The 1,042,260-nt window shown below is 41.6% G+C and overlaps 5 protein-coding genes, 4 long non-coding RNA genes, 2 other non-coding genes and 3 pseudogenes across 29 annotated transcripts; 5 read left to right on the top strand and 9 right to left on the bottom strand.

The window, feature by feature from the left end:
- Positions 1–558: 558 nt before the first annotated feature.
- ABITRAM (actin binding transcription modulator) lies at positions 559–6,997 on the bottom strand. The gene is made up of 6 exons (XM_081526094.1): positions 6,863–6,997; positions 5,211–5,262; positions 4,489–4,618; positions 1,795–1,871; positions 1,647–1,716; positions 559–1,556 (listed from the first exon to the last, which is right to left on the bottom strand). Exons 1-6 carry the CDS (start codon positions 6,957–6,959, stop codon positions 1,419–1,421), a joined length of 564 nt encoding a protein of 187 aa, XP_081382220.1. The 5' UTR covers positions 6,960–6,997; the 3' UTR covers positions 559–1,418.
- Positions 6,998–7,294: 297 nt separating this feature from the next.
- Positions 7,295–65,753, top strand: ELP1 (elongator acetyltransferase complex subunit 1). Of its 4 annotated transcripts, none has more exons than XR_014064261.1 (37): positions 7,295–7,494; positions 10,863–11,025; positions 11,432–11,584; positions 13,278–13,359; positions 13,989–14,069; positions 17,104–17,189; positions 19,282–19,378; positions 19,732–19,822; positions 20,941–21,064; positions 22,030–22,123; positions 24,970–25,200; positions 26,269–26,439; positions 27,239–27,338; positions 29,119–29,301; positions 32,816–32,922; positions 33,249–33,352; positions 34,768–34,821; positions 34,914–35,019; positions 35,833–35,948; positions 36,303–36,376; positions 37,126–37,204; positions 37,308–37,387; positions 38,830–38,967; positions 39,078–39,163; positions 39,480–39,628; positions 41,147–41,270; positions 42,219–42,316; positions 43,761–43,962; positions 46,494–46,555; positions 51,301–51,363; positions 51,743–51,803; positions 53,553–53,666; positions 54,576–54,712; positions 57,909–58,036; positions 58,798–58,952; positions 61,690–61,765; positions 64,249–65,753. XR_014064261.1 is itself a non-coding variant. In XM_081525922.1 (37 exons), exons 2-37 carry the CDS (start codon positions 10,876–10,878, stop codon positions 64,314–64,316), a joined length of 3,984 nt encoding a protein of 1,327 aa, XP_081382048.1. In that variant the 5' UTR covers positions 7,295–7,430; positions 10,863–10,875; the 3' UTR covers positions 64,317–65,753. The 4 variants fall into 4 exon arrangements, 3 of the variants coding, with proteins under 3 accessions (XP_081382048.1, XP_081382057.1, XP_081382064.1); XM_081525922.1 differs by having other exon boundaries at positions 7,295–7,430; positions 54,576–54,672; XM_081525931.1 differs by having other exon boundaries at positions 54,576–54,672.
- A 4,671-nt stretch (positions 65,754–70,424) lies between these two features.
- On the bottom strand, positions 70,425–74,044 carry ACTL7A (actin like 7A). Its single transcript, XM_081526034.1, has 2 exons — positions 73,875–74,044; positions 70,425–71,916 (listed from the first exon to the last, which is right to left on the bottom strand). Exons 1-2 carry the CDS (start codon positions 74,042–74,044, stop codon positions 70,551–70,553), a joined length of 1,536 nt encoding a protein of 511 aa, XP_081382160.1. The 3' UTR covers positions 70,425–70,550.
- A 102-nt stretch (positions 74,045–74,146) lies between these two features.
- Positions 74,147–75,493, top strand: ACTL7B (actin like 7B). Its single transcript, XM_081526049.1, has one exon. It carries the CDS (start codon positions 74,147–74,149, stop codon positions 75,398–75,400), a length of 1,254 nt encoding a protein of 417 aa, XP_081382175.1. The 3' UTR covers positions 75,401–75,493.
- Positions 75,494–98,107: 22,614 nt separating this feature from the next.
- On the bottom strand, positions 98,108–107,821 carry LOC145520130 (uncharacterized). Its single transcript, XR_014064242.1, has 4 exons — positions 107,658–107,821; positions 106,853–107,017; positions 106,247–106,378; positions 98,108–99,088 (listed from the first exon to the last, which is right to left on the bottom strand). It is a non-coding gene; the product is annotated as an uncharacterized LOC145520130 (long non-coding RNA).
- Positions 107,822–108,040: 219 nt separating this feature from the next.
- Positions 108,041–633,163, top strand: LOC145520116 (uncharacterized). 15 transcript variants are annotated; one of them, XM_081525795.1, is made up of 11 exons: positions 108,041–108,787; positions 131,502–131,603; positions 298,221–298,376; positions 375,209–375,321; positions 376,954–376,987; positions 437,537–437,616; positions 442,567–443,112; positions 523,649–523,704; positions 525,162–525,276; positions 626,860–626,941; positions 631,166–633,163. In XM_081525795.1, exons 3-7 carry the CDS (start codon positions 298,332–298,334, stop codon positions 442,598–442,600), a joined length of 306 nt encoding a protein of 101 aa, XP_081381921.1. In that variant the 5' UTR covers positions 108,041–108,787; positions 131,502–131,603; positions 298,221–298,331; the 3' UTR covers positions 442,601–443,112; positions 523,649–523,704; positions 525,162–525,276; positions 626,860–626,941; positions 631,166–633,163. The 15 variants fall into 15 exon arrangements, 6 of the variants coding, with proteins under 6 accessions (XP_081381921.1, XP_081381971.1, XP_081381932.1 ...); XM_081525845.1 differs by lacking the exons at positions 523,649–523,704; positions 525,162–525,276; positions 626,860–626,941; positions 631,166–633,163 and adding exons at positions 143,161–143,332; positions 414,597–414,771; positions 493,964–494,931; XM_081525837.1 differs by lacking the exons at positions 108,041–108,787; positions 131,502–131,603; positions 298,221–298,376; ... (2 more) ...; positions 626,860–626,941; positions 631,166–633,163 and adding exons at positions 365,588–365,730; positions 369,292–369,459; positions 408,363–408,521; ... (1 more) ...; positions 477,949–478,109; positions 479,217–480,001.
- LOC145520115 (transcription termination factor 1 pseudogene) lies at positions 124,628–128,064 on the bottom strand (annotated as a pseudogene). Its single transcript, XR_014064219.1, has one exon. The product of XR_014064219.1 is annotated as a transcription termination factor 1 pseudogene (transcript).
- On the bottom strand, positions 147,522–147,995 carry LOC145516551 (glycine cleavage system H protein, mitochondrial pseudogene; annotated as a pseudogene).
- Positions 321,916–327,453, bottom strand: LOC145520134 (uncharacterized). Its single transcript, XR_014064246.1, has 2 exons — positions 324,581–327,453; positions 321,916–322,058 (listed from the first exon to the last, which is right to left on the bottom strand). It is a non-coding gene; the product is annotated as an uncharacterized LOC145520134 (long non-coding RNA).
- Positions 351,219–362,235, bottom strand: LOC145520139 (uncharacterized). The gene is made up of 3 exons (XR_014064248.1): positions 361,845–362,235; positions 356,613–356,785; positions 351,219–355,331 (listed from the first exon to the last, which is right to left on the bottom strand). It is a non-coding gene; the product is annotated as an uncharacterized LOC145520139 (long non-coding RNA).
- On the bottom strand, positions 500,524–500,631 carry LOC145521622 (U6 spliceosomal RNA). Its single transcript, XR_014065542.1, has one exon. It is a non-coding gene; the product is annotated as a U6 spliceosomal RNA (small nuclear RNA).
- Positions 633,164–643,909: 10,746 nt separating the features above from the next.
- On the top strand, positions 643,910–664,856 carry LOC145516539 (RNA-binding protein PNO1 pseudogene; annotated as a pseudogene).
- Positions 664,857–830,298: 165,442 nt separating this feature from the next.
- LOC145521674 (U6 spliceosomal RNA) lies at positions 830,299–830,405 on the top strand. The gene has a single exon (XR_014065577.1). It is a non-coding gene; the product is annotated as a U6 spliceosomal RNA (small nuclear RNA).
- Positions 830,406–1,005,575: 175,170 nt separating this feature from the next.
- LOC145539705 (uncharacterized) lies at positions 1,005,576–1,022,605 on the bottom strand. The gene is made up of 3 exons (XR_014077916.1): positions 1,022,410–1,022,605; positions 1,022,202–1,022,265; positions 1,005,576–1,006,089 (listed from the first exon to the last, which is right to left on the bottom strand). It is a non-coding gene; the product is annotated as an uncharacterized LOC145539705 (long non-coding RNA).
- Between the last annotated feature and the right edge of the window lie 19,655 nt (positions 1,022,606–1,042,260).

Genomic DNA, 1,042,260 nt, shown 5'->3' with positions numbered 1-1,042,260 from the left:
CTTTTAATTTCATGGAGTCACTATCCACAATGATTTTGGAGCCCAAGAAAAGAAAGTCTTTGTCACTGTTCCATTTTTTTCACCATCTATTTGCCATGAAGTGATGGGACCAGATGCTATGATCTTAGTTTTTTGAATGTTGAGTTTTAAGCCAACTTTTTCACTCTCCATTTTTACTTTCATCACGAGGCTCTTTAGTTCCTCTTCGCTTTCTGCCATAAGGGTGGTGTCATCTGCGTATCTGAAGTTACTGATATTTCTCCCGGCAATCTTGATTCCAGCTTGTGTTTCATCCAGCCCAGCATTTCACATGATGTACTCTGCATATAAATTAAATGAGCAGTGACAATTACAGCCTTGAGGTACTCCTTTCCCAATTTTGAACCAGTTCATTGTTTCACGTCTGGTTCAGAATACAAGTCGGGGTGGGAAAGGGATAACTTATGACTTGAACAGCAAAAGATGGTGGAAGTCCAAAAGAATTTACACGTCAATGATAACATTTAAAAACAAATATTTATGTTTGTATGTGTTGCAGCCCTTAAGGAAAAACAACAATTTAAAAAGCCCTTTTATTTGAAATTCATTGTAAATATATAATCTTAAAGCATAAATTCATAGATTTTTGTTTCTTTAAATGATATGATAGCTTTTTTTCTGTTCAAAGGCATCTGTGTCTTTGAATTACAGTAACTTCTTCACTGGTTACCCTGTAACTGGAGTGTGAGATTGAGTGACCACAAATACAGGTGTTATTTAACACCACATGGTAATACTTCCATGTTAGCAAAGCCCCTTTCAAAGCCTTTTCCTGTACCCCCTGTAAGAAGCCAGTGTTACAGTGCTACATTGTTCAGAGATGAAGGCCAACCTGTAGGAACAGAGAAGGCAAACTTTACACCCTTGCCTCTTCTCGGCAACCTAAGTGAGACCAGACGTTCTGGTGATGTCACACTGAAGCAGATTGGAGAAGAAAGGCCGGTTGTTTTTCAGCTTCAAGATGATGGAAATTTCAGGCAAAAACAATTACCATGCCATAACATTCAAACAGAATTATGTCAAAACACAGTAGTTATTAATGGGCTACAGGATGATGGGTAAATTTTTCCTCAAAATGCTTTGTTGGTTTTTAACCAGGAAAACATCTCTTGCTTGCCAGTTGTTAGAGAAAAGCAAGAGAAGAACAGAGTGAGTACATGGGTAGTCAGATCTGGGAGGTGGAAGACAAAATAGAATTGAGGCTTGTTACACAAGACAAAGAAGGAAAACTTGGTCAGGTTTTAAGATCGGGCCTCCCTGCGGATGGCTGGCTGTGAAGTCTGCTTCACCCGTGCTGGTTCTTCCTTGGTGCACGGACTGGTAGGCCAGGTAAGGACAAGGATGCCGCGTTGCTATCGCTCCATCTCAGTCCTCACCCCTCATGAGGTAGCTGTTGTGGCTTTGAGGCGTTTCATCACAACTTCTTCATACTCCTTTTGTGTCAGTAACCCTTCTGTTATGCTTTTACTTTCTTCAAATTTGGGCAACACAACTGCAATGTAGCCTTCGGTGGATGGCTAGAAGAGAAACAATATTTAATGCTGTTGAATGATTAAAAAATCAGATAAAAAGTACAGGATGGCTCATACTTCCCCAGCCCCTTTTACCTTCTCTTGAAGAATAGATGGTTTATGGAGAATGTTTTCATTCACTTCCATCAACCGTCCTCTAACACAGCTAGTCAAAAAAAATTGTGTTGAAGAAAAATATTAACCTCCTTTGTTTCTCCAAAGTTGTGGTTCAAAAGTAACTTACCTAGATATGGTATATTCTTCTCCATCTGAGCAGTAAATCTTACACAGAGGTGCAAGTTCTGTGAGAAACTGTGCCCCCTGATAATAAAAGGGAAGAAAAATTAATTGATGTACATTTTCATTTTTCTTTGAGAGGCAGCCCTCAGTGTTATAAAAGCATATATTCCTGGAATTCGTGTTTTAAGTAAAAATGAGTGAAGTACAGAAAACATTCATTTCTTCAAACATTTATATATTAAATGCCTGCTATGGGTCAGGTAACATCCTAAACTCTAAGGGAAAAAGCAGTCAAAGACACATGTGATAATAGTTTAGTTACGTATTAAGAATATATTTTATCTTATTATACTTTATATTTAACTGTATATGAGAAAGCTCCATATATCCAAGTGTAAAGATATCAAAAGGGCAGGGAAATCTTATCAATAAACAATATAAAATCCAGTATTATAGCAAACGACAGCAATGTCATAGATAGTTTCATTAAGATTCCCACTTATTTTCATATTAGAACTTTACTAGATAAAAGGACTTCTTTATTAGGGTCAATCACTAAGGCTTTTTGAAGAGGGATCTTTTTTCTAATTTTAAAAAGATGCACTTTAAAGAAAGTGTAGAAAACAGAAAAGTTTTAAGTAGCAGTTAAGCGTAATTTACTCCTTAGCCTGTCTCCCACTAGTGAAGACTACATTTTGACATTAATCTGTCTGAATGTCATGGCAGTTTTAGTTTCATGTACTCCACTGTACGGGTATATCTGGAGAGGTTCTAACAAATACCTACAAGAAGGCTCACAGGAAACGGATGCAAGCATGTCTCATGTGTTGCTCTTTTCTTCCAGGAATTTTTACTGCAGTGAACATTTGAGGTCTAGATGCTGTTCTCTACGGCCTCTTTACCACTCACAATATTATTAGACAGTATTCAGGTGTTGTTAGCACGCGTGCTTCACTTCTCTTGCATGTGGTGACTTTGTTTCAAAATACTAGTCAGTGTGACTCCCCAGTTTTGGGAGAAGCAGTTAGGGATTCATCCTAGATGGTTTCTCTACCACTGGGTCTGTGTCAAAAAGAAGTGTTGTCACTCCTTGTTGTCACCTCCCTTAGGAGAATAAATGATGAGCAGTGCTGAGATCCAATCAAAGTTTATCTACAGAGGGTTCCATATGCAGGTCCCTCTCTGTTCCTCAGTAGTAACAATGGTATTACTGTTTTGGACAAAGATTCATCACAAGAACATCAGAAGCGCTAACTGTTACTTGTAGTTTGTAGACTTCAAAGAATGGTCCATGCTTTTTAAAGTCCATTTTCTTCTTGAATGAGGGGAAAAAAATGAACAATTATAAGGCAGGTTATTAGAGGCCTTTAGGCCTAGTATAAACAAGGGTCTTATAGAACAGTGAGGGTAATTAGCAGAAACTCTTTGTATGAACTCAGTAAATGAAAATCACTGCAGATGGTGACTGCAGCCATGAAATAAAAAGACACTTACTCCTTGGAAGAAAAGTTATGACCAACCTAGACAGCATATTAAAAAGCAGAGACATTAATATGCCAACAAAGGTCCATCTAGTCAACGTTATAGTTTTTCCAATAGTCATGTATGGATGTGACAATTGGACTATAAAGAAAGCTGAGCACTGAAGAATTGATGCTTTTGAACTGTGGTGTTGGAGAAGACTCTTGAGAGTCCCTTGGACTGCAAGGAGATCCAACCAGTCCATCCTAAAGGAAATCAGTCCTGAATATTCATTGGAAGGACTGATGCTGAAGCTGAAACTCCAATACTTTGGCCATCTGATGTGAAGAACTGACTCATCTGAAAAGACCCTCATGCTGGGAAAGATTGAAGGCAGAAGAAGGGGATGACAGAGGATGATATGGTTGGATGGCATGACCAACTCAATGGACATGAGTTTGAGTAAACTCCGGGAGTTGGTGATGGACAGGGAGGCCTGGTGTGCTACAGTCCATGGGGTTGCAAAGAGTCAGACATGACTGAGCGATTGAACTGAACTGAACTGAAGTCATCCCCTGAAACTTTCCTATCCAGGGGCTTTGTCAGGATATTTTAGTATGGTATTGAATTGTCCTTGGTGTGATACCCTCCTTTAATATTAATTATATTGGTCTTGCATAGACTTGTAGAGGATAGAGGTAACATTTTTCTATATCTGAACACTATTTGGAGGAAGAAGGTATAGCTAGATGTGTACTCAATTGGCAATGATTTAGGAATGGGAAATGATATGAAGCAAATACTGTGTATTTTCTTAGGCTGATTTTTTTTTTCCCACTACCCCAGAACTTTTTTTTTCTCTTTTAAATTCACATGTGAAAATATGTGACAAAAAAGCATTGATCATCTAAATTTTATAAAATTTGACATACTGGTTTAATAAAATTAGGGACAAAATATCTTCTTACATTGGTATTAGAGTTGTTCTTTCAAAGGCCTACTTTCTCCATCCTTTATCCTGGGTATGGTAGGGATGGTGGTATAGAACCTATATGACAGATAATAGACGTTTTGAAATACCTTATCTTTTTGGTCTGAGAATTTCTTTTAGAGTTAAAAGTTAAACATGATTCTTAAAATCCTCTCCAACTGCCAGGGAAGTATGCTAGTTATGACTGACTGACTCTATCATTATTATGATAATAGAGGATTTAAGTAAAGAAATACAGGTACATACCCGCTTAAATTTCCCAGAGACTTTGTTCTGAAGTCTGCTACAGTTGGTACTGATTTGGTAAGAAATGCTTTTAATTGTTTTTCCACTTTGAAGAACTGGATGAGATCCTGCCAATGTGATGACACATATTCTACGAGGAGCAAAAATTGATCCTATATTATTGCATGGTACAATTCTTCCTCCTCTAATATAGTATTCCTACTGGCACAAGAATAGCTGAGCTGACATTTGTTTAGTCAACCTATCATTCTCTCCCCACCCCCTGCACCCCCTGCACTTTTTTTCCCCAGCTACTATTGGAGCTTAACTGAAGAATACAATAATAAAAATGGAGAAAATGGGATTGAATTTCCTTCCCCTAAAAGGGAAGAGTACCGAGGTGTTTAGATAGCACTGAGGCATGCCCGTATGTACATCTGTGTATCCACCCTGGCCCTCTCCATGGGCTCAGGCAATTCCATGGTTAGGCACAGGATGGTTACTTGAGGTAGTTGCTAACTAAGGGTATGGTCCTCCATTTGGATGTCTGAGTAATCAAGTTCACTTGTTTAGTGTAAGCATTGAAAAACTCATTCTTGTCAACCAAACGCCTATTGTATATATAATACCATCTCAACACAGTGGAAGATAATCATTTAGTGAATATTCAATACAAGACCATACCAGGCTACAATATCAGAAAAAATTTTTTTTTGATAATTTAAAATTTCCCATTTGCTTACCGGTTAGAGTGCTGTAGTATACAGTGGTCTTCACAGGGTTTTCCTTTGACATCTAGAAGAAATGAATGAGTCTAAGGCTCTTGAGTCAGTATTTACTGCCACTGTGTGGTACTTTCTTTGGTTCATGAAGATAGTTGATTGTGAAGACTAGATACATATGTCACTGGTATCGCCTCATTACTCAAAAAGATATACCTAAAGGCTTCCTATAAAGAAGTTAAAGAAATCTGGACCAGATGGAATCATTCATTCAATGTCAAAGTGATGTTAATTCTTTACTCCATCTTGTTTTATCCTCACTGTAAAATGATTATACTCGTTATTTCTATTAGAAAACAACATGGTTAGTGATGCATCTTTTTAATATTACATAGTAGCACATGTTTTCTTGGTCAGTTTTAGTGAGTAACTTTGCCCAGGACTGTCCTGATGTTAGCACTGAAAGTCATGCATTCCAGGAAGTCCCTCAATCTAGAATAAACCTGATGGTTGGTTACACAAAGTTTGGCCAATAAGACAAATGCTATTATAAAATATTTCAATATTGCAAAAAGTGATTACACCTATTATCCCTGAATGAATATAAGCAAGGATGTGGAGGAGGGGCCCCAATGATGCTCCCATCACTCTTATTTGAAGGTACACAAAGCTCTCCAATAGGATACCTACTTGTAAGAGTGTGTTAGTCGCTCAGTCGTGTCTGACTCTTTGTGACCCAATGGACTGTAGCCCACCAGGCTCCTCTGTCCATGGGATTTTCCAGGCAAGAATACTGGAGTGGGTTGCCATTCCCCTCTCCAGGGTATTTTCCCGACCCAAGGATCGAACCTGGGGTCTCCTGCACTGTTGGCAGATTCTTTACCACCGAGCCACCAGGGAGTGGTGACGTGTAATAGATTCTGCTTTCTTGTTGTCCTGTAGCTCAGTTGTGTCCGACTCGGCCACTCCATGGACTGCAGCACACCAGGCTTCCCTGTCTTTCACCATCTCCGGGTGTTTGCTCAAACTCATGTCCATTGACTCGGTGATGCCATCCAACCACCTCATCCTGTCACCTGCCCCCCTTCTCCTCCTGCCCTCAATCTTTTCCAGCATCAGGGTCTTTTCCAATGAGTTGGCTCTGCATCAGCTGGCCAAAGTACTGGAGCTTCAGCATCAGTCCTTCCAATGAACATTCGGAGCTGATTTCCTTTAGGATTGGCTGGTTTGATTTTGTTGTCCAAGGGACTCTCAAGAGACTTCTCCAGCACCACTGTTCGAATAATCTGCTATCTAAATGCCTTTCTAACCCACCCTCTTTTCTCTCTCCCTATGCCTCTACCTTAGTCTCGACCTGATTGTTTAAATCATTTTATGGAGCACTGAGTCCCTTAAAACCCTTTAGGTACTCAAGGAGATTGCAATCCAGTTCCTACCTCCCTCGGAAATCTCACCTTAGACTATCATCTTCCCCCAAGCAACCCACCCTCCTGAACTCACCCTCCCCAGAATGCACCCTGCTGTTTTTCCACGTCTCTGCAAATACCATTCCCGTGGCCTAGAGGGGAACAGAGATCCAGTTCCTTCTGCTGCGGGGAGAGTGCGCGTGGCTTATGATCTGTCATCATAGTGCCAATGGGGCCCAGGAGACACGAACATCATTCCCCACTTACCCGCTTTGTACCAGCGAGTAAAGTAACGATCCACAAGCGACGGCACCGCAGGCTCAGCAGCCAAGGCGGCCACAGGGTCCTCGGGCTCGGTAGTCATGGCGACCTCCAAGACTGCAAACCCCGCCCTCCGGGACCTGGACACTTCCTCCCGCGGGCCCAGGAGTAGGGTGTCTTTCCGGCGTGCTGCCCGAGACACGCGGTGTGCGCACGCGCGCTGCTCCTCCGATTCCCGCAGGCTCCGCCTACCGGCACCAATTATTGAGCTTTGGCATATGACGTCAAAGCAGAGGTCAAATACAATAGGCTGGGAAGGAAGACGTAGCGGTAGGGGCGGTAGCCAGCGCCGCTCCTCACGGTGCTTCGCAGGGCCCCGAAGAAGGCAGGCCACGCCCCCTCCTCCTCCTGATCTCGCTCCCGCGCAGCTCGGCTGGCGTCGTGCCTGGCGGCGCTCGCTCGTCAGGGTCCCGCGGCTAGCTTTTCCGAGGCCCCGTTTCAGCCACTACCGGAGGGGGTCGAGCGGCACGGCGACCCAGTGCACGCCGCGAGAGCTCGAGAGCAGCGGACAGAGGCGAGTGCGCGCGACCCAGGGCGGACGCACAGCTCTTTGCGGGGGTCCTCGGAGTGCGGCGCAGGTGAGCGCCCGAGCGGCCTAGGTGGGGTGGTGGGGCACGGAAATGGGCCCTGTCCTCCAGAGGGTGTCCCGATGAAGAGATTCCCCGAGCGCTCTGCCGCTGCCTGCTGCAGGCCCCAGAGTGAGGTGCGGCGTGACCACCACTGCCCTCGAGCCTTGAGTTCTCTGTCTGCCGACCTGCCACCTGCTGCCCCCGCGGCCATCAGAGGACTCCCCGCGACGTGGCAGGCGGGGAATACCTGCCGCCCCCCAGCCGCACGCTTGACCCAAGCTCCGATTCCTTGCAGGGGCGGACAGTACAGCTGAGCCAGTTACTGCACCGATTAAAGCCTAACAATGCACTTAAGAGAGAGCCGGTCGGAGAAGTTCAGATGATGTGTTGTGAGCCCCTTCTGGCACCTGCGACTTTTTCTTGGAAATGTCGTCCCTGTGCTTCTCCACGTTATATGCTATCTTAGGTGGCCCTCTCCCCTGTTACCCTGTGACTTATGTGGAGGCAGTGACTGTAGTCATTTCTTGCCCAGAATTAGCACTTAGCAAGTGCTCAGTGTTTGATGTAGCCGATGGTAGGGTTACATACTATGTAAAGGATTCAAACTGTACATTGACAGGCAGGGCAGTAACCAGTGAATAGTTTATTATGAAAGTGTGGGCAAAAGGAAAACAAACACTGTTACAATTTGAAGGACAGAGAAAGTAGAAATGCCATGTCCCCAGCGGGGAGACCAATTTGGTCAAGAATAGTAAGCCATTTAACAGGTTTCATTTAATGTGCATTTGAGAAATCCTAGCAGTAGGTGGTTGAAAATGTGAGTTAAGTGTTCAATTTGGGGAAGGTCAGGGCTAAACATTTAGATCTAATATGCTTATTAATGATCTGTTTGGTACTTATAGTCATGGACATGATAGTTAGATAAGAGGTGGATGGATGAGGACCAAGGGAAGAAAATAGAGGCATTGTCGGAATTTCAGAGAGGATCCAGGATTGATCTATGGTGTGGTGAGATCTTTAGCACATTAGCAGGCTGAGAAAGAATGAATCATTGAGGGCAGGGGAGTTGGAGATTGCAGATATTAAAAAAAAGGGGGGACTGATAAGCCGAGGTCCTGGGGAGTTTGGAGGGTTCTCCTTTCCTGGTCTTGAAAAGGAGTAGGACACTTCTGCGAAGATAAAGGAATAAAGATGATGGGTGTGAAAATTTAGAGAAGTTCATCTTAAGGCTGGGCGGGTTGGGGAGAAGGGGGATGAAGGATGAGCTCCTTGGCTGGTGATATTGAAAAGCTCAGTGATTTGAGAACTCAGGTTGTTTGCTCTGTCTCTCAGTTAGGGTCTAGTCAGGAAAGCAGAAAACAACGCAGTATTTCAACAGAATTGAATAGGAAGAAGTGGTTAAATAGCTCCTGGAAGAACAAAAAGCAAAAAGGAGCAGTGAAATAACTAAAAAGTCAACTGACAAAAGAAGTTACAACACTTAGCTAGATCTGAGGATGAAAACAAGGGGAGCCATTGGGGTTATCCTGACTTAACTTTAGAGGAGAGACATTGTAAAGCTGGTGCTGATAACTCCGGAATTCAGAGGAGGAGCTCCATGTTAGTAGATGTGAGTCAAGCACCTGGAGGGCACCTGTCTGGTTAGTGCTGGTACCTCTGGGGTGGTTGTTACCAGGCTGGTCCTGGGAGCGTAGAGACTGGGACCAAGGGCCCTTGGAAGGAGGACGGTCCATTGCTGGGGCGACATTGACTGGGACAGCAAGGTTACAGGAAAAAGGGAGTCCTCAGTTCCATGTGCCTTTACCTTCCAAATTATTACGCTGGGTCCAGAGGCTATTGATGAATAGAATCCAAGTTTACAAGGAGATGTTTTGATGATCTTATCATGGCAACAATAACAGCATAATTATTATTGGCACTCCAGTACTCTTGCCTGGAGAATCCCAGGGACGGAGGAGCCTGGTGGGCTGCCGTCTATGGGGTCGCACAGAGTCGGACACGACTGACGCGACTTAGCAGCAGCAGCAAACCAGCATGAAATACATCTCATCCTCTGTCGCCTGTTTTCATCTCTTGCTGTTCTTTGTTTACCCCCCTCTAGCCCAGACATTCTCTCGTCTCACATCTTCCTATCCTTTCAGATCTATGTCAGTGGTGTCTTTAGATGAAAGATAATGTAATTTCTATATACTTTGAAAAAAACCCAAGCTTTCTCTTCAGGATTAGATCTAAATTAAAAGTTTGCATGGTAGAATACAGGTTCAAATAATTCCCAGAAATTTTTAAATATGTATGTCATGAAAGCTTACAAAACCATTGTCTGCCTTGATTCTCCTCCTCACTTCTACCATGTGTGGTCTTGCCTTCCTCTTAACTCACATTTTATGTTGTCTCATTCAAACTGCGCTTAATCGGCTATATAGTATAAGAAGTGACTTGTGTTTATTCTTTCGATGTCATATACAAAATGCAAAATGAGAAAATTCACCTTGGATCAAGGTGACAGTTATGCCAGTGTGGTCTGTGTAATTGTCACTCCTAACATAAGTTAGGGAATTCTACTTATAAACCTTAAAGGGGTCTGGATATAAGTATCTAGCATATAAGCTTTTTTTTTCCCTTTTAGATAATGTTATGCATTAAAGCAAGTCTGATTTTGCCAAACCAAAGTCTATTTCCTATTGATCGTTCGTTTCTGTTGCCCTGGTGAAAACCAGACTAGAAAAGTGGAGTTACGTGAAGTAGTGATATCAGGTTATCAAGCTTCTCCAATTGTTGATCATCGTTTTGAAGTATCCTATTGTAATTTTGTAGTGTCTTTTCTCTCTGAGAGCAGTAAATGCTTTTCTTTATTTCTATGTTTGATTTCAGTTTTAACTTTTCAATTAAGATATAAAGCCAGTTTATAAATGTAGTTGGTGATATTAAAGTAATTGTATTTTCTCCAACTACCAGTATGTATACACGTAGATGTTTATACAGTTTTGTAAATCTGTCAAGTTACAAAGATATCCTCATGTGCAAAAGTAACGTTTTCTCATTCATTGTCTTCTTAGCTTCCTTGCAAGATAACTGATGTTAAATCTTTTTTGAAGAAAAAACTCTGAAATTGAGAATCGTGCCTCTTCCAAAGAGTGAGAATGTAAAATAGATTTCACAGCCTCACTTTGTAGACCCTAGATTTAAACAGTTGGTTAGGTTGCTACCACGTATCTCTCTGTGGGTTCAAATTACATCTTTGTTTTTTTCTGGTTATTCTGACTTCTCTGCTCCCTGAATCATTTTGCTTGTACTGGAGTGTCGTTTGTTGTTATAAAGCTGTTTCTATTTCTCAGAGAAATTAAAGCTTCATTAAGGGTATTTGTACTTTTTTTTAGGCATTGCTTCATCATGAGAAATCTAAAGTTACTTCGAAGCCTGGAGTTCAGGGATATTCAGGCTCAAGGGAAACCACAATGCCTCTCTCTCCGAACTGAGCAGGGGACAGTGCTTATCGGCTCAGAACATGGGCTGGTAGAGGTAGACCCTGTTACGAGAGAGGTAAGTTATTGATGGAAGTTATTTGGATAGATTCTGATATCTCCCCTTAATTGTATTTTGCTACTAATGTATTTTAGGTGATAACATTCTTAGTCCCTTTTCCCCAGACTGTGTAGATTTTAGAAAATTGTAGTTTTTAGCTTCATGTTTTACTGGATATCTCCAAAGAGACCAGGTTTTTATTTTATGTTTGCTTGGCAAAAGAAGCATATTAACTGTTTTCTTTGTTAAAGATGATAGTGTTGTGATATTTCTCAAGTGAAAGTTTGGATTTTAATCTAGGAAAAAAAATTTTGAAACTTTTGTATGATAAAAGAAACTTTAAAAAAATGTTTTACTTCTAGAAATGTTATGAATTGTTCTTGAAAGTAGATTGACTTAATTTGCTTGTTTGTCTTGGTGAAAGGTCAAAAATGAAATTCCTTTGGTGGCAGAAGGCTTTCTCCCAGAGGATGGAAGTGGCTGCATCATCGGTATTCAGGACTTGCTGGATCAGGAATCTGTATGTGTGGCCACAGCCTCTGGAGATGTCCTGCTTTGTAATCTCAACACACACCAGGTAAGTGAAAGAGACCAGGGAGGAGGAAATCTCAGGCATCCTCAGACATCTTTTTTTGTATCATGTCACTAGTTTTTCATAGATGTTTAAAATATCGGGAGCCATAATATTTAGGCATTTTGCAAATTAGAGTCTTTGCATTTTACAGTTCTTTACAGAAAACTGTTGGCATGGTTTTAGCTGTGTTTCAGGATTCTTCTAAAACTCAGTTTTGTCTGCTGCATTTATTAATTAGAGCAATGAGAGCATTCCAGATAACAACAAAACCTCAAACCTGGCCATTCTTGTGAGGTATGGCTCAACTCTTGCTAGAATCCGATCCTGAGTTGTAACCCTTATTTCTCAGTTTAGGAAGTTTGGGATGTTTAGATGGCTCATGTTTTCTGTTACGAATGCTGAGTAGGCCTCTCTTTGATGACTTGACTGTAGAGTCCCTGAACTACAGGTACTAAGGTGATACATTTTCATTTTGTACACATTTTATGACTATCAGAGAAGATAGATTTCAACGACTTGCCTCCTTCTCTACTCTAGCATAAGGCTGAGTTTCTGAATTTCTATACTCACCTTGATAGCTTTTTAAACTACGTTGATAGTTGATACCTCCCTTAGCTGTGATCTCTTTAACATTGATGTGTCACAAGAGTTATATTACTAATGGGATAATAATAACAGTTGGCATTTATTAAATGTTTACAGTGTGCCATGCACTTTTTTCTTTTCCTGCCAGGCACTTTTTAAAGTATTTTTCATGCAAAATTGCATGAATTTTGTAATTTTTCATTACAACCTTATGAAGTAAATTGTTGTTTTCTCATTCTTCAGAAAAGGAAATTGAGGTAGGCCAAGGTCAAACAGTTTTCAGGTGAGATTTGAACTGTGGCAGTCTAAATCTGGTACCTTTGCTTTTTTAACGGTTCCATTTAGTACAATAATAAATCTTCCTCTCAGTTCATGGTGAGAAACATCAAAGCCATCAAGTATAAATTGATATTTCTCACATTTAAAAGGTATGCTTTTACTTGTAAAACATTTTGTAGAATTTATTCCTAATTACTGAGCTCCTGTGATCCACTGGTCTCCATCAGATGGTGCTAATCCTCCCTATTTATGGCATCACAGTGTCTGCAAGACAGAATCCATGTTCCTTCTAGTGCCTTATCAGACGGTTCACTATCTGTTTGCCAAATGCTTTTTTAGCTTCACCTCCCACCCACATCGTTCCTGTGTATGTGTATACCTTATGCTTTAGTGGCAGCTGATTTTTAACTGCTCTTTTTTATAATTCTGTGCCTTAGCACTGCATTTTTCCCCCAGTCTCTTCTTGCTAGCCCTGTTTCTACCCTTTTAAGCACCTCCTCAGAGAGGCTTTCCTGGACTCACTTGGGCTATTTGCCATTCTCTGCTCTGAGTCCCCACTTAATTTCTGGAGACCTCAGTTATAGCCCTCACCCTACTGTAGAGGCGTCTTGCATCTCCTTAATGGGAGGAGTGGAGTGGCCGTAGTCACGTCCAGTCCCCATGGTCTGTATCACACCTGATCTCTTAATACCTGTTATTGAATGCATGTTTACTGCTTACTTTCACCTTGGTGTGTTTTGTTGTGAATTATTTTGACTAAGGTCATAATAAACATTTATTGAGGTGCTTATATTTTCATATTTCTCTCAACATTTCAAAATGTCTCTCTCAGCTGGAATGTGTCGGGAGTGTAGCCAGTGGTATCTCTGTCATGAGTTGGAGTCCTGACCAAGAGCTGGTGCTGCTTGCCACAGGTAAGCATGTCACTGGTCCCTAACTTGTGACTTTTTAAGACGTGACTCCTAACAGCTCAAAGACTTAAGTTTTAGGGTGCTTAGGTTTCAAAAAAATGTTTCTTGAAACAATTGAGTTAAGTTTTACTTCTTAACACATTGTTTTAAAAAGTTGCTGTGAAGTCTGTAGTTACAGTTAAAAATGTCAGCAATGTTTATTTTAACATACTCTAAGAGGAAGAGTTGCTGTATAAAATAAACTGATTCTGAAAACTGCTTTTCCAGTCCTTTTTGTTTTCCTATAAGTCTTTTCATTCCGGCTGAGGTTCTGTAAACTAGCACCCTGATGAGCTGTACACTCAAAGAGGTATCTTGGTGACAAAACAGTTGCAGTTAGTGGAGGAGGAAGGGCTATGTGCACTTTTATGTCAGCTTGACATACAGAAATAGCTAAGAATAAGCACCAGGTGACTTACGCAGTCAAGACTATTTTTTAATGAGAGTCAGAACATTTTGAATGAATTCTGTCTTCCCTGTTTCAATTACAAATTCTTCCACTTCAGTGCTGTATCTTCCAGTGCTGTAGATACTTACGGAATGGCAGATTTGTTAAATGAGAACAAAATCATTCTTGTTTGTGCTCCTTCAAGGTCAACAAACCCTAATTATGATGACAAAAGACTTTGAACCAGTCATGGAACAGCAAATCCACCAGGATGATTTTGGTGAAAGTAAGTGTAACTTTGTTTGAAACATTTTGTGACTTTTCTTGCAGACAGTTATAAGCACAAAGAGTTATGAAGCTTAAACCTTAACTTAAAATTAAGTGTCTGATAGCCCAGTTCTTTAGTTCATTCCAACTCTTAAAAGGCATACTTCTGATGGCTCTTCAGATCTGAGAATTGGCTTTGTCAGTAACCTGGGAAATAAGAATCTGTGCTTACAGATTGGGTTGTTGTTGCCCAAACCCAGGACAGGCTTAGTCATGGGGTTTGATGAAAAGGACTATACTGGCTGGAATAAGGAGAGCATTTCTGATACACAGTTTGGGAGAAAATACAAGAGAGGTGGGATAGAGAGCTGACTTCTGTTCCTTTTGATTAGTCCTGAATTGTCACGGGAACCATCAGATTGTTTTCTTGCTCAGATCTAGCTGAGGTGATATGGGCACTAGGCTGTGGAAGTACTGAAGCGAATAAGAGTGGAGATGCTTCTTGAGTCTAAGCAGCTCTGACCAACTTGAGGGTACCAGGTAGCTGGCTTGATTGAGGAGGGGAATGGGGGCGATGGTATTTTAACTTCTGCCGAGTTCTCACCTCATGTCTTCTTGTTCAACCAACTAAGAAATCATTTAGAAAATTGCTGCTAATTTTTTCATTCAAAAATAATTTGTTTGTTCAGAAATAATGTTTGAGTAGGTACTGTGAACCCAGCAGTGTGTTTGGTACTGTGGCTAAAACTGCTTTTCCCTTAAGGGGTCCTGTTAGTTCAATAATAACAGAACATTGCAAGTATTAGGGTAGCATAAAGAGAGGAAAGGAGTCATGGAGAGGGAAGACTTCCCAGAGGAGGCCAACCGGGGCTGAGCTCTGGCTTATCTGGTGTTGGGTAGATGAGGGTTGAGGGTTGGGGAGTGGTCCAAGTAACTGAATCAGTTCTTTCCAAGGCAGGGATGTTTCATAGAAGCCTTTGACACATCTTGGCTGGTTCAGGCAACTGTGAGTACTTCAGCATTGCCTAATGAGAGGGTATGGATGTGGAATGAAATAAAAGGGAGAGATTTTGATTAAGTTTGATAGAGAATTAGACATTGAATTATAGTATAGGAGATCAGTCATTAAAGGTTTCGATGATGCAAGATTGATTGGTGGAGAGGGAAGAGACTGGAGACAGGGTGACCTGGTAGGAGGCTGCTGCAGGAACCCAGGTGGGAGATGAAGGCAGGTGTGGGACTAGAAAGGGGGGAAAATGCAGGGAAGTTTTGATTCTCAGTGAAGATAGGAATACCTTTTTTGGAATTATGAGAAACATTTTTGGAATATACGTGCCTGGTTCCTCTTTTGTCCTAGCTAGTTTGAGAAATACCAGTTTAGAGGTGAAGGAGAAAGTTTAGTTGGACTGTAGCCAGAAACTCAGGTTGTGAAAATAAAGATGCCAGTATCTGAGAGGAAAAGTGGGAAAATATGGTCTGTAAGAAGTGGGTGGCGAGTTCTGTTTTGAATTTGTTTAAGGGCCGTATGGGATCACCACGTGAAGCAAGTGACTTAGAAGGGGCTGATGCTCAGGGGAAGCCAGAGCTATGGACTGGGAGTCATTGACAGAAACTATAGTTTTGCTAGCTCAGGGAGCAGGTATGGTGCTGGAGCTAGGGTACAGGGTGGGACTCTGGGGCATCCAGCTTTGAGGACAGTCATAGAGATTGTCATAGAGGTAAGGAGCACACAACTTTGCATGGGAAAGCGCTCTCTAGCTTATCCTGCCAACTTTTTCATAAGTCTGACAGAGTATAACAAAGGAGAAGGAGCCCAAGTCAGGGTCTTTGGTCTTAGAAATGTATTTGTCAGTACAAAAAGTCACTCTGTGAAGTGGTAAACAGGTATTTTTCTTCTAACCCAAGTGTCAAACTTGTTCTATAAGAGCTGGATAGTAATGTTTTTCAGCTTCACAGGCCATATGGTCTCTGTTGCAACTATCCAAGTATGCTGACATAGTGGGAAACCACCTAAAGATAATACATAAAGAAATTGGTTTGGCTGTGTTCCAGTACAAGTTTATTTGTAGTGATGCTGTAATGATTTGTAATGAGACTGTAGTTTGCTGATTTCTGCGGTAGTCCCATCACTTATTATCTGATCCCCCACTGGGAAAGGTTTTTTTGCTTCCCTCCAGACCCTTTACCTCTCTGTGGAAACTTTGCATAGAAACCCAGGGGCATGCACCAGGATAGGCACTACTATTTGAATACAACAGCAGGGCATGCTCTGAGGTGTGATCCATACAATACTTGGATGTGCCCAAGCAGAGCAGACAGGAAACAGTCATGCCAACCTGTAATTCGTAGAAATGATAAGCAGCCCTGCTTCAGCAGAGTCAGCATCAGTTGTAGGGAGGAAGTATTTGGGTCCTGAATCTGATGGATGCTCTCAAGGACATCTCTGTAGTGGCTGTACATCTGGAGGATGCCAGATCCTACTTCCAGGAACAGAGAGCTGCATCATTTCAGCAATTCTGACTTTATGTTTTAGGTAGTAAGCTCAGCACTATGATTTTAAAAGAAGCCCAACCTGGAAGGCAGAAGCCTTGTGATCTAATTTTGGCCTCTGTCCCTGGGGGGTCTCAGTCTCTGTCTCTGTGAGTTGAATTCCATAATCTATGATCTCCATCACTAGCAGGGAGGTTGGATACATTTAGTGAATTGAACATTTAAAATTGGAATTTTATTCCCGGCTCATCTTGAGTTCTATGTTTTTGTTATCCATGGACATATCACGTAAATTCCTCATGTTTCGTTCTTCTTTCTTGTAAAGTGAGATAGATTGTTGACTGTCATCAAGGGAATTTATATATGATGGTAGTAACATTCCAAAATAAGGGTATTTCAGAGTCTTCAAAATCACTGAGCATATAATGTGGAACGTAGGTTTTTAACATCTTGACTGCTGGTCAATTTATTGAGAGATCTCAGAGGACCCAACTTCTTGAATCGGCTTTTATTTTATTTAGCTTATTGATTGTCTTGCATGTTCTCACTCAATTGTTCTCTAGGCAAGTTCATCACTGTTGGTTGGGGCAGGAAGGAGACGCAGTTCCATGGATCTGAAGGCAGGCAAGCAGCTTTTCAGATGCAAATGGTAAGGTTGGTCTGATGGATAAAGAACTTTGTTTGCAACAAATAGAAGTTCTGCTACCCGCCAGGAACTCTTAGGTGTCCAGATGTTACAGAAAGGGATCCAGCTGCTCGCTGCTCTAAAGCCAATCAAGAGGCAGGGTTGGTGGAAACAAAAGTTTGCTTTATTCAGGATACTGACAACTGAGAGGGAGAGTGGGGCACGTCCTCTCCAAAGGCTGGCATTCCCTGCCCCCCAGCCCCACCCGAACAACCACTGGGCAAGAGTTTTTTAGGCCGAGTGACAGGACTACATGCAGACACAGTAAAGCCAACTCTGACAGTCACCTTGAAATTGGTCGTGCGGTGGTCTGATCAATGTCATCTTGATTATTTTAAGTGCAGTTAATCTTTAGTTCTAGGGTCAGTTTGTTTCCATTTCTTTGAGGCCAGTTCTCAGAATTGCAGCAACTTAGGTCATGGCTACAGTCCGGTCATCGTATAGTTAGCTTCTTTCACCTAGTGGGGGTTTTAGAATCTATAAGATAGCTCACAGGATATGGCTCAGAAAATTAGCTATGGCCGTTGAGGAATTAAAGATCCTTGACTATGCTTAATGACTAAACTATTATTACTTAGTCTTGTTTGGCGTTTTCCTTTGTTTCTTCGTTTTTCTCACTTCTCTGATTGAATTTATTGTTTAGCTAAAGTTTTTCCATAGACAGAAGGCAAGCTGAGGCCATGGTGGTGGGCGTGGGATGGGGGGCAAGGACCACCATAGGGTCCTGCTGTGTTTCACAGGTAGAGGGTGGTCATGGACATAAGCTGTTTAGAGACATTAGGGAATGAAAAAGATCCTCTTTTTCTTTTTTATTGCTAAGTTAGTTTGTCATTTTTTTTTTCACATAGAGAATAATTATAACCAATATTTATTTTTTAAAAACAAGTCATCGCAGACAGAAATGAAACACTCTGTGTCCCTTCCTGACACTCTTCTGCTTCCTCCCTAGAAGGAGCTGCTGTCCTGTATTCACTGTTGAGAATTCTCATGTATGTTTCTATACTTTTCCTACATACATATATATTAGATTTTTTTTTTTTTCTGATTTCTCTTCTTGGATGAAACTCTTATGTTTTCCTTCTTTCTGGATACATTTTGAAGATAGAGCCCACAGGATTTACTGATAATAGATCAGATGTGGGGTGAGAGAGACATGAACATCCCCAGGATATGGGCCTGTAGAATGGAATATAATGGAAGCATTTTTGTCTGTACTACATGGGAAATTTGCCTGAGCTGACCTTCTAGAATAGATGAAAATCATACACTGCCTGCCATTTGCATTTCCCATCCATAATTTATTTCATGTAACTCATATTTTGTCTCAGCCCTTCACTGGAGGACGTTTGCATTCTATACTGCAGGGCAGTGTCATTGAGAATAAATCTTGTTAGGCTGCTGCGTATTCCCTGCCGATTGTGGCCCTAGCACCATTCTGACTTGGCTGTCGCTGGAAGGTGATGAAGGAGGCCCAGGTGGTCACTGGTCCCCAGCCCCACAGAATTGGCTTCTGTCTTCAAGGCTTTCAGGACTAAGACGCAAGTGGCACTTGAAACCTTTCTTCCTTCTGTGCTGCAAAACGAGGAGCTTGTCCATGTTCTTGTCATGGCTGCTGGCTTATCTCCTCTAGCTCTTCCTTGCCCACCTTCCTCTCATCTTCATTCTTCGGTGCACTGGTGCAGAGCTTGCACAGTAAATAACACGCCACTCTCTCAAATTTAGACAAACATTTATTTCCATATGTAGTTACCTGATAGATTCCTTAGTTTAATATTTTTATATCTAGATCTGCAGCTCTTTCTCTGTTGCTGTGCTTAGAGGCCATTTTCTAATGCCCAGAGAAGGATTTTTTTGTTTTGTTTTGTTTTAGGTTTTCTTTTCTTGAGGATTTCTGGGCCTAAGGACCCGTCCAGAGGGGTTCCTGAGGATTCTGTGAAACTCATTTTCTAAGTAGCTTAAACCTTATATGAAAGATTTAACTTTGATAGCCTGAGGCTGATTAGATTCTAGATCATTTAAGGCCCCTAGTAACATCTGTGTTTTCCCCACTCTTTAGCACGAATCTGCTTTGCCCTGGGATGACCATAGACCGCAAGTTACCTGGCGTGGTGATGGGCAGTTTTTTGCCGTGAGTGTTGTTTGTCCAGAGACAGGTATGGAAATAAATTGCAGTTAAATAAAGCTTTTTAAAAATCTTACTTAGTTCAGGGAGTTTTTCTTCCTTTTGCTCTGAGGGTTTACTTTCATTACACATGACGTAACAATGTGCTGCTTTAGGTGTTAAATGCGTAAAGAACTAATAATTAGAAGAGTTCTTTGAGGCTGTTTGGTCCAGCCTCCTACATGTTAGATACAACTTTTTAGCAAGATTAATCTAGTTGGCTTTGTAAAACCATGACAGTTTTTATTAATAAGGAAGACGTTTGGAAGTTCTGACTTGACAGCATTTATCACAGTGCTCTGAGTTTTGTCATTGTCATTTCTTCCCCCTCTTTCTACCGCACAGGGGCTCGAAAGGTCAGAGTGTGGAGCCGGGAGTTCGCTTTACAGTCAACCAGTGAGGCTGTGGCCGGACTGGGACCTGCTCTGGCCTGGAAGTGAGTGCGAGAAGGAGCCTTGTAACTTCCTCCCCTGAGAGTTTCTTGGAACAAGGGTAGGGGTGGTGGTACCTAGTGAATGTAGGTATTTATAAATCACAGAAGGATAATTACTTGTTCTCATTTGACTATAAGCCTGTATCTTTCTTAGTTTTCTGAAGTCTGAATGTGGTTTGAGTAGTGGATTCTGAGCTTCACAGACCTCATCATCGCAAGGTCCACACATTTTGTAGCTGTAGGCAGGGCCTACAGAAATCCACTGTGTAAAATAGAAAGTGGTGCTTAGAAGGGAGGTTGCAGTCTGCAAAGTTCGGTGGGGCAGCAGAGCTTTGGTGAAGACTAGGAAAGGGACTTCCATTCTCTGCACAAGCTCCCGCTCTAAGGGGACCTGTTCGCTGAGGAACAGGCAGGCTGGATTTGGGCGCAGTTCACCTGTTGGCCCAGTACCCTTTTGCAGGTCACACCTTCTTATCATGCATGGCTGTCCTGATTACAGACAGAAGAAATAGCTTCTGTCTCAGAAGCATCTGTTATAACAGATGTTTATAACCTAGGTGTCTAGGTTATAAACATCTGTTTCCCACCAGTGTTTGAGTGGCAGTTGAATGATCGTGCAAAGAGAGAGATGTATTTAAAGTAAAATTCTAGAGACAGATAAAAACAAGACGCAGCGATGAAGCTGTTTTCAGTAGATGGAGAATCTTTAAGACTACTTGCCTGAGCATTACTGAATTCATAGACGATTACTGAAGACATGGAATATTACTGAAGACGTAATTGAAGGAGAATTAGGTTGTGGCGTTATTGAACGTTATCCTGGAAATGGTTTAAATAATTTATTGGTATTTTTCAAAAGTCAGCCAAGTGCAGTCTAGATCTGTGATGCTTTGTGGGCAAATAGAACCTTTGTGTGGACAAATCAGGAAAAGGCACTGCCTCCTCTGGGCAGATTTAGTCCCGCACTAGGGTGACTGCTTGCCAGGAAATACAGAATTTAAAACTTCCTTGGATGGAGGCTTCTTGTTTTTGTAGAAAAAAGTTGTTTCTTTGAATTTCACGTTGTTCTTCACCAGCTGGGTGAACTTCTGGATGTTCTAACTCTCGGGGTTTGCTTTTAGGCCTTCAGGCAGTTTGATTGCATCTACGCAAGATAAACCCAATCAGCAGGATGTTGTGTTTTTTGAGAAAAATGGACTTCTCCATGGACAGTTTACACTTCCTTTCTTCAAAGATGAGGTTAAGGTAGGTGCCTTAGTTCTTTCACCATCAAATTTAGAGGACTGTCCACATCTGTAGAGAAAGTTTGTATCTGATATGGGTGTGTAAACAGAAGCCCGGGCATAGATGGTAACAAAAGCAGTGGCTTCCTATGACTAAATTTTTATTTATTTATTTTTTGCAAAACAGAAGTTGTTTTTCTTAAGGAGGTTTTGCAGAGGAAAAAATTGCATTCTCTCCTCACACTAGAAAAACACAGAAAAGAAATAGAAATGCTAGTTTTTATTGTTTGTTTTGACAAAAGTGTAATTCTTCCAGTGATGAAGATACTTGTCACTTAATAACATTTAATCCTTAAGAAGGTTTTGTACTATTTGGATCTTTGTGGGATTAGAAACAAATCATGATTATTCTTAATTATGTAAAAAAAATTTTAATAAAAATTGAGAGAAGAGTTTAATGAACTCCCATATACCTGGTACTTAGTTTCATCAGATATATACCAGCATTTTGCAAAATTATTGTCATCTATTCTTTACTCTCTGGCATACATACACACACACACATACACAGACACACACTTTGTAAAAATTTCCTAGGATTTTAATTCTAGAAATCATATTTTCAACATTCATTTCTCTAACAGTTAAGAACATTTTCGTTATGTAACCACAATTCCATTATCACACCTTACAAAATTAGTAATAATTTCTTAATATTATCCAATACCTAGTTTGTAATCAAATTTCCCTGATTGTCTAAAAATATCACCGTGCATTTGGTTAAGTATTTTAACTGCATTTTTTTTAAATGTCCTTAACATGTGATGACAGATTTGTTCAATAACTCCATAGGTTAATAATTTACAGCTAGGGATCAACTCAAGTGTAGAATTATTTGACTTGTGAGAGTAGGAAATTTAGCTCTCATAAAGATTTTGAGATAAATATATAGTTAAAGGCCAGTGACAAGTCTTTTTTCCCTACCAGGTTAATGGCCTTCTCTGGAATGCAGATTCCACTGTGCTTGCAGTTTGGCTGGAAGAACTTCAGAGGGAAGAAAATTCATCTCTAAAAACCTATGGTAAGACAACACTGATATCTCAGCCTTCTGCCCCATAGAGTGTAGTTGAAAGTAGTAGGCTGTGGAGTTTCCTTTGTCCCTTCCACTGAGTCCTGTAATGGATCAAAAACAGCTGAGCAGGGAGGTGGAGATGAGGGAGTGGTTATGGAATTTTCATGGGATGATTTCAGTTATGTATCAGGCAGGGTTCCCTAGAGAAATAGAATCAGGGTAGGCTGACTGGTTGGAAAATTAGTGAAGAGTTTATATTGCAGTCTTGAGTCCAGAATCTGTGAGACAAGACAGGCCTACAGTCTGGAAACTCGGACAGGATTCTGTGTTACAGTCTTGGGGCAAAATTCCTTTTTCTCTGGGAAGCCTCAGGTTTTGCCCTTAAGGTCATAAACTCTTTGGATGAGATCTGTCCATATTATGGAGGCTAATCTGCTGTACTTAAAGTCAGCTGATTTGAAAGTTTAATCACATCTGCAGAATACCTTCCCAGCAACATCTAGACTAGTGTTCCATCAAACAGCTAGACACCATAGCCTAGCCAAGTTGACGTATCAAATAACCAAGTCATTAGTGCTTTTTCTTCATGGATGATATTACTGTGGCAAATCAGAATGCTAGCCAAAGGAATACTGTGGAAGTGAAAGAGAAATGAGGTTAGATATAAGTAAGAATCTTCTATAGATTTTAAATTGTAAATCAAACTGTAAATATTATTTTCAGTATATATGTAATATGTGAAAATATTAGAAAGTAAAGATGGGAAGAAAAAAGTTCTTCCATAATTCTGTCACTCAATAATAGTCATTATTAAAATTTTCTTGTCTTCCCTGGTTTTATGTATACGTCTCAGTATAGCTATGATCTCATTTTTGTTAAATATGGAGCTATGATACCTGCAGGTTTATAGCTTGCTTTTACAATGTATCTCAAACTATTTCCATTTCAGATATGTGTATCATTTTAAATTGCTATATATTGCTTTATGCTACCATTTATTAAATCCTATTTTGTTAGGCATTTAAAATTTTGTAATTTTTCACTGTCATCAATAGCAGTATCCTGAACATTTTTTCCATAAATCTTTTTATTTATTTTCTGAGTGGCTTTCAAAGTTTTTAATCAATAGAACTTTAGCTGAAATGTTATTTGGAAGTTCATTCATTCATTCGTTCATCACAGTAGTTCTCGATCCTGGCTGCACCTTTAGGAAAAAAATTGCTATCCAGGCCTCATCTCAGAGTTGCTTTCACTGTGTTGTAGTGGAGACTATACATCGGTATTTAATTTTATTAAAAAGAGCTCCCAGGTGATTTTTTTTTTTTAAGGTGCAGCCCGAGTTGAGAACCACTGATTCACCAGGTGTTAATGGCTGGCCCTGTGATATGCTCACAGGGAAAGTGTTAGTGCAAGAAGAGCCACAATACCTGTCCTCACAGAACATGAGTGTGTGATCTAACTTAACCCAAAGCTCGGTGGAAGTATTTATAACAACCTGGTTCAAGAACTAGGTTGGATTTGCTGTGATTGCTCAGTTAAGAGTTATTGATCAGCAAGATGGTTAAAGAAAAGAAATTCCTTAATACAATTAAAATATTCATTTATGTATGGTGGTGGTGGTGGTTTAGTCACTAAGTTGTGTCCAACTCTTATGACCCCATGGACTGTAGCCTGCCAGGCTCCTCTCTTCATGGGATTTTCCAAGCAAGAATACTGGAGTGGGTTGCCATTTCCTTCTCCAGGGGATCTTCCCGACCAAGGAATCGAACCCAGGTCTCCTGCACTGCAGGCAGATTCTTTACCGACTGAACTATCATGATAGCTATCATCTATTTAATAAAAGTTGGCTGTGACGTGATTAGGTCTTTTTTTCCCCCAGCTTTATTGAGATCTAATTGACATGTAACTGGTACATTCAGGAGGTATAATGTGATGATTTGATACGTGCATATACAGTGAAATGTTTACCACAATAGGTTGATTGACTCAATCTTCACTTAATAGAATTACCATTTTTTGTTGTTGTTATGGTGAGGCCATTTGAAATCTACTCTCATAGCAACTTTCAAGTATACAATACAGTATTATTAACTGTAGTCACCACACTGTACATTAGATCCCTGGGACTTATAACTGAAGGTTTATACTCTTTGACCAGCTTGTTCCTGCTTCCTGCACTCTGCAGGTTTAGGTTCTTTTAAGAGATGTTGAAAAGGGTAATTGCGTATAATCTCCCATGGATTTAACTGCATGCAAAACAGCTAGAAGAAAATAATAAACATCTTAAGCATAATGAAATGTAATGATGCTAGTCTAGTGCTCTTGGGTTGGGCATTTTAATCTAATGGCCAAATTTTCTTTCTAAGTCGTTGGGAAGAAACAGCTCACTAAGGCCCTATCCTATGTTGGTAGCTTTCCATCTTAACGATCATAAAGTGTGAAGGTAGAGGCAAAAATGAACATGTGTGCTTCTGGCCTTACTGATGCTTAACATTTTATCCTCATGAAAAGCTATACTTTTCACAGTTTTTTTATGTTCACTTCGCTGGTCTTTTAATATTTATTTTTATTTATTTGACTCTGCCAAGTCTTGGTTGTGACATATGGACTCTAGTTCTCCGATCAGGCATCAAACTCGGGCTCCCTGCATTGGGAGCACAGAGTCTTAGCCACTGGGCCTCCAGGGAAATCCTACTTTAACAATTATTGTTAATATTATTATCTTAACGAAGAGGCTGAGCAGAAAGGGTCATTTGAAAAAGAAAAGTGCATCCCCATCCCTCTCTAGCAAGTGGTGGGAAGTCTGACCCTCTGCCCTCTGCCTCTGATGGCCTTCATTTCACTTTCCCCTGCAGTTCAGCTCTGGACTGTTGGAAACTATCACTGGTATCTCAAGCAAAGTCTGCCCTTCGACACCTGTGGGAAGAGCAAGGTTGTGTCTCTGATGTGGGACCCGGTAACCCCATACCGGCTGCATGTTCTCTGTCAAGGCTGGCATTACCTCCGCTATGATTGGCACTGGACGACTGACCGGAGCTCGGGAGATAATTTGAGCGACATGGCAAATGTGGCCGTTATTGATGGAAGTAAGGAGCTGAAAAGTGTCTGTGGGCCCGTGAGGGGCCTGAGCTGGGGGCCTGCAGATGTGGTGGTTTGACTGGAACTGGGGGATTTTTGTTCAATTGATTATTCTGGTTGTTCGCTTTGTTTTCACTTGTGCTTTTGGTTTGGATCGAATGGGAACACCTTCAGTGAGGCGTGTACTCCCCTAAGAACCATAGTCTCTCCTCTCGACCTGCCTCCCCCAACGCCCTGTTGTCCTGCAGCCATGACCTCTACATATTTACTTGTCGGGACGTTGAAGACATTGACATTTCTGACCCTGGGTCAAAAGGAAGACTGCAGCAGGGTTGTGGCATTGCTGTGTCAGCCTTGTTTTCGTGCCCTGACGTAGAGCTACCTTGACCCTCACACCACTCTGTTACGTTGCTTTGTTTTTTGATAAGTGCTCATTAATTATATACCTTTCCAGTGTGTTCAGTTCAAGTCATGACATCTGTCTAGTTCAGGGATGGGATTGGTTTTTTTAATTAGGTTGAGGGTGTTTGTTTACTGAGGGGGAAGAAACTGGGGAAAGCAGCAATCCCTGAATAGACAGTTCATTTATTGCTGATGACTAAGAGGAAAGCTTGCTTCTGAGATCATAACGTGAGTTGGTGTGCTGCTTTATGTTCTATGTAGTAATCATAATACTGATTTTGCAGTCATGTGTTCTGTATAGAGGACGTAAGCAGATACGCCTTGTTACCAGATCCATGCACAGGGAAGTGCTTTAAGGATTTTGGTTTAGTCTGGCTTGGTTGCAGGCCCAGGTTTAAAGCTAGAACTCTGACCTTTTGGCCTGCTTGCCCTAGTCGCTGGCACCTGACTCTCCAAGCCCAGAGCTGGGACTGCTCGAGGCCTGAAGGTAGCCAGGCCTGTCGTCGAAGTCTGATAATAGCCAGATACAGACAGAGCCCAGATACTTAACTTTTCTTCCCTCCAATGTATTTAAGCTAATTCATTATAAAAACACCAACAATTACTTTTTAAAATGGCCTTGTTTTACATTTTGCACATCCATGCATCTAACCCTTTTTCTCTCTTGCTCCCAGACAGGGTATTGGTGACGGTCTTCCGGCAGAGTGTGGTTCCACCTCCCATGTGCACCTACCGACTGCAGCTCCCGCACTCTGTAAATCAAGTCATGTTCTCAGCACACCCTGAAAAAAGTAACAACCTCGCTGTCCTAGACGCCAGTAACCAGATTTCTGTTTATAAATGTGGTATGTTCAGAAACTGTTACCAGGATGTTCTGAATCACATCCCTCCTACACAAAAGCAAATTATAGTTTGGTGTTGCCTTCTCTCTAGGACTTCCAAAAATTTTGAAGTTTATAATTAATATCATTATTATTGTGCTGTTTAATTGACCTGTAGGGGTTTGGGGGCAGGGGTTCAATCCTACTCTGGCTAAGAAGAACAATTCCTTTTGGTTTATTGAAGTTGAGGGGTTAGTTATTTAAGAATAGTACTCAGCTCTAGAAATAGCGTAGTGTCTCATTACATCCTTAACATGTTTTACAGTTTTCATTGCCATTGCACACATTTTCAGTTGCTCTCACAGCTTTCCTAGGAACTGTGTCAGAGTGGGGTTTTCCAGTTATACGGATGAGGGAACAGAATGCCAGAGGGTTTGAAGTTTGCTTGAGCAGAAAGGGGCAAGAACCTCACCTTTGGTGCTTTAGTTTATGACCTAGTTGTCCTTCCACAGTCCACTGCTGTCTGTTTCTGGTTGCTTTCCTGATGAGCTAGAAACCTGAAATTTGTGAATTCTCTGGTTGCGTCATGAGTTATACTGGTGCATGGCTGTGGTAACCTTGTTTTCAAATAAGTTTTGAATTCTCAGCCTGAAAGGTAGGCAGAAATTTAAGAAAGAGTTTGGGATGTGGTTATTTTATAGATTACTTTATTTGTGAAGTGGATTACCTTCTAGAACCCCATTATATGCAGGACCTCATGTTGTCAATATCAGGAAAAATGTTTGTAGTTTCCTATGACAATATTTGCTTTTTTTCCCCCTAGGTGATAGTCCAAGCGTAGACTCTACAGTGAAACTAGGTGCTGTGGGTGGAAGTGGATTTAAAATTTCCCTTAGAACACCTCATCTGGACAAAAGATACAAGTAGGTTGTTCTTAGTTATCTTGGACCTCTGGAAACAAGAGCAGCCAGCCTTTGTCCTAAACTCAGCCAACCATTACTATCTTATCCTGTGCCTGTTGCCCAGTGGAACAAGAAATAGATACAACACCTGGGCCCTGGTTTTTCACCTTGGTTGGGGAAGTCAGTTACCTGAATGTCATGTATGCTGATAGGTGGTGATGGAGTGTAAGTCTTAAGCTGACTTAGAAACCATTCCCCCAACATCCCTTGGAGAGTTTTCTCCAGGGAAAATCCCATGGGAAAGATGGAGGTGAAGATGATGGAGCTGAGTGCATTTGCTGTCACAAATGAGGAGTCATGCATTGTTACTGTGGCTGACTTCACAGGGTCTACTCTGTCTCATCCTACAGTGTAGAACTTTTGGTCGCTGCATTTTGAGGCTCCCGGGTTGGAAATCAGGAGGCATGTTTCCATTGAAACTATACTATAAACAGTTGGGTGTAGTAATTATGAGTTCGTTTCTGTGAAAATCCAGTATTTGTCCTACTCTATTTAATACGTCCATGTTCTTAACTACTGTACTACTTTGTCTCCCTAGGCAGCATTTATTCCTAAATTAATGGGGAATAATGAACAAATAACTGAATTTAATACTTAATATTTAACTCTTAAATATATGCGTTATATTTAATAAATGAATATGTTTCCAACCTCTGTATGATTTGGGAGCTGACTGTGTAATGCTTAGTGGTTTTTCAAAGAACATGCACATGGATTATTTAATTTCACAGACTGGGAAGAGATAAGAGGACAGATTTAAGACAAACTAGAAAGTGCAAGGCAATTGAGAATGTGGTTTCATTTTTTAAAATTGTGAGAGGATAGCTCTAAGTCATTTAGAGAATATTTCATGAAGGGCAGGAATACTTACCTTTAAAAATTTTTTTTATTTACTTATTTTTTAAACTTTTTATTTTGTATTGAAATACAGCCAGTTAACAATGTTGTGATAGTTTCAGGTGAATAGCGAAGGGACTCAGCCATATATATGCGTGTATTCAATGAATACTTATCTTGAACCTTGAAAAAGAGATAGGTTTAGGATTGCCAGAGAAGTATGGAGACTGTTGGGTGTGACGGGCAGAAGAGTGTCAGTGAGAACCAGAGGCGGGAATCCTGCAGGGGGCTGAATTGCAATGGAGTGACTGAGTCTGGGAAGAGCTGACTGAGTAGGAAGATCAGGCTGGTAACCAGCTTCTTCAGTGAGCATCCCAGATCTGCTGCTTGAGCTGAATGGCAGGAAGTAGCCGTCATGAGTTCCCGTGTGAAGCAGCAAAAACAAGGCCCTCCACCAGTGTTTAAATGCTACAGGAGGAAGGCATTAGCAGCAGAGAAATCATCTCTTCAGCTAATTAGTCATTTCGCTATGAGATGCTTAGGAAAGGATGCATTCAGCTGAGACCTAAATATCTGCTGAATATTTGAATGCTGGTGAGTGGTGACAGTAGAAAACTGCTGGAGTTGATTCGTGTAGGGCCTGGTACAGTCAGTTTTTCTTGTGTAATCAGTTTCTTGAAGAGGTTTCTTCAGATCTAAAAATCTCAGAGTGTAAGAAACTTAATTTTAAATAGCAGAAAAACATATTCTTAAGCCAGGTAAGCATTATTATTTTGGATTTTCTAGTATTAGGCATTACTTTAGGTTTTGACTGGATAGAAAGCAGTATGTTCTCCATTCAGGAAAACTTCAGTGACGTGAAGGTTTTATTCATGTTTTGAAAATTCTTCAATATTTAAAACAGAATTCAGATTGAGGACAGTGAAGCTGAAGAAGTAAACCCACTGAAGCTCAGCCTTCTCACCTGGGTTCAGGAAGACATTTTCCTGGCCGTGAGCCACAGTCAGTCCGGCCCCCAGTCTGTCATTCACCATCTGACTGTGGCCCCTTCTGAGACGGACGACGAGCAGGGACAGCTCAACATCAGGTATTACGACAATTCCCTGTATTCCGCGTGATAATAAGCACATAGATACAGGCTTTTTTCTTTTGTGAGCATCGGACTTTTTTTTTTTTCTTTTTTTGCTTTCAGTAAGCAGGGTTGAGGGGTGGTTGCTTCCTTTTGTCGACACACTTCTCAAGAGCATTAAGTCTAATTTTTAGCTCTGTCAAAATATAGACTAAAATGAATCAGGAAGTGGTAAAAAATAACACAAATGCTAGTAGATGAGGCAAAATGTTTTTCAGTTCAGTTCAGGTGCTCAGTCGTACCCGACTCCTTGCGACCCTATGAACAGCAGCACACCAGGCCTCCCTGTCCATCACCAACTGCTGGAGTCCACCCAAACCCATGTCCAATGAGTCGGTGATGCCATCCAACCATCTCATCCTCTGTTGTCCCCTTCTCCTCCCGCCTTCAATCTTTCCCAGCATCAGGGTCTTTTCCAATGAGTTAGCTCTTCGCATCAGGTGGCCAAAGTATTGGAGTTTCAGCTTCAACATCAGTCCTTCCAACGAACACCCAGGACTGATCTCCTTTAGGGTGGACTGGTTGGATCTCCTTACAGTCCAAGGGACTCTCAAGAGTCTTCTCCAACACCACAGTTCAAAAGCATCAATTCTTCGGCGCTCAGCTTTCTTTATGGTCCAGCTCTCACATCCATACATGACCTCTGGAAAAACCATAGCCTTGACTAGACAGACTTTTGTTGGCAAAGTAATGTCTCTGCTTTTTAATATGCTCTCTAGGTTGGTCATAACTTTCCTTCCAAGAAGGAAGCATCTTTTAATTTCATGGCCGCAGTTACCATCTGCAGTGATTTTGGAGCGCAAAAAAAAAAGTCAGCCACTGTTTCCCCATCTATTTGCCATGAAGTGATGGGACCGGATGCCATGATCTTAGTTTTCACAATGTTGAGCTTTAAGCCAACTTTTTCACTCTCCTCTTTCACTTTCATCAAGAGGCTCTTTAGTTCTTCTTCACTTTCTGCCATAAGGGTGGTGTCATCCGCGTATCTGAGGTTATTGATATTTCTCCTGGCAATCTTGATTCCAGCTTGTGTTTCTTCCAGCCCAGCGTTTCTCATGATGTACCCTGCATATAAGTTAAATAAGCAGGGTGACAATATACAGTCTTGACGTACTGACGTACTCCTTTTCCTATTTGGAACCAGTCTGTTGTTCATGTCCAGTTCTAACTGTTGCTTTCTGACCTGCATACAGGTTTTTCAGGAGGCAGGTCAGGTGGTCTGGTATTCCCATCTCTTTCAGAATTTTCCACAGTTTAAAAAATGTTTTTAAGATATATTAAAACTTTTAATTCAACTTATACTTACATTCCAGAGAGTAACTATTAGCCTATGAGAATTAGCCACTCTAATTACCCTTGTTAGTTATTAAAATCATTTATAAGATCTCTGTATTTGCGTTTCATTTTGACGTTGTTGTTATTGTTCAGTCACTCAGTCATGTCTGACTCTGCGACCCTGTGCAGCATGCCAGGCTTCCCTGTCCTTCACCATCTCCCGGAGCTTGCTCAAACTCATGTCCTTTGAGTCCGTGATGCCATCTAACCGTCTTGTCCTCTGTTATCCCTTTCTCCTATCCTTAATCTTTCCCAGCATCAGGGTCTTTTCCAGTGAGTCAGCTCTTCCAATCAGGTGGCCAAAGTATTGGAGCTTCAGCTTCAGCATCAGTCCTTCTAGTGAATATTCAGGGTTGAAGTCATTTTGATGTAGTGACTTCAAAATACTTCTTCCAGCCTCCTCTTCTATAATTTTGTTTGGCACTTGATTGCGTGTACTGCTAGAAAGTCTCCTCTATTTTTGTTTGCTAAAATTTCACAGCTTGTTAACCCTGAGTTTCATTTTGATTCCTCACTGCATCTTTGTCACCTAACAGGTCTTATTAATGAATAGTGTCTTCTGTATTGTGAGTCCTGTTGTGCAGCAGGTATTTTCTGGGCAGCTCTGAGAAATTCTCAGGTTTCCAATGTCAAAACTTGGCACCTTAGGCATACATTGATAATAATCCCTAGATTCACATGTAATTAAAGGTCCACTGATTAGCTCTAAATCCTGAAAACCATTGTTGCAAAATTAGGAACCTTTCTTTCTTGTATATATAAAACATACTGCAGTGCTATTATTACCTTCTGATCTTTGAATGATAATGCTTCATATTTTTAAAAACTTTTTGTGAATGTCTGGATGTAGGATATGTTCTAGCTACATGCAGACTTAACAAGAGCTCCTTTTAGAAAACAGAGCAATTAACATTAGAAATGCCTAAATTATACATGTATCTACTACACAAAATTTGAAATTTTTTATCATCATCTTGTGAAAGGTAAATTCCGTTATCTCATTTGCTGTAAAGGAAGTGAGAAGTCATTTAAAATATATTTCTGCTGCTTTGACTTTTGCTTCTCAAAAAGGACAATTTCGTTCATATAAAATATTAATGTGTTTGATGAATATCAAGTCCCTCAGTCAGCTTATAACTCTTCATAGTTAACATTTACTATAACTTATGCTTTGTAAAATGTACTCTTTTAAGTGCTTTTCCCTATGTTAACTCACTTATTTTTCACAACACGTCTCTGACATGTACTGTTGGCACCTCATTTTACAGCTGAGGCACAGAGCAATTTAAGTAACTTACTGAGATAATGGAGGTGGAACCAGGATCCAGGCCCAACAGTGCACCTCCAGAGTCCATTCCCTCGACTTCTTCACAGATAATTTATCCTCTGCAAATTTGTGGCTTTTTTATTTTTTGTAGATTGGTTAAAAACTCTGAATACATGTTAGCATTGGCACCACTTGCTTTTATCGCTACCTCTACTTCCTTTCAGACATGTCTACTTTTGGTTCATTGACTCAGAAAAAAATATAATAGCATTAACAGGTTCTCTTCTTCCCATTAATGAGGCCCACAGATTTCTAGGGATGAGTACAGTAGCCACAGAGATACTGAATATGCTCACTTCCCTACAGATTCACTGCTTTATTTAATGCAGTTTGTATTGGCTTGGCCAAAAAGTTCGTTCAGGTTTTGGGTCCAGTGGTATAGAAAAACCTGAATGACCTTTTTGGCCAACCCAATATTGGCACATAAATATTGACACCATATTGTCGACTGAAGGTAGCAAATTGTAATTCACAATAAGTTGTATAAGTTGCTGCCAGAATAGGACTGATGACCTCAGTGTAGACACCTGGCTTAACTGACATTGTGGAAAATAATGTCATGTTGACAGGTAATTGCATTACCTGGGCTTATGCTTGCAGTAGTTTATCTGTTGGTGTGTATATAAACATATGTGTGTTAGTATGTATATAAACATGTTTATTATGTTTATATTGTATTGAACGAGGCAGTGCAACACCAGAGGGAAATTGCTTCTTTTTCTGTTTGCAAAATCAATGAATTATCACTACTGTTGAGAAAAATGGTCTATTCATGTTTTCTTCATCTCTTTTTTTTTTCACTCTTCTCAGTTCATCTGTGACAGTGGATGGGGTCGTAATCAGTCTGTGTTGCAACCCCAAGTCCAAATCAGTAGCCCTGCAGGTGGCTGGTGGCCAGATACTTAAGTACCTTTGGGGTGAGTATCAGAATGTTAGGAAAGCATGTTTATGACTTATATACATTTTTAAATCTTGAGAAAGTGTACTTGGGAGTGTTTTACAAGTGCCACATTGATTATTAGGTCTTGTAACTACCCTGGAAAACCTTAATCTGGAGTGGAATCAGCATGTGTGTTCTACCTGTATTTTCTCTTGCGATGAACCGGATTATTCTCATGAGTTTCCAAAACGCATTTGGAAAATGATCTAAATTGCATGTTAAGTGTTTTAGCAAGCATTGATGTGAGAGTTTTTTACAAAGAACAGATCAGCTTTTGGTAAACCTCATCTGCCAAACCTGCAGAGTCCCCCTCTCTGGCTGTTGAACCGTGGAAGAACCCTGGTGGGTTTCCTGTCCGGTTTCCTTATCCATGCACGCAGACTGAACTGGCCATGATTGGAGGAGAGGTAAGTGAACACAAGGCAGAAGAATTCACCGCATAGAGCCGTGACCCGGGAGCTGACAGCATTAAGTAGAAAGAGTGTGTGCTTTGAAAGTGGACCTGAGCATCAACTAAATCTCAAGGCAACAATGAGAAGTTACTCACTTTCTTGAACCTCAGCTTCCCAGTTTATGATATGGGCTTAAGAGGTTGCCTCGCATGGTCAATAGTAGTTAGTTGATACCTTTCTTTGGAGGTATAAATTCAAAAATAGAAAAAACGCAGTTGGCAGACTTATCCCCAGTTGTATAGAACATTCAAAACAGAACATGTACAGGACTAACAAAGTTAGTCTTGTAAGTAACTTTTGGGGACAACAGAAATGTAATCTTGAAATGGGTGTTGAGTAAGTTATTATTCATTAATTATTAGAATTGCCTATAATTGTGGCAGGAGGTAGGATACAGTGGTTACGGAACAAAACTGCCAACTAATTCCTGCCCTTCTGGAAGTTTTAATCAATCAGTATGGGTATGGCCATCCCCTCTGAGAGGAGAGTGAAGTCAGGGAGCAGGGGGTAGAGGTGGAGCACCAAGAGGATTGACTGAGGCTAATTAGAGGATGGTAGCTGTGAGGATGCAGAGGCCAACTTCTGGTGGTCTGGGAAAGTCTCTAGGAGGTGGTGGTATATGTGGTGAGATGTGAAGAAAAAGAAAGCTCTGTCTCTGAGAAAGGGAGAATGTTTCAGGGAGAAAGAAATGTGCATATGGTAAATAAACTTAGAGCTCAGCTTGTTCAAGGAACCTAATGGAAGCAATGGCTAGACCCAGAGGAGTATAGATTTGCTCACTTAACAAAGACTGAGAAATTGATGATATTAATCAGGGAGTAATGTGATGTGCTTCATGGTTGGAAAGGTTATTCTGGATGCCCAGTGGGAGTATGTTGAAAGGGACAAGGGTGGAAATCACTGTTGGAGTGGAGGCAGTGAGGGGTGAAAGGTGGTATGTTTGAGATGTGTAGGAGACAGAAATGTCAGGGCTTCTGATGGATTGGATGGCATCATAGACCACTTTGCCCTGGACCAACCACATCTTAGGCATCTTGAGTCCCGATTACAAGGACTCAAATGTGAAATCATAGGACAGTAGAACCATATAACAGAAAAAATTTGGTTTCACTAGTATGGTTAGTTGCTAAGTTGTGTTTGACTCTCTTGAGAACCAATAGACTGTAGCCCACCAGGCTCCTCTGTCCGTGGGAATTCCCAGGCTTGAATATTGGAGTGGGTTGTCATTTCCTTCTCCAGGGGATCTTCCCAACCCAGGGATCAAACCCACGTCTCCTGTATTGCAGGAGGATTCTTGACCACTGAGTTACCAGGAAAGCCCCAGTTTGGTTAGAATTGTTGGTAATTTCATATTTTATTTTTTTTTGCAGGAATATATCCTTGGTCTGACTGACAGATGTCGCTTTTTCATCAATGACACTGAGGTATCATGGCTTGTTTTGATGCTGGATATTTTTCCATCTTGATTCCAAGTAATACAACTAACTCTCCCCCTTGCCTCCCCGACCTATTGTAGGTTGCATCAAATATCACATCATTTGCTGTATATGATGAGTTTTTATTGGTGACAACTCATTCTCATACCTGCCAGTGCTTTTGCCTGAGAGATACTTCATTGAAAAGTAAGTTTTCAGTGTAGAAGATAGAAAATAGTCCCTCTTCTAATATCATTTGTCCTTTGAAGTCTCGATGACTTTTATATTTGTCATGTATTTTGACTTTTTATCCTGGAGTCCTAGACTGGAGAAAACGTCAAGTTCATTTACTTAGCCTCTTATCTCAATATCTCAGTTAAATTACTCCACGCCAATTATCAGAGAGTGGGAGGTCCTTCCTTAAAGCAGCATACCCTGAGATAAAAAAATTTACAGGAAATTTCTTAACATAACTCATATTTTACTTTGAATTACTCTGTAGACGGCAAACTGGCAGTATCCTCAGTCTTCTTTGTGCCACCCTCCATTGTGCATCTGAAGGGCTCTATCTTGTGATTTGTCGGGAATTGGCTGCAGTTTTGCCTCGATTCCTTGCACCCCTCCCCTTTGTGTGTATGTGTGCGTGCACACAATTCTGTTACTAAGAAAGAAATAGCCCACTTGTTTTCTTTGCTTCTAACTTGGAATCTTTCACTGATGTGATTGTAGTGTACTGACAAAGCTAAGACATCGAGAAACTGCCCAGTCCTCCCACTGGTTTCCATGTCAGTTGAGAAGTTGTGTTTGTGCATCATGCATGAGGGCGCTGTAAGAGAGGGCAAGATCCTGGGATGAACCTGTTTATCCGAAAGGCTGATGGTCTTGAGGCTGAGTGACAGAGCAGTCCGGCCTCGTTATTAATTGCTTCCTTCTTCGGATAACGTGCCGTTTTAGCTGCAGTTAATGGGGAGTAGTTTGTTGTGACAGTGATTCTCAAGGCTCGGCCTGTGGTGTTTTTAGCATTGCAGGCAGGTCTGAGCAGCAGCCACGTGCCTAATGGCGAGTCTCTGCGGAAGGTGGAGAGGGGTTCCCGCATTGTCACTGTTGTGCCTCAAGACACAAAGCTTATATTACAGGTACATTGATTTTTCAGGCTGTGTTTCTGGTTGTCATTGGCAGTAAATACCAGACAGTTTTTGTGGATTATATTTTATCATTTGTGTTAATTTATTACAAGCCTTTCCTTGCTAAGTTCTCTATTAGCTTTATACAAAGGAGTGTTAAAACAGACTCTTCCCAGTAAGACTAAGAGGGAAACCTCTTAAAAGTCAAAGTAAATTTTGAGCACAACTACATTTTGCCAAAAGTGTGCTGATTTTACAGTGTTGTGTTAATTCTCAAAGAAGAGTTAGGTAAAGTTGTATATCCTGGGTATTTAAATTTTTTCTGTTCAGTTAAACATGTCATTGATTTGATTTCTTTATTTTAAGATGCCAAGGGGAAACTTAGAAGTTGTTCATCATCGAGCCCTGGTTTTAGCTCAGATTCGAAAGTGGTTGGACAAGTAAGTACCATGTGTATGATTAGTTAGCTTATTGTTGTGACTTATGTGTGAAGGTAGCAAGTATTCTATTAAGATTTTTAAAACTTAAGAAGTATTTAAATATTTCATTGCAGATATCTTCAATCAGATTCTCAGAGGCTTTCTTCTTTTGGCACTTAGATTCTTAAATTGTATGGTGTAGAAGACATTCCTAGCAGAAGGAATCAGGCTCATGATATGAAACAGCTTCCTAGCCCAAGGGGATCCATATGGGCTTTAGACGGCCTGTGAACCCAGGGCAGTTTTACACTATCCTATGTCTGTGTATTTATCTGGGCAGAAGGTCCAGGGTTTTCAGCAAACTTATAAATAGGCCTCTGACCCCAAAATACCTGAGCCACTGTTGTGAAGGAAATGATCCATTGTTTGACTCTTTGAATTTGGGGGAAAGTTTATGTTGGAAAGATAGATGTTTACTAACATTTTGTTAAAAAAGAAGGTAGCCCTAAGTTCCACAAAGATTTTCTTGTGTGAGTGTGTGGGGATCAAGTCCTTGGATGGCCTTAATGACTAAGTTGTCACACCATTTAGGAAGGTAAATGAACCTGGTGCCTGATTTTTTTTCATTCTATGGTTTCAGAGCAGAAATCTAGTAGTTTTGGCCTGTAGTCTTAATTTTAACTGGTTTGTATCCTTATGAAAAGGTGCTGAGTCCAAGGAGCTGAGTTTTTGTGAAATGCCCTCTCTCTCCGTTTTCTGTCTCTCTCCAGACTTATGTTTAAAGAAGCATTTGAATGCATGAGAAAACTGAGAATTAATCTCAATCTGATTCACGATCACAACCCTAAGGTAACTTTCTAAATCTGATATTTATCATAGCGTACTTTAGGCTTGAATTAATATGATCTGAACTAAGATGTTTTGTTCTTCTTTTTATTTGTTTTTTGGGTAGGTGTTTCTTGAAAATGTGGACACCTTCATAAGACAGATAGACTCTGTGAATCATATTAATTTATTTTTCACAGAATTGAAGTAAGTATTTTGAATAATTCATGAGTATCATATCCATAATTTTCTCTTTTCTGGTTAAGGAACTTGAACAGATAAATAGAGGAGAAAATTTGCTTTCAATATAGTTTTTTAAATCTCTAACTCTTAGATGCCACATGTACTGGATTTTTACTCTTTTCCCTTCTTTTTAAAACTGAGACTTTAAAATATGTCATAAGAATTATTCTTTGACTTTATTTTTAGGTATACATATAAAAACTTAATTGAAGTAAATGGCTTCTTTTTCTGCAGTGACTTTTGTCTAAGTTTTTAAATGAAAAATTTTGAACATATAAGAAAGTTGAGACAGTTGTCCAGCGAGCATCCTGTACCACCACCTAGATTCTACAGTTCATATTTTCCTGTACTTGCTTTATCACTATCTACCATCTGTCCATCCACCATTCATCTTTATTTTAGACAAATTTCAAGGTAATTGTAGACATAAATCCACTTTGCCTGTCAGTACTTCACCTTGTGTAACATTAACTAGAGTGTATTCTTTGTGTACAGGGTCCCACCCCCTCCACATCAAATTTATCTATAGCAAAATGCACAGATTATAAGTGTACCATTCACTGAGTTTTCACAAATGTATACTTCCATGTAGTCCTGGCCCCTATCAAGATAGAGAACATTTTCTTCTCAGAAGGCTCCTCCAGATTCCTTCCCATTTATTCTTTCCCCACCCTTTTGGCAACTGCTATTTTGAGTTTTTCACTGAGGATCAATTTTGCCTGTTCAGGAACTTCATAGAAATGAATCATATATCATAGTATTGACTTATCTGTGTAAGTAAAGCTGCTTTCATTCAGCATGTTATCTGGAGATTCATCCATGTTTTTACATGTATCACTAGTTTATTCTTTTTTATTGCTCAGTAATATGCCACGAAAAAGAAAGAAAGTGAAAGTGTTAGTCACTCAATTGTGTCCAACTCTTTGTGACCCCATGAACTGTAGCCCACTGGGCTTCTCTCTCTGTGGAATTCTCCAGGCAACAATACTAGAGTGGGTTGCCAGCTCCCCCAGGGATCTTCCCGACCCAGGGATCGAACCTGAGTCTTCTGCATTGCAGGCAGACTTTTTACCATCTGAGCCACCAGGGAAGCACAGTATGCCATAGTATAAATATGCTACAGCTTATTTCTTCATTCTTCTGTGGGTCGACACCTGTACTAGACCCAGTTTGGGGCTATATCAATGTAACATCTATAAACATTACCATTTAAGTCTTCTGTGGATATGTTTCATTTCTCAGTAAGTTTCTCCATATTTCACTATATATGAATATTTTTAGAATTAACTGCCTTCCAAAAGCCATTTTTATTTATTATCTCATCAACACTTCTACATATGTATCAGTAGTTTGATAGCTGGGACATATGTTTGGTTTATGACCTTTTAATACACACTTTTTCTTAGGGAAGAAGATGTTACAAAGACCATGTATCCTCCACCAGTTCCCAGCACTGACCCACTGTCCAGTGATGCTGATGAGAAAAAGGTAGACCTTATCTGCGATGCTATGAGAGCAGCCATGGAGAACATAAACCCTCACAAGTATGTGTGCTGTCATGAGTTGGCGTCTTTGGGATAACAGAAGTGTGTAGTAGTTTTTCTTCAGCTTGTTCATCATTCTTACTGTGCTGTCCTTTACTTAACTCCTGCAGGTACTGCCTGTCAATACTCACCTCTCATGTGAAGAAAACTACCCCAGAACTGGAGATTGCGCTGCAGAAGGTACACGAACTTCAAGGTAGAGACATGTTGACAGTCTGTGTGTTCCGGGGCCCCAGCTGGCATCAGGTCTTCAGTCTTCGGGAGATAGCCCTGACCGGGACCAGCGCCACATCACCAGTTCAGCCTGTGGCCTTTTGGTCTCCACTTTAAGACCTGGGTCTGTTGTTTTGAGTGCTGCCCTACAAAGCATGTACAAAATCGTCAAAAGAGTATATTCTGTCTGGTGTCCACTTCTGTCAGGAAAATGTGTTACTTTCTCTTTTTGGTTATGCCGCTAGGTGTGTGGGTTTTTTCCCCAAATGGTTTTGTTCTGTTTCCGTACACATGGACAGGAAATGATCCACCGGTCCCTGATGCTGTGAGTGCCGAAGAGGCCCTGAAGTATTTGCTGCTTCTGGTAGATGTGAATGAATTATATGACCATTCTCTTGGGACCTATGACTTTGATTTGGTCCTCATGGTAGCTGAGAAGTCACAGAAGGTAAGTGGAGTTACTCCTTCGACATAGTTAGCATTTTTGTTTATGTGAACACGATAGTGTGAAGCAGTGCTCCTAACAGTGCAGAGTTTGGGCTGAAATTAAAGCTGTGAGTACAGGCCTCCAGGCAGATCTGCGAATCTCCAGGGTCCATACTTACAAGTTCATTCTCTGTCACTGTTCTGTGCTTATCAAAGTGTTCTGATTGCTAGACTGAACAATTGAAATAAAGCTATTTGATTGTTTTCAAGCTGACAGGCAAAAATGGGAACAAATTCTCCTCTTATATAGGAAATACAGCAGATGATTCATATTCCAGCCCGGTTTTATCATGGAGCGTCTTTTTCCAGTGGAAATTGGGAACCTGGAGAATAGAAGGGTTTGAGGCCTCTTGTCTCACCTTGGCATGCTATGGTCCAAAAGTTTGAGCACCTCTGGTTTGCACATTTTGTATCTGTTTTTTGTTTTTTTTTTTTTTTGCACCCTCAGTTTCAGCCCCTACCACTCCTTTCTTTGTTCTTGCCAGAATGACCTTCCCAAAGAGGAAAATTTGATCCCTGTTCCTCTGCTTAAAATCCTTCATGGGCGCTTCTTTCCCCCTAGGAAGAAGTTCGGAGGCTATATGCCTAAAATCTCTTCCGTGATCTGGTATTTGTGTATCTCTCAGTTCTCATCTCTTGATGTCACCCCCTTTTCTCTGCAGTGGGTGGAAGGCAGTACTTGTCTCCCAGCTGCCACATACCTTTGCAGATAGCATTACTTGTTTCCCTTGGGCCCAGGCGCTTCCAGCACTCTCATCCTCTGTGTTCACCTGGCTGATTCTCACTCATCTTGGTTGAGGATGCCCAGGTGACATTTTTTCAGTAAACCGTTCTTGCTGCCTCCCTGCCCAGCATCCAGGGACTGAATGAGATGGCCTTTCTATGTGCTTTTATGATACCCAGTGCCTACCAGATGTACCAGTCTATCTCCTCTACTCGATTTAAGATTCCTGAGGATGAGGGAATCTTGTTTTCCTTATTAACCTATGAAACAATTGGTATTGTGAGATTTAGCTAAGAGTTAGTCATTATTCTGAGTGAAAACTAAGAACACCCGTATGTTAAGGCAGTTTTTCCAAATGTGGTTTTATGTAGTTTGATTTTTTATATAATTAATATATTAATACACTACAAATTTTGAAGAGGGCTTCTGTGGTAGCTCAGATGGTAAAGAATCTGCCTGCAGTGCAGAAGACCTAGGTTCGATCCCTGGGTCAGGAAGTTACCCTGGAGAAGGAAATAGCTACACTCTACTCCAGTATTCTTGCCTGGAGAATTTCTTGGACAGGGGAGCCTGATGGGCTACAGTCCATGGATTTGCAAAGAGCTGGACACAACAGAGCAACTAACAGTTTCACTTTCACATATTTTGAAAATGATGTAGCTTTTGATTTATTGCTATAACTACTATATATTTTTATTTTTAAAAGTAAGTATAATCACAGGCACTATAATTATCCTTTAAAAAATTTTTTTTTAGGATCCCAAAGAATATCTTCCCTTTCTGAATACACTTAAGAAAATGGAAACGAATTATCAGCGGTTCACTATAGATAAATACTTGAAACGATATGAAAAAGCCATTGGCCACCTAAGCAAATGTGGTAAGTGTGAGGGTTAGTGTATTTATTTCTGTTCAAATATTCTTTGCTAGGGTATAAATTGAAGTCAGATGTTAGTTTAGACAGACTGATTTCAGTTTCCACACCTGAAAATGTTAACAACTGTGCCTGCACACCTTATTTTTGTCAGTTTTGGTAAGCTGAGGGTACAGTGATGTCTGAGTGAACTCGGGGAGCTGTCAGTTTTGAAAAGCTGAGGGTACAGCAGATGTCTCTGAGTGCACTCGGGGAGCCCCATAGCTCAGATCCTTTTGAGTTGAGCGATCACCTTTGAAATTCACTTCTGTGTCTCAAAATCAAAATTGGTTGATGCTTCCTTCTTCTCATGGTGTATGCAAACACCTAAGGAGACCCAGCTTGTCTGAGTGGCCATGCCTCCTGTGCCCTGAAAGACACAGTTCTGACTGGCAGTTGTTTGAAGTAGAACCAGCACGATGCCAGGTGTTCCGTTTCACCCATGCCTGCCTGGTGCTGGAACTTCGGCCTTCAGTATTTATGATTTTTTCCTGAAGGCTGAGACAGAGACAAGAAGAGTCACCTGAGGTGCTTGCATTCAGATCTGTCTTCCTTGGAGAAGCAGGTTCATCTGGGCTGGGCTGGGACTCAGGCGTGTGTATATGGTTAATAAGCTCCCTAGATGACTCTTATTAAGAAGGTTGAGAAAACACTGGGCTGGATGGTCGTTTCTCAGGGGCCGTGTAAAATTCCTTTTGAGCAGAACTCGGATCCCAATTAGTGTTTCTCAAATCTCAGAATCTGCAGCGGTGCTCATTAAAGCTCACATTCCCGCATTCTATTTCTCTAGATACTCTAATTATGCAGGTCTTAAAAAGCTCCCTGTTGATTTTATGTAAGGACCAGTGGTAGAGATGAAATCCATTATGCTTCCCCAGTCTTAAGCTTGTGTGTGTATGAATCTTATTCCTGTAGGACCAGAGTACTTCCCAGAATGCTTAAACTTAATAAAAGATAAAAACTTGTATAACGAAGCTCTGAAGCTCTACCCACCGAACTCGCAGCAGTACAAGGTGTGTAACATGTGAAATGAGAGCTCCCGATTTTGCTTTGCCCTGTTGTTGGAAAGGGGTGAGGTTCCTGTGTCCCTGACACAGTCCTTGGTTTCAAAGTTAATCTTCAAACTAATTACTCTTATCTTGAATTTATCCGAGAGAATGGCCCTCACCTGTTCTTCTTGTGAAGAAGTTGCCCAGGCCAAAAACCTAGGCATTGTCGCTGGATCCTCATCGGAAATACCACGGAGTCTTCCATCCTGCCCCCTCCAGCCTAATCTCACTGAGCATCCCGAATAGTGCATCTTTCCCGTATAATTCTGCATGAAGTTTGGTTTGTTTGTTTAAACAAACGTCTGTTTAGCTTTTCTCATGTGCTAGATACTTCGCTTATCAGCTACATGAATTCTCACAACAGCCTGATAGGTGTTGTGCACAGTTTTTAAATGAGGAAGCACTTTGCCCGAGAACCTGCGATATGGAGCCTGGGCCATCATCACCACCATTTTCCGTTTGTCCACAAATTGCACACATCTTTCTGTGATCTGGCCGCTGCCTCCTCTTGAGCATCGGCTGCCCCTGCCAGCCCTCTACCTCCCATCCTTTAGCCCTCCTTGTCCTTCTAAACTCTCGGTTCTCCTCTGCCAGAAAACCATTCCTGGATGAGGTGTCAAACCCTGAGCTCCCAGCACACCTCATTCTTGCCTTGGGGATGGCATTTATCAATCTGCTATATACTGATTTTTCCCCCCACAAGGCTGTGGGTTCCCTTAGGGTAGGGAACCCTACCCTATATTGCTCTGTTTCCCTGCCTGATGCTGAGCTTGGGGAACAGAGACCTTGGCCAAAGGCCGCCTCTTTGCTCTCGTTTCCATTTTCTGTTCCTCTCCTGTGCTCTCTCTGCTTCAGTCCTACTGGCCTTCTTGTTATTCTGTCCTGTGTATTCTGTACCCATTCCTGCCTGATCGCCGCGGTGCCTTCTGCACTCTTGGCGTGGAATACTCTCCCCTGACTCTAAACATGGCTTCTCCTCACAGCCCTCTGAAATAGCGTTCCCGTCACTGTGTCCCTTTACCACTGTCTACCATTATATTGTTGACCGTGTCGTGTTCTATAAGCATGTTCTCTTTCACCACCAGGACAGGAGCTTGCTCGTGGTTCTTGTCAGTGTTTTTTGTGTTTGGTTGGTTGGCTGGGTTTTTTTCCCTTGCTTTATTTTTTGCGTTGCTGTCTTCTTCCCACTGTCCAGAATAGTACTCAGTAATTATTTTTTGGATGAATAAACAGCATATCCTCGGTAAGGTTTTGAATGAAAAAAAGCTTGAATTCACTAGTCATCCACAGGGTTTTTCTAAGTAATTCCAGGGAATTTCAAGTATAATGACCAAGACAGCCTTCCTTGGAGATTTAAAAAACAAGTTACCACCTTTCCTCACTGACCCTGTGTCTCTTCCTGTCCCAGGACATCAGCGTTGCTTATGGGGAACACCTGCTGCAGGAGCACCTCTGTGAGCCGGCAGGGCTCGTGTTTGCCCGCTGCGGTGCTCACGAGAAAGCTCTCAGCGCCTTTCTGGCCTGTGGCAGCTGGCAGCAAGCGCTCTGTGCAGCAGCCCAGCTTCACTTGACCGCAGAGCAGCTGACTGGCCTGGTCAGGACTCTGGCAGGTAAACACGGCCGTTAAGGGTCTCTCAAACGAGCACTTCCCCTAAGGGTTTGTGTTTCTTTGGTTTCGTTTGGAATTTTTGCCAACACCTGTAAGGCAGTGCACTCTGATGCCCTCTCATAGGCTCTGATAAAAATTAATTTGGAATGGCTTACTAGGTAGAGTAAAAGTTGAACTGCTACAAGAGTCCCCAGATACGATGGCACAACAAGGAAAGCAGTTCACATCTCTCTCTCACAGCGCTGGCAGGTCCTCCCACTGTGCAGATCTGCCATCTCTTCGGCAGTAGTTGAAGCTGGATTTTCTCTATATCTGTGTTCCAGTCCTCGGGGAGGGGAAAGGCTGGAGTCATAAGAGAACACTTAACTTTTTTTTTTTATACTTATTTATTTATTTATTAATATTTTTAGTTATTTGGATGTGTCAGGTCTTAGTTGCGGCCTGTGGGATCTTTAGTTGCGGCCTGTGGGATCTAGTTCCCTGAACAGGGACCAAACCTGGGCCCCCTGCATTGGGAGTGCAGAGTCTTAGCCACTGGAGCACCAGGCAAGTCCCAAGAGCACTTAACTTTAAGTTGGCAATGACCGAGCTAACCCTCCTCCGCCTCATTCACCGAAACTCACAGCTTATAGGTACACTTGGCACAGTGTAGCTGGGTAGCCAGGTGCCCTGTAAGAATGTAAAGATGAATTTTGGGATGGAGCCATTCAAATACAGACAGTAGATTGTTGCAAAACATAATGGCAGTTTTCAGAAATGAGGCCAAATGTATAAGCAGTCCGAAAGCAGAGCCAGTTGAGCTGTTTCAGGATGTGAAACCTGAACCAGAGGCAAGGCTGTGCCAGAGTCTGATTTCTTAGAGTCGAGTGGCATCCCCAGAGTGCCCAGGGGAAGAGACAGGTGGGGCTCTGGCCCTCTCAGCCATGCTTGAAGTCAGCGGCTGGTATATTTTCCCCCTATTTTTCAAGGGTCTTGTAAATATTGTTATGATTTCCCCCAAAACAGTCCTGAAAAAAATTTCAAATTATAGCCTGTTAAACGTATGAACATGCACTATTTAGTTATTTCACTTTGTTTTTTTCCCCCTTGGGATTAAAAAAATGTGTGAGATTATGACTCTTCTTTTTCTGGCATTTTCTGGTTATTAGATGGGCTTCCCTGGTAGCTCCGCATATTGGTTCTGTAGACTCTTCTATAAGCCCTTTCAATTTCCAAGCTGAAGTCTTTCTACAGGTATTGAGAAGTCCTTATTTGAGTCCTATTAGAACTTTTCCTTCTGGCTCCATTCATACTTCTGCTCTAGAAACTTGTTGTTTGTAGCTTATACTTTCCAGCTCTGTTCTTGGGGTCTCTTATCTTACATTTTTTGAGACTCTTAGCTTCCTGTTTTTCATGCCTTATAGTGCAGTATACCTAGTTTTCCCAGATGTTTAGCAGAAAAAGGTGGAGAAGAGAGTGGTGAAAGATTTGGGGGAAATGTTACAAGGTGAGTCACTTCATTTGTACATTTAACTTAGGCAGTTTACACAAGTCACCAAAAGAGAGAAAAGATAGCTATAGGGGGTGACTCTTCCTGGTTTTGTAAATGATACTATGCCCTGGAATTAGTGTGAAATGGAAGACGTGAATCTGCCAGCCCCTTAGTTAACTTTGGTTTCTATGTGCCTCTCATCGAGGCACACTCCCACTCAACTGGACCAAGAGTGATACTCAAATCTAAAGATACTGCCACACCCCTGACAGATGCCAACTATCCCCATCTAGTGCTCAAAGAAACAGCAGCATCTTCCTATCACAGAAAGAAATGGATTAGTGAGAGTACTAGGTCAATTTCCCATATGAACACCTTTGTAAGCATTTTTTCATGAACGATTTTGACTATATGTGGTTTTCACATCCTATGCTGAATTTAGATTTTAACTGCCGCCTTAGGATAGGACTCTGGTATTCCTGTCTGTATCTCTCATAGAAATTCACAAAGTATTAATACTTTGCTTGATGCAAAAAAGACATAATGCTGTAGGTGGCTCAGTGGTATAGAATCTGCCTGCCAAAGCAGGAGATGCAGGTTAGATCCCTGGGTCAGGAAGATCCCCTGGAGGAGGAAATGGCAACCCACTCTAGTATTCTTGCCTGGAAAATCCCATGGACAGAGGAGCCTGGCAGTCTGCAGTCCATGGGGTTGCAAAGAGTCGGACATGACTGAGCACATGCATCAAAGACATAATAATGAAGCATATCAGCAAAAGAATGGTTAATTCCGTCTTATCCAGTGCTTCACAAACATGCTTGACCTGAGAATGATTTCTTGGTCTTGCCTTTCATTGTTCTTTGAACAATCTTGGGGAACACTTTTGAAAATGCTATTTTAAAGCAGCTCATTTTGAGTGTATACTCTGTTGAGCTCAATCTCCAATATGTAGGAGACCATTTTGATTTAAATAGTACCACTGAAAACCATTTCAACTTGTGTTTTGGTAATGCTGATCTTAGCCAACAGGGAGAGTCAAATGCTTCTTATTGTCTTTGCAGGAAAGCTAGTTGAGCAGAGGAAACACAGTGATGCAGCCACAGTTCTGGAACAGTACGCTCAGGTAAACTCAGTTCTTCCTTTCTGATCACACCCCCGCCACACACACACACCAAGTAATTATTTCTCATTTGTACCTTAGCAATCATGAAAATGAAAGGACCTGTGGGTATTTAGGAAATCCAGAGATAGTATTTCCCTTGAAGGTCTTCCATCTTGCCTACTTGACTTGGAAATCTAAATTCAGTACATCTCCAAATAATTGTAATTTCTGTGAGGTAGAATACCAAAGAACTCTAATATGCACTAGTGGCTGAACCTTGGTGGAAAGTAGAAATTAAATCATAAGGCAGTTATATTTTTTATATTAACATACCAAAGTAGGAACAATGAGAAAAGACCATCCTAAACCAAAGTGATGGAATTTGAGACCCTTTTTCGGCTTTCACTCCCATCGTCTCTCTTGGAAATGTCTCTTTTACCTCGGGCAGCTTGATGGGTTCCAATTTTCAAGCAGATTATAAAGTATCCACACCAGCTTTTGATCGAAGTGTAGGATTTGTTATGAAAATAGTAAATCCGTGCATTGCCATGGGCCACAGAGTCAAAGGACACAGGCATACAAATGTTATCAGAGATTCCTTCCTTCTAGAGTTTTGGCCTTTGATGAGAAAGTGTTGTTACAGTTGTTACTAGCAGGCACACTTGCATAACAAAATTATGCTTTTATAATACTTCATTGTCCTTTGTATAATAAGGATGAGTGAAAGAAGATAACTAAGATTTGATATCATTAGATCCTAGAAAGAGAATATGGTGATTCAACTGAAAACCTTAAGAGATATCCCACTTAAGATGGTTAATTAAGTGGATAGGATGCTTGCCTGTGATTTCTGACATTTCTTTTTGACTCTTAGGGTTTCTGTCTCTGGTCTCATCGCCCATCTGTCCTTGCCTGTTGTCTCTTTTTCCCGTTTGAGGTGTTACCATATTTACTCATTTCTTAATTCCCAGCCTCATAATCTCAAGATACCTGCCATATCAGAGTCAGGTTCTGATGCTTGCTCTGACTCTTCAAACTGCATTTTTATCCCTTTTTAAAAATGCCTTGTAATTTTTTGTCAAAAGCCTAACGTGATACATGGGTAAAAAGAAATTTGATCAGAAGGCCTTTAGTGACTTGGTGATGAGGCTGGGGTTTGGGTAGGAGGAGAAGTGTTCTCTAGTTCTGTGATTAAGCCTCAGTCTTTGAGTATGTGCTTCAGCTGTGAACTTCACCAGGGCTTGTCATTTTTTTTTCACCCCTCAGTAGGACAGGAAAGTTAGAGTGGGCCAGAGTTGGGTATTTCCCTGCCCCCACATTGGAGGTCCTGGTGAAACCCACTTTGATTAGGCTCTGGCAAAATACTTTCTCTTGAGAGCAGGTCTTGTTAAAATCAGCATGTATCAGGGTGTATTTTCACATGTCTTCTTTTTTTAACTCTTAGTCTTGTCTACAGTGAATGATATTAGCTAGAGAAATTCAGTCTTTCACCCTGTGTGTGATGTTTGCTAGTTTTTGGTAGAGGGGTTGCTTGTTTAATAGATGTGAGAACCTGGTAAGGCTCTTGTTGGATTTGGCAAACTACAACTGGGGGCCAAATCTAGCTGACCACCTGTTTTGTAAATAAAGTTTTATTGGAACATAACCTCACCAATTGTTTACACATTGTGTGTGGCTGCTGTTGCACTTAAAACCACAAGAGTTTGAGGACTTGTAACAGTCTGTCCCAGAAAGCCTAAAATATTAACTGTCTAGCCTATTATGGAGAAAAATTGCCAATCCTCGCCCTCTTGGGTTGAGAAAATTCTCTTCTGTTTCTGGTCCTGAGAGTTTTTATCATGAGTGGGTATTAAATTTTGCCAAATGACTCTTAAAACTAAGATATGTTTTTTGTTTTATTTTTAGGTCAGTGATAGGGTGAATTGCATTGACTTTTTTTCTTCTTTTTTATTGAAGTATAGTTGACTTACAATATTGTGTTAATATACAGGAAAGTGATTTGGTTATACACATATATATACATTCCTTTTTTATATTCCTTTCTGTTATGGTTTATCATTGGATACTGAATATATCAACAGTTCTCTGCACTATACAGTAGGACCTTGTTTCTCTGTTCCATACATCACAGCTTACCTCTGCTAACCCCAACCTCCCAGTCCATCCCTCTCTTAGCCCCCTGGCAGCTGCACATCTGTTCTAGAAGTGTGAGTGTGTTTCTGTTTCATAGGTTGATTTGTGTCATATTTTAGACTCCATGTAAGTGATATCATATGGTATCTGTCTTGCTCTTTCTGACTTTAATATGGTAATCTCTAGTTGCATCCATGTTGCTGCACACGGTACTCATTCTTTTATATGGCTGAGTAGTATTCCATTGCGGAGAAGGCAATGGCACCCCACTCCAGTACTCTTGCCTGGAAAATCCCATGGACAGAGGAGCCTGATAGGCTACAGTCCATGGGGTCGCTAAGAGTCAGACACGACTGAGCGACTTCACTTTCACTTTTCCCTTTCATGCACTGGAGAAGGAAATGGCAACCCACTCCAGTATTCTTGCCTGGAGAATCCCAGGGACGGCGGAGCCTGGTGGGCTGCTGTCTGTAGGGTTGCACAGAGTCGGACACAACTGAAGCGACTTAGTAGCAGCAGCAGCAGCAGTATTCCATTGTATATACATACCACAACTTTATCCATTCATCTGTTGATAGACATTTAAGTTGTTTCCATATCTTGGCTATTGTGGATAGTGCTGCTGTGAACAATATGATATATGTACACATCACATATGGAGGAATATTATTCAGTCAAAAAATAATGAAAAATTGGTGCATGCTACAGCTTAGATGAAACTGGAAAAGATTATGCTGAGTGAAATAAATTAGATATAAAAGGACAAATATTGTTTAATTCTACTTATGTGAGGTACCTAGAATAGTCAAATTCATAGAGACAAAGGAGAACAATGGTTGCTAAAGGTAGGGAGTAGGGAAAGAGGGGATTTATTGTTTCATGGATATAGAATTTCAGTTTTGCAAGATAAAAAAAAAGTTTTGGAAATGGAAAGTGGTGGTGGTTTCACAACAATGTGAATTTGCTTGATGCCCCTGAACTGTACACTAAATGGCTAAAAGGGTACATTTTATATTGAATTTTACTATAGTCAAAAAAATAAGGGGAGAAAAAAGGAACAAAGAACTGATGAATCTTTAAAACATATCCTTAGTGAAAGAAGTCAGGCACAAAAAGTCACCTATTGTATGGTTCCTTTTATATAATGTATTCAGACTAGGCAAATCCAGAGAGACAAAAAGCAGATTAGAAGTTACCAGGGGGTGAGAGGAGTGGGAAATGAAGGATTGGTTAATGGATATGAAGTGTTTTTATGTGATGATAAAAAAAATTTTTGAAAGCAGTAAGAACTTGTGATTACACAGTATTGTGATATAGTAAACAGCATCAAATTGTACACTTTAAAATTAACCATTGTATGTTATTAATATATGAATTTTATGTCAATAAAACACACACACACACACATTGCCTGTCAAGTAAAACACATATACTGTGTTTCTTTGGGACATGTGGTATAGGCCGGAAATGATCCTTTGGGGTCTAGGAAGAAAATGTTTATTTAACCTTCTTAGTTAAAAGTAACTTATTTAAAGTAGTATATATGTATTATAGATTGTTTAAAATACTGAAAGCAAATACAAGAAAATAAAAACACCTCATTCCTACCACTCATAGGTTGCTATTATTAACATCTCCTGTTTCATTCCAGAGTTTTCTCTCTCCTCTCTCTCTTCCCTACTCCCTCGACACAAGTGTGCGCGTGCACGCATGCGCACACACACTACACACAGATATATTTTTTAACCAAAATGAAATTGTGCTGTTTATAGATTTGTTTGTCTATAATCTTCCTCTCTCCATGTTGACACATTTTAATTTATCCAATAATTAAAATTTAAGTTCCCTCAATATTCCAAAGGTGTTTACAGTAGGTTGATCCACATTAGATTCCCTCCTAGATCCATGTATTGCATTCGTTATCTTATGTTCTTTAAATCCCTTTTTATCTAGTTTACACACCCCTTTTTACTACAGAGATTACTTGAAGAAACCCTGCCAGTTGTCTCTTTTATTTCATCTTTTAAAAATGTGTTTTGTTTTATGTGCTTTTTTTTAAGAACATAGGGTAATTATATATTAGGGTATATATATATGATCAAAAGTTTTTAGTGGTAAGGATGTAAGCATCACAAATGGTTAAAGACTGTAGAATATACAGATGTTTATTAAACTTATTTCAGTTTTTTATAGGTTTGAAGTTGTTTGAAATACAAAGAGAAAAAAATAAGCATTAAAAGAGAAAAAATGGTTTGGAAGGTTACTGTTCTAGTCTACTCTTTTTTCAAAGTGTGGTCTTGTTAATTCAGGAGCCCACCTAAATCTCCTGACTCAGACTTAGAGATCCAGCTGGGGAAATGGGCATTTCTGACAGTCTCTCTCGTGGTATCAGTGCTCAGGAATGTGGAGAGATGATGCCCACCTTGTGTTTTGTGGTCATTTCCAGAATTGACACCCCTTATTTGTCTTTGGCATCAGCACTTATCAAGCATCCGCTCTAGGCCAGACCCTATGCTGAGAGCTGGGATTGTGAGCATAGTGGCAGCTCTTTGGGCAGTTCTGCAGTGTGTTATGGTGGCCTCTGACACGCTTGCCCCATTAGCCTGTTATCTTCCTTGATGTTCCCTTGTCAGGACCATGAAGAAGCTGTGCTCGTGCTGTTAGAAGGAGCTGCCTGGGAAGAAGCTCTGAGACTGGTAAGAGGACATCAGAACTCTGCCCTGCCTCAAGTGCCAGGTAGAGCGAGAGCCTGCACAGGGGAGACAGTGTCAGCCGGAGTCCCTGGTCTCCGAGGCTTCCGAAGTTTGGTAGAAGTAGTTCAGGTTCTGGTCTAAGGATAAGCTAGTGCTTTTTAAACCATTTAAATAATTTATTCTTGATGTGTGGAATTAGTCCTCTAAATGTGAAATGTTACTGTTTTTTACTGAAACGATTTGTGTTTTGTTTGGCTGCCTTATAGGCCTGCTCCTCTGGAAAACATCCTGGTCACCTCTGAAAGTGATCCATTCCCTAGCATCTTAACTTTGCAGTGACTTGAAGTTTTCCTGCCTAAAATTACCTTATTTTTCCTTTTAGGTACACAAATATAACAGACCAGATATTATAGAAACCAACATAAAGCCCTCCATTTTAGAAGGTGAGCGTTGTATTTTAGAAAGATTTCCTGATTTGGAAGTATCAAGGTGGCGAGGACAGGGAGACGGGAGAGTACTATCTTTGCTGTTACATCCTTTAATCATGTCAGTGATGAAAGAACGCATTTTATTGAGTCAATCAGAGCTCTCCACTGGGTGAGATAATTGAATTCTGACCATGGTTTTTAAATGTGCTATGTTAAATGGGCTTCCAGTGGTAAAGAATTTGCCTGCCAATACAGAAGACATGGGTTTGATCCCTGGGTTGGGAAGATACCCCTAGAGAAGAAAAATGACAGCCCACTCTAGTATTCTTGCCTGGGAAATCTCGTGGATGGAGGAGCCTGGGAGGCTACAGTCCATGGAGTCAGGAAGAGTTGGACAGACTTAGTGTCTAAACAGTAGCGACAGTGCTGTTAAATAGTCACACATGAAATATTTGAATGTTAAAAACCTGTGGGTAAGATACAATTAAAAATTTTTGCATTGGGGAATAGTTGGTAAACTTGCATACGAACTGTTAGATAATATCATATCAAACGGTTAATTTTCTGCATTTAATAATTGTATTGTGATTATATATATAATATGCTGATTCTTAAGAGAGAGATGCTAAAGTATTTAGGAGGGAAGGATCATATCTGTAACTTCCTCTCAAAGGGTTCCACAAAAATAATTGTGTGTGTATGAGAGAGAGAGTGGAGAGAGAAACAGAGGAAGCCAAAAATATAATGTTAATACTTGATAAATCTAAGTGAAGCGTGTGTGTGTGTGTATTCATTAAATTATTGCAACTTTTATGTAGGTTTGAACTTTCAAAATAAAAATTTTTTTTTATAATAAAAAGAAGGGCTTTTCCTGTGACCTTGTGGTTAAGACACCTTCCAATTCTGGGGGCACAGGTTCAATCCCTTGTTGGGGAACTAAGATCCTGTATGCTGCACAGCATGTCCAAAAAAATAATAAAAATGAAAAGGACCTTTGCAGAAGGTTAATCAGTAACAGATGAGTGTTAATCAGTTCTAGAATACTCTGGTGTACATTGTCATTCCTTAAATGCAAAGTGTAAGAGTAGGATGTCAGTTTGACGTATAGAAATCTTTGGGAGTAGAGATTGATTTTAAGCCCTGCACAGTCTACCCTGTGAGTAATGTCTAGCCTTTCTGACGTTAACATGCATTCACATTCTTATCCTGTCTGCTCTCTACCACTCTGTCCAACCTAAAACTGGGAGAGTTCTCTATCATCCTCTTTACGTGCTCCTACCTGGGTCCTGGAAGCATCCTCTCAGCCCTGTAACAATCCTAGCTCACTCTTACTTGAATTTTTCTCCACTAATGAGAGCCTAGAAAAATGCTGACAATTCATCGGCAAAGACCTAATACTTAGAGGTTTAGGAAGCATTTCATGACTTTCTTCCTATTTTTGTTAATAGATTCCTGTACACTCCTTTTATTTGCCAGTCCTCTCTTGGGTTAGATATTAAAGACTCTTATTCAAGTGATTTTACAAGTTTAGTGGTAGAGCGTTGATGATGTTGGTGAACTTTAAGATCTTGAATCTCAATCTCTAGTTCATTCTTCGAAAGCAGTATTGGTTAATTCTCAATTAAAGCTAAAGAAAAAATCTTACTTGAAAAACTTGATAACTTGTTTTCTTTTCATTAAGCTCCAACTCCCTTGCTAACCCCTCACTCTAGTTTTTTCTCTTTGCATAAACATGTTTAAATTATTTTCCATCTGCACCCTCAGCCCAGAAAAATTATATGGCATTTCTGGACTCGCAGACAGCCACGTTCAGTCGGCATAAAAAACGTCTATTGGTGGTACGAGAGCTCAAGGAGCAAGCCCGGCAGGTGAACCTGGGTGAGTGCTTGCCTGAAGACAGTGAAGCTTGCGGGGTGGGTGGGGCAACATCACACTTTGTCTTATTAGCTGCTTTCTGTGCCTTCTGCCGGAGAAGGCAATGGCAGCCCACTCCAGTACTCTTGCCTGGAAAATCCCATGGACGGAAGAGCCTGCTAGGCTGCAGTCCATGGGGCCGCTCAGAGTCAGACATGACTGAGTGACTTCACTTCCACTTTTCCCTTTCATGCACTGGAGAAGGAAATAGCAACCCACTCCAGTGTTCTTGCCTGGAGAATCCCAGGGACGGGGAAGCCTGGTGGGCTGCCATCTATGGGGTTGCACAGAGTCAGACACGACTGAAGCGACTTAGCAGCAGCAGCAGCAGTGTCTTCTGCAGTGTGGTTAGTGTGCCTAGTGGAAGTCTGAGGCCTCTGTGAAGGGCACGTGTGTGTCTTTATCATGGGTACTAGGAAGAGTTTGAGGGCAGAATCAAGCGTGAATGGGAAGAGGTCTACCAAACGTTCCCCACTCACCCGGCAAGAGGAACTGACTACAGTATTTACAGACTGAATCTCCTCATCTCCAGAAGTTCCTTTGCTTTAAGAAAAGAATAAAGAAAAGTACTAGCTTACAGTAGTAAAATTGTATTTAATATCTGTTGGTGACTAGTAGTTATTACTACATTGATTTTAGTCTGTTGAGCACAAGGAGAGCACCTCCTTGTTTTATTGAAGAATAGTTGATTGACAGTGTTGTGCCAGTCTAGTGACTCAGTTATACACATTTGTGCCATATTTTATATCAACTTTGTACCAGTTTTCATAGTTCATTAGAGGTGACCTGGATAACTATGGTTCATTGACCCTGCCGAAGGTGAGCCTTATCTGCAGGGATTTTTCAGTTCTGTGTCTGGTTCTTCTTTTCTAGATGATGAAACACCCCATGGTCAAGAGTCAGATCTCTTCTCTGAAACCAGCAGTGTCATGAGCGGCAGATACTCTCATAGTAACTCGAGGATATCAGCGTATGTATCGTGTTTACTCAGCACACTGACCATTCCATGGGTATGTGGAGAAAGTACAAGTGAACAGGTCAGTTTTCCCCCAGGACAGTGCAGCAGGAGGGGGAGGATGTCCCTCAGCGCCCTGTGGAAGTTGTGTAAGGACCTTCCCAGCATATCTAAGAGATGAGCCTTGACTTCAGAATGCTTTCTGCCGCAGCTTTGTGGGCTATGTTTGCCCGTTGCTAATACAGCACTTACTCTGGGTCCTCAGTTTATATTTAACATCTGATTTTATTCATTTAACAAATAGTAAGTGACTATATGTAATGTGTAGGCACTGAAAAACTAGAAAGATTATAAAGAAAAGAGATTTCGCACTTCTCCAAAGTTCAGTTGGTCACAAGTATTTACTGAACTTGTTGTAGTGGATATTACAGAAACCTTTTAAGGAGATGTGAATTAATAAGAATTTGTAGACTTACGTGGGAAACAGAAAACAATGCATGATGATATATTTAAACCAAATGGTGTTTTAGGAATTTAGAGTGGACATCTGTGAGATTTGGTGGGATAATCAGAAACTGCAAGAAAGCCACCTTGACTGGGCTTTTGAGAGTTGGGGTGAGAGTCCCAGATGAAACAAATAGCATAATTAAAGACCTCTGAGGCAGGAAAGAATGTGGGGTTCATTTATATATTTTATGATATTCAAATTCCAGTCTGATATGTCTGTCTTCTTACTTTAATTTTGTTGCCTTTAAATTTATTTGGTTTTTACTACAAAATTGAAGCTGCTTGTTCTTCTCATTGTTCCAGCTCTGATTATCAGATGTAATCTCATTTTATTCTGTATCTTAATCAAAACTTCAAGGCCAGGCATCACTTTTTAGGGCTTTCCTTATTATTTCCTGCCTTTTCTCTCCAGTTGAATTTTATGTATCATTTTAACAACTTCACCATTTTCCCCAAAATACAAGCACCATCTGTATATATCCTGGTTTCCCAAAAAGTTGGTGACCATAGTTACTGGTACATTCATTTTAATCTGCTGAGCACAGGGAGAGCCCTCCTCCTTTTCTTTATTGAAGCATAATTGATTTACAACGTTGTGACAATCTCAGCTGTACAGCAGAGTGATTCAGTTATACACATATATACATTCTTTGTTTATATTTCCTTCCATTATGGTTTATCACAGGATATCAAATATAAATCCCTGTGCCATACAGTAGGATCTTGTTTATCCATTCTAAATGTAATACTTTGCATCTACCAACCCCAAACTCACAGTCCATCCATCTCATTCTCCCTCTCCTCCCCTTGGCACCCACAAGTCTGTTCTCTATGTCTGTGAGTCTGTTTCATAGATAGGTTCATTTGTGCTGTGTTTTAGATTCCATGTATGAATGATACCGTATTTCTTTCTCTTTCTGACTTACTTCACTTAATTTGATAATCTTAGCTGCATCCATGATCCTGCACATGGCATTGTTTCATTCTTTTTATGTCTGAGTAGTATTCCACTGTATATATGTAACACATCTTCTCTATCAAGTCATCTGTCAGTGGATATTTAGGTTGTTTCTATGTCTTGAGGCTATTGTGAATAATGCTGCTATGAACATAAGGGTGCATTTATCTTTTTGGATTAGAGTTTTCTCCAGGTGTATGCCCATGAGTGGGATTGCTGGATCATATTGTAATTCTGTTTTTAGTTTTCTGAGGAACCTCCATACTGTTTTCCATAGTGGCTGTACAAACTTATGTTCCCACCAACAGTATTGTAGGGTTCCCTTTTCTGCACACCCTCTTCAGCATTTGTTATTTGTGGACTTATTAATGATGACCGTTTTGACTGGTGTCAAGTGGTACCTCATTGTAGTTTTGATTTGCATTTCTGTAATAATTAGTGATGCTGAGCATCTTTTCACATGCCTGGTGGCCATCTGTCTATATGTTTTTTTTGGAGAAATGTCTGTTAAGATCTTTAGCCCATTTTTTGATTGGGTTGTTTTTTGTTGTTGAGTTGTATGAGCTGTTTGTGTATTTTGGAAATTAAGCCCTTGTCTGTTGCATCATCTGCAAATATTTTTTTCCCATTTCATAGATCGTTTTCATTTTTTTATGGTTTCCTTTGCTGTGCAAAAGCTTGTAAGTTTGTTTACTTTTGTTTTTATTTCTATTGCCTTGGGAGACTGACCTAAGAAAGCGTTGGTACAATTTATGTCATAGAATGTTTTGCCTATGCTCTCTTCTGGGAGTTTTATGGTGTCATGTCTTAATTATGTTTAAGTCTTTAAGCCATTTTGAGGTTATTTCTGAGTACAGTGAGAGGGTATGTTTTAACTGCATCTGTTTACATGTGGCTGTCCAGCTTTTCCAACACCAGTTGCTGAAGAGACTTTTTCCCATTTTATATTCCTGACTCTTGTAGAAGATTAATTGATAGTAGGTGTGTAGGTTTATTTCTAGGCTCTCTCTTTTGTTCCATTGATCCATATGTCTGTTTTTGTGCCAGTACCATGCTGTTTTGATTCCTATAGCTCTGTAGTATGTCTGAAGTCTGGGAAGGCTATGCCTCCTGCTTTGTTCTTTTTTCTTCAGAATTGCTTTAGCAGTTCTGGGTCACTTATGGTTCCATAAAATTTGGGGATTATTTGTTCTAGTTCTGTGAAAACTATCATGGGTTATTCGATAGGGATTGCATTACATCATAGATTGCTTTGAGTAATATAGCCATTTTAACAATGTTAATTCTTGTAGTCCAGGAACATGGGATTTCTTTCCATATCTTTGAACCATCTTCAGTTTCCTTTCTTAATGTTTTATAGTTCTCGGTGTATGAATCTTTAATCTCCTTAATCAGGTTTATTCGTAAGTATTTTGTTTTGGGGACTACAATTTTGAAAAGTATTGTTTTTTTACATTCCCTTTCTGATATTTCATTGCTATTATAGAGAATGCAACCAATTTCTGATGTCATTCTTTTATCTTGCTACTTTGCTGAATTCATTTATCAGATCTAGAAGTTTTTAGGTGGAGTCCTTAGGGTTTTCCAAATACAGTATCCTGTCATCCCTTTCTAATGACAATTCCTTATGACCTTTCGTTTCTTTTTCTTTTCTGATTGCTGTGGCTAGGACTTCCAGTACTGTGTTGAAGAGAAGTGCTGGGAGTGGGCATCCTTGTCTTGTTTCAGATTTTAGTGGGAAGGGCTTAAGGAGAGCCCCTTTTAAAACATCTCTGATTTGTAACAGGCGATCATCTAAGAATCGGCGCAAAGCGGAGAGGAAGAAGCATAGCCTCAAGGAGGGGAGTCCACTGGAGGATGTGGCCCTTTTGGAGGCATTGAGTGAAGTGGTGCAGGGGACTGAAAAATTGAAAGGTATATTTTCAATACTGATGATTCTTGCCCATATAAAAACCATAGTAAACACATCACTTCAGGGCACATCCGTAAAACAGAACTTCTCAGCTGGTAGCCCAGAGGCCTTTCTCATTGGCATTCACCTACCCAAGATGTGAAGGACGATCATTGAAGTCAAAAAGTTTACCCAAGGCCACACAGGGCCTCAACTGTTAAGCAGGTTTGCTCCGGGATGAAAATAAAGGTTAAAATCCAGTCCATCCCCCTCCCTTGCTACATCGTGGACTTAGGAATAACTCTTATTGGTCTGGAGAAAGACGTCTATCTTTCTATTTGGCCTTTTAGGAACTTCCCTGGGGGCTTCCCAGATGGTACTAATAGTAAAGAATCTGCCTGCCAATGCAAGAGACATAAGAGATGCAGGTTCGATCACTGAATTGGGAAGATCCCCTGGAGGAGGGCATGGCAACCCTCTCTGGTATTTTTGCCTGGAGAACCCCCATGGACGGAGGAGCCTGGTAGGCTACAGTCCATACAGTCACAAAGAGTCGGACATGACTAAAGTGACTTAGCAGACATGTATGCATCACTGAAATCAGGATAAGGGTTGAGGAGACCCTGATTCCCTGCTTGGGCTGCAATGGGTTTGTGAAAGAAGAAAATATGGAAGATACTGTGTGATATTAGGTATTTTTTGCTTGGGAAAGAATCTCTGTTAGGATTCTACCGGTGGAGCTGGTATTACAACTTAACCACTCTCTCAAATTTCTTCTCTCTAGATGAAATATGCCATATTTTAAAGATGCTCTTTCTCTTTGAGTTTGATGAGCAAGGAAGGGAATTACAGAAGGCCTTTGAAGATACTCTGCAGTTAATGGAAAGGTCACTTCCAGAAATTTGGACTCTCACCCCCCAGCAGAGTTCAGCTACACCTGTAAGTTTTCCTCAAAAACAGAATGTGCTTTTCTTATTAAAATCACTTTCACAGATTATTACTTTCATAGTGTCTTAACAATCAAAGCAAAAGATTTTCCTTTTCTTAAAACATACTTTACCACAGTTAAATTATCTTAGCAAGCTGTTGGTAAGAAGATTTTATGATTGACCATGTAGTTCATAGTACACCTTGGCCTAGGTTAAGTTTGCTTTTAGTTCTCTTTTCCACATGAAACCACTGTCATGGAGAAGATGGGAGTCAGATGGTTGCCCCTGACCTTCAGTGAAATTGTTAAGAGTCAACCAGAATTGGCCCCTCACCTCTCTGTTCACACTTATGATGGGATCTGAATTTTTAAAGGAAGCCCAGATAAATGCAGTAAATTTGACTTGTCACTTCTGTGTTGTTACGACATGATTACTAATTATGTTAAAGCTGTTTGTGTCCCATCAAGAATTCTGATGTTTTGTCATCAGTTTATTGTTTATATCTGCACAGTCTCTTACACCTCAGGTCTGTTGCCCAGCATTTTGATTTTGATTCTGAAAGGCTGGTCTGTGTGTCAGGGTCCATTAAGGACAACAGAAACCACAGCTAATATTTTATCAGAGAGATTTTAATAAATGGAACTGGTTAACCAAGTACTAGAGGACCAAAAAGGCAGAGATGGAACACAGAGAAGGAACACTGAGATAATAGTTAAGTGTGGGCAGCAGCTTATACCCCTAAGACTGAAAGAACAAAAAGAAGAGTTTGAGATTCTTAGAATTTAGACGCTTGGAGGTGGCAAATAGGTGGGGAAACAGTAGCTGACTTTATTTTTCTGGGCTCCAAAATCACTGCAGATGGTGACTGCAGCCATGAAATTAACAAACGCTTACTCCTTGGAAGGAAAGTTATGACCAACCTAGGCAGCATATTAAAAAGCAGAGACATTACTTTGTCAACAGAGGTCCATCTAGTCAAGTCTATGGTTTTTCCAGTGGTCATGTATGGATGTGAGAGTTGGACTATAAAGAAAGCTGAGCACCGAAGAATTGATGCTTTTGAACTGTGGTGCTGGAGAAGACTCTTGAGAGTCCCTTGGATTGCAAGGAGATCCAACCAGTCCATCCTAAAGGAGATCAGTCCTGGGTGTTCGTTGGAAGGACTGATGTTGAAGCTGAAGCTCCAGTACTTTGGCCACCTGATGCGAAGAGCTGACTCATTTGAAAAGACCTTGATGCTGAGAAAGATTGAGGGCGGGAGGAGAAAGGGACGACAGGATGAGATGGTTGGATGGCGTTACCAACTCAATGGACATGGGTTTGGGTGGACTCAGGGAGTTGGTGATGGACAGGGAGGCCTGGTGTGCTGCAGTTCATGGGGTCGCAAAGAGTTGGACATGACTGAGCAACTGAACTGACTGACTGACTGACTGGAGGTGGGCCTAGCAGAGGTGGTTCTTGAAGCTCTGTGAAGCAGGGGCAGCCATCTGGTGCTCGTATTTCTGAGGGGGCAGATGAAGCTGGTTCAGAGTGTGTAGAAATAAATGGAAACTGGAATGAACAGATGCTGTGGGGTAAAGAGCCACTGTTGAGTGAAAGCAAGCAAAGGAAGGAACAGATTCCATCTCCTTCCTCCATCCAGCCTTGGCCTGTCCCTCTGTTGGCTGCTCTTGTTGGAGAATGATGGCCGTCAGAGAAGAGGTGTTTTCTCAGGCCCACAGTCCCAGCATCACAAACAGTGCATAGAAGGGTGGGTTTGGAGCTGAGACAGAGGCCAGAAGTCAGCTCATAGGCTTATGAAATACATAAGCTTACTGGGTCTTGATTTCCTCAGCTATAAATGAGGATAATATTCTCTAGTTTACTTCACTGAATGTTTTGAAGGTTCGATGAGAAGGTAGATATCAAAGCATTTAAAAGAAAAAACTATAAAGGCAACTAAGAATTAGCCTCCCATAAACACTTGAATTTACTGTAATAGGTATTTCCTAGAAGAAATGTGATCACCTTCAAAACTTGTGGTTTTGAAGCTAACAATTTATAATGCTTCCCCAGGCCCTCCGTTATTCTCATCTATTCAGATCATATTAATGCCTAAGATACCACTTTAGGAGTCTTTTAGGGGAAATGTCAGGAAGATGGTGTTTTTGCTCTGGTTGGTAAAGCACAGTAATGTCATGTGTGTAGGATACCATGGGGCACGGGCCAGTGCTTTGAGCCTGTGACATTGCTGCTGGGCGTGCGCCAGGAGGGGACGGGCACAGAGCTGAGTGAAGGCGGGGCAGAGGGCCTGGCATGTGCCCACTGAGGTTCCTGCAGGCATGGGATTACTATGAAGTCTCTTGTTCACCTTGAACACACGTGGAGTTTGCATTCTCCTCCATTTTGTGTACATAATTATTTTAATGTAAAAATTCTCACAAATCTTTGAGTACAGTCTGATGCTCTGTGTATTCTGTAATCTATTATTGAACCCCCTCCCCCCAGGGTTTGGCTCACTCATTTGGAAAGGACCAGGCGTTTATCACTGAGTTTTTCCTTTTTGGTCTTCCCCTTGTCATTACCTCGTTCTTCTGGTAGACAGGCGATACCAAGGTCTGAATGGAGACAGGAGAAACGGGCAAATTAAAATCACGTATATGTTTGATGCCATAATGAAAACGAAAGGCTACTTATTGCTGCAAAGGTATTTGCAGTCATCAGAAGTATAAAATAATCTTTGCTGATTCAGTCTACTTTCTACTTAGGTTCTAGGTCCCAATTCTACTGCAAATAGTATCATGGCCTCTTACCAACAACAGAAGACTTCAGTTCCTGTTCTTGGTTAGTATTTTTCTCTCTAAATTGTTATAGTACTAAGCAGAAGAAATATATTTTGTAAGTGTTGAGGTTAGTAGTATAAGGAGAGATTGGGGAGTCACTGCAATTTTTCCTCTGTTCTAGGACTCTATCTTTAGTAAAATCAGTTTAATGCCTTTAGTGTTAGGAACCTGGGTTGGGGGATGAGAGATCCAGTGTGACATTAAATGTATAATTTTTAAAAAACTTGTTCTGACATGCACACTTGTCAATGCAGTGGCATATATGCATCCATACAGGCACATCACAGTTGAAGTTTGAGTCTAAACAGTCTAATTTGCACGTACATTTTAAGAATTCTTCTGAATCATCATTTTTGGCTCTTGACAATTTTGCATTGTGTCTTGGGGACATTTTCGTATTTCTTACTTAAGAGCTGGACCTTTTTAGTCATCCTTAGGATTGATAGTATAATTTGAAAACAGATCCAAAGAAGATTATCATTTCATCTGCATTTCCTATTGAATTATACCTAAAATGTTTCTGTTTATTTTGGGGGGGGGAATGATTCTCATCAATTAGGTTACATATTCTTCAAAGTTAAAAACCCTAAAGGCTTTCTTTTCAAAGTTGGTTAAAGAAATTTTTGACAGGTCAGTTTGGTGCCAAAGTATTTGCCCTTCATGTGGATCATTCCAACATAGTAACTTCTTTTCAGCTTTGAAAAGTTGGCAGTTACTGTAGCTGCTGTTTGCGTTTCTGGCATGTGACAGGCAGCATTCTGAAAGTTTTTCATTTAAATGCTATATTGTGTTAGCATTTTGATGACATTTGAAGTAGGCTTTGTGAGAGCCACGTCAAGTTTAACTTTAATGGTATATTTTGCTACCGGGAATATACTAACCACCTTCCATACCAGCTAAGCTCATATGTCCAGACAGGTAACTGCTGTACCCCTAGGCCCTCTTCTTCCTGGAGGCTGGCAGGCTGCTTTTGGTGTCAGTCCCAAAACACACACTTATTTCTGAGATGCTCACATTTCATCTCAGACTAGAGGCTGTTTGGTAATTGTCTAGTTTGTGGTGTCTAATCCAGTTGTGGTTTCTTTCCCCTGTTTTCCTCACTGCTGGCTTGATGCTGGCCCTCAGGTCAAGTCCAGTCGTATACGCTTGCCCTAGGAGGGTCTAGTTGGCTTTATCAAAGCGCGCTTTCATTTCCCAGCTGAGCCTTAAAGACTTCTAAAATTTTGAGGCTGCTCATTATCAGCAGCCTCCAAGTTTGTATTATGTATTATCAGCTCATTATGTGTATTATCTGTGTCCCTGTGTAGGAACACTGGTGTAGACTGTGTAGGAAAGGGGAAGTTCTCATAACCCAAAAAGGGCAGATGAGCTACTCACAGAATTAGTGCCACTCAAATATTCCTCACCTGCCCCTCCCCAGCTAACAGTATAGTGAAGCAGTGACCTCAAGGGGCATTTTCTGATTGTTTCATGTTTACCATACAATGTAGTACCACACAAGTTGCTTCCAGTTCTTGCGAAAATGGAATCCATTTCATAAAATGGATTCGTGTTCTACCCGAGTAGTGCTTAAATCATAAACCAGTTGGACTTGTTACGGTTGATAGCAAAATTGCTTTAACTATCAAAGGATAAAGAGAAGTCCTTGGAAAAATTGATAAAAGTCCTCAAAGTATTTTTATGAAATGACTTTCTTTGTGCTATGAAATTCAAGCATGGAAATATGAAAGATGTCATGCCTTGCTGTCATACAGTCTGTCAGAATAGTTTCTTTCCTGCCAGTAAGTCAATATGTGGTATTTATACTAAGAAAGAACATCTTTACATGTTTTCTCATGTTTCTACTTACTATTTATTATTCCTACTTAAATAACTCCATAAATGTAGCTGAAAGAGGGCCTGGAAGTTTTGTCTGACAAATTTTCTCCAACTATTACCTGCCTCTTCTAGTTATTTTATTTATTTTTTAAGCAGGGACATTTTTATTGACCACTGTGTTTGTAAAAATTATCATAAAGTCTTTTCTGTCCGTTAGCTTTACTTACTGAATACATGCCACCAGTTTTTTCTTTTACTCTTAAAATTGAGGTAAATTTTACATACAGTGAAATGTACAGATCTTTTAAGTGTATAGTTTGATGAAATTTAATACACGTATACAGCCTTGTCACCAATACAACCACCACCCTCTCCCATTTGAAATACAAAAGATTCTCTCACTTTGAGTCAGTTAGTGGGTGTTTTTTCCTTCAGCCCTCTCACCTGCCTGAAGTTGAAGTGGATTCCTCTTCTTGGAGCAGGGCCTCGAGGCTGTGTTTGCTCTGACCAGGATGCTGTTAGGGTAACATGAACATTAACTTTGCTTCTGAAGCTCATCTTGTAGGTGCAAAGCCCAGTCACCTCGTTTTAGCTTAGAGTGATTGCCTCAGCTCCTGCCAGCAGGAAAGAGTGTGTCTGTCACAGTTTTTCTTTCATTTCCTTTAGATGCTGAGCTTTTTATACCACCAAAGATCAACAGAAGAACCCAATGGAAACTGAGCCTTCTAGACTGACTGTGACCTCACCTGGGAGACTCTGGCAGGGAAAGCTGTCTTCCTTCCACTCCTCGCTCCTCAAGACCTGGCTTTGGGAACTGGGAAGAGAAGACCATTTACCTTAGCACTGGGGAGAGCTGCTCTGTACAGCAGACCTCGGCAGACACAAATTCTGTCTTATTTTACTTTGCATGTAATTGTAATCATTACCAAGACTTTAAGCTTCAACCAATAGCGCATCATTTTGTAAAAGTTACTGTTCTTTTACTTAGTGCTGGTGAGAGCATATTTCTGGTATTTATGGTAATCAGGACATTGGGTTTGATTCCCAGCTATGGGTCTGAATCATATTGGGACCATAGACAAATCATAGAATTCATTTGTGCCTCAGTTAATTGGGAATAATGTTTTGTGGCTTCTATCTCAAGTGTGAAGAAAAGTAAAATAATGTTTTTAAATTGTTTTATGTTCCTTGAGGAAAGCATTATATATAAACAACATGGCTATTAGTAGTCTCAACATATGGTCAGATTCAATCATTTAAATGACTTCTTCACCTTGAACTAAGCAGAATGAAAATTGAAATCTATTCTTTAATGTTCTGAGCTTTCCTATGCTGACAGTAATATCTTACCAGGTCATATGCTTCCAGTTACAACCAGTTTGAGCCTCCTGTCACTATAATGTCCATAGGGACTGTTTTTACTGCCTGTGAATGTTCTGCTAGGATTAGCAGTATCAGAACTGGAACAGTCTAGAATTTCTGAAACAGTATTGTGCACATTTGGGATGGTGAGCGGTGTGCATCAGATGGCATGCGCAGTAGTAAGTTACTCCTTTTCCTCCAAATGTTGCTTCTTTTAACATAGTGTTTTTGTCAGTGTCTAGGCCATTTCATTTATTTTTCTTTATGGTGCTTAACTGACCTCTGTCTTTTAGTTATTTTCTTTGCAAGAAATGGAAATGTTTTCCCTTTTCGGTGAATCTAGAAAAAGCTTAATTCATTTTGACAACAGTTTTGTTGCTGAGTTCTTGGGTAAGGCTAACAATCTCTTTCATGCTTTTAATATCAGAACCAGACTTTTATTTCTATATGTAAGCTAACAGTAAGTGCTGCTTTTGATCCTCAGAGTGTGGATATACCCAAAGTTGTGTAACCAAATAAGCCTTTCCCTGATATAACTAAATGTCAACTACAGAATTTAGGTGTGTTCACTGTATAATTCAGTTTTTTTGTGTCTGAAAATGTTCACAAAATGATAGAAAAAGAAGATCTGTAATTAAGTGCACAGCATCGAAAGGCTGCAAGTGCTTTGTGACTACTGTTTGGTGTGGATTACTGAACATGGTAACGTACATGACATTTTGATATAGTGCTCTTGCTATGGATAATAGTAAAGGGATCCAAGCTGATGGGTTGCAAATAGAAGTAAACGTGTCTTGATAATAGCGTGACTTTGCATGAAAATTCACTTTCCTTAAAATAATGTAGTGAAGCAGCAAAAAATAATTTGTGTGAATACAAATTACTATCACTTACTCTCATCTGAGCAAAATGGGATTTTATTCATTTGGAGAAGCAGCAGGTGGGAGCAAACCTTCCAAATTGAAGAGCAATGTCAAGGGGGAATTCATGGGGGGAAATGGCTGTGTATGGGCAAAGGAGAACCTCCTGGTAGAGATGAATGCTTAATTTGGTGGGAAGATTCTGTCAAGTTCTAGAGGAGAGTATAAGATTCTTCCCCCAAATTTGGGCTTTTCCCAAAGCAAATTCATGCTGCAGGAAGCTAAAAGCCTCCATTATTTTGTTGGTGCCACTGAATCAGCTTTGGTCAGATGCTCTGCACATCAAGAGGAATTGTGCAGAGGATTGTCTCCTATAATCAAAGTGCATTTTAATTTAGACTCTTAAAAAATGCTGAGGCAGGAGGTTATTATGTTTTTATCAGTAGAGCTTGGTATAATTTCTTAGCAGTGCTGCATATTTTAAAATAAATTTATTTTCCATATATACCTATGTATATACACACATATATTTATGTGTGTATATACACACGTGTGCACACATCTGAGGGATTCTCTGTAGCTCTAATTGAAGAGGATGTTTTTAAAAGTAAATAAAACTGACAGTTCTTAGTAATTGTAGGTAACTATAAGTTTGGAAGGGTTTCCCTGATAGCTCAGTTAGTAAAGAATCCATCTGCAATGCAGGAGACTCCAGTTCTATTCCTGGGTTGGGAAGATCTGCTGGCGAAGGGATAGGCTACCCACTCCAGTATTCTTGGGCTTCCCTTGTGGCTCAGCTGGTAAAGAATCCGCCTACAATGTGGGAGACCTGGGTTTGATCCCTGGGTTGGGAAGATCCCCTGGAGAAGGGAAAGGCTACCCACTCCGGTATTCTGGCCTGGAGAATTCCATGGACTGTCTAGTCCAAGGGGATCTCAAAGAGTTGGACACAGCTGAGCGACTTTCACACACACACACAAGTTTGGAAAGCAAAATTGGCTTTCTTCCTCCTCCTGTGGCTGCCTGTAATCTTCTGTGCTTCATTAGAAGTACCACTTGGACAAGTCCTTGGGAGTCTGGTTGTCCTTCCTTGTCTGTCACATAGTAACTGGGGGAGGATTACCATCTTAGAAGCTAGATCACCATAAATATCTGAGATCTGTAGACAAGCCGCAGTTAAGGTGATGATGTCTGGCAGCCTGGAAGGCCTGCTCTCAATTCCTGTGCTCTCTGCACTCCCTCAGCCCTTACCTGTGCCTCATGCCTGCAGCTGGCTGTTCCTCCAGTACTCTTACTGGCTTTGAAGTCCCAGGAACTTCAAGACCAACAGATGTCCTCCTGGTATTTGGAAAGAACAAAGTCATGGTCCACTCATCTTAGTGTCCTTGGACAAAGTCATTTAATCTCACTGAATCTTTTCTCCAACCTGTGTGTCCGTTGGGCTAACCAGGGTTTCTCAGTCTTAGCATTGTTGATTTGTTGTTCAGTCGCCAAGTCGTGTCCAGCTCTTTGCGACCCCATGGACTGCAGCATGCCAGGTTTCCCCGTCCTTCGCTATCTCCCATAGTTTGCTCAAACTCACGTCCATTGAGTTGATGCCATCCAGCCCTCTTACCCTCTGCAGCCCCCTTCTCATCCTGCCCTCAATCTTTCCCAGCATCAGGGTCTTTACCAATGAGTCGGCTCTTCGCATCAGGTGGCCAGAGTATTGGAGCTTCAGCTTCAGCATCAGTCCTTCCAATGAATATTCAAGGTTGATTTCCTTTGGGATTGACTGGTTGGATCTCCATGCTGTCTGTCCAAGGGAGTCTCAAGAGCACTGTTGATATTTTGGATTATATCATGCTTTGTTGTAGGAGGCTACCCTGTACATTACAGAATATTGAGCAATAGCCCTGGCTTCTACCCATCAGGCGCCGGTATGCCATACCCCCTCCTTCTGTTATGATAACCACAAATATCGCTAGACATTAGCAAATGTCTATCAGGGGTCAAAACTGTTCCAGTTGGGAACCAGTGGGCTAAGATGGCTTCCAAATACTTATTTAAAACTTTTCATCTTTTTTGTCTGTGAGGAAGATGCTTTTTTTCTGCAAGGGCTATTTATATGGAACAAGTGAGAGAATTCATAAAAGTGCTTTGAAAAGAGATTATACAGTTGTTCAGCCTTATATTGGTATTTTTCAGTTTAAAATGCAGTATGGCATTTAGTCCTAAGATGGCCTAGGAGTTCCCATTCTCCAGAATCATCTCCCTTGCCTCCATTTCATCAAGACCCTCTTCACCTTTTGGGGGTTCTTGACTGGGGGCTTCATAGACCCTTGAGGAATCTGAAGATAGTGTATTTCTGTAATCCTATGTATTTTATTTGTTGTGTTTAAAGAATATTATTTTGAGGGGTCCATAGGCTTTATCCACCCTGTCAAAGAGGTCCAAAGGTTAAGAGTTAACCAGACTTCAGCTTTCTTATCAATGAATGTTCTTCAAGTGTTGACAGTAGTGGTTTGGGCAGAAACAGGTAAACAAGGCAGACCTCTCAAGTCAGTGTACCCAACTCCTGTCTGATCTCCTGATCCTCCAGGGTAAGGCTTACCCGTGCTGACTAAGCCCTTCTGTGGCTATTTTTGCTTCTCTACTCTAGCTTGCTGGTGCCAGCCATCTGTGCTTACTCACCAGGCCTCCAGGGTTAGGCATTTGTGTCTTTAAAGGCTGTCTATAGGCAACCCTGGAGGTGATAAGGATGGCTCTGTATGGCTTCTCCCTGAGCCTGGTAGAGATGCCATAGCTCCGCTATGCATGCTTGAATGTGTGTGCCTTTGGGTATATGTGTGGCTCAGGATCCTAGTAAGGCATTTGGGCTTCTGTATTTAAGCAGAAGAAATCTACAAGATAATACTATCTAACAACTCTTATGATCACCTCCTGGAGGCCACACACTAGTTTTCAAATGTTTATCTCTAATAGTTTTTTCAAAGCTAAACTTTATTTTTGTTGTTTTATATCTCCTATTTACAATCAGCTGTGTGAGGTAGGCATTTGAATTCAATTTTATAGGTGAATCGACTCAGGTCACGGGCTTCCTGGTAGCTCAGTGGTAAAGAATCTATCTGCCAATGCAGGAGTCACAGGTTTGATCCCTGGGTCAGGAAGATCTGGAGGACATAGCAACTCACTCCAGTATTCTTCCCTGGCAAATCCCATGGACAGAGGAGTCGGGTGAGCTACAGTCTATGGGGTCGAAAGGAGTTGGACACAACTTAGTGACTAAACAAGACTTAGGTCACATAGCCAGTTGGTAGCAAAACAGTTTCAGTCCACAGAGTCCAAGGCCCATGTTCTTTCCGTTATTTTATGCTGCCTGCCGGTGTTGGAGACAGGGCAGAGAATATATTAGGGACGGTTCTAAAAAATCAAAGGTTCAATTATAAACTGCCCACAGGAATACCCCAGACCATGCTGGGCCCTGGAAGGGCTTCCAGGCCATGAGGGTGTTTATGTTCCTTCGGTTCCTCAGTTGGGTTAGAGTGACCAGAATGGAACAGCTTCCCACAAACCCACGGCATCCACTGCAGAACCGGCAGCCTTTATCCTGCTGCTGCTGCTGCTGCTAAGTTGCTTGAGTCGTGTCCGACTCTGTGCGACCCCATAGAGGGCAGCCCACCAGGCTCCCCTGTCCCTGGGATTCTCCAGGCAAGAACACTGGAGTGGGTTGCCATTTCCTTCTCCAATGCATGAAAGTGAAAAGTGAAAGTGAAGTCGCTCAGTCGTGTCCGACTCTTAGCGACCCCATGGATGGAAAATCCTCCGTCCATGGGATTTTCCAGGCAAGAGTAGTGGAGTGGGGTGCCATTGCCTTTATCCTGAGCCCATTCCAAACTCCTTGTCTACCCTGCGGGTTGATGGAGAATCCAGTCGTGTCGGAGATGAGCAGCTGCTGTGTGAAGTGTCTGGAGAACAGCTGTGGTTTGCATCCTCATGACCTTACTGCTGATAAACCAAGATAAATCCCCCCCAGTTCTTAAAGGGGGAAATCTATACAGCACCTATTCCCTGAAGAGTTTTTCCCTTAAGATAACACATACCTTGCTCATAATGCATGGGTTTCAGCAGCTAGTCACCATGATGGCTTGGTAAGAACTGATATTGAGACATTACAAATGACTGTTGGGACTAAAAGAAAGTACAATCAAAGCAGGTGTCAGACATCTTCATCAGCTCTTCTGAGCCTTCAGAGTTGCTGATCAAGTGTGAAATGTGCTCTGCTTCTTTGTGGGAGATTGAACCATTACCGCGTACTAGTCTTACATGCCATGACAGCATTTATTAAATCTATCACACTCCCACTTCCTGAGTTTAACAGTACTATAGTGCCTTATGTGGGGAATGTACAAAATAAGGGACAGAGTAATTGTAGAGATAATTTCTCCCCCAAATACTTCAGCAATCAACTTATAATGCATGTCTTTCTGGTCCATAATCATTCCCCCTTCCTTCCCTCTCCTCCCACCCCCACTGCCCCTCTCCGTCCAGCCCCCACCACTGGTTGGGCAAATGCATATTCTAAGGCAGTTGCTTAATGTATGAAGTTCTCATTGCGTAAGGAAAGAGGGACACACACTGTGGAAGGAAACATGAGGATTGTTTAATACTGCAGAAGTGAACGGGCTGACTCTGCTCCCTGTGTGTGAGATGGGTGCTCACCCAGCAGAGCCGATGCATGGCACAGCGGCCGTGCTTCCTCGGAGTTCAGAAGCACCTTCTGTAGAGGAAGAAAGGCCCATGTTCCTCGTACTCAGAGCGGTGGACCCACAGTGGTTGGAAGCCCTGAAGCGACGCCAGGATGGAGCCCCCCGTCCACACTGCTGTGTCTCTTTCGGGCAACACGTTTACCTGGGGGGTGTCATTGGGACACATGCTGCTCAGTTCCTTCTGCAGACGGTTAGGGAAGCCGCTGAGCATAGTGCTCCCTCCGCAAAGCAGGATATTCCCCATGAGGTCTCGTTTGAGGGCGATGTCACACTTGTTGAGGCAGGACACCGTCTGGGTGTGGAGGCCCAGCTGCATGGACTTGATCAGAGAAGGTTTGAAGAACATTTCTGAGCAGAGGAATCTTTCCTGGCACAGGTAGATCACTTTCCCATCTGGCAGGGTGTACTGGATCATATGCTCAGTAGCTGGGACTTTCTTCTCTTCAATGGGGTCCAGGGCCACAAAGCAGCATTTCTTCTTGATGTCCTCCACGATGCCCAGCTGGCCCTCGGTGAAGTGTTTCCCTGCAGTGTTCATCAGGCCCATCAAGTAGGTTGTCAGGTCAGAGCCCGCATAGTCCAGCCGTCCGGTGATGCTGGGCAGAGGGTAGCCCTCGTAGATGGGAACTACGTAGGACACGCCGTGGCCGACCTCCACCACCAGGCCGGAGGTCCTGCCGTAGGAGTACATGGATAGGCGGGACTGGTAGGCGATGTGCATCGCGGGAGTTTTGAAGGTCTCAAACAGCATTTCAGCATACTTCTCCCTGTTGGTGTGTGGGCTCAGGGGTGGATCTGAAACCAAGACCGCATGCTCCTCTGGGGCAATCTTCATTTCTTGATGGAAGAGATATTCCCAGATATCCTGCACTGTATCCCAGTCCACAATGATGCCATGTCGCAGAGGGTTAATCAGCTTGAGACGAACCTCTGGGTTGACAAGCTCGTGCCCCACGAATGTCTCCTTGCGATTGTCGCCGGTTTTGGCGGTCTCCATGTAGGGTTTGCCCACTGTGGTTGAGATCCTGTGGGTGGGCTTTGGCAGCCCGGCAAAGCCACATTTACAGTAGCCTGTGCCAAGGTCCACGACCACTGCTTTGGTCAGCTCTAGCTTGGGCTTCTTGACCTCAGGTGATGTCGTCGGTTCTGGCTCTGAATGGTTACGGCGCACCCACACTGCCCGCTTGGCTGGGCCATCCTTCAAGGAGGCGGTCTGGAGGACCTGTGTCTGCGGGGAGGCCTGCTCACATATTTTCTCGGACGGCCCATCCCCTATGACTGCCGCCTGTGGGGCCCACACGCTCTCAAGAGCCATCTTGCTCTCAGAAAGTTCCTCAATCCCACCAGCCTCAAGGCCTGAAAGGCTGAAACAAGCGGGCAGCTTGAGAATTTCTCCAGTGGTGACATCACTGATTATGACATAATCGAGTGTCCCAGGGCTTTCTAGTTACTGGGAAACTTTGTCCTGTGTTAGGGTATATTTGAGATAGTGTTTTTGAAGTGATTTACTTTTTTTCTAAATTTTGTAATAAACCTGGCTTATCCAATCAGTATTTCTTGAGTGCTTGCTATGTGCAAGGCAGGCAGCAGTGAGGAAAAAAAAAGGAGAAAAATCTCTGCCCTTGTAGAACTTATATTCTAGTCAGTGGGGGTTGGGGGAGAGACAGACAATAACCAAAATAAATATATGGGGGGTGTGTGTGTGTGTGTTAGTCACTCAGTCGTGTCTGACTCTTTGCGACTCCGTGGATTGTAGCCCTTCAGGCTCCTCTGCTCATGAAATTCTCCAGGCAAGAATATTGGAGTTGGTTGCCATTTCCTCCTCCATAGGATGTTCAGGGATCGAACCTGGGTCTCTTGCATTGCAGGCAGATTCTCTCATCAGGCTTCACAGGCCATTGCTAGGACTTTGGCTCTAACTCTGCATGAGGTCGGAAAGCACTAGAGAATTTTGAGCAAAGACTTGATACCATCTGATTAAGGACCAATTGCTGCTATGGCAACTCTGCCAAGCACTAACAAAAGGTAACATATTCACAGATTCCAGGGATTCAGATGTGGACATCTTGGGGGGGGGGGCATTATTCACTCTGTGCCACTTGACCTGTGCATCCCACTTCACTAAGACCCTCAAAGCCTGGCATGCTCCGTTTCACTAGCTCCTCCCCCACTGCCCATGCTTGCCGTCCTTAGCCCTTTGTGTGGTCAGTTGAATCCAAGCCCTTACCTCTAGCGCTTGAGGTCCCCCCAAGCCCTGATGGCTCAGCGGGTAAAGAATCTGCCTGTAATGCAGGAGGCTCCAGAGATGCGGGTTCGATCCCTGGATCGGGAAGATCCCCTGGAGTAGGAAATGGCAACTCACTCCAGTATTCTTGCCTGAAAAATCCCATGGACAGAGGAGCCTGGCAAGCTACAGTCCAAAGGGTTGCAAAGAGTTGGACATGACCAAGCACACACACCTAGCTGCCTCCACGACCCCCTTATCCTCATCTATTTTTCCAAACACTTGAACTACTGGGAACTCTGCGCCCTGCTTCCCTCAGAGCCTTTGCTCAGGCTGTGCTCCCTGCCTGGGATGCCTTTCCTTCCTCTAAGCTACCTGACAGGCACCCACTTAGCTTTTAGTACTCTCTGTGGACAACCCCTCTCTGCAGAACCTGACTCCCTCCCTCCTTTGTGTTCCTCTGTTCTCCCAACAGACGTCCACCTGCAAACTCCTGTGCATCCATTCATCTTCCCGACTAGATTGGGCACTGCTTGTGGCCAGGTTGCTATCATTAGAGCGCTCACACACTTTAAGGAGACCTGGTACATTGAAGTTGGAGAAACTTGGGTTATAGCACAAACACTCCAAGAGCTGTTTGCTCTTGGGCAAGTCATTTGCATTCTGAACCTTGATTTCCTCAGCTTTGCCTATCTCCCAGGATTCTGTGAAGTGTCACGTGAGATGCCTGCTACAGTGCTTGGCTCACTGTGCTGTGTGTGTGCTGCGCTAAGTCGCTTCAGTTGTGTTCAATTCTTCGCAACCCTATGGACCATAGCCCGCCGGGCTCCTCTGTCCATGGGATTCTCCAGGCAAGAATACTGGAGTGGGTTTCCATGCCCTCCTCCAGGGGATCTTCCTGACCCAGGGATTGAACCCGTGTCTCATACATCTGCATTGGCAGGTGGGTTCTTTACCACTAGCATCACCAGGGAAGCCTTTGGCTCACTATAGGGGCTCAAATATTTATCACCCTCTTGACAAGTTGAGAAGCAAGAAGTGATCAGCTAGTGAATGGGGGATTAGGAACGAGAAAATAAGGCAAGAAAGAGCAGAAACCTCTGAGACACAAGTGTGCTTGGATTTCTAAAACTGTGCTGGCCACCTGCTCTGTCCTGGAGCAAAGTTGAGTTAGGCTGATGGGGTGGGGGTGTGGGGGATAGATCAAGGGCCTGCCCAGACCAAGCCCCCCCGCTACAACTGCCAGAATGGACCAGCCCATGTGACATCACAATTCCAAGGGGTTGCCAAGTCACTGCTAGAGACAGACCCTCATTTCTCCCCAGGGAGCTCTAGGATGTGGATGTGAGACAGGTGAGCAAGGAAGGCAGATGGCAACAAGGAACAGCCCTAGCCCCAAGCCGATGGGCACGGCTCAGGGGGACCCGGGAGAGGCAGGCACACTGCCAGGTCCTGATGTTGGCATCCGGGACACAAGTTTGGCCACTCAGCTGAAGATGAAGCCCAAGAAGGTGCGCAAGATCAAGGCGCTCATCATTGACCTGGGCTCCCAGTACTGTAAGTGTGGCTACGCGGGCGAGCCAAGGCCCACCTACTTCATCTCCTCCACGGTGGGCAAGCGCTACTCGGAGGCAGCTGACTCCGGTGACACCCGCAAGGAGACCTACGTGGGCCACGAGCTGCTCAACATGGAGGCGCCTCTGAAGCTGATCAACCCGCTCAAATATGGCATCGTGGTGGACTGGGACTGCATCCAGAGCATCTGGGAGTACATCTTCCACACGGCCATGAAGATCCTCCCCGAGGAGCACGCCGTGCTGGTCTCTGACCCCCCGCTCAGCCCCACGAGCAACCGGGAGAAGTATGCGGAGCTGTTGTTCGAGACCTTTGGCATCCCTGCCATGCACGTGACATCCCAGTCGCTGCTGTCCATCTACTCCTATGGCAAGACCTCCGGGCTGGTGGTGGAGAGCGGGCATGGCGTCTCACATGTGGTGCCCATCTCTGAGGGCAATGTGCTGCCGGACCTGGCCAGTCGAGCCGACTACGCGGGCAGCGACCTCACCAACTACCTGCTGCAGCTGCTCAACGAGGCCGGCCACAAATTCACCGACGACCACCTGCACATCATCGAGCACATCAAGAAGAAATGCTGCTACTCGGCCCTCAAGCCCGAGGAGGAGCTCCGCCTGTGCCTGGAGGACCTGCGCGTGGACTACGAGCTCCCAGACGGCAAGCTCATCACCATCGGCCAGGAGCGCTTCCAGTGCGCCGAGATGCTCTTCAAGCCCACCCTGGTAGGCAGCAACCAGCCCGGCCTCCCCGCGCTCACGGCCGCCTGCCTGAACCGCTGCCAGGAGGCAGGCTTCAAGGAGGAGATGGCCGCCAACGTGCTGCTGTGCGGCGGCTGCACCATGCTGGATGGCTTCCCCGAGCGCTTCCAGAGGGAGCTGAGCCTCCTCTGCCCCGGGGACAGCCCCGCAGTGGCCGCGGCTCCCGAGAGGAAGACCTCCGTGTGGACCGGCGGCTCCATCCTGGCCTCCCTACAGGCCTTCCAGCAGCTCTGGGTCAGCAAGGAAGAGTTTGAGGAGCGGGGCAGTGCGGCCATCTACAGCAAGTGCTGAGCGGCGGGGTCCCCAGCGGCTAGGTCTGGGGGCAGACGGCCACAGACCACTCTATACACATTTACAGAATTTCACATAAAATTTTAGAGTGCAGTGGCTCCTGTCTGGTCTGGGTTTCTTGCTCTAGGCTGATAGCAGAAGGTGGGGGGAGGGGTTGGGCTTTCAGTCTGTATCTGCTGGGTCGGGAGCAGCAGGGGCGGGGACGGGGGGGGGGGGCTCACCGGCCCCTCCCCCTCTACCCTCTTCTTGAGGGTGACATCATCATAGAGCCCAGAATGTGGCTTCTTGTTCCCTTAGCTCTTCAGGGTTCAAAGCCCAATCCAACCCACACTCGTATTGCTTGCTCACCCATAGACCAATGGGGGAACAAAGGCTCAGATTAAGGGACTGGCTTGGGTTACAAAGTTGTGTGGTGGGTGGGACTCTCAAACTAGGTGTCTCCTGTCTTTGCCCCTGCTGGCTGCCTGCCCACAGCTTTGTCACTGCTTGACTGCCTCACTAACTGCCTGCTGCCCCCTCAAAGGTACAGCCTATGGGTGTCCCCTGAGTGGGAGGGGTCATTTCTACCCTTCAGTGGCCCTCTCCTTTTAGACTCCTGCCAAAACTGTGGCTATTTTTACAGCATCACAAAGAGCCACTGAATCTGGAAGATGTTAGAGAAACCAGAAGGCCATTTGGGAATCATTTGGTTCCTTCCCTCCTGTAGAGATGGGGAAACTAAGGACCAAGATGGAGGGGACCATGTCAGTGGTTGAGCCTGGGTCTCCTGACCCAGGTCATGATTATTTCCAGGAGAGCTTCCCAGATAGTGCTAGTGGTAAAGAATCTGCCTGCCAACGCAGGAAACGTAAAGAGATATGGGTTTGATCCCTGGGTTGGGAAGATCCCCTGGAAGAGGGCATGGCAACCTATTCCAGTATTCTTGCCTGAAGAATTCCATAGACAGTGGAGTCCCATGGGGTCACACAGAGTCGGACACGACTGAAGCAACTTAGTATAAGCACACAAACATGACTGCTTTGGTTTGGGCTGCTATAGGAGCACACCACACGTGGGGTGGCTTGTAAACCACAGAAATCTATTTTCTTACAGTTCTGGAGTCTGGAAGTCCAAGAGCAGGGTGCCAGCATGTAGGCTTCTGGTGAAAAGCTTCTTCCAGGTTGCAGACCCCTGACATCCAGCTATGTTCTCACTTGGTGGATGGGATGAGGGGTATCTCTGGGGCCTCTGCTGTTGAGGCACTAATCCCATCCATGAAGGCCTTACCCTACCAAAGGTCTCCCCTCCTCTAAAGCATGACTTTGGGCATTATGTTTTCAACATAGGCATTTGGAGGTGGGGGTTGGGGACTGGGAGGGTGGAAGCAAACATTTAAACTATAGCAATGATTCTTAATGGTTAGCAACCTTTAAGCACTTAACCAAGCATCTACTGTGGGTGAGACCCAGACTGGAGACAGAAATGGCCAGTGTGGCCCTTGGGATCACACACAGCTACTGGGGGCAGCCACGCTGATAAGGAAACAAGCAGTGTTTCTGGGGGTGGGAAGGTGGAGGTGGTGTATTGAAAAGCTGCAAATGCAGAAAGAAGTGCTGCGTGTGGTGACCACTTGGTAGCTTTGGGGCTGAAGGAGAAGACATTGAGACTTGTGAAGGACTTCAGCTGGTGAATGACTGTCTGCCTAGAAGAGAGTTGTTCCTGCCTCTTCTCCTACCCTCACCTCCAGATGGGTGCCCATGACTGGGGGCCCGTGAGCAGAGTCAGTGAACTCAGCCGTTGGTGAGCTGTGTAATCTGATGGGCCATCAAGTATCCCTGAGCCACTTCTTACCTTAGACAAAGAGTCCTGATTTGGGGGGCATTCTGTGAGGCTACCTTTGTCCCTGGTCCTGTGCTAGGGACTGCAGTTTTGGGAAAGGACCAGACATGGTCTTTATCACCTAATGCCCTGGCATCTAGGCCTTCCCTGTTGCCTAGAATTGGGTTTCTAGCCTGGAGCTGGGGTTCCTCTGTGACTGACAGGGCCTTGGTGCTATGCAGGGCTCTTGTCTGTGGAGAAAGCTTCAGACTGGAGGCTGACAGTGCCAGTCGACAGAGTTTATTTGGCCAAACGGTGAAAAATTTTTCTGGAATGTGATGGAATGTGAATTCTTTCAATGGGACCTATATTCTTATGTTGCCAAAGCCTCTACCTCTCTGATATCTTCATACATACCTGCTGCTTCAACATAACTGTTGCTTTATTAGCCAGCATTCGTTTCTGTGGCTTGCAACCCAAGAACCTTGGCTTGATATTTCTCCTAAAAGCCTGATGAGATACAGAGAGGAGAGTGGAGGCTTATAGAAAGGGAATGTAGTGTAGCCCAAATCACACAGGTAGTAAGCTAGTGCCACACGTAAATGTTCTTCCACATGCTGGTCTTGACAATCGCTGAAAACAATGTCTGCGTCTGCCTCCCCACCTCCACAATCTGTTCTTTCTCACTCCCTCCATTCTCAACAACTTCTTCTGTCTCCACAGTCACAGCTTCAGTGCTCTCACGTCCTGTTCATCTCCTCTAAAAACATCGCTGTGGCAGGTGCTATAAAAACACGAATCACTTAAGAGACTCTGATATGAACTTATTTAAGTCAACCACGGGCATGACAGATTTAATTTTTATAGAAAAACATGGGTCAACAGGTTTCAGCTTAGGTGACTGACCACGTGTGTTTATCTCTTCCGCCTAAGCTTCACTGAAGTGATAGTAGAGAAATATAGATGCATATATAACCCACTACAAATGAGGATGGTAGGGGGACTGCAGGAAGCCAGAGATCTCTACTTGATTCTGGAAGGAGGAGAATGGATGCAGAGCAGAAAGGCTGCAGTCTGAAATGGGCAGGTGCTCCCCACAGGGGAGGGCAGCTTCCTGTCCTGAAGGATGAGAAGAGGTTTGAGACTTGGAAATGTCAAGTAGGGGAGGAAGAGAAGTATGTGTGATAGGCTAGGGGCAGAGATGGTAACTAGTGGCCTCTATCTGAGAGCATAGCTCCCCTCTCTCCCTCTGCCATAGGTAGAGGGGTGAGCCTGTAAGTGATGTTTTGCAGACAAAAATATTGAAGAGTTCTCTCTGTGATAGCAGTGCTAGTACAGGGAAGAGGAGGAGAGGACTGTATGAAGAGTAGGTCATGAACCCCACCTGTATCCTGTTGTGGCTCCCCTAAAGCATGAGTCACACTCAGGTCGCGCTAACATCCCCCAGGTGGAACCAATAGTTGATGCCCTCCATTTCCCCCCTCATCCCTTACCTACAACTCCCCGTTTCTATATGGGCATCAGATGTGACCCGGGGCTGACTGCTGACTCCAGCACCAAAAGCAGAGCATATGACCTAGGTTAAGCCAATCAGACCAGTCCATCTACCTGGCCACACTGGTTGGCTGGGCGTGAGCATGTGACCTCAGCTGTCCATCTGTGTGCGTCCCCACCCTGCAGGGTGAGACACAGACGTTTTTCTTGGAAGGTTGACTTGAAATTGGAGTATATGTGGTGCTGTGGCAACATTTGTTACCTTCCAGAAGGAAGCCAGCTTGAAGATGACCCACCAAGGAGTGTGGAACTCAGAGAATCTCAGAGAAAGGGCTGGCTGTCCTGAAGCAAAGTGACCTCCTAGTGAAACCATGCCCAGAGCACCCTCTGCCGTCAGGCCATCAGACTTTGTTTCCACCAGCATTCATTTCATCCTCATCCTTCGGGTAAGAGTTTGTGTGTGTCTGCCACTCTGACAGAACATTCTAACTGCTTCTGTTTCCTTCTCAACAATGGCATTCCTCCTGAGCAGTCTGCGTGGAGGAGGAGCCAGGGCTGGAGACATCTTTTATAGTTGAAATGTGAAGACCAACACTTCATTTATGTCCCAACACAAAAGCTACCACATGTGAAGAATTTTTGTCATGGTATTAGAGAATGTCAGATAACACGTTCACATTTTAGAGGAGAAACCTAAGTGTGTCTGTTGGCCATTGGCCTATATTCCCTTGTTTAGATGTTTGTCCGTCTGTGAGGTTAAGCTTGAGCTTCTTAAGGGCAGGCACTTGGACAGCCTCATTCGTGCAGAGCATGGCATGGGGTGGATGTTCAGTATGTGCCAATGGAAATGACATCCTCCCAGTCTGTGAGGCACAAGTTACAAGGATCTTTCTGCATTTTACAGGTGGGGACTCTAAAGCTTGGAGAGGTTAAGAATCTTGCCCAACTTCACTCACCTGGTAAATCAAAGTCTTCAGTTCAGTTCAGTTCTTAAGTCTTATGTTAAATCAAAGGTTTGTGATTCCAAAATGCTTCTCTGCCTTTGTCTCCTTTCTGTAAATTTTCCATCTCTTTTACAAGAACGGCTTCCCAGGTGGTAAAGAATCAGCCTGCCAATGCAGGAGTCACAGGAGACTTGAGTCTGATCCCTGGGTCAGGAAGACCCCCTGGAGAAGGAAATGACAACCCATTCCAGTATTCTTGCCTGGGAAATCCCATCGATGTAGGAGTCGAGTGGGCTACAGACCCAGGGTTTGCAAAGAGTTGAACACAACTGAGTGACTGAGCACGCACACATAAGAAAAGAAAAATGTATAAACCATTTCTTTTAATTCAATTCAGTTCAGTTCAGTCACTCAGTCATGTCCGACTCTCTGACCCCATGGGCTACAGCATGCCAGGCTTCCCTGGCCATCACCAATTCCTGGAGCTTGCTCAAACTCATGTCCATCGAGTTGGTGATGCCATCCAACCATCTTATCCTCTGTCATCCCCTTCTCCTGCCTTCAGCCTTTACCATTATCAGGGTCTTTTCCAATGAGTCAGTTCTTCGCATCAGGTGGCCAAAATATTGGAGCTTCAGCATCAGTCTTTCCAATGAATATTCAAGACTGATATCCTTTAGGATGGACTGGTTTGATCTTCTTGCAGTCCAACGGACTCTCAAGAGTCTTCTCCAACACCACAGTTCAAAAGGATCAATTCTTCGGCACTCAGCTTTCTTTATGGTCCAACTCTCACATCCATACATGACTACTGGAAAAATCATAGCTTTGACTAGATGGATCTTTGTCAGCAAAGTAATGTCCTTGCTTTTCAACATGCTGTCTAGGTTGGTCATAGCTTTTCTTCCAAGGAGCAAGCATCTTTTAATTTTATGGCTGCAGTCACCATCTGCTGTGATTTTGGAGCCCCCAAAAATAAAGTCTGTTACTGTTTACATTGTTTCCCCATCTATTTGCCATGAAGTGGTGGCACTGGATGCCATGATCTTAGTTTTTTCAATGTTGAGTTTTAACCCAACTTTTCCACTCTCCTCTATCACTTTCATCAAGAGGCTCTTCAATTCCTCTTTGCTTTCTGCTATAAGGGTGGTATCATCTGCATATCTGAGGTTATTGATATTTCTCCCAGCAATCTTGATTCCAGCTTGTGCTTCATCTAGCCTGGCATTTTGCATGATGTACTCTGCATATAAGTTAAATAAGCAGGGTGACAATATACAGCCTTGACATATTCCTTTCACAATTTGGAACCAGTTTGTTGTTCCATGTCTTGTTTTAACGGTTGCTTCTTGACATGCATACAGATTTCTCAAGAGGCAGGTCAGATGGTCTGGTATTCCCATCTCTTTAAGAATTTTCCACAGTTTGTTGTGATCCACACAGTCAAAGGCTTTGGCATAGTCAATAAAGCAGAAGCAGATGTTTTTCTGGAGCTCTCTTGCTTTTTTGATGATCGAATGGATGTTGGCAATTTGATCTCTGGTTCCTCTGCCTTTTCTAAATCCAGTTTGAACATCTCGAAGTTTATGGTTCACATACTGTTGAAGCCTACCTAGCTTGGAGAATTTTGAGCATTACTTTGCTAGTGTGTGAGATGAGTGCAATTGTGTGGTAGTTTCAACCTTCTTTGGCATTGCCTTTCTTTGGGATTGGAATGAAAACTGACCTTTTCCAGTCCTGTGGCCACTGCTGAGTTTTCCAAATTTGCTGGCATATTGAGTGCAGCACTTTCACAGCATCATCTTTTAAGATTTGAAATAGCTCAACTGGAATTCCATCACCTCCACTAGCTTTTTTTGTAGTGATGCTTCCTAAGGTCTGCTTGACTTTGCATTCCAGGATGTCTGGCTCTAGGTGAGTGATCACACCGTCACGGTTATCTGGGTCATGAAGATCTTTTTTGTACAGTTCTTCTGTGTATTCTTGCCACCTCTTCTTAATAGCTTCTGCTGCTCTTAGGTCCATACCATTTCTGTCCTTTATTGAGCCCATCTTTGCATGAAATATTCCCTTGATATCTCTAATTTTCTTGAAGACATCTCTAGTCTTTCCCATTCTATTGTTTTCCTCTATTTCTTTGCATTGATCACTGAGGAAGGCTTTATCTCTCCTTGCTATTCTTTAGAACTCTGTATTCAAAAGAGTATATCTTTCCTTTTCTCCTTTGCCTTTAGCTTCTTTTTTTTTTTCTCAGCTATTTGTAAGGCCTCTTCAGACAACCATTTTGCCTTTTTGAATTTCTTTTTCTTGGGGATGGTCTTGATCACTGCCTCTTGTACAATGTCACAAATGTCTGTCCATAGTTCTTCAGGCACTCTGTCTATCAGATCTAATCCCTTGAATCTATTTGTCACTTCCACTGTATAATCGTAAGGGATTTGATTTAGGTCATACCTGAATGGTCTAGTGGTTTTCCCTACTTTCTTCAATTTAAGTCTGAATTTGGCAATAAGGAGTTCATGATCTGAGCCACAGTCAGCTCCCGGTCTTGTTTTTGATGACTGTATAGAGCTTCTCCATGAACAACAAATATGATGTAATTTCATGATCATCCCAAGGTATAAAAGTTAAGAATGCTAATCTTTTAGCAAAGAAGAGACAACTTGCCTCAGATTTCTAGAGACATGAGTTAGCAAGTATCAGAGTGACATCCTGTGGTGAAATCCTACTATTTCCTCGTGGCAAGAGGCCTGTTATCCTCACTGCCTTATCTAGGCACGCTGATCTCTCTCCCCCAAGTGTATTACTAAGTTTTCACCAAGAGTTATCTGTGTGAGGTGGGTTTAAGCAATTAACTTTATTATAGTACAGACCGTTAACAATGTTCTATTTGATAAGCGGATTTTTTTGGTTTATTTTTTTGTTTGTTTTCTTGAATCCATGTTGTCTTGTAATGCAGTGGTTCTTAACTAGTTGGGAGCGGGAGTATAGGGATTTGGTGATCCAGCTAGAGCTAGATCTTAATGGCTTGGGAGAGACCGTTGTTGATTATTCAGAAATTTTGTAAGCCAGTTCAACTGTGTTGGTAGCTTGAAATTGGCCAAGTTGAAAGTATTACTTTTTTTTTTTCTCTGCAAGTAGGCCTTCTTTTGAGGGCATCTAGCTAATATGTAATGCCAGGCTCCTCTGTCCAAGGGATTGTCCAGTCAAGAATACTGGAGTGGGTTGCCATTCCCTTCTCCAGGGGGTCTTTCCAACTCAGGGATTGAACTTGGGTCTCCTGCATTGCAGGCAGATTCTTTACCATATGAGCCACCAGGGAAGCCCCAATATATAATACAGATACACATTACACACTAAAGGGGAGAGGATTGTGGCTCAAACAACAGGGAAATTTTTATGTTAAATTTTTCATGTCTTAAAAATAATTTTGCTTAATCATGAAGATCTGCTCTGTAAGGTCAGAATGTCTTTTACCACTTGTCCAAGTTCCATTCTTCTTCAAGGAGCAACCTGAATGTCTGCTCCTCTGGAAGGCATTCTTCCCTGCTTGCCCCTTCTTACCACTGTGGCCTTGCATACCAGCCTTGGCTTTTATCATCTGCCTAATTTGGTGGAAAGGACAAACTGTGTCTCTCCCATTTCTGTCTTGGCTCGTTGTAGGTGCTCTGGGGAAAATAAGTGGTATGCATTGCTGCAAGGCTCCTTAATTGTGTTTGCCAGGCCTGGACATTTTGCTGAGTTGCCCCAGAATTCTGCAGAATCTCTAGGGTTCTCAGCCTTTCAACCCTGGCTGCTTGTCAGAATCACCTGGGGAGCTTTTAGAAAAACACCACTGCCTGACTTTACTCCCAGTTAAATCAGAATGTGTGGGGCACAGTGGAAGTACCGGTGTGATCTCCCAGGCCCCCAGGGATTCTGATGTGGTAACCTCTGCTCCAGGGCCCACCTCATCTTTGATTTTCACAGCCAGAAATGCCAAAGCTTTCAGGCAGCACTTGGTCTAGAAAAATATCCTTTTCCTGAGATGGAGCACTTCAATGCGCCAATTTTCTGAGCCTTTAACATTTCAGAGACCACAGCATGGCTTCTAAAAGGAGTTGCAACCCTCCTGACTTCTGCATTTGCATAAACACATGAATAATAACTAGGATTCAAATAAAGCAATAAAACTACGCTCAGTGAGTTGTGGGAAAGTCAGGCTGAAATACGGTGCTTTAAGGATGACCCTTGAGCAATTGCAGAGAGAAAAAGCCACTTCCTTGGTTTTAGGCTGTAAGTGTCCAGCAGAGAAAACTGGAGGATAGAAACTGGATCAGTTCTGTTCAGTTGCTTAGCCGTGTCCAACTCTTTGCGACCCCATGGACTGTAGCATGCCAGGCTTCCCTGTCCATCACCAACTCCTGGAGCTTGCTCAGACTGATGTCCACCAAGTCAGTGATGCCATCCAACCATCTCATCCTCTGTCGTCCCCTTCTCCTCCCGCCTTCAATTTTTCCCATCATCAGGGTCTTTTCTGGTGAGTCAGTTCTTTGCATCAGGTGACCAAACTATTGGAGCTTCAGCATCAGTCCTTCCAATGAATATTCAGGACTGATTTCCTTTAGGATTGACTGGTTTGATCTGCTTGCAGTCCTTTGTCAGCAAAATAATGTCTCTGCTTTTTAATATGCTGTCTAGGTTTGTCATAGCTTTTCTTCCAAGGAGCAAGCATCTTTTAATTTCATGGCTGCAGTCACCATCTACAGTGATTTTGGAGCCCAGGAAAATAAAGTTTGTCACTGTTTCCATTGATTATATTCTTATCTGATTATAAATCAGATTGATTATATTCTTTGCAGCCGAAGATGGAGAAACTCTAAACAGTCAGCAAAAACAAGACCGGGAGCTGACTGTGGCTCAGATCGTGAACTCCTTATTGCAAAATTCAGACATAAATTGAAGAAAGAAGGGAACTAGACCATTCAAGTGTGACCTAAATCAAATCCCTTACAACTATACAGAGGAAGTGACAAATAGATTCACGGGACTAGATCTGATAGACAGAGTGCCTGAAGAAACTGGATCAGTAAGACTTTGAATGTGTGCTCTCAACCACAACCTTGAGAATCACCCCTTCTCATTTTTAAGGCCAAATAAATGGATATAGACTTGAATTCTGCAGGGGCCCCCTTTTTTTCCAGCAATCCCAAAGACAGGCAATGCCAAAGAATGTTCAAACCACCACACAGTTGCACTCATCTCACACGCTAGCAAAGTAATGCTCAGAATTCTCCAAACTAGTCTTCAACAGTATGTGAACCAAGAAAACTCCCAGATGTTCAAACTGGATTTAGAAAAGGCAGAGGAACCAGAGATCAAATTGCCAACATCCATTTGATCATCAAAAAAGTAATAGAGTTCCAGAAAAACATCTGCTTCTGCTTTATTAACTATGCCAAAGCCTTTGACTGTGTGGATCACAACAAACTGTGGAAAATTCTGAAAGAGATGGGAATACCAGACCACCTTACCTGCCTCCTGAGAAATCTGTATGCAGGTCAAGAAGCAACAGTTAGAACCAGACATGGGAACAACAAACTGGTTCCAAATTGTGAAAGGAATATGTCAAGGCTGTATACTGTCACCTTGCTTATTTAACTTATATGCAGAGTACATCATGCGAAATGCCAGGCTGGATGAAGCATAAGCTGGAATCAAGATTGCTGGGAGAAATATCAATAACCTCAGATATGCAGATGGCAGAAAGCAAAGAGGAACTGAAGAGCCTCTTGATGAAAGTGAAAGAGGAGAGTGAAAAACTTGTATTAAAACTCAACATTGAAAAAACTAAGATCATGGCATCCAGTGCCATCACTTTATGGCAAATAGATGGGGAAACAATGTAAACAGTAACAGACTTTATTTTTCACTGCAGATAGTGACTGCAGCCATGAAATTAAAAGACGCTTGCTCCTTGGAAGAAAAGCTATGACCAACCTAGACAGCATGTTGAAAAGCAAGGACATTATTTTGCTGACAAAGATCCATCTAGTCAAAGCTATGATTTTTCTAGTAGTCATGTATGGATGTGAGAGTTGGACCATAAAGAGAGCTGATCGCCGAAGAATTGATCCTTTTGAACTGTGGTGTTGGAGAAGGCTCCTGAGAGTCCCTTGGACTGCAAGGAGATCAAACCAGTCAATCCTAAAGGAAATCAGTTCTGAGAATATTCATTGGAAGGACTGATGCTGAAGCTGAAGCTCCAGTACTTTGGCCACCTGATGCGAAGAGCCGACTCATTGGAAAAGACTCTGATTCTGGGAAAGATAGAAGGCAGGAGGAGAAGGGGATGACAGAGGATAAGATGGTTGGATGGCATAACTGACTCGATGGACATGAGTTTGAGCAAGCTCCAGGAATTGATGATGGACAGGGAAGCCTGGCGTGCTGCAGTCCATGGGGTCACAAAGAGTTGGACATGACTGAGTGACTGAACTAAGCTAAACAAAGGCAGCTTGGTACATTTCCATAGTTCTCAATACTGTCTTCATCTTCTTGTTGCCTGAGAGAACCAGGCCTCTTTTCTACCTCTCCCCCTGGGGTGTGCCTGCATTCATGCATACACCTGTACAGATGTACATGTTTGTACACACGTGTACACAGAGCATTCAGTTGCCATAAGATAATTTGTCTTTGTGATGCGGAGCGTTAAAACAGAGGGCAAAGCTCTTGTCTTGGCCTTGTGGTTCTCAAATTTTGTTGTTTATTAGAATCACATGAGGAGCTTTCAAAATTCCTCATGTCAAGGACTTCTGGCACCAAGATGGAGTCACCTTGTTCTCTCAGGTCCTCCCTCTTACAACTAAAACCCCCTGCACACTGACAGAGACTCTCCTTGACCAAACTCTAGCCAGGGTCCCCTGAGCCCTCTCTTAACTAAGCCTCAGCTTTGGCCTATAAAGACTGGTTGTCATTGTTTAGTTGTTCAGTCATGTCTGACTCTTTTGTGACCCCATAGACTGTAGCCTGCCAGGGTGCTCTGTCCGTAGGATTTCCCAGGCAAGAATACTGGAGTGGGTTGCCATTTCCTTCTCCAACGCAGGAAGACTCCAAAAAGTGAAAGAAGATGTGCTTGTAGGCAACTTGTTATTATCTTTGGGAATTACTTATATTAACTGTATATTCTTATTTTTTGTAAGGCCTCCAAATGCCAGAGCATCACAAATAAAAAAGAAAATATATTTAATATAAGTGGCCCAGTGATGAATGGATGTCAAATAGACAAACACAAAAATCTAAAAAAACCATAGTTAGAAAGGGTTTCAATGGGGCTGAATGAGGACTTGATCTCCTACTTCATTTGCCCACACCATGGCGGCAGGCACTGTGTTCTGATCTCCCCGGTAGGGCAGTGTCAGTGGGTCTAGGGCTACTGTGCTAGCGTGGAGGCAGAACAAGGTGATGAGAGGCGGGGCCAGTTGGCACTTACCTTTCTCCACTTTCTGCTCTTGTGATGGGGCCCAGTGGAGAAATGATCTTATACCCCCACTTGGAGGCAAGTAATTTGTGGATATTGACAAACTAATTATAACGTTTTATGGAAAGGAAAAAGACCCAAGATAGCCAGTACCACACTGAGGAAGAAGAAAAAAGTTGAAGACTGACGTTATTTGACTTAAAGACTTCCTATAAAGCTATAATAATCAAGACGGTGTGGGACTGGTGAAAAAATAGATCAGTGAACACTATAGAGAGTTCCCAAATAGACACAAATATAATCAATTGATTGCTGACAATGGAGTAAAAGCAAGTAGAGAAAATATTAATAAAAGGAGCTAGAACCATTAGAAATCCTTCTGCAAAAATATAAGAAAAAAAACTAGACACAGACTCCATACCTTTCACAAAAATTAACTCAGAATGGAATCATAGACCTAAATGTAGAACAAAAACCTATAAATCTTCCAGAAAATCTAGATCACCTTGGGTTTGGTGATGACACCTCAGATGCGACACCAAACGCAGAGTCCATGAAAAAAAATTGAACTAAGTTGGACTCTGTTAAATAGGAAAAACTTGTGCTCTGTGAAAGACTCAGTTAAGAAAATGAAAAAATAAGTCACAGAATGGGAGAAAATATTTGCAAAACAAATAATCTGATAAAGGATTTGTATCCAAAAAACTCTTTAAAACTCATCAGTAAGACAATAAACAAGCCAGTTAAAAAATGGGCAAAAGATCTAAACAGACACTTCAATAAAGAAGATATACAGATGGCAAATATACATATGAAAAGATGTTTATCCCATATAAAAGATGCAAAATGGTACATCCACTTTAAATGACATTTTGTTTTTTTTGTTTGATATTTTTAGTGAGCTAAATGTATTCTTACCATATGATCTAATAATCACACTCCTAGGTGTTTACTCAAGTGAATTGAAAACCTATGTTCCCATAAAACCTACACATGAATCTTTATAGAATCTCTAATTGCCCAAAACTGGAAACAACTGAGATGTCCTTAAATAGATTAAATGGTGGTACATCTGTACAATGAAACATTATTCAGCAATAAAAACTATGGACTTCAGTTAATAATAATATATCAATATTGGTTCATTAATTATTAAAAATGTGCTATATGCCTGCAAGATGTCAATAATAGGGGAAATGTGTACAGATTGGGGGCTGGTACATGGAAACTTCCTATACTATCTGCTCAATTTTTCTTTAATCTATTTTTAAAAATCTATTAAGCAAAGAAAAGAGGCAATCTATAGCCTGGGAGAAAACATCTACAATATCCATATATATATCTGCAAAACCATATATCCAACAAAGGACTAGTATCTAGAATTAGTGAAGAATTCTCAAAACTGGACAGTTAAAAATAATCCAATTAAAAAATGAACATAAGATGTGAACGGACATTTCACTAAAATGGATATATAGTTGGCAAATGTGCTCGTATTCAGTCACTCAGTCATGTCCAACTCTGTGACCCCATGGACTGCAGCCTGCTAGGCTCCTCTGTCCATGGGGTTTTGCAGGCAAGAATACTGGAGTGGGTTGCATTTCCTACTGTAAGGGATCTTCCTGATCCAGGAATTGAACCCACGTCCCCTGCATTGCAGGCAATTCTTTACCATTGAACCACTGGTGAAGACCAGTTGGCAGATAAGCACATGAAAAAAAAACTCAACATCACTAACCATTAGAGAAATAAATGCAGATTAAGACCACAAGGAGAACTATCACACATCAGAATGGCTTTTAAGAAAGAATGATGACAACAGCGTAGCTGGTGAGGATGAGAATGTAGATCACTCACACGAGATTGCTCATGGGAATATAAAATGATACAGTCACTCTAGAAAATAGTTTGGTAGTTTCTTACAGAGCTAAACATGTAACTACCATACCAGCTAGCAATTGCACTAAGACATTTATCCCAAAGAAATGAAAACTTTTCTTTGCACAAACACCTGTATACAAATATTCATAATAGCCAGAAACTGGAGACAACTCAGATGTCCTTCAACAGTGAAATCAGCTGGTACATCCATACTGGGAAACACTACTCAGCAATAAAAAGGAATGAACTATTGAAATACTGGAGAAGGAAATGGCAACCCACTCCAATATTCTTGCCTGGAGAATCACATGGACAGAGAAGCCTGGCAGGATACAGTCCATAGGGTTGCAAGAGTAAGACACGACTTAGTGACTAAAGAGAGAGAGAGAGATTGAAATACAGCTTGGATGAATCTCCAGGGAATTATATTGAGTGAAAAAAAAAAGTAATCCTAAAAGGTCACATACTACAAGATTCCACTTATATAACATTCTTGAAATGACAAAAATTATAGAAATGGAGAACAGATTAATGGTTCCCATGGGTTAGGGATAGGTAGGGAGGGGGAGCTGGGTATACCTATAAAAGGAAAGTTCAAGAGCTCTTTATGATAGTGAAACTGTCCTGCATCTTGACTGTATAAATGTTAGTGTCATGGCTGTGATATTATACTATAGTTTTACAAGATGTTACTAATGGGGGGAAATGGGATCTCTGTATAATTTCTCACAACTGTCCATGCATCTACTGTTATCTCACAGTCAAAGTTTAACTGAAAATAGAGAAATGAGAAATGTGAAAAATAATACTAATGCCCAGACCACACTTTTAGAGTGGTTAAGTGAAACTTTCTGGGGGTGGGGCGAGTTACTATACTTATTTTTAAATTTTCCAAGTAGTTCTAGTATTAAGAATCAGGTAGTGGAGTAGTAAAGAATCTGCCTGCCAACGCAAGAGACATAGGAGACACAGATTCCATCCCTGAGTCAAGAAGATCCCCTGGAGTAGGAAGTGGCAACCCACTCCAGTATTTCTTGCCTGGAAAATTCCATGGACATAGAAACCTGGTGGGCTACAATCCATGCGGTCTCAAAGAGTTGGACACAACCGAACACACACACACGTGTGTGGAGCATGAGGCATCAACATAGAGGAGGTGGAGAGTTTCAGGGTTGTCCAGATCAACTCACACTAGCCATTTGGCCTTAGGAAAGCTGTTTAACCTCAGGCTCTTTGTAAAACAGCAACTACCTGTCCTTACACTTCGCAGTGCTTTGTTGAAGATCAAAGAGAAAATGTAGCTGAGTGTTTCATAAATTGTAAAGCGCAATATAAATGTTCTGTTCAATATACAGCACAGTATGTGTTGTTCCAGCCAACACATGTTGACTAGATGGACCTTTGTCAGCAAAGTAATGTCTCTGCTTTTTAATATGCTGTACTATGCAGATGAAATTTATTTTTAAGAAAAGGAGAAGACACTAGAAACTTTGGCAACATAGTGTAAGAGCCTGAAAAAGGTGCTCTCATTGACATTTCATTCTTTCTTTACTCATCCTATAGTGGGTTTTATGGAGATCTTTGTTTTTGGTCACTTTCACCCTTAAAAACCAAAGACTTAGTTTCAGGATGTGTCATGTCCTGGGTATGTCCATAGAGTCTTAAAGAGAAAATGCTGCTTTAACCATCACACACATTTTTCATTTCTCTCAGTGTTTGCTGCCTACCCCAGTCTCGCTGTAGATTTGATTGTGGGAACCAATAGTCAACACCATGTTAAAATTCATTTGACACCTGCTTGAGACTGACCCAAAGTGTCAGCCCAGGTTCCTGGTCTCCAGGAGGTGCACAGGGGTGAATCATTTTGAAGACCTTGGATTCTTCCATGTCTGGTAATGGACACATGAGAAACAGATGAGAAGGAAAGATTTGTCTTTCCCCTAAGGTTACTGCTTCAGTGTTCCCAACAAAAAATAGATAGGAAAAGGTCATGGACAACTGGGGAACTGAAACAGAAATGATCTGCTCCAGCTTCTTATTAGATGAGAAAACAGAGGCTCTGGGTTGGGAAGCAGCTTGCCAAGGATACATCACTGGTGAACAGAGGAGCTGGGACCATTGTGAGAGTCCCCAGGGTCTTGTCCAGTACTCTCTCCACAGCGTTGGAGCTTCTGGTGCAGCTGCGTGCAGCTTGGCCTATCCAAAGTCTTTGCACTGCTTTTTAATCCTTAAAGAACCACTTAAAGAGGAACAGACTTGTCTGCAGGTGCAAGTGACCTGGCAGGAGTGCACTCTTTGCAGAAACAATGATTGTGCTCCCTCTATGGAGAGCAAGAATGAGTTACCTCCAGTAACAGCCAAGCCAGTCTCTTTCACAATACTGGGGGGTGGGGGCGGGGGGGAAGACTCCACACATCAAAACCATGTCTTCGGGACACAATGGGTTGGTGCTCTAGCCTGAGTTCCCAGACACCCTCTTCAGGCCCCAGCTTTTCCATCACTGTTAGGGAGCTCACATGGCCAACTATATGTCACCAGGAGATGTGATGGTATTAAGGAGACTTCCCCCAACCAAGGCCAAATTTAGCAAATGGAAAAGGTTCACAGCCAGATCAAGAAAAAGCCAAGCCTTCCTGTTGAAGATGGGTAAAGCAGGAAGAAGGCCATGGCAGAGAATAATAGGTTGTTTTAGCAAAACATTCCTCTTCTTTGATAGGATTTTTAGCTGGACACATGGCTGCTCAGTTGCAGACTGCATTTACCAGCCTCCTTTGCCGCTAAGTGTGGTGTGGCTATGGGACTGAATGCAGGCAGTGAGGTCTGCCTTTCCATACACATCACATTGTTAACTGTGCTTACCTCACCATTTTAGGCAGCGGGAGTAGAGATGGATGGAAAGAGTGTTTACATTTTGTGATTTATACATTTATGTGCTGTTTGAATTATTAAAAGCATGCTCTACTATTATACTTTGAAAATAGCTTTAAAATATACAAATACTTTTCCTACTCCATGATGATAATCTTCTAGAGCTTTTTATGGTGTTTTTAAAGAGATATGCTTATTTATAGGATTATATCCAGTTTTCCTCCCATGTTAGACAATTGCCCCAACCGTTAAAGCTGCAATGATTTATAGATGTAGGGAAAACTGATATCTTTTATTTGTTCAAGCTGGTTTTAGAAAAGGCAGAGGAACCAGAGATCAAATTGCCAACATCCACTGGATCATTGAAAAAGCAAGAGAGTTCCAGAAAAACATCTATTTCTGCTTTATTCACTATGCCAAAGCCTTTGACTGTGTGAATCACAATAAACTGTGGAAAATTCTGAAAGAGATGGGAGTACCAGACCATCTGACCTGTCTCTTGAGAAACATGTATGCAGGTCAGGAAGCAACAGTTAGAACTGGACATGGAACAACAGACTGGTTCCAAATAGGAAAAGGAGTATGTCAAGGCTGTATATTGTCACCCTGCTTATTTAACTTCTATGCAGAGTACATCATGAGAAATGCTGGGCTGGAAGAAACACAAGCTGGAATCAAGATTGCCAGGAGAAATATCAATAACCTCAGATATGCGGATGATACTACCCTTATGGCAGAAAGTGAAGAAGAACTAAAGAGCCTCTTGATGAAAGTGAAAGAGGAGAGTGAAAAAGTTGGCTTAAAGCTCAACGTTCAGAAAACTAAGATCATGGCATCTGGTTCCATCACTTCATGGGAAATAGATGGGGAAACAGTGGAAACAGTGTCAGACTTTATTTTTTTGGGCTCCAAAATCACTACAGATGGTGATTGCAGCCATGAAATTAAAAGATGCTTACTCCTTGGAAGGAAGGTTATGAGCAACCTAGACAGCATATTAAAAAGCAGAGACATTACTCTGCCAACAAAAGTCTGTCTAGTCAAGGCTATGGTTTTTCCAGTGGTCACGTATGGATGTGAGAGTTGGATGGTGAAGAAAGCTGAGCGCCGAAGAATTGATGCTTTTGAACTGTGGTGTTGGAGAAGACTCATGAGAGTCCCTTGGACTGCTAGAAGATCCAACCAGTCCATCCTAAACGAGATCAATCCTGGTCGTTCATTGGAAGGACTGATGTTGAAGCTGAAACTCCAATACTTTGGCCACCTCATGTGAAGAGTTGACTCATTGGAAAAGACCCTAATGCTGGGAAGGATTGGGGGCAGGAGGAGAAGGGGATGACAGAGGATGAGATGGTTGCATCACTGACTCGATGGACATGAGTTTGGGTGGACTCCGGGAGTTGGTGATGCACAGGGAGGCCTGGCGTGCTGCGATTCATGGGGTCGCAAAGAGTCAGACACGACTGAGTGACTGAACTGAATTGAACTGATACCTTTTATTAGATTGTTTCTTCAGTCCTAAAAAACAGTACCTTACTCTACCACAAAGAGTCGGACATGACTGAGCAACTGAACTAGAACTACCCTACCACAAATTCCCTCTCCAATCTTAAGTCCCTAGGTAGAATTTTAGAAACTTGATTTTTGTGTACTTCTTTTTTACTTAGCTACTTTAGTATTTATCAGTTAATTCTTTTGGCCTTTCTAATTCCCTTAAGTCTCTGTTTTAGGCATGTTTTATAGATAATATAGTATGTAGTTTCATCTTTGAACTCAGTTTGAGTTTGCCAAGGACTTTATCAGGCTTCCCAGGTGGCTCAGTGGCAAAAGAATCTGCCTGCCAAAAAGATGACGACTGCCAAGCAGGAGACTCGGGTTCGATCCATGGGTAGGGAAGATCCCTTGGAGAAGGAAATGGCAACCCACTCCAGTATTCTTGCCTGGGAAATCCCATGGACAGATGAGCCTGGTGGACTACAGTCCATGAGATTGCAAAGAGTTGGACACGACTTAGTGATGAAACAGCAACAAGGACTTTATCCCACTTTCATTTAGTTCTATAACAGATGTTTGTTAGTCTGTTGGGGCTGCTATTAGAAAAATACCATAGACTGGGTGGCTTAAACGACAAACATTTATTTCTCACAGTTCTAGAGGCTGCGAAGTCCAAGATCAAGATGCCAGCAGATTTGGTATCTGTTGAGAACCTGTTTCCTGGATAGCCATCTTTTTGCTGTCTTCACATGGCAGAAAAGAGAGACAGGAAGCAAGCTTTCTAGTGACTCTTATGAGGGCTCTAATGCCATTCACAAAGGCTCTATGCTCATGACCTCATCTAATCCTAATTCCTTCCTAAAGGTGCCATCGCCTAACATGTTCACAATGTGGTACAGTTTCAACACAGGAATTTTGGGTGGACACAAACATTCAGTCCAAAACATATCTCTTTTGAGTATCCTTCCTTTTTATATCTTTCTCAGTAGTCTACCTCACTACTGCCATCCAAACAAATCTAGTATTTTGGGTTCTACTAGATAAAAGTTACTTTTATATCTCTTTAGATATAGGCTATAGAAGATATAAATCTTCTGAATTCTGTCCCGAGTATTATCATACATCATTATTTCTACATTATGGAAAAGTATTTTTAAAAGGACACCAAAATTGGGTGACAAGCTGGTTTGACATTTCTAAGTTTTAATTAGATTTTCAGATAAAATATACTGAATATCTGTCATGTTTTGAGTACTTAATACAGACTGGGCAATTCACAGATATTATCTAATTTAATCTGCATGATATTTCTAGGAGATGGTTATTTTGTTCTCATTTTCATATGAAAAAATCAAGTCTTAAAAAGTAGGAAATGCCCAACCCTCAACCTCAAACAGCAAGTGGATTTAGACCACAGTTTCTTTCTACAAAGTTCCTATGCTTTCCTTCTTCTCACATTACTTCTACATCTTGAGAGAAGAAATAAAATCTAGTTTTGAATCAAATGAAAGGGCTAGGAGTGAGATGTCTCTGAGTATAATTTATTTTTGACTTAGACCCATGTAAATGTTTTAGTTTTTGAAAAACAATACAGGGAAAGTAAAGCTAATCCTAAAATTGAGAATGAATTGAAACCAATAACCTTAACTCTTTATCAAATTGGTTATATACCCACATAGAGATAAGAATTATTTCAAGTGACTTTGGAACATGCTCTTCTGGTTTATCTTCTTGGTGGGGTTTATTCTAAGGAAAAAAAGATTGCAATAACTTGAAACTTCACTCAATTTTATTATTAGGGGTAATATTTATACGGTAAGTTTAAAATTACATTTATATATATATATATATATATATTAGAATAGAACAAATAACATTAATATTACTAAGATCCAAAGTTTTCATTGTGAGAGAAATGAGATACAAAGTAAAAACCTGGTGTTAAATTTGAATTGTACACATTAATATGAACTCATGGTTAATTTTTTTTCCTTTTTCTGTTCATTGAAAGGACTGAAAACCAATGCTACCTCAGGAGCAATGTTAACTGAGAATCTATCCCTCATTCTTGAGAGATAGTTTTGTTGCCAGTTCAGCAAAACCTCATCATATGGGTGGGAAAGGACTGAGTGCCCTAGGCTAGGACTGTTTCTGGGAAGGAAATAATTCAGTGCTTAATTTAGCAGTCAGGGATCTTAAAGCTGTTTGCCAGGAGTGAGGTCTGCCCATACATAGCCTTATTCATCATCCTCACAATATCTTTTGTAAAGACTACATTGCTCACTAATGCTTTTATGTGAAAGTGGACTCTCATGAGTGAATGTGGAGTTGTGTCTTGTGACTGGCCTGGGAGGTAGGAAGCTGAACCTTAGAACAGAGGAAATCCAGAGAATGCAAATCTCTGGGAATTAGCAAAAATTCCTGGAAGAACTTCAGGTTTTCAAAGGCTATATAATTGGTAAGATTAAAGCTCAGGTGACCAAGGAGGTAATGGACAACACAGTTAGTGTTGTAAGAGGAATAAACAGAAAATAATGCTACAGTGTATCTATGATATGGAAAGATAGAAGGATCTAGAAGACCCAGGGAAGGCTGGAGGGAGCTAGCTGGCTGCTGTAAAGAGGAACTGTGAGTTCACCTTCCTCTTTAAGGGCACTCTCCCTCCCTCAAGAACACTGTCACTATTCCATAGCTCCTCAGCTGTCTGAGGTTGAGGTGCACTTCAGATAAACTGCTTTCAGATGCATCTCAGTGAGTCTTGGGGTTCTAGTTCCATTTCATACTTTCTGTATAGCATGGGATCCATTTTTCAATTCCTCTACCGTTTAGAGAAATAAAGTTTACTAACATATAGGAAAACAGACACATTAATTTGACAAAGGAATCCTAGGGCCAGCCACCAGCAGAGATTAACCTTTTTCTCCTTTTCCAAATCAATTATGTTGGGACAGAGAGACACCTAAGATGGAGACTCTCAGGGAAGATTAGAATATGGGGAGCAGGGGAGGGCTTGAAGCTCACAGACCTTCTGGGGGGTGGTAGAAGGATCCATGGTAGAATCCTGATCCCAGTGAGTCACTGGTCATGGATTGGACGGTTGAGTTCAGAATTCCCGTAGGAGGACAGGGTCCTTCAACTTTTGTTCACCTGTTTTGTTCCGTCTGAGGTGTCTCTGGGCCAAGGCTTCCCTTTGTGTTAGGGTTGCTATGGAGAGCAATCCTCTGAGCCTTTGAAAGCCTTGAATCAGACGCTGAGCCTCTGTGAGCAGGGGCAGGTCCCACGTGAAGGAATATACATGCACCTGCAGTCTGCAAAGGACAAGGACTGGAAAAATCAACTCAACATGACATATAGAAATCCCTTCATGAAATTTTCAAAGGAAAACTAGAAAATATTTTTATCCACCTTAAAGTGACTAACAGAGATGGATCACAGAACTCTAGTAACTTAATATGGAAAATCAGATTATCCATGAATAAATGAATGTCTATGGCTTGCCTAGGGAGAAGAAAGTGAAAATTCAGTTCTAGGCACTCACTCTAGTCTCTCAAGTTTAGTGCAGAGTCAAAAAGAGGAACAAAGGTGTAGCATTGAAAGGTAAGATTTTGTCTAGTCAACTCTGGGCTACCCAGAGGTGTTAATCTCACCTTCCCATGAAGGCCCAGGTCCACAATCTCTGAGCATGTCAGTCCCTAGAGCAAGTCTCTGTTAGGAAGCAGAGTGAAAGAATGATGGAGCTGGACCATGAGTCTTCCCCACTGGTGGTGGTGGTGAGATACATCGGAACCACTATTGGTTTAGGAGGCAGAGCTCCTTGATCCTGATTTTGGACAAGCTATTTAACTTCCCCCAAATTCAGGTTCCTCCTCAGAGGTAATTCCTGGCCTCCATGCCTCACAGGGTTGTTGTGAGGATCACGTGAGATAATGTCTGTGAAAGCCCTTACTATTATTGTCACGGACAATTTTATATACTAAATTTGGTGTTTTCAACGTCTTAGTCTCCGAAACGTCTCTGCCACAAAGGATCATTCCACTCAGCCTCCTAAAATAACACTTTGTTCTTCTCTTCACCACAAGTAACCCAGGCTTTTGGATTCTCAGACTAGAGAGGCTGACTGAAAAGAATCTACTGGAGCACAGAATAAGGTTTCCTGGTGAACAGATTAGTCTCTCCCCTTTTTCCTGAATCCCTCTTACTAGGATGACTCCTGCAGTCCAGAGCTCAGTGCAGCCTGGGGTTGATATTGGAGGGGAAACCTACAAAGAAGGGAATGTAAAAGAAAGCCTTGGTGTGAGGAATCAGACAAGCATTGTGAAGTCTGGGATGTGGGGGAATAGGGTATGTTTCTGGCTCGGTGAGGCCCCCATCCCATCCTTCTAGATTTTAGCTTGTCCTCTGCAGCCACTTGGACAAGCTCTCTGCTAGAGGCAGTTTGTGACAACCATTTTTATCAAGATCCCCACTGTGAGTAGGGAGGTGAGGCCACGGAAGCTGACATTCTACTGTTTTGGGAGCCTATGGGAGATGATGCGGCCTCAGAGTCCTGGGCCTCCCACCATTCCTCTGAGCGAGGTCAACTCAGTCTCTACCTTCAGCCTCTCAGTGAGCCTCAGAAAACCTGCAACTAGGCCCTCTCTCAGCCCATGTACCTCTGGTTTCTACCTTCTCACTGGATTCCACAGAGGCCCAAGTTCCAGACCAGCTACAGACTCCATGGCACTGCCTTCCACCTTCTTTGGGGCCTCGCCAGAGGCATAGTCACCTCTCTTTTTCTTTTTTGACTGGGTACCCTATGGGGCCCATCTTCCTTCACGGACTCTTAACTGTCTCATTTCCTCTCATTGTGTTCTGTTTTCTCTTTTTTCCTCTTTTGCTGCTCTCTGTGGTTTGCAGCTCTTAGTTCTCCAACTACAGATTGAATCCTGGGCCTTGGCAGTGAAAGTGTGGCGTCCTAACCACTCAACCGTCAGGGAATTCCCTGTTTTCTGTTTTCTCAAAGTACCCCCTTACCACTCCTTTCATCCTCCATCACTGACTTTTGTGAAAATTTGTTTGGAATAGCTAAATTTTCACAAAAGTTTCCAGAAGCATTCTTTTATTTAGGGCCGAAACCTTCCTTTCTATGTATGACATAACAGGGGGTTTTAAAATTCTGGTTGTTCGGCCTCTTAACACTACTTTTCATCCCCTGCCCACCTCCTGGTTGAGTCTTACCCACCAAGGAAGGAAATGAGTGGATTAATTCCAAGAAATTGATAGCAAAGGAAGCTGGGTGGCACCCGAAGAAAAGTGAGTACAAACCCAGCAGACAGGGTAATTGCGTACTGTCTCCAAACCATGAGCAAACTGCAGCCTGGCATTGGACTCACACCAAGGAATGAGCAATTGGGAAAAAAAAAGAAAACAGTATTAAGGATAAAGACCTTCAAAGTATCATAGTTCATAGATAAGAAGTATCAACAATTTAAACCTTAACTTGGCAGAGAGGAAAGCGCAAAGAAAAAGAGCAAAAGGGAATTTGCGGCTCTGGTGATCTTGTCTGGTGGGTCTCTGGGAGGTGACACTTCCTGCAGTTATCTGCTTTGGGATGACTCCTCCGATTCCTCTGAGGTTTTAGGACAGACTTTCAAGTACTTCGTATCGTGTGTCCGTTGACTTGGAATTACTTTTGTGTTAGTTGTTAACAGTATCTGGTAAGGTCCTCACTGAAGTTCAACCACAGTCTTCCTCTGATATTTGATCTCGTAACTTAAACAAAATAAGGAAATTTGTGTTACTATTCATGAGAATGACAGGAGGACAGAGAGTTATCAGGATACTTTGGTAAATCAAAAGAAAACTCTTATATAGGCACAAAACAACTTGCTCATTTTATGGAAAGAAAACCCTACTATTACTCTTTTTGTATATATTACAACTTGCAATAAAAGATTTATAAGCCTTTTTCTGTGAATAAATCTATTAACATGGAATATACCCTTGAATTTTCCTTTTTGTCATTTATAGAATTAAAGCATATTAAATGCTTCGTATGTATATGTAGACATACATAAAGATATAATACCATACAATTTGTTTTTAAGATATACTTTATCTCAGCACATTAAAACAAGTGTATATATTACACTGAATTATCATTCAATAAATAATTCCTTAATAAACCATTGTCTTATAAACATATTCTCATTTTCTGTAACTATTATACTAAATACAGTTTTTATAATTTTATTGATTACCACATTTAGCCAAAGTAACCAATGTTTGTTTTCTTCAGACACAGGGAAAACTAAACTGCTAAACTAAATTTTTATGGGTACACATTTTAGATTACCTTTTACATTTTCAGAAGACAGAATGAACACATCAACCAAACGCACTTACACACTCTATTAGAGACACCAGGGAAGTTCTATTAATCTATAGCCCTTATATAATACATATGAATATGGATAAATTAAAACTATATGTATATGGGTTTTTTTTAGCATAGAAACTGTTCAGTTATTCAAATATTATATATCAAGTAACTCAACATTTTCTAAAGTCTTAACTTTTTAACTATTTGGAAGTTACAATTTTAGCTAAAAAATTAAGTCCTCATGATTTGTAGTATTTTAAGAATTTTATAAAATCTAAACTCTTTATAAGACATCTATCCTATGATTTCACTTAAAAACAATTTTATATTTTATAATCTCAAAATGTTTCAACAATGATTCTTTGCTTGCCCCATAAAACCAATACACAAAATTTAGAAAGTTTAAATCTTAAAGTTTTAATACTAGTCATATACACTACAACATTGTCTTAGCATTAATTTTATATAATAAACCAGAGCAATATAGATATAGGGTTGTCTCTAATCAATATGATTGAAAGTGAAAGTGAAGGTCACTCAGTCATGTCCAACTCTTCGTGACCCCATGGACTATACAGTCTATGGAATTCTCCAGGCTAGAATACTGGAGTGGGTAGCCTTTCTCTTCTCCAGGGGATCTTCCCAACCAGGGGATTGAACCCAGGTCTCCTACATTGCAGGCAGATTCCTTATCAAGTGAGCCACAAGGGAAGCCCAAGAATACTGGAGTGGGTAACCTATTTCTTCTCCAGTGGCTCTTCCTGACCCAGGAATTGAACCAGGGTCTCCTGCATTGCAGGCAGATTCTTTACCAACTGAGCTATCAGGGAAGCCCAATCAATATGATTAACTCATTTCAATTTGTCCCAATTGATTTATCAGAAATATTACAGGATATTTTAAAAATGTACTTTATAAACTTTGTATTCATGAGACAAAATTTAAATAGCCTTAAAATCTAAAAAAAACACTCTTATAGTGAAGGTAAGATCATCCTTCATAGTTATAGTAATGAAGCCCATTCTTTAAATACATTTGTCTATATTATATAATGCAAGACAATTTACTGACATTTTTCTTACTTCTTAGACAATTATTATTATTTCAGTTCAGTTCAGTTGCTCAGTTGTGTCCGACTCTTTGCAACCCCATGAACTGCAGCATGCCAGGCCTCCCTGTCCATCACCAACTCCGAGTCCACCCAAACCCATGTCCATCGAGTCGATGATGCCATCCAGCCATCTCATCCTCTGTCGTCCCCTTCTCCTCCTGCCCCCAATCCTTCCCAGCATTAGGGTCTTTTCAAATGAGTCAGCTCTTTGCATCAGGTGGCCAAAGCATTGGAGCTCCTGCTTTATCATCAGTCCTTCCAATGAACACCCAGGACTGATCTCCTCTAGGATGGACTGGTTGGATCTCCTTGCAGTCTAAGGGACTCTCAAGAGAATTCTCCAACACCACAGTTCAAAAGCATCAATTCTTCTGCGCTCAGCTTTCTTTATAGTCCAACTCTCACATCCATACATGACCACTGGAAAAACCATAGCCTTGACTATTATTATTTAGTATGCAAAATAGTGACAATTTTTTTTTCTGAGCAATTAATCTTTAAAAAATGTCCCCAGTGAGGGGAAAGAGAAGGATACAACAATAACAACAAAAAATAGTGGGAGAGAGAGAGTAGCTTTAGACAAATATGAAATTATCACTAAGAGGTTATCTTTCTGTAAGGAGGAGGAGAAAGTTTAGATGCAGGAAAACCTTTTTCATATATATAGAGACACAAAAAAGAAAGTCATTATAGCTGCTTTAAACAGTTACTCAAGTCCTTGACAGTATTATCAAGCCATACAATTAAAAACTAATGCTTATTAACCCCTAAAGAATGGAAATAGAGGGGAAATCTCTACATTAATCACGGTGATCTCTCTTAGACCAGTTACACAACCTCCTCATGAGAGTTTCTTTTCCTGTTACGCCCCAAGCATTTCTCAAATGAACATTCTTGTTCACATCAAAGATCCCCAAGTGGCCACATAATTTTAATTTATCCTCAATGAATTATGCCAGAAAGTAGCATAAGCTTGTTAGCAGACAAGCCCATGAGAGATTGCTTGACTGCTGATCAAAGGTAAAACATCACTTGTGCTGATTCCTCAACCCTAAGGTTAAGCTGCCTCTCCTTGCTGACCTGAACAATCAGCAGTCACCAGGCTCTCAGGACGTGTCGACAGCTCTTTCCTAAAACCAAGTTCTCATGCCCAGAGAAGACTGGGGAAAGTTCTCACAGACAAATAGAAGACAGTAGATAAACTTCCAGACTTCCTAGAATGCGAAGTCAAGTGGGCCTTAGGGAAGCATTACTACAAACAAAGCTAGTGGAGGTGCTGGAATTCCAGTTGAGCTCTTTCAAATTCTAAAAGATGATGCTATGGAAGTGCTGCACTCAATATGCCAGCAAATTTGGAAAACTCAGCAGTGGCCACAGGATTGGAAAAGGTCAGTTTTCATCCCAATCCCAAAGAAAGGCAATGCCAAAGAATGTTCAAACTACCACACAATTGCACTCATCTCACACGCTAGCAAAGTAATGCTCAAAATTCTCCAAGCCAGGCTTCAACAGTACGTGAACCATGAACTTCCAGATGTTCAAGCTGGATTTGAACATCCAGCTCAGAGGAACCAGAGTTCAAATTGCCAACATCTGTTGGATCATCAAAAAAGCAATAGAGTTCCAGAAAAACATCTGCTTCTGCTTTATTGACTATGCCAAAGCCTTTGACTGTGTGGATCACAACAAACTGTGGAAAATCCTTCAAGAGATGGGAATACCAGACCACCTGACCTGCCTACTGAGAAATCTGTATACAGGTCAAGAAACAATAGTTAGAACCAGACATGGGAACAACAGACTGGTTCCAAATTGGGAAAGGAGTATGTCAAGGCTGTATACTGTCACCCTGCTTATTTAACTTATATGCAGAGTACATCATGCGAAATGCTGGGCTGGATGAAGCATAAGCTGGAATCAAGATTGCTGGGAGAAATATCAATAACCTCAGATATGCAGATGACACCACCCTCATGACAGAAAGTGAAGAGGAACTGAAGAGCCTCTTGATGAGAATCAAAGAGAAGAGTGAAAAAGTTGGCTTAAAACTCAAGATTCAAAAAACTAAGATCATGGCATCTGGTCCCAACACTTCATGGTAAATAGATGAGGAAAAAATGGAGACAGTGAGAGACTATCTTCTTGGGCTCCAAAATCACTGCAGATGGTGACTGCAGCCATGAAATTAAAAGATGCTTGCCCCTTGGAAGAAAAGCTATGACCAACGCAGACAGCATATTAGAAAGCATAGACATCACTTTGCCAACAAAGGTCAAAGCTATGGTTTTTCCAGTCGTCATGGACGGATGTGAGAGTTGGACTATAAAGAAAGCAGAGAGCCAAAGAACTGATGCTTTTCAACTGTGGTGTTCAAGAAGACTCTTGAGAGTCTCTTGGACTGCAAGAAGATCCAACCAGTCAATCCTAAAAGAAATCAGTCCTGAATATTCATTGGAAGGACTGATGCTAAAGCTGAAACTCCAATAGTTTGGCCACCTGATGTGAAGAGCTCACTCATTGGAAAAGACCCTGATGCTGGGAAAGATTGAAGGTGGGAGGGGAAGGGGACGACAGAGGATGAGATGGTTGGATGGCATCACCGATTCCATGGACAGGAGTTTGAGCAATCTCCGCGAGTTGGTGATGGACAGGGAAGCCTGGTATGCTGCAGTCCATGGAGTTGCAAAGAGTTGGATACCATTGCGCTACTGAACTGAGATAAACACTAAGTAGGACAGGGTGTTAAAAACCCAATTTCACCAGGGGACACTAGTTTGACGGGAAACCAAAAATTCCAAGGGACAAGTAAACTGATATTGAAGGATCAAAGAGACAACCAGAATCTAAATTCAGTGTAAAGCCACACAATCAAAGACAGATAAACGTTGAAATGTCTTGAGACTCGAGAAGTCTCAGATGTGCACATTATTACTATCATCGAGGCCAATCCTTTGTAGGGAGGGATCTGAGCAAATATTCAGAGACCCTCCAAATTTCCTAATCAGGACACCTGGAGCAAAGTGGTAGTCTGACAAAATCAGGGTTATTGGCTCATTGCAATGGAGGTCACACATTGCAGGAAACATGCGGTGTGTCACCAAGAAAGGGAAAAAGTTATATGATTTGGGGAAGGGTGGCATAAAGTGAAATTTATATGAAATAGTATTTTGATATGCTAAAGCAAAGTAGGGCTTTGTGTAAAGTGGCAACATCATGTCTGAATGGCAAAGTGGACAGTAGGTCTCCTTTCCTTAGACACTACAAATTAAGATAGATATGTAATATTGTATCTCAAACTCCCTTATCTGAATCTGGGTTGAAAATCAAGGCAGGTGCTCTGTGTCAGTGTGAATTAGATCCTTCAGGAAAGGATGCTTTGTTCTTACTGAAATGATTTCAAAAGCAAAGTTTCCAATGAACTATGATTTTAGAAAACAAGTTTTCTCAGTTACAAAGTAATAGTTCTGCTGTTCAGTGTCATTTGGACCCTTTGCAGCTGGTGTGTTTCCTTGGGAGACATAGAGGGGTTTTTTTTTGCTAATTTTACAGCTGGCTTTATCTGCGATCTGTGTCTGTTTACCATTGATGAATGGCATGGTAGATTTTCATTTTTTTCAGGTCAAACTAATTTTCACTTTTTCAGCATGTAACCCAGTCTCTTGTTATACTGGCCTGTGGAACTTGCCAGAAAGAAGCTGGGGTGGCATGAGACCTTTTCTGGAAGTGATGAATCTCTTTCCTTCTTTCCTGTTTCTCATTTCCTAGCATGCACTACATAATTTTAGGGCCCCAGTGCAGCCTGGCATTGCTCCTGAAGGAGGAACCAATAGAGAATGGAGTGAGAAAGCAAGCCTTGGGGTGAGGTACAAAGGAGTATAATGAAGTCTCAGATGTGAGGGAATGGGAAGGGGGTGGGTAGCCTGCTTCAGATGCCCTTATTCTTGCCAGACCCTCTTGTTCTGACTCTGCTCCTGGCTGCAGCTTGTAGCCTTTTGCAGTTTTGGTAGCTTCTGGGTCAGGTTGTGTGCTGGGAGGATTGGGAAAGCATCACTGTGGTGTCTGACCTTCTGCTTAAGGGGAATCCTGTGACAAGATGCTGCTTCCTGTGTGTCCCCTTCAGTTCCAATAGCTCCTCTACTCGAGCTTTCTTAAACTCTGGCCTCCACCCTTTCACCAGAACTTTCAGAAGATCAACTACCACCCACCCTATGTCATTTCCCTTCTGGCATATTTATCAGCCTTTCTTCCCAGGACCCTGCAGAGTCTCATCTTCCCCTGTTACTCCCAATCTTGTATCTGACTCTGCTCCTGCATAATCTGTTTTCTTCTCATTGTGCCCTGCTCTTCACAATTAGTCCCATTCCTTCATCAATCCTTTCACTGGCCTCCTCTCTGCCACCAGAGGCTCTGTCATCAGCTCCCATGTTCTCACTCACCTTTTTCCCACTCCCATTATGGCCTTCTCCCCACTGTCCGGGAGTCCTCCTTGCCTCGATCTCCCTTAGTATTTCATTTATCCTTATTTTGCCCCATTACCAGCTTTCTCATCTTTTCCACCAAGGTCCTCTCTGTCTCCACTCTGCCCTCCCCTCTGGGGCCCTAAAATTATGTAGCGCATGCTAGGAAGTGAGAAACAGGAAAGAAGGAAAGAGATTCATCACTTCCAGAAAAGGTCTCATGCCACCCCAGCTTCTTTCTGGCAAATTCCACGGGCCAGTATAACAAGAGACTGGGTTACATGCTGAAAAAGTGAAAATTAGTTTGACCTGAAAAAAATGAAAACCTACCATGCCATTCATCAACGGTCAACAATCACAGATCACAGATAAAGCCAGCTGTAAAATTAGCAAAAAAACCCCTCTATTTCTCCCAAGGAACCACACCAGCTGCAAAGGGTCCAAATGATACTCAATAGCAGAACTATTACTTTGTAACTGAGAAAACTTGTTTTCTAAAATCATAGTTCATTGGAGGGTTAAATCTCAACCCTGCAGATACATCCCTTTCTGCCTTCAGAGCTACAATCTTAAGGGACCATCTTTCACTCCCATCATTTACCTTTTCTTCTTTCCCCTAGAACACCTCAGACACTAGACCTTCTTCTCTAACCAGATCCCTCCTCTTGCAAGATCCTACCCTTTTTTCAGAATCTCAATCTCCCATCTTTCACAACATCCCATGAACTCCACGAATCCCACTGATTCACTTGCCTTATCACCTGACCATCATATACAGTCTCTACCCACCATTGCCAGATTCTAATACTGACTCACTTTGGCTTGATTTAAATCCTACTGAACACTGTCCCAGAGAGCTCATCTTCTGCAAATCCCCTTTGTCTGACTTCTATTGCAAAACACTTATGCACTGACTGCTCAAAAACTGTCCATTTCAACCTTCTCCCTGGGGCAGCTGTTAAGGGCTTGCTTTTCCCTACCTTCTCACACTGTGATTTCCAGGAGGAGCTTTTTCCTTTCAGCCATCGGGTCCTGTCTCTGAAGAGAGCCTGTGACCAGACATGTGGAAAGCAAGCAGCCACTCTTTCCTTAGCTATGCTGTCCATAAGCTCCTGGGGATACATCACAAAGAGTGTAGATTTCCAGATTTGTGAGGACAATCATTCTAAAACAACCAAGGGGATACTACCAACTCAATTCTTCTGCAACTTTTTTAGTATCACTTGCTGTTGAGCACTACTCTACAGCCCTCCAACCCTTCTAGAGATGTGAAGGTCCACCAGAGTAACTGCATAGTCCACAGGAGTCTCCAAATTCCAAAATCTTGGGAACTTCTGCAGCAGAAATGTAGTTAGCTTTTCAGAGGTCCCCCTCTCTGCACAGCGAGTCCCTGCTGGCAACCCTTCTATTCTTTGATAGCAGTCCCTCACCAGCCTCTTTCTCTGCTTATTCAATTGCTAATGTCCTCCTCCTCCAGTTCAAATGCAGTTAACTGAACTCTTACTCTTCCTCAGCCCCAGACCTTGCCCTCACATTAAATCCTAGCTCCAGTCCGTGGGGGAAAGTTCTAGAGGGAAGGAGCTCACCAAAGAAGGATGGTTATCTTCTCTAAGTTGAGTTTCCACTTTAGGAATATGACAATGGAGATGAATTCAGGTAGCCTTTCAAAGATTACAGTACAGAGAGATAGTCAAGGCCAAGAAATTCCCAAGCTCCGGGGCAGCCTAGGTCTCAGTAGAAGCCCTGTGTTCCTAAGTTTCAGACCCCAAGGAAAAGCAAAAAGAAAAAAAAAAATTTAGCTCCAAAGGATAAGAGGAACTTAAGGAGAACCAAAGATTAAATGCATCAAGGAGAGGAGGCAGGAATAAGGATCTTCCAAGCCAGGCACCCTCCCAGATTTAGCTGACACCCTAGTTAACAAAGCCTCAGATTTTTGCCCCAGATGTAATAGACTTCAACAAAAACTTGGAAAAAATGGATGAGTTGTTTCAGTGGCTTTGTCCCAGGACACAAGGCTAAGGACTAGAAGGTCACTTGCAAAAAACTACATCAATTGTGCACTGTCCAAATCCAGTTGAAACCAGAGGGGTCTTTGGTTAAAAGCATTCCAGTCATTGTTCTAAACGCTGGGCACACACGAATAAGAAAAACAAAGCTCCCTCCCCTTGTGGGGCTTACAGCATTGGTCCTTAAGTCAGCTTCTTTTCAATCTACTCAAAAAACGGTATCAAACCTCTTTCACTTTTCTCAAGCTCCTGCCCCTCCCACACCCGCAACAGATAGGTTGTTTGGCCCACTTCTGAAAGGAACCATAAAGCCTCCGGATGGGAACTTTTCATCACCAAATCTTCAAAAACGGTTGCATCCCACCCTCCCTTCCTTTTTCCTTACTGCTCTGTAAAGCCGGGTCCTTCTGAGAGGCCTTCCTTGACCCTCCCAAGACGGGATTAGCAACCTCACATTCTCCGTCACAACTCTCTTTGTAATCTTGGGCTACTATCTAGGTCCCCTAAGTACCAGGACCTTCTCTATCTCCCTCACTAGTGGCCTGGAGTACCGCAGGTAGCTAACGGTCAGTCAATAACCGTTTAGAGGAATTAACCGGCAAGCATTGGGCTGAACCTCGGGGGTACAGGTTCTTCCCAGGATGCTTTGCGCCCGCCCCACATCCAGCTGGGCCGGACCCTTGGGGGCGGGGCCACATCCGGGGCAGGGGCCAAGGCCTGGGGGCGGGGCCTGCATTGCTATATATCCAGCTTTTGTAGGTAGGGACTGCTTCTCAGGATCCTGGGTCTCAAAGCCGGAGCTCGGTATTCTGCTCACAAAAGAGATTGTGACTGGGCTTTCTGGCAGTCTGAGAGACTTTTCCACCTCCAGTCCTGCGGCGCTCCACCACGTGTAGCTTCACCTCAGTCTGTTGGGGCCTTGGTTCAAGTTGCGGCCTACCAAGGCTTTGAAGGGCCCCAGAGGCCCTGAGCACGGGACCCGCCCTCTTTGCCTGTACTTTAACATCCTCATTGCCATCACTGTAATGCTGACTGCAGTCTGGTGAGCGCTGGGTGAGTCCTTGGGTTCCCGGCCCAGATGTCAACCCGCCCACGGGCCTGGCACAGGACGCTGCACCGACTTAGTGAGGTGGCAAGGGGAGTGGAAGGAACCGCGAGCCTTTGTTGAGCGCTGGGGCCCAAGGCTGGTCTAAAAGCTCTGCTGTGGTTGCCACCTGTCCCAGCAGGACCAGCATCCACACTGTGTGGGGTGTCCGCAGCCCGCTAAGACTTGTTTTATGAGGAACTACCGGGAAGGCCCTGGTGCCCCCAGCCAGGCCAGGAAGAAGGGCTGGTGAGGCCCCAAGGGGAAAGGCCCGTGACGGGAAAGGGCAGCTTGACTGTGGAGAGGAGACTACACCTGAGGACCCTTTGCAGAGGGAGGCGGGCTTCGCACCTGAGGCCTTCGGCCGATGCCGTGGTCCGAGGGCACGGTTCCACGGGAACTCTGGCGTGACGGTGGTCGACACTAGAGATGTAAGGAAATACCATGGTTCTTCTTTTTGGGGACAGATTGTCTTCCTCTTGGCATAAATATTATATAGCGAATTTGCAAGATACAGAATAGTATTGGTGGATGGCAGGACCCTGTGGGCTCCTAAACTCAAAACACCTGATACTAACATTTTGATATATTTTTCCTAGTTTTGCTGTGATTATTTTCAGTGTTTATATTATATATATATATGTATTTTTTTTAAAGGTAAGACATTTAACGTTTTATCATAAGCAATATCTGCATTATTGTACACCTTCTTAAAGATTATTTTTAATGTTTTCCATATGAACTATTCTGTTTTTCTCTGATATGTAGGTTTGTTATAAGTTTTTGATATTATAAGACATCACTTAACAGGTTTGTGTATGATTGCACTTGCTTAGAACTGCCTTATTCCAAAATCATAAAGCTTTTCTTGAACTTCAGATTATGTTCTCATCCAGGGTTCTGCCCTTGAGCCTCCTCTCTTCTCTTTCTATAGTCTCTTAGGCAAGATATCTACCTATGCAATAAGTTATTTCACTGCTGACTTCTCCCATTTGCTTCACATTTATGTATCCAAATACTTGCTAAACATTACCAACTTTGACCTCCCATAGGCATCTTATACCTAAAATCTGTAAATGCAGACCATGGTGCCTCTGCCACCTACTGCCTTTGCTCAAATAGTCCCAGTGTCAACTAGCACCTGGTTCCCAAGGCTGACCCGTAACTACCTTTCTGTGCTTCTCCTCCTTCATCCTTCCTGTAATTCCTCAAATACTAAGTTCTGCTGAGTCTGCTGGTTACCTATTTCTCAAATTTTAATCTCCTCTTCATTCTTACTACTATCTTGGTAGTTCAGACTCTCATGGTCTCTCACCAAACTATGCAGTGGCTTCTTAACTTATCTGATTTTAATCCAGTACTTGCTGATTTCTACTTCTTTAGCTTCTGCTACTCTCAATTCTGTTTTTCTACTCCAGTAAAAACACCTGTTTTGTTCCATGTCTTTACTCATTTTTAATTGAAGTATAGTTGATTTATGCTATTGTGTTAGTTTCAGGAGTACAGCAGAATGATTCAGGTTTAGAATATGTATATATATACATATTATACACACATGTTCTTTTTCAGATTCTTTCCTACTATATAGGTTATTATAAGATATTGAATATGGTTCCCTGTGCTATACAGTAGGTCCTTGTTGTTTATCTATGTATTTGTTAATCCCAAACTCCTAATTTATCCTCCCCACTTTTCCCCTTTGGTAACCATAAGTTTGTTTTCTAAATGAGTCTATTTCTGTTTTATAAATAAGTTCATTGGTATAATTTTCTTTTTAGATTCCACATATAAGCGATATCATATTTGTCTGATTTCACTTAGTATGATAATCTCTAGGTCCATCCATGTTGCTTCAAATGACATTATTTCATTCTTTTTTATGACTTGAGTAATATCCCATTACACACATGCACACACACATATCTTCTTTGTCCATTCATTTGTTGATGGACATTTAGGCTGCTTCCATGGCTATTGTAAAAGTGCTGCTATGAAAATTGCTGCTGCTGCTAAGTCGCTTCAGTTGTGTCCGACTCTGTGCGACCCCATATGGCAGCCCACCAGGCTCCCCCGTTCCTGGGATTCTCCAGGCAAGAACACTGGAGTGGGTTGCCATTTCCTTCTCCAATGCATGAAAGTGAAAAGTGAAAGTGAAGTCTCTCAGTCGTGTCTGACTCTTAGCTATGAAAATTGGGGTACATGCATCTTTTTGAGTTAGAGTTTTCTCTGGATATATGCCCAGGAGTGGGATTGCTGGATCTCACAGTAACTTTAGGGCTGTCTAGGTGGCTCAATGATAAAGAATCCACCTGCCAATGCAGGAGATGAGGGTTTGATCCCTGGATTAGAAACATACTTTGGAGAATGAAATGGCAATCCACTTCTGTATTCTTGCCTGGGAAATTCCATGGACAGAGGAGCCTGGGGGGCTGTAGTTTGAGTTGGATACAACTGAGCGACTAAACACCAACAACGGTAACTTTATTTTTAGGTGTTCAGGGAGCCGTCTTACTATTTTTTATAGTGGCTGCACCAGTTTACATTCCTGCCAACAGTGAAGGAAGGTTCCTTTTTCTTACTCATTATGATTTCTTTACCTGGAGTTCCTTAGGCAGATAAGCACTAGAGTTCTAACAGTCTGCTACTGTAAGTCAGGGCTGTGTTTTTTCCCCCAGGGAATTTATCCATTTCATCCATGTTGGTGAATTTATTGGCATAGTTCATAATATTATTCTTATAATGTTAGTAGATCTGATGATGTGCCCTTTCATTCTTGGTCTTGGTAATTTGTGCCTTCATTTTCTTGATAGGCTGAGAAGAGGCTTATCAATTGTCTTTTTTTAAAGAAAGAAACAGCTTTTGGTTTCATTAGTTTTATTTTTCTCTTTTTTATTTCATGGATTTTGACTCATATTGTCATGTCCTTCTGTTTGCTTTGAGTTTATATTGCCTTTTTCTAGTTTGTTAAGGTGAATCCTTGTTAAAACATTGGTTTGAGACCATTCTTCTCTTCTTAATATAAATTTTTTTTGAAGTTAAATAACCTCAAGATTTTACTTCCTTTATAATAAAACAAAAGGTGAAGCCCAGAACTGGATGATTGGACTTTTCTCTTGTTATCATAATCGGTTCAGTTCAGTCACTCAGTCGTGTCCGACTCTTTGCGACCCCATGAACCGCAGCACGCCAGGCCTCCCTGTCCATCACCAACTGCTGGAGTTCACCTAAACCTATGTCCATCGAGTCGGTGATGCCATCCAACCATCTCATCCTCTGTCATCCCCTTCTCCTCCCGCCCTCAATCTTTCCCAGCATCAGGCTCTTTTCAAATGAGTCAGCTCTTCGCATGAGGTGGCCAAAGTATTGGAGTTTCAGCTTCAACATCAGTCCTTCCAGTGAACACCCAGGACTGATCTCCTTTAGGATGGACTGGTTGGATCTCCTTGCAGTCCAAGGGACTCTCAAGAGTCTTCTCCAACACCACAGTTCAAAAGCATCAATTCTTCAGCGCTCAGCTTTCTTTATAGTCCAACTCTCACATCCATACATGACCACTGGAAAAACCATAGTCTGACTGCATCTATTGATAGCTGGCATTCCTTTAGATCTATAATAGGGCTTGGCATAACACATTCAAGCCTTGGCATGATTTTCTTTGTAGTTTTAGCCTTTTGCTGGAAAACCCGCTTAGCCTGCTCACCATAGCCACTCTACTTCCTGTCATAACACTGCTTTCCCTGGACAGGCCAGAATTTACCCTTCTTACATTGTGTCATTTTGGGGGTTGTGCTTATCATGCTTCCTATGGAAAGTTTAGTGAGATTTAGGAATTTACCATGTTTACTGGAGTAGTAGCACTATAAATTTTGAATGCTATGAATTTCCCTTTAAACACTGATTTATCCCACAACTTTAAAAAATTTATTTTTAACTGAAGGATAATTGCTTTACAATATTGTATTGGTTTTTGCCATACATCATCATGAATCAGCCATAGGTATACATATGTCCCCTCCCTCTTGAACCTCCTTCCCTATCCTACAACTTTTGATGTGTGTTCATTTTCTATAATTAATAGTTATAGTTATTTTTCTGGTGTTTACTGCTAGATTCAGTGGTATCCATCATATTTTATAAAATAAAAGATTGCACAAGTTAATATATATAAAGTAGAGCTCTTTCCAAATGTTGAAAATAGGATGCTAATCAAGGATTATGCATTGGAGAAGGAAATGGCAACCCACTCCAGTGTTCTTGCCTGGAGAATCCCAGGGACGGGGGACCCTGGTGGGCTACCGTCTATGGGGTCACACAGAGTCGGACACGACTGAAGCGACTTAGCAGCAGCAGCAGCATTTTCTATTCAAATTATTTTATAACTTCTCATTTGACTTTCTTTGAGTTATTTAGAAGTGTGGGAAATTTTCCAAATATTTTTCTATTCTTGGTTTTAATTTAATTATATTGTGAATTCAAAGTATTAATTCAAAGTGTTGAGAATGTACTTTGTACAATTTCAGTTTTTTAAACTTTGTCAAGATTTGATTCATGAGCCAGTGTATTCTTGGTGACTATTTCATGTATACACATGACTGATTTATAGCCAGCCCTTTGTATGTACATTCTTCTGTATCCAAGGTTTCACATCCATGGATGCAACCAACCAGGGATTGTGTATTACTATGTTATTTACTTTTGAAAAATAATCCACATGTAAATGGATCTGTGTAGTTGCAACCTGTGTTTTTCAGTGGTCAGCTGTACTTGAAAAGAATTTGTATTCTGCTATTTGCTGACTAGAGTTCTCTATGAATATCAATTAGGTCAAATTGGTTTATAATGTTGTTTAGGTCATCTTTGTCCTTCCTAATTCTTTCTGCTTCTTTTATTGCTGTGAGAGGGCTGTTGGTGTATCTGATTGTAATCATGGAATTGTCTGTTTTTCTTCTGAGTTCTATCAGTTTTTGCTTCATGCATTTTGAAGCTCCAATGTTAGATGTATTAGATATATAGGATTCTTATGTCTTGTTGGTTAATTGTCCCCTTAATCATTATCTAGTGACTCTTTATTTCTGGTAATAGTCCTGTTCTAATATTCATAAAGGCACTGAGCTCTCTTTTGATTAGTATTTGCATGGTCTGTCTTTTTGTATTATTTTAACCTTTTTACCTATTTATATCTTTATGTTGAAGGTGAGTTTTTTGTAGACAGCGTAATGTGTTGTCTTGCTTGTTTATCCATCTGACAGTCTCTGCCTTTTAATTTGGGTGTGTAGACTACTTACATTGTTACTATTGACATGGTTAGATTTTAATCTAGCATCTTGTTGGTTGTTTTCTATTTGTTCCATCTGTTCTTTGTTCCTTCCCCGCTTTGCTAACTTGCTTGTGGATTATTTTTTATGATTCTGTTCTCTTCATTTTTATTTTATTTGTTAAACCTCTTTTTTTGTAATAAAAATTGATCTTATTTAATATTCATCTTTAATTTATCACATTTTTGAATAGTCATCTTCAAATAATAATATTTGAGTTCATGTGTAGTGTAAGAACCTTACAACAAGATACTTTTCCTTCCTCCCGTTTTGTGCTATCGTTATGTATCCAGGGGGCTTCCCTGGTAGCTCAGCTGGTAAAGAATCTGCCTGCAATGTGGGAGACCTGGGTTTGATCCCTGAGTTGGGAGGATCCCCTGGAGAAGGAAACCCACTCCAGTATCTTGGCCTGAAGAACCCCATGGACTATTCCATGGGGTCACAAAGAGTCGGACGTGACTGAGTGACTTTCACTTTCACTTCACTATGTATTTAGGGGCAGTATTATTTCAAATTAATTTAAAAATTTGAAAGTAATTTATGATTATATCTTCTGAGTAAAACTATTAAAACATTTCACATAAAGTCCCCTTGACCTCCCCCTTCCTTGGAGGTAAACAGTGTTACCAGTTTGTTACACATTCTTCCAAACCTCTGCTATATATTTGCATATTTGCATGTGTGTGTGTACATGTGTATGGGTGTATGTGTGTGTATATATATATATATATATATACACACTTAGAATATGTGCATTTAATTTTTTAGATATACTATGCATCCCATTCTATAGCATTCTTCTTTTATTCAACAATATGTCTTGTCAGTCTACTCATTAGTACCTATAGATCTGCCTCATTCTTTTGAACTGCTGCAGAATATTATATCAAATGGATTTCTCAGAGTTTTATTATTATTATTTTAGCTGATGGACAATTTTTCCTATTATTATGGTAAACAAGGCCCCAGTAAATACCCTTTTGTGTGCCTTATTGTGATATTTTAAAGTGCTTTTCTAGACTACATCCTTAGAAGTGGAATTACGTTCCTCATAGAACCCTCCAGCAAGAAATAAAAGGGAGAGGAAAGGCAGAAATTAACCTTAGAAGGTTTTAAAGTTGTACTGGGGCTAGAGGGTATGGTAGTGGGAGTGGTGGGTGTGTCAGGGATGTGATAGAGGATTTGAAGCATTGGAAAGTTGTTGAAGAATTTCATACGGTAATGGTATCATCTTTGGAGCTCAGGGACTTCTGAGGGAACATGTTTTGATTTCTATTTTTATGTTTTGGGAATAAGAAGCAACTTTTTTTCTTCATCAGAGATAGAAAAGAGAAGAATGTGACTGACCTTGATGGTCTATCACAGGAGTTAAATAAGTTGCCCCAAGTCACATGTCTGTCTCAGAGGAATGAGTGACAGTCCAGTGGACTTATGAAAGTTACTAAATTTAGAGATTGTCTCCTTGTATACCTTCACTCTTCACATGGGAAGCAAGGCCTGGAGAGAGAGAGAGACCTGCTGAAGGTCTTATAGTAAGTCAGTGATAATGTTGACATATTTCAGCCCAGCTGTAAGAGGCTGAAAACCAGAAATAAGGAGATAGCTTAGTCAAGGTAGGGAAAGTGGTGGTAGGGGGCTTAGGAGACAGAGAAGCAAACAACACTTCCACTTACTTCTCCTGCTTGCAGCCCACTGTCTTCCTTTCTCCAGATTCTTGTGGACTTCTTTCTTCAGCAGCATCAAAGGAGTCCAAAAAGGAAAAGTAAACAATACAAATTACAGGATAGAGGAAAAACCCATTTCCATGTAAATATTACCATTCTGCAGCAAAACAAACAGTAGAAATAGTGAGGCTTTGGTTTGGGTTTGCAGTGTGAAAGATGGACATAGTCACTGGACTAACTGGTGGAGCTGTAGTAATTCTTTCCTGGAGGGTAGAGTGATGGGCACATTACCCAAATGCAGCTTTTCAAATAGTGGTCCAGATTGCCTTGCAATAATTATTAATTTCAGGCAACAAAACAAAATTAAAAAACAGCAGAAGGAGGGGTGGGTCATTAAAACAAAAAAGCTAGGCACTCAGAAGACTTCTGGAAAGAAGACAGGTCGAAAGTTGTGGAGGCTGGATTTGAAACTGTCACCAGGTCTTGCCTACTTTTATAGCAGAGGCCCTCAAACTGAACTCTCCTGTCTTCCCTGGTGGCTCAGAGGTAAAGAATCAGCCTGCAATGTGGGAGACCTGGGTTCCATCCCTGGGTTGGGAAGATTCCCTGGAGAAGGGAATGGCCACCCACTTCAGTATACTTGCCTGGAGAATTCCATGGACAGGGGAGCCTGGTGGGCTACAGTCTGTGGGGTTGCAAAGAGTCAGATATGACTGAGTGACCTTAACACTTAAGTAGACTAAGGGTGCCCTTTGAGAAGTGCAGCATCTTGAGATGCTGTCCTCAGAGTTATTGGGGACAGAATAGACTTCCAGTTTGGAAATGCTCAAGGGGAAGTCTCCTAATGTAGTCCCTCTTCTGTCTTGGAATGCCTTTTAGAAAGCTGAATTCCTGAACTACTCCACCCCAACTCCAGTGCTGAATCTATGGGTGGGCCTGAATCTTCATGTTTTACAGTCTCGCAGATGATTCTTATGCCTGCCTGCTGACACCTGACCCAGGATGGGCTTGCCCAATCATTTTGCAGTGATAAAGGTACTTTTTGAAGACCTGCATTCATTGTGTTGAACCCCTTTAGTAATTTCACATAGTTCAACCTAGTATCTTTGTTTCCTTTAAATTTCAACTGAACTCTAGAAAATGAGCTTTCTAGATCTTTGTTTGGAGGTGCAGGGAGAAGAGAATTTTTCAGGATGTGAACATTAACTGACAAGTGACCTGGGACTGTGGTTTCTTATGTTAAGTTTGAAAACATTTCCAGGGGCACCTTAGGATTCTGGTTTCTATTTGGAGCCATAAAGTTCAAAGATACCTGTTTTATGAGGTAGCAGTTTTTCATGGTTTAAAGGTAGTTATATTGTTATTTATGTACCAGACCTAATCCCTTTTTCAGAGTCTCTGCAAACACACTGGGAGGGGTTTCTCCTCATACTGCAAGTGAGGTTTGAAGATGTAAACCTCTTCTGGAATGAGGCAGGAGCATCAGCTCATTAATCAATCAAAACAAAACTCTCAGTGGTGAGTTGATAGGGCCAGGATCACAGGCATAATAATAATTGGGAGAATTAAGTTTTGAGTGTAAGTCTACTGGAAGCATCCTGGTGCTGTAAGAAAGAGTATGAATTAAATTCAGCTTTGATCCTAAATTGGGTTTGCCAGTTACTAGTTAGTTATGTGGTTACCTGGTATAGTCTGGTAACCTCCTGGAGCTATCTGCATCTCTAAAACAAAGAGAATGACATTTTGCTGAGCTGGTGGGTTTGAGGTATTGCTATTTTTGGGGAAGGTGTGTGAGACCCTCAGTGCAGTTTATGCCCACAGGCAGTGCTTAGTATTAGTTATGATTAGTGAATTCCCAGCTGAAAGTCTTTTTCCCCCACAGATGCACAGGAGCTTCTCAGGTAAGAAAAAGTGTCCCAGCCTTTTAGACCAGCTGCAACTCTGCCCCTCCTCTCCCCACCATCCCCTTCACAGGTATAACTGCCCTGGGGCATCTGTCCTCCAGGGCATAATGCCCAGTGAAGCTGGCACATCTATCATGGGCACCAGTAGGTGCCAGCACAGGCTAAGCTTTCAGAAGGGCTGCTTCATTTGATTTTATTGTTCTTCCATCCCCCCAGTGTGACTCATGAAAGCCCAGACTTTGTTTCCTTTCTTTCACAGTGATCTCTCTTCCCCAACCTTTCTTGCTTGCTATTCTGAGCCTGGGAGAAAATGCTCAGGGTTGCACTGTCAAATATCAGTGAAGAAAGACCTGTTTGGGGATCCTTGTAACAACACTGATAAACATTAGTGCTACATTTGGGCAGCACTTTACCTTTGCAATGTGCTTTCATATTTATTAGCTCATTTAATAGTTGCAAACTTCTGGCAAGGTAATGTGATGGTTAAGGGTCTGCAGATTGCCTTTACATTCCTATCTTCACCTCTTCTCAGCTGCATCATCTTGGGCAAGCAACTTAGCATCTCTGAACGCTGTAGATTTAAGTGAAAAGTACTCAGAATTGGTAATAAGTGCCCAATAATTTTTAGCTATTACTTCTCTCATGCCCATTTTACCACATGACTTCAAGTTTTTCTGTAACTGCAGTCCATAGGGTTGCAAAGAGGCGGACATGACTGAGCAACTGAACTGATCTGAACTGAGCTATTAGTTAAATGGGTCAAGCCTTACTTTCTTCACTTTTCCTCTGATCCTCCTGCTTCCACACTGTCCTCAGCCTTACTTCACACTCTCCCATAGCCTACACTGAGTTTTCCTTTTTCTGTTCAGCACTGGGTATCTCAGGCCTTTGTATGGGCTATCCTGTCTGTCCTGAGCCCACATCATGAACCCTGGTAAATAGCTACTCATCCTTCAAGTAGACTGACTCCCTTTTATCCCAGTGCTCCCAGAGTGCTTTCTGCACATCTTGATTACAACAAGATTGATACGACTCTCTTCCTATTTATCTTTTCATTAGACCAAGAGGTCCCTGGGGAAACAGATTATGTCTTCTCATGTGTGGAACTTCTGTCCCTGATATTTATGATGTGCCAAATAAATGTTGGTTTGAATGAACAAATATTAAAGAATTTGTCAATCCACCTGAAACTGTCTTAGATAAGCATTCAGTTATCAAGACCAGTGGCTGTGGAGCCAGTCCTGAAACCTAGGGTCCAGCTGCTAGTCCCCAGGCTCTCTGGGCACTCCCAGCCTGTCTCTCATTGTGGTCTCCTGTCCTTGCTGTGTAATTTTTCCAACCAAACTGGACGCAGAAAGAAAAAAAAAAAAACCTAATGATATGAAAGCACCAGACTTCATATTTACAGGCCCAGTAGAGGTTTCCAAATGACAGCAGGCAGCCAGTGTGCAGAGGCCTGCTCTTAATGCATCAGAAAAGACAAAATTACAGTGTGCTCGCCTTTCATGTGCTGTCTGTTTCGTCTTTCTGAATAAAAGGGAAACTCTGGCTCCAGGCGGATTTTCAATTACAAAAATAGACTAAATTCCTACCCTGAAATTATCAAAAGTGCCATATACTTGACAAGCAGCTAAGCAGAGAGCAGAAACTACCAAGTTAGTAATTAAACAGAGCTTCAGTCAAATTAACAGAGACAGACATTCTGGTCTGGCGGTCAGAACAGAGGCCTAGAGGGCCCCAGATTCGGCCTTGGTACTTCTTGTGTCAGAGTGAAGTCTTGATGTGCAACCACGGTTGCCAGGGAGAGACCCCATGGGCTCTCTCCACCCCTGTCTGACTTCTGGAAGGCCTTTAGTGTGAGAACAGGAGATGCGTTCCTGTTGAGATATGGGATCAAGGAGAGTAGGCCTGAAAGGAGTCAGGAGGAGGCCAAGGGGATCCAACTCTTCTCTACTTCAGAATTTGTTTCCAGATATAAGGGACCCTGGAAGAGCTTTTTAAATATAAAATTATTGTAGCTTGGGATCTCTTATAAATGCTTTAATATAAATTATTAATTTACTCAAAAAATATTGAGTGCTCACAACCACAGACAAAGCTAAATCCTAGCTTTGGGTTGTGACATGCTTATAGAGGAAGGCAGACAATAAACAAGCAAATGAATGCATAGTATTTGAGGTGGGTCTGAGTGACATGGGTATAACTTTAGTAAAGGAGGAGGTTAGGGAGTTCAGGAGTAGGAGAGAAGGGAAAGATGCAGTTGCTATTTATATTAGGCAACCAGGAGAGACTTTTCTGATAAGGTGACATTTGAGCAGAAACCTGCAATGGGGAGAGAATTTCAGACAGAAGGAACAGAGAGTATAAAAGTCTTGAGTTGGAAGAGTACTTAGCAAGTTTGAGGAAAAGCAAGGATCCCATTGTGGCCAGATTGTGACAAGCAAGGAGGGGGTGGTGGGAGATGAGGTTTGAAAAAGATCAGGGTTTCAATCATGTAGGCATTCCAAGAACGCTGGCTTTCATTCTAAGCTAAAAATGAAGGTATTGAAGTTTTTCTAAATGTCCTATGGAAGTAATAGCAAGGTATGAGATGAAAAATTTTAAGTATACTTGTGTATGCTATAAGTAATATAAATTAATATAAATATAAATTAATTATATTTAAATTATTAATGACATCATTCAAGATGCTCCTATTCTTATTTTTCTGAACTGGATAAAATATTCTCAGAGAAATGGTAATATGTCTGTGATTATTTTTTTTCTTTTCCCTTATATTTCTTCTGATTTTTGCTCTGTGTATCTTTTTTCTTGTTGTTGTTGTTAGATGTCTAATGGTTTATAGTGTCTATCTTTGTGAATTGTATCATTACAAATAATAATTTTTGTTTCATTTAAAAATTAAAAAATGAAGGCATTGAAGGCTTTAGAGCAGATCTTTCATGTTTTACAAGGGTCACTTTGGGTTGCTGTGTTTAGAGTAGAATGTAGGGAGATGAGAATAAACGGCAAAGGTGAGATACAATTGTGGTTTAGAGCAGGTGGTGGTAAAAAGTGGTTGGATTCACAATAACTTTTGAAAGTAGAACTTGTAGAGTTTGCTGATAGTTTGGATCTAGCATGTTAAAGGAAGAAAGGATTCAAGGATGACTTTAAGGATTTTGGCCTGATCAAGAGGAATGATGGATTTCTTTTTTAATGAGATGGAAAGACTTCAGGAAGAGTAGGAGATTTGGGAGATGGAAATTAAGAATTTGTTTTTGGATATGATAATTCTGAGATGCCTATTATACCACTATAACAATTTTTGGGAAGAAGCACAGCTCTGGGAATTAATCGGAATGCAATTTTAATTTTGTTTCCTAATGTCCCTTTAACATTTATTCAGTAGAGGAAGAGTTTTCCCTGCCATTGGGTAAAAATTCTGGTAGGCACCATGATTTTTCTGGCCACTCTTAGGTATAAGCAAGTCCCATGGTTTTCTTTAAGCAGGAAACCAGACACTTCATTCAGAAACAAGGACGTCTAGTTCAATTTGTTATTTAATACTTGTGTGTTGAGTTGCAAATTCATGTCCAACTCTATTCGGCTCCATGGACTATAGCCTGCCAGGCTCCTCTGTCTATGGGATTTCCTAGGCAAGAATACTGGAGTGGGTTTGCCATTTCCTTCTCCAGGGGATCTTCCCCACCCAGGAACTGAACCCGTGTCTCCTGCATTGGCTGGCAGTTTCTTTACTGCCGAGCCATCAGGGAAGGCCTTACTTAATACTTGTGCTGTGCTCAGTCATGTCTGAGTCTTTGCCACCCCATGGACTGCAGCCTTCCAGGCTCCTCTGTCCATGGGGATTCTCCAGGTAAGAATACTGGAGTGGTTTGCCATTTCCTCCTCCAGGGATCTTTCCCAACCCAAGGATCAAACCCAAGTCTCCCTCATTGCGGGCGGATTCTTTACCATCTGAGCCATCAGGGAAGCCCTACTTAATACTTAAATCTTCATTAAAAGGTCATGTTTCTTCTGCTTCCAACTTCTCTACCATAGGAGGTCAGCCACCCACACTGGGAAGAAATTATGGTTGGCTTTCCCCGCCCCCTTTTCTTACTCATCATCTCATTAGCTATGGTTTCAGCGGCTCCAGAATCGGTTTCAGCACTCCACTAGGAGGGTAGAGGGGAAAGAGATCAGAAAGTTCTTCCTTGGCTGGGGCTCTCCTAATATGATTTCACTTTCTCGGAGGCTAGAAACAGTTAATGCTGTGTCTTCCTTGGTTCTTTGGTGGACTCTGTGGCGCTCCACTGCTGTGGTTCACTCCTCTGGTGTGGGTGATGCACCCTATTCCTCCAGCTGCTGTGCTTTTTTCCCATAGCTCGCTCCACACAGACTTTCTCATTTACAGTCCCAGCACCCCACCAAGCAGAACACTTGAGCTAGGATGATGAGGCTCTTATTGACTCCACTGTGGCTCACCTCCTGCCCTTTGAAAATATACACCTTGTGCCTTGGCTGTCCCCAAGGGAATCTCTTCTCGGCTGCCACCCATTGCCTTAGCAACCTCTCACCTTTAGATTCCCCAGTGGCGGGGTGGGGTCAGACTCCAGTTAATTAAGCAACTCTCTCAACCCCTTTTTTTTAAACTGCAGGGAACACATATTAGCTCTCTTGAGTCCCGCTCTATCACTTGGTCTGAGCTGAGGGGATTTCCTGTCATTCTCCAGGGAGAGGAACCATTCACAGCATAGCTTTCTTCAAAGAAAACCTTTTGCAGGGGTGAGATGGGGTGGAAGGTGGAAGGGAGGTTCAAGAGGGAGGTATATCTATGGCTGATTTATGATCGAAACCAACACAATATTGTAAAGCAGTTATTTTCCAATTAAAAAGAAAATAAATCAAATAAAAAAATAAAAAGAAAACCTGTTACAAATTATCTTCAATCTTTGGTAACTGGATCATTTTATGACAGTGGTTACAGTGAGGGCCCCAAGTTAAACTGTTTTTAGAAACCCACCTTGAAAATACTGATTTGTGTCTGCCCCTTACTTTAGCATTTGATATTTCTTGTGCCTTGGTCTAAATTCCCTTTTTAACATCTTGTTACACTTTTAAAATTTGAGAGTCAACAGCATATGAATTGTCTTAAAAGCCATGAGATTAGAAGAAGTCACCTATGGTGTGAACAGGAGAAAGATCTGAGTACTGAGCCCTTTCATAAGCTAGAAATGAAGAACCCACAAAGAATTCAGAATTTACCCTGTTTCTGAATTGGCTTAAAAAAAAAAAAAACAACAGTTTAGGCTCTGAGAACTCATTCTCTATTCAGAGTTATAATCAACACTCTAGCACTGACTTTTCCAATAGTGAATTTTCCATTTTCATAATGCCACTCTTTATATGTAAAACGTCTGGCATTTACAAAGTGTCCATGGTTTCATTTCAACTGCCTTATACCCCTGTGAGGAAGTAAGAGGCAGAGGTCTTTGGCTCCAGGTTTTGAGCTCTTTTTCCATAGCCTCAGAGACACTCATGATGTTACTGAGTCCAATCTTGCCCTGCTCGCCACAAGATAAGTTGATGAATCTGAGCTCTTGGGGCTAGTAAGGGGCTTTATTCGGGAGCTGGTTGACTGAGAAGATGGCAGCCTAGTGCCTCAAAATAACCATCTTGTCAGGGCCTGGTTGCCAGGTTCTTTTATGGATCAGAGATGGGGGGTGGGGGAGGAAACAAAGTAAAAAGACCGTGTAATTCCTGCAAATATCTCAGAATGGCAAGCCTCACATAGGGGGATGTGTTAGTTTCACCTCCTTACATTCATTTTCATGGGTGGTGTGAAATGGAATATCTCTTGTCATATCAACAAATAAAGATGTCAGATCTATCTGTGATTCCGGCCTCCCCAAATGTGAATTTCTGGGCTGGTAAGCAGCAGACAAGGGGCACCAGGTACTGTGCCACTTGCCACACGAATAATTCAAGAATGGCACAGTCTTTCACAGGTGGACCAGGTCAGGTTATCTCCCTGAGGCAAGCCGTGGTAGTAGTAGTGTAGTGTTAGTCGCTCAGTCGTGTCTGACTCTTTGCGACCCCATGGACTGTAGCCTGCCAGTCTCCTCTGTTCATGGGATTCTCCAGACAAGAATACTGGAGTGGATTGCCATTCCCTTCTCCAGAGGATCTTCCCAACCCAGGGATGGAACCCAGGCAAGCCATTATGTATGCTTATAATAACAAAAAGGGTTAGTCACAGAAGCAGATCCAGTGTAAATTCAAAATTAACCCTTCCTGGTTACCATGGCAGTCATAATTCTTTAAGGTTTTTAAAAAAATTTTATTTATTTTTAATTGAAAGATAATTGCTTTACAGTATTGTGTTGGTTTCTACCAAACATCAACATGAATCAGCCATGGGTTTACCCATGTCCCCTCCCCCTTGAACCTCCCTTCCACCTCCCTTCCCACCCCTCTAGGTTGTTAATGAGCCCTGGTTTGTGGTCCCTGAGTCATACAGCAAATTCCCATTGGCTGTCTATTTTACATGTGGTAATGTATGTTTTCATGTTACTCTCTTGATTCATCCCACCCTTTCCTCCCCCCTCCCCCCAGTGTTTTAAGGTTTTGCTAAAGTAGTCTATTGAATAGATACATGGTAAAAGTTTAATCTCACATGCCAGCTGCCATGCATTAATCAAAGTTACGTGGAGAGCGGTGTTTAGCAGGATTCGGAGAGATAATGAGGTTTGGTAGGAAAGGGTACCTTAATCAATTAGTGATGGCTGCCTTGGTTGGTAGGGGTTCTGATGGCTTATGTGCCATACATTTGACATCACTGATTCAATTATTTTGTGAGTGTGTGTGGGGGTGGGGGACAGTGAGAGAAGGGGAGAGAGAGAGGGAAAGAGAGAGAGGAAAGGAGAAAGAGAGATAGATGTTCTCTGGAACAATTGTTGTTTCTCAAAACACATTAAAAGAATGAGAAAAGAAAGAGCAGCCTAAAGCCACATTGGGTTGTGGAGATGACAGCATTGTATACATGCATTCTGAGAGCATGCATTTTTAAAGATGTGCTGTTAGCAAAGGAAACAGCCTGAACTCAGAGGAGTCTTGCAAATAAATAAAACTAGCCTCTGTTCCCCAGCATTTTTCTCCCCAAATTTTTATTTTGACAGATTTTGAACAGAAAAGTTAAAAGAGTAGTACAGTGAATGCCTGTGTATCATTTTCCTAGATTTGCATCATTCATGATTTCCTAGTTAATAATCTGTCTGCTTTTACTTTGAATTATTTGAAAGTAAAAATTTCACAACACTAAATCATTAATCTCTTAAGAACAAAGACATTGTCTGACTTAATCACAATACCATTATCATACCTGCAAAAATAATACATAGGCCACATTTATTTATTTATTTTTTTTTAGTAAAATCAATAGTGAAAATATCTTTATTGATATCTATAAATAAAACCAAACCTAGAAAAATGGACAAGAGAGAGTATCAGCTGCTTAACTTTTTTCATCTCTGTCTTCTCCCTCACTGTCGTCATCATCATAATAAAAGATGTCTCGAAACAGGAAGACGGGCTTAGGGGCTGCTGGAGCCTGGATCTCAGTCCCTTTTTTCTCCATCTTCTTCTCCAACTTCTCTTTAAGCAGCGGTAGACTAGTCTCATAAAGGTAGTCTATGATCTCTGGGAAAGTCTTCTTCTGCCAAAAGGGAACGCAGGTAGCTTTCAGTTTATAAAATTTATTTTGGACGTAAGATGGGGGAACATCCCCTATGATGCTGGCAAGATCTTCCCAGTCTATTTCATTAACATCTTGCACATTTATTTCATACAACCTTTCGATCAGATTGATCTTGGCCTGCAGAACGTTCACTCCGCGGTATACATCCCGACCGTTCGTCATCCTCTTGGTTAAAATTTCCGTCCACTTACTTTTACACTGCATCCAATTCCTGGTTTCCACTCTAGCCTCCACTTCCACCCAGGATATGCCTTTGTAGAGTTTCTCCCGAACAATCGACAAGCGGCCTTCAGGGTTCAGCTGCAGTTTAGAATCCATCTCGTTTAGCTCCTGGGGAGACAGTTTCTTCAGAATCACTTCTTCAACAGCCTTGATTAATTTCTGGGTTTCCGTCTTGCTCCAGGCACCATGATTAACTTGACTGCTGATCTGGGAGAACTTCAGGGCCACGGAGAGGCTGCTTCGAGACACCATCTCGCCAATCTTCTTCCAGTCGTTCCCGTGCAGGGACTGGTATATCTTCAACTTCTCGGTTTCTCCTTTGCTGTACCTGCCTTTGTAATTGTTGATGTCAAACATCTTCTTTGCTCGATAGTATACGAGTTTCCAGGGCCGGGCAATGCCCTTACCAATGTGCACTCTGAACGCGTAGTTTCTCTTTAAGTCGGTGATCACAGACTTCTCCTCCGGGTATCTGTCTGTGTACAGCAGCTTGTCTGCGTTCTCGATTCCCGTCAGGGACAGGAATTCTTGCACATTCTTCTCCAATTGCTTATTTTCCTTCACAGAAAACTTGCCAAATTTAATAGTGACACCCTGGGCTTTGAATTCTTTAAACCGCCCCAGGTCATCTCGGTACATCCGCTTGATTGTGGTGGCAGCCCTGTCCTTGATGTCGGGGATGAATTCTTGCAGCTGCTTCACCGCAGACTCCAAGTCCACCTCCGGATCGTCGGAATCTCGTGAATCTTCAGATAAATATTTAGCTTCGGAATCTTTAGCCGATTCCAAATTGCTTTCGTCTTCATTTGTAGGTTCTGACCTCTGCACCTCTCCGGAACAGGCCTGGGGATTCTCCTCTTGTGGCCTGGGTTTCGCACTTTCTTCAATCAAGGTACCTTCCAGTGAATCAAGAGGCGTGTCCTCAGAGCTCCTCCCGGACACTGAAAAATCACCAAGCTCCACGGTGCTCTCAAGAGACCTTCGCTTCCTTTTCTTAGACTTTTTCTTGAGGCCGCTAGAGTCCTGACTGCCTCTTGCAGTCTCGACCTCATCAGCCACTTGGGATCCCTCCAAGTACACGCTCAAGGCCCTCTTGGGTGCAGGCAAGGCCTCGAATTCTGGGGGATCTGCATGCTTCCTCTTCCTTTTCCTGGACTTGCTGTGACCCGCAGACACTGGGAGTTCAGAGATTCCACCTTCTTGGTCCACTTGAGGCTGCGGTTCCTGCTCCTGGGAGGCTGCCCTGGGCAGGGCAATGCTTGCACCTGGACTTTCCTGGACAGCATCCCAGGATTCAACTTCCCTCTGACGTTTTTTATGCTTCTTCTTCTTCTTCTTCTTCTTCCGAACTTCACCGTGCAATTCCTTGGAGGTGTTTTCACGTGGCTTAGTAACTGAATGGGGTTCGTCTGCTTCAGGCCCTTCTGTTGACTTCTGCTCCTTGCTTGCATCAACGTAAACGACATCCACATCGTTTCTGAAATTCTTTGGTGTGTTCTCAATATTTTCTTTATCCACCAGGACGTATGCAACACCTGTTTCTTCGTCGACTCCCAAAGCACTTTTTCTTCTCTTTTTCTTCTTTTTGGGTTTAGACGTGGCCATTTCAGTCTCATCGCAGATTTCTGATTTCTTCAAAGGAGAAATTTAAAATTCACTTGTTGTCCCTTAAAGTAGGATCAAATTGAATTCACTGCTTTTTGTTCAGACTTTATTTTGGGAATTGATATGACATGAAACAAGATGGATATTGTCCTTGTTCTCTCATGGTCTTTCTTTCTAGAAAAGGAGACAGAAAATAAGTGAGTGCAAGCATAAACAAGTTAATTTGAGACACTTATAGTGCCATGAAGATGATAAATAAGGCTAATGTGAGAGTGAAAGTGTAGGGAGCATGGTTTTATCAGGAAGGATTTCCTTGAGGAGATGACTTATTTTGCAGTGTAAACTTTTTTGTCGACGTATAACATACGTACAAAAAATTGAGCGCAAGTCATAAGTGCACAGCTTGATGAATTTCTGCAAAGTGGACACACTCCTGTAACTACCACCCAGGCCAAGAAGTACAACTTTGCTAGCTGCCATAAGGAGGTGACATTTGAGTTGAGACCTGCATGCTATGTAGGTGGCTATGCAAAGATCTGGGTTTAGAGTATTCCAGTCAAAGAGGTCAACAGATGAGAAGGTGAGGAGAAAACCTTGGCATATTTGGGGAGCAGAAAGAAGGCCAGTGTGTACCAGTCTGTTGATTTAGCACTGCAATATTTGGTTTATGTGTTTGTGACATGATTCTTAGTTTAAGATTGGAAGGGAAACAACACTATGATTATAATTGCTCTTCAAGCTCCATCCATCAGTAAATTGGGCTCTTAGGATCTCAGAGTAATTTGGAGCAGAGAGTCTTAGTAGGAAAGTCTTTGGAGATTTTATTTATTGCACACTGTCCACCTTGTCAGAGAAGGCAATGGCACCCCACTCCAGTACTCTTGCCTGGAAAATCCCATGGATGGAGGAGCCTGGTAGGCTGCAGTCCATGGGGTCGCTAAGAGTCGGACACGACTGAGCGACTTCACTTTCACTTTTCCCTTTCATGCATTGGAGAAGGAAATGGCAACCCACTCCAGTATTCTTGCCTGGAGAATCCCAGGGACGGCGGAGCCTGGTGGCTGCTGTCTATGGGGTCGCACAGAGTCGGACACGACTGAAGCGACTTAGCAGCAGCAGCAGCAGTCCACCTTGTACAAGGAGAGCAATATTTGAACTCAGCTATAGAGAGAATTGTTATAACATGAGATTACAGGAATTAGTATGACTTACAGTCTCTCACATTACAGTAATTCTACTAGGTTTCTTTCAATTCCGCCCACCTGCCCTCACCAAAGAGTTCCTCCTGCTCTCTTGTCCAGGGCCCTGGTCTTGACATTTGATATTCCAGGATTTCATTATGACCATGCACTTAAAAATCCCTTGTTACTTAAACATTTGCATACAGGTCGGGTTGGTTCTTAAGAAGAGATATAGGGAAATAACAGAGGTTTTGAGAAGTGCTTACATAACTGGGGACAGTAGAAACACTGGTTAAGTCAGTACACAAATATCTGTCATTCACAGTGATTAAGCTTAGAGGAGATAATGTCAAATTGTGGCAGAGTAGGCAGTCGTAAAGGTTTTCTGCCTGACCTAGTTAAAGTTGAATTTTTCTTTAACATTAGACTGTTCCACAATTAGCCCTATTTCCTTGTGTGAGCAACAGTCATCCAGAATTTGACAAGTGAGGCCTTCCAGTGAGGCCATCCTACCTTCACACCAGTACACAAATTAGCCTCCTTTGACCCCCCGACTGCTTTTGCCGAGGCTCTACCTGGGCCCCTAGCAACTCTTTAGGGTGTGCTTCCTGTGAGCTCACAGCATGTCTCCTGTTCCCATGTCCCTGCTGTGTCACCCGGAGGACTCTGCAGGTGTGCCCATTCCTGTGGTGGGCGCAGCCGCTGTAGGTGGGCATGGTAGGGGACACTGTTCTGTGTCAGTCTGTAAAGAACAGTGACTTCTCCTATGTTCTTCACTGGCTGCCACCCTGAGCCCTCAGGTGCCAGAGGTATATAGAGGAGGACTATCACTTCTACCTGTGCTACACTCCAGTAGAAGGGCCCCAGAGCAGGAATGCCTGAGTTCCAGGGTGTTTCCATCTTTGTTTATAGTCTTTTGCTCAACAGAGGGCTTTGAGATGAAACCAGTAGGACTGGGTCAAGAGACAAATTGGAGGGGTAGATACCTGGCTGAAATCAGAATTTTCCCATCCTTAGGACTTTCTTACCGCCAAACCAGACCTTTCTTCCCTTAGCACATGATCCGTCCCAGGAGACTTCTGAGCTCCCCACCATTCAGACATCTGTGAGGCCACTTCCCATGTGCCAGGTGTGCCCAGACAGTCCTGACTCGCATTAGCTCTTTCTCAAGGCTGCTCAGCATGGTCCCTGATGGGCTATCATACAAGGTCAGAAAGGCCTGTCTCTTGCAGCTTTGAACTGGGGGCCCCCACCCCTTTGGAAGCAGTGCTCAAGGCTTTTTTCTTTTTTTCGATCAGCAAAAGCCTGATCCTTGTTTTGACAAGTCATGTCCCAACAAGAAAAGACAGCACTTGTAGTGAAACCACCTTAATATGTAAATCTTCAGGGAAGTAGAATCATTTCTTTAGTTCATTCGTAGTGAAGAGCATGAGAGAGAGCGGCGGGCTCCTAACCGTGTCTCTGACTGGAGTCTCACACCTTGTAATTTATCTCGTGCGCATGGTGCCACTTGAGTAGTCTTTCTAAAATAACTGAGTCTCACCCCTGCTTTCAAAACTGCTCATGCTTGCCTGTTGCTTAAAGCCCCAAATTCTTTATCATGAGCAATGAGGCTCTTCTTGATGTATTGGCTCCCTTACTTCTCCTGCCTCATTTCCCTGTATTTCCCATTGCGCATCAACTTTTCCAGTCACACCATAGTCGACTCCAGGCCTCATACTGCCCCTTTCATCTGGGATACTGCTCTCCACTCGCCTTTACTACCTGGGGAACTACTGATTCTTTAGGCCAACTCACATGTCACCTGCAGGAAGCCCTTCCCTCCTGATTCACAGGTAGTCTTCTTACTGTGGAGACTGTCCCCAGCAGGATGCACAGTGCCTGACTTGCAGCGTGAGAGCAGAGTCAAAGGCTGAGTTAGGGGTTGGCTGTCCCTGAAGGCCTGGTGCGCCTCTCCGCAAGGCCTGCACTTTCTCCCCGTTGTGTCGGTGAAATGCATTTCTCTCCTTCTTTGGCTCCTGGGGCCTAGTCTGCCATCCATTAGTGTATCAGGGAGTTGCCTCTTCGTGCGAGATCATGAGCCCCCTTAATCCTCCTTTGTAACTGGATTATGTCAGCCTTCACTGTGTCCCTGGAGGCTTCCTATGGGTCTAATTTCAAAATAACCAAGAAATGTCATACTAACCACCAACTCCCCACTCCCCCTGTAAAAACAGATTTGTTTTTGAAACAGTTTAATAGAATAACATCCAGGGAAGAAACAAGAGCAATAAGGGGAAAACCTCCTCCCAAGCCCATAAAACAGCTAATGCACTGAGGATGCTAAAGGGCTCTCAGCATCTCTAGGAGCTCTGTAGGAGAACAAAAAGGACTCTCAGGGCAGAGTGGGAGTACCTTTCCCCACTGGACAGATGATACCATGTCAGGTTGCCGGTGGGGAGAACCCATTATCAACAGGATCCTTTAATCAAAGCCCAAGTCATTGCTAATTCACTCGGTATTAAAACAACAAGAGGCAGCGGCTGAGGGTGGCGGTGGCATGCTGGTAGGGATGGTATAGATGAGGGGTGAAAGAATTAAAGTCTTGGAAAGTCAGAGCTGAGGCACTTAGAATGAGCCAGATTCTTTGGGTGGTGCTGTTAGTGTCCTTTCTCTGCTTAAATGCCTTTATTGTTACCCTTTCAGAGCTACTTACCCCTTTCCCCCTTTCTATAACCCATGACAACCACTAATCTGTTTTCCATTTCTGTAGTTTTGTCATTTCAAGAATGTTACATAAATGGAACTATACAGTACTAACCTTTTTAGATAGGCCTTTTTAAAACGAGGCATAGTTCCCTGTGTGTGTATGCTAAGTAGTATTCCGGGGTATAGATGTACCACCATTTGTTTAACCATTCCACAGAAGGGTGTTGTGTATCTTGACTGTGATGGTAGTCACATGTGATGAAATTGCATGGAACTAAACACATGCACAGGGCTTCCCTGGTGGCTCAGATGGTAAAGAGTACGCCTGCAATGCAGGAGACCTGAGTTCAACCCCTGCATGGGGAAGATCCCCTGGAGAAGGGAATGGCTACCCACTCCAATATTCTTGCCTGGGATGGACAGAGGAGCCTAGTAGGCTACAGTTTGTAGGGTCACAAAGAGTCGGAGGTGACTGAGTGACTAAGCACACACACAAACACATGTACACGCACAAATGAGCACATGTGGAACTGGTGAAATTTGAATAAGGTGGGTAGATTGCATCAGTGTCAGTTTCCTAGTTGTGAGACTGCACTCTTGGTCTGGAGAATGTTGACATTGGGGAAACTGGATGAAAGAGATGTATAATTTCTTACAATTGCATATGAATCTACAATTATCTTTATAAAAGTGCTTTTAGTGGCACTCTTTTGCTGTGGAACAAGGGCTAAGTCCGTTGGTCTGGAACTCAAGGCCCTTCTATGTTCTGGCTACACTTTTACCTGCCTTTTGTCTGTCTTCTCTCTCATGGGAGATGTATTTTCACAGTGTGGACCCACGTGTGTGATGAGAACCAGATCAAGAAGTAGGACATTGCCAGGAACCTGGAAGCCCCCATCCTCCTCCCATCCATTTACTACTCTTCGAAGGGTAATTGCTATCTGATTTCCATTCCGTATATTAGTTTTGCCCTTTTTTGAACTTCATATAAATGAATTCATGGATTTTTCTTTTAAACTGGCTTCTTTTGCCCAACATGATGATTAAATTATTCATGTTGCAGGTAGCAGTAGTTTGTTCATTATCACTGCTATATAGTATTCAGCCCACCGTGTGAAGAAACTACAGTTTTACACTTTAGTATGTAGTACTATTGGTGATTACTTGGTTGCTTACAGTTTGGGGCTATTTTAAATAACTCTGCCATAAGCCTTCAGACACTGGAATGATCTTGTCAGGCATCAGAGAACCTTTAGGGATATCTTCAGTGTCAGAAGCTTTCTGTGTGGGCTTAAATCTCATTAAACATAAGCAGATTCATTTTGGACAGGAGCCTTATTTATGTCATGAGTGTGGCAAAGCCTCTAAGTTCTGTGATAGCCTTGCTGAACATCAGAGAATCCACACTGAAGAGAAAACTTATTGGTGTGAAGAGTGTAATACAGGATTCACTGTGTTTCAAGTCTGGTCACCCACCAAAGAACCCGCAGTAGAGAACATCATTATGAATGTAGTGAGTGGGGGAATGCTTTCATTTGGAAGCCAGTATTTATTGCCAGAAAACCCATAAATATTAAAATGTGAGAAGACTTTCACTTAAAAACTGAATCCTATACATCGGAAAATCCACACCAGCACAAAACCTTTATGTATATAATATATACGTTCTTTTTTATGGATATGTATATAACTGAATCAGTGTGCTGTATACCTGAAACTAAACACGACATTGTAAATCAACTGTAATAAAATAGATTAAAAAAGAGAGCTGGAAAAAACCAAATAACTCTGCCATGATTGCTCTTTCATATACCTTTGTCTCACATGTATACTCATTTCACTTGGATGAATACCTAGAGGTGGGATTGCTGGGCCATAGGATATATACAGGGTTTATTTTCAGGAGGGACTGTCTAATGGTTTTCCAGAGTGGTGCCATCAATTTTTACTCTCACCAGGAGAATTCTTGTTCTGCATCCTTGCCAACATCAGTCTTATAAATCTTAGTTTTTCTGGTGGGGTGTATAGCGGTAACTGTTATGGAGGACTAGTTTGCAGGTGGGCTTTCTTCTCTTGCCCCAGCAGGAGAGCTGTTGCCTGTTCCTCAGTGCAGAGGTTATCATGGGGTGAGAGAGGTTCTCTGCTTCTCCTGCAGAGGCAGCTGCCTGTGTTTCTACCCTTTCTGCAGACAGTGGATATATGCCTGGGCCTTTTGCCTGCCTTTCCATTAGTGATTAGGGCTTTGGTTTCTTAGAACGTAGTGGAAAATGTGTACAGGCCAGTGAGGGTTCTCTCAGCTCTCCTACATGCCTCCATCTGCCTTCTGAGTACCAGGTAGAGGTTGTGGAAGAAAGTTTGGGAGTATAAACTCCTCTTGGGTCTGGGGCTCCCAGGGATTCTTAACTACATTCTAATCCACACTGGCTTGTAAGAATTTGTTATAATATAAACTTTTTTCTTACCCTCTGCCTCCAAAGAAGTCTGACAAAGGTGGAATAGCTCTTATGGCCTGCCTCTCCCTGGTGCAGTTGTCAGTCTTTGGAATTCAGTTTTTCTGGTTGCCTTGTAACCTCAGCTCTCTGATGGGCTCCAGGGAAGTTCTGATTTTACAGATTGTCTGACTTCTTCCTCATTGTTGGGGTGGGAGCTAATGTTTTCTTTGTAGCTTTCTACCTCTCACTGTGATTTTAACCTGAATTTCTCCTGTGACTAATAAGTTTGAGCTCCTTTAAAGGTAACAACCATATCTTGCATTTTCATGCTCCACTGCCTTTGTCTGAAATGCCCTTTGCTTTTACTCTCTGTCTGTTCCTTCAAGGGTCAATTTAAGGGTCCTACGCAGCTGTCTCTAACCACCTCTGTCTTCTTCTGCCACCCCTGTCAAACCTTGCTCTCTCCTCCCTTCCACTTCCCTGGCACTTCTTCTAATTTGGATTAGGAAACTGGGAGTTGGAGAAAGACTCCTTTTTTCTGGTTTCCATCCGTTTTCCGTATGATCAGCTGGGAGACGCCCAGCAGCAGGGTGAGAGGTGGTATAAATGCCCAGGGTGGATTTTCCCAGGGTCTTGGAGAGAGGACTAGGGCACCGAAACAGTTTCTTCTAAAACTGTTAGGGCTGCACATCATTTGCCCAAAGGCAGTGTTTACAGTCTGGGAATTTGTAGGAGGGTCACCTCACAAACGCCCAGAAGGCCTACTCCTGGTTTTAGTTGTATCTTTGTTCCTTGCCAGGCACCTTTCCTGCCTAATTGAGCCCAAATTGCTGAAAACAAACTTTCTCTGGGTTATCCTCATCCTGCTGGGTATCAGCTTTCCCTAAAACCAAAATTGCTGCTCAGTCTAGACCTGCACACTTACTGTTCTATTTTAAGAGAGGCCCCCAGTCCACATCAGAACAGCAGAGGTGTCTGTTCCACATAAAAGTCCCTTTCCCTTCGGCATCTTCTTGGCTCCCTGACAGTCATGAACCCTTTTTTGTACAGTGTCTGTCCCTGGTGGCTTCTGGGCAGTCCTCAGCTGCTCTATTACTGCCCAGGGCAGCAGCAAGGACAGAAGTAGCATTTTCAAAGGAAGAGAAGAGAAAAATAGGATAAGTCTCAGGCACAGAATAGCAAGCCTGAATGCTGAGGGCTGTCATAAAGAACCACCTATTGACTAAGCCATGTCCAGGGAGGCAGGGGTGGGTGTCCTTCACTTTTTCTTTTCCTTTGATTCCATGGCCTGCATTTCCCCTTTTCACTCTGCTTCTCTGTCTGGATTTTCTGAGTGAGTTGGTAAAGCACTTTATTTATTTTTTTGGCCATGCAGCATGCAGAATCTTAGTTTCTGGATCAGGGGTCAAACCTGGTCTTAACCACTGGACCCCTAGGGAAGTCTCTGGGAGGGTACTTTAGTTTCCTATAATTCTGTCTCACTGAGACCTCAGGACAGTGGTGTGCTGATAAATGTTTAACAATAGACTCTCTAGGAGAAGAAGCCCTGGTTTGCAATGTTTGCCCATTTCCATAGTGTAAATACTCCTGCCATAGCCAATTTTAAGCTGCCAATGTGATATAACTGAATATGGAGTTGGGAAGAGATTCTCAGTAGCACACGATTATATAGTATTTCTACCATGTAAGTGAAATAGATGCTAAATAACCTCAAGAGCATAGATAAGTGGTTGGCAAATTATGGCTTGTAGGCCAAGTCTGACACATGGCCTGTTTTTGTGCAGCCCATGAGCTAAGATTGGTTTTTACACTTTTAAAGTTTTTTTTTTTTTTAAATAATAATATATGGCAGAGACTGATTGTGGTCCCCCAAACATAAAATATTTAGCATCTGTCTCTTTATAGGAAAAGTTATCTGACCCTTGGCATAGGTAATAGTAAGATATAGAAAAATAATTAAGAATGATACATTTTGAGTATTTTTCATTCTTAGGTTTTAATATAATTTATTTGATTGTAAATATATGTAACTAATTTTTTTTATAACAGTTATTTAATAACAAACTCACAGAATTCTCCCAAATTGAGCAGTCAGTTTTCATGATCTAGTAAGAGCTGATTTCAGCATACCACTGCCTCACACAGGTCATTGCTGAAGGAGCCTCAAGTGTTCTTTAGTTCAATCCCTTCACATTATAGCTGAGGCCCAAAGAGGAAAATGACTTACACAAGTTTACTTAGAAAGCTAGTGGCGGAGTCAAGTTTCCTAATTCCAGTCTTGTCATCTTTGTTCATTGATACTGCTTAATATATACCCATGGTTCCCTTTTTGTTGCTTTTACCTCTTTACCAAAGTTTGAGCCAGCAAAGTTAGCACCATTATGTTTTCCTAGCACTGTGCAGCCTCAGGTCAGCTCACCCTAAGAACTCTTGTCGCCAACTTCCCCATGACCCTGTTCAGTTTACTGACTTATTTTTCCATTTACTTTGAGGATAAGTATTATTTTTCTTTCCCCAAAATTGTTGCCCTGGGTATTTTATCAGCTCCTGACTTTTTGCCCAATCTTGTTTTTTTTCTGATGGGATGAGTGTCTTGTACTAACCTCTTAACCACCTACCTCCCCTTTGGAGTTTGCACTGAACACTCGTCTTGCTAAATCTTTATACTTGTCAGGCTGGGATCCTGTTTATTGTGAGGGAACCTGATGTTTTCAGTGGGGATGAGGCAGAAGAGGGGGAGGGAGCAGAGGAAGCTGGATCTGAGAAAGTGAGGAAAATGCTAGTATCAGAATCTTATAAAAGGGTAGCGACTGGGGCTGCATCTTCCGTGAGTTGTTGAATGAGGAGCAGTGTCCAGGCTGGAGAGAAAGGGAAGTGAGGAGGGAGAGAAAGATTGAGAAGAGAGAAGGGAGAAAGAAGCAGAGGCCAAGTCTTGGGTTCTATGGCTTCTAAAGTCCCACAAAGCTAGGCTAACTTCCTGTGCTTTGCGGGTATCTCGGGTGTCTTCAGTAATCTTATAATTAACCTCCACATAATTTGAGAGAGTCTAAATGGATTCCTGCTCCTTGTGATTAAGGTTTCTGAAAACATTGGAAATCTCAAAATCTTTAGAGACTGAGAGGAGCTGAAACATTGAGAGAAACTGACCCTGTCAGGTCTTCGGCTGCTGTGAAGCTATGGTAAGGTCCCCATTATTTTCTGCTGTTGTCTCTTCCTCTTTGCTCAGCGTGGCTGAATGCCAAACAGTTGTTATAGCATAATTGGTGCAGTCAAAGCTAGGGGCAGTTACAGATATTGGCTTGATTTTGATGTATTCTAAGATCACCACACAGAAGTTATAAATTATGAAAGAATCCATATAAAAAATGGAACAAAAAAATCTTAGTTTGAAGAAAAATTTTATTTGTTTCTGTAAAGCAAAGTTAAATGTATTTGAATCAGCAGATAAAACAGAAAACTTGGAAAAGCACATGTATCTGGCATTAAAAACTTAGCAAAGATATTATATGTTGATTTATTATAAAGATATCATCAGTTCAGTTCACTTGTTCAGCCATGTCTGACTCTTTGCAACCTCATGGACTGCAGCACGCCAGGCTTCCCCGTCCATCACCAACTCCTGGAGTCTACCCAAACTCATGTCCATTGAGTCGGTGATACCATCCAACCATCTTATCCTCTGTTGTCCCCTTCTCCTCCCACCTTCAATTTTTCCCAGCATCAGGGTCTTTGCAAATGAGTCAGCTCTTCGCATCAGGTGGCCAAAGGATTGGAGTTTCAGCTTCAGCATCAGTCCTTCCAATGAATATTCAGTACTGATTCCTTTGGGATGGACTGGTTGGATCTCCTTGCAGTCCAAGGGACTCTCAAGAGTCTTCTCCAGCACCACAGTTCAAAAGCATCAATTCTTCGGCGCTCAGCTTTCTTTATAGTCCAACTCTCACATCCATACATGACTACTGGAAAAACCATAGCTTTTACTAGACAGACCTTTGTTGGCAAAGTAATGTCTCTGCTTTTTAATATGCTGTCTAGGTTGGTCATAACTTTCCTTCCAAGGAGCAAGCGTCTTTTAATTTCATGGCTACAGTCACCATCTGCTGTGATTTTGGAGCCCCAAATAATAAAAGTCTCTCACTGTTTCCATTGTTTCCCCATCTATTTGCCATGAAGTGATGGGACCAGATGCCATGATTTTGGTTTTCTGAATGTTGAGTTTTAAGCCAACTTTCTCACTCTCCTCTTTCACTTTAATCAAGAGGCTCTTTAGTTCTTTTACCCTTTCTGCCATAAGGATGGTGTCGTCTGCGTATCTGAGGTTATTGATATTTCTCCTGGCAATCTTGATTCCAGCTTGTGCTTCCTCCAGCCCAGCGTTTCTCATGATGTACTCTGCATATAAGTTAAATAAACAGGGTGACAATATACAGCCTTGCCGTACTCCTTTCCCGATTTGGAACCAGTCTGTTATTCATTAAGATGTCATAAGGGCACTGAAAAACGCTTGAAAGGAAAAATTGACCCAGAATTCTACTGCCCTGTAAATGCTGCTTTCATTTCATCCGATGCTGTGCTTGTTCTTATGTACACAGGTGGACTTACACACAGCTGCCATTACAGTATCTCAGTACATACACATTTTTCAGTTATGAAAAGTTTGTGTTGCAATAATCTATAAAATTTTAATTTCTAATGGTTGAGTAATATTCTAGTGAATTTGTCAGAATTTGCATAACTGTTCTTCTATAGTTAGATAGTTAGATTGCTTCCAGTTATCATCTTCAACAGTGTAGTGGACATTTTTTAACCTTTGATTTTAAAATTACAAAGTAAAATTCATCAGCATGAATCTCCCAGAGTGAGGTTACTGGGTGACCTGGGAAGATGGAAGTGGGATTACTGTAGGACCTGGCGCCATGGAAAGAGCACTGGAGTTAAGAGTCAGAAGACCTGGGATTGATCTTTGATCTGCTACCTGTGTGACCTTGGTCAAATTATTTAGTGTTATTGACCTACAGTTTTCTCACTTGTAAACTTTATTTATACTCTTTCATACCTGGTAGGATTTTAGTGAGGATTCATGAGAAATCTGCTGTTTAGTCGCTAAGTCCTGTCCATTTTGCGGCTCCATGGACTGTGGCCCACCAGCCTCCTTTGTCCATAGGATTTCTCAGGTAGATCTTCCCAGATGGTGCAATGGTAAAGAATCTGCCTGCCAACGCAGGACATGCAGGAGACTTGGGTTTGATCCCTGGGTCAGGAAGATCCTCTGGAGTGGGAAATGGCAACCCGCTCTAGTATTCTTGTCTGGAGAATCCATCGGCAGGGGAACCTGGTGGGCTACAGTCCATGGGATTGCAAAGAATGGGACACAACAGAGCGACTTTCACTCACTCACTCATTAGTATTCTTGCCTGGAAAATCCATGGACAGAGGAGCCTGATGGGCTGTGTGTAGTCCATGGGGTCGCAAAAAATTGGACATGACAGATAGCAACTGAGCACGCATGCATGCAATGAGAAATCATGTAAATATTAGCACATAGCATACTCAGTCATATTAGTTTTAGCTAAAAGGGGATAGACATTTTTATTTATTCTTCTTGATCCATATCACATTTCTTTTCAAAATATAGAATCATCAGTGATATAATGAGTATATACAGGTTTGAGTGCGCCATGTTGAATTTTATGATTGTAAAAGTCAACATAATGGGCATAATATGTTAATAGAAAGGTACTTAGGGAAATTTTGAAGTGTACAAAAGAAATGCTTAGATAGTGAGAAGTAAAAAAATAAAACAACAGTTAACAGGCAAAGCACAGCATGGTACGAAATGACTGAAATAAGAGAAAGAATCAAAGGGACTGGGGTGGGAAGAGGGCTGTGGCAGAGGGAGTTGGCGTTGGTATTTTTTTGTGGCATCTCTAACCTTTGTCAGGTTGGCTTGTGGGTGGGCCACCACACGAGCATTTAATATTTCCCTTTCCCCTAGCGGGATAGCACACAAGCTTTCTCCTAGGGCCCTGGCAGATGCTCCCAACTCTGTTCTTCCCTGTCCACCACCCTTAGGGGAACAGATGCAACTCTGGGAGGGAACAATGCCCACATTGTGAGCCCAGCTGTCACACAGAACTCCCTGATCCCCTCCCCACAGGCTGGCCGCCCCCCTCCACCCCCCATGTTGCCAGAGCCTCCAGGCCACTCTTCTGCTCACTCAGGCTCAGCCCTGCCAGCCCCTGGGTGAGGGGGGTGGTGGGTGGAGAGGACAAACAATGCCTGGTTGTTCTCAGACCCCACTTTCCTGCTCCTTGCCGGGCAGCTCACCACCCTTTGTAGGACTGCCCTTGGCCCAGCTCTGTCTCAGGAAGGGAGGGTTTTACAAAACCGGGTCCTTGGAACTCAAAAACGAGATAGCCACTAGGTTCCAGAGGACCTGGGTGAAGTGACCTGGTCCGTTCTTGTCATCAGGCTTAAAATGGGCTTCATGAACTGAAAGGGAGGTGTGAGAACAACTCTGGCGAGCCACATGTTTCAGAACCGCTCTTCTGGAAACTTGAGCTGTGGTTTCTACAGCAATGGTCCTGACTGAACACCTGTACTCTGGGCTGAAGGAAACAACCATCTCTATATCAGACAGTTAATTTAAAAAAATCCAGCACAACAACGTTCTGAGGTGGGAGGAAGATTTCTTCTACTATAATGGTGTTTGTCATTCTATAGAGCCTATTTTTATCCTTCTTTGAGAGAGAGAGGACTATAAACGGGGAAACTGAGGCCCAGGAGTGGAGAGTAGTTAATAAGAACCGGGGCTTTGGAATCCATTCATTGATCTCCTGGGAAAAATTGTGTTTTTTCCCACCATTCCACATTGAGCTTAGAACAGAGCAGAAAGATAAGGAAACGAGCTCTCCCAGAGACCCCAGTGGGATGAACCTTGGAGGGGCTCTGCAGAAGGCAGAGTGCCCTTGTGTGTGTGCATGCTCAGTCGTGTCCAGTTCATTGTGAACTTCTGGACTGTAGCCCACAGGGCCCCTCTGTCCATGCGATTCTCCAGGCAAGAATATGGGAGTGGGTTGCCATTCCCTCCTCCAGGAGGTCTTCCCGGCTTGGGGATTGAACCCACATCTCCTGCACTGGCTGGCAGATTCTTTATCACTGAGCCACCCGGGAGGCCTTAGGATGGGCTTATGCAGTGGAAGTGAATAGGACTCAGGTTTCTTCTGAGTTAGGTTTGTACTGGAGCTCCTTTGTGGTTTCCTGGGATACTCTCTCTACCTGGGTTTCTCCAGCTTCTAGTAGGACTGAGAAGGTTGCCCTGAGCTGAGCGTGCCCAGTGGCCTCTGGCGTGTGAGAAGCCACAGACGGAGAGCAGCTGCTCAAAACTGGTTTGTAATGGCCAGTGGATCGCAGGTCACCTTGATTAGAGACTGATGGTTTATGTTTCTCCCTTCTAGGGTATCTCCTATAAGGAAAATCTCCTTTCTCAGTACTTTTCCATGACTCCCCGGCAAACCCAGGTTCTGCTGAGTGAACTCTGAGCCATGTGATTGCTTTATTGCTAATGCTTACACCTGTGTGCCCATGACCTGAATTGGTTATCACCTTATAAAGAATGAAGAAAGGAGAAACAGAGAGTTCTGGATCTCTGACAAGAAGTAGCAGAGGAAAGAACAAAGGAGAAAAAGGAAAGGAGAGAATCAGACTCTCGTTAGATCTGACTTCAGATTCTGGCCCCACGCTTCCTAGTTTTGGAATTTTGGGCAAGTTACTTAATATCTCTAACCTTAGTTTTCTCATCAGTAAAATGGGGTTAATAATGGTTCTCATCTCATGGTGTTAACGTGTGTAATGGTGTTTAGCAAGTGCCTCTGCTTATTAAGTTCTCAGCTTTGTTTATAATTAATTTCTTATAAAACACAGTATATGTACATATGTAAATAAGAATTTATTGAAATCATTTCAGAGTATTTTCCCCCTCTTCCTTTCTTTCCCTTCTCTCCTTTTCCCTCTCTTTCTCTTATCTCTTTCTTTACTTCTTTCTTTCTGTTTCTTTCTTTGCCTTCCTTCCTTCCTTCCCTCCATCTCTCCTCCTCATTCTCTCTCTCTCTGTGTGTCTTTCTCTTCAGTAAACTTTATTGGGTGCCTACTGTGTGCCAAGGAATATCCCCAAGTCTGGGAAAAGATCTTGATGAGAAGAATGAATGTTTTGTTGTCTTTTCTTGCCCATGTCCCTGAGTGAACTTTGAATTTGTCTATATGACTTAGTCTCAAATGACAGACCCAGCCAATCCGGGGAGGTAGGGGGTGGATAAAAAGGCAGTGGGGATGAAAAAGGCTTCAGCGGGGTCTGCCTCCTTAGTTCTCTCCCTCTGCCCACAGCCCAGCAGGAAGTCTGCCTTTGTGATAGGAAAATGCCCTTTCAACAGCACCAGTGTGGAAGCTCAGATGTTTGTAACAGTTGCTTAATTTTAGGAACATGGATATATTTTGCCAAGTTGTGATCCCACCGGGACTCAGAGCAGTCTGAACTTGGAATGAAATCTAAACCATGAAGTCTTAAACTTTTGAAACTAGAAAAAAAAAAAGTAATTTCCAGGTTCAAAGAAAAAACAGGTTTTATCAGGCTTCTGGATGAAAGAGTTGATCCAAAATATAATCATCCAAAAATAATATTCTGAAGGTTCACTTTAGAAAAATCAGAGACCAATAGGTGAAATTTTCTTTGTAACAGAGATGCAAAAAGGTGAAATGTGGGGAAATATGTCTTCTTCCTGGAACATATTTTTTTGTGTGTGTGATGTCAAATACTCTTATTTCTTGACAAGGAAAGATCTATGGCTAGTAGATTTATAAGTTTGAATCCTCAGCTATATGGCTTACTTTTTTTTTTAATATAAATTTATTTATTTTAATTGGAGGCTAATTACTTTACAATATTGTAGTGGTTTTGCCATACATTGACATGAATCCCCCATGGGTGTAAATGTGTTCCCCATCCTGAACCCCCCTCCCACCTGTCTCCTCATCCCGTCCCTCTGGGTCATCTCAGTGCATCAGCCCCGAGCATCCTGTCTCATGCATCGGATCTGGACTGGCGATTCGTTTCACATATGATAATATACATGTTTCAATGCCATTCTCCCCAATCATCATCCCACCCTTGCCCTCTCCCACAGAGTCCAAGAGACTGTTTTATACATCTGTGTCTCTTTTGCTGTCTCACATATAGGGTCATTGTTACCATCTTTCTAAATTCCATATATATGCGTTAGTATACTGTATTGGTGTTTTTCTTTCTGGCTTACTTCACTCTGTATAATAAGCTCCAGTTTCATCCACCTCATTAGAACTGATTCAAATGTATTCTTTTTAGTGGCTGAGTAATATTCCATTGTGTATATGTACCACAGCTTTCTTATCCATTCGTCTGTTGATGGACATCTAGGTTACTTCCGTGTCCTGGCTATTATAAACAGTGCTGTGATGAACACTGGGGTACACATGTCTCTTTCAATTCTGGTTTCCTCAGTGTGTATGCCCAGCAGTGGGATTGTTGGGTCATATAGCAGTTCTGTCTCCAGTTTTTTTAAGGAATCTGCACACTGTTCTCCATAGTGGCTGTACTAGTTTGCATTCCCACCAACAGTGTAAGAGGATTCCCTTTTCTCCACACCCTCGCCAACATTTATTGTTTGTAGACTTTTGGATAGCAGCCATTCTGACTGGCGTGAAATGGTACCTCATTGTGGTTTTGATTTGCATTTCTCTGATAATGAGTGACGTTGAGCATCTTTTCATGTGTTTGTTAGTATGGCTTACTTTTGAAAGGCAGAGTTCACAATTATACTCTCCTGAGATGAAGAGGTTTTAAAATGAGTTAGACCAAAGACAGACAGCGTTGTTCAAAGCAGATTTGGCATATCATAAACAAACTGGGATTATGAAGGATGGTGATGCTCATGTGATACTTCCTATTCTTCCTTCAGGATGCACCTCAGATTTTAGCTTCTTCTGTAAACTTCCTATAAACTTTCTGTTTGTCTTTCCCTCAGCCTGTGTCTCTCTGCTTCCTCGGGCGCATTGCCTTCCACCAGCTGGCTCCTGCCCCTGCTCTGTGGCTTCTCCCTCAGACCTGTTCACCACACCCCTGATCCAATCTACTGCCCTGAGGACCTATCCCTAAGGACCCTCACGAAGCCTGAAATCTGTGGGAGCAGAGTACAGGTGAGGAGTTCCAGCTTGTCTGAGGTGACGGGCATTTCCCCTTTGGACACCGCTCTGAGTCAGAGGGGTTTCTTAGTCCTCCTGCCTGCTTTCAGGGAGGAATGGGAAGAATCTTGCACAGGTCCCTGGGAGGGATTGTCCGTTTTAAAGAGTGTTGCCTTCTCTCCCCCCAGCAGGAGAATGGCTTAGTAAGTCATGACACGTTCAAAACGCAGAACATCATGCAGCCATTAAACATGCTGTTTTTTCCAAGACTTTGTAATGACTTGAGAAAATACTCTTTTTGTAATATTTAATTAAAATATAAGCTAGCACTGCGTATATGATAGAACTCTAGTTTTGTTTTAAAAGCACACACATGGCAAAAAGGACTAAAAGGAAGCACACCTGTATGATGAGGTGATGAAATTATAAGAGATTTTAAAAATAGTTTCTATTTCCAGTTTTCTAAAATGTGTATATATCATTTTCGTGAGAAAAACTGTTACATTAAAAGAGATTATCTATGCTTTTCCTTTTTCTCACACTAAACATGGTATCATTTTCTCATCCTTAATTTCCAGTTTCCAGTTATGCATAAAGCGAGATTTCATATTTACTCGAGGAAATAGTTCCCAATAGGTAATACTAATTGAAAAACTGCTTTATCAAAACAAATTTGGATTAAATGAATTAAATTTTTTTTTTATTTTTTAAAATATCTATTTTTTAATTGAAGGATAATTGCTTTACATAATTTTGTTGTTCTCTGTCAAACCTCAGTATGAATCAGCTACAGGTATACATATATCCCCTTCCTGTTGAGCCTCCCTCCCTAGGTGGGATGGGGAGGGAGATGGGAGGGAGGATTAAATAAGTTTTAATCAGACTTTCAGAAAGTTAGTCCTTTCAGTTCTCCCTTCTCCTCTCTCTCACATTCTCTTCTTGTATAATTCTCTTCTTGACTCTGAACCGTATTTCATCCCATTGAGTTTCAAATGCTTCTTGAAATTTCACACTTTCTGGAACAGTCTCCTGGAGATGCCTCCTTGTCCTGCTCCTATTTCCATCCTCAAACTTATGATTTCTTATTTCCTTAGGAGCAAGAAATATATCTTTCTGGAACTGTGTCTCTAAAAGACACATTTGCTATGTTAAATTAACCTTCAGAAAGCTTTCTTTCTCTGTTCAGCACTAATTCAGCTTTGTAATCTAGGAGATGGTAAATGGAATCCAAAAATGTTAGATTTGGAAGAAACCCCATAGATTATTTGATTCTACCTCTTTCTTCTAAAGAAAAGGAAACCTAGGTCCAAAATATTTTTAATGGCATTCCCCACATGGCATGAATGATGACAAACCAATATCAGTGCCAAGGTTTTCTCACTGTTTGGAGGCTGTAGAGCCTGGTGGAAAGAGTAAGGGTGTTCATGTCAGACATACTTGAGTTCAAGTCACTGCTCTGCTGATTACTGACTGTGAAACTGAACAAACTTCATTGCTCCAAACACCATTTCCCAGCTGTAAAATGAGGGTAGAGTATGTATCTTGAAGAACTGCTGTGATATTAGAAATATTATATTTCATCTTCCTTTTAGACGATCAAAGAAAAACATGCTTTTGTTGGGTTTTCTTTGAGCAGATAGTTTCTTCAGAGGAATCAATTCATAAGTCATTGATATAGACAGCTATACACCCAAGAAACAAATATAGGTATTTTCAAAGTCCATAGTTTTAAACACCTTAGTTAACAAATGTCTTGCATAGGTCAACACCACCTTTATAGCAGTCTGTTCATTTCACCTTTTACCAGTCACACCTCTAGCTGCACATCCCATTTTTCTCTCACTGACATGGTTTACTTATATACTCATCTTCTAAAAATAATTTCTTTCCTTCATCTGTATCTTCCAGTACATGTAAATCGCTGAGAAAAATATCTTTTTCTTTTATCCATAAATTTAAAAACTCCCCCATCCTGGAAGTCATGTATATTGATACTTATGGTAATGATTCACTTGTGTGCATGAAAATGAAATTCACATTCTTTTTTAGGTTTATTAGATTGTAATAAAATACTAAAAGTGAAATAACTTTATTCATCAGATTGGCAAGAAAAACATAGACATAATATTCATTATTAATAAAGGTGAGTTGAAATTTATATTATAAAGTATTATATTAATAATTATTAATGTATTAATCTATAATACTGTATGTGAAAGTGAAAGTGTTAGTTGCACAGTTGTGTCTGACTCTTTGCAGCCCTATGGACTGTAGCCCACCAGGCTCCTCTGTCCATGGGATTCTGCAGGCAAGATTACCGAAAGGGTAGCCATTCCCTTCTCCAGGGGATCTTCCTGACTCAGGGAACAGACCCGGGTCTCCTTCATTGCAGGTGGATTCTTTACCATCTGAGCCACCAGGGAGGGCCTTAATAGATTCTATTTTGCATCAATAGGTGATTATTAATGCAGCCTTTTGGGAGAACATTTTGACTCCCAAAATGTTCTGTTTGAATTTAAAAATGCACTTATCCTTTGTATACATGCATGTGCAAGAATATTTACTGCTGCTGCTGCTGCTAAGTCACTTCAGTCATGTCCGACTCTGCGCGACCCCATAGACGGCAGCCCACCAGGCTCTGCCGTCCCTGGGATTCTCCAGGCAAGAACACTGGAGTGGGTTGCCATTTCCTTCTCCAATGCATGAAAGTAAAAAGTGAAAGTGAAGTCACTCTGTCGTCTCTGACTCCTAGCGACCCCATGGACTGCAGCCTACCAGGCTCCTCCATCCATGAGATTTTCCAGGCAAGAGTACTGGAGTGGGGTGCCATAGCCTTCTCCAAGAATATTTACCAAAGTATTATTTATAATATAAAAAATTAGAAGCAACTTAAATGTGTCTTGGTAGGGAAGTGATTAAATGAATTATGGTTCATTCATTTTATGGAATACTCTGATGCAGTTAGAATAATGTTATAGATATGCATGGACATGGAAAGGTCTCTAAGACATAGTGTTATGCGAAAAGAACAAGGTGATGAATAGTATGTATGGTATGATATCATTATGTAATATGCAATATATAAAAAAGATGTGGAAGGATATGCTCCAAGTAGAGTGATTATTTTTGGAGAGGAAAGTGTTTTTTTTTTTAAAGTATTAGGATACATATTTTACTTACAATATTAAAAAAAACTTTTAAAAATTAAATTTTAACATAAAAAATATAGAAACTCCTCATGTGATTTTTGATGCCCATACAGGTTTAAAGATCAAATAACCTTGAAGTTTAGCAGCTTGAAACAGCACACATTTGAAAGTATATCATACTTTCTGAAGGTTAGGGGTCCAGGAATAGCCTATCTACATCCTTTGTGTTAGGATCTCTCATAAGGCTGCAGTCAGGGTGCTCACTGAACTGTCTGGTGAATACAGCAGGTAAGTCAGAACTTCCCAGTCAAGCTGTCACAGTTTTTGCTTGGTCATCAAAGAAACATGATCTTGCATTATCCTAGTGGAAGATTATGCATTCTGGATGCTTTTGTTGTGTGCGGCTTTCAGTTGGTCTACTTGGGAGCAGTACTTGTTGGAATTAATCATTTGGATCAATCGCAGCACCTTTTCCATACACTGCATAAATCTTTTTTGTGTGTTTCAGTTGCATTTTTACCTTTCTTTTTTTTTTTTAAATTTTATTATTGTTTATTCTCCTGCGAAGCTGTTGCTTCACTGGATAAAAATAGCACCAGCAAACACAGTATATTGCAAAATTAAGATAGTAATATTCTTTATCGGACACTACACAACTAACAAACTTTTCTCCACTGGCAGTTATTTCTAGTGAGAAGATCATTTTGACCCAAATCCAAGGATAGCTGTAAGCAAGTTACAATGTCATATAAGGTTTAAGATAACCATGTTATCCATTAATTACATAATTTTTGTAACTAGTTTTACCAGAGATAATTTCAGGAATTCTGAATATTGTAACTGGAGCCTAGCCTAAAAATCACAGGATGCTGTGGAGAAGATGCACAGTGTTTATCTGAAGTCATTAGAAAGTTAAGGGGTATTTTCTTTAGGAAACATTGTTACAAGTAGTTTCTTTTGCTAAAAGTTGCTCTTTAAATATCTATCCACCACTAATTTAAGACAACTATGCTAGATTAAATTGTTCCAAAGTAGTTTATTTAGGGGTTCCATTTTCACTCTTCTATAGATTTTATGCATTTCTCATAGGCTTCTTCACTCATTAGTTCATCTAGTTCTGAAGGGTTATTGAATGTCATCTTGATCAGCCAGCCATCTTCATAACAAGCTTTGTTGACAAGTCCAGGATTTGCTGCTAGAGCTTTATTAATTTCAGTTACTTCTCCTGATAGAGAATAGAGTTCACTGGCAGCTTTCACACTTTCCAAAACACCAAACTCCTCTTGTTTGTTCAACTTTGTCCCAACTTCAGGCAGACTACAGTAAACAACATCTCCCAAAGCTTCCTGTACAAAATTGCTGATTCCCACTGTTCCAGCACCGTTTTCTGTTGTTACCCATTCATGTTTTTCTGTGAATTTCCACACTGACAGCAGAGCCGGGCAGGTGCGCACCGCCGCAGTCCCCGGGGCCGTGGCGAGCAGGGCGCGCTGGGTGCCGACCGTGGCTCGCACAGCCCGCAGCTCCATGTTTGCATGTGTGCAGAGGGTCTCTGCCCCTCATTTTCACCTTTCTTGAAATAATAACACATAGTATAACGAAAATGTTGCTTCCCCCCCATCTTCAGTGTTAAAATGGCTACACAAAAGGTTACCAATTTTGATAATTGTTTTGAAATGCAATGCTGATGTGCCAGCTGTCATAATACAGTCTAAAAAAATTGTTTCCAATGAGGTTAAAGACAGTTAAGTGCTGCTCCCAGGTGGCACTAGTGGTAAAACTTCCTGCCAATGCAGGTAGACTGAAGAGATATTGGTTTGATCCCTGGGTTGGGAAGATACCTGGAGGAGGGCATGGCAACCCACTCCAGTATTCTTGCCTGGAGAATCCCATCGACAGAGGAGCTTGAGGACTGTGAACTACAGTCCATAGGGTTGCAAAGAGTTGGACACAACTGAGTGACTTAGCATGCACGCAAGAGCCATTTTATGGAAAAAAAGTGAATGAACCTTTTGACCAGCCAATATATAAAAGAAGGCCAGCTCCAAAATAAATCTTACTGTTTTCTGTCTTGTGGGATGGTTTGCTATTGGTGCCACACAGAAAATGGCATTCTGGTACCTTGCAAAAATAGATGCCCAGGTCTTGTTTGGTCACAGTTGTTTCTTAACCTGTCACTCCGATCAATAGACCAAACTAATGGCCTGACTTTCTCTGTGTGGAGATCCCACAGGTTCCTATCTCTTGACTGGACATATGAAGTGCTATAAAAGACAAATTGGAACTTATTAACTCTCTTTGGACTCTTCCTTGACTTGGACCATTTGAAGTTTTGGCTTGGTTAATGATGTCTGCTTTTACAATTGTTCAACCCAGGGCTTCATTTCTTACCCAAGTGTTCATAGCCATGCCTATGAATGAGCTCAGGTTCACTTACCAGTTCTCTGCTCCAGGGATTCTGGTCAGGGATGCCCTGAGATTGGGGCAGTGAGTGCCAAGGTTCCAAGCACATTGATTGCACTCAGTTCCTACCTCTGTGTAAGCAGCACTGAGGGCTTTGCATGCTGATTATTTAATATGAGTCAGTATGTTCAGTTAAAATATGTGAACATGGTAGGGTCAAAATAGCCCAACAGGGGCTAAATCTTGTTCATCTCTGTGTCCTCAACACTCTGTACTCAATGTGACACTGAGAAAGGAGACCTGGACTGGAAATTTCCCAGATCTTGGTTGGAATTCTTACTAGGTTTATAATTCTGGACAAGCGATTTAAGTTTTTAAAGGTTCTCCTGCATTGTCTATAGAGTGGGCCTAATTATATTCACATAGTGTGAACATTGGTGAGATTAGATATGTGAAGGCACATAGTCCAGAGTCTGGTATACGGCAGGCTCTCAGTTGATTACAATATAGTGAATCCTGGACAGAGAGAGGTAAGGGCTCCAAGTGGGTGAAGAGGAATCGTCCCTGACAGTAATGCAGCTCTACCACAAGGAGGCGTCCGAGCTCCATGGTTGATTTTTTGACCAGTTCCATCTTCAAAGCCAGCTATGCAGTTCAACCTCTCCAAGTTTACACTTAATTTATTACTGAAGAGTCAATAAGTGGCCTACTCCTTCATTCCTTTTCTATTCAAACTGTTATGCTTAAAATTAAGACAGTCCTTTTTTGTTTTTGCTTATCTCCATGGGGGGTACACGTAACACAGTTGGCTCACACCTTGTTCCTTGTTCCAAAGATTTGGACTATTAGGAGGATGGTAAGTGGAACTAGTCTCCATTGTCTTTTATACAACCAAGGAGGGCCACCTGTGGCCCCAGATGTGCTGTGGCTCCTTCTCATTCCTGTCTTAGAAGCAGTCTCTGCCCCATCTTTGTTTATAGTCTCTGGCCGGGTTCCCTGAGCTCTGGCAGTGCACTTCTAGTCTGAAGAGCGAGTTTGAGCCTTTATGGCACTACTTTGCCTCACAGAGGTAAGATTAGGAAGCACCTTTAAGGAAGAATAAGCTGCCATCAGATGGGGAGACTGAGGGTCAGAGTAGGGCCAGAACCTTGGGCCTCATTTTCTTTGTGGGTAAAACAAGAGAATTGGGCTGAATATTCTCTAAGATCCCTCCAGTGTGGACATTTTTTCATGTTCAGATCCAGAGGCTGTGCTCACAAGCCCGGTTGTCCGGCTCACCTGAGGTGTGTGACTTTGGTTATGAAGAGCAGACTGAGATGTTGTAAACTCGAGTGTCACCATGATTTATGGGTGTTGTAAGGTAGCCCTCAGAGCCATGTTGAGGCTTTCTCAAAGTAGACATTATGCCTTGGAACATGCTGTTCTGATGAGCAACACAAAGACACATCAAAGACTCCAGCTTTCCTGCTTGGCTTTCAGGCCCATGACTCTCTTTTTAATAGTCCTGTGATGTTGGGACAGCATTAGCATTTACTCCCATTTGGTAATCACAACATGATACAAGAAGGCAATGGTCATGAATATTCTCATGGAAGTAAGTGGCCAACCTAGGAGGAGAACTCAGCTTTCTGACATTGGTTGGGCATTTGGGATTGACAGTCGCAAGAGTGCAAAGGAAAGGGCCCACAACTCAGAACAGAGCCCTGTTGCTGTCCAGTTGCTCAGTCGTGTCTGACTCTTTGAACAGAACCTGCCTGGGTTTCAATTCTGCCTGCTATTTCCTGGCTGTGAGGTTTCAGGCAGATAGCTTAACCTCAATGAGGTTTCATTCCCTACCTGTGAAATGAAGGGGTTTTAAGGGGTGAAGAAAAGGTATTACTATAAGGTGTTCATGAAATATGAGATTAAAAAAATTTTTTTTTCATTTTGACACAGGAGCAACATGATAAGCTTTTTCTGTCCTGAAATGGAAATTGAGGTAGTGTTAAAAGATGGAACAAAATAACCTGAGGACTTAAAGAACTTTAATGAGCAGCAGGGTCTGAATTAGGGATAACTGAAAAAGAAGAGAGTGATTAGGATTATGTGGGAAAAATACACAAGACTCACTAATGTCCCTGAGCTTCTGCAAGAAGAAAAGTCAGGAATCTTGAATTCATCAGGGGTTCCTGAAGTGCTAGATTGCCAAGGATCACATCAAGCTGGTGACCCTGGCTTCTAATCTGTTATCAGTCTGCTAGTGTATTTATTCTCTTTCTGACTCTTCTGTCTTACTGGACCATGCAGCTATCTGTTGAGCATCTATCATGACCCAGCCACATGTCACTGCTGGGGACAATAGAAAACAAGGGCAGGTCCTGGCCTCCACGATGTGATAGGAAAGGTCCAGGTGAAAAGGCAAGTTCACTACTCCTAGAGCAAAGGGCTTTTGTTGAGGCCTGCCCCAGCGAGGAGGGAGGTGTGGGAAGCTCTTTCAGGCAGGAGTCAGGGAAGACCTCACTAAGGAGCAAGTGTCTGGACTGGAAGTGGGGGCTACTCAAGGCATGGTTGTGGAGGGACGAGTGATGGGAGAGAAAAGAGCCAGCTCCTGAGGAAGTGTGTGCTGCCTCTCAGAGTTAGGGAGGAGGAGATGTAAGGATCGTTGGAATAGGCTGTTCACCCCTTCTTCTTCCTTCTCATAGAACATGAGAGTCTATGACGTAGACTATAAACATGTCAGTGTACAATTTTAACTCTTCCCTTCAAGATCTGATCTGATAGCATCATTTTAGATACTAAAGGAAGTAACTGAAGGAAGAATAAGATCCCCAGGGAGCATGTATATTTAAATCCATAGCTTCTCTAAGGGACTATTGTGAACTAACTCAATCCACATTTGTTTTTTAAAAATGTTAACACTCAATATTGATGAGTTTCTGTTAAATATGAGACACTGTCTGTATTAGCAATGAAGATTGATTTAACGCCTTAGAACAGTTTGGTAATCTATAGTGACAGCCATGAACATAGCATGTCCCAGTAAACCCACTGTAAGTTGAAAACATTGTTAAGTTCAAAATGAATTTATATACCTGACTTACTGAACATCATGGTTTAGCTTATCCTAGCTTACCTTAAATATGTTCAAAACAGTTGCTGTAGCCTACAGATGGGTAAAATCTTCTAACACAAAGCCCGTTTTTGTTGTTGTTTAGTCACTAAGTCGTGTCCAACTCTTTTGCAACCCCACGGACCATAGCCTACCAGGCTTCTCTGTCATGGGATTTCCCAGGCAAGAATACTGGAGTGGGTTGCCATTTCCTTCTCCAAACACAAAGCCTATTTTATAATAAAGTGTTCAATATCTCGTGCATTTTATTTAATACTGTGCTGAAACTGAGAAACGGAATGCTTGTGTGAGTAGCGTGTTTAAGGTGTTTGGTTTGGCCACCTTTGTGACTTTGTGGCTGACAGGGAGCTGCAGCTTGCTGCCACTGCCCAGCACCACAAGAGAGTTTCGTACCTCATATCGCTAGTGCAAGAAAAGATCAGAATTCAAAGTATGGTTTCCACTGAATGTGAATCACTGTCACAAAATTGTAAAGTTGAAAAATCATTAAGTTGAGCCATTATATGTCAGGCACTGTCTGTATATATCCCTAGGCCTGCACCTGGTTCTTGTCTCCATTCACCTACCTGCTAAAGGCACTAATGGAATCCCTCCCTCCCAGTGTGGTGTGATGCACACAGACAGTGCATTTGCTCCAGGGGTGTCATTCAAGTAGACAAGGGCAGAAGGGATGAGTGTACCACTCATCCCCTGGAGTGGTACACTGCTGCAGTCTTAGCAGAGACTTTGTCTTATTGAGTGCTAGATTCCTGGGGGCCTGGAATTGCATATGGCACACAGTAGGAGCTCCGTAAATACTTCCTAACCCATTATGGTGTGCTTAAGTGAAATGCCAACTCATGAGTCTGTTGTCTAGACATTTAAAATGATCATTATGAAGATAATGCATAAACTCACTTATGTTGAAACTTTAACCAGTAAGAAAGCAAGACTTAAATTTCACTTCTGCTGTGTAATTACCACCAGGCAAAATTGTATACAAGTATGAAAACAAAGCCTGAAATGGAAATAAAATAGGCAAAACAAAAATAGTTACGCTAGTATGCCAAGATTATGGGCCATTGCTTTGCAATGTTAAGAAGTTTCCAAAATCAAGTGAAGTCAGATATGTTTTGACCACACATTTAAGGCTGATTTAAGAAAAATAAGGCAAGACATTATTAGTAAGTAGAATTAGATTTAAATAACTACTTCATTTCACAACTGTTTTCCTCCCTTGGAGTTAATAAATATTCTTCAGGCATCTTTAATCCAAACTTTGTAGTATCAGTCCCCAGGCAATTAGCCTGTTCAAAACCAAAAGGACTGGAGGTGTAGAAGAGTATTTTATTTTCAGTATCTACTGTGAGAACTCATGTAAGTGAGCAATAAAGAATCATAAAGAGAAAAGCAAACCCTGGTTTGTTGGGAGGTTTAGATCCACTAACTGACCAGACATTGAGTTCCTCTGATGAACTGAGCATGCGGTGAGGTGAGTGAAATAGGGTCCAAAGTTTCCTAGGGCAGGATTGGCTTTGCCACAGAACAGTCTGATTTACCTGTTTCAATTTCAGTTTTATTCTCACTGCAAATGGATGAGTTCCTAATTGTGGGTATGGAATCTGAAATGAAGCTTCCTAAGGTTCACTTCTCCATTCTACAAGAGACTCTGCATCCTTGGAGGAAGATGCGTTCCTTTTCCAAGTCTGATTTTCCCAGTCTCTGGCTGGCTAACTGTTCAAGCTGCCGCTGATTGCAGAGATGCCTATACAGCAGAAATTCTCAGTGTTTGGTGGGCATCAGAATCACCTGGAGAACTTCCCAACACGAATTCTCAGGCCCTGTCCCTAGAGAGTCTAATTCAGTACGTCTGCGTGGGAATTTCTAACCAGCTCTTGGGAGATGATGACATTGATGCTGCCGATTGGGGTTGTATCACTTTGTGTAGCATTGGTTTACGGCTTTCTCAAGTGGTCACCAGATGATGTTCTAGGGGTTGTCTAGGTAAGGATTCATCTCTTCTATGACCAGGTTACAGTTACTCCCTAATTGTGATGTTAACCCCATTTATTTCTTGAGAGGTAGTCTCACAGTACAAAGAATGGGAGCTTTAGAAGTAGGTCCAGGGTCCAATCTCTGCTCTGGCCTTTCCTCTGTGACCATGGAAGCCCACCCTCTCTGAGCCTCAGTTTCCTCATCCACAAAATACTCCCACCTGGTAGAGGTCTTTTAGAGATTAAATGAGACAGTGTTGGGAAAATAAGCTATCACAGTATCTGATTCATCAGTTCAGTTGCTCAGTCATGTCCGACTCTTTGCGACCCCATGAACCGCAGCACGCCAGGCCTCCCTGCCCATCACCAACTCCTGGAGTCTACCCAAACCCATGTCCATTGAGTTGGTGATGCCATCCAACCATCTCATCCTCTGTCGTCCCCTTCTCCTCCTGCTCTCAATCTTTCCCACCGTCAGGGTCTTTACCAATGAGTCAGCTCTTCGCATCAAGTGGCCAAAGTATTGGAGTTTCAGCTTCAGCATCAGTCCTTCCAATGAACAACCAGGACTGATCTCCTTGAGGATGGACTGGTTGGATCTCCTTGCAGTCCAAGGGACTCTCAAGAGTCTTTTCCAACAGCACAGTTCAAAAGCATCAATTCTTCGGCGCTCAGCTTTCTTTATAGTCCAACTCTCATATCCATACATGACTACTGGAAAAGCCATATCCTTGACTAGATGGACCTTTGTTGACAAAGTAATGTCTCTGCTTTTTAATATGCTATCTAGCTTGGTCATAACTTTTCTTCCAAGGAGCAAGCATCTTTTAATTTCATGGCTGCAGTCACCATCTGCAGTGATTTTGGAGCCCAGAAAAATAAAGTCTCTCACTGTTTCCATTGTTTCCCCATCTATTTCCCATGAAGTGATGGGACCAGATGCCATGATCTTAGTTTTCTGAACATTGAGCTTTAAGCCAACTTTTTCACTCTCCTCTTTCACTTTCATCAAGAGGCTCTTTAGTTCTTCACTTTCTGCCATAAGGGTGGTGTCATCTGCATATCTGAGGTTATTGATATTTCTCCTGGCAATCTTGATTCCAGCTTGTGCTTCTTCCAGCCCAGCGTTTCTCATGATGTACTCTGCATGTAAGTTAAATAAGCAGACTGACAATATACAGCCTTGACGTACTCCTTTTCCTATTTGGAACCGGTCTGTTGTTCCATGTCCAGTTCTAACTGTTGCTTCCTGACCTGCATACAGGTTTTTCAGGAGGCAGGTCAGGTGGTCTGGTATTCCCATCTCTTTCAGAATTTTCCAGAGTTTATTGTCATCCACACAGTCAAAGGCTTTGGCATAGTCAATAAAGCATAAATAGATGTTTTTCTGGAACTCTCTTGCTTTTTTTACGATCCAGCAGATGTTGGCAATTTGATCTTTGGTTCCTCTGCCTTTTCTAAAACCAGCTTGAACATCTGGAAGTTCACGGTTCACATATTGCTGAAGCCTGGCTTGGAGAATTTTGAGCATTACTTTGCTAGCGTGTGAGATGAGTGCAGTTGTGCAGTAGTTTGAGCATTTTTTGGCACTGCCTTTCTTTGGGATTCATCTGATTCATAGTTGGTACTTTATAAATAGTGGTTCTTGATAGAATTTCTTTTGAGATGCTACAGATACTAGGATGCTATTCAGTTAATTCTTTAAGCATCTCTAGGGAGGTTTACAAGAGCACTTTTATGGAGTGGGTAGGTGGAACTAAAAGGGAACTAGAAAGGGAGAAAAACCTTGTCTAATTCATTAAACTGCAGCTTCTCTATTTGCCTCATTTTTGTGTTATCAAAGGGAAAATGCTTTCTGTTCTGTCTGTCCTGTCCTATCCTATCCTAATCATTAAAATTTGACGTCCCTAAAATGCTGTGTACTATACCAAGTGTTTTCTGTCTCTAAGGAGAGGCAGCCTGAGGAGATACCAAAATTGTGGATTTTGGGTCGGACTGATTTGTGTTTGACTTTGGACTCTGTTACCTCCCTGGTTGCTTGACCTCCACGCTGGCTGTTTCCGTTCTTTTTGTGGAAGAGGGAGAAGAACACGGAAACCACTAGGAGGCAAGGTGCTCGGCGCAGCTGACTGACGGAAGGCACCTGATGGAGCCTGGGGGGAGAGGGGTTGCGAAGGTGAAGTCAGCTACCAGGTATAAAAGTATTTTGCTGTAAACAAATTGAATTGCTATGAATTGCTTGCTGTGCACATGTGAGGCAAAGAAGAAATAGTTTCCTGTGCACTGTGGGACTTTGAATATTCAGCTCTTCTCTCCTGCTCCCACTCAACCTTCTTGAGTTTTTCTCTTCCAATATGATGCATTTCTTGGCAATAGGGAACACTTAATGCCACCTTCATCTTGGAACCTAATGACTCACTGCTAAAGTAACTTTAATTATCCTTGAAATGGTAAAAGAAATTCTTCCTATTCTTTATGACAGCACTTGATGCTTTCTCATGTAGCTACAAGTTTCTTGGTTGATTAGATAGTCTACTATAGAGGAATGATCCTGGACTTCAAGTTCAGAGACCCAGGTTTTAATCCTCAGTTCAGTTCAGTTCATTCACTCAGTCATGTCCGACTCTTTGCGACCCCAGGGACTGCAGCACACCAGGCTTCCCTGTCCATCACCAGCTCCTGGAGCCTGCTCAAACTCATGTCCATTGAGTTGGTGATGCCATCCAACCATCTTATCCTCTGTCATCCCCTTTTCCTCCTGGCTTCAATCTTTTCCAGCATCAGGGTCTTTTCTAATGAGTCAGTTCTTCACGTCAGGTGGCCAAAGTATTAGAGCTTCAGCATCAGTCTTTCCAATGAATATTCAGGATTGATTTCCTTAGGATTCACTGGTTTAATATCCTTGCAGTCCAAGGGACTCTCTTAATCCTGGCTCTGTCAAGTAACAGATCTTGGCAACTTCCTTCCCTTCTGTATAAAGATAGCACCAGGGCCAGAGGTTAGAGATCCTTGAGTCTAGGAAAGGCAAAATATAGGCTAGTGGGTCAAATATGCCCCACCATCTGTTTCTGTAAATAAAGTTTTATTGGGACCCAGCCATGCTGACTTGTTTACATATTCCATGTGGCTGTTTTCTTGATACAAAGACTGAATGAGTAGTAGCAACAGAGACCATATGGTGTACAAAGCTGAAAATCTTTACTATCTGATTGTTTACAGAAAAAGTTTGCCGACTCCTGCTCTAGTCCAACACCCCCTGTCTTCCTTTGTAAATATGGGAAATTAATTCCATAAAGAGGAAGGAACTTGTCCAGGAGAGCATAAAGAATTAGCAAAAGCAAAAAGGCAAATATTTAGGAAAGAAAAAATTAAGGTTAGTGAATATTCTCCCATAACCCAGAGCTTTAGACATATCAGTTTTACTAAGATCTTTCAGGTATATTTGAGGGACTTTGCCTTCCCTCATTTTATATCTGTCTAAGTAAGACAAATGTTATATTTACATGGTTCCAAGGAAAGGAGTGCCATGGAGAGTCATATAATGAAGGCTTTGCTGTGTGACTCCAACACATTCATCTTCATGAACGTATATAGCCAAAACATGCATTGGCATTTTGTTTTTGTAGTATTCTCTCTGATGTCATGATTAATCTGAACTTCACTAATTTGGAAGTTGTGTTAATTTGATGGCATAAGTTCTGGTTTAATTTATCTTTGCATACTCCTGACAAAATGCTTCATTAAGCAAGTTGATACTGTAAACAAGATGTTGGGAGAGTGGTGTTTAAATTACACAGAAGGGTGAATGACTGTTTAAGCACTGCCAAATCATTTAGAAGTGTTTATTTGAAAATAGATGATGACTAGGCAAATCACAAACCATTTCTGTTTGCTAATGCGTGTTCAAGGTCCTTCAGTTGGAAAACATTCTGACAATGTCTCTGTTTGGATACTGAGAGTCACTTCTCTCAGGATAGTCTATAACTCAGATTTTCCACTAATTATGATCATCCTTTCTCTACAGGAGGGCACAAATGGAATATAAATATAGGAGAAGACCTTAGAAATATTAGTTCCTAAACTGTAGGGATATTGAGATAATTTAGGTGATACAGTCTTGTAGTAAGAAGTTTTTTCCCTTTAAGTTCTCTTTCAATCTTTTTTTATCTCTTTTCTTTTTTTTTTTTTTTTTGATTTAGGGAAGTCTCAGATAGGTGTTGGAATATCCTTAACACCTCTTTACTAATTTCCTTGCTTCAAAACCAGAGAGCAGACATCAGGGAGCTCATCCTCAAAAGGCGGTGCTTCCCAGAGATAATTAAAAGCCTTGTTTTGTTTTCATTGTACTTATTTTTATGGCTGCCTTCTGTCTGGCAAGTGATAGTGGTTTCCATTCATGGTAATTCTATCAAGTTTCCTTTTAAAATCAATTTCAAGGAAGGAGAAAAGTGAGGAAACATGGCAATTTTAACCAGATGTAATATGAAAATAGTACATCTGTGTGTGGATATGACACAAATCACAATGTGGCATATGTTAATATGGAAAACATAGTGAAGATGGGCTCACATGATGAACGTTGGGGTTAAAGAAATCTAGTCCAGTTGTCTTATTTTATGACAAAGAGAACTGATGCCCAGAGAGGGCTAGAGACAGCCTACAGTCTTACAACCTTGGTTTCAGAACCAAGAACAAGAGAAGGGCCCTGACTCTTGTCTTACACTTTCTGCTATCTAATATTGCCTTGCACCAGTTTTGGTATTCCTGCCCAGGTGTAAGCAAAAGCATTTGGGAATATAAGCTAGTTCTCGGGGAAAAAAAAAAAAAAAAGAAAAAAGATTTTTTTTTCCCCACTAACCTGCCCTGCATCAGAATGTTTGCCTTAAACTGGCCTGCCCTGTGGCATTGAAGAAAAGTCTCCTAGAATGACAGTCAGTGAAACATAGGATTGGGCCCTCATCCTGTTGTGGTTCTGATTCCTTCTGTGACTTTCCAGGAGCCCGTACACTATCAGCTGATTGAGAAGAAAGAGATCCTTTCTCAGAATGTGATCCTCTTAGTAATATCCTAGGAAGAATTTGTACTCCCCCCTCAATGGAACTCGCTACTTCGTGACGTGGCCTGTTCTATAAACGGTGGTGAATGCAATCTGAGGATCTTCTGGGGTTGAGGGGAATGGCCCATAGCTCTGAAACTTCAGATGCCTACTTCCTTAGACCCGAAATAGCAGGTTGTTGAGGCCTCTGATTGTGGAATCTTCTGGGAGTAGGGACTGCAGTAATGCCTCTTCTGTCTCTGCCTCTCCTTGCAGCAGGCCTGGAAGCAGCCTTGCAAGCAGCGCTGCAGGCCGTCAGGGAGGTGATTGCCCCCTTTCCCCGTGCTCTTGGCCTCTGGCTGAAGCAGAGATGCTGGGTTCTTCCACCATTGGGCCCCACCTATTAGCTGCATCTCTCTGGCATCCCAGGCATGTGGAACATAGACAGATGTAACCTCCTTGCTTTGAAAGTAAAGCAATGGAGGGAACAAAGGCTCACTTCTTAGAGTATTGCGCCAGGACACATATTTCCTATGCATTTTTTAGATGCCACTCGACCCACCCCAGCCAATAATTGTCCAGAAACCACATACCAGCTCTAATGGCACGTGTTGACATTTGTTTTTAACAGTAGCCCTTCAGGTGACATGGTGATTGGCAAATCAGGAGATGAAAGGCCAGATGAGGAAGCTGGCTGGAGATCAATATCTCCTCTCTGTCCCTATTTGGAAATGACGGAAGAAGGGTTTAAATAATGGTAATACAATTACTCCACTTATTGAGCATCTACTTTGATCCAGGCAGTGTCCTAAGCTCTTTATTTCTCTTGTCCTATTGAATTCTCTCAAACATCTTTGAAGCTAGATACTATAGCCCTCAATTTTTCAATGAGGAAATGAGGCTCAAAGAGGTTAAGGTATTTGCTGAGGGCAAATAGCCAGCAAAAGGCAGAGCTGGGATTTGATCTTAGTTTTTTTCTGATGTTGGAACTTATGATCTTTTCAAAGTGCACTGGCCTTTGTAGAAATGCTGGATTATCAAGATTCTCTGGTCTTGCCAAAATTATACTATTTATCAATAACATGTTGGATTAGAATTCATTAAATGAGAAACATTACACATGGGGCTAGGAGAAGATTAAAAGGAAGAGATTATGGCTAGTTTGTTTTTGAATCCTCGGGGCAGATGTCCCATTGTCTTACGTCCACCAGAGTGTGGGTACTTCGAGGGCAATAACCAGCACCCAGCACAGGGCCTGGTACCAGGGGCACTTCCAGTTGAATTGGATTTAGAATTATTTATATCCCTGAGCCCTGGAATAAACATGCATTGGAGAGAGGGAAAGTCATCAGGAGCAAATTTGCATTAAAGTTCCAAAAAATGTTATTAATATGTGTTTCACATTTTTAGTTGTTTTTTTCTCCAGTGCTATCTTTTCCATTCCAACATACATCCTAACTGCAATTAAGTCATTTTGATTATACCATCTTACATCCATGTTTTCTGCCTCTCAGTTCAGTTCAGTCACTCAGTCGTGTCCGACTCTTTGCAACCCCATGGACTGCAGCGTGCCAGGCCTCCCTGTCCATCACCAACTCCTGGAGTTTACTCAAACTCATGTCCATTGAGTCGGTGATACCATCCAACCGTCTCATCCTCTGTCGTTCCCTTCTCCTCCTGCCTTCAATCTTTCCCAGCATCAAGGTCTTTTCCACTGAGTCAGTTCTTCACATCGGGTGGCCAAAGTATTTCTGCCTCTAGTCTCTCTCTATTTGAGCCCAGTTAATCTCCCATGGTCCTGCCAGGACAAGGAGCATCTTTCCTAAATGCAATCCTGATTATCCTTTTCCTTGGAAAAAACACTGTGTTCTGACAGAACTCAGGGAGGCCTCTTCTCCCTTGAAGCTGGGAGTATTTTTGATTGCTCTCTGTCTCAGTGCATAGTGCTGTATCTCACACAAAGCAGGGGCTTAATAGTTTCCATTTTTTAATTGATAACCTTCCCTCTTAGTGAAATGTCCTTCCCTTTTTTTCTTAATTAAAACACATTTTTACTCATTCCTAGGACTGTCTTGGGTCAGGTTCCTCGAAGCAGAGCCTGAGATGGGGATAGTTTTGCATGTGGTTTGTTGAGGTAGTACACTCAGAAGGAAAACCTGTAAGGAAGTGAGGGCAACAGGATGAGGATGGAGCCAAGAGGAACTTTCAGCTGAAATCGGACTTCAGTTTTATCCCACAGGGAGGAAGATCACCTCTGGGACAGGCTCAGGCTTTTTCTACTCTTAACTAGTCAGGCATTGTTACGTCTGTTTTGTTTATGTTTGGTGGGGGGTGGACACATAACGTCTCAGCCACTGGCAGGCCAGGTGGCTTCTGTCTGCTGCAGGCAGTTCTCAGAAGAAGGGCACAGCTGGGATCCCCTAGCAGCCAACTGAACTTCTGGGTGATCGGCGTGTGAACCAAGTAAAGAGTTGCTGGGTCTGGGGCACTACAGTATCGATTTCAAATACCAAGAGTAAGTATCACCTCCCCTATGACTCCCTGGGGTGGGGCTTAAAAAAAGGAATGATTTTTATTGTTACCAACATAGAATTTGCTGCCTTGTTCAACATTTGAGTTATGTGCTTAGTCATGGAATAAACTGAAGCTTTGGAAGCCAGTCACATCTGGGATTCAGATCTAGCTCTGTCCTTCCTTGCCTTTGAACATCACTTTACCTCACTGAGCTTAGTTTCTGCCTCACAGAATTGTTGCAGCACCCCGTGAGCTATGGGCACACAGCACCTGGCCCACAGGAGACTCAAAAGAGTGGATTCTATACATAAATGAACAACTTGCAATGAATTTTATGCTTTTCAAAGAGTTGTCAGTTTCCGCCTCTCTTACTACCCACACTCCATGGATGAAGAAACAGAGTGGATAGGTCTGGTCACTTGCAGAAGGTAGCAGTCAATAAATGGCAAGGCTGGGTCTTATCCTGGGACTCCGCTAAGGAAAAGCAGAGGTAGATTTTGCTGGACTTTTGCCTGTAGTCATCACTTTCAGCTCTGGGGAAACCCCAGTGAAAATTAGACTGGAGCCATACTTTATTTAAGGCAGACCAAGAAAAGAACTAATATGCATTGGGCGCCTACCATGTGCCACATACCAGGGAAGGCATTTTTATACCTCTTTTAATCCTCATAACCAGGTGGGAAGTTTCACCCTGATTTAGTAGAGGAGAAAAGCTAGACAGTTGTTCAAGTCCCACATGTTATTATGTGGAACCCCAGGCTCTCTCTTCAGAGATGGGCTGCCTTCTAGAAGGAAGGGGTGGTGGCTCTTGCATTTGTCCTCTGCTGGAGTCTGACCTGAAAGCAGCTTATTCAGCTCTCATCCCTTGCTGTCTGCTCCCTTGGTGTGTGTCTCCACCCCTGCCCAGTGTGTCTGTGGATGGTATTTTTATTGCTATGACGCAGAGCTGAACTCTTCCCAGGCCAGTGCCATCTGTCTGCCCAGTGGACACTAGAGGCCCTTCATAGCACATACCATCCAGAGGCACATTCCATGCATGCGTTGCTCAAAGGTAGCATTGTGTGGGCCCACATGTGTGCGCTTGCCCAGGCATCCCAGGCCCCAGGTGAGGCCCCTGGGCTGAGACAGTCTGTCAGACTGCGTCTCGGGAAAGAGACTAGTGTGGTTGTTCCTGTTGTCTGTTCACAGATGTCTCTGTGTGGTGCCTTGGTGCTGGAGGCTGGGGGCTCCCTCATTGTGGGAGTCAGTGCCCTTCATTAATTGGTCCACTCACACACTGCACCCCCACTTACTGAGCATCTGCTGTGTGTCACTCAGCCTTGTCCCTAAGGAGCTCAAAATCTGATGGGAAACATACAGAAAGTAAAAGACCATTACTGTTTAATTCGTAAAAAGATGAAAAATTGTTCACAGTTTACTGTAGCTGTTGCTGCTTCCTAAGGGAAGTGGGATAATCCATGTTAGGAGAGACCCTTTGTGAGTTGAAGCCTTCCCTCTCTTGTAGCTCCTTCCCCGATGGGCTCAGGCAAGGCTAGCTACTCGCTCTTTCGTAGTCACCCCAGGGGTGTAACTGTCCACCTACTTGTCACTGTCTGCCATTAGATTATGAACTCTTTGAGAGGTTGAATATTGCTTGATCTTTTTGACTTTTGGAAGCAGTATGGTTTTGGGATCAGAGACACCCAAATTTGAATCCCAGAGCTGCTAATTACTAATTCAGGGTTAGGACAAGGGAGAAAAGAGTCAGGCATTTACCTTGGGTGCAAATTTAAAGGGGCATTGGCAAACTCAGTAATCAAGGTAAACAATGTTTTAGTGCAATATTTAAAATAAAATCAACATTAATGTAAAATGTCCATGATGAACTAAATTTTAGGTAAAGACAGGACCTGATACAGAACTTGCGTGACTTCTCAACTGCTTCTGTGTAATATTAAGTTTTCATTAATTTGGATTAATGTCTGTATTAATATTGACTTCAAAAATGTTTCCCTCAAGGAGCTCGTGTTCTAGTGGAGTAGGTAGACATGTTCACAAATGAACATAATATACTGTAAACGAATGTGTAACATACATGTGCAAGAGGCACAGTTTACCTCCCAAGGTTGCTGTAGCTGCTTGTGGAGTGGATGTTGGGAAACACCATTGAGAAGTGACATTTGACCTGGGTTTTGAAGGATAAGAAATCAACAGCTGTGTGAGAGGTAGATGGTGGAAGAGAAGCAGAGAAAATTGCCTAAAAGAAGCAGAAAATCATGGGAGTGCTGATATATTTGTTGTCGTTCAGTCACTAAGGCATGTCTGACTCTTTGCAACTCCATGGACTATAGCGTGGCAGGCTCCTCTGTTTTCCACTGTCTCCCAGAATTTATCTCAAATTCATGTCATTGAGTTGGTGGTGCTATTTAACCATCTCATCCTCTGTCACCCCTTTCTCCTTTTGCCTTCAATCTTTCTCAGCATCTAGTCTTTTCCAATGAGTTGGCTCTTCGAATCAGGTGGCCAAAGTATTGGAGCTTCAGCAACAGTTCTTGCAATGAATGTTCAGGGTTGATTTCCTTTAGGATTGACTAGTTTGATCCCCTTGCAGTCCAAGAGACTCTCAAGAGGCTTCTCCAGCACCATAATTTGAAAGGATCAATTCTTCAGCACTCAGCCTTCTTTATGGTCCAACTCTCACATCTGTACATGACTACTGGAAATAACATAGCTTTGACTATATGGACCTTTGTCTGCAAAGTAATGTCTCTGCTTTTTTTTTTTTTTTTTTTTTTATTTTATTTTATTTATTTTTTTTTTTTTATAAATTTATTTATTTTACTTGGGGGCTAATTACTTTACAATATTGTAATAGTTTTTGCCATACATTGACAAGAATCAGCCATGGGCTCTGCTTTTTATAATAGTACACAGTCTAGGTTGGTCATAGGTTTCCTTCCAAGGAGCAAGTGTCTTTTAATTTCATGGCTGCAGTCACTGTTTACAGTGATTTTGGAGCCCAGGAAAATAAAAACTGTCACTGCTTCCACTTTTTCCCCTTCTATTTGCCATAAAGTGATGGAACCAGATGCCATGATCTTAGTTTTATTAATGTTGAGTTTCAAGCCAGCTTTTTCACTCTCCTTTTTCACCTTATTAAGAGGCTCTTTAGTTCCTCTTCACTTTCTGCCATTAGAGTGGTATCATCTGCATATCTGAGGTTGTTGATGTTTCTCCTGATATTCTTGTTTCTAGCTTGTGATTCATCCAGCCCAGTGCTTTGCATGATCTACTTCACATGTAAGTTAAATAAGCCGGGTGGAAATATACAGCCTTGTTATACTCCTTTCCCAATTTTGAACCTGTCTGTTGTTCCATGTCTGGTTCTAACTGTTCTGCTTCTTGACCTGCATATAGGTTTCTCAGGAGACAGATACGGTGGTCTGGTACTCCCATCTATCTATTAGACTACGGAATGTCTAATAGGTTGGCTGTTAGTTTTGGTGAGAGCTGTTCAGTTGATAAGAGAAATCATAATTTCCATTCTTGTTGTGTTTCAAAGAGCATTCAAGGGAAGTTTCCCTGCAGGCAATTAGAGAGTGAGAGTGAGAATAGAAGAGAGGTTTTGGAGTCATAGCTAAGAGGTAGGAGGTAAAGGCATGAAAGAATGCTTCTCAAGGGAATGGTGTGGGCTATCTGGCCCTTTACTTAGCTGACCCCTGGTCTATTGCAGAGCTGGTGTACATAAAGTTCCTTATATAATTATGTCATTCAACCTTTACAATACTCCTGTATGATAGATTTTATTAGTTTATTATCTCTCATTTTAGACATGAAGACCTTAGTGAGGTAAAGTAACTTGTCCAAGATTATATATTATGAGAGTCATTGAAATCTAGGACAGAGTTGAAGTCAGAGGAAATTGCCAAGGGAGAAAGTAGAGAGACTTTGTTTTGAATCTCTTTCAAAAAGGTTGCCAAGTTCCTTGGGAAGGCTGGTGAAAGCTAAGGACACCCCTTCTCCTCCTCTGCCCCAAGCACATATATGTGTGATATTTTTCATGTAATTTCAGGTGGTTGATGACTCCTGAAGTCACCTGTGATATTGTGACATAGGATAAGAAATACATATTTGATCTTCGTCCCAATTCTGGTACAGAACTTCTAAAACCCTTGGAATTTCCTCAGTGATAAGAGCAATAAAGGTGTCTTAATATTCATAACAAACTCCTTTCAACCATACCTGAATTTTTGTTAATGAGATATTTCTGGGAAAGAACCTAAGGCTGGGGACTGGTTACCACCAAAACCAATCATGTGATTATAGGATTAGAACTTCCAATCACACCCCCCTGACCTCCAGGAAGGGAAGAGGAGTGGGCAGTTGAATCTATTGCTGATAGTTAATGATTTATAATCAAACATTGTAACAGAGCCGCCATAAAAATCGGAAAAGACAGAATGGTATCGATTTTTTAAAAAATAAGTTAGGATGAATCTCCATTGACATACCACACTCCATGATTTACCTTAGGATTCACTCTTGGTATTGTGCATTCTGTGGGTTTGGATAACTGTATAATGATATGTATCAACCAGTATAATGTCATACAGTGTTTTCAGTTCAGTCGCTCAGTCGTGTCCGACTCTTTGCAACCCCATGAATTGCAGCACGCCAGGCCTCCATGTCCATCACCAACTGCCGGAGTCTACCCAAACCCATGTCCATCGAGTCAGTGATGCCATCCAACCATCTCATCCTCTGTCGTCCCCTTCTCCTCCCGCCCCCAATCCTACCCAGCATCAGGGTCTTTTCCAATGAGTCAACCCTTCGCATGAGGTGGCCAAAGTATTGGAGTTTCAGCTTCAACATCAGACCTTCCAATGAACACCCAGGATTGATCTCTTTTAGGATGGATTGATTGGATCTCCTTGCAGTCCAAGGGACTTGCAAGAGTCTTCTCCAACACTACAGCTCAAAAGCATCAATTCTTCGGCGCTCAGCTTTCTTCACTGTCCAACTCTCACATCCATACATGACCACTGGAAAAATCATATCCTTGACTAGACGGACCTTTGTTGGCAAAGTAATGTCTCTGCTTTTAAATATGCTATCTAGGTTGGCCATAACCTTCCTTCCAAGGAGTAAGCATCTTTTAATTTCATGGCTGCCGTCACCATCTGCAGTGATTCTGGAGCCTAGAAAAATAAAGTCTGACACCGTTTCTCCATCTATTTCCCATGAAGTGATGGGACCAGATGCCATGATCTTAGTTTTCTGAACGTTGAGCTTTAAGCCAACTTTTTCACTCTCCTCTTTCACCTTCATCAAGAGGCTCTTTAGTTCTTCTTCACTTTCTGCCATAAGGGTGGTGTCATCCGCATACCTGAGGTTATTGATATTTCTCCCGGCAATCTTGATTCCAGCTTGTGTTTCTTCCAGCCCAGCATTTCTCGTGATGTACTCTGCATATAAGTTAAATAAGCAGAATGACAATATACAGCCTTGACATACTCCTTTTCCTATTTGGAACCAGTCTGTTGTTCCATGTCCAGTTCTAACTGTTGCTTCCTGACCTGCATACAGGTTTCTCAAGAGACAGGTCAGATGGTCTGTTATTCCCATCTCTTTCAGAATTTTCCACAGTTTATTGTGATCCACACAGTCAAAGGCTTTGGCATAGTCAGTAAAGCAGAAATAGATGTTTTTCTGGAACTCTCTTGCTTTTTTGATGATCCAGCGGATATTGGCAATTTGATCTCTGGTTCCTCTGCCTTTTCTAAAACCAGCTTGAACATCTGGAAGTTCACGGTTCACATATTGCTGAAGCCTGGCTTGGAGAATTTTGAGCATTACTTTACTAGCGTGTGAGATGAGTGCAATTGTGCGGTAGTTTGAGTATTCTTTGGCATTGCCTTTCTTTGGGATTGGAACAAAAACTGACCTTTTCCAGTCCTGTGGCCACTGCTGAGTTTTCCAAATTTGCTGGCATATCGAGTGCAGCACTTTCACAGCATCACCTTTGAGGATTTGAAATAGCTCAACTGGAATTCCATCACCTCCACTAGCTTTGTTCATAGTGATGCTTTCTAAGGCCCACTTGACTTCACATTCCAGGATGTCTGGCTCTAGATGAGTGATCACACCATCGTGATTATCTGGGTCATGAAGATCTTTTTTGTATGGTTCTTCTGTGTATTCTTGCCACCTCTTCTTAATATCTTCTGCTTCTGTTAGGTCCATACCATTTCTCTTCTTTATCGAGCCTATCTTTGCATGAAATGTTCCTTTGGTATCTCTAATTTTCTTGAAGAGGTCTCTAGTCTTTCCCAATCTGTTGTTTTCCTCTATTTCTTTGCACTGATCTCTGAGGAAGGCTTTCTTATCTCTCCTTGCTATTCTTTGGAACTCTGCATTCAGATGGGAACATCTTTCCTTTTCTCCTTTGCTTTTCGCTTCTCTTCTCTTCCCAGCTATCTGTAAGGCCTCCTCAGACAGCCATTTTGCTTTTTTGCATTTCTTTTCCATGGGGATTTTCTTGATCCCTGTCTCCTGTACAATGTCACCAACAGTGTTTTCACTGCCCTAAAAATCCTTTGTGCTTTCTCTATTTAACTTTCTTCCACCCCATCCCTGGTAGCAACTAATCTTTCTGTTGTCTCTATAGTTTTGCCTTTTCTAGAAGGTCAATGTAGCCTTTTCAGATTGGCTTTTTTCTCTTAGTAATATACATTTAAGTTTCCTCATGTTCTCTTTGTGGCTTCTTAGTACTAAATATAGGGTTGGCCAAAAAGTTAATTTGGCTTTTCGTGTACAAAGCTATGGAAAAACCTGAACAAACTTTTTGGCCAGCCCAGTAGTATTCTATTGTTTGGATGTACCACAGTTTGTTTGTTCATTCACCTATAGAAGTACATCTTGGTTGCTTCCAAGTTTTGGCAATTATGAATAAAGTTGCTATAAACATCTGTGTGCTGGTTTTTGTGTGGATGTAAGTTTTTAGCACCTTGTATAAATGTTAAAGAGTGTAGTTGCTGATTGTATGTAAGAATATGCAAAAACCAACCCACCAGTCTTCCAAAGTGCCTTACCATTTTGCACCCCTACCAGCAAGATAGGAGAATTCCTGTTGCTCCACATCCTTGTCAGCATTTGGTCTTGTGCCACTCGAATGGATGTGGTGTCATTTCCCCGTTGACGTGTAATATGGAGCATCTTTTCATATGTTTATTAGCCATTAGTATTTTTTTTTGGTGAAGTGTCTGTTAAGATCTTGGCCCATTTTTAAAGTTCAATTTCAAGAGTTCTTTGTATGTTTTTGGTTATTAGTCCTTTATCAGATGTGTCTTATGCAAATGTTTTCTCAGTCTGTGGCTTGTCTTCTCATTCTCTTGATTTTGTCTTAAAAATGAAAGTTTTAAATTTTAATGAAATGCAGCTTATCAATTATGTTTTGATAGATTGCATTTTTGCTGTTATTGTGAAAAAGGTATTACCATATCCAAGGTCATCTAGGTTTTCTCCTATGATATCTTCTAGGAGTTAAGTTCTGTACTTTACATTTAGGTCCATGATTTATTTTGAGTTCATTTTTGTGAAGGCTGTCAGGGTCTTAGTGTGGCTTTCTTTTTATATTTCTCTTATGACAAATGCTGTTAAGCTTTTTTCCACTTATTTCACATTTGTATATTTACTTTTATGGAATATTTATTCAGGTCTTTTGCCCAGCTTGTTTGGGTTGTTTGTGTGTTTTGTTAATTTGTAAGGGTTCTTTATATGTTCATTTTCCCCCCACATGGATTTCCAGTGTTTCAACACCATTTGTTGAAAAAACTTTTCTCATTGAATTGACTTGGTTGATACCTTGGTAAAAAATGAGTTGGTTCTATATGTATGAATCTATTACTGAACTCTCTATTTTGTTTCATTGATCTATTTGTCTGATGTCAATACTATCTTGTTTTGATTATAGTGGCTTTTTAGTGAGTCTTGAATTCAGGTAGTGTAAATATTTCAACTTTTCTTCTTTTTTTTTGAGATTGTTTATTTTAGTTATTCCAGCACTTTTGCTTTTCATATACATTTTAGAATCAACTTGTTAGCTAGAATTTTGACTGGGATAGCTTTTTGTTTATATATCAACTTAAAGGTATGGATACATAACACTATTGTCTTTCGGATCCATGAACTTAGTGTTTATCTCCACATAATAAGATTGAGAAAGTTTCATTTGTCCTCAGTTTCCCCCTTTTTCTATTATGAATTGGTGTTAAATTTTGTCAAATATCTTTTCTCATCTATTTATCATCACATGATTTTTCTCTCTTATTCTGTGAATGTGTTAATAAAATTAGTTGACTGATAAACTGATGTTAATGCCTGCATTTCTGGGATAAACGTCAGTTGGTCATGATATGTTACTCTTTTTGTATATTGCTTAATTATATTGATATATTGTTAATATTTTGTTAAAGATTTTTACGTGTATGATCATGAGGAGTCTTTTTCTTGTTTGGTTTTGATATCAAATAATGCTGGCTTTGAAAAATATTTTGTTTTATTTTCTGAAAGAGTTTATAAATTTGGCATTTATATTTTCCTTAAATAGTTGATGTAATTCACTGGTGAAGCTATCTGGACCTGGAGTTTTCTTTTTTGGAAGGATTTTGATAATGAATCAAATTTAAAAAATAGATATGGTACAGTTTGGTTTTCTAGTTTTTAAGTTTTGGTAAATTATCTTTTTAAAGCGACTTCTCCATTTATCTTAGTTTTCAAATTTGTTAGCATAAAGTTGTCTATTTATGTCCCCTATTATTCTTTTTTAAAAAAAGTGTATGGATTTATTTATGGCTGTGCTAAGTCTTCATTGCTACGTGGATTTTTCTCTGGTTGTCGCCAGTTGAGGGTGCTGCTCTTCATTGCAGTGTGCAGGCTTTTCATTGTGATGGCTTCTCCTGTTGCAGAGCACGGGCCCGAGCGAGCGTGGGCTTCAGTAGTTGTGACAGGTGGGCTTAATAGTTGCGGTTCCTGAGCTCTAGAACATAGGCTCAATAGTTGTGACACACAGGCTTGGTTGCTCTGCAGCATGTGGGATCTTCCTGGACCAGGGATTGAATCTGTATCTCCTGCATTGGCAGGTGGATTCTCTACCATGGAGCTACCAGGGAAGCACTCCTATTGTCCTTTTAATATCTGTCAGATCTGGACTGAAGTCTATTTTTCATTTCTTATGTTGTTACTTCATGCTTTCTTTTTTATGTTTTATTAGCATTTTATCACTTTTATTATTTCTGATAAAAAAAATAGCTTCTGACTTTTAAAATTTTCTCTATTTTTGTCCATTTTCTATTTCATTGATTCTGTTCTTATTAAAATTTTTTTTCTTCTCCCTGAGAAAGAGTTTGCCACTTTCTGGAACTTAGTTTATTTGGGTTTCTGTATGTTGTCACCTCTATGATGTGCTTGTAAAAAACTATGATTTGGTAGTACACCTGGCTTGGTCATGTTGTTATGGTGGGAACAATAATCTCTTCTGACTCTCTACCTCCTCTCTAACTGGAACTGCATCCATCTTTTAAATAAATGTGCTGCACAATGAGTATTATTATTTCAGTTGAGTTCTTGTGGCAAAGCCCTGCTGAACTTTCAACACCGGTGAGTTCTCATTTACTATCCTCCACATCCCTTTCCCACCACATCAGCCACTTGATTGCTGAGTCTTAAATACCCATAGAATGTGCCAGACTCAGCTTTTGTGTGGGATTCAAAGAGTTTTCAGGAAGAATAGTTTTGGTTATTAAAGAAAAGAGTCCAGGGAAGCAAATGCTGGTGTGATAGTCAGAACTGAGTGCCCTCTAACTTGAGGGCTTTGTGTTTTGAGAAAGAATGAAAACTTCTAGCCTGTGACACACCCTGGCCAGGACTTGTTATAGCAGCTAATGTTTATCAGCCATATTGTTTTTCATGTCCTGTTTCAGGCTGTCTGCAGTGTTGTCCCCAGTAAGAGGATGGATCATGGCAGAAGTGGGTAAAATAGGAATAATAAAACCTATCCTGCAGGGCTGGTAGTGATGAAATGAGATAATGTCTGTGACACAGATGGCATGTAATAGATGCTTAATAAATGCAACCTCTGATTACCTTTAGTTAGAAGAAGGGGGCTCTCAGAATTGAGGATGTTTTTTATTTTCATGTAGAGACTGTATAGGACTGTTCAGAACTTGTATAGCTTGTGTTATTTGTGTAACTCAATTTAAACCTCAACCCTCTCCCCTGCGGGATTTAAACTTAGTTAGAGAACTGGTGGGGTATGCTCAACAGTAGTCTGTATTCCTCATCAACCTTGGAGCCTCCTGCAAAAAGTTCATTAAAGGGAAGAAGGAGTCAGGAGCATAAGCTTGGTCCTAGCCTTAGGGGCAACGCTAATCCTGTTCTTACATCTCTTTTCTGCTTCAGCCCTTGTGGATTCCTGTCTTTGTTCTTAGAAGAGAGGGTGCTGTGTGTAAAAATCTTGTTGTTGTTCAGTCACTAAGTTGTGTCGTAACTCTTGCGACCTCACGAACTGCAGCACGCCAGGCTTCCCTGTCCTTCACTATCTCCTAGAGTTTGCTCAGATTCATGTCCACTGAGTCAGTGATGCTAGCTAACTATCTCATCCATCTATTTAATTTGATCTGAAATAATTTTGTGCTGAAATCAGGATTTCAAAGAGATCTGCACTCTTGTGTTTATTGCAGCATTATTCTCGGTAGCAATATAACATCCATCAAAAGATGAATAAAGAAAATGTGGTGTGTGTGCCTATGTATATACACACATATATAGACACACACACACACATATATATATTAGATTATTGATCAGCCTTAAAAAAAGGAAATTTGACATTTGTGACATCATGAATGAACTCAGAGAACAGTATGCTAGGTGAAATAAGCCAGTCACAGAAGAACAAGGGCTGCATGATTCCTGTTATGTTAGATATCTAAATTAGTCAAAGACATAGAAGCAGAGTGGAATGGTGGTGGCCAGGGCCTGAGGGGAGGAATAAATGGTGGTTTGTTGCTCAGTGGGTGTAAAGTTTTAGTTATGTAAGATGAATAGGTTCTAGCGATCTGTTACAACATAGTATCTGTATTAACCATACCATACACTTAAACATTTGTTAAGAGGGTTATCTTAAGAATTCTTACCACACACACACACACAAAAAGGACTAAGGAAACTTTTGGAGGTGGTAGATATGTTTATTATCTGATTGTGTGTGCATACAGAATATGTGTATGTATGTGGATATATCACAGGTGTATGCATATGTCCAAACTCATGGCATTGTATACATTAAGCATGCAGTATTTTTGTACATCAGTTCTATTTCTGTAAGTCTGTTAAAAATAAAATAATTCTGTGCTGCTGAGTCCATTACCGTATAGCTTTAAGATCAATGTGATAAAGTGTGGCGTGAGGGTAGGAGAGAGTTCTGCTACTTGTTAGGTAGCAGCACGTATCTTTTCCCCCCTCCTTAAACCTCTTTGCCACCTCCCACCCCATCTCACCCCTCTAGGTTATCACAGAGCACCAGTTTGAGTTCCCTGAGTCATATAGAAAATTCCCACTGGCTATCTGTTTTACATATGGTAATGTATTACATATGGTGATGTATATGTTTCCATGTTACTCTCTTCGTTTGTATTACCCTTTTTATCCCCCACTGTGTCCACAAGTCTGTTCTTTAAGTCTCTCTCTCTATTGCTGCTCTTCAAATGGATTCATCTTTCTAGATTCCACATATATGTGTTAATATATGATATTTATTTTTCTCTTTCTGACTTACTTCACTCTGTATAATAGGCTCTAGGCTCATCCACCTCATTAAAACTGATTCAAATGCATTCCTTTTTGTGGCTGAGTAATATTCCATTTTACATATATACTAGAACTGCTTTATCTATTCACCTGTCAGTGGGCATCTAGGTTGCTTCGATGTCCTAGCTATTGTAAGTAGTGGCCACATGTTTTGGCTAAGTGGCTGACATCAGTGGGTAGAGGCAAAGTCTTCAGCTGGGGCTCTGACTATAGTGCCGTTTCAAGGTCTTCCCAACTTAGTGATACCTCCTTTCTCTAGACCTGAGTCTTCTGTTTTTCTTAATGTAATAGGAAGGAAATTTTGGGCCACTAGAGACAGAGTTTGGTCTCATCCAGTTTTGTTCACTGTAAATTCAACTCACAAGCAGTATCCTGTTCGATGATGGAAGTCTTCAGTTGCCTACAGGATCCTGGGCTCAGAGCTCATGGCAGTGACCAAGACAAGGGTTTGTCCTTGTAACTGAGTCTCTCATGGTTGAGGTTGCCCCCAGCAAGAAGAGGAGCCTCCTGTGACCATTTTCAGTATATCCTTTGGTGCAGAAATTGTGGACTCAAGGTAAAATTCAATTAGACTTTATTTTGCTTCATCTGGGGTATAGAGAAAACTTCCTCTTTATTTACCAAGATGAACATTTCAGAAGAGCAGAAAACACTTCTGAGATCAGAGAAGGTCTATGTGTAGGTTTGGTGGATTGTACCCCACCAAACAGTGGGGTGCAGACATGCAGATATCTTAGAGGAAAGGAGGCTTACCTTGGGTTTATTAGTTCCCCCTATACCCCTAGGGAGGAAGAATCCTGTCAAGGCTGGTGCCAGGTGTTTCAGGCACCACTGAAGGATTTTCTCAAGACTGTCGCCAGGGTACATGCTGCCATAACTTCATTAGGCAGCAGTTTCGGGAGGTTTAATGGGGGCTGACAGTTGCAGCAGTATGAGCAGCAGCATGAAGCAGGGTTGGTGGCTTTGAGAACATCAAGGGACAAAGCCTGTGCCATAGTTCAGCATGCTGTTGCTGGCAGGTTCTGGCTGCATGGTGGCAGGAGGCACAATTACATGACTTGCCACCCAGCAGAGGCCAAAGACCTGACAAAGGATGACACACACATCAGGAGAAAAGGAAACTGGTGAACGCTATATGGTGGTGGGCAGGACTTGATCATGTGCCCATGTATGATCATCTTGCTCCACTGGCTCAGAGTGGAAACTTTGAAAAAGGTTTTATTAATTTCCTAGGGCTGATGTAAAAAAAATGACCACAACTGTGTGGCTTAAAGTAGCAGAAATGTGTTCTCTTACACTTCTGTAGGCCAGAAATACGCAGTCAAGGTGTTGGCAGGGCTGCCCTTCCTCTGACGGCTCTAGGGGACAATCTGTGCTTGCCTCTTCCAGGTACTGGTGGCTGTTGGCATTCCTTGTGGCTGCCTTACTATCATGACCCTACTTCCGTCTTCCCACTGCCTTTTCTGTGTGTTTCAAATCTCCATATGCCTTTTTCTTATAAGGATGCATGTCATTGGATTTCAGGCCCACCGAGGTAGTCCAGGATGATCTCATCTCAAGATTCATAGAGTAATTACCTCTGAAAAGACCCTTTGCCCAAATGAGGCAATGTTTACAGCTTCCAGGAGTTTGGTGTGGACATATCTTTTTGGAGACCACCAGTCCCACACACTGAAGAGGGACAGAGTCAGAAGCCTAATAATGTCCAGTTGAGGGCTGCAGCTGGAGGGGTGGTTCTTTTATCTTGTGCTGCTGTGTCTGGCCTTACCCCCCTTTTCAAGCTGACAAGTGACTTGATCCCCTTCTTGGCTCTGTCCCTCTAACACAAATGAGCAATGACATACCACCTTCTAAAATCTTTCTTTACCTTTTGATCAAAGAGCCATTTGCTGCTTTTTATGAAGCCTTGATAGCATATTTAAAAGCAGAGACATTACTTTGCCAACAAAGTCCATCTAGTCAAGGCTATCGTTTTTCCAGTAGTCATGTATGGATGTGAGAGTTGGACAGTGAAGAAAGCTGAGCACCGCAGAACTGATGCTTTTGAACTGTGGTGTTGGAGAAGACTCTTGAGAGTCCCTTGGGCTGCAAGGAGATCCAGTCAACCCATCCCAAAGGAGATCAATCCTGAGTGTTCATTGGAAGAACTGATGTTGAAGCTGAAACTCCAATACTTTGGCCACCTCATGCGAAGAGTTGACTCATTGGAAAAGACCCTAATGCTGGGTAGGATTGGGGGCGGGAGGAGAAGGGGACGACAGAGGATGAGATGGTTGGATGGCATCACCGACTCGATGGACATGGGTTTGGGTAGACTCCAGGAGTTGGTGATGGACAGAGAAGCCTGGCGTGCTGCAAATAGTGGGGTTGCGAAGAGTCAGACACGACTGAGTGACTGAACTGAACTGAACTGATGAAGCCTTGAGGCCCCATCTTTACCAGATGATTAACATATAATGCATACGTGTGTGTGTGTTCAGTGATTGTTGTCTTGCAGTAAATGACTTGGGGGACCAACAGCTTCCCCATGTTCTATGAGCTCACTGAGATTCTTTTTCCTGTGTGTAAGCATCATCTGGCAACATTTGTATTTTGGGGCCAAAACCAGTGAGCTGGTGGTAGGAGGAAAAAGGACAGCTCTGGAGTCAGACCTGCATTGAATGTAACCTGGTCCACTTGGCTCTGCTGTGGGACTCTGGCCATGTCACTGAGCCTCTCTGTTTCGTTGTCCTGAGAAAACGGATAATAATTTCTATTTCTATGATTGTGGTGGGATTAAAAGAAACAAATATATGTGTGGCACCAGGCACAGAGGAGGTGCTTAATAGGTTAGTTCCTTTTATCCTTTGTTTCCTCTCATTTGTGTGTCTTGAGAAATCACCTTTCTGTCCCTCAAAGACATAACTCACTTCTAGTACTTTAGCTCCGAAGACAAACACACAAATTGTCCAGCAGCAACCAATTTTGTGCCATGGCAACCTGCTGTTTTTAATTATCCGTCTTACCGTGTAACAGCTGTGGGGCACTTGGTCTGGCCAAATGAAATTGAGCCTTGTGACGTGCTCCAGATGTGGAGGTGTTCTGCCAGGTGTTTATTTTGAGTATATAATGTGGCATTTTAGTACATGCAGTCTTTCTCCCTCCCCTGCCCCTCCTTCCTCCAACTCCATCCCAAATGTTCTTTCAGAAAAGATTTAGACTCCGGCCCTCAGCTCCAGACCTGGGCCTTAGAGCCAGAGTTTTTTTTTTTCTAATTTTTTTTTTTTTTTCTAATTTTTTTTTTTTTTTTTTTTTATAAATTTATTTATTTTACTTGGGGGCTAATTACTTTACAATATTGTAATAGTTTTTGCCATACATTGACAAGAATCAGCCATGGGTTTACATGTGTTCCCCTTCCCGAACCCCCCACCCACCTCCCTCCCCCTCCCATCCCTCTGGATCATCCCACTGCCCCGGCCCCGAGCCCTTGTCACATGCATCGAACATGGAATGGTAGAGCCAGAGTTTTGAATTGGGAGTCTTTTTAACCTGGGCTTTCTTCCTCTGGTGGGGTTCCCCAGCTCCCTGGAAACTTGCTCTGTTAATTAGGGAAACCACTGCTACTGCTTTGAGAGGAAGCCATGCAGTGCCTTGGGCCTTGACACCTTCTGTGTTCTGAGTTTTCACTTAGTGACTGCACTTTCTGAGCAGGGGCTTATCTTTCTATGAGGGAGGTAGCACTTCACTTTCAAACTGTAGCTTGAACAATTAAAAAATATATTATTTAGAATCTAGGAGGCCAACCTTGAACTCAGTATACCAAATGGCTTTCTCCAACAGCCTTGGACTGAATACCTGTTCTTTCTCATGCTGCAGCTGTCCTGGAGCCCTGCCTGGATATGGGATCTGGCTATTACTGAGTAAGAATAGGGTAGCTGCTGGGAAAGTGCTGCCTTTGAAAGTGGAAATGTGTTTTTGGAATTGTCTTACTTTTCTATAATCTTTGTCAATTTGGGACAAGTCCTTTGGATCATTGACCTCCCCCCCACCCCACTCCCACCACCTTTGCATTTTTGCAATTTTTTGACCAAAATCTTCGGGGTAATTTGTTGAAAGAATTGAGTACATTTATACATTAAAAAAAAGAATGAAATAATGCCGTTTGCAGCAACATGGATGCAACTAGCGATTATCATACTAAGTGAAGTAAGAAAAAGACAAATACCATATGATATCACTTATATGCAGAATTTAATATACAACACAAGTGAACCTATCTGTGAAACAGACTCACAGGCATAGAGAACAGACTCATGGTTGCCAAGGGGAGTGGAGTGGGAGAGGGATGGATTGGGAGTATGGGGTTAGTAGATGCAAATTATTACAAATAGAATGGATAAACAACAAAGTCCTGCTGTATGGCACAGGGAACTATATTCAATATCCCAGGATAAACCATAACTGAAAAGAATATAAAAAAGAATGGATATATGTGTATAACTGAGTCATTCTGCTGTACAACAGAAATTAACACAACATTGTGAATCAAGTATGAATGAATATGAATATTCACATGAAGTCAGTTCACCAAACCTATCTGTGCATGCTAAGTCACTTCAGTCGTGTTCGACCTGTGGACTGTAGCCCGTCAGGCTCCTGTGTCCATGGGATTCTCCAGGCAAGAATACTGGAGTGGGTTGCCATGCCCTCCTGCAGAGGATCTTCCCGACTCAGGGATTGAACCGGCAGCTCCTGTATCGCAGGCGGATTCTTTACCACTGAGTCACTAGGGAGGCCCAAACCAACTATACTTCGATTAAAAAAAAGAACAAATTTAACTGATGGTGGCTGGTATGAAACTGGGTTTAGGTCATCATTTAATTCAGTTTCACTTTGATAATTATTTCTTGGTCACTTGCTGTATACCAGAAACTCTTCTAAATGCTGGGAGAATAATTGCAAGTAAAGTAAAGTTCCTGCCCTCATGGAGCAGGTAGGGAACAAAATCTGATAGGGAACAAAAATAATAAGTAAAATGAATAAATATATGCTATTTTTAAGGTATGGTAAATGCTAAGTGAAAATAAATCAGAATGAGAGAATAGAAAACAAGGATTTGTTCTTTTAGAAAACTTCAAAACAGTAGTTTGAACAAGGTAGAAGTGTGTATTTTTTTTCTCGTACAAGGTCATGCAATCCACCACTGCCAATCTAGTTCCCTAATCATCAGACACCTGGCATCTTTTGTGCTCTTGTTCTACCATCTTCATATGTGGCTTGCATGTCCTGGCCCTTCATGGCCGCTTCAGCTTCACCCATCGTGTCTGCATTCTAGCAGGAAGGAAGAAAGGAAAGGAGAAGGGAATGGCCCTTTCTTGAAAAATATTTCCTAGAAGTTGCCCATATTACTTCTATTTTAATTTTCTTGGCCAGCTCTTAGTCACATAGCCACATAGCCACAAGAGAGGCTGAGGACATGTTTTCTGTATTCTCAGTAGCCACATGCTACTGGAGTCTTTTTCATAGAAAAAAATAGAAAAGTGGATGTTGGCAGATAACCATAGGTGGTGAGAAAAGACCTCTCTGAGGAAGCATCATTTGAAAAGAGACTAGAATGACATGATTTTCATCCAATTCATTCCATTAATCAAATCACCTGAATGCTTTCTCTGTGCTTGGCATTAAAGATGTAAAGATAAACAATAATACATAGTTTTGTTCTCAATGCTTGCAATCCAGAGCAGAGGTGCCAAAACGGAGGTGCAGGGTAGTATCTGTCAGAAGGTGAAATTTGTTTGGCTGCCATGTGTATTAATAATTAGGAAATTTCACAAGGATCTGTTCTTTTAGAAAATTTGCAATACAGTAGATCAAACAAGGTAAAAGTATCTAGATTTCTAACTCTTCATAAAAACTTCAAAAGATCTGATAATATAGAGTCTATATTCTCATATGGGCTTCCCTGGTAGTCCAGATGATAAAGAAAAGAAAGTTGGTCGTTCAGTTGTGTCTGACTCTTTGCAATCCCATGGACTATAGCCCACCAGGCTCCTCTGTCCATGGAATTCTCCAGGCAAGAGTACCGGAGTGGGTTGCCATTTCCTTCTCCAGGGGATCTTCCCGATCCAGGGATCGAACCCAGGTCTTCTTCATTGCAGGCAAATTCTTTACCAACTGAGCTACAGGGAAGCCCAGATGGTAAAGAATCTGCTTGCGATTCAGGAGACCTGGGTTCGATCCCTGGGTCGGGAAGATCCCCTGGAGGAGGGCACGGCAACCTACTTGAGTGTTCTTGCCAGGAAAATCTCATGGACAGAGGAGCCTGGTGGGCTACAGTCCATGGGGTCACCAAGAGTCGAACCTGATTGAGTGACTAATCTTCTCATCACATTTCATATGACTGGATCTGAATAACTCGAGCTGGTCACAGGCATTCCAGTTTGCCCCAGTCTCCCCCTTTACATCCCCAAAGAATGTTCAAACTACTGCCCAATTGCACTAATTTCACACCCTAGCTAAGTAATGCTCAAAATTCTCCAGGCTAGGCTCCAACAGTACATGAACCATGAACTTCTGGATGTTCAAGCTAGATTTAGAAACGGCAGAGGAACCAGACATCAAATCGCCAACATCTGTTAGATCATTGAAAAAGCAAGAAGATTCCAGAAAAACATCTACTTCGGCTTTATTGACTACACCAAAGCCTTTAACTGTGTGGATCACAACAAAATGTGGAAAATTCTTAAAGAGATGGGAATACCAGACCAACTTACCTGCCTCCTGAGAAATCTGTATGCAGGTCAAGAAGCAACAGTTAGAACCAGACATGGTTCCAGAGGAACAGACTGGTTCCAAATTGGGAAAGGAGTATGTCAAGGCTGTATATTGTCACCCTGCTTATTTAACTTATATGCAGAGTATATCATGAGAAATGCTGGGCTGGATGAAGCACAAGCTGAAATCAAGATTGCCGGGAGAAATATCAGTAACCTCATATACGTAGATGACACCACCCTTATGACAGAAAGCAAAGAAGACTAAAGAGCCTCTTGATGAAAGTGAAAGAGGAGAGTGAAAAAGTTGGCTTGAAACTCAGCATTTAAAAAACTAAGATCACAGCATCCAGTCCCAGCAGTTCAGTTCAGTTCAGTTGCTCAGTTTTGTACGAATCTTTGTGACCCCATGAACTGCAACACGCCAGGCCTCCCAGTCCCATCACTTCATGGCAAATAGATGGGGAAACAATGGAAACAGTGAGAGACTTTATTTTCTTGGGCTCCAAAATCACTGCAGATGGTGACTGCAGCCATGAAATTAAAAGATGCTTGCTGCTTGGAAGAGAAGCTATGACAAACCTATCCAGCATATTAAAAAGAGAGGTATTACTTTGCCAACAAAGGTCTGTCTAGTCAAAGCTATGGTTTTTCCAGTAGTCATGTATGGATTTGAGAGTTGGACTATAAAGAAAGCTGAGTGCTGAAGAATTGATCTTTTGAACTGTGGTATTGGAGAAGACTCTTGGGAGTCCCTTGAACTGCAAGGAGATCCATCCAGTCCATCCTAAAGGATATCAGTCCCGAATAACACTGGAAGGACTGATGCTGAAGCTGAAGCTCCAATACTTTGGCCACCTGATGGGAAGAACTGACTCATTGGAAAAGACCCTGATGCTGGGAAAGATTGAAGGCAGGAATAGAAGGGGATGACAGAGGATGAGATCGTTGGATGGCATCACCGACTCGATGGACATGAGTTTGAGTAAGCTCCGGGAGTTGGTGATGGACAGGGAGGCCTGGCGTGCTACAGTCCATGGTGTGGCAAAGAGTTGGACATGACTAAGTGACTGAACTGAACCCCCTTTTCCAACTGTCCCACACTGGCTTGTTTCCCTCTTTTCTTTATATGCCTGGCCCCTGTAAGCATCTGAGTTTCCAGTCTGTGGTCCAAAAGGGGTAGAAACCAATTAATAAAAAAAATAAAACAGGTTTCATAGTTTGGCTTCTTTCTCTCACCATTGAGGATCCACATCTATCTGTTTCTTCCTGAAACCTGAATACCCAAGAGAATTACGGGAATTTCAGTCAAATTCACTCTGAGTTTCTGGTTTTCTTGACCACATGACATGGTAGGTGAAATATCTAGCTTTGAATCAGAAAACTTGAGTTCAGGTTCTGCCCCTTATAGCTAGCTGGGTGAATAATCTTGGAAAAGCTCCTTCCCCTCTCTCCCAGAGACTCTTTCCCTATCTTGTAAAAGAGTGAGGTTAAGTTACCTTTCCTAATCTACTAGTCTTCCAGGATATAGGAAAAAGCAAACAGGATAATATAAAGTGGAAAGGATTTATAAGGTGAAGGTGCATCATTGCGGCAAAGAGCAGAAAGCTAGTTAGACTCTAGATGCAGGAAGGACCTTTAGGAATGACACAGAAATGTAGCATAGCCTCGCCTGTGGAGATTAGAGCTGAGAACTGGGAAACCATTAGAAACTGAAGTGGCTGCTTTCTTCCTCTCTCTCTGGGACCACATGAGTTTTTTCTTTTTTTCCCCTCTGTTTATCTAAGCCAGTCTTCCATGTCTTTGTAGACTTTTTTTTTTCTTTCCATTTTTCTTATATGCAGGTCCATAAAGGGTAGCTCCAGCTCTTAGCTACATAACTTTTTAGTTTAACTGCCCACCTTCAGTTAATGATTTTCTGCATCTCTTACTTCATACATTAAAAAGGAAGATTCTTTTATTTTTAAATTTATTTATTTTTAATTGAAGGAAGTTGCTTTACAGTATTGTGTTGGTTTCTGCCAAACATCAACATGAATAAGCCATAGGTATACTTACGTCCCCTCCCTTTCACCTGCCTCCCCGTCTCACCCCTCTAGGTTGTTACAGAACCCTGGTTTGAGTTCCCTGAGTCATACAGCAGATTCGCATTGGCTGTCTATTTTAGATATAATAATTTATGTTTCTATGTTACTCTCTCCATACATCCCACCCTCTCCTTCCTCCCCTGGCTCCATGTCCATAAATCTGTTTTCTGCGTCTGTGTCTCTATTGCTGCCCTGCAAATAATGTCATCAGTACCATATTTCTAGATTCCTTATATATGCATTATTGTACAATATTTGTTTTTCTCTTTCTGACTTACTTCACTGTGTATAATGGGCTCCAGGTTCATCGACCTCATAGAACTGACTCAGCTGTATTCCTTTTTATGGCTGAGTAATATTCTATTGTATATATGTATCATAGCTTCTTTATGCATTCATCTGCCAATGGACCTCTAGGTTGCTTCCATGATCTAGCTATTCTAAGTAGTGCTGCAAGGAACACTGGGGTACATGTGTCTTTTTCAATTTTAGTTACCTCAGAATATATAAAGACTTCCCTGGTGGCTCAGATGATAAAGCGTCTGCCTACAATGTGGGAGACCTGGGTTCAATCCCTGGGTTGGGAAAATCTCCTGGAGAAGGAAATGGCAACCCACTCTAGTACTCTTGCCTGGAGAATCCCATGGACAGAGGATCCTAGGAGGCTACAGTCCATGGGGTCGCAAGGAGTCGAACACGACTGAGTGACTTCCCTTTGACTTTCAGGGTATATGCCTAGGAGTGGGATTGCTGGGTCATATGGTGGGTTTTTTCCTAGTTTTCTAAGGAGTCTCCATATGGTCTTCCATAATGGCTATATCAGTTTACATTCCCACCAACAGTGCAAGAGAGTTCCTTTTTCTTCACACCCTCTCCAGCATTTGTTGTTTGTAGACTTTTTGATGATGGTCATTCTGACTGGTGTGAGGTGACATCTCATTGTAGTTTCGATTTGCATTTCTCTAATTATGAGTGATGTTGAGCATATTTCCAGGTGTTTATTAGCCATCTGTATGTCTTCTTGGAGGAAATGTCTGTTTAGGTCTTTTTCCCACTTTTTGATTGTGTTGCTTGTTTTCATGGTATTGACTTGTATGAGCTACTTGTATATTTTTGAAGTTAATACTTTGTCAGTTTCATTTGAGGTTATTTTACCCATTCTGAGGGTTGTCTTTTCACCTTGTTTATAGTTTCCTTTGCTATGCAAAAGCTTTTAAGTTTAATTAGGTTCCACTTGTTAATTTTTGTTTTTATTTCCATTACTCTAGGAGGTGGGTCATAGAGGATCTTGCTGTGATTTATGCATAGAATGTTCTGCCTATGCTTAAGAGGTGGTGGTTAAGTGGCTAAGTTGTGTCCAACTCTTGTGACCCCATGGACTGTAGCCCACCAAGCTCCTCTGTCTATGGGATTTTCCAGGCAAGAATACTGGAATGGGTTGCCATTTCCTTCTTCAGGGGATCTTCCCAACCCAGGGATCAAACTCGGGTATCCTGCACTGCAAGTGGTCTGCTGCATTGCAGGCTGATTCTTTACTGAATGAGCTAGCAAGGTGGATGGCATGTTTAAAAGGAAGATTCTTAACTGATACAGTGGTTTCCCTGGCTGAAATGACAACAAACCGAGCCCCACTCACCCAAGACTGTGGAAGTAGGGGCACATAGTTCAAATGAGATAGTTCAGGCCCAGCCCATTAGTAGGGTCTAATTAAACATGGTCATTTCTAGAGCAAGGATGTGGCTGGGTAAGGGCACCAAGTGTGTCCCCTGGAAAATAAAGTGTTTAATGTTACAGCTATGATTCTGTCTTGAATGGTCTTCTAACATTTCTGGCAAGTGGGGTGGAAGGCTCTTTCTAAAGAGACAAACTTTCTGAGACAACTCTGTAATGAAAACATGATCATTTCTGGGTTATAGATGTGTGTACTAAGGTTCTTTGAAAAATTGTGCTACCTTGCTGCTCTCCAGAACATACTTAATAGCTGCTGCTAACTTGTGGCCTCCAAAAGAGGGAATGGTGTACAAAGATGGACCAAGGAAATGAAATGAGGGTTTCCACTGTCTTGAGTGTGCCTAAGACAAGAAATTTTTGAGCTGAAAGTCATCAATTCATCCAAAATGATTTTCTTGCTCTTTTTCATTTGTTTACTTGGTACTCAGAGAAACAGAGCAGCGAATGTTCTGGTACAAATACGTAGCCTGAGGGAGTCAGGACTTTTCCAGCTGCCAGGAACATCTTAAACAGAGCCTTGAGTGTTCAACAAACTTTGAGGACACTCAGAACCAGCTTGGGTAAATTTGAAGATAAGGAGCCTGAGTCTCATTCCTGACCATCTCTGAGTGATGTTAGGTGAATTATAAGTACTTTACTCTCTGCGTTTAGGTGACCCATCTGTAAAAGAAATAAATGCTGGTTGAATCTAAACCCTAATTGAGGTTAGCTAACAACCTGTATCAGCTAAGATTAGACTTGCCTGCAAATGAAAGAAACTCAGAAGTGGCTTTAGTACTTAAGGTTTTATTCCTTTGAGTAAGAGGCAGTGATGATGATGTGATGAAATCAGCAGAGACTCAACCTTCTCCTTCCTGTTTTCTGATCCACTATCCCTAGGGTGTTGCCCTTATCCTTACCAGCCAAACTATCTGGCAGGATTCTAACTACTGTATTTATGTTCCAGGCAAAAGGATGGAGGTTGGTGCATTTCTGTAATTTCCTCCCGTTGTGTGTAGGCTGGACCTAGTGACTCACTTCTAATGAAATGAGTACAGCAAAAGTGATGTGATGTCATTCCTGATATTAGGGTACAAAAAGACTGTAGCCTCTCCTCTTGCCTCCTCTCTTTTCCTCTCCCGTCTATGCTCCTCCCCTTTCCACTTTCCTTCTCTTCTTTCTGGGCTTCCCTGGTGCTGGAGTAAGTGAGCTGCCATGTTATGAAGCAGCCCAATGGGGAGCCCCACATGGAAAGGAGCTGAAACTTGCCAGCAGCCACGTGGGTAAGCTTGGAAGCAGATTTTCCAGCCCTAGTTGCACCTTGAGACAACTGCAACCCTGGCTGACAGCTTCACAGCAATCTCATGAGTTGACCTTAAACTTAGAAGCACCCTGCTAACCTGATGTGATTCCTGATGTGCAGAAACTTTGGGATGAGAAATGCTTTCTTTTTTTTTTTTTTCACCTGCTAAATTTTGGAGTCATTTGTTATGCAGCAATAGAAAACAAATTCACCCTGCAGCTGTTGTGGAGGCATTTGGTGAACTCTGGGTACATACAGAGATCCCCAGAGACAGCTGAACAGGAAATTGGATTTTTCACCTTTGGTTCTCTCCAGCAGGACACGAGCGGTGCTTGGGCCTAAGGTTTGCTCAGTTTCCTATCACTTGAATATTTTCCTAAAATTTGCTTAGAGGGAAAGAATGAAACCACCACAAGCATTCTATGCATAGAGCAAAATGGACTTAGCACACATTCTAAGAGCCTGCTCTGGGCCTGCCATAGTTTAATCCTGTGCTCTGGGGCACAGGGCCCAGATCCGGTACAGACATGGCAGATGGATGGCGCCAACTCAGCTTGCTCTTGCTGGTTCCAGTGTCCCTTAGAAGCAGGCTCTCTGGCTCTAGGGTCTCCATGGCTAGTTTTAGCCCTTTTCAGAGGCCAGCACACAGACCGCCTTCATGCAAATCACACAAGGGCCCTTTGCTGGATGTTGTAGCTAGAGGGGTAAGCCTGGAGACTAGGGCAGACTGCTTTTCAGCTCCCATGTGTTCTCCTGGCCTCTGTACAGGACACAGTCAGCACCACTGTAGCTGGTGATGCACCTCCAAGGAGCAGCCATAAAGAGGATGGTAAATAAACCACTTGGTTCTTTTCACAGTGCTGACCTTTTTGTTTTTTTAAATTGAAGTATGATTGATTTACAATATTGTATTAATTTTAGATATACAGCAAAGTGATTCAGATCTATCTATATTCTTTTCCAGATTCTTTTCCATTATTTCAAGATACTGAATAACTGCTCTCTTCAGTAAATACTTGTGGTTTATCTATTTTAAATATAGTAGTTTATGTCTGTTGACTTCCTGTGGCTCAGATGGTAAAGAATCTGCCTGCAATTCAGGACACCTGGATTCAGTCCCTGGGTCGGGATGATCCCCTGGAGAAGGAATGGCAACCCACTCCAGTATTCTTGCCTGGAGAATTCCATGAACAGAGGAGCTTGGCAGGCTGCAGTCCATAGGGTTGCAAAGAGTTGGACATGACTGAGCGACTAACACTTTCACTTTCATATCTGTTAATCCCAAATGCCTGATTTATCCCTCCTCGCTTCCCTTTTGGTAACCATAAATTTGTTTTCTATGTCTGTGAGTCTGTTTCTGTTTTGTAACTAGGTTCATTTGTATTCTTTTTTAGATTCCACATATAAGTGATACCATGCATTTGTCTTTGTCTGACTTACTTCACTTAGTGTAATAATTTCTAGGTCCATCCATATTGCTCCAAATGACATTTTGTTTTTTTTTATGGCTGGGTACTATTCCATCATATATATGCCACATCTTCCTTATCCATTCATAGGTTGATGGACATTTAGGTTGCTTCCATGTCTTGGCTATTGTGAATAGTGCTGCTGTGAACATTGGGATGTGTGTATCTTTTTGAGTTAGAGTTTTCATCTTTATCAGATGTATGCCCAGGAGTGAGATAACTAGATCATATGGTAACTCTACTTTTAGTTTTTTCAGGAACCTCTAGAATGTTTTCCATAATGGCTGCACCAATTTACATTCCCATCAACAGTGTAGGAAGGTTCCCTTTTTTCCTCATCCTCTCTGGCATTTATTATTTGTAGACTGTTTTTTTTGTCTTTATTTTTTTTCTTTTTTTAAAAAATTAATTATTTTTTAACTGAAGGATAATTGCTTTACAGAATTTTGTTGTTTTCTGTCAAATGTCAACATGAATTGGCCATAGGTGTACATATATCCCCTCCCTTTTGAACCTCCTTCCCATCTCCCTCCCCATCCCATCCCTCTAGGTTGATACAGAGCCCCTGTTCGAGTTTCCTAATCTTTATAGCAAATTCCCATTGGCTATCTATTTTACATATGGTAATGTAAGTTTCCATGTTACTCTTTCCATCCATCTCACCCTCTTCTCCCCTCTCCCCATGTCCATAAGTTTATTCTCTATGTCTGTTTCTCCATTGCTGCCCTGTAAATAAATTCTTCAGTACCATTTTTCTAGATTCCATATATATGTGTTAGAATATGAAATTTATCGTTCTCTTTCTGACTTACTTCACTCTGTATAATAGGCTCTAGGTTCATCCACCTCACTAGAACTGACTCAAATGCATTCCTTTTTATGGCTGAGTAATATTCCATTGTGTATATGTACCACAACTGCTTTATCCATTCGTCTGTTGATGGACATCTAGGTTGCTTCCATGTTCCAGCTATTGTAAATAGCACTGCAATGAACAATAGGATACATGTGTCTTTTCCAGTTTTGGTTTCCTCAGGGTATATGCCTAGGAGTGGGATTGTTGGGTCATCAGTTAAGTTCAGTTCAGTTGCTCAGTTGTGTCCGACTTTTTGCGACCCCATGAATAGCAGCACACCAGGCCTCCCTGTCCATCACCAACTCCTGGAGTTTACCCAAACCCATGTCCATCGAGTCGGTGATGCCATCCAACCATCTCATCCTCTGTCGTCCCCTTCTCCTCCTGCCCACAATCCTTCCCAGCATTAGGGTCTTTTCCAATGAGTCAACTCTTCGCATGAGGTGGCCAAAGTATTGGAGTTTCAGCTTCAACATCAGTCCTTCCAATGAACACCCAGGACTGATCTTCTTTAGGATGGACTGGGTCATATGGTGGTTTTATTCCTAGTTTTATAAGGAATCTCTGTACCGTCTTCCATAATGGCTGTATCAGTTTACATTCCCACCAAAATGCAAGAGGGTTCCCTTTTCCCCACACCCTCTCCAACATTTGTTGTTTGTAGACTTTTTGATGATGGCCATACTGACCGGTGTGAGGTGATATCTCATTGTAGTTTTGTTTTGCATTTCTCTAATAATGAATGATGTTAAGCATCTTTGTGTTTGTTAGCCATCTGTATGTCTTCTTTGGAAAAATGTCTGTTTAGTTCTTTTTCCTACTTTTTGATTGTGTTGTTTGTGTTTCTAGTATTGAGTTGTATGAGCTGCTTGTATATTTTGGAAATTAATCCTTTGTCAGTTTTTTCATTTGCTATTATTTTCCAACCCCATTCTGAAGGTTGTCTTTTCACCTTGCTTATAGCTTGCTTTGCTGTGCAAAAGCTTTTAAGTTTAATCAGGTTCCACTTGTTTATTTTTGTTTTTATTTCCATTACTCTAGGGAGGTGGGTCATAGAGGATCTTGCTTTGCTTTATGTCATCGAGTATTCTGCCTATGTTTTCCTCTGAGAGTTTTATAGTTTCTGGTCTTACATATAAGTCCTTAATCCATTTTGAGTTTTATCTTTGTGTATGGTGTTAGGAAGTGTGCTAATTTCATTCTTTTACATGTAGTTGTCCAGTTTTCCCAGCACCATTTATCGAAGAGGCTGTCTTTGCCCCATTGTATATTCTTGCCTCCTTTGTCAAAAATAAGGTACACCCATAGGCGCATGAGTTTATTTCTGGGCTTTCCAACTTGTTCCATTGGTCTGTATTTCTGTTTTTGTGCCAGTACCATACTGTCTTGATGACTGTAGCTTTGTAGTATAATCTGAAGCCAGGAAGGTTGATTCCTCCAACTCCATTCTTCTTTCTCAACACTGCTTTGGCTATTCAGGGTCTTTTGTGTTTCCATATGAATTGTTAAATTTTTTTGTTCTAGTTCTGTGAAAAATGCCATTGGCAATTTGACAGGGATCACGTTGAATCTATTTGACCACTTCCAATTTGCCTTGATTCATGGACCTAACATTCCAGGTTCCTATGCAATATTTCTCTTTACAGCATCGGACTTTGCTTCTATCACCAGTCACATCCACAGCTGGGTATTGTTTTTGCTTTGGCTCCATCCCATCATTCTTTCTGAAGTTATTTCTCCACTGATCTCCAGTAGCATATTGGGCACCTACCGACCTGGGGAGTTCATCTTTCAGTGTCCTATCTTTTTGCCTTTTCATACTGTTCATGGGATTCTCAAGGCAAGAATACTGAAGTGGTTTGCCATGCCCTTCTCCAGTGGACCACATTCTGTCAGACCTCTCTACCATGACCCATCCGTCTTGGGTGGCCCCACACGGCATGGCTTACTTTCATTGAGATAGACAAGGCTGTGGTCCATGTGATCAGATTAGCTAGTTTTCTGTGATTATAGTTTCAGTGTGTCTGCCCTCTGATGCCCTCTCGCAACACCTACCGTCTTACTTGTGTTTCTCTTACTTTGGACGTGGGGTATCTCTTCACAGCTGCTCCAGCAAAGTGCAGCCATTGCTCCTTACCTTGGACAAGGGGTATCTACTCACAACAGCCCCTCCTGACCTTGAATGTGGAGTAACTCCTCTACGCCCTGCTGTGCCCATGCAGCCGCCGCTCCTTGGACCTGGGGTAGCTCCTCTCGGCCGCTGGCCCCGGCCTCGGGTGCGGGCTAGCTCCTCTGGGCCGCTGCCCCTGGCTTCCGGCCCGGGGTAGCTCCTCTTGGCCGCTGCCCCCAGCCTCCGGCCCGGGGTAGCTCCTTTTGGCCTCTGGCCCTGGGTAGCTCCTCTCGGCTGCCGCCCCCAGCCTCAGCCGTGGGGTAGCTCCTCTCGGCCATGCTTATGCGCGGACTGTCGCAGCTGCCATGCCTTGGCCGTGGGGTAGCTCCTCTCGGCCACACTTCTGTGTGGACCGTTGCAGCCGACACGCTTCTGCACGGACCGTCGCAGCCGACACGCTTCTGCACGGACCGTCGCAGCCGCCACGCTTCTGCACGGACCGTCGCAGCCGACACGCTTCTGCACGGACCGTCGCAGCCGCCACGCTTCTGCACGGACCGTCGCAGCCGCCACGCTTCTGCACGGACCGTCGCAGCCGCCACGCTTCTGCACGGACCGTCGCAGCCGCCACGCTTCTGCACGGACCGTCGCAGCCGCCACGCTTCTGCACGGACCGTCGCAGCCGCCACGCTTCTGCACGGACCGTCGCAGCCGCCACGCTTCTGCACGGACCGTCGCAGCCGCCACGCTTCTGCACGGACCGTCGCAGCCGCCACGCTTCTGCGCGGACTGGACATGGAACAACAGATTGGTTCCAAATAGGAAAAGGAGTACGTCAAGGCTGTATATTGTTACCCTGTTTATTTAACTTATATGCAGTGTACATCATGCGAAATGCTGGGCTGGAGGAAGCACAAGCTGGAATCAAGATTGCCGGGAGAAATATCAATAACCTCAGATATGCAGATGACACCACCCTTATGGCAGAAATTGAAGAAGAACTAAAGAGCCTCTTGAAAGTGAAAGAGGAGAGTGAAAAAGTTGGCTTAAAGCACAACGTTCAGAAAACTAAGCTCATGGCATCTGGTCTGATCACTTCATGGGAAATAGATGGGGAAACAGCGGAAACAGTGTCAGACTTTATTTTTTTGGGCTCCAAAATCACTGCAGATGGTGATTGCAGCCATGAAATTAAAAGACGTTTACTCCTTGGAAGGAAGGTTATGACCAACCTAGATAGCATATTTAAAAGCAGAGACATTACTTTGTCAACAAAGGTCCATCTAGTCAAGGCTATGGTTTTTCCAGTGGTCATGTATGGATGTGAGAGTTGGACGGTGAAGAAAGCTGAGCGCCGAAGAATTGATGCTTTTGAACTGTGGTGTTGGAGAAGACTCTTGAGAGTCCCTTGGACTGCAAGGAGATCCAACCAGTCCATCCTAAAGGAGATCAGTCCTGGTTGTTCATTGGAAGGACTGATGTTGAAGCTGAAACTCCAATACTTTGGCCACCTCATGTGAAGAGTTGACTCATTGGAAAAGACCCTAATGCTGGGGAGGATTGTGGGCAGGAGGAGCAGGGGACGACAGAGGATGGGATGGTTGGATGGCATCACTGACTTGATGGACATGGGTTTGGGTAAACTCCGGGAGTTGGTGATGGACAGGGAGGCCTGGCGTGCTGTGATTCATGGGGCCACAAAGAGTTGGACACAACTGAGCAAATGAACTGAACTGAACTGACATTGAATCTGTAGATTGCATTTGGTAGTATAGTCATTTTCACAATATTGATTCTTCCTACCCAGGAACATGGAACATCTCTCCATTTGTTTATGTCATCTTTGATTTCTTTCATCAGTGTCTTATGATTTTCTGTGTACAGTTCTTTTGTCTCCTTAGGTAAGTTTATTCCTAGACATTTAATTCTTTTTGTTGCAATGGTGAATGGGATTGATTCCTTAATTTCACTTTCTGATTTTTCATTGTTAGTATATAGAAATGCATGTGATTTCTGTATATTGATTTTGTCTCTTGCAAATTTGCTAAATTCACTGATTAGCTCTAGTAATTTTCTGATACTATCTTTGGGGTTTTCTATGTATAGTATCATGTCATCTACAGACCGTGAGAGCATTACTTCTTTTCTGGTGTGGATTCCTTTTATTTCTTTTTCTTTTCTGATTGCTGTAGTTAGGACTTCCAAAGCTATGTTGAATAATAGTGGTGAAAGTGGACACCCTTGTCTTGTTCCTGATCTTAGGGGGAATGCTTTCAGTTTTTCACCGTTGAGAATAATGTTTGCTGTAGGCTTATCATATATGACCTTTACTATGTTGAGGTAAGTTCCTTCTATTCCCATTTTTTGAAGTTTTAATCATAATTGGGTGCTGAAATTTGTCAAAGGCTTTTTCTGCATCTATTGAGATTATCATATGGTTTTTATCTTTCAATTTGTTAATATGGTGTATCACATTGGTTGATTTGCATATATTGAAGAATCCTTGCATCCCTGGAGTAAATCCAGCTTGATCATGGTGTATGAGCTTTTAGATGTGTTGCTGAATTCTGTTTGCTAAAATTTTATTGAGGATTTTTGAAATTACGTTCATCAGTGATATTGGCCAGTGAAGTTCAGTTGCTCAGTCATGTCCGACTCTTTGTGACCCCATGGACTGTGTAGCACACCAGGCTTTCCTGTCCATCACTAACTTTGTCTTTGGATGGTTTTGGTATCAGTGTGATGGTGGCCTTGTAGAATGAGCTTAGAAGTGTTCCTTCCTCTGCAATTTTTTGAAAGAGTTTTAGAAAATTAGGCATTAGCTCTTCTCTAAATGTTTGATAGAATTCTCCTGTGAAGCCATCTGGTCCTGGGCTTTTGTTCTTTGGGAGATTTTTGATCATAAGTTCAATTTCAGTGCTTATAAGTGGGGTGTTTATAATTTCTTTATCTTCCTGATTTAGTCTTGGAAGATTGAATTTTTCTAAGAATCTGTCCATTTCTTCCAGGTTATCCATATAGTTGTTCATAATAGTCTCTTATAATCCTTTGTATTTCTGCATTGTCTGTTGTAACCTTTCCTTTTTCATTTCTAGTTTTGTTGATTTGATTCTTCTCTCTTTTTTTCTTGATGAGTCTAGCTAAAGGTTTGTCAATTTTGTTTATCTTCTTAAAGAACCAACTTTTAGTTTTATTAATCGTTACTATTGTTTCTTTCATTTCTTTTTCATTTATTTCTGTTTGGATCTTTATGATTTTTTTCCTTCTACTAATTTGGTGTTTTTTTGTTCCTCTTTTTTCAGTTGTTTTAGGTATAAAGTTAGGTTGTCTATTCGATGTTTTTCTTATCTCTTGAGGGAGGATTGTATTGCTATAAACTTCCCTGTTAGAATTGCTTTTGCTGCATCCCGTAGGTTTTGAGTTTTCATGTTTTTATTGTCATTTGTTTCTAGAAATTTTTTGATTTCCCTTTTGATTTCTTCAATAACCTGTTGGTTATTTAGGAATGTATTGTTTATTCTCCATGTGGTTGTTTTATTTACAGTTTTTTTCTTGTAATTGATAGCTAGTCTCATAGCATTGTGGTTGGAGAAGATGCTTGATATGATTTCAATTTTCTTAAATTTACTGAGATTTGATTTGTGAACCAAGATGTGGTCTATCCTGGAGAATGTTCCATGTGCACTTGAGAAGAAGGTGTATTCTTCTGCATTTGGATGGAATGTCCTGAAGATATCAATGAGATCCATCTCATCTAATGTATCATTTAAGACTTGTGTTACCTTATTTTCTGTTTTCATGATCTGTCCATTGGTGTGAGTGGGGTGTAAGAGTCTCCTACTATTATTGTGTTACTGTCAGTTTCTCCTTTTATGTCTGTTAGTGTTTGTCTTATGCATTGAGGTGCTCCTGTGTTGGGTGCATAGATATTTACAATTGTTATGTCTTCCTCTTGGATTGATCCTTTGATCATTATGTAGTGTCCTTCCTTATCTCTTGTAATCTTCTTTATTTTAAGGTCTATTTTGTCTGATATGAAGATCGCTACTCCAGCTTCCTTTTGCTTCTCATTTGCGTGGAATATATTTTTCCATCCTCTCACTTTCAGTCTATATGTGTCTTGAGGTCTGAAATGGGTTTCTTGTATACAGCATAAATATGGGTCTTGTTTTTGTATCCATTCAGCCAGTCTATGTCTTTTGGTTGGAGCATTTAATCCATTTACATTTAAAGTAATTATTGATCTATATGTTCCTATTGCCATTCTCTTAATTGTTTGGGGTTGATTTTGTAGATCTTTTGCTTCTTTTGTATTTCTTGATTATGTAAGTCCATTTAACATTTGTTGTAAAGCTGGTTTGGTGGTACTGAATTCTCTTAACTTTTGCTTGTCTGAAAAGCTTTTGCTTTCTCCGTCAATTTTGAATGAGATCCTTGCCAGGTACAGTAAGCTTGGTTGTAGATTTTTCCCTTTCAGTACTTTAAATATATCCTGCCATTCCTTCTGACCTGCTGAGTTTCTGCTTAAAGATGAGCTGTTAAACATGCCTTTGACAAAATTCAACATCAATTTATGATAAAAACCCTCCAGAAATCAGGAATAGAAGGAACATACCTCAACATAATAAAAGCTATATATGACAAACCCACAGCAAACATTATCCTAAATGGTGAAAAACTGAAAGCCTTTCCCCTAAAGTCAGGAACAAGACAAGGGAGCCCACTCTCACCACTACTATTCAACATAGTTTTGGAAGTTTTGGCCACAGCAATCAGAGCAGAAAAAGAAATAAAAGGAATCCAGATTGGAAAAGAAGAAGTAAAACTCTCACTGTTTGCAGATGACATGATCCTCTACATAGAAAACCCTAAAGACTCCACCAGAAAATTACTAGAGCTAATCAATGAATATAGTAAAGTTGCAGGATATAAAATTAACACACGGAAATCCTTTGCATTCCTATACACTAACAATGAGAAAACAGAAAGAGGAATTAAGGAAACAATTCCATTCACCATCGCAACGAAAAGAATAAAACACTTAGGAGTATATCTACCTAAAGAAATAAAAGACCTATATATAGAAAACTATAAAACACTGGTGAAAGAAATCAAAGAGGACACAAATAGATGGAGAAATATACCGTGTTCATGGATTGGAAGAATCAATATAGTGAAAATGAGTATACTATCCAAAGCAATCTATAGATTCAATGCAATCCCTATCAAGCTACCAACGGTATTTTTCAGAGAACTAGAACAAATAATTTCAAAATTTGTATGGAAATACAAAAAACCTCGAATAGCCAAAGCAATCTTGAGAAAGAAGAGGAGGAATCAACCTGCCTGACTTCAGGCTCTACTACAAAGCCACAGTCATCAAGACAGTATGGTACTGGCACAAGGACAGAAATATAGATCAATGGAACAAAATAGAAAGCCCAGAGATAAATCCACACACCTATGGACACCTTATCTTCAACAAAGGAAGCAAGAATATACAATGGAGAAAAGACAATCTCTTTAACAAGTGGTGCTGGGAAAACTGGTCAACAACTTGTAAAAGAATGAAACTAGAACACTTTCTAACATCATACACAAAAATAAACTCAAAATGGATTAAAGATCTAAACATAAGACCAGAAACTAAAACTCCTAGCGGAAAACATAGGCAAAACACTCTCTGACATAAACCACAGCAGGATCCTCTATGACTCACCTCCCAGAATATTGGAAATAAAAGGAAAAATAAACAAATGGAACCTAATTAAAATTAAAAGCTTTTGCACAACAAAGGCAACTATAAGCAATGTGAAAAAACAGCCTTCAGAATGGGAGAAAATAATAGCAAACGAAGCAACGGACGAACAGTTAATCTCAAAAATATACAAGCAACTCCAGCTCAATTCCAGAAAAATAAACGACCCAATCAAAAAGTGGGCCAAAGAACTAAACAGACATTTCTCCAAAGACATATAGATGGCTAACAAACACATGAAAAGGTGCTCAACATCACTCATTATCAGAGCAATGCAAATCAAAACCACAATGAGGTACCATTTCATGCCCATCAGAATGGCTGCTATCCAAAAGTCTACAAGCAATCAATGCTGGAGAGGGTGTGGAGAAAAGGGAACCCTCTTACACTGTTGGTGGAAATGCAAACTAGTACAGCCACTATGGAGCACAGTGTGGAGATTCCTCAAGAAACTGTAAAGATAACTTCCATATGACCCAGCAATCCCACCGCTGGGCATACACACAGAGGAAACCAGAATTGAAAGATACGTGTACCCCAGTGTTCATCGCAGCTCTGTTTATAATAGCCAGGACATGGAAGCAGCTTAGATGCCCATTAGCAGATGAATGGATAAGGAAGCTGTGGTACATATACACAATGGAATATTACTCAGCCATTAAAAAGAATACATTCGAATCAATCCTAATGAGGTGGATGAAACTGGAGCCTATTATACAGAGTGAACTAAGCCAGAAAGAAAAACACCAATACAGTATACTAACACATATATATGGAATTTAATAAATCGGTAAAGATAACCCTGTATGCGAGACATCAAAAGAGACACAGATAAATAGAACAGTATTATGGACTCTATGGGAGCGGGCGAGGGTGGGATGATATGGGAGAATGGCATGGAAGCATGTAAATTATCATGTGTGAAACGAATCGCCAGTCCAGATCTGATGCATGAGACAGGATGTTTGGGGCTGGTGCACCGGGATGACCCGGAGGGATGGGATGGGGAGAGAGGTGGGATGGGGGTTCTGAAAGGGGAACACATGTACACCCACAGTGGATTCATGTCAATGTATGGCAAAACAAATACAATATTGTAAAGTTAAAAAATAGATAAATAAACTAATTAAAAAAAAAAGGCATATGGAGTTTCCCTTGTATGTTGCTTGTTCCTTCTCCCTTGCTGCTTTTAATATTCTTTCTTTGGGTTTAGTCTTTGTTAGTTTGATTAGTATGTGTCTTGGTGTGTTTCTCCTTGGGTTTATCCTGTATGGGACTTTTTGTGCCTCTCGGACTTGATTGACTATTTCCTTTTCCATACTGGGGAAATTTTCAACTATAATCTCTTCAAAAATTTTCTCATACCCTTTCTTTTTCTCTTCTTCTTCTCCTATAATTTGAATGTTGGTGCATTTGACATTGTCCCAGAGGTCTCTGAGACTATCCTCAATTATTTTCATTCTTTTTACTTTATTCTGCTCTTCAGAAGTTATTTCCACCATCGTATCTTCCAGCTCACTGATTCATTTTTCTGCTTCAGATATTCTGCTATTGATTCCTTCTAGAGTATTTTTAGTTTCAGTAATTGTGTTGTTTGTATGTTTGTTCTTTCATTCTTCTAGGTCTTTGTTAATTGATTCTTGCATTTTCTCCATTCTGTTTTTAAGGTTTTTGATCATCTTTACTATCATTATTCTGAATTCTTTCTCAAGTAGTTTGCCTATTTCCTCTTCATTATTTGGACTTCTGTGTTTCTAGTTTGTTCCTTCATTTGTGTAGTATTTCTCTGCCTTTTCATTATTATTATTATTTTTTAACTTATTGTGTTTGATGTCTCCTTTTCCCAGGCTTCAAGGTTAAGTTCTTTCTTTCTTTTGGTTTCTGCCCTCCTATGGTTGGTCCAGTGGTTTGTGTAAGCTTCGTATAGGGTGAGATTTGTGCTGTTTTTTGAGTTTTTTTTTTTCCCTCTGATGGGCAAGGGTGAGTGAGGTGGTAGTCCTGTCTGCTGATGATTGGATTTGTATTTTTGTTTTGTTTGTTGTTAAGATGAGACATCCTGCACAGAGTGCTACTGGTGGTTGGATGATGCTGGGTCTTGTAGTCAAGTGGTTTCCTTTGTGTGAGTTCTCACTATTTGATACTCCCTAGGGTTAGTTCTCTCGGAGAAGGCACCCCACTCCAGTACTCTTGCCTGGGAAACCCCATGGATGGAGGAGCCTGGTAGGCTGCAGCCCATGGGGTCACAAAGAGTCGGACACGACTGAGCGACTTCACTTTCACTTTTCACTTTCATGCACTGGAGGAGGAAATGGCAACACCCTCCAGTATTCTTGCCTGGAGAATCCCAGGGATGGTGGAGCCTGGTGGGCTGCCGTCTATGGGGTCGCACAGAGTCGGACACGACTGACGCGACTTAGCAGCAGCAGCAGCAGGGTTAGTTCTCTGGTAGTCTATGGTCTTGGAATCAGTGCTCCCACTCCAAAGGCTCAGAGCTTGATCTCTGCCAGTCTTTGTGAATCTCCGGGAGAGGTTGGAGCCAGTGGCTAGAAACACAGAAGGCATATTTGGGAGCTCATTCTACATGTGGGCATGGAAGTTGAATGCCATGCTGGCAGTACCAGGCAGACGACCCACAAACTGTTGGTCTTGGAGAATCTCCAGTAGAGGCTGGGGCAGGTGACTGGGAATCTGTACGCTTTTTGATGATGGCTGTTCTCACCAGTTTGAGGTAATAATCTAACTGTAGTTTCAATTTGTTTTTCTCTAATAATTAGTGATGCTGGGCACTTTTTTATATGCCTGTTGGCCATCTATACGTATTCTTTGGAAAAATGTCTAATTAGATGTTCTGTCCATTTTTTGACTGTGTGTTTTTTTTTTAATTGAGCAATATGAGCTCTTTGTATATTTTGGAAATTAAGCCCTTGTCAGTTGCATTGTTTGCAAATATTTTCTCCCATTCCATAGGTTGTCATTTTGTTTTGTTTATGATTTCCTTTGCTCTGTTTGATTAGGTCCCATTTGTTTATTTTTGCTTTTATTTTTTTGCCTTGAGAGACTGATCTAAGAAATATTGCCACAGTTCATGTCAGAATATTTTGCCTATGTTTTCTGCTAGGAGTTTTATGGTGTCATGTTTTATATTCAGGTCTTTAATCCATTTTGAGTTTATTGTTGTGTGTGGTGTTATAGAATGTTCTAACTTCATTAAAAAAAAATGTAGCTGTCCAGTTTTCCCAGCACCACTTATTGAAGAGATGTCTTTTCTCCATTGTATATTATTGCTTCCTTTGTCAAAGATTAATTGACCATAAGTGTATAGGTTTATTTCCGGGCATTCTATTCTGTTCCATTGATCTATATGTCTGTTTTTGTGCCAGTACCATGCTATTTTGATTACTGTAGCTTTGTATTATTGTCTGAAATCTGGGAGGGTTATGCCTCCAGCTTTGTTCTTTTTCTTCAGGATTGCTTTTACAATTCAGGTCTTCTGTGGTTCCATATAAATTTTAGGATTATTTGTTCTAGTTTTCACAGGGCTGATCTAAGCTCAGAAGAATGTCCTCCTGAAAATAGACTTTTTTGATTTTTCACCTTGTATAACTTGAATGAAAAAAAATAGATAACAAAACAGCATGAACAGAATGATCCCATTTATTAATAATTGTATATCCACACATGTAATCAAAAACAGTTTTCTTGTAAGTATTAGTTAGCATTAAGATAGAAATAATCTCTGGATAGTGGAAATTCGGATAATATTTCCTCATGTTTTTTCTGTAGTGTTATAGACTTTTTTTGAAAAACATAAGTGAGTATTATTCTTTTAAACATATAATAAGTCCTATTTTCTTTTTTAAAAAAAGCACTATTTTCTCTTTCATTTATATAGTGCTTTGCAGCAAAGTGTAAATATTCTCAGTTCACAGATGCAGCAGCTGAGTCTCAGAGAGGTGCAGTGAATGAACTATTTGTGGAGAGAACTCTCTGCCACACTTTTTCTCTCGCGCCCTGCCCACCCTCCCAGGTGTCACCTGTCTAGAATTTTTTATGACACCATCAAGACTATAGAACTTGGACTAGTCATTTCCCCTTTCAGTTTTCTCATCTCTAGAATTAAGTTAGTAATTAATTAAGGCAGATATTGTTACTACCTTATAGGGTTGTTATAGGGACTGAATGTAATAATTTGTGTGAAGCATTTAGCATAGCTCCTGGGCCCCAGCATCCATAGCTGTTAGCATTGGTTATTATTGGGTGACCTGGTGAAGGCATTTCCCTTCTCTGGGTCTGTTCCTTCAAGTTCAAAGTGCGTGAGTTAGACATGACTGATTACTGAAAATTCTGCATTTCAGTACTCTGGTTCCAAGTGAACAAGTGAAAAGAGTCTGTGGGGAGGGTGTTGTTGGCGTAGGAATAGCAGATACACACACCTCAGCAAGGGTTAGGCAACCTGAAGGGAGTGTTAGGAGAACCCTGACGCCACGACATGGCCTGGCAGCTGTTTCCAGAGTCAAGTCAGAGCCACAGTCAAGGAAACAGTGCCCTGCTTCTCAGTGAGCCCTGCATGCCAGGTTGCCAGACAGCTGAGAGGTGTCATATGTAGCTTTTTTTTTTTTTTTAAGGCATATTCTGTTAGCATCAGCTTTAAATATCTGCTTTTGCTCATTAGTGTTGGATTTAGGAGCATGAGAAAAGTGTTGAGTTCATGTCACATTGTAAATCAGAGGCCTGGATATGGCTTTTCCATCTTTAACAAGTCCACCAGGACATCTGTGGGTTTTCCTGCCCTGGCTGAGCTGGTAGCGGGAACAGGTATGGTAGGTCAGGAAGCTGCTAGAATGGAGACATTCTGAAAGTCCCTCTTCAAAGCTAGTTAGGAAAGTGCAGCTGCATGGCTGGGAGCTTGAGAGCATCTGGGTCACGGAGGGGTGGGGATCCAGCTATGACAGGCGCCAACCATTGATGTTATCTGTCCTCTGTTAATTAGCTATAGAGGACATGCCTTTTGCTGTGGTGTCATTGTATTCATCTGGTATAAGAGAACCAGTCAAAACATTGGCTCCAAGTGTAAAGAGTCATTTTTATTCTGTTTTTTAAGGATGGGAATGGAGTTAACAGAAAAAAAGAAAAAAAAATAAGTAAAGCAAGCAAACAAAAATTCCTGAGACAGAATGGAGGCTGCTGGCTAGTGAAGAAGGCTGTTCCCTTTCCCATCTATTTTTCTTGTCTTGTTTTTCACCCCTCCGATAAAACACTGATAAACTACTTCCTGTCTGGAGATTGTTGGAATAGCTCTGTCCCCCAGCTCCCACTGCATCCTCCACTTCTCTAGTCCTTCAGAGTGCTTTGCTAGCACAGTGACCTGGTCATATTAGTCCCCTTTCATGGCTCCCTATTGGGTAAAGCACAAGTACCCTAGCATGGCATTCTGGGCCTTTCATGATCTCGTGTTAACCGTCCTGTGTACCCTCTTCTTGAAGTAATCCCATTCCTTCCCTCTGGAGCCATAGACTGTCAGAGCTGAAATAAATCTGGAGACCATCTAGTTCTTTACCTTGCTTTAAAAAAGAAAAGAAGGACTTTTCTTGATAAAATCTGATCTGAAACAACAGAAGGGCAGAGAAGGAGTTATGGCAGTGGGGATGGGACCCAGAGGCTCACCCTTCCTTTGACCCCTTAATCTCTTTCCTCCAAAACCTGCTGTGGCCTCTGGATTTATAGAGGGACTTCAGGGCTTGGTGGAAATGCTCGATAATCATTGATTTTATCCATTTCTCTCCTGTTACATAGAAGTTGGATTGTGTGCCCAGGGTCTGTGTAGTCAGTTCTCTGAGGTCCAGGGTGGTGGCCTCGCCTGCATGTCTTCCCATCCCACTCCTAGTGTTCCTGCCCTAATTTAGATCATTAACTCAGTGGAAGTGTTATTCAGTTGTATCTCTAAGCAAAGTTCTTTCCACAAAGAGCAACTAAAGGAAGGTGCCAAGTAATCTTGGCCATGTATCTCTTTCTTAGTCACTTGGTGTTTAGGGTCTTGATGTGGGCAGCCCAATAGCTAGACTACTTTGCAATGTCATCAAACCCCACAAAAATCCCAGTAGGGAGCCTCTTCTTTTTTGAGGGTTTATTGATTAGCTCCTTGAAATATACTCCTACTCTTCAGTTCAGTTCAGTCGCTCAGTTGTGTCCGACTCTTTGCGACCCCATGGACTGCAGCATGCCAGGCTTTCCTACTCTTAGGGAATGTTTTCTCCTACTCTTAGGGAATATTCTCCTACTCTTAGGAAGTATTTTCCTCCCAAATAGACTTCTTGACACAGGATCATATTTACCTTTAGAATTCCATCTCTGCTGGTTTATTTAGTTTTCACATTCTGAAGAATCCTACTCCATCTAGGAATCATAAAGTTGGAGAAGATGCCTCTTTCCTCTCATCTCACACAACATCCCTCTAAATCTCTGACATATCCAGTTTCTGGTAGAATTTGCTCAGGACTAACTTTGTTCCAGTTGCTAGGCTGGATGCGAGGACTCAGATCTTGGGTAGCAAAAGTGAGTGTTTTCAGTTCTTGACCAACTGGTTATATTTGGTTTGATAAATAGGACAGAGGAGGCTGGGAATAAATCTGGTGCTCAACTTGAAGCTCTGAAGATGATCTTCCTGACTAAATGATACTGCTGCTGGTGATAGTGATGATGGTGATAATAATGGCTAATATTACTTTTGCACTGACTGTGTACCAGGCCTCATGCTAAATAGTTTACATAAATGATCATTAAAAACTCTTTATGAAAATCCTATGGGGCATATTCATTTTATAGGTAAAAAAAGTGGAAACTCAGAGAGTCTAGGTTATTGCCCATGGTCACTTAGCTAGAAAATGGTAAAGCTACCAAAGAGAGGCACTTAATTACAACTCTGTGTGTGACACTATTTCAGTGTTAAAGTCAAGAAAATAACACACAAAATGAAAGAAATGACAGCTGAAGGTTGAGCTGTGTCAGAGTCCAAGGACTATGGTTTCCTGAGAGCCCCCCACTCTTTGCGAATGGCCTCTGGGGACAGACTGGACAGCTGATTGATGCAAGATAACCCCCACCCCTGACCAGAGCTGATTGGTCGAGAGGTAGATACCTGACCACAGGGTATCAATTAATTGCCTGATCAGCAGATTACCAGTTTCTTCCTGCAAATTTGAACTGTAATGTGGGAATTGGAGTAAATTGGTCTTGGGCCTTTGGCTCAAATTATGAGTCAGAGTAGAAACGAAAACTGAAGTCTGCTTTCCTGTTTGCTTATTTCCCTCTTGTTCAGACAGCTCTTTTGTTCTGAGACCTAGGTGAAGAAGGAATGGGGAACAGGCTTTGAAACAGAGAGGAAAGATTGGTGAACTTTTACTCCATCCCACAGTGGCTATGATTTTGCCAGGTGACTTTAGAAAGACTAAGAAACCCAAGGCCAGGGAAACTGTGACTTGGCTTCCTAACCAGTGGGTGGCGGCAGTGGCCTAAAGCACAGGTCCTACTCCCCTCCCCGCCCCCGCCCCTCTGGGCAGGCGGGGGGGTAGGGGGCGGTGTTGGCGCAGAGGGACACTAGGAAAGGAGAGAGAAGGTTGTGTTTCACATTTGCATCGGGCATTTAGAAGGGAACAATCTGCTTCAAAGAGATAAGCCTGGATTATATTTTGCCCTGATCACATGAAAGAAAGTTATTAGATCTACTCCAAATGTGAACGTTTCACAGCAATCATTATATTTCTGTCCGATTTACCCCTACGGCTAGGGATATGCGTATCTGGATTTAAAAGCAAATTTATTACATTTCTTAAGAATTTATGAAGGTATCCCTCCGAAACTGGAGTGAAGAGGGAAAAAAGGAGGCTGGGATATAGCTATGACTTCAAGCTGAGCTGAGAGAGATTCCCTCCTTGCATTTTTGGCTAGAACTGCGCACACATCCTGAGAAATGTACTTTGTCCAGTTTCAAATTATTTTTCTCCATCATTGATGATGTTGGATACTAGCAACTCTGTTTATGATGCACCGTGGGATTCGTTACTGTCTGTGTAATACAGTCATCATTAAATACCGGCTTTAGGAAAATTGGAATTGTTGTTTTGATTGTGGTTGCTGTGGCAACAAGTGACCCATTGGTCCTGAGTGGCTTGTGTGATGTTCACAGTGTTTCCTGGTTCTTGTGTTACATCATTACATGCAGGTAGCAAGTTATGTTTCCAATAGCTCACCTCAGAGTTATAACATGCCCAGACATAATCAGGGAAAGGCGGTGAGGGAGAGGAGAGCCTTCTTATAGAGAGAAAAGAGGGTGAGCTTGGATGGCTGCTGTCATCCAAGAAGGTTCTCTGGGCCAAATAGTCCTCTGTCCCTGCTGTACCTCTGCTTTGCTACCTTTTCCCAGGCCAGACTCACCGACCATCTTCCAGCTATCGTCTGCTCAGGCCTTTGGACTTGAGTGAACAGCCCTAGTCCCTTGGAGATCTCTTTTTGTGTCTTACACTCCTGTTCCAATAAGTCTGGGCCCATAGGCTTTTTGCAAGATCTGTAGTTTTGGTCCAACTTGGGATCCAGTTGCCTCCTTGGGACAGACACACTGATGACCTCTCACCACCACTTCTGTCATACAGTGTCAACTGCTCCAGCCTGGACTTCCAAGTGTCCCCTGCCTCTTGTCACAGTCTGCCCCTTACTAGCACACTGTGGGTTTGCCTAGGACTCCCACCATCTACTGAGCCCTCAGTCTTTTGCTCACTATACTTTGCTTATTCCTTGACTGCCTACTGGATTGCCCACCGTCATCCGAGCCTTTCCCCTCCAGAATTTTGCCTAGTCTTTATAGATTTGGTTGGAACCCAGGTATGGCTTTTCTCTGCTTCAAGTCTTTTAGCCAGCATCAGAAACAACTTGTTCCTCTTTTCTGAAGTATGACAATGGACCAGTGGGACAGCTGTCGAATAATTTTCTGTCCTGCAGGTAGCTGTGAAAATTTATCTTGTTTCATTGGCACTTTCTGCTGGCTTTTAAAGAAGAATGAACAAATAATGCAGACTGAACCAGAGGTGAGAGGCACAGGGAGGCAAATCCCTGTCCTCTTTTTTGTTTTAGGGTCCTATGACCCCATTCTCTGACTTCACAGAATCAGGTCTTTGCACAAAAAGCATTACTGCTTCCTTTTGACTTCCAAAATGAAATTCAACATTTGTCTAAATAAAGCCTCCTTGGGTCTGTCCTCAGCTTGCCTCTCCAGCCTGTGAAACTGGTTTCAGGATGACTGAATGAAGTTTTGGTACAATCAGGAAAGGGTTTATTTTTCTCCTACCTGTGTTTCAAAGGTGCCCTATTAGTGCTCATTCTCCCACTCTGTCCAACAGCTTAGGACAGATCCTCTAGCTGGTCACTTTAAGCTAAGAGAGATGGTCTCCTTTTCAAGTCTTTAAAAGCCCAGTCCAAATCTAAATTTTAATCTTCATCCTAATTCAGAATTTCTGTTTCTTCATATAGCCACCAGCTCAGGCTTAGCCTGAAGCTTGAGGAACCACTTAGTGGCATTCTAGCCACACTGGTTCCTGACAGATGCTAGCACTCATCAGCCATGCTTCAGTTTAGAGCTTGCTCCTACCCTGTCTTTGCCCAGAGTGCATACTCAAAGCTGGGTGCATGACTGGTTCTGAGTCCTGCCTTAAAAGGACCTGTTCTGACTGACCTGTCTGAATTGTGCCCTTACTCCAGTTTCTACACATAATAATTGCTCTGAACTCTTTTCACTATTTTAGTTCATTTGTCGTTGTTTTTTTTTTTGGTTCAGTTCAGTTCAGTTGCTCAGTCGTGTCTGACTCTTTGCGACCCCATGAATCGCAGCACGCCAGGCCTCCCTGTCCATCACCAACTCCCGGAGTTTACCCAAACCCATGTCCATCGAGTCGGTGATGCCATCCAACCGTCTCATCCTCTGTCGTCCCCTTCTCCTCCTGCCCACAATCCTTCCCAGCATTAGGGTCTTTTCCAATGAGTCAACTCTTCGCATGAGGTGGCCAAAGTATTGGAGTTCCAGCTTCAACATCAGTCCTTCCAATGAACAACCAGAACTGATCTCCTTCAGGATGGACTGATTGGATCTTCTTGCAGTCCAAGGGACTCTCAAGAGTCTTCTCCAACACCAAAGTTCAAAAACATCAATTCTTTGGCACTCAGCTTTCTTCACCGTCCAACTCTCACATCCATACGTGACCGCTGGAAAAACCATAGCCTTGACTAGATGGACCTTTGTTGGCAAAGTAATGTCTCTGCTTTTAAATATGCTATCTAGGTTGGTCATAACCTTCCTTCCAAGGAATAAGCGTCTTTTAATTTCATGGCTGCAATCACCATCAGCAGTGATTTTGGAGCCCCCAAAAATAAAGTCTGACACTGTTTCCCCATCTATTTCCCATGAAGTGATGGGACCAGATGCCGTGATCTTAGTTTTCTCAACATTGAGCTTTAAGCCAACTTTTTCACTCTCCTCTTTCACTTTCATCAAGAGGCTCTTTAGTTCTTCTTCACTTTCTGCCATAAGGGTGGTGTCATCTGCATATCTGAGGTTATTGATATTTCTCCCGGCAATCTTGATTCCAGCTTGTGTTTCTTCCAGCCCAGCGTTTCTCATGATGTACTCTGAATATAAGTTAAATAAGCAGAGTGACAATATACAGCCTTGACGTACTCCTTTTCCTATTTGGAACTAGTCTGTTGTTCCATGTCCAATTCTAACTGTTGCTTCCTGACCTGCATACAGGTTTCTCAAGAGACAGGTCAGATGGTCTGGTCTTTTTTTGGTTAGCTGAACTATTATCTGTTTTTTTGCCATAGTAATGTTAACCCCAAGAGGGCAGAAATTGTGTTTGTCTTGATTAAAGTTATATATCTATGGCCTAACTCTATGTCTGTCATACTGTAGGCACTCAAACAATAGTTGTTTAATTAGTAATGAATATCTGTGTATTTATTTACTTGTATTTTGGCTGTGCTGCACTGCAGTGAGATCTCAGTTTCCCAACCAGGGATCAAACTGTGCCCTCTGTGATGGAAGTGTGGAGTCTTAACCGTGGGACCGCCATGGAAGTCACAGTAATGAATTTATGTTTAAAATCAAATTTCAATATTTTGCCTATGGCTAAATAATAGATTAAAAGATATGAAATTGCTGACACTTGACCTTTTTTTGACCTGGAAGAATAGCAGTTTCATATGGTTCATCCTAATATTTGAAACATTTCCATCAAAATTAACAGCAAGATCAAGATGGTTGTTGTCACTAACATGTTATATTTTCCTGGAAATTCAGTTCTGATCAATATAATAAGATGAGAAATAAACAGGTATAATATTGGAAATACTAGTTTCAAAGGATAAAATTGCCAATCTGCAGAACCAACAGCAATCAACAAAAATTAAGGGTCCTAACAAATGAGTTCAGTTAAGATGACCATATAAAACATATCCAACTGGGAAATAATAATGATGAATGAGATAAAATATCTAATTCATAATAGCAAAAGTAAAGATAATAACAATACTACAAGATTTTCTCTTTCCCAAGCCCTAGAAATTAAGGAATATAGGTGATCCCATATGAAGAAAACTATAAAGCTTCCCAGAGAATCCTTAAAGAAAATTTGATGAATGCACAAAGACATTTCAGCATGAGAAGCCTCAATATTATGAAAATTCCAGTTCTCTCCATAATTAATGACATTAGTTTTCATTTCAGTTAAACTTCTCAGAATTTTGGGGATTTTGACAAAAGTAAATGCCAAGATCATTAGAGAAAACGCCATTCAAGAATCTTCTCAAAGATTGAATTATCCCACACAGGAGCTGCCTACCTCACTTATTCTTGCTATGTGAAATAATGTACATTTAAGCCATTTTGAATGGAGGGTTTTTTGTTTGGTTGTCTTTTTGTTTGCAATAATTCCTGATCCATAATTTGGTACCAGGAGTAGACTAGTGTAGGTAAATAACTTAAAATGTCAAAGTGGCTGAATGGGGGAGGAAGTGTACTGGATTGGGCTTCCCAGGTGATGCTAGTAGAAAAGATCCCTCCTGCCAGTGAAGGAGATATAAGAGACACCTGCTGGATCCCTTGGTCAGGAAGATCCCCTGGAGGAGGGCATGGCAGTCCACTCCAGTATTCTTGTCTGGAGAATCCCATGGACAGAGGAGTCTGGTGGGTTACAATCTATAAGAGCCTGATGCTGGGAATGATAGAAGGCAGAAGGAGAATGGGGTCAATACAGGATAAGATGGTTGGATAGCATCATAGACTAAATGGACATGAGTTTGAACAAACTGCAAGACAGTGAAGGGCAGGGAAGCCTGGCATACTGCAGTCCATGGGGTCGCAAAGAGTCAGACACGACTGAACGACAACATAGTGGGTTGAGATGACCCAACTATTTCAGATTGAAAAGCTAGTGACCCTTGTTATATCACCATGAAACTTTTTCTTAACCTCTCATAAGTCCCATAATTTGGAGTCTTCACAATTAAAAAAACTGAATGTTGTATTCCAAAGCTATTATCAGCCAAACAGGGAGATGGGGGAGTTAGCAGGAGAGAACTGATGAGATTTGGGGAAATCAAGCCTTATTTCTTCCTCCCAAATTTTCTTTTCCTTTGATTAATTAATTTTCTGTATTTTTAATATATATATGTATGTGTTTATTTTATAGTAGGTCCTTGTTGGTTGGTTAGATTGAGAGTTTGGGGTCAACATGTACACATTGCTCTATTTAAAATAGATAACCAACAAGGTCCTTTACTTTAAAAATACCAACACTTCAAGTTGGACTTTTCTTTTACTTGCAGTTGAAAACTTCCTCAATGATTGAAAAAAAATAGCAAAATGTTGCAAACAAACAAGTTATTCAACAATGAGGGGTTAGTTAAACAATGAAGTGTTAGTTAAACCCTCCACACAATGTGATATCATGCAATGTGCCTCATATTTAATGTGAAAAATTAGGTTGCCAAATTGTTGAACAGGAGTGGGGACTGGAGAGAGATCTTTTTGGTGTAATCAGTGTCATGATCACTACTGTTTAATGAGTAGTTGGTAAGTACTAGTTATTGTCCTAAGGGCTTTACCTGCATTAATTCATTCAGTCTGTCCAGCTGTACTCCGAGAAGGATGCTGTTCTCATTCATTTTACAGATGAGGAAACTGAAGCTGAGGTTTTATAACTTGCTCAGGAAAATGGTAGAACAAGCAATTCAAGCTCAGATCTGCTTCATTCTAGAGCCTATACTTAGAGCTCAGCTGTTTTTTTGCTTTCTGTGTCTCCTTTGCTATGGTATATAGTCAGTTTATAAATTCTATAAATTCTGTATTTTAAATTTACTTTATTTCCATCCTTTCTTCTTATGTCCAATTATACCAGCCTAGTTCAGACCCTTGGACAATCACAGCAGTTATTTAACCTACTTCCTTTCTACTACTCAACAGAAAAAGGGGCAAACTAACCCTTTAATGGTTAAGTCAAAGTTCTGTTGCTATCTGTTCATGTGTGAAAGCTTTTTTAATTTATGTGGAGAAATTCATCCCTGAACTCTTCCCCTGAACTACCCTCCAGTGTCTTACACACCTTAAATTTTTTTTTTTTTTTTTACCATTCACACATGTTTGTTTTATCTTTTCAGATCAAATTTCTCATTCTTTAGAACTTTTTAGGATATAGACATTTGTAGCTCATTTTCCCCATTGTATTCACACGGCAAACCAGTGAGGGTAGGCAGTGATGGGCTTACAGTTGACATTTTTTGGTGGAAGAAGCTAAGGTATTCTAAGGTTCTGTGATTTGCCAGTTGTCACAAGACTGGTCTTTGAAATCCAAATTTAGTACTTTTTGCCATCTTCCTGAGAGCAGCAACCAGGTTGCTTGAACACTTATGTTGCTAGTACAGTTCTGGCATTGGCAAGCAGTCAGTGAACCATAGGTCAATAGTTTTCAAAGTGTGGTCACTGGACCCGTGTCCCCAGCATCCCCTGGGAACTGTTAGAAATGCAGATTCTCAGGCCCACCCAAAACCTACTGAATCAGACATTGTAGGGTGGGGCCCAGCAACCCATGTTTTAACAAGTCCTCCTGGTGATCCTGATGCTGGCTCAAGCTTGAGGAGCACTGGTCTTGGTAACCATGAGACATACTGCTTTTCTCTTAAGTCTGAAACGATACTGCATGTTGGGAAGGCAGGAACACCCCTGACACCCTGTTCAATGATCATTTCTCTTGCAGCTAACTGACAGCAAGGATAACAAGGGAAGTCAGTTCACCAAAATGTTGCAAGTGCATGTGCACTACCTGAAATTAAGTTAATGAAGCATCTGTCTTTCAACATAGGATCAAAGACCAGAAATCCCTTCTTATGTTACCTTGGATTTCTCTCCAATTAAATAATCTTCCCACAGGAGAGTGAGGGAGATTAGTTAGGACTTCAGTAGGGGTAGAGTTCATAGTATGCTTTTCTCACAGATGAAATAAATGAATGAATGAATGAATCCACTTGACCATCACCTATGCAGTGTCTAGTATTGAGCAGGTACTGGGGTGGTCTTTATTAATATAGGACACAAACAAGTAGGCATCTACTTACAACATGATATCATGTGGACAATAATAGAACTAAGCAAAAGATACGAAGTGCTGTGGAGAAGGGAATAGTGGCCTGTGTGTGCATGATTTTGTTCACTTACATACATACGTGTGTGTGTGTGTATACGCACACAAGCATGTGTGTGTTGGGTCTTGTGTAAGGCAAGATGAATTTAGGGAGAGGTGTTCAGAATTTCACAAAGGAGAACATTTTTGAGCTAGATTTTAAGATCCGTTGTTCAGCAGAAAGACAAGAACATTCCAGGCACATTGAATAGAGTGTGTAAACATAAGGGGACATGAAATAGCATGAATAGCATATAGGGAGCCACAAGTGGTTTGGTGTTGGTGAAGTCCAGAGTGTTTAGCTGACAATGAGACCAGAGAAGGAGTCAGGAGGCAGTATGCTATTAATGTGCACTATTCCCTTTTTATTACTTCTTATTCATGCTTAATTCTGTTATTGTCTATACAGAACTGTATGTTTTTACAATATAATTACATTATATTATAAGTATGTCTATCTGCTTACATCTTCTATTATTAAACACCACAACACTAGTGCCTGCTCAGTACTAGAAATGGCATAGATTATGGCAGGGTCAGAAAGGTAGACAAGATATGCACATGGAATACTAAAGGCTCTCAGAGTTCTTACAAAAAAGAATTTAATTTTATTAAAATTTTCACATTTACTTGATTATAGAAATCTTTTTTTTTTTTTCTTCAAAGAAAACCTAACACAACCCCCTGGACCCAGTGTTTCGTGATGTGTACACTTTGGGAAACCCTAGCTGATGGATCAAAAGCTAACTCCTTAGCAGCATGTTCATAGCACAATCCGTGTTCTGACTCCATCCTGCTCTGTGTATTTATAAAACCAAAGATGGGGATTCAAAAGGAATAGGAAGTTTTCTGGTGAGCCTTCTCAACATCTTAAGTTCCTCAAGAATGAACTTTGGAGACTTCCCTGGTGGTTCAGTGGCTAAGACTCTGTGCTCCCAACGCAGGGGCCCAGAGTTTGATCCCTGGTCAGGGGATTAGATCCTCCATGCTGCAAATAAGAGTTCACATACGGCAACTAAGGATCCTGCATGCCACAACTAAAACAAAAAAAAGATCCCACATGCTGCAATGAATATCGAAGATTGCACATGCTGCAGCTGAGACCTGGCACTGCCGAATAAATAATTGAATAAATAAGTAAATATTAAAAAAATAATTGACTTTGGACATTGCCACCCTGCACTTTGTGGCCTAGTTGCTGAGGGTACATTCCTTTCCTAGGAAGCCCATGTGCAATGCAAAGTGTGATCATCTGTATTTCAGCTAGTTCTTCTCACAGTTAGAAGAGGTTGAAGGTCCAGGAGAAGAGAGCTGTTCCTCCAGGCCATACCCTACCAGGATGGACAGTGTCTTATTCTGTTTGGGCTGCTGTAACAGAGCACCATAAATTGGTGGCTTATAACCAACAGAAATCCAATTTCTCATAGTTCTGGAGGCTTGAAGTCCAAGATAAAGACACCAGCCGATTCAATTTCTGGTGAGAGTCTCCTTCCTGGTACATAGATGGCAGTCTTCTTGCTGTGTCCTCACATGGTGGAATAAGCAAGGATGTTCTCTGTAGTCTCTTTTATAAGGGCACTAATACTATTTGTGAGGGCTTCACCCTCATGACCTAATTACCCCTTGAGGGCCCCACTTCCAAATATCAGCACTTTGGCTGTGAGGATTTAAAATGTGAATCGTGGGGGGACACAAACATTCAGTCTGTGGCAGACTAACTCCTCTCCCAATAGACAGGACTGCAGTACAGGACGCTGGTGCCCTCGTCACAGCATGGCGTTTGAGGCCTGCAGAGAAATGCATTCTAGCCTTTCCTTTAGGGCTCGTGTAAGCTGGCTTAAGGAAAAATATTATGCTGAGTACCCCTGAGAGAAAATGAAATCATTGCTTGCTTGAGAGTGATTTATTCATTTATTAATAACATATTTGCTATCTTTCCAATGATAAATTAGGTCCTTACGGCAAATGCTTTTGTTATAGCTTGGTTTAAAGAAGAGGGCTGTGCATCACTAACTGGATGTCAGTTTTCCTAGTGTTTGTGTTGGGTAAGCTGACAGATCCTTCAAACTCATCACTAGCTGAAGTATGTTTGAACTTTATTCTTGGGCAGTCTAATTGTCATATGTTATGAAGCAAACCTCTAGAAGGGGTTACTTTATAACTAGCAATGTGGCCTTTGAAGGAGGTACAATATGCAAAAAAAAATAATGTGAGAAAAAAAATCTAACACCTTCTCTACTAAAGTTACTACACAAGGTCTAGATATAGGCCTTATAAAATGAAATCTGAGGTCATAAACATGCCTCACACATCTGGAATCTTGCCTGTGGCCGATATTCTAAAACTTGAGATGCTATATTAAAGCAAGGAAAGGAGCATTTATTGCATACCTACTAAGTGTTAGGCTCTTTCACACTTTACCTCATTACAGCAACCTTGTGAGGTGAGGTTATTTATTATCACGAGTTTGTACAGTAAATAGCTTGAACAAAGTAAAGATTCAAATTTCAGCTTTCTGACACAGTCTCATCGTTTTCTGAGTGCGTATTGCTGCCACTCCAAGTCAAGTATATAAAATAATTTGCTAAAACACCAAATATGATAGTTTCACATGGGCCAGAGAAAGGATTCTGGTTTCTCAGCATTCATGAGAAAAGCTGTTTGTCCTATGTGGGTCGACTGGTGGGGCCTCTGAGTGAGGCTAAGAACTGGGTATTAGAATAATGCTCTGCATCCAGTGGATGTTTTTAAAATGAACACTGACTGACATGGCTATACATAATTCAGTTATTGATTGAGTTTTGCTGTTTAGTCATTAAGTCATGTCTGATTCCTTTGTGACACCATGGACCATAGCCCACCAGGCTCCTCTGTCTCTGGAATTTCCCAGGTAAGAACACTGGAGTAGGTTGCTATTTCCTTCTCCAGGATATCCTCCTGATCCAAGGATTGAACCCATGTTTCGTGCTTGGCAGGTGAATTCTTTACCACTGAACCACCTGGGAAGCCCAATGCCATTGATTTGGTTATGACCCTTGATTCTCCTCTGGTATCTTTTCTTACTTCTGTGGTAGAAGATAAAGAACCAGGATTTTGAAAGTCCTGCTATTTAGCTAAGAGAAGCAATCTTCTTACAAGTGATTTACCTAAAATGTGTTATTATTAGAAATCAATGAAATGATTTCTTCCTTTCTTAGATGGACTTTTACATTTCTGCCTACATCACCCATCAACTTCCTCATTGGAGTGCTCTTGAGCTCCATAAATTGTGATACTCTTCCCATTGCCAAGCATGCATATTCAGTAGCCCTGGTGCCATGAGTGATGCTCACTTTATAGGTCTCCAACTTCCTGGCCCTTTGATGTGGTATGTGGCCATTTCTGGCCCACTGGATTGGGGGTAGGAGTGATGTGTGTCATTTGTATATCAGAGCATTTAATTGTTGGTGCTAGGGTCTCTAGAGCTTTCTCTTTTATTCTAGAGCAATGACTTCCAATGTTCTGGAAGACGCTGGCTGGCTTCTTCTCAGTGTGAGTCCCAGAGTGATTTTGATGAGTTAGAGAGCTTTTCTGATGTCCTCTGATCAACTCGTACTGTGAACCAGAAAGAAACATTGCTGGTCTTAAGACCTTGAGATCCTGGGGTTTTTTGTTATCAAAATGATCTAGACTATCTTTAAAGATACAGAAATTGTTTACTGAATGGATAAATTTATTCCTAGTTCCTGTTCGCACTACTGTGAGTCCTAATAAACCTTTCTGTTGTTCAGTCGCTAAGTCATGTCTGACTGTTTGTGACCCCATGGACTGCAGCACGCCAAGCTCCTCTGTCCTTCACTATCTCCTGAAAGTTGCTTAAATCATGTCCATTGAGTCAGTGATGCTAACCATCTCATCCTCTGCTATCCCTTTCTCTTACTACATAGTAAATTCTAGTAGAATCTTTTTAGTTCTTATTCATTTGTGTGTGTGCTAAGTAGCTTCAGTTGGGTCTGACTCTTTGTGACGCTATGGTCTTAGCCTGCCAGGCCCCTCTGTCCAAGGGATTCTCTAGGCAAAAATACTGGAGTGGGTTGACATGCCCTCCATCAGGGATCTTCTCGACACAGGGATAGAACCTGCATGTCTTTACATCTTCAGCATTGGCAGGCAGGTTCTTTACCACTAGCACTACCTGGGAAGCCCCATTCATTTGTATGATTATATTCCATTTGGCCTACTAAGTTCTAGGGCCCTATTTTGTCCGCCTCTCATTTTTTTCTTTTTTTTAAAGCAAATTCATCTGCTTATGTGATTTCAGTTGCTACCTATATTTATAACCAAATAGTATGATGTATGTGAAAGAATATTAGGTTTGATGATAGATAGGCCTAAATCCAGTCCTGACTACCACTTCACAGAGACCTTTTTTAACTGCTGAAACTGTCTCAGTTCTCTCATCTGTACAGTGGGAGTAATGATGACAGTCATGCCTATTGTATCAGGTCACCTGTGAGAAACAGGTGAGAGAGCAACTTTTGTAAACTGTAAAGGAAGTGTTTTTGAGGAACTCTGAACCTCCATTCCAGCAAAGCTCTTCTCTGAGCTTCCTCGTTATCAGGATCTACCTTACGTGGCCATTTCCTCATTAAGATGACCTGCCCCCACACCTGTGCTCATCGACTTTGTTGTGGCTGCATTTTCACGATCAGCTCATTGTCCCGAGGGCCCACCCCACCCTCTCTCCCCATGGCCAGCCACATCTTGATTTTTCTATTACTTTTTCCTGATGATTCACCTTCAACAAGCTTCCTGGATTTCACCTGTTGGAACCTGGTAACCATCTCTAGGCAGTGCCCTAAAGGCTTATGCTGCCGTTGCAACAGCTGAACTCAGATGTGCGTCTCCTGCTTTTCAAGTTCTCACTCCTTTGACCCAACTTACTCCCCAGTAGTGAAAACAAATTTCCTGAAGCCTTACTTAACTTGTGTCACTTCAGTCCTCAGATCAAACACTAGCTCCCTAGTGCCTCTTTAAAATAAGATCAGCCTCCAATTAAAATAAATAAATTAAAAAATAAAAGAAAATGTTTACACAGGTTTTGTGGCTATTACAATAGCAACTCATGTTTGATGTTGCAAAATACAGAACAATGAGTAGAAAAATAAACAGATCACATATTATCAAGTCACTTTAAGATAATGACTAAAAGCATTTCCATTTTTTTCTATTCTTACATAACTTATAAAAATGCTATCAAAGAGTATGAAACATACTGTTTCATACCTAGCTTTACTATCTTAGTAATATATTCATTTTTTCGGGTCATTAGGTAGACTAATATAGTGAATATGTGGCTATCATTGCAGTTCAATGAATAGATTTACCATAATTGACTTATTTAATTCCTTATGAAAAACCATTGATTATTTTTTATTATCAACAACACTTTAAAATATATTCATATGCATATATCTTGTGTAATCTTTTATTTTATACTTTTTTGGGGAAGGGGTAATGAATTTGTTACAGATAAAATTGCTTGGCTGAAGAATATACACATTTATGATTTCTGAGACATATTGCTAATTGCCTTCCAAAAAGTGTGTGCCAGTTTATGTTCTGAGCTGAGGAGAGTGTCAGTATCCAGACACTCTCAATGAATTGTAGTCTTTGCTAGCTTTATGGGGAAACATATCCCATCTTGAACTTTAAATTCGAATGGTTTTGATTAATAGTAAAGTTGAATATTTGGTCATATAATAACCAAATGTATTTCTTCTTTTGAAAACTGACTCCATATAGTTTCCTCATTTTTATAATATAGGGCTAATCTTTTTCTCATTGCTTTATAAAATCTCTCTAATGAATTAAAGATATTCCTTACCTATCATATGTTTTATTTATGTTTTCTAGTTTATCATTTCCTTTTTTTCTTACAATATGAAAGTTCTTTATTTTCAGATGGTTTAGTGTATCAGTATTTCCCTTCAAGTTATCAGACTATTGTTATGTTTAGGAGGAATATATATGTATTTTTTCTATTTCTTTCATGATTTATTTAAAAACATTCACTTGAATCCAACTGTAGTCTATTTTGCACTATGATGGAAGTAAAAGTGTGACTTAATTTCCTTTCAAATAGTTAATCCATTAGTTCAACAAAATTTCCCAGGGACTGTAAATACTATCCTTTTCATATAGTTATACTTGGGACCACTTCTGAGTTTTCTATTCTGTTTCTTTGGTCTAGCTTTCTCTTCTAGTGTTGGTAGTTTTATCTTATCCTGGCTGTTTCCCAGTTAAGTAGATGACTGGCTGGTGCTTTCATATAGTTATCCTTTTCATGTTAAAGAAGTAAATTTCAGTTCCCAGTTCTTAAAAACATCTTGAGTGACTATTGAATTTTATCAAATGCCTTTTTGGCATTTTTACAATGATCATATGGTTTTTCTCCTTTGACCTATTGATATTATGAATTATGTTAATAGATTTCCTCATATTAAACTATCCTGCATTCCTGGAATAAGCTCTGGTTAGTCATTTTGTGTTAGTCTTCAAGTACATGGCTGGATTTGATTTGATAATATTTTATTTAGGAGTTTTGCATCTATATTTTTGAAATTGGCCTATAGAGGGTTTTTTTTTTTTTTTTTTGAGAGAATTATCTGTGTCAGATTTTGATTTCAGGATTTTTCTAGCTTTCAAAAATATAATGGAATGGTCTTCATCTTGAATCAGTTATGTAGTATTCCTAGTAGGGACATGTAGGCTCTAAGGATGGTGTGATGGAAACAACACAGGACTGAGGATTAGAAGACAAAGGTTCAGGTCCTGCCTTTGCCCCATTAACTCTATAAATTTTGGCAAATTATTTCATCTTCCTCAACTTCAGTGTCTTTGTCTTTAAAATCGGAATTAAGTCCAGTTTCTGCCCTAAATACCTTCTTGCAAGTTTGTTGTGACAGTCCGATGAGCAAATGAGAATGGAAACACTTTGCAGAGAAGAGAAACAACATTCAGTGAGTTCCTATTCCCTACGAGGTGCTGTGTGTAGTATTTTACATAATGATGTCATTACTGAGAATCCTAACTGTAATCCTCACAGGCTCTAGTCACAGTGAGGACTCCTTAGTGCTTTGCAACAGTGGTCCATGGCTAGCATACCGTCATTACCCAGGAACATGTCAGGAGTACTGAACTGCCAGCCTTACCACTGAAAGAGTCTGCATTTTCACAAGAATTCCTGGAAGATTTACATTAAAGTTGGCTTCTACATCATAATTGTACAGATTCCTCAGCATCAGCATAGAAATGCAGATGTAGCATTTATAAATAATTCTGATAATGGTTCTCTTGATCATTGTTCTGATATTGTGGATGAGATAACTTTACCATTGAGACTGTAAATGTTATTTAGAGCAAATACCATGAATATGTACAGTAATTTCCAATCGAAAGTTGACTGTCCTTGGGACCTGAGTAAAACTGACCCATCCACTGAGTTATTTTCTAAAAAGTCCAAAGTGAAAAAGTAGTTTTAGTGCCTGCAGATGTACTTTTCTCTGGGGAGAGTTGATCATGCTGCGTTCCTGTCAGTCAATGTGAAGGAATTTTTTCAGCTCATCCTGAGGAACCACAGACCTTTCACTGGGGTGAGGATAACTATGTCATTTTCATCACAAAGATTACACTAGTCATTCCTCAAGCATGTTTTGACTTCCACCAAGAGCAAAGGGCAACAATGCTCTAAGCTTCAGCACACACATTGCATACCTGCATGCACACACATGCTTAGAGAACATCTAAGATTATGGCGGGAACTGAAACCATGGCGACCAAGAAATCAACAAGGATTCCCTCTGTGGGAGTTCTGCAGAGATGTGTAATGCAGTGGAGGTAACTGTTTGTTGGCTGTGACTGGCAGTTGCCATGGAGACCAGCAGTTGGGTGCGGGAAACCCTCCTCAGTGACGTGGCCAACAGCTGTCTTATTCCACTGGGTCTTGCATGCAAGCAATTCTTTCACACCTTATGTGGGAGGGAAGCACAGGTGTGTCTTTTGCTAGGCTCAGAAAGCAGAGGGGAAAGTCCAGTGTGAAGATAATTCTAATCATGGCTTTCTTCCATGATGGTCAGAGTTTAAATGGGCATTAAAAAAAAATCCATTATGTTAAGGATGCTAACATTTTAACCCAAAGTGCAGAACTTTCTGTGGTTATAAAATAATTTCACCATGTTAGAACTTCCTTCCCAGTTGAAATATTTTGTCCGTAATGCTTTCTCAAGCTCTCTAGGGCAGAAATAATTGCTTCTGTGGATGTGTGCACCCAGAAATTTGTTTATAAGTCTTATAACATCTTGTGAATTATATTGTAGGTTAAGTATAACCGTCTTGTCCACTTAACTAGTTCATCTCCCTCTGTTTGCATGTAGGTCTGGATCCATGGCCTAACCAAATAAATATGGCCACTGTGTCTAGACCAGTGCCCAATCCAAAGCATATTTGTGACTATATTAATGAGGTATTACTGTGTAACAAATTGCTACAAACTTAACACATTTATTGTCTCACAGTTTATGTGGTTTACCTTTCTGGCCCTGGCTTAGCTGGTTCTTTTGCCCAGAGTTTCATAAAGGCACAGGCAGGGTGTTGGATGGGCTTCATTTTCATCTGAGGCTCTCCTGGGGAAGAATTTGCTTCCACAGTTATCGAGTCATTGGTAGAATTCATTTCTTTGTGGCCTGTAGGAGCTGAGTGCCTCAGTTCTACAGACTATTTCCAGCTCCCAATATATGGTCCTCTCTGTAGGAAGTTCGCAACGTAGCAGCTTACTTCTTTGCAGCTCACAGGAGGGAAAGAGTGACTCTAGAGAGGCAGAGTTTTATGTAGCACAGTGTAATCCCGAGAGTTACCTCTTATCACCTCTGCCATGTTCTATTGGTGAGAAGCAAGTCACAGATCCTGCTCACACTCAGGGAGAGGATAATACAAGAGTGTGAGTGCCAGGAGTTGGGGATCACTTTAGCGTCTGTCTGAGATAATGACCCTTTGCAATTTTTCCAATGAACTAGCCATTCAGCTGGACCAGAAACATGAGTACTCCATTTGAGCTTATTAGGATGGGAAAGGAGATACCTACTCATCATAGAAGTCTGTTATTGTCTGTATTCTATTCTTGTGAGAACTGACTTTCATTACAGTTTCATCACAGGATGAGTCCTTATCTCTTATAAAAGGCTTTATTTTATTATATTGGCCATTTTTGTATTTGAAAAAAGTTGCAAAATATCCAACTGGAGTTGTAAATAAAACAAGTGTTTCAGAAGAATTCTAAATGTTTTTACTTGATTCTGTGCAAAATTACCATGGCAGCCATGAGACTGCATGACTATAGAGAGTATGATTGACTAAGGCCCCCAGTTGCTCTGAAGTTCATCACTGCATTCAGATCAAACTCTTACTTCCCACAGGTTGCTTTCTGCCACCTGGGGCCTTTTCCTCATTCCCTTCTCCAGTTTAACCTCTACTGTACCTTCCAGGTGACATTTTATTTTCTTGGGCTCCAAAATCACTGCAGACGGTGACTGCAGCCATGAAATTAAAAGGCACTTTCTCCTTGGAAGAAAAGCTATGACCAACCTAGACAGCATATTAAAAAGCAGAGTCATTACTTTGCCAACAAAGGTCTGTCTAGTCAAAGCTATGGTTTTTCCAGTAGTCACGTATGGATATGAGAGTTAAACAATAAAGAAATTTGAGCACTGAAGAATGGATGCTTTTGAACTGTGGTGTTGGAGAAGACTCTTGAGAGCGCCTTGGACTGCAAGAAGATCAAACCAGTCAATCCTAAAGGAGATAAGTCCTGAATATTCATTGGAAGGAATGATGCTGAAGCTGAAACTCCAATCCTTTGGCCACCTGATGTGAAGAACTGACTCATTTGAAAAGACCCTGATGCTGGGAAAGATTGAAGGCAGGAGAAGGGGATGACATAGGATGAGATGGTTGGATGGCATCACCGACTCAATGGATATGAGTCTGAGTAAGCTACGGGAGTTGGTGATGGACAGGGAGGCCTGGCGTGCTGCAGTCCATCAGGTTGCAAAGAGTTGGTCATGATTGAGCGAATAAACTGACCGACTAACTATACCTTCCAAGGTAGGATTTATGGCTGGATATAGTGAGGTTTCTTTGGTTTCCTTGAACTCCTCACTCTTTCTCCTTCCCAATTCTCAGCTCACCTAAACCATCTTTACCAAGAAGCAGAGTCCTTCCTTCCACATTTAGGCACAACCAGAAAAAGCAGAGGAGTCTTTGAGGGAAGCCATGACCCAGATTACAGAACTAGTGTACATATATGTATTGCAGCTGAAAGCTTGTGTTTTGGACTCAAACTATGTGACTTCCAATCTTTTGTTCATCTTCCTGTGTGACCCTGGGCAAGCCATTCAGCCTCTCTGAGTCCATTTTCCCTCATCTGCAGAATGAAGTAATGGTTTCTTTCTCTTAATGCTATGAGAACTGATAACCTCTTCCCAGGGCTGGCACATGGAATGGACTCAATAAGTTGGCTCTCTCCTTTCCTTATATAGAACATTGTTTAAAATGGCTTTTTCAGTCATGCTAATAGCAATTTTGGTTCCTAATAGCAATATTTAAAAAAAAAATGCTTGAATGTTTGCTCATGTTGTGGCTTCGAGCTTTGGAAAGTGAGAGATGCAGATGAATTGTGGGTCTGACAGTGAAGAGTAAATGGTCTTGGGCCTAGCTTCAGAAGTTGGCTTAAAGAGAAACACACTACTCTTAACAAGCAGGAAGCAAAAAGCTTTCAAATGTATGTGACGGCCATTCTGCAAGTGTAGGCCAAAAAGCTCTTTTTAATGGTCACAGGAAAAAAAACAAGGGGGAAGGGTAGCCAGAAGAGACCGTCTAACTAGTACCACTCTGCCTCCTGCAGTCTCTCACTTTGCCCAGGAAGGGAAACAAAGAGCTAGTGGTGCAGGATCCCCCACCTTAAATGAGGGTGACCTTTGGAAGCAGAGCCAGGGCAAGTATCTTTACAGGTTACCCTCCGTGTGATGCCAGAGGAGGGGTGGGGAAGTGCAAAGTTACCAGATCTGGAATCTGAAAACCTGGTCTCTCAACTGCAAGCTACCACTTACTGATTGTGTGACTTGGAGCAAGTTGCTTCATTTCTCTGATCTCCAGTTTCATTATCTGTAAAATGGACGTAACAAAGTAAATCATAACATGGATTGTTATGAGGCTCAAATGGGATGATGAATACATGTGAATTCCTGTAAATTCCTGTGTAGAGGTTAGCTGTTCAGTGGAATACTGTGTCCTATTACAGTCCCCCTGAGTTAGAGCCTCCCCTGTGGTTATCATTGAAAGATGGTCTTTAAATCAGCTATGACAAGTTTGGGCTTCCCTAGTGGCTCAGGCGGTAAAGAATCTGCCTGCAATGCAGGAGACGTGGGTTTGATCCCTGGGTCGGGAAGATCTCTTGGAGGAGGAAATGGCAACCCCTTGCAGTATTCTTGCCTGGAGAATCCCATGGACAGAGAATTTAGAATAACTGGGTGAGTGCCTCATACAGTGGATGATGAGGAGGAGGAGGATGACATTTGCATAACTCTAAGTGGCATATCAGAGAAGGCAATGGCAACCCACTCCAGTACTCTTGCCTGGAAAATCCCATGGACGGAGGAGCCTGGTAGGCTGCGGCCCATAGGGTCGCTGAGAGTCGGATACGACTGAACGACTTCACTTTCACTTTTCCCTTTCATGCACTGGAGAAGGAAATGGCAACCCACTCCAGTATTCTTGCCTGGAGAATCCCAGGGATGGCGGAGCCTGGTGGGCTGCTGTCTATGGGGTTGCACGGAGTCAGACACGACTGCAGTGACTTAGCAGCAGCAGCAGCAAGTGGCATATACTATGTAGGAGAAATTGAGGAAAGCAGTCTGGTTGCATGTGGGTGCTAAGAGATTTGTCTGGAAGCTGCCTTTCATGGCACAGACACTGTTTTTACTTATATCATACATCTGTTCATTTGTGGCAGCTGAAGGAAGTGCCAGTGAAGATAATGGGAGGAGGCAGGGCCAAGGGACAGTTGAGTCTAAATATTGCTATAATGTTTTAAAGAGGAATTTTGGGTCTGCTGTTTCATTTGAGTCTGGTAACTGTCTTCTTTTTCTGTTTCTTTTCGTATTTTACAAGGAAACTGAAGTTCAGAGAGGTTAGTTAACTTGTACAAGACCACACAGCTCATAGGTTGAAGCTGGGATTCCGTATCAGGCCTGGCTTGATGCCCCTGAGAAAATGTATGTGTGTGTGCAGGATGCTTTGTAAGTGGTGCAGTCCCACGGAAATAGGCATCATCCTTCCTACTGCATTTAAACAGAGAAGGCAGTTGAAGCCCAGAGAAGTGCAGTGGTTTGCTTAAGCCTATGCAGCTTATACGGAGAAGGCAGTGGCACCCCACTCCAGTACTCTTGCTTGGAAAATCCCATGGATGGAGGAACCTGGTAGGCTACAGTCCATGGGATCGCTAAGAGTCGGACACGACTGAGCGACTTCACTTTCACTTTTCCCTTTCATGCACTGGAGAAGGAAATGGCAACCCACTCCAGTGTTCTTGCCTGGAGAATCCCAGGGACGGCGGAGCCTGGTGGACTGCCATCTATGGGGTCACATGGAGTCGGACACGACTGAAGAGACTTAGCAGCAGCAGCAGCATGCATGCAGCTTATAAGCACAAGAGGGGCCTGGAAGCTGGATTTCCCCATTCCTAGAACAGAGTCTGTTCTATGCTGGTTGCTGCCTTAAGAGTGCTTGCTAGCCAAGACCCCTACCCTCTGCTCTGCCCCCTTTTCTTTTTAAAAAATTAATAAAAGGCAGTCAAGCAATGGCTAATGGGCTTGCAAGAAGCTAGGAAATATTTGTGAGGCAATCATAAGCTTGCTTTCAGTGAAACACATGATCTTGGTAACAAAAGAAATACAGAAATACATTTCTTTGAATGCTCTTCAACCTAATCAGCCCTGATGCTGCTAAACTGTTCCTGACATTCTCTGGTCCTCCTCCTTTAAAGCCCCAAATGAAGCATAATGAAATAAGCTATAAGCATTTGGGGTTATTCAACTCTCTGAAGTGCTTGAAGATGCAATTTGTAGGCAAGATGTTAAGGAATTAGAAAAAAAGAAAAGCTGGCTGGTGCCAAGCCGCATTGTACTGATTTCTTCATGGCCCTGTTGCATGTTAGGTATGCATATGGTCCACACATTTTTCAAGAACATACCCCCAGGTGTCAGGGCCTATTCTTTAGAGCGTATCAACAAAATGTGGAGAGACGGGTGTGCTGAGGAAATGAAAAATAAAACCCCAGCTGCTCCTTAGAACATTGCTGTAATTTGGAGGCTTGGCATAGGCTGCAGTGTTCTTGTCTAGAGCCCAGCAAATGCAAAACTCTAAAAGGTGACCTCCTCAAGGGCAGGACTGAGGGCACTGACTCATTGTCCCCTGGCCCAGCACAGGGCCCAGCACAGAGCTCCCCGGGACTCGGGGAGCTCGAGGTAAATAAATGAATGTGAGTGAAGCTAGTGATTAAATTGGTAATAGGAGAGAAAAGGCCCTTTAGAAGAAGCTGCTTAAAATAAGCCATGATCTCAACCCCGCTTTTCCCTTAGTCAATTCCTGCCTAAAAACCCACTGCCATTTTAAAGAGTTGGCTTGCATGTGTTGTGGACAAAGCGGGTAAGGAATGAACCAGGAAGACTTGGGTCTATAACCATCAGGATTACATTTGAGCCTTTTTTTCTTTAATGTAACATTTGTAGGGCACTTAGGGCCACATGTGGCACACAGTAGGCCTGCATTTCATTCATTTGACTTATAGTATGCCAGGCCTAATGTCAAAAGCTAGTGGTGGAAAAATAACTACCCTCGAGGAACTCAAAGTTGAGTGGATTAGGAGAACTTTACTGTTACTATTGAATTCTCTTGATAACCCTTTAAGGCAGAGACTGTTCCTTGAGTAATGAGGAAGTCAAGCTTTGGATAAGCTCCATGGTCAGCCCCCAGCCCTGTAACCATATGAACTGGTACTCAAATGAAACATTCCATCAGAGGTCACCAGTGGGCAGCTCACAGCTCAGTTCTGTCACAGCATATGTTTGGTTTGGTCTGCTTATTGTTTGTGGAGAAAGAAAATATGGGATGGGAATGCCTTTAGACAGGGCACGTGCTTCCCAGTTCATATGATGCCTCCACACACAAGGTCTAACTGGTGGGCAGCTGAGTATGAAATCCCAGCTCAGATTTACTGTTTCCACATGATGTGCACTTTCCAGTGGGCTTAGGGGTATCTTATCTGCTTTTGACAGGGCCTATATCTGCACTACTGATCTCTCTGGATCTTTTCTGACTCCGTGCTGATGGTTACCATGATCCTTACTGTAGTTTCTTTATCACCATGGACTGACTACTAGCTTTGGATTGAGTAGACCAGACTGCTTGAGACTGGAACAGATGCTTGTATAGTTCCTGGACTCTTTTGAGTCAGGAATGATGGTGGTGGTGGTGATGGTAGGGGGGGACATTGTGTAGCACAGACTTGGCACATACTAAATGCTTGGTCAGTGTTTCCCAAACAAACAAAAAAATATTCTGAAGCCCAGCCTGCCTTTTCCAATAGCTCTGATTTTAAGAAGTTTTTCTTTTCTTTTTAAAGTAAAGGAGCATTCCTAGGCTATATTCAGTTTACTTTCCTCATTTCTCTTGCGGAAAGGGTGGGCCGCTGGTATTACATAAAAATGTTTCCGTGCTGAGGTCATCTGTTCCATTTAATGTAGTGTGTGGAGCTTTGGGGTCTCCATCAATCACTGGGAAATGAGCTGGAGAAAATACAGATCTTTATTCAAAAATTCAAATTGGTCTTGGGTGCCCATGCTAAGTTGGACTTGAGCTGCCTTGGGTGGGGGCAGGTATAGAATCTGGTCCAAAAGTGTCTTCAGAGGAAGCAGGGCCTCCCTGAAGTCATAGAGAAGGAAGGCCCATTGGCTGTGCTGTAACTGATAGCACAACTTGTCTGCCCTTTTTTCACTTAGGTGACTTAATAAGGAGATGAATGAGTTCTAGCACTTGTCCAGAGCTCACTGACTATATAAGATGCCCTGTGGGCCATAATTGGTCAAGTTGAGATGGAATTGCCTGATGCATAAGAGCGAAGATTTGAAGACAGACTGCCTAGGTTAGAATCCTGGTTCTACCAGTTATAAGTTGTAAGACTTGAGCACATTAATGCCTCTGTGCCTCAGTTTCCTTACCTATAAAGTGGGTACAGTAATAGAACCTACCTTATACGGGGTTTTTTTGTTTTAATTATTATTATTATTTTTATTGGCGTATAACTGATTTACAATGTTATGTTAATTGCAGGTGTACAGCAAAGTGCATCAGTTATACATATGTCTACTCTTTTTTAGATTCTTTTCCCATATAGGCTGTTCCAGTTCTTGAGGATTTAATTAACTGTTATTCAGAGACAGTGCCTGGCATTATTAATAATAAGCACCCAATGTGTGTAGCTATCAATCTTTCAAGATACCCCCAGCCTACCCCATTATTAGGCCTGGTCTACAGAAAACATGCTTTTGAACTGTGGTGTTGGAGAAGACTCTTGAGAGTCCCTTGGACTGCAAGGAGATCCAATCAATCCATCCTAAAAGAGATCAATCCTGGGTGTTCATTGGAAGGTCTGATGTTGAAGCTGAAACTCCAATACTTTGGCCACCTCATGGGAAGGGTTGACTCACTGGAAAAGACCCTAATGCTGGGTAGGATTGGGGGCAGGAGGAGAAGGGGACGACAGAGGATGAGATGGTTGGATGGCATAACCGACTCGATGGACATGGGTTTGGGTAGACTCCAGGAGTTGGTGATGGACAGAGAGGCCTGGCGTGCTGCCATTCATGGGGTCGCAAAGAGTCAGACATGACTGAGTGACTGAACTGAACTGAACTGAACAGAAAACAACCAACTTTCACTGACCAGCTTTGATCCTGTCCTTTTAGTTGACAGGAGTTGGTGCAAGAATAATATTTCTATTCATTATACATCACAGTTGGAGATAGCTTCATTCTCCATACATTGTACTTGCAGAGAGACAGCTACCTTTGACTATGGATATGTTTGCTTTCTGTTGACAAAAAGTGACTGATGTTAGTGTTTTCACTTTGCATTTTTGTCAGGAAACCTAGAATATTACCCACTGCTTACTTTGAGGGCCCCAAAGCATCTATTTTGTCCATTTTCTTCAAATGGATATTTATCTTAGACTAGTACTTCTTAGTTTTTCGATGAAACCACTAAAAATAGCCAACGATAGTGACTGAGGGGAATTTGGAGTTTATAGTCTTGAAAGTTCAAAAGTCAGAATTCTCTTTCAAATTTTGTATTTTAAGTTGAAAATGAATACATATATTTTGAACTTGAGCCCCTTTCACATCTACGTGTTTTTTTTTAATGTTTGGTCCGTGTTTTGAATTATCAATCTTTAAGTAAAACTGATGTTTCAGGAAGACACGCCTCTGAGTTTATGACTCCTTGTGAAGCCATTAGTGCTGTTCATCAATTATTTCTGGTTCTTCCCCCTTCCAGGCTCATAGTAGGACTGTATGTCCTAGTCTGCCTGAAGTCAGGTGTGACCATGTGACTAACTTGGCCAAAGGAAGCATATTAGCTCTGGCCAGTGTCCAGTTTACCACACTGCTTTGCTATGGAGAGGGAGAAACTTGGACTAAAAGGGAGGCTCTATCAGCTGGGTCCCCAAATGACTGATGAGCCAGGTTTTTCTACTGGACAGGGTTGGACAGGCCTTGTGGACAAGAAGTAAATGCTGTGTTAACAGCCACTGAGAGTTCAAGGCTATTTGTCATCGCTGTATAATGCAGCCCACCCTGATACACCCTCCTCATCCCCTTTAGTGCCCATCAAATTTCTGAAGGGGAGCCTGTCCTCTATTTTGAAAGTGTGGTCTCTGGTGTCTTATCTAAAACAGTACATTTTGGAAGGTGAGAAATACAGGTGAGAAATGAAAAAGTTCAGATGCTGAATTCCCACTTCGCCATTTTCTAGAAAAATTATTATTTTTAATCTTTAAAATATAGCAAATAATAATAATGTGAGATTTGTGAGTCTTTCTAAGATTTAGAGTCTTAGTAAGCTTATAGATTAAAATCAGCTTATTATTTGTTAATTTTGAGGATGTATCACTCTTTAACAATTATTTATTTACTAAATGCCCAGGACTATGTACTGTGTCTGAAAGTATGAATTATAAGTTTATGTTGAGCCATGAACCTTTGATCATTGGAGTTTGATTGCAGTGTAAATGAAAAGTGAAATTGTTAGTTGCTCAGTCATGTCCAACTCTTTGAGATCCCATGGACTGTAACCTGCCAGGCTCCTCTGTCCACGGAATTCTCCAGGCAAGAGTACTAGAGTGGGTGGCCATTCCCTTCTCCAGGAGATCTTCTGAACCCAGGGATTGAATCTGGGTCTCCTGCATTGCAGGCAGATTCTTTACCCTATCATGCCTAAATATAGTGGGCACTTGGTATGGTGAATGAGTGTACTTTCATTAACCTAATACTGAAAATTTACAGACCCTTCTTCACATGTTTATATCTCACCTGGGCATTGATTTTATATTGTTATTTTGTTTTATAGCTTGCTGTTGATGTGTCAGTCCAACTGACTAAAACACTGGGTTGGCCAAAAAGTCCATTAGGGTCTTGCTATAATATCTTTCATGTGTGTGTGCTCAGTCGCTCAGTCATGTCCGACTCTTTGTGATTCCATGGACTTCAGCCCACCAGGTTCCTCTGTCTGTGGAATTGTTCAGGCAAGAAATACCAGAGTGAGTTGTCATTTCCTCCTTCAGGGGATCTTCCTGACCCAGGAATCGAACCCACGTCTCCTGCATTGGCAGGTGGATTCTTTACCACTAAGCCACTTGGGAAGCCCAACATCTGACATACTAACCCTTTTATGCAGGAACTAGATAATTTCATATTTGAGTCTTCCAAACGGGATAATCCTAATTTCTGCACACAGCACATGTTCAGTAAATGCTTGTTGAATTGCATTGAGTTAGGTGATAAATTTGTATTGTTTAGAAACCACGGATACTGCAGTGTGTCCTGATATTATAAATAAATTCCCTTTGCATTAACTTTAAATCTCAGCTAGAGCTCACTCCTGTTTCTCTGGCAGAAACTTCTCACTGGGGTCAGTACAGTCCCGAGGCCTATTAATGTGGGCAAACTACAGCAGCAGTCTGACTTTTACTGTCTTTTTTTCCAGCAATAAGATGAAAATGGCCCCAGCTCCTGGTTTACGAAATGCTGTAGGGTTCCTCTTTCCCAGCTGGTAGGACCAAAGCAGCTATCAGGGAATTTGCATATGTCTATAACGTCTGAGAAACCAGTTTGCATAAAAAACTTGCCTTCCTGGAACTTGAGAATGGGAGAAAGATAAATGAGAGAGTGGGAAAGGAATGAGACCTAGAGACGTCAGAATCCAGGTGCTTTGACTGTCTATTTCCATGTAACAAACCGCTCTAAAACAGTGACTTAAAAAAACAGTATGTTATTGTCCTTCACAGTCTGTGGGTTGCCTTGGCTCAACTGGGTGCTTCACATTTGGGTCTCAGGTGGCTGTTGTCTGAGAGCAGCTAGGGCTGGAATCATTTTGAGTACCTGAATAGGTTGGCCTCTGAAGTGACTTCTTCACGTACATGTTTGGTTCATCAGCTGTAGAGCTGGAATAGTTAGAGGCTGTCCAGGTCTTTCTCTCTCCACATGACTAGTTTGGGCTTCCTTCTAGCATGACAGTCTGAGAGAAGTAGGACTGCTTACATTGCATCTGGCTTCCCTTAGAGCAGAGTTTCTTGACCTTGGCACTATTGACATTTTGGGCTATTTCATGTAGGAGGTTGTCCTGGGCACTGTAGGATGCTGAGCAGCATCCTTGGCCTCCATCTATTAGATGCAGGTAGCATATGCCGTACCCCACCCCCCAAAACATCCCTAGACATTGTCAAATGTCACCTGGGAAGCAAAATTATCTCGGGCTGAGAACCACCGCCTTAGAGTGAGTGTTGCAAGAAATCTAGATGAAAGTTGCAAAACTTCTTATGACCTAGTCTTGGAAGTTAGGCAGAAGCACTTGTGTTTGCTGGTCCAAAGTGAGACCCAGGGCCAGTCCAGATTCAAGGAGAGAGGGCTGTACAAGAGCATAAATACAAGGCTACAGGGTTGGTTGGTGGGAATCATCTTTGGAGACTAGGAGTGTGTTAATAGTTTACTCATGGAAACAACGTTCCAGGGTTCTTTTTATGCTTTTTTGTCAACTCCTTTTAATGAGTCTCTGCTGTATGCTCACTTTGTCCCCATTTCTGTGAGAGGCACTGGATAAAATGACGTAAGTCATGGTTCCTGTTCCTGAGGATATAGGAGGCCACTTGGGGATACAGATTCAAAACCAGAGATTTTCACCATGACATGGTATATGATGAGATACAGAGTGAAAGGTGTGAAAGGAGCATGGGAAAGGGCACGTCTTCTAATGCGGGAGTTCATACGTGGCTTCCTGAAGGAGGTGACGCCTGAGCCGAGACTTGAAAGATGAGTGGATCGATCCAGCTGGGGAGATGTGGGAAGGGTGTTCCCGAGGACAGCACAGTGCGGTGGAGCAGCAGTGCCCCTGGGCATATGCAGTGCCTTCAAGCCCTAGGTGTGTGCATGCAGCGGGGCAGGGTGGGAGCCGGTGCTGCTCAGAAGGGCAGAGGCGGAAAGTAGGGACCCTGTGCTCCAGGCTGAAGAGCAGAGACTTGATGTTGTATCTGTTTCCTGGTCATTGATTTACCAGTGTCTAGTCTTCCCTGGTGGCTCAGGGAAGCATCTGCCTATAGTGTGGGAGGACCCAGGTTCGATCCCTGGGTCGGGAAGATCCTCTGGAGAAGGAAATGGCAACCCACTCCAGTACTCTTGCCTGGAGAATTCCATGGACAGAGGAGCGTGGTAGGCTACAGTCCACGGGGTCGCAGAGAGTCGGACACAACTGAGCAGCTGCGCTCACTCAGTCACTAGGAAATGACACATCACTATCCAGTAAAGTCCACTGCAGTGAGGTTTTCCTTTTAGGGCACCAGCAAGCTGAGGTTACTATGGAGGCAAAACTGAGCCCTGTAAACCAGGTGTGACGTGATTCTCTGCTTTGATGGGTGGGGAGGCCGAGAGGGCCTTTGATGGTGTGTTGTAGGGTGCCTCCTAAACGCTAAAGCCTTTGACGAGGGCTTTGGAGACCTCCTGCCTGTCAGTCCCCGTAACAGCTGTGTGCGTGTGTTCTAATCATGTGTGGATGATGTCACTGAGAGCCTCAGACACTATGATCAGTGTCTCATAGTCCGGTGAAGAGCTAGGATTGTACCCAGGTTTTCTGATGGAGATGTGTGTGTGTGTGTGTGTGTGTATTTTGATGTTGAGTTGTCTAAAAAGAAAAAAGTAAAAAGAGAAAAATAAAACTGAACAACCTTGTGTGTTTTTGCTTTATGACTGAAGTGTTAGAAAATGCTGGCCTGTAATTATTGCCTCGGGGTGCTGGGCTCTGTTTGGTGTCTGGGAATGTCCACATGTCCCTGTGATTCTAGTACCTCCCCTTTTTTAAAAAAATGATTTTCTTTTAAAAAATTTTTATTGAAGTATAGTTGATTTACAGTGTTTAATTTTGTTTTACAGCAAAAAAGTGACTCAGTTACTCACATACATATATATATATATTTTTTAATATATTTTTCTTATTCTTTTCCATTTTGGTTTATCAGAGCGTATTAAATATAGTTCCCTGTGCTGTACAGTGAGATCTTTGCTGTATATCCATCATATATATAATAGCTTGCATATCTACCAACCCCAAACTCCCAATCCTTTCCACTCACCCTTGGCAATCACATATCTTTTCTCTATGTCTGTGAGTCTGTTTCTGTTTTGTAGATGTGTTCATTTGTATCATATTTTAGATTCCACATGTAAGTGCTAGCCTATGGTACTTGTCTTTATCTTTCTAACGTACTTCGCTTAGTATGATTAATCAATAGGTCCATCCATGGCACTATTTTATTCTTTCTAATGGCTAAGTAATATTTCATGGTATAAATGTCTGTATATCACATCTCCTCTTCCATTCCTCTGTTGATGGACTTTTAGGCTGTTTTTATGATTTGGCTACTGTAAATAATGCTGCTGTGAACATAGCGGTACATGTATCTTTTCGAATTACAGTTTTGTCTGAGTGTTAATATGTCCCCGGGAGTTGGATCCTGGATCATAAGTAGTGCCTTCCCTTCTTGCTCTGTTGTCTGCTGTCCGCTTTAAGATTCTGAGGAGCAGCAACCAGTCAGCAGGGATGTTTCTAATGCACTCAAAGGATAAGGTGAAGGATTTGGGCTATCAGTTGAAGAAAGACTCTGAGAAGACACCTGGCTAGACTTTGATTGAAATCCTTATGCATTCACTCCCTGGGCTAAGCCACAAGTTACCAAGATGAGTACGTTTGCTATTTAAAAGAAAGCCTCCAACGTAGTGAAATCCAAGAGACAGTGTTTTTAATTGTGAAAATATGTCTACATGGATCTATTCATGGCAAACCCATACTAATAAATCTACCCTTTGTTCCCAGGTTAAAGTTCCAACTTCTTTGCATGGCATATTATGCATTTCCTAGTTTGAGCCCACCTTCCTTCTCCAGCTTTATCTGCTCTTACTGATAGTGAAATACCTATTCTTCCTTCAAAAGCCTACACATTGAGCCTTTTTTAAAAAAAACGTCATGGTGCCCTCTTCCTGTAATGTGCTTTTTTCCCTTTTTTGTCTAGTGACTCCTACTCATTTCTTTGAGATCTCGATTGTTTATTTGGCACACGTTTATGGGCACCTCCAGTGAGCAAAAACCCTGTGCTGTGTGTGTGTGGGGGGAGGACACAGTGATAAGTAGGACATAGTCCCTGACCTCAAAGAGATCACAAATATTACTTTCTCTGTGCAAATACCCTTAATCCCCTTGGTAATTCCCAAAGCATGCCCCTAGGGGCTTTATTATACCACTGACTACCATATGTTGCAGTTATTTGTGCATGTGTTGAACTTCCTCCTCATTCTGAGTGAGAGCAGAGATCACACCTGACTTGTTCACTGCTGCTCAGGTTCACAGTGTCTAGCTCAGGTCTGGATTACAGTCAGTGCATTTTTTAAAATAAATGAATAAATGAGTGAGTGAGTGAATGGATAAGTAAATGTAGCTTCTTGGTGCTTATTATCTCTTACAACAGTGGGTCAGGAGAATGACTTTCCTGTTCTACATGAAAGTTCAGTGTGAAGATTTCTATATATGTATTTCACCTCTGAAATCTCTTAGTGGAAGAACAGGTTTTTGACACACAGCCAGCAAACCTGACAGAGTCAACTTGCTTTCTTTAAGAAGATTAATGATCAGGGACTTAAGAGAAGGGATGGGTGAACTGGTTACTAACAAGTAAGAACCAGCCATAAGCTCAACCCTCTTTCGGGAACAAACCAAACCAGGATCTTTCAGGTTGAGCTTGGCTTGGTTCAATTAATCCTTCTCCTTCTCTTTGTGCCTTCACTGCTCCCACACCCACCACAGCGGCTCACTCATCTCTGTTGAATCATGAATCATGAGCCGGCAGCACCTCCATGCTCTGTCCTCTTTTGGATCTGGTTGTTTTTTCACTTTGCTGTCCCATAAGGACAGAGGACTGGGGGTGGAGGGAGAGTCTTAGATAAATAAGCCGTTTTGCATCTTTCAGAGCGAAGGCAGGTCTGAGTGGGCTTTGTGATTCATGTGGAAGGAAGATGTGGAGGAGGGAGAAGGCATGGGTGGGATGAGAATCAGTGGAGAAGACAAGGAGATTGGGACATCTTATGGGGGTGGGTGGGAAAGGTGATCCACCAGAGTCAGATCAGAACTGGAAGGTCTTTGGCACATGGGTGAGGGATTGTAGGTAGAGTGGGAACACAGATAGGTACAGATATTTTGTTCATTTGCAAATTTCTAGTCAACTTTCAGGATCCAGACTGAATGCCGTTTCCTTATGAAAACTTCTCTGGCTTTTCTGTTGTACCCTGAATTATTAACACTCTTTGGTTCCCTCCTCTACCACATCATTTTGCATACTGGTTCATTCTTTCTGCATTGCCTTCTCTTCTAGACTCTGAGCACCCCAAGGGCTGAGGTCTGGCACACATTTATACTGACTATCTTTTCCTAGCCCCAGATCGAGTCATGTGGCCTGGCACAGTATACACTGCCTGGTCTGAGTGAGGCACAGAGCATCTGAAATGAAGACCATCTTGGAAAATCTGGGACACATGGTGAAAACGTGCTTAAGACGCCTTGTGTACCAAGAGTCAATGGAATTTAACAGTATTCTTTTTATTGCCGTTCCCCCCAAATTCCTGGGTTTCTGCCTTTCCTAATATGAAGATGCATTTTGCTAAAATGATTCATTTTACAAAATTCCTGCAGGCCAAGCAAGAAGAGGCATGCACTTAGGTTTCAAATAGAAATGCATGATCTGGAAATCTGAGGTTTCGGTTCCAGTTTAGTTTATAGGTTCAGCTCGTTGTTTCAAACCTCCTTTCCTAACCAGGATCTCAGAGAAAAGTGAGGAGTGCCCACCATCCCAGCATGCAACTATCAAAATCCTACTGTATTCCAGACCCTTTTGCTTATGTTATTCCATTTAGAACCATCCTAGGAGACAGGTAAATATTAGCTGCATATATTAAGCAGATGAAGAAATTGCTTGGCTCCTTGAGGGGCAGATATGAGCTATGCAAGAATCATTCTGAGGCTAACCACCCACATCACAATCCAGACAATCAATAAAAACTAAAAAGAGCTCTTGTTTGTTGAGAATGTAGGGACGGCAGCTGCCCTTGCTGCCTTTGTGGTTAGGCTAGAGTCACTTTTCTGGGACACTGGGGGGCAGTGTGGTACAGTGGTTTGAGTTTGGGATTTGGAGTAAGGAAATTTGGGTTTGGGTTTGAAAGCTGTGTGGCCTTGAACAAATTAAGCAACCTCTCTGGGTCTCAATTTTCTTGTACCCAAATGGGGATAATCACTGTAATACCCATTCCCTGGGCTTTTATGAGGATCAGGTGAAAATTGATGTGGAAAGTGTTTTATAAATTATAAAGAGCTAAGTACTTGATTCTAATGTTCCTGTAAGTGCATTATTGGGGGTGGGGACTCCTAAGGTCCTTTCTGACTAAAAATCATTGCCTTCAAAACTGCCTTAATGATTAAGGCAGTTGACTTAGGTTGATGAAGGCAACTCCTTGAATCTGGAGTTTCCTCTTGGGGTTCAGATATACCCTACAGGAGACTGTCGATCAAATAAAGATACATTCTCTGAGACAGAGATAGGAAAAGATACTCCAGTTTTTAATGGGGGGGGGTCCATTTTTAGATTCATCTTCTAAAAGGAAAGCAGGTTGTTCAGGATCCAGAACAGGTGCATTTGACTGGAGAGGGGAAAGAAGAGGTGCCAGGACTGGATGTTCTGGGAGGCCAGGTGAACACAAGGGCTCTGGGGACTCCAACTTTGGGGTCTGCGCTTGGCTGAAAGGAGAAAGACAGAAATCGAAAGTGATCTCTGGTCAGGGGTGAGTATTGAAGATCAGAGAATCTTGCGGCCTTGAGGCAGGGAGGAGCTTTCTTGGTCTCCTAGTCATCTTCATTGTTTCCTTATCTTCAGTTACTCAAGAGTTTTACCATGTCTGCATGTGCCCTCTGCTGTCTTCTGCTTGATGGTTTTCTGTATGTCAGTTGACTGACAAGTAAATTCAACTTCATCTAAGTCAAAGGTATCTATGAGTTTGCCTTATAACTACTAAAATAAAAAATACATATTCATGTATCATCTAAAATCACTCTGTGGGTCACCAGTTGTCCATGTGCTAACTTTACGAAAACTTGTATTCCAGATGAATCACCCACCTGAAGATGGAGTCTGCTCTGCAGCGTCTTCAACAAGTAGTCCCCCTACATCTGTTTGCACAGCTCTAGTGACAGGAGCCAGAGAAGGCAATGGCACCCCACTCCAGTACTCTTGCCTGGAAAATCCCATGGACGGAGGAGCCTGGTAGGCTGCAGTCCATGGGGTCGCGAAGAGTCGGACACGACTGAGTGACTTCACTTTCACTTTTCACTTTCATGCATTGGAGAAGGAAATGGCAACCCACTCCAGTGTTCTTGCCTGGATGGAGAATCCCAGGGACGGCGGGGCCTGGTGGGCTGCTGTCTTTGGGGTCACACAGAGTCGGACACGACTGAAGTGACTTAGCAGCAGCAGCAGTGACAGGAGCTCAGCTTTTCTCTTGAGACAGCAGTGCCGGAAAATTATTCTGTAGATTGTGCCCAAATTTTCTTACCTGTAATTCCACCCACTGGCTTTAAATCTTGGGTCACAACAGATCTGTTGTAGAAGTTCAGTGACTGCTGAGCAAGTTTTGAATGCTGACTGTTTCTTGCTACCAAAGGGAAAATCAATGCCAAACTCAGAAAAAGATACTGAATTAATCCCCCAAAAAGAGGAAGAATTAAAGGTGAAGAACTTGGATAAAGATAAGGAAAAGACAAGAAATGGTGAAGCCAGCTTTGATTGATAGATTAGTATTCTTTTGTTGTTGCAGATGTTCCTTTTAAAACCTTTGTTTAGTTTGGTTAAATAAGCAAAAAAAATCTGGAAGTGTTCTGGAGCTAGTTGGGTTGTATCTTTGGTGTTCTAGTTGTGAAAAATAAAAGGTGTTTGGCTATGCAAAAAAAAAAAAAAGAAAAAAAAAAAAATCTTGGGTCACAAACCATGTCTGCTTCCACTTCCCATGATTACCTTTTAGAAATCTGAAGCCAGCTCTCAGGTATCCCACACTTTGGTCAGGCTGGACGCCTCCAGTTCCATCCAGCATTCCTCTGATTACACCATTGCAAGTGCCCTTGACACATTTTGTCAATGTTCTTTGAAAAGACTCCAGTTTGGAGTTACCTCTTAAAAATGTAGTTTCTTAAAATGTAGTTTCTTAAAAATGTACCTCTTAAAAATGGGACATAATTCTCTAGGTGTAGTCTAGACAAATGAGGTTGAATGTGACTGTGGCCTCTTTCATTCTAGATATGCTACCACTATAAATACAGATTAAATAACACCCTCTTGATCATGTACCTACCAAAGGTCAGTAGGTCCTCTGTAGAATGACTATTCTTACAGCAGTGCAGATATCTCACTCTCACCTGCCCACCCCGAAGCCAGTCAAAGGCATGTGTGGGCTAACTGACTGCCATCCTGGGCAGCGTTCTTTAAACCTTTTTGATTATGCAAGTGTCTCTGGAAGAATATATTGAGCATGCATCTCTAATATGTGCATGTTTATTTACTTATAAAGAGTGTAATGGGGCTTTCCCAGTGGCTCAAGGGTGCTTTGCCAATGGCTCAAGCAGTGAAGAATCTGCCTGCGATGCAGGAGACATGGGTTCAATTCCTGGATTGGAAAGATCTCCTGGAGGAGGAAATGGCAACCTACTCCAGTATTCTTGCCTGGAAAATCTGATAGACAGAAGAGCTGGGCAGGCTTGGGGTTGCAATGAGTTAGACATTACTGAGCATGCACACACACACACACACACACAAAAGAGTATAATGGTCTCAGACATATATAGTACATGAAAAAATGGGAAATTTGGAAGTGTGAGATAAACCAATCAAACTTAGAAATTCTTACCCTCACCTTATTGGATTATATTGCATACCCCAGGTGTTCACCCCGGAATTCAGAACACTCAGTGTCTTCCTGCTAAACAGAGCAGATCTCTGGATGAAAGGATTGACCCCCCAGTTGTGGTCACTGTGGCACCATGCCCTGATAAACTGTTCTCAAACTTCCCAGATAATGATGGTGACAGGCATGGGTAAGCACTCAGAGGAATCAGTGAAGGAAAAGGGGTTATGTCTGTCCCACCATCCCCATTTACTACCCTTATCTTGCCTTCTCAACTCACATACCCCTCTTTCAGTCTATGTCCCTTACGCATCTTTTCCTAAAAGACTAGAGATGTCTTTGGAATGCACGGAGGTATGCTGACATGCTAAAAAGGCAATAGTGATTTTGGGTGCCAGAGCAAAGAGGAGAAATCTTTGAAATAAGGTTCCTTCTACTGTAAAAACCTCAAGTGATAAACTGGAAGTGACCAGCCCTGGCAGGAGTTCAGAGGAGCATGAACAACGTGAGAATGGATGTAAAATCTCTCCAGGGGGAGAGGCTGGAGCTGCTGCATAGCTTTAACCGGAAGAAGACAGGGCAGGGCAAGAGTGCTCTAAGAGTCTTTCAGATGCTCCAAGAGGCAGGCAGAAGCAGCATTCACCCTCTTTCCTGGGGCATTGGGGGATGATTAGGGAGTCCTAGTGGAGGCTATCTAAAGATCACTTGGGCTGGAGAGTTGGGTTCTCCAGTTCCTTGAGGAGTTTAGGTATGAGCTAGGCAAGCAGGGGATGGAAGGCCACTAGACTGGAGGGTTGCAGAGTCCCTGTGAATTCCAGGATTTGGAGCTTTTAAGATAAGAGTGAGATATGATTTGGAGGACGCCAGTTCTACCTGATCCCCAGTGACTCCCTTATGGGCCTGGAGTTCTGACATCCCTGTTTCTGCTGGCATGGGGCCACTTCCTTTTGAGAGGTCAAGGCCTAATAAGGTAGGTTGATCTGGAGTGCATGGCAGAAAGCCCTGGGTGGACCACTGCCTGCCATAGTTGAGGCAGAACTTTCTGGGTACATACAAGATTTAAAGGGAAGTGACACCCACATCACCTTTTTGCCCTCAGTGAGCAAAAAATTGTCCTCTTCTGGACATTTTTCTTTATGGGTTTCTCTGTAGAATCATTAAAAAAGGTGTGAGATTTGAAAACCGGAGGGTATCTGTTCTCTTTCCTGAAGATAAGAAGAAACCATCAACACCATCTTTATCAGGCCAGTGTCACCTCCTATTGGGCAGCCTTATGTCTTATGGAGCCTAGGTCATCCCAGTCTGTTAACCTGGCCTCAGGAATGGCTTGGGATCCATTTGTCCCTTCTGTAACTCCTCTGTTTCATGCCCTTGTCACCCCTCATATGACAGTGACAACAGCCTCTTGCTCTTTGGTTTCCTGGCCTCTATGCCCCCTCTTCAAGAGTGGTCAACTTGAGAAATCAACTAATCACACCAGCGCCCTCCTGAGTGATTCTGTGTTCTCTGCATACAGGATAACAACTCAAACTCAGTCCTTCATAGTTTGATACCACATGACCTCTCCTCCTTCCTCTCCATCCAGGAACTGCTTCTCACCGCACCCTCAGGATACCTCTGCCATGGGGAATCCAGACTTTTTCTTACAATGTTTTGGTTTCTCAGAATGCCCTTATCCATATTTTATTCTTGGGAAACTCCTTCAGACCTTCTCAAAGTTCACATTTTCTGTGAAATCTTTTCTGACTCACCCAGGCAGAGTCAGGGTATCCTCCCTGGCCGCTTGGAGTCCTTTGAGCCAGACTCTACTGTGTTGCCCTATGTTGAGTCCACCTCTGTGGCTCACGTGTGTGCCCATCAACCACAGGGACAGAGCTGTGCTTATGATGGTACGTTGTGTGTGCCCTGGGTCAGGAAGATCCTCTGGAGAAGGAAATGGCAATCCACTCCAGTATTCTTGCCTAGAGAATCCCATGGACAGAGAGCCTGGTGGGCAACAGTCCTGGTGTGCAAAGAAATGGACATGACTGAGTGACTTTCACTTTCACTTTCATGTGTGTCCACAAAATATTAGTCAAATGAATGGATAATTAGATTCCCTAGCCTGTAATTCATTGACCTGCTGTCAGTTCAGTTGCTCAGTTGTGTCTGACTCTTTGCGACCTCATGGACTGCAGCATGCCAGGCCTCCCTGTCCATCACCAACTCCCAGAGTCCACCCAAACTCGTGTCCATTGAGTCAGTGATGCCATCCAACCATCTCATCCTCTGTTTTCCCCTTCTTCTCCCGCCTTAAATCTTTCCCAGCATCAGGGTCTTTTCAAATGAGTCAGTTCTTCACATCAGGTGGCCAAAGGATTGGAGTTTCAGCTTCAACATCAGTCCTTCCAGTGAGCACTCAGGTCCGATCTCCTTTAGGATGGACTGGTTGGATCTCCTTGCAGTCCAAGGGACTCTCAAGAGTCTTCTCCAACACCACACTTCAAAAGCATCAGTTCTTGGCGTTCAGCTTTCTTTATAGTCCAACTCTCACATCCATACATGACCACTGGAAAAACCATAGCCTTGACTAGACGGACCTTTGTTGACAAAGTAATGTCTCTGCTTTTTAATATGCTGTCTAGGTTGACATGCTAACCATCCCATAAAGAAGCATAATCTTAGACTTGCCCTTTGAAAGTCAGCTGAAACAGTCTCTCATTTTCTTCAGAGCTATTAGGTCTGTAGCAGAGAGAGCACTGTGTAAGTTGGTAACAAGATATCATAATCTGGGTGGCTTAAACAGCAGAAATTTATCCTCTCACTCTTCTGGAGACTAGAAGTGTCTGTAATCCAGGTGTCGGCAAGGTGGGTTCTGAGCGCTGTGAGAGAGAATGTTCTGTGCCTCTCTTCTGGCTTCTAGTGGTTTGTTGGCAACTTTCAGCCTATAGAAGTATTGCCTTAGTCTCTCCCTTCATCTTCATGTAGTATTCTCCCAGGGTGTGTGTCTGTGTCCAAGTTTTCTCCTCTTATAAGGACACTAGTTGTGTTAAGGCCTGTTTTAATTGATTACCTCTGTAAAGACCCGAGTAATGTTACACTGAGGTACTGAAGTGCATATGGGGACATAATTTGAACAAGTACTGAGTCCTTGGGAATATGACTTTTACTCTCTCAGCATCCCTTTCCACACATACAGAATGGGAGACTCTGAAGCTTCATTTATAAAGAAAGAAAAGCAAGTGAAGTCGCTCAGTTGTATCTGACTCTTTTCAACCCCATGGACTGTAGCCTACCAGGCCTCTCCGTCCATGGGATTTTCCAGGCAAAAGTACTGGAGTGGGGTGCCATTTCCTTCTCCAGGAGGCCTTCCCGACCCAGGGATTGAACCCGGATCTCCTGCATTTGGAAAGAGAACATATTATAAATTCCTTCATTCATTTAACAAATAGCTATTGAGTGCCTACTATGTGCCAGGCACTGGAATTTGCACTCCATAAGCAGAGTTCTCTCAGTGGTTTGTACCCTTCCTGCTGGTGAGACATCATGAAGTGTCCATGACGTATCTGTGGTCGGCATCTTCAATGCAACCTGTGTCATTTGATGGGGAATCCACTTCATCAGCTATTTGAATATTGGTTTCACAATCTGAAGAATAGACCTGTAGTTGCCAAGTTTAAATCTTAGGCATTATCTGGTTATGAAATCAGTTTGGAAACATTTGGAGTGAGCTGCATTGCTCGGCCATTCTCCAATCCCAGTTTCTGGCTTCTGGAGGCGCAGTCACCATCTATTTGGAAAGGAAGTATAAATGGTAGCACTTACTTCCTAAGAGCCTATGTTGTTAAGAATTGAGCCTCATTTTAAAGGCACATAATGTAGCCAGGCAGTCACTGACAGAGACATAGGATTGGGTGCCTCCTGGAGTGGTGGGTGAGCCAGGCTCACTGGGATTATTCCCTGGACCTTTCCTCTTCCCTCATTGAGACCAACAAAACTGTGTTTATCATTTAAAAAGTTCCTATAGAGCCAGGGCTCTCATGTCCTCTGGAGTTTGTGCTATGCACCTTAAATGCTTTATCTGATTTAATGTTTGCAACTGCCTTGAGAGATAGGAACTATTACTATGACTATTTTATGAGACACTAAGTTGCTAAAACCTGAACCAACTTTCCTGAGGTCTTGTAGTTAGTAAAGGGCAGAGCAGGATCTTACATCCAGGGCTGTTTGACTCTAATGTGGGAGTTGTCACCGCCGCCTCTCTTGGCGTCTCTTAACACATTGATCTGATCCTGTCACTCTGTTGGTAAAAACAATCGGTAGCTACCTGTTGCCTACAGTGACGGCATTTTACCAGAGATCTGAGAACACTGTGATGCTGAATGCAACATGTTTGTATGTGTGTGTATGTGTGAGTGTATTTTCTGGGCAGAGTATTCAGATCTTGGCCAGATTCTCAAAGGGTTCCTGACTTCAAGGGCTAAAGTACACGTGCTTTAGAGAGGCAGTCAAGACTCATCACTGTCAGAGCTTCACCTTTCTCACTGGGGTACTTCCTTCAACTTCCTGTTCAGTTCTGTTGTCCCAAACTTCTAACAGCTTTCTGGAAGTTTCCTTGCCCTTTCACACCTTCAGGCCTGTGTTCCTGTGGTTTCCTCTGCTAGTACTGCCTGTTGTCCTCTTCCTCACCAGAGAAATTCCAGCTCATCCTTCACAGTCCAGCTAGGATGCCACTTAACATGAAATTGTCCTCAATCCGCCCCCTGCTCTGGGCTTGTGTGAGTTTTATTCCCACTGTGCATATAGAACTCATGGCATTGTCTGGGGACTGAATGCTTTTGAGCCATTGGAGACCCAGCGTCCTTGTCATTCTGTACTGTTTGGTAGAGGGCCTGGCCCTGTGTGAACATGCAGGAACCATCTGTTGGAATTTAAAAAACAGTGAGTCATTTAGCTTTATCTGGGTCTCATAATCTATGGGACATATTTTTAGACTGGCCTTGGAGGGCAGGACTAGCTTCCATCTTTTAGGCTACATGTGTTCTCCCAGATCTTACTTTCATGAAATGTTTGATATGGGAAACCAAATTTGTGAAATAATAAGCCCTGTTATGCTTTTACTGGATAGAATAGAAAAAAAGCTGGACAGATTGAGAGCAACCTCTGTGTAGTGACTGGTATATTCAGAGTCATATGCTAAGTCACTTCAGTTGTGTTCGACTCTTTGTGACCCTATGTACCATAGCCCTGCAGCTTCCTGTGTCCATGGGATTCTCCAGGCAAGAATACTGGAGTGAGTTGGCATGCCCTCCTTCAGGGGATCTTCCTGTCTGGGGATTGATCCTGCTTCTCCTGCAGCTCCTGCATTTCAGGCAGATTCTTTTACTGCTGAGCCACTGGGGAAGCCCTTCAGAGTCATAATAGTCAGATTTAATCATGAGGACTTGCTCTGTTCATCTGTCTGTTGCCTGCCATCTGTCTACGCATCTACTTCATGAAATGTCTTCCTCATTAAGATTTTCCTTCTCTTTACACTTTCTCTCCTCTTCCCTTGCCTTGCCTTCCCTACTGTTCTCTTTCCTTTCCATATTCTGGAACCAAACTGTTTAAACTTGAGTTCTGTTTCAGACATTTATCATTACTAACTCTAAAACTCAGTTTCTTCATCTGTAAAATGGGGGATTATAATAGTACCTCACTAGAAGATGTTATAAGGAGTTAATTAAATGAATTAATATATGTGAAACTCTTAAAATTGTGTTCAGTCAACCTTAATGACTCTTGGTTTTCTCAGCGACTTTTTTGTTTTTGTTAATGACTTGCTTTTCTTTTGCTGTCCAACTTCTCTTTCACTTTCACAAGCGTGCTCTCTCTCTCTGGGTCTCAGTCTCTTTTTCTCAATCTCAGTTTTTCTCTCCCCCCATGCCAGTCCCCCCCTGCCCCCGGGACCCAGTTATAGGTGTTCACAGTCTTCTGTCTTCCACTGCCTGACTCACTAGAAGGGTCTCAAGTACCTTCTCTGGGCCCATGAAGCCTACAGACTCCCCTAGGAGACCCAAGTCCCCAGAGCCTTTAGGAGATGCCTGGGCCTTTGTGTCGTCCCCACCTTGGCCTAATGATTCTTTTCCCCCAAGCTCCTGAGGAGCCCAGCTGTGGGTTCAGCCTAAGGTCTCCCGCACTGGGTGACAGCAGTGGGTGATTGGCTGGCAGGCTGTTCCTCCCTTCCCTTCCTTTCCTCCTGCACAAGATGAGGGAGACTATAAACCTTTCACTCATGCTTCATCTTAGAAGCTTCTGTACACTGAGGGTCAGTAAGACTAAGCCTTGCTTGGGAGCACCCTCTCTCATCATACTTCAGCCATGAGTTAGACTTACACCAATTTCTGACTTACTCTGTTAAAGCAAAGGAGGTTCCTGCTGATACACAGGATGGAAAGCAGAAAGCCCTCTTGATTCAGCTGCTACTGACGGGTGGCCTCACTGGGAAGGCTCTGTCAGCTCTTCCCACCTCTTCTTCTTTTATCAGGGGCCTCCTATCAGCCCTGAGCATCTTTACTTTCATTATATATGAAAGCTCCCACTTGCATATATGTGTTCTTACGTGAAAGTGCGTGAGCAAAACCCACACCATATATCCACATATTCAGAGGGGATTTTATTCCTTGAGAGCTGAAAAGTGATATGAAATCTGTTTTTTTACCTTGCTTTTGGATAATGTAATTTCAGCATGAAGAATATGTTTTTAATGTTTTCTTCTTCTTCTTCCTAAGTAAATATACAGTCTGGCTTAAGTCCCAAGAGTCCAGATGAAGCAAAAATCTGCCACTATCATCTTGCCTAAGGATTTCCAGTTGAGCGAAATCTCTGAGATCTGAGCTGCTAATTGTTAGTGTCAACTGGTTATGTTCCTGTTTTCCAGGAAGGCTGGGTAGGGGGCAGCACTTCATTGTGTCCTCTGGACTGTCACCCCACTAGTTTAATTTCTAATTTTGCTCTTGGAGCAGCTCCCGGAGACTTGTCTCTCCTGCCTTTCTTTCTCAGCCTCTCCTGTACCGAGTCCTCCAGCACAGAGGGAGATGCTTCTAGAGAGATTTGACTTTCCTGAAGGAAGTTCTGCTCCCCAGACCACCAGGTGGGGACTGGCTTGTAGAGTTAGGGTCCTGCTTGCAGAATTTTTTGTGGACATGCAGGTTATTGAGTGAGACACCCTTTCCTAGCTTGTGGGGGAGCAAGTTGCAGGCTGATTCAGGGGTTCCTAGGACACAGAGGACTCTGGGCAACCCCTTAGGCTAATTGGGGTTTATTCCTTCACTTATTCACTCAACAAATACTAAGTGAGTTCCAGGTACTTTGCTGAGCCCTGGGGAAACCAGGGTCAATGGGACACTGGCCCGTTCTCAAAGGGCAGATTCAGGTAGGAGAAAAAAAAAAAATGTGTTTGTCATTTTTTTTCATCAGGCATAACTCCAGTGCCTGGTAAATATTTGTTCTGGGTTAGCCTGCTCATGTTTATGACATGAAATGACTCTACTTGCATATCTGTCAAGAATAAACATTTGTTTTTAATTCCTTCATGGGTTCTCATCAAAAGTGGCCACCAATTCCCATTGCTACCCAGAGAAGAATTTAAATTCTGCAAGAGCAGAAACTGTGTTAGTTTTATTCACAACTGTACACCCAGTATCTAGTAGCAAGGTTTTTAAAGTGTAGATACTCAGAAGCTATTTGTTGAATAAATTAATGAAAGGGAAGGTGAAGGGAAGATGGTCAACAGCAGTGTTTCTAGATTTGTGTAAAGAACTTGTTTAAATATAGATTCCTGTCCCAAAGACTCTGATCCAGTAGGTCTGGGGTGGAGCCTGAGTATTTACTTTATGACAAGCTCTCAGGTGATGCTGATGCTGTTGGCATAAGGGCCACGCTTTGTGCAGTGAGGGCCTATGGAGTGTTCATCCCTGTCCTACATCAGTGAAAAGAAGTGCTGCTGGATCCTGTTCTCAAAGAACTGCCTTGGAGGTTTGGCCCTTCCCACCTTCCTGGTAGGGGCCCCAGGCTTTCATACAGGATCATTCCAAGCACTGGGGATTCTGTACAAGTGTATGAGAACATAGCCATGATGCAGGTGTTTAAACCAACCAGTGGAAATATGAATATGAATTTTTAGCAGTCAGCTTGTTAAGTGAAATACAGGTCAATGGAAGCATCTCTGCTTGTAAAACCCTTTTGTCTATCTTGAGGACTGTGATCCCTTCTTATGTAATCAGCTTCTTCTTGGAAGAGAAGAAACTCTTGTGGCAGTTTGGGTTTTTGCTTATTCATCGTCACTGTATATTCATGCAGAGTCAGTTTTAATTGTCTTTGACCACCCCCAGGGCTGTCAAATGGGGTTTGCTAACCCCACTCTCCAAACTGCTGAAGGATGCACTGACTAGCGAGGGGCAGCTTTCAAACCTTCCCAATCCCTCCTGCAGTTCTGAATGAGAGGTCTGCCTCAGTCTCAGTGAGATTCTGTGATTTCTTCCCTTCCCACAGATCTTTGGAGACTGGTGTCTCAGCCCAGACTTACTGTAGACTTCACCCCTCAGGTGTACATATCGCAGTCACTGTTGAAAGCTGTATCTGTTAGCTGTTAAATAAAATAAGCACTGTGGTGACAGGTAGACAGTCTTGGAGTCTTTGAGGAACTTTTTGAGAATCGCCTCCCCCACAACCTGGGCTGGGTCAAGTGCCTCACTGCGGAGCACTTATAAGCCTAACGCTTGTCTGCACTTCTACCATAGCACATGTTGGGGACCACCAGGGCACGTATCTCCTCCTTGTTGGGTCTGGAGTCCCTTGAGCACAAGGATTGTCTCATTCCTCCTTAGCTGAGGAGCCCGGAACAGGGTCTGCCATGTGGTAGCAGCTCACTTGGTGGCTCTCGGGCTTACGAGGAATCTTGTTCACGTACTGGCTGAGCTGCTTGCTGATTGTGTGATCTCTTAGTCACTTCTTAGAGCCTTGCTTTCTTTTTCCGAAAAATAAGGGTGAGACTATGTACGGGAGCATTGGCTTTCTCTGTGCCAGGCCTGATTCTGCATGCCTCTTGGTTGACGTCTCACGTAATCCTCATAATTACCCTATGTGTGGGTATTATTACTAACTATTTTCAGTAAAGGACATTGAGGAACAGAGGAGCTATAGAATTTTTTAAAGTTATCTGATAAATGGGACAAAGGATGGATCAGGATTTAGAGTCTGGCTGTCTGATTGTGGAGAAGGAAATGGCAACCCACTCCAGTATTCATGCCTGGAGAATTCCATGGACAGAGGAGCCTGATAGGCTATAGCCCATGGGGTTGCAAAGTGTCGGACACGACTGAATGACTAACATTGTCTAATCCCAGAGCCTACAAAATAGCCACTAGAGTAGTTGTTCTCAACTTGGGGTGATTCTGCCTCCCAGGGGTTGTCAAGCTGGAGACAACTTGGATTGTCATGGGTGGCAAGAGGAAGCGCTGCTGGCCTCTAGTTAGTGGAGGCTAGGGATTTTGCTAAACACCTTTGGATGCATAGGACAGCCCCCACAATAAAAAATTGTCCTATCCAAAATGTCAGTTGAGGAATCTTGCATTACACTGTACTGCCTCCTAGAAATCAAGTGTGCTAAGAGCCAGGCCCAGAGCAGGTCCATAATAAATGGCACTTCATTCTCAAAGTTCACAGGCTGCAGCCTGGAGAAGAACAATCACTCAGTCTCTAGTTTCCTCCAGCAGCTCAAATTTTAGTCTTAATGGTTCCCGGCTGCTTGGCATCTCTAGCTCGAGAGTTCCTGTCTTTGTGAGATGTGCTGACAGTTATCAAGAGTTAGGGCAAAACTTTCCTTGGGAAAAGTCCAGCTTCCCCGAGACCTGGCAAGTTGAGACATTCCACACCGAACACACCTTCCCCCAGTGCCTCCTGGCCTCTGACCTCATGGCATGGTTGACTCTGGAGAGGGCTGGGTTTGTGCATGAAGCTTCTCCTTTCAGGGAAACTGACATTTGTCACCCTATGCATGGAAGGCATTGTGGTGTACTTGCTGTTATCCCTGCGATTTTGACGTGGACATTAGCATGTTCTGGTCCTTGAAAGTGAATGAGTCAAGGGGAACATGACAGACACCCTGTTGGCTCGCGCAGCAAAAACACCCCACATGCTGGGCACTTTGGAAGGGAAGCTCTGGGTCCATGGCTTTACCACTGACCCACCAGGTGCCCTTGGGTAAGTGCTTGGAACTGACTTCTTTCATTGTCAGCATGAGGGCCTCCGTCCTGTCTTGTGCAGCGTCATGGAATGACCTTTGGGAAAGTTGGCTTCAGGTCTGTTTTTATGTATAAGAGAGAACTAGAAAAACAGGAAGGTAATGACAAATTGAAAGGGTGCTGCTGTGCATGCAGCGGGTGCAGTGGTTTAGCATTTGGGGTTTTGTTTATTGTAAACTCATATTCCTTCATGCCTCAACAATGTAGAGTTAAGTCAAAAATGTTTTCAACAGTGAAGGACCATTGAATTTTTGTTGAAAGCTTGGGCACAGCCTTGCCTGGATCTTAATACCTAGTGTGACGTTTTGTACCTGAGAGCTCAAGAAAGTTTTACTTAAAACGCTGGCCAACAGTAGGCAGAGTATATTGACTCTGGAGAACCAATGACAAACAGTGAGCTAGTATATCCATCCTAGCACAGGAGCAGAAGCAACTGGCTTCTCTGAGGCCTAAAGAAAAGATTGATTTCAGTTAGAATGTTACCTGAGATTTATGATCTGAGGGGAATTTGTTCCTTCTTAAAGCTGACATCATGTATGTATGCATATCTCAAAACTCATTAGGTTGTATGTATTAAATATTTATGACTTTCTGTATGTCAGTCATACCTTGAGAAAAATGGTTAAAACAAGTTGACATAGGACTCCAGATGGAACAGTCTGTTGCTTCTCTGCGGGTGGGTGGGTGGGTAAGGGAGTTTGCATAAGAAGATTTTTCACTCCTTGTGCTTCACACAGTATGAGGATATCTGAAGAACTCTGAAGAACTGGCAAGTTACTTGACATCAGCACTGACATGATGCATGCCTTTGAATTTCATGAAGAGAGTTGATAGCTTGGCCAGGGTGTGCTGCTAATATTGCAGGATATGACTGCTACCCTCTGTGCTGCAAAGTTGGAAACTTAGATAAAATGTAAGAGGGCAGTAGAGCCAATGACAAAGTCCTTCCGTGAGTGAGTCTCCTTTTCTGAACCAAGTTTGTCACCTAAACTGGTCCCGAAGGTGAGATGGCATCAGTCATACCATACTGTGGAAAGGAACAGCTTCTAACACTGCGGGCACCCTCCCACCTGCAGGAGTTCAGTGGCTGCAGACCCACCCTCCATTGCTCAGGTGTGGAGGCTTCCTCTCACATTCTGTTGATAATTACAGAGTTGACGTGCAAAGTGCCAAATTGAAAGGCTGTAGACATTCAAAAGTGGGATGAAGTTCCAGCTCAGCTAATAGAATTCATATCATGTACTATCAGATAAACTTGACTGCACATGGCATTTTGGAGTCCTCTAAACAAATTATTTGGAGAGTTCCAAGTTGGATACCTCAGGGTGCTGTGCTGTTTGCAGCAGGCCTTATCAGTGACCTGAAATGAAGTAATAATGCAAATAGCAGTGTTTACAGCACTCATGTCCCAGCACCATATAAGGTATTTTATTTATAATTCTTTTAACAACCTGAAAAATTAATGTTATTTGCCCCACCTCCCTTTTTCATGTGAGATGAATGAGACCTAGAGTGGTTAACTGACTGCAGATAACTAGTTATTGATAAAACTAGAAATAGAACTTAGGTTTGTATGTCTTCAGAAAAAAAAAAAAAAACCACATGCTTTCTGCATTTTTTTTTTAAATCAGTAGATTTATTCTTGAGAGTGAGATTACACAAATTCTAAAACAGCAAGTCTGCTATCCAGCAAGATGTAGAATATGAATGGAGAAAAGTTAATCTTCTAGGGTTGAAATTAATGTATAATAATTTGTATTGCTTAAAACTATTAAAAGCACCTTAATACTTTTGCTAAAGTGTCAGTGCAAGACAAGAAAGAATAATGACAGGCTATTACTTTTTATATTGTCTTCTTTAATGCATTTCTGTTTTTCTTCCTGTCAACAACATTTGTATTACATTATTTTTACCATGAAAATAGAGCCCATAATTTTATAGATAAGGAAACAGAAACTCAGGGAATCTTGTTCAGTCTCTTAAGTCATGTCCAACTCTTTGTGACCCCATGGATTGCAGCATGCCAGGCTTCGTTGTCCATCACTACCTCCTGAAGTATGCTCAAACTCATGTCCATTGATTCGGTGATGCCATCCAACCATCTCATTCTCTGTCACCCTCTTCTCCTGTCCTCAATTTTTCCCAGCATCGGGGTCTTTTCCAATGAGTCAGCTCTTAACATCAGGTGGCCAAAGTATTGGAGCTTCATCTTCAGTATCAGTCCTTCCAGTGAATACTCAGGGTTGATTTCCTTTAGGATTGACTGGTTTGATTTCCTTGTTGTCCAAGGGACTCTCAAGAGTCTTCTCCAGCATCACGGTTTGAAAGCACCAATTCTTTCGCACTCAGCCTTCTTTATGGGTAGTTAGGGGAAATGTTAAGCTGTAACACAGTAACCCCAGTACACAGTGGATTAAATAAAAATGGGAGCTTATTTCTCTGTTACATAACAGTCCTATTGTAGGTAGATGGCCTGGGAAGGCTGGGCAGCTCTAAGAGGTCACTCAGGGACGTATGTTCCTCCTGTATTGTTACTGTACCATCTCAGAATGTTTTCCTCATCTGCATAGTCAGTTTCTTGCCAGCAGCATGTCTATGGTCTAACCCTTGGAAAGGAGAAAAAAAATGATTGACAGGCAATCCTTTTACTATGAAGAACGTGACCAGAAGTCATACATATCATTTCCTATCCTCACACCGTTAGGGAAACATGGTCATGGGGGCACACCTAGCTGCAAGGGAGTCTGAGGAATGTGTTTCTGGTGGCGTGGATATGTGTTCTGCCAGGATGGAGGTGTGTGTATGAGGGCATTTTTCTGTCCTAATACTAAATAGAAGAAGGAAAGAATGGATTTCTGGAGACATGTAACATTTGCTGATATATACTCTTTCATAAAATTAAAAACATAACATATCTTTCTCTCCCACTGCCTCTACCCTCAGTTCCAACACACCTTCCAGCAACATCTAACTAACTTCTTGTCCATTAAATCTCACTGCAACCTCTCTTCCTCCGGAGTGCCTTCCCTCACTCCCTGGTCTGATTCAAATGCTTCTTGCCTGTGATCCTGAGAACCTTTGTACTTCTCTCTCTTTGTGGTGTAGATCAGTTATTGAAAACTGAGTTTGGGTCAAGGCTTTCCCACTTTACTGGCTGTATAACCTGGCAAGTTTCTTGCTCTGGCTGGATCTCAGTTTCCTGGTGAAGTCTGGTAGTAAAGTGCCTATATGATAGGACTGCTGTGAGGATCCAGCGAGATGCAGTATATAAGTTGCTTGGCACAGTCTCTGGTGCATGGAAAGCACTCAGTAAACATTTGAGTCTGGCATCTGAAATCCATCCCTATATTTGGAAGATTCCCTCAGGATGAGACCCGGAAGGACTGCATCAACCTGTGTCCAATTTCAAAGCTGAAAGTCCAGCTGCTGCTTTCGCCTCTCCACTGGGACCCAAGGCTTGGCTTAGCAGATACCCTAGCCTAACACTCAGTGTCATATCTTCCTGCACTACCCAAGGGGTTTATCCTGTTCAACTTGGTAGCAACAAGAGTAGCCTGTTTTCCAAAGTAGCCATGGAAACAGGGCCAGCCATGTTGTCCACACCAGATCTTCCCCATGGTGGGATTTTGGCTGTGGTCCTGTTGTGTGGCCTTAGTTCCTGCCCATTTTTGACATCTTGTCCTCCAAGCTTCTCAGAAATTCTGTGAGAAATTCTTTTCCCTCCAATACATTTGTTTTCTACTTAAGTAAACCAGAATTGGCATCCGATGCTTACGACCAGGCACTTGATCAGCAGAGTTAACTTTCATTATTATTATTGTGTTGTTTTGCCCTCATCACAGTCTACTGTAGTCACTGACTTACCTTCCTCCTTCCTGGACTGTGAACCCTGCTGTTGAACAGTCCCCAGCACAGTACTGAGCTCAGAATACACTTAAAGAATGAGTGTATGGCATCTAAAAGCTTCCCAGGTGGCTAAGTGTAAAGGATCCACCTGTCAGTGCAGGAGCCACAGGAGTAGTGGTTTCAGTCCCTGGGTCAGAAAGATCCCCTGGAGAATGAAATGGCAACCCACTGTGGTATTCTTATCAGGGAAATCCCAGGGACAGAGGAGCCTGGCAGGCTATAGTCCATGAGGTTGCAAATAGTCAGCTGCGACCGAGCATGCACAAATAGAATATAAAATGATGGAGTGGGAAATGAATAAATGAATGAGCAGATGAATGAAATATCTGTCAGTGCTTATGATGATTCTTACTGCATCTAACTTGGGGTTGAGGTATCCTGAGTAATGGTGACATGAACAGAGTTCAGATAATGCACTTCTACTATATATTTTCAATTTAGAAGGCCTAAATGACCTGCCTTTTCAGGCTGGAAAAAGTATACAGATAGTTACTGGGGCTCCCACATTGACACACGTCTTACATCCTGGTTGTAAGACATCGTTACAACATCCTGATTATAGCGAGGGCTCCCCAGGAATGACCATAACCAGGTACATGATGTTTTGCCCTTTGTGATGTATGTAAATGCACATTCCTTTACTTAATTCTCACAGAAATGCTGATTGATAGGTATTGCTATCCCCATTTTACAGATGAGGAAACAGAATTTCAGAAAAGATAAGTAGCTTATAGAAGATGACTCATCAGGAAATAGCAGAGTTATGTCTCAAATTAAGTCCTAATCTCTAAATACTATGCTCTCACTGTTTTACTTCTCCACCCAGGGAGTAGTAAACTGTCAACGAGGGTTATTTACTGAGGGTGCTTTTTTCAATAAGGAAGCTGAAATATTCTAAAGGCACTAATCACATTATCTTGGGCACTCTGTTGGCAATGTACCAGGAGAATTTACATATGTCATAGCCTTGGAGCTATGCTTGATGTTCTGGAACTTACACCGATCTTTAGAAAACCACAGAAGATTGTAGTATATATTATGATTTGCAGTGTTATGAACCAAACCAAGTTAATTTTCAGTGGTAATAAACCAGGAAGCTTTGGCCAAGAACCCATATGGATTCTGTAGGACACCGCCCCAAGATGTGTCTGAATGATATATGTCTCCCTCCCATATTGGCTCAAAGTGTCCCCCCCATTTTATTTCTGATATTAGCCATGCTCACACCTCTGTGTTCCTTATAGGAAACATGTGGATTTTGGATCCCGTCATGATTGACAATAATGGGTTTATATCACGGTGGAGCTATTTACAAACAGGAAGTTTTTCAGAACCGTCTCTATTTTCTTTCATAGCCTTGGACTGGTGGGCAACCTCAGAGGAAGTGTAAACAGCCAAGGATGTTTTAAAGAGAACTGTTGGGTGAAATTGCATCTCCAAAGTGCATAATTCCTTGACATTGACAATGCTATTTTGATAAGAGGAAGCATTTATCTTGGCCCTCAGCTCATTTGTCTTTGGCAGAACAACAAGATAGATGGCATTATACAGATTCCATTTTACATTTTGTTCAGGAAAGTATAAACTTTTAAAAATAGGGTATATGACAGTCTTTTTCATTCACTTAGTCATCATTCAAATGCATTTCAATGTTTTTTATAGCACCTGTCACTATGTGATAGCATCATGTGGATGTTTTTGTTTGTCTGTTTATCCTCTGTCTCTTATATCTAGAAGTGAACTCCGAGAGATCAGAGCCCTTCTCTTTTCTGTTTGACACAGGTCCACAGCACCTGGGGCAGTAACGGGGACCTGATAGGAACTTGATGAATATAAGTCCCTATAAGTCAAGTAAAGTCCCTATTCAGTAAAGTAAATAACTGAATGGGACTGAGATCTTGATACACAATCTCAGTATTCTGGTAGAAATATGTTAAAAGAAATACTAAAAAAACAAACAAAAAAAAAAAGACTGAGAAAATAATGGAAAGATAATTAAGTGAGCAAAATTACCTCTAATTCTGTTATCATTTTCATCAAAGCCATGTTTCCTTATCTGTAAATTGGGAATAATGGTATTTACCTCACAGGTTTTAGGGAAGATTAAAGTTAATTTTTGTACACTTGGGTGGTGTGTAGAATATTAATATAGAATTAACAGTAGGGGCACAGGAAAGTGTGACGAGTATCCATCCAAGGACTGAAAATGACATTTTTAAGGAAGTTCTGCTTCCAAGTCTCAAATTTTATTTTAAGGTAAATTTGCACGTTTATTCACAGTTTAAAGAGGTCTTTTCCCATACTTGATTTCACCTAATTCTCACTCCATAATAGTGGTTACAGTTAGTCCTGTTTCACAGATGGGAGTCAGAGGTTGGATCCAGATTTAAGTATAGAGATTCCCAAACTGTCCTTTCAGGAGCTTCCTGAGTGAGCTTTTCCTCTGTTCATGGATACCTCCTCTTGCCTATCTGGCCAGGCTTGCCTCTCCAGCTCACCTTCGCATTGTTTTTGTGGAATTCAGACCAGGAGCCTCTTGAGGGCACAGACTATATTGTTTTATTTGCAAATTTTCAGATGCAGTCTGATTGCTTATGTGTTTATTAGTAACAAGGTTTTTACAAAGATACTATGTACCTGGTTTGTTTATATTTTGTTTACGCAAATACACAATCACTCGTATTTTGTATTTTCTTCTCCCCCCCTCTGCACTCCCTGCTCCCATCTCACAATCTGAACACCCTCTCTGTCAGCCAGTGGACTCTGTGGGAAAACAAAGCAGGTAGGATGGGAATGCCTGCTCCCGCTGTCCCTGTCTCTTGTGTCTACCCTGGCTTTTGTATGTCGTCCCTGCATCTCAGTTACAAAACACCAGACACTAACCTACTACATGTATAACCACCAAAGAGACAGTGTTGTTAATTATAGATTGAAAATGTAAGTAGCCAGGTCTAGAGAACCTTCAGGTTGAAAGAAACCAAAGGGGACCAAAGAGAGAGAACTCCCTTTTCAATTTAACCAGTGATATATGAAGTATATGTCCTGCTCTCCCCTCTGTAGCTTGCTGGACTGATGGTCATTCTCATCATCCTTGGGTACTTCTGATGAGTGGCAGCTCACTTGGGAAGAGAGTTCAGGATGGCAATTAAGGGTTTTTAAGAATTTTTAAAGTTTTTTTTTTTTTTTTTTTAGAGAACAGTTGTTTTTCAGTCGCTTAGTCGTGTCTGACTCTTTGTGACCCCATGGACTGCAACATGCCAGGCTTCCCTGTCCTTCACCATCTCCTGGAACTTTCTCAAACTTATGTCCATTGAATCAGTGATGCCATCCAATCATCTCGTCCTCTGTCATCCCCTTCTTCTCCTGCCTTCTGTCTTTCCTAGCATTAGGGTCTTTTCCAATGAGTCAGCTCTTTGCATTAGGTGGTCAAAGTATTGGCGCTTCAGCTTTAGCATCAGTCCTTCCAATGAATATTCAGGGTTGATTTCCTTTAGGATCGACTTGTACAGAAAACGCAGAGTGTGGAAAATCCATGGGCTATGTGATGTCAGATGAATGGTCAGATAAAGCTAAAGTTACAGAGATAGGGAATCTCTTCCTTCAAACAATATAACCTAAGGTTGTAAATTACACTGAGCAAAACAAATTACATGTCTTATGGATTGTTTCCTCAAATAATTCAAGAGTAAATGCTAGGTATTATACACAGATGCTCAGATAAAACTCATTTGGTGACAGGAGAGCATTTAGAAACAAAGCCAAAAATAAGTTCCTGGTAGAATCAGGAAGATAGTGTAGATATGTTTCAAGAAGTAAAGCACTTTGTCAAGAGACTTAATAGTGACTGAGGAAAACTATAAAATTATCATGCAATAATCAAAGGAGGGAATTCACATAATACAAAAGGTTGTTTGTAAGAGTTACTGAAATGGAGATAAAATCTGTAGGTACCACTGTTAATGAGGTAGTTTCAGTTAGAAATTCCTGCTATCAGCATCTTTTATAAGCAAAGAAGTGCTAAAATAGCTCTCCTGTTACCCATAAGGGAGATGTCTATTAACATAATGTTAGTGCTGGGAAGCACCATGGTGATCTGAAGCTATCAGAAACCTTCTCAAAGTAAGTCAGAAAGAGAAAAACAAATATTGTATATTAACACATATATATGGAATCTAGAAAAACGGTACTGATGAACCTGTTTGCAGAGCAGGAAAAGAGTCGCAGATGTAGAGAAAGAACTTGTAGACACAGTGGGGGAGGGAGAGGTTGGGATAAATTGAAACAGTAGCATTAAAATACATAAATTACCATGTGTAAAACAGGTAACTGATGAGAAGTTGCTATATAATACAGGGAGTTCATCCTGGCGCTCAGTGATGACATAGAGGGGTAGGTGGGGTAAGGGGTGGATGCTGCTGCTAAGTCGCTTCAGTTGTGTCCGACTCTGTGCGACCCCATAGACGCCAGCCCACCAGGCTCCCCTGTCCCTGGGATTCTCCAGGCAAGAACACTGGAGTGGGTTGCCATTTCCTTCTCCAATGCATGATAGTGAAAAGTGAAAGCGAAGGATGGGAGGGACATATATGTATGTGTGCTTAGTTGCTTCAGTCATGTCTGATTCTTTGTGACCCACCTGTAGCCTACAAGGCTCCTCTGTCCATGGGATTCTCCAGACAAGAATACTGGAGTGGGTTGCCATGCCCTCCTCCAAGGGATCTTTCCAACCCAGGGATCGAACTCAGATCTCTTATGTCCCTCCTACATTGGCAGGCAGGTTCTTTACCACTAGTGCCACCTGGGAAGCATACTTACGACTGATTCAAGAAGAAGTGCAGAGAAAGAGAACAGACTTATGGACACGGGTGGTGGGGAGTGGGGAGGAAGGAGAGAGTGGGACGAACAGAAAGAGTAGCATGGAAGCATATACACTATATAATATGTAAAACAGGTAGCCAGTGGAAATTTGCTGTATGAATCAGGGTACTCAAACCAGCACTCTGTAACAACCTCGAGGGGTGGGAAGGAGTGCAAGGCGGGAGGGAGGTAACATATGGGTACCTATGGCTAATTCATGTTGATGTATGGCAGAAACCAGTGCAATACTGTAAAGCAATTGTCCTTCAATGAAAAATAAATAAATTGAGAAAAAAGAGGGAGGGGGGGATATATGTATCTTACAGCTTGTTGTATGGCAGAAACCAATACAACATTGTTAAGCAATTATCTTCCAATTAAATTTTTTTGAAAATGAGGGAAAAAAGAAACCTGCTAAATATTTCAGTTGGGAAAGCCTTAAGAGAATATATAGTTCAATCCTTTGTTTTACACTTGAGCAAACTAAGATTCAGAGACTATGAGTTTTAAAGCCAGAACAACTTGGGTTCAAATCCTCATTCTCAAAATTGATGATCTTTTCCTCAGTATTTCTAATTAAACCTATTTTTCCTCATCTACCACTGGGATAAAACACCTTCCTTTTGAGTTCTTTTGAGGTTTAAATTGAGCTCTATTCTTAAATTCTTCAGAGCAGAGTCTGTGCATACTAGACTCCCAGTAGAGTGAGTGAGTGAAAGTTGCTCAGTCGTGTCTGACTCTTTGCAACCCCATAGACTGTACAGTCCATGGAATTCTCCAGGCCAGAATAATGAAGTGGGTAGCCTTTCCCTTCTCCAGGGGATCTTCCCAACCCAGGGATCGAACTCAGGTCTCCTGCACTGCAGGTGGATTCTTTACCAGCTGAGCCACAAGGGAAGTAGACTCCCAGTAAGGAATAGATATTCTTATCTTGTAGAGCCAATGAGTTCATTTGAAAAATAATTTTCATGGTCAGGTTTTTTTTTGAGGCACAGATATGCTTATCCTTTTGAACCTAGTAGTCTGTAAAATGGGGATAATGGTACTTTGTCTAAAGAAATAAAAAACAGTAAGTGTTCAGAAATTTGTGGCAGTACTGTTTATAATAAGAACATTTCCAAAATTCATTGAAAAGTCTTATAATAGAGAATGAATTAAATAAATTATCTGTCTACTCTGAGGAATACTATATATCCATTACAATAATAACTAAAATTGTGAAGTAATTTGAATAAAACTTACAAGATAATGTCAGATTTAACATTAAGAATCAAAAATTACATTTAAATTATGATTATGAAGATGGAAATAGAAATGTTTATGCACGTGGGCAAGAATTTTTATTGGTAGACCAAACAGAAAAATGGAAAAGACATTTTGGTGACTGATGAAATTCTGAGTATATGTTTTTTCCATTTTAATTTTCATTGCCATCACTCTAGGGTTATTGATGTAAAGATAGTCACTTTTTTTTTTTAAGAAAGAAATCTTTCTCTTCTGTTTAATAAGGTGGTGACCTCTGACTGAAGCTTCACCTTTCATCGCCTGAAGAGCCATATTATATTTTATGCTCTGCGGGACATTGTCTAAATCAGTGGGAACCTTAACCACAAGATTACTTTGGTTGCTGGAAAATGAATTGAAAGTTGGCATTGGTGAGAAGATCTAGAGCAGAAATTCTCTGATGTCTTGTGTTTTCTTTGCTTCTAAGCAAGAAACAAGCAAAGCAAGGCAAGGATGAATTAGCAAAGTCCAGTTTTATAGGAGATATGCCTTTGATCACAAAGACTTCCCTCCTGCACGGACAAGTTATTACAGGGCGGGTGACGGGGGTGGTGAGAGGACTTGAGACTACATCTCACAAGGACTGGTTGAAAGAACTGGGTCAATAGACTGCAAAATGCTTCCTGCCTTAATATTTTTGAAGGCAGGTCAGACAGAAGAGGGACTAGACTTGTTCTACTCAGCCTCAGATTAAAGAATAGACATATCAAGTGACAGAGTTTAGTTCAACACAAGGAAGAATTTTTTATTAGTCAGAGATGTCCCAAAGTAGGACGGTTCAACTCAGGTGGTGAGCTCACTGTTCTCAGAGGTATTGCCATTGGAGGCTGCAGACTCTAGTTGGGGATGTAACACTAGGAAGGTAGGACTTGGTTTTTGAGGTGCCTTTCATCCTGAGATTCTGTGACTCTTCCTGGAACTTTGTTCCTAACAAGTCTTAGGAGCCCACCCTCATCTCCTTTCTTGTCACTCACCCTGAAGCACTGAAAGGAATTACTCCTTTACACCATGTTTCAATAGCACCATTTCCAAAAGAGAGAAGTTTATGACTATTAACTGTGTGAATTTACTGTAGGGATTAATGAGTGTTAGTAATGAAGAATTAACAAGAGATTAAATTTCCCTAGGGACAAATATAATCTGATTGCAATTTATGTGAATCATTTTAGGAGAAAGAGCTACAGATGACAAAATATTCTGACTCAGTATAACTAATATTTATTTTACAAAGTCATTCATTCATGATATATTTATTGAGATCATAAAGACTCTAGGAATTTTCTATAACATATATGACATCCATATGCTCTATAATGCACAAAAATAGTACTGTATAATGCACAAAAAATAATATAGGCACAATTGATTTTTTCTCACAAAACTTCCGGACTTAATCAGTTCAGTTCAGTTCAGTTCAGTCACTCAGTCATGTCTGACTCTTTCGAACCCCATGAACTGCAGCACGCCAGGCCTCCCTGTCCATCACCAACTCCTGGAGTTCACCCAGGCCCATGTCCATTGAGTCGGTGATGCCAGCCAACCATCTCATCCTCTGTCGCCCCCTTCTCCTCCTGCCCTCAATCTTTCCCAGCATCAGGGTTTTTTCAAATGAGTCAGCTCTTCACATCAGGTGGCCAAATTATTGGAGTTTCAGCTTCAACATCAGTCCTTCCAATGAACACCCAGGACTGATCTCTTCTAGGATGGACTGATTGGATCTCCTTGCAGTCCCAGGGACTCTCAAGAGTCTTCTCCAACACCACAGTTCAAAAGCATCAATTCTTTGGTGCTCAGCTTTCTTTATAGTCCAACCCTCACATCATACATGACCGCTGGAAAAACCATAGCCTTAATCAGAATTATTCTAAATCTCTTCTTACTCCTATTTTCTCCCCTCTCACCTTTCATTTATAGTCCATTTAGTATTTTATTTTACGCTACTTTTTCAGAGGGCTTCTTGGATATGTTCAGTCACTGGAAAAGAATATTAAACATGGGTTTGCTTTTCACCAAGTGGTAGTGATTTTTCTACTTTTCCAGACTGTGCTGATTTATGCACATAATTTACAATAAGAGGCCATGAAACTAACAAAGACAGGAAGAATATAGATTATAATTCCAGTGGTTAGTGAGGCAGCCCTTTCTGTGTTATGCTCAGGAAGCAATTTAAAGAGAGGTTTATTGAGTAACAGGGGGATCATCAAGGTAACTGAAGCCAGGAACTCTTCTTTCCTTCTAAACAGTGGGGAGTTATTAATAGGGTTCCATGTTGGAGAATAACTTGTCTTTCTACCATGTGGATATTTGCGTGAATTTAAAGAATGAATAGGAAAGTGCATAATTGAGCTCAGGTGTTACTAATAGTGAGTAGAGATGAGACTGGGAGATTGAGTGCCGGCTTTGGCAGCGCCTTACCAAGGGGCATGGTAGTGGGAAGGGTCAGCTTCAGGGGCAGGTGATATAAGGTGTACTGTCTATAGAGAACTTCAAAACAATAATAAAAAGAATTAAAAGTTGTTTGGCATTTTATCACATGCATTTGCAATTTTCAACAATGTCACTGATACTTTACACTTTGAGAAAATCTTTTGTTCTAAGCTTTAAACAATGACTAGGGTAACTGTTAATAATACACGTATAAGCTTCATAGTAGCACATTTTTGTATCTTATCCTTTCTTTGTCTTCTACACTGATTAAAAAAACTCTGAGTTATGTAATTTATGCTGAGTGTGCATGAACTCAGGGCTTCCCTGGTGGCTCAGAGGTAAAGAACTTGCCTGCAATGAAGGAGACCCGGGCTTGATTCCAGAGTTGGGAAGATCCCTTGGCAACCTACTATAGTATTCTTGCCAGGAAAATCCCGGCAGAGGAGTTTGGTGGGCTGCAGTCCATAGGGTCACAAAGAGTTGGACATGACTCTTTAAGCAGCAGCAGCATGCGTGAACTCAACTACATATATTGGTTTTGAGAGTAAATTCATAGTGGTTTGGAATCTTTACTGCTCATCTAATATGTGCTTTGTCTCCAGCACCTATAGTCCACATATTCCTGTGTTTAAACTGGAGATTTGAAATAAATAATGATAGCACAGTGACTGTGAAGACAAATGGAATTCAAGTTATATCATTCTTTTAGTTTGTATGACCATTTAGAGGTTTTATTTGTGCTTAAAATTTAATATGATCAGACTTCATATGAACTGTGAGATGTAATCTTTTTATTTAGTAGATGCAAGTTTTCACGTATTTGTGAAATAGCCTGCTGACTTTGAATAATATGTTAAGAATTGAAATTTGAAATTTATTCTTCTTTTGAATCGATCATTTTAAAATAATGCTTATTTGTGTTTAGAGTTGAGCAGTTTTGGTCAAGTCCTTTGAGTTACTGAATCATTTTACACTTTTTTCATGAATGAAATCAGTACCTCCTTTGTAGAGTTACTGTGACATTAAATGTGATAATACATGTAAGTATCTAGGATAATACCATGACAACTGTAAATAAATGACCGTTTTATAATAATACTAGAAATAGTTGTTGAACTTTATGAAATGTGTTGTAGATAGAATTTTTATATTAAAGAAATTCAAGCTGAGATCCAAGCCATTAGAGACATTGAGAATTTTCTAGAAATCATTTACCATCTTCGTTATAGGTAAGTGACTAATCTCAATCTTCCATTGATTTAAAAAAAATTTTTTTTTGGAGAAAATGGTGCAGGCACTATCTTAGGTGAGGTATGTAACAGCAAGTAAGACAGACAAGGAGCTTACTAGCAGAACTCTAGTGGAATTAAAAACCCCTGTAGGGACCACTCCGTGAACTTTGTAGACTCAAGCCCCAGTTATGGTCAGCTTTGTGGTGCCTAAAGTAAGTGGGGGAGTAAATAGAATTCCAGATTAACAGTGTGATTTGTTTGAAAGAGCATGACCTGAGTTGAATTCCAGCTTGTGCATGAGCTGTATGAGCTTGGGCAGGTCATTTCACACCTCTGTGATTCAGGTTCCTCATCTCTAAAGTGATGATGATAATGCCTGCCGCACAGGGTAGTTGTGAGAAATAAAGCAAAAATGAAGATAAAAGACACGGTGTTATATTATCCCTGACACATAAGGATACTCAACAGATGTTAGTTCTCCTTTCCTTCTCCTCTTACCAAACTGTGCTGATGAGAACCTAGCTCTTTACATCATCTTTACACACACATATCATCACACACGTGTTGAGGATGGTAGAGGTATGTTGGCTATTTGTTCTAGTAATTAGGGCATACTTGAACGCATGCCTACTGATAGCATTAGGCCCCTCTGTGTTTAATAGGGCAACCACCAATTTCTCCCAAATTGTAGACCTGTACATTTACTCATCTGGTATCTAGACTAAGTACCTATTTGCTTCTGACAAACTATACATGTGGACTTCTTAGTCCATAAGGAGTAGGTCAACTTCAAATACTGTTGGCTTTTGTTATATTCTTTACCATCTTGTGGAGAAAATTAGTAAGAACATACTAACAGTTTTATGTTTTATAGACTTTTTCTTAAACTTTCACTCCATGGAAAGGAATTGCTTATGGGAGAAAATCTATGTCCATATAGATGAGAGATGAAAGACCGGAAGTCTGGTGTGCTGCAGTCCGTGGGGTCACAAAGAATCAGGCACGGTTTAGTGACTGAACAACAACTGACTAAAGCTCGTATGGAATTTAAACCAACCTTAATACCAGTATGATTGGCAGCAGAGACAAAAAGCAGTCTTCTGAGGGAGGAGATGATTTTCAGTGGAGTAAGTGAAAAATCCTGCTGCCCAGTTTTTATAAAACTGTGTGGTAATAATATGACATCCCATTTGGATGAGATAGACACATACTTTCTACCTCCCTAGACAGAGAGAATAACAATAACAATAACAAAATATCATACCTCATCATGATTTTTATTGTTTCAAACTAAGAATACCTCCTCAAATTGATGCTGTCATCTAATGGCTGACAGAAAGTAGTCATCTAAGATCAACTATTCCAAAACCAATTTACTGACTTTTTTTTTTCAATTTACTGAGTTTTAATAAAGATCCTCTGACATTTGACTAGCTTGGAGTTAAGAATCCTGTGTGGTTGTCATCTTATTTGTTTACCTTCACTTACATTTTGCGATTAGTTTATCTTGGAAGATTCACAAGGATATGATATTTCTTAATGTCTAATACTACACAGAAGCTCTGTTGATTCTTTTATTATTGTAGTAGGCATTTAGAAGCACCTTAAATTTTTTTCTGGCTAAAATGAGTGTAGCATTGCATATGATGTAGAACTTTGGGGTCTTGACCCTTCACTGTCTGTGCACCGGACAGAACACATGAATGTACAAAATTTGAACCTGTAACAGGTGTCTGCCTTTATTTCCCAAAGGCTAGTGGTGGGTTGGTCTTTAATCCAAGGGTAATTCTGTTTAAGCAGATGCCAATTCCTAGTAGTATATTCTTATGGTTTCCCTTATCCCCTCTCCTGTTCTTCCTGGAAGTAATATAATCTCCTTGAGTTTTAGGTATAGATTCCATTCCCCCACTATTCCTTGCAAGTAGATGTGTCCATGTCACTAAATGATCGAACAATTGACCTGTGCCACTTTTAGATTACATTTTTACAAGGAAGTTGTTTGCCTTTCACTCTCTTTCTGTCTTTCCTTTGACTCTAAAATATCAGCAACTAGGGCAGCTGCCTTGGATTGAGAAGAAGCTTCTTGTTGAGGATGGTAGAGGTACACTGCCAGCCTGAGTCCCTAGATGACCTTGTGGAGCAGAGATGTCCACCTGTCTTGAACAAATGTCTTATACTTGGACTGTTACATAAGAGAGAAATAAACTTTGGTTTTATCCAAATTACTGTATTTTGGGGTTTCCTTATTACAGCAGCTTAACTTATACCTTCCCCAGATCATCTGACAGATAAATCATTCAGAACCCTCATAGTTCCACAATATTGACTGTTCTGGATGCTGGTCACTTTCAATCCATTATCATTTAATACTTATTAGAAGTTTTCATGTGGGAAGTAAAATTCACAGCGCCCAGCACATGAAGCTGTTAAATGAGTCCTCCAGAATTGCCAGATGTCCTTTTTGGATTAAGACAGACCATCAGAGAATTGTACACCTGGGCTGTCTTGATTTGGCTCCTTGGAGAATTGCTGCATGGATCTGAGCCTTGGCCTTGTGCCATCAGCCCACACTGTGGAATGCTAGCAAACAACCCTGTGAGCCCCACTGCTGCATGTCCTGGAGGATGTGACTGAGGATGTGGTTGCTACTCTTTGTGAGGACCCAGGGGAAATGTTTCTCTCAGACCTTGTACCAGGAATAGTCGTGCTTCTCCTGAGCAACAGGCTTGTTTTGTTTTTTGCGGACACTCTAAATTGTGTAACTGTCTGTCTTTCAAAGCCACCTCAAATCCTTTGGGAACAAGATGGTATAAAATAAAGCTATTCAGAGTCAAGACCAAAGCTTCCTATTTAACTCGTTATATTACTTTTGGAAAAGTCACTTCACTTGGCTTTACTTTCTTTGCTTGTAAGTTACAGATAATGAGTTTTTCCTGTGAAGAGAATGTAATTAATGTTTACAAAGTACTTAGAGTTCACTCAGAACAAGTCATTGTGGAAACTAGCTAATATTTAAATTCTATGAATTTCTGCTGTTCTGTGATTCCCTCTCTTTTAATGTTCTTCCCGAACTTTGCCTGCTCATTCACTTATTCAACAAATTTGAGAATATACTGTTGCACCAAACACCTTGGGAGAATACAATTTAATAAGCCTGTCTGGATCCTTGCTCTCAATAGCATGAGAAGTTGAAGATGTGTTTTCCATTGAATTCAAGTTTTAAATAACAAATTAAGGAGTAAATGGGCTTCCCAGGTGGCTCAGTGAATAAAGAATCTGCCTGCAATGCAGGAGACGCAGACAGACGCGAGTTGGAGTCCGAGGTGAGGAAGATCCTTTGGAGAGGGGCATGGCAATCCACTCCAGTATTCTTTCTTGGAGAATCCCATGGGGAGAAACTCTGGTGGGCTACAGTCCATGAGGTTGCACAGAGTCAGACATGACTGAAGTAACTTACCATGCATGCATCATGCAAAAGAGTAAATAAATACCCTTTTAAAAAAGTTTTGTGGTTGTAGTGAGGAGAAGGAGTAGGGAACAGTGGGAGAGAATATGGTAGTTATAGAAGTGGAATGGAAGGCATCTCTAAGAAGGCAACATTCATGCAAAGATCTGAAGAATTTAAAGGGAACAACTCTACAAAGAACAGAGGAAATAAATCTTAAGGCAAAATAGGGTTGGTATGGTAATTGATCTAAATGCAGACAGTGGTATGAGAGTAGTAGGCAAAGGAAAAAGGGGGACTTTGGAGACAAGGTCAGGGACCATGTCATTTGGGGTCTTGAAAGCCAGAGCATGGAACCTGGATCTTCTTCTCTTACCTTCCGCAGGATCCCCCTTGAAGCACTTTATGGGCCAGAGTGGTGAGGTACGGATAATGTTTTAAGGAGAAATAATTCTGTTTGTATTTCTAATGGGAGATAATCTCAACATAATAAAGAAAATGTTGAGGTGAGGTAAACACTGGAGTTAAGGGAACACAGAGGAGGGGTCCTCTAGCTTTCTCAGGCTAAGTATTACGCTACGTTCCTGTAGCGTATGGTGGCTGAGTTGAGTTGTTGAGGAATGAGGAAGAGTTAGCAGGGAAACGATGAATTAGGCAGAGGTATGTGACAGCCCACTGTGGGTGCTGTTGTTTTTAAGCATCAGGTAAAACAGAGCTGGAGAGGAGATGAAGATGGAGAGGAGGCTAAGCATTGGATCATGGAGAACCTTGAGTGCTTGATGCTTTCTTCCCCATTCCATGGCTGGTAGGTGGTAGGAAGCTGATTTCCATCTAATAATTTTAGGAACATTACTTGAGAAAATATTTTGTGGCAATCTCTTTAACAAAAACTTACTTTTTCCTCCCATGCTTTCTTTGAAATCAAGGTCCTTGGACTACTGATGGCCATGAGTGACTCTTCTGCAGCCTGAGCTAAAGCATTAGGGAGATAGTCATTCTCACCCTTGCTAGTACCTTGTCAGCTCCTGTCACCCCCGTTCCTTCCCCTAGCTCTTGTCTTCTCCAGACTTCTGCAGGGACAGTTAACTGGTGGATGCCGAGCCCACTTCCTAATGTATGTAGAAATGCTTAGTAAAATGTTCTGCAGTTTTGAGATATTGTTATTAATGCTAATAGCATTAGATTTAGAGTCACAGGCTGGTCCTGGGTCCTCTACTTAGCAGGTGAGTGACCTTGAACAGGTTACTTAACTTTTTGAAGCTGTTTACTCACATATATAAAGGGGGGCAGTAGTTACCTTCTTGTTTTTGTGAGAATTAAAAATTGAATATGTATAAAGTGCTTCTGCAGTGCCTGCTTAATAAATTGTAGGTGCTATTGTTCATGCTAGGAAAATAATAATCAAAAGGAAAAGTAAACCTAAAGTTTGTTTTTTCCTGAACACTGAGCATGGAAGACTAGGAGATGGAAAAGCTACTGAAAAAAAATGAGGTAGTTGATCTTGGCCAAGTTCCTTATTTCTTCATTTGAATAGTGAGAACTCCAATTTCCCATTTGTGTAACTTATTGACTAATTGAAAGGAAAAGATGTGATTATAGATGCAAAGTTCCTGGAAAACTGAGAATTTTCTTTTTTGTTCTGTTTACGATGTTGATCAGGATCTTTTTTTTTTTAATTTAAAATTTTTTTTTTATTAATTTATTTTAGTTGGAGGCCAATTACTTTACAATATTTTAGTGGTTTTTGCCATACACTGATACGAATCAGCCATGGGTTTACATGCGTTCCCCTTCCTGAACCCCCCTCCCACCTCCCTCCTCACCCCATCCCTCTGGGTCATCCCATTGCACCAGCCCTGAGCACTTGTCTCATGCATCGAACCTGGAATGGCGTTATGTTTCACATATGATAATATACATGTTTCAATGCTATTCTCTCAGATCATCCCACCCTCACCTTCTCCCACAGAGTCAAAAGACTGTTCTATGCATCTGTGTCTCTTTTTCTGTCTTGCATATAGGGTTATCGTTACCATCTTTCTAAATTCCATATATATGCATTAGTATACTGTATTGGTGTTTTTCTTTCTGGCTTTCTTCACTCTGTATAATGGGCTCTAGTTTCATCCACCTCATTAGAACTGATTCAAATGTATTCTTTTTAGTGGCAATAAATGCTGGAGAGGGTGTGGAGAAAAGGGAACCCTCTTACACTGTTGGTGGGAATGCAAACTAGCACAGACACTATGGAGAACAGTGTGGGGATTCATTAAAAAACTGGAAATAGAACTGCCATATGACCCAGCAATCCCACTGCTGGGCATACACACAGAGGAAACCAGAATTGAAAGAGACACATGTACCCCAATGTTCATCGCAGCACTGTTTATAATAGCCAGGACATGGAAGCAGCCTAGATGTCCATCAACAGACGAATGGATAAAACTGTGGTACATATACACAATGGTCAGAATCTTTTCTAAGAAAAAGATGCCAAAGATTTTATTTGGGGAAATACTTGTGAGGGAAAACAGGGTGGCACTGGAGAAGCTGGCAGAGCTGGCAGAACATGATGGAGGTCTGACCTGAGAGAAGGGGAGAGTTAGAGATGTTGAGTGGAAGCATCTTAGATGGCTGTGCCATCCAAGGAAACTTTGGTAGGGGAGACAACCTTGAGCCAAAGTCGACCAATAGAGTCCTTACAAGTTCTTTCTTTCCAGAATGAGGCACCCAAGCTATTGCTTCTGAGCTCAGTAATTGGCTGGGAAGAGCTTGTGGGATGTGTGGCCTCATCACAAAGAAGTGAATGGCCCCAGAGTGGAGGTGGGGCCATTGGTTAGTTCTGCTTCCTGTAGTTATACATTCTCATGGCCACAACACTTACCATGATGAAAAATCTATTTTCTTAACAGGATATACTGCTTGTAACGAAAATTAATTATTTGGAGTCCCTTTGATGTGTAAGCGAACTCTTCTCAGAAAGTCCGATGGAGCAATTCTTCTGGTGAAAGTCAACAGTGTGCAGTGCTCTGATAATAAGCCCTAAAGGAGCTTGTGAACATGGGCTATGCTTCATCATAAGTGGATCCATGAGAGAGCTATTGGAGAGGTTCTCCCTTAGAGCTGGTACCTTTCTTGATATAACATAGAATTTGTTATTCATCACCTCTGCATCCACTGACTTTTTAAAGAGAAATGAAAAGTACTCTCAACAGTTACTTGTGTTGGTAAAGCATTTCACATTTTATGCTTTCGTACATGATTGGCACAAAAATCTTGAATGAGAACTTCCATTTTAGAGGGATCAAAGTAAGGATCAGAAAGGTTAAACAAGATGTCCAAAGCACAGGAATCATAAGTAGCTAAGTGGAGACTTGAACTCATATGTTGTAATATTTCTAGCCTGTGTTACTGCTGCACAGAGTTTGCCAGCACCTTTAATTTGATAAAAAAGAACCGACAAGGCCCTACTGTATAGCACAGAGAACCCTACTCAGTGTGGCAGCCTGAATGGGAGGGGAGTATGGGGGGAGAATGGATACATGTATATGTATGGCTGAGGACCTTCGCTGTCTACCTGAAACTATCACAGCATTGTTAATTGGCTATACTCCGATATAAAATTAAAAGTTAAAAAAAAAGAGAAACATTCTGAATCTTTTTTTTTTTTTTTTTATCATTGCTCCCAGTTTGAATGTCCTCATTTTATAAATAATGGAAAAAGCTGGAGAGGCTCCTCAGGAAAGCATTAGATGTTTAAAAATGAGCCCTTGGAGGAGCATTGAAAGGGATCGGAGTCCCTCACTTTTGAAAAGGAAAGCTAAGGGTTGACTTCATTACCTGCTTTTTTTTAATTATTATTATTTGTTTTGCCATACACTGACATGAACCCACCATGAGTGTACATGTTTTCCCCTTCCAGAACGCCCCTTCCACCTCCCTCCCCATCCCATCCCTCCAGGTCATCCCGGTGCACCAGCCCCAAGCACCCTGTATCATGCATTGAACCTGGACTGGCGATTCGTTTCACATATGATAATTTACATGCTTTAAGATGTAAGGGGTTACTATGAGGTAGAAATGGACAAGTTGCTCATCTTCAGAGACTTCTGAATGTGTCTGTTATCTCATAATGTGATGACTTGAATCATGTGAGATGCATGGCACAGCTCATTTGGCCTTGATGTTGGTATTACAAAAATCTGTCACTTTGTCTATTTATTCATGCAGCAAATATTTAGTGAGTGCCTACTATTTTCCAGGCACTATTTGAGTGCTAAGGATTTATATAGTGGAGGTTAGACAAGGTCTCTACCTTTACCAATCTTATATCTTAGTGGGTGGAAGCAGACTGTTTATAAATAAATAGATAGATAACAAGTCCAGATAGTGATAAGTGCTGTGGAAACAATAAAACAGTGTTATGTGGTGGAGAGAGACTCCAGATACTTTGGACTCAGTGGCATGAGAAAGTGTATCTAACGAGATATCATTTAATCTGAGAACTTGGAAATGAGAAGGACTCACCTGTGCAAAGATTTAGAGGAAGAACATCCCAGGCAGATATAACATCAGTGTAAGGTAATGTCTGGGCTGAGCCTTTTGAAGCTGGCGATACAGTGGAGGGAGCACAACAGGGCAAGGGATACCCCAAGGTGCAGATATTTTGACTAAGGATTTGAAGCTCTTTCTAGGAATGGTGACTGGTGCTATTTAGCTGGAGGTAGAGTTCATGTGGAGCCATGATTCTCAAACGTGAATGTGCTTCAGAATTACTAGGAGGCCTTGTTAAAACCTGGATTGTTGGACCCCATCCCTAGAGTTTCAGATTCAGGTCATCTGTTCATGAAGCTTGAATGTTTCTTATAAGTCCCCAGACAATCTGATGCTGCTGATCTGGGGACCATGCTTTGAGAATCACTGGTAAGATTACCATTTTGCATAAAATTGTTACTAATACTAATAAGAAAAAAACTAACATTTGCTAAACCTTCAATATAGGAAATCCCTGATGATAGGGACTTCATAGATTCTTTTATGGAATCCATATAACAGTCTAATGAAATAGCAATTATGACCACCCCCATTTTACAGTGTAAGATAAACACAGAGAGATCAAATAATATCTTGATGCTCATAAGGCTTCTACACAAAGGAAGTAGTTGAACTGGGAGTGAACCATGACTTTGGAATTCCAGAGCTCTTTACCACCATACTACAATTTACCTCCAGAATCCAGTGAGGTAGAGAGGTAGCAGCTGTCTGGGTAATTTGATCAATATGGGATGAAGGAATCATAAAAGGAAAATGCAGCAAGGGTATATTGTGTCCAGTTGGTTCTCTACTCAGCACACCTTCCCTTTTGCTCTTTCTTAAGAGAATCCCAATTTTATTCAGATGCCACCTTTCCAGTTCTGGGGGGTAAAACTTAATTACTTTGAGTCTAGGTCTATCACTACATGGCATTTTTGGGCAACTGTTATTGGTTCTAGGTAGAATGTGTGTCCTAAACTGGTCACATTAGACTAAATGGAAGCCATATATAGTCATCCCTCAGTATCTTTGTTGGATTGGTTCTAGGACTGCCACAGACACCAAAATCCAGGGATGCTCAAATCTCTTACATAAAATGGTGTTGTATTTTTGTATAATCTACCCATTTCCACCTATATACTTTAAATCATCTTTAGTTACTTATAATACCTAATACAATGTAAATGCTCTGTAAATACAATTGTAAATGCTGTGCAAGTTCAGTTCAGTTCATTTGCTCAGTCGTGTCCGACTTTTTGCAACGCCATGGACTGCAGCATGCCAGGCCTCCCTGTCTATCACCAACTCCTGGAGTTTACTCAAACTCATGCCCATCGAGTTGGTGATGCCCTCCAACAATCTCATCCTCTGTCATCCCCTTCTTTTCCTGCCTTCAATCTTTTCCATCATCAGGGTCTTTTGAGTCAGCTTTTCGCATGAGGTGGCCAAAGTATTGGAGTGTCAGCTTCAACATCAGTCCTTCCAATGAATATTCAGGACTGATCTCCTTTAGGATGGACTGGTTGGATCTCCTTGCAGTCCAAGTGACTCTCAAGTCTTCTCCAACACCACAGTTCTGAAGCATCAATTCTTTGGCACTCAGCTTTCCTTTTAGTCCAACTCTCACATCCATACGTGACTACTGGAAAAACCATAGCCTTGACTAGATGGACCTTTGTTGGCAAAGTAATGTCTCTGCTTTTTAATACGCTGTGTAGGTTGGTCATAACTTTCCTTCCAAGGAGTAAGTGTCTTTTTATTTCATGGCTGTAGTCACCATCTGCTGTGATTTTGGAGCACAAAAAAATAAAGTTTGTCACTGTTTCCACTGTTTCTCCATCTATTTGCCATGAAGTGATGGGACCGGATACCATGATCTTAGTTTTCTGAATGTTGAGCTCTAAGCCAACTTTTTCACTCTCCTCTTTCACTTTCATCAAGAGGCTCTTTAGTTCTTCTTCACTTTCTGCCATAAGGGTGGTGTCATACGCATATCTGAGGTTATTGATATTTCTCCCAGCAATCTTGATTCCAGCTTGTGCTTCCTCCAGCCCAGCGTTTCTCATGATGTACTCTGCATATGAGTTAAGTAAGCAGGGTGACAATATACAGCCTTGACATACTCCTTTTCCTATTTGGAACCAGTCTGTTGTTCCATGTCCAGTTCTAACAGTTGCTTCTTGACCTGCATACAGATTTCTCAAGAGGCAGGTCAGGTGGTCTGGTACTCCCATCTCTTTCAGAATTTTCCACAGTTTATTGTGATCCACAGTCAAAGGCTTTGGCATAGTCAATAAAGCAGAAATAGATGTTTTTCTGGAACTCTCTTGCTTTTTAGATGAGCCAGTGGATGTTGGCAACTTGATCTCTGGTTCCTCTGCCTTTTCTAAATCCAGCTTGAACATCTGGAAGTTCACGGTTCACATATTGCTGAAGCTTGGCTTGGAGAATTTTGAGCGTTACTTTACTAGTGTGTGAGATGAGTGCAATTGTGCGATAGTTTGGGCATTCTTTGGCATTGCCTTTCTTTGGGATTGGAATGAAAACTGACCTTTTCCAGTCCTGTGGCCACTGCTGGCAGATTTCCAGATTTGCTGGCATATCGAGTGCAGCACTTTCACAGCAAGTAACTGTGCAAGTAGTTGCAGACAGATTCAACTTTTGCTTTTGAAGCTTTCTGGAATTTTTTCCCCTAAATATTTTCAATCCATGGTAGGAGAATATGGAACCTGGGGATGTGGAGTGTTGACTGTATGCCATGGCTGGAAGAACAACTTTCTCCTTCTCTTTCTTGTTATTGCTGGTAATCATTTTCAACCACACAAACAAGCAGTCTCTATACTGAGTTGAAATCCTGAGGCTGCAGAATGGGGAGAAGAAGAAAGCTTTTGATGACACAGAACTGTCATTGAACCAGGAAATCCAGAAGCTTTCTTGACTTCTGGACTTTGTGAATATGAAATAACCATTTTCCCTGTCACCTGAGCCAGTTTGAATCAGGGTAACAGGCACCTGAGAGCTTCATAACTGATAGGATGAGCACTACAACCCATGAAGGAGAATGTTTGTAATATATAAGCTTTAACATAAAAACGAGAAGTAAATGTTATAAGCCTGTGGGATGTTGGGGGGATAATGGCAGGTGTTTACTCTGTGATGCTGTCTGCAAGTGAGGAAGTATGGGGAAAGGAAAAGGAAGAGTGAAATTGCGGCGATTTCTCTGTAATGGCCGTGGTCCCTCACACCGTCTAGAATGCTCTCAGTAAATTCGGATGTCTTTAAAGAAATGGTGGTGTCACCACATCTCATTACTTTCTCTTCTTCTCTGTATTCCGCCTCAGAATAAGTGTATAATTCATACTTTAGCAGTCTAGGTGATATGATCAAAAACACTTTGACCAAAGCAGTTTGATGAAGAAGAGCTGGCCAGTACAATGATGTGACTGAAATGATCATCTGATAAAAAAGTATGTTTTACAATCTTTTTTTTTCACATAAGTCTAATATTAGTTGGTGATTTTTTACTTTCTGTGTCTCCCTGTTTGTTGCAAGGAAAGGCTGAAATAGTCCATATGTCTGTTAATAAGTGATTAACTGGAAAAGTAAGTAACCAGTAATAGAGGATTAGCTGGAAGAACTTAAATGGCAAAAATAGATTAATTGAAAGAAATTGAATATCCTTTACAAAAATAAAAGCATAGCCAAGTAAGAGGGTAAGCATAATTGAATTAGGATTATAAAAATTTTAAGAGGGAAAAATGAATTTTCAAACTCATAAATTTCCAAATTCCAGATCCTCTTCTTCTTTACTGTTATTTAATTTAAAAATAATTGAATTCTTACTGATATTTACTTTTTTCAAGCCAGACATTTTTCTTTTCTTGGCCCACACCACATGGTTTGTGGGATCTTAGTTCATAGACCAGGGATCAAACCCTGGATTTTGGCAGTGAAAGCGTGGAGTCCTAACCACTTGACCACCAGGGAATTTCCCTGCTGTTTATTTTAAATCGTATTACAGAAGGATCAGAAAAATAAGAAAGAGCATAATCTCACATCCCACTTGCTCAGGAATAAACACTGCCAACATTTGATTTATTTCCCTTTAGATTTTGAATGCAGAGATAATAATTTATGTATTTCTACATGGATATTGTTGACTGAAAAAAAATGCACAACTTAAAAATTGAGAAGTATGTTTTATTTGGAGAACTTATGAGGACTTAAGCCTGGGAGACAGCCTTTCAGATAGCTCTGAGGGACTGTTCTGAAGAGATAAGGGAGGAGCCAGCATGTATAGGAGTCCTTGCAAGAAAAAAAAAACCCAGGTAGTCTGAATATCAAAAGGTTATTGCTAATTAAAGAAGACCAGACATCTCATATATAGCTTTCATTATGTTGAGGTATGTTCCTTCTATTCCTGCTTTCTGGAGAGTTTTTATCATAAATGGATGTTGAATTTTGTCAGACTTTTGCTGCATCTTGAGATAATCATATGGTTTTTATCTTTCAATTTGTTAATGTGATGTATTACATTGATTGATTTGCAGATATTAAAGAATCTTTGCATTCCTAGGATAAAGCCCACTTGGTCATGATGTATGATCTTTTTAATATGTTGTTGGATTCTGTTTGCTAGAATTTTGTTAAGGATTTTTGCATCTACGTTCATCAGTGATATTGGCCTGTAGTTTTCTTTTTTTGCGGCATCTTTGTCTGGGTTTGGTATTAGGGTGATGGTGGCCTCATAGAATGAGTTTGGAAGTTTACCTTCTTCTGTAATTTTCTGGAAGAGTTTGAGTAAGATAGGTTTTAGCTCTTCTCTGAATTTTTGGTAGAATTCAGCTGTGAAGCCATCTGGTCCTGGGCTTTTGTTTGCTGGAAGATTTCTGATTACAGTTTCGATTTACATCTCAAGTTAGTCAGTAGTGCTTTTCTACATATGGGAAGATGCAGGAGTCTGGGCTTATTGAAATTATTCCTTTGATACGTGCCTTGAGTCTTTAGGGCCACCATCCTCTTTTTCCTCACCCTGAATCCCCTCATATGCACTATCGTGGGTTGGGGGTTTGCTGCAGTGGCTGACGTCTTGATAGCTGCCACATCCTTTGTTTACTGATATGGCAGGAAACATTTTTTGTCCACAACATAATGTACATGCTAGTATATTAGTATTTTTCGAAGCAACATACACGTTCAGTTGAGTCGCTCAGTCGTGTCCACCTCTTTGCGACCCCATGGACTGCAGCACAGGTTTCCCTATCCATCACCCACACCTGGAACTTGCGCAAACTCATTTGAGTCAGTGATGCCATTCAACCGTCTCATCCTCTGTCGTCCCCTTCTCCTCCTGCCTTCAGTCTTTCCCAGCATCAGGGTCTTTTGAAATGAGTCAGTTCTTAGCATCAGGTGGCCAAAGTATTGGAATTTCAGCTTCAGCATCAGTCCTTCCAATGAATATTCAGGACTGATTTCCCTTGGGATAGACTGGTTGGATCTCCTTGTAGTCCAAGGGACTCTCAAGAGTCTTCTCCAACACCACAGTTCAAAAGCATCCATTCTTCAGTGCTCAGCTTTCTTTATGATCCAACTCTCACATCCATACGTGACTACTGGAAAAACCATAGCTTTGACTGTATGGATCTTTGTTGGCAAAGTAATGTCTCTGCTTTTTAATATGCTGTCTAGGTTGGTCATAACTTTTCTTCCAAGGAGCAAACGTCTTTTAATTTCATGTTAGTACTTTTCTAAGCAACATACATGTATATGTTGGTATTTTTCTACACAGAGGATTTACACAATTTTTAGAATAAAACAAAATGTAACTCAGACAATAAGTTTTTAAATGTTTCATGACTTTGGCCACTAAAGTAATTCCAAAATATGTTTCTTAAAATCATGGAAGGAAAGGGATAGTTGAAAATGAAAGGGAAATAAATAAATAAGGAGAATATTTTTGAAACAAATACCTAGAAAAACAGATAAATATGTTTAAGACATGTAAAATGTTTTCCAAACTGCCCTGTTGTTCATTTAGGTTAACAATACCCGGAGAAGTCAGTGATTGGGGATACTTTTGAATCTAATTGTAATTAATCTTTTGTGTTGATCATCGTTTTTGATCATCCCATGGAGGGGGTGGTGGTGGTGGTGGTGGTAATTGTTATGGTGAATCAGAATTGATATGGCATTCAACCAAGAAGCACTAACTTGACTCATTTATCTTTCTTTACATAAGACTGTGATTTTAAAACTAGAAGTCATATGGCAAACCAGGAATGCCCTCCAGCTCTGGGCAACCTTGTTCTGCCCTGGGCAAACCAGGACAGTTGGCCACTTAAAGCTTTTTCCTCTGAATGCTGGGGAGTAATACAGTCCTCTTCCTTAGAAGAGTAAAGGCAGTTTGAAGAGCTGTCTTTGGGCCTGAAAGGTAAAACATAGTTGCTTTGTCTCTTGCATTTGCAAGGGTTAATACAGCAGTGAACAGGAAAAAGAAGTAATTTGGACTACAGACTAATTTAAGTGTTGAACTTTGGGTGACTCAAAGTAGGGGAACAAAGGCCCAGCCCCTTGGTCTTGTCATAGTGTCCTGTGCCCCTCTACTCCTTCTGAGTCCATTTTCCCATTGGGGATGTGAAGATTTCCTGAGCTACCCCGAGTCAAGGAGCTCAGAAATCAACCAGAGGTAGACGAGAACAATTTGCTAGAGAGGAAGAGTATAACACCTCCAAAGGAAGTGAAGCATGGGAAAAGGAGGGCTAAGATGATAAGATCAATAGAGTGAGTAATGTCCTCACTAGCTGCTGTGAGAGATTTCATATTAATACAGTTAAGAACACATACCACTGTTACAAAAAACAAAAAGAAGCACAGAACACCGTTTTATATTAATAGTTTGAGGTGGTTATTCTCTGCCAAGGAAGAAGAACATGCAGCAGAAGCATGAAAAGCAACTGGAAGAATGGGAATAGGCTAGACTGTCACACGCAGTGGATGCTATTGCATTTTGGATTCTGTGTGGGTGTTCATGACTTTCTTAGGTTGGAAGAGATGGTCAAGTATTGACCATCAGCTGGAAGAGAACAGACTTATGGATGATTTATTTTGTTAAACAGTTGATGCTTCATTGTATTTAAGGAGGAAATTGATGTAAAGGAAAAAGTGACCTAATAGTGCTTTTACCAAATTAGTAGTATCAAAATATGTTCTAAAAATATCTTGACAAATTTATCTAGTCTCAGTTATTTCTTTCTAGCTGTCTCTCTATCTATCATGTTGTCTTACTTGTTTTGTTTTAACTTGTTTGGGATTTGGTTTTCAAATGGACAAGGACTTCTGTTTCTAGCTAAGGTGGAATAAAAGGGACTGGATAGATCCTCCTGCCGCACCCCACTCCAGTACTCTTGCCTTGAAAATCCCATGGACGGAGGAGCCTGGTGGGCTGCAGTCCATGGGGTCGCTAAGAATTGGACACGAATGAGCGACTTCACTTTCACTTTCCACTTTCATGCATTGGAGAAGGAAATGGCAACCCACTCCAGTGTTCTTGCCTGGAGAATCCCAGGGACGGGGGAGCCTGGTGGGCTTCCATCTGTGAGGTCGAGAGAGTCAGACATGACTGAAGTGACTTAGCAGCAGCAGCAAACTACCCCCTAAAACTAAACAAAAAATATGAGGCAATCATTTCAAGATACTGGACATCAGGCCGTAAGATATCTTTGATCCTTAAGTGATGAGAAACGAATGAGGTGAACATTATGAATGTCCCAGTTTACTGTCTGGAGAAATTTCCTGGTCATGGTTTAGGAGGGGTTGATATAGAGAGCCCAGAAAATACTGTGGTAGAATTATTAAGTTATTAAGGAAAAAATAATCTAAACCACAAATAAACTGCAGACAGGAGATGGAGATTCCTCTGCAAGACCCCATCAGCTCTCCTGTAAAGAGGCAGACTCTGAAGTTTACCAGCATGGAACAAAGAGAAGAGTCAATAGACAACAGGGCACAGGACTCAACAAGAGGGAGGAGCAATGCTGCGGTAGCTTGGGCTTCCTCAGTTTCCTGGTAAGGAGGGATTGGTTGTTAATATCAGAACCACAGTGTGGCTTGGTTCAAAAATTATTTGCAACTTGTTTTGTGGTATTTTTGCTTAAAGACATAATGAAATGTACACAATTCATTTTGAAGGATGGGGCTCCTTTTTGTTGAGTTCCTGTTTTGTTTTTAAGTCCTTCATCAACCTATAAGGAAGGGGCCTGAACTGAGTGTGACCCAGTCAGGATTTGTTGTCCCTTATCCTGGTTCCATGAGTATTTGTTGCCATTTTCAGGAAAGAAGCCTGAAGAGGACTCATTCTTATCTAGGTTGACTAACCTTCACATTTCTAGTGTTAAGAAGTAAGGAAGCAAAACTGAGGTGAATATGACTGATTCATGTTCAGGTTTGACAGAAAACAACAAAATTCTGTAAAGCAATTATCCTTCAATTAAAAAGTAAGTAAATAAAAAAAGAGTGATGTGAAAGCAAAAGTTTTAAAAAATAAAACAAAAATGAAATTCATGGACAGATTTCTGTGTGTGTATTATTTCCTAAAATGAGGTGGAGTTTTTCTGGAAGGTTTTATACCAGAGATTTGCTAGTACCTGACACTGATTTTATATTCATATATATAATGACAAAATGATATATAGTCCTATAATCAGGTTAATCTTTTAATTGCTATTTCTTATAAGGAATGTGAATTATTTAAATTAATTAAAAATTTGTTTTAATTGGAGGATAATAACTTTACAATATTGTGATGGTTTTTTCCATACATCAGTATGAATTGGCCATAGGTATACATGTGTCCCCTCCATCCTGAACCCTCCTCCCTCTTCCCCCCCATCCTAACCCTCTAGATTGTCACAGAGCACTGACTTTGTATGCCCTGCGTCATACATCAAACTCACACTGATCATCTGTTTTATATATGGTAATGTATATGTTTCAATGTTGTTTTCTCAAATCATCACACTCTCTCCTTCTCCCACTGAGTCCAAAAGTCTGTTCTTTATGTCTGTGTCTCCTTTGCTGCCCTGCATGTAAGATCATCAGTACCATCTTTCTAGATTCCATATATATGTGTTAATGTACGGTATTTGTCTTTCTCTTTCTGATGCACTTCACTCTGTATAATAGGCTCTAGGTTCATCCACCTCATCAGAACTGACTCAAATGCATTCCTTTTTATAGCTGAGTAATATTCCATTGTGATGTATAATAAATGTTTTTGAATTTCTACTATTTTCCTACATAGGTTTCCTATGTGGGAAAAAGGTGAGCTCCTCCTCTGAGGGCTCTTATGGTCTGGGAGTGTGGGGTTAGGGTGGCAGAATGCCAGGTGGGGACAGAGTTGAGGGAGGCTGAAAGACAGGCACACACATACTGATGGAATGTGGTAACTGGAGCTAGAATTGTTCTTTAGAGGTTCCGTGAATAAGCTGGAGTTTTGACTTGTAGGAAGCAAAGAAGATCTTATATGGATTTATACTAAAGTGAAAGATCATACCCACAAGTCTCCTGGGTATCCTCAGGCATGTGGGCTTTGCTGCATGTAAAATGTTTTTGTGGCTTCAACTTAAAAACAAAGTTAAGCGTCAAGGTTTAGGACAAGTATTTTCTGGGATGTCACTATTATACCTCACCATAAATAGCTGGAAACATCATAACATTATTTTGGTATCTTATGTATGACGTTAGTGCTTAGGCGTGAATACAAAGTCACGTTCCTGGAGTTGGTATGTCAGGCCAACACCCCACATTCCCATCAAGTTTGGTCCTGTGGCAGTAGGTGTTTGCTTTCAAGTTTGGGTTGAGTCACTGTCATGATGACTCTCCATCCAAGAACTGGGGCATTTTTGGGGGTCCCAGAATCAGAAGCAAGTGTGAACTGGTGTTTGTGAGACTTCCGGGCTAGAAACAGTGACTGAGATGGGCTGGTAGAGAAGGGAGGGGATTTGGACTAGAGATGGCATGCGGTGGAATGGCAGACGCCACGCTGAGCTGCATTCTGAAAGTGGAACAGCACCTCTCGAACAGGGGTCAGAAGAGGGTTAATGGGTAGGTTTCATTAGACAAAAATATTTAAAAAGTCATAAAAGTCAAAAGGCAGCCTTACAGAAAGCATTAGCTTTGTGATTAAAGTATCAAGCTACTAATTATTCAGGGGAAGGTTGTTTGTCCAGACTTAGGTGTGAGATGCAGCGCTGTGAGTCATGGGGGATTTGGTTGTTCCAACCAGAAAAACCAGAATAGGTCTTAAGGGCAGAATCCCATAGGATTAGCAGAGACCCTACTAAAATAACTTGCACATGCAAGGGTTTATTTTCTTACATGAATGAAGTGAGGGAATAGGTTGTCCAGCCCTGGTATGGCAGCCCCACAAAGTCCTCAAGGGCTTGGACTCTTGGCTTTCAGCATTGCCATTCTTAGGGTGTACCCCTCATATCGATAGTCCAAAATGGTAGCTGCCTTCATATAGCCATATTACTGTGTCCTTTATCGATACTAAGGGAACTTAGGCCCCCTGGCTTTGTCTGTGGGCTTTTTAATTTTTGGTTGATCATCATTGTATCAGTTAGAATGTTCTTACAAACTGCTTGGTGAGGTTAGAGAATTATTAACTATTAACAAGGAAATGTGTAAGAACTGCACTTTATAATAATGTAACTCTGCTGGAAATGTTGGTTTGTATGATTTAATCTTTAAAGACCACTGTATCAGAAGTAGAACCATCTAGTATTTCTCCCTAACTTTATAGGAAAGGAAGCCAAGGTATAGAGCAGGGTCAAATAGCTAGCTGGTCCTTTGGCGGAGTTTACCTAGGACCTCCAAATTGGAACATGCTGCTGTAGGCAGAGTTTAGTTTTAGAGACTGTTCAGTGGTCAGTGAAGTACAGTACATGAGTGTCCACCATCTAAGTGACCTTGAGGAAGTTACTTTTTAAAGCCCTTATTTCCTCGTCTTAAAACAGGGGTGACAACAGTGCTTACCCTTAAAGGGCTGTGGTAAAGATCAGAGGGAATATGCTATGAATCGCTAGGATAGTGACTGGCACATATTAGGTGGCATGTAAATGATTATTTAAAAAGGAAAATAAACTTTTATTAGAAGAGAAAAATGACCCCTGGGTGTGTAAGATTAGAACTTTCTTTTTCTAACCCCCCTTTTGGTCACTAATATAGCAATAATATAATGACATTTTATGGGGCATGAGTATTTTATAGGTTATCAAATAATTTCATATGCATTATATAATTTGGTCTGCACAGAACCCTGCAAACTGGATCCTGTTAGGTTCTTTTTAAGCTAAAGATGCTAAGGGTCAAAGAAGCAAAATGATTTGTTTAAATTCAAACATCTAGTCAGTGACAGACCCTAATGAACTTTCCTGGTAATACTATTATTGTTATAATTTTTATAGCACTTAACCATGTACCAACAGCAGTGTGCTGCAGTTGTTTTTTTTTTTTTTTATTCATTTCAAGTGTCTCTCACCATCCTAGCAAGCCTATATGGTATTATCCCCATTTTATAGGTGGCAAAATTGAGGCCCGGAGAGGTTAAATAATTTACCTCAAGTCCCATAACTAATTAATGGAGTTATAAGAATTCAAAACAAGATCTGCTTAAGACCAAATCCCTTGTCCTTTTTGCTCTAACACACTAACACTTTATTACCATTTTCTAGAAGAAAAGATGGATTGTTGGTTCGTTGGCTGTGAGGGCTTTGACATGATTGTGCCTTTCCATTTTTATATTCCTTGATCACAGTGCCTGGCACCAAGCCCAGTGTCTGGCATGATGAACGTGAACTGATCTAAATAGAACTGGAGCCTTGTTGGTCATCTCTCTGCCCTCCAGTGAGGTTAAGAAGTTGAGTAGCTAGAAACCTGGCCCTTGACTCAGCTGGAGCTTGGTGTCAGGTCTCTACTTGAAACTATCAAAGTCGTTTAGTTTCTTCTCCATCACTGAATGTCATCAGATATCACTTCCTTTGCATTTTTTGGCTCTTCACTGGGAAACTGCTCAATGTTGTGATTTCACTGGTCTGTAGCAGAACAAGGGCTCAGTAATGAAATGATAATTGAATTGTTAGTGAAAACAGGCTTTGATCAAATGGAAACCTCAGTTCTTTGCCAGTTGGGAACGTTCAAAACAGCCCCTGTGGGGAGCGTGATGTATGGATTCAGCTCTGCTATCAGTGATTAAAAAGAATTGTAGAAAGAGGAAGATGGACAGTGTTCAGAGATTAAGACTCTAAACAATCCTTGGGCACTTGATAGACAAATGGAGGCTGAAAGGTAATGACTTAGGTAGATTTTACCCAAATGGAGGGTCAAGATTACTCATTCTCAATCATACAGATGAGGATCCTGACTTGGATACGGCAACGGCTAATATAAAGTCATAAAACAAATTGGCAGTAGGTCTTAGCTTGGGACTCAGGCTCTTTATTTTCCATCTAGGACTCTTTTCTCTCAAGATTCATGATTGATTGGCTGTAGTGGGTGATGAGAATGCCCTGAGGATGCCCCCTATGCTTCCAGGTCTAATCCTGGGGGAAGGAGGAAAAGAGGTAACCAAGGGTGTTGTGTTTGACAAGTTTACTTATGCAACTAGTATGGTATTGATTTTTATTGTAAGCTGTTTTAGTGAACCCAGGGGTGACATGTCAATAGAATCTTTAGGTCAGCTATGTTGCAGTGGGTTGAGGGTGAAAGGGAATTGAGATAGTAGAAACAACTAGGAATATTACACTTCTAATACATTTGGTAAAGGGAAAACTGAGAGGGAAGGTGGGAACTGCAAGTGGAAAAGAAGAGTTTGTCTTTTATTTTTATTTTTGTCTTTTATTTCTAAGACTTAAGTCTGCTTTTAGGCTGAGGGGAAGAAGTCTGAGTAGAGATAATTGAAGACAAGTATTAGAGGGATGGCTGACAGAGCACAGGCCTGCAGGAAGATGTAGGGGAAGGAGTCCTGTCCACAGGGCAGTGCGCCAGTTCTGGAGGTGAGAAGGGACACGTGAGGGAAGGAAATAAGACATGAGTGCTGTTACATTTAAATTTAGAGGAGAAGAGGCTTCTGGTACTGGTGTTGAAAGTCTTTCATATTCTCTGGGAAGTAGGAAATATTCATTGATAAATTGGGTTGGACAAGTCCAACCATTGCTCACAGGGGAGTCAAGATCAGACAACACTGTCACATAAGGACATAAAAGAGAAAGGAATAATGTATGAGTTAGACACATTCCCATTTGTCTTTTGGAAATGAAGCATGAACAGAAGGGATAACTCCTGGCTTTTCTAATTATTTTGTCTCATTTGGGAGCAGCAGCGGGCAGTTGATCTTTAGCCAGGGTACTTGTGGATGTGTACACATAACTGACATTTTTGTGTGCTTGTTAAACCTACCAGAAAACTGCTTCTTGCCAGATCATTGCCATTCCCTGATCAATCTTGGGCTCCTGATCAGTCTAGACCACTGTGGTGAATTCCAGCTTTCTTCCCATCCTCTGCTGAAATGCAGCCACTTCTGAGATGGAGCATGAAACTGATTATGACAGAGCCAGGAAATCATTTCCTCCTGGAAAGGACAACCTGCTGAAACTGGTGTTTCAGGGCTGAATCTCTGTCTCCCCTGGCACGGAGAAGAGTGTAGACTCCCAGTGTCCTTTCCTGAGCCCTCCCCAGGCTGTCCCATGGTTTCAGCTACCTGTCATGAAATATTCAGTCTGATTTAAAGTCCCGTCTATGGAGAGGGGACATGTGTATACCTATGGCTGATTCGTGTTGTTGTATGGCAGAAACCAACACAGTATTGTGAAGCAATTATCCTTCAGTGAAAAACAAATGAAAAAAATAAAATCCTATCTGTGAAGCTTGTAAGGCCTGGGTGTTGCAGTAGAAAGAGTTTCAGTAAACCATTTGTGTGCTGGATGTTGCACTAGGTTCTTCACTTTCATCCTGAGGGAAATCTCTGAGGTTAGTGTTATTATTCCCAATTTACAGATGATTAAAGGTATCCAAGGGTGGGGTAACCCCCTTCCCCCTTTTGCCTTGGGAGAGTCCTCCAGTCATACTTATTGCCCCAGAATAATTGTTAATAAACTTTTCTTTCACTCTCAAAAATTCGGGATACAAATTATATGGTCACCCTGTGTGAGGGTGAGGGCCTGAGTCTGGGTAAATTTCTGGGTTCTTCTGAAGGTGTGGGTGGGAGGAGTTTGTTCAGCATGACTTCCTGTGTTCTATTTCTGCCCTGCAACAAGGCTGCACTCTTATACCTCAAAAGCATGAGAGAGACTCCCTGCTAATCTGTTGAGCCCTTCCTGGGCTCTCTTAGCAAGGCCAGTTCATCAAAGAATAAAGGCAAGGAAATGAAGCTGTCATAGGAGAGAACCATTTGGTTATATGTTGGATTCATTCATTCACTCATTTACTGACTGCTTACTACTTGCAAGGCCCAGTGGCATGTAAGAGAGTGGGAGGAAGTTAACATCCAAATCCTGTCATCAAAAAGCTTACAGGGGACTTCCTTGGTGGTCAGTGGCTAAGACTCCATGCTTCCAGTGCAGGGGGCCCAGGTTGGATTCCTGGTCAGAGAACTAGATCCCATGTGCTGCAGTTAAGGGTTTGCATGCCACAACTAAGAGCTGGTAGAGTCAAATAAATAAATAGTTAACAAAAAAGCTTACAGTCTGAAGGGCAGATGCAACGAACTAAGATGTTTGTTGCAGGTGTAGAGTGAAGAGGGAGTAGTCAAGGAATGCATCACTGAGATCTGGGGAGAGAGACCACTTCCTGTTTAGATTAAGTTGGAAAAGTTTCTTTATAGGAGATGACCTTAGGGCTAACTTTAAAGGTTTGGTAAGGTGTGGATCCACACAAAGCGGGAAGAAAGAGCTGTCAGCCAGATGGATCACCAAAAGCAAGGCAGGACATCTTAAAATCAGGTGCCTGGAGCAGTTCCATTTTATTAAAATGAAGAGGAAGGAAGTGGGGAAAAATAAAGGGAGAATATTTGGTTGGGGTTAGACCATGGATGATAAGCACACTAGACTAAGATTTTTAAAATTTCAATCTGTTTGCAGTAGGTACATACATATATGATACATTATTTAAGTTTATTTATCTCTTTATATTTATTTGTAGCAGAATAGTGAAATGACCAAATCTGGTAGTTCAGTTGAGAGGGACCCCGCTGGAGAGAGATCAAAGGCATGGAGACTATTGTTGAGTGTGTTATCTCAATAATAAAATAGAAAGAGAATAGTAAAATTTATCCTAATTCTAATATTTTGTAGGATATTGCAATTTTTACTTATAAACACATGGACCATGAAATACAGGGCATGGTATGAGTAACCCTAATGGCTGTTAAGGAGATATTTAGCGGTACGACCCAGGAAGTATCATGGATCTGTAAATGGGGATCTTTTACAGTTCAGACTCTGAAGGAAGGGACTTTTTGAGCCAAAAGGGGATTAAGCTCCACATGTCATCCACAGTGTATAGAACATCGATGAGGGCAGAGAGATGGCACCTGCTGAAAGGAATATGAACGTTCAGTTCTCTGGTCAAAGTGACAGAGCTGTAGCTTCACCCAACGTTCTGATTAACAGGCTAAGTGGTTCTTAAAAACTGTGTGTATCAACAGTAAAAAGTTCATCATAGTAGAAATGGTAGCAATACTGTTGGTTTCTCAAGAACCAGACAGACAGCAGAAATGAAAGCTAACAGTAATTGCATAGACTGTTAGGTAAAACTGGAGCCGAGGCCACTAAAGATTATAGTCAACCTTAGACCCCAGTGACTAAGCTCTGGAAACAATGTATTCTTTCTAAAAATCGCTAGAATTCCAGCCATTTGAGATTGTATGCACACAGTAAGAGTTTTATGTTTTGTAGAAATAACCAGACGCTTCTGGTAACCGCTGAATTAAAGAATTCAGTACATTTTAGCAATGTGCTGAATTTAGTACCCAATTTTAGTAAGTCATAACTCAGTAGGTAACCAGCAAGTAGTCCTTAGATAAATGAGGATGTGAAAATCTATGGAATAAATTTAATATTCGCCAAGTAAAAATAGCTCATTTCTCACAAGGGGCCACTTTAGAATGAAACATATTGGCAACATTTTTTTTTTATAGCAATTTAGAGGGAAATAATTGCCTCCATAGAAATAATTGTAAACAGTCAGTTATTTGATCAAGAGTATAAGCAAAAAATAAGACTGAGAGAAAATCCTAGAAATTACAAAACCACGCATCCATCCCAGGTCAAATGGTGTGAGACACTATCTGTGTCAGACACACTAAGGAGCATCTGGACCTGTGGGGCATAGCTATGTACTGCAGTCTGGGAAGACATTTTCTCCAGCCTCTGTGCAGCCTGGGGACTGAGATAAGAACCTGTTACCTGTCCCATGAGAGCGTAAGCAAACATAGGTCATTTTAGAGCGTGGGCTTGACCATGCTCAAAACACATCTTACAGTTTCATAAAACTAAAAACAAAGAACTACTCTTGAGGTAGAGTAGGAGTCCTCTTATCAGGTATGACTGGGGCCAGTAGTTGGTTGTTTTGAAAAGTTGGTTCAAATGGGGATAAAATGATACATACAAACCATAGACATTTAATTCCAATGTATAGCACATATGTATATATATCTTTGCCAATATTTTGATGGTAGGTCAAAGCTTTTCTTTGAGAATGGCTAACAGTAATCATTCTTCCTAAACCACTGCCATGATGCACAGTCAACAGTCTCAATTCTTTAAAGTGGAATAAAATCTTTAAAAAAATGTGTGAAGTGACCTGGGCAATATTTCTAGATTTTTATGATTTTCCCCTCCAATTATTGACAGTCATCTCACTCACACCTATTTTCAAAGCGTTTACTTAATGATTCCTCAAAGTATTTAAGTTATTTTTCATAGAAGCAACTTCTATTACCTTCATATTTTATTTGATTCCAAAGATATTTAAATTGTCATTTTACTAGTAAGCATAGTTGGTTGGCATAAACACACTTGGATGCAAACCCAGGTGACTCTTGGTAAATTGGTATCAGATTGGTGGACTGTTCTGGGGGGTAGCCTGATGTCTGTTCTGTGTGCTTTCGTTGTCCATATGATTTGTGTGTCTCCATCTGTTTTACAGAAAGATTGGAGGGTGTGATTAACTTAGCAAAGAGGTTAGATGGAGGGTACTCAAGATAAATATATAGGTCCCTATACTTGGTATGTTTGTCCACTTGAAACCTTAAAGATGCCAGTGCCTTGAGTGAGCAATGCAGCTGAGTACCCCCCACCACATTACAGAATTCTTTGGGAGTGAGTATTATTCCTGTCTGGGTGAGTGGCATCTTATAAATATTGTGATTTTTAACTGCTAAGTGGAAAGTTTCTTGAAGTCTTAATATTCTTTTTTATATCTGTAACTCCTAGCTGACATCTCTGTAAAAATGATAGGTGCTTGGTTTGTGTTGGTTTGATGATTGACTGGCTTCTGAACACCTCCTGCTTAAAGGAAAATATTCAAAGCTTTTAAAATACCTTTCAGAACCGGAGTGAACGTCTAATTATCCCCATGTTGTAGATGAAATAAAAGAGGCTGAAGTATCAAAGGATTTAGTCAAGGTTTACCAGAGTAGGAAGAGGGAGTGGGAATGCGTTCTATTTTAATTGTGACACCAGTATCTATTAGCCATGTCTCTCTTGGTAGCATAAATTCATGTAGTTTACCCTGGGTTTGAACATGGCACTGTCAGTTACTAGCTGTGTGATTCTGGGCAAGTAACATGCTATGTATACAGTGTTTCTGAGTTTGACTTTACTACATGTGAATTGTGGATATGAATACTTGCCTGGCAGAGTCTTGTGAGGACTAAAAGCGTTAATGCAGGTGAAGTGCTCAGCACAATGCCTTGGCACAGAGTAGATGCTCAATAAATGATTTTTTTGATAATTAATAAAGTGTTTCAATGCTGATCATAAAGGAAAGGACTTTACACCAACAGTGACTATCAAATTTCCAGGAAACTTCTCTTCTTCAGTGGGTCGCAGACCACTGTCCTACTCCATCGTTTTCCCAGTTCATTCTGGAGTTGAGCTATTTCTGATTGAACCTTGCATAAATTTTCTTCAGTTCCTCACACTGTCAAGAGCTGGAAGACTGAGCTCTAACTTTCTTGGTGGGCCCTGGCAGGTCTGCAAGCATGATTATTGCCTACCTACCTTAAAAACAAGGTTCACCTGTAGCCTGAAAGTATTGTCCAGGCTGAGTAAAGACTGCAGCTGAATTAAACTTAACTTTGCTATTTATATTTCTCTGAGGCATTGTTAAAATAGAAACCGAGAATGTTGCACAATGAGAAAATATAAGCATGAAGCTAAAGCAGGAAGTTAGTTAAAGACAATGAAAACACTGGCTCTTGTTCCCATCTCTGGGAAAACAAACAGGCAACCAACACATCAGCCACCACTGGAAAGCTTTAGAGTGTCCCCAAGAAAAATGTTTGCTTGTGGACAGAAGCCCAACCCCCTGAGAACTATACATCAGGCCCTTTAGGATTTGGCCCTACCCCATTCATGTCTCATTACTAGCTCTGCCTCCTTACTCTACCTCCTTCCCAAGTATCTGGTGCTTCAAACAAACCACATCATTATCCTAAAAACGCACCTTGTACTTTCAAGCTTTCATGAGGTTATGACTTCTATCCCAAAGGCTCTTTTCCTCCATTTTACATCTGGTGAACACCCCTCACCCTTCACATGAAATCTCTTTTCCTAAACATCTTACCTGACCCTCAAACATCTCAATGAAAAATTATTCATCACATGATCAATAATTGGTAACTCACAATATATAGTTACAGTTGTACTCACCATACTTTAGTTTTTCTCCTCTTTTTCTTCTTTCCCCTCCTCCTCCTTCTCTCTTTTTCTTTCTCCTCTCCTCCTTTTTCTTCTTTTAATATCTGCTTTTATTCAAGAGCTGTGCTGTGTGGTAGCTGTGAGCCATATGTGCCTATTTAACTTAAATTAGTTAAAATTACAGATTCCTTTCCCCAGTCACATTTCAAATATTCAATAGCCACATGTGGCTACTGGCTACTGTGCTGGATAGTGCAGATACAGAATATTTCTATTATTGTACAGCGTTCCACTGAATGACACTGTGTTGGAGTATAAGCTCCTTATTAAGGGTAGGAACCATGTTAAATTTACTTCTCCATATGCAGACATTAGCAAGATGCCTGAAGGTTAATGAAGCCTTGAGAGAATGAATGAAACTTAGCTAGGACTCTGACTAGTATGTTTGAATTCCCAAGGCCCAGGTTTTTCAAGAAATATATCAATGCTAACTTCCAGTTCCCTTCCAACATCCCCAAATTTATCAAATTCACAAATTTTAGGATAGAAGCCATTTTAGGAAAAATGGTTTGGATAGGTTCTTGCACTCCTGCTTTAATAGTGCTTCTTAAATGCATTTTCCAAAGGTGATGGAGTCTTAAACAAAATGAGGGTGAAAAGAATGGAGAATGAAGAATACCTTAGGTGGATCTCATTTGTAATACCACATCTGTTAGAAGAGGCTCATTTATGGGGAGAAGTTTCTGAAGTCCCGAAATCTTGTTTTGACAATTGGTCACTGAGGTAGCTGAGCTTATCTTTGCCAAAAGTTTCATCATTTTTGAGGGAAGTGAAATATGCCACCATTCCCCAAAGGAGGCCAAACATTGAATGGATTCATTGTAAGCTTTTGAGACAAGAGTTTTAGAATCCTTTGCAGAGGTAGTGAGATTAGGATACATGTAGGATATGCTAGCATTAAGAATCAGCTTCTATGTCAACTTATGTTAGACCATTTAAAAGTACTGTGCCTCTTTCCAAGACAATGCCAAAGTCAGGAAAGATCACAAAATTCGCCAGGGTCCTAGAGCTAATTAGCCATCAATTCCAGCTGGAACTCACATCTTGTAACTCCAAGTTGAGGGCTCTTTTTATTATGCAAGAATTTTCTAAATCTGTATGAGTTACTTGGGAACTCCTATTAAAAATAGCTAGACTTACTGAATCAGAATCTCTAGACTGGAAGTCTGAGAATTTGTATTTTTACCAAGTGGCCAAGGTGGTTCAATATGTATTGAAACAGAATGTGTCAGTTCCCTTTGGGATTAAATTCTCATTTTAATATATTGTGGATCTTGCATAAAAGATCTTACTATTTAATCATCGGCTTAAGATTTAGAGCTGGGTCTGGTTATTTCACAGAGATACAAATTCATAGACTCTCAGTTTAAAGGTATGTTGAGGTCATTTGTTCTCATTCTCATGGGATGCAGGAATTATTATTATAGTGCCCCTGGGAAAGGGTCAAATAACAGTTAATTGATTAGTTCAGTTATTCTGTGGGGAAACTGCTTCTATTGCTAAGCTCTTCCTCTTATTAGAAAGCACTTCCTTCTCCTGAGCTAAATCTGCCTCCTCCTTGGTCCAGTTAGGACTTCCAGAGCAACAGGGAACAATTTAGTGTCCTAAGGAGTTAAGGGTTCTGTCTAGAGGAAACTTAGAGATCACATGCTTGAATCTTTTCATTGTTCAGCTGAGGAAACTGACATACATTCTTTCAGCATTCATTAATAGATATGTATTACGCTCTTCATTCAAAGATGGGCACAACAGGGGACAGAAATATCTTCTAAGAGAAGCAGAATGTATTAAGAAGAGGTGGCAAGAATACACAGAATAACTATACAAAAAAGATCTTAGTGACCCAGATAACCATAATGGTGTGATCGCTCAACTAGAGCCAGACATCCTGGAATGTGAAGTCAAGTGGGCCTTAGGAAGCATCACTATGAACAAGGCTAGTGTAGGTGATGGAATTCCAGCCGAGCGATTTCAAATCCTAAAAGATGATGCTGTGAAAGTACTGCACTCAATATACTAGCAAATTTGGAAAACTCATCAGTGGCCACAGGACGGGAAGCATCAGTCCTCATTCCAATCCCAAAAAAGGGCAATGTCAAAATATGTTCAAGCTACCGAGCTTGAACTCATTGCACTCAATTGCACTCATTTCACATGCTAGCAAAGTAATGTTCAAAATTCTCCAAGCTAGACTTCAACAGTATGTGAACTGAGAACTGCCAGATGTACAGCTGGATTTATAAAAGGCAGAGGAACCAGAGATAAAATTGCCAACATCTGCTGGATCACAGAAAAAGGAAGAGAATTCCAGAAAAACGTCTGCTTCATTGACTACACTAAAGATTTTGACTGTGTGGATCACAATAAACTGTGGAAAATTCTTAAAGAGATGGGAATGCCAGACCATCTGACCTGTCTCCTGAGAAAGCTGTATGCAGGTCAAGAAGCAACAGTTAGAACCGTACATGGAACAACAGACTGGCTCCAAATTGGGAAAGGTGTACGTATTGTCACCCTTTTTATTTAACTTATATGCAGAGTACATCATATGAAATTCATGGCTGGATGAAGCACAAGCTGGAATCAAGATTGCTGGGAGAAATATCAATAACCTCAGATCTGCAGATGATACCACCCTTATGGCAGAAAGCAAAGAGGAACTAAAGAGCCTCTTGATGAAGGTGAAAGAAGAGAGTGAAAAGGCTGGCTTAAAACTCAGCATTCAAAAAACGAAGATCATGGCATCCAGTCCCATCACTTCATGGCAAGTAGATGGGGGAACAATGGAAACAGTGACAGACTTTATTTTCTTGAGCTCCAAAATCTCTGTGGTTGGTGAATGAAGCTATGAAATTGAAAGATGCTTGCTCCTTGGAAGAAAAGCAATGACAAACCTAGCCGGTGTATTAAAAAGCAGAGACATTACTTTGCCGACAAACGTCCATCTTGTCAAAGCTATGGTTTTCCAGTAGTCATGTATGGTTGTGAGAGTTGGACCATAAAGAAAGCTGAGTGCTGAAGAACTGATGCTTTTGAACTGTGGTGTTGGAAAAGATTCTTGAGAGTCCCTTGGACAACAAGGAGATCCAACCAGTCCATCCTAAAAGAACTCAATCCTGAATATTCATTGGAAGGACTGAGGTTGAAGCTGAAACTCAAATACTTTGTCCACCTGATGCGAAGAGCTGACTCATTTGAAAAGACCCTGATGCTGGGAAAGATTGAAGGTGAGAGGAGAAGGGGCCAACAGAGGATGAGATGGTTGGATGGCATCACCAACTTAATGGACATGAGTTTGAGTAAACTCCAGGAGTTGGTGATGGACAGGGAGGCCTGGTGTGCTGCAGTCCATGGGGTCGCAAAGAGTTGGACATGACTGAGTAACTGAACTGAACTGAGGACTATTGCATAGGAGACAGAATTTCAGATAGCTCTGAGAAACTGCCCCAGAGAGGTAGGGAGTAAGATCAGTATGTGATTTTAGTGAAGGGGGAGTACCTGCAATCAAGCACATATTTTTTTGCAGAAGGTTTCTTGTGAGGGTTACTACTAGTCATGAGAAACAGATGTCACCATGAGGGATTTTTGTGCTTTTCTGGCTAAGAGGAGGTATAAGAATTGGCTCATAAAATCATCTCCTGAAAATATCTCACTATCTGAAGACCCATTCTGCCATTTTCCCCAGAGCACAGAGTGCCTCATTTCTCCTCTCCACCCTGAACTCTTTTCAGGGGGGTGTTGAAAGCCAGCAGCTGCAACAGCACCTGATTTAATCCATGTAGAGGTAGATGGCAGGTGCCACTAGAAAGTGCCAATTTGTAGTTGACAGTGGTGAGGATATCTAATGGGGCCCTAACTGATCTAGGTGTCAGGAAAGGCACCTCAATGAAGCAGTCCCTGAGATGGTCGGAAAGTTGGGAGTTGAGGGGAGAGAGGAGCCTTTCAGGCTGCAGAACAGTATCTGCAAAAGCTTCGAGGAAGGCGAGTTTTGAGAAACTGAAAGGCTCAGGGAAAAGTGGGGAGTGAGGTAGGATGAAACTGGAGTGTGGGGCAGAGGCCTTGTATGCCATGTTAAGGATTTTTTCTTCATCCTAAGAACAAATGGGGAGCCCTGATACACTGGTGTTTCTACATCTCAAACTGGCTGTCCTACAAATACTGGACTGCAGTCCCTGTCTGAGTGGGTGTGAAGACACTAGTGATGAATTAAGAACTTACTGCACAAGCTCAGGTGAGAGATAAAGGTAGCTTGGGTTAGGGTTTTGGTAATGGAAATGGAGAAGAGTGGTCATATTCGAGACATACTCAGGAAATGGAAGGAGTAATATCTGTGATGTATTGATTATATAGGTTAAGAAAAGGTTTTAAGGAAGGACTGGTCTAGAGATCCAGATGAAGGGGTAATTCCTTAACTGAGACCACATAGGTAGATAATTACAAAGTAGAGGACAAGGCCAACAATTCTAAAGCCAGGATGTGGGTTAGCTTGCTACAGTGTGAAGGGATTCCACTTTGGCAGTAGGCAGACCAGCTTTGAACCCTGGCTTTGCCACTGACAAGCTCCGTGATCTTGACCCATTTCCTTTACCTCTTCGAGATGGGGATGAGGATGATAAACACACCTCTTTCATAGGTGATTTGTGGGAAATTAAGTGAGATGTTTGTAAAGTTTGTAAAGCTATTAATATGCCTAACACATACCAAACACCAAAATGATAACCTAGCTGAGGTTATTGTTTTTATTACTAGGAGTTACTGTATCTTCCTTGAGTCATCTTACTAATTTACAGAATTATTCCTCTTCCCCAAATACTAATGGAACATTCTGCTGGGCTCTAGTCACACAAGATTAAAAACCTTGTGGTATTTACAACAAGTGGAAAAGTTGTGAAAGTTGGATGTCATGTAGCCACTGACTGCCTCTGATGACCAGGAAAAACTTCTTAAACTGATGTTTATCTCAGCCTTGAAGATATTTTTCACATGGAGAAGAGGCAAGAGGTGATAGTGGTGGTAAAGGTGGTATGGGGCATTTTATTAAGAAGAACACCAAGTGGAAAAACACAGAGGCCTGAGAAAACCTCTCCTTTGAGCATCTGCAAGAAGTTCAGCATGGCTGAACTGATGATTCCTTTTGGCTGAGTGGCATATGTCATTGGAAAGATGGGCAGGTGCTAGATTGTAAAAGAAATTGTAGGTCAAGCTAAAGATCTTAAAAGTTATTCTGTAGACAGTCGAGAGATGCTGAAGCTTTTTAAGCTGAGTAACATGATCAGAATTTTGTGTAAAGAGGTTCCCCTCCCTCAAGGAATCATATTTTTTCCCTTGTGAGTCATTGTGGGTAGTCCCTCTAGAAGGTTTGATGTTGGAATTACTAGAGAAACAGTGCTTAGAAGGTGGTTGCCTTCCTCACAAGAATGTCTCAGAAAAGAATATGATATGATCATCTGTGTTTTTGAGTGCTTCAGTGAGATGTCTTCCGAATCCCTTGGGGTTGATCTCTGGGAAGGAAAAGGCATGATGGGTGTGGGTCCCTGTGGTGCTAGATGATGAGACTGCTACTAATCAGTGTATATGAAACTCAAGCAATTAACTAGAGACTCAAACATGTAACCAACCACACAAGGTAAAAGTATGGTCAAGATCAAGATAATCTGCTTGCATTTATTTCCCAGCAATCTAGAAAGAATAGAGGGGAGAGTATGACCTTCAAACTACTCATAGCATCTGAAAGAAGGGACATTTATCCTACTTGAATTTCCCTCTTGAAACAATATATTTGACTGATTTAAAAATAAGAATCTTGTTAAGAGACTGTTCTATAATGAGTATTCTTTATGAGTAACAAAAAAAAATTGTTGACAGTGACTTAACTTTCAGTCTGAAATAATAACAGTTCATAAACGTGCAGTGTAACCAACACATTTCAGAGAATCCAGAGATTCCAGTATGCATTTGGTTCTTCTGTACTGAAGTCGCTTAGGAGATCATTCTGGTTTCATCTGGATTTTTTTTCCATGTTTCAAATTGGTTAATTTCACTCATTCTGGTTTTGATTCTGGATTCTTAGTTGTTTTATTGTGTTAGCCTTAACTGTCCTCATGATGTTTGCTTGTGCCTTCCTGCCCTCAGTTTTTTCTTTGATGACTGGATTCACTCTGTGTTCTGATCACATGAAGGTTTTGAAATCCCTTTGTTTGAAATTGTTCTCTTTCTCTAGGGTTGGAACTGAATATGCATTCCTCAACTTTGCCATACCTTGACAGTTCCTCCATAATACTTTAAGTATCTCTTAGACTATATGAGCTTGCAATCATTATCCACCCAAATTGAGGGTGGGATATACTTTTGTTTATGTTTAGTATTGATTCAGAGATTCCTTTGTGCTCAGTAAATTATTTGCATGCAATGGGCGTATCCATCCATGCCGCCCAACTTCCAAATGCTGGAACTAGTTCCACTTCACTGCCTCATCTATTTAGGAATCTTGTGTCCTATCGTCTTCATCCTGGTCATAAATGTGATGTTCAGCCATGGGAAGGAAGCCAAGGAGCAAGTCCTTTTGTTATTAACTGTCATTGCTTTTAATATGTGAGACCTGAAGACTCCAAATAGCTATTTAAGATAGTAAGAGAAAACAAAGGAGCTAGATAGTAGATTGCCTTCTAGTATATAAATACAGGCATTTGACACACAAGGCAGAAATGCTTCTTATATGGGCAATTTAACATTTCTGTTTAAAAAGCAATTTTGGAATTAACATTTTCTGGATAAAGTATATACAGAGTGGTAAAGAGCTTTTGCTTAAAATTTGTGAGAAAAGGGACATTTCTTAGTACATTCAGCTAGCGTAATTTTTGTTGTTCCTTTTTTTTTTTTTTGGTGTATGCTAACTTTCGAGAAGCCTCTTGGTAAGGATGGTCAAACACCTATTGGTGTTGGGAGCAGTATTCTGGAATCTTCTCTGCTTATTTCCAGTTGGCCTTCTCTATGATCCAGTGCTCTTTAGCATTAAACTCTCGTTTTTCATTATGCTCTTACTCGTATACTTTTAGATTTGATGCTTATATGTGGTCCATGATTACCAGGTTTGTTTCATAGATTTGGGCATATATTCTGTCCAGGGTTCTTCCCTCTCTGCATCTCTTCTTTAGTTTACCTTCTTCAGCCAGGCTCCCTGGAGTCTAATTTCTGGACATCCAATTTCAATTTGGGGAGTAGAAGCGACTAAAATGAGATTTAAGAAAGCGGAAAGTTTGCTCGGTGGAGGATGGGCAGCTGAAACAAACAGGAGGAATATTTGAAGTGAGATGAAATGAAATGCAAAAATCTAAAAGTATTGGTTGGCAATAACCTTCAATAACTGAAGGATCAATTAACCAGACTCTCTATCCCTCAGACATTTCCATTAACTTTGAAAAAATTCTAAACAAAGTCATTAGAAAAAAAAAAAACAGATGGATGAGGTCTGGGACTTCAAAAGAGGCAAAGTTTAATACAAGATTTTAATGGGACCCACCTGACAAAACAAAGACAGGACTTACGCTTGTGCTGTTGGAAATAAAGAGACAAAGAAATAGAGGCACACGAGACAATGCCTATCGGGCTGCAAGAGCTTAAATTGATCTTTAATGCAATTTTTAAAGCACAAAACCATGCACAGGATCTAGAGGACCTGCTTGGAATTAACTTCTGATGTTGCTGACTTCAAAGGCAATCAGGACACAGACCCCAATGAGGCAGATCTTCCCACAATAATATAGGAGGCATATTTCATGGCCAGGGACCCAGCAAAAGAGTTCATAGCTACAGATCAGACAGGAAAAATGAAGTATTTCTCTGCGAGAAGATGGTTTTCCAAATTAGTTGCCAGGTCCTAAGCAGAACATTCAAAGCCCATGTGTTGGACATGAGGGTCAGAGGGCATGGAAAGAAGGTGATGTCATCATCAAAAGACAGCAGCCAAATTACCGAGATTTTTATTGTGTTTTCTCACAGTTAGTAAATCCTAGTTAGGGCTTAACCAGTTATTGCACAATCAAACACAAGACATACTGGAACCTCAGTGGGTAGAAGATTCAGGCTCTACTGAGCTATGGCAAGAATCAGAGGACTGAAGGACTGACTCCAAACACAATATCTAAAAATGCTTCAAATTTGCTTCCATCTAGGCTGGACTTGACAGCCAGAGGTATTCAACCTGGTAGCAGTGCCTGACAATAAGTATTTCTAGCAAGTAGTGGTTTTTCAGTTCATGGGCACAGTTGTGGTTATAGAAGGTCTTCTGATATTGGGGCAGGGCATCAGCCAACTGCTTGGAAAGGAAGCAGGGACCAGCTTCCAGGAAGAGGATGCTGGCTTAAATTAAGGTGTCAAGGCCACAGACCACTAGCTAATGTTGAGAGTAGAACTCTGTCCTATAAAATCTATTATGAACGAAAAATTGGGACCCAGGGAAGAAAGCCATATTGGTTAAAAGTTGTGTAATAATTGAGATAGGGATCACCCTGTAGATGCATTGTATAATTGGCCTATGCAGCAAGCCTAATTCCAGAATTTCCTGAGTGTGCTAATATACTGGCCTCTCCAGTAAGCACTGTCTCAGTACGAGTCTTCTTGGTGGCTGCAGCAGAGTAAGGCTTGGAGGAGGAGTTGACGCAGTTCTAGACTTGGCGCAAATGGACTTAAGACAAGCTGGGCTGTTTTGTACCCATCTGGAACTCAGATAATACAGCTTCAGAGGAACTGGCCACATGGTGTGTGTTTTAAATCTTCACAGTGTTTGTGGTTCTAACTTAGTGCCCTAAGCAGAGGTATTGAGCTGGCTATTCTCTGTCTCCCTAGATATGTCAAACACCTTCTCCACCCTGCTGTGTGCCCAGGGAGGCTGAACTCAATGAACCGCATCAACCCAGCCTCTTTGCCTGCCCTCTGTTCACTGGGTTCTTCACTGAGGAGCCATGATAGTCAGAGAACAGGTGGAAAGAGAGGATGGAATAGTATTTTCTCCCTGCTGGGCCATGGATTGGAAGTGGTTGCCTTCCTCACCCAAGGCCACATCCCCTATTACATGGCCCCTGCTTCTGCTGTAGCCCTCATTTGGTTCTAGTGGCCACTTGCTCCTTTTTCTCCTTCAGGCCTAGCTAGTGGTGGATTCTCCACTTCTTCTGGGTCCATGCCTCTTTGGCTCATTATCATTGTTGGTTTCCCTTAAACCCAACAATACCTTTGTAAATACTCTTTTCATGAACCTCCATTTGCTTCTGCCTTTTTGTCTGAATCTGATCAATACAGAAGTGTAACCATGTTTAAGTGTGATATTTTAAAAATGTTGTTACTTATACTTAACAAAACAATGGAAACAAACCAAGTTTCTATTGGTGGAGAATTGGTTAAATTAGTTATGATCTATTTATATCAAATGGTATAATATTTAGCCAATAAAAATCATGTTATTAAAACATTTAATGTCATAGGATAATAATACATAAAGGAGAAAAAAATGGTATAAAATGATATGTGCAGATTGGTGTCATATACTCCCAATATATATATTGGAGGATATATATAGGAAGAAAATACACCCAATTATTAAAAAGGTTATCTCTGCTGCAGTTGAAGGTAATTTTTGTTTTCTTGTTTTTGTACTTTCCAAGCATACTGCAATGGAAATATATTACTTTATATTTGGAAAAAAAATTATGAAAAACAAAATAAGAGAATACCTGTGATCTAGAAAGATATTCATCACTTGTGGGAGTACTATCATATTTGAAGGGTTGTTGTAGTATACTTTTATGCATTCAGGTAAGTCTTGGCAGTCAGTCTTTTATATAAAATGGCTATTTAAGAAGGCTTTATATAAGGAGAAGGAATGGATGTCCCTTCTCTCATCAAAACTCATGGAGACATGTTACTGTACTGTAATAAATAACCTTATTCAGCCCTTTAAGGATAAAGCCAGTCTGAATCTGTCACATGCCTTAAATTTTCCAGGGAAAATTCTTTCCCCAACTCAAGTCTTTGTGTTGTATCAGCCAATTCACAGTGCTTTCAGGATAGTATATGGAGTTAAACATTTAAATCTGACTCCAGGTTCCAGGGTCAGCTCACATATGATCTATTGAGGTACTGGACTAGACCTTGTAAGACTTGACATTGATATCTGTGCTCTTTTTGGCTGGCTCTGCAGCCTCACAATATCATGAAAACATTCATGATAGGAAGATGGTGCCCCAAAACTGATGGGTTAAGGATTTCAGTGTAGTTCTCTGTTATGCCATGTGAATCACACCTTCATTAAGTTACATTGTTATCAATCCCATCAGTTCTTTGTTTTTAACAGGTACTGACTTTGGTCCAAGAAGGAGAAGTCCCAAGTGGTTAAACCGTACGTGAGATTGCTGCTGCTGCTGCTGCTAAGTCGCTTCAGTCGTGTCCGACTCTGTGCGACCCCATGGACGGCAGCTCACCAGGCTCCGCCGTCCCTAGGATTCTCCAGGCAAGAATACTGGAGTGGGTTGCCATTTCCTTCTCCAGTGCATGAAAGGGAAAAGTGAAAGTGAAGTTACTCAGTCGTGTCCGACTCGTAGCGACCCCATGGACTGTAGCCTACCAGGCTCCTCCATCCATGGGATTTTCCAGGCAAGAGTACTGGAGTGGGGTGCCATTGCCTTCTCCTTACGTGAGATTAGAAAAGCCATTTTCCCCCATTGTAATGGATGAATGATCCTATGTTTACTTATGAACTTGTGCTTTCATTGAGTGGAAGTTAGTAAAATGGAAGACATCTGTGCGTGTGTAACAGTGGTGTTCTTATGGACAGTCCATCTTCTTCTTTGTGTTTTTCTTCTTACTCTGTCCACTGTTTTGCTTTTTAGAAGATTGTTGGGCTGCCTTAAAACGTTCTGCTAGGACTTCCTCAGGCCCCTTTTTGCCTCCTCTATGTCCTGCGTTGGAATTCACACTTTGCTGTTTTCCAAGTAAGGCTCATCTATAACATTTTAATGAGTAGGGGAATTACTCATGTGCATGAGAAAATCTCTTATAATGCCTGCTTGAGTCCTGTCCAAGTTTGAGGTAAGAGATAATTGTGCCTCTGGTTGGGAACTCCATACTCTGTTTATGGTATTTAGGCTTTGTTTGTCTTTCAGTAACTTCATGATTTCCCTCCCTCCCCACCGACTTTTATGGAAATCATCTTCCTGCTGCCTGAAGTGTGTCATTCTGGATCTTGCCAAGAAGAAAACCTCTCCATAGAGAAAATGACCCATCTCTTCCCCTCTGCAACCATCTGACTTAATTATGCACCATGCTTGGCCCCTGGAGAGCTCAGTGAGGAACACGAGGAAGTCCTGGCTTGATCGCCAAGCCCTAGGGTCTTTGTCAATTATCATCTGGCACCCACGAGTCTGGCCAAATTTACAGGCATGTCTGTCTCTCAAAACATGTCAGGCCTGAAGAGTGAATCACTTTTTTTTTTTTGGAGCCGCTATAAGTAGAACAATCTTTTCCATTAAAACCCACTTAACTCTCTTCTCAACACCCCAGAGCTTCTTGAACACACCTCCTATTCCATGTGTGGTGCCGGCGAGACTGCAGTTGAATAACATGACTTGTTTCCCAGGGCTCATGGCATGGATGGGGGCCTTTCAGGACCTGGGCTGTACAGGCAGGTGGAGGTGAATTTGAGAGGCCCATTCTTCTCTCAGCTAGCTGTGAGTCCTTGAGAGAGCCACTGACCTCTCTGAGCCTCATTTTCTCAACAGTACGATGGAGATAATAACATTTACATGTCCAGCTCTACGACCCCATGTACTGTAGACCACCATACTCCTCTGTCCATGGGATTCTCCAGGCAAGAATACTGAAGTAGGTTGCCATGCCCTTCCCTAATTTGCCTCATAGGACTATTTTAAGGCAAAATTAACATAATTTTGCAGAATTAATTTGAAGTAATTCTTCAAATTACTTCAGAATTAAGCAGAAGTAATTTGAAAACTAAAGCACAATAAATATTAATGAATTTAAAGAATAAGAAAAGCAGAACTCATTAACCATATTCCTTATTTCTACCCACCCTCCTGTTTAAGGGGGAAAATGGCTTTGTTCTCATCTCTTTTTATTAGGATTTCACATCATAGAATCCAAGGATCCCATTCAAAGTCATGTTTTCCTAACAAGTTATGAGACCCAGATTTACAATGTTATATACAAATATTGTATCTTCTGAGGTGCCTCTTTTGACATTGACCTGCAGTATTTCAAGTGAAAACATGATTTTCGTGCACTATGGTGAATGTTTTCAGCTTTCTGAGGATGCAGTAGCACAACTCCATTTGTTCCAGGACCTGTTTTATTCCCTTGATGTTGTTTGCCAGTCTCTCTCACTAAGCTTCAAGATAAGATAAGGTCTGGGATCTGTTCATCCCAGTCTACCCAGGTCCCAGCATAGGGGTTGGTACAGAGGAGGAGGTCAGGATATGACTGCTGGAAGGGGAAAGAAGGAAGGAAGGGAAAGTAAGAGAAGAGGGAAAGGAAGGAAGAAATCCAGACTCGATATTCTTAGAAGTATAATCAAGGGACACTTGTAACACTCTATGAAAGCAACCATCCTGGGAAAACCTATTATTATACCCTGGCTTCAAGTGTTGTTTTCATATTTGGGAGGAAATACATTATTTGTGTTTTGGACTAGTCCCATCAATCTGGTCTCTTCATCCCTGTCCCAGACTTCCTCTGGAGTTGTGTGGGCAGGATGGGGAGGTCCCTGGTTTGAATTGGTAGCTGAAGGCTAGTGAATGTTTTCCTGCTCAGAGCCAGTAGCTTGTAGTTGCTCATGAGGAAATGGGTAGAAAAACCCTCCAAGTCAGAATCCTTGGGCTTCTGCCTTACCCTCAGTGTGGCATGTAGCTGCCTGTGTTAGGAGAAGACTTTGGGAATTTGAAGATGACAGCCAAATACTGCTCTCAATGTATTCATAGATATCTCTTTAAAAACATTATGCCCATCAGAAGTTACATTGGTTTGATAAAAAAATCTGTTTTGGCGGTTTCCCCATCCAAGTGAATGAGTTGAGTTGTTTGCCTTGATTTTCACAGGTGTCACGGAGGCGACTTCTTCCTGTTCTAAACAGCCTTAGCTAAAATTTGCAGCTGATTCAGAATCATGACAGTGACAGGAACTGTGTTTTAATTCCAGCTCTGTTGCATACTGGCTGTGTGACTCTAAGAAACTTATGAGACTTCTTTGAGACTCAGTTCTTTCCTCTAAAGTGGGGACAATAATACCAACTTTTCTAGCTTGTTGTGAAGCTTAAGTGATTTGATGTGCATAAAGCATAGTGCCTGGCCCACAGCAAATCCTCATTACGTATCTTGCAGGGAGGTGTCAGGGAACAATGCCTTCTTTGCTTTCTTTTAAGGCCTACAGATGGCCTTGAGAACTGGCATGGGCTTCAGGTCTCTATACTTAAGGAGAGACTGACAGTAAAGCCAGCTATTCCAGAACCATGTGGAGCTCCTCCAGATCCCTAATGGTCACAAGCAGCTTTAGGTGGACTCCAGGTTAGTTAGCTAACAGGTATAGTCATGTAATATTCTGTAAACACGCGCACACTAGTGGCGATGGTTTTCTTCTCCCCAATAATGGAAACAAACAATCTTAAAATTCTCCATCCTGATCAGTAGCCTGAACACACATTTTCAGGTTCTCTCCCAACCCTGATCCACACGGAGATATTTATTTTACACATTTGTGGAATTAGAATGCAGAAACTTTTCAGTGTTCATTTTTAAAGCAAACTCATCTACTGAACTGATCATTAGCCTGAAGTCTAGGCGGGACAGGTGCACAGCACCTGGCTACTCTAATTGCTGGATGCCCCGTGTACTGCTCCTGGAGTAAGAGCAGAGACTTCAATATCTCTCTAGGAAAGTAGTTCTCAGCTGTGGCAATTTTTTCCCCCAGGGAACATTGAAGAGTGTCTGGGAACATTTTCACAACTGGTTGAGGGTAGCCTGTTAGCATCTGAAGTTTAGAGGCCAGGGATGCTGCTAAACATTCTAGAATGCTTGCTTCTCTTGCCAACCAAGACAGAGCCCAACAACAAAGAATTACTCAATCCAAAATGCCAGTATTGCTGAGATTGAGAGATTCTGCTCTGGCGAAATAACTGGAGGCAATGAAATCTAAGAACCCCCTGAATGTGTAAATAAAATGTGTGTATATGTGGCTTTCAAAGAGTCTAAAGCTCTTATGAGATTCTCAAAGATCAAGAATGGTTTAGGAGCCTAGCCTCGTGTGAATGAATGATTTTCAGGACTGTTGAACTTAGCTGTAACCCAATGAATGGCATTTCATGTATGTACCCATCAGAAGAGGTGGTGGTCAGTAAGGGGCATAGAAAAACTGAGTCATGGAGGTAAACTTGAGCTCTCTCAAGGAGATTCTGTGCTCTGACAGGCAAACAACTACTATTTACAATCTTCCTGTCAGATCTGTCTGCATGGTTGACACCAACATATGTATCTGTCAGAGCCTGATGTTATAAAGGTTCAAATCATGTTCACTAGTCTGATATGGGTCTGTGCTCAATAAAGATTTTAATTTCTTTTTGATATACATCTGTTTACAGTGTTACTGTAAATTCATCACTAGGCCCCTCCAGGATGGGAGCTAGGTATTACTCATTTATATCCGCATTGCATGGAAGTAATTGCTACTGTGTTAATAGTCAATATCATGTGCAATGGTGAGTAAATGAAGTGAGCTGATTTTGTTAAGACAAAGATGTCACTCTGCATTAAGTTACAGGGATATTTCTTCTTCAAATTAGCATATTGGTTTTCAGGCTTGTGCTTCAGGCTTCTATATGCTTGGTTAGTGTGAGTTATCCTCCCCAAATCTGCCTTTGGGACAATAACAAGATTGGGTTTCAGAGTCTGCAAGGCTGGGAGGAAGATATAGGTTGTGTCTTATATACACTGGGACAGTGTTGCCTTGTGCAACATCTTGGGAGAGGGAAAGCCAGTTAGCTTTTTCCTGGTAACACTTACAACTCCATTCAGGCCCAACACAGGATACCCAAGGGACACGGAATGGGCTGATATGCCAATCCGTGGCTTGTCTGCTCTCAGATCTCGTCTTTGCCCCTCCCCTGTTTGGCTGCATGTTATAGGGAATCTGATCCTGAAATCTGATCCAGGCTTCCATGCCAACTGGCTTGTGGCTGAGTTTGGCCAATGAGAAGTACTAGCAGGAAATCAGAAGGTGGATAGAAAGGAAAAACCAGGGTATTTCTTCTCATCTCAGCCTTGGGCAACAGCTCCAGCACTGGTGATATTTCCTTCATGGCTTTTGTGAAGACTAAAAAGCTTATACAATTTGAGGGAACCTTTAAAGGAAAAAGAGTTCAATATTAGATACGGGGCTTTAAAAGAGGCCCAGGAGGGCAAAGATCCCTCAAATATAAGCCTTATTAGCTTCATGGTAAATCCACCTCCACCAAGGTTCCAGCTTCCACTGAGTAGACCAACTCCTGGTCCCCTTTTTCTTCCAGCCTGGAAATGTTAGCAACTATGTGCTTCCTGGGTCACCACACCATCATTTGCTTAAATGTCTCCATTTTTCTATCATCTGGGTTATTAAATAATCAATTATTTTTATGGAATTTCATGAATGATTTCTTTTTCTCATTGGACTCTGATCAAACAAGTTAAATCCAAGTAAAAAAATAAACTAATTTAAAATTAAATAAAAAACAACAACAACAACAAAAAAAACTGTTTTTGTCATCCATAATTCATATTTTTATTGATTTGTAAAAATTTTTATACAATTCTTAAAGATTGCTTTCTGTTTGTAGTTATTATAAAATATTGGCTATATTCTCCACAATTCATATTGAGGTGATTTTTTGCTTGATGTGGATAAATAACCAGTTAGAAGCTGCTCAGTGTTTGGAAAGTTAAGGTAGGGCATTCACATTCATCACTCTTACAATTTGGGTGATACTTTGGTGATTTTATGGTACTGCTCTGAAGGAGGTCTTCATCCTGAGATAATACAAGAAGGGCATTTTGATTTCAGAGAGCAGGGCTGGATAAGCTGGGAGTGCTGACAGCCTGAAGAATCATTCATTTCTTCAAGTGTGAATCGAGCACCTACTATGGGTCAAGTTGATTGGCATGCAGCTATTGGAGGAACAATTACAGGCACTAAAGAATTTATGATCTAGTATGAGAGACCCCGAATTCATGTTCTTACTACATTGTAGAGGAGTGTTGGATGTCATGCTAAGTAGACGGTATGGGGAGGAGGGTATAGTGAGGGGTTTTGCTCTGAAGGTATTATTTTCTGTGCTTTATAAAGACAGCAGTGAGGAGGAGACTCTGCAAAGGTGAGAGAAGTGAACAGAAAGACTGGTTATAAAGGAATGACAAAAGCCCAGATAAGAGTTTGGCCAGGAACTGGGGCATTAAGGAAGGAGGGAAGGGACAGATCCAACTCAACAAATGTGGAGTAGAATAGAAGGAGAAGCCAAGAATGCCTTAGCTTTTTACCTTGGACAGGGAGGATGGTGGTGTCACCAACCAAGGCAGCAAGCATCAGCAGATGAGCAGGCTTTGAAACAAAAGTCCAGAGTTGGATTTGGACAGCTGTTTGAGGCCAGTGTAGGACAAGAAGGTGTGGGATTCCACCAGGGTCCTGGCTTAGCTGTTGAGACACATCAAAGAGAGAACTGAGCTAGAGTCGAAGAAGATTCTGTATTCTTGGGGGTATGGGAGGCATCTGGAGCCAGAGTAGATAGCTATGGCATCTCCTAGGAAGAGGATTATGGAAAGAGAAGGGACTCTGGGGCCAAAACTCCAGAAAGCCCATGCCCAGTAATGGACAGAAGAAGAAGTATCTGCCAGTGTGAACTGGGGGTGGCCAGGAGATTGGGAGGAATGTCAGGAAGTCAAGAGAGGGGTGGCTTTCCAGAAGTGGTGAATGGTCAAAGTGGTCCATACTGAAGTGAAGCCAAGTGGAGCCCCTGTTGTGTTTGGAAAGATCCCTAGTGACTTGCCCAGAATATTTCAGTCTCTTAGGGAAGGCAGAAGGGGATTTCCAAAGGCTAAACGGTGACTAGCAGATGAGCAGCAGCAGTAGGTGTGGGATACTCTGAGCAACATACAGTGGTAGAGGGAAGGGGACAGTTGGTGTCTGAATGGGGTTACAAGAAGTTTCCAGAATGTTTGCAAATGAGAGGATAAGAGTCAGAAGATAGGAAGGATATTAGCATTGAGCACTGTCTTCATCCATGAGTGCTGTCACTTTCAAAGCAAGTGATTTAGAGCCAGATCTCAGCACAGTCTGAGCTGAGAATATCAGAATATCTGCAACCATGATTCTTGATTCTAGAACCCGAACGGTTCCCAGACAGTGAATTAGCTGTGCTCACTGTAGAGTTATATTGAGGTTTGTGCCACAAGAGTGGTACTGTTGCTATCTAGAATAAGTAATTGACCCTTTAGAGGAGATAGGAAATGAAAGAGTGATGTGTATGTGCTTAAAATGTGTATTGCTGCCTCCATTCTGCACCATAACTGCCCTTGTAGAGAGAGAGAAATTGTCAAATAATCTCTAGGCCTTGTAGATTCTGATTGGAAGCTGGGCACTGGGCCAGCACAGCTTGTCAAACCAGGTTACGTGGGAATGTGCCCAAGGCTTCTGAGAATAGGCAGCTCTGATCAGTGTGTATGGGCCTGTTAGACTCGGACTGGCTTTTGCTTTCCATCAAAGGGACACCTGAACCTCTCTTGTAGGTAATAACTCTGGGTTTGTCCCCATTGCTCTGTTTGCTTTGGTTACCGGTGCTTAGCAGAGGAAGCATCTTGTCGTGGTGGATGGATCTTTTCTGAGAACATTCTTGGCGAAAGGCTTTTCCACTGTAATAACGGTGGATGGCACTTATGGGGGACCTGTTCTGTGCCTGAAGTTCTGCCAGGGGCCTTGTGTGCATCTCTTATTCACAGCAAGCTGGCCAGGTGGGCATTACCATTGCCATCTTACGAGGAAACTATGGGTCCATGAGGTTGACTGAGTTGCCCAGTGTCATACAACTGAAAGTTGCTGGGCTGAGTTTTTGTTGAATCGTTCTCCCTCTAAGGCTACCGTTCTGTGCTGCCTGCCTCTCACTTGGCACTAAGTCCTGATTCTCTGATGTGTTATACACTAGGTGCTATAACAGCCCCCATGGAAGCCTACGTGAAAAGTTATTAGGCCACATGACTTACTCTCTATTGTTCCTTTCAGAACAGATGTTCCACACAAAAATAGCAATAAAACTTTTCTTAACTTGCCTCCTTGCCTTTGGTCTTTCCCCTGATAGTCTGGCTTCACAGCGCCCCAGAGGGAGCGCTCTTAAAGACTACGTCACTCCTGCGTCTGAAAGCTCTCAGTGGTTCCCCATGGCTATTGGATGACTGCCAAGCTCCTTGCCTTGGCACACAGGGCAGCCCTTTATGACCTGGCTCTTGCTCACATCTATAGCCACATTCTCTGCCTCCAGACAACTCACTCTTTTCTCAAGCATGACACTGAGCAGGTTCCCATGCTCCTTTACCCCTCTGAGCCTTTACTCAAGATATTCCTTATCCCTTTCTCTGCTTGGTAGCCCAGTGGCACCTCCTCTGTAGCACTGTTCTCTGACTGTGCCAGATGGAATTGTTCTAGAACATTCCATATGGAAGTTTCCTTGATTGCATGTCTAACTTCCCTAAAGTTGGCGAGCAGAGAAACAAAGTTCTGCATCCCATGCTCTATCTGACATCAGCTCTGGGCCTGATATGCGGTGGGAAATCAGTAAATGTAGTTCCATTAAGGGTCAATGAATTTGTAAATGCCATTGAGTTTGATGATCTTGGAGACTGATGAGTCCCTGCAGGGGTTCCAGCTTCATCATGATGCCCCAAACTGAAACTAGTTGGAGATGGCTGAATGGAGAGGAAGCATCTGTGTAACCTTTAAGCTGGGCTAGGCTCAACCTGGGGATTCCCTAGTAGCTCAACTGGTAAAGAATCCACCTGCAATGCAGGAGACCCCAGTTCGATTCCTGGGTTGGGAAGATCTGCTGGAGAAGGGATAGGCTACCCAGTCCAGTATTCTTGGGCTTTCCTGGTGGCTCAGATGGTAAAGAATCCACCTGTTATGTGGGAAACCTGGGTTTGATCCCTGGCTTGGGAACATCTCCTGGAGAAGGGAACAGCTACCCACTCCAGTGTTCTGGTCTGGAGAATTCCATGGACTGTATAGTACATGGGGTAGCAAAGAGTATGACACGACTGAGTGACTTTCACTTTCAGGCTCAACCTACTTATGAAGAACTACAATATCTTGTCTATTTTTCTCCTACCTCCAAAGATGCCTTGGGGATTGTGTTAAGAAAGTTTTGCACAGGGAGCATTTTATGGTCCCCTGAAGAAAGACATCAGCTGCTTAATTATATGACCTTAATTAACTCTCTATAATTTCAGAGTTGATCATTGTTCTCATAGAGGTGGGGCCCCAATGTCATTTTCTTCCTTCCTCCTTGAATCTTTTATCGTGGTGTCACACATCAAATAGCTTGCTCTGTGATTCAGTTGCTTCCTAACTGTTCATTAAATTGAAAAGTTCTGTTCCTGCAAGGCAGGGAGTATTCTTATTCCTAACTTAGGGATGAGAGAACTGAGGTTCAATAGAGTTTTCAAAATCTTATCCTTTGCAATTACAGCATTCTTCATTTTTCCACTTGTAACACTATTGTCATAGCCAAAAGTCCATAAAATCACATTTTTAGGGCCAATCCGATGTCACTCTCACTATAATATCACTTCTGACATCCCCAGGGAAGGATAGATGACCTCTGTCTCATTCTTTATAGTCTCTGACCTTTATTTTAGGGGCTGTGTACTTATCTGTGGGGGTGCTGGGGGTTGTGTTGATCCCTCATGTTTTCTATCTTTGAGTGTTAGTGTCTGGCACATACTAGATACTCAATGGTGAGTCTTTCTTACAAAGCTGCTTTACCTGCCCTTTTCATTGGGTTTCTAATTAAAAATAACTTTTTTTGTTTTTTCAAAGTTAGTCCCTGGGATTTTAAATACGCCCATGACTGGGCTTAGAAAAATCTTTCAAAAAATCCTCTGATTAGGCATCCTGATGACTGTTTCAAACAAGGAGGAAAAACCACATTCCATAAGGAATGAAACATTTCAAAGTGGCAATACTTTGAGTGAATCCAGTGCTGCCTGATCCCTTTTCTTGCTATTATGCAAATCAGATAGGTATACTGTTACTTCTAGGTCTATCCACTAACAGTGATCATCTCCACATGGATGATGTCATCTGGCTTGTCAGTGAAGCCCAACTCTCAGAGTCCTGCTATGAACATTGTGTTGTTTTTGTCTATTCATAGAGTATCAGGCCTGGGAGGGTCCCAAGATCCCATCTAGCCCAATGCTTTCTCATTTTCCAGAGGCAGTTCAGTGAGTTGGGAGGAGGCCCATGAAAATGTACATGGAAGTTAAAGCACAGCCAATAGTGGACACTTCCTACTCTTCAACCCTCGACCTCGTGGTGTTAATATTCTTTTACTTTTCCTGAATTTAGGTTTATTACTGTTCCCTTGTTAATGTCAACCCTTGATGACCTCCACATTGAGTAAGCATCCCTGTAAGGATTTTATCAAGGTAATTCTCAAAATCCTCCAAGCTAGACTTCAACAGTACGTGAATGGAGAACTTCCAGATGTTCAAGTTGGATTCAGAAAAGACAGAGGAAACAGAGATCAAATTGCCATCATAGAAAAAGCAAGAGAATTCCAGAAAAACGTCTACTTCTGCTTCATTGACTACACTAAAGCCTTTGAGTGTGTGGATCACAACAAACTGTGGAAAATTCTCAGAGATGGGAATACCAGACCACCTTACTTGTCTTCTGAGAAACTCGTATGCAGGTCGAGAAGCAACAGTAAGAACCAGAGATGGAACAATAGACTAGTTCCAAATGGGAAAAGGAGTGTATCAAGGCTGTGTATTTTCACCTTGCTTATTTAACTTCTGTGCAGAGGACATCATACAGAAGCCAGGCTGGATGAAGCACAAACTGGAATCAAGATTGCTGGGAGAAATATCAATAACCTCAGATATGCAGATGACACCACCCTTATGGCTGAAAGCGAAGAGGAACTAAAGAGCCTCTTGATGAAGGTGAAAGAGGAGAGTGAAAAAGCTGGCTTAACATATGACCCAGCAATCCCACTGCTGGGCATACACACCAAGGAAACCAGAATTGAAAGAGACACATGTACTCCAGTGTTCACTGTAGCACTGTTTACAATAGCTAGGACATGGAAACAACCTAGATATCCATCAACAGACAAATGGATAAAGAAGTTGTGGTACATATACACAATGGAATATTACTCATCTACAAAAAGAAAACATTTGAGTCAGTACTAATGAGATGGATGAAACTGGAGCCTATTATACAGAGTCAGAAACACCAATACAGTATATTAACGCATACACATGGAATTTAGAAAGATGGTAATGATGACCCTATATGCAAGACAGCAAAAGAGACACAGATGTAAAGAACAGACTTTTGGACTCTGGGAGAAGGCGAGGGTGAGATGATTTGAGAGAATAGTATTGATATTGTATATTACCATATGTGAAATAGATGTTCAGTGCATGAAGCAGAGCACTCAAAGCCATGCTCTGGGACAACCCCGATGGGTTTGGGGATGGGGTGGGGAGGGAGGTGGGACGGGGGTTCAGAAGAGGGGAACAAATGTACACCTGTGGCTGATTCATGTCGACATACGGCAAAAACCACCACAATATGGTAAAGTAATTAGCCTCCAATTAAAATAAATAAATGTATTTTTTTTAAAAAGCTGGCTTAAATCTCAGCATTTAAAAAATGAGGATCATGGCCTCTGTTCCTATCACTTCATGGCAAATAGATGGGGAAACAATGGAAGCAGTGACCGACTTTATTTTCCTGGCCTCCAAAATCACAGCAGATGGTGACTACAGCCATGAAATTAAAAGATGCTTGGTCCTTGGAAGAGAAGCTATGACCAACCTAGACAGCATATTAAAAAGCAGAGACATTACTTTGCCAACAAAGGTCCATATAGTCAAAGCTACAATTTTTTAAGTAGTTGTGTATGGATGTGAGAGTTGGACCATAGAGAAGGCTGAGTGCTGAAGAGTTGATGCTTTTGAACTGTGGTGTTGGAGAGGACTCTTGAGAGTCCATTGGACTGCAAGGACATCAAGCCAGTCAATCCTAAAGGAAATCAACCCTGAATATTCATTGGAAAGACTGATGCTGAAGCTAAAGCTCTAATACTTTGGCCACCTGATGTGAAGAGCTGACTTGTTTGAAAACACCCTGATACTGGGAAAGATTGAAGGTAGGAGGAGAAGGGGATGACAGAGGATGAGATAGTTGGATGGCATCGCTGACTCAATGGCCATGAGTTTGAGCAAGCTCCGGGAGATGGTGAAGGACAGGAAGCCTGGCGTGCTGCAGTCCATGGGGTCACAGAGTCAGATATGACTGAGTGACTGAACAAGTGTTTTATCAGTTCACTTTCTGGAACACACAAGTGCTGGAATTTTTGTGTATGTCCAGTCCCTCATTAACCTCTCTGTCTTGTCTTTGCTTCTGCCAAAAATAAAGTATGATTTCTTTCAGGCATGGCAGGGAAAATGGATCGTGACTGCTCTGCTAAATTGAAAGGAAGCTAAGCTGTAGATATACAGTTTGGCTGAGAGACATTACAAAATCTTGATGCTAATTACAGTATGGATTCAGATGACTATGTCTCTGATATGATTGTGTTGGTACCAGTATGGAAGCACATGACATTGACAACAAATGAAAGCTTTTGTTTTTTTCTCAGCTCTAGCAAGACCTGTGTATATGTATGTTTCCGAAGACATAACCAGAGAGTTAGTCACAAGGGTCACCGGTCTTGATAAGACATTACCTGCAAAAGGATCTCTTGGGCTTAAAAAATGTGGCTGGTGTAGGGTAGACGGAACCCTATCAAATTAGGGCATGGGAAAAGGTTTGTATAATCAAATCCCAGGCTTTGATTGGAAGTCAAACAGGTCTGCTTTAAAATTTTTTTTTATCCCACTAAAGGAAAAAGAAGTAGAAAGATAATTGACTTTTGGTTTTCATTATTTTTTCATTTCACACATATCTTTACTTCTGGCTTCCAACTGTGACTAGGGAAAGTGCCAAAATATTAGGTGAGGTAGTCCCAACTGGAATTTAAGTCTGACCAAAGGCTGAAAATATGAAAACTCCACCAAATGAAAAGAATCCAAATTCCAGACCTGTTGTGCACACCATGAGTTTAGGGGCATTTTCCTCAGACTTTATCAGATTGTTACATTATTATGTTTCACCAAACTATTTGAACATTTTGTAGTTCATTAGCAAGTCTTCAAGTAAGGAAATTTACCTTCAAAAGAACAGGTGTGGGGAGGCATAAGGAATGACTGCTTTTTTAGCTCTTAATATACCACATACATATATCATAGAATCCTCATAAAGCTCTGTGAGAATTCATTTTGCAAGTGGGGAAATTCAGTGTGAGTTTCCTGTGGTTGTACAACTAATCAAAGGCAAAACTGGGATTCAAAACTCAATTTGATTCCAAAACCCATGCCCTTTCCACTTCTCATTTCCTGATCACATATTTGGAAAGAACACAAAGTGATAGTCCCCTTTCTGTCTTCTCTAGTCTTCATAATCCCTGAGCTTTGGTTAATTGAGTTTGGTTTCTTAAAGTAATATAATTACTTACTCTAGTAAGCCAAAAACATTGGCCAAGACCTGAGATTTGTAAGTATGTTTAGATGCTTAACTGGGGTCAAGGCTATAATATTTGTGTCTCTGTCATTTAATGATGATTTATGGCACCATGACTTCCCTTAAAGATTATGATATCAAACATTCTTAATTTAGGCAGGCTGGTGTGGTGGATAAGCACTGAATTTATGGTCAGGAAACCAGAGTTTAAATTCCAGCTTTGCTGCTAACTCCTTGGGTGACCTTGGGGGAATTTCTTCTCTTTGGATCTGAATTTCTCTTAATTAGAGGGTTGGGCTGCAGGAGATAAACCGACTTCTGACTCTAACATGCTGGGATCTTGTCATATGATTAAATTGGATGTTTCATGAAGGTAGGGATTTTGTGTATTCACTGCTTTATCCCCAGGACCCAAACATGTGCTAGCATGTAGCTGGCATTAAGTATATACTTGTTGAGTACGTGAATGAATCTGCTTCCTTTATGAACTCAGTATAGATTAGTCAGGTATTATTTGTTGAGTACCTATTGTGTGATAGGCACTTTTTCTTTTTTCATCTTTGTTTGTCTTCCTTCCTATTTAAGTTCCTCTCTAGTTTGCCTCCTAAACGAATCACTTCTTTGGATTTGCTGTTCAGCTGCTCGTTAGCACACTGGATTAGAGTGGGGGGGGGGTCGAGTAAGTCCCTGGGGAAATCATGCAGGCTATTTGCATATTGAGGAGTCACTAAGGAGTGGCTGTGGCAAGGAATGGGAGGCGAAAGAGCTGGATCATTACCCAGAAATTCAGTTTCTTCTCTTAATTTATGGGGTTGGACTAGATCAGCTTTTATCAGATTGGTCTTATACTGAATACTCTGTCTGAGATTAATAGATATACAGCACAAAGGGAGTTCTGTAGTTTAAAAAAAAAACAAACTTGGGAAACATTGATCTAATTAAAAATAAGCATATGATTAATAAAAAGTTTTAAAAGATGTATGTACTGTGAGGCTTCTGAGAGCCTCTAATTTGCTAACACATATTATGATTTTCTAACAGGAGCTACAGGATGAAGCTAGGACATCTTGACAGGTATGAGTGTTCAGAGTAGTCAGGTGTCCCTCAATTTGTACAGCCATTAAAGTTTTCACAGAGTGAGCTGAGTAGTACACTTGGTCATTCTAGATCTGGAACTGTTGAATTTAATAAAATGCAGTAGCTCCACTGGAGAATAAAGAGTATCATTAAACTGTTCAAATTTCTTTTTTAAAAAACTTTTTAGTTTGTATTGAAGTGTAGCTGATTAACAATATGATAGTTTCAGGTAAATGGTGAAGGGACTCAGCCAAACATATACATGTATCCACTCTCCTCCAAACTCCCCTCTCATCCAGGGTGCCACATAATATTGAGCAAAGTTCCATGTGCTTTACAGAAGGTCCTTGTTGATTATCCATTTTAAATATAGCAGCAACATGGATGAACCTAGAGATGGTCATACTGAGTGAAGTCAGACAGAGCAGGAGAACTATGATATGACTTCCCATGGAACAATTTTATGGACTCTGAGGGAGAAGGTGAGGGTGGGACGTTCTGGGAGAATAGCATTGAAACATGTATATTATCATATGTGAAACAGAACACCATTCCATGTTCGATGAATGTGACAAGGGCTCAGGGCCGGGGCAATGGGATGATCCAGAAGGATGGGATGGGGAGGGAGGTGGGTGGGGGGTCCAGGAAGGGGAACACATGTAAACCCATGGCTGATTCATGTCAATGTATGGCAAAAACTATTACAATATTGTAAAGTAATTAGCCCCCAACTAAAATAAATAAATTTATATAAAAAAAAAAAGAATCTAAAAAGAAATAATACAAATAAGCTTACTTACAAAACAGAAAGAGACTCACAGAGAACAGATATATGGTTTCTGGGGTGGGGTAGGGAAAGGTTGAGGGGAAGAGATAGCTAGGGAGATTGGGATGGACATGTACACACTGCTAAATCATTAAATTTCTATGGTATATAAATTGGCACACTGAAACCTGGCAATGGCAATGGGACAGGTGGTGGACGAGGTTTTGGAGACAGTGGGGAGAGAGGTCACTAAATATTTGGCTCTCTTCTTTGCATCGTTTATCTCTTGCAATTTACAATTCATAATCTAGAGCCATCTATTTCTAACGGACAGGTCACCTAAGTACTCAATCTCCCCATCGGCAAAGCGAGTACAAGGAGTACACAATAATTTCCAGTTCAAATGGCTGGTGATTTTGCGATTTGCTCTCTGGTTACTCATCAAGAGCAGGCCCAACCTTGAATGCATATGAGAATTAATCATGTCATGGGGAAATGAAACAATATTTGTTTTGATTATGCCACTGTTAATTAGGTAAGGTTCACCCTGACCCTGACTGAATGGTGCGGGCAGGGGCTTGTAACATAAGAATTGAATCCAAATGAGAATGCATTACTTGAGCAGAGAGTAGGAAGCACTTAAGTTCCAATCTTTTGAGCTGGGATATGACTAGGACAGTTTCTAGAAGGGTGAAACCAACCCTGGTGAATTGTACATTGTTGAGTTGATACTTGTATATTCTTATTTATACCATGTTCTTTGCCATCCACTTTTATTTATTGTAATGCAAATAATAAAACTAACAGAATTGCTGTCGCACAAATAATAAAACTGACAAAATTGTGTCAAAGTAGTCACACTCGCTTAGAGAGTGACTACTAAGTGTCACATATTCTAAAGAGCTTTTCACATGGTACATCATTTAATTTTTACAACAATCCATTAGGTATCTATTACTGCTGTTATAGATGTGAGGAAAATAAGACTCAAAAAAGTTAATTAATTTGCTTGAGATCCCACTTGATTTCATGAGGATTCAAACTCATGTCTGTCTGACTTCAAAACCATGCTGTGCTGGTAAGTGTTTAACAACCAGCTCTCTTTGGGGAGAAACAGAGCTTTCATTTGTTGGGTTTGCTGATTTCTGTAGTGTAAACATTCCCATCATGGCCAAGTTCCAGTTACTAAGGTAATTACAGAGTTGGAAAGGGACAGGCACCATTGGTGTATGAAGCCAACATGACCCAGTGCCAGCTTGTCACTGCCACAGCTATGCTTTTCCCTCCTTTGCCTGACCCATTTTCTTATAATCAGGGTCACTGAGGAGTTTTGTTCAGTGTCTGGGTTTATAACTGAGCAAGTAGGGGCAAACTTTTAGCTTCAGGCTTACCAGATGCAAGAGGCTGAAATTTTTTTCTGTGGGTAAGAAAAGTGTCTGTGGACACTAACATGGGGATGAAAATGATGATCAATATGATCATGATGATATATAGTATTAGCAGTAGTTGAAATAGTTATGTTTTTAGAGTGTAATTATGTACCAGATATTGGTCTAAGCTTCCAGGAGAGGTTACAGAATAGAATGCTTAAGAGCTTGGACTCTAGACTGGCCTGGGTTTAAATCCCACCCCATTTGTGCTAGTTAACTCTGTGATTTGGAGCAAAGGATAGGGTTAGTACCTACCTAATATAGTTGGTGTTGGTTAGAGGATTTTGTGAGATCCAGGATGTCGCATCATGCTAACTAAGTGGTAGCTATTGTTATGTCACTTTCCTAGACTCATATAATTTTCACACCAGCATTTTAAAAAGGATTATTATTATTGTCATTTCACCAAAGAGAAAACTGAGGGACTGAGAGGTTTAAGGAAGAGGATGGATAAGAACTGGAACTCTGGTCGGTGTACTTGTAATACCTGTACATTTATCTTGTAGTCCATTTTTGATATATTTTGCAGGTAAAGAAGGTGAGGCTCACAACGGTTATTTGTCAAAGGTCAAACAGCCAGTAAGTAGTAAAATCAGTATTTGAACAGAGCTTTGCAGGATCCCAGAACCCTGCTACTTTCTTGAAAGTATTAAAACATCATGATTTGTGGAAGTCTCACGGGTGACAGACCCTGAGGCTGAACTTCTTACTTTCTCTCTCCGCCATAAGGTGCCCCACCAACACTCGGTAAAGAGTCCACACTTTCTTTATGAATGTGAAGTGAATATGTACCTGAATTTGGTCTGTGTGTTACATGCACATAGCAGCTCACATTTATACAAAAGTGAGATTTTCACCTCAGATCAGTGGAGACACATCAGACAAATTTGTAATAGCCCCAGTAGTAAAGGCTCAAAAGAAAGAAATTTAGGTCAGGAGTTTCAAAGAAGAAGAAATAGCCCTTCTTTGTATAATTGCCTTTTTGTGTATCTGCACCACCTGCATTTTCTTCCTTTCCCCTGTCTTTTCCTCTGCATACTGGTGTAAAGCAGGGGAGAGTGCTTTGCGCTGTAGAATTGAATTCATTCAGCCAATGTCTACCTGTCTATGCTCCAGGCAATAGAGAAGGAGCTACAAATGAAAGCTGTCAGTATTATTGTAATTGAAAAATTTTCGTTTTCTTAATAGAAAGCAAGTAATAAGTCTAAAATATGTTAATATGAAATACTTGGAAGAAAAAATAAAGCTTGATAAGAGACAGAGTGATAGGGTGGTATTTTAGATTAATTCACTGGAGAAGCTCTCTTGTTTGAGCAGAGCTCTGAGTGAATCCGTGTGAATATCTGAAAGAAGAGCATGCCGCATACAGGGAAAGCAGGTATAAAGACTGGAGGTAGTAACGTGTCTGGTATGGTAGAAGAATAGCAAGTAGGCCAATGTGGCTGGAATGGAGGGAGCAAGGGAGAGAAGGGTAGGAAGTGGTATTCCAGTTAATTACTTAACTATAGTTAGTTTTCCTGGTGGCTCAGATGATAAAAGAACCTGCCTGCAGTGTGGGGATTTGAATTTGATCCCTGGGTTAGGAAGATTCTCTGGAGGAGGGCATGGCAACCCACTCCAGTATTCTTGCCTGGAGAATCCCCATTGACAGAGGTGCCTGGCAGCTTGCAGTCCGTGGGGTCCCAAAGTTTCAGACACAACTGAGCGACTAAGCACACAGCACACATAGTTACCATAGCAAACTAACAGTGGATGAACGCAATTACCATCATCTAAGATTCTGGGCTTGGGGGGGTAGTTTTTCCTTAGGGTCTCCCATGTGGTTATACTCAAGTAGCATTCAGGCATGCAGACATCAGAAGGTTTGACTGGGCTGGAAATACAAGCTAGCTTACTTACATGGCTGCCATTGACACCCAGGATTTCAGTTGTGGTTACTGACTGAAATGCATGCCGATGGCTATGTTGTTTCCATGTAATCTGGTGGTCTGAAGGCATTGGACTTCTTAGGTGGTGGCTCAGGACTCCCAGATATGATGCTGCCAGTAAAAGCTACTAGTCCTCTTAAAGTCTTGGACCTGGAAGTGGCAAAGGGTCACTTCTGTCGTGCTTGTGGTTGTACCATATTCAGATTCAAGGGGAGGGAAGATAGATTTCACCTCTCAGTGGGAAGTGGCTAGCTTTTATCTGCAACCCGAGAGCAGAAAAGTAGTTGGGGTCATATCAGTGAAGTGTAAGCCCTGGGGAAGACTTTGGAGGATGTTTTTTGAGTGTGATAGAAGGCCAGTGTAGGGTTTGGAGCAAAGAATGGCATGATTTAATTTATGTTTTACAAAGATCACTGCGGCTGCACTACAGTCAGACTGGAGAGTGATAAAGGTGGAAACGGGGAGACGAATTAGGAGGCTTTTGTAAAAGTCTGATGAGAGATGATGGTGGCTTGGATTATTGTATAGCAGGATCGTGAGATGTGTTTCAATTCAGCATTCTACCTAATCTGAAGGTAGAAATTTTGGAATCTGCTGATGGATTAGATGTCAGCTATTAGAGAAATAGAGAAGTCAGAAATACCTCCTCTCTGGTTGTTTTGGCCTGTGTGGAAGGAAGTACAGAATTGCCATTTTCTAAGATCAGGAAAACAGATAAAGAATTAGTGTTTGTGGGTAGTGGGTATGAAGATCTAGAGTTCAGTTTCTGGTGTATCAGGTTCAATTTGTTTATTGGATTTCTATGTGAAGAAAGCAAGTAGTTGGTTAGATGTACTAGTCTGGAGTTCAGAGGAGATGTTGGGCCTCTGGAGATTTGAATTTGGGTCATCAGTAAATAGCTGGTATTTAAAAAATAGAGGCCTGGATACAATAATCTGGGAAGTTAGTGTATAAATAAAGAGTGGATCTGAGACCGAAACTCTGGACTCACTGCATGCTTGTAGGTTGGGAAGATGAAGAGATCCCAGTGAGTGTGTGGCCAGTGAGATAGGAGGTAGCCAAGAAAGAACAAATTAAGAAGCTGGTTCAAGGAAGATGGAGGGATGTGCACTGTCCAGCACTACTGAGAATTCACCATTAGTTTTTGGTAGCATGGCCCCAGAGTTTGTCTGCAACCCAACTCTGCATGACCCCAAGCAAGTTATTATATTTCACCTCCTCTGCTCCTTAGCTTTCTCTTCTGAAAATGAAGATACTAATACTCATCTTAGAGTTGTAATACCATTAAATAATACTTTATAAATATATTTAATATATAATATGTTTTTTACTTGAGTTCCTGACATATAATAGTGGTCAAAAAGTATCATTCAGTGTCCATCATCTTCCCCTTTATAAAATGCCTAAATGATATTAGATTGAGCCATGGAAAATTTCTGATTTTGAACCATTTTTAACTTATGAAATGGCAATATCATATGTTTCAACTTAGTAACTGAATTAGAATTCTGTGTTCTAAACAAGGCAGACTTTTACTGGCCTATTCTCTCATAATAAGATTTCTAATTGCACATTTCCCACTTAATAAATTCTCCAGGAGAAAGTTCTCCTGGTAATAGTTTCTAAACTGCTCTTTGATTCTGTTCATTTTCATGTTGGCAGCACATCAAAGTCTACCACAAGGACCCAGTTTCATTCACACATACCACTTGGCGTTTAGAACGCAGATGTATAAACTCAGCTCTTCTGATCTACTTCCTGTGGCCCTGCTGTGATGCTCATCCTCTTTGGAAAGTCTGTTAATTTCCTTTCAGGTGCCATGCCTGCAATTTGGTGAAGCTGCTGCCAAGAGGACTCTGGGGTTAACTTTAGAGGTGACCATATCTACCAGGTTTTATTCTGCCTGAAGTGTTTTCCCCTTTGAGAAACCATCCATGGGCATCCCTACTCGCTAATACTCGTCGATCTGATTAAGTAGTCAGTTGCCCAGTTTCCTCCCATCTCCTAGCTCAGGAGAAACATAGCAAAACAAAATATAACAAAATGAAATTATTTTCTGTGCTCCAAAATTTGGCAGAAACTAGAAGAGAAAGTGATTAACATCTATCAACAGCATGACTTCCCAATGATGTGCTTTTTCCAGAGGCATTTTTTAAGTACCTGGCTACCTCTCTTAGCTCCTTGCCCTGGAAATTTGGATATACTAATTAGCTTACATACTAAAACTAACTCACTAAGTCCTGAATAAGCCACCAACCTTTCTTCTTGCTCAAAAGGATCCCCTTTTAAATGAGCTGTACTACTCCCTTTCTGCAAAAGAGCATATAAATCCATTTAAAAAACAAGCCCGAGGGGTTCAATGAAAAAAAGTTACATTATTTTATAGTCCACCATTCCAGCAATAGGACAAAAATTCTTAAAACTTCAGCAAGAGTTACAGCTTTTAAATAAAATTGCCCTATTTGGTGTGTAGAGTCACTCAGAGTTCTGAGAAAGAATACGTATTAAGAAAGAAGACCTTGCAAACATATTCTGAGCTTCCTGTCATTAAATAGGTACAACCATATTCAAAGGAAGTGGAAAGATGAAAGACGTAATAGGAGAGGAGGAAAAAACTGCTAATAATTACTGATCATTTTCTATGTGCTAGCCTGTGCCTCTATTTATGTTTCAGATAATCTTGAGGGCAGGTAATATCTACATTTTACAGATACAGAAGATTAGGCTTACAAGGTTCATTAATTGACTTGTTAAAAGTCAGACAGCTGGTAAGTAGCAAAGTCAGGATTTGAACACAAATATGTGCGTCTCAGAACCCTGCTACTTTCTTCAAAGTATGAAAATAGTGGAAGCGTCTGAAGGTGGATTCTAGGGGCTCCAGGACTTTGTTCTTTTCTATAAGGTGAGCATTATGATAAAAGAAGGGTTTTGATTTATGACAAGCTGATGGCACAAGTCTCCAAGAGAGCCACACAGTAGCAGAATTTGCCATTGACCACCCAAGACCACTGTGGTGCTGGAGAAGACTCTTGAGAGTCCCTTCAACAGCAAGGAGATCAAACCATTCAATCCTAAAGGAACTCAATCCTGAGTATTGATTGGAAGGACTGATGCTGAAGCTAAAGCTTAAAAATACTTTGGCCATTTGATGCAAAGAACTGACTCACTGGAAAAGACCCTGATGCTGGGAAGGATTGAGGGAAAGGGGGAGGGGGTGACAGAGGATGAGGTGGTTGGATGTCATCACTGATTCAGTGGACATGAGTTTGAGCAAACTCAGGGAGATAGTGATGGACAGAGAAGCCTGGCGTGCTGCAGTTCATGGGGTCACAAAGAGTTGGACATGACTTAACGACTGAGCAATAGTAACCCAAGACAGAAAGGTACAATGTTTAAGAGCATACACTCTGAAATGGAGCTGCATTCCTATCCAGAGTGAGCTTGGGTAAATCATTTAACATGTTTGATCCTCAGTTTCCTCATCTCTGAAATGGGGATGGTAATTAGTCCATAGTTCATAGTATTTGTAAGCATTAAATGAATGTAAAACATTTGGTGCCAGAACCAGGCAAGAGTCAGCCTATTAGTTATTAGTCAAGACACTGCCATTACCTAGCTTTGATTATGCATAGGGAATAGGGGAAAGCATTGTCTTTTGTACAATTGTTGGACAAGTTTTGGTGTTAATGTGTCTCCTGGTCTTCTTTTGCTTCTGGAACTCAAGATAACTAAATGCTTTAGGAAATAAATCTTTTAACTAACTTTTGGCCTTCTCAGCTTAGCACATCTCATAAGAAAATCCCCACACAGACACAGACTCTCCAATGCTACAAAAATATATCAGGACATCTATGTTTACCATCCATAGTAAACATCTATGTTTACCATCCATAGTAAACATCTATGTTTACTTTTTATCTTCCTTACTGCTGTGTATTAAATGGGAAAAGCCTAGAATGGTATAGTGGACATTTGTTGATTTGCCTCTCTAGCATCCATTGTCCCGTCTTCCTTCTCAAGGGCTCCTGATTTTCTGTAGGGTTTCATGTATTTCCACAGAAACTGCCTGTAACACTCTAGGCTTCAGGAAAAGGAATGCATACCTTCCCTTAGCTGCTATGATTGCTTTGAGGAAGGGGGATTTGTAACCTAAGTTATTCCAAGCAGAGTGAGTCTTGAGATTTTGCCAGGAATATTAGGGCAAAAACTTTCCTGCTGGATGTGGATGAAGAATCATCAGGCTCTTGCAATTATAGACAGCCTTCTTGCTACCAGGATGGAGGCTGGTTTTAGGGTGAAGGTAGAGAAAAGGATGAGAGAAGTCAGGTTCTTGGTCATATCATTAACCTGATCAAGCTTCCTTGAATCCAGAACCATTTCTTGACTTTTCTGTTACAGAAGTCAAAACTTACTTTTAATGTTAAAGCTTTGCAATTGAAAAATTCCCTACTGACTTAATTGGAGAAAGGCAGCTTGATTGTGCTCTGGACTAATTTTGCAAGACTTGTAACACTCAACTTTCGAATCTGTTAGTTGGGAGTTAAATGAGATTATGGAGGTGAAAGCATTTTTTTAAACTCTAAAGTAATTATAAACGTAAGTCTTTGTTGTGACAGTTTGACACTGATGTCATAATGGATGATTCTGTGTTTCTTTCATATCAAAGCCTTGTTTTGTTTGGCAGCTTGGGTTGACCCCCAAGCTATAGGCAACTGTCTATGACTGGCATTTTTACATTTCACCCTTGCAGGTTTTGGTAAGTGTTGGGGACTTGTGGATTTCATAGAGAACCTGATGGTTTGTCAAGTCACCATGAATTGGTTTACTCTTGTTAATAATGGGCTTCCCTGGTGGCTCAGTGGTAAAGAGTCTGCCTGCAATGCTGGAGACCCAGGTGTGATCCCTGGGTCAGGAAGATCCCCTGGAGAGGGAAATGGCAACCTTGATAATAATATCTATGATAGTCATCAGCAAGTAGTTTCTTATTCTTTATTTTTCCTTCACCTGGATTTTGAGGTTTTAAGTCAAAGTTCTCTTTACCAGAGGATTACAACAATGTAATGATAGCATTGATGAGGTCACAAAGCATCCAAATAGCTCAATCAAAGGCAGGTAGGTATCTGTAACCCAAAAACCAAGAATTAGGGATAAGTGATCATTTTGTAGCATTATCCATCAAAAGAATTTTCTTGGTATGAGAAAAGAAAGGAAAGCTATGTTTACTGAGTAATCACCATATACCCATTACCAAATCATGCACATGCTTTCCTGTGGCATCTAAATTAATCTGGTAATAAACCTTCTATCCCATAGAAACTCTCTCTAAGCCCCAAACAATGTAACTGTCAGACTTGTAATGTCTTTCATGATCCAATGTGGGACAAAGTGGAAAGATGACCAAACTTGGACTCAGAGGCTCTAGATTCCATTCATTAACTTTCTGGGGCCTCAAATTTTCACTTGCTAAATAGACCCATTTAGACTACTGTGTCCCACTTCATAGGCTTTTGTGAGGATTAAATTGGACTGCAGATAATAAATTGTAATATTCTGTATATTATTATCATTTTTATTAATGTCAGATAACAGTAAACCTGTGACCACTTAAGTTAATTTTCATTTCAGTTGCTATGTCTCAGTGTTTGACTTGGAAATTTTGTTTAAAATAATTCTTTGCTTTCTTGTTGCCAAATGTGCAGAGCAATAAAAATATAAAACTCATTACAGCAAAACACAAAAATATCATATGTAGGATTATTTCCTCTAAAAGTTTCAGACAATTCCTTCTGAGAATAATACCCATCTTGAACATACATGGTGTTATCCAGTTGTATAAGAGTATAAGTTTTGTGGAATATTATGACATATTGTAAACACATTAGATGAAAAAATACATGTCCTTTTGGATACAAAAGATATGGATTTATTTAACTTATTTATAGAATTACGCTCATGCAAAGCCTCTGGGAAGTTTGAATAATGAAACAAGATATAAAACAACAAAAATGTATAAAGGGAAAGCTCCAATTCCATCACTGGTTAGAAGAACTTCTAATCCCATCTGATACTAAACTAATTAAATGGCTATTCCCTGAGTTACATGCTCTTATACTAGGATAGTATTAATAGTTTCCAAAGAGTTCATTCTAGTGTTCTAGATCAATGATGCTCAAAAGAAATATGATGCAAGCCACAAACCAGAGCACATATATAATTTAAAATTTTCTAGTAATGACACTAAAAAAGTAAAAAGAAACAGGTAAAGCTAATTCTAAAAGTATATTTTATCTTAGCATGTAATCAACATAAAAATTTCAATGAGGTGTTTGTATTTTTTTGAACTAGGTCTTCAAAATCTGGTGTGTAAAAAGCCTTATATCACATCTCAATTCAGACAGCCACATTTCACATATGCAATAGACTGATGTGACAAATGGCTGTTGTACTGGACAGTAGAGCTCTAGCTTTCAATGAAGGTGATTTTTAGATTCAGAAAGACCTGGGTTTGAATGCCTGTTTCATCATTTATTTCCTGTGTGACTTGAACAAGTTACTGTTCTGCAGAACAGTCATTAAGACTTAACATGAGAAAAGTCACATGAAAGAGTACCTCTCCCATCATCTGATCCCTAGTAGGTAGGTGATCAATAAGGGTTAGTTCTCATTCCAGATTTTCAATATGGAGGTGGAAGGTGGCTTGGGAGAAAGGCAGAAGCATTAGAAGGAAACCTAGATGAATCTTCTCATTCCAGGCAAAGCTAGCATGGATGAAAGGGCTGAAGGGTGGAGGTGCTGAACTGAGTGAACAGATGGAGACCTGACTGGCATTTCCAGATTAGTGCTACATGGTTACTACATAGTTACTCAGAAAGCTGAAGCATCTATCTTCTCTGTGCTGGCCTAGAATATTAAGGTATGTAACCCTTTTGAAGAAGAGCTGTCAAGGAATGAAGAAATGATCCAAAGTCATGCCCTAGAAGGAATGATTGAAGGAGGTGATTGATGTATTTTCATTGGAGATGAGGGCGGGGGAAGGGAAGAGATAAGAGAGAGATGAGACTGGGGTAGAAAATGGTTTTATCTTTAAATAAACCAGGTTTGTCTGGCCATAAGAGTCAGAACTATTGTGAAAACTACAGAGAAGAAGATTCGAGCTCAACAAGAACTTTTTAACAGAGATGCTTTGAAAATGGAATGAGTTGTCTTGTGAGGTAGTATTTTATAGAAGACAAGATATCACTTAATTACTTGGAGGGATACTATTAATATGAGGAGAATCAAATGAGGCAGCACATATAAAACACTGTGATTTACTATATATCATTATCATTATTGGCTTCCCTGGTGGGTCAGGCAGTAAATAATCTGCCTGCAATGTGGGAGACCTGGGTTTGATCCCTGGATTGGGAAGAATCCTTTGGAGAAGGGAATGTTAAGTAAATGCAGTGACCACTTAACACAGGTATCATTAGACTAGATGAACTCTGAGGCCCTTTCGGTTCTTGGAGTCTCTAAATCACTCCTCCTTTCTGGGCACTACTGCCTAATTACCCAACATTGGACTTGACGCTTCTTCAAGGACATGACACATTAGGAATTGAATATCCATTCTTTGGTTCTGACTATGGGAAGAGTGTCTTACCAAGAATCAAGGTGAGTTTCTCTTTCAGTCCCTTCCACGCTGGCATCAGTTGTCTCTTTGTGTGACAGGGCCTGGAGGAGTTGGAATGCTGTCCTACTTTGATAAATGTTAGTCGCTCAGTTGTGTCCAACTCTTTGTGACCCCACTGGCTGTAAGCCACCAGGCTCCTCTGTCCATGGGATTTCCCAGGCAAGAATACTGCAGTGGGTTGCCGTTTTCTTCTCCAGGGCATCTTCCTGACCCAGGGATCGAACCCAGGTCCCCTGCATTACAGGCAGACTCTTTACTGCTGAGCCACCGAGGAAGCCCCATCCCATTTGGGGCTTCTCATCGCACAGTCAGTCTTGACATTCGCTTCCACCTTGCTTTCTGGGTGCCAGTTTCTCCCAGTTTTCTTTCTGACTTTTGTGCTGGACGGTACAGCTCTAGGTTTCAGTGAGGCTGATTTGGGGATTCAGAAAGACCTGGTTTGGAATGCCTGTTGCATCATTTATTTCCTGTGTGACTTGAACAAGTTACCATTCTGCAGAACTGTCATGGGACTTAACGTGAGGTGAGTCACGTGAAAGTGTACGTCTTCCAGCACCTGGTCCCTAGTAGGTAGGTGATCAATAAGGGTTAGTTCTCTTCCTAGCTTTTCAAAATGGAGGTGGAGGGTGGGTTGGGAGAAACCGCCTTGTCGCTTCCTGCTCTTCAACTATAGGAGATTTTGTAGGGTCTGATCACCGCCACCTGCTCTCTCTTCCCCCTCTCTCCACCTTTCCCTGGTGATGCGATCTTTTCTCTCAGCACTGCTCTTGACTCCCACATCTTTTCCCTCCAGCTCAAGTGTCCTCCTTGAGCTGCCTTCCTGATGTCCTCCCTGATGTGTCACAGGCTTCTCTAACCCAACATGCCATACCTGAACGGTTGTTCAGCCTGCTCACCTTCCTTGGCTGCCCATCATCTGCTCACTTGCCTCATTCAGACCCTGTGGTTTGTTTCTTCTTCTCCCCGCCCCCTACAACTAGTCCATTACCAGCAACTGTGGGTTTGAGCCCGTCTACATTTATGCTCTTTTTCTTCTCTCACCTGGGCTATTCTTGTCTTCTTGACCCAGTGCACACACTACTTTCCAACACTAAGAGCTTAAGGTTTTATAGAAGGGCCTCAGGTGCTATTGTGGGGCTGAAAAGAGGCCATATAGCATGACTCCTGATCCTGAATTACTGCTTCTACCAAAGCAGATCTGCTTTGGTTTGTTTCATTTCATTAAGCTTCCACTTAAGATTTGACTTGAAAGAAGGATCCTGGTATAAAAAAATAAGCAGGAAAAGCATTCTTTTATGGACTTTCCTACTTCTAGGCTTTTCTCCTCCTATGCCATATTCAAAGCGCACAAAAGAGATTTTTCTGAAGTGGAAATACAGTCTTGCCATAGCAAACTTTAAACTGCTTCCTTAAATCCCACTACCTGCAGGGTAAATGTCAGCTTTCATTCTCAGGCTTTTATGATGATTCTTGCCTGTCCCTTTACCTTTCTCTAATACTGTCCCTTGTCCTCCCATAGTCAGATCATTTTCAATTCCCCTGGAACACTAAAACACTTGCTCTCACAGTTTCCTTTCTTGGGAATTACTCCCAGCTGCCATCTGCCTGGTGAGTTCCAGCTTCTCTTTTAAGGTTTGGTTCAAGAATCACCTTTTCTTTGAAGCTTTCATAATTGCATAAGTAGAAATGACCCCACTTTCCATAGCTTGTGTACAAGTTACCATAACCTGTAATGTTCTGAGTGTTTTACTTGCCTTTCTCCATGATTCTACCATGAGCAGGAAACGTGGCTGTCTTCATTGTGTTTGTCCATTAACCACCAAAGGGCTTGGCCTGCAGGGGGTGCTCAGAAACTGTTGACTGTGAATAGTGTTAGTTGCTCAGCCCTGTCTGACTCTTTGGGACCCCATGGACTGTAGCCCATCAAGCTCCTCTGTCTATGAGATTCTCCAGGTAAGAATACTGAAGTGGCTTGCCATTCTCTTCTTCAGGGGATCTTCCCAACCCAGGGATCAAAACCGGGTCTTCTGCACTGCAGGCAGAGTGTTTACTGTCTGAGCCACCAGGAAAGAAGGCTTAATTAAATCTTAAGAAGCAAAGCTGTGCAGATGAGCTGGTGCTAAGCCCCTAATGGGAGGCCAAGGGTGGCATTTTTTCTATAATTTCTATAATTTTCTATAATTCCATGTTGTAAGTGGAATAGATAGTAACCAGCAAACATTCTGCTGACTACACATTAGTTTATAAATGCACTTACTTCTGTGGACGTAAAGCAATCAAATCAGCTTCTGTCTAGTCTCTCCAAATTTGACTTTTGGATAATGTCTATTACCAAAAGCAATGGTTAGAAAATATTATTTGTACTGAACTTTGTGGCTACAATCTGTTTTACTTTCATTATCTTGTTTGATATTTACAGCAATCCTGTGGGTCATGCAGGGCAGATATTACTCCCATTTTATAGACGTGTGGAACCAGATTCTCAGATGTCACCTGAGTTTCCCAAAGTCATACAGTTGTTAGTTAATAGAGCCAGATATTTAAGTCTTCATTTCAAAGTCAGTTGATCATTCATGTCTATTTGAGGGTCCCATTGCCACTTAAAGGAACACCCTCCTGTTGTATTGAACATGATAAATAGGTCCTTAGGATCAGATAAAAATTCTTATTGACATACCTGTCTGACAGCTGGTCATCAGGAGAATGGAGTTTTTCATTATCTTACTTACTGGCTCCCTCATTTCTTCCCCCGAGGCTTCCCCATGTCAAGTTGCCAAAACTTGCAATGGTCACTGAAGTTTGTTGACAAAGATAGTCCTTGTCTAGCTGTCAACTTTACATCCTCTGGGTTTGCCAGGTGAGCGCAACATGCAAGGAAAGGTTTTGTTGTGGTCTGTGACTCACTGCACTCCCTCTTCTGCCACTCCCTGGGTGCAGGCGATTACAATCTGCCCATTACACAACTTTAGAATATCTCTGGGTGAACTGGCAGATGATGTAAAAAACTCCAACTGACTGAAGGTTCAGCCACTGCTACATGAATCAAAAGGCATACTACCATAGGAGAGTTACTCTAATCTCATCTGCAGATTGCTTCTGTCACCATCAAGAGATTTAGTGGAGGCATTTACTACTGAAGGGAAATGCCTTCTTTTAGGTGGTTCCATCTCCGAAGTCTTGGAATGTCGTTTGGAAGAAGGGATATGAGTAGGACAAAGGGCCCTTCTCACTTGTTCGGAAGTAGCTCAGTTCAAGTTCTGTTGATGAGAGGTGTCGTCCTCTTGGTTTGCTTCAAGACTTCTCCATGTGCTCACAGTTTAAGTCATTCTCCTCAAAAGGACCTCAGAGGGTCAGTTTTTTCGGGGAGGGAATCACTGTATGAGGATAGCAAAAAGATTACTTGTGAATTACATTCAGTATGACATAAAGCAATTCAGTTTCTTGATAGATAGTATGTCTGTCATAAATCAAAAATTATGTATGAGTGGAACTGAAGTTTATTATAGTTGCCACTGTTAATTGCTACATTGTCTTCAAAAGGTCTCTAGTAAAATTTGAGGGCTGGAGAGGTGAAGGGAATTAGTGTCTGGTCTGTTGAATGTCCTTTCCTTCATCTTCTCTGTTTCATGAACTCATTCATTGGCTGCTGAATAAGGTCCTGCCCTAAGCCATGCTCAGTGTTAGATTCCTGGGAGTCCACAGTGATGAATAAGGCACAGTCCATGTTCTCAGAAAGTGTTTAGTGTAGTGAGATGACCTAGGAACAGATAGTTGTAATACACTGTCTAGGGGCAGAATTTGATATATCTGCAAGGTGCTTTGAGAGTAGAGAGGGACAGCTCCTAGCTTAGGGAGTCTAGGAATGTTTCTTAGATGAGGACATGACACTTGAAATGAGTCTTAAACAGAACTCCCTTGGATTTGTGCAGGAAGGGCGACTGCCCTGGGTTCCAAGCTTTAGAGGGCTCCACTCTGGCTTTCTTCTAGCTCCCCATGAATGGCTGAACTCTGAATTTTTTGCTCAGACAACTCAGAGCCTGCTTCTAGATCCTGTGTGGGCCTCTTTCTCTGGTCCATTCTCCCTTTAGCTTATTGCATCTTTAGGTGACCTCCTAGACCTGAAGGGTAGTCCAAGAGTACTTGTTTTAGGGGAGTGGGGATGGAGTTTGGACATGTGGGTTGGGGCAACCACTTATGTGCATAAGAGACTTCTCACCCTGTAGGTAAGATCCATTTCAGGGGAAGAGAAGTGTGCAGGCCAGAAGCTGGGACAAGGTTCTGTTTTCTCTGGGTCTTCCAATCTTACATAGATTCCCTGCAGAGTGTTTGAAGCCTACACTTGAACCTGGCCTTCCACATTGTTGAGGGTATATTTTCAAGATGGGAAGAGAGTGACTATTTTACTTAACAGGAGGCTGGCTTGACTTATAACTTTTCAGTAGTTGAGTGAAGTTGCTCAGTCATTTCTGACTCTTTGAGACCCTATGGACTGTAGCCTGCCAAGCTCCTCTGTCCATGGGATTTTCCAGGCAAGACTACTAGAGTGGATTGCCATTTCCTTCTCCAGGGGATCTTCCTGACCTAGGGATCAAACCCGAGTCTCCTGCACCACAGGCAGATTCTTTACCATCTGAGCCACCATGGTAGTATAGACATCTGCAAATCAGACCTCTGTCTGATTGACCTGGACTCTACAAACGTTAAGGGCCAGATCTTATGATCTTCTTATGAGTGTGGTATCTCCAGGCTGTGCATTGGTTTAGGTTCACTAAGCCTTAGAGAGTCTAAGCTTCCAGGGGCTCCGTTTAGTGGGGACACAGGCAAATGTCCAATCACAGTAAGAGTATGCTGTAAGAGAGGTCTGTCCATGAGGCACAGAGAAGAGAGACATCCATTTGACTGGACTGATAGGAAGTAGGAACTTTTTGACATGAGCCTTAAAATATAGATATGTGAGTCTGGTATAAGAATGAGGGAAGAAATTTCAGACAGAAAAGGTGGAGACATAACAAAGTATGGGAAAAGGAAAAATAGTCCAGCATTGTGGGAGCTGTGAATAAGAAGGGGAGGCCAGGGCCTGGATCCTGAGAGGTCTTACGAGTTAGGCTGAGGAGGCTCTTATCCCATAGACCAGGGGGACCTCTCCAGGCTTCTAAACACATGGGAGACTAGAGTGATGAGATTTCCCTTTTAGAAAGACTCCTCTGGCAACTGAGTGCAAGCAGATTGATTGGAGGGGCCAGTTTCAGACCTCAGCCTCATTGCTCAAAGACTGTTCTTTTATGAGCACATATTTCACCCATTAGACTTTTGTTGTACTAGCTCAGTGACTTGCCTCCCAGCTATTCATTGGGAAAATTTTTTGAGGAGGCTTTTAAAAAGCACCAATGCCAGCCCTGGTCCCAGACCAATTAAATTAAAATCTTTGGGGCTTAATTGCCTGTAACTTTCAGATACATCCCAGATAATTCTGATGCATGCTGAGGACTGATAACCACAGTGAACTATTTCAATTTGCCACCCCAAGGATGGGTGTGAACTAGTTATATTTAGGAGGTGAGTACTAGCACTGTGCTCCCCCTCCTATCTGCAAATTTTTCTTTCCCTGTTACTTGCACTTTGAAGATTAGAGAGGTATTTTGAATATCCCTGATTTTATTGTAGGAAAACCAACTTCTGGTTTGAGGACTACATGGATACCCTCCATCGTGATCCACAAGTTCTTAACGGTTGCTTCCTTTTCCCACTTGGAAATGTCTCCCTGGGCAGCAGAAGCTGGGAGTGAAAATCACCTACTTGATATTCTTTGGGGATTTGGCAACTTAGCTGTTTCATGCCTCTCCACAGATAGATTATCTTCAAATTGGTTGCCTTGTTTTTCAAAGGAGTGCTTTACTCTTTGGGCTTAATGGGATGTCCTTGCGTGCCAAAGCTCATGGAGACAGTTTGATGACAAACTGCCTTCCACGTACCTGTGCAGGAGGGAGTAATGCGTCAGGTTGGTCACAGAAGAATGTTCCAGTTCTGTGTGAACTGAACTGAACCTTAAGGGAAGTGGAGTGGTTGTTCCCACAGGCGGAGCATCATGGGTATGACTGCTCTGTTCGAAGCTCCCATGAGCCCTGTGCTTCTCTGTACACTACACTTAGATAATCATTGCCCTTGGGGCTTAGGTCACGGGAGCAGGCTTTCCTAGAGAAAATTCCTACTTTGTCCCATGTCCCAGCACAGACAAGTACTGTAGAGCGGGGAGGCATAGGAGCCAGAGTTTGGGAGATGAAGTAGGTGCTGATCCACCATATCTGGCACTTTGAATATATTAGGAAGATGGATAATTAGAAGACATTCCCAGGGAACTGGGCTATCCCAGAGAGCAGGCTGGCCCCTTAGTGCACAGTGCTGATACCTACATTTCCTTCCTGTCCCAAAGGATGTTGTCTAGTGAAGGATGTCATTCCCTGCATAGCAGCAGAAGTCTCTGCAAGATCAGAATTCAACAAGAGGGTTTAATTAAGTAACCTAGAAAGTCTCTTCCAGTTTCAAGGTTCTAGAGCTCTCTGAGGGAACTCGTTCAGCTTCAGTACCACTTCTCCCACCTAATGCCAGCTGTGCCCATGGAGGTTGTGATATTTGCTTTTGTCTATTAGTACCAAGAGTCCTCTCCTTGTGTTGTTCCTCTGTGCTGTTGAATCAACTTATTGCAACATGTGGGTGGTTAAGTTCCTTATTTCCCCCATTTTATTTCAAACCATTTATTTTTATGATTTATTGTTGTTAAGTCTCTCAGTTGTGTCTGACTCTCTGTGATCCCATGGACTGCAGCATGCCAGGCTTCCTTGCCCTTCACTATTTCCGAGTTTGCTCAGACTTATGTCCATTGAGTTGGTGATGGCATCCAGTCATCTCATCCTCTGTCATCCCCTTCTCTTTCTGCCTTCCTTCAATCTTTCCCAACATCAGAGCCTTTCCTAATGACTTGGCTCTTCACATTAGGCGGCCAAAGTATTGGAACTTCAGCTTTAGCATCAGTCCTTCCAATGAATATTCAGGGTTGATTTCTTTTAGGATTGACTGGTTTGATCTCCTTGAAGTCCAAGGGACTCTCAAGCATCTTCTCTAGCACCATAGTTCGAAAGCATCAGTTCTGTGGTGCTCAGTCTTCTTTATGGTCCAACTCTCACATCCATACATGACTACTGGAAAAAACTGTAGCTTTGACTATACGGACCTTTGTAGGCAAAGTAATGTCTCTGTGCTGTAATATGTTGGCTAGGTTTGTCATATCTTCCCTTCCAAGGAGCAATCGTCTTTTAAGTTCATGGTTGCACTCACCATCTGCAATGATTTTGGAACCCAAGAAAATAAAGTCTATCACTGTTTCCATTTTTCTCCATCTATTTGCCATCAAATGATGGGACCAGATGCCATGATCTTAGTTATTGAATGTTGAGTTGTAAGCCAGCTTTTTCACTCTCCTCTTTCACCTTCATCAAGAGGCTCTTTAGTTTCTCTTTGCTTCTGCCATTAGGGTGGTGTTATCTGCATATTTGAGGTTATTGATATTTCTCCCTGCAAGCTTGATTCCAGCTTGTACTTCATCCAACCTGGCATTTCACATGATGTAGTCTGCACATGAGTTAAATAAGCAGGGTAACAATATACAGCTTTGACGTGCTCCTTTCCCAATTTGGAACCAGTCTCTTGTTCCCATGTCTGGTTCTAACTGTTACTTCTTAACCTGCGTACAGATTTCTTAGGAGGCAGGTAAGGTGGTCAGGTATTCTCCATGTCTTTAAGAATTTTCCAGTTTGTTGTGATCCACACAGTCAAAGGCTTTAGCATAGTCAGTGAAGCAGGTGTTTTTCTCAAATTCTCTTGCTTTTGCTTTGATCCAGTGGATGTTGGCAATTTGAATCTGGTTCCTCTGCCTTTTCTAAATCCAGCTTGTACATCTGAAAGTTCTCGGTTCACATACTGGTGAGGCCTAGCTTGAAGGATTTTGAGCATGACTTTGCTAGCATGTGAAATGAGTGCAATTGTGTGGTAGTTTGAACATTCTTTGGCATTGCCCTTCTTTGGGATTAGAATGAAAACTGACCTTTTCCAGTCCTGTGACCACTGCTGAGATTTCCAAATTTGCTGGCATATTGAGTGCAGTGCGTTCAGAGCACTGTCTTTTAGGAATTGAAATAGCTCAGGTGGAATTCCATCACCTCCACTAGGTTTGTTCATAGTGATGCTTCCTAAGGCCCACTTGACTGCACTCCAGGATGTCTGGCTCTAGGTGAGTGATAACACCATCATGGTTATCTGGATCATTAAGATCTTTTTTTGTATAGTTCTTCTGTGTATTCTTGCCACCTCTTCTTAATATCTTCTGCTTCTGTTAGGTCTATACCATTTCTGTCCTTTATTATGCCCATCTTTGCTTGAAAATGTTTGCTTGGTATCTCTAATTTTCTTGAAGAGATGTCTAGTCTTTCCTATTCTATTGTTTGCCTCTATTTCTTTGCATTGTTCACTTAGGAATGCTTTCTTATCTCTCATTATTCTTTGGAACTCTGCATTCAGATGGGTGTGTCTTTCCTTTTCTCCTTTGCACTTCACTTCTCTTCTTTTCTCAGCCATTTGTAAGGCTTCCTCAGGCAACCATTTTGCCTTTTTGCATTTTTTTTCTTGGGGATGGTTTTGTTCACTACCTCCTGTGCTGTTACTAACCTCCATGTGTAGTTCTTCAGGCACTCTTTCTATCAGATCTAATCCCTTGAATGTGTTTCTCACTTCCACCGTGTAATCATAAGGGATTTGATGTAGGTCATACCTGAGGGGTCTAGTGGGTTTTCCCACTTTATTCAATTTAAGTCTGAATTTGGCAACAAGGAGTTCATGATGAGCTGCAGTCAGCTCCTGGTCTTGTTTTTTGCTGACTGTATAGAGCGTCTCCATCTTCAGCTGCAAAGAATATAATCAATCTGATTTCGGTATTGACCATCTGGTGATGTCCATGTGTAGAGAAGTCTCCTCTGTTGTTGGAAGAGGGTGTTTGCTATGACCAGTGTGTTCTCTTGGCAAAACTGTATGAGCCTTTGCCCTGATTCATTTTGTACTCCAAGGCTAAACTTGCCTGTTACTCCAGGTATCTCTTGATTTCCTACTTTTGCATTCCAGTCTCCTATGATAATGAATTTTGAATATATAAAACTGGTAAACAAGGAGAGTATAAAGAATAAAATAAAGGTTGCTCATTAAACCCAATGATAGATAATTCTATTATATACATATCCTTCCAATCATTTTAAATGTGTATGTAAATATGTATTAAAACAAAATCAAGATTTATATAACATTTTTTATTCTGTCCTTTAAATATACTATATCATATTTTTCCTATGTCATCAGTTATTTTTGAAATGATTAAAATACATTAACTATATAATTCAAAATAGGGAATTATAGAGAAAAATAGGGGAATAAAGGCAAACAAAAAAATAGCCAGTGATAATTACTATTAGCTTTTTAGGTTTTATCTATATATGTATATATATATTTTCTGTGAACAATGGATCCTATATATACACATAATAATAAGTGCATATGGGAAAAGTTCAAGCATTATGGAAAAGTATAAAATAATGAGTTTCCCTTTCCATTCCCCTGACTAGGCTCCTGTCTCTGTTTTTATATATATATATATATATATATACACACACACACACATATATATGTATGTATAATATCATACTTAAAATATGTCTAATAATTACCATTGTTCATAGTTTTTTTTAAAGATATGTATGTATATAAAAGGCTTCCCGGGTAGCTCAGCTGGTAAAGAATCCACCTATAAGGCAGGAGACCCCAGTTTGATTCCTGGATTGGGAAGTTCCCTTGGAGAAGGGGTAGGCTACCCACTCCAGTATTCTTGGAGTTCCATGATGGCTCAGATGGTGAAGAATATGCCTGCAATGCAGGAGACGTAGATTTGATCCCTCGGTTGGGAAGATCTCCTGGAGGAGAGCATGGCAACCCATTCCAGTATTCTTGTCTGGAGAATTGCCATGGGCAGAGGAGCCTGGCGGGCTATACAGTCCATGGGATCGCAAAGAGTTGTACATAACTGAGTGACTAAATGAAATAATATATGTAGCTATATGTCTTTATTTCCACAAATGAGATATTTGTCATGCTGTATTTTACCATGATTTTTCCATGTCAGCATTTATAGATATACCACTTTCTTTTTAATACATGTGTGATATGACTGTACTGTAATTAGGTCACTTAACCAGTCTGCTTTGTTTGAAATCTATGTTGTTTCAAGTTTGTTTAGATTGTGCTGTCATCACAATGCAGTAATAAAGATCCTGTACACATATTTTTATGTATTACACACATACACACACATATGCAGGGCCTTGCTTTGAAAATGATGTTTTCAGATCTTTTTCTGTTCACTCAGTAATCCAAGACCATTTTTTTCTTGTTAATAAATCTGCTTCTGTAATATCTGTAAAACGATTGAATTGGATCCCATTAGACAAATAAACCATAATTTATTCACCCAGTTTCCTGTTGCTGGATATTTAAATGTACACCTTCCTCTTCCTCCTTCCTTCTGTTTCTTCCCTCCCTCCTTTCATTTATTTATTTATTACTCCCTTCCCCTCCCTTTCCTGCCTTTCCTGTCCTCTCCGCTCCCCTCCCTCTGTCTCTCCCTTCCATCTTCCTTCCCTCCTTTCCTTCCTTCTCTTCCAACTTTTATTTCCACAATTTAAATATCTGGAACTACATTTGCCAAATGAATATATATATTCATATACATAAATATGTATATAGTCATCCAAATATATATAATTACAAATAGTCACATTGTGGTTGAGAACATCATATCAATTTAAACTTCTGCCACCAATATTTAATCATGCCCATTTCTCTATATCCTCACATCTCCCAGTTGAATGCTCTTTAATATTTTCTAAATTATGGTTGATAATCATTGTGTTTAACATTGCATTTATTTAATTAATAGTGAGAAATATTTTTGTATATTTCTTGATATTTGTATTTCATATTTTGGACCTGGTTACTCTTCTCTGCCCATTTAAAACACAGAGGGTTGTTTTTCTGTTGATTTATAAGATTCATATTTTATGAATGGTTATGTTGCCATAACTATTCATTGCAGATATTTCACCCGAGACATTGTCTTTTAGCTTTACGGTGGTTGGGGTATACAGAAAGTTATTAACAAAAGTTTTAAATCAATTTCATCCTTTAGGTTGTGATTTTGAGTGCTGTGTTTAGGAATATCCTCCTCTTTCTAAGAAATACATACATTGATATATGCTTTGTTCACATTTAAATCATTAATCCATTGTGTATATTTTTCCAATTTATTTTCCAGTTAATACTATTCATTAAAGTTTTTCCTCTTCTGATTTGAAAGGTTACTTCCTGATCATGGTCTAAAATAAACTTGAATTTGGTTTTGAACTGCCTATTGCTTTCTGTTGATCCACCTCCTTATTTCTGTACCATCACCATCTATTTATTTGTCTTCCCACTGGAGAATATTTCATCATCTCACTGAGCAAGTTCTCTTCTCAGTTCTCTTCTGTGTGTGGATCCAAGAGGTAAAATTATAGCTAGTAAGAGGAAGCTACAAGAAGGCTCTTTATAGTAACTCAGTAACTGAGTTATTGAGAGAGAGAGTCCCAGTTGTAAAGGGGAAAATAGTTAGATGGAGGGATTATAACAAATTTAAAGCACCGTGAAAGACACACAAGCACCCAAGTGTGACTTTGCTCTTGAATAATTAAAATCATTGAAGAGATTTGAAAGGAGAACAGTAGTCTCCCTTTGTAAGAAAGTCGTATGCCAATTAGGTGTTCTGTGTAGAATTCTCTCTCACACTTCTCCTACCTGTTGCTCGCCTTGGGAATCTATGTGGTTCATAGAATTAAGGAAGATTAACTACTTTTGCTACCTTCTGGCACATACTAGTGCTCAGTATGTGGTAATTATTAAAGATGAATAGGCAAATTCAGAAGGAAGCCATCTCCCTTTCCCTTCCCAGGCGATGTGACGGGCACGTGGTAGGGGGTTTCTTCTCAGGCTTGAATGCGCACTGGAATCGCCTGAGGTTCTTGCTGAAGCAGTTTTTCATCCAGTAGGTCTAAGATGGAGTCTGGGTTTCTGCATTTCTAACAAGCTCTCAGGTGATACTGGTGCTGCTGGTCTGTGGACCGTATTTTTAGTGGCATGATTGTAGGGGTGATTCAATAGTTATAGTGGAGGCTGAGCTGAGTGATATAAGACCCCTTTCAGGCTCCAGAGTTTTTCAATCTGTGCTTGGACAGACCATTCACAGTTCCACAAATTGAATTAGCACCAGGGAGAGATGGTGGTAGTACATAATTTAAAAATTACATTGGCATTATTGCAATTTTTTAATAGGTGGTACTTATGTTACAAAATTTAAAAGACACATAAGGGTACTTGGAGAAAAATAAATTACCTTCCCAACCCTTGTTCTCTGGCCACCCTGATCCTTTCTACAGAAGCAATAAGTACTAGTTTTTTTTGTTTATTTTACTAGATGTAACTTATGCAAGTACACAGGCATATTTTCTTACTTTTCTGTATTTTTTATGCCATACTTTTTTCACTTGAAAATGTATTATAGTTATTTTAGTACAGACAAGGCTGCTGCAACTATAAAAATAACTGCATGCGGGTATTATAATCAAATCAAACAGTCCTCTGTTGATATGTATCATTTCTAAAACTTGACTAGTACATATGTTTCAGTGAACATGTCTCATTTCAAATGACTAGAATAAATTCCTAGAAGATGTATTTAAAATTTTGATGGATACTGCCATACTGTTCTCCATAGGTGTTTTGGCAATCCATAGTCAAGTCCTACCAGCCACAAATGGGATGTTTCTTTCCCCACACGCTGGCACACACAGTGTTACCAAACATTTTGATCTTGCCAGAGTGATAGATGATAAATAATATCTCACTGTGTTTTTAATATGCATTGTACACTATGAATGATATTGAGACATCTTAATAATTGTTCTAGGGGGGCATTCACATTTCATTTCCAAGAACTTTCTGTTCATCTTTCTTACTGATTTGTAGGAGTTCTTTATAAATTAAAGAAAATTAGTCATGTATTTGTGGAATGAGTTGCAGGCATCTTCCCCACATTGTTTTTCTTTTGACTCAAGAAGTCAGACATTATCAGTTTTATGTGGTCTCATTTATCAAGTTTTTTTTTTTGATGTGTGTGTGTGTTTTGTCCAACTTATAATCACCCTCTCCCCCACTTTGAAATATAAAGAGCTCTTATCCTGTGTTTACATCTTCTATTTTTATGTTTTAGTCTTTCACATTTAAATCTTTGATACATCTAGAGTTAGCTTCATGTAAGATGTGAGGTATGCGTCCAACTTTAGTTTTCTTTCCAGATACCTACCCAGCTGACACAACATCATTTATTGAATAATGGCCTCCATATATTCTCACATATATTTACATCTATTTCTGAACTTTCTACTCTTACTATTGATCCATCTGCTTTCGATCCTATCTCAAACTATTTTTAGTATCTTTTAAAACATTAAATATTTGGTAGGACTGGTCCCCACTGATTACTTTTCTCTCTTTTCCCTCCTAAATAGTAGAAGCAATAGAAGATTGCTCTCACTTGTTTATTTCCTATGTAAACTATAGAATATGCTTGTCTATACTTGCCTGGTTGAAAAAAATCCCATTAGTATTTTTATTGAAAGTGTGTTAAATTTATAGATTGATTTAAGACAACTTCATCCATTTGCTTACTTTCTCTTTGCCTCTGAGTAGCATTTTGGGGTTTTATGTATATAGATCTTAAAGATCTGCTTTCTTTATCTAGATTTTTTATTCCCATTTTTTTATTCCCAAGTCTATTATATTTTTTGATTATATTGTAAGTTATTTTTCTTTTATTATATGTTTTAATTGACTGTTATTATATGAAAGTTACTAGTTTCAGTATATTAATTTTGTATCCATCCATCCTAAATAAATTCTCTCTTTTTTTCCTTAAACATTTGTCAATTGCTTTTCTTGGATTTTCTAAGCAAATGATATTATCTGCAAGTACTCACAATTTTATTGCCTCTTTTCCAGCTTTTATATTTAGTACTTCTTTATTGTGTTGGTGAGTAGATTCAAAATAAGTATAAATATTCGTGGTGGCAAAGAACTTCCTTGTTGTATTTCTGACTTTAATGGAAATGCTTCTTTTACTGTTTTCCTTATAATCATGATGAGATTTTGGTTAAGATGCATATTTTCTAGTGTTGAAATAGCATCTCTCTGTTCTTATTTTAAATATTAAAAAAATTAAGTGGGTTTTGAATTTTTCAAGCACCTCTCCAGAGTTTATAAGGATCACATATGATTTTTCCCTTTGACCTACTTTTATGGCAAATTATATTACACTGTGTGTATTTGAACTCATCTTCCTTATGCCAAGTACTTGAAGGATTTCCTCTGTAAACTTCAGTGTCATTTTCATTACACTACCAGCTAGCTTTCTTTGAGGCCCAGGAGGCAGATTATCCAGAGTTATGTATCTGCAGTTAATTGATTTTCGCCCTTTCTACTCTGAGGTTTCCTGATGCAACTAAATGCGGCCCTGAGTTCAAGCGACATGGGCAATTTTTCCATCAAGTCTGAGTTCCCACTTTGTTCTTCAATGCTCAGCTAAAAAGAGGTGGAGAATGAAGAGTTGCTTCTTGAATTTCTATTTTGACAATCCAGTGGTACTGGGCTCCTTCCTGTTAATTATGTACCTGTTAAAAGACCATACTCAGTAACAAGACAGAAAACCGCTCTAGAAGAATAAAACTGACTTCCTTGGCAGGAGGCACTCAATATCAGTCCTTACATATGTGCTTGATCAGTTGCTTCACCACTAAGCAGTCATCCACAGCCAACCTCCCAACACTGCCTGGGGTGTGACTGACACCCACTGATTCATCTAGCCAGGGCCTGGAGATGTGGACTCAGCCAGGCTGGTCTGACATGTACCTCCTCAGCAGTTTCTCCAAGTGCCGAGTCAGCCCAAGTGCTGGTCTTTTGTGAGGACTGTGATCTTCCAGTATGGAGTCATTACTCCTCAAGTCTGTTTATCTCCCCATCTCATGCACAGACCCTGGGGCCATGATGCTTTTCCATAGGTGGCAAAGATTTCACCCTGGGAAGTGTCCTTTTTACAATGAGAGAAAGTGTCAATTCAGTATAATAGTCATTACCTTCCATTGATCAGCTCAATTTTGGCTGCAGGAGGGGAGAATGAAAAGATGAATATGACTGCCATTGCTTTCAGTTCAGTTCAGTTCAGTCGCTCAGTCGTGTCCGACTCTTTTCGACCCCATGAATTGCAGCACGCCAGGCCTCTCTGTCCATCACCAACTCCCGGAGTCTACCCAAACCCATGTCCATAGAGTCAGTGATGCCATCCAACTATCTCATCCTCTGTCGTCCCCTTCTCCTCCTGCCCCCAATCCTACCCAGCATTAGGGTCTTTTCCAATGAGTCAACTCTTCGCATGAGGTGGCCAAAGTATTGGAGTTTCAGCTTCAGCATCAGTCCTTCCAGTGAACACCCAGGATTGATCTCCTTTAGGATGGATTGATTGCTTTCAAGGAGTTCTTAATTTAAAAAGAGACCTGATTATATGATTGGAGCAAACAAGTGTTCCATGAATGTTGTAAACTAACCTTTTCGCCTCCAGTCTCCTCCTTTAATCCTTCTTTCGCCCAGCTTCCAGAGAGATCTTTCTAACATAAACCTAATAATGTCAGTCTTGGGTTTAAATATCTCTTCTTTGCTTTCAGGATAAACTTCAGATCTAACCTAACACAAGGCCCTTCAGGTGTGGTTTCAATCACAATGACCTGCCTCATCTACCTCTGTCCCAATTTATAGACAATAAAAGTACATTATCTGAACATAGCACACATTATCTGTATCTTTGGACAAGCTCTGTCCCCTGTATAGAATGCCCTCTCCTGTCCTTTTTATTTGCTTGATGATCTTCTCATTCCCAAGACTCAGATCTAATGTCCTTCTGGTATCCCTTTCCTGCATTTGGTTCCCCCATTTTTTTTCTAAGCCATGTTAATTTTTCTCCTTAGCATTTTCCACAACATCCTATAAGTCTTCTAGTCTAGTGGCTTTCAAAGTTGGAATTCCCCAGCTCTATTTTTTATATGCTTTGTAATGTAGCTAATATGTTGATACAATGATACACATGTGTGTGTGGGTGTGTGTGTGTGGGCACATGCTAAGTCGCTTCAGTTGTGTCGGACTCTGTGAGACCCTTTGGACTGTAGTCTGCCAGGCTCCTCTGTCCATAGGATATTCTTCATGATTAATAAATATATTTATACTGTGGTTGTGTGTTCAAAAGTTGTCTTACTGATGGGGTTAATAATCTGAAAAGTTTGAGGGTCATTGCTCTAATGTAATAGTTAGATCTAGGAAGCGCGAATGCTTTGTTATTTGCAGAAGTGCAGTAAAATTTAGTTGAATAAGTGAATGGCCTCTGTGTACCTATGTGAATAGAAGGAAATGATGATAAAAACTTTAAATGGGATATAAACAAGATTCTAAGAGTAGGAATATAATTGTGCATTAGTTCAGAAGTCAGAGTCTGACTTCAAATTATTTAAGAAAGATTCTTAGAGTCTGTTGTACTATCTAAGGTGTTATTCGGTTTTCTAAACCAGGGCTGGCAAACCTTTTCTGGTAAGAGTCAGATAATAAATATTTATCTTCTCAGGCCATAGTAGTATTTGCAACTACTCAGTCCTGCCACAGCTAAAGACAATATGTAAACAAATGGCTGTAGCTGTGTCTCAATAAAACTTTGTTCACAAAACCAGGTGACTGGTTGGTCTGGGGGTCATATTCTAGATGGCCAAGGAGTCTGTTCTAGGTGATGATTCCTAGTTTTTGTGATCATTCTATTATATGAAATACCTTTGCAACATGCCTAGCCAATGATTTTTTTGTTGGTTTTAGTTGTTATTAAATAAATGCTTAAAAATCTCCACAATGATTAGTTCTGATTTAGGGTCTTAGAAGAAAAGAGTTGAGTCTTTAGGTTTGAGTCCTTTAGACAGAGGAGGCAGTGGAGGCAGGGTCTGGAGATGGAATGATCAGGTCTAGGAAACAGTACATGTAAAGGTCCTGCTGTCCTGTTAAAGTGACCCTGGAAATTGCTGCAGCATCCCTGGGTAATAATATGGCAGAAATAGTGAGGGGTAAATTCTCCCTAAACTGTGAAGTAGCAACCTCCTTACCTATAGTGAGAATTGGAGAAATGGCATGTCAAACACCCACTGCCTGATTGTGTCCTATGACCTGCTGGGAGACATCTTTTGATCCTGGCCTCTACTAGCTGTCTGATGCCAAAACTACTGGCTCCTCTGTTTTACTGAACTGAACTTCCTTCCAGTCTACATGTTTAGGGCAATTTGCTTTCCATTCTGAGCTCTAGCCTGCCTCAGTACTTCTTGCTCCACCCCCATTGGATCAGAATCAGTCATCTTCTAACATCTGAAGCATGGAAGAAAAGGGGCACCTTGGCTGGGATTGTTTAAGGTGCCATCTGTGGAGCACCTGGACAGAATCACCTGGAAGTGACTATTAAAAATGGAAATTTCTGGGCTTCATCCAGAGTTCTGGAGTCAGAATCTCTGCTCTGGGGCCCATTTAAAACTAGGTTTCAGGTGGTTCTTACAGACCTGCTGCTCTTCCAGTTAGAGTATTAAAATTTTTTTTTTTTCCCAAGGCCTCCCTTTAGATTGCCTTATCTACCCTCTTAGCTCTTTGAAACCAGTGTCATCAGTGAAAGATGAAAAATTAAGCCAACCACTAGTTTGCCTATTTTTTTTTCCTACAGAAAATTCACTTTAAAAATAACAAATTGTGCAGTAATAAGTTTACATCTAAGTAGATCCTAAAGTTGCCCGACTCTTCTAACGTGTTTGATATCAAACAGCCCTGTCCCCAGGTAGAAGCTGCACGCAGAACTCCCCTGGTTAGAAAGCTCCTGCAGCACTTCTTTCTTTGCAACTTTCTGATTTGCTTTCCTAGGTGGTCTCCCTGGAAGGGAGACTTTACCTTGGATTTTTCTGGTTAGCACTGTCATGCACAGACTCCCTGATTAGAACCCTCCCACGGGTCCTTCCTTTCTCAGATCTTCCCTAATATCCTCTCTAAATCAAAAAATGGGGTTAGGCAGCCTCTGCTGACGTTATATCAGGCATTCTCTGCTTTGGTGATCTTTCAGTCAAGTCAGTATATCTATATGAAAATTCAATGGAATGTTGAGTTTTACCTATTATATATAAAAAGTTGTAGCCACCTATTTGTTCATGTATTGATACTATTTGCATCTAAACTTGCATAACAATGTATCAATCTAATCATTATGTTTGTGTGTATGTGTATATTTAATTATTTTCATGATTATGAATGTAAGAAATTCACACATTCGTGACCTCATTAATTGTAAAAATTTCTGGCAGAACTATTCTTTCTGTCTTTCAAATGAACATACTGAAGCACTGGAAAGTGAAATGATGTTTCCAGGTTCACACGACTGGCACTTTGTTGAGGTAGGGCTCATATGTAGAAATTCTTGAACCTGCAAAGTTGTTTTCCAGCTTCTCAGTTTAGGCCCCGGGTCCAATTCCACCCTGGACTCCCTATACAGATAGAATTAAAAACTTGAAGACACCCTGAGAGAAGAAATCATCGAATATTTTGTAAGAAAAAGCATGCAGATAATAAGATGGCTTGGGGTTCTGGCACCCAGGATCTCTTAGCTACAGCTGAGGCACAATTGTGTCTTTATAGACACACCTCTGGAAAAGCCAAAGTAACCACTAGATGGCAGTATATGAACATTAAAGGGGAAAAAGGCACCTACTCTTCATTTTGAATACCTTGAGTTGACCATGGTGAAAGCCTTGGCAAGGACATCCAGTTGGAACTAACCTTCCTAAGACAATGAATTCAGAGATCACTGTGACTTCGGGCTCCAGCCCAAGACACGATGGCCACATTTTGGTTTTATGAGAAGCTGAATCGGTGGTTCTCAGCCCCACTTGCACATGAAAATCATCTAGGATTCTGATTTCACTTGTTTTGAGGTGGGTCCTAGGCACCTGTATATTTTGTTAAAACTCCTCAGGAGCTCAGTTGTGTTCTCAGTGTCAGTAATCTGTGCTAGATGGAGGCCACCTGCCCCTGGGTTGCAAGAACCCAATCAAAGCTCCTGATGAAGCTCCAGGCACAGGGAGGAACACTGTGGCTGCAGGATAAAATGAGACATTAAGACATGGTCTCTGTACTCAGGAAGCCATAGTTGTAAAGGAGCTGAGATTTGAAATTTCAAATAAGATCTGCAGTGCAGTCCCTGATCAGCTGCATGCTTTTGAGTGTGTCACTTGACCACTCCATAGTTTACTTTATTTGGTGGGTTTTGATGGGGTTCCTCATTAGGAGAAGGAGGATGGTGAGCTATGTGCCTCCAAGGATCTATGTAGCTGTGTTCCAAAGGGCCACATCTTTACCCTGTCAAGTTCTGTGTATGCCTGGGAGCAATTTGGCTGTTTTGAAGAGAGATGGACTCCTTGGCCTGGCATTAGCTCAGCACTTCAGGCAGGACGGAGGGACCCTGCTGCTGCTGCTTTAGGGTCTGACTGTTCTCATTTGCGTTTTATTTCATTGCAGGGAAAATTAGTTGATGATGAAGCCTTTAAGACATACCCAAATTACATGTGCTTATTTTATAGAAATGTGTTCCAGACCAGTGGGACCAGGGGGATAATGGAGGGCATCTCCAAACCACAGAGGGTATCCCCCTGTTCTTACTCCTGTACTCTCACCTCTGTATACATAGCTTCAGCATACCGCTGGGATTTCCTCTAAGGAGGGTTCCTGTTCTGGGTTCTTGGCCTCCTTATAGAAATTGGTAAGAGGCCAGATAAGAAATTTGGGCAAGGCTTTATTGGGGCTCCTTCTGCAACAGGAGGGAATGAGAACAACAGGTTCCCTTGCTTGCTCCCTGAAAAGGGATAAGCTGGTTCTTTACATGGGGTGTGGGTAGGTGCAGGTCCAGGGGTCAGGCCAGAGGGGTGGCTTAGGTAGTTTGCCCACCCCTTTGGGGGTGTTATGTGCAGGGGCCATGAACAATAAGTACCCTGTTTTTGCTCCTGGCTCTTTAGAAGTGGCAATTAGGTTTTAGGTCTTTCTATACCTTCTTGTCCATAATTAGCCTCAATTGTACATGTACCCAATTATTTTTAGCCCCTTATAGTTTCTTTCTGTTTTGTGACTCAAGGGAACGTTTGTTCACATGCAAGCACTGCAGCAGAGGTCCTAGGCCCCAGGTTCTAGCCTGTCTCAGGATGACTTCTAGAAGGTTACTTCATCATCTCCCCTTTTTGTGGAGGATTGGCGGGGCATAGAGGAATCCACAGCCATAGCCTGCAAATCCTGAACTGCAGTTTGTGCTTAAGAAAGACATGAAGAACGCAGACCAGATCTTACTCATCTCACTCATTTTAATAACTGGCACAGGAGCTGGTACAGAGTAGGCGTGAGTGAGTGTTTGTTGAATTAAGGTTTCTGTAGTTGGGTGTATTTAACAATGTCAAGCTGATTCTAAATATTCACTTCTCAGCATCAGAAATAGCTTTGATGCTGTTTGTGTCTTACAGACACAGAATTTTATGAAATAGATTGTTCCTCTCTTCATACTGACTTCTGAAAAGCTCAGAGATAAGATAGTGGCCCACCTCTAGCAAATAATGAAGAAAGACATGCTACACATTTGATTTTATGATCAATTAGATGATTATATGTGATCACATGATGCCTGCTTTCATTTTATTTTCCTCAAACTTGATAGTTATTGTACCGAATTATTATCGCAAGCTGCCACAAATTCTCTTTGGAACAAGGAATGGGGAAACTTACTAAATCTAAAGCAATGTCTGGGACAGTTCCTGGTACATGGTAGGATCTCAGAATATTTATGAAGTGAGTGAGTGAAATATTTTCATCTGAATCTTTAGATTGAATTCAGTGTTTCAACAATTATCAAGCTGAAAGTCACAGTCTCTCAAAATAAACTGGAATAAATGGGAAGACCTTCTGGGAAGTAGACCCAGTGAGGCAGAGTGACCTGTCTGAGATGACACAAAAATCCAGTGGCTCTGGATTAGCCCAGCCCACTTATTTTTGATTCTTGATCTATAGTAGCTTCTATTACCCTAAAACTACTTCTTTTGATTTTCCAAGAGTGATAACTAGCCTCAAATATTTTCAAAAATGAATATGAAGAAAGGTATGTTCATTAAGTTGCCCCTCAGGTAAAACTGGTGATAAAACAGGAGAATGGTGCCACCTGTGTTTGATGAAACAACTTTGTTTTTCCTTTGACCAAGTCAATGACAGCTCATTTGGTGACCCATGATGTGATTTGTGTTCTAAGTTTCGTAAGGAGAAGTTAGGGAATGCTGGTAGCCCCAGTCAGCACTCTCCTGAGAGGTTGGGAAGGGATTGTTTTACTGACAGTGTTTATCCTGGACAGAAGCCAGCAGGCCTGTCGGCTTGAAGCTTGAGCTGCTTTATCTTGTCAAACATCTTCGTCCAAAACATGGTCAAAAGAGAAGTGAGGCAGCTGAATTTTGATGGAAATTTCTCTTTCATGTACTTATTCAGTGTTCCTATAGAGAGCCAAAGAAGTCATGTTCCTATTTAACAGCCTGACCTGTCTACTTTTCCAGCATTTTCTGAACCATTGCCCTTTAACTCCACTATTGTTGTTATTCTATATGCAAGTGGAAGTGTCTGCCCAGCAAACAGAAAAAATACTCACCAACCAAGAGAAGTCTTTTTCCTTTCTTAATCACTACCCTTGGATATTTTTATAGGCATGTATACAATTTGCTCCAAAGCCGAATATTCATCTTCTTCAAACCAATCAATTTTCACTAGTATTCCATCAATGGAATGACCAGCCTGGGAGCTCTGGCTTAGATGACATAATGTCCATGACCACTCTCTATGAATGATTTACTCTTCTCTAACTGTGCTCCTGCAGTGGATCCATCCCCATGATGGCACCACCACAGTATGTTACTATTATAAGGTTATCTATCTGCTTTTCCCAGTGGACTGTTAGCTTCTCAAGGGCAGGAGCCATGTTGCCTTCATCTGTGAATTTCCTGAGCCCACCCATGGCCAAGGGTATAGTAGGTGCTCACGTTCATATTTACTCATCCCATCATTGATTCATTGCGGTTGCTCCTATTGTCTTACTCAGATTTTTGCCTGCCCTGTGAGGAGCGGACTCTGCAGAAATCCTGTCCAGAAAGCAATCTGATGTGCTAGTCAGAGCAGCTCACCTGTTGGCTCACTAGTATGAATGTGATGTGACGATCATGCAGCCCAAAGGCCTTGGCTTTGTTCACAGGCACAGAACTGTCTTCTGAGTCATGCTCATCCAGCAATTGCCTGAGTCTTAGTCCAAGGATGGAGAAGACCCAACTCTCCTGCAGTTGCTTTTGAGATTTCAGCTGTTGTTTTCAACTCCTGACTTCAGCTTTCTCTGGGGAGTCTTCAAGTTTGGCTCAGTCCATTGGAGATGAGATTGTGGAGGTAGATACCCTTGGGAAAGGAGAGATTGTCCTTTGGGAGTCTATATTTAATCCAAGGTGAGATTATGAGTTCTCAGCTGTAGCCCAGCCTACCAGGCAAACCTGAGATTTTTCTCAGGCCAGAGGTATAATGGACTATGGAAATGTAACCTGTCACCGTGGAGGAGACAAACTGTGTCTGGAACCAAGTCCTAAGACAAAGGGATAGGAGACGCAATAAATTGCTTATTTTTCATTTGAGAGAATAGAGAGGAACATCTTAGATTCAGCAAAGGAGAATGCCATTCAATGACTCTGTTTGGAAAAATGTCCTTTGCATTTGAAAGTTGATGTTGGGCATCTATGAGCCTTAAAGCTTTGGGATCTTTAAAATTCAGATACTTGTTTTTCCCTCTCTTCATCCTAATCTTTGTATCCATTAGGAAGATCGTTAAACCGAGGTTCATCCCCTGGCTTGCACATGCTTGAATTGCTCCAATATAGTTTTTCCAGAAAATTTCAACCAGAAATCTATAGATTCTATAGGTTCTATAGATTCACAGATTCTATAGATTCCTGGTTGAAATTTTCTGGAAAAAGTAAAAGGGGGAAAAGGAAGAAAAGATTAGAATCTTCTAGCTTTGTTTGATTAAATTTGAAGTCTAGTTACTTGGGAATGAAAAGATCATTTCTTTGATTAGTATTTTTGTCCTTTTGTGTGTAATTGGAGGGCAGAAATAACTCTGGTGACCCCTCAATAGACCATCTCACCCCTAACCTCAACTCTAACCCCAGCCTCAGCCCCGCTAGTCTTGATTGCTTGAACTGTTGCCATTCCCAGAAGTCATTTGTGGGTTTGCAGACAGCACTTCCCTTCATCTTGCGTACCAACACAATGGGGCCCCCTTTACCTATTCCCTAGTGTGAGCAACTGTTGATTGCTGACTTGAGGGTGCTATTACAGGCCCTGTTATCTTCTCCTGGACAGGTCTTGGGTAGTGGAGTGGTCAGTGATTTTCTCAAATGGCCCTGTGTGCCCTACATCTGGCAGAAATTTCTCATTTATTTTGATCAATTCATGATACCATTCCTGAGATATTATTTTAAAAGTAGGCTTGGTCATTTTAACAGAAATTTGGGGATGAAGAAGATTAAATCTATTAGAACTCAACAAAGTTTAATTTCAACCACATTGGATGAGACAGGATGGGAAGGAATGATATACTGTGATGAGGCTGGTAGTTTTGATGATCATAATGTTGCTTCTACAGTTTCCAAAGCATTTCCATATGCATTATTTCATTTGATTTTTATAACAGATTTGAATAGGAAAAGTAGCAGTGATTACTTATACTCTGCTAATTCATAAAAACATGCTCAAAAAAGTTTAGTAACTTACCCAAAAGCAGAAGACTTGTGACCCTCCTGGATCTTTTGTCTGCTGCTGCTGCTGCTAAGTCGCTTCAGTCGTGTCTGACTCTGTGCGACCCCATAGACGGCAGCCCACCAGGCTTTGCCATCCCTAGGATTCTCCAGGCAAGAATACTGGAGTGGGTTGCCATTTCCTTCTCCAATGCATGAAAGGGAAAAGTGAAAGTGAAGTCACTCAGTTGTGTCCGACTCTTAGCGACCCCATGGACCATAGCCTACCAGGCTCCTCCATCCATGGGATTTTCAAGGCAAGAGTACTGGAGTGGGGTGCCATTGCCTTCTCCGGATCTTTTGTCTACTAAGACTTAATTCACTCAAGCTATAACAGGTATACCATCCTTTGAATACCATCCTCTCTATTTTTGTAATGCTAACAAGTACATGTAATGATATTTCCTTATTGTTTTTCTTTAAACTGACTTATTTTAAAACTTTAATAAATTTAACAAGAAAAATTCATAGTTCCACAGTAAATAAAAAATTAATATCACTTTGTAAAACTGGAAAGTAACTGTGAAAATAAAAACAATGAGAATGAAGCAGTGCCCTTATACTTTAGCTAGGTATTGACTGTCATTGAAGTCTCTGATCCTAAGTCCTGTTCTGTCTTTCCTGTCACTGAAGTCTTTGATCCTAAATTCTGTTCTTTCTTTCTTAAAAAGAAAAATTTTAACATGTTTTTAGAGAGATGCTGAAGTCACATGGCATCAAACTGAATCTTTCTCCTTTATATCATCAGAAGGACTGAAACAGAATTGGAAAAGGAATAATTTTTCCAATATGCAAATCAGTGTTATTTAATATTGTATCCATGTGGATCTCTCTCACACATAATTAAAAAAATTTTAAGTTGTTAACCACCCTGTGAGAAACACTGCAGAATACCATCGTTATATTGTTAAGGAGTAAATGTGGACTATATATTTAGGCAGTTCTGGTAGGCTACGTGGATATCAATGACAATTGTGCTAACTGAATTCCATAAATCAGTATTACTGTTCATCCATTCAGTGTCATCTAACGAGCACCTACTGTGTGCTGGCCATGCAAAGATGAAGACACAATCTCATCCCTGAAGGAAGTCTGTGGTCTTATTTTCATTAGCAATCGTATGAATCTTAAGTTGTCCATTATGAGGAAGACAATCAGCCGTGAGTCAAGGAAGGCTTCCCAGTGTGGTGATATCTGAGCTGCGTATTGAAGGATAAGGGTTTTGTCTGCTGTAGATCCCCTAGAAGGACTATAGCTTCTACAAAGAAACAGTGATAGGAAAGGACAAGGTTATCTTGAGGAGTAAGTAGCTTCTTGGTTTGAGTAAAGTATAGAGCTGAAAGGGTAAAAGGATAATGGGCTAGGGAGTTGTCAGAAAAGGAGGCAGAAATGGTAGACACAACCCAGTCTGAGAAGACTTTTGTGTGCCTGGTCTAGGTGTTTAGATTAGTCCTGTAGACAGTAAGGAGCCATCCAGATAGTGTAAGCAGGGGAATGACATGCTCAGATGTACATTTTACAGAGGTCATTTTGGTAACAGTGAGGAGAGATGAGAAAGGAGAGAGTAAGATGTCAGCACAGATGTCTTCTTGGAATGCCAATATCAGCTTAAGTTATTCCATGCAAATTCTATTCATTAGCTCCCCTTGCTCATGTAAAGAGCTTTGGCAGCCATGCTTTGGCCAGAACGGATGATGCTCTGAATGGAAAGTCTTTGCTTTGACCTTGGCAGGATTGTTCCTGGGATTTTTACTCATGTAGAACTGCTTCATGAAAGTGGACCAGCCCACGTGGGCTGTTTAAAGGGCAACTTAGCAAAAAACAATATTCATTTCACAACCAAGAAATTACTTCGAAGTTTAGCCTCCTTTTGACTTGTAATAACTTGAGTGATTAGGGACTGATTATGTATATTATTATTAATGCTATTGCAGTTCCCTCAACTCCCTGATGTACACAAGATGGGAATCTATGTAGCATGACAGGACAAGGAGATCCTCAAGATAATCGAGTCCACTTTCTTGGGAATTTGAGACATGGCACAGGTCCTTAATCACAGTAGAAGCTCAGTAAAGGAGCCATAGGTATTCTGCATTGGTTATACTGTTTTCCATATACACTTCACAGTGTGTATTAACAATTTAGTTTTTCTTTAATAGTTTGTATTATTCCTTTCTGTCTATAACCAATCTTTTTTAACCAAAAAGATTGAAAAATAAACTCTCTCCTGGTGATGATAACATGACACACTGTGAAGTGGGCACTTAACTGAAAATCAGAATTTAAGTCTTTACTAGGCCAACTCCTATATATGCCAGCTGGGACAATTCACTTTCCCTATCAGGAAAATGAATGCTTAGGCTATCCAGATGGACAGATAGCTTTCCTTTAATGTGCCATCTTCAGGGGTGTGTTAGTGATTGCCCAGAGTGATGGTTCTCAACCTCACAAGAAGTCTTGTCAGACACTTTTTTATTAGTCACCATACCCCATGTGATTTTAATGTCCCAGATATACCGTATATCTGTTTATGTACTGCAACCTTTTGAAAGGATACATATATACAGTACCATTGTAATATCAAAATTTTTTTTTTCATCTTCTTAGAACCAAGTTTTGGGTGCTGGGCTTCATGTGGATTTGGGTACTGTAGTGTCTGGTTGAGAATGCTTGGCTTAGAGGAAGTCTGCTGAGAGACATTGTGAGGCCATTATCATGTTAGCTGAAAGTAATTATTGTTTTTAATAATTCATGTATTGGGTGTTGATGAGGTGTAGCTATAACTCTCAAATAAAAGAATCTCAATTTAGTAGTCATAAGCAGATAGCCATATCTGTGTAATAGTTATTTGTAATCCTTAATATTTCCTGGGTAATTAAGATGTTCTTCTAAGATATGCCTACATGCCATTGTAGTTCATTAGAAATTATTCAGTTCTGTTCTTGCAAATTTCTCAGGATCAGTTTTGGAGGCAAAAGTATTAGATGATTTGGTGATACTTCTAGTGGCTCTTCTAAAGCATGCCCCTGAGCTTGATTGAGTGGGGACTCTTTATAATGAGAATGTGTGGGAATAAACCCTGTGCTTTTCTGTTGGATAATTTGTTGTATTCAAATCCTACTTGGAGTCAAGAATTATGATGATGGGGATGGAGAGATTATCCGCTCTTAAGAAGCTTACAGCTTAATGGAGGCTATCAGCAGAAGTAACTCCTACCACCTATAAAACTGTAAAATGAGGTCACATTCCTTTAAGAACTGTTGCTATTGGCTTGAGCCTTTGTCAGCTTTGATGGCCAACTTGCATCTTCCTTAATATATTCTCAGTTGGTTCTTACAGTTCCTTTGGATAGTGGCTCATGTGTGTAAATAAATAGATCCCTAGTGTAGACCTATTGGGGCTTCCCAGGTGGCACTAGTGATAAAGAGCCTGTGTGCCAATGCAGGAGACTTAAGAGAGAAATGCAGGGAAGATTGGGAAGATCCCCCAGAGGAGGGCATGGCAACCCACTCAGTATTCTTGCCAGGGGAATCCTATGGACAGAGGAGCCTGGTAGGCTACAGTCCATGGGGTCACAAAGAGTTGGACACGACTGAAGCGACTTAGCACACACTCACACATGTAGATCCATTATGACCTGTTTGCCATGCTGTGAAGCTGTTTGCCAGTCACTGCTCCATTGGGTATTGGCATCCTCAGCTGATTATATTTCCTCTTTATCATTTCATTTAAATATAGAGCAAGTTCTTAATTTATCACCATACACTTGAGCCTAGATGATAAATTTAGAACACAACTCTGTTGGATGTTAAGGCTTATAGGAGGTAAGTACAAACAGTAAATATTCTAGAACTGCTGTTTCCGGTGTCTGTTTTCAAGGACTATAGGTCCAGACTCATTCTCCCAAGGCCTCTGAATGGTCATTCCCCATCCTAGCTATTTCAAAGAAACCATTTTACTTTATGGGAGTCTCTGTGACCTACAGTATATCCTTTTCACTGGTGTTTAGACCTCAGTTTATGAAGGTCCAGAGAAAAAAAAGAGTTTTATTCTCTTTCCCCCTGTCACTGACCAATCTTGCAGCCTTAGTCTTCATATGTTGTCCTTCTCTTGAGAATAATATACAGCAAGGATATCCCTTCTTTTCAGATGAAATTCTGCCCCTGGGCCTATGATCTCCAAAATACCATCACATCAGAATGCAATATTTCATCATCATTTCACAAAGCCTAGGTTGTTGTTCATCTTAAATAACATCTTATTATAGTTCAAAATGAAATAAACATAGCCAATCTAATCTCAACCTTGGCTTAAAGTAAAAACAGAGTCTTTCCCATTTTTCTTGTAGTTTTTCAGATCTGTACTTCCAATCTAATGTGAAAAAATTCTATAAAGCACACACACAGTTCCCCAAGAATAAGCAATGATATACAATCATAGAGAAGATGAAAACTAAAGAAATTTTTGTCTCTAAAGAAGCTACAAAGTCTGCAGAGATGCAGCTATGCTAAAAGAAACATCTGACATATATATCAAAGAGAATTCTTTACTTCTTTGTATAAACATTTACATTAAGATTAATGGTTACTCCATTTTTCCTCAAATATATATTGCTTTACATCTGGGTAATTAAAGGCTACACTGGATTCATTTTTCAAGAACAAAGGACAAAGGATAGCATGACCCAAAAGTAAATTTAATTCTTTAGTTCCTAGAGGATAATAACTACTGAGAACTTTGAGACAGTTTTGTTTTTTCAGCATTAAGACCTATTTAAAAAAGTCTTAAGTGTCCAGTTAAGTGAGAGCAACCTGTTACCTTAGAGCAGGTGTTGGCAAACATCTTCTGTAAAGGGACAGATAGCAAATATTTTAGATTTTGCAGGTCATATAGTCTCTGTCACAACTACTCAATACTGACACTAAGTCTGATGGTGGCCATAGAGAGACGTAAAGAAATGAAATGATCGTGGCTATGTGCTACTAAAGCTTCACTTAGGTCAGTCAGTTCAGTCGCCCAGTCATGTCTGACTCTTTGCAATCTCATGGACTGCTGGATGCCAGGCTTCTCTGTCCATCACCAACTCCTGGAGCTTGCTCAAATTCAGGTCCATTGATTTGGTGATGCCATCCAACCATCTCATCCTCTGTTGTTCCCTTCTCCTCCGGCCTTCGATCTTTCCCAGCATGAGGGTCTTTTCCAGTGAGTCAGTTCTTCACATCAGGTGGCCAAAGGATTGGAGCTTCAGCTTCAGCATCAGTCCTTCCAATGAATATTCAGGAGTGATTTCCTTTAGGATGGACTGGTTGGATCTTCTTGCAGTCCAAGGGACTCTTAAGAGTCTTCTCCAACACCACAGTTCAAAAGCATCAATTCTTCAGCACTCAGTTTCTTTATAGTCCAACTCTCAAATCCATATATGACTACTGGAAAAACCATACCTTTGACTAAACGGACCTTTGTTGGCAAAGTAATGTCTCTGCTTTTTAATATGCTGTTTAGGTTGGTCATAACATTTCTTCCAAGGAGCAAGTATCTTTTAATTTTATGGCTGCAATCACCATCGGCAGTGATTTTGGAGCCCAAGAAAATAAAGTCTGTCAGTGTTTCCATTGTTTCCCTGTCTATTTGCCATGAAGTGATGGGATAGGATGCCATGATCTTAGTTTTCTGAATGTTAAGTTTTAAGCCAACTTTTTCACTCTCCTCTTCACTTTCATCAAGAAGCTCTTTAGTTCTTTTTCGCTTTCTGCCATAAGTGTGGTGTCAGCTGCATATCTGAGGTTATTGATATTTCTCCCAGCAATCTTGATTCCAGCTTGTGCTTCATCCAGCCCGACATTTCGCATGATGTACTCTGCATATAAGTTAAATAAGCAGGGTGACAATATAGAGCCTTGACGTACTCCTTTCCCGATTTGGAACCAGTCTGTTGTGCCATGTCCAGTTCTAACTGTTGCTTCTTGACCTGCATAGAGGTTTCTCAGGAGGCAGGTCAGGTGGTCTGGTATTTCCATCTCTTGAAGAATTTTCCAGTTTGTTGTGATCCACACAGTCAAAGGCTTTGGCGTAGTCAATTAAGCAGAAGTAGATATTTGTTTGGAAACTTCTTGCTTCTTCAATGATCCAACGGATGTTGGCAATTTGATCTCTAGTTCCTAAGCTTCACTTAGGAACACTGAAATTTGCGTTTTATATAGTTTTTGCATATCACAAAATAGTATTATTCCTTTAATTTGTTAAAAACAAGTTAAAAACACAAAACCAGTCCTAACTTGCAGGTCATATATAAATACGTGGCCAGTCATATTTGCACCACAGGTTTGAGTTTGCTGCCCCTTGCACTAGGGCCCTGTATTATATTATAAAATTATATCTCCACATTAAGTTTTATGGTAAGTATTAAAAGAGAGGAAAACACAGAGGCTGTGGGACTATGCAGAACCAATAAACTCAACTTGGAAGAATCTTTACCTTTTTAAACTTTGTGTGTGAATCTAAACACATCTAATTCCTTCCAAGAGCAGCCTGGAATCTTCTGTGATTTCAGAGTGTTTTTCTCTTTGGAAAAAGACAACTTCCTACATGTCAAGAGAAAAAAAAAAAACTTGGAAGGCTTTTGGCTATCCAGACTCAAATGTGAAAGACAATTTTGATGAACTAGGCAGAAATAAGGCAGAAGCATATGGTTTAAATTGTACTTAACAGAGACATGTGTTTCAATCCTGCCATTATGAGAAGTGTGACCAGTTTTATTCCTAATGGTTAGTGAGAAATCTTGGGGCTGGGCCCACAGAAACCTAGTTGAGTGGGTACAGGTGTGTGCAAAGGGACATTCTGATTGTGGATAACGTGTGTGTGTGTGTGTACATATGTGCATGTCATGACAAAATAACTAAAACTCACTAATCATTTGCCTTTGGTAAAATATTCTTCCTTCACTTACACCTGTCAAAGCCCATTCTTTTATAGAAGTTTAAATCGAATGTCATGTCCTCAGAAACCCAATTTCCAGTCAGCCTTCCTGCTGTTCCATTCTCTTGTCAGAATTAGTCCTTTATTTCTTGACTTTTACAAGTCCGACTTGAATGATAGCTAAATCTCACAAGATTGGGGCTCTTGAGGTAAGAATAATTTATTTACTCCTCTGTACAGTATCTTTGCCTCATCTCATACTTGCTACAGGATAGCAATAAAAACAATTTGCTGGATGTGGCAAAGTGTCCTGAATGTATTACTGACCATGACTAAATGATAATAGTTTAATTTTAGACACCTCACATCCTCAGAAAGATGAGGTGTTTAATGATTTTTTTTTTATTTGCATGTTTCCATGATTGAGGAGAGGGTCCCTCTTGGGCTCACAGAGACTCATTCTCTCATATGTCAGATTAAAGAGAACCCTGGGTCATGGTTGTGTTAACTGTTTTTCCCTCTGGTAGATAGACACCAGCCTTGTGTTTTTAACAGTAACTCATGTGCATGCCTACATTCCTGCCTAGCCTGAAATATGACTCACTGGGGCTCCCGCCAAGGTGCTGTCAAACTGAGCACCCATTTCTGTGAATGTGCATTCAAGTTTGGGGTGGGAGATGGGGAGGCAGACAAGCTTCCAATGCAGGCTTTAGGTGCTGGCTGGCTAGGTGAACTTGGAGCAAGACCCTGAATCAGATACCATCAGAGGTCATCTAGTCCAACTATTTCATTGTTCAAGTGGGAAGGCCAAGGCCCAAGGGGAATTGCCTGTCTCAAATTCACATGGCTTGTTACGGTGAGAGCTGGCTTCCAACTAGCCCCTAGTCTGAGATTCTTTAAAACTGCCCAGTTAATTAATTAATTGGCCAAACATCACTAAGACCTACCATCCGTCAGGGCTTCTGCTGGGCACTGGGGAACCCAGATGAATTAGGCATCCTGCTCATCGTTTCAGATCCTGTGTTTCAGTGGAGGCAGAGTGTAGCAGCAGTGGTGCGAGCTTGGGCTTCATGTAGACTTGAGTGTGAGCTGTCCTTCTGCCTTTTTCTGATTGTGGAAACTAGAAAAATGAAATGCATATGTCCACATCGTAAAACTATTGTGCAGATTTAATGAAATAATTCATGTAAAATTTTTAACATAATGATTGCTACCTACTAAGTGCCAATAATTTGTAGCTATTGATTACAATAATGAAGACACTCAACCCTTGGGCCAATAATCTGTTTTTAGTAACTTTATTTGAAAAGTACAGGTTGGAAGGCAAAGTATTTGGGGAAAATTACCCCAGAAAAGTAGTGCAGGATTAACTCCCTTGCCTCTTATAAGGTTATTCTAATCTGTCTACTGAAAAGAAAAGTCACTTTCTACCTGTAGCTAGAACTGGATTGCGATGATTGGATGAAAAAGAATTTCATCTGTGTAGAGATAGTTGTATTCACAGCATCCCTGGAAAGTTTAGGCTGCATGTAATTCTTGCCACGTTTGCATCTTACTTTTCACAGTGAGACATCATTTCTCTTACAAATCGAGGCCAGATTCACATTATCCAGCTGACTGCCGTCCCAGCCCTGCCCTGATTTGGCCACCTCTGGGGCTCCCCCACAGCCAGGCAAGGGCTCCAGGCTGCTCACTGCTGACTGGTTGGCAGAAGCGGGTCACTGCCTTAGAGGCACTTTTCCGATCTCGTTTATGGCCGGCATCCCATGGGGTGCAGTTCCCTCTGGTTTCATGTGGTGTTGCAATCGAAACTATTGACTCTCAAAATGGAATATAATTAAGGTCGGGTTAATAAAGTGTATTCCACTCATAGCCAGTAAAGGGTGTCATGTTTCTCCTTGCAGCTTTAGGCAAGGAAACTTAATCTCCAGCTTTGTCAGGGCAGACTGAATCACAGGTGTGTCATCGAGCGGAAAGCCTCTTATTTTACTTGCTGTAGTTACTACACGGCCAGTCTCATTTTGGTAGATTTGTACTGAGCGCACAGAATCCAGCCCATGGCTGGGCCCGAAGGAGAAAGCTTTGCGTAGGAGGAATTAGGGGACTTTCGCTCTCTGCTGGGCCCTGAAATCAATCCAGGAGAAGGTGCCTCTGAAGTACAGAAGTCCTTGGGAGCACAGGGATGAAAGACTGTGAAAAAAAAAAGGAGGCCTCAGAGTAGCTTCCAGTGACATCTTCTTAGTCTTGATCTCGTCTTTCTTGCTGATTTGAGTCCTTTTCCTTCCCTTTTTTCTTCCACTACTCAATTTCAGGACACAACGTCACCGACTTCTCTGACCTCCTCAAGTAGAGATCGTTAATGCTTATTAGTGCTCCCTTAGTACTGGAGACAACTGTATCATCAAAATTTAACATTTAAGACCACTTACCCTGTTTATTATGGCCTACCTCTACGCTGAATCCATGTGTATACTATCTAACCTAGTCCTCTTGACAACCCCCATGTTATACATGAGGAAACTAAGGCTCAAAGAAGGTAAATTTCCCAGGGTCATGAAGTGAATTTATTTATTCAGCATATATTTATTCAGTTACATGCCAGGCCCTGGAAGACACATTCCTGAACAAACAGCCAAAAGATCCCTATCCTCACAGAATTTATATTCCAGTGGTGTGTGTGTGTGTGTGTGCGTAAAAAAATAAGCCGGCAAATTATATAGTATGTTAGAAGATCAGTGCCATGGAAAAATGCAAATGTGAGACTAGGCAGGAATTTGAACCCAGAGCTCATTTACTCCTGGCATGTTCTTAACCACTCAGCTGTGTTGCCTATGGATCTTGGATCTCCTTATAATTACCTGTTTACTTCCAGACTCCCCTCTCCTAGACTGTACATTTCTCTAGGGCAGGTCCTTTCCTTAATTAGTTTCCTCTCCTGGCATACAGCTCAATGGCTGGCAGGGAGTCAGCATTCAATGAATGTTTGCCCAGTGTGTGAATAAGAGAGTGACCATATGATGACACAAGAATCTACCAGAAAATAGTAATTTCCCAGGAGACTGGCCAGTCCTGGAGGTTGGGCTCTGCCACAAATGTGTCCTGTTACCCTAGGCAATTGTTGGAGCCCATAAAATCTGCAGAATGGGAAAAACATAATGACTTTTTTGACTTCCTTATAGATATGTCATGAAGATTAATGAGACAGTGCATGCTCAGAGACTTCAGTTTCTTTGAAGAAAAGGACTCATGTTTTTCTGATGGTGTTCAGAATTCCAGCAAGGAACTGGCATGGTATTTTCAGGAGGGATTGGCCCCAGAGAAATAAAATTTGTTTTACTGACAAGGTTTCACATCAGGCTTTATGAGCTACCTCTTCCTGGCTGTGGGGCTTGGTGAGAGTTTGCTATCACTTGCAGCAGCTGTGAAAATGTATTTTTCCCCCTTTGCTAAAGGTGGGCTCTAAGTCAGCTCAAACACAAATTTTCATGGACGTTTCTCTCCCATTGTGAAAGTAAAAGGCTATTTTCATTTGACTGAAATCCCATTTGTTGGCTCTAGGAGGGCAGCTATTGGAATGCTTGTCGGCCAAGTGCCAAGTATAAGTTACCAAGAAAAGTGGCTGTGGATCCGTGTTCCCTAGGAGAGGAGGGCTCTGCCACTGGATGGTAGATAGAAGAAATGGGAAATCCCAGAAATGTCAAATATAGCATGAAAACTAAACAGGAAGGTTTGGTTTAATTTTCTTTTGTTGCTGACAAGTCAGCACCCCAAACCTGTCCAGTTACTCCCACAGATAGAATGCAAAAGGGGGCCTTCTTGGTATTTTCCTGTTCATCTGACGCTGTGTCCTTAAGCATAATGAACTCAGTTAACAAAAAGCATTGCGAAGATTATATTTGACAGTACTAACTAGGTCAGCATTGTAATATTTGCTTGATATGGACAATATGCATTCTTAGGAGTGGAGACCTGTTTCCTGGTAGGGAAAATCCCCTAGTATTACTCATCAAGGACAGGTAGTAGAGTTTGAATTTCTCTGGTGTCTCTTCTCTAAGAGTTCCAAGGTCTTTCTTCCATTTTACCTTGGTCACCTCTAGTAGCTTTGTTGTAAAGGCAGAAGCAGGTGTTTTGGAGAAAGGAAAGCTGATGCACATTTTATTAAGTTGATCCACTTCATGTTGATTTTGCTTGGGTCAAGATCAAGTGTCCTGCCTGATACAAAGTCATTAATCAACTTAGATAAGACGTTGAAGACATTATGTCCCAAGTAGGCTCATCCTGTGCTGTGCTGTGCTTAGTCATGTCCGACTGTTTATATATATGGTAGCTTATTTGATAAGCATTATTATTGCTGTATAGTAGCTTAAATAGGTAATCCAAATTGACTAGTAATTTGCCATGCCATTGCTTATATACGATTGTACTCAAGTTCAGTGTCTTTGTCTATATCAAGATGCCTCTTTTTGGAACTTCCCTGGCGGTCCAGTGGTTAAGCCTCTGCACTTTCAATGCAGGAGGTGTGAGTTTGATACCTGGTCACGGAGCTAAGATCCCACATGCTGCGGGTCATTTCCAAAAAAAAGAAAAAAGGATGCCTCCTTTTACCAATAGAAAAATAAAGTTGGCTCTGATTCTGACAGAGCTATATTGTTGCTGAGGCCTGGAGACATGGGTGCCTCAGGCAGCTAATATGGTATTTGCTCGTATCGATGTTTAAAATATATATTCTCACCATTTATTTTAGTGAGAGAGAAATTGATTTTCTATTAAATTAAGTTCCTTTCCTTTTATGTTTAGATTTAAAATGGGGAATCCACTACATACGTTGATGCTAATATAACATTTTCATGTATCTGGCATAGCTGTCCAGCTCACAGTTTTTCCATCACTTATAACTGGATAGTATAAGTCACTCACACACCAGAGGATTGGGGTAGCTTCCAAGAATATAGTTGCAGTCTCATTCAAAAAGAGTTTTAAAATTGCTCTTCTTGGTTTGGTTTGCCTTTTGGCAAAAATTTTCCACTTTTCTATTTCTCATTCTCCCTTCAGCTTTTTTGTATGATTTACTGAACCAGACAGCTTCTTGGGAAGCCTATTAAAGGGATTAACATTTAAATATTACACAAAATCATTTGTTGCCAGTAAATGGTATGACCCCAGGTATGATTTGGTTTCAGATTTTCCTCTGGCTTCCAGGAACAAACAATTGGCTGGTCTCTGACTTGGTGGCCTGGCGTTTATTGCATTGAGCAACCTCTGTCATAAAACAAATCAGCTGAGGTAGGGTGACCCCAGTGAGCAGTGAATATAAACTTTCCAATCGAAGGTGCTTTCTGTTTCAGTGACCGTAGAATTAAGTTCAGTTTTACCAGTTGTGTAAGTGGAAGCCTGAGGTAACTGATGGTGGTTTTTGATATAGTCCCGTGATGGTTAGGACTTCCCTGGTGGCTCCGACGGTAAAAGCATCTGCCTACAATGTGGGAACCCCTGGTTTGATCCCTGGGTCAGGAAGATTCCCTGGAGAAGGAAATGGCAACCCACTCCAGTACTCTTGCCTGGAAAATTTCATGGATGGAGGAGCCTGGTGGGCTACAGTCCATGGGGTCACAAAGAGTTGGACACGACTGAGCAACTTCACTTTCACTTTCATGATGTTTAAAATTTTGAGATGGATACTTCTGTTTGTATCCTATGGAAGATTTCACATTCTGATAAGATATCTTATCTGAAATAAGATGGGTTATTGCCTAATTCTGGCCAATGAGCACTGAGTGGAAGTGATACATGTCATTTCTGGCCAACCAGTTTAAAAGCAAGGGCGAGTCCCTTGCTCTCTCCTATCCTCGGCAGTGCTGAAGCCTGAAGCCATTTTTTAAACTGGTGGTGTCGCAACCTGATTGCTTGCTCCACTGCCAGACTAAGTCCCTGAATAACTAGATGGAGCTGAATGCTCTGCTGACCTACATTCAGTTCAGTTGCTCAGTCATGTCTGACTCTTTGTGACCCCATGAATCGCAGCACGCCAGGCCTCTCTGTCCATCACCAACTCCCGGAGTTCACCCAAACTCATGTCCATCGAGTTGGTGATTCCATCCAGCCATCTCATCCTCTGTCATCCCCTTCTCCTCCTGCCCCTAATCCTTCCCAGCATCAGGGTCTTTTATAATGAGTCAAACCTTCGCATGAAGTGGCCAAAGTACTGGAGTTTCAGCTTCAATATAATCCTTCCAATGAACACCCAGGACTGATCTCCTTTAGGATGGACTGGTTGGATCTCCTTGCAGTCCAAAGGAGTCTCAAGAGTCTTCTGCAATACCACAGTTCAAAAGCATCAATTCTTTGGCACTCAGCTTTCTTCACAGTCCAACTCTCATATCCATACATGACTACTGGAAAAACCATAGCCTTGACTAGACGGACCTTTGTTGGCAAAGTAATGTCTCTGCTTAGATGTGTCAATACCAAGAAGTGTCCTACCCCTGAGATTTGGGGAATCTATTTGGCATTCTGACTAATACAGTTAGTGTCCTAGGCAGCTACCCAGCTGGCTCACTCCTTTCTCTGATTGGATTTTGTATCTCTTTTATGACTTAATCCCGTGTTGTTGTGTAGTCATTAAGTCATGTCCAACTCTTTTGTGACCCCATGGACTGTAGCCCGCCAGGCTCGTCTGTCCAAGGGACTTCTCAGGCAAGAATACTGAAGTGGGCTATTTCCTTCTCCAGGGGGTCTTCCTGACCCAGGGATCAAACCTGTGTCTCCAGCATTGTTAGGCGGATTCTTTACCACTGATCTTCCTGGGAATCCAAATTCCATGTTCCTTTCTTCTTTATTTGTAAACCTAAGGTGCTTCATGGACAGTCCAGGTTTGGCTTGACTTTTGTTGAACTCTTGAAAGGGATACTTCATGAGTTCTGGACTGATGAGTGCTGTCAACAAGCCATATAGCACTCACTCAGTTTTGGGTTTTCAGGATAGGAAGCAGAGAAGGGAGTGGACGTGGGAAAAAGGAGTGGAAAGAAGAGAGAATAGGACACTGGGAATAATGAATGTTCTAAAATGATTAGAATTGGGGGGAAATAGATAAAAAGAGAACTAAGGTCTTCTTGCATTGTGGTTACTCATTGACTCAATCAATAATGTCCTCTTTCTCCTTGCTAAAATCATTTGTCCAGTACATACATGATAAGATTTGTTCCATGCCAGATCCTGAGCTACAGAGAGAGGAAGGACATATGCCTTGGCCTCCAGGAGCTTATATTTTTGTTGGGGAAGTATTCACAGAGCAGGGTGTTTGCAGTTCATGGAAGCAGGAAAGCAATATAGAACCTGCAGATGCACTCGAGTGGGTGTGAGGATTTCAGGGTGGAGTGAATGTTGCTGCCAGGGCAGTAATGTCTTTCGGGACTGACCCAAGGCTTTGAGGTCCAAGAACATTATCGTGTCAGTGTCCCTAGACATTAGCAAGTTAACTTTTGTACTCAGTGAATTACTTACTTCTCACAGTAGTGGTGTAGAAACTAAATATCAATGCCTGAATTTTTAAGATAGGAAGATACCTTCCAGATACTGTATCAAAGAAGTAACAATAAGAATTTATCACTGATAATAACTACCAGTGTATACAGGGCTAAGTGCAAACCTTGTGCACTATCTGTGCATATATAATCTCTTCCCACAAACATCATGTTGGTGTTTATCTCTTTGTTATAATTTCAGAGACAAGGGAACTGAGCCTCAAAGAGATTATGTTAGTTGCCTAACTAAGAAAATGGTTGTGTTGGGTTTTGAATACTGTAGAGTTCGCTACCATGGGCCATGCTTCTCTTCATTATGTTGTACTGCAAGCCCAGCAAGGAAAGGAAATTAATCCTTGAAGTACCCTGGTGAACATGAAAGAAAAGCAGATGGAACTGGATGGCTTGGAGCCACAGTGATCCCTGTGCCATGATAAAACCTCCTCTCCAGTCACCAGAGGGCTGACCACCTAGGGTCAGTGTTGGCTATGCAGACAGGGCTATACAAGCTCTGACAGGTTATTTGTTTAGGGTTACTTTTCTAGACTAGCACATGTCCTCCAGATATGAGCACTTGTTCAGATATCAGAGTGTCAGAATATTAACTTCTAACTCTGACAAATGGAGCTATAATAATTATAGTTTATTGACAGAATCAAGGGTATAGAATACTGTCTGAGTTGCTGTTGAGTTACAAAAGCATACAGACCCTCTTCCTTTTCTTCATTAACTTCTCTTCCACAAGGATTTCTTACCATGGATTAGTTTACATCTTTCTCCATCATTACATGATTATGTTCTACTTCCCCTGCTTTGAATTGGAAGGTAAATCAAATTGGCTTGGAAGAGGGTGGCCTCTTCAGCTGTGAGGACTTCCTTAGTTCACTTTTGCAGGGACTGCAGGCTCTGAATGAGAACTCCTCTACATACGCCACAGTGCACAGAGCCAAGGCGAAGTCCTGGGCAGCATGAGAAGGAACTCAGAAGGTTACCACAGCCTGAGCTGCACCTGGGATGAGCCATGTGGCTGGACTTGGAAAGCCGAGCAAAATTTTTTCAGGAAGAGATGATGGGAAAGACATTCCTCAGGAGGAGGGTGTTGCCTGCGCAAAGCATGGAAGTCTAAAGAATGACCTGAGTGTTCAGGGCAATAGTTAGCAGATCCATGTGGCTGGAAGTCAGGATGCTTGTGGAGACTAGAAGCTTCTGGAGGCCAGAGGCTCTTCTCTCTGCCTATCCAGCAAGGGCTGACCAGAGTGGATACTCAACCATAGTTTGTTGCATGAATGCATTGGGTTTGAACAAATGAAAGAAGAAATCATGGGAAGACCTATGCCCTTCCCTAAACCCCTTACTTTAATTAGCACCCTGTTTGATCTTAGTGGGAGTGGGCCACACTTGTCTTTGCTCTGTATCTGTGGACTTTAGACTTATCCTTAAAAGAAGAGGACCCTTTCCTTGTCTTTCTCTCCTTTCGGTGGTTAATTCTGTTTAAACTTTTAACATAATCCACCTGTCTTTTTTTCTGTTAGTTTATTTGTTTCTCTATGTAGTATCTGGTTTTAGTGGAGAAAGATCTAGATTTGTAGTCAGAAGCCTTGGATTCTAATATCAAGTTTACCCTTCCTGACTGGGTAAACATTTGTAAGTCACTTGATCATTTGATGTCTCAATCATTTATAAAATGTGAACAATAATACTTACCTCATAGGAATGTTATTAGGCTCAAATGTACCATGTGAGTGTTTCTCATTGTCTGCAGATTTTTGATAGAAAATGCAGGAAGCATCCATTTTTTGACTCTTTGGGTGTGGAAAGTTTAGATTGGACAAAATACATAAAATTCTCAAACTTTTGATGTGTTAAAATATCTTTTGATCACCAAAAGGGGAAGATGGTGGGTGGAAAGTATAAAATGCAATTTTTCTGGAGCAGGCACTGTTTACTGTCTACTTGATATCCCTTCCATTGTCTTCTGTAAGAATCCTGACTTGTTGTAGTATCAAATATGCCTAGCTCCGTTGCACTGGTCTTCGGCAGTTCAGAACTTGGTACTGTAACTCCGTCCTCTCTGCTGGCACAGACTACAAATCGGAGGTGATGTTTGGGGCCTTGTGGGGTGGGTAGGAGCTTCCCTGAAGCACAGAAGCAGAGGTAGGGAACTCTGTGCAGAAGGCACAAGGCCCAAACCACTCACCATGTCATGGTTCACGTGTGAGAAGGGCCCCGGCTTACTCAGACCTTTGTCCTGGCTCTGAGTAATGGAGCTTTGTGAAAGTCTGGGGTAGAGGGAAATGACATAAATCATTAGCTTCCTCTTCTCCACTCCCAGCATTATTTGCTCACAGGATTGTGCCCTGTGACCTCTTTCTGTTATAATTGCGTGCTGTATTTGGGGAAACAGGGCTTTCCCCAGGCCAACTTGAGACACCCTAATCCTCCTTGCTCAAATGCACAGGGAGCAGCCGGGAGGAGCAGCTCTGCAACAATAGTGGAAGCGTTCTGCCTCTCAGACACTCTTAGGTGCTGCCCGTTGGAGGTAGGGGTGAGTAATCTCCGCATGGAATAGGGCGCTGTGAGCTGAGACCTCAGGTTAGCAGCAACTACCACGTCCATGGCCTTTGGTCACTGTGCCTAAAGGTGGAGAGCCTTGTAGAAAACTACCAGTGCGGCAAGCAGGTGGGGATGACAGGTGCTCCTCAGAGACAAGTGCAAAGGCAAGATTATGCCAAACAGACCCCAAAGGCTACTGACATGTGGGTGAAAAAGGAAAGGCAAACGTGGGCACTCTGGAGCAAACTGAAGGAGGTTCGCTCTGCTTCTGCACGTGCACTCTTAGACTTCGATCATCAGACTTATTTACGAGGGAATTTGCTCCCCTCCACTCAGTCTGGGTCAGGTGTCTTCCTCTGGGCTAATACATACCTCAGTCCGTGTTGTTATAAACACCTGCCCTCTTCTGCTGATCCCTTCACAAGATTCTGGACTTGGGCCCCCCCACCCCTTCACATCGAGGGTTTGTGCCTTAGTTTTCCCAGTACCTCATAAAAGAAGTGCCCAGTGGATGAAGGAATACGTTTATTTTAAATATCTCAGCAGCATTCAGGCCCGATTTTCTAAGTTTAGCATCATCATCACCACTCTCCACATTCCTTTATTACTCAAAATGACAATTTTAATTTTTAATCTATGACTAGCTGTCATATTGAAAAAGCACTGAAAAATTCATTGCAGCACTATTTACAATAGTGGAAGCAACCTAATTGTCCATTGACAGAGGGATGCATAAAGAAGATGTGGAACATATATATAGTGGAATATTACTCAGCCATAAAAAATGAAATACTGCTTTTTGCAGCAACATGGATGGACCTAGAGATTATCATACTAAGTGAAATAAGTCAGACAAAGACAAATATATCACTTATATGTGGAATCTAAAAAAAAATGATACAAATGAAATTATTTACAAAACAGAAGTGGACTCACAGACTTTGAAAACAAACATATGATTATCAAAGGGGAAAGGTGGAGGGAAGGGATAAATTTGGAGTTTAGAATTAACATATACATTCTACTATATATAAAATCATGATAGTGTGATCACTCACCTAGAGCCAGACATCCTGGAATGTGAAGTCAAGTGGGCCTTAGGAAGCATCATTACGAACAAAGCTAGTGGAGGTGATGGAATTCCAGTCGAGCTATTTCAAATCCTGAAAGATGACGCTGTGAAAGTGCTGCACTCAATATGCCAGCAAATATGGAAAACTCAGCAGTGGCCACAGGACTGAAAAAGGTCAGTTTTCATTCCAATCCCAAAGAAAGGCAATACCAAAGAATGCTCAAACTACTGCACAATTGCACTCATCTCACACGCTAGTAAAGTAATGCTTAAAATTCTCCAAGCCAGGCTTTGGCAATACGTGAACCATGAACTTCCAGATGTTCAATCTGGCGTTAGAAAAGGCAGAGGAACCAGAGATCAAATTGCCAACAGCCGCTGGATCATCAAAAAAGCAAGAGAGTACCAGAAAAACATCTATTTCTGCTTTGTTGACTATGCCAAAGCCTTTGACTGTGTGGATCACAATAAACTGTGGAAAATCCTGAAAGAGATGGGAATACCAGACCACCTGACCTGCCTCTTGAGAAACCTGTATGCAGGTCAGGAAGCAACAGTTAGAACTGGACATGGAACAACAGACTGGTTACAAATGGGAAAAGGATTACATCAAGGCTGTATATCGTCACCCTGCTTACTTAACTTACATGCAGAGTACATCATGAGAAACACTGGGCTGGAAGAAACACAAGCTGGAATCAAGATTGCTGGGAGAAATATCAATAACCTCAGATATGCAGATGACACCACCCTTATGGCAGAAAGTGAAGAAGAACTAAAGAGCCTCTTGATGAAAGTGAAAGAGGAGAGTGAAAAAGTTGGCTTAAAGCTCAACATTCAGAAAACTAAGATCATGGCATCTAGTCCCATCACTTCATGGCAGATAGATGGGGAAACAGTGGCTGGCTGACTTTATTTTTCCGGGCTCCAAAATCACTGCAGATGGTGACTGCAGCCATGAAATTAAAAGACGCTTACCCCTTGAAAGGAAAGTTATGACCAACCTGGATAGCATATTAAAAAGCAGAGACATTACTTTGCCAACAAAGGTCTGCCTAGTCAAGGCTATGGTTTTTCCAGTAGTCATGTATGGATGTGAGAGTTGGACTATAAAGAAAGCTGAGCGCCAGAGAGTTGATGCTTTTGAACTGTGGTATTGGAGAAGACTCTTGAGTCTTCTCTCCTTGGATCTCCAATGGAGATCCAACCAGTCCATTGTAAAGGAGATCAGTCCTGGGTGTTCGTTGGAAGGACTGATGTTAAAGCTGAAACTCCAGTCCTTTGGCCACCTGATGAGAAGAGCTGACTCATTTGAAAAACCCTGATGCTGGGAAAGATTGAGGGCAGGAGGAGAAGGGGACGACAGAGGATGAGATGGTGGATGGCATCATCGACTTCATGGACATGGGATTGGGTGGACTCAGGGTGTTGGTGATGGAGAGGGAGACCTGGCGTGCTGTGGTTCATGGGGTCACAAAGAGTCGGACACAACTGAGCAACTGAACTGAACTGATACATAAAATAGATTATCAACAAGGATCTACCATATAGCATAGGGAACTCTACTCAGTATTCTCTAATAACCTATATGGAAAAAGAAGCTGAAAAATAATGAATATATGTACATGGATAACAATCACTTTGCTGTATACCTGAAACTAACACAACATTGTAAATCAACTGTACCACAATATAAAATACAAATTAAAAAAAAGACTAGTTCCTTCATTACTTATGATAAACCAGAGGCCACCCTATTGTTTATGTCTGTCATGCCCCGAATTGGAGAAGGTATACAGTTGACAAAAGCATTTTACTCACAGAGTTCCAAAGTGGTTCTCATAATACCCTTAGGTCAAGAAGAAGCTGCCATTCTGTTTGGAGGCAAGGAACCTGAGGCTTAGGGAAACTGGTGACCTGCCCTGGTCAGCACTGTGGGTGTGTGGACAGCTGAAACTTGGTTCCCCCTTCTCCTAAGGCTCCACTCAATAGACCTTCTGCTCCATTTTCTGCCTCACCCAAGTCAAGTGGTTATTGTATAAACTCCTTTAATAATAAAGGTGACTAATTACCAGGTTTCTCTGTCTTGATGGTTTGAATTCTTTAATAGGCAAATAAGCTGCTTTACAGAAATTCACAAGAAAGAAAATTAATGCTACTCTTTAAACTAAAAATAAAGTGGTTGTTATAATGTGGTGATATGGTCAGGATTTCTTCCATTTCCTCAGCAACGTTTGATGTCTCACTGTTTGTATGTCTTCGGATGTTCTTCCTAAGCACTCCCATGTTAGGTAACCCTGCTTACAGCTTTGGAATCTCAGTGAGAGGATATGGTATGAAAATAAAGTTCAAAATATTTTCTTCTCAAAATTTAGAAGGTTGGGAGGAGGGAAAGATCAAATCCTTGAGTAAACACGGCAGAGAAGAACAGTTCTAACACATTATAATTCTGGAATTTTTTTTCTTTTTAACATTTGTCAGATTCCTCATTTCATGCTCATGCTTGTTACTCAACGTTATTGCCTCTGAATGTCCTGATCACACGCTGAAACCAACCTGACCACCCAGCATGAAATTTTTACCTAGGATTCAAGAGATGAGATGAAGCCTCTTTCAGAGCTCCCTACCAGTGTCTGCACTGGCTTCGGGGTAAGAGATCTGGAAGCAGAAGCTAAACTTTTTCCACTTTTATTCAGCTTAAAGGATTAGCTCCTGTCTTCATCCAAGGCTCCCTAACGAGAAACTTTAGAGATTGCCTCTGATGCTATTTTCTGTGTGTTGTTTTCTGGGTGGAACCAGGGATAAGCACTTTCTGTGACCCATAGAAGCTGTGTAGAGTTCTCCCATTCCTCAGGACTCTGAACTGGCAGCTGCTGAGTGAGAGCTGTAAGGAATATGCAAGTTGAAGTCATTTCTACTCTCAAGCCTGGACTTCCCCTCGCGGAGAGGAGAAAGAAGTCCTCTTGGGCCGTTAGCTGCAGCCCTCTTCCCTCAGGTGGCCTCCTGTGGGAAGGCCCACATGGTGAGCCCCACCATGAAGCTGAAGCTGGCGGTCCCTCTCCAGACCTCTCTGGCAGTCCAAGGGATGCATCAGCTGCTGAGAACAATGTGCTGTGGGAACCCTCCCAACAGTTTTGATCCCAAACCCTGTGTATTTTTGGATTGGGTTGCAGCGAAAGTAGCAGAATAATATTAAGGAGACCCAAAGCACTCAGGGAAATGGGAATCCTTTATTTCATGGAGCCGAGGGCAAGGAACCTCAGGGCTTGGAGAAGCCTTGATAGCTGCCCAAGTCCAGCCTCCCATGGCCCACCACGTGGCATCTGGCAAGCACACCTCTACAGATAGGGAGTGTTCTGCTTCACCCCTCCTTTCTCACTCATCCCATCCCACCCAGAAGCATCCTGACTCTCTGAACGTTCTCCATTCAATTCAACAAAATCCAGCGAACGTGTACTGAGTGTGTACTCTGAGCCAGGCACCATGTTAAGCACTGGGGACATGGCAGTGAACGCCCAAGATATCTACCCCCAGGTGTCTCAAATGAGCCCTGCTCCTTCTTCCTCCCTTCTACAGCTATGTTCATACTTGAGAACAGGGATCGTGTCCACAGGTTCCAGTCTTCTTTGCTGCAGACTTAGCATCCTGTGTCCCGTGCTCCGCTCATGTTCTTCTTTGTATCTTCCTGAAATTTGCATCTAGAAGGGAACACATATAAGTATATACAAGGGGTGTTACTTGACTTTATAATGTAGTCCTACAGCAAGATGGTGCCTTAGCCAAGCGTATCTCAGAATGTGGATCACAACATTAATTGTGGATAGAACTGAATTTGGGTTACATATAAGAAATATCAGAAAAATATCTACCCTCTCCCATAAGTCTGACACCCCATTATTCCCAACTCCTTTGATACATTTTATTGGATATAATTGACTTAGTAGAAAATTCAACGATCAGTCTCCAGGGGCTTTTTGAGTATGCTTTCGGTTTCTACTGGGAACCTCTCCCCAGGTAAGAATCACAGACAGAGTTATAAATTTCTTTGCTTTAGACCCCCAAAGGGCTTCCATTCACAATTCCCCAGTGTGCCTTGCCCTGGAATCTACTCTGTCTTCCTGACAGGTACTTCCTATGTGCATGTAGGGCTGGGGCTGGAGGTAGTGGTTAAAGGAGTAGCTTTTGCTCCATCCCTTTTCTCCATACAGAGCAATTTCTCAGCACCTGGACACTATTGCCCTTCCTGACTGCAACCACACAGTGGACTCACTGGGCTATTGGCTCTGCTCCTTGACGACCTGCCTCTGAGAGGGAGATGGTTCTTTCTGACCCTTTTCTTTGTCTCGGGTGTTCTCGCAGGGAGCAGGAGAGTGTGTGTGGGGTGGTGGGGGAGGTGATAGCAAGGCTCCATGTCTGATCCTCTCAAGCATTCAGTATAGTGCTTAGCACATGGTATATGCTCAGTAAATTTTTAATGAATGAATAAATGAGTGAGTAATAAGTGATTGATGTTGACTCAGAGGAAGTTGTATTTCCTCTCCAATCTCTCTGGGTACTCTCTCATCTTCTGATGGGGACCAGATATGAAAGAAGAGCTTTTCTTCCTCAACAGGGAAGAGGAGATGAGCGTTTTTGAACACCCGCTATGTGTTGGGAACTTTACATATCAGTCAGTTCAGTCGCTCAGTCGTGTCCGACTCTTTGCGGCCCCATGAACCGCAGCACACCAGGCCTCCCTGTCCATCACCACCTCCCGGAGTTTACCCAAACTCATGTCCATTGAGTCAGTGATGCCATCCAACCATCTCCTCCTCTGTCATCCCCTTCTCCTCCTGCCCTCAATCTTTCCCAGCATCAAGGTCTTTTCAAATGAGTCAGCTCTTCGCATCAGGTGGCCAAAGTATTGGAGTTTCAGCTTCAACAGCAATCCTTCCAGTGAACACCCAGGACTGATCTCCTTTAGGATGGACTGGTTGGATCTCCTTGCAGTCCAAGGGACTCTCAAGAGTCTTTTCTAACACCACAGCTCAAAAGCATCAATTCTTCGGCACTCAGCTTTCTTTATAGTCCAACCCTCACATCCATACATGACTACTGGAAAAACCATAGCCTTGACTAGGTGGACCTTTATTGACAAAGTAATGTCTCTGCTTTTTCATATGCTGTCTAGGTTGATCATAACTTTCCTTCCAAGGAGTAAGCGTCTTTTAATTTCATGGCTGCAGTCACCATCTGCAGTGATTTTGGAGCCCCCAAAAATAAAGTTAGCCACTGTTTCCACTGTTTCCCCATATATTTGCCGTGAAGTGATAGGACTGGATGCCATGATCTTAGTTTTATGAATGTTGAGCTTTAAGCCAACTTTTCACTCTCCTCTTTCACTTTCATCAAGAGGCTCTTTAGTTCTTCTTCACTTTCTGCCATAAGGGTATTTAAGGTGGGTATGATTTGTATTACTATTATTCCTACACATTATGGAAACACAACATCTTAAAAGAGGTTCGGTGAGTTACCATCTTACTTTTAGTGCAGAAGAGTGGAGTGGTAAATACTGTCAATTCTATTGCTCTTGAGCAAGTTGTCATCTCCGTGCCTCAGTTTCCTCACTTATAAAAATGGGATGATTCTCCTCATGGGGTTAGTTATATGGATTAATTGAGTTAACACTGTAAAGCGTTTGGAATAGGCAAAGAGTTAGCACTCAGTTGAGCCTTGCTTGGGAGGACACATGGCCGGTAAGCAAGGGATTAGGATTCAGAACCAGTTCTGATTCCATACACCACCCACGTTCTGCTGCCCTGGATCATCCCTCACCTAAATGCGTCTTTCAAAATGAAAGACTTTGGCATGGTCCAGCCACAGCATGCCTCCTATTATTCACTTCCTCAACCCCTGACTCTCCACCTCTGCCCCCTCTCCCAACCCTCCTACTTTGTTTTTAATAGATGAGAAAATCCAGAAAGGTCAAGTAACTAAATCTTAATCTCATTTGTGGCAACTCAGGATTACCATCTGAGGCTCCTGACTTCCAGACTTACTTTTTTAGTGAACCTAACCTAATATCTAGAAAATAAGAAAAGAATGAGATACACCCACTCACAGGGTGAAATAGCATATCTTGAATTTCATTCCTCCCTCCAACTAACACTCATAACTCTTGTGATCAGTAATTCATTCCAACAGTTCTGAGTTTTACACATGTGATTCAACATAGATTAATAGTGGCAAGTAAACAGGGTTTGGAGTCTCCATGGGAAAAGCACTTCTTCAGAAGTTCTGCATGACTGAGCTGCCGCGCATGCTTCTTCTGGACAGTGCTTGGAATTCCGGATTACGTTTGTTGAGTTCCACATCCTCTTTTCCACCTCCCCGAGGGTAGGACCAGTGCAGGCTAGGGTGGTGAGATCCACATGTCAGATAGAGGGAAGACGGGCCCAGTGGCTCCCTGGAGGGTGTGCTGAGGAGGGCTGGCTCTTATGCTGGAATTCCCAAATAAAAACAAACAAAAAAATCTATCATCACATTGGTGTAGAGTTCTTACTTTTCAAGAGTTGGATTTCCTGGAGCCTGTTTCCTCCTGCTATAGCACAAAATGTTCCTGTAAGTGGGAGCTCCTAGTGCCAAGAGAAGATATATGGATCAGCTTGGGAAATAACTTTGGCATTCAAGGTGGCCCTGTAGCATTTAACCTTAGCCTACCTTTGCCGTTTACCTTGCACAACATTCATTCATGCACCCTATACTCCAGCCAAGGTGAACGGCTCATAATGTCCATGCCCTAGTGGCCTCTTTGCCTTGGTTCAGACAGGCCTCTTTCCCTGAAATATATTCCTAGAATGCCCAAGCTCATCCTCTCTACTAGCCTGATCCTACCTGGTCTTCAAAATATAGCTTACATGCTGCCTCTTAACATCCTGTCTGATCTTTGGAACTGATGCTTCTTCTTCCATCTTCTCAAAAGCTTGTCTCATTATTCATTCAGCAAGTATTTATTGAGTTCCTCCCATGAACCAGGTACTGTTCTAGGTATTTGGGGTACCTCAGTGAACAAAGATCTCTGACTTTGGAGAATTTACCTTATGGTATTTCCCTTAATTTATTGCTAATGCTGGACGCACATAGTCCTCCTGACAAATATTATGCCACTCAAGATCAAATTGGATGTCATGTCTGACACCTCTGTGTATCCTTTCAATGGCTTCTTATTGCTCTTGGTATAAGCTCATAAGTGCTGAACATTCCTTCCTTAGCCTTCTTTGCGTCCAGCCTACTTCATATTGTTTTCCTTTTAGCGTTCTCCATTCCTGCTTCCTTTCAGTCTCCTCTGCTTACTCTGCCACAGTACCTTTACACATGCATTCCTTCTGAATGGAATTGTCTTTTTTCTACTTAGTTATCTTCAGATCTCAGCTGAAGCATTATTTCCTGAGAGCTTCCTTGGCTTCCCTGACTAAATTAAATACCTTGATAGCATAGCAATTATATCACATATGCTGGTTGACTTGTATCCATGACTGCTTCACTAATTTCTGTCTCCCATTTCAAATGGTAAGTAACTCATAGGCAGAAGTGGTGTCTCTTTTTATTTGTCATTAGCATTCCCAGTACTGAGTAGAGAGTCAGTAAGTATTTGTTGAATGTATCAATGAATGAATATCCTTTAAATATCATATAAGCAAATTATGCACAGCGTGCTTATACAATAGATAGTACATTAGACTTCTATCCATAGTGGGCTCAATTGTAAGCACTCTGTTCTTTCTATGCATTTTTGGTTGTTTGAACATCCAACCTAATTTGTGTTTCAGAAAACATAGTTGCCCTAACTGGAGCAATGTTCTGTGCATATAGAAGGTGCTCAGTATATTTTTATGATTGCCAATTGAATAAAGAAATGAATTCAAAGTGTGGTAGAATGAGGCAGTTGATGGGAGTGAGAATTACATATCAGTGGGAATTTCGTTGTAAGTAAGGCTGACAGTGATACGTCTCCTGAGATATGGATGTGCACATTTCAAAAAGGCTCATCAAAGGAGGCTCAGGCCTGCTGGAGGTCTGTGTGTATCGTGTCAATGAGGGATAAAGTGGATCTCACTGGAATTGTCACTTGAGGCCTGCAGAGTTTTCCCTAAAGACCTTGCTGTCTATGTAGGAGACTAGTTGACATGGAAGATAAAGTTTTCTTTTAAGTGAGATAAGAGTAACATTGGGTAGTAATTCTTTCTTTTTGTGTTATTTGGTTTCTAAAAAGAAATCAATAATTATATCTTAAGTTTACTAAATAAAAGAAAACAGTTGTGAGTTTTCAAAGTAAGTTCAAATCTATTAGCTAATTTTTATTATTATAATGTTCCAGTGAGAGTGATATCATTGTTCCCATTTTTTTTTTTTTCCACAGATGAGGAAATTCAGGCTCAGAAATCCACGCCCAAGGACATGCGGCTGTTGTGTCAGCCAGGAATGTCTAAGTTATGCTGCTGTAATAAGAACTCCAGAACCTCTGAGTGCGATGTAGGTTTGTTTTCTTGCTCATGCTGTTTGTTTGTTGTGTGTGCTAGGAGACTCTGCGCCATGCCTCATTCCAACATACGATGTTTTCTCCTACCCCTGGGCCTTTCCACAAGTTGTTCCATGTACCTGGAATCCTCTTCCTTCTTCTCTATCTGGTAAACTGTTACTTGTTCTTCAAGATGTAGATGAAGCTTCACACTTTCTTCTTTTTTCCTTTCATTTTTTAGTAGCTGACAAGTAGAAGGTTTGTTTATTAGAACATTATGTTACCCCATTGTCTATACATCCAGAAGTACCTTCCTTCCCTCTTATTTACAGAGTCAAGCAATCTATATTTGCAATATACTGAGATAAAGGTAGCAAAATCTTGGGGAATCTTGGTTCCTAACGCAGGAGTGTATGTAAACAAAAAGATGATCAGAAATCTATCTGCCATCCTTGGTCAAATAGCCAAAAAGATTGCACTGTAGCACCATAGACATCCCTAAATTCTTTAGCCCCGTTAGTATTAGATAACCAGAATGCCTTTGATTGTCTACTGGCTAAATAAGTAGGCATTTATGCTATTGCTCACACTTATGAATTATTTTTTAATTTAATTTTTTATTTTATATTGGAGTAGAATTAATTTACAATGTTGTAGTAGTTTCCGGTGTACAGCAAATTGACTCAGTTATATATATATGTGTGTGTGTGTGTGTGTGTGTGTGTGTATACATATATCCATTCTTTTTCAGATTCTTTTTTCATGTAGGTTATTATAGAATATTGAGCAGAGTTCCCTGTGCTATACAATAGGTCCTTGTTGATTATTTATTTTGTATATAGTACTGTGTATATGTTAATCCCAGTGTCCTGATTTATCTGCCTGCCCTCCATTTCTCCTTTGGTAACCATAGTGTGTTTTTTTAAGTTTGTGAGTCTGTTTGTGTTTTGTAAATAATTTCACTTGTACAATTTTTTCTTGAACACCTTCCCTGAATTGGGTGAAATGGTTCTGAGCCTGACATTCACAAAGTTCTCTGGACTTATGCCATCGGATTATCTTGCCATTTTTGGTTTACTTGACCATCAACTTTGTGGCACAAAGTAGACTTTGTGCCTCTTGGAGGAAAATACTGTGCCTTGATTATTTCTGCATTCTCAGTGACATTCATGAAGCTTGACTCCAAACAAGTTCTAACTGAATGAAGAATGACTTAAGCATGATTGAGAGAGTTTAGCTTGGGAGAAAGTTGAGAATAATGGGCTGTCCACTCTAGTCATGTATACTGCAGTTCTGGTGTGGTGTTTAATTTTGAGAAAGTGGACCCTGTGAGGCATGTCAATTTGATTTACCTATAAACTGTATTCTAGATTAGTTGATCCATATTAAGCTATTGACTAAGATGTTTAAGACTGACCATTTAATCCTGATGAAAACCTAGCAAGTACAATTGTTTTTCAGACATTCATACAAAGTTTCTTGCTCCTGGCAATAATAGATCATCAAAACTAACCACATCTCAAGACCATTCCATCTAAATGAATTTGAATGAAATTTAACCTGTCAGTTTTCCCAAGAGTTAGTTGCATCTTTTTTGTTGCTTTTGGATAGCTTGATATATTGTTGTTTTTTCTTTTCTCTCATAGTTCTGGACTTCGACAGGTCATCATTTATAATTTGGTAAGTCGCTTTGGTAATATACCTGTTGACTGATTAATTACGAAGATTGAAAATATGAACTTTCAGTCAGTGGGGAGCAGTGACTTTTTAAATGAGTTTTCTCATTACATCCCATTAGCATCATCCAGACGGGAGTAGTTGTCAGAAAAATAATGGGCACATGTTCCAGGCTCTCTCTAAAACTTGTGTGGGCATTTCAACTTTACAGGACTATGTGTGATTTTAGTGGGACACTGCAGACACGATGTAGCTATATATCCCTATGTGGGCACATCCAGAATATGAATGTGATCAGAAAAACAGGCCTTCTTTTTTGAACCCCGGACTGGGGTACTAAGAGCATCTGTGATGCTTCGAGTTCCTCTGGCCCATTCTTAGGTTGCTGAAGTAGGAGAATGAACCTGGTTTTGGAATCGAAACACTGGAGTCCACATCCCACTTTTTCTTGCTTGGTTTGTCAAAGATTTATCACACAAGAGTCATCTTTGCTTTCCTGCTGGCCAGCAGCCTTTGGCTCAGGATTTAATAGGCCGAGAATGCCTGTAGGAGGTCATGGTTTTCAACTAAACTGAATTTTGCCATTCAGATGTCCCTGCTACATGGTCCTCTTTGATCCTGGGTAAGTTGCTTAAATTCTCTTAGACATGGTCTCCTTGTTTGTTCAGAGGAGGATAACATTAACCTTGCTGAAAGTGGCATTTGTAATATGTCTGGTTGTAGTGGTGTTCACTAACGATCAGTTCCTTTTGCAGTTGTTCTCTAGTGTTTGGGGGTGGAAGAGACTGATGTAATAATTCCTCCTCTCTTCTCCACAACTCTCAACATACATCATTCATGAAGGGGACAGGAGAGGCCATCTGGGTCAACCCCAGTACCTAGTATGTGAATCTGGGTGGGATGAATCTATGTTTTATCTCTGCCAAAAGTGACATGTTATGGTTAAGTGTCCTTACACTGAATGTCGGATAACTGAAATGTTGACTGACATTGGGAAACTAAAAAAAAATATTTTTTTCCACTTGTTATTGACCTTGTGGCTCCTGATTCCACTAAAAACCAAAATTAGAGATTTCATGGTACTGCCTTAAAGTCTTTTGAAAGTACTTTTGCTTAGCCAAACTACAGAGTGCAGGGGCTATCCTGAGGACTCTTTTTCCCCTATGAGATTGGAAGGTAGATTTTTATAAGGGATAGTCATACAAATACCTCTCTGACTCTTTCCAAATGTTCCAGTTTATTGTGGCTTTGGTCATCTTCTGGCATTTTCTTCCATCAATATGAATTAAAAGCTCAAAGTACAAAGGAAAGAAAAAAATAATAACCCAAGTTCTAGGATCATCTACAAAGTCGGACTCTTTCTTGTTTCAAATAGCAGGGAAAAAATAAGGCTATTTCTTTCTCTGTTCAGCTTTAATATAAAGAGATCACTTTCAGATCAGAAGGATTTTTGAAATTTCTCAGACTTTCCTATACTTCTTGAATATATTTAGAACAAAAAGCATTGTGATATCACCTATATGTGGAATCTGAAAAAATGATACAAATAAACTTATGTACAAAACAAAAATAAACTCACAGACATAGGAAACAAACTGATGGTAACCAAAAGGGAAAGTGTGTGTGTGGGGCGATAAATTAGGAATTTGGGATTAAAAGATGCACACTACTCTATGTATAATAGATAAACAAGGACCTGCTATATAGCACAGGGAATATATTCGATATCTTGTAAGAACCTATAATGAAAAAGAATCTGAAAAAGTATATATATGTATATATACATACATACACACACATATATGTATATATACATTATATATATACACACACACATATATATTGAATTAGTTTGCTATATACCTGAAACATTGTAAATCAACTATACTTTAATTTAAAAATTAAAATTATAAAGGATAAAGTAGAATTGATGGACAAATAAAATTGCTGCTAATCAGAATGAAAACAAAAATAGAACTGCCATATGACCTAGCAATTCCACTCCTGGGTATATATCACAAAAAAAAACAACCAAACAACCAAAAACACTAATTTGAAAAGATATATGCACCTCAGTGATCATAGCAACATTATTTACAATTGCTAACATATGGAAGCAACCTAAGTGTTCATCAACAGATGAATGGATAAGAAAAGCTGTGGTGTGATATATATATACTCAATGGAATGCTTCTCAAACATAAAAAAGAAAGAACAAAATTTCACCATTTGCAGCAACATGGATGGATTTGGAGGGCATTATGCTAAGGCTATGGTCTTCCCAGGAGATGGTGAAGGACAGGGAAGCCTGGCGTGCTGCAGTCCGTGGGGTCTCAAAGAGTCAGACATGACTGAGCAACCGAGCAACGACAACAGTGCTAAGTGAAACAAGTCAGAGAAAGACAAATATTGTATGATATCGCTTATATGTGGAATCTAAAAAATATACAACAAACTACTGAATATAACAAAAAAGAAGCAGACTTGCAGGTATAGAGAACAAGCTAGTGGTTACCAGTGGAGGGGTAGAACAAGAGTGATACAGAGGTGCAGGAGTGTACAAACTGTGGGGTGTAAGGTAGTCTACTAGGATGTATTGTGCAACATTAGGAATATAGCCAGTATTTTGTAATAACTATAAATGGAGAGTAACCTTTAAAAACTGTGTACAAAAGTTGTCATGCCCTTTCACCTAAAGGAATAAAAAGTCCAAATCTTCAGTTCAGTTGCTCAGTCATGTCCAAATAGAAATGTATATATCAAAACCAACATAAAGTAGTATCTCAACAGTGAGCATGTGGCATATCTGATTTAACCACAGAATATTTGCCATCAGAATACATCAAAGCTGTTACCTGAATAAGCCATAAGTAAATTTAGCATTCCTCTAGTCTTTCAAGCATAATGCTGTATTTATTGAGATATTGTTAGTATGCAATTCAGATTGCCTTGATGTTGACAGAATTATAAACAGTGTTGGGTAAAATCTCTAAGAAAATAGCATACTTTGAGTGAATCCAAACTCTAGGCATGAAATATGAGGGGTAAACTTGAAATCCTGTTTTCTTCTTTATTTCTCTCCCTCCTCCTCCCTTTCCCTCCCCATCTTCCCTTCTTCCTTTCTTTCCCTTTCCTTCCTCCCTCCCGCCCTCCCTCCCTTCCTTTCTGTTTTTTAAATTTTTGGTACTTATCCCATAAAGCTGTGCCACATTTCTAAGAAACTATTTCTCACCCACTCACATTTCTAAGAAAAGATTTCTCACCCACTCATTGACAGCACTGGTTTATCAGCTGTAATATTTTCACAAACTTCGAATTGTCATGAAAACTACCCCAAACTGGAAAGTTGGCAAATGAGGCTACTGTGTCTTCTGATGTTACAGTGTCAGTGTGGCTCACCAGACTTTCTACTGACTGAGCTATTCTATAGCTCAGGGGTCCCCCAACTTCCAGGCCTCAGATTGATGCCTCCTGTCAGATCAGCAGCAGTAGCATTAGATTAAAAATAAAGTACACAATAAATGTAACGTGACTGAAACATCCTGAAACCTTCCTCCCACCACCCCCAGTCTGTGGAAAAATTGTCTTCCATAAAATTAATCCCTGGTGTCAAAAAGATTGGGGACTGCTGCTCTAGTTCTATAGGGATACCATGGTGGTGACTAGTAGATTTTTGTCTGGTAGAAAGGCAAATAATTCCCATCTGGTGGAAAAGATAGCCCCAAAGATCAAGGGTTATGGCCATGTGGGTCAACGGCCAGTTTTGTATCTAGTGCAGAGATCTATTATATGTTACCTATGTGTACCTAACTTCTCAAATACTTGTAGCATTTATTAATTTCCTCATACCTTCATTTTATGTTTATTAGAGTCTGAAAATGTACCTAACAGTATGTATGATGTTTTATTTGTATTTTAAGAGGAAGTATATTTTGTATTTATTTATATTGGTAGAAGCAATAAATCGAATGACATCTGGTGAGCTGCAAGGTAGCACTGACTGTTATCAGAGAGCCAAAGTGATCTCTAGAAAAGTTCCCATACATTGTTTTATACCTGGTATGTGCTCAATGAATGTCTTATTGTTGCTGTCACTGCTGCTAATGGAAAGGCAAGTATCGGGAGACCATCTCAACGGGAAGCCATGAGTGCATGGCTGGTGTAGTCAGTTTTAACCCAACTATTTATCTATCTTGGATCAGAGGATGAGGTAGTAAGGAAGTACCATGCAAGCATTGATAAGTAAGTCTAAATAAGTTTTCTGTATATTCAAATATATTTTAACATACATTTGAAGAAAAGAAAAGACAGCAAGTAAAGTTTTGATTACAAAATCACAAGCTTATGAAAAATATGATACTTTTGAGAATTCTTTGAAAGAAACTGATATTGGAATATGCTTGAGGACAAAAAAACCATTAAAAATTTGATAACTTAAGTACACTTTATCTTCAAAACGTTTTTTTTAAGAACTTCTCCTAGTCAAATTTAAAAAGCAGCGATAACTCTGTCATGAGAACTTCCATGAAAATTCAAGGCTCAGTAGGTTTTCAGAAAGTAGCTCTTTATAAGAGGCTCATCTACATGACAGTTGCCTAGGGACAATATTAAAAATACAAATTCCTAGCTCCAATCTAAGACTTACTGAGTTACAGTCTTTAGACAGTGGATCCAGGAATCTACGGGTGTGTGTGTGTGTGTGTGTGTGTGTGTGTGTGTGTGTGTGTGTGTGTGTGTGTGTGTGTGTGTGTGTGTGTGTGTGTGTGTGTGTGTGTGTGTGTGTGTGTGTGTGTGTGTGTGTGTGTGTGTGTGTGTGTGTTATGAACTTTAACAGGCCCCGAGAAGATTTGGATGTGCCTTTGAGTCTGAGACCCACTGGTGGGGAGATAATTGTATGGATGGGCATCTGAGGTCAATAGCAGTCTAGGACCTTGCTGATTTTCTTGGCAAAGGCTTCTTTTGTTGACATACGTTAGGCACCACTGTGCATCATTCAGAGCTATCTGATCCTTACGTAAAATTGTTGCAGGGAAGAGCCAATTCTGACTCCATGTTAGAACTGTTTCTTTGACTTGATTTTCATTGCTTTTGTTATTATGATCATGCGTAATGGCTATGCCTCAGATAATCCTGGCCCTCTGCCTGATAAACTAAAGTCTTTGTTCAGGACCCTGTCCACCTGTGGATGGCAGGAAGGAAGAAATTAACATATCCCCTGCCTGCAACTTGCCATTTTAGGAGATATTTACAAGATTAATGGCTTTTTTACTTTGTTTCCAGCTCCAACCCACCCCCTCACCCCTGCCATTCTATAAAAGAATGTGGTATCCAGACCCTGAGAAGATGGTTGTTTTGAGATGTTAGCCTGCTGTCTTCTCAGTCAGCTGGCTTTTGCCTCAACAGTCTCTCAGATTTCTTGGCCTGTCAATGCAGGCGAGAAGAGTGAGCTTGGACTTGGTAGGTAACAAAATTACTCTTGTGAGGGGAAGTGAGCTGTATAATTATCCCAAGGGTCCAATATTGGACAGGTCTGAATTCAAACCTCCTCACTTTTTTCAAGGTACTTTGTATATTTGTCTACCTTCCTAGGAAGTCTTCCACTATGGGGAGTAAAAACCAGTAACCACATTTCCAGAGCATAGGAACTTTCTAGAAGGCAAGTTAGCTTTGCCAATAAGAAGCCTTAAAGTTGATTATATCTGTTGTTGACTCTTTTATTTCACTTTCCCAATATGATCTAACAAAACTAACTTCATGCACTCAGTTTTTACAAAGTTCTTGGCAGTTTATATATATATATATATATATATATATATATATATATATATATATATATATTTTTTTTTTTTTAAGGAAGCACTATAAATACTATGGTACATGGTAATGACCCAATCTTAGGTAGTATCAATAGGATGTAGTCAACAGTATCTACAAATAATGTTTAATGATGTAAGAAAAGTTATTGAGGGCTCACTTTGTTCCAGACATTTCTTGTCTGTATTTTTCAAATTTTCTGTGATAAACATTTATTAATTTTATGATCATAGCAGTGCCATAAATTTTACCTTTTAAAGTCTTTATTCCTATTTTTATGAAGAAATTTGTTAACAAGTGTTGATGGTTAAAAAGATGTTAATGATTAATGTTTGACTAAGAGACTAATTCTGTTAATAAATTTATTATCTTTCATTTTACATACTATAAGCAGTTTACTAAATGCAAACAAGAAAGCTTTTTATTATTTAATAGGTCTGTCTTCTGCCTGGGAATACTTTAGCAGTTTTACTTACTTTAAAGTCAGAGACTTATTATTCAGATGTAAATTGAAATTATACTCCTTCTTACTTCCCTTCAACCTCCTTTTCTTAATCTAAGTCAATAATGCTTTGATTTCTTTTACCTGCATCTAGCAGCATATATACAAGAGTCAGTTAATTCTTTGTTTGGAGGGATTTGCCAAACCTGTCCAGTCTTCCAATTCATCTGAGGCATATTTTGTCACAAGTGCAGAGAGTTTGTGCTGATAGCCACTGCCAATCAGGGTTGGAATTTTCCCAGAGGAGCTTGATGGATAGGACAAGAAGTAGAAGGAGCAAGGAAGTGATTATGAACTACACTGCAGAAACCCACCTGGGGAAGAAGAAAGTGAGGATATGATAGAGATGATGGAAAGTAACAAATTTGCAAACCCAGTGGATTGGAGCTCTTCATTGGGCCAAAGAATTATTGATGTGGACATGGTAGATTATGTGAGCTGATAAGACAGGAGGTGGGCATCCAAAAATGAGGTGTTAAGGAGAGAAATTCCAGACAGGTGTAGGGTTGATTGATAAGGTCCAAGAAGTAACAAGGATAGCAGTGGAGAGGCCAGGCAGTAGATGAGTAATCTACATGGATGATGAAGTCATCAAGACTTTTATCAAGATGGTGATAGAAGTGGTGAAAGAAAAAGCACCACCAAGTTCTAAACTCTTCAGGGAATGAAGACACCGACAGTGAGGTGGGTATAATGATATATCCTTTAATGAAGCAGGCTTATTTGTTTCTGTTTTGGAGTAGGAATTAGGGAATGGGGAGGAGAAATGATGTGCAAGCAGCAGAGGGGATCAAAAAGGGCATTATCCCTGAGATAAAACATTCCTTATGAGACTCACCTTGGAGACTTTAGGCTGGCAGCTTTTCTCCTTTCTTATTCTTACTTTTTCCCTCTCCACTCTACCTAGTTTATAACTTGACACTATGTTTCTCCCTCTTGATTCTAGATCAAAAATACTTAACCAATGTCAGATAAAGAACTCATGTCATTAAAATGTGCTTATGGAGCTTTCAGGATTTTCAAGATTTTGGTTTTCCACAAATTGGGGAACCAGCTTTCTTTGGAAATCTATTCCCTCAGAACCTCAAATAGCTTCATCAAATTCCTCTGGTCTTTGAGTCTTGCAGTAGTTTTGGCTTGAAATTCCTCATGTAGGCAGCTACCTTTCCATCAACATTTCTTTTCCTAAACAACTTCTCTCATGTACCCCCCACCATTACCTGGTCCCTGGTATCCCTCAGGGGAGGGTCAGGTTCCCTGGCAGGCTCACTTGTCTTCTGAAATGTGCAACAGGCCTCTCCTGAATGGAATTTGAGTTTGAGTCCTGGCTTACCTAACTGTGAGATCTGCGGAAACTTATTAACATGTGAAGAATTAAGGATCAAAAAGATTGAAAAATTGGCCCAAGATCTTAGAACTCAGTAAGTTTTAAAAACCAGGGTGATGAGATTATAAAATTTGGGCTTTCTCTGTTGTCCCAAAATACTTCTCACATGTTTTCTAACCATTGGTTTTAGGGGAACACTTTTCTCTTAATTCCAACACAGTATCTCAGATCATTATTTCCATTCTTTTTCAGCTCAAATGGAGCCTATATAAGAATGACAGTAATAAATCCACTCCTATGCATCAGTAACCTGCACATCTTCCTGTTAATAGAATATATCTTTAAATTACATGACTACTGTTTTCTCTTGGGTCAGTCCCTAAGGTTGTTTCCATCATAAGCAATGATTCAAATGCTCAGTGTTTGGGAGGGAACACCTTTCCTGCATATCTCATTCATGTGATGATGGGTAATTAGGGTAACTGTGACTTCATTGCCGTCATGAGTTAGGCAACCAGGAGATCACATGTGGTGCATAGACTGATCTGCTTAGCACAAGCCATTTTCCATAAGCTACTCCTCTGTAGAAATTAGAGGTTTTCAAGTAGTAAGCCTATATTCAGTGCATTACAGTGCTACCCAGTGGGCAAGGAAAAGAGGAAACTCATTTAAAGTAAAAGGGCATGAGACTTGGAATCAAATGTGGATTCGAATCCTGGTCGTGAAAGTTTCTGCCTGTGGATCACCTCTTCACTCCTGGTATCAGAGTTTTCAACAATAAAACATGATTCTTATATCCCTTTCTTAGGTCAACAATGAAAAACATATGGAGTGCCCATATATATAGGCTCTGAAAGTATTACTTTGTGTAAAAGATTTTTTAGAGACTTGATATCTTAGTATTTGTTTCAGAGGTGACTTGACACAAATAACATTTTAAATTATAACTTTCTTTCAATGCAATATTTAGTATATTAAAGCAAGGACTGATATGGCTATTTGAATGAAGATTTTTTTTTCTTATGTTTTACATGTTTGTGGGGTTCTAGATGCTGGGTTAAGTTTTTTTTTTTTTCAACAAAGAAAAATAATGATGTTCCTAATATGGTTTTGTATATCTTAACACAGTAAGCAAGAACAGATCTCTGTTGAAAGTTAGTGTTCGTAAGACGGAGAAGGCAATGGCACCCCACTCCAGTATTCTTGCCTGGAGAATCCCAGGGACAGGGGAGCCTGGTGGGTTGCCGTCTATGGGGTCGCACAGAGTTGGACACAACTGAAGCAACTTAGCAGCAGCAGCAGTGTTCTTAAGAAATCAGAGTAAAATTAAATGTTTATTACTTTTACTCATACAACAATAAGAACTTCTCACAAAAGGTACAAAGGACTTTCAGATCTATTATCGTATTAGAACTAAATCCTGAACACTCCTGAGAGGTAGGAGGATTAGCATTTGCTATTGAGCTTAATCTTGATCTGATATTTGAGATATCAGCTTCTAATTAAAATGTACTTATCTTTATACAAATTCAATTCTTGGTCTATTTTATAGACAAATGTGTCACATGTATTCTCTTCATTCTAATTCTCAACTTCTCCTTACTAATTTTCAACTTGCCCTCTACACACACATCTATAAATCTCATCCATCAACTAAAATAACAGTGTTTATGCTGCTTGGAGTGGGTGGTGTGTTTAGATGGAAAGCTAACCAGTGCTCTTTCATCCTCTGCAATGCCACCGAACAACTGTCAAAATAATAGTATCCTAGGCCTGTGAGATCCAAAGGCAAATCTTGGCTTTGTGAAAGGGGGAATACAATGAAAAGAAAACAAACTGAAGTTCACCTGAGCCAAGCAGCACTCCATCCTGTTTATTATTTGCCGAGTGCTGGTGTTATTTCAGCCATGTTGTCATTTTGAATGTGGCCATTGAAATTCCTGCCATTACTGTGAGACTTATCATTGTAATCTCGTGTCCCAGAGATGGACTTTTTGGCCATTGCTGTTGACATATATGCAGTGTGTGTGACCTTATGTGTGTATGTATGATTAGTTGGGGGAGGGGGTGCAGCATTAGTTATTTGGTTTCAGGTGATCAGTTTCATAGTCTTAGTGTTGGAGGAATGTTAAATGCCATCAGGACTAATCAACCATTATTTAACTATTTTAGCCTCAAAATATTATATAAACTATAAGTTACTCTTTAAAATTAGAAAATACATATAAGCAAAGTGAATACAACAACAACAGCAACTGTACTTTCACCACTCGTGAATAAGTATAATTAAGAATTAGGTGCATTACTGTCCAGAGTCTTTTCTGTTAATGAGATTGTACTATACCTAGTAGCAGTATATTGCTAAGTATATAAATACGTAGGTATATCTAATTTTTATAGTGTCCCATTGTCTAGGTTTACCATACTTTTGGTAACTAATCCCTTTTTGTTGGATTTTAGTTTGTTGGGTTTTTTTTTGCTATTATAGAAAATGAACAACCGTGAGTTGTAAGCCTTCCAGAGAATATCAGGTCAAACAGAGAGCCTTTGAGAGTTTCTCTGAGCATTTACAAGATGCTCTGCTTAGGAAGTCAGGGGGCAGGTTCTTGAGTGAGTGCTAGGAAACGTAAGGAGTCTCTCTAGCTGGGCCATCTGTCAGGGCTGTAGTGCAGGTAAGATTCTGAAATATCTGACAGGACAGTGGACTGCTCTGTATTTTCTGTCTAAGCTCACCCTGACCTATTTCCAACTACAGGAGTATGTCCAAGTAGATCGCTTCTCTGGAGCAAAGCGAGTGACCTTGACTGATCCAGGTGGTAAGGCATGGAGAGGAGAGCAGGAACTTCAGCAGTCTGCATGTAATCCAGGCACGCCAAGTGTAGGGACAAGCCTGATTATCTTCTAATCTTCACTGTTTGGTTTCTTTGTCCATTTTCTTGAAGGAGTCTCAAGCTATGGAAACTTTTGCAATTTAATTGTAATTTAACAGCCAACAGGAAAAATAAATCTGGAAAATCCAGATCAGTTCTTAGATAGTTTTGGTGTTCCACTGTAGCTCAAAATTGTCTTCGTATGTGCATGTGAGCACACACACACACACACACACACACACACACACACACACAGAGTGACCATGGTACATAAATCACTCATGTTGCAGAACACACTGAATTCAAAGTTGAGGGTAGAGTTCCTTTTGATACAACCTCCTTGGTAGCTCTTGTTGGCTGAAAGCATACAACAGAACCTGGAGTGTGTGAAAGAATATGTACACAGAGGGCACTGTTAGATGATTATGTATGTATTCATTTATTTTTAGAAAATATTTTAGACATAAGAAGTTTTATTAGATAGGGACAGTTGAGAAAGAGTGTAATATGGACTAGAGCATATTATGTTAAAACTATCCTCCTGCACTAATTGGCCTCATTCTCTTCTCTTGGCACAACTTAGAATATGTCTTATTATTAACTGTCAGAGGTTGAAAATGATTCCTGGGTCCTCTCTTAAACTGAGATAATAGCTGTGTTTTAGTTACAGTCAGTATTACATTTCAGTGTCATAGGTAAACGTGGAGCTCTCTGCCTCCTGATTTTGAGAAGGGCAGTAGGTGACAGTAGTTTTGAGAGGGCACTGGCAGTCTAAAGTGGGGAGTGTGGGATTGGGAAGTGGTTTAGGAGGGGAGATAAAGAAGGAAGGAAGTTGATGGAAGGGAAAGTCCTGGACTAGGACCCCATCCTGTCTTTTCATTTCATCTACTTCTGGAAAAGTCCAAAGAAGGAAGAAGCCGAGGCATCCACCATTTGGTGTCGTACCTGGGCAGCCCAGCTTCTCTCATTTCATGAAAGTTTCCTACACAGGTGTGTTAAGAAGCTAACAAGTCAAAAGCAACAGCTAAAATGAGAGACTCAGCATTAAAAATGATAGTATCTCTGGACTGAAACTTCATGTCATAGATGAGAAATCTGAAACCCAAAGAGAGGATGGGGTGTGCCCGAGGACACTCAGTGAAGTAAGTGCAGAACCCAGCTCTCCTGTTTTCCAGGGTGATGTCCTTCTCAAAGTGATGTCTTTGAGAACAATGTGAAGTAAAGCAGTCCGGGCGAGCAGGCGCATCTGATGACCAGCTTTCTCCGAAAACCTTCCTAAACAAGGAACTGCTTAGATAATTGTGCAGAAGGTATTTGACACATTGGAATTCCTTTATTCTAAAATACTGCACATCTTTTTTTTTTTTTTTTCTGGTTTTGCCATTTAGATTTATGGTTTGGCTAGCAGGCAGCAAGGTTGTTTTGCTAGGTTGTTAAATACCTCTCTTCACTCCTTTGTGGGGAAAGTATTATGCTCTTCCTCTGTGGAATGTTTTTGTCATTTGTTACAAAAAGCAGGTTCAATAAATCATAGAATCAGAAGCAAACCTCCCTGGTCCTGTCAATAGTTTAGTAATGATGCTCTTACACTTCCATTAGCAATAGTTTACCAGGGGATTTCCATATCGTTCCTGTTATGCTCTGAGAAATGGTTCTTAGGATCCCCATTTTGGGGCTGTGAAAACTGAGGCTCAGGAAGGGAGTTCACGTGGTCTAAGCATTTGTGCAGATTCTCTGCAACTCAGGTTTCAGAGGTGCAGCCACAGGACTGGGGCGGGGTGGGGGGATCCATTTATCCCACTTACTGCATTCCCATATGCAGCTCCACATTTCGGGCCTATCCAGAATTACATCCAGTCCTTCCTTTACCTCTTTTCAGTTTAGCAAACCTAATCAACTTTCCATGCACTGAACATTAGTTGTCCAGATGAAAACTTGGGTCATTGCCAGGCTTGATCAAACCCCATTTCACATTTTCACAAAATATAGGCAATTAACTAGGGCCTTGGTATTCGGAGGTTGTATCAGCTATTTGAAGAGTTAATTTTCCTGGTTGTACTTTCCCTCTTAATATTTTAATTGAATTTACTTCCTGTTTTATTCACATTTTATTATACTTGCATTATTCTGCCATTTGAAAAAAATAAAACCATGCTTAAGTTTTTAAGACAATGTGTCTGAGCCTGGAAGACAAGGTTTTGTTTCCCAGTTCTTCCTCTCTCCAGATTTGTGATATTGGCTAAGACTAGTCCCCACTTGGGGCTTTAATTTCTTCACCTCTAATGTTGGAGTTTTGGACTCGATGACCTTTAAGGGCTCTTCCTAGTCTAAAATGCTCTACTTGCACACTTCTTTCTTTTTAAAAAAATAAATATTGACTTTCTAAACTAAAGTTAATGGTCAGGACATTTGGTCTAGGACTTTTTTTTTTCTTAGCAGAATTTGATTATTTTGATTGGATGGAAAGATATGGGAGCCAGGCAGGTCAGGCAGGATGGCCTCAGTTTGGGATAATCTCTATACAGTATCTGGATTTCTCAGGAATTGTCCAGGCAAAGGCCTCTCAGCTCCAGATCCTGGAGACATTGTGTCAGGTGCTACAGTCTCCGGCACAGCTCAGTGTCAGGACCTGACAGCCTGGGGACATGGAGGCCCTCAAAGTATCACAGAACTCCCAGCAAACTGTTAACAGGTATAATTGCAGTTTTTATTTGGTGGTTTCTTAAAAGAACATGATTTACAGCTTCACAGATTATGAACTCTGAGAAAAACTTCAAATCCTCATTTTACCCCGGATGTTGCTGAGGCCCAGAGAATAAATGAGAAAGCTGTGATGGCCTGACTCCACCTCTCTTCCCCCATTTGAAACCTGCCATTTTAGATTAAGTTTATAAAGTTAATCTATCATTGTGCCAAGATCCTTTGAATTGCATAGGTGCCTTCCCCTGCGTTAGACTCAGAGACAGAATTCAAGTTAAAATCCTATTAATCTGAGAAGCATATTAAAAAGCAGAGACATTACTTTGCCAACAAAGGTCCATCTAGTCAAGGCCATGGTTTTTCCAGTGGTCATGTATGGATGTGAGAGTTGGACTGTGAAGAAAGCTGAGTGCCAAAGAATTGATGCTTTTGAAGTGTGGTGTTGGAGAAGACTCTTGAGGGTCCCTTGGGCAGCAAGGAGATCCAACCAGTCCATCGTAAAGGAAATCAGTCGTGAGTGTTCATTGAAAGAACTGATGTTGAAGCTGAAACTCCAGTATTTTGGCCACCTGATGCGAAGAGCTGACTCATTTGAAAAGACCCTGATGATGGGAAAGATTGGGGGCAGGAGGAGAAGGGGACGACAGAGGATGAGATGGTGGGATGGCATCACCAACTCAATGGACATGGGTTGGGGTAAACTCCGGGAGTTGGTGTTGGACAGGGAGGCCTGGTGTGCTGCGGTTCATGGGGTCACAAAGAGTCGGACACAACTGAGCAACTGAACTGAACTGAATCTGAGAAGTGACACCACTCTTCTCAAATAATTTGGTTCCACACTAGGTTGCAGTTAGTGGAAGCCAGTTGGCCTCAGGTACCATGAGGCCATTTGGCTGTTGCCCCAGAGAATACTATTCAAACTCCACAGGCTGGCATTCAAGGTTGTTCAGGCTTGAGTTCCAACCTATTTATAATACCTTAACCATGTTTAAACCTCGTTGGCTCATGGCTCTAAGCCTTTCTAGCCTGTCCTTGGTCTGCTGTGATTTACTCGAGTATACAGATGACACTCTGTCTCTAGTAATTCTCCCACCCTAACATTTTAGACTCAATGTGAATACTTGGTATTCCCAGTTCAGACTCTTACCTTGGTCTCAAGGCCTTGGCCTGGAGTTTTCTTCATGTTCTGTAGCTTCTTTCCCAGAGAAAGATACCCTTATCCACCTCGCGGAACTCATGCCCTGTTTCCACGTTGCTTGTCTGGCATCCTGGCTGGCCTTCTCGGTCACCTATCAGGGCAGCCCAGGAGTAAGAAAATTCAGGACAACCATCGTAGATCCGTGTGCCAGGCCTTCGGTTAAGCTAGAGATATTGAGATGAATTAGATGCTCTCAAGACCTAGGACCTGGTAGAGAAGAAAACTGTCTAAATAAATGAAACTAGTAATACACTGTGGGTGCTAAGATATAAATCCATATGGAGTGAATGAGGGGTATAGACAGGGGCCAAGTCAGTTGCCCCACGTTGTGGGGATGGTTGAGGAAAGCTTTAGCAATTAGGTGCTGAGTCCCCAGGGGCATCCCCTATGAAGGAAGAATGCTTCACACAGAACCAAATTTCCTTCTTGGGGCCAGGGAATAGATTCTCTAGAAAAGATAAGTCTTTGGTTTGTTAACGAGGCCTTCGTAGACAGAGTAATGTGAGAAATAGGTCAGCGTCTCTTGGATGGAAATCTTTGACATTTGGGATCCAGAGTGCTCCATGGCCAGCCAGCCTGGTTGTGGGTCTAATTAGGTCTTCTTCAGATAGAGGAAATTCCCAGGGGCGGCTGAAGTGGAAATGCTAAATGTGGAAGGCTGACAGAACAAGACTCGTTTTATCTGACTGAAAAGAGGGGGAAATGGCTCTTGATATGACCTTTCTCCCACGGAGAGCTGGCTTTTAGACTTGGAAAGCTGGCTCAGAAACAAAATGCCAAATGAAATGATAAGTCCAGAGCATTGGTGGGTAGTAGTTTCCCCCAGACTATTCTTCATGTATGTTATCCGAGAAAGGCACAGTCAGGTGTCTGCCTCATTCCCCTCCCCACTTCACATCTGGAGGGTGTTGAACTGCCTGGCTCCCTGAGATGGGTGTTTCACTGGACACACTTTTCCATGGTGACATGGGTGGCAGGGCCCAGTGTCCCTGCAGGAAGTGGAGGGGTGGGAGGAATGGAAAAGAGCAGTGTTTTCCAGCAGGACCATTACCTTATGGAAACTATGACACTGATTTGCAAATATCTCTTTTCTCCAACTACCTGAGGCTTTTATTAACATCAGACACCATGGTGTTTATGATTCAGAGTTGATGAAATAAAGCTACCTTCAATTAAAATGTGTGCAAGCAAATCTCAGGATCATATTGTTGAGTGAAAAATAAAAGGCATAGAAGAATACAGACAGTATAGGTGCCTAGACTATATGTGCCAATGTCAAAGGTACCAACATTGATTATATAGTGGCCACAGGTCAGTGAGAAGCAGCAGAAGCTGGTGTAGCAATGAGGAAGGAGGGACATGGGATCAATGCTGACCTCGGCCACCAGCTCTGGCACATCTCTGAAGAGAGCAAAGACCTGGGACTTAGTGTGGGGATGGAAAGAAACCTGGAGAGGACAATCTGCTTCTCTTCTGGGATCTGCTAGTTCATGGTCATCAATCATCAGCTAAGATTTTACCCTCCCATCTTCCAACTTGAAGTCTAGTACTTTCCACCTTATCAGGCTCAATACTGTATAAAACATTATTTTATGTTTGAAAAGAAAGACAGAAATGAATAATACCTAATTCTTTCCCTCCAGGTACTCTCAATCAAGTAGGGGACATTGATGCATGTATGACTCTCATTCATTAAAGTAATTCTAACATAGCACAAATAACATGTTTGGGGAACATGTAACACCGTGGAGAGGAAGGTGTTCTGAGAGGAGTGTTTTGGAAAGAATTGATGGACAGGTGAGATTTTTGAACTAGGCCTTGAAAATGATGATCAGACTTAAGGATGAAGGAGAAGACATTGTGGCAGAGTTAACATCCTGAGCAAAGCACAGGGTGAGAACGTGAAGGTCCTTATGGGGGATAACTGAAATGGTAATAGTGGGTAGGAACAGATGGGAAAAAGCCAGGAATCGAGTATTGAATCAATATGGGATGTAGCATTTACAACCTATTCTTATGTAGGAATCAGTGAAGGTTTTTGAGCAGGGATGTGGCAAAATCAGATCTCTGTTGTGGAAAGATTGCCCTTGTGGCATGGGGCATATGTTTTGAGCAAGAAGGACTGAAAAGAGCCCAGTTAGGAAGGAGGCTATTGCAGTAGCCAATCTACCACCACTCTGATATCCCCTAAGAGGCCATGGACTCCTTAGGGTAATGAAGACAAAACAGAAACTAGCTGAGTTGCATCATGTTAAGAATATTTATGGCTCTCAAGAAGATTTGGAAGAATGACCAGTATCTGGGTTTACACTTGGCAGGCTTCTGCAGTGGGCTGTAGTGGGTCAAGAAATTGGGTTTCTCAGCTGACATCATTGACCAGGAAGCCCAGTAAACCAAGGAAGGGAGTTAGCTAGAGGGTCAAATGCAAGAAGTCCCAACGCAGACAGCACTCAGCGGCTGTAGCATCAGTGAGGGGAAAAGGACAGACTGGGAGATGAGTGAGACCCAAGAGGGTTTCATGGATGCTCAGTGGTCATTTCTTATACACTTATCTCATGATCATGAGAGAATGGGAATTGGTTTTTACCACTGTGTTCTTTAAACACATGTGGAGGCAAAGAGTAGTAGGGGCAACATAAGTTCAAGAGTAAGGGATCATAGGTTAATTTGCAACTCTGTACTTACTCACTCTATAACCTCTGATGCAGCGCGTATCCATGCTCTACCTCCTCTGGCTGTGACTAGAAAAGCAGCCTAGTCGGTGGTTAACAGGTGGGGCTCTGGATCCAGGGCAACCTGGTGTAGGGCTTTGTGGAATTGACTTAACTTCTCAGTGTCTCAGTTTCTTCCTTAGTAAAGTAGGGAAACTAGTATTGCCTACCAACTGGAGTTGTGAGAATTAAATTAGATAATACAAACTAAATTTTTAGCACAATACATGGAACACAGTATAATAATTAATAATATAGTGTAATTCGCATGTTATATTACCTATGTGTGCATGTGCTCAGTCGTGTCCGACTCTACAACCCCAGGGATTGTCACCCGCCAGGCTTCTCTGTTCATGGGATTATCCCAGCAAGAAGACTGGAGTGGGTTGCCATCCCTTCCTCTAGGCGATCTCCCTAACCCAGGGATTGAACTTGGGTCTCCTGTGTCTCCTGCATTGGCAGGTGGATTCTTTACCACTGAGCCACCTGGGAAGCCGTATTACTAATGCATAATCATAATTATTAGCAACTGTAAAATGGGCATGCAAATCTGTAGCTCTGAGAGATTCCGAGGGGATCAAATAATGAATGTGAAAATGCTTTTAAACTATAAAGCACTGTACAGATGTAAGATATTAATGATAATGATAACAGTGTTAGAAATGAGATGCTCCCCAGGCACACAAACTGAGCCAGGGCTGTGTGATTGTGGAGGGAACAGTTCATTTCTTCTGGATGCTTAGCGTGCTTTGTCTGCCCTGGCTTCTCTCACTGCTGAGAATTAGCTGATAATTACTCATCTGTCCGTGCTGCCCTGAGTAGGGTGTTTGGTCTCTTCTCACTGTGGCTCATAGCAAGGATGCTGCTGTTATAAGCAGATAATGGATGAAGCCAACGTCCAACCTGAAGGCAGCCTCGGGTGGTCACAAAAGCCATCACTACCCAGCCCTTTGATGATGAAGAACGCAGAGCCCAGTTGCATTTTGAGCCTCATCGCCTACAGAATTGTTAAGAAATTTGCCCAAAGGTCATGCAGTGGGGAAGTAGAGAAGGCCTCAGTTTTGGAGGCCTGTTCTGATTCTAAACCTTGTGTTCTTTTTTGCTTTGTGTTCTTTGTGCCTTTCGTTGACCCTTTTGGGGGTGACAGAAGGGGGTTCATTAGTGTCTTGGGATGGGGGAAGTTGGCAGAAATATCCTGATGAGTTCAAAAGCCCCCTTGACAGTTGATTAGAACCGATCACTGAAGTAGTGGGTCTTAGCCCAAGAGGAGTGCTAAGTATTATCTGTTTGAAAAAAAGTGATGATTGCCATTCCCAGAAATCATGGCAAGAGCTGATGTTCAGCCCTGGTAATCTTTCCAAGTAAGAATGAGAACTAGGCCAGGATGACCCAGAGCAAAAGTATCTTCTCCCTCCCATTTTTGCTCCTAATTTCAATGAGAAGTAAAAAATTCCTTTAGTTCTAAAGCTCAGAGTTTAGAACGAACACCTTCTACATCTTCCTCTGTCTTCAGTCAGCCCTTAAATCTGTTGTTTTCACCTTCCTAAAGTCTCTGTCTTACAACCCCTCTCTCCCTACAGAGCCCTGATCCATCTATGTCCCACTCACCCTGTGCGTAGGTAAAGCTTTCAGTGTGAGCTTTCAGAAGCAAAGCTCTTTTCATGTCAGATTCCTTCTCAAAGTACTTCCTGACATGTCCACAGTGTACCAAATAAAGCTCAAATCCATGGACATGGTGTTCAAGACCCTTCAAGATCAGGCACGTTTGTCATCACTCATGCTTCCCAGTAACACCCTCATTACTTTCTCATATTCATTCTTAAAGGCTGAACTTAAAAATAATCTTCGTTGTGAAGCTTTTCTTGATTCTCTTGATCTAAAATAGTCAGTTCTTCCTCTGTATTTCCACAGTCCTGGCTTGGGTGTGCTTATTTCAAACTTTTTTATGTTTTTTGACTTATCTGCATGTTCATTTTCCTGCACAGATAGCAGGCTCCTTGTGGGCAGAGGCTAGGCTATATCCATCTCAGCATCCCAGAGAGCACCCATTGGTCCCAGGCAGCAGGCCACAGATGGGACTGAATTAACACTTACTCATCTGCCCCCATTCAACTGCAGCTACTTAGCTGAGCCTCATTAAAAAAGGAGGCACAGACATTTTGGACACAGTAGGGGAAGGAGAGGGTAGGATGATATGAGAGGATAGCATTGAACCATGTACATTACCATATGTGAAATAGATAGCCAGTGGGAGTTCGATGTATGATGCAGGGAACCCATAGCCAGTGCTCTGTGACAACCTAGAAGGGTGGGGTGGGGGAGGAAGATGGGAGGGAGGTTCGAGAGAAAGGGAACATATGTACACCTAAGGCTGATCCATGTTGATACGTGGCAAAAACCATTGCAATATTGTAAAATAATTATCTTCTAATTTAAAATAAAATATAAAACAAAGCAAACAAAAAGCTACTTTTTGCTGGATAACTCATGTATAGAGAGTTTCTGAGCTCATGAGTAGATCTCATGATTTTAGCTTTTGTGCCTAAAAATTCCAGGTAAAAGAGATATCCTGGCATAAAATCAATGAGCAACACATTAATGGTAGAAAAGCAGATACAGGATACTCTCCTCCCTCTGTTTGCAGCTAATAATGCTGTCCACACATTTGGAGGTGGTGGGTATTCATTTGTTGGCTTATTTTATGTATTTTGCATTCTTCGTTTTCTTCTTACAGGCTTCCCTTGTAGCTCAGCTGGTAACAAATCTGCCTGCAATGCGGGAGACCTGGGTTTGATCCCTGGGTTGGGAAGATCCCCTGGAGAAGGGGATCGTACATTACATGCGTTGTCAGGTGTTCCTAAATTGGAATTAAATTATGCAAGCTGTATATTTTTTAAAAGGTAGCTTGAGTATATATTATAGTCACTTCTGTGACACCAAATCTAGGAAATTATAGAGAAGACAGGTATTGAAATAAATCTGTATCTACTTGATACAGGGATAGAAGTGGTGGTTTAGTCACTAAGTTGTATGTGACTCTTATGACCCCATGGACTATAGCCCACCAAGCTCCTCTGTCCATAGGATTTTGCAGGTGGGAATACTGGAGTGGGTTGCTATTTCCTTCTCCAGGGGGTCTTCCAGACCCAGGGATCGAACCCAGGTCTCCTGCACTGCAGGCAGATTCTTTACCGACCGAGCTACCGTGGAAGACCAGGGAAAGAAGGGGCATGGTGAATCAGGTACTATGAGAAATCTCTGAAAGACAGAAAGCAGATGGATTTGGACTAAAGATGAAAGAACAGTCTGGGACAGGTGTGAGAGGACTGTACCATGAAAGTGAGAGTAGCGCCAAGAATGTGTGGGTTCTGGGACTGGAATAAGTGCAGGAGACACTGAGAGGGTAGGTGATAGGGGTCCAGAGAGGGAGCAGCCAGGTGTGTTGACTTTACTTGTTGCTAGGGGAGAGGCCATTTGCTCCCAGGCAAAAGGAGCACATGAGGTCTTTGAGCCAGAGAGATGGGCTGACAGTGCTGGGAGGAACATTTTAAAAAGTGTCCTTAACAATTAGTAAGAGAGAGAGAAACCAGAGCACAGGAAACAACAGTGAATGTTGTGCAGACATTTGAGTTGGGAATGAAATAGGGTCACTGACTTAGTAATTCAACAGATGAGAAGTTTCAGCCTTGAGTCCTCACCACTTAGAGTCACAGCCATCTCCATTTGCCCAGGACTGAAGGGATTCCAGAATCACATTTACTGCCAAAACCAAGACGGTCCAGGCAAACAGGGACAAGTTGATTACCCCACCGCGTTCTTCTTTTTCTCATCTCATCAGTCAAAACAGTGTCTCATTTTACCTCTTGTATCAAAGTATCTCTGGCTACTCTGTGACTCAGTTTTTGTTTTTTTATTGGCAATTCCCAGTATTGGTGAGTGAGTCTCAGATCACTTACATAACACATCTTATTTCCCCCTGTGATTTATTGTCATCACTGAAAACATTTACAATTATATGAATTTGGTAAATGTTGAATGAGATATTTGATCATTATGATGCACAGGAAATAGGAGACCCATATTGTATTTGTCATAACAATGATTTTTTTTCCGTGGCCAAACTAAGTTTTAGTTTTCATTCTAGGTTCACCAGGTTCTATAACTGATGCTGATGTCCTTGCCCTTCTTAATTATATTGACCTTCTAATCACCTCCAGAGTGGAATTACATAGACTAGACATAGATTTAAAAGACTAGATCTGATAGACAGAGTGCCTGATGAACTATGGCCGGAGGTTCGTGACATTGTACAGGAGACAGGAATCAAGACCATCCCCAAGAAAAAGAAATGCAAAAAAGCAAAATGGCTGTCTGAGGAGGCCTAAAAAATAGCTGTGAAAAGAAGAGAAGTGAACAGCAAAGGAGAAAAGGAACAATATACCCATTTGAATGCAGAGTTGCAAAGAATAGCAAGGAGAGATAAGAAAGCCTTCCTCACTGATCAATGCAAAGAAATAGAGGAAAACAATAGAATGGGAAAGACTAGAGATCTCTTCAAGAAAATTAGAGATACCAAGGGAACATTTCATGAAAAGATGGGCTCAATAAAGGACAGAAATGGTATGGACCTAACAGAAGCAGAAGATATTAAGAAGAGGTGGCAAGAATACACAGAAGACCTGTACAAAAAAGATCTTCATGACCCAGATAATCACGATGGTGTGATCACCCACACTCACCTAGAGCCAGACATCCTGGAATGTGAAGTCAGGTGGGCCTTAGGAAGCATCATTACGAACAAAGCTAGTGGAGTTGATGGAGTTCCAGTTGAGTTATTTCAAATCCTAAAAGATGACACTGTGAAAGTGCTGCACTCAATATGCCAGCAAATTTGGAAAACTCAGCAGTGGCCACAGGACTGAAAAAGGTCAGTTTCCTTTCCAATCCCAAAGAAAGGCAATGCCAAAGAATGCTCAAACTACCGCACAATTGCACTCATCTCACACGCTAGTAAAGTAATGCTCAAAATTCTCCAAGCCAGGCTTCAGCAATACGTGAACCCTGAACTTCCAGATGTTCAAGCTGGTTTTAGAAAAGGCGGAGGAACCAGAGATGAAATTGCCAACATCCGCTGGATCATCAAAAAAGCAAGAGAGTTTCAGAAAAACATCTATATCTGCTTTATTGACTAGGCCAAAGCCTTTGACTGTGTGGATCACAATACACTGTGGAAAATTCTGAAAGAGATGGGAATACCTGACCACCTGACCTGCCTCTTGAGAAACTTGTATGCAGGTCAGGAAAAAACAGTTAGAACTGGACATGGAACAACACACTGGTTCCAAATAGGAAAAGGAGTATGTCAAGGCTGTATATTGTCACCCTGCTTATTTAACTTATATGCAGAGTACATCATGAGAAACACTGGGCTGGAAGAAACACAAGCTGGAATCAAGATTGCTGGGAGAAATATCAGTAACCTCAGATATGCAGATGACACCACCCTTATGGCAGAAAGTGAAGAACTAAAGAGCCTCTTGATGAAAGTGAAAGCAAAGAGTGAAAAAGTTGGCTTAAAGCTCAACATTCAGAAAACTAAGATCATGGCATCTGGTCCCATCACTTCATGGCAAATAGATGGGGGAACGGTGGAAACAGTGGCTGACTTTATTTTTTGTGGCTCCAAAATCACTGCAGATGGTGATTGCAGCCATGAAATTAAAAGACACTTACTCCTTGGAAGGAAAGTTATGATCAACCTAGACAGCATATTAAAAAGCAAAGACATTACTTTGTCAACAAAGGTCCATCTAGTCAAGGCTATGGTTTTTCCATTAGTCATGTATGGATGTGAGAGTTGGACTGTGAAGAAAGCTGAGTGCCGAAGAATTGATGCTTTTGAACTGTGGTTTTGGAGAAGACTCTTGAGAGTCCCTTGGACTGCAAGAAGATCCAACCAGTCCATCCTAAAGGAGATCAGTCCTGGGTGTTCATTGTAAGGACTGATGTTGAAGCTGAAACTCCAATACTTTGGCCACCTGAAGTGAAGGGCTGACTCATTTGAAAAGACCCTGATGCTGAGAAAGATTGAGGGCAGGAGGAGAAGGGGACAACAGAGGATGAGCTGGTTGGATGGCATCACTGACTCAATGGACATGGGTTTGGGTGGACTCCGGGAGTTGGTCACGGACAGGGAAGCCTGGGGTGCTGCAGTTCATGAGGTCGCAAAGAGTCAGACATGACTGAGTGACTGAACTGAACTGAAAACTACAGGTAAGAAAGCAAGGTTCTGGGTCTAATTGTCTAGCAGTTGTAGATCTCTTGCCTCTAATTGCTCTTTGTGCCCCAAGTTTGAGGAGATATCTATGGATATTCCTGGGTCCTCATCCTACAAATTTCTCCCTATCAGAGGGTTTCAGCAGCTATGACCTTTTACCCATTCAAAAGTCAGGGTCTTTAAGCATCTGTAGCTTTAATTAATTCATTCAATATTTGGTAAGTTGACAAATGTTTTTTGAGAAACTACAATGTTCCAAAAAGTTCTGGTGTTGAAGATTTAAGAGTGAATAAACTGACAGAATCTCTGATTTCAGGGCATATATTCTAGTGGGAATGGGACACTGCTAAAAGAATGAACAAAGAACTACAGGACAAGCATAAACAAGAAAGCTGTCAGACAGTGCGGGATGCTTAGTGGACAAATGAAGCTAGATGCTGTGATGAAAATTTCCTAGGTAGTAATGACTTCTTGATGGTCAGGAAGGCATTTTAAGGAGGTGACATTTAAGCTGAAATTGAATGGTGGCGAATTGGCCATACACAGATGGCACACCTGTTAGAAGGAAAGCTAGGAACAAACTCACAGAAGGAAATAAGCCTGAAGTATCTGAGGATCAGTGTTGACTCAATGGAAAAAACCCTGATGCTGGGAAAGATAGAGGGCAGGAGGAGAAGCCGGCAACAGAGGACTAGATGGTTGGATGGCATCACTAACTCAATGGACATGAGTTTGAGCAAATTCTGGGAGTTAGTGAAGGACAGGGAAGCCAGGTATGCTGTAGTCCATGGGGTCGCAAAGAGTCAGGCACAACTGAGGGACTGAACAACAACAACAGTCTGCGGATCAGCAAAAACCCAGCAGGGCAAGAGCTGTAGGTTAGCCTGAGGTATCAGGAGGCTGTGGGGAGGAGTTTGAATTTTATGCTAAGTTAGTGATAAATCTTTGGCGAATTTTGAGTAGGGGAGAGATACGATAGGAATTTAAGAAAATTATTCAGACTGTGGTGGAGAGAAAGGATAGGAAGATCCAAATGTGGAGACAGGGAGTCCAGTTAGGCTGCTACAGTAGTGGTCCAAGGAATGATGGTAGTGTTGTTGACCTGAATGGTGGTGTTGAAGGTGGCAAGAATGAAATGATAATAGAATATTTGGTAGAAGTCAAGTCAGTGGGACTTGGGACTGATTTGATGTGGGAAGGAGGGTTGAATTGTGTCCCTCAAAGATATGACCACTTGGATCCTCAGAATGTGACCTAATTTGGAATAAGGGTCTTTGCAGCTGTAACTAAGATAAGGATCTTGAGATAAGATCATTCCAGATTACAGTAGGTCTTAAGTTCAATGTGAATGTCCTTATAAGAAATAGAAAACGAGACAGATACAGAGACCCAGGGAGACGGTCATGTGAAGACAGAGACAGAGATTAAAGTCATGCATTGACAAGTCAAGGAATGCCAAGGATTACTCACAGCCAATAGAAGGTAGAAGAGGTGTGAATCCTTTAAAACCACCAGAAAGAATTAAAGCTGCCAACATCTAGTTTTGGATTTTTGGCCTCCAGAAGTGTGAGAGAATAAATTTCTGTGGTTTTAAGCCAAGTTTGTGGTAAATTTGTTATGGCAGCCACAGAAAACTAATAAAGAAGGGAAGAGGAAAGTCAGAAATATCTCCTGAGTTTTTTAGAGGATGATACCATTTACTGACATGGGGAAGACTGGGAGAAGAGCACCTCATCTTCTAGAGGTGGCAAGGGGGATGGAATTCCACTTGAAGCAGAATTCAGTTCTAGTTGGCAGATCCAGGGAAGAGGAGAGAGGTAAGCAGAGATGGTTCCAGGTCTAGGGTTCAAGTATGGGGAGAGGGCCAAGAACGCTGCTCAAGTAATAGCCTGATGGTGGGATCTATTGCTGCCTCAGTCTTGTCTTCCTTCCCTTACTTGTGAATGAAGTAGGGGCATTTACTTAATTTCTTGGAATCTCATTTGTTTCATGTTAAAATAGAAGTTTAAAAAAAAAAATGTAGCACTTTTATTTCAGAGTCAAGAAGATATCCTTTATTTTTATCACTCTCCTAAGATATTATTTTCCTCTTAGGAAAGATCAACACTTGTCTCTTTTTATTCCACCTACATCAAGAGAATTAATTGAAATGCACTAATGTGCTTAGGGCTTCCCTTGTGGCTCAGCTGATAAAGAATCTGCCTGCAATGCGGGAGACCTGGGTTCGATCTCTGGGTTGGGAAGATCCCCTGGCAAAGGGAAAGGCTACCCACTCCAGTATTCTGGCCTGGAGAATTCCATGGACTGTATAGTCCATGGGGTGGCAAAGAGTCGGACATGACTGAGCGACTTTCACTAATCAATGGTTAAGGAGAAGAATGCTCCATCAGTAGAAGTGAGCTCTGTTACCTTGTAGTATTTGGGAACACAAATGTGTTCAAACCAGCTGTGATTTTCAAGTGCCTTAAATGTTATTTCAAAACATTTTCAGGAATTTCCCAACTTTTCATTCAAGAAAGTACAAACTCCTCCCTACCCGCTGCCAGTGCCTGGTCCAAAAGGGATCACTTTACTGTACTATGGTATTTATAAACACATCAAGGTACTTTATTGAAAAGAATTTTCAAATTGAGAAATCTAAGAAAAGCCTTTAAAATAAATCATGAAGACAGTTGCCTCTTGCTCTTCATGTAAGATCACAGATGCCATGATAAAAATCAATGGAATTGCTGAACCCTCCCATGTCAGTTGCCTATAAATTTTCAGGATTCAGTCAGTAAGCCTCGAATGTGGTGACAGATTCTTTAGGGTTTGGTTTCTGTGGTTAGAAAACATCTAGGAAGCTGTAAATGATGGCCTCTCTGACTTTGCTCAAGCTATTTTCTCTGCCTCCCGTTTTCCCATTGTCACATCATTCCTGCCCACCCACCTCCACCCCCAATCCTTCAGGGCACTGCTTTAAGGCCCCACTTCCAGGAAAATCACTCCTTTTATTGCATTCATGATGAGGTGGAGATGTTGGGAGCATTCTAAGTATTCCCTGCCCCGACCCCACACCAGCCAGCTGTGACCCTATTCTCCTTGGACCTCCTTCCTATGGCAATTTCTGCACCTCTCTCAGCTTGCTGACACTGTCTCCCTTAAATGCTATAGTTTCCCTTTTCTTGTTCTTTCTTCTTAGCATCTTGATCTCTACTCTCTTCACCTCTGCACTCACTCATCACAACCTTACACAATGAGGAATGGAAAAGGTCCGTGGGCATGGATGAATGGATACATCTTGTAGGCATGCAGGCATACTGAATGCACGTGCTGTCTATAAGTTTTGAAGTGGTCTTTCTTTGCCCACATGCTTGCTTTAGCAGTATGCAGCAGGTGCAACATAGATGGAATGTTCTAGCACTTGGGTCTTTTTCAGTTTAGCTTCTTGAACCACCAGTTTGGCTCCTTCTTCCTTACCTCTCAGTTTTCCCTCAAATCCTTTTAGCAGCTCAGTCTCCCATAAAACTTTCCCACAATACTCACAGCTGATTTTCCCTGGATAATAATTCAGTTTATCTCTTGACCATGGCTTTCCCAACTATGGCTTCTCTGGTGTGATGAATAGACTCTTGAGTTACCTTGGATAAAACACTTCTGAGTTCAGCCCACTCTTTGGGGCTTTCCTTTCTCTCTTCTCCTATTGGATTTATCTTGGTTTTATTAATGGGGTGTTTTTCACCTTATTGATAGTAACTCGGTGAAGAACTTAACTCCAGAGACTTTATACTCCCTCTAGAGAGGCAAAGATTTAGAGAAAGCTATATGGCAGCCCCAGTTTATTTATACATCAGGTTTCATGAAAACCTTGCTATAGAGTGTATAGAAAAACTACCTGAGTTTGTAGAGTCATTTTATCAACAGTTGTAGTTTGGGGAGACCCAAATCCATGTAGTTACTTTGCCCCACTTGGTAGCACTCCATAGTATGATGACATGAATAAGGAGAAGGGTAGCTATTAAGACATAAGACTGTTTTCCCAAAGTTAGGCAAGAAAATCAGATTTGTTGCTTCTAAAATCCATTTTATATGTTCACATCCACCTCATGCTGATAATTTTACTGATAATATAATTTGAAAGATATCACTAAAACAGATTGGATTTCTCAATGTCAGTGTTCAAAGGCCCTTCGAGATGATCTAATGTGATGTTTTCCAAAGCGAGAGATTATACCCTTGTAGCACTGGGGTTGTTTTGATAAGGTACATAGATACAATACTAAACACCATTGACTCGTAAGAGGCATACTCTTTTTAAAATTCTCCAGCTTTCTGATTAATCAAGGAAAAGCTGCAATTTGGATCCCAAATATCTGTTTCACCTCTCTGTGACTTACTAATCATCTTTATTTATTCATTTGTTTATTTTAAAAATAGCATAAACATGCACAAGACTCAAATCTTCTGTACACAACCCTCTCTGTGAAGTGAATTTTGTAATGCCTCTTTGTCACAGTGTTTATTTTTCATGTTTCATGATTACATGTGGCAAGGAATATTCATTTACTGTTTAACATGGTAATATAAGGCTTCCACTTATAAACATTTATATAAGTAAAATTGTGAGTTAACTAAAAGGGAAATAATGACACTTGTTGAGATCCACAGTCTCATGCTTTCGGAAGTCCATAGTGAAAAATAAAGATGCAGTCCCCACTCTCTTTAGCATTAAGTCAATGAGAGTTGGGCCGTAAAGAAGGCTGAGTGCTGAAGAATTGATGCTTTGGAACTGTGGTGCTGGAAAAGACTCTTGAGAGTCCCTTGACCTGCAAGGAGATCAAACCAGTCAATCCTAAAGGAAATCAATCCTAAGTATTCACTGGAAGGACTGATGCTGAAGCTGAAGCTCCAGTAATTTCTGATATGAAGGGCCGCCTCATTAAAAAAGACCCTGATGCTGGGAAAGATTGAGGGCAGGGGGAGAAGCCACAACAGAGAGTGAGATGGTTGGATGGTATCACTGACTCAATGGACATGAGTTTGAGCAAGCTTTGGGAGATAGTGAAGGACAGGGAAGCCTGGTGCGCTGCAGTCCATGGGGTCACAAAGAGATGGACACAACTTAGCAACTGAACAACAATGACAGCAATTTGTTGAACCTCACAATCTTTATGACTTATGTTTGTCCTTCTAATTTGGAGCTTCTAGGAATCATTTCCATCAAGTACATGACTTAGTTCTTCCTTATGACAGTGAACTTCTCAGGAATACATGATGCAATGGGAAGCCAGGCAAGGCTGGGATGTGTCAAGGCATTCCAGGTTGGGGCCACTCCTGCAGGCGACAGGTTTCATACAAGCCTCCCTCCATTTTATGAGGCGATTTAACTCATGGCTGATCCAGGAAAGAGCTAGTCCGCCAAATGCTTCCATGGCTTCTGTCAGAAGATGGCTAGATACTACTCTTGAAAGCTCTCAGGACCTCATGTAATCCCTTTCCCCTTGCAGAAGTGGAGTGAAGCCACAATCTGATAATTTCTTCAGGAACTACTTCCCCTCAATTGTCATCCTAGCTTTCACTTTTCTAAATCAAGTGGGGGAAAAAGATATTGGGGTCTGGTGAACATCTGGGTAACATATTTGTCAAAGGAATCTGTTTCTCTTTTCCTCTTACAATGAGGAAACTATCCTCCATTCCTAGGAAAATGATTAATGATAGTACACGGAAGCCAAAAGCATATGAGCTTTTACTTGACTTTCTTTTCTTCCCCCCTCCTACCTGTGAACAGATAGGCTTTTCCTATCTGTGTTCTGGCTTGGGACACTCAAAGTTTCAGGAATCTCTCAGGTCTGTTTCTTGAAAGGGCTGTGGATTTGCTGATTGACTTCCTCTTTGGTATACTTGAGCAATTATTTGTTGTGGATGATGCAGGAGTTTCTGAAGCATACAAGTCTGCTTTTGCCCTCCACTTCAGTTGCTCTCTATCTATATCAAGTGACGGCTAACCACAGCCCAGACAGACAGAAAGGCATGTTCACAAGTGTGTTGTGACCTGAAAGGGTTGGCTGACTCATGAGTGAGGTCAGGGTCACCTCCTGTGGCCACCTGATTTCATATACCACAGAGATAACAGAGACCTGGTCCCAAGCCCCAAGCTCACTCCTTCCTGCAGTGGCTTGAGGCCTCGCAGCTCCCTCTTCAGTTTATAAGAGCTGGGAAGCATGGTCTGATTTGATGCATGTACATAGAAGTGGGAGTTTTGGTGGCTTCCTGTAGCCTCATGAGGCCAATGTGGCATCTTCTCTCTTCCGTAAGATCCTCCCCGCACAATCTTTACTTCCATTTCCATTTTCTCAGCTTGACTATTCTCCTCTGAGTACTCCCCCATTCCCACTTATGAGTACTCCCCCATTCCCAGGCCTGAGCACGTAGGTAACCCTCTGTTGTGATCTGGGTCTATAGGACGCTTCTCTTGCCTTATTCCTCCAGATTTGTACCCCCCGCACTGACTGTTAACTCGTTACTTCCCTTTTCTCTGTCCCTTCCTCACATGCAGAGGCCACAGAAGGCTTCAACTTATGGTGAAATCTGAGCCACAGGGGATGTATACATATATGCCTTATGCAAAATAGTTTAACTTATAAAAGGCTAGTTCTATTTATGAATATTAATGAATTAGAAATGGGAATAGAAAAAATATATTACATGAAGAAATGACAGAAATGATAAAATTTAGGAAACATTTTAACAAGAGACTTACATAACATGTATAAAGAAAACAATTCAGTTTTATTCTTATTTAAGAAACAAATGGTACCTAGTTTCTCCAAGACCTTGTAACCCAGGAGAGATCTGATTGCATCTGCTGAAATGTGTCATTACTGTATTGTTGCAATGTCCCTCTCCATGTGTAAAACCTGATCATTACACTACATAGCTCTAGACTGTTTATGTAGTTATATGAGCCCGTGTTACCTACATAATTAAGCAAAGCTTTAATAATAAAAAAAGAAGCATTTAGTCAATAGCATACATTTTCCATAAGAGAGAGTGGTTAACAAGCTTATTAATAAGGTTAATGAGCACGTTAATAAAGTTGATATGTTTATGCTCAACAAGTTAACCACTTGACAATATTGGCAGTGCTTATTGTAGAGCATGAAGGGATCTAGTGATTAGATCTAAATAGACTCTGAATCATTAGTTTCTTTTCATTTCGGAGACATAGAAGTAGATTTTAAGCCAGGGAGAATCTGTCTGTCTCTTCAGGTAAGAGTAACTGAAGAAATACTGTACACTTCATTTCAATGTCTCTGTATAACATGTGTTCCTTTTTAGTTCATAAAAGAGTTATAAAAATAAAATGACAAAACATGATATTACTGATGTTGCAGTGCTTATATAAGGTAAACTTGTAAAATACAAAAAAAATAAAAATTATATGTATTTAAGGTATACAACATGATCTGATATACATATACATAGTGAAATTATTACTATGGCTAAGTTAATTATTAAATATAATTACTATTTTTGTGTGTGTAGTAAGAGCACATGATATGAATTCTCTTAGCAGATTTCCAGTGTTCAGTATATCATTATTAATAAAGTTTATTTTCTGCTGTATTTTCAACTATAACATATAGTTAGTGCATTGTAAAATAGAACTTATGAGAATATGCAAATTTCTAGAGACTAAATGATATATAGTTAAAAGTCAGAATAAACAACATTCTGCTTTAGATCTTAAAGTCAACATATCCAAAAGATAATACATTTCCCCATTAGCCAGTTAGTGAGCTGTTTTTACCTCTACCAATTATCTGTATGATAATCTCAGTGTAGAATGCAAAATGGTGTGAAGTTGTAAAAAGTAACAGCAAAACAGCTTAACAGTGGCTGTGTGAAGAACTCTCAATTGCTAAAACATGTTCTTAGGTATCAGTTTTTTTGAAAGCTCTTCAAAATATATTGATGATGAGTCTGATTTTTTTTTTCAGAAATGTTTGTTGAATTCTAAACTGTTTTACATCATGGTCAATGGAATAGATATCTGAACACAGGCCATCCATTCTTCTGAATGTTGGTGAAGACTAAAAGCTGTTTTTCATGGAGAAGCGAAGTTTTTCATGGAGAATCCTGGCTCAATCCCTAGACAGGTATCTCTCAGATAGGTGGGCTGAGTGCAGATGATGGTATATTTCCTGGCCAGGAACCCAGAGCCCACTAGGGCAATGTTTTTAAACTGTGGGTTGCAACCCACTGTTGTTGCTGTTTAGTTGCTAAGTCAAGCCCGACTCTTTTGTGACCCCATGGACTGTAGCCCTCTAGGCTCCACTGTCCATGGAATTTCTCAGGCAAGAGTACTGGAGTGGGTTGTCATTTTCTTCTCCAGGGGATCTTCCTGGGCCGGGGATTGAACCTGTGTCTCCTGCATTGGCAGGTGGATTCTTTACCACTGAGCCACCTGGGAAGCCCTGCAATTCATTAACAGGTCATAAAATTAGTTTACTATACTGTTGCCCAATAGAAATATGAGTAATCTAATAAAAAAATTTCTTCTAGCCACATGAAGAAAGCAGTTGAAGTTAATTTTAATAATTTAATCTGTTATATTAAAATATTATTTTGACATGTAATATAAAATAAGAAATGAGAAAAAATAAGAAATAAGAAAGGCTTCCTCAGTAATCAATGCAAAGAAATTGAGGAAAACAATAGAATGGGAAAGACTAGAGATCTCGTCAAGAAAATTAGAGATACCAAGGGAACGTTTCATGCAAATATGAACACAATACAAGACAGAAATGGTATGGACCTAACAGAATCAGAAAATATTAAGAAGAGGTGGCAAGAATACACAGAAGAACTATACAAAAAAGATCTTCATGACCCAGATGACCACGATGGTGTGATCACTCACCTAGAGCCAGACATCCTGGAATGTGAAGTCAAGTGGGCCTTAGAAAGCATCACTACGAACAAAGCTAGTGGAGGTGATGGAATTCCAGTTGAGCTATTTCAAATCCTCAAAGATGATGCTGTGAAAGTGCTGCACTCAATATGCTAGCAAATCTGGAAAACTCAGCGGTGGCCACAGGACTGGAAAAGGTCAGTTTTCATTCCAATCCCAAAGAAAGGCAATGCCGAAGAATGCTCAAACTACCGCACAATTGTACTCATCTCACATGCTAGCAAAGTAATGCTCAAAATTCTCCAAGCCAGGTTTCAACAGTACGTGAACCGTGAAATTCCAGATGTTCAAACTGGATTTAGAAAAGGCAGAGGAACCAGAGATCAAATTGCTAACATCTGCTGGATCATCAAAAAAGCAAGAAAGTTCCAGAAAAACGTATACTTCTGCTTTATTGGCTATGCCAAAGCCTTTGACTGTGTGGATCACAACAAACTGGAAAATTCTCAAGAGATGGGAATACCAGACCATCTGATCTGCCTCCTGAAAAATCTGTATGCAAGTCAAGAAGCAACAGTTAGAACCAGACATGGAACAACAGACTGATTCCAAATCTGGAAAGGAGTACATCAAGGCTGCATATTGTCACCCTGTTTACTTAACTTATGTGCAGAGTACATCATGTGAAATGCCAGGCTGGATGAAGCACAAGCTGGAATCAAGATTGCTGGGAGAAATATCAACAACCTCAGATATGCAGATGACACCACCCTTATGGCAGAAAGCGAAGAACTAAAGAGCCTCTTGATGAAAGTGAAAGAGAAGAGTGAAAAAGTTGGCTTAACACTCAACATTCAGAAAATGAAGATCATGGCATCCGGTCCCATCACTTCATGGCAAATAGATGGGGAAATAATGGAAAGAATGAAAGACGTTATTTTTCTGGGCTCCAAAATCACTGCAGATGGTGACGGCAGCCATGAAATTAAAAGACGCTTGCTCCTTGGAGGAAAGGCTATGACCAACCTATACAGCATATTAAAAAATAAAGACATTACTTTGCCAACAGAGGTCCATCTAGTCAAAGCTATGGTTTACCCAGTAGTCATGTATGGATGTGAGAGTTGGACTATAAAGAAAGCTGAGTGCTGAAGAATTGATGCTTTTGAACTGTGGTGTTGGAGAAGACTCTTGAGAGTCCCTTGGACAGCAAGGAGATAAAACCAATCTATCCTAAAGGAAATAAGTCCTGAATATTCATTGAAAGGACTGATATTAAAGCTGAAACTCCAATACTTTGGCCACCTGATGCACAGAACTGACTCATTTGAAAAGACCATGATGCTGGGAAAGAGTGAGGGCAGGTGGAGAAGGGGATGACAGAGGATGAGATGGTTGGATGACATCACTGACTCAATGGACATGAGTTTGAGTAAGCTCTAGGAGTTGGTGATGAACAGGGAAGGCTGGCGTACTGCAGTCCATGGGGTCTCAAAGAGTCAGACACGACTGAGCAACTGAACTGAATTGATAAAATTATTAATGAAGTATTGTACATTAACTTTTTGTACTTATTTTTTAAAACCTGGTGTTTATTTTACAGTGGCACTCCCATTCAGACTAGCTATACTTCACGTTCTCAGTAGCCACATGCAGCTATTGACTATCACACTAAACAGCCAAGTCTGGTGCCTGCAAGTTTATTCATTGAAATATAGTGGAATACTATCAGTTCAGTTCAGTTGCTCAGTCGTGTTAGGTCCATGAATCAAGGCAAATTGGAAGTGGTCAAACTGGAGATGGCAAGAGTGAACATCGACATTCTAGGAATCAGCGAACTAAGATGGACTGGAATGGGTGAATTTAACTCAGATGACCATTATATCTACTACTGTGGGCAGAAATCCCTTAGAAGAAATGGAGTAGCATCATAGTCAACAAAAGAGTCCGAAATGCAGTACTTGGATGCAATCTCAAAAACGACAGAATGATCTCTGTTCATTTCCAAGGCAAACCATTCAATATCATGGTAACCCAAGTCTATGCCCCAACCAGTAATGCTGAAGAAGCTGAAGTTGAACGGTTCTGTGAAGACCTAGAAGGCCTTCTAGAACTAACACCCAAAAAAGATGTCCTTTTCATTATAGGGGACTGGAATGCAAAAGTAGGAAGTCAAGAAACACCTGGAGTAACAGGCAAATTTGACCTTGAAGTATAGAATGAAGCAGGGCAAAGGCTAATAGAGTTCTGCCAAGAGAATGCACTGGTCATAGCAAACACCCTCTTCCAACAACGCAAGAGAAGACTCTACACATGGACATCACCAGATGGTCAACACCGAAATCAGATTGATTATATTCTTTGTAGCCAAAGATGGAGAAGCTCTATACAGTCAGCAAAAACAAGACTGGGAGCTGACTGTGGCTCAGATCATGAACTCCTTATTGCCAAATTCAGACTTAAATTGAAGAAAGTGGGGAAAACCACTAGATCATTCAGGTATGACCTAGATCAAATCCCTTATGACTATACAGTGGAAATAAGAAATAGATTTAAGGGACTAGATCTGATAGACAGAGTGCCTGATGAACTGTGGATGGAGGTTCATGACATTGTGCAGGAGACAGGAATCCAGACCATCCCCAAGAAAAAGAAATGCAGAAAAGCAAAATGGCTGTCTGAGGAGGCCTTACAAATAGCTGTGAAAAGAAGAGAAGCAAAAAGCAAAGGAGAAAAGGAAAGATATACCCATTTGAATGCAGAGTTCCAAAGAATAGCAAGGAGAGATAAGAAAGCCTTCCTCACTGATCAATGCAAAGAAATAGAGGAAAACAATAGAATGGAATGTTTCCGCAGGCATTGCTTATAGTAAGGTAAATACTTTTTCAGGAAATGCAAGGTGTGTTTTTGAATGAGGATTGTGGTTTAAAAGTATATTTGAGAGACTCATAGATGTAGAGCACAGACTTTGGGTTGCCAAGGGGAAGGCGGGAAGGAAGAGGGATGGACTGGGAGTTTGGTGTTGGTAGATGCAAACTATTACCTTTAGAATGGATAAACAACAAGGTCCTAATGTATAGCACAGAGAGCTATATTCAATATCCTGTGATAAACCATAAGGGAAAAGAATATGAAGAAGGAATGTATATATGAAATGTGTTTAACTGAGTCACATTGCTCTATAGCAGAGATTGGCACATCATTGTAAATCAACTATACTTCAACAAAAAAAAATTTTAAAGTATGTTTGAAAGCTGATATAGTACATTCTCCCAGCTAAGTATCTATGGAGAAGTACTAAAGACAGTTGCTTTTTTGGCAACATTAAGAGCTCCATGGAGCACTTGCCAGGCTCACCACTTCTTGATATCTACTCAAACCTTAGATAGGTATCAAGTGAGACTTACAGGATTCCTTGAAGGACATGCAACTCACCAGTTTGCATGTATGCTCAGGCTTTTCTGGACAAATTCAAATCAACAAAGAGATGGGGCTCTTGACTCTAATTGGGTTGTTTTTATTATACTTTGATGCGACATCACCATAATGATGTTCAAAGCTGCTATCACCATGTATATGGGCACTTTAACATGTTGCTGAGGGAATGTGTATTTGTACAACACTTTTGGTAGACAATTCGATGACACACATAAAAAATAAAAATAAAAATTGTGGGTGCCCTAGAACCCAGCACTTCTAGAAGTTTATTCTGCTTCCAGGAATAAATGAAGGTGATAAATGTGTACATGAAAGTTCAGCTATACTAAATGCACTGAGGTATGTTGGATTGGATCCTGGAAGAGAAAAAGGACATTGGTAGAAAAACTAATAAAATCTGAATAAAGTATGGAGTTTAGTTAATATGTCAAAGTTTTTTTCTTGGTTGTAACAAATATACCATGGTGATATGTCAACATTAGGAAAAACTGGGTGTGGATATACGGAAGCTCTGTGTACTGTGTTAGTGACTTTTCTGTAAACCTGAAATCACCCTAAAACAAAATGTCTTTAAAATATTATTTTTTAAATTCAATTTTTTATAAAAATAAAGATTTTCATTATAGTACTGCTTATAAAAGCAAGAATTTGAAAATAGCCTAAATAGCCAACCTTGATCTTATAGGATGAAATACCAGGCAGTCATTTAAATGATGTTGTGGAATCGTATTTGCCAACAAGTAAAGATGCTCATAATATATGGAGTGAAAAATAACTTTCAAAATGTTGTTTTATTAAAATGTATGCATACAGAGAATTGGCAGAATGTTCACCAAAAGTCGAGAGTGGTTATGTCTATATCAGTAAGATTAGAGAAGGTTTTTTTAAATGTATGTTTTGTGTGTGTATGTGTTTTCTAGTTTTCCTTTATGGTAATTGTATTGGTTTTTTAAAAAGAATTTTTAAATAGTTTTTTTCTATTTTTAAAGAGCTTTATTGAGATACAATTCACGTAGCATAAAATTCTTCCTTTTAATGTGGACAATTCAGAGGTTTATATTTGCAGAAGCAGAATGGATGAGTCAGAGTGCCCCGACATGGCGTGTCAGTGATGAGTGTGCTCTCACCACAAACTTGGAAAGAAGGGACTCAGCTTTCCCTCTGAGAATTAGGCTCAGAAATCAACATCGAAAAGTATTAGCATTGAATTACGTGAAATCTCTTTAAAGAATCCGAATGACTCACAGGCCAGAATTAATGCTGGCTATAACCAGACTTGACATTCAGAAATGCAATCCAGGATGCATTTGTTGAAAAATAATTGATAAAGGCTGAACGTGTCTGAAAGATCACAGAGATAGCTGGTGCCCATCTCAGCTGGCCTCAGTTTCTCTTTCTCCATGATAAGTCTGCCCAGTGGTGAATTGGAAGCATCATAATATTATCCTGCTGATAACAATAAGCTTTTAGATCAGGTTACTTCTCTGACTCTTATCAGGGTTAGGCCCACTGAAGAGCCTGCTGGTCTCTTGGCTCTCCATGTAGCCTGTCCACAGCTGGTCAGGCTGACATGAGCATCCATCCACTTGACAGTGAGTTTCCTCATTGCAAATTAGCAGATTTGGCAGCAAATTTGATGAATGTCTCTGTGAGCATTGTTAGAATGAGTCAGTGCTCTGGGTCCAGTCATGTCCATGGCTTTGACAGGAGGAATTTATGAACCCAGGAGGGGAGTGGCCAGACTGTGGACCCTGTGAATTGCCCAAGATAACAGTCCCCTTTGGGCCTTGTCAGGCATCCTCTCAGCCTCATCTCCTCAATACTATGAATTGTATTTCTCTTTGTATATGGCAGTTAATTCATTTTTTTTTTTTTTTTGTAGTACCCTGCCATTCCATCTAATATTGAGAAAACCAATATTGGATAAGAAAATCAATCTTGTCCCCCTGGGTAGGGCAGCAGAACCCAGTGAGGTGAATGCTACAGGAACCAGGCCAAAGGACTGAGAGAGACATGGGACCCTGACCTGACTTCCACTGGAGGTTGAGTAGTTTCAGGTATCCAACTGAGGTTGGTCAAGATAGCTCATATCACTGTCGCCATAGCGCTGTTGTGGTCAGAGAAACATTAAACTTGGAGTCAGCAGGTTTTAGTGCCATGATTTTGGCCTCATTATCTGGGTGACCTTGGGTAAGGCAACTTTTTGGGTCTTTGACCATGAAGTTAAGAATACATGTAATGCGTGATAATAATATGTACTGCACAGTATTGTTGTAAATTTAAATGCTATGATTGATGGAAAAGTATACTATAAGCTGAAAGAACTTTGTAATGTTATTTTTTTATTCATGAGCTGTAAGTGGAATTTCTTTGTGTGAGTGATATTTGAAATGCAAGCAAATTGAAATTTTTTATGTCCTGGGAAGCGGAGAGCCAATTTAGTTTGTTATGTAATGTATAGAAATCCATCTGTTACTGAAAAGACAGTCAGCAATGCCCTAGCTTGCTCACAACTTCATAATTGAATATTCAAGATATATTAAGAATTCCATCACTAGGTTTTTTCTGAATGATTGCTTTGCATCCAAAGTAGATTTCCATTTGTTTTATTTTATTATGTTTTATTTGTTTTTGGTTGTGCTGGGTCTCTGTTGCTGCACAGGCTTTTTTCTTTGGTTGTGGTGAGGGGGGCTACTCTCCAGTTGCAGTGTGTGGGCTTCTCATTGTGGTGGCTTCTTTCCTTGCAGAGTATGGGATCTAGGTCATGTGGGCTTCAGTATGTAGGCTCAATAGTTATGGCTCCCAGGCTCTAGAACACAGGCTCAATAGTTGGGGTACACAGGCTCAATAGTTGGGGTGCACAGGCTTAGTTACTTCGTGTCATGTGGGATCTTCCCTAATCAGGAATCAAGCTCGTGTCTTTTGCATTGGCAGGTGGATTTTTTACCACTGGGCCCCCAGGGAAACCTCTACTTTTTTTAAGATACAGTTTTATAAAGGTGATTCTTTTTCTGCCAAGATTCCAAAGTGCCACAGAAGCCTTCCAACCTAGAAGACCCTAGAATTCTTATGGGTAATTTTTTTCTGAGCTTACAGCCATATTACCTGATTCTGTTGTCTGGCCTGTGCCCTACTTAGAAGACTAACTTCACTTGTGACCTTTGCACAGCCAAACATGGTGCAGCAAGAGAAAGACCTCTGCAACTGTAGTTAGAAGATGCTCACTGTGTGACTTCTGGTATACCATTTCACCTCTCCAGGTCTCAGATTCCTCTAACAAAATGGGAAAAAGACTTACACTCTCTGCAGGATGTGGTTTCAATGGAACACTGAAGATGAAATTACTTTGTAAACTATTTACAGTTCTATTACTTAATTATCTCCCTATTTTGTTTGTTCCATAAAATGGTAGCACTCAACATTTTAAACTTATTTCTGAGACTGAGACATAGTGTAGGGGAGACTGGTATCCCAAATCAGACCATTTGATATTTGGATACCATTCTGCCAGGCTTTCAGGGCTTGGCCATGTGTATTGATAGAAGACCTCCTATTGGTTGAAGTAACTATTCCTACTCTGGAAGAGCTCTACTTCTGAAATTATTTCTATAAATAGAAATTTGCTTCACTCTTTTCCATTGTTCTTAATTCTTCCTCCTCAAGTGACAATAGGAAAAAAATCTATGCCCTCTTCTGCTATGATACAAGTTCAGCTTTTGAAGACAGTTGTTAGGTTCCCTCCTCCATATTTCTCTTTCCATACCTCAATTTCCTCTACTGTTCCTTGCCTGAGATGTTTTCCAAATTCTTCAACATCTTGGCCTAGCTTCTCCAGATATATGGCAGTTGGTCAACATACATCTTAAGATCCATCACCTGAATTGTAGTGATGGGTCTACACTAAATATTAACATGGCTAACATTTATGGAGGACTTTCTCTGTAGTAGACACACTGTTATAAGAACTTTGTGTAAATTAGCTAGTTCAGTCCTCACAACAACCCTGTGAAGAAGGTATTCTTATTATCCCCCCCTTGCTCCTTTTAGGGAAAAGAATAGAGAGGCATAAATGGTAATTTGCTTACCTGGGGAGTAAGTGGAGAATCTGGAATTTGACACTGGACTACACTGTATTATCTGGCCCTGTACGAAAAAGAACATTTGTCCCTATCTTTGGAATGATGAGAACAGGAGAATTCATTCTTCATTCACTCATCGGTCCTATTATTGACACAGTATGTCTTATTCTATTGCACAAGGCCAAGTGGCTTCTTTCTGGATCTTGTTTTTCCCACCCTTCATCTGAAGGAATTAGACAAAGTAGTTTCTAAAACATCTTTATAGCAGTAATATTTGATAATTTCATGGCCCAGGAATTTACAGTGATGGCAACTTAAAATGTCTGGCCTAGTTCCTGCATCAAAATATATCTAAATGATTTAGACTTTCCAAAGTTAGTTGAAGCAGTTCTATTATCTAAAAAAAAAAAAAAAAAAAAAAATCCTATTCTTATCTTGGATATTGTTTATATATGATGAGAGTATTTTGTAGAAAATTGGAGGGCTTCTCTGGTAGTCCAGTGGCTAAGGCTTCCAATGCAGGAGCCCTGGGTTTGATCCCTGGTCTGGCAAATAGATCCTACATGCCATAACTAAGAGTTCACTTGCTATAACTAAAGATTTCATATGCCACAACAAAGACTGAAGATCCTGCATGCCACAGCCAAGACCTAGCACAGATAAATAAATATTTTTTTTAAAAAAAAGGAAAATTGGTTCTGGTGAAACTGGTGAGATTTATTCAGATCTGATCTATAGTCCTCTCTATTCTTATTTAGCCCACAGGGCAATTACATGGTGATTTGTCTTTTTGAAGCCCAGATCTGATAGTTTAGTCTGCTGACTGAGCATGGTAGTTCAGTCATGACTTCCTGGTGTTATTGAATGGTGGCTGAACTTACTAGCATGCTATTCAGGTCCTTGATTCATGTTTGCACTCTTTCCTTCCATTGGGCATCTTTACCCACTATCAGCTGCTGCTTCTTTGGTTCACACTTTTCCCTCCACTTGGAATGCCCTTAACCTTTTTCTCTTGTTGAAATTCTACTTGTCTTTCATAGTCAGCACAGATAATACTTCTATTTGAAGCCTTCTGTTCTTTCTTCAGTTAGATAATTTCCCACATCTAAACTCCTGTAGCTTTTAAACTGTGGTTATCTCTCGCTGCATTTACTCCAATTTAATAATTATAGTAATTATTGGTAAATAGACAAAATGATCTTTGTTTTCGATGAATACAAAGCTAAATAAAAGTTCAAATATCATTTCTGAATACTAGGTTATTTTTTAATGAGATAACTGTAAGAAAATAGGTAACTGAAAATAAAGTCTGTTTCAAGGACAGACTGAGATGTTAAAGCTATCTTAGCCATGATCGAGTAGGACCCATCCTAGAATGTCTGCCTCAAGAAAAATGTTTGAGGTGAAATCTGACCCCACTGCTAAAATTGCTGGCCCTAAGTGTCTCATTTGTTGAAATGTATGAAAGGGTGTTTGCCCTGCTTGTGGTGCTCAGCCACTTTGAATACCATTCTCGTACGAGGGGAGTATCTTTATAAATGTTGCTTCCGCAAGGAAGAAGCCAGCGTTTTCAGGACATACGCATGTGACCACAAGCTCTGTTAGCCAGAGCTAATCACGTGAGAATTCATTTTATTTGGAGCAATCTGAGAATCAGCTGCTGTAAGAACTCCATCTTTTTTCTTTTTTAGTGCAAGTGATGATGTGGCCTCTGTTTTCGGGATCAGCAGTTGCTGACTATTTGTGTCTGGGTCCTCTGGTTGGTGGTGCAAGCCGTGGTGTCTATTCACAGCTGAGATACCTTGGCTGGAGTACGAATATGTTGCTCCTGGCAGGTAGACTCCAAACTGGATCCCAGGCTTTCTTAAGAGGTTCTGTGTACTATTTCAGTAAATCTCTTTTCTGCTTAAATTTGATGGAGGGTCTTATGGTTGCAACCAAGAACTCTGACTAATAAGGGGGACTTAATTATTACAACAGGATGTTGAATGTGATTCTTCCAGTTCCCTTGTAATTTTAGCAAAAATCCCAAAGGAGAAGAAAAACATAATAGGTACTTTCCTAAAGCAAGGTACCAGGTATCTCTGCCGTACCATCTGAGCAACTATAGATCTGGTTCTGTCTATGTTAGCTAAGTCCCTTTCTAAGCTATATAAAATGTGGAAGCTGAATGTCCAGGAGAGTGATGGATTTCTTTGGAGAGAGTTGTCTTTATCCCACGGATTTCAGTCTCAGTGAGAGAGCCTTTGAAGGAATCCTCTTAGGAAGTTTGATATCGTGTGTCTCCTCTAGGTTGAGGGGTAAAGAAACAGATACTTAACTCATTCTCTGTCTGTGACTCCAAGGGCCATGATTCAGTGATGCTTATATTTTCTCCATTGCCTCATTGGGGGCTACTACCAGACAAAAATGTATATACGTATATTCATAACTAAGTCATCTAGTTTGTAATCTGTATATACTGCTCACTCCCATCAGCTTTGTATAATCTTTTCATTGTCTTTTTTTTTAATTGTCTTTTTGAAGCCCTCCATTAAAAAAAATTCCCTGTAGGTGTTACTGTAGCTAATGATCTGGAGTGAATGGATCCCAGTTCTTGCTGTAAAGATTTTGATACCTGATAGAAGGACTAGTTGAACAGCTCTACCACCCTCTACCCTATTATCTCCCCCACCTCCCCAAAACACAGCTGTCATTTTTGGAAATTTGATCATATCAGGCAAGTATCCATTTGTATTTGCCCTGACTTCTGGATACCCCTAACTCAGTATCTAGCACATGGTAGGTGCTTCTTTCCTAGAAAACATCCACTGTGTTTGGTATCAGTTTTTATATCAGTAGCTGACAGCATTTTTAGCAGCCTAAAATGATGATTAATGCTTATGACTTTCTGGCGTCCAGTAATGTTATCCCCCACTTTCACTGAGGCTGGCAAGGACAGAGATATTGCATTTGTCTTACAAATATGCTGGGGCAAAGCCAGAATAAACATTGACTGAAGGTTCCATTTAAGGCCAACTCATTAGAATTTTAGCCAGTTTGCAAGAATAATCTCAATTAGCACAGCTCATTAGACTCTAATTGGACTTTAAGCCCTTCCTGTAACCTGGTAGCCTCAGTGGGGCTCCTGAGGATGTGGTTGGGGGTGGATGTCTATAGGATTGTGTACCTGTGTATGTGCCAAAGAGTTAATTTTCCCATGGCAGGGTGGAGTAATCCAAAGAAAACAAATGAGGAATCAGACTGGCTTGACAAAAACACTATATGATTATAAAAGGCAACAGGACCCAAGCTTTGCATTAAAAAAAAAAAAAAAAAGATTTCTTTTTCTTTCTTTCTTTCTTATCATAGCCAAAAGATGCTGCTGATGTTAGTCTGTGCTCAAGACTGGTTAAAGAAAATGTCTTTGGAGAACAGCCACTGCTCTCTCATTCCAGGCCAGCTTTAGGTAACCTTAGGATGACTTACTCAGTATTACGCCCAAGCTCTGTCCTGGCCCTAGTCCTAGCCAGTACCTATCAAGTGCCTGCAGCAGTGTCTGAGGCATCTCTTCACTTCGGAAGGTATTTATAAAGTGTCCAAACCATGTTCCGCTTAACTCTTTGTAGATGCCGGTGTTCCCCTTCCCCTTACCATCCTGGAAGTTATGAAATATTTTAAATATGTTGATTTTGGTTGTGAAATAGATCACCTCAAGACTCAGGACACCTACTATCTTTTCATGTGTTTGATTCCCAGGAGTTCACAGACTTGGAAGAGAACCCGGAGGTCCCACCCAGTGGAACTTCCAATTTGCATAGCATTCTCAGGTGCTCATTGCCTTCATTTCACTTCCAGTAACAGGAGCTCCTCCTGCCTTCCTGTCTTCCATCCACCCCAAGTCTTTTGATTTCTGGAGCCACACTGACTATGCTGAATAAAGCTCCCACACAATGACTACCTTGGCTCTCTTCCTCTTGAGGTGAAGAGCTCCTTTCTCCTTCAACCAGTCCTTCAGTGGTGCTGTTCTGAGATCCTTCACCATCCTGACTTACAACCCTCCTCCTCTTTGTTACTCTTTCTTAGTTGCAGTGAAAGGCTTAAAACAGAGAACATCCTTTTTCCTGAACTCCACCCCCAGCACAACATAGGATATATTTTTACCTTTCTCACCCTGCCCTTTATACTTCTGTTGATAGATAGTCAGCCTGTGGTGCCTTTAGCTTTATCTTTGTCAAACCTTTGGTGCATACCAAGCATCATAGCCTACAAATGTCCATATGGTCAAAACTATAGTTTTCCCAGTGGTCATGTTCGGATGTGAGAGTTGGATCATAAAGAAGGCTGAGTGCCAAAGAATCGATGCTTTTAAACTGTGGTGCTAGAGAAGATTCTGGAGAGAAGTCTTTCTGTAAAGATTTTGGACAGCAAGGAGATCAAACCAGTCAATCCTAAAGAATATTCATTGTTTAACCTGAATGAATGTTTAATATTCATTCGACAATATTCATTGTTCAACTCTGAATATTCATTGACGCTAAAGCTGAATCACCAATACTTTGGCCACCTGAGGGGAAGAGCTGACTCATTGGAAAAGACCCTGATTGTGGGAAAGATTGAGGGCAGGAGGAGAAGGAGGTGACAAAGGATGAGATGGTTGGATGGCATCACTGACTCAATGGATGTGAGTTTGAGCGAACTCTGGGAGATAGTGAAGGACAGGGAAGCCTGGCGTGCTGCAGTCCATGGGGTTGCAAAGAGTCAGACACGACTTAGTGACAGAACAGCAGCAATGAAACATCATATCAACCAACCTCTCATACCCCAGCCATTTCAATACGGCAACTCATATGTGTCTATCAGTGCTGCAGTGACCCTAAGAGCAGGACTACGTGCCAACCTCACTTAACTTTGTCTTGTTGTATGTTGATGGTCGTTCTTAGTAACCCTGTCAAGCATTGAGAAATAAGGACTGTTCAAAGCTGTTCCTTAAGGTGAGGTATAGTCCCCGCCATTCACCTGTTGTAACATACTGGCTTTTACTCAGAAAGCCCAATTTGTGATTTTTCTCACTCCCATTGAATTCCAGATTCTAACCTTGTTTTCTGTTCACAGGGCAGTCAGTGTCTTAGAAGTGAAGAGAGCTTTGGAGAGGGCGAAAAATAGAGGAGATATTCTTCAACTCTTTTTCTTCTTTTGCTTTCTTTTCAGGGATTGAATAGCTTCCCCTCAAGAATGCAGTCATAGTCTTTCAAACTTGAAATGACATTTATTTTTCTATTACTTATAATCTCATAGAGACTGGGAATGGGGAAGGCAGAAAGCAGTCAGCATGCCATAGAGGAGAGATCATGACATTAGGATCTAGGCTGCTTCCTGGACACTGACCTGTGCAGTTACATGGGGCCCTGTGCTCAAAAAGCCCTAGGTTTGGCTTAATGCTCTGTCATTGCCATCTTGAAATTCTTAATTATTGAACAATGGATCCTACATTTTCATTTTGCACAGGGCCCAATAAATTTTGCAGCTGATTCATCTTGATTAGGAGTGTTTCTCTCTCTCTCCCTCCTCGTCTCCAGTCTTGGCATATTGTCTCACCTTATGTCTACTGTAAAGAAAATAATAGTTTCTGTCTCTGGCAATCTATGAGTCTAAAACAGAAAAGACAGAAAAAGGGAGCAGTGATCTCTGTCAATAAAACTCATATATATGGAATCTATAAAGATGGTACCAACGATCATACATACAGGGCAGCAAAGGCAACTTGGATGTAAAGAACAGACTTTTGGACTCAGTGGGAGAAGAAGAGGGCGGGATGATTTGAGAGAATAGCATTGAAACATTACATTACCATATGTAAAATAGATGACCAGTGTGAATTCAAGGCATGAAGCAGGGTACCCAAAGCCAGTGCTCTGTGACAACCCAAAGGGATAGAGCGGGGAAGGGAGGAAGTTGTGGGGGTTCAGGATGGAGGGGACACATGTATACCTATGGCCGGCTCATATTGATGTACGGCAAAAACCATCACAATATTGTAAAGTAATTATCCTCCAATGAAAATAAGATAATTAATTTAAAAAAAGAATTACAGGTAGAACTGAAGCTTCATATAGGTCTTTTGAACTTAGTTGGTCCAGGTTTATCATTTTATATTGGAGGAAACTCAATTCTTATAGAAGAAAATTGTCTCCTCAAGTCTCATAATCCATTGCAGTGGGGAGGATGACTCTACTCCCCAGAGGAGCCCACCAGGAAGGTAGCTAATGTAGCCATCATGGCCACTGTAGGCAAGGATGTAGCCAATGAAGGATCAGGGTGAGTGAGATTAGACTGTTTCCTTCTTATTCCAGTGCCTGCCTTTGCTTCTTCTGCTCTCTGAAGGACACACATATACTCCAGATAGATTTATGCAGCTTTGTGCAAAGTTCCAGTGATAAATCCAAACCATTCAGAGCCTTAGGTAGAAAATCAGTCCCAGTGTTGTAGAGAAGTATGGCGATGCCTGCCCTGGCCAACCATACTTCCTCTGGAGATTCCCTGGAGTGGCTCGCCCTTTGCGTGCCGTAGAGGCACTTTGTCCTTCCTGATGCTGTTCTGTCTTCCTCCTTCCTGTAATCCCTCTGACTTTTAACATCTCTTTTTCCAAATGCCAATATCCCCTCCATGTCTTTCTTTCCCCATAGTTCCTCTTCCCTTATACATGTGAAGGCCACAATCCCCTCTGGTATCATGTAAATACTCATGACTTGCAGCATCTGCCTTGAGTGCAAGCTTCTCTCTAACCAGCCTTCTTTGCTGCTTGGATGACAAGCTGAGGCTAAGGTCAGAGGGAAGAAGGATATGGGGGTTTATGGAGGGGCTTCTCCATAGAGGTGTGAACAACTCCCATCTCACCTTTCCCCCTACCACATTCCCCCAGTGAAGTCCTTGCCTGTTAGACCAGTTTATGTTTCCAGCTATGATTTCAGGACCTAGTGCTGCAACCTCACTGCTTGCCTTTTAGTTACTATGGCCCATCCTGACCATATTCTACATTAATGTCAGTATAAAACATCCCTGCAACACTTCTCATGAAACCAGACCCAAGAATCATAGAAAGAGATGATGGATGGAGACCCAGTGGACGTTCTCTCTTTTAGGTGTGGATAAGTATAGAGTTCCCTCTCAGTGTGTCCTAAGCTTGGCCTTATTGTGTCTAAGGGGGATGATTCATCAATAATCTTCCTATTTTCACCATTGAAACAATTCTAACCCAAGCCAGTTTCCATTATATTGGAGGGAAATTCTCAGCCATGTTGAATGTGTTAATATTTAAAGCAGAGGTTGAAGGGGATGGAGAACATAAAGGCAGTCCATAGGGGAACACACATCCTGATTTATGGTCCATTGCAGAGGTTACGGACAAGGGGTTCTGATTACATCCCATGTTATTTCATCCACGTATATAAATATTATCCTGAGCCAAACTCAGTAGTAGTTGTTATGGGTACAGATAGGAATAAGGCAAAGTTATTTCCCTGGGTATGTGTCTGTGAGAGCATGCATCTGTATAATTGGGGGGGGGGTTGTGGGTTGAGTATTCACTGTAATGCCAGACTGAGTGAGCTGGGTTAGTCCAATTAACTCTGTTAAAATGCAGGAAGATCCTTAAAAGAAATGCCATTTGGGCTCTCTGAGAATCTAAATGATTGATCAGAAGAGATGGTGGAAAGTGTGTTTCAGTTAAGTAGGATAGAATCAACAGAGGTCTGAAAGGCAGAAAGTATTTTGAGGCATAGGAACTCATTGGTCTGGGGAGGATGATTTATTAGGTATTAAAGGAAGTGGAGAAAACATACTGGAGCCATACCAAGGAGGAAATTTACACTTTAGCTAATGGTGGAGATGTGGTCAGGGGAAGGGATCTTCCACTTCTTTCTCCTATCTCCAGCATCCTAAGTTAAAATTCATGTCCAAGATAAGACGGCTGAACACAGAGAAGATGAGATCCATGGTCCCCATGAGTCCTCCTTCAAAAGGCCTGACCAGCTCTGCCGCTTCCTAAGGATTTAACCCACAAATGCTTATTTCATATCACCCTTTCAGCAAAATTTCACCTGTGTGTCAGCTAGTCTATGTATCAATACTAGATTAAACCATAACTGAATTTCTGCTGTTTCAAAGTGCTCTGTTAGATGTTGGGAAGAGATATCAAACTGAATAAGACAAGTAGCCTTGTATGCCAAGTTTATACTGTGTTTTTACAGTCATTCTATGAGTTTTGTTTAGATGATAAACTGAGGCTTTAAAAGGTTAAGTAGCTTGCCCAGGATCATGTAGATAGTGAGTAGTGGAGCCTGAATTCAAACCTGGAAGCTCCTGGATCTCACTTTCCTAGTCTGTTAGCTGAGAAGACTATAAATACATCATAGAATAGCTGAAGATTAAATGAAATAGCATAAGTAAAGCCCTGGCGCAGTGCCTTTCACCTAGTTACTGTTGTTATTTTTATTGCCATCTACCTAAAGGAGATCAGTCCTGGGTGTTCATTGGAAGGACTGATGTTGAAGCTGAAACTCCAATACTTTGGCCACCTCATGCGAAGAGTTGACTCATTGGAAAAGACCCTAATGCTGGGAAGGATTGGGGGCAGGAGGAGAAGGGGACGACAGAGGATGAGATGGTTTGATGGCATCACTGACTTGATGGACATGGGTTTGGGTAAACTCCAAGAGCTGGTGAGGGACAGGGAGGCCTGGCATGCTGCGATTCATGGGGTCGCAAAGAGTCAGACACAACTGAGTGACTGAACTGAACTGACAGAGTTAGTGCATGGCAGAGCTGGGAAACTGGGGCACAGGGGTATCTAAGCTACTCCCAGGTTCATGCTCTTTTTGTAGCTCCATACTGTCGTGCTGCAAGATGATGCGGCATATTTAGGTTTAGCTTCTCAATATAAAAACTGAGGGTATAAATAGAGAACCAAGTGGCTTGAAGAGATGCTGGAAAAGTGATTAGCAAAGTAGATGACTAGTCTGAAGTATGTGCCAGTCTGCTATTCTTCAGCATTCACTAAACTCTCTCCTAGGATCAAGTCCAATTTCAGTGAAAACGTGCATCCAGCAACTGTTGGACTTGAGCTCCGATGGCCTGCCTTCAGATAAGAGCAACATGACTTTGTGCTCATGGCTTCCACAGCAGTCCCTACATCCAAAAAGGCTTTGGAACTAGGCAGATTTAGGCTTACATCTTAATTCCAACACTTGTGTGCTCTCTGATCATGGGTTAGTTACTTAATTTCCTTCAGTTTCAATTTCCTCCACTGTCAAACAGGAATACTAATACCTACTTACAGGGTTGTTGTAAGATTAGATGAAAATTAAAATTATATACTGCACTTGGTACTCTAACAGAAACTCTCAGTGAGCTTTTGCTTTAAGTAAGTTTACATCTTTTGTAAGAAAGTTGTTGATAAGTCTTGAATAACTTAAGGTTATTGGTAAGGTTGTTGATAAGTCCCTCTGGTATGTATACTTTTATAAGTACTTCTTTGGAAGAGAGAATCACTTCTCCTAGTCCAGCTGTTTCTGTGACTTTACTCAGAGGAATATACAAGAAGCCAGTAGGAAGCCCAGAAGAGATTTGCCACCCCAAATTTCATTCTAAACAAGCCCACTGCATGGAAACCTGAACTTAACAGAAAGATACATCAGAACGCAGTGACTCGCTTCTTAAAGGACTTGGAAAGAGTATTTGAAATCTGTCCAAAAGTAGTTTGGGAAGGCTTTAAATATAAAATAAAACATAAATTTTAAATTAGGATCTTGGGTAATTATTTAAAATTTATCTTCCATTTTATCATGTTGTTTTGTAGGAAAAGATATAAAAACAATTAAGTAAAAAATGTAAAAAGGATTAAATATTTTAAAAATTGTCTTTTCTTCAGCTTTCTAGGAGCACATAATTCAGTTTAATATGTATACTCATTTTCCTGTATTGTTTCCTTTGAGCTGTCCACTTTTCAGTTTGCCTCATTACACTTTATTCTTAACTCCATTATTCCTTATTCTATTCTCTCCTTTTGTATTTTTAGGTTATGTCTTTTGAAGGCAAAATACCTAGTTCATTTGGTCAGTTAGTCAAATTATTGTTTATTCAGTTATAGGAAAAAATTCAAAACCACAATACAAAAAACAAACAAAAAAACCTAACAAAAAACCCAAGCCACCCTCACCACCAACCGCAACCATCAACCTGCACATACAGACTTCCTCTTAGGCACTGAGCAGATCAGCTTCAAAGAGCTGTCTGTGCTGTTCGGCTTTTGTTGGCAGTGGTGGTAAAGCCACTAGTTTTTTGTTGATGAAATCAGCTAAGTCAGTTCCTCATTCATTTATTCCCCTCTAATTCTTAGAGTTGAGTATCCTTTCATGGTATGTCTTATTCTTAGAGTGGTTGAATTTTTCAAGCAATTAAGAACTGATTTTTAATCCTAACCTTGTCACTTAGGATCTAGTCACATAGTCTATGCCTCTGTTTCCTTATCTGTAAAATGGGGTACTACTATGAGCCTCAATTAGATAAGAAATATGAGAGCCCTTTCTAAAGGCAAAATGATATAAACATGCAGGTGATTATTATCCCTTGTTGAAATCCTATTGCAAAACTAGTTTTCCAAAGGTGCAATAGTTACTTTTAATAGTCCATGGACTCATTTGGGTCGAGAAATATAAATACCAACTACTATTTATTTAGAGATATCCTAATCCTTTCTTGAATAATAAATTATATATGAGGAACTTGAAAAAATTCTCACTTTACTGCATTTAAAAGCATGGTTTCTGTTGATTTCCTAAATAATTCTTAACTCCCAAGTTCTTATTCTTGAATCAGTTTAGGACTACTTTCTCTGTTCTTATAGGTTACAAATCTGAAATCCCAGACTTTAAAGACATGTGGCATCAGATTACCATATCTGTTGTTTATATGAATTTTTCAAGAATGTAAACCCAGTCTGACTTAATCCATCCCAAATTCAGCAAACCATTGATGAGCATTGTAGTGGATGCTAGATATCAGGAAAGGGACTGGAGAATAAAAAGTTAAACATAGATTATAGAGGATGATGTGTACCTGTGCAAGGGAGCTTGCTTGAAATTTTTTTCTACTAACATGCTGCTGCTGCTGCTGCTAAGTCGCTTCAGTCGTGTCCGACTCTGTGCGACCCAATAGACGGCAGCCCACCAGGCTCCTCCATCCATGGGATTCTCCAAGCAAGAATACTGGAGTGGGTAGCCATTTCCTCCTCCAGTGCATGAAAGTGAAAAGTGAAAGTGAAGTCGCTCAGTCGTGCCCAACTCTTTGTGACCCCATGGACTGCAGCCTACCAGGCTCCTCTGTCCATGGGGTTTCACAGGCAAGAGTACTGGAGTGGGGTGCCATTGCCTTCTCCAACTAACATCATGAGAAAACAGTATTTTAATATTTGTGCTATAAGACTTCATGTTTTATAAGGTGCCATGCTTTACTTTATTGTATTTTCAGAGTAATCATATGACATATATATATATATATATATACATACACACATACATAGGTAGATAGATAGATAGATAGCTTCCCTGGTGGCTCAGACAGTAAAGAAACTGAGACCCAAGTTTTATTCCTGGGTCAGGAAGATCCCTTGAAGAAAGGAATGGCAATCTACTCCAGTATTCTTGCCTGAAAAATCCCATGGACTGAGGACCCTGGTGGGCTATAGTCCATGGGGTCGCAAGGAGTTAGACAGGACTGAGCGACTAATACTTTCACTTTCATATATATGGCTATACTTAACTCTTACTTTATCTTCACAGTAATCATAGAGATAAATATTCACTAATTCTCTATTATAGGTGAGAACCTTGAGTTTAGCAAGGTTCAAGTTTTGCTAAAGTGTGAATCCCCAGTTAGTTAATGACAGAGCCAAGATTTACACACAATAGCCTGCATCTAATTTCTGTTTTTTTCTTTCTTACACCACACTGCATTCATCTTAAGAAAGACAATACATTCATCAAATAAATTATGGTCTCATTTGAGTGCTTTTATTTGGCATAAATAACATCTCTTTCTCCTTGCCAAGTTCACTAGTACTCATCTGTCTATTCTCATGATATACTAGACATACTAGAGCTTTGAACTTCTTGAAAGAAAGTAACTGTCTAAATTCAAGGTATTATTTTTTGCTATTACTATTAGCCAAGACAAATGAAAAGTGATGAATAGAGCATTTCTTGTCTTACCAGAACCATTTAATTAAGGAAGTTGGTTATTTTCATTCCCTGTAGCTATGTAATGATTAATGCAACACAGCACAGTACATTCAAAATGTAAGACATATCTCACTGAGACCAATCAATAAGTGTAGTTCTCTAAAGAGAAAAGAATAGAGGCCAGACTAGACCCAATGCTGACATCTGATTTCTGTAGTGAAACACCATGATAAATTTTGCAAATTATAGAGAAGCTCTTTACTTCTAGTCTTGGGATCATAAAATTATCTAGTGGAACCAGTTTTGAGTCATTTTTTTGTGTGTGAAAAAAAATCAATTTTGCCTACCAGATCAAACAGAAGATATTGAAGGGCAGATAAATAGCTTATTAATACTTCATCATGCAACACCCTTTATAGTTATACAACAAAGGTGATGAATAGTTCTCAGTATAATATAGACAAAGAATTATAATAAAAGCAGTTAAATAACTTTGCCTCAGCTACTAACATTTTGGCAGCTGGTGGGTGCTGTGGGTATATATTGATATATTCAGTTAACTGTCTTCATTCTTTAGAGAAACTGGGATGCTACTTAGTAGCTGTGTGATCTTAGACAGTTTACCTAAATTATCAGAGATTCAGTCTCTTTTTCTGTAAAATTGAGGAAATAATATCCACATTGTGAGTTTCTATGTATGAAGCATTATGTTTGATTATAGGGTCCAACTTGAGTGAGCGGATAATAAATTGTAGTTAAAGATGCTGATGTTGATGATGGTACTTTGGCACCATGCTTCCACCACCTTTTTGAATAGGCCAAGAAAGCATTTGTTAATCACTAGTCTTTGAATTCCACTTGCAGGGGTTGGGTCTCAGCCAAAGAATTTGGTTGTGACCCACAGCAGCACATCCAATCCTTTCATTCTGTCCCAAGCCTCCAGCACAGCCTCTGCTGAACAAGAGGCAATGAGGACCATAAAGAAAAGGTACTATTGCACTGTCTGTTTCCTTTGGATATTTGAAGGCCAGTCACTTGGTCCTTGGGATCACAGTATCTCAGGCCTCTTGTTCTTCTGGGATCCTGATGGAGTCTCTGTTGAAACTGTCCCCATCTTGGTGATCATGACTGGGGTCAACTGAGTGTCAGGGTTGTAATTAGACTCACTTCTGTGCCGCTGACTTCTGATCCTCACCCCTGGGCTCAGAACTCCTGAGCTCCAGACAGCATGACTGGAAGAATAATTGATGATTGTGGGTCCCTGTGGAGCTTAGTAATCTTGCATCAGAGTTAACAAGACTCTACTGTGTCTCCTGCACTGGAGACCATGGATCTCTCCAGGAAGTATGTGCGTCTCACTCTTTGCCTGTCTCACCTACTGCCTCTTAAGTTGCAGCTTCTTGAATTTTCAGTGAATTGAATTTTCTGACTTTGGTCTTTAGCACTGTACTCAATACTGATGATGATGAAGATGATAATGACAATGAGAGTGATGGAAGAAGAGAGAGAAAATGACAGAATTAGAAGGGGACAAAGTAAGTGAAAGTCACTCAGTCATGTCCGACTCTTTGCAACCCCACAGTCTATAGAGCCCATGGAATTCTCCAGGCCGAAATACTGGAGTGGGTAGCCTTTCCCTTCTCTAGGGGATCTTCCCAACCCTGGGATTGAACCCAGGTCTCCCATAGCAGGCAGAGTCTTTACCAGCTGAGCCCCAAGGGAAGCCCAAGAATACTGGAGTGGGTAGCCTATCTCTTCTCCAGTGGATCTTCCTGACCCAGGAATTGAACTGAGGTCTTTTGCATCGCAGGTGGATTCTTTACCAACTGAGCTGTCAGGGAAGGGGACAAAGGTAGTCAGCAATTATGGGAAAGAAGCCATGACCCAGTGCTGGATGTTCAAGAGGGACAGTGGATATCACACAAACTATCAACTAGAGAAAAAAATGGCTCACATTTCCTATTGAGATTTGAATCAGAAAAAATGTTTACTCCCACGATTCACATCAGTTCAGTTCAGTCACTCAGTCATGTCCGACTCTTTGCGACCCCATGGACTGCAGCACGCCAGGCCTCCCTGTCCATCACCAACTCCCAGAGTTTACCCAAACTCATGTCCATTGAGTCGGTGATGCCATCCAACCATCTCATCCTCTGTCGTCCCCTTCTTCTCCTGCCTTCAATCTTTCCCATCATCAGGGTCTTTTCAAATGAGTGAATTCTTTGCATCAGGTAGCCAAAGTAATGGAGTTTCAGCTTCAACATCAGTCCTTCCAGTGAACACTCAGGACTGATCTCCTTTAGGATGGACTGGTTGGATCTCCTTGCAGTCCAAGGGACTCTCAAGAGTCTTCTCCAACACCACAGTTGAAAAGCATCAATTCTTCGGCGCTCAGCTTTCTTTATAGTCCAACGCTCACATCCATACATGACTACTGGAAAAACCATAGCTTTGACTAAATGAACCTTTGTCAGCAAAGTAATGTGTCTACTTTTTAATATGCTGTCTAGGTTGGTCAAGGCTTTTCTTCCAAGGAGAAAGCGTCTTTTGATTTCATGGCTGCAGTCACCATCTACAGTGATTTTGGAGCCTCCCAAAATAAGGTCTCTCACTGTTTCCATTGTTTCCCCATCTATTTGCCATGAAGTGATGGGACTGGAGTTTTAAGGCAACTTTTTCACTCTCTTCTTTCACTTTCATCATGATCCACATAATAGCATAAAATTGATCATAGCCAACATTTATTAAGTAGTTTCTGTGTGCCATCATTGTTCTTAGCAGCATATATCTATTATCTCATTCAAGGTTTCCAACAATCCTATGAAGAAGTCAGTACTGTTATTCTTATCCTCAGTTTATGAATGAGAAAACAGAAGCATAGGGATGTTAAGTGATTTATTCAAGATCACACAGTTTGTAATTGACAGAGCTAGGACCTGAACTCAACAATGTGATTCCAGAGCTACCCTCTTAACTATTGCTATTGCTCTTGAGACACAAAGCAGTAAAGGTATAGGGCCCTACGTGCAAAGTGAGATGTAATTACCTTGGAAAACTGGGTATTACAAACTTGACTTTGGTTGTATTATGCTTTAATTAATCAGTTAAGACAAAATTTTGATTTTTAGCAAAAACAATGTATCAGTTGGTCAAAAAATTCACAGAGAGGGTAGAATAAAATCTTAGTTAAAGTAGTCTGAGAAAGGCACAAGTCAGGATGTTTCCTAGATTCAAGAATCCAGATACAGACACACATCACCTGAGTGATTGGGAAGACTGAGGCTCTAAGGTTGGAATTAGCAAAGGATAGTCCACTCCCAGATACAATTATTGCCTATCAAAAAATTTGACAAATTACATCAGTAATTCTCAGCAGACTAATAAATGTAAACAAGGACTTGATTTTGAGTCTGTTATATTATCCTCTGGTCTTTCCTTTTTGTATAGGCTTAGCTATAATGTTCTCTCTTGAATATTTTCATTTTTATATAAAACAGTTTTTTTTCATTTTTTTTCTGTTTGAGAAGGTGATATATCTCTTCAGTAAGACACATTAACTACAGAAACTTGTTATTAATCATTAGTTTGTGAACACAGTAATTATTATTACATAATTGTTCTCTGCATCCTATAAGACTAGAGGTAGGTAGGTGTCAACATTTGTCACATATAAAATCATGAAATTCACATGAAAGTCTTTGATCTAGAAAGTTGTATAGTACAGCCTTGAACTATGTATCAAACACACTTAGAGACCAAAGGGTGGTAGAAAATGGCCCTTTAGCTCTCTCTTCCAGTCTGCCTTTCCACTGAACAGATTCTGCTTCAGACAGGTATCTAGAAGTGCTTTAATTTTGATGCTCCTCCATCTTTCCCTTTCATCACCTCTGTCTTCCCCCAATCCTGAAGAGAACCTGATGCTTCCTGGCCCCATTCTGGAGCATAGCTGTGGTGTGCTCACATTGTTTAGTATAGAACCTTTATAGACAAATCTTCCTGGTAATTGTGATACCTTCTTAGAGCAAAATTGAGTCATTATTATGCTGTCAGATGTCCTCCCTTCCAGAGGAAATGAGAAGGGAGATCACAAAACTTGACAGATGTCCATAAAAGGACAGGAACTATCATGCCACAGTCTGTTGGAATACAGTCATAACCTTAGTACTTTGGCCATTTGAATACCTGACCAGTTGGCAAAATGGCCTACTGGACAATTCTTGAACAAGAATTGGAGAGATACTGATTTGAGTCCAGGTACTGTCGCCTACCCACTATGTGATTTTTGGCAAGTCAGCTTTCTTTCTGAGTTTTGATATCTTCATAACACAAAGAAGTTAGACTAATTCAATGATTTCAAGCTCTTTAAAGAATACTCATATATCACCTTCTTTAAATGTTCCTGGGATTACAAACAGATAAAATATTAAAGCAGGGTGGCTCTGGGTTCCAGGTCTCACCCATGTACACCATCTAGAACCTATCTTTAACAGTTCTTATATCACTGTGATAGGTTACATGAATGATCTTTTCCAGTTCAGAAATTCTGCATAATAATCTCAAGCAAAGGCGATAGCTTAATGAAAGTCAGCGTATGTATAAAATCCATATCAGCTATTTTAAAAAATATTTTTCTTAGAAAAACAAAAGCCCAATAGTTCCTTAATATATTTCAGCTCAAAGTAGGATTATTCTTTACCTCCAGGTGAACAACTTGTAGTAATGTTAGAGACAGTAGACCTCAAATGAAGTCAGGAGTTGAATCTGGGAACAGAAATCAGATTTCATACCTGTCTTCTATGCTTCTTGTAAGCATAAGTGCTTCTGCATCAATTCATAGAGCATCGTTGGATTTGAGATTCTTGAAGGCAGTCACACCGTGTGTGTATTTCACCGTGCAATATTTCCACACAGTTCCATTCCTCTTAGCAGATTTGTATCAGACCACTGAGTGTCTTTCAAACTGTTCATTGGGTTCAGTATGAAACCCTGATGCTGGGAAAGATTGAAGGCAGGAGGAGAAGGGAACGACAGAGGACGAGATGGTTGGATGGCATCACCGACTCACTGGACATGAGTTTGAGCAAGCTCCAGGAGATGGTGAAGATCAGGGAAGCCTGGCGTGCTGCAGTCCATGGGGTCACAATGAGTCAGACACGACTGAAAGACTGAACAGCTGAACAAAAACAACAACTGAGTGTTTTGGTATACGAGATTCTGCACACATAGTGGCCTTGAGGGTGGTGGACTGTTCTGCCAAAACTGTGAGTGGCTCTGGTTTGTCACCTGTTTGGTTGATTGATATTCTGCATTGCCTGATTTGTAGTTGGCCCTCAAAAATATCTGTTGAGTGAATGGATGGATTCAGGAAGTTGACTCAGGTCACTGAAAGGTCCCAGTGGTCACTCAAGCCAAGCCTTATTGAAAACTAGCCTAATAGTTGACGCAGCCATTCAGAGACCTAGCCAATTATTGTTCTTACATACATGTGACCACGGAAACATGAGCCTATGGAAATTATAACTTCACGAAATGAGAGGAGAATACCCAGGGCCTTTGTTTTATGTTCCCAGTAGCAAATAATATCTGGAAATCAGACCTTCCAGGATAGTGTTTAAAAGTAATTGATAATCTTATCCATTTAATAAAAAGTAGAAATATATATTTGTAAGATGTCATGTTGCCTATGCCTCCTTGCTAGTGACAAAAACTCATTAGTCTAGGATTGACTTATCTACTGTCCACTTTGAATAAGGAATTTTGGTTTAATATAGGCAAAGGCAGGGTTATCACTATGAATACTGTGCAGTGTTATGGAACAATGAAGCCTGCCTTCACAATTCTGTGTGAGCCTCTTTGCCTTCAGATCCCTTAGTTCTTTGAGTTCTTGTGTGTACTTTTTATTGACAGGCTTCATCACCTCCTCTCTGAAGTCATTACCTTCTTATTTATCTTTCCATTTTGGTCCATCAGTTTTTTTGTTTTTTCTGATGTGATGTGGGATAGGCTAGTGCAGTTTTAACAACTATGTATAAAATAAGATGAATGTATTCTGAGATACATAGCTTTAGTAAGGTGTATGAGTATTACTTTAAATTCATGATATTTAGTAAACACTTATTTTTCCCTGTTCTTTTATTTCTGCTTTATTCCCTGGACTGAATAGTTGCTATTTTGAATGTACAGGACTTCTGCTTCTTAACATATATGACTAATGGATGAAAATTTTCTTTTGTTTTATTTAAAATATTAACATATTTTATTGTAAGAGACCATTAATTATTATACATTCTCAATTAGCCATATCCATACAGATCATGGCGTCTGGTCCCATCACTTCATGGCAAATAAATGGGAAAACAGTGGAAACAATGGCTGTCTTTATTTTTCTGGGCTCCAAAATCACTGCAGATGGTGCTTGCAGCCATGAAATTAAAAGATGCTTACTCCACGGAAAGAAACTTATGTCCAACCTAGACAGCGTATTGAAAAGCAGAGACATTACTTTGTCAACAGAGGTCCATCTAGTCAAGGCTTTGGTTTTTCCAGTAGTCATGTATGGATGTGAGTGTTGGACTAGAAAGAAAGCTGAGCACTGAAGAATTAATGCTTTTGAACTGTGGTGTTGGAGAAGACTCTTGAGAGTCCCTTGGACTGCAAGGAGATCCAACCAGTCCATCCTAAAGGAAATCAGTCCTGAATATTCATTGGAAGGACTGATGCTGAAGCTGAAACTCCAATACTTTGGCCACCTGATGCAAAGAGCTGACTCATTTGAAAAGACCCTGATGCTGGGAAGGATTGAGGGCAGAAGAAGGGACCGATAGAGGATGAGATGGTTGGATGGCATCACCGACTCAATGGACTTGGGTTTGGGTGGACTCTGGCAGTTGGTGATGGACAGAGAGGCCTGGCATGCTGCGGTTCATGGGGTCGCAAAGAGTCGGACATGACTGAGCAACTGAACTGATACACTGTCTGAATGGCATCATGGACTTAGTGAACATGAGTCTGAACCAACTCCAGAAGATAGTAAAGAACAAGGAAGCCTTGAGTGCTGCAGTCCCTGGGGTTGTAAACAGTCAGACACAACTTAGCGACTGAACAACAATAGCAGACTGACAGTTGTAACCAGTCAATCATCAAAGAACTTCCATCTGCCTGGTAGCACATATCATAAGTATAAACAGATTAAATAAGAATGAAAGACTTATCAAGTTCAGTGATTACACATAAAAAAATAAATGAATGCCATGATATGTAGTTATCTCAATCACACCAAATGGAAAATTTGCAAATCATGCTCAAGGGACAAAATAGGACATATATCACTTCCACTGAAAGACACGGACTTAGTAGTGTTTCCACTATTGATAAAACTGAGCTGCCTGATGATATTGGATTAGAATTCTGTATTTGTTCACATCTCTGTAGAAAGAAGTCAGGTGAAAATCTGTGAAGTCATAAATACATTAAAAAAATAATTTGGCCATGAGAATGACTTGAGTAGATCACAAAAACAAGAAAACCATAAATGAAGGTACGAGAAATTTGATTATGTTAATACAAGCCCTCTGAAGACCTTTATCTTTTAGAAGTGCAGACTAAATTATTGGTAAATTAAATAATATAATATTTTGAATTTGCTATGAAAGAGTACAGGATTGGCAGAAGGAGGAGTTTAAAACAGAAACAAGATTGTGAATTAATTAATATTGAAGCTGACAGTAGGCACATGGGGTTCACTTATATTTGTCTCTTTTATTTCTCTTTCTCTTTTCTGGATGTTTGAAATTTTTAATAATTTTAAAAAATCATTTATGTGACTAAGAGCCATTAATCTAAGGTTGAGACACCATACTGGAAAAATATTTGCAGCACTGGTAGGTAAAACAAAGGGCGATATTTCTAATATACAAAGGACCATTAACCAATGCATGATAAAGTCTATACAAATAAAAAAGAAGGATAATAAACATGGACAAGTCACAAATGGAGAAATGCTAATAGCCAATGAATATATATGAAGATTTTCAACCTCACTGATAATCAAAGAAAAGTTAGTGAACATAAAACTCACCTATCAGATTGGCAAAGATTAAACATGTTCAGAAAAAAAAAAACCTCAAATATAATGAGAGTATAGGTAGATGATGTAATTTCCTATGCCGTCTCTGGAAGGTGTGAATTGGCACAAACCCTTAAGAGTGTAATGTGGCAATATGTTTCAAATTATAAAATGTAAATATACATTGACATCCACATTCTACTTATGGAAATTTATTTGAAGGCGATATTAGTGCAAATGGCAAAAAAGGGAACATTAAGATATTCTTGTTAATATGAAAGATAGAATACAGTACCCATTAATAGGAAGCTGGCTAAGTGTTCTATAATATAGACAAATAATGAAATATTTTACAGCAATTAAAATGATTATATATCTCCTTATTTATTGCTAAGGAAGAGACCCATGTCATGTATTTGAGGACAAAAGCAGTATTTAAGTATTTGCATTTTCCAATTTACAGAAAATACATGGAATGTCTGTATACATGCATAAAGAGAAATGTCTGGAAGAAGATTCACATCTCTATTGGTTGGATTTCTGGTAATTTTTATATTCTTTTGTGTATTTTTGTACAATGTATAACTAAGAAGTATAATTTACCAGAACGAGTTTGTTAAAATAGTTCATTTCATAAACCTAAATTCCCCCCAGGGTATTGAAGTGCTAAGGGATTGTGAGCGAGCATGTTAATTCAGTGATCTTTGTATTTCTAACTCTTCTTGGTGCCTAGTAGGGTCTGGGAATCCAGGCAGTGACCACATTTAGGAGTGAGGCTTGTGAGCAGAAAAATAGCAGCTCTTCAAAGTTCGGAGGAGTGGGACTGGGATTTAGTCCTGTGAATGTGGCCTATATGAGCAAAATATGCTAAATGGGGTGAGACTTAGTGTTGGGCAACTGTAACATCATCAGGTCAACAATATGATCACAGATGGATGATAGGAAACAAAAGAACAGAACTTGAGATGGCACAAATCTACATTGATGGGTACTGAGAGTTAGAATATGGAGCTACATAGGTGCCCTAGAATGAGAGAATTAGAACTTAGTTGTTATGTTAGAAATCCAAATTTATTAACCCAAGTTGGAAGCATGGCCTAATTTCAGGTTCAGTGGGAGGTGTGATAGGAAAGATTAGCTGATAAACTGGTATTTTGACCTACTTAGGTACTAGCTTAGGCACTGGGATAGTAATAGTTACTAAGGAAGAGTACATTTTGGGCAAGTACCAGGGCAATAGTGGTAGAGGCTGACATCCTCTATTTTCTGTCATTTATAATGAGATTTGTTCATGCAACTCATCTGTTGCTCTGTATCCTTTCAGTGTATGTAGTTCTTGTTTACTTCTAATCAGCTAGCCCTCACATAATCCCTTGGACAAGAGAGACATTCATTGGAAGGCAGTCAAAAGGAAAATACTGTGATGCATTTAAAAATATATAGGGCAGATAATTTTCATGCAATCAAAACATAGCCTACAAGTTTTAGCCCTTCATCTCAGGTTTTTGCATCCATTCAAAGTAAGGCTAATATTTCTTCCTAAGTTTATGTTTCTGAGCAATCTTCTAACCTGATTATGATGGACAGTAAAGCCACTGAAAGGTGTGTGAGTATGAGGGAGGAGACTGAAAGTATTTGATTTTATCACATTCTTAAAACCAAGTTTGGATTTTGTTTTGTTTTCAGAACTCTTTCTTTCTGTTGTGGGATCCACTGGGTCTTTTTCACCTTACCCCTGCTATAGAGTCTGCTAGCTCCTGGTCAAGTCCAAAAATGTAGTTCAGTAAGATTTAACAGAACCCTCACTAATGACTTTGAATGAATACTGCCCACTGTGGGCATTGAAACTGGGGACGGTTGGCACAGCAGATAAGTCAATTATAAGGATTCTGTAGGGGAGCTGCAGAAGAGTTCATCTCCCTGTTGACGGGATATCCTGTTCACAGCTTTAGCCTCTAGAAAGGCTTTGATTCAGCATCAAGTTGGAACTTTTAAACACTCCAATGGGCCTTTGTTGGCAGCTGCTGTGCCAGCATACACAGAGCGCTCATTCTTCTTCAAAGGGCCACACGGCCTGCTGGTGGGCCAAACCAGTTTACACTGCTGCTGCTAGTGGGAGGGAGAATCAAGCAAGCATGGATCAGCGTGGCCTAAAAAGGCCCCATTTATCCCTTTCCAGCTCAGTATCCTCTTCTCCAAGTGCATGCCTTCTTCAGTGTACCTCTTGTTTGGTGGCCTTTAAGCTGCAGTTCTCAGGGACTGAACTACCTCTGACACTCCTCTCAAATAAATTCCTGAATATACAACAGAGGCTGTTACAAGGTGCCGTGCCTGCTGTCCCTTGGGGGAAATGCTTTGTGGAGAAATAATGTCATCACATGCCCCTCCACACACCCACCTTTCCCTTTGATCTTGGTGTTTACCTGTGGCTTATTGGTACCAAAGCAAACTGGGTATTGAGCATTTGACTTTGAAATAGGCCTGGTTGTCCAATAGGCATTCTTTTGAAGTCAGATCCATTATGCATTGTTTATTGCCCTTTCAAACATACCCACATGTATTTCTAAGACCAAGCCTCATCTTTACTCATTCAAAAAGAGCACTGGAGTTTGTTGCCATATTAATTATCCTTTGATATTTTTAAAATGGAAGAAATAATATCTCTGGAGTCCATTTTGTCCACTTACAAATTATTTTAACAATATATGTTAAGGGCAATTTTACATTCTCTCTATCCCATTACTATCCTCCAAAACACAATTATATGTCAATTGAATGACTCAGAACTTCTTCAGCCCAAGTAATAAATCATAAGTGTAATGGATAAAAAGAATTTGTCGTTGTTCAGTGTGTATACAGAGTTATGTGGCATATAACCTCAAATTTCTTTCAGATCATATATAAATACATAATAAAATAATAATACTCATTAGTCAACACCAAATATAAGTTCCAGATGTCTGAACATCAAAGTATTTGTAGGCCTATAGGAACTGCCTTGAGACAGGAACAGTTCTTCAGAAATGGTACTGGAAGAAAGCAGGCTACAAAAACCTCCCAAATTCTCTGAAACAAAAGCTATTCTTGTTTATACATAAATTATGAATGACTTTTTAAGGGCTGACTCATTGGCCAGCGCATGTGCCTACAAATCCGGTTTCACAAGAGAATGAGAGCTGACCGGACTGACAGGAATTCTACAACAAATCATTTTTTCCCAGCTTGCCTCTAAAGCAAATCAATTTGTCCAGGTTTTTGAACACCACTCTTGTAAAGGCACAATGGGTTTATTGCTCCTACTGGGAGCTCTGCCACGGCTCTGATGCCACTTAAATCATGTAGCAGGAACTGCTTGCTCTAAGTGCATCGTGCACCAGCCCTCTTGTCTGTGAAGAAGGCTTTGGTGTTCTCAAGCTAATCCTGGGAAGAAGGGACTTGACAGCCCCCTCAAGTGGTGGAATTGGAAGGGCATCAGATAAACTTGCCTGAAACCATTCACCCAAGAAGCTTTTCTCTGGGTATTGGCCTTGTGTCCAGGTAGATTGCCCTGGGAGACAACAGCCTCAACTTCTAATCTCAACTGTGCCATGTATTCAAGGTCTGATTTTAAACAAATCAATTGACTTTCCTCAGGTTTTTTCATTCATAAAATGAGATGTCATACAGGATAACCTTTCAGCTCCTGTCTGTCTCTTTGATGAGCTATGATTCAATTTTCCTCTACACAAAAGGAAGTAAATGAATAAGTTACTTAGTTCATCTACATGATGTATTAGATCCCAGTGACCAAAACTGCTAATGAGTGGCCTAATTAATCATGATTCAATATAAGATTTCACTGTTTAACAGAAATTCCAAGACTTGAAACATTTCTCTCTTGGAAGGAGGAGAGGGGCCAGGATCTGATTATTTCCTGAGAGTTTAAAGATGAGAAAGTAAAGCCAAGACAACTCATTGGCAACATGAAAAAAAATGCTATTATCTTTTTCTTCTTCAGATTTTATTATAGGAATTTCTTACAGGAATGAGGGAAAGAAGGCGTGCGCTTTTTAAAATGCAGTGATTCAAACCCTCCAATGACTGATAGTACATGAATGTCAAGAATTTTAAACATGAGTTATCCATTCTAATTTTTCTACCCAAAATGCTTTTTGTTGATTTTTCTAATCATGAAAAAATGTCCCTAAGAAGGAAGTGTTTGGTTCTTGAAATGTTGAACAGGGAGATGAGTATTTGAATCTGAGCTCCATTGGACTTTGGGGAGCTGTGACCACACTTCTTTTCCTCTTTTTCTCTGAAGGAGTTTGTCTTTATCCACACAATTGTCTATGTATAGAATCCAGAATTTCCTCTGATAACGAAATTTGATCACTACAAGGTGGTAATAGTGTTCACTTATCAGTTCTCATTACTAAATAAATGACTTCAAACTTCACAGGCATCATGGAATAAAATCAACATGGGAGAGCAATTACTTAAATCTTGAAGCTCCAGTGTTGCACAATTAACAATAAATCCATTATTGCTTGATGTATTTTCTCAAACAAAAAACACATGTGACTGGGAATTTAAAAACTGAACAGGCATTGGCAAATGTTTTCCAAATATAATACACCATCCTGACAGCTAATGCATCAGCAATGTTTACTTCAGCAAATGTTTCCAATTTGGAGAAAGAAAAAAAATGAGTGTCTAATAATAATCTTCTACATTTGAACATGTGTATGGTGCTTTAGAGTTTATAGAGCACCTTCTATGTATACACCCACTCAACTGATCCCTGAAACCACCCTGGGAGATAGATGGGACACATATTATCTTCCAGCATTTTACAGCTGCCCACTCTTGTCACGCTGCTGTGTGTTTCTGTGACTTCACACGTGTTCTTCCTGAGTCCTGGCATGCCCTCTTACCCCTCCTCTGTCTCATTTTTTGTCTAGCCAATTCCCAATTGACTTGAAAAATCAATGTAACTGTCGCCTCTTTTGAAATCCTCTGGAATCCCCCAGTCTGATTTAGACGTCTCCCTTCTCTGCTTCTTCTGTAAACTATGTAGTATAGCCATGATCATATTTGACTCTGATCATCTTTTTTGCCTTTCTGTCTCCCTTGCCAGGCTGTGCACTAACTTGATTACATGGCTCTATTTTCATTTACTTGTCACTGTCACATAGTAAGTACTCAATGTTGAAAACACAAATGCACTTCATTTATGAGATGAGGAAACTGATACTCATGAAATTGTGTCTTGTTCAAGGTCACATAGCTAGGGAGGCACTCCCAGTTCAGTAGCCTTTCTTTGATAGCATGCTGTGTTTGCTTTTTTGTTTATATTGAAATATATTAAGTGATCATGGATATAACATAACAGCATCTTGAGGGTATTTCTGCAGCAAATATAGGAAACCATTGAGAAGAAATATGCTAACTTTTTTCTTATTTATTGATTTATTATTTTTAATTCACTGTTCACTACCTATTTTCTTCCAACAGGGATTCAAGGCAGCTTAAAATTAAGTTTATGTAAAACAAAGGTAAAAGACAAAGAGCCAAGTAAAAGAGAAAGCAGAGACATTACTTTGTCAACAAAGGTCCATCTAGTCAAGGCTATGGTTTTCCCAGTAGTCATGTATGGATGTGAGAGTTGGAGCATAAAGAAAGCTGAGCGCCGAAGAATTGATGCTTTTGAACTGTGGTGTTGGAGAAGACCCTTGAGAGTCCCTTGGACTGCAAGGAGGTCCAACCAGTCCATCCTAGAGGACATCAGTCCTGGGTGTTCATTGGAAGAACTGATGTTGAAGCTGAAACTCCAATCCTTTGGCCACCTGATGTGAAGAGCTGACTCATTTGAAAAACCCTGATGCTGGGAAAGATTGAGGGCAGGAGGAGGATGGTTGGATGGCATCACCGACTCAATGGACATGAGTTTGGGTAAACTCTGGGAGTTGGTGATGGACAGGGAGGCTTGGCGTTCTGCAGTTCATGGGGTCACAAATGGTCGGACACAACTGAGCAACTGAACAGAACTGAAAAGAGAAGGTAAGGAGGGAAAGAGTTGCATCAAAAGTCTTAGGGTAAGGAGAGTGACGACTGAACTTAAAGCTTGACTCTGAGCTTCTTGTGTTCCAGGTAAGCAAGGAAAACATGATGTGCTACATTGCTCTTATATAAAGAGAAAGAACATCCTGGCAGACGATTTTTTTTCCCCTAGTGTTAAACTTTGGGAGGAATTTATTGGGTATATATTTGTATGAGTCTATGAAAAAACATAATGGAAAAACTTGTGCCTACAGCTCCCCAAAGAGAAATTTCTTCATCAAACATGTATTGAATATCTCCTGTATGTTAGGCACAGTATTAGCACAAAGATTCAAAGATGAATACAATATGATCTTGCCTTCAAAACAATTCATAGTCATCTTGAAAACAAAAGTAGTTTACAGTTTACCAGACAAAAAAGGGCAGAAATTTTTGACAAGGTTATACATATTTAGGCATATTATCAGTGTTTGATGAATGAAAGGATTAATGCCTTATTTGTTTTTGTTTTTCTTAATTCTTTCATTTAAAGTCTATATGCTTTTCAATATGAGAGTGTATGTGCTTTAGAAGCTTATAAACATTATCCATACATAGATCATCTTTTTCAACTCTAGCCCACTCGGAAGTAAACCTAATAATAAATTGTCTGGACATGGTTAGAGTGAAAAGTCCACATTTTGTTCCTATGATTTGTAACGCACTCAGAAAATCCAAAGGCTGGCTCAAAACCAGCTGACGACCCCTCCAGCTCTGGGCTAATAATGGGGAGCCTATTTTTCTCTTTATTACTGGTAACTGGAAAAGCCTAGCAACTATTTTCCATTGACATTCTCTCCAGGATGGAGAGCTTGTTTTTCCTAGATTTTCGTATATTTTTAGATGGTCATCATGGGCAGTCTGGCTTCATATCAAAAGTGTATTTAATTGAAGAGGTTCTCCCTTGGGCTATTGGGTAGAAAAATACATTCTCTGTATCTCCGTGCCTATTTTGGGGGTCACAACTGGATTCCAATTCCCTATCTTTCTGCAAAGCGGCTGCTCTTTCATCTTAGCCTTGCAGTGTGCCTGGAATAAGGAAAAAGGAAGGAAAGAAAGACTCTGTGATCAATCTTCTAAATAGCTGATTTAGAAGTGGCAAAAGCAGCAACCTTGGGTCACCTACTCTATTTTCTCAAATTTATAGAAAATGCAAGAAATGTTGATGGAAAAGCAACAATGTTGATTTATTGGGTGATAAAAAGATGGTGGTCTCCTTAAGAGTTGCTGTTGGATGGGACTTATAGGGGGCATCCCTGGTGGCTCAGACAGTAAAGAATCTACCTGCAATGCAGGAGACCTGGGCTCGATCCCTACGTTGGGAAGATCCCCTGGAAAAGGGAATGTCAACCCTACCCAGTGTTCTTGCCTGGAAAGTCCCATGGACAAAGGAGTTTGGTGGGCTATAGTCTATAGGGACTTATGGTTGTTGTTTTTTTTTATATATACCCAAGGACACTGCCCTTACCTAGCATTTTTCACTTGCACAGTTTTCATTTTCTTAAAGGCAGAACATACTAGTGCTTAAATTTGGGTTCATGAAACCCAGAACTTTTAAAAAGTCCTGACACATGTGTGGCTTTTGCTTCTTTTGCTTCCTGCTTGGTGTGATGAAACAAAGCACAATTATAAAGGAGAGTCATCCTTGATCATTTCAGAATATTGTTTAGCAGTCTGCCAAGTACTAGGCACTGGGTCTGTCATAGAGAAGATGGGAAGTGAACTACCTGGGATCCACAGACTATAGGTCCCTGATATCATCATAGATACTTTACCATGCTAACTCATTTAGTCCTCACAACCAACCAGGTGTAAGAAAAGAATGCTGCTCTCACTTTCCAGTGATAGATTTCAGAGGCTGACTGACTTGTGAAGGTCACGCAGTTGGTAGTGGTGGAACAAAGGGTGACCTGTAGTTGATATAACTCCAAAGTTTGGTAATCCATTGTTAACCCCATGGATGCCTGGTGTGCTCAGAACACCATAATACATCTTTAGGAGAATAAAGGATATCAACGCATTTCCTTGACAATTTTCCTTAAATGATTCTTTCCACAAGGTAAGATCAATAGTAAGAGACGTGGGATCGATCCCTGGGTCGGGAATATCCCCTGGAGTAGGAAATGACTACCCACTGCAATATTCTTGCCTGGAAAATGTCATGACAGAGGAGTCTGGCAGGCTACAGTCCATGGGGTTGCAAAGAGCTGGACACAACTAAGGGACTGAGCACTGCTACTACAAGATTCTCAGTAGAGAAGAGTTTTAGACTACAACCCAGCCTTCATGTTCTGAGGAAAACACTGATTCGCCCAATTATATTATTCAGAGGAGACTAAGAATATGAGGCATCCACAGATGGTGGAATTCCTTTCCAATGAAGCCAGAGATGTCAGAGAAAAAATAATTAATGACATTTCATAATGGTTTATACACAGTGTATTTATCATGAGACTGCATGATTTTGCTTGGAAAAGAAATGCATGCTAAAGTCAAATCTTTGAGGTGTTTGCTGATACTGTTTGTTGGGAGTGGCTTCTTTTCAACTGAGGCCATTGTGGTTCAAGTATGGAGCTAGAGATCTAGATCTAGGTTTCTTAAGAATTTCACTGCTGCACTCCATAGAAAGTCATTTTGCTAAAAGGAGTTAACACTAGATGCTGCTTAGTATTCTGTGATAATTTGCTTTCATTTATAATAAGAATATTTTTGAAACTTGAGTTATAAGTAAAAATTCTTTGGAAGTTTCTAGGGTGTCTCAAGTTATTAATCAGCATGTATATATACTGGGGTTATGTTCGAAATAGTAAACATCTGCTTTTGGCATGGCCACCAGCTTTTAGAGTGGCCCTAGCCTGCCGAGTTGGGGCTGGTTTTGGGGAGGAGCCTTCCTTATCAGGCTCTAATCCTACAGGGATTGGGAAGGCCTAGGGTCGGGGGGTGTGGAGGGGAGGGAGGCATTCCCAAGGGAGACACTGAGTTATCCAGAACAGCAGGGAGGGTCTCAGGTGTTATTTACAAACTGTTAGAAATTGTATACCATTTTAACAATGGTTCTCTTGGCGAAAAAAAAAAAAAGGTTCTCTTTTGCCAAGAGAACGCACTGGTAATAGCAAACACCGTATTCCAACAACACAAAAGAAGACTCTACACGTGGACATCACCAGATGGTCAACACCATAATCAGATTGATTATATTCTTTGTAGCCAAAGATGGAGAAGCTCTATACAGTCAGCAAAAACAAGACCAGGAGCAGACTGTGGCTCAGATCATGAACTGCTTATTGCCAAATTCAGACTTAAATTGAAGAAAGTAGGGAAAACCACTAGACCATTCAGGTATGACCTAGATCAAATCCCTTATGAGTATACAGTGGAAATGACAAATAGATTTAAGGGACTAGACCTGATAGACAGAGTGCCTGATGAACTATGGACAGAGGTTCGTGGCATTGTACAGGAGACAGGGATCAAGAAAATCCCCATGGAAAAGAAATGCAAAAAACAAAATGGCTGTCTGAGGAGGCCTTACAGATAGCTGAGAAGAGAAGAGAAGCGAAAAGCAAAGGAGAAAAGGAAAGATATTCCCATCTGAATGCAGAGTTCCAAAGAATAGCAAGGAGAGATAAGAAAGCCTTCCTCAGCGATCAGTGCAAAGAAATAGAGGAAAACAACAGATTGGGAAAGACTAGAGATCTCTTCAAGAAAATTAGAGATACCAAAGGAACATTTCATGCAAAGATGGGCTCGATAAAGAACAGAAATGGTATGGACCTAACAGAAGCAGAAGATATTAAGAAGAGGTGGCAAGAATACACAGAAGAACTGTACAAAAAGGATCTTCATGACCCAGATAATCACGATGGTGTGATCACTCACCTAGAGCCAGACATCCTGGAATGTGAAGTCAAGTGGGCCTTAGAAAGCATCACTACGAACAAAGCTAGTGGAGGTGATGGAATTCCAGTTGAGCTATTTCAAATCCTCAAAGGTGATGCTGTGAAAGTGCTGCACTCGATATGCCAGCAAATCTGGAAAACTCAGCAGTGGCCACAGGACTGGAAGAGGTCAGTTTTCGTTCCAATCCCAAAGAAAGGCAATGCCGAAGAATGCTCAAACTACCGCACAATTGCACTCATCTCACATGCTAGTAAAGTAATGCTCAAAATTCTCCAAGCCAGGCTTCGGCAATACGTGAACCGTGAACTTCCAGATGTTCAAGCTGGTTTTAGAAAAGGCCAAGGAACCAGAGATCAAATTGCCAATATCCGCTGGATCATCGAAAAAGCAAGAGAGTTCCAGAAAAACATCTATTTCTGCTTTATTGGCTATGCCAAAGCCTTTGACTGTGTGGATCACAATAAACTGTGGAAAATTCTGAAAGAGATGGGAATACCAGACCATCTGACCTGTCTCTTGAGAAACCTGTATGTAGGTCAGGAAGCCACAGTTAGAACTGGACATGGAACAAGAGACTGGTTCCAAATAGGAAAAGGAGTATGTCAAGGCTGTATATTGTCACCCTGCTTATTTAACCTATATGCAGAGTACATCATGAGAAACGCTGGGCTGGAAGAAACACAAGCTGGAATCAAGATTGCCGGGAGAAATATCAATAACCTCAGATATGCGGATGACACCACCCTTATGGCAGAAAGTGAAAAAGAACTAAAGAGCCTCTTGATGAAGGTGAAAGAGGAGAGTGAAAAAGTTGGCTTAAAGTTCAACGTTCAGAAAACTAAGATCATGGCATCTGGTCCCATCACTTCTTGGGAAATAGATGGGGAAACAGTGTCAGACTTTATTTTTTGAGGCTCCAGAATCACTGCTGATGGTGACTGCAGCCATGAAATTAAAAGACGCTTACTCCTTGGAAGGAAGGTTATGGCCAACCTAGATAGCATATTTAAAAGCAGAGACATTACTTTGCCAACAAAAGTCCGTCTAGTTAAGGCTATGGTTTTTCTAGTGGTCATGTATGGATGTAAGAGTTGGACGGTGAAGAAAGCTGAGCACCGAAGAATTGATGCTTTTGAACTGTGGTGTTGGAGAAGACTCTTGAGAGTCCCTTGGACTGCAAGGAGATCCAATCAATCCATCCTAAAAGAGATCAATCCTGGGTGTTCATAGGAGCGTCTGATGTTGAAGCTGAAATTCCAATACTTTGGGCACCTCATGCGAAGGGTTGACTCATTGGAAAAGACCCTAATGCTGGGTAGGATTGGGGGCGGGAGGAGAAGGGGACGACAGAGGATGAGATGGTTGGATGGCACCACTGACTCGATGGGCATGGGTTTGGGTAGACTCCGGGAGTTGGTGATGGACAGGGAGGCCTGGCATGCTGCAATTCATGGGGTCGCAAAGAGTCGGACACAGCTGAGCGACTGAACTGAACTGAACTTAACAATGGTTATTGCATGAGTCTGAGCAAACTCCAGGAGACAGGGAAGCCTGGTGTGCTGCAGTCCATGGGATCACAAAGAGTTGGACACTCTGGACTGAACAACAACATTCCATGTCAGTGTGTGTGAGCTGAATATCTGTTCAGTTCAGTTCAGTCGCTCAGTCATGTCCAACTCTTTGCGAATGCATGGACTGCAGCACACCAGGCCTCCCTGTCCATCACCAACTCCCAGAATTTACTCAAACTCATGTCCATTAAGTTGGTGATGCCATCCAACCATCTCATCCTTTGTCGTCCCCTTCTCCTCCTGCCTTCAATCTTTCCCAGCATCAGGGTCTTTTCCAGTGAGTCAGTTCTTTGCATCAGGTGGCCAAAGTATTAGAGTTTCAGCTTCAGCATCGGTCCTTCCAATGACTATTCGGGACTGATTTCCTTTAGGATGGACTGGTTTGATCTCCTTGCTGTCCAAGGGATTCTCAAGAGTCTTCTCCAACACCACAGTTCAAAAACATCAATTTTTCGGCACTCAGGTTTCTTTATAGTCCAACTCTCAGATCCATACATGACTACTGGAAAAACCATAGCTTTGACAAGACAGAACCTTGTTAGCAAAGTAATGTCTTTGCTTTTTGAAAAGCTGTCTAGTTTGGTCATCACTCTTCTTCCAAGGAGCAAGCCTCTTTTAATTTCATGGCTGCAGTCACCATCTGCAGTGATTTTGGAGTCCCCAAAAATGGTCTGTCACTGTTTCCACTGTTTCCCCATCTATTTGCCATGAAGGATTGGGGGCGGGAGGAGAAGGGGACGACAGAGGGTGAGATGGTTGGATGGCATCACTGACTCGATGGACATGGGTTTGGGTAAACTCCGGGAGTGGGTGATGGACAGAGAGGCCTGGCGTGCTGCGATTCATGGGGTCGCAAAGAGTCGAACACGACTGAGTGACTGAACTGAGCTGAACTGATGGGACCAGATGCCATGATCTTAGTTTTCTGAATGTTGAGTTTTAAGCCAACATTTTTACTCTCATTAAGAGGCTCTTTAGTTCTTCTTCACTTTCTGCCATAAGGGTGGTGTCATCTGCATATCTGAGGTTATTGATACTTCTCCCAACAATCTTCATTCCAGCTTGTGCTTCATCCAGTCCAGCATATCTCATGATGTACTCTGCATATAAGTTAAATAAGCAGAGTGACAATATACAGCCTTGACATACTCCTTTCCCAACTTGGAACCAGTCTGTTGTTCCATGTCCAGTTCTAACTGTTGCTTCTTGACCTGCTGAATATCAGGTCTGTGTGTATGCAATGTATTTAAAATAGTAATTAAAGTGCTGTAGACATCAAGCGCTATGGGGATAAACAAGGGAAACACTGAAGCCAATGTGAAAGTCCTTTTATAAAGTCTTTTCTAGGAATATTGACAACTAATACTGGGAAAGTGATGTAATTGTATTTTAAGTATACAGTCTCTGGAGTAGGCTTCCTGGATGTATTAGTTTCCTATTGCTACTGTAACAAGTTATCACAAATTTACTGGCTTATCATAGTTCACATTTGTTCTATTACAATTCTGGAGGTGAAAAGTTTAAAATCGAGGTATTAGCAGGGCTTCTTTCCTTCAGGAGGTTTCAATTCATTTCCTTGCCTTTTCAGCCTCTAGAGGTCACCTATATTCCTTGGCTCATAGCCCTTTCCTTTTATCTCCTGCTTCTGACAACACATCTCCTATTAGTGAATTTGACCTTGTTGTTCCCTCATAAAAGGACCCTTGGGATTACCTTGGGCCCTCTTGTATAATCCAGGATAATCTTCCCATCTCAAGATTCTTCATTTAATTCCATCAGTAAAGTCCTTTTGGTCCTGAAAGTTAGTACCTTCATGGGTTCTGGGGATAAGATCATGAGCATCTTTAGAGGGTTATTATTTTTATACCACAATGAATTCCCACACTATTTCTGCCACTTCCTAGCTATGTGACATTGTAATTATCTATGAGCACATTACTTGTTCTCTCTGTGAGTTTCCTTGAATGAAAAATGGGGATAATAGCAGTCCTTTCCTTGTAGGATGAAGATTAAATGAGTTGTTATAGGTGAAGGGCTTGGGATCATACCTGGCCCCTTGGATGTGTTCAATAAATGCTAGCTATTGTGAACTGTGGATATCAGTGCTCTTCTGGTGAATCTGCTCCCTACAAACTCTGTTTCTTTCTCTGTTACTGGCTGCAGAGCAAATGTCCTTGTCAGGTCAATTTATTTATGTATTTATTTATTTGGCTGTACCACGCAACTTGCAGAATCTTAGGTCTATCATCAAGGATGGAACCTGTGTCCCCTGTAGTGGAAGCACTGAGTCCTAACCTCTAGACTGTCAGGGAAATTCCTCTTGTCAGGCCAATTTAAGGAGACAGTGCCTTTTGTTTCTTTATCAGTTTGTTGCAGTATAACGACCTTTCTGGTTTCCTATTCCTGCAACCACTCTTTCACTGCAGTCAGGGAACTTCTTGAGTTCCATCTGCAGCATCAACCTTGGGGGCAAGAAAAAGGATAGACTAACTTTAAGAAATCATAGTTCAGTATTACAGGATTAACCATGAATCCATATCCAAAGTCTACCAATTTCTTGTTTCAGTGACCGTCCTTGCAGCAATCTCCCAAAATGGAGCTTCATCCTGTTCTTACCCATCTTCTTAGCACAGGGCTGCTGTTCCCAGTCTGATGGAAGCCCTGACACTGCCATCTTCTAGTCTTTATGCCTCACATCCCCACATCCTCCAAAGCGTTGTAGCAGACCAGCACCAGCATATGCCCTCCCCTCTGGAAGGGATTTCAAAGCCCTCCATTTATATCAAGCGTGGGGAATAGAAGTCGGTTCCTTTCATAGAATAAATTGGATTTGGGCTTGCAAGTGTCTGCTGTCCGAGGGTTGTCATGACAGAAGAAAATGGCATGTCTAGATGAGAGTGGAACAGATGTCTCCTTCCAACTTGGAGATCTATGGATTCAGTGGAAACACTATAACGAAAATTATAAGATGCTCTCCTGGCATGTCTGAATCCAGAGAGACGGTGTTTCCCAGAGTATTATAAGAACTTATTCCATTTCTGTAGTGTCCAGGTTTGCCTTTTAAAAAATATCCCTATTCGTGGAAATTTCTTACCCATAAAACCATATGCAGATAAAGACAATATATTTCCAGACACTAAAAATCAATCTGTTTAAACCACTGGTCTTTCTCAGCCCCCTTTTCTGCCTCATTACCACCATTTGGGGGAAAAAAAAAATTTTCAGTTTGTGGCATCACTTTGGTAATTTCTATTGCTTCTAAACTGGGTTGTACTATTTTGAACAACAAAAAAAGTATTTTACCCAGACTTATTTTCCGTGTCAACTGCCTTTGCCACAAAAGACTAAATTCGTCTCTATTATAAATAGAGCTCAGTCACAGAGACGTTTTTCTGGCTACCTTAAAAGAAGCATGGTTACTTTAATGAGTAGAATAATCTGAAAGTTTTATTTTCTTCATTTTCCGACCCTTTTTCAAATTAGAAGAAATCCTTCATTCAAAGTAATGTAAAAATGTATATAATATAAAATTGTATAACTCTTCAAGCATCTGAAGAGGAAGACACAAATACTCAGCCCAGAGTCAGCTTTTAGTGTGATGATATGAAAAGAACACTTAGCAAACCTAGGTACCAGTTCTTAGTTACTAATTATTAAGATGTTTCATTCTTTGTGCTTGAGCTATTCGTCTGCAAAATGTGGGTAATAATTTCTCCACCTTAAGCACTTGTAACAGAGCTCCTGGGCAGTAATATTTAAGAAAATGTGTTGGAAAGTACGAAGGGCCATTTTAAAATATAAAATTTCAGCACAGCATAGTAAAGAAAGCACAGGTCTGCTGTCAGCCTATGCAGTGCATACTAGGTTTATCAAATGACAAGCTGTGTGACTTGCCTAAGTTAGTTAACCTCTCTGAGCTTTGAATTCCTGATCTGTAAATATAAAACCTTTCTGGGTAATTGTGAGCATGGAAAGAGAGCACAAAACAAGTGTTCAGTGATTAGTTCTTATTACTTTTCTCCACCGAACAAGTCATTCCTGTTTGTATATCCAAGCTATAAATACACTGGAGGTTTCCCTGGCCCAGGCACTCTTGGAACATTTGACTCAATAGACTTTCTCCTTTTTTTTTTATGAAAAAATTGATACTTTGGGTAGGCTTGTGGTTCTCCATGTCATTAAGTTCAGAAATAAATGTGCTCAACCACAAACTCCCCATCTTGCTCCAAAGGCAGCTCAAGTTTTCTGTCTGTGCATTAAGTAGAGTGTACTCTTGCCTGCAAGGAGCATATTCCTGTCCCTTCAGTCAGGGCCCAGGGCCCAGGTGGGGCTCAGGCCTGAGCAACTTTAAATGTATTCACTTTCTATGAATTTTCTTCACTTTCCTCAGAAAGGCCCAATGTCTCTTGCAGCTCAGTCTGGCATGGCTTTAAGTCAGCAAGTGCAAAGTCAAATGAAGGCAGGGAGGTACCAAATGGGTGTTGCAGGGGCATCAAGAAGACCATGGAGAATAGGGAATTTGTTGCTGTTCACTAAGTTGTATCTGATTCTTTGCGACCCCATGAACTGCAGCAAGCCCTGGAACAAATCCCTGTCTTTCACTATCTCCTGGACTTTGCTCAAACTCATGTCCATTTAGTCAGTGATGCTATCTAACCATCTCGTCCTCTGTTGCCCCCTTCTCCTCTTGCCCTCAATCTTTCCTAGCATCAGGGTCTTTTCCAGTGAGTCTGCTCTTTGCATCAGATGGTCAAAGTACTGGAGCTTCAGCATCAGAACAGGGAATGGCAGCTCTCAGTTTAGCTGGTGGTTGCTAGATAAGAATGCAGGCCCAGTTTTATTATATACTTTTTGTTTTCCCCAAGAAAAGCCACAAATCTGAATTTTCATGTGATATTTTTCCAATTTTTACATGTTGGCAGCTAATCCTCATTACTCCCCAACCCTGTAGAGATTGGAGTTGTCCCATGGACAAGGTGTTTATCTTCTGATATGCAGTGCCAGCCTGTAGGCCACTAGTCACTCTGAGGTCCTGGAGATACCACTTTTATCTGCATGAACTTAGGCCACTTAGAAGCATAATCACCTTTAAATGAAAAAGCCACAACCCCCCCCCCCCGCCCCTGCCATAGATAAGACTTTATCTCTGAAATTATCTAATATCTTTGCTGTTCTTGACTAGGAATATTTTTCTAAAAGCTAAAGAAAAGGTAACCCTCCTTGGTCATTATCTCTTGATAAAAATTATAGTTTTAAACCATGTTCATATAAGACGAAAGCACTTCAGAATAATATGAGTAACTCATCTATGCATGCAGGCTCTAAACACCAGAATGTTTTTGGAATGGGACAGAGAAGTCTTGCCCAGATATGATTTGCTTCTACATTAAGTTCTTCTGACTTGAAGACCCATCTAGGATCAACAGTTTGCAGATTGAAAACACAGTTGGAGTAGAGCCCTTGGGCCATCTATGGAGACAAGCTGGTTTTGAACACTGTTCCCTCCACCCACTTAGATTGGGTAGAAGGGGAGGAGACCCACTCCTCTAGATAGGGGTAGTGGGGAGAAATGCAGCTGATAGCCAATTCCTTGTTTAGAATACCAGTGCTGGAAGAGAAGATATACCCTTGGAAACAGTCTGATTCAGTGGCTTTAACACTGTATTCTGAGTCTTCAGAGGGAGCTTGAGATCTTTCAGAGTCCTTGGCCTTTTAAATGACACTGTAAAGCTTAGTATATATTGTATAAGAAGTCATTTGAGGAGATGGTTCTATTAATTAAAGAAAGAAAACCCCACTAGTCTAATTTTGACTTTTAGTTGAATAATCAAGGCAACATCTAAATTACTCGAGGCTACTCTGTTGACATTGGAGAAGGAAATGGCAACCCACTCCAGTGTTCTTGCCTGGAGAATCCCAGGGACGGCGGAGCCTGGTGGGCTGCCGTCTATGGGGTCGCACAGAGTCGGACACGACTGAAGCGACTTAGCAGCAGCAGCAGCAGCAACTCTGTTGACAAAAGTCAAGCCAGTCCAGACCCTGACTGTGTTGTCTCCAAGACCTTTCCAGCACAGTGTGCACATTAGCTACTTATTTTAGCAAATGATTAATCTCTTCTCAAAGATGCTAGAGGAATTTTCAGATATTTGCTGAAAGTTACAGTAGCTGGAACTGCTTTGTTTTTTATAAGTTTGGGCAATTTTTTATACTTTTGACAGGATCTTAGCAGACATTAGTTAGTATGTCAACCATATACTATTTAGGCTCAGATATCTTTGGCTAGTGGGACTCTGGCCACCACCAGACTTTCTTTCTGGTCTCCATCCACAAGGACTGTGGTCAGTTGGGAGGATTAGAGGTGGCTCAGTAGGTAAAGTATCCGCCCGCAGTATGGGAAACTGCCTGCAATGCAAGAGACATGGGTTGATCCCTGGGTAGGGAAGATCCCTTGGAGAAAGAAACGGCCACCCACTCCAGTATTCTTGCCTGGGAAATCCCATGAACAGAGGAGCCTGGCGGGCCACAGTCCAAGGGGTTGCAAAGAGTCAGCCACGACTGAGCAACTAAGCACAAGCACAAGCACACAGCCTCGACTTGTTGCACTTGCCAATTTCCATTGTGTAAGTATTTCCACCGTGGCAGTCTCATGTTCAAAGGAGACAGCACTGAGCAAAAAGATGAGAACAGATATGCACACTTGGCTCTCTCCAGCAGCGTTAGCTGGTTCCAGCACATCAACGTACATTCTCCTCTTCTCACTTAGGAATTCATACACCCTTAGCTTAGACCCAGTTCTCACCTCCACAGCCAATATTTTTCTTTCTTCCTTACTCCAACATTTCTTTTCCTGTAATGCCAAACTAATGCCTAAGAACGTTCACTGTATCAAACTGACTGAATTAAAAGCATTCTTATATTATCTAAGAGTTCAAAAATGTATTTCAAAAATAAGTAAGACAATAAACACACTTTTTCCCATTCTGTCCTTTTAAGACCTTGCATCTTTCATTGATTGTATTTTTAACCATTTCTTAAGTTTTCATTTTTAAAAACCTTAAGTATTCTCTTATTTCACTAGATGGTGCTAGATATAGTTTAGACTTAGGGCAAGTATCAGCTCAGAAATCTGGGAGTCCTCTGAGGAACACATTTCTTCTTATAACCAAAAGTTGTCATCAAACTGAAATTGGGATATTCCAATTTACTTTATTATTTTCTTTGCCTTTGTCTATGGGACTGGTGAAAGCTTTTCACCAGGAAACACTGTCCTTTGTCACTTACTTTTAAGCATTATTTTCCCCAGTGGTGGAAGGTGCTTTAAATTTTCTCCGGTCATAAATTCCTTGTCATATATTTTGTATCTTTGAGCTCTGCCACAAGTCACACTTCATTTGGAAGATGTCTCTGTCCTCTGCTCTGTGACCACTCCTCAATCTTTATCCTTTGGGTGCCAACATTCCCTGTCCCTGTAGTTTCACTTCTGCAGATTATGAGCTGCAGAATATGTTACTGAAATAGTTCAAGAGGATTCATAAGGATTTGAAATTCTAAAAACCTCATCCAGTACTTATCATTTTGGAAGAAATGTATAAGCTCTTCTACGTATTTCATTTTGTTTTCATTCATTAATACACAGGAAGTTAGCATTTTAACCCAACTTCTATGGTGTTTTTTGTACTCTCCATTCTCAAGAGACATATAGAGAACCTCCCTAAAGAGAGGATTAAAAACCTTACCACCTGCGTTTTACCACCTGTAAAATAGTCATTAATCATTTTCACTGTTAGCCACAATGATATGTAGGCCTATTAATCAAGTGTCATTAATTTAAAAAATTAATTCTACATTAAGCAGAGAAATGAAGAAAAAACTATTAACATTGAATATATCTTTACAACCACTCTATTGCCTCCAAGGAGAAGCCATGTTTTACTTGCAATTGTATCCCCCAGTAGAGTACCAGCTATGTAGGAGATGATCAATAATAGCTGCTACATTAATTGTTAGGTTGTACACTTTTAAATACTACCCCAATTATTCTTTTTAATTCTAGAAGAAAGCCACCATTATACCCATATTGTTCCAAAGAACAAGGGATTCTTGGATTCTCAGAGACTTGTCCTTAAGTCCCACAAGTAACATAAGCAGAAGGGCTGGGATTTTATCCCAGGTTTGATTCCAAAAACCATCATTTTACTGATTTTATAAAGATTAAATATCAGGTCATCTGGAATTATTTCAGGTCCTGAAACCTGGGGGAGAATTACACATGTTTATTGGCTTTTCCTTTTTGGGAAAAATATAACTAAATGTTATGGCCAATAGGAATAGTGTAGCACTTAATTTTGATAATCATATCTTTATGTTGTTGACATAAATATCATTCTCCCTACCTAAAGGGATGAAGCATTTTACTTCATATCTTGCAAGTCTTCACAACTGACTGTAAAAGAATTCTTTAAAATGGAAACATTGAATAGTACTTGACCGATCAGATAAGCCATATTGATTCAGTCTCCTTATATGTTATAGGTTCAGAGCATCTCTTTATTTTTGAGTCAGTTTTGGTAGCTTGTGTTTTTCTAGGAATTTGCCCATTTCATCTAAATTGTCTCATTTTAGGGCCTACAGTTGTTTAGAGTATTATAATCTTTTTATTTCTCTAAGGTCAGTAGTAATGTCCCCCCTTTTCATTCCTGATTTTAGTAATGTGAATCATCTTTCTTTTTCCCTGGTCAGTCTAGCTAAATGTCATCAATTTTGTTGATCTTTCTAAGGACTTACATTCCAGCAGGGGAGAGTGAAAAAACAAAACGGCTTGAGAAGGTCCTAAGTTATGTGCAGAAAATGAGCAAGGAGAGGTGATAGGGAAGGAATGAATGGATAAAGAGGGCAAGGCCCTCTTTAGGCAGCATGTTTGGAGAAGGTAACAATCTGGGAAGAAAGAGAAGGGGTTTATTGGAGGAAGCTGAGAAAGATGGAATAACCTGGCCAAGGGGTGTTAACATGGAAAAAGCTTGGTATATTCAAGGAGGGGAAAAGCTGGAGACAGAAAGGTACAGACAAGATTGGAGAGATAGTAGGGCTGATTAAACAGAAACTTTGATTTCCTGATGAGGACCCTGGGTTTTATTATCAGCACCATGTTTGTATGGGTTCCAAAAGGTGAATAACAAGATCTGATGCATTTCAAAAATTTCTCTCTAGCTACTACGTGAGAATAAGTATAAAGAAGGAAGGTGAGAACAGTTAGAGGCCTACTGCAGTTGTTCAGCTAAGAGTTGATTGGGGCTTGAAGTGGGAAGGGGTGGTGGTAGAATCAGGAGTTGTCTACCTAGTTTCTGATGAGATCTCTAGCCTATTGCTAAAAAGGTAAATAGATTATAGTTTATGAAGTCAGACTGGCAGGCTGACTTTAGGGGGATATGGCATAGAGGAAGGATGGATCAATAGATGGACAGTTGGAAGGAAGGAAACTAGATAGGTAAGTAGATCAGTAGGTGGGTATGTCCCATGCCTTAAACTTTTACATTATTATCAAGTAGGATTTTAAAATGGCATGGTAAGATGTCCAGATTTGTATTTTTGCGAGCTGCAGTTCTCTGGGGGCTTATATAATACCATTGTTTAGTTGCTAAGTCATATCTGACTCTTTTGCGACCCTATGGACTGAAGCCCGCCAGGCTCCTCTGTCCGTGGGATTTCCCAGGCAAGAGTACTGGAGTGGGTTGCCATTTCCTTTTCCAGGGGATTTTACCAACCCAGGGATTGAACCGATGTCTCCTGCATTGGCAGGTGGATTCTTTACCACTGAGCCACCTGGGAAGCCCATACAATACCTTGTTGTACCTATATTATGCACAAGTGGTATGAAGACATTCCTGTGCATTTGTGTGGCTTATTTGGGTTTTAAGTTGAATCTTATTTTAAAAATGTTTGAGGACCCTATCTTATTACTGACTTTTCATTAGGATTCCTTGCCTATGGTATGGACTCCGTAGTAAGTATTCTTTGAATTTAAAGTAATTGGAGCCAGTCAGAAAGCCTCAGCTGGTGCACTTTGAAACACATATTGATTGATGCCGTTTTTTCCTTCCCACCCTGCTTGTTTCCTTCTCTGCCTCACTCCCTGACTCTCTCTCTCTCTCCCTCTTTTTTTTTTTTTCTCTTCTTCTGCCCCCTTCTTTCTTCCCCTCCTTTCTTTCATCTCTCTGTTTTTTTTGACTCACTCATTTCTGGGATTGGAAGTCTAACATCTCACTGATATCCCAGTGTTTGGTTTGCTATAGGCTAGTCAGTAGACCTTTAAGTTTGGGGCAAGGAATATTTTTATGGCAACCTATAAATGTGTAAAAATCATTGGAGTTACATTCTCAGCTATTCTCTCCTGTGTTCAGAGATATCATCATGCAGGCTGCTGTTGGTCTGAAGAGATCTGTGAGTGAAACATTTTTTCAATGCTCTTGAAATAGAAAAAAGCATCAGCCCAGTTGCCCAGTGAAAAATGTAGCAATTAAAAAAATAAATAAATTAAAAAAAAGAAAAATGTACCAATTGTATTAATATATGGCTTCAATGTTCTTAAATGAATTTCCAAGCTGATACATAGATAAGTATTTTTAAAAATATACATCATTCCTAATTTGAAATGGAATCCTTTCAATCTGAGGGTCAGTTTGACCCTGAAGATGTTTCTGAGCATCAGTTTATAAACGTTCAAGTTTGTACTTCAAATGCAACTTAGAAATGATGATGGAACATCTTACTGTGACTGTTACCATAAGTAGAAGTCGCTCTAGTGGACAGACTCCGGCGACATCAGTTCTACTTTGAATATGCCCTGGCCCCATGTATACAGACTCAGTTTTTCTCGTCTTTCCTAAAAGACTTAATTGTGAAGGATTGTGAGAAAAGCCAGGGTCCTCTTTCACCTATGTTTCCCTTTTAAATCATAGCTCTCCCAAGCATGAGAGATGGGACCTGAGGCAGACCCCAGGTTGGGCTTGGCCAGTGCCAAGCCATGGATGAGAGGCCAGGAGGTGGAGTGCCCAGGAGAGCACTTGCCTACTTGCCCATGTCTGAGCTGACAGCACATCTCTCAGTGGCAAGGGAATGTGAACTTGGTGACCGAAGGCATTGTGGGCCTCCCTTTCCTGTTCTTTCCTGGCATGCCACCTATATAGGAGGCAACAATTCTTTTTTGTAACTAGGAATAATTTTTGAGTTATCCAGAATGGGTGATATAGAGCCTGCTCAGGATAAGAAAGGAAGATGAAGAAAATGGATCAAGGTTTACCTAGCAAAGGAAAATAGTCATTGTCCTCTTATTTCCTCTGGCAGCACTCACTTTACAACTGTTGTCCATCTCTTCATAATGGAAACATTTTTAAGGCTCTTTAAAAATTGTCTAGGAAGTGCCCTAAAGATAAGCAGACTGAAGTAACCAAACAAATATATACACGTTTAGAAGGTAATTTAAGATTGTTTCTATCCAGAGACTTAAAGAAATAGAGATTGATGATATGTTTAAAAGAAAAACAGTACTTATGTTGCCTGGGTGTTTTATCCTGAAGGATCTGGGCCATGCCCCACATTCCCCCAAGGGGTATATCATGGAATGTGTACTTAAACTTGGTGGGGTCCTGCAACAGTAGTTGGCCAAAAGTATCCCCTTGTTCTAGGCCAGAGGCAGGTTATAGGATGGCCTCTTCTCTCCCATTGGTTTCCCCACTGCAATACCAGATCCCCCCATCAAGACCATTTGGCATCACAATAGAGGGAGGCATGCCAGAAAAGCTCCCACAGTGTTTATGATGCCAGCTGCTTCCTTGGCATCCAGCGGAGTTTCATCCTCTTTTGTTTGGGATTTTCTTAGAGCTTGTGCTAATTTCTTTAAGGTTGTAAAAGGATGAAGTATTTCTACATCTGCAACTACCAGCGCTTGCTCAGTGGAAAATGATGAGAAATTGTTTGGTTGCTTCTGTATGAAGCCGAAGGCACGGGTCTATACCACTTGACGAAGTGTTCTCACACCTAGTGTTTCACTGCAATCTTGGCAAGCCTGGGAAGTACATACCACTTGTACCAGCAATTTACAAGGGCTAATAAGTTGATTAGCCGAGGGAAATTTAACTAGTAAGCAGCAGAGTCAGAACTCAAACCCAAGACTTTTTTTTTTAGTAAAATTTATTTTTTAGAGCAGTTTAAGGTTCATAGCAAAACTGAACAGAAAGTACAGAAAATTGGCATATACCCCTGTCCCTACACATGTGCAATCTTCCTCACTGTCATCATCCTTGATTGCTCCAGAGTGGTACATATGTTGCAGCTGATGAAGTACCTTGACACATCATTCACTTCATTATCACCCAAAGTCTATAGTCTACATTAGGGTTCACTAACAGTTTTTTACATTATTTGGTTTTGACAAATGTGTAATGATATGTATCCACCCTTGTAGTATCATATAGAATAGTTTTGTGGCCTCCCCCCTACATCCTCCATGTTGTGTCTATTCATTCTTTCCCCTCCCTTAACCCCTGGAAACCACTAATATTTTTCCTATCTCCATAGTTTGTCCTTTTCCATAATGTCATAACTTATAATCATATAATATGTAGCTTCTCAGATCAGCGTCTTTAGCTTAGTAATATGTATTTAAGTTTCCTACATGTCTTTTCATAGTTTGACAGGTTGTTTCTTTTTAGTTCTGAATAATATTCCATTGTCTGTATATACCACAGTTTGTTTATTTGCTAAAGGACATCTTGGTTGCTTCCAAGTTTTGGCAGTTATGAAATCGGCTGCTGTGAACATTCATGTGTAGGTTGTTGCATGGATGTAAATTTCAACTTTGAGTAAATAACTAGATTTGCCAGATTATATAACTAAATTGCCAGGTTATATGTTAGAGTATGTTGAGTTTTGTAAGAAACCACCAAAGTGTCTTCAAAAGTGGCTGTATTATTATTTTGCATTCTCACGAAGAATGAAAGATAGTCCCTGTTGTTCCATATTCCTGTCAGCATTGATGATGTCAAGGTTCCAGATTTTGGCCATTCTAATAGGTGTGTAATGGTATCTCATTGTCGTTTTAATTTGCAGTTCCTAATAGCATATGATATGCACATCCTTTCATATGCCTGCTTGCCATCTGTATATCTTCTTTGGTAAGGTGTCTGTTCAGGTATTTTGCCCAGTGTTAAGCCAGGCTATTTATTTTCTTATTGTTAAGTTGTGTGTACTTTGGGTAAGAGTCCTTAGTCAGCTGTGTCTTTTATTAACTCTTTTTTCCCAGTCTGTGGCTTTTCTTCTTATTCTCTTAGCATTGTCTCTGGTGTAGCAGATGTTTTCAATTTTAATGAATTCCAACTTATCAATTCTTTCTTTCATGGATTGTGCCTTGGTATTATATCTAAAAAGTCATCACCATCATCAGGGTCATATAGATTTTCTTTGTTATTTTGAGGAGTTTTATAGTTTTGCATTTTACATTTAGGCCTATGATCCTCTATTTTTTTTTTCTTCTTATTGAAATACAGTCAATTTACAATGTTGTTTTAGTTTCTAGTGTACAGCAAAGGTTTTCAGTTATACACACACACACACACACATATATATATACACACATATATTCTTTTTAATATTTTTTCCATTATGGTTTATTACAGAATATTGAATATAGTTTCTTATGCTATACAGTAGAATCTGTGCTTTTCTATTTTATATATAGTAGTTTGTATCTGTTAATCCCAAATTCCTAATTTATCCCTCCCCTAGCCCCTTTCCCTTTTGGTAACCATAGGTTTGTTTCTGTGTTTGTGAGTCTGTTTTTGTTTTGTAGATAAGTTCATTTATATCATATTTTAGATTCTACATATAAGTGATATCATATGGTATTTGTCTTCTCTTTCTGACACTTCACTTAGTATGATAATCTCTAGGTCCATCCATGTTGCTACAAATGGCATTATATCATTCTTTTTTATGGCCAAGTAGTACTCCATTACTCCATTATGTATATATACCACATCTTCTTTACCCATTCATCTGTCAATGAATATTTAGGTTGCTTTTATGTCTTGGTTATTGTAAATAGTGCTGCTTTGAACATTGCCAACAAAGGTGCATCTAGTCAAAGCTACAGTTTTTCCAGTAGTCATGTATGGATATGAGAGTTAGACTATTAAGAAAGCTGAGTGCCGAAGAATTGATGTTTTTGAACTGTGGTGTTGGAGAAGACTCTTGAGAGTCCCTTGGACTGCAGGGAGATCCAACCAGTCCATCCTAGAGGAGATCAGTCCTGGGTGTTCATTGGAAGGACTGATGCTGAAGTGGAAACACCAATACTTTGGCAAAGAACTGACTCATTTGAAAAGACCCTGATGCTGGGAAGGATTGAAGGCAGGAGGAGAAGGGGACAACATAGGAGGAGATGGTTGGATGGCATCACCGACTCTATGGACATGAGTTTGAGTAAGCTCTGGGAGTTGGTGATGGACAAGGAAGCCTGGTGTGCTGCAGTCCATGGGGTGACAAAGAGTCAGACATGACTGAGAGATTGAACTGAACTGAACATTGGGGTACATGTATCTTTTTGAATTAGAATTTTCTCTGGATATATGTCCAGGAGGGGATTGCTGGATCATATGGCAACTCTCTGTTTAGTTTTTTGAGGAACCTCCGTAAGTTTTCTGTAGTGGCTACACCAATTTACATTCCTATGAAGAACGTAGGAGGGTTCCCTTTACTACACACCCTTTCCAGCGTTTGTAAACACTTTAATAGTGGCCATTCTGACTGACGTGAGGTGGTACCTCAATGTAGTTTTGGTTTGCATTTCTGTAATAGTGATGCTGAGCATATTTTCCTGTGCCTATTGGTCATCATTATGTCTTCTATGGAGAAATGTCCATTTAGGTCTTATGCCCAGTTTTTGATTGGGTTGTTGTTGTTATTGAGTTGTATGAGCTGTTTGTATATTTTGGAAATTAGCCCCTTGTCAGTCATGTAGTCTACAAATATTTTCTCCCATTCTAAAGGTTGTCTTTTTGTTTTATTTATGGCTTCCTTTGCTGTGTTTGCTTAGGTCTCATTTTTTATTTTTGCTTTTATTTCTTTTAGGGTACTGTTGTAAGAAAATGTTGCTGTGATTTATGTCAGAGAATGCTTTACTTGTGTTCTCTTCTAGAAGTTTTAGGGTGTCATGTCTTATATTTAAGCCTTTAAGTCATTTTAAGTTTATTTTTGTGTGTGGTGTAAGGCTATGTTCTAACTTCATTGATTTACATGTGGCTGTCCAGCTTTCCCATCACTTTGAGAAGAGACCATCTTTTCTCCATTGTAATTCTTGCCTCCTTTGTCAAAAATTAATTGACCATAGGTGTATGGGTTTACTTCTGGTTTCTCTCTTCTTTTTTTCCTTTTTTGCCAGTACCATGCTGTTTTGATACTGTAGTTTTTGTAGTATTGTCTGAAATCTGGGAGGCTTATGCCTTCAGCTTTGATCTTTTTCTTTGGGATTGTTATGGCAATTCTGAGTCTTTTATGGTTCCATATAAACTTTAGGATTATTCATCCTAGTTTTGAGAAAAATGTCATGGGTCATTTCATAGGGATCACATTACATGTGTAAGTTGCTTTGAGTAGTATGGCCATTTTAACAATGTTAATTCTTCCAATCCAAGAGCGTGGGCTATCTTTCCATTTCTCTGAATTATCTTCAGTTGCTTTTATCAATGTTTTCTAGTTTTCAGCATATAAATCTTTCACCTCCTTGGTCAGATTTATTCTTAAGTATTTTATTTTTTTGGATATGATTTTAAATGGACTTTTTGTTACTTTCCCTTTCTGATATTTCATTGTTAGTGGAAAGAAATGCAACAGATTTCTGTATGTCAATCTTGTATCCTACTACTTGCTGAATTTGTTTATCAGTTCTAGTAGGTTTTGTGTGTAGTCTTTAGGGTTTTCTATATATAGTATCATGTCATCTGCATATAATGACCGTTTCATCTCTTCTATTCCGATTTAGAGACCTTTTATTTCTTTTTATTGTTTTATTGCTGTGGCTAGAACTTCAAATACTGTGTTGAATAGAAGTGATGAAAATGGGCATTCTTGTTTGTTCCAGATTTTAGTAGAAAGTCTTTCAGTTTTTCACCATCGAGTATTATGTTGGCTGTGGGTTTATCATAAATAGCTTTCATTATATTGAGATATGTTCCCTCTGTACTAACTTTGGTAAGAGTTTTTTTCATGAATGGATGTTGAATTTTATCAGATGCTTTTTCTACATCTATTGAGATGATCATGTGGTTTTCACCTTTTCTTTTGTTGATGTGGTGTATCACATTGATTGATTAGTATTTGTTGAACCATCTTTGTGACCCTGGGATGAATCCAACTTGATTGTTGTGTATGATTTTTTTTTAATGTGTTGTTGGGTTCGGTTTACTAATATTTTGTTGAGAATTTTTGCAACTATATTCATCAAAAATATTGGCCTGTAGGATCTTCTGTGGCAGTCTGGTGGTCAAGACTCTGCATGTCTAATGTAGGGGGTGCAAATTTGATCACTGGTCAGGGAGCTAGGATCCAGCACACTGGGTGGGGAAAAAAAAAGATATGGACCAGAAATTTTCTTTTCTGGTGGTGTCTTTGGTTTTGGCATCAGTGTGGTGGTGGCTTCATAGAATGCCTTTAGGTGTGTTCAGTCTTCTGGAAGAGTTTGAGAAGATTTGGTATGATTTCTTGTTTTTATGTTTGGTAGAATTCCCCAGTGAAGCCATTTGGTCCTGGAGTTTTTGTTTTCAGGGAGTTGCTTTATTTTTTATTTTATTAATTATAGATTCTATTTCATTTCTAGTGATGGGCCTGTTCAAATGATCTGTTTCTGCTTGACTCAGTTTCGGTGGGCTAGAAAGTTGTCCATTTCTTCTAGGTTGCCCAGTTTGTTGGTATGTAACTAACTGTTCATAGTATTCTATTATTGTTATTGTTTTGTATTTTGGTGGTATTTGTTGTTATTTCTCTTCCTTAATTTTTTATTTTGCTTATTTTTGTTATTTTTGTTTGGGTCCTCTTTCTTTTATTCTTCATAATCTTGGCCAAAGGTTTGTCAGTGTTATTTACACCAGCTCTTGGTTTTATTGCTTTCTTTCTATTTTTTAAAATCTCTATTTTAATTTATTTCCTTTCTAACCTCTAAGCTTTACTTCCTTCTGCTGACTAGCTTTAATTTGTTCTTCTTTTTCTAATTCTTTCAGGTTGTAGGTTAGTTTGTTTATTTGTGATTTTTCTTGTGTTTTGAGGAAGGCCTTGTATCACTATGAATTTCTAAGAACTGCTTTTGCTGCATCCCATAGATTTTGTATAGTTGTGTTTTCATTGTTGTTTGTCAAGATATTTTAAAGTTTCCTCTTTGATTTCATCATTGACCCATTGATTTTTTTTTTTTTTTTTTAGTAGCATGTTGTTTAGTCTCCATATAATCGTTTTCTCATTTCTCTTTCTGTGATTGATTTCTAATTTCATGACTTTATAGTCACCATTTAAGTGTGATCTTAGCTGTAGGTTTTGTTGGTATTCTTATCAAGTTGAGGAAGTTTCCTTATATTACTAGTTTTGCTGAGTTTTTTTTTTTTTAAATCATGAATGAGTGTTAGATTTTGTCAGATCCTCTGTCTACATATATTGATATGATCATGTGACTTTTCTTTTTTAGTCTGTGCAGTAAGATTACGTTACTTGATTTTGAAATATTGAGCCAGCCTTGCATATCCTGGATAAATCCCACTTGATCATGGTAGCATGGTGTACATGGTAAAGGGGCCACACCTCACCTTTCACATCTTGGTGAATAAAACAAGCTTAGTATAGTTTTTTAAGAGGGTGAGGATTTTTCTAATCATAAAAGTACACTTCAGTTTGGTCAATACATTTGTTTATACAATGCTGTGTACACACAATTGTTTTATAAATACATGCTGTATCAAAAGCATATTTCTTTGGGAAAGTCCAGAAAGAACAATAATTTAAAAACAAATGAGGGGATTTTTGTTAGGATGGAGATTCCAAATTAACAGTCTAGAAAGGGAGGAAAGCAGATTAACGTAAAGAATAGAAAAAAATAATTTATTTTCTAAGTATTAATGTGTTTTGGAAAAATTCAAATTCAAATTAATAGTAGGTCAATCAGATAGCATTTATTTCTGATCAATCAGCCAAATGAAGCTGCATAGAATAATGCAAAATAATTGAGTACAGCATAAAGACTCTCAGAGTTTCAGGAGACATAATTCTGCAGGCCCACTCCCAAATCTGTTCTCAGTAATTTAAGGAGATGATAATGGAGGCCATTCTTCTCAAATATTTTCCGAGTACATATTGGGTGTGTGACATCATGATAAGGCCCTGGGGAGTAGTGGCTAACAGTTAAACAAGGAGACAAACTCCTAGCTTCCTAGAAGTTTAATCTGAGATGAGACATGGCAACAGGTATGCACAGTAGGAGGGATTAAGAATGGAGTCAGCTGTGACCCTGATTGAAAATGTTAACACTTTGTCTTATTTTGGTCACAAGCCATATTGATCTGGTATAAAGGGAGAGGGGGGATGCCTCTCAGAAGGCTAGGAAAACTGGGGGCTCAGGTTCCTAGCTGAGTTTAAAGACTTCTTAGATTCTGTTCACCCACAAAATGATAATATAAACATTGGTGAATGCCACTGCCCACCCACCTCCACTCCACATGTGGGCTTTGTGAGGATGTAATTCTCAGCACAGGCACAATTCTCAGCCGTTCCCCAGTTCCTGGTTTACTTTAAGCTCAAGCTTATTTATTTCTCCAGCTGTGCTTTTAGACCTTTCAGGGCAGGTAGATTCCGTTAAACTTGATCAACTACTCTCCCCACTTGCCAAGTCGATTAGAAACATACTCCAACCCACATACTTAGCAGGCTCTTCTCTTTAGGGGGAAAATTTTTTTTTTGTTTCTGTAAGCATTTCAAGTTGTGACCTGTAGCATTTATCTAGGAGACAATACCTGACACAATGAACAGTTTCGAAACTACCATTTTAATATCAGATTCATTTCAAGTTCTCCCCTGTCCCCTTTTTTTTTTTTTTTAAAGCTAAAGAGTGTTTCTGGAGAAATCAAAATGCATATTAACTTTACAACATCTGGGCTAATTCAATATTCTCAATTTGCCTTTTGAATTTTAATTTAGATTCACATGACCAAAAATGGTTTCCAGCCATGCCTTCAAGTACTGACTTTTCTGTATGCATTGTCACAGATTGTGCTCACATAAAGTAATGAGAGGGCTAGGTGCGGAACATATTCATTCTATACGTAAACTGCCCCGCACTGGAAACTCAAACCTGTATCCCAGAATGCACTTGGATACACAGAAGCTTCAAAGGGAAATGTTTCCCTGAAGGGAATTGGTAAAATTGGAGTTGGGTGAACCTCAAAGGAGTCTCGATTTGCAAACATTGCTTATGTTTGGATTTGGAATTGAATTTGGCTCCAGCGGTTGGCATCCCTACCCTGTGCTGTGAACTACCCCAGCCACAGGGTGGGGGTGGGGAGAGGAGTAGAATTTCCAAAAAACACACAATAGTGCAATGTTGATGCAATTAAGAAAATTAGAAAATGAAGTTTAAATTGAAAAAGTCCGTCTTTATCTTTTGCTTCCTTTGTGATATCCTTTTAGCTCCATATCCTCTGTCTCCTTTGATCTCATTTGCCTTCTACTTTTCCTTCCCTTTCTTTTTCTTGTAAGATTGCTATTCAAGCCTATTCCTCTCTTTCTTCCAGAGTTTGCCTCAAGGGCTTGAGTTATGAATTTCAGAGCTTAAAAAGTTCTGGCAGGTTGCAAAAGAGTATGTTCAGTGTGAGCTAAATTTTGAAAAAAGAAACTATGCATTTATTTATGTGCATGTATGTATGTGCACAGACAAGATTAGAAGCGTACTTACATTTTTCTACAGTGTTTTTCTTCTGGACCATGTACAGTTTTCTTCCTCTTCTCCTCCTCCTTCTCCTTCCTCTTTCTCTTCCTCTCTTTCTCCTCCTCCCTTTTTTTTTTTTTTTTTGTGTTCTTTGTACTATAGTGGATTTTCTCACTTTTCTGCAAAGAGCACTTCCACTATAACGAATACCATATATATAAAGAGCTGGTGATTTGCCATGTTCTTGTTGTCAGTGTTTAGCAATGTTATATTCTTTTCTGCATCTTTTTGTTTTTTATTATTGCTGTTAATTTAAATAAAGTTTTTATTTTGTGCCTATTGCATTTTAGTTTTAAAGGATGTTTTGCTTTGCCTTCATTTAAAACAGCTATTGGAGGGAGTTTCAAAAGGGAGGGGACATATGTATACCTATGGCTGATTCACGTTGAGGTTTGATAGAAAACAGCAAAATTCCAAAAGCAATTATCCTCCAATAAGAAATAAATTAATTAAAAAAATCAGGACAAAAAACAGTTATTTAATTTGTGTGATTAAGTAAGTGTATCCTCACTTTAGACATTGGATGGGTTTCTGAAATGCTCTGGATAAGTAAAGGTTTGGCAAATAAATAATATTTAGAAGGATTTAGAGAAATATGCTCTTCTTACAAAACAATAAAAAATCAATTCTTTTGGAAAAGGAAATCATGTCACAAAATTTTCCTTCTGGAGATTGTCACAGGCCAATTTTTCATTATAACATAAATAGTAATATGGCTCAAGGAAATAAAAAATAATCATATCAGAAATATGTAAAAATCACATATTTTGTCAAGCAAATGGATTATTAACTATCTGTGCACACATAATATGTGTCCATATATACACATAAAGAAACACTGACTCAGACCTTTTCAGTTTTCTTAAATGCATACCCTTCAGTGAAACTCTGTTTTCATGGACCATGACATAAAGCAAAGCTGCTTTAATTCTCATCAAGAATCTGAAAGGAAGATCAGTCTTGATTGGTAAAAGTCTACATTATGGAATATGTCTAGAAAGATGGGAGTTTGATTGCCTAAAAAAGATGGGAGTAAATGGCCCATTTACTGTAACTAGCCAAAGGATTTTCAAGGAAAGATGCCATAAATTCTGCACACTGAGGCTTAACTTATCATGCATTCTAGTATCGTGGTTGAAAGCATGAGCTCTCTTGCCAAACACTCTGGATTCAATCAGCACAGCCTCTTACTAGGCCTGAGACTTAGAGCTATAAAATATCTTCTCTGTACTTCATTTGTAAAACAAAGAAAATAATAGTACTTACTTCAAACAGTTGCTGTGAGAATTTTGTTAGAAAATATATGCATGCTCTTAGAACAGAGCCTTGCCATAGCTAGTTAGCTATAAGTAGCTATTATTATTTCAGTGAGGCGGCATGATACATGGAGACAGATGCAGGAGTGGTGGCATTAGGTCATGGTTAAGGTGGTAGGTTCAGAGTCAGACCACTTGGTCTTTGCATCTCATTCATCTGTTTGCTAAGCAACCTTGGCCAAGTTCCTTAACCATTCTGCACTTCCGTTTCCTCACAAGGAGAAGTGTGCTAATTGTAGTACCTACCTCACAGAAAGACGCAAAGTTTATTGTGAAGGATTAACATTTGTAAGTCACTTAGAAATGTATGTGGCACATAGCATTTGGTAAATACTGCTATTGTTATTACTGGCTATTTGACTGCAGCACTCACTTTTCCAGTCTGCTTTTCTATGAGTAAAATGGGAATAATAACTCACAGGATGCTCAAGCGCCTTCCTAAATTACTTTATATCTCAGAGGACTGATTTTTAAATATTGTCTCTCATCTCCAAAGTCACCCCTTCTATACCCTACGTTGTGGAGCCAGGACAGGGAGCCTGCAAATCTCTTTTCTGCCATAGCTGCCCCCCACATTAGGAATCTGAGTGTGGTTTCCATGGGCTTCTGCATTTCAGTATTTCCAGACTCTTCCATTGTTCCCTGAGCCTGAGGAGTGAAAGCTGCTTCTTGAAATTGTTACATGGCGTGCTGCAGTCCATGGGGTCGCAAAGAGTCAGACACGAAAGAATGACTGAACTGAACTGAACTGATGCCTTTGAGTCCTCTTCCTAGTTGTTCTGTTACCTAGTTAACCACTTTACGCCTATTTAGCAATCCTTTCTGTTGAATTATCTCTGCTCAAATAACTGGTGTGGTTTCTGGCTCCTGATTGGATCCTGACAGGCAACTTGGGAAATCTCAGACTCGCTCAGGAAGCAGAACACCTGGAGGTTATGGTATCTGAAGCAAAACGTTATGACAGACTGACATTGTGTATACACTGAGAGAAGACATCATTTTCTCCTCAGCTGCTATTAATATTATCTTAGCTTATTACCAAAAATCAATAATAGGCCAAAGATCTAATTTACATTCATGGCAGAAAAAGAGCAGAAAATTGTGAAACTTCTCTCTACTATATTTTTGTCTTGAGTATATAGTTTTTGGCTAGAATTTTATTTCAGCAGTGAATCCCTTTGATTCAGCTCACAGAAAATCAGCATATCTCACTTGAGAAGTTAGGACTCATTATCTCTCCTATTTACGCTTCTTTTTTAAGGGATCATAATCCCCACCACCTCTCCCAATGCACGCGCACGTGCACACACACACACACACACACACACACACACACACACACACACACACACACACACACTGGAATGATAAACTACAATCCAAGTGCAGTTATTATGAACATCCATCGGTGAAGTTTAAATTTAAAGGAACCTGCTATATTCTAAATCGTTTTTGAAAAACAAGAAGGCAACTTGGAGAGAGGCAAGAGTGTGCTGTGACTAATGTGGAACTGAATTCAAACCTTGTTTTCCGGCTCAGTCTTTTTAATTGCGGCAAATTGTGACTTCCTGTTTTTTTCCAAAGCAGGGACATGGCTAATGAATAAGGCCCCATAAGCATACTTGGACATCAAATACTCTTACAAAAGAGCATTTTGATGATTTAAGTGTAAATAAATTAGAAACATACTGCAGTATTTGATGTCTTTTAAAGTCCCCATGAGGTTAAAAATGGAGAGCCAGTGAAGGACGAGAGAAAATGAGAAACTTAGTGACATGAACTATTTTGAAGTACTCTTGTATTCGATAAGTCCCTAAATAAGGCTGATTTGCACATTCTTATTTGATAATGAAAGTGTCTTTGTTAATCCTGACAATCAGAGTAATGCAAGTCACAATTATAGATGGAATCTGTTTCAGCAAATGAGCATGTATTTTTTATAAGGAAATGATCATATGCTAATACATTCTAAGTCATAGGTAATGTTTCCTGCATTTCCTAAATTAGGAAGTATCTTGTGAGAAAAATGAAAGCATTTTTCTGTTGTATGAGGAGTTGGGGGTGGGGGACGAAAGAGGGAGAAAAAAAGAAAAGAGATTATATTTGAAGCCTTGGTTTCAATTGGTTTGTTTCTAAGTTAAAATAAACTACGAACACTTCTTGCTACATTTGTTAACACTGACGTCAGAATTTTTCATTCTATTAAGTCGTCTTCACTGATTTCATAGAGATAATAAAAGCAAGTCTCTTATTCTTTTCTCCAAAAATCCTGGAACTAAATTGAATGCAGCATTAACCTGAAGGTGGAGAATTAAGGAACTGTATCTTCCCAATACCTGAAGTAGGTTTATGACAATGAGCTATGCCCTTCCCCTTTTGAGACCCTGGTATCGTCTTCTGTAAAATGACAGCCTGAGAGCTGTTGAACTTTCTTGACTCTTGACCTGAGGCAGCTGGGGAATGAAACATTTTACACTGAGAATTTAACACTCTTTACTTAATCCCTAATCTCCGTTCCTCTTAATACATGGACATAATTGGACACAACTGAGCGACTGAACTGAACTGAACTGAATTAACATAATCATAGAATCAATAGCTTTGCCTCATATTTGTTAATTTTAATACTTAAAAAAATAATTGTTTTGTTTTATCATCATATTTACAACCTTTTAACTGAGCTCTATGTTTACTACATTTCAGTAGTTAGCACTGAACCTTTTATACCTTGACTTCTTCATTCTTGGGTTTTTATCTTTCTGTAGACTGGTGTATATCTCCAAAAATATTTTTTAAATATATATTTTCTGAGAACTTACAAATCTGAGAATATCTGTCTCTTGCATTCATATATGAATGACATTTTGACTTGGTGTAAAATTCTTAGTCTCTCAGTTTTTGCCTTCTCAGTACACTGTTGCCATGGCACTATTATCTTTTGTTATCCTCTTCTTTCATTTTACTCTTTTCTCATTTTACTTCATCCTATTCTCTCTTCATGGCGTCTCCCTCCTTTACCCTCCACACCCAACTCTTACCTCCTTTCAAAACTACCACGTCTATTTTCTTTATGCTACGGAAGATACCAAATAGCTTTCTAAAATTTTCTTCTGGTTCCTGTCATAAATCTTTTTAAGGAAGTAACTCATTCTCTGAATTACACGGTTAATATTCTTTTTCTGGTTGTTCTGTAGAGTTTTGCAGCAGTTTTCCCTTGAAATTCTCCTCATAATGAAAGCTCCACACAGATTTGACTTTCAACAAGAGAAGCTCTGTCAGGTTAGGGGAGAGTGTTCTCCTCTCTTACCACTTGGCCCTTTGACACTTAGAACTGATGGAAGCCATGATGACATTCTAGAGTCCAGCATGCATTACTCTCTGACTCTTCCTCCTGCCTACAGGTCCCACTGTCTTCAGGTGGGTGCTTCACCTCCCAGGTGCACCATGCCACCCTCTTGCATGTCCTGACTTGTGAGTACTTAGAATTTTAGTCCTTAAATAGGTACAATAGGTACAGTATTTTTGGTTACCTTAAAAAGCAATGCCCATGCTACAGAGTGGGATTTCCAAGTTTTTCTGGTTGTTTCTGTCAGGCTTAATTTTCAGTGTTGATGGAGATTTTCCTCTGACTTCATGTACATTTTAATGGCAAAAGCTCCCACCAGGGCTGCTAGCCAGATGCTATTGTAAAGTAGAAATAAAATTACTGGGCCAAAGAGTCTGTACACCTAAAACTCTCTGTATATATTGGTGAATAGCATTCCAAAGACTTGGTACTGATCTACTCTTCCGTCAGCCAGGAACTTTTTCCCAAGCTCTTGGGTCTATATTATTGATGTCTCATAGAAATGATTCTTTCAGCCAAGCATTTTTATGATCATCTGTCTATGCCCACAGTCAGTCATGTTTGATATTTGTATCTTTAAAGCATCCAACTGACAAACTTGTATTTTTTTTTTTTCTTAAATATAACATCAGTGTGCTTCATGTAGCAAAAGCCTAGTGTTTGTTATCAGGAGTTCAAGCCTGGGTTTTCCCACTTACCTGCTGTGTGATGAGGACAAGTTGTTCAAGTTCTCTGGGCTTCATTTGCAAAGTGTTTACTGACATGCCTGCACACACAGTTATGACAGGCACTTGAGTTGAGGGCTGGGTAGTTCAGTTCAGTTTAGTTGCTCAGTTGTGTCCGACTCTTTGCAACCCCATGGACTGCAGCATGCCAGGCCTCCCTATCCATCACCAACTCCTGGAGTTTACTCAAACTCATGTCCATTGAGTCGGTGATGCCATCCAACCAACTCATCCTCTGTCGTCCTCTTCTCCTCCTGCCCTCAATCTTCCCCAGCATCAAGGTCTTTTCCAGTGAGTCAGTTTTTCGCATCAGGTGGCCAAAGTATTGGAGTTTCAGCTTCAGTATCAGTCATTCCAGTGAATACTCAGGACTGATTTCTTTTAGGATGGACTGGTTGGATCTCCTTGTTGTCCAAGGGACAGAGTCTTCTCCAACACCATAGTTCAAAAGCATCAATTCTTCGATGCTCAGGTTTCTTTATAGTCCAACTCTCATATCCACACATGACTACGGGAAAAACCATAGCTTTGACTAGACAGACCTTTGTTGGCAAAGTAATGTCTCTGCTTTTTAATATGCTGTCTATGTTGGTCATAATTTTCCTTCCAAGGAGCAAGAGTCTTTTAATTTCATGGCTGCAGTCACCATCTGCAGTGATTTTGGAGCCCAAAAAAATAGTCTGTCACTGTTTCTATTGTTTCCCCATCTATTTGCCATGAAGCGATGGGACAAGATGCCATGATCTTCGTTTTCTGAATGTTGAGTTTTAAGCCAACTTTTTGACTCTCCTCTTTCACTTTCATCAAGAAGCTCTTTAGTTCTTCTTCACTTTCTGCCATAAGGGTGGTGTCATCAGCATATCTGAGGTTATTGATATTTCTCCCAGCAATCTTAATTCCAGCTTGTGCTTCCTCCAGCCCAGCGTTTCTCATGATGTACTCTGTATATAAGGGCTGGGTAGGTGCTTTGTAAATATAAATTCTGTAAGAATGTTGACAGAGTTATTGAGTTAGTGGGCTCTCCAGATGGAAAGGTATCACTTCAGCCACTTACTTGCTCTGGACCAGATTTCTAAACTCAGTTAGACTTGGTCTCCTCATCTGTACAAATGTCAAATAAAATATATATAATGGTGATAAAATAGCTTTAAAAATAGTTACATACTCCTCAGGGTTGCTCTGAGAAGAGTTAAATTGGTTAAACAGGAAATCCATTAGGTAGATGTGGCTCTAACGCCACGGTACCTCAGCAGATCAAAATCTAAGACTGTGAATGCCTCAGAGTTACAAAGCCCAGACTCTAAGGACAAGAAATTCCAAACGGCCAACTAGGCTTTAGGCATATCCAGATAATTTCCCTTCCTGCTTTTGCATTTTCTCTGTATGTCTCCCCCTCTTGGCTTCTGTCAGAGGAGTGCTCCTAACCACTTTCAGTTTAGCGCTGCCCAAGTTGATAGATTACATTCTTAAAACAATTTTAATGTGACTCTGTTTATCTTTTAGCAGGATTAAATGAGAAAATGAATGTAAAGATCTCTGCACAAAATAAGTACTCAACCTACGTTCAGTTCAGTCATTCAGTATTGTCTGACTCTTTGCCACTCTATGGACTGCAGCATGCCAGGCTTCCCGTCCATCACCAACTCCCAGAGCTTACTCAAACTTATGTCCATTGAGTTGGTGATGCCATCCAGCCATCTCATACTCTGTCGTCCCCTTCTCCTCCTCCCTTCAATCCTTCCAAGCATCAGGGTCTTTTCCAATGAGTCGGGTAGCCATTGTATTGAAGTTTCAGGTGGCCAAAGTATTGGAGTTTCAGCTTCAACATCAGTCCTTCCAATGAATATTCAGGACTGATTTCCTTTAGGATGGACTGGTTGGATCTCCTTGCTGTCCAAGGGACTCTCAAGAGTCTTCTCCAACACCACAGTTCAAAAGCAACAAACGTTAGTCATTGTTAGAATCGTTGCCTTCTGTGGAAAAATCCAATGTAGGTCACCATATGCACATATATTTGTAGGGACAGAATCTAAGTAAAATGTGTGTGTGCGTGCCCAGTTGCTTCAGTTGTGTCCGACTCTTTGAGACCCCATGGACCCGCCAGGCTCCTCTGACCATGGGATTCTCCAGGCGAGGATACTGGAGTGGATTGCTATGCCCTCCAAGAGGGGATCTTCCCCACCCAGAGATTGAACCCTTGTCTGTTATGTCTCCTGCATTGGCAGGCGTGTTCCCTACCACTAGTGCCACCTGGGAAGCCCTAGTAAAATGAAGTGCAGCAATTTCATGCATCTATTTATTTTCTCTCCTAGACTATGAGTCTATTCTCCTAACCTATAACTGTTCTGAAACACTGGTTTACTTCCTTTTTAAATTCTTCATCTTTTTTTTTTCTTTTGTTTTATTTCACAAAAACCTGATGGACAGTTGCAACAGTTTATCTGCATAAGAATTTTGTTTGTTTTCCTCGTCTCACTCTCACAAACAGTTAAGACAAAACAAAACAAAAAACTGACAAGGAAAAGACATGATTTCCCAACCTTTTTCTTCTACCCAAGATTCCAAATAATTCTTAAAAAAATTACGCCAAAGAAATATTTATGTTGAGTTATCTTTTTTTATTCTTTTGTTATGTGGTTACAGCAAGAATACTTTTTGCTCATTGATTTTACCTGATTCTACTTCTCAGGTCCTTAATAGTCTGATATGTTGAATGAAAATGGTATATAAGGTTTGGCGAGGATTGAAAAATGTACAGTATGAAACATGTCTTAGCAGAGGCCCTGGCACATGGAGCGAGCTCACCCTGGTGTGCTGCGTTGTTTAGTTTGTAGCGATGAATAGAGCATCGATGAGCGCCAACTTTGGGCCTTCCAGCAGTAACTGACTTGTCACTTGTTCGTAGTAGCATCTGGGGGTCAGCTGAGGCCTCTGTTGTTTTAGCATCTCAGTCCAGCTTCTCCCTCTGCCCCGCGTGACTTCCTTCACTGCCCCATAGGTGCTAAGCTTCTGACATTGTCCACTAATCTCCCTGCATGCAAATCTGTGCTCTGAACCAGCTTCCCATGGAACCCAATCTGCAACACAACAACTCCTATGTGAACTTTCTGTTGATTCCAGGATGAAGTTCAACATTTTTAGCATGTTTTCAAAGGCCCCTCCCAGTCTAACCCTGAATTACTTCTGAAACCTCCCTGAGAAATTTTTGCCCCTGTACTTCAGCCACAGGTCATGTCTCCCCCTGCCCATGACAAATAATACTCCGTCTAGCTTCTTTATTCGTACTTTATTCTAGCTGCTTTATTCGTACTTTTCTTCTGCCAATGGCTGTTGATCTTTTATCTACCAGCTAAATTCTTAATTGAAATCTCACTTTTGAAGTTCAGTTTCTTCCACTGTTCTTCTAGAGTGTCTCATGCTTGCTTTGGCTACCACACTTAACCTCAGGTGATGAACTCAGAAAACCATGACCTTGACCCACCAGCGACCTATCCATCCTGCTGCACAAGCCCAATATGCTGCCCAGGGAATCTGTTATTTGCGTATCCATCCTTATGTGCTTGCCCTAGTCTTAGCCAATCCTTCCGGCTCTAATCAGGAATTTGTCCCAGGCTTTTTGTCTTTGCTTGATCCTGAGAATTCCTTTTACCGCCAATTTGATACCTGACTTTCATTCAATCACAGCAACTGCTCAGGTCCTTTTCAGAAGCTTTCCGTTTCTTCCTGTCTTCTCAGTACTTATGACTTCTCTTTCCCACCTTCAGCTATCCCCTTCTGTCTCTGTATTGACAATTGGAATAAACCCCATTACAATCCTGTCTCTCAGATTGGGAACAGGGAATATTTTTAATGTCTTTATTTCCACGTAATTGTGAACTCCCTGAGTGAAAGGAAGATGATGTATCTTTGTGTCTCCATTTCCTAGCTCAGAGCTTGCCCTCAGTAGGTGCCAGGATGACGTGTTTATGAGGTGAAGGATCATCAGATTATGGAGGCTCTTCATCAGCTGTGCCAAAGCGAGAACCTAACACAAAGACATTTATGGTGCTCACATAATTGTTTGGAATCTGACATTCTCTCTAAGAGGCAAGTACAGCCAAGCTCCATTATTACGATGCAAGGGATATTTGGGGACAATTGTCAGTACGTGTTTCTGTGAGAAGAACCTCCCACATTCTAGACACTGGGCTGAATACTCTGATGATTTAAAAATAAAACATATGAGGGTTATATGCCCAGGATGCTCACAATCTTAGAGGGTACACAAGAAATACCTATAAAACAGATTAGAAAGCAAACTATTTCAAGAGAAGGCTACTGATCGTAGAACCTGGGAGCTGGGGGGAAGGAGAAAAGATAGGGGTCTAGGAGGAAGTGGGATCAGAATTGAATTTAAGTTCACCACCAGCCTCACTACAGTGTGCTTCTCCAAGGCAAAATATGTGTCATATATGTTTACATCTACAGTGTCTCCTTGCACACTTCCACCTAATTCTCTTATGAAGAGTCTGGCACATATTTGGGTTATCATGAATATTGGATGCACGTTCATTGAAAGGCTAGAGAATCAAGCTCAGAGGATGGATGGGAACTCTGGAGAACTGGCACTGGGAACAACCTTGGAAACAGTCTCCTTTGACCTCCACTACTGGCATCACTGGTCCTGGACATTTTTGTTCTTTGTCTCTGGATTATCAATATTCCTCCTTCCTTTGTACATAATTTCCCAAATTGCCCTGCACCTTTGCATCACTCCCCTGGGATCATCCAGAGTTCCAGAGGTGGACATCTCTATTTTTTGATTGACTAGGCCAAGATTAGTCACAGGCTGCTGTCCCAGCATATGGGGAAGGCAGATGAGAAGAGGTGTTGGTTCCGTAGTGTGGAAATCAGTTCCTCCCTGTTCCTACAGTGATTCCCTTTTCTACCCTCTTCTGCTGTATAGGAAGGGCATACAGATGCTGCTTAGTAAATGATGATAAATGTTCAACCAGGAACGAGGAGTTATGAACTTAGGCTTTTGGACAAACAAGTAAATTTTCTCATTCTGCCAGTTGACCGTGGGCTGCACCCACAGAAAATGTGTAGAAGTGGATAATTAGACTCTCTCATCTTCACCAGGGCTCTAACAGTTGGCAGTATTTAACTACTCTTAAAAGAATGATCCATGAAACTTGTCTGGATCTTTTTCAGATATGAAAATGAAATCCAGCTTTCTCCTGTTTGCCTGAACACCTGTGATGTGTATTGTACAACCACCGAGATACCTTTGTAGTAGGAGAAGGTTTCCACAAGGGAGAAACACACAAATGGGAAACAAGTAAAATAGCCAACGTTGAGTGGGCAAGACAGTTGAAATTTGGCTTCATGACCACCCTACACCTTCTGAATCATTGGAAGAGTCAGCTTCTAGTGGTAACAGACCTGGGAAGCTGGTTATATTAGCCATAGAATGTGCCTTTTGTGTGGGATTAAACATTTTTTTTTCATGTTAATGCTTATGCCATGTTTTCTTTGGAATTCAGACTCAGCCTCATGTCTCAGATGAAGCAAACCATTTTCAAAGATCGGGAAATGTATTATTTTTCTGGAAGCTGATCATTTTGTGCAAAGATTAATTAATGAACACATCAACAATTTCAAAATTTTCTAATTATGAGTACTCAGAACAAGGACTATATTTTTATTAATTTTGCATATTGGTTCACATAGTAAGGTTGGCTTATTTTGCAGTCACATTAGTATAGAGTCCCACTATTCTTATCTTATGGACATCTATTTGCTTCTCATGAGAAAGCTCTGAGGCAGATGGAGAAGTGCTATCCTATTTTACAGTGAAAAAGCTAAGGCTCATAGAAGCTGAAACATTTGTTAAGGTTGTTTAGTTAATTAGGGACAGGTTTTGGTCTACAGTACATCCTGGATTTCTTATCTTCAGGTCCACTGCTTTTATAACTAACATTATAATAAAGCCAAAATGAAGGAACTGGCCAAGAAATGTCATTACACGTTTACAAGGACTTGGTGATATCTTTTAACAAATGATGTTTTCTTGATTGATCTTTTCAATAATTATGAAACACATAGACTGGTGTATTTCGACAGAAATGTTACTGGATAGCTTTACTTCTCTTTGATGCATAATGGAATTGGTCACATCAAAGAGTTTTCATAATCACTGGGATATAGTAAGAAAGAACCTGGCTTTATCTTGTTCTGCTTTGGAGGAAGCAGAGAAATGTTGGTGATCCTAGCCCCAGGGATGTGAAATGAGTTTGTGAGGCCCTAAACCACAACCTTTACCTGTACTAAAATATGAAATTGCACATTTAATAATGAAATAATATAGACACCTTGTTAATGTAGGTCACTTGAGATGCAATGAATAATCCCACGAGGTTATTCTGTTGCTCTTGAGAAGATAAGAAATGTTAATCCATGGGGTTAATTAAGCTATGGGTTGGTAATAAATACAATTATACACTGTATTATGATCAAGATAGGTAACAAATATTTAACAATTGCTGGTAAAAGCTTTTAAATTAGTTCTTAAAATTAAATATTAAATAAAATACACAATGCATATATGCATGCAGTCATTACCACTTGTCTGTCACCTGTTTTTATCAGCATTTATAAATTAACAGGAATGATTTTCCTGTGATTACTTGATGCTTGTGTTCTGTTGACTGAAGGGATTCTGTGAAAGCTACAATCAGTTGAACCTTAGCTATGAACATGAAAACTATGTAAAACTGAACTTAGAAGAAATATTCCTAAATATTTTATATAAAGAGAAACCCTACTTTATGTGGAAATATTCAAATTATTACAGAAATATGAATGCCTACTTTCTTACTTTAAAATTTCATCTCTTTTTCTTAATAGTTACCAAAAATATAAGTAGGTTTTCATTGTTGTTCAGTTGCTAAATCATGTCTGACTCTTTGTGACCTCATGAACTGCAGTATGCCAGGCTTTCCTGTCCTTGGTTGTCTCCCAGGGTTTGCTCAGACTTATGTCCATTCAGTCAGTGATGCTGTCTAATCATCTCATCCTCTGTTGCCCTCTTCTCTTCTCTTCTCAATCTTTTCACGCATCAGGGTCTTCTCCAATGAGTTGGCTCTTCACATCAGGTGGCCAAAGTAGTGGAGCTTCAGCTTTAGCATCAGTCCTTCCAATAAATATTCAGGGTTGAATTCCTTTAGGATTGGCTAGTAGGATAGGTTTTCATAGGTACACAGAAAAATGATGTACTAATCCTAATTTACTGTTGGTAGATTACTTGAGCCTTTGTTCATGGCCTTTTTCTGGTTCACTGGTGTCATTTCTTGGTTTAAAACTTCATGGCTATGCTTCCAAAAACAAAGAATCATGGATTAGTCAAGTACAAGTGCTCATCTGAATGGTTTGGTTTTTATTCCCTGCCTGGGTTCTCCAGGTTTCCAGTAATACAGATTCAGTAACACTGATTCACCCAGTAACACTTTTTCTTGGGTGTTCAAGGAACACAAAAAAGAGGCTGAAGTGACAGTATAGGCATGATTATGAAATGCAAAACAATGACATGGTTCAAATTTCAGTTCTCAAGATAAATTAGTTGTTAGTAATTGCATAGCGTGGCTCAGGAGTAAAGAATCCACCGCCAATGCAGGAGATGAAGGTTCAAACCCTGGATCGGGAAGATCCCCTGGTGAAGGAAATAACCCACTCCAGTATTCTTGCCTGGGGAATCCCATGGACAGAGGGGCCTAGCAGGCTATGGTGCATGGGGCCACAAAACAGTCAGACATGACTTAGTGACTAAACAACACAACAACAACAATTGCATAAAGTACAGACTTGCTGCTAGCTCTTCAGTCCACAAATCACTGTGTAAATAATAGATACATGTTGTGATCAGCAGCCTATCACATCACTTCTTTCAAAGCTTGTGGTAATTAGACACCCATAAATCTGTTACTTAATTCACACATAGAAAGCAGAGTGTGCAGTTGTGCTCTTTCCTCATCTCCCATTGATAAAGTCATACACATACTATCATAAGAATACTTATGAAAATACAGGGCAATACACAAATACTCAGTAGCATTGGCAGTTAAGGGTATCCATCTTCATGATACATGGATGGCTTTCAGAAGGAAATGGTCTGGATTCATGCCTAGAAATAGAACAACTCCACATGTCAGAAAGAAATTAGAAAAGAAAGTTTGCATCCACCTCAGCTGTCTACCTCAGACCTGGAGACAGTCTCAGATTGGAAGATCTCACAGTCACCCGCAGATTTGGAGGGAGTTAACTTTTGGTGCGGCCACAATTGTGTTCTATTCTGTACCTTGCTACTCACTGAGGGAATCGCTGAGGTAAATTGTACTAATTCAATATCAGTCCTTCCAATGAACATTCAGGACTGATTTCCTCCAGGATGGACTGTTTGGATCTCCTTGCAGTCCAAGGGACTCTCAAGAGTCTTCTCCAACACCACAGTTCAAAACCATCAATTCTTCAGCGCTCAGATTTCTTTATAGTCCAATTCCCACATCCATACATGACTACTGGAAAAACCATAGCTTTGACAAAACAGACCTTTGTTGGCAAAGTAATGTCTCTGCTTTTTAATATGCTATCTAGGTTGGTCATAACTTTGCTTCCAAGGAGTAAGTGTCTTTTAATTTCATGGCTGCAGACACCATCTGCAGTGATTTTGGAGCCCCCCAAAATAAAGTCTGTCACTGTTTCCATTGTTGCCCCATCTATTTGCCATGAAGTGATGGGACCAGATGTCATGATCTTAGTTTTTTGACCTACATACTTTAGTGTTTATTTGCTAAATGCAAGGGCATTCTTCTACATAACAGTGTGCAAGGGCATTCTCCTATATAACCATACAATAATGGTCACAATTAGAAAGTTAACATTACTACAGTATTATTGTCTGCCCTCCAAATCTTACAATTTCACCAGTTGTCCTCCTCATATCATCAGAGCCAAATAATGTGTTTTTTTTGGCCCAGAATCCAATTTTGAATCACACACTGGGTTTAGTTGTCATGTCTCTGTAGTCTTTTTAAATCTGAAAGAGTTCTACAGTATTTCTATTTTTGTCATGGCCTTGACATTTGTGAAGAGTACTATTCAACTTTTTGTAGAATACCCTTCAATTTGGGTTTCCCTAGTGTTTCCTCATCTTTAGATTCAGGCTGTGCTTTTTTAACAGTAGTATCTATACAGTCAGCAAAAACAAGACCGGGAGCAGACTGTGGCTCGAATCATGAACTGCTTATTGCCAAATTCAGACTTAAATTGAAGAAAGTAGGGAAAACCACTAGACCATTCAGGTATGACCTAGATCAAATCCCTTATGAGTATACCGTGAAAGTGACAAATAGATTTAAGGTTCTAGACCTGATAGACAGAGTGCCTGATGAACTATGGACAGAGGTTCGTGACATTGTACAGGAGACAGGGATCAAGAAAATCCCCATGGAAAAGAAATGCAAAAAAGCAAAATGGCTGTCTGAGGAGGCCTTACAGATAGCTTGGAAGACAAGAGATGCGAAAAGCAAAGGAGAAAAGGAAAGATATTCCCATCTGAATGCAGAGTTCCAAAGAATAGCAAGGAGAGATAAGAAAGCCTTCCTCAGAGATCAGTGCAAAGAAATAGAGGAAAACAACAGATTGGGAAAGACTAGAGATCTCTTCAAGAAAATCAGAGATATCAAAGGAACATTTCATGCAAAGATGGGCTCGATAAAGAACAGAAATGGTATGGACCTAAAAGAAGCAGAAGATATTAAGAAGAGGTGGCAAGAATACACAGAACTGTACAAAAAAGATCTTCACGACCCAGATAATCACGATGGTGTGATCACTCACCTAGAGCCAGACATCCTGGAATGTGAAGTCAAGTGGGCCTTAGAAAGCATCACTATGAACAAAGCTAGTGGAGGTGATGGAATTCCAGTTGAGCTATTTCAAATCCTCAAAGGTGATGCTGTGAAAGTGCTGCACTCGATATGCCAGCAAATTTGCAAAACTCAGCAGTGGCCACAGGACTGGAAGAGGTCAGTCTTCGTTCCAATCCCAAAGAAAGCCAATGCCAAAGAATGCTCAAACTACTGCACAATTGCACTCATCTCACATGCTAGTAAAGTAATGCTCAAAATTCTCCAAGCCGGGCTTCGGCAATACGTGAACCGTGAACTTCCAGATGTTCAAGCTGGTTTTAGAAAAGGCCGAGGAACCAGAGATCAAATTGCCAATATCCGCTGGATCATCGAAAAAGCAAGAGAGTTCCAGAAAAACATCTATTTCTGCTTTATTGACTATGCCAAAGCCTTTGACTGTGTAGATCACAATAAACTGTGGAAAATTCTGAAAGAGACGGGAATACCAGACCATCTGACCTGTCTCTTGAGAAACATGTATGCAGGTCAGGAAGCAACAGTTAGAACTGGACATGGAACAACAGACTGGTTCCAAATAGGAAAAGGAGTACGTCAAGGCTGTATATTGTCACCCTGCTTATTTAACTTATATGCAGAGTACATCATGAGAAACGCTGGGCTGGAAGAAACACAAGCTGGAATCAAGATTGCCGGGAGAAATATCAATAACCTCAGATATGCAGATGACACCACCCTTATGGCAGAGAGTGAAGAAGAACTAAAGAGCCTCTTGATGAAGGTGAAAGAGGAGAGTGAAAAAGTTGGCTTAAAGCTCAACGTTCAGAAAACTAAGATCATGGCATATGGTCCCATCACTTCATGGGAAATAGATGGGAAAACTGAAAACAGTGTCAGACTTTATTTTTTGGGGCTCCAAAATCACTGCTGATGGTGATTGCAACCATGAAATTAAAAGACGCTTACTCCTTGGAAGGAAGGTTATGTCCAACCTAGATAGCATATTTAAAAGCAGAGACATTACTTTGCCAACAAAAGTCCGTCTAGTCAAGGCTATGGTTTTTCCAGTGGTCATGTATGGATGTGAGAGTTGGACGGTGAAGAAAGCTGAACGCCGAAGAATTGATGGTTTTGAGCTGTGGTGTTGGAGAAGACTCTTGAGAGTCCCTTGGACTGCAAGGAGATCCAATCAATCCATCCTAAAAGAGATCAATCCTGGGTGTTCATTGGAAGGTCTGATGTTGAAGCTGAAACTCCAATACTTTGGCCACCTCATGCGAAGGGTTGACTCATTGGAAAAGACCCTAATGCTGGGTAGGATTGGGGGCGGAAGGAGAAGGAGATGACAGAGGATGAGATGGTTGGATGGCATCACTGACTCGATGGACATGGGTTTGGGTAGACTCCGGGAGTTGGTGATGGACAGAGAGGCCTGGCGTGCTGCAATTCATGGGGTCGCAAAGAGTTGGACACGACTGAGCGAGTGACTGAACTGAACTGAACTGAACTTATCACAGAACATATTTTTATGCCTTGTATCAGGATGTATCCCGTACCTACGAATTTTTCTCATCACTAGAGATGTTACCTTTAATCTCTTGGTTAAGAGAGATACAACGTAAAAATCCTGTGGCCCAAGTAATGGTAATATACAGATAGGCTAAGACTTAGGTTGCATTCCGTTTCCTAAAAATAGGTGTTGATTCAGCTCTTTCCAGGTAATTTTTTTAACTAGGAAGTATCCTGTGGGAAAATATTTGAGACTATATAAATGTTCTGTTCTCTTCAGATTGTCACTTACTAGTTTTTAGCATATGTTGGTAAGTTTTGCATGAACAATTATTACTATGGTGGCTTCTAAGTGATGATTTCCTAATTTTCTTTTTCTTTTTAAAGTTTTATTTTATCTCATAATCGATATAAAAAAACTTTTCTGTTTTATTGTAATGTAAAAAATATCTAAATTGTCATTTGTATAAGAAGTAAACTGCTGGAATAATGTCATAGTTTTTGCTTCATTGTCTTATTTTAATACATTATCCCTGTACAGTAAGCTCAGGAGGGTCAGGGATTTTGTTTTATTTGCTGATGCATTTCCAAGGGGTTAGAACATGTAGTAGTTGGCAATAAATGTTTTAAAATTTATTTTGTAGATAGAGAAATGGAGGCTTAAAGAGCTAGAATAACTCAAATATGGCAGAGTCAGGATTCCAACCAAGTTGGCACACTTTCATTTTCCTCATTACTGCAACAAATGGTTAATTTTTTTTTCCACAAGTTTCTTGAGTTTGAAGAAGCCATTACATTGTGTTTTGTTTTAAATGACATTCTGATGCTTATAGACCACACGAGGAATTTTCTCATTAAAAATTAATGAGACAGAATCAGTAGAACTGTGTGACAAAGTTTATTCAGTCATGTTTTTATGCCTGATACAAGGCATAAAAAATGAAAAAGCAAGACTGTCCTATATAATCCAGTGGTGGATTATCCTCATTGTAGTTCATGATGCTGGCAGAAGCTGCTGAGACAGGAGGCTTCTGCGTGACAAGAGGCTTTGGCACCTAATATAGACATTTCAGAGCATGTGACATGCTTCCTGAGCACTAGACGTGACTTAATGTAGGAACAAACTCATGAGGACAACACATTCCTGATTTCTTTCTCAGTATAGTTGATGCATTGCTGTGATCTGAGGTGAAAGAAATAAGATCCAAAGAAATTGAGGGCCTCCTTAGAGTATATTACAGCATTTATCAACGATGTGCTCAGCATAAATGATGAAACATTGGGCTCAGCATAAGTGATGTAACCTTAGAAGGAAGTTTTTGTTTATATTCACTTAAATCTGTGCTGGAAAGGGCACAACTCACCAGTTTGTATTCTCTGTGTACCAAGTTCTGGTATAAGAGACACAGTTAGTGGTTGACTGATGAGTGGATCTCCGGTAGATAAGATGTACTATCTGCCCTCTGGGACATCTTAGTTCTCTACCTCCCTTTGGATTTAACTGGATTGAAAATTAAAACTGGGACACAAAAAAAATCTATGTGTTCAGAATCTTTAAGCTATAGTAAAAAACTCTAGGAGTGGTAAGGATCAAAATTTGGTTAAATTTACGCACTTTTCGTACTTCTAGCCGTAGAGCAATAATCGGCCAAATTATGATCTATCTTTATTATTAAAAATATGAAATCATTTACAAATGGACTTACATACAAAAGAGGAAGAGACTCACAAACTTAGAAAACAAACTTATGGTTGCCAGAAGGGAAGGATCGGGGCAAGAGATAGTTAGGGAGTTTGGAATGGACATATGCGCACTGCTATATTTAAAATGGATAACCAACAAGGCCCTACTGTATAGCACACGGCACCCTGGATGGGAGGGGGATTTGGGGGAGAATGAATATATGTGTGTGTGTATGGCTGAATCCTTTCACTGTTCATCAGAAACTGTCACAGCATTGTTAATTGGCTATACCTCAATACAAAATAGAAAGTTAAAAAAATAAAAAATCAAGTAATAGAAGGATCTATGATGGATAAATTAATTTTCCAAATCACTGAAATTTATCCCTGTAAGTGATACACATTTCTGATTTTAAATGTTCTGAATGGAAATTTTTTTCTCAACTATATTATATTGCATAGTTTAGGGGATACACAGAATCATTTAGGCTGGTAATATTAGGATAGTTTATTAACTGTTTTAAAACATAGGCAGATCTACCTCTTGCTCTTCAAACCTTGTTAATTAAGATATGTACTCTGGATTGTATATATCTTATATATAATGCCTAAAGGCAACACTGTTCAGACCAAGGCTTCTGCTGTGGTTCAGTTTTGGTAACGGGCCATTTGCAATCTTTGGCCTCCTTACTGAGCCTGAAATTCAGGGTTCAGTTTTTGTAACAACCATAATACATCACAGAGGAATTTTTACTGATATATGGGAAGAGGAAGAAATCTTCATTTGTGTTAGTATTATTGTTCCTGCATGGATCAAGGACAGCAAAACTGTCTCCACTAAATTAGGTAAATATAATGAATACCATTAAGGGCTGAAGCAGAAGAAATCACTAGCAATCATTTAGGCTTCCATTCCCATTCTCCAGATGAGGAGACTGAAGACCACAGAGGAGACATTAAGTGGCCCAATTCCACAGATTTAGTTAGAGGTAGAGCTGGGATTGACTTTTCTGACCTCTAGCCATTGTTTTTCTCCTTATTCTACACTGCCTCTCTTATCAGATATGTCTCATGTGGAAAAACTATGGTTCATTCATGAAAGTGAAAGTTGTTCAGTCATGTCCGACTCTTTGTGACACCATGAACTATAGAGTCCATGGAATTTTCCAGGCCAGAATACTGGCATGAGTAGCCTTTCCCTTCTCCAGGGGATCTTCCCAACCTAGGGATCAAACCCAGGTCTCCTGGATTGCAGGCAGATTCTTTACCAGCTGAGCCACAATGGAAGCCCAAGAATACTGGAAGCTGTTTTATTCTATTTACAATTGTATATTCAATAAAAAACAAACAAAATTTGAAAGATAGACTATCTGGGCTCTTGAATTTAGCCCCATCCTGCTATCCCTCTAGGATTTGCTTCAGCAACCATCAATAGACCAAGCTTTCTAGCTACTACTCCCTCATTTTAGGGTAGAACTGTCAAATTTAATGTATAAAAATAGAGAATTTCCAGTTCACTTGAATTTCAGATCCATAATGAATAATTTTTTAGAGGATCTAAAAGTAGGTCCTCTTGTATTTCAGGGTCATATTTATACCAAAGAGTTATTTGTTGCATCTCTGAAATTCAAATTGAACTGGCTGTCCCCCATTTTATTTGGCAAGCTGCTTTGGGAATCCACTAGAAGAACTTGCCTTTGTTGGAGGGAGGGGAGCAGTTAGTAAATGTTGACTGATGGTTGTGTTGAGTCCCAGGAAAAGAAAAGATTGGTTTAGAAAGACTCTCCTCAGGTTTCTGTCAAGTTTAAAGCTTTGAGGAAGAAGACTCTAATTACTAGAGGAACAGAACTGGGTTAAGGCATGATCTTCCTGAAAGAGGTACAGGTTACAATCTGAGTCAGATTAAGCATGAGCAATCACCCATGTTAAAAGGAGGGTGGGAAGTGGGCAGCTGACTCTCCTTGGTCTGCTATGATGATTGTGTCTTAAGGTTTTTGGTGTCTGCAGAAGGTGGGTAGGCATACCAGTCCATCTGCCCACCTATATGCTCACCTTGTATTATTGAAATTGAAAGCCAAGTCACTTACATGGTTGCATAGTTTATTATTGGTTTATTTCTTATTTTAAGTCTTCTGATTAAGAAGATTTCTCATAATTAGGGACTCGGGACAAAAGAGGGAAGGGATTAGGTAACAAAACCTGTCTAGAGAGTACTGCCTGTCCACCAGACAGCTCTGCCAGCTACTTGAAAGTTCAACCTCTTCTTCCTTCCTTTGCTCCTTTGTTCCCTCTTTCCCTCTCTCCTTTCCTTCCTTTCCCCACTTCCTTTTTCCTCCTCTCCCACAGACAACCATTCAGCATATTTTTTGTGTATTTTTTTATTTGTATGCTGTAAAATATTCAACTGTGTTTTTGTATGGATGCTTTTTTAAATTTTCAGAAATACCGTGGTATTATATAGCTCCTTCTTTGTAAATCAGTAACATGTATTTTAAGATACATTTATGTTGCCATGCTTAAAATCAGTAAGGGATTGGTTGGTTACTTTTAACTGCTTGAGTCTTTTTTTTATCCACAGTATACTCCTCAAAGGCCAGCCTTGTCTTATTAATGTTAGAATCTCCAGTGCCAAATTTAGAGACTGGCCCTTGAAAAGTGCTTGATCAATTTGTGTTGAGGGTTGAAAATATGATATGAATATAAGTGTTTAATTAAAATGTTGGTGAACTGAAAGGAATGAAATGTAGAAGCAGCCAAATATTATGGATATTAAAGATTCACTTAGGAAGAATTTCTGTGTTGTCAGAATATTTGATGATCATTAGTTAGCTTTTCTAACTTCAACTTAATACCAATGAGCTGTAATCATAAGTATGATTACCTTGGGACTTCTGAGTATAGTTGAGAAGGTTTTAACATAGTCTTATTTAAAAGTACAGCTTTAGGAAAACAAAAGTGACACACCCAGCACATAAATTCCAACTTAACTCACATCTGGGGTACGATTAACCTTTAATGGAAATCAGTTAATAGTGTTGTTCAGGTCCTATCAGTTCCTGTGAAATTCAAATCCCTGCCTTGAATAAAATTCAGTGCAGAAAATTCCACCTTCATTTCTCTCAAGTCGGAAACTTAGAAGTCTACATAAGAAAAAGACATTGACTCTGATAGTAACAGCACAACAATCACGGACCTAATTAAAAAAAACTTTTTTGTTTTTTGAGCTGAAAATTATAAACAGTGTTAGTGAATTCATGTCTTGATCTTTGATTTTCTACTGCTATTTATTGAAGGAGCCCCAGACATGCAATTGGCTAGAGAAACACGTGGATGTGTCACTCTGTATTAGCATAGCCATATGAACTATGTGTATGGAAGAAAACTCATAGTGCAATTATATGATTGATGGAACTTCTTAGAAGCAAGGCCCTAGAAGCCAATCATTCTCCTACTGTCCCTTGCCTGTGCCTCAGGAAGAGAGGAAATACTCAAAGGACACCTTGCTTGCCCCTGGGATTCAGGAGACTGGCTGGGGGCTATTGAGGCAGACATGCAGACGTTTGTATGAAGGGACAGTAGGGCGAGTTCATCCTTGGGTTTCTGTACTTTCAGAAAGAAGCCTTTTTACAAGAAGATTATTATCAATTCCTTCTCAACTTTACAATATTGTGCAGTCATTAAAATCATGGACTTTAGAGCAGGCAACCGTGATTTGTAGATCAGCTCTGCCATTTACCAGCTGAAGGACTTTGCCAAGTGACAACTTCCACGAGTCTCCATTCCGTCATTTTTTTAGTTACCACCTAAATGACAAGGCAAAACAGGTTTCTTCACAGCAGAACTTTTGAGGGTTTTTTAAGATGGTAACGTCAACTGTGAATCTCTGAGAGGCTATTAGGGTAATATAGGACTTCCCAAAGTATTTCATTATGGAGTACTTTTTTTTCCCAAAGCATGTTACAGAGCTAAATTTCTGAGACATATATTTGGGGATTGTCACCATGTGAAGATTTTCTACATACTTATTTAATAAGTCATGACTGAATAAGGTCCGTCTAGTCAAAGCTATGGTTTTTCCAGTAGTCATGTATGGATGTGAGAGTGGGACCATAAAGAAAGCTGAGCACTGAAGAATTGATGCTTTTGAACTGTGGTGTTGGAGAAGACTCTTGAGAGTCCCTTGGACTGCAGGGAGATCCAAACAGTCCATCCTGGAGGAGATCAGTCCTGAATATTCATTGGAAGGACTGATGCTGAAGCTGAAACTCCAATATTTTGGCCACCTGATGGGAAGAACTGACTTATTGGAAAAGACCCTGATGCTAGGAAAGCTTGAAAGCAGGAGGAGAAGGGAATGACAGAGGATGAGATGGTTGGAGGGCATCACCCACTCAATGGACATGAGTTTGAGTAAACTCCAGGAGCTGGTAATGGACAGGGAGGCCTGGGGTGCTGCAGTCCATGGGGTCACAAAGAGTTGAACATGATTGAGCAACTGAACTGAACTGAATAATAATTATTATTTGATAAACTGGTCCTATTCTGAATATCTTTCTTAAAAGTTGATTATAAAAATAAATATATATGTTTTATATTTATTTTTATAATCAACTTTTAAGAAAGGTATTTTTATTATCCCTGTTTTGCTATTGAGAACATGGAGGCACAGAGAATTGATTAACTAGCTCAAGGTCATTTAGCTCTCCTCAACCCTCTAATTTGTTGTTTAACCTAAATCTCGAGTTTTTAGTTTCAGTGACTACATTTTTCATTTCTCCAAGTTCTATTTGGTCCCATTACGGATCCATCTGTTCTTTTTAACAGTGTCCTATTTTTTTCATTATAATTTCCATTCCTTCTTAGATAAAAGTACTTTTTAATAATTGAAGGAGCCCCAACCATGCAGTTGGCTGGGGAACCGTGTGGAGGTGCCACTTGTATTAGCATAGCCATATGAGCTATGTAGTATGGAAGAAAATTCTCCATAATTCATGAGCTAGATGTTATTGTTCTTTCTATTTTGCAAGTGAGAAAACTGAGTCAGTTTTCAGAGAGAATGTCAGTCTGCCTGACTGCAAAGCTTATTCTCAAAACCACCAAGCTAGGACCTCACAATTTCATTTAAATTTTAGAGTAAAATCAAAAGTGTCTTCCCACCCTTTCTCAGGTATGTGTTTTGCAAATATTTTCTCTCATTCTATGGTGTTCTCTTTTGATTTTCCTAATAGTGTTTTTCTGAAGAACAGAGTTTTAAATTTTGATGGAGTTCAATTTATCAATCTTTTCTTTGGTGGATTATATTGTTAGTTTCTGTCAGATCTTTGCTTAACCTAAGGTCACAACAATTCTGTCCTGCTTCTTTCAGAATTTTCATAGTATATGTCACACTAGGCATCATATTGAGATTACTATGATGATGTTTTAAAGAATAAGGTTGTTTACTTATTCTTCTCTGTAACTCCATGAGCAAAATCATGGCTGGCAGGTAGGAGTTGTTGTAGCATTGTGGTTGAACCCCGGGGCTGTAGACTGGGATTATGCAGGTCTGAGTTTCAGCCTCGCTGCTACCTATGTGGCTTTGACAAGCTATTTATTTAAGTTTCTCTCGTCTATAAAATGAGTGAAATAATAGTGCCCACCTAATAGGCTTGCTATGAAGACTTAATGAATTACTCCATGGAAAGCGCATACGGCAGTGCTATCTCATTATATTACCAGAGTTGCTCAGTTTGTTTTCATTGAGGGAGGATGAGATGAGTGGAGGAATGAAAGTATGAATGAATGCCCGAAGATTGATTTCCCCTTTTTGGACTCTCTTATTGCCATTAACACTTACTAGCTTTCTCCATTTTTGCCAGGCTTCAAATCTCAGCCATCTCCTCCTTATTTTGCCACTCATATCCATGTGTCCATGTGTGAATGAATTTATCCAATATGCATTTATTTCATTAATTTTACAAGTATTGAGTACCTGGTAAAAATTCTTAAAAACAGTGTAACTTCTCAGTTGGAAAATAAATGTTCAATTCTTGCCACTCAGAACTTTTAATCTAGTAGACAAGAGTACACGTGATCAAAATAGAAGGCACAGAATAACATAGGTACAAATAAAGTGCTGTCAAAATCTGAGGTAGAAGACATATGTCTCTTCATGTAGGAATATCTGCACAGGCTAGTTAAAGAAGGTGACATCTGATGTTTATTTCTTCATCTCGTAGAGTTTAAAAATAGGTATTTCTGTACAGTGAGTGGCTCTCTGCTAGAAGATATTCAAGGACCTGGGGCCCTTCCATTTATGATTCCTTTACTTTGATCGCATGACTTCCAAGGTCGTCATACTTGTCTTCTTCAGGCTGGCAGAAGGGAGAAGAGCAAAGAGAATTATATGTGAGAGATTGTAATGGTCAGGTCTGGAAGTGGTGGCACCCATCATATCAAGTCATTCTGTACTGTCTAGAACCAAAGCTCATGTTCATGTCTAACTACAAGGAAGCCTGGCAATGGTAATCTCACCGTGTGCCCGGGGCAAAGAGGAGATGGACGTGGTAAACAGCTAGCATCCAGTGTCCATCTCAATGCATGAAGAATTTAGAATAGCTGTATATGCTGTGAGAATATTCCATAATAGTTTAAAATAGCCAGTCCTTTGCCAACTAGGAGCAGTTGTTGTCAGGAAAACACTGCTGCAGAAATACTCATGGAGAACAGAAAAAGAAAAGTTTTGCTCAAGATGTTCGATGTTAAAGGGGTAATTAGTTAACTTTCTGTGCTGGTTCTATTAAGTATGTTTTCTAAAAGAGGGGAAGAGCAAGTTCCTTTTTTGTTTCCATGATTCTTATACAGATCATTCTTCTGAGCAACCAACTCATTCAGCTAACAACGAAGGAAACTATAAGCAAGGTGAAAAGACAGCCTTCAGAATGGGAGAAAATAATAGCAAACAAAGCAGCTGACAAAGAATTAATCTCAAATATATACAAGCAACTCCTGCAGCTCAATTCCAGAAAAATAAATGACCCAATAAAAAATTGGGCCAAAGAACTTAACAGGCATTTCTCCAAAGAAGACATACAGATGGCTAACAAACACATAAAAAGATGCTCAACATCACTCATTATCAGAGAAATGCAAATTAAAACCACAGTGAGGTACCATCTTAGGCTGGTCAGAATGGCTGCTATCAAAAAGTCTACAAACAATAAATGCTGGAGAGTGTGCAGAGAAAAGGGAACCCTCTTACACTGTTGGTGGGAATGCAAACTAGTACAGCCACTATGGAGAACAATGTGGAGATTCCTTAAAAAACTGGAAGTAGAACTGCCATATGACCCAGTAATCCCACTGATGAGCATACACACTGAGGAAACCAGAACTGAAAGAGACATGTGTACCCCAGTGTTCATTGCAGCACTGTTTACAATAGCCAGGACATGGAAGCAACCTAGATATCCATCGGCATACGAATGGGTAAGAAAGCTGTGGTACATATACACAATGGAATATTACTCAGCTGTTAAAACGGATGCATTTGAATCAGTTCTAATGAGGTGGATGAAACTGGAGCCTATTATACAGAGTGAAGTAAGTCAGAAAGAAAAACACCAATGCAGTATATTACGCATATATATGGAATTTAGAAAGATGGTAATGATGACCCTATATGTGAGACAGCGAAAGAGACACAGATGTAAAGAACAGACTTTTGGACTGTGTGGGAGAAGGCGAGGATGGGATGATTTGAGAGAATAGCATTGAAACATGTATATTATCATATGTGAAATAGATCGGAAAAAAAAAAAAAAAGAAATAGATCGCCAGTCCAAGTTCGATGCATGAGACAGGGTGCTCGGGGCTAGTGCACTGGGATGACCCTGAGGGATGGGATGGGGAGGGAGGTTGTAGGGGGGGTTCAGGATGGGGAACACATGTACACCCATGGCTGATTCATGTCAATGCATGGCAAAAACCACTACAATATTGTAAAGTAATTAGCCTCCAATTAAAATAAATTAATTAATTAAAAAAAATGGGCAGAAGACCTAGTTAGATATTTCTGTAAAGGCTACATACAGATGGCCAATAGGCACAGGAAAAGATGTTCAACATCACTAGCTATTAGAGAAATTCAAATCAAAGCTACAATAAGACATCACCTTACACCAAACAGAATGGCCATCATCAAAAAAGTCTACAAACAATAAATACTGGAGAGAGTATAGGGTAAAGGAACCCTTGTTCACTGTTAATAGTAATGTAAATTGGTACAGCCGCTGTGGAGAACAATATATAGGCTCCTTAAAAAGCTAGTAACAGAGCTACCATATGATCTAGTAACCCACTCCTGGTCATCTATCTAGAGAAAACCATAATCAAAAGGATACATGCATCCAAGTGTTCATTGCAGTGCTGATTATGATAGCCAAGGCATGGAGGCATTCTAAATGTCCACTGAAAAATGAATGGGTAAAGAAGATGTGGTACATATATACAATGGACTATTACTCAGCCATTAAAAATGAAATAATGGGATTTACAGTAACATAGATGGACTTAGAGATATTCATACTAAATGCAATAAGAGAGACAAAGACAAATATCATATGATATCACTTATATGCGAAATTTAATAATAAAATGATCCAAATGAACTTACTTACAAAACAGAATCAGACCCACAGACATAGAAAACAAACTTATGGTTTCCAAAGGGGAAAGGTTGAGGAGTGATAAATTGGGAGTTTGGGATTGACATATACACACTACTATATTCAAAAACAGATAACCAACAAAGACCTACTATATAGCACAGGGAATTCTGTTCAATATTCTATAATAACATAAATGGGAAAAGAATTTGGGAAAGAATAGATATATGTATATGTATAGCTGAGTTGCCTTCCTGTACATCTGAAATGAAGACAACATTGTAAATCAACTATAGTTCAATATAGGATAAAAATTTTAAAAGTTAAAAAAGAAGAACAATTATAACAATATTCTGTAATAAAGGTTATATGAATGTGGTCTCTCTCTCTGAGAACACCTTATTGTATTGTATTCATCCTTCTTCCTGTAATGATGTGTCATGATAAAATGCCTGTGTGATGAGATGAAGTGATATGAATGACATAGGAATTGTGACATAGTGTTAGGCTACTATTTATCTTCTGACAAAATATGTAAGAAGGAGGATCATCTGCTTTGGGTGATTCTGGATTATGGAGCCATTTGATGTCAACGGTTGGGTGTCATGAGTAGACATCAGTAATTGGGGATCCCAGGCAAGACGGAATGGGATGGTGTGAGATTTCATCATGCAACTCAGAATGGCATGCAATTTAAAACTTATTAATTGCTTATTTCCTAAATTTCCCATTTAATATTTTCAGACTGGGGTTTACCACTGATTAGTGAAACTGTGAAAGCAAAACCATGGATGAAGAAGCTACTATAATTTATTTATCCATTATATTACTGATGGACATCTGGGTAGTTTTCTGCTTTTGGCTTTACTAATAATACTGCTTATGAACATTCTAGTACATGCCTTTTGCTGATGAAATATATGCTGTTCTTTTAGGAATATACCTCAGAGTGAAATTACAGATCATAAATTATTAGGCAATCTTTTAATCCATAGAACCAGTTGTAATTTTATGTTTCTCTTCTCATTCTCTGTATCATCTGAGCTATCCAAATCTGCTGTTCCTGATTGGAGCAAGGGTAAAAAGGAATTAACCACTCATTCTCTTGCAGTTCTTCCATCTTGATTATGGATAGGAGAAACTAGTTTTTTGTCCCTCAGCCTTCTTGGCCTGCATTGGTAGAGATCTCTGGAGCGTCCTTTCACCTAGTCTGGAACAAGAGTTGGAAGAGAGAAAGTACCTGACTTGTCTGATAATAGTGAGATGCTGATGAGGACTGGGCTGTAATAAACTCTTTCAAAGGACCAAAAGCCTTTGGGAAGCATCCATTCATACGTTTCCCATTGTCATATCATTGACAGAAATAATGTCTCTATGTTCTTTCCTCAAATGCTGGTGGAAGGCATAGGCAGGTCATGAAATGGTCAAAGAGAAAGGATGGCAGGAGCCACAGCAGGACAGGATGCCGGAAGATTAAAGTTATCCCTTCTCTACTCTTGCTGCTCTTCCAGACATCTGGCCACCCAGGCCAGGAAGCTGGGAGTCAGCCTTCTCATTGTTTTACTTTCACGTTTAATCAATCAGTAAGTTTCATTTATTCTGCTCTTATTGTCTCTTAAATCTGTTCTTTCTCTGTCCTCCCTGCCATGGTTCAGTCCCACATCATCTATCTTCTCTGTATCCCCAGTGTTTTAACTGCCCTTACTCCTCTATTCCTCACCCCTTCTCAGACACTTGCCCTCCATTTATCACTTCCCTTCATTTGCTAGAACTGGGTGATTCTAAAATAGAAATCTGCTTGAAATACTTATTCCCCAGCCAAAATCCTTCATTAAACCCCATGGCCTTCAGTATAAGTTACAAAGTATATTTGGATATACCTGACAAGCTCAGGGGTCAAGTATGAATATTATGTGATTCTTGTCCATTTCTTCAGTCTCCTGTCTTACTGCTTATCTCTCGCCTATAGAACCCTTTGTTCCAGCTACCCTACACTTCATAACACCATACCACACCACACTGTGCTACACTATACCACTATACTACAGAACACCACACCATACCACACTACACTATACCACAACACACTATACTATACCACACCACACTATACCATACTACATTATACTACACCACACCACATTATACTACATTACACCACACCACATTATACTACATTACACCACACCACACCATACTACACTCTACTATGCCACACCACACCATACTACACTATACTACGCCACACCACACCATACTACACTATACTACACCACATCACACCATACTGCACTATATTATGCCACACCATATCACACTACACTATACTACACCACACCACACCACACTATACTATACTATACCACACCACATCATACTACACTATACTATACCACACCACACCACACTATACTATACTACACCACACCACACTATACTACATCACACCATGCCACACTACACTATACTACACCACACCACACCACACTACACTATACTACACCATACCACACCATACTACACTATATTATACCACACCACACTACACTATACTCTGCTACACCACACCGCATCACACTACACAATACTACACCACACATCATGCTATATTAAACTACACCACACCACACCATACTACACTATACTACACCACGCTGCACTATGCTACACCACACCATATCACACTACACTATACTACACCACACCATACCACACCACACCATACTACACTATACTATACCACACCACACCACAGTGTACTACACTACACCACATCACACTACACTATACTACGCCACACCACACCACACCATACTACACTATACTATACCATACCACACCACACCATACTACACTACACTAAATCACACCACACCATACTATACTATACTACACCACACCACACTATACTACATCACGCCATGCCACACTACACTGTACTACACCACACCACACCATACTACATTATATTACACCACACCATACCACAGTATACTGTGCTATACCATACCACGTTACACTACATATGCTACACCACAGCACAGGACACCATACCATACTACATTATACTACACCAGATCACATCATGCTACACTATAGTATACTACACCATACTATACTATGCTACGCCACACACTCCATACCACATTATGCTACCCCACACCACACCATACTGCCTTATACTACAATACACCACACCATACTACACTGTACTACACCACACCATACCATACTATACCAGATCACACCATACTACATTATACTACACTATACCACACCACACTATACTACACTACACCATACTACACTGTACTGCACCACATCACACCATGCCACACTATACTATATTACACCACACTATACCACACTACACCACACCACACCACACTGTACTACATTATACTACACCACACCACACCAGACCACACCACACCACACTATACTATGCTACACTACACTACGCTACACAACTTGCAGTTCTGGAGAATTTCATACTGCCTTTCATTTTGCTCACACTGCTCCCTCAACCCTCATTCCTTACCCTGCCTTCTCTGTTATCTCCTTTTCTCTTCAAGTATAATGCAAGATGTCAGGTGCCTTCCAGCCAACCTGTGACTCCCTCAAAGTGTGGTGGGATGTTTCCTTTAGGGTCTAATAGATCTTAAACTTTCCACAATAGCAGTGTATGACAGTGATATATTTGTCTGTCTCTTTCCTAGTCATTCTGAACTTTGGATCCTCTTTGGTCTTTACCCCAATGATTATAATTTAATTAGTTAGCAGTGGGACCCATTAGATTTTTGTAAAGCTTTAGGTAATTTTAACATGCATTCAGAGTTGAGAATCACTGTCTTAGACTCTAAGTTTCTCTGATCTTGGACCTCTTCTCAACTAACTGTATGTTTTCTCAGGGCCTGGATAAGAGTGGATTTTCCAGGCTCTGTTGCTATTTGTTGACTAAATGAGTACAGATCGTGAAAGAGCAAGTTTTGAGGGGGCATATTCAGAGGTTCAGGAAGGGGAGGAGTTATTCCAGGCTCTGGTTGAGAACAAGCATCTTTCCTTGAATACTCATCCCTGCAGAGCTTGGCCAAGCTTAAGAGGCTGGAAGGGTGCCAACCCCCTACCTGGGAGATGTATAATCTTAAAATGTTTCCTCTCCATTTGCACATTTCAGCCTCACTTGTCTGTCAATCACAAACGCTCTATGCATGAGTGAGTCTGGAAATAGTGGGAGTTTCCTAGCCCTGTAGCTTATGGTATAATACAATAATAGAATAGACAGAGTTTATTTAAGTGGGAGGACAGAGGATCATGGCTGTTAAAATTATTTTTTATAACTCTTCTCTAATCTTTCAGAGTTACATTTAGTAGAAGTCATTCCTGTTATTCAAAGAGAAGCTATTAAAGCAGCTTATGTCCCCCCACCCTGTGTACACTACAAATAAAAAATACTTACACTGATAATGTTAGCTGTACTCTCAGGTGAAGGCTTTGGTTCTGAACTCATGTTTGTCTTCATTATGTCTTAAAACATCTACCCTATCAGCTCATTTGGCACTTTGTGCACAGCACATGCTGAAGCTCTTTCTGAATTCAGAGAGGAAAAAGATCAAATATGTTCCCAGTGGACACCAGACTTTTATTTTTCCTTTCTTCTTCTCTCTGCCAAAGTGATAAACATATCCTATTTTGCTATTTAGGATTGTGTTGTTTTCTTTAATTGGAGGATAATTGCTTTACAGTGTTGTGTTGGTTGAAAATATGGAACACTTCTGGAATTCGCATGTCGTCCTTGGGCAGGGGCTGTGCTAATCTTCTCTGTGTCGTTCCAATTTTTAGTATATGTGCTGCTGAAGCGAGCACTAGAATTGTGTTATTTTTAATGTTTCAATGACTAGAGTAAAAACCTTTACTGAGGGCTTGAAGTGAAATACAGACTATCTAATGGAGACAACCTTGTTTATAGTTCCTGTCTTTCTGTTGGTTTCATAGCCTTCAGTGAATCCTGGGTCCTAAGGTAAAGATTAAGGACACGCATTGTCATTTCAAAAAAAAAAAAAAGCAAAGGGAAGATAAGACTTCACAATCTTGTGGACACTGCATACAAAATTACTGTTTGCAAGAATCAATAATGGTGGAATGTTGGTGCTTTCGTACAATTTAACCTCATACATCACACAGCATACCCCACTAGTTTGGAGTGTGATCTTTGGAGTTCTCCATTTACTAGCATTTACCATTTACCATTCTCCATTTACCATTTACTCCATGCAACAATACTGTAACTTTGGGCTGGTCAGTTTCCCCATTTATATCATCTTCATTGGATTATTGTGAAGATTGAAGAAAGTTAGAGGACTATTGTGAAGATTTAACCTGCTTAGAAATGTGAACTGTTGAAAAATAACATATTTATCTAACAGATGGACACAGGGAAACTTTTGCAGGTGCTGGATATGTTTACTACCTGTACGGTGGTGTTGATAACATGGATGTATGCATGTGTGCATGCTAACTCACTTCAGTGTCTGACTCTTTCCAACCGTATGGACTGGAACTTGCCAGGCTCCTCTGTCCATGGGATTCTCCAGCCAAGAATACTGGAGCAGAATGCCATGCCCTCTTCAGGAAGCCCAACATGGATGGATACATAAGTCCAAATTCACCAAGTTGTATACATTAATGAGGTGCAGTTTTTTGTATATTAATTATACCTCAATAAAGATGAAATTTTAAAAAAGAAATAACTCATTTTGAAAAGTGCCTGGCACATAGGAAATGTTTAATAATGTTAACTATTATAACATTATTCCAGACCCCAGCAAACAGTGCCCAGTAACATGGTAGGAATTCAATAAATATGCATCAAATGAATGAATCCACATAACGAGCTATGTACAGAGCCTGGTTCATTGTTCTCCCTAAGTGTTATGCTATAGTACGTAAAACATACTATAATTATGTTTTCTTATAAAACCTTACAATAATCTTATGAGATAGTTATGTTGTCTTTGTTTTATTAGAAAAGATAAACTGTTATAAAAAGATGAAGTAAATTTCCATGGGATATACAGTAAGATCAGACAAGTTACTTTGTGCTCACTTATAGGGAATGCTTTTTAAAATCCAAGCTCTGAATCCAGAGGAAAACCTGTAGTAGCTTCCACTCACTGAGTGTGTATTGTATGTGGCTGCAAAGCATTTAGGAACAAGAAAACTGAGACTCATACCAGTTCTTCTCAAAATGTATATGACCTATTGTGGGATCTTGTTAAAATGCAGAATCTGGCTGAGTAGGTCTGGGATGGAGTCTGAGATTTTGCATTTCTAATAAGCTCCCAAGTGATGCCAATGCTGCTGATCCATGGACCACACTGTGAGGAATAATTTGCTCTCAAATCAGAATCTCCGTCTTAACAGTATCACCAGGTGAATCATGTTGAGAAGTGTTTTCCCTCAACACCAAATATGTGGTGTCTCTTTCAGTATCAGTTCTGCAATTATCCAGATACTAATTGAATGTCCAAGAATTTAATTCAATTATGAAACTATCTACCTGGAGTTAGTATCAGATCCCATTAGTTAAAGGGCTTAGTCCCTCAAGACTGCCCCTACTTCAGACACCAGGTGAAAATGAATTGTCCAGGCTACCCACATTTCTGATTGGCCAACTACAAATTTGGGGTTTTCCACAACCTTCCCTCAGATTTGATAAATTGCCAGAATGACTCACAGAACTCAGGAAAGCTGTTTACTTAACTATTCTTGGGTCATCATGCTGCTGCTGCTGCTAAGTCGCTTCAGTCGTGTCCAACTCTGTGCGACCCCATAGAAAGCAGCCCAAAAATTTAGGAGCAGCTAAGTGGAAGAGGTGTATAGAGTAAGGTATGGGGGATGAGGTACAGAAATACCATGCCCTCTCCAGGTATACCCACCTCCCAGCATCTCCATGTAATTTACCAACCCAGAAATTCTCTGAACCTATTTTTATTTTTTATTTTATTTTATTTTATTTTTTTGTTTGTTTGGTTTTTTTTTTATAAATTTATTTATTTTAGTTGGGGGCTAATTACTTTACAATATTGTAATAGTTTTTGCCATACATTGACATGAATCAGCCATGGGTTTACATGTGTTCCCCTTCCTGGACCCCCCACCCACCTCCCTCCCCATCCCATCCCTCTGGGTCTTCCCATTGCCCCGGCCCTGAGCCCTTGTCTCATGCATCGAACATGGAATGGTGTTCTGTTTCACATATGATAATATACAAGTTTTTATAAAAGTTTTTATGAAAGTTTCGTTATGTAGGCCCAACTAATCAAATCATTGACCACTGGTGAATGAACTTAATCTCTAGACCCTTTTCCCTCCTGGTGGGTAAGGGTAAGGGATACATATTCCAGCCCTCTAAGCATGGCTTGGTCTTTCCACCAACTAGCTGGTGTCCTCTAGATATCTAGGGTCCTCTGGAGAGTCACCTCATTAGCATAAACATAGGTGGAGTCTAAAGTGGCTTGTTACGAATAACAGAAGACACTCCTATCGGTCCCATCCTCAGGAAGTTCCTAGTGTTTTAGGAGCTCTGTGCCAGGAAATGGAGCTGGGATTACACACACACACACACACACACACACACATATATTTCTCCTTATGCCACACATGTAAAGGTAAATTTAGGGGTGATTAATAGTAGTTATACTTTCTGCATGTTCCTTTGCTATTTAGAAAGTACTTTCCCATATTTTGTCTGCTTTGTTCCTCACCAAACCCTATTCATTATGTTTGCAGTAGAATTAGGCCCATGGGTGTGTCAGTCACATTCTATAGTTCAGATAACTTGCTACGTTGCCATAGTTGTGAATTTCTAAAAGTGCACCCAAACAACTGAGGATTATACACACCTCATTCGTTATAAGAAATGGCATTTCTTTAGAAAGAAAGGAGAGTGGAGATAAAGTAATGAAGTGTGAAGTTGCCTGGGATTTGCTTAGCCAAATGTTAAAATGCCGGTTAGCATCCTTCATTTGTTGGGTCTGGGAGTGGAAGGGGAGCTAGAGAGCCAAGAGGACTTTAAGAGCTCAGAGAAGTCATGTGTCAGACCAAGGAGAGGAGAACTGGCAAAGGTTTCCACCAGGGGCTCATCCAAGCTGCTAATAAATGGTTTGAGTAAAAGCCAAAAAACAGTCTCACATTTATCTAAAAATATCAGTTCTGGGCATTTATTTCAAGGAAAAACTATACTACACGTTAACTTACTGTAGTTTTTTTTTTTTTTAAATAACAGAACTGGAAACAAATCAAGTGTTCAAATTACTAGAGAATCGACTAAGAAAGTTACAGTATTTGATGAACTGTGCAGTCAAAAAAAAAAGAAAAAGCCTCAATTTCGTATCAAAAAATGAAATAAAAAATAAAAATTACATGTCAACATTGAGAATATTTGCAATTTAGTGTGAAGTGAAACAGCAGATTATCAAAATTTATGTGTTCTATGATTGCAATCATGTAAACTAAAGCTAGGAGTGGGGTTAGAATGAAAATTTTTTGCTTGAGTGTTGGCATTAGAGACGATTTTTCTTCTTTGGTTTCTTCCACTGTTGTTACTGATTTTACAATAAAAAAGCAAATAGTCTTGAGAATTTAAATCTGCTGTTTCATTTAATGCAAGTGTTGTGTCCCAACAGTTCATGATGAGGGAGGACAAATGTTGTAAACAAACTTTATTAATCTAATAATATTTATATGAATAAAATTAACTTTCTTCCCCCTAATTTGTCATATGGATATGATTGGAAATTATTGTCAAATTCAAAACTATATCTGAGTGGATCTGACTCAACATGTAGGCCACGTGGCATTCATGGCCTTCTCTTGGAGAGGTTCTTAGTGTGACAGCTCATAGAACCAGGCAGTCGTAGTCCAGGGCTGCTGAGCTGTGGACAAAGAAGGCAACTAATTTTAAATGTGAACTGAAGTCAGTGATCACCTGACAGATACCTCAAACTATAGACACTGATTATGATGAGACTTTTCCTCTTTAGGGCAACTCAGTGTAGAAAATGGTTGATAAAGTTGAGCACAGATGTGTGTATTTAATGACAGAAAAAGAGTTGTGCCAGCAACATCAGTGGTATTGCCTAGATACCTAATAATTAAATGTTACATATTAAAATGTTTCTATAATTTTTCCTATATTACAATTAAAATCAAAATAAAAATGTTTTTATACTTTATAATTGTATATCCCATACTCATATTGGTACTAAAATATGAGTAATTATGAAGAAATGAAATATTTTGTTACTCATGTAATTTCTTTAATTTACTCAATTGATGCTATTGGAAAGTAGATGGACTCAGTACTTCTCAAACTACCCCATCTCACCCACCTGTCCAGGAGTAATAAGTGACACTTTTACTAAAGGCACTAACACAGTCTTAGTGGAAAATGCCAACTAATTAAAGGTTCCCATAACATGCCAGGAGCCTGGACCATGCCATCGAAATCACGTAGGGACTCAAAGTCTGAATTCTGCCTGCCAAAGGCAGTCTGGTATATCCCCAGACTTCCCTCCCAGCAGTGTACACCCACTGGTCCAAGTCCACCATGTGACTCCATTCCCAGAAGCCTCACCTTAGATTCCCTCCCTCTTGTAACCTCTCTTATTACCATTACTGATCATGTACTGATCATGTGCTGGTCCTTAGAATCTATGAACCAGTTTTCAGAAAATGAGATTATATATTAAACCGTATGCATTCTCTTCTATTAGTGATGAATTTTAACAGTAATTCTAGAACTATAGAAAATAAGTATGGTTAAAATATAGATTTCTGGAGATGTATTATTGATGGAAGGAAGTCTTTTGAAAGAAGATACTAGTGTTTAACTAGAGACACTGACAACACAAAAATAATTATTCCTGTTTAGTTGCAGCACAAATTAAGGCATCTTGAAACTATTTTTAAAGGATAATTTAACCTCGAAATCAAAATTTAGCACTCAAAACCTCTAAACAAACAGCTGAGATGAAATTACAGCAACATGTTTACCAGCGAAGGATTTTGGGTTAGCTGTGAAGTAGAAGTGGATGCATCATGACAAACAGCAGGGGGGTTCTTCTAGCACCATTTAGAGGTGTTACCAGACACGACAGACTGTCTTTATTCACACTACCCTCTTGGCCTTGCACTACTCTCTTGCCCCTTCTTTGATATCTAACTGACACCCCTGTTTGACTTGGAATGCTTAGCTTAACTCTAGTTACAGAAAACTTGAGTTCCTGAGTTTTCTTTCCCAGGGTCACACAGTTATAAAGGGGCTGGATCAGCTCTGATTTCAAAAGCCATGATTTTAAGCTCTTTGTTTCACTGCCTCCTGTTTCAGTCTTTTCCATGCCTTTCTATGTAACACTCATCATGTCTGTTCTCTAGGAAATGGGAAACATATCCCAAGCTCCAGTAGGAAGGAGTGATCAGGGCCTTCGGTCAGCATAATTTATCTCTCTCTCCTACTCCTAATGAAAATATAAACATAAAAAAATTGCACTGTGTCACTAAATGTGATATTAAAACAGAACTAATGGCTCTCAAACAGTTTCTAATAGTTGTCGCCTGGAACTCCCCTCCCTGGAAGACAGTCTCAGGGGTGGGGTCTCAGCCTACAACCTCTTGGCACTTCTGCCTGACCTCTTCCATAAAGGCAGTTCCAAATCCTTTTGCCAAGAGTCCTCCCGATAGTAGCAGAAATTCTGGTATCACTTGATTAAGAAAGTTCAGGATGATGCTTAAAACTGATGTCTTCAATACCCTCTAGACTTGGCTTTGGATCTCCATTCCCCAGGTATGTCACATTGGGTGAGTTATGAAGCCTCTGTGAGACTCAGTTCCCTCACCTATGAAGAGAGGGCAACACTAGAGAACTTGAGCTTAAATGAGATAATAAACCATAGGAGATACAGAGGGGTTATGCATGTGAGGAGAAGGAGCCAACAGAGGATGAGACGGTTGGATGGCATCACTGACTCAATGGACATGAATCTGAGTAAGCTCCAGGAGCTGGTGATGGACAGGGAAGCCTGGCATGCTGCAGTCCATGGGTCGCAAAGAGTCGGACATGACTGAGCGACTGAACTGAACTTGACTTAGGTCTCAAAGCTAGTAGGTGAGGGACCCAGAATTTGAACCCAGTCTCACTCTAGAGTACCCCTTGCAACGTGATAAAGGCTATAATGGGAGAATCCAGGAAGGGCCCAGGCCAAGAAGGAAGGGGTCAAGAAAGCTTTTCAAGGGTGACCCAAGCTAGAAGCTGTAGGAATTAACCAAAGAAAGAGGTGGTGTGGTGGTGGGAAGGCAGGATATTGGGTGGTGAGGGTGGGGTAGGAGAGAATGTTCTGGGCAGAAGGAGCAGTGTGTACAAAGACCAGGAGGCAAGAGAGCATGTCACATTTGGCTTGATAAGGCAAGCTAGTCATCGTGACTAAACAATGTGATAGAAACATTGCTATGCGATGCCTTCTGCACCAGGGTCACTGCATTTACAACTCTTTTTTTGTGCATAGAACATCTGGGTTCTATGGCCTGTGGCCAGGATGGCTGCTGTAGTTGCCTCTTGTGTTCTGTGTGAGCCCAGTGCAATTACAGGCTTCCTGAGGGCAGGACCCAACCTTTGGACTTAGTTTCTTTTCCAGAATGGAACACATACCTATATCTCCAAACATATTGGGTATAAATTTATCTGTGAATGACTTAGTAAAGCTCCCCTGCTGTTAACAGAAAACATTCTCTAAGTACCAAGAATACTGAGTGGTGGCCAGGATTTGTTTTTATCTTTGAGGAACATCAATGCCACGTGGTTTGTGTGGACAGTCAGTGCTGGCATAGACTCAAGAAGCAGACAACTGACAGGCACTGCCCAGAATCAGATGACAAATTCAGAGAGGAGGCTTTGCTTTCCATTGGGATGAGCAGGCATTGCTGTTGCTATTCTGGGCAAGTGAAAATAATGACTATAGATGAAGCTCTATGAAGCTGATTGTTCAAGCCTCCAAGGAAATGGTTATTGTCTTGTCTCCTTAGAACCAGGACCCTCAGCGTGGCCTGATGTGACCATTTTCCTGTTCACATCCAGAAATGTAACCTTTAACTTTTTGTTTTTTAAAGAGAAAACATGTGGGTTAATTATTTTGCTGCAATCAGTAGGTATCAATTTTCTCGTTGTAATTTTTAAGATAATAGAAAGTTATTATAATTTTTTTCACTATGAAAGATCATAACAAAATGGGTAAATGGCAGCAGTCCCAGAAGGGGTAGTGCCAGCCCCCAATCCAGACATAAACACCAAGCTGGGAGGACTTCTGAGGTGACCCTGCTCATTGCTTTCATTTATTGAGATTTTGGTTTTGTAGTAAATATGCATGAGGGATGTCATGACTCTATATTTTTAGAGATGTTCTTAAAATGCCCTCTTTTGCTCTTGAATGAAAAGTGGTTATAATTTTGTGGTGCTGGTGGTAATCATTTGCATGGCTTAGCTTTTTTTTTAACTTTTTATTTGGAACAATTTCAAACTTGTAAAAATAGAGCAAAGAACACTCCTATAGCCTATTTCCAAGTTTATCTATTGTTGACATTTTGCCTTAATCGTTTCATCTGTCTGTTTGTCTATATACATTTTTTTTCTGATCAAATTGAGAGTAAGCTGCATGTCATTTTTATTTACCCTCAAATACTTCACTGTCCATTTCCTAGGAATAAGGATGTTCTCTTCTGTGAGCACAGTATAATTATCAACCTTAATAAGTTTAACTGTGACACATACTTTTAGCTAGTTTATGGTCTGTATTTCAATTATCAATTAACCCAATAATGTCCTTTTTAGCGCTTCCTCCTCTAGGATGTTTCTCTCTAGTTGTGCATTTAGTTATCTCCTTTCATCTGAAACAGTTGCTCAGCCTTTTGTTGTCTCTTATGATACTGATATTTTTGGAGAATATAATTTCTTCCTTCCTTTTAAATGAAAATGTTCCTCACTTGGTGTGCATTCCATGTTCCCTCTTCCACCCCTCAGCTTGTTGTTTAGTTGCTAAGTCATATCAGACTGTTCTGTGACCCCATGGACTGTAGCCTGCCAGGCTCCTCTATTCATTGAATTTTCCAGGCAAGAATACTGGAGTGGGCTGCCATTTCCTTCTCCAGGGGATCTTTCCTATCAGTCTTCCAGAGATTGAACCCGGGTCTCCTGCATTGGCAGATGGAATCTTTACCACTGAGACACTAGGGAAGCCCTTCCCCTCCAGCTCGATTCATGTTATTTGTTCTCCACTGGATGTGTGACTTTTGAAAAAGACTTGATCACATATATAGTAATCTAGGGGCCTTCCCAGGTGGCACAGTGGTAAAGAATGCATCTGCCAATGCAGGAGACAAAGGAGACACAAGTTGATCCCTGGGTCAGGAAGATCCCCTGGAGAAGGAAATAGTAACCCATTCCCATCCTAAAGGAGATCAGTCCTAGGTGTTCATTGGAAGGACTGATGTTGAAGCTGAAACTCCAATACTTTGGCCACCTGATGCAAAGAGCTGACTCATTGGAAAAGACACTGATGCTAGGAAAGATTGAGGGCAGGAGGAGAAGGGGACAACAGAGGATGAGATGGCTGGATGGCATCATCAACTCGATAGACATGGGTTTGGGTAGAGTCGGAGTTGGTGATGGACAGGGAGGCCTGGCGTGCTGCAGTTCATGGGGTCGCAAAGAGTCTGATACAACTGAGTGACTGAACTGAACTGCAAATGTTCTTGCCTGGAAAATTCCATGGACAGAGGAGCCTGGTGGGCTACAGTCCATGGAGCCACAAAGAGTCAGACACGACTGAGCGACTGAGCGACTGAGCACGCATAGTAATCTAATGGATCGCCTAGATCCAAATAGGATATTTTTGTGAGCTATGTTGCACCAGCCTCAGATATGGGCTTAGCCCTGCCAGCGACCTCCTGTGCTATCCTGGGCTAGTTACCCTTGTAGTCTCAATTTTCTCACTTACTAAAAGAAGGGACTGAGTTAGATGGCCATTTAATAACCCTATGGGTGAAACAATTCATGATTTTTTTATGAATCTATGATAACAAATGCTTCCGTTCAAAGCCAGTTAATATTTTTATTAAAAGGGAAAATAATAGTAGTAACTTTCTTAGCTGTCTAGATTGTCGGAAAGAAAGCTTGGTCTGGGTTTGATAGCAAAGCTGAAACTTTAGACTAGAAAAGGCCATTGTATCTTGATTAGTGACATGAAAGGTTATGTCTTTGGCCTGGGCACAAAACACAGTTTATCCAATGCAGATAAACTGACACATTAACACCAAGGTTTCAAGATGCTCACATATGTCAAACCATATACCTAGAATCTAAAGCCTTCCTTCTGGCTGGTAACAAGATTCCTGTAATAACATGCATTTAGGGTATTTTCCAAATACCCAAAGGCATGCCTGACTTTAAAGAACACATGTGCATTTCATTGCAGTAACCCACTTTTGTGCTTAATTAAATTCCTTTTGGCAGAAATGGCGTTTTGAATTTGATACACTATTATCACATCACATTACCAATACGCCTCTCTGGCTCCTGCCCTGGACACCCCTGATAGAAAGCACTCTGAGGCAGAAAGGAGGAGTCTGTGGAGCTGCCAAAAGGCAGGCTGAGCACTCCCCAGGGTAGCCCCCAAAGACCTAGAAAGAAGAACATGAGAGCTCACGGGAGGAACAGATCCCTGGTGCCTGGGAAGGCTGCTCAAGTACCCCTTTCCCAATTGGGGAGCTGCTTTTTCAGTCCTAGCGAGTGGAGAGAGACCCTTTCCCACATTTGTGTTTAGTTGGCTCTCAGGCATTGGTGTTGGAAGTGGTGTAGAGTGGTGTGGCAGTTTCCAGAGTATTTATGTTTATATTCCATGAGAGGCAGCCTGGAGGAAGGAAGGCAGCAGGAAACAACTCAGGAGATAGACAACCTGTGTACAAAATTTAGCTTTAACAAGTCCTAATAATATGACGTAAGCAAGATGTTTAGCTTCTTTGAGCCTCCTTAGTCTACAAAATGGGTTTTATAGTGTCTGCTGTCATTGTGAGGATTCAAAAAGATATAGGTATGTAAGCTGCCTGCCCAGTTTTGCAAGGGAGGTAAATATTAATGGACTAGCCAAAAATCACAAGTTCAAACCCATCCTGGGACTTTAATAGTTGATTGACCTTAAAACTCTGTGAGCCTCCACTTTCTTCTACATAAAACAGAATTGGCAACATATGTCTGCCTGCCTTATCTCCCTTGCAAAGCTGTCTCCTGGAAGTTGATTATCTAACTGAGCCAATTTCAATAAGGCTTGAGGCAGTTTGTTTTTTTTTTAACAAACTGAAAAATTTTTTTACAATAGTTTTAGATTTACAGAGATGTTGCAAAAATGACACAGAGAGTTCCTATAAACTCTTTATCTGGTTTCCCTGACTGTTAACATCTTACATCACTGGTACACTTGTCACAACTAAGAAACCAACGTCGGTACATTACTGTTAGCCATTAATTGCTATGTCACTATTAACCAAGCTCTTCACTTTATTTGGATTTCACTAGGTTTTGCCTAAGATCCTTTTTCTGTCCCAGGATCCCATGTTAGATTTAGGGATCATGTTTCCTTAGCCTCCTCTGCTCTGTGACAGTTTCTCAGACTTCCCTTGTTTTTGATGACGTTGACAGGTTGAGGAGTACTGGTTAGGTAGAATGCCCCTCACTTTAGTGTGACTCTGATGTTTTGCTTATGATTAGACTGGGGTATGGGTTTGGGGGAGAAAATGTTTTCTTCTCTGAAAACATTTTTTATTGATCATCTTTATTGCCCTCAGTTGGAGTCAATCTTGTGTGATTTTTATCTTACCAAATGCAGAACCCAACTCTAAGATAAAACCCTTTGTGACCAACCCTGAGCTGCTCAAAAGAGTCTTTCACATGCTATTTAATTGTATCTCTGGGTTGACTCTCCATTTGTTTTGCATGCATTTAATTACCAGATTGCTCCAGGTGAAATGCTCTTTGATAATTACCTTATTGGTATTCCAAAAAGTGACTCAAATAAAATTTATGAATTATTTATAGGATTTAAAAGTAAGCTCCATTTTCCTATCAGGGTCAGACATTTTCTTCTCTGTGCAGCCTTCCTCGATCTTCTTGTTTCTTTGTTCTTGATACTTCAGACCTTTCTAGTAACATCTTTAATATAAGAGTCTATAGAATGCATTCCTAGGTTAAAAAGTATAATCCTATGATAACCACCTGGATAAGTCAGCATTGCCCACTGGACATGTCTTGTCATTCATACGTAAACAAAAACCCACCTCAGATGTTTTGTCAGCTTTTGGTCAGTGTGTACATTTAGTTTTGTTTCAACTGAGAATATATATGCTTCAGAAAAGTCGTATGGAGAAAAATCAGTCAGCATCAAGGTGTGGTTTTGTGTTGGAAGGAACACATGCAGTGCTTTGCCTAATGAATGTATAACAGAGGACAATTAGTAAAAATTCTCAAGGAGTGCTGAAGAGTGACCAAGTAGAAAACACAAGAACCATAGATGTGATTCATTCCAGCCGCATGCCACCAAAGAACAGACTCTGAAATAACAACAGACTTTGAATAATCTACCTTTGCAGTCCTCATAGCACTTAGCCTGGTGCTTTGAACAGAGTAAATGTTTGTTTGATGAGTATTTTTATAGACTCATTATTTTTCCAGGTACTGTGCCAACTACTGGGATGATAAGTAAGAATAAGACATAGTCTTCTGATTTGAAGAGCTCACAGTCCAGTAGGGTAGATGTGATAAGGGATCATTGTGGTGCTGGAGAAGACTCTTGAGAGTCGTTGGACAGCAAGCAAATCAAACCAGCCAATCCTAAAAGAAATAAACCCCGAATATTCATTGGAAGGACTGATGCTGAAGCTGAAGCTCCAATGCTTTGGCCACTTGATGTGAAGTGCTGACTCACTGGAAAAGACCCTGTTGCTGGGAAAGACTGAAGGCAGGAGGAGAAGGAGTGACATAAGATGAGATGATTGGATGGCATCATAGACTCAACGGACATGAGTTTCAGCAGACTCTGAGAGATAGTGAAGAACAGGGAAGCCTGGCATGCTGCAGGCCATGGTGTGGCAAAGAGTCAGACATGACTTCGTGACTGAACAACAACTAGATTTCAGTGTAATCAGTGCTCTAATGAAAGAAAGGCATGTTTCACTCTATCTGGAAAGGTCTTGATGATTTTCAGGAGATGAGGCCTGTATACTGGGTCTTGAAGTATAACTAAGAGATTGTGAGGCAGAGAAAAGGCACAAGAGTATTATTTGTAAAGTAACAGGCTGTCTTGCTGAGAAATAAATCATCAAATGTTGTTGGAAAAGAGACGATCTGGTGTGAGGTAAGAAACATCAGGCTGGTAGGTTTGGAGCCAGATTTTTAAGCACCTGTCTGTCTACCATGTTGATGAGTTGGTACTTCATTCTAAGTTTTAAAGTAACATTCAACAGTTATAAGCAAGGGAGTGGCATGATGAGATTTATATTCTAGATGGTTTGATCTAGACTGGTTTACATCCTTGCTGTCCAAGGACTCTCAATATATTATATTCTAGATAATCACGTATTATATACTATAAGATATATATCATAGATGATGCTATGGCTGCTGCTGTTGCTAAGTCGCTTCAGTCGTGGCCGACTCTGTGCAACCCCATAGACGGAAGCCCACCAGGCTTCTCCATCCCTGGGATTCTCCAGGCAAGAACGCTGGAGTGGGTTGCCATTTCCTTCTCCAATGCGTGAAAGTGAACACTGAGAGTGAAGTCGCTCAGTCATGTCCGACTCTCAGTGACCCCATGGACCACAGCCTACCAGGCTCCACCGTCCATGGGATTTTCCAGGCAAGAGTACTGCAGTGGGGTGCCATTGCCTTCTCCATGATGCTATGGAGGTGAGAGGAAAGCAGGGAAACTGGTTTGAAGATGCTTGCAACAGTTCACCCAATACATGAAGTGAGTATGAATTTACCATAAACCAGTGTCTGTTGCATCTTACTTACTGTCTCATTTGTTTGGTAAAACGCTTAGCTAATGTCATGCATCATAAATACAATCAAACTATACAGTTCTGAATGAAAAATACCCCCACTTTCTTAGATCCATACAGAAGCAATTACATGCGGGCAATCAGTTCAATTCAGTCGCTCAGTTGTGTCTGACTCTTTGTGACCCCATGGACTGCAGCACGCCAGGCTTCCCTGTCCATCACCAACTCCTGGAGCCTATTCAAACTCATGTCCATCACATCGGTGATGCCCTCCAACCATCTCATCCTCTGTCATCCCTTTCTCCTCCCACCTTCAATCTTTCCCAGCATCAGGGTCTTTTCCTATGAGTTGGTTCTTCGCATCAGGTGGCCAAAGTATTGGAGTTTCAGCTTCAGTATCAGTCCTTCCAATGAATATTCAGGAATGATCTCCTTTAGGATTGACAGGTTGGATCTCCTTGCAGTCCAAAGGACTCTCAAGAGTCTTCTCCAACACCACAGTTCAGAAGCATCAATTCTTCAGTGCTCAGCTTTCTTTATAGTCCAACTCTCACATCCATACATGACTACTGGAAAAACCATAGCTTTGACTAGACAGACCTTTGTTGGCAAAGTCGTGTCTCTGCTTTTTAATATGCTGTCTAGGTTGGTCATAGCTTTTCTGCCAAGGAGCAAGAGTCTTTTAATTTCATGGCTGCAGTGATTTTGGAGCCCCCCAAATAAAGTCTCTTACTGTTTCCATTGTTTCCCCATCTATCTGCCATGAAGTGATGGGACTGGATGCTGTGATCTTAGTTTTTTGAATGTTGAATTTCAAGCTAAAGTTTTCACTCTCTCTTTCACTTTCATCAAGAGGCTCTTTAATTCTTCTTCGCTTTCTGCCATAAGGGTGGTATCATCTGCATATCTGAGATTATTGATATTTCTCCCGGCAGTATTGATTCCACCTTGTGCTTCATCCAGCCTGGCATTTCGCAAGATGTACTCTGCATACAAGTTAAATAAGTAGGGTGACAATATAGAGGCTTGCTGTACTCCTTTCCCTATTTGGAACCAGTCTGTTGTTCCACGTCCAGTTCTAACTGTTGCTTCTTGACCTGCATACAGATTTCTCAGGAGGCAGGTCAGGTGGTCTAGAATTCCCATCTCTCTAAGAATTTTCCACAGTTTGTTGTGATCCACACAGTCAAAGGCTTTGGTGTAGTCAATAAAGCAGAAGTATGTGGTTTTCTGGAACGCTTTTGCTTTTTCAATGATTCAACAGATGTTGGCAATTTGATCTCTGGTTCCTCTGCCTTTTCTAAAACCAGCTTGAACATCTGGAAGTTCATGGTCCAAGTATTGTTGAAGCCTGGCTTGGAGAATTTTGAGCATTACTTTACTAGCGTGTGAGATGAGTGCAATTGTGCAGTAGTTTGAGCATTCTTTGGCATTGGCTTTCTTTGGAATTGGAATGAAAACTGATCTTTTCCAGTCCTGTGGCCACTGCTGAGTTTTCCATATTTGCTGGCATATTGAGTGCAGCACTTTCACAGCATTATCTTTTAGGGTTTGAAATAGCTCAACTGGAATTCCATCACCTCCACTAGCTTTGTTCGTAGTAATGCTTCCTAAGGCCCACTTGACTTCACCTTCCAGGATGTCTGGCTCTAGGTGAGTGATCATACCATCGTGGTTATCTGGGTCATGAAGATTTTTTTGGTATAGTTTTTCTGTATATTCTTGTCACCTCGTCTTAATATCTTCTGCTTCTGTTAGTTCTATGCTATTTCTGTCCTTTATTGAGCCCATCTTTGCATGAAACGTTCCCTTGGTATCTCTAATTTTCTTGAAGAGATCTCTAGTGTTTCCCATTCTATTTCTTTGCAGTGATCACTGAGGAAGGCTTTCTTAACTCTCCTTGCTATTCTTTGAAACTCTGCATTTAGATAGGTATATCTTTGCTTTTCTCCTTTACCTTTAGCTTCTCTTCTTTTCTCAGATATTTGTAAGGCCTCGTCAGACAACCATTTTACCTTTTTGCATTTCTTTTTCTTGGGGATGGTCTTGATCTCTGCCTCCTGTACAATGTCTTGAACCTCTGTCCGTAGTTCTTCAGGCACTCTGTCTATCAGGTCTAATCCCTTGAATCTATTTGTGACTTCTACTGTATAATCATAAGGGATTTGATTTAGGTCATACCTGAATGGTCTAGTGGTTTTCCCTACTTTCTTCAATTTTAGTCTGAATTTGGCAATAAGGAGTTCATGATCTGAGCCACAGTCAGCTCAAGGTCTTTTTTTGCTGGCTTTATAGAGCTTCTCCAACTTTTTTTGCAAAGAATATGATCAATCTGATTTCAGTATTGACCATCTGGTTATGTCCATGTGTAGAGTCTTCTCTACACGTGTTGTTGGACGAGGGTGTTTGCTTTGAGCTGTGTGTTCTCTTGGCAAAACTGTGTTAGCCTTTGCCCTGCTTCATTTTGTACTCCAAGGCCAAATTTGCCAGTTATTCCAGGTAACTCTTGACTTCCTACTTTTGCATTCCATTCCCCTGTAATGAAGAGGACATCTTTTTGGGGTGTTAGTTCTAGAAGGTCTTGTAGGTCTTCATAGAATCATTCAACTTCAGCTTCTTCAGCATTACTGGTCGGGGCATAGATTTGGATTACTGTGATATTGAATGGTTTGCCTTGGAAACGAATAGAGATCATTCTGCCATTTTTGAGACCTGAGTATGGCATAAGCCCTCTTGAAGGAGGTCACCATTAACCCCACTACAGAACCACCAGAACTTACACAGGACTGGGGAGACAGACTTTTGGAGGGCACAAACAAAACCTTGTGTGCACCAGGACCCAGGAGAAAGGAGCAGTGACCCCACGAGAAACTGACCCAGACATGGCCATGAGTGTTCAGGAGTCTCTAGTGGAGGCATGGTTCCAGGGTGACCTGCTTCAGGGTCGGAGGCATTGAGTGCAGCAGTGTGCTCATGAGACCTTTTGAAGGAGGTTGCAATTATCTTCATTACTTCCACCATAGTTTGGCCTCAGGTCAAGCTACAGGGAGGGAACACAGCCCCACCCATCAACAGAAAATTGGATTTAAGATTTACTGAGCATGGCCCTGCCCATCATAATAAGACCCCTCAGTCTGTCTCTCCCATCAGGAAGCTTCCATAAGCCTCTTATCCTTCTCCATCAGAGGGCAGACAGAATGAAAACCACAGTCTCAGAAAACTAACCAAACTGATCATAGGGACCACAGCCTTGTCTAGCTCAATGAAACTATGAGCCATGCCATGTAGGGCCACCCAAGACAGATGGGTCATGGTGGAGAGTTCTGACAAAACATGGTCCTCTGGAGAAGGGAATGGCAAACCACTTCAGTATTCTTGCCTTGAGAACCCCATGAACAGTATGAAAAGGCAAAAAGATAGGACACTGAAAGATGAACTCCCCAGGTCAGTAGGTGCCCAATATGCTACTGGAGAAGAGTAGAGAAATAACTCCAGAAAGAATGAAGAGATGGAACCAAAGCAAAAATAACACCCAGTTGTGGATGTGATGGGTGATGGAAGTAAAGTCTGATGCTGTAAAGAGCCATACTGCCTAGGAACCTGGAATGTTAGGTCCATGAATCAAGGCAAATTGGAAGTGGTCAAACAGGAGATGGCAAGAGTGAACATTGACATTTTAGGAATCAGCGAACTAAAATGGACTGGAATGGGTGAATGTAACACAGATTACCATTATATCTACTACTGTGGGCTAGAATCCCTTGGAAGAAATGGAGTAGCCATCATAGTCAACAAAAGAGTCCAAAGTGTGGGCAATAGACAAGTGTTTACTTTAGATGCAAACAGGGGAGTGCCCTGGAAATGAGGTGGATAGTGTCTGATGCCCCCCTCAGGAATCCAGACTCCAGTCCTCTGGAACAGCAAGAATCGGTGCCCTTTAGAAACAGAGGTTTATATTTGCATTTCCCCTTCCTTTGCTTCAGATCCCCATTCCTCTTGTTGATTCTGCTGTCTGCAGCATGCATGGATGCAAAGAGCTCACCTGAGGAATTATCTAATAATGTAGTCATGCTTTTTGCCATCTGCATGAACCTTGTTTGATAAACCATCAGGGTACAGGGACAAAGAGAGATCATTATATCACCGATTTCAATGTTCAATCCTGTCATAAACTGTTCAGTTATACTTCATAGAAAATAAAGAATATATTTGGTGAAGAATGGAGTCAAGTTAAAACAAGAAAAAGAGCGTGTTCTGTTCTTTGCTGACTTTTCCTCTGCTAAGTGCAAAAGTTCCACAGTTTTTAGGGCTATACACAAGGCTAGGGGCTAACAGGGCCAAGAGCTGCACGCAAGGCCACCCAGGGTAGACAAAGTCTTGGAGTTGATGGGGGTCAGGAGGTAGTATGGTGGCTGATTGTGGAATGTGATTTAACGAACACCTGAAATTAGCTCTTTTGGGTTGAACAACTTTATGGCTCATGGTTTCTTGTCCTCTCTACATGTGGCAATGATAGGAATAAGCAAGAGACATCCAAGCAGAATAGACAGATCCCTGACTAAGGTGGGACATTTCTGAGTTCAGGGTCAGTTGCCAACCCTAACCCCTGTGAGACCTTGGTAAAGTCACTTCAACTATCCAGGAGTTATTTTCTGCATTAGTAAAATGAGAAGGTTGGGTAAGAGCATCTCTAAGTTACGTTTTGCTCTGACAAATCTTTTGCTCCATGAGGCTTAATCTATGAAGAGTTACTAACAGCCAGTATGTGGTAGTGAGGGCTCAGTGTCTTTCTCGTTACACAGGAGTGATACCACTTCCCTCACCAAGATGGCTTGAGGATCACATTTAAAACGAGATCGTGAGTGAAGTAATTAGTACTAAACCTGTCAAATAGTGGTTCTCAGTAAATCAGAGTGTCCTTTGTCAGGTCTCCCATTCATTAAAATGTTATTGAGCACCTACTGTGTAGCAGGCAGTGATCTAGGAGCTGGATGCATAATCATGAATAAAAGATGAATATGCTGCCTCCATGGAGCTTTCAGTAAACAGACTGATAAGTATACTCGAGCACCGAGTTTCTTCCCCTCCTCCCTCCCTGGCTCCCTCTTCTCCCTCCTCTTTAACTCATTTGCTCTCAATTCCTGTTGCAGATTCTGCTTGGCTAGAATCTAGCCCCAGGAGTGACAGACCTGAGGTCAGGTCTGGTATGTGAAGCCCGGTGTTTCCATTTGTTGGCTAGGGCTTGGACAAATGAACATCAACTGGGACAAGAGCAGGAACAGAGTTAAACAAAGTAAGGGGACACTGGGACTTTAGGATTTCCTACATCTGAGAATGTTGGCAACACTGTACTGATTAGTTCTCTAGATGAAACACCTGGAAAGCCATACATACAGAAGAGTGTATAAAGAAAACAAAACATTTATGACTCTACAGTCAACTTACATTTACTCAACACCATCTGGAGCAGGCTGAGCAAGGCATTGGCTTCCTGGAGGTGAATAATACTTAATTTCATACTTCAAGGAGCTCACATTTTCCTGAGGAAGGCAAATATGAATCTCAATATACTGTGCTAAGTGCTCTTAAAGATGTGTAAATCCAAGAAGCTACACAATGTATAGCAAAATATTTTGACCTCATCATTTTGACGTTGCTGTTTTAATGCTATTAAGGTAAAATTAAAAGTTCTTTTGAAATTTAACAACCTCTAAAAACACTGATTTTATTTTTCCACCTACAATGTAGGAGACCCTGGGTTGATTCCTGGATTGGAAAGATCTTCTGGAGAAGAAATAGGCTACCCACTCCAGTATTCTTGGGTTTCCCTTGTGGCTCACCTGGTAAAGAATCCGCCTGCAATGCGGGAGACGAGGGTTCGATCCCTGAGTTGGGAAGATGACCTGGAGAAGGGAAAGGCTACCCACTCCAGTATTATGGCCTGGAGAATTCCATGGACTCTACAGTCCATGGGGTCACAAAGAGTCAGACACAACTGATTGACTTTCATTTAATGAAATCACAACTAAATATTGCAGGTAGAGATAGTAAACATAAGGCAATATTGATAACAACAAATATATAGAGAGTTAAACTTCACTGATTAAAAATTGACAAAAGATTTTATTACCTTAAAGAGATTATCTGAAAACTTTATCCAGATTAAAAAAAAATGCACTCAATAGAAATAACAGTAACAGCAACAAATCACTGTGCAGCAGATATAATTTGAACATTTTACTACATTTGAGCATTTCATATCAGGGAAAAACCTGATAAATTGAAAAATGTCTTTATTGTGATGTATAAAAAAAAGACTGTGTGGATCACAACAAACTGTGGAAAATTCTTCAAGAGATGGGAATACCAGACCACCTTACCTGCCTCCTGAGAAATCTGTATGCAGGTCAAGAAGCAACAGTTAAAACCAGACATGGAAAAACAGACTGGTTCCAAATTGAGAAAGGAGTACATCAAGGCTGTATATTGTCACCCTGCTTATTTAACTTACATGCAGAGTACATCATGCAAAATGCCAGGCAGGATGAAGCACAAGCTGGAATCAAGATTGCCAGGAGAAATATTAGTAACCTGAGAATCAATAATCTGAGAAATATCAGATATGCAGATAACACCACCCTTATGGCAGAAAGCAAAGAGGAACTAAAGAGCCTCTTGATGAAAGTGAAAGAGGAGAGTGATAAAGCTAGCTTAAAACTCAACATTCACAATACAAAGATCATAGCATCCAGTCCCATCAGTTCATGGCAAATAGATGGGTAAACAATGGAAACAGTGAGAGACTTTATTTTCTTGTGCTCCAAAATCACTGTGGATGGTGACTGCAGCCATGGAATTGAAAGACGCTTGCTCCTTAGAAGAAAAGCTATGACCAACCTAGACAGCATATTAAAAAGCAGAGACGTTACTTTGTCGATAAAGGTCAACCTAGTCAAAGCTATGGTTTTTCCAGGAGTCATGTATGAATGTGAGAGTTGTATCATAAAGCAGGCTGAGTGCCAAAGAATTGATGCTTTTGAACTGTGGTGTTGAAGAAGACTCTTGAGAGTCCCTTGGACTACAAGGAGATCAAACCAGTCAATCCCAAAGGAACTCAATCCTGAATATTCATTGGAAGAACTGACGCTGAAACTCCAATGCTTTGGTCACCTGAAGTGAAGAGCTGACTCATTAGAAAAGACCCTGATTTTGGGACTGATTGAAGGCAGGAGGAGAAGGGAGCCATAGAGGATGAGATGGTTGGATGGCATCACCAACTCAGTGGACATGATTTTGAGTAAGCTCCGGGAGGTGGTGAAGGACAGGGAGGCCTGATGTGCTGCAGTCCATGGGGTCGCAAAGAGTTGGACATGACTGAGCAACTAAACAACAACAAAGGAAAAGACCATGTGGCTGTATCTTAAGTAAATGTTAAAATACATAAATACATGTGGTTTCACTGTGCTATAAAGATTACTGATCAAGGAATTCAAATGGCATAGAGTGGTTTGCCTATACAAAACACATTTTGGAGGAAAGTTAATCAGTCTTGAAGTCAACTAAGAATGTACTTTGTGGGTCACAGAGCAGAAGGAAAAGATAGATAATAGGTCTGGGCGGGGGTGGGGGGGGGAGGAAATATCTAGCATGTGTGCTGTCTCTCTAGTAAGTCAATAAAATTGACACAGGATTTTTTGCAGACTCTTTTATCCAGTTTATCTTTGTGTACTCCTGAGCAATTAATAGCTCATCACAAATTGTGATTACTTTGTAAAGATTTGGTGAGTGAATGAAGAATAAAACAAATGAAAATTAAATGGACAGTATACCACTGGCCCTCAAAGTATCACAGTCTACCTTTGGACAATAGTACTTCCTATCACTTTGTACTATAATAATCTATTCATGGTTATCACTCCTATCAGAGATTGATTTTCTGCAGGGCAGGGAAGATGTTTTTAATGTATGTTTATATATAGGCATTCAGAGAATGTTTGCTAAATAAATGAATGACAAAATTTTATATTAAGGGTCAGGTTACTTAGTCTAAGATTTCTCAGATGTTTCCCTCATATTTCATTTTCATCATAGTATAAGTTCAGATGAGAGCCAAGGGCACATGATTTAGGGGGCTTCCAATCCCTGTAGAATCAAATCTGATTAGGAAATGTGCTTTGTAGAGATAACACCTACACCATTTAGGGGAAAATATGAAATGAGAGAATATATACTGAGGGCTCTCCCTAGAGCTGGTTTCTACTCTACCCTTTCCCTGGAGACCCCTAGCTCAGTTTGCTCTGTTCTTAGCAAGTTTTTGGCCTCAGCCTTGACAGCAGCTTGGAGGCAGACAGGAACATTATTTCATGAAGTAATTTAGACATGATTTTTAAAAAATCTCATCTTGGCACAAACCCCACAAGAGCTTGGGTTTAACCTGTTATTATGACATTTCAAGGAATAATAAATAAGTTGCAAAATGGAAAACTGTAGAAGCTGGGGAAGAAAGAATTTACATTGCAATTTGCATACAAGACACTCAACATGAAATAAAAGGGCATTCAAAGGAGCAAGCTATGCTAGTTAAGTAGTATAAAGTTCTCATTTTTGCATATAATTACAGGAAAAACACTTGGTAGAATTCCTTCTTTGCTCTGATTTTCAGACAGGATAGTTTCTTTGAATTTTACAACTATGGATAGAATCTTTAGCCAAGGATGGTTGGAAATAGTTGATATTAGGCCAGGAGTTTTAAGTGTCTGGTAATGATATATAATTATAAGACCTTTTTAGAGCTTCCACCTTTGGTTTGGTCTCAGAGATCCACTTTATTATCTAGCTCAATCCCACCTCCTGAAAAAGCTAATACTTAAAGAGATGGGAGATACAGAATTTAGCTTTGCTGTAACACAGATGAAATATATAAATTTGGGCAACCTATTCAACTTCTCTGAGCTGTTTCCTCAACTGTAAATGGAGATTGAAGGAGGAAAAGCATGTAAAGCCTGTAGCACAGGACCAGGCACAAAGATAATAGGATTTGATTTTCCTTGAAAAGTTGAGAGCTTATCCTGACTCTTCATGTACATTATTCATTGTTGCTCCTCACAGAAACTCAATTAAGTAAATCCAAGGGCATCTATTTTTCTAGCTGAAGAAACTGAGGCTCACAAAGATAAATGACTTGCCCAAGATTACTCCTAGGAGAGATGGCAGCACTGAGAGTGGAATCTAAGTTCACCCTCCAAAGTCTAGATACTTTCTTCAACCTTCTGTCTCCTGCAGAGATGATGTAAAGACCCAGGCCCTTCATTCAGCTTCATGAAACACTGGGAGTTGGGGATTAGATAGGGCCCCAAACAACATAGAAGGGACTGTTAATCTTATTAAGGACATGTTGATGCCACACAACAGAAACTATACATATCAATTGGCTAGTACAAACGGTTAAGACTTAGTCAGATTTTCATCTCAGCAGAGAAACTGGAAGGTCTTTATAAATTTTTCTTCTCAAGGTATTCTCAAAATTCATAAAAGAAGAAAATTAGGAAAGTATCAAGTCAGAAGAGAGATAAAACTTTAATAATTGATGGTGTAAAGTGACCTTGAGAAAGAAACAGCTGATTGGGTGACAGGAGTCTGATGAAGTCTTCATATACTGAAGTTCTAAGACATTTTTTGGGGGGTGGAAACTATACTGAATGGTCAGCATGTGAAATCACATACAGTTTCTCAACCTGCTTTTCTGGCCTCACAACTTTTTCTTATTTTTCTCTCTTCCTAGATTGCCCTTCCTCCCATTGGTCAGTGATGAACTCCTATTCATCCATCGAGACCCAGGTAAGATCACATGCTCAGTGAAGACCCCTGTGGGCCCCAGAGAGTCCTCTGCTCCTCCCTCCTATGAGTCTTCCCTCAACCTTGTCCATATTTCTAAGAAATGGGATGCAATCATAGCCAATGTATTTGAAGTATTTGTATATATCTAACCATTTAACCGTAGGTTCTTGAGGCAACAGACCATGTCTTATTCATCTCTTCACCCCAGGACCCACATACATGCTGGCACACAGTAGACTGTCAAAGACTTTTGCAACAAACTGAAAAGACTTACAACATGGGAAATTCTTCTGTTAAACATATCTTATGTAACTGGGAAAAAACTCATATACATTTGCATATTGTCTCTAGGTTAGATGCACTGGTAAATAGAAGTAAATGTCAGCATTTAATGAGATTTCTCTGCTTATAGTCATGCTATGAAAAGAGAACATTGCCACTGCTTGTAGAATTTATTGACATCGAGATTACATGTTGCTTTTGGAATGCACACCATGAAATATAAAAGGATTGGCTAGGAAAATGGGCAGAAATGTGAACATGTTGGTAAAAAAAATATTTAATCTATAAAATTATATTTGAGTATATTTTAATTTGAACTGATGTTCATAATTTATGCAGTCACCTAGGTGACAAGTGAAGAGGTCCAAATATAAATCTCGACTCTGCTGCATGTTTCCTCAGTGAGCTCCCAAGCCTTTTGAACCTAGTTTATTTTTAGAAAATGTAAACTGTTTGTTATTAAAATTATTTTGGTGTGAAGAGGTTAATTATCCCTATATCAATCCATGAATTCAACCCAATCCCTAATCTAGTGGAATTTTTAGAATTTAATAAAATAATTTAATGAAATATTTTAATAATTAAAATAATTTAATGAAATTCAACTTCATCTAGAATATAAGGATAGAGTGAGTCCAGAATACTTTGGAAAAGAGGACTGATGAAGGCATACTTACACCAAATGTATGAAAGCACATTATAAAAATCAGAATAACTTAAAGTGTTGGTGAAGGGATAGGGCCAGATATACAGATAGTATCCTTGATTTTAGTAAATGATAAAAATAGGGTTTCCATTAGGAATGAGAGCAGAGGTTATTTGGTGAATGGATCGGCACAAGTGGCTAGTCACTTGGAAAAGTATAGTGTTATCATATTTTCATAAACTTACAATATAATCCTATTTTGTGGGGTGGGGGGAAAAACACAGATAGATACTTGTGTGTATTAATACATATATATATATATATATATATATATATATATATATATACATACATATATGAAAAAGCCTGAAACGGGGAAATCAAAAATATCTCTGGGTAGTGTGGTTATGGATGATTTTTACCTTTTTTTAATTCCCTTATTGATTGTCAGAATTCCTTGCAATATACATGTATTTCTTCAATTATAAAGTGTTTAAGCCTTGAATTAAAGCCTTTTTTTTTTTTCCAGTTCTACCAGTTTACTGCTACCAACCCATCTCCCTCTACCCTCATGCACATGTACTCAGTCATGTAACCCTGTGGACTGTAGCCCACCAGGCTCCTCTGTCCATGGACTTTTCCAGGTAAGAATATTGGAGTGGGTTGCCATTTACTTCTCCTAAAGCCTTTTTTCATGAAATTAATAGAAGAGGAATATTCTCAGAGCACAATAAATTTAAGCATTCCTAGATAAGAGTGATCTCTATGATGTTTTGATGGAAATCTTATAGTAAAAAGCCAATGAGGCCATGTAAGTTATTAATTTCTTCATTTAAATTTCACTGTGCTCTGAGAACATGACTTGTGCAATTCCTACATTTGGGAATTTATCTGGCTTTATTTTTGCAGCCAAATATCTGATCTATATGTGTAGATGTTCCATAGATCTTGGATGAAGGTATTTTCTCTTCCCCCGAAAGTTAATATATATATGTATATATATTAAGTTTAACTTTATTATTCATATCTTTTATATTCTTCTCTGGTTTTTATAAACTTGAATGGCTAAAGCTGGAGTGGTATTTCAGTCTCTAATAGTTGTGTTCCTGTATATTTTGCATAGAATTTCTAATAGATATGCATTTTTGTTTTTGAAATCTCTGCAGGCTGTGCTTTTTGTCAGTATGGAAGGATACTCTCTGTCCTATTTAGTGCTACCTGCTGCATATTCTTTTTTGTCTGAAATTAGTACTGTGATTCCTCATTTCTTTCTGTTTGGACCTGCTAAAATCAAAGTGTGCCTTTCCCTGTCTTTGTGTTTTTAATTTTATAAAATAATTTAATACTTTGGTTTTAGAGCTGTTAGAGACAGGTTTTGATTTCTGACTGTTTACATTTACTGTCACAGTTGATATATTTGGTCTCACTTCAATGATAGTCTTTCTGTTACACTTCCATACTGAATCCATACTGATTTATTTTATTCTCCAAAGTAGGGTGCATATTCTCCAGCTGGTATACCAAATCATTCATTGGAGGCTCTGAAGAAAATCTTATTTTTTACTTAAAAATTAAGAAAGCTATTAAGCTGTAACAATATTTAATGTGAGTTAATACTGGTACTTTGTTCTGGTCCACATGTAAGGCAGACTTAGTCAGTTTAATCCTAATAATTGAGCTAGAAGAGAGTGACTTTTAGAAGTCAGGATGAATAACGGTGACACTTGAACATTTTGCGCACTTTCCTGGACTCATTGGAATTTTAGTGTACTCAGTTAAGTGAATTTAGGGTTGTTTTGTTTACTTTTATCTAAACTATGTCACAGAATTGGCAAGGTTCTTAAAATGATTCCTGGGGTGGGGGGTGAGGGGAAGCAGGCTAAAAGTAATGTCCATTATGTAAAAGCAAACACAAGAGAACAATAACAACAGTCGTCTCCCCGCCTCCACAGAAGACCAGCCAAGCTCATACTTTCCCTTTTCCTGGCAGGAATTCTCCATTAGCCACATTATGAGGTAAGAGAGAGCATTTTCAGAACGGATGTTTGGAAATGTTTCCCAGTGTGTTTCCACTGCTATCTGATACATTGCTGAAAACGATGTAGATGTTACACCTATAAAATATAATCTCTCATATCAACACACTTCAAAAACTTGAAATAGAATTTTTATTCTGTTTAAAGGTTTTGGAGAATTTTAAACCCATTTGTTGAAACTTAAAAATATAACATGGACTAATTCCCTTTGCAAGAGCAATTGATGGATATCAATGGAAGGTGGAAATTTACTACCACATTTCAACAATAACAATTACATAATTGGTGGAGGGAATAGGACATAAGCGTCATGATTATTAAGTGTAGCCAATGACATACTTCTTCACTTTGAATTTGTCTGTCTGTGAAGGATTATTCAGCTATTGCAGTCACTAAAACCAAGTTTGAAATAAAAATGGACCCCGAATCACACCTTTGAATTGCCATATTGCAAGAGGTAGAACCAAGCTATTTAAAAACATTGAGAGGATATTAATCATTCACTCCTGTTAAAAATTATTATTTTAGCGAAAGAAAAAAAGTTGCTTTGTTATTAATAAAGACAATTAAATTTATTTTAAATTAGAATTAATTTCAGGTATATCTCATCCTTTTGATGATTCTATTAGCATCTGTTCTATAATGCATGCACATAAATAAGTACATATGATGGAACATGTGCCTCTATATAATTTATTAAGGAATCACTGAACTGGGGAAATACTGCTCAAAGTTTCACTGATAAAAAAAAGATGTAATCTTTTTATTTGGCCTATACTTTTCCCTATAACTAAAAATATATTTGAATTTATTTTCTTTTATTATTGATGTTGAGAATTAAGCTATATTCATTTCCATTGCATAAGAAATTTAAACATGGTTTTGTATATCTTTTCCCACATGTCCTCATGTCCTATTTTTATTGATAATAATTTTTTACTTTAACCCAATTATTGTTATCTTCATCATATAGCTTTTCTTTTAAAAATTATTATTGGGTTTCCCTGGTGGTCCAGTGGTTAAGGGTCCCCCTGCCAATACAGGGGACACGATACTTGATCCCTGGTCCGGGAAGAGCCACTGGGAAACAGCTAAGCCCTAGAGCCTGTGCTCCGCAGCAAGAGCTGTTTCCCTGAGTTCTGTAAGCCATTTTAACAAATTATCGAACCCAAGAAGGAGGTCGTGGGACTCCTCGATTTATAGCTGGTTAGTCACAAGCACAAATGACAACCTGGACTGGTGATTGGCACCTCAAGTGGAGGCAGTCTTCTGGGGCTGAGCTGGTAACTTGTGGGATCTGATGCCAACGCTAGGTAGAGTGTCAGAATTTAACTGAATTATATGACGCAGAGTTGGTGTCCACAGAGAACTAGAGAGTCGCTCTGTGTGAGAAACAGTACACACATCTGGTGTCCCAAGTGAAGTACTGGTGTGAACGTAGTAGAGTATGGAAAAACAGAGTTTTCCTTTAGCTGGTGAAGAGAATGTAGAGAGGAAATAGTTTTTCCTCTCTGAAGGCACAGCAAGGTCATCTTGTGGTACAGTGTGGATAATTGGAAAGGGAGGAATGTGCAGCCATTAAACCAGCTATCACACTAACAATCTCCGACATTCTATTTAACAGTAGAAAAGTATTTGTCCATCCTCTATGTGATGGTTCTAGGTCCCATTTCTTCCGTCCTCCGTCCCCTGAGTCCTCTGTCTCCAGCCAGACAATGCAGAAAGATTCAGTAGAGAAGGCGTCCTGGCTTCTTAAAAGCCTAAACCCAGGAGAGATGTTTCATTTCTGCTTATATTCCTTTACCAAAAACTATTCATATGGCTCAAGTCCAATGTCAAGGGGCAGGTACCTCCCAAGAATAAAGACAGAAGGGGGACTATGAATTTCTGGTGGTCAGTCAGCTATCTATGTCACATTCAACAACTATATTTTTTCACTTCCACTGCTGAGTTTGTTATCAGACACTCATTCAGAAACCCTCTAGAATCTTTCTGACACAAACTGGCATATCTGTGTTCTTATTTCTTAGAGTAAATATTTGAAAAGAAGCATTTCATCTTTTCAAGGTGATTTTCTTATTTGGACTTGCAACGTGACCTCCCACTTGAAGGGGCTTCTTGCTTCTCCTGTGAGCATTTTCTTCTTGATGTGGCCTCTGGCTCAAAGAGAAAGCCTAGCAGCAGAACTAGCATTTTGATTGTTGAACTTTCCTATCCTAAGGTCCCTTTTCATTCTTGCAAATTAGTTGATCTCACCGGAATTGTCTGGGTCCCTCCACCTCCTTACTCTCCCTTCTCTATCACAAGGACATTCATGACTAGAGCCTAAAAGGCCCCCTTCCATTCATTACCACCCGTCTGTGTGAAATATACACCCTCTAAGGTGTCAGACATGTACATGGCATCCTTCCTATTTTCCAGTCCTGATGCTGGGTTTTCCCTAATTTTATATCCATTGGTCATCCCATTTGACTGAGGGTGGAAAGCTGAGTGTTTGACGCTTGCACTTACATCATCATCAGAAGCAGAGGAATTACACAGTCTCTTGTTGAAATGCTTGTGGAAATTATATGGCCTGTGATATCAGTTTCTTTAAAACACCTTGTAAACTTTTACTTTTGCAGAACTATCATAAATCTGTTTAATTTAACAGTTTATACTAAGTACTCCAGTATTCTACTTAGAAGTAAAGCATTTTTCTGTTCGATTGAAACTTTGTACTATTGGAAGTTGAGAATACCATTTGTTGTGCCAAATTTCTCCATATCTGATTATCAAAAATTTTGATAGCTCACATGTGAATCCATTTAGTGAGTAGTTCTGAGGCTGCACAGCTGAGTCAGAGGTACTGTTGAGCAGTGGGGTACTGGTATCTGGAGTGGCACTTCTGCCCTCAAGAGGCTCACAGTTGTTGATGGGCAGATAGCGATTGAATTAGTTTGATGTTTTGGAAGATAAACCATCATACTTTCTTTTTCTCTTCTTCCTTGTATATGACCCTTCCTCAGTGGTTTTCACACTAACTCTGAGGGAAGCAGGATTGAAAGGGTAAGAAACAGCAGATGGGGTAAGCTTTTCTTTTTCAACCTTCAACATAGGTTTTTGAGACCCAAAATGGAAAAGGCAAGCTTGAGGGAAAGTGAAAGTGAAAGTCGCTCAGTTGTGTCTGACTCTTTGCAACCTCGTGGACTATACAGTCCATGGAATTCTCTAGGCCAGAATACTGGAGTGGGTAGCTTTTCCCTTCTCCAGGGGATCTTCCCAACCCAGGGATTGAACGCAGATATCCTGCATTGCTTGAGGGAAGCAGGGGGTAAACTGTATGCCAACACAGGAAATCTTGAAAGCATTCTGTATGTCACTGGTGGGTAGGGTGTGCTTTGTGGAAAGGAAGAGCAGCTTCTGGAGCTGCCTGGTGTGAGATGGAGGGTCAGATCTGGGCATCTATGTGAAGGACGACAGTGTCCACACAGCAGTCCTCTACAACTTCTTCAGCCCAAGATCTTGTAAGGGGTGCCCTTTGCCATCTTTTCCATGGCTTTTAGACAATGATATATCCTCTAAAAAAATAAAGCAAATGAACAAACAATCCATCCCACACGCACACTCAAAACCAAACCAGGTTGAGAGTTGTGACACCTGAGAAGTAGTTGATGGATTGGCTTTAGGACAAGAGTGGGCAAGAGTGAAACCTACTCCTTTTTCACAGATAATTATAATGTGGGCTTCTGAAATAGATTTTTATGTAGACAGTTATTAAGCAGAGAGAAAAGGAAATGATGCTGAGAGTTTCCAGCAAAATGGGACTTCACTAACTTGTGTCCTTTTGGGAAAGGCCAGCAAGAGTATATGTGCTAATACAGCAGGAGTGAAGACAGTTGTGGGGTGTTGGCAACATAGTTTTTGAACTCAATATAAAGACACCATCTAGCAAAAGACTCTCAAATGTATTTATACGAAAAGATTTTCAAAGGCATATGAATCAAATCATGTATAACCATATGTTTAATAAAAACCACCTTAATTTAAAAAATAATTTCATGAAGTTATCAGCATCCTGGAAAACCCTAATCCCCAAGTACAGAGTAGAGAAAATATTATGAGCATTCTAAAATTGAGCTTAAAATATATATTACATGTGTAATATATGAACATATTTCTATTCATAGGAAAATTATCATGGTTTGTAAGATTATGGGAGAGGTTTCTTTCTCATTTTTTCAAGTTTCAAATGAACATGTATTTTATAATTAGAAACAATGTGATTATAATTCTTATTGAGGATATCTTCTGATGAATAAAGAATTTTTCTGTAAATTTTTCTCCATAAATTACCTTGTTATATCTATCAAAATAATAACTAAGAAAACTTGACATTAAGGTTGGTTTTAAAAATTATTTGATAAATTTTATTTTAAATAGGAAATTGTTTTTTATTTTGTCCAATGTCTATTGAACTTGCAACTCTACCTTAAAAAGTAGGCATTTTCAACATGACTAATAAATTCTAAATGTAATTGCTTTGAAAAAAGAAAGAAAAAAAGCAATTTTTGTTGTTGAAACCAAAGACAAAGGATCTTATGGCTCCGTTTCCTCTAACTTACTTCATTTGGTTTGACTTAACTTTGACATCTATTCCATGTCCTGTTTCAGTAATAACCTGTTTGACATTGATCTCAACATTTCATTAGGAATTCATGCTGGAAAGAAATTACTCTGAACATTTGTACCTTGTTCTTACAGTAAATGAAGTGTCATTTGCATTTCATATCTTTTTTTGCTAACCTGTAACCCCTTGAAGACTTTGGTACTTTTCCATTATTATCTCAAAGACATTTATTATCATTTTCCCTCTTGATTTATGCTGAGACTTCAGTGATTGAGCCATGATTCTCAGGGTCATTATATAAAATTGCGTAAGTGCTCCATGAACAACAAATTTTCTTTAAACTTCTTGACAACAAGCTAAAAGGAGTTGGTTTCCTAGCTTTCCCCCTTTAAAGGGACTCTGTTATTTTAATAGAACAGTTTTAGCTACTGTGGTTTGATTTTCTGGATGTGAAAAGGTACAAATTTAGATTTCAGAAATGGCATTTTACAGTGAAAAGAACACCAGCTTTAGAAATGACAGACCTGAGCTCTCATTCAGTACTCAGATAATTACTTACTGTGTATTCTTAGACATATTACTTCACTTCTCCAGGCTTCTGTTTTCCCATCTTAAAGTGAGATTTAAACCCTGCCCCCGCAACTGTCTTTCGTATCGTTATAAGGATGAAAAGTATAATGTCCCAAGTACCATGTCTGTAGTAAATGCTCAATAAATGATAGTAATCGTTCACATCTTTGCTTTCTCCTTTGTCAGTTCCTGTGGTGGTGGAACAACTGGCACATGAATGGTGAATTACCAACTGTGTCTCTGAGCTTGGGAATTTAATTTAGGAAGCTATAATGTGGAACACATGAGCTCTTAGCTGTACGGAAGCCTTGAAAATTCAACTGCTTTCTTATTGTACAAACAGCAGGGTGCTCAGTCACACATTTGTAGTGACTATGTCCAACAGCTGTCATAATCGACATGTTAACTATTTTAAAAGACAGCCAAAAACCTATGGCTGATTAATGTTGTTAACTGTGAAACCCATTGGTTTTTAAGTTCAATTACTATTCACTGAGCCATTACCAAGTTCTTGGATACAGAATGAAAAGGACAGGCAAGACTCCTGGTTGCATGGAAATGGCTTTCAAGTGAGGAGAGAGTTAAGAAAAAAGCAGATCTGTAAATAAATACAATAAGTAGAGCTTGTCCACAGTGTTGGGGGACTCAGCTGGGAAGTAACAGAGAACTTATTGAGATAGAGTGATCCTACTCCTGGAAGGCCTAGGGCTGCGGCTGACATTTAAGCTTCAATGAGAAGCAACTTCTGCAGAGCAGGGACGAGACTGGTCCAGGAAGCCAGAAAAGCATAGACAAAGCCCTAACTCTAGAAACATGGACCATCTGATGGACAGCCAAGTTTTTTTCAGGGCCATGATAACCTTTTCTTCTAGCATCCCAGTTGTTAAATAAGTATTGAAGTTAGGCTTGTGATAATTTGATACTTGTTATCCATATATTAAAATATTCTGGAATAAAATAGTCCAGAAGATTATATATAGGCAGGCATAATTTCTACTAAAATAGGTTTGCTGCTAACTGCTACTGCTAAGTCGCTTCAGTCGTGTCTGACTCTGTGCGACCCCATAGACGGCAGCCCACCAGGCTCCGCCGTCCTAGGATTCTCCAGGCAAGAATACTGGAGTGGGTTGCCATTTCCTTCTCCAGTGCATGAAAGGGAAAAGTGAAAGTGAAGTCGCTCAGTCGTGTCCGACTCTTAGCGACCCCATGGACTGTAGCCCACCAGGCTCCTCCGTCCATGGGATTTTCCAGGCAAGAGTACTGGAGTGGGGTGCCATTGCCTTCTCCGAAAATAGGTTTACAAGTCACTAAATAGAAGCTATTCAGTTTGTTATTTTAAATAATGATGATGATAATAATAACGCCACTGTTTCTGTATAGTGTACTAGTAGTCCTCAGAGACCCATGGAAATATTAGAAAACTAAGCAGAACTGGGGAATTGGGTTTGGTGTCTTTTTCCTCAGGCTCTCATGAACATTATTAATGTTCTCATCATCCAAGTCTACAGGGTGTCTTAAGTTCGGGTGGCTCTGGAACCTCCATCACAAACTTGACTCCAGAATTTTTGCTTATCTTGGGAGCCCCAGTGACTGGATGTTACTCATAGGACCTCCCCCAACTCCAGCATCTTCCTTGCCTTGGGTATTCTCTGTCTTCTATCCCTTTGTGTTCCTCTTTCTCTACTCAAAGGCACCCACTGCTCCAGTTTCCCCAGCAATATCGTTTCAAGGTCTCACTTTTGGAAGACAAGAGCCAGGAAGGGAAGTTGACTGTGGGCAAGAGAATGACCTTGACTATCTTCTTTGGATAGGTTGGAAAAAACAGGTGAGAACCAGACCCTCATACTTGCCATCAGGAGGCGGAGTGTAATATGATATATTTTCTGTTTTTGAAATTCATGTTCTGTTTTATCAAAGCTATACATGTACATAATTCTGTGAAAAATAGCGCTTCTCTATATCTATATTCCTCTTCTTCGAGGCAACAACTTGCAACACTTCTAACAGAGTCTTTTAGTCTTTAGTTCTATATATTTAAACCAAACTTATGTTGCTATTTCTTTGTAAAAACTACTTCAAATACTAATACTATTTTAAGTACTACACTATAGTAGATGCAGATTCATTGCTATCTGCATTTCTCATTTTTTTCCTTCTCTCAATGTAATTGTATGACCATATAATGATGATTGGAGGACTACAGTCCATGGGGTTGTAAAGAGTCAGACACGACTGAGCATAATGATAATTTATAGCTGGGCATGCAGTCTTACAGTGCTTCCCTGGTGGCTCAGCAGTAAAGAATCCGCCTGCTAATGCAGGAGATGTGGATTCAATTCCTGATTCGGGAGGATCCCCTGGAGAAGAAAATGGCTACCCACTCCAGCTTTCTTGCATGGAAAATCCCATGGACAGAGAAGCCTGGCAGGCTGCAGTCCATGGGGTCGCAAAGAGTCGGACAGGACTTAGGGACTAAACAACAACAAACATGAAGTATTATATGATTAGTTTCCTGCACAAAATTTTCTTGTCCTTGGAGTTACTCTCGTTATTATCCTTTGCTTAGGTTTCTATGTACTGATCATTCATTCATTCATCCCCAAACTTAACACTCAGTTGTGTAAATTTGAAACATATAAGGTAGTCTTATCAATTTCATCTCTTCGAAGAACTTTCTTCTGGACTCTCTCAGCCTGCTCCAACTTGGGCCAGTAAGGTGGACATGGAGATGTGTTGCCTAGAAGCCCCTTCAAGGAGGAACCTTTTGTTCCAGCTGCTGGGAATGAGTCAGCAGACAGCCTCCAGCTGTCAGTGTCTTCATCTTTTGTGTCAGCTGCAGAGAGCTGTCCCACCCAAGAACATGCCTTTGGGTGGTCCATATCTAGTGATTGATAATGGAGAGGTTATAAAAGTCACTTCAGCCCACTGAGGAGCAACTCAAATGGACTCTAATGCTCCAGAACTCCCTAAGGGATTGGCCAAGACTTTATTGTATCTGCATCATCATTCAACTTCCCCTTCTGCTCAGTTTTGCTTCTCATCTCTCACTTTTCCCCAATTCCTGAGAAGTACTGATTTCTAATAAACTCTCTACATTCCAAACTCCTTCTCAGCCTCTGCTTCTGGAGAACCCAACCTGAACTAGTTAGTCTCTTAAGGCTTCTGAACAGGAGTTTTCTTACAACACCCCTCAGTGTCACCCCGGAGATTCCCTCTGGTGTATTGCTATGTTGGGTTCTCTGTTTCTTGGATCTACTGCCTTTTTCTCTTTGATTTACTCTCTTGTTTTGATGCAGCACATTCTCTAGTAGTTTCCTGAGGAAAATACATGAAAGATCAAGTTTTTTAAACCATGCGTGTCCAAATATGGGTTTATTCACATCACATTTAATCAATAGCTCGGTTGGTTATAATCTTCTGGGTAGGAAATAATTTCCTTTCAGAATTTTGAAAGCATTGCTCAATTTTCTTTTGGTTCCAGGATTTCTGTTTGAAACTATGATGCCAACATAATTCTTGAACTTTTATATGAAAGCTGTATTTCTTCCCTGCAAACTTGTAGGATCTCCTTTGTTCTCTTTGTTTTAATATCATTGCTTCCAGTTTAGGATTCTGCTAAGTCTATTCCAACTGATTCAGTTACTTTCCAAACCTTCCAAAATTCTGTTGCTCTTAGCTTCTTTCTATTTCTTTGTCTTTGTGTCTTTATATCTTAAAACAAACAGATAGGCAGACAGACAAATAATAACAAAACACTATAGCGCCTAATGGCATTAAATGACACTTTTGGGAAAGAGAAAGCAGAGGTTAAATATGTGTGCTCAGCTTAGCATATTTAAGCAGAAGTAGAATTTGATTTTTTTGAGGAAAAATTTATCTGGTAAAGCTGCTGTTTGTATCTTTCTTCCTTCCCTTTTCCTCCCTCCCCCACTTTTTGTTTTTTTGTTTTTTGTTGGACTCTTTTTCATTAGCACTAATTGCATTATTATACTACATCACACCTGGTGTCTATAAAGTCATTGATTTGGTGCTTTTGATTTTACATCTCCAAGATTAGGGTGAAGATCTCTGCTTTCTCCTGATTCCAATCCTGTGCAGACAGTGCTGAGCTTAACCTAACTGCTGCTGACAGTGAGGAGTTCTGTTTATGCATTAGAATTAAGCTGGATAACTGTGTGTTTCCTTCAGACTCCAAGTCAGGAATATCTGTCTTCAATAAGAGTAGAGAGTTACAGGTCCCTCTAGGAAAGAGACATAGTGGAATAGAACCTTAAGAATACTATTGAAGATTCCCAGGAACAGTCACTTTTTTGGTGGGAATGACTGACAAGGTGATAAACAGGACCCCTTTACCTGAAATGAATCAATAATTAACCCTGAGAGAAATTACAGAAAATGAAGTCTAATGAATCAGTTGCCTAATTCTTTCTATCCTTTGGAATTAGACATGATCTGTATATCAGATACAACTATTTAGCACTATGTGTCAAGTTATGTGAACTCATAGACCATGATTGTTATGGGGTTTAATTAGTTGTGAAAATGAAGAATAAAGTTGAAAGCTTTTAACTTCTTGTTCTGTGTGTTATAGTGATAAAAGCTAGTAGCAGAAGAACAGAAACCCCTGTTTTGTTTTTGTTTTAATTTCATCCACTATGCTTTATAGCTTTATGACTTTGGGTAAGTTACTTTATCTAAGATTTATGTTTCTTAGTTGTAATTTGGAGAAAATATTAATTTCTCCAATAGGGTTGTTATTAATGAGTTAAAGTATGTAAAGCTATGAGCACAATGTCCATATATGACAGATGTTCAGTCAATAGGAGTTTTCTTCCCTGTGCCATCTATATTTTGCCAAGAACATAGTAATTTTTTGTGTGCAAGAAAATGTTGGTGCCACGCTTCCTTCAAAGAATCCACAAGATAAGGAAGTTTCATCTGTATTAGCTGAATTGTGAATTCAGATACGTCTTAAACTCCTCCAAACACATTCGATCCTCAAATTAGGTCCAGTCATTTTCAGGTGACATGGAGGCCTCAGAATCAGGGAAGATTTCATAACTAGAGTTAACTGCAGCAAAGAAAATTAGGTCTGTAAATAAGAATGGACAGCTAAAGCAAAGATTAATTTTAATGGCATGCATTAATAATATGCAGTTTGAGATTGGCAGTGGAGAATTCTCCCTGAGAACTGGCATTAGGCAGTATGGGTCTTGACAGGGAAATTCACATGGGCAAGTGCGTTTATTCAATACACCTTTTCTATCCCAAAGACATTAGTGTACTGAGAGACCCACAGTATTATTCACATCTAATCATCATATGTACAGTCTGTTTCCATTTAATTGTCAGGAGTAAAGACTCTCTTGGTATAACTTAGAAGTGACAAGGAAATTGGATGGAGCTTCGTAGGGTTGACTCTAGAAAAACAGTGAAAGAGTAACTAGAAATCCTAAAGTTAAATCCTAATATCTATAAAGGCTTGGAGGGTTTGTGTAAACAGGGATGGCAAAAAGGAACCCAGTTATTTATTGAGGACTTTCACAGGATCCTTGTTTCGGGTTAGATTCTGGACGAAAGAATGAAACCACTATGATCACCAGCTCTTCTTCATGATTGTGGGTGGGGAAAAACCAAAGAGCAGGGAAATGCTGAGGTGCCTAGATGTTTTAGAATATCTGCTTTAGAACTGTTCAACTAATGTTGATTCTCTGGGCAGGCCAGAAGAACATAACATTTTGTACTTCATATGAAGAAATCCAGTTACAACTAACTATATTTGTCCTTGCTAGTGAGAATGTTAGAAAAGATGAATGAAAGTTATCTGAAAGTTTTAGAAAGGGGAATATGCAAAAATATTATAGTTTTTACATTTCAAACTATACATTTAAGTAATAAATTGGTCAAAATCTTATTTTATTAACTACACTTTGTTAGCTGAAAGATATCTTTTTCTAAGTTCATATTTTCTAAGAAAATGCAGTTCCCCATTTATTGAGAGTGCTCTCTTATTCTTCTATTAAACAAAGTATAGATGTTTGGTGTATAGAAAATGATGTTTTCTAATATCACATACCCTATATTTGGTATGTTTTTACAGAAAACGTAAGTATGTGATTCGTGGTTATTGAATAGTCAGGTATTTGATAGATGGACATAATCCTGAGAATCAAGGATGAGATGGGATTTTTTTTTTTTTTTTTTGGTGGAAGGGGAGGCTTTTCCCTGTAGAATTATGACAAGATTTGAGAAACCTATTCATGTTCTAGGAACTATCTGTAGATTGAATCAGTGTCAGGTATATACAGGGAATATTGGACCAGTCCAGGAAAGTTTCTTTCACTTTAAAATGTTGTCCTCAGAAGAGACATGTGTACCCCAATTTCATCGCAGCACTGTTTATAATAGCCAAGACATGGAAGCAACCTAGATGTCCATCAGCAGATGAATGGATAAGAAAGCTGTGGTACATATACACAATGAAATATTACTCAGCCATTAAAAAGAATACATTTGAGTCAGTTCTAATGAGGTGGATGAAACTGAAGCCTATTATACAGAGTGAAGTAAGCCAGAAAGAAAAACACCAATACAGTATACTAACACATATATATGGAATTTAGAAAGGTGGTAACGATAACCCTATATGTGAGACAGAAAAAAAGACACAGATGTATAGAACAGTCTTTGGGACTCTGTGGGAGAAGGTGAGGGTGGGATGATCTGAGACAATAGCATTGAATCATGTATATTATCATATGTGAAATAGATTGCCAGTCCAGGTTCGATGCATGAGACAGGGTGCTCAGGGCTGGTGCACTGGGATGACCCAGAAGGATGGGATGGGGAGGGAGGTGGGAGGGGGGTTCAGGATGGGGAACACATGTACACCCACGGCTGATTCATGTCAATGTATGGCAAAAACCACTACAATATTGTAAAGTAATTAGCCTCCAACTAAAATAAATAAATTAAAAAAAATTAAAATAAAATGTTGTCCTCACATTTGAGGAATTTTATAGCCATTTTTTTCTGTTGTGAATTTTCAACATAATCTGTCTGCCACCTCATCTGGTGCATATAGCTGTGGATGGGAAACAGATACTGAGATCTCCTTGGCCCAGATAATGAAATTAAACTTACAAAGGGTCTGTAATGTGGTCAAGGCCATGCAGCTGGTTAGCAATAGAGCCAGGTTTAAAACTTGAATTGTTCTGATTTCAAAGCCCAAACTCTTTTTACTCTACCATGTTGCCTTTCAACTGAGCAGATTTGCTTTTTTATACCATGCTTTCAAAGATTCAGTTCCCATGAGAAGGTAGCAAGAACGTGTGTACACAGGGAGGTAGAACTATGTTTTTGGTGTTGCTTTAAGTCTCAGTAATCAGCTATTAAAGCAATAAAGGAGAGGGTTAAGTGGTGCCCAGTGTGGAGGAGGAAGAGGGAAATGACTCTGAACCACTAAGGAGCTCCTGCAAGCATGGAAAGAACTCTGCCTGGGGAGTCAAGCGGCCAGGCATCTTATTGCAAATCAGTCATCAAACTTACATGTGACCTGAAGGAAGTCCCTACCCTAGTCTGTCCTTTATTCTCCCATTTGTGAAATGAAAAGGTGAAACCAAGCCCCAGAAGCAAACTCAGTATCTGTTCTGGTTTCCTAATCCAACTGTGCAAGACAGCCACAGGCTATGGAACAAAATTAGACCCAAGACTTCATTGTTATCACTGATTGTATTTCTTGAGCAAATAATTTAATCTACTTTTCTCCCCAAATTATACTGATGAAGAAATCACAATATTCTCTCATTTACTTTCCCAAAAGGCAAGTAGCACTATAAACCCATTTTCTGATTGGATTAGCATGATATTAGTTTCACTGTTGAAAAAGAACATGGGAAAATATACACAGAAAAATACAAAAACTTTCTTTGCAAATCAAAAGTATTATGAAATAGCCATGGGAGAAATTGTATTATTGAATGGGTCCCAAGAACCCATTATAGACAGTATTCACCATAGAAATATCCTGAATGAGATTTTCAAGGAGATTTATTAACAAATTAATATATATGTATTTTTATAAGCAAGCTATCAAAAATATCATATTAAACCGATTAAGCACAACTGCACAAGTGTAACTGGAACTCGCTGATACTTGAGGCTGGTGAGGTGTTCTTAGGTCTCCAGCTCTTGAGGGATGGGTAGAGATTGAGGAGCCTGCCCTGGGGCAGTCCTCAATTCCCAGGGCCTTCGTGGTGAACTTCTCCACAAAGTTTCTCTAGTCCTCTGGCCCCTCCAGTAGCAGAATGTCTCGGAACCCAATACAGCTGTCCTCATTTTGAATTGTAGAGAAAAGGGGGTTATAGATATTATTTTTTCCTGAATTATCTGAGAGTAGAAACATTGCTCAACACTAAGAGAGAAACACAAAATTTTGAATCTGAGCATTTTATAGTTAGAGAGGAGTCTTACTGTTCTGAAGTGTTACAAACCGCAGGAAAGAGATAAAGGCTGCAAGAGTGTGACTTTCTGACCTGTGCACTGAAAGGGGAAGAAAAAATCAGGGGCAGAATGGAGGCAGACCAGTGTCAGAGAGATGGTAAAATTTCATGTCAGTGTAAGATCTTGGTAAATAAGCCAGAAAAACTAAAGTTTCAATTAGGAATTGAGAGAACCCGAGGTGATGATGACTGCCACCACCACCAATCAGTTAATAAGAATGATAACAATGACAGAAAGCAATAATAACAGTGACTCTTTTGCCCTTTTTAGAACACAGCATTGCCTTGAGAGGAATCCTCCCCCCCAAAAAAGAAAGAAAAAAGGATATAGGAGTTCAGGAAGATGGTCTTGACTTGGATCCTGTTCCTATTATGCCTACATACAAAGGGGACCTTTCATCTTATAAATAAAATCCAAATTTGATGGAGTTCCTCTGCATTATGAAACTACTTCCCTACAGCACTTTGAAAGTGGAGAAAGAAATTTGGCTTAAAACTGCAGTGTGTAAATGTGCAACAGTGGGAACCAGGGCCTCACTGTTCAATCCTACAGGATATTCATGGAGAAAACTGCTTTGCTTGTCACACAGTCTCCCTTCTAATTCTGGAAAAGCCACCCTTTATTACAATTCTTAAATGTCAGGTGAGAAGTTGTTGATATTACCTGCCTTAGCTCTCCGAAAGGCTCATTAGGGGATAAAAGGAGACTAAGGGTGCTAGAAAACCCAATGAACTCTTGCTTTTCAGTACTTGAGCCAAAGAATCAGTTCTGTACAAATGTGGTGGAGAGAATAATTGCTAAACTTGGCCAATAATTTTCAAGGAAACAGGAAAAGTGGAATGACAACCCATCTGTTAAAATCACGCTTAATTGAGTCTGACCGGTAATGAGGGGTGACAGGCCCCAGGCCATGATCCTTCACACCTTTCCTGGGGTTAATTCTACTCTTCTTAGAAGCCTAGCCTTCCAAACAGATTGAACGGTGATTCTTTGGCCAACGTACCTAAGTTTCTTCTTGGTGCCGGCCAGCAGCTCCTTATCACGCAGGTAGTCTGGGGAAATGGCTTTGACTGGTTTCTGGAGAACCAGGTTCTTGCTCAGGTGGCCCTGGTCTTGCCCAGTATCCACATTGTGATTGGCCATTATTGACCACTTGTATACTGGTAGTAGGCCTTGGTGAACCTGCAATCTGCCAAACCACTGAAAAATAAAAATCGCCATCCTTTTGAGAATGAGGGCTTAAGACAAAGACCAAGGTCATTGGTAAACTCCTCCTGATTGACCTGCACAGAAGCAAGAGTCCAGGAAGTCTCCTTTTCCAGGTAGTTTGCCTCAAGGAAAAAGCCTGCTGAAGTAATTGCTGTGAGTGGGAATTACTTGGAGCCCCCAGCACCACCTTCTGTCTCTGTCAGAGGGACGAGATGTGGGAGACACTGCTGGGCTGGGTGATGAAATGGTGGTTTCCCCAATGAAGTGCTTCTTTACGTCCCAAGGCAAAGCTTCATGTGTGCCTTTTGTGCAATCACTGTTTATCCAATTGTGATGTCCTGGGGTCTAAGCACCTTGCATATATCAAAGTTGAAGTTCCAAACAATGGAAGAGAACAGAAGTGTTTCAGGGGCTGTAAAATCTTTATCTAGGGATATGCCATCTTAATAATTTTAAAATCTGCTGAATATTCATCTATCTTCTAGCTACCGTTAGTTCATCTAGCTTACCATCTAGCTTCTGTCAACTTCTAAAAACCATAATTATGAAAGCCCCTGGAGTGGAAAAATTGGTGAAAGAAAACCTGTATGGTAAGGACATGGCATTTGGGTCTCCCAGCCAGCACTCAGAAGAGCTTTGGCATGCCTCTCAGCCCTTCAGGCAGGTACAGGGCGCTTGGGCCATCTCCTACCCTGTGTAAGGACATCCTAGCCTGGAGGGATACACGCCACTGGTCCCCAGTGGTCAGCCCTCATGGGAAGTAGTGCAGCAATGCCTCTCCGCACATTAAAGTTTCGGAACCTTAGCCTTCCCATGTGTAAAATGAGTGCAGTAACAATAGCTTGTGAATCAAACAAGATAATGTGTTTAGTTTCCCAGCACAGTGTCTAATTGATTCCATTCTTTTGCTTCATCTCTGCTATTTCCATTTTTGAATTACAACCAATCTAAAGTTGCTATGGAATCAACCTCCACACCCACAATCTTCTAATTCTCCCCTCTCTTGAGGAAGACAAGAAAAGTCTACACTTTTTCTCTCATAAAAATGGAGCTCTGAGCTCAATGCTCTGTGATGACCTCGAGGGGTTGGGAGGGAAGCTCATGAGGGAGGGGATATATGTGTACTTATAGCTGATTCATGTTGCTGTACAGCAGAAACCAACGCAACATTGTTAAGAAGTTATACTCCAATTAAAAAAAAAAGAAACTGGACCTCTTTATGATCTAGTCTGGGTGATCTCTCCCAATCAACGTATCTCCCATGTCACTGTGCCCTCAGACCCTGAACTCCTGCCAGAATCACCACTGCATTAATCGTCCCTTCCCCTGGGCCATATCTGACTGCTGCACTCTTGTCACTGCATGAATCCTACTATTCTGTAATGTGCCATGTCTGCCTGCTCTGCTATACTGTAAGCTCCTTGAGGGGAGAGACTAGATCTTGTTTGTATTTGATATCAAGTGCCTAATAGGTAGCCACTAAGCTTATGGTTAACAAAACATTTAAGCAGACTCTGGGGGGTTGTAATAATGGCCTGAATATTTTAGAGGGATACTTTGATTTCTTTGAAGACTTCTTGCCAAATAAATACATATGATTTCATTTTAGAAGGAGGATAATTGATTTTTCTTTTTGAGCAAGGAAGACACTAGCTTTTTTCATCCTTCTTACTGATGTGTGATGAAGGACATAAATTACACAGGAAACAGGACACAGAGACATAAACCTGCTTAATCCAATTATATATTTCAATCAACAGACAGGGTCCCAAGGGAGGAGAGGATGCTGTGCGGATGGAGACCACTGAAGGGAAGCTAGGGGGTTGTGTGCTTCAGTTTTCTTGAGAAAGAGAGAGAGAGAAAGAGAGGAGCCAAGAGAGGAGAAGGAGATGGAACAGCTGTCATAGGAAGTGAGAATGAAAATTATTTGTTACACAATATAAAACAAATCTTGAAGAGGATGTTCAGTCTTTGGAATGTTTAACAGTGAATACATAAATAATTTTCTGAAGACAAATGAAAAGAGGCAAAGAGAAAAAAAGCATACAAACAAAATAAAACAAAGAAACCAAAGTGAGGAAAACAAAAACCAGGCTTATAAAAGGAAAGACAGTCTAATTACAGCCATTTGACTGAGAAAAAGTCATGCTTGAACCCTGATGCAGACAGTGCACAACTTGACTTCTGATTCCCAAGGGGGAAAGAGAGAGAGAGGGAGAGAACCTGAAGACCACTGGGGTCGGGGAGACAGAGGAGCAGTGGGAACACTGATAGTTAGTGAACATAGAACCAGCCGTTTTCATTTCACACACTCTATTTCAACGCAGTAACTCTGTAAAGCAAGAGTTCCTTACTTGCATTTGCAAATAAACTGAGCCCCAATACTATTTCAAGGTCAAGGATGTTTGTTTAGCTAGTTAATGGCCTAGCTGAGATTGAGCCCATGTCTACTTGACACACCTTCCACAATTCCTCCACTAACTATCCAATGCTCCTTCCACAATGGGACGTGACTCTTACAACCCTGTTCCCCTGGCTGCAGGCTATTTGTACTGTTGGTTATGAGCTCCTGGACAGGGCCTCCCAGTTCCCGTTATGGTGTTACTGCTAATTAAGTGTTCTTTGCTTACACTGTAGCAATGGAACCTCTCTCTTGTGCATAGCCTTGCCCGTCTTTCCTTCAGCTGAACTCTTGGGTTCTTACCTGGGACCCAGATTAATTAATAATTAATCATCATAACAGAGACAAGAGTGTCCTGGAGAGTTTCAAACTAGTAATTATGTACCCCAGAAGCGACACTGCTTACCACTCATTTGCAAGAGCCAGACTCATGGAAAGCTGAGCGCAGGAAATACTTAGTGAACAGCATCAGTGACTGTTGCAGCATTTCTTGTCTTTAACATACTTTATATTATGTGTATTTATCATGTTTATTATCTGTCTCCATGTCTAGAATGTCTGTTCTATGAGGACAGAGGTCTTTGTTTCCTTCATGAATGCCACTTCAGTGCCCAGAACAGGATTTGGCAAGCAGACCAAGAGTTGGTCGAATAAGTAAATAAGTTATTGTCAGTTCTACCCTCACTTGCTGAGCAGTCTTCGGCAAGTCTTTCATACTCTGAGCCTCCAAGTTTCCTGAGATAAGCAGGAAATTCATGAGATAAGCAGGCTAAGGAGTAATATAAGACCTAGCCCATGACAAGCTCTAGACAAATATTAGTTTCTTCTCACCTCCAGTGGCCAAATTAGTCTTCTGACGGTAATCCAATTTTCAGGAAATTTGTGTAGAGAAAGGGAGAGAAAGAAAGAGAGGGAGAAGAGAAAGAGAAGGAGAGAAAGAAAGAGAAATGGAGCAACTGTGTAGTTTGAATACATTCCATAACTTTTCTGTTTCTTGCCCAGTGTGCAAAACAATACTGATGTTCCTCCCAGAAATTTTTTTCTCTAATTGCTGGAAAACTCTGTAAGTGGAGCAAGCTTTATAACTCAGGGTGGGAGTGAGGCTGGGTACAGCCACTGGCCAAGCCTTTCAAATAGTATAACAAATGATGTGTGGGTATAGCCAGGGAAAATGCACACATTCTTCATGGGTCTGGAGAAATCATGTTTGGCTCCCAGGTGCACTTGACCTGTTAACCATATTTAGACAGATTTATCAGCTGTAAACTTTGCACCAAGCAAGGAAAAAAAGAACGCTATTTTTTTTTTTTAAGCATAAAGCTGAAAGATTTGTTAGCAACAGGAGGAATTCAAACCAGCTAAGGAGAGGGCTTGATTCTCTCGCCTCAGTTGTCTGCTTAGGGCACAAGGACTCCAGGCATGAAATTCACAGAAACCGGGAGAATTTCCGGGTACAAGTATTTCAGTGAGGGCTGGTGAGCCCTAGTTATAAGAGCCTGGAGTGAGTATAAAAAAAGGACAGCCCGTTTTTAATTAGCACCATAACAAAGAGGGAAAAAAGAAAGCACTTACAAAAAAAAAGAGCATACAAAACTTTCCAGAACTTTTTGTGTTTCTATTCTTTATGTATTCTTGTGAGATCATCTGCTTGGAAATGTATTATTTGAAACACTAGACGAAGTTCCTTTAAAAACGCACTAGAACAAACTGATTGCAACGTCAGAATACCATAAGCCTTGTGTCTATGAAACATCTTTCATGATATGGGGAAAAGAGAATGGGATTTGAACTCAAGAAGTGAATCCACGCTCCACAATTTACTAGCTGTGTGATTCTGGGTGAATCACTAACCCTTTAAACCTTAGTTTCCTCATTTGTAATATCACTTCAGTTCAGTCGCTCAGTCATGTCTGACTACGACCCCATGGACTGCAGCACGCCAGGCCTCCCTGTCCATCACCAACTCTTGGAACTTACTCAAACTCATGTCCATTGAGTCAGTGATACCATCCAACCATTTCATCCTCTGTCGTCCGCTTTTCCTCCTGCCTTCAATCTTTCCCAGCATCAGGGTCTTTTCCAGTGAGTCAGTTCTTCACATCAAGTAAAACCAAATTGGAGGGGCTGTTGTGAGAATTTGATGAGCTAATGTTTATGAAGTTGTGTTATCAATTTTCAAGTGCAATAATGGCATTTATAAAGTTTCTGGAGAATAATAGTCTAAAAAAATTTTCCTGTTTGTCTTTGGTGAGGAGGTGGACTCAATACCCACTTCCCCCTTAGCCACCCCACTCCATTTTCCTATAGAGCCAGTTAGTGTGTGTGTATGTATTATACATTACATATATATTACAGTATAATTAGTATTATATACACACATTATTATATATCAGTATAGTATATATGCTAATTATCAATTAGTATAGATATGTATATATCTATGTAGAGGGCTGTATATCTATATGTTTATCTGTATCTATGTCTTGCTATTGCTATTGCAAGAACATCCTTTCTTTAGCATTTCCACTGTCACTCGTAATCTCTTTCCTAGATGGTTGAAATAGCCAGATTGGCTGTCTTTGTGCTGACTTCCTAATCCGAAACAACCTAAATTAAACGTATGTCTGACCATGTCACCTAACCTTAGGAGTCTGTAGCCCAGTATAACATTCAAGGTCCTCAGTTTAGTCCAGTGATTCTCAGCCAGGAGATTTTGCCCTTTCAGGGCCATTGACAATGTCTGGAGGCATTTTTGTCTGTCACAGTGGGGAATGGGGTGTGTATGTGCTGCTGACACCTGGTGTATGAAGGCCAGGGATGCTGTTAAATATCCTATAACACTCAGGACAGCCACTGTAACACAAATCATTCTGCTCAACATGTCAGCAGTGCCGAGGTTGGAAACCTGAGTTCAGCCCATGGGATCTCCCTGATAAGCTTCTACTCACATCAAGTTCCAGCTTCATTGCTGTCTTCACATCTTGGTCTCTAGCCAAGATGAATTACTGTCAGCTCTCCTGGTCATTTCAACAGTTCCCAAACAGTGTGGCATCTCTAGGCCTTTGGCCTGGCTGCCCTTCCTGCTTTGAACATGCTTCCCTTGGCTTCTTCAGCTATGAGCTCACCTTCTCATTCTCTTGTGTATCGCCTTACGTCCTTTAGGAGGCCTTTCACTTCCCCTGGGCCCCTTCTCTGCATGTCCACAGCTCTCTGCCTTCTTCTCTCACTTGACTTATCACACTGTGATGAGATGGATTTTAGTCTACTATGACATCTCTTTGGACCTGACTCTCCCACCCTTCAGTGAGTTCAGAAAAGTCTGGGACCATTCCTCCTACATCTTTGTATTCCCTTGGAACTATCTGGGCACATAATCTTGGTAATTATGTGTTGATTGACAAAGAGAACAAATCTAGATCAATGGCCATCTTATAACAGAAGCTACTGGACTCTTTTGCAATGTTATAAGGTGAACCACTTGAGCAAGAATTCTGTCCCATCATTCTTGTGGCTGCTGTGTGCCCCAGATTGTCAGGGATAGTCCCATGTCACCAACGGGAGTTAATACATATTGATCCTTAGCTCCTCTAAGCCAGGAACATGCAAAGATTTAATATTTTTTAAAAAATTATTCAATATAAAATTCTACTGAATCCCAACTCTTATACAACTTCTCATTATTTCCATTTTACAGATGTGGAAAATGAGGCTGGCAAGTTAAGAAAATACATTATACACAATTGTTGAAGCCAGAGTTTAATCTAGGCATTCAGACCCCAGAGACCACCCTCTCAGCTGCTATGTTGTACCCATTCTTTGTCAGATCCACTGTCCTGATTTGTGGTCCCCTGGGGACACAGTTTCAGTGGGTCTGTATTTTAGAGATGAAGAAATAGAGCTTGTAGGAAATAATCATCAATGACACATCCCTGTATAACATCCAAACCAGAAATTGAAGTCTTTCCACACAACAATATCTCAAAGATCCAACTAAGCCTATGTTTGTCAAAATTTGCCCATCTGTTGGAGCAAAGAGGCCTGCGTTTGCAGGTCTCACATGAGAACAGACCCTCAGAGTCTCAGTGTCCACCTTGGGGATCTGCCACAAATAGATCTTTGGTAATTACTTAAGTCCCTAGAAATCTTTCCCAGATCTGAGGCAGCTTTGATTCCTGTCTGGGACAAGTTCTACATCCTGGGAGGTCTTTGTGCTGAATCCCATTTGCTACAGATCTCTAAAAGCTTCCAGGCTGCTTAACTCTTCCCAAACTTTTTGGTTTAAAAATACATTTCTAATCAGTGGGTCTGGGTGCATTCTTTGTGCCTAGAGAATGTTGTTCCCTTCAACGTTGGAGCAGGCTAGTACACAGCACAGACCAAAAAATGTGACACTCTGTTTCCAGACTGAGTGGGCTAAGAGCACAGTGTGGGTGGAGGGGTTTCCCATACAAATCTGAGAAGAGGGCTTTGTTTTTCCAGGGTGGTCCAGTGGCCTTGGATTGCAGTTGGCCCTATTTGCTGGTGTCCTGTGGGAAATCTCTTACTGCAGAAATTCTCACTTTTTCTTTCTTTATAGGGCATTTTTTCCATAGTGGAAAAATAGCCTACTTTCAAGGTTGTTGTTTATCTTTCCTGATGTGCTGTAGATGGGCGCTTTGTAAACACCTATCTTAACATCAGTACCAGGAAGTTCAGTTCAGTTGCTCAGTCATGTCCAACACTTTGCGACCCCACGGACTGCAGCATGCAAGGCTTCCCTGTTCATCGCCAACTCCTGGAGCTTACTCAAACTCATGTCCATTGAGTTGGTGGTGCCATCCAAAGATCTCATCCTCTGTCCTTCTCTTCTTCTCCTGCCTTCAATCTTCCCAGCATTAGGGTCTTTTCTAATGAGTCGGTTCTTTGCATTAGATGGCCAAAGGATTGGAATTTCAGCTTCAGCATCAGTCCTTCCAATGAATATTCAGGACTGATTTCCTTTAGGATTGACTAGTTTGATCTCATTGTTGTCCAAGGGACTTTCAAGAGTCTTCTCCAACACTGCAGTTCAAAAGCATCAGTTCTTTGGCACTCAGCTTTCTTTATAGTCCAACTCTCATATCCATACAGGACTACTGGAAAAACCATAGCTTTGATTAGATGGACCTTCGTTGGCAAAGTAATGTCTCTGCTTTTTAATATGCTGTTTAGATTGGTCATAGCTTTTCTTCCAAGGAGCAAGAGTCTTTTAATTTCATTGCTGCAGTCACTGTCCACAGTGATTTTGGAGCCCAAGAAAATAAAGTCTCTCGCTGTTTCCATTGTTTCTCCATCTATTTGCCATGAAATGATGGGACCAGATGCCATGATCTTCGTTTTCTGAATGCTGAGTTTTAAGCCAACTTTTTCACTCTCCTCCTTCACTTTCATCAAGAGGCTCTTCAGTTCTTCTTCACTTTCTGCCATAAGGGTGGTATCATCTGCATATCTGAGGTTATTGATATTTCTGTCAGCAGTCTTGATTCCAGCTTGTGCTTCATCCAGCCTGGCATTTCACATGATGTGCTCTGCATATAAGTTTAATAAACAGGGTGACAATATACAGCCTTGACATACTCCTTTCCCATTTTGGAACCAGTCTGTTGTTCCATGTTCAAGTCTAACTGTTGCTTCTTGACAATAAAGCAGAAGTAAATGTTTTTCTGGAATTCTCTTGCTTTTTCTATGATCCAACAGATGTTGGCAACTTGATCTCTGGTTCCTCTGCCTTTTCTAAATCCAGCTTGAACATCTGGAAGTTCACAGTTCATGTACTGTTAAAGCCTGGCTTGGAGAATTTTGAGCATTACATTGCTAGCATGTGAGATGAGTGCAATTGTGTGGTACTTTGAACATTCTTTGTCATTGCCCTCCTTTGGAATTGGAATGAAAAATGACCTTTTCCAGTCCTATGGCTACTGCTGAGTTTTCCAAATTTGCTGGCATATTGAATGCGGCACTTTCACAGCATTATCTTTTAGGGTTTGAAATAGCTCAACTGGAATTCCATCACCTCTACTAGCTTTGTTCATAGTGATGCTTCCTAAGACCCACTTGACTTCACCTTCCAGGATGTCTGGCTCTAGGTGAGTGATCACACCATCATAGTTATCTGGGTCATGAAGATCTTTTTTGTACAGTTCTTCTGTGTATTCTTGCCACCTCTTCTTAATATCTTCTGCTTCTGTTAGGTCCATACCATTTCTGTCCTTTATTGTGTCCATCTTTCCATGAATGTTCCCTTGGTATCTCTAATTTTATTGAAGAGATCTCTAATCTTTCCCATCCTATTGTTTTCCTCTATTTCTTTGCACTGATCCCTGAAGCAGGCTTTCTTGTCTCTCCTTGCTATTCTTTGGAACTCTGCATTCAGATACTTATATCTTTCCTTTTCTCCTTTGCCTTTAGCTTCTCTTCTTTTCTCAGCTATTTGTAAGTCCTCCTCAGACAGCCATTTTGCCTTTTTGCATTTCTTTTTCTTAGGGATGGTCTTCATCACTGCTTCCTGTACAATGTCACGGACCTCCACCCATAGTTCTTTAGGCACTCTGTCTATCAGATGTAATCCCTTGAATTTATTTGTCACTTCCACTGTATAATCATCAGGGATTTGATTTAGGTCATACCTGAATGGTCCAGTGGTTTTCCCTACTTTCTTCAATTTAAGTCTGAATTTGGCAATAAGGAGTTCATGATCTGAGCCATAGTCAGCTCCTGGTCTTGTTTTTGCTGACTTTATAGAGCTTTTCCATTTTTGTCTGCAAGGAATATGATAAATCTGATTTCGGTATTGACCACCTGGTGATGTCCATGTGTAGAGTCTTCTCTACATGTGTTGTTGGACGAGGGTGTTTGCTATGAGCAGTGTGTTCTCTTGGCAAAACTGTGTTAGCCTTTGACCTGCTTCATTTTGTACTCCAAGGCCAAATTTGCCAGTTATTCCAAGTAACTCTTGACTTCCTACTTTGCATTCCAGTCCCCTATGATGAAAAGGACATTTTTTTTGGCTGTTAGTTCTAGAAGGTCTTGTAGGTCTTCATAGAACCATTCTGCTTCAGCTTCTTCAGCTGTACTGGTTGGAGCACAGACTTGGATTACTGTGATATTGAATGGTTTGCCTTGGAAATGGACAGATGTCATTCTGTCATTTTTGAGATTGCACCCAAGTACTGTATTTTGGACTCTTTTGTTGACTATGATGGCTACTCCATTTCTTCTATGGGGTTCTTGCCCACAACAGTGGATATTATGTTATCTACATTTTCCAGCTAAGGTGAGGGAAGCTCAAGAGGCAAAGTAGGTAAAGTAACTTATCCAAGCTTGCATGCCTATCCAAGCAAACACAGAGATGTGATTTTAACCCAGTATCACAGTCAGAATTTTCACACATCATTCTTTAGCTTCAAACTCATTTTCACCAAATGTTAATACTCAACCCCAATATGTTGTAATAATCCCCTGTGCTTTGCTGTTTCTGTAAATTTTGTTCTTTAAATAAAAGTGGGTGTGCATTACTATTTACCAGCATGAAACCTCCATCCCACAATGCTTTGCATCAAGGACTCTGTGGCTCCAGATCTTCTACCAGAAACATCTTCTCATCCCAGGGTGTACTACCTGCCTGGCCATGTTCAAGTCTCCTTTACCTCTGTGTTCACCTTCCCAGATGGTCAGCACAGGTGCCTGGGTGAGCCTCCCTGTTCCCTCATAGAGTGATTCCCCTCTTTCCTTTGGAGCTCAGTGTTTACCCTCAGGAGGAGTGTTGACACCCACATGATCCTCAGGTTGTAGAACACATCATCCTATTCTTGAAGTTCTTTCGAACTTACCTTAATCTTTTCCGAAGTACCACTCCCAGCCAGCTTGCTTGGGTAAGTTTAGTTGCCAAGAAGAAATAGCTCCAGTTATCTCAAATATGGAACCAATGTGGTGCTATGTATGCAGAGAGCTGCCCTTTGACTCCATCAGGTCTGGTTCCCAGCTTTGCCAAATAGCTGTTTGAACATGGGCAAGTCCCTTAAGTTTGCTGAAGTTCATTTTCCTCATCTGTGTATGGCGATCATAAGGCCTACCTCCCAGGATTGTTTTGGGAATTTCTTGGATAGAGCTTGTCACAGTGCCACCTTACAAATAAACAGTGCTCATGATGCCCATTATTATTGTGAGCACCCCTTACCTGACAATCTAGGTGATGCTTCATCCTAAGCAGCTTTTATAATTTGTGTGCATGGCGGGGGTGGGGGGGTGGGGGGGGGTGGCGTTCTTGTCTCATTCCCTCCAAGATAGGTTGGAATAAATCCTTTGTGCAAATGATACACTGTAGCTCATGAACAGATTGTGTGATTCTGTAATTTTTTTCACAAGTGAAGCTTGTATACATACTTATTTCACATGGTAGTGTTAAGGATTAAGATCAACTTAACGTTGAAATGCCTTTGTAAACTATAAAGTAGCATGTGTTTCTGTTTGTGATTTTTATTTTTTAATCAAATTTTTTCCATTATAACTGACATAATGCAATGCTTACATTTTAAGTTTATACTTTGATGAGTTTTGACAAATGTATGTACAAGGGCAACTGCCACCTCAATATGACACAAAATAGTTTCATCACTCCAGAAACTTCTCTCATGGCTCTTTGTAGGTTCCCTTCCCACCCCCATCCTTGCCTAAGGCCAACACTTATCAGATTTATATTACAATTAATTAGCTTTACAAGATCAAGAACTTCACGTAAATGGAATCATATTGGGTGTGTTTTATCATGTCTGGCCTCTTTCACTAGGTGTTTGAGATTCATTCATGTTGTTGCGTCTGTTAGTAGCTCATTTCTTTTTATTGCTGAGTAGCATTCCATTGTTTAAATATACTTCAGTTTGGTTATATACTCACCAGCTGATAAACTTTTGGGTTATTTCCAGTTTGGGGCTATTATGAAAAAAACTTCCTTAAATATTCACATAAAATCATTTTGTGAATATATGTTTTCATTTCTTTTAGGCAGTTACCTATGATTGAAATTGCTGAGTTATAAGATAAGTCTATGATTGACTTTGGAAGAAACCATGTAGTGGTTGCAACATTTTACTATACAAGTAGCAATGTATGAGTTGCCCCCTTATCCTTGTCAACACTTGGTATAATCATTGATCTATTAATTATAGCAATTTTTGTATGTATATAATGGAGTCTGATTGTGGTTCTAATTTATATTTGCCTGATGATTAAGGATGTTTACTATCTTTATCCACTTATGGTCATTCAAATATTTTCTTTAATTAGGTATCTCTTTAAATCTTTGGTGTATTTGTTTTTATTTTTTCTCTTCTTATCAAGTTGGAGGAGTTCTTTTTATTTTCTAGTTCTTTGTCATATATCTGTATTATGAATATTTTCTTCCAGTGGTCGACATTTTCTATTTCTTAGTAGTGTCTTTTAAAGAACAGAGCATTTCAATTTTGATGATAAATTTATCATTTTTTTCTTTTATGTTGTATGCTTTTTGTGTCTTGTTTAAGGAATTTGCGTTTCATTTGCCTACCCAAAGTTTATAAAGATTTTCTCCTTTGTTTTCTTCCAGAGCTCTTACAATTTTACCCTTTATGTTTATGTCTGTGATTCATTTTAAATTAACTTTGTGTATGGCATGAAGTAGGAACGGAGATTATGGGGTTTTATTTGGGGGAGGAGTTTGGCACACGGATGTACAGTGGTTGCAGAACCCCATGTTCAAAATATTCTCATTTCACATCAAATTACACTGGTGTATTTTACAAAAATCAGCTGGTCATATATGTGTGAGTTTATATCTGGACTTTCTAGTCTTTCTTGTTGATCTATTGATGAATCTGTATCCTTAGTCAATAGGTGAGGAATTGCTTAACAAAGTTTATGTTGTGTAACTCATCTAACCTTTGTCCTTTTTTACTACTACTTTTGCTATTTGTGGCCCTTTACATTTCCATATACATTTTTGAATCATCTTGTCTTCTAGAATTTTAGCTAAGGTTGCACTGGATCCATGAATCAATTTGTAGAGAATGGACATATTAACAATACTGAGTTTTCTACCATAAACATATACCTATATATCTATTTAGATTTTTAAAAACCTACTTCAGGAAATTTGCTAGTGTTCAATGTGGAAGTTTTGTACATCTTTCATTAATTTATTTTAAAGAACGTTATATTTTTCATGCTATTGCAAATGCTATTTTAAAATTTAATTTTCCCATTATTTGCTCTTAGTTTTAAAGTTTATAGTAGGAAAACTAGCTTGGTACCAGGTATTCTATCGTAAGCCAGAAGCAAGGTTTTATTTTTAATAATAAACATGGAAAAGTTGAAGAATCTCCTCATGAACTGCTATTTTTCTTCTTTCTAAAATGCTTCCAGGACTCTCAACAAAATAGACATTTTTTTTTTATCTCTGTTAGATTCCAAAGCATTAAACAGATGGGCAGATTGTATGTGTGTGTGTGTGCGTGTGTGTGCTCTTGATGCTACTACTTGAATTTCATAAATTCTCTCCTGGAGAAATTTACCAGTATCACTTTTTTTGGGGGGAGGGGGGAGCGGCGGGAAGGGTGTCAGTAAACTAAGACCAATTTGTGAGCATAGCAGGTATAACATTATTTCTGGTTCATTCACAAGCCTGAGAAGCATCTCAAACTTCCCAATGCCCGATTAGAGGCATTGCTGAAATATCAGCTAAATGCCAAGCAAGCACACACACACACACACACACACACACACACACACACACACACACACACAAAATAAACAAAACAGGGTAAATATTGACTTATTCAACAAAATTGTTATATTTGCATTTAAGGCACTTTTGGAGACTTGATGAAGATTTTTTTTTTTTTAAAAAAAGAAGAAGACTGAAAAATAGCCCATTTATGTAAGTTCTTTATTGTTCAATTGCTAAGTCCTGTTTGACTCTTTGCAATCTCATTGACTGTAGTATACTAGCCTCCTCTGTCCTCCACTATCACCCGGAGTTTGCTCAAATTCATGTCCATTGAGTTGGTACCATCTCATCCTCTGCCTCCTTCTCTTTTTGCTTTCAATCTTTCCCATTATTAGGATCTTTTCCAATGAGCTGGCTCTTCACATCAGGTGGCCAGAGTATTAGAGCTTCAGCTTCAGCATCAGTCCTTCTAATGAACATTCAGGGTTGATTTCCTTTAAAATTGTTTTGTTCTCCTTGAAGTCCAAGGGACTCTCAAGAGTCTTCTCCAGCACCACAAATCAAAAGGATCAGTTCTTCAGCACTCAGACTTCTTTATGGTCCAACTTTCACATCCATTCATGAATCCTGGCGGAGAAGGCAATGGCACCCCACTCCAGTACTCTTGCCTGGAAAGTCCCATGGATGGAGGAGCCTGGTAGGCTGCAGTCCATGGGGTCGCGAAGAGTCGGACACGACTGAGTGGCTTCCCTTGTACTTTTCACTTTCATGCACTGGAGAAGGAAATGGCAACCCACTCCAGTGTTCTTGCCTGGAGAATCCCAGGGACGGCGGAGCCTGGTGGGCTGCTGTCCATGGGGTCGCACAGAGTCGGACACGACTGAAGCGACTTAGCAGCAGCAGCAGCAGCAGCAGCAGCAGCAGCAGCATGACTCCTGGAAAAACCATAACTTTGACTATGGGGACCTTTGTCGGCAAAATGATGTCTCTGCTTTTTAATATGCTGTCTAGGTTTGTCGTAGATTTTCTTCCAAGGAGCAAGCGTCTTTTAATTTCATGGCTGTAGTCACCATCTGCAGTGATTTTGGAGCCCAAGAAAATAAACTCTCTTACTGTTTCCATTGTTTCCCCATCTATTTGCCATGAAGTGATGGGATCGCATGCCATAATCTTCATTTTTTGAATGTTGAGTTTTAAGCCAGCTTTTTCACTCACCTCTTTCACCTTCATCAAGAGGCTCTTTAGTTCCTCTTCACTTTCTGTCATAAGCGTGGTGTCATTTGCATATCTGAGATTATTGATATTTCGCCCAGCAATCTTGATTCTAGCTTGCAATTCATCCAGGTCAGCATTTCTAATTATGTGCTCTGCATAGAAATTAAATAAGCAGGGTGACAATATACAGCCTTGACATACTCCTTTCCCAATTTTGAACCAGTCAGGCGTTCCATGTCTGGTTCTAACTGTTTCTTCTTGACTCTCATACAGGTTTCTCAGGAGACCCCATGGACTGTAGCCCACCAGGCTCCTTCTGTCCATGGGATTTCCCACACAAGAATACAGGAGTAGGTTGCCATTTCATTCTCCAGGGATCATCCTAACCCAGGGATTGAATCCATGTCCCCTGCATTGGCAGGTGGATTCTTTACTCCTGAGCCACCAGGGAAGCCCACATAAGCTCTTAGACAAAAGAACTTCATGTTATTGATAATGACATATCTTTGTGCCCTACTTTCTACTTTTTAAAACATTTTCACTTTCCACATTAAACGTATGTTTCTATGTACATATATTTACTCTCTTCTGTCTGCCTTGAGTACCACTCCTTTCTCTTTCTGAACATTTAGTCATTCTTCAACAATAATCTAATTTGTTCCCAACCTCCCCACCTCTACCTCCATAACTTTATTACAACTCCTGTCATAATATTCCTCCTCCTGTCTTGGTCCACAATTTCTCGATATCCCCATGATACTTTTTACATTCAATCATATTATTAGCAAATATTACTTGTGCCTCAATTCTGCTCAAAATACAGTGTCATTGAAATATCACAGGCACTTTCAAATACCCAAGGTAGCATTTGCAGAGTTTTTCTTCCTTTCTATAAGTGTAATTCTGCCAGCATTCGGGATTTGTTTTAGGCGTCTTCTTTTCCCACGTTCGAGGAAGGGGAATCAATCTTCAATGCGTGCAGACAGAGGTACGCAAGATATGCCGGCGGTCACCTGATGATTTCTGAAAAAACTAATTCAGGGGCAGCACTGAGGGTGGGAGTAGAAGGAGCTCAAGGTCAAAGGTCCTGGGTGCTGGTCCTGACTTTATCAACAACTAACTCTGTGACCAGCCCAATGCTTGCCACACAAAAAGTATTTATTGATGAGTAAATGAACTTTAAAAAGTTGGTAACCTCTGTTTGCCATAGTTTCTACAACACAGAATAAAGGAGTTGGAGCTGATGGTCTCTAATGCCATTTCAGCTTTATAATTCATAAACTTCTTGTGATTCTTTAGCACCTAAATCTGTCATTATAGTAAAACTTATTGTTTAGATAACAGGAAAAGGAGACTAGAAATGACATTTATAGAGTGCTTACTGTGTATTAGATGTTTTTGCTATCTTTGAGGATGTCTAAACATAAGAAATCATACTGATCCATCCTACCCTCTCATTTCTATGGGTTCTGTTAGATTTCATTATCTGTCTAATTTCTTCAAGTCAACTTTCAAGTGAGCAAGGATTAAGAACCAATCTTCTAGGATGAGACAGAAAGGGAATGAACTGCTCTATGAAGAGAGATGAGTGCTTTAGACTTGGGACAGTCATTATTTACATGCAAATGTGTATTTCTAATGCACTTGAAGCTGAGCTAAGTAAATATACCATTTCCTTGAAGTTGATTGACTTCCTTAATTACCTCATTTATACCTTCACCTTCTATAAAGATAAATCTGGTGTAATTCCTATCACAGAATTCAAATAAGTGGAAGGTTTGAGTTAATGAACTCTTACTGTGTGTGTGTGTGTGTGCATGCTCAGTCATGTCTGACTCTTTGCAACCCCATGGATTGTAGCCAGTCAGGCTCCTCTGTCCATGGGATTTTCCAGGCAAAAATATTGGTTGCCATTTCGTTCTTCCGAATGAACTCTTACTTCATATGCTGTATAAGGATGTTTGATAGAATAGACATTTTCTTGGGCAGCATAATCTTTGGAATTGGGTTGCTCCATGAAAATGACCCTGTTCCATGGCTGCCAAAAAGAAATCCACTTTGTTTCACAGCCATCGTTCTTCTCTTCCATTGTTTGAGAGATTGATTACCTTAGGTTGTGCTCCTTCTGAAGGAAAACTGGTCAGATTTGATCATGTCAGGTGACATACAGCACAGAGCTTTGTGCACTCTTTGGATGCTGGGTTCTAGAATCAAGGTCTAGATGCATGTTATTTTCTGGATGACCCTATGTATGAGTTTGCCAGGGCTACCATAACAAAATACCACAGAGTGGGTCAGACATTTATTGGGTCAGAAATTTATTTTCTCAGGGTTCTGGAGGCTAGAAGTCCAAGGTCAAAGTTCAGCAGGGTTGGTTTCTGTGGAGGACTTTTTCCTTGGCTTGCAGATCTTGCCCATCTCCTCCCTGTGTCCTCACACGGCTTGTTCTCTGTGTGCAGACATCCTGGTGCTTCTCCTTCTTACAAGGACACCAGTCATATTGGATTAAGGCCCCACCATTATGGCCTCATCTGACTTTAATTACCTCTTTAAAGATTCTATCTCAAATACAGTCACATTCCAAGATAACTCGGGATTAGGATTTCAACATACAAATTTGGGGAAGGGACACAATTCAGTCCATGACACACTCTAGGGACCTGAGCATCTGCATTGATCTGATAGCACCTCCATTCTCTCCTGCCTTCCTTAGGGAAGGTTCAGGCCAATTTTGGGTGGTTTATGTTAGGTCCAGACCCCCTGGGTCACTGAGAAATAATATTCACTTCTCCTGTGAGAGGAAGCACAGGGAAGAAGAACCATTTGCCTCTCTTTAGACCCTAACATGTCACAGAGGTGAAATAGAGTGACCCTACTGAAAGAATTGTTCAGAAAAAGAAAGCAGCTGGTTTCTGTGTTTAGTGACAGTTCTAGAACTTTAGAGGATGTACAACCTGAAAGAAAGAGCTTCTCTGAAGGGAGGCAGTCCTGGGTCTATCAGAGGTGGTACAATTCATAACTCACAGCCATACTACTGTGTTTGTAAGCATATGCAAGACTTTGTCACAAGTCAAAGTTTTGTGGTGTGTGTGCATTTAACCATAGATTCATGATGCTTACACCGGAGGGCTGATCAGAGTCTAGTCCTAGGCCTGCTGCTGTTAGACATGGCGTGGCAGGAAAACCCACTGGAGCCTGGTGGGCCATGTGCAGAAAGCTACAGTGGTACAACCAGAGGATAAGGTTAATAGAACCCTGTATTACAAGGGCTTCCCAGGTAGTACTAGTGGTAAAGAACCCGCCTGACAATGCAAGAGACATAAAAGATGCGGGTTTGATCCCTGGGTCAGGAAGATCCCCTGGAGAAGGGCATGGCACCCCATTCCAGTATTCTTGCCTGGAGAAATCCCATGGACAGAGGAGCCTGGTGGGCTATAGTCCATGGGGTCACAGAGTTGGACACAACTGAAGTGACTTAACATACACGCATGTATTACTCAAAGGTGAAGCTTGAGTGACTTTGTTCTTCTCTGAGGCCTACATATCATCAGACACAGGAAACCTGATGGATCTGGGAGGCTCCTTGCCCTGGCTCAACTAACAAGCTCTGTTTCATGCAGAGTGGTACCAAAGGCTGCCGCAGTGCTCGAAGGCCTGAGGCCTGTGTGATAGTAATGACAAGGATGTTGGATAGGGAATATGGCTGGACTCTAGGACTAATTGCAGTACCTTGAGCAGTTTATTTAACTCCCTGAAGGTCTCAGTTTACTCCTCTATAAAATAGAATAAAAGATCTCTGTGGCACCTTCTAGATCTAAAATGCACATTGTTCAGGCAGAAATTCTCTTAGTTCAGTTCAGTTCAGTTCAGTTCAGTCTCTCAGTCGTGTCCGACTCTTTGCAACCCCATGAGCCACAGCACGCCAGGCCTCCTTGTCCAACACCAACTCCCGGAGTCCACCCAAACTCATGGCCATTGAGTCGATGATGCCATCCAACCATCTCATCCTCTGTCGTCCCCTTCTCCTCCTGCCCTCAATCTTTCCCAGCATCAGGGTCTTTTCAAATGAGTCAGCTCTTCGCATCAGGTGGTCAAAGTATTGGAGTTCCAGTTTCAACATCAGTCCTTCCGATGAACACCCAAGACTGATCTCCTTTACAATGGACTGGTTGGATTTCCTTGCAGTCCAAGGGACTCTCAAGAGTCTTCTCCAACACCACAGCTCAAAAGCATCAATTCTTTGGTGCTCAGCTTTCTTTATAGTCCAACTCTTATATCCATACATGACCACTGGAGAAATTCTCTTAAAGCACCTGCAAATTTTAGAACAAGTGGTTTTACCCAGGATTTACTCAGGATCTCAGAATCGCATGAACAGTCACTTTATTAGATGAGAGTTTATGTTTTTAAAGTACACTGGTCTGCAGGGCAGCAATGGAGACATAAACATAAAGAACCGACTTGTGGATATAGGAGGGGAAGGAGAGGGTGGGACAAATTGAGAGAGTAACATGGAAACATATACATTACCATATGTAAAATTAGATGGCCAGTGGAAATTTGCCGTATGATGTAGGGAGCTCAAATCTGATGCTCTGTGATAAGCTAGATGGGTAGGGTGTGGTGGGAGGTGGGAGGGAGGTTTAAGAGAGAGGGGACATATGTGTACCTATGGCTGATTCATGTTGATATATGGCAGAAACCAACTCAATATTGTAAAGCAATTATTCTCCTATTAAAAATAAATACATTAAAAAAGAACACTGATTTTTTCAAATCTCTTAAGAAAATGAAACATAAGGTTTTTAAAAGTATATCTTTAAGAATGTGTTCAAGTGGCTTTACAGGAAAATAAATCATGCCTTTTTAAAAATGCTTACTTTTTAATAAGTCAAATTACTGGCACTAAATTCCTAATCAAGGTGCTTACTCATATAATGACATGTAGAAATTGTTTATGTAGTAGACATTCTTTGTGTCTGAAAAACAGATAAAGGAATTAGAAGACAGGAATTCCCTGGCAGCCCTGTGGTTAGGACTCAGCACTTTTACAGCCATAGGTCCAGGTTCAATGCCTGGTCAGGGAACTAAGGTCTCGCAAGTCACCATAGCACAGCCAAAAAAGAAAAAAAAAGAAATTAGAGGGCTATACATATGGACACCTATGTTAATTATTTCTGCACTCTTTGTGGTAGAGAGGACAAAACACCTGTCACCTTTAAGGAAAGGATCAGGCTGAGTTTCCTTCTTCTTTATGATCACTGAAAGCTGATAATTTCATTCCCATATTTAAAGTATTTGTTGTTGTTTAGTCACTAAATTTTGTTCAACTTTTTGCGACCCTATGGACTGCAGCAGGCCAGGCTCCTCTGTCCTCCACTACCTCCTGGAGTTTGCTCAAATTCATATCCACTGAGTCAGTGATGCCATCTAACCATCTCATCCTCTGCTGCCCTCTTCTCCTCCTGCCTTCAATCTTTCCCAGCATTAGGGTCTTTTCTAATGAGTCAGCTCTTCACATCAGGTGGAGCTTCAGCTTCAGCAATAGTCCTTCCAATGAACATTCAGGGATGATTTCCTTTAGGACTGACTGATTTGATCTCCTTGCAGTTCATGGGACACTCAAGAGTCTTCTGCAGCATCACAGTTTGAAAGCATCAATTCTTCAGTGCTCAACCCTTTTTATGGTCCAACTCTCACACCTGTACATGACTACTGAAAAAACCATAGCTTTGACTATACAGGCCTTTTTCAGCAAAGTGATGTCTCTGTTTTTTAATACGCTGTCTTGGTTTGTCATAGCTTTCTTTCCAAGGAGCAAGCATCTTTTAATTCCCTGATTGCAGTCACCATCTGCAGTGATTTTAGAGTCCAAGTAAAGAAAATCTGTTGCTGTTTCCCCGTTTCTTCCTTCTATTTGTCATGATGTGATGGGACCAGATGCCGTGATCTTAGTTTTTTGAGTGTTGAGTTTTAAGCCAGCTTTTTAACTCTCCTCTTTCATCCTCATTCAAAGACTCTAGTTCCTCTTTACTTTCTGCATATCTAATGTTTGCAGAAGGTATCATCTGCATATCTGAGGTTATTGATATTTCTCTTGGCAATGTTGATTCCAGCTTGTGATTCATCCAGCCTGGCATTTGATGTCCTCTGCATAGAAGTTAGATAAGCAGGTGACAATATATAGCCTTGACATATTCCTTTCCCAATTTGGAAAATACAGGTCATGAAAATAGTTTTCTTTCTAACTACAATACTAATAAAAACAAATTAATAATATTAAACAAATTAATAATATTAATAATTATATCATATCTTATGAATTTGTCATTAATAAAATGACAAAATTAAAAGCTATTATGTATTAATTTAATCAACGTGATTGCTTGTTTTCATTGTAAATGTTCTACATCTTGCCTTCAATTCAACAGATCAATGTGTCGTTGGGGTGAGAATGTCTTTTAAAATACCTAGCGTGAGCTTCAATCTCAGATTTTCAAGTAGGTACATTTCTTGCTCTCTCAGCCCAGATCAAGCTCACCTCCATAGTTTCATCCTGGTTACTGGAATGGCTACTTAGTCACACAGGCTCATCACTCCCTGCCACCCATAATGCTTCCCTCTCTTCCCACCAAGTCATACTGGCTCTGCTTAAGTTCATCCTCTTTGCTACTGCACTGCTGTTGCCCTGCATTCGGCTTTCCTTAACATCACTTAGTTGAATCTCTTGCCATTTACAGGTTGAACTTGCTAAAGAATAAGTCTGGTCATCTCATTGTGCTTAAAACCTTCAGTGACTCTCTAGGCATGTGGAGTAAAACCCGTACTCTTCCATTTGTCAGCTCATCCCCATCTCAAGATCCTTCACTTAATTTATGTGCAAGGTCTCTTTTTCAAATATGTTTATATATCCAGGTTCAATCCCTGGGTCAGGAAGATCCTCTGGAGAAGGAAATGGCAACCCCCTCCAGTCCTCTTGCCTGGAAAATGCAGTGGACGGAGGAGCCTGGTAGGCTACAGTCCATGGGGTCGCAAAGAGTCGGACCTGACTGAGAGACTAAACTTTCTTTCTTATATTCACTGGTTCCAGGGACTAGGCATCTTTGGGAACTGTCACCTAGACTACCTCATTGTTCTAAAAAGCAAAGTAGGGATTTTTTCAGACCTCTCCCAGCTCTGTAATTCTATGTTGAGGCTTTTAGAGAGATGACTGAAATTATTATATTAGATTCAGAAAGATTTAGGAGAGCAAGTGGAATAGTTGACAGAAAAACTGACTCGGGACACTGGGTTAGCTGTAGATCTGCCCCTGCATTACTCGGCATCCTGGGCATCCATGGGTGGGCCTTTTATTCTGGAGCAGCATCCTCAGGACCATTGAATTTTCCATGACCTTTGAATTGAAGCACTGTAAGTTGTATAAATTAAAAGCAACTAAGTTGTGTTAAAGAGGTTAATGGGAGGACAATGTTTGTGCAGTAGCCCAGGGCCAGACATACAATAAGCATGTTTTAATACTACAAGTCTTGGACGAAAGCATCACCTCAGCCTTAATGAATTAGCCATTTAGTAAACATCCATTGTGTACAGGATGTTTCCTATGTATCATCAATACCAATCTCATAAATTAGGGCCAGTCTGCATACTTTTCAAACAGTTTAAGTACTCTGTTCAAGGGTCCACAGTTGTGAGTAACAGAATTTCATATCCATTTGGATCCAAGTTTCGGCTCTTTCTCTTAGGTCCTGCTGCCTGTGTGTACATGGTATAGAATTGATAGCAGCAGTGGAGTTGGACCATATACCTGACATTTCTAGAATAATTGGTAACATCACATCATTGGGGGTTTGGGCATTCTTGATGCAGTTAAATGGTTAGTTCTTTATGAACCTGCCTGGCAGGGTGGAGGAGAGCTCCATTTTTCTCGAAAGTAACAACTTTCCCTGCTCTGGACTGCACGGAGGGACCAAGGGAAATTTCTTCATTCCCTCTGGCTTCTTATACTGCTGCTCGTGGTCAGGATATGCACGTGCGGCACTTACGTGGCCAGTCATTCGCCAAGTTCCCTTGCCTTATGGAAACCAGATGGAAGCTGGAGTCGAGGTTCTCGGCCACAGAAGTGAGGCTGGGCTGCTTTCTGGATGGAATCGCTGAATGTAGGCGGCATAATCCTCTTTCCTCCTCCTCCTCTGCCCCACTTCTGCTTCTAAAAACTAAGAGTCAATTTCAGAGATACAGCTTTTCTCTGTTGCCCAGATACTTTTTTTTTTCTTAATTTGTAATTGCAACTTTGTTTGTAGTAAAAGCTCTGTTTGGTTGTCATAATTGTAACCAAGAGGAATAATATCCACAAAACAGTCCGTGCTAGCATATGCTTTGAATAGCCTAGATTGATAATGTGAGGTCTTACCCAACTTTAGTAACTTCTACCAGCATTTTGGAAGAATTAAACAAATGCACAGTAAGACAAACAAACAAAACCAAAAAAAAAAAAAAGGAAGCTGGGAGAACAGGGAGGGAGGGAGGGAAAATTTCACAAATGTGTTGGTTACCAGTGAAACTCAACAAGATTGGTTGAGCCTTATCCTGGAGTTTTCAGGAAATCAGCATCTCAAAGGGTAGGAGTGATCTTAAAGCTCACCCAATAAATAAATATCTAGCTGTTTCCTACTGGAAGGGCCCAGGAGTAGTTATTTCTATCATGAAATATGATTGTTATATAACATCCTGCCTTCTAGTTATTAACTTTTATAGTAGTAGAAGGAGTAATGATAATTATAAAAGTAGAGCAGTTGTGGAATGTACGATATGAAGGATTGAGGATTCCATCAATAGTCACACACTAGTTCCTTGCCTTGGGGAAAGTCCAGTACAGTGGTGAGAGCATAGAATATGAGTCAGAAAGGCACTGGACTCTTACTTCTTGGCTGTGTGGCATTGAGGAAAGTGTTTGACTTCTCTGAGTTTTCATTTTGGCATCAGAAATAAAGTTAGGATGAACTTAAAACGTGACAAAGCTCAGTCCTGGGAACATGATATGTGCTTTAAGAATTGGTAGCTTCTGTATTTGTTATCTCATCCCATAAATTCTCTACAGGTAGTATATCTACATCTGCCCTTCAGGTAAGCTTGCAGCAGAGGACTATAGGGGAATTCATCTTTGGACACAAGCCCTCTCCTCCACCCAGAGCCCCTCTCCATTTCTAGAAGGTTTTGGTCCTCTGTGGAGGAGTCCCAGTATGGTATAAGTTGGTACCAGATAGCCTTGAACTTGGCCTTCCCGGGTGGTGCATTGTTAAAGAATCCACCTGCCAATCCAGGAGACATGTGTTCGATTCCTGGGTCAGGAAGATCCCCTGGAGTATGAAAGGGCAACCCACTCCAGTATTCTTGCCTGGAAAATCCCATGGACAGAGGAGCCTGGGGGGCTACAGAAAGAGTCAACACAACTGAGCGACTAAGCCCAGCATAGCATGACAGCCTTGAACGCAGTCTCTGAGTAGTGTCTGGAGACGAGTCCCTTAAAGCAGGTCCAGGCACACTGTGTAGATACTAAATAAATCTCAGCTGAATAAATGAATAAGGGAATGAGTTGCTTTTTTCTATCCTTGTTTACTTGGAAATTTTTTTAGCTCCTTCTTCAAGGTCCCATTTACATTATTTCTCCTAGACTTCCCCGCCCCCCACTCCAAACACTGACAGACATGTATTATAGCACAGTTCACAGTCTGTGTTCTTCAATGATAGATAATGTGATTTGCAATGACAGGACTGTCACTTCGCATTCTCTGAACACAGCCTGGTTTCTGGAAATTGATTTTTAAAGGAACTAATTAATGTGTAAATGAAAGAAAGAAACCCTAAAGACAGCATCCCAACCTCTCCCCTTCCCTCCCTTCTGGGTTACTTTTGTGGTTCCCAGACTCAAGACCTTTACAGAGAATTGGTTACCTATTGTTTACTTCCTGCCCACTGTAAAGTCACTGTGATTTACTGCCAGTACTTAATGCATATCTCCTCAGGAAGGGGGCCTAGAATATTAGAGTATTTCCTGAGTAGAAGCAGAAAGCCAAGGTGTGTCTCTGAGCTTAAAACAGATTGACTGATTAGGCAACCATGATTTTGGCTGAGTATTTTCAAGACTTGGCCCACTGAAGAGATTCAGAGCATGAGCTACTCCAACCCAAATAATTCTTTCTTCTTAATTTCTCTATTTCTTCTTAAGAAAGTGTTCTGCTCTCAGTCAACCCAAAGCCCATCTTCTCTTTCTTCCTCAGCACATTCAATCAGTTATCAGGTCTCATTAGTTCTACTTTGTTAACTTATGTAGATTTGCAGTATTGTTCTATGGCTTTTTTTTTTAATTAAGAAAAAATTTAGGGACTTCCTAGTGGTCCAGTGGTTAAGATTTTTGCCTTCCGAAGCAGGGGATATGGGTTCAATCCCTGCTCGGGGAGCTGAGATCCCACATGAAAGTGAAAGTGTTAGTTGCTCAGTTATGTCTGACTCTTTTCGACCCCACGGACTGTAGCCCACTAGGCTCCTCTGTCCATGGGATTTCCCAGGCAAGAACACTGGAGTGGGTTGCTGTTCCCTTCTCCAGGGTATCTTCCCAACCCAGGGATCAAACCCAGATCTCCTGCTTTGTGGGCAGATTCTTGACCACCTGAACCACCAGGGAAGCTAAGATCTCGCATGCCTTGCAGCCAAAAAACCAAAACAGAAAACAGAAGCAATATTGTAGCAAATTCCATAAAGACTTAAACACATGGTCCACATCAAAACATTTTACTTTATATCGGAGTGGGGTTGATTCACAACGTTGTGTTCGTTTCAGGCGTATCCAGTACTTAATGAACGATTGGATTTGGGGTAAATCACTATATTCCCTGAGCCCTGGCATCTTCATAAGTAAAATGGGATGATAATCCATTCAGCCTTCCTTACACGATTGTTGTCTGGATGAGATTTGATCATGGAAAGGAAAGAGCTTTAGCATTTGTGAAACACTGGCATCATTAGTGGTCACTGTTTCTATGATTTGATCCTCTGGAGTGACTGACGATCCTAGTTATCCCTGGGCTGTCCAGTTTTATGTCCTGAGAAACTCCTCAGCTCTGTGAAAACAGGGATGTTTGGTCATCCTCCCCCTTAATCTCTGTTTCCTTTGCCTCTTCTCCAGTTCGCTTCCTTCCTGTTGAGCATTTGAGACTTCCCAAGACCTCTCAGGTTTGTCTCCACCAACGTTACTCACCTGTGACCACTGGCATGATTTCTCTTGAAGGGTGTGTAGATGGAGAGATGCTTCTGCACAGTAAAACAGAAGAACTGTTTCATGGGGACAGAGAGAAGGAGGGAGACAATGTAGGTATGATCAAAGTTGCTACTTAGGCAGGAAAAATGGTGGATGTTCTCCAGGCAGCTGGTGCAGAGTTGTTCTGCCAGGTTCCTACCGGAACTTCTGGTGCGAGGCTGACTGAAGCCCTCTGACCTCAGACTCACACTGTGCTGTGCTGATCCCCAACCTTGTGGGACATTGCAGGAAGCAAAGACTTTGAAGTCATTCTGGTCTGGATTTGGGTCAGGGCCTGCTACATAACTGGCAAGCCCACAGAAAGGACACGGGACATGGAAGGTGAAAATGAGAGGCCCCATATAGGGGATTCAATCTCCACTTCCCATAAGATCATCCCCTAAGGGATTGCAACCTCTCTGCAGGGACACTCTTGGTACCTGTATGGGAGTGAATAAGAGGTCCCCACTGACCCACCGGCTGAATGTGTGTGACACTGCTAGCCCATGGCAAGGACAGGCACTGCCTGACATCAATTCTTCCTGTGCCCACAGGCCCACTGTAGGTAAAATGAAGGCCTCTTCCTGCCAACAAGACCTCCTTGCTGGCCTGGGTGGAGGACCCAGTGCTTGTGGGTGGAGCAGGCAAGGCCAGGCAGCAGGGAGCTGGGGTCAGGAAGCAGGAGGCCAAGAACCCATCCAGGGAGTCAGGGAGGTGGTGGAAAAGGAGAGTGCATATGAGCTGTGGGTTCCAAGCTCCAAGAACATGTGCCATTGGCCTATTAGACTTCATTTATAAAGCTCAACTTCAGAGATAAGGTTGTTAAAAATTTCAAAGTGGTGACAACTGGGACATTGACAGCACCAGGCACCACATGACTACCTGGATTGCATACTCGTGAAGCCAGCTGGTTCTAATTCTAGTTTGTCTACCTATTACCTAGAACAAGTCACATCTCCTTTCTGCCTTAGTCTCTTCACATGTGAATTGAACTGTCACACCTACCTCTCAGGGCTACTATGGTAAATAGTATTTTATATATCATGCAGGACAGAAGCTTCATATGTAGTGCATTGGTTTCCTTTTCCCATTGACATACAGTTTAATAAGAACTCTAGCTTCTTGGTTCAAAATTGGGAAAGGAGTACAAGATTTTTTAACTTCAATGCAGAGTACATCATGCAAAATGTTGGGCTGGATGAATCACAAGCTGGAATCAAGATTGCGGGATGAAATATCAGCAACCTCAGATATGCAGATTTCTCTAATGGCAGAAAGTGAGGAGGAACTAAAGAGCATCTTGATGAGGGTGAAAGAGGAGAGTGAAAAAAGCTGGCTTGAAATTCAGCATTCAAAAAATTTAAGATCATGGCTCTGGTCCCATCACTTCATGGCTAATAGAAAGGGGGAAAGTGGAAGCAGTGACAGATTTCCTTTTCTTGGGCTCTGAAATCACTGTGGATGGTGACTGCAGCCATGAAATTAAAGACACTTGCTCACTGGAAGGAAAGCTATTACAAACCTATACAGCCTATTAAAAAACAGAGGTATCACTTTGCCAACAAATGTCCGTATAGTCAAAGCTATGGTTTTTCCAGTGAAATTGAAAGTCATTCAATCATGTCTGACTCTTTGCAACCCCGTGGACTATACAGTCCATGGAATTCTCCAGGCCCGAATACCGGAGTTGGTAGCCTTTCCCTTCTCCAGGGGATATGGTTTTTCCAGTAGTCATGTATGGATATGAGAGTTGGACCATACAGAAGGCTGAATACTGTGGTGCTGGAGAAGAGTCTTGAGAATCCCTTGGACTGCCATGAGATCAATCCTAAAGGAAATCAACCTTGAATATTCATTGAAAGGACTGATGCTAAAGCTGAAGCTCCAGTACTTTGGTAACCTGATGTGAAGAGATGATCCATTAGAAAAGACCCTGATGCTGGGAAAGATTGACAACAGGAAAGGAGAAGGGGATGACAAAGGACGAGATGGTTGGATGGCATCACCGACTGGATATGAGTTTGAGCAAACTCTGGGAGATAGTGAAGGACATGGAAGCCTGACATGCTGCAGTTCATGGAGTTGCAAAGAGTGGGACACATTTAAGGACTAAACAACAACAATCCTCAGAGCCTAGTATAACAGCATATAGTCTGTGTGTAAAAATGTGAGTTAATCAGTGAGCAACTCCTTTTTATGCATTTTAGAGTAGGACTTTTCCTTCTTTGCATCTTTTCCTTTAATTCATAGTTTATTCTTAATCCCATCCTTTTAGCCTTGAATTGTGAAAGAGAGTTTAGGAAGCCCTAACTGATGATATAATACAGTATATGTTAACATACAATATGTAAATTTAGATGAGGCCCTCTAAAATAAAAAGCAATAGAAAATTAATAAAGTAAATAACTAGTTAATTTGACTCTAAAATATAGGAAATTTAACTATATTATTTATTTGTTGCATATAATAATATTAATATATGAGAAGAAAAAAGGCCAGACAGAAGTTTACCGAAATTTCACTAGAGTTTGTCACTGGAAATGGGAATTGGAATTTATTTTTCTTTTTTAACTCATATTTTTGAAAGTTTGTACAGTTATTGTGTATAATAAATTTATAGTACATTATTTACCTTATTTTTCAAATATAGAAGCCATCATTTAAGGCCTAGGACATGCGGCATTTCTTCCATACAACAAGTTCCTTTCCATTCTGCTCTAACTTTATATACACCACAATTCTGTGAGGTGAGTATTTTTGTTATCCTCATTTTGCAGATGAAAACACTATAGTTAAATGATAGTAAAAACTTGACCAGGGTCAAATAGCTAGGAGTGGCAAGCCTGGTGTTTAAACCTCAGTTTTTCAATTTTTAGGTGTCAAAGCCAGACACCTTACTACTACATTCTCTTCCAAACTTCTTTAGTGCTTTGAATGTTACTTAGTACACTCTGCTTTGCTGTTTAGTTCTTATCTCTTTCTCCTTCTTACTTGGAAGCAATGTGTGTTTAGTGGCTGTGGTTTGCCTTGGATTCCCACAGAACCTCATAGGCAAGATGGGCTCAATAGGAACCACATGTGGGTTGAATGAATGCTTGAAAATGAATGAAGAGTGGCTCCACCTAACATGATGGTAAAGTTTATAGCCAATACCATCTCTCCTTTTCATTGTAGCTACCTCCTGGGAGGACTTGGATATTCTGCCAGGCATTTCGCTGTGTGTGCTTCTCAAAGCAAAAGCAGCCTTTTATTTTAAAAAGTGTTTTTAAATATCAAAACAGTGAACATTATTTTTTGTTTTTTTAATTAAATTTTGTTTTTGTATTGGAGCATAGATGATTAACAACGTTGTGATATTTTTAAAAAATAAATAAATATTAAACTGGAGGTCGTGTGCTTAAAAGTCAAGGTTGTTTCTTTTGTTTGACCCAAATAAACTCCAAAATGGATTAACAAGTGCTTTGGTTCCTGAGGCATTATGGTCGTTGGAAGAGATTTTTTGAAAATAATAATCTTGGTGTTCAGGTTAGTGGCCTTAAAAAGGTCTTACAGCTTTGGGGAGATGTGTATAGGATAGAATCAGAGCTTCTTTGAAACTAGAAATTACAGGAGTAAGATTCTAGTACATTCTAACCATACCATTCTTCTTATGGGCTTCTGCCAGTTGGTGCTAAGCTCACCAGATGAGCCATAATCTTGGCATCTTTGGCCTAAAAATTGAATATACATGAAGTAGTATTTCATAAAATATATATTAGAAATTTGAGTGTATTTATTTCTTGGGATATAAGAATTTCTTTACCTTTTTCCCTTCCTTCATCCCTCTCTCTTTTAAAAGTTTTAAATGGACTCCTGTTGATTCTATGTGTTCCTCAAAGAAATGTGCCTAAACCAGCCAATCATGTTAAAGGTATCCATTGACTTCATTGACTAATTGGAGAAAAAACAGTGCAGAATAGGAAAATATTCTTTGTTTCTCTCGAGAGCAAATTAGAGTTTGCGTGTGTGGAGTTTCAGAATGTTGATTTGCATAAAATAACTGCCACTTAGCTGTAACAGACAATTTGCCACTTGGCTACATCTGATTGGATGGATCAAAGATGGATATCTAATCCAATCATCTTATTTCTGAATTGTTACCAAGATATTAATTGTAGTCTGGAATATTTGTTTAAATTTCTGAATTGTAACCCTGAAATTTCTGAATTGTTACCAAGATATTAATTATAGTCTGGAGTGTTTGTTTAAATTTAGATAATGAAATTTTAGGAGCTCAGGAGAAAACTGTTAGTCACTAAGTTGTGTCCAACTCTTTGTGACCCCATGGGTAATAGTCCGCCAGTCTTCTCTGTCCATGGAATTCTCCAGGCAAGAATACTGGAGTGGGTAGCCATTCCCTTCTCAGGAGAGGCAAAGAATAGCGGAGACACAAAGAAGAAGGAGTGAGAACATGAGAGACCCTGGGAGAAGTTGTGTCTGAGGTCTTCTAGCCCATCCCAAGGGGTTTGGTTGCTTCCAAAATGTGACTTTGAATTTAATGCAATGTTTTCTCCTTTTGACAAATTTTCTATCTTTATTAAGCTGCTTCAAGTTGGTTTTTGTCACTTGCAAACCAAAGAAATTTGTGTATATATCCATCACTACTCTTACCATTTTGTTTTAAACTAGTCCATGGATCACTTTCCCCTGTTAAATTGAGAGTTTCTCAAAGTTACAGACCTGTTTTTTCCTATCCTTTGTACTTTGCATATGTCTGGCACAGAAAGAAATTCAGTGATTGATTGAAAAAGATAAGGAAAGGGTAGGGAAACAGATGGCGCCCTGTAAACTTAATTCATTCATTGAGAAGATCTCCCTGTTAGAACAGTATGCATAGTTGTCTGTCATTTTTAGATGGTATGAGTATACTGTGATTCATCTCAGCTATATATCAAGTCATAACAGTACATACAGAGACATATATCTCCAGGATTCTGGGAAGTCATTGGGGCAATAAAAAGGGGAAACCATATTTCAAAAGCAAAGTAGATGTTAGAGAGAGAAACTTAGCATATTGAGATGCATATCTAGAAGTATTGATTCTTAAAAGGGAGTGAGAACAGAGAAACCGGTATGGGGACAGATAAAAGAGGAATGACTTTAGGCTTGGAAAGGCTTTAGTTCCCAGAACCGGCTCTAAGAGGACTCCTGAACCTTCAGCATTTAATGTGTGATATTGGTAAGTCCTCCAATACCCAAGAGGGGGGCTATACGCATAGGGAACATTTTGTGTGGTCACATGGTTCCCTTGGGAGAGACGGAGGGTTGTTAAGAGCTGATTACCATGCCCAGGCACACTCATATGAATCTGCCAAACTCAATAGCTAAAGAGGCCTTGACATGTTTCCATTTCTGATTCTGTCCTTATAAAATGTGCTGCTAATTAAAATAACTGCCAGCTCAGACTTCTGCAAGAAAACCGATCCACGTGCTCAGAGACTGTTGTTTTCCATGTTCCTAGCTTTTGTTAAATAAATAAAAACTACAGAACCGAGCAGCAGAACTCCCCACTTGAGCTCAAGTGGGGAGGTGGGGGGCGGGTGATGGTGGTGGTGGTGGCTGCCCCACGTGTAAGTAATCAAGCGATACAATAATTCAACCTTCCTTTCAATAGAGAAGGAAAGGGTTAACTAGCAGATCATACTACTTCTACACAGTGCTATAGGCATGTTTGATTTGGCAAGTGGAAAAAGAAGTACAAAAACACATGTCCTGACAAAGTCAAGAATTATCAAATTGAATTCAGTACTGTTACTGAATTGAATTTGGAGTATGTCTTTCTTCTTCATTTGAGCTGTAGTTTGTGCAATTGTTTAAAAATTCATATCTATTCATTTTACTCCTTGCTATACTGCCTTCACTGACTTCCTATCACACTTTGCGTAAAGTTTAAACTCCTTTAACATGGCTAGAGGACCTTTTGTGATCCAGACCTCATTTGCTTCACTGGCTTCTGGTCTCATTGCTCACTCTTTAGCCACACTTACAGTGCCCTGAAAATGCCACCTTGTCTCTTACCTCCATTCCTTTCACACACTGTTCCATATACCTGGAATGCCCATACCACCCATCCTTATTCCCTTGGTAAACTAAACAATTCTATTAATAAACGCAGGTCAGGAGTCTGTTCCTTTTGTATATCATCCCTGACACCTCCACTTCCCCTACACCAAATATAGAGAGATATCTCCTTTGAACTTTCCTGGCTCCTGCTCTATCCCTTTACTATTATGCCTGTGTGTGTGCTCACTTGTGATATTATGTCTGACTGTTCGTAACCCCATGGACTGTAGCCTGCCAGGCTCCTCTGTCCATGGGATTCTCCAGGCAAGAATACTGGAATGGGTTGCCATTTCCTCCTCCAGGAAATCTTCTTGACCCAGGGATTGACCATCTCTCCTGCATCTCCTGCATTGGCAAGCAGATTCTTTACCAGTGGACCACCTGGAAAGCCCTACTATTGTGCCTACCATGTTATAATTGATACAAATGAAGGAAAGAATTGTTCCAGAGCTATGTTTAGAGTCGAAATCTCAGGGCACCCAAGACCCTAATGTTGCAGACCTCCCAACTGTCAAAATAGGGATTGCAAAGCTGAAATTGTATGGAGGACTGAGGACCAAAAGTACTAACCAGTTTTAGATGTGATGTTTGATTAGAACTATGAAATGATAAATTTCATAAATTTCACTCATTCATTCATTAATAGTTTCAATTTTTTTAAATTAAGAATTGCTTTGTGCCAGACCTACAGAGAATACTAGGGATTACAAATATGACTTTGACCTAGGTGGTTCCTTCTAGCCTGAAACTTACAGCTTAGAAAGGCATACATATGTACATACATACAAACAATTTTTAAACCACAAATTTAATTAAACCAACAGACTAATAGCAAGGCATTAAATGAAGGCTATAATAGGGAGATCTAACCCAATCTGTGAGTCAAGGAATGCACCCCTGAAAAAGTGCTGTTCAAGGTAAAACAGTAGTTGTCTGTCTTTATATACACCACAGCCAATTCTCTTTCTGTGAGTATGCCTTGCAGTCTTGCTTCGAGCTCAGGGTAGGAGGGAAAGGATATCAGAGAAAAGGAACAGCACCTGCAAAGACTCAAAAGCAGGAACGAGATTGACATGATAAGGGAGCAAGGAAAGACCAATGGAATAGAGCTATGAATACCAAGGGAAAAGATGAGCCTGCAGAAGTCAATGGGATGAGATCATGCAGAGCCTCATAAGATAGGGTAAGTCACTTGAATTTTACCAAAGTATAATTAGAAATCACTGAAAGGATTTTAAGCCAATTTTAAATCCACTTTGCACTGTTAAAAATTATTTTGGCAGCATTGTAGAGAGATGATTGGAAGGTGTAAGAATGGAAGAGTAGACAAATTTAGAGGCTGTTACAGTATTTTCCAGAGAAGGCAGTGGCACCCCACTCCAGTACTCTTGCCTGGGAAAACCCATGGACGGAGGAGCCTGGTAGGCTGCAGCCCATGGGGTCGCAAAGAGTCGGACACGATTGAGCGACTTCACTTTCACTTTTCACTTTCATGCACTGGAGGAGGAAATGGCAACCCACTCCAGTGTTCTTGCCTGGAGAATCCCAGGGACGGAGGAGCCTGGTGGGCTGCTGTCTATGGGGTCGCACTGAGTCGGACACGAATGACACGACTTAGCAGCAGCGGCAGCAGCAGCACAGTATTTTCAGGAGAGAAGGTGGCTCCCCCTAAAGCAGCTGGAGAAGTGATGCAGAAGAGTAGATGCAATCAAGAGATATTGAGGACCTAGAACCATTGGCCCTGGGAGTTGATTAGCAGTCAAGCAGGATGAGATATCAACACTTGCCACAAATAGGTTCATTCAATTCAATCAACTGGCTCTTATGCGACAGATAAGCTAGTTGAGGGTGCTTTTCACAAGCCTCTGACTGCCTTCTCTCAAACATTGCAATACAGATCTGTTTATAAGAGAGCATTAAAAAGTTTACTTTATTTCTGGTGCCTAGTTGATTGTAATACAAACTTTTAAAGGAAGGTTTCCCACTAAGCTTTTATCAGGTCATATGTTGAACTGATTAAAACTCATAACCCCATTCCCACCCACTGCCACTGGAGACAGTCAATTCTCTTTCGATGAGTATGCCTTGCTTTGATGCACCACCATACACTTCTAGTGGTCCACTTAGAATATTTTGAGACTGTCCATCAGCCCTCTCTCCCTGACTTTCATGGGCAGGTAACACATTGAATTATGCCTCGATCTCTTACTAACTGTATATTAAGCATGTTACTAACCTCCCTAAATTCAGGATTTTCCTCTCTAAATAGGGTCAATTTATTTGATGTCAATATTACTAATCTCCTTTACGGGCAGTACAGTGTATTTTGCTTCCAAATGTGACATAATATGAAGTAGATCTACTCACCTATGATGTTTTCTTGTCACAGACTTTTAACTAGAATATAACCAAACCTTTAGGGCCATCTTCCAGCTTGCTGGAAACAAAAGATATAGACAGCATAAGGGAACAAATCCAGATAGTGGACATTCTACATAACAACTGGCCTGGCCTCTTCCTGGGCCCACTGAAGGGGGCCTTTCTTAATTTAAAAGAATTAAGAAAAGAGACATAATAACCAAATGCAGTACTTTTGGTTATTGTAAAATAACCAAATGCTGTGTGTAAAACTCAGATAACGTGTTGATGTTTGGATTTGTTAAAAAGTGGAAAGATCTTTGTCTAGCTAGAAACCTGGTCCTCACATACAAGGCATGATACTGGCCTCAACATAGTTCTGCAACTTACATTCATAAAGGAGCTTTACTGGTGAAATCAGATTGCCCACTAATTCAGGTTTCCTCCAAACAGAGAACATCTCTTAATAGCCTCCATCCTTTTTTGTGCTTCGTATATCATGTGTCCATGGTATCAGTTCGGAAGGAATGTCATGAGCTAGATTTTAGGAAACCTTTCTCATGTCCCCATCATCATGCTAGGCCCTTCACAAAGATTATAGTATTTAGTCATCACAACAATGTCATGAAGCCAGAGTTCATGTCCCTGGTCTATGGATGGGAAAAGCCAGGGATGTTATGTAACTTGCTTAAAGCCACACAGCTAGGAGAGGAGTGGAAAAGAGCACCTCCAATGTTTAGGGCAGTTAAAACTTGACTATGCTGATTATAGCCGTATTCCCTACTCCTCCCAAAAAGTTGTCACAGACTGGAAATAAAAATAGATGCATGCAAATGTTTGCATACCTACTCTGTGCTCTACTGTGGGTGTAAAGTGCAGGCAGTAAACCTTTGCTGGGGCAGCATGGGAAGATAGGTGCTAAATGATTCACAGGGGGGTTTGGAAGAGAAAGCATACTCTCTTACAAAATATCCTTCAGGGGATAATGCATAAAAATTGAAGTACCATGTTTGCAATAGTGCCAAAATCCATAAGACTGAGGAACCCCAGCAACAAAACAACTGTCTCCTTAAACTTTCCCCAAGCCAGACCCCTCCTCCTGTGTCTTCTGCCTGGAACTCACCACAGGTAGGTCTTTCTGGGTAGAGTAAGGTCGAGACTGAGATGATTGTGATGATAATTCTATGGAGAAGTAGCTGGCATTTTTTTTTGGGGGGGGTGCATTTTCTTTTGGAGAAGGTGCATACTTTGGGGAATAAGGAGCTCAAATCTCAACTTTATTCTAATGTGTGTAAACAGAGCCTCAGCCTTCACCTAGCACACCCACTGAGGTATGACTTGGAGCCTCCCATTTGGCTTCTTTGATTTATTTCTTTCCTGGACAAACTCCTATTGTGTAGGAGCCCTGTGAAAGCTTCAAAAAGGCCATTCAGGCTGAAATGTTTCTCAGTTCATTTTCACATTACTCACTCATCATTTCCAAAAGCCAGTAACTGGGGGAGCTCAAGTAATCTCAGTCACATTTTCCCAACTGAAGCCCCACTTTCTATGACAGAGTTACAAACGTTTTTAGCTCCGCTTTGCATACATTCTAGAGAACTTCTTGGCAGGGTCTTTAAAGTGTGTTTTCATATTCTTTGGATTTCATCTTTGTAGCATAGCCTCATGGAAAAACATCACATTCCAAATGTGACTGGGAAGTTTCATTCACCACAGCGGTTGCCAATAACATGTGGGGAGTTTATTGTCCCTCTAGCGAGCTCATCAAATCCAAACAAAATGTGTGCACTGTAATTTTAGCTGATTCATTTCCATAAGATGCAAGTTGATGCTATTTACAAGATACCCCAAGATCAATTTAAGAGTGTAAACTATGGTGGAATTAAATATACAATAGTTTTTGACTCAGTATATGTCATTAGAGTCTTAGTAGGAAACAAACGGCACGCTCAAAAGGGTTTAGTGGAATATAATTTTGTGAAGAGAGTATTTAAGAGGCATAGGCACGGTTAAGGGAATCGACAAGGAGTGGTGAGGCACTCAGGAACTGTCAGCATCAGGAAGCTCTTGCTGCCTCAGGCAGAAGGAGTAAGGGGGTAGGGCTTGGAGGGTGGGTGCCTGGGAAGTACTCTGGAAGGTCCAACAGGACCTGTAGCTGAGGGATGCGGCATGGCTCAGCACAGCAAGGCTAGATGGAAACAGGAGAATAAATTCCCCACCCTCTCCACTTGTATCCTCTAAACACTTGCTGATGCCACCCATTGGCCAAGCCCGGCCAGAAGCCAGAGAGCAAGGGAGACAGGGAATCATTGAGGTCAGTCTCCTGGGGGTTCATGACAGATAGAGAAGGGCAGAAGTTGTTTTGGTGTATCCTATACTAACTGATTTCAGATTTTACTACGACAGAGTGGCATAATAGTGTGAACATAGGTTTAGGTGTCAGAAAGATCTGGATTCAAATTCTACCTACTAATAATCAGATATTGGGATCTTTTCTGGAGAAAACCTGTTGAACTGCCTCACGAGAGTTTCAGTTCAGCTTCCCTTCTCTGAGTTTCAGTTTCTTCATCCAGTAAAACGGAGATTATAATAACTGCTTACCTACCTAATTGAGGTCCTGTGAATATTAAACAAGTTGCCTAAGTAAAAGAGCTTGACGCAATGCTTGACGCATGGAATGTATTTAGTATTTGTTGATTTCCTTCAGTTAGCCCTCCACCAGTTAGCCCTTACATGGTGAGATGTCTACCTTGTGAATGTTGAAGAACCGGTCTGACTGTCTTTCTTTTCTCTTATTGAGTTCTTCCTGGAAATCCCCTGATGAGTCACAGCTGGAGTAATGGAGTAATGAATGTTCCTGGAAACGTGTTTATTGGGGTCTCCCTGTCTGGAGAGAATCAACCATTTAGTTGGTGTCACTTCTCTGAAGAAAACCTATTGGGACATCTTCAAGAGAATTCTGGTTTTCTCTCTCCACAGGGACACTAGTTCTTAGGGAACTATTCACTGCAATGCTATTCTTTTTTTTTGTTTGTTTTTAATTAATTTATTTTTTATTGAAGGATAATTGCTTTACAGAATTTTGTTGTTTTCTGTCAAACCTCAACATGAATCAGCCACAGGTATACATATGTCCCCTCCCTTTTGAACCTCCCTCCCATCTCCCTCCCCATCCCACCCCTCCAGGCTGACACAGAGCCCCTGTTTGAGTCCCTGAGCCATACAGCACATTTCCATTGGCCATCTATTTTACATGTGGTAATGTAAGTTTCCATGCTACTCTTTTCATACATCTCACCCTCTCCTCCCCTCTCCCAATGTCCATAAGTCTATTCCCTATGTCTGTTTCTCCATTGTTGTCCTGTAAATAAATTCTTCAGTACCACTTTTCTAGATTCCGTATGTATGCACTAGAATAGGATATTTATCTTTCTCTTTCTGCCTCACTTCACTCTGTATAATAGGTTCTAGGTTCATCCACCTCATTATAACTTCACCTTTTTTTCATCAAGTTTAATTCCCCATTCATAAGCTGATGCTCAAAAAACTTGTCCTTCCTCCCGGTGTGCACTAGCTGTTGATAAGGCATCGGCTGCTTTTCCAAGAACTTGACCAATTCGGTTCCTGATAGTTAGGACTGTTTCTTTCTTACTTGAAGCTGCTAGGGGAGATTTTGGTTTATTGTTGTTTGTTGTTGTTAATGTTTAACAGTTTTGGAATATGTGGGAATGTTTGGTTAGTTGTGAATTTTGATTATACCCTTGGAAAGAGTACTGGTGACTGAAAAACCAATTTCAACTGGTGATTGAAAATGAGGATCACAAGAGTCATTCATTGACTGCATTGGCTCAAACTAGAATTTATCTGCCCTGCGTAATGCCTAATTCCCATAATCTTCCTGCAAGGTAGTATCTTATTTTCATTTCATAAAACAGAGGCTCAGATAGATGGGGTGACATGTCCAGCTGATAAGAGGTGAAGCTGGGCTAGAGATTGTAGCTTTATATGAATCAAAGCACAGAACTCTGTTTATCTCTGAGATGGTTACTGAGAGTCAACTACAATAATTGTCATTCCGCTGTGGCCATTTAAAAATAAAAATCATGAGACTGTGAGTTTCCTCATGACAAGGGGTAAGTCTAATTCATCTCTCTCTTTTTGCTGTTGACTACTTCACCTCTGCCATAGAGTGGGCACCTGGTGAAAGTTTGTTGAATGAAAAAATGAATGACTAAATGAACCATCCATACAAAGACATTTTTGTCTCTGTTGTATTTTTCTAATGCATATTTATATTTCATTTGACAATGTTTGCAAATTGCATAATATTCCCCTTCAGCATAACTTGTAGCATGGAAATGCTTCCATATGCTGGATGTTTCCCCTCATTTGACTGAGGGAGAAGAAAGACTAAGAAAAACATAACATAGTAGCCAAGCATCCATATAAACACAAGTGATAGCATGTACCGTTCATGAATGGTGCATTTTAGAAGGGTGATTTTACGAAAATATTGAAGTGGACATTAAATTTGGATTGATATTGGTTGGAAAAATGTTCTTGTGCAGCTAAATATAGTTTTATATTAATTCACTATGTTGTAGGAGGTATAAGATAGGGAAAAAAAATATGGGTCCTAGAGCAACTGCCTGTATTCATATCCAGGCTCTGCTACTTAATAGCTGTGTGACTTGGGCAACTGATTCAGTCTATCTGTGTCTTAGCTTAACCCCTTTGTAAAATGGAAATAAGAATGCTGTCTCCCTTATGAGAAGGTTGAACAAGCTAAATGAGTTAATAAGGCTCAATAAGTGTATTGTCCCCAAGTCTTTTGAAGTCTAGTTCAGAAAAGTCATATTTTTTTTATGTCTTCATCCCCATTGTTGTTGCTTAGTCACTAAGTTGTGTCTGACTCTTTTGCAACCCCATGGACTATAACCTGTCAGGCTCCACTGTATCCCCATTATCTCTGTCTTATTTCAAGAGCTCATCAAATCTTCCCTGTCTTTCTTTACCTGCCCTCTTCACGCTTCACATGGGGTCTAGAGTGAATCCTTGAAGACTCACATTGAACCAGACCCTTCACCTTCTTCAAGTAATATCATTATTCCCTATCAACTTCATGACTAAGTACAAGCCCTTAGCATAATTTTCAAGGTACTTCTTGAACTCATTCTTTTTTCCTCTCTTGGCCTCATCTCTCATTATTCCCACATGCATGCTATACTACAAGTATCAACAAATGCCCAAAGTACAAACAGTTATATTGGCTTGATGAGTAAGTAATATTTGAGTGAGAGGAGTGAGCAGCTGATTTTGCTCATGGGCTCATAGAAAGCTTCAGAGAAGAGACATTTAAGTTGTAACTTGAAAAATAAGTTGATATTGGCCGAGCAAGGTAGAGTGGAATGTGATTGGGTGGATCATGTAGATTGAGGGAAGGATTTGTGCATTGGAACAGAAAAACAAAGTATATTCATGGAATGAGAACTTGTCTAATGCTGAGTGGAGAAGGAGCATCAAAAAAGGCCCTTAAGTCTGGCATGAATACCTGGACAGAATGGTGATGTTGTTAATAGAGATGAGGAATTATACAAGAGAAGGTATGTGGGGGATGTGTGTGTGTGTGTGTGTGTGTGTGTGTGTTTTGAACTGGAAATAATAGGTATCCATTTTGTATAAAACTCACCTGAGAATAGCCAGTTCTAAACTCATGATCATGTCCTCAATCACAATCCCCAAACCTGTTTTCCAGCAGATTTCCCCATCTTAGCAAATGGCAACTCTGTTCTTTAGTCTTCCATGATTCCTTCTCTTAAATCCTATTTTTGATCCTTCAGCAAATTCTGCTGGCTTTTTCTTCAAAATATACACAGCATATGACCATTTCTCACCATCTTCAAGGCTACCACTCTCATCAAAACCATCATCATCTTTTATAAGATTATTGAGTCTCCTAAACTGCCTCCCTGCTTTCCACCTTCAACCTGTTCCCAACTCAACAGGCAGGGTGGTCCTCTTAAAAAGAAGTCAGATCATGACTCCTCTGTACTTAGCTTCTCACAGGCATCTCCATCTTACTTAGAGTAAAACCTCCAAGTATTTACAGTGGTGGTTTGCATGACTGAGCCTTCCCAACCCCTGGCCCTGTTGTTACTTATACTTCCTCTCCTACTTCAGCCCTCTTTGATGTCACACTGCCACACTGGATCTCTTAGTGTTCCTCAGACATGCTTGGCATGCATCTGTTTATGAGACTTTCCAATGACTGGTCCCCTGCCTAGAATGGTTTCCTCAATTGTCCATCTAATGAGCTCCATCAAATGCACTTCCTTCAGCTCTTCACTCCAATGGCATCTGCTCAGCGAGGCCTCCTCTAAACTGGCTCCTCCCTTTGACATTTGATCTTCCAATCCCTCTCCTACTTCTGTGTATTTTTTCTTTAGCATGTATCACCATCTATCATACTCTTTATTTCACCTTTAGATTTTATCTTTTATTTGTCTCCGCCCCCGCCCCCCACTCTCTTGCATCTACAATTGTTTCGTAGATTTTTGTTGAATGAAAGAATAAATCCAGGTGGGGTTTATAGCAGTGTGTTACTGTGAGAATCTGGTACTCATGACATAGATCAGGGTTAAACATAGATTTGGCAATTCTTCGCAATGAGTGACAGATAGGTGGGAGTAGCTAAGACAGAACAAGGAAAAGACATTTAATGAGATTTCTTAAAAGACTAACATAAAAATTGGGAAAAGAAATAAAAACTGTCAGATAAATATCAGAGTTGAGAACAACAGCTTTGAGATTGCAGACTTGAGTTAAAATCTTTTTTCCACCAATTTATGACTATGGGCAAATGACTAGATGATTCTTGGCCTTCGTGCTTTCAAGAATAATTGAAAGAAAAAAGATCTCCACTTGAGAGGGCTAAGAGAATTGACCAATAAAATGCATAGAGATCAGTTAGCTAAAAATACAGAATACAAGTGGTAGTGGTTGTTGATACTAGCACCATTATTATTTTCAAAATTCAGCAAAAAATTCTGGAAAATAGAAGTAGGAGAGCATAATGGAAGATAAGTAAGGAGAGGTCTTCAAGAAAGAAGACAATAAACTCTGTAGACGCTGCTCAGTGGTTAAGGCTAGATATCCTAAGGACTATATAAGGTCTTGTGTGCATGCAGGCATAGTTGCTTAGTCATGTCTGACTCTGCAACCCTATGGACTGTAGCCAGCCAGACTCCTCTGTCCATGGGATTTTCTGGGCAAGAATACTGGAGTGGGAAGCCATTTCTTTCTCCAGGGGATCTTCCTGACCCAGGGATCGAACCCGGGTCTCCCTCATTGCAGGTGGATTCTTTATCATCTTAGCCACCAGGGAAGCCCATATAAGGCTGTGGGGTAGAGCTATTTGAGAGAACAATTTCACTTGAATCCAAAAGTCATAATCCCGTATTATAAAATGAGCTAATGTTTCATGGAAAATAACAATAATTGTCCTAGGGGAAAAAAAATCAAAAACAAAACAACATTGGACCCTCAATTGTGTCCAGCTGACAAATGTAGGAACATGGTGTCCCAAAAATTTGCTCCTCTCTGGTCTTTGGGAGATTTACTTGCTCACTAGTCAGAACTAGTTTGCTGGTTTTATGAGGTTAAGCTATTGTGCAATACTGTTTAGCTGGCTCTGTGGGTGTTTATTTACAGATGGCTGCCATCTTGATTTATTGTCTGTCAAATTATAATTATTAAGGATGAAGTTAATTGTCATTTCAACCATATGGTAATTGCCCACTGTGCTTTCATGTGGTGACGAATCAGTCCTTTGGATCAAAACTGGAAGGTTCATAAGATATTTCATTTCCACGTTCATCTCCATTCATGTCTTGTTCAAAATAAGTGATTAGAGGAAATTATCAATACTTTTTAGTGTAATTTGTGGGCCTCCAGTGAAAGAATTGCTGATTGTTTTAAATGTTTCTGAGTAGTAGGGCTGGTATAACAAGAATCCAGTGATGTGAGTTATAGTAATTGAAATTAAAATAACGAGGCATGCTCTTTCAAAGGTTGGTCTAATAAAAAAAATTTAACAATGTTCCAGTATATTCCATGGTGCATCACTTGTAATGATGGTTTATAACCCTCCTTATTTGTTTGCCCTATTGTTTATCAAAACCACTTTATCCATATGCCCTTCTGAACTTTTAGGACAAGAGGTAACAGAATCAGTGAAGCTACCCTTGTCTTACAGAGCCTCAATTACTTTGATTCAGGGCTATGAATGAGATAGTCTGCTTGGTTCCTTTTTAGGATAGAACCAATGGGAACAAAGAGGAAGGGACATATCTATGTCATAGGAGCTACATCCCTCCTCCCATTTTTGGTGTCTGATCCCTTGTTTGTGTGCTTTTCCTTTTTTGTCTTTTCCCAGTGGGTATATTTTCACATATGATTTGCTAAATTGGTCAGCAGAGATCAAGCAGAAACTTTCCTGTGAAAGCACAGCCTTGTAATATTATTATGGTCTCACTATCTCTTTCATCTCAGGAAATCTATATAGACCAGGGGCCTATAGAGGGAAGAAGCCTATATCCCTGACTCCTCAATATTCCCATGCAAAGTCACTTTCTAATTGACAGCTGCCATTTTAGTGTCCTTGGCACTTGTTCTACCGTGAGACTCAGTTCAGTTAGTTCAGTTCAGTCACTCAGTCATGTCCGACTCTTTGCGACCCCATGAGCCGCAGCACATCAGTCTTCCCTGTCCATCACCAACTCCCAGAGTTTACTCAAACTCATGTCCATTGAGTCAGTGATGCCATCCAACCATCTCATCCTCTGTCGACCCCTTCTCCTCCTGCCCTCAATCTTTCCTAGCATCAGGGTTTTTTCAAATGAGTCAGCTCTTCGCATCAGGTGGCCAAAGTATTGGAGTTTCAGCTTCAACATCAGTCCACCCAATGAACACCCAGGACTGATCTCCTTTAGGATAAACTGGTTGGATCTCCTTGCAGTCCAAGGGACTCTCAAGAGTCTTCTCCAACACCACAGTTCAAAGGCATCAATTCTTCAGTGCTCAGCTTTCTTTATAGTCCAACTGTCACATCCATACATGGCTAGAAAAACCATACCTTTGACTAGATGGACCTTTGTTGGCAAAGTAATGTCTTTGCTTTTTAATATGCTTTCTAGGTTGGTCATAACTTTCCTGAGGCTCAGCCTGGGCCAATTTCTACTAACACCTCTTCCCAACTAGAGAGCCAGGCATCCATGGGGCCAGAGAAAACAAGTGAGGGACCTCTGCTTTCCTTCACTTTGTAGGATTATGAATCAGTTAGTTGAGGAAGGAAAGCTCAAGGGCCAGAGGTGGGTATCCAGGATATCTGCTGTTTGTCACCAGGCTCAGGCATTTCCTGATTCCTCCTCAAAGATGCTGACCTGCCATATAGGGTTTCCACTTCCTGGATAATTCTCTGCAGGCAAATGCCCTGACAGGCTGCCCCTGCCCTCCTTGCCTCATTTACTCCATGAGGCCACAGCAAAGATCTCTTCTTACCCATGAGATCTCTTTATCTCTAGTACCTACGTCTTTTAGTCCACCCTCCATATTGCTGCCTGAGAGAGTTCTCAAAATCCTCTTGGTGCTTCGTCTAAGAGTCCAAAATGTTCACCATGACATTCAGTGGCCTCTGTCATCCTCTACTTATACTTGCAGTCTGGTGTTTCTATACTTTCCCTTGTTGGATGACATTTCAAGGCTTTTCCATTGAAGGTTCCAACTGTTCTTTCCCTTTTCCTGCCCTTCATCTGGAGATCAGCAGTCACCTCCTCCGTGGAGTCTTCTGTGATCATCCCTGCTTCCCTGGCAATTAATTCTTTTCTTTGTTGTATTATTTCTGTAACTTACATTTCTTTCTACTTTGCCATATGTTTTTTTTATTTTTTGTCTACTTGTCTCCCTTCTTGGGTCCTCCAAAGTAGGATCTAGGATGGACATATTTCTGTCATCATGCTGCTGCTAAGTCGCTTCAGTCGTGTCCGACTCTGTGTGACCCCATAGACAGGCTCCCCTGTCCCTGGGATTCTCCAGGCAAGAATACTGGAGTGGGTTTCCAGTTCCTTTTCCAACGCAGGAAAGTGAAAAGTGAAAGTGAAGTCGCTCAGTCATGTCCGACTCCTAGCGACCCCATGGACTGAAGCCTACCAGGCTCCTCTGCCATGGGATTTTCCAGGCAAGAGTACTGGAGTGGGTTGCCATCATAGAGCAGGAGCTCAATGATAGTTGATTACATTTTTGTTCGAGTCTCTGTACGCCTCCCTTTCTGTAGGGCAGTGCTGAGTGTGCAGGGGATACAAGATACATAGTTGCTGATAGATCCTTATTAAACAGAGCTAAAGTCTTGGCTAATGTTCCTGGTGCCAATGTTAGAGTATATAAGTGTCTTTATAGAAAAATAAGAGCTGGCTTCATGGAGAAGAAGTTGACCCTTTATCCAAGACATACATGACAGCTGCTGATTGGAATAAAGGACAGATAATCATATCCAAATGGAAAGAAAAGAAGGCTTTGGTTTGGGTTAAGAGAAAACATTCTTTACTAAATGTTAAGGAAATGGGATATGCATTTCTTTTTATGGTTAATGTATATTTTTCTTTTATATGAGAGATTGCTGTGGAACTCAAAGGATGTTCTACCCCACCCACCCTTTTTTCCCTCCTTCCATCCCTCCCACCCTCCATTTCCCCTTCCTTGCCTCCCTCTCTGCCTCCTTCCCACCCTCTTTCCTTGCTACAAAGATAGGCAATCTTGGGCAAACATAGGGGGCTGCTAACTTCTATACAGAGAAAATGGAGAATCTGTTTTCATGTCAGTACAATCCTTCTGATGGCAGATTAGGCCATCGCATCCCCAACCCAGGATTAGGACTGCGGTACACATTTCTGAGAAATTCTTTTCTTACCCTATGTCTGTCTGAGGATCATTGGTCTTACTGGTCCCACATGGGGATAGTTCCATGAACTTCTGGCAAACAATCTGTCTTGGTTGGAATCAAACAAGGAGTATATTTTTCTGAAATAAAGCTTCAAATGAAACTCGAGTGGTTCTGTTTTGTTCTACTCTGATATCATCAGGGACCTTTTGAAACAAAGCTGACAGACAGGTTCTAGAGTGGTTTAAAAATTGTACTAACAGAGCAGACAGTTCCTCAAAGTCCTGTCAGTCTCCAGGGACCATTAATTACTGTCACAGTGGTTTATGTGTATAGATCTATTATCTTCATGTCAGAAAAGTACGGCTCGGTTTTTGCTTCACAGTCTCGTGAGAGGAGTTGCAGTCTTTGTGCCTCCAGCAGGAGGCAGTTGAATGAGAAGCGTTCAATGTCGGGTGCAGGGACACAAATGTGCTGATCAGTTTTAGATTCTCCCTTTGACTTTCTGATATTGAACCCCATACTTCAGCACAGATCCTCTTTCTTTATTCTGTCTGTTACAGTGTCAACACAGAAGTTACAAAGAGAAGGGAAGAATAGAAGAGAAGGGCATGCTTGAATTTCTCATCAGAAAACAAGTGTGTCATATTTCTTTTCCTTAAAGCAATGGGTCTGAAAAACTTGAGAAAGCAGCATTACTACACCTGGTGCTGTGTGCTGGGCCCAGTCATGACTAATTCTGTGCAACCCCAGGGGCTCTAGCCCGCCAGACTCCTCTGTCCATGGGATTTCCCAGGCAAGAACACTGGAACGGGTTGCCATTTCCCTCTTTAGGATATCTTCCTGACCCAGGGGTTGAACTCATGTCTCCTGTATTGGCAGGCAGATTCTTTACCACTGAGCCAACAGGGGAGCCCGTACTACACCTGTTAGGGGCATCTTACTTTTCAATTTGTCCAAGGGATGGTGGGAAGAATATTGGTTGGACAGTCATTGGACCTGGGGTCTAGTTTTTATTTGGCACTGACTGATCATATCATCTTGGATAACTCACTTCTTTTCCATAGGTTCAATTTCCTTCCTTTATATGATGAGATGATCACTAAGGCTTCTTCTGGGTCTGAATTCTCTGAGAAGTGGAAAGCTGAAGGAGAATGAGCGAATCACTTGGTGAACTGCTAAGTCCTGTGCGCACACAGGCATCGGAGTGTCTGCTAGAAAGTCTGTTATCACAACTATTACAATCTACTTATAATTGTTTGTGCCCATGGAATCAATAATTCCACCTCTGGGATTTCCTCATAAAGAAATAAACCTCTTAGGAAGGAGAGAAGAGTTATATAACAACAACAACAAAAAAAGTTGTCTGTTGTATAATTCAAATTCTGATTTAAACTCAATATCCAACAGTAGGAGAATGGATTGGAAAAGTCGGTAGGCTGTTTCAAAGTACCAAGGATTACATAGAAAATGCTTTTAATGACACAAGAGAGCGAAATGTATTTGTCCTGTGGTTTGCAAATATGCCATAAACTAGTAAAAGTAAGAGAAGTGAATGTCTGTGGTATATCTCTGTCGGTCAGGTGCTATACTAGGTGTTTGGTTGTGTTAATTGTCTCACTTATTCTTTTAAATAGCTGTGAGGATAGGTACTATCATTACAAATTGACACATTAGGAACCTAAGTTTCAGAAAATAACAGTCACTCACTAGGCCAAAGAGAGCTTAAATAAGAAGACAGACCATCACTTTACTCAACCCTAGCTGGGAATAACAGAAACAGTATGGATCTAACAGAAGCAAAAGATATTAAGAAGAGGTGGCAAGAATACACAGAAGAACTATACAGAAAAGATCTTCATGACCCAGATAACCACGATGATGTGATCACTTACCTAGAGCCAGACATCCTGGAGTGTGAAATCAAGTGGGCCTTAGGAAGCTGCCACTATGAATAAAGCTAGTGGAGATGATGGAATTCCGATTGAGTTATTTCAGATCCTAAAAGATGATGCTGTGAAAGTGTTGCACTCTATATGCCAGCAAATTTGGAAAACTCAACAGTGGCCACAGGACTGGAAAAGGTCAGTTTTCATTCCAATCCCGAAGAAGGGCAGTGCCAAAAAATGTTCAAACTACTGTACAATTGCACTCATTTCACATGCTAGCAAAGTAATGGTCAACATTCTCCAAGCGAGGCTTCAACAGTACATAAACCAAAAACTCCCAGATGTTCAAGGTGGATTTAGAAAGACAGAGAACTGTCCCACACTATCACATTATTCTGCTTTGAGCTGGAATTACATATCCCATTGGAGGTATCAATTCTTTGGCATTCAGTCTTTTTTATGGTCCAACTGTCACATCTGTACATGGCTACTGGTAAAACCATAGCTTTGACTGAGCGCTGAAGAACTGATGCTTTTGAATTGTAGTGCTGGAGAAGACTCTTGAGAATTCCTTGGACAGCAAAGAAAAACCAGTCAATCCTAAAGGAAATCAACCATGAATATTCATTGGAAGGATTGATGCTGAAGCTGAAGCCCCAGTACGTTGGCCACCTGATTCAAAGACATATTGGAAAATACCCTGATGTTGGGAAAGATTGAAGGCAGGAGAAGGGGACAACAGAAGATGAGATGGTTGGATGGCATCAACGACTCGATAGACATGAGTTTGAGCAAGCTCCAGGAGATGGCAAGCCTGGGGTGCCACAGTCCACGGGGTTGCAAACAGTCGGCAGGACTGAACAACAACAAAGATAGAATAGGTGCATCAGGCAACTCAAAGGAGAAGGCAATGGCACTCCACTCCAGTACTCTTGCCTGGAAAACCCCATGGATGGAGGAGCCTGGTGGGCTGCAGTCCATGGGGTCGTGAAGAGTCGAATACAACTGAAGTGACTTAGCAATAGCAGTAGCAGCAACTCAAAATATTCACTGCTCTGCACATGTCTGTGAATGACCATGAAACTGCCATGTGTATTGTTTGGGGGTTACAAATAAATTTTAGGAAGTAGGTAAATGCACAGACATGGAATCTATGAATAATGAGAATCAGCTTTACATTCATTCATTTGGTAAATATATATAGTATATCATCATATGCCTGACCCTGTTCCAGGCATTGGGGATTTAGAGGTGAACAAAACAAAGCTCCCATGCCCATGGATATAACTTCCTGGGGGAGGGCTAAGTGCAGATAAATACATCATGGTCAGAGGGTGACTATGGTGATAGACTGATTAAACTCAAGAGGGCATTAGGGACAGATAGGCGGAGGGATGGCTATTCACACAGGATAGTCAAGGGAAGCCTGAGAGGTAACATCTGAACCCTCAAAGCAATCAAGCCACACAGACATGTGGGGAAGAGCAATCCAGGAAGTGGGAGCAAGAAGTGTAAAGTTGCTGAGCTGGGAGGCCAGTGTCACTGGAGCCATGATGAGAGAGGATATTAGAGTGGGCCAAAAAATGATGCTGAACTCTCTTATTTCGAAACCTGGGCTCTTGGAAGGAACATGTTTCAAAGATGTTCTGGACCAGCACTGAACCTTTCCTAAGTAATCATAACATTGGCAAAAGAAAACAGCCTTGTACGTTTTCTCCTGAGAAGGGCTCAGGTAAGAGGCAAAGAGAGGATCTTTTCAGAGGGATGCAGGCTTTACCAAGCTCCCCCAGACTTCTGCTTCATCTCAGGTTGGGTTGCCTGGCTTCCGGAAGTGACCTAAAATTAGCCTGGACTTGGGTGTGATCTCTAGGAGACAACAAGCCCCAGGGCTGCAATATGGAGGATAATTTCATCAGCATTTGTAGAATATCCGAGGAGAGTCACAACAAACAAACCATCCCCAGGACAACAGAGGAGTGGAGGTGGGACACATGTCCACACAGTGAGAATTAACTTGTGGAAAAACGCTGCTCATCCACTGTCACGTTCTGCTCGTAGCACTTGTGAGAATAGCAGGACTGTGGCCCAAGCTGGAGGCAGCTGGAAAAGCCGTCTGGAGTTAACAGTCCTGAGACCCAACCCTCACTGCTGTTGGGGAAACTGAAACCCAGAGAGGGAAAAGGGGTGGGCTTTCAAACAAACATCCACGGGGTGGCTGATCCCGGACTAGAATTTGGCCTTGTTGCCAGACTGTCATTCTGGACAGTTAATACTTGAATTTAGGAGGAGAGATTTGACAGAATTCCCGTTCGTGGAAAAGCCACTGATTGTACCACCTGCTATGTTTGTGTCCAAACAAACACAGCACCAGTCTCAACAGTTCAGTTCAGTGCATATTTTTGTTGTTGTTGTTTCAACAGGGTCAGTCAGCATCCGGCTCTGTGAGTACCCCCTGGAAAACCCCAAGAGAAATGTTCTCAGTAGCAAAGGTGGTCACTGTCGATGCAAGGGAGTCAAGGGGAACTAAAATCCTATCCCATGTTCTTTAGATCTAACAGGAGTGAATCCTTTTGTAGCTTTTGTCTGGAGGTCTGTGGTTTGCTTTCTTTGGTTACAGATTTCCCCACTCCTCTGTGAGTCACGAAATTTCCAAAGAGGTTGAATGGGATGGGTCAGGACCAGGGTATGCTGGTAAACCAGCTCTCCAGAGGATGGGGAAAGGAAGCCCCGATCTGTTGTGTTTGCCAATATCTGTGTCGCCATGGCAGATTTCAAGCTATCAGTAATTTAAGAACAACGTTGCAGAATTCCTGAAAATTTAGCAATCAGTTCTCATGAGCCTGCTCAAGCCTCTGTAGCTCTCAGCGCAAGCGGGCTGGGGGCGGGGCCGGGGAGAGTTGTGGTTGATCCTGTTTAGTTCCGTGAGGTCAGACCTCACCTGAGAGGGTGTGTCTGGTTTCAAGTCTGAGATTCTAAGAGGGACACTGACAAATTGAAAATTTGGGGGGGGGGAGGGGGCGTCAGAGGGGGGGCGGGGCGGGGGGCTTGGTGGTGAGCTAGAAGCAGTCTCATCTAGGAAAACACTACTGGGAGGGAAGGTATTGCTGGGGTGAGAATCCAGAAGAACAAAAACACAGGGTGGTTGGGTCTTTGTTTCCAAATCTCTGTGGAGCAGTGACTGACTTGTCCTGGGCGTGGGGGGAGGTGTCCAGAAGTGGGACGCCGATTGAAAGGCGGGACTACGGGCACCGCAGGGAGCACTTTCAAACCAAAGGACTCAAGACGGGGGCAACCGCTAGGTGGGGCTGTGGCAGTGGGGACTCCAGGGCCCTTCCAAGTCCGTGGGGGCTGATCCTGCTGATCCCTCCTCCTTCTCCTCCCATTTAATTGGTTTCATCCTCTTGCTTTTTGTTCCTTTTTTTCTCTTTTTCTTCTCCCCGGCCTCACTTTCTCAGTTGCCTTCGGCTTATTTACCTGGCTTAGCCCCCTCCTTGGACAATGACCCCTACATCTTTCTGAAGAGAGAAGACTAAGCCCTGGGCTTTCTCTCGACCTCTTACATCCTAGGAAGAAAGTACAAGCTTTCCTTTCCCCCCCATTTTCCTTTGATTTCTTCTCTCTCTTTCAACATTCTCAGCTCCACATTTGTGACTGAAGAAGGGCAAATAAACAAATTGAAACTGAAACTGTGTGCTGGCCATAAAGTGAGGACATCTGGGAGGCTTGCAAGGAAATTTACATGCTTGTCGGGTTTCAGGTTACATATTTTGTGTTGCTTGGTAACGGGCCCCACAGTTTCCTTTCATGCTTTATTCTCCCTATCCCTTGTTTATAGTGTAATTACCACTGTGACATCATAATCCCCCATTGAACAGCTGTCAGGGGGGCCCAACTGCTGAGTAAACAGGGCTTTACAATCTCTCCTCCCACAGGCGGGTTTACTAAATAGATCAATATTTGGTTTGTAGGCACAGGGCTTAGGAGGTGGAAGTGTCTTTTGAAACAGCCCTCCCTCTTCCCAGGGCCTCCAGTGCACCTGAGAATGCTGGAAAGAAAAGCCAGGTTCACGGACAGAAAAAAGAAAAAAATCACCCAAGTTGCTTTCACCTGCATTTCCCATGGAGCAGCTCATCTGTAAGAAGTGAGACCTGTTTGAGAATTAGTAATGTCTTAGGTTCTTTATTCTAGTGCTTAGAGATGTCCACTTTCTTCCCTCTTTCTTTGCCTCCCTCATAGCTCCCCTTTTTCTGCCCTTGATCGCATTTGATTTAATCTCTCTAAATGGATATTATAGCCTCAGGGACTAAAAGAATGACATATGAATAAACAGGAACTAAGCTCCTGAAGATTTCCCCCAGCCCCCCCACCATTCTTTCCACCCTACTCTGGGATTAGTAGCTCCACAAAGAAAAAGCAAAGTCAAACTAGAGAGCCCTGGTTGAGAGTTTGGGCAAGAATGATTTAGATCTTTCCTCTCCTGGGTCAGGAAAGTTTGACTCAAACACACATAGGAGCAAAGGACTTGGAATACTGGCCTTGAGTTATAAGGAGATGTGAGTTTTAATCCTGATGCTGAACTTGCTCTGTGACCTTGGACAAGTCCCCTGAGGATGCAACATTGAATCGGGCTATAAGGATCTCTAAAGCCTTTCCCAAGAGGCAAGGTGGAGTGTTAGGCTTGGCAGGGCTCAAAATCTGGTCCTGACACAAATCGACCGCAAAGCTCGCCAAACCACAGGAAGCTCCACGGAACTGCATCTGCTTAACTGTAAAGAAGGGGAGAGTTAACCCATCACTGTGAGGATTAAGTGAGAGTGTATTTGTGACACACCTAGCTGAGGGCAGGAGACTTGGTGGGTGTCCTTTTAAAACTAACATTGTGTAATTCCTGTAAGAGCCAACATGATGGTAAAGAAAGGCTTGGAGGTAATTAAAAGGAAGAGGGGAAATAAAAAGAATAGTAATAACCCACACTTGTGCAGCCCATTCACAGCATACAAAATCCCTTCACACATGGTCTCAAGTAATCTTTACAAAGTCTTTGAAGTAGGAAAAATCACCCTGTTTATTGATCTCTTGAGAGTGGGCCAGTTGGGGTCCTGGCTTTTCATAAGCATTACCTCCCTTGATCTTCATGAAAATGGCAGATTCTTATTTTCTCTATCTTGTAGATAACTGAGGTTCAGAGAAGTGACATGATCTATTCAAGGTCACCCAGCCGATGAGTGTTGGACCCACTCAGATCCATCTGGTTCTAAACATCTTGTATTTGCCCCTATGGCCATAGAAATGGCCAAATCAACACAGAAAGAGACAGCAAAACAGTGAGGTTCTAAATGTTAATGACCTAAGTGAAGGAAAAGAATATTTACACAACATCCAATGCTTCATTCACAGTCGTCACACACCACCATAGTGCTGGGCTGGTTCACTTCTTCACAGATAATTACAGTTGGTGTCTAAAAAATAAAACACTGTGACTGACTGCTAAAACACTCTTGGACTCTGGATGACTTGGGCAATTTTAAAGGGTCTGTACATCTGTAAGTGTTCCCTGAAAGCTAAAAGTACCCAGAATGGAGGAGAAACTAGGCTGTGGTGATGGTGGGGGAGAGGTCGACTTCAGACAATCTACAGAAACCTGGTTCCTGATTTTTCTGTGCAAGGAATAGCGCAGGCATCCTGTGACTCCTTTAATCTCTCTGGCTGGTGACTTTCTCTTTGGAAGACTGTATGATTTCAATTCAGCTTCATATAGATCTGTGTGTAGATCTGTACAGTGATAACATTCCTCTGTGCTAAGTCTGTCCAAGATAACTAACCTGTTTCCAAGATCTAATTTTGTACGTGGGAATCTTGCCTTGCCCTGATTTCCAGACCCATGGGCAGGCTTGGCAGGCTGGGGGAGGCACCATGCCTGCCCTGGTGCTCTGAGCAAGGCCTTCTCCCCTCTGCTGTTAGGCAGGACACTTGTCTGCTAGAGGGGGTGCTGGGTTTTTTGTTGTTGTTGTTTTGCAGGGTGTGTGGGTTTTTTTTTTTTTAATGCTGGCAGAACTCAATCTCTCAATCTCCCCGAAGGGGAAGATCCTTAAGAATTAAGGCCCCCTGAATTTATCAAAACATGTTTATTTGCCAGTAAATCAAGTACACTGTCTAACAGTCCTTGCTTATATCAACCTCTGTGAATTATATCCTGAAAAAAAAAAAAACTACAGCGCTCTGGGGACTGCCCATAAACCAGTGGTTCTCCAACTGTAGCATGCATCAGAATCACCTGATTTTAGAAATCAGTGAACTAAAATGGATGGAAATGGGCTGATTTAATTCAGATGTTCACTATATCTACTACTGTGGGTGAGAAATGATGATCTTTGAAGAAATGATGTAGCTCTCATAGTCAGCAAAAGAGTCCGAAATGCAGTACTTGGGTGCAATTTCAAAAATTTCTAAAATGACAGAATCACCTGGAGGATCTGTTAAAACAGACAGCTGAGCTGTACCTCCGTAGTTCTAAAGTGGGATCTGAGCCTGTGCACGTCTAAACAGTTCCCGGGCGATGCTGACACTGCTGGTTGGGGATCACGCTTGGAGAACCACTAGTCTAAACTATTCCCTCCAGCTGCTTGAGGCCATGGAGCTGCTGGTGGCTGATTTTTTTTTTTTTAATTGTCTTTCATGTCCTTTCAGTTGTCAATTGTTTTGATACTTTCTTCCATTAAAGAGTCCTGGGAAGGGGAATTCCCTGGTGGTCCAGTGCTTAAGACTCCATCCTCCAATGCAGGGTACCCTGTTTTTATCCCTGGTAGAACTAGATCCTATATGTCACAGCTAAAGATCCCACATCCTGCAATCGAGACCTGACATGGCCAAATAAATTAAAAAAAAAAAAAAGTTCTGGGAGTAGTAGCCCTCTGGGCTAGCAGCCTTCTCTGGCTCTGCCTAGTGAATTCTGAATTGAGCATCAATATGGAGCTCATGACACTGGCCTCTGTAGGGTTGTTCCTGAGCAACCTACCTAATCAGAGAAGGTTTTCCTTCTCTTTATTTAATCTTACAGTGGCCACTGCAAAGTTGCATTGCAGCCCTTAGTACATTCTAATTTGACAGGCTTCCCCGCCCACTATTACTTCCCTCGTGGTTCAGATGGTGAAGAGTTCAGCTGAAATGCAGGAGACCCAGGTTTGATCCCTAGGTCGGGAAAATGCTCTGGAGAAGGGAATGGCAACCCACTCCAGTATTCTTGGCTGGAGAATTCTATGGACAGAGGAGCCTGGCAGGCTACTGTCCATGGGATCACATACAGTTGGACATGACTGAGCAACTAACACTTTCACTTTCCTGCCCACTAGAGAAGGAGACTGACAGCAGAGAACAGGAATGACTCTACCTGAGGTTCCCTGAAGTATCAAACATATGTATCTCAACCCTAGCTACACCTTAGAATCACTTGAGGAACTTGCAACAAATTCCTACGCTCTGCCCTTTTTGCAGACCAGTTACATCAGAAATTCTGGGGAACCAAACTATGATTCAGGCCTCCAGCCACCAGATTTCCTACAGAGAATGTTCTCAGCAGCTGTAGCTGCATGCTGACTTTGTGCTTTTGTAATCCAGTATCTTGTCTATGAGGCAGATGGAAAAGACTTTACAGTTACCATTTTATAAGTGAGGGAAAGCTCCACGAGAAGATCACAGGTTGTTTCAGTAAATAATTAGTGCATTGTTTCATTCATTCTCCATTCATTCATTCATTCAACAAATATTTTTGTAGGATCTACCATGTATCTAGACATTGGTAAATAATGACGGGCATTGCCTCTGCTCTCACAAAACTTTCAGTCTAGTGAGAGAGACAAACTGATCAATCATGCACAGAAATGTAAAATCACAGGCCTGATAAATGCCATGAAGGAGGGTGTTTTACTCAAGGGAGTGGAGCACAGCTGATTTTGGAGTTTGTAGTGTGGGGAGGGCTTAACCAAGTCTAAGAGGCTAAGAGTGATTGCCCTGGAAAAGATCAGTTAACTGGAGAAGGGAGGGATAAGATGTCCTCTGGGCAAAGAGAAAAAGGCAGAGTGTCTCAGGCAGAGGGAGTTATGGGAGGCAACCAGAACCGAGGCCTGGCAGAGCCAGGTCTACTGTGTGGGTCTGGGCTTCCGTCCTCACCTCAGCCTTTCTCTTCACCCCTCTCTTAGGGTAACAGGCGGGGCTCCAGGGAAATGTAAGCTGCGTGTGTATGTGCAAACACATACACGTATATGCATGTATACACAGATACAGCACACGCTTATAGAAACACATATCTCATACACAGAATTCTTTTGCTCAGAGCAGAGCAGGGCTTCCTACTTTGGAGCATTCCTATGTTGATACTCAAGGCACTCTTTTCTCCAGGAAGCTGGGAACAAGTGTTAAATGGAATTATTTTACTGGCTGTCCAGAGTCTTCTGACATGATGGGTGTCACCCTATCACAGCAGCATGGGAGAGGTGTGAGGAACAGCAGCTGACACAGGGAGCTGGGAACCACAGTGCCCAGAACCGTGGCGGTACATTCCCCCTCATCTCATCTCAGCTGAGCTCAGCTCAACAAAACTCTTATTGTTTTGGCAAGACTAGAGAAAGGATTGGGATTCCCTGTCACTCTTTTCCAAGCCTTTGGGTTTTCAACTGCCATGGTTGATGGTACATCAATTTTTCTTTAAAAAAACAAACCAAAACAACTTATCTTTAAATTGTGGGGAAAACCTGGCCTTTAAATATTGCTATCAATAAGAGCCCATGGACTCATAAACACTTGTTTCTTAAAAACAGGTGTTAGGTAACGTGGCACGTCTTTTACTTGTGTTATCTCAGGACATTTCCACACAAAAATTATAGAAGAAAACTGAAGTTCAGAGAAGTTAAATAACAACCCCCAGGTCAAACACCTAGTAAGTGAGATTCAAGTCCACCTGGTTCTGAAACTTAGGATACTTTCCAAGATCACGATCCCTTGGGCCTCTGCAACTCTATTTTCTCACCTGTAAAATGGGTAACAATATTCATCCCTTTATATACCTTTCAGGGGTTATGGAACAATAGCTGTCATTAGTAAGAATAACTTCAGTTTGTGTAGTACTTCAAAGTGCTTTTGTATCTTGAATCTCATTTGAGCAACAAAATAACCTTGTGACATAAGCGTTATCAAACTCATCTTCCAGATGAGGAAACTAAAGCTCAGGGAGGTAAGGTGAGATTTTGCCTAAGGTCACAGCCCTAAAGAGTAGCAGCACTGGAAAATTGATAGCAAGGTCAGTGCTTGGTCTTCCTAACATCAGCTGCCTTTTAATTACCAAGATAACTGTAGTAGGTTCGAGGTTCTCCATGAGAAGGAAGGACTCATGGTATAATCTTATGTAAGGGGTTATTATTGTTGCCTTGCTTGTTACTGATTGGGTTGTTTTGCCCTCAGCAGATTACCTTCTCTCTTCTGCTAGTCAAGCTCTCCTCCATGTCTTGGTTCTTGAGACCACAGAGATCATTTTCCAAGCTGTTCATATGCTCACACGGCTCTTGGAAATTAAGAGTCTGAACTTGGTTAGGTGTTTGGCAGCTGTTCAAAGGCTTTCTTCTCCCTTGAGTGAACTGGAGGAAGTTGGGGTATTTAGGAATTGAATTAATTCCTTAGGTACATGAATGGTAGCTAAATCTATTAAATTCACCTCTGATCCCCTGGGGAAACTGAATTACAATTAGGAATATTCTTGACCCTTGTGTGTGTGTTCAGTTGCTTCAGTCATGTCCAACTCTTTGCCACCTTATGGACTATAGCCTGCCAGGTTCCTCTGTCCATGGGGATTCTCCAGACAGGAATAGTGGAGTGGGTTGCTGTGTCCTCCTCCAGGGTATCTTCCCAATCTGGGGATCAAACTCACATCTCCTGTGTCTCCTGCATTGCAGGTGGATTCATTATCACTGAGTCACCAGTCAAACCCCCTTGACCCTTGGGGCTGGCCGAATGGACTGGTGAAGGCCATTAGGGGAAGTCCAAAGTAGTCACTCAAAAGGGAGGAATAAACTATGACTGAATAAGAAAGAATATCGTAGAGTTGCAGTGGATCACAAATTATGCATCAAACACAGTGTGGAGAAGGTTTTTCCATTGCTGGAAAACTTTTCTAAGTTTCTGAAAGTTGATCTTAGCCATGGGAGTTATTTGGGGGGATCTTTTGACTTAGAAAGTATGAAATTTAGTATCTAGGAATGAAGTGACAAAAGTAATGAATGGTCGTAAAAGGAACACATGGGGAAGAATTCAAGGAACTGGTATAGTGTAAATTAGGTTTGGCATAGAAGGTGACCATACACTTGATTATGTTCTGAAACAAGAATGCATGAGATGTCAGGAGTCTTCTAGAGCAGGATAAAAACAGAAGAACAACCAGAACATTGTCCCTTCTTCCCACATTTTCCCCTAAACCCATAACATGGGAATTTCTATCCACTTAAGATTACAGCTGTGCCTCCTGGCTCCTGTCACTGATTGGTGAGATAGCAGAAGTCTACTTCAGTTCAGTTCAGTCGCTCAGTCACGTCTGACTCTTTGCGACCCCATGGACTGTAGCACCCTCGGCTTCCCTGTCCATCACCAACTCCCGGAACTTGCTCAAACTCAAGTCCATCGAGTCGGTGATGCCATCCAACCATCTCATCCTCTGTCGTCCCCTTCTTCTCCCGCCTTCAATCTTTCCCAGCATCAGGGTTTTTTCCAATGAGTCAGTTCTTTGCATCAGGTGACCAAAGTATTGGGGCTTCAGCTTCAGCATCAGTCCTTCCAATGAGTATTCAGGACTGATTTCCATTAGGATTGGCTGGTTGGATCTCCTTGCAGTCCAGGGGACTCTCAAGAGTCTTCTCCAACACCGCAGTTCAAAAACATCAATTCTTCGGCGCTCAGCTTTCTTTATAGTCCCACTCTCACATCCACACATGACTATTGGAAAAACTATAGCTTTGACTAGACGGACCTTGGTCATCAAAGTAATGTCTCTGAAGCCTACTTAAGTGAGCATTTCTCTTGGATGGGATAAATACTACTACTCATGAATGGCCTTAGTCTCTTGGACTATCTACCCTCAAAAAAGAAAAGAATGATGCTCCTTGTAGTTGAAGCTTTCAGACCCAACTTGCCTCAGGTGTGGTTCTCAAGATCTAAAACTTAGGGAAAAGAATAGAAGCTCACATTTTCTAATCCTGTTTTTTTTTTCTTCATTGTTAATACTGATATTTAAACTCTTTCTTGGCTTCAGTGTTTCTTTCTTAATAGATTCAGAACTCAAATGGGAGAGGTGTGATTAATTGGTCCTCTAAGTTACCCCAATAGAATGGAAAAAGCTAGAGATCTTTTCAAGAAAATTAGAGATACAAAGGGAACATTTCATGCAAAGAAGGGCTCAATAAAGGACAGAAAAGGTATGGACCTAACAGAAGCAGAAGATGTTAAGAAGAGGTGGCAAGAATACACAGAAGAACTATACAAAAAAGATCTTCATGACCCAGATAATCACGAAGGTGTGATCACTCACCTAGAGCCTAGAATGCAAAGTCAAGTGGGCCTTAGGAAGCATCACTACAAACAAAGCTAGTGGAGGTGATGGAATTCCAGTTGAGCTCTTTCAAATCCTGAAAGGTAATGCTGTGAAAGTGCTTCACTCAATATGCCAACAAATTTGGAAAACTCAGCAGTAGCCACAGGACTGGAAAAGGTCAGTTTTCATTCCAATCCCAAAGAAAGGCAATGCCAAAGAATGCTCAAACTACCACACAATTGCACTCATCTCACATGCTAGTAAAGTAATGCTCAAAATTCTCCAAGCCAGGCTTTGAGAGTATGTGAACCATGAACTTCCAGATGTTCAAGCTATATTTAGAATAGGCAGAGAAACCAGAGATCAAATTGCCAACATCCGTTGGATCATCAAAAAAGCAAGAGTTCCGGAAAAGCATCTACTTCTGCTCTATTGACTATACCAAAGCCTTTGACTGTGTGGATCACAACAAACTGTGGAAAATTCTTCAAGAAATGGGAATGCCAGACCACCTGGCCTACCTCCTGAGAAATCTGTAAACAGGTCAAGAAGCAATAGTTAGAACCAGACATGGAACAACAGACTGGTTCCAAATAGGAAAAGGAGTACATCAAGGCTGTATATTGTCACCCTGCTTATTTAACTTATATGCAGAGTACATCATGAGAAATGCTGGCCTGGAAGAAGTACAAGCTGGAATCAAGATTGCCGGGAGAAATATCAATAACCTCAGATATGCAGATGACACCACTCTTATGGCAGAAAGTGAAGAAGAACTAAAGAGCCTCTTGATGAAAGTGAAAGAGGAGAGTGAAAAAGTTGGCTTAAAACTCAACATTCAGAAAACTAAGATCATGGCATCTTGTCCCATTACTTCATGACAAACAGATGGGGAAACAATGGAAACAGTGACAGACTTTATGTTTTTGGGCTCCAAAATCACTGCAGATGGTGATTACAGCCATAAAATTTAAAGATGCCTACTCCTTAGAAGAAAAGCTATGATCAACCTAGAGAGCATATTAAAAAGCAGAGACATTATTACTTTGCCGACAAAGGTCTATCTAGTCAAAGCTATGGTTTTTCCAGTAGTCATGTATGGATGTGATAGTTGGACTATAAAGAAGGCTGAGCACCAAAGAATTGATGCTTTTGAACTGTGGTGTTGGAGAGGACTCTTGAGAGTCCCTTGGACTGCAAGGAGATCCAACCAGTCCATCCTAAAGGAAATAAATCCTGAATATTCATTGGAATGACTGATGCTGAAGCTGAAACTCCAATACTTTGGCCACCTGATGTGAAGAACTGACTCACTGGAAAAGACCCTGTTGCTTGGAAAGATTGAAGGCAGAAGGAGAAGGGGACAACAGAGGATGAGATGGTTGTATGATATCACCGACTCAATGGACATGAATTTGAGTAAGCTCCGGGAGTTGATGATGGAAGGGAAGCCTGGCACACTGCAGTCCATGGGGTCACAAAGAGTCAGACACTACTGAGCAGCTGAACTGAGCTGATGTCACGCCAACAATATTCTATAGGCCGATTTATAGTTTAGTTTTGAAGAAATGCCTCTTTTCACATTTATGAGATACAGGTAGAAATAGACCATGTAGGAAAAAAAGAACCTCTTTTGAGATGAAAACAGAAACAAATGTTGAAAGGATTTTTAAACTCTTAGATGAGGATTAGACCCTCCCAAAGTCCTTTAAGATTCTATTATTTGACAGATTATTAGCCTAAAGAGAAGTCTGATGGAAAAATGTGTATATGTGTCTTGCTTTCAGAACGGCTATAAGGAGTGAGTTTTCCTCTTATGGTCACAGAATTGTCTTGGATTAGCCATGGAGTTCCAGATTAAAGGAACCCTCAGTGCTAAAACAATATGGAGGAACTCTCACTGGTCTGGGAATCTTATCTGTTGCCACCAATGTGAGAGGGATGAAAATCACTTGTAGAGAAATCCACTGTAGGGACAGTTGGATAATCAGCTTCCCTGTCCCCATTCTCTCCCCCCTCCCCTGGCCTGAAAGCCCAGTCAGATTGGTTATCATGCCCTGAGAATGTGAGACATTTTGCATCATACAAAAGGAAAGGAACAAACATTCCCGGCACTTACCTATACATTATATTACTTAATTCTATGAGCATGTGGATCTCATCCTGGCTTACAAAATGCAAAACCAAAGCTTACTGTATGTAAGCTGCTTAAGACTAAAGAATTTGTAAGTGGCCGAGACTGGTTTAAATCTAAATCTGATTCTGAATTCCATTCGCAAATATGCTGAAAGCCAAAAAGAATCTTCTCCCTGCTTCTGCTTATTCTTTTCTCTTTACCTGAAATGTCATCCATTAATTCAATAACTATTTGTAGAACACTTACTGTGTGCCTGGGAATTGGTTTAGCTCTGGGAAAATAGATGAACAATAATATGCTGCTACCTCCCAGAAGCCTATCTGTCTCTCTAGGGAGAAGCAGGCTTGGGCAAGAAGAAAGAAGCATAATGTGATAAGTTCTGTGCATGAAAACTAGACAACACTCTTTGAAATCATAGGTAGTTAGACAGTGAACTCCATTAGCAGACAGGAAGATGGGTAGGAGATGGAGAGGGTAGTGAAGAGAGGATGCTTCAGAAGGCATTTTTGAGCTCAGGCAGTAAAGAATCTGCCTGCAGTGTGAGAGACTGCAGTTTCATCCCTGGGTCAGGAAGATGCCCTGGAGAAGGGAATGGCAACCCACTCCAGTATTCTTGCCTAGGAAATCACATAGACAGAGGAGTCTGGCAGGCTACTGTCCAGGGGGTAGCAAAGAGTTGGACACGAGTGAGCGACTAACACTTTCACCTTCATACATGAAAATATTTACCATGGAATCTGGAAAATAGCACACAAAAAATTTACTTGCTAGTTTTAAAAAATTAATCCAACAGATATTTACTGAGGCCTCTTTATGCCAGGTACCACTTCAGGCATTGAGGATTAAGCAAGAATTGAAGTCGCCGGCCTCATGAAGCTTACATTTGAGTCGGAGAGTCAGATACAAAATAGTGAAAAGCTCTGAAACATAAGGCTGGGTAGTGATTACTGTCATGATGAACAATAAAGCTGACGAGGGAGTTGGAAGTGGGGAGCAGCTGGGATTTCAGGTAGTCTCGTCCTTTGGGGAGAGAGGATGGAGCTGTGTGACTTTCTGAGAGGAGAATGGCTTTGGCTGAGAAAAGAGAGCGAGGCTCTGAAGCCTGGGCATGCTACCTGATATTGCAAACAGAGTAAGAAGGCCAGAGTGGCTGGAGAGAACAAGAGAAGGGAAGACTGATAAGAGATACGAAGGGAGGTAGCCAGGGAAGACCAAGAAGTAGGGCTTTGTAGGCTTGGGTAGCAACTGAACCTATTTATTTAGTTACTGTTTCTTATATAAACCAACAGCTAGATGTCTTATTCAGAATAACAGGATATCATAGACTGGGTGGCTTATAAACAACAAATTTGTTTCTCACAGTTCCAGAGGCTGGAGTCTGCCATGAGGTGCTGACAGGGTCAGGTTCTGGTGAGAGCTGTCTTCTGGGTTGCAGAGCCATTTTCTTGCTATGTGCTCAGCATGGCAGAGAGGGCAAGACAACTCTCGGGTATCTTTTAAAAGGGCGCTAATCCCAGAGTTCCACCTTCATGATCTAATCATCTCCCCAAAGCCCTACCTCCTAATGCCATCACATTTGTATGTGTGTGTGTGAGTTGCTCAGTTGTGCCCCACTCTTTGTGAGCTCATGGACTGTAGCCTGCCAAGCTCCTCTGTCCCTGGAATTTTCCAGGCAAGAATACTGGAATGGGTTGCCATTCCCTTCTTCAGGGAATCTTCCCCACCCAGGGATCGAACCCAGGTCTTCTGCATTGGAGGCAGATTCTTTACTATCTGAACCACCAAGGAAGCCCTGGTCTTATAAATTTCAACATATAGAATTGACAAGAAAGGACAGAAACATTCAATTCATAACACTGGTTGCAAAGCTGTTCAACAAATATTTAGAATACAATTCCTTCTACAGATCTAATATAAAATAAAATGCATTTTAAGCATGTATTTTATTGTGCTGGCTCACCCATGCTCAATTTAATCAAAGTTGTTATTCCTAACCTCTGGTTGACATTGACTTTAGAGCCACTTAAAGGTGAGATGTCTATTATCTGAAAAATAGGAAAGTTATCTTTTAAAAGAAAATTTGAAGTTGAGGAAACATGCAACAAAAACTTCATAGAAACCAGGTGGAAAACTTACGACATGGATCAAAACCAGAAACTGTCTTCATCTGATCATTTTAGTTTGATTCCTTTTACAGGTTCACTCAGAAAAACTGAGCATTTTCAATGATATTCCGACCTTGAGGTTGGTTGTAGAAGTCTAGGTCTGAAGGAAATGCCAGAAACTGAAGGCATTAGAGTCTGTCTTTCAAGTCCTGAAAGGTCTCAGTTTTAGCTGAGCCCCCTTTGTCTTGTTCTGAAGTGTTTATAGCTGGTCTTTCCTGGTGTGAACATAAACCATGGAGGTGGCTGTGGGGCCTCCTGTGGATCTGGAGAGGCCTGATTTACAGCTCCCACAAAGCGGGTGGGCATCTGAGCCTGCTGTCCACCATGAGAATTAAGCATTTTTCCCAAGGTCTGGCTCTGCTCCCTGGCAATTCTTAAGCCCTGGACATCAAGAAGATCCTTGATTCCCTGCTGTTACTGAGAAGACAAGCCAAAGGGAGGAGTGGGAGAGGCCGAATCAGTCCTCCAAGATCTATTAAAGCAATCCTTAGCAAAATAGGAACCAGAGGGAGGTGATGGAAGGGAAATCCCTACTGACTTCCCACTGTACTTACTCCCCTAAAGAGCTCCCATGGAACACTTATTTCCTCAAACTCACACTTGATGATAACCACCACCAAACTCCCACCTAGGTACATGAGAATGTTTCTTCCTGAATTTGGAAGGTGATGAGTTTTGGGGCTCGAGAAACTTTCCATAGGTCAGATTCCTTTCCTTTGGTTCTTACTGAGCCTCTGGAGGGAGGAAGATGGGGCTCAGGGTAGGTAGGTCTCTTGGGACGAGGAGTGAGTTTAGACCCTCACTGAGAGGTTCCAGCAGTAGTGCTCCCTCTTCTGAGGTCCCTGTCCAGAGGACAGTGGGGTCATCCCCACGGTCGCAAGATATCCTCCCCACTCACCAGGAACCCCCCCAGTTCCCTGAGGACTCCTAGGTGTGTCAGCATTTTCCTCCCGTGGGGGACACCTCTATTCTTTGCCCAGGAATAAGAATCCTGCTGACATCAGGAGGCCTACTTACACGTCCACAGTCACCCTCAGCTTTCCCAGTGCTGAGAGTTTCTCCCGTGTTTCATTAATATTCAGGTGAAGCCCTACCATGTCCCTCACAACATCTCAGTCCACCAGCACTGCTAAGGAAGTTGAGGCTAGAAAGAGAAAATGGCTTGTTTGAAGTTCCAGAGCTACTCTTTCCCCGATTTCTTGTTTGGAAGGGCTGTTGTACAGAGGAAGGCTACAAACCCACGTTCTTCTCTAGCCGTTTTCCCGTTAAACTCTTTCAGGGGCTTGCAGTGCAATAGCTTCCTCTAATTCACTCACGGATAGGAGACCCAGAGCACATGGCTTCCCACATCCCATAATTATTCTTCTTAGGGGACCCCACATTCCCTCAGACTCTTCCGTTAAGAAACCCTTTAGCAAGCACTGTGGAAATGGACATTTGAAAGTGGAAGTGTTAGTTGCTCAGGCATGTCCATCTCTTTTGAGACCGCATGGACTGTAGCCTGCCAGGCTACTCTGTCCATGGGATTCTTTAGGTAAGAATACTGGAGTGGGTTGTCATGCCTTCCTCCAGGGGATCTTTCCAACCCAGGGATAGAACCCACGTCTCCCACATTGCAGGCAGATTCTTTACCATCTGAGCCACCAGGGAATCCCTTAGGGAATGGGTGTTTGGAGCTCTAAAAACAGGTGTTGAGATGTTTCGACTGCAAAGGCAGTGTTTGGAAATGATCTTGCTAGGTTATCTTAACTCTGGGGGTTTTCATTAAAGTCTTTAGTTTAATTTTGGTCATGTAATCTTGGTAAGGGTTTAAGTGGTTTCTGAGTAATTTTCTTAAAATCAGACAAATACACACACACACACACAGACACCCCTAAGGTGCTCACACATCTCTTACTCATTCCACATCCTAGATTTAGTTTTATTTTTTCAGTGCCTGACCTTGTAATTAGAAGTACATTTTCTTTGAAGAGACAATTACATTTATAGATGACAGTGAACGGTAAGCTCAGAGAATGTTCCCAAGTGTTAATCAGAGGCCATTTGAGTTAGCACTGAGAAATCTTGCTAAAGCTTCAAACTAATAAAGTAAAAATGCTTATAAAGTTTCCAAGAACACTTCTCTGAAGGTGTAATTACTTATTCAGAGAAATGGTATGTCACTGCAAGAACAGATCTCTGGCTCTACTTTCACATCCACATAGCATCTTAGGTTGTCTGTGTTACAACTCCGGAAGTATACATACTCATTTCACTGAACTTCCTCATTATACAAATAGAGTAGGCAAGAATTCAAGAAGGAAAATAACTTAACCGAGGTTGCATAAGGGTTTAGGTATAGAGTTAGACCAGGATCCACCCCATGGGCTCAGTCTAGATTGTCCCATTCCCCTACAGGATAAGTTATTCCTATGCAACCTGGGGTTGGAGGTAGTTTTCCAAAAAGCTGTTTGGTAAACCCGATTAATCTAAATAGGGAAGGCCAGGCCATGGGACAAGTAGGTATAAACAAAGCTGGGAAAATCCAGAGGCAAGAATATTTCAGTCTACTACTTAGGAGCATTGGCTGAAGTGACAGGTGATATTCAAAAGAGCAGGTCTGACCTTGAAGGCAGAGCACATGCTTATGTATTTTGGAAAATATGATATGCAAACTAGTGCCTAGATGTTGTTGCCTAGTCTCGAAGTTGTGTCTGACTCTTGTGACCCCATGGACTGTAGGACACCAGGCTCTTCTGGCCATACGATTTCCAGGCAAGAATACTGGAGTGGGTTGCCATTTCCTTCTCCAGGGGATCTTCCCAACCCAGGGATCAAACTGGCATCTCCTGCATTGTAGGTAGGTTCTTTACCATCTGAGCTACCTGGGAAGCCCAGTGCCTACATAAAGGAACTAACATTTAAGGAACCCCTATTATGCAACTGCTATCCCCATTTTGTAGATGAGAAACTGAGGCTCAGGAAAAATTGTACCGTGCAGAAATTACTTAGCCAGGAAACAGTGGGGCTATATAGCTCAATCCCAGGTCTTGACTGCTCCAAAGCTTATGTTCCTTCCATCTTACTCCAGTGTGGTTGAACTAGGGCAAAGGATAGAAATGATGAGGTAGATTTCAGTTAGATTAACTCAAGAAAGTAGCAATCCAGATATCTAAAAATCAAGCTGGTTGCATTGGATAGTGGCAAGCTCCCTCCGTTTGTGAAAAGGTGTGAGACGCAGCCTGTTACTCCTGTGACACGAGTGCTATGAAGCATCTATGCATGGGAGGAGATGCGTAACCAGTTGGTTGGGGAACAGCTATTATTTCTGTTCCCCCAGGGCTTCCTTTTGGACTTGATATAAGCCAGCTTCCTGTATGGCTGGATTATTTGTAAATGTGTGTGAGATATAATATGTATGTGTGTGTGTGTGTGTGTGTGTGTGTGTGTGTGTGTGTGGTATATTCAGTGAAACTTTCTCTGGTTTCCATACAGGTCTTCCTGCTTGTCCTTTCATTACTCTACAGATCATTCTTGACACAGTGGCCACAGTAAAATGAATTTCCCAGCATTCTCAATCCCCTTTGCCTTGCTCTATTATTTTCCATAGCATTTATCACTGTCTAGTCAAATTATTTAATTTACTTATGCTTATTATTTTTGTCTGTCTCCCCTCTTCTCTTCTTCCCCAAAAGAATTTGAGCTCCACAAGGAAAGGGTTTTGTTTTGTTTACTGAAGTAGCCAAGTACTTAAAACTATTGCTAGGCACATATTAGACATTCACTAAGAATATTGGTTGGATAAATGAACAGACGGATGCTCCTGTAATTTTTCGAGGTTGAAGCCATCTGCAGAAAGGGCTTTCCTATTTCTTGCTCCTAAGATCTTGACTGATGCCATCCTGCACTGACATCTAATAAGGATGTTTAAGACAAAAAAAACATATTACAAGTATAAATGATGGGCCCTGGACTATGTCAGTGGCAATAGAAATTCCAAAAAGAAAATAAAAGAGATTTTGAGCTTCAGTCCTGGGGACTTGTGCCATTTTACATAAAAATGAGACAGTATTCTGGGGCATAAAAGATGCTAGACTGGGAATCAGAAGACTTGACCTAACTGCTACAAGTCCCTTTTCATATCTGCATAAATATATCATTCATTTTTTCATTGGTTAATTCACCATCCATCCATCCCTCCAAAAAATATTTTTTTAAAAATTACTATGCCTTAGGGATTACTTCAGGAGGTGGGAACATAGCCGTGAACATGATAGCAAAGGTCCAACTTTCCTAGAACTTGTAATCTAGCAGGCGTGATAGAAAAGGAACCTGAAAGCATGAAAATTATATGATTTGAATTAATAATAAATACTCTGAAGAAAATAAAGCAAGGGAACTAATAGACATTGTTGAGTTGCGTGATTTCAAAGTCCCCTTTTCATTTTGGCATTTGTAGATTCTATGAAGCTAATTCTTTCTTTAAGAAAACACCTAGTTTCATTCTTTTACAAGTGGTTGACCAGTTTTCCCAGCACCACTTGTTAAAGAGGTTGTCTTTTCTCCATTGTATATTCTTGCCTCCTTTGTCGAAGATAAGGTGTCCATATGTGCGTGGGTTTATCTCTGGGCTTTCTATTTTGTTCCATTGATCTATATTTCTATCTTTGTGCCAGTACCATACTGTCTTGATGACTGTGGCTTTGTAGTAGAGTCTGAAGTCAGGCAGGTTGATTCCTCCAGTTCCATTCTTCTTCCTCAAGATTGCTTTGGCTATTCGAGGTTTCTTATATTTCCATACAAATTGTGAGATGATTTGTTCTAGTTCTGTGAAAAATACCATTGGTAGCTTGATAGGGATTGCATTGAATCTGTAGATTGCTTTGGGTAGAATACTCATTTTCACTATATTAATTCTTCCAATCCATGAACACGGTATATTTCTCCATCTGTTTGTGTCCTCTTTGATTTCTTTCATCAGTGTTTTATAGTTTTCTATATATAAGTCTTTTGTTTCTTTAGGTAGATATATTCCTAAGTATTTTATTCTTTTTGATGCAATGGTGAATGGTATTGTTTCCTTAATTTCTCTTTCTGTTTTCTCATTATTGGAGTATAGGAATGCAAGGGATTTCTGTGTGTTAATTTTATATCCTGCAACTTTACTATATTCATTGATCAACTCTAGTAATTTTCTAGTAGAGTCTTTAGGGTTTTCTATGTAGAGGATCATGTCATCTGCAAACAGTGAGAGTTTTACTTCTTCTTTTCCTATCTGTATTCCTTTTATTTCTTTTTCAGCTCTGATTGCTGTGGCCAAAACTTCCAAAACTATGTTGAATAGTAGTGGTGAAAGTGGGCATCCTTGCCTTGTTCCTGACTTTAGGGGAAATGCTTTCAATTTTTCACCATTGAGGATAATGTTTGCTGTGGGTTTGTCATATATAGCTTTTATTATGTTGAGATATGTTCCTTCTATTCCTGCTTTCTGGAGGGTTTAGACCACTTCCTAACACCGTACACAAAAATAAACTCAAAATGGATTAAAGATCTAAACGTAAGACCAGAAACAATAAAACTCCTAGAGGAAAACATAGGCAAAACACTCTCCGACATAAATCACAGCAGGATCCTCCATGACCCACCTCCCAGAATATTGGAAATAAAAGCAAAAATAAACAAATGGGACCTAATTAAAATTAAAAGCTTTTGCACAACAAAGGAAACTATAAACAAGGTGAAAAGACAGCCTTCAGAATGGGAGAAAATAATAGCAAATGAAGCAACAGACAAACAATTAATCTCAAAAATATACAAGCAACTTCTGCAGCTGAATTCCCGAAAAATAAATGACCCAATCAAAAAATGGGCCAAAGAACTAAACAGACATTTCTCCAAAGAAGACATACAGATGGCTAACAAACACATGAAAAGATCCTCAACATCACTCATTATTAGAGAAATGCAAATCAAAACCACAATGAGGTATCATTTCACACCAGTCAGAATGGCTGCTATCCAAAAGTCTACAAGCAATAAATGCTGGAGAGGGTGTGGAGAAAAGGGAACCCTCTTACACTGTTGGTGGGAATGCAAACTAGTACAGCCACTATGGAGAACAGTGTGGAGATTCCTTAAAAAACTGGGAATAGAACTGCCATATGACCCAGCAATCCCACTGCTAGGCATATACACCGAGGAAACCAGAATTGAAAGAGACGCGTGTACCCCAATGTTCATCGCAGCACTGTTTACAATAGCCAGGACATGGAAGCAACCTAGATGTCCATCAGCAGATGAATGGATAAGGAAGCTGTGGTACATATACACAATGGAATATTACTCAGCCATTAAAAAAAATACATTTGAACCGGTTCTACTGAGATGGATGAAACTGGAGCCCATTATACAGAGTGAAGTAAGCCAGAAAGAAAAACAACAATACAGTATACTAATGCATATATATGGAATCTGAAAGATGGTAACGATAACCCTATATGCGGGACAGAATGAGAGACACAGATGCATGGAACAATTTTATGGACTCTGAGGGAGAAGGTGAGGGTGGGACGTTCTGGGAGAATGGCATTGAGACATGTGTATTGTCATATGTGAAACAGAGCACCATTCCATGTTCGATGCATGTGACAAGGGCTCGGGGCCGGGGCAGTGGGATGATCCAGAGGGATGGGAGGGGGAGGGAGGTGGGTGGGGGGTTCGGGAAGGGGAACACATGTAAACCCATGGCTGATTCTTGTCAATGTATGGCAAAAACTATTACAATATTGTAAAGTAATTAGCCCCCAAGTAAAATAAATAAATTTATAAAAAAAAAAAAAGAAAACACCTAAAAAATCTACCCAAATCACACCAAATAGAATTCAGGAAACTTTACACCTCAAAGCTTTCCAAGTACCTTTTAAAAAAGTACTGTTTCTTAACTAGAATTTAATAATTATACTTTGGCATTTTAAATCTAAATATTAATCTTATGTAATTGTAGGCATGTAATGCAACTTAATTTTAAAACCTTTTTGTTTTGACTCAGTAAACACTTACTGGGCACCTACTACGTTCTAGGTGGTATGCTAGGTACTGGAATTACAAAGAGGAATAGTAAGTTGCCCTTCCTCTTAAGAGACTGAATATTTCCTGGGACATATAAACAAGAGAGAAGGCAATGGCACCCCACTCCAGTACTCTTGCCTGGAAAATCTCATGGATGGAGGAGCCTGGTAGGCTACAGTCCATGGGGTCTCGAAGAGTCGGACACAACTGAGCGACTTCACTTTCACTTTTCACTTTCATGCATTGGAGAAGGAAATGGCAACCCACCTCAGTATTCTTGCCTGGAGAATCCCAGGGACAGAGGAGCCTGGTGGGGTCGCACAGAGTCAGACATGACCGAAGCGACTTAGCAGCAGAAGCAGCAGCATATAAACAAACAGTGACAGGACATCAGGCCAAGAGCTTTCAAGATAACATTTGCACAAAGTCCTAAGGGAGCACAGAGGAGAAAGTGACTAACCCTGTCTGGCAGTGGGAGGGGAAGGTCAGGGAAAATTGCAAAGAAGAGTTGACTTTTAAAGTTGAATCTTAGGGAATGAAAAGTTGCATGCATTTACCATTTATCTATATTTGAACTAAATCAAGATGATGCAGTGTGAACATTAATCACTCCATGAAGGCTCTTGATATGGGAATAGGTTGGCCTACTTTGCAAAGAACAGTGTGGTCATTTCAGCACCAACAAGCTACAAAATGAGAAGGAAACTTCAGCAGTTCTGAGAACATACAAAGAATGTGTGCAACTTAAGTTATCTAATAACAATTGAAAAAAAAAAGATAGTTGAAACACATAAAAACTTTTAGAAAAAGAAACCCCAAAGTTTAACATTTAAAAAGAGCCCTGTGATGCCCTCACTTCCTTTCACCTTCAGGAAAATTTGAAGAAACTCTGCCAGAGTTGATCTCTGGAGGCCTAGCTTCATCTACTATGATAACCCCTCTTCTGGTTGTTCTAGAGAATGGGTCACAGGCCATCATGTAGCCCAGCAGGTCTATAATAACTAGAAAAAGGAAGCTGTCAATAAGACTTGGAAAGACACAAAGAGTACCTTCTGGTCTATCACCGTAGCCCAGACCCAGAGTCAATAAGCTTGTGCCCCTAGTTTGCATTAGTACAGACATAGATCATTTAGTCCTTACAGTGCCCTGTGAAGTAAGGCCATCTTTTCCATTTATGGACATGGAGCTGAGAGAAGGACAAGTGAAGCAATGTCCCATTTGTTGAGCTAGAAAGTAGCCAGGCTGAAGTCCTCAATCAGGTCTTCTGAAGATCAAAGGAGATTAGTTAGAAATTTGAGAAATGAGGCAAAAATGGGGAATTTTAAACATCAGTTTGCAACAGTAAGGCAGAGTAGATATGCAGAGAAACAGTCTCAGTAGAGGGAACTTAGAGGGTTAGATCTGGAGAAGGCAATGGCAATGCACTTCATTCTTCTTGCCTAGAAAATTCTGTGGACAGAGGAGCCTGTTGGGCTGCTGTCTATGGGGTTGCACAGAGTCGGACACGACTGAAGTGACTTAGCAGCAACAGCAGCAGAGAGTTAGATCAAGTTGTTTTGTAAAAGCATAACTGAGCTTGTGGTAAAGCAAGAAAAGCACTTAGAGGAGAAAAACATAAGCAAGTAGGATTCCAGAGGCATAAATAAGTGTAGGTTGCCCTCATGAACTCTGCAGATCTTAAAGTTTTAGTTTTAATGTGCTAAGAAGACAGAGCATAGGAGAGAAACACGTCGCAGTAGGATGTGACCACAGAAATCTTTGCCACAAAATTGAGGTTCACCAAGATGTCCTCAGCGTGTGACCTAAAATAAAGGCTGCCCTACAGAGGGAGAAAGCCGTGGACTTGACCATTGTGGCCTTGGCTCAGGCTAGCATAGCTGGGCAGGGAGTTGGACAGACAGCAGGTGAGAATTTCTAAACACAAGCCTGTCTATACCCATGTTTAAAAAAATCTCCCTCCATTATTCCTTTCCAGACTCATTTTGGAGTCTGCCTTTTTGGACCACCTCCAGAATCAATTGTCTTAGAGTGCTTTCCTAAAAATAGACTTTCAGCGAGTTGATTGGGGGGCTCTCGGTAGTTACCCCTCTGATCACAGAGTGAAGCAGGCAGGGTGGGGAAAGGGGAGTTGCCCCTTAGCCTGGTTGCCAGGGATGCCTCAGCCAGTCCTATGAAAACTCTGGAGCTAGGGCGGCTCCTTCAGAATGACTCCATACTGAGGCAAAGGGCTGGGTGTTTGGAGCCCTGCACTGGTGGCAGACCAGTGGGAGAGGCTGGACCTGTGTCAGACAGTTCCCTGAAACTGAGAGCAATCCCCAGTGAAGGGTACAACTGCGAGTGGTGTTGCTGAGAGTCCCATCATCCACAAAATGATGCCAGTGAAGAGTACAACTGTGAGTGGTGTTGCTGAGAGTCCCATCATCCACAGAATGATGCTTCAGCTCTGAAGAGTTAATCTGGGCAGAATACCATAATACCTACAGCACCTCTCTCTACAGATTCTATTTTTTAAAAAACAATTACTTGTTCATTTCAATCATGCTTCCCAGGATGTGTGGCAATTCCACAAGTTCAACTGTCTCTTTGTATGTTAATCTAGCCCTTTAAGGAGCAAATGTTTTCTGTTGTTCCTTGCAGCTCTGTTTGGAATTTAGGATGAATCCCCATACCAGTCAGATTTTTGTTAATACAAGACTGAAACATATTTGTAACAGGAATGTTTAATGCTTAACAAGCCACAGAGTCCATGTGACATTTATTTGTAACATTTGTTAGTAGTATATTTAGCACCTCAGTTTTGCAAATAGGGAAGTTATTTTATATGCATTGGGGGTGGAGATAACCATGATGTTTAAGAATATCAGAACTGTGGATTTTTCTTTTTTTACACAGGAATAGACAAAGCAGGAAAAGATTTGCTCTGAAGCTGCTAAAGCTTAAGCTTCAATTGTACTCACTTACCCAAGCTTCTTTCACGTGGTCATATAATTTTATAATATTTACAAAGGAATATATTTATATTATTATTTCCTTTTTCATTCCAAATAAACCCTCCTTTTTATAATGTACATTGGATTTGTAACTTACTGTTATTTTTCTTATTTATTATTTCTATTTTCCCTCACCACACACTTGTATAAAAATAAAAATGAAATCTTCCCTGGACAAGAATAGGCAGAAAGTTGCTCCCAGAATAGTTATAAATATTTGAGCTCCATTGAGAGACAGGCAAGTTGATGCTTATTGGCCTGAGATAGCCAATGCTGTTTTTGAGTATTGAAATGTTTCCAGGTTCTGGCTTATTATGCTTATATAATGGCTTGTCCTTTGAATCAAATTGTGTTATTAACTACTTACTTATGAACAGTATAAATACCTATATCACTACAGTTTGAGTCTCTGAATAACTTACAAGTTAGGTATTACAGATGAGCTTCCCTGGTGGCTGAGATGGTGAGTCTGTCTCCAGTGAGGGAGACCTGGGTTCAATCCCGGGTTCGATCTCCAGGAAGATCCCCTGGAGAAGGAAATGGCAACCCACTCCAGTACTCTTGATGGAGGAGCCTGGTGGGCTATAGTCCGTGGGGTTGCAAAGAGTAGGACATGACTGAGTGACTTCACTTTCACTTTCAACCAAGAATTAGAAAACTTAACTTGCCAGATGTCACAGGGTTAGGAAAAGGCAAGCTGTAACTCAATATCAGCCTATGCTACATCACCCATAGAGCTTGCTACTCTGCCACAGTAGCCTCTCTAATGGAAAAGTTATCTAGATCTCCATGACAACGTTTTTCTTTTTTTTAAATATAAAGAAAAAATTTCCCAAACGTATTCAAAAACTTATATATTTCTATTTCAAGGCTTACTACTGGAATCAAATTATGTAGAGTCTACCTGATCAGCAAAGTTTCAGATGACGCTAGAAGAAGTGAATGTGGAGAGGATAAGGGAGATTTAGGAAGTGGAGTCTGTAGAATTTAGTAATGGCCTTGATGTGTGGAGGTGAAGGAAAAGTCAAAGTTTACACAGATTACTAGCCTGAACAACTAGATAAAAGAATACTGTAATTACTGAGAGAGCAAGCACAGGTGGTATGGAAGACAGAATAATGTCTTCCCCAGAGATGTCCACACTCTAATCCCCAAAACCTGTGTAGCTTACCTTACATCGCAAAAGGGACTTGAAAGATGTGGTAAATTAAAAACCTTGAGATGGGGAGACTATCCTGGCTTATATAGGTGGGCCCAACTTAATCACAAAGGTCTTTAGAAGAAGGAGTCAGGAGGGTCAGAGTTAGAGAAGAAACTGTAATGACAGGAGTAGAGCTCAGCGAGAAATTGAAGACGAGTCAGTGCTGGCCCTTGAAGATGGAAGAAGGGACCATAGTCAAGGAATTCCAGTATCCTCTAGAAGCTGAAGAGCAAGGAAACATTTTCTCCCAGAGCCTCTAGAACCCTGATGGCATCTTAATTTAAGGACTTCTGACCTTCACAACTTTAAGATAACTAATGTGTGTTGTTCTAAGCCCCTGAGTTTACGGTCATTTGTTACAGTACCAATAGGAAGTTAATACAGTTGATAAAGTAGGTCTGGAATCAGGGGAAGAATGCAGAGTTAACTTTGGTTATGTTGAGTCTGAGACGCCTAAACAATGTCCTGTTTGATATGTCTGATAGGAAATTGGATATAAAGTAGAGACTTTTATACAGATATAGATTTCATGATTATGGGTATGTGGTTAGGTAACAGCTAGGAAACGAGATGTCAACAGAGAAGAACGGGAAGAGAGTCTTCTCCTTTGGGCTCTGGTATACACTATCCCTAAGGAATGGACAGAGGAGGAAAAGTTTGGGAAAAGCTAAGAAGGAATAATGCGAGGGGAGAGGAGAAACGAGGGAGAATGTATCATCAAAACCCATACTTTCTAGGTGGTTTCTAGGTGGGATTGGTGGTCAGCAGTGTCAAGCAAAGGCAGTTCTGAAGGGTGTGCATGCTTGGCCGTTACTGCACATGAAGGTTGTCGGTGGCCCTGATGAGCCAGTGTCAGATGCCTGATGGCAATAAAAAGTCAGTCAGATTGAGGAGTGAATGAGAGGTCAGTATGGAGAGATGATGAGTGTAGGTCATTCGTTCATGAGCACCTGCTGTGAATCCATGTGGACAGAGGTGTCCAAGACTTGGAGAGGCTGTAATTTGCAGGGATGGAGTTGCAACTGAGCAGCAGGAAGTGACCCTTACAAAGATGAAGGACTTATGGGATCTGTCAGTAATCTCAGAAAAGAAGAAAGTTCATGCTTTGAAAGAAAGAAAGTTTGGCTGCTTTCATCTGCTGCAGCTTCATCACTTTTTTTTTTTATGACCACCATTTCTGTCCTCATGTAACTGGCCGCATTAAAGCAATTCAACATTTCACATTCTGCTTTAATTCAATATTCACCTGTTCATTTTGCCTCTGTACCTTGTGTCTATCTATAACTCTTTTGGGTGTATTTCTCGTTCTTAGCTTGACATCTCTACTTAGATGTCCCAGGAATACACAACCAGGTAGTAGCAAGAAATCAGGAGTCTGTGGCTATTTACTGTTGACATATCATCTCTTTGAATCTCCATTCACTGCATATGAAAAATGAGGATAATATTGAGCTCTGGATTTTTTAATGAGGATTAAATATAATTATATTTGAAAATTCCTTAGTGTAGAGTGTCCAGCATATGATATGGCTCCTTTCACCCTTCTGACCATCAGTATCCCCATCTACCAATGAGGATATGAATGCCAATTTCATAGAGTTGCTTAAATGATTAAACAAATCGCATACAGAATGATTAAAACAAATAACATACAAAAGTATTACAACATAGAGACTGACAAAATGATAGTAATCAGCAGTATCTCTTTCAGTCATTTATCCATTCATTCAATATTATGTAATTGGACCATTTTATCCAAAGGCAGGTAAATTCTACTTTTGCCTTCTGGAAGAAAATCTTGCCTTCTAAGTTCCATGTAGTCTGGCATGAGTGACATGGGACTGAGCAATCCTGTTCACCCATCTCTGTTCTTCATAAATGTCCTCAGAGCAACTCAACCTAGTCTAGGTTCTCAGCACCCTCAGCCTGTTTATATTTCCCCTCTCTTCCCACAGCTGCTGTTCTGAGCCTTTTCTTCCCCATTTTGCAGCCTGGAAACAGTAACTCAGTTTTCAAAGGACAATTTGTCCCTCATCACAAACAGTTCTCCCTTATTTCCTTCTTAATCCAAAGAACTTACTAGCACTTGTTTAATTCTCATCAAAATATTTGGACAAGGGCTCAAGATTATGACAATTCTCTCTAGATTTAAAAAAAAAGAAAGAAAAAAAGAGGGAAAGAAGATATATTCATCTTTGATAACCCAAATGAGCAGAAGACCTTGCTAGCTTTTTGGCTCTGAAAGGCTGGTACGGCATCAAGATTCGGTGATCCAAACCCAGAACAATGGCTCTTGGTCTGAGGTTTCTGAGTCCCTAAGGGCTGACCTTCAGAATGAATGTCCAATATTGTGTGCTTTCCCATGGTTAGGAGGAGAGTTTATCAACTCAGGAGTTCTGAGTTTTCTGTACATCATCAGTTAATAAGAGGAAGAAACATTTTTACAGGTTCTATTTTTCTTGGTAGATGAAATTATTCAAAGCATTACATTGGTGTGGGGACAAGTGGAACCAATTCTTGGGAATGAGGAACTATTAACCCAGGGGGAAGAATCACGCCCTGGGAAGCAGCAGAGTCTTGCACATGGTAGATGATTGGTACATGTTCATTAAATGAATGAATGTGACATTTTTTCTGAATCCTTGTCCACTGTTACATACTTGATTATAGACAAGTCTCCTGCACCTGAAATTCAATATACTCCTCAATAAACTGCAGGATAATACAGAAGTGGCACATCCAAATATGCACAGTGTCAGATGGGTAACAGATGAGACAAGATGGCTTCCCTGGTAGCACAGGAGGTAAAGAATCTGCCTGCAATATGGGAGACCAGGGGTAGATCCCTGCGTAGGGAAGATCACCTGGAGAAGGGAATGGTTACCCACTCCAGTATTCTTACCTGGAGAATTCCATGGACAGAGGAGCCTGGCGGGGTATAGTCCATGGGGTCGCAAAGAGTCTGACACAACTGAGCAACTAAAACATATGGGTAACAGATGAGACAGGATGCGAAATAGTTGTCAACAAGGTGGCTTCAATAAAATGTTGCATGTAAGGTAACATAGTCACAGGTTCTGAAAATTAGGGCATAAGCATATTGGTGGGGAATTGGGGGAGTGGGCATTATTCTCCTGGTACCCCTGAGCAGCTAATATTTGGACAGTTCAGGCAAGTGCTGAGTTCTCAGCTCACTGAAGGCAGGGACTCTGTTCACGTTAATTTTTCTTACCTGTATGTTGTTGATGTTCACTTAATGTTGATTTTTGAATTACTGTAAATATAGGATGTCATAATAACAATGACCTTAGCTATCTCGTTGTGGTTGTTTAGTCTCTAAGTCGTGTCCAACTCCTTTGCAACTCCTTGGACTGTAGCCCGCCAGACTCTGCTGTCCATTGGATTTCCCAGGCAAGAATATTGCAGTGGGTTGCCATTTCCTTATCCAGGGGATCTCCCTGACTCAGGGGTCAAACCTACATCTCCTACATTCCAGGCAGATTCTTTGCTGCTGAGCCATCAGAGAAGCCCTAGCTATCTAGTACACTGCACTTACTTTACAGATGAGAAGACCGAGGTCTAGGGAGGAGGAGATTTTTTAATAATCTGGATTCTCAGTCTATGGCCCACTTTTCTATATCTAGGTTTTCTTAGACCATTAGCAACTATAGCAGTGTGCCTATGTAATGAGAAAACAATCAATTGTGGTCATGTTTGGGAAAAAGGTGGAAGATGGCATGTCCTTAAGAGATCACAGCAGGATACAAGGCAGTAGTGAGGTGCCCTGAATGAAGTGGGAAAGAAGAGAGGCTCCTAGAAAGTTGAACTTTAAAATAAATATACAACATATTAGAATACAGCAGAGGTTGACAAATATTTTCTGTAAAGAGCCAGATAGTAAATATTTTAAACTTTGCAAGCCATATGGTCTCTGTTGCAGCTACTCAGCTGTGATATTGTAGTGCAAGAAAAGCCACAGACAATGTAGAACTTAATGAGTATGGCTGTGTTCCAATAATACTTTATGTATGAACATTCAAATTTGAATTTCATATAATTTTCATATGTCATGAAACACTATTCTCCTTTTGACTTTTAAGCCATTTTTAAAAAGTAAGTACTATTCTTCATGGTCTGTACAAAACAAATAACCAAAGTTTAGTTTGCCAACCCCTAGAATAGAGGTACAGTCACCAGGAAAAGGTAAAATGTCTCTCAGGCCATAAAACGTATAATGATCTAATTGAAGACATCACCACTTCTGGAAACTGAATGTGCCAATCTGAAAGGAATCCTGGTAACCAATGAAACCACAGAAGAAAAGTCAAGGGAAAGGCATGGGGCAGTCAGGGATAGTGCCCATTCGTAAGTGCAGGAAAAGGTGGTCTTAGTTAATAAAGATCATGTATTAAGACTCAATTTTTTAAAGTTCGTTTTGTGAACTTATTTCAAACTACGTTAGTTGATGCTCCCTTTTTAAATTAAAACTATGTTGTGTGTATATCCCTGGGTCGGGAAGATCCTCTGGAGAAGGAAATGGCAACCCAGCCCAGTACTCTTGCCTGGAGAATTCCATGGACAGAGGAGCATGGTAGGCTACAGTTCATGGGGTCGCAAAGAGTTGGACACGACTAAGCGACTTCACTCACTCGCTGTGTGTATATATCGTTTTATATGTGTGCATACATACACACATATATGTATGTATGTATATATATATCCATGTATATGTATGTGTGTGTCAGTTCAGCTCAGTTGCTCAGTTGTGTCTGACTCTTTGGAACCCTGTGGACTGCACCATACCAGGCTTCCCTGTCTATCACCAACTCTCGGTGCTTGCTCAGCCTCATGTCCATCGAGCCGGTGATGCCATCGAGTCGATATGTGTGCGTAGATGTGTGTGTGTGTGTGTGTGTATGTGTGTGTGTGTGTGTGTGTATCTGTATTATTATCTGGTTGATTCTTAGCCACTTTTTAGCTCTATCATTTGGTTAAATTCCTTTACCGTGCTTTCTTCTCATCTGTAAAGTGGAGAGATAACAGTGCCCGTGTTAATGGGTTATTTTGAGAAGTAAGATAATGCATGTGAAATATCTAGCATATAGGAAGTCCTTCCCATAAAAAGTGCTGTATAGTAACTTTAATTATTTTTGATATCTAAGTTATATAAAAATATAATACATTCATAAATATACATAAATGATATATAGTGTATATATGTATATATATATATATCATGTATCTGTACATATGCACACACTAAGGAAATATATTTCACACTAAGAGCCCCTTCTATACATGCTGTTCTGAAATTTGCATTTTTATTTTAATATGTCATTACTAACCAAAAGACAATATAGCAGTGGGGTTAAGAGCTTGGTATTCTCTAATCTGACTGCTTGGGCATGAGTACTGGTTCCATTATTGTGAGAACTTAGTTATTTCTGTTTTCTAGCCCATGGTGTTTCTTGTACTATGATGGTAAGAACAGTACCTACCATACACAGAGATGTTGCGAGGATTAAATAAGAAAATGTATGTACAATTCTTAACACACCTGACATCCAAATAAATAAAGTTATTAGCACAAAGCTAACTTAGAGCAAATATTGTAACTATATATTATTCTTTAAAAAATAAAAGTTTAGTATTTAAGAAAATGTTATAATGACCTGGAATATGTATTTAGCTCTCTCAAAAATTCTTAGCATGGCAGTAATAGAAGACATGTGGGAAAAATCTGTTTGAGGGGAAAAAAGAATTATTAAATTTGCTTCCTGCAGCAAGGACAATAAAACATCCACAAAATGAAGCTGTCATTTAACTTTGGATAATGTTTTGCATTTATGCGGCATCATAAAGTAGGTTTCAGAAGTAGCACATTTTCAAAGACATTGCTACCAAGCATTAGCCTGAGTCATCTCCAGATTACTGTGATAATTAGGTGATGAATACATTTTTAAAAGGTGACTCATAATCTATTTTAACCAATTAACTATTATAATTATTCACTTATAAAATGATCTTTCTGATACATGGAAGTTTCTTCAAGACAAGTCTCTAACTTTCTAGGTGATTTATGGAATCATCCTTGAAGTATGAGATTTGGTGGGTCGATTTATTGCAGTTTTCAATTTTACTGTAGTTTAACTTGTGCATAAAGCAATATGAGTTAATTTCAGAAAATGTGTGTGTCTAGAGGTGCAATGAAAGGAAATGTGTCAATGTCACCTAAAAGATTTGTTGAAAAGTAAAAATTTGAATCACTTTTTTATATGTGTCTGCAACAGTAGGGAGTGATTGCTGCCAGATTTGTCTAAATAAATTAAACTGCTAATGCTGCAGAGATACTAAATGAGGTGACAGGCAACTTCCTCAGTGTAGATGCTGGATTAATGTAACAGTCTGTTTACTAGTTACTGAGAGTTTGCCATGTGCCAGAGCCTCCAGTTGCTGCCTTGTCTAATTGAAATCTACACAACCCTATGAGTGTAGCGTAATCATCATTTTACAAATAAGGGCATTGAAACTCACAAGAGTGTCATTCAGAGATAACACAAACCGAAATGGATTAGGTAAGTTCTGCTCTTTCCTTCATGAGTCATCTTGCGTATTTTTTCTTAAAACTTTTTCTCCCTCTCTCCTTTCCTGTCTGTTCCTTCCCTTTTCCTCCTTCCCTCTTTCTTCCTCCTCTCCTCCCTCGCTCCCTCCCTCCTTTTTTTCCTCCATGCCTCCTTTCCCTCTTTTCTTCTTTCCTTCCTCCCTCCTTCAGCAACTGAACCGTGCTGCTATGGATAAAATGCAAATTTGGCCTTTTAACATTGTAGTATATGCCTGGAGAATTCCATAGACAGATGAGCTTGGTGGGCTAAAATCCATGGAGTCGCAAAGAGTTAGACACAACTGAAGTGTCTTAGCACGTACATGCACTGTGTTCATGCTTTTGTGTGGAGGTTATAGGTTCTTTCTCAGTGAAAATACCAACCCTATGATGAGACTGATGAATGAATTAATCTTTATTAAAACTATTTTGAAACACTCATCTTCTTCAAAGAGAAATTATGAGAGAGACTTACATGTAAACTTCATTAAATGCCATATTTATTATATCAAAGATGTTTTCCAAATTGTAATGCCCATTAGAGTCTGCCATAGTTACTTATTCATGCATCTTTCCTTGAATAAAGAGTGAGCTCCTAAATGCCAAAAACCCTCCCTAAATCCCTTTGTACCAATTTCAGTGTTAAGTTTAAATGAAAGGAACTTTGAAAATATGATAAGCTTATTGATAATTCACCGAGGTCCAACATCAACTAATACATTAGTTTTGCATTTCTCTGCGGGTGTATAGTCTTCTCTGCCTTGCTAATATTGCAGAAAACAGTGAGATGGTGGAAAACATGCTTCTTCCACGAGAAGGAAGTGTGAACATATGGGGTGGAAATTGTTGAGAGAGAAAGGCTATTTACATGAAATAGAGCATAATTTCTCATAAGTTTGAGGCAATAGAAAGCACTATTCTGAAGCTAGGAGCACTAGGTCTAAGACCAGTTCTATTGCTAATTAGTCATTAGAACTTTAGACTAATCAGTTAACCTTGCTGGGTTTTGATATTATTATTTGTGAAACAAAGTACCGAGTTCCCACACCACAGCTGACTGCATCTGATAACTCAGACATCAAGATTAAGAATACATAGTCTTTTCTCTACCTTCCTAATCACCAGGGGGAGGATAACCAAAGAAAACATAGTTCATTATTAACAGATTAGTAACAAATCAAATAAGCATTAACATCACAGACTCTTTAAAAAAATGGCCAAATGAGAGTTAAGATATTTTATAAGAATAAACATAAAAGGGATAAAATTCTCTCTTAAGTAACACAGATTTTCAGATTAGACCCCCCCTCAACTAAAGCTTTTGATATTTAAAAGAAACACAACTAAATCAAATAATGCAGATCAATTAAGATTAAAATATGAGTAAAGATAATAGCAGGAAAATCAAATTAAAAGGAAAGCATGAATTGTAACAGCAACAGAAAGCCCAATATTTAGAAAAAAAATGAACACAAGAAGTGGATAAATAGATCAATAATCAGGAAAGAAATTTTTAAAAATTGTGAAGTTATTAGACGTAAAAAACTTCTCTTGTAGACATTTTATATAAGTGATTCCAAACTCTTAATAAATTCTATGAAACCTGTTCTGAAACCTAGAAAAAGATAAAACTTAACTTTATAAGCTAGAATAATTACAATATTGAAACTCTGACAAAAATTTAGACCCATCTCATATATAGTGACCTTTTAAAAAACACTTTATATGACATTAGTAAAATAAATTTCTATTTGTTGTTCAGTCACTCAGTCACGTCCAACTCTTTGTGACTCCATGAACTGCAGCATGCCAGGATTCCCTTTCCTTCACCATTTCATAGAGTTTTCTCAAACTCACATCCATTGAGTCAGTGATGCCATCCAACCATCTCATCCTCTGCCACCCCCTTCTCCTCCTGCCCTCAATCTTTTCCAGCATCAGGGTCTTTTCCAGTGAGCTGGCTCTTCACATCAGGTGGCCAAAGTATTGGAGCTTCAGCTTCAGCATCAGTTCTTACGATGAACATTCAGGGTTGATTTCCTTTAAGATTGACTGGTTTGATCTCCTTGCAATCCAAGGGACTCCCAGGAGTCTTCTCCAGCACCGCAGTTCAAAAGTTCAATTCTTCAGTGTCCAGCCTTTTTTAGGATCCAGCTCTTACTCTGTACATGACTACTGGAAAAACCATAGCTTTGACTATTTGGACCTTTGTTGGCAAAGTGATGTCTCTGTTTTTTAATATGTTGTCTGGGTTGATCATAGATTTTCTTCCAAGGAGCAAGTGTCTTTTAATTTCATGGCTGCAGTCACCATCTGCAGTGATTTTGGAGCCCAAGAAAATAAAGTCTCTCACTGTTTCCACATTTTCCCCATCTATTTGCCGTGAAGTGATGGGACCAGATGCCGTGATCTTCGTTTTTTGAATGCTGAGTTTTAAGCCAGCTTTTTCACTCCTCTTTCACCCTCATCAAGAGGCTCTTTATTTCCTTTTTGTTTTCTGCCATTAGGGTGGTGTCATCTGCATATCTGAGGTTATGGTATTTTTCCCGGCAATCTTGATTCCGGCTTGTGCTTCATTCAGCCTGGCATTTCACATGATATACGCTGCATATAACTTAAATAAACAGGGTGACAATATACAGCCTTGACGTACTCCTTTATGAATTCGGCACCAGTCCATTGTTCCATGTCCAGTTCTAACTGTTGTTTCTCCTTCTAACAGGCTTCTCAGGAGGCAGGTAAGGTGTTCTGGTACTCCCATCTCTTTCAGGATGTTCCAGTTTGTTGTGATCCACACAAAGGTGTTAGCATAGTGAATGAAGCAGAAGTAGATTTTTTTCTGGATTTCCTGGCTTTTTCTGTGGTCCAACAGATGTTGGCAATTTGATCACTGGTTCCTCTGTCTTAGCAGAATATTAAAGGAACCCTACTTTATGTCCGGGTTGAATTTTTGAAAGGAATATAATAATAGTTTCATATTAGGGAAACTGTTACTACTAAATATTGCAGGACTTCACTGGTGACCCAGTGATTAAGAATCTGCCTTGCAATGTAGGGGATGTGGGTTCAATCCCTGATAGGGCAGCTAAGACTCAGAGTTGCATCTACTGAAGCTGGTGAACTCTGGGGCCTGTGTACCACAACTGGAGTCCATGTGCCACAATGAAAAATCCTGCATGATGCAGTGAGGATCCCACATGTGGCAACTACTACCCAACGGAGCCAAAGAAATAAATCCCATCCTACAACCAAAGGGAAGAACTGACATGCCATTGTCAGAACCTTTATGTGTCCCCAAAATTCACATGTTGGAATCCTACAGCCCAATGCCCTACCAACACCCTGATTTTAGACATTCAGCCTCCAGAATGGTGAGAGAATGAGTGTCAATTGTTTTAAGTCACTCAGTTTGTCATCCTTTGCTACGGCAGCCCTAGGAAACTAATATAGCCTGTAATAAGCATTGTTGCTCTTGATTGTGATTTGTAAACTTTAAAACTACTTTTATAACATTTATCCAAAGAAATATTTTAATAGAAACCTAATTAAAGTTGGCTTAAAACTCAACATTCAGAAAACGAAGATCATGGCATCTGGTCACATCACTTCATGGCAAATAGATAGGGAAACAATGGAAACAGTGACAGATTTTATTTTGGGGGGCTCCAAAATCACTGCACATGGTGACTGCAGCCATGAAATTAAAAGACACCTTCTCCTTGGAAGAAAAGCTATGACCAACCTAGAGAGCATATTAAAAAGCAGAGATGTTACCTTATCAACAAAGGTCCATCTAGTCAAAGCTATGGTTTTTCCAGTAGTCATGTATGGATGTGAGAGTTGGACTATAAAGAAGGCTGAGCAATGAAGAATTGATGCTTTTGAACTGAAGTGTTGGAGAAGACTCTTGACAGTCCCTTAGACTGAAAGGAGATCCAACCAGTCAGTCCTAAAGGAAATCAGTCCTGAGTGTTCATTGGAAGCACTGATGCTGAAGCTGAAACTCCAATACTTTGGCCACCTGATGCAAAGAATGGACTCTTCGGAAAAGACCCTGATGCTGGGAAAGATTGAGGGTGGGAGGAGAGGGGGACGACAGAGTATGAGATGGTTATGGCATCACCGACATGATGGAGATGAGTTTGAGTAGGCTTCAGGAGTTGGTGATGGACAGGGAAGCCTGGAGTGCTGCAGTCCACAGGGTCACAAAGAGTCAGACATGACTGAGCAACTGAACTGACTGACTGAATTTTAAATATTTTTTTTCAAAGAAGTATCAAGCCTCAAGTCATTTTCCACTTTAGGGAAATATTTGTTGGAAAAGCAAGCCTTGGGTGGATACTGTATGCTAAAAAGATGGGGAACCATAGTTAATTGCTTTAAAAATTCTGAAAATTGACTCTGAGTCCTAGTAGCAGTACATAATATGACAATATACACATCTAATAATAGTATGTGTTTAAATAGTTTTTATTTTTTCATAGATCAAATAAATAATTTTCTGAGCTTTTATTAAGTTCTTAGCACCTAAAGTACCAGACAAAGATCCTGCTTTGGAGGAACTTGCAGTCTTTTAGGAAAGTAAAGATATTCAGCTAAAAGCTATTTTGTATGATACAGAAAAGGAAGAGGAGCATAGGATAATTTTATAGAAATTTAAATGAAAGAAGTCATTTTCAACAGGACTGAGCGTGGAAGTCATGGCAGAAAAGTAAGCTGGTCCTTGAAGAACTTGGACACAAGAGGAAGACCATGCTAGTTCAAGGTACACATAAGCTAAAAGACAGAATTGGTAATCATAGTGATTACTTGAAGAACAGCAAGTAGGACTGCTTATAGAATGTTTGCAGCCACTGTGTTCCATTAACATTCATTACAACCAAGCAAAAATCAGTGAATTGGCTAGAAAGCTCAAATAGAGTAAAACAATCATCCAGAATTAGATAATGTGAACAAATGAATCAGTTATTGGCTAAGATTAGGGTGGACTTTTTTTTGTTGTTTTTGGTTTTCTGAGATTTATTTATTTATTTGGTTTATTTTTTGCTTTATCCTACTTATTGAAAAGAAAAAAAAATCAGCAACAATCTAAATGAAGTGGAAGGTTAGGAGAGGGTCCCTTTTATTTATTTATTTATTTATTTATATTTTGACCTCTTGGGCAACAAGCAAACAAATGAAACCTTGGAAGTCAAAAATGAAGAAGCACAAAGGTGTAGTTTGCAAATTGCAATTCTGATTAGTTATTTTCATTAGTGAACTTTCTTAGTACTCTGTTTCCTAAAACAATGGATTTGCTTTCTTTAAATGATCAGATAGTTAGTCAACCTATAGATATAAGTATGACATAATTTACTCTATTTTACTGTTTTTTGCATCACTCAGTCTTTGCTACTAGGCAAAAACTGACTTACAAAAAGAGATTTTAAAAGAAAGATTCCTTGTTACTATTCATGACTTGAGAAACAGGGATAACACCGACTTTAGCCAATACTCTTTTTAAATGAAAACACATAAATCATTCAGCATCTACCATTGTTTCAAAATATAAGATAAAATCTGGAGCAAAATTTAAAGACATGCGAACAGGTTCAAATCGAAACTCTTTCACTAAGTTTAACTGCTGTAAGAAAGCATTTGGGATTTTCTTTTACCTCTGGGGACACTTGCAACTCCCAGTGTTTCTGAGTGAGTGAAAATCAGAGGACCAGAGGAGCAGTGTTCTCCTTCATAAACTATTTGTGGTTTGGCATTGAGCATCCTCACAATTGTGCCTGTGTTACTTTAGCATTCTCCACAGTCTGGCTTCCTCATGCTAGTATTCAGCTCTGGTTAGTCAGCTTGTCCCACTGCTGCCTACATATGTGCACACGCGAACGTGTGTATGCATTTTGGACAGGAGGTGGGAGTGTGTGTGTTAGTCGCTCAGTCGTGTCTGACTCTGTGCGACCCCATGGACTGTAGCCCACCAGGCTCCTCTGTCCATGAAATTCTCCAGCAGAAATACTGGACTGGGTTGCCGTTTCCCTCTCCAGGAGGTGGGAGGGGGCAAGGCAAAAAGTTGTCTTCTTGTATATCATATTACTTAATTAATAGAAGAGTCAGACTGAGTTTTGAATTTATGATTTTTTTCTAGTCTGTATACAGGCCTAGAAAATGTTACTTTTTAATAAAGGAAAAGTTACCTTTACGAATTAAGCTCCTTGGTAATTTTACTTTGTCATAAAAACTAATGGCCTCTTTACTAAGTCTTGCATGCATGTATGTGCTCAGTCTTGTCCAATTCTTTGTGACCCCACGGACTGTAGCCCACTAGGCTCCTCTGTCCCTGGAATTTTCCAGGCAAGATACTGGAGTGGGTTGCCATTTCCTTCTCCAGGGGGTCTTCCTGACCCAGGGATCAAACTCGTATTTCTTATTATCTTCTGCATTAGCAGGTGGGTTCTTTACCACTGTGCCTCCTTATGAAGTATTACAGTTGAATAAATGACTCTGACAGATCAAGCTATTTCTTAAAGGCATAACTTTTTTAGTTTTTTCCTTTCATTTTTTAAAAATATTTTTTTCTATTTCTTTACTCTTTTTTTTTTTGCCAGACCTCGTGGCTTGTGGAATCTCAGTTCCCCGTCCAGGGATTGACCTGGGGTTCTGGCAGTAAAAGCCCAGCGTCCTAACCACTGGGAAACCAGGGAACACCTCTTGTTTCTTTTAAGCCTAGGGTATTAGATACATGCATGGCCGGAGTGCCAGCACTAGGATCACAGACTATGACCATCAGACATTAAGAGTGAATCATCATACTCTTTACTCTCTGAGCCTGCATCCAGTCTCACACCTTTCTGAGCAAGAAACTCTAGAAAGTCACTAATGACTGATCAATATTAAATGCAACTTGTTAAGTTTTCTATCCCTGCTTTAATTTTTGTCAATATTTGAAGCTAGTTTTTTGATTTGCTTATTCTTTTCCTCTATTTTTGCTGACACCTTTCATTTTGAAGTTTCCTTCCCAGGCTATTAGAATTGTCTAAGGAAAAGCAGATTTGGGTAGTACCTACTGGTATAATCAGTGTAGGTGGACTTGAAATGCCACAGAGCTAAATTTTGCTCATTTCCTTTAACGAATGATTGTTGAACATGTGTTACAAAGCAGCTTATTCTTTATACAGAAAGTAAAAGACAGAGTTCCTGCCTTCAAAAACCGTATATTTTAAACAGGGAAAGATCTTTTAGGGAACCATTTATCCTGTTTCCAAGAGGATCGTTTGGGCTGTCACAGTGCTTTCACAAACTCTTCTGGATAAGCAACAGTCTCAGATACAAACTCGATGCAGCATTCTGCTGAAACAATCCAGCTAGTTGACAGTATCCGTGATCAACCCCAACTGCTCTGAATTTTTTGGAGAAAGGCATGAGCCTGTGTATGCTGTGTATGATACAGGAATGCCACTGAAATCCAACTTAATCCATTAACTCATAAAACAGATTCAATGTTTGTTTAGTGCTTGGCAATACATTTTCTCCAATTTCAAAACTCATTGGAAATCCCACCCACGTTTGAACATATTTTTTCCTTCTAAAATTCTTCAAAGTAATCTTTGCAGAATAGGAACACCAGAATGTTCATGTAAGTAGGGTTGAAATTCCTGTCATCACCTGACAACTTGGCACACTGGAAAGAACATGGTCTTTGAAGTCTAGAAAGACCTTCCAGTCTTTTTCATATGAGCCTTGGCAAATCAGGGGGCGTCTCTGAAACTCATTTCTTCATCTCTTGAGTAGGGATACTATCTACCTGCCAGGACCATTATAAGGATTAAAGGAACAATGCGTATTAAAATCTTGACACATACTAGGCACTTAATAAAAATTAGCTGTTGCTATCATTATTATTATGAGTAGTAATACTGTAAAGAATCTCAGTTGAGCTTATGTTTATCACTTATTTATTCATTTAATAGTGAAGAACTGACTCATTGGAAAAGACCCAATGTTGGGAAAGATTGAAGGCAGGAGGAGAAGGGGACAACAGAGGATGAGATGGTTGGATGGCATCACTGACTCGATGGACATGAGTTGAGCAAGCTCCGGGAGTTGGTGACGGACAGGGAAGCCTGGTGTGCTGCAGTCCATGGGGTCACAAAGAGTCAGACACGACTGAGCAACTTAACTGACTGACTAAACAATGTCTGTTGTTTTGGGTGCTATGGGACAGTGGTCCCCAACCATTTTGGCACAAGGGAACAGTTTCATAGGAGATGTTTTTTCCCACAGAGCAGGGGAAAAGAGGGATGGTCTTGGGATGATTCAAGTGCATTCCATTTATTGTGCATTTTATTTCTACTATTTGCGTTGTGATATATAATGATATAATTATACAGCTCGCCATAATGCAGAATCAGATCATCAGGTATTAGACTCTCATAAGGACTGGGCCACCTAGATCCTTCACAGGCACAATTTAAAGTAAGGTTGGGACTCCTGTGAGCATCTAATGCTGCTGCTGCTCTGACGGGTGGTGTTTGGGCTGTAATGTGAGTGATGGGCAGTGTCTGTAAATACAGACGAATCTTGGCTTGCTTGGGTGCCGCTCATCCCCTGTTGGGTGGCTCGGGTTCTAACAGAGCACAGACCCACAGGTATTGGTCCATGGCCTGGGGTTTGGGGACCCCTGCTATAGAGTGTGGGTGGGCATAATACAAACACATAAATTTGCCTTCAGTAGTCTTATTTTCTAGTTGGAAAATAAGGTGTAATGAGAAGAGGAAGTGCCAGGAGAGGCACTCTAAATGGTTCGGGGATTAGCAGGAGGGAAGAGCCTGATTTGATGAGGAACTGAGGTGGAAGAGGAAATAGGGAAAGGCTTCCTGGAGAAAATACAGCTCTGTTCTCCCTCTCCGCTGGGTAAACGGGTCCTTTCAGGTCAATGGGTGCACAGCAGAACTACCCCCACCTCCTCTGAAGTCTCTGACATTCTTTTTTATGTTTCCAGTTGCTGTCAGCAGTCTCTTCTAGAGGTCTCGCATTGTCCTAGCAGATCTGAAAGAGACGTTGAAGATCAACTCCTTCACTCCCCTGGAGGATCTTATTGAAAAAAAAAAAAACAACTCTATTTTAAAAAGCCACTGTTTTCTTTTTTCGTAAGGTGTGAAGAAACTGTGGGGCTGCCCTGGTAGCTCAGTAGTAGAGAATCCGCCTGCCAGTGCAGAAGACGCAGGTTCAATCCCTGGGTCTGGAAGATCCTCTGGAGAAGGAAATGGCAACCCACTCCAGTATTCTTGCCAGGGAAATCCCCTGGACAGAGGAACCTGGAGGGTTACAGTCCATGGGGCCACAAAAGACTTAGTGATTTAGTGACTAAACAACAGTGACAAAGGAAGCAACTGTATATCTATCTCTTATCTGCCTATGGACATCTTTAGTTTCATATTTGGGTGATGAGATTCCAGATTTTCCACATAATTACCTGATCTTTTTTCAATTTCATGGCAGTTATTTTGCTATTCTTAAGCAGTTTGTAGTCATCATTCATTTTAAAAAAATACAGTGAAGTTGTTTTTATAGCATATGGTTGAACTTGAGATTTTGGAGATGCGTCTTTACAGAATCAAACATTTGTCCTTCCCTGTTAAAGGCAATGGATACAATATAACTAACATGATTCCCTCATTTTTATTAAGAAACTCCCTGTAAAATGCAAAACCTAGCTGTAAGAATTACTTTTTGTAAGTACTGTAATGGATATTAAAAAGGCATAAGTACCGTAATGGATATTAAAATAGAACAACTTTTATTGATTGTTCCTTGTTAAAAGTCTAGGAGGAACAGAATTAAGATGCTATTTTTTCATATAATAAACATACATTTACATACTCATTTATATACACACATACAAGCACACATTTCACACACAGTGCCATTCCTTTAAAATCAGACAGAAGTCAAGCATGTCTGTTATCCCCATTATTACTTAACACTGTTTTGGAAAAATCAGCCATGCAAACAGTTAAGAAAATAAAGAGATATAAATACAGAAAAAAATTCAAATTTCCAACCTCCTAAAAAGTCGAGAAACCAAGTAAAAACTCATAGATATAAAAAGAGAAGCCAGTCAGGTAGCAGGTTAAAGATTGACTATATAGAACTCAAAAAGTTCTTATCTAACAAGAAGGGATCGGGTAAGAAATACAATGGTGAACATTCTGATACAAAATGCAGCTTAATACATAAAAAATATAAGAATAAACAAAAAATAAAAGTTTAGCACTTTTCTGAAGAAAACAATAAAACCATCAAAAGTCACAGAAAAAGAAGGATAAATAAAGAGCTACAGTTGGTTCTTGTATGAATACTCACTCTAGTTATGCAGTTATTCACTGAACAACCCTTTGTCTTTAACACAATCTTGATAATTTTTTATTAAGTTACTTTAAAGTTTATCTAAAAATAAAAATTAGTGTATTAAAAAAATTTCTGAAGAGAAAGAGCAACTGAAGAAGGCACTGAGGTGCCAAATATTCAGATACCATAAGTGCGGGATGGCCAATAAACATTTGAATAGATGCAGACTATACCACACAATCAGAGTCATTATCATGAATATTAATGATCAAATAAATAAAAATTAAAATAAAAATGGAGTTTCATTTTTGCTGTTTTGGCAGATGTTAAAAATAATAAAGGTATCTAGGGCTCGTAAATATAGGCATCAGGTTTCATATGCTGCTAATATAAGTGGGTACAATTTTCCTGAGAGAGATTTGGCGATGTATTTCAAATTTTTAAATATGCACACTCTTTAAGGCTGTGCACCAAAGTATGTAGGCATGAATGATGTAATGAATCAACTGTTTCATCTGGGAATTTTTCCTATGTAAATAAGTAGGTGAGTGCCTCAAGATATATGAACAAGGATATTGATTACAGCTTTATTTATAAGCAAAAAGGATACAGATAAATAAAAAGAAAAAATAAAGACTTTATTTATGAAGAATTGATATGATCATTTATGTGATCATTTACTTAATGCAAGAGCAAGAATCTTTAACATTTAGCTGAAAAAGCAATCTATAGCACAGAAGTATGATGTACCATGTTAAAATATGTATGAACACATATATACACATGCATACGTATATATACACACATATATATACACACACAGTTGCCTCTCCTTATCCAGGAGTTCCCCATCCATGGATTCAACCAAACTGCAGATCAAAAGTATTTTTTAAAAATTCAAAAATTTTCGACAAGTAAAACTTGAATTTGCCATATGCCTGCAGCTATTTACATTGTATTATGTGTAACAGTATAAACAAAAAAAATCTACTTTTGCTTCATGGTCTACTCTAAAGTCTTTGATTGTGTGGATCACAGAACTGTGGAAAATTCTTAAAGAGATGGGAATACCAGACCACCTTACTCATCACCTGAGAAACCTGTATGCAAGTCAAGAAGCAACAGTTAGAACTGGATATAGAGCAATGGACTGGCTCAAAATTGGGAAAAGAGTACATCAAGGCTGTATATTGCCACACTGCTTATTTAACTTCTATGCAGAGTACATCATGCAAAATGTCAGCTGGATCAATCACAAGCTGGAATCAAAACTGCTCGGAGAAATATCAACAACCTCAGATATGCATATGATACCACCCTAATGGCAGAAAGCAAAGAGGAACTAAAGAGCCTCTTGATGAGGGTAAAGGAAGAGAGTGAAAAAGCTGGCTTAAAACTCAACATTCCAAAAACTAAGCTCATGGCATCTGGGCTCATCACTTCATGGCAAATAGATGGGAAAAAATTGGAAACAGTGGTAGACTTTATTTTCTAAGGCTTCAAAATCACTGCAGATGGTGACTGCAGCCATGAAATTAAAAGACACTTGCTCCTTGGAAGGAAAGCCATGACAGACCTCGATAGCATGTTAAAAAGCAGAGACATCACTTTGCCTACAAAGGTCCATATAGTCAAAGCTATGGTTTTTCCAGTAGTCGTGTACGGATGTGAGAGTTGGGCCATAAAGAAGGCTGAGTGCAGAAGAGTAGATGCTTTCGAACTGTGGTGTCAGAAAAGACTCTTGAGAGTCCCTTGAATAGCAAGGAGATCAAACCAGTCAGTCTTAAAGAAAATCAACTGTGAATATTCATCAGAAAGGCTGATGCTGAAACTGAAGCTCCAGTACTTTGGCCACCTGATGTGAAGAGCCGATTCCCTGGAAAGACCCTGATGCTCGGAAAGATTGAGGGCAAGAGGAGAGGGAATGACAGAGGATGAGATGGTTGGATGGCATCAGTGACTCAATGGACATGAGTTTAAGCAGACTCTGGGAGTTGGTGAAGGACAGGGATGCCTGGCATGCTGCAGTCCATGGGTCATAAAGGGTCAAACATGACTTAGCAACTGAATAACAAGATATTACATAAACAACACTAGAGATGATTTAGAGTATACAGGAGGATATGCATAGGTTATATGCAAGTACTATGCCATTTTAAATGAAGAATTTGAGCAACCACAGATTGTGGTATCCATGAGGATCCTGGAACCAATTCCCCACAGATACTAAGGGATGACTGCACACGTATAAATATAGAAAACACACGAGCGGACATACATTTGGTGGAGAATTCACCAGAATGTTAATAATTTTAATCTCTGGGTGGAATGATTCTTAATAACCTTTGTTATTTTCTTTCTCCGAATCTGGATATTTAAAAATAAACACTTAAACTTTCAGTTCTCTGTGACTCTTGCTGTAACCGTTGTCACTCGACCTCCTTTTGTGTGAGCCTTGAGCAGACATCTCTGCTCTCTCAGGCCAACAACCATCTTCTTTCTTCTTATCAGTAGATTCCCATTACCTCTGGCCTTCCTTGATGACTATGAAGCCACAAGAAGGGATTGCTTTTTCATCACAAAGGCTGGAATCCTCTCTGAGAATGCTGATATCTGAGTTGTTATCTGATGTTTCCAAAGCTGTTGCTATGATGGGGATGAATTCTCTGGAGTCTCTTAACTATTCACCAGACCGATTCTTTTCCTTTGAAAATACCTGGCAGGACTAAATTTCCTCAGCAGCCCTTTATATTCTTTCCTTCATCTGGCTCGGTGTTCATACCTGAGATCACCTTGAAAACCATGTTGAAGGTGACAGAACATGACTCTTTGAATGACTTGTGATCAGAGTCGCTCTGGCAACCTAGAATTGCTGTGGACTATTTCTGAGTGTGCACTGCACACATACACACACACACACACACACAAACAAAACACAAACAAAGCCAAAAGCAAACAAACAACAAGAACAGTTATGTGCTTGAGCCATTATACTTGTTTTAGTCTATTTGTTATTGCAGATACTTGACTCTAACTAATTCCCAAACTGTCATTTTGTAATGCAGTGCTAGGCAGTGTCCTTTCTCCCACTCTGCCTTACATTTCATGCCCTGGTCAGCCCAGCTTGAACCCATGTATCGGAGTCCTTTATGAGTACAGCTTCTTCAGATGGTGCCCCAGTCTCGTTCTCCACATGGCTCCCCTAAGAGTTTGTGTGGCCCAGCAGGCAACATTCTTAGATACCTTCACTGTAGTATTCTTCCTTCCTCTTCTGCCTTCTCCTTAGATGTGCATATTGAACTTTCTTTTAGCTGAAACCATCATGGCGCTTGATTCATAGAGAAGACTCTTAATGCTTGTTCTTCCCAATTGATTATCTGTGCTGAGATAGCTTGAGGCTAAGCAAGGATTCCCATTATACCTGCAAGAAACTGTCTTTTTTCATGGGATGTTTGTAATCTGCTAAGTCTAAACTAAATGAGCTAAGAACCTCAGGCATCATGGTCATAAATGAGGAAGTGGTGTTTGGTGGGGAACACATCAGAGGGACCTGGACTTGAGTCCTGAATCTTGCCTCTCAGATGACATTCTCTCTGACTCTCAATTTCCTCAGCAGCAGAATGGGGGGAAAAAAAGAACTTCTACATGATAAGTTCATTCTGAAATATAAATGGGATGGTGTTTATAATTTGCTTGGCACTTAATGTCATAATAACTGACAGGTAAATTTGATAAGAAGGAGAATAATGACAATGATAGAACAAATAATGAAAAAGTCCATTGGGTTGAACATCTATAAGAGGAATGGAGAGGGATTGAAAGAAAGAGAGAAACTTGAATACTCAAAGGGTAGACACCGACCCTGAAAAAATTAAATTACAGTCAGTGGTATTTTAATATTCTACGTGACTCACAGTTATTAAATACAGCATCAGAGCTAGCATGGCAGCTTAGTCTGCCATGTCTATGGTGCTCATTCCTTCACCTCCTCAAAATTTTCATTACTCTCCTTTGACATATTTTATGTGAATGGAGATATTTTCAGCAGGTTATTATGCCCCATTGCGATATTAGCACCTTCTAGAGTACTTCATGATTTCATCTCCTTAGTATGTATTCCCATGGAAACAGAATATAGTATAACGCAACTGAGAAGGGGCCCCATACGCCCTTCCTGTGTATATCTTCAAGGACGACATTCACTAGGGGAATGAGGCTGGCAATATGGGCTTTATTGTGAATTTTCATAGTGATTCCCTTTGCATCTCTCAAAGAGTTCTGTTTTTAATAAACTTTACTAGAAATGTAACATTACCAAAAAGTATAATCAAGTGCATTGTATATGTATGAATCATAATAAATGGGGATTAGATAATGTTTTTGCTTACATAAATAGGCTGTTTCACAGTTGATATTTATTTTTTAGTGGAAAAATTTATTTGGGTGAAGCAAGAGAAAGGCTGTAGAATAGGGATGACTTACATTCAAGTAAAATTTATGAATACACATGAAATCAACCACAGTGTTCTCTCTACCCAGTGCTTTGCTCAAGAATGGGCTCAACTGGTGAGTTCTGTGGGCTCTAAGGATTGCAGCCATCTGAATTCTCATAAGGGATTAACTTCATGGTATTTCTTAAATTTGTTACCTTGAACACCTAATTTCTCTTAGTCCTGATTTTTCTCCTTTGTAAAACGCAGCTGCTAAAAGTGGTGAGCCTAGCACATGTGACAGATGAAAGCATATCATTTTGAGCACCCCCTCTCCTCTAAGTGACAAAATGATTTTCAGTAAGAATAATAATAAAATGAATGAATAATAATAGTGGCAAGGAAAAAATACAGACAGTAAAATTTTTCTATGAATGTATATATAATCATGTCAATAGAAAATTACATCATAAAAAGAAAAAATTGAAGGATTAATGTTTTTAATTATATTAATGTATTTTTTAAGAGGCAAAAGAGCTTACACCTACTTTTACATAATAGCATTATAGTTTCTGATTCTGTACTTTGTGCGGCTGGGTCAATGATGTTATCAAATTTGGTCTTCTTTGCCTATTTATATTCAGTAAATATTATAGCCAGACTTGTTAGTCTGTCTTTCCTTATAATTGATAAGGATTATTGCTTTTAATTAATTAAGTAATATTCTAGCTTGATAGATATAATTGACATACAACTCTATATAAGTTTAAAGTATACAGCATAATGGTTTGACTTATATACATCATGAAATGATTATTATAATAAGTTAGTGAATATCCTGGAGAAGGCAATGACACCCCACTCCGGTACTCTTACCTGGAAAATCCCATGGATGGAGGAGCCTGGTGGGCTGCAGTCCATGGGGTCGCTAAGAGTTGGACATGACTAAGCGACTTCACTTTCAATTTTTACTTTCATGCACTGGAGAAGGAAATGACAACCCACTCCAGTGTTCTTGCCTGGAGAATCCCAGGGACAGGGGAGCCTGGTGGGCTGCCATCTATGGGGTCGCACAGAGTCTGACACGACTGAAGCGAGTTAGCAGCAGCAGCAGCAGCAGTGAATATCCATCATGTCATATAAATACAAAATAAAAGAAATAGAAAAAAAATTTTCCTCATGATTAAAACTCTCAGGATTTACTCTTAACAACCGTCATATACAACGTGCAGTAGTTTTCATTATATTCATCATGCTGTACATTACATCCCTAGTATTATTTATCATGTAAGTGGAAGTTTGAACCTTTTAACTACCTTCATCTGATTTCCCCTCCTGTCCCTGCCTGCCCCTGGTAAACACAAATCTTATCTTTGTTTCTATGAGTTTGTTTGTTTGCTTTTGAAGTATAATTGACCTATCTTCTCTCATAGTTGATTACAAACTCTTTCGTTTTATTAATTTTAATTAAAACTTTTTATTTTGCAAGAATTGATTGATACACACATAGTTAAGAAAAAATATTATACATAGAATAAGTTTGGCAAATTCATAAAACCCTACTTCACAATAAATGCCAGAAATTATTATATAGGCTATGTATTGGTCTTTGAGATTAATTCTACTGCTTTCAAATGTCTTTGAAATTTAAAAAACTAACTAAAATAACTTTATCGGAAAATTTATCAAAATGTTTCATATTTTGTAAAATGTTTTGTAAAAATCAAGGAAAAGACTATATGACAAAAATACTGACATTATTTGATCAATTGCTTTAGAACAAGTGTCCAGTTTCTTGAAAAAATGATGGGGGGAGTTCAGCATCCTTTTGCACTTTTGTTTTCTAGCAATGTAAAGCAAGCATCTTTTGTTGCTTCTTCTTCATTCTTCATTGAAATTTTAATCTTTTTTTCCTAGGCAAAATACTCATTTTCTTACATCATGTTGGTGTACAGTTAATGACCTTTTGCACAATTTCTATATGCTGAGTGTCATAAAATATAGTGTTTCAAGGTACATTGATTAAGCTGATTCTGGGTTTTTATAAGTAGTGCTTTCATATAAAAATTCAAGTTTATTTGTGAGCTAAAATTTGCACTTAGTCTTTGTAGAGAACCTGACACCAGCAAGCCCTTGTCCTAGTGAATTTTTCAAGCTAGTGTGGTATCAAATGCAAAATGATGTGAGCAGTTACATCATCACATGTTATGATGGGTGCAGGCAGTGAGGGGTCTATTATCCAAAAGGATAGCCAGCCAGGAACATAATATCTTGTACCTTTGCTGTTTTAAGTTTTAGATGCAAACCAGTTCTCCAAGAGGTCACTCAGAATGTCAAAAATGAAATCTCTGGTTCTGTTTCTTCATCTTTTTCAATTGCTGTGTTGTTGATGTTCATTCAGAATCACCCATTTAAATATAGCGACAGGTAAGACCACAAATGCTAGGGATGTGAACTACACTTAGTACAAGCTGGAATGGTTCCAAATTGTCACAAACATGATCTCAACATCAGTACCCATAGCTGCTGTCCCTGTTGAGGACAGCCTGAATAATTGGGAGTTCTCTAAACTAACTTCTGGGTAGAATATAAGGTTTATTAAAGATTAAATAGCAAAAAAGTATTAATTTAAAGTTCACATATATATTATCAAAACTCAGTGGTAACCACAATAATTGTTTAGAATTTAGACTAAGAGAAAATTTTTCTCAGGGAGGAATAGTTTATCACAGGTGTTGTGTAGAATTTCTGGCTCAAGGTGGTAACAAAGAGCAGAATAACTTTTCGGTCCATTTTCAGTATTGCTTTATAATCCTTTTGGATAATAGACCCCTCACTGCCTGTACCCATCATAACATGTGATGACGTAACTGCTCACATCATTGTGCCTTTGATACCACACTAGTTTGAGAAATTCATTAGGACAAGGGCTTGCTGGTGTTAGGTTCTCTACAAAGACTAATTTTCAAGCTTAGTCACATCCACCCCAGACTTTACTCTGCAAGATATTTGTCTACAGAAGTGGACAGGTAAAAGATAATTTTAAAAATAATTATTATAATTATTATTTATTTGGCTGCACCATGGCACGTGGGATCTTTGTTAGCCAACCAGGAATTGAACCTGCGCCCCCTGCAGTGGAAGCGTGATGTCTTAACCACTGAGCCACCAGCAAAGTCCCTCAAATATGCTTTATACATTTTCTGACATCCATACAATATCAGACTCTGACCTGACCCTTGGAAATACAAGAATGAAAGGCCTGGCAGTCTCTGCATTTGAGGAGCATACTAACCCATTAATGAATAAATTATTTTTCAAAGTCTCAGCCATTATTGGAAATTTTCTTTATGTATCTTCAGAATAAGGACAGCTTCAAGTCACAGTATGAATGGCTTAAACTGTAAGGTCATTTGCTATTGGATTCACATTCTGTCTAGAAGTTAAGAATGGACAAGACAAAGATCTCCATGGAGCTGTGTCTATCTTCTCAAGAAGAAAGTTTGCTACAAGTAATGTTCAGAGGACATGTCAAGATATGTCCTCTTAGGTATCTAAGGACACTTCAAGGTACTTGAGAGGTGAGTTTTGCTCAAAAGATATGAGTGATTCTTAGCACTGATCCGTTCTTGCAGGTTTTTCCAATACAATATAGCAGAGGAAAAAAAATAGAATTGAACATTCCTGGTTTAAATGCTCCCTTTCATTATTTACTATCTATGTGACATCATAAGTATGGTATTGAAACCCTCTTCAAGGCTCTGTCCTGCATCTTTGAGACAGGGATGTTAAAGATGGCTGACTCTATCTCCTAAAATGAAAGCATAGCATCAAGATACAGGAATGTAATTGGGAGGACTAAGCCTGCCACTAACTGTGTGGGCTTAGTGAAGTCCCTTCCCCTCTCTGAATGTAAGGTCCCACATGTGTACAATGAGGAACTGCACCCAGATAGGTACTTTGTAACTCAGTGTAGCAGTTATTATATAAATGATCACAAGAGAAGGCCACCTATCAAAGAAGAAAGGAATCAAAGAAAGCCTAAGGATGAAGCCGTACTAAAACAGTTTTAGGGACTATATTAGGAGAATCAGTGAGGGGGTCCAAGGACAAGACAGTGGAGTAGAATGACCTGAGCTTACTTCCTCTCAAGAAAACACCAAAATGGCAACTAACCACTGAACAACCATCAACAAAAAAGACTAGAACCAACAATAACAAAAAAAGGTATTTTACTTACAATGACAAAGAAGCCAAAATGAGATGGTAAGAAGGGCACATTGGTGATACAATCAAATCCCACATCTACTGGGTGAGTTACCCACAAACTGGAAAATAATTATATCACAGAGGTTCTCCTAAGAAAATGAGAGTTCTGAGCCCCACGTCAGGTTCCTCAGTGTGGTTGTCTTGCATTAGGGGAGGAACCCCCAGAGCATTTGGCTTTGAAGGCCAGTGGGACTTGATCACAGAAACTCCACTCTTAGAGGGTGCATTCAAGGTCTTGTGCACACTTGGGCACAAGGGGGGAAAGCAGCGACTTCATAGGAGCTTGGGACAGACCTACCTGCTGGTCTTGGAGGGTCTTCTGGAGAGGTGGGGGCGCAGCTGTGACTCACTGCAAAGACAAAGACACAGGTGGCAGAAGTACTGGGGAGAATGCGTTGGTGTGAGCTGTCCTAGAGGCTGCCATTTTGATGCCAAGACCTGCTCCACCCAGATGCTGTACATCTGAAACTAACACAACAAAAAATTTTTAAAAAAATTAAAGAATAATGGCAATTTTAGGACAACTATTGGACAGATTTGGAACCATCAAGAGCAAAAATTATTCCATCTTGACTTTTCAGCTTTTGAAGATTCCCTTTAATCATCACAAAATAGGTCCTAAAGTCAGCCAGTGATCTCACTGTACAACATGAGTGACTACATGGCAGCAACTTTAGGGGTCATCTTATTTATATCTTCACCACCCTTTTTTGCCACCCTTTACATCACAAAAGTAGGAAGACAAGGGGAGGTAGAGTGATAGAGGATGGCTTCTAGAATTCTGTGGTTGAATTCTGCTTGCTTCCTGCATCCTGCTTCAACCTGCTTCCTGTAGAGTGAAGAGGAAGTTTCCCAAGAGACACTGTCTTTCCTAGACCCTCATGCCTTCATGCTGACTCTCTCCTTTGCTACCTGCTCAACTGTCCTCTCTGATTTCCCAGAGTATACCAACCAGTCTGGCTTTAAGTGGCAGTCAAAGCAATGGGGACAAAATTCTGGTTCTCACCATTGTGGAGCATTCCCAAGTCATTTTTCATATGGCACATTAGGAAAAATACTTACTTCTTTATTGACCTGATGCATTCCATTATCTCTTCATTAGGTTTTGTTATACCTTTGTCATTGACTCTCTGTTCTGTTGCCCCTAATTTTACATGTATCTCTGTCACACTCCATCCTAATGATCTGTTTACTGGTCTTCACCTCAACAGACTTTGAGTTCTTTGATGGCAAGACCTGTGTCTGACCATCCTTACTGCCTGGTGCCTGGTATAGGACATGGCAGAAAGAGAAAGTGTTGGACTCAGTGACAGCTGAATGGATATGTAATCTGTGAGTCTAACCCCACTTGTTGACTGATGCTGAGCCAATCTCTTTGACAGCTGAAGACTTCTGCACCCTCCACAGGCCCCAGTTTTGGAACTCTGGTCAAGTTTGTGAGGAAACACTTTCCCCATTAGATAGAAATCCCCATCTGGACCACATTCCATTGCCTCAAAGTTCAATAAATAATTCAGGAGGCAATAAGCTAACTTTTTGGACATGGACTCAAGTTGAGGAATCTCAAAGCAAATAGAAGATGAGATACTGTTTCAAGCTGTAGTGTCAACACACATCAACACACATAGAACCATATCCATCCAAATTCAAATCTCAGTGAAGCAACCCATAGAGTGCCACTGAAGGACAAAGGTCCGTCTAGTCAAAGCTATGGTTTTTCCAGTGGTCATGTATGGATGTGAGAGTTGGACTATAAAGAAAGCTGAGTGCCAAAGAATTAATGCTTTTGAACTGCGGTGTTGGAGAAGACTTGAGAATCCCTTGACTGCAAGGAGACCCAACCAGTCAATCCTCAAGGAAATCAATCCTAAAGGGAATCAGTTCTGAATGTTCATTGGAAGGACTGATGCTGAAGCTGAAACTCCAATCCTTTGGCCACCTGATGCAAAGAACTGACTCATTTGAAAAGACTCTGATGCTGGGAAAGATTGAGGGCGGGAGGAGAAGGGGATGACAGAGAATAAGATGGTTGGATGGCATCACCAACTCAATGGACATGAGTTTATGTAAGCTCCGAGAGTTGGTGATGGTCAGGGAAGGGTGGCGTGCTGCAGTCTATGGGGTTGCAAAGAGTTGGGCATGACTGAGTGTCTGAACTGAACTAAATTAATTGATGGGACAGGAGGCTGACCCTTAGGCAAAGGAAGACCTAACAAGTTTCGTGGGGTAGAGGAAGAAAAAGACATTCCTTCACACCCTTGTGGTTCTAAAAATTGAAGTGATTCAGCCTCATAGTACAAGAGGTTAGACTTAAGATTAATTGATAAGTTAATTGAACCCCCAAGCAATACTCAATAAATATCCATTCTGCCTTCATTTTTGAGGTTGTAGAAATGAAAAAGAGCTTATGGTATTGGGAGAGACAGCTAGTTAGAGTACTAGATGGTGAGAGCTATAATAAAGAGAAGTTCGTGGCATGATATGGGAGATCTAACACTGCCTGGAGAGTAAGGGAAAAAAAGAGGTATGTTATGGGCTGAATGTTGAGGAATGAATAAGTGATAATCAGATGAAGTGGGGTGGAAAGAGCTCCGTGTGGGAGATCAGGTTAGATAATGGTGTGGGGACCAGAAAGTCCAGCACATTGGAAAAATGGTAAGTTATTCTGTATGGCAGAGAGACAGAAGATGGAAAAAATGGTAGGTGAGGAGACCAATCGTGGCAGAAGGTAAGGAGGGAGAGTTGAGTAGGAGCCAAATTATAAAATGTCTTGGAAGTCATGATAAGTAACGTTCAATCCTTCCTCCTGGGAGGCCCTAAGCAGCCACAGGGAAGTTCTTTTGGTCTGATGTCATTTGTCTGGATGGCAGGGGCAGAGGCATGTTCATTAAGGTTGCTTCTCTTCCAGTGCAGCTCAGGGAAACAAAGGGGCAGATGGACATGTAGCATCCTAAGACTAGGATCATAATTTCTTAAAGAATAAGTAGGACTATCCAAGGCAAGTGTCAACTAGACAAATGGTTTGTAGAAGGAACTCAGTCCTCACAGTTACATATTGTATTTTGTATCAGAGAATTAGGAGACAAGCAGCCGAGGGCTGGGATTAAAACATCCTTTACACCCACCATCCCCTATTCATCTGTAGATCCAGTAGCAACTGAGTGGCCGAAGGAAGAAGGGCAGAGTTTGAAAGACGTAAGAAGGGATCCTAGGAGTTAGGTCACTTCATCACATTCTAAGTGAAGTGGGTGGGAAGAAGCAGCATATGCAGAAGATTAGGAAGGGCAAGAAAGAAGTCAGAGGAAAGAGGGGCGGTAGAGACAGAGAGAACCCTTGTGGAACACCCTGTCTCGGCCCACACAGCAAGGACTTGCTCCTTATGAGGTATAGGAGGTAAATTGAAGTAACTCAGTCATTGCTCAGTAATTTAACTTAAGCACAGCTTGTGGCTATTTATTAGAATCATTCAATAAATAACTGGTCAGGACTTCCCTGGTGGTTCAGTGGTTAAGAATCCACCTGCTAATCCAGGGGACATAAGTTCGATCTCTGGTTCAGGAAGATTCCACATGCCATAGAGTGACTAAGCCTGTGCACCACAGCTACTGAGCCTGCATGGCCCTGGAGCCTGTTCTCTGCATCAGGAAGAGTCACAGCAATGAGAAGCCTGTGTCCACAACCAGAGAGCAGTTCCCACTCACTGCAATTAGAGAAAGCCCTCGCAGAGCAACGAGACTCAGGGCAGCACCCCCTGCCCTGCCCCCGATGATCACTTATTCATTCCTCAACATTCAGCACATACCTTATCTCTTTTTTCCTTGACTCTCAAGGCAGTGTTAGATTCCCCCATATCATGCCACATATATATATAACTGGTCAAACTTCTCTTGGTTTAAGATGGTGAAGGGAGGTCAGTGGTTTCTGATGGTGACAGGTACATACCCCATATGGAGTACAAAACAATTGAGAATATTAATCGGTAGAAACTACAAATTGGAGAGCCAGAAGACTCATTCTGCTAACTTTCCTCTCTTTTGATCATATCTAGAGATGTTTTCTGAAGGGTAAAAAGGATGAGATTGAATACAGGAGTCTGCCATAGGGATTAGTTACCGTTTATTGGGGACATCCTATGTGTTAGGGGCTGAGCTAAGTGCTTTATGTACATGATTTCATTTAATTCCTACAGCAATACTGTGTTACGTTTACTATTTATCTCCATCTTCCTTTTAGAGATGAGTATAAAGAAACTTGTAAACTTATGTTAAGAGTCAGCATGGTAAGTTGGATATCATTATGCTACAAAATCCATGAAACTTGGGGGTAAAATATTGAAGGAAGCAGGGGAACATTCCTTTAAGTTGGTGAATTAGTATTTTTGAAACTGTAGGCCCTGTCCTACAAATCTGTGGGAAAATCAATTTAATGAGTTGTGACTTGCATTTGAAAAATGAAATGAAATGGAGTGGAATGGAAAGGAATGGAATGGAGTAGAGTGGAGTGGAATGGAGTAGAATAGAGAAGAAAAGGAAAAATATAATAAAATATCAGTGTGTAGTATAGATAGTAAGGGTACATTCTGTTCCATGAATGGTAAGTTTTTATGTATGCTGGGTTACAATGTAAAATATGTATCATTATGTGAGTCACTCACAGAATTTGCAATCTATTAAATTACTGTTTAAATACATAGCAGAGCTGGTTAGAAAATCAGGCAAATCTTTAGGAGACCAAACAGAGCAAGATCCCCAACTCTAGAGGTGTGACAGGGATTTGCTGGGTCAAGCACTGGCTGAAAGAAGGCATCCTTTTACATTGAAGTTTTAAATGTGTTGGTAATTTTTGCCATGATTGAAAAATGTGAACAAGCAAGCAGAAAGTGCATATAAGCTAGAATTTTTATAGGAGATAAATGGTTACCAGTGGATGTTAGAACATTCTTTTTTATCCAACATTCTTTGAAGAGTTACTTTTACCATTAAAATACTTGAGTACATGTATTAGGGCATTGGGATGCAATAATTGGTAAATTTTAGAGGAAGATTTCATTTCAAAGTTAGTTTTTCAAAAATGTATTATCAGAATGGTTCTCGCAAACTGATGACGAGAAGAACTCCAGTGTTAGATTTTCCTCTTGGGACAACTCCTGAGGAGCAGCATTTCCTCATCTCTAGTTCCATAGAAGGTATCGCTCTCATTTCTGTGATTCTATCTAACATCTCAGAACAACGCACTGAGGGAACATGCTGAGTAGTTGGCAGGCAGGCTTAGCGTCTCAGGGAGGAAATTGATTACCATTTCAGGACTTCCATACAGCCACTGTCGAAATCACAGTGAACATGATAAACCCTAAGTTAAACTGACCTCCTGCTGATATGCCTGGAACACCATCAAAATCTTATTTCCAAATATCACGGAAAGGACTATGTGGAATCCTCTGACTTCAGGAGCATTCAATTGAATGGGGAATCTGTTTTTTATTATGGTTGGGATAAAAAAATAATGTTTAACTATTGCATGACTCTAATGGAACACAGATTTGGTTTGTCTTGGAAATGACTGTTGGGCATCATAATTACAATTTGCTTTCTGCCTCAGTAAAGGCACACAGTGGAGTTGGCTTCCAAATCACAGAGGCAAAGAAGTGAGAGCTTAAGCACTAAGATACATATGTGTATACACATGTGTGCACACACACATGTGTACATATACATCACTTGCTGTTTCATTTGCAATTCATGAAACTTTGAATTGGGAGGATTTTTTTTAAAGGCATATCCGTTTGCTGACAAACTCATGAATCATTTTATTTCTCTACTATAAAGCAAAAATCATTTTTAAACCATTGAAATCTTTGAGTCTCTGTTCATTTGGCAAATGTACCTCATACTGAAATAACCCTGCTGTCAAGTTTGACTGGAAGCTCACATTCCCTGAATGTGTGTGTTTTGCAGTGTTCATCCAGATTTTGCTCTCATTGAAGTTGCCTTGCCAGAGTGCTGCACTCAACATTTATGTTCATCCTTTGGGGGCCTTGCCAGGGTAGCCCTTTCTCTACTTTTGAGGGCTTTTAAGTTTCACCCAAAGTTCAAGTGTGATAGTAGAGTCTGGAAAGAATCCAAATGGGGCAGGAGAATGAAGCAGATTTAAACTAATAAGATTCTGCGAGCAAGAGCAACGTGTGTTAATTCTGGGGCTTTCACTGCTTTTCCCTAGAAACTATAATCCTAGGCTGAGTTAGTGTTAGAGGAGGGATGGAGCTGATGGCTGTTAATTACTCAGTGTCCATGTTTCATCAGCTGTGCCTTTGTGCTTACTATTCTCTCTCCCTGAAATGTGCGTTCTCTGTCTTTGCATGGCCAACTCCTCATCCTTTAGGTCTCAGTTCACTTAACTCTGTTAATTATTATTCATCGAGTTCAGTGTTACTATCACCTCTTGAAAGATAAAGAAACTGGGGCTCCAAGAGTTTAGGTAGTTTGTCAACAGACTTAATATTTACAGAGACAGGATTCCATCTCCATTGTTCTGAATTCAGAGATCATTTTCTTAAAGATCATATTATGCTGCTTAGTTCTCTGCTCTAAAAAAGCTCTCAGATGAGTATAGAAGGAAAGTTAATTTTTACTAACCAGTTCCGTAATGGAGGTGCTTGTGTGATGCTGCAAAAGTCTGAGGGTTCGTTGAAGAATTCCTGAAGAAAGAGTTGAATCTTGGAGGGCTTGAAGAGGAAAAGATGTTTTATGTAGAGGAACATCAGACAAAATGGAAGACAGTATGGAGATTCCTTAAAATCTAGGAATAAAACCACCATATGACCCAGCAATCCCAATCCTAGGTATATACCCTGAGAAAACCGAAATTGAAAAAGACACATGTATCCCACTGTTCATTGCAGCATTATTTACAATAGCTAGAACATGGAAGCAACCTAGATGTCCACTGACAGATGAATGGATAGAGAAGTTGTGGTACATATACACAATGGAATATTCAGTTCAATTCAGTCACTCAGTCGTGTCCGACTCTTTGTGACACCATGAATCGCAGCATGCCAGGCCTCCCTGTCTATCACCAACTTCTAGAGTTTACCCAAACTCATGTCCGTCGAGTCGGTGATGCCATCTAGCCATCTCATCCTCTGTCGTCCCCTTCCCCTCCTGCCGCCAATCCTTCCCAGCATCAGGGTCTTTTCCAATGGAATATTACTCAACCATAAAAAGAAACACATTTGAATCAGTTCTAAAGAGGTGGATGAACCTAAAGCCTATTATGCAAAGTGAAGTAAGTCAGAAAGAGAAAGAGAAATATCATATACTAACACATATATACAGAATCTAGAAAGATGGTACTGAAGAATTTATTTGCAGGGCAGTAATGGAGAAACAGACATAGAGAACAGACTTATGGACATGAAGAGACGGGAGTAGAGGATGAGATATATGGCGAGAGTAATGTGGAAACTTACATCACCATATGTAAAATAGATAGCCAGTGGGAATTTGCTGTATGTCTCAGGAAACTCAAACGGGCTCTGTATCAACCTAGAGGGGTGGGATGGGGAGGGAGATGGGAGAGAGATGGGAGGGAGGTTCAAGAGGGAGGCAATATTGTATACCTATGGCTGATGCATGTTGAGGTTTGCCAGAAAGCAATAAAATTCTATAAAGCAATTATATTTCAATTAAAAAATAAGTAAGTTAAAAAAAAGAAGATACCTGGCATACTAAAGTACAGAATAGTAAAGTGATGTATAATGTTGATATAATGATGATAATTATAATGTAGATCATGTATCATTCTTCTTAGATATAATTTTCCATGTACCATATATTTTAGTGAAATAAAAAGGAAATGGATATGTAGTAATATATATATATATATATATATATATATATATATATATATATAGGAAAGTGTGTTAGAGAGAGTAGAGTCCTTAAACAGACCCACATGGCACAACCATGTTTACGGAGTCTAGACCAAGAGGAAGTCACAGGAGAGTCTTGCAGTGTGAATCAGACAGGTTCCGAGAGAACTTCTTCACCTCTGTAGCCTATGGCTGCCTTGTCTTTATAAAATAAGAAACAACTTCTCTTTGGGGATGAAAAATAGTATTCAGAGGGCCTGTAAAATCATTGTAAACCTGTCATTTGTCTGCGTGTGCTGTGGTTAGGTGATCCTAAATGGAGGGCATAAAAATATTCTGAAAGTTAAAATTGCTCTTGAAGAAGGGTACATTTTTAATATGTTTTTATTAGCAAATTTCAGGAATTGGAGTTTAAATACATGAACAATTTTGAATGTCCTGTTTATTATTATTTTTTAATAAATCCAGCTCTATGATTTTATGGCAGTCACTTTCACAAAGTTCTGGCCTTTAATTGTGATAGTATGCTCAATGTTAAACAGAAAATGGGGTAGGAGGGAAAAAAATTATCTTCATTATTAATAATTCAAAAGTTTGATTTATGTAATTATTTTCTAATTAGATTTCATTTACGGCCAGCCATTCCCATTCTTATTGAGATTTAACAAACTTTGAATGCGTCCCTGCTGTCTGCCTGGAGCTATGCTAGGCACTTTGATGTGCAATGTTTCCTTTAAACCTCACAACAGGGCCAGAGTGAGGGCAGAATGATTTTGTCCATTTTACAGATGATGAAATTGAGGCTCTTAGAAGTAAAGTGATTTGTTCAAGTTTGTTCAACCAATTAGAGGAGGCCAGGGATTTGAATGTGTGCATGTATACACACACACACAAACACACACAACACACCAAGATACTTTAAATTAAAGTGTAGAGTTTTCCTTTTTCCCCTTTAATATAACTGCTGTTTCTAATTCTAAAATGTGGTTCACATCTTGCTGATCTTTCTAACTGAATAAATTTTTTCTCTCTTTCTTTAACTCTTGAGCACCCTAGTCCCACTGAACAAATGTATAAAAGCAGGGAGAATAAGTGAATCGTGACCTTTATCAGATAACCATTCCTGTATCATCTCTCCAAACTGTTTTGGTCTACATATTTGATCATTTTGATTACTGGTCTAAAGGAAATCAGTGGGTAGTGTATAAAATTCAGTATCAATGATTTTCCCATCAACTTCTTTGAGACAAGAGGATTAGGTGATTCATATAAACTCATAAGGCTGTTTGATGTCAGATTAACTATCTGACATACTACATATTTAAATATATCCAAATTTTCTTTAAGGTTTAAAAACAAGCATGCCTTCAGTGAGTAGTCCTTTATGGCTGCAGGAAAAGAATCTGTGCTAGCAGCCTTGAGTGGTTTCAGTTTCTAAGTAAACTCCCACACTTGGCTCAACAAAATATACATACTTGCTGTTACGACAGTTCAGTTTTTTGTTTTCTTTTATTTCACTTCATAGGAAACGGTGGATACTGCGTCTGTATTTGAGAGGGAAATTCTTCTGTTTTTCAGCCAATAGATTTGTCAGGATGTAAGAGCAGGCCATGGGGGGTGGGGGAGGAAGTGAAATTGCTGCATGTATCTAGTACATCAGCAAATTCTATACACGAAGATTTTTGATGAATGCAATGAATTTTAGAAAATCAAATGACAATTGTCCAGGAAGGGTCAAAATCCACTCTGTTTGTTCAGTTCATTCATAAATTCAGCAAATGTTCGTTGAGTACCTACCCTGAGCTGAAACCTCTGCTAGATGCTGAGGGCCTGAATGGGATATGGTTTCTGCTATTACTCTCCAAGGTATTAAGTGGGTCACTGTGAGAGCCTACTATGTTCCATATATATGGAGGCATCGGAAGTGGCTATAGATATTTGCAATAGCCCAGATGTCTGATGATTAATCTCTCAGAAGACTCCCTGAGGAAGAAATTGAACGCTTAATCTAGTTGGAGGCTTTCTATGTTTTTGTTGCTCTTTCAGGGCGTAACTATTCGTGGAGAAGCCCTGCTATGAGATCTGATAAATAGAGAAGGGAAAAGAGGTTGAAATGGAGAGTCAAGTGGAGAATCAAAGTGTGTATTTGAATTTACCTGGTACTTTCAAGGAGTAGAAAGGAACTGCAGAATATGCTGCTGCTGCTGCTGCTGCTGCTGCTGCTAAATCGCTTCAGTCGTGTCCAACTCTGTGCGACCCGATAGACAGCAGCCCACCAGGCTCCGCTGTCCCTGGGATTCTCCAGGCAAGAACACTGGAGTGGCAATGGCAACCCACTGCCTTCCCCAAAAATATGATGAGAGTTGCTAAAAAGGCCTCAGTCTAGAAACTTCCTTTTCACCTGTGCCAAGTCGCTAAAATGCTATCATTGTTTAGTAAAAATATTTAATACTAACTAGAAAAATAATATAAAAATGGCTAGAATCTATTGAGTGTCTATTATTTGCTAGATCTTATGCCAGTTATTTCATACACATGATCTCATTTCATCCTCAGAACATTTCTGGGGGGAGGTGTACATTATTATCATTGCACCCATGAACAGCATATCATAGATGTGAAATGACTGCACCCAGGTTATGTAACTATTGTGCTTCCCACATTTGTGCTTCCCTTGATTGTTGTCCAGTTACTCAGTCGTGTCTGACTCTTTGTGACCCCACAGACTGCAGCAAGCCAGGCTTCCCTGTCCTTCACTATCTCCCAGAGTTTGCTCAAACTCATATCCATTGAGTTGGTCATGCCATCCAACCATTTCATCCTCTGTCTCCCCTTTCTCCTGCCCTCAATCTTTCCCAGCACTGGGCTCTTTTCCAGTGAGTCAGCTTTTCGCATCAGGTGGCCAAAGTATTGGAGTTTCAGCTTCAGCATCACTCCTTCCAATGTATATTCAGAGTTGACTTCCTTTAGGATTGATTAGTTTGAAATCCATGCAGTCCAACAGACTCTCAAGAGTCTAATTCCCTTGATGCCAACATGTAAAATCTATATTGTAAGTACTTTATTATTCAAGTTCCCCACCATCACATACTGCCTGGCATTGGCAAGACATTCTCCTGTGGTAACCTTTCACTCGTTTCTCTTTTTTCATATTCTAACTGACAGATAAGCCAAAGACATTGCATATATTATCTCTATACATGTGGTGTTGACATCATCTCTATTTTATTCATATACTGAAAGAGGGTGTTGGAGAAGACTCTTGAGAGTCCCTTGGACTGCAAGGAGATCCAACCAGTCTATCCTAAAGGAGATCAGTCCTGGGTATTCATTGGAAGGACTGATGTTGAAGCTGAAACTCCTATACTTTGGCCACCTCATGCAAAGAGTTGACTCATTGGAAAAGACCCTAATGCTGGGAAGGGTTGGGGGCAGGAGGAGAAGGGGACGACAGAGGATGAGATGGTTGGATGGCATCACCAACTCGATGAACATGGGTTTGGGTAGACTCCGGGAGTTGGTGATGGACAGGGAGGCCTGGCGTGCTGCGATTCATGGGGTCGCAAAGAGTGACTGAGCAACTGAACTGAACTGAACTGAACTGAAAGAGTTTCAGAGAGTCTAGGTAATTTGCCCAGGGTCATGTGGCTTTTAAGGAATCAGTTAACCAAGAAGAAGGAATGTGTTCTTTGAAGTGATTTCCTACCCTCATCTCTGTTTCTTATCACCTGTGTTGGTTATCTATTGCTGTGTAACAAGTTACCTCAAAACTTGATAGCTTTAAATAACATATTTATTAGCTCACAGTTTCTGTGGGTCAGGAATCTGGGCTGGGCTTAGCTGGGTCTTCTGGCTCAGGGGGTGTCACAAGGTTACAACCAAGGTATTGCCAGACAGTAGCCATCTTGAGGTTCAACTAGGGTGAGATCCAATTCCAGCCTCACTCAGTGGTTGCTGGCAGGATTTAGTTCTTTATGGAATGTGGGACTGTGGATCTGGCTGTTGGCCAGAAGCAACCCTCAGTTCCTCACCATGTAAGTCTCTTATAGCTTACAGCATGGCAACTGGCTCCACCAAAATGAAGAAGTGAAAGAGAGGGAACGAGCAAGATGAAAGCAAGTCTTTTAAAATTTAATTGTGGAAGTGACAGTCCATGCTGTATTTTATTTACTAGTGGAAAATCACTAGAGCTAACCCACACATAAGGGGTGGAATTACATAAGGATGTGTGTACTAGTAGGCATGGGTCATTGAGAGTCATTTCGTAAGTTGCCTACCACCCTACCTGTCTGAATTGGCAAAGTTTACTTAGCCGTTTAGCCTTGGTTTCCCCATGTTTAGAGTAAGAATAATATTCACTGTTGATATGAGAATTAAATGAAATAGACTGTATAAAGTCCCTGCCCAGAATAGTTGCTCAGTAAATTATACTGATTGTTATTGTTTTGTTGATATTGTAAGTTGTCAAGCCAGAATTTGAACTGAGATATGTGTGATTCTAATCCATGCTGTCTCCTCATCACCTCCCACACAAGTTGGCTTTTGGTTTGAGGTCATTTATTCTGAGACAGGACCTCCTTTTCTAAGATGACTTGCTTAAAATAGGTCAAGAAGAGCCATCTATCCTAGTGTCATGTGCAAAGGGAGAGGCAAGGTGGATTTTTTTCCTTTAACGACTATAAAATATGAGGACACCTAAGAGAGATTTTCTTTGCTTGAGTCTTTAGCTAGTCTCATAAGACATTTTAATGTTAATAGGGCTCCCAGAGGGATAATATAATGGATACAATACTCTTCCAAAGCTGTTCTAAACATTGCAGTCACTGGGGTAGAGTAATATATCTTCTCAATGTCAGAAATGCTGAGTGGTTACTGAATTCCAACATGTTCAATTCTGGGATGGTTTCTTTGAAAAAGAATCTTAATGGGGAGGCTCTCTTTGGAGCCATGGGAGCAAGCCTGATGATTGTACTGGAAGTGTTGCAGTGGCCTTTCAAATGCCTGAAAGCCACTGAAGGAAATACAAATGCTAAAGAGAATTAATGTGATAAGCAAGTGCTGTTGGTGAAGCATCTAAAAATCACAGACTGGATTTTATCAAAAGCACGCGGTATGGTGGAAAGATCATGGGCTTTAGAGTCATCCTGACAGAGCTGGGTTTGAGTTCAAATTTTGCCTCTTTCTAGCTGAAACAAATAATTTAACATCTTTAAGACTCAGCTGCTTACCCTCAAAGTTGGGTAACAATAACTATATCTCTCACAAGGTTGGATGGGTATCAAGGATCACACTAAAGGTTATAGATAAGTTTCAGCTCTCCTCTTCCTCTAAAAGCTTGTGTGAATCCAGTAGAGGTAATACTTAACAATGGGCTCTCAAGGGGTAGGAGCCAAACCCTGATGTGTAGCATTTGCCTATATCTGTGGTGAAAAAGTTCTACCATGTCAACATCTAGCTACTAACCTGGTCACCGAGCATGGAGTTAGGAAGAGATGTGTGAAGTCGATTCTTAGGAGTTTCTGTCTCCCTGTCTCTGTCCAGCTTTCACTCTCTTTTATCCTGACTTATGCCATTTGTTGGGGCTATGACCCATTTTTGCAAAATTAAAAAAGAAAAAAGATGGCTCTCTCTTCTTGTATTCCCTCTGAGTAGACCAACGCTCACTGAGTAGACCACACCCCATCAAGGATAAGACTTGGTTAACAGATGGCACATTTGTCCAAAGTAAAAGGCACCCCTTTCCCCCTTTCTCTGGAAGTATATAACCCTAAGTCAAGGCATATCACTTTGTAAGAAGAACATGGACTGGATTTCACTGTCCTCTCACTCCCTTGGCTGAGTACCCTTGTACAGGATACAACCTCTCCAGTTTGATCAGGTGGTCTTGCTTTTTGTGGTTTCCATTTGTAAAGTCCAATCCCTCCCCTTCCCTGCTGACAAAGTAACTGCTCACCAATATTCTATGACTACCATGATAAACAAATAAACTTTCGTCCCCCATTTTTTATTCCTTCTGGAACAGTAAAGAAAGAGAATCATGGTTGTCTCTCACTACCTGGTTCTGTGCAGAATTAAGTGTGTAGATATGAGCACGTGTAGGACTCAAAAGATTGGCAGAGGGAAATCAAAAAAGATGTGTGTGAAATTTTCCTAGTTATTAAAATGCTTCCTTGGGAATCAGCTATTTGTTTAATCACTGAGATTCCTTTTAGATCATATAAAATTCTCACTTCTATACCAAATAGGATGGATCACAAACCACTTTCAGAAATGTTATCTCATTTGGAACTCATCTTGTGAGGTCAGTAGTATAATTATCCTATTTAGCAGATGAGCAGACTAAGACTTAGAGAAGTTTATGTCATAGAATGCTAAAAAGTGCGCCTCAAACCAAGGTTTTCTGGCCCAAGGTTTTCTGGCTGTGGGTTTCTGGCTTTCTTGACTGCATTATCTCTGTTTCCTGTTATCAACTCATCCTTCTAGGCAGTCTTTCTTGATTGGGATTTCCCATCTGAACCAAGGAATACAGAAAATGATTAGAATGGCCATTATCCGAATTCTCCCAAGGATGCATCTAGTGCATCCTAGATGACCAGGGAGAAGTTCAGTCACTATGGACAATGGATGCCTTAGGGCAAAATTCTCTTGCCCAGAAACATATAATTCATAATGGGGCTTCAGGCCCCCACATCACCAACAAAACCTGCAGTGACCCATTCAAGGCTACACTCAAAGATGTTTTCCTTCCAGTTCCACTGCTACATTTCACTTCTTGCTAGCCGACATCCAGCTCTGTTCTAGGACAAATGCGATATTTAAAAACAAAACAAAACTGTGCTCTTAGAAAATGTCCTGGGTTATACGTGCAAAACTGGTCACCTGGGCCTCCATGTTATATTAACACCACATCTCTGGGCCTAGGCTTTTCATCTGTCTAAAAATGTCTACCTAAATCCACAGTTAGAAGATAGCATGAGCACTCGAGAGCAACACCGCCAAGCAAGGCATGCTGGCCTCTGTCTACTGCGCAACAGGACGAGAGTTTAGAGACAAAGCATGATCTCAGCTTAGTAAAGAAACTGGAATGTAAACACCTTAGGACAGACAGCTGTAATAAAAGAGGGAACCCAGAGGGCAAGTCTGGGGAAGGGGAGGGGAGTGAGGATTGGATGAGACTTAACAAAGAGAGAGATTTTTGAATTAAGTGCTCAAGTAGGAGTAGGGGTTTACCAGGGAAAGATAAGAGATGGGGAGCAGAGGTTGGATCAGTAGACTCAATGAGTAAATGATATGCCATAACCCAGGGTGAATGCTATGACCCAGCGGGAAAAGAGGCTGAGAGTGTTGGCTAAGGTCACATTGTAAAAGGACTTGAATGTAATTTTGAGTGGCTTGAACTTTATCTTGAAGACTAGGAGCTCTCAAGACAGAGAAGGAAGAGTAGAGTTTATCCTGCATCAGATTCATTTAGAGCTTTGTATTCAAGTGTTTGCCAAGTTTATGTAGTTAAATATATTAGTCTTTGCCAGAATAATTTGTGCTTTTGGTATTATGCTTTAAAAGCCCTATTTGTATGATTATTTGCTGCATCTCTTTTCTGGTACTTTGTTATTTCTATTTTTTAAATGTTTAAAGATATAATCCATCTGGAATTTATTTGCCACATGGTATTAGATAAGACTAATTTCCCCCTAAATTGTGAATCGATTACTAAAGCTCAATTTGTCGAATAATGCATCTTTTCCTTACTAGAGTTTTTAATCAGTTTCTTACCTGTTATTCTGTCCAAATCACCTAATTAGTATTAATGCTACATTGTTTTAATTGTTGTCACTTTTTTTTTCTGGCATACTTGGCATCAGTGAAAGTTCCTCTTTGCTATTTGTAAGTTTTTAATGTATTTTGGCAAGATTTCTAAATTTTAGAATAAATGTGTGAAGTTACAGTAAAATCTTTCAATTTTAATTGGCAAGTTATTAGATTTTTATATGATTTTGGGAAGGATTGCATATTTCCAGTATTGCATCTTCCCATCCAAAAGCAAGAGTTCTCTTCATTTAACCCAGCATTCTTTTATTATTCTCACTAAAGTGTTACTTTTAATTTAAGTACTGCATATTTTCTTGGGCTCCAAAATCACTGAGGACGGTGACTGCAGCCATGAAATTAAAAGACACTTGCTCCTTGGAAGAAGGTATGACAAACCTAGGCAGCATATTAAAAAGCAAAAATGCCACTTTGCCAAAAAAGGTCCGTATAGTCAAAGCTATGGTTTTACCAATAGTTACGTATGGATGTGAGGGTTATATCGTAAAGAAGGCTGAGCACCAAAGAATTGATGTTTTAGAATTGTGTTGCTGGAAAAGACTCTTAAGAGTCCCTTGGACAGCAAGGAGATCAAACCTGTCAATCCTAAAGGAACTCAACCTTGAACATTCTTTGCAAGGACTGATGCTGAAGCTGAAGATCCAATTCTTTGGCCACCTGATGTGAAGAGCTGACTCATTATTAGAAACGATCCTGATGCTGGGAAAGATTGAAGGCACGAGGAGCAGTAGGCAACAGATGGGATGGTTGGATGGCGTCAGTGACTCAGTGGATGTGAGTTTGAGCACACTCTGGGAGACGGTGAAGGACAGGGAAGACTGGCAGTCCATAGGGACACGTAGAGTCAGACATGACTGAGGGACTGAACAGCAACTGCGTATTTATTATTATTTCGAAGTATTTTATTTTTTGCACTATTAATTGAATTATTTCCTATTATGCATTATATATGTATATATAATATGCATGTACATGTATTCTGTATGAATACATAGTATTGACATAATAGGTATGTATTTATGAGCTATATATGTGTATGTAAATATAGTTGCATTCAAGAAAGCTATCAGTTCAGTTGCTCAGTCATGTCCGACTCTTTGCAACCCCATGGACTGCAACACACCAGGCTTCCCTGTCCATCACCATCTCCAGGAGTTTGGTCAAACTCATGGCCATCTAGTCACTGATGCCATCCAACCATCTAGTCCTCTGTCATCTCCTTCTCCTGCCTTCAATCTTTCCCTGCATCAGGGTCTTTTCCAGTGAGTCAGTTCTTTGCATCAGGTGGCCAAAGTAATGGAGCTTCAGCTTCAGCATCAGTCCTTCCAATGAATATTCGGGACTGATTTCCTTTATGACTGACTGGTTGGATCTCTTTGCTGTCCAAGGGACTCTCAAGAGTTTTCTCCAACACCACAGTTCAATAGCATCAATTCTTTGGCACTCAGCTTTTTTTGTGGTCCAACTCTCACATCCATCCATGACAACTGAAAAAAACATAATTTTGATTATGCGGACCTTTGTTGGCAAGAAAGTTATAGTTTGTTTAATTAAAACTCAGTCCTGGGCTTCTCTGATAGTCTAGTGGCCGAGAATCCATCTGCCGAGGCAGGGGACATGAGTTTGATCCCTGGTCAGGGAAAATCCCACCTGCTGGGGAGCAACTAAATTCATGTGCCACAACTACTGAGCCCATGCCCTAGAGCCTGTACTCTACAAAAAGAGAAGCCACCTTAGTGAGAAGCCTGGGCGCCACAGTGGAGAGTGGCCCCTGTTCTCCGCAACTGGAGAAAGCCCTCACACAGCAACAGAGACTCAGCAGAGCCATAAAAATAATAAATAAATAAATAAATAACTTAGTCCTTTTTTTTTTCTTGCTAGAATCTATCAGTTGATTTGGAGTAAGGGTTTTAGGTAGACAATAAGAATAATTTGCTTTCCTTCTCAAAATTTAAAAGTCCCAAATCTTTAGTTTGTCTTATTTCTTCCATTGGCTGGGTCTTTCGCAATAAGGTTAAACTGCAGGAAAATACCAACTGAGATCTCATCCTATGAAACACTATGCTCACGCTTAGTCACTCAGTCGTGTCTGACTCTTTACGACCCCATGGACTGTAACCCACCAGGCTCCTCTGTCCATGGAATTCTCCAGGCAAGAATACTGGAGTGGATTGCTGTCTCTTCCTCCAGGGGATCTTTCTGACCCAGGGATTGAACCCACGTCTGTGCCTCCTGCATTGCAAGCAGATCTCACTGAGTCATTGCAGAAGCCGCTGTGAAACTGACTGCTATGGGCTAAATGGTATCCCCTACCCCTCCAAATTCATATGCTTAACTCCCATTTTGTTAATATTCTGAGATAGGCCTTCAGGAGATGATTAGGTTTGGATGAGGTCATGAGGGTAGGGCCCTCATGATGGAATTAGTGCCCTTACAGGAAGAGATAGCAGAGAGCTTGCTGGCTCTCTCTCTCTTTCCCCAACCATGTGAGGACACAGAAAGAAGGTGGCTGTCTACAAGCCAGGAAGAAAGCTGTTATCAGAAATGGATCATGCTAACACCTCGATCTTAGATGTCTAGTCTCCAGGACAGCTTGAAAATACATATCTGTTGTTTAAGCCACACAGTCTGTGATATTTTGTTAAGGTAGCCTGAGCTGAGTGTGATACTGGCAAAAATTAAAAACTGGATAATACCAACTGGAGCAGAGACATTGGATTTCAGGCTATCTCATGAAGAAATGTATTGGCAGCCAGACTAGAGTGCAATCTGGCACTACTCATTTAAATGATGTATGACCCAGGAGTTTCTCCTCTTAGTATATCTCCTAAAGACAATGACACATATAAAAGGATGATGGTTGCTTCATTAGGTGTAGTGGCATCGAGTTGAAGGCTACCAGGGTCTATATCACTGGGGAAGAGTATAGGCAAATAGCAATGAACACACATCATGGAGTATTATGCAGTGCTCCGAAGTTATTGTTTAGATATTCAGTAGCAGAGTAAATTGATCTTAAAACATGTTTCTGAATTTAAAATAGAAACATTTACATCATTTAAAATAAGTAACATTAAAGGACAGTGCACATTTTATAAGAATTAGTAGAATCAAAAGAAACTGGAGCCCATTATACAGAGTGAAGTAAGCCAGAAAGAAAAACACCAATACAGTATACTAATGCATATATATGGAATTTGAAAGATGGTAACAATAACCCTATATGCGAGACAGAATAAGAGACACAGATGCATAGAACAATTTTATGGACTCTGAGGGAGAAGGTGAGGGTGGGACGTTCTGGGAGAATAGCATTGAAACATGTATATTATCATATGTGAAACAGAACACCATTCCATGTTCGATGCATGAGACAAGGGCTCAGGGCCGGGGCAATGGGATGGCCCAGAGGGATGGGATGGGGAGGGAGGTGGGTGGGGGGTCCAGGAAGGGGAACACATGTAGACCCATGGCTGATTCATGTCAATGTATGGCAAAAACTATTACAATATTGTAAAGTAATTAGCCCCCAACTAAAATAAATAAATTTATTAAAAAAAAATATATATATACATTAAATGTATTGGAAATGTATGCTTCTGCCTGTGATAGAAAAACAGGAACTCTGGTTACTTTTCAGCCCTAAGTAGTTAGAAAATTAAAGAAAATATATGAAAGAATAGTTTTAAGACGTTGAACAGTGACTGAAAATAGTCAGCCTAGAACAGTGACTCCTGAGAGAAGGACAGTAAGTTCCAGAACATTTCTGGGAGGGGGTTGAGGTTATAGGATAGGGGGAAGGATCCTAATCAGAGCCCACTGGACTCCTTCAGTGTAAGAGGAAGACTTCAGAATTTAGGGAGGCTGAGAGAACTAGAATTTTCAGAACAGAAAATCTAAGAGGAAAAACTGCATGCAGAGAGAACTCTGAATGTCTATGGAGGGTTCCCTTTGAATCCTCAGTTAAGTATTGGTCTTTTCATGTGTGTGAGAAATGATCTGATGCTGGGAAAAGAGTCACCAGAACAGAGTAGATGGAGCAATCCGTGACCCACACAGGGCTAGAAACAGTTTCTTTCTCACCTGCTAGAACATGAAGAAATTCTTATATGAAAGGGACAAAGAACTCGGTGCTCTCTTGTATTGGAAGGAAAATGGGTTTGCATCTAGCAGCATAAGATCTAGGCACACATGCCCTTTGGCTTGCTTTTTGAGATTATCCTTCATAAGATCCTGAGAGCTGCCCCTTGTTCAGATGCAGACAGTTTAGAAAGTTGGATGGGGTTTCTGTTGACAGTACTAACTTGGCGTTAGATGCCTCATTACATATCCAAGCATTGAAAGATGATTTTATGACTAACATTTGGGTTAAATCTGTAAACAGTGTTTATCTTTGACATTATTTCCTTTAAAAAGGCAATAACAGCAACATTTTTCCCTCCTATCATTTTGGCCTGCATGAGGGTTAGGAAGGCAATGATGACAAGAGGTTGAGATGCTATCCCTCCTTATATCTTCCAGTTTTGCTGGTAGAGGGGAAGATGTTGACATGACATAGAAGGTTTTGCCTCAGGGAGTCCCATGAGTAAAAATTGATGGATGCTCACTACCAAATCCCTTTCTGCATGGGATGTTATCATGTCACATTTCTGAAAATACAGAATGCACCCTGGATAATATTTTCACATATGCTGGTAAATGCAGCTGCCAAGAAAAGCATGCTTTAAAAAATCCAACAGAGGTGGAGGGTTGTGACTCTCCTTGAAGAGAATTTATATTGTCGAGGTCTTTCTCAATTCTCTCAGTGATATTGTAAGGTTTATCTGTTCCCCTCACTGCTTATTCCCACCTTAACCTTGTCCAGAAAGAGAGAATTGGAAATAATTAAAGCTTGATTCTTAGTTTTCCAATAATAAATGATGATGGAGATAATAAACTTGCCCCATTTGGGGTGAAAAAGAGCACACACACTCACACCACACACACAGAGCCAAACCAAGCGGAAATGAAGGACAATTTTAAAAACGTGAAACAAAAGTATCCCTAAATTATACATAATTAAACATATTTTTATTTTTATTTTCTAATCTTCAGTTTATATATTTTGCATCAATGCAATCATTTTGAGTTCAACCCTCCAAGTTTCAAGGAGGAAATTGAGCCAATTTGGCAAGGTCATGATTATCATTTTTTATGTCTCCAGAGTAAGCAAATAGAAAAGATATTCTATACTGTAACTAGCTATTTCCCCTTTTTTTGCATAAGTGGGTTGTTTTCCATTTAACTGTAGATAGAATTGCAATGACCATCTTTATTCCTTGGCTTTTGTTTTAGCTTTGATTGAATCACTTTCTTAAGAAGAAATTTAAGAATTTTGAATATAGTTAACCATTTTTTTTTTTACCACTTTGCCAGATTATTTTCTGAAAGAGATTTGCCAAGAGTGTCTGTGGATACCACTTCCCATATCCTTAATTTCAGATAGCAGGACAGCTTTCCATAGGCATTAGGGCCTTTGTAAAATGTTCAGAGGCACACCTAGCAGGTGTGGAAATTCAGGTGGTCAGGAGATGGGAAAAGGAAACAAGCATCCCTGATTATTTCAATTTAGGATCAATGGATGACACTTTGAACAACAATAAGAAATTGCTTTTCTATTGCAGTGTCTCCTGTGAATGACACAGATAGCCTGTATTAATCAGAGTATAGAATTATATATTAGTTCTGATAGAATAATCTTACCTCTGGCGTCATGTCATTTTTTTCTTCTTATACTTACACAATCCCAGTTTCTTTCCCTATTTATTTTTGTATCCATCTTTTTCTAGTTATTGCCATAAAATCATCTTTCGGACAAGGTCAAAATAATTTTAAGAAAGAATTCAGTTAGAAAAATGCTCTGATGTAATACAGTCATTGAATAACTGCTGGGTGAGTAAGTGGATGCACTGTTTAGGAAGAGCTTGAATGGTAAAAGAGCACTTGTAAATACTCATTTTCATATAATAAAACTAGGCCATATAAATCCTGACCTAATAATTTTTTAAATTATTTATTCATTTATTTTTGGTGGTGCTGGGTCTTCATTGTTGCACAGGCTTTTCTCTAGTTGCGATGAGCTGGAGCTGACCTCCAGTTGTGGTACGCAGGGCTTCTCTTGCTGCAAAGCACAGGTTCTAGGGTGCATGGGCTTCAGTAGTTGTGGCACGCGAGCTCAGTAGTTGTACTTCCCGGGTTCTAAAGCACAGGATGCATGAGCTTAGTTGCTCCACGGCATATGGGAATCCTCCCAGACCAGGAATCACACCCGTGTCTGCTGCATTGGTAGGCGAGTTCTTTACCACCGAGCCACCAGGGAAGTCCCTGGCCTACTAATTTAGATTCTTGCTAATTTAAAATTTTATAGTTTAAAAAGTAAGTTTATGTCCATTATCTTTTTTGATCCTCACAACAAGCTTATTTATGAGTCAGAGAAGACACATTGCTTGCTCCGTTTCACGGAAAAGTCAACAGAAGCCAAGAAAGGCTTTGAGGCCTTACTGCAGATCATGCCCATGCCAAGGGCTTTACTGTGTTAAACTGTGGCAGGTATTGTTATCCTTATTTTACCTATATAAAATGGAATTTCATTGAAATTAAGTAGCTTGCCTAAGAACAGGGAGAGCACACAGACTAGTTGGCTTTTAGGCCTCATGCTATACTTTTTACATCGCTTACCGCATTGGTCACTCCAGCCACCATTTTACAGGGTTATAACTAACCTTCTTCTACAGATGAGGGAACAGGCTCAGAAAGGGTTGTAACTTGCCTAAGCTCATGCAGCTAATAAGAGGAGCATCCCAGTGTACACCACAGTCTTTGTCAAAGAAATCTGTGCTATACACACTACTTCAGTGGAAATGCAGAATACAAACATCAAAAGTTATCTTTGAGGTCATCTTGTAGAATGACAAAAACAACCAGAACAGCTAATATATTGAGTATGTATTTTGTGTCAAGCATCGTACTAAGTATTACACACACACACTCACATGCAGAGTTCTCACAAGAACCCTAAGAGGAAGGTACTATTATTAATCATCCTTTCCCTTTTTATAAAAAACAAAAATGAGACCCAGAGCTGTTAAGTATTTGCCCATTGTCACAAAGATAGTAAGGGCAGAACAGATCTTGTGCCCGGTGTGTGAATTACTTTACATAGCTCAACAAGCAGTCTCTGAGCCCTTGTACCTCCAGAGACAAAGGTTCTCATCTTAAGGCAGTCTATCCAGCCTGCAGATACACGCCATTAAAAGAGAACTGGCTGAAGATATTTACTCCTATTGTGGAGCATTTGGGACTTCAGATACGCTTTAACTTGAAATCAAGGAATGTTGAAATCAGAACTTGTAAAGAAACCAAAGATGTTAGTGCTCTGACAAAAGCAGCTGATTTTGTGAAAACCTTCATTCTTGGGTTTCAGGTGGAGGACACACTTGCCCTTATTAGACTGGATGACCTCTTTCTAGAGTCTTTTGAAATTACAGATGTTAAACCTTTAAAGGGAGACCACCTGTCCAGGGCAATAGGCAGAATTGCTGGCAAAGGAGGAAAAACCAAATTCACCATCAACGTGACCCGGACGCGGATAGTTTTAGCTGACGTGAAAGTTCACATCCTTGGTTCTTTTCAAAACATCAAGATGGCAAGAACCGCCATTTGCAACCTCATTCTGGGAAATCCTCCATCAAAGGTTTATGGCAATATTCGAGCTGTGGCTAGCAGAGCAGCAGACCGATTCTGATTTCACAGCAAGGACTTTTAATTTTTGACCTCTATAGAGAAAAAGACTTTACTTCTACACATGGTCACCCGACACCATATGAAGAACTTTTCAGTCATGGGTACCATTATTATACTAGCATATTATGTATAATTTATCATTGTTTCCCTTTTAAATCACATGTAGCAGGTTTGCGTAGTTTAAGGAGCCTGGTAGGCTGCAGTCCATGGGGTCGCTAAGAGTCGGATACGACTGAGCGACTTAACTTTCACTTTTCACTTTCATGCATTGGAGAAGGAAATGGCAACCCACTCCAGTATTCTTGCCTCGAGAATCCCAGGGACAGTGGAGCCTGGTGGGCTGCCATCTATGGGGTCGCACAGAGTCGGACACGACTGACGTGACTCAGCAGCAACTCAGCAGCATCCAGCCTGCTGGAAAAGTCACTTGACATCTGCCTAAGTGACCCCACTCAGGGGTTTAGAAGAATGCTTGGCACATATTTAGCAGTGTATAATGTTTGTGAAATAAATGCATGTTATTTCTTTCAAAATCTTGCTATGTACATCAGTTTGCTTTTCCTTGCTGAGACCTTTCTGAGACTGGAGTGCTAGGATTTTTTTTTTTTTCTAAGTTATTTTTTCTCCAGAACACATAACTTCATCCCATTTTTTCCAACTATTTCCCACCTGTCATGTTTTTCAATGCCTTTATTATTTTTCTTCCAGAACCTTCAGTGTAGATTGAGTACTAGAAGGCTAATGCTATTTTCTACCAAATTACAGAAACCATCCTGTCTGGAAAATACATGTTCTCAGTTAAGTAACAAACATAGATACATCTCCTATTTCATAGCCCCCCCATTTCCATTCTTAAACCCCTGGAATAAGGGGCTAAAGGGAATCATCACAATAAAGGAAATCCACTGGCTTCATGGTAAAATAGGCATAGTGACTTCATAAATTCTTTTCTTTTTGTGATACATCTCCAAATTAAGCTTGGGTCATCTGTTAAAACTTTTTAGTATATTTCTCCTCATTAAACTAAAATGCTTTTTATTATTAAAGATACTACATTTGTTATAGTAAAACATTTTCCATAACTATCAAAGTTAAAGATATGCACAGCCATTTGTCCAGAAATCTGTTCTAAGTGTATACCATAAAGAAATGTGTGCACATATGTACCAGGAAGTTACAACACAGATATTTATATTATTCTTGGTCCAAATAGCCCCAAATTGGAAACAATGTAAACATTCATCAACTGCAGAATGGATCAATATGTCATAGAAAATTTATATAATAAGATATTATAGAGTAGTAAAAACAAATCAATTACAGATACATGCAAAACCACCAGTGAATCTTAAAAACATAATGTTGTGCAAAAGATGTCAGACTCAAAAGAATACATCTAGCTTGAGTCAATTTATACAAAGTTTTAAAACAAAGAGCGTATTGTTACAGGAGGTAGAGAAAAATGGTTGAACAATGAATATAAACAAATTCATTACCGTAAAAGTTTAGAGAGTAGAACCTTTATGGTTGGGAGGGGCCAGCATCCTGAAATTAGAAAGGGCAACTTCTAGGATGTTGGTGACTGTCTCTTGAGTGGGGAGTGGTAAATAGGTATCCAACAACATTTCACAAACTCTTTGCCTACAGGTTTAAACCTCATTGTTTATGTGCATGCACCCTATTTTCCGTTTAAAAATGTTTTAGGAAAATAATAGCAGTTAGGAGAAAAAATAAATTGTCACATGCCTGCTGCTCAAATCCGCCATTAAACACATCTCAGTGTAATTCCTTGCAATCAAGAAAATACACTTCTAGCCCCTTATCCACTTCACTCATGGCTTCTGTGAAAGTACAGCAGAATGGGTGAGGAGAAGAATGAAGATCCCTTTGTTTGGTTGCCTTTTAGTTTGTTCCTCCTGTATCAGAATGAACTAGAGTGAATAAGCAATGAGTTGATGGAGAAATATTGTCTAATTCAGACACATATTTGCTTCTCAAATGCATTTCAGGTCCCTAACATTTATCATGTCAAAGATAATGAAATATTAGATCGGCCATGTTCTGGCCACAGATGAGACCTCATTTTATGAGACGGCATGCCAACTGCCAGGCTGTGGAATTTACTAGAAGCAATAAGTAGTGGCAGCAGTTGTAAGCAGTGCCAGAGTGATCCATGCTGAGGCCTGTCAACCTTTCTCTCCTCTGAGGGGAAGTCAAGGGGCTCACTTCCACTGTATTACACACATAAGATGAGAAATGGAATCATGATGCATCGACGGGCTGCACACAGCTTTCAACTGTCTTCTTGTCAAATCTTCCAAGACATCTAGCTTTTCCCCAAATAGGCATTTGGTATGTACCCTTAGGGGTTTCCTAGGTGGCTCAGTGTTAAAGAATCTGCCTGCCAATGCAGGAGCCACAGGAGACACGGATTCGATCCCTAGATTGGACAATCCCCTGGAGGAGGAAGTGGCACCCCGCTTCAGTATTACTGGGAAAATCCCATGGACAGAGGATCCCGGCAGGCTATATAGGCCATGGGGTCACAAGGAGTCGGACACAACTGAGCATGCACATGTACACATGCACTCTATATGCTCTGTCACTGACCCTCACATACATCACAAAACATTTTTGCTTTATTTGAATTGCATCATTGCCTAAATACTTATTCTTATTTTTCTAATCATGCATGAAAACTGAATCAGGATAAATATGAAGCAAACCAGGCTTACTTCATCCAGGTCACTCATATGAATGAATAGTGAATCCTCCTAGTCACTCAGATGTAAGGCTCATTTTGGGTCCTTCCCATGGTGACTGAGAGTGGAGCTCAAAACATCAACAGCTGCAAGGTCATGCATCTCCATGAGGTGGTTTTACCAAGGCAGGGACGTATCTTGGCATTTGGAGAGATTAATGGGCTGGCATGGTATGTCTGTCTTCCAGATCATCTGATATGTTCTTTTGAATCAGACAATGACTTCAGTAGGACAAATGCATTTTTGCCTGATTGAATTTATTCAGGGCTACATTTATGTGCATCCACTATGTGTCAGGCCCTAAACTCTGTCCTGGAGCTCAGAAGGAAATTAAACTTCACAATTGACATGGAAACAAATACATCTCAATCAAGTGAGAGGAATGCCATGCTATGGTGTTTATGAGGACATCAAGAAAGAAATTATTAATGATTAATATTGAGAAGGACAAGGACAGGTAAAATGCCCCAAGACACTGATATTTCCCTGAGGGAAGGGAAATTCATTATAGCACTGACAAAGCAATTTGGAAAAAGAGGGTAAAACTAAACCATCCTTGGGCAAAATGAGGAACCTAATTGTTTAATGCCCTGAAGAACACTCCTACTGGAGAAACGAAGAGCATTAGGTAGCTAGAAGTTCAATTCTATTGTCCCATCAAGGTGAGGGAATACAAAACAAAACAATACAAGCATCCAACAGTGAAGAACCTCCAAGATTTTTCAAAATGGAAATACAGCATAGTAAATATTCTTCTGTGACTTCCTTATTGTTGTATTCTCAGTACCGAGGATGCTTCAGTAAATGCATACCAATGGAATGAACATGAAAGAATAGGTGCATGCACATATGTATAAAGTGTGGAGGCAGGTGTCACGTATATGATATGTGGAAACAAATAAACCTGCAGAAAAGGCTGGTTCTAAGTGCCCTATCTGTTGAAAGCATGGTGCTCATAAGAGCTTGGTTTCCACACTGTCTCTTGTGTAACCTGGAGAGTGTATGCAAACTGCCCAGCCATATGTAGTAGACTTTCTTTCCTCATTGCTTTAAAAGGAGATGGGGTGAGAGGAAAGAGACACATAAATATACTTCTATTCACTTTCTTCCAAAATGGTCAGATGCATTAAGAGAAAAACTTTCAAAGAGAAAACCAAAGCCAGGCTTTCAGTTTCTGAACCGTCCTTCAATAGACCATTTCTGTCTTCCTTTGACCACCTCACCCAGCCTTCACTGTATTTCTCCAGAATATTCTGGCTAAATATATTCTAAATGGCTTGGTGACCACCTCAGCGTAATCTGTTATATTTGAGCACCCACTCATTGGTATGGGGGAGAAAGATGATTGACATAATCTGTTCTCTCTGTCCAGGCTCATGCCATTGTCTCCAGCCTTGCAGTAGAAATTCTGTCACTGTTGAAAATGAAGAAGGTTTTAGCTCGCCTTAAAACTATGTCCTTATACTGACTAATGATGAATTGATGGGCAGCTAACTTTCCACATCTGGACCTTAGTCTCAATCTACAAAATGACTGAGGTTTGAAAATAGTGGTTCTTCCAGTTATTATAGCCTGTTAAATTTCACTATATTCTCAGAGATGTAGTTTGGAAGAAAGAAAAACGAATTTGGGACAAAAGTTCAGAAGAAAAACAAACTCTCAGTCCTCTCATTTAGCAGGAAAAAAAAATCCAGACACAAATCCCAATGTCTATTTCAGTGACTCCCATAATATATTCTTTCAATAAAATGCAAATGACTTAGCAACAAGGCCCCCTGCAAGAAGAGATTGACGACTTCACCATTCCAGCTTCTTAATGACACATCCTCTCAAAGACTGTATATTTACTTCCTTACCCTTTTCTTGAAAGCAACTTAAATTTGTAAATACAGTGTCTCGGTTCAGATGAGTGAAATGGGGAACACTTCACTCCCTCCTAAGATTTATGAAGGGCATCTTTATGAGAAATTCCACAGTTGCTTTTAGGCCCAACTCCTGTGGCTGGTTATTAGATATTGCTTCTTAGATATCCCACAAACTTAGCATGTGTAACACTGAATCCCTTAATCCTGCCAAACCATCCTTCAGTTTTCATTGTCAGTTAATAATAATTACACTTTATATTTTAAAAGAACTTTACAGCCTAGAAAACATTTTCACATGCATTCTTCCTTTGATTTTCAGTTTAGACTATCCTCAATTTTCAGGTAAAACAACTGATGCCTGGAACGGTTAAATGCCCCATAACTAGGAAGACAGATTGTTTTCAGAATATCAGAGATGCTTTACCTGACCTTATTTATCTGTTAAAAATCCTTTTCTGACTTCCTATCACTTGTAGAATAAAGTTCAGTCTCCCTAGCCTAGAATTCAAGGACCCCGTCAGACCCACACATCTTCCACATTATCTTTCTGTAAATTTAGGCATTCTTCTCTCAGGTGATGCCAGACAAATCACCATTACTGATCTACTTGCTGCATTTCCTTTGCACATTCTGTTCCTTCTGACACAGTTCTGTCTACTGGGACCTTGTCCATCTTTGTGTGTGCATGTGTGTGCTCAGTATTGTTCAACTCTTTGTGACCCCATGGACTGTAGCTCACCAGGCTCTTCTGTCCATGGGATTCTCCAGGCAAGAATCCTGGAGTGGGTTGCCATTTCCTCCTCCAGGGGATCTTCCCAACCCAGGGATCAAACCCGTGTCTCCTGCATTGGCAGGAGGTTTCTTTACCACTGAGCCACCTGGGAAGCCCTATCTATCCTTTAGGACAGTTCAAACACTGGGCCATAATCCTTTATCTGAAACCCTTGAAGTCAGTTGTGTTTGGAGTTTAGAACCTTTTTAGATTTAAGAAAGGTAATAGAGTTCATATTCTTATATTACAAAATATCTGCAGTGAGGTCTAGAGCAGCACCTTCATTCAGCTACACTAATATTTTACAGCAAAGTATAAGGATACTCATACTAAGTGGAATACATTACGATACTAAATAGATCAAATGAAGCTTTACCACCTACTAACAAAAGAGTTGGTTTCTCATGCTTTGGGGTTTGGAATTACTCATAAGTGACTACAGACCTGTATTGCTTGTTTCTGAACATCTCCCCAATTTGACCTGCTCTGCTCACAGGGCACCATTTTCCCTTGTACCTGGAAATTTTATTCAGGGACATGAATGCTATGTATTCATTAGTTCATTTGCCTATTCTGTAAATATTTATTGTATATTATGTTTGCCACTGAGACTTCTGTGATAAATCAGACTGCCCTTTGCAGGTCCTGGCCTGATGACAAAAGGCAGAGACTTAAAATGGCAAAAACAGGTGGAAGGAGTCCTCGGATGGAGCTGAGCACAGGAAACTACGGGAACAAAGAGGAGGCGCCAGCTCAGCCTGTGGTAGCAGGTGAAGGGGAGAAACAATAAAGGTTTTCTAGAGATGAAGTCATCTGGACTGAACCTTGAGCAAGGAATAGGAGTCAGCCAGGCTAAGAAATAGAGAATGGCATTGGGGGCAGAGAGAACAAGATGTTAATAACACAGAAGAAAGGCAAAGCTAAGGTGATTGGCATCTGCACGTGTTTGGTTTCAGAGGACTGAAGGATGCTTGCAGGAAAGAGGGCAAGAAGTGAAACCACTAAGCTTGGCTAGAACCAGAACTTGAAATATCTTGCTGTTGCTTAGTCGCTCTTTGGGCCCCATGGACTATAGCCCATCAGGCTCCTCTGCCCAGGGGATTTCCCAGGCAAGAACACTGGAATGGGTTGCCATTTCCTCCTTCAGGGGATGTTCCCTACCCAGGGATCGAACCCGAGTCTCCTGTGTCTGCTGCTTTGGCAGGCAGATTCTTTAAGGCTGAGCCACCAGGGAAGCCTTAAATGGGTGCTAATGAGTTAATACTTTATCTTTAAAGGTCATGAGCATAGGACAAAGCACTCACTGCATTGTGGAAAATGAAAGTAGAGGAGGCAGTTCTCTTCAGAATGCTGTCATTATAATCAAAGGGTGAGGTCAACATGGAGGAAGAGAAAGCTCTAGCATTTCTTCACCCATGACAGCACTTATCCTAGATTGTCCCATGTTCAATTTAATTTTACAAGTGATCTTTCAGGCAGGGATCATGTCTTAATTTACTCGTTCAGGACATTTTGTTGAACATCTGCCATAGACTGGGACCTATTCTAAGCCGTGGGGACGCTGCTGGGCTTAGATACAAGCCAAGGCAGACCCTTCTCACAGAGGTATTTATTCAAAGGATGTGGCAATAGGAGGAGGTCAAACAAAGTATAGGCAAAGCGGCAAGCTAAATCCCAAAAGTGAGAGGTAGGTGTTGTCAGAAAAGTAAAATAGAGTTATGTGATGGAGTGAGTGGAAGGGATGCTCTGAAAGAGGAAGTGATTCTGACTGAGGCTTTAGTGATGAGAAGGTGTCAGCCAAGCAAAGGACTAGGGAAAGAGTGCTCTAGGGAGAAGAAACAGTGATTGCAGAAATCCTGGTGTGAGAACTGAGCCGGCTTGGGTGATCAAGGCAGAGAAAACTTCCAGTGCGTAGAGAGCTTAAGGGGATAGGATAGCTGTGTCAGAAGTGGGACAGGGACAGGCGGCAGTGACTGGGTCAGGTGGGGTTTCTTGCCAATGGTAAGGAGCTTGGATTTTATTCCAAGTAACTTAGGAAGTCATTGGAAGATGGTAAACAAGTGAGTGTTATAATGTGGTTTAGATTTTACAGAATTCGCTCAGCTGCTGTGCAGAAGAGGGACTGAAGGATGACAAGAGTGGAATTAGGAGATGTTAAGGCCTACTGCAAGGATCCATGTAAGTGGTGATCGACCAGGGTTACAGCAGTGAGATGAAGAGATTGTATGAGGTCATGGCTCTATTTTGGACTTGTCTGTGGAATGTATGTATGTGTGTTAGTGAAAAAGAAAGAAATCAAGAGTATTGTGGTCACCTCAAGACTTGGCGTGTAAGTAGTCCTAAAAAGTGTTTGATGCATTGAAAGCATGTGTTTCTTTTTATTTAAAATTATCATCTCGCTAAATGATGATATAACGACACAGCCTATATATCATGTGAGCTTACTGAAAGTGTCCTAAGAGACAAAATTGCATTTAGAAGTAAATATTTACTTGAGTACAAGTTGTACTTGAGTACAACTCTTAATTTGTGAAATTAAGTCATCTTTATGAGGTATACTCAATTGTTTTTGTAACTAGTGAGCACTATTATATCTGTGGAATTATGCAATGTGAAACCTTTCTAACTATCTTACTGGAAAGCATAAACCCAGACTTTGTTTTTAAGTGCATTTACAGATAAAACAAGTTTCTTAGCACCTCAAACACATCTAGCAAGTATGTGTGCAGTGCCTGAATATGTACAAGTAGAAATCTAGAGAAGTGGGAAGCCACGACTTCCTCTGTGCTTTTTCCCAGTTATAAAGCAACTTACAGAATGCTGGGATAAAATTCAATTGTGCATCTAGTCTATTGTGTCTGCATGCAGCACTTTCCAGACTAACTGGCGACATCAAGAGGAATGATATCTGCCCTAGAGGAGTTCCTCTAGGTTAGTGAGGAGAAAGGGGGAGAGAGGGAGGTTGGGGGACAAGTCACTGATAGTTGGGTGTGCTAAGTGCAAAAGTAGATGCAAACTCAGGGTGCTGCTGTGGGAGCCCAGAAGAGCGGCCAGCTCATGGAGGAGTGGGTGAGGGATAGAGTCAGGGGTCAAAGGGATGACCTCCTTTAGGGTGGGAGGCATGCTTAGAATCTTGAAGGATGAGCAGGAGCTATGCAGATGAAGTGTTAGTCTTTCAGTCGTGTCCGGCACTTTGCGACCCCACGGACTGAGGCTCACCAGACTCTTCTGTCCATGGGATTTTCCAGGCAAGAATATTGGAGCGGGTTGCCATTTCCTTCTCCATGCAGATGAAGGGAGAGGAAAAAGAGAGAGAAATCCAGGCAAGGGTTGGGAGTGAGAAAGCTGGTGGAGCAATTGTGATGAGGTGAGGAGGGCCATAGCATCTTGTGAGGAAGAAGCCCACCGACTGACAGAGGATCTTGTCTGCCTTGCTAAGGGCCTCATTCTGAAGATCCTAAGGGAACTCTGAAAGGGACCCCAGCGAGAGAGACGAGCCGACTGGCCTTTTACAAAGATTTATCTGTTATCAGTGTGGCAGGTGGATTGAAGGTCAGGAAGAAAACGTAGGAGGTTGCTTGACATCCAGGCATGCAAACTGAGGCTCTGGGGTTGGGAGGGAGACTCAGAAAGTAGGGTAAACAATGGGAATGTGAAAGGAGGGTACGAAACAGGAGACAAGGCTGGCTTAGATGTAGGCTAAATTCAGATTACTTTATATTTTAATAACAACAAAAAAAGCAAGCAAGCATGTTGGACAACAACATCATACTTCCAGTCTTCTTTTTTCCTAATTTAACTCTTGTATTTCATAGATGAGATACATGTCCCATGACTGCCACTTTACATTTGTCAGTGTTTGATGCTATTTTGTATGTTTGAAAATATTTTATTTAAAAAAAAAATGGAATTTGGGTTGCCCCCTAAGCATTTCGCCTTATCAAGGCCTTGAACTAGACTCCTAAGATCTGACTGTGTTGTCTGTGAGCAGAGGGGTGTAGTGAAGGAGCTTGGTATTAGAAGCATCTGTGGATTGAGCTCATAGCCTCAACTGAGGTAAACAAAAGTGCTTTCCTCTCATTGGGCTGTCATTTGCTTATCTGTACAAGGGGGGTTACAAAAATTATCTTGATACCCTTTGAGTTATATAATGATGTTCATTAATTCAAGATGTTTATTTGAACTTATTTTATATATTTTAACTTACTTTAATTCTCAGTACACAGCTAGGAGGTAGATGGTCTATTTTTAATGCCCTTTTACAGAGAGGGTCAGTAACTGCCCATGGTCACACTGCAAGCAAGTGGGAAATGTAGGATTTGAACCAGGCAGTCTGGCCTCAGGGCCTTTGCCATTAACCACTTCACTGTGTGGGCTTCCCTCATAGCTCAGTTGGTAAAGAATCCGTCTGCGATGCATGAGACCCCAGTTCAATTCCTGGGTCTGGAAGATCTGCTGAAGAAGGGATAGGCTACCTACTCCAGTATTCTTGGGCTTCCCTTGTGGCTCAGGAGGACAAGAAGCTGCCTGTAATGCAGGAGACCTGGGTTCGATCCCTGGGTTGGGAAGATCCCCTGGAGAAGGGAAAGGCTACCCACTCCAGTATTCTCGCCTGGAGAATGCCGTGGACTCTCTAGGCCATGGGGTTGCAAAGACTCAGACACGACTGAGTGACTTTCACTTCACTTCACTTCTTCACTTCACTCTGTAGCTTTGTGTGTGGTTTATGTTCCATTCTGCTCTAGAAGAATATTTAAGTTGTTCTCTTTTATTTTTGCAAAAATCAACACAGCCTCAGTAAGTGTAGCTCCATGGAGCTCCCTGTTTTCACATGCAGGTATCTCCCAGCAGTTAAATTAATTAAACAAGGAGGTCATTAGACTGAGGTAACTCTAACGTCTTCGCAGCTTACATAAACAAACCAAAACCTAAGCTAAAATTTCTTGAGTTTGAGAAATCAAAGCCCAAATATAACCAATCACAAATGGGCAACTAGGCTTTTCCTGATAAGGCAACGCTTAAGCTGTACTAGAACCAATCAAAGGATTTACTTGCTTTGCTTCCACATCTTTTCTGTAGAAGTCTTTCCCCTTGCTTTGAACTGCTTCAGTTCTGGCTACCTGATTCAAATCAGTTTTTGCTCAAATAAACTCTAAAAATTTTTAATATGATTCAGTTTATCTTTTAACACTATGAATGTATTGCTGAGTCACTCTCTAGAACACTACACACTGGTTTCTGCCTCCATCACATCATCCAGACTGCTCCTTTAGAAGGAAAGGACTGAAACCCCGCACTGAAACCTGGTTTGGCTGACCTCATTCACCACATATCACAAGGTCTAGCCTACGGAAGGTGGTCTGTGGATACCAGCGTCACAGAGAGCAGGGGCTGGTCTAACGGAAGTTAGCTTTGCCATTTGCCAGACTTTAATATGGGAAAATCACTGATCTCCTTGAGTCTCAGTTTGAAGCATGGAGAGCAATCACTATCTTGCCCACTTGAATCATTTGCTATTCAAGTAGGATGACGGATCAGAACGTACTATGTGTACCATACGGCATGACATAAATATTAATATAATTGCTGGCGTTTTCCAGTAATTACCAGCTTAACCCAACTGTAAATCAGTTCTATTCTTTTTACAGATCAGGAAAATGATTCAGGGAGCTTAAACCATTTGCCTTAGACCCCAGAGGTGCCAGCTTGCGGGCAGAGAGTAACCAGACGCTAGCACAGCCTAACTCTTCTCCTGCCTTTCCTCCTCCTTCCCTGTCTTTTCTCCTCCCTTCTCTTCTTTGGCTCCCCATCGTCTCAACTCCCACCCCTGTCTCTTCACTTAATTACTTTTTAACACCAATAATCCTTGCTTGACCTCATCCTCAAAACTTTTATTCACTGAGGGACCATTTCCTACAACTTACTGCTACAGGAAACTATTTAATAGTGCCCAGTGTGGTGCTGAGAGCCAAAACCACTCCCCAAACTGACGATTGGAAACCAGAGACCCAGGGGATCTGTCTGGCCCCTTAGTCTCCTCATACACTGGAAGAACAAGGAGTGATAAAGCACCAGAGGGCTTGATTCACGAATGTGATTTGCTTTAAGATCCAGATGTGGTTTTGATGGGGAGAGGAGGCATGAAAACAACATTCATTCAATAGACACTAAGCATTTACTAAAGAAGAGCTGGCGTTTATACGAGCACTTTATCAAGTTCTACCCTCGTTTTCCTATCTGATTTGAACAACTGCTCCATGAATCCCATTTGACCCGGGGTTGGGGGGGGGAACTCAGAAATACTCTGTAAATGTGTCCAGGTCACATAGCTGGGAGGTGGTGCCGATGTGCCTGGAGATTTTTAAGCCAAATCCTGCTTTTTTTTTTTTTTCCTGTTGTAGCAAGCTACCAAATACTGAGAAAGTTAGCAAGGGGAATAACAAATTCAGGAGGGGACTTTTTAATTGTTCCTTCTGCCTAGGATGCTCCTACCACCGCTACCCCGTCTTTCTGGTGACCACCACACCTTGGAAGAGCTCTGCTTTTTCTGAGCAGTGGCTCCGTCATCCAGGCTGAGCCCCCCCCTCCTTCCTCTGTGCTGCCTCCTTAATGCTCCTGTTGTTACCCCGAGTCCCTTCTCCCCTCCCTTCCTGGAGGGTTTTTGTGTGAGTACGGGCCTTCTGCCTGGCTGGAAGCTGTGGATTCAATCGTACATCACCCAGACCTCTCCCTTGTCTCCCACTCTGGCTCCTTTGGTCAGTTCTCTGAATTTCACGTAATCAACTGGAAATCACCAAGGGGTAGATGCCACTCTCCTTCGTCCTGTCTCTTCCTAAAGCCCTGACTGCCTAGTTGGATCCATTCCAACCCAAGTTGCCAGATTTTGCTAGAGATGTACGTATACAAAAATTTATCGTTTAGGATCTGGGCACCCTGTTTTGGTTTTAGCCAAATCTGGCAACTACATATAATCCCAACTCTTCCCTTTCCAGCGGCCCAGGCAGTGAAAAGGAGCAGGGGTGAGAGGTTGTGTGGGTGGGCCTCAGAAAGCTGCTCTTTTCCGAGTTCTTCTCTATGCTCTCTGTGAAGCCCTGGTAGAATATTCATCCCTCACAGTGACTCAGTTTCCCTCTATGGACAGTGGGAAGTTAAATCAGGTAGTCTCTGAGGATGCTCCGGGCTCTAGTTCTGTGGCATAAGAGAGAGGTCCTCTATTTTCCATGTTCCTACCACCTTACTAAGATGGTAATGGGGACAGTTATTTAATTATGGAACATAGTCCCACTAGATAGAAACTCCTAAGGAAGTTCAAAGATTGGTTTGCATTCACAGGCAATTTGGTACTGTAGGGGAAAAGGAGATATTGACATCCTGAGTTGAAGACCTGGCAACACTATCTGCTGCTATGCTGTGCTCAGTCATGTCCAACTCTGTAACTCCATGGGCTGTAGCCTGTCAGGCTCCTCTGTCCTTGGAATTTTCCAGGCAAGAATACTGCAGTGGGTTGCCATTCTTTCTCCAATGAATCTTCCCAACTCAGAGATTAAACCCATGTCTCCTGCATTGGCAGGCAGATTCTTTATCACTGTGCCACCTGGGGACCCCAGCAACAGTATTTACAAGTTACTTAACCTGTGTAAGCCTCAGTTCCTATATCTTTTTACAATAAGTGGATAGAGGTAAGCTCCTAGCACCCTCTCTGCCACATAGCAACACTTAATGTGCAGTAGCTATTATCACTGGGTTTGGATTTCCAAGCATGGCAAGGGTTCTGACCCAGAATTGGTACTCTTAAGTATTAGATGAAAAAAAAAAAAAATGATGGGATAATTAGAGACCTAACCTTAAAGGTTCACTAGCCATTTGCACCAAGTGGTGCCTGGAATCTTCTTCTTTGCAGAGAGGATTCCCATAGGCCTGCATCTACTGGGCTTCATGAGAAGTCAATTGCCTTAGAGCCTATGAGCACTCAGCTCACGGGGATGAGTGTGGTCTGAGGCCCTCTTCCAGGCTTGGCCAATCAGCTCCGAGTAATGGATCTTCACAAAGGAAAGTCCTCCCAACTGTCAGAACCTGGCTCCAGTGCATAACTAGAGGCTTAGGATGTCTGGCCACCTCCCAGACAGTCGGAAACATCCAGTGCATTCTTGGCCGTAGCACATAATATGTAGATGAGGAAATGGGAAGCATAGTTTATTCTTTGTGCCAACTGAAGGCTTGATGAATGGGTGTATTCACCCAACTTTCTGATTAGAGTACCAACTGTAGAGGATAAAGATCTAATTCTGAGGGACCTGAGAGTCACAGCAAGTCCAAGGAGCAGAGTAGAGGAAGTTGAGGGACAGCAGAAAGGCAGTGGAATTAATCCACTCAGGATAGAGCTGAAGCCCCTGGAAGGTACCATGTTGCTACTAATAACAATAGCAATAGCTAACATTCACTAAACACTTAACTATATGCCAGGCATTGTGCTGAGTACTTGACATGCCTGGATTATGGATTATGAAATGTAATCATGATGACCACTCTCTGAGGTATTTACCAATAGCAGGCCTCATATTGAGCTGGTTTATGTGTGCTAAAACACTGAAGTAATTCCAATCCAGTTAGCAGATAGCTCCTGACCTGATCTCCCTGAGTGGCCCCCACCCTTCTGGATGCCTCTGCCCCTCAGGGGGCTGTTCTGAGGGATCCATGCCATGCTGCATGGGTTGATATGGATTTTTATATTGTTGCAGTATACTGAATAATGGCTCCCAAGGATATCTAGGTCCTAATCCCTGGAGTCTGTGGTGTTACCTGACATGTGTTAAAAGAGGCTTTGCCGATGTGATTAAGGATTGTGAGGTGGGGAGATTTTCCTGGATTATCCCCATGGGCCCCAAGCGCAATCAGAAGTGTCTGTGGAAGAGCAGGCACACAGGGAGATTCGACACAAAAGGCTGATGTGATGTGATGATTGAAGCAGAGGGAGATGCTGCTGGCTTCAAAGATGGACAGAATGACCACCATTCGAGGAGTGTAGCTCCAGAGCTGAAAAGGGACAGGGAATGAGTTCTTCCCTAGAACCTCTGGAGGGATAAACTTCTGGCCTCTAGAACTGTAAGCAAATAAATTTGAAGCCTCCTTGTTTGTGATAATCTGTTAGGCAGCCTTAGGGAACTATACAATTGTCCTTACTAGTTCCCCTCCAGCTGAAGAGACTGAAGTTTGATGGAGTAGGTGATTTGCTCCAGTTGTTGGTCTGCCTTTGAATTTAGGCTGTTGACTCCAGAACCCATGTTCATAACCACTAAACCGGCTTCCGGAAATGCTGAAAGGAAACTGTCATTAAACCCATTTCAACACGAGATCAGTCACAGAGGCTTAATCGCATGACTTTGTCTGAGATCAGAGCTTTGCCTAAAGGGCAGAGCTAGGATTCGGAGTGCTGGGGGATCTCGTTCTGATGACTTCTGCTTTACAACATCCTCCTGCCCTGTAGCCTGGGCTAAATGGTGGCTGCAACTTGGAGGTTTGTGGGTATCTAGAATTCAGTCCTGGTCACCAGCTGCTGGCCTTAAGGGGCGGCAGTCTCCCCCTAGTGCTGGAGGCAGGGCTGCAGGTAGTCATCGTGGCCAAGTGGAAGGGCTTAGGAATGTAGGTGGAGAACCGCCTGCACCAGGCAGGAGGGCTGCCTCAGGGAGCTGTGAACACCAGGGTGGGGAGAGGAAGTGGCCCTGACTCAGCCAAGCCACACGCTGCTCTTGAAGAGCCCGCTTTCTGGATTCAGCAGCATCCAGAAAGCTCAGTGGAAGGACACTCCTTGGCTGGCAGGCAGGCTGAGGCACACACCGCAGAGGGACCCATGGGGCGTCTGTTAGCCAGGACTTTCCCGGCCAGCTATGGTGAGTTTGTGCCAGTGCCTCTGTTCAATCCTGGATTCTCTGAAGAGTTTCCTTGGGCCATCACTGTGAAGAGTTTCATGTCTGGCCAAAGAAGGCACGCGGACACTCTATAGTCTGTGAGAAGCTGAGCAAGGCATAAAGTAGTACCTAGGGACCAAAAGAATATTTACTTCTCCCTGCACAGCCCGTTCCTCTTGGTAATTTTCTCCAAAATATCACATCTTATGAGGCAGTATAAGACAAACACCAAAAGATGGAGAGACCAAATCCTGATAAGGAGGAGGGTGGGAGGGCTCCATCTGGATGAGGCACCCAGGTATGTTCCCCAAGGATATTAGACTGAGACTTGCAAAATGAAGAAGACCTGTGATAGACTGAATTGGGTCTACCAGAAAACTGTGCTGAAGTCTTAATCCCAGGTACTGTGAATGTGACCTTTCTTGGTAATAGAGTCTTAAGAGTTGTGCATTTAAGTTGCTTCAGTCATGTCCAACTCTTTGAGACCCTATGGACTATAGTCCACCAGGCTCTTCTGTCCATGGGATTCTCCAGGCAAGAATACTGGAGTGTGTTGCCATGCCCTCTTCCAGGGGATCTTCTCGACCCAGGGATAGAACCTGCGTCTTATGTCTCCTGCATTGGCAGGAGGGTTCTTTACTAGTAGTGTCATCTGGAAAGCCCGTTAACAGTTATAACCAAGCTAAAATGAGGTCATTAAGGTGGGCCTTTAATCCAATATGTTTGGAGTCCTTATGAGAAGAGGAAAATGCCATGTGAAGGCTCAGAGACACACAGATACACAGGAAAGACCATGTGAAAACTGAGGCAGAGACTGCAGTAATGTAGCTGCAAGCCAGGGAACATCAAGGATTGTGGGCCCCACCAGACCATAGTGAGAGGCAAGGAAGGAGTCTGCTCCTTAGAGAAAGCAAAGCCCTTTGACTCCTTGATTTCAAGCTTTTGGGCTCCAGAACTGTGAGAGAATACATTTCTGCTGTTTTAAGTCACCCAGTTTGTTGTACCTTGTTCCAGTAGCCCTGGAAAACTAATATAGGATCAGAGGGTTTATGTCTTGAAGTAGCTTGTTCTTTTTCATGTCTCCTTCAGACCTGGCTCAAGACCTGTCACACAGGGTCTCCAACTAAGGCTGAAAGTTGAGGTGTGGGAAGACCCATATGTGCAAAGGCTTAGTGGCTGAAAGCTTTGGATCATGTTAGAGGTTAAAAAGAACTTGGCTACCCAGAGGCCAGCCTTGGTGAATGAAGCTGGATAGGCAGCCCAAGGCCAGGTTGTAGCCGGACTCATTCCCAAGCCAAATGCCATCTTCTCAGCTTTGGACTAACTCTTTCTCAAAGGGAGTAAACCATGTGGATATCATATGAATTACCAGAAAGACAAAACATCAGAGTCAACCTCTCCCTTCCCTACCCTTTCCAGAGACACACTGGGGTTTTGGCTGAGAAAATTTCCTGCTTCTTTGTTCTAAAAAGTTGATAACTTCCTTCATTTGTGCCTATATTTGGAGCAGATTGAAGAGAAGATGCAAGAGTCACCATGATGGGTATCAAAAGATGTGTTTCAATATGATAAACCTTTGTTTGGATGCATGGTTTAAGATGAGAGTCAAAGGCACCTGGCTCTGGAAGAGTTAAACTATAATAAAGCTGGAGTCTGCAGAGCAGACCCTCTGAACCATAATCGCGGCATTGTTTTGGTTTGGGATAGAGGGGAGAAGTCTAGCAAATCCTTAGGATCAGGATTTTGTATGAAAATAACCACAGGGAGCCATGGAGCAAGAGCTGTCTGCCCAGCCAGGACTGTGCCTCTTGAGGGAGGAGTCAGGGCAGGGCAAGAGGCCGAGTGCTCAAGGAAGCTCAGAGGTGTGGAGAATGAGCTTTCCATCCCTTGAAACTTTAATACTATGCCTGTGTGTGTCTACGTGACACCATCCTGGAAGGAGGGCTCCAGTGGAAGATGGGGGAAGGCAAGAGGAACAGCCTTCAGATCCACACTGAGGCAGTAAAAGCTGTGGAACACTGAGGAGGAGCCAGGTGAGAGGAAATACCAGGTTACTATCAGAAGACATGGGAAGGGAACTCAGACCTGGGCTCTGTAATAACCTAGAGGGGTGGGATGGGGAGGGATGTGAGATGGAGGTTCAAGAGGGAGGGGACGTAGATATACCTATAGCTGATTCATGTTGATGTTTGGTAGAAAGCAACACAATACTGCAAAGCAATTATCCTTCAATTAAAAATAAATATATTAAAACACACTGAAAAAAAAAGAAAACATGGGATATTTTTGGCTCTTCTATAAATTTGTTGACTGTTTTGCAAACTCCTTTTCTTTGGAGGCCTCAGTTTTTCAGTTGGACCAAAAAAAAAGTGCATGCGTATGTGTATCATTTATTATCATTTGTATGGCATACATCATATGTATGGCAGTGATGGTGATTTAGTCACTAAGTCATGTCCGACTCTTGTGACCCCATGGACTGGAGCCTGCCAGGCTCCTCTGGAATTTCCCAGGCAAGAATACTGGCGTAGTTTGCCATTTCCTTCTCCAGGAGATCTTCCCAACCCAGGGATCAAACCCAGATCTTCTCCATTGCAGGCAGATTCTTTACCAACTGAACCACCAGAGAAGCTCTGTCATATGCATGTGTGTGTGTATGTTTGTGTATGTCATATATATTCCTCTAAACCCAGAGCAAGGTCATGATCTTGGGGACAGGGACCTGAGTCAAATGCCTCTGGGAGAAACTGTAGAGACAGTTACTTAACTGAACTTAATAGAACAAATGTCCACCAATGAGCCTTTGCCTAAAGGCAAACACAGTAAACTGGTCCCTCACTGCAGGCTTCTGGGCATCTCAAGGAGCAGTTTGTTTTTCACCCTGACATTTGCTACCACTTTCAGGTGGCATGAGAACAATGCTGGGCTAGTCTATAGAAAAAATGATTAGATTCCCACAGGCCTCTCAGGATGGGGCCATTCTAAGGTGAAATGATGGTGTCCCTAGAGTTGGGAGGCAGAGGAGGAATCCCTCCAGCCTGTAGCCCTACTCTCTCTTGGTGGGAGAAGGGGAAGGAAGCAGGGAGCCAGGCCTCTGGGTAAGAGGTACCCTTCCCCCGGGCCCCTGGCTCCTCATGCCTTGTCTGCTCCCAACTGACCTCTGTGGGCTTCCCAGAGCTCCCTCAGTCCGCAGCTCTTCTCTGCATAGGCTCTCCTCTACTGCTTAACTACCTCCTACCACATGCTGAGGATTCCCAGGTCTGTGTCCCAGGCTTGGCTATCCTATTGCTTGGGTGACATCTCCACCTAGATGTCCCAGTGCATGCACGAGTGCTAAGTCGCTTCTGCTGCTGCTGCTGCTAAGTCGCTTCAGTCCTGTCCGACTCTGTGTGACCCCACAGATGGCAGCCCACTAGGCTCTGCCATCCCTGGGATTCTCCAGGCAAGAACACTGGAGTGGGTGGCCACTTCCTTCTCGAATGCATGAAAGTGAAAAGTGAAAGGGAAGCCGCTCAGTCGTGTCCGACTCTTAGCGACCCCAAGGATTGCAGCCTACCAGGCTCCTCTGTCCATGGGATTTTCCAGGCAAGAGTACTGGAATGGGGTGCCTTTGCCTTCTCCGTAAGTTGCTTCAGTTGTGTCCAATTCTTTGTGACCTTATGGACTGTAGCCCACCAGGCTCCTCTGTCCATGGAGTTCTCCAGACAAGAATACTGGAGTGGGTGGCTATGCCCTCCTCCAGGGGATCTTCCTGACCCAAGGATTGAATCCATGTCTCTTATGTCTCCTGCATTGATATGCAGGTTCTTGACCATTAGTGCCACCTGGGAAGCCCTAGATGCCCTAGAGGATCCTCAAACTCAACATGTTGAAAATCAAAGTCAGCATCCTTGTCTTCAAACCAATTTTCCTTTCTCTGTGAATAATGCAGCCTCTACTTGGTCACCCAAGAGAGAAACAGGACGTCATTCTGAGCATCCTTCCTCTGTCCCCCATGGAACACTGAGTCCTGACAGTTCTACTCCTTTAACATCTCCTGTATCTGCCTGTCCTCTCCATCCTCACTCTACTGGATCTTGGCAGACTCCTCACTGGTCTCCCTGCCTCTGAACTCATTTTCTCCTCTCTCCTCCTATAGACCAGGAATCAGCATTTTTTTTTTTTTTTTTTTGGTATATAAAGGGCCAGATGGTGGACACTTTTGGCTTTGTGGGCCCAAAGGTCTTCAGCACAACTACTCAACACTGTCATTGCTGTGTGAAAGCAATACAGGTAATACACAAAAGAATGAGTGTGGGTGTGTTCCAAACAAGCATCACTTACTTACAAAGACAGGTGGAGGGCCAGATTTGTCCCACAAGTCATAGTTTGCTGGCCCTGACTCTACTGGGATCAAAATGATCTTTCTAAAAGTCAAGTTCAGCTGTATTTTCTGTCTTGCTTAAAGGCCTTCACTGTCTCCCTGTCAGCTCCCAGCTCTTCCCAAAGCCCAGTAGATATGGACCCTTGCCAGCTCTCACATTGGAGACTGCACTATGCCCCCTGCAGAATTTGTAGCATGATATATCTTGTTTGCTAAACCACTCCCCGATGGCTCAAGTGGTAAAGAATCCGCCTGCAATGCAGGAGACACAGAACACAGGAGTGCGATCCCTGAGTGTGGAAGGAGGAAATAGCAACCCACTCCAGTATTCTTGCCTGGAAAGTCCCGTGGACAGAGGAACCTGGCAGACTGTAGTCCTTGAGGCCACAAAGAGTCAGACACGACTGAGCATGCATGCACTATATATATCTTGTTTGCAGTACCCAGAACACATGGTTCTGTTTGTCGGTGCCATGCCTTTGCATACCTGTCCCCTCGGCCTGGAAGGCATTTCTCTTCCTACCAGCAAGTTTCTGGGGATGCTGTTCATCTTTGTAGACTTAACTCAGGTACCCTCCTTTCTTGTCTTCATTCACTGGTTCCTTCATATGTGTATTCATTTAGCATTTATTTAAGAACCACTTGGTAAGCAGTTACTATGCTCCAGGAAAGCCTCAGGGCATAATAAAATAGGGGTGGAGCCTGAGAACTATTTGGCATGGACTTCATGTCAGTAAATTGAAGCATGAGGCATTTTCTTCAAATGAGAATACTTACAGGATTAAGAGAAGTCACTTATACAATTTTAAATTTGTGTCCCATAACTGGAACATGTTGTCCAAGGTACACTATAATTCAGTTTTTAAAAAATACTTGAGTTATTCTGTGACTGACAGAATAACAGCATTCTGTTTATAGAATGTTCATTTATTACACGCAAACATTTTAAAAGCAGAGTAAATTTTGTAATCTCTTTCTGTCATTGCTCCCTCTTAAATTTTATTAGAAGTATAAAATAAATGAATATGGGCCTCTCTGGAGTTCTAAAATGCTATGGGACCATGGCATCCCAAGGGGGCAGCGGAGGGAGGTATCTTGAGCTGCTTTCCTAATCTCTAGCACCTCCCCATCAAAGCCATGCCAGACATACTTGCAACATAGGGCTTGTTTGAAAATAGAGCTTTAATTCTATTCCTATTCCACATGGGTTGCTATCTCTGTCAGTTCCTGGGTAGAAGTTCTGCAGGTGTCACTGACCAGAGCTGAGCACTGTTCTAGATGCTGAACGTACAGTGGTGTCCCAGAGAGATACAAGGTGTCCCTGCTCCCAGAGCTTTCATTACCATGTAAGTCACAAGTAAATAGACAAGATGGCGTGAGTTCTTAACAACAAAAGAAATTATACAGGTGATGTGATGCAGAGGGATAGATGGGAGTGGAAGAGAGATCAAACAGAGCCCCCGAGCAGTTCCACTGGCCACAGGGAGAGCTCCTGAGTTGTGCAGTTGGAGACCGTGCTCCCACTAACCTTGACTAGCTTTGTGATTAAGCCTGATGCTTTCCATCTATTTGTTTGCTCCTCTGTCTCTCCCTGTTGACGCTGAGCTCTTCATCAGCAGATACCACACTGAGTGCTCCTACATTCTTTGTTCCAGTAACTGTTTTGTTAGAATTTGCTGAACAAGTACATCTACTTGCTGCCTGCATTGTTGCCACTAACTGCAGTAAGTGATGTAGGGAGACCACGGAGGCATCAGGGGAGACCTTGAAGTTCAGTTCAGTTGCAAGCTGATGAAAGGCCTACTTCAAAGGCGGATGACTGAAGAAAGATAGTAATGCATGTGCCTTAAATTTACCTTAGAAATTAACAACAAACATCTTCTAAACAGGTGCCATGGGGGTCTCACCAATCATCTAAACATCTGAAAAATAGTCAGATGACCACACACAAAATGTCACTGAGTTTAGTTGATTGTGGTGACACCTCTAAATAAAAATAATCACTCTTAAGCCTGATCCTTTGATAAAGATGAAGTACTCTCAGTTTGGATAGGAGAAAATTCTAGATTTTAAACCCTACTTTTCAAATAAAGGTAATTTTTTTAACATATTCTTTATTTCCCAGTCATGAACATTGGAAAAGCACAGAAAATTGCATGAAGTGCTCATTCTAGTCTCTGATCAGTACAACTCTTATGCTCACAACAGTTAGGAATAGGTGGGAAAGTAACATCTGTTTCTCTTTTTTAATTGAAGCAAAACACACATAACACAAAATGTACCATTTTAACTATTTTTAAGTGTGCAATTTAGTGGCATTAAGTACATTCCCAGTGTTGTTCACCCATCACTAATATCTATTTCTAGAACTTTTTCATCATCCCATGCTGAAACAGTAGCAATTCATCTGCCCCTCCCTCAGCTTCTGATAACCTCTATCAATACTTTTTATCTCTATGAATTTGTCTATTCCAGGTACCTCATTTAAGTGGAATCATACAATGTTTGTCCTTTGTGTCAGACTTTTCATCCATGTTGCATGTGTCAGAATGTCCTTCCTTTTTAAGAGTGCTAATTGATTAAACAAAGTGGCCATTAGACTGGATTGCCTCTAATACCTTGGTGGCCTTTGTAACCAAATCAAAACCCAAGCTTGTAAATGTCTCAAGTTTAAGAAATTGAAACCTAAATACAACTGATCATAAACAGGCTTTCCCAAAGGAGGTAAAATGCTTAAGCTATAGCCAATCAAATCATTGCTTTGCTTCACGCTGTCTCATAAGTCTTTCCCTTGCTACTGCTGGTGGAGGACTCCTAACACCTCAGGTTTGGTGTTCCTCATTATGGATCGACTTTTGCTCAAATGTACTCTTAAAAATTTTAATATTCCTTGTTTTATCTTTTAACCAGGGTGAGTAATATTCCATTTTATGTTTATATCACAGCTTATCCATTCATGAATCAATGGGCATTAAGGTTTTTTTTCTACCTTTTGGGTGTCGTGAAAAATGCTGCTGTGAAAAGAGTGTGCAAGTAGCTACATGAGCCCCTTTCTTCAGTTCTTTGGTGCATCTAGGAGTGGAATCAGTGGATCATATGGTGCTTCTGTCTTTAACTTCTTTATGGGACTACCAAATAGTTTTCTATTTCCCTCAGCAATGGACAAGAATTCCAATTTCTCCATACCCTAAAAGTGAAAAGAAAGAAAGTGAAGTCACTCAGTTGTGTCCGACTCTTTGCAACTCCATGGCCTGTAGCCTGCCAGGCTCCTCTGTCCATGGGATTCTCCAGGCAAGAATATTGGAGTGGGTTGCCATTTCCTTCTCCAGGGGATCTTCCCGACCCAGGGGTAAAACCCGGGTCTCCTGCATTGCAGGCAGACGCTTTACCGTCTGAGCCACCAGGAAAGCCCCTCCATACCCTAAGGAACATTTATTATTTTTTCATTTTTGATCTAATGAGTGTGAATTGGTATCTTATTTTAGTTTTAATTTTAATTTGCATTTCCTAAATGCATGTCTTTTTTTTTTATGGAGGAGGAGACTAAGTTACAGCAAAAGTAACATTCAAATTCACACAGCTAATTTGTAAGTTACAGATGCTAATCTGTAGACACAAGATTTAAACCCAGTTTCCTCTGACTCTGTGTTTTTAATTGCCTTGCTAGTTTGCCACCTCTTAGATCAGAAATTCTTGAGGTGGCTAGTGGTATATAGGTCAGAAATGGTTTTCAGTAAGAAGTCACCCATTAAGTGGGAGATTCCCTAGGTATATAGACCTACATCACAGCGTTCGCTTAATGACACTGAAAGATGTCTTTGTTCTCAAAGATCTCTCAGACTTTGAGACAGTATTTTCAGACTTGAAGTGAGGAAGTTTTATTGCTTTAATTTTTAAGAATAATTTTATTTATTTTTGGCTGTGCTGGGTCTTTGCTGCTGTGCAAACTTTTCTGTAGTTGTGCAAACAGGGCCTACTTTGTAGCTCAGTGTGTAGGTCTCATTGTGGTAGCTTCTCTTGTTGTGGAGCACAGGCTCCAGGGCACGTAGGCTTCAGTGGTTGCAGCCCTTGGGCTCAGTAGTTGTGGCTCCCAGGCTCTAGAGCACAGGCTCAATAGCTGTAGCATATGGGCCTAGTTGCTCCGCCACCTGAGGGATCTTCCTGGACCAGGGATCGAACCTGTGTCTCCTGCATTGGCAGGCGGATTCTTTACCACCTGAGCCACCTGAGAAGCCCTACTTCTTTAATTTTTCAATCCATTACATATGATGTTTTTTATACACCACATTAAAAATGAAATACTAGAAGAAAAGACATTCATAAAATAAAAATGTAATAAAAGACATACATAATATATACTATCTTGTTATTTGATTCACTGCAAAAAAAAACTTGGTCTGTCAAATAACGGTAAATGTTTACTTACTCTCAGTTTCTGTACTTACCTTGTGGTGGATCAGTAAGAGAGCCCAGAGATCACTGTCCACGGCCTACAGGCAGAGGGCGGAGCACAATCCTCAGTGAGAAGACACATATATTGAATTTAAAGGACAAGTGTGAGTTGCGCCTTGTTAATATGGAATGCACAGATCTCCACTGTTTCCATATATTTTCTTGAGGGACGAGAACTTGGAGCACAGGGCAAATTCCATGAACCTTAAAGTTTGGCTGCCAAGAATTGATGAGGTAAAAATTGAAATAGACTTTGGAGTCAGGCTGATCTAGGGTTAAATTCTAGAAACTGTGTGTTCCCAGTTGGGTGGTCTAGAGCAAGTCAGTTCTTTCTGAACCTTATTATCATCATCCTAAAAAAAAAAAAAAATGAGGCTAGAAAAATCCTGTCTTATAGGGATGCTGTTGAGATGGAATGGCACCAAGTATGTAGTTCACTTAGCGTAGTGCCCAGGCTGTCATAGCTGCTCAGCCAATAAATGGTAGTCCCTTCCCTTTTCCCTTGGCAGAGCTCTGACAGCTTTCAGAAGCTGCCAGCAGAGTAAGACCACAGCAGTCTAAAAATGCATCCTCTCTTAATTACTGTTTGGTTTGGAGGGAGACTGACTCATCTTTAGCCTCAACAGCAGCAGTAGGTCCTGGTCAGGGGAGAGGCAGGCCTGGGTCACTGCCCTCACCCTGGAGCTCTGCCTCTTCCCAGCATGCTCTGGGCTGCTGCCACACCGGGGCCATTCAGACTCAGCAAAGTACAAATACTGGTAACATTCCTTTTGATTTGAAAAAGGTGCACTTTGAAAGAGCCCAATAAGGGGTCCTTACAAAGCAGATGTAGTGTTTCCCATTATCCTGGCTTTACTTTGCAAGAATCAAGTACTTTACGGAAGGCTTTCACAGCATCTTTGAAAAATCTGAAATCCTGATATCCCCGATCCCTGGTGAGTAAATGGTGTTCCCCATCCTCTCCTTTTTCCTTTTGGCAGGACGTTTTTGGACATAATGCCCGGTAAGTATTTGGTTTAGATCTGGGTTGAAGTTCTAAATCCACAATGCCAGTTGTGTGACCTTGGAAGAATCACATATAAAATGGGTTTGTAATTATCATTGTAATGCAAAAGTTCATTTCTTTGGAAAAGAAAATTTTCTCTCTCACTATTTCCTCTCCCTAAGTGGAAAAGGGCAAATGGATTTAGGTACAACTGAGTGTTTTGGGGCCCATGGCTTCGGAAACAGTATCAAGGATGTTCTGCTTCTGGTCTAGAGTAGCAGGGTTACCTCTGGGCTGGTAGAGTGTAAACTTTTACTGTGTAGAGGGCATACATCAAAGACTAGTTTGGCTGCCTGCACACCTCATAGTTAGCTATTCTGAAATGTGAGCACAACTGCTGAACAAAGAAATAATGTGTGGCTGAACAAAGAAATAATGGGTTCTTCATTCTTTAAAGGAGCTCTGAACTTACACCAATAACAGGGAGCCTGTGTTTATCTGGATTATTTCTCTAAAAAAATTGATAGCTCAGCACAGGCCTAGAAAAAAGGGATGAGGAGCCATGGGGACCACATGGCCCAAGAACTTTCAACTGACTTCATGCTCACAATATATAGGACAGTGTTTTCCCTATTTCTTCAGTGGACTGGCCTTTCCACATGCCTTCAGGAGAGGCCAGGCATCAGCCTGCTCCTGGAGGGTGGCACCCAAGCAAAATGATAGATGTACCAGCGTTGGACCAGTGCTCTGAGCTCAGCAAGGTGCCTTGATGCTGACACCATCCTCATTAGCAGTTCACACCTTTCACACATCTTTGAATTCACTCCATACCCTACTGTTTCCTCCTGTCTTAATGCAAAGAGCTTTTGCTTTCTAGGTGAAAACCTTGGTAACCTGGCCAAGCTGCCTTAGACTGCCTTGTGCAACATCTCTCTTACTTCGACCTTGACCTTAGAATCCTTTCCACCACAGAGCTGTCTTACAAGCAGCCTTCCACCTCACTTTTACCCCATGCCCAGCATAACTTGTTCATCTTGAATATGTATTGGGCTGGTGGGATTAGAGGTAAACCACTTCTCTTGAAATTCAGTCAGTGGATATATTAGGAAGCCTGAGTGTGGTAAGAGGATATAGATGGAAAAGAACAGTCCCTTCTGTTTTTAAATCAACCATTGGACTAACCATAAACATGTTTTGAGTTCTCCTCTCTTTGTGTTGTGACTGATCTTTTAACTTTTAAAGGAAAACGGCCCCTGAAAACATGTTCTGTTAAAATAGTCAGGAGAGAGATAACTTTTCATTTTCTGTGCTAAAGGAGGGACAGAGGCATGGGCAACCCAGAGGGACATACATCCCCCACATCCTTGATATTTTTATTTTGAATTTGATATCATAATTGTACAGCTGGTAGAACATGTACCGCTGGAAAGATGCAAAATAGTCTGTGTGGGATGAAGGACTTTCATAACTGTTGTTAAAGATCCGTAGGCAAATTTACTACCATAATCATGCAGTTTTTTTTTTTTTAAATCACCTTGGAACATGGGTGAACTAACAGTTCAAGCTAAAATGATTCTATAGAAAAGTGGACTTTGTGCTTAGAGGGCTGCATGATTCAGGGGAAGAGAATAGACTTTAGATTTAGCTTTTCTACCTGAGACAGGACAAAAGAAAATAAAAATTCCTTATTTAAAAGATCTATATTTATGGGGCTTCCTGGTAGCTCAGATAGTAAAGAATCCACCTGCAATGCGGGAGACTGGGGTTCAATCCCTGCATTGGGAAGATCCCCTGGAGCAGGGCATGACAACCCACTCCAGTATTCTTGCCTGGAGAATCCTCATGAACAGAGGAGCCTTGCGGGTTACAGCCCGTGGGGTCGCAGAGTTGGACGCAGCTGTGTGGCTAAGCACAGCACACACCTATTTATTTAACAGTTCATCTTTGCAGTAATATTGCTGTTTTGTTATAAAAGCATTTTGATAAAGCTACTGGTTATTCAAATATAAAACCTTGGACCTAAAACGGAGGGGAGACTTAAGACAAAAGGAAGATAAATTATTCTGCTTATAATATAGAACAGTCTTATGGACTCTGTGAGAGAAGGTGAGGGTGGGACGATCTGAGAGAATAGCGTTGAAACATGTATATTATCATATGTGAAAATAGAACACCAGTCCAGGTTCGATGCATGAGACAAGTGCTCAGGGCTGGTGCACTGGGATGACCCAGAGATGGGATGGGGAGGGATGTGGGAGGGGGGTTCAGGATGGGGAACACATGTAAACCCATGGCTGATTCATGTCAATATATGGCAAAAACCACTACAATATTGTAAAGTAATTAGCCTCCAACTAAAATAAATAAATTAATTAAAAAAATTAAAAAATAGATGACTGAAAAAAATGAAAAAAAAAGTAAAAGGAGTCTCTGTTAGGGAGAGAGGTTTTTGATTGTTTTCTATGAAGGTAGAGAATCCAGAAATGCAGAGTCTGGGACTCTTAAGAGACAGAGTAAAGAGAAGACTCAGGAGGAGGGACTTAAGTATGATAGGAGTAGGTCGAGCAATATGATGGCAGATGGGTGATGGGAGAGGCAAGGGAGGTATTGAGGTATGATTGTTGCCCAGATATAGTTCCACAGCAGTGCTAGAAAATTCTCCACCACCTCTCCATTTTTTTTACAACTCAAATTATGGAGGAAGAGGAAAAAAAAGAGAGGAGACAGCCTTGAGCTGACCAAATTTTAATCTTGAATTGGCCAAGTTTATGTAAAGAAGTTGTTAAATTTGCCATGATTTTAATTAAATTTCATTAAATTATAATTAGAGCATCATCCTTCTTTGAGTCAATGCCTATGAAATACACACCCACACTTATGAAATCTGCTGAGTTTTCATCCAGACTTTGTGATTTCAGTGGTCATTTTTTTCCTGGGAATTGATGACATGCTAGAATGGTTTCCTGTCTCCATGCCACCTATTTCTTCCCCATCACAGCCCCTCCCACATGTCTGTCTGTCTGTTCACTTTTCTTTTCTTCTTGAGCTTCAAGAGGGCAGACACTCTGGAGACCACTTTCACGCCTGTATCTTGATTCTTAAGCAGAGTGCTCAGAAACGTAGTGGGTACAAACAATTGTTTGTTGAATGAATGCCTGAAAAAAGGAGGAAGGAATGCCCAGGAGAGGAGGAGCAGTCACAGTGGGAGCAAAGGAAGGGATGGTCAATAGGTCCTGGGGATGAAGTAGGCCTTTGGTTGGGTCATAAAACTGGGTGTCCGGAAGCCACCAGCATGGCTGCACAGTATAAGGAGGAGAAAGTTCAAGGTGGGACAGAGACAGCACAGGGAAGTTGCTGTAATCCTGTGTCAAGTATTCAGTGAGCTAGAAAGTGTCTGATTCCCTCTGATAGTCTAATTAACTATCATCCTGCTAAAACGGTAGCTCAGATGGTAAAACATCTGCCTGCAACGCGGGAGACCTGAGTTCGATCCCTGAGTGGGGAAGATCCCCTGGAGAAGGAAATGGCAACCCACTCCAGTACTCTTGCCTGGAAAATTCCATGGATGGAGGAGCCTGTGGGGCTATGGTCCATGGAGTTGCAAAGAGGCAGACACAACTGACCAACTTCACTGAATACTGATAAAATGTTGTCAGGTGGGGAGGGGATTGAGCAGGCTGGTTCGGTTCAAAGTATCAAAGTCTTTCAAATTCTCACTAAAGAACAGATTTGATGCCAACTCTGTGACTCTGAACAGTACTCTCATCCTGTCCCACTGCAGTCACTTACTTATCACTTTGAACTCTCCTTTAGGATGTTCTGCCAGTATGTGAAGCCAGAAGCTCAGAGAAAACCAAGACCCTCTGCCACAAATCCTAAAACACCACCTGGATTATGTTATTCCCTCTTCCGGCACCTTCAATGGCTTCCTCTTGCCTTCAAGAGGAGGTGAGGCTTGTTTCACACAGTGGTTAGGAGGAGTATTTGATGCCTCTCCACTAGAGTAAACCTTCTTGAGTGGGAAGGTTGAGAATCCTCATTCCTTACAGATTCTGTTAGGGAAGAGGAATGCGAATGAGGATAGAAGCACTGGAAAAAAATCCCCAGTGGATGGAAGAGAGTGTGAGCTTGTTGCTGGGCAGAGACTTGAGTAGGCTGGGTGACAGTGATAGGAAGTGGTGAGAGCTGACACCTCTATTGGCAGAAAACTTCTTCTTTCCTATTTCCTGCTCTTCCCACTCAGCCTCTCTGGCTGGATTCTTTATATTGCTGTCTAACCCATTATGAGTTAATAGATAAAAATGCTTAGAGCTGAGGCTGACTCAGAGTTAGCACTGAATAAATATTTGTTACTCTTGAGCTTATTCTATTCTATTTTTTCTGTTTCTCACTGCTCAAGATTTTGCTACTTTTAAAATAGGCTTGAATCAATGTGCTGCACGTCAAGGTGAATGTGGGGTGACAGTGATATCCAGGAGGTTTGGTGAGAAGATCAATGCAAGTATGAGTCGGTAGGTAGGTCAGCAGAGAGTGGCTGGTAGGAAGGTCCGGTGTGAGAATCAAATGAAAATGACATAGCTCTGCTGTGGGGCTTGGGTCAGAAGGCACCAGGTAGTTGCCTCCTAAATTTTCACTGAACAACATGCAGGGTGGTATTTGACTGGGCTTTGAAGTGTGGCTAGAATTATCTGCTAATGAGAGAAAGAGATGTTCAAAGTGACAGTTTCTCTGTTGAAGAACTAAAGAAGAAGTAGCAAGAAGGAATTCTGTGACTATAATCATAAAAGAATGTGGGCCAAATGGAAAAAAAAAAAGAGAGGGAACAGAAATGTAAGTAAAAGCATGGGAGAATTTTGCCTTCCAGATTTCTGAATAAGCTTTCCTCATGCCATGAGACTTAGGAAGATCCCCATGGAAGTCAGATGTGTGTGCAATGACACCAGGCGGGTGGTCTTCCTGCCCAGAGACATCGTGCCCACCCACCAACATAAGGAGAAAGCTGAGCGCGGTTCCTGGGAATGCTATTAGCGTATGCTGAGTCATCCCCGTTTGCTCTGGAGCTGTGTTCTTAAGCATAACATAAGAACCTTTAAGAACATTTATGTTCTTAAACATAAGTTGGGCAGAATTCCTCTCTGCTCCACTGCCTGAAGGATAAGTCCTGCTATTTAGCTGACCAGGGTATGTCCCTGGTGACTTCTCCAGCTTCATCTTCTGCATACCTCACCCATCTGCATCAGCCACAATTCTGTGTCATAGGAATGCTGGTGAGTGCACAGACACACTATCCTCTTTTCCAACTCCATGTCTATGTACATATCTTCTCCCATCTGGATTTCTTTCCTCCCTTTATATGCTTGTCAAGCTTCTATCCATCCTTCAAAACCTAGATCAAATGGTCTTTCCTTTCAATAGCTTTCTCTGAAATACTGCCACCTTCATTTAATATAATCTTTTGATAGCAATAAAATAACATGTACTTATTTATATTCTCTTTGCCTGCAATGCAGGAGACCTGGGTTTGATCCCTGGATTGGAAAGATCCTCTAGAGAAGGGAATGACAATCTGCTCCAGCATTCTTGCCTGGAGAATCCCATGGACAGAGGAGCCTGGTGGGCTCCAGTCCATGGGCTTCCACAGTCTGACACCACTGAAAGACTAACACACTTCGATAGCAGTAAAATAGCATGTGCATATTTATATTCTCTTTTAAATGTGTCTTTCAAGAGCCTTCTTTCAGTCAGTAAATATTTATTTTGTACCTATTATGTACCAGAACTCGGGGTGAGGAATATATATTGCTCATCTTTATTTTTCATTGCAATAAACAAGTGCTGTAGAAGTATAGAAAAAAATGAGTGAGTGAGTATATGAATGAATGAAATGAACCACCTCCCCTAGGCTCTTCAAGTTCCTGCCAGAAATCTGGTTTGATGTGCCATGAAAATTTGAGTACTCTGAGCTCCTAGAGAAAATGCTAACACTTTTCTCTGGAATTCTCTGGCTGCCTATAATTTTTTGTAAGCCAGAGAGTTCTATGCAGTTCTCCAGAGAAGAACTCTCTCTGATGATCATTCAGTCTCTACTTTTCTGAACTCATGTGTTCCTGTGGTTCTGGAGGTTAAAATAAAGCAATGACATCATGAGTTACCATCCTCTTATCATGTCATGGATGGGCTTCTCGGCCTATATCCCACCACGGGGGAGGTTGACCACCCAAACCGGCCTTGCTGCCTGTCTGTGTCTTGTTCTCAAATTAAGACCAAGGCTGAAGCAATTAAGTTTGCTTTTGTTTTTTGTTTTTTTCCTCTAAAAGTACTCTGTACCAATTTCAAAGGCAACTCTCAAAATGGGATTTGAGGAATAAATAGGCCTGCCATATAATCACATTCTTGTCTTCTTTGGGAAAGACATATTAAACCCCTGTTTTGGTTTGATGATGAATAGCTTTTTCTGTGTGTTTCCAGGTTCTTGGCTGTAATTAGAACATTTCTATAAAGGGTGACTGAATCAATAGGACTGATTTCTTCTCACCAGTGCCTGAATATAGATATCAAATGATGGTTCAGCACCCTCAAGATGGTCTCCCGGACAGTGATGTACTAGAAATAGTACTTATTGGGAGTTAGAAGTACCAGACATCAGCTCTCAGCTCTACATTTACCAAAGGATGACACTGGGTAAATCACCTCCTCCTTTGTAAAAATGCAGATAATGCTAACTTTGCAGAGATGTCTTAAGGTTCAAATGAGGCAATGGAGACAAAGATCCTAGCACACAGAAGATGGTAATATGTGTGAATTTCCTATGTTTCTTTGGAACCCACGTGTTCTTCATACTCATGTTGCCTTTGGAGCCTCCCTTTGAAAATGACTAGCAGAGTCATATGTCAAGTGACAATATTATAGCTACCATTTATTGATGATATTGGTACTTCCTATCAGTCCCTGGGATTTGCTGGGAGCCACTGGCGATTCATTTTCTGCTCTGCTGTCCTGTTTCTCTTGGGGCCAGCATCTTTAAGGAGAGGAGGACACTTGTCTGGCTATGGACCCCCTTCCCATTGGTCCATGTAGAATGGAAAAAGAAAGAGACTTAATCCAACAATTTTGAGATGTTTGAGAGAACTATCTGCATTATCTGAGATCAGTGACTGTGGCCTGCCAATAAGGTAACTTATCCCAGCTTTATTAGGTGGGGTGAGGGATAGAGCAAGGGGCCAACAGTGTTCACAGTGGACCACATCCAAGAGGACAGAACTCGTGACACTCAAGCCCTGACTAAAGCCAGGCTGTACCTGTCTCGGGGGTTGGGCCGTCCCCTCAGCCCCCCACTACTGCCAGGATCCAGTTACTGCAGCATTCACCGCCAGTTCACACCCTTGCATAGAAAGGAGACAGATGAGCATACTGAAGGTGCCCATCCTGCCTGGAGCTGTCACTTGGACTCTTTCTTGTTCCTGGTTTCCTGCTGTCTGCCGAGCTGGTATTGTATTGGTGTTTTGATTGGCTCTTAATGAGGCTTCTGAATGGTTCTTGTTATTACACTTTTATAGATGGGCTGTTCCCAGTTCGCTTTTTCTCACAGTTCAGAGCTCCAGCCTCCCCATGAAAATCAAAAAGAGATCAGTGGATGAGCTGCCTGAGTTCCCACCAAGACTGTGGAAAGTCAGAGTCACCTGGCCTCACAGAGTGCCTGTCAGAGCCCCAGATCAGAAGGAGACAGAAACCTCTTCCCAAGCTGTCAAGTTGGGCCTCAAAGCTACACTTTGCCCTTTGTTGGGAACTTCTGTGAAGACCAACCTTGGGCTGATGACTTTTGTCCCTGTTTGAAACAGAAAAGAAAAAGGTCACAAGTGCCTAGAGTGACTCAATGCTGAGTGATGGAATTTCTTCTTCAGGTAATCAGAATTTTTTCCAGGAAGAAGAGTCAGTAATTAGAAAGACACTTTGCATAGTGACTTAAGAACAAAACCCTGCATTTTATATTCTTGAACTGTCGACATATGAATGAGGCTCTTTGTGTCTTCTTCAATCTCTATTTTAATCAGGTAGCAGCATTTAATTAATTTCACAGTTCATGAAATTGTACAAAATAGTATATAGCCTTTCACTGAAGCCTTGACTCGAAAGCATCATGTGTCCTTTATAGAGAAAGGTGATGGAAAATGTAGGCAGAGAGAGTAGAGTATCTTAGAGCTGGAGAAGGGCTGTATGTCCAATGATGAGTTCAGCTCCTGCTCCACCTGTTTTATTCTCTAGGAAAATGAGCAGACCTGAGGGTGGCTGGCTTCTTGGTGGATGTAGAAGGCAGAGTTCTGGACGCTGGGGTGGCAGAGTCCCACCTGGAGTGGAGACAGCTGGCTTTCAAGGGGCTGCTTCAGGCTCAGTGAAGATTCATGATGACCATGATGGACTGGGAATTAGTCCTCCTCTTTTGGAGGCCTCCCAGATTTTGATGTGGCTTTATGAAAAGAAGGGTCTACCCCTTGTAACTGAAATTGGATTCATGCCACCCTGGTAGAATGACAACTCAGAGTCATGTTTAATTTGATGTAAAGAGAATATGGAAGTTTTTTTTTTATTTCTTATATGCCTGGAGATGCAAACTGAGATTCATACTTTCATTTATAAAATAAGTTGAGCCTTTAGTGTTACCTACTTGCAGAAGGACCCTCAATAGGAATGTTATACGTTGGTAATTTTATCCTTAAAAATAAGAGTTTGGTTTTTTTATCTTGTTTTAGCCGAAATGTCAAATTTTCTTTGAAACCCCATGGACTTTAGCCCACCAGGTTCCTCTGTCCATGGAATTCTCCAGGCAAGAATACTGGAGTCGGTAGCCATTCCCTTCTCCAGGGGATCTTTCTGACCCAGGGATTGAACCCAGGTTTCCTGCATTGCCAGCAGATTCTTTACTGTCTGAGCCACCAGGGAAGCCCTTATGCACTATGTCAATATACAATTCAGGTGAAAGTGTAAATGTCCTAATTGGAGTTGGTGGAACCCAGACCCCTTCTACTTGGCCTGTCTCTCACACTGACTGGCTATAAGTGAAGCCTGTGGAGTACAAGGGCTCTGACAGTCAGCTTGGAGCCATCCTGTGTGTCACAGACTTGCTGTGATAAGTAGGTGGCTGAGATATCAAATAGCTAACTTCTGGGTCATGCCAACCTTCCTTAGAATTTTCCTCAAGGTCCTTTATCATGTGGCCCATTCCTCCCTGACAGCTCTATCCTTTGCTACTTGTATCCATCTTTGTATTCTGAGGGACAGCCCTGGTGTCCAGCTCAGTGCCTGGTGCAGGTAGGTGCTGAATAAATGAAAATCAGTGATGTAGTACATATCATTTGAGAGATGTCATCTTACAGCCCAGATTATTCAGGGAAATGGAATAAAATTTGGGGGATGACAGAGAAATAGAAAAAAGTTAAGCTTCACTTTTGTTTTTTTACTTTTTTAGTTCAGGATGACATCTATACAGTTCTACCCACATTGGAATTTAATATACACAAGCTACTTGCATCTTTCGCTATACCTCTTCCAACCTCACAGGGCATGGCTACACACACATGCACACACATTGTATTTAAAACCAGTTGAGGGATAGAGAAGTCAGAAAGAAGGTGATCAAAATAACTTGCTAACGATGCTGGATCAGAGAATGTGTTTTGAGGAAGCTTCTTCCTCCTTGTCCTTAAATCTTGACTTTGGAAAGAGCTGCCTTACCTCAGTAATTGGGCTTATTTAACCAGCCAGCTTAATCTCAAGGCTCCAAAATCACTGCAGATGGTGACTGCAGCCATGAAATTAAAAGACATTTACTCCTTGGAAGGAAAGTTATGACCAAACTAGACAGCATATTAAAAAGCAGAGACATTACTTTGCCAACAAAGGTCTGTCTAGTCAAAGCTATGGTTTTTCCCATAGTCATGTGTGGATGTGAGAGTTGGACTACAAAGAAAACTGAGTGCCAAAGAATTGATGCTTTTGAACTGTGGTGTTGGAGAAGACTCTTGAGAGTCCCTTGGACTGCAAGGAGATCCAACCAGTCCATCCTAAAGGAGATCAGTCCTGGGTGTTCATTGGAAGGACTGATGTTGAAGCTGAAACTCCAATACTTTGGCCACCTGATGCGAAGAGCTGACTCATTGGAAAAGACCCTGATGCTGGGAAAGATTGAGGGCAGGAGGAAAATGGGCCGACAGAGGATGAGATGGTTGGATGGCATCACTGACTGAATGGACATAAGACTGAGTAGGCTCCGGGAGTTGGTGATGGACAGGGAGGCCCGGCATGCTTCGGTTCATGGGGTCGCAAAGAGTCGGACAAGACTGAGCGACTGAACTGAACTGAACTGAACCTCAAGGAATCATGGGCACAGCACACCTGGACCTCAGAGCAAGAACAGAAAGATTTGAGTCTTCAGAGCTGCCTCTGGGCTCCAGTCCAGATACACTTCCATTTGGAAGCCGATGCAAAGTACAACACACACACACACACCCCCAAAAAGAGAAAAGAGAGACTTCTTAGAGAAGTCTTTCCTACTCCTTGCAGTTGGGGGTGGAAAGTAGAGAGTTAAGGGTGGGGGAACTACTTCCTAGTATTTATGACAGGATAGTAGACCTCAGTCTATAGAACAGGGGAGAAAATTCAGAAGATATCCTTAAGAGTCATGTCCCACTACATTAAACCCATGAAAGGCCCCATGTGGATATTCATGTCAGTCAGACCTCTTGAAATGTGGCTTGTATGTTTATTGACTGGGACAAGCCCTAAGCTCATTTCTGGCAAGGCGACTGTGCTTGGTGGTTACTGCACAATGGATGAATTCTACAAAAATGAAGCAAAACTAATGCAAAAGATATGAGGACCGTGTTTACAAATGTATAACGAAGCTGTACATTAAATGCCCTAAAAGAATTTGGCTTTAGCCCTTGTGTATACAGTTAAACCCTGGTATACACCAAGCATGATATGTATGAGTAGAAATTAGGAACTGTAAACAGATGGGCAGAGACGAAATACAGCTACGCAAGTGAAAAGACGCAGGGTCAAACAGCCTATTAGGTCTAGGAAAGCAGTAACACGGTTAAAGATCAACATATAAAATTAATCATCCTGTTCAGCACCCCTGCTAAGTGAAGCCTTTAACGCCAGCAGTTTTCAAGGGGAGAGGCCAGTGGAGCCTATAGTCTGAGACCAGGTTGAGGGTAATGTAAAAAGAGCCTGGGTTGGACAGGTTCCACAGAGAATGAAGACAAAGGTGTCAGTGATGGTTCATAGGGAGAAAAATGGTGTGCCAGCCAGAATCCTTGGTTGCAAGCAGCATCCAACTCTCTTGGAATAAAAGAGATTTTTTGTAATTCATGGAAGCTTGAAGAAGTAGATTTGGCAAACAGACAAGATTCAAAGAGCGTCTAGAAACCAGACAGCAGCCTGACCAGGGTCATAAACCACCCTTGCTGGACTTGACTGCAACGGAGGCATGTGGCCTCCACTGCTGTTAGTGTTCTGCACTCTGGGTCATCACTGCCAGGACCAGACACTGAGCTTAAAGGCCATGGATCGGTGTGACACCGTAATTAGTTCCACCATCACTTCTGTTTAGCATCTCTTGTTCTGATTTCAATTTCCTAGTAAAAATGCGTCTTTGGCTCAATCTGGGTTATATGCCTGTGCCTCTGTCAAAGGGAGAGTAGATATTTCCCTTCATTTGCAATTAAGAAAACATGCCATGGGAAATGTTCCCCACCTCCTACCCACCAATGGAAGGAGAACTGAATGATGGGCCACTCTCCTGCCCTAAACACATTCACATATAAACTAATGGAATGTTAATTGTCTCTCGAGTAGATCAACATTCAAATGCCAAAATTAAATGTACATCGGAAAGTATTAGGTGCCAGAAAACAAACAAGCAAACAAAAAAACAGTTTTTCTAGTCACAAAAAGTAATATTTAGTTAGTTTTATGATCACTTTTTAAAACTAAAAATCGAATTATATGTCATCTTATATTGACGAATTACAAACTGCCTTGCCTAGCCCACACCTTCTCTCTTGTTATGTCTTCTTTGCCTTTTCTACCTATTTGCCCTTGCAATTGTCAACATATATACATTATATAGAGAGTTAGGCAGTGGCCAATAGAAGTAACTATGGAAAAAAAGAGAAAAATCAAAATGGAGCAATGACTCAGTTAACTTTTTTTTTTGGACACATATGTTGACTCATATGTTAACAGATAGATTGTACTAGTTATGCCCGCTAAATAAAATACCTGAGATAATAATTATAGATAGTATTTATTGCATGCTACTGAGTCAGATGCTTTGCATATATTGTTCAATCATCATAGCAACTGGGTTGAAATTATGATTACCATTTTACAAAAGAAGAAACTAAGGCTTAGAGAACATAAATGACTTTGGTGAAGGTTTTAAACCGAGCAAAGGGCAGAACTGAGGTCTTAACCCCTTACCTGTGTAACCCAGAAAGTCCTTTCAGGCCATGCCGCCTCTAAGTTTTATCACATTTGAATGGACCTGAGTCAGTGTTACTCTGATGGGTGTTGGCTTCCTGCACAGGCACATTCCTTAAAAGATAAAGGCATTGCCGCACTCACAGGTTTCTTGGCAGAGAGAATGGGAATCTCAGCTGCAAACTGAAACTGCGGATTTGTTTCAGGAAGTGGGGATTGGCAGAAAAGGGAAAAAGAGGGTCTTGAATTGCAAGAGGCAAACACTGGCTGAATAAGACTGCCTGGAAAAGCAGTGCTTTTTCTTGTAGGATGTCTTAGCCAGTGAAAATAATTCGGGCCAAGGATGTCTTCCACACAGCAGATGGACACTCATAGTCTGCCCAGAATAATGCGGCACAATTTGCCTTTATTTGACAGTTCTTTCTGCCTCTGGGATGTCTTCTAGGCTTTTTTTTTTTTTTAAATACAAGCATTGATTTTATAATTGAAAGAGAAAAACGTTGTTAAACATTTCATAAATCATGACAATTTTGCCTTGACGTTGGATTTAAAAAAATAATACCCAACTTCTGTAAGTAAAAATAATCAGAGAAGAGGCTTTAAATTGTCAAAGTGTGATGGGAAGACTTTATCAAGTAATAGTCAATAGAAAGTTAAGAATCTGTCTTAGTGGTTTACTTAGTGTCGCTTCTTGCCATCATTTTGAAATTTTTAAACTGGCATAGTTCAGAAAACAAACCCAATGCCTTTTTGGGAGATGGAGCCACATTCTTGCTCTGGGTAGGGTCACCTCTGCAGGAAGGCAAAATACTTGTAGGTTTTGTCTCTTCATTTTGTCCTCACATTTAGAGTTATATTTGTTACAAAATTCTATATTTGGGATGCTTTTTCTGTAATTTTATCATTTGTTAAAAAAAAAAAAAAATGCCCAAGCTGAATTGCAGCTAAACTGGAAGTACAAATAAATTCATAAACATCAACATGCATTTCTTATAAAAAATACCAAATGCATTAAAAAAAACCCATAGGTCTATACTATATACTATGTGCTAGGTCACTTCCCAATGGAATGGGTGAATTTAACTCAGATGACCATTATATCTACTACTGTGGGCAGGAATCTCTAAGAAGAAATGGAGTAGCCATCATAGTCAACAAAAGAGTCCCAAATTCAGTACTTGGGTTCAATCTCAAAAATGACAGAATGATCTCTGTTCATTTCCAAGGCAAACCATTCAATATCACAGTAATCCAAGTCTATGCCCCGACCAGTGATGCTGAAGAAGTTGAAGTTGAATGGTTCTGTGAAGACCTACAAGACCTTCTAGAACTAACAACCAAAAAAGATGTCCTTTTCATTATAGGGGACTGGAACGCAAAAGTAGGAAGTCAAGAAATACTTGGATTAACAGGCAAATTTGACCTTGGAGTACAGAATGAAGCAGGGCAAAGGCTAATAGAGTTTTGTCAAGAGAAGGCACTGGTCATAGCAAACACCCTCTTCCAACAACACAAGAGAAGACTCTACACATGGACATCACCAGATGGTCAACACCGAAATCAGATTGATTATATTCTTTGCAGCCAAAGATGGAGAAGCTCTATAAAGTCAGCAAAAACAAGACCAAGAGCTGACTGTGGCTCAGATCATGAACTCCTTATTGCCAAATTCAAACTTAAATTGAAGAAAGTGGGGAAAGCCACTAGACCATTCAGGTATGACGTAAATCAAATCCCTTACAATTTACAGTAGAAGTGACAGATTCAAGGGGTTAGATCTGATAGACAGAATGCCTGAAGAACTGTGGATGGAGGTTTGTGACATTGTACAAGAGGCAGTGATCAAGACCATCCCCAATAAAAGAAATGCAAAAAGGCAAAATGGTTGTCTGAAGAGGCCTTACAAATAGCTGTGAAAAGAAGAGAAGCAAAAAGCAAAGGAGAAAAGGAAAGATATACCCATCTGAATACAGAGTTCCAAAGAATAGCAAGAAGAGATAAGAAAGCCTTCCTCAGCGATCAATGCAAAGAAATAGAGGAAAACAATAGAATGGGAAAGACTAGAGATCTCTTCAAGAAAATTAGAGATAGATACCAAGGGAACATTTCATGCAAAGATGGGCTCAATAAAGGACAGAAAAGGTATGGACCTAACAGAAGCAGAAGATATTAAGAAGAGGTGGCAAGAATACACAGAAGAACTATACAAAAAAGATCTTCACAACCCAGATAATCACGAAGGTGTGATCACTCACCCAGAGCCAGACATCCTGGAATGTGAAATCAAGTGGGCCTTAGGAAGCATCACTACAAACAAAGCTAGTGGAGGTGATGGAATTCCAGTTAAGCCATTTAAAATCCTAAAAGATGATGCTGTGAAAGTGCTGCACTCAGTATGCCAGCAAATTTGTGGCCACAGGACTGGAAAAGATCAGTTTTCATTCCAATCCCAAAGAAAGGCAATGCCAAAGAATGTTCAAACTACCACACAATTGCACTCATCTCACATGCTAGCAAAGTAATGCTCAAAATTCTCCAAGCCAGGCTTCAAGACAACGTGAACTGTAAACTTCCAGATGTTCAAGCTGGGTTTAGAAAAGTCAGATGAACCAGAGATCAAATTGCCAGCATCCGTTGGATCATCGAAAAAGCAAGAGAGTTCCAGAAAAACATCTACCACTGCTTTATTGACTATGCCAAAGCCTTTGACTGTGTGGACCACAACAAACTGTGGAAAATTCTTCCAGGTCAGACCACCTAACCTGCCTCCTGAGAAATCTGTATTCAGGTCAAGAAGCAACAGTTACAACTATACATGGAACAACAGGAAACAACAAGTCGGGAAAGGAGTACATCAAGGCTGTATATTGTCTCCCTGCTTATTTAACTTATATGCAGAGTACATCATGAGAATTGCTGGGCTGGAGGAAGCACACGCTGGAATCAAGGTTGCTGGGAGAAATAACAGTAACCTCAGATATGCAGATGACACCACCCTTAGGGCAGAAAGTGAAGAAGAACTAAAGAGCCTCTTGATGAAAGTGGAAGAGGAGAGTGAAAAAGTTGGCTTAAAACTCAACATTCAGAAAACTAAGATCATGGCATCTGGTCCCATCACTTCATGGCAAATAGATGAAGAAATAATGAAAACAGTGACAGATTTTATTTTGGGGGCTCCAAAATCACTGCAGATGGTGACTGCAGCCATGAAATTAAAAGACGCTTACTCCTTGGAAGGAAAGTTATGACCAACTTAGACAGCATATTAAAAAGCAGAGACATTACTTTGCCAACAAAGGTCTGTCTAGTCAAGGCTATGGTTTTTCCAGTGGTCATGTATGGATGTGAGAGTTGGACTATAAAGAAAGCTGAGTGCCGAAGAATTGATGCTTTTGAACTGTGGTGTTGGAGAAGACTCTTTGAGAGTCCCTTGGACTGCAAGGAGATCCAATCAGTCCATCCTAGAGGAAATCAGTCCTGAATATTCATTGGAAGGACTGACGCTAAAGCTGAAACTCCAATGCTTTGGTCACCTGATGTGAAGAACTGACTCATTTGAAAAGACTCTGATGTTGGAAATGATTGAAGGTGGGAGGAGAAGGGGACGACAGAGGATGAGATGGTTGGACCGCATGACCGACTCAATGGACATGAATTTGAGTAAACTCCGGGAGTTGGTGATGGACAGAGAAGCCTGGCTTACTTCAGTCCATGGGATCGTAAGGGGTTGGACAAGACTGAGCGACTGAACTGACCTGAAGTCACTTCAGTCATGTCCGACTCTTTGCGACCCCATGGACTGTAACCAGCCAAGCTCCTCTCTCCGTGGGCTACTCTAGGCAAGATTCCTTGAGTGGGTTGCCATTTCTTTCTCCAGGGGTTTTCAACCCAGGGATCGAACGTATGTCTCTTACATCTCCTGCACTGACAGGCAGGTGGCTTTACCGCTAGCACCACCTGGGATGGACCTATGTACTATAATGTTACTATAATATTACATACAATATTAAAAATCTTTTTTCCTCCCTAGAGAAAGTACATAAGTTAAATCTTTGAATAAGATGGAAAGAAAAAAGAATAAACTGATTATAAGACTTGAGTAAGATGACTCTTCTTAAATGTTTTCTACCTATTAAGATTTATGTCTTGAATATTCAATAATGTAAATGTATCATAAATCATTTAATAAAGGGAAAAATTATTTTATTGAGTTATTTTGCCACTTTAGTAACTCAAGCACAGAAATTGTTTCTTTTTCATACAGAGTCAAGGTATATCTGAGTTTCTTTAACTTTATGTCATAGACATTTCCCGTGAATATGTAAAATTTTGAATTACAGTTTTATTGGTTGCATCAAATTCAGTTGAGGGGTTATGTCACAATTTATTTAGCCAGCTTCCAATTTGAGAACTTTAAAATTGTTTCTAATTTTTCACTATTATGGAAGACACTATGATAAATCTAGTTTTGTATTTAATTTCCTCCACTTCTGCCCTTTTAGAGAACTAGTTCCGTAAAGTAAATTTCCAGGAATTGAGTCACTCGGTCTTATGAAATGAACTATTTGCTATTCTTGGTAGATATTATAAAATCGCTTTCCAAAAAAGTTATCAATTTACATTGCCACCAGCATTGTTACTGTAAGCCATTTTTTATTGCAAACTTAGCAGTGGAAGGTGTTTTATGTCTTTTAAATTGAGGTTATTTAGGGGAGATTTCTCTGAGTTGAAATGTGGCTAAAAACTCACTGCTCGGCTATTGTGTGAACTCAGAGTTGACTATGAACTCATAGCAATGAAAATTGAGGATGTCAGAGGCCTTTTTAGTTTGATCTGTCCCTCTGTGGCAGGTGTTGGAATATTACCCCCATGCCAGTGCTTTGGGGGACACAAATGAGTAGAATATGTTTGTCAAACATGTCAGTCAGAATTCCCATAAGACTTGGCCACAAAACCTGGACAGAGCTGGAATACAAAGGCCTGGCTCTTTGCCTGCCATCCCCTGCAAGGCTGGGGAGCCCACAAAAGAAAGGGCATCTCCTGGGTATGCTGCAGAGACTCTCTGGGTTCCAGAACTTTGCTTGGACACCTGGAATTCAAATTTCCACCACTGCTGAACCGGAATAAACAAATGTACCCTAGGGCCACCTTCTACTATTTCATTCTCTGAATGTGTCATTTGTAATATTGAAATGTATTCTACTGGAACACCATTGGACTTGAAAGTTGCCAAGGTATTGGAAACCATCTGGTTCAGACCCCTCAATCAAAGAGGAGGAAACTGAAGCTCAGCAAGTGGAAGGTTCTAAAGCTTAGGTTTCTTCATTCCCAAAGTCATGGTGGAACTTCCCAGGTGACTCAGTGGTAAAAGAATCCACCTACCAGTATAGTAGATGCAGGAGACTCAGCTTCGATCCCTGGGGTGGGCAGATCCTCTCCAGGAGGAAATAGCAACACACTCCAGTATTCTTGTCAGGAAGATCCCATGCACAGAGGAGCCCCATGGGCTATAGTACAGGGGGTCTCAAAGAGTTGACATGACTGAGCACACACTAATGTCAAAGTAGTGCCCATTTTCTCTATGTATTATTTCTTGATGATGAGATGTTTTCTTACAAAAACTGATTCAGGACTCTCTTGCTAAATTAATCTATTAGTGGAATCTTCCTTGTTACCAATGACTGTTTCTGGTATATCAGGAAGTAATTGTAAAACATGTACTGAGAAATAATGGGCATTAATCTCAGGAATTCTGTATATTTCAGTTACAATGAAAGTAGCATTTATTTAGTGCTCACCCTGTGCCAGACTCTGTTCCAAGTAATTGTCATGAACAAACTTATGTACTTCAACAGTTTTCTGAAATATATTTTATCATCATCTTCATTTACAGAGTTAAGTTGAAATTGGTTTTTAAATAGTATATTAAATAATATAAGCTAAATTAAGCTGCAATAATAAACACCTGCAGATCTCATTGACTTACAACAGTGAAGCTTAATTTCTCTTAAGTCCATGTGCATTGTAAGTTTGTATATATACATATATACTATAAAATACGTGTATTTGTATGCATATCTTTTATATATTATATTTCATTATGAAATATTTATGCATTGTATAGTTTAGATATTTACATGTATTATATTATATTTTACATATTGCATATCATAACTTCATTTTAGATGCTTAGCCCCTGTTTGTTTCAACATGACAACCAGAACTACAAACTACTAAATCTAAATGTTCAGCTATAATTTTATGTATGATTTCCAGGTTTGTATCTATAACTTCTTACTGACCATCATCACTGGAATGTTCTGCAGGCACCACAAAATCATCACTATTTCTCCCAGCTTTTTGCTTTAGTGCAGATGTTATGGTCCCCCCAGTTCTTCTGTTCTCCAGCTTTACATCTCAAAACATCTCAGTTGCCGTTTTTCAAGGTACTTTGATACTTTCTGTCTTGAATAGAGGGCTTCCCTGATAGCTCAGTTGGTAAAGTATCCACCTGCAATGTGGGAGACCTGGGTTTAATCCCTGGGTTGGGAAGATCCCCTGGAGAAGGGAAAGGCTACCCACTCCCATATTCTGGCCTGGAGAATTCCATGGACTGTATAGTCCATGGGGTGGCAAAAAGTTGGACACGACTGATGGGGTTTGTATAATATTATTCATCCCTCCCCTTTTATTTATACTGTTGATAGTACAACTCCACAAATAAAAATGAATTCTTTAGATTTAATTAGTGTGATTTTTTTCTACAATGAATTAAAAATGTTTAGCAATTTCCATTTATACAAGCCAAGTCTGATATTTAGAATACTCAGAAATGCTCAGAGATGAGGTAAAAATATCCCCAAAGCCTTTAACACATGCTTCAGAAATTATTACAGGATAAAGAATACCTTCCTCTTTTGATAAATAAGATAGTTTTGCTTTCATCCTTATTATTTACTTAAACAACTGGTTTACATGTGAATATAGGGCTTCCCAGGCAGCACTAGTGGTAAAGAACCTGCCTGCGAATGTGGGAGACATAAGAGATACGAGTTGGATCCCTGAGTGGGGAAGATCCCTTGGAGGAGGGCATGGCAGCTCACTCCAGTATTCTTGCCTGGAGAATCCCGTGGACGGAGGAGCCTGGTGGGCTGCAGTCCATAGTGTCGCAGAGAGTCAGGCATGACTGAAGCGACTTAGCATGCACACAGAGAATGCATATAGTTTATTTTTCTTCAATAGGTGTTTGACAAATTCTTTTTTAAAATTGGCTTTTAATATCAGGGAAGCTCTTGAAGTAGACAAAATCAAACCACTTTCAGAGATTATCTAAGATAGTTTTTATCTTTATTTTTTTTAAGTTTTACTTCCTTTATTTGATGTCAAGTACTCAAGGATTTGTTATATTTTTCAACTGTAACATATACTCCATTCCGTTGTACAGTTTGTATCTTTAGAATAACATTCTTTTTACCTTATAGAAACTCTGTTCAGGGAAGGACCACATCTTTCTTGTTCATCACTGTCCCCTCAGTGGTTAATATGATGTGTGGTACATAATGGGAACTAAATAAATATTTGTTTAATTAAAAAGTTAAAAGCAGTGGAGACCTTAGGGGAGTGACTATAAAATTTGCTTCAGTTATTCATGCTCAAAATATCACAAATTACTATAATTGATCTAAAAGCATTGGTGGTAGGGTGGGAAAAAAGAGATTTTAGATCCGTTTAAGAGGTACAGACTGGTAAAATATAGTGAATGACTGGAAGATGTGAAAAATTAGAGGAAAATAAAAGTCTAGGAGTGTCTGCTTTGAGTGACGATGAATGAGTGGTCATGGACTGTTCATAATAGTCTATTCCTTAGTTTTATTAATAAAGTTTTATTGGATTTGAGCCACGTGCATTCATTTACATATTTTCTGTGACTTATTTTACACCATAATGGCAGAGTCAGGGAGTTGTGACAAAGACTATATGACCCACAAAAAATCAACTACCTGACACTTAAAAAAAAAAAAAGGTTGAATCTTGCTCTACAGAATATAGATTTTTTTGTCATTGTTGTTATTATTCATGAAAGTGAAAGTTGCTCAGTTGTGTCTGACTCTTTGCGACCGCATGGACTTTACAATCCACGGAATTCTTCAGGCCAGAATACTGGAGTGGGTAGCTGTTCCCTTCTCCAGGGCATCTTCCTGACCCAGGAATTGAACTGGGGTCTCCTGCATTACAGGCAGATTCTTCTATTATTATTCAAAGGGTGGCTATTGGGGCAAATAACTTATCTTAATTAATATGCTGAATTTGTGGTGCCTGTAGAATATTTTAGTGAGAATGTTCATCAGGAACTTGTAGATGCAAGCCTGAACCTCTGGCATGAAATTACGGCTAAACATATGGGTTTACTGGTTTGGAGTCAAGCTGTGGCTTGGGCGACCACATCAAAACAATATGGTAATTAAGCATCTGATGTGAAGATACCGTTGTGGTCCGTCGCTTCCATCGTGTCTGTGTGACTCTATGGACTGTAGCCGGCCAGGCTCCTCTGTCCACGGGATTCTTTAGGCAAGAATACTGGAGTGGGTTGCCATGCCCTCCTCCATTCCCTACTCAGGGATGGAACCAGGGTTTCCTGTGGCTCTTGCATTGCAGGCGGCTTCTTTACCATTGGGAGCCTGGGTGGCTCAGATGGTAAGGCATCTGCCTGCAATGCAGAAGACCCGGGTTCAATCCCTGGGTTGGGAAGATCCCCTGGAGAAGGAAATGGCACACCACTCCAGTACCCTTGCCTGGAAAATCCCATGGACAGAGGAGCCTGATAGGCTACAGTCCATGGGGTCGCAAAGAGTGGGACATGACTGAGCGACTTCACTTTCACTTTCACTTTTCTTTACCATTGAGCCCCTGAGCCACTGGGGAAGACCGTACTGTTGGTGAGACATTGTGCTGAGATCTAGCTTAGGCGGTGAATCAGCAGTGTTTGATTCCATCCTGTACAAGCACATGAAAAGAAGGCCAGGGGTGGGTACGGCCCATTAGCTTCCTCTTCCAGAGAGCAGGGTGGGGGCCCACTCAGCCAGAGGCCCAGGCAGAGTCCTGTGTCGGCCAGCACCCATTTTCTTCAGAGTGAGCAAGGCTGCTGCACATCCTCACAATCGGCCCCAGGCTGAAATCAGAAGCACTCCTTTCAGTTTTCCAGTGCAGCTCTGCCAGCCCAACCACAGAACATCTCATACTGGTTGATTGAGAGGAGGAAAAACTAAATGTTGGTTATAGTTCGAAAACGATGCCAGCCCTGGAGACGTGCAGCTCTGCCGTAGCCATCAGGGTCAAGCCTAACAAGGCAGCGCATGTCCTCTCCATGCTGTTTTCTAGCTGGTAAGCGCGTGTTTCTGTACTGCGTGCAGTACAAAGCGCTCAGCCTAGTGCAAGGACAGTTTGTTCCAACAGAGTTTGTAGGCTGGTTCCAACATGCCTTTGAATCCTCTTACTTCCGGAGTGATTCACTTCCATTTCCTCTTTCGCCAAGTAGGAGAAATAGCAATCCCTCTTTCTCATCCTTGGTCAATGTTGAAAGAATGAATATTTTGAAGGAGGTGGAGAGGGTACAACCAGATGGATAGTGAGCTTCTGGAGGGAAGATGTTGCTGCCTTTATAGCCTGGAAAAGTAGTAGAGACTCAGGTTGTTGAATAAGTGGGTTTTCAAAGAATAATTTACTCCAAATGTTATACAGACTTTCTAATGTGGTGATCCATACCACAGACATTGATTGTCTTAAAGAAGCAAAATTATTGGCAACTGTGCTAAGATGGCCCTTTTTTTCCCCTTAGCCACTGGAGATAATGAGCTTCATGCATGCGACTGATTTTTTGTTGGTGGTGGTGGTGAATTTACCTTAATAGGTGGGAAATCCTGCTAATAGCTCTGAATTTACTCTAGTACACATTCCTGAGCTGTATTTCTGGAAATGTTGCTTCAGAGCACACGTGTTTGAATTTTCCCAATTCCAGCAGAAGCCATTATATGCGATAATGCAAAGTGCATTGAAAAGTGGGTGGAACAAAAGGGGAAAGAAAAAGACCCTCAATACTAAGAGCAGATTTTCCCTCCGATCTTGTTATTTTTTTAACCTCATTAAAAATTGTTGAATTTTATTTTTAACCTTGAATTTTCATCCTCCCTCTTTGGATTTCATGTGTATGTAAGCACGTGCCCATGTGTGTATGAATGTTGCTATGTCCGAATGTGTACGTGTATGTATGCACCCCTGCCTGGCTGGAGTAAATTTCTGAGTCTGTGGGCGGGTAAATGTGGGTGTATTTTCCTTTTGGATATGCTGTTCTGATGGAAGGAAATCTTAGATCCCACAAGAGCCACATGCCTATCAGAAGGGATCTTTGTTACGTTTTTCAGCACATGCATTTGCAGAATTAAAGAGTGTAGGCACCAGGACAACCACAGAACCCTCTGTGAACTATTCTGGGTCTCCACAAAGACCTTTAATTTTACTATTGTATTTAGAGACAATGCATGGCTTTGCATAGTTGCACATGGTTATCTGCTCGGTGGTCTCAAAAGATAGACTAACGCCTAGCTGTGATCAACTCAAAGGCTGAACTAGCATCTACCGAACCTTAGTTGAATAATACATTTCACTTGAGAGTTTTGTTTGCTGTTGTTTTCCTCCTGGCTCACTCTTGGCCCAGATTCAAAATAAACTTTGCTGCCTTTCTGCCTGCTGTGCTTAATTTTCTGTGGTACCTAAAATGCTGGATTTGTAGCCTTTTTCGTTTGGCTGTGGTTTGGCTTCTCCTTTCCAATTCAACGTTCAAGTTTCCTCTCTGTGTGCAGGACTCAGAAATGTTTCACTTGAGAGTTTAAGTTTCATGATTTTAATTATTCACATCGTCTAAACTTGGCTTTGAAATCAACCATATCAGGCATGACAATTCACCCAAGAGTCTGAAATGGAATAAAGAAAGCAGAGATGAGACGACATCTGGTGCCAAACCACCCCTGCGAGGTGCCCATATGTTTATGAAGGGGGCGAGGGAGGTGGAGGGGGCTTGGTTGGAAACAGAGGAGAACTAACATGTATGAAGCGCCTATGATGAGATAAGTGCTGAGTGTGAGATATCTTATGCACTTCACTGTCCCAAGAATCCTTTTGGAAGTAAGAATTTCCCAAGTTATTTTTCAGTGCCTTCTTGCATTTCTATACATGTGTGCTCTAGGCTGGATGCTGTAGTTGCAGTGGGGTTAATAAAAAATACTACTCTTAACACTGTGGGTTAGACAAAAGTGTGTGTGTGTGTGTGTGTGTGTGTTTTTCTCTTTCTCCTCCCTTTCTCTCTTTCTCTCTCTCTCCCTCCCCTTCTCTCTCTCCCTCTGTTATCCAGAAGTTTTTGTCTCTCTGGGTGTTTTCTGTATCCCATTAACAAATGCCACCCTGGTTTTATGAACTGAAGCTAAAAACTGCCAGCTCAGGTTTTGTTGGTTTTTTTTTGGCCACCAGTATTTTATTGTTCAACTGTTTCCTGCCCTCTCTGTGTGGGTTCTTTCTATAATGAAGCAACAGTCTAGCATTAAGGATACTACAGCATCAGGTTCAGAAAGTTCTGTAAACACAGATTTGAAACTATAATACCCAGGAGAGAGAAGCTTCTCCAGTCTCTTCTCGTCCAAGGCTTTTTCATTTTTTGAACTCTTCTTTAATAAAGTCACATGCTGTCAAGACACCAAACATGAGATTTTCTGCATGGGAGGGTAGATGCATGTCAAACTTATTTGTTTTACTGTAAAGGTGTAAACATTGAAAAAAGAAGGCAGTAAAAAACAAAACATGCATCACCTAATCAACCCGAGAGAACTCTACTAACATTTTCATGTATTTCCTTTCCCTCCTTCCATCCCTTCCCCCCTTCCCTCCATCCATTTCCTCTCTCCTTCCCTCCTTCTTTCTTCACCTCCTCTCCTTTCCACTCCATCCCTTCCCCTACCCTGTTTTCTTCCTTCCTTCTTTCCTTTCTTCTCTTTTTCTTCTTTTCTTTCTACATGCTGTAAAAAACAATGTAGCTCCTGTCTTGGACAGAACAACTCTTTAGATACAATCATAAAGCAAAATTGCTTCACCTCTTCCATGCGTCTTTTTAAAATTAATTAGAAGAAATAGTTCTTCCTCTGCCCTAAACTGAAAGACTGAGGAATCTCATGATTATCCCTAAGCGATAAGAGAGCTGATGGTCTTTTTCAACAAATGCACAATTGCAATTCGGAGATTACAGTTCCATGTCCCTTATGGTAATCAAAGCTTTGATTTAAAATTGTCTTCTGCACATCCCTAGCTAGACTACCTGCCTCTGGAAAACCTGAAGAAGGCAAAGGGGGTGCAGTTGACTTCCGCTCTCAGTTTTGGCCCTTCACTTTTGTTCATTTCTGACCTTTCCGGGGTTGGAAGTCACGGGAAGAAACAGAAGTTTCTTAGTGACCGCCGCTCTCCAAGGTGGACTTCCCACTCCCTGGGTCAGGCAAACGCTGAAATCATTGCTCTCATTGACCTTTAATGTGTTCTTTAAGACACTCCTGTCCCCACACGATGCTTCCCAAGGTCTTCTGTCTGCAGTTTTCTTGTTGCTGGTGATGTCCTCTCCTTCTCCAACTCATGCTGATGCCTTTCTCAGTCCCTAGTAATCCAGCACTGCCTTCAGCTTCTCTCTAGCGGGACTGTCTACCTTCCAAGAGTCTTGGTGAGTAGGACTCCAACCCCATATGGGTTCTCTCACTCTCCCTTGATAGTTGTTCAATGAGAAACACACATTCTTTGCTCCTGCTGGAGTTCTTGCCCTCCAACACAACCTACCACCAGCAGAGGTAGCCACACTGGCTCCTTCCATTGAGATTTTCCACTGTGTGGCTCCCAAAGTCAAGAAACATACGTCAAGTTTCTGGGTGGTTCTGTTGAAACTCGTCTCAGTAGGCTTGAGAAGAGTTTCAGGGCACTCTCTCCAACACACACACACACACACACACACACACACACACACACACTTTGTTGACACACATGGAGAGTACTCACACCACAGCAGCAGTTTTCTCCAAAGACATTCTCCCTCAAAATTCCTCTTTCTTAACTTTTAAAACTGGATATTTTCATATTGTAAAGGTGAATAGGGATTTAAAGAGTAACAGCCTTTTTAATAACCATTTCCTTTAGAAATTTGCATCTAGACCTGGAATCTCACTTTGAAATGTTGTATCTGTCGAATCTTAGTAACAATCAACTCTCATGATTTAACATTTTCACCAGCTTTTATTATCCTTGTTTTCAAATAGCATTTATCTTCATTATGATCCTATAGCATTATTTCCAAAAATATGATTTTTAATGGTGTTTTAGTACTAAAATGAGTAGTTCCTATTGTTCCTGTTACAAATTACCACAAACTTTGTGGTGTAAAAACAACAAAAATTTATTGTCTTGTCGTTCTGGAGGTCAGAAGTCCTAAATCACTCTCAGTGGCCTCAAATCAAAGCATTGGCAAGGCTGTGGCTTCTTCTGAAAGTTTCAGAAGACAGTATGTTTCTTGGCCTTTTCCAGCTGCCTACATTCCTTGGCTTGTGGCCCTACATTACTCCAATTTCTGTTTCTGTCATATTGCTTCCTCTCTCTCTGCTTCCACTGTCGGATCGCCTGCTCTCACTCTGAGTCTTTTGCCCATACCTTTGTGATGACATTGTACCCATCCAGATAATCCAGGATAATCTCTCCATCTCAATATTCTCCACCTAATTATATCTTCAAATTCCTCTTTGCTGTGGAAGGTGAAATATTCATAGGTTCTGAAGACTAGGACCTGAATGTTCAGAGGGGCAGCAAGGGCATTATTTCATGGACTACACCCACATTTTGGATGTTTCACAATTTAACTAATTTTATTTTCAATTCTTTTTTTCAATATTATTAAAAGTGCTGTAGTGAGATTCCTTATAAATGAAAACATTTTTATGAATTTCTCTGATGGTTTCCTCAATGTAAGTTCCTAGAAGTGGAGTTATTGGGTAAGAACATTTTGAGGACTTTTGATTCACCTTGCCAAAATCCTTTTTAGAAAAATTTTGTAAAATTTTAACTATTTCATATTTAGAAGTAATGCCCTAATTTCAAGATAATTTAAATATTTGCTATTATTTATTTTTAAATAATTGTTTTCCTTGTTCCACTTAGATCTGTAAAATATGGAATTTGAGCTGTTGGCTATGTAAGCTGAGGATCATAAAAGTATTTTTCTCCCCATCCTTTTAGCCATGTTCCCTAATATCTTTTGGTGAATATTATTGAATTTTATTTCTTCCTTTGCTGTGTAGTAAGTTCTATACTATTTTATGATTGTTCTATAACTTTGTTATTTCTGACTGATATAGCTGTCTAGTCTTATAGCAATATGTTCCAGTTTTAATGGTAATAATATTATATATGCTTTGGTAGGTGAACTGTATCTTGTTTCTCTTGTTTTAAACTTGTTCTGCACTATTTTATTCCTCTAGTCATTCTCTTCTGAGTAACTTTGCACTCATTTCCCTAATGTAAAAACTATGATCATAATAATCTCTCTATGATTATGATAATCTCATATATTTACTTAGGAAGATCTGGCATCATTGTTCATCTCATCTGGGAACTTAAAATATCTCTTGATTTTGTAAAATTTTGTTTTGAGTTTCTATAAAATTCTAAAGTTTCATTTTCATAGATCACACAATTTTATTTAAGCTATATAGGAGTATATTTTAATATGAATATAATCAACCTTTTCCACTATATTTTTTAAATAGATATTATTGCTAAATAGAAAAGTTATTGATTTTATTCTTAATCTTAATTACCAATTTACTGACTAATTTACTCAGCTCTCTTATTAGTACTAATAGTTTTTCCCTGACTTTTTTCCTTTACCTTGACAATATGTAGTCAGTCATTTAAAAACAATAAGTTTATGTCCTTTCCCCCAGGATTCTTGCTTTATTTTTCTGATTCTTGCTTTATAGTATTGGCTAAGGAGTCCAGAAAAATAATAAGCATTGATGTAATTGATGGTACCCTTTTCTTTTTTAATTAATACATTAATTTTAATGCTTCTGGCATTTCACCATGAACTAGGGCAAAGTAGGTTTTCTCTTCATGGAAGCACTCAAATATTGTTGTAATTATATCCCCTGAATATCTTCATTAGAATTATTAGAAAAGTATGTCAGTAGCCCAGAAATATAACAGACAACTTTTATGCATTTGCAACAGCATTTTAGGACAAAGGAAAGAACATGTACTTTAGAGTAGGGGCACTTGGGTTTGAATGTTTTTTCTAGCACTTACTGGGTGGACAATTTGCACAAAACACTTTCAGTTTTTCTTTCTTCCTTTTTTCAGTGTAGGTGATAATATTCCTTGATAAGACTGTATTGAAGATTCGATAAGGTATTGGAAAAATACCTAGAGCAGCGCCTGGTAGACAGTAGGCTCTGAGCGTGGGAGATATCCTGTGTGCACTGTTTTGTTCTGCAAAACATGGATTGCAAACCTGCAGAATGAATTTTAATAAGAAAGGCGAGACCTTGCTGGTGACCTCTATGGATTTAAACTTCGTCCTCTGTGCCTGCGTGCTAAGTCGCTTCAGTCTGACTCTTTGCAACCCCATGGACTGTAGCCCACCAGGCTCCTCTGTCCATGGGGATTTGGAGAATCCAAATCCAAGAATACTGGAATGGGTTGCCATGCCCTCCTCCAGGGGATCTTCCTGACCCAGGGATCGAACCTGCATCTCTTACGTCTCCTGCATTGACAAGTGGGTTCCTTACCACTAGCGCCACCTGGGAAGCCCTTGTCCTCTACTTACATATAAACTAAATGGTTAGTACGGTCTCTCCTAGTGGGGAAACTTCTGAAAATTCTGTTACTCTCTAATCAGAGCCACAATAGCACCCATTTCTCAGATTCTGGGGCAAAGTGGCTGTCAAGGCAGTCCTTGACCCAGTAGGATTTCTGCAGAACGAAGAGGAGAAGCCACTGGGAGCCTGGGTAGCAGCTGTATTTTCCTCGCTGGCCCCTCCTCTGGGAGCAGAACTGCGTGTTGTTGCAGTTGTACTGTAGTGTTCTACCGCATGGATTCATAGTTAACATTTTTCTTCCAGGCACATTTAAAACATTTGGCTCACGTCCGACTTGAGCTGTTTTATAAGGGCAATAACCGAGACCAGGGTGTGCTCTTGTCAGCAAGCAAAGCACGCAGCAGAGGCTGCCAAAGAGTTTCCTGCTCAGGGGCCACCCATCCTTGGCTGCAGGACGCATGGCTGGAGCTCATGGCAACTCGCACACAGCAAGAGCTGGAACTTTCTGTTCTCAGGGCTCGTGCTTTGGATTCCATCCTTCAGGCCTGCTGCATTGATCAGTGGAGGCTGTTGTGTTTGCGCTTGTTTGGGACTAGCTCAGAACACATGTCACAGCACTGGTTCAAGGCTTAATTCAAAGGCTTGGAGCTGGGAACATTCTCTTTAAAGACAAGTGAGAGTTAGCTAGCAGACACAGAGTTCCCACGAGTCAGCTGAAGGGAAGACAGGCATCCCCTTCAGCCCACTCTCTCTGAATTAATTTCTGGAATGGATAGACAGCATAGATGCCAAGTGGAAGGTTCCAACACTGCCACCCCACCCTCTTTGAAGTCCACCTTGGCAGGAGCTGATCTCTTTTCATGTGTTATTTGTTGCCAAGGACTGTGACGGGGAGGACCTGCAGCAGATCGCTGAGGCTGTTTTTTCAGGATTTCCTTTGATTGGAAGCTGTTGGCTGTGCCTTCTGCCAGTGGCTCCGTCACAGAGCAGAGGGCTCGGCATGTCCCCCAAGTGACAGCTGCCTTGCCAACACAAAGGAGGTGCTGGCTGTGAAAGTGCCTTGAGCTCTAAAGAACTGGGCAAGGGATGGGATATTGTTACTGCTTCCCTTGCCAATAGGGAGGCAGTGTGATGTTATGAGTGAAAGAACAAAGGCTCAAGCCCAGGAGATGCAAGCTGAAATGTCAGCTTTTTCATTGAACCGTGGTGTCCTCTTGACCTCAGTCTTCTCACCTGTAAAATGGCCATGAAAAGATTGACCCCCCCACCCACCCACTCCCAGAACTTTTAGTCAAGGATTAATAAGATAGATGTGTAGAGTGTTTAGCTTCTTTCTTCTGAATTCCAAAGTTAGTCCAGAAATTTTAATGCAGTCTGGGTTGCTCTTTATTTTGTTGTTCAGTCGCTGTCAGGTTCGACTTTTTTGTGACCCCATGGACTGCAATATGTCAGGCCTCCCTGTCCTTCACTATCTCCTGGAGTTTGCCCTTAATACTCTCTTTATCATCTTCATTTATTCATTATTCACTCAATCAGCATTCAATACAAAAGTTGGACCACTTAAGTGCTTTTAAAATTTTAGGTGGTGTTCTTTCTAAATGCTAAGAATCAAAAAAATACATATTCAAGACATGGCTATCTCAAAGATTAAAAAAATGGAAATGACATTAAAAATGTAAAGGATGTTATTGTGGTTGAAGATTCAGGAGGTAAAGGGTAAACAAGACATATACCTTTACACGAAAATACTTATACAAATTTATGGAGTAACAGAGATTTTATGGCAGAAGGGACATTTAACCAAGGGATGACATCAGTAGATAGAGAGCAACATAACATATTTCAGAATTTAGAGACAAGGACCCTTTGAAACGTGATTGAGAGTGATTCATGCTTAGAGATGGACAGTCAGTTCAAGGGCTGCTATGGAAAGGATAAAAATGTCAAGTCTTATCAAAGAACGCAGGTAATGAAATTCAACAGGTCTTACTCAGCTGAACTGCCTTTGTCAGTTGGGCGCAAGGATAGGCTTAGTCAATCATGGACTGTCTGAAAGCTAGAATTGGGATTGGACCACAAAAGGATAGATTCTATCTCCTTATCCTACTTCTAAAACACCTGCTTCTGTTTCTCCTGGACTAGTTCATTACTGCATTCACCCAATCTTTAGGTTGAACAAAGGATTCCAGGCTAAATTAAGATTCTGTAAACCATTGCAGTGTATCCTGTTGCCTAGGAAGAAATTTTTTGAAAGATGAGTTTCATTGCTGGTAACAGGAATTTGCATTGTGATTTACAGAATTTCCTTTTCTTCTCCTTTGCCTTCCCCTTCATTGTCTAAGGATACCTGTTGTCCCAGGAGCTTCTTGAGAGCAGGGACTTTGGCTAGTCATCATTTTACCCTGAGTCAGTAATGGAACACTGGACAGACAGTTGCTATTCATGTACTACTCAATACTGCTATCCAAATGATCACGTTAGTATACTTATTTGACTAGCTACTTGGCCAATGCTACTTAATATTCTCCAGTAAAAGCTTATAAAGGGTCTGGCACTGGGTGTGGGGATGAGGAAGAAATATTAAACACAGCATGAGACTAAGAAGGAACATCTCCTTTCCTTATGATGCAAGTTGCAGTTTAACCTCAAAAGAATTGACCAACAGCCAAGGTGTAGAAGGAGTGTACCAGGAGGAAGACTAGAGACAAATGATGGACAATTAATTCCAAGTAGACAATGGACATGATCTTCTTTAGATTTTCTGCTCCTACTCACAGGACTTCCATATTTTTATCACAGGTCTCCTGAAAATATTCTGAGGAGATAAAGATTCTTGGATATTAATCCTTCTTTCTAGTAAGAAGTCCTGTTAAGGAACTCTACTGGGGCCAGAACGATACGAGAATATCCACTTTAATAACCCCTTTTGCTAGGGAAAAGTCGTGGGAATCAGGGAGGGCACAGAATGCTCAAACCAGATTAATAAGCAGAACTGCTAAGGTCACATTTATGCATCAGGAAACAAATTCAAAGCAAGGGAGTGAGTTGACCAAATTCTCGTTATTGCCTTGGATCAGGGCCCATATTCTTAAACTCCTCATCAAATACCGTTCATACTAAGATCATGTGTGAAATGGCATCTTTTATCTAGTTTAAGCTTGAGTTGATCACAATAATGTAGCAGAACAATTTACCCAGTTTATGCACAAGGTACCTAAGTCTTGCAGAGACTGTCTGAGCCTTTATGCCTTTAAGGTCATTTAGGATCAACTCATTCCGTGATTTCACCTTGAGTGAGTGTCTCATAGTTGTCCCCTCAGTGATAGGACAGTGTCAGTGATACTGGGAACACTCTTCATGTTCCTGCCATTCCATCTCAGGGCAGCCCATGAAATAACCCCTGGCTCTCCACCATTTACATATTATATGTGATATCAAGCATAACAATTGGCATTTAATCCTCTGGCTAATAGAATCCTGAAATTATCTGGGGAAAAATACAATTAAATCGCTTCTTGGATAGATACTCAACTTGATATGTAATTTCTCTGGATTTAAATCATAAGTATAGTATCCATGTATATTAATGTATATTATTTGAAGTTGAATCAACCTGATCAAAAAGAGTACTCCTTTTATAACTTATATTGATAACAATTTTTTTTACCCATCTTATTACTGCCCTTATCAACGTAATAAGATAGCGATCTACAAGTGTACAGCACTTGAGTGTGCATTGCCTAATTACTCATCAAGTTAAACTTTAATTCTTAGAGGCCATCATGGATACCACAGGAAGTGATTTTGGAAAGCAACTTTTTTGCATGATCGTTCTTTGTCAGTAGTGGATTTGTTGACATCAACACCATATCTTACAAATTAGAAAGGCAGTCAGAGCTGGATGAATGTGGAGGAAATGTGATAGCCTGATTGTTTCCAGTATCTGTGGGTATGAGGCACTGGAGGGTGAGAGAGTAAATATGTACAGGACCATGTTCATGAAAAAAAAGTAGCAAGTCAAATAAAAGGGAAAATTTCTTCTGTGTTAGGTGGCCAAGGTGAGGTCAGTATCAATATTGGCACTGGCACTGCCAAGTTCATGTTTTGCATGACGCTAATTTAATTAAGATGTATTGGTGACAAAAGACTTATCAAACACAGAATGTTTTATTACATAGGTTGGTGTGTTTGACAAAAGTGACACCCATCTTCTTTCATAATGCTACTGCAAAATTCGTATCCGGCCTTGCAAAATTTTATATTGACAGCCAAGACTGAGGTATATACATTTATTGAACATTTGACATGCTTCTCATCATTAAAAAAAAAAAGGTGTTTCTTTTCTCAGGAAACAGGGATGTTTATTTTTATCCCACAGAAACAAAATGTATTAATATAATAAGGGCTATGTAGATGTGTCATCTGGGAGTTCTAACATATATTTATTGAATCTGACAATATTTTATATGCCAAGAGAAGTACAGATATTGTCCTGTTTTTACTGTTTGGTAAACTAATACGTAATGAATTTGAGATACATATCAACTTTTTCTATCACTTTGTGTGCTATGTTGCTCAGTTGTGTCCGACTCTTTATGACCCCATGGACTGTAGCCGGCCAGGTTCTTTTGTCCGTGGGATTTTCCAGGCAGGAATGCTGAATGAGTTGCCATTTACTACTCCAGGGGATCTTCCTGACCCAGGGATTTAACCTGTGACTCCTGTGTCTCCTGCACTGACAGGTAAATTCTTTACCACTGAGCTACCTGGGAAGCACTTCCAGTGGCATTTCTGTTACTTTAGGCAACTATAATAGGTAACCATCTGGTAAAGCCAACCAGCACTAAGCTTGGAGTTCTAAGAGACCAGCTCAGTAGAACATTTTTTGTGTGAGTTTACCCCTTTATTGTTTATTTGTTGTTTTTATTCATTCAATTTCTGCCAAATTTCCAATAAAAGTTTTGCCACCAAAAGCCTTTGAAAAAGAGGGAAGTTTTTTAAAATGTTAAGAAAATTCTATTCACAGGCAGTTTCTACAGGTGAGGACCAAATTGAGCCAAGTCTTTTGTCAGTTAATACAAAAGAAAGAAAAGAAAACAGAAGGTAACCTTACTGTCACTACCAGAATAAGAAGTGCGCCTCTACATAGGTTGTGACAAAAGTTTCCCATGCAGTAAACTAAAAGAGAAATTCACCTACTGTTTTATGTACACACACACAGAGGACATTTAAATAACAGTCATTATTGTCGACAGAACCACTGAACCAACTGTGATACAAATGAGAGGAGCAATGAAGTTCCTTTTTATATTATTCATTGAGCTTCCAAGGGTAGTGACTGCTCACAGGAAGGTTAAGGTCGTTTGTAGTTCATTCCCAGGCTTTATAAACGGTGAAATATTCTGATTAAAAAAGATGCATTGCCCTTCCATGAAGACTGGCTCCGAGTGGGAGAAGTTCCCATATTTCTTTTAAGGGGACTGACCAGCTGTGACGTTCACTCGCAGCCATATTCTCCCATACGTTCTGTGCACACCCCTCCTCCTCATGCTGAGGATCTGTTTTACCAGAGCTATCGTGGCTTCCTCAGAAATTCCACCCACCTGTTGAAATTTTAAATCTGGGCCACACCCATCAACTCCATTTCTTCCTCTTAACTGCAGGCCTTCAACTGTTTGGAGATGACTGCCGTGAGTGGTAGCTCCAGACTTCTGTGTAGAGAGATTTGAGGGGGGATATTCTGATTGCTTAAGGAGCCAGAGGACTTATAGCACTACCTTTCTGTGGCAAGCATGCTGTTCTGACGTCTTCTGTGCGTTTATGTGTGTTGATTTGGAAAAGGAGGTGTTATGGAGATTAGGGGTTGATCCTTAACTATTCTCACCCCAGCCTTTCTGTCATCAAGAGGGTTTGGAGACATACAGGCAGCGCCTACTGACCTATGGGCCCACTGGTATATGGGGAAACAAATTAGGATAACTCGACTCCCAGCTCCCGTCTCTCAGCTACCTGAAGAGAATATCAAGAAAGGCACTTCTGCCTGATGCCATATGTGAAGACAGCTTCCCTCTAAGCCCATGTTGTATCCGATGGAAGTAAGTGGCTCAAGATTCAAGGGCCCCAGGTTAAAAACCAGCTATTAAAGATTGTTTAGGCAAAAGGGATAGATGGGCTGGCAGATAACATCATTATGCTCACGTGTGCTTCTAAGAGACATCTTGTGTGGTTGAGCTATACCACAAAACCCAGGTTTATGTATGGTATTAATGTAACCTCTTTGTATTGTTAGGGATGGAGGAATGAGCTAATCTGATCTGTGGAATGTTAGCTCTGGAGCATCAGTGTCTTCCTGAGCCTGCTGTTCATTTCATTTCAGTTCAGTTGCTCAGTCGCGTCCAACTCTTTTAGACCCCATGGACTGTGGCATGCCAGGCCTCCGTGTCCATCACCAACTCCCTGAGTCCACCCAAACCTATGTCCGTTGAGTCAGTGATGCCATCCAACCATCTCATCCTCTGTCATCCCCTTTGTCTTCTGCCCTCAATCTTTCCCAGCATCAGGGTCTTTTCAAATGAGTCAGTTCTTCACATCAGGTGGCCAAAGTATTGCAGTTGCAGCTTCGAGTCTCTGAGATGGATAACATAACTCCAGTTAGATTCTTTCTGATCTCTCAACATCTTCCCTGACAGAAATGCCAAAATCCACAATCATAATATTGACAGTAACCATCTTATACATCTCTCTTATTTGGCAGTGATTAAGGAAACTTGACATTTGTTCCTTACAGCGTTCCTCAAATGGTGGTATTAAAAACCCTATTTTACAGCACACAAAACTGTGGATCAAATGGGTGATATGATTTGCTTTCAGTTGTATAGCTAGCAAGTTTCTGAAGCTCTGGGCAAGTTTTGACTCTTTCACTTAAAGACGGTCTTTAAGGTGGGTGAAGTGCAAAGATAGTAAATGGTGACTCAGCTTGAGAATGGAAATTTCTCTGTGAAGGAACAAAGGGGTTAAAACCTGAGGCCAGAAAGAGGAGGTGAAGCAAGAAGAGGCAGGGAGAAGCTGCTGCCTGGGAAGTGATTCAGCACTGTCTTGACTCACTCTTGACTTTCTCATTCTCCTGTTCACTGCTTGCTCCTCTTAGACCTTCTTTAGCAGAATTAAGTAAGGTTAGAAGCTCTTGTCCTGTCTTCAGAAGGTCTGGGTTGGTAGACCTAGATTTGGTCAGCTCCAGGCTTTGGGGAAAGCCCTTTGCACTTGCGTTGACCTGCTTTCTCTTCCTGAGCTGCCTTTTCCCCTGCAGAAGAGTGCTCAGATTCGAGGAGCTAAGGTATCAATTTAGGCAGTGACATGCTGGTAAAAGTTTAACAACAAAAGGATAAAAGACAAAAGAAAAAAAAACAAAGTCCCGATTTATAGCATTTGCCAAATTCTGTGGTGTGAATATCCTCATCATGACCAATATCAAACAAGCAACTTGACATCAGTTGACTCACAGAATCTTGAAAATTTAGCTATCTGCTCACACAAGCCAGTACAAGCTTCTCCAGGACAACACTGGTTAGAAAAATGACAAAGGAGAACAGGAGACCGGCTAAGGCATTTTCCATACAACTCAGCCTGGATCATCAAGGAACTATGTAGATATTTAGGCCTAAGTTACATAGTTACAAAGACTGTGTGTAGATTGGACTCTATCCTTGGGACATTTATTTACTTTAGAAACTGCAGGGGTGACAGGTCAAATAGGATGTCCAGAATTCTCTAATAGTCTTATATTTCTCTCTCTCTCAAAAGACATCTGTGTGTGTGTGTATATTGGAGATCAAACCAGTCTATCCAAAGGAAATCAACCCTGAATATTCATTGGAAGTACTGATGCTGAAGCTGAAGCTCCAATACTTTGGCCACCTGATGCAAAGAGCCAATGCATTGAAAAAGACCCTGATGCTGGGAAAGATGGAGGGCAGGAGAAAAAGTGGGTGACAGAGGACGAGATGGTTAGATGGCATCATCGACTCAGTGGACGTTGAGTTTGAGCAAACTCCAGGAGATAGTTAAAGACAGGGAAGCCTGACTTGCTTCAGTTCATGGAGTCATAAAGAGGCAAACACGACTTAGCAACTGAACAACAACAACAATGTATGTGTATAAGTATGCACATATCCTCACAAATATACAAACTCCCCATTGTATTAACCCAATTTATAAGCTCCAACCTAAGTAGAGCAGATGTTGAGATATTGGGCAATAATGAAATAGCCATATATTTGATTCCCAGCTCTTTTACTTAGGCAAGTTGCTTAAACTCTGTCAGTTTCCTTATATGTAAATTAGGGATAGTAAGTACCTGGGCTTCCCTCGTAGCTAAGTCGGTGAAGAATCTACCTGCAATGGAGGAGACACAGGTTTGATTTCTGGGTTGGGAAGATCCCCTGGAGAAGGAAATGGCAACCCATTCCAGTATTCTTGCCAGGAGAATCCCATGAACAGAGGAGCCTGGTGGGCTACAGTCCATGGAGTTGCAAGAATCGGACACAACTTAGTGATTGAACCAGCAGTAAGTACCTGATAGGCTTGGTCTAGAGATTAAAAAAGATAGTAGTGGTTTAAAATTTGTTAACATCCAATAAATAGTAGCTGCAGTTTTTATTTTCCCCATACCCACTGTGATGAATTCTCAGCTCTTATCAATATCTTTCCTCCTTGTCCTCTATGGACACTTCAGGAATAAGCTGCAAAGTGCATGATGGCAGAGTGACATTTATTTGGTTCCTGTTTAAACTGAGTGATAGGGGTGTTGATAATCTTGTGCATTTTTAATTTAAATAATTTTCCCACACATTCAAATAATAATAGTTGTCACCCTTTACAGGCCTGGGAACCGAGCTTATCTGCTTTGCCACAAAATGGTACCTGCCTGAGTAAACACAAATACAGAATGGAGAGACAAAGTCTTCACTTAGCATTTGTAACCTAATTCGCTAAAGCAAACAGACAATATGGCCACCAGGCTTAGCCTTCCAGAGCAATTTTAATCACAAAAGCAATGATTTATAAGTATTTAAGATGCAAATAAAACATTGTTAAATTGTCCCAAGGGGTATCTTAAATCCTTAAAGAAAGAACTAGAGTGTCAGTTCATATGGATATGTATTTAGAAATTAAAATAGTTCCTGAGAACCAAGGATAGACGCTAATGTCTAATCATTCTCTATAACTTGATACATTTATTTTTAAAAAATTAGTTTCCATTTTTATCAATGAGAGTCACACACGTAGCTTAAAGAATCAAATGCTTCTACTTGCAAGTATGTACACTCATTCTTTTAGTTTATTCTTTCATATTTGCTTCATATCATCTAAATAACATGCTTAGAATACTACTTAATTTTTATTTTAATTTAGGTATTGTAAATTAACTGCCAATTATGGAAAATGAGGATTTAGATCTCTTTAACCCTCTGCTACACTTAATCCAGGCAAACTTTTGACTCCCTTTTTAGCCCAAGATAACTATGCTCTAACTGTGGTTTGACCAACTTTCAGTATTTACATCTCGATGGTTATATAAATATTAATCAGAGTTGATTCATGCTATATATTTCTATTCCTGCACAATCTTTTGGTCTTCCAAAAATGTTTCCTTTTGGCTTAAATTTCTACATACATATCACTAATTTATCCCTCAATTTGTCTCAGATTATGACTACTCTCTTAATACATTCAAATACATTAGCTAATACTGATTTCATCTTGAAGAAATACTTCAGAGTCCTCTGAAGTTCTCTTATGTAGACAGGTTGCTCTCTAGACCTCCTGCGTGATTGACACTGTGGGACTTTCACCTTTATCTTGGTGACTCCCCTTAGCCTGTCTTCCATGTTGGATCTATTGTTCCCTGGAGTCTAGATCTTTCTGAATTTTCTCTCTCTTGGTGGTGTACATTCTCAAATGGCTTCCTAAGGTGTTACAGTCAGTCATTTTTTGGAGACCTTTTAAGTTTGAAAAGGGCTTCCCTGATAGCTTGGTTGGTAAAGAATCCGCCTGCAATGCAGGAGACCCCAATTGGATTCCTGGGTCAGGAATATCCTCTGGAGAAGGGATAAGCTACCAACTCCAGAATTCTGGCCTGGAGAATTCCATGGACTGTGTCCATGGGGTTGCAAAGAGTAAGACACGACTGAGTGACTTTCACTTAAGTTTGAAAAGATCTTTATTTTACTATCTCAGTTAATTGATGGCTTGACTAGGTATACGGGCTGCCCTGGTGGCTCAGATTGGAAAGAATCTGCCTGCAATGCTGGACACCTAGGTTCGATCCCTGTGTTGGGAAGATCCCCTGGAGGAAGGAATGGCTACCTACTCCAGTATTTTTGCCTGGAGAATCCTGTGGACAAAGGAGCCTGGTGAGCTATAGTCCATGGGGTCATAGAGAGTCGGACAGGACTGAACAATTAACACTTTCACTTTCACTTGGCCAGGTATAGCATACTCATCAAGAGATCAATTTTGAATATATTGCTCATTTTTATTCTTGCTTTCAGATGTGCTTAGAAAAGTCTGCTACTTTGCTGATTGTTGGTTCTTCTTATGTAAACATTTTTTCCCTTGCTGAAATATTTTAAAGATTCTTTTTGTTCTCAGCAATCTAAGATTTTGTGGTAATATATTTAATATAGATATACTTTCAGCTATTATGCTGAACCTACTCAACCTGAGAACTTCATCCCTCAATTCTGAAATTTTTTCTTGATTTATTTCTTTAATGATGTCTATCCTTCTATTTCATATCTTGTTTTTTCTGAGTTTCTTTTTTTTCAGATGTTATTATGGAATGACATCTATTATCCTCTTTTGTTTGCCATCTCTTTTGTTTATTTTTCTTTCTGGACAATTCCTCAGATTTACCTTTAATCCCCTCATTTAATTGTTTTTGGTTTATACTCTCATTTAAGAATTTTTCCTATGTGATTTTTGTTCTCATTTCTTATATATTGTTCTTATTCCATTGGTGCAAATTCTTTTCATCTCTTAGAAAAAATTGATGATAGTTTCCTGAAATTTTCATGTCCCTGCTTAGGCTACATTTCTTGTTTGCTTATTAATTTGATCTTTGCACTTCATGTTAGTTGCTTTCCCCAAGTAACTCATATTTAAGTGTGGGACACTAAAAAGCTCTGTGTACATGGGAGGCTGTTCCATGAACTTCGGCATATGGTTTTCTGGTTGGGCCATCTTATTCCCTACTGTTAGTATTTGTAGGTTTCTTCCTCTCAAAATGATCAGATCCCCCAGAAAATTTCCCTCCAGTCTCCTTCCTGGAGAATATAAGTCTAATTGTTGCACCCCAGAAGCTATATGAGGGAAAAGTCTGAATCACAACATGTGGTGTGTACATTTGTAGTCAGTAACCCCTTTTCAGTATGGCGCCCACTTTTCAACTCTGTAGAGTGTTCTCTGATCTTAAAATGTGCTGTTTAGTCTCATCAAAGAAAAAAGGCTCCAATTTTCTGCCAGGTGAATATTCTGCACAGTGAAAGGAAAGGGATCTCACTGATTTTCTTATATACTTTCAAGCAATCCTCCTGTATTGAACTCTCTTTACAGAGGTACCTAATGCTACCAAGCCTGGGCATTCTGAAGCTTTCTCTACTGCTGGCTTATAATTCAGCTTAACTGGGACTGCTAATTCAGGCCCATCTGCTTCCCATCTTGCAAAAAAACTATTTCTGTGTTCTCCTGTATTTATCCCTGTGGGTTTCTGTCTTTATTTCTCAATCCCTAAACTTGTACAAGGACTTCCCTGTAGCTCAGATGGTAAAGAATCTGCTTGCAGTGCAAGAGACCTGGGTTTGATCCCTGGGTCGGCAAGATCCTCTGGAGAAGGGAATGGCAACCCACTCCAGTATTCTTGCCTGGAGAATCCCATGGACAGAGAACCCTGGCAGGCTACAGTCCATGGGGTCACAAAGAGTCGAACACGACTGAGCGACTAGCACTCCTCCTACTAAACTTGCCCAAATGGAGTTTTGAGACAGAAGGAGAGGAAAATGCACGTGTCCTCAGTCTCTCTGTCGTGTCCAACTCTTTGCAACCCCGTGGACTGTAGCCCGGCAGGCTCCTCTGTCCGTGGGACTTTTCCGGCAAGAATACTGGAATGAGTTGTCATTTCCTCCTCCAGGGGATGTGTATATTTTATAATCGAAGTCTGTATTTACTTCTCAAATAATTTTTCCTCAGTTGTAGTCGCTGTACTTTTCCCCTACCTTATTTTAATCATTTTTTCCCACTATATCATCACCTTTAAGTCCGATTAAACATGATGTATGAAGTAGCTACTAGGAAACAGGCACTATACTGACTGTTGTAGATACACAAAATCAAGAACACAACTCCCCTTGAGAAATTTTGGTGATACTCATTGTAAAAATATCAAGTTATTTTGAAACAGCCATTCTGCTGAACTTAAATGTATGTTCCAGTTTCATCTCGATTTTCCTATCTCCCTTTTGGTTAACCTAAATGTTTACAATTTTCCCTGTGTCTTCCAATGCCAGCAATGTGAAGATAAGGCCCTTTGCTTTTGTAGTCCATATATCTTTATGTTTTACCTCTAGGATTCATCAGCCTCTCTGTCATGCCTTGCTCCTGCTTCATCCCTATCATGCGCTATACCTAATGGATCTACTTCCTGCTTCCTTTTTTTTTACATGACACACAATTAGCATACTTACAACATTTAAGAAAAGTCCTTTCATTTTTACATCTGTAGTCCCTTTGTTGCAAACTAAGATGTAAAGAGATGGTCCTTGCTTGATGAAAGCGGTTGCTTTGTTAGAGAGATGGATATGTAACCAATAATTTCAAGATAATATATCATGTGCACTAATAAATGCGATTAGAAATGAGTTACTCACTCTTCAGATGAAGGAAAACTTCCTGGAGATGGTGGCAGCTGAGCTGTTCTGAAGAAGGATTGAAAGTTGACCAGGTACTTCCTGTAATACATAATCGGGTTATAAGTTCCTCACTATGTCGTAAGCATATTAATACAGGGCCAATATTTGGATCACTTCTTGAATGCTTGAACCCTGGTGTGCTCCATTCTATGGGGTGGCAAAGAGTCGGACACAGTTTGGCAACTGAACAATAACTTGAATGCTTCCTATCGAGAACAGTGCCTACCACATGGTAGAAGCTCAATAAATGCTGTATGATGCAAAGATAGAGAAAGTGTAGAAGTCTGAGTTAAATCTATACTGTGCTCAGAACTTTCCCTGAGTTAAATAGATAAGTAGATTAGTACATAAAACCAATAGTACAACCTGACTTTCCTATTACAATTTTGATTAACTAGCAAGTTATTTACTATTTTATCCTTTTCTTAAAAAAACATATTTTTTGAAGTTAATTTTTTTAAATGAAATATAGTGTTGATTTACAATGCTGTGTTAGTTTCAAGGGTATGCGTGTGTGTGTATGCCACCTCATGGACTGTAGCCCCCCACGCTCCTCTCTCCATGGAATTTTCCAGGCAAGAATACTGGAGCAGGCTACCATTTCCCACTTTAGGGTATCTTCCTGACCCAGGGACTGAACTTGCATCTCCTGCATTCACAGGTGGATTTTTTTTTTTTTTTTTTTTTTTTTACCATGGTGCCACCTGGGAAACCCTTCAAATGTATAGCAGCCTATAATGAAAACAACGTATGTTTTTAAAATCCTATTTACTTTTCCAAAATTACCTTGCATGTTCCCACTAACTTGATTGGAGATACTATACTTGATAAAACCTTGTAAGACAATCAACTATTTCTCCTTCTCCAAAAGAATACTATCATTGTAATTTTCAAACAAACAGAAAAATTTAGTGCTCTAACCCTAGACTCAGAGCAGACACAGTCACACTTTATCTTCTGTGATCCTCACCACAGCCCTGAAATGCAGAACCTCGGGTTACAAATGAGGAAACTGAGGCACAGGAAATTTAAGTTCCTTAACGAGGTCACATGAGTAGAAAGTGGCAGAAATGTGATTCTCTGGGGGCAGAACCCCCAGAGTAGATAAAATGTCTCTAGTAAGCATTCTTATCTGTGCACATGTTGTTTAGCCGCTAAGTTGTATCTGGCTCTTTGAGACCTCATAGACTGTAGCCCACCAGGCTCCTCTGTGAATGGAATTTTTCCCAATAAGAACACTGGAGTGGGCTGCCATTTTTCTACTCCAGGGGATCTTTCCGACCCAGGAATCGAACCCGTGTCTCCTGCGTTGGCAGGCAGATTCTTTACAGCTGAGCCAGCAGGGAAGCCATGGGTAAGCACGTACTTTTACTTATCCCACGTGCAATGTTAAACACAATCGTGTTGTTATTAACTGAATTTTATTCATTTCTGCCTTCCCAGGGCTTCCCAGGTAGCTCAGCTGGTAAAGAGTCTGCCTGCAATGCAGAAGACCTAGGTTCAATCTCTGGGTTGGGAAGATCCCCCAGAGGAGGGCATAGCAACCCACTCTGGTATTCTTGCCTGGAGAATCTCCATGGACAGAGGAGCCTGGCGGGCTGCAGTCCATGGGGTTGCAGAGAGTTGGACATGACTGGCACTGGGAGAACAGTTCCCTGAGGTCATAAACTCTGATTTTAGCTTACTGTTTTATCTCCAGCACCGATCACAGGTATGACAAAAAGCTCAATAAATATTTATTCAGTATATTCAATCAATCAATCAATCCAGGTCTCTTTCTCTATCTAACTTTCCAATTAGAGATTTTCAATTTCCGCTGGGCTACACTTCTTCATTGTCTGAAAAGTTGTGTTTAAGCTGACCAGAGGTGTCAGCTCTAATACAGAGGAATATTAAAGTTCAAACAATTTACATTTCTTCCTCATTTAAGTTAGAAGTCTACAACTTGTCCTCAAATCTAATGCAGTTATAGGAAATAGAATTTATGATAAAAATAGAGGTTTTAAACGCATAAGAGTAAAGGGAACCCTGGAGTATTTTTCCATATCTGTTAAAATATGACTAAGAAAGGAACTTCCATATTTATCATTCACATTTTTAATCATCTTTAATTCCTTGCATAGAGCAGAGGGAGAATTGGGGATGGAAACTGGAAGGCAGGTATCCAGCCCCAGCCTAGGACATCTGAAGACTTGTAGGGATAGTTATTTAGACACATCTCTTACTTTAACCAGCTTTCCTGGTGGCTCAGCTGGCAAAGAATCTGCCTGCAATGTAGGAGGCCTATGTTCTATCCCTGGGTTGGGAAGATCGCCTGGAGAAGGGAAAGGCTACCCACTCCAGTGTTCTGGCCTGGAGAATCCCATGGACTGTATAGTCCATGGGTTTGCAAAGAGTCGGACACGACTAAGCAACTTTCACACACTTACTTTGACCATGCAGTGCCATAAGCAGTGCTCACTTTTAGATAAACCTTATATTTCAGTGTGCCTGCTGCTTGCCTTCGCTCTCAGTATTCTAACTGAAACTCTCTTTGTTGTTTAGTTGCTCAGTCATGTCCAACTCTTCTTCGACCCCATGGACTGTAGCCCGCCAGTCTCCTCTGTCTATAGGAGTTTCCAGGTAAGAATACTACAGTGGGTTGCCATTTCCTACTCTAGGGCATCTTCCCAACCCAGAGATCGAACCTGTGTCTCCTGCATTGGCAGGTGGATTCTTTACCACTGAGCCACCAAGGAAGCCCTGAAACTCTGAAGCAGTCAGTACATGATGCTCTGAAGTGAGGCCCCATTGCAGATGTGAAGGCATCTTTTCTCACTAGCTGTGGTCTGTAAGTGCTACAGTTCCTCCCTCTCATTCCTACAGAGCAGGGTGAGCATCAGAACAATGAAAGGAAAGGAAAGAAATTGACCCCAGGACTCTGTTGGCTGCACTCTGGAGCTCTCAGAATCTTAGATTCCCAAAGATTTCCCTCCTCCAATTTCCTTTCTCTCCTGTCACATCAAAATTATGTATCAACATGTAAAAGGTCTAGGTTACCTTGTTCTTGGTCCGATCCTTGTCTTTTGTTGGTATTTGCTGTGAATTTTTCTTTTCTTTTTGCACATATGCTTGGCCACATTCTGTGCTAAGTACTTCATCTGGATTATCATTAACCTTTATAGTCATCCAATGAGGTACTTACACTGCATTATTATCTCCATCTTACAGAAGAGGAAATGGTTTAGAGAAGTGATTTTACTTATCCAAGTTAAAAAAACAAGAGTTAGAAAATGAAGTCATCCACAGAAACTGTGACACAGGAGTCCACATTTTAAAACCTATATTCTATCTCAGGGATGATTTCTTACCTGGACAATTACACCATTTTTCTGAGTGTCTTTTTGACGTCAGTCCGGTTCCCAATATTCCAATCTCTAAATGAACTTTTACAAAACTTGATTTAGTATTCCTTAAATATATGCAAACATAAAAGTAGTTATTAACTCTGTACTTGTGGCGCTTTTAAAACTACCAAACTTAAATTATATGAGCTGCTGCTGCTGCTGCTGCTAAGTCGCTTCAGTCGTGTCTGACTCTGTGCGACCCCATAGACGGTGGCCCACCAGGCTCCCCCGTCCCTGGGATTCTCCAGGCAAGAACACTGGAGTGGGTTGCCATTGCCTTCTCCAATGCACAAAACTGAAAAGTGAAAGTGAAGTCGCTCAGTCGTGTCTGACTCTTTGCGACCCCATGGACTGCAGCCTACCAAGCTCCTCTGTCCATGGGATTTTCCAGGCAAGAGTACTGGAGTGGATTGCCATTGCCTTATATGAGCAGTACAATTCAAATGGAAAACTTCAGTGAGATATAAGGTGTGTTGAAAATTAATTCAAGTGTGTAAGATTCACAGCAAATTTCAGAGAGGAATATTTCACTTGCTGTCTACTTGATTATTTTGATGTTGGACTTGATGAACCAGAGTGATTGATTTCATCTCAGATCTGACCATCCTCCTCCTGCCCCCACTTATCTGGGCTATAGCTCTTGGCTTCAACCCAATAACCCCAGTCCCTGTCCACTTCTTTGCACTTGATACTGAGTCGTGAGACATGCCAGGGAGTTCTTACAACATGCTTCTGAACACACACTGTTTCTTCTGCCTATAATGCCCATCCATCATGCCCACATGAGCTGTTAAAAAACTCTTCTAGCCTGTCACCTCCTCTGGGAAGCCCTGGGCACTCCCAGAAGCTCTTATACCCTGGACTAATTGTGTGCTTTGTACATATTTATGGAAATTGAACTCATCTTGGGAAATGATTGGTTTGGGGCACCTGTCTTTCCAGTGACCTGTGAACTTCTCAAGGAGAGGGGCAGTGTGAGGAGTGTGGTCATTTTCATCCCTCCATTACAGATTCAGAGAGGTAGATCAATTTGAGCAGGGTCACTCAGCTGGGTCTCCCGGTGTAAGGCTTCAACAGCCTGATTATTGTACAAAGACCCAACCTGACGATTTCTTTTTCTGAAACTGGTGTTTCAGATGGTGGTTTGTTTCTTCCATGCTCTGTTTTCCTTGGTGACTCAGCACCTGAAGGGAGAGCCTCGAAAGGCCCAGGTTCTCTCCTTGCTGCTGGTAACTTTATGTGGGATCTTGAGCTAGTCTCTCTTTCTCTCTCTCTGGGCCTCAGTCTTTTCATCTGTCAAATGAGGGTGTTGGGCCAGATGGCATCAAGCCTCCTTTGATTCAGTCCAGTGTGTGTGGGTGGCTCACAACCTTGTCATGCCAACAACTCAAACTGCCAAAAGAGCTGAGTCAGGCTATGGCAATGGGCAGAGGAAAGAATGGCTCCTTCACACGGGCCATTTGTGTGGGGTGAGTGTTAATCACTGGAGGAAATTGACTCAGGGAGATAGCACCTTGGTATCAGAGAAAGCCTGGCTATTGGTGGGCAGCCCCTACAAGCCTAGCTCTCCTCGCCAAAGATGTCGGGCTGGGCAGCCATGCTTCCTGCCACTCAGCGAACATGGCACCAGGCCCAGGACAGGCCACTGTGGGAAAGTGCAGAGCAGAGTCAGGCTCTGGGGATTCAGAGGGCTCAGACAGGCTCGGGTGCTCATTGTGGTACTGGGGCACCTAGGCAATCAGACCTCAGGCTCAGTCACTCTAACAGAGAAGGACAATGTTTCCCCTAAGAAACAGTCTGCGATTTCCACAGTGCTTGGTTCTCTGTCCTGTGCAGGGCTTCTCTGTCCTCTGTCCTCCTTTGCTGAGTCAGGGGACACCCAACACTGGTTCCATTCTGCCCGCCATTTCCCTGAAACAAGGGATACTGGACAGCAAGCACTGAAGCAGCTTTGGCCCATCTTCAGGAGCTGCACCAAGTTTTCCCAGCTCTTCCTGCCGCTTTTGCTGGTCCTACTTCACCTCAAGCTTCATACCTTAGCCCAAGGGTCACCTCCTCCAAGAAACCTTCCTTGACTTCCCATAGTTTAGGTTGGGCAATGAATCCAGCACTTCTTTTGACCTTGGCATTGTCACTCTGCTTATTTCCAGGATTCTGAGAACCTTGAGAAAAGAGATCACTTTTTCTGCTTTCACTCATCCATACATGCATGCTGAGACTCTTTGTGACCCTATGAACTGTAGCCCACCAGGCTCCTCTGACCGTGGGATTCTCTAGGCAAGAATACTAAAGTGGGTTGCCATTTCCTTCTCCAGGGGATCTTCCCAACCCAGGGATCGAACCTCTGTCTTTTACTTCTCTCGCATTGGCAGGCAGATTCTTTACCACGAGCGCCACCTGGGAAGCCCTTCACTCATCCTTAGGTTAAGCAAATATTCACATGTGCTTCCTCCCCAAGAGACACAAAATCTTCAAAGGAAAAAAACCTCATAAATTGTCCCCAGTGTTATGACACATACACTAGTCTAGTAAGGGAGTTAAAAAGATCATTGTCCAGTACATGAAAAGCTGAAATGTAAAGGTGCTTGGAATGGCAATAGCAGGAGAATTTGATATAGTCAGGGAGGGCAGAGGAAGCCTTCCCAGAGAAGTGTTGATGGAGCTGAGGAAGAGCTAGAGTGATAGGCAAGGAATCAAGGAGGTTCACCCATGTCTCATTGATCCTTGTGTCCCAAGTATATTGCAAGACCTGAAAGTTACACAGTAAATGTTTATAAATACTGAAGCCACATGTCTACAAAGTTGGCTCTGAGGCTTAGGTCCAGTCCCAAGGCAAGATCAATGCTTTGTTCCTCTGTCTTATAACTGCCTTCAGCAGCTATTTTTGTTTCACTGTCATTCTGAGAAATATTACTCTCTCGCCCAAACTACTTACCCTCAAGATCCACATTCTTTGATCTAGCCCTGGACAAAAGCCCTGGCTATACTGTGTGCTGCAGACTTTCATATGTCCTCTTTCTATGGGGGGGGGGGGGTCTCCAAGAAACCACCTACACCTTGGATTTCTAAGTTACCTGGTATTTCATGCCTGTGCCATTTGCCCAAACCGTCTGACCTCTGCCACAATAACCCCAGGTATTTCAGTATTCAGCTGGCCACTTGGGCTCCTGTTTCTGCCACTGCCTCCCAGTCTCCAGAGAATGGGATTAGTTCTGAGGCCCTGACGGCCTTGATTCATAGCAGCAGACCAGCCATGCCCAGCACCCTCAAGAGACACTACCCAAACTTTCTTAGTATTGGGTTCATCACAGCCAAAAAGACATAAGTTAATCAACCCTTTTTTTCCAAACTGGAGCCACTGTGATCAAGATTGAAAATGTGCCCCCATTGTAAGTGGCTACTGTTTCCAATTACATATGTTTCTCCCAACCACTATGCAATCTGTTCACTTCATGCTGGCTTGCAAGAGCTGTTCACACCAAACCATTGACAGCCACTATCTAAACTGAAACCATCTGCTTAGCCATTTGCCATGCACGGCTGGGTCTTGCAGGCTTACCCAGTTGAAGCCCTGTGGAGCAGTCCATAAAACAAGCGTGAATTAACGCAGCCTGTTTTTATTAAATGTCTTGCAACTGATGAGAAGATGGACAAGCCTGTCTGGCAAGGATAATGGCCAGTCCTCAGAGCATCTGAAGTCTTGGATAAATGCCAACAGCACCCTGCATCCCAAGACCATCACACACTATTTCAGGAGTGTGGTCATGCTTAGAAACAGTTTATCTAGAAAAGCCTTTTTAAAGATTTTGTGGTTTCTCTTCTTTCTTGTGAAACAGTTTATTGATGAATTCTTCAGCCAGAGCTCTGCTCCTTCTGTTCTCTTTGATATTACTGAAAAATGCAGAGGAGCAGATAAGAGTGGCTAAGAGCTTTAGTGGAACATGAATATCCACGGATATCCTCCATTGCTATTACCACCTCCAAAAGATTGGGGGTGGTTAGGGGTTCTCATATTCATATGGAGTAAGAGTCAGGTTATTCATAACATGAAGTACTCCTCACGCACTTTGTCTGAAAACCTTGACCAAGGTTGTGAGGCTCCAAAGGAGAAGATATCTTGACCCACTCACACCAGCCACATCTTTGTGACTGGAAAATTTCTCTCCAATGCACTGGAGAGAAAAAATCAGAGGTCAAACCCAAGGGCACTGCCAATAATTTGGAAAAGTCAGCATATTCTGGCTGCTCTGATTTCAGTATCATCAGGTGACTTTCTGATATTTTGGCCTCCCAGGTAGAACTATTTGTGAAAAGAGACTGAGCTCTAGAACAAATGCAAGCATTCATCCCACTTGATATTTCATACTGTAAAGTAGTAAAATGGCATAGGTTTCTAATATATATATAAATATAAATATTATATATAAACCTAGATATGTTTACATATGTATATATGTGTATATACAAGGTTTATATTATTATTTAAAATTTTGTTCAAAGTAAAATAATTTTTATTTAAAATTTTTAAATGAATTAAGAAGGGAGAGTTCAAGCGAAAAATGATATGCCCCTTCCCGTCTGCAGGATATTTTCAAAATATTTAACATTAACCACTCACTCATGATGGATTCTGGCTGGAAGCAGGTTGGTAGCTCATACTGGCTTGTTCAGGCTGAACAGCAGTGCTGCCTTGGCTGTATGCTACATTCTATTCATTCAAAATTAGGTGAATGGAAGGTTGGTAACTAGGGTCACATCCTTTACCTTTCATGATTTGATCTTTAAGATCACATCAAACATTGCTACCATCAGCACTGGTTGTGTGCAGTTTGCTTTTGTACTTGCTGTAAGACCAGTCAGGAGTCTGTGACACACGGATTACTCACCCAGCTGTCATCTGCTGTCTTATTCAGACCCATCAACCCCTCTGGACTCCAGAAATCTAAAGATGGAGGAGAACATGGTCCCTTCCCCCAAAGCTCACACTCCAAGGGTGAGAGACTGTGCTCTGTTATTCAATATTACTCACATGAATTCCTAAGTAAGATGTTTGTTTAAAAATGCAGCCGCAGGGGAAAAGGGAAAAGAAAAACCCAACAAAGCAAAACTAGAGCAATCCCCGAAGACAAACACGTTTATCTTCTTTAAGCAGCTTTTATAGTTTTTGCTCCTCAGATAAAAAGAGCTACAGAATTTTATATTCTTGTTTTTCCCACTGCTGGGAAACTTAGAGCCCAATGTGGTGCTCCACCACATCAAGGAGAATTACATTTTCCCTTAAAATTCCCAGTCTTCTTTTCTCTCATGTTTTTGGTTCTGCTTTACTGCTTATTCTTTAGTGAATTTCTATATGCCTGGCCCTTATTGTAAACGGACTTTAATCCTTATTGAATAGAACCTAAAAATGACATAAATGCATTTTTGTAAGTATGCATTTTAAAATAAATACATCTTTAAGGGCTTAACTTTTTAAAAGCAGTTTTAGATTTGTAGCAAAATTGAGACGAAGGTACCGAGATTTCCCAAATGCTCCTTTTTTTCCCCGCTCAACACATACAGATTCCCCCATTATCAGCATATTCCACCAGAGTGGTACATCTGTTACAGCTGATGATCCTACACTGATACATCATAATCACCCAAAGTCCATAGTTTACATTAGGACTCGCTCTGGCTGTTATACATTCCATGGGTTTGAACAAATGCACAACATGTGTCCACCATTATAGCATCATACAGAGCATCTTCACCGCCCTGAACTCCTCTGTGCTGCGCCTAGTCATCCATCCCCAAACCCTGCATTTTTAAAATTAAACATGCTTGGTTTATTCTCACAAATTTTGTTTGGCCCCCCAAAAAAAGGAATTCCAGTTTTTGAAACTTTGAGAAATGGAACACCCTTTGCTCATTCACACCATCCTCTCTGACCTTCCCCTTCTCTTTTCACATTGCTTTTTGAGCTTATGAGTTTGTTGATTGGAGAATATTAATTCATTAGAAGGGCCATCTGGCCTATTTGTAGGGAAAAAAATGATGGCTTATTGTTGATTGGATTTACCATACAAAGAGACACGTGATTGTTATTTCATGTCATAAATGAGGCTCCTTGTTTGCGAATGATGGACCCTGCAGGACTAAGAGTTCGTCCAACTCTGTGGCCACATTTACCCGGACACCCAGGGCACTTGGTGTCTTGGCTGCCACTCATGCTCAGTCTCTGCTTTCCCATTATATGTGCCAGCCCCACAATCATATATCTTTCCTTTCTTGGCATAAGCTGTCAAGGATCAAAATGGTTGGAATTCCCTTTGGTGATGTCCCTGTCGGGTGCCAGGCTCTGTGCAAATACATTCACACATGTACTATTTGATTCTCGCACAATCTCCTGGTAGTTAGTATTAACCCTGTTTTGCAGATAAGAGAAGGAGGCTCAAGGAGATTAAATGCAGCTGTTAGAGAAAGAAGTGAAATTTTTTTAACCCTTCAAAGCCAGTGCCTATTTTAATGTACCAGGAAGAGTTAGGCTATGAAGAGGCATACTGTCACTAAACCTCAAATAGACCTGAAGACAGTGGAGGAAATAAATTATGGAAGAGAACAGGGGTTTAATAGGGTCATAGCAAGAAATTTCTTTTTATGGTAATGGGGTACACCCTTGAGTGCTTGCTGCTTCAAAATGGAAACCAGCATAGAAAACAGTGAGGCCTTGGTCCAGGCTTCTCTGATTTGGCTGATTTGGCTAATTTTTATTTTCTGCATTTGACCTTATCTCTAATCTCTGGGTATTTTTGTTTATATATATATATATATATATATATATATATATAATTGAATTATAGTTGACTGAAAATATTTGTGAGTTTTAGATATAGAGCAAAGTGATTTGGTTTTATATATTTATATACACACACACACACGTGGTGTGTGTGTACTCAATCACTCATTCATATCTGACTCTTTGTGACCCCGTGTACTGCAGGCATCTCATACTCCATCACCTCCTTCTCCTCCTGCCCTCAATCTTTTGCAGCATCAGGGTCTTTTCAAATAAGTCAGTTCTTCGCATCAGGTGGCCAAAGTATTGGAGTTTCAGCTTCAACATCAGTCCTTCCAATGAATATTCAGGCTTGATTTCTTTCAGGATTGACTGGTTTGATCTCCTTGCTGTCCAAGGGACTCTCAAGAGTCTTCTCCAGCACCATAGTTCAAAAGCATCAATTCTTTGGCACTCAGCCTTCTTTATGGTTCAACTCTCACACTTGTACAAGACTACTGGAAAAACCATAGCTTTGACTATGTGGACCTATTTTGGCAAAGTGGTAGCTCTGCTTTTTAACACACTGTTTAGGTTTGTCATAGCTTTACTTCCAAGGAGCAAGGGTCTTTTAATTTCATGGCTGCAGTCACCATCCACACTGATTTTGGAGGCCAAGAAAATAAAATCTGTCACTGCTTCCATTTTTTCCCCTTCTATTTGACATGAAATGATGGACTAGATGCCATGATCTGAGTTTTGTTTTGTTTTTTTTTCATGTTGACTTTCAAGCCAGCTTTTTCACTTTCCTCTTTTACCTTCCTCAAGAGGCTTTTTATTTAGTTCCTCTTCACTTTCTGCCATTAAAGTGGTATCATCTGCATGTCTGAGGTTGTTGAAATTTGTCCCATCCATATTTCCCCCACCCCTGGCAATCTTGATTCCAGCTTGGGATTCATCCAGCCTGGCTTTTTGCATGATGTACTCTGCATGAAAGTTAAATAAGCAGGGTGACGATATACAGCTTTATTATACTCCTTTCCCAATTTTGAACCAGTCCATTGTTCCATGCCCCATTGCTTCTTGATCCACATGCAGGTTCCTCAGGAGACTGGTAAGGTATTCCCATCTCTTTAAGAATTTCCCAGTTTGCTGTGATCCACATAGTTAAAGGCTTTCACATAGTCAATGAAGCAGAAGTAGATGGTTTTCTGAAATTTCCTTACTTTCTCTATGATCCAATGAATGTAGGACATTTGATCTCTGGTTCTTCTGCCTTTTCTAAAACTAGCTTGTACACCTGGAAATTCTCAGTTCATCTACTGGTGAAGCCTAGCTTGAAGAATTTTGAGCATAACCTTTCTATCATGTGAAATGACTACTTTTGTCCTGGGGTTCATTATTATCTAGGAGAAGTAACAAATATGAAGAATTGTGATATCTAATTTAAGTGCTAACCTTGAGCCAAACACTGGGTTAAGTGTATTTTTTATCAGTTATTTCTTCTAGCAATGCAATGTAGTAGGAACTATTTTACTCCTGATTTTAGGGCATTTATATTTGCTTCGTTTTTGCTTTTGGGGGTTTTGTTTTATTTTTACCATTATAAGTGAAGCTGAGACGACCATTTTTGCCTAAAATTGCAGAGAACTTCTTCAGGATGACTTCCAGGAAATGAGAGAAGTTACTCAGTCAGTTCTTGTGAGCAGTTTTAAAGCCTCTGATGCAGACTACTCAAGAACTTTCTGGAAGATTGTACCAGTGCCCCCTGAGGCTGGTAGGGCATGTGCTTACTGGATTCTCCAAAGCCTGCTAATAGAGTGACATATCATGAGGAGACTGACAGAAACTTATCTTTTTAGTGAATCTGAAAACAAGTTAGAAGGCCTCTGGCCTGAGACCAGAAACCTGGTCTCTGCTCTACAATTCAGCCCGTGTGACATCGAATTAGTGCTTTTGCCTCTCTCTGGATCACAGTTTTCCAAAGTGAAATGGGGGTGGGTGCACAGATGATCATGTACGCTGTTCCAGCTCAAATTTTCCTTGACATTTTGGGAGAATATAACTTGTCTTTCAGCAATAGGTGGTTCAGAACTTAAAGTGTGATGTTTTCATATATATATTTATAAAGCATCTAGTAAAATTGCTTTGTAGAGGCAGGCTTGGATTTTAATCCTGTGTTCACCATTTACTATGTGGGAGATCATGCAAGATCATCTCTTCTTTCTGAGCTCCAGTTTCCTCATCTGTAGGAGGTAGATAACAATGTCACAGGGTTTTTAGAAAGGTCACATGAGATAAAGCATATAAAACGGTATAAAACAGGAGCTCAATAAATAATAGTTCTCTTTATGGAGGAAAATGTGATACTTCCCTTCCTCCCACCCTTTTTAAAATGTATGATCTTGTTTTCACTTGAAATAATTATTTTATACATATTATATGGTTTTAGCTTTATTCAGGTATAATTGATGTACCAAAAATTGCACACAGTAAGTGTGTACATCGTTTTTGTTAAAGTATAGTTGATTTACAATATTATGTTAGTTTGAGGTATACAACACAGTTATAACATTATGGACTATATTCCATGTGCTGTACATGACAGCCCTGTGTCTTATTTATTTCATAACAGGTAGTTTGTACCTCTTAATCCCCTTTACCTATTTCATATATCTTCTAACCCTCTCCCCACTGGCAACCATGACCCTGGAGGGTAAGTTAAGTGAAATAAGTCAGACAAAGAAAGACAAATACTATATGTTTTCACTTACATGTAGAGTCTAAAAAAAAAAAAAATGAAACAACAAATAGAACAGAAACAGATTCATAGATAACATTTACATCTCGATGAGTTTAGACATCGGCGTACATCCGTGATATCATCACCACAGCCAAGTTACCATTGTCTCCAAAAATGTCCTTTTTAAATGGTAAGAGCATTTAACATGAGGTATATCCTCTGAACATATTTTTGAAGTGCACAATACCATATTGTTAACTACCATGTTTACCACAGATCCTCTTCCCACTCTTAAGAATAAGGGATTCTTTGTTTGTTTGTTAGATTCCACATGTAAGTGAGATCATGCAATATTTATCTTTCTGTGTCTGGCTTATTAAAGCAGCTCTGAGTAACTATTCAAAGATACTGAGCCCCTAGAGGCCTCAGGATTCTGGTTTGTTATGTAGGCATCTGCAGTTTCCAGCATCCTTCAGCTTAACCTCCCATCCCTGAGCACCATCCATTCAGGTCCATGTGTTTTCAGGTTTAAAGTAGATTGGAGAGTTCCATGTGACATGTTAACTAGAGGCACCATCTTGTGGATACAGATCTGTTCTGACATCACGGGTTAGCCTCAGAAACTTTGATGTTACAACAGTTTACTAATGACTCTGTCAGTTCAGGGAGCTCTTTGACATAAACACTTGATTGACTGGATGATGAATTCATTCTGCAGGTTTGCATATGTTCACCACACATTTGCCAATGTGGACTTCCTTGGGTAACAGAGTTACCAAGATAAATAAGAGTTAGTCCCCTCCCTTTGCGGTTTCCAGACTAGTGGATGAGAGGCCCCAGTAAACAAATAATTATAATACAATGTGATATAACCACTATAATTGAAGCAGATGCAATGAGCTTTGGGAGCACAGAGGAGGGAGTGATTCATTATGTGGGGCAAGAGAAGTTGATATAGGCTTCCCAGAGGCTGTGTCATTTAATTTAGATCTTGAAATCTGAATAGAAATGTGTTAAGTAGATGATGAAGAATAGGATGCTTGAGTGTAGCAAACAGTTGGAAAAAGGCATAGAGTTTTAAAATAAAGAGTTGGGCCTGTTTGTGGGGAAATCAGATAGGCAGTGTAGCAGGAAATGAGACTGATAATGTGAATTGAGACTAGAGCATAAAGGGTTTTCAATGCCAGGCTAAAGGGCTTGGCTGTTGCTGGGTGCTATGCTCAGTTGCTCAATTGTGTCCGCCTCTTTGCGACCCCATGGACAGTAGCCCACCAGGCTCCTCTGTCCATGGAATTCTCCAGGCAAGAATACTGGAGTGGATATTCATTCGCTTCTCCAGGGGATCTTCCTGACCCAGTGACTGAACCTAGGTCTCCTGCACTGTGGGCAGATTATTTACCCTCTGAGCCACCTGGCTGCCATATTGAATGGCACAGGTACAGAGCATTTTCATCATTGCAGAGAATTCTATGGATCCTGCTAGGAACTAAAGAGTCTCTTAATAAGGGTGAAAGAGGATAGTGAAAAGGCTGGCTTGAAACTCAACATTCAAAAAACTAAGATCATGGCATCCAGTCCCATCACTTCATGGCAAATAGAAGGGGAAACAATGCCATTTTATTTTCTTGGGCTCCAAAATCACCAGAGATGGGGACTGCAGCCATGAAATTAAAGGATGCTTGCTCCCTGGAAGGAAAGCTATGACAAACTAGACAACACATTAAAAAGCAGAGATATCATTTTTCTGACAAAGGTTTGTATAGTCAAAGTTAATGGTTTTTCCAGTAGTCACATATGGATGTGAGAGTTAGACCATAAAGACAGCTGAATGCTTGTCGACTTTTGGATAGCAGCCATTCTGACTGGTGTGAAATGATACCTCATTGTGGTTTTGATTTGCATTTCTCTAATAATGAGTGATGTTGAGCATCTTTTCATGTGTTTGTTAGCCATCTGTATGTCTTCTTTGGAGAAATGTCTGTTTAGTTCTTTGGCCCATTTTTTGATTGGGTCGTTTATTTTTCTGAAATTCAGCTGCAGAAGTTGCTTGTATATTTTTGAGATTAATTGTTTGTCTGTTGCTTCGTTTGCTATTATTTTCTCCCATTCTGAAGGCTGTCTTTTCACCTTGCTTATAGTTTCCTTTGTTGTGCAAAAGCTTTTAATTTTAATTAGGTCCCATTTGTTTATTTTTGCTTTTATTTCCAATATTCTGGGAGGTGGGTCATGGAGGATCCTGCTGTGATTTATGTCGGAGAGTGTTTTTCCTATGTTTTCCTCTAGGAGTTTTATAGTTTCTGGTCTTACGTTTAGATCTTTAATCCATTTTGAGTTTATTTTTGTGTACGGTGTTAGGAAGTGTTCTAGTTTCATTCTTTTACAAGTGGTTGACCAGTTTTCCCAGCACCACTTGTTAAAGAGATTGTCTTTTCTCCATTGTATATTCTTGCCTCCTTTGTCGAAGATAAGGTGTCCATATGTGCGTGGGTTTATCTCTGGGCTTTCTATTTTGTTCCATTGATCTATATTTCTATCTTTGTGCCAGTACCATACTGTCTTGATGACTGTGGCTTTGTAGTAGAGCCTGAAGTCAGGCAGGTTGATTCCTCCAGTTCCATTCTTCTTCCTCAAGATTGCTTTGGCTATTCGAGGTTTCTTATATTTCCATACAAATTGTGAGATGATTTGTTCTAGTTCTGTGAAAAATACCATTGGTAGCTGCTATCCAAAAGTCGACAAGCAATAAATGCTGGAGAGGGTGTGGAGAAAAGGGAACCCTCTTACACTGTTGGTGGGAATGCAAACTAGTACAGCCACTATGGAGAACAGTGTGGAGATTCCTTAAAAAACTGGGAATAGAACTGCCATATGACCCAGCAATCCCCCTGCTGGGCATATACACCGAGGAAACCAGAATTGAAAGAGACGTGTGTACCCCGATGTTCATCGCAGCACTGTTTACAATAGCCAGGACATGGAAGCAACCTAGATGTCCATCAGCAGACGAATGGATAAGGAAGCTGTGGTACATATACACAATGGAATATTACTCAGCCATTAAAAAAAAATACATTTGAATCGGTTCTACTGAGATGGATGAAACTGGAGCCCATTATACAGAGTGAAGTAAACCAGAAAGAAAAACAACAATACAGTATACTAATGCATATATATGGAATTTGATAGATGGTAACGATAACCCTATATGCGAGACAGAATAAGAGACACAGATGCATAGAACAATTTTATGGACTCTGAGGGAGAAGGTGAGGGTGGGACGTTCTGGGAGAATAGCATTGAAACATGTATATTATCATATGTGAAACAGAACACCATTCCATGTTCGATGCATGAGACAAGGGCTCAGGGCCGGGGCAATGGGATGACCCAGAGGGATGGGATGGGGAGGGAGGTGGGTGGGGTATCCAGGAAGGGGAACACATGTAAACCCATGGCTGATTCATGTCAATGTATGGCAAAAACTATTACAATATTGTAAAGTAATTAGCCCCCAACTAAAATAAATAAATTTATTAAAAAAAAAAAAAAAAGACAGCTGAATGCCAAAGAATTGATGCTTTTGAATGGTGGTCCTAAAGAAGACTCTTGAGAGTCCCTTGGACTTCAAGGAAATTAAACTAGTCAACCCTAATTGAAATCAATCCTGCATATTCATTGGAAGGACTGATGCTTGAAACTGAAGCTCCAATACGCTGGCTACCTGATGCAAAGACCCAACTCACTGGAAAAGACCCTGATGGTGGGAAAGATTGATAGCAAAAGGAGAAGGGGCAGCAGAGGATGAGAAGGTTAGATAGCATCACTGACTTGATGGACATGAATGTGAGCAAATTCCAGGAGACAGTGAAGGACAGGGAAGCCTGGAGTGTTGCAGTCTGTGAGGTCGCAAAGAGTCGGACATGACTTGTGACTGAACAACAACAAAGAGTGAGAGATGGATTTCAAGGGGACTGTCATGGATAGATTTGTCTGTAATATGTAGAATGGCTTTCAGGGAGGTAAAAGCAGAGGCAGAGAAAACAGTGAGGGAGCTATTACAACACTCTAGACAAGAAATAATGAGAACTGAATTGGAGCATGAACCATCATATGCAGAAGGGAACTAAGACTATCTTGCAACTCATGAAATACCAAGAAACCGAAGACCATGGTAACTGGTGCAGTTTGCCAGTTGGGATCTGACAGAGTTGAGGGATATACCCGTCTCATCTCTTGTCATGAGCACCTTTTGGCTCCAAGCCCCAATCCTCAAGCTCCTTCCCTGGCTCTGGAGGTATAGACAGACTTCCAAGTATGTATGAGCTCCCTGGAGTCTCCCTGCCCTGCTTGCCTCTGTTTTGGCATGCCATTGTGTCTTAATCAGATGAGTATCTCCTTTGCCCCTTCTCTACCCATGGTGACCGGAGTTTGGAACAAGAGCGTTGTGTGGCCAACCCACGCGTCTGTTTTGCTCCAAGTGTCTGGGTTCCATGGTTATAACAGTGGCAGATTGGATGATAAGATGTGGTTCCTAGTCTCCTCCCTGCCTGATAGGATCTCTGTCAACCATAAACAAATTACTTCCATTCACAGCTGACAGGAGGAAGAACAGTACTCTGCAGGGAGAGTTGCTAAGTGTACTGTGGTAAGGAATGTCAACTATTTTCTATGAATCAGTGATGCTCTCAAAGACAGTCATGGTGCCATGGACAGCTTACCCCACCCCAGGAGACAGGGCCTCATTGTGGGCTCTTCCTTGCCATGTTCCCCTGGCTCAGCTTCTTACATCATAGACAGTTCTTGCTGTCATTCTGTCTCTCAATCCTTTCCCTGTCTGATGAGAGCTGTTGAAGAGCACATATGAAGCATACTACTCCTAGAGAAAAAAACAAAAATTCTCTGATAGTAAGCACTGATTTTCTGAAATCCTGTTTGTTCAAACTCATTCTTCAAGACCCATCTCAAGCACTAACTGCTTTGTGAAACCTTCACATACCTATTTCTGCTCCAATGGGCTCTGAATGCAAATCTCTTTGGTGCACCAGCTGTAGTTGAATAATTATGTTCCTGCTCACTTCTCTACATCATGAGTATTTGAGCAAGATTTGGCTTAAATCAAGTTTGCACGTAAAGGATGTGGCCAAAATTCCATTCTGTAAAGGTTCACTGAATCGTACAGGAGGTTATGATATGTAATCTCCAATATATCTGGTAAAAAGCAAGTCAGGAAAAATCTGAGAAAGACTTCAAAGAGGAAGCTAGGGAAGAAAGTAACCATTTATGTTAGGTGTTTTTGTTTATTTCATTTATATCCTTTATTCTTTCATTCATGTGTTCACTCCACTACTCTACAAACATTTACTGAGCCCCTGCTGATGGCCAAGCAATGTTCACAAAGAGAGCTTAATAAAATTGAGTTTAGAAACTGATTGGATCATTAAAGTTTTAAGTAAATAATGACAATCCATTGTGGGAACCGCTCTGCAGGAGGGACAGACCAAGTACAGGTGAAGAAAATCAGGGAGAAGCACTTGCTCTGTTAAGTGAGGAGCACAGACTCTGGAGTTCAAATCCTGGCCCCATAATTAGTAGCTAGGTGGCCTTCGGCAGTTTATCCTTTTGCTCCTCAGTGTCCTCATCTATAAAATGGACAGGGTTTTTCTCAGGGGAAATATGATGACATTTATCAAAGTCTTAACACATGTCTAGAACAGAGTAAATGGTCAATTGATGTCTTTTTTTTCAGGCCTTCACATCTGTCAACCTAAATGATCAGGATCATTTCCAACTTCTCTTTGCTAGAGATGAATGAGACTGAATGTGTTGAAGACTTTGAGACCAAAGTAGAGTGCTCAGATGTCTCTGATATCATGTTTTAGATGAGTCAGCCTTTGACCAGAGAACTTTCTAATGCATGTTCTTCTAGATTTGGCTGCTAGAAGATTAACTACATGAGTCTGATTATATTTCACTTTCCTGTGAGATAGAAAACCATGAATAGTCAGAGAACTGTAACTGTTTGGGGCTGGGATTGGTAAGTAATTTTTCACAAGCCTTCTTTTTAAACATACTTATTGATAAAAAGTTCTGAAGGGGCCATAGAAATTTTTTTGAAAAGACTGGTAGTACATTCTCCCTATGGAAAGCACATGTACATCCAGATCATGATTGTGATTACTATTGTCATTATTAAACCAACAGGGAGTTAGTGTTATCATGGTTGCAGAAGATGGTTATTGATGTTTAGAGTATTGGTCAAAACAGGGAAGAGGAGTCGCTGCCACCTATATCTTCAGAGAGGCAGACAGTAAAACTGTGAGATACTAACTAGTCAGGCAATATTGTTATCTTCTCCCCTGTGGAGTGAATAAAAGATTGGCTACTTAATATGCTCTCTGACTCTTTCCTTTGCTCAAAATAAAGACCAAGAGAGACCATGTCAAGTTTTGATAACTGTCTCAAAGAGGCAAGACAAGGCCATTGGTGGCAGGAGAGAGGGGAGATTCCTCACTGGCCTTTTTCTTAGAAGCTTTTATTGCTCCTTATTGATTGAGAACAAATATCTTGGACATTCAATAATCTGTTTGTTTAAAAAGGTCTCATTTCTAAACCACTGATCTAGAGCAGTCAGCTTTTCTCAAACACACTTAGAAATTGCTATCCCTCCAAGCAGTTGCTTTAAGATAAGGAGAAAGGAAAAAAACTATGTTTAATGGGTCCGTTGCCTCAAAATAATGGAGTATCTTTATATTTCATTCAAGCAATCAAAAGCTTAAAAAAAAAAAAAGATTTGTTGGGGAAAGCAATGGTAGGTGCTTTTACTAGCTCAAATTCTCCTGATTTTAAGTTACAGAAATCTAACTCAAAAGAGTTTCAGTGAACACACCTTGGTTATATAATTAGGAGGGAGAAATGGTTTAGGAATGACTTGAAGGTGTGTAATAAAATTTATTTCTCAATTTATCCATCATTTCTTCTCTGCTGGGTTACTATGGCAGGATATTCTTGAGACTCTTTCTTTTTGGAGGATAATTGCTTTACAACATTGTGTTGGTTTCTGCTGTACATCAACATGAATCAGCCATAGGTATACATATGTCCCCTCCCTCCTGAACCCCCTTCCCATTCCCCTCCCACCCCACCCCTTTAGGTTGTCACAGAGCACTGGGTTGAGTTCCCTGTGTCACACAGCGAATTCCCACTTGCTATCTACTTTACATATGGTAATATCTGTGTTTCCATGCTGCTGCTGCTGCTGCTGCTGCTAAGTCGTTTCAGTCGTGTCCAACTCTGTGTGACCTCATAGACGGCAACCCACCAAGCTCCACCATCCCTGGGATTCTCCAGGGAAGAACACTGGTGTGGGTTGCCATTTCCTTCTCCAATGCATGAAAGTGAAAAGTGAAAGTGAAGTCGCTCAGTCGTGTCCGACTCTTAGCGACCCCATGGACTGCAGCCTACCATGCTCCTCCGTCCATGGGATTTTCCAGGCAAGAGTACTGAAGTGGATTGCCATTGCCTTGTCCCACCCTCTCCTAGTAAAGTAATGCTCAAAATTCTCCATGCCAGGCTTCAGCAACACGTGAAATTCCAGATGTTCAAGCTGGTTTTAGAAAAGAAAGAGGAACCAGAGATCAAAACCCAACATCCGCTGGATCATCGAAAAAGGAAGAGAGTTCCAGAAAAACATCAATTTTTGCTTAATTGACTATGCCAAAGCCTTTGACTGTGTGGATCACAATAAACTCTGGAAAATTCTGAAAGAGATGGGAATACCAGACCACCTGACCTGCCTCTTGAGAAATCTGTATGTAAGTCAGGAAGCAACAATTAGAACTGGACATGGAACAACAGACTGGTTCCAAATAGGAAAAGGAGTATGTCAAGGCTGTATATTGTCACCCTACTAATTTAACTTATACGCGGAGTACATCATGAGAAACGCTGGGCTGGAGGAAGCACAAGCTGGAATCAAGATTGCCAGGAGAAATATCAGTAACCTCAGATATGCAGATGACACCACCCTTATGGCAGAAAGTGAAGAAGAGCTAAAGAGCCTCTTGATGAAAGTGAAAGAGAAGAGTGAAAAAGTTGGCTTAAAGCTCAACGTTCAAAAAACTAAGATCATGGCATCTGGTCCCATCACTTCATGGGAAATAGATGGGGAAACAGTGGCAGACTTTATTTTTCTGGGCTCCAAAATCACTGCAGATGGTGACTGCAGCCATGAAATTAAAAGACGCTTACTCCTTGGAAGGAAAGTTATGACCCACCTAGACAGCATATTAAAAAGCAGAGACATTACTTTGCCAACAAAGGTCCATCTAGTCAAGGCTATGGTTTTTCCAGTGGTCATGTATGGATGTGAGAGTTGGACTATAAAGAAAGCTGAGCACCAAAGAATTGATGCTTTTGAACTGTGGTGTTGGAGAAGACTCTTGAGAGTCCCTTGGACTGCAAGGAGATCCAACCAGTCCATCCTAAAGGAGATCGGTCCTGGGTGTTCATTGGAAGGACTGATGTTGAAGCTGAAACTCCAATACTTTGGCCACCTGATGTGAAGAGTTGACTCATTAGAAAAGACCCTGATGCTGGGAAAGATTGAGAGCAGAAGACGAAGGGGATGACAGAGGATGAGATGGTTGGATGGCATCACTGACTCAACGGACATAGGTTTGGGTGGACTCAGGGAGTTGGTGATTGACAGGGAGGCCTGGCGTGCTTCAGTTCATGGGGTCGCAAAGAGTCGGACACGACTGAGCGACTGAACTGAACTGACCTCCTTCTCCCACTGTGTCCACAAATCTGTTCACTATGTCTGCAACTCCATTGCTGTCCTGCAAATAGTATCATCAGTATCATCTTTCTAGACTTCATACTCATGCGTTAATTTTGAATGAATCTATATTTGTAGAACAGCCAGATAAAAACCTTGATGCTTCCATCAGCTTCTGGGATGTTTCCAGTCCATGTCTCAAGACAATGAGTCCAGCTGTTATAAGTTGATGGCTGAGTCTTTGAATTTCTTCTGCCAAGGTGTCCACTTTCTCTTCAGTACTTCCTTTGTCAAGAAACTCATTCCTTTCTGGGGTAGCTTAATGTTTTTCCTGAAATTATTTGTTAGAGGGCCTTTATTCCTTCAGCCTAGTTGATCTCTTTTCTTCAATATGTGCCCAGTCGTGTCCGACTCTTTGCAACCCCATGGACTATAGCCTGCCAGGCTCCTTTGTCCATGGGGATTCTCCAGGCAAGAATACTGGAGTGGCTTGCCGTGCTCTCCTCCAGGGGATCCTCCCAACCGAGGGATTGAACCCGGGTATCCCACATCACAGGTGGCTTCTTTACCATGTGAGCCTCCAGGGAATATATTCTTCAGTATATTTTTCTCCAATAGTACCATCATGCATCATTCATATCTTTCAGACTAGAACTTTCAAAGTTCAGTTTATTTGCACTGATTCAGTTTGACTTGATTCAACTAGAATTTGCTGAACACCTTCCGAGTATGTCGAACTCAGCTGCATTTTTGGAATATAGAAGTAAGTACAGTATACTAACCACTCTCAAGATTTTGTGCCATAGATTGTGGCATGAATATAAATTTTTTGAATCATACAAGCTTTGGAATGAAACAGAAATGTATATTAAGTATAAGGAAGTTGTCAAGTGTTTTTTAGGTACTGGAAACACAAGGAAAAGTAAAATATTGCCACTGTTCTCAGGGAACTCCAGGACTAGAGGAGAGCATAAAATCATTATTTATTATAATAGAATTATTCATATAATCATATCATTAATGATGGGATTCTCTGGTGGCTCAGATGGTAAAGAATCCATCTGCAATGCAGGAGATGTGGGTTTGATAGCTGCATCAGGAAGATGCCCTGGAGAAGGGCACGGCAACCCACTCCAGTATTCTTGCCTGAGGAATCCCATGGATGGAGGAGCCTGGTGGGCTACAGTCCATGGGGTTGCAAAGAGTCAGACATGACTGAGCAACTAACACTTCTCTCTCTCCTTATCATTAATGATACATTATATTATTACATGAAATACCACATATTATCAAAATAAATTATTGATGATTGAGAATATAACTGTATTATATTAAACTATATATACATAGGCTTCAAAATTGGGGATGGTGACTGCACTGATTCAATGGACATGAGTTTGAGCACTCTCAGGGAGATGGTGAAGGACAGGGAAGCCTGGCGTGCTGCATTTCATGGGGTTGCAAAGAGTCAGACATGACTGAGCAACTGAAAAACAACAATTTCCTGGGAGTTTTTTCTCCAGAAGTTAAAATATTAACACATGGAGAGAAGCAACCTCTCTCCTGGACAGAGAGGGCGCTGTCCAGCTTTAAGCCCTTTCTCATGGAAGCAGGAATCTCTGAGACTGTCCCAGCATGATGCAAAGGGTGGGTCTCCTTGTCTGGACCATTTGGCCTCGATTTTACATTCCCCAGGATTTTAGTATCACAGGGCTGGGTGGGGTTGAGAGGCCATCAGGACAACATTTTCTTGTTTTAATTTCCCCAGAGGCGAAGAGTCTACAACTTTCTTCAAAATATTTTCAAGTCTCTCGACATCATTTAAAGTGAGCAGTTCTTCAGTGGTGCAGGTGGAATTTGCGGCAGAACACTTTTATGTTGTGCTGGGCTCTCCTTTGATTTTCAGGATATTTATCCTTCTTGATCTCTGCCACTAAATGTGAGTAGAGTCCTCACCAGCCATCAAGACGACCAGAAATGCCCTACCCTTCGCTGAACACCCATCCCCAGAGGAACAGTTCCAGTCGCAATTTAGAGCCATTGGATGATGCTACCAAACTTGGTTTGCTTTGTTTTTTAAACGTTTTATTTTGTTCTGGGGTATAACCGATTAACAATGTTGTGATAGTTTCAGGTGAATAGTGAAGGGACTCAGCCGCACATATACATGCATCCGTTCTCCCCAAAACTCCCCTCCCATCCAGGCTGCCACATAACATTGATCAGAGTTCCAAGTGCTATTCAGTAGGGCCTTGTTGGTTATCCATTTTACATATAGCAGTGTGTACATGTTTATCCCAAGCTCCCTAACTATCCCTTACCTCCTTCCTTATCCCACTCAGCAATCATAAGTTTGTTCTCTAAGTCTGAGTCTTTTTCTCAAAGTTGGTTTTAATTGAGTCTCAATAAATGATTCATTCATGTAAATCTTGCAAAAACAAAGCACTGAAAAATTCTATTTTGCACCTTTAACTCTCACAAGCTGTGAGAATAGAGGTGAGTAAGACACCTACTGAGATCTTACTGCAAGTAGGAAGAAAAGATAAACACAACTGTTGAAGTAGTTGCCCATTCATTTGAAAATATGTGCTGAACATCTGTTTACCCTACTTTGGGAACTGGGATTCCAGCAGTGTTCCGTGTACCCAGAGCAGAACGGAGTGCAAAGACACTGTGAACTCGGAGGAGGAGGCATCCTTCCCCGAGGAGATCTGGAAGTTCCCTAAAAGTAACATTTCAGATGATACTTAGAAGGATTTGGGTAGTTGGAGATTGGTGATGGCTGGGGTGAAACAACCTAGGTGGAGAAACCCACACCCGGAAAGTGACATGGCAGGTGACCTACCTTGACTGTAATGATAAGAGAGAACATGTGACCGGAAACGTGAGAGGGGAGAGTGTGAACTCTTGAAGAATTTAGTTTCCAATGTATTGGCCCTTGAAGGGATTTTGAAAGGCATATTTATCTCAGAAAGCCGTGTTTCTCTGATTAATATAGGTCAGTTTCCTGTATTATTGGTTTCATTGTACCTAGCTTCCCATTTACATTTCATGGGATAGCTTTTTGATTAGGTGTGTCTGCTTCAATAACTTGTAAGCGTAAGAGAGCAGGATACCATGCTTGTTTTTGCTCACTTTGTTGCTGCTCCTGCATTCGGCATGTAGCTCTTCAAGGGCTCAGTGGCTAAATGTGTACATGAATGAATAGACTGGCTTCCTATGTTGTGGGACTTCATATATCATGCCATGGGATTTACATGATCTCTACCTATACTGATTGATAATGACAAGAAATATTGAGAATAATACTTTAACTCCAACCTATCTTTAACTCCAGTCTATCTTAGCCTGAAAAGTTCTGGTCAAGAAAAAGTCAGTAACAATTTTTTAAGGCTAGAAATTAAAAATGGAGGTTTTGAGGGAATTTTGTTTTTCTTCTGCAGTGTTGAGATTTACTGTGTGCATGAGAGCTTACATGCACACTTGGCTCCCAAAGGATGCTATCACTGACTCATCCAGGAGAGATTTTAAAATGTGGTTCCTAATCAAATCATTTGTTGAACCATCAGGTGCTTCCTATGAATTCTGTGGTAATTAAGATTCCAGCATGAGATATCAGTCATTAGCTTTTCTCATAATCCTGTCACTTCTCCTGGAAATAGAGTCTCCTAAGTCATCATTCAGTCACACTGATTTATTAAAACCCAGTGACCTAGGGCCACAGTTAGGATTCCATACTGATGAAATGCTTTCTGGTAACTCCTTTTCTCTGGAGGCCAGAGAGTGAATTTACATTTATTAAGATCAGGTCTTGGTTGTACCTATTTCCAAACTTAGAAACAAGATGCAGTATCAGCCAAAAACTAATACCCAAGGTCCACCTCGGTGTACCAGTCCCTTCAACATCCTAGGCCAGAAGAAATTAAAAAAAAAAAAAAAATTAGGAAACCAGGATCCAGATCTCTATTCAGGCCACTGAGCAAACTTTCCACTGACCATCCCATCCTGCAAGAGGCAGAAGAGGCTGGACTTGTCAGTGACCTTCAGCCAAGAACAGAGGATTCCGGCCAGAAGGAGGGGCACATTACTCAATGACTGTCCTCCCGTCTGCAAAGCAGCAGGAACAGGACCCAGGGAAGTTGCAAGCTCAGAACGAATCAACAGACTGATGGAGCAGAGTTCCTACTTGTGCCACAACTGTTCAGTATCATCTGTGTATCTTTCTGGCTTCCTTCTCTCCTGCTCATCTGCTCTCCCTGGCCCCGTATATCTTTTGCTTCAAAGCAGTGTCTTCCTGGATACCTTGTCTTCTTCTAGAGTAAAGACCACAGACCCAGCCATACGTATCCTTCAACATTCACCAGGATCAGACGTCCTGTTCTTTCTTCCCTGCACCGTCATTGCTCCCCGACTCCCCACCTGCACACACCATGTGAAGAATCCTCATTATATCTGATTTCCGGAGACATTCCTCAGCCATAGCAGATGTGTATTGATGAGATGGGAGACATCCACTGTGTTGAAACAAATCAAAGAACTGACTCTTCTAGGCTGATGCTATTGAGTGTTCCCTCCAAACCAACCTCGTGGCATTCAGGGTGAACTTTCTGAAAGTAGCACCCTGCATATCTCCTTTTAACAATTTTAGATCTCCCTACAATGCATAAATAATAAAACGCAAACTCTTTAAACTAGCCTTTATTGACTTTCATCCCTTCTTCCCAGTGTCGCCTTCTGTCATTTTCCTTGGCCCTCCCATCTACACTCCCATACATCAGTTGTTTTCATGGTTCCTGACACGGCAACCTTTTCCATTCCTCTCTGTGTTTTGCCAGTGCATTCCGTCTGCCTTACATAAACTTATCCTTGTACCTCTCTACCCAGAAAACACTTCTGCCCACAAGACACAGGTCTCAGACCCTTTGTCATCTTCCTCTCTTCTCCATCCTCATCACTCCCAAATATAGGAATTCCTTTTTCTATGCTATTTGAGCTTCTGATTCCACCTCTATTTAGTTTCAAAATTTCTGTTAGGGACAAAGAGACCCTGGAACGTCAGATACAAGTAGGAGTCTGAAGGTGAAAATTACATTATCAGGATGAGGAAGGGAGACAAACCAGAGTGTGTGGTCACACTAGCCACCCAGTGTGGGTGAAACACCAGTATGAAGACAAGACTCAAAGTCATATTTAAGAGTAATTGCAAAGGGTTCAATTCAAGAGGGTCACATTGACAAGCAGAAGCAAGATGCCTTGTAGTTAGAAGAGGGAGCTATACAAAGTACTGTAAGGATCTAAAGGAGGGAGGTAAGTAACTCTATTTTCAGAGATTGGTCAAGGTCAGCTTTCACGGAGGAGGTGACCTTGAGCTGAATTTTGATGAATTTGTACTTGCCAATCACAAAAGGAAGAAAGAGTATCCTAGACCCTTACTATCAATGTTCCTAGCAACCAGGCAGGTAAATGAGCAATCATACCAGAGAAAGAGGGAGCAGCAGCCCTATTCATTTTCTGTAGAAATGTTATCACTGCAGTTTTGATAATCTATTGTTCATTAGCAAATTACATGGAAATAGTGATAAAAAAGGGCTTTTCTTCTGGTAGATTCACACTCATGAATACATCCTCTCACAGATTCGTGGAAGTTTATAAACTCTGATTCCAAAATCAGTGAGGAACCTATTGAGTCATTCTGTTAAGTGATAGTATCAACTGTTTACACAGATATGTGCTATTAGTTATAAAGAATAATGGGCTTTCCTTGTGGCTTAGGAGTAAAGAATCCGCCTGCCAATGCAGGAGGTGCAGGTTCAGTTCTTGAGTTGGGAAGATCCCCTGGAGAAGGAAATGGCAACCCACTCTGGTATTCTTGCCTGGGAAATCCCATGGAGAGAGGAGCCTAGTGGGCCACAGTCCATAGGGTTGCAAAGAATCAGTTACAACTTAGCAACTAAACAACAACAAAAAATAACACCTGGCACTTTCAGTGTATTTGATAGGTGTTCTCCATGCTTATCTAACTTATATGCAGAGTACATCATGAGAAATGCTGGGCTGGAGGAAGCACAAGCTGGAATCAAGATTGCCAGGAAAAATATCAGTAACCTCAGATATGCAGATGACACCACCCTTATGGCAGAAAGTAAAGAAGAACTAAAGAGCCTCTTGATGAAAGTGAAAGAGGAGAGTGAAAAAGTTGGCTTAAAGCTCAACATTCAGAAAACTAAGATCATGGCATCTGGTCCCATCACTTCATGGGAAATAGATGGGGAAACAGTGGAAACAGTGGCAGACTTTATTTTTTTGGGCTCCAAAATCACTGCAGATGGTGACTGCAGCCATGAAATTAAAAGACACTTACTCCTTGGCAGGAAAGTTATGACCAGCCTAGACAGCATATTTAAAAGCAGAGACATTACTTTGCCAACAAAAGTCCGTCTAGTCAAGGATATGGTTTTTCCAGTGGTCATGTATGGATGTGAGAGTTGGACTATAAAGAAAGCTGAGCGCCAAAGAATTGATGCTTTTGAACTGTGGTGTTGGGAAGACTCTTGAGAGTCCCTTGGACTGCAATGAGATCTAACCAGTCCATTGTAAAGGAGATCAGTCCTGAGTGTTCATTGGAAGGACTGATGTTGAAGCTGAAACTCCATTATTTTGGCCACCTGATGCGAAGAGCTGACTCATTTAAAAAGACCCTGATGCTGGGAAAGATTGAAGGCAGGAGGAGAAGGGGCTGACAGAGGATGAGATGGTTGGATGGCATCACCGACTCGATGGACATGAGTTTGGGTAAACTCTGGGAGTTGGTGATGGACAGGGAGGCCTGGCGTGCTACAGTCCATGGGTTACAAAGAGTCGGACACGACTAAGCGACTGAACTGAACTGAACTCCATGCATTATCTCATTTAATCACCATGGGAAATCTGTAAGTAAGTCCTGCTCTTACCCACATTTTACAGGTAATGAAAGTGAGGCATAGAATACATAACTCACCCAAGATCATATGGCACAAGCATTTGTAACTGATGGGGTGACATTAAGAGCCCAAGCTATTTTATCTCAAGTCAATACCCTCAACCACTTGTTAATAAGAGTGGGTGGATTTTGTTAAGAGAATTTTTTGAAGAGAACCGTTCCAGTGCTAAGTTCTTTTCAACTCAAGACAAGTGATGAGACTTTAATAGGACCGCTTGAAGAACCTGGAAGTGTTTTCCCTGTGTTTGCTTGGTGTAGAAATTGGTGTCCCTCCTGTCTGGAAAATCTAGGGAGTAAGAGACTAAGAGCTTCAAGGTCAGAATCAGGAGAGCATGTTTGCTTTGGCATCGGTCTGCTTTCCTAGGTTGTTGGAGCAAAGGAGTTGTATTTCCTATGGACCAGTTATGGGCCGTGTGGAAGAGAAAATTCTGTGAGTGTGTGTGTTGGTGCAGTGTATTGTTTCACTCAGTGGTATCATTTTGAGGTCAGAGAGGAAACTAGTGGTAGTGTTTGGGAGGCTGGGGTCACTAAAAACCCTACCGCTGAGGTAAGAGTTGGTAAGGACAAGCTAGAAGAGCGCTACATCCTGCCCCGTCCGATAACAGCAAGGTCAAATCTACCTCGAGTGCAGAGGAAGGGCTGTGCATAGTCATCTTTGATAGGTGACCTTAAGAGACTCATTAATAAGTCCCAACTGAAAGGCCAGTTTCTTATGCGTAAAGAAGATGGTTAATCAATAGCTGAGAAATCATTACTCTGTGGTTACTGTTAGTTGTCAGACTTTGCCAAGTCATTTATCTCTCTGAGTCACAGTCTCCTCGTCTGTCAGATGGAGATAAGAATAGCCCCTCCCACACGTACACACTGCTGTATTTAAAATGGGTAACCGATAAGGTCCTGCTGTAGAGCACAGGGAATTCTGCTCCATGTTATGTGGCAGCCTGGATGGCAGAGGGGTTAGTGGGGAGAATGGATACATATATATGAATGGCTGAGTCCCTTTGCTGCTCACCTGAAACTATCACAACACTGTTTGTTAATCAGCTATACCCCAATATAAAATAAAAAGTTAAAAATTTTTTTTCACATTAAAATAGAAGAATAGCCCCTCCCATGCCACCACAGGTGGGTTTGCAGGTGAGGCTGAGTGAGGGGTGGCTTATAAAGTGGCCAGTACAGTTCAGGCAGCACTCCTAGTCCCTTGGCCTAGCTATGCTCCCAGACCTTCTTGCCCTTGCTTCTTTTATTTTACACTTAGCAGGTTGAATGGTAATTCTACCCCTGTGGCTGCACCAGAGCTGTCATCATGACCCATGAATGTAGCAGGTCCAAGTCCCCGGGATATGTCTGTGGGTCTGTGCCTTGTCCTTACCTGCACTCAGGACTCTAAGGTCTGGTAGTTGCAGCTCTGTCTAGATGCTTTGCTGGCTGGAGGCCCATGCTGCTTATACACACATGTGCATTTATACACACAGCCCTCTTTCATCCACCACCTCGTGGCTTAGGAGGCTCTGAGAGAAGGCACTTGACTGTTATTAATTTCTAGGAATCTGTGGGCTGAGAAATCTTTTCCAATCACCTTCCTCTCCCTGCGTGTGTGTACATGTGTGGAGGGTAGTGAGGGGGAGGAGGGTCAAGCAAAATGCACCAGTCACTATCTATGGACCCAGAGGATGAAAGCAACCCCCTAAGACAATCCTACCAGCACTGCAGGGCTAGCACTCTGTGCTAATGTGGACATGCTCTGGGCGATGCCAGGCCACTTAACAGTCACATGCAAGAGAACCCTGAGGAAAGTACTGGGTGCTTATGTAGAGGTCACTGCAAAGAACAAAAACAACAACATTCTCCATTTCTCCATACATACATGCGTATATTTAGAGAGGGGGTTGTCAGTGGGGGTGGGGGGAAGGGCTTGCTGCTGATACAGAATGAGATAATTGATTTAAAAAGAATAGATGCTGGAATCAGATGTCCTTGATCTGAACCCTGGCTTGATTGCTGGGTGCCTTTGACAAATCGTGTAATCTTCCTAAAACTCATTGTCCTTACTTGGAAAGTGTGACAATAATAATTAATATACCATGGAGTTGTAGAGATACATGAAATATATGATGATATAAAATTAAAACAGGATGATAAGTATAAATAAATGTTGGAGATGCTGAAGACTTTTGTAGATAGGTGTTGGCTGTCATCAGTATCATTGGTTTTGTCCTCATCTGGATGTGAGCTGTAGTAACTAGATTTGTTAGATGGTAATTGTGTTGGAGTGACTATTAAACTCTGGGTTTCTCATTGTATCCTCCAGATCCCAGAACTTACGTATCTTCCCTGGGATGTATAACACAGAAAGAACATTTTTTGAGAGATAATTCTATACTAAGTACATGAAAGCTTCCACTACAACTGCATATGGGTAGTGTTGTACTTAGCCTTCAAGATGGCCCCCAAAGATCCTGTCTTTTGCTATTCATATCCTTGTGTAACCCCTTCCCACCTTGTGCCAGCATAGGTCTGTGTGACCAATAGAATATGGCAGAGATTATGGTACGTCACTTTTAAATTAGATTATACAACACAATGTGGCTTCCATCTTGAGTCCTCTCTCTTTCTCCCTCTCAGATCTTGTGCCTTAGGGAAATCAGATGCCATGCTATGAGAGGCTCCCAAGGTAAAAAATTGAGTCTCCTTCCAACCACCATGTGACTGGACTTAGAAGTGGATCTTCTAGCCCCAGCCAAGCCTTTGGATAATCACAGTCCCAGTAGACAGCTTGATAGCAACCTCACGAAAAGCTTCGAGCTTGAACCACCTAGATGTTTTTGTTGTTCAGTCGCTAAGTCGTGTCCAACTCTTTGTGACCCCGTGGACTGCAGCACGCCAGGCTTCCCCGTCCTTCACCACCTCCCAGAGCTTGCTCAAACTCATGTCCATCGACTCACTGATGCCATCCAACCATCTTATCCTCTGTTGTCCCCTTCTCCTCCTGCCCTCAATCTTTCCCAGCATCAGAGTCTTTTATAATGAGTTAGCTCTTTGCATCAGGTAGCCCAAGTATTGGAGCTTCAGCTTCTGCATCAGTCCTTCCAATGAATATTCAGGCTTGATTTCCTTTAGGATTGATTGGTTTGATCTCTTTGCTATCCAAGGGACTCTCAAAAGTCTTCTTCAATACCACAGTTTGAAAGCATCAGTTCTTTGGTGCTCAGCTTTCTATATAGTCCAACTCTCACATCCATACATGACCACCGGGAAAACCATAGCTTTGATTATGTGGACCTTTGTCAGCAAAGTAATGACTCTGCTTTTTAATATGCTGTCTAGATTTGTCATAGATCTTCTTCCGAGGAGCAGGCTACAGTCACCGTTTGCAGTGATTTTCGAGCCTAAGAAAATAAAGTCTGTCACTGTTTCCATTATTTCCCCATCTATTTACCATGAAGTGATGGAACCGATGCCGTGATCTAGTTTTTTGAATGTTGAATTTTAAATCAGCTTTTTCGCTCTCCTCCTTCACTCTCATCAAGAGGTTCTTTAGTTCTTCTTCACTTTCTGCCATTAGAATGGTATCATCTGCATATCTGGTGCACCACCTAGCTAAGCTACTCCTGTATTCCTGACTCTCTGAAACTGTGTAAGATAAAAGATATTTGTTGTCTTTAGCTACTAAGTTTTGGATTAATTTGTTATGCAACAATTGATAACTATATAGGAGGTATGGTCATTCCTGTTTTGTAGGTGATAAAATTACAAGTCACAGATGCTAAGTATTTTTTTAAGGTCATACTGTTGAAAATACTAGATTTGAACCAAGTCTTTTTTACTTCAAAACCAGCATGATCTGCCACTGAATATGCTGCCTTCCCATGATGAAAATCCACTATTATCCTGAAGAGGGAAAAAAATAAACAGAAAAATTAGCCTTTCATGAAAGACACTCTCTTTTTGTATATAATTTTATAATTGCTTTAACTGAAGTCCCAGAAAATTATAAAACAGACTTGATTGTTTTATATTCAAGGGGGAGAATCAGCTCATTTTTACACAATTGTCTTGCTACCCACTGAATACCCAGTTCTGGGGATAAAACTGAATAGAATGGCTCCTATTCTCATGAAGCTTACAGTCTGCTGTGGAAAAGTAGTTCAATAGAAGATTACAGTTAGACAGCTTAGAATAGTAGTGGAGAGATCTAGAATCTGGAAGAGTTTGGTAAAAAAAAAAAAAAAAAAACAAAACCCCTATCACTTTACATTTGTGTGATCTTGGACAAGTAGCTAATTGCTTACTATGCAAGGGGCCTTGCTCAACTCTTCAGATTCACCTTCTTCTCTTTCAGTGCAAAGCTCTTTACATGCGTGATCATACATAACAAGTGCTAAGCTCTTTACATGAATTATCCCATTTAATCCTCATGAAAATCCTTTGAGTAAGTATTATTACCCTAATTTTGTGGATTAGTACCTATCTCACTGGGTTGCTAAGAGAATTAAAACTTATAATCCGAATAAAGAGCTTGACTTAATGTCCAGCTCATGGTAAATGCTGACTAAGTAACTAAGTTTGGGATATTCCAGAATCAGTCCCTGAGACGAGATTATGTGTGCCAGCGGATTATTTGGAAAAGAATTCAAGAAGCTGTGAGAGAATAACTAAATGAAATGACATAGGGAAAGGAGGCAGAGAATAAGGAGTGTATTAATGAGTGGGTTGCTTCTCTGGGCAGTTGGGGTTCAATCCCACCAGGAGACTCCCTGAGACACAACGTAGAACACACCTCAGGATTGTCCCAACAAAATTACAGAAATGGGTTGTTTGTTTACTGACTGGTAGGCCTCATTGCTTGAGGATAATCTTGCAGAGTTTCCAGCTGCCCTGGGTGTGAGTCAAACATGTTCTGCGAGGACAAGCATCTTCAGGCAGAGGCACAGAATCTCTTCAATTGGAGAAACATCTGCAGAAGACTCAGAAATAGGCCCAAGAAGCCTCGGTTTCTAGTGCATGCACGCATGCATGCTACGTCGCTTCAATTGTGATTGACTCTTGTGACCCCATGGACTGTAGCCTGCCAGGCTCCTCTGTACATGGGATTCTCCAGGCAAGAATATTGGAGTGGGTTGCCCATGCCTCCTCCAGGGGATCTTCCCAACTCAGGGAACAAACCTGCATCTCTTGCATCTCCTGCATTGGCAGGCAGGTTCTTTACCACTAGTGCCACCTGGGAAGTTTCTAGTAGTTGTTGATATTTTTAATATTACTATTGTGCCAAGTCACTTCAGTTGTGTCTGACTCTCTACAACCCAATGGACTGTAGCCCACTAGATTCCTCTGTCCATGGAATTCTCCAGACAAGAATACTGGAGTGGGTTACCATGCCCTCCTCCAGGGGATCTTCCCGACCCAGGGATTGAATTTGTGTCTCTTATGTCTCCTGCATTGGTAGCCAGGTTCTTTACCACTAGTGCCACCTGGGAAGCCCAGTATTACTGTTAATATGTTAATATTAGAGAATGTGATAGGGCTGTGACATAGCTTGCACACACATGAAGGTCACCTTCTATACCTGGACAAGAAAGTTAGGACAGGCTTCTCAGAGATGTGGGGTCAATAGAAGAAGAATAGAGGTTAGGGGGAGAAAGGAGAGTATAGAAGTTGTTCCAGGGAGAGAGAAGCTTGTGTGAGAACTGCAACCAAGGGTCAAGAGAAAAGAATTTGAGCAATTGAAAGAAATCTGGTTGTCTGAATTTTGAGTAGAAAGGAAAGAGCCTTGAGAGTAGAGTCTGAAAAGCCATACTAAATATATGTAAGTCAGATCACATAGACCTTATAGGCCATATTAACGAGTTTGGACTTTATTCTGAGAAAAAATGGAAATTCTTAAAAAGATTTTTAGCAGATTCATGTTTTGACATTTCATTTAAGTTTATTTGAGGAAAGTAATTTGGGGAAAAGGAAAGTGATTTGAGGGAAAGCAAAGAGAAAGATTAGAGAAGCAGCTGCAGTACTTTAGGTAAGAGTTAACATGGACTAGACAGAAACATAATGTTGTTGTTGTTCAGTTGCTAAGTCATGTCTGACTCTTTGCAACTACATGGATTAAAGCATGCCAGGGTTCACTCTCCTTCACTATGTCCCAGAATTTGCTCAAACTCATGTCCAGTGATGCTATCTATCTCATCCTCTGCTGCCCTCTTCTCCTTTTGCCTGCAATCTTTCCCAACCAGTGAGTCAGTTCTTCACATCAGGTGGCATAAGTATTGGAGCTTCAGCTTCAACATCAGTCCTTCCAATGAATATTCAGGGTCAATTTCCTTTAAGTTTGATCTCCTTGCTGTCCAAGGGATTCTCAAGAGTCTTTTCCAGCACCACAATTCGAAAGCATCAATTCTTTGGCACTCAGCTTTCTTTATGGTCCAAAAATAGAATACAGGTTTCATAGTGAACATCCATATCTCACATAGTTTTTGTGGGTCAGGAATTTGGGGATATCTCGTCTGGAGGTTCTGGCTCAGGGTTTCTCATGAGACTGTAGACAGAAAGTTGACAAGGATTGCAGTTATCTGAAGACCTGATTGGGGCCGGAGAATCTACAACATGACTCACGTGCATGGATGTTGACAACAGGTCTCAGTTCCTTGCCATGTGGACCTTTCCATAGGGCTACATGATGCCCTTATAACATGGCATCTGATTTCCTCCAGGGTGAGTGAGGTGCTGTATATTATGACCTAGTCTCAAAAGCCATACTCTTATCATTTCTGAAATAGGCTGTTGGTCACCAAGACCAGCTCTACACAATGTGGGAGGAGGCTGTACTCTACAAGAATGAAAACGCCAAAAGGCTGAGACCATTGAGGACTATCTGGAGTCTGGCTGTGACACTCTGACCTCAGCCCACAAGGGTTCATATCCCTTCCACATTCAAGACACACTTCTCCCCGAGGCTCTCCCCAGTCTCATTCTATCATGGTATCAAATTAAAGTCCAGAATATCACCCCCTTGATCTGAACTTCTGTGAACTCAAGAGAAAATTTATCTGCCACCCACAAATGGTAGGACAGGCATAGAATAACTGCTGTAGACATTGTTTTTCTTAAAACATCACCAGAATGATTCTGAAATCTAGCCAGGAAAATGTTGGAATTCCCTTGTTTAGTATTTACTCTTGCTCATGCTGAGGAATAGTTCTTGACTCCCCAGGGTTCTTGGATCTTCCCTAGTGCTGCCTTGCATTGGACGTGTAGCCCAAACAAAAAATAATTGAGTGTCACTAAGATTTGTGAGAGTTGGACGGTGAAGAAAGCTGAGCACCGAAGAATTGATGCTTTTGAACTGTGGTGTTGGAGAAGACTCTTGAGAGTCCCTTGGACTGCAAGGAGATCCAATCAATCCATCCTAAAAGAGATCAATCCTGGGTGTTCATTGGAAGGTCTGATGTTGAAGCTGAAACTCCAATACTTTGGCCACCTCATGCGAAGGGTTGACTCATTGGAAAAGACCCTAATGCTGGGTAGGATTGGGGGCGGGAGGAGAAGGGGACGACAGAGGATGAGACGGTTGGATGGCATCACCGACTCGATGGACATGGGTTTGGGTAGACTCCGGGAGTTGGACAGAGAGGCCTGGCGTGCTGCAATTCATGGGGTCGCAAAGAGTCGGACACGACTGAGCGACTGAACCGAACTGAAGATTTTAATGGTTGTTTTTTAGGGCAGCCCAACCTAGCCCATCATAACTGGTAGAGTTATCATAGGGAAAAGGAATTTAAAGAGAAAGCAGAGAGATCTGAGTGGAAACTGACAGGTGGGGAGTTTAGAATAAAACAGAGATAGAATAAAAATCAACAAACTTCAGGGTAAGGAAGAGAGTCTTTCAAGAAGTAAAAAGTGTTAGTTGCTCAGCTGTGTCTAACTCTTTGAGACCCCATGGATTATAGCCCTCCAGGCTCCTCTGTCCATGGAATTCTCCAGGCAAGAATACTGATGTGTGTAGCCATTCCCTTCTCCACGGGATCTTCCCAAACCAGGAATCGAACCTGGGTCTCCTGCATTGCAGGCAGATTTTTTGCCACCTGAGCCACCAGGGAAGGGGAGTAATTCAGTACCTTTGAAACATCAGATAAAAAGTTCCTTGGGCGTGATTAGAACGATGGCTTGGAGAAAAATGGGAAGGAGTCATTTCAATAGAATGGAGAGAACGGAAGTCAGATTATATGGATTGAGGAGTAAATAGGTGCTTAGTCACTCAGTCATGTCCAACTTTTTGAGACTCCATGAACAGTAGCCCACCAGGCTCCTCTGTTCATGGGATTGATTCTCCAGGCACGAGTACTGGAGTGGGTTGCCATTTCCTTCTCCAGGGGAGTGAGTAGGAGGTAGAGAATTAGAGGCAGGAAGTATTGGCTGTGAAGGGTGATAGCTGGAGGGAAACATGAGTAAGAAGGTTTTGTTACATGAGAGAGAGTCAGCATCTTTAGCCTCATTCAGTTCAGTTCAGTTCAGTCGCTCAGTAGTGTCCTACTCTTTGCAACCCCATGAACCACAGCATGCCAGGCCTCCCTGTCCATCACCAACTCCCAGAGTCCACCCAAACCCATGTCCATTGAGATGATGATGCCATCCAACCATCTCATCCTCTGTTGTCCCCTTCTCCTCCTGCCCTCAATCTTTCCCAGCATCAGGGTCTTTTTAAATGAGTCAGCTCTTTCCATCAGGTGGCCAAAGTATTGAAGTTTCAGCTTCAATATCAGTCCTTCCAGTGAACACCCAGGACTGATCTCCTTTAGGATGCACTGGTTGGATCTCCTTGCAGTCCAAGGGACTCTCAAGAGTCTTCTCCAACACCACAGTTCAAAAACATCAATTCTTCGGCACTCAGCTTTCTTTATAGTCCAATTCTCACATCCATACATGACTACTGGAAAAACCATAGCCTTGACTAGATGGACTTTTGTTGGCAAAGTAATGTCTCTGCCTTTTAATATGCTGTCTAAGTTGGTCATCACTTTCCTTCCAAGGAGTAAGCGACTTTTAATTTCATGGCTGCAATCACCATCTGCAGTGATTTTGGAGCCCAAAAAAATAAAGTCAGCCACTGTTTCCACTGTTTCCCCATCTATTTCCCATGAAGTGATGGGACCAGATGCCATGGTCTTAGTTTTCTGAAAGTTGAGCTTTAAGCCAACTTTTTCACTCTCCTCTTTCACTTTCATCAAGAGGCTCTTTAGTTCTTCTTCACTTTCTGCCATAAGGGTGGTGTCATCTGCATATCTGAGGTTACTGATATTTCTTCTGGCAATCTTGATTCCAGCTTGCGTTTCTTGCAGCCCAGCGTTTCTCGTGATGTACTCTGCATATAAGTTAAATAAGCAGGGTGACCATATACAGCCTTGATGTACTCCTTTTCTATTTGGAACCAGTCTGTTGTTCCATGTCCAGTTCTAACTGTTGCTTCCTGACCTGCATACAGGTTTCTCAAGAGGCAGGTCAGGTGGTCTGGTATTCCCATCTCTTTCAGAATTTTCCACAGTTTATTGTGATCCACACAGTCAAAGGCTTTGCATAGTCAATAAAGCAGAGGTAGATGTTTTTCTGGAACTCTCTTGCTTTTTCGATGATCCAGCGGATATTGGGAATTTGATCTCTGTTTTCTCTGCCTTTTCTAAAACCAGCTTAAACATCTGGAAGTTCACAGTTCACGTATTGCTGAAGCCTGGCTTGGAGAATTTTAAGCATTACTTTTCTAGCGTGTGAGATAAGAGCTATTGTGTGGTAATTTGAGCATTCTTTGGTGTTGACATTAGCCTCATAGAAAGGAACAAATAAACTGAAAAAGGATGAAACCAGAGACAAGATGAGGTCTTTGAGAAGGCAATGGAGGCGGTGGGGTGGGGAGTGGCATCCAAAAGCATCTTAACAAGAGGAAAGGATGAGTCATTTCTCCTGGAAGTGTAGAACAGGAAGGCTGAGGAGGGCTTGGTAGATTCAGGTTATGCAAGAGATTCTCCATGACTGGAGGGTTGCCTGCCTTGGAGGCCAATGAGAGGAAGCTATAGGAGGAGGATGGGAGACTAGGAGAGGAGGTTAGGGAGGGCCACCCACTGGAAGGGCCTGGAGTGATAAGTTGAGACTGTCTGTTGTAGATAATGGTTATTCACTTAAGGATTCCAAGCAGCATGATGGGACTTACCGTACAGACAGGATTGTGTGTGTGTGTGTGTGTGTGTGTGTGTGTGCGCGTGTGTATGTGTATGTGTTAGTCGCTCAATTGTGTCTGACTCTTTGAGACCCCATGGACTGTAGTTCACCAGGCTCCTCTGTTCATGGAATTCTCCAGGCAAAGATACTGGAATGGGTTGCCATTCCCTTCTCCAGGGGATCTTCCTGAGGGATAGAACCTGGGTCTCCCACATTGCAGACAGATTCTTTACCATAAGAGCCACGAGGCAAGCCTGCAGACAGGACTGGTGGCCAATTACCTATGAAGGTGAGGGAGGAGGAGAACATCTCTGACATGCTAGTAACTCGGAAGGCTGTAGCTATTGATGCCGTTGACCTACATAGAGGATTAACAGGATTGGACATTTATTTTGGCTCCTCAGAATGTATTCAAAATTGCTGCTGAGCTGAGTGAACCAGGCTTCATATCACTGATGTAAAGTGGACCCAGAAGTTCTGGGTTTCAGAGACAGGGCTTATCAGAGTCTCTGAGACTCTATCTAACACTGAGCAAAATGCTGATGCCACAAATGGCTTTCCACATCATCAATGGCATTGGAGATGTTTGAACGTGAACTTTTTCTGCATCTAGCTTGGACCCATAAAAACCAAGGGCCAGATGAAATCCAGGCAGGGTTGTCAGTTTGTAAAGACAGAAGCACTGAATATCAGACTTGCCAGTTATCTCGCAGCTGACCTAGTTCTGGTGGACATGGAAGAATGGGTCCATGTATGGGACCTTGGGTACATCACTGGATACCTGAGTCTCAGATTCCTCAGGCAAAATGGTAACATGAATGCTTAACTTCAAAGATTTCTGTAAAGGCTAGTGATACTTTGGTTTTCGTTATTTATATAGTATCTACGGTGTTACAGGTACTTTTCTAAGCATTTTACTAACGTTAACTCATTCGATTCTCAAGCTGCCTTTTTTAAATGGGAAAAATGAGGCCCCAAGAGGAGAAGGGACTCGGCCAAAGCCATCTAGGTCTGCAAAGGCAGAGCCAGGAGAAGCAGCAAGGTCTCCTGACTCTCAGATCCATGCTCTCCATGCTTTTAACTGAATAAACACAGGCATTTTCCAGCTGTGTCTTCATGTACCTGTGCATGGCTTATTTCCAGGATGTGGTTTATGCCTGAGGAAATGCTGGGAACACGGTGACATTAAAAGGTCACAGAAGTTTCTATTAGCATTTCATGAACATCCTCTCCCCAGGCCCTTAGCCAGGTGTTCGCTAATGCTGTTAGCTCTACTCTGAGAGGGAGGGACACCCCAGAGGCTGGCTGGCTCTGCCACAGCGAGTAGGGAGGACTAGTTAGGGTCGTGGGAACTGGGTAGGGTCGTGGGAACCCATAACCTGAGAGAACTGCCACCTGGGGTCCACCCTTTCTGATCTTGTCCATCTTAAAAGGATCTGCATTGCTTGTTTCTACATTGAGTGTTTCTCACTGTCTTTGTTCGTTCATTCATTTCAGAGAAGGTCCCCAACTTCAGGGAATCATGACAGAATTTGAGCCAGTCGGTATTCTCCTGCTTATATATTTGATGGTAGATACAAGAATGTGGACTTCTCACTTGTCTCCTGCAGAAATATAAGAAGAAAGTTGGTGACCTTAGCTTTTATGTATAAACAGGCAGACTCACCGGGTCAGAAAAACTCAGTATCCAGAGTTATTGTAATTAACTAGTAAGCAAATGTTGCCCGGATTATTAAGAACCTTAAACGCCATCTGGTCTGAGTGCCCATTTGATGCCTGAAGCTCCTCTAGCCTGCTATGGAATGGGCATGGGCATGCAGCAGGCTCCATGCCTCTGGAGATTAAGCACTTCAATCCCTTGTGAATCGGTCAAATCCCCATCTAGAAATTTCTTGATGCTGGAACCTCCTCATTACTCCAAGTCCAAAGATTTATTTCTTCAACTTCCACCCTTTGGACTTGGTCCCAGGTTATTAAAAGACGGTTTCTACAGGGTCCCTATCTAGTACCCTGGACAATGAAGTCCAAGCTACAACCTTCTCACAGAAATCTCTCCCTCTCTTCCCTTGTTTAAAATGGAAATAGCTGTCTTTTCTTTCACCATCAAAGTCCTTTCTTCCCCAAACTTCAAATAAAGTACTTTCATGATTTCAAAGCTTTTCGTATTTTAAATAACCTAATTGTTTTATCGAAAGAGAAAAGAATGGAGCCACCCAAACCCTTCCACATGCCGAGATTCAGGGAACACCTGGTACCTGGGAAGTATTAAGCTGGGTCCTGGTCACAGGAGGAAGTGATTTGAGTAATCACATCTGGTGCTGGACACCATCATCCTGCTGTTCTGTGTGGACCCAGGAACCAGGCTGTGTCTCAGATCAAAGGAGCGGTCGGGCCGCAGGGGAGCGTCTCTGGAGGGGCGGTGGCCGGAGAGTGACAGTGGATGGGCAGGAGAGCCAGTTCCCCAGAACGACCGGCTGCAACATTTGCGGGTTTGATGCAAAAGGAAAATGTGGAGCCTCTTATTAAAATTATGAAGAATTTTAAGATGGCAACAGCAGAGCATGAAACAAGCACAGGCCCCAGGCAACTGTGGAAGAGCAGCACCATGCCTCTGGCCCATGTGGTTGGTCCCCTTTGTTCTGTTCAAGGAACCCTCCGCTGCCTAGGGCAGAGGATGCCGCTTGGGGGTGGTTGGGAAGGACCTTCCTCATCCTCTTCTGCAGGGCGCCTGTGGAAAGATCGTAGCACCATGTCTCCTGACTTCCTATTGCGTGCGTTTTCTACTCCATTCGCTGTATTTTCTCATCTACAGGCAAGAGACATTTAGAAACAAATTTATCACTTTTTCAAAAGTCTAAAAGGAGGTCGGTGGTAGAGAGTTAGGGAGAAAGTGCCTGTCACTACCCACTAGCCATCTAGTAGGATGTCACCTAAGATCTCTGAGCCCACTGTCCTCACCTCTAGAATGGGAATAATAGAGTGCAGGTTGCCTTTACATCGTAGGCAACATTAGATAAAAAATAATATATGTAAAGTGTTTGATACAGGACTTGGCTGGTGACTCAGATGATAAAGAATCTGCCTGCAATGTGGGAGACCCAGGTTCGATACCTGGGTCGGGAAGATCCCCTGGAGAGAGCATGGCAGCCCACTCCAGTATTCTTGCCTGGGAAATCCCCTGGACAGAGGAGCCTGGTGGGCCACAGTCCATGGGGTCGCAAAAAGTTGGACACAACTGAGTGACTAACACTTTTGCTTTCGCTTTGGCATATATATGCTCAACATATTTCATTAATAGTTTGTTGGCATAAATATATGGAAGAGAGGAGGAGCAGGGAGATGGAGAAAGGAAGGAGGAGACGTAGGAAAGGAAGAGAAAAGGAGGGGGCGTGGCCCGTGGTCCTCTGTGCTTCTGCCTAGAACGCCCTTCTCCTCCTCTCCCTCGGGAATCTCATTCGGAGGCCCAGCTCCAGTGTCATTTCCATGGAGGAATCTCTCTTCTAAAACTGCTTCTTCCTTTCCTCTGGGCTTTCCTCTGTCATGGGCCCCCATATGGGGAAATGTGAGTGTTGGCTTTCTTTTCTGCCACTAGACCCCATGCTCCTGGTGGACACCCTCCACGCCATACCTGCCTCTGTGTCCCCGGAGTCTAATACCATCTTGCCCAGAGGAAGTATTCTGTTCACACTTAACTGAAAGAAGGAAGGAAGAGGATGGAAGAGAGAGGGGAAAGAAAAGAAATGGTGTGATGGCAGAGATGAAAGACCTGCAGAAGTGGAGTCTCCTGGGGCAACAGATTCACTGTCTGTTACAGTGGGACCAGTTTTTCAATGTCTGTGAATTACTCAGGCCTACCAAGCGTACACACTACCTCTCCACAAGCCTCAGCTTGTAGCCTCAACTGATCACAAGGTCTTCCTCGGAAAGATGAAAAAAAAAAAAGAAACGAAATGCGATGGAAGGAATGAGAAAGGTGGGGGGAGGAAGTGAAAGAGAAGACTAGGAGTTTTAGAATCTTGGCTGCAGTCCTTGCCCTGCATGGTCAGACCCGACTTTGGGGAACAGGCAAACTGATATTCTCCTTAGGCACCTAAAATGGCATGGCCCACTCAACATGAAGGAGGGCTCACACACTGATGAGCTGGTGGCTCCAAAATCGACCCTCATCATCTCTACTGTACCTCTTCCAACACTTCCTCTAGACTGTGCCTCCTCCCGCAGTCCTCTTCTAAGAGACTTCATCCATCTAAGTCAGTCTGGACAGAAGCATCAGTATCTTTCTTCACTCCTACCTGCCTCACCCTCCTATGGACAGTTCTCTCATTCTATCAGTTCCACTTGCCCATTCCCCAGGCACTGTCCCATTCAGACCACCATCAACGTGAACATGGAGCTTCTCTCCCTTCTTCTTTCCCTTGGCCTCCTCTCATCAGGCTTCTGGCCTGCAGCAACTGGCTTATCTACAGCACCGTCCTGATCATGTTTCTTCCCGGTTGAACATGGCCAGACCCCTTTCATGTCTGCAGGAACAACGCCTTGTCCTGACTTTCAAGGCACTGATGGATACGTCTCCAGCCCCCTTCTCCCGTCTCATCCCTCCCCACTCTCTCCCCTTAATCCAGTGTCTGCAACATGCCAAACGTCTCTGCCCTTTTACACCTCTGCACCTTTACTCGGGCTGTGTCCCTCCTGGGAATGCTGTCCTGTTCCACTTTGGCCTGATCACTGATCCATGAGTGGCCTCTTCCACTTGTCCCATAGAAAAGCTCAGCTAAACTGTCCCCTCCTTACTGAACTCCAGTGGAGTTCCTCAGCCCACAGCCTGCTGCCCAGAATGGGTTTGAAACACTGGTTGCCTTGCATGCTAATTAGCAATCTGTGCCTGTTGTGTCCCCTCCCTGAAGGCTGAGACCCCTCAAAAGTAAGGATTGCCTGGTCAGACCAGACCTCAGTGTATAGTGGCTGATCTGAACAGCCTTACCGGAGGCCTGGCACCTGGTGCTGGCTGTGACAGGGGCACAACTCCTAATTAAAACAGGCTAGAGACACTCTGTCTCTCCTTGCCTCAAATCCACCCTGGCAGAGCCTCCAGGGGAAGACACAATATTAGCATGGACAAGTACATTACTGTAAGTGGCACATCAGAGACTCGTAATTAGGAGATAAACATCTGGAACACATGCATTTCAGCAGATAGAGTCCCTACAGAGAACCTGCCGACAAGTCACATGGAATGAATGGGTTTCGGGTCACATGGCTGTTTATCAATGCAGTTATATAATATGGGCATGTTCCTCTGAGTGCAGGGCTTCCCAGGTGGCGCTAGTGGTAAAGAATCTGCCTGCCAGTGCAGGAGACACGAGAGACGTGGGTTCAATCCCTAGGTTGGGAAGATCCCCTGGAGTACAAAGTGGCAACCCTCTCCAGTATTCTTGCCTGGAAAATTCCATGGACAGAGGAGCCTAGCAGGCTACAATCCATGGGGTCTCAAGAGTTGCACATGACTTAGCAATTAACAACAACAGCAACATCAACAATATCATTACTGACAAGAACAGAGTTTGACAGAGAAGATGGGGAAGGAAAATGTTTGCCTGGCCCACTGTGTCCCATTAGTAAGAAAACACTCTTTTATCTCAATCACTAAACAGTTTACCATGATCAGTAGAATTTCAGCCCTACTTGACACATGAAGCAAGTAAGGCTCCAGGGTGGCTGGTCTAGAGATTGGAGCTGTGTGACTGAGGGCAAACCCTACATCCTGCAGGACCAGATCGTTGCTCTTTCCTTCCTCTCTGATGATGTCCAGATCAAGGGTCCATCCCCTAAACACAGGAAGCTGTACCTCGATTTCTCAGGGAGACCCAGCCCTGCTCACCCTGTACCTCACTCCTCATCCTAATCCCCTTCTTGTTCTCCTGTAGTGTTTGCTTATGTCACAGGCAAATCTCGTCTCTACAGCATGGGGGCAGTGGAGACCCCAGGTTCCCCAAGGGGTCTAAGGAGTCCAGTGGCCTCCAATTATTCAGTCCAGAGGCTGGAACTGACTTAGAACTTCATATATGTTCAGCACTGGCCCCATGCAAACTGCTGTGCCAGACTCACTGCAGACAAACAGTATATATACCTCACCTAAGGTCTCCAGGCATCAGTTTCCCCTTCTGTAAAGGGGAGGATGAAGTAATGTTTCTTCATTTGGACTGACTCTGTTACTAACCATTAAAGTCACTTTCCTTTATGAAACTCCACATCCTGCCTGGAGTCTGGGCAGCCAGTGAGAGACCATGCACTGCAAGGGAAGATGCAAATCCTCCAGAGATTAGCAGTTATTCTTCAATAAACTTAATTGTATTTGATTTGGACTATTTATTCGGCTGCCACAGTATTTTTGACAACCCAGAATAGCCTTTAAAAGTGTGGCTCTGGAGCCAGACCGCCTGGGTTGCATCCCAGCTCTACTATTTAGTACAGTGTGGTCTTGGGCAAGCTAACCTAATCTCCGCATTCCTTAGTTTCCTCATCTGTAAAGCTGAGAAGTGCTAGTATGGACCTCATGGGGATATTGTGAGGATTAAATGAGTTAGTGCACATAAAGTTATTAAAGCAGGGCCCACAACTAGGGAGCATTTAATAAATATTGTTCTTTTTTTAGCATTTTTCAAAAATACATTTTGATATTGCAGTGACTTTGCAGTCATAGGAAATGATCCAGACCTGGCTTTGCTGTTCTTCTGCTGACATCACCTAACATTTAGGCTGGAACTGAGAATGTGCTTCTGTAAAATGCAGGTGGGAACAATAACCCAAAGGGATTTTCCTCATTAGAACTACAAATGGGGAGGTGGCTTGGTATAGTGACGTCTCTATCTCAGCCGAAACTCTGTCACAAAGGACAGTGTGCTTTGGAGCAAGTTGCTTCTCTTTTGTGAGATTCAACTTACTGATCTGTAAAGTGTGCAGACAGGTGCATGTGCGGGCTTGTAGGTGTTGGCAGGAGGGGTGGGGAGAAACTGTGGTTGGACCAGACGATGGTCTAACTCTGCACTTCAAGGTCACGTCGAGCATGTGGCAGAAGCTATTGATTCCCAGTGCCAGCTTGAACATGTAGCAGGGATAATGAGAGAGGCTCTCCAGTTCAAGCCAACATCAGGTCAAGGACCAGACAGCCAGCTTTGAAGTCAGGCCAGGCAAAGAAGGGACAAACCTGCTCAGGTCCAGAGGGTTAGACACAGACAAAGCTGCTGACACAGCTAGGGCTTCTCAGGGTCCCAGGTGGGGTCCAGCAAGGGGAACAAGGAAGGGGGAATCTACTCAGGCAGTTCTGTGATCAGGAGCAAAGAGGCACTCTGATCAAAGCAGATCACCAGTGTCAGACACTCAGGACAGACCAGGGCTTCTGCACTTGTGTTGACACCGCCATGCAAAATGCGTTTTCTCCTCTCTAAGTCTAGCCTCTCTCAACTTTCCAAACAGTCATGTTTTATAGCCTCAAATCCCAGGAGTGTCATTCTATTCAGGCAACGGCGTTTTCCTTCCCCATTCCCCTCAAGCACGGCACGAAGCAACCGTGCAACCACACAATGAACTTGCAGTGTCGGAGTGGAGTTGAGGAGCATGCTTACCTCTCAGCACACTTACTGTGTGACCTTATGTATGGTATTCTATTTTGCAGCTTCTGGTCCCTCATCTGTCAAGTGAAGAGGATGAATCCGCCAACCTCTAAATGTCCCCCAGCTCTGGAATTCCACAATTGTAGTTTTTCATGTGCAACCTAATTTTGGTGCCAAGAGTCTCCGCTCACACAAAGCAGAAAATTCTCCATACTTTTCTTAATAATTCTAAAGGGAAAGTAATAGGTGTCCCTGACCCGAAAGAATGTACATTGGCTTGGCTGCTTTGTCATGAAGAAACTTCGGGAAACACTGTTTTACCTAAGGAGCATATGCTTTGGCATTAGGGGCCTTAGGCTTGAAAAGTCTCCTGACTTTGCTGAGATTCTGTCTATCCGCCCTTAGCCTTTTAATATTTATTTATTTGGCTGCACAGGGTCTTGGTTGCAGCATGTGGGCTTTAGTTCCCTAACCAGGGATCGAAGCCAGGGCCCCCAGCATTGGGAGCATGGAGTCTTAGCCACCGGATCACCAGGGAAATCCCTGCCCTTAGCCTTTTAACACCCTTGTGTATCTACCCACGAAGCACTGAAAAGCAGCACAGATTTAATCTCTTTAGTATTTCCTATTACTGTGTTCCCAATACTCTGGATTTGGGTCTTCCCAGGGTTTTTCCATTTTTGACATTTACTTTGAGTTCTCCTTGTTTCAAGGACCCTATAGACAGACAGCCTGGAGTACCAGTCTAAACTTTTCAGACTTGGCTCAGAAGCCCTGAATGCATGCGTGCTAAGTCACTTCAGTTGTGTCCAACTCTTTGCGACCCTGTGTACTGTAGCCCACCAGGCTCCTCTGTCCGTGGGATTCTCCAGGCAAGAGTACTGGCGTGGGTTGCTGTGTCCTTCCTCCTCCAGGGGATCTTCCCAACACAGAGCATAAGAGACATTCACCCAGGGAGTCCTCCAGTGTCTCTCCTTTCCCTGGTGTCTCTCAGGAAAGAACTTGAGTTCTAAACTCATCTCTAAATGGGGCATGATACTGTGTTCCTTGGCAGATGTAGACAAGAGGGCTTTGGAAATGGAACACAGCCACGCGACCTTTTTGGTTTGAATACTGGTTCAGAACAGTGGAGAAGGTAGCGGATGAGTTGGGTTCTACTGTTGGCCCATTTGGAGCCTAGGAGAAAGCAGTCTCCTCCACTCCTGCAGTGCTCCCCTTTGGAAAAAGCAGATTTCAGAATTTGCCAGCTCTTTGCCTCAGAGGGGTCATGATGCGGTTCCTCTTAATACAATAGGGAATTCAAACCATACTGTGCGGCATAAAATATGAATTCAGCCCGGGCTCTGAGAGCTGTTGCATGTTGGAGAGGAAAGAGGGAAGTGGTGGGAGGGGGTGTAATTTGTGTGGAGGAATGACAGATGTGGTTGATCCACTTTGGATTTATCTGCCCATCTGGACTTTCAAAAGAAAAGAAAGTGGTGTGGTAACAATTTCATAGCAAAGGCCACAGGCTGGTTAATCTTCAGGGATTTTTCTGAGCTAACTTCTGAAAACGTCGATTTGGCCTATTGATTTCATATTAATTGCCTCTGACTAGCTGGCGCATGGCCAGAGAAATCCTGGCATGGCTCACGCTGCAGTTGTCAATCCTGCCTTCTCCAGAGCTCTCTAGGGGTGCAACGTGGCTGGGTGGCTTCTGCCACGGCACGTGGAACCTCTTCCAGGAAGCTCTTTCGGCCAGACCCGGGGATTCTGAAATGAAAGGAAAGCTGATGATGCGGGAGAAAAATTAACCCTCCCTGTGCAGTATTACCTCTCCTGGAAAATGAGCCCATTTTGTTTGGGAACAGAGCCAAGCCACTGAGCTTCAAAAGGATTCCGAAAGAGAGAGGGATGGGGGATGGAAAGGAAAGGGCAAGAGAAAGAGAAGAGAGGAAGAGAGAGAGAAATACAGCAAGAGAGAAAAGAATAGAGAGAAAGGAAAAACCAAGAGGTAGAGACACGGTGAGAGACAGACAGAAACTTACAGAGGCAGAAAGAGACAGAGAGTCAGAAGTACAGACATGCAGAGAGAAACTGAGAGAACAGAAAGAAAGACAGAGATAAAGAGACAGAGAATACAGAGACCCATAACTTAGAGAAACACGGAGACAGAGATGTATAGTCAGAGAGACAGAGGTGGAATGGGCAAGAGACTCATCTTGCCGGGAGAGGAAGTGGAAACGCTGGGAGTTGGCCAGAGTGCAGAGATAAGGAGAGAGAATGATAGCGAGGGGCCTGACAAGTTGCGAAAGAGATGAGAAGAAACTCCTGCAGCCTCGGCCCCAGAGAAACCCAGGGGCCCTAAGAACAGCCTCACACTGGGAGCCGCCCACTCCGAGCTCCTGCGGCTGCCTCGTGGCCGGCCAGCCGTCTCGGAGGGCGATCGCCTCGGATCTCTGCCTGCAGCCCCTCAGGAAGCCGAGCTGTGGCCCAGCAGGGTTCCCACCCCAGGGCCTGCAGAACCGGTTGGCATGTTGTTGTGTGATGGAACAATGGCTGAATCATGAACAACTGAAAACAAAACAGGAGAACAAAGCGGGGAGGAAAAAACCCACAGTAATATTTTGGAATCCTAATTTGCTACGTGCAGTTGCTAAGCAGTTTCCTGCTGTGTGCGTTTCTCGCGGTCTTGGAAAGTACAAGGGCTATGGGGAAAGCAGGTGTCCGGGAGGTCTGCTGTGTGGTCTCCGTGTTCTCTGCAGCAGAGGGGCTGCTCTTCTTGGGCGGCCAGGAAAAGTGCAACCATCCTGAGAAACAAACTATAAAGGGACCGACTTCAGAGGCTTATGGCTCAATTCCCTCCCAAGTACCCGCCGCAGGAAAAAATGGGGACCAGTTAATATCAGGGACATACTGTCGCCTAGGGCTTCCCAGGTGGCTCAGTGGTAAAGAATCTGCCTGCCAATGCAGGAGACTCAGGTTAGATCCCTGGGTTGTGAAGATCTGCTGGAGAAGGAATTGGCAACCCACTCTGGTATTCTTGCCTGGAGAATCCCATGGACAGAGAAGCCTTGGCAGGGTACAGTCCATGGGGGTCACAAAAGAGTCAGACATGGCCTAGTGGCTAAACAACAACAACCATCACCTAAGTCAGTAAACTGACTCCTGTGAACTTCTCCATGTTACTAACTGGATCACTGAGCCCCCCTGCCTCTACAAAGTGGCTATAGCCCCAACCATCCTACACCAGGATATCACACCATGCCTCCAGCCTGGGAGTTTTTCTTCAACACAAATCAAACCATGTCACCCAAGGGCAGAGGCTTCACCTTACCCACCTCTTTGGGCCAGTGCTTAGCACAGAGAAGATGCTTGGTTTGTGGTTACTGAATGGAGGAAAACACCTGTGTGTTAAAATCATAGACTCCCAGGATCTGGTCATCTGGCCCAGCTTCATCACATTACAGATGAGTGAACTCAGGAACCAATTGAGGATGATATGTAAGTTCCCCATTTGTGCTCATTCAGGGCCAGGAAAGGTCTTAGTCATTTCTAACCCAAAGTTTTGCATTGTTTTCAGGTTTATTCCCAACTCCCCACCCGCACTTTGGTTTACGGTTATCTCCATGGGGGTGTGCCGTTACTAATCTACATTCAAACCTGCCCAGAGATGCCAATGGGCTGCGATTAGAGGCCCCCAGCCTCAGCAGGCAAAAATCTTATTTATTTGGGGCTCTACCAATTAATGTTGTTTTGATCGTCAGCAATAGATCTATTGGCTAACTTGAGGAAATCAAACCCAAACCAAAATTAATCAGAAAATTTATCACAGGAGAGATCATCAGGCCAGGGGTAAGCCAGGATCCGGGGCAGCCCTGAGGATCCAGGTGGCAGGAATGTGGACAACCTTCTTTCACCTCCTCTCTGGGGAGGAGCTGGTGCTAGGTGTAGTTCCCCTGTGGGACTGCTCAGAGCTCCTGGGAGAGTGTCTGAGTGACTTAATCTGGGGCAGGGGTTCTCCTGGGACAAGAGAGGAAAGACGTTCTGGTTAAGAATCCCACAAAGGCTGACGCTCATTTCCACAAAGACAGCATGACCCGGAGGAGCAGAAGTGCCCTAATGAACGGTCTGGGTGGCATTATGAAAAGAGGTGGGAGGGGACATCGGACAAGTATTGATACCCACCTACCCACTTGGGGAGTCCTGTGAACTTTCAAGGGGTGAACCAGAGCCTTGTTGTGCAGGTCATTCATATTTAGGGTGAGCTCTGTGCTTCCTTGTCAAGTTGTTTGGGAAAGAGCAAAGGGAGAGGTGTGCATGGTCACCTGAGCTGGGCAGTGAGTGGGGAAGGATCACTCTGGCCTCGAAGCAGAAGGGCAATACTGAAATACATGATAGGGGTACGGCTCTTTCTTGGTGTTCATTGTCTGGGAACCCTAATTCTATATGTAGGCTACATACAGTGAACACTAACATATTCCCCTTTATCAAACTTATATGAAAATATAGGGTGATATTTTCCAAAGGTCATGGTCCCTTTGGAAAAGCCATTCAACCAAATGAGCTTACCCTTTGGCAATAGTTGTAAGATTCCCATGCCTGAGACAGATCAGGGTGAGCAGGCCCCAGTCCTCCGACATTCCAGTGAATACTCACTGCTCACCACAGCCTTGTCCCCAGCCTTTTCTCATAATGAATATGTTGTGAATGCCTTGATTCCATTGTACTTCTTATTCACAATATCCCAAAGGCTTAGTTTAAAAAAAAAAAAACACAAAACTTTTCGTATAGAAATACAGATACCACTCCCAATTATGAGCATCAAGTTTGAAACTTGGCGGACCTTCAGGTTGAACACCTGGGCCATTCTGGCTGCTGCCAGTGGCTCAAGGAATGCACGTCTATTTCAGTACAGCCCACACAATAATTAAAAGGACAATTTGTTTCTACATAAAGAATCACAGAACGCAGCCCCAAACCACATAAAAGCTGTTTCTGCTCTCGCTGCAGTTTGGCTCTCCCCAGCCGGCCACAGTCTGTCCTGGGAATAGTGACTGCTTTGTCTAGGGACTTTCAGAGGCAGCAGAGTGGTGGAGAGAATCCCCTGGTCCTTACCTGGCCCTGTAATTCCCATGGAGCCACTCTGAAAGGCAGACTTCCCATCTGCAAAATGGAAATAAGAATGTAAACTCTGCCTTCCTCAGGGTTGTGGTACAGCTCAAAATGAAGAAATGTGTGTGAAATTACTTCAAACAATGTAAAGGCTCTGTATAAATAAATAGTCAATTAATTGCTTTGACCTCTGTGAACATAATACTAGAATTTCTCCAGAAGGGCACAGAAAGCTTTAGGGGTAGAATTCAATAGCAACAGGGGAGGCAGGGAAAAGAGGATATAAGCAGAAGATGTGAGCAAAATTGTGGGTCCCCACAGTTGAATGCAACTTTAAGTCAGGGGTGTGTTGGTAGTTACTTAACAACTAGATCTCTGGAGGGGAAAAAAGTAAAGCCTCAGTTACAGCATTCACCAGTTTTCATGGCATGAACATTGCCAACCATGGCCAACACCAAGATATCAATATGACATCAAATGGGTAGAAAACTCCTGGGAATCTCAATCTCTCTGTCTCTATCTGTCTCTGTCTGGCTGGCTACCTCTGTCTCTCTCTGTCTCTCTCTCACACACACACACATACACACACTCGTGCAATGAAAACAGTGCTGTGATAGCTAGAAACACAGAGCATTCTAGAATAGGTTCATCTACACTGGGAAGATCAGGGAAGACACCCCAGCTTTTGCATGATAAAAGCACCCCGACTGCTAATAAACAGCATCTGTAGAGTGCAGTGGACAGTGTGAGCATCACCTGACACCTGGTCAGATGCACATAGCAGCCAGGAAGCAGAGAAAGTGAAGGCTCTCACACTTTCTTCCAACTGTACTCTTCCCTATGGACCAGAAGGCAGGAAAACGACAACCTGGAATCTGGGAAGAAATGACAAGAACTAGTTGTATTATAGATGCTTTACCAACAGATAGCTAAAAATTTAGATTGAGATCAATTACTGTGTCTCTCTAAAATTGCAAGAAATGCTCCAGGTCCATTTCTAATTGGCATTTGGCAGCTGAAAGGTCTCTGGGGGATGGCTCTAACTGTGGAATACCAGCACGTTCTAGAAGGAGCTCCAAATTGGGAGTTTTTTCGGTGTCTAGAAACAATAAAAGATTTTCCGAATCTACTGACACACTGTTTGCTGATGGAGTACAAACGGGAATCATTTCAAGTCTCCATCCTCCAGTGGCTTTTGGAGCTTTGTTTTGACCTCTCTCCAAGTATCTGAGAATAGGGGATACCATGCCCTTCTTCAGAGCGAGCTGTGACATTAACGACAGTAATGACGTGGCTGCATGGGTGGGTGGCTGAGCGGTGCCAGCAGTGAGAGGCAGATCACACCCTGCAGTTATTCTTTCTCTTGCACCTGGTTCTTCTGCACCCCTTGGGCTTCTCGGTGACTACAGAGTCACAAGGTCAGTCATCTCTCTTCTTTATCAGTAACCACTTGGCAGATCTCTCTCCTTGAGGCCCATCTCAGATGCATCTGCCATGTTCTGGATTCCGGCTTCCCTCTGACCTGACTTCCTAGGCGAGCTGTGACATCAGGACCCAGGGAAGCGGAGAGTCTCTCAGATCCGAATGGTGCCTCCAAAGGATCTGTTGACTATCAGTAAACAACTACAGAGACAGCTGTTCAGAGTTCAGTGAAGGGATGGATTTTCTCTCTCCTTTTTTTTTTTCTTCTGGTTTATGCAAGTATTCAGAGATCCAGCCCAAATCCTCCAGTAGTTGGAGTTGGGAAAGTGGTGTTTTCCAGGGCCCCAGAAATTTCAGCTTATTGGTCTTATTGAAAAGGAGTCTGTGGTTTCAGGCATGAAGAGCTTGGGGCTTAGAGAAATGAGCCTTGATCCATTCCACGTCAAACAGAGATGCGTCCCAGGAAAGCCATGGGGCATCTCCAAATGGGAGACAATTTTACCTCCCAAATCCCAGCCCAGGGAAGGATTTACCGCAGAGGAGGAATTCCTTCTGCCATGCAAATAAAGAGTAACGACTTCCCGCAATTTTCTGGAAATTCTGTCAACAAATACATCTAGCACAGCTTGGAACATGGGCGTGGATTTGGGGAGAGGAGAAAGAGACCCCTTTGGTTTACCTGCTGGTTCATCACCCCAGGTCAAGGCGCCTTTCATTTTTCAAGAGCAACAGTGACATGTGTTCACTGAGCTACAGTTCCTGTCTCAAGTCACTTCCGAGTGAACAGCCAGTCAGCATGCCTGTCTGTAAATGAAACCCAGGACTCATCTCCTGAAACATGTAAAGTACATTTCTGTGATTTTGCCTGTGATTCGGTGAGAGGGAGCTTAATTCTGAAGTCTGACTCTGACTTTTCTTTGGTGAGATGGGGGTGATGTACTAATGGTGTCTTTCCTGTTATACCAGTGGCATCTGGAGAGGAACCATAGGCAGTTAGGACTGCGAAAGCATTTGTAAAATGTTTTGTACAGAATAGACAGATGCCCAGCACCATGTGGCATTCCTGAGGAGCAGGGAAGGGTAATGCTTTTGCTTTTCCTTCCTGGGTGGGATATGAGTACTGTTCAGATGACAGTGATGCTGTAAAGGACAGACTCGTAAGCGCATTTGCAGTGTCGTGATTTATAGCAAGAAATATTTATTTGGTCTTTTTCCCCTTTTCTGGCAGGTGTGTGTATGTAAGTCACTTCAGTCATGCCTGACTTTGCAACCCTATGGGCTATAGCCCACCAGGCTCCTCCATCCATGGGGTTCTCCAGGCAAGAATACTGGAGTGGGTTGTCATGCCCTCCTCCAAGGGATCTTCCTGACCCAGGGATGGAACCTGAATCTTTTGCATCTCCTGCACTGGCATGCACCTTCTTTACCACTGGCACTACCTGGGAAGCCCAGAGCTCCTAAAATACTTGGAATTTCCTAAATGAGAGTGGCAAAGGTATATTTTATTATGTTAATGAGGTGACTTTGGAATGGTTCTAGATCACTTAAAGCTAAGAGCTCATCACTAGAGGAACCAATCATATGATGAGAGGGAGGGAACTTTGCATCCCATACCTGCTGTACCTCCAGAAGTGAAGAGAGACTGGAGATTAAATTCACTCACCAGCAGCCAATGATTTAAGTAACCATGCCTATGTAATAAAGTCTCCACAAAAACACAAAGGGCAGGGCTTAGAGAACTTCCAGGTTGGTGAACACATGGAGATTTGGGGAGAGCGACCTGCTCTTAGAAGGCATGGAGACTCTGCGTCCCTTCTCACACACCTTGCCCTGTGCATCTCTTTCATCTGTCTGCTCCTCACTTATCTCCTTTTATAATAAACTGGCGATCTAGTAGGTAAAATGTTTCTCTTGAGTTCTGTGAGCTGCTCTGGCAAATTAATCGAACCCAAGGAGCAGGTCATTGGAACATCCGATCTATCGCCAGTCAGTCAGGAGCACGGGCAACAAGATGGACTTGCAGTTGGTGTCTGAAGTGATGGGAGGGGGCAGTCTTGTAGGACTAGGACTGAGCCTTCACCTGTGAGGTTCCAATGCCATCTCCAGGTAGACCATGTCAGAACTGAGTTGAACTGTAAGACACCCAGCTGATATCAGATAATTGCTTGGTGTGGGAAAGAAACCCGCAGCAGTATTGGGAGCAAAAGTATAGCACCTCAAGCAGTTTGAACATATAGATCATTTGGAAGAATGCCAAAGGCTTGATGCTTGCAGATAGTGAGAGGAGAATTGACAATTACTCCTCAGAATGCATCCTTGTAGCAGAGGCATTCAAACAGTGGTCCCTAACAAGCTCTGGGAAAGAAGGTGTCGAGTAAGAGGTTCTGGAAAACTGGAACTCAGAGGCAGAAAGGTCAGAGGGCTACACAGGTGCCCAGTGCAGAGGTGGTCAGGGCCAGGCCCAGCTGAACACACCATGACATTACACGCTAGAAGAGGGACCACCCTGCTGACCCTCTTTGGTGCAGGCCAAGAGAGGGGCAGTCCTGTAAGTCGGGAACAGTGTGTTCAAGTTCTAGCATCAGCTGTCCAGGAAAGATGTGAACCAGTGAGGGGAACAGCCCTTGAAGACCTGGTGAAAAATAGAGTTTGTCCACAAGTCTTCTGGCTGGAGAGAGGCACTGAGATTCTCAGGGAAAAACGCTGCTTGTCTCCCCACAGACGTCCTACCTGGATTTCTGAGGGAAGAAATGTGGGAAAAGGAGGCAAAAATTCCAACGCATGAAGCACCTACTGTTATTAAGCTGTGCCAGTGGCTTCCCATATTTGATGTCATTTAATTCTTCCAAAAACCCTGTGAGAAAACTGTTAAATCACAGTTTAAAGATGAAGGCCTGGGGTTCAGAAAAACTGAACAACTTCCTCAGATTACTGAGGAGAGAGATAAGAATCCAACCTGTGTTTCGACTCCAACGTCATGGTTTTCCTTCTCCTTGAAGGTTAAAAGAGCTCTCACAAGCTTAGAGAGAGAGAGAGAGAACGTTGAAATCCCCTGAGATGAGGAGCAGACCATTCTGAAAACAAGCCCAAACAAGCCCCACTCCTAACAGTTCTGTCTCCATGATCTGGAATGGGTTCTGGGCACTGGTATACTTTAAAATCTTCAGATGATTCTAAGATGCAACCTGTTTGTTTTGTTTTGTTACTTACAGCATTCAGTAGAGCTCCTCATTCATCTGGAGCTAACATCAAGTCTGCTTCCAGGGACATTCATTCATGCATTTACTCATTCACTCATTTATTCATTGAGGAGATCCTTAAGCAGACAAGGGTGATGAGCAAAAAGAATACCCATGATCTGTGGGAATTTGTCTGTACACCAGGAATGACCAGTCTCTAAATGAAATCACTAGTGGGATCCACTAAGAAGACAGACTGATACTGCTTAGTTTTAAATGATGTAACAACATTGCAACTTGTACCTGAAGACATTTTGGTCTGTAAAAATTAAGAGCACACATACACAGGCATACACACACCCACATGCACACCCCAAATGATCGCTAGTGACAGGAAGTGTGGACCAAGGAAGTGGTTCCTGATTTTTGTCAAAAGGCAGGAAGGAAAGAGGCGCTGGGAGTTGTGAAATAACAACAGCCAGTTGCACTGGAAATATTTGCAGCAGATGGATTCATCCTTGAGAAATACCTCGTTGGCCCTCTCTCTGTTTCATTTTCCTCAATTCCTATAGATCATTTTTCCTGTCGATCTTTCCAGTTGCCTGTCTGCTCTTGCGTTGCCATCACTCCATGATAAACAGACCAGCACAGAGACAGAGAGAGCTCACCAATGATAAAGAAATGAAGTTCTGTATCTCCCCACTCCACTCCCCAGCCTCAACCCTGATGGCCTCTCTGCTGTTTAACCTTCTCCTTGGCCTCCAACATTGCCCATCAGAGCGCAGTGATTAGAAGGAGGAAACTGGAGCCAGACTTCAAGGTCTGAATCCTAGCTTGGCTGGGCTGGACTGTGTTAAGCTCAAGCAAGCTACTTTGCCTTCTCTGTAACTCGGTTTCAGAGAGATAATAATAGTTACTATCTCATAGGACATTTTTGAGTTTGAGAGTCAATACATGGAAAATGCTTAGACGTGCATCTGGCGCACATTAAATGCCCAATAAACGTTAACATAATTATGCTATTGTTATTGCTGCTGTTATCACCAAGGGTTTGAGTCTCTCCAGCCCCTCTCCTGTCTTTTCTCCTCCATACAATTTACATTCCAGCCACACAGAAATACTTGCTGTTACTGGAAGTTATCATTTTCTCATATGCCTCTGGGCATTTGCTTAAGCTTCCATATTGGTAAACCTTCCCCATTTTCTTAGTTTTCTATTGTAACAAATTACCACCAGCTCAGTGGCTAGGAACACACACACACACACACACACACACACACACACACACACACTTATTATCTCATAGTTCTGGAGGTCAGAAGTCCAGCACAGGTCTCTCTGAACAAAGACAAGGTGTCACCAGAGGCTCCAGGCACAATTCCTTTCCTTGCCTTTGCCAGACAGGCCACCGGCATTCATTGGCTCACAGCCCCTTCCTCCATCTTCAAAGGCAGCTACAGTGGTTTGTCTTTACATCACAACCCTCTGACCATTTTCACATGTTCACATCTCTCTTTGTCTGTAGCCCAAATAGAAAGTTTCTCCATTTTGAAGGACCTGTGTGGTTGACTGGATGGCACCCACCTGGACAATCCAGGCCAATCACTTCACCTGAGATCCTTCATCTTAATCACATCTGCAAAGTCCCTTCTATCCCAGGTTCCAGGGATCAATACATGGATGTCTTTTAGGGAGAAGAATATTATTCTGCCTACCATACCACTACATTTCTGTTATCTTTCAATATTCAGCTCAAACATTATTTCTTCTGAACATTTTCTGTTTCCTCAGGTAGAGTAAGGGGTTTGTGCACTCTGTACTTTGAAAAATATGCTGTTTTTGAAGGTTTTACCACAATATTTTGCAGTAATTGGCTTATGTAATTGCTGACCCCACAGACCCGTGGGAGTCAAGGCTGGTTTCATTCATTTTTTAAATTCCCAGTGCTTGATAGTGAGCCTCAGTGCTGCTTTTAAACAAATGAAGGGACTTTATTAGCGTTCCAGTTGTTAAGTCTCACACTTCCACTGCAGGAGTTGTGAGTTCAATCCCTGTTTGGGAGAACTAAGTTCCCATATGCCACAAGAAAAGAGGAAGCTTCATATGACCTAGTACTTCTCTGCTAATGGAAATAAATACTACCCAAAACTTGAGGCACAAGGTCTGGTTTAATATTTAATGGCAATGACTAATAATTTTCTCTACTGTCCTTCACATACTCATACCTTTGTCACAATCCTACAGTGAATGCAAACAAGCCATCATTCACCAGTGAAGAAAACTGAAAGTCAGAGATCTGAAATGCCTCATCCAAAGTCATTCATAGAAATCTTTAGTGGCAAGGTGCAGGATCTTCATATCTAAATTATAAGACACATCAATTCTATTTCAGCCAGAAGAGCAGTAGTATGATGATGAGACAGTAAATCTGGGAGAAAGTTTCAAATAAGAAACTTTTGTGGTTAAAAAGCCTTTAATTTGGAGCAACTGAATGGAGAGGTAGTAAAAAAATTAATGGAAAGAGTATGTGCTTACAGTAATTACAAAAACAAGGAGTCTGTATCAGGGTACTCTTTGTATGAAAATATTTATTATACAATATTATATAATTAAGTCATATAATAATTTAAAGTTCTAGGTACTTTGGTAGGTTGGAGGAAGCAAAGATGAACCAGACATAAATTCTATTCTACTGGAAATCACAGGAAAGTAGAAATGTTAAAACACACTTCAGTGTCTATAATATAAGATGGTATAACATGCCATTAAGAGGCGTGATGTGGTGCTGTGGGGCTTAAATGAGGATGAGAGTCTAGCTGCGGATACTAGGACACATGTTGTAAAAAGTCTAAAAAGGACTCATAACAACTTTAACGGATGAATAAGAATTAGTTTTAAATGAGTTAATTTACATACCTGTGTTTGGAAATAGTTCCTTTCTGTGGCTATTCAAAGTTTTTTTTTCCCTCAAACATGTAAAATATCAACTCAATAATTATACTTGCCATCATTCATTTTTTAATTGATCATTTTTCTCCTAGATAAGGCAAAATAAAATCTTCCATCACTATTGATAATATGAAATCCCAAAGCCCTCAAATGAATGAAGTTTTACAAACCTTGTCGATCCAATGGTCCATAGCTAGCTTTTCTGAATGGGTAGAAGCTCGGAGATCACCTGAGTGTGCTCAATATAAAACAATAACTAGACCTGGAAAACAGTATTCTGAAAAATCTTACTGCAATGTATATGGGAGATATACATTAAAAGACTCAACATTTGTAACCCATCAAATTTATAAACATTGGCGAATGAAACTGTGCTTTTATGTAGGAAAGGAAAGAAGAGTTGGAGCAATTCAGTTTCTCAGGCTGCGCTGACCATAACAATGACAGTAACAAAGAGTGGAGTGGGAGATGCCACTGCATGTGCTGATAAAGCCCTCTGCCCTCTTCCCCTTTACACACTGTACTGAGTGACCCCCACCCCGAGCTCATTCACTTTCTTCTTGCGCTGCCTAGGTCATCCTTCTCCATATCCTTCCAGACCTTCTCAAATACCACTTCCTCTGTAAAGTCTTCCCGGTAGCTTTGGTGAAATTAATTGTTTTTTCCCGTGTTTTCATAGTGCTAAGTTCATTTCAATCACATCTTTGTAGCTCTTTTTGAATTTGTCTTCCCCACCAGACAGGGAGTTTCTCAAAGGCAGGATGTCCTTTTCATTTTTGTATCCTGATTCCAGTAATATGGCATGACATAAGGAGGGTGCTTAATAAATGTTTGCTCAAATGAATTATATTACAGTTTAACATCATTCCAAAGGTCTGCCCCAAACCCTGCTTGCTTTTAATGATTGTGTATAAATACAAGTAGGCACATACATCTTCCAAGTGTCATGGAATTTCAGAAGCTGAAAAGCCATAATTAATGAGACATGGACATGCAAAGTCTTAAATATGCAAGATGAACAAACTTGAAGTCAAGGAGATAAGTCTCCTCTCTACTCATTGAGACAGAATACTCCATGTGACCACATTTAGGTCATATCTGTGATTTTTCCCAGTGTGCTTTATATTTTATTATTCCATTATCTTTGTAATAAAAAGAGTATGCAATTACACAGTGACTCCTGCCTCACTAAATCAGAATTGGGCTGGACTCCAGGGGTTCATTTTTTGTTGCTTTTTAAAAACTCATATGATTCTCCCAAAGAAACTATCTAAATCTGTAGCTTCCCAACCTTTCCTGTGAAAATCTATTTAACTGCTTTATTACCACTGGTGCTTTTGGGACACAAGTTAAGTGGCGTACGTGCTCAGTTGCTAAGTCAGGTCCAAATCTTTGTGACCCCATGGACTAGAGCCCACCAGGCTCCCCTGTCCATGGGATTTCCCAAGCAAGAATACTGGAGTGGGTGGCTATTTCCTCCTGTAGGGGATCTTCCCCACCCGGAAGTCAAACCCATGTCTCCTGCATTGGAAGGTGGGTTCTTTGCCACTGAGCTACCTGGGAAGCCCAAGTTCAGTGGCATCCAGAAGCTAATGGAAATGGGCTTGCTATGTGGAAATGAGGCAGCATGGAGAAGGAAGCAGGGACGGAGCAGGTTAATTCCTTAACTTAATTGGAGGCATCTCCCCTAATGAATTGTTCTTTACACCCCAACCACCTGTCCTGCAGGATGGATTACGGACCTCACTGGTTGATTCCTTCAGCTTCTTGGGATTGTTTTCCTTTTATACCTGAGATCTTTGGGCTCTGTATCCCCAGTGTCAATGAAAAAGCATAACAAATCTAAGCCTCTGAATGAATGACCAAAAGAATGAATGCCTCATTTTGGGCATTGGTCACCTGTAAATCCTCTTGTTTCAGTTTAGATTCTTTGGTAAGATTCTGTAGAAACCAACTGTAGCCAACCTAAGTCAGACATGGGATTTACTGGAGAAAGCGTAGCTGTGTAGACTTGCAATAGAACAGGCTCTTGAGAGACTCCAGGGAATAGGCTAGATAACTGATAGCCTTTTCAAGTCATTTTTTGGGGGGAGGGGAGGGTGAAAAAAAACTAACCATTTTATTCAGTTCTTGTCTGACTCTTCTTGAGATTCAAATTCCAAGGGGAATGAAGAATTTGCTTCGTGGACTTTAAGAGTGGTGGGGGCATCTTGATGGATTTACCAGGACTGCATCCAGAGAGGAAAAGCAGTTTTTCAAATAAAAAGGGAAGGAGTTGGAGGGGGTGCTGGGCAGAAAAAAAAAAAATTCCATACCAGTTCATCTTCATGAAAAGTATATCCCACAGTTCTACTGATATAGACTTTGAACACGGGGGTGGGGGGCTGGTCACCTGCAAGATCATGCTTTAGGTTATCCTATGGTATCCCTGACTGAGACAGGACTTCTCTACTAACAGGGATTGCCTTCCTTACCTGGTCAGCCCAGCATTTTAATTTTTCCTTCAGAATCTTCTGGATATTAAAAAACATATATTTACATGTATTCCTTTGTTTGAATTGAAGGATAATTGCTCTACAGTATTGCTTTGGTTTCTGCCATACATCAACATGAATTAGCCATGGGTATACATATGTCTCCTCCTTCTTGAATCTCACTCCCAACTCCCACCTCTTCCCACCCCTCTAGGTTTTTACAGAGTCCCAGACTGAGTTCCCTGAGTCATATAGCAAATTTGTCCATTTCTATCCTTTCCCTTCTCCCACAGGATTTTCCAGGACAAATTAACTCCTTCTTCCATCAGATGACAGTGCTCTGAGCTCTGACCCTGGGCCTTTACAAGTGCCCGACCTCTGCCTTTCCCATAATATGGTCACTATAATATAATGTGTCTCACTGGACAGGGCTCCCATTGGACCTGTCCACATGTCCTTTTGGAGCTTTCTAAGATTGGTACCTGTAGCTCTCCCTGGCTTTGCCCAGCCGTGACCAGTTTGTCTTCTCGAGCCCATCTCTTGCAGAGCCTGCTACCAATGCACCTTCAATTCCCTGATATTCTCATCCTCTCTTGCAGTCAAGAATGCTGGCCTTGCCATTAGGCAGTTCTTGTTCTAATCTTCTTCCACAGTCTGCTCTTCATATTTTCAGAGAGTAAATGTCTGAACTTTCTGAGACTTAGTTTCTTGATCTGTGATTTAATGCACACCTTTAGTGGGTTGCTCATGAGTTGTATGGGATGACACACTTAAGACAATTTTCACAATGCTTTGAAACTAGATTCTTAACAAATTACAGTTATCCTGTTAAATATTGGTTTTATAATTTACAAAATCACCAATGATGCTCTATCTCTTTTTTTAAAAAATGAAGTCATCAGTTCAGTTCAGTAGCTCAGTCATGTCCGACTCTTTGTGACCCCGTGGACTGCAGCATGCCAGGCTTCCCTGTCTATCACCAACTCTGGGAGCTTGCTCAGGGTCATGTCCTCTGAGTCTGTGATGCCATCCAACCATCTCATCCTCTGTTGTCAAGCCATAAAGCAATAAAAATAAAGATGAAAGGTCAAAATAAAAAGTGAAGAATCTTTCTTCTCTCGCTAATCCCAAGTCCCACCCCCAAATTAACCGTTAGTATACACTCTTCTAGAAAGTTGAAAATATCTATCTCCTTATCCACAAACATTCTTTGCTATTTCAGTGCAGAGTATGACTGAGACAACTTTTTTGCCCATATTTATATCTCTGCCTTGTTCCTTTTGATGGCTGTGTAGTACTCCATAGTATGTATATGCCATCATTTATTTAACCATCTCCCCTTAGGCCCCATTTGAGTTTCTACTCTTTTGTACATGTATGCATATTTCAGAAAGATCCACTCCTAGAATGGAATTGCTATGCCAAAAAATTTACACATTTTACATTTCAGTTAATAAATTACTTTTGAAAATAAACTTATCAATTATATTTAGACCCACAGTATATGAGAGGTACTCCTTATCCATATCCTCACCATAACTTGATATTATTAAATTTTTCATGTTTTGCAAACTATATGGACTGAAAATGGGATGTGGAAAACAGCTTTATGTTTTACTGATTTCCCTTGAGATTCACCATCTTTTCTTGTGTTTGATGGCCATTTGCATTTTCTAGTCTGCGAACTGCTTGCCAAGGCCATTTATTTATTATTTTGACTAGGCCATTTTTAATTCACTGAAGTATTAAAGTTCTTTATATGTTATTTGTGGTAAGTCTTTGTCTCCTATATAGCAAATATTTTCTCCCAGTGTATCTTCTATTGGAAAAGACCCTGATGCTGGGAAAGATTGAAGGCATGAGGAGAAGGGGATGACAGAGGATGAGATGGTTGGATGGCATCACCGACTCAATGGAAACGAGTTTGAGCAAGCTCCAGGAGTTGGTGATGGACAGGGAAGCCTGGCATGCTGCAGTCCATGGGGTCACAAAAAATCAGACACAACTGAGCGACTGAAATGAACTGAACTGATATCTTCTATCTTTTAAACTTGCTCAGACTGACTTTTTCCAGTCATAAATTTTAAAATTTAAGTTATTTTTTTTTCTTTTGTCTTGTGTATTGTTTAAGGTTTACCTACCCCAAGAACATATTATAATAGTATTATAGTATTGTTTTAAGATCTGGGTTTTTAGCCCATCTGAATGTTTTTTTGAAATAGTATATGGTATAAAGTGCTATGTATATCTATTTAATTGATAGTCAGTTTCTGATTTAAAATGCTCCTTTATTATATACTGAACTCATACTAAATTAGGCACTTGAGTTCATTCCTAGGTTCTCTGTTCTCTTCTAGATATTATTGCATCAGTACCCAAAAGTATTTTAATTACTATAAGAGTATACATGATATACTGTTTGAATATTCTATATCTATTGCATATATATTAGGTTGGTACAAAAGTAATTGGGATTTTTCATTGTTGAACTTTACTGTTTGATATTGGAATACATTTTAAAATAAATGTCATTATGTTATATATCATTTTAATGAACATTTCTTGTTTTGTGTTTTTTTGTTAATGATATTACTTTCTGTTTATTTTATATTTATTTTAGATTATGGTAGCTCAGATGGTAAAGTGTCTGCCTATAATACGGGAGACCCGAGTTTGATCCCTGGGTTGGGAAGATCCCCTGAAGAAGGAAATGGCAACCTACTCCAGTATTCATGCCTGGAAAAATCCCATGGACTGAGGAGCCTGGTGGGCTACAGTCCATGGGGTCGCAAAGAGTCGGACACGACTGAGTGACCACTTATTTTTTCACTTTTTATAAAAATAATGTTAGATAAAAAGCAAATTCAAGTGATTTTTTTATTCGAGTTCAACATGGTCGTAAAGCAGCAGAGACAACTTGCAACACAAACAACACACTTGGCCCAGGAACTGCTAACAAACATATAGGGAAGTAGTGGTTGAAGAAGTTTTGCAAAGAAGACAAAGATGAAAGATGAAAAGCCTAGTGGCCGGCCATTGGAATTTGACACCAACTGAGAGCAATCGTTGAAACTAATCCTCTTGCAGCTACACAAGAAGTTGCCAAAGAACTCAACGTCAATCATACTATGGTCATTCAGCATTTGAAGCAAATTGAAAGGTGAAAAATCTCCATAAGTGGGTGCCTCATAAGCTGACCAAAAATAAAAAACACCATTGTTTTGAAGTGTCATCTCTATTCTGTGCAACAACAATGAACCATTTCTCAATCAGATTGTGACATGTAATGAAAAGTATATTTTATATAACAACCGGTGACAACCAGCTCAGTGGTAGGACCAAAAAGAAGTTCCAAAGCACTTTCCAAAGCCAAACTTGCACCAAAAAATGGTTATAGTCACTGTCTGGTGGTCTGCTGCCAATCTGATCCACTACAGTTTTCTAAATGCCAGCAAAATCATTCCATTTGAGAAGTATGCTCAGCAAATCAATGAGATGCACTAAAAGCCTCAATGCCTGCAGCTGGTATTGGTCAACAGAATGGGCCCAATTCTTCACCATGACAGCGCCCAACTGCACATCACACAACCAATGCTTCAGAAATTAAATGAGTTGAGCTATGAAGTTTTGCCTTATCTGCTGTGTTCTCCTGACCTCACACCAACTGATTACCACTTCTTCAAGCACTTCGGCAACTTTTTGCAGGGAAAACACTTCCACAACCAATAGGAAGCAGAAAATGCTATGCAAGAATTCACTGAATCCCGAAGCACAGATTTTTATGCTATCAGTTCAGTTCAGTTCAGTTCAGTCACTCAGTCATGTCGGACTCTGCGACCCCATGAATCGCAGCACTCCAGGCCTCCCTGTCCATCACCAACTCCCAGAGTTTACCCAAACTCATGTCCATCGAGTCGATGATGCCATCCAGCCATCTCATCCTCTATCGTCCCCTTCTCCTCCTGCCCCCAATCCTTCCCAGCATCAGGATCTTTTCCAAGGAGTCAGCTCTTCACATGAGGTGGCCAAAGTATTGGAGTTTCAGCTTCAACATCAGTTCTACCAGTGAATACCCAGGGCTGATCTCCTTTAGGATGCACTGGTTGGATCTCCTTGCAGTCCAAGGGACTCTCAAGAGTCTTCTCCAATACCACAGTTCAAAAGCATCAATTCTTCGGTGCTCAGCTTTCTTCACCGTCCAACTCTCACATCCATACATGACTGCTGGAAAAACCATAGCCTTGACTAGACAGACCTTTGTTGGCAAAGTAATGTCTCTGCTTTTTAATACGCTGTATAGGTTGGTCATAACTTTCCTTCCAAGGAGTAAGTGTCTTTTAATTTCATGGCTGCAGTCACCATCTGCAGTGATTTTGGAGCCTAGAAAAATAAAGTCTGACACTGTTTCCACTGTTTCCCCATCTATTTCACATGAAGTGATGGGACCAGATGCCATGATCTTTTTTTTCTGAATGTTGAGTTTAAGCCAACGTTTTCACTCTCCTCTCTCACTTTCATCAAGAGGTTTTTTATTTCCTCTTCACTTTCTGCCATAAGGGTGGTGTCCCCTGCATGTCTGAGGTTATTGATATTTCTCCCAGCAATCTTGATTCCAGCTTGTGCTTCCTCCAGCCCAGCGTTTCTCATGATGTTCTCTGCATATAAGTTAAATAAGCAGGGTGACAATATACAGCCTTGACAGACTCCTTTTCCTATTTGGAACCAGTCTGTTGTTCCATGTCCAGTTCTAACTGTTGCTTCCTGACCTGCATACAGGTTTCTCAAGAGACAGGTCAGGTGGTCTGGTATTTCCATCTCTTTCAGAATTTTCCACAGTTTATTGTGATCTACACAGTCAAAGGCCTTGGCATAATCAATAAAGCATATAGGCATAAACAAACTTATTTCTCATTGGCAAAAGTGTGTTGATTATAATGGTTCCTATTTTGATTAATAAAGATGTATTTGAACCTAGATATAATGATTTAAAATTCACAATCCAAAACTGCACTTACTTTTGTACCAGCCTAGTACAGTATGACATAATATGCATAGTATAATATATATGCATATATATATTTATTTCACATGTAATCTGCATATATGCACACACACACCCATTTGGAGGTCCTGAGAAAAGACTATGGGACTTCACTGGTGAAAGAATTTGCTTGTAGTATCAGAAATTAAGTAAGAGCTTGATGAATAGGTGGCATTTGAACTGTACCTTGAGGTAGGAGTTGGCCATGATTGACAAACCAAAGTGAATTTCAAGAAAAAGGAATTGCTTTAGCAAAATGACAGAGGTGAGTATATAGAGGTTATGATTCTGACCACCACCAACTCATAGGAGCAAGTGTTATAGCTTGGTTGGAATATAAAGAATATTTGGAAATGAAGATGTTGGGAATAAAGTTGGAGAAGTCAGATGCGAGAGAACCACAGTAGCCTCAAGGGCCAGGCTGGGTATGATGAACCATTTAGGGGCAAGAAGGAGCCTCAGAAGGGTTTAGCAGTGGCATGGCCTTACCTGAGTTTTAGAAAGATGATGTGTAGGGAGGAGATTCGAGGGAAGCCAGAATAGAGACAGAAAGAACAATCAAGTCACTGTTGCAGAGTTGTAGACAGAAGATGAAGAGGCCTAAGTAAATTGTAGTCCAAAACAAAAAGTTCCAGCAATGTTTTTTGTCAGCATTTTCTATTTTCCTCCTAGTATGTTGTATTAAAAGGAACTGATTGGGGTTTGCAAAGCTAAATCTTGTGTTTATCCAACAACCAGAGTAGGAAAGGCAACTTTCCCACTTTTTTTGCCCTGAGAGTCCTCCAAGATTCTTAAAGTATTAAAAATTGTCCTGTCTGACTCTGAGTATCCCTGTAAGAGATGTTCTTTTAGGAGAGCAGCTCTGACCAGGGCCTTCTATCTTGTGCAGGCTTTCTCTTCTTGGCACTATGGACATTTTGGATAAGATAGCTCTTTGTTGTGGGTGCTGTGGCCGCATACGTGGCCTCTAGATGCCAGTAGCATCCCCCGACCAGTTGTGACACCAAAAATGTCACCAGACATTGCCAGATATCTGTCCCCTGAGGATCCCCTGGTTTGTGGGCCCTTGAGCCAAGTTCTCTCTCTGGGTGGATTGGTAGCAGTTCCAAGAGGCTAGTAAAGTGCTGCTGGAAAGCACTTGAGCTTCGGTGTTGGGCACTAACCCAATCCCACTACTTAGTAGCTGTAGGTCCTTGGAAAAATCCCATATAAGCTCACCAAGCCTCAGTCTCCTTGCCAAGAGAATAAAGATCTTAATAGCAACTTGATTGGATTGTTGTGAAGATTAGATGAGTTGACATATGTGTGAAGAGACAAATGCAGTGCTTGGCAGACCACAGTTCTTCAAAAAATATGTGCTGACTCAGATGCAGTTATCTGCATTGCCTCAGTGCAGTTTTTCCTGATATCAAGGGAGACTTTTATCTTTGCTGAAAAATGTTTTAAAATACTCAAATTAAATCTCAAGCTGTAGGGTCTTGCCCCTTTTTTATATAAGGCACAGGAAGAAAATTGAGCTGATCACCAATATCCCAGAGTCCATCATCAGTCAACACAGGAGAGCTGCCTCCCTGACAATATATGAAATAATATTTTTCTGAGTAATGCCATCGCCGGGCTCCCCGAGTGGTCCTAATGGTAAAGAATCCACCTGCCAGTGCAGGAGACTCAAGAGACCCAAATCCCTGGGTCGGGAAAAACCCCTGGAGAAGAAAATGGCAACCCACTCCTATATTCTTGCCTGGAGAATCCCATGGACAGAGGAGCCTGGTGGGCTACAGGCCATGGGGTCGCAAAGAGTCAGACAGGGCTGAGGAACTGAGCACACCCACACAATGCCATAGAGACCCAGAACAAGCCCTCCCCCTGGTTGGGTTGCTATGGCAATTCATTCAGATCAGAGCCTCTGGAGTTTTAAAAAGGAGAATGTGAGGAGCTGAAAGCAGTGGGTCTCCACTCTACCCATGAAGACTCCAGATGTAATTTCTTCTCAAGTTTAACATGCATGTGGCCCCTCTTTCCCCCTTGTTTTCTCTCTCTTCTGACTTCTAGTCCCTCTTTACTAAGAGGTTGGTCTTTCTTCTCCACCTTTACTCTCTTTCTCTCACCATCTATAGAAAATTGAGCTTTTTTATGATGAATTCCATCCCCTGCTTTTTTCCTCTGTCTTTCCCATATTGCCTCTTTCTCTACCTCTCAACTATTTTCTCTTAACTTCTCATTGCATATCTAGTATTCACTTGTGGAAAAATAATGCTCCCTGTTCATAGTTGTCAAAGTAGAAGACTTGAACATTAAATTAAATTTCTTTTCATGTTTTAACCACATTTTAATTAGATGTCAATTTAAAAACCTTCTGGACCCCTAAGAAGAAAGATTCCTAGAACTCTTGACACAACTAACTTCATATCTTTCCCTCATCACTGTCCCCACAGAAATCTATTGGAATAATTGTAAGTTTTTCTTAGCAGCTGGTTTAGGCAGAGATGGAAGGATTAATGTGCAAGTATAGGAAAAAACACTGGGTATTTAGAGAGTGCTGTTGTTTCAAGAATCTCTGGAGAGCTTGATTACTCCTAACAAGACTAGAAATAGAATCAAAGAGTCGGACACGACTGAGCAACTGAACTGAACTGAACTGAACACTCACTTCAGCGGGACTCCTGCACCAAAGGAACAGTTAAACACCACCAGTCCCTCCTCCCCAATACAAACACCTTTTCCTTCCACTTCCGCATTCCTTTGGCTCCTTTTGAGACAAACATCCCAGGACCCTTGGTTTCTTTGACAATTATCCTACAGCTCCTGGTGTAGGTGGTACTGGAAAATGAGGGATGATTATTGCCTTGGGCAGGAGCCCAGGAAAGCCTCCTTTTTGCACATAGTAGGCACTCATTATGGCATTGAATGGAAGCCACAGTTACCCCATAGCTGGGGGTGGAATTTGTATCTTGAAACAACTCCCTGTGATTTAATCTTTAGTGCCTTGTATAACATGTATACACATCAAATAAACACAACACAGAAAGACTTCAAAGAGACACCGGCTGTTTTCATAGGCTGATCAAATAAGGATGAAAAGTAGCCAAGGCAAGTTTAGTGGTGTTTGCTCCAAAAAATGCCCACCAGTTTCCTGGGAAATTTTGCTGACCTGGGCCAGGCCCAGGCTTTGGGTGTTTCCATGGAGACACCACCAAACCTTATAGGAAAAGCAATTCAGCATACAACCAATGGAATAGGCTTATGTACGAGAACTCCCACTCGATTTTTGGAGCTCAGACTAGAGATCCCTCCATTTGTGAGGTGTTCCTCATTGCTCAGAGGAGACCACTCTGCTTCCTTCTCTTTGATCTCTTGTTTATCGCTTTTGACATGCTGCGTTGTAATTATCTCTTTTCTTATCTCTTCCCATTCCTTGATGGCAGAAACAAAATTTTGCCCTTCTCTGTATCTATACAGAGTCTACAAAGAGTCCATCCCAGACCAAGACTAATAAAAAAAAAGTCCCCTGTGGTGGTCCAAATCCCACCCACTGCCTGTTTTTCTAAATAATGTTTTATTGGTACACAGCCAGGCTCGTTTGTATACATATTGTCTATGGTGGCTTTGCTGCTACAATGGCAGCATTGAGTGGTTGCAGCAGAGAACATACGACTCTCAGAACCTAAGCTATTCACTATCTAGCCCTGTACAGAAAAAACTTACCAACCCCTGAACTGTGGCACTCAGCCAGTTTGAGTCAACCAAACCACTGCCACAAGTATGCTAACTTGAATTGGAGAGGCCAGAGATCTTTGAAATAAGAGAGCCCATTCTGGGTTCTCTCAAGAAGACCTTATCTTTTGTTTAAAAAATATGGAAACCAACTCACCTTCCCCCCCCACCGACATTTGATTTTTGTCCTCATTTTCCACCCCCTTCAAGGTATTTCTTTGATAGGCTCTTCTTTCATTCTAGTAATGGAATATGATTTCTCTGCAAGATATCATTTTTGAAGTGTGTTTTACATCATAGTAAATAATACTAATAATACTAAGTGAAAAAGAAAAAAATATACAAATGTACATAGAGTCTAATTCTAGCTAATGTGTTCCAAAAGCAAAGTCTGGGGACAAAGAGAAAAAAGGGTACTACAGTGTCGGGAGTGATTGCTTCTAGATAGATAAGCTTGGGTGATGTTCACTCTTTTCTTTCTACTTCGATATATTTACAATAGTAAAGAATCCATCACATCTGTCAAGTGTCTCTGCTTTAAGCAGTTCTGAACAGAGCCTCTGTTCTTACAGACTCTGTCTCAAATGGGCCCTCCCACATTGCTACACATTAGACTTACTCATAAATCCTACCTATGATTCATCTGCATCATATTTGTGAAATTGCTTTGGATAAAAGTGACTGTGTATGTGGAGAATATTGTCAGCTCCATATTTTGCAATTTGGAAAAAAAAAAAATCGAGTCATCCCCAAAGTCTAAGTCTAATTTGTGATATCAGTTCTATTCCTCAAGTCTATTCATGAAGACAGATTCCACTTTCACAGTCGCTTTCTTTAATGAGGATTTTTGTCTTTGTTTTTTTCTAATCCAGATTTCTATTTTCTGCCAGAGGCTAAAAGAGAAAGCAGTGTATACAATTTGGGTAAGGTGGAAAGACAGTGGGGCATGGTGCCTTCAAAGGTGGGTTCCAACTCAGCTTTGATGCCTTTGACTATGTGATCTTGGGAGGGGCACACCAGCTCTTGGAGCCTGTTTCTTGCCTGCAAAATGGTTTTACTAACAACTCACCGGGTTCCTGGGGAGATTAAAGAGAGCAGTTTTCATGCAGCACTTAATGTCAGTCTAGTACCCAATAGGTGCTTGATAAATCTTTTATGAAAATAAAGTAATGTGTTTAAAGCCAGTGAAAGCACTTGCTGTGGAAGAAAGGGTAAGGTGCTGCCCGTGGAAGAGCCCCAGGAGAAAATGATACTTCCCCTCTCCCTGACTCAGCCAGAAGCAGGAAGAATCTTCATTCACATGCTTCCCTAATTATGTTCCACAGTCCATCTGAGTACAGAGCCCTGAAAGATGAATCAAGGGATCCAGGCCCAGCTTGGCCTCTGCTTTGCTCTGCCATCTTCAATGTGCCCTTGTTTGCTCATCTGTAACATGAAGCCTTCAGACAAGAATCTCTGTGAGGTTTTAAATTTCTAATACAAAGAGACTGTGACTCAGAAGATTGCAAAAGCATGTCATATTGACCAAATAAGCCAATGAAGTCTTTGAAAATGTCACCTCTAGAACAGAGACATACAACATGGGTACAAGAGTTTCCCACATGTTTTCATGTCTGTGATCCTCAGAACAGTCCTGGGAGATGGGAAAGACAAGTACTATAATCCCTGGTAAAAGAGAAGGAAAGGACACCCATCGTCACATAGTTTGCAAAGGACTGAACCTGGATATGAGCCTAGGTCTGCCTAATAGCAACTTTTGCAAACTTCCTTCTCTACCAAGAATACATTTCCATGCTCTGATTTACTGATCTTGAAGACCTTAAATTTCCAGTAACTCCTTTATTAGATTACCCACATCTTTTTCTCTTTGACTGTTGGTCTTCCTTGTTCTCTAGGATTTGTCTTGTTCTGGGAAATTCATTTGCACAGGGTCATCTGTACAACGTCCTCAGTCTAGCTTTTATTAAAGGGGCATATCAAATTGAGAGATACTCCCTCTCATTTTCATTGGAAAATTCATTCGTTGCATTTTCATTGGAAAAGACCTTAATGCTGGGAAAGACTGAAGGCAAAAGGAGAAGTGGGCGGCAGAGGACGAGATGGCTAGATAGCATCATGGACTCAATGGACATGAATTTGATCAAACTCCAGGAGATAGTGGAGGGCAGGGGAGTCTGGCTTGCTGTAGTTCATGAGGTCAAAAGAGTTGGACACGACTTAGTGACTGAACAACAACAACGACCCTCAGAGTGCAGCCAGTAACATCAGAGCTTAGAGCTTAGGCTCAGCAACAACTCTTCATCCCATGGCCTCGGGAAGCTGGAAGAGAGTCACTTCAAACAGAACTCCCACTGGGTCTGTACATGGATGAGGGAATGGCTCTGGTAGGAAGTAGCCTGGGCTGGAGACTGAGTGCTGAGCCACTTGGGACCACCTACCCTCCTGGGAGCCTCAATGTCCCCAGGGGCACACGTGTAATGTAAAGTGCCCAACCTTCTTTCCTTGACTTTAACCAGTTGACTCAGATAGCTTTTCCTCTAAGAAGACTTCCCCTGTTTCTTCAAGCAGGATCACTGATCTTCCTCTCTATCCCTACATCACAGCGATTGTCTACTGTATTGTCTACTTACCACATGTGTGTGTGCTTAGTTGCTTCAGTCACATCTGACTCTTTGCAACTCTGGACTGCAGCCCACCAGGCTCCTCTGTCCATGGGATTCTCCAGGCAAGGATACTGGAGTGGCAGATTCTTTACCCCACCGAGCCACCGGAGAGCCCACTTATTACACGTACGATTCTTATGTGCTTACTTACCTACCTTTCCCACTACACAGTAAGCTTCTTGAAGGCAGTGAGTGTGTGATTTTTTTTTCTGTACTTTTTCTTCAGTCTGAACTATTGAAATCCCCTAGGCATTCAGACTTCAGGTTTGCAATATTGTACCCTAACAGCATCTTCACAATGACCTCATGGGCCTTACAGGACCTCCCCTAACCCCTGATCTGTCTGAGTCTCCACACTCTCCACACTCCTCATTTTGCTGTAGTCTTATTGGCTTCCTTACTGTCTGGTCCACAGGACACTCTCTTGGTTTGCTTCTTTGAGGGAACTCTTCTCTCTTTCTGGAATTCTCCTCTCCCAGAAACCTCTAGGCTAACTTCCTCACCTTCTTCATGTCTTTGCTCTGATCTCACCATCTTAATGACACTGCACTTGACCCCTTCTTTAATTCTGCAGCCTATTTCCCAGCATTCCCAGCACCCTTCCCAGGCCCGACATTCCTGCTCTTCCATAGGAGTTATCAACTTTGAACATACTGCTTGTTTTTATTTACATCGGTCTCCTTCTCTAGTAAGTCAGTTCCGAAAGAAGCACTCTTTGCAGTGGTTCACTGGTATAGCCCATGTCCCATGTGTAGGCATGACCCTAAAGATGCAGAGTCCCATGGTGTAACTTTGCCCACAGGACGTGACGAGTCCTTAATAATCAAGCTCTTTTATAGCAATGGTTTTGCCTTTTGAAAAAAAAAATCATGTTTCTTTTTATATAATAGTTCCAAAACTGAATATTCAAAATGTGTGGAGGTGTCCTAGGCCCTCTGGAAGGTAGGATGCCCTCCCCCCATTTGGAGAATCCTGGACTGGAGCAGAAAGCCCTTTCTGTGGGCTCATCTTCCCCCACTTTCGTTATCTTTCCGCCTCTACGAGTCATTAACTGTGCTAATCACAACTAAAACAAAGCTAATAATTGCTTCTTGGAACGTTGTGTAATGCCATGGAATGTTGCCACTGGCCTCTGAGAATCGGCCCCTAACTCTGCTCAGAGTAATTTCTCAGGGATTTTTAACTCAGCCCATCTTTAAGCTGAATGTTTATCATTTTCCTTTTTATTGTTTCTGGCTCCTCCCCTGCCTTTGAAGTTTCTGAAATCTTTAAGCACTTGGCTGGTCTCTATACACCACAGGTCTTCTCCCTCAAAGAGGGCACCTGGCCAAGAGAAAGGAATCGGAGCTCCTCTCTTGGCTGAGCCCATAAAACAGTCAGATTGCTCCGCAGCCTGCCATCTGAAACGTGAGCTGTGCTAAAAGTACAGATAATGCAGCGTGTTCCAAGGAGATTAGAATATCCCAGTGGGATTTCGGGTGAATGGAGAGGGAGAGTAAGCAAGTCCTCCACACACAGTGTAACCCTCTCTTCTCCAGACTGCATCGTCTATGGGGAAGGCTGAGGGCATAGACCTCTGCTCCCTCTCTTTCTCACGATCATTTTGATTGGTGAAATGTTACAGTTTACAGCTGACTTTTCTTCATGAAGCTATTTCCTTGTTCTCTTCTGGACCACTTGTTAACTTCCATCAGTACTTATCCTCCTCTTGGCCTTGATAATCCTGGATGCCGAGGTAGCCTCACAGGGGAGGCAAACCCCAATGCTTATGCTAGTGCCCTTGTTAATTTCCCCCAAAGTAAGGAGACTTCTTCCCCACCTCCCACCTCTCACAGGGTTTTCAGCTCTTTTGTTACTTTCCAAGAGAAGGCGTGGGCTCCAGCCACTCTTCCATGAGGAGTCCCTGGACAACCCAGCTCAGAGCCCAGAGTGAGCATCCATATTGAAGAGAAAGCAGATGATTTGTTTGAAGCTTAATTCTCAGAAGATCAGAGCCAAAATAGGCTTTATTCTTTCACAGACTTGTTCAAACTTGAGGAAGTTAAAAAAGTTGAGGTTATTGGATTCACCCAACTCCAATGTCAATTTCTTAACACTTTTTTTTCCACTTTCTTGGCCTCTGCTTGTTATCCTTTCTACTGTGTCCTGGGAGCTCAAAGTTAGCCTTCCATTGGACCAGCAGCACTATGATGAAATCTGTGTACCTGGTGGGAATGCTAGTATATGAAGCAGCCTGCAGATAGGGCCAGGTGAGGCAAATGGTGACGGGACTCAGAGAGTCTCATAATTTGGTGTGAGTGAAAGTATGGCAGGGCCAAGCCTACCTGTGATGTGTCCCACACCTCCAGTAATCAATTTCCTGTAACAAAAGCTGGATAGACAACAAAACTGATGAAGCTCCAGCTGTCAGTGAAAGAGGGAAAGTGATCCTGCCTATTTTGTGAGTTAATAGAATTCTGAACCTTTAGTTTGTCCAGCTTCAGTCCTTGTCATTCTTTAGTAGGGGGAGTCATGAGGATCACACCAATTGTTAATGAATGGTTTCTTGTTGGGGGGAAAGCAGCAAATGTCACAATGTCTCTGCCGAGCGTTGTTCAGTTGCTGTCTTGTCTGACTCTTTGTGACCCCATGAACTGCAGCACAACAGGCTTCTTGGTCCATCACTATTTCCCTGAGTTTGCTCAAACACATGTCCATTGAGTCAGTGATGCCATCCAACCATCTCATCCTCTGTTGTCCCCTTCTCCTCTTGCCTTCAATCTTTCCCAGCATCAGGGTGTTTTCCAATGAGCCCACTCTTTGCATCAGGCGGCCAAAGTATTGAAGCTTCAGCTTCAGCATTAGTCCTTCCAATGAATATTCAGGGTTGATTTCCTTTAGAATGGACTGGTTTAATTATCAAATCACTGATCTCCTGAAAGGATCACCGGTTGATCTCACCCAGATACAATGTGCCTGATCAGAGTCCCCCCCGTTTGGACGTTTTTGTTGATGGTGAGCTTCCAATATCCATAGGCAGCCAAGTTTCTGAGCACAATGCTATTTCTGTGGACTTTTCTGATTATTAGAAATGTGTGATGATGTGGTCTGAATGCTTACTGAATTGATAGCTGTCTCTTGAAAAATATCAGGATCTCATGGTCCCCATTATTTTATAGGAATTCTCAAGGAAAATTTGCATCCCCCAAACACATATGACTTCATCCAGCTGCCTAGGCTCAGAACAGTAGCTGCTGTAAGAGTTATAGGACACTGTGCATCCTCCAGACCCTCAGCTACTCCAGGTTGCTGGCTGTTCTCACAGTCTTTCTCTCCTAAGTCTCTGTGAATCAAAACATCTACTTTCTCATAGCTCTCAGGAGAGATTTCCCTCAACATCCACTGTCTGCAATCCCAACCTCACTCCCAACATGGGGATAGAAAGAATAAATGTTATCCCTCCAAAGAGAGCTACAAGATCCCCTGACCAAATCAGTCCCCGCTAATGCCATGAGAGAAGGCTTCTAATAGTTAAAATTGCTTGCATGAGCATTCACGCATGTGCGCACACACACACACACACACACACACACACACCCTATTTCAATATGAAGCTTTTGGATTAATCCTTTGTCTTAGGTCAGTTTTCCTAGAAGCAGACCCTGAGATCATAATTCAAACGCAAGTGATTTATTAAGGAAGTGTTCCCAGGAGAACTTGGAAAAGGAGTGAGGGAAGCAAGATAAGGAAGGGGAAAAAGGAGAGCGAGGGTGCAATTTCAGGCAAAGTCCAGCCTCAGCCTGATCCCACAGGAGGCTCTGGAGTAGAAATTACACCTGAGCTCATCCACACTCAAGGCCAGGGAGCCGAGTGTTCAGACTGTTCACCCCAATCAGTCATTGGCAAAGCGCCACCCCAGCAGGTCGCAAACTCCCAGGTATTTCTGTTAGGGGACGCTCACTGACTGAATCCACCCGCCCTGGCTAGGCACCAGAGTAACCGTTTTCGTGAGTTATTTTACGACAGTAGGTCCTGGTAAGGAACACAGAAATAACAAGCCACTACCAACAGGAAGAGTTTAGGAAAGGTCAAAAGGAGACACCATGTGTCTGATCACCTCCCAGAATCCTCCTCACTAGCATCCATCTTGGCTGAGCAATGGGTGCACCACCAGGAAGGACTCTGATTGAGAACGATTGGTCAAAGGCAATCCAGAAAAGAATCCCATCACCATAAAACCTGAGGTTGTGAGCCACAAGGCAAAGCAGCTCTCCTGGGTCCCCTTCCCCTACTGCTCTCCGCCTGGGCGCCTCTTCCCAATAACGTCTCTTCCTTTGTCAGCATGTGTGTCTCCTCAGACACTTCACTGCCGAATGTGAGACCGGAGTCCAGTCTCGGGCCTTGGAAGTAGGGTCTCCCTTCCTGCAACGTTTCCAGCTCTCATACCTGTTGGGTACAGTGGCTTCAGCAGCCAAAGTCAGCATCTGTTAGAAACAAAGACACCGGAAGCCAGGGAAAGGGTGCATGGAAATGTAAAAGGGGTCTGACAGGTTCTGGACAGAGAATCAACATGTCTACTCATTCACCCACATCACCCCCAGTGAGTTTGCTTGGCTCTAGACTTCATATGCTGCTAACATAACTCAGAATCTGGACTATAAAAAAATGGTCAACAAACACTGAATGGAGTTCTCAGGGTAGGGTGGGACTGGGAAGATTCTGCCTCATCACACACCCCACTGAGTGCGTACAATGCAGTCTAGGTCCATACTGACTTTCTAGTGTACATTCACGTTTTGATGGACACTGTTCAAATAAATCTTTGGAAATCATTTTCTGGAGGCTGCTGTGAAGTCTTGTTTGCTGAGCCTCTGTGTGCATATGAGTTTGGTCATGTCCCCTCCTTTACTAGAGCCTTTTATTCAATTGCCCATCAAGACCGGTCAAATCACCTCCCAAGATGATAAAGACTTTTACAGGCAAATCCAGAGCATGTCTCCCAGTTCCACATTTGCTGACATCTCTTGGAAAACATGCTTGTATCTATGCAAAATCAGCCACATAAAACTCCTCTGCAAAGATAAATACAAACTCAAATCAAGCTGCTTTTACTTTCCTTACAGTAAACAAACCAAAAGCTAGACAGCTCTCACATTAAGTCTTTATCTTGGTGGGTGTGTTTATATCTAGTTTTCCAATAATAATTACTATAACCCTGGTGCTGTATCATTTTATGCCCAAGAACCTACAATGGGACAAAGGAATCTCAAATCACTGCCATTTCAGTTTTCACCAGAGTTTTAATAACCCAATGTTAGGTTCTGTTTTGTTTGTTTTTTTTACTCTCCTTTTTTTTCTCCCTTGAGTAAATAAAAGCATATGTTCCTTTCCCCCTTCTCCTTATATCACCTTAAAAAGCAGGAGAGAGAAAACCCCGAAGAGCAAAGCTCTTAAGTCAAACCAGTCCTTGCGAGTTAGATTCTCATGTCTCTCAACAGAATTCATCCTGCTTCCTCTGACACCCACACTAATCCCTGGCACATGGTGGTAGGCATTAAATAAGTGTGGCTCCCAGTCTCTCTCTCCTTCCTTTTCTGTATCTCTGGCCCTACCAAAGTCCTCCCCCTTTGCTCTCTCCCAGCCCGAGTCTTGCCTTGAGAACTTGTTTCACTGCTCCTCTGCTTGTCCACTGCCCCCACCGAGAAGAGAAGTGAGTGAAACCACGTTTCTGAACATTTACTATGTACCAGGTAGCATCTACCACGTATCATCTTATTTTAATCCTCACAGACTCCCCTATGAAGTAAAATTGTTTTCCCCATTTTAGATACAAGAAAACTGAGGTACGAAGGAGTTCGATGACTGTTCTAAGATCATACAGTGAGGGACGGTACAGAACCTGAAGCTGTATCTAAGTCCAGTCATTCCAGTCCTACGCAGTTTCTGTTCCCCTGAATAGGCTCTGGGTCCTCAACCCCCATGTGAACACTGAGGAATGTTAAGTATTTCTGAGACTCCACATTCATAATCCAGTTATGAAAAACTCTGATTTTAAGCACATGAAAGTCTATTAAAAAAAATCAACAGCATACACTTGGGAAAAGAGAAGTGATATCTTCCTTCATTCCGAAATGCCTGTAACTCACCAGCATTATTGTCAGCCTGGAGTGAGACTGAAAGAACCCTTGTTTACGACTTCCGCAGAATGATTTTGTAACACACGTTTTTAAAAACACTTTTAATATATGGTTCAATCAAACAACAATCCCTATGGCTTGCAATTCAAAATGTCACGGTGGTGAAATACTTGTTAGTCACCTGCCATAAGTTCAATGGAATGTGCTGGAACACGGAGTCTGTGAAAGCAAACAGCCTCGTTGAGCTGTCAGGTCACATAATGTACAGCCTCACACTACGACACTGTCATCAGGAGGAAGGCTTAGATTGTGTGCTTCACAAACCGAGAAACTGGTTTCTGGAAGCCTGGCTTTTCACTGAACGCTCTTTAAAGCCGAGTTAATGTGTTTCCTACGACATGTGAGTCACACATGTGGTTTCGAGATTCCTAAACTGGGACCGTGTGGCTGCTGATGTAATCAGAAATAACCTTTGGGTCTTTGAGATGAGAAGCTTCGGGAATAAAACTGCCCAGGAGAGATAATTGCTGATTTTCCTGAGCACTATCACCAGCATTCCAGCATTTAGGTCCCCTTGGGAAATTGTTCATTAATAGCCTATTTTGATTTGGAAAATATCTTTACTACCAAGGCAAATATTTCCAGGATTTTGCCCACAAGCTCATCTTGACCCACTGTCTGGAGGTAAGTTGTTATGGGGGAAAAGAACCTGAAGTTGAGTGTCAGGTGGATTGACATGTAAATTCCAACTCTGCCACTCACCAGCTGTGTGATTTCAGATAGGTTACTTAACTCCTCTGAGCCTTGATTCTTTAATATGGAAAGCAGGGAAATGATTTCTATCTCACAACGTAGTGAGAGTAACATTAGAGAGAGAATAACATCTGATAATGAGCCAACTAATTGAAAAATACCCTGATGTTGGGAAAGACTGAAGGCAAAAGGAGAAAGGGGTGGCAGAGGATGAGATGGTTAGATAGCATCACTGACTTAATGGACATGAATCTGAGCAATTTCCAGGAGCCTGGCATGCTGCAGTGCGTGGGGTCACAAAGAGCCAGACACGATTGAGTGACTGAACAACACGACAACAGAACTATAGGATACAACACAGACAACCAGGTATTTGGGCCCAGTCCTGCCCCCAGGTAACCAGGCTTGATTAATCCTCTGAATCTTGAGCCCTGCGTGGCCTAGGTAGGAACCTGCACTAGTTCTGGGCCCTCCAGACCCTTGTTTCTCTCCCCAATCTCCTAACCACAGGATTCATTCAGACAATCCCCAGGGCTTCGCAGGAAGCAAGTGGAAGATGAGAATAAGACAGGGAATGGAGGTGGTGGTGTTGAGCCAGATCTTGCGAGAACAATCTTTCCTACGGGAATGCCATCTGTCAGTCATTAAGATCGCAAAGCAGCAGGAGTATGTGATTGAGAATTCTGACCTTCAGAATTTCTGTAAGCAGCCTCTTTGCTTTATAGTAAGGAGGAGGATGTCAGCTGTGCAAGAGGAATACCATGGAAATGCTGAAGTTTCATGTGGGGCAGAGATCATGGTGAAGGAGAAATCATAAGTCTTCTGAGAGCTATGGATGATTCATTAAGCAGGAAAGAGGAGGATCCTCGGAAGGTTGTTACAATCATCCAGAAGAAGGGAGCATGAAGGATTTGCTCTGCTAACCACATTGTAGCACTTGCATCCTCAGTCTTCTTCCAGTTCAAAAGCTTTTCCATATATACTGTGTATTTTGAGCCTCACCCCAGCACTATGAATCAGGAATCTTCTTTTGAGAGATGAGAAATCTGAGGCGCAGAAGCCCTGTCTGAGCTAGAATTCTCTGCAAGATCACACTGGAGAAAGAGCTGTGTGTTGCCTCAGTGGAATGGGTGTCCCTTGGTTTGTACTTCTTTCTTAATTGCATCATGAACTTGGATTATATCCTGAAGATCTGGGGAAGGGCAAAAGCTGTTATCCAGTTTATAAAGTTTTTTTTTTTCATGTTCTAGTGGTTCTGTTCCAAAAGAAGTAAGAAGGGAAAAATGCAAAAAATGATATGCTGCCTTAAAATTCTGTAGTGAAACATGAGAACATGGAGTGGCTACATTCTTAAAAGTTTATGTTTTTAAAAAAAGAAAGAAAAGTCTTTAAGAAGCAGTAAGCATTTTTATCTTATCGAAGTCTGATATGCAAATAAGAAATCACTTCCTCTTTCTAACAAAAATAACAATCATAATTTCTTATCATACTCCAGGCAACATGGTAAGTCTGTTACATTCATTATCCCCTCAACCCAATGGCACAGATATTACTATTCATTTTCTTAGAGATGAAGAAGGGGAGACTTAGAGAAGTTATGGACATATAGTTCATAAGTGGCAGGACCAGGATGTAAATACATTCTGATGCTCTAAAGCCAGAACGTGTGCTCTAGGTCTTAACTGCCACCTCCCAGAAACTATACTGGCGGATCCCACACATATGTGGGATCTGAATTATGGAAGAAAAAAAAAAGTCTCACAAGGGAGGAATTATTACTCTAAATTATCAGATAAAGGGATTCAAGTTCAAAAGTCTTTGACTTCTCCACGGCCACACAATTGGTCAGGGGAGGCGTCCAGATTCAGATGCAGAACTTTGATTTTGTGCCAAGGTCTGTTTCTTCACACCTGGCGTTGTATCTCTTGATGAGAAAAAACTGGGTTAGTGCAGTTCCTTCATAGGAAGAAATTGCTGAATTGTACAAAGACTTACAGCAAGTGGGACCACCCCACTTACTACCAAAACACTCATTTACTCAATCACCAACCAATATTTATAGAGCATCTAGAATGTCAGGCATTGTCAAGTACCTTGGAGTACAGGACAAGCACAGAGTAAAAGATAGGTCTCTATCTCATGGTGCTTATCAGGTCTCCAAAATACCTTCATTTCCAGACACATTTTCCCAATATTGATGGAAAAAGTCATCTATCTCTAAATCTCAGTGATTTCGTAATGACTTTCCCCCTGAAACCCCCATTGCCTTTGACATAGTCTAGCTGCATGACTGAAGTGACTTAGCAGCAGCAGCAGCAGCTGCTGCTTTGGAGGGAATGCTATAGAGCTGTAATCACAGTGAAGATGACTGTAGTGCATGCAAGCTTATGCATGCTAAATTGCTTCAGTCATGTCCAACGCTATGCGACCCTATGGACGGTAGACTGCCAGGCTCCTCTGTCCATGGGCTTCTCCAGGCTAGAATACTGGAGTGGGTTGCCATGTCCTCCTCTAGGCAATCCTGACTATTGTGCAAACACATTAGACCCCTCCTTTACTAGCGTGGATTAGAAGCTCGTCCTGAGTGACTCTGGCTGTGGTCAATGCCAAGCAGCAATCTCAGAGCACAGACATGCGCCATGATATCATCCTGAGTACAGACACCTGCACAGCAAGTCTCTTTGGACCCTCCTTGGGATGCCCTGCATTAGACCAGATGGTTTTCTGAGCCCTGTGGATGGGCTGCCTATAGGAATCTTTGGCATTTCTGCTGCCTGGAAGAGCCACCAAAGGGAGAGTCCTCAGAGTGGTGATGAGAGGGCATCTGGTTTGTCTTTCCTGAATGCAGGCAAGGACTGAAAAGAAGCAATCAGATGAGATGGTTTGGCCATTAGCAGTTTCCAGCTGACTTTGCCAGGCCCAGAAGAACTATGACCTAACCTCTGCTTCAAGGAGACTACAAACAAATGTAAACAATCAGTTTCCAAGGCCAGCATCCAGCTCCTGGTGTCTTGGTCCCCCTCTGCATTGTAATGTATGTCTCAGTATCCTGGTAACTGCTGGGAAAGGCTCTCAGTTGTGATGACCATTACCGACTGTGATCTCAATAGAAGGCAAGGTCCACAAGTGTACCTCTTTTCACAGTTAACAAGATCCTGCTATTTCCAATACCTCACTCCATACCCATAATAATATGGAAAGGCCAGTTTTGCTGTTCTCATGTCACAAATGAAAAAACTGAAGTGTAAAATTAGCAGCACAACTGGAGCTAGACACGAGGTCCAGCAACTAATGGAATGATTCTCCATCTTTTGCTTTATGATAAAATGAGATGATTAACATGATAGTAAGAACTCCCTTGAAAATTTCTGATATGGGTTGCACATGCATACTATATAAATAATAAGTGCATACATAATATTTCTGAGGTGGTGGTAGTGGTAAAGAATCCACCTGCCAATGCAAGAGATGAAAGAGACAAGATCTTCCCAACTCAGGGATTGAACCCAGGTCTCCTGCACTGCAAGTAGATTCTTTACCATCTGAGCCACCAGGGAAGCCCAAGAATACTGGAGTGGGTAGCCTATCCCTTCTCCAGGGGATCTTCCCAATCCAGGGATTGAACCCAGGTCTCTTGTATTGCAGGCAGATTCTTTACCAGCTGAGCTACCGGGGAAGCCAATATAAATAAATTAATAAATACTTCCGAGGTGACGCTAGTGGTAAAGAACCCAACTGGAAATGCAGGAGATGGAACAGATGAGAGTTTGATCCCTAGGTTGGGAAGATCCCTTGGAGGAGGGTACGGCAACCCACACCAGTATTCTTGCCTGGAGAATCCCATGGACAGAGGAGCCTGGTGGGCTACAGTCCATAGGGTCACAAAGAGTTGGACATGACTGAAGAGACTTAGCATGCAGGCACACATATATAATACATACATATATAAGGCATTTAGACTTTTGCTTGGCACAAAATAGTCCCTCAGTAAGAAATACCTTTTTTTGTTTAAACTAAGGCAGCATAGGAGAATTGTTGGCCTGTGATTTATGAAGTCAGGTGAACTTAGAATGATATGACCCTGGCCAGGTTATTTAACCTCTCCAGGTATGTACTAGTTTCTTTATCTGAAAATGGGAAAATAATTGAAACAAAAAACTTTCTAAGATTTGAATGAGAGTTGTATAGATAAAAGATAGGAATTTTCTCCCTAACCATTCTTTTGGTAAGGCGGTGTTGAAGGGAACTTTGTCTCCTTTTTTGGCTATGTACGTGGTGCCTGAAAGATGGAAGAATGTACTCAATTCTTAAGTTTATAACTGTTGTCTGAGATGTTGCAATGAAAATATTTACATTCACAAACAGGAAGCCCTTTGCTATCATGCTAAGCATGAACATTGTACTATTTTGTAAAGATCCCAGTGGTCTCAGACTCGCAGAGTCTCCCACTCTCAGTGGTCATTTCTGTGACATCTATGTCTCACCCCATCAGAGATTCTGGCACTTCTAAGGATGCTGCGTAAGTTCTTGGCATTTGTGAGACTTGCCACAGCATGCCCCACTTCCCCAGGCTCTGGGATGATAACCTTTGTTCACTTTGTAGGCCCAGTTGTGTCTCCTTCTCCATCCTAGATACTAACTTCCCTCAGTAAGTTCCTCAAACAAATGCTTGGAGGTGGAAGTAAGCAGGAGGGCAGGTCTACGACACAAAGGCCTTTAAGAACTCTGTCAAGAGGAGGGAACTTTTCTCCAGATGCCTTTTTCCAACCTCCTATCAAATGGAAACACAAATTAATATCCCAGTATGTTTCCCAGCCTATTAAAATAAAAATAATGAAGAGGAGGAGGAAAAAGGGAGAAGGAAAGAGAAGGAGAAATAGTATATGTAGTGTCAAGTACAGTACAGCGTATCATAAACACTTAGTAAATGGTGGTATAACTACTGTGGTGTTGCAGTTTTATGTTACTGGGACAGCCTTGTAATACTTTGGCACTTTCTCTCTGTGCTTTGCTAAAATAGGGGCTTCAGGGTGAAAAACTGATATGGAAAAAGCACTTTGTCAGATGGACAATGACCAGATTCTCCCAAATGAACAGAAATGAGATCATGAAATCTCATCTGAGCCTTTTCTTGCTAACCTCCCCTTACTTTCCTAATGTAGTTTGGCTTGGCTCAAGAAAGGGGATTTGGCATACACTGATGTTGGGCAATATCATCTATGTAAGTATCATAAATAAAATGTGAGCAAATCCAAACCAGCAGTACTTTAAAGGAATAATGTACTCTGACTAAGCAGGATTCACTTCAAAAATGCAAGGATGGTTCAATACTGAAAATGTTGATAACTGCATTACATCATTCATGAGATGGTATAAGAGAAAAAAACCATGATCATCTTGATGAAATTTACCATACTGTCCTTATTAAAGTTGAAATAATACAGAAGGAGTAGAAGGATAATTCTTACATGGTAAAGAATACAAGAAGTCAAACTGAACATCAGGTGCATTACATCAAACTTAGGAACAAAACACAGATGTCCACTATTATCTCTTATGATTTAACATTGTTCTAGAAGTATGTCAGTGAAATAAAGTACAAAGAGGCAAATTTGTTAAAAAGGAGATTCAAAAATCAATTATTAAATTCTGTTTCTTAACCCCAAAAGGAAAAAAAAAAAAAAAACTAAGCACTTATTAGAGTTTAGAAAAATTACTTGTGCTCAGTTGCTTCAGTCGTGTCCAACTCTCTGTGACTCTAGGAACTGTCGCCCACCAGGCTCCTCTGTCCATGGGGCTCTCCAGGCAATACTGGAGTGGACTGCCATTCCCTTCTCCAGGAGATCTTCCCAACACAGGGATTGCACCCGTGTCTCCTGAGTCTGCTGCATTGCAAGCAGATTCTTTCCCTGCTGAGCCACCAAATAAATATATACAAGTAAATATATTAACATCAATAACTTCTTTATATAACTGCTGCTGCTGCTGTGTCGCTATAGTAGATAATTGAAATACTAATAGGAAAAAGGGTAAATTAATTTTGTAAACTAAATGGTGTAAACCATCTAAAAATAGATTTAATATACTATAAACAAAAAATAGGTCAATATTTGTAGACACCTAAATGTAAGAGCTATAATTTTATAACCCTTAGGAAAAATATAGGAATATATTTAAACTACAGTGTGTTAGGAAAAATCTTTTCATATAGTAACCAAAAACACAAATAGTAGTAGAAAATATAGATTAATTGGACTTGATCAAAGTTTAAAACTTTTGTACTTCAAAGAACATTATCAACAAACTGAACATAACCCACGAATATGAAGAACATGGTTATAACTGATAATCTGACAAGGGATTTGTAACTAGAATGTATGAAGAACTCTTTCAACTCAATAATAAAATGAAAGCCCAGTTTAAAAACGGACAGATGATCTGAATAGACATTTCTCTGAAGAAACTATACAAATAATCAATAAGCACATGGAAAAATGCTCAACATAATTAGCAATTAGGGATATGCAAATCAAAACCACAATGAAATATCACTTCCACATCCACCTAGATGGTGATGTGTGAGAACTAATTACTCAATTACCGTATCAAGGAAATGTCAACAAATAATGCTTAGCTCAATATATGTCTAAAAATGATATTTCTAGAAATAGCATACATTTCTCTTTCTAATCTTTCATTGTTAGGGTATAGGAATGCAAGAAATTTCTGTGTATTAAAGCTGCATCCTGCAACTTTACCAGATTAATTATTAGTTCTTTAATAGTTTTCTGGTGGCATCTTTAGGCTTTTCTAGGTATATTATTATGTCATCTGCAAACACTTAGCACAGTTTTCTGTAGTAGGGGCTCCGTTAATAAAATATGCATGAACTTGCAAGAATTTCTTGATCACAGGTCCTTTTCTAGGTACTGTGTTCAGTGCAAAGGGGAAGAGATGTGAAATAAAGGAAAGAGGCAGTATTTGTCCTCAGGCTTGAATTGTTGGTATGATTTTGATATTTATCCCTAGGAGAAATTCTAGGGATGACATGAGAAAAGGCGTAGAGGTGAGAAAGAGCAACTGAGTTTACAGATCAGTAAATAGGTAGTTCCGATTGGCTGAAGGTGAGAGGTTGGAGATTGAAAGAATTGCAGCAGTCCTTGTGTGTCAGACCACAGAACTGGACTAAATGTGACCTGCAGGAGACAGCCTTTCTATATTTGAGTGCAAAATTGGGACGTGAATCAGAGTCAGACTTGGTGAAGATCATTTTGACTTCCATGTTGAAGGACAGATTAAAGTGGAGAGGGCCTTGAGCAAGTAGAACAATTAAGGAGTTATCATATAAGACAATGGCTGGTGCAACCAACCAAGAGGAAAAATGGGTCCACAGAAAGTTATGCTTCACAGAGATCAAAGAGAAGAGAGCCTCTCAGTAAAGCCACTGGGCAATTATGGTGACATGCCAGATACATAGATTGATGAAGTACAACAGGAAGTTGGTTAGAAGATTTCCCCAAACCCTCCTTAAATAAAAAATTCACCCTGCAGTCCTTCTCCTCTCAGTTTTGCTAGATTACAAATATACCATTTACATTAAAAGGTAAATGATAAGCCAGAACTTTCCCTTGTCAGTGTGATTTAGTAAAACAATACCCTTAGAACAAACAAGTCCTAGCTCTGACTCTCAATAATGTCATGAGTTAAGGTGAATTGCTTAAATAAACCCGAGCATCAGTTTCCATTTCACTAAAGCAGGCATAATAACCTTTACTATTTAGGATTATAGTCCATGGGAACACAAAGAGTGGGACATGACTGAGGGGACACACATAAATACACACACACACACACACACTACTACAGTGTGAGTGAGTGATAATACATGGAGAGCCTGGCTCAGACTGTCGAGGCCACGAATGCAGTGATACACCCAGCCTGCAGCCCTCCAGCAGTCCTCCACGTGTGTCCTCATGCTCTCTGCAATTGAAATCTGTTGCTTTGTGTCCATTTTTCTCAGGGAAGATACAAAGATGTTATTGTGGCCTTTTCTCAATATACAGCTTTTTAAGTCTACAGGCTTCATCTCTGCCTCTCTCTTAACATTTTACCTTATTTAATTATATAGTTAGCAGACCTAAACCTGTGGCTTCTCTAACCCAGATGATACTTGCATAAGCTCAGAGGCTTGCTAAAATACGAACCTCCCCTGCTGCCAGGGATGCCAGTCAGCTGGCACTGCCTAGTCCCTCCACTGAAGTTGCCCAGGCTCTCCCAGAATAGTGGTTCTAGTGGTACATTCAGATAAACAGTGCCCAGGATTCCCCTACTGGAGCCTGTCTGTCTATCACTGCTTGTCTTCCAAGGATGGACAGTAGGTGACCAATGGTGGCTTCCTACCGTTTGTCAGCCCAACTCATGCATGTCCCTCTTGGTATGAAAAGAACCAGGCTGAACACAGAATGGTCCTTGACAGAAAATGTAGCAATGAGTCAGGGCAAAAAGCAGAACAGAGCCATGGTGGACTTGAGTTACCAGAATGGCATCTGCCATTCAACAAACATTTATCAAGCTATTCTGTGGGCTGCTGTTTTCTCACATGTCATCTCACCAAATCCTCTGTTACCCCATGAATAGCCATTATCTTCTAGTTGCTGGGCTTCCCAGGTGGTGCTAGTGGTAAAAAACCCACCTGCCAGTGCAAAAGACATAAGAGATGCAGATACGATCCCTGGGTTGGGAAGACCCCCTGGAGGAGGGCATGGCAACCCACTCCAGTATTCTTGCCTGGAGAATACCATGGACAGAGGAGCCTGGTGGGCTACAGACCATGGGGTCTCAGAGAGTCGGACATGACTGAGTGACTATCACTTTCGCCTTCACCTAGTTTCACAGATGAGGAAAAACCCAGAGATGTTAGGTAACCCTCTGTGAGGTCCCCAGCTAATAACTGCTTGAGGTAGAATTTGAACTAGTGTCTCCAGGTAAATTGTTTCTTCCATGTCATAGCAACATCTGCTTCAAGCAAGCAGGGTACTAATGGATCCTTTGGAGTAGGAAATGGCAACCCACTCTAGTATTCTTGTCTGGAGAATCCCATGGACAGAGGAGCCTAATAGGCTATAGTCCATGGGGTTGCAAAGGGTCAGACACAACTAAGCACACACACACACCCCTATAGTTACCTAAGAAGATCTCAAGTTGAAGAGGATGATATTTGATATCTGAGGTTTGTGCTTTTTTTAGGACAGTATTTCCCCAGTTCTCAATGTGTATTCATAAATCCTGCAGTGATGTACTAAACACTTCCCATGTGCCTGGGATCATGTTAAGTGCTGGAAATACAGAGAAGGGGACGTGGCCTCGACACAGCTTGGAGAAGAGCAGAGGATGTATCTAACCAGTGTCAGTACAATATGGGTAAACACGAGTGCGACTGTCAGCTCCTGCTTCCCCAGGCTGGCTCTTCAGCCACCCACGAAGCTTTCAGCTTACAAGTTTGGCCCTACCCTGCCTACTTGGCAATTCTGATTATAATTGAGGAGATGGTACAATAGCAAGTTAGCTCTGAGAGGATTCCTGCCACTGGTCACTGCCAACAAGGACTGGTGTCTAGTGATCCTGTCTGTGGCCTTTAGGCAGCTCTGTGCCCCTGGGATGCTTACAGGACACCCCCATCTAGGACAACCGTTGCCCATTGATACCCCAGGCATCGCCCCCACTCCTGAGTTCCATTTCTCGTTTGGACAAATGCCTAGTCTGAGACCTTAGACCTCTTGCCTGGGGTCTCAAGGACATGTCTCTTTCCAATTGCCTTCTTTCTGAAGCCTGGGCTCTTCCCACCACCCTAGACCTCTTGTTGATAAATGGAGATGCTTCCTAAACCAGGCAGACCTGGAGTCAACCATGCAGATTGAAGGAATGTGGACACCTGGCTCAGGGCTCACCTCTGCAGACCCTGCCTACATGTAGCTCTCAGCGTTAAGCGCAGCTCAAGCCCAAAACAGGGCTCACAGACAGATGTCCCTTTAAGGTAATGAATGACACAAAGTCGGGCTGCCTCCGCCACAGAGGACTTGTGAAAAGATCCTCAGGGAAGTGAGGAGGGTCCAGGAACTGGCAGCCACTCTGCAGGCCTCAGAGAGGACCGTGTCCGTGATGCCTCGTGGGTCAAGAAACAACAGCAGTTTGAATTTTTGTCCTGTCTTTGGGTTGCCTGTGCTGGTGCCCCCTCTTCCAGTACTTCCCTTCTGTTTCTCTTCTAGCTTCAGCTGTTTCTCCCTTTCTTCACAGCTTTTTGCATTATTTCCACTCTTTTTCTCTGAATTTTCCCTAAGTATCATATTCACAACTTCTCTAGAGAGATCCTGATTGTGTCCCTTTGTCAGCATATAATATGAAATATTCCTGTAGGGCAGATGTGCAAGCCAGATTCCCAGGGCTCCTGCTCATTACCTGATGTCTAGATTCTAGCCAGAGAGTGACTCTTTGGTCTAGTTAGTTATCAGTGCGGTAGGGAGGTTACAGGGCACAGAACATAACCAGTTATACCCAAGGCACCGTAGCACCATAGGCACTTAACATCAGTCCCCCACATTCATCCCCATCATTCACATCTCATCAAAGATTAGCCTTATCTCACCTTTCCCAAAGAACCCCTGAGATCCCAGCATGCCTTGCAGTCTGGCCCAGTAAAATGACCACAAGATCATTCACATGAAGTAGTCCCCTCTTTGTTGTGGGAGAGACCCAATGCTAAGAAACAGAAGAAGCCATCTGGCTTTTGTCAATTACTGCCCTTCTTTCTGGTTCATCAGGATCCCAATTTCCTGTTTTTTTCACCAAGTTTTCTGTCCATCTCTTACAAAGAAACAAACCTGATTTCTCATGAACTCATTTAGTCTTGGCTTCAATTGTTTTCCCAAGTAACTCACTCCACATGTGTATCCCTCTTGCCTGATTCAGCTCTCCTGGAGGATCTATTTGTTCTTCAGCAAACATTACGTAGCTCAACCAACAAGCCCGGTGCTGCCCTGGGATCTGGGAGCAGTCGATTGCCAACCTCATCAAAAGCATTATCATTGCGGGCAGCACCGCCACATACTTAGCATTTACTACGAGGCAGACACCAGGACAGGCACCTTCCAACCATGCATTGTCTAATCTGCGTAATCCTAACACAGTGACTCTGGGAAGCAGTTGCTCTTATGTCTCCATTTCATGGAGAGAAAATTGAGTCTTAGAGAAGTTGAATGAAATTAATTAGATCAACTTGAGCTTTTGGAATTTCCAAGTGACCCACCAAGTGGAGATAGTAGACTGCCCTATAGCTTGAATCTGCTTATTGATCTGAATATGATCTGAGTGCTTTTTCTATACCAACTTCTATTCAGAAACGACAACACGGTTTCTTCCATAACAATAAATGAGGTCACAATGTTCTCCCTGTCCCCTGCCACCCAAGCAGCAGCACATACAGTGCCAACACAGGCCATGTGAGTGAACATGCTAACTCTTCACTGTTCTTTTTATAAACCCATGGAAATAATGCTCCATATTTGTCTGGCACCTCATAGATTGTCCTGCTCTTATGGTTAGATTGTCCTTACATATCTTGTATCTTTACTGCAATAACTGTGTGTGCTCCTTACGGACAGATATCATTATCCCCATTCATGCTTCCCTGAATTTATGGACATATCTATTGCTGCATTAATTCAATGAATATTTATTAACTACCCTTTGCAAGGCTCCATGCTAATCAATAGAAGCACACAATGTGAATAAAACTTACCTAAGTGAGAGGAGAGTGAAAAAGTTGGCTTAAAGCTCAACATTCAGCAAACTAAGATCATGGCATCCGGTCCCATCACTTCATGGCAGATAGATGGGGAAACAGTGGCAGACTTTATTTTTCTGGGCTCCAAAATCACTGCAGATGGTGATTACAGCCATGAAATTAAAAGACGCTTACTCCTTGGAAGGAAAGTTATAACCAACATAGACAGCATATTAAAAAGCAGAGACATTACTTTGCCAACAAAGGTCCATCTAGTCAAGGCTATGGTTTTTCCAGTGGTCATGTATGGATGTGAAAGTTGGACTATAAAGAAAGCTGAGTGCAGAAGAATCGATGCTTTTGAACTGTGGTGTTGGAGAAGACTCTTGAGAGTCCCTTGGACTGCAAGGAGATCCAACCAGTCCATCCTAAAGGAGATCAGTCCTGGGTATTTATTGGAAGGACTGATGTTGAAGCTGAAACTCCAATACTTTGGCCACCTCATGTGAAGAGTTGACTCATTGGAAAAGACCCTGATGCTGGGAAGGATTGGGGGCAGGAGGAGAAGGGGACGACAGAGGATGAGATGGTTGGATGGCATCACCGACTCGATGGACATGGGTTTGGGTGGACTCAGGGAGTTGGTGATTGACAGGGAGGCCTGGTGTGCTGCGGTTCATGGGGTCTCAAAGAGTCGGACACGACTGAGCGACTGAACTGAACTGAACTGAACTTCAAGAAGCACAGTCTACCGGTGGGTGTGTGCGTGCTCAGTTGCTCAGTCATGTCCGACTCTTTCAACCCCATTGACTATAGCCCACCAGGCTCCACTGTCCATGGATTTCCCAAGCAAGAATATCATTTTCTCCTCCAGGGGATTTTCCTGACCCAGGGATTAAACCTGTATCTCCTGTGTCTCCTGTCTTGGCAGAGGGAATCCTTAGCACTGAGCCACCTGGGAGCTCTTCTACTGATCGATACACTTCCCCAAACAGGCAGGACCTTCTAGAGTAATGAGTGCCCTCACTAAAGAGCAGTGACTGAGAGAGCAGGGAGCACATGGGCACAGGATGGTTTTGGCAAGGAGAATCAGAGTACACATGGGATGCCTGGATGTTAGGGTAAGGGGTCTGGGCTTTATCCTGAGGGTTATAGACATAGGCTCAGAGCAGTGAGAGAAGTTGTCTGAGCTGGAGGGAGTCACTACTGCATTCTTGTCCTTTCATAAAGGGGCAAAGTCATCCAGAAAATCCTCCAGAATGCACAGGCTGGAGGATCTATGGGAGCAACAGCATGGTTTGTCAGAAGAGTCAGAGGAGAAGGAGAGGAAAACAACATTTAGGGAGGCTGCTATGAGCTGGTGTGCTTCATCTATGGACATGGTTTTAATTCCATGTTAGAAATAAGGGGTTGCTTATCCCTGGTTGCTCAGACGGTAAAGAGTCTGCCTGCAATGCGGGAGATCTGGGTTCGACCCCTGGGTCAGGAAGATCCCCTGGAGAAGGGAATGGATACCCACTCCAGTATTCTTGCCTGGAGAATCCCACGGACAGAGAAGCCTGGTGGGCTGTAGTCTGTGGGGTTGAAAAAAGTTGGACACAACTGAGCAACTAACACTTTCACTAGAAATAAGGAGAGATCCGGGAAACTTGGTTTCAGGCCTGAGTCTCACCTCTGGCCATGAGACCTTAGGCAAATTGCTTTATTGCTCTCCAGTTTTATCCTCAGTGAAACAAGGAGAGAATTGGGACTTAAGAGAGGTAGTACCTGAAACGTGGCATCAGATATTCTAAGGACTGTACACAAGCAAGGCTTTTTGTTTGCTTGCTTGTTTGCTTGGTTAGGGAATGCTGACCCCAAACCTCAGAGCATCCCTTGGCCCATTCTAAGATAAGAAAGCTGACAGTGTACAGAAATGAGGCACGGAGGGGTAGGGAAGAGGAATAAGAAATGGGTATGAGTTACAGGTGAGATTCTGATCCCAGCTCATGTTGTGAATAGGCTATATCTCACTTCCCATATATGAGATATATGGGAGATATGAGATATATATCTCATATCACACACACACACACACACACACACACACACACACACACACAGAGATATATGGGTTTCCCAGGTGGCACTAGTGGTAAAGAACCTGCCTGCCAGTGCAGGAGACATAAGAGATGTGGGTTTGATCCCTGGGTTGGGAAGAGCCCCTGGAGGAGAGCATGACCCACTACAGCATTCTTGCCAAGAGAATCCCATGGACAGAGGAACCTGGTGGGTTATGGTCTATAGGGTTGCAAAGAGTCAGACACGACTGAGAGATTTCATTCACACACACACACAGAGGTATATGGGTGGATCTCTTTATTGTGGTCAGATTCTCCAGCTATGAAAAGAGCCTGTTCAGAAGTGACTATGAGTCTGTTAGACAGGGGAGAAGGTAGTAGTTCTGTAGAGGGTAAGAGTAAGTGGAGGAGGAAAAAAAAAAAGAAGTCTTATGCATGCACACATTCCTAGCTCCTGGACCAGCCCCATTTGCATGATTTTGGAATTTCTTTCTGTTTCCTGAAGACAGGGAGTTTCTTAGTAAAGGCTTCCAGGAAAGCTGAGGTCTCATTTTCTCTCCACTTGGGAAAGGGAAAACCCCTGTTCCGTTTCAAATAAAATATGAACCTCTTACCTTTTCAATTCCCTGTTTGAATGAACAGCATCACCAGGTGGCCACCCCCACCCCCAGCTGGTGTCCTGGCAACCATTCCAGTCTCCCTCTCCCTTGTCTCCCACATCCAGTCACCAAGTCCTCTGGATTCCGCCTCCCTGGCCGTTCGTTCTCCTAAACGGTACCTCCCCTCTCTCCTCACCCCAAGTGATGAGGTTTCCTCCCTCACTATTTTTACCTGGCTTGTCACAACAGTTCCCCAAGTGGACTCCCTCTCCCTTCTCACCTTTCCACAGACTCGTACCATCACAGAGAGCTCACAATCAATCGCTCTGCGTGCCCCATCCCACACACGTGCAGCCCACCTTTCACTCCAGCCACTGCTGGAGGGGTAAGAGGCACTGTTCTCAGCATCACATGAGGGCCTCCTCACTCAGGCTGGGGTTTCTCTCACATTATGATCCTCGGGTACCTGCTCAGCACCCATGCTTGGGCACACCTGAACCTGCAAGGAAATTAACATCTCACAGAGCAGTCCTTAACCAAGAGGAGAGGGAAGCAGGTGGATCAGTGGCCCCATTTGCCAGACAGTTTTGAAGCACCTTCTATGTGCTCCTTACAAAGGCTGTGTAAGACAAGGGTCTTCATGATACTGAGGACATAGGTCAGGGTGGAGGAAACAGGCCCTGGGAAGTTCAGGAGCTCCCGATGCTGGAAGGTATTCCTGCAGGACTCACACAATGGTGTGATTATTCACATGTTCTCTTCCTCAATGTACCTAAGAGCTTTAGGGGGCCAGAGATGGAGTCTTACACATCTCTGTGATCCCCTCAAACCTGAGCCCAGTGTGGATTCCAGCACATCCCCCCAAAACGCTGGATTCCAAGCCTTCTCACTGCTTCTATAGCTTCTGTCTTTCCCTTTCTGTAACATAATGAGTTTTTCTTGTGGTCTTGCTATAAGGACTTTAATCCTCAAATAAGCGTATGAGGTTTTGTTGTCAAAGCTCGAACATCCGGCACTGTGTAATGGCCTTTGAGCATTTTCTGAGAGCCCCTGAGGGTCTCCAGGGCAGGGTGCTTGTCTCCTTTGCTTCAGCAGCCTCCTGCCCAGGGTCGGGAATGGAGGAGAAGCTCTAGAACAGCGTGAGGGCAGGGCGGCCTGATGTTTTCCCCAGCTGGGCCTGGGTCCTGTGTCAGCCTCAGGGCTGACCTTCACGTCTAGGACCTGCTTTGGGATCTGGCTTCTCCCAGGAGTCCAGGTAAACAGAGCAAATAAAAGCATCATCTCACTGGTGGGAAGGGGAGGGGCAGAGGCAGCAGGAGCTCAGCCCAAACCTGAAGTAAGGGTGCGTGGGGTGAGGACAACTGCTTGGGTCAGGGATGCCTTCACTGGCATCCCCACCCCCACCTTCTCCTTCCAACTGACCATAATGAACATCTGCCACCTCCCAGGCATCTAGGTGGCACCTCTGAATCCCCAAAGCAGGCACAGGGTAGCTGCTCAGGTTGATAAACGGAGCTGTTGAATTAGGTACCATATATCCATCATCTCATTTAATCCCTGTAAATTGCCTGCGAGATCAGGTTTACCAGCCCCACTTCACATATGAAGGCTGAAGCCCATAAAGTTAAGTAATAAGCTGAGAATCAGGAGAAAAAATGTGGAAAGAATCTGGGCTTCTCTCCAGGTTATTTGCCCCTCACTTCTGAGCTTGTCCCAGTCCACCCCATCGAGAAGGTGTGACAACCTCAGAGCTGATGGCAAACTGCTCAATTTCCCTTCTCTCTGCCAGGGACATTTGTAAGGATGGAAGGGGAGACCATTAAGAAAGGAAATAAGTTTGTGTTTTCTTTTTTAAGTTATTTTTTTGGCTGTGTTGGGTCTTCATTGCTGCACATGGGCTTTCTTTAATTGCGACAACTGAGGGCTACTCTCTAGTTGTGATGAACAGGCTTCTCATTGCAATGGCTTCTCTTGTTGCAGAGCATGGACTCTAGAGTGCAGGGTCAGTAGTTGTGGCTTATGGGCTTAGTTGCCCTGCAGCATGTAGGATCTTCCCAGACCAGGGATTGAACCCATATCCTCTGCATTGGCAGGCAGATTCTCAACCACTGGATCCCCAGGGAAACCCCAGCTTGTATTTTTTGTTCATTCCCTCTGTTCAGCTACAACAAGAAGAGCAGTTACCTGGGAGTCAAGGAACCCTGGGTTCAAAGGCCCAGAATCCTTGGCCACTAACATGTTCCACATACTTGGCAAGGGGCCTCCCCACTCTGGGCTGCAGCTCCTCTGATTAGGAGTGTGTTTGAGGGGAGCCCTGACGCCAGGCAGCCCACGTGGCTGTAATTTCCTGTCCCATATTAGGTGTTCCACATTTTAGAGGAATCTTCATCACTTTTACCTCTCCTGAACCATCCACAGACATAAGACTTTCATCAACACCACGGGTTCCATCGACCCACAGAACAAAACCCAGAGCAAAGGGAGGTTTAGCTAAGCAGTCTCCTGGCCCTGCCCATCCACATGAATTTTTCTCACCTCCCAATGACGTTGCAAAGATGAGGAGACTCCAAGGAGAAGTGTGTTCCATTCTCCTGTTTCTCTCATGTGTTTCAGGATCTGGATCTCTCTAATGTTTCCTTCTCCAGACGTGATTCAGAGCAGAAGTTCCATTACATCTTGACATTTTCCACCGGGTCTGAAAGTCCTGCATGTGGGCCTACCCTGAGGCTCTCTTGCTGTTTGTTCAGTAACTAATTAGTGCGGGTAGAGGAGCAAGTGTAGCCTCAAGGTTGTCGCCAAGACCAACAACATCCAATTCTACAGGAGGTAAGCGGAGATGGGACAGAGTCCAAAGTCTGGCTGAGGCTAACACAACAAGGCCGTGTTGTGACAGGGAGGGAAGAGAAGGTGGTGTGGAGGGGGTGGAGGGGTCAGGGGGTGGGGGTACCTGCACAAGAGAAGTGTAGCTGGACCTAGAAGAGAGTTGAGACTCAAAGTCATAAGAATATCATCTCTTCCCTTCCCTTCTGCTTGCTGACATCACATGTCCTGGCTCAACCCCAAAGTATAACACGTCTGAAATTGAGGGGGAAGGACTGTCACTGTGCATTAGGTCTGCAAGGGTTTCATTGTCAGTCTAAAGATGTGGGCCTTTACACATGCACCATCTAACGTGGTAATTACTAGCCACATGAGGCGATTCAAATTAATTCAAATAAAATTAAAAATTCAGTGGTAAAAGCAATATTGCAAGTGCTCAATAGCCAAATACGTCTAGTGGCTACTGTATTGGGCACTGCAGACACAGACCATTTCCATTGTCAGAGTGCTGTTCCAGACAATGAGAAGCATTGAAGGTTTGTAACCTGAGAAGGGTCTTCCCAGATGGCTCAGTGTTAAAGGATCCAGCTGCCAATGCAAGAGATGTGGGTTTGATCCCTGTGTCAGGAAGATGCCCTGGAGGTGGAAATCACAACCCATTTCATATTCTTGCTTAGAAAGTTCCATGGACAGAGGAGCCTGGCAGGCTACAGTCCATGAAGTCGCAAAGAGTCAGACATGACTGAGCGACTAAAAACAGCAAGGTAAAAACATTTCATGCCATGCCCAAAGCACAGTAGGGTGGCTTTTCTTGCCAGTATTATTTCCTCTTCCCCCAGCAATGTTCTCTGAGAAATCTCAACTCCTGCCACTCCTTCCTGCACTCTCCACCCATTTCTCATCCCTGACTCTTAGGTCTGGAGAGAATGGAAATGGGGAAGGTGAGCTGAGCCTGTGGTCATGTCTGTTACCAGAAACCATTTATTCGGAGAGCTCATTTAGTTTGTTTTTAAGCAAAAAGGAGTCCTGAAAATGGGAGTATGAGTGGCCTTCCTTGACTGGCTGATGGAACTTGCTTGTCATCTGGAAACACCCTCATTTGTCTCACAGTCAGAATCTGCCCTTTAGTGAGCAGGGGGCACTTTCCAGGAGTAGCCGCCCCTGAGCCACCACTCCCTGGAGAGGAACAAAAATGCCTCTTCCCACTGACTTCCTTGTTTAATCCTCCCTGTCCTTTGGTTTCTCACTTTGAAGTTGATTATTGCTTAGAATTTAGGCTTTTAAAATATCATTTGCATTTTTTGTATTATCTCCAACTGTTGCTATGATCTTAGGATTTTTTGCTTCAATACACAACTCTTTCAATCATTGTCCCTCAAAAATTGATCGTCACGGTGGTGTTGTCTTCCCATTGTATCCATTTGATCCATTATCAAAAGGAGTTCTCTACCCACTCAACCCTGAATATTTAAAAGAAGGACTGATGCTGAAGCTCCAGTACCTTGGCCACCTGATGCAAAGAGCCAACTCATTGGAAAAGACGCTGATACTGGGAAAGATTGAGGGCAAGAGGAGAAGGGGGCGGCAGAGGATGGGATGGTGGGATGGCATCACTGACTCAATGGACTTGAGTTTGAGCAAACTTTGGGAGATGGTGAAAGACAGGGAAGCCTGGTGTGCTGCAGTCCATGGGGTCTCAACGAGTCAGACATGACTTAGTGACTGAACAACAACCTTCTCAGACCCACTGAGCTAGTGATCCGTTGTGTTCCTACATCATTGTTATTTATGGAGATTCTGCATAGTATTTATATTTATACTTGAAAAGAAGTTTGAGATTTACCCCATAAAGAAAAGTCCCAAGAAGATAGACTTCAATCCATCTCATCAATTGTCATCCGTTCATTATTCATTTGTTCATCTAACCAGCACTAGTCAGATATCTCCATTGTGCCATGCAAGGCAGTGCTAGGTTGGTGGAAATGGATCAGACCAACTCCTGCCCTCGGGAAGCTCATAGAATGAGAGAGAAAACCCCTGTGAAAGCAACTATGGTGTGCTCACTTTGGCAGCACTTAAACTAAAATTACAATGATGCAAAGAAGATTAACTTGGCCCCTGCACTAGAATGACATGTAAATTCATGAAGCATTTCATATTTTTGTAGAGCAATTATCATCTAATTAAAAAAAGAAAAATAAACTAAAATCTCTATCTGACCAAAAAAAAAAAAAGGAAGAGATGTGGTGCAAAGAGCTATCAAGAGTAAGTAGGGAAGAGAGCAGAGAGGGAGGACAGATGAGATCTGCCTGAACGAGGCAGAGAAAACTTCAAAGAGCTGCAGGGGTGTAAAGCTAAGACCTCTCCCTGCTCTATCTGCCGTCTTGAAACTCCCTTCATCCCTTGTGGTAGCTTCATTTATACCTTATTCTTCTCTCCCTTTCAGCCACTTCCCTGGTGGATCTGGCATTTGGGGCCTTCTCTAAAGCAACAATGTGATATTAACACTTTGGGCCTGCCAGGTGGCTCAGTGATAAAGACTTGCCTGCTAATGCAGGAGTCTCTGGAGCCGTGGGTTCGATCCCTGGGTCAGGAAGATCCCCTGGAGGAGTAAATGGCAACACACTCCAGTATTCTTGCCAGGAAAATCCTATGGGCAGAGGAGCCTGGGGGGCTGCAGTCCATAGGGTTGCAAAGAGTTGGACATGACTAAACATACACGCAAAGCAACAAGCTCCCCTAAGAATTCACCTATACTCCTTCAGCTCCTCATTCTCTTCTTTAGTTTTCAATTTGTGGAATTAGAATATCTCATCCATCTGCTAAAACTATTTCTTCAGTTGTTACCTAATTAAAATACCTAGGCTACATAGAATCAACAGGTGTGTGTTACAAACAGAAATAGGAAACAAAGATGCTGCTGCTGCTGCTGCTAAGTTGCTTCAGTCGTGTCCAACTCTGTGCGACCCCATAGACGGCAGCCACCAGGCTCCCCTGTCCCTGGGATTCTCCAGGCAAGAACACTGGAGTGGGTTGCCAGTGCCTTCTCCAGGAAACAAAGATAATCACCATCAAATTGTCAAAAGATCATAGTTGAAATCTTGAATCCAGCTTCAACTTCATGGCCTTGGGCAAGAGATTTAACTTCTCTAAGCTTTAATTTATTCCTCTGTAAAATAGAGACAGTCATGTCAAGTTCACCGGAAGATACCCATGAGATGGTATAGAAGAGAAATTTCTCCACAAATGTTTGTCACTATGGAGATTGTTATTATGCACATACTTTAAAAAGAATCTACTATCAACTCTGAAGAGTTTTTGATATCTTTAATTTATCATGGGAGTCCTTGATATTGTAATCTCATAGAACCCTGTAAAAGGAAACATGTCCAGTGCCTGTTACCTGATTTCTGTTTGTGGTCATATGGACCACTGGGCTGTTTGTGTCTCACTGGTCCTCATCCAAGCTCTAGAAACAGCCTCAGTGAGAAACAGGATGTTTTCCTTGTTAAAAGGGCAGATAGCAAATTTTGGATCATTGAATCTCCTCCTTTTTATTTGGTGCTTCCAAACTTCTTACATACCCTGTTGTGTGGTTCCTCCCCCTGTCAGTCCTGGCTAACCCAGGAGGCTAAGGATTTTTCTCATGGAGAACAGATGAGGCTCATAGGAGATCAGTTATATGTCCCAATACTGCCCCCCAAATGGCACCAGATTGGTATGAAGACAATGGCGCACCAGTGATAGGAAGCTCATGTCTCAGACCCTACTCTTAACAGTGCAGTCTGCGAAGTGCATACAATGATCAGCCATGACTTAGCATCTTCTTAGAAGCACTTGTCCTAAATAAAAATAGACCTGTGCCAAATTGCAGACATTATTTCTAATTCCAGCTCTGTCAGTATCTCCCTGTGTAGCCTTTGGTGAGTCACTTTCTGTCTCTGGGCCTTCAAGTCACTTGAAGTTTGGGATGTTACACTGCATTCCTTCCCTATACCCTTGAAAATAATCCTAAAGCACTTTCTACCCTCCCACTCCTCTCAGCTTTGAATGTGTTATGTAGCTGAGCCAGGTTACCAAAGCTGCAGTCTGATTTCCCAAGCAGAGCTGATGTGAGTTTGGGACTCTTGCTCATGGTGTTGGGGTTGGGGGACATAAAGAGGTTTATGTTGGCACATAGACCAGATCTGCATGTTAATCTGCTTTCAAGGACGGTGTAGATGGTAAATTATTGCTCTGCCAGTCTGGGTTTCCATTTCACTCTCACCAGAGCAAGACTCAGGACACTTAAAAGACCACGTTAAAAATTTAGTGCATTAGTACTGTAGGATAATGGTATAAAAAGGGCATGGAGGTCAGACTGTAGAATCAAGTAAAACTGAATCTATCTCCATTCTTATTGACTATATGAACTTGGGAATATAGTTTAAACTCCCTGACTCTCAGTTTCCCATTTAGAGTGTCATGACAATTAATTAATGGTGGATGTGACTTAGGGTACTACTTATTAAAGCATCATTATAGCTTAAAAATGAAATATAGCTTCCGATAGCAATTTCCTTCCAGGCTACAGTATAGAAAGAGGGGAAAAGAACAACTTTACAATGGAGAAAGCTGATGTACACTACCTCAGTAAAGGTGATCAAGGTAAACATCAACAATGATAAATCATGTTGATAGTATGAATGCTTGGTATGATGTAATGATATGATGTGGCACTTTATATCTGTGAGATCATCCTCTTACAAACTCATAAGCCCAGTCTAATCATGAGAAAAATATTAAAGTCCAATATGGAGGCATTCTGCAAAATACCTGACCAGTACTCCTCAAAACGTCAAGGTCATCTAAAACAAAGAAAGCTTGGAACTGTCACAGTCAAGATGAACCTAAGGAGGGGATGAATGAAAGGAGGGGGCAGATTAAGAGGTGAAACCTTCCAGTTACAAAATAAATGAGTCACGGGGATAAAATGTACAGAGTGGAGATTATAGACAATCATATTATAATAACTTTATGTAGTGACATACTTAATAGTAACTAGACATACTGTGGTGAGCATCTTGCAGTGTATTGAAGTAGAGAATCACTATGTTGTACACCAGGAACTAACACAGTGTTTAAGGTCAGTTACAATTCAGTTAGAAAATAGGAACATGTAATCACAGTATTCTAATGGGTTCTACAGTGAATAATATTTATAGTCTTATAATGATGCAAACACTAGTTGTTGATATAATTTAAAGTATGACAGAGTTTTGGGGAGAGGATGAAAAGGAGGAATGGAGGTATTAAACCTTTGTCTCTTGTAACATTTATACATTTTTAAGTTGCCTTTTTCTCTTTATCATATCTATATGAGATGAGAGATGTTATCTAAACCCATTGTGATAATCATTTTACAATATATGTAAATCAGAACTTAATTCTGTACAATTTAAATTTATACAGTGATATATGTATATTATATATATGTCAATTACTCCTCAGTAAAACTGAAAAAAAGCTTTTTTTTTTAATGTCAAGTTGAGACTAAATCATTTAAAAGAAAAAAAGAGGAGCCCAAGGAAAAATGATGACTAAATATAATGCGGTGTCCTAGATAGGATCTTGGAATAACAACAACAGAAAAAAATTAAGCATAAAATAAGGAAATCTGAACTCTAATTAATAATAATAGATCAGTATTGGTTCATTAATTATAGCAAAAGTGCCATACTAACATAAGATGCTAATAAAAGAAAACTGGGTGCAAGGTATATGGAAACTCTGTACTGTCTTCTTAATTTTTCTGTAAATCTGAAAAATAAAATATATTTTTCAAAATGGATTATAACAGCCCCTTTCTGTGGACTCATTGAGTTAACACACTTGTATGAAGTGTATGTTCTGTGCTAAGCCTTGTGCTGGGTGCTGGATTACAGACTGAACAAGGCCTGGTCCTGGCCTCCCAAAGAGCACGGAGCCTGTGGGAAGTCAGCCAAGAAATCAAGCCTCCCGCTCTCTCTTTTACACTGGAAGGCTCTGTACTTCACCTTGGAGGACTAGCTGGAGTACAGCAGGTAAAGCAGGACCTGGCAGCCTTCTGGGCTGGGTGAGCTATGTGTGTGAAAGAGCAGAGAAGTGGGAGGGCAGTGAGGAGTGTGTTGGAGTAGAGTGGAGGCAGAGATATGAAGCTAGAAAACTAAGACCTCATTTATTTCTTAAGTATTTTTGAGCACCTACTTAGTACCTGGACTTTCTAGGTGGCTCCATGGTAAGGAATCCATCTGCCAGTGCAGGAGGCCCAGGTTCAATCCCTGGGTTGGGAGGATCCCCAGGAGAAGGGCATGGCAACCCACCCCACTATTCTTGCCTGGAGACTCTTGTGGACAGAGGAGCCTGGTGGGCTACCGCCCATGGGGTTGCAAAGAGTCAGACACGACTCAGTGATTAAATAACAAACTCTGTACCTAGGAATGTGTTGGCAGCTGCCTGAAGGTGAAAAGGAGGACATGAGCATGGTCTCTGCCCTAAAGAAGTGGGAATAAGGACAGTGCACAAGTCATCCCAGATGGTGGTTTATTTGGAAATTGATCATTGACATGAGAGGATCAAAAGGGAATGACTAGTGAGTATGTGTCCCTGTGTACATGGAGGGTAGGGGTGCTGCTTAAATTAGATCCCAGGGCTGCTATAACAAATCACCACACAGTTTGTGGCTACTAAACAAGAGACATTTATTTCTCACAGTTATAGAGACCAGACGCCTGAAATCCAGGGGTCAGAAGGCCTGTGCTCCCTCTGAAGGTTCCAGGGGAGGAGCCTGCTTCCTTGCTTTTTCCTGCTTCTGGTGGCTGTCAGCCTTGCTTGGCTTGGCTTCTCACTGCAATTTCTACCTCCATCTGCATATCACCTTCATACCTTCTTCTTTCTGTGTGTCTCTGTGTTTTCCCCGCTTTTTATAAGACCACCTGTCATTAGATTTAACATTCACCCTAAATCTAGGGTTATCTCCTTTCAGGATGAATTTAATTATACCTGCAAAGACCTGTTTTCCAAGGTCACCTGCACAGTTTCCAGTTGGGAAACATATTAGGGCATAATGTTGGGACATAAACATATCTTGTTTGGGGGCAGGGGGCTGCACTCACTATCCGACCCATTTAAGTGGCCGAGGAAGGACTTTCTGAGATGGCGACATTCTTGTGGAAAGTCTGGTTTGCAAAGAATAGGAAAGAGGGTTCTAGGTAATGAGAATGCCACACCCACAAACCTTGAAGCAGAGAAGAGCTGTGTACATCTGAGAAGCTAAAAGGACTGGAAAACTGTAGGAAAGGGAGAGAGGAGCCAAGAATACCTTGCACGGCCTGGTAGGTGGGTCCATCCTGAGTCACAGATGGTCAGGCTGGAAGGGATCTCAGAATGACTTGGGCCAGCGTCCAATCCAATCTCATTCTCAACCCCGAACTCTCCTTTCACCTACCTCCTGCTCTGGAAGGCTTACTCTCAGTGCATGACAACAGCTCCTGGGCCCTGATCCGGTGACATTCTGCCCTGCAGGAAGAAGCCCTTTGTCTGCATCTATTTCAATGTCATCCAGCCAGAGTGGCGGCAGCCTTATAGCACCCCGTGAGCCTGGGTCTCAGTGCCAGCTTCCAGTTTTGCTGCAACAAGCCCCATCAGGCCCCACTGTGAGCTGCTAGCTGCTTCTCTGAATAAGCCCTACCTGGTTTTGTTTCAAGTCACTCAAGCAGCTGTTCTGTTGGGGCCTGAGCTCTGGCCTGCAGTCTAGGAGCTAAGGTTAAATCTCTTTTCAGATTCTTACTGGCCACACAGCTTTGGGCAAGCCAGTTAGCCACTCAACGCTCAGTTTCCTCATCTGTAAAATGAAAACAAAAAGCCCAATATCACAGCAAGATGGTGAGGCTCAAACAAAATGATGTGTTTGAGATGTTTTGTGAATTCCAGTGTTCTACATGATGAAGGAGGTGTTAGTATCAAAGCCCTGGAGTCGCTCATCATCTTCCGAGAGGCAGGGAATGCTCAGGACTCCGCTCATCACATCATACATCTCTCTACTTTGCACTGACAGCTGCATGTCACTGTCCATCCCTCCCTGATGGGGTTAACGTGCCTCATCTCCCATTGAGATTTCATCCTGGAGCAAGCTCCCCAAATGGAAAGAAACAAAACTCAAATTCATGTCCCTATAAAAAGCAGCCTGCCTTTGAAACTTGACCTTGTTGAAAACCTACTGAACTGAACACAGAGGAGAAGGAGAAGGGGATTTAAAAAAAGGAAAAAAAAAAAACCAACATGAAGTAATTAATCAGCATTTTGTCCAACCCAATTTGGTTTCAAAGACATTCATCAAGACCAACATACCTGTCCAGGCCAATCCTGGGAGCCCTATGAGTGGCCACGTGGACTTGACCTCCTGGTTGTCTGCAGTCCCGCTCATTTACAAAATGGTTTCAAAGAAGGTAACAGTTTGTGGTAATGGGAAACATATGGGCTGGTGGCTGCTGTCAGTAAAAATAGCCGGCATGGCCCATGTGGCCAGACGCAACGTCAAACTAAGTGCAGGAAGACAAGAGCTGTGTGAAGAAAGGAAAAAAGTTGTTTCAGAAGACTAGAGACGGGAGCCTGCCTGGTGGGGGAGGAGGGACTGAGACGTGAAGGCGAAGGACTCTTCAAAGGCAGAGACGTTTGCATGAAACACCAGCCCTCCCTGGCCTGGTTGTCCACACTCTCGTGCCCCAGTTGAGAGGGGGCACAGAAGGTTCTTTCTGGGCATAGAGCCAAGGCTGAGCATGCAGGACAAATTTCTGTGGGATGTGCACCGGGGTACGCATCCTCTTACCCAACCATCCTGATGGAGGATGAAGCCTGAAGGAACTAGACAAGGAGGCAAGGCCAGCAATCGAAAGAAAAAATTGAAGCTGAAACTTCAGGATCTTTTTCACAGGTATCCTGTTTTATAGTGTAATAGAAAGAATATGGATTTGAAAATTGTGAGCCTGATTTATTCTGACCATAAACACACCCACTGTATAAACATAAGCAAATTAGTTCATCTCTCTGAGCTTCCATTTATTAGTCTGTAAAGTGGAGATAATGTAACCAATGACTGTTTTCAAGACTATATGCGCTGATTTCTCCTTATTTTTTACTGGCTTGCCCTGTTCATGCATTCATTCAACAAATATTTATTAAGTACCTGCTATGGGGCCAGGCGTGGATACAGAGGAATAAATCAGTGAACAAAACAAACAAAAAGAAAAAACAAAACACCTGCTGTCACAGAATTTACATTCTAGTTGTAAGTAAAGCATAGACTGTTGGGAGGCAGAACATGCCACGGACACAAGCAAACTAGGGAAAGGGGTTGAGAGAACAGGGATTGAAACGCAGTTTTAAGCGGGATGGTCAAGGAAGGCCTTGCTGGGAAGGTGACATATGGACAAAAATTGAAGAAGGTGAGAGAGTGAGACACAGACCTGTTTGGGAGGCTCGTACTGAAAGTGGAAGAAGCCATTGGAGTGGAAGTCTGGGGTGCTCCAGAGACTAGCGGAGCTGGAGTGAAAGGAGCCAGAAGTCAGAAAGGTATGAGGGGGGCCATGCTGCCAGGGCGGGTGATGGTGAGAAGGAACTTGGCTTGATTCTGTTGAAGTGGAATGTCTTGGAAACGTTTTCAGAGAAGTAACAGGATTAGATTTGTCTTTTAAGTTTTTTAAGTAGGATGACACTAGCTGCTGTTTTGAGAAGAGTTCCTCCCTGGGCAGGTGCTGAAGCAGAGAGACTAGTCAGAAGGCTGTTGTAGGCATTCAGGTGAGAGACAAAGATTTCCTTGATTGAGATGATGACATTGGAGGCAGTGAGGAGTGGTGAGTTCCTCCCGAATTTGCTGCTAGTTTGAATGTGAGTTTGAGAGAGAGTGGTCAATAAAGGCTCCAAGAAAGGATACATATATATGTATGGCTGAGCATCTGTTCTGTTCACCTGAAACTATCACAATATTGTTAAATGGATATACTTCAATACAAAATAAAAAGTTAAAAAAAAATAATGTTGCTAAAAGAAAAGAAAGGCTCCACAGCTTTGAGCCTATGTAGTTGGAAGAAGCTGTTGTTAGCAGAGATGGAGATGACTGTAGGTGAAGCAAGCTAAGGAGGACAGACAAGGTGTTCAGTGCTGTACATGTTAATTTTGAGATGCTTATTAGACATTCAAGTTGAAACAGAGCATCCAGGTAGATGAGAGTCATAAATGCATAGATGATACTAAAGACTATGAAACACTAGATTATCATGGTAGCAAATGAAGACAGAGATGAAAAGGCAGTGATAAGCATTGGGCATCAAGGATTCACAGAGATTAAGTAGTTTTCTACACAACATCATCTTCCAAATGCATGAGCTACAACAAAGGCAAACACATTGTGTATGTATGTGGACATGAAACCTTCTGTGATAGATGGTGCTATTACTATTTTATATATAAGACTATAAGAACCCAGAGAAGTAAAGTGATGTGCTCAATGTCAAACAGCTAATGAAAAACAGAACAGGAATTCAAACCCAGGTGTCCTGACCCCAATTCTAATGCTCTTTCCATTCCAGCCATTGGCCCAGTGCTGGGCTTACTTCTAAGGTAGACATGCATCTTCATCCTCAATATATTCCTCATGCTTCTCCAAGTTTTCAATCAAAAACAGGTTCATTCTAACAGCTAAGTACTCTTGTTTTCCAAGCAGGAGGTCTTGCCAGCCTTAGCAAATAAGAAAATTATGAGAAACTGTTTTTGGCAAAGCCTGAGAAAAAAAATAAAAGGAACAAGAGGAAGAGAGAAAATGACAAAAAATCTTGCCTTCTGTTTTCGCCATAGGTACTCATTGTCTCCTGGACTCTAAATCATCTTCTCTATCTGTGGAGGACATAGATATAAGGCAGATACAATCTCCCCTGCCTTCTAAATCAGGCACGAGGGAGGGATAGAAGAATAAATTGTTGTTTGTGGGGTCACCCAGCTATTCGTGAATGTGACTTGGAAGAGGTCCTAGTTATTTGGCACCATCCCTTTCCCCTAAAGTCTAATACCACGTTATACCATGCATGCAGAAACTGGCGAAAATAAAATAATATCTAGTAATTTGTGAAGCACTTTTTCTTAATTTGGAGGATAATTTCTTTACAATGTTGTGTTGGTTTCTGCCATACAAAAATGTGAATCAGCCATAAGTATACATATGTCCCCTCCCTCTTGAAACTCTCTCCCACTGCCCACCACATCCTAACCATCTAGATTTTCACAGAGCACTAGGTTGAGCTTCCTGCGTCATACAGCAACTTCCCATTAGCTATCTATTTGGTAATGTATATGTGTCAATGCTACTCTCTCAATTCATCCTACCCTCCCCTTCCCCAGCTGTGTCCACAAGTCTGTTCTCTATGTCTGTTTCTCTATTCCTGCCCTGCAAATAGATTTATCACTACCACTTTTCTAGATTGCATATATATATGCATTAATATATGATATTTGTTTTTCTCTTTCTGACTAGCTTCACTCTCTGTAACAGGTTCTAGGTTCCTCCACCTCACTAGAACTCACTCAAATTCATTTCTTTTTATGGCTAAGTAATATTCCATTTATTTACCACAACTTCTCTATCCATTCATCTGTTGGTGGATATCTAGGTTGCTTGTGAAGCACTTTTTAATCCACTGTTGATGCCACTGTTTGAGGCAGTTATTGTGCATGTTGACATCCATTTTAAAGATGAATAAACATGACTTGGAGAGATTAAATAATTTGACGTGCTTATGTGCATGCTAAGTTGCTTCAGTCATGTCCGACTCTTTGCGACCCTATGGACTATAGCCCTTCAGGCTCCTCTGTCCAGGGGATTCTCCAGGCAGGAATTCTGGAGTGGGTTGCCATGACCTCCTCCAGGGGACCTTTCTGACCCAGGGATCAAATCCGTGTCTCCTGTATTGCAGGCAGATTCTTTACCATGAACCACCAGGGAAGCCCAAGTGATTTGACAAAGGTTACCGTAAAACAAATGCTGTAATTTTACCAAATGTGATTATTATCACTAGAAAATGAATGTAAATTTATATGAAAAAGTGCCTCATTTGACATCCACAGAACCTACAACAAAGTCCAGTTTTGCTGTGGCATCACCAATTTCTTCAGTGTGGTCAAGAGTCTTACCTGCATCTGCCTTCTCCCTTTCCTGTTTCGCTAACTTCACACCTTTCTGAGAAGCACTTAATGTTGTTCCTCTCAAAGGAATGGCCTGGATCATTTCCATGCTTTATCCCCAGTGCCTCTTCTGTTTCCTGTCACTGTGCAGGGAACTGCATATGTTGGCTGGGCTGTGCTGAGCTGAAGTTGATGAGCTGAAGAGGAGAAGGAAGAAGGTTGGAAGAATAGCTTGGAGTTAAGATCACAGAGAGCCTTGAATGCCAAGCCAGGTTGTGTGTATATCCATCTATGCTTAGCAGGAGCCAGGGCCACTGCCTTGTCTAGCCCCTAGGTTCTGCAGCTCCATGCTGGATTGTCTTAAAAAAGACATAGTTTCCTAAGTCAATAAAGTCGGGGTGGACATGTCTTCCGCACAAACATCAGAAGAACCTTGCCAACACTTTTCAGATTTGACCACTTGACTGTATTTTTTTCTTCGCACTCACATCTCAGGTCTTGTTATGGCTTCAGACAAAGAAAACCAACTCAGACAGGGCCATTTTAGGCTTGTTGGGAGTCTAAAGTAGGAAGACAGCAAGTAGGAGGTGACATCTGATGTTTTGAGGCTTCCTGCTCAAATTTAAGACTCAGTAATTTAGTGTGGATTATTTGAGTCAGATGAACTAGGGAGATGTGTTCAATTCCATTCAACTCATCCCACATTTACTAGCTGTGCTAGGACCAGAAGGAAGAGAGAGAGGCTCTAGCTCCTGCTCCAGCGCAGCCATCTATCTGTCTAAGGAGAAAGGAAGAAATGTACAGATAGGTGCACAACCAGGCAGAACCTGATTCTAAGAAGTGGTGGTAACGTGATACACGGTCTTACAGATTTTTTTGCGGGGTGGAGATATATATTTCTCTAGACTTCCAAAGAATTTCCCAGCACAAAGTTCAAGGTTACAAGGGAGAGGAAGGGGAATAAGGTTCTAAAGACTAGTTGAAATACAACCACAAAGAGCCTTGAATGCAGAGCTAAATTGAATGTATATCCATCTGTAGTTAATAGGCAGCCAGTGTCACGGCCACATCTAAACACCAAATTGTTCCAACCCTTGTTTAACCTTCCAAATGTGATGCCAAGAGCTCTGGAATCAGGGATTATCCTTTTATATTTTCCATTTTGTGCCCAGCCAATTGCTAGACATAGAATTTGACATTAGCTTCTGGAGGACCAAGACTTCCTCTCAAGCCACATTGGAGAGTTACCTCCTTATCTTAGGGATGAAAATCATAAATTCTTACTAAATTTGTTTTCAGGTATTTTTTGTATTTCATAGCCCAGAGAATTTTTGAAAGAGGGGAACAGTCATAAGGTTGTTAACTTTTTATCCTTTCAAGTAATTCAATTAAAAATAATAACCAGGGAAGCCCAAGAAAACTGGAGTGAGTAGCTTATCCCTTTTCCAGCAGATCTTCTCGACCCAGGATTCAAACCAGGGTTCCTGCATCACAGACAGATTCTTTACCAGCTGAGCTACCAGGGAAGCCCATTTAAAAAACAGTTTTCATCAATTGTCATAAACATTTCATAAAAGGATGAGAATTTTAACAGCCACCCCCCTCAAAAAAGAAAGATAGAATCTCAGAAAGAAAAACCATCTTTTCAAAAAAAAAGTTGACAATCTAACACTGTCATTTAAGGACATTTCTGTAAATTTTAAAATAAACATAGAATGTAAAATTGTACTTTATGCGTACATGTGTTTAGTTGCTCAGTCATATCCAACTATTTGTGACCCTATGGACTATAGCCCACCAGGCTCCTCTGTCCATGGGATTCTCCAGGCAAGAATACTGGAATGAGTAGTCATTCCCCTCTCCAGGAGATCTTCCTGACCCAGGGATCAAACCCAAGTCTCCATTACAGGCAGATTCTTTACCGTCTGAGCCACCAGGAAAGCCCATTTATGCTGTAGACAGTATTTTTTTTTTTTGGTAGAAGTCAAGCCTTCATGACTTGCCCAGTCACATACCTGGTTAGTGGCAGAATATGAGTGAGTCCTTCTGTCAGGTCCCAGCATGTCCTTGGCTAATATTCTCTGCTGTCCAGGACCTGTCACAGGGTAAACTCTCGGGAATGTTGCCCAGATGAAGCTGTGCATAAGTAGCTTCCTCTTCCATCTGACAGTGTTGGCCCTGACTACCAGGCCACCATTGGAGGGATTCATACAATGTCCCACTAAGTCATCTCCAAGGTAGTTCATAAAATATCCTATTAAAGGTGAGCTACAACTATGACTATAATCTTCACACAGCAAAGATGTCCTAGTTATTATTACACTTTTTGGTTCAGCAGTAAAAAAAAAAAAAAAAGAAAAGAAAAAATCCACCTGCCAATGCAGGAGACACAGGAGATGCAGGTTCGATCCCTGTGTTGGGAAGATCCCTGCGAGGAGGAAATGACAACCCACTCCAGTGGGACACAACTTAGCGACTGAACAGCAACAACAACAAAGTTAGACTGAGGCCTGAGGAAGTCCCTAGGTCTCTCCCTGATGGCTGGGGGTCAGGCAGGGCTACCCTTTCCTCTTCCAGCATAACTGACTGCTTGAAGGGAAACTCTGGCCCTCGCATGGACCCCTGATGCACTCCATCTCAGTGGATGCCAGATGAGTTCGGCTCATCATCCCACCAACTGAGATCATTTAGAAGTTTGATTTTGTCATCAATCATTTCTTCTCTCCCTCCTAGCTGTGTGTCAGCTATAGCTACAATAAGTGGACTTTATACGTCTTTGTCCAAATCACTGGTACCGAATACTGAACAGGTCTGAGGACAGTTCTCTGGGGCATACCTCGGCACTGAACCCAGGGCATTTGCTTGGACCTGGACTCCTGCATTTGTCCCACGCTATTATTGATTTTTTACTGCTATATATAAGTGCTTCAAGAGCCAAACCTTGACTTTATAGTCCTTTTAATCCTTGTTGGACACACTGCTGACTGTTAAAGAAAAACTCAGTATTTGCGACAGGGCATTAAACAGAGCCACTGATTTGATGTCAGAAGAATCAGGTTCAAGTCACATTTGACCCACTTCTAATGGCTATGTCTAAGCTGTTTCTCCTCCAAGGGTCTCAGTTTCTCTATCCATAATATAGAGATAGGTTATCCTTGCAGACAACCTCATTCAGTTGTGCAGCTCCATAAAGTAATGCCAAGTTTGCTTTCCACTCACTCCTAGTCATGCTTTTACAAGACATGTCTTCAAACTGAAATTCCTTTCCTCTCTCTTTTCTATCAACACTACCCTTACCCTGCTCCCCTTCTCCTGCTTCCCTGGGAATCCTTCCTGCCCCCTTAGTAAGCCATCCCCTCCTTCTCTGGGCTCCCACAGCACTCTGCAGGTCTTCACTGGGACACTTATGTCCCCAGTTGACTGGGTTTTTTTGTCCATTTTCCCACAAGACAATGGTCTTAGAAGTCAAGAGCTACTTCATAGATATCTGGCCCTGGCGCCTGGAGACAGGAGGACACTCCATAACAGGTTTATGGAACAAGCATAGATGATTGCAAGCTGCCAATGCAGTCCCATTCTTGCCTTAGTGAGGGGCCCGGGGAATGGTGTGGCTGCACAGGTCTTTACTTGGGCCCTGGCAGGTGTCACATCAAGCACAGCTATTCTGGGGCTGAATGTCCTTGGTTTATCCTTATGCTTAGTCAACTGTTCAGTAGTGTCTAACTCTTTTGTGATCCCGTGGACTGTAGCCTGCCAGGCCCCTCTGTCCATGGGATTCTCAGGCAAGAGTACTGGAGTGGGTTTCCATTTCCTTCTCCAGGGGATCTTCCAGACCCAGGAATTGAACCTGTGTCACCTGTGTCTCCTGCATTGCGGGTAGATTCTTTACCTGCTGAGCCATTGGGGAAGCCCTCTGGCTTATCCTTGGGGAGAAACAGAGGTGGAACTAATGGACAAATCCAGCCCCAGAGCTCTGTGAGAGCACATATCATATCTGTTTTGCTTATCGCTGTTGCAGAGTGGGTTCCCCAGCAAGCAGACTCTTAGAGGGAAGTTTGCATCCAAGAAGTTTACTGGGAGGGTCATTGGGATGGGAGAGCAGGGGAAACAGGATTGGGCAGACAGAACTTGAACTGCAATGTCATGGCCAAAAGAACTCAGCCATGAGAGAGAACTCTGGAGCCGGGGATAAACCTTCAAAGTTGTTCCAAATTGAGACAAGCAGATGGGGCCTCAGTGGACACCCTCCCATTGACCTGTCTTGGATGAAGGCTGCCTTGACGAAGGGGGTGTAACTTGTGGCTGGGTGGTTCTCTTCAGCTGAGGACATTTCCGGAAAGAGACAAAGTTGAGAGCTGCCAACACTTGGAGGGGCTGGTGAATGAGAGCCTCAGTGCTGGAGCAGGCGTGTCTGTTAACATCGCTGAGATCAGCAGCACCTCAGTTGTTGAAACCCTTCAGTGAACACTTTCCAAGTGAATGAAGGAGTCTGTGACCGATCTCCAATGGAATCTTGTAGGCTCTCTGTGGGACTGTCCGTTCAGTCCATGTACCTGTAGATGTGCAACCTTTGGCCAAGGTTGTGCAGGTGCCTGGCTCAGGAATGAGTAAGACATGTTCCCTTCTCCCCAGAAAGAAGGCAGATGTAAACAGCTAGTCTGACTCCCGGAGGAGGACTATAGAAGGGGTAAGCTCAGAGGTCTGTGGTAACAAGAAAAGCTTCTTAAATAAGTTGACATTGAAACTGAATCCTGAAGGGCAAGAACTAAGCAGATTCTAGGACAACATGAAATGTATACAGATGATGCAGTGTTGGTGTGAGAGACCCTGGTGTGGACCCTGTGGTGGAGGCAGGCCAGGCCAGGTTCTCAGGGCTTTGCGTGTCAGACTGCAAAGGCCAGAGCAGACACTAAAAGCAGTGAGGGAACAAGGACAGGTTTTCGGCAGAGGGCTAACAACCCAAGTTTTCCTTCCCGAAAGAACACGGGGTTCAGTTCCTTGTGTCATTTTCCATCTCAGCTTCGATGGGAACCACCACCCACCTAAGCACATACCATACCTGGGGCCTCCACCCAGAGCACGACATGAACTGTCCCTGATGCTGGGACCTCCAACAGGTTGAGGGAGCCGCTGGCCCTCAGGAGACAGGGCGTGTTCTTGCCATGACATGCAGGCAGAAGCTCCTGAGGGTGTGACCCCAATGAAAGGAAGTCCTGTCAACATGGCGAAGTTGGGGCAACTCTTCTCACACCAGAGACAGTATCAACACACAGTGGGAAGAGCACTGCCGGAGGAGTCCATCCTCAGACACTTACTGAATCTATGGTCCAAGCAGGTGACTAACCCTTATCCATAAAGTGAGCAAAAGGGAACTCACCACATATGTGATAAGGATACTCACAGTAACCTCACAATGGGATATCATTTATGTGTTTCAGATTGACAAAGATTTTTTAAAAGAATGATTAGTGCTGATGAAAGTGGATAATACGGGCTGGCTAATTCACTGTGGGTAAGTCTAGCAAATTGGAATAAACAATGAAAGAAAGTGAAAGTGAAAGTCGCTCACTCGTGTCTGACTCTTTGCGACCCCATGGACTATACAGTCCATGGAATTCTCCAGGCCAGAATACTGGAGTGGGTAGCCTTTCCCTTCTCCAGGGGATCTTTCCAACCCAGGGATCAAACCCAGGTCTCCCACATTGCAGGCAGATTCTTTACCAGCTGAGCCACAAGGGAAGCCCTAGCAATTTGACAACTAATACCATTTTTGAAATGCACATATCCTTTGACACAGAGATTCCACTTTTAAGAATTTATTCAAAGGAAATAATTAAAAATAAACAGGGAAAATGTATGCTAGAGGTATTCAGCAAAACATATGAGCAAAACAAATTCAACAAAATAATTTTTACTCATGAGAGTAAAAATTCCCATCCATGGAAATAACCTACATGTCCATCAACAACACCTAGCAGCTGATAATAGTATTAGTAAATTTCAGCACACCTGTATATTAAAATATTATGCAGCAATGAAAAATTAGGCTTGTGAATTTGATTTATCAACATAAAAAATGCTTGTAATCTAACACTAAGAAAAGAAAAAAGTTTATTTATATTTCAATTCCAATTTTTTAATCACAATAAAATCTAAAAAAAATCTGCTATAAAATTGGAATTGAAATATATTTTTGTATTTTTTCTCAGTTAGCACTGCATTATAAGCAACTGGTTTACCAACATGTTAACTAATTATCTATCTGAGTACTAGGCTAATTTTAATTTCCTACTTTTTTAAAGTATTTCAGGCATTCTACAATTGTTATTTCTATAATTTTTTATAATCAGAAAAACAAAAACATAATCTTAAATATGAATAGTTTATGTTTTCTAGGACTCCTGTGATGACAGATAATACACATGAAAAAAATCCTAGAAACAGTAAACCCTGTGTATATGTGAGGATATGCTTTTCTGAAACTCTACATTTCTCTTTACCATAGCATCTCAGGGTAAGGAGAGTAACCATGCTGAGGTTCTGGGACCCAGGCAAGGTCTTTTGTTGGAATAAGTGATTTCTCTGAGGGATAACATCACAGCAATCTATGAAGGAGGCCTCTTATCCATCTCCCCAGTCCTTCCAGTCTCTTCAGTCCCATTGTCCTGCCTGGTTCAGACCCTCATCATCTCTTTATACCACCACATCAACCCCATTTCTGTTTTCTCTGGGGTTTTTTTTGTCGTCTCCTGCATCCCCATCTCATTCACCTACCATGCTGTAGCCATGCCAATTGTTCCATGGAGCACTTCTGACCACGTCTCTCTCATGCTGTTCCATAGGGGGCAGCCTGAGCTTCTTGGTGTGGTGTATGAGACCATTTATAATCTCACTCCATATAACTCCTCGGCGACTTCTACTTTTCCACCATATCTAAAACCACAACCTTGGCCCTAAAACTATTATGTTAGCTTCTGGGACACCCTATTTTTTTTTTTAGTGTCTCCATCTTTCTGGAATGTTTTTTCCCCCTTCTTCATTCTGAAAACTCCTAGGCATTCTCTGTGAGGTTGCCTTCTCTCTACTTCCCATCCCATTTCCAAAGATGTATATTGTGACACAGGCAATACATCTAATATGGGTAATTCTTTATATGTCTGTCTCCTCCACTGGATTACAAGCTCCTCGAGGAGGTATCTTATTCACCTTTGAAACATTGCCACCTAACATGTGCTCAATACAGTCCGGGTATTTGTTAACATGATGTTGAATGAATTTTGTCAGAACTGTACCCCACAGTATAAAGCAAATCATACCTACATTTCCCCTGGCTGCTTTGTAATGCTGAGTTCACTAAGTCCCCAGCCACCCAAGTGATCTCTCATAGTTGTCATCTGGAGGACAGGAGAGCTTTAGGGGAAAAGCAGAGCCCCTCAATTACCAGTTCTGACTATCCTCATTTTAGTTCAGGTTTCTCCATGCAAACAGACAGTCAACATGTGATTGGAGAAGAAATAGAAGTGTATTTCTATTAAAACCATGTTCCTTAGGTTGTCACTCTGAATTTACATCCCCCTAGTCCTTGCCAAGTTGGCTGTTGGCTATACTCTGTCCTGAAATGAGAGCATTCTTCTCATAGCCCCAGGAGATGCCTACAATGCCTGAAGATTGAAAACAGACCTTGAAACGTGGATTTGGGAATTTGTAGAGTCCAAAGCACCACTATCCTCTATAACCTGCTCCAGATAATCTAGCTTTCCTTCGCATCTCTGATTAGAGCTGGGTTGGGTTAGAGGGTTCACTTCCTGAATGCTGTTGCTGCTACCCAAGAGGATGGTCAAGAAATCTTATTAGAACAGAAAGAGTCATCAGCTCTGGGTACAGGGAAATGCCACCCATGGCCAGTGGGTTTTGACTTTGGGGCAGAAACAGTCATGGGATAAATGCACATCTAAGTGTTTAAATCAATAAAAGCAAGCAATTATTGGGTTATCAACTATGCACAAGGTCCCCTTTTGGGTCTGGTGAGAGATGAAGGGTTGAGCAAGAGGATCATTGCTTTTCAACTGCTCATTTCTACTGGAGAGAAAAGGTTTGGCTCTAAATAGCCATTAATTACAGTGGAATAAGAGAAAAATGGAATGGAATGAAATGAAATAGAATAGCATAGAAAGTGCTATGTGTGTGCCAACTGGTAATATAAAATGACGGAGAGTGCACAGGTTTTAGCAGGCAGTCAGATTCAGGCTCAAATGCAAGCTTAGCCAGTTACCTTAGACAAAGTACCATACCTCCTGCTATTGTTATTATTGTTTAGTCACTATGTCATGTCCAACTCTTTTGTGACCTCAAGGACTGGAGCCCGCCAGACTCCTCTGTCAATGGGATTCTCCAGACAAGAATACTGGAATGGGATGCTATTTCCTTCTCCAGGGGATCTTCCCAACCCAGGGATCGAACCTGCATCTCCTGCATTAGCAGGCAGATTCTTTACCATTGAGCCACCACAGACCTCTTATAGCCTCAGTTTTTTCAGCTATAAGATGGGCTTAACAGCTACTTCACAAAGAAGGAGTTTAATAGATATTAAATGAGATGGAGCACATGGGCTCCTAACCTACAGCAGCCCTAGCCTCCTTCCCTTTCACTTTCATTCAGAACTGAGATCCAGGGACCCCATGAATAACTGTGAGCAAACACTCAGAGGTCCCAAGAAGGGGTGTCAGGAAGGGAGGCCAGAGGCTGCTGAGATGACAGCTTTTGCCCCATTCTTATAGTTTTCAGAAGAACGTCTACCTGATCTGTTATCTTGGGTCTGTATGCCTTTGGACTTAGCAAATGCTCTGTCAGATAGGTTAAATGATTTCAGTTCATGTAGATTATAATTTCTTGCAGCCAGAGAAACTGAGCTGGGCTTCCTCGGACCGAGAACTGAGGTTTGCCACTGTGGTGGCTTCCCTTTGAGGTACCCAGCTCCTTGCCAGACCACAGAGTACATGAGAAGAGGAAAATAAACAACAATCAGAGAAGACATGGCCTTCTCCATGAAGGGGCTTCTACCCTGGCCTGTGGTCTTGAACAATGCAATCAAGCTTGGAGAGTCTCGCTTGGTTTACAATGCCTGATTGTTGGAATGCTAGACTTCTGAAAGAGTGCATGGGACAGTGGGTTCATGTCTGTGAGTCTTGTTCATTTTGTATATGAAGGAAAAAAAAATCCAAGTCTATCTATAAATAGGGAGAACAACCAACTTTTCCACTTGTGGCTCTTTTTACCCAAAATCCAACTAAGCGGAAATACTATTTCCCTCATTATAGTCAGGCTTGGAGAGTTTAAATGCAGCATAACCAATAAGAGCACTGGATTAGTTAATAGAAGACTAGGGAGTCAGTGTTGTCTTAGCTCCCTATGGTCTGGAGAACTTTGAAGCTGTGATTTAAATCTCTTGTGATTCAATGTCTTCATCTTTCAAATGGGCACAGTGATACCTATTCCACTGGGTTTGTTTATGGATTAACGAAGTTAGTATGAAAGAATCTGGCACATCATTAAATGTGAGTTTGTTTCACAGCTCCTACCCCATAAGACATTGGGTAAACCCTTTAATCAGTGTTAGAATTTCTCTTTTGTAAAACTAAACCCATCTACCTTACCCTTTCTACTTCTCAGAGCTGATTGGAGAAGTTAAGGTCATGGTAGAATGAATGTGCTTTGTAACTGGAAAGCATTAGACAACATAGTCTATAAGGATGGCTCTTTCAACCATGTGGGAATCTCTCAGGAGAAGAGAGTATGCTCTTTTAAAGGTCTACTCTTTCAGTCACCTCTTACATCCAAGAGACGGTTTAGAATAGACCAGACTGAATAATAAGTTATTATCAAGGGGCTGAAAAAAGATTCAGGCTCCAGCTGTTGTTGAAATGAAGCCATGCTGGCTACAGGGCCAGTGCCCAAATCCTTTGAATGCCATATAGCCTCAAAAAAAATAAATAAATAAAAGCTGACAAAGCTTGATGCCAGCTATGTGATTAACTGGATAAAACCTACACACTCTAAGCCATGAGATCAAAGAGAACACTCTTTCCAACAAGTAAACCCTCTTAGAGAACTGGGACATGATTCATCCTAACAAACCACTTAGGAGTCAAACAAGCAGGCTGTCCCTTGCCTGGGGAATTAGATGCAGTTCTGTCCCAGAGAGGAGAGTGACAAGGTCATCCCTAACAATCTTCTAATCCAGAAGCAAGTGGTCCATGACTGTAGCCTGACCAGAGAGAGTCTCCCCTGGATCTACAAAGTGAGATTCTTGAGGACAGGTATGCATCAAATTCAGCTGACATTCCATTTCCAGTTCAAGGCCTCACATAGATTGGGTCCTCAAGAGATTAGTTTTCCATGCTTGTGTCAGAAGGTCTTCACTATTAACTCACAGCTTAGCCCAAATTTCCCTACTGACGTTTCATTTCCACCACCTACGCCCATGGATAGAAGGATAGATGAATGAGTGTAAACAAATGTGCTTGCAAGCCTCCTCCTGAAATCATCAAAGAGGCTCAAATCAATTGGGACAAGGAGATGGCTGGGATACACGGCATCATTATTCACCTCTTTTCAGTAGTGTTGTAGACTGACTGTATCCTCCCAAATCATATATTGAAGCCCTAACCCTAAGGTGATGGCATCTGGAAATGTACCCTTTGGAAGGTAATTAGGGTCAGATGAGATCATGAGAAGATTCGGAGAAGGCAATGGCACCCCACTCCAGTACTCTTGCCTGGAAACTCCCATGGACGGAGGAGCCTGGTAGGCTGCAGTCCATGGGATCACTAGGAGTCGGACATGACTGAGCGACTTCACTTTTACTTTTCACTTTCATGCATTGGAGAAGGAAATGGCAACCCACTCCAGTGTTCTTGCCTGGAGAATCCCAGGGACGGGGGAGCCTGGTGGGCTGCCATCTATGGTGTCGCACAGAGTCGGACACAACTGAAGCGACTTAGCAGCAGAGATCATGAGGGTGGGGCCCGGGTCTGATGGGATTAGTGCCTTATAAAAAATTATACCAGAGAGCTTATTCTCTTTCTCTCCCTGTAAACACATTACAGTTTTGGAAACTGGAAGTCCAAGGTCCAGGTAAAAATATGGTTGGTTTCTGATGAGACCTCTCTTCCTTTCTGGTAGTTGGTCACCTTCTCATTATGTGGCCTTTCCTCAGTAAGTGCTTATAGGAGAGAGAGAAAACTCTCTGGTATTTCACTTGCTTAAGCTATGCAGTCCAGGATATTTTGATATGGCAACCTCAGCTGACTAAGACAGCAGGGAAAAAGAACTCTGCTCTAGCAGTTGGCACCATCACCTACCCATTTGTCTCAGCCAGAAACCTGGAATTTATCCTTGACTTTTCCTACTCCTTCTGTCTTTCTCCCCTAACCAATTGTTTGTCCTAAGACAAACAATGTCTTAGGAACAATTCTTCGCTTGTTTTATTCTGTACCATTGTTTCACCAGAGGACTCACTCAATTCTCTCCATTCTTTGGACTGTGCACTAGTTCCGACCTCCAGCATTTCTCACCAGGACAGATGTAGCAACTCTTTGATAGTCTCCCTGCCTTCAATCTTACCCTTCCAACCTAGCATCCAAGTGAGCATCAGTGTCACTTTACAAAACTTAACCTGGTGCTCCCCCGTGGAAGGCCCTTCATTGGCTCCTGTTACCCAACCTTGGCCTGTTATCTGGATGTGCACAGGGCTCTGGATAACTTGCCCCTATGAATGTCACAGCCTCACCTCTCACCACCCTTCAGGCTCCATCCCCTGACTCACCCCACGGGTGCTGCAGGACATACTACCTTCCCATTCCCTATTCTGATTTCCTGCATTTCACTCTCCCACTTCCCCAGCAGCCTCTTCCTTGTTCTCAAAAACACAGCTAGTGTTTCTTTCCTGGTGGCGGCATCTGTGTCAGCCTCCCAGTCCACCCTTCGGGGTTGGGGAACTCCCCTGGGCTCTAGAGCAGCCCCAGCTCATGGTCATCCTGTTGATTATTATGGGGTATTTTAGCAGACTAATGCCTTGCCTGTCTGGCTACCTTCTAGAACCAGTGTATATATGAGTTTTCTCAGGGTGCCATAACAGAGTACCATAAACTGCATGGGTTAAGCAACAGAAATGTATTTTCCCACAGTTCTGGAGACTGGAAGCCTAAGATCTTCTGAAGCCTCCTCTTTGGCTTATTGATGGCCATCTTCTTCACATGTTCTTCCTTCTGTGTGTATCTGTGACCTAATCTCCTCTTCTGAAAAGACACCAGTCGTATTGGATTAGGGTCTACCCTAATGACCTCGCTTTAACTTAGTTATTTCTTTAAAGGCTCTGTCTCCAAACACAATTACATTCTGAAGCACTGGGGATTAAGACTTCCACATCTGAATTTGAGGGGGATACAATTCAGTCCATAAGAACCAGCCATGAGCTCCTCAGTAGCAGGTGCTACATCTCATTCACACGCATCATCAGACTCAGCCCAGCTTGTGGGTCATGGCAGATGTCTCAGGAATGATCTGTGGCATGAAGATACTCCAGGAAATAGCAAGCTGAGTAGAGAGGCCTACTTTCTCTGCTCTGTGGAGACCACCTCTGGAGAACCCTTCTCAGGCCTCAGTTTTAGTTTGAATCAGATAAGCCAAGCAAATGTTTGAAGGTGGTTGAGATAACAAGAGAGGAAAATATTGTTGAGCTTGCTTGGACTCCTATTCAGGCTCCATATTAGCTGACTGCCCTCCAGCAACTCACTTAACCTCTCTGAGCTTTGAACTTTTCAAATGCAAAATGAACCACTGGAAAAGAACTGGTGGTTTTCATAACTGGCTGTCCATTAGAAACTTCTGCAGGAGAGCCTTGACACTGATATTTTTTTAAGTTCCCTAGATGATTTAATAGCCAGAGTTTAGTATTGCTAAGATAGAGACAGAAATGGTGGCCTGTGTCAGCTGGCGTGAGGATCACTCAGTCTTACTACTATTCAGTCAACTAGTGTGAGGGGCAATATTTGTAGTGGTTTAGGCAACAGTCAGAAGCATTTTAGAAGTTCCCCATCTCTGAGCAATTTCAAGTACTTAGCAGATGAATACAAAGGAAGAAGCCCCCCAAAAATAGATATATGGACTCATTCACTGCGCCAGGCACTGCCTTAGGTGTGTGATCTAAGGGATTCACCACCACAATCCTGTAAGTGTTCTCCCCATGTTACAAGTGAGGAGATGTGGACTCAGCAAAAGGACATGATTTGCCTAGTGGTGCAGGTGGTAAGAAGAGGAACTAGAATTAAGGTCAGGCTCTGACTGCCAAGTCCATGCTTGCAGCATTATAAAGTGCAGGGTAATGACCGTCATCATAGAGAAGAGTTCTGACAAAACGTGGTCCACTGGAGTAGGAAGTGGCAACCCACTCCAGTATTCTTGTCTGGAAAACCCAAAGGACAGTATGAAAAGGCAAAAAGCAAACTCTGGGAGATAATGGAGGACAGAGGAGCCTGACATGCTACAATCCATGGGATCTCAAATAGTCCATCGTGACTGAGCGGCTGAACAATAAAGACAACACAAAGACCATCTGGGACTAGACCCAGGACAATGACACACAGCAGGTGCTGAACAAAGGGTCGTTGAAGGAAGGACATGAAGCAACACTTCCTGAGCGCCCATCTATGCTGGGTGCTGTGCTGTTTGTACAATCTCACCTCAATTGAGTTTACCTGATTGTACAGAGTTGAAGAGGCTAGCTTTTTAAAAAATTATTATTATGTTCAATCATCTGGGAAAGAAAAAAAAGAGAAGAAGTTAACTCTTGTTAATGATTAGTAGAAGTTCAGATGGCTCATGGATGACAGACCTGGGATTCCAGACCCAGGTTTCCTGACTCCAAAGCTGATGCTCCTCTCCCCACGTCCCACTTCTTGACACATATTTAGGACTTTGCCAGGCATCTTCCTGGAGGACACCGTGCCCAAGCTAACCGAAACCTCCTCTTTTTTCATGTGGGACTCTATTGGGGAGACCTACAGCTGATCTCCATGTGCTAATCCCCACCCTCAACCTGGAATCCAGGAATCTGGTGTCGAAGCAGGGGCTCAGGAGAGAAGAGGGGCGTGGTTGGAAGAGGTGCATGGTTGGTGCACGGTTGGAGCCTGCACCCTGCCGAGGCTGCCTTTCTGATGATTCTGTAACCACAGACCACAAATTGGGAGCTTGAGAAGACGCCCCTGGCTCAGTGTAATGTCCACGATCAGGCAAGACCCAGAGGGGAAAATTCCCTCCACAAGGCAGCTGAGCCAACTGTGTTTGAGCGCAGAGGGTAGGTAGCTGTTGGGCTCAGACTTTAGAACTCCAGAGATCAGAAGCTTTCCCTCAGGGAAGGCAGCCAAGAGGACAGCCCTGCTCTGTGCTCCCCTTCCGCCAGCAAGATGCTCACAGGACAGCCGGGGCATCGAGCAAGGCTGCTGGCAGCAGAGGGGTTTTCCCTAGGAAGCCAGAACAACCGAGGCTTGCAAAGTTAAAAATAAAAAAGCCCAGATGCGGAAGGCAGAACTTAGCCCTCTGAGTGAGTGATTCATAGCAGGGAGGCGGGGTTGGCCCTGCCTGTTCATTTTTAGCTTCCTTCAAGCAGTTCTTAAGGAGATACGGCCTTTGTGAGTTGAAAGCAGGAGAAAAGTATCAAAATTATCTTATCCTGTTGTCCTGTGGTACTTCCTCCAACTCCCACCAGAAGACAGAAATCTATTTTATAAGTGGCAACCCCTCCTTTGCTCACAGAAGGGGCTACTTTAATTTGTACTCATGGCACTTGTCACTGGGAAACACATGAATGTCATGGACATAGCACCAGTGTTGGAGTTCGTATTTTCTGAATTCAGCCCTGTCTCCATGCACTATTGGTCAAGCTCCTTTACCTCTTAGAGTCTCAGCTTCTTTCCTGAAGAATGCAGATGATAACAATAGAAGCCAAAATGTATTGAGCAGTCTGATATCTCAACTCACTTTGAAGGGATTTTAGTTGAGCCATGCAGCCTCATTGCCACACTTTTCACCACACAGTTCTAGTGTGTCTAGGCAGGTGTTGACAGCTTTGATGGCTTACATGCATTACTGTATCTGAGATCTCATTTGATTTTCATAATTATCCAGTGAGGCAGACCCAGTAGAGATGATGCTCCCATTTTAAAATGAAGAAATGGTGCTCAGAGGATTTGAGTGCCTTTTCTGAGGTCACCTAGTCTACAAGTGGAAGAGATAAGTCTGAACCCAGGTGATAACCATAATACTACGTGCCAAGTCGGTGTCTCACAAGTTCCTTATTTAATATGAAGAGCAGTGATTCTTGACAAAAGATGATTTTGCTCCCTAAGGGACACTTTGTAATGTCTAGAGATGTGGAGGATTATTGCTTCTAGTATGTAGAGGCTAGGAAACTGTTACACATCCTACAGTGCACAGGATAGCCCCCCCATACAAGGAATTATTTGCCTTCAAATGTCTTTAGTGCCAAAGTTGAGATATTATGAATCAGAATAAAACAATAAAGCGAGATGTTTCCATTGACAGTGATTTACCAGCTGGCTGGAGGGTGTCTGCTCTAAGAATGCCTGCATGTCATACAAATTAGAGCTTCATCATTATTTTGAAACTCTTGACATAAAGAAGTTTAATTGGATTTGAAGTCCATTTGCATTATTGTAAACAATCCATTGTTGCCAATAAAAAAGGAAGAGCTGTTAGGTTCTTTAAACACAATTTCAACTGTGGAAAATTTTAAATTGCTATAAAAATGTCATAATTTGAACCACATCCATGTGAAAAGTTTCTGGTCAAGAATTTGAAGAGATAATTATTAAAATATCATGGTCAGGGATTGTGCAGTCATTTCAAGTATAAAGACTAAAAGTTTCTAAAGTTATACTAATGAACACAATCTGAATTACTTATTAGAAATTTTAAAAATATTTATTTGGGAGCTTTATATACATTTAATATTTAGTATATTCTTTAAGACTTTGTTTCATCATAATTTATACATATGTTTTCTATATCTGTGAGTCTGTTTCTGTTTTATAAATAAGTTCATTTGTATCATATTTTTTAAATTCCACATATAAGTGATATTATATGATACTTGCCTTTGCTGAGTTACTTCATTTAGTGTGATAATCTCCATGTCCATCCATGTTACTGCAAATGGCATTATTTGATTTTTAATGGCTGACTAATAGTCCACTGTATATGTGTATTATTTTTTTTATTCATTCATCTGTTGATGGACATTTAAGTTGCTTCCACGTCTTGGCTACCATAAACAGCATGCAGTGAATGCTGGCGTGCATGTATCCTTTCAAATCATGTTTTTCTCCACATATATACCCAGGAGTGAGATTGCTGAATCATATGGTAGCCCTATTTTTAGTTTCTTAAGGAACCTCCCTACTGTTCTGCATAGTGGCTGCACCAACTTACATTCCCACCAGTAGTGTAGGAGAGTTCCCTTTCTCCACACCCTTTCCAGCATTTATTGTTTGTAGACTTCATGATGCTGTCCATTCCGCCTGATGTGAAGTGATATCTCATTGTAATTTTGATTTGCATTTCTCTGATAATTAGTGATTCTGAGCATCTTTTTCATGCGCCTCTTGTTCATCTTTACGTTTCCTGTGGAGAAATGTGTATTTAGGTCTTCTGTCCATGTTTTGATTGGATTGTTTGAACTGAAAACTTTAAATACTTGTTTCAGACATTTCTTCTCATATATAGACCCATGACTTGAACTTGTAATATCTACAGTAGCAGCCACCGTTTATTGAGTATCTGTTACACCCAGCACCATGTTAAGCACCACATAAACATTTTTTATTTTCTCTTAAATAAAATATTTGATATACACAGAGGCATATACATATTGCATCTGCAAGTTTCAAAGCTGATAATAATGTAAGGAACCATTAAAACTAATCATTATTTGTAACCCTCACCACAAACCCATTGAAAGACAACTATTATTGTCCCTTCTTTACATATGAAGAAGGTTAGACATGGAGAGAATAAATTACCATCTAAGACCGAACGACAAATTATATTATTTTTGGCTGTTGGTACATGATTGAATGGCTTAATTAGCATGTCTAAAAATCTACTGATATCAGGCCAATGTAGTATCAAAGACTTGAAGAACATTTTCTACAAATAAAAGAGAAAATGTTTGCATAGGTCTGATGGATATCAGGAAAAACTATATTTAGAATCTAAGAAATAGTCCCCCACCGTAACTTTTTTTTAGGAGAAAGGGATCAGAAGCAGGAAAAAGAGAAAGAAGAGGAGAGCTCGTAGAGATCTGAGATGAACTCAGTAATATAAACGGAAATCCCACTCACTGTATTCTTAAGTAATGATTCAAAAAAGTCAGAGGACAGTAATAAAGCTAAAGATATCTGATCTTATGGGAGTTTTCAAAGCCTGAAATTATGAATGTATCAGTGAAGCAATCCAAGAAAAAGAGCAAGATTTTTAATGACAAAAGCTACAGACTACAATGGCCCCACATCCTTTTGTCTGACAGTACCCTGACCTGCTTTGTGGTCATCAAAGACATACAACTGGCCATGGTTGGGGTGGGGTTTTCACTAGGAAGGAAGAAGAAGATAAAAATTTCTACCCCAAACCCCATTCGTTCCCTTTCCAAAGGTCATATAGAACAGTGAGGCAAGACTGGGTGTATTCTTTGCCTGGGAGGCCCTCAAGAAAAGATAAAGAAGGATCTAGAAGAAACAATTCTGGATTGAAATTTGTATTAGGGAAGGACCAAAGAGATGTCAAAAAGTTTCACATTTTGATTTTATCAATTCACTATGGTGGGAAGAAAGAAGGATTCTAGGTGTCAGACAAGCTAAGTGTACTTAATTCAAGTACCTGGGTTTACACTGAATCTTCTAGGGAAATTTAAGCATGAGCTTGGTGTCATAGAGGGTGGAGTATGCCTAGCAGTGAGCCAGTAGGTCTAGATACATGACCAATAAGCATAGCATACTGAAATTAATGTGATGGTAAGAAGTAATGTCTCCAGATGTCACTAACAACCTGGCTAAGGGTGAAATGCATAGTGTGTCTGCAAAAATGTTATTTCCACCTTTCTCTCTCATGGATAAGAAAAATTATTACTTTAAATAGATTTAACAACAAGCAAAAAAAAAGTGATTTAAATATATTCTTCAGTGATTTAGAAAAGAAACAGTAAACTATATAGCATTTGGAATGAAAGAAGAAGCTAGCAAGAAGAAGTACACACACACACACACACACACACACACAGCTTTCCTGGTGACTAAGATGGTAAAGAATCTGCCCACAGCGTGGGAGACCCAGGTTTGATCCCTGGGTCAGGAAGATATACACACGCATATATATACATGGCTTCCCAGGTGGCTCAGTGGTAAAAAAAATCCGCATGCCACTGTAGGAGACCCAGGTTTGATCCCTGGGTCAGGAAGATCACCCAGAGGAGGAAATGGCTACCCACTCCAGAATTCTTGCCTAGAAAATCCCAATGGACAGAGGAGCCTGGTGGGCTATACAGTCCTTGGGGTTGCAAAGAGTGGGACAGGACTAAGCAGCTGAGGATGCATGCTTATACATACACAGAGAGAGAGGGAGAGAGAGAGAGATTTATTTTAAGGAACTGGCTTATGTGACGATGGAGGCTTATTAAGTCAAAGCTCTGCAGGGTAGGCCACTAGGCTGGAGAACTAGAGAAGAGCTGCAGTTCAGGTTCAAAGGTCATCTGCTGGCAGGATTCATTCTTGCTCAGGGTGGCTTCAATCTTTGTTCCACTAAGACCTTCGACTGACTGGATGAGGCCCACCTGTATTATGGAAAGCAATCTGCTTTACTCAAGTCCACCAATTTAAATGTTAATATCATCTAAAAAAAAGACACCTTTACAGAAATATCCAGAATAATATTTGACCAATATCAGGACACTATGACCTACCCAGATTAACACATAAAATGAGCCATCACAACTAATTTATGGAATGAATCTGTTTAGTGCTTTGAAATGCAAAAAAGCAAAATGGCTGTCTGAGGAGGCTGTACAGATAGCTGTGAAAAGAAGAGAAGTGAAAAGCAAAGGAGAAAAGGAAAGATATACCCATTTGAATGCAGAGTTCCAAAGAATAGCAAGGAGAGATAAGAAAGTCTTCCTCAGAGATCAATGCAAAGAAATAGAGGAAAACAATAGAATGGGAAAGACTAGAGATCTTTTCAAGAAAATCAGAGATACCAAGGGAATATTTCATGCAAAGATGGGCTCGATAAAGGACAGAAATGGTAGGGACCTAACAGAAGAAGAAGATATTAAGAAGAGGTGGCAAGAATACAAAGAAGAATTGTACAGAAAAGTTCTTCAAGACCCAGACAGTCACGATGATGTGATCACTCACATAGAGCCAGACATCTTGGAATGTGAAGTCAAGTGGGCCTTAGGAAGCATCACTACAAACAAAGCTAGTAGAGGTGATGGAATTCCAGTTAAGCTATTTCAAATCCTAAAAAATGACGCTGTGAAAGTGCTTCACTCAATGTGCCAGCAAATCTGGAAAACTCAGCAGTGGCCACAGGACTGGAAAAGGTCAGTTTTCATTCCAATCCCAAAGAAAGGCAATGCCAAAGAATGCTCAAACTACCGCACAACTGCACTCATCTCACACACTAGTAAAGTAAGGCTCAAATTCTCCAAGCCAGGCTTCAGCAATATGTGAACCATGAACTTCCAGATATTCAAGCTGGTTTTAGAAAAGGCAAAGGTACCATAGATCAAATTGCCAACATCCACTGGATCATCAAAATATCAAGAGAGTACCAGAAAAACATCTATTTCTGCTTCAGTGACTATTCCAAAGCCTTTGACTGTGTGGATCACAATAAACTGTGGAAAATTCTGAAAGAGATGGGAATACCAGACCATCTGACCTGCCTCTTGAGAAACCTGTATGCAGGTCAGGAAGCAACAGTTAGAACTGGACATGGAACAACAGACTGGTTCCAAATAGGAAAAGGAGTACGTCAAGGCTGTATATTGTCACTCTGCTTGTTTAACTTATATGCAGAGTACATCATGAGAAACGCTGGGCTGGAGGAAGCAGAAGCTGGGAGAAATATCAATAACCTCAGATGACACCACCCTTATGGCAGAAAGTGAAGAAGAACTAAAGATCCTCTTGATGAAAGTGAAAGTGGAGAGTGAAAAAGTTGGCTTAAAGCTCAACATTCAGAAAACTAAGATCATGGCATCCGGTCCTATCACTTCATGGGAAATAGATGGAGAAACAGTGGAAACAGTGGCTGACTTTATTTTTCTGGGCTCCAAAATCACTGCAGATGGTGACTGCAGCCATGAAATTAAAAGATGGTTACTCCTTGGAAGGAAAGTTGTGACCAGCCTAGACAGCATATTAAAAAGCAGAGACATTACTTTGCCAACAAAGTTCCATCTAGTCAGGGCTATGATTTTTCCAGTGGTCATGTATGGATGTCAGAGTTGGATTATAAAGAAAGCTGAGCACCAAAGAATTGATGCTTTTGAACTGTGGTGTTGGAGAAGACTCTTGAGAGTCCCTTGGACTACAAGGAGATCCAACCAGTCCATCCTAAAGGAGATCGGTCCTGGGTGTTCATTGGAAGGACTGATGTTGAAGCTGAAACTCCAATATTTTGGCCCCCTGATGCGAAGAGCTGACTCATTGGAAAGGACCCTGATGCTGGGAAAGATTGAGGGCAGGAGGAGAAGGGGACAACAGATGATGAGATGGCTGGATGGCATCACCAACTCTATGGACATGGATTTGGGTGGACTTAGGGAGTTAGTGATGGACAGGGAGGCCTGGCGTGCTGTGGTTCATGGTGTCGCAAAGAGTTGGACACGACTGAGCAACTGAACTGAACTGAACTGAAGTTCTCCGTGTACATTTATAACCATCATTTTCTTTAATCCACTCAATAGGTTATTTTATGGTAGCAAACTAAAGCTGAAATGCTGAGTGACTCTCCAAGCACCCACAATCAGTAAGTGTCTGAAGCAAGTGTCCCGACTGTCTCCACTGTGCCATCCTCATAGTGGTGCCAACCCAGTCTCTGACTCTAGAGCTGTGCCCTTGCCTGGGGTCAGGCTCCCCTCCAAAAATAATAATCCAAAAAAGAGAGACCAGTGTGAACTGATCAGCAGACAGAATTTGTCATTGTGGGTGCTAAGGAGCATGAAGTAGGTGAAGAATATCTTTCATATTCTTCTTTTGTAATATTACCTAGGAGCGATGATTTTGCTAATGCCTTTACTTTTCTTATTAGAGAAGATCTTATCTGCCCTGAAACTCTTTCCCTTAAAATCCATGTTCTTTTAAAAATCAGATTCACACATGGGATCTTTTGTACGTTCAGTGAATATTTGTTCAGTGCCCCTCCCGTGGCAAGAAAGAAGATGAATTCCCAGTAGAAAAGCATCAGAAAATAGATACAATAGTGTACGTGCTGTACAATTAAGTTCAAGAATAGGTAAAATTAAAGTCAGAATAGTGATGTCTTTTGGGGGGAAGTATTGGCAAGCAAGTAACACATAAGAGGCTCCCAGAAGCTGGAAATAGTCTATGTGTTGATCAAAGTGGCAAAGTGGCTGTTACACAGGTGTATATATTAGGCAAATAAAAAAAAACCACTGGACTGTATATCTGAGACTGGTGAATTTTTGTTGCAGGTATATTACATCTTGGTATTTCTTTAACATGTTATATTTGAAGAAGAGGGAGAGGAGAACCACTGGGAAGTGCTTGTTTCCTGCAGGGGCATGCTGTCGGCAAGCATGAGCATGAAAAGAATACACCTTGTGGGATTTTGTTGCAAAGAATCAAATAGTCAAGGAACATGGGAGGCAAGACCATGAGATGAAGACCTTCTTCTGTTCAGCAAAAATTTGCAAAGCAAAGCCCAGCTCCAGGATGGGATGTAGGGAAGAAAGGAAATTAGGAAATTTTCCTTAACATAAGGAAACCACAAATATACTATTTCCTGAACATCCTGGGGAGGAGGTAGATGCCAAACCCCCATATTTTCTTGGGAGATTTACAAGTCAAAAAGTGAAGTGAACCATGACCTAGTGTATTAGCTAGTTTTAGAAAAGTTAAACCACTTTTTAGAAGAAGGCAATGGCAACCCACTCCAGTACTCTTGCCTGGAAAATCCCATGGATGGAGGAGCCTGGTGGGCTGCAGTCCATGGGGTTGCAAAGAGCTGGACATCACTGAGCAACTTCACTTTCACTTTTCACTTTTCACTTTCATGCATTGGAGAAGGCAATGGCAACCCACTCCAGTACTCTTGCCTGGAGAATCCCAGGGACAGGGGAGCCTGGTGGGCTGCCGTCTATGGGGTCGCACAGAGTCGGACACGACTGAAGCGACTTAGCAGCAGCAGCAGCAAACCACTTTTTACCCTAAAGCATGATTTCCAAAATCCAGAGCACACATATGTGGGGATGAGGAGATCCGATCTCCTGCAGGAACCTTAAGGAACCTGGTCTAGTGGGTGGAGCAAAGCTGCTGCCTAACTTCTTAATAGAAAGTTTGGATATGGTGAAACCTCCTGTGTGAACACCTTGTGACCTTGACCTCTGAGCCCTTCCAGGGTAACGCACCTTTCTATTTACATCCAGGAATAAAAGAGCAAAAGGAAGACAATACTCTCTTCCTGGCCCTTGCCTCCCCTCCGGTCCCTGAGATTGTTCTGAGACAAAGGAAATGTTGCTGCAAGTATGGATTTCTGGGTGGTTTCTAAGAGTTGTTTGGGATTTGGTGAAAACAGAATTGTTACAGATAGGATCATCTTGGATTTTATACTCACATGCTAAATTGCAGCAGAGATCCAGGGCTCTGTCCACTCCAGAGGCTGCCTGCTGGGCTTGACTCCCTGGAAGCAGAGGGGGCCGGCCAAGGTCAGCATGGCCCACAGCCCAACACCTGCCTTGATTGGGCTCTGCTGCTCAACCAAGTGCAGAGGGTCCTGACTGTGATCCCTGAAGACTCTGAGAGGGAACAATTCTGACTAAGAATGACACACCTGGTTTTTGGAGACGCACTCTCTGGACCACTGGGGCCACCATCTTGTGGTCCTAACAGGGACCTCATTGCACTTCTTATGAGAAGTGTTTATGGGGCTGGATCCATCCTGGTCACAGATTCCTGGATGCTAAACCTTCCTGGTTTAGGTAAGAAACATGCCAACCTCCAACCATCCTCCAACCACCACTGCCACCATGGGGACAATGGCCGTATCTCCAAAGACGCATGAGTGTAGGAGGAACATAGTGACCTGAACTAGCAGTCCTCTGCTAGGTTAACCGAGAAGTTCTGTTCCGGAATATTCTCTGTCTCTTCCCCTTTTATTCACTCCTCTCCTCCAATCTCTCTCTCTCTTTCTCTGTGCCTCATTTTCTCATAGCACTTATTTCCTCTTCTCCTCTAAACTAACTGACTGTGGACATTTTAGCTGAGGTCTTCCTTTTAAATATGGAAATTAATTTCTAGAAAAAACTGGGGAAAATCCTTGAGACTGTAAAACATTGAAACAAGAGACATGAACATCCAAGCTCATGTGATGTGCATCCTAACATCATTTCAGTTATCATTTCAGTCCAGCAGTTATCTCCTGACTCTGCCCAGCACCGTGTAGAATGCTTCAGAAGATCAGGGTAGAATGGAGAGAAATGACAGTGGGTGAAGCACTGCTAATAGCCAATATTTACTGAGCATTCTTGGTGTCAAGTTAGGTGAAAAGTTTTTTTGTATGTATTAGCTCGTTTAATCCTCTCAAAACCTTATGAGGAGAGTCCTGTTGGCCCTTTATTACAGAAGAGAAAACTGAGGCTTAGAGGGTCAGATAACTTGACAAAACTGACGGGCTGCTTAGTAGGGGCAGCTGTCTAATCCCACAGCACTAATTTGTACTGCCAGAGCCTTCATTTATATGATCCTACTCTATCAACACAATGAACTTGCAAAATGGGTTATGTTATCCCTGTTTCAGAGATGATAAAACCAATTCAGAAATGTTGAGTGACTTACCTAGCGTCACACAGCTGATCAACAACAACAAAAAAATGAACCCAAGTGTGTTGGTCTCCAGAGTGTATCTTCTTTCCGCCAAACCATGTGGTCACAGCCTTCAAAATTAAGGGGTTCTTAATTTGCTAAGAGTGTTAAGACACACAAACAGCTATGGTGTCTTTAGAAAAACAAGGTGTGGAGGAAGAAAGGCCACCTCCAGTTGAGGAGCCAGGAGAGGCCTCCAGGGGAAGGAAGTATTGAGTAGGGTTGAGATGCATTGAAAATTTAGTCCACCAAAGACTCCACATCTCAGGGTGAACGTCACCCCACTCCCTGTCAGCCTAAGTGCCATGGCGCCACCCCAGATTTAATTTTTCATGGTCCAGCTCTTTCTTCTGGTAGAAATCTTCAGCAGAAGGCTATCCAAATAGAAAAAATTGAAGGATGAATATGGAATGGGAATTTTTTTCAAAGAATATTAAAATAGTGGCTTTCATACCATAAAAAAGCAAAACAACAAAAGCAACAACAACTTTTTTATTAGTAATTGTGATAAGAGAGTGATGACTACTTTGAGCTGTGATGGCATTGATCATCCAAACACACACTGCTCCATAGAGTGAGTCTCATCATCAATAGATTGCCTCTTCTGTCCTAATTACTATCCTAGAATGGGGAAACAGCTGCTGGGGCAGCCAATTACTATCCTAGAATGGGGAAAAGGCTGCCAGGGCAGCCAACATGGGTTTCTGCAAATAGGTCACTAAATCTTGGAGAGAAGATGAGGGAAAGACTTGCCAGGTCCTCTCCCCTTTGAGCTTCTTTCTTTGTCCCCCAGAAACAGCAAATCTGTGTTAAGTGCCTGCTCTGGACCAGGAGCTGTGCTGGGGCTGAGAGGTATGGTGCCCCAATGGGAAAGAGGCAGAGGTGCTCGTATACCAGAAATTGCCTCCAAATCTGTGCCCTCCGTGAAGTCCTCCTGCCCCATTGCACAACGTGTAGCTTACGTAACTCACATTTGAGCAACCTAGAATCTTGCTTCCAATCAAAGGTTTCACAACTGCATAATTGATTTCCAGCCTCTCACATGGCACTCAGTCTAGTTGTCAGAGACTGGAGAAGAAACCAGGTCAACTTCAAGAACTTGAGAGAACAATAATCGCTTCCTGAGAACACACTAAATGGGCCAGGTCCTTCGACTTGTAGCCAGGTCTGTTGGCAAAATGGAGAAAGAGTGGGAATCAGGAATATCTTCACAGACAGATGCTTGAGCTTGGTTTTAAAGGATGGATAGGGAGAGTACGGGCAAGCAGAGGAGGAATTGCTTCCCTCAAGCAGAGTGAAAACCTGTGCAAAGGTACCAGGGTATGAAGTTGTATGATGAATTCATGAAACTATGGTAGTTGGCATAACTAAGCCCTGTGTGTGTTAGTCGCGTAGTCATCTCCAACTCTTTGTGACTCCATGGATTGTAGCCCGCCAGGCTCGGCTGTCTAGGGGATTCTCCAGTCAAGAATAATGGAGTGGGTAGCCATTCCCTTCTCTATGGGATCTTCCTGACCCAGGAATTGAATCTAGGTCTCCTGCATTGTAGGCAGATTCTTTACCATCTGAGCCACCAGGGAAGCCCAAGTAAGCCTTAGTGATCCCATTACATTGTTTTAACACAGGGGAATCCTTACAAGCCTACCATCCGAGATGCTCTCCAAGAGTCTTTTTGCATGAACAGCACATGGCCTCTTAGAAAACATGGTGAAACCCTTCCAACTGACTCAGACCTCCAGCACTCTCAGGATTAAAATTCTATTTTGTGGAGATCATGGAGGTTCCTCAAGTGCTTCAGTGATAGTTCTTCAAGTGAGTCTAGAACTCATCTTGGGTTCTAAAAACCAGAAGAAATTGGCCTCAGGTTAGAATTCTGGTGAACTAGCAGTGAGGGGTGTTTCTGAGATTGATGTACAGTTGTGGTGCTTAAATTCTCTCCATCCGATCCCTGATGTGGACAGGGGTCAAGTCAACTGAGGAAGAGACTAATTAGGAGCCGCAAGTTGCTCTTGAGAGCTTGGGGCAGGCTGTTCCCAGGCCTTTGCTCTGTGCCATTTTCTCTGCGGCTATTACTTGAAAGAAAGTCACAATCCTTGGATCTGCTCCTGATGAGGTTGGGGACTTATTTACAAATCTTTTCCAGGGACTGGAGGTCATCCTGGAGCCTTTGAAGTATGTTAACATTGCTACTGCAATACCTCAGCCCCAAAGGCACCACATGAGGGCTGTCATTACAGCTGGAGTTTCATCATCAATAACAATGAACATAATCAATAATAATTAATGTGTGAACCATCCCTTTTCACATACAATACTTCCCTTATCACCTATAACATCAACCTTAGGTAGGTGTGACTAATAAGAGCTCCAGTTTACAAATGAGGAAATTCAGCCTCAAAGAGATTATAGAAACTGCCCAATATCATATAGGTAGTGACTGACAAGGCAGAGATTTCAGGGCCAGCTCTTTATGACTCCAGAGCTCATGGGGTTTTTCAATGTGGTTGCTATTAAAGTGTTGTGAGGCACCACAAACTAATACCCTTCAGTCCTAGGCCTAGTGCTGCTAAATGTTCCTTAGTTCGACTGTCCTTTTATTCAAGTTCAACTGCTCATCTCAGGGTGGGAGAAAAGTTCAGTAGCATTGTATACACAGTGACCAGGCGTCCAGCCACAAACAGGCCAAGTATCCTGAACCCCTGAATACTCAAAGCAACCTCCCAGAGATGCGCTTGTCTCTGAGTGGGGATATTGTGTTTTCTTGTTCATTTGTTACTGTGCCTGCTGCTTGGAAGACATTCAGTGTGTATTAGCTGACTAGGAATGAGCATCTCTATCCCCATTTTCTTAAAGAAGAAGCCTGAGACTCAGGGGAGCTGGGCAACCAATCCTTGGTATCACAGAGCCTTTGAGAGATGGCACAGGAGCTCAGACGCAGGCTGCCTGTGGTCAGAGATCCCACTCTTTGCCTTTTGCCAAGAGTCAAAAATGCAGCCTTTCTAGCTACCAACCTTTTCTTTCTCTGAACTAAAGCAAGCTGATGACCTCACCCTTGCACTGCGCAGCTTGTAAGTCAAATGTGTGTGCATGTGTGTGTGTGTCCTCTTACTCACGCTTGTGTTTGGGGTGTGGAGGCTTATAAAGGATATAGCAGTCTTGTTTTGTTTTGTTACAGCAATCTTTTTTAAACTTCATTTGCTTATAGTTGGAAGATCTTACACTTCTGGGAATTTATTGCTCGGAACATTTCTAGGAGCCTGGTCCTATTGCTCAGTTCTAGATAATTCTACTCATCTTTTCATGCTCACTGGGATACTTAGAGTTAACTGGGACTCTCTCCCTTAAATTTCCAAGAAATGGCTTTTTCCTACTAGACAATAAGCAAAGTTAAAATCTTAGTGTATATGAGACTCAGCTCACTAGTACTGTCATGTGAAAAACACAGATTTTACCATGGTGATGAGCCTTTCATCCTTGGGGGAAAAGTTGGGGGTGTACCATCTCTGTCCCAGAGGCAGCAGACATCTATGATTAACTATACAAAAGTGCCAGTTTGATGATAAAAACTGTACTTAGCATTGACTCTTCTGCTGTAGCAGGAGTCTGGGGGGTATAGCTCTTGAGGATTTTTTTTTTAAATGGAAGCTTTTGTTAACATCAGATATCTAATTAACTTAGGTTTTCAGACTACTGAGGTGCTGTGTCCTCAAGAAAGATGTTTATCAAAATAGTTTCAACTGGCATAGTTACCCTAAACCTACAATGGAAGAAAGAATTAAAATTTTCTTTAAAAAAAAAAAAAAGAAAAGCCAATGTATTGAATAACGTGGAAGCATGTTGTTGTGGGATTTATGCAGCTGAGGCTACATCAACTTACTCACCAACATAATTACTGTATCCAGAGTTCATCTCGGAGAATTGCCTTCCAGAATAAGGAAAACACAGCATCTGTGCCCACATGGCTGATGTGGCTCCCCCTGAGGATGAAAGCTCCAGCTGCTCGGTAGTTATAATCAAACTGACTACCCCCCACCCTCCTGCAGCTCATCCATTACTCAGTAATAACAGAGTTGCTGGCTGCTGATCTCTGGAATGGTGTTTAAAATATCAAATGCTTCAACTATCATCTATGTGCATGAGGACTCCCAAGTGTGTGTCTTCAACCAGAGTCTTCCTCTTCCACTCCCCCAGACTCCAAGTCAAGCTCTTCAGCTGCCTTTTGGACACCTGGACTTCCCACTAGCCTCTCCAAGGCAGTATCTCCAAAACCAAACTCACCCTCTTCCCCTCTCTATCTCCCACCATAAATGGATTCCTTTGCTCAGATTTCTTGCCTTCCTTATCCTGACAATCACTCACAACCCTAATTTTAAGAGTTAACATGATCATTTTTTAGTAGACTTTATATTTGAAAATCATTTTAGAATTACAGAAAAATTGAGACAGTAGTACAGACAGTTCCTATTTATCCCATGTGTGCTAAGTTGATTCTGTTGTGTCTGACTCTTTTGCGACCCCATGGAGTGTAGCCCATCAGGCTTCTCTGTCCATGGGATTCTCCAGGCAAGAATACTGGAGTGAGTTGCCATTTCCTCCTTCAGGGGATCTTCCCGACCCAGGGATAGAACCTGCGTCTCTTAGGTCTCCTGCATTGGCAGGTGGGTTCTTTACCACTAGCATCACCATAGTCAGTTTCCATTATTAACATCTTTTATTAGTATGGTGTATTTGTTATGACTAAGTAACTAATATTGCCACATAATTATTAACTAAAGTCCACGTTTTACTCACATTTCCTTAGGTTTTATATAATATCCCTTTTCTGTCCCAGGACCACATCTAAGATACCACAAATATTTAACCATTGTGTCTCCTTCGTTCCTCTTGGTTGTGACTGTCTCACAAGCTTTCCTTGTTATTGATGACCTTGATAATTTAGAGGAGTGCTGCTCAGGTATATTCTAGAATATCTTTCTTTTGGAATTTATTGATGTTTTCTCATTACTAAACTGGGAGTGGAGGTTATTAGGAGGAAGACTGCTGCTGCTGCTACTGCTAAGTCGCGTCAGTTGTGTCCGACTCTGTGCGACCCCATAGGGGTCCCACCATGCTCCCTTGTCCCTGGGATTCTCCAGGCAAGAACACTGGAGTGGGTTGCCATGTCCTCCTCCAGTGCACGAAAGTGAAAAGTGAAAGTGAAGTCGCTCAGTCATGTCCGACTCTTCGCGACCCCATGGGCTGCAGCCTACCAGGCTCCTCCGTCCATGGAGTTTCCCAGGCAAGAGTGCTGGAGTCGGGTGCCATTGCCTTCTCCGAGGAGGAAGACTACAGAAGTTAAATACTGTTGTTAAGAAATTAAAGCGTTGTTTAGACATTGGAGAGTGTCGGTCACTGCCTTCATTTGATAGAGGAAAGGATAATACTAGCTCATATATTGCACTTCTTTATCAAACTGAATCATAATTATTCATTTTCCTCTCTCTCATAATTTCTGAACTCTTTGAGAGTAGAGACTGTATCTGATTCATACCTGTATCGCCAGAATCTAACACTGGGTATGAAACCAAGTCAGGGCTTGATGATGTTGGAAGCTTTGATTTGTTTCCTTATTTGTAAAGTAGAACAGTAGAACTTACTTCATAGGAATTTGATGATTAAATTAAAATATTAAAATAATCCATTTGGACAAGACACACTAACAATAGTTCAGATTGAAAGAAACATAAGGCACGGCTCCTACTCTCAAGATCTTAAAATCTGACTGTCAGATAATCAAACAGGGTAGCATTTGGCAAGGAGCCAAGCAGGAGCCATGTCGGTGTGGGAAGTTCTGAGAAGGGACTATGCCTATATGGACTGTGTTATTGCTAAAGTCTGGGATGCGGGCATTGAATGATGGGTCAAATTTGGATATACAAAGAGGAAGGAGGCAAAGGCATAAGCAAGGATCTGGAAAGAGTGAGTATACAGAAATTCAGCGTCTGAGAGAAGTCCAAACTGCATGGCCCTAATTTATACACAGAAGAGTCGAAGAGGGCTTTGGAGAGAGACATGAGCTAGAGCAAGAGAAGAGAGTGGGGATGGCCTGAAGGCTGGCTTAAAGGGTAATGGAGAGCCACTTATATTTTTGACCAAGGGAGTAACAAAATAGAGATGAAATTTCCAGGAGACAGTATGCTTGCAGTGGGCATGACTAGCCAGAAACAGAAAGACTAGTGGTGGAAAGACTAGTGAGCAAGTTCATTCATTCATTTATCAATTCATTGATCATATGTACACTCAACAAATATTTATGGAATTCCTATTAAAACTCTGGTCATACAAAAGATACAATCCTTGGCCCCTGCCTTCAGTGGGCTCATAACTCATCATGGTCTCTCACAGACTCAAGTGAGAGAGACTAAAAGAAGCTTCTGCTAATCCAGACTAAATCACAGTGAAACTGGAGAGAAAAGAGTGAAATAAAATGTGAGAGATGCCAGATAGATAGATAATAGCTAGATAAAGATATCTATTATATAGACAAATGAAAGGGGATTCCCTGGTGGTCCAGTGGTTAAGACTCTGTGATTTCACTGCCAAGGGTGCAGGTTCAGTCTCTAGGTGGGGAACTAACATCCTGCAAGCCATGTGGGACGGCCAAAAATAAAATAAAAAACAAACAATGACAATGACGACAACAACAAAAACACAGATGAAGGAAGTCATGGATCAGGAATTAGGAGGCAAATCTAATATAAGCACATTCGAAAAAGACAATACCTTATCAATTATGTCAAATACTACTGGTATAAGACAGAAAACTTGACCAGGAACAATGGCAACTAACAACAACAACAATAAACAACAATAAAAATAACACCTTTAAAGAGCTACTATGTCCCAGACCTTGATACCATTCTAAGGTGTTACTATACATTTTCTCATTTTCCTTTGTGCCTAACGTAACATAACCCAATAGCGGTTCTCAATAAATGACTCACGTTCTAGGCCAAACTTGAGTGCTCTTAGGAATTCGGATGACTGTTTGGACAGGATAACTGGTGCTGGAATGTTAGAAATGGGGTTTACAGGTTGATAGAGTAGGAGTTTCTTTCCTCAGTTCACACTCTTTGGGTTAAATTGTTGGTTTCACTCCTAGTCAGTAAAATCCTGTCTGATAAGATGCCTTCCCTTTGTCCTGTATGAGAACGCATTTCTTACTCATGTGGGGTTGGGTGGAGCCCAGAATGTTCTTTGGTCCAACCTCTCTGGCAAATAGAACCTCTGGACCTTTGGGAGATTGGTCATTCCTTTGCTAAAGCACTCGTGTTCTAAAGGACATTACAGAGTGGAGGGCGTGTTCTGTCCCGGATAGAGCAGGGGGTGGATTCAGACAGAGAAGTTGTGGGAGGTGGGGGTTGGGGCAAGGAGTGGACTGTACTTCCAAGAAAAGTTGCCAGTGCCAATGAACTTGTTCTTATTTCTCTCTATGGCATCTTCGAGGGGGCTGCCCTGGTGGTTTAGTGGTAAAGGATCCGCCTGCAATGCAAGAGATGTGGGTTTGATCCCTGGGTCGGGGCGCTCCCCTGGAGAAAGAAACGGCAAGCCACTCCAGTATTCTTGCCTGGGAAATCCCGTGGACAGGGGAGCCTGATGGGCCACAGTCCACGGGGTCACAAAAGAGTCAGACACGACTGAGTGACTAAACCACCATCACCATGGCATCACAGAACCGCTTTATATTCATCCAGAGACTGACCACAGTTTCGAAAAACAGGAGATTTCTGCTCAGTGACTTTCAGTTTGGGGAACCAAGTCTCTCTCAGATGCAAGGGGAAACATTGTGTTAGGAAAGATTGCTACCATTGGTGCACCTTCGGCTTAGGCTAGGACTCACTAAATTGTTCTGTAAATTGCATCCAATGGCTTTCCACATATCTTTGGGTTTGTGAGCTGCCCACCCAACAAATGTCTCTAGAGAGAGTTTTCAGATGTGCAATGGGGTATGGTATAAAGTTACAGAATACTACTGAGAAAAAAAAAAAAAAGAAACAAATACATTTAAACACAAAATTTTTAGGGACTTCCTTGGTGGTCCAGTGGCTAAGACTCTGCACTCCCAATAAAGGGGGACCAGGGTTTGATCCCTGGTCATGGAACTAGATCCTATTTGCCCCAACTGAGAGTTCACATGCTGCATCTAAAAGATTCCTAATGCCACAACTGAGACCCAGTGCAGCCAAATAAATAAATAACAAACACACAAACTTTAAAATGGAGAGCAGAAATTCTGATGCTAAAATAAACCTTAGCAAACAAGCCTACATCCTGCTCATAGTGTCTCCTCTAATAAACAGACAGGCCTCCAATGCCCTCTGAGTCACAAACTCAGTGCTAAATACTTCTTCTTGCCCTAATGTTCATTCCCCATCTGAAAGGCATGGAACGTAACACAGGTATTTATTAGAGTGGAAGATTTCATCCATAGTCACTCATGAAAGGAATCCAGGAGTCAAACTTGGTTCTAGCTACTACCAATTTCTTTCTATCAATATGATGGGCTTCCATAATCTAACATTGACCCTATGACATCAAAAGTGAAAGTGTTAGTCACTCAGCCATGTTCGACTCTTTGCAATCCCACGGACTGTAGTCTGCCAGGCTTCTCTGTCCATGAAATTCTCCAGGCAAGAATACTGGAGTGGGTAGCCATGCCCTTCTCCAGGGGATCTTCCCAACCCAGGGATCAAACCTGGGTCTCGCACATGGCAAGCAGATTCTTTACCATCAGTGACACATGATCAGTCAAAAGTCACAGGCAAAAAATCAGTTTCCTTCAGAAAGCATGAGCCAGTCTGGAAGAAAGAAGTGGAACAGCAATTGTGGTAATAAAGAATAGGTGAAGAGAATCAACATTAGTGGGTAGCTTGGTTGGGATGAAGGCAAAAGACTAGTCACTTACAGCAGGGGTCCCCAACCTCTGGGATCTAATAACGTGTACAATAAATGTAATGTGACTGAATCATCTGGAAACCATCCTCCACCCCCAGTCCATGGAAAAATTGTCTTCCATGAAACCAGTTCCTAGTGCCAAAATCTTAGAGTTGTTTTCCTTGTATTTACAAAGGCCTTTTTGCTCATCATCATGAGTTTCCTATGACTACATGCTCTTGTTCATCATATTTTGAAATCATATATCTTTCAAGAGTATCAGTTCAGTTCAGTCATGTGGAGTTCGCATCAGGTAGCCAAAGTATTGGAGTTTCAGCTTCAACATCAGTCCTTCCAATGAACACCCAGGACTGATCTCCTTTAGGATGGACTGGTTGGATCTCCTTGCAGTCCAAGGGACTCTCAAGAGTCTTCTCCAACACCACAGTTCAAAAGCATCAATTCTTCTGTGCTCAGCTTTCTTTATAGTCCAACTCTCACATCCATACACGACTACCGGAAAAACCATAGCCTTGACTAGGTGGACCTTTGTTGACAAAGTAATGTCTCTGCTTTTTGGCCACCACATATTTCCTGAGCCTCTAACATGCAAAAAAAATGCAACTGACTTCACCTGGGACACCAGGACAAAAAGACACCCAAACCCAGAGTTCCTCTTGGCCCCCGTGTCACAGGAACAACCTATAGAGAAAGACACGACTGTGACTAGAGCAACCGGATGGAATGAGGTGCCCAGATTCCAAACTCAGATGTACCTATGGTAGACTGACTCCACCTTTTCTAACCTCTACTCCAGAACCTCCTTCTAAAGTGGATGTTTTTTTTGACCTTCCCATCAATCCAGTGGTTAAGACTCTGGGCTTCCACTGCAGGGAGCACAGGTTCAATTCCTGGTTGGGGAACTAAGATCCCACATCCCAAGTGGTGACCAAAAAAAAAAAATCAATGATGTGGGTATTTTGACTATCTGTTTAACAGAATGAGGATGCCAGCTCAGCAGTATTGAGTGACCTGTCCATGCAATAGGAATTTTAATTCTTTTTCCCTAAATCCAAGAGGTGGTTAGCTGCTTCCAACTTTGGAAGAACTTTTCCATGAGGTTCATATTCAAGAGTACAATGTTTCAAGAGAACTTGAGCAGAAATAAATCAACCCCAGACACTGGGAACCAGTTATGACATTACAGGTTGATCTAAGCCTTGGATTATAGGCTTGGCTCTGCTGTTTACTAACTAAGTGGCCTACAACTTGTTACTGTTGTCCATGAATTTGCCTAAGCCAGACTCCCAGGTGTTGTCCTTGACACTCACCCTCCACAGGCAATCCATTCTTACTGATTCTGCCTCCTAAATATCTTCAAACTTGTCTACCTATTTCCTTCTTCACTGCCGTAACTTTGTTAGTCGCTCAGTCATATCTGACTCTTTGCAACCCCATGATCTGTATGTAGCCTGCCAGGCTCCTCTGCCCATGAAATTCTCCAGGTAAGAATACTGGAGTGGGTAGTCATTCCCTTCTCCAGGGGATCTTCCCGATCCAGGGATCAAACCCGGGTCTCCCACATTGCAGGCAGATTCTGCATCTGAGCCACCGGGGAAGCCCTGCTGTTACTTTAGCCCTAACTATTATTGTAAGGAGTCTTAACTGTCACTCCTCTCCCATGTTCCCCGTTCATCCTCTCCCAGTTCACTTTTTCCCCAACAGCTTAAGTCCTAGCACATCAATCCTTGACTTAAAACTGGCAAACAGCTTCCATTTATCCCAGGATAAAACTAAGTCTCCTATCGTGGTCTCCCATGCCCGGTCTCCCTCTGCAGACTCATCCTGACTTGCTTTCCACCTGGGTTTCTAGGCTCCAGGCACGCTGGTGCTGCTGTCTTTCAAACCCTCGGTGCTCCCTTCTGCTCAGAAGCCCCCATATCCTTTGGTCCTTCCCAGGGGAGCAGTTTTCACATCCTAATTCACCCACTTAACTCATTCTTCAGATCTCAGTTCATTATCCTTGCCCTCGGAGCCTTCCTCATTCCTCTCCCCTCCCCCTCGCCATTAAATCTGTTCCTCCTGTTACACACTCTCATGGCTTCCTGCACTCAACACAGTTTGCAATTACATATTCTGTGGTGATTTCTGTCTCACTCACTAGAGTGTGAGCTACATCAGGGTGGAGACTGTATCTGTTGTCTCCACCACTGTCTTATTCCCAGCCCCTCGGTGCAGAGCTTGGGAGGTAATGAAAGCAACAATAATGGTGCTAATGCAGGTGGCTATATTACTGATGCCCAGCATGTGCCAGTCTTGCTCCTAAATACTCCAATGAGTTCTCCTGAACCTTGCTCTATGAATTTATAGGTCGTGATGAGATCTTTATGAATGAATACACTCATTTCTTTGAGCCTCATTTTTCTTATTGATAAAAGGGAGAAAGTAGTATGTGAGTGAATCACAACCAAAACTGCAATGCTTTATATTTTCTCTAATTACAAATCAAAGAATCGAGCCTTCAAAAATTTGTCCGTGGGTTTTGGGACTTCCCTGGTGGTCTAGCAGCTAAGACTCTGTGCTCCCAATGCAGGGGGCCTGGGTTTGATGCCTGGTTGGGGAGCTAGACCCCACAAGCTGCAACTAAATACACTTCACATGTCACAACAAGAGATTGAAGATCCTGCATGCCGCAACTTAGACCCAGCACAACCAAACAAATAAAATAAATATTTCTTTAAAATAAAAAAAAATAAAACTTTGTCCATGAGTTTTAAAAATATGTAAATGTGTGTATGCATATACCCTTTTCCTTCTTCTAATTTAGTGTTTCTCAACCTTAAAAAAAAAAAATGATTGGCACCACCACATCCCCCAGGGCTTCCCAGGTAGCTCAGTGGCAAAGAACTCGCCTGCCAATGCAATATACATGGGTTCAATCCCTGGGTTGGGAAGATCCTATGGAGAAGGAAATGGCAACCCACTCCAGTATTCTTGCTTAGGAAATCCCATGGTCAGAGGAGCCTGGTAGTTTACAGCCCATGGGGTTACAGAGGAGTCACAGAGGAGTCAGACCCCATCCCCTATTAAGAGAAAACATTAATTAAAATGCTGCTTACCCCTAATGAGGGAAATTAATAGGATTTCTTTGGGCAGAGTTGAGCTTTGGAAAGTCACACACCATTGTAATAGCTAATTTTTTTTCATATTCTAAGATTAATTTCCATCTCCTTGGTAATAATATCACTGCTCCTTTCTTTAAGAATGAATGTTCTAAAAGAAAGGAAGGGATGAAGTAAGAAAAGGAAAGAAGGAAGAAAGGAGGAAGAGAAGGAGGGAGAGAGGAAGAGTGGATTGAGGTAGCAAGTGATCCCATGATGAAAGATGAAAGCTCAAGAAGCAGATGAAGCTGAGCCACCAGTTCTTAGCCCTGTGATCAGACCACCTGTGCTCCTTCATGGTCCCCTCTGCCCCTCTTGATGTGAATGCTCACTTCCTTTCACATTTCTCCTACCTCTTCCTTTTAAATTGCAACCCTGAAACGTGCCAGATGCAGCTCAATGTTGTGTGGATCTGAGTGTAAGTAGCCAAGTGCAGTGGCTGTCCTCAAGGGAATACAACTTGATGATGGCAGCCCATAGAGAAGAGTAGGGGACGGTTGATGCCATTTGGGAGAATAAGGAAAGGCTTGAGAAACTAAGGTAGCCTTTGTGGTTGGGCTGGAAGGAAGGGCAGGATTTTGATAGGAGGGATGAGGGTGAGGAAGAAAAAATTGAAGGCATCCAGGGTAGAGGCCTGGGGGAAGAGCTGGTGTAAGAAGTCTGGTATGATGGTGTGGCATGAAAGGAGGGAGTGGGAACCAGGACTAGAACTATTTTGGAGAATCTTAATAACAGGATGAGAGATTCACTAGGCACCATGGAAGGTGTCGCCAGTGGGATGACATCAGAAGATATATGCTTTAGAAACCTTGATGTGGCCAGCTGGGTGGAAGGTGAAGCAGAAACAGAGAGGAAGAACCAGTGAACAAGATTTTCCCATGGACCAGGCCAGGGTTTCTCAACCACAACACTTTTGACTTTGGGGGCTCAGCATTGTGAGGGGCTGTCCCACACATTATAGGATGTTTAGCAGCATCCTTGGCCTCTACTCACTAGATGCCAGTTGTGACAACCAAATATATTTCTGGACATTGCCAGCTGTTCCCTTGATGGGGTGAGGGGGACAAAATTGCCCATCTGAGAACCACTGATCTAAGCAAGGACCAATAAGGGACTGATCCAGGGCAGCCACAAAAGAAAAGGAGGATGACAATGGAGCAGCTGATGTTTCCAGCTCACCGATGTCAGGATAAAGGCTAACGTGGAGTCCAAGGGAATCTTCACATTTCTTTTTTTTTATTTTTTTTTATAAATTTATTTATTTTAGTTGGGGGCTAAATTCACATTTCAAACATGAATGATTGGGAAAATAGCAGTAAAGTTCATTGATAAAAACATGCTAGAAGGGATGCATAAGGAATTTCATTTTTAAATGTTTTGTTAGATGTTTCTAGACACACATGGAGATGTGTGTGTATCAAATGATACACACATATAAAGATGTCCTGTGGGTTATTAATAGGTGCATAGTCAGGTTCTCATGAACTAATGAATAATCATATCAATGGCATGTATCAAAAGAGAGACTGGAAGCTAGGAATAAGACCATGTGAGTGGATGAAACCACTATAATACAGTTTAGAAAAATATTAGACAAGAACTGAGTTTAGAACTTTACATAATGCTTTTTTGCAATGGGGAGTAACAAGTACAAACAAAGTTTCTTTTCCATGGTATAACCCTAATGGTATATAGTTGTCGTTCATTGTTCAGTCTCTGAGTTGTGTCTAACTCTTTGTGATCCCATGGGCTGCAGCAGGCCAGGCTTCCCTGTCCTTCAGCATCTCCCTGAGTTTGCTCAAATTCGTGTCCATTGATTTGGTGATGCCATCCAACCATCTCATTCTCTGTCACTCACTCCCTTCTCCTCTTGCCCTCAATCTTTTGCAGGATCAGGGTCTTTTCCCATGAGTCAGCTCTTCACATCAGGTGGCCAAAGTAGTGGAGCTTCAGCTTCAACTGGTATATAACAGCAAACCAATATCCTTGAGAGCTTAGGAACTTGGCTCAAAGTTATCTCTAAAAGCACAACATTTAATAGGAGTTTCAGTTGCATCTTAAAAATCCTCTTGAAAATATGTATTTCAGCCCATATTATGAACTACTTCATTCTACCTTGAAAATATTTTAAAATATTTACTTTCTCCCCATAATGTTTAGATAGTGTGGCTAGTCTAGTAGATTCCCTAGGCCTGCTAATAGTTTTACCTATGCTGTCATCCAGGATACCCATATCCAAGCTTGTGATACAGGATTACAGAAAATGATACAAAATTGGGAGTTTGACAAATCCAAATGCAATTTCTTAGCCTGCCACTTTCCAGCTGTGTGACCTCAAGTAGGTATCTTGAACTCTCTGAGTTTTGCTTTCTCAACAGTAAAATGCGGTGACTACTCCCAATCTCCATTATAAAAGTTAAAGGAGATAAGCTGTATAAAATGCATTGTAGATATTTAACAGGTAGCAGCTCATTTATTATTTGAATGAGGAAGAAAGAAAGGGGGACATGTAGTGTCAGAGAAGGCTGGGATAGCAGGGATATAACTATAGTTTAGTATTCTGAAAGCTCAAGTTGGAGTTCCCAGAGTGAAATTATTTTGAAGCAATTATTCACAGGTTCAAAAAGGGTAGAAGCATGTGAGAAAAATCTTTGCAATTGGTATTTGAGGGTTTTTTTTAATTGTTTAAAAATGTTTATTAGAGTGTGGTTAATTTACAGTGCTGTGTTAGTTTCAGATATACAGCAAAGTGATTCTGTTATATATATATATATATATATATATATATTCTTTTTTACATTCTTTTCCATTATAGGTAATTATAAGATATAGAGTATGGTTCCCAGTACTATACAGTTAGATCCTAGTTGGTTATCTATTTTATATATAGTAGTGTGTATACTTTTTTATTGGTGTATAGTTGCTTTACAATGTCATGTTAGTTTTTGCTGTACAGCAAAGTGAATCAACCCACATGCGTGCATAATTATGGCCTGAGAGAGTGGTGTGAAGGGGACCTGCTAATGACGTAGTCCAATTATCTAGCAAGTGGAAAGTGAACAAGAGGTAGGAGAAACCTAGAATATTCTTCCCACTCATATGATGCATGGTGTGGGAAATCTGAGACTGGAAAAAATCATGAAAATGAACTTTCAACCAACTACCCAAAGCTTGAAAAGATCTCTAAGAAAATGAATAATGTCAATAGAATCTGAATGGAAAATCCATACAGAAAACAGAATATTGGTTGTAGTTACGTGTCTTGCATTTTTAGAAACATTAGAAAATCATGCATTACAAATGTCTTGCACTCTTTTATACACACACACACACACACACACACACACACACACACACACACTCTGTGGTCATCATAAACACAAGCAAATGCTGTGTTTACACAAAACTGTACAAAACACAGTTTCTTTGTTATATTATGAATCTCCAAGACAGAAAAATACCTACCATATCCTAAAGTTAGTACACAATGGAATTTTTTTCTCCTTAAAATGACTCCTATAACTTGTTTTTCAAACACACTTTTAAAAATTTCTGCCCAAACAATTCTAACCATAATCCTTTTAACATAGTTAATCTATGCAGACGTCCTTCAGTGTACTGGAATCTTCGAACATCATAGCACACATCCTTTCCTAATGTGGCAAAATCAGGGGAGTCCCCAGGCTGATAAAAGATCTCTAAGTCTCAAAACATTTGTAACTGTCTACAAGTATCTGTTAGGTAGATAAAATCACAATATACTGAAGCACAAAAACAACCAAGTCAATGACAGAGAAGTTTTGTTATGATCACCATATCAACAGCAACTACTACATTTTTAGGCATTGGGATCAGGAGTTGAAATAAAGCTAATATCCAGGCTTCCAAGTACTCAGTAGAAAAAAAAAAAAATATATATATATATATATATATGTATATATATAATTTCTTGCAAACCGGCAGAGAATACTGGGAGCAATTCACCTTCAGCCATTTCTCCTTTAAACACTTGGATGTGTCCTGAGATGTTTTACCATGAGGGCAACAGGGATGTAGGTAAGGGTCTGTGAAATGCTCAGGTGAGGAGAGGTAAGGGAAGTTGATGAAAGGATACATCAGTTGATACAGTTGTTTTCTTCTTGGATCATCTCCATGCATCAACTGTAGAGAGAGATAATAGTAATTCCATGCTTTCTTGTCTAAACACCAAAAGAACTCATCCCTCTAACCAGTTGCAGAAATGACAGAATGATAATAATCCACCAAACACATTAACACATTCTCATATGACCTCAGCATGTTTTTAAAACCTGCTGTGAAAGAACAGTGACAGACAGGCAGGAGAAAAATGCATTGACATCACTTCTGTGCTGGGCTGAGGCACAGGCATTACCAAGAGGACAGCCGCCTTTTCCTAACGAGCCTTGAAGACACAGCAGTGTCGAAGAGGCTCTGTCCCTGGAGCCCTTGCAACAGCTGGCTCGAGTCAGAGGGTGGGGCAGCTGAGCCTTTGCTGACCTCCTTGGCTGCTGGAGAAATGGTCCCAGACACGCCTTAGGCGAGCACGCTTAGCTCACCCCAAGCAGCTGCTCTTCCTCTCCTTCCACATGTAGCATCAGGCGCACTTTGTTCACCTGCAGGAGACAGGGGCCACGATCCCCTGCGGTCTCTCTGCCTCTCCCATCTGGACCACTGCAAAGACTTCCTAGTCTCTCTACTACTTTCCCCCCTTCTCCAAGCCACCCTTTGCATGAAGACTGTCGAATTTGTAAAGCAAGCTTAGAATGTGTAAATCACTGGCTTGAAAGTCTCCACTTGTTCTCATTGAGTGGAAAATTCATTCTCCTTCACCTTCAGGAGAAGAAATCTTGCATCCTGGCCCCTGCATTTTCTCCAGTTTTACCTCCCATCCCTTCTCTGCTTCCCAGGTGGCTCAGTGGTAAAGAGTTCCCCTGCCAACACAGAAGACGCAGGAGACATAGGTTCGATCCCTGTGTCAGAAAGATCTCCTGGAGGAGGGAATGGCAATCCACTCCAGTATTCTTGCCTGGAGAATCTCATGAACAGAGGAGCCTGGCGGGCTAAGGTCCATAGGATCTCAAAGAATTGGACACGACTGAATAGGCATACGCACCTCTTCTCTGCTACTCACAATGTGCCAGCTGATTTCTGAGACAGAGGCTCTTTCACAACTCAGTGGCTTTGCATGAGTTGTTTTCTTTACCTTTCATGCTTCCACAACTTCTCCCTTGGGGGAATCCGCACCCCCTCCACCTTATCCTTCAAGATTCAAGCTCAAACATTATTTCCACAGTAAAGACCTCACTGATCCCCCTGTCCACCAAAGATGGAGGGACTAATTCCCTATCTTCCTATCACTTTCTGCACAGCTCTATAAGGGAGGCAGTACAGCACAGTGACTAACAGGATGCACTCCATAGTAGGTTAACTGGGTCTACACATGCTTATTGTCTGACCTTGGTCAAATTACCTAATCTATGCCTCAGTCTCTTCAACTGCAAAACAAGGGGAATAGCAGTAAATACAACATAGGGTTTCTATGAGGAGTAAATGTGTTAAGCAGTTAAAATGCTCAGAAGAGCATCCCATTCACAATAAGTGCTCAGTAAGTGTTAGCAATTATTTTCATATCCACTAAAAGTTTAATACTGTCATCATCTGTTTAGGTGCCTCTCTCTCCCTGTCTAGAGAAGAGGGTGGGGACTATTTCTTATTCATGCTTTTATTCTTCATGCCTAACAGTTCTAGGTAATAGCCTCTCAATAAATGTTTATGGAATAATTTGATTATTTTCTAGGCAGTAAAATATCCTCATGACTTCAGAGATTATAACTCAAGGAACTTTATTTATTTCTTTCACTCTAAGGAAAGGAAAACATTACATGAATCTGTAAAATGCTACCCTAAACAGAGACATTTGAAGTTAATCTTATGAGTCTCTCTGTGAAGTAGGAGTCTGGAAGCCTGATCAGAGTCTTTGTTCTACCAGGACTGTGTGTATTTAGACAAATCACCTTCATTCATTTACTCAATATATCCTTGTTGAATATTGATGATGTGTTAGGAACTGTTTTAGGGGCTGGGGAGAAAACATTGCACAAGGTTTGTGACTGGCACGATTTCTATTCTCATGGACCTTGTTCAGAGAAAGAAAGTGCATTCAGCAATGAATAAGAGAAAGAAGAACGAAAAGCTGGAGAGTTGTATGTTCTATGATTTAAATGAAACAAGAAAACATGTTGAAAAGTGTCTAGGAAGGCTACAATTGAAAAGTAAGTCAAGGAAGGTCAACAATAACATTTAGACTTGAACTTGAGACTTAGGGGAGGAACATTCCAGGAAATAAGGGGCAGCTACTATAAGAATTCAGTGTGAAACTTGAACTTGGAGTGCTCCAGGAATCAGAAGAAAACCTGTGTGCCTAGAACCTGGGGAGTGAGGGTAAGAGTTGTACCACCTGCGGTCACTGAGGAAGGGAGGAGCCCCATAGGCAGAGGAAAGAATGCAGATTTTATACTAAGTGCAACAGGTTGTTATTGGCAGGTATTGAACAAGAGAGGAATATGGTTTGATTCACATTTTCAGGAAATTATATTGTTGTAGAGAGAGCGGATTATGAGGGAAATGAAGGCAGAAGAAGAGGCAATGAGACTAGTTAAGAGGCTATTGCACTAACACAGGTGAAAAATAAACAGCATCAGTTCAGATGGCATGTGTGGAGAAGGAGTTGATGAACCAGAGTCCTGATACTGATCAGTTGAATGTAGGGACAAGAGAAAGAGGAGAATCAAAGATGGGTCCTAAGTTTTTGCCCAGAGTATTTGAGGCAGTCCTGTGACAACATGTTCCACAGCCAGTACCACAACTCTAGTCCATATCCAAGGTGACAGGAAAGGCTACAGTTACTGGCTATGACAGGCAGACACGGTATAGACTGAAGGTGAGAGATTCAAGACTTGTCTTCCAATTGTTAAGTTTGAGATGCCCAATAGATATCCAAGAGCAAAAGACAGAAAGTTGGGTATTCAGTGCTTGAGTTCAGTGGGAGAGGTGAGGACCGCAGATATGCAAGTAGTGGCATTCAGGTGACATTTAAGGCCACAGAAGCAGGTATGATCACCCAGGGAGTGCATGTGGTTGAAGAAGAGATATAGTCATAGTCCCAAGGTAGAGCTCTGGAAAGAACAGCATTTGGGAGTGGGGTATTCAGGGCCCACAAAACAGACCAAGAGATAGCAGCCAGTATCAAAGGACAAATTCTAGAAGACTACATTGTCATGGAAACCCAGAGAAGAAAGTGTTTCAAAGTGGGGGGGTGGGGTGAAGGAGGGGAAGCAGTGGTAAACTGAGTCCAATGCCGCCAAGAGGTCAACTAGGAAGAGGATTGGATTTGGCAACATGGTGACCTTGAAGGGATCAGTTTCACTGTTCATCTCTTGGACCCAGTTTGTCTATGTTTCAAAAAAAAAATGAAATTATTTTCAAACATTTTTAAAGCATAAGTACTCTTTTCTTATGCAGGTCAGGAAGCAACAGTTAGAACTAGACATGGAACAACAGACTGGTTCCAAATAGGAAAAGGATTCCATCAAGGCTGTATATTGTCACCCTGCTTATTTGACTTATATGCAGAGTACATCATGAGAAATGCTGGGCTGGAGGAAGCACAAGCTGGATTGCCGGGAGAATTATCAATAACCTCAGATATGCAGATGACACCACCCTTATGGCAGAAAGTAAAGAAGAGCTAAAGAGCCTCTTGATGAAAGTGAAAGAGGAGAGTGAAAACGTTGGCTTAAAGCTCAACATTCAGAAAACTAAGATCATGGCATCTGGTCCCATCACTTCATGGCAGATAGATGGGGAAACAGTGGAAACAGTGGCTGACTTTATTTTTCTGGGCTCCAAAATCACTGCAGATGGTGACTGCAGCCATGAAATTAAAAGACACTTCCTTCTTGGAAGGAAAGTTATGACCAACCTAGACAGCATATTAAAAAGCAGAGACATTACTTTGCCAACAAAGATCCATCTAGTCAAGGCTATGGTTTTTCCAGTGGTCAGGTATGGATGTGAGAGTTGGACTATAAAGAAAGCTGAGCACAAAAGAATTGATGCTTTTGAACTGTGGTGTTAGAGAAGACTCTTGAGAGTCCCTTTGACTGCAAGGAGATCCAACCATTCCATCCTAAAGGAGATCAGTCCTGGGTGTTCATTGGAAGGACTGATGTTAAAGCTGAAACTCCAATACTTTGGCCACCTCATGCGAAGAGCTGACTCACTGGAAAAGACCCTGATGCTGGGAAAGATTGAGGGCAGGAGGAGAAGGGGATGACAGAGGATGAGATGGCTGGATGGCATCATCGACTCGATGGACATGGGTTTGGGTGGACTCAGGGAGTTGGTGATGGACAGGGAGGCCTGGCATGCTGCGGTTCATGGGGTCGCAAAGAGTTGGACACGACTGAGTGACTGAACTGAACTGAACTGAGCTCTTTTCCTAAAGCATTAAAAGAATCCCAAGATATGTAACAGAACAAAATCAGAACAGTTGTAGGTGAAGCAGGGGCTTTAAGGACTTATGCAGTCCCACCTCTGCCCTTGTAGTTGACACAAAGGCAGCTCTGGCTTCTTGGAAAGAAGACCCACAACTACTAGGCTGGAGTTCTGTAAAGGACTCTTTGGCCAAGAGACTCTAAGTGGGAAGGTGTAAGTAGCTCTCATTCTGGTGAGCAGCAGGCTATCCACTGGTTAGGAACTTCCTTACATGGTCATGAAGAATACAAACATCCCTGGATTATAGATGGGAATGCTTAGAATCTTCCGTAATCACAGTTCCTTCTGGTTTCTGAACCCAGTTCCTTCCAGAGTAGGCCATTGGCTGCTTAGGGGCGCACCCATTTGACTGGTTTGCCCGGATCCTGCCACCCTGCCACACCTCCAAAAAGCATCCAAAGCCCTTCCTTTGTTGCAAAATGATTCAGTGTCATTTCCATAAAATGTGGGGACCTGAGCCTGTGTTCACACACGCACTCTGTGTATTCTGGGAGTTTTAAAGGGAGACATCCTTCAAAGGAACAAGCCTGCTAGAATAAATTCTTGGTTGTCTTAAAGGAACCACCAAGCATCACATAGTTTGCACAGTCCATGTTCTCTCAATAGTGAGCTATGGTGTTACTCCATTGGAAATAATCTCAAAACTGATGTTTAAGTTGGTTCATGGGAGATGAGGAATAACAAACAATGTGAAGGATCTTTACAAAGTATCCTAGATAAACTGACAGAATGAACTAAATTCTTAATTCATGGGGTGCCCACTTGATGTCAGGTACTCTACTGAGCCTGGGCAAATGATGGGGTGGATGTGAAAAGAGAATTTCTTGGGGACATCCATTTTGTGTATCTGAATTGAATCATCTTTCTTCAGTTAGTTCCAAGACAGCTTACAATCAGGCTGTTTGTTAGAATTTCAGGATTTTCCCAAGCAGCGCATTCATTTGGATTACCAAAATATGAGACCAAAAGTACCTACATCACTGTGGTAAAACAACCACAACTGACATCTATCTGCACAGACAGACACTCAAGTTTACAAAACTCTTATACATTCTGAGATAGAACATTCCTTTATCTTTTGGTTTGTATGGCCTTTCTGTTTTCCTGTCATTTTCTCATTAAACTGTGTTGGCTGCTACCTTATTAGCCATTTTACAGTGGTTTTGTTGTGGTGGTTTGTTTCTCAGCTTGCCCCCAAAACAAAGGCCAGACACGAGAAAACATCACTATGGGGCAGGTACAAGGGTGACTGTTCCAAAGGAGTCCAATGACTTTGCAGAGTCACTGATACCCACTGACCACTGGCTGATGTTTATTCTACAGGAAACCAGTACAGTCAGAAGCTTTTAATGGGGAAGTGATAGAGGTAAACAAATACTTTGATGTAGGCAGCAAATGTCAGGGAATCTACACTGGGAAAGCCCTTGGGAGTGCTAACTGCCTGATCGCCTTACGTCATCCACCCCAAGGAACACAAAACTTATGCGAGACCATATCCCCCAGGCTGACTCATCAGCACGGTCACTTCCCAGGAGTAAGTGGAGCTGGGTGATAGAATCTGGGGAAGAAGAAACTCTACTGTACTTGCCTGGAAGCCTGATGAGTGGGCAAGAGGCGACAGGCTTCTAAGTGGGATTATCTTTGCTCTGAGTTCACAGACAGCTCCCATCTGTGAGATACCTTCCTTACAATTTACATTCAATGGTTCTAGAAATACTATTATCTCACAACCACCCTATATAATAGGAGGGTATATATATTAATATTCTTGTTTGATAGAAGTGGCCCAGAGAAGTCAAGGTACGTGAGCCAGGCCACAGAGCAAGTAACAGAGCCTGGATATTGACCTGTTTCTCAATGCTATGGTCCTAACCGCCCACCATCTGTAGCAAGGCTGAGATTTGAACCAGGTCTCATTTCCTAAAGCTGTCACCTGACACCCATTTGCCATATGTTTAGATCTTGGGTTTATGCCTGGTGTTTTGATGTTTGAGTACCTTCCTCCTTTTCTTTCATCTTTTTACAGATTTGGTTATGAAGATATTCCTCTCGGAAAGTATCTGGTTTGGCAGGTTCCTATGGCCACTGGGGATTCAACTTGAAGGGAAGTGCTAGGAAAATATTTTTTATGACTGGAATAGAGGGAAAGGACCCCATTCAGGCTGGATTCCACCCAAAAAAGCCCTCCCCAGGTTTTGTGAGGGCTAAGGTAAGGGGGCGGGAGTGGTGCATAGAGCCCCCTCCCCTGGGTGGAAGGTGAAATGCATTGTGTCGGTTTGAGGTTACCTCTGCTCATTTGTAGCCTGAGATTAATGGACCACAGATCCTCATGCAGCAGTGATAGAGATCACACCCAGATTTGCATCTTAATCCTTGGAGTTGAGCAAACATCAAAAGGCTCAGCAGGTTGGCTCAGATCATTAAGATAATGATTAATAGCAGGCTTGTTTATGGAGCTTCCATCCCCAGAGCTTGCATTGCCTTTACGCAGGAGACACTGTTGCATGAAGATTCAAAACAACAACATTGAGAAAGCAATGAGTTCCCCCCAATAAATCAATCTTTCCATAATCGTTCACTCCAGCTCTCCTCCTGAACACCTCTGCAATGTAATCTCCTCTTACTCCACTGATTCAAAAGGCATTTTGACCATGTAAACCAGAACATTTCATAGAATAATGAATTGTATATGTTTCTAATCCGTATTAGGTCAACACTAACTGTATGTGCCTCTTCCTCTAGATCCAAAAAACTCAGAGACAAGACCATTTATGACTCATCTTTTTATTTGTGGCACTTAGTCCAGTGTCCCAAACATCGCAGATGCTCAATTAAATATTTGCCATCTTGTTAAATTTATGATTTCACAAACATAATAGTTTTCTCTCAAGCAATCAGGCACAGCTTCCTTACTTCACAGAGAAGGAGCCTGAAGTCCAGAGAATGGACATGAATTATCCAGGGTCACTAGTGAGTGGAGGAGGCCTGAATCTAGAAACTCTATCACTTGACTAACCTCCTATTTCTGTTTCCATACTATATATTGAAAGGACAGGTCAATCCAAGATCTCAACCCCTCATGAAATCTGCTATCAGAAAGTCTTGAACAACATGACCCGGTATAACCTTGTTACCAGATCTCTAAGCCTCTCTGATAACTTCCCAAGAGAGAACTCAACAGTACTGGAACAGTCCTAGGATGGAATTATATAAGTCAGGCTTTTAAACTGGAGTCAGAAGGAGCAAGAATGTATTCCCCTTGTTTTCCAACTAACTTTGAATCAAAATGGAGAAAAGTCCAATGAAAGTTCATAGTTTTTTTTAAACATTGCCTAGGAATAGAAGTGGTTCTAAATAAGGACAGATGTTAGCATTGCTTATGACATTAGGAAGTAATGGAAGCACCAGTAATTATTGCCTTTGTTCATTTGGTAACAAAAGGAAAGTCTCAAGTGGAAAAACAGAAGGATTTCTGAGCAGTTATTATTCATTCAAAGAGCTTAAAGAAATGAATTCTTATCCTTCCAATCCGATCCAACCAAAAACGTCTCTGATTGTTCCTAACATGAAAGAAAAGATTAGCAAGTTTAACTTTGGAAGTCTCAAGCCTTGAAAACAGATAGTCCATATTTCTGTCTCAAATTATTAGGTCTCTGCTGGGGCCTAACATCCTGGTCATTGACCCCAGGCAGAATGATCATTCCTGTAGATGGATGGCTTTGTGTCCAAGTACACTTTCTCTCCAGCCTCTCTCTTGCAGTCTAGCGAAGGAACAATATGATGAGGCTACCGGATAAAGAGATCAGGCTCGTGAATTTGGCCTTCTTATTCCCAGAACATCCTGAGCCGAGGAACCACAGCAGGTATCATTTCTAAATGTTGCTGTGGAGCAGTTAAGATGTCTAGTAGGGTGGCACAGGACCAGTGGTAAACGTGTTGGCTGGTTCAAACGTGTCTCATTTGGGCTCTAGTGGAAGAAAGGCAGTGACACATACCTACTGTTCGGCCACTCTTATGGGCCATGTCTCAACGTTAGACTGTGGCTGATTGATTTGGTAAAAAATACATAACATTAATTTGATGAGATGCTGAATGATTTACTTAAATGATTTATTTGATTTTTTAAACGTAATTATATTTTTAATGGTCTTAAGCAACTCTGACCAGATGTTCTGGTTTTATCTGTATTCAAATTCTACTGTGTCACTACAAATGACCTGTTAGGTATCTCTCACCTTGAGAATTCTATGATTCTATACTGTTGCCTGAAGTGCTAGAACTTGCAAGTCTTTGTTTACACACTGCTGAGATTCTTATATAATGTGCTTTGACTGCCATGACTTCATGAAAGAGAGACCTTCAGGAAAAGAGAACTGCCACCTAGCAGGGAACAGAGAGGGCTTCCCAGGTGGTGCAGTGGTAAAGAATCCGCCTGCCAATGCAGGAGATGCAAGGGAAGTGGGTTCGATCCCTGGGTTGGGAAGATCCCCTGGAGTTGGAAGTGGCAACCTGCACCAGTATTCTTACCTGGAAAATTCCACGGACAGAGGAGCCTGGCAGACTACGGTCCATAGTGTCACAAAAAGTGGGACATGACTGAATGACCATAAACAGCACAGGCCAGGAAACAGAGAAAACTTTCAGTGTTTATTAGGGAAATGTGTGAATGATAAAAGATAATAAGAAAAACAATAATTTCAGACAAGAAAAAGCAAGATGTGTCATTTCCAACGTTGTGTACTTTCTCACTTGAGCAGCCAAAATATTTAGTAAGCAGTTAATATGCTAGCCACTATTTCCAATTTTTAAGAGACTCGTTTATTTCACATAAATATCTGAAGGAAAAAAAATGCATAAGTAATATAATTATCTTCCTTCATTCTCATCAGAAGAGAGAGCAGCATGTTATTGCAAGAGTCCAGGTTTAATGATCAGACTTGAGTTCCAGTCCTTGATCCACTCTCTGGGTGGCCATGGCTAATACTTTACTCTCTCTGAGCCTTTGTGTCTTCATTTTTTTAATGGAATGGTAAAGGGTTTCTCCACCCTAAGTGATACTCTTAAAATTAGCTTAAAAAATATTAAAAACATGGAACATCCAGAGCATGTAATGTCTCTTTTTTTCTCCTTCTCCTGAAGTCTTTGGTTTCATATCCTTTAAAAAAAACAAACAAACAGAAGTCCTGAACTAAATGGGTTCAAATGCGTGCTGTCCTTGTTTCTAGTGCCTTAGCCAAACTGAAGGATGATTCCATCATTAATGAAAACAGGTGATTATAAGCAGCATGGCCCATTCATCCACCAGGCAGTCTCTCAGAATGATCAGTCTGACTGATCACTCCACTTATTTTATGGGAAGACTTCCCTGCTGCTAAAGAACCCCAGATAAGACTTGGTTGTGAGATGAGGGCATGCTCTTGAGGGTACCCGGGTCATTGTCTACGTGTGTAAGAGGGCGCTGTCCCCACACAGCAGGAGCACCTGTGTGTTCCGTGGGGCAAGGTGATAGTGTCCATCTGTGTGACGTGCGTCAGGGTTTGGTTTGTGGAGTCTTTTTTGACTGCCACCATATTTGTGAGTAGACTCCTCAAAATAGTAACAGCACTTAGATCCTGACCCTCTTTCTGGGGAGAAGAACTTGGATGGTCCTCATGGGACAGGCATCCAATTACTAGCTCCTGCTTCCCTCTCCTGGGCCTCTTCACAGCCTCTGTCCAAGCATTTGTGGACATGCACGTGTATGTGTACACACTATGCTTAAAAATCACGGTGAACTATGTATAGCTTCCTGAGATACGTAGCATTATTTCACTGTCATTCCTCAGCTGTGCCGGTCCCTCTTCTTGGGACTCTGGACAGTCTCTCACACCCACTCACACCCTTACAGAATCAGCTGGGGTGGAACCTCCTCTCGGAGCCTTATCTGACTTCGTCAAGTTAGGTGGAGGCATCCCTTTTCCTATTCTTCCTGAACACTTTTTTTTTTTTTTAATTATAGCATTTTCGCACTATGGGTTAATCACCTGTTTATGAGCCTATCTTCCCAAACGAACAGTCAGTTTCTTGAAGACTCAGAGCATGTTTTATTCATCTCAGCATCCACCGTGCCCAGCATAGGACCTAGTATCTCAACATATATTGAATGAATGAATGAATGAGTAGATAGATGGTTTGGGGTACTGGGCCAAGTTAAAGTGTAGTTACAGCCCCAAAATACTAAAAGCTTTGTAAGTCAGTGCGTGAAGGGTCTTACTCAGTAACCCATAAATCATTAGGACTTCTGAGAGTAAATAGCTCCCTAAGACAGGTGCTCTGGCTTGTATAGTATGCGATAGTTGAGTGGCTAATAGATCAAGTAATGTGTCCACTTTCCTGGAGTGAAGTTTTGGGCTCATCTCCATTCAGAAGGCTGAGTACATGATGTTACATGTCTCCTTCAGTGGAGTTAAATTAAGCTTAATATCTTATGACTCAAGAGTTTGCACACCAAGGCTTGGCACTTAATATTGTAATTACTCCTTTTGATTAGAACTACCTTTCATAAGCAAATCGACGCAGTGATTTGACAAGCTTGAGGAATTGTGTTTGGAGCTCACCCTACGAGTTCCACAGGGACCTGTAATCATAGTAATTACTATTGAAGCGAGATTCCAGTTCTCCATGAACCAGGAGGTGAGTGAGTAAGAGTCACACGCTGCATCCTTTCCCATCTCAGGATAGGCTGTGTGGCCGAAAACAAGCGAAGTGGAAGTAAACACAGTGTGATCAGCCATTGGCCCATAGGCTGTGGTGTTTCTCCTTCGACAGGGCTCAGCCTGTGTGGAATTCACTACATTGAAATGGATTCTTTAACACACACTTGGTGGCATTAGCTCTTCTGGTCCATGCTAGTAAATTTTGTGAATAGATAGAAAAGGCAGACAAGAATCCACACACTCCATCCTTTGCTGGGTTCCCAAAGTACTCTTAGGGTGAATGTGGAAAATAGTAAAAGCAGGGTCTGTCATAACCCAGAAGGCTGGGCTCAGATTCACTGGCGCTCCAGTCAATTGAAAGATCAAATGTTCCCTGAGGGATGAGTTCAGAGCTCCACTGGAGGTGTTCAGAGCATTCTGAGCTAGTTTTTAAAGGACAGATGCCTCACTGAGGACAGGAGCCTTATTCCAAACCACAAGAGAGCCTTGCGGCAACAAAAACATTCGGCTTCCAATTGAGCGACTTTGCCCTTCTGTTCTATGGTCCTGGGGCTGGTTTCCAAATGCTGAGGAGGAACAATTCTCCATGGGACTCACAAGGGGACTCCGAGAAATAGTTGTGTCTTTTCTTTTTCTTGTAGAGATTGTTTATGTTAGGGGCCCCCCTACTCTCTGGAAACACGATCTCTTAGGCACACACCCCACAATTATGGCTTCCCACTGTCCATACTGTAGGGGTTCCCTCCCCACGCCCTCTGATTTTCCCTCCATCATCCACAGCCCGAAAATCCATTTAAAAATTAACAGCACAAGGAGGAAAATGCCACAAGACCCAGATTGCTAGCAGATGCTCGGGGGTGCTGGCAAGAGAAAAGGCAAGTGGAATAAGGCATTTGGAGGCCAGGGTTTCCTTCCGTGCCTTTCTGAAAGGCTGCATGGGGTCAGGTGAGGCACAATACACCTCCATCCACTTCCTCACTCATTCTCCCTTTCAACAGATATCCTTTGAGGGATAATAGTGTGTGCCAAGTCCACTGCTGGGTTCTTGAGCCACAGTGGTGATGATAATTAACATTTATCAAGTGCTTACTACATGCCAGGCACTGTTCTAAATACTTTGCTTACTAACATGTTAACTCAGTTTTTTTAAAACACAGCCATAGTTTTAATCCTCAGATGAGGAAACAGAGGCACAAAGAGGTCAGGAATTTTTCCCAGTGTCACATAAGCAGTAGGAAGAGGGATCCGGCCTAGATCCTTGGCAGTCTGATTTCACAGCCTAAGCCAGGAGTCCACACACTTTTTCTGTGAAGGGCTACATAGTAAATATTTTCCCTTCATGGGCCATCTGGTCTCTGTCGCAACTTCTCAGCTCTGCTGTCATAGCAAAAAGCAGCCATAGACAGTCCATGGCTGTGTTCCAATAACACTGTCTTTGTCGACACTGAAATTTGAATTTTATAGAATGTTTATGAGTTATGAAATATCTCGTTGATTTCTTTTCAACCATTTAAAAAATGTAAAACCATCTCTACCTCATAAACCATGCAAATCAGGTCTTGGGCTATAGTTTGTTGATCCCTGGCCTAAGTTGTGCTGGCTCTTCAATAGTGAATAAGGATGAATTGCTGTCCCACTGGGCGAGCCATGCAGACTTAAATCCCTCTAGAGAATCCTTCATCTACGCATGTGCTGCTGGCTTTGTGTGAATCTCTCTACTTCTCATCCTCCATCCTCCTGCTGGCTAAATCATGTGTGCCTTTCAGATGCCAGCTTAGCTTCCACCTCTTTCCTTGACACTCATCCACCTTATGCCCAGCCCCTCTTTGTTCCCGGCATTCTGTCCTCTCCTCTGTCACAACACTGTTCCAGTCACCTAGTTAGTTACCCATCTGCTTTGGGAGGACCACGGATCCCACCCATCCCTGCTTCCCTGGATTCTGCCTGGATCCTTGGCGCTGGTAGGCATGAAACACAAGTAGTAGAATTAACTTGTAGGTGAAGGAGTCTCAAGAAAGATTAAAGAAGAAGGGAACTTTCCAAACTTTGGGTTGAACAAAGGAGTTCTCCAAGTCAATAAGATGAGGAAGTTTGCTCTGGAGAAAAGAATGAACTGTGAATGACAAAACGCAGGGATGAGGAAAACATGCAAATATGGGTGTTCAAGGAATCACCAGGGACTGGCAGAAATGCCAGAGGCAAGAGATGAGGCAGAGAGCATCTATATCGCCAAAGCTCTGATCCCCACAGGACAGTTTAAAGGCAGTGAGCTTGAGAGTGACATGTTCAGACTTGTGCTCCAGGTCAGAGGTCAGAAAACTAGGGCCCGCTGACCAATTCCAGTCCAAGATCCCACAGTGAAGAGGGAGCTGGAGAAGAAATTCAGGGGTGTGTGAGATCCAGTCTGTATTCTTTCCCTCTACCACGCTGCTCTTCCTCATCTGGGGATCTAGACTTGGGCTGGGGCTGGCTGAACGTGTCGGGGACCCTGCCAGCCTAAACTCAATCCCAGCTGCCCCTGATGGACTTGGTCTTGGGGGAGGAGTGAGAGATAACTGGTGTAAGGCTCTCCAGTCTTGCTCCTTAGTGCGTCAGTGGTGTATAAACTCGAAGCTCATGGCCTGTGTGCCTCTGATCTTGCCATGATCTTTGGTCATGCACCTATTTCTCCTTGAGTCTTTTGTTCCAGTCTAAGCATGGGCTACATCCTCTTGAAGGACCCTCATCATGATAAGATTCTACACATTGGAAGGATTCCACATGCCATATTAAAATGGCATTAATGTGGCTCAACAATTTATAAGCGATGAAAGTCCTGGAAATGGAGGAAGCAGAAAAGACATCACTCTCACCCTCAAGGTACAGAGGTGAGCAATGATCCAGGGCTTTAGGAAGCAAAGGAGGATCCACACCAGATTAGCTCTGAGGGGAGGGAGCTTGTTAAGGGGATTTAAAGTCTACCGTCTTAATAGTCCTTTGTAGTTCTTTGGCGCCTGGCTTTTCTTGAAGCTCAAAGTATTTTGCAAACATTAGCTCATTAATACTGCCAGCAGCCTTGTGAAGTGGATAGTGTGAATGTCTTATCCCCACTTTGGATTCTTGAATTTGAGGGGAAAAGGGGTTCTGGCTGGTGACTAGTGCCTGGTTGAAGAGAGGCCCCAGGGGTTGAACTAAATTTAATACTCATGTTTGTTTCTCATTCTACCAGAAACAGTGGATGGTGAGAGAAGCACAAGCCAAATCTGGGTACCAGCTCAAACTAGGCTTCTGCAGCTTTGTGAATTTGGACAAGTCCCTCAACTTTTGTGAAACTGAGTTTTCCCTTGGGAAACGGGGGCTGATGATAAGAATTATAAATGCACTGTTGTTGTGTAGTTGTTGTTGTAAGTTGTGTCTGGCCCTTTTGTGGATCTATGGACTATAGCCCACCAGGCTCCTCTGTCCATGGGATTTCCCAGGGAAGAATACTGGAGTGGGTTGCCACTTCCTTATCCAGGGGATCTTCCTGACCCAGGGATCAAACCCATATCTCCTGCGGCTCCTACCTTGGCAGGTGGCTTCTTTACAACTGAGCCACCAGGGAAGCTGGTAAATATAAAATACGTGTTAAAGTCATTTGATTACTGAAGTTTCGGTCAACAGATCTAAGATATTTTTATTAAAGCTCACTATACATTTGGCTCAACGCTATAGGGGCTGTGTGTTCTGATGAATGTTTTCTGAGGTGGGTTAGCAGGAGCAAGAAGGAGATCCTGGAGACTGCACTGTCTTGGGCTTGTGCACGAAAACCAGCCAACCAGCCTGAGTAGAGTTGTCTAGAGATAAAACCAAAGAAGGGGATACATGGGAAAGAAGGATGATAGATGATCAGAAGTTCATTTCACCTAGGAGGCTCGAAAGGTTTGAGCAGGGAATCAACCTAGACAGATCTGCCTTGTGAAGATTAACTCTGATACCAGCACAGAGAACCAAGGACAGCAATGGTATCGGCAACTGATGGGCAAGATAATCCACTGTGGCATGGGAAGAAAATTTTTATAACATCTCCTTGCTATTTTCTAATTCTCATCCTTTGAAAAATTTACTTTTAGACATGACTTTTGTGTATAGGTTTTAAAGGCAAATATATTTTAAAAATATTATATTTATGTGTAAAAATTAACATAAAAAGCAAAATTTTTACTGATAGGGGCATGTGACCTGAAGTTTGGAGCCTACTCACTGCATTAGAAGGGGAGAACCAAATGCAGAGTTCCATTTGAAAGTTCTTTATGACATTCAGGGTGAGCTAGTAGGAGCCTGGATATAATAGTGGCTTAAGTGGAAACCAAAAGGAAAGAGTATCAGGAACCTATCATATGGAAAAAAAGGCAGGACTTGGTCATCTGGAGACATAAAGAGCAAATTACTAGAGAAGAAGGAAGAGGCAAAGTTGGTGGTGAGATTTCAATTCTTGGCCGAGAGAATGCTGGCACTACCAAAGAAAATGAAGAAGGTCAGAAAGGAGACCTGAAGGAGGGAAAGGTGAACAGTTCTGCCTTCACTAATGGGATTTAAAGTAAGGCAAGAGAAACTGAGGGACTGGAGATGTGAGGCTGGGGCTTGTAAGAGAGCCCCAGCTAAAGATGGAGGAGCTCAGTATGGAGATGAGTGGAGACTGGGATCCCCTAGAGAAGCGGGTGGGCAGCAAGGAGTTGGTCCAAAAGAAGGAGATGTTCTCGTCCCTAATCAAATTCAGTCATAAGAAAGCCTACTGTCAGAGGCCAGCGGTCATTTCACGTGGTCTCAAGTTTATAGACTCATAGAACTCCAGAGAGTGAATGGCCCTTCGAGACTACCCAGCTTACGGTTGACTTGGTCTAAGTAAATTTTTAAAATCACAATCTTAATTGACCCCAAATGTGTCAGTGAGGATTCTTAGTTGCAAACAACAGAATCCACTCTGGCTAATTTAAGCAGAAAACAGATTTCTTAAAAGACATTTAAAAGGATATCAAAATTCTTAGAAAATCTCAAGAAACAAATTTGTGGCTGTGCTTCCAGGAACAGTGTTCAAAACCACAATACAATGGATTATTGTTTGGCAGCAAAAAGAAATGAAGTACAGATCCTGGCTACGACATCAACGAACCTTGGAAACTTCATGCCAAGTGAGAGAAGCCAGTCACAAAGGACCACATATTGTATGATTCCATTTATATGAAATGTCCAGAATACACAAATAGAAAGTTGATTCATAGTTGTTTCGGGCTGGGGGGGTGGGGGGATGGGGAGGGTGGGAAGTTGGAAAGTGACAGCTAAGAGATATGAAGTTCCTTGGAGGGCTAATAAAAGTGCTCTAAAACTTTAAATGAGTGAATTGTATGATATGTGAATATATCTCAAAAAATTGTCACACACACACATGCACTCCATAGAAAGGCTGATGAGAAGAGGATTATTACTGTCACCACAACCAATGCCAAATACAAGATGCCAAGAACTTAGCTTTAGCACAGCATCCACTCTCAGCATTCCTGGTGCCAGCCCCGCCTCAGGGACTCAATGAAGCAAGAACTGGCTCCCCTAAAAATTTTGGACCTCTGTCACCTTTCAAATGAGTACATGAGATGCCTAGGAAGATTCTATTGCTTCGGAATGCTCACTTCCAATTTGAAGTCCTGTTTGGATGTATCCAACTGATGAGGCCAAGAATACACTGTGATCTAACTGCCAGGTTCTCTGAAAATTGGATTTTTGATAACTACATTGGGAATCAGGAGAATGTCCCAGAGAAAGGCTAGTTGAAAGATGATGTGGAGGGAGGGATGACTAGGCGGAGCACAGGATATTTCTAGGGGAGTGAAACTACTCTGTATAATGATGACTACATATCTTTATACATTTGTCGAAAACCATAAAACGTTACAACACTGAGACTGAACATTAATGTATATTCTGAACTTTGTATGATAACTATGTCAGTGCAGGTCCACCATCTGTAACAAGTGTGCCACTCTGATGGGGATGTTGATAATGGGGGAGGTTATGCATGTTGAGGGCAGGAGGTCGTGGGAAGGTCATGGGAAATCTCTGTACCTTTTGCTCAGTTTTATTGTGAATCTAAAACTGCTCTAAAAAAATAAAGCCTATTTTAAAAAGCTGAGGGACAGCCACAAATATAATTCAGTTCAGTTCAGTTGCTCAGTCGTGTCCAACTCTTTGCGACCTCATGAATTGCAGCACGCCAGGCCTCTCTGTCCATTACCAACTCCCAGAGTCTACCCAAACCCATTTTCCATCGAGTCAGTGATCCATCCAACCATCTCATCCTCTGTCATCCCCTTCTCCTCCTGCCCCCAATCCTTCCCAGCATTAGGGTCTTTTCCAATGAGTCAACTCTTTGCATGAGGTGGCCAAAGTATTGGAGTTTCAGCTTCAACATCAGTCCTTCCAATGAACACCCAGGATTGATCTCCTTCAGGATGGATTGATTGGATCTCCTTGCAGTCCAAGGGACTCTCAAGAGTCTTCTCCAACACCACAGTTCAAAAGCATCAATTCTGCGGTGCTCAGCTTTCTTTATAGTCCAACTCTCACATCCATACCTGACCACTGGAAAAACCATAGCCTTGACTAGACGGACTTTTGTTGGCAAAGTAATGTCTCTGCTTTTAAATATGCTATCTAGGTTGGCCATAACCTTCCTTCCAAGGAGTAAGCGTCTTTTAATTTCATGGCTGCAATCACCATCAGCAGTGATTATGGAGCCTAGAAAAATAAAGTCTGACACTGTTTCCACTGTTTCCCCATCTATTTCCCATGAAGTGATGGGACCAGATGCCATGATCTTAGTTTTCTGAACGTTGAGCTTTAAGCCAACTTTTTCACTCTCCTCTTTCACTTTCATCAAGAGGCTCTTTAGTCCTTCTTCACTTTCTGCCATAAGGGTGGTGTCATCTGCATATCTGAGGTGATTGATATTTCTCCCGGCAATCTTGATTCCAGCTTGTGTTTCTTCCAGCCCAGTGTTTCTCATGATGTACTCTGCATATAAGTTCACATCCACTATTAAAATATATTGGGCTTGCCTGGTGGCTCAGACAGTAAAGAATCTGCCTGCAATACAGGAGACCTGGATTTGATCTCTGGGTTGGGAAGATCCCCTGGAGAAGGGAATGGCAACCCACTCCAGTATTCTGGCCTGGGAAATCCCATGGACAGAGGAGCCTGGCCACCTATGGGGTCAGACACAACTGAGGGAATAACATTAACATTAAAATATATTAGAGTTTCAGAATAACACTTAATGGAACTTGATAATTTTAAGGGCTCCCCTAAGAGTATTTTTTTTTAACTCTAGAAGTGAAAAGCAGCCACATTACGTACAAAGAATGGCAGGAGTGGTAAGGGGAAATGCACAGGCTTTAGCGTCTGGGGTTGAATTCAGGCCAGCCCCTTATTAGCTGTCTGATCTCTGTAAGTCACTTAATTTCACTGAGCCTCACCTGCAAAGTGACAACAGCAATGCCTACTTCCCAGGGTTTTATTTCCAGGACTAAGGCAATGAATGCTAAATAAATCTTCACTTCTGCCAGTGAAGAAGTGAAGTGAAAGTCACTCAGTAGTGTCCGACTCTTTCTGACCCCGTAGACTATACAGTCCATGGCATTCTCCAGGCCAGAATACTGGAGTGAGCAGCCTTTCCCTTCTCCAGGGGATCTTCCCAACCCAAGAATCAAACCCAAGTCTCCCACATTGCAGGCAGATTCTTTACCAACTGAGCTACCAGGGAAGCCGCACCCCCCGCCCCCCACAAAAGGGAAAACAAATGTAATTATTTCTGTCAATTTTTATTAGATTAGACTCAACTGTTATCCTGATTCTTATGTTTTCATAATTTTTAAAGGCTAAACTATTATTATATTTTATGCTTGAAAGTGAAAGTCGCTCAGTCATTTCCGAGTCTTTGCTACCCCATGGACTATACAGTCCATGGAATTCTCTAGGCCAGAATAGTGGTATGGGTAGTCTTTCCCTTCTCCAGGGAATCTTCCCAACCCAGGAATTGAACCCAGGTCTCCCACATTGCAGGCGGATTCTTTACCAACTGAGCCACAAGGGAAGCCCATATTTTTTTATGCTTACATCAAGCTTTTCCTAAGGGTCCTTTTATTGCATGTGGGAGTTTTATAAGCTCAACTACAGGAAAATTGTGTAAGAAAAGTGCAAGAAGAAAATGCTACAGAATGTCAACAATGGTCATCTCTGGTTTGAAGGTAAAAAAAAAAGTTCTTGTTCTTTCTACTTTTATTGTTTTCTATTTTGTTGTGCTCTTTTTAAATAGTGAGAATGTACTACTTTCAAAAGCAGATACAAGTAAACAATTAAACAAAACAGAAAGAGGGGATGAAAGCGCTATGAGCCAGCATGTAAAGACCGAGGAATTCTTTCTCCATTAAGTAGCCATATTACCTGATATGCAGAAAAGTGAAAGTGAAAGTCGCTCAGTCATGTCCGACTCTTTGCAACCCTGTGGACATAGTCCATGGAATCTCCAGGCCAGAATTCTGGAGTGGGTAGCCTTTCCCTTCTCCAAGGGATCTTCCCAACCCAAGGATCAAACCCAGGTCTCACGCATTGCAGGCAGATTCTTTACCAGCTGAACCACCAGGGAAGCCTGCAGAAGTGAGCTCTAATTAGTAGCCAAAATATCATCTCATGGACCACCAGCTCCAGGTGTGGCACTGGACTCCTCATGACCTACTCATCCTGTTATGGCATTCCAGGTCCCAACTCTTGTGACAGAAAGATAAGGGGGGAACTTCACATATTTTCCAGAAACTTCCAGATTCAATTCACTTTGCAGGATTTGTCTCTCAGTGCATGAGGCCCAAGTACCATGTGGCTCTGGGGTTATTTAAAGCAGGATGAACGTGAAAGTGTTAGTCACTCAGTTGTGTCAACTCTTTGTGACTCCATGGACTGTAGCCCACCAGGCTCCTCTGTCCATGGAATTCTCCAGGCAAGAATACTGGAGTGGGTAGCCATTCCCTTCTCCAGGGGATCTTCCTGACCCAGGTATCCAACCCAGCTCTTCCACATTGCAGGCAGATTCTTTACCATCTGAGCTACCAGGGGAGTAGGATAAGTCAAGCTTATTGACTCCCTTAGCTAGTATCCTTAGCATTCTCCAGGCACCCTGTCAAATCTGACCCTCACAAAACTCATTTGCCATAGGTTATGAATAACCGATAGAAATGCTAAATATTTCAGGGGCTCCCAGTAGTGGTATTCCTTCTCTCCTGATTTTGTGTTCTGAATCTTTCTGATGCTCAGAACTTTCTTAGTTTCTAATGGCCTCATTGGTAGGCCTTCTTACACCAAGTCGTGACCACCTTACTATTTTGGCAGTATTTGAGGATGACATGACAGGAAATGCTAAAGTGTTAGGAGTCATTCAAATAGCCATAAAGATAAAAAACATTGTACCACAACAGAGCACAAAAATAATTTGATGTGTCTCCATCTGACTCATACTTAGCCTCTCAGAAACACATTCTTGATGTGTTTGACCACATCATTGACTTTCTCACTGTCTTCTTGGTGACAGTGATTTCCTTTGCTCTTAAATTTACATTCCTTGGTTTGTCAGTTAAGGCCTTTTACAGCAGGGCCCTACCTGGTTCTTTAACTATCTCCTACTTCCTCTCAGTCACATCCATGCTGTGATTCAGCCACATCAAACTTCTGGCTTTTTCCTAACACATGTACTCAGTCTTATCTCAGTCTTGTCTCCTCACTCAGGTGCACAGCTCCCTCTGCACAAAATTCTCTTTCCTTCTTCTTTACCCTAAGACCTACTTAACCCTAGCTCTTCCAGAAAACTTCCTGCCTTCTTTAGGGAAAAGCAGAGGCTCTCTCCTGTTTCTTTCGAAAGCACAGAGGCTTCATTCAATAGTCAGTTCACAAACATTTGCGGAGGGCCTCGAATAGTAAACTCTGCACTGTGCTCCCACAATCCCTATACTTACATCTATTACAGCAAGAGTCACACTGGATATCATTATTTGTTTACCTGTCTGGAAGGTGCCGCCTGGCGACAGACAGCCGTGTGGATTGTTTGGTTAAGACAATGGCACTATTTCCTCTTTCTCCAGACCCACCCAACTACAGTGACCTCTGCCCTCTGTCTCTGAGGCCAGCCCAGAACACCAAGGGCCTTGGTTCCAGCCCCAGGGAATCCTAGGGAAGGTCACATACCGGTCCACTGCCTACCAGCCCTGTACCCTCTCCCTTGTGCATTAGTCTGGCCTACACGACTGGGTGTCTATCTCAGTCTCTCTGACAAGCATGCTATTTCACTGTTGCCATGAAATCTATGTGTCTGGGTTTTTCTACTTTACCTGGCTCATGCCAGTGGTAAAGACTTGTTCCAGGGAGCCCCAGTGGTGAAGTGGTCCTGTTTGCCACATGTTGGTGATTAAGAACCTTTCAGCTGTTACTGTAATTGCCTATTCCAAGGGCTTGTGACCCTCTGCTGAATGGAGCATCACACCTGGCCTGCCTGGCCCTCTTTCCCCTCATGCTGACTCGAACTTCCCTCCTGGACTAGCATGTCCCTCTGGACTGGAGACTCCGCCCTTAGATGTTCCTTCCAACTGGGAAGGTGGGCTGCCCTTCTGGCCGCGGCCTTGCCCAGGCAGCCTTTTCTTCCCCCGACAAACTTTACTCAATAAGGACAAATAGAAATGCATGAGCTGAAGATATGCCATGCCCCAGGGAGAAGCCAAGATAACAGGAAAAAGGGGCGATTAAAATAACCACAGAGAAAGACTTTGGTGGTATTCCATTAAAAGGATAGGGAAAACCTAAGAAAAGGGAAGCCTGTAATTGGGTATGAGAACTCTAAAAGAGCCAAAATATCAAGGTCTTTGAATGTAAAAACAAAAAAAAAGCACTTGGGTTGCTTCCATGTCTTGTCTATTATAATAAATACTGCTGCTATGAACATTACAATACATGCATCCTTTTGAATTAGAGTTTTGTTTTCTGCAGATTTACACAGGACTGGAACTGGTAAATCATGGGCTTCCCTGGTGGCTCAGATGGAAAAGAATCTGGCTACAGTGCAGGAGACCCAAGTTTGATCCCTAGATCAGGAAGACTCCCTGGAAAAAGGAATGGCTACCCACTTCAGTATTCTTGCCTAGAGAATTCACATGGACAGAGGAGCCTGGTGGTCTGTAGTCCATGGGGTTGCAAAGAGTCGGACATGGCTGAGTGACTAACACAGACACACACACAGGGTATTTCAAATGTTTACTTTTTTTTTAAATAAATTTATTTATTTTAGTTGGGGGCTAATTACTTTACAATATTGTAGTGGTTTTTGCCATACATTGACATGAATGAGCCTTGGGTTTACATGTGTTCCCAATCCTGAACCCCCCTCCCACCCATTTTTACTTTTTTTAAGGAACTTCAATACTGTTCTCCATAGTGGCTGCACCAATTTACATTCCCACCAACAGCATATGAAGGTTCTCTTTTCTCTACATCCTACAGATAATATTTATTATTTGTAGGCTTTTTGATGATAGCCAGTCTGACAGTGTGAAGTAATACCTCATTGTGTTTTTGATTCGCTTATCTCTAATAATTAGCAACGTAGAGCATCTTTTCATGTGCCTGTTGGTCTTCTACCCATTTTTTGATTAGGTTGCTTGCTTTTTTGGCATTGAGTTGTATGAGTTGTGTGTATATTTTGGATATTAACCCGCTACTGGTTGCATCATTTGCAGATATTTTTTCCACCATTCCATAGGCTGTCTTTTCATTTCATTGATGGTTTCTTTTGCTGTTCAAAACATTTTAAGCTTGATTAGGTAACAACAACAAAAAAAAGACATGAAGAAATGAAGTAACTTGCCTTGAGACTAGAAACTGAAAGAATGCTCATCAAAGCGAAATGGTTGAGTAAATCATGATTTCTCTTAGCCTGTTAAGTGAACTAACAGTCATTGAAAAGAATAAATTCAAACTATAGCAGTTGAGTTAGGAAGGGATTTTTCTAGCGGCCACGTTGAGTGAGAAAAGCCAGATACAGGTAAGTGTGTATAGTGTGATCCCACATTTGTTTACTGATGAAATAAACTTCTTATCTGTATATGTGCATATATATTCATATATATATACACTAACCAGCATAGTATGGTTCCATTTCAGAGAAAAAAAATAGAGCCCTATGCATGCGTCTTTATAGTTGATTGTGTCTGAATGAGAAAAGAGAAAATGATGGAAGCACTGACATTGGTTTGTTGACCTTGGCTATCTTGAAAGGAAGAGAGAGATTAGTGTGGGCAAAGAGAGCTTTGGGGCATTGGTCCTGCGATAAGCATGTGTTGCTTTCATAATATGAAACGGTCAAATGAAGAAAATTATTTATAATAAATAAATATTACCCACAGTTACATATGGCCCACATAGCTTCACCTGAGTGTTATATTGTGAAAAAGGAAAGAGTAGTTTATGCTTCAACGGTCCCCCTCTCCCATGCACTACACCTGGGCTTGGATCCATAAAGGACTTTCACAGACCATTTGTTTCTGGGATATTCTCAGCTTCACTATTATGTAAGATCATTTATATTTTAATTACGATTTTTCCAGACACTATAGGTCACATGTTAAGGCCAGGCAGAAGGCACCAAATGAAAGTGAAGTGTTAATTGCTCAACTGTGTCCAACTCTTTGCAACCCCATGGACTGTAGCCCACCAGGCTCCTAGGTCCATGGAATTCTCCAGGCAAGAATTCTGGAGTGGGTTGCCATTCCCTTTTCCAGGGGATCTTCCTGATCCAGAGATCAAAGCCAGGTATCCCGCATTGCAGGAAGATTCTTTACCATCTGAGCCACCAGGGGAGTTAAGAGAGAAGACTAAATAGCAGTTCAGAGTTTTGGACTCCAAATTCAGTGCTCTCATGTTGAGGGTCTAAAATTGTGTAACATAGAAACACATTTTAAAAGACCAATTTTTTAAAAACTGTAAGAACCAACCTAATGAATATATTGACAGCTTCTATAGGCACGAAGCATCATTATTTTAATTAGCCCTTAGCTCCCCTTTTGCCTATCATTAGGGGACGATGCCATCAGTTACGTGAGTAGTGGGTCCTTGATTATAGCCTGACACATTCATTCAGCAAACATTTACTGAGCACCTAATATGTGCCCAGCACTCAGTTGGGTGCTGGCTCAGCCTTAAAATCTGAACACACAAGCTTCCCACGGGCATTTGGCCAGGAGTGATTAGTACATGCCTACACCCTTCATCCTTTTAAAATTAAAGAGACTATTTTATTAAACATGAAAGTTTAGGAAACATTAAAGGCTTTTGATTTCAGAAGGACTCTGAATCAGAAAATACTTAAAAGAAATAAGCACCACTTAGAGAAATATAGACTATAAATAACTCCAGCATGAATGAGCGTGATGAACGGTGACTAGAACTAGCATTTTGAGTGCACACTATTGCCAGACACTTTACATGTGTCATTATAATAAGTGCTCACAATAACCCTATATGGAGGGGACTGTTATTATTAAGTTTTCCAGAGAGGAGACTGTAGCTCAAGAAGATGTGAAGGAATGTTCCCAAGGTCATAGAGAAAGCTTTAGTGCCAGGATTCTAGTATAGACATGCCTTAACTGCAGACATCATGGATTTCTTTTACTATTTTGCCCCACTGGCAAAGGAGACTGTTCTTCTAAAGAGCTCATCAGGTTTCCAAGGCCAAGGTGAAACAGTGGTTAAGTGTCCCCATCACCTGGGCCACGTGTACCAGCTAGTGGTCCCTTGTTAACACTAGAATAATAACACTAACGTTTACTGATACTCCATTACCTGCCAGGCTCCATTCTCGATACGGTTCTATATTCCTTACACAGATCATTTCCAACCCTCACTGACAACGGGTCCTCCTTGCTTCTTCACTTGTCAGCCTATAGCCAACTTCAGTACAGTCATCAGAAGAGTCTTCTTAAAACCCAAATCTGATCAGTTCTCTCTTCTGACCAAAATGCTCAAATGGCTTGTAGGTCTTACACATTCTACCCCCCTCCTTGACTTCATGTCTCACTTCTCTCCCTTTACTATCTTGCCTCTTGCCCTTTTATTGTGTGATCTTGGTATGCTAACTGATCTGATTTTTTAATTAAATTTTAAAACCATTTTTTAAAAATTTGGCTAGAAAGTTGTGGTGCTAGCAGTAAAGAATCCGCTTGTCAAAGCAGGAGATGCTTTGTATGCTAAGAACACATGAGACTGTTACAGAGGTGAGCCCAGGGGTCAGAGTGCTTTGAATCTCTCACATGAAGGTTCTTTTTACATGTGTGTGTGCTCAGTAGCTCAGTCATGTCCGACTCTTTGCGACCCCATGGACTGTAGTCCACCAGGCTCCTCTGTCTGTGGAATTTCCCAGGCAAGAATACAGGAATGGGTTGCCATTTCCTCCTCCAGGGGATCTTCTGACCCAGGGATCAAACTCACATTTCCTAGGTCTCCTGCATTGACAGGCAGATTCTTTACCACTGTACCACCTGGGACGCCCTCTTTATATATACTTACTGGTCAATATGAAAATTGACAGGTGTGATAACATCGGCTCTGCTGGAGAAGTTCCTGTTTGCCCAACACAAAGTGCTGCAGTTAAGGCCAACACATCCCCATTCTCCCCCTGACATTAAACACCCCAGGGCAGTGAGGACTGCCATTGATCACTATAAGGCAAAAAGCCGGCGCCAATTTACAGGAGATCATACCTGGGCTTGTCATTTGTCTGCTTCTTTTTAAACATGCATCACCTGCCTTCCCTTTCCTAGGCCCTGTGCTTGGTCCTGAGGCCACATTATTGAAGCCAACAACTGCTTCCCGGGGGTTGGCATTCTTATAGGGGGACAGACACATAATGAATGCCATACAAGTGTGGTTTGAGAGAGAGAGAAGCAAACAGCTGATGGATCTCAGTTCTGGAAGGCTTCTAGAGAAGATAACACTTAAGTCAATGAGGTTCCCCTTGGAGCACATGGATTGGCAGGATTTAAGAGTGCTAAATTAGGCTCTGAGCCTGAAACTTTCAAAGAGGAAACAGGGCGACTCCTACACTGCGTGTTCCTGGAACAAATCCCTGAGAAGCAGGTGGCCTAGAGGTACTTGTTGCAAACTAGGGGTTAATGATTAGCTAGGCCCAGAGTGTCTGCCCTGCCCTGTCCTAAGCTCAAGGAATTCCTAACAGCAACTGCAGTATCCATCATGAATTGAACTAGGGGCCAAGCCCTATACTATACTTTTCATTTGTTATCTAATTTAATTGTTGCAATAACTATTTCACAAACAAGGAAACCCAGGTTCACAGAAGTGAAAGGCTTTACGTAAAAGCCTTGGAGCTGAAGGCAGTACGAGAATCTGGGATTTAGGTTTCAAAATCTAGTACTCTTTCCAGAATACAAGGCACTTCTGGCTTCTGTTTAATGCTGACATTGCTCTTATTCTCAGCTGTGAGACCAGTGTCTTGGGGAAGTTGGAGCAGCATCTGCTACCATGGGGGAAAACAGTGACAAATAGAATTTTGTCGTGAGGGTGACTTAGGATCCAGTTTCAACTCTCATTAACTCTACTTGTAACCTCAGGGAAATTGCTTTACTTTCCTAGAGACTTAGGTTTTCCTTCTGGAAAAAGGATGCCATGGTAGTATGTGAGGCTTCAGTGGAAGGAAGTCCACGACATACCCCGAACCTAGCAGGCAGTCAACCAAGCATCACCTCTCTTCTGGAGAACTCTGTGCTGAGGGTTCTTGGCCAAAGTTCCGCTTTGGGAGACAAGTGAAGATGGACAATGACCACATGTACATGAGTTGTCATCGTTTCCTCCTTGAGCTATGTTTTTTTTTTCTTTCTTTCTTTTTTTTTTTTGCTGTAAAGAGAGAAATTAAGCACTATTTGGGACCTATCATTCTTGAAAACAAACTACACACTTATGATTAGAATGCTCTTCACACTTTCCCAAGTCACAGCAGGCATATTAGGAGTGTGGACCACTGCCCCATCCTGCCTCCAAAGCTGAGTTCTTGATTTCTTGACAGATTGTCAGCCATCCACTGCAAACTCTTCACAGCCAAAGGTGTCTGACCCTGAGTAACTACTAAGGGAATATGGTGATTTCCTGCATAGGAAATATAGTGTGAGCCCCACTGTAATTATGATGGAAACCATGAGGTATGATTACCAAACAGGCTGCACAAATGACAAATGACCTGGCGCTGTCAGGTCAGTCTGTGTACTTGTTGTCAAGCAGCAGCTGGCAAGTCCTTTTATCACATGAAGGCAATTGATCAATTAGGGTTGATTCTGATTGATCTAATTAAAAAAAAACAAAACTTCTTTCTTTTTAAATGGATGTAGATTCATAGGCAGGCAATGGCAACCCGCTCCAGTACTCTTGCCTGGACAACCCCATGGGTGGAGGAGCCTGGTAGGCTGCAGTCCTTGGGGTCGCTAAGAGTCGGACACAACTGAACGACTTCACTTTCACTGTTCACTTTCACGCACTGGAGAAGGAAATGGCAACCCACTCCATCCCAGGGACGGGGGAGCCTGGTGGGCTGCCATCTATGGGGTCACACAGAGTCGGACACAACTGAAGTGATTTAGCAGCAGCAGCAGCAGCAGCAGATTCATAGGCAATTGTAAGAAATAATACAGGGAGATTTCTAATGCACCTTTTACCCTATTTCCCTCAATGGTAACATCTTGAAAAGCTATGGTTGCAGTATCATCACTAGGATATTGACTTTGATAGGATCAAGATACAGAACGTTTCCACCACTACAAGGATGCCTCACGTGGCCCTTTGATAGCGTACTCACTTTCTTCTTGCCACCACCCCTTTTAGAATCCCAGCCAAGCATTGATCTGTTCTCCAGTTCTACAATTTTGTCATTTCAAGAATGTTAGATAAATGGAATCAAACACTGTATATGACCTTTCGAATTGGCTTTTTCACTCACTATGATACTCCAGAGGATTCATCCACATTGTTGCATATGTAAGGAGTTTGTTCTTTTGGGTAATGGTCCATGGTGTGGTTGTACAACAGCTTGTTTAACCACTCACCTGTTGAAGGATAATTGGGTTGTTTCCAGTTTGGCACTATTATGAATAAAGCTGCTATGAACATTTGTCTACAGGTTTTTGGGTAAACATAGGTCTTCATTTCCTTGAGAAAAGTACCAGGAGTGCTGAAATATATAGTCTTGGCATATTCGATTTTTAAAAAATTGCCGAACTGTTTGTCAGTGTGTCTGTACTGTTTTACATTCTCACCAGCAAAATACGAGTGACTAATATCTTCACATATGTGTATCCCTTTTATTTCCCTCTTTGTATATCCCTTTTATTCCCCTCCCCCTTTATTTTGCTTTCTTATGCTGGCTAGAACTCCAGCACTATAAATGTTTTATAAAATGATTTGAGAAGCATTTCCTCCTCTTCTATTTTCTGGAGGAGGTTGTGTATAACTGGGATTTAATTCTTTAAATGTTTGGTAAAATTCTCCAGTGAAACTATTTGATCCTGGAGATTTTTTTTTCTTTTTTAGTTGCTAACTTTCAAATTCAATTTCCTTAATAGCTGTAAGGCTACTAAAATTGTCTGTTTCATACTGAGTGAGTTGTGGTGCTTTGTCTTTTCACGTTGTTATTTTCATGGTTTGTAATGTTACACTGTTTCATTCCTGATACTGATTATTTGAATCTTCTCCTTCCCCCACCTGCTGCCAGTTTTGCTAAAATTTTTCTCAATTTTATTCATCCTTCCAAAGAACTAGCTCTTCATTTCATTGATTTTCTCTATCATTTTTTTCCGCTTTCAATTTCTTTGGTTTCTGCGATTGTCTTTGTTATCTACTTCCTTCTACTTGCTTTGGACTTATTTTGCTTATTTTTCTTTAGATTATTGATCTGAGCCTTTCCCCCTTTTCTAATTTATACATCAGTGATATAAGTTTTCATTTCAGTACTGTTTTAGCTGTGTCCCACAAATTTTGATATGTTGCATTTCCATTTGCATTCAGTTCAACGTATTTTTCAAAGTTTCTCTTGAGAGTTCTTCTTTGACCCACGGATTATTTAGAAGTGTGTAGCTTAGTTTCAAAGTATTTGGAGATTTTCCTCTAATCTTTCTGTCATTGACTTCTACTTTGAGTCCATTGTGATAAGAGCATACATTCTACAGGATTTCTGTTGTTTCAAGTTTTTTGAGGTTTGTATTATGGCCTAGGATATATTTTACATATGTTCTGTGAGCCCTTGAAAGGAGTGTATATTGTTCTATAAAACACATTCATTTCAAGGGTTCATAGAACATACGCAGAATATATCTTAGGCCATAATGCACACCTCAAGTGTCAATTGCATCACGTTGATTGATGATATTTTTGCAAAGTGTAGGATTCTGTGTTGACACTTCTCCTTCCAGGATGCTAACAACATGAATGTTAAGTCTTTTGTCATCTCCCAGAGATTCTGTTCAATTTTTTTTCCAGTCTATTTTTCTTCTGTTGTTTAGAATAGAGACGATTTTGCTTTTTTCTTTTCAATGTAGATGCTTTTTATCCCCCCCCCTTTTTTTTTTGGTCTAATTTCTCTGGTTGGGACATCCAATACATGAGCTATCAATAAATAAAGGAATATTCATACGAGGGATTGAATAAAGTTGGAAACTCAGAAAGACTGGTAGAGCCCTGGAACCAAGTTTCACTTCAAAGGCTGATGAATGTGAACATTATTTGGCTTCCTTGTGGTGAGTGAATGAAGGAAATAAGTCTAGGGTTCTAAGGAGTCTAATAAGAACCCATGAAGTTGGATTTCCGGATGTCTACACCCTCATTGTAATGGTGAGCTAGATATCAACTTGGTTTCTACTGCCTTAAAGAGGACCACAAAGATAACTGCACATTGCGCATTCTGGTAGAAAGTAAAGTGGTAAAAACTCTCTTAAGAATTCATAGTCACAACCCTCCCATGTGTTATATCCTTACACGGGCTAATTCCTACATGGAATTGTCTTCAATTACAGCTTTAAACTCTAAAAGCCTTAAGAATTAATGCCGATCTGCACTACAGGTTTTCTCAAAGGAATCAAGGCAAATATTTGAAAGAATACAACAACCAAAAAGCAAACTTTCTTGAGATATGTTATCCTTTTCTCCATCTCTCAGTCTTTTTCCTTCATTCCTAACCTGCGTATTTCAATGCCATGCTGTGTTTACCCCTTCATCATTACACTGACCATTGGGCTCTCCCATCCTGAAATTTGACCAGCAGTGACCATCAAAATTCCTGTCACCATACACAAGATATGCTAAGCTGATGCAGGTTAACTAGAGAATCCCAAGGCTCCATGTTCCTGGTCCTCCTTCCTGCCACTTAAAGGGAAGAACACAGAGCCATCAGTAAACTGAATTTCTTCTCTATGATTCTTAACTGGTTTTTTTAATAGGTGGGAGCCATTTCTTTTTTTGAATGTATTCATTTTTTATTGAAAGATAATTACAGTATTGTGTTGGTTTCTGCCATACATCAGCATGGATCAGTCTTAGGCATATATATGTCCCCTCCCTCTTGAGCATCCCTCCCATCTCCCACCCCATCCCACTCCTCCAGTTTGTCACGGAGCCCAGGTTTGCGTTCCCTGAGACATATAGCAAATCCCCACTCGCTATCTATTTTACATATGTTAGTGCAATACTTTTTTTTTTTTAATGTGGACAATTTTTAAAGTTTTTATTGAATGTTATTATATTACTTATGTTTTATGTTTTGGATTTTTTTTTGGCCATGAGACACATGGGGTCTTAGCTGCCTGACCAGGGATCGAACTCATACACCCTACATTGGAAAGTGAAGTCTTAACCACTGGACCACCAGGGAAATCCCTGATTCTTAAATTTTTATACTGAATACAATTTCCATTCTATTCTACCACAAAAACCTAAGCTATCATATTAGTTAAATAACCCACACATACCATTCGCCATACAGACGGAACCACACTCTCTGCTAACTGTACAGACAGAGCCATGCTGCTGCCAACATTTCAGACAAATTTGTGTGCATCCTTGAGCAGTCTGTTGAGGGAAAATAAGGTCTACAACCATGAAGGGAAGGAACATTTACACCAGGGTTCTTTGTGTGGGAGGGAGAAACATATATCATCGAGGAATGCTTTGCTATGTAAGAATATTTCATGCTAAGCACCTATCCCAACCTCTGCCACTCTGTGAGAATTCCAGGGTACCGGGAAATGTCCTGTCCAGGAATACCAGCAACTATAAGGCACAGTAATTATCTCTGCAATACTCAGTGGATGTCTCATCCCCAGGATTACAAAAGTTCTCTGTAATCAATTAGCTTCACAGTGACACAGAAGCACCCCCTCATACGCTTCCTTTCTCTGGAGTCACCGATACACTAAGACATCCAAACACAAAAGTGTGATTTTGCCACACAAACATCACACAAAGTGACCTGAATGTCAGATTCAAATTGGACTACCTATATTGAGAGTCTACTCATACAATTCTTGCAACAGCAGATGAATTGGCTGCTCTATAGACATTTTACATATAAGCAACTTAAGGCTTCAACAGGCTAAGTAACTTGTCCCAAACTAGACATCCAGTAAATATCATATCAAATTTTAGACCCTGTTTCTCTGACTCTTAAGTACTGCGTTCTTTCCACTGACCAACCCGGGAATCAAAGCAGGAGAGAAATTCTGTCCCCTGCAAGTGGGAAAACTGAAGCAACAAGGTTGTGGGCTTGCTTCGGGGCAATCAACTTTTCTCTGTCCAAGTGGCCTAAACTCTAAATCCCAGGAGAGTTTAGCCAAATTGGTTACAATCGCAACCAAGTAAGAATTTGTTGATGGCTAACAAAATTAATAATGAATGAGAACATCTGTATGACGTTTCTGCATTTTCAATTTCCCTTTCTTGTTTATTATCTACTTTGCATCTCCAAAATAAAACAGGATGTGTTTTACCATTCTCACTCTGCAAATAGGGACACGTAGAGTCAGAGCGGGAGTGTGCAGTGATTGCCCAGGATCACACAGCTAGTAAGGGAGACTAGAGCTGGAACCCAGGGTCTCTGACTTCAAGCTCGGTGTACTTCCTGCTGCCTAGAAATAAACCCAGACTCTCCCTAATGCTTCAGACTTTATCTTAAAGCCCTTAACTTCTTGAATGGCAATGAGGGGAAGACCATGCATTCATATCTTCCCAGCTGAGTCTATGTTGTCATCTCTCACCCTGTTGCTCATCTGGCTTCTCATTCATTTCCTTCTCTACAATACATGCCAAATGAGCAATACCAAATGCTTGATCTCTCTGTTCCACTTCCTTAGTCATTTACCTAGGTAAGATGCAGAAGCTGAAGCCCCACTCATGGAGCTTGTGTAAACATTTGTCAGTTGTCCCTATCATCCATCCCTTTGTCACCTCTTCTTAACTCTGCCCTGAATTCCCCAATAAAGTGTTTTGAGTAGAATTAATCCTGAATGCTGACTCCCTGGAAATACCATCAAAATAAAGTGGATAAGACAAAACTGAGTATATTTTTATCAAGGTAAGGGAGAATCTACCATGAGAGAGTTGTACTAACATCACAGGGGCAAAGTTGGGATGTTTATACGATTCTGGAGTCTAGTTTAAGATAAGCTTTAAGTGGGGAGGCTTAATTAGGATTAGACAGGAATCATGGTATAAGAGCTTGAGACTGGTAGACAATCAAGTATTTTGAGGCAGAGTTTCAAAGAGTCTTGGAGAACAGACAGTCATTTGATGCTATATTGAAAATTCAAAGTTCGATGTCCATTTAAATTGTATTTCTTTGCTTGTTTGTTTATAAAGACTAGGTAAGAATTTCCTGAAATGAACAATAAAGTCACCTGAAACTTTTCTCTTTCTGGGCAAAAGTTCCCTATTAAGGTGAAACTACATTGTGAATACCCACATTAGTCATATTAGTGAAGACAGTCAAATAATAAAATCAAATTAACATGGATAGTAAGCCTGTGGATGTGGATGGATTTGGCTCTGGATCCATTCACAGAAGAGTACCCTGATTGACTTAAATAAATCAATAAGTTCCATCCCCCTGATCACAGTGACTGGTTCAGCAACGGGCTCAAAAACCAAATCAGGTCAGTGGGGACCAATGGAGACTTACCAGGGAGCTATATGCAAAGCACGCTTTCTATTATCTATTGAATTTGAACCTTGGAGTCGGTAGCCCCACAAGTTGCTGTCAGTGATCTTGCAAAAAGTCTTCTTGGAAGAGAGCCAATGCTAAGGAAGAAGGACTGAGAAAAAAAGAGAAGCCAGGTCCTCTCTAATTACTCATCTGAGCCGCTGAATCAAACCTTGAAGCCAGTCTTACTGGGACTGTATGCAATTTTGTAAGTGATGTGTTTCCTTTATACACTAAACCACTTGAAGGTGGATCTTCTATTAATCTTCAATTATCAAAGATCTTCTGTTACTTATGATGCAAAGTGCCCAGGGCCTGCCACATAGTTGTTAATAAACAGTAACACTAGCCAAGACAACTCTAGCTATGACTTTGCAACTAGCCAGTTGCGTGACCCATATAAGTTATTAATCCTTTCTGGGTGTCTTATTCTCCATCTATTATATTTTTGGGACCATCAGTTTGTTTTTAAACCCACAGTCAACTCCTAAATTTCATTATTTTGTGCGTTATCTTTCTACAAACTCGGAATGAATTAAACTGGAAAGAAACCTCCCTTTATGCCTTGCCACATGACTCAACAAGCCAGTCCCAGATGGATGATATACTGGTATTTGATACCAGCCTGGGTTCTTGGCTGTGATAACAAACAGGGCTCTGAGATAACCAATTGGTCATTACTGAGCAGATTCCAAGTAGCAGGTCAGATTTGGGAAGCAGGTTGGATAAATATTAGCCTTTATCACAACTCAAACAGTGTCAACTGCCAAACCAAAGAGTTCTTGGGGAGGAATTGTGTTCCCTCTTCCTCTTTGGAGAACCAGAAATCACAAAGCAATTTTGTCACGCTGCCCTGCAGATAACTCTCTTTTCTAGCCAGTAAATAAAGGTGGGCACTACTCTATGTGTTTAAAGGTATTGCATGCCTACTCTCACTTCTCCTTCAGGTAAAGAGGTGCAGGGTTTTTTAACAAGAAGTGAGTTTGCCTCTGGCCAACCTGAGAACTCTAGTCATAAGAAAGCCAGTCTGAACAGTCTGAAGGATTATTCAAAGATACTGCAAACACATCCAGGAGAAAGCAATTTCCAACTTTATGTTCATGGCAGAATCCCCTTCCAAATTTCAAAAGCTGTGTCAATACAGACCATGGGTGTTGGAGACCTGAAGCAATCATCTGGGGGATTCAAGTCAAAATGTTTTTCCCTAAATTATTTGATTGTGAAAAGAGAATTTCCCTTCTGAATTACTTAGACAATCATCTTAACTTTAATAGCTCATATTTGTACATTTCTTTATGGTTTTCAAAATACAGCCCAGGAGGTCTTGTTCAAGGGACCAGACACCTGTAACATCAGTCTTTCTAAGTGACAGTGAGATAAATTTAATGCCACAGTGGTATTGTGGACCCTGGCAAGTCTTCAGCCTAGTAATGGAGTTGGTGTCTAGGTTTTACTGGGAAAAAGACAGAAAGAGAGAGGGAGAGGGAGAGAGAGAGAAAGAATGTGTATCTGTGTATGTGACACAAACTTACATTTTTCGGCCTAGAGTGTCTAATAATCCTTTTGGATGGCAGTCAGCTTTGGGCCATAAATCACCAGGCCCATCATTTCTTTAGGGAGATATTTGTAACCAGCCTTGGGTTGGGAAGAATATAAATTTTCTGGAAGCCTGAAAAAGATGAAAAAGCATTGCTTTTCTGGTTATTCATGCAGAGTGAGTAGCCCCTTTCCCTCTTGAAATAAAACAGGACTCTCAACTTCCCATGCTTCACTCTAGATTTCTGGAAAGGATAATATGTCAGGACTCAGGAGTTAGTCACCCCCGGCTGCCTCTCCCTGGGTGATTGGTGACAGAAGCCCTCCTGGAATGGAGATTGTCAGGAGCAGAGGAGCGAGTCTGAGCTAAATGAGAAGCCATGTAGTACTCAGTGTGGCAAGAGAAAGGGCCACTTCAAGATGCACACCTCTGCAGCCAGAACCCCTGACAGTGAGAGGGTTCAGACCCTGAGAGGCCATCTGTGTCCTCAAAAACAGGCAACAAACTAGGGCTCCAGACCAGCTTTATCACTGCTGGCTCTGCGTCCGCAAGTGTGTTACTGTTCCTCTCTGTGTTCAGAGTCATCATACATAACATAGTAAAGGGGACTGGTCCAGCTTGGAGATCTAGTCCATTGAGAAATCTTTACAAATCAGTTCAATTCAATGCACAATCAGTGAACACTACTTGAGTGCCTGGCCCTGGGCTCGGGGCTAGAGTCATGCATGAGGCTGCTCCCAGTGCCTGCCTTCAAAGCACTCCCATTTTAGTGCCTGAAACAGACCAAAAACTAACCTACAATTGAAAAAACGACCAGAAGATACAGGGAAAAGGAAAGAGATTGCAGGAAGTCGATGGGAGGGGGTGGTGGAGGGAGTGATTAACATCGGAAAAATAGGGACAGGGAGGTCTGGGGAAGCTTTGGTGGGGAGGAAAGATAATGAACTGGACATTGAAGGACCAGGCAGAAGGACCAGCAGGAATAAAGCCAATGGGAAGAAAAGCACTGAGTGTGTGAAATAAGGAAGACAGTCCCACTGTAGCCGGAGCACCCTAGAAGCGTCCCCATGCCAAGGGCCATGTCTTCCTTCCCAGTCCTGGGTCACCATGGCCTCCCCCTTTTGTGACATTCAGCTGGTGCACTGAAGTGGAGCCACTGGGCTTTCTATACTGGGCTTGTGGAGAGCTGCTGTGTGCTCTGCTCAGTTCTGTCAGACTCTTTGCAGACCCCTGGACTGTAGCCTGCCAGGCTCCTCTGTCCATGGTTCTCCAGGCAAGACTACTGGAATGGGTTGCCATTTCCTCCTCCAGGAGATCTTCCTGAACCAGGGATTGAACCTGTGTCTCTTGCACTGGCAGGTGGATTCTTTACCACTGCCCCACCAAGCTGGGGGGTAGTGGACAAAAAGGAGCAAGGCTGCTTATAGCGCCACCACTGGAGAGTAGAGGTAGGACAGCAGGAGTGGTTTTTAAATCCTTTTTTGTTATTTTACTTAGCTTCATTCTACATATACCCGCAATTTACATAAACTGATTCGACTCCATATGTGTGGGTTTTTTCCTCTTTTTCTTTCTGGCTTGGCTTCCTCATCTCTCTCTCCTCTCCCTGCCAGCACTATCTCTTGCCTCTGCAATCCCTTCCCCCAGGGACCCCCCTCTTAACAAGATGAGTCAGGGCCCTTACAGGGAACAGATGGCACATTCATACAGACTATTCAAGGAGATTTTATTAAAGAGACAGTTTTAAAAGTGTGAGTTGGGTCAGGAAAAACTAGCAAAAGGTGATGAAGCAAGAGCAGATCGGCTTCTAAGCTTGAAGGGCCAAAAATACAGATTATAAAACAAAGAAAAGAATCATCAAGAGGTCCCCCACCAGGCACTGGGATCTTCAAAGGAGTGGCACCTACCTGCAGCCACCACCACTGGCTGGAACGAAGCCAGGGGAACATCCCTTGACCTCACATTCCTCCATCTTTCTTGTCTTGTGCTGGTACTTCCCCTATCAAACCAATTGGAAGCTGAAGGGTATACTGGTCTATAGCCACAGTCCATCAAGGTCAGGGTCGAGGGCACAGAGCTGGTTGAGGAAGGTAGGGAATGGATGTGGGAGACAAACAGAAAAACCCAGCATAACTTAATACACATTCTTCCAAAGATTTCTCTGCAGACATTTAATTCTCATTGTTGTTGTTTTAGTCTCTAAGTCATGTTTGATTCTTGGCAACCCCATGGACTATAGCCCACCAGACAGCTCTGTTCATGGGATTTCCCAGGCAAGAATACTGCAGTGGGTTGCCATTCCCTTCCCCAAGGTATCTTCCTGACCCAGGGATCAAACCCTCATCTCTTGTGTCTCCTGCATTGGCAGGCAGAATCTTTACCACTGAGCCACCAGGGAAGCCCACATTTAATTCTCTAAATACCTATATATTCATATATATCATACATGAGATTTTTACCCCCCCTTTTTTTTTACCCAAAAAGGCAGCATATTACCCCACTTTTGCTTATTTTGCTTTTTTTCATTCAATAATAGCTCATAGACCAACCCTCCAATTCATCTTCTGGAACTTCATTCACTCTTTATTCTTCTTTTAAATAGCTGCAAAATATCCCATGAGATTAAATATGATTAATTGCTCAGTAATTCTTTTATGTTCCAGTTATTTGCCAGTATAAGCATTGCAGCAAAAAAAAAAAAAAAAAAATCTGCATATTCTTGCCATTATGTTTTAGTGTTTTCTCTATGCTATAAATTCCCAGAATGGAGATAACTTGGTTTAAGAGTATATTTGAGAATCTCTGTAACTTCTCAATTTTGTTGTAAATCTAAAACTGCTTTTTTAAAAATCGTCATTAAGAAAAGAGCAGATTTTAGTATGTATATGTATTTTAAATAGAAATTGTCAGAATACAAGCATGCTGTAACTTTCTCAAGTGCTCAAGAAGAACAGGCAAAGAAGGGAAATAAAGCTAGGGACTCCATTCACGTGTCACCTTCTCCAGGAGGCCATCCTTGATCTCCCTCCTCCATCCCCTTTGTTGTCACTGTTCCTGGTCCACTCTTTCTTGTCCATACCCCCACTGCATCCCAAAGACCAGAAAATTTCTGAGGTTAGGAAACGTGTTTGAGCCAACTCTGAGCCTCTACCATCTAGCAGTGGAGTCTGAAACATGTTAGACTTTTCATGTTTATACATGAAAGAATGAATGAACCAAACAAAGGTGACGAGAGCCTTCCAGTCTCTTCTCTGCCTTCCCAGGGTGGGGAAATGAGTAGGACTGAATTTCTACAAAAGCATGCCATTGAGTGGAACATTCTCTGTGGTCCACTTCTTGCATCCTGAACTTAACAGATAAGTAGCCAGTGGTAAGGAACAGACCTCAGATGTGGAAGAAAAATACGAGATGACCACCAAGTGTAGATTAGATTAGACCTTTCCCCCATATATGGTGCTTTCCTCCCTCTCAAGAAGGGAAAAGAAAAACAAGACTGCAGCTTATTAAAAAGCATTGGGAAGACATCTCATAATAAAGCAGTGATCCCAGTGACAATAAGGAGAGCCTTCTTTCAGCAACTTCCGTTTGGTTGCATTAACTCCCTTCCTGCCCTCAGGTTACTCACTGCAGACCCATTGTCTCAGTCCACCAGCTGGTAAGGGTGTCGGCAGAAGTCATTCTCCTCTGAGTTGATGCTTTCAGAAGAAATAAAAGGGAATGACAAAGCTAACAATGAACGTTCTGCTTTTAAGAAACAGAAAAGATTGTTTTGAATGTTTTGGTATGTTTCCTTTTTGTGTGTGTGAATTTTAATGTTTGTCTTTCTGGTTTTCCCAGAAAACCTGGCTACCTTGTGTTCTCCTGGAAAATATATCTGTCCTTGCCCGAAACTATCACCACAGGGCTCAATAGATCTGAATTGAGGATGCTGTGTGTAGGGGTGGGGAATCTAACTGAAAACAGCTACAGAGACTGACTTGGAGAGGACTGACTCTTGGGGTCAGGACTTAGCTGCCACCACCTTGGGTTCCTCAGGTCCCCAGAGAGGTGATGTTTGGGAGAAGCAGAGAGAAGAGACTGGATGCTCTTCAATCAGTAATGGGTGCTGTTAGAGAACGCTGGTAGGACAGGATGTTCACCTGGACCCACGTTGAGTGGGGGTCATATACGTACATGTTTGGAGTTGGCATTGGGATATCATGTGCTGGCAGGGACGGATGCTTTCCTAGAAGTGGCTAGAGGTAGACAAGTCAGAGGGAGAATCTGGAATCTAGTCAACCAGGAAAACCAAGATCAGAGTCAGGGAAGAAAGATCACATTCTAGCCCAGGGTTTCTCAATGTCAGCATGTTTCGAATTTTGGACTGTAATCTAATCTCAGCAATGGCATCCCATCAGGTTTGTTGTTGTTTAGTGAGTACGTTGTGTACAACTCTTTGTGACCCCATGGACTGTAGCCCACCAGGGTCCACTGTCCATGGGATTCCCCAGGCAAGAATACTGGAGTGGGTTGACATTTCCTTCTTCAGGGGATCTTCCCTACCCAGGGATCAAACATTGCAGGCATCTTCTTTACCACTGAGCCCCCTGGGAAGCCCCCATCAGGTTTATCAAGTTCCATTTGTTAGAAGCAAGTCCCTAAGTTTAGGGGACAGTTTTATACAGGCATGAATATCTGGAGGTGAGGGTTATGGTGAGCCACTGCAGAAGCTGCCAGCCACAAGGAGTTATCAGGGCACCTTGAGTTTCAGAATCATTGCCACTAGGAAAAATTTACTCCTGTCTCAAGGTGTGGACTGTGGGCAGCAGACTGCACAAAGATGAGCTATGAGTTCTGGCTCCTTCCATGTTAGCGCTGTGCCGTCACTCTCTCTGACTTACAGCTATTGTAGCATTCATAGCATTAATGTTACACTCTATCTCGCCTACTTGACAGTGTCTCGGGCCTGGGACAGAGCTGGTGCTCCAAGACTGTTATAAGTGAAACTGAACCTACACTTGCCATTTGTTGTGCTAGCACTTTTCCCATTGGACTAGGCTTTCTTTGATAAGAAAATTTCCTACTGGGTTGAAGTGATATTAGATGCCAAATAGAGGGGGCTTAAAATCTATATCTACTTCTGCTTTATTGACTGTGCCAAAGCTTTTGACTGTGTAGATCACAACAAACTGTGGAAAATTCTTAAAGAGATGGAAATACCAGACCACCTGACCTGCCTCCTGAGAAATCTGTATGCAAGTCAAGAAGCAACAGTTGGAACTGGACATGGAACAACAGACTGGCTCCAAATCGGGAAAGGAATATGTCAAGGCTACATGTTGTCACCGTGCTTATTTAACTTATATGCAGAGTACATTATGCAAAATTCCTAGCTGGATGAAGCACAAGCTGGAATCAAGGAGAAATACCAATAACCTCAGATATGCAGATGACACCACCCTTATGGCAGAAAGTGAAGAAGAACTAAAGAGCCTCTTGATGAAAGTGAAACACGAGAGTGAAAAAGTTGGCTTAAAACTCAACATTCAGAAAACTAAGATCATGGCAACTGGTCCCTTCACTTCATGGTAAATAGATGGGCAAACAATGGAAAAAGTGACAGACTTTATTTTGGGGGGCTCCAAAATCACTGCAGATGGTGGCCTCAGCCATGAAATTAAAACATGGTTGCTCCTTGGAAGAAAAGTTATGACCAACCTAGACAGCATATTAAAAAGCAGAGACATTACTTTGCTGACAAAGGTCCATCTAGTCAAAGCTATGGTTTTTCCAGTAGTCACGTGTGGATGTGAGAGTTGAACTATAAAGAAAGCTGAGTGCCGAAGAATTGATGCTTTTGAACTGTAGTATTGGAGAAGGCTCTTGAGAGTCCCTTGGACTGCAAGGAGATCCAACCAGTCCATCCTAAAGGAGATCAGTCCTGGGTGTTCATTGGAAGGACTGATGTTGAAGCTGAAACTCCAATACTTTGGCCACCTGATACGAAGAACTGACACATTGGAAAAGACCCTGATGCTGGCAAAGATTGAGGGCAGGAGGAGAAGTGGACGACAGAGGATGAGATGGTTGGATGGCATCACCGACTCAATGGACATGAGTCTGAGCAAGCTCTGGGAGTTGGTGATGGACAGGGAGGCCTGGCATGCTGCCGTCCATCGGGTCGCAAAGAGTTGGACACGACTGAGCAACTGAACTGAACTGAAGCAGAGAAAAACATTGAGTCTTAGGTTGAGCACGAATGGCTTGGCCTTTCCTGAATAGAACAGAGAGAACATAAATACTGAACAGGAGACTACATTATTGGGATAACTTCTACTCTCAAAGGAGTAAATGTTCAATGTCTAAGTGGTTTTGTTTTGCTTTTTTTTTTTTTGGAGGAAGTTTCTTATACTTGGAGTTTTACATAGGGCTGAAAAGAATCTAGTTAAAGAATTACCTTCCCCCATCATGGTAGATACTTCCAACCTTCATGTTACCCTTATTTAAAAAGCTTGGAAAGCCAATTAGAATCACTCATAGGCTTTGAAAGAAAGAAGTGAAGTAGGGGTCATTTCTTTGGCTCCTGGCTGTCTCTACTGTTAGGAAAGTTTGATTTTCTTGCGGTGGGTTACAGTGTCTGTTCTCCAGGGTTCTGGGTATTGACAGATAGTGGTGGTGGTACAAGCTTCTGGATCTGACTTCTGGTGCCAGCTTGCAGCTTTGGGCAGCTGTTCTCCTGTTCCCTGCTATGGTGGTGGCTCCCACCCAAGGTGTCCCCAGCACCAGTAGCATCCTCAGAAGCAACAGCTCCTCTGGTGATCACTTTCGTATTACCTAGCTTAGAGCCTGCTCCTTCAGCCTTTAAAAGTATTTGGTAAGCACACAATCTGCCATGTGCTCAGTCGCGTCTGACTCTTTGTGACTCCATAGACTGGAGCCCACCAGGCTCCTCTGTCCATGGGATTCTCCAGGCAAGAAGACTGGAGTGGGTTGACACTTCCTCCTCCAGGGGATCTTCCCAACCCAGGGACTGAACCCCTGTCTCCTGCATCTTCTGCATTGGCAGGAGAATTCTTTACCACTGAGCCACCTGGGAAGCCCCTAAGAACACAACTGTTGATATTAAATCCTATTCTGCTTAAAATACCTGCAGTGATTTCTGATTCTAAACCAATTGCTATCTATTTTGTCAACTGAAATCCACCATTTTAAGGACTTCTCTTTGGAGCTCAAAGCCATTAACTCCTACGTAAACATAAACAGAAAGAATTCTAGGACGTGCAGAACTTCAGTTAATAGCCCAGACCCCAAACTAACTTATTTCCTTGGGACCTTCCTTTATGACTTGTGAAATGATTTTCACCAGGCAGAGAGGGCATTATGATGGACTCCAAACTTCAGGCACCATCCCAGACCTCCTCTTCCTTGGATGTAAAAACATCCTGGAGAGCCTGAGCCCATGCCCTAGGGGGCCAACTTCTCCCTTTCCCCATACAGTGGACTGTGTGCAGCTAGCTGCATTTTCAGGTATGGAAAGGAATCTGCCCTGTATAGGAAAGCAGCAAAATCAATCATCTTGAGCAACTCAATCTCCATTTTCACTGAAGACAAAGTTGTGTCCCAAGTTTCTTAGAACACTTGAAAATACTAAGAATGGACATAAAAGTTTAGCCGTCTTAGGGAGTCAATGAGTTCGATGGCTTAAGTGGTATAGAATCTGCCTGCAATGTAGGAGACACAGGAGACTTGGGTTCCATCCCTGGGTGGGGAAGATCCCCTGGAGGAGGAAATGACAAGCCGGTCCAGTATTCTTGCCTAGGAAATCCCATGGACAGAGGAGCCTGGTGAGTTACAGTCCATAGGGTCGAAAAGAGTCAGACGCGACTGAACACACACGTACAAGTCTTAGAGATAGGACCAGTGGAAATGAGTTCTAAGCCAAGTGCAACACTCAGAAGATATGTAATCTTGCAAATACCATTCAACTTCTCTGGACCTCAGTCCTTCATCTGTAAAATGGAGCCAGCACTTTGCAGAGTTAGTGCAAAGGGTAAATAAAATTATCTTTCTGATTGCTAGTAAATGGTAAATAATGGCAGTTCCTCTCTCTCAAGCCCATCCTATAAGAATGTAACCAATCACAGGATCAGGTTCTCATAACATGCAAGAGTTGGAAAGGGCCAGCATGGTTACTGGCAGAGAGTTGGCAGGCAATAAATGTTTGTTGAACTAATGAATTAATTGCTGAAGGATGTAATTTAATAATTTTACAACCCTCTGTGAAAGTCAGAAACTTGGGGCAACTTGCCAAAGTCCCATAACTAATCAGTGACAGGACCAAGGATCAACATACAGCCCTCAATTCCCAATCAGCCTTCCCTGCCCAGACTCATATTTTTATAAAGCCATATCCAGTTCTCAAAATGATTTGTAGGCAAAATAGCGCTGATTTATGGAAAGCAAGTCATAAATTATTCTCAAATACTCATTTCTCAGCATCTGAGACCCATTTTACATAGAGCAGGAATTCAGATTTCCTATTGAAAAATCACTTCAGGGACCAAGGATTACGCAGCCTACTTCCCAACAGCTAATGTTTCCCAAATCTCCACATCCCACTCTACCTAAGATGCTGCCAGTGAGGCCAAGAGGAAAGCCCTGGATGCTGGACTGTGGAGGGCAGGGAAAGAAGCCCCTTGCGCTGTGTGCTCTTAACAATTGCTCAGAAATCTTCTCCTTTCAGGAAGTGAGAGGACTGAATCTGAGGTCTACACAAGGACATCCTTAGTGATACAAAAATATTGTGAGTCAGCAACCTGAACTACTATGATTCACAGCAGAAAGTCCCATTAAGCAAATGAAACCACTGAGCGAGAAAGAAGAGACAGCTGAATATGAGAAGCAGCATGGAGGAATCATGAGGTTCAGAGAACGGGCAACTCTGGAGAAAATTGCTATTGATTTAAGTGAAAACAGTCCAGAAGTTTAGGAATAACAGAATCATTGGACTGGCTTATTTCTCTGGTCTGTACTCCACATATCTCTTCTTCCTGCAACTCCCCAGGCAGATTCTTCTCGTGGATGAATTAGGCCGGGTGAAGAGAACAAGATTGTTGCCCACAATTTTTTCAGCATATCTAGTTGATTTATCTGTTGATACCACTGTGTTATGGCAGTTAAAACACTGCAACATTAGAACAAGCTGGAACAGACTTCGGGCATTCATAAAAGCCATATGCAAACCACATGGAGGAGATGTGGGAGAACCGGTCCAGATAAGAAAGTGGATGCAAACATTTGCAATTCTTTGCTCAAATCTGAAGCAAGATGAGTGCTTGGCTGCAGAATTGTAAACACTACAGTGGAATTTGGGAATCATCACCGTGTCGAAGCCTGGAGGCAGAGATGATTCTGCTTTGGGACAAGTGAATGGCCAAAGCTAGTGGGATCAACAGCCCTTCATTCTCCTACTATAAAGACTACTTGACAACAGGAAGATTTTAACTTTCCTCATTTGCAGTCCCTTCCTCTTTGAATCTGTGCCTTTTAGGGAGAAATTGGAGACTTTTAGTCATTCTCTGGCTAGAAAACTGAATTTTTCATGAAGAGGTATTGTGGATGGATCTGGTGTCAGAGATCGGAGCTAGAATTTGCTAGTTCCTGGGTGTGTGACCTTGGGTACCAATATAAACCTCTCTTCTGATTTCTCATCCTCAAAATGATTGTGATAATCACTCACATACTTCAAGGAAAGAATGCGGAAATGTTTCTACAACTCGACAAGGATGCTGGGACTCAGTTCAGAGCTCCTGAAACTTGTGTAATATGTATAAACTCCTTCAGATGGTGGGGAGAAAACCTCCTCATAGAACCCTAAGAAAATAACCTCAGGAATGGGATATGGTCTCTAAGATTCTCAAACTGAAGCAATGAATGTCTCATTTTATGTACTAAAAAAAAAAAAAAAAATCCTTGCATTTCAAATGAATCATTAGTATTGTTTAAAGTAGTTATTAATGTATAATGGGTAAAATTATTTTGAAGAACATCATTAAAACAAAAATGAATATGTGTAAAACTATGTAACTATGGGCTCTCTAAGAATGAACCACAAATCAGTCCTTTTTTTTTGAGAAACACTGGCAAGGCAATTCAGAAGTCAGAAGTCAGATTTTAATCCTGGCTTTGCCATTTACTAGCTGTGTGATTTGGGGCAGGGAACCTAATCTCTTCTAAAGCCTCAATTTCCTCAACGTACTGATTAAAGGTGAGAAAACCTCCTGGAATCCTACTCTGAAAACAAAATCATAAGGGGAAGGAATTCTAGTCAGGGGGTCTTAAAGTCAAGGGTCAGGACCAGCGGTGCAAGGTCAGGCACGCCCTTTACCCTCTCGGAGCCTCAGTTTCCTTTTGGAGGAAAGAGAGCGATAACCTTTGGGGAGTTTATCTATCTTGCCGAGCTGCCAGGAGGATCAAAGTGCTTATGTGATGTAGGCTGCCCGGCAAACAGGGAAGCGCCAACCAGGACAGAACTTCTCTTGGAAACAGGATGCTTCGACATTGCTCAAGGCTTAGAAACCATCATCCCTATCTGGAAAATCGAATCCATCTTGAGGTTAGAGTTCTGGTTTATGATCCTCTGCATCTCCAGCCAGAAATGAGCTCAGCCGAAAGTGCCATTAACTACCCACTGCTGGGGTGGGTTCGCTGTCAAGATCCTTTTTATCAGTCAGCTGGCTGTGAAAAGCCAGATAATGCTTAAATACAGCCATTACCCAGAGAGCCCGCAGCTCTGCTTCCCAGGGCTCTGGCAGAGCCTGCCTCTCTTAGGAGAGGGCAAAATTCTTATAATGTCATTAATGAATTCTCTTCTCCCTCCCCGGCTGCCCTGCAAACCAATAGAGCTAGAAGGAGTAAGTGAGAAGCAAGGGGCGTCTCTGAGTGGTTTACCTACTGTCTATCCTTCCTCCCCTCACTTTTTCCTCCCCTACCCTAACCCAGAATCCCATATGATGATGAGTTAGATTTTACAGAGAAAAGCCCAGAGCAGTCTCTTTCCAGCCTTCTAGAAATCATAGGGGAAGATCAGCTAATATTCAGCACATGTTAATTCAGGTATCTCCTCTGTGCCAGGAGCTGGGCCAGGGCCTTTCTCACTGACATTATCTCTGATTCCTATTCACAATCAGCCTGACATGTTAGGATTATTATTCCCATTTCACAGCCAGGAGGTAAGGGAGAAAGTGACCCTCTCTGCACAGGCTCATCCAAGCATCACGCTGTTGGTCTATAGCATCTGCTCTGGCTGTTATCATTGTGACTGTGGCCACTCAAAGAAGGACCCCTAGATGGTAGGAGGATGGTCCTAATTCCAGCGCCACCCCAAACAGGGGTGTGCCCTTGGACCTTCACCTTAACCTGCTCTGAGCCACAGTTTCCTCCTGTTTGACTTCTACCTCTGTGTTTGTGCAGATTAACTGAGACAGTACACCTGTATTCTCCTACAGTGCAGGGCATCTAACCCCTGGGAAGGTTGTTACTAAAGTCATAGAGAACATTGTAAGCCCTTTCTCAGAAACTAAGTCATCTTCTGAAAGAGGCAGGCATCCTGCTGATATTCAGTGAAGAACTGAAGAGGCTGCCCAGAGTGTGACCTAGTTACTGAAGTCCAGCCTGACCATATCCACTTATACAGAACAACTTGAGGTCAGGACTGTGATGGTCCACTGTGATCACAAGAACTGTGAGAGCGAGTTCATGTCTCTGTCTGGCTGCTGTGCCTTCTAGCTATGTGAACCTAGAGGGCACCAGCTCTACGAACCTCTGTCTCTTTTCTAAAATAGAACTGACAGTTGCCTCCTTACCTTACAGGGCTGTTGTAAGGATTAAGTAAGAGAAAATGTATGAACACACTGGCACAATGCCCAGAACATCAGGAAAGTTCAAGGGGTGTTTATTCCTTCATGTGTGAGTCTTGAAAACTTGGTTTGGTTTGCATACATTGTGCCACTGCTTTTCACATGGGAGAATCCCACGGGGGCACAGAACAAGAAGGGCTCTGCTTCCCATGTGTAAATCTATGGGGAAAACTTCATCAGAACAGCTGCGGGGGAATAGTGTCTGTCCCTAGGGAAAGTGTTCAGAAATCACCAGTAGGTATTCTGAACCTGACCCCAAAAGTGTAAGAAATCCAAGAACACTCACTGCCAGTTTTAGCAAACTATTCGGATACCTGCTCTTGCTATGATTAATAACCAAGTTTCATTTGGATGGCAAAGCAGTAGCACTTTCCAAAGGAAATTTCATGATTGCCAGAAACTGCTATCTTGGTGCTGAGTTGGGTCTCACTATTTGGCTCATCTGGCTAGTAGCAGCTGGCTGCCAACTGTCCTCTGCCCTAGGTATGGAGCAGACATCAGCCAGATGAGTTGACTGACCTAAGTGATACAATCGTTAAGTCCAGAGAAGAGTTCTTCTTGGAGCTGTACTTGCTTCTCTGCTCATTTCTCTTTTCGATTTCCAGTCAAATTGTGACTCTAAAAGGCAGGCAGAATTTTACCCATATAAAGAACACAATTCTACTTCCTGGTCCCCAGACTTAAGGTTTCGATTGTAATTCCAAGTTCCACATGTTTCTTTTCAGTACTCTGTTTTTGGCTCATCTGAATGTTTGAACAAAAAATTACAGTGACAGCAAATGGATCAGAGAATCTCAAGAGAAGCATAATATGCTGTTGGAGAACAGCTGAAAAAGTGAAATTTTTGAGGTGAGGAATAAAGAGGTGGCAATTAAGAAGCTTGAAAGAAAGGTAGAATTTGAAAATGTAGAAATGGAAGAGAAGTGTATTCTGGGGCTGATGGAAAAATATGCACAAACCCATGGAAGCAAAATACTCAAAGGATTTTAAAGAGTAAGGAGTTTGAATGTATACCTGAGTCCCTTCACTGTTCACCTGAAACTGTCAGAACACTGCTCACTGGTTATACCTCAACACAAAATAAAAAGTTAAAAAAAAAAAAGAGTAAGGAGTTTGATGTATGGGGACTACGCGGTACACCCTTTATACACATAACATTTTTGTGCCCTTGTGCATGAAAGACAGTCATCTTATAGTGGATTTTGGGTAGAGAACAAGCTTTCTTTTTTTCCCAGATACATGGGAGGATTCTACTTTCCCACCACCCCTGTAATTAGGAAGGGCTATCTGATTAGTTCTGGCCAATGCATTGGGTATAGAAATGGTAAGTGTCAGTTCCTGGCCAGAGAAATTGCCAATTCAGTAATATCCAGCACCTCTGTCCCTGCCATGTCAACAGAAAAGGTTTTATTTTCCAAGTAGTATAGCTACCACACCGTGGAGGCTGCTTACATATAGATTAGTGAATTGCTATGTGGAATGGAAGTGGCTCTGAAAGTTTCCTGGATCTTATGTGTACTTTTCACAAATAAGAATCATCTCTGGTGTTAAGCTATTGAGATTTGGGAAATGTTTGTTATGGCAGCATAACCTAGTTTATCCTGACTAATACAAAGCATTTCAGAAAACATACCATGAGTTCTGAAGACCCATCTTGACCTAATACATTTACTTGCTGTTCTTTTTTTTTTTTATTTTAAATTAGTTTATTTATCTATTTTTTTAACTTTACAATATTGTATTTGTTTTGCCATACATTGACATGAATCCACCATGGGTGTACATGTTTTCCCCTTCCAGAACCCCCCTCCCACCTCCCTGCTCCCAATCCTAAGCATTCTTAAGGTCAGATAAAGAGAGAGCTATTTCATTTGTACCAGGCATCTGGCACTCATAGATACCATCCTCATTCCAGACAGAATTTGTTCAAGATAGCAACACAGAGAGGGCTTTGTGGCCTTATTTTGATGCAACAATTAGGGAAAATTTTGTTGACAACCCCTAAAACTACACTGAGAATTGAATAACTTAAACAATGACCTCATAGCAGCTTCTCATAGTAATAATGACTACCATTTAGTAAATTACTCAGATTCCAATATGTTAATGGACTCCTTACAGCCTTGGCCAATTTCACCCTTACACTAATCCTACAACATTTAGATTTTACCCCCAATTTACTGATAAGAAAACAGGCTCAAAGAAGGAACATAACTTGCCCAAGTTCACTGAATTCAATTAGAGGAGAGCTAAGACCCAAACACAGACATATCTGACTTTAAACCATTTCAGGGAGGCTATCTTGTCTATGAAAGCTCACAGGAAGGATAGATAAAAATATAATCTTATCCAGAATTGTTCATCTTTATTCTAACAAGGAGAAAAAAATTGAAATGTGGCAGAGACAGATCATACTCTTTAAATATTCATTTCTTCCTCTACATTCACAGTCTCTCCAGCAGTTACTCTTGGGTCATGTGACTGATTTTGACCAATGAACCATGAGCAAATGTGACATGTGTTATTTGCAGGCTGAGATAGTTAAAAGCCAATGTGCTTCTTTTATCCTTCTCTGCCCCTACTTACCTGGGAAGTCACATAGTCCAGTTGGTGTGACTACAGGATGGAGGAGAACTTCTAAACCTTCATGGGATTTTATGCACAGGAGACATAAGCCCAAAGATGCAAAGCCAGGGAAACTGCCTTCTGGAGACTTGTTTTGTTCTTAGGGATCCACAGGTAAGTAGAAACTGAATTAATCCTAATGGTTCGTGACACATTTTGATCACTGATCTTTGCACAGCCCATTTTTATTTCCTTCACTATATAATTAGCTATTTTAAATAATGCACGTATTCATGAAACCACTTCTCAGAACTTGAACTAGGACCTTGACAATAACATTCATCTAGCTACGTATGATCAACTCCTTTCCCTTCCTTCCCTCATATATAATAACCATCACCCTAAATCCTGTATTCTTCATTCCTTTGCTTTCCTTAAAATACTGCTTTATTGTATCCATGAATAGAAAGGAGAGATAAGAAAGCCTTCTTCAATAAGCAAATAAGTAGAGGAAAACAATAGAATGGGAAAGACTAGAGATCTCTTCAAAAAAATTAGAGATATCAAAGGAACATTTCATGCAAAGATGGACATAATAAAGGACAGAAATAGTAAGGACCTAACAGAGACAGAAGAGATTAGGAAGAGGTGGCAAGAATACACTGAAGAACCATACAAAAAAGTCTCAATGACTGGGGTAACCATGATGGTATAGTCACTCACCTAGAGCCAGACATCCTGGAGTGTGAAGTCAAGTGGGTCTTAGGAAGCATTACTACAAACAAAGATAGTGGAGGCAATGTAATTCCAGCTGGGCTATTTAAAATCCTAAAAGATGATGCTGTTAAAGTGCTTCACTCAATGGTGGTTTAGTCACTAAGTTGTGTCCGACTCTTGCGACCTCATGGACTGTAGCCCACCAGGCTCCTCTGTCCATGGGATTCCCCAGGCAAGAATACGGGAATGGATTGTCATTTCCTTCTCCAGGGGATCTTCCCAACCCAGGAATTGAACCTGGGTCTCCTGCATTGCAGGCAGATTCTTTACCACCTGAGCTACTGTACTCAATATGTCAGAAAATTTGAAAAACTCAGCAGAGGCCACAGGACTGGAAAAGGTTAGTTTCCATTCCAATCCCAAAGAAGGGCAGTGCCAAAGAATGTGCAAACTACTGGAGAATTGTACTCATATCACATGCTAGTATGGTTATACTCAAAATCCTTCAAGCTAGGCTTCAACAGTATGTGAACCAATAAATTCCATATGTACAAATTGGGTTTAGAAAAGGCAGAGGAACCAGAGTCAAATTGGTAACATTTACTGGATCACAGAGGACTCAAGGGAATTCCAGAAAAGCACATACTTCTGCTCCTTCATTGACTATGCTTGACTACATGAAAGCCTATGACTGTGTGGATCACAACAAATTGTGGAAAATTTTTCAAGAGATGGAAATATTAGACCACCTTACCTATTTTCCTGAGAAACCTTTATGCAGGTCAAGAAACAACCATTAGTACCTTACATGGAACAACAGACTGTTTCAAAATTGGGAAGCGGGTACATCAAGCCTGAATAGTGTCACCCTGCTTATTTAACTTATATGCAGAGTACCTCATGTGAAATGCTGGGCTGGATGAGGCACAAGCTGGAATCAAGATTGCCAAGAGAAATATCAACAACCTCAGATATACAGGTGATACCATTCTAATGGCAGTAAGTGAAGAGGAAGTAAAGAGGCTCTTGATGAGGGTGAAAGAGAAAAGTGAAAAAGCTGGCTTAAAACTCAACATTCAAAAAACTAAGATCATGGCATCTGGTCCCATCACTTTATGGCAAATAGAAGAGGAAAAAGTGGGGGCAGAGACAGATTTTACTTTCTTGGTCCCCAAAATCACTATGGACAGTGACTGCAGCCATGAAACTAAAAGACACTTGCTCCTTAGAAGGAAAGCTATGACAAGACTAGACAGCATATTAAAAAACAGAGACATCACTTTGCCAACAAAGCTATCGTTTTCCCAGTAGTCATGTACAGATGCGAGAGTTGGACCATAAAGAAGACTGAGAACCGAAGAACTGATGCTTTTAAATTGTGGTGCTGAAGAAAACTCTTGAGAGTCCCTTGGACTACAGGGAGATCCAACCAGTCAATCCTAAAGGAAATCAACCCTGAATATTCACTGGAAGGACTGATGCTGAAGCTGAAACTCTAATACTTAGCCCATCTGATGCAAAGAACCAACTCATTGGAAAAGACCCTGAATGCTGGGAAACACTGAAAGCAAAAGGAGAAGGGGGTGGCAGAGGATGAGATGGTTAGATAGCATCACCAACTTATGGACATGAATTTGAGCAAACTCAGGGAAATAGTGAAGGATGGGGAAACCTGGCATTCTACAGTCCATGGGGTCACAAAGAGTCAGGCATGACTGAGAGGCTGAAGAAAAACAATGTGTATTTCTAAAAACGCTGTGTGTGTGTGTGTGTGTGTGTGTGTGTGTAGTCCTTGTTTTACCATCTATATAACAGTTGCTATGAAAATTAAATCAGATGATGCAAGCTGAGTGCTAAGAACAGATCCTGAAGTAAAATAGATGCTCTTTTAAATTCTAGTTTTCTTTTTCTTTAATTTTTATTTATTTATTTATTTAGGCTATGCTGGGTCTTTGTTACTGTGCTCAGGCTTTCTCTATTTGCAGCAAGTGGGGGCTACTCTCTAGCTGGGTGCACAGGTTCCTCATTGCAGTGGTTTCTCTTGCTGTGGAGCACGGACTCTAGAGTACTAAGCTTCAGTAGTTGGGGCTCACAGGCTTAGTTGCTCTGCAGCATGTGGGATCTTCCCGAATTAGAGATCAAACCCATGTCCCTTGCATTGCAAAGCAGATTCTTAACTGCTGGACCACAAGAGAAGCCCTTTAGTTTTCTTTTTTGTCTTTCCTTGGTAATTTTCTCAGAGACATTTTGGTAAAAGAGCAGATCACAATATGATTTGAAATATCTAAAAACCATTATGCAACTTACCAAAGCAACAGCTAAAAGGGCAGAATCCATATCAGAAGAAAAAAGATTTCAGGGCTGAGAAAGCTTTTGGCTTTCTAGATGTTTGTTTTGGCAAAGGCAGAAACTCTAATTTCTTGCCTGGTTAAAGAGCAGAAGCTCACGGGGAACTGACTGTCACCACACCTCCTTCTGGATAACAGGGCAGCCGGTCAGTGATGTTAAGTAGCATCCTTTGGTACCACCAAGTTAGCCCTCATGAGAATCCGGGAAGGGATGTCAGCTTTACACTGAAAGGAGACACATTTGTAAACGTGGGAGGGGAGATGCTGCAAGAGAAAGTAGCTCAGAAGAGGGGGAAGATTCCCTGAGACTTACTTCAGATGACAATAAATAGTAAGTTATTCCAAGGAGGAACATAAATATTGGGAGAAGCTAAGGATGCCAACTACCTGCCCCATGGATTGTGCAGCGAGCTTACTCTAAAAGCAAGGCAGACGAGAACTGCCAAATATGAGAGAAGAGAGTGGATCTGAGGAACTCTTACAAGGAATACTGCTGTTCCAAGGAGAGCTCTCCAGTGGATGTAGCAGAGTCAGGCAAACCATCTAACAAGAAAGTTGCGGAGAAGAAGCCGACTATCAAAGGAAGCTGGGGAAGGGGTAGAATGCGATATCCAAAGGACTTTAAGATCCCTTTCAATCTGACTATCTAACTTGACGAAAGACCTAAGATGATTTTCATAAAAGTCCAAAAGTTTTTGGCCCAATTCTGACCATAATGTTGGGTTCCCAGGTAGCTCAGTGGTAAAGAATCCATCTGCCAATGCAGGAGACACAGGAGATGTGGGTTCAATCTCTGCATGTAGAAGATGCCCTGGATGAGGAAATGGCAACCCACTCCAGTACTCTTGCCTGAAAAATCCCACAGACAGAGGAACCTGGCAGGCTGCAGTCCATGGGGTCAAAAAGAGTCGGACACAACTTAGTGACTGAGCACAAACACAGACACATAAACATAACGTTGTTCCCTGGTCAATACAGGGCACTAAAAGGTGTGATTCTCACAAGTTGCCTTGTAATAACCGTTCACGTTTGCATTGGGGTTTGCAGCTGATGAAACTCTTCAGTTGCTCTATTTATTGTGATCTTCTCAATTGGCCCATGAATGACATACTTCACAAGGATCCGAGAGGCAACGCGAATTACCCCAAATGACGCAGCTAGTAAGTGCAGCATCCTCCTGGCATCAAGCATGGTGTTTTTTCCACTGCATCTCAGCCACCTCCCTGCCAATCCAGGGGTTGGGCGAATGCCCAAAATCCAAAGCCCAGCTCTGACATCTACTTACTCCTCCTCATGTGGCTTAGGCATAATAATACTGTTTATCCAGCTCAGCTCCTGCCAAGGTACCCAGTGCAATGTTCCTGCTCACGTAGAGGAGTCGCTAATCCCCAGTCCCATCCCTTCCTCTGCAGATTCCTTCCTGGAGAAACACTGGACTCTGGAGAAGCCTGAACTGCTCAACCCCTCCGGGGCTCACTAATGAGTTGTTTTAAGCTGTGTGTGAGCTCAATATTCAGGAAACCCAGGAGCTTAGCGATCACCGTGCAGGCAGGAGGTACCACCCATCTCAGCGCGCCTGCCCTTCACTCAGATGTTACCACCTCTTTTGAGTGGCACTTCCACCCGCCCTCAGCCATCTCTCCTTGGGCAGGGATCCCATCAGATTTTACAAGCTGGGCAGGGTCAAGCCTGGTGAAAACGCGAATGGGAATGCCCAGAACAACAAAGGCAGCAGGCGGTTTCCCTCGGGAGATGAGGGTGTGCCAAGCCACATGCTGGCAGTTCAGTTCTGGGAAGACAATGAGCAGGACAGTGGCAGACCCCAATAAGAGGGCCCTCCTGAGGGCAGATCTATCAGAATTAGCCCAGAGCCTACAAGGAGAATTTTAGTAGAAAAAGATTTTTGTTTCAATGATTTCTAAAGAGCTAGATTACCAGGATGGAGGCTCGTGAGCTGCAACTATTTCTAGATAGGGGTGGGCAAACATTCTCTGTAAAGGGCCAATAGCAAATATTTTAGGCTTTGCGCACCCATTGGTCTTTGTTGCAACTACTCACCCTGCTACTATAGTGTGAAAGCAGGAATCCACCATAAGTAAATAAGTGAGCATGGCTGTGTCCCAGTAAAATTTTATTTATGGACACTGAAATATAATTTGCATATAATTTTCCCATGTCATGCAATATTCTTTTTTTTATTTTTTTAAAACCATTTTAAAACGTAAAAACCATTCTTAGCTCGTAGGCTGTAGAGAACATGGACTGGATTTGACTTGTTTGGCCTGTATTTTCTCAACCTCTGTTCTGTGACAATGGTTCTCAAACTATGGATACGTATGTGATACAGGACCAATTTTTCTTTTAATTGCCAAGTTTTCTCAGTTAGATTCTTTTTGTAATTTTATATCAAAATTAGCTACTGGAAAAAGGGAAAAGAAAACAAAAGGGCTCTAAAGTACAAGTCTACCGACAATTGATACCACTGTTTCTAATACATACTCTCAATGTCTGAACTTAACTCACTAAGGACTGGACCGTAAGAGTATATGACCCACACTTTGGGAGACCCAATAAATCTTAAGTAACTGTTGTGTTGATCTAAAAATCAGTTAGCACACCAATTATTCAAATGATCATGTAGTGTTTTTAAACTCCTTCAAGTTTGTGGTTTTCAGACAAAGGCCAACAATCCCCCTTTCAGTATTGTTTTCCTGTTTGTAATGAGTAATGAGTTTATGTGCTCAGTCATGTCTGACTTTGCGGCCCCATGGACTGTAGCCCACCCAGCTCCTCTGTCTATGGGATTTTCTTAGGGAATCTTTTAGTGCCCCATCCTGAGTTGGTGAAAGCACACCCATCGAGGAGTTATGATTCTGTACAATAAATAGATTGTAAAGCGTAAACAGTACTATCAGTATTTCTCTGGCTCTGCTCCTAACCTCTCAGTCCCCCTTCAAATTCCCACTGACCATCTGGGAGGTCATCTGTTGAGTCTGTCCAGTGCCCGGTGGTCTGCTGCTCACTTCCTTGCCTTCTCTGAGGTCTGGGTTCAGACATCTGCAGAGCTTCTCCCATTATCATACATGTGACAGCATGATGGTTACTCTTCCCTCCTCTCTAGAGATTACCATGCTGTCCTTCTCTTAAGCTGCCATGTCTACCTTACTCTGGACCATCCCTAATGTGCTCCTCCCATCTCCCCAAGCAGAGAAAGTCATAAATACCAATGCCCTGTGGCTCATCTTTCCACAGGAATCACAAAGACCAGCCTTGTACATTTTCACCCAATTGTACTTCAGTCCCATCTCCCTAGGCTACCCCAGAGGCGGTCTCAGTGGCAGCAGCTAAGGTGTGTTCAGAACCCCCTTCTCTCCAGCCTCAGACTACTCAACTTGTACCAATCTTCGGGACCTATTCTCTCTTTCCTGATGCATCCTTTTTAACTGTGCAGTTTAATGAGTTTTGACAAAATACACATGCTCATGTAGTCATAACTCTAAGATAAAGATGCATTTCCATCAACCCATAAAGTCCCCTTGTGCCCCATTGCCCTCAGTTTCTGGCCCCAGGCAGCTACTGATCTGCTTCCCATTGATATACATTATTTTTACCAGCCCTAGAGTTTAAGGTGAATGGAATCATATAATTTATATTCTGTTGTGTAAGGCTTCTCTTACCCGACGTAATGTTTTTGAGGTTCATGCATGATTTTGCTTCCATCAGTGGTTTGTTTCTTTTTATTACAAAGTAGAATTCCATTATATGAATATATGATGGTTTGTTTATTCATTCACCAATTAACATCTGTATAGTTTCCAATTTTGAGGTCTTATGACTAAAGTTGCTATGAACATTCCTTTATAAGTCTGAAGTAAAAATAATGCTTTCATTTCTTTTGAGAGTGGAATTGCTGAGTTGTATAGCAAATGTATGTTTAACTTTGTAAAAAGCTACCACAGAGTTTTCCAATGTCATTTAATCATTTTACATTTCTACCAGCACCATGAAAGAATTTCGATTTGCTCCAAAACTCACCAATGCTTACTACTGTTGGTCTTTTTAATTTTAATAGATTTGTAGAGGTCTCTTATTGAAGCTTTGATTTGCATATTTCTGATGGTTGATGTTAATGTTTTATGCTTATTGGTCATCCTCTTATCTAATTTTGTGAAATCTGTTAAAAGTTTTTGCACTTTTAAAATTTGGGCTATTTTCTTATTACTGAGTTTTGAGAGAGAGAAATAGACAGATAGATAATAGATAGATGGTATGTATGTATGTGTTTTTCCAGTGGTCATGTATGGATGTGAGAGTTGGACGGTGAAGAAAGCTGAGCGCCGCAGAATTGATGCTTTTGAACTGTGGTGTTGGAGAAGACTCTTGAGAGTCCCTTGGACTGCAAGGAGATCTAATCAATCCATCTTAAAAGAGATCAATCCTGGGTGTTCATTGGAAGGACTGATGTTGAAGCTGAAACTCCAATACTTTGGTCACCTCATGCGAAGAGTTGACTCATTGGAAAGACCCTAATGCTGGGTAGGATTGGGGGCAGGAGGAGAAGGGGACGACTGAGGATGAGATGGTTGGATGGCATCACCGACTCGATGGACATGGGTTTGGGTGGACTCCGGGAGTTGGTGATGGACAGAGAGGCCTGGCGTGCTGCGGTTCATGGGGTCGCAAAGAGTCGGACACGACTGAGCGACTGAACTGAGCTGAACTGATGTATGTGTAAGTCACTAAGTCATTCCAACCCTTTGCTACCCTGTGAACTGTAGCCCACCAGGCTCCTCTGTCTATGGAATTCTCCAGGCAAGAATACTGGAGTGGGTAGCCATTCCCTTCTCTAGGGGATCTTCTCAACTCAGAGATCTAACCTGGGTCTCCTGCATTACAGGCAGATTCTTTACCGTCTGAGTCACCAGGGAAGCCAGTAGATAGATCTATAGGTAGGTAGAGAGATAGATAGATAGATATCCTAGCTATAAGTCCCTTGTCAGATGTATTTTGTACAAAAAAATTTTTCTCCAATGTGTGGTTTAATTTTTCATTTTATTAATGGTGACTTATAACAAAAAGATTTTTATGAAATGCAAGTTTCCATGTTTTCTTTAATGTTTAATGCTTTTTTTCTATCCACCCTAAGGAAGTTTTACCTATACCAAGATTAAAAATGTTTTCTCTAATGTGTTTTTCCTAGAAGAGTTCACATTTTATCTCATGTTTAGGTGTATGATCCATCTCAGGTTAATTTTTAATTGTTGTGTGAGGTAAGAATCAAAGTTTATTTTTTTAATGTGGCTATCCAATTATTCCAATGCCATTTATTGAGAATATTATCCTCTCCCCACTGAATTTCCTGGTTGAAAGTCACTCAACCATATATCAATATGTTCTTTTTCAAAATTGTCCTGACTGGTCTAGATTTTTGCATTTTAAATAAATCTTAGAGTTGAATGAAATGAAAATGTGACATTTTTATTGATTATGTTGAATCAATAGATCAGTTTTGAGAGAACTGAAATACTATATTGAGTCTTCCAACCAAGGAGCATGGTATATCTTTTGATTTTTTTTCTTTGTTTTTGGTCTTCTTTCATTTCTATCAGCAGTTCTTGGTAGATTTCAATGTAGAAGTCATCCACATATTTTGTTGCATTTACATTTGCTGTATTTATTGTTATACTTGTGTTATATATTTATAAAAGATTGTCAGTATAAGTTTGAAAATAGTGATGACATCCTTACATTGTTCTCAGCCTTAAGAGGGAAAGCATCTAATCTTTCACAATTCATTATGATGTGTTAGGGTTCTATACATGGTCATTGTCAGATTGAAAAACTTATCTTCTAGTCCTAATTAGCTGGGAGGTTTTTCAATCATAAATGACTATTGAATTTGTTGTCAAATTTTTTCAGCATCTATTGAGAATATAGATATTATTTTTATGTTAAATGCCATTTGTTGGTTTTTGATTATTAAACCAATCTTCAGTTCAGTTCAGTAGCTCACTCATGTCCGACTCTTTGTGACCCCATGGACTGCAGCATGCCAGGCCTCCCTCTCCATCACCAACTCCCGGAGTTTACCCAAACTCATGTGCATTGAGTCGGTGATGTCATCCAACCATCTCATCCTCTATCATCCCCTTCTCCTCCGGCCCCGAATCCTTCCCAGCATCAGGGTCTTTTCAAATGAGTCAGCTCTTTGCATCAGGTGGCAAAGTATTGGAGTTTCAGCTTCAACATCAGTCCTTCCAATGAACACCCAGGACTGATCTTCCTTAGGATGGACTCGTTGGATCTCCTTGCAGTCCAAGGTACTCTCAAGAGTCTTTTCCAACACCACAGTGCAAAAGCATCAATTCTTTGGCGCTCAACTTTCTTTATAGTCCAACTCTCACATCCATACATGACCACTGGAAAAACCATAGCCTTGACTAGACGGAACTTTGTTGGCAAAGTAATGTCTCTGCTTTTTAATATGCTGTCTAGGTTGGTCATAAACTTCCTTCCAAGGAGTAAGCGTCTTTTAATTTCATGGCTGCAGTCACCATCTGCAGTGATTTTGGAGCCCCCCAAAATAAAATCTGACGGTGTTTCCACTGTTTCCCCATCAATTTCCCATGAAGTGATGGGACCAGAAGCCATGATCTTAGTTTTCTGAACATTAAGCTTTAAGACAACTTTTTTACTCTCTTCTTTCACTTTCATCAAGAGCCTCTTAAGGGTGGTGTCACCTTCATATCTGAAGTTATTGATATTTCTCCCGGCAATCTTGATTCCAGCTTGTGCTTCCTCCAGCCCAGCGTTTCTCATGATGTACTCTGCATATAAGTTAAATAAGCAAGGTGACAATATACAGCCTTGACATACTCCTTTTCCTATTTGGAACCAGTCTGTTGTTCCATGTCCAGTTCTAATTGTTGCTTCCTGACCTGCCTACAGGTTTTGCAAGAGGCAGGTCAGGTGGTCTGGTATTCCCATCTCTTTCAGAATTTTCCAGAGTTTGTTGTGATCCACACAGTCAAAGGCTTTGGCATAGTCAATAAAGCAGAAACAGATGTTTTTCTGAAACTCTCTTGCTTTTTCAGTGATCCAGTGGATGTTGGCAATTTGATCTCTGGTTCCTCTGCCTTTTCTAAATCCAGCTTGAACATCTGGAAGTTCACGTTTCATGTATTGCTGAAGCATGGCTTGGAGAATATTGAACATTACTTTGCTAGCATGTGAGATGAATACAGCTGTGCGGTAGTTTGAGCATTCTTTGGCATTGCCTTTCTTTGGGATTAGAATGAAAACTGATCTTTTCCAGTCCTGTGGCCACTGCTGAGTTTTCCAAATTTGCTGGCATATTGAGGGCAGCACTTTCACACCATCATCTTTTAGGATTTGAAATAGCTCAACTGGAATTCCATCACCTCCACTAGCTTTGTTTGTAGTGATGCGTCCTAAGGCCCACTTGACTTCACATTCCAGGATGTCTGGTTCTAGGTGAGTGATCACACCATCGTGATTATCTGGGTCGTGAAGATCTTTTTTGTATAGTGCTTCTGTGTGTTCTTAACACCTCTTCTTCATATCTTCTGCTTCTGTTAGGTCCATACCATTTCTGTCCTTTATTGAGCCCATTTTTGCATGAAATGTTCCCTTGGTATCTCTAATTTTCTTGAAGAGATCTCTAGTCTTTCCCATTCTATTGTTTTCCTCTATTTCTTTGCACTGATCACTGAAGAAGGCTTTCTTATCTCTTCTTGCTATTCCTTGGAACTCTGCATTCAAATGGGTATATCTTTCCTTTTCTCCTTTGCTTTTCACTTCTCTTCTTTTCACAGCTATTTGTAAGGCCTTCTCAGACAGCCATTTTGCTTTTTTTGCATTTCTTTTTCTTGGGGATGGTCTTGATCCCTGTCTCCTGTATAATGTCACGAACCTCTGTCCATAATTCATCAGGCACTCTGTCTATCAGATCTAGTCCCTTAAATCTATCTCTCACTTCCGCTGTATAATCATAAGGGATTTGATTTAGGTCATACCTGAATGGTCTAGTGGTTTTCCCCACTTTCTTCAATTTGAGTCTGAATTTGGTAAGGAGTTCATGATCTGAGCCACAGTCATCTCCCTGTCTTGTTTTTGCTGACTGTATAGAGCTTTTCCATCGTTGGCTGCAAAGAATATAATCAATCTGATTTTGGTGTTGGCCATCTGGTGATATCCATGTGTAGAGTCTTCTCTTGTGTTGTTGGAAGAGGGTGTTTGCTATGACCAGTGCATTCTCTTGGCAAAACTCTGTTAGCCTTTGCCCTGCTCATTCTGGATTCCAAGGCCAAATTTGCCTGTTTCTCCAAGTGTTTCTTGACTTCCTACTTTTGCATTCCAGTCCCTTGTGTAATGAAAAGGACATCTTTTTTGGGTGTTAGTTCTAAAAGGTCTTGTATGTCTTCATAGAACCGTTCAACTTCAGCTTCTTCAGCATTACTCATCGGGGCATAGACTTGGATTACTGTGATATTGAATGGTTTGCCTTGAAAATGAATAGAGATCATTCTGTCATTTTCGAGATTGCATCCAAGTACTGCATTTCAGGGCTTTTGTTGACTATGATGGCTACTCCATTTCTTCTAAGGGATTCTTGCCTGCAGTAGTAGATATACTGGTCATCTGAGTTAAATTCACCCATTCTAGTCCATTTTAGTTCGCTGATTCCTAGAATGTAGATGCTCACTCTTACCATTTCCTGTTTGACCACTTCCAATTTGCCTTTATTCATGAGCCTAACATTCCAGGTTCCTATGTAATATTGCTTTTACAGCATCAGACCTTGCTTCTATCACCAGTCACATCCAGAACTGGGTGTTGTTATGTCCCAGTGGGGTTTATTTCAGAAATGTTAAACCCCACTGGCACATATTACTGAATTTCATACCCAAATACTCTCCTAAGGAATATTGTGTCTGTTGAGGGGTTTCCTGGGACATGTGATTTTTAGTGCTAAAACTGAAACAGTTGTGCACGTGTATACCTATGGCTGATTCATGCTGATGTATGGTAAAAACTATCACAATATTGTAAAGTAATTATCCTCCAATTAAAAATTTTTAAAAAGAGTTTAAGTTTTAAAAGATTAAAAAAAAACAAAACCTGGAACAGCCCCAGGCAAGTTAGATGTTTAGTTAACCCAGATATTTCTTTCTAGGTATTAGTCTCTTTTCTCTTAATATCTTGTCTGGTTAATATCTTTGTCTTAATATCAAGGCAATACTGGAGATATAAAACAAGTTAAAAAGTCTTCTCTCCACCCCTCTTTTATGAGATATTTTGTAGAGATGATATTTCTTCCTTAACTGTTTGATGGAATTCCCAAGAAAAGCCATTTATGCACAGACTTCCTTGTGGACAGGTTTTTATTCACCAAATCTTTTTTTTTTTTTGAAATGTAAGGCTATTGTATTTTATATTTCTTCTTGTTCTATTCCACATGTGAATAGTAGACAGAATGATGCCCCCCATCTGACAACTGTTAACATCATAATCCCAGGAACTATGAATATGTTATGCTACACAGCAAAAGGCAATAAAGTTGCAGATGAAACTGAGGTTGCTAATACACTGACCTTGAAATGGCAAGATGACCACCCTCAATTAGCCGGGTGGGCCCAATCCAATCACAAGGGTCCTTATAAATGGGAGAGAGAGGCAGAAAAGAGAGAACCAGAGAGATGGCAGCATGGAAAGGACATGATTGGATGTTGCTGGCTTTGAAGATGGAAGAGTTGAGCCATGAGCCAAGAAATGTAGGCCACCTATAAAAGCTGGAAAAGACAAATATATGGATGGTCCTCTAGAGCCTCTAGAAGGAACACAATCCTGCTGATACGTTGAACTTAGCCTAGTGGGACTAATTTCAGTCTTCTTACCTCCAAAACTCTGAGATAATAAATCTGTGTATTTTAAGCCATTACATTTTAGCAATTTGTCACAGCAACAATAAAAAAGTGATGTTATTGTTGTTCAGTTACCCAGTCGTGTCCGATTCTTTGCAACCCTATGGACTGCAGCTTGCCCAGCTTCCCTGTCTTTCACTATCTCCTGGAGTTTGCCCAAACTCATGTCCATGGAGTTGGTGATGCCATCCGACCATATCATCCTCTGTCACATCCTCCCCATGGGTCACAGCCTGGTCATGGGGAAGGGTCTTGTCTAACTCAATGAAGCAAAGAGCCATGCTGTGCAGGTCCACCCAAGACGACGGGTCACAGTGGAGAGTTCTGACAAAATGTGATTCACTGGAGGAGGGAATGGCAAAGCGTTCCAGTATTCTTGCCTTGAGAACCCTACGTGCAGCATGGAAAGGCAAAAAAGTGATAGCGTGTATTATTAATTTGTCCACCTTATCTGAGGTATCAAATTTATTTTCATAAAATTGTTTATAACATAATCTTTTCAGCGCTTGAATAGTCATAGAATCTGTACAGACAGGCTCTCTTTTATTGCTGATTTGATCATTTCTGTCTTCATTTGAGTCTGAAGTTTATTAATTCTACTAATCTTTTCAAAGAACAAGATTTTAATTTAGTTTTTGCTATTTTTAGTTTGATACTATTTTAGTTACTTCTATTCTGACTTTTATTATTTCCTTTCTTCAACATATTTTGGATTAAATATGTTCTTTTTTCATTTCTTAAAAATGGAAGTTTACATAATTAGTTTAGACCTTGTTAAAAGACAATTCTCCATGGATATCTCATATTTCTGCATATTTTACAAGCAGAAGCACTAACTGTCCTGGTCTGGACCATCCTTTTGAGGATGTTTGTATGGTAAACAGTTGTGGAGAATATAGTACCTCCTGCCAAAGCAAAAGACAGGTGTATTTACTGTTCAATATGATAAATAGAATATCTGTCTCTCTGGGACATAGGCTACTATCCGTTATAAAAGATCCGAGTTTCCTAAGCTTGGGTTTCTTCTCCTATAATGTAACTCACTCCGTGTTCAGGAGTTAACTGGCCCTTTTTTTTGTTTTTTTTATCACCCTGTGGGAACTGGGGCTCAGGGAATCATCACAAATACTGATATTCTGGCTGCTGCTATTGCTGTTTATAGAGTTCTCTGTCTCTGACTCAGGAGTGTTGTGTCTTGTACCAGCAAGCACTCATGAGACCATGAAAGCTAATTTGTTAGCGTGCAAGTAGGAAAAATCTCAGACCACTCATAGCACTTATGGTTGGTCTTCTTTTTAATATAAACATTTAAAGCTATTAATTTTTTTGAAGTATTGCTTGAACTGAATCCCACAAACGCTGGGTTTTTGGAATTATAATTTAGTTCAAAATACACCACAAAGGCTCATAGGTATGAATGTATATGAGCTTTCCTGTCTGCATCCAAATATAAGTTGTGGAGTAGAAATGTTCTAAGAGATGAGACAAGAAGGGGAGACATGTGCTCAGTCATGGAGGCTAAGTGGCTTGCACTTCATCTTTGGAGCAGTGGAAAGATTTTGGTACAGAAGTGTGACTTTGCCAGGTGAGCATTTGAGAAGGCTGACTCTTGAACTGGGTGGTATAAGATAGCAGGGATCCCTGGTGGAAGACATTGTCACTTTGAGGGTTAAAAAGCACATATAGAAGAAACAGCTTAGATTTGTCATTGGTATACTTTTTGTATTACTTACATCAATATATTATTTAATTTCTCCAAACAGCCTCTGAGGTAGTTATGAATTTCCCCATTTTCAGGTAAAGAAACTGAGATTTAGAGAAGTTTGGCAACTTGCCTCGAGGTCAAAACTAGCAGTTTTATGGAACCAATATTTGAAACAAGACCTGTCTCATCCCAAGTCTGTACTCGTTCCTCTGCACCAGCCTGCGCTCACAAAGCATTGTTTTCCCCCCTCACAATTTTCTTATTCCTTTTCAAGTTGTGCCCTTCACAATCTATCTGACACCAAAAATGAATTCCTAGAACCCTAAGGACAATTACAAAACCAAAAAGATAACATTGGTTACTGTCAATCAGTAGCTCTCAAGAAAAAAAAATAAATCATTGTATAATGTTTGCCAGTTTTCACGGTGTAAATATTTCTAGCATGGCTGACTTGAGCTACCAACTATATGCTATTATATCACCGAGTGCAAAGTTAGAAAGAGAGGCACACAACCAGCTGTCACAAGCTAGCACCAGATAGATCTGCACACCGCCACCTTCAGCCAGGACCTCAGCCTTCCACAAAGCGCTATGGAGTAAGAGATGATGACATTCCCTGTTTTCAAATTTGTTTGTTCATTGATGACAGTTTATTTGGAAGACAAACATGCCTAGTTAATAGAACACTTGGTAACCTTTTTTTATAATTTGTGCTAAAAGTCAGCTAGGGAAAAGGGAGAGGTGAACAGATCAAATCTAAAGCCAGTAGTGATATAATCCATAATTGAGTACAATACTTTGAGGAAGCAATAGAGTAATAAATATCAGGTTATAAGTTCAGTTCAGTTGAGTCACTCAGTTGTGTTCTACTGTTTGCAACCCCATGGACTGCAGCACGCCAGGCTTCCCTGGCCATCACCAACTCCCAGAGCTTGCTCTAACTCATGTCCGACTCTAACTTGAGTCAGTGATGCCATCCAACCATCTCATCCTCTGTCGTCCCCTTCTCCTCCCACCTTCAATCTTTCCCAGCATCAGGGTCTTTTCCAAAGAGTTGGCTCTTCACATCTTATGGCAAAGTATTGGAGTTTCAGCTTCAACATCAGTCCTTCCAATGAATATTCAGAACAGATTTCCTTTAGGATGGACTGGTTGGATCTCCTTGCAGTCCAAGCAACTCTCAAGAGTCTTCTCCAACACCACAGTTCAAAAGCATCAATTCCTTGGCACTCAGCTTTCTTTATGGTCCAACTCTCACATCCATACGAGACTACTGGAAAAAACATAGCTTTGACTAAACGGACCTTTGTTGACAAAGCAATGTCTCTGCTTTTTAATATGGTTTTTAATATGGTTTTTAATATGGTCTAGGTTGGTCATAGCTTTCTTCCAAGGAGCAAGCATCTTTTAATTTCATGGCTGAAGTCACCATCTGCAGTGATTTTGGAGCCCCAAAAAATAAAATCTGTCACTGTTTCCATTGTTTCCCCAACTATTAGCCATGAAGTGATGGGACTGAATGCCATGATCTTAGATTTCTGAATGCTGAGTTTTACACCAACTTTTTCACTCTCCTGCTGGCTCTCCTCCAGCCAGCATGTCATGTGATGTACTCTGCATATAAGTTAAATAAGCAGGGTGACAATATGCAGCCTTGATGTACTCCTTTACCTATTTAGAACCAGTCTGTTGTTCCATGTCTGTTTCTAACTGTTGCTTCTTACTTGCATACAGATTTCTCAGGAGGCAGGTCAGGCAGTCTGTTCCCATCTCTTGAAGAATTTTCCAGAGTTTGTTATGATCCACACAGTCAAAGGCTTTGGCATAATCAATAAAGCAGAAGTAGATGTTTTTCTGGAAAACATAGATGTTTTTCTCTCTTGCTCTTTCAATGATCCAATGGATGTTGCCAATTTGATTGCTGGTTCCTCTGCCCTTTCTAAATCCAGCTTGAACATCTGGAATTTCACTGTTCATGTACTCTTGAAGCCTGGCTTGGAGAATTTTGAGCATTACTTTACTTCACTAGCATGTGAGATGAGTGCAATTCTGCGGTAGTTTGAACATTCTTTGGCATTGCCTTTCTTTGAGATTGGAATGGTGAAGGTGTTCATAATTTCAACCAGTAATCCCACCGTAGGAGTTTACCTAAGCAACTGTCCCTATTGGTGCAGAAACCGAGTGTTAGGAGTATTCACTGCAGTGTTATCTACAAAAGTAAACAAAGAAGTAGATAAAACACCTACCCACTCTCTCAATATCCAACAAAAGATAAAGGTTAAGTGTTAAAACTTATGTTTGCAGTAAACAGAATAATGACCACCCAATGATGTCCCTGGCTTCCCTGGTGACTCAGACAATTAAGAATCTGCCTACAACGTGGAAGACCCAGGTTCAGTCCCTGGGTTGGGAAGATCCCCTGGAGAAGGCAATGGCAACCCACTCCAGCTTTCCTGACTAGAGATTCAGGCCACTTTACATTTGATTGCAGCCTGTGTGGCCCAGAATTCTAACCTCAAATCTGTGAGATAGTATATATATATATATATGTATAAACTCCAATACTTTGGCCATCTCATGCGAAGAGTTGACTCATTGGAAAAGACCCTAATGCTGGGAAGGATTGGGGGCAGGAGGAGAAGGGGACGACAGAGGATGAGATGGCTGGATGGCATCACTGACTCGATGGACATGGGTTTGGGTAAACTCCAGGAGTTAGTGATGGACAGGGAGGCCTGGCGTGCTGCGATTCATGGGGTCACAAAGAGTCGGACACTACTGAGCGACTGAACCGACTGATTTCTGTTATTTTAAGCTTCTAAATTTGTAGGAATTTTTTGCGGCAGCAAAAGAAACCTAATCCAATACTCTTCATCTATGTGAGGTAATTATATTCATATTTTACAATGATCATTGTAAAGATCTTGTAACCCAGAGAGCACTTTGTGAAACAATGAAGATGCAAAATAAAGATTGTTCCATGAATTCCTCATAACCTCTCACATTAAAAATGTGTGTGTGAAAAAAATATATATATATGCAAGTGGAGACCAGGACAAAAAGAGAATATGCAAAGACAGAAATACTTAGGCCTTAGAGATACTTCTTTCTTTAAGGGGTCTAAGCATCACTTCTTAGAAGAACTTGCATGTATCTCCCAGATGAGAAGGTCCTCACTTTTTCCAGCAAACTGGCATTCTTCAAGGGACCACGGTACTCAGGAGCTGCAGCTGAATCTCTGACATCTTTTCTCCAGCTACAGAAACAATGAAGTCATTGATAGAGCCTCCTCAATGCTAAGTTTTTCTGTGATCTTTTCTTGCTTAAACCCTTGGTACCTGCTACCACCTGGCAAACAGTCACAGGTGCTAAAAAAAATAAAAATAAAAAGCATAAACACACAAATGAATATGAAAAGAGAGCTTGGAAAAGGATAATCAAGTTGCCTTTAGCAGTTATTTTTTCATTTGTGGTGGTGATTTTTTCTATTGCCTGCTGACTATATTTTCAAGTCTGGAACTTGTCTGTTTGAATTGATAGGGGCTTCCCTGGTGGTTCAGATGGTAAAGAATCTCCCTGTAATGCAGGAGACCTGGGTTCGACCCCTGGGTCAGAAGATCCCCTGGAGAAGGGCATCACAATTCACTCCAGTATTCTTGCCTGCAAAATTCCATGGACAGAGGAGCCTGGAGGGCCACAGTCCATGGGGTGGCAAAGAGTCAGACACATCTGAGTGAATAACGCTACCTTGAATTGATAGAATCAACCACCCTTCACCTTCCCAGGAGAAGAGCATGACCCAGCAGCTTATCTGCAATCCTGGTTGCCATACAAACACCAGTGATCTCCCCACTCCACCCCAGCTGCTTCAGGAAGGAAGGGGGGAATAGTAGATACAAACAGTGTTAGCATATTATGTTCTGAGGTGAACAGAATTCAATCTAACCGAAAAAGAAATTTTAATTTACACAAACTAATTCAAAGATCACATGTGCTCCCCACCCAGCTGGTGGCTGGAAGAGAGTGTCGTATGATGCCACAAACCAATGCTGCCTCGAGTGCTTGTCACTGGAGTAATATCTTGAAAATGACAAAGGCAAATGGTGTCCACTGCTAGATCTAATGTCAGCTTCCTGGAAGCAGCCAGTTTCACTTCCAAGTCAGACTTTTAGAGTGATGTGGGCACATCATCCATGTCTGGAAGAGCATAACCAGGAAAGCAATGATTACTAACATCTTATGGACCCAGCATTTGGCTCAGCCCTTGGCTTATCTCATTAATATGACCATTAGACAGATGGAAAAACTGAGGAACAAAGGCAGAGATGTGACTTAGTCAGAGTCAGACATACAGCTCTGTCTCTTCCTGATACTTCCTTTAAGACACCAAGAAAGTGAGGGGTCAAGAAGTTGAGTCCTTTAAGATGACCCAGAACACTGGAGCTGTCACCTCTGGAGCAGGAACAACAAAAAAAAACACATGAAGAAGCTTCAGATTTCAGCAGGGCTGCCCTGAGGACAAACAAAACCAAATTCTTCCATGTGGGTCTAGAAAACTAGTAAGATTTGGTGGTGGGGCTGGGGAAGACAGAAAAATACCTTCCAGCAATGACAGTTAGTCCCATATGCAATGGGACCGAGGGACTGAGTCCCCATCAGTGGAGGGTCAAGCCATGCCTGCTCCTGCAGCTCCCAGGGTCACACCACTAGGCTGCCTTCGTTGGGCGGCGCCTCCCACCTCAAAGATTCTATGAGCTGGTGGGTTGTGATTCCTCATTATGTCTACAATGTAAGGGAAAAGAAACTAGCATTTCTGAAGCCCTCCTCTGTGCCAAATAATATGCCAGGCCTTCCTTTTATGTCACCACGTTTCATCCCCAACCACCGATTCTCACCTGTTAGCCAGGTAGCAAGGCCGACCTCACTAGCCCCATGTCTACTATAGATTCAAGTGCATCCCAATCAAAATTTGCAATGCTCGATTCTATGGCAAGTGCGAGACAAAGAGGACTGGGGACTAAAGCCATCGCCCTGGCTGCTAGCTCTCCAGAATGACCTGCTTCCTGGCTGTGTTCAACAAAGGGCCATTCTCACTTTCAGGAGAATGTCAGCTAAACCCAGTAGGCAGAAAAAGAGAAGGGAGGGAGATAAGTCCAAATGTGTAGACAGTTTTTCCTAGCCAGGGGATAAAGATGTTGAAGCTCTGTTTTTGTTTTGGTTTGTAGGATTAGTACTGTGTGTGTGTAACTAATTTATTCAGCTTCTAAGATAAAAGTTATCTTCTCTAATAGGCAAGTCTTGCTCTGGCTAAAATGACAGAGGGATACAGGCAATTCCTGAGACAGTTTCTCTCTCTCTCCAGCGGGCTGGCAGACCTGGCTCTCCTTCTCATCTTCATTCCTGCCTCTCCACTGGCAGCTGGCTTGGTAGCACGCTGGACACACAGCCAAATGGCCAAAGAGAATGGAGGCAAAGTGTTGGTGTGGAAAGAACTTCTGTGTGGATGCGCAGAGTCACATGAAAGCAAGATGGGGAGAGACGAGAGAGGCACTGGGTGGAAAGAGAGGGTGAAAAGCAGCAGGAGGAGAGATGGATGAGACAGTGATGGGGGCGGAGAGGAACAGGAGAGGAAAAACAAGGAGACCTGCTTCCGGAGTGGACACTTACGATGGGAGCGGTCATGGTTGGTTTCTCATGCTGTTCTAACAGCAGGCAAAGGGGTCTTGTCATAGCCTTTCTACACCAGAGAAAATCAAGTACCAGCCTCGCATTCTAGAGGTATGCATTGAACCCTCCATTCCCTTGAACCCTCATCACACGTCCCTCATGGATAGCACCTGGATTTAAGATCTGGAGGTACTTGGTGCTCACCCAAGGACCCAACACAGAGACTCAAAAAATCCTGCTTTCACTAGGCATTGGTGATGTTCATTCTAGCGCATTGCAGAGATAGGGGCATTCTAGTCAACGGATTCCAAGGGATTCCAACGGATTCCAAAACAGCAGTCTCCAATATGGCTGTCGGAAAAATCTGAGAAGGGGGCAATGATGTGCTTCACTTTGCTGTGTCAACTCGGGTCATGTGGAACTAGGTTTCCTAGAATCTCCTTCAGCGTACAGTTCCAAGAGAAACAGCACAAAGGAAGAACTTGCGTGGGATGTGAGAGACCAAGGTGAAGTAGCAGCTGTCACTTTCAGAAGTGAATTGTGAGCAGATGGGTGCAGACAGACAGGCACAGAGGAGTCCTGTGGGCCCCCTCCTCCTAAGCCCGCTGGATCCGTGTCCACCTGCTCCTCCGCAGGCTCACCACAGATCCTGGGCTGCAGTCACAGACATGGTGGTTGTACTGAGGTCACAGCCATATCACACCATACCCACAGCACATGGGCGACAGGCAGGAGGTGCCATGCCTGAGGAAAAATGTGATATTCCAAAGGTTTTGAAAACACAGAGGAACTGTTTATTAGCGTGTAGTAGATTTTTTTGCATATTGCTCATTTATTGAAGTATAGCTGATTTGTAATATAGTATTTCAGGTGTACAACATGATGATTCAGTATTTTTACAGAAGCCATTCAGATGGCTAACAGGCACATGAAAAGATGCTCAGCATCGCTAAATATTAGAGATATGCAAATCAAAACAAAGAGATGTCCCCTCACACCTGTCAAAAAGCCTACAAATAACAAATGTTGGTGAGCATGTTCCTCCACAGTTGGTAGGAACATAAATTTGTGCAGCAGTTTCCTGAAACAACTGAAAATAGGATACAGCAATTCTACTCCTGGGTATATATCTGGAAAAAAACAAAAACACTGATTTGGAAAGATACTTGCATCCCAATGGTCATAGCAGCAATATTATAATATTCATGATATGGAAGCAACCTAAGTGCCTATCAACGGATGAATGGATAAAAAAGATGTATATATATATATAATGGAATACTACTCAGTCATGAAAAAGAATGAAATTATGCCATTCGCAGCACCATGGATAGACCTAGAGAATATTATGCTCAGTGAAACAAGTCAGACAGAGAAAGATGAGTGCTGTAGTGGATATTTTTTATACTGGATATTTTTCAAACTAATTGGAGAAAACAAATCTTAGGAATACTATTGATAACTGATCTAATATTTAGAGTGATTTGTAAGCAAATTAGCAAACTTCCAAGTTTCAAAATTTGATAATAATGACCCTAACACAGAAGGAGTGTAGACTCCAGGTGTAACAATGATGGCGTCCACAGAGAAGGGTCAACCAACTCCGCACAACAAAGAAGGAAAACTCGCACACAACCTCTGTCAACTCTAAACACCTGAGCCTACCTGGATAAGACTTTTTAATCCATCCCTAACTGAGGAGGAATATAGAAGAAAATATCTATACCCCATTTTTTATTTTATTTTTGGCTGTGCTGGGTCTTTGCTGCTGCACGACAGCTTTTTCTAGTTGCGGCAAGCAGGGGCTACTCTCTAGTTGTGGTGCATGGGCTTGTCATTGTGGTGTCTTGTCTTGTTGTGGAGCACAAGCTCTAGGCTTGCAGGCTCAGCAGTTGTGGCACACAGGCTTGGTTGCTCCTTGGCATGTGGAATCTTCCTGGACCAAGGATTGAATCTGCATCCCCTGCATTGGCAGGCAGATTCTTAACCACTGAACCAGCAGGGAAGTACCCCCATTTTTAAAATGTATGATGCCTGAGCACACACATCTATTGTGGAGATGAGGAAGCATGGTGCAGTGCCTACCTGCATGGATGCTAGGGCAGATTTCCTGGCTCACATCCTGCCTCTGTCCCTTACAAGCTCATTATTGTTGTGGAGTGGCTCAGTCATGTCCAGCACTTTGTGACCCTATGGACTGTAGCCCCTCAGGCTCCTCTGTCCTGGGGATTCTCCAGGCAAGAATACTGGAGAGGGTTGCCATGCCCTCCTCCAGGGGATCTTTCTGACCCAGGGATGGAACCAGAGTATCTTACATCTCCTGCATTGTCAGGAGGGTTCTTTACCACTGACACCATCTGAGAAGTCCCTCTCTCTCCATACCTGCATCTAAGAATTGTGACAAATAGGTGGCACTCTCCTGGCAATTGCTGACAGGGGCATGGTGCTTAGGGCAAGCAAACCCTGGAGAGCCATCTCCCTACAGAATTTTGCTTTGCAAAGACTAACTCCTGACTCCCCGGTTGGTGTTATGTCCTTCAGTGGAATCACTGAGTCTCTCCAAATAATTTCTCTGGGTGTTCTGCCAAGGCCTGGTTTGAAAGACCTCTTCTCTCACCCAGTGGGTTCTGACTATGGGTCCAGCATAGCTGGCAGGAACTGCAGGCTCATTCCTCTCATTTACTGTCAAATTCCAACCAGTTCTCTTGGGAATCTTAGCAAATCCACCAACACTCTCTTTCCTGCCATGGGGCAAGGGCAGGTCGTTCTTCTTGGCTCAAAGCTGTGTGTTTTCACTTGATGATCCCCCTCCCTGTTGGTATAATATCCTTTCTCAGTCACCGGTCAAGGCCAGGTGATGGTCTTCCTAATTAGCACCAAGGCCTGCTGACCCCTTCGTCTACTTGTCCTGTATCCAGTCCTAAGAAAAATGCGGAGGTGGTTAAGCAGTAATGAATGTGAAATCAGAGAGGCCCTGTCCTGCCCTGGGCCGTCAGCCTCCTTGGCAAGTCATCTCCTGTGGGCCTGTATACCCCAGAGGCATTTGGAAAGAAGTGGGATGGGGGAAAAAATGCCAGCCATATTTTGTGTGCCTCCTTGTCACAAACAGGCAGCTGGAAGTTGTCGGTATTCACATGTGACAACTTTAATTTCACAAACTGCCTTAAGCTCATACACGGGCATGTACTCACTGGCAAGCATGACAGCCCTCCCCAAGGCCCCAGTGCGTGCTGACCCCCTTGGTCTACTTTTTCTGTATTAGGTTCCAAGGAAAGTGCAGAGGCGGTTCTTTTCGGGGTCCTAATAAGTGACGATGCTTTACCTCAGAAGAGTTCACGGAACACCTCCTCGGTCAAGCCTCAGAGAGGCAGAAATAAATCAGACACAGCACCACCCACATCCCCCACCCAGCTTGCCACCCAGGAGACATGCGCAAACAGATGAACCACAGGACAAGCTGGCGGATGCAGGAAGCAGAAGCCCAGGGTGATGGGAAGTGGAAGAGCCTCCATCCGTATTAGGGGTCAGAGGAGGCTTCCCGATGGGGGCCAGCATGCCTGCTGGGCCTCCAGGCAGAGATTTCCAGGAGGCTAGTGGCTGAATCAGCCTGCTGCTCCACCAGGAGATTTCGGCTGAAGATAAAGATGAAGGAGTCCTCTGCATACTGATGGTCACTGGAATTAAAGGAACTGAAGGCAGACATGGCCCAGTTAGAATAAGCAGAGAAGGCAGCCTGAGTGAAGCCTTTAGTCCAAACACAGAATACTGTTCAGGAGATAGCTGTGGTCTGATTACAAGTGTGTGAGTGGATGGGCGGTGAGGTCACAGAGGAGCCCTGCTGGGCCTTGCATTGCTTTCCAGGAAACAGCCTTGGGGCAAGAAGAGGCCTGATCCCCCTCTGTTCCTTCTGCCAGCCCCCTTCCCTGGGCCAAGACAACAGCTCTGGGCTGGTCACCCCTCAGGTCAGCTCAGCACCCTCCTCTTGCCCCTTTTTCAGGTTCACCAGACACCACTTTGCTGACAAAGGCCTGTATAGTCAAAGCTATGGTTTTTCCAGCAGTCGTGTATGGATGTGAGAGTTGGGCCGCAGAGAAGGCTGAGCACTGAAGCACTGATGCTTTTGAACTGTGGTGTTGGAGAAGACTCTTGAAAGTCCCCTGGACAGCAAGGAGATCAAACCAGTCCATCCTAAAGGAAACCAACCCTGAATATTCATTGGAAGGACTGATGTTGAAGCTGAAGCTCCAGTACTTTGGCCACCTGATGCAAAGAAACAACTCACGGGAAAAGACCCTGATGCTGGGAAAGATTGAGGGCAGGAGGAGAAGAGGGTGACAGAGGATGAGATGGTTGGATGGCATCACTGACTCAATGGACATGAGTTTGAGCAAACTCAGGAAGATTGTCGAGGACAGGGAAGCCTGGCGTGCTACAGTCCATGGGGTCGCAAAGAGTTGGATATGTCTGAGCAACTGAACAACAACTACCATTTACAAACATGCTATCAAGCACACAGGGAGTCTGGTCTCAAGTTCCCCTGTGACAGGAACCTACGTGCCTTGGTGACCGAGCTCTCAGTAGAGCTCAGAGCTCAGCTATCCCGGAGGTTCAGGAATGAGAACTACTTCTCCATTCCAAGTAGCCCCCTGAGACCTAATTCCTTGTCACAGGAAAGAGGAAGAGCAGGCTCTGTCCTCCCACTGGGTCTGTCCCTGCTGGGCTGTGGGCCCCTTGGGGTGAGAAATTTTCCCGCTCTTCCTTGGATGCCCAGAGTCCACTGGGAGGTGCTCAGTGGCTGTGGGGTCTTTGCTAGAGGTGCCAAGAATCACAGTAATGGCATGGATTCCATACAGCACAGACATGAAGATGCAGGAAGTTGAGAATTATGCTCCCCTCCCCAACAGAAGATTTCTTTTCCTGGGGTGACTCTGGAGATACAACATTTGCAAGTGTTTGATGCTTAAAACAGAACACTCAAAAGAGTACTAATACAAACACCCACCTGCTTTTCCAAGGACATAAAATAGCTTTTAGAATGACACAAAGCCTTCTTTCCGTGCATATTTTGTTCCATAGAGCACTTCCTAAATGAGTTGATGAATCTGGGTCCAGAAATTCTATCATGTGACTTAACCTGCTTTTTTGCTTTTTTTCTATCCACTCTGATTGCAGCTAAAGCATTCCAGGGAAACTTGCTTTCCAAAACTTACACTTCTCCAGAGAGGCAGAAAATAGCTTGCTTTCAAATCCACTGTAAAGGTTTCACTTAAAAAATAAAATAGAATAGAACCAAACACTCCTGGCATCTAATCTGACTACAAATTGAAAACTATACTAGTATTTACATGACTCGGGGTTTTACTAGGAAAGAGTTGCCCGGAATTAATAATATGATGTTTGGCTAGAATGGAATTCCAGCTCTCCAGCTCTCCAGACTCTGGGGCAGTGAGAACACCCTGTCCATACTCTGGGCCTCTGGGGACTCATTCAAGGAGGAGACACAAATGAGATGTTTAGGACATAAATGAGAACACAGTCGCTAAGGATTTGATGTCACGGATTTACATAGATAAGGCCTAGGTGGTTTCCCACACCCCTGGTTCTGGGATATCATTGCTCCCACGATGCAAAAATGGGGACACTGAGGCTTGGATGAAGTAAGTCCCTTGCCTAGGAGGACCACACAGTCAGTAAGGGAACAAGAATTTGCATCTGAGTTGGCCTTCATTCGTCAGATGCTTTGATTCACCCAGCTGACTTGATGGTCTTCAATGACTGTGTGTGTGTGTGAGAGAGAGAGAGAGACAAAGAGAGCAAGAAAGAGATTTTGCTTCCTCAGGGACATTTGGCCGTGTCTGGAGACATTTTTTGTTGTTACAATCACGGTGGAGGGAAGGTGCTACTGGCACCTAACGTGTGTGTGTGTGTGTGTGTGTGTGCACTCTGTCGCTCAGGTGTGTCCAACTCTTTAAGACTCCACGAACTGTAACCCCCTCGGGCTCCTCTGTCCATAGGATTTTCTAGGCAAGAATACTGGAGTGGGTTGCCATTTCCTCCTCCAGGGGATCTCCCTGACCTAGGGTTTGAAACCTCATCTCCTGCGTCTCCTGCTTTGGCAGGTGGATTCTTTACCACCAGCACCACCTGGGAAGCCCCTGGCATCTAATACGTAGAGGTTAAGGATGCAGCTAAACACCCCACAAAGCACAGAACCACCCCCACAGCAAAAGAATGGTCCAACCTCGAATCTCAACAGTCCTGAGATTAGAAATCCTGAGCTGACTCTAAGTGCCAGGTGAACACTCAAGCTAGTGGTGTTTTTGAAGGACAGATACAGATGCTTGTTCCCACAGTCACACCAGGAAGATGAGAATTCCTTGATAACTGATAAGTTCTATCATCAGTAGAAAAGGTTAGCTACATTTTTTCATGAAAATTATTTAAGGGAAATTGTCATTCAGTCGTGTCTGATTCTTTGCAACTCCATGGACTGTAGCCCGCCAGGCTTCTCTATCCATAGAATTCTCAAGGCAAGAATACTGGAGTGGGTTGCCATTCCTTTCTCCAGGGGATCTTCCCAACCCAGGGATCGAACCCAGGTCTCCTGCGTTGCAGGTGGATTCTTTACCGTCTGAGCCACTAGGGAGAGGTAGCTAATTTTAATTGAAATATTTGGGGAAGAAATAATTGGGCAATTTCCTTTTCCTTTCTCTGAATCACAATGGATCTTTACAGTTTTAGGGACATTTGAAACTTTCCTAGGGAGCCCCTGAGCAGAGTGGGAAGTCAGGAGCACTGGCTCACAGCGTATCATAGAGGCCTCTGTGTTCGGGTGAGAGTTGGAGTTTTGAGCTGCTTCTTTTTGGAATCACCACTCAGAAGTCCTGGTAGACAGAGCTTGCTGAGTTGGGGTATTTAGCAGGAGTGGGCTTGACAGATTAAAAAAAGAGAGAGTGAGAGAGCACAAGTCTGGAATCACTGGAACTACACCCAAGAAGTTTCCAAAAGTAGGAAATGCAAAGATGTCAGGAGTCGATAAGTCATAGAATTGGATATAAAGAAGGAAGCAGGCAAAAATGAACAAGAGCTCGTTGTGAACACGGCCACGTCTTGTCGTCTGGGGGTCCATCTGTTTATTTTAGAGGCTCCAGGTGAGATAAAAATCAAATGAATGCATTTATAATCCCACTTTGACTCTGAAAAAGTCTCTAGGTCTCCTCCCTAAAATCCTTGCCTTCTGCGTAACCTGAAAGAAAGAAAATTTCCACAGAGTGAGGCAGAAACCATCTTGCTGACCCTCCTGTGCCAACACTGGTGGGGAGAGAGGCACCCACGTGCTCACGTTCAGCCAGCTGCAGCCCTCGTGAGCACTTACGCGCTGCAAAGGCCAGTCCTCTGCTTCATGCCTCCACGTGTGGAAACCACGGACTGGAAGCAAGACAGAAAGGACACGATGTACCTGAGGCTGCATCTGAGCAGAGACTCAAGGAGATTGCATTCCAAGCCACACCGGGCCTGCAGAACCTAGGCAGAAGCCGCTCTGTGCCATACTGCACTTAGCTCATGCTCTCCAATTTCATCATTTCTGGCTCAACATGGGCCTGCAATTTTCATTTCTTTATGGGCTTAAGTAATCTATTGCAAATGTCACCGGCAGGCTGTAATGCATTCTTGCTGAGGAAACTGTTCTTTTTCTTCAGTAACTTGCTGGTGGATTTGCTTGGCTGGGTAACTGTTTTACATTAGCTATAATGGTGTTTACATTGGATGCACCAATGTTTAAATCACTGGACATATTTGTTATTAGTAGGGAGGCAGTGGCATTGTTTAGTCCGAGTATCAGGGTTGGGATGGGGGCGGGGGGTTGCTTCTATTAGTATTGATAATATTTTACAAGGGACCTTGCAGGGATGTTTATAATAATAGCAACACTGTTTATCTTACCAGGATTATGTTGAAGCAACTTTAATTGTATTCGTATTAAACATATCAATGTTAGAACTGATGTAATGTGTTTAGCATTAATATGAAGGTTGCTAAGTTGGGGGCTTTTGCAATAGAATTAAAGGGCCAGGAAGACAATGGGCCATATGGAAAGCATTTGGGGGGTTTCTGTTCTTGTCTAACAAGAAGGATTAGTGCGCTCGCCGAAATACAGTATAAGATGTACAGTGGGCTGTAACGCCAGCATGTGTTTTCCTTACGATCGTGTTCTCTTGGCTTGAGTGTGTGCCCGATTTCTCTGGAGTTCTCGCTCCTCACAAGTTCCACCAAAGCCCAAATGTCAGGGATACTTCAGATGCTTTGCAGCTGGCTGTCGCACCCAGAGATGTTTCAAAATGGATTTTGTAATGGCTTATAAAAGTCCCACATTGTGCACGGGCGGTTATTGAGTGTGATATAGTGTGCACAAGAATGTTCCAAATTCCCTCCGCGCTACATCCATCAATCTGGCTCTATTAGGGTTGGCAGGATAATGGCTGGAGGGAGGCTCTGGACTTTATCTTCAGCTGAAAGAAGCGTCCTAATTATCTACTCATCAGAGCTACCCCACTCCTGGCTCGAGGAGACCCCTGCCAGCTCAGGCCCCGAAATTCCAGATCGTCACAGTCACCAGGCAGGCCCACGAAGCCCAAGATCCGAGATTGTCCAGCCCAGCTGGGGAATCGCGGTCTCAACAAATCCTGGAAATCCATCTCACTCCCCAGCTGGAGGAACCGTCCAGTTAACCCATCACGCCTCAGCTTCCCACTCCTCCTGTTTCCAGTCCAGTTCCGGCCAAGGCTCGGATCCAGTGCAGGCAAGTCAGGAGCCCTGGTTTTCTGTGACATGGGGACAACATCTGCTCCTCCTCCCTCCAAAGGCTGTTGGGAGGATTAAATGGGGGAACATGTGACAGCACTTAGCACAGTAACAGAGCACATCATGCACTTATTATTGGCCAAATAGAAAACCTAGCGGAACATTAGGACTTTACAGGAAAGGAATGATTTTCTTGACAAGAGACATGTCCGTTTTCTATTAATAGTAGAATACTCAAATAATACTTATAAAGAAACTTCTTCTTGGGACCTCCCTGGAGGTCCAGTGGTTAAGACTTCACCTTTCAATGCATGGGATGCAGGTTCGATCCCTGGTCTGGGAGCTAAGATTCCACATGACTCGTGGCCAAAAAACCAAACAAAAAACAGAAGCAATATTGTAACAAATTCAATTTAGACTTTAAAAATGGTCCACATCAAAAAAAAGTCTTAAAAAAAAAAAGAAATTTCTCTTTACCCATGACTCTTCACAAGTATTATCCTTTAAGCTTGTATTATTATCATCATTTTCCTCCCTATTTAATTGGTGAGGAAACTAAGGCTCAGAGAGATGAGATGACTTGCCCCCTTGCTCCTCGATTATCTCCTGAGCTCCTATGTGCTGGCCATTCAGGCTGCACAAAGGGTCCCTACCCCACTGAAGTTACTAAGTGGCTGAGAAAGGCGTAAATACGCAGGTTCACCAGCTCCACATGCCTTTCCCTCCTGAAGCCACCATGCTGCTTCCTTTCCAGAAAGTTCCATGGATGTCTGCAGACGTGAGAAGGGGTTAGGAGGAGCACATGGATAAATAATCATAACGTAAGGCACAAAGGGCTGAGGAGCCATGAGACACAGTGTGGTGGGATTTAAGATAAGAGAAAGAGGCTGATTGGTAAGAGGCAAAGGCTTTGTGGAGGAGGTAGAATTTGAGCTGTGCCTAGGAAATCAGTAGGACTTGAACATGCAAAGGGAAAGAAGGGCTTTATGGGTAGAAGGGACAGAGTGAGCAAAGACACAGGGCAGCAGGAAGAACAAGCAGGAAATAGAGGTAGTTCCCCTTGAATTCCAGTGACAGGTATGGAAAAGGATACGGCAGAAGATCCCATTAACTGCTGATGTGTGGTGAACAGCCTTTTCCCTTCAAGAAATGAGGAGCCACAGAAGGCTTTAGAGCAGGAACATGACCTACGTGATCTGTGTATGCTCAGTCGCTCAGTCCTGTCCAACTCTTTGGGACTCCTTGGACTATAGCCTGCCAGGCTCCTCTGTCCATGGAATTTTCCAGACAAGAATACTGGAGTGGGTTGCCACTTCCCACTCCAGAGTATCTTCCTATCCCAGGGATCGAACCTGCGTCTTCTGCATTGGCAGGCAGGTTCTTACCACTAGCGCCACCTGGGAAGCCCTGGGTTTTCAGAGGTTTAACTGAAAGCTGTGGATGAAGTAGATTAGGAAGAGGGGCAGGCTGACCAATGACACAGTGATTCAGGCTAAGAGAAGGGGAGTCTTTGAACAGCGAAGAGTAGAAAGGGGCAGAGACTATCCTTCCAGAAAGACCAGACGGTAGAAATATGACCACATATGACTCTTTCCTCCCTGTGCCCCTTGGAGGAGCAGGAACAGCAGCTCAAATGAGAGAGGCTGCAGGGCAAGCCCTGTGCCAGCAAGGTTCAGCCCTGGTTGTGTTTCCCAAGTGCTAGTGGGTGGCGTCTTCGTGTCTCACCTTAGATATAGGCTTTAAAGGATGTAGTAGTTTTCTTGAGCTGCCACAGTCTAGATAGCTTAAACAACAGAAATGTGTTTTCGCACAGTTCTGGAGGCTACAATTCCAAGATCAAGGCAATAGCAGAACTGGTTTCTTCTGAGGCCTCTCTCCTTGGCTTGTGGACGGCCGTCTTCCCTGTGTCTTCACGTTGTCTTCCCTCTGTACTTTCCTGTGTCCAAAATTCCTCCTTTATAAGGACACCAGTGATGCTGGATGAGGACTCAACCTAACAGCCTCATGTTAACTTAACCACCTCTTTAAGGACCATGTCTCCGAGTACAGTCAGATTCTGAGATACTGGCGGTTAGGACCTCAACAAACTTTGAGAACACACAATTCAGCCCGTCACAGAGGGACCTGTAGATTCCCCCCACCCCCACCCCACATGCTTAGTGTCCTGTGAGCCCATCCCAATCCAGACTGAAATCAGGCACTTTCCTGGACTCTCCCCCGTGGTCCAAGAAGAACTCACCTCTCCCCAGCAGCAGACAGAGCCAGGAACGGGTGGTGGGTGAGCTCTGCAGCCAGCCTGGCCGGGTTCAAGTCACAGCTCTGCCGCTCACCACTGGCATGACCTTGCAGGAATTACTTATTGTCTTTGTGCCCAGATTTCCTCATTTATGAAGTGGAGTCAATAGTAATCTCCACCTGATAGGTTTGTTATGAGGGCTGACTGAATGAACGTATGTATAAAGATCTTAGATGGTGCCTGGTACATAATAAATGTTCAACACGTCTTAGTTGTCACACCCATTAACGCACAGGGTCTCAGCTGCATTGAGGTGTAGAAAGAGAAAGCAAATTGCTGTAAGACTCAGGGAACTTAAACCGGGGCTATGTAACAACCTAGAGGGGTGGAAAAGGGTGGGAGGTGGGAGGGAGATTCAAGGGGGAGGGGACTTTGGTACACCTATGGCTGATTCATGCTGATGTATGACAGAAATCAAATCAATATTGTAAAGCAATCATCAATCAATTAAAAATAAATGAATATAATTATTTTAAAAGGAAAGAGAAAGCAATACGTCAAGAAGGGTTTTACCGAGGAAAAATAAGGTCTACGAGCTTTTATCAGCATATTACAAAGACCACAGGCATGTGTGCCTTTATTCTCCAAAAGGCTGTAGACACTAAAAAAAAGTCTAAGCCCTTTCTTTGGGTTCATTATTCAACATACCTTGAGTGCCTAGTAGCACAGACCAGGCTCTGGGCAAGGAGAGAGAGCTGGGTCCTGATGAGGGCTAGCACAGGAGGGGAAGCCTGAGATCTGACCACGTGGTTTATTAATGCAAATCCACCCTGGCCTGGGTGGAGGGAGGGTGGAAGGGGGTTGGTGGGATGCAGGTGGTGAGTGACTATGTGACATAGCAAGTCAAATGCTGCCTTGTAGAGGTGTCCCCATAGGGCTGGGACCAAGGGTAAGGTGAGTGAACACTGACCTCAGGCACAGAATTTAATAGGGTTGGGGGAGGTGCTAAAATTCAGTAATAAAGATAAAAATAATGCTTTAACCAAGTCCCTTCAAAAATCAAGGTTAATTTAATGCAAAAAACAAATTCATGATGAACAAAATATCAAAATTTTAAATAGAGACAAGATCTGACCCGCCCTTGTGTCATGACCTTGCTCACCTAACCTTGATCCTGATGCCAGGTCCCCAGGCTTCCTCCTGAGTCCAGCCTTACTCTCTGGGACTTTGGCCTAAGTCTTTGCCTTAAGCTGCTCCTCCTCTGGGGGTAGAGATAGTCTGGCTATTTTTGAGATATGAAACCTGAGGGATTTGTTTCACTTTATCTGTAAAATGGGTCTAGCACCATCTGCATAGCAAGGTTATTGTGAGGCTTAAGATAAAAAGGCCTGCATGTGTTATAGCCCCTAGTTCAGTGCTTGGAGCATAGTCAGCAATCAAGAAATGCTTACTGGAGCTAGAGGAATCATTTTACATCAGTTTTCATTATTATGTGTGGACACTAAGTGGGGAAGTTGATGTCTAAATTCAGTAGAACATCTTCATATATGGTACAGTGTAACTGAAATACTCTGTAAGTATTTGTGTATTGAAATGAAGTAGAAAATGTTTTTCCAGAAATGGAAAAACAAATATTATATCTTAACACATAAGTATGGAATCTGAAAACATTAGTATAGATAATCTTATTTACAAAACAGAATAGAAACAGACCTAGAGAACAATCATATGGATACCAAGGGGGAAAAGGGGAAGGCAATGGGATGAATTGGGAGACTGGGATTGATGTATATACATTACCATGTACAAAATAGATAACTAATGAGAACCTAGTGTAGAGCACAGAGAACTCTACTCAATGCTCTGTGCTAAATGGGAAGGAAATCCAAAAAAGAGGGGATATATGTATATGTGTGGCTGATTCACTTCACCGTATAGCAGAAACTATCACAACATTGTAAAGCAACTATGCTCCAATAAAAATTTCTTTTAATTTAGAAAGAAAAAATTTAATCGTAAGGTGAGTTTGTAAAACTTATAAAAGTAATAGATATTTGAAAAGAATGTACCTGCAAGCTTATTGTGTGGAACCTGACCATAATATCAGGAAGTACAATTTTTAAAAAGTGAAATGCAGGCATTAAATTTGGACCTTAGAAGGAGAAAACATGTACATCTAAGACAAATCTAAATGGCCCCTTCAGACCCACCACACCTCTGTACGATCAGAGTACCATTTTATGGAGAAGACAGGTGAGGGTCTGAAATGCTTTGTATCCTGTGCCACCTTGTACAGAACATCAAGCAGAGCCAGGAACAGTGGCCAAGCAGAAGCCTGGCTATGACATCTGAGCATCAGAGTCATGCCTGGGTCCTCACTGAGTAACGTGGTGCTCCGTGTGGGGTTGATGCTAATTCTGGGAGCTGGTATGGGGGGAGCATGGTACATACCAGGGAGCCACAACAGGACAGCATGCCAAGCGGGGTCTAGCCCCAGGTTGCTGAGATCTGACTGCTACCAACCAACACTGCTACCCCAGCACAGTGTGGACATGCCTCCTGGATGCCCAGGAGGGTCCTAGTTCACACTTGCTGTCCTGGCGTGACTGTTAGTAGCTCACAATTTTACTATCAAACATGTCCCTTTGTGGATGTAAACCTTAACCATCACCCTATTTACAGCAGCTCTCAGGCGGAAGACATTGATCCATGGAACTTCCTCCCCCACCACTAAATCCTTTGCACCTGAACGAAAGCTTCCCAAGGGCCAGCTCTGTGTCTGCTCTCTGTTTCCCCAGTGGTGGCCCAGAGCCTGCCTCGGAGCAGACACGCTGAGAATAATTTGTTGACTGGAATTAAACTGAGCAAGCCAGGTGACTTATCTGCTCTGCTGCAGAGCCAGCCTTCCCTGAGCTCCCCATAAAGGCAGTCATTCCCCAGCATTGACTCTTCCAGGGACAGGACGAGTGTCTCCGGAGCCCCTGTGCCGGGCATGAGTCAGAGAGGAAAGCAGAAGTGAGAGCTGACCAGAAGCACAAGCCCTCCCTAGCCTGAGCTTGGTGGGGAACAGGGCAGAAGGCACGCCCTGCTGACTAGGAATGGGATCCCACTCTTTCCACTACAAGGGGAGACTCCAGTTGTGTTCCTCAGGCCACTGCAGGAGCCCCAAGCCCCTGCACAAACGGAGAGGCTAATGTGTGGCTTCCTCCATCAGCCACTCAGTGGAGAAAACCTCGCTGTGTCAGGAACGTGGGACTGAGAGGCAACAACAGGTCCTGGGCTGGGAAGAGGACGTGACGGGCATCACTCTGGGCCCAAGCCCGGACTTCCTGGACCTTTCTTTCATTTCCCTCAGATGCTCCCCTCGAATGTGAAGTCCCTCCTTAGAGAAAGTCCTTCCAGGTTGGGGTTTTGCCTCTCCCCTCAGCTCTGAAGGGAACCTGCCTTCATCTCTTGGTTCACCATTACGCTCTTTTCCCAGCCTCTCCTCAAGGCCACCTTTCCTTACGTCGGTGGTTTCCAGACTTAGTGCATCAGAATCACCTGGAGCACCTGATCAGTACAGATCGCGGTCTCCCCAACCCCAGAGTTTCTGATCAGTAGGTCCAGGTGGAACCCAAGACCCTGCATTTCTAATAAGTCCCCAGGTGCTACTGCTGCTTGTCCAGAGAACACACTTTGAGAACCAGAGCTCTTGACTTTCTCTGGGAAAAGTCCTCCTCACTGGGTCTGGAAGATCCCCTGGAGAAGGGAATGGCTACCCACTCCAGTATTCCTGCCTGGAGAATTCCATGGACAGAGGAGCCTGGTGAGTCCATGGGGACTCCCCAGAGGAGTCCATGGGGTCACAAAGGGTCGACAAGACTGAGTGACTCACTCAGCAGCTGGACTGTTTTCTAAAACAGCACCCTTCCATCTGGCCACGGGTTATCATCAGCTGAGGAGCTTGTAAAAGATCCCACAGTTCAGTCCACACCCTGGATCAATTACATTTGGATCTGTAAATGGGATCTGTACAGTGGGACCCATATTTTCAAGTCTGCTCGGGGCATTCTGAAGTGAGATCAAGGTTAAGAATACTGCTCTCAAGCCTACTTTCTGCGAACTTGAATTTCTTCAGCCCTTCTGCCAATCCCAGCTGTCCTTCTAAACTGAATCAAGTGAGTTCCCTTCCTCCTCCCAAGTTCTCAGCACGATTTTTCCCTCACTGCAAGGTTTCCTCACATTTAATCCATCTACATGGGACTGGCAGGATCTTCACTTGTGACACCTTCAAACAATATTCTTTAAAAGTTTGTCTAGCATTTATTTAATGAGGATGATGAGAAAATTACTTTTTCTTAATACAAGTTATATTCAGAAACAGCTTCTTCTGATCATTTGCTCCCATGGTCAAAAGATGGTGAATGTTCTTTAAAAAAAAAAACAAAAGCAAAAGAAAGAAATTCTCATTTTTCTGTGGTTCTGGCCCTCCCTTCAGTTGTCTTTTGTGATTTTCTGACTCAAAGACTTCTTCGGAGGACTCATGAAGTGTTTATATTTAGAGAGTGAAATGAATCACTAACATAACGGACACCACATCGACACACTCTTCGTTTTCAGTCTCAGCGACAGCTCTTGCCGAGCTGACCCAGAAATATGTGGCTGAACCAGGCAATTGCTGGAAGGCTTTTTTTTTTTTAAACTCCCACTCAAAGGCATTTTGTACTTGGGTGAGAGAGGGCCCAATTTACATTTTGCCAATTATGTAAAGTGTTATACAGAGTTTCTAAATAAACTGGCTCCGCGTTTCCAATTCATTCCCAGGAAATTTAGCCTGCAAAGGATCGGTGCCCTGGGAGATGGTCCAGCTGGCCTTTCCTTCAATCTGCTTTGGTTTCCAAGTTGTTCTTTCCATCACAAGCATTCACAGAGGTGGATACAATAACCAAGTCTGCTCACCAGAGGGATGGCTCTCAACAAAAATTAAGGGAGAGAAAGTTGCCTCTCACAGAAGCTGTCACCAATGTCCAGTGCAGCTGAGAGGCCAGATAAGATGAGACTTTGGATTTTTAAAATATTTATTTTAATTTTAAATTTTTATTATTTTTATTTATTTATCTATTATTTTTATTTATTTTTTTAATTAGGGAAAAGTTCTTTTGAAAGTTTGGCTTAGGAAAGGAAGAGGGAGATGAGAAAGCTAGAAAGAAGGCAAAGCCCAAGGGGAATTTGGTTTATTTGGTTTTTATACCTGCTTTTTAAGATAAAAGAGACTTGAATTCATCTTTACAGGTTGCAGGAAAACTGATACAAGCTAAGAGATGAATATATAGTAAAGAGGATGCTGGTAACAAATGGTGTTTTGTCATTCAAGAGATGATGAGGGTGAGATTAAATCTGGGTGAAGTTTACCAAATGTTTGCTTCACTTGCTACCTTTGTATTCAGCTGCTGCCTTTTTTGTTCTCATGCTCCGAGGAGTACTTTGTCTCTAACAAACTCCCTAGAAGGTGCACATTACCAGGTAACAGGAGGGCTGACCACAGGGAAAGGGGCTTCTTGGTAGACGATTGGGTTATAATGGCAAATATAACAACGAGGTTTCTAAAATGCTGTTTGGTTTTTTAAAATTTTTGTTAGTTTTGTCTTTTACTTTTTTTACTGAGTTAAAATATTCAATAAAGTATACTATTGTCATATAGAGCCTGTTGAATTTTTGCATACATATGCACTCACGTAAGTGCCCCCAGATGAAGATATAGAACACTCCCAAGCACCCCAGAAGGCTCTTAGACCCTCTCCCGTCAATACCCACCCCCCATGACCGCTATTGAGACCGCAGGCACTACCAATTAAGTCTCCTATTCTTGGACTTCATATAAATGAAATTACATATAAATGGCTTCTTTTGTTCCCCGTAATGTCTGTGGGAGTCATCCATGCCTGGCGAGTGTCAGTATTTTGTTCACTTATTCATTGCTGGCAAGTATTCTATTCTATGAAAACATTGCCATCTATGTAGCCATTCTTCTATTGGTAGACATTTGATTGCTTCTGGTTTGGGGCTCTTATGAATAATAGTGCTGTTGAACACTGTAGAACGTCTTTGGTGGTCTTATGCACTTTTTTCTCTTGGTGGTAATTCTGGGATTGGGGTGAGTGGGTCTTAGGTTGGTGTGTGTTTAGCTGCAGGAAATAAGAACAGGATGATTTGAGGTGGTGGGGCTTCCTGTGACCCACAGGATGAGGGCTTTATAAGCAGTGGGACCTTCCATTCTATTGCCCGAGTCTTCTTTTCTGAACTTTTCTCTCACCATGGCCCTCCTGCCTGTCCAGAGGCCATTTAACATTGTATATTTCCCTCAAAATTCTTTGTTATCTACTGTCTCCAGGCCTGTTCTCTGTCCATCTCCTCTCTGTGTAATGTGTTCTGCCTCTTTTCCTTGTAGAGAACTCCTATTTACCCCCAAAGACTCGAGGCAAAAATTACTCCATCACCAGATCTTTCCCCTGCCTTTGCCCTTCTCCCTGTCAATAACATTTTCTTTTGTGCGCACTGGTCCCCTGTGCTTACACTGATGAGCTCCAATCACTGTGTTGAGATTACTTGGATATAAGATGTGACCTCCTGCAAGGCAAGGCCTGCATCCTGGTCTTTGCTGTGTTCTCAACCCATGCATAGGACCTCAAACTCAGAAGGGTCTTAAAAAAATATTTTTCAGATTTAATAAATGAACTGGATTTTTTTTTTTTTTTAAAGAAGATGGCCTACTTTTTCCTCTCCCAAGATACAACAGTAAGAGATGAACCATCCAGTTCTCTAACATTTCAAGTGGAATTGCTTGTCATACCTGCAACAAACAAGGAAAATGAAAGTGAACAAGCGACAAGCTCTAAAAGTTATGCTGGTGATTCAGACTTTATGTCCCAGAATACCAAACACTTGGATACTAAGGTTTTTTTGTTTTGTGTTTTGGCAAGCTGTGCAGATGTTTCCAAACATCCAGATGTTCTCCCTGATATAACCCAAACAACTCTGTGTCACATTTTATTAAGCAGTTTAGTACCGTGGAGACACAGCTTGAATTGAGTTGAAAATTCAGTAAAGGTAGAGCCAAGGGCAGGAAATTTGACTTACTCACTCTCCTCTAGAAAAGACCTGTGAGATGTGGCCCAGAGATAAATCCAGAAGAGATACCTGAGATGTGCAAAGTCGTCAAAATCCAACCATTCCAGAGAGTCCCTGGTCAGTGTGCTTCCACTGATCCACACAGTTACGTGGAGGAGCCTCCCAGCTCACTGTTCTGATCCTTCTCGGCCATGCTGGATAGCAGCAGCCTTCTTCAAACATGCCAAGTGCTTGAGATCTCTAAGCCTGAGCTTACACTTGTTCCTTTCTCTACAATGTGCGGGCTTGCTCAGTAGCTTCAGTCTTGTCTGACTCTTTTCAACCCTATGGATTGGAGCCTGCCAGTTCCTCTGCCCATGGGATTTTCCAGACAAGAATACTGTAGTGGGTTGCTGTGCCCTCCCCCAGGGGATCTTCCCAACCCAGGAATCGAACCCATGTCTCCTATGTCTCCTGCATTGCAGGTGGATTCTTTACCCACTGAGCCACTTGTGAAGCACATTTCTCTGCAGGGCCTTTTCCCAATTCCTAACCAGCCCAGCCTTTCCCTCCCTACAGATGAAGATGATCTTATGTTCTCTTCTCTCAGTCTCATCTCCCTCCAAATCCTCCTAAGAGTCAGCTCAGAAACCTGTTCCCTGCAGAAAGTGATCTCACATTCCCTAGATAGCAAGTTCTCCCACCACTGTCTGCTCTCTTTGGGGGGATTTACTTGGCATTTTCTACATTTATAGCATGGCTTTCTATGCATAGATTACTACCTCCCACAAATGTAAGCACTTTAAAGGCATGATCTATATCTGCTGTATATTGAGGCCTCCAAAATTGATTAAAATATTAATTGAATGGAGCAGTTTCCATGTATGGCAGCTAGTACATGCTCAGCCATGTCCAACTCCCTGTGACTCCATGGACGGTAGCCCCTGCCAGGCTTCTCTGTCCATGGGATTCTCCAGGAAAATGGGTTGCCATTTCCTATTCCAGGTGGAGAAGGAAATGGCAACCCACTCCAGTACTCTTGTCTGGGAAATCCCATTGATGGAGGAGCTTGGCCAACTACAGTCCATGGGGTCGCACCCAGGGATCAAACCCACATCTCTTGTGTCCCCTGCATTGGCAGGCAGATTCTTTACCAGCTGAGCTACCTGGAAAGCCCTTCCATGTATGTCTTATAGTCATAATCTGGATGTCCTAAATCAAGGGAATAGAGGAATGGGCTCTGGATTAGGAGTCAGGCTGACCTGAGTTCCACACTGATCTGCCACCATCTAGCTCTATGTCTTTAGATAAGTCCGCTCATCCCTCTGGGCCTCAGTTTTCCCCTCCGTAAAGCAGCAATATCTTTAAACCTGTTGTGAGAGGATAGCTGTTAAGACAGAGTTAAACTCGGTGCCCAATGACATCAACATTTCTCTTTCCTATGCAGAGTTAGGGATGAGTGAGTATTGGGGGGTAACTCTTTCTTTGTTCTTGAGATACACCTTCACTGTACAAATTTGACAGAGAAGAAGGACACAGCATAACAAACTGTGCCTTTGTGCGGAGGCCTAGGATTCAAGCTGACTTATTTCCATATCCCCAATGCCCTTCCTGGCCTGGCATGTGAAGGCCTTGGGTCAATGTTGAGTGAATGAATGAAGGTCTTTATCCATCTGAGGTTCAGAAGAAAGGCAAGAACATGTTCTAAGGATTGGAGACAGGGAAGGAAGCTTATCTTTTAGAACTGAAGTGTCGGATCAGGGAATAGCTATCAGCCAGACTGAAAAAGTGAGTTCCCAGAGAATTAGACCAGGGCTTTGTAAATCACGCCCGGGTTTCGTTTAGGGTCCCTTCTTAAAGCCCTTAAAGGGACATGGTTGAGTCTCTTACTGGGAGTCACGGGGCTCCGCTGTTAGGAAAGGTGGCTTGGGCCATTCAGGAGCCTGACAATGACTGGCCGAGTCTCTCTTGAGGGTAAGTCAACTGCGTGTTTCCTGCAGGTCCTTTGAGCTCTCTGGCTTCCCTGGGTCTCCGCCTGTCTGCTGAGCGGGGCTTCCTGCCCTCTCACCCTTCGTCCCTTCTCTCTCCCTCCCTCTCCTTTAGCTCCTTGATCATGCAATGGAAGGTTACACAAAAGCCGCAAATTCCAAGCTATATGTAGCATAGAGCGGCTGTTTGTCCCAAAATACCACGTCGCTGACTACAGCAAACACAAATTACAAGCTTTATCGAATCACAGTTATGGGCCCCGTCATTTTTGGTTTCCAAAAATGACTGCGAGTGGCGTGCTTCTGCAGCTGGTGGTGGCACCGGCTTGGGTTTCAGATCTGAAGTGCACCCAGATGCACAGGGAGATGGGCATCCCGAGTGACCGATTCAGAAAGGGAAATAGGACAGGGAAGAGAGGAAGTACAACTCACCAGATCAACAAACGCCGCAGCTTGCAACCTCAAAAATAAATGATTTAAACTCTTTGTGTTGCATCGCCACCACACCCCGAAGGTTATCAGTCCTCATCTCCCTGGCATCTGCTCTCCTAACATAAGAGGTAACACCAGAGTCATTCTCGAGCGGCCACGCTGGGTAGTGGAGGAAGTGAGGCTTGCTCGGAAATCACTGATGTCTTTTTGGGGTTGAGTTTGTTTGTTTTCTTTGCTTATCTTTTCATCAGGAGGTGGCACTGAGGAAAGCACACTGGGCTTGGAGTCTGGACCCTGGGTTGGCTGGTGACCATGACCTGGGTCACGTCTCCGAGTGACCTTTTGAATCGAGGGAGGCAGGTCACACCACCCAGCTCCCCGGGGCTGACAGGAGGGTAAGATGAAGGCGTGTGTGGAAGTGCCAGCCGCCCATTGGGCACATCTCGGCCTGGATGAAAGGGACGGGCCGCTGACTGGGAGCTGGATTCTCTTTCTGCGCCATTTCATCATAACCATCAGTGCTTCTTACGCCCTAGGATGTGGGCTTTCACTTACGAGCAACAGGCAGGAGGGGGCCCAACTCCTCTCCTCTCCTGAGGGATGACCTGGGCCTGTGATTCAGAGTGTCACACAGGGCCGCTCAGATTCACCCAGTGTTCCGCTGAGATTCCAGGGCACACGTGCACACACTCGGAAGGAAAGCACTCTCTCTCTCAGTGAGCTTTATATAGGCCAAAGACGTGCTTGAGCGAAGCTCTCGTTAAAGCGTAAAAACACTGAGGAAAGCACAGCTCTATAAATATCTGCATTCCTCCACACCAGAGAGAAATTGCACCATGCCACCGTCTCCAGAGGACGTGAGGTCCCACAGCATGCCTCCCCATCAGCCGAGGTCTGACGTCCCCAGGCCAGCAGAGGGGAGAAGGTGAATGGACAATTCTGCCCTAGGCTGAAATAAGAACAGTGAAACAATGAACAGTCCGAACTCAAGCTGACTTTCACTTCCCTAAACTATAAATAAACCAGCGCCTTTTTCTCCCCTTGACTTCAATTCCACGTTAGTCCTCATGAATGGGTCTTTTAAGAGAAAGAACTGGAATTAGAGCATCAAATTCTAGCTGGGTAATGCTGGAAAATTCAGCGCTCCCCCTCACTCTGAAAAGAGAGGATGTTGGATGAGGCGTCGGGGCTCCTTTAAGCTCCAGCATTCTATTCTACGGAGGAGGCCATCTTGGGAAGTAGGTTGGAATAAGGATCTTACACAAAGGAAAATGGTTATTTTTTCCTGCCATCGTACCTGTTGCTAGCAAATTTGGTCTCCCAGTTCCTCCAATAAATGAGTAATCATAGTTTACTGTGAGCCGTGCTTAGTCGTGTCCGGCTCTTTGTGACCCCATGGACTGTAGCCTGCCAGGCTCCTCTGTCCATGGGGATTCTCCAGGCAAGAATACTGGAATGGGTTGCTATGCCCTCCTCCAGGGGATCTTCCCAACCCAGGGATTGAACTGAGGTCTCTCGAATTGCAGGCAGATGCTTTATCATCTGAGCCACCAGGGAAGCCCTGGTAGTTACTAGAGATGATCATTTCTCAGCCTCTACCACACTGGAAAAGGGATAGAACTCTGGAACTGAGGCAATTGAAGCACCAGCCACAGTGCTGAAGGTAGTCGAACTCTGACTTCAAAGCAGAAACCCTAGAAGAAATCATAGTAACAATAAAAGTTAGCTTTTGTAGAGTCTCTACTTTAAAAGACGCTTACTCCTTGGAAGGAAAGTTATGACCCACCTAGACAGCATATTAAAAAGCAGAGACATTACTTTGTCCACAAAGGTCCGTCTAGTCAAGGCTATGGTTTTTCCAGTAGTCATGTATGGATGTGAGAGTTGGACTATAAAGAAAGCTGAGTGCCAAAGAATTGATGCTTTTGCACTGTGGTGTTGGAGAAGACTCTTGAGAGTCCCTTGGACTGCAAGGAGATCCAACCAGCCCATCCTAAAGCAGATCAGTCCTGGGTGTTCATTGGAAGGACTGATGTTGAAGCTGAAACTCCAATACTTTGGCCACCTGCTGTGAAGAGCTGACTCACTTGAAAAGACCCTGATGCTGGGAAAGATTGAGGGCAGGAGGAGAAGGGGATGACAGAGGATGAGATGGTTGGATGGCATCACCGACTCAATGGACATGGGTTTGGGTAGACTCCGGCAGTTGGTGATGGACAGGGAGGCCTGGCGTGCTGTGGTTCATGGGGTCGCAAAGAATTGAACACGACTGAGCGACTGAACTGAACTGAATATGTATTACGCAACATACTTGAGGGTTTCACACCCTTCATTTTATTTCACCCTCAGAACAATCCTATGATGTAGGTGTTTCTATTACCATTTTATCAACAATGAAACTGAGATATAGAGATAAAGTAACTTGCTCAGAGTATTTCTCTCTGTCTTCTGACTGCTAGGAAGTTCAAGGTTAACCGTGGTCAAATACAAGTGCACAGATGTTTGTGCTTGTGGTTTTGTCATTCCCAACTCCCTTTTTCTCAAGCCCTATTTTCCTGTTTTCTTTCTCCCTCCTCCCTCTGACAACTCATTTCTGCATTTCTCCTATGGTATAAAGTAACCTTCAAACCTTGGAAAAGAGAGAAGTGTAAATAAATGGAACAGCAACAGCTGGGCATTGATTCGGGCAAGATGAGAATGCAGGTCCCACTAGATGAGAGAGGAGTTTGGGGGAGAATGGATACATGTATATGTATGAATGAGGCCTTTTGCTGTCCACCTGAAATGACCACAAGACTGTTAATCAGCTATACTCCAACACAAAACAAAAAGTTTAAAAAAAGAAACCTCAAGTCCCAAGTCCCTGTCGTTCAGTCGCTAAGTTGTGTCCAACTCTTTGCAACCCTATGAACTGCAGCACGCCAGGCTTCCCTGTCCTTCACTATCTCCCAGAGTTTGCTCAAACTCATGTCCATCTCATCCTCTGTCACCCCCTTCTCCTCCTGCCTTCAATCTTTCCCAGCCTCAGGGTCTTTTCCAATGAGTCAGCTCTTTGCATCAGGTGGCTAAAGTATTGGACCTTCAGCTTTAGCATCAGTACTTCCAATGAATATTCAGGATTGGTTTCCTTTAGGATTCACTGGCCTGCTCTTGCTGTCCAAGGGACTCTCAAGAGTCTTCTCCAGCACCAGTTTGAAAACATCATTTCTTTGTTGCTCAGCCTTCTTTATGGTCCAGCTCTCACGTTTGTACATGATTACTGGAAAAACCATAGCTTTGACTATACAGACTCTTGTCAGCAAAGTGCTGTCTCTGCTTTTTAATACGCTCTTTAGGTTTGTCACAGCTTTTCTTCTAAGGAGGCAAGCATCTTTGAATTTCATGGCTGCAGTCACCATCTGCAGTGATTTTGGAGGCTAAGAAAATAAAGTCTGTCACTGTTTCCATTTTTCCGCCATCTATTTGCAAGAAATGATAAGACCGGTTGCCATGGTCTTAGCTTTTTGACTATTGAATTTCAAGACAACTTTTGAGTGACTTCCATCTCACATGTTCTCTGCTCCTGAAGGGGCTGTTTGCCTAGAAATGTGCATTTGCAAAGGTGAAACATCCACCAGAGGTCAAAAAAGACTCCCAGTCTGAAACTATCACTGGATGCTTAGGTTCTAGCTGAGGATGAGGTGAGAAGTACAGAGGTGGAAGTCCAACCTGGAATCTTCTTGTGGAAGAACTCAGCTCTTTTGGTGAGATGTTCAGAGGATGGAGACCTGAGAATGAGATCCTTGAGGGAGAAAACCAAGAGTACCTCTCGACTATTGGTAGAGGCAAACCTTCACGTGGCTCAGGGAACTGAAAGACTCTAGCATCTCTTTAAGGAACACAACTATGGCTTTCAGAAACTGTAAGCCTGTGTCTACCCGAAAAATCCCTAAGAACTTGAATAGAACCATCCACACAGTGATATAAGAGCTTCACAATAGGGTGGAGTGCGAGATAAAAGGGCAATAATCTATAACATCATTTTTGCGTGTCAGCCGGAAACACTTCTGGAAGTGTAAAGGGGCAAAGAAATCCATTTATAAGACATAAAAATCGGGGGCAAGCTGAAGATGGTCCAATGAAGCTGCAAATTGTGGCTGGGAGAAAACAAAAAGGAAATGAAAATTAAGTGCCCAAATTGTGGCGGGCATTGTGCTGCGCGTTTCACATCCCTTCCCTTGTTAATAGTAATGACATCCCTCTGAGTAGTTTTATCATCTCCGTGTGGGTAAGGGGGAGTAAGGATCAGGGTGGTTCAATAACCTGGACAAGCTAGCAGGAGGCAGGACCGAGTTCATACCCAGGCTCAGTCTCGTTGTAAAGCCCAGTTCTTTATGTCCAGCTACAGCAGTTAGAAGGGATGACTCAAGTTCAGGTTCAGTGATCACCCAATAATGGTTGTATATCTTAAGTGGACACTACCCCAAATATCAATTGGCCTCCTTTTAGAACTCGCCAAATTAAAGATCATAGGAAATATAAATGCATGAGAACACATATACAAAAGAAAATACTGGAAAAATAGTCATAGAAGAAGGAGATATACTAGGAATTAAAATAAGTCACAAAGCAGCAATAATAAAAATCTACAGGGAATTCTCTGATAGTCCAGTGGTTAAGACTCTGTGATTCCACTGCAAAGGGCATGGGATGGTCCTAGTCAGGACCAAAAAAAAAAAAAAAGTACATAACAACTTAAAATGTACAATATTCAAAAAGTAAAGAATGTGCATTTTTATAACAGAAAAGTACATAGGATTATTTAGTATATAATCAAGTAAGCATCAATGGGGATAACTAATTCTTATTTAATCAGTTATTTGATGTCACTGGATTACAGTTCGGAGATAATTTAGGTTACACTATATATGATATAAAAAAATAAACTCCAAATGGATTAAAAAGTGAACTATTGAATTAAGCCATAGAAATAATGGAAGTAAAATAGAATTTTTTATAATTTAAAAAAGTATGTATTTATTTTTGGCTGTGCTGAGTCTTCATTGCTGGGCACAGACTTTCTCTAGTTATGACAAGCAGGGGCTACTCTCTGGTTGCAGTGCTTGGGCTTCTCATTTGGATGGCTTCTCTTGTTGCAGAGTTTAGGCTCCAGGGCATATGGGCTTTACTAGCTGTTGTACATGGACTGTTGCCTCACAGCATGTGGAAATCTTCCCAGACCAGGGATAAAACCCATGTCCTCTGCATTAGCAGGTGAATTTTAATCACTGGACCACCAGAGAAACACCTAAAATAGAATATTTAATCATAAGTTTGGAGGAGTGTTTATTTCATAAATAGAAAATAAAAGTACAACTTCCAAAGGAAGAAAAAATTCAACTCTACAACCACAGCTTCTCCTCAAAAAAATGTCTCTTCAATAAAAACAAATGTCATTAGAATAAAAGGAAAGCTATTTATTCTGAAAATATAGCACAGATGGCTTAATTTAATACCTCTGATGCATATAAATAGCTGATACAATCAGGACCCAATAGAATAAAGGATAAATATCAATTAACACAAGGGAAATAAGGAGAAAATAAATTTATTTCCAACCTCAGAAAACAAAAATGTAGGAAAGCACAATTTGATACATATTTTCTGCTGGCACTGTATTTTGGTTTCCTTTTAGAAAACAATACAATAATATGTGACAAAACCTCTAACACTATTTGTACTCCTTGAGTCAATAAATCTAACATAGAAATTTATCCAAAGGAAATAATCCCCCCAAAATCAAAATTTGTAACATATTTCTTTTAATTGTATCTAGGTAGAAGCTGGATGTTAGCTGAACCTATTGTGGTCATCATTTCACAATGTACGTATATCAAAACACTATGCTGTACGCCTCAAACTTATATCATGATATGTGTCAGTTATTTTTCAATGAAACTGGAAACTAAATTATAAACACAAAGATGTTCTTTGGAACATTATCTGGATGAGTAAAAAAGAAAAAAACATACTTGCGATTAATGACCTAAAAAAGTGAAATGGTGAAATGGCTGTGGTATAACGACCGGATGGAATATTAGGCGGACAATATAAGATGATGTAACAACAATGTTGGTGGGGGAAGGGCAGTCACAAGTGTGAGTGTGGACAGATGCTGCAAATACATACACGTGTATGTGAATGCAAGAGTGCTGGCAGGGGCCATGGAAAAAGGGAAGTTTTATGAAGGAGGGATGTGATGAATATTTTCCATATTTTGAATTCCCCTCAATGTTGTTCTATGAAGCTTTAACCGTAATTTAAAATCTGGTTTTAAAACCAGGCCTTATTGAGGACCCAAGGGACACCTAGCAACGTGCTACAGATATTTCAGAAGAATGATTCTGGACCTTGCTGCCAGGAGATATTATTGTTGCTTAGTCGCTAAGTTGTGTCCGACTCTTTTGCAATCTGTCTGCCAGGCTCCTCTGTCCATGGGATTTCCCAAGCAAGAATACTGGAATGGATTACCATTTCCTTTTCCAGGGGATCTTCCTGACCCAGGGATTGAACCCTGTATTACAGGCAGATTCTTTCCATCTGAGCCACCAGAGAAGCCCCACCAGGAAATGTAGTCCACCTCTATTTACTACAGGTAAGATCATAGCTCCTGGGACAGGAAGATAGGCTAGAAAGACTCCCAGTCCCTTTCAGCAGTAGTGTCTGTGTTAGTTACCTGGGGCTGCTATAACAGAGGACCACAGACTGGGAGGCTTTGACAATAGAAGCTTGTTCTCTGGCAGTTCTGGAGGCTGGAAGTCTAAGGCCGAGGTGTTGGCAGAGCCAGGATCCTCTGGACTCTCTGGGAAGATTCTTCCTTGTCTCTTCTTGCACCTGATGGGGCCCACAATCCTTGGTGATCCTTGGCTTGCAGCTGCATCACTCCAATCTCTGCCTCTGTCATCACGTGGCATTGGCTGTTTGTCTTCATATTACCTTACGAGGACACCAGTCATATTGGGTTAAGGGCCCACCCTAATGCAGTATGACTTTGCCTTGACTTGACTAATTGCACCCACAATGTCTAATGCCCAAATAACATCACATTCCATAAGGTACTGGGAGTGAGAACTTTCCATATATCATTTTTGGGAACACAATCCAACAGTGTCTAAGCCCATGAGCTTTCAAATCTGACCTGCCTCATCTCCAAAACCCCCAGATGCTTTTGAGCCTTCTTTCTGCACTTCTCTCAATTTTCCCATCAATCTGATATAGGCATGAAGTAGGATGATAAACACTAAATTCGGGAATTCACTGACCCTGTGCTTCCAATGCAGGGGGCACAGGTTCGATCCCTGGTGGAGGAAGAAAGATTCTGCCTGCCTCACAGAGCAGCCAAAAAATTTTAAAAAAATTAAATTTCACAGTAGCCGTTTGGAGGAATGGGTCAGCATTTTATACCCAACCACAGACACTTCTTGACAGAATTGCCTTGAATGGGAGGTATGGGTTAAACAAGTACTGACCTCAAGGAGGATTTTCAGATGAGCTCTCTGACTTGGGGCCTGAGGACTGTTGAGTTCCATGTTGTTTTCCATGGTGCTCTATTAGTCTTGTCACTGGGCTTAGCAAGACTTAAAGTGTGCATGGAATTCACCCAAGGTATATGGCTATTGTGACTGGCTTCTGTCACCCTTAGCTTGGGGGACTTTAGAGGCCTTGGTGTGGAACAAAAGGCAGCAAAGAGTCATCACAACGTGGCCTGGCATGTGCAGAGGCAGAAGCAAAGCAAATCTAGGGGACACACCCAGATTCAGAAAGCCAAAGACTGTTCAGCGAAAACATAGAATCGTTTAGGGATGACTTAAATAACAACTAGGGGCAATTCACAATGTTCAAGATAAACTTTAAAAGGCTTCCAGAAGGAGATTCTTGAGCTCTGATGGAAATAAAGTTCCTACGCTATAATCTGTGTAGTTTCCCTTTACTGATAAGATCAAGTCCAAACACTGTTGCATGCCCTCATGGTTTGTCCTCAACCAACCTCTCTCGCCTCATATTTCACGTAAACCTCAGTGCTTGCTTGACGTTTCCTACACTGACCTTCTTCTTTAGTACACTGATCGCTTTGCACAAGTACTCACCTGGAGAAGGGAGCAGCTGACACTCTAAGATTCTAAGGTTCCAGCTCAAAGAGCCCTCTGCTACACTGGCCTGTGATCATTTTCTGCATTTTCTCCACTCAGCCATCAAGCCCTTTCAAAATTTAGTCAGCCATTGAATATGTTTTTGTTCATTCATTCATTTATTCTTCCCAGGATGACTCTGTAGAATTCTTCCCACCCCTTCCTAGCTCCTGGAGGTTGCAGGCAGTCCTTGATGTTCTGTAGCCTGCAGCTGTGTCGCTTCAGCCTCTGCCATTACAGGGTGTTCCTTTCTGCCATTTCTGTGTGTCTCTGTTTCTCTGTCTTAGCTATCAATCTCCCTCTCCTTTCTCTTACAAAGATACCAGTCCTTGGGTTAGGAGTCTACCCTAATTGAGCATGACTTCATCTTCATTCTGTTTTTTTTTTTTTTTCAGTTGACCTCAACTGAAAAATTGACATACCCTTGAATATCTGTTGACAGCTGACAATGTGCCAGGGACCACGTGTTGCAGGTGAGCAACCAGTGGATGGTGGCTGGATCACGGATTTCAGCCTGTGGATAAAGAGTTGGAGGTTTGACTGGAGAGCTCTGTGGGGTTGAAATAAGGGATAGTTAAAGACCCCATAGAGTCAAGGCTGTATATTGTCACCCTGCTTATTTAACTTATATGCAGAGTACATCATGAGAAATGCTGGACAGAAAGAAGCACAAGCTGGAATCAAGATTGCCAGGAGAAACATCAATAACCTCAGATATGCAGATGATACCACCCTTATGGCAGAAAGTGAAGAAGAACTAAAGAGCTTCTTGATGAAAGTGAAAGAGGAGAGTGAAAAAGTTGGCTTAAAACTCAACATTCAGAAAACTAAGATCATGGCATCTGGTCCCATCACTTCATGGCAAATAGATGGGGAAACCGTGGAAACAGGACAGACTTTATTTTTCTGGGCTCCAAAATCTCTGCAGATGGTGACTGCAGCCATGAAATTAAAAGATACTTGCTCCTTGGAAGGAAGGTTATGACCAACCTAGACAGCATATTAAAAAGCAGAGACATTACTTTGTCAACAAAGGTCTGTCTAGTCAAATCTATGTTTTTTCCAGTAGTCATGTATGGATGTGAGAATTGGACTATAAAGAAAGCAGAGCACCAAAGAATTGATGCTTTTGAACTGTGGTGTTGGAGAAGACTCTTATGAGACCCTTGCACTGCAAGGAGATCCAACCAGTCCATCCTAAAGGAAATCAACCCTGAATATTCATTGGAAGGACTGATGCTGAAGCTGAAACTCTAATAGTTTGGCCACCTGATGCGAAGAACTGACTCATTGGAAAAGACCCTGATGCTGGGAAAGATTGAGGGCAGGAGGAGAAAGGGATGACAGAGGATGAGATGGCTGGATGGCATCACTGACTCAATGGACATGAGTTTGAGTAAACTCCAGGAGTTGGTGATGGACAGGGAGGCCTGGCATGCTGCAGTCCATGGGGTCACAAAGAGTCAGACATGACTGAGTGACTGAACTGAACTGTACTGACAGACCCCATGCTTGTTCCATGATAGTGGGCATTTGGAAGCTCCATTAGGACAGCGGTATGGCTCTTTATTCCCAAAGCAGCTTGTCCTCTCTGCGTGGACTGCTGCAGCTTGCACACAAGAGGTACCCTTGGGATGGGAATTCTCACACCTCAGTTGAGAGTCCGAGAACAGAAGGTCTTCATGGGCCCAGCCTGTCCCCATCTGCAGCAGTGACCACACCAGGTGGCCCGAAGAGGAACACAAAACCTCTGAGAGCAGCCTCCCCATCCTCCCATGGGAAGCCCCGAGTCCCTTCCCAGGGATACAGGCACCCCAAGTGCTTTGCCTTTGACGGCTAGCAAGCATCACTTCTTGAGCTAGGAGCCAGGTTCTGGTCCCCTGAGCCCAGTTCTAATGGGAGAAATATTCCAACTTCAAAAGCACCAGGGAAAGTTACTCATCATCCCTGGTCCTTGTCGGGCCGCTCTGTGCTTCTGTTAGATTAGAACTTTTATTTCCTCCTTGCTCCTCTATTTTTGATTGCATGTACTTCCTCTATTTGCTGCCCCAATGGTCCAAGCCACCCCCTACATATCACTTCCACAAGAGAAATAAGCAGAGGTAAGTGAACCACTTCTTCCTCGGTTCTCCCGCAGGGCTCTCCCTTCCCTTCACCACTGCAAAAGCCACAGCTTGTGGGGACTGCCAGGTTCCTTGTCTCTTGGGCCCCTTGGACTGTGAGCTTCCCAGGACAGGGACCCTGCCTGCTTCTTCTCTGCCCACCGAGGAGAGCCCGGTGCGTACGGCACATCTAGGTACTCACCGCATGGATAGAATGAAAAGAAGTTGATTATGCCTCTGTGTTCTGATGCTTACCTTGATTTCTTAGAGTCTCTCTAGTTAGTTACTGTTAGTTGCTCAGTTGTGTCTGACTCTTTGCGACCCCATGGACTGTAGCCCATCAGGCTCCTCTGTCCATGGAATTCTCCAGGCACGAATACTGGAGTGGGTAGCCATGCCCTTCTCCAGGGGATCTTCCCGACCCAGGGATAGAACCTCAGTCTCCAGCATTGCTGGCAGATTCTTTACCATCTGAGCCACCAGGGAAGCCCAGAGTCTCTCTGGATAAATAAAAATGGAAAAAAATTATATTCTAACGTCTCTTGCTGTTCTCCCCAAGCTGCAGACTTTTCTATTTCCAGACCTGTGTTTAAAGGAACAAACTGTTGCACACTGAATGAATGAGAAAGACAAGACTGGAACATCTTTCAGAGGTCAACTCAACAAACCCTCCATGACCAGAGGGCTTTCCAGGTGGTTCAGATAGTAAGGAATCTGCCTGCAATGCAGGAGACCTGAGTTCATTCCCTGGGCCAGGAAGATCCCCCAGAGAAGGGGCATAGCAACCTACTCCAGTATTTTTGCCTGGAGAATTCCATACAGAGGGGCCTGATGGGCTATAGTCCTTGGGGTTGCAAAGAGTCGGACACGACTGAGCAACTAACACATTCACTTCACCTCTATGACCGGATGGACCCTGAGACTCAAGCTCTGGCAGTGCGTCCCTGGCGGACACAGGAGGAAAATGCAAGTCTGGATTCACAGGCACAGTGTCTCCTTCCACACATCACCTCCTTTCTCAAATCTGTTCAAAGATGTCCAAAATACAGAGGGTCAGGGTGGAGGGCCATCTTCCCGCTGGGTACTCAGCTAGTCCCTCCCTCCCTCCCCATCTGTGTGCTTGGCAGTGCCCGGGTGTGTCACCGGCTCTACCCAGGATGCAAGCAGTTTCCCAACAGGGCCGAACAATGTTTGCAAAGGACATCGAAGAAACGTCAGGAGCACATGCATGAATGGATGCAGAGAGCTCGGTCTTGGCGGCCTCTTTACTTCCCTGGCCCAGGGCCACCCCAAGTTGGTGCTTCTTCCTACCCCAGGAGGCAGAGAGAAACCTGAAGTTCCCTCAAGGAGTTGGGCCACAAATGCAGGAGGAACACTTTCCTCACTGATATTTCAAGACTATTTCACAATCTCCAAACCGCCAGCCACATGCAATCACTGACCAAAAAGCAAAAAGTGCAAGTTTGGATTGAGTGTGTATATGTATTAAAACACAAATAATAAGGTTTGAAGGAAAGTCAGACAGCCAACAGAATTCCTTGTGATGGCACTGTGGGTTTTGGCTGTGTTTAAGGCAGGAAGAAGAGAGGCTTATTTCAGACAAGAGCTATTTGTTCGATCACCAGATTTGAGGAAAAAATCTGGGAGAAAAAAAATCTCCCTAAGGCAAACACAGAATGTGATATACAAGGACAGAATTATGTTCTTTAAACACAAATAAATGTTAAATTAACAGGAAAGCTGGAACTTGTATTGTTTTTACCTTTTGCATTGAATATTTTGGGTGCTATGATGTCACAGGTTGAAACATCAAAAAAGGAAGATTTCATCAAGATAACAAAACCAAAATGTTAACCGGTTTTTTCTGTTGTTGTTCATTTGGTTCAGTTTTTTGCTAAAGGAATAGAGAAGACAATGTACCTCTGAGGGAGGGTTGCCAAATAAAATACCAGGCATTCAGATAAATACTTTTCCAGCCACATGCAATCACTGACCAAAAAGCAAATACAACCAATATACAACAAAAAGCAAATATACAACAAATACTTTTTTGATGTAATGATACCCAAAATATCACATGGAATATACTTATACAAAAAAAAATAACAATATTTGTTATATATGTGAAATTCAAATCAAACTGAGTAGCCTGTATTTTTACTTGCTAAATCTGGACTCTTACTGCCAAGCCACCAGCCACTAAGCACGGGTACTTTATTTTGGAAGACTGCAGCATTCTCTGTGCCACCTACAATATCTTTTCCCGCAACATCAGGCCTAGAAGCTGATCAAGTCCAACGTCCTCATTTTACAGATAAGAAAACTGAGGTCGGAGAGAGGAAGTGACTCGCTCAAGGTCACACAGAGATTCAGTGTTACAACCGCAGCACAAACCCAAGCTCAGTGACCCAGGTTGATCTGTCACAAATGGCAGAGGCGCGAGTTACCACAGGGATGTCTACAAAGATCACCCAAAGTTTCAACCACTCCAGGATCAAGTGAACATAAGAATGATTTATCTAAGGCTCTCAGGCTTATTCACTTGGAAATGTTACACTAAAACCTGGAGAATTATGAATTTCAGCACGTTCATATGCCCAGAACCTTTGATTCAAATGAAATTGTACATGAAATCCAGTATAGAAAATAAAGTGACACCAAAACTGCTATGCTTGGGACTTTCCGGTTGGTCCAGTGGTTAAGACTCAGTGCTTCCAGTGCAGGGGGTATGGGTTCGATCCCTGGTCAGGGACTAAGATCCCACGTGCTGTGAAAAGTGGCCAAAATACATAAATTAAAAATTTAAAACTGCTATGCTTGAATCAGGGTTAGGGTGATGGCCTTTATGCACTTCCCCTTCTCTGCCAAAACATCCCAAAATGACACTTGTGGATTCTCTTGGGTCTCATCAAGCACCATGAAATGACCACTAGTGTGGCTTCGGATTCAAAATCACCACCACTGTGTTTGGGTCAAACACTAACTTCACTGAGTCTCAGTGTCCTCATCACTCAAGTAGACAAAATAACAGTTACTAATACCAAGATGGCATAGCCTGCACTAACATTTATGTAAGGGCATCAGATGCTGTGGAGGCTTCCGAGGTGGCACTAGTGGTAAAGAATCCGCCTCTGATGCAGGAGACATAAGAGACGCAGTTTCGATCCTTGTGTGGGGAAGATCCTCTGGAGAAGGAAGTGGCAACCGACTCCAGTGTTCTTGCATGGAGAATCCCATGGACAGAGGAGCCTGGTGGGCTTCAGTTCATGGGGTCTCAAAGAGTCGGCCACTACTGAAGCAACTTAGCATGCACGCACATCAGATACTGTAACATTTAAATAAGTGCATTGGATACTGGAAGGCAGTGTACCAGGAAGAGTTCATCCAGGTGTTTGCTTTTATGTCAATGAAAGGAGAATTAGTAGAAAATTGGGTGGACTTTTCATTAGTCCTATTTTTATCAATTTATCACTCCATTCATTTACCATTTTTTACTATTACTCCTGAGAACTTAGGGATAGATTCTGGCAGGTCTACGGTGGCTCTTAATAATGGATTCTAAAGCGTTGAACAAATTACGACCGCAGTGTCCATGAAGGCTGGCCAGGGAAACAAAAGCTAAATTTACGATGGATCTTTGGTCTTTCCGGGCAGCCAGGATCACATTCCCTGACTGGACACTCAGCTGCTACAACCCCTTGACCCTCTGGTGTCTCGAGTTTGTCCAAATTTCTTGCTTTCTGGGAAGACATTTGGATGTACTAAGAACATCTGGTACATACATAACACAAGACTGGGGCCCCGAAGAAGGCCACCCTCTGACTGGTCTGCCAAGGGGGGCTTTGCCCAGAGCCATGTCTAGTGATGCTATACTTGTACCTTCCCTCCCCAGACTGCTCTCTGGCCATGTGCTTTCCATCCCATCCCAGGCTGAGACCTCTTGGACTTTATCCTTTATCCTTCTTCATTTCCAGTCACCATCTGTCATCCCTAAGCATTCTAGATTCTAGGCCTTAGCTTCCTAGGAACACAACCTTAGGGAATCCTGAGAAGTGAGAACCCAGGAATGTTGCCTTGGCCTAGGGTGGTAAATAATTTGTGTATCCTCAGGCTGGTCACGTCTTCTTTTTGCGCTTTGGTTTCCGCAAAAGCACAAAAGGTTGGGAGAACATGAAAATGATGGGTGTGTGCAGAACAATTTGTAAAACACAATTCAGATATCAGGTTTATGTTTCTACCAGGGAGTTGAGGCTTTAATCTACTCTATATTCTCCCTTCCTAATGCCTGTAGAAAGTAACTGATCTATAAATACATGATCTCATAGCAGTGAATTTTTGATGCTAGTCAGATTAAAATATTTGTTGAAATGCATTTAAAAAGATGGATATTGTAAATCGTCTTTCTCTTTGATGCTCTGAGTAATTAAATCTGCCCTTTTCTGCAGGACCCCAGTGGGCACGTTTCTTCCACAGGGAAAGTTTCATGGTCAGAGTGCCTTCTCTGGTGTGAATTTCTAGTACAAATGAGAAAAACATACCGGATTGTATTTCACTTGGCAGCAGGAGCAGTGGGGCTGGGGTAGTCCGGGCTACCCAGTGGGACTGGGAAGAGGTATCGATGTGGGTGAAATTGTTTCTCCTCAGTAGGTCAATCAGCCAGGACTTGATCAGACTGAGAATAAAAAGAGATTTACCTAGAAGCCTCTACTGAAAGTCCTCTGCCCGGCTCCTCGCAGCTTACATCTCTTACAAAGCTATCCCTTACATATGAAGAGTCCCTGAGTGTTTTTCTCAGGGCATATTTACATTCAAAGGTAAGAAAAAATACGACTCCAATGGCATTGGTATTTTCCAGTGTACCACCCAGATCTGCTCTTCTAGACATACTTGTAGAAGGGAGAGTTCACAAGGAAACTTGGAGGCAGGGCCACGTGAGATGACTGTTTGCAAATTCTTCGAATTTTGAGGTAGAGGAACCAGATTCACAGAAATATCACTCCTTTAGCAGACGGTAAAGGGGCACTCGTGAGAAAACATTGTGAAAGCAAAGGAGAAACAGAGAACATGGAGAAACCTTGGTCTTGTGTAAGCATTTCCATTTCAGATTCTTCAGCTGTCCTAAGAAGGGACCTCATTCCATCCCACACTCCTGTCTTGAGTGTCCTTTCATTCTCCCATCCAATGTCAGAGGGCACTTGACCTCCTAGAGCTAAAAGCCTGTCCAGGATGGCCTTGGCCGTGGTGCCTCCCCGCACGCATGTCTGGAAGTTTAGAAAGAGTTCTTCCCATCCATGAACTTGCTTTCTCTTCTCTGTCACCCTGGAAATAAACATATGATCACACCCACACTTCAGATAAGAAGACCAGCCATAGCCTGCCTGCACAAGAAGGAAAAAGCCCATTTGCAATTATGAAATAATATTTAAACTACTTAGGGATAAACGGAGTGAAGAAATTTCCTGTCACATTTATGCTTTTGGAAAATAGCATTTCCAGAGAGTAAGCAGAACTAAAACTAAGTATTAATTGCCTAATAACCACGGTTTTAACTGGATGGAATTTTATGAGATGCTCACATTGGTCATACCATGTTTCTAGGCGAAAGGACTGCAAAATTGTCATTTTCATTTATTTTTCTCAAAAGATTCTAGTCCTTTCAATAATATTTATAAATGGGATGGGTAGGAAATGGAAAGCAAGACTGAAAGGATGCTTAAATTCCTCAGAATTAGAGAAACGTGACATATAAATCGGAGTTCCCTCACCACCCACCCCAACTCCTACCAAAGTCTGTCTTGTTTAGGGAATAGAGTCATTTTTCTCCATTAATCCAGCTCTATTGAAAATGTCAGCATGGAATTGCAGCCACTGTAGGCAAGCCTGCGTTGTAAGTGCCTGCAAATAAATTGTTCTGAGCTGAGGCACTTCTCCTTGGAACAGAATGGGGAGGCTGTGTGGTCGCCTGGCCCTAATGTGGGTACAGGCTCGGAGCATGGATTTCTCCAGAACACTAGAATCGCCTAAGTGCTTATCCACTCCCTCTTTCTACAGATGAGGAAACAGGGGTTGAGAGGCTGAAAGGCCTTCACTGACCATGGCAGCTCCGTGCGTGTGTGCATGTGTGTATATGTGTGTGTGTTGAGGTGAGAAGCCAGCACTAGAAAAGGATTCTTTGGGAGGTGAAGCCTAGATGGGTCTCCCATGGCCAGCAGAGGTTACCTGGGTAAAACAGAGAGGGGTGGTAGGTTTGTCTAAAGAGAATAAATACAAAGTGCGAGAAGTCTGGGTGTTTGAAAGGGTTGCAGAGAATTCAGTTTGTATTAGAAGTGAGTGGAGATTGGGAGAGAGAGGGCAGGAGCCAGATTAAAGACTTCTACATTCAGGCTAACTGCCTCTGCCTGCTCTGTGCCAGCCGCTGACTCCTGGAGAATGTGGACAAACCCCCCTGACATCAATCCTTACCCTGAGGAGCTTACCTGCTGTCAGCTGCCTCCTGTCCATCAGGAGACCTCTCAGATCTCTATCTCTACCTAGATCTCTCTCTGGTGGCCCCCACTCATCTCACACCATCCGAAATCCCATAGGAATAGAAGAACATGCTACCAGACATCTGGGGTGAAGAGAGAGAAGGGGTGGGCATTCCCACTCCTTTGAGAGAGTCACAGTGGACACTGGGCACCCCTTCTTCCTGTCAACATTTTTTTTTATCCACAGTCTCAGGAAAGTGGAAGCCAAGGAACCCCATGAACACCAGTCCTGTGTGGCTGACCCTACTGTGAACAAGATGGTCATGCCATGCTAAGGCACCAACACTCAATGCCTGCGTCATTGGGGTTGGGCCACCAGTGAAAAATACAAGGAGTTATCTGGAGCTGAGGGTTGCTCACCACTCCAGGATGGCCCCCGTTTATAGAAAAGTTCTTCAGAAATAGACCCGTCCTGCTGACTTGAAGAAGAGCAACATTGTATTGCTCTCTGTCTTTGATAACTTGAAATTTTTGAGTGGAAGGTGTTTGATTGCTTTGGGAAAAGTTAGAAAAAGCCCATCATTACATTGGTTCCATCCATGGCTGGAGCTGGCTAGTCCTGGCTCACAAGAGCAGAAGGTGCACATCAGTTGTCAACTCCATGGTTAATGATGTCAGCTTGGTGGCTTGCAATCAATCCTGGCGGGAGTATTTGCACCATGTTGCTGCTGATCATTTGCTCAGTCATGTCTGACTCTGCAACTCCAGGGACTGCAGCACGCCAGGCTTCCCTGTCCTTCCCTATCTCCCAGAGTTTGCTCAAATTCATGGCCATTTAGTCGGTGATGCCGTCCAACTATCTCATTCTCTGTCGCCCCCTTCTCCTCTTGCCCTCAATCTTTCCCAGTATCAGGGTCTTTTCCAGTTAGTCGGCTCTTTGCATCAGGTGGCCAGAGTATTGGAACTTCAGCTTCAGCATCAGAACTTCCAATGAATATTCAGGGCTGGTTTTCTTTAGGATTAACTGGTTTGATCACCTTGCTGTCTAAGGGATTCTTAAGAGTCTTCTGCAGCACCACAGTTAGAATGCATAAATAGTTCAGCTCTCAGCCTTCTTTATGGTCCAAATCTCACATCCATACATGACTACTGGGAAAACAATAGGTTTGACTACACAGACCATGGATAGCCACAAATACTTCTAACTACCACTGATTTCTCCTCATATACACACAAAACCAACACTCAGAGCAGAAAACTAACTTCTTTATACAAGTGACCTGCAGAATTCTAGTACCTTGGAATGGCCTGAAAAAAGTGAGAAACATCACACTTTTAACAAGCACTTACCTGACAACCATCAAATACAATTTTTAAGTTGTTTTATTTTTTGCTCCAGAACAGGGATTCTTTCCAGAGTACAGTAACAGGAGATCTGAATTTGGAACTGGAAGGTTTAAGTCTGAGCATCACCATCGATTAGATACACATGCTCTTGGGTTAGTCTTTGAGCCTCAGTTTTTCATCTCTAAAACGAGGTTGCCGAATGACTTCCCACCCTGATCATGAGGACTGAACAAATTAATAGACATTAAATATAAGGATTCTGGACGAGTAGCAGACAGTGAATGAATGACAGGGGCTAGAAAATATGGAAACCTCTTGCCAACTGAATGAAGAGTTCCTCTCTTTCTTTATGGGAAACCCCATCCCCCTGGGTGAATTTAATGTTGCTCCAGTATTCACTTGGCATTTTCATCTGCAGGAGCCACTGGGATCCATGCCTGCTCGGCAGAAGAGCTGTGAGGGCAGGTGAGAGAGCCTCCGCTGCCTTGTTCTGCCCTCTTGGCTGGTGGTGCTGGCGATGACTCCCTTAGGTTGGCAAGCACGTGAGGGAAAGCGGAGTGTGTCACGCTGGCATATCGATTATTTTGAATTAAATCTACTTAAGAGACAGCTGGTGCAAGGACACTCTGACCCTTCTTTGTCCTCCTTAAAGCAGGGAATAAACCTTCCATGTAAAAGGTACTTTCCCTATCCAGGGAAGAAAAGAGACAGTATTCTCATCAGAGACAGGGAACTTAGGGTGGAGAAAGCTGTATAAACAACCCTTGTTACATCACTAATGTAATGTTCCAAGCCCAAACCTCTTGGTCTTGTCAACTCTTCACAACTGTATTGTTTCTCTGTCTAAAAGCTGCCTGCTTTGGTCACTTCTTTGAGTCTCATATTTTTCCAGACTCCCGTACATATGAAATTATTTTTTTTCTCCTGTTCTATGTTGGTTTAATTCTTAGATAAGCAAAAAAAAAAAAAAAAACCTAGAAGGAGGAAGAGAACAGTTTTTCTTACCTACACATGACAGCTCCAGAAACTTTTCTAGCTGTAACATCTTTGATCCCTGGGAATCTAGGCTCATGAAGAAACAAATCTTATTAACTGTGCCATGCACACACTTTCTTCCCTTAAGATCTCTGGAGAAAGAAGCACCTGTTGCTGAGAGTCTTAAAAGAATGAGCCCTGGCAGAAGGTCTGAGGGCAGTGTTCTGTTTACTGCTGCTGTGTAACAAAGTATGCCAATACTTAGTGCCTTAAAATGACCATTTTTGTTTATGCACAGATTCTGTGGGTTGGGGATTTGGAAAGGGAACAGACTTGAACCTGTTTCCCAATATTTGAAGACTCGGTTGGGAAAACTCAAAGGCTGGGGGTGACTTAGAAGCTAGAGACTAGAATCATCTGCAAGCGTCTTCACTGACATGTCTGACTGTCGGCAAGGATCTCAGCAGGTGCCGGTCAGAGAACCTGCACGCATCTTCTCCTGTGACCTGCGCTTCCCCACAGCATGGAAGCCTTGGGTTTCTTAAATGTCAGCTCAGGACTCCAAAAGCAAATTGTCCCACTGCAAAGGTGGGAGCCTACCTCTCTTCCCAGCCCCAACCTTTGATGACCTGGCCTTCAGCAATTACTCAGATCACTTCTGCAGCATTCCATTCCTTCTGAGCAAGTTGGGAGCCCTGCCCAGATTCAAGAGGAGGGTGATTAGACGCCACATCTTTTTTTTTTTTTTAATTTATCTTGGCTGCATCTGGTCTTAGTTGTGGCACACAGGATCTTCAGTCTTCATTGCAGCATGCTGGACCTTTAGTTGCAGCATGAGAACACTTCACTGCAGCATGTGGGATCTAGTTCCCTGACTAGGAATTGAACCCTGCCCCCCTGCACTGGGAACACCGAGTCTTAGCCACTGAGCTGCCAGAGAAGTCCCTAGACTCTATCTCTTGATGGGGAAGTGGCAAGGCTCTAGAAGAGCACATGGAATGGAAGGTATAGTTGCCACCAGTGTTAAAAAACACAATCAATTGCAGGTAGCAATCACTATTTCTCATGAGAGGCCATTACCTTCCATCTGTATACTGTGGACAGCTTATAGCTTGGATGTCTGCCCTTGGCCTTTATAGGGGTCTGCTCCTCTCTAAGCCCAAGGCAGGGCCATTTCTTCATGATGTTCCCATTAAAAGGATTTTGCAAGCAGCTTGGGGTCCAACTCCATGACTTGTTTGTTTGGAATCTCCCATCCACATGCTGCTCCTGGCAGAGCAAAACCTGAAAATGCTTATTGAACTGGGATTTTTAGGTTATTCAGATCTTATGGAATCTATTGATAATAATTTTAATAAGTGTTTAGGCAGTGCTTCCTATGTGGCAGGCACCACTCTAAGTGTGTAGAAATATTATCTTATTTAACCCTCAAAAAAATTAGAGAGGTAGGGACTAGTTTTATCCCCATTTTACAGAGAAGGAAACTGAGGCACAGGAAGGTTTAATGACTTGGGCAAGTGACCTTACCCAAGGTCACTCAGCTAATAAGTGACAAAGCCAAGATTTGAGCCCAGCAGCTTGGTTCCTAGAGCCTATATTCCTAATCAATACACCACACTGCCTCCTGGGGCGTGGGGAGCCTTGGTCAAATTAAACAGGCTTTTTAGGATCAATGACAATTCTGCCACCTCCTTGAGTGTATGTAAGTAAGTTCTTGTCCCTTTCCAGGTGTTCACACCTTTACCAGTAACTCAAAGGGGCTAGACTAGATTTCTCAGAACTCCCAGCCTGCTATGGAGATGATGTCTTCATAGGTGGACTAACTCAAAATCTGAACCTTTTATGATGCAAACTTTCATGGTCCTCTAGACAGAGCACAATGAGGACTTTCAAAGGTTATTGAAGACCCAAAGTCCTGGGACTAAAAAAAGCTGTAAACCAGAATACAGAATTCATTTCAAGTCATCCATTCTAGGAAAGCACGCTGAGCACCACCCTTTGCCAGATGTGGTGTCAGCCAGGGACTGTCACAATGAATGGGACAGACTTTCCGGGGAAGGTGAGTGGGAGCCTGCTGACCACAGCACAGAAGAAGGCACTGCAAGGGTGTGAGGGAGATGAGCTTGATCCTCGGGGCGCCATGAGGGGGCAGAACCCCAGGATCTGGCTTTGAGAGGAAGATCCCAAAGTGCATGATTCTCATTTTGTGATCCTGGTCAGCTCTGAGCCTTTGTCTTCTGGGACTGCTCAGAACACTGCAAGGGAGTCCCCTAGGATGCAGGCAGGGTTCCAGCCCCCACGCTGTCTCTCCTTGACACCAGATGCTCACCTGGCCTGCTCTTTGCCAGGCCAGTGGAGACCTTCAGGGCAGATAGGGTAGATGACCCCAGAGTGATATTTTGAACCCCTTCTCATTTCAGTACTGCAAAACCAGTGCCAGATCAGAAACCCGTTTCTCCCCTCCAAACGGCCATTACCGGGTGCCTTCCATTTAAGAAAGGGGCCCAAGGAGGGCTGCGAGGGGCTAGGGAGGTGGGCCAGCAGTAGAGAAGCAACAGGCCACCAAGAGGCTACAAATTGGCTCCTGCCAGCCAGCCTGGGTGCCTGCAGTTGGCTCTGGTGCCTGAACTGACTGCCCCATCAAAAGCCAGTGCAAGGGGGGAGCTGGTAAAAGGTAAATGTCTTCCATTTGTTCTGCTCTATGGTGCTATTAGTAGCACACGGAAAGAATTTGGGTGTCAGATTTTTATCCCGAAAGCCTCACTTGGATAACGGGGCATTTTGCTTACATAGCAATCCTCTTCTGATAGGATTTCCCTCATGTTTTTAAAACTCTCCAGCCTCAAGCCTCACCTAAGCACAGCTTTGAGTTCTTTTTCTGCATCCTTTCTCTCTCCCACCTTGGCAACGATGACAGCCACCGTTTTCTGAGCTCCTACTGTGCAGAGGACCCTCCCCACACTTGGGAATTCTGAACAACCCTTTGGATTGTCCCCCTTACCCCCATAGATGAGTCTCTGCAGATTCAGAGAAGCAAAGTCACTGACCCAAGGGCACACAACTGATGGGTGGTAGACCAAGGAAGGGTCCTGCTTGAAGCCGTAAGGGCTCACCCCACCCCCTAAGTGCTTCAGAAACTCCAAGTCACTAGAACCTTGGCATTTCACACAAGTTCCTCCAGTGTATAGTCTCTGTGCTTGATCACTCACTACAGATGTGTTAATATTGGTGTGGGGACATTTTCAAGTCATTCTGGAAATTTCTCTAAAGCATGTTTGATTTTCCCTGAAAAGGACATATTTCTAAGTTGAATGTAGAAACAGAGATTTGTGGCCATTGCTGTTGTTTAATATATAGTGGGGAGCTTTGATTATCCTTTTGTTGTTTTATTTGGTATCACTGAGAACTTGCTACATCTACTTCAAGGGAATAAAATGATACCAGAATAGATTTATGGAAAATGAAAACAGGAACTGGCCAAGTCAACGCTATTTCACAATTATTTGCTAAAAGAGTTTGCAACACTCGGATTTAGTTGCTTTATTACTTTTTGTTGTTGTTCTGTTTCAAATGAATGATTAGTCTGAATTTAAGACATTTTGAACTTGCTAGAATGCCACGTGCCCGGGGGCGGGTGTTGGAGAGGGGAAGGGGTGGAGAACTCTATGAAAAAATCCAAATTAGAAACTTGGTGAGATCTTCTCTGCTCCAGTTGCCCCTAAATTGGGAAGCTGATTTCTTTGTAACCTCAAGGAGCCTGAGCTGCCTCTTTAGAGAACAGAAAGAACAATATCCCCTTTTAAAGAGAAGCTGCTCCAGCCAAGGTGTAGGGACTGCCCATCTGCTTGTCTGTGGACAAAGGCTGGTGAGCCTTTGAGAACCTCGGTGTCATCTCTGAGCCTAACGCCATCTTGACCAAAACAGCTGCCGAGAGACTGATCTGTCCCGTGTGAGACAAGGATGTAAAAGAGCTTTACATTCCACACAGTTGAGTTCTGCACAACCTCATGAAGGGGAGTGCTCCTTAGAGCCATTGTCAGGATCCAGAATATAACTTGACGAGTAGGCACAGCCCTCACAGCACATCCCATGTTTCAATGAAGCAGTTTCAACAGAACTAATTCTTATCTGATCCTGGCAAATGTTCCTTTTTATGAGCGATTCCAGGAGTTCGCGTTGACTCAGTCAAGGGCTTGGTTTAAACTACCTTTGATACTGAAGGCAGGGGGGGCAGGGGCTGGGGGATCATCTCACTTGGTCATTCATTCATTCATTCAACAAACCTTCTTTTACAAAGAAGCTCAAACAGAAGCCTTCCCATAAGGAAGAACTTAGGCATTTTTAGAGGCACCATTTACACAGGCTTTTCACATGTTAAATATTCATTTACCAAGACTGGGTGGGAAATTGCTCTGCAAACTGTTAAGGTTATAGAAAGGTGAGGCACTCACTTTATAAATCATTTTGACCTTCTCTTTAAAGCAGCTCCCAGAGATGCCTCTCATTCACCTTTGGATCACCTAATTTAGGTGTGCATAAGGAGTTTTAAATTGTCAAGCATATTTTAAAGTTACGTACCATATGTATCTGTGACTTATCTATTTTCAGCATAGGCTTTGTCTAGCTCTTTCTCTAGCATTAAGATTTTACAGTGAATGGAGACATAGTGGAGGGCAGGACGAACAAAGGGCTTTCCCAGTACAGATGTGTGTGTGTGTGTGTGTGTTCAGTCATGTCTGACTGTGACCCCATGAAATGTAGCCCACCAGGCTCCTGTCCATGAGATTTTCCCTACAAGAATACTGGAGTGGGTTGCCACTTCCTCCTCCAGGGGATCATCCCAACCCAGGGATCGAACCCACGTCTCCTGCGTCTCCTGCATTGGCAGGCAGATTCTTTACCACCACACTGCCTGGGAAGCCCAGTGCAGGTACCTAGAAACAAATGATTTGCCTCTTTTGCAAAGACCTGAGTCTTTGCAAAGTGGCGGGGCGGGGAGGGGGATGTGGGGGGTTGGGGGAGGAGGGGACGGGACGGGGCAAGGGTGACTTTCTGGGGGCTGATCCTTCTGAAGCTTGAATCTTCTTAGAGGATTGGGTCCTCCCAGTCCCACCCTGACTTGTTCTACCTTTGCCTGCACAGATCATGACGTTTTAGGGGGTGTTTGCTAGCTCTCTGGAGCCCCATGAGGCTTCTCCCCACCCTGTCTGATTCCTGAGTGGGGAAGAGATACACTGGGAAGAATTTTCCAGCAAGTGAAACCATACACCTCAGATGGGATTCGAACGAAGGGATAGAAACTCAGATTGGGAATTGAACCTTCTCTCTCTCTCTTTTTTTTTTTCAGGCAAGGCTTTATTGCAGCCCCTGCTGCAGCAGAGGGGAGTGAGAATCAAACCCACTGTCTTTTAATTAAAATCGCACACCTGGCCCCAGGACTGAACAAAGCTCAAATTCTTTATGTCTCAGTGCAGAGGGAATTGAGCAAGAGGCAAAGTAATAGGTAAGAAGTGGATTTACTTAGGAAGTTCCATAGACATTCCATAGACAGAATGCAGTCTGTATCAAAATGTGAAATATGGGCTTCCTTGGCAACTCAGTGGTAAAGAATCCGCCTGCCAATGCAGGAGACATGGGTTTGATCCTTGGGTCAGGAAGATCCCCTGGAGGAGGACATGGCAACCTATTCCCGTATTCTTGCCTGGAATATCCCATGGGCACAGGGAGCTTGGCAGGCTACAGCCCATGGGGTCACAAGAGTTGTATGTGACTTGGCGACTAAACAATAACTTTGTATGGGCTGGGTAATGTCATAGGATAATAAGAGGGAGGATTAGTCTGACTATTTGGGGGAAGGGGCGGAGATTTCCAGGAATTGGACCACTGCCCTTTTAGCCTTTTATGGTCAACCTAGGATTGAAGGCCCGAGCAGAAGGGGATGACAGAGGATGAGATGGTTGGATGGCATCACCAATTCGACGGACATGAATTTGAACCAGCTCCGGGGGTTGGTGATGGACAGGGAAGCCTGGCAGGCTGCAGTCCATGGGGTCACAAACAGTCGGACACGACTGAGTGACTGAACTGAACTGAGGGAATGTCATGGTGCCTGTAGGTGTGTCATTTAGCTGATGTGTTACAGTGAGCAGATGCTGAGACTCAAGGCCCACGGGAAGTCGACTCTTCTGCCATCTTGTACCTAATCGCTTCTCATCAGTTTTTGTCATATCCTCAATGACTGTCATTCTTTTAAAGGTCATATCCCTGCCCCCTTCCCTCCTATTTCACAAGTAGATGCTAGGATGACCTGCTCTTCAGACAGGTACGCCCAGAATTTGGGGAAAGGCTCTTTTTGGAAAGGACATTGAGAACTGGGGTAGCCAGAATATAAAGAGGGTGCACAGCTGTCTCAGCTTTAGCAGGAGACAATGGACACCAAAGAAAAGGAGCACATGCTCCTTGGGATTATGTAGCAAGATGCTTACACTGAGCTTGTCATTTCACAGTTCAAGCCAATTAACCCCTGCAAGCCTCAGTTTCTTCATCTGTAAAATGGAGAGGATAATAACTCCTACAGGTTTACTGGGAAGACTAAATAAAGTAACTACTCTCTGTAAAGTAACAAGCACTCTATCTTTGAAGAAGAGTGAGCCTAAAAAGAATGGTTAACACTGTGGCTGATCACAGGCGCTATCAGAAACGCTAATGCAAGCACACGACAGCTCGAGCTGCTGGGTCTCTTCCAAAGCAGTGGAGGTGATGGTATGTGAGCACCCTGCCCAGAAAGCTTCCTGCTCTGACCATTTCCTCCCATTCTTTGCTTGTCTTCTCAACTTCAAAGCTTGTTCGAGGCACCATCTGCCTCCCATACCAGAAGTCGTCTCCCTGTCTTCTTTCTACCCTCCCTGCCAAGTTCTTGTCTGAAGGTTATCAGACAGGGGCCCCTACCATTGTTCTCAATGAGCCCGTCTCATGCCCCACAGCGGTACCCTAGCTCAAGCCCACCTATCTCTCTCCTCAGCTGAAATACTGCCCCTTCTCTGGTCTCTGTGCCCTGCCCCTTCTCCCACCCCACACCCTCCATCTCAACAACCCACAGATCTTATCAACCTTCCTGTCTATAATCTCTGGATTGGGGTTCACATATCCCATGGGTGGTCAGGCTGATCCACTGAGCGCAGAAGGACAAACATAGGAACTTACTCTATATCTCATTTGCTTTCCTTCCTATTCATGAGTATACTTTACATTTTGAGCTAACATTTATTGAGTACTTACTATGTGCAGAATCCCCTTGAATTTATCCTATGAACTCAGACAGTCATCACAGCAACCCTGGGTTATCATCTCCACTTTAAAGATGGGGAAATTGAGGCACAGCTCTGTTAAGTAACTTACTTAAGGTCACACAGCCAACAAGGGGCTGAACTTGTACTCTCAAAATTATTCCAATAAATATATATTAATTGGGATAGAATACTAAAAATATGGTTGTATATTTTTTATTTGATTTAATTTAATGCTTTTAAATCGAAGTATAGTTGACTTACAATGTTGCGTTAGTTTCAGGTATACAGCACAGTGATTCCATGTGAAGAGTATATTCTTTTTTAGATTCCTTTCCCTTATACCTTATCACAGAATATTAACTAGAGTTCTCTGTGCTATACAGTAGGTCCTTGTTGGTTATCTATGTTATAAATAGTAATGTGTGCATAGTTAGTTAGAGCTGACTTCAGTTTAGTAGTAGTCAGTCAGTCGCTCAGTCGTGTCCGACTCTGCCACCGCCCCCATCCCTCCTCCCAGGCCAGGCTACTGTCCATGGAATTTTCCAGGCAAGAATACTGGAGTGAGTTGCCATTTCCTATTTCAGGGGATCTTCCCAATCCAGGGATTGAACACATTTCTCTTGTATCTCCTGCATTGGCAGGTGGATTCTTTACCACTGTGCCACCTGGGAAGCCCCAATGGGAGTGTGTTAATCCTAAATTCCTAATTAATCTCTCCCCTCCCTTTCCCCTTTGGTAACCATAAGTTTGTTTTCTGTGTCTCTGGTTGTACAGTTTTAAAGATTTGGACTAGATCTATACCCGGTATCTTGGCCTTGCAGAGCTATGCTGATCTGGCTGCTGCCTCCCTCTGCCCTCTTCTTTCTTAGCGCTTCCCTCCCTCTGCAGAAACACCAGGCTTCAGGACTCCAGATCTTGACCAGAGCTGTTATCTCTGCCCGAACACCCTTCCCTCCAGACCTGTCAGCACAGGTGAGATTCCAACTGAAGGGGAAAATGTGTGCTTTAATGGGAAACTTTGTATTGTTTAAAGGACGTCTTCCAGGTTATCTGATTGATTGCATGGGAGCTGTTTTACAACTCCGGAAACCGTAGATAAGTGATTGCAATGCAAACTTATTCTTGTTTATAGACATGTAAATTCTGTCCTGTCCACAAGGGTGGTGCAATTGACTTCTCTCTGGACTATGAGCGAAGCTAGTTTTGCCTCTGCTTCCACATTCATTGCATGTTCCTCATCTGTACCTGTGTCAGTTCTCTGGATTCTCCTTTGAACTGGTTGTAAAATCTGCTTGGTGCCCTCACTGATCAATGAAATCTTTGGCCCATATCTACTTTCAACTTGGATGAAAGTCAGGATGCTATCCTTGTCTGAAACTATCCTTTAGTAACAGTGAACTCTGACCCCAAGCCTGTCTCATTCATTCACTGAAAACCTACTCAGGTGTTGGGTCCTTGGGATCACGGATGAGTCAAACACGGTCCCCACCACCTACTGACTCCAAGTCAGGATAGAAGGAGAAGGCATAAGGACATGGAAACTGTAATCAAAGTGAGGACCTGAGTCTCTACTGGAAACACAGAGAAAGTTGCCTAAGAATCAAGGTAAAAATTAATGCAATGAACTAATCCCATTACGACAAATACTAAAATTCCATCCCCCTAGATTGGACAAAATATAATGTTATGCTGAATATTATTTGAATTAAGTGAAGTAAACCTTGGCAACATCTGATTTCTCATGAGATAGGTTAGTAATGATATTTGGCCAGCACTTGGCTTGAAATAATAACTATACTGGAAATAATACTATATCCTTTTCCAAGGAACATAGTTTAATATTTCCAAATCCCCAGGACAAAACTGATTAGTCAGATTTATTCAAACAACAGTCAATCATCAAACAGTCATCCCCATGGAAAGGAAAACAACAATGGGGCCCTAAAGTTTTCCTGACACAAGACAAAAGGAATGGGAACATGTGTGAATCTGAAATTAAAGCTAAGACAGGCATATATTTAACTGAGCTTTGGATTGGTTATCCATATACAAGCTTGTCTCTTCACTAGTCAACTGATTTTATTCATCTTGGTATTCAAACTGTCTTATGCAATTAATCTATCCATTCATTCATCCATCATTCATTCTAAAATCTTCACTGAATGCCTGCTTGGATCCATAGGCCCTCAAGGGGATATACGATGAAAAAATAGACTCAGCTCCTGTTCTCAGTCTTGCGGCTATAAATGGGAGAGGGCCCACATGTAAATACTCATACAGCAATTTAAAAAAAATTATTTGACTGTGCTGGGTCTTAGTTGCAGTATGCACGATCTTTTGGCTGCAGTGTATAGGATCTAGTTCTCTGACCAGGGGTAGAACCTGGGCCCCATCCATTGAGAGCACAGCGTCTTAACCACTGTACCACCAGGGAAGTCTCAATAGTGCAATTTAATTCGTGCTACAATATAAGTTATATTCAAAGTTCTATTAAAAGGAAGGAGATGGGGAGGATGAAGGAGGCAGGGAGAACTTGTGAAACAGAAGGTGTTTTGAGGAGGTCAAGAAGCCTCCACCAAAGGAGGCAAACAAGACAAGGCTGGGCTGGAGAAATCCAGAATGACAACTCACTCTCACTTCCAAGAGTATGTGCATCAAGAGTGTTATTAAAGTATAATCTTCACAAAGCTAAAAACATGACTTTCCTACAAATATAAAACGGTGTCCAACCTAGAGGGATGGGATGGTGTGGGAGGTAGAAGGGAGGTTCAAGAGGGAAGGGATGTATGTATCAGTTCAGTTCAGTTCAGTTGCTCAGTTGTGTCTGACTCTTTGCAACCCCGTGAACCGCAGCATGCCAGGCCTCCCTGTCCATCACCAACTGCCAGAGTCTACCCAAACCCATGTCCATTGAGTCGGTGATGCCATCCAACCATCTCATCCTCTGTTGTCCCCTTCTCCTCCTGCCCTCAATCTTCCCCAGAATCAGGGTCTTCTTAAATGAGTCAGCTCTTTGCATGAAGTGGCCAAAGTATTGGAGTTTCAGTTTCAACATCAGTCCTTCCAATGAACACCCAGGACTGATCTGCTTTAGGATGGACTGGTTGGATCTCCTTGCAGTCAAAGGGACTCTCAAGAGTCTTCTCCAACACCACAGTTCAAAAGCATCAATTCTTTGGTGCTCAGCTTTCTTTATAGTTCAACTCTCACATCCATACGTGACCGCTGGAAAAACCATAGCCTTGACTAGATGGACCTTTGTTGACAAAGTAATGTCTCTGCTTTTTAATATGCTGTCTAGGTTGGTCATAACTTTCCTTCCAAGGAGTAAGCGTCTTTTAACTTCATGGCTGCAGTCACCATCTGCAGTGATTTTGGAGCCCCAAAAAATAAAGTCAGCCACTGTTTCCACTGTTTCCCCATCTATTTCCCATGAAGTGATGGGACCGGATGCCATGATCTTAGTTTTCTGAATGTTGAGCTTTAAGCCAACTTTTTCACTCTCCTCTTTCACTTTCATCAAGAAGCTCTTTAGTTCTTCTTCACTTTCTGCCATAAGGGTGGTGTGATCTGCATATCTGAGGTTATTGATATTTCTCCCAGCAATCTTGATTCCAGCTTCTGTTTCCTCCAGCCCAGCGTTTCTCATGATGTACTCTGCATATAAGTTAAATAAGCAGGGTGACAATATACAGCCTTGACAGACTCCTTTTCCTATTTGGAACCAGTCTGTTGTTCCATGTCCAGTTCTAACTGTTACTTCCTTACCTGCATACAGGTTTCTCGAGAGGCAGGTTAGGTGGTCTGGTATTCACATCTCCTTCAGAATTTTCCACAGTTTATTGTGATCCACACAGTCAAAGGCTTTGGCATAGTCAATAAAGCAGAAATAGATGTTTTTCTGGAACTCTCTTGCTTTTTTCGATGATCCAGCGGATGTTGGCAATTTGATCTCTGATTCCTCTGCCTTTTCTAAATCTAGCTTGAACATCTAGAAGTTCACGGTTCACGCATTGCTGAAGCCTGGCTTGGAGAATTTTGAGCATTACTTTACTAGCATGTGAGATGAGTGCAATTGTGCAGTAGTTTGAGCATTCTTTGACATTGCCCTTCTTTGGGATTGGAATGAAAGCTGACCTTTTCCAGTCTTGTGGCCACTGCTGAGTTTTCCAAATTTGCTGACATATTGAGTGCAGCACTTTCACAGCATCATCTTTTAGGATTTGAAATAGCTCTACTGGAACTCCATCACCTCCTCTAGCTTTGTTTGTAGTGATGCTTCCTAAGGCCCACTTGAGTTCACATTCCAAGACGTCTGGCTCTAGGTGAGTGTGAGTGATCACACCATCATGATTATCTGGGTCGTGAAGATCTTTTTTATACAGTTCTTCTGCGTATTCTTGCCACCTTTTCTTAATAGCTTCTGCTTCTGTTAGGTCCATACCATTTCTGTCCTTTATTGAGTCCATCTTTGCATGAAATGTTCCCTTGGTATCTCTAATTTTCTTGAAGAGATCTCTAATCTTTCCCATTCTATAGTTTTCCTCTATTTCTTTGCATTGATGTATGTATACTGACCGCTAATTCAATCTGATGTATGGCAGAAACCAACAAGATGTTGTACAGCAATCATCCTCCAATTAAAAATAAATTTATTTTTAAAATTAAAAATAATAAATAGAATAATCAACAATGGCCTACTGTATAGCACATAGAACTCTCCTCAAGATTTTGTAATAACCTATATGGGAAAATAGTCTGAGAAAGAGTAGATGTGTTTATGTATAACTGAATTACTCTGTTGTATACCTGAAACTAACACACATTGAAAATTAGCTATACTCCAATATAAAATTTAAAAATTAAAAAAAAAACAACAGTGTCCAAAATGTTTTTCAATTCTTTCATTAATAAGATATTAAAACCAGTTCAAGTGAGAATTCAAGGAACTAGGTATTTGTGGGCAATTTAATCAGAAAACATTCCAGATTGGATATAAAATTGGCTAATAAGCAGTAACTTTTTGATTGTTGACAGAGGGGGTCCTGACCTCGCTAAACCCTATCAGTGAACTGGGCTAAATGTCCTACTGAAGACCTGTCAGTCATGGAATTGTGGGCCCCTCCAATCAAGCTTGAGATGATCCTGCAAGGATAATGTTAGATGCCAAATGGTCTTATCTGCAATTGTTTTTTGGATTCCTCTTTCCTATATCTTATGTGAGGGATGTGGTAGAAGTTTGCAGAAAAGCAGTATGTAGGCAGTTGGTGTTTGGAGGAAGAGAGCATTCATATTTTTAAGGTCCATGGTATCACAGTGTCATAAAAATTATCTGAAATGTGAAATTGGCAAGAGAGTTTACTGGTGGTTTTTGAGTGCAGTTCAGGGCTTTGACCTTTATCGGCTTTCTATTGATGAAGCTATTTTAAATCTGTAAGGGCTGAAGTTAACGTATAGATTTTTTCTTTTTGTGGTTTTTTTTTTTTTTTTTGGTAGAGATGCAAAGTTTCTGACAGTATTAAGCTCACATAGTTCATGCTGTGACGACCTTTGTGGTATTTCAGTGGTAGTGGGTTTACCTAGTCTGAGCTTCTTTCTGGTCAGTTGTAGCAACAATGGTAGGACCAGCAGGATGAGGTGATTTGCCAAATCCCACTGAGGTCACTCCTCCCCCGCACTTTGAGACGATTCAACCAGCATAAAACAAGAAAGAAGCTGGTGGGTGTTTTCAGGAAACAAGAAGTTTGTTATGACAGACGAGTAGTCTGGGGGCTGGGGAAGATGGGGCAAAGTGGTCTGAGGAAATCAGTGAGCCGTGTTAAGGAGAGCGTACGTTCTCCATTCTAGACTCGAACGAAAGGCACACATAACCTGCAGAGGGTCTGAGCCACAGAAAGACACGGTCTAGTGTAAGTGCTCCAAAGACTGGAATCAAAGAGTGCAACAGGAGGCACAGGAATTGTTCAGAGCTGGATGAGGAGGGCTCAGGTATTTTAGCGAAATATCGAAGTGGCAGAATTTACCAAGTTGGTAACGAATAATGTGAGGAGTAAAAGAGAAGAAAAGTCAAGAATCTCTGTTAGTTTTCTAATTTGAGTGTCTGCGATAAGGTGTACCATTTTAGAAAATTAATTAAAAGCAGTTTTAGGGAAGAGGGTTGAAGATGGTGAATTTATTCCTTGAAATAGTGAGCACCAGGTAGGAGCTGACAATCTCAATGAACGAGATAAAATGCACGGAGCCCTGGGGGTCTTTGTTTTCCATGATGGGCCAGCCTCGCAATAACATGCACCCTTGAAAGTGTTTATAGAAGCGACATCCTCTGAGGCTCACACAACAATTCTGGCATAACGAGAGGCCTCTCTCATCCTTGTAGCCAATCATTTGTGAGGATCTAAATACCTCTTGTGTGTTGGGCGTGTGCTGGGATGAAGTTACTCAGACATGTTCTTCATCTTCTGAAAAGTTCATTGTATCTGAGAAGTGAATACCAACAGATGAGATGGAAGATAGGGAGGGGACTTGAGAGTCACAGGAAGGAGGCCCCTCCCACTCCTGGTGGCCTGCAGCCACTCCCTCCGGGGACCCAAGGCCAGCTGATCACACGGTTTCTGTGCTGCCTTCATCTGATAAGAAGTCACTCACAGGAGGAAGGGGAGAAAGTAACTAAAAATAAAGTGGTTTCTGATGCGAGTGTTTTGCAACCTTCTTTGGGTCATTTTAAGGAACAATACCCTGTGTTCTTGTAGGAAGAACTTGGAAATCAACAGCCATAGAGGATCTGAGTCATGAAATGTTTAAGGCCTGGACCAGGCTTCTAGAAATCCTCCAGACATTGCTTCTGTCTAAAAAGAAGAGAAAACGTAATTTTCCTTTTCCCTTCTCTCTCCTTCCTCTCTCTCCCTCCACCAACCACCCCCAATCTCCCTCTCATATTCTCTTCCTCCTACACACGCCCATTCTCCTCTCAGTCTCAACCCTTTCTCTCTGAAATGCAGGTGCTGAGAAATAAATTGATTTGATGTCTTTACTCCCTGGTCAATAACATGATGTCACCATGGGATCCGGTTCAGGTACAAGGTCTCAAGCCTTTTTAAGGCTGCATATCTTTCCCAAAAGCCTTTGTTGGAGGGAGGCTAGATTCCCTAATTATCCGTCTATCAACCTGTCAAAGGCTGCCCCATCCTTCTCCTTGCTTGAGGCTCACATAGCACTTGACCTGCGTATCTCTTTCTGTTTCTTATAATAGCAGCCTACATGAACAGTAAGTTTCACTGTTGTGGCCCTAGTGACTGCTAAGTTCCAGGAACACAGCAGGTGCCCAGTAGTCTTTGCTGGATGCAGGAATTTGCCACCAGATCCTCAGTACCTATCATGGTGCTGACCACTTAGTAGGCTCTCAATAGTCACTGGCTAAATGTATGAACATAAATTCATCCCTAGTGGCTCAGTGGTAAAGAATCTACCTAACAATGCAGGAGATGTGGGTTCAATCCCTGGGTTGGGAAGGTCTCTTGAAGAAGGAAATGGCAACCCACTCCAGTATTCTTGCCTGGGAAATCCCATGGCAGAGGAGCCTGGTGGGTTACAGTCCATGGGGCCACAAAGAGTTGGACACGACTTAGTGACTAAACAACAACATAAACATAAGTGCATCTTTTCTCTCTGACTGACAGGTATAAGGTGAGCCATTGCTCTGGTTCCTGTCCCTTCCCCACCTCACCCCCACCCCATCCCCACCCATGAGCCAAATTTAGCACTTTGTACATGGCTAGTGCTGGGTACATATTTAAAAAATTTTTTTTTTCGTATTTATTTTGTTTATTTATTTAGCTCACTGGGTCTTAGTTGTGGCATGCAGGATCTTTGATCTTTGTTGCAGCATGCAAACTCTTAGTTTTGGCTTGTGGGATCTAGTTCCCTGACCAGAGATTGAACTCAGGCCCCCTGCATTGGGAGCACAGATTCTTAGCCACTGGACTACAAGGAAAGTCCCTGGGCATGTGTTTCTTAAAGTTATTTTGACAAGGAACTCTCTGTACTACTTTCACAATTTTCATGTAAGTCTAAAAGACAACTTTATTTTAAAAGTTAATTTGATCTTCCTTTGGAAATTTTCTTCTACCAGTAAACCACCAGAACACTTTGCAAGTTCTTTTTATAGCTCTTTTCATTGACAACCCTTCCTTTTATTTCACAATTTACATAGATTTATTTGAAAAACATTTATATCATCATGTGCCAAGAGCCACTCTGGGTCCTTTGTAAATATAACTGATTGAATCTTCATAACAACCCTGTGGTATAGTTATAAATAGTACAATTCTCTGTCTACAAATAAAGCATTGAGGCATAGAGAGGTTAGGTAGCAGTCATTGAGAGGCGCAAAGCCACATGAGTCTGGTCATCTTAGGATGTTCTTCCTTCCCTGGGTCTTCTTTACTCATAAACTGAGAGATAGTCTTGTTCTACTCAGCCTATAGAACCCAGTATTTGAAGTTCCATCACTGCAGGTGACAACATCACGCAGCTCCAAGAGAAATGTCACTATGTTTGCTTTCCCTGGACACTTCCTGAAAGAAAGAAAGATCACTGATTCCATCAGTCTGCATGTGAAACCAACTTCATGTCCACCTTCAGCTTTATAGAAGCGACATCCTCTGAGGCTCACACAAATAAAGCCACTGGACAAGCCAGCCAAGCTGTCAAGTCACCTTGTTGGTATGAGCAAGAGCCTAGCTCATCTTCGCACCACATAGGATATGTTGTTCTAACTTTCTGAGTCAGCTCATCCATTTCCAAAAGTTTACCTACTCCTTTTATGCTGACCACTCTCTCCAATTTCTGTCTCCAGACACCTGGCCCTACATATCCCTCTGCCTTGTTGGGTACTTGAAACTGCCATCCCCTTGGTCACCCACACTTCCTCAGTACCCCCTGCACATCCTCCCTCCTCTTTCCAACTTGTATCCTTTGTTCTCCTTTCCCTCTTCCTGAAATAAACTCTACTTCCTGGCCCATCTGGTGGATTCCTACCTATTTTTTCATAACTCATCCCCAAATACCTCCTCCTCTTGGAAATCTCCCTTGACATTACTAGAAGTCGCCTCTGGGGCCCCACTGACTGTCAAGATCATGGATTCGCCATACTGCAAGCTTATTTCCAAGCCTAGTCTTAAATGATTCTGCACAACTTTTCTCAATATTTTTTAAATTGACAAACATTTACATAACTGAACTGCACAGATCTTAAGTGTATCATTAAATGGAGAAAAGAAAGAGAATGTGTGCTCATTTCTGTCCGACTCTTTGTGACTCCATGGACTGTAGCCCCCGGGGCTCCTCTGTCCATGGAATTTCCCAGCAAGGATACTGGAGTGGGTTGCCATTTCCTTCTCCAGGGGATCTTCCTGACCCAGGGATCAAATTCCCTTCTCCTGTGTCTCCTGCATTGGTAGGCGGGTTCTTTACCACTGAGCCATCTGATGAGTTTTTAACAATGCAGACGCTCATGAAATAAAGACATCAATCAAGATTCAGAACATTACCAATAGCCTGGAACATTTCCTCATGCCTCTTCCCCTTCATAGGCATCTCTATGAAGGAATCTCTGCCTTCGTAGGCACCATTGCCAATATCTCTCACCAAAGATTCAACTTGTGATCTTCAATTTCATATAAATGGAATCACACAGTATTGCTTTCTTTTTTTCTAGCTTCTTTCATTCATCATGTTTTTGAGATTAATCCTTATTTTATATGTCAGTCATTTACTCTTTTTTTTATCACTGAGCAGTATTCCATTGAATGAAGATACCATACATTGTTCATCCATTCTTCTGTTGATGGACTTTTGGGTTCTTGCCAGCTCTGAGCTGCTATAAACAAAGCTGTTGAAAGCATTCATTTACAAGTCTTCTGTAAAACATAGATTCTTACTTTTGGGTAAATATTCTTTCAAAGTGTCTGATCTTCCTGGGACCAACTTATCATTTTCCCTCTTACACATTTTCAGTGTCTCCATGTCTTCAAGGCCCAGGGCTTTTAAGGACCACCTTCACAATAAGTCTATGAAAAAGCCACAATTAACCCCAAAACTCAGAGGAGCCAGTGTACTTGCCCAGAGTGTTGCCCAAGGGACAAAATAGGACAAGAAGAGAGACTTCTAGTCTCAGAGCCCTACCTCTTTCCTTTCTGACAAAGATATGCTGCCAACAGTATGTGTATTTAGGAAGCGCCTTCAAGTTAGCCCATTTTTCCTCCCACCAGTGTTCCAGGGCCCTTATGTGAGCCCAGAATTCGAGGGTCCACAAAGGGCAGGAACTGCAAGTTCAGTACCCTTTTTATTTTTGCTTTGTCTTCTTGCTACCCTGGTAGATAAGTATCAACTGGACTGCTCTGGATATTCCAGTATTTGATAACCATGCCCTGGAGAAGAGGAGAGAGATATTTGAGGCATTTAGATATAATTCACATGGTGCTGGAGTCAATTCAATGAAAACTTTTTTTTAAGAAAATTTTTAAAAATTTTGTTTATTTATTTATTTTGAATGTGCTGGATCTTGGTTGCTGTGCTCCAGCTTTCTCTAGTTGGGGCGAGCGGGGGCTACTCTTTGTTGTGGTGGCCTCTCTTGTTGCAGAGCACAGGCTCTAGGTGCATGGGCTTCGGTAGTTGTGGCTCATGGCCTTAGCTGCTCCAAGGCCTGTGGGATCTTCTTGGACCAGGGATCGAACGCATTTCTGGCAGGCAGATTCTTATCCCCTTCACCACCAGGGAAGTCCTCAGTGAAAACTTGTGAGTGCCTATTTTACACTAGATGCAGAGAACATGAGGATGACTGCAAGGCGATCCAACCAGTCCATCTTAAAGGAGATCAGTCCTGGGTGTTCATTGGAAGGACTGATGTTGAAGCTGAAACTCCAATACTTTGGCCACCTCATGTGAAGAGTTGACTCCTTGGAAAAGACCCTGATGCTGGGAAGGATTGGGGGCAGGAGAAGAAGGGGACGACAGAGGATGAGATGGTTGGATGGCATCACTGACTCGATGGACATGGGCTTGGGTAAACTCCGGGAGTTGGTGATGGACAGGGAGGCCCGGCATGCTGCGATTCATGGGGTCTCAAAGAGTCGGACACGACTGAGTGACTGAACTGAACTGAAGGTCTAGTCTGAGTTACAGGGAAATCACAGCCTAGTGAGGTAGATAGATGAGCAATAATGCAAACAAGCAAGGCCTTGGCACCAACTGTTGCTGGTTGGTGAGGCCCACTTTCTAGAGGAACTGAGATTGGAAGCTTTCTTGGAGGTAACAGCACTTGCATTAACCCTTGAAAATTGACAAATTAGATTTCTATGCTTGGAAATTTATGAGCCAAGTCTTGAAGGTGGAAGAGTACAATAAACACTTTATTGATTGGTGGATTTTTGCAGAAACTAATGCCTGTGGCCTGCAATTTGTTATGTAAATAAATATCAGTAATGTTCAGGTAAAGAAAGGCATGTTAATTAATATGGATTATTAATTCATGTCCGGTCAAATAGTTGTTAAGATAACAAGGCAGTGCCCAGGAGAATGTGGCTGGAGCCTAAGGCTCATTCAAGGCCATCGTGAATGATTCACAGGGGTGAAGGTGGCTGGTTGGGACTGGGTCACCAAGGGCCCCCATGCCAAACTGCATTGAGTTTGACTTTCCCTGATGGGGATCAGTAAATAGACCCAGGTTTAAGAGGATGTTGGGGCATTGAGAAGATGGACTGTGGAGGAGGAGGGAAGAGAACGAGTCATCAGATGAGATGCTGCAGGCCTATGTATGGAGCAGGGACAGTGGGGGACAGGCAGAGAGTGACAGACTCGGCAGAGAAAGAGGGATGTCTTCAAGGACAACGTCAGCAGATCAGAAAATAAAGGGGCTCCAAAGCCAGATCTGCGGATGGCAACCCAAAGGGCAGAAGTACCCCCATTGGAAAGTGGCAGCAGATGACCAGCTAAGGGCAAACAGGAGGTGAACAGTGCTTTGGGGGAAATTGGCAAGAACAAGGAAGTCCAGTGCACTGTGCCACCGGCTCCAAAGCCAACACACCTGACAAGGTTGGTCAGAATGTTGTTTGCTTTTGTATGTGTTTGGTTTTTGCTTTGTTTTGTTCATGTCTGTGTTAGGCAAACAGCACCGCAGACTCCTAGGAGTAGAAACAAAGGGAATCTCTCTGAAGGCTTAATCAACCACTGCAACAGAAATTAAAATTGGGGAGAGGGGCTCTTCCCCTCTTCATGGACCTTCTCCTAGTGGAAATGGGGCTTCCAAGGAACTGGGAGACCTGAGCTCCTGTGTTGCCCTCTAACTGGGAGACCCCAAGTACATCATTATCCACCTTCCCCACTTTCATCAGCTAATTCCTGCCTTACCATCCTCACAAGCTGGTTTTGAAGATCAAATAATACTGTAAATGAATGAAGTTTATGAAAATGTAGTGCCATACTATGTTACTTCGGTCGTGTCCAACTCTTTGTGACCTCATGGACTTTAGGCTGCTAGGCTTCCCTGTCCATGGGATTCTCCAGGGAAGAATACTGGAGTGGGTTGCCATGCCTTCCTCCAGAGGATCTTCCCCACACAGGGATTGAACCGGCATCTCTTAAGTCCCCTGCATTGACACACAGATTCTTTACCACTAGTGCCACCTGGGAAGCCATGAAAATGAGGAGTGCTATTCAAATAGGAGGCAATCTCATTCCTATTACCATTTTGGTATGCCATCTGCCAGGAAGAAAAAGGTCCTGATGTCACCATCCCTTTACACCAACACCTAGAAAAGGTAAAATTATCACTGGCCAGATCTTGTTTAGCCCAAGAAAATTTAAATGTCATTGACCCCAAAAGGATGACGCATTTCATAGCATTGTTTCTAAGTAGTAATTTTCCATGAAGAAGAACAATGCCACTTGGCTTGAGGGTTTTTAGCAAGACTTGCTTATTTTTCCCTCTTAAAGAACTTCTAAGGATTTCTGGAAGCACCAAATCATCCTTGAATCCTTTCATTTCCTACTAATTATCCACAAAAGTACTTGTGACTAATATAATAGGCTACAACATCCTGAAGAACATCAAGCATTCATTCAGACAAATGTGTCTGGGTGACCTAGACAGAGCAGGGAGTGTGAAGCCAAAGGGACTTCAGAGGCGCCCCGTCCTGTCCTCATATAGGATCCCCACCTAAATGGCCTTCTGACAAAGGGTTTTTTTTCAAAAGGGGCAAACTTCTCATGGAGAAATAAAGCCAGATTAGGTAGGTGCTGAGGGTGGAAAGTTCTTGGCTGTGTCTGTACCACACACTTGTTGAGTACATCCCCTACCCCACCATCACAACCCCCCATAAGAGCCTGTGGTCCATGCACATGGAAATTAAACAAGGTGCTCACGTTCCAGGAGCTTGCAGACTTTCTCAGCGTTACTGAAAAGCAAGTTGTTGACTGTGCATACGTGCTAAGATGCTTCAGTTGTGTCCAACTCTTTGTGACCCCATGGACTGTAGTCCTGCCAGGTTCCTCTGTCCATGAGACTCGCCAGGCATGAATATTGGAGTGGGTTGCCAGGCCAGGGGATCTTTCCAACCCAGAGATCGAACCTGCATCTCTTATTTTGGCAGGTTCTTTGTCACTTGCGCTACCTGGGAAGCCTCAGCTGTTGACTATCTCTGCTCAGAAGAGCCTTTGTTGAAACTTCCAATTAGATTTCATTATGTGTATATGAGAATGTGACTTCATTACTTCAGTATCAGTTTAATAAAATTATTCTGTCACTTTGTCCCAGACACACTGTCCTAGGCTCTGGGGAAACAGGATGTAATAAACAGCCCTTGCCCCAGGGTATACTTACAGCCTAGTGTATGATATTGACTGGGTTCAAGAGTAAGAAGGGGCCCAACAAATGAATGGATAAAGAAGATGTGATATATATACGATGAAATAATGATATATTTGCAAAGAAAAATACTCAGCCATAAAAAAATATGAAATAATGCAATTTGTGGAAACATGGATGGACCTAAAGATTATCATACTAAGTGAAGTAAGTCAGAGAAATGCAAATATATGATATCAATTATATGTGAAATCTAAAAAAATGATATAAATGAACTTATTAACAAAACAGAAATAGATTCACAGACATAGAAAACAAACTTATGGTTGCCAAAGGGGAAAGGTGGGGAAGGGATAAATTGGGGGTTTGGAATTAACATATACACACTACTATACATAAAATGGACAAACAACAAGGACCTACTATATAACACAGGGAACTATGCTCCTGAACTGGTGTTCAGATGAACACTAAGTAGATCTGAAACTAACAACATTCTGAATTAACTATACTTTAATCTAAAACATGGTTAAAATTTTTTTAAGACTATAGGATGGGACCACTGAAAACCCTTTCTATTTTCAAATTCACACTTTTTGAATGACACAGGTCTAATGCAAGTTTTTTCCATTTGTTTGTTTTTAGAAATCATGGTCACTCTTCTGCCAACCCAGAAGGAAACAAGGAATTGAGAACGAATTGGGTTAACCTGACCCATGTGTACAGAGACGCTGGACATTTAGAACTCCTCAGATCTGCATAGTAGCCAGGATGTTCTGTCCTGCAGCCTATAGTGGTCAGATTAACCTGAATCCATCCGAAAGCTGACTCTCCTCAGCCAACTCAGCAGAGGCTTCAAGTTACAGCATAGGGGAAGGCAGAGTACAAAGTAATATTATGATACAGAAGAGTTTGGTGAGAGCTGAGAAAAAGAAAAAAGAAAAAAGCATTTTAAGTGAGCGTTGGGCAGTCTTGCAAATTCATACGAAACATACACAGGGGAATCCTTCTCAAGGCTGAATTGGTGAACAGACCAATTTTACCCTCCGTTAAAAAAAACTGGCATTGATTAGTGCGTGTGACGGAATGAGCTATTTGGAGCTTTAGGTTTCATTCCAAGAAACTGGCAGCGTCTCTCACCACTGATCTCCCTAAATTGATGGATGGTAGCAATTATATAGAGTTATTTATGTAATATGTTGTAATAGCAGCACACGTTGGCTGTCACTTTGACCCAGACACCCCCTTGCCCAATTATAAAGAAACCCTATCACAGAACTGCCTTCAACAAGGGGCCTGGAAGAGAGAAAAAAAAAAAAATCTCTCTATTCCACCTCCCACCTCTTAACGGAAATAGAAACTTCGAAGCTGTTAGAGGAAATAATGTCCCTTCTGTAGGGATACTTAACAAGTATTGTTCAGTATTAATTTGTCTTTATGGTTTATCAGTCCATCCAGGCATTTACCCCTGCTTGTCCTTGGAGCAAGTGAAGATGAAAGAAGACTGAACGTCATTCTTTCACTCAATGAGTATTTATTGACTGCAGGAGATGCAGAGTTCTAGTCTGGTCTCTAGGATGCAAAAGTGAACCAGCGCTCCCGGGCTCCGGAAGCTAGGTGCCTGGTGTCTCCAAGATAAGAACAGGAATAACAAGCATAATAATCATGGCTCTCATTTATTGAGCACCTGCTGTGTACCAGGCCTTGCATTAGATGCTTTAACGCACAATCTCACAACCTCCGGTGAGGCCTTCTCCTCTCTGGTCCTCCTTCAATCTGGTCCTGCCTTCAATCACTGATTTCTTTGTTCTTCCTTGAACATCTAGGTGTGCTCCCACCTCAGGGTCTGGCACCAGTTCCTCTCTCTGAACTGTCCTTCACCCAGAAATCCACATCTCATTTGCTCACTCATGCAGGATTTTGTTCAAATATCCCTTTATCTGGTGGGCTAGTGTCTCTTCCTCCGTCTCTCAGAGGCAAGCAGGACTCTTCCCAGTTTTATTCTTGGGGCTGAAAAAAGCATCAAGCAGAATTGTCATTCAATAAATATTTGCTGAATGAATGAACTTATGAGAAGGAATTTTGAAAAAAACATTGATTTGCCACAAGTATGTTAGTATTTTACTTATTCAGATTTAATCCGAGGGTGCAAAAGTTTCACACAAAAAAAGAAAATAAAAGAAAATCCCATATCTCAAGACAAACGAATCTAGATTTTAAAGCAACAAGAAAATGCCATGACTGCCCTTCTGCTGGGTGTCTAGTTTCATGCCACCTCACCTCCTGTCGTCATGAATGCAGACCTCTTGACTTCTATGCCATGGGCATTGATCAGCGCAGCAGAGTGGAGGAAGTGCTGGCTGACCTAGGTTTGAACCTGAGAACTGCTTCTTTATAACATTGAGCAAGAAGCTTGATCACTGATTCTCAATTTCCATTCCACAGGAATCACATGCAATTCTCCTCCTCTCTCCATCCCCTCTCTTGTTGACTCAAGGTGGAATGAAGTAACACACGTGCAAACACAGCTCACATTCCTAATAATCAAAGTGCCTTGTATTCCTTACCCCTGCTCACCAGATGTTGGCTTTAAGGACTATTCAGAAAGGCTTTCTTCCATTCATTCCTTCAATCATTCAATATTTAATGGGTACCTCCTCTACTGAGCTTGGAGGAAGCATGGATTTATAAGACAGACTTGATGGTGTAATACTCCCCTTGCAGAGCACAGAGTCTGCAAAACCCCGGGTGAAACAACCCTCTCCTCTGCCTTTGGGACACATTGCAAGTAGGAGCAGTGAGACTTGGGCTCCGGGGCTCCCCTGGTGCCTCAGTGGTAAAGAATCCACCTGCCAATGCAGGAGACACGGGTTTAATCCATAGTCCGGGAAGATCTCACATGCTGTGAAACAACTAAGTTTGTGCACCACAACTACTGAGCCTTTGCTCCAGAGCCTAGGAGCCGCAACCATTGAGTGCACGTGCCAGAGCTACTGAAGCCTGACTGCTCTGGAGCTCATGCAATGAGAAGACTGTGCACCACAAAGAAGGGTAGCTCCCACCGGCCACACCTAGAGGAAAGCCCATGCAACAACAAAGACCCAGTACAGCCAAAAATAAAATAAATAAATAAATGCTAAAAAAAAAAAACAAAAAACCTTGGGCTACAGAACAGCAGCAAGCAGCCCTCTAGTCCTTCCTCTCCTTCCCTCTGCGGGTCCCAGAGCTCTAGGGATCGAAATTCCTAAAAGGAGGAGCCTTTAGTCTCTCCCCTTGATCACACAAATGAACTAAGGAAAACCCTCTCTCTAGCTTCTAAGAGTTCTGGTTTCCTTGAAAAGATAAAATCTGACCCCTGGCCCCAAAGACCAATGGCACAAGATGTTGGATTGCCATAGCCCCAGTATCAGAGGAACATCAGATAAATCATCCACACTTGAAAATAGTATCCTGCTATTATTGGGATGATATGTGGATGGTACATGGATGTACCATTTCAGTGAACTTTCTCTGCAACACTGAGATTTTCATTTCAAGAAGGGAGCTAGTGCATCTTCCATGGACCAATAGCTTCATTGGAAACAAAGGTATTAATCAGTGATTTAAAATTTGGAGTAGGAGAATTCCATGGCAGTCCAGTGGTTAGAACTCTGTGATTTCACTGCCAAGGACACAGGTTCAATCCCTGGCCAGGGAACTACCATCCCACAACCAGTGGTCTGACAAAAAATAACAACAGCAAACAAACAGAAAACAAGTAATGTGAAATCACTAAAAATAAATAAGTAAAGCTTGGAGGAGAATGGGCAGCATATTAAAAAGCAGAGACATCACTTCGCTGACAAATGTCTGTATAGTCAAAGCTATGGTTTTTCCAGTAGTCATATATGGATGTAAGAGTTGGACAATAAAGAAGGCTGAGCGCTGAAGAATTGATGCTTTCAAACTGTGGTGTTGGAGAAGACTCTTGAGAGTCCCTTGGACAGCAAGGAGATTAAACCAGTCAATCCTAAAGGAAATCAATCCTAAATATTCATTGGAGGGACTGATTGTGAAGCTGAAGCTTCCAATACTTCAGACACCTGATGCAAAGAGCCAACTCATTGGAAAAGACCCTGATGCTGGGAAAGATTGAGGGCAGGAGGAGAAGAGGGCAACAGAGGATGAGATGGTTGAACGGCATCACCGACTCAATGGACATGAATTTGAGCAAACTTCAGGGGATAGTGAGGGACAGGGAAGCCTGGAGTACTGCAATTCATGGACTCACAAAGAGTTGGACATGACTTAGTGACTGAATGGCTACAGGATGAGCAGAACTCGACTCCCTGACTCACCTTGTAAAAAAATCCTGTCCAAATATCAGGGCACTCTTATTGCTTGTCCTTAATCACAATTTGGTGGAAGGAACACAGCCCTCCTTTCAAGAGATGCTGCCTGTACTGTGCTTGAGAAAGAAACAGCCCATCCCTGATCCTTGTCGTCAGCTTTGACTTTTTGACCTTGAAAGATGCCTTTGCAGGCTGTCACAAGGCTCCACTGCTGTGTAGCATTGTGTGCCTATAAATGTGGATGCTTAGGTCTGTTTTCAGGATGTGTGCTTACACTGTCTGGAATATAATATTTGTCACATGGCTCAATTTCTCTGTTAAAAAACACCAAATTCTTTCACGTCTAATAACAGATTATTTTATAGCATATTACCACGTGCATTATCTCACTTAATTTTTATAACAATCCTGTGAGGTAGGTATAATCCTTTTTATAGAGGAAGAAACCAAGACCTAGTAATTTATAAGGAGTAAAATCAAATCCAGGTCCTCAGATTTCAAATCTAGTGTTTTCCATGTAGTCCACATGGTCTTGCAACATTTTCCTGGAGCCGTCGTGGAAATTAAATATATACATGTAACGTGTGCATGCATGCTCAGTTACTTCAGACATGTCCAATTCTTTGAGACACTATGAACTGTAGCCTGCAAGGCTCCTCTGTCCATGGGATTCTCCAGGCAAGAATACTGGAGTGGGTTATCGTGCCCTCCTCTAGGGATCTTCCCGACCCAGGGATCGAACCCACGTCTCCTGCATTGTAGGCAGATTCTTTACCTGCTGAGCCACCTGGGAAGCCCTGCATATATTATGTGTGTGTATATATATATATGTGTGTGTGTGTGTGTATAAATACATAATTGCTTTTATTTTATGGGCAATAATGAGAAACCATTTGGCCATAAAGCAACAGAGAACAGAACTCATTTCTTTTCTCTGTATAACCCTCTTGCAGTAATTCTGGATATTTAAAGCAGTTTTTAATGACTTGAACTTACTGTAGAATGCTCAGTCTCCATCTGAAAGTGTGGGCTCTGTTTACTATCCCTGTAAGTCAATCACAGCAAGACTGAGGGAGCAATCCCTGGGGAGGAAAAGGATCTGGGACTCCCAGTCACAGGTAGAACCATGTATGAAGGGCAAGCTTACTTAAGGAGCACCCAAAGAGCCAGTCAAGCTTCACTGGGGCGAAACAGTATAATATGCACACACATTTTCTCTTTCTTCATGAGTTTAGGCAACAGATGGGTTCCAAAGAGCTGTATGAAATCATGTGTTCATCAAGTCACTCAATACATAGTTTTAACAGGGATAGTCTTTTGGGGAGAAACACCTAATTGTCTTTTCTCCCCTTCCGACTCTATACTTCTTTGTTCATGATCTTCCTTCTACTCACATCTGTTCCTCTTTTGAGCTATCTTTCTTGAAACACTGGCTCCCAAATTTCCTAGAATACATGGTTGTAGAAGACTAAAACCAGAGGATTTTTAAGTTATCATGTTTCTGGTTTAGAAAGTTTAACCAAGCTTACTCAGGAAGTCAGTGTTTAGAACACCCTACTGAGATTCAGCCCAGAGAAGAGCATCACCCACAGGGCTCAAAGCTCATGGACAGAAGAACTCAGGCACCAGGTATTCTGACCCTCTAACTCAAACTGCAGAGTACATGGAAGAGTCTGGAGGGATCTTCTGGAGGACGGGCTTACTGGCAGCCCCTGTGAAAACTCCTTGTCTTTCCACTTCCCAAACACACTGTGGTCAAGCCTCAGGAGCAAAGATTAAGGAAAACCATGTCAAAGAAGAAAAGGAAATGCCTGCTGCCCAACCCTCCGGCCTCATCTCACTACTAAGGAGCATCACACTGCAGGGTTGTGGGTGGCCTGAGCCCCCAGCATTACTCCAGATGATGCCTGGAAATTTCAGAGCTAGTGTGACATGTGGTTGAGGACATAGGCTTGAAACTGAATCTCTTCAGTCTGAATTCCAGCTCCAGCACTTATTAGCTATTTGACCTTTAGAATGAAAACAGTGTCAACCTCACAGTGAAGATTAAGTGAATTAACCTGTGTAAAGTGCTTGGAAGAGTCCCCAGGACATAGTAGGTCCTTCATAAATGTGGAAGCAGAGTAAGGTGGAGGGTTTCCAAGGAAGTTGGGGTGGAGCCCAAAGATTTTTCTATTGAGAGATTCCTCCTTGTCCCCCCAGAATGACTCTACTCTTAGAAGACTCTCTCCCTTGGGTTAATCTGCCACTAGGCAGTCCTTTGTAGGAGGCTGAGGAAGGAGGGAATGACTCCTTAAGCCCCTGTTGCGTTCTCACTTTTGTCAATTCCCTCACCCCATACTCTACAGCTGACTATGGCCCCCTTTCCCACTCCAGTCTCCTGATCCAACTTGACTGAGAGCTCAGTGTAACTTTCTCCACTTTCCAACCTGAAACTACCATTTAGTTTTCTTCAAACAGTCCAGGACTATGGTGATGAAAAAAGGAAGGCATTTCAAGAACACAACGTGTCTTTCTGCTAAGAAAGACAACAAAATTCAACATGCACACACTTGTCTCTATTTAAAATCTCTTCCATCGTATATCTGAAATCTGTGACAGCTTTTCCTGCTCAATATTTAAAAGTAGCTTAATCCCTCTTTCTAAAGAAAAGCTTCCCTAAGGACCAGCAATTCACTGCAGTGTCAAAATGAGGTGAAATAAGAAAATAGTTCCAACTGGCAATACTTCCTCTCAACATAATGTTTGCTACCCAGGAAAGTGTGGCAAAAAAGAACGTGGATTGAAAATCAAAAGACTCGTCTTTTCAGATCATTGTTTCCTCTCTGTTTGATTTGCTGTGTGACATTGGATATGGGACTCTCTCTGGGACTCCACTTTGCAGTTTCAAACTCAGGGGCTTAAAGTGTAACAGTGATCTTCTCTCCCTGCCTCTCTCGTTTCCTTCCTATTTTCCTTTCTTCCTTCCTTCTCTTCCTCTCTTCCCATCTTCCTCTTCTCCTTTCCCTTCTTCTCCTTTTTCTTCTTTGATCTTTCTTCCTATTTTTTTTTTAATTTCAAGTAGTAGAAATCCCCTTCCTCCCATTAAATGAAGTTTCATCCAGTTGGCCAATATCTTAAACATGAAGATAGAGTTGCTCTTTTGATGGTCTTCCCCTTGCCTTCAGGAGTATATTGGTAGCTAACTAGCAACTTAGTCTCCTGAGAACCTAGGTTTTTTTAGAAAAAAGAAAAAAATAGTCACTGAATTATAGGATAAGAAACCACACAGTATAGTGCGAGGTGCATCCATTTTGGAATAAGACTTCTGTCCAAATTCCTACTCATGCCTGCTCTTACCAGGGCACAACTATAGAGGAGTCATTGTACATGAGTTACTGCTTGAAACCTCATCATCTGTAAAATGGGAACACTGTCTAGTCAATACAGTTATTATGAGGATTCAAGGGAAGACTGTATTAAAGGATGAGTTAAATTACTAACAGGGGCTCAAAAAATATTGAGAAGACCAGATGTTCCACGCAACACCTGTAGTCCTGGAATCATGACTAATAGCACACCCTTTCATTCAAAAGGTTCTGGTTTGGACAGTAAATCATATGACTGTTAATTACCATCTCCTAAAGTCACCTCTCCAGTTTTGATTTTGGGGCTCTCAAAACATGCATGAGTCTATTGGTTGAGTCTTAGAATCCCACAAGGGACTACGGACAACTTGTTAATGTTAAGGCATGAGGATGTGGTTGGTGTCATGGCAGAGGTAGGCGGGCAGCTCACAGACACAGAGGAAACTTTTGTTTGTTGCTTTTCTACTTCACCAGGGGAGGGGTCCCCTCAACCCAATAACTGGCAAATTCCACAGGTGTCCACATTTGGAGTCAGAGTGGACAAGAGTTCTGAAGGAAGCCAGTTTTCCAGGAAAGCCAGCCTTTGCTCGTACTAAGAGGACATGTGTTTGGAGTCAGCAAACTCTTATTCGTTTCATGTCTCCTGCAATCCTGGTATTTCCTTTCCTTGTTGAACACAGACATACGCTATTCACTCACACTGTTGGGAAATAAAGCACTTGAATTATAAACTCGGAGCTGGGACTAAGCGAACACTGACCGTAAGAGTGTATTCTGACATACAGACAATGTGCGTGGGGGTGGGGATTTTGTGTGATTGTGTGTGTTTGTGGTTACAAGTAAGTAAATCCATTACCAGCCAACAAACACTTGTGGACTTTGTGTGTGTGTGTGTGTGTGTGTGTGTGTGTGTGTATTATTGATTCTGTTCCCAAGCCATTGGCTTATTTGTAGAACTGAATAGTTTGTTCATGGAAAGCGAACCACTTCAGAACTGTGTTTTAGGCTTCTACAACAGCCTTGAGAACAAGAGAGTAAATACCAGTGGCACTTATCACTCGGGCAGGCTCCACAAACAGCATTTTGGAGTGTTAACAGCCCTTAATAAAGACTCTCACTGGTGTTGGTTAACTAAACAGGCAGTAAGGTGAGGAAAGCACTCATCTCCATATTGACTGATTGTTATCCTATTGCCCTCAGCTGACACTCCAGCACATTCCCGCCCCAGCACCTTCTGATGAGAGCCAATGGTATTCGCCACCTAGGAAATAGAGGTTTTATTGTTTAAACCTCTATTGAATCAGGTGGCTGTCAACAGACATTGTGCTACTTTCAAATGTTAGAGGTAATCTGGGGATGGAATTTGAATGTTTAAATGTTATCATTTCTGGGATAGTTTCATTACTGATAGCATGAGTGGGGCAGAAAGTTTAGAAAAACCATGACCCTTAGTATCTGTGAACAGCTTACTCATCTCCTTGGGAGGGAGGAGAAGGGAAGGGTGGCAATATAAAGGTTTTTGTGCAAATCACTGTACCACTTTAGAGTTGGATCTATAGTTAGAGCTGGGCTGCCATTAGTTCTGTCTTAAGTAAACTGGAAATTAAGCAGGGGTGACGTAAACTGTCTGTACTCCTCTTTTTCCACAATCAGTAAAAGCCCACCCATTCTCCCAGGTCCACCTCAAACAGCACATATCTCCTCTAGGAAGTTTTTTTCATCAGGGAAAATTATCTTTTCTCCTCTGAATTCCCGCAATACAAACTTCAGCTGCATATGAGTCACTAGAGTTGTTTACAAACAAGGGAGGTACCTCTCTACTCCAACAACTGGAAATCCTGCCTACAAATTTGAATCCCTTGAGAGTGAAAGTGAAAGTCTCTCAGTCGTGTCTGACTCTTTGCGACCCTATGGACTGTAGCCTGCCACGCTCCTCTGTCCACGGAATTCTCCAGGCAAGAATACTGGAGTGGGCTGCCATTCCCATCTCCAGGGGATCTTCCTGACCCAGGGATAGAACCTGGGTCTGCTACATTGCAAGCAGATTCTTTACTGTCTGAGCCACCAGGGAAACCTGAATAATGCTCTCTAAGTGACTTGCATAGGCAGACAGAGCTGAGAACCAACCACTGCTTTTCTCCAAAGAGATTCTGATTCCATTATCTGGAGGAGGCTCTGGAATTTTCTTTTCTTTTTTTTTTTTTCTGTAGGAATTTTAATTCTTAACCAGCATCTTGGGGTTTGTTCCCACTTCACATTTGAGAAATACTGTCATGGCCCTTGGGCTGTAAATGGGGCCTGATAACTAACAGCTTTAACATTGCTTTATAAGACATGTAAATCCTGGAAACTGAAGGTTCCTTTGGTCTTCTAAGCATCACAATGCTGTCTTCACATACAAGAGAGGAGGTAAAAGCTGAGGCAGAGGCGAATTGTTCTATTCATGGAAGAGAGAAGGCTGAACACGTAGGGGTGGGGAAGGGAAGTAGGGTTGGGAGAGGGGGATGGGGGAGGAAATGGGTGGACAAGGCTGAGGAAGAGAAAGCAGGCAACCCACGACTGGGGCACGTGACCACATCCCAAAACCAACGCTGAGGGATAAAAATATTTCAGGAGAATGAGTGAGTGAAAGTTGCTCAATCTTTGTGATCCCCATGGACTGTAGCCAGGCTCTTCTTTCCATGGAATTCTCCGGGCAAGAATATTGGAGTTGGTTGCCATTCCCTTCTCTCGGGGATCTTCCCAACCCAGGGATTGAACTCAACTCTCCTGCATTGCAGGCAGACTCTTGACCATCTAAGACATCAGGGAAGCCCTAATTTGTCAATTATTTGCTACAAGACATGCAAAGCAATCTCCCTCCTCCATCTCCCATTATAAACCTTGAGTAAAGAGGAGCTGGGGACCTTTTCCACGTTAGCAAAGGTAGGAACAGGGAGACACGTGAAGAAGCAGAGGAGGAGGAGGAAGGACAGCTCACATCTGGCATGTATGCACCTCATTGTTACACGAAACAGGTGTTCAACAAGTATTTGTGAAACAAATGAAATAACTACTGGGGAAAGTTGAGAAGGAAGACCCATGGGTCTTACCACCACAGAGGACTGACAAGGGTAGAGAGAGAAATGAAGTGGCCTTTGCCTTACCTTACCAGTTTGCAAAGGCAAATCCTAACTTCCTTAACTTCAAGTTAACACAGTACACAAGCATCTGCCAAGAAAGAGCAAGCGAGTTCAAAGCATCTAGTGCCAAAGAACCATCCATGTGACATTAGCTTGGCTATTGTTATTGTTTTGGAAAATTTGGGCAAGAAAAATTAAAGGAGGCAACTGAAAATACACAGAGGAAACTTACCACGTTCCACGTATTCTGGTGTGCATGGCACTGACCTAAAAGCAAGCAGAGCATGAGATGTCCACACAACCCAGCTGGTTGAGTGAAATTTTGCCCTGGGTCCCATCTGTTCTAAGCCAAAGCGACAGATATAGCCTGGGGCTTCTCCTCACAGTTCAGATTCACACAACTCAGCAGCAACTCTTCCTTCTTCTGCAAGTCATGTTACTTGGCTTGGAAGCTATATTTATCTCTGAACCGACAGAATTCACCTTGATGACCTTAGAACAACTGTCCTAGGACTAGCACTGACTCAGAGAGAGACCTAAGCGAGAACCAGAAGCAAGTACTTTCGTTCTCTAGGGCTGTCAAGGTGGGGTGGATATCCTTTGTGTCTGTCAGTCCAGCACCCCTCCTGACTTTGGACAAATCTCTTCTTTATTCTGTGTCATCCCCAGCAGAGCTACCAATCTCCACATCCACCAGCATCCCCTTCCTGACCACAGCATCCCCTTCCTGACCACAGGGTAGGTCATCTGACTCCAGAGTAGCCAATCTCAATGCTCTGGGCCCCTAGCAACAGTGGTTGATCCACGTGTAGTTGTCTCTTCAAAGCGAGGCCACTCAAAGTCTTACCTGGATTGCTAAATGGGTATTGGAAGTTAACAACCTGGAAAACATGTGAATCTGGTGACCAGAGTCAGTCCTTGGGCTGGAGCCAATAACCAGAAGGACACTGAGCTAAGGGGGTAATGAGAGGCTGGTCCTTGGCGTCACTGTTGGAACCCCTGAATCCAGCTGTACCTGAAGGTAGGTCATCTTGGGGCTTGACCAGCTCGTGAAATTTCATTTTGTTTGTTCATTTATGCTTAGGTTAATTTTAAATTGGGTTTCTGTAACTTATAACGGAAAATATCGTAATGAACATAAGTGAATACAAAATGGTTATATTCAAGCTACTTTCGTGAAGCAAAATGGAATCATCTCTTTAGTTATTGGTTGAACACCCATCAGAGCCAAGACCTATACCAAGACAGGAAATGTATACCTCGTTTGAATGTCCCACTTAGCACATGTTAGAACTGAGACTTGGAGAGGTTGCTTGTTGTTGACAAAAATCACTGAGCTAATCAGTGGAGGAGTGGGTATCCTCATCTAAAACCAGCTAACATTAAGGGAGCATGGATAAGGCCATCTAGTTATTGGGGATTAATTAGCAACTCTTTCATGCTTATTTAGTTAGCAGAATGCCAGGACTTCCCTGTGAAGCTAAGCCATCAGTGCAGCTCCTTTTGTCCTATGCAAGGCTCTGAGTTTCCCAACCAAACTCTTGAGGGAGGCAGAGCCCAGTCTGAAAACCCGATGTCCACTGCACTGGTCAGGTGGGCTGCCCGTGCCACCCCCCAGGCCACCAGAAGAGGCTTACTCTGCAATTAGCACTTGCTGGCTGAGAGCTGGAGGGGAAACAAACACCAAGATGGTGAGTTTCATCCAGGACGAGCCACTTTCTTGGTCCACAGTGAGCTCATTCAGCCTTTCCTAAAGTGGAGAAGCAGAGGAGTTGAGACAGTTCTGATACGTCAAAAAAAAAATGAAGTGAGCATAACCAGGTTCATCCCTGACCCCATATGAGACTAACTCTGTCCATCCTCCCTCTCCTACTTCCCCTTGGAAGCAGCAGGGGAATCAGCCTAAGGAACACATTCCAAAGGCTCATTAATGAAGTTTTCCTTTGTTTGAATGTCAAATCCCATTTCCAGTTTTGAAAAATGCATGATTTCCCCTATTTAAATGCTCATTCTGAGTTTTGAAAATGCATAAACATAGCCTGGACTTCCCAGGTGGCTCGGTGGTAAAGACTCTGCCTGCCAATGCAGAAGATGCAGGTTCAATCCCTGGGTCAGGAAGATCCCCTGGAGGAGGAAATGGTAACTCACTCCAGTATGCTTGCCTGGGAAATCCCATGGGCAGAGGAGCCTGGTAGGCTACAGTCCATGAGGTCACAAAGAGTTGAACACAACTGAGCTACTACACAACAACAACAACAACAAAACATTGCCCAGCACCACCATTCATTGCCTCTGTGACTCTGGGCAGGCTGCACGGTCTCTCCGAGCCTCAGTTTCCTCTTCTGAAAAATGAGTATGATGCTACCTACCCAAAATTATCACAAGAATTTAACAAGGTGATTGCCATCACTCCCCCTGGTGCCTGGCAGGTGGTGAAGTCACTGTAATGGTAAATATTGGGTTTCTCCCAAGTATTCACGGGAACAAACTTCATGTGTACCGGACACTGACTCCTCTGCCTCATTTTGAGTTGCTGCCTATTAAATAGCCAACTTCTTCCAAATGAAGCAGGAAGTGAGTGACAGCTTTTCCTGTTTGCCTTATTCCATGACCCTATAATCCCCGCAAATAATTGCTGGCCAAATAATTGTGTGGGAATAATATTGTCTGTCTTACAGTTGATGGACTACATGGCTCATAAGAAGGAGGTCAAGAAATGATGGCTATTGACCATTATTCAGAGTAATTAACTTGAAAATATAACATATTTCTCTCCTCTGTATAGAAGGAACAGGAAAAGAAATATGACTTGAACATTTATGTGCTAGCTCTAAACTAAAGTTTTTAAGGTCCATAGTGTTATGCCAATTTCACAGAAGGGGAAACTGAGCCCAGGGAAGAATAAGGGACTTTTATCCAAGATCCCAAAGCTGAATAAAAGGCATGGACCAGTTGCATCTGATTCCAAAGCTACATTCTTTCCCCACCACCTTGTCTCTCCTGTACCCTGGTTGTGGGCAACCTACCCCTTCCGAACACAGTACTCCACAGTCAGAGGCTCTGAATATTAGCTGTCAAGGCTCCAGCTCCGACTCACATCCAGGCTCTTTCCCTGGCTGTGAAGTCGACAGCCTGTTTACAGGACACAGGTCTGGGATGGCAGAATCTCAGTGCCTGTTTGTCTTCTTTTCCTTCTCCTCTCTCTCAGACCTTTAGTGAGTCAGTTACCGTCATACCCACGGACGGTTTGTGCTGAGCTCACTCCAGCTTAGGGAAGGTGTCTGAAGCCCTGAAGGTCACTGGGTGAAAGTACCAAAGCAGACAGACAGATGACCTCTTGCCTCCTTGCCGGAGGGAGCTGTTTGTTGAGTAAAGAGGTCAAGAGCATCCTCTCCAAGTCCCAAACAGTCCTGAATCACCACCCCCACTTTCCAACCACAGATGTTTTCTTGCTCACAGCCAGGTTCCAAATGAGGCAGGCCCTGCCGGATGGAGCCCTAGAAGAGACGGCGAGGCTCCCCTTGCAGCGGGGGAATGCGAATCTGACACATTGTTTTCACCACTCCAAACCCGACATCCTGGTCCCTAGCCCAGTCCCGCCTCAGAATTCCCCCTTCTACAGCAGAGATGGCTATGTGTTCCCAAAGATTCCTGCACCACCCTCCTCTCCATAAAGTGGAATTGCCACTGGGACGTGGCTGCCCTGGCAGTGATCCCATTTCCCAGCACACCTTGCTTCTGGTGGGGGTCATGTGACCACTTCTCACCAATGAGCGGGTGGTGTGTCTCCCTCCTGGAACATCACATACCTTCTTTACCTTCATCGCAGACAGAAAGAAGCCACAGGAAGAAGGAGCTTGGGTTCCTGACTCACCATGTGGGAGGTTTCTGAGACTAGGAACACCCATGGAGATGGAATGGTGATTGAGAAATAAAGCTTTATTATTTTGAAGCCACTGAAAAGTTCAGATTTACTGTTAAAGCAACTAACATTACTCTCATTAGCAACCCCCAGGGTTGAGATAGCAGCATCTACTGTGGACACTTAATCTCAGTGACAAATTTCACACTTCCTTGTGCACCTCCCTGCCATTTACTGCTTTTTTTAACTCCCCTGATAGAACCTTCCCTGTTCGATTACAAGTCCAAACCTTACCTACCTTGTACTAATGTCAAGACAGCCACTTCTAGAAATCCTTTCCTGAAATTTAAACTGAGACTTCTGTCTCCCTCTCCTGAGCTCAGGCAGCAAGACTTCTTAGGTTGTGATAGCTTTGAAACCTGTTGATTCATTACTCAATCCCATGTCTTATCTCCCCTCCCAGTTCCTTAGAAAAAGAACTCCACCTGTTTCAACTATGCCTTCTCCATTTCGAGTATTGAATGCCTGGTACCTGCCTTCCCTGGTAGCTCAGCCTGCATTGCAGGAGACCCTGGTTCAATTCCTGAGTTGGAAAGATCCCCTGGAGAAGGAATAGGCTACCTACTCCAGTATTCTTGGGCTTCCCTGGTGGCTCAGATGGTAAAGAATCTACCTGCAGTGCAGGAGACTTGGGTTCGATCCCTGGGTTGGGAAGATCCCCTGGAGGAGGGTATGGCAGCCCACTCCAGTATTCTCGCCTGGAGACTCCCCATGGACAGAGAAGCCTGGCAGGCTATACAGTCCATGGGGTCACAGAGAGTCAGACACGACTGAGCTACTAAGCATAGCACATGCCTGGTACAAAGGTGGTATTTGGAAAGTTTACTAAGTTAATTCAAAATTATAAGTCAAGGAAAGACTCAGAAAAGGCAGATGATAAGAAGGAGTCTTCGAGTAAACCACGATGAGGTAACAAGTGAACACTGACGCTGTTTAACACAGCACAAGGTCACCTCTGACTCTACTCACAGACCCTCAGGGATCAGGCAGCTCCCCAGAGCAGAGCTCCTCCAGTCAGTGAGGTAGGATCCAGTTTCCTCCCATCCCGAGCCCTTCACTTCTAACTGTGCAAATATGGTTGCGAGATCAGGGAAATTGCCCAGGATATTTTATAGGTAGGCTGTAATTGGTGTACCCTCTCAGGGCTTGAACTGTAGTGTATGAAACCAACAGTACTGGCATCTTTTGAGAGCATGTTGAAACACTGAATTGTGGGCCCTTCCCCAGACCTACTGAATCAATCTGCATTTTTATAAGATTCCTAGGTGATGGATATGCCCGTTAAAGTGTGAAAAGCACTAGTGAACATCATTTCTGCCCACATTCCACTGGCAGGAACTCAATCTCAAGACCCAAACCAACTGCAAGGAAGGCTCAAAGAATTTCCCTACCCTGATGCCTAGAAAGAGGAAGTGGATTTTGCTATATGCTGTGTGGAATAGCATCATGTAAGAAAGAAAGGGTCCATTCCCACCTCCAGGTCAGTTAAGCCATATAGTAACTCTGCATGTTAGTCAGCTGCTCTGCAATAGCCGGGGACGGATGGAGCTTCTATGTCTGGCTGAATAAGGAACAGGCTGTTTCAAGATGGCAGAACCTAGCGGAAGGGCAGAGACTGCCAACATATCTGTAGAGAGATGGAAGCCAGGTGAAAAGTCACACTAGAAAAACCTCTCAGCTAATGACATTGAAAGAGCATTTAAGCAGTTAGTGTACCCTGAAGAAAAGAGCTCCCCTGTGCTCCCACCAGTGGGCATTCAACCAGGGAAAAAGGCAGTAAGCAGCCACAGCTGCAAGCTGAAATAAGCCATTGTTCATTTTCTGTGAAGTTTTGACCTATTAGATGCAACTGTTCTCACGGTTTCCATTGGTCATTGGTTCTCATTGTTCTTATTAGTTGACATTTATTTTAATTACCCTGTGACTCTATTTTTTTTTCAAGAACACAAGGATTTGAGGTCCACATACTTTCATCTTTTCTTTATGATTGGTTAATTAAGCAGCACTGAGTGGAGCATGAGAAGTGGAGGAAATGTTTAAAAATCCTTTTCATGTAAATATGTAGACCACTTAAGAAAACTCAGCGGCCCTTTGTAATATTTGCTCTTGATGGTGTTTTACTTGGGAAATGATCGTAAGCCAGCTCTGATCTTAAGTTTTAAAACATTTCATTAAAATTTTAAAAAGAAAAGAGAAAATTATTTCATAATAAGATTAGCTTCCATGTGCTAGACATGGAAGAAAATCAACCCTGAAACAATCAAAATTTCTCCATCAACACTGAGCATATAACTTTTATAGCAGAACATCTCTTGTCCAAATATAATATATGTTTATTTTCGAACCACAGGGAAATAAATTATCTAGAAATTCATTAGGAGAAAAGAAATCCTTGAAAAATACATATCATGAAAAACATTTCTAGTGCTGAGTACAAATTAACATTTCATATTCACTCGTGATTTTTTTTTTAAAAAGTCTTTATTCAATTTGTTACTATATTGCTTCTGTCATTTATATTTTGGTTTTTTGGCCATGAGGCATGTGGGATCCCAGCTTTCTGACCAGGGATCGAACCCTTACCCACTGCATTGGAAGGCAAATTCTTAACCACTGGACCACCAGGGAAGTCCCTCACTTGTGTGATTTAACATTAGGAATCAATATGGTGTTACATAATTCATGAGTGAGCTTCTAGCATGAATGAGTAATGTACATATGTATGCCATCAATTATGGGGAAACGCTTGCATTGTTAAAAGGCCATATGTCTTTTTCTCTTCCTTTTGCTTTCATTTCTCTTCCTTGTGCTTTCATTCGAGGCTAGACCACCTCTTCAGACAAACCGTCCCTCTCATGGCTTCAACAGCTGAGTTGGTGACTCCCAAGTCTTCCTCTTGAATCCGCCTTGCTCTTGAACTTTATACTTACATGGCCAATTCAATGTCGGACACTTGTTTCCAGGTGACTTAGGCCAAATGAAACCACCTTGGTTGTCTATCTTGTTAGTTTAACAATTAGGTAATTGACAGTGGACTTAGGTAAATAACCTTAGTAAATACCTAAATTAACCTTTCCTTGATGACTATCTGCAAAAGAGGAGGTAGGCAAAGAATTATCTTCTTTCCATGGTATTTTCTACTTCTCTGATTCTAAGGAGCATCCTAAACTGAAATGTTAGTCCTGTATCATAAAAAGATAAAATCTAAAGATAAGTAAAGTTCTAAGTTAGGAAGTAGAGAGAAAATATGGGGAAAATTACTTCAATGAATCCCCATAATGCCTCTTGAAGGAGGTATTAATAACCCAGTTTACCATAAGAAAACTAGACTCATTGAGATTATAAAATTCTAGCCCTGGGGTTCACAGTCATGTCTATTTGGCTCCAAAATCAGTGTTCTCCCTATGGTCCACAGTAACACACACAAATGTTCTCTCTGCATCTAAGACCCTGAGTTTGCACTAGATTCTAAGAATACTTATGGTTACATTAATGCTGACTTCACAGCGACCCTTAGTCTCCATCATCCTCCACTTCAAGTTGCCCCCAGTTACCTGGGATCTCACCTGTGCTGAGAACATAATGTGTGCAAGGCCCTGGACCTTAGTATCAGTTCACCTTCATGATCCTCCTAGTAAGTGGGTATTGTTACTCCCCCCCATTCCCAGAGGGGGAAATTTACTCAGAGAAGGGAAATCACACCTCAAGTCACATAGCTGGTTGAGGTGGATTTCAGATTTGAATCTACAGCTGTTGGCTCACAAGATGACTGCTATTACTGATTGTAGGACCATCTAAGAATGGTGACCGTATAAACAGAAAAAAAATCTAGCAGTTCAGTGCCTTCTTGATGATGACTAGTGAGATCTATCTCAGGCCACTTTCCCTCTCCTGGCCATAGTCTTCACATCTGTAGAAGAGAAGCCTACTTCAGTACCCCATGCAGTGGAGTTACCAAATAATCAAATCCATTATTAAGTAATGAAATCAAAGGAGTCACCACAAGCATTAAAAACAAGAAGAAGAAAAAAAAATCAGAGCAAAGATGGATATTGCTTCTTGACAAATACATACACTCGTGCACACACACACAGGCATATATAGGTGTGTGTGTGTGTGCACGCGCACTAGGTCATGACACGAGCTCAGTTTGCCACTGTCAATTTGTTGCTGTCAGGAAGTTGAAAATTACTGCTTTAAGGTACCTTTCAGACCAGGCACTTCAGACTGAGTTAGTTCTGACAATTTTTGAATGCAAACCCACTAGTTTCCTGGATACTCTGTAGACCCATAGACAAAGGAAAACCTTAGAACCAGAGAGACATGGATTTGAATCTGAACTCTTCTACTTCTGACTTTACACCCTTGGGCAAATCATGTCATCTCTTTGGGGTGCAGTTTCATCATCTATAGAATTCAAGCAGTAATGCCTGTCTTATAGGATAATAATGAGACTTAAAAGAAAATGCAAATACTTAGCAGAATTCATAGCACATAGTAACGCTCAAAATATGTTAATTACAACTATTATTATTAACCTAAGTATTTTATTATGACCATTATCATTATTTTCTAATTGCATTGAAATCGTTTATTTACACATCTCTTCCTAGACTAGACTTACAAAGAAATCCCAGGTATTCTTTGTTGTTATATTTTCAAAGCACATTTTATTCAATGAAAACTGATTATGTAGACAGTACCTCCAAAGTTAGAACTCAAACCAGAAGATATAAAAACCACTCCCCACACCCTCCCACAAATTTATGATAGAACTTTCATTCAGTTAAGGGCTCTTTGAGAAGACAATGTGGTCTTGAAAAGTAGTAACAGTAACAAAGAGTAAGCACAGTTAAGCATTTTATCCTTACAGCAGGAGATCACCCACGTCATTTTATTTCAATCTCACCGCCTCACTGCAGGGGAAATAGTCAATATTATTTTCCTGTCCCACTACATAGACGTGGATGCTAAAGCTCAAACAGGCAGAATGACTTACCCAGTGCCATAGAACTAGGAATATTGACTTCAAGCCATATGTTCTTTCACTTGTATCAGTGACTTTTTAAAAACTTGAGTTAAATTAACATATAATATTATATTAGTTTCAGGTGAACAACACAATGACTCAGTATTGTTATACATCATGACCTGATCACAGCAATAATACCAGTTATCATCCATCACCATACAAACTTGTTCCAATATTATTGACTACATTCCCTATGTGTACACCGTATGCCCATGATTTTATACCTGGAAGCTTGTACCTCTTAATTCCCTTCACTTTTTTTATCTCCCCACCCCCTCCCCTCTAGCAACCACTAGTTTTTTCTCTGCATCTATGAGTCTGTTTCTGTTTTGTTTAGTTGGTTTGTTTTTTAGATTCCATATGTAAGTGAAATCGTGTGATGTTTGTTTTTTCCTGTCTGACATTTCACTTAGTATAAACTTTCAGGTTTATCCATGTTACCACAAATAGCAAAATATCATTCTTCTTATGGATGAGTAATATTCCTTGTACCTATATCGAGTGCATATGTGTCTGCTCAGTGGCTTCAGTTCTGTAAACTCTGTGACCCCATGGACTGTAACCCGCCAGGCTCCTCAGTCCATGGGATTCTCCAGGCAAGAATACTGGAATGGGTTGCCATACCCTTCTCCAGGGGATTTTCCTGACCCAGGGATCAAACCCGCGGATTCTTTAGCAACTGAGCCACCAGGGAAACCCCCTATATACCGTATCGTCTTAAATATTAGGATGTGTGCAAGAATAACCAGGGTTCCATTCAAAAACATGCTACCAGCCTCACTCCCAGAGAATCTTAGTTCCTTCATTGTGGACAAGCAGGATTTGGCTTCTAACAAGCGCCTGCAGATGACTCTGAGCCAGGTAGTCAAAGAGATGCACTGGTCTCCTAAAGATACCCACTGACAAGCAGGGGCCTTCTTTCTGCAGCCTGGTGAACCTGTTAGTATATTTTCCAAAGGCTGCTCTCAGTTGGATGGACACGTAGGGAACTGGAATCAAGAAAACTCGGCTTTTATTTTACTAGTGGTTTTCATCCTTGGCCAAGCCTCAGGCCCTGGTGCTGACAGTGGTAAGAGGGGCATCTTCAGAGTGTCTCTCTTTTCTAATCCACTCTTCATGACCCAGGAGTGGGACCAACCTGTAACTGCACTACACCGTGGGGACTGGTAGGTTCCAGCATTCTGAAGGGCTTTGGGAGGGTGAAGATCCACCTTCTGAGAAGCCATCTTCCACTGCTTTAGCTAGAGTTGGTCCCTCCAACCATGGCTCCTGCGTCCTCTGTGTCCAGAGTAGTGTTATTGTTACTTACAAGCCTGTCACCCAGAAAGAGAGGCTCAGGGGAGGGTAGGCAAGGGAATCACTTTTTCTTCATGTTTCTGTCCCCAGGACCCAATCCCAGGCACTCAGCAGATACTTATACAGAATGTGTGAACCAACAAACAAATGAGTGAATGGAGAACAAATAGAATCTTGACTTACTCTTATTACAGTGTTTAATGAAACTTTCCTAGATGCTTTTGTCTTTTTCTAGTCATTAGGTTTGACCATCTCTAGAATTCAAAGGAAAAGATCGTTGTTTTTTTTTTTGACCATGATAAAAACTTCTTTTGCTTTTCCTGGAATACTTTAAAAACATAAAAAGGAACACTTCTCATGAAGCTATAAAAATGATGCACAATGAACTCTGTGGTTTGTGAGACATGAAACACCATAAACTGTTTTGAAAAGATAATTTTACTGGAAACAATATATTTGGAAACTAATTAGCCATCTCAATTGCCAAACCTTGGCCTGATAATCCCCTCGAGAAATATGGGGCATGAGGCTTTGTGGTGCAACCAACAACCAACACTTCACAGAATGATTTTCCCAGGACAGGTCTTGTGCATAGAGCATCCAGTCCAATGTTCTAAAGGCATTCTCTCAATCGCCCTCTGATAAAGAGGGTACCATTCCCATTTCACAGCTATAGTAACCGAGAGTCAGAAATCACATGGCTAATAAAAGGTGATGTGTGTGTGTGGTGTGTACACTCAGCTGTGTCTGACTCTTTGCCACCCACTGGACTGTAGCCAGCCAGGCTCCTCTGTCTATGGAATTTTCCAGGCAAGAATACTGGAGCGGGTTGCCATTTCCGCCTCCAGGGGCCCTCCCCGACCCAGGGATCGAATGTGCTTCTCCTTCATCTTCTGCATTGGCAGAAGGATTCTTTTACCACTGAGTCACCTGGGAACCCCCTAAATAAGAGGTGGAGCTGGATCCAAACCTAGGTACTTCTGAATCTCAGTCTGTGGACTTCATGTAACTCTCAGGCTAAAAGCACTTCTAATGAACTCTTGTTCAGTTGCTAAGTTGTATCTAACTCTTTGCAACCCCATGAACTGTAGCACACCAGGCTTCCCTGTCCTTCATTATCTCCTGGAGTTTGCTCAAACTTACGTCCATTGAGTCAGTGGTGCCATCTAACCATCTCATCTTCTGTCCCTCTCTTCTCCTGCTGCCCTCAGTCTTTAATACAAATCAGTGAAAATCCAGGCAAAAAAAAAAAAAACACTTTCCTTCTCAAAGAACCCCCTTGACCCCTTTCTCAGTCTCCCGTGCCACATGTTATGAGCTGTATAAAACATGCAAAATTGTCTGACAGCTGTTGCACCATTACTTTGAAGCTCTCAAGTCGTGTGGACCCTCAGAAAAATCAGGCTGCAATGAAAAGACATAATACAATTTAAAAATAAATACTCATCAAATGAAGTTTGGAATGAATTGAAAATAAGATACGGGACCCATAACCTAAAGACTGTAAAGTAGTTGATAAGCCCTTGGAGAAATATATGGAATCATAGCATGTAGCATATAACACTATGTCTTTTTATTTTTCCATTTAACATTTTTTGAGGTGCAGTTGATGTATGACATAAGTTTCAGCTGTACCACATATCGATTCACAATTTTTAAAGGTTATATTCCATTTAGAATTATGATGAAATATTGACTATATTCTCTGTGTGTACTATATATCCTTGTATCTTACTTATTTTATACATAGTGACTTATACCTCTTGATCCGCTACCCCTATCTTGCCCCTACCCACTTTCCAATTCACACTTACGCAGACACATCCTGCCATGCATTGAAGTAGTCTTCATGGGTTTTCGGGTGCGTAATACTCTGCTGAGGAAATATCCACTAATTCAGTTCAGTTCAGTCACTCAGTCATGTCTGAATCTTTGCAAACCCATGGACTGCAGCACGCCAGTCTTCCCTGTCCTTCACCAACTCCCGGAGCCTGCTCAAACTCATGTCCATTGAGTCGGTGTTGCCATCCAACCATCTCATCCTCTGTCATCCCCTTCTCCTTCTGCCTTCAATCTTTCCCAGCGTCAGGATCTTTTCCAATGAGTCAGTTCTTTGTTACATACTTAGGTTATATTTAGTTGTTCATTACTCTATGCAATTCTATAATAAACAGCTTTGTAATCAAAGCCTTTTAGAAAGCCTTATGTTTTTGACATTAGGACGCATCCCCAGAAATGGAATTATAAGTCTATCAGGTTTGAACATTACACCAGTTGCTGAGCTCTTTCTGAAAGTTTATGCTATTCTGCATCTCATCACCAGTGAAGTTCCTTTAGCTGGACCAGGGCGACCTTCCTTGGAGCCCAACACTCAGAAGGGCTCTCCATTGGCTTAAATGCTCGCTCAGTTGACACCATTCTGAAATCAGGAAAAATTTTATCTTTGCATATGGATTTGTGAGTAAAGTCTGAAGAACCATGGGAAGAGTCAGGTGAGCAGAAGAGATATGGGTAATGTGTGTCCACCATTCACATGTCATGTCAGCCATGCCTCATGAGCAGAAAATTCTGGGGGATCTGCAGTGTGTGGGAGTTCAGAGGGATGAGAGGAAACACGTGTTTCTTCTATGACTGAAGAAGCTGGAGGGACCAAGGCACTGACCTTGCTAAGAGGCCATGCTTTTTGTTACAGTCAGAACTTGCTTCACATGAGCACCCAGGCCTGTCACAGGTTTTTGTGTCCGCGTGAGCTCAGTCATGTCCAACACTTTTGTGATCCTATGGATTGCAGCCTGCCAGGCAAGAATACTGGAGGGGATTGCGATTTCCTATTCCAGGGGATCTTTCCCATCCTGGGATCCAAACTGCATCTCTTACATCTCCTGTGTTGGCAGGCAGATTCTTTACCACGGCGCTATCTGGAAAGGTGATGTCACAGGTTTTAGCCAGAAACTTGGTTCCATTTCCTTGCAGTCCATCTTTACTCACCAGCGGGCCAAAGGTCAAGAATGTTGTTAGAATGTGCACTTAACAAGAAGCAGGTTAGAAACAGCTGAGTTAGTTTGGTGCAGACTTTACACTGTTCTGGTAACAATGAAAAGCATCTGCATGCATGCATTGATACAAACTACAAAATATGAATTTCAAATGTAGCACAAATACAGAATGTAATTTTGGTGATTCCACATATGAGTCTGCCTCCGCTTTTTAAATGAACTCAGTCACTTTGAGGGAATCAGAGAAGGATTGTGCTAAGACCCACCTTCCTCTTCCTCCTCCCTATCCTGCTCTACCTACCTTCTGGCTCAACGGTCAGCTGATGGTTTTTCCCACAAACTAATCCAGGACCGAGTGACCGGCCATTACTTCTCCAGATGGTGATTGGTTAATAGCACTGTTGGTTTGGGGACTAGTGTTTGGTAAAAGGCAAATGGGCTACTGTTTCTTTATTATCATGTTCTCTCTAAGGCTTAGGTTCTATATTTACCTACCTGCTGGTAAGTTTTTACAGCCTCATTCTGCTGAATATTGCTCTCCTTTAGGTTAAGACTTCATTTCTGAAATACAGCACTTGAACTTTGGATAGCTGTAAATTCACTCTTGCTGTTATGAATTGACTCTTATTTGTAAAATTACCAAGTTTTCCTTCTAAGGACATTATTACAGCAAACTCATTTTATGTTTTATAGCCCGTGTGCAAAATCCCCTCGGCTGATAACCCGTAGCCTGGAGAAGAACACTCCTACCTCTGGGGCCTTTGTTCTCAAATGTCACTGCTCGTTAGGAGGAGCGGAAGAACCTCACAGGATGGGAGAGCCTGGGTCTCACCTCCACGATTCTGATTCAGTGGATCTGGGGCGCCCTGAGAGTTTTGTTTTGGTTCTATTTTTTGGCCATGAACTGCAGCCTGTGATTTTAGTTCACCAACCAGGTACAGAAACCATGCCCCCCAGCAGTGGAAGCATGGAGTCTTAACCACTGGACTTCAGGGAAATCCCGTAGGCTTTGGGAGCTTTAAAGGCTTTCCAGATGATTCTCTATGCAGCCCCAGTTTGGGAGGTGCTTAAGGCTACCGCTCTAAAATCTCATTTCTTCAATTTTGAGGAGGAAATCCATCCAGCTGGCTCAGTCAGACCACCAGCCTCCACACTGGTGGAGGATTCAGCAAATAATTACCTTGCTCCTGCTGCCTGACTGGCCTAATCCTAGGCCCAAGGAAATGGCAACCCACTCCAGTATTCTTGCTGGGAGAATCCCACGGACAGAGGAGCCTGGTGAGCTATAGTCCATGTGGTCACAAAGAGCTGGACATGACTGAAGTGACTTAGCATTAACACATGTGCCAATTGTGTATCAAGCAGAAAAACAAAAAAACCTACAAAGCAGTGAGCTCTATAGCAAGGATGCTATCTTTTTGACTTTATGTCCCAGAGGACCAACACAGTGCTGGCCCACAGTAACACAATGCTGGTCATCAACAAATGTTTGAAGAATAAACAGACAGCCCTATTTGCAGCATAAGATGCTTGAAGGACTGAAACCAAAAAGGTTGGAAAGCTATGTCTGAGCCAGATTGTGCAACCCTGGAAAGTTCTTGAACTGAGCAGTTCCATCATCTGAGCTGTTCGTTGGAAAACAAATCTGGGAGTAGGCATAGGCAATGCTTTGTTTGGAGACTAAACCTGGAGATGGTTTAGGAAGAAGAGTTCAGAAATGGGGGGAGGTGCTAATGGGGTCCTGAACTATGCCAGAGAAAGTGGGGATAAAATGGAAAGTCAGATTAGGAGATGGTGCACTGATGTGTTTAGGAAAGAAGCCTTATTTTAGGGTATCTCACATGGAGCCTCTCCTACCCAGACAGCCCAGAGAACCTCAGAAGCTACCATTGCCACCTAATCTGACTCTTTGGACAGGATGGACACAGACACGAACATCTGCTCCCTAATGCTTCCCCAGTCAGTCCCCTCTGCGTTCCCAGAGGCCACCTGTAGTAGTCACAGTACATGCTACTTATTGACTACCTGCCATGTGCCAGGCTGTTGAAGTAGACACTTTTGAGATGTCTGCTCAGCTTTGAGAGTGAATCCAAAGCCCCAGCTAAAAGGGTGGGTGATAGAAGAGAGGCACTAAATTTGAATCCTACCCCTTACTGGTTACTTGGGCAAATTCCTTAGCCTTGCAGGGCCTTTACTGCCCATGTGAGTGAAAATTGCTCAGTCGTGTCCAACTTTTTGTGACCTCATGAACTGTAGCCAGCTAGGCTTCTCTGTTCATGGAATCCTCCAGGCAAGAATGCTGGAGTGGGTAGCCATTCCCAAACTTTACCATCCAAAAGAAGGAATAGTAGTGTCTGCTTCCTAGGGCTGTAGGCAGAGCTAACTGGGGAGACACACGGGAAGCCTGTAACAACACTGCTCCAAAGACAGTGCCGTATTTGGTGTCAGCACTTTGCCCTTCATTTCACCCCTCACAGATCGCCAGTGTGCACACCTACTGCCCAGGTGGAAAGAGGACTAAACAAAGTCTCCTGCAGGCCTCAGCTCAGAGGGTCAGAGCAGGAGGAGGGCTGAAGAGGTTGTGCTATCCCAGTCTTTGCAGGTGATGGAATCCAACCTCCTGTTTTATGGATTGGGACATCAGGCCCGGAGAAGGGCTGCCAATTGCTCAGACCCGCCAGCACCTTGGGGTGCTCGGGGAGACTCCATTAACCAGAAGGGAGGAGAGGCAAGGCTGCCCAGCGTGTGGCGTGTCCAGCCCTGCTCCCCGCCCCACCCAGCCCCCCAAGCCCCGAGAAAGGCTTCTGGAAGAACAGATCCAAGTGCTGACCTGTGAGGCTGTTTGTTTCCCTCCAGCTTGAGGGGCAAGGTGCCAAAAACCTCCCTAGAAAAGTCTCTTCCCAGGAGATCTTTGCTACAACTGATTCAACAGGTCTGACCACCTCCTGTGGGCACTCAGAACTAGAGGCTTTATCCTAATCAACCTCAAACCTTCCTCCCCACACAAATTAATCACCTTCACTAATAACAAGACAGAAGATGTTCCTTCCATTTTTTAATAGAAATCCACCTTTGGAATAGCTACTCAGTCATTGAGGGTCACCACAGACCAAACAGGGAGAGAATGACGAGGAATCAGGATTAGCAATGACTTTCCCCAGCAAATTAGATTAACCAAAAAGTCCCTGTCTGTGTCCAAATTGACAAGGATGGTTCATTTTGTGTGTTAACTTGCCTGGGCCATGGGGTGCCCACATATTTGGTTAAACATTATTTGGAGTGTATGAGGGTGTTTCTGGGTGAGATTAGCACTTCAATCAGTAGACTGAGTAAAGCAGATTGCCCTCCCTGAAGTGAATGGGCCTCCTCTAAATCCTTTGAAAGCCTGAATAGAACAGAAACCTAAGTAAGGGGGAATTCACTCTCTGCCTGTCTTCAAGCTGGGAAATCAGTCTCCTCCTGCCTTTGGACTCAGGGTCAAGCTGGAATTTGCACCATGGGCTCTCCCGGTTCCCAAGGCTTCAGATTCAGACGGGAACTTATACCTTCAGCTCTGGGTCTCCAACTTACCCACTGCAGCTCCTGGGACTTAACCTTCACACATAACTGCATCAGCCAATTCTTCACACACACACACACACACACACACACACACACACGTACACAGACATGTATATGTACACACATGTACATATATATGTACACAAACATATATGTATGCATGTGTGTGTGTGTGTGTGTATATTCTATTGGATCTGTTTCCCTGGGGAACCCAGACCACTACAGTATCATGAAGGACTTTGCATGCACATTCATGTTTCATTCTCACGACAATCTTCAGCAGAGGGAAAGGCAGAGCACTAGTGGTTTTCATCTGCTTGAGCTACCAAAATAAAATGCCACAGACAAGGTGATCTTGTTAACAGAAGGTTATTCTTCACAGTTCTGTACAATAGGATATTCAAGACTGACCTGCAGGCTGATTTAGTTCACTGTTGGAGCTCTCTTCATGGCTTCCCGCCTTCTTGCTATGTCCTCACTAGGGGGAAAGAGCTGCCGGTGGCTCTCTGGTGTCCTTCTCATAGGGCACTAATCGCATCATGAGTGCCCCACCTTCATGATTCTGTCTGACCCTAACACTTCCCAGAAGCCCCATCTCTAAAAACCATCACATTGATGATCAGACGTCCATGTATGAATTTTGGAGGACACATGCATTCAATTGATAACAATGTGTCCCCCCATTTCACAAATGAGAACACAGAGGCTGGGAAAAGTAAGGTAACTTGCCAAGTCACCAAGCATATAAAGTACAAAAGTCAGAACTCGATACAACGTTTCTCCTGCAGGTGCCATTCTGGCCTCTACAACCATGGTTTGTATGTTAGCTATTCTAACATACAGCAAGGACTTCACCTTTAGAAATAGCCAGTAAAGATAGGAAAAGTTAAGTTGCTCTCTCTTGCTAGTTATCTGGGACTACTAATTAAAATGACAGGCCAGACTTCATCTTTCACTCATCAGATGAAAATCAGTAAAAATTAAAAGGCTAATATCTAGTGTCAGTGAGGGAGGGGGAATGGCATGCTCTTAAAAACTACTTGCAGGAATGCACATCAGTGGACTCTTTTGAGGGCAATTTGGCAGAATCCATAAAAATTTTAAACATGCATTCTCTTTAATCAAGCAATTTGAGTTCTTGATACCTACCTCAGGGAAATACCTTCACACGGATACAAAGAGTTGTACACTGCCTTTTCAGGGAACAATGAAACGTTGGTAACACCATGTTACCTGATGGTAGGAAATGGCTAAAAGACCTGGGGTGCATCAAGCCTTTGGCATCTGTGAAACCAACCAAAAGAATGTGGTTGATTTATATATTCTGACAGAGGTTGGTTTATTCAGTGAAAAAAAAAAAAAAGTAAACTGTGGGGTATGTATAGCCAAATTCTATTTATGAGATTTAAAAAAAAAGACCATAATGTCTACATTATATGTCTATAAGTATATAATTTCATTAAAAACATCAAGGACACATATACATGAGGGAAAATGGGAGCAAAAATGCTCTTTTGTTCTGAAAATGTATTGATTGAGACTTCACAGACTACATTCAAGTAATCGTTTGTATAATTACAATAAAGAAATATATACATAAAAGCATGGGAAAGAAGGTGCTTTCCTTCACAATGCTTCCTTTTCCTTCTTCTAAGAATGATGTCTCCAGGCTGACAGGATAGGGTGATTGTCTCAATATTCTAAACAAGAAAGCAGGGCATCTGAGGGGAGAGGAATCTGAGCAACAAGATAGGTTAGTGACAAAGCCAGGACTAGGATCTAAGTCACTGGGCTTCCCTGGTAGCTCAGGTAGTAAAGAATCTGCCTGCAATGCAGCAGACCCAGGCTCCATTCCTGGGTTGGGAAGATGCCCTGGAGAAGGGAATGGCAACCTACTCCAGTATTCTTGCCTAGAGAATTCCATGGACAGAGGAATCTGGTGGGCTACAGTCCATGGGGTCTCAAAAAGTCAGACACAACTGAGCAACTAGCACTTTCACTTTCAGACTCCACTTCCAATGCTCCATGGATTGCATCCTTTGCTTCACTCATCTTCCAAAGTCTTCACACCACCTTGCCCATGATGAAGGGAAGCTATCAACCCATCCTTTCAAGAGAACCTCCAACTCTTAAAGAACAATAAGGCTTCAGGATTTTTCTTCTCCCTTTTTGTTTTTAAAGCACTGCTGGGACTGAGGGCAGAGTCCTCAAATCTCTGCTTGAAACCGGCAGGTTCAGTGTTGAGAAGGACTTGTCTGATGTTCTGTCCGATTTCCATTCAAGTAAATCTCGTTTTGCTGATGTCTGTGAAGTCTGACTTTATAGCAGAGAGCTCTCCTAGAACTCTGTCTTTAATAAAAGGGGAAAGAAGTGGAACTACTAATTTAGTTTCTTTAAAAGGCATGTATTTTCATGCACATTAAGTCCATCTGTTGGTGAAATGGATGCCTTTGCACAGTGTATAATTTGATAAAACCCAAAAGAACTCAGAGCTCCCAGCCTGAAGCAGAAATAGAGAAAGTGGCTGGGAACCTGACTCAAGTGGAGAAATCCATCAAACACTATTTTTAGAACTAAAACCTGATTTTTAAAAAAAATACCCATCAGGGAGACAAATTAGTGTTCTCCGAGTAAGTTTCTCTCAGCACATTTGAACTGCTTGAGGGACCAAGATCAAAGGGCCCGGTGTCCCTGCAGCTCATTTACTGGGGAGGTCTTGTTTGAAGCATTGTGCAATGTCTGAGCCCCTCACTTCCTGCCTTCACAACGCCCAGCAACTCCCCACTAGCTACAGAGAGCTTACAAGCTAGCAGCCACACTTCATTTTGCTAGTGCGGAGTATTTTAAAATTTGAAATGTTGGCATTTCACATTAATAATCAGAAATTTCACAAGAAAAAAAAATCAGAAGATCTGGCCATGTGGGGTCCAAATTCCCACAGAGCTTTAATGGGTTGAGGCTGAGTTGTGGAGTAGTACCCTTAGACAGCATTCACTTCCTGCCACGATCCCCACCCATGCATGCCTGGCCTTTAGGGACACTTGAGGTTGCAGTACCTGGTCTTGAGAATTATTGTCTGAACTTCTCAGAAGGGCATTGAAGACCCTTCACTACTGGCTTGGCTTCTGGCCAGCTCCTCCATCTTCAGCCTCACCCAGTTCTTTACCCATTTATTTAGTCAGGAAGACTTCACTGAAAGAGGCTGTGTACCAGGCTGTGTGCTAGATGTGTATGGAGTTGAACAAAATGCATTTATCAGTCAAGGTCCCAGGAGGT

The sequence above is a fragment of the Giraffa tippelskirchi genome, chromosome 1, assembly GCF_054371585.1.
Source record: "Giraffa tippelskirchi isolate mGirTip1 chromosome 1, T2T-mGirTip1v1.2.pri, whole genome shotgun sequence".
In the NCBI taxonomy this organism is placed as follows: Eukaryota; Metazoa; Chordata; class Mammalia; order Artiodactyla; family Giraffidae; genus Giraffa; species Giraffa tippelskirchi.
The sequence above is the reverse complement of the archived record's forward strand: the minus strand, read 5'-3'. Positions and strand labels throughout refer to the sequence as shown.

Coding starts and splice junctions, on each gene's coding strand:
- ABITRAM (XM_081526094.1), bottom strand. CDS start 6,959: ATGACTACCGAGCCCGAGGACCCTGTGGCCGCCTTGGCTGCTGAGCCT. Junction 1,872..4,488: donor TCTCTGGGAAATTTAAGCGG/GTATGTACCTGT, acceptor TTTTATTATCAG/GGGGCACAGTTTCTCACAGA. Junction 1,717..1,794: donor GAAGAATATACCATATCTAG/GTAAGTTACTTT, acceptor TTTTTTGACTAG/CTGTGTTAGAGGACGGTTGA.
- LOC145520116 (XM_081525795.1), top strand. CDS start 298,332: ATGGACGGCAGCTCACCAGGCTCCGCCGTCCCTAGGATTCTCCAG. Junction 376,988..437,536: donor AGGTCATCATTTATAATTTG/GTAAGTCGCTTT, acceptor TCCAATTTACAG/AAAATACATGGAATGTCTGT. Junction 437,617..442,566: donor CTCTATTGGTTGGATTTCTG/GTAATTTTTATA, acceptor TTCTTCCAACAG/GGATTCAAGGCAGCTTAAAA.
- ACTL7B (XM_081526049.1), top strand. CDS start 74,147: ATGGCAACAAGGAACAGCCCTAGCCCCAAGCCGATGGGCACGGCTCAG.
- ACTL7A (XM_081526034.1), bottom strand. CDS start 74,044: ATGTCACATGGGCTGGTCCATTCTGGCAGTTGTAGCGGGGGGGCTTGG. Junction 71,917..73,874: donor AGCACACTTGTGTCTCAGAG/GTTTCTGCTCTT, acceptor CGCTTGTTTCAG/CCTTTCAGGCCTTGAGGCTG.
- ELP1 (XM_081525922.1), top strand. CDS start 10,876: ATGAGAAATCTAAAGTTACTTCGAAGCCTGGAGTTCAGGGATATTCAG. Junction 21,065..22,029: donor TCTTCAAAGATGAGGTTAAG/GTAGGTGCCTTA, acceptor TTTCCCTACCAG/GTTAATGGCCTTCTCTGGAA. Junction 38,968..39,077: donor GAGAACATAAACCCTCACAA/GTATGTGTGCTG, acceptor TAACTCCTGCAG/GTACTGCCTGTCAATACTCA.